The 1,138,343-nt window shown below is 42.8% G+C and overlaps 6 protein-coding genes and 1 non-coding gene across 25 annotated transcripts; 3 read left to right on the top strand and 4 right to left on the bottom strand.

The window, feature by feature from the left end:
• The first annotated feature begins 43,313 nt into the window (after window positions 1-43,313).
• LOC121292470 (ras and Rab interactor 2-like) lies at window positions 43,314-192,957 on the top strand. 9 transcript variants are annotated; one of them, XM_041214458.1, is made up of 14 exons: window positions 43,314-43,445; window positions 49,120-49,242; window positions 120,777-120,832; window positions 138,253-138,337; window positions 145,513-145,628; window positions 149,926-150,121; window positions 161,630-161,741; window positions 166,541-166,613; window positions 168,774-168,865; window positions 169,256-170,377; window positions 177,345-177,650; window positions 182,867-182,998; window positions 187,930-188,096; window positions 188,864-192,957. In XM_041214458.1, exons 4-14 carry the CDS (start codon window positions 138,296-138,298, stop codon window positions 189,197-189,199), a joined length of 2,694 nt encoding a protein of 897 aa, XP_041070392.1. In that variant the 5' UTR covers window positions 43,314-43,445; window positions 49,120-49,242; window positions 120,777-120,832; window positions 138,253-138,295; the 3' UTR covers window positions 189,200-192,957. The 9 variants fall into 9 exon arrangements, with proteins under 9 accessions (XP_041070392.1, XP_041070403.1, XP_041070422.1 ...); XM_041214469.1 differs by lacking the exon at window positions 49,120-49,242 and having other exon boundaries at window positions 43,373-43,445; XM_041214488.1 differs by lacking the exons at window positions 43,314-43,445; window positions 49,120-49,242 and adding an exon at window positions 119,407-119,600 and having other exon boundaries at window positions 149,929-150,121.
• An 84,380-nt stretch (window positions 192,958-277,337) lies between these two features.
• Window positions 277,338-941,447, bottom strand: utrn (utrophin). Of its 8 annotated transcripts, none has more exons than XM_041182782.1 (79): window positions 941,312-941,447; window positions 928,715-928,931; window positions 861,398-861,459; window positions 855,118-855,210; window positions 850,307-850,384; window positions 846,764-846,856; window positions 846,232-846,404; window positions 840,161-840,276; window positions 834,313-834,476; window positions 833,215-833,418; window positions 826,305-826,486; window positions 823,475-823,625; window positions 820,823-820,942; window positions 816,213-816,314; window positions 812,801-812,908; window positions 805,410-805,589; window positions 789,399-789,553; window positions 786,927-787,050; window positions 777,825-777,912; window positions 773,461-773,678; window positions 769,629-769,806; window positions 760,646-760,782; window positions 759,967-760,176; window positions 748,757-748,867; window positions 745,632-745,787; window positions 744,571-744,741; window positions 742,807-742,989; window positions 736,209-736,343; window positions 735,230-735,379; window positions 730,791-730,952; window positions 723,460-723,588; window positions 721,388-721,561; window positions 718,193-718,348; window positions 714,016-714,186; window positions 712,503-712,682; window positions 708,505-708,633; window positions 702,460-702,630; window positions 699,632-699,808; window positions 696,406-696,543; window positions 696,056-696,208; window positions 695,637-695,813; window positions 695,196-695,384; window positions 688,757-688,929; window positions 683,224-683,374; window positions 675,727-675,902; window positions 675,167-675,302; window positions 670,725-670,874; window positions 667,019-667,180; window positions 664,777-664,878; window positions 657,247-657,361; window positions 643,016-643,254; window positions 641,985-642,102; window positions 640,814-641,019; window positions 633,248-633,402; window positions 628,940-629,129; window positions 538,735-538,907; window positions 531,671-531,827; window positions 500,727-500,856; window positions 481,885-482,153; window positions 457,563-457,709; window positions 446,457-446,535; window positions 445,326-445,389; window positions 426,902-426,963; window positions 412,845-412,919; window positions 402,514-402,715; window positions 388,408-388,493; window positions 374,492-374,649; window positions 372,938-373,104; window positions 371,195-371,306; window positions 345,878-346,014; window positions 338,737-338,775; window positions 337,846-337,911; window positions 329,767-329,832; window positions 326,273-326,431; window positions 312,517-312,754; window positions 304,668-304,776; window positions 291,195-291,281; window positions 278,898-278,920; window positions 277,338-278,334 (listed from the first exon to the last, which is right to left on the bottom strand). In XM_041182782.1, the coding sequence occupies exons 2-79, from the start codon at window positions 928,797-928,799 to the stop codon at window positions 278,323-278,325; spliced, it is 10,923 nt and encodes a 3,640-aa protein (XP_041038716.1). In that variant the 5' UTR covers window positions 928,800-928,931; window positions 941,312-941,447; the 3' UTR covers window positions 277,338-278,322. The 8 variants fall into 8 exon arrangements, with proteins under 8 accessions (XP_041038716.1, XP_041038717.1, XP_041038715.1 ...); XM_041182783.1 differs by lacking the exon at window positions 941,312-941,447 and adding an exon at window positions 935,637-935,654; XM_041182781.1 differs by lacking the exon at window positions 941,312-941,447 and adding an exon at window positions 933,626-933,719.
• Window positions 941,448-957,388: 15,941 nt separating this feature from the next.
• On the bottom strand, window positions 957,389-957,471 carry trnal-uaa. The gene has a single exon. It is a non-coding gene; the product is annotated as a tRNA-Leu (tRNA).
• Window positions 957,472-969,370: 11,899 nt separating this feature from the next.
• On the bottom strand, window positions 969,371-987,144 carry stx11a (syntaxin 11a). 2 transcript variants are annotated; one of them, XM_041181715.1, is made up of 2 exons: window positions 986,786-987,144; window positions 969,371-971,324 (listed from the first exon to the last, which is right to left on the bottom strand). In XM_041181715.1, the coding sequence occupies exon 2, from the start codon at window positions 971,317-971,319 to the stop codon at window positions 970,462-970,464; it is 858 nt and encodes a 285-aa protein (XP_041037649.1). In that variant the 5' UTR covers window positions 971,320-971,324; window positions 986,786-987,144; the 3' UTR covers window positions 969,371-970,461. The 2 variants fall into 2 exon arrangements, with proteins under 2 accessions (XP_041037649.1, XP_041037639.1); XM_041181705.1 differs by lacking the exon at window positions 986,786-987,144 and adding an exon at window positions 982,504-982,689.
• Window positions 987,145-1,032,113: 44,969 nt separating this feature from the next.
• LOC121287093 (centriole, cilia and spindle-associated protein-like) lies at window positions 1,032,114-1,041,030 on the top strand. 2 transcript variants are annotated; one of them, XR_005945148.1, is made up of 5 exons: window positions 1,032,114-1,032,600; window positions 1,034,478-1,034,743; window positions 1,037,553-1,037,850; window positions 1,040,676-1,040,836; window positions 1,040,907-1,041,030. XR_005945148.1 is itself a non-coding variant. In XM_041204619.1 (3 exons), the coding sequence occupies exons 1-3, from the start codon at window positions 1,032,315-1,032,317 to the stop codon at window positions 1,037,793-1,037,795; spliced, it is 795 nt and encodes a 264-aa protein (XP_041060553.1). In that variant the 5' UTR covers window positions 1,032,114-1,032,314; the 3' UTR covers window positions 1,037,796-1,038,660. The 2 variants fall into 2 exon arrangements, 1 of the variants encoding a protein (XP_041060553.1); XM_041204619.1 differs by lacking the exons at window positions 1,040,676-1,040,836; window positions 1,040,907-1,041,030 and having other exon boundaries at window positions 1,037,553-1,038,660.
• Window positions 1,040,893-1,054,591, top strand: pdcd2 (programmed cell death 2). Of its 2 annotated transcripts, XR_005945146.1 has the most exons (6): window positions 1,040,893-1,041,587; window positions 1,043,848-1,043,982; window positions 1,045,829-1,045,944; window positions 1,046,463-1,046,576; window positions 1,048,860-1,049,389; window positions 1,054,354-1,054,591. XR_005945146.1 is itself a non-coding variant. In XM_041204602.1 (5 exons), exons 1-5 carry the CDS (start codon window positions 1,041,059-1,041,061, stop codon window positions 1,049,019-1,049,021), a joined length of 1,056 nt encoding a protein of 351 aa, XP_041060536.1. In that variant the 5' UTR covers window positions 1,040,917-1,041,058; the 3' UTR covers window positions 1,049,022-1,051,819. The 2 variants fall into 2 exon arrangements, 1 of the variants encoding a protein (XP_041060536.1); XM_041204602.1 differs by lacking the exon at window positions 1,054,354-1,054,591 and having other exon boundaries at window positions 1,040,917-1,041,587; window positions 1,048,860-1,051,819.
• nup133 (nucleoporin 133) lies at window positions 1,049,607-1,103,682 on the bottom strand. The gene is made up of 26 exons (XM_041204590.1): window positions 1,103,428-1,103,682; window positions 1,099,947-1,100,065; window positions 1,096,626-1,096,726; window positions 1,092,221-1,092,319; window positions 1,083,740-1,083,868; window positions 1,082,960-1,083,130; window positions 1,082,559-1,082,714; window positions 1,081,980-1,082,050; window positions 1,080,040-1,080,187; window positions 1,078,960-1,079,110; window positions 1,077,371-1,077,528; window positions 1,073,024-1,073,109; window positions 1,072,189-1,072,352; window positions 1,071,029-1,071,123; window positions 1,066,817-1,067,041; window positions 1,064,260-1,064,382; window positions 1,061,753-1,061,852; window positions 1,060,506-1,060,757; window positions 1,059,390-1,059,523; window positions 1,055,066-1,055,224; window positions 1,054,335-1,054,470; window positions 1,053,295-1,053,413; window positions 1,051,998-1,052,078; window positions 1,050,876-1,050,952; window positions 1,050,252-1,050,337; window positions 1,049,607-1,049,894 (listed from the first exon to the last, which is right to left on the bottom strand). The coding sequence occupies exons 1-26, from the start codon at window positions 1,103,601-1,103,603 to the stop codon at window positions 1,049,758-1,049,760; spliced, it is 3,453 nt and encodes a 1,150-aa protein (XP_041060524.1). The 5' UTR covers window positions 1,103,604-1,103,682; the 3' UTR covers window positions 1,049,607-1,049,757.
• Window positions 1,103,683-1,138,343: the final 34,661 nt, after the last annotated feature.

The following is a 1,138,343-nucleotide window of genomic DNA, read 5'->3' as shown; positions in this document are numbered from 1 at the left end:
ATAGGAAACACATTTGTTTTCTCTTTATTCCCCACAAGACTTGCTGTAACAGAGGAGGTTGTGTATTGATGTTCAGAGCTGTGCTGTGAAATTTTGCTAATCCCTCCCAACCCACGCAAAAGAGTTGAGCATTCTTGCCCTCAAAGGAACTAGCAGCCTCACAACCAATGACATTTTGTGATCAATTATCAAAACAATATGGAGCAACCCAAGCTGCTGATTCCTACATTGCAGAATGAGCTGCAGTAATATACAATTTACTACATGGTATGAAAACCAAAGTGATTAAGATCAACCTTGACTGCGGCATGGACCAGGTTGGAGATGGCTGCCAAAAAAAGTGCTCCCCAATCATAAATAAAAGCAAAGTACTGCGGATGCTGGAAATCTGAAATAAAAAACAGAAAATGCTGGAAAAACTCAGCAGGTCTGGCAGCATCTGTGGAGAGAAATACAGAGTTACCGGGCAGAATATTACACTCGGTTGGTGGACACGAGCCCCACACACCCGAGGGTAAACTGACGCGCGATGACGTTGAGCGTGCGTCCTGATGTTATTGCGCAGTCTCACGATGTTCTGTTCAGCAGGCGCATGCCAGAGCCAGCTGTGCAACTGTGTATATAAGGTCCATTAAGGCGAATAACAATCTAATTAAATTCAAATTTACGCTGCCCATCCAACCTTAGTTTGGCGGGCAAGAGAAAAGGCACAAGTGGCCTTTACATTTTTAGGAAACCTCATCCACGAGTGAGATGAGGTTTCCTAAAGCAAATTAACATTAAATAAAAACTTTATTTTCGAATTAAAAACATGTGACAGAGTCACATGAGTTGGGGCATGTTTTATTAAATTTTTATTCTCTTCATTTTTTATTACACAGCGCTTCAATCTCCCTGAGGCAGCTCTGTACCTCAGGGAGATTGAAGTGCTCTTTCTCACGCACGTGTGAACTGCACAGCAGGCCAGCTCACCCTCCTCCACCCCCACGGCCTGCAGAGGCAACGCTCATAGCTGCCGCTCGCGATCCACGCAGGGCGAGCCTTAATTGCCCGTTTCAAGTCTGTATGACTCTTCTTTAGAACTTGAAACAGTAACTCTGTTTTTCCCTCTCCACAGATGCTGCCAGACCTGCCGAGCTTTTCCAGCATTTCCTGTTTTCATTTCATGTGCCCCAACATCATCTTTAGCAATACTTTGACGGTAGCAAACCTGGATTATATTGACAGTCATTCTGTTTCTGTGCGTTGTTTCAGGGATTTTGCATTTAACTGCTACTAATTATTTGTATCTATCTGACAGGATATATCAGTTGTGTGACAGTACCCCAAGAAAATGTGTCAGACCCAGCTAATATTTGGACAGTTGAGCCGATTTTTCTGAATGCATGCTCCTATCACAGCATCTTATCAGTTGGGGGCACACATTAGAAAATCGTGGGCATGATCAAAAAGTACGAGGCAGAAAGATTGGAGATTTTCTGACTCCTGGCTCCAAAGCTATTGTGGTGGAGCGCACAACTTTGAAAAATCAGCCTTTTAGGCATAGAGTCATGAATCGTGAACGGTTAAATATTAGGAATATGAGAACAGGAGTTTGCTCCACAATTCAGTGAGATCATGGTTGATCTGTGACCTAATTCCATATATTCACCTTTGCCCCATATTCCTTAATACCTTTAGTTGTGAAAAAATCTTCAAAGTTTAAATTAAAATTAACAATTGGCCTAGCATCAACTGCCATTTTTGAAAGAGGGTTCCAATCTTCTACCACTCTGCATGTTTCCGAACTTCATTCATGAAAGGCCTGGCTCTAATTGATAGGTTATTTCCCCAAGGCTAATTAGATTAATTATAATCAAATCATATCCTTGTTTGGATTAGCATGTCACTCTGAAATGACCATTTAAGTTGTTTAAATGCAATGCAATACTTTTTTCAATCCAATTCTTCCTCTTAAAGGCCCTGACCACTGGTTTGGCCCGACCTTGTTCCCTAATTAAGGCAAAACCAGGCAGCAGCATCCTGATAATCCATAACTAAGTTGCCAAGCATTGTCCTCCCTGCATCAACACATCTGCTTAGTTCACAATAATGTTTATTCATGGCAGTAGAATCATGCTTATGGTCTGTTAGAAGGAGTGCCCCTCAGAGTACATGATATGTTTATGTTCTTATTATAAATGCCACAATATGATTTTTTTTGAGACACATCCCACTTCAGGGACCATCCTGATAAAAAGGATGAATTCTCCTCCTCTGACCTCTTTCCAGGAAAAAAAATGATCCTTTCTGTTTTAACCACTTTTTACTTCCATTGTTGCAGTCAAGCATGATCAAAATGGTTTTTGTGTGGACTTTCATGTAAAAATAATACTTGTTTCTATATTTTTCCACTAAGTTCTCATGCAGTTAAGTACTTCAAAGATGTCATTAGTTTGCCAAGAAATTGTTTGTTTGTGTCAGGATTATGTCTGGATCAGGAATTCTACGAACTAACTTGGGAATTTGAAAATGTCAACATTGCAGCTCGGTTAATCGTCTATTCGTCAATTCAACTTAAAACAAAAGTAAAATACTGGCCAAACGCATCTATTCTAAATTAAAATAATTATGCATCTAGGGTGCACTGCTGTTTCTACTTGATGTTTGGCAAGTGGTTTATCTATTCGTAGTGTGAAGCTTTCTTAAAATTAGAAACATATATTTAAGTGGACTGGGTGGGTGTAATGTTTTGGAATACTTGTCTTTCAACCGGCCCAGATTGGCAGGAGAAGGAGGATCCTAAATAAAATGGGTTTAGGAAAGTCTCAACCAATTTGGGTTTATCTTCACAGAATAAGGTTTTCTTTAAATAGATGATAAGTTAACACTTTTACTGATACAGCGCTTGAGCAGGATTGAAGAAAGATCTAGATACTTCACTCCCCTGCTCTTCCAAGGGTGTGGGAGCAGGAAAGGAGGGGCTGGCGGGGTGAGACATTCTCAAAACACAGCGGAGAAAGCTTTGCTCTGCACCTGACCATAGGGCGCCCGGGCCAGGGAATATTTAATGCTGACGGTCTTGTGTTCTGGTCCCTCGTGTTAACATTCCTCAGCTCGATGCGCGCAAAAGATGCAAGAGAAAAAAAAAGACAACAATGGAACATTTTATGTTCGGTTGAGGAGTTCATACAAAAGGAATGAACAGGGACTGAGTTGGGAGATTGAAATGCCTAAATCAGAACAGAAGGTCAGGTTAGTGTTAAATTGGAGCCAACTGCACAACACTGTTGTACTGTCGCATCATGACATACCCAATCGAAACTGGTTTCAATTTTTGTCAAACAACTACTTTTTCATTTATCAGGCAAATAATTTTTTTAAAAGGGGCCAGTCAAATCTGACGGTTTTATTCATTTCTGTAAATTAAAGGTAATGACAGAAGCTACTTGCAGACTATGAATCAAATAATGAATTGAATTATACCATGTTGGAAACATATGATCCAATGTATCTTCAAGCCTTTTCATCATAACATAGGCAATACTCTTTTTTTTATATGAGACAGTGCTACTTTTATCTTTACAGATCAAAAGGTTTACATGAAAGAAGTGGGCTGCTGCAATATTAAGAAGTCTGAAGTGAAATGTTGCTATATATTTACTATAATAGCTGCTGCATGTAAGTAAATCTCAGGCAGAAATCTAGCAGAGCTGATGACCAGAAACTGCTCAGCCTTTGCTCACATGCTATATGACATTGTCTACCTGCCTTGTGATTCATCTGCAGATATCCATTAGTCTCTTGTACTCTCCGCTGAATGCGGACAGGACGCTCCTGCAAGCTGTCCCAACCTCCCACCATAATATCGCTGAAAGATTGAAGGAAACTCCCAGGGAAACAGCGAGTGAAAGGCCGCTTACGCCCTTTCTCCAGCGTTTCCGCCAAGCACCCACTGAAGTTAAAAGCAAAATGCTGGCTCTGAAGAACAGTCCTACGGACTCCAAACGTTAACTCTGTTTTTCTCCCCACAGATGCTGTTGTGACCTGCTGGGTTTTTCCAGCATTTTCTGTTTTTGACCCACTGAAGAGCGGGTGAGTCTGTCCTTGCCACCATGGAAATTCCAGGCGTTCACACCCGCTTTACCTAGTAAGGCTTTACCACTTTGGGTTATCATGAGGGGGAGAGCGTACATCACCAATTTATAGTCTACATTTGCACTCTGAGGCCACAGTAGATTCAGCAGATGGTTGGAAGCTGTGCTTGTCATATGAACGAGGCTGATCCTGGAGTATTACTTCAGCGGTTTGCTTTGCAGCTGTAACAAGTACAACAGATTCTTCATCATGCCGTTTATGCCACAAATGTGTTTCAACGGGGTTCCTTTTCCCATTCGTATGTCCTTAAGTCAGCTTGAAAGGTTGTAGTATTGGTGTGGAAACAGGAATTGTCCATTCCCACTGAGGTCAGATTCCCAAAAACTCCCACGACGAATTTCTTTATTGAGGTTTCATGTGCGCAATCACATTTGGCCTAAACCAGGGTTTCCAAATCCTGTCTTCCTGGCAATTTCATTACATGACCTTCCGCCATCAACAGCATCACCCAGTCAAATAGCTCTCCCCCCCCCCCCCCCCCCCCCACACACACATCTCCTATATTTTATTACTCATGAACAAAAGAGTTCAAATCAAAATAACGACAGAAAGGGCTGGAAAAAAACTCAGCAGGTCTGGCAGCATCTGTGGAGAGAGTTAACGTTTCGAGTCCAAAATGGCTTCTTCAGTACATTTTTGCTTTTAAAATCAAATTAGCCTTTTTTTACGTCCCTATAATTTTTCTCTCGGGTTATTTACAGGTGTTTCCAGAGGATTAATCCTTAATCCCTAGAGGCTCCGGGACAATCCTGGAGGGTTGGCAACCGTACCCTAGGCACTGAATACACTTGCATGCATACACCAGGGACGTCCTCTTCTGTTGGCCAATTTTTCGGAACTCAGAGCGGTTCTCCACGAGGAGTTTTGCTGTGCCCATAAAAACCTGTAGACTACAAGAGTGAAGTTAGCATTTTCTGTGCAGTTTCCCACGGATACAGGAAAGATAAACAAAGCTTCGAGACGGCATCCATCTGTCATTTTATTTCTCTTAGCTTCTGAGCGATGTTTTAAATATCTTCACAAATGTAATAATTTTAAAAGACAAGGGCGGGTTTATTTTTTTAATGGTTTGTAAGAATTCTTGATGCTTGTGTGCTCTATTATTTTCATATGGTGAATGACAGACTGTACAGCAGGCAGATTGTACCTTCTTGTCGAAGACTTTGTGATGGATCAGATAGCGGCCAAGTTCATAACAATTAAATCAATTTTCTCTGTACAGCCTCAGGAAAAAACAATTTGGATTGGTCTATAATTGTCCGCCCTTTCTGCCAATGGCTTGTCTGAAATTGACAACTTATCTGAAATGAACATTTGAGGAAGAGGCGGGCTAAAGTAAGAAATGTGGATTTAACCTTCGTAATTAACTTGCAGCTCAGGAGAATGAGCATTTGCAAAAGCTGTTGTGATTGACCGTGCTGTGTTCCTCCGCTCCCCAGCCCCAGGGATAATCAATGTGGTGTACAACAGAGAAGGAAATTATCTAGTTTCTATCTCAGTGTGTTTAGAGGAATTGATCTCAATGAATAATGTCAGTGGTTTCCAACTGACGCTGATCTGTATCTGCTTTATTTCTAGACTAGTAATAGACAAAACTGGCAGACCTGGATCCAATACTTTAGTTCAAGTTCCAAAGCTTTTATTGGGGTTTTGATAGCCACCTTCCGCTATTCACAGCTTCCATTTATTTCAGTGTTATTGATGAAAATATTTTTGAGCACTCAGCTGAGGAATTGAATGTTTCTATGATATTGCTATAAAATTGAAACCAGCAACTAAGTGCGAGGTGGGCAAGAGCCTGAGATAGATCTTGATTTTGTGTCATAATGTGCCGATTTTCAACTCATGATTTTTGGAAATAAAAATTGGAAGAGATGTACAAGCTGATGAGTTGCTATCATCTGCTTTACCCTCGCACAGAATCCAGATTTACCCCTCTGCCTTAACGTACGTGCAGCAAAAAAAATTGTCATGAACCCCTTGCTCCAGACGGATGCACTGATCCATTTCCTTTGGTTTGTCTGCAACACCGTTGGATGCATGCTGCTGAATTCTACAATAACATATTGCATGTCTCTCGCTCTCTCTCTCTGCACTACAAGAAAATCTACAATTCAATCAAAATGGATATGTCCTTTTTCCCAACGAGAGGGAGAGACTATTCCTGTTTGCTTTGTAAAATGAAGCACTTAGGGCAAAACATGAATTTGTACAAAATAAAGTATGTTATCCACTGTTATGAAACCAGTGATATTGTGCATTTTGGGTGAACATAGAAAAAAATATAAAGTTTTTAGCGATCATTATTTAGAAACAGAGTTACTTTACAAGTTTGCAAGCACTTTCTCTATTTTGCTCCATACAAACTGCTTGTATAAGGCATCTTGTTCATTCATTAATTTGTATGAATTGTGATCTTTAGCACCTTGTAACAGGCCCAGCTTACCGAGAAAACATTGATTGATTAAACCGCTTCACGCGCTCCAATTTTAAACATTTCTGAAAAAAGACAATTCTTTGAAGGATTTTTATGAGGAATCTTGAAATTTGAAGACAACAATTACTTTTGTCGATATTTAAATCTTATCATTTTTCTTGGTGAACTATCAAAATAAATCAACTGTTGACTTTTCATGCTGTGCAGTTCTTAGTAGTGAATTAGTTATAAGTACCTTACTGTTTAAAACCTCATGAATGGCTGCACTATAAGGCAGCATTATAAAACTTGTTTTATTTTCCTTTAAACTACTTCTCGTCCATCCCTGACTTACTTCCATGACCCACATAGTTTGCACAGTTAACAAAGAAGGTTGCAGATACTTGCTGCCAATACCTGTGCCTATACTGGTCTTTGAGTATGTAGCCGGCAGTGGGTGAAAGTTGACTCCCCATTGTCTCTGCTTTGTTGATATGCTTGACCGTGTTTGGCACTTTCCCATGACAGATTGGCTGGTATTGGAAACAGCATGTGTAGAGCAGCATGGATAAGCCTGTGTCCTACAGCTTTATGCTAAACATTGGACTATTCAGTGCATTGTGCGTCATGGCACCAAATAAATTACGTTTGTTTTTAACCAAATATAAGTAACAATATTTTGCGCATGGTGCAGTTTGTCACTGAAGTCCCCGAAGCTTTTATGAAATGCCTAATGTAATGCTTGTGATTTTTAAGAGGTTTTTCTGAGTATATTTAAAGGAAAAAGGAACAGTTGTTTTACTGCCTAATGCGTCTCTCTTATGAATAAAGTTTTTTAAAAACTCAGTCTAAAACACTATGACTCAAAACCCATTCTGTACAACTGTGTAATTATTAAAGCATTTGGATGGCCTTACAGAAGGAACTTAGCTCCAGGGTCTGCAATAATACAATGTTCCATAGCTGCGTCTCTCATCAAATAAAAGGAACTCTCGCAAAGAGTTAATAGTTTAGAAGGTGTTTAGTTCCTCAACTTCAACAAAAGGTTTGAACGCCACCCCCCACCCACCGCCCCCCCCCCCCCCCCCCCCCCCCCCCCGCCGCCGCTTATTAAGGATTTTTTTCTGCCTGATGTAGTTGTGGTTACTTATGAGTGTCATTGTTGGAATTGAGTTGCCTTTTTCCTCTCTGGGCTCATGTCCAGTTTGGTTTCACTTTCAACACAGTGAGGCAGCAGACACAAATCATACCAGCTGGGTAGAGGGGAAAAGCGGATCTCAGATATGATTGAGAACAAAATAGAAGGTGGGCAAGAGTGACAATGCCCAGAGTCACATGCAAGAAATGAAGGCCAGGAATGGACAGAAAGTGAGAAACATAGAGGAAGTTTATCTATAAGATCGATCCTTATTAATGCTAGGAACATGAGAAATAAGGTGCCAGGCTTTGTTACAGTGTGCTGAGAACAACAGAAACATCATGAAAACAAATTTAATATTCATGGATGCAGTGTGTCCAGGAAAGAGAATGGACAGAAAAGGAAGTGGTGTATACCTGTATGACAAAGACATTTAGAAGGTAAATGATGTTGACCCTGTATGAGTGGGCGAATTACAAGGTGAACTAAACTGGTTAAAAAATCAAACTTACAATGACATCGCTACTTATCTCCAGGAAAACACGAATATGCTCAATCAAGAGGTTAGGAGAGGACATGAAAGTAGGGGTGTTATTCCAATGGGAAACTTCAATCAGCCAAACATAAAATGGTAAAACCCATTTTAGAGTCAGAATTGATCATTCATAATTACGTTGCCACCCAGCGTGTCAAATAAGCCACGAGTCAGATGCACCTCTCAGCCTGACACCCACATACTGTAAAGGAAATGGAGGTTGTAGCACCTCTAGGGAAAAGCAAACAATGAATGGTTGGGTTCAACATGATTTGGAATTCAGGTACACCCAAGGTCTAAAGGATAAATTTCCTTGGGAGGTTTCTGGCTTTCTGCACCATAACTTCAGTGGGATGAAAATAGGAGAGGTTCGACATGAGAAAGTCACTCTGTCTGCCAGGTTATCGCATGTGGTAAAATTGAAATTTGACTTTATTTCAACAATCGTGTTAGTCTAGTACATAACAATTCTTGGACTGTGCAGGTGTTCAATCTCAGTCTGGCTGGGGTATATTCTCTGCATTATATATTTAAGATAGAACAAGGTCTTATCGTGGTTTAGGTTGGAAAAGTCAGTGTTCTTCAATCACAGGGGGAACTGTGTTTTTCTATTTGCCCTCTGACCAGAATGACAAGTTTCGTTGATTTGCTATTTGAGTTTTCACTTGGACACCATTCTGAGAAAGGACGTTACTGCGATATGTCAGCACTCTTCACATTTTCAATGAATTTGTCTTCAGCTTTGCTCAGGAGTACATGATAGTCACTGATTCTCTTTGACTTTAAGAGCAGAATTTAACATACCCCCAGGGGCAATTTGGCAGGTTGGGGGGGGGGGGAGGTGGTTTAAAATTAGGCATCATTTTAGGCCACACCTACCTCCCAATCCCTGACCCCACTGCCATTTTGAGTCTGGGGTGGAGACATTGGGCAGTTCACACGCCCCTGGGCCAATTGAGGTCCTTAGGAAGCCTCCTCCCACCCATGCCGCAATTTTTCCCATGGCGAGCAGGGGAGAGAGCCAGGTTCGAAGCTCACCAGGTCCCACTCCTGGGGCTACTGATGGGAAATGGGGGTACCTCCTTTATGGCCCACTTGGGTGCATCAGAGGGACCCCCCAACTTCCCCTGCCAAGGACTGGCCCCACCTGGGTTTCTCCACACTCACCTGGCCAGTGCACCCTGGCGTCCACTCTCCTCACCAGGCCCTCCTATCCTAGCCCCACCAAAAACCCGCACAACTTACCTCTCTATCCAGCTCCAGTGACGATCTTCACTGGAGATTGGATGCAGCCCCAGCAGTGGCCACTGCTCCCAATGGCGCTGCTGGAGCCAGCGAGCTGCCAGCCATTTGATTGGCCAGCAGCTCTTGGAGGGGGATCTTCCGCTCGCCTGAGTGTTAAATGGCTGCAGGACAGCTTGCCGGAGCAGGGGAAGTTCGCCATCAACTTTTTTAGCTTGGGGGGTGGGGGAGGTGGGAACCCTGGCAATAAGTAAAATTCTGCCCAGTGGAGTAAAAATTAGTTATCACTCATTTGGGGCTCATAACTGATGCAACACTTGGAGTGTGGACCCCAGCTGAGAGTTCCCAGCTCACCAACATTGGGTCATGGTCCTTTCAATATTCCAAAGGCAGCTTATCCATTGCTAGTATCCTAATTGTGGGCCTTCTCATCAGCAGCAACTGTCAGGTAAGTCCTAGCAGGTTTGAGAGGGGAGGACAACAGAAGGGAGACAAATACGGGTCAGATGCGTCAGCCAGGACTGCTGTGGAGCCGAGGAGCACTCATCTTCCTCCGAGATTCACAGGAACACTTTCATTTTTAAAAAATGCATACTAATCGTCGTTTGGTAGTACAGATCTTGACAATTGCTGAAAAAAGAGACATGTCCAAGCTTTTTATCTTGCCCTCATCAGGACACTTGTAAGAACACCAATATAAGGGTTATTCTTGTGAGTATCCTGACGAGTGCAATACTCTTTGGCTGGTGCTGCTTGGGTCACAGTGACCACTGAAGAAGGCCGAGCAGAACAATCTCCACTCGTCACTCACCACTTTGGCGCAGGGGGTCCCAAACCAGGTGTAAGACTGTATAGTTACATATTTGAGGGATCTTATGCTTCTTTCAGAAGGGTGTGGGGACACTTGAGATGGTGCTAATGCCAATATGGCAGCATCTGTACCCTTGGCATGGATCAGGAGTGTGAGGTTGAACCTTTCAAGTTGACCTTTGTTCTGCCATTTTAAGCCCATATAATTGGTTCAATTTCTCCCCACATTCTTCCATCCATGTGGTCTCACTGTCAGAATGTGCTTCAGCAAATGTAACAGAACTCCGTATCATTGATAATCACCACCCTTAATTGGATTTCTGCCTGGCAGGTTGCCATTAAACTCATTAGCCTGCCTCTGGAAAAGGTGTTCGGATGTGGGAAGCAGACTGGACACCCACTTTTCCAAATTTCCTCTCAATCCCACCCTCCAAAACCAGGTCTACAGGCCAGGGAAAACTCAACCCAATGTTGTACCAAAATATGATCCGAGCCATTGGCCCTAAATGTTATCACAAATTTAACTTGGTCATGGACGCCAGAGCTGAAGCCGGAGTGGAATAGTGTTCCTAAATATCAAGGCATCATTTGACCAAATAAAGCACCAAGGAGTATGAGGGTGGTCAATGGCAAATCTCTCCAGTTTATTTTATTCATTCACAGGATGTGGGCATCACTGTCAAGGTCAGAATTTATTGCCCATCATTAATTGGCCTTAGCTGAGTGGCTTACTACATTCCAGAGTCAATTGCTGTGGACAAAAATCAGAAAATGCTGGAAAAACTCATAACGGTACATGTGGAGAGAAAGACGAGTTAAAGTTTCGGGTCCATATGACTCTTCTTCAGAGCTAAAGAGAAGTAAAAATGTGATGAAATTTATACTGTTTGAGGGGGGGTGGAGCAGGATAGAAGACCAGTAATTGGTGGAGGCAAAGGAGAGATTGACAAAGATGTCATGGACAAAAGGACAAAGGGGTATTAATGGTAATGGTACTGGCTAAAGGAGGTGCTGATGGTGGTCAGGCACCTGTGGATCTGGAGTCACAAACAGGCCAGATTGTGTGAGGATAGCAGATTTCCCTAAAGGACATTAGTGAATCGGATGGACTTTTAGAACAGATCAGTAGCTACACTGGTAACCATTGATGATACTAGCTTTTCATTCTATTTATTAACTAAATTTAAAGTCCCCTCACTGCTGTGGTAAGATTTGGACTTGCGTGTCCAAGTCCTTAGCCCAGGATCTAGGGGTGAAAAAAACAATAAAAACTGGGAAATAAGTGTACTGGTCCGAACTGGCATTCCATTTTACATATACAAGAACAGTACACTTATTTCCCAGTGTTTACTGTTTTTCTTCTTTCATCGCTAGTTCAGCAATAACCGCGATGCTATAATTCCAGCAGCTGGAGTCATAACTGCAAATAAAGAAAACAATTGTGGTGTCTGATACCAATCATTAAAACCATAGGAGACCACTTGCCACAGTTCCATAGAGAAGCATCCACCGTCTGCAGCTTCTTCATAAGGTCAGGAATGGAATTGCTCGGTAATAATTTGACAGTTTTCAACTCCAGTAATGAAACAGCCTCGAACAAGACTTGGGTGACATCCAAGCCGAGGCTGCCAAGTGTCAGTTAGCATTTGTGTCATGTAAGTGCAAGGAAAAGATCATCTTAAACAAAGGAAAGCCCGGTCACCTCTTAGCTTCAATGGCAATACAATTGCTAAGCCATAAGCTCCCAGTGCAATTTATGCCCCCCTCACTTATGTTAGAATTTACGGTGCAACTTCAATGGAGATGTAAAACTGCTGAATCCTCTCTCCTACCCAAGTTCTCTCCCCTCTTCCCCACACCTTCGCCCCCTGAATAGAGATCCAGACTATGTTTAAACCCTACTAATCAAACCATAGGAATTTTAGGACTGTGTGTGTTTATTGTGGTTTCCTGTTAGCATTGAAAAAGTAAGGCAAGATTTAAACATGTAATAGACAAGAGGAGGTAAAGCAGTAAATACTGATTAAATGATGCCAAGTTGGAAAGTATGTTGTGAAGAAGACATAAGGGGCAGAATTTTCCGGTCAGCATGTGGGGGCGGGCCTGACATGCTGATGCGCGATGATGTCGGGTGTGCGTCCCGATGTCATCGTGCGCCACTGCTATATTTCATTCAGTGGGTGCGCATCAGAGTTGGCTGTGTGCCATTGAAATGTAAACAGCCTATTAAGGCCATTAAGAAATGAATTGAAGCACTTGCGAATGCTGTCTGTCCAACCCAAGCGGCCTTCATGTTTTTCAGGAAACTTCATCCACAAGCGGATGAGATATCCTGAAGCTTTTATTAAATAAATAAATACATTTTCATAAATATAAAAACATGTCCCAACTCATGTGTCACAGTTTAAATAAATTTTTAAATCATTTATTCAATCCTTTTATTATCCATTCAATCGCCCTGAGGCAGCTCCGTGCCTCAGGGAGATTGCTGCACCCTTTCACATGCATGTGCCCCAACTCTCCCTCCTCCCCCCGCCCTCAGAGGTAGAGCTGAGCATTACCGGTCACGTATTATGTTGAGTGGGCCTTAGTTGGCGCGCCTGCGTAAAATGGTGGCAATTGGCTCTGCGCCCACCTCCATCCATTCCCACCCAGCCCATCCACCATGTGAAAAATCTTGCCCAAGGAGTTTGCAGATGGATATAAATAGGTTGAGTGAGTGGGGAATAATCTGACAGATGGAGTATAATGTGGGAAAATATGAAATTGCTCAATTTGGCAAGAAGGATAAAAAAGCAGAGTATTACTTAAACAGAGAACAGCTGCAGAATTCCAAGGTGCAGAGGGATCTAGGTGTTCTTGTGCATGAGTCACAAAAAGTTAGTATGCAGGTATAGCAAGTAATTAAGAAGGCTAATAGAATGCTATCCTTTGTTATGAGAGGAATTGTACATAAAAGTAAGGATGTTATGCTTCAGTTATACAGGGCATTGGAGACACCACATCTCAAATACTGTGCGCAGTTTTGGTCTCCTTATTTAAAGAAGGATGTAAATGCGTTGGAGGCATTTCAGAAGAGGTTTAATAGATTGATACCTGGAATGAACGGGTTATCTTATGAGGTAAGTTTGGATAGGCTGGATTTGTTTCCACTGGAGTTTAGAAGAGTGAGCGGTGATTTGGTTGAATTATATACAATCCTGAATGGTCTTGATAAGGTGGAAGTGGAAAATATATTTCCTCTTGTGGGTGAGTCCAGACCTAGGGAATGCTGTTTTAGCATTAGGGGTCACCCTTTTAGAAAGAGGTGAGGAGAATTTTTTTTCTCTCAGAGAGTTGTACAACTTTGGAACTCTCTAACTCAGAAGGTGGTGGAAGCGGGGTCACTGAATATTTTTAAGGCAGAGGTAGACAGATTCTTATTAGGTGAGGGAATCAAAGGTCATTGGGAGTAGATGGGAATGTGGAATTCAAAACACAAACAAATCAGCCATAATCTTATTGAATGGCAGAGCAGGTTCGAAGGGCTGAGTGGCCTACTTCTGTTTTGTATGTAAGTATAGAACTTTTAAAGTTCATAGATTAAAGGAGAAAGGTAGGACTGAGGGGAGTTCAACATTCCCACAGTATGAGGGTCTGCAGTAGAAAGAATTAGAATCACATAGCACCTTTAACCTGAATGGAATGGTGGCCAAACAGTCTCAGGCTGGTGGGCGTGTAAAAGAGGAAATCTAAGGCAGAGTCTGTTTACACATGGTTCTAAAACTGGCTGTCCAGCTCACAGATAGAGGAAATAATGCGGGAAAGCCAGATGTCAAGGAGGAAGTTGTGCAATTAAGCAGCCACAGATTTGGTGTTGAACCTGCTGCTTGAATCAGACAAAGGCTCAAAATCAGCTAAACCAGACAAACGCAGAATCCACAAACATGTGCCCCCCACTGTTACTATTTAGCTCTGATCCTGGCCAGAAAGTAAGGATTGAAGGTGTGTCTGCCACAGCTGAGGTGCAATCATGTGACTGATGGCTTTAAATTAGGACTCAAAATATCTCATTGCTCAGCTCCTTTTCCCTCACATGGTCCTGAGGTTAGACCTTTATTTTGCCCAAGGATTTGTGTTTTTCTTTCATGCGGAAACTGGAAATTCAAATCACAAGACCCGATTATGACTTCGTGACTCATCCTCGTTCACTATTCACTGGCATGGAATGCCGCTTTACAAATTAATTTTGCACTTGTCAAAGTGCAAATACGACTGCCAGTAAGTGGAATCTTCTCCCATTTCAGGTACCCAGTATAGTGTGAAGTATTCTGGGGTCAGGAGGAGCTCAAGTGGAGGCAGAGTCGTAAGTGGTTTTAATATTCCGCATTCCATATTCTCCTGACAGAAACACACAGTGGGATATTGCAGGTCGATATTTCATCCAAAATTCAATGACAGAAAATTATAGTGATTGCGATCATGATTTATTGATATACAAACTCAGCAGGCGTGCCAAGAATATGCATAAAATTTAACCACAAAGTGGCTTCCACTCTGCTGCACCAGATTGTAACCTCGGTCTCCCAAAACCTGAAGCCAAACTTGATATCTTTCATTTCTCCTCCTGTGGCCTCACCTAGTGAGATTGGCTTTTTAATGAGTCAATTTTTTTTCACTTCTGATAATTCAGGAGAAAATGCTTTATTATTAAATAAACTAATTAAATAAACTAATACCCAACTGTAACATCAGTGCCACAAGGTGTGGGCTAAATATTCCAATTGAGTTGCAGTTACAGCCAGATATCCTGTGTCCACTCAGCTCTGTAAGCCACAAAATTAATCAAGAATAAAATTTTAAAGAACTCTCTGTCTATCGTTGGATGGATTGGGTTAACACCGTTGTCCCATGTTCCCTCCTATGCCAAGTAATGTACTCTCAACCTCTTGTGATGTCCTGAAACTGGAAGTATGCACTGCAGAATGAAGGCTATCGGCAACATTCTGGGTGTCGGGGCAAGGTAATCTCAGCCATCTATCTGACTGTTCTCAACATTCAGCGCCAATAGATCAATCTGACTAATCACAGGATCCCTCCGTCTGTCTCGAGGGCCATCTCGAGCCTGATTTGAAAGCTCCCCATAATTGAAATCAGCTCTAGCAGGTAGGATACAGGGAGGGGATAGTTCAAATCAGCAATGGGAATTAGGAAAGAGAGGTGCTATTTAAATGTGCAGTAGAGCTCCAAGGGAAAAAGCATGATAGTGCGAAGGGGAAAGAACTGAGAGAAAATGCATCTGCAAAGCAACTGACATATAAGACCATAAGACCATAAGACATAGGAGCAGAAATTAGGCCATCCGGCCCATCGAGTCTGTTCCGCCATAGGTGAGAAATTGGTTTGATTTTTGATAACTTTATCAAGTTGACTTTCATTGGGATTGTAAATCAATTTCTGGGTTTTTGTTGCAATTTTGAGTTTAAGATTATGATCGAAATGTATTAATTCTGTTAACTTTTACATCCAGCTATATGTTTACCTCACAAACAGTACAAAAAAAAGTTTAGCAATGCAATGTTATGATTTAAGAAAACAACATTTTCTCACTCAAGCTGAGCACTAATTAGTTAGTGAGCCATGAATCATAAATCCCACTCATGTACAAGGTGGGACAATATAACTTTCTTCATTAATTCTCGGGATACATGGGCATCACTAACAAGGCCAGCATTTATTGCCCATCCCTGGTTTCCTTAAAGAAGATGGTTGTGGGCCACCTTCTTGAACTGCTGTGGTTCATGTGGTGATGATGCTCCTAGAGTCCTGTTAGAAGAGTTCCAGGATTTTGATCCAGCAATAGTGAGGGAATGACAACACACATCCAACTCAGGATGAGTGACTTGCAGGGGAACCAGGAAGTGCTGGTGTTCTCACACGCCCAGGTGGTTGAGATCACATTAAAGCATTTTGCCTGTCCTGATGCTGTTTTCAACTAAAAACCTCTTATAATCCTCTTTCTGTTTTAATTCAGTTTGCTGTCTTAAGAAAGGAATAATTGGCAATCAAGTTGTGCGAGGCCCCTTGGGGATGAACAACCATAGTATGATAGAATTCTTCATCAAGATGGAAAGTGACGTAGTTGATTCTGAGACTTAGGTCCTGAATCTTAATAAAGGAAACTACAATGGTATGAGGCGTGAGTTGGCTAAGATGGATTGGGAAACGTTACTTAAAGGGGTGACGGTGGATAGGCAATGGCAAACATTCAAAGAGCGCATGGGTGAACTGCAACAGTTGTTTATTCCTGTCTGGCGAAAAGTAAAACAGGAAAAGTGGCCAAACCATGGCTTACAAGGGAAATTAGAGATAGTATTAGAAGCAAGGAAGAGGCATACAAATTGGCTAAAAAAAAACAACAGGCCTGAGGATCGGGAGCGGTTTAGAATTCAGCAAAGGAAGACCAAGGGATTGATTAAGAAGAGGAAAATAGAGTATGAGAGTAAGCTTAAGGGGAACATAAAAACTGACTGTAAAAGTTTCTATAGGTATGTAAAGGGAAAAAGATTTGTGAAGACAAATGTAGGCCCCTTACAGTCAGAAACAGAAGAATTTATAATGGGGAACAAGAAATGGCTGACCAACTAGATACACACTTTGGTTCTGTCTTCACAAAGGAGGACACAAATAACATACCAGAAATGTTGGGGAACACAGGGTTTAGTGAGAGGGCGGAATTGAAAGAAATCAATATTAGTATTGATATATTAAATGGTGTTGGGGGAATTGATGGGATTGAAGACCGATAAATCCCCAGGGCCTGATAATCTATATCCCAGAGTACTTAAGGAAGTGGCCCTAGAAACAGTGGATGCATTGGTGGTCATCTTCCAAGGTTCTATAGACTCTGGAACAGTTCCTACATATTGGAGGGTAGCTAATGTAACCCCACTATTTAAAAATGGAGGTAGAGAGAAAACAGGGAATTATAGACCAGTAAGCCTGACGTCAGTAGTGGGGAAAATTCTAGAGTCCATTATAAAATATTTAATAGCTGAGCACGTGAAAACAGTAGCAGAATCGGACAGAGTCAGCATGGATTTATGAAAGGGAAATCGTGTTTGACAAATCTACTGGAATTTTTTGAGGATGTAACTAGTAGAGATGATGAGGGGGAGCCAGTGGATGTGGTTTATTTGGACTTTCAGAAGGCTTTCGACAAAGTCCCACATAAGAGATTAGCGTGTAAAATTAAAGCACATGGGATTGCAGGTAGCGTACTGAGATGGATAGAAAACTGGTTGGCAGACCGGAAACAAAGAGTAGGAATAAATGGGACTTTTTCCGAATGGTAGGCAGTGACTTGTGGGGTACCGCAGGGATCAGTGCTGGGACTCCACTTATTTACAATATATATTAATGATTTAGATGAGGGAACTAAATGTAATATCTCCAACTTTGCAGATGACACAAAGCTGGGTGGGAGGGTGAGCTGTGAGAAGGATACAGAGATGCTTCAGTGTGATTTGGATAAGCTGAGTGAGTGGGCAAATGCATGGCAGATGCAGTATAATGTGGATAAGTGTGAGGTTATCCACTTTGGTAGCAAAAACAGGAAGGCAGATTATTATCTGAATGGCTATAAATTGAGAGAGAGGAATGTGCACCGAGACCTGGGTGTCCTCGTATACCAGTTGCTGAAGGTAAGCATGCAGGTGCAGCAGGCGATAAAGAAGGCAAATGGTATGTTGGCCTTCATAGCCAGAGGATTCGAGTACAGGAACAGAGATGTCTTGCTGCAATTGTACAGGGCCTTGGTGAGACCACACCTGGAATATTTTGTGTAGTTTTGGTCTCCATATCTGTGGAAGGATGTACTTGCTATGGAGGGAATGCAGCGAAGGATTACCCAACTGATTCCTGGGTTGGTGGGACTGACATATGAGATGAGATTGAGTCAGTTAGGATTATATTCGCTGGAGTTCAGAAGAATAAGGGGGGGTTCTCATAGAAACCTATAAAATTCTAACAGGACTAGACAGGGTAGATGAAGGAAAGATGTTCCTGATGGTGGGGGAGTCCAGAACCAGGGGTCACAGTCTGAGGATATGGGGTGGACCATTTAGGACTGAGATGAGGAGAAATCTCTTTACCCAGAGAGTGGTGAGCCTGTGGAATTCGTTACCACAGAAAGTAGTTGAGGCCAAAATATTGTATGTTTTCAAGAAGGAGTTAGATATAGCTCTTGGGGCAAAAGGGATAAAAGGATAGGGGGAGAAAGCAGGAGCAGGCTATTGAGTCGGATGATCATCCATGATCAAAAATGAATGGCAGAGCAGGCTCAAAGGGCCGAATGGCCTACTCCTGCTCCTTGTTTCTATGTCTTAAGACAGTGATATCCATCATTGTTAAATCACAATGGCACGCTGTGGAATTTGGTGCACTCTTGTCTGTAATGGCTTGGCATGTGAGCTGTTTGTGGGCTTGACTGTTCTTTCACCTGCCTGAAGTCCTACTGTTCCATATATTAAAAAATATCTCAGCGTGGACATGTCTTGTTTGCAATTTGACAACAATTTCAGGTTTTTTTTTAAGCAGTCTCTCTATTGCGAATCAGCTGTTTAGGAAACAGGCCAAAAGCTTGTCTTCCCAATGAAAACAATGAAAGCATAAGGGGTCAATAAACACAGAGCAGTGTTCATGTTCCCATGACTGTCCTCTCTTCACCCTTTGTTTTTAGTGAAAGAATTTCAATTGGTTGTGGTACAAAAAAACATTGGACGGTATGTAATGGAGGTGATGGGGGTCTTGCCAGCCAGCTGCAGGGTTGAGGAGAGCCCTGCTTCACCTCTCTTCGCAAAAGCCCATCAAATTAAGTGCCAATCAGGTACTTACCTGGGCAGCAGTGGGCCTCTCTGGGAGCAAGGAGCCCAGGGGCGGAAGACCCACCTGCTGAGAGCTGCCGGCCAATCAGAGGCCAGCAGCTCTTCATTGATTGGCAGCACCACTGCGGAGGTGGTGTGGTACGGGTTGAGGGGGTGGGGGGGATGAGAAGGGGGGTCAGCAGCAAGGGCAAGGGGGTGGCTCACAGTGCCCACACCTGCCCCCCCCTTCCTGATGCTGGATCCTTCAGTGCCTTTGAACAAGGGACTGCAGCCCCTTCCGAAACCCGCAAGCAAACATGCAAGTGCCATGAAGAGATATTAATGTGTATGAAGTTATTGGAAACTATTTTTAAATTGGACTTGTAGTAGGGTCTGTGTCTATGAGTGTGTCTGTGTGTGTCTTAATTGCATGAAAGCCAGCTTGTCTGGGTGCTTTGATGTATAGTAATTTGAGATGTTAATTAGATAAACATAAGTTAAAAGGTAAAGTCAATTTGCATTTGTTGAATAAACCATTCAAAAGAATGGGTAAAATCTTGCACCTAGTTGGGAGACACCAATAATATGTTTATATTACTAATAAAATTGGTGGAATGAAAGGGGTTTTATTGTTAGAAAAGCTGAAGTTCAAAAGCCCCAGTGATACAGTGGAAAATTTACATTCAAAGGGAAAGCTAGGTATATAAAGAAAAGAGTTTGTGTGTGTAAGGTGGAGGCATTTAAAACCTAACCAGCCTGTATGCCTCCAACCAACTTGCAAAGGAACCTCATTTGGAATTCGTAAGGTCAAATGTGCTTTGCCTGGTGTCTATTTAAAGTCTATGGGTTATTGTTGCCTTACTGAATATTTACTTGGGGGTGATTAATTTGGGGGTTTGTTAAAAAGTTATTATAGTCATACTTTGTAGCCATGGATATGTGTTTCATTTGTTGTTAAATTAATAAATGTTTAATTTAGTTTTATCTAAAAACCACAAGACTCGGTGCTCTTATTCCTACTGAATTCAAAGTCTGCATCTCGAAATTACAAATTTCAAAAATGGGTTATGACAGTTGTTTCAAGCTTTCCTTTGGGATTTGAAAAACTCAGCCTTTACCATCGGCTGTGTCATAATACAAGGATTTACTTCTCAGGCTTCCTGCACGGTGAGTCTCCCACTCACGAACAGCGGAGGGATGAAGCCCGTAAGTGGGCATTAATTGTTCACTTAAGAGCCTCAATTGGCACCGACAAGGTGGGGGAGATGGAGGGGGGAGGGGGAGGGGGGAGAGGGAGGGGTGAGGGGAAGGGATGTGGGAAAGGGGGAGTGCAGGGGGAATGGAAGGGTGGTGGAAGGGGAAGAGAAGTGGAAAGGGGAGGAGGGGCAGGGGGGATGGTGGGGGGATGGGGAAGGAAGGGAGGAGAAGGGGGGGTGGGGGGAGGGAAATGGGGAAAGGGGAAGGGAGAAATGAGGGGAGGGAGGAGGAGGGGAGGAGGGGAGGGGCTGGGAGGAAGGGAGGGGAGGTGGGGGAGAGATGCTGTCCTGCTACAGGTTTAATCAGCTGGAGGTGGGAAGTTAGCAGCCCAAGCCCCTCTACCCACCCCATCGCAGTGCCCCACACCCCCCCCCCCCCTTCCCAATGCTGGGCCACCCTTAACTAGTCTACTTTTTCATGATGCTGAGAGATTTATCTTGGTTTAATTATTTTTCAGAGCCTTTGCAGTCATTTGGCAAGTGCAAGCACACGCATGAAAAACATACACCCCAAATTCCAGAAAGCTTTGCTCATATGGGCCCAGATTTTCACCATGAAGGAGAGCCTCCCTATCATGGCAAAAATGGTGGACACAAGCCCAGAAATCCTAAGTCCCGCCCCCGAACACAGCACTCCCTATTTTTGCGGGGTTGGGACTAAAGTCAGGCCGGGGTTCACACGTGCGCTGTTTACAGAGGCAGCTGGTCACTGAACTCCCCAGCTGCCTCCACTAAAGTGGGATTATGGTTTGCCAGGAGTGTGCAATCTGGAGTGTGCAGATTAGACCAGGTAAGAGGATGTCTGAACTTGGTGGATTCATTTGGATAGCCAGGGCACCCCTTTAGAAAGGTAAGGTACCCCTTTGGATATGGTCCAAGGACACCTTTCGGAGAGATAATGCACCCTTAAAATAGGCGCCTGTTAAAAGTAAATTTGATTGTGCATAATAAGTGCAAAACCTCATTGGAACTGTAAAAGAACTGTCAAGCTGTCGAAGAACTGTCTAAAGAAACTAGGTGAGTTGGCATTGAGGGGGTAAGGGTAAAGGGTGGTCAGTGAGGACATGTATTGGCATGAGTTGGCATTAAGTTGGCATAGGGATTATAAAGAGCCATGGGATGTAAGGGGGCATAGGGGATATGAGAAGCCATGGGGGCTGGTTAGAGGGACATGGGTTGGCATAAGGGAATGTGAGGTGCTATGGGAGGGTGGGTGGGGGGCATGAGATGGCATGGATGGCGCATGGGGAGTGTGTGGGGGATGAGGGCTGGAGGGCTGTTTTGTGTTTCAATCTTTTTTTATTTAATTCAACAAAGTGCCAGAGCACAGAGGCGGACATTTTGCCCAGCCTGCCTCTGCACCTGGCAGCCTCCACACAGGTTCTGGGTGCCTGATTTCCAAAGCAGCCCGCCAGGAACTCTCCCATCTCTATGCACCCGACCTGGGAGCCAAAATCTGGGCTCTGGCCTGGCCTCAGCTAGTTTCAGCACTGGCAGAGCACGGGACTCTGCCTTTTGTCTCCATGCCCCTGGATTCGAGAGGGAAAGTCAGCCAAGATTCCTTCTTTTGATGGGAATTCCATTACTCTTAATGCCTGCCAGGACTATCTGGACTAGGCAATAAACACTGTCTTGCTAGTGTTCCCCTAAATCCCAGGAACAGGTGTGAAAGAAGAAAGTCAGGTGAGGACAGGCCCAGACTCGGATGCGATGCTGCTGCAGTCGAATAGCTTGCTGCCATTCCCTGCCGACGCTCAGCCTTGATTTTCCCAGCAACACCTTGAGGAAGGCAGAGTAGAGGGAATATACTGATGGACAAGAGGGAATTAAAAAAATGCAAGTTTATAGGAAACTCATACTACGAGGTGAAGCCTAGCATTGCTCAAGAGTGGGGGACTCAAACCTGATCCGCAAAGTGAGCACGCACTGATATAACCTCAGGAATGGAGTATGTGGGCTCAATAATAACAGGATGCCTTTCCAGAGAAACTATATTTATTTTAATTCCCTGTCGCACCCCCGCCCCCTATCCACCCTCCCATCAAAATAAAGACATCAAAATAAACAAATGGTTGGGCTATTGTTCATAGTTGCGGGATAGTCTTGATGCAACTGGTTATCCTGGTGCCAGACTGTGCCAGGAAAGTTTGCAGTTATTTGGATGTAATCCATTGCTATTTAAGCAGCAAGATGAATCATTCACTGAAGATGTCTTTGTTCTCTTTTGTTTAAACCACAGCATTCATCAGCAGGTTCTGAGGAACAGTGTAAGCACATTTGTGACCGCGGGATGTTAACAAAGGACTTTTTTTTTGCCTGTGAACTGATAACGAGATCTTCGTATCATGAATCGAGGTTCTCAGCAGAGACTTTGTTTTTAGAGAAGGAAGATTCCTGTCAGCTGTTGCTTTCATTCTACGATCTAAGCGAGTTTGGCGGAATGAATTGACTGTGTGTTAGAAACTGGGAGCGAAGGGTCATTTGTAACAGATATTGAATGAAATGTTCCCAGGGGCTCAGTAGAGTGCAAGCACTACTTTCACCGTCTCAACGCTATGTGCTATTCTGAATTTTGGCACATGTTTCACTTTAAAAATTGAGCTTACATTCATTCATATCTGCAGTTTAGTCCAAGTCAGTGAGTACTTTATTTGAGGGGGTCGGGGTGGTGGTGGGGTGTTGATATTAATAGCAAGGCACAAGTGTTTCAATCATTTTTGCACTAAGCCTGGGCATCAATTAAACCTTACTGCAGCTGGTCTTGATAATGGCCAAATCCATTGAAACGAGCACAACAAACACCAGCATGCAGTCACATCCCGATAATGGAGAGACAAGATGATGCGTGTGCCAGCTGCTGCCATGAAGAGGCGGAGGAGGAGGAAGTGACCATCCTTTGCAGCAGGTTGGTTCGACTCACTGAAGTTCCTTGGCTGCTCCTGAACAGCAAATTTGGATGTCAGTCTAACCTAAACAAGCAAATGATATTTTGTCCCTTGGTAGAGTCGCAGGGGGATTTAAAATTCTGTATTTTTAGCCTTTTCTGTAGCTCAGACTTTGACAACTCTTAGCATCCAAGCACGACTTGCTCTGAAGATCATTCTGATATCCAAAAATCCACAGGGTATAGGTGCATCATTTAAGTTACTAATGCTTTTTGACAAGCAAGCTGGCTGGAGACCCATATATCAATGGAGCAACCTTACTTACTGATAAATTCTAAAACAAAAGCAAAATACTGTGGGGATCTGAAATAACAACAGAAAGCACTGGAAAAACTCAACAGGTCTGGCAGGATCTGTGGGGAGAGAAACAGGATTAACGATTCAAGTCCAACATGTTTCTTCGGTGGAAAATGATCTCCAAACAGACCTGCTGAGTTTTTCCAGCACTTTCTGTTTTCATCGCACAGACCCATGCTGATTTTTCTACAATTTTAATTCAGCTTGGTTGTATGTGTGTGGAATTACTTTTGTCCTTGAAGAACAGAATTGCTTTATGTAAAAACTCAGGTTTGTTTTCATTGAGAAGGCAAGCTTACGTTCTCACCAAGGTGAATAGTATCAGCATTAGGAAAGGGAACACTTTTCCATTTTTGCACCCACTCAGCATTACCCTGCAACTAAGGATTAGGTGGTAGATATGGAATTAGGTGCCCTCGATAACAACAACAACCTGTATTAATAATAATTGGAGCCACATAAGTAGATATTAAGACAGATGACTAAAAACTTGATCAAAGTGTTAGATTTTAAGGCACAACTTAAAAGGAGGAAAGAGTGGAGGTGGAGAGGTTTATTGAGGGAATTCCAGAGTTTAGTGCCTTGGCACTAGATGAAGGCACAGCTGTCAATGATGGGATGCTCAAGAGGCCAGAATTGGAAGAAGGGTTACCTCCAAGGGTTGTGGGATTGGAGGAGATAACAAGGACAGGAAGGGACAAGACCATTGTTTGGAGAAATGCCTTTGTGCACTGCTGCCACTTGTGTACTGTGGCTTGAAATAGTCATGTGATTGCTGAGGTAATCTTGGGGGGAAACAAAGACTTTGGGCAGAAGCCCTTCTATCCACCACATGGAACATGGTGTCAGGAGTGTACAGATGAATTTGAATGGATTTTGATAGCTGTAATAGAGCCAGCTGCTGTTTAAAAAAAAAGCCAGCAGAGAATAAGTAAAACTTCAGTTTGCAACTTTGTAAAGGTCATTGACTGCTGGGTGAGTCAGTATGGCTTTGAATATTCCAGTACAGGCTCCTATGGAGACGAACACAGATTTGAGAATGAATTGGAAATTATTCCAGTCTCAAAGGCAGAACTACAAAATTGCCGCAGAGCTAAACAAGAAACCTGAACAAATAAGAGCAGTAACTCTGTTATTAGTGCTGGGTAAAGAGTGCTACAAGCTGTATTCCACCCTAGACCTCACTGAGGAGCAGAAAAGCCAGTATTGTGAAAACTTGGAGGCCCTGAAGACCCACTTTGAAGCCTCTACTAATATTATTTATCAATGCTATGTGTTCAACACCAGAGCTCAGGAAGTGGGGCAGGGGGTGGGGGGGTGGGGGGGGGGGGGGCGGGGGGAGGGGAGTATTGAACGGTATGTAACAACACAGATGTCTAGCTGAATCTTGTGAGTTTCAGCAACTGAAGGATGATCTGATCAGAGATGGGATTGTCTGACCAGCAAGAGATCCTGCATGAGAGCACATCCGCTAAGCAAAGAGAAACTTACTCTCAAGGAAACTATCGTCATGTGCGGAAGCTCTGCAGTGATTAGTTATCAGCTGAAGAGTATTGATGGCAGGACTGATGAGGCTTTGCACTATGCAGAGAGGCAGTTCAGGCCTTCCAAGCACAAGACAATGGAGAAAAGGAAGAACTATTTACAGAAGGGCCAGCAGGAAGATCAAGGCTGGAGTACTGGATGTAAATATTATGGAGGATGCCACACTAAAGAAAAGGAAACATATCCAGCTTGGAAAAAGCAGGGGTCTAACTGCAAGAAGCTGAAACATTTGCGGTTTCTGCTGGAAAGAAGAAAAGCAAGCCTATAAAGATGGTTGCTGTCGAGATGTTGGACAATGATTCTGATGCATACACCCTAGAACAGGCTGGCACCTTCAAGTCTCAAGGTAAAAAAATGGTTTGTGACTATTAGAATGATGACTGCAGAAGGAAAGCATCAAGTTAATATAAGTGTCAGACACTGGTGCTTTGTGCAATAACATGAGCTTCGCAGGCCTGTGTGAAGTTGCTCAAGATGGTGACCCAAAAATGAAACCGTCAAAGGTAAAGTTGAGGATATATGACGGAACAATGCTCACCCCAAGTAGACAGACTAAACTGAGAGCCCAATGCAATGGGGAGAAAGAAGATCTACAGTTCCAGATAGTAGACTCTAAACAAAATCCCATCATCTCAGCTGAAACAAGTCAAAAGCTTGGACTGGTCACCCTCCATGTACCAGAAGTGATTTCCAATGTTTTGGATGGCACCAAGCCATTGACTGCTGAACAGACCCTGACAAACTAGAAAGATGTTTTCACAGGTCTTGGATGTCTTCCTGGTGAGTATCATCTTGAAGTAGATGAGAGTGTGAGACCAACTCAACATCTTCCGAGGACATCCCTCAAGTTCAGCCTGAAAGAAAAGATAGGAATCACCAAGAAAGTGACAACAACTACAGAGCGGATGAGCAGCATGGAAACTGTAAAAAAGAAACCTGGACAGCTGAGAATGTGCATAGATCCAAAGAGCCTCAATAAAGCTTTGAAGGGATCTCACTAACCCATGCCAACCATTGAAGAAATTTTGCTGCAACTTGCCAAGACAAAGGACTTTCCCATCCTAAATGCAAAGGATGGATACTGGCAAATGAAATTTGATGAAAGCAGCAATTTTCTGACTACGTTCTGGTATTTCTGCTGCTCCGGAAGATTACCAACACCAACAGCATAAGATAGTCACTGATCTTCCAGGAGTGGAAGCGATCATGGATGATCTGCCAGTCAATGGATGTGAAGATATAATGGAAGAAGCCATCACAGACCATGATCAGAATCTACTGGGCCTAGAGGGAGCTCGCCAGATGAACCTGAAGCTGAGCAAGAAAAAGCTGCAACTGAAGATTTTTTAAAAATTCTTTCATGGGATGTGGACGTTGCTGACAAGGCCAACATAATGCTGTCCATCCCTAATTTCCCCTGAACTGAATGGTTTGCTAGGCCTTTCAGAGACATTGCTATGGTTCTGGAATCACATGTAGGCCAGACCAGATAAGGATGGCAGATTTCCACCCCTAGAGGATATCAGTGAACCAGATGGGTTTTTATGATAATCAGCAATGGTTTCATGGTCACCATTACTGAGACTAGCTTCCAATTCCAGATTTATTTTAAATTCCACCAGCTGCCGTGGTGGGATTTGAACCCATGTCCCCAGACCTCTAACTTACTGACATTACCACTATGCCACTGTCATGTACTGACAGTGAAAATGCTTTGCCCTGATCCTGATAAGATACGCGCTATAGAAAAGATGCAGCAACCAACAGATGTGAAGACAGTTCAACGATTTGTAGGATTTGTAAACTACCTAGCAAAGTTCTTGCCCAATTTGTCACCAGAGTGCGAACCTCTACACAAGCTCACTGCAAAGTATGTTCAGTGGTGTTGGGTCACAGAGCTAGAAGCAGCTTTCACTCACATCAAACAACTAGTGATCACAATGCCAGTACTGAGGTACTATGATGTCAACGATGAAGACATCCTGCAGCTTGATGCCAGTGAAACAGCCCTTGAAGCAACCCTTATGCAGCAAGGACAACCAGCTGTGTTTGCACCCAGAGCTTTAATGCAAACTGAACAACACTACACACAGATATACGACAGGGTGCTTGGCTATTGTCTTTGCTTGTGAACATTTTAGTCAGTACTTGTTTGGGAGAGACAAAGTGACAGCAGAGTCTGACTACAAGCCACTTCAAAACATCTTTCTCAAACCACTTCCAAATGCTCCAAAACATCTGCAAAGGATGTTATTTTGTTTGCAGAGATATCATTTGGAAGTGAAGTACAAGCAAGGGAAGAAGATGTACAATGCCAATGTGCTATTGAGAGCCGCACTCCCTTTGAAGGAAATTGATGCTGGTATAGATTGTGAATTCTTCCAGAGTTAACAAGGAGCAGTGGCACGACATGCTCTGGAAAACATCAACCTACCAGAGAGTAGCTTAGTTGTTAGCACACTCGCCTCTGAGCTAGCAGGTTCTGGTTTCAAGTCTCACTACTGGATTTGAGCACGATAATCTAGGCTGCTGCTCCAGTGCAGTACTGAGGGAATGATGCACTGTTGGTGATGCCGTCTTTTGGAAGAGACATTAAACCAAAGTCCCACCTGCCCTCTCAAGCATACATAAAAGAACCTATGCCATTATTATAGGGAGGTGGTGGCATAGTGGTATTATCACTAGACTAGCATTCCAGAGACCCAAGGTAACACTCCAGGGACCTGGCAGATGTTAAATTTGAATCGAAAGAAAATCTGGAATTAAAAGTCTGATAATTGTGATTTACCATCATAAAATCCCATCTGGGGAAGGAAATCTGCTGTCCTCACTTGGTCTGGCCTATGTGTGACTCCAGACCCACAGAATGTGGTTGACACTTAAATGCTCTCTGAACAAGGGCAATTAGGGATGGGCAATAAATGCTGGCCTAGCCAGTGACACCCACATCCCATGAACGAATAAAAAGAGACAATTGGCCAAATCTTCCGTGTTGTGGCAATCATTCTATTTTTCGTTACCCAATGCTAGATCTCTGCATTTCCTGCTCAGTCTTGTGAACTGTGCATCTTCAGAAATGCGGAGTGTACCTGTCCTGGGAGCCTGTCCTCTAAGCGCAAGATTGTCAGGTGAAGCCAAGTCCCCCTTTTACAGCACTAGCTAATACAGTGAAAAGCTTTAGGACATTTGAATAGCTTTTCAGTGTTAGTGAATGTGTGTGAGGTAAAGTAGCAAAGATAGTAGGGTGCCAGCGGGGTGGTATGTGTCAGGGTGGGTAGGGTGGTAGAGTGGGTAGGGTCACAAGGTGGGCAGGTGGCAGGCTGGGTAAGGTGCCAGCTGAGTAAGGTGGCAGGGTGGTATGTGGCAGGGTAGGTAGTATGTCAGCTGGGTATGGTGGTAAGGTGATAAGGTAGTGAAGTCAGGTTGGAGTGTGGAGTGTGGAAGGTGGGGGGAAGTCGGAGGGTTGGGGGGCGGGGAGCTGTTAATTGCATAGTCACCAGGAGTTAGAATGGTTCTTCGCTGTCTAACGTTTTCCGGGTAACTATCCAGGTAAGTTTATCAGAACTCTCCAAAATCTCCGACTCTAACTGAGAGTTGGAGACATTTTCAGAGGGTCCCAGACACAGGGGAATTGCCCATTGGAAATTGAAACTTCCCAGGCAATTCTGTGGAGTCCTTGTGTTAGGGCTTCTGAGGTGTCCCATAGCACATCACCCAGGATACTTCTGGAATTTGACCATCTGCAGACCGAAAGATCTGCGCCAAAGAATCTAACAGATAAGTGTCTTGCTCAGACCAGGCAAACTACGCAATAAGATGCAACTGTTCAAGTGCTACAGAAAGTAGTGATGAAAGGAAGGATTGAAATTATCAAGGTCATACCTGTTGTTATAAGAGAGTATTGGGCATACAGGGATGAAGTGATTGTCCAAAATGACTTCTTGTACAAAGGAAATAGAGGCATCATTCCTAAGGAGATGAAAAAAGAGACGCTGACGCGCACCCATGCAAGCCATCAAGAAATTGAGCCTAGCCTAAGAAAGGCAAGAGAAGTGCTCTACTGGCCAAACATGAGCAATGAGATTAAGGAGCATATCAGGCAGTGCAGTACTTGTAATAAACATCAAGCTAAGCAAGCTGCAAGAGCCACTCATGACTCAAGACATCTCAGATAGACCATGGATGAAGCTTGGAGTAGACCTCCGCACTATCTTTGGAACTGATTAATTCATCATCGTCGACTAATATTCAGACTATTGGGAGTCAGACAAGCAGGCTTCAATGACTACCAGTGAGATCATAGAATGCCTGAAAGCACACTTCAGTCATCATGGCATTCCCAATGTTGTGATGAGTGACAATGACCCTCAGTTCACGAGTGAAGAATTCAGCCACTTCATGAATGATTGGGAAATTCAGCATTACACATCATCTCCACACTATCCCTAATCAAACAGAAACACTGAGGCAGCAGTGATAATTGTCAAAGGGACCATTAAAAAAATCGAGGAGATCCAGCACAAATGTGTACAAGGCGATCCTAGACTGGAGAAACACACCTACTGAAGGCATGGAAAATTGTCCTGCCCAGGGACTAATGGCATGCCACACGCAAGCCACTCTTCCAATAGCTGCTAAACCACTGAAGCCAGAAGTAGTAACAGGAGTGAATAACAAAATCAAAGTGAAACGAAAGAAAGCCAAATTTCATCTTGATGAAACTACAAAATCATTGCCAGAGCTGACAGTTGGAGAGCCGGTCAGAGTGCAAACATTAAATGCATTCAACAGAAGTCAACTCAGTTGGCAATTTGGAACCTGTGTAAGGCAGTTGTCACCTTGATCATACACAGTGAGACCAGAGAAGCTACTCCTTCATAGCAGACAGCCGATGAGGAAGAATTGGTTTTGCTAACTGAACAAGGAATGGAACAACCATCAGTCCCAGGGATCAATTGCTCCTCAGTAAATGCAACGGATCGGCAGCAACATTCACCATGGCAATGATATTCCCCAAAGAGGCAACGTCACCCCAGGAACCAGCAGACACCAGACAAACAACCAACAACAACCCACATATATACCATTAGAAGACCTAAAGGCTTTAAAGATTACGTATGCAATGAATAGGTAGAGACAGACAAAAGTGAGACAGACTAGAATGAATAGTTTTCAGTTCACTGTAATGACTTTCTTTATAACGTAATTATGGGTAACTTGCAACTACAAATGATAGTGCATGCAATGTGTTTTTCTTTTTTATAAAATGGGGGATGTTTGGAGAAATGTCTTTGTGCACTGCTGCCTCTTGTGTGCAGCGGTTCTCCATAGTCATGTGACCACCAAGGTCACCTTGGGTGAAACAAAAGCTTTGTGCAGAAGTCATTTTATCCACCAGATGGAATTGATGTAGAGGGACTTGGAACCACAGGTAAGAATTTTAAAATTGAGGCATTGATGAATCGAAAGCCAATATAGGTCAACAAACACAGAGGTGATGGATGAATGAGATTTAGTGTGAGTTAGGACACAGGCAACAAAGTTTTGAATGAACTCAATTTTATGGGGGGTAAAAGGTGGGAGGCTGGCTAGACAAAGGTTAAAAAAAATGCATGGATGAAGGTTTCAGTAGTAGATAAGCTGAGGCAGGGGCAGATTCAGCAATGTTATGGGATTGCAAATAGGTGGTATTAGTAATGGTGTGAATGGTGTGGTTGGAAACCCATATCAGGGTTAAATGTAACACCAAAATTGTGAGCAGGCTGGTTCAGCCTTCCAGGTTGCAGGTTTTCCAAAAAATATCACTGAATCTCATAGACAGGGTAGTCTGCAAGAATTTGAGAGAGAGAGAGCAACAAGTCTCTATCATTCACCATGCAGGATGTGGGTGGGAGCTCACATTTGGATTGAAGAGACCAAGGTCACAAGGGTTTAAACGAAGCTGAAAGATTTGCCTAACTTTGGCTATAGCTATTCATCCCTCACCTCATTAAATAAAGTAAGTTTGGGGAGTAGAAGTTATCTGGCTAGAAAAGGAAAAAGGAGCTGAGAATAGCTTTGGACTGGTTCTTGGAGAATTCAGTGCCTTCTAATTAAGGGACAGAAGAAAGTATAACCAAAGAGGGAGATTTTCAGTCATTTTAAATGTTAAATGAGGTATCTTTTCTGCAGTTTAGAGTATAAGTTGCCTGCTGAATTAGTCTTTAGTCCGTGTTGCTTTTGGTTTGTTACAATAAAAAGTCTTAAAACTAGAAATCTTGTCATGTGATCCTTTCAGTCAGTCACTAGAAGTTCAAATTTCTTTTGTTAAAGTTATTGGTCTTTGTGGGATCATAATAGTTGTTATTCTTTCATGGGATGTGGACGGTGTTGGCAAGGCCAGCATTGTTGCCCTCACTAATTGTCCTTGAGAAGGCAGTAGTCAGCTGCCTTCTTGAACCGTTGCAGTTCATGTGCTGTATGTACACTCACAGTGCTGTTAGGAATGAAGCATTGTATACAACTGCTTAATTGGAATCCCATGTCGATCAATAAGCACCGGGATGAAGGGTGAATGGGACTTAGTGCGAGTTAGGACAAGGGCAGCAGAGTTTTGGATGTCTTTAAGTTTATGGAGGGTGCAAGATGGGAGACCAGCATTAGAATAAAGTCTTGATGTAACAAAGGCGTGGGTGAGCATTTCAGCAACAGCTGAGCTGAGGCAGAGGTGGAGTCATGTGATGTTATGAAGGTAGAAATGGGTGGCTCAAAGGAGGAGGGAGAGTTAAAGATGTTTGGGGAGGGAATTCCAGAGCTTAGGGTCCTGGCAGCTGAAGGTCCAGTTTCCTGTGGTGAATCAATTAAATTCAGGGATGTGCAAGAGGCCAGAAATTGAGGAGCACAGAGATCTCAGAGTTGCAGGGCTAGAAGAGGTTACTGAGATGGGGAGTGTCAAGCCGCAGAGGGATTTGAAAACAAGGATGAGAATTTTAAAAACAAGACATCACTCGACTGGGAGCCAATGTAATTAGGAAGCTTTAGTTGATGGGTGAACAGGACTTGGTGCAAGGTAGGATAGGGGGCAGCATGGTTTTGGATGAACTCGAGTTTATGAATGGTGGAAGATGGAAGGGTAGCCACGAGTGCCTTAGAGTAGAAAAGTCTTGAGGGAATAAAGGTATGGATGAGGGTTTTAGCAGCAGATGAGTTCGGGGAAGGTATGAAGTTGGACAATTTCTCCCTATCCAGTACTGAACGTTGGGCAAGCAGTATGACAGATCAGAGACAGAGGGGCGGAGAGATGTACTGGTGAGATTGATCATAGGGGAATAAACTTTCACGTTTCCTGTTTCACGATAGAACGACCCCTAACACTACTACAGGTTCAACACCTTCAGAATTACTAATGAAGCGCCGCCTTCATACGAGATTAAGCCTGGTGCTTCCCAATTTGGAGGGGAAGATAGAGAACAGTCAAGGGAATCAAAAAGTGACTCATGATTTGCATAGTTGAGAGTGAGAATTTATGGTCGGTGAAACAGTATTTGTATGAAACTTCGGTGGTGGATCGAGTTGGTTACCTGTGTAATAGTTTCTGTGACCAGACCATTGTCATGCCACGTAGAAGGGGAGGGCCGGATCACCTGAAAATGCGTGGCTTATTTGGGAAGAATGGAGATACCCCCAGCAAACCAATGTTCCTTCTGTAACCATTGTAGAACCTATGGTCCCCGTTGTGATTGGTCAGTCAAGAATAGACATACCAGATGTCTCTGTCGGAGGGGATAACACTGAACTGCCTGGGCCTGAGGAGGTACCTGATGTTGTGGCAGTTCCAGATAATGAAGATTCAGTAAGAGCTTCTAAGGTCGTGGAGCTACGATGTTACACCCGCATCAGGAAACCATCCGAGAGACTGAACATATAATATAATCTGTGTATATATTTGGAATACCATGAATGTAGTTGTTCTTGTGAATACAAATTATTTAAAAAAATTAAACAGGGAAGATTGTAGTAACTGTAGCTTTAAGGAATGTAGTGACTGTAGCTTTAATAATTTTTGTACTGTGTAGTATCACTTGACAGTGTGAACGAATCAGCCTGAAACGCGGGGAACCTTGGGGGAGTTTGTCCAGCTGTGGTTCTTGATGGAAGCATGTAACTGCTGCTGAAGTCCTGTAAATAAAGTTCACTATTTCTTAAGAGAAACCTGTCTGAAAAATCAAGTCTATTACAAATACTCTCCAATTGCCTGGATGAGTGCAGCTCCACTAACACTCAAGAAGCTCAGCACCATCCAGGACAAAGCAGTCTGCTTGATCAGCACCCCATCCACCAACTTAACCATTTGCACCACCACACAGTGGCAGCTGTATGTACCATCTAAAAGACTCCTTGGAAAGCACCTTCCAAATCCATGAACTCTACCACCTTGAAGGACAAGGACAGCAGACACATGGGAACACCACCACCTGCAGTTCTCCTCCAAGGTACACACCATCCTGACCTGGAACTACATTGCTGTTCCTGCATTGGTCACTGGATCAAAATCCTGGAACTCGCTTCCTAACAGTACTATGGGAGTACCACACTGCAGTGGTTTAAGAAGGCAGCTCACCACTAACTATTCAAGGGCAATTAGGGATGGGCAACAAATGCTGGCCTTGCTAGTGACGCCAGTATCCCATGAAAGAAAACAAATTAATGATACAGAGGTCTTGGGTTACCCTCGTGTCATCCAACAAAAATGAACAGAGGTGTCCGCTTTTAAAGGGGCATGTCTGAAAGAAAGCTAAACTGAGAAAGAAACAAGGAAGACACATTAATTAATGAATCTATTATCCGTGTTTATCAAACACTTCAGTCCACCTGATGTCCAACATTCACAAGCTTCCTTCTATTTAGGTACAGACACAGCTGTAGAAGAAAAGCAGATAGCTAAAGTGACTACTTACTATGGGATATGATATGTGGATGATACTGAGTTCAGGTAATTTCTCTAGAATTCAGATTCCCAGCAAAGATAATGTGCCACAGTCAGTAGTCGCTGTGCACCTGGAACCATCCAAATTTTGATTATAAAGTGGTTCCTGTGTATCTCCTGTTCCCTCTATTACTTTTCTGCAGGAAAGGTCACCTCTGTGCCTGCATCAGATTTGTAAGTCACTACTAACTTGGTGCAAGGCACAGGTAAGGAAGTGTAGTTGATGAAATTCAGTTTTGAACTGAATGTGTTTGGGGTGGTAGGAGGATCTCTAACGTAAACTGGGCTTTAGACTGACCACGGTGAAAAATAAATGGTAGTTTGCATGTCAGGATATTGTTGTCCCATAACCAACAGCTGTTCCTACTTAACCATGGACAGCTGATGAGAGAAAAATGCATGGAGCCCACTTCAAAACTTTATAACACAAACACTTCAGTTTTACATTCAGCTGTTAACTTGGCCCAGTGTAAAAATTATTCAGTCCCCCAACACCCACAAAGTGAAAAATCATCCTTATTTAAAACATTTGATATTGCAGAATATGAAAAATAATTCATGTTCAAATAGCTAGAAGCTGTGCCCACACTAAGATTTGGCCTTCATTCAGATATATAGTTATGCCCAGATGAAATTAATTTTGGAAATACACTGACCTCGGCTTTCCAATCATAATGTGGTCTGTAAACTATTCATTTTAACAGACTGCTGTGGTGTTACAATTGGACAACCATAGGCAACTGTACATAGGACTTTTTCCAAATGGATGTTCTTAGTTTGGAAGTCAATGCTGGGGATTGAGCATTTATCCAGTTTTGGTGGGGAGGGATGTGACTTAGTTAAGAGGTTGAAGGGGGAAGTTCCAGAGGGTGGGGCCATAGTCTGCTACAGTGCGAGGAAAGCTGGTGTGGAGGTGGGGACAAATGGAAAGGAGTGGATAGGAGCCAAGAGTTCAAAAACTTTGCAGCACAAGCAGGTACATAGAGATGGAAAAATGCATGACTGTGGTGGTAGTTGGGGAGATGTATTAACAGGTACAAGGATTTTGAATCCATTGCATTGGGAAACAGCCAATGGATGTCAGCAATGATGGGTGAGTAAAGCCTAGTGAGTGACAGGATACAGGCGATGGAGTTTTGGATAAATTAGCATCTGTGTCGGGATGAATTGAAGACCAGTGGGGAGAGTGTTCAAGAGGTCTAACCTTGGGATAATTAAAGCATGGATAGACAAGTTTCAGCGGCAAAGGGGAAAAGATGGGGTAAGGTAAAGCCATGTTGCAGGGTAGAGGTTTGCTGTCTTGGTAAAATGTTGGGACCAGAAAAAGCTTGGAACTATATTGCTTATTTTAACATCATCTTTGAGCCAAAAATAGGAGAGCTAATTAATTGCATAAGAGCTTTGCTTAGCGGTCTCCAACTAACAGCGAAACTGCTGGTTACAAAACAGTTGTGGGGATAGTTCCTCAAAGATTTCTGTGCTCCTCTACTCTGGCCCCTTGAGCATCCCCGATTTTAATCGCCCCACCATTGGTGGATGTTTCTTCTGCTGCTAAGTCCCCTAAACTCTAGAATTCCCTCCCTAAACCTCTCTGCCTCTCCAACTCACTTTCCTACTTTAAGACACTCTTAAAAGTTACTTCTTTGGGTATGCTTTTGGTCATCTGCCCTAACATCTCTTTATGTGACACGCTGTCAAATTTTGATTCCCACATTTCTATGAAACACCTTGAGACATTTTATTACATTAACGGTAAAGAGACTCCCTGAGTTCTTGGAAAAGGTGGTCTGGTGGCACTGACACCACTAGGCCATCTTTATCACAATATTACTTTGTTAAGCACTGTACTAATGTGAGCTTGGCAGAGCTTTATTGAAGTAATCTAGTGTATCAGTGTGATATCAATATGATGCAATAAAGCTTCCCTGTAGCAATAAAAGAGGAGCAGTAGCATGCACAAGAGAGCTCCCAGGTGAGATGAAGCTGTGCCAGATGTAAAGTGAATTTCCCTTAACTTTGCCCTAATTTTGTGCCCTAACCCAAACCTCATAAGAACATTAGTGCAACTCTCACAGACTGACTTGTAGCTGGTTTTATTTTTCTGGAAAGGCACACTGAATACTCACAATGACATTTAACAGCAGACTGCTGGTGAGGAGAGAGTGGAGTCGAGGCACTTTTACACTTGGCCGGTGCGTAGCTCAAATTATGGGTGAGCAATGTGGTTGCATCTGCTCCTTCCTGCATTTACATTGGAAATACTAGGTTCATCTTCCCAGCAGCAGAATCATGATGACTTTACTTTCTCACATTTGGGACCGGAGAAATGCCAAGGGCTGCATTTTCATACTCAAGGTGAGTAGCGGGAAAATTCCCGGCTCGGCTGCCTATCTCAGGAGAGTGCCAGGAAGGATGGGATTTTCATTCCTGGGGGGGGTGGGATGGTGCAGGCTGCTGTTCAGCCAGCCAATCTGGAAAAAAGATCAAGACAGCTGCAGGGGTTGCTGGGTGTAGAGCCTGCCTGTTTTAAAGGCCCATCCGCCTTGGTGCTGTGGGATTTCATCCCAGTTATAATAAAAACAGACTCTCCCAGCAATCACCCCTCTCACCCCCCTCACACCCGCACACACTCCCCTTGCCCCATCCATGCCATCTAATGCCTCCCGCTCACTTTCTATAGTCTGTCATGCCTCCATGCCAATGTATATTCCCAAACCAACCTCTATGGCCCCTCATGCTGCCTATGCCAAGCTATGGCATTTGCATGCCCATTCACCCACTAAACACTGCATAGAACTAATGAACCCTATAGTCATAATAGGATGTTTTTAAAAATCTTTAAAAAGTCATTCATTGATAATTTTCCACTTTTTAAAAAAAAATAAACTTTTCACCATAGCTCAATAAAAGTGTCAATCATCCAGACCTTTTAAAGTATCAGTAGCTGAAACTGCAAGCACTTTAAACCTCTTTATCTTGTGTAAATAAACATTTTGCAATTCTTAGCATAGATCAGAGAGCCAGAGATGTCAACCAAGCACTATTTTTCCTGGGGTTCAGGTGTTTCAGTATTCCAATGCATGTCTAGGCTCGCATCCAAGAATGGATAATGCAGTTTGGCTGAGAGCCAAGAAATCCCCCAACTGCCCCCCAAAAGACCTGACCACACCTTGTTTCCTGGATAACAGTTCTGCTGAGAAAGTCGGAATCTTCCAAAGACTCTGATTTAAATTGGAGTTTCGGATGGTACCAAGTACAGGGTAATTGCCCACCGGAAATTTAAAATTCCTGGGTAATTCCTGTGCGGTCCTTGTGTGGGGACTTCCAGGAGGGGTCCCCCAACACATCATCTGGAGTACCTCTGGAATATGATGCCCCAGGGAACAGAAGATCTGGGCTAATGCAACATGTTGCTATTTTTGTATTTGATTGACTATACTTCTGGAAAAACACTTTTAATGTGGTTGCATTGAACTTAATCTCTCCTTTGTACCATTTCAAAGGAAGGACTTTTAGATACCAATTCAGAGCAAGTGTTGAAGATGATGGACATTTTCGTTGCTTTTAACTGTCCCATTCCGTGGCCAGCAAATAGTGCAGCCGCAGGTGACACCCTATAGAGAGTAGCGTTACAATTATGAGGTTTATAAGATTGTTATGTTTTGAAACTGTGTCTTTAATTTAATGTAAAATGAATGGGTCATATGACCTGTTCTGACAGCAAGCCTGGGTGGTTTGATTGTTAGAGATTGTAGGGAGCCCAGGTTGTTTTCCTGGGAAGAAGGTGCAAGGTGTTCATGCTTGGATACGATTGCAGCAGCCTGTGGATAGTCTACGAGTCTTCAAAGTCCCAGAAAAGTGTTGAGAATGTTAGGTTGTAAAAACTTGTGCTCTCAAACTTTCCATTTAGTTCCAATATGAAAGAGAGTTGGGCTCTCAAGGATAGTTAATCAGCATATGTACCTGGATACAAAGCCCATGTGATTCGCATTGCCATGGTGATGGTCTTTAAAATGGGTAGGGTACAGAAGAAGCCATTGTGACATTGGGTAATTGGCTTTCCTAGAATTTCACTGTATCTCACAGACAGGTTAGTATGCTAGGGTCTGGGAAAGAGAGAGCAGCAAGAGGCCCAAAGTCTATTTGCTTCACCGAGTCAGAATGCGGATAGAAGCTTGCACTTGGATTGGAAAGACCAAATTCATGAGGAGTTAAAATGAGGCTGGAAGATTTGCCTAGCTTTAGCTGGGGGGCGAGTCTCCAGAAAAACTTGCAACGTAAAAGACAGTTCTGGAATTAAAATTTGCAGGGTGGGTAAGGAAAAGATCGGAAGTAAACCCTCAGGAGCTAAGAATCAATTTGGACTGATTCTGGAAGAATTAAATGTTTACTTAAAGAACAGTTCAACATGTAGATTCTGTTCTGTAGTTTAAACTATAAGTTGCCTACAAAAATAGTGTTTAGTTAATAATGCTTTTAGTCTGTTTGTTACAGTGAACATTTTAAACTTTAATCTTGTGTGTCATCCATTCAGCTATTAATATGAAGTTCAAATTTCTTGTTAAAAGTTATCAGTCTCTACAGGGATTGTAACAGTGGCAAGATGCCTGAATAAACCACTCTGCACTGCCACAAGAACATGCCTTCTCCTTAACCTCAGTCAAATATGGTATTTCCATCTCTCAGAATAGCCATTCTGAACTGAAATGTTATGGTCAGTTTTTTGCTATCCATCCATTTCCAAAAATATCTTTAATACTGACAGAAAAGGGAAACTTTAATCACATTAGTCAGGTATGGATTGATTATGGATGGATGTTAAGTGGTTCTTCTTTTCCCAGAGAATAGTTGGCTTGTGGAATGTGCTGCTGGCTCATACAGTACATGCTGAATCACTGTATTTCTTCCTCTGAGAGCTGGCTGGAGACTTCATTTAAGAGGCAGGTATAGTGTAGCACAAGCCTAGGTCAATGTGATCTCCTGGACTAGTTTCAATCACTTAAAGGGGTCAGATGGAAATATTCCATGTTTCCCACCCTCCCCCCCTTTAATTGTCCTGGGTTTTTATATTTCTTTCTCCTCTCCTAAGTGATTACATGGTTCTGAGTAGACAGAGTGTTTGTGTAGTAATGTGTAAGGTATTATGATTGTATGAGGCATGTTAGATGAACCAGTTGGTCTTTTTCTGCTTGACATTTTTACGTGTTCGTATGTAAAACTGATCCTAGAAATGAAAGCATGCTAACTTATTGGAGAAGCTAATGATAAGTGGTTATTTAATTCAATGTTTACTTGCTATCTGCATGGTATGGCAATAATAAAAATGATTTACAGATGTGGGGTTTCATTTGTTATGGCAGGTGGATGGTAAATGCCAAGCTGCCCAAATCCCTGAGAGAAACTTGAAGCAGCTGCCGCAACTATTTGCAATTTGTACTTATTTCAAGATATGGGCTTTGAATTCAGAATAAGACCACCGAATCTTATAGGTTTCTTACAAAGCTAAATTAAACCTTTATTAATAGAAGAAATGATTTTAAGCACATACATAGATGTACAAATTACTGCTATGATAACTTCCAAATCCTCTAATTAATCTAATTCCCAGATACACCTCTGTTAAGGAAACAGTAAAACGCAGAGTTTTAAACAGACCCAGGCAAAGCAACTCCCTGCACAGTCGAATTCAAAGTGAGTTTTCTCAGATTCAGTTCCTTGTAGACAGCAGCTTAAATGCTGGAGGCTTTTCACACTTGTGTTAGATCTTAAAATGCCTTCCCTTGCATACAGCCTTCTCTCCTTTATACATATTTTCCTGCTTGAATACAAATTCCCATTATTTTGTTATGCCTTTGGACTTTACCTCTCTAATAAAAATCTATCATCATACCAATTTTACCAGTAATCTTTGGGAAAAATAAACACACTGTTTCTTAACTTCTCCTGGCTAGGTGAAACATTTCACTCCCGCTTTTGAATTCAAGCTAGTTTTGTTTATCTAAAAATGTAAATGTTCCCTTTACATCTCACATTCTAAAAATTCAACCATGTTTACCTACCTAACATTTCAAACCTGGCTTATCTTCTGTCACATCAAAGCCTTCAGACCAGCTGCCTTTAATTCAATTAAGTCTCACACACACACACACACCCCCCACTATTACTTTACAATAAATTCCAATAACATTATGAAAATTATTATATCTTCCTGACGCATTATCCTTTACTTCCCAAAACATTGACACTCTCTACATTACCTTGCCAATTGTGTTTGGCAAATATAAGTTGGGTGTGGCAAACTTTCAAATCTTCCAAGCCACACTGGTTGAGAGTCTGACATATGTTCTGTCATATGCAGAGAAAGTAAATGACGAATTAATATTTTGTATTGTAGCAATACTATTAATCACCAATTCCAAACCTCCTACAAAGGTACTTACTTGAAACAAAAAAGCTCTATTTTCTGGCAAAGTTTCATTTTAAAATAAATTAATGAAAAAATTATGAACATTACAACTTGAATAAATTATAACTCTAAGGGGAAATGAGGGACTAAAGTTCCATAATTCAGAATTGTGACAAAGATGTTATGATTTCAAGAGATGGCAAGCAAGGTACATTGTACAAGCTTTTTTTTTCATTTAAGTTAGTTCTGTTATTTTCTCCCCTTCCCCATTATTTGTACATATATCACCTACTATCCGGGCAGGGACAAAGGGAGGGCAGACTATCTGTTGCCAGATTGCTGGAAAAATGTTCAAAGTAACCCTGTTTTCAATTTATTTTCCTCCCTCTCATTGGCGCTGTTGCTCTCCCCCTTTACCACCCTATATTGGCAATATTTCAGTATGTTTGATAGCAAAGACACAGTTTGAGCAACCATGGGCATAGACATGTGATCTACCACTCCCTAGCATAATGCTTTCTAACATTGTTCCACCATGGTGCCAACCTCCAAATTAATTATTCTCAATTAAGCAGTTGTCTAATGACTTCTACTGTACACTTACGGACCAAGAACCTTTCTAATTCAGGGACCCATTATTTGCAAACAAGAGAACTATGTTCAAGCCTTGCAGCTTTATTGAATACCCAGGAGCTTGGGGAGCCTTTCGTTCCGTTGTTTTCTCCATGGTAAAGCCTCAGCCAATCAGAGTCGACTTGCCCAACTAATCAGCACCCTCTTCTCCTGTAGTATAAATTACCATGATCATTTGAAATTTGACTTTCTTGTATTTGTTCCTGATGAGTGCAAAGCAAAAAGCTTTGGCAACGTGTCTCTCTTTTCAGCAATATTCAAGTTTCCACTGCTTGTTGGATAAGAGGCGAGGGTCTATTTAACATTAAAGCACAAAGAAAGTTGTGGAAGTGATGATGCTTGCTTGACAATATTGATAGTTCACTCTGTAGTCCTACATTATTCTACATCACGATTAAGCACATTCCGCAAAAGGCTGAAACAGTTTTCCGAAATGAATTTCTGAAAGTGTTGGAGAAACACAAAGGCGTGCAGGTAAACTCCACAATTCGATTGTATGGATTGAGTGAAGCTATTTGCAATGTCTGTGATCTTGTGGCTGCCCAGATGTGGGCATTTCCGAGAAATCATTCAGCACATTACAATAATACCACATGAATCGTCTGAAAGACCAGGAAAAACGTTTGAGATGTACATTGAGTTTTTGGCAATTCTTTTGTCAGTGATTAGTAAACGATAATACAATGATACAAATTACATTGACACTAAATTTTTGGCCTCTAACATATTCTGATTCATATTTATTTAATTAATGATAAAAATTGTGGCTTTTCTTCCCCTCCTGCAATGTTCTTTCGATGCCCCCTTTATTTCTCCTCCTACTGGATACAGTCATTAAAGCTGTGTTATCAACTCTTGAGGCTCTCCGGTAACATGGTCAAAGTAGCCTTTCTTACGCCTGAGCTTGTTTATCATAGTTTATCACAGATATTTACGCCACTTTCTTTGCACTTTAATTGAAGAAATAACATTTGACATGTATGATCGGCATATTAATTAGTGCCCATTTTTTTTTTTGAAAATGTCATATATCAGCATTGGAAACAAACTTCTTATTTTCTCCACATCCCCTGCCCAAAGTGAATTACCACAAGTCACATTTAGCAGGTCTGCGAGAATTAAAATGGAATCAGGCATGCACAGCTCAATTACTGCGCTATGTGATAACATTTATCCACAGGGCACCCCCTCATAACCCTGAGATGTCACCATTACAATCATCCACCCACAAAGAAAGGGTTTATTTCATGAAAACCAGACTCACTTAAAGGTGTCCTAATCTACATGTACACAAATGACATGTCTTTATATGGTGCCTTTAAGATAGAAATATGCTCCAAGGTGGTACTGTATTTCACCTTATGTAATGTCAAATTTGAATTGTGTCATGTACGTTTACAAATTTTATGAAAAATATATTCTGGGAAAAATAGATAATCAAGTCAGCAGATCTCCCTCTCCAAACTGCACCCCAAAGTGTGAACAAGGAAAAACGTCTCTGTCCCTGAAGTACCTTGTCCTCAAGTAAACTCGCGTTATTTTATTGCTTGTAAAAAAAAATCCTCCACTCCCAATGTAAAAGCTGGAGGACACCGCACTTCTGCAAGTTACGAAATGGGTCTTAAAGCGTAACCTTTGATTTCCAGAATGATATTTCCGGAGGGAAACAAATCCCACGGTAAACTATTTGTTTTTCAAACATCCGTTCAAATATCCAAAGAGTGGACTGAGGAAGAAAATATTTTGAAAAATTGTTTGCTTTTAAAGAGTCAATTTTGTTTAAACACTTCCTTCGAGTGGTTCCTGGATTTGCCCTGCACAGACACATTGATGGTTTATTTATGGGGGGGGGGGGGAAGAAACGAAATGTTATTATTAACAAATCTTAGACAAGAAATGTTGCAGAAGTTGATTCTTTTCAGCATGAAAAAATAAACTTTGACATACACAGCTGGGAAAAAACCCAAATGTATAATGTTTGCAAACAGTCGGCATTCAGCAGCACAGCCGGCGGCAGGCTCATCCTCCCCCCACCACCCACTTTTACCAATAACTCACGTGATCTCCCAAAGTTTGAGCAAAGTTTACTTTTGTTTTTGTCTTTAAATTGTGGTCGGTGCAGTGGCGCCTGCGCAGTGCGAATGCCGATCAGTCGTAAGGCTGGACTCTCAGGTCTTTGGATAGATGTCAGTGTGAGGGAGGGAGGAAGGAAGGAGGAAGGGAGAGCGAGAGAGGGGGAGCAGGAGGAAAAGAAGTGAAGCATCTCCTCGAGTACAGGTAAGTTCACTGAACGAGAGGTTGAAGAGAAGTTAAAAGGCGCGCCGGTTGTGTTTGCTGAAGGGAAGAAGAGCCTTTGTTACTTGCAATCGTCTTTTGTTTTGGTGTCCTGACGTGGGGTGAGCAGCTGTTTGACTGAGCTGCGTCTCTCTCTCTCTCTTTCTCAGCTGCATTTTATTCCATAAGCTTGACCATGTGTTTGAAGGTACTATCTGCCTCGACACGTTTCCCTGGAGACCAGCCCGAATAAGTGGATGTTTAGAGTCCTATAGTCTTGTCAGTGAAGAGCATATCTGTAGTGGGGGCGGGGATGGGGAGGGTCGTCCTGTTGGGAAGGCTCACTACTGATTCTGTAATGTTGGGGGTTGCGTGTTTGAGAGAGGTTCTTCTTGCAAATTCCCTTTGCTTTGACATAATGATGGCTTTGACAATGTTGATTTCTGGTGGCATAGATTTGTAACCCGCAGTACAGCTGAATTGAATTCAGTGGGAAGAGTTAACCTGGATTAAACATGTGAGCTTGGAGAATGCTCAGATTTTAATACCCTCCATCAATGGGAGAGATGAGATCTGTATGTTTGTTGACGCTGATTTATTTTCCTCTATCAAACCCCTTCATGTGTGCCGCCACCTACATCAATTTGACCATTGGTTTGTTACTGCTGGGTTGTAGTGGTACGCGACTGCTCTCAATGCCACTGTTCTCTGTAGTGTAATGCCTTTGTTATCTTGTGTTACAGAGGAAGATAAATCTTTAGTTGTGTCTGGGTTTGGTGCTCTGTCCTATTGTCCTCGTCGTCGCTGTTAAAATGATTAAACTTCTCGGGGAGAATTAAAGCTCAGGCTCAGATAAAGAAACAAAGACTTGGATTTAACTGAGAACGCAGACAAAGGCAGAGGAGCATCAGGTCTTTGACAGCAGGGACGAGACATAGCCTAGGATCTATTATGTAAGTTCCTGGAGTTGAGGTTGCTTTATTAGCTCTCAAGCATGCCATTACTGTTGACATATTAAAATGCCTCTTACTCATTATTCAGCAAGAAGAATGTGTAACCGTTAGAGACAATTTCATTAGAAATGGATGAAACTGAATAAGTTAAAATGTAATGGTGATAAGATTCCTTATTGTGTGTACCCAACAGACTTTTCTTTTTGGGTGGCAAAGGATTGAAGTTGTTGTGTAATAGTGCATGCAGATATGTATCACTGTAGTTTTTACATTTTTTTCATAGTCTTAAGTTCTTGGCCTTAGCATACAGTGAGCACTAGGGCAGGAATCTGAGAATTTTCTGCTGATTAACATTACATTCTATTGCCCAACCATGCTGCATAGTGCAGGTAATAACTCCCGGCGAAAAATATTTCTCTTAAATATTCTGGCATTACTTCTGAGCCCTTGTGTTATGGAATATTTTGTGGTTTCATCTTGGAGAGTCTCCCTACTTCTAATTTCTATTGAAAAGTTAAGAGCGCGGAATCTACCTTTTTAACTTTTCATTCCTGTTGATCTGCTGCTGTAGTGCAATTGTGAACATTTTAGGATTTTTTGCTGTTTGCCTCTGTAGCCCTCAACTGCAGCATTTGTCAGGTGCCTAGAGCCCAAATGATTTTCACAAAGTGCGAGATAAGAGCAGGAGTAGACCATACAGCCTGTTGACCCTACTCTGCTATTCAGTACAATAAAATACGTTCCAGTCCCTTGGTATATCACTCCATAAATCCAGCATGCAGATAACTGCTACAAGGTATGTAAGATTGACCCTGGCAAACTCCCCCCACCTTTTGTTATGCCTTTATAAACGCTTCCCCTTTCAGTCACATGAAGGGTCAGGAATGAATTGGGTTTTTTCTTTTGCTGGCTGCCATTGGACTGTTGTCGATATAGCAGTGAAAAAGCATATATATCTCAAACATAAAAGGTCAAAGTTGAGTTATTAAGACATACATTGTTCTAGTTTTGTCCTGATTAGATTGTTTGTAATGCATCCAGGGGAGGGAGGACTATTCGTTAAACTGCATCTTAATCATACCTGTGGACAAAACTCTGCTTCCTGCTGACTTAAACCATTCTTTCAAACTCAGTGAGCTTGAAAGGGTAGTTGGCAACCAGTTAAATGTGTGACTCACCTTCTTAACAGAGATAATATATATATCCTGCTAGCCCTTCTGTACAGGAGAACTCTAGTGACTGCAAGCCGGATATTTTATTAACAACAGGGGTGATTACACTGTGGATCAGTGCAAATGAACGATTTGGAGGAAGCAACATACAAGCCTCATCCAAAACTAAAATACCATAAATACTCTCCATAGTCATGAAGCATTGCTGAAAAGAACACTTATTTATTAAGGCCTTTAGTCTTAAGCTGCTGGTCCTCAGTGCAGCATGTATTTTACAGTGATGTATATCAGAATTGCGGGTAACAGTTGTCCCACACCGATTTGGAGTTTCAAGCCATTTATGTCTGACGTAAGCTGCAAAGGTTGTACATTAAATGAGTTTCTATAATCCAGTGCTTTTGTGGCCTGGACATCTCACTTGCAGTTTGGCTAGTTTCGGAGATGCAAATGTGTCACACTGCTGTCATGAGGGGGAACCTTTATGGAATTGTGACTAAGACAGGCAGAGCATGCGTGAACCTAACTATATTATACCTATCCTGTTTTTATTTCTTCATTTGTGGGGGGTGGGTGTCATTGGCTAGGCCAGCATTTATTGCCCACCCCCAATTGCCCTTAAGGTGGTGGTGAGCTGCCTTCTTGAACCGCTGCAGTCCATGTGCTGTTAGGAAGCTCCAGGATTTTGACCCAGTGACAGTGAAGGAACGGCGATATATTTCCAAGTCAGGATGGTGAGTGACTTGGATGAGAACTTCCAGGTAGCGGTGTTCCCATGCATCTGCTGCCCTTGTCCTTCTAGATGGTAGTGGCCGTGGGTTTGGAAGGTGCTGCCTAAGGAGCCTTGGTGAGTTCCTGCTGTGCATCTTGTAGATGGTACACACTCCTGCCACTGTGTGTCGGTAGTGGAGGGAGTGAATGTTTGTGCATGGGGTACCAGTCAAGCAGGCCACTTTGTCCTAAATGGTGTTGAGCTTCTTGAGTGTTGTGGGAGCTGCACTCATCCAGGCAAGTGGAGAGTATTCCATCACGCTCCTAACTTGTGCCTTGTAGATGGTGGACAGACTTTGGGCTCTTAGGAGGTGAGTTACTCATCGCAGGATTCCTACCCTCTGACCTGCTGTTTTAGCCACAGTATTTATATGGCTAGTCCAGTCCAGTTCCTGGTCAATGGTAACTGCAGGATGTTGACAGTGGGGGTTTCAGCTATGGTAATGCCATTGGGTCAAGGGGTGATGGTTAGACTCTCACTTGTTGGAGATGGTCATTGCGTGGCACTTGTGTGGCGTGAATGTTACTTGTCAACATTAAAGTCACTCCACCTTGATGAGCACAAAATATCGCCAAAAAATGTAATTGTAAAGAAAACGAGGGAGAATTTAATGCAACTAGTGTCATGATAATGAGATCTGATGAAGGTACAGGGTTCCTATGTTAATAGAGGAAGTCGTGTTTCTCCAGCCAGTTACAAATTACTTTGAAATGAAAACAAAAGATGGATGTGCTGCTGTGCCATGGAGTGTGCAAGTACCTTTGAAAGAAAGTTCAACAGTCTGTTGACGTTGGGGCTTTGAGGACCAGGTGACTTTTGTGCAGCATGTAACACCCTATCATGAGTATTAGGTGAGATTTATTTACATCTAGATCAAGCAATTAGGTGCCACATTAGGTTGGTACCTAACGTAGAGCTGGGCAAAACGTGACAGATGATAAGAGAAAGGAAATAATGGTAAGCTAGAACCATGGAAGAACATACAGCGAGAAGGGATGGTTGAGATAGCCATGGAGGGATTGAAGATATTGGACCATTTATCAAGTCAACAGAAGCCAATGGAGCTTGCTGGGGCCAGGAGTGATGGAAATGCAATACTTGCTAGCTAGCAGGTGAAATAGTGCTACTTTGCATGGGCTTGAGGCTCATTGCTCTCAGATGACAAGGACCAATGAGTAAAAAGAGAACCAGAGTTTGAAGGGAAATAACCTAATAACTGTGACCCACTCAAGCTGAAAAGAACATGGTCCCAATGAATAGAATGACTACTAATTTGGATCCCTCAATCCCAGACCTAATGGAGCAAGAATGAATTGTTTCAAATTAGTATCGCTCACAGCAGAAGCACAACTGTGGCAAGAAATCTCAAAATAATTTTGTACTCATCCTATGAATACAATTTAATCATAAGCAGTGCAGAACCTTTCTATTAATAGGGCAAAGTGAACATCTTCTTGCCATTCTGTCCTAAATTTTAAAAAATGCCTTTAGTAGAAACTTGAGAACATAAGAAATAGGAGTAGGCCATTCAGCCCTACGAGCCTGCACCGTCGTTCAATGAAATCATGGCTAATCTGCGACTTCAACATAATTTTCCTGCACTATCCCCATATCCCTTGATGTTTTTAATATGTAGAAATCTATCAATCTCAGTCTTGAGGACTAAGAGACAGAGTACTTTTACCCTCGCTTCATAGCGTGCTGCAATTATGATCCACATATGTTGAACCAATGCAGTGAGAGAGCCTGCTGAAATAGGTCCAACACGGTTGGAAATTGGTGTTTTTTGGCACCGGATTGAGACTGGCAGAGTTATGTTGCCACTTAGTGTTGTTGCAGCATGAAACCACTTTTTATTGATGGAAAAGTAGCAAAGTGACTGTACTCCTGGAGTTTTAAGAGCTTTTTGATTATACAGTCCTACAAGTGCTTTTGCGACACATTTCTGTTTTTACTGGCAGCAGACTTTCATTTCTCTTCATGTCAATCTAATCTTAATCTTATTTTGCTGTAAATATTCTGGCTGTTATTTTCATTTCAACTTTCTGACTTCACTGTTAAAAAGCAATAAAGCCTTGAAGCTTTGAAATCTCTATTACATTCCAATCACAATGCTGTAAATATGTTATTTAATATTGAAGATTGTGTGATTTTAATCAGCTTCTCCCTGGCTTTTAAAGTTTTCACCACCCATGCTCCCACAGGCTTGACATAGTGATGAAATCTGATTCTTGTGGCAGGGAATTAACTCTTCAGGACACACATAATATGACTACAAAAAGATGTTTCCCGTCATCGTTGGAAGTTAACTGGGAATCCGAAAACGGAAATCTTCAAGATCTGTTAAATTTCTAAATGCCTAGTTTTTCATAATTTATGTTCTCATTTGGATTCTTATCTCGACTGGTTTATTATAATTTTCCATGTAGTGTTTTTCTGCTTTTGCCTGTTCTCTTTTCATTTGTTCACTCTATCTCCTTTGTTTCTGATTTAGTCTTTAGTCTTTTAAGTGTGATGTATTGAATATAAGTGTGTATTGATGCATTGTGCTGTATATGCTGCACTTCAATACAGCACATACTGCATACAGATCAATAAAATGATCTGGAACGCACCCAGTTTGTTTCCTGCTGATTTTTCTCCCCGTTTTTACTCACAGTAAAACCTGAAACAGGTAGGTTTTTAAATTGGCAGTAAAGTGGACATTAATAATTATAGTATGTCACTTTGAAGAATTTTAATATTTCATGCAGTAGCACTGATATGTGTGCTTTCTATTGCAGCAAATTGAGCACAAGAACAGACTGATTACTGTCTAACAGCTTACTCAACTTTTCACCGGAGTAAATGATAGACTTCAAAAATACGCATCACTGTTTGACAAAACCACACAGCTGGCGGAACAGGTATTCTCATCTCCCAGGACTCTTAGTTGCCACATTTATTAATCAGTTGACTGATCTGGCCTGCAATTTGCTGTGTTTTAACTTTGCTGTGACCTAATTTGTCAGGTGATTAAGTCTTTCACCAAGTTGTTGACCAATAAAAGCAGTAGCAAAGCCTCTGATAGTTCTTGCATCCTCATTGGCATTTGACAAATTAACTTTTTTGATGTTTGAATTTCACAGGAGTAGATCACAGTTGTAGCAGTAGGTCTGCAAGTCATTTGCCATCTTGGTGTGAAGTGGTGGTGTTAGGTAGTGTTGTTGACCTTAGATATGTATGTACATATGAACATATGAAATAGGAGCAGAAATAGGCCATTCGGCCCCTGGAGCCTGCTCTGCTATTCAATAAGACCATAACTGATCTGTTTGTGTTTCAAATTCCACACTCCCATCTATCATGGTGGAGATGGATGACAAAGGGGCACTCAGGGACAAGATGTACTTGTCAGGGAGGTGTATAATGTCATAATCCCTTTTTGAATATTACTACTGCTTGCCTACACATTGTATTTCATAATGAGTAAAAAATGATACTTACCCATGCTATCATTTTCCTGTAACTCCTGTGGGGACAAAGACTGAATGTAATCACTTGTTTGTCATGACTGATTAAAGAGGAGAATGTGGAATGGATCGCTTAAGGAAGCAACTGCAAAAAAGAACATGACTCTCAAAGTAATACACTGCACAAAATTCCTTTCCAAAATTTTTTGTGACAGAAACTAAGAGAAAACTTTCACACTTTATAGGGACTGTTTTCAAACAAGAGCATTTAAATACTTAAACACATAATTGTTTATACATTCAAAATACTTTGGGCTTCTAAAGCTCCCCATTTCCAGTGTCACACTGTATCTATCTCTCTCCCCTTCTCTAGGCAGGATGGTGTTTCATACACATTATTGCATCTGGCTATCACCCAAACTCCCAGCTTTCTCATCAGTCTTCCACCTAATTTTCCTCAACAATTCAGTTCTTTGCAGCTTCTCCCCTTGATTCATTCATCCTGTCCATAAATCCCACCACATGCAATGTTCGTTCCCTTCCATCCCAGCTCCTGACCACCCAAAACCCCCTCCTCTACGCATATTTGAAATCATTAACCGTTCTTCTGTCCCCATGTCCTTCAAAATTGTTGTTTGTTCTCTTTACGAAACATATCCCAAGCCCCTACATGTACCGCAATTCTCTTTCTTTCTACTGCTTATGCTTCATTAGGATCTTTTGAATCTGTTGCTTGCAACTTCACTTGGAGTTTTCACCATTTTTTAGAGTCTCTCTAATCTGTCTGTTCCTTACACATAGCACCAGCACTCTCAAAATACCACATTCTGTGTGACTGTAACCATGGCTCCTCGTCCTCTTTGACATTTCTCCTATCTTCAATCCCAGTCTCCAACAGTGGCTGTTCTCTGCAGTATACCGGCACTGCATGCTCTTGTCCTGTTCCTGTGTAACTGCCATTATACAGCTGCCAAAGGCTTGTGCAGCACAAGTGTGCACTTTAATGATTCACCCACAACCCCCTCCTCTTCACTCTTATTGATATCCTTAAATGTTATCCAGAAGCACATATATGCTGTTGATATCCATCTAAACTTTTTGCCTTCTCCATTGATTCAAAAGGGTTTTGCCATGCTGTGAGATTGAGATCTTGGTATAAGACAAGCAATGAGGCAGAAGTTCTTCCAGCTGAATATTGGCAGGACCATGCCATTCTGTTTGGCTAGCTTCAGCATTTCGAAACCTCCGGTCTTAGTTCCATCAACTTTCCTGGTTGCCATATCATATAAAACCTTGATTTCCTGCTCCATCCTCAGCTCAATGTCCTAACTTGATAAATACATTTTTTTTTCAATATTCCCAGCTTCCAATCCTTTCCCTCTTCAGTTTGTGCCACCAATTCCCCACCCTAACCTCTCCACTTCTTGCCCCCTTTCCAAAGCTCTTTGTCATAATATTTTTTCCTTATTTTAAAGCGCTCTTGAGATGCCTTCCAGATTTAAGGACTGCTGTATAAATGTTACCTTCCCTGACCAACATTATAGAGCAATTGTTACCTCCAAACCACCAAACTTTTCTCTAACAATCCAAGGTGGGATTGATAAGCCTTGACTCAGTGGGAGCACTCTTGCTCCTGAGTTTTAAGCATATAACCTTGGTTGACTTTCCAATGCAAGCCTGAGGGAATGCTGCATTGTCAGAGATACAGCCCGAGGTTGTAAAAGACAGCATGTAAATGCAAGTTTGTTCATTCTTTCTCTTTTTTACCTCTTTTATTCCTTCCTTCTCTCTCCATTTATCAAACAGTACATCCTACTGCACTCATTTCACTTAATTGGCACTGTTGCCATAAAATGTGATGACACTAGCCAATGTTTACTCCAAACTTTCACCCAGCTCTGTAATCTGAAATGTCCTGTTTCACTGCCACAGTAAGACCATTTATAAATACTGAAGAAATAAAATCTTGCATTTATATAGCATCTTTCATGACCACCAGATGTCTGGAAGTGCTTTACAACCAATTAAGTACTTTGACTGTAGTCACTGCTGCATTGTAGGAAGCATGGCAGCCAATATGTTCACACCAAACACCCACAAACAGCAATGTGATAACGACCAAATATACCTGTTTTTTGTGATGTTGACTGAGGGTAAATGTTGGCCAGGTCACAGAGGACAATTCCCCTGTCCTTCTTAGAAATAGCGCCATGGAATCTTTCATGTCCACCCAAGCAAACAGATGGGGTCTCAGTTTAATGTATCATCTGAAAGATGGCACCTCCGACAGTGCAGCACTCCCTCCGTACTCCACCAGATATTTTACACTATTCGGATTGGGTTAATACATGGTAATTTGAATTCAGTGGTGCCAGTGCTCTCAACTGAGCCACAGCTGACGCACTGAAAGTAGTCAAAGTTCCTGGGCCTCAGGATATTACACTAGTCACATTTGTTCATTTGGAAGTGGGCTTTTAAAACACTTTAATTATCTAATTTGCAACTTCCTCCTCAATCCCAGGAGTTTTTACTTTAACCATGGACGGAATTTTATGGTCCTGTCGCGGCGGGGGTGGGGCTGGAAAATGCAGCGAGCCGTTCAAAAGTCCATTGACTTCGGTAAGACTGTAAAACTCCCCCCCTTTTTGTGAGGGACTGTATCATGTCCTTTATGGAAATAGGAATGTTGAAGAAACCATGTTATCTTCATCCTATCCTGTTACAATCTTTTATAGAAATGATTGATATGCAACTTGGACCCCTGTCCCATTTAAATTCGCAAATTCAATTCACACACCCTGAAAATCTGGGAATAGTTAACTGGAATAGCCCAGTGTTAGAATACCTACAATGTAATTTATGAAATGCTTTCATTAGAGTTTCCCACTGTGCGCCTGTAGCTTAATAAATTCCGTCATTAGCACACTTCAAATTACCGTGTATTAACCCAATCTGAATAGTGTAAAATATCCGGTTGACAGGCTAATTAAAGTGTAACAGTAGTTTAGAAAAAAATTATATCTTTGTGACCAGAAATGTATACTAACATATTATTTTTCTTACAGTACATGTGGAAAGATAAAATTAGAGTTAAAAGTTATGACTATAACTCTCCATTGCCAACAACCACATTTTGCTTGCAAATTCCATAATTTGCAGATTTTGTTTTAAAAGCCGGAATGTCCTCTACCACTCCTACCCCTCACCTTGAGCATAAAGTGTATACATTACTTAGAGCCATAATTTACAGCCTTTTCATTAATTTTATTGCAGGATTGAAATTGATAATTATTATTGTGTCAGAAAAAAGAGAAATGTATGTATAATATTTGTCAAATTCCAACCATTTTGGCACTTCAGTGGCCAAGAATCTGTTTTAAATGGAGGTGCGTAGAATTTACAATGACTCCAGAATCCAAAATAGCCCACTGCATGGCAGCCCATCCATTTTGAGTCCATACCTGTGGTATAAATAGAAATGTCAAGCTTGTGAGAGAGCTGAGTGAGCTCGACTCTGGTTGGTACTGTAGCCTCTGGTGTATCTTTTGTGGGGGTGCTAAATTCTGATGCAGGGCACTAAGATTGGAGCATTCTATTCACTGGCATTCAGATCTTTTGAGGAGCACAGAAATCCATTTTTAAAGAAATATTAAACCGTTTGCTGGAGAAATAAAAATCTATACATCAAAAAGCAATGTCAGGAATAATGTTGTGAATACGATTAACTAAATAAGCATATATGTTTCTTTTTCATCCTTAAACTCTTTACAGTGACATATGCACACAGCAGGAGTGTGTATGATAATCACATACCAGTGAAAACCTTCCTATAATATGTGATTTCCACAAACAGTATTTTACTCTAAAACATGCATCTGACAGAAGTTCATTATGCATTTTAACATAATACACTAATGTAGGTCTCTTTGAAGAATGGTAAATAAAAATAATTTCCTCGCTGTAATATTAACTTCTAATGGAAGCAAATGTTTTTTTCATGTTTTTTTTTACTTCAAATGAACATTTTAGATTGGTCAAAGTCCACTTGTCAAATGACCTCTGAACTTAAATACCTTCCAAAATTTTTTTTTTACTTGTAAAAAGATAGGGCCCAGTGAAAATCAAAGCTCAGTGTATTATCCAGAAAAGCAATGGTTTATAGCATTAGCAAAAGAGCTAAAGGATTCCCCCACACTCTGGGCACAACCTACACACACATCTGGAATGAATCTTATCTAAACCACACCATCACTTGTTAAGATCAGGATGGTACTGTAACCTGTCTGGTTTCTGTTATACATGAAGACAGTTACAGAAAAGAGTGAAGTGTGGCAGACTGTCATGGTCATTGTCCTGACCACAAACAGTTTCACAGATTCCATCGGCTGTTTAATAATATGTGTGCGCCATTTGATCTCTAAAACGAATTGCAATTAGTTACTTTTACAGGTACACTGTTTTATTTCTTCCAACTGCCTGCAAGTGATAAATTAATAAATCAGATTTCTTCGCCAACAATTCCCAAAGTTTTTGTCAGAACTTAAAACTTATACATGTTAAGAGCATAAAAAGAGGCCAGTTGGTCCACTTGAAAATAACTGGCAGAGACATAGAAACAAAACAAGTTTCGCTGCCTTGAGAACTCTTCCCTTTGGCCTGTACTTTCCCCTGCTTGAAATATTTATTCAATTTTCCTGTAAAAGATGCGGTTGTTTCTGCCTTAAGCACTGCTCTTTGACAAAACATTCCAATCACCTAACCTCTCTTTGCACTCTTTGACAATCTCATACCGATGAGCCCTCGTTACTGAGCGCCCAAAGAGCGGGAATAATGGCTGGGATTTTCCGCTCCCATTTGCAGCGGGTGTTGTAGCGGGTGTCGGAGTGGGAAATATTGGGAAGTCACCAAAATCAGTTTCACGTAGCCTTAAAGCCAGTTTGTGATCGTCTGCTCCATGCGTCAATGGCGGGCCGTGCTTCCCGCTGCAGCACATCGGCAAGCTAATTTCAATACTTTAGCACCTCATTATAAGCCCTGCTCGCTGGAATCATCCTCCCATGCTGTATCGTCCGGGCATGCCGTCATGTCACACAACTGTACATAAGCAACATGAACTTGGCAACCTGCACTTCGCTCAAGACTTCAAAGTTGGTTTGCCTACTTTGCTTTGGGCAGCACTCGTTATTATCAGCACCTTTTTGAGTGTTGTGGGAGCTGCACTCATCCAGGCAAGTGGAGTGTATTCCATCACACTCCTGACTTGTGCCTCGTAGATAGTGGACAGGCTTTGGGGAGTCAGGAGATGAGTTACTTGCTGCAGGATTCCTAGCCTCTGACCTGCTCTTGTAGCCACAGTATTTGTGGTTAGTTCAGTTCAGTTTCTGGTCAATGGTAACACCCAGGATGTAGTTAGTGGGGGGATTCAGCAATGACAACGCCATTGAATGCTAAGGGGCGATGGTTAGACTCTCTTGCTGGAGATGGTTATTGCTTTGCACTTGTATGGCGTGAATGTTACATGTCACTTTAGTTCAAGCTTGGATATTGTCCAGGTCTTGCTGCATTTGGACATGGACACATGGACTGCTTCAGTATCTGAGGAGTCACAAATGGAGCTGAGCATTCTGCAATCATCAGCAAACATCCCCACTTCTAACCTTATGATGGAAGGAAGGCCATTGATGAAGCAGCTGAAGATGGTTGGGCCGAGGACACTACCCTGAGGAACTCCTGCAGTGATGCCCTGGGACTGAGATGATTGATCTCCAGCAACCACAACCATTTTCCTATGCTAGATATGACTCCAATGAGTGGAGAGATTTTCCCCCTGATTCCCGCTGACTGCAGTTTTGTTTGGATCCCTTGATGCCACACTTGGTCACATGCTGCCTTGATGTCAAGGGCAGTCACTCTCTCACCTCGCCTCGGGAGTTCAGCTCTTTTGTACATGTTTGAACCAAGGCTGTTATGAGGTCAGGAGCTGAGTGGCCCTGGTGGAACCCAAACTGAGTGTCAGTAAGCAGGTTATTGCTAAGCAAGTGCTGCCTGATAGAACTGTTGATGACCCCTGCCATCATTTTACTGAGTGTGTGAGTTTAAAGTGATGAGTTGGTTGCTTTACCCTGGTGGCATGGGTTAGATAATTCATCCTTTTTCTGCTCTGGATGGCCAACCTCTTCTGTGCAGCATTGGCACTGACCACCACTGCCATCACCTCCCAGGCCAGAGTGGTGAGATTGCTGGACCTCTTGCAGCCAGTGCGGGGGTAAAGGACATCACGGCGGGCCTCCAGAAGGCATTCCATAGATGGGCCACTGAATTCTTCTTGACTTTTGGGGCTATGTCTTCACTGGAGCCGTCCTGGGCTGCAAGCATTGAGAACTGTGTGCGTGGCTACAGTTTAGATATGGCATCTGGAGTGAGGAAATGCTGAGGTAATTACACGGCAGGCAATTCAGAGGCCGCCTGACTGTGAAACGATGTGTTTCCTGTGGCTGAATAATTAATGAGGCAGGAAGTGGACGATACGGCGTAAAAATCCACCCTTGTGGACAGCAGAAGACACATCTTTTTTCATGCCTGCCACCACATGTCATGCAATTCAGGGAAAATTATGCATTGTGCGTCCTTTTTCACTCTGGACCCTTGATAATTTTTAAAGCTTTCTCTTCTCTAGTGGAAATGACCCCAGTATCCCCAGTGTCTCTACATAACTATAATCCCCTACCTAGTGAATGCACACTGTAACTTCACTGACTTTTGGATAATGGTGCTTTCAAATGGTGCACACTACAATAATTATGCACTGTTTCATGTAAATTTGTTGCATCTTTTACACCCATTATGGCTTCATCTATCTGCTTTTGTTTTCAGGGAGCCACTGTATATATTTGACTCCGAGTATGTTTATCCATAACCCTCGGTGTCTTCCCATAGTATATACTCCAATTCCTGGTTCATCCTCCTAAAATGTGTTATCTCATACTTTTCCTTTCAAACTGCATCTCCCACCCATTTGCCTATTCCCCTAGACTGCCTGTCGTCTTGAAGTCTTTTACAATCCTTCCAGCTGTTTGCCAAATTTTCTGTATTTGTAGGCTTAGGGAATATTCACCCTTTGCCTATTCCAAATCTTCTATATGTACCAAGAATAAAAGTGCGCCCAGTATTGATCCCTGGGATATACTTGACTTCAATCCTATTTCCTCCAATGCTTTGTTTCCTCTCCATCCTCCAACTTCCTGTCCATGCCGCAAACTTCCTCTTATATTGGAGGCCTGAACTCTTCTCAAGTCTTTAATGAAGTGCTTTGTATTTAACAGCTTCTGAAAATCCATTACCTACAATATTCCTTTTACACAATCAGTCATCCCTTCAAAAGAAATTCTGTTAAATGTGTCAAACATAACTTGCCTTTAACAAAGCTGTTCTGGCTGTCTTAGGTTAACCTACACATACCTAAATGCTCAGTAATTTTATCTCAAATTGCCCATAACTGACATTTAGTGTATTTATCTCCTCTAGTGTTATTGCCCAATTTGCATTCTAAAGGGGATTGTGAAATTGTTGTCAGGGCTTCTGCTATTTCCTCTCTGGCTTCTTTTAACAGCCTTGGATAGACGACATCAGGCTTTAGTGACTTATTCACATTAAATTTTGTGAACTGTTTTTAGAGGCAGTATCTGTTCTGTGGCTACCATTGACCTGTTCCTTATCCTCCTTGAAGTGCGTCTGCTTTCACAATTACAGCATTGTTTGTAAAAACTGATGCAAAATATTTATTGAATAGCATTGCCATTAATTCAGCCTCCTCAGTTGGATTCCCTCCTTCAACCATGAAATGCAGTTTTACCCTTTCTCTAACTATTCTTCTAGTTTCTAAATATCTATAAAATGTATTACTTCTCAGGCCATGAAGCCTCCTCTCCACCTCCCCACTTCCTCTATCCCTCTTCATTTCTTTAGTATTGCTATATTTACAAATTTTATGTTTCCCTTTTAAGTTTTGGTTTAGTTTCAATCTCTCATTATCCATAAACTTTGTTCTTTGCACACTTTACTTGCAGGATTATATTTATCCTGAATGACAATTATTGAATTTGAAGATGTCCGTCAATCTGTTTGCTAACATTGCCACCCAGCTGGCGTGAGTCAGCTGCTTTCTTATCTTGCTGAACTTTGTCTTTCTCCAGTTGAGCACCCTTATCTTTGTCTGCTCATTACCCTTTTCCTTCTTGCATTGAAGCTAAGCTGTACTCCTTGTTCTCCAGTTGTTCTGCCCTCGCATCAGTATTCCCCACACTTCAATTAGTTAAGTTCAATTCAGTTAAATCAAACAATGCTTCCTTCCTTGTTGGGCTAGAAGCAGTCATGAAGGCAACCTGAAAGTGCTTCCTGCTTTAATCACAAGAGGTAAGATTTACAAATAAGATCCATTTGAAGTTGCTGTGTTGTGTTATCATTGTTTTAGGTCCAGTGCATTCTGTTGCTTAGAATTTCAAACTGAGATTTTTATGGATCAGCGACCTTTCCCAATATAAGTGTTAATCCACAGGGATCTTAGCTGGAATAGCTCAGTTATCAGCAGAGCAGACAGGAGCACTTGACTGCTATTGAATTTTCTTGCCTTCTCGGATATGAAGAGCTGTGTCTCATGTCCGAAGTTTACAATGGAGCCATTCACTGACAGGCTGATATATGATGTAAAATAATAAAAAACAAGAACAGAATTACCTGGAAAAACTCAGCAGGTCTGGCAGCATCGGCGAAGAAGAAAAGAGTTGACGTTTCGAGTCCTCATGACCCTTCAACAGAACTAGGTGAATCCAAGGAAAGGGGTGAAATATAAGCTGGTTTAAGGCGTGTGTGTGTGGGGTGTGGGGGGTGGGGGGGGGGGAAGAGAGAAGTGGAGGGGGGTGGTGTGGTTGTAGGGACAAGCAAGCAGTGATAGAAGCAGATCATCAAAAGATGTCACAGACAAAAGAACAAAAGAACACATAGGTGTTGAAGTTGGTGATATTATCTAAACGAATGTGCTAATTAAGAATGGATGGTAGGGCACTCAAGGTATAGCTCTAGTGGGGGTGGGGGGAGCATAAAAGATTTAAAAATATTTTAAAATAATGGAAATAGGTGGGAAAAGAAAAATCGATATAATTTATTGGAAAAAACAAAAGGAAGGGGGAAGAAACAGAAAGGGGGTGGGGATGGAGGAGGGAGTTCAAGACCTAAAGTTGTTGAATTCAATATTCAGTCCAGAAGGCTGTAAAGTGCCTAGTCGGAAGATGAGGTGCTGTTCCTCCAGATTGCGTTGGGCGTCACTGGAACAATGCAGCAACCAAGGACAGACATGTGGGCAAGAGAGCAGGGTGGAGTGTTAAAATGGCAAGCGACAGGGAGGTTTGGGTCATTCTTGCGGACAGACCGCAGGTGTTCTGCAAAGCGGTCGCCCAGTTTACGTTTGGTCTCTCCAATGTAGAGGAGACCGCATTGGGAGCAATGAGTACTGTAGACTAAGTTGGGGGAAATGCAAGTGAAATGCTGCTTCACTTGAAAGGAGTGTTTGGGCCCTTGGACGGTGAGGAGAGAGGAAGTGAAGGGGCAGGTGTTACATCTTTTGCGTGGGCATGGGGAGGTGCCATAGGTGGGGGTTGAGGAGTAGGGGATGATGGAGGAGTGGACCAGGGTGTCCCAGAGGGAATGATCCCTACGGAATGCCGATCGGGGGGGTGAAGGGAAGATGTGTTTGGTGGTGGCATCATGCTAGAGTTGGCGGAAATGGCGGAGGATGATCCTTTGAATGCGGAGGCTGGTGGGGTGGTAAGTGAAGACAAAGGGGACCCTATCATGTTTCTGGGAGGGAGGCGAAGGCGTGAGGCGGATGCACGGGAGATGGGCCGGACACGGTTGAGGGCCCTGTCAACGACCGTGGGTGGAAAACCTCGGTTAAGGAAGAAGGAGGACATGTCAGAGGAACTGTTTTTGAAGGTAGCATCATCAGAACAGATGATGAGGTGAAGGAACTGAGAGAATGGGATGGAGTCCTTACAGGAAGCGAGGTGTGAGGAGCTGTAGTCGAGGTAGCTGTGGGAGTCGGTAGGCTTGTAATGGATATTGGTGGACAGTCTATCACCAGAGATTGACACAGAGGTCAAGGTAGGGAAGTGTCAGAGATGGACCACGTGAAAATGATGGAGGGGTGGAGATTGGAAGCAAAATTAATAAATTTTTCCAAGTCCCGACGAGAGCATGAAGCAGCACCGAAGTAATCATTGATGTACCGGAGAAAGGGTTGTGGGAGGGGACCGGAGTAGGACTGGAACAAGGAATGTTCCACATACCCCATAAAGAGACAGGCATAGCTGGGGCCCATGCGGGTACCCATATATATGATGTCCCTATCCTTTCCATTGCCACTCCCTCTCTCCCAGAACCTACCTTCGTCTCTCACCCAGCCCTGCCCCACCTAAATAATTAATACCTAGAAAAATCTAACCATATAAAAACACTTACAAGTAAATGGAGGAAGTAATGAAACACTTTGATCAATGGTGCTGGCTAGTTGCCTGCAGAGGAATTCCTATTTGTTTTGTTTTTAACAGCAAGCATTGTTACTGGCCCAAAGGTGCTGTCTTAAATTGGAACTCCAGGGCAGTTTGACCCAGATTATTGCAGTTACTCAACAATCTAACCTATGTCCCAAGGCGCTGACATTTGAATCGGTCTCTGATACATGGGAGACTTCAACCAGCTCTACGGTTATCATTAGAGTGGGTTTGAAATTCTTAGATAATCAAAGCAATTTTGTTACTTTGTAATAGATGTTGAAGCAAGGCAGCCACGTTTAAGTGGTGTGATTTTCTTTTTGAATAGGAAGCATTCTCACTTGCAGTTATTGAGGCTGTTTCACTGACATCGCGAGACTGCCTCAGCTTTTGAGTGTTAAAATTTTGAAGAGGTTTTTTTTTTAAAACTGGGTTTCACTCTTCCAGCTTCTCACTCCCTTAACTGCTTTTTTAAAAAATTCCCTGTGCATTGTCCTCACTTGAGTTTGGAAAGGTTCTTCACTTTTCATTCTGTTTGCCAGCAATAGACAGAAAATGAGGGTGAAGGTTGTCTTCCCCCGAGCAGTGTCTCCCTCACCCTCCACCTAAATTACTAAATTGCAATTAGTCTTCGAATCTGTTTCAAACAAATCTCCCTTTTGGATTTTCCACGAAAGATAAATTAGCCACAGCATGTATGATGTTTGAGCATGACCGTTCCCCTTTTTCTCCTGCACCCCTTCCACCATCCACCCATTCCTTTAGAAATCTGATTTGGGTCTAGAAATTGGATCATACAGCACTTGTTTTTTTTTGGGTGAGAAGCAGGTGTTGGAAGGGTATGTGGCTTGCATCTGCTTAGTCCATGCCAGGCAAAAGCCATTCGCCAGTTGGTGAGAGAACTGCAGAGCTATCCAGAGTACCTGTTTGAAACTAGCTTTGGCCCCATTGCCTGTCCAAATTGGGTCGTGACTGACAGCATTCTATGCCGTACGTAGTCATCGCAGCACAGAAGGAGGCCATTCTACCTATCGGGTCCACACCAGCTCTCTGTAGAGCAATACAGTCAGTGCTACTCCCCTGCTTTATCCCCGTAATCCTACAAGTTTATTTCCTTCAAGTGTCCATCCAATTTCCTTTTGAAGTCATTGTCTCGACTTTCACCACTCTCCTAGGCAGTGTTCCAGGTCAGTACCACATGCTGTGTAAGAGAAGTTCTTCCTCACAGTCTCTGTATCTCTTCCCCAAAACCTTAAATCTATGTCCCCTAGTCCTTGTATACCTCTATCTGACCACCTTTGCTTCAAGGAGAGCAACCCCCAACTACTGCAAACCTAACCTTGAAGCTAAATTCCCTCATTCCCCTGGAGCCATTCTGGTAAATCTCCTCTGCACCCTCTCGAGGACTTCTGTCATCCTTCCTGAAAGTGTAGTGACTAGAACTGGAAACAATACTCTGTGGTCTAACTAGAGCTCTTTAAAGGTTCAACAAAGGTTGACATGTGGCACCTGCAAAGTAATGTACACCTAGTCAGCGGCACCCTGCGCCATGGGGGAAGTCAGCAATCCAAGTGAAGCCGAGAGTTCGCTTCACTTGCCTGTCTCTGGCTAGAGAGAATCAAAAGTAGGCACTCTCTTTAAAGAAAGAGCCTTGGTGACCTTGCTTATGTAACAAAGGACAGCAAACCGTGAGATGTTGCAAATATCTCCAACTCCAGTCTGGACGGAGCCAAATATATAAAGATTCATGGCCACAATCATCTTCATCATCATGGCTATAGGCATTGCATTCTTTGCCCCGTTCTGAGGTTGCTGTTATGGCTGCTGGCAGACTGCAGTGAGGATGTTCTTATTTTCAGACATTGACAGAAACCCTGAAATCAGCAATAGCTCCTTCAGCAGCTGCCACACCACTTCTTGCACTTTTTGCAACTTGAAACAACTCACAAAGCACCAAACACTTGCAGAATCATAGCACCAGCCAGAAAGAAATCAACCAGTGATTAAACTGCAACCATCCAAACCCATGACCACTACCATCCAGAAGAACAAGGGCAGCAGACACATGGGAACACCAGCACTTGGAAGTTCCCCTCCAAGCCATTCACCATCGTCATTTGGAAATATATCGCTGTTCCTTCACTGTCGCTGGGTCAAAATCCTGGAACTCCCTCCCTAACAGCATTGTGGGTATACCTACACCACATGGACTGCTGCGGTTCAAGAAGGCAACTCACCACCACCTTCTCAAGGTCAATTAAGGATGGCAATAAATGCTGGCCTAGCCAGAGACGCTCACATCCCGTAAATGAATTTTAAATATTGATCACGTTAAATAGTTCTGGCTCAGGATCTTTCCTGCTACAGAACACATGTTCACTTGTACAGGTTTGAGAAGGCATTGGCTGGAGTGTTGAACTCTGAAATTGGAAGAAATGCAAAAAGCACTGAGAGAAGCTCACCAGTTCATCTCGACATGTAAACAAGACCAGGTTCTTTGGAAAAGGAAAGGTCTCGATTGTTTGGTTAAGGTTTATGCAGGTTTCTTCCTATCTTTTCCTTTTCTTTATTTTACTCTTGAAACTTCACAAACGAGTGACCCAATACATTTGTACTGGTGTCAACCAGGTACCTCAGTACCTTTGCTCAAGTAGGCTACGTCCTATCTTTGACAAATTCCAACCCTCTGAATACACACACACACACACACACACACACACACACACACACACACACACACAAACATTCTCTTTCCTGCAGAATCTGTTTCCTGCAGTTGACCGTTTTTATATAACACCATTCATAAAACTCAGGATGTCCCAAAGTGCTTCACGACCAATTAATTGTTTTGTAGTCACTGTTCGCTCAAAAATGCTGCCTGCATCAAATGAGCATTCTATCCTGACTGATGTCATGTTCTGGCTGTTCTGCATACTTCCAGCAGACATTTACGGGCTTCACTGATACGGTGTCCAAAGTGATCTTTCCCTCAAATATGTGCATTCACAGTGAATGCACTTAGTGAGTGCTAAGGGCACTCATAAGCCAGGATATGGGTGCTGACAAGCCCCATTTTCTTACCCAATGTCTTGAGCTTTAATCTCATCTAAATTGTGATTTTTTTTTTAAACTAGTTTTTATTGCCTATATTGATCACCCTGTGGAATGAAAAGGGAAACAGTATGATTTTTTGGTGCCATCGAGCTCAAGTACACTAGAAAGCCAACTGTCATTGAAAGAAACCCTGCGGAAGACACAGATGACATCAGACCAATTCTATAACATGTGCTTTAGTACCTGAAAAACAGCATGATGGAGCAATAATGAATACTGTGTACCCCAGCTACTCCCTCATTTTCTGTTGTTTTAACAACAGTCTGAGATTAAACCTCTCTGTTAGCAACCTTGGTGTCGCATTTGATCCCAACATGAGCTTTCGGCCTCATTCATGTCATCAGTAAGAACGCCTATTTCCACCTCCTGTAACTTCACCCCTGTCTCAGCCCATCTGCTGCTGAAACCCTCATTCATGCTTTCATACCTCTAGGCTTGACTATTACAACACACTCCTGGCTCGTACCCCACAATCAATCCTCTGTAAATTTGAGGTAATCAAAAACTCTGCTACCCTTGTCTTCCCCTATCACTCCTTTTACTTGCTGACCTACATTGGCTCCCGGTCAAGCAGGGTCCCGATTTTCTAAACTCTTATCTTTGTTTTCAAACCCCTCCATAGCCTTGCCTAATACTGTAATCTGCTCGAGCCCCACAACACCCAGAGATATCTGCGTTTCTTTAATTCTTGCCTCTTGTTCATCCCCAAATTGAATTGCTTCCACCATTGGTGGCTAGACTTTCAGTTGCCTAGGCCCCAAACTCTGGAATACTGTACCCTCCCTACACCTCTCTGTGTCTCTATCTCGCTTTCCTCTTTTAGGATATTCTTTAAAACCTACCTCTTTTTCAAAGCTTTGGTCATCCGACCTAATATCTCCTTATGTGGCTCGGTGTCATACTATGCTTCATAATAAGGCTCCTGTGGAGCGCTTTGGGTCATTTTATTACCTTTAAAGGTGCTATATAAATTGCTGCTTCTGTTGAATTGTGTTCTGGTATTTTGAGAAAAATGGTCATCAAGAAAGTGTATGTACTATGGAGATTCTTAGAATTATCCAGCAGATAGGGAAGTCTTTTGGCCCATTATGTCTGTGCCAGCTCTTTGGTAGAATTATTCAATTATTCCTACCCTTCCTCCACTCTTTCCCCATAACCTTCTAATTAATTTCCCTTCAATTTATACAATTCTTTTTTGTAAATTCTAGAATCTACTACTTCCACTACCCTTACACTCAAAAATACTGTTTATATACAAATGTCACATTTGAGATAGAAAACTCTTCCAGAGTTGGGATTTAAGGTTAGTACTGGAAACAGCATGGTGTCCAGAACATTTCCTTCATCTTAGCTCACAAAGCTTCAGTTTAATTAATGTATATTGATCAAAGTTTATCATCCATGCAATGTTTTTGTCGTCCTGCTCAACTTGTACCAAAAAATTAAATATGGTCCTGAGGTTTCAAGGTAGCCCAGTTTGTTATAACTAGTGCTAGTAAATTTTCTGACAGGCAAGATACTACCTAAGCACGTTACCACATCAATGCATCTTCATGCACATGCAGTGCATTTTAATTTCTTGTCATATGCACATCATAAACCTCCTCCCTCTCTCTCCTCTCTCTCTCTCACTTTTTTTTCTTTCTTTCTCTCTCCCTCTTTTTCTCCTTTTCTCTCTCTCCTTTTTCCTCTTTCCCCCCACCCCGGTTCTCTTTCTCTCTCTCCCCACCTGCCCCCAGCTCTGAATTCAAGCTGGCTTTCTATAATGTGGGAATGCTTCTTGTAAGGCCCCACCATCACAATGTGGAAAATGGCTCAATTTGACAACCCCCGCCTGCCCCCACTTTCAAAACATGATGGGCAGGTAAAGCCTCCACTAGCCTGCCTGCCCTTAGGTCTATGAATGTCAACTTTAGGACCAAAACCGCCTCCATTTCTTGGCCGTACAAGGCGGCCGAGAGTGGGAAGGTCATTTTTTTTTTTCACCAAAGCTGATGAAAGTGCTTGAAGTAGGAAGAGGGGGTGCATCTTTTGGGGGTGTCCTATGCGCATTGGGGTCATGTCCCCCTTTAAGATCACACCACTCTTGGTGCCTCGCTGCCTGCCCTCCAAAACCTGCACTTCCCCTCCCTAGGGTGCTCAATGCCCCTCTGCCCAAAAAACCTGGGACTTACCTGGGACCGGTGCTCATCGTCGTGAGACAGCATCCACTACTGAGCTCTGATTGGCCGGCTGCTTGCGAGAGTGGGACCCCCTTGTACTGAGGGGTGGATGCCCCTCTCTCTGCTTGTTAAGGCCGCCTGCAGTGTAACATCGCTGTGGGGCAGCCCTTTATAAAGTCGGTCCTACCAACCCACTCCCCGCCCCACCAATTCCCCACATAAAATTCAGCCCAAGACCTCACGTGGAGCTTGATCCAGGAACACACAATTCTAGGTGAGGCAGTACCTCGCCTGTCTCTCCTGGCAAGTCTCCTTTGATTATAAGGATGGCCACAGCTTTATGTTACTTCCTTTTTGGGCAAATGGAGTAAAACCTTTTTTGGCTGTAAAGGTCCTAAATTAATTTTAGGTTTGGACAGTTTGGATTCTGTTCAGTCAAGCACAGCACGTAATGCCCAGTTAACTTTGATTTCTGCTCTTACTTATCCCTGGCACTCATTGTTTTTACTTTGATGTTTTCCATTGAACTGTGAGCTGCTAAAATTTAGAAGTCAGCTTGCTGTTTGATTACCAAGAAGGTTACATAGGGCTTTTCAACATGGAGTTTCAGCTGTGCCTAACAAAGGAGGTTAAACAGGTTGCTGCTAGTGAGCACATAACAGTGATTCATGGTGACTTGTCCCATGATGATCAACGGGTCGAAATGAAGAAGATTGAATCATAAGACTGAGGGAAGAAAAGCTATCCACTTAAAGAGGATAAATTCCCCAGATTAAGAGAAAAGGCTGTGTAGTAATTGCAAAAATATTTTCTGCTTTTTTTTACTTCTGCAGACTTGTCTACAGTCATTCGCTTCCCCACCTCAACCTCTCTTCCTGCCAATCTTTACTCCTGTCCTCTTAAAGCTATAGTCCTATTATTGGGATTGGTGGTTAGCAAATTCTGCTATCTTGGGTTTCCGTGAAAGACAGTCTGTCTCTTGTTGCAGAACTTGATACATACATAGGGAAAGCAGCTACCTCCTTTGGCTGACTCACGAAATGCGTGTGGAATAGCATCAAACTGACCCTTAGGACCAAGCCGATGGTTCATAAGGCCTGTGTTCTCAGCATCTTGCTGTTTGGCTGTGAAATACAGCTATCAAGAAAAGAAGCTCAACGGTTTCCTGAGTATATCCTGGCAGGCCAACACCATGAATGTAGCAGTCATCTCAAAGGCAGAACTCTTGGGTTTGCAGGCATTCGTCAAACAGAGGCGGCTTCATTGGTCCGGGCATGTCTGCGCGATGGAAGACAGTCGCATCCCTGGGGACTTTGTGTATGGCGAGTTGACCAGTAGAATGGCCAAAGCTCTGCTTCAAAGATACTTGCAAACATGACTTGAAGACACTGGACATCGATTATCGCTTCTGGGAGTCACTAGCTGGTGACAGAGGGAAATGGCGACACCTCCTGCAGGCTGGTGTGCACCACCACGATGACCAGTGGCATGGCAACAGACGTCAACGCCGAAAACAACAACCCACCACGACACTTTGGTAGCTTCATGTGTGGCACTTATGGCAGAGCCTGCCTGTCGAGAATTGGCCTTGATTAGCAAATGTGTGCCGTATGAAAACACCCCATGTGGAGTGGGTTTGTTTGCTGTGTGCGCATCATCTTCTGTGGATGAAAGGATGCCAGCTCGGTACTGGGACGTGATTTCGCAGATGCTGATCACTCTCCAGACCCATCATGTGACTCTTCTTCATGGGTGAATACAGACAAGTGTCTCGGGAGGCAATTCAGCATTGCTCAATCCAATTCGCCTGACGTCCATACAATTTTGCTTTGAGCACGGGATGCAGAACCAGGATTGGAAAGAATTGTGATTTAAGTATTCCCTGGTTAAGTCAGGGTTGTAGGCTGGCGGCAGACACCCTCACACACCCTCCCTTCCCCCTTATTGCAATTGCTCTGAAACTGGCCAAATACGCATAGGCAGGCACCCAAACTGAACATTTCTGGAATGTATGGCTTTTAGTAGCCGACATTTGAAACATATTCTTTCTAAAACGCTAAACCTTAAAGCAACAAGCTTCATGCAGAACAAATACTATGTATTTGGCTGTTCTGTTAGCCTTTTTTTAAAAAAATGCCTAATCTGTACATAGATGTCCATTGGGAAATCTGAAAAAGCAAAATGATATGAGTGGAATTATACACAGATTAAGCCAACATGTGGCTGTTTGAACAAGCTAATTACATAATGTATCTCTTGGGTGTCTGAGGATGGTTGAAACAATTGCTCACTAGTCAAGTTACTTTTCTGGTACAGCAGACAGTTTTGATCTATATTAATGCAAGCTGCAGTTGTTTGGGGAATTTTACATTTGCACTTCCAACTAGTGATCCCATAGAGATAATGACTGATGCACTGGCATCAACAACAGGAACTTGTACTTACATAGAGCTTTCAGCGAAATAAAACATCTCAAGACGCTTCACAGGAACATTATAAAACAAAAAATGACTTCGAGCTGCAAAAGCAGATATTTATTTCGATAATGAAAGACTCGATCAAAGAGATATGGAGTGTGTTAAAGAAGGAGAAAGAGCGAGAGAGAGAGAGATGTAAGGGGGAATTCCAGAGCTTGGGCCTGAGGCAAGTGAAGGCGCAGCCACCAATGGTGGTGCGCTTTTAAAATCAGGGATGCTCAAGAGGCCAGAATTAGGTGAGCAGAGATATCTTGGAGGTTTGGGGAGCTGGAGGAGATTATACAGATAGGGAGGGGCGAGGCCATGGAGGGTTTTGAAAGCAAGGATGATAATTTTAAATTCAAGATGTTGTTTGACCTGGGGCCAATGTAAATCAACGCACACATGGATGATTGGTGAGCGGGACTTGGTGCGAGTTAAGTAACAGGTACCAGAGTTTTGGATGACTTCGAGTTTGCGGAGGGTAGAATGTGGGAGACCAGCGAGGCATGTGTTAAAAGTAGTCGATCAAAGTAGATAACCTTTTTAAAAATGGTCAAACGTCTGGCTATGAAAGGGATTGAATTTTTTAGGAATAAGTAGTGGATATGGAAGAATAAATATTCCATGAATATGAGTGATCTTTGACCTCTGCAACCTGTGCAAAGAGACAAGTGGCTATGCTGTTCCATCAAAGATGGTGTCAGGAGCCCCAAATGATTTTTTATTGAGGCCTTGTTTAATCTGCCAAATGGGCATCCTGCAGCTATTTAACAGTCATGGCATGGTGGGAAATTAACTGATTCCCATGCAGCCCGGTAAAAATAAAAGTTCAAAAATGCCTTGGTTGTTTCTTGAGTGGCTGCCAGTGGTCCCTTAAGGCCTATTTTTCAGTTGAGAAATCCACAGCTGTCAGTTGAAAATTGCCCCCAGTGGCTCGAGTCCTGCTGGCATCACAGTGATAATGTTCGTGGAACCTAATGGGTCGAAGAAGAATAATGTTAAGATTGCTTCCCTGGAGTATGTACTCTTTTTCAGGGTTGGGAGAGAATTCAAATTCTAATCTTGGAAATTAAACTTCCTCGAACTCAAGTGATGAAAAGTCCCGGATTGTGCAAGTTGTCTGTGGTCTGCTGGAATGAGCAGACTGATGAGCTTCAAAGAATGGTCAAAGAGTTCTTCTTTATTTCATTACGTTAAAGAATGCAGTTTATTTATTAAACCAGTTGAAAAGATGCAAACAACACAAGCATTTGGACTCAGCGATATTTTGCTTCAATCATTATTTCCACTCATGTTATTTCGAGACTATTGTGTTCATATCCGGTCTTTCTGCGTGAACTTCTTGGCAGTGTCCTATTGTAAATCATTTCAGTTCCACAGCAGTTATCGTGGTTCAAAGGTCCCCATTTTTCATTTTAATTTGGGTCTTGTCTTTTTGTCTGTGATCATGATTCCTACAAATAATCGACAATCGTTCTGTGATAACTGCTGGTCAGAGAAAGAAGCTGGAATGCAAATCTTCTCTGAGCAGATCTTGGCACCGCTAATCACACACCTTCACCTTAAAGTTTTATGAAACGCATTGCCGTTCCAAATGCACTGTAGATGCTGTGTCCGCACAATGTGAATGGAAGGTGCTGGATACTGTGTTATGAATTGCATAGCACTAATCTACGGTAGGAAATCTCAAGATGTCAGAAACCACAAGTGTTTTATGTTAACGTGCTGAACAGATTGGATTACCCTCTTAAATTATGCGGTCCACAGTCATTGGATCTCCCTTGGCATGACTCGCAACAAAGATTGGGACAAACAGCTTTTGTAGCTTGGGACCTTCAAACCCCTCCTACTCCTTTTAGAGTCACAGTTAAGCGAGGTTACTGCTGGTAAGGCGATGGCTCAGCACTGGGAAGAGCGCGCTGGCAGAAATGGCTGGCCTGCCTGTTGGGGATCCAGCATAAGGAAGGGACCGTGCTGCCAGCTCTCTGAGCGAGAGCACAAAAGGCCAATTGCCACTTCAAGGAGTGTTCCTCATTCTTCTTCAGTCGGATCATGAGCACTAAGAAAACTGTTGCTCAAGCTCCGTGCTGTTGGCCATTGTAAGAGACTGGGTTAAGCGCAGTCGGCAAGGGAGTGTGGTGGTAGCTGTACCTTGGGCAAAATTCGTTTTGGTAATTGGTGTTTTCTTGTTTTTTTTTTTGGACAATCTGATTCATTAATTAGAATGAAGAATGACCTACTGTACCTGCATACAAAATGATTCATGATTTAAAAAAAAAAATTGGCTTTTCTCCGCTGTTGTATTTATTTTCCTGTGTAAAGGCATTAGTTGGATTTTCAACTTGTCAGAGCATCAGTTTTGTGAAGTAGGGCATCTGGTATTGTCAGGTTAGTTTTAATACTAAAGATTTCTGTAATTCAGCATTGTATGCACATTTTTTATTTTTATTTTGTAAGGGGTCATGGAATAGGTCGGAATATCTTGTCCTGGAGTGAGGTATGCTGAGTAACCTGTGGGCTTAAGAGCCTGCTTTGCTGAATGTGTATTGAACTCCATTGTCAAAGCATTGTCCATTTTTCCTTTTCAAAGCTAAAACTGCAAATACTGAAAACCTGAAATGAAAACAAAGTGCGTGCAATAAACCTTCTGTTTCGATTTTGGCCGCAATCAGGAAATTACCACCCACAGCACCCTTGAGATTGTGCTGGTTAGGCTACAGTTCAAGTTTCCTCTAATTTGATTTACAGTATCACAAATGTAGAATCGACAATCAACTAGTCTATTTGGGCAGCCTAATAGAAGAAAAAGGAAACAATTATGTTATTTTTCCAGTAAAAAGTATTCCTTGGCATAATTTAGAGTGTTAAATTGCTGCAGTTTTATTAATTCAGCTGAAAATAGGATTATCACCAAAAGTAACCATTTTAAAATAAGTTTCTCTCCACCTGATTTAATATTAAATTGACTTTTAGGATAACAACTATACTGAACCTTTTGATAGGTTTATTAGTGTACACTAGTCAGTTTCTTAAGTTTCCCTTCATATCAAAAAATAATAAAACGTGCCTACTAATGCCTTTGTCCCTAAGAAAATGAGCACATTTAAGAATCTTCCCTATCCGGCTCAAATTTGCACCTTTAACCTAAGAAATTGGTGAAGGAGTAGGCCATTCAGCCCCTTCAGCCTGCTCTGACATTTAATGAGATCATGGCTGATCTGATTGTGGCCTCGACTCCACATTCCTTCCTTCCTTCCTGCCTGCCTCCCACACTCCCTCCTCCCCTCCCCCACCACCCTTTACCCTTGATTCCCCTGTTGATCAAAAATTTGTCTATCTCAGCCTTTAATATATTCAATGTCCCAGTCTCCATTGCTCTGGAGTACAGAGTTCCAAAGGTTAACGACCTTGTATGAAAAGTAATTCCTCCTTATCTCTATCTTAAATGGGAGACCCCTAATTCTGAAATTGTGCCCTCCTAGTTCTAGATTTTGCTCACCTCTCTTGCGACAATGTCCACTTATTATCACTTAATTCTCATACTCCCATAACTTAATGGCCTTGCCTGTACCTGTCACTGTAATCTCACCTAGTCCTATAATGCCCTCGTGAACTCTCCATTCCTCCGACTCTGGCTTCTTGTTACCAGTTGGAACCTTCAGCTGTCTAAGCCCCCACGCTCTGGAGTTCCCTTACAGCCTCATAAGGAATGGGAGCAAGCAGGCCATTCTGCCCTTCGAATCTGCTTTGTCATTCGGTAGGATTATAGCTGATCTGATTGTGGCCTTAACTCCACTTTCCTGCCTGGCCCCATGAGCCTTGATTCCCTTGTCAATCAAAAGTCTGACCAACTCAGCCTTGAATATATTCAATGATCCAGCCTCCCTTGCTCTCTGGGGAAGAGAATTCCAAACACTAACAACCCTCCTGAGAGAAAAATAAATTCCTCCTTGCTCCCATCTTAAATGGGGGAGCCTTACCTTGAAACTCTGCCCTCTAGCTCTAGATTCCCCCACAAGAGAAACCGTCAGTGAGATCATTAATTTTTTTCTTCTCTGCAGATGCTGCCAGACCTGCTGAGTTTTTCCAGGTAATCCTGTTTTTGTTTTGGATTTTCAGCATCTGCAGTTTTTTGTTTTTAGATCATTAATTAATCCTGGCTCATTACCCATTACCAGGTCTAAACCAGCTTGTTACCTGGTTGGTTCAACAATGTATTGTTTGAATAAACTGTTCTGAATATTGTCCATGAACTTGTCCTCAAGGTTTTGTTTGCAATTTTGATTTGACCAATCTATATGAAGCTTAAAATTGCCCACAATTATTGTAAGACCTTTCTTATAAGCCCCCAGTAACTCTTGATTTATACTCTATCTTAAGATGTCGCTACTGTTAGGGGACCTATAAACCAATCCCACTTGTGACCTCTTTCCTAATTCTTATCTCAACACAAACTTATTCCACATCTTTATCTGCTGCATCAAGATTATTTCTCACTGCTATACCATCTCATTCTTCATGAACTGAGCAACTCCACCTTCTTTTCCTTTCTTCCTATCCTTTTTGAAGTGTCAAATACCCTCAAGTATTCAGTTCCCAGCCTGAATTTTGGCCTGGGAGTGTGGCCAGTTTTGTGGGTGAGGCTTGATCTGGGCAAATTGAATCTTGAACCCAAATAAAAAATGACAAAAATCACTGGTGTAAGTGGATTTTTGACACATCTCACGTTTTAAGTTATCTCTTTTTGCGCTCGCTCAGATTGTGCCGATGTTACTTATGTAAATGAGCAGAAGCTCTAACCCCACCCCCCAACCCCACCACCAAGAAGGGAAAGAGAAAATTCAGGAGATAAAGTTTCACATGTGTAGCCTTCAGTAAGCAGTGTAAAATGCTGTGTGTATGTGAGTGTGTTTGACCATGTGTTTGCATAGTGTCCAGATAGCGAGTTTGTTTTTGTTTCCTTCCTCTTGTTCCCTCCTCCACTCCAGTTGAAGCCAAAGAATTTAACACACTGAACTTGGCCAATTCCATTGAAAAGCAACAAGGCAGGATATTACAGAGGTGTGTGTCCAGAAATAGTGAATCGTGGTTCTAGCTATCTTCTTTGTCCAAGCAACAATAAGCACTTTGCTGTTCAAAGACATACTTTATGTTGTAGCAATGCTTGTACTTTGTTTCAAAATAGCCTTTACCGGAGGATTTCGGCTTTGTACCTATAGTAGGTTTTACTGAGGCTACTCTTGGGTCTGTGGCAAGAAGTTTAAAGGGCTGATATACTGGGGCACTAGAAGCAGTGCTCGGGAAAGGAGTTGCTATTTCAGGGATAGGAGGGAATCCTACCTCTGATGCCATTACGTGATAGCTGCTCAAACGCTTCTCTACAGAAATGAGGGGGAAATCGGATAGCTCTGATGTGCTCCTCTAATTTGCCCATCTGTCCTCTCAGCTAGGGATACTCCGCAGTGTTTGGATAACCTGCAGAATAAGGGCAAAATACAAGGAAGTCTCACTCGTAAATTAAACCCTTGTCATTACTTTGGTTTTTGCTTTTGTTTAGTAAGCCTTTTTACAGTGGGCCAGCATTCCTCCTTAAGGTAATTGTTTCATGTCTTGCGGCACTGTTCCTGGTTGGTTATGTTAGTTTTGGATTATGGTTTGTATGGTGTCCAAAATGAAGCTTCCTCAGGCTTTAGAGAACTGTCGTCACACGAGGGAGTTTTTGGCTGGGCTCTGTTCCTGAATCAACTTGCTCTGAAACATCCTCCAAGTTGTGGATCAGTGACAGGTTTGAGTGCAACTAACATTCCGGGCGGTGGAAGCCCTGTCACTGACAAACAAGAGCATGTCATAATGAACGACTTGTTTTATTAAAAAAAAATGAAGTAAAGAAATAAAATATTGCAGATGTTGCAAATCTGAAATTCAGGTAGAAAATGCTGGGAACGCTCAGGCAGCTCTGAAATCGTGGATTTGAAACATACATTATCTGAAAATTGCATTGCATTTCCTGTGTTTTTTTAAGAGGAATGAGCTTAACTTTAATTGCTATGCAATACATATCTTAGCTTTTTTTACATATTGAGACTAAAATTCCAAGAAGTGCTATTTTAAGATCTCAGGTCAGTGGTTGCACATTTTCACCACTGGATCAGAAGGTTGAGTTCAAACCTCCCTCACAGCAGAGATTTGATCATATATAATCTAGGCTGACACTAGAACGGTACTGAGGGAGCACTATATTATTGGAGGCCCCGGTCCGTCGCAGTTGCTTTCACTCTGCCCAAGTGGTGTCCCACTCTTGAAGGTCTTCTGTTAATGTGCTTCACCAGCTTGTCTTTTGCCAGTCCAATCTTCTATTGCTATCTGGTGGTGTCCATCCTACTGCCACTCTGGTGCAGAGTACATTTGGAAGGTGAAATATATGTTTTGCCAGTTACAGTCGTCCCTCCATCATGATGTTCCGCAGGCGCTTCTGACCAGTTCTTCGTTGGTGATGTCTCTCCATGTGATGCTCAGGATCTTTCTTAGGTGAAAGACATCTAACTTAGGTAACATCTTTGCTGTTCTCTTCCATGTCTCACTGGCATAGATTGCAGTTGGTACTTTGGATGTGTAGAGTTGCAGCTTTATGGTATTGGATGCCTGTAGCTATTGGAAGCCCAATGCTGATCTGCTGTCCTTGTGTGGATGTCGATCTTTATATCACCCTCCATGGAGATGTTGCTTCCAAGGTAGGGGAAGTGGTCAATGCCCTCAAGGTTCAGATGCCTGATGGTGATGGGAAGGCCTTGTTGCCATCCAGTTGTCACTGTCTTAGACTTCTCACAGCTGATCTGTAAATCAACTTCAGTGCCACTACTCTCAAGACTGGTGGTCATGTCTTGGAATGCACACAATTCTTTAGCCAGCAAGGTGATATCATCTGTGAAATCCAGGTCAGTCAACTGGTGGCGTTGCCATGGGATGCCAAAGCCTGCATCCACTATTGCCTTCCATATGATGAAATTAATAACCAAGAGAAAAAGGTAAGTGGAGAGTATGCAGCCTTGCCGGACTCCTGTGATGATGTTGAGGGAGTCTGTGGTCTCCATGCTGGTCTTGGCATAGCAGTTGGAGTTGCAATATAAGGCTCAGAAGATGTTATTGTACCGCTTCAGGATGCCATATTGTTTTGTGATGGACCAGAGTGATGTCCGATGGATGTTATCAAAAGCCTTCTTGAGATCAATGAAGTTGATACCCAGTGGCTCCTGATACCCTAGGCTCTGCCCTGATGTTCCTGGGTGTAAATATCTGCTCGCAGCATGACCTGCCACCCCGGAAACTTGCCTGTTCTTCACGAAGGGCACCGTCTATTTCTGCTTTCAATCTGTTGAGGAGCACCATGCTGAAGACCTTGCCAAGTACTGACAGCAGTGTTATGCCTCTCCAGCTGTTGCAGTCACTGAGGTTCCTTTTCTTTGGCTGTCCACTTGGTTGAATGTAAACAATCCTATTCGCAGAAGAACAGAGGAGTTCAGTGTCCTGGCCAATGTTTATCCCTCCAGCAACATCACCAAAATAGATTTTCTGGTCATTATTTTATGTATGCAAATTGGCTGCTGCAATTCCTACATTGACTGATTACACAGTGACTTCACTTGGAAAGTCCTTTATTGGCTCTTAGCTCTGTGGTCATGAAAAGCACTGTATAAATGCAAGTCTGTCTTAAGTAGTACAGTATGTTTGTGTAAAATCCCTGTGTGTTATTTTAAATGGGTTAAAGACTTTCTTTGTATAGAAAAGATACATGTATGTGTAACCAATGTGTATTAACCAGCACATTTAAAAATAGCATTTTGCATAACGTCAGCTGTTTTATTTTCATGGAAAGAATGCTTAAAAAAATTCACACAAACCTATATTTGCATACCAGCTTCAGTCAGTTTATGTTATGTTCATGCAATAATGTTCACAAAATCACAGTATCTTTACAGTGCAGAAGGAGGCCATTTGGCCCATTGAGTCTGCACTGGCTCCCTGAAAGAGTATTCTACCTAGTCCCAATCCCCTAACATATCCCCATAACCTTGCTTGTTCCTTCTTTTCAAGTAGCAATCTAATTCCCTTTTGAATACCACGATTGAACCTGCCTCCACCACCCTCTCAGGAAGTTGGTTCCAGACTCCAGTCATCCTCTGGGTGAAAACATTTTTCCTCACGTTACTTTTACTCCTTTTGCCAATTATTTTGAATCTGTGCCCTCTAGTTTTTGATGTTCCCTTGGGTGGGAACAGTTTCTCACTATTTACCCTGTCCATACCCTTCAGGGTCTTGGATGTCTCTAGCAAGTCTCCCCTCAGCCATCTATTCTCCAAAGAAAACAGTCCCAACTCTCCAGTCTATCCAAATAGCTACAGTTCTTTATCCCTGGAATCATTCTTGTGTATCTCTGTACTCTCTCCAATGCCTTCACATCCTTCCTCAAGTATGGTGCCCAGAACTGGGCGCAGTATTCCAGATGAGGCCTAACTAGTGTTTTATACAAGTTCAACATGACCTCCTTACTCTTGTACTCAATGCCCCTATTAATAAAGCCTAAGATACAATATGCTTTATTAACTGTGCTCTCAACATGCCCTGCCATCTTCAATGACTGATATAGTATACACTGAGATCCCTCTGTTCCTGCATTTCTTCCTTTAGAGTTTCTCCCTTTATTTTATACTCTCACCATATTCTTCCTGCCAAAGTGGATCATTTCACACTTCTCTGCATTGAACTTGATCTGCTACTTCTCTGCCCAATCCACCAACATGTCTAAGTCCTTTTGAAGTTCAAGGCTTTCCTCATCACAGTTGACAACTTTTCCAATCTTCGTATCATCTGCAAATTTTGAAATCATTTCCTGAACACCACAGTCTAGGTCATTTAATATATATCAAGAAGAGCAAGGGTCCCAACACTGACCCCTGGCAACCCCTGGAAAACCTTCCTCCAATCTGAAAAACAACCATTTATCACTACTCTGTTTCCTGTCACTCAGCCAATTTCCTAGTGCCCATTTTCCCTTTTATTCCGAGCTAGAATTTTGCTCACAAGTCTGTTGTGTGGCATTGTATCAAATGCCTTTTGATAATCCATGTACACCACATCAACAGCATTTGCCTTATCAATCTTCTCTGTTACCTCTTCAAAAAACTCCAAATTCTTTTAACATTATTTTCCCTTAATGAATTTGTGCTGGCTTTCCTTAATTATCCTGCATTCATCTAAGCGACTGTTGATTTTGTCCCGAACTATAATTTCCAGAAGTTTCCCTACCACTGAAGTCAGACTGACTGGTTTGTAGTTATCCTTGCACCCTTTTTCAACAGGGGTGTAACATTCACAATTCTCTAGTCCTCTGGCATCACCCCTGTGTCTAAGGAAGACTGGAAGATTCATTAGTACCTCTGTGATTTCCGCTCTCGCTTTCCTCACTACTCTTGGATGCACCTCATCCGGTCTTGGTGCCTTATCAATTTTAAGTAAAGAGCCCATTTCTAACATCACCTTCTCCATTGTAAATTCTTCTAGTGTACCAGTTACCTCCTGTCTCACCTTGGCCTGGGTAGCATCTTCTTCCTCTGTAAAGATGGATGCTAAGTACTTGTTCCATACCGTCGCTATTTCTCCTGTCTTCAAGTGCATGAGCCCTTTTTTTTATCCCTAATTGGCCCAATCTTTCTTTTACCACCCTTTTTATTATGTATATGCTTATAGAAAACCTTGGAATTTGCTTTTATGTTAACTGCCAGACTCTTTCCATGTTTTCTCCTTTTCTTAAGTTTTTTTTCATTTCCCCTCTGGTCCTTCTATATTCATCCTGAGTCTCCATTGTATTTTCTATCTGACGTCTGTCATACATGTACTACTTCTTCTTCATCTTCACCTTTCTCTCTCTCTCATCACCCAGGGTGCTCTGGATTTATTTGTCCTACCTTTCCCCTTCAAGAGAATATACCTTGACATTGGGCCACCTTCATAGAAAAGGTATTGCAGGCATTGTTCAGCCACTGTCTTTTCTGTCAACATTTGATTCCAACTCACACAACTCAGATGCATTTTCATCCCATCGAAGTTGGCTTTCCCCCCACTAATTATCTCTGCTCTGGATTGCTCCTTGTTCTTTTCCTTGGCCAACCTAAACCTTATGATACAACAGTCACTGTCCCCTGAATGCTCTCCCATTGATATTTGATCTACTTGGGCCAACTCATTCCCCAGAACCAGGTCCAACTGTTGGACCGGAAACATGCTGCTGCAGAAAATTATCTTCAATGCTTTCCAGGAATTCTCACCCGTCTTGTCCCTTGCACTATTCCTATTCTAGTCTATATTTGGATAATTGAAGTCCCCCATTATTAATACTCTATAATTCTTGCACTTCTCTGTAATTTCCTTGCACATTTAAGCTTTACTTTCCCTCTTACTCTGACCCCAGCTAATGACTTACTATTGCCTAGTCTAATGCTGTTAAACTCTCCAAATATTCTATTACCTTGAAACGTCTCTTTGATATATCCTTCTTTAAAAGTTGGTACTTCTCTACTTCCCAATGCCAGTTTTTCTTCTCTCCATTTTGAATTTCCCCTTGGGTTCCTATCCCTCTACTAATCTGGTTTAAACCTCCCCAACAGCACTAGCAAACCTCCGGCGAGGACATTAGTCCCAGTCCTGTTAAGATGTAACCCATCCTTCTTTACAGGTCTCACCTGCCCCAGAACCATTCCCAATGCCTCAGAAATATAAAGCGCTCCCTCCTCCTTCATTTCTCCAGTCACATGTTGAACTGCTCAATCTTCCTATTCTTATGCTCACTGGCATGTGAAACTGGGAGTAACCTTGAGATTACTGCTGTTGAGGTGCTGCTTTTTAATTCCCTTCCTCAGTCCCTAAAATCTGTTGTCAGAACCCCATCCCTTTTCCTACCTATGTCATTGGTTCCAGTGTGGACCACGACCTCTGGCTGTTCACCCTCCCACAAAATAATGTTCTGCAGCTGCTCTGTGACATTCTTGACCCTGGCATCATGGAGGCAAAATACCATCCAGGGGTCATGTCTGAGCCACCTGTGGTGACACCAACATGTTGTATTATGATATGTTACAGGCATGAATTGAGTTCTAACACTGTGTGATTGGGTGGTATTGTGTTTAGGTGTGGGTCTGTAGTTCCGCAGGAGAAAGCACTAAAGAGAAAGCACTTTTTATTCTGTCCCAAACTGTTTTAATTGTAAGTAATTTTTTGAGTACTATTTACAAACCCAGCAGCCAGCTTGTGCACACCAGGGTCCCACAGACAGCAACCATGACTGGTCTGAAGGACAAGTATTGGCCAGGTCCTATTTAAAAAAAAAACTCCCATGCTTCATTTCGAATAGTGCCACAGTATCTTTTGATATCTACTTGAGAAAGAAAATGGGGCCTTGCTTTGACATCTCAGCCAAAAGCCGGCACTTCCGACAGTTTGGCACTCCCTCAGCCTGGAAGAAAGCACAAGCCTGGATTATGTGTACAAGGTTTAGGAGAAGGATTTGAACACTGATCTTCTGACTCAGTTCCAAGGCACTGACCAAGGTTGGCCCCTGCCAAAAGTAAGGGATTATTTTTATAAACCTTTTTAAGTTCAGCACAGTAATCTAAATCATCCCTATATAATGACACCACAGTTCCCATCCAGATGATTGGGAATTCCCTTAAAAATCCCACCTGGAGGCTGCACTGCTGTAAATGACTGGGATTGATTTTATGCATGTCATTTATAATGTGTCACTATGCCCCACTCACTGCATTTTGCTGCATAAATCATCCTGCTTCTATCGGGAGAAGTTGCTACAGTTTTGGTAGTGAACCCTGTTTGTTGTATTTGGTAGAAATCAAAGTAAACGTTTTTGCGGAGGAAATGGATTCTGTTTGCTTTCCAGTTTGCTACTTGCTGAGTGCTGTACAATGAAGTGTTTGCCATTAGTCCCGCCCTGGCTGCAACACATTGGCTGGCACAGTGATGTCAGCTGTGTTACATTGTGAAAGTATTGGACAGGTTCAGTGGACCAGTTATTTTTATCTATCCTAGATATTCAGATGTTGCAATAATATATGCAGTTTATCTCTGTCTACCTGAACGCAGCTAACTGCTTTGCCTGTGAAAAAAAAACTTGCATTTATATAGCATTTTTCTTAACCACCAGACATCTCAAAGATTTACAACCAATGAAGTACTTCTGAAGTGGAGTTTCTATTGTAATGTAGACAGCCAATTTGCATGTCGCAAGTTCCTTAAACAGCAATGAGCATAGACGGGGCCTCAGTTTAATGTCTCATCTGAAAGATGGCAACTCCAGCAGTGCAGCACTCCCTCAGTACTGCATTGAAGTGTCAGCCTTGATTTCTGTGCTGAAGTCCTAGAGTGGAACTTGAACCTTGTGATTCAGAGGCAAGAATGTTACCAACTGTAATGAATAAACCAAAGTATAGAAGTCTAAAATACAGCCCGTGTACAGCATAATCTGTGACATTGATGGGTGGCTAAGAGGAACGCACAGACCCCAATGTTACCACGGAGGCAGAGAGGGTGCAGGGGAGAGAGAAAGCAGCTGGGACTATTTCAAAGCTGAGGACAACGAGGTTCTCCAGAATTTAACGGCAGTACCACAGTTATCAATTTTTTTTTCACTCGATACCCACCTGGCAGCCACCCCAATTGGCAGTCTGGCTGAGTGCCAGGTGGAAAAACCAGCAGCACAGTGCTGACGCTGTGAGTCTTGAGGATAATTGTCGGTATTCGGAGCTGGAGGTGTAGGCCCAGGGATCAGGGTCTGGGGCCCAATCATCTTCAGCTGCTTCATCAATGGCCTTCCCTCCATCATTAGGTCAGAAGTAGGGATGCTCGCTGATGATTGCACAGAGTTCAGTTCCACTTGTAACTCCTTGGATATTGAACAAGGCTGTGCCCACATGCAGCAAGACCTGGACTACATTCAGGTTTGGGATGATGTTGGAAGTAACTTTATTGTAGGGCAAGTGCCAGGCAATGAACATTTCCGATAAGAAAGAACCTAATCCCCCTCCCCTTGACATTCAGAGCATTGCCATTGCTGAATCTGTTGCCATTAACCAGGAACTGAACTGGACCAGCCATATAAATACTGTGGCTACAAGGACAATGTAGAAGTTCAAAAAGGCAATGTGCCACAACCTTCTGTAGAGCAACCAGAGATGGTAAATAAATATATCCTGTGAATGAATTTTTTAAAACACCACTGTAAAAATGGTGACAGGTTTACGTACTGCAGATTGGGAATACATTCTCCTATTTTTTCATTTTTAACACCACCAGCTGCCACCCCAACTCTCTCCTGGCCATAGTGTTACGTAGGTGTTAGTGCAAGGCGCTACGCTGGTTATCTCATTTCCTTTATCTCTTTAAGCTGCCTTGGGATTTATACCATTTGCTTTTCTTTTTGTCTGTCACAGCTGTTCAAACACACTCAATAGCTTGGCCCACTCAAATGTGGCTTGTGGGCATGAAATTTGATTCAATTACTTCATATAATCAAAGCAAAGGCGAAACAAGATTAACCATTGCTTTCGGGAAGTGGGAACCTTTGGCCCTCATGAAAAGCATAGAAAACAAAGATGGTATAGTTCCATAAAGACGAATGGAGGAGGGCTAGGGGTTTTCCCAAATTTGTTGCTTTGAAGAGTTTCTAGATTTAGTTTGGCCCTTGGGAATGTTGGTGCACTATATCCTTCCCATGTGCTGTTCCCTCCTGTTTATTTTCAATCCCTTGTGATGCTATTTATATTGACTGAATTGGCTCAATAGGCTTTGATTGCAGATCAAGAGACCCACATTACTGAAGTAAAAACTCCTTCAAATGACCACAACTAGCTTACTGGTTGCATTACTGATAATTCATTTACACTAGTGGTCTTTGAACATCACTGTGTGGGGTCCACTGAAAATATTGGATGAACCACAATGTCTTCCAGTTAAACATTGAGTAAACCAAAACCATTAGCTTCAGCCCTCAACACTAATTACAGCCCCTCCAGACTTCTTCATTCGAATGCTCATCTGGCCAGCTTCCCATCCTCCATAAACATTAGCTTATTCAAAACTCTGTGGCCTGTATCCTTTCGCCTATCTCTCCTATGCTTGTGAAACGTCCACGTATAATTCTCATCTTTTTGTTTCTAATACTTCACCCCCATACCTGTACCTGTCACTGTAATCTCATCTAGCTCTGTAATCAACTCCCCAAACTCTCCATTCTTCTTAGTATGGCTTCTTGTGGAGCCCCATTATGGCAAGTTGGAACCTTCAGATGTCTAAGCCCCACACTCTGGAGTTCCGACATAAGAAATAGAAGCAGGATTTCACCACTTTCCTGTTTGTGCCTCATAACCCTTGACTCCGTTGACAATCAAAAAGCACCTGTCCCTGCCTTGAATCTATTCAATGACCCGGCTTCCACTGTTCACTGGGGAAGAGCATTCCAAAGATTAATGGCCCTCTGAGAAAAGAACTTCTTCCTCTTCTCCATCTTAAATAGGAGACCCTTATTTTTGAACTGTGGCTCCTAGTTCTGAATTCCCCCGCAAGGAGAAATGCATCCTCTTAACATGTACCCTATACAACGACCTCAGAATCTTATGGTTCAGTAAGATCGCCTCTCATTCTTCTAAACTTGAATGAGTATAGGGTCAACTTGTTCCACCTTTCCTCATGAAGACAACCCCTTCATCCCAGGAATTAAACTAGTCCATTTTCTCTAAACTGCTTCCAATGCAAATATATCCTCCCTTAAGTAGGTGGACCAAAATTGTACAGAGTACTCTAGGTGTGGTCTCATCAATGCACTGTGCAGTTCTGTAGTAAGACTTATCTATTTTTATACTCTGCCCCCTTTCAGTAAAGTCCAATATTCCATTTGCCTTCCTAATTACTTGCTGTACCTGTATGCTAACCTTTTGTGCTTCATGTACAAGGACACACAGATCCCTCTGTACCGCCACAACCTCTCATTTTCCCACATTATACTCCATCTGCCAATTTTTTGTAGCTCCTTTTTATCCATCCTGCTTGTTACATTCTCAGAAAACTCTAATAAATTTCCCAAGCATGATTTCCCTTTCAGAAAATCATGTTGATTCTGCCCGATTACCTTAAGATTTTCATTTGGTAGTACAGAACTTGAGTATTATTGAAAAAAGAGACATGCTATCAAAACTTTTGGTCTTGCACTTATCAGGACAGCTCACAAGAAATTACCAACAATAACGGGGAAACAACAGGGGACTTGTCAAACATTAGTCCCATTAATTTTCCTAGTACTTTAGTAAGCTCTAGGGAGCATAATCGTTTTAAGTTCTTCTCCCCCCTCCTAAAATCCTCCACCTCTCCATGTCTTCCTTGAAGACTGACCTTAAAAACCCATTTCTTAAACCAAACTGTTAGTTACCCCTCCTAATATTACCTTTCCTGCCTTAGCAACAAACTTTTCTAAGATTTATGTCTCTGAAATGCCTTGACGCTTTTTTCTGTGCCATGTAAATGTGAGTTATTGTAACCTACTATATCTGCACAGTCTTACCGTATAAACACTTCTCAACTGAATTCTAGCTGCTGGCATCCAGTGCAATGTGAATTGACATGATTGCTATGCCACAGGATGGATAATTTAATTGAGTGGTATAGACCTATGTCACAGTAGTGTCCCAGTCATTTGTTTGCATGTATACCCTTTGTCCCTCATTAGTATCAATAGTAATTAAAATGCACGGCTCTTTTAATCTTTTTGATCTGGTTTTTATGATTGTGTGCTGACCCATTTCATCCAGTTTAATTTGTGTTATGACCATGTAAAGGAATGTTAATGCATCTTATGACAACTATTTAAAACCTTTAATAATCTTTTGCAGCAAATTTACACTGAGTTTAATGTTGATTTATCACTTCACTAACCCAGCAATGTAAATTCAGACTTTACTGTGAAGCAAAGTGGAGTGATGTTCCTTAGAGGAGGCAATCTTTCACTGATTTGGTTTAGCACTGCATGGAGCATAATTACAGTGAGATGTCAAACGTGTTCTGTAAAATGTCTGTCTGGTCTCTTAATTTAAATGCAAGTGAGCGAAGATTCACCTGTCTGTTCTTTAAGCATTTAAATTTATAGCTTTTACCAGTAGTGCTGTGAATCCAACAGCTCTTATGCAGACCATTCCATAATCTAATTGAATTTTTTGAACTAGCATGGTGGATAAGGGTGAGACCTGTGGACTTCTAGTTGAGATTATTAGCAGAAATGATAGCACATGGAATTGGAGGTAACCTTGTAACATGGGTTGTTAATTGCTTGGGGAGTAGGAGAGTTGTGATAAGAGGAAAATAGGAGTAGAAGGAATGAGTGGGATGTGACAAGTTCCATTCCGTACTGATCTGTAACAGCTTTTTACCTTATATATTGATGACCGATGAAGGAAATCATGTTTAGGCTTATGTTTGTGAGGTCTTGAGGAGCAGTGGGTAGCTTTCCTGCCTCTGAGCCAGAAGCTCTGGATTTGAGTCCAACCGTAGGACTTGATGTCCAAGTAAGGTGTGTTCAAAATCTGGCCAAATAGGTTGATTACCAACCTGCAAATCTTGCCAAGATGCCTGTGGCAGGCAGTAAGCTCAGGAGAGTCTCTGGGTCAGCCATGCTTGATGCAGGGTGGCACTCCTGAAGCTATCACATAACTTTGTCATATGAGCAGAGACATAGAGTCATAAAGTTATACAGCACAGAAACAGGCCATTCGGCCCATCTTGTCTGTGCTGGCCATCAAGCACCTATGTATTCTAATCCCGATTTCCAGCACTTGGCCCGTAGTCCTGTATGCTTTGGCGTTTCAAGTGTTCATCTAAATACTTCTTAAATGTTGTGAGGGTTCCTGCCTTTACCACCCCCTCAGGTAATGTTTTCCAGATTCCAAGCACCCTCTGGGTGAAAAAAACCTTTCCTCAAATCCCCTCTAAACCTCCTGCCCCTTCCTTAAATCTATGCCCCCTGGTTATTGACACCTCCGCTAAGAGGAAAAGTTTCTTCCTGTCTACCCTATATATTTCCCCCTTATAATTTTGTATCAGGAACCCCCTCAGCCTTCTGTGTTGTAAGGGAAAACAACCCTAGCCTATCCAGTCTCTCTTTGTAGCTGAATCACTCCAGCTCAAGCAACACCCTGGTGAACCTCTCTGCACCTTCTCCAGTGCAATCACATCCTTCCTATAGCGTGGCGAACAGAACTGCACACAGTACTCCAGTATGTTATGGATGAAATGTTAAAATTTTAATTTCATTTTTAATTGCTGTTGGAAACCTCATCCTGCCCGTGGATGAGGTTTCCTAAAAAATCTGAAGGCTGCTTGGCCTTTTCGCCTGCCTGCCAACTGTAAGGTTGGGTGGGCAGCGAAAAATTTAATTCAATTAGATCTTTAATGGCCTTAATAGGCCTGTTAATTGTCAGCAGGCGTGCTGCCAACTCCCCCATGCGCCCGCCGACTGAAATATCGCACAAGTATGCGATGATGTCGGGATGCTCACCTGACATCATCATGCGTCATTTTACGCTCGTTTGGGTTGGGCATGCGCCCGCCTGACGAGCGCAATATTCTGGCCCTGGAATATGTAATTTGTCCATTCAGTGGCCTCCTACAATACTGAAATGAGGTACTTCCCGCAATGGATCTTAGTGGCCAGATTAAGGTGATGTGTTCCACGGTCTGGGAGGCATGGCCACAATGACACCTTGGGTCATCTCTCCGGTTCCACTTTTGCAGAAGATGTCTATGTCATCTGTGCCCTGGTTGTGTGGATTCCATTGAGCTCTGTCCACTGTGGCAGAGTTTGATGCCAGGGGCCTCTGCTGTTTGGTCAGTGATGAGGTGTTGGTTCCACAATTCCATCCCATTTGGATAGTCAGTTGATACCAGCTGTAGGAACATTAGCTGCTATTTCCCAGAATGGCCAGTACAACTTCAAGTGCTTTTGTGGTGGTTTTTTACAAATCTTGAGAAGGTCAGTTTTGCTCATGAATTTTTTTCCATCTCATGTATCATGAAGGCATTGTGGTAAATGACAGGTCAGGCAATGTGGGGCAATGCTAGGAGCTACTCAGTTGGAGTAGATTAAGTGTCCCTGACACTGTCCTTGCAACTAGGGCTACTGTTGCGGAGCAAGAAGTTTACAAAATTATGAGTGGCATGGACAGAATAGATAGAAGCTTTTTCCCAGGGTGGAAGAGTCAATTACTAGGGGACATAGGTTTAAGGTGAGAGGAGAAAACTTTAGAGGAGATGTGTGGGGCAAGTTTTTTTACACAGAGGGTAGTGAGTGTGTATAATTCGTTACCAGAGGAGGTGGTGGAAGCAGGTATGATAGTGGTGTTTAAGAGGCAGCTTGACAAATACATGAATAGGATGGGAATAGAGGGATATGGACCCCGGATGTGCAAAATGTTTTAGTTTGACAGGCAATATGATCAGCGCAGGCTTGGAGGGCCAAAGGGCCTGTTCCTGTGCTGTGCCTTTCTTTGTTCAAAGTGTTGTGCCTCCCCGTAACGTTGCAGTGAGTTTCTGGACAACTAGGGCCAGGCAATAATTCCTAGCCTTGCCAGAAAAACTTACTACTTGAAAATGAATGAAAGCATTTAGCTCAGCAGAGCTATTTTGATATACTTGATTGTCTTGAAATATCATGTGGATTGTAGGTAGATTACCTGATCCACTATGCAGAAGATCTCCTGATGAAATGTGATTTAAATTATAACTTATGAAGTTTCCATATCTGTACTATGAATGATTAAATGGCATGTTAATGATAAATTTATTTTGTTCTTCCTTGCCTGTCTCCCACCCTCGAATTCTTTCACAAAAGCAAAATCCCACGGTTGCTGGCAATCTGAAATAAAATCAGAAAGCACTGAATGTATTCAACGGGCCAAAACCGTATCCGTGGAGAGAGAAAAGGTGAACCAATCTGATGAGAGGTCATCAACCTGAAAAGTTGGGGTTCAGTAGTACTAATTTTCTTTTGCGGATCCTAGAAGACCCTTTAAGGCCCTTCACATGCACACTTCTGAAGTATGCTGGATGCTATGGAAATTAATGTCAAAGAGTCTACCAGATGCAGAACAGGCAGATCATGACATCAGTCAGCATGTAATGTTGATGCATTGCCAGTTTGTACACCACATTCCCTTACAGGTTGGTTGCTGGATTATTTTCTTTTTCAGTCTGTTGCTGCAATTCTATTCATTTTGGGAGATTTTTCACACTTGTTCAGAGTTAAATCGTCCGCAGACATGACTCATGATTTGCAACTCTCGCCCAGATGTGCAGCTTGCATGCCATGAGAGCCATGCTTTAAGAAATCCGTTAGAGCAAAACACTAGTTTCTTGAAGCAGTGATTCCACTGCCTGGATCGCTCTGGAGGAGCCCTGCAGTATTTCGCTGAAGGACTCTCAAGACTTGTGGTGATTGTACGTACTGCACAACCTTGCCGTTATGTGGGAGTAACTCCTGCCACTGCCAGCAGTGAGGAGTACAAGGAGGAAAAAGAACAGAGAATGTAACCTAGCCAGTCCCTTTCTGCCTAGGCTGTATGTGAAAATCTAATTTGAGAGATAGCAAATACGTCAATGCTAAATTCCCATTTGCCAACAGTCCGACATTCCTTCCCTCCCCTTTGCCATCCTCTTACCCACAAAGCAAAAATAAAAAATATATATAAAATTAACATTCCAATATAAATATATAAGTGAAATCATACAATATTGCACAGAAAAATAAATTGATCACCTTTGTGTATTCCATTAATGCCTGTCTTCCCTGTGCCTTTGCCTATTGTGCTTCTACACAGTGCTACCCCCTGAGGCTGAAGCATGATTGGTGGAAAGCTGCAGACTTGCAGTGGGGTGGGGGTGGGGGCAGGGCAGGGTTGGACTTGGCCTTGGATGATGATGTTGAGCAGTTCTCGGCCTAGAAACCCCAGCTTCAGTCTGCACCATGCCAGCATGGTTAGCAGCAGTTTGGGCTGGTTACCTGATGGGTAACAGCAAAGGCACTGGAGGAGTGCTGGTGGTTTAAGCATGAATGGTGTCACCTGGAGACAGGGCAGCAGGTTCATGAAGCATGAATCTGTTGTCAATCTCCCAGATAGCACCTCAGCAATCCTCATAACCTGGTAGAGAACAAATTGCTGGATTTTTGCAATAGTGCTGGCACTGCCCCTTTGGACACTGGTATCCACAGCTATGATGGCAGCTGCCTGAACTTACATCACAGCACTCAGATCTTGGGTGGCTGCTGCTTGTTCTGAGACATCGGTCATGTCAACTTCATTGGTTCAACAAATGTGTTCATGGAGTCGGCCTTCCAAGATATGGGCAAAGCCATCTGACAGACTTCTGAATACTCCTTGACATTGCATGCTGGCTGTCTGGCAGGATTCCCAATGTGTTTATGGGATGTGGGCATCACTACCAAGGCTAGCATTTATTACCCATCCCTAATTGCCTTTGAGAAGGTGGTAGCGAGTTACCTTCTTAACAACTGAATGGTTTGCCAGGCCATTTCAACTGGTAGCTGAGTGTCAGCCACATTGTTGTAGGTTACACAAAGACCGGACCGGGAAGAATGGCAGATTTTCTTCTCTAAAGGACATTAATGAAACAGATTGCCATTACTGGTAACTAGCGTTCTTTCCCCAGATTTATTGAATTGAATTTAAATTCCCCAGGAATATTAATTACATAAGATAATGACATTTCTTCTGGCACTCATCCAGGCCCCTCGAGCTGCACTCCTGGCAATAACCTCCATGACTATCTGTTCTTACTGTTATCCCATTGTGTGTTTAGTGTGCCCCTTGCCTTCACTACTGTGACAGGATTACTTTTCTTCTTTCCACTTTCTTCCTCCTGTGCAGCATTTGAAAAGATGGTTGGTGGGGGGGGGGGGCATTGTCTCCCTTGGTCAGCCATTCCCATCTCTTTTCCAGCCCAGATTCAATTGTAAAACATTTCCCAGCATCTGCTGTAGCCACGATGCACCTCTCCTCCTGTAAAAGGTACAGGTTAGCTTTTAACAAACATTACCAGCGATAACTGATGTATGCAGCCACTGAACAGCGTGGTCAGCTACACAAAGAAATCATTATAATCAGTAGGCTGTACGGTTAGCATGTTGCCTGCACTCCAGTCGTGCACGTGGATTAATTGTGATGGCAATTCTTACACCTATTTTCAGAGGCTAACCAGTTTATAGCCAAGGCTGAGCAGCACCATGCCATAATCCCCATCATGTATTGAAGATACTGCCTGTTCTCGGGAGGCAATCACCCTTTTTTATTTTCCAATTTTCATTGGCCACTTTACAAGCAAATTTAGTTAAACTCTTTCCAATAATGATGGCCACTGTGTGACCTTCAAGCCACTGGAACCAAGAGGAAACCTTACGTGGTTCACCCCTGCCTCTTACCTGGTGGATACATGAAGGTTATTCATTGGCTCTGGCTCACATTTGTCAGTAGCCTTCATTATATGGTCAGTAGGTATCTGGTGCTCCTCCAAAGGTAGCACAGTAAGCAACACATCTTGTCGTAAAATGTGCATTGTTACTATGCTCCTGATCATGTTCTGGTTGCACACCAAACTGGAATGGAGGATCCCATAACTTGAAGTATGGCACATTAGGAGCAGCCACATCCCTGTCTGCAGGGACTAAGCCCTGGGTGTATATGTGTAAGTCTCTTATTCAGTCTCCGAATAATGTTTTCTAGCAACTGCTGCCCCCAAGTCTGAGTTTCCTCATTCTATGATGGACTTCAGCATGGGAAGATGGTCCTACACATCATCACCAGGTGTTTTGGTCTTCTAGAAGTCCATGACTGGTGCTGTGTATAATTCTTATTTACCATCAACTGTTTAATCCAGGCGCAGATGTGGGGGACATGCAGTGAGGAATGGCATTCTCATGGTCTGATAAGAGTGTTCCACAAGAACTGATCATCAAATGGTTTGACAATTGTAACTGTTGCTTACTTGAGGGTGGATAGTCTTCAAATGTTGGAAATGCCTAAATAATTGACTCTCTCTCCCCGATGCTCTGCCCCTCCCTACTGGCCATCTGGCTGAGATGGGAAGTTAATTATGTGAAAATTGGCATTCAACATATCCAGTCTTTCCATTAGGAATTCAGTGAAGTGTAGTGAGCAAGTGCAGTTTTCACCCTGTGCGCACTCAAAATGTTACAACTAACTACAAGCACAATAAGAATTTCCCTTTCTTAACTTGGGCTGTGGCTGGAGAAAGCATATTGATCTGTGTAACACCTGAGTTAAAGTCGTGGTAGACTTCTGAAATTATTGACTATCCAAACATAGAAATGATGCAAAAATATCTTCTAATTTTTGTCTATTGCTCTTTCAGAGATAATTCTTTGTCTCACACTCTTGTTGACGACTTGCCATTAGTGGAAATAATCTTTCAGTATTTGCGTCAAAATATTTTTCTAACTTTGAAAAGCCTTATTGAATCGCCCCTTTAATCTTTTGTGTTCTAATGGAAAAATACCCGAGTGTTCCAAACCTTTCTGCACAACTGTAATCTCATTCCTTGTATCCTTTGTGCTGTACCCTTTCCATACTGCAACTTGTCTTAATAGTAGCACTCGTGTCTGAGTGTGCAGGTCATGGATTCAAGCACCACTTCAGGTTGTTGAAGGCAGTCTTGGCTGATGCATGAGTGCAGTACTGAGGGAAGGCTACATTATTGGAAATCCCACCCTTTAGATAAAATGGCGGGCCGAGGGCCCATCGTCCTGTTCAGGAGGATTTAAAAAGAAATGACTGAAGAGCCTGTATTCATCTTTTAGTCAATACCACCAAATGGGAAAATCTGCATTCTCTTGCTGTCTGCCCAGTGTCATTCAGAAATATTTAAATTAATATCACATCAGATTTTATTGTAAGGAGTGGAAGTTGTACAATACAAAATCGTGTTACTTTGTGTGTACACTGGATGGCGCTAATATTAGATTACTCTCCTGACCTAGAAATGAGAATCTTAGGGAGCCTACACCTACTTAGCACCAGATTGAACTTGTGCTAATTTTATATTCTTCAGATGGAAGGGGTGGATTTGCTTTCCAATTATGAAAAAGGGACTAGAATGAAGAGTGGTGTTGAGCGAATTGTTGGAAGCAGCCTTTTGCTTGCATCAGTCATACTGTACTAAACTGATGTCACAATGAGCCTAAACCTGTTGAAAGCACTTGCTGTTTGCTGCCATATCTCCATTTTGCTCATCTTTATTTTCAAATAGTAAAATCAGAAGAGATTGTTCAGGTCTTATCCTGCTTTTACCTCCCTTGTAAATGGAGCTTTCTTTCATAAAGCCTTTGTACAATCTATAAAAATCTTTTTATATGTAAATGCATCTAAATAGATTAAATATAAAATGAATCTAACATGCCAAAATAAATCAAACAACTCTTTGGACAATTTAAAAAAAAAAATCTGATTTTTTTTTCAAAGAAAATGCAGCATGCAAATATTGGCGGAACACTGGCGACCACAGTAACTAATCCGGTGCACGCTGTAGTTAAAAGCCTTGCATTGAAATTCTATAGATGAGCATCCCTTTTCATTGTCGATGCTAATTGGGAGGGGTCTTAGCTGGAAAGCTGTCACAAGCTAAGTAGACGGCAGCTATTGTATTTTCTTGCCTTCCAGGGTATGAAGTGGTGCTTGCCCATAATCCCTACAGTTTGCAGTGGAAGAGTTTACTGATGGTGCTACATATTGCTCTCACTCTAACGCACACGCCTCTTTCGCTAAATTGGAGATATTTTTAAGTTTATCTTTCTCTCCACCCTGTAGGTTTTGACTCTTGCTAAGGCATATGTTATGATGCCCTGCTGCGGTTACCATTGGACAAACCTGATCCCAGGGTGTAACCCAGCTTGATAGATCCTAACTTTTAATTGTTTGTTTAGATACATGGAGAGGATTAATGAGCTTTTAACAAAAGCGTAAAACAATTATTAACAAGAAAAGATGAGCTATATTATAATACTCCTTCACCCACAACTATACCTTTTACAGATATATACAGATTCGGAAGGATAACACAAGTTACAAAAGCTATCTTATACTCTAATATTCACAGTAAATACAGTCCATGTAAATCAATTGGCCACCTGTGGTCAGGTACACCACACTCTGAAACCAAGTGTCAGATGCCACTCAATCAGATGCAATGGATCTCTCGTCAACTCCCCCCAGATGCTTGTCACACCATGAACCAACCAGTTTCACTGAACTCTGTCTTTCACACGAGGGTTTCCAACCTCCACTCTCCAAGAAGTCTCCTTGGAATCTTCTCCCAAACTGATGCTTTCTCTCAGACTTTTGTGTTTGCTTGACTTCTCTTCCAGTCATAAACTCTCGTTAGAAATGTAGGCACCTTTTAAAGTGAAACTAAAACTCAACTTGACCTTTTCTTGACACACAGATACAGAAATACAAATCAAACTTATACATTAAAGCTCAAACTCATTCCTAATACCCACAATTACTAATATAGCTTATTTAAACTATCTCTATTCCCTAACAATAGGCATCTCTGTCCAGTAAGTAGCCATTTGTGCCACTCCTGAGCCGGTTATAACAGAATTTGAATTTAAAAAGCCAATTTAATACACATTTAACTGTGTCTAGCCCAGTGCAAGAAATAAGCTGGCCAGGTTCCCTAAGTTAACAAGTAAAGAATTTGTTTTATTGCTAAAATTCACTCAGGTAAAGATGCAGAAATGATGAGGTTTAAAATGTACAAATGTGTCTAACTACCCACCAATGCAAAAACAATACACACAACCCCCAGGCATGCACAAGACAGAAAACTTTGGGGAGTATCAAATCTTTAAAAAAAAAACTGGACAAGCAACAAGTAACATCAGAAAAAAATTATTCACGGATTGCTCAGAGGCTTGTTTACAGCTGAAGGATCGTTTTCCACAGTGGAGCAGTCGGTCTGCAGTCGTGGCTGATTGATTCAAGAATTCTCCTTTTAAGAACGCTCAGTTTGCAGCAATGAGGTCTCCTGAGGGAGGCTTCAGAAGAAATAGAGAGTGCAGTAAGGCTATTGCCCCTGTAGCAGTCTTTCTGACTATTATAAATCCAGTATATATTTTTCACTCCAGGTTGGATCTCGTGACCTCTCAGAGCTCCACTCGCTACCCTGGCAATAGTCACAACTCTTACGTCCTTAGGCACTCCCAGGTGCCATGGATGCTCTGTCCAACAGAGCCATTGGAGGGTTAGCTTCTTGAAGACGAGGGATGCCCACTGAAGAGATGGCTCGTGGCCCCAGTGAGAAATCCATGGGCAGAGGCCGAGATGTGTTACAATGAGAGCCTCAGGTTTACCAGCATTGTTGCTGAGCAGGCCGCTGGTCTGCTCAAAATGAGATTTTGATGCTTGGACCATGCAGGTGGCAGTTTGCAAGTTCTCAGGCTCCTGACTCACTTAACCATTGTGGTCTGCTGCACCATGCACAACCTGGTGCTACAGAGAGCGGAGGCCCTGACACAAATGATCCAATGGACCAAGCCACATCTTCTGGTAACGAGTCTTGGGATGAGTCTGAAGACAAGCAGGAGGTCAATCATCAAGCCATGGGGCCAACTGTGGTCTAAGCCTCACCATTTGGCTTGACAGCTGCAAGAGGTGGTGAGCATTCAAATGCTGGAAATAGCCTTTCAGCCTCTGTGGAGAGACAAACAGAGTTAAAGGGTAGAATATGACTTTTTTCCCCTGAACACTTTGGGAATGGGACAGGTGTGCCCAGATGTTGTTTCCTCGCTGGCAAGGGTCCTGAATGAAACACTGCTGGCTCAATAGTCCACAGAATGGAAAAACAAGCTGTCCACCTGCTGCAGCTCTGCTGCTTCAGTGTCCGCTATGGGTGCTGTCATTTTCAGAGAATGCTGTCACCAAACGTGGATTTCCTGTGAAGCTGCCACCAACCCGATGCCAATGTGCCTTTTTATGGGTGTCCAGGACCTACTTCCAGTTCATGGCCTAACCCCACTCCCGCTGAATGTCCTGCCTGATTGGGTGTGGAGCCCCCTACTCCCCCTTCCCAACGCTAATTGGCCAGCCTTCCCGCTGGGTGGCCATTAACTAGCTGACCAATGCTTGCTTCACCTTTGCTGAAATGGCAGGGGGCATGACCAAGTGGACCACGCACTTTGTGTCCTGTCTTGCTCACCCCATGGAAACCATGAAATCCAACTCACTGTCGCATAAAACAGCGAGATGAAAAATGGTTTGCAGTCGGAAAATACAGACACAGATTTATTTCCTGAGCTTTGTGTGTAAAGAGATTAAAGATGATGTTGTGAACAATGCACAGATAACGCTACATTAAGGATCAGTCTTCTGAATTTTGGGTTTTGGGTCAACTGCAAACAGTTGTGTTCTTTTGGGAACAATAAAACTGAACACATGTCTTTGGAAAACTTTGATTTCAACCTATAAAATATACAAACATCAAGTCAGAATTAAATATTGACAGCTGCTCGGTTAGCAGCTTCTCCTCCCTACTTTTTATAACCATGTGTATGTGGCACAACTTAGCAGTATGTTGTCAATACGGAAACGGGATGACATACTAAACTGGGAAAGCAGTATGTGGATCACAATACGAGAGCAGTACATCGACATAAATGGTTCCAGGTTTTATCAGGCTTAACATTAATACTGGATTAAACCTTGGGCTAATTGTCAGATATAATCATAACAATAAAAGGCTTAATAGCGTTTTTTTTCTTCATTTTAAACTACTTCAAACTTTAACTTCAGTTTGTAATTTTGGAAACTTTGTCATGTAATAAATGATACCTCATGTCCACTGCCCCAGAAAAAGAATTTGATCTAAATATGTTTCAGCCTTGAAATACACAGTCATGACCTTATCCAAAATTAAGATTATGCAATTGGCTGCTGCTGACCCTCTCCATTCCAGCCCCAACAGGGCACTCCCCATTCCATAATCATATCCTCCATGCGACTAGCAACCCAGAGGGTCTAACATGGCAGGTTGGGAAATGAAATTCATATAATCTAATAAATCGTAGCTGGCACTAGAAAACTTAACATTTTGTCATTAGCTGGTTCACCAACGCCCTTCAGGGAGGAACCCGTGAGCCCAACCTGATCTGGTCTACACGTGACTCCAATCCTACATTATATTGTGACTCCACTCCCGTATTAAATGGTCGACTCTAGGGATGGGTATTGGATGCTTACTAATTAGTATTGCATAATACATATTAGCAGGCATTCTCTGCTATTCTGAGGCTGGAAGCCCTGCTCCAGGATTTGGGCACCTAAAATTGCTTTTCAATGGACTGCTGAGGGAATGTTGCATTTTTGGATATGCATCCTTTGGTGAAGATATTATACCAAAGCCTATTTGCCTGTTGTAATGGTTCAGCAGCGTGTTAAATGATTCCATGATGCATGTTGAACAAATCTAAGAAGTTAGCCTTCCTTAACCGAAGTTTTCCACCCACAGTGGTTGACAGGGCCCTCAACCGTGTCCAGCCCATCTCCCGCGCATCCGCCCTCACACCTTCCTCTCCCTCCGAGAAACATGATAGGGTCCCCCTTGTCCTCACTTATCACCCCACCAGTCTCCGCATTCAAAGGATCATTCTCCGCCAACTCCAGCATGATGCCACCACCAAACACATCTTCCCTTCAAACCCCCCTGCCCCCCCCCCCGCCCCCAACCGGCGGCATTCCGCAGGGATTGTTCCCTCCGTGACGCCCTGGTCCACTCTTCCATCACCCCCTACACCTCACCTCTCTCCCACGGCACCTTCCTATGCAACCACAGAAGGTGCAACCCCTGCCCCTTTACTTCCCCTCTCCTCATCGTCCAAGGGCCCAAACACTCTTTTCAAGTGAAGCAGCATTTCACTTGCACTTCCCTCAGTTTAGTCTACTGCATTCATTGCTCCCAAAGTGGTTTCCTCTACATTGGAGAGACCAAATGCAGACTGGGTGACCGCTTTGCGGAATACCTTTGGTCTGTCCGACTAGGCACTTTACAGCCTTCCGGACTGAATATTGAGTTCAACAATTTTAGATCATGAGCTCTCTCCTCCATCCCCACCCCCCTTCCCGATTCCCCCAATTTTTTTCCAATAATTTATATAGATTTTTCTTTTCCAACCTATTTCCATTATTTTTAAATGTATCTCCATCCATTGTTTTATCTCTACCTTTTAGCCCGCTTTGATTCCTTTACCCCATCCCCACTAGGGCTATCTGTACCTTGCTTGTCCTGCTTTCTACCCTTAATTAGCACATTCCTTAGATAATATCACCACCTTCAGGACCTCTTTGTCCTTTTGTCTATGACATCTTTTGGCTATCTCCCCCTATCACTGGCCCTCTATCCAGCTCCACCCCCCCCCCACCTTAAACCAGCTTATATTTGAGCTCTTTTCTATTTTTACTTAGTTCTAATGAAGGGTCATTTCGACTAGAAACGTTAACTGTGTTCCTCTCCGCAGATCCTGCCAGACCTGCTGAGTTTTTCCAGGTAATTCTGTTTTTGTAATGTATTTTAGTGTATGTAAAGTGTTTTAGGATTTTTCCTGTTCCCTGCAATTCCTATACCAAACTCCTCTGCCTTGCTTACCTCGCCGCCTATCTTCAGAAATTATCTCAAAATCTACCTCCTTCCATTTGTCTGCACTGACATGAATCACACTAAAAAAAGGGGTTTACTGAGTGGTATGAGTACAATGCACAGCAGGGTTGTGCTGATTTTCCTTTCTTTTCAAATCCCTCCATAATTTCTCCCTATCTCTGTAACCTCCTGCAGTCCTGCAACTCACTGAGATCCCTGCGCTACTTCAATTCTGACCTCCTGAACATTCCTAATTTTCATTGCTCCTCGATTAGTTGCTGTGCCTTCAGCTTCCTAAGCTTTGAGCTCTAGAACTCTCTCCATAAACCTCTTTGACTCTCTATCTTCTCGTTTAAGGTGCTTCTCAAAACCTACCTTGTTGACCAAACTTTAGTCACCTGTCCTCATACCTTCTTACCTAGTTCAGTGTCAAATTTTTGTTTGATAATGCTCTTGTCAAATGTCTTGGGATGTTTTAATATGGTGTCGGTGCTTATATAAATGCCAGAGAATAATATAGCTAAGTCATTGTTGTCATGCTTTAATTTCATTTAAGGTCTGGATTGCATCATAAAACATGAGAATGATGCTTGAGAAATTTACAGCAAGTTAAGATACTGCCTGTAATTAATTAAACAATTATTGGGAACAGATTTAATGTGTTCCCTAGATTTTTAACAGTTCTTGTCGCCAGTTAACATTGTTTAGCCTCAGGCAGCTTGTGGTTGATGCATAATGGACTCATTGAAAGATTAAAATTGTGACATAACTGCAGTGGGCTTCACAATAATTTAATTGCCAGGAAATAAATTATATAAACATTTTTAGTATTTTAAATCATAGCTGCAAGATGTGGTTTTTCTACGAACTACAGAGGGAAAGTTGAATGTTGAATCTTTACAGTAAAGATAAACTGAACACGGGCATTAATCTAAATTGGATACCAAAGATTATTTGGACACCATTGTTTCTGGGATAAATTGTCAAAATGCATTTGTGTGTGTGTATGTCTGTGTGTGTGTGTGTATGTCTGTGTGTGTGTATGTGTGTGTGCAAACATGACTGAGTATAGAATTTTCAATCAGGATTTACCCTTGTTTTCTCCTTTTCTAATCAACCATTAATAAATTGTTCATATATTCTTTACCATGAGCTCATATTTCTTCACCTTTTTGCTGCATTGTGCAATTATTGGGTTATGTCTTGTCTGCATTAACTTGCCGAAGATCATCAATTGATGATTGAAATCTAGGAATAGCTGAAACTTGGTGATTGATATATATATATATATATTATACACATGCAATTATGAACAATTGAAGTTTTAAAGGAAAAAGCTTTCCTTTTTCTTCATGTTTCACTGGGATTTGCTCCCTATATCTTGTTTGAAATGAGCATCACCAGAGTTTCAAGGGGGCATGGTAAAGTAGAAATTATTTTAGAACAAACTACTTGGGTGGAGGAAAAGTATCAGTGGCCATGGAGGAACTAAACAAGTAATTAAGGACCAAATTTTGCAATAAGAATAATGGTAGTATAATGAGTAGAATAATAAGGAACAACTCCTCCATAGGATGCACTGTTACAGTCCTTGCCAATAGGCTCGGCACTGAAATGACTGAACTTGCTGTACTTGCCCTGTATTTCCACACTAAAGGTGACTGGAAGGGCCAGAACTTCCATGGAGTGGTAAGCACAGTCGGATTGCCGCTCCTTTTTATTTACCTGCATATTTTTTCGCACACGACTTACCGACTCAGGCCTCCTCAGAAAAGTTCAGTGCAGTGCAGCGGGTTCCCAGTGCCTTCAGTCTAAGGCAGCAGTGTCGGAGGTAAGGAAACCTGACACGCTTTTTTAAGGCACTGGCTGCTGTAAAGTCACAGCCACTTTGAAAAGCCAAGGGGGAAGGTAAGTGTGTAAGGTAGGTGGATAGGATTTTGCGGGGGATTGGGGTGGTGGGGAGGGGTGGAGTAGGATGGTCAGTTGAGGATGGGTGTGGTAGGATGGGTCGACAGGGTCAGTTGGTCAGTTGGGGAATTGGATGGGGGTTGTCAGGTGGCTAGTCGGCAGTGGGGTCAAGTAGTCAGTCAAGGTGGCGGTGTTGGGAGGTCAAGAAGGTGGTGGAGGGTATGTTGAATCTGGAAAGAGCTGGGTGCTCAGTTGGGGAGGTGGGGGTTACTTGGGGGTGGTAGGGTAGGTTCGGGTCAGGTGTTTATGGGGGCAGTAGATGGGGGTGTAGTCAGGGAGGTGAAGGGTGGTTGAGTGGATAGTAAGGAGTAGGTGGGGTAGTCGAGGCGGGGGGTTGATGGTCAGGTGTGGGTCAGTACTACAGTTACCCAGGCATCGTTTTCATTTTTCTAATTTTTCATGGGCAACTATTCTGCTAACACAGTCTGAACAATCTGAAACCTTCGATTTAAATCGGAGTATCGGATGGTTCCCAGTGCAGGGTAATCTCTTATTGGAAGTTTCTGGATAATTCCCAGGCAGCCCTTGCATGGAGACTTCCAGGGAGTCCCCCAGCGTGTCTTCTGGGGTGCATTCCCTGGAGATGGTAAGTTCTGGACCGAATGTTAGTGTTAGCGCACTCAGCAGCAGGTGAATTTTTAACAGCATGTTAAGTGACAATGATCGCTGAACAACCTCTCTAACACTGAAAATTTAATCTTACACACAGAGTCTCATTCTTTCAGAAGAAAACTAGCGTTGGAAATGAAAAACAATACATCTATATTTTTACATTTTCTGTCTGCCTCTTTTATTGCTCCCTTCATCCCATCTGTGTTTTTCAATTTTGATTAAATGATGTAAATCTAATTTATATTTCCTGATTTATACTCCCAGGTTTAGACTCTGTATGCCTCAGTGAGGATTCTTCGATCTGATTGGTTGAAGAACCTTGCTGTATTTTACCTTGCTGAAATGTCATATACCCCCTCTAGAGGCCACTGCTTTGGGAAAGACACTTGATTAGAACAAGTCTTGTCTTAAAAGCCCGCAAAAACTCTGTGGGCAGCTGTCAGCAAAGTTAATGCCAAGTGACCGCAAAATTTGGGCCATCATATTTTGGTAATTAACATATATAACATCTTCTGTCATAATGTATTAAATATATATTTGAATTAAATCACGCCAGACTACTTGTGTTTATTTTATGTTTGCTGGATATTGTTGCTTCTTGGGTATTGATGTTGTGATTTGATAAAGAGCTTCCGAGTCCTCATGACCCTTCAACAGAACTGTTAGAGTCTTAACTGGTAAAGTCAATTAGCCATGAATGAGCTATTTTCCATTTTCAACTCCCACCAAACTATTGCCAGATTCCAAGGCCAGAATTTTCAGGTCGGCAAGCGGGGGTGCGCGTCCCGACATCAGCGCAGGTCATTCAGATCTTCAGTTCAGCAGGCACCCACCGGAGTCACCTGCACGCCCGCCGATCTGTCAAAGGGCTATTAAGGCCATTTAAATATGAATTAATGGAGCTGCCTGCCCAACCTTACGGTTGATGGGGGGCAGGCAAAGAGCCCAGGCAGCCTTCGCATTTTTCATGAAACATCCTCCACGGGCGTGGTGAGGTTTCATGAGGGGTTTATAAGTTGAATGAAAGTTTTTATTAAAGTCCGTTGACATGCCCCAGCTCGTGTGACACTGTCACATAAGGGGACATGTCTTAAAAATTATTTTTTCTCTTTTGATTAACATTTAAAAAAAAATCAAACTAATCTCTCCGAGGCAGCTCTGTGCCTCAGGGAGATTTCTGCGCTCTTTTGCGTGTATGCGCTCAGTGCTCCTCGGTGCGCCTCACACTGGGTGGGCCTTAATTAGCCCGCCCACGTAAAATGGCAGCGCCCAGCCAATCACGGGTGGCGCTCGGCTGTGCACCCGCCCAATCCCTCCGACGGGGAGAAAATTCTCCCCCATGGGATTTTATATTTACTAATGTATAATCTGGAGTATTTTCATGAGATAATTATTTCTGCTTTATCTCTTTAATCCATGATAAACACACACTCAATTCACAAAAATGGATGTAACCAGGTGATCAATATCAGTCTGATTTAACTATGCTCTTTCTGTGCAATGTCTCCATTTTGCTTTTTGTTAATGGAGGCTCCTATGGGAACCATGTCTTCAGGCCAGTTTCCCTCGCTTTCCTCACATCTTTCCACATATTCCTTTGTGCTTTCTAGATCTCCCACAACTAATTGTCTTCTCCTGGATGGTGTCTTTCTTTTACCCATGGGCAGATATTTACACCACAGTGCTTTTCTGTTCGTTATGACTTTCTTCCCCTCTGTCTCCGTCCTTCTCTTCATCATTGTCTATAACTGTATGTCGGTTCCACAAGTCCAGACCCACAGAACTTTCCTGTAATAGTTTATTTTGCTACATTTTTGGGCACTTATCCATTTCCTATTTTTTTTATTCATTCATGGGGTGTGGGCTTCACTGGCTGGGCCAAAATTTATTGCCCATCCCTAGTTGCCCTTGAGAAGGTGGTGGTGAGTTGTCTTTTTGAACTGCTGCAGCCCTTGTGGCGTAAGTACACCCACAGTGCTGTTAGGAAGGGAGTTTGAGGATTTTGACCCAGTAACAATGAAGGAACAGCAATATATTTCCAAGTCAGGATGGTAAGTGACTTGGAGGGGAACTTCCAGGTGGTGGTGTTCCCATCTATTGGCTGCCCTTGTCCTTCTAGATGGTAGTGGTTGTGCACTTGGAAGGTGCTGTTGAAGGAGCCTTGGTGAATTCCTGCAGTGCATCTTGTAGATGGTACATAGTGCTGCTACTGCGTCGGTAGTGGAGGGAGTGAATGTTTTTGGAAGTGGTGCCAATCAACTGGGCTACTTTGTCTTGGACGGTGTCAAGCTTCTTGAGTGTTGTGGGAGCTGCACTCATCCAGGCAAGTGGGGAGCATTCCATCACACTCCTGACTTGTGCCTTGTAGATGGTGGACAGGCTTTGGGGAGTCAGGCGATGAGTTACTCAGCGCAGGATTCCTAGCCTCTGACTTAATTTTATAGGCACAGTATTTATATGGCTAGTCCAGTTCAGTTTCTGGTCAATGGCAACCCCCAGGATGTTGATAGTGGGGAATTCAGTGATGGTAATGCCATTGAATGTCAAGGGGCGATGGTTAGATTCTCTCTTGTTGGAGATGGTCATTGCCTGAAACTTGTGTGGTGCGAATGTTACTTGCCACTTGTCAGCCCAAGTCTGGATGTTGTCCAGGTCTTGCTGCATTTGGATATGGACTGTTTCAGTATCTGGGGAGTTGCGAATGGTCCTGAACATTGTGCAATCATCAGCAAACATCCCCACTTCTGACCCTATGATGGAAGGAAGGCCATTGATGAAGCAGCTGAAGATGGTTGGGTCAAGGACACTACCCTCAGGAACTCCTGCAGTCCTGGAGGATGTCCTGGAGCTGAGATGACTGACCCCCAACAACCACAACCATCTTCTTTTGTGCTAAGTATGACTCCAACCAGTGGAGAGTTTTCCCCATGATTCCCATTGACTTCAGTTTTTCTAGGGCTCCTTGATGCCACACTCGATCAAATGTGGCCTTGGCGTCAAGAGCAGTCATTCTCACCTCACCTTGGGAGTTCAGTTCCTTTTTGTCCATATTTGAACCAAGGTCAGGAGCTGATAGGTCCTGGCGGAACCCAAACTGGGCGTCAGTGAGCAGGTTATTGCTAAGCAAGTGCCACTTGAGAGCACTGTTGATGACCCGGCACTCCACTGCTCCAGAAACCATGACTTTGGTTGCATTGTAAAGATCTGCCAGCTTGCTATGAGCCCCATATGCGCTAGTGCAGATGGCCAATTTTGTCCCCCATAGACTTACAGAATTGAAGGTATGTTGTTATTGAGAAAAGGAAAATGGAGTGCGAACACGACTTTTTAACTATCAGTCTCCACTGTGCTATCACACAACTGTTCGATTTTCTCTCCGAAATTTAAGGGAAATTAAAAACAACTTTGCACCTCAAATAACAACCTGATTATCGTGACTGTCCGATCCTACAAGATTTTTTAAATATGTTTTCGCTTGCAGAACAGCAAGGGGGATGGGGGGGCGGGGCAAAAAGTAGAGGCTGTGCCAAAAGTCAGTAATGTAATGCAAATTGTAAGACCCATGTCTGCTCACCCCAATCAAAAGGGTGTAACCACCACGATTATAATATCAACCAGACCTGTCAACAAGCAACACAACAGTCTTTCAAATGTCAGAGATGCCAAAAATAACCTTGAAAAGAGATGAACTCACACCCTGTCTCTATTCATTCAATTACAGAATAGTGGAGCCTTTATCATCCTTGTGGAGGTCCTAGTAAAAGGTTGACACATCTGCTTTACGTAATAGTTACTGTGCCTGTGTTTTGTGTAAAAGATGAGTTTGTCAGTTGAAACACATTGTTAAAGCTCCCTCCTTTGTAGCCAGCTGCTATATTTTTCTTCTTCTAAATGCATTACTATGTTTGAAATGCAGGCAAATTATCTGGAGTATAAATCTTACAGTTGGGTGTCTAATTTTTCCTTTCCAAATGAGTTATGCTCGCTGAGGCCTGTAGACAATGGTTCTGAGCTTCAGGGAAATCTGGTTTCCCATCAGTAGAGCAGTGAAAGTAATTCCTTATAAGGAGTTTTCTGAGTATTTATTGCAATGCACAAAAGTGATCTAAACAATGATCTCTCATTTGTCCCAAAGGCATGAACTAACTCCTGAACTAGCTCAATGAAGAGGCTATGTCCCAAAGAGGATGAATTTCTGCAGGGCTACCACCTTCATGAAAGAGCCACTAAAACCCTTGAAAAATAGTATAACTGGGACAGAAGAAAGTGTAGAAAAGATTCACCAGGATATTGCCAATATAGGAAGGATGCAACTCTTGGCAAAGCTTGAGCAAACTGGGGCTCTTTTCACTTGGAATAAGAAGGGTAAGAGGAGATAAAAGCAAAAAAACTGCGGATGCTGGAAATCCAAAACAAAAACAAAAATACCTGGAAAAACTCAGCAGGTCTGGCAGCATCTGCGGAGAGGAACACAGTTAACGTTTTGAGTCCGAATGACCCTTCAACAGAACTAAGTAAAAATAGAAGAAAGGTGAAATATAAGCTGGTTTGGTTGGGGGGGGGGTGGGGGGGGGGGGCGGGGGGAGGGGGGGAGTAGAGCTGGATAGAGGGCCAATGATAGGTGGAGATAACCAAAAGATGTCACAGACAAAAGGACAAAGAGGAGTTGAAGGTGGTGATATTATCTAAGGAATGTGCTAATTAAGGGTAGAAAGCAGGACAAGCAAAGTACAGATAGCCCAAATGGGGGTGGGGTGGGGGGAAAGGATCGAAATAGGCTAAATGGTAGAGATAAAACAATGGATGGAAATACATTTAAAAATAATGGAAGTAGGTGGGAAAAGAAAAATCTATATAAATTATTGGGAAAAAAGGGGGGGGGAATCGGAAAGTAGGAGGGGATGGAGGAGAGAGTTCATGATCTAAAATTGTTGAACTCAATATTCAGTCCGGAAGGCTGTAAAGTGCCTAGTCGGAAGATGAGGTGCTGTTCCTCCAGTTTGCGATGAGCTTCACTGGAACAATGCAGCAGGCCAAGGACGGACATGTGGGCAAGAGAGCAGGGTGGAGTGTTGAAATGGCAAGCGACAGGGAGGTCTGGGTAATGCTTGCGGACAGAACGAAGGTGTTCTGCAAAGCTGTCACCCAGTCTGCGTTTGGTCTCTCCAATGTCGAGGAAACCGCGTTGGGAGCAGCAAATGCAGTAGACCAAATTGAGGGAAGTGCAAGTGAAATGCTGTTTCACTTGAAAGGAGTGTTTGGGCCCTTGGACGGTGAGGAGAGGGGAAGTAAAGGGGCAGGTGTTGCACCTTCTGTGGTTGCATGAGAAGGTGCCGTGGGAGGGGGTTGAGGTGCAGGGGGGTGATGGACGAGTGGACCAGGTTGTCCTGGAGGGAATGATCCCTGTGGAATGCCGCCGGGGAGGGTGAAGGGAAGATGTGTTTGGTGGTGGCATCATGCTGGAGTTGGCAGAAATGGCGGAGGATGATCCTTTGAATGCGGAGGCTGGTGGGGTGATAAGTGAGGACAAGGGGGACCCTATCATTTTTTCTGGGAGTGAGAAGAAGGTGTGAGGGCAGATGCGCGGGAGATGGGCCAGACACGGTTGAGGGCCCTGTCAACCACCATGGGTGGAAAACCTCGGTTAAGGAAGAAGGAGGACATGTCAGAGGAACTGTTTTTGAAAGTGGCATCATCAGAACAGATGCGACGGAGGCGAAGGAACTGAGAAAATGGGATGGAGTCCTTACAGGAAGTGGGGTGTGAGGAGCTGTAGTCGAGGTAGCTGTGGGAGTCGGTAGGCTTGTAATGGATATTGGTGGACAGTCTATCACCAGAGATTGAGACAGAGGGGTCAAGGAAGGGAAGGGAAGTGTCAGAGATGGACCATGTGAAAATGATGGAGGGGTGGAAATTGGAAGCAAAATTAATAAATTTTTCCAGGTCCAGACGAGAGCATGAAGTAGTAATCATCGATGTACCGGAGAAAGAGTTGTGGGAGGGGGCCGGAGTAGGACTGGAAGAAGGAATATTCCACATACCCCATAAAGAGACAGGCATAGCTGGGGCCCATGCGGGTACCCATAGCCACACCTTTTATTTGGAGGAAGTGAGAGGAGTTTAAGGAGAAATTGTTCAGTGTGAGAACAAGTTCAGCCAGACGGAGGAGAGTAGTGGTGGATGGGGATTGTTTGGGCCTCTGTTCGAGGAAGAAGCGGAGAGCCATCAGAACATCCTGGTGGGGGATAGAGGTGCAAAGGGATTGGACGTCCATGGTGAAGAGGAGATGGTTGGGGCCAGGGAACTGGAAATTGTTGATGTGACGTAAGGTGTCAGAGGAATCACGGATGTAGGTGGGAAGGGACTGGACAAGGAGAGAGAGAATGGAGTCAAGATAGCAAGAAATGAGTTCCATGGGGCAGGAACAGGCTGACATGATCAGTCTGCCGGGACAGTCCTGTTTGTGGATTTTGGGTAGGAGGTAGAAGTGGGCCGTCTGAGGTTGGGAGACTATGAGGTTGGAAGCTGTGGAAGGAAGATCTCCAGAGGAGATGAAGTCAGTAACAGTCCTGGAAACGATGGCTTGATGTTCATAGTGGGCTCCTGGTCCGGGGGAGGTAGGAGGAAGTGTCTGCAGTTGACACTCAGCCTCTGCGAGGTAGAGGTCAGTGCGCCAGACAACAACAGCACCACCCTTGTCAGCAGGTTTGATGACAATGTCAGGGTTGGACCTGAGAGATTAGAGTGCTGCGAGTTCAGAGAGGTGAGGGTAAGAGGACGCCTGATAGAATCACAGAATTGTTGTGGTGCAGAAGGAGACCATTTGGCCCTTCATGTCTGCACTGCCCCTCCGAATGAGCAACTCAACTAGTGCCATTCCCCTGCCTTCTCCCTGTAACCCTGCACATTCTTTCTTTTTAGATGAAATTCTAATTCCCTTTTAAATGCTTCAGTTGAACCTGCCTCCACTGCACTCTCAGGCAGAGCATTCAAAACCCTAACTGCTTACTGCATAAGAAAGTTTCTCCTCATATCACTTTTTTGCTTCTTTTACTAATTACTTTAAATCTGTGCTCTTTCGTTCTTGATCCCTTCATGAGTGGGAACTGCTTCATCTAACCTGTCCAGGCCCTTCATGATTTTGAATAGAGGTGTTTAAAATTATGAATGGATTTGATAGGGCCGATGTTGAAAAACTGTTACAGTTGCAGGTGAATCCAGACCAAGGGGCATAGATATAAGAAAGCCACAAACAGATCAACTGTAGCGTTTAGGAGGAACTTCTTCACACATGCAGTGGTAAGAATGCAAAACTTGTTGAATGCAGGACTTGTTGGCACATGGAGTGGTTGACTAAGCTAGTGTTGACACAAGGAGAGTGGAATAGGGCAATATGGGGAAAGAGATAATTAGAGTGGGAGAAGGCTTGTGTGGAATATAATTTCCAAAACTGGGCTGTTACTGTGCTGTAATTTCTACGTCATTCTATGTAACTTTTCTCAGAATTATCTAAAAGTACGGTGACTGTTGTTATGAGAGCAAACGTACCAGTCATTTTGTGCGCATGAAGTTGTATAGAGGATCCCAAGGTTTTCGATGCAGCAGCCCTCTTTTGCGCCACTTCGTGCAGGGGAAACTGCAGCAGAAAATGCTCAGCACGGGGGTTGGCCAGCCATCAGTTTTCTTCCAAATTGACAGTGAAGCAACCTTTTTAAGTAGCGATAGTGTCGCACTCATTGCTGACAGTACGTTCCCACCAACAAATGCCCTGTGGACTTGAAGCTCACTGGGCATAAGCAATGAGGTCAGCCTTGGGAATCAGTAAGCATTATGTTCATTGGATTCTGGGAAAAATCAGACCTGTGATTAATTGGAAGCTTTGCACTTGCCAACTTTATTTTTCTTTCGAATGTTCTTCTTGTGAGCTGGCAACATCTGTTAGTATGGTGACATGTAGCAGTATGCCTGATGCTGAGTCTTGTGTACAGGTCTGATCACTAAAATTTTCTTTGTTCAACACTTCAGCTCTCTTTTCTGAAGAAAAATTGAACTTGGATTAGCATGGGTTAATGTAGACCGTGCCTCATTCTGGTAGGATCAGAAGACATGAACTGCACTTGAAGGCAGTGAAATTCAAAACATTATTTCACTGAGCAAGTCGTAAATAGGCATTCTAGAGAATAATGATTCTTTCAAAGTTCGATAAGTTTTTCTTCAGAAAGTAATATTTTGTGATAGAGTATCAGATTAATATGAGACAGGACAAGTGTAGGCATGGCATGATTGGGAGGAATAGGTGATTTTGGACTATGGATCTCAAAAATTTCCTCCACTGGGACTTTCCTTCTCTCCTGTCCAGGACTGTAGACTAATTGATTGAGAGTAATTTCCATGATTAGTCAACAACTCAATTATTGATACATCATGCAATTAACAAAGGGCGGTTAAAGAAAAATTAGATGAACCTTGGCTATGACTAAGGATATAGCTGATGTTGATGAACTCAATGTGGGTCAGTATCTTAGGAATAGTGACTGCGGTATGATATGGTTTAACATCCAATCAGAAAGAGAAAAAGTGAGCGTAAAGTTTAGAACAATAGATGGCTCGTGCTTTTTAAAGTAAGTTTTTCAGCAAGATGATGCAAGCTAGCTAAGGCACGCTGGAAATAGCCTTGTGCATCAGTTTCTATGAAGCAACCGCGTTTTTTTTAAAGAAAATAGTTTGCAGAACTATATTCCATTAAAAGTAAAGTAGTCATTTCAGGATGACTTAGTTAAATAGAAGTAAAAATATGTCTGTCAACTAATCATAATTAATGTCTGCAAATTAAAGTTTTTTAACATGTCAGTTTTGAAATTATGGAAATAATAGTGGGTTTCAGGAAAAAGGGAGCTCGGATATGCAATTCCTTCTTTTCAAAAGCCTGTCCTTAACAAGGAAGCACCCCCCAAAAGGAGAGGAATTTTAATTTGTGGGTGACCATTAAAAGCTGGAGGGGATACTTAATAACTACCGTACTTCAGATCAGACATTACCAGAGACAAATCATATCAGAGAAGAGGTGAATCCTAAGTAGTTGAGAAGGAGTGAGAAATATTGGGCTGGATTTTCACGGAGTCAGGGAGACTCCGTGGACCTATAAAAGTGGTGGCCAAGACTTGATTCTGGGATTCCCGACCCCATTCCCAGGGTTTCCAATTTTTTACCAGGGTTTTGTAAGTGGTAGGCTGGTTCAGGTCGCGAACCCGCAGCCTGTACTCTTGACCTGTCCATTGTGGGGATAGACATGCCCTAGTCCTCCACAAATTTCATGGAGTTAGGCCAGCTTTTCAATGTAACGTGGCTTTTGACACTTCCTGAAGGGTCAGTCTGCATGAGGGAACATTTTGAAAGACAAGTTCAAAACATCCCCCCCATGCCAAGGCATGCCAGTGTCAACCATCCAGACCCTTTAAAGTATCAATGACTGAAACTGCAAGCACTTGAAATCTCTTTATCTTGTGTAAATAAATATTATGAAACTGATAGCTTATCTTGGCATGGGGGCACATGAGGGTCCAAGGGGGGGCACATGGAATACCTTGGCATGGGGGGGTTGATGGGTGGCATACCTTGGCACGGGGGACATGAAGGACCATGTAGGGGGTCAATAAGATGGCATGGATGGGGCATGGGGGTAATGTGGGAGGTGAGAACTAGAGGGCCTACTTTTTTCATTATACTTGTGATGAAGTCCAACAGCACCAAGGCGGGCCCTTTAAACACGCCGCCCTGGCTCCCTGCAGCCCCTGTGACTCTCTCCGATCTCTTCCCCAGGTCGTCTGGCCCAACTGCAGCCCGCACCCGCAATGAAAATCCCGTCTTTGTGGTATTTTGCAGTCTTTTTCCCAAGGCAGGTCAAGCCAGGAAATTTCCCAACTCCTACCACCCAACTTAAAGATGAAAGTCCAGGCTGTTATGAGGGGCAAGAGGAAATGTTCAGATAATTTAGTTGATGAGAGGGGAAATTGTGAGGACCTAGAAATTATAGCTCAGGACTCTATTGATTAGTGATAAGTGCCAGAGTGTTGGATAGGGTTCAATATAGTACCCATCTTTTAATTGGATGATAGGGCTAATCTAAATAATTACAAGTTTAATTTCTGTAATGGGGAAACTTTGGAGTCTTTATTCAGGGTGACATCACAGTGCATGTGGATAAAGCAACTATAAGGGAAAAGGAAACAGAGAATTATAAGGGGCCTTTTAGAGTGGTAGGACGTGGTTAGTGGTGTTCCACAGAGTTCATTTCTGAGGCTGCTTCTGTTCAATCTGTAAATACTGATTTGGATGTATGTGTAGAGGGAGCATGTTACCTTTTTTAGATGATGTGTACATGCAGTTATTTCTTTCACAGACCAACAAAGGAAATAGCAAATGGATACCATTTAAGATGAGGGAGGGGTGGACAATTTGACAATGTCAGTAAGTGTGAGATACTGTAATGTGTTCTGGTTTTAAAAAAAGCTAATATCCGTTTTTTACTCTGAAAAGATGTAGGTTTGGTGCTGCAGAAGGGCTGATGGATTCGGGGGTACAGATTTACACAACATAAAGGCAGCACATGAGGTGGATAAGGCCACAAAAAGCCGATTGAATTCAAGGTTTTATAACAAGAATTGCAGAATATAAAAGCCTACGTAAAACTTCTAAGACCTCAGTCAGAGACCACGCATGGTATTAAGTTCCTCACTATAGCCGATTATATTGAGGTTTTATTGGAGCTGCAACACCGATTCTACTGCCTGGTATGAACAAATGCAAGAGAGGCTTGAAAAATGTAACCTTTTATCGTGAGAGCAATGGAGATCATGGACGATAGGGTGGAAGAGTTCAAAATGATGAAAAGATTAGCCACTGTAATAAGTAAATTGTTTACAGAAGTTGAGGGGTCTAGAAGAGGGGGACATAGGTACAAGATTGAACATAAAAGATTTAGAACAGAGAGTAAACAAATTTCTTTAAGCACAGAATTATGAAGATGTGGAATTGCATGGCTAGTAGTTGATCCAGAAACTGCCAATATTTAAGGTTAGACTGGATCGGCAGATGATGGAAACCGGCCTGATGGTAGTTGGGATGAGCATTATTTACTTGTATGGGCAATAACAGCTGACAGGCTAGTTGGGCCAAACTACCTATCTCCCATGTTGTAACAACAACTTATATTTATATAGTGCCTTTAAGGTAACAAAACGTCCCAAGGCGATTCACAGGAACATTATAAGATAAAATATGATGCAGAGAAACATAAGATATCGGGCGGAGCTTTCCATTAATGAGACGAAGTGCGATGGGGGGGGCAGTTTCGGCAGTGCCCACCCCGCTGTCCGGAGTGGCGTGAACTCACGCCCAATTCTGCGCTTGGAGGGCCATTAATTATGCAAAGGCGTGTATCCGTCCGAATCGCCTGGTGAGTTGGGAGCTGATTCACCACCCGCCGTCAGCTGGTGGGTTTGAAGGTCCAGGCACCATATTTAAAGGCCAGCCCAACACCACAATCTCTCTCACTCCAGCCCACTAGAGATGCCTGGCAGCCAGAAGAAGAAGGCCGAGAGCCTGAAGAAGGCAGCACCCAGTTTCATGCACTAGGCCCTCCAGGCCTTGGTCAGAGAGGTGCAGGTGCAAAGGCACGTTCTCTATCCCAGGGATGGCTGCAGGAAGCACAGCAGCCTCACCTCTCCAGTGTGATAAGCTGTCTCGGAGCAGATCAGCTTGGCTGGCAACTGTGCCCGAAACGCCATCCAGCGCAGGAAGAGGATCAATGATCTCATCTGCTCCTCCAGGGTAAGTCATCCTTCAATTCCCTCCAATATTAAACACTCATCGTGGCATCATGCACTCAAATGGCTGCTCTCTTCAGGGATCCCACACAATCATTAGCAGGGGACACATATCAACACTCATTCCCTCACCGAGGCTTTCACATCACCATCGTTTCATTTATTATGTTGCTCACACTCCATCCTCTGGCCCTTCTGGGGAGGGCTCAGGAGACACGCATCTCACTCAATCTCTGCTCCATCCCTTCTCATCACATACCTGGCTTTCTTCTTGATACAGACCAAGCTGACACACAACAGAAGGGAAAGAGCATAGACCAGGGGAGGGGCGGCCGACATCATTGCCCTCAGTGAGTTTGAGGAGGCTGCAGCCAAGCTGGCTGGGGAGGACAGGGATCGCTCCAGTAGGGAAGGGGAGATTGGCCTCTCCCACCAACCTAGTATAGATCACAACTCCATTACTTCATCAAGCCCTGACATTCAGAGTGAGACACATGAAGTCTTATCTAGCTCACTAACTGAAACTCTATTTTCTAGGTGCAAGCTGATCAAGATTCCCAAGCCAGCCCAACAAACATGCGAGGCCACAGACTTCATCTGAAGAGGAAGCTCCAGAATAACCACCACCTCACTCATACACACCCTCCACCAGCGCAGACACACCCATCGATGGGTAGCTGTAGATTAGGCTCAGGGTCACTTTCTAGAGAACACCTCACTGACACGTCCCCACAGCAGCTGGAGGCAGGGACAGCCCAGGTCTCCGGCACTCGGAGGACTGCTGCAGACCAGCCACCCGCTCGGTCCGAATCAGATGATGAGCCTCTGGAAGCAGCAGCCAACTCAATGCTGGAGATGCAACGACAAGCGGCGGAACATCAGGCAGCGATTCGACAGCCACTCAGCAGGTGAGAGCGAACGATGGAGGGGTCCATCTGCATTCTGTCAGATGTCGGGGTCTCCGACATGCGAGCACCTCAAGGTCATCGTGGGAAGGCTGGCGACCACCACGGGGACCTTGGTCCAGAAGGTCTTGCTGGATTTGCACTCAGCCCTGCACTCCATGGCCACACACCCTGTTGGGCACCATCAAGATGTAGGCAACATGAGGACAACACCCAATATATGCACCCCACCCCTTTTCAAACAGATTTGAGGCCCACGTAATTTCCTGCTGGCGTTACAGAGGATTGGAAGGCCTGACCAGATTCCAGTGAGCAGCTGTTTTAATGAGCATTCATCACGTGTTGATAAATGCAAATGGCGTTCACGCCACTCGTCAGCAGGATAACCATCCCGCCATAAACACACAATTTGGGGAACTCCAACCTATTTTTATGATGGCGGATTGCAATTTTTTTTTACTTGCCTCTGGATTCTCTGCCCCCGCCTGGCACAAAACCCGCTGGGGGCATGATGGGAAAATTCCACCCGTTAGGTCAGACGACCAAAAGCTTGATTCACCTTAGTAGGTTTTGAGGAGTGTTTTAAAGTGAGGTAGGGAGGCACAGAGGGGAATTCTAGAGCTTGGGCCTAAGCAACCGAAGCAGCCTCCAATGGTGGAGTGATTGAAATTGAGGATACTCAAGGGGCCAGAATTTGATGAGCACTGATATCTCGTAGTGTTGTGTGACTGGAGAAGATTAGAGATGGGGTGGGGCAAGGCCATCGAGGGATTTGAAAACAAGGATGAAAATTTTAAAGGTAAGATGTTGCTTGACCAGGCGCCAATTTGGGTCAGCAAGCACAGAGGTGATTGGGGGCAACAAGAGTTGGTGCGAGTTAAGAGACTGGCAGCAGTGCTCTGGGTGACCTCAAGTCTATATAGGGTAGAACTTGGGAGACTGGCCAGAGTACGTGGGAAGTCATGTACAAAGGTAACCAAGACATGAATGAGTATTTCAGTAGCAGATAAGCTGGAGACATAGGCAATGTTATGAAGGTGGAAGTCGGCTTCTATGTATTTCTACACGTAGGATTTTCCTCACCCTGAATATAGAAAGGAACATTCAGCACTCAAAAGATTGGTTTGAGAGATTCGCCTTGTACATACATCATCAGGTGTTTAACTCCTAGGTTTAGGATTAGCGTATTGCTGCCTCCCTAACATATCCTGCCTTTACTTTTATTAAATGCAGGACATCATCAAGTTTGAACATTAAGATTTCACCTTTCGCTTTTGTTTCTTAAAAGTAACTTATTTATCATGATCATAATTTGTTACTTTCTGCAAAATTATTATACCATTCACTGTCTTTAAGCTATGTATGTACTGGACATGCATCCTATCCAACCTTAATGAGCATACCAGCAGGTTAAAGCAAAAGGCACCAAGATCTTTAGGTAGTAGCAACGCCTGCTCCTCCTTAGTTATTTTTGTTTTTAGAAAAGAGTATCAAAAGTGTCATTTATTCAACAGAAAGTGACATCTCAAACAAGGAAATGTTGAATTGTTAAGGTTTAATTTAACTTAATGGTTGGGACGCATTTTTGAACCATAAAATTTCTAAAATATTCTTTGGTGACTGGGATTCGCAGGGAAAGCACGAAAGTGTTAAAATTTCCTACTTCAATACGATAATGAAGAGTCACAGTTTGTGTGGTTCTAATCCATACATCCTTTTTGCAGTTCTGTTCATCCTCCACCTGGCAAGCCTACAACGCTTGTGGAATGGAATATTTAAGAGTTCCTGTACAGACATCTGTTATTGTCATTCCCAGCTTTCCCCTCCTCGTTTGAAAGCGCAGTTCTTTTGGTGGGTTATGATTCTGTGAATATTTGGTGCCATCCAGTACCTTAATGGAAATGACCATTCATGTTGACCTGTGACAGTGAGTGCCTGCAGGCTATTTATCTGCGTCGCCGTGTAGTCTCGCCCTGTTTTCACCTGAAACCCAAGCGTGCACAGCCAACACAGATTGCTGGATAGTGCTCAGGAATTGGAACCTCGCCCATTATTTAGCCCCACCCCACCTCTCCACCTTCCCTAATTGCAGTGTCCTGACCACTGTCCAATTAACACAGACCAGAAGTCAAACTTGGGACTCTCCTGGTTTGCATGACTACCTTCTTTCACTTTGACATTATTAAATTAATTAAATTATTACATTAACAAGTGTTAATTTGCACAGTCAATCTAGCTCCATAATTGTACTCACTGAGAAACTTTTTTCCATTTGGTTTCAGTATCACAGTATCCTTACAGTGCAGAAGGAGGCCATTCAGCCCATTGAGTCTGCACTGGCTCTCTGAAAGAGCATTCCACCTAGTCCCACTCCTCTGCCTTATCCCCGTAACCTTGAACCTCCTCTCTTTTCAGGTAGCAATCCAATTCCCTTTTGAATACCTCAATTAAACCTGCCTCCGCCACCCTTTACAGGAAGTTTGTTCCAACTCCAACCACCCTCTGGGTGTAAAAATTTTCCTCACATCACATTTACTCTTTTTGCCCATTATTTTGAACCTGTGCCCTTGAGTTCTTGATATTCGCTTGAGAGGGAACAGTTTCTCACTATTTACCATGCCTGTACTCCTCAGGATCTTGAATATCTCGATCAAGTCTCCTCTCAGCCTTCTTATCTCCAAGGAACAGAGTCCAAACCTCTCCAATCTATCCTCATAGCTACAGTTCTTTATCCCTGGAATCATTCTTGTGAATCTCTTCTGTACTCCAATGCCTTCACATCCTTCTTCAAACATGGCAACCAGAACTGGACACCGTATTCCAGAGGAGGCCTAACTAGTGTCTTATACAAGTTCAACATGACCTCTTTATTCTTGTACTCAATGCCCCCATTAATAAAGTCTAAGAAATTATATGCTTTAATAACTGCTCTCTCAACATGGACTGCCACCTTCAATGACCCATGTGCATATACACCGAGGTCCCTCTGTTCCTGCACCTCCTTTAGAGTCTCTCTATTTATTTTACACTGGCTGTCCATATTTTCCCTGCCAAAATGAATTGCCTCTCACTTCTATGCATTGAACTTCATCTGCCATTTGTCTGCCCAATCCATCAACATGCCCTTTTGAATTTCAAGACTATCCCCGTCACAGTTGACAACATTTCCAATCTTAGTATCATCTGCAAATTTTGAAATTATGCCCTGTACTGCACAGTCTAGGTCATTGATATATATCAGGAAGCGCAAGCGTCCCACCGCTGACCCCTGGAGAACTCCACTACAAACCTTTCTCCAATCTGAAAAATAAGCATTTATCACTACCCTGTTTTCTGTCACTCAGCCAATTTCTATCCAAGTGCCGACTTTCCCTTTTATTCCACGTCCCAGAACTTTGCTTGTGTAGCACTGTATCTAATGCCTTTTGAAAATCCATATACACCACATCAACAGTGTTTCCCTTATCGACCTTCTCTGTTACCTCCTCAAAAAAGTCCAGCAAGTTAGGTAAACATGATTTTCCCTGAATGAATCCGTGCTGCCTTTCCTTAATCATCCTGCACTTGTCTATGTGACTATTGATTTTATCCCATACTATAATTTCCAGAAATTTTCCTGCCACTGAGGTCAAACTGACTGGCCTGTAGTTGCCAGCTTTATCCTTTCACCCCTTTTTGAACAAGTGTATAATATTTGCAATTCTCCAGTCCTCTGGCACCTCCTCTGTGTCTAAGGAAGATTGGAAGATTATCACTAGTGCCCCTGCAATTTCCACTCCCAATTCCCTCCATACCCTTGGATGCATCTCACCCAGCCCTGGTACCTTATCTATTTTAAGTAAAGATAGTTTTTTCCAACACCTCTTTTCGCTTTTCCACTCAGAATGAAAGCTGTCTCTCTCGCATATCTACTTTCATTTCTGTTAAAAATATTTGCATTTATATAGTGCTTTTCACAAACACCTTGTGTGTCAAAGTGCTTTACAGCCAATGAAGTGCTTTTTGAAATGTGACTGTTGTAATGTACGAAACACAGCAGCCGATATGTGCTCAGCAAACTTGGACAAGCCGCAATATGATAATGACCAGACAATCTGTTGTGATGTTGATTGAGGGATAAATATTGGCCAGAACACTGGAGATAATTCCCCTGCACTTCTTTGAACTATTGTCCCTGGGGTCTATTAAATCCACTTGAGTAGGCAGATGAGGCCTCAGTTTAACATTTCATCTGAAAGACGGCATCTCCAACAATGCAGCACTCCCTCAGTATTGCACTGGAGTGTTAACCTTGATATTTGTGCTCAAGTCCTGGAGTGGGTCTTGAAACCAGAGCCTTGTGACTCGGAGGCAAGAAAGATCAAATGGAAAGGGGAAATTTTCTAATCCACTGGCCTACCCAAGACTAAGTGTGACTGGACTGTCCTTTAAGATAGTCAAGGTATTTTATATTTTTGGAATCTGGCTGTTGAATGAACCTGAGATTATATGTATGTATTAGACATGCATCTCACCCAACTTTAATGAATATGTAAGCATATTAAGGCAAAAGACACCAAAATGTCTAGGTAACAGCAATGTCTGCTTCTCCTTAGTTATATTTGCTTTTTTTAGGAAAGAGCATCGAAGGTGTCAATTATCCAACAGTAGGTGATATCATTCCAAAAACACTAAATAATCTAGGGGCAAAAGGGTGGTGGGGGGGAGGGGTGGAAATAAATACAATAAGTATCACTAGAGAAAAAGTACAAGAGAAACTAATGGGGTTAAAGGCTGATAAGTCCCCTGGACCTGATGGGTTGCATCCTAGGATATTAAAGGAAATAGCCACAGAGATGGTGGATGCACTGGTAGTAACCTTCCAAGAAGCTTTAGATTCTGGAAAAGTCCCAGAGGATTGGAAACAACATAACACCCTTATTCAAAAAGGCACAGAGACAACAAATAGGTAACTCCAGGCCAGTTATCTTAACATCTGTCTTTGGGAAAATGTTAGAGTCTATATTATAAAAGTTCTAATAGCAGAGCATTTAGAAATGTCTAACATAATCAAGCAGAGTCAGCATGGCTTCATGAAGGGGAAATCATGCCTGACAATTTATTAGAATTCCTTGAGGAGGTAACAAGCCGGATAGATAAAGGGGAACCAGTAAATGTAATATATTTGGATTTCCAAAAGGCATTCGATAAGGTACTGCACATAAGACTACTTAATAAGATAAGAACCAATGATATTGGTGGTGGTATTTTGGAATGGATATAGAATTAACTAACTAATAAAAGACAGAGAGTTGGAATAAGGGGGGCATTTTGAGGATGGCAACCTGTAACTAGCGGAGTGCCACTGGGATCAGTGCTGGGCAGCAGTCATTTATAATATATATTAATGACTTGGATGAGGGAAGTGAATGTACTATCAGCAAGTTTGTGGGTGACACAAAAATAGGCGGGAAGGCAAGTTGTGAGGATGACACAGAGAGTCTACAGAGAGATGTAGACAGGTTTAGTGAGTGGGCAAAAATGTGGCAGATGGAATATTATGTGGGAAAATGTAAGGTTATGCACTTTGAAAGGAAGAATAGAGGAGCTGAATATTATTTAAATGGAGAAAGACTGCAGAAAGTTGCTCCACAGAGGGATTTGGGGGTCCTCGTGCATGAATCACAAAAAGCTAACATACAAGTTCAGCAGGTAATAGGGAAGGCAAATGGAATGTTGGCCTTTATTTCAAAGGGAATGGAGTATAAAAACAGGGAAGTCTTGCTAAAACTAAACAAGGTACTAGTTAAACCACACCTAGAATACTGTGAAGAGTCTTGGCCCCCTTATGTAAGGAAAGATATACTGGCATTGGAGGCAGTCCAGAGAAGGTTCACTAGGTTGATTCCGGATATGGAAGAATTTTCTTATGAGGAGCGGTTGAGTAGGTTGGGCCCGTATTCATTGGAGTTTAGAAGAATGAGAGGTGACCTTATTGAAACATATAAGATTATTAGGGTGCTTGACATGGTAGCTGAGAGGCTGTTTCCCTTTCTGGGAGGGTCTTGGACCAGAGGGCATAATCCCAGAGTAAGGTGTCACCCATTTAAGACAGAGATGAGGAGGAATTTCTTCTTGGAGGGTAATGGGGAAAAGGTAGGAAAGTGGAGTTGAGGATGATCAGATCAGCCATGATCTCATTGAATGGCGGAGCAGGCTCAATGGGCCAAATGGCCTACTTCTGCTCCTACACCTTATGGTCTTATCTCAATCAAAGAAATGTTAGATTGTTAAGGTTTCATTTAACTTATTGTTGGGGTGCATTGTTGAATCGTTAGATTTCAAAAATATTCTTTGATGGCTCAGATTCTCAGGGAAAGTACAAAGGTGTTAAAATTTCCCACTTCAAAATGATAATATAGTTTGTCAAATCCATGTCCTTTTACTATACTTCAATATATCTGATGTATATCTCATCTTATGTCATGCCCAAAAATAATATCTTATAAGGTCAGTTAATGGTACTTTGTTCCATCGGATTGTTGAACTTCTTCAAGTACATTTAGTTTAAAGGGATAATAACTTGCTTGTGAATGCCATGGACTTTTCTATTGAAGAATATTAATTCTTCTAGATTCTTCCATGGCCGTATGACAGTTTTTAGTCCAGAAGTGTGAATGCCTGGTGCCCAGGATTCTTCCTAAAATCTGCTGGACCAGCCACTTAGAGCCTACCCTGTGGGAATAATTAGGGAAATGTCTTCCTCTGCTTTTTAGGCCTCAGTTTCTACCCTCTACTTCCCCACCGCAATGTAGCTGAAATTGAGAACCCAGCGGGGCAATGGGAGGAAGCCTGGGTCCTATCCTTCTCTTTGTGACTCAATCATCTGCACCTGTATGCCTCTTGTCATGCCCATTGCTTAAAAAAAACTATTGTAAAAGCAAACACAATAAGAACATGACTGGAGCAAGAGCAGGCCAGATGGCTTCTTGAGCCTGCTGAATTGTATCAAGCCTTGCAGAATCTAGAACTCGGTGCAATCTTGACAACTTTGTCATGGGCAAAAATAGGATGGCAAAAGGGGTTAAAAATATATGAATGGGAGGAGCTGGATGAAGTATATTGTGGAACCTATTTCTGTAGTGCTAGAGTTCTCAAGTGAGCCATTACCCAGCCGCCTGGAAATAAATAACATTTGGTTGGATCCCAAACAGAAGTGGGTTGGCAGAGGCAAGTTGTTTGATAGCAGACCCAACTTTCCTTTTTAAATGACCTCATTACAAATGATCTCTGCAGAAGTAATTTTCTTTCTATTGGCTCGCCCAGCAGAGAAGCTTGCTATGAGAACCTGGACTGCAGCCCACAGGAAAAAGGGTGCTACTTTGCTTTGTTTCTGCAAAAGTCTGTGCTTGGTGCAGAATGCTGTTTCTGTTACACTTCTTGTGCCGTGCTTATAAATAATCCAGAACTTCTTTAGGTAAGTACGTTTGGAGAGCTGGCTCTTCATTTAGACTGCTGTTAGTGTTTTGTTTTGTCGCTATTCATAAGGGGCTGACTGAGGTTAGGCAGCCTTTGATGATCATAGTTAAACATTCAAATAAGTATATTACTTGCATATGCAGAGTTTATCTTTTTTGTCTCTAAATTCATTAGAAATTTCATAGTAATTTTGTTTCTTTTCACATTGAGTATTATAGACAGTAATACAATACTTAAAATACATTTGTTGAATTGTTCAAAGTTTGTTTCGAACAAGATGTAGCTTTACAAGGAGAGATAAGTACGCTAAGGCGTATGTTAAACCTCCTGGAACTAACAGCGGTGGTTAAGATAATTAAAAGCATTGTAGCTATTAATTCCTTAAAGTTTTGTAAGGTCCCTTGTGAAGCATGTCAGAGGTGCTATATAAATGCAAGTTGGTGTTCTTATTGTAGGGTTAGTCAGGGTCTGTTGGTAAATAGGCTGGTTATTACCTGTTCTAATTCCTTGGATTGCTGCAAACCTCATAGTTGAAGTTCCAAAATCATTTGGCATGCTGCATATGTTTTTGTAAGTGCCACACTGACGAATGAAGCTTCGTATTAATTTTTTTTCCACAATTACTATTATAGACAGTAATAAAATACTTAAAAATATATTTGTTGAATTTTTTTAATGTTTGTTTTGAGCAAGATGTAGCTTTGTTCACAGGTAGGTAATAGTGTCACTTTGTATTGGATAAGCTGAGGCTGAGAGTCAGTGGGGCATTTATTGAGAGGTGGAGTTAAGGGTTACAGAGTCAATACAACTTGATGCACTTAATAAATTGTATTTAGTATGGAGATATTTTGCAAGCCAGGTGAGGTATTTTTGAGTGTGGTCCAATAGGAAGTATTCATAAGCCCTCTTTTGGAGTACTTTAAATTTTGCCCAACACTTCACTGTCACGTAGGATAGTGTGCAATACCAGAGGTGATATGCCATCTGCATTTTGAACCAGACTGCATCTTTTCATATGGGAAAAATGATTTGCTGTTTAATTTCTTCTTGTTTTACATCTTATGACCAAATGCCAAATTAGATATAATCAATGTTTTGACTGTTGGCTGAAATATTTTGGGATTGTTTTTTCATTTTGTTCTATTCTAACCATCCCTTTTATTTTTAATCCTAGTGACATTCTGACTCCTAATGGTATAGTTATCTCCTGTGGAAGAAAAATCAATACGGGTACGTGCAATGTTCTGTTGGTTTATATCCTATTGAAATCCTGCTTCACTTTTTTGACCCCCTCCACGTAAAAGTAATAAGTTTCTAATTGCTAAGCACGTGAGGGAGAAAGAAATAGAAGGCTCAGTTAACGGGGTGAGATGAATTAAAGTGAGAGGAAGCTCATGTGTAGCATAAACACCAGCAGAGACCTGTTGGGCTAAATGGCCTGTTTCTATGCTGTAAATTCTATGTAAAAAAGAAAGAATGAACTGTTGCACTTAACACTTAACTAGCATAAACATTGGTCAGCATAACCACATAAACCTATGGTGCTCACCTGTACTCGCAAATGAATACAGGCACCTGCCGACAAGTAAACTTTATTGCAGTAGTAACTTGTACCAAAGCAGTATTAGCTTTTTGAAGCAATTTTGCTGCTGTGGCATTTAGTGCTATAAGGATGGACTTGGCAATATTAATGCACAGCCACTTAAAGTAACTGACAAAGCACTGTATTAGGAGCGGGACATTTTTCTAAACAAGTTATTGCCTTCATTAAAATAGTGACCTGAAAAATGTCACATTAACATATTAAACATTCAAATGCTCTTAGTGTACACGATAATTCCTAGACTATAGGCCTTTGGGTGGTGATCCTCGGGGAGACCAGCTGCAACCCTTCATTCCTCGGCAGAGTGAGGGTGGTGTGGAGAACCTGTTGCTATCTGTCACAGGTTAACATGTTGCTTTCCTAAATCATATGTTTAGCATATGTGTTTTTTTTTCCAAAAAAAAGCAACTATGGGTGTAGTTGCAGAGAATAACAATTACCCATTATGTCTGGCTCATCCATCCAGCTGTTTTGACCGTCAGCTGGAAGCATTGCCGCAATTCATCATAAGTGAATTTGGTTGGTTCAAGCATTCCTTATGATACTACTACTGCCTTGTTTTGTGCTCTTCAACTCAAAAGTGCTACAGGCCTTGGCACATGAGTCTGCAAAATCTGTGATGCATTTAAAACATTCCAAGTATTATGGGTGTGCACTTAAATTGAGCTATTGGGTGGGAGTTGCAAATTACATCTTCTCAAGTCTGCCCCTTTTTATTCTCGTGCCCAATTTCTTAGTTATAAACAAATGGCTCAGTTTCTCTACTTTAATACCAGATGAATGCTACGCACTAGGCTTTTACATATTTAAACTACTATCCCAATATTCCTAATATTAGCTTTTCTCAAGTTAAGATACAGAGAGTCAGGTTTCTGAATGTTAGGGTAAATCTTAACGTGGCAGAACTTCTGCATGAAAAGAAATCTCAGTTCTAGAATGGATTGTTCCAAAAGCAAGCCAGTTGATGGAAAGCTGACAAAGGGTGATGGGGAGCATGTTAATGGGTGATGATTGCTGCAAGGCCCGGGGAACGTGGAGGTCCTGCCAATCTTAACAACAGGACCTCATTTGAATAAATGTGGGCAAACTTGCACACGAAAGATTGCCAGATTGCCTGCCTAGCCAATGCATGGGAGCCGTAAACATCGGTAGGATGCTACGCTCAGGGACATGTGGGGATGGTCACTGGCAGTCAGGGAGTGGGGTGGAGTGACTCCTATGCTCTGCTTGGTGGTGGCAAAAATTGAGGCTGCAATCCTGTTTAGCGGGGAAAGGCAGGGACCAATTGAAGGCCCAGCTGAAGGCCAGGGCTTACACTGGCTCTTCCTGGCCCACAAGGAGCACTAAAAGGAGCTGACTTTTGGTAAGTACTTTAGGCAGTTGACACCTCCTGCCTCGGACCTGGTGACTGGCAGCCAGCAGTGTAGTCCTTCCCTTGGATGAAGTTGCGGCACTGATGTAATCGAGCCACGACTTTTGAACTTTAGCTAGGACCCTGCCTGTGGGAGCTTCGTCGATCACCTGGTTTGGTTTTCTCAAGTTTTATACGGGGGGGGGAAATGAAGTCAGGTTGGTGATTCCCACTATTTTAACCCAACCCTCTCCTGCCCGTTGGTGGGGTGTTGTTAAATTTGAGGATCTGTATGTTTACGTAAAAGTAGTACTTAAAACTCCGTGTGAAACGACCCCCTTGGTTTTACACAAGCCAGGAAGTGAAGTGGTTCGAGGGAAGGGTGCATTGGTGCCACACACCATGAACCCAATTTTAACTCACTCAAAACCCATTCCCACTGAGTTAAAATTAATGCCGATACTTCTGATCTTTGGACGTTGTGCTAACAACTGAGAGTTGTGAATACACAGGGCCTGGGAATGCTGATCACCTAATCTGCACACATCTACCACTGGGATCCCCAGGGCTTTTCCTTGGGGGCTGGACTGCACCATACTAATGCAGTGGGAAGGGGCAACCACAAGCTACTGCCGTTATTCACTTTTTCTGGGTGATCAAGCACGGTGGGGGTGCCGAGAAATGGCTGATGCCAAGACCTGTCTCCAACCCCCACTGACAGGACAACAGCATCTGGATTTGCCTCTGTACATAACTTAATTTTATTTGGTGGGTGTAGGGGAGAGGGAGCTGCTTTCCAACAGACAACGGGAGGCGAGAACATTGCCCAGTCCATGTTTTTGCTGCCCTTAACTATCAGTAATAGTGCATCATTAGCAAAAACCAGCACAGGGCCATTTATCCGCCCCTTCAGACTGGGTGCGGCTGTGCTTAGAGTGAGTTGACAGGAAGATGTTGAGCAAAAGTGAGAACATTGATGGCTGTACTGAACTGTTATCTCAGCCATGTGGCATAGTCAAAATCTCGCTAGGAAAGCTTGTTTATAATAAAGATGCACAACAATTACTGCCAATTTTCTCAGGAAATGGTGTACTGTTTAAACATCACAACATGTAAATAGTTTTTTTAAAAATTGCACACAAGAATAACTTTGGTATTCATGATCTTAGTCTTTATCCACAATCATTTTGAACTAATTGCAGCTTACATTCATGCGCATGTTACAACATCAGGTCCAATGCTGAGTGTGACTAGAATTGTAACAATTGAAAGCAACAGTCAAATAAAATGAATGAATACATACTTGAATGTTATTTCTTCCCCGGAGCAACAAGCTGATGAAAATTGCATTGGATAATTAATGAGTAATAATTTTATAATGGTATTTCTTTTTACTATCATAAGGATTAGGAGAAATCAGTCCAAGATAATTTCCTTTATAGTTTTTTTAAAAATGTTAGCTTGGGCTTGAAGGGCAATGCAACATACAGATGTTATACAAAATTGGCCACTGGGAGTACAGTAAGATTTGGAAACATTGTACTGAGGTTCCCATAGTGAGCTTCCATAGATTAATGCATAGCCCAGCAATGTTCATTGAACAAATAGTGGAAAACTCTGCATTTTAACTTCAGCATGCAGGACGCAGTTTCTATATTAGGTTGCATGTAGCGCAAGCGTTCCTGGTTCTTAACATGAGGGCCTTGCACAGCCAACAATGACCTCAGTGTGAATTTGCTGGATTTTTTCTTTGGATTTTGATGGGTCTTTCAGGCAGTTTTGTCTTTGCAAACCCAACAAGCTTACTTTACTTGCCAGTTGCACATCAGGAGCCAGTGTGTTAGTGTGGCACATACCCCAACATGAACAAAGTTTTTGGTGCCAGGTATCTGTGGACCAGAACTAAATGGGAGAACTTTTCTCTTGATATTCTGTGCTTGAGATGTTTAAAATGACTTGAGGGTTGGGTAGGGTAGTAAGAGGGAGACTCTGGTGAGGGAAGCCAAAACAGGGTGGCATAACCTTAACATTCAAGCTAGGCCTTTGAGAGTGAAATCAGGAGGCACTTCTTCACACACAGGGTAGTGGAAATTTGGAATTTTCGCATTCAAAAAGCTGTCAAGGCTGGGGCTGGATTTTCCCAGCCTTGTGGAGACTGGCTGGGAGGCAGAAGGCTGATGAAATGGTGCTGGAGGGAGTCGGGAAGGGAGCTGAACACCTCCCCACTGTATACCACCAGTGTCAGGAACCTCAGCAGCATAGCTGTCCACTGAGAGGCAAGCCGGGGGGGGGGGGGGGGGGGGGGGGTGGTGGTGGTGGTGGTGGTGGTGGTGGTGGTGGTGGTGGTGGGGGGAGATAAATCAACCATGGTTAACCAAGGAAGTTAAGCATAGTATCAAAGTGAAAGAAAAAGCATACAATATGGCAAAGATCAGAGGATATGGTAAGCCAGAGGATTGGGAACGTTTTAAAAACCAACAGAAGATGATCAAAAAAATAGTAGAAGGAGAAAACAAACTTTGAGGGTAAACTAGCAAGTAATATAAAAATGGACAGTAAGAGCTGATTTAAATGTATAAAAAGGATGAGAGAGGCCAAAGTCAGTCTAAGCCCCATAGAGAATGAGGCTGGGGTAATAATAATGGGGAACCAGGAAATGGCAGAGGAGTTGAATAAATACTTTGCATCAGTCTTCACGGTAGAAGACACTAATAGCATACCAAAAATACTAAATAATCATGGGCAAAAGTGGGGGGAGGAGGAAATACATACAATAACTATCACTAGAGAAAAAGTACAAGGGAAATTAATGAGGCTAAAGGCCAATAAGTCACCTGGACCTGATGAGTTGCATCCTAGGATATTAAAGGAAATAGCTGCAGAGATAGTGGATGCAGTGGTAGTAATCTTCCAAGAGTCCTTAGATTCTGGATAAGTCCCAGAAGATTGGAAAACTGCCAATGTCACCCTCTTATTCAAAAAGGGAGGGAGACAAAAAACAGGTAACTATAGACCATTTAGCTTAACATCTGTCATTGGGAAATTGTTGGAGTCTATTATAAAGGATGTAATAGCAGAGCATTTAGAAATGCATAATATAATCAAGCAGAGTCAGCATGAAGGGGAAATCATGCCTGACAAATTTATTAGAATTCTTTGAGGAGATAACAAGCAGGATAGATAAAGGGGAACCAGTAGATGTAATATATTTGGATTTCCAAAAAGCGTTCGATAAGGCTACTTAATAAGATAAGAGCCCATGGTGTTGGGGGTTGTATATTAGCATGGATAGAGGACTGGCTAACTAATAGACGACAGAGAGTTGGGACACGAGGGATATTTTCAGGATGGCAACCTGTAAGTAGTGGAGTGCTACAGGGATCAGTGCTGGACCCTATTATTTACAATCATTATTATTTACTATATATATTAATGACTTGGATGAGGGAAATGAATGTACTATCGCCAAGTTTGTGGATGACACAAAAATAGATGGGAAGGCAAGTGGTGAGGATGACACAAAGAGTCTACAGAGGGATATAGACAGGTTAGGTGAGTGGGCAAAACTGTTGCAGATGAAATATAATGTGGAAACGTGAGAGGTTATGCACTTTGGAAGGAAGAATAGAGGAGCTGAAAATTATTCAAATGGAGAAAGACTGAAGAAAGCTGCAGCACAGAGCGATTTGGGGGTCCTTGTGCATGAATCCCAAAAAGCTAGCATACAAGTTCAGCAGGTAATAGGGAAGGCAAATGGAATGTTGGTCTTTATTTCAAAGAGAACAGGGAAGTTTTGCTAAAACTTTACAAGGCATTAATTAGACCATACCTAGAATACAGTGAAGAGTTTTGGTCCCCTTATCTAAGGAAAGGTATACTGGCATTGGAGGCAGTCCAGAGAAGGTTCACTAGGTTGATCCCAGGGATGGAGAGATTTTCTTTGAAAAGAGGTTGAGTCAGTTGGGCCTGTACTCATTGGAGTTTAGAAGAATGAGAGATGACCTTATTGAAACATATAAGATTCTTAGGGGGCTTGACAGGGTAGATGCTGAGAGGGTGTTACCCCTCGTGGGAGAGTCTAGGACCAGAGGGCATAATCCCAGAGTAAGTGGGGGGGCACCCATTTAAAACACAGATGAGGAGGAATTTCTTCTCCCAGAGGGTAGTGAATCTCTGGAATTCTTTATCGCAGAGGGCTGTAGAGGCTGGGTTGTTAAGTATATTCAAGGCTGAGATGGACAGATTTTTAATCAGTAAGGGAATCAAGGGTTATGGGGAAAAGGCAGGAAAGTGGAGTTGAGGATTATCAGATCAGCCATGATCTCATTGAATGGCATAACAGACTCGAATAGCCTACTTCTCCTATGTCCTATGGTCTTATGATCCATCCCTCTAGAAATAAAACCTAGTGCTTGGTTTGTTTGTTTTTTTATGGCCTAGCTAACCATATTTGTAGTGCTTTGTGTGAACTTGAGTGAGTACATAAAATTTTGTCCAGTGTGATCGTGCAAGTTAATGTAAATTTTAAAAATAATAATTACAAGAAGCTGAAAAGTAGATATAAATCAGCTAGACTATGATAAGGCAAAGCAGGATGCACATCTAGACTGCAGTGTGCGAGAGTTTGTGAACAGTGAAACTGTTCTGAGTGAACAATGTCTGCAACAGATGCCTGTCTCGATTCTCTCCAGCTCGGGGTCATTGTGCTGGAGTGTGAATTGGAGAAACTGACACATACAAGAGCTGGAGGAATATCTGGGTATCTGAGTGGAGTTAGGTCTTGGGTGATCTCACTGAATGGTGGAACTAGCTCAAGGGGCTAAGAGGCCTACTCCTGTTCCTATAAAGATGGCTTGATACGTAGTCTTCCAAGGAAATCACACACACTGTCCGTTAGCTAGCTAGATATGCTCAAGAATCTAGCTCTTCGCTGGATGTCAGGTCCTATCAAAGGCTCTAGTTTGAAGTTTCAAGGGCTACTGCTGTAACTATTTACTGGACGTCAAGGTAATTAAGTAAACTTTCTGCTTTACTGCACCTAGGAAATCTGGCAAAGTGAAGAGGAAAAAGGGATGGAGACTGATCATATCCATATTTTCTGCATTGGATGGGGAATCCCTGGGCTTTCCCAGGTAACATGAGTGAACCTGTGCTGGAGGAGTTACAGGCCCAGCATTCCCATTTAAATTGCACTCTGAAGATGTGTCTGTCTTTCCACCTTCAGTAGAGCATCCAGTTGCATTTGTCAGAGTGCTTTCTGTTTTGGCACCAGCTGTTGCTGAAAGGCACCGAGTGATGTGCTCGCTTGGATTTGGGTTGAGATCTCCAATCTTGTTCCAGCTGGAAGCAAAAGGAGAGTTTCAAACTGGAACAGAAGTGAAAGAAAAGTGTGACCATTAGCTACCCACTCAGTTCCTCAAATCGTATTGCTGGTAATAAGTCAGTTATGCTTTTCCTAATTACACTCATTCTAAAGATGAAACTGGAAAAGTATTACATAAAAACATAAGAAATAGTAGCTGGAATAGACCATATAGCCCCTTAAGCTTGCTCCAGCATTCGATAAAATCATGGTTCATTTTCTGCCTGCATTAACTACTCTTTTCAAACTGCTCCCTGTATCCCTTGATTCCCTGAGAGACCAAAAATCTGTTTCAACAATGGAGCATCTGCAACCTTCTAAAGCAGAGAATTCCAAAGTTCCTTAACCCTTTGAGTGAAGAAGTTTCTCCTAATTTCAATCCTAAATGATTAACCCTCTTATGTTGAGACTGTGCCCCATGTTCTAGATTCTCCAGCCAGAGTGAAGTAACCTCCCAATGTCTATCTTGTCATGCCCCTTCAGAATCATGTATGTCTCAATGAGATCACCTCTCTTTACTTTTCAGCTGAAGGGCCTAGAAGAGAGCTATATAAGACCATTTAAAAATAAGTTTTCAAAATCCTTGAAAGAATTAGTCAAGCCCTATTATACTCAATTTCAGAATGCACTTGGAAGCATCGAGGAGAGTCAACCTTTTAAATAGATTAGAATCGCAACAAAAACGAGCATTGACAACAAGATCTGCCTTAAATAAAGATAATTAAATTTTGGACTGAAGGGAAGTTTGGGATAAATTCCAAATAATGGTCACGTAAAGATTGTCAAACTCTAAATAGATAGAGGCAGTTAGACCCCCTTTCATGGAGTGAAGGACGTTGTAAATACAACTTTTTTAATCGATGCAGAAGCAATTTGAAATTTGTTTATTTCCTTTGATTTGGTAATCATCTTTAAAGCTTTGCTAATCCCATCACCATGAAGGTCTTTGAGTTGAGAATGCATGCAAATTTATTTTTAAGTATCATGTTTAGAAGCTAATAGTTGTAACCTGTTTGCTTAGATTTTGTTTTAATATTAGAATTTGGCATGGTTGTCCACCCTAACAGTCTAGAAGTGCTTTGGGGGGTGACTTAGAATGTTGTCCTGTGACTTTGAGACTACCTCTTTCTGCAACTGATGATATTACTGCTTGCGAAAGAATTGAGCCTGTCCGCAGTACTAACTTCAAACATTTCATTTTGAGATCCCTAATAATATTACACACTGAAATGGAATGATCCTAACCAATGGCTTAACGTGGAAGTGTCCAGGCACATCACGCTACTATAATATATATATATATATATATATATATAGGATAAATGTATTAGAAAATTGCCAAACATTGCTCTCAATCATCTCAATTTTAGGAATGGAGAGCTTTGTTGAATGGAAGTACACCATTTGGAGCTAGACCCAATTGTAGCCAATCAGAGCCCGCTTTATTGTTAGGTGCTGCTGCTATCTGTTGCAGATGGCAGGGCTTCTAAACACATTTCATGAGATGTTTGGAATTTTATATTTTCTAACAGAGAAAGAGTATACTAGCTGACTAAAATATGGAATATAAGATTGAAATAAAATAAAGTTCACAATGAATATAGGGCATGAATGGAAGATAGAATATTAGAAAGAACTAAGCTGCTGGAAATTTTATAAATTAAATCAACATTCCTAACTGTAGACATAAACTATTTTCTAAGTTTGTAATTTTGTTGTCTGAAATTAGAGAGGGTACAGAGGAGATTTAGGAGGATGTTACCAGGATTGAAAAACTGCAGCTATAGGCTGGGGTGAACATTTTCCTTGGAACAGAGGAGGCTGAGGGGGAGCTTTGATTGAGATGTATAAAACTGTGAGGGGCCTGGATAGAGTGGATGGAAAGGCCCGTTTACTTCAGCAGAGAGGTCAGTGACTAGGGGGCATAGATTTAAAGTGATTAGTAGAAAGGTTAGAGGGGAGATGAGGAAAGGTTTTGCACCCAGAGGATTGTAGGAGTCTGGAACTCACTGCCTGAAAGGGTAGTAGTGGCAGAAACCCTCAGCTCATTTAAGAGGTGTCTGGATATCTGCCTCAAGTGGACCAAGTGGGGAAAGTGGGGTTGGGCTGGGTGGCTCGTTTTTCAGCCGGCGCAGACATGATGGGCCAAGTGGCCTCTTTCTGTGCCGTAAAATTTCTATGATTCTGTGAAAGATTCTGTATGTATATACATAAAACAATAGTCAATATGATGTGATCTCTTCCACACCAGTATTGAAACAGTTGTAATTCAAACATTAAAAATTCTTTGTTTTTAATAATTCCCACATAAAACATAGGTTTGTGTAAAGCAGGCAATCTGCTTCAAACTTCCCAACAATAATTGTATCATGAGGAGATAATTGACCTTATTTCCTTTTCTTGTGAGACTCGCTTTAGAACTTTTCTTCGCTAACTCCTCTGCTTCACTGTATTAATTAGCAGATATTGCATTATTGCTATTAACCTTTGAGTAAAAAGAGAGCCCCATGGATTCCCGGAAATGGCTGTGAGCATAATGCCAGCACAAACTCGTGTTGATTTTATAACTTAGCACTCATCCGTGTGAAGTGGCCTCAAGGCATTTGCATGTCGGGAGTAAAGGCAATTGCTGAATTTTGAAATGTTTTCTATGTGGCTTAGGTACTGGATTCTCAGCTCAGACAAGGAGGGGTAAGAACAGTGGTTGAACTTGAAATCACAATTGATCAACCTTTGGAGATGAAGTTGCTACTTTCAATGTAATTATGCTCTCAGTCATGGTAAATAGGAGTGCAGCAGCTACAGATGTTTAGTTCCTTTATTCTCAGAGCATTTGCATTTTTAATAATATTCCATGCTTTATATTATGAATTTTGGATAGGGTTTTTAATATGCTACATTATATAGGTAGATTTTCCTTTTAATTACTGATATCCAATCATTGATATCTCAAAGTTGTTGTCAGCTTACAATGCAGTTGTGGCATGTAAATAACAGGAAAAGAGAATTTAGACTATGCAATCCATTGCACCTACAGGCCCAGGCATCTGCCAATGGCTAAGATATTCTAATGTTATGGTGTAACAGGGAGGCAATTTCATTGTTGCATCATTTGCCTTAAGAAGATCTTCAGGTGCCTTCAAACATAACGAGGGGGCTATCAAGGAGATCATGGCCCCCTAACTATTATGCTCTGGCACCCTCCTAGATAAGAGCAGCATTAGTAAGATTAGTAGTTACAGATATATTGAGGAAGTCACAGATGATTCAGTCACTTTCAGCACTATAAGGCAATAGTTAAAATTGTGGCTTGGGTGTCCGAAATAGAAAGCTTTCATTTACCAGCATATAAAATCTCTTCAGCAAGGAAAAATTAATGTGTCCTTAAATCTGCTGAAGCAAAAAGTCAATTCTGAAGGTGTTTACTTAGAAGTTCTTAATCTCTGGTGAGCCGGATTGTTTGGACACACCTAATTTCTTTATCCTTCCTGGTTCCTGGTTAGATTAGGAGCAATTTATTTGATCTATTATTGTAAACTTTGTCATTGCATCCTCCATAGCGACAGCCGTTTCTACACAGTGATCAAGCCAAAGAAAAATTGTGTTCGTAGGGTGGGGCTGGATCATTTGTGCCTTTCTTGTAAGTGAGTAAAGTACTTAAAACAAAAACAAAAACAGAATTACCTGGAAAAACTCAGCAGGTCTGGCAGCATCGGCGGAGAAGAAAAGAGTTGACGTTTCGAGTCCTCATGATCCTTCGACAGAACTTGAGTTCGAGTCCAAGAAAGAGTTGAAATATAAGCTGGTTTAAGGTGTGTGTGTGGGGGGCGGAGAGAGAGAGAGAGAGAGATAAGTGGAGTGGGGGTGTGATTGTAGGGACAAACAAGCAGTGATAGAAGTAGATCATCAAAAGATGTCAACAACAATAGAACAAAAGAACACATAGGTGTTAAAGTTAAAGTATTTAAGCTTTATAAGAATTGATTAAACTGGTCTGCTGAGGACTGCGACATTTCAGTGTTAATTGAAGCTTTTGATGTGGATCCAAAATTGTTTAGGTTGGAAAGCACAGGGTGCTTCATGTCTTTCTAAAAGTATGGCAGTTTTAGTCCAACCATTCAATAGATATTTATTCTGGGTGTCTTGATGGGCATTAGACCAGCCTTTCCTGGCCAACCCTTTGCTTCCATTTCTCGTTGATGTGCAGTAAAATGCTGAAATTAGGAAAACTGTCACTATCTACATCCTGACGCTCCTGTGGGAAATCACCAGATTCTTTCATGGTTTCTATGAGAAACACTGAGCATAGACTAGGTGAGATTTTATACCAGCTAGTTTTGCAATAGCTTAATCAGAGCACAAGCAAACCAAAATTGGAAACCTGCCCAGCTATGTTTCATTTCCATATCTTTGAATAGTTCAATGGGTAATTCAGAAAGTAATGTACTGTAAATGTTCAAAGTACATTAATTGAACCCCACAATGGCTCTTCTATTTAGTTTCACCTATTCCTGTCTTTCAGGACTTAGTCATTTGGTTATTCAGATATTGAAGCTTGTTTTGTTGCAGTGCACATGTCAGGAATTTGGTGGTGTTGGTTTTTCTGATACATTTAGGTATCTTAAGGCTGTTGCGTAAATAACTCCAACCCTGCTCTCCTGAAGGAGATGGCTCACCCTGGCATCAGATAAATCAACACCACCAAGTTCCTGACATGTGCACTGCAACAAAACAAGTTTCAGTATCTGGCTAACTGACTGACTAAGTTCTGAAAGACGGGACATAGGTGAAACTAAATAGAAGAGTCAATCCCGGTTCCAAAGGGCAGGGACAAGGGAAGACAGTGGATCTGTGCCATGGGTTTCAGAAGGCTTTTCAACCAATGGAAGCATCATAGCTGATTCTGATCTGGTCTGCATGTGACATCCGCACAGTGATGCCCTACCCTGTAGGAGCCGTGTGATAAGTCATCATGACTGGAAAGCCTAGATGAATTCTCTGTAGCTTTGTAGAGGCTAATTGTACACAGAACAATAACAACTTTGGTTCAAGGTTCCAGGATTGCTATTGGTCTGTGTGCAATTAACCTCAATAAAACAAGAGAAAATTCATCTAGCATTTCCAATAAATCAGTTATTTACCAAATTTACCATCATTTCTTGCGTCATTAACAGTATGTAATAGATTAGGATGAAAGGTTACACCATAAAAGTTAATCAGTATAGATTTCAGAGAGTGAGGTGCTTCCCTTAATGTCCCCATTAGCACATCCTTTAGCTAATATCACCACCGTCAACACCCCTTTGTCCTTTTGTCTATGACATCTTTGATAGTCTCTTCTTCACCTCCATCTATCACTGGTCCGCTATTGAGCTCTCCTGTCCCACCCACTTCTACCAGCTTATATTTCATCTCATTTCTATATGTCTTAGCTCTGATGTTTCCAGTCCGTATGACCCTTCATCAACTGTATCCCTCTGCAGATGCTGTCAGACCTGCTGAGTTTTTCCAGGTATTTTTGTTTTTGTTCCAGATTTCCAGCATCCGCAGTATTTTGCTTTTATTGAGGTGCAGTAAAGGTTGGGTAACGTCGACCTGAATTGGTTAACTAGTGATAGAAAAATTCAATATTCCTGATGATGTGGCATGAAAAGGTGTCAATTAACTTCAGGGCCTTGACTAATAAGCATTTGATTATGTAAGGAGAGTTCTTTTTTTTTTCCCTTAAAGCTTTACTTAAACTACATAGAATCTGAGCTGGTGATGTAGCATATTGATGTAACAAAAACATGGAGGCGTAGAAAAGTATATTAAAGACCTTTGCACATGGATCCCTAATCCTGGCCAGTCATTAGAGCGAATGTTACAAGCTTCTTGCCAAATCATGTAGAAAGATCACAGGATGAATCACTTTGTACCTCTGCCACATGCCTCTCAGCAGGTGGGTATAGAGCTCCAAGAGGTGGGGTGGGGTGGGGGAGGGGGAATAAAAAAGTAAAACCCCTTTCCAATCAGAACACATAGGATAACCAAAGTTAACCTGAGTCTGTATTGTTGTTTCAGCCCTTTAGTTGCAGTCTTTGACCTAGAAATTGAATTGCACCTGAATTGAAGTGTGATCCCAGTGTTGGTGTTTAATGGGGTTTGTGACAAGACTATGGCCCATTGGTCTTCATTTGCTTAACACAGGCAAGTTGTAGGTGTCAGTCTCCACTCCTCAAAGGGCAGCATGATTGGTTGGCTGCATGCTAGCCAGAGTGGCAGGGAGAGTCAGGAGTGGGGAGAGGTACCTTGGAAGCAATGGAGCGGTGACTAGTAGCAGAATCTGGATTTAATGTGGCACTGGAAGGAGTAGGAGTGCTTCTCCTGGCTCCAAAGTAAGGTGAGTAAAATATTCAAACTTTCCTTCCCAGTGGCCCCTTTAAGGCCTGTTAAGTTTTGGTTCCAGGAAATTGACTGCTGCACACACACTGCACGCTGCAGTCATGCACAACGAACTTAGAACAAAATAGGTGTAAGACTCCCTATTTGCATATGCATAGAGCCTAAAGCATGTTTCAGGCACTTGCCCTAGAACGCCCTACTATGGTACCTTCACCAACATTGCGGGCAAAATGAGCACACGCTGTCCAACATATTGGACTCTTTGATGCACATTTTATGCCTATAGCACTGGTGCAGCAAGATCCAATTTCTAGGCCTTATTCTCTGTTCTGTTCAGTATATCAGGTTAGCATCACTTCCACTTCCACCTCGTTTAATAAATAAAAATGAGTTGGATAAAGTTCTGTAAAGGCATCCAAGTTTTTGCTCCTGCTGGGATGGCATTTGCAGACTTACATGAAGGAAAATCATTGTTTCAAATGTAAGTGTTACTTTGGGTAGCTGCTGGCACATAGGATAGGATGATAAAGCTGCAGAAGTTATACTGATGGTCGTCCTATAGGATTATTTGCATGTTTGGCCTGTTCAGATTTATTTCCTTGGTCAGATTTTTAGCAAGTACCCCTTTAAATAACTTCATTGGGCAAATTATTCTATTCCAAAACTGCACTTACCTAAAATTAAGTTTAAAGGACAAAAGTCAAACTTATTTTCTAGCACTGACCACTTTTCAAAGTTCTCAGGCGACTTCGTGAATAAAAAAAATAAACAAGGTGTTTCCATCACTGATGGATTTACTAGCAGTGTGAAGAAAATTTCTACTGAGCCACGACAGCTGTGATATATCTGTTTATATATTCCAATGTCAAGACACGGTCATCGTTAGTAATGATCTCCGACCTTAAAAGTTTTGCAAATTAAATGTTTTTTTTCTACCACTTATATGGTGTAAATAAAGGTTGTGCCAGAAAGCTATGGAATAATCAGTAAGTCCCAAGAGACTACATTTTGTTTATCATCTTTGCTTCTTGATTCTGTTTCAGAGCTTTTTAGTCTTGACTTGGAGTAGTGTCGTTATCCAATTAGTACATTATCTTGCAAGATCATCGTTCAGTGTTGTATAGAGGAGATCGCAATGCAAGTATATAATCATACATTTTACAATGGATGAAGAAGGCCATTCATCCCATTTTAATTTACCCTTCAATAAGTTATCCATCTAAAACAACACTCCACTCTTCCCCATAGCTGTAACTAATCCTTTCTGATAAAAGCAAAAAACTATGGTTGCTGGAAATCCAAAACAAAAAAAAAATACCTGGAAAAACTCAGCAGGCTTGGCTGCATCTGCGGAGAGGAACACAGTTAATGTTTCAAGTCCGAATGACTCTTCAACAGAACCTTAACTGTGTTCCTCTCCGCAGATGCTGCCAGACCTGCTGAATTTTTCCAGATATTTTTATTTTTGTTTCTAATCCTTTCTGCCTTGATTACAGGATTTTAGTCTCCGCATGAGTCCATACCACCTGACATCAGACCTGAAATTTCAACCTGCCACCCCCTTATCCTACTCCCACAATTTACTTTGAAGGAGCATGGGAAATGTTCATTTGGAATGCCATATCATACACCTCTCCAAGATCACCACTCGGGCACCACCTTTCCAGCCTGAAAGCTCTCATTTCCCCAATCTTTCGTCATATCCTGACACCGGCAATCAACCGGTTGCATATGCTGCTGGAAGCATCATTAGATTTGTGAAAACCGATTACACCCAAAGTGAAAATAGGAGCAGTTTTCTGCAGTGCAAAGCTTTCTGTGGCGATCAGTATGGCAGCTGTTTCAACTAGGTTCTCGGTACAGGCAGTCCCTGTTTTGACAGCAAATCACTCAGCCCTAGATGTTTCACTGAGCTAATGACACTTGTTCCAGGAGCCACTTGATTATGCATGTCCACAAGCCACATTGAGGCAAAGAGGAGAATTGCTGGGCATTCATCAGCAACGTCAGGAGAGGGGACAGGCAGTGGTTTAAACACTGATATTTGTCAACAAAAATTGTCAGCAAATGCTATCTGTAGACACATATGGTTAAACAACAATGATTTGTAACTGGTGCTTTGCAAAGTTTTATGCATATTTAACTTTTTTTAATCCTGAATGTAGTGATGAGGACTAAAGGAGGTGCTGGTGGTGGAATTAAGGTAATAAAGCAGAATGTGATAATATCAGGACAAGAGTAAGTACTCCGAAAAGAACAACATGAACAGATGACAGGTGGCCATTGTTGGGGGTAGAGTGGGAGGAGGGGACGGTGGTGGGGAAAAAAGATTGAAAATAGGATAAAAGATGGGGATAAAACAATGAATAAATGAATAAAAATGAAAATAAAGTGAAAATAAGTGGTAGCACCAGCACTGATCCGGACAGGGTATTGAGGAATGGAGTTGTAAGTAGTGTCTCAGTTGGGGAGTTATTAAAAAATTTCGCTCCAGCAAGCGCTGATTGCCCCCCTGTCGTTGATGAGCTTCCCTCCCCAGCTCAACTGTCTACTCGGAACTGGGTTGCAGCAGGAGACTCCCAGGTGGACAGCAGAAATGCTTTAGGGATGTCCTTAAAGCATCCCTGAAGAGATGAAACATCCCTGCAGACTCATGGGAGTCACTGGCCTGTGGCCAACCAAAATGGAGTAGGTTTATCCATGAAGACACCAAACGACATCAGGAATATGCAGTGATGAAATCAAGGTGTCAGAGAGAGCACACAAACGTCTAAACATCTCATCTGCCCCACCCTTCAAGCACCACCTACCCCACATGTGACTGAGTTTGCAGATCGTGCATCGGGCTTAGCAGCCATCTCAAATCCCATTGAACCAGAGTGTAAACATGTTCTCCTCGATCCCGAAGGACCGTCTCAGAAAAGAAAACTATTACAGAGGCTGTGCGTGCGTGTGTGTGTGCACCAAGCAATAGCATTTAACTGCTGTTTCAGCAGGAAGCAATGGCGAGATGGGGATGACAAATGCTCTTGGTCAACAGTGTTAGGAACAGCAGAGTCATTTTCAAGCTGTCTCTTTGGAGACTGGTGAATGGAATTCTGTTTGAGGCATGGAGGTACCCTTACTATTTCAAAGCACAGTTGTTTTCTCGCCTCAAAGCAGAATCCGAGTAAGCCCAAAAACATTTAAGGAATCTTGCTGATTTCTGAATCAGTAAAAAGTGTGTGTGTGTATGTATGATGGTAATATGTATGCATTGTAAATTGTGGGAAGTTCAACTCTATCTACTTGGGTCTAGTGAGAATCTAGTTTCTTCAAAATATTACCTTACTGTAACGATATAATTTGTAGATATGACTTCCATTTAAAATTATTTTGCTTAGTTTTCAAAAATGGAATAAAAATGGTTGCAAAGTTCAGGTTGAAAATGGATGCACCCTTTAAGAACAACTAACAGTTTGAAAGCACTTTTTTTTTGCTAAAATTACTTTTGTGTTGGAGTGAAAAAGCAGTGGATTTGCTATTATTTAGGAAAAAAGGGAATTAACAAGCTCATACTCCAAACCAAAAATTAAACACAAGCAGCTGCTTCTGTCTCTTGACCTCAAATTGCCTTCAAGAGCATGTGGAGAACTTCATTTGCAGCACAATTCTCGAGCCTTTGGATTCACTGAGTTTTACACTGCTTTCATCTGTTAAAGGTGAAGATGATACTTGACGGTAAAATATTTTTGAGCTCTGTTGCTGCTGTGTGATCTATTCTATTTTGGGGTCACCTTTTAACATAGAAATGTTAAATCGTGCCCCTCCTTAACTTTGCCAGTATGGATTTAATAAAAAGGTGTTGCTACCATGGATTTTGGCAGAATGCCTGTTGTCACTGGTGGTTTTAAAACGAGCATCAGAATTTCCTTTTGCATGGAATAACCATTAAGTGTCTTTGGTTTCAGGCTGTCTCGTTAACTCTGAAGCCATCCTGGATATCCACTGAGAATGTCAGGTCTGGTTGAGCCACGGAGAGGGAGTTTTTTTAAGGTATTTTAATTTTGTTGGAGTACTTTTGTCATAAGCGATGCTTTTAAACTATATGCTGCTGTTTTTTTTATTTTAGTTTGTTTTCCTACTTTTTTGCCTTGAGCTCTTTCTCCCTCTCCCTCTTCACCCCACCCCTCAGATCCACACTGTACTCTTTTTTTTTGGAAGTGTGAGCTTGAGTACTTCAGTCCAATAGCATTTGTCAGTGCTTTGCCATCAGTGAATATGCCAGGAAACATGCTTGGGAGATGAGGAAATGATCCCGCCCTTGTTGTGTTTCCTTCTTCCTGTGGACAGCTCTGCTGAGACAATCAAAACTTGGACATAACAGTTAGTGGGATAAAACGTAAATCGACACTTAACAAACAGCCTTATACTGGAACTACCTGGATGCCTTGTTTTAACTAATCTGCTATTAGTGACATTGACTCAGTAGACAAATATGAATTGATCAGAGAAGCCAGTGTGGATTTGTCAAAGGTAAGAAATCACATCAGACAAACCTAGTAGAATTTTTTGAAGAGGTAACCAATTTTGTAGATAAGGGAATGAATGCCTGTGGATGTTATTTAATTAAGCTGCCAGAAAATATTTCACAAGGTTCGATAAAAGACTGTTACAAACTTGAGAGTACATAGAATTGGCGTGAGCCTAGTGACAGGGTAGGAAATAGGTTAGGAGGTAGGAGACAGAAAATAGGTACGTACTCAAATTAACAGGATGTGGCTAGCATTGTCCCCTAGGGATCTGTTCTGGCTCCACAACTTTTTGCCATTTTTAATGCATGATTTGAATGTAGGAATAGAGAGCCATATATCTAAGTTTGCTGTTGACGCTAAGTTAGGTGGCACAGTAAGCAGCATGGATGGGAGCAGAAATTTGCAAAGGCACATTGATAGATTAAGTGAGTGGAAAAAAGAACTGTGACAGATGGAGTTCATTGTGGGAAAGTGTGAGGCCACCCACTTTGGGCCTAAGTAAAATAGATTCAATTATTTTCTAACTGGTGGGAAGCTAGGACTATGAATGATCAGCGAGACTAAGGGGCCCAAAAATACCGAAATCGCTAAAGGTAGTGGATAGTTACAGAAATAGCTAAAAAGACGAATGGAACATTGACCCTTAACTCAAGAAGCCTGCAATACAAAGCGGTAGAAGGTACTTTACAGCTGTACAGATCTCTGGGTAAACCCCATCTGGAATACTGCATTTAGCCTGGGGCACTGTGTCACAGGAAGGATACGTTGGCCTTAAGCAGGTTCAGTGTATATTCAGCAAAATGATACAGGGCTGTAAGGGTTAAATTGTGAGGACAGCATGTATAGACGAGGCTTGTATTCTCTTTAATAGAGAAGAGTAAGGGGTGTTTCAGATGGTTAAGGAGTTGATAGAGTAGATGGAGAGAAACTATTTCCTCTGGTGGGTGAGTTCAGAACAAGGGGCATCACATTAATGTCAGAGCTAGGTCATTCAGGAGTGATGTCAGGAAGCACTCCCTTTCACAAAGGGAGTGGAAATCTGGAATTCTCTTCCCTCCCCCAAAAGCTTATTGTGGCTGGGCCAACTGGAAAAGTCAAAACATGAAATTGATAGATTTCTCTTTCTCAAGGGTATTAAGGGTTGTGGAACCACAAGGCCGGTAGATGGAGTTAAGGTCAGCCTTTCCTTGTCAATCTTCATTTTCAACTAAGTGAAAGGGAAACATCTTTAATGTGGGCACCCAAGAAAGACTTTTCCATGCATTTTAAGTGAGTTCACCACCTCCTGATTGATCAGGGACAACTACAACACTTCATTGGCTGTAAAGTGCTGTGAAACACTCTGAGGTCATGAAAGGTGCTACGTAAAGGCAAATACATTCCTTCTTTCATATGTTCTATCTTGTCAGAAGTTGAGAAGTGGGTAAAGAAGCTTGAGATACTGATGTGGGCTGCCACCAGTTAAAGAAAACAGGGCACATGGTGCAAGTTGTAATTGCTAAATCTGTTCTTTTATACAGAGTATAAACAATGACAATGGAGTACTCATGTTGCATAAGAACTTGTTTTCAGGATCTAAATTCTGTGGAATGTCGTTTTGTGGTCTCTGTATTTAGTGTTTTAGGAAATCTGCGGGCAGCCTAGCTGATGCAAGTTGGAACATCTGACTTTATTTTCTTACAGTGGAATTGGCTGCTGTAAAAGCTATCTCTGTGATGATTGTAGGAGTACCACTTGGATAGTTTGTGCAGGGTCACAGAAGTTGGGCCTGCTGAGTATTTCATTTATTCAGAGTGAGATGCTGGGTTTAAAAATAATGACCTGTTTTTGACGCATCTCATTTTTAAAAACAAGTTAGCTCTGTACGTCATTTTCATATGATGAGTGAGTGCTCTATTACACAAAATTTGACAGCATGATAAGAGTCTAGGTGAAGTTTTATTGATGTTGGTTTGGAAAAAAGTGCTGGGGTGATATCTGGATGCTTGCCCTTTTGGTTGCACTTAGTGTTTAAATTTCCTCTGACTCTGATTTCAACAAGGCAGAATAGTGAAGTCTGTTTTTGCTCACCTTTGAGAACCTGAATGGATGGTGCAAAGCTAGTTACTAATGCTGGAGGAAGGTTGGAGAAATCACTGTTGTTAATTAACAGAGAACTGTTTTAACACACTTATACCATGAAATTTATCACCATTTGGGTTCCTGTGACCATTTATTTTTTTTCTGTTTTAAGACCGAGACATGCTGTCTTAAGAGGCAGGGAGGCTAAGGGAGGGAATTCTGGAGCCTCAGTACGTGCTTTGTGGATATGCAGTTCTGATTTGTCCCCAAAAAGCACCATGCTGGCTTGTGCATGCATCGGTGAATGAGGAGTGATTCAAACATGGCCACATGACCCACTGCTCTAACCTGGTGTCTGACCCAGTGTGGCGCCTTCTACAAGGGACCTGTGGCATCTGTGAGCATAATAAGAAATGGCATGGCTCTTCAACCAATCAGATTGAAGAATGCTCAGAGTAATGCAGGTTGTTATTTTGGAGAAACAATGGATAAAGGAGTTAAGTGGTGTTGTGCTAATAAAACATGCCTGTTTTGAACATCTGGTTTTGGCATGCAGCCTTGGATATAACTGATGTTACCGTGATTTTAAACTTGAAGCAGACGCCTGCAGGTTTAGCTCTCGGGTGCTGATTGGAAGCTATTTTCATGGAGCAGTACACACAACCCCACTGAAAGTGTGGAATGAGCTGGCTGACGCACAGCGGCACGTGTGGCTTGGGACCAAAGGAGAGGGCACACAGGTTCTCAGACACAGCTTTGGAGGTCCTGGTGGAGGAGACCCAGAGGAAGAGAGACATCCCATATCCGTAGAGGGTAAAGGAATCCATCTCACCCTCCTGTCCCTCCTTCCTGCAACAGCTGATGCTGCTCTGCCTGGCTCCATGTCCACCTCCCACTCCCCGTGAAGACAATGGTTGTACCCCTAACAAGATACCCATGACCCAAGGACGCCCTTTCTCCTAGTATCCTTCATAATATGTCCAGTAAGGTGAAGTCCTGATTGAATTTTCAGGATGCATGTTGATAGAGTGTTAGCAAAGTCTTGTCAAAGTCGTCCAGAATGTCTTCAATGTTCTCTTCAAACCATCAGCAGCAAATGAACCGAAAGGCTGAACATAGCTTTAAATAGTGCACGCATTCCTCAGTTATGACTTTGTTTACTCCCGTTCAGCTGGTCTTCATTAGGAGAGGTTGTTAATTGAAGCCGCATTCACTAAAGTGTTATGCAGCCTCTTTACTGACCACCAGCAGGCAACTTAATTGTAAATCAGAGCCTTTAAATGATCCTTTGGGCAGCCGCTCCCGTTTTGTTGTGTGGCTGGGGTCTAGTTTAGGGCTTAGGGGATCATGTGCTAAGAATTACACTGACAACCAGTTTAAGATCATCAGTCGGGCTCGCACTATCGCACATTTGCGTGTACTGGAAATTACATCTATTAATGCACCGGGCCCTGTTCTTTGCAGACAGAAAGAACGTGTACACACTTTGCTCTGTTTCAGCTAAGCAGATTAAGTGACAGCCAATCGCTGACTCATTCCTAAGGGCAATGCCTTGAACACTTGGGATCAAGTGCCTGGCTTAAATTTGAAACAATGCTTGGCAGTTAATGGTCTGTCACCATCACTGGTGCGTTCTCCATGGCAACATCTCTACCTATCAGAGTTTACTTGTACTCTCTTCACATACAGTATAAATTGTTGTTTTCCCCTTGTATTGGTATTCTTGCGAAGTGTCCTGATGAGTGCAAGACGAAAAGCTTCGGCACGTCTCTTTTTTTTCAGCAATACTCAGGTTCTGTACTACCAAACGACTATTTTTTATATGGTTGGTGCCATTAACAGTTATAAAAATACAATTTAAAAGATGCAATTATGTGGTACTTTATCAACTGATTGAAATGTTTCAAATGCTGATTTGGTGCTGCACGTTAGTTAGCCAAGTAAATATGGCAATCGTTCTGTGCTAGCAACATCCCGCAAAAGACACTGGGGTCCTATTACAAAATAATTTCCTTGGGCAAATGTAGGCATGATCCCAGTCTTTAGGACGTCACAAAAATACTGTTTTTTGAAAAAAAAAAGCTATGTTTACACATCTATCGCATTTGTGTAAAGCAATTTTGCTTTGCACCAGTGCTAAAGGAGAAGTGTAAACCTGGAGTTCGGAGCATGACCTGGCTCTGCAGGAAGCCGCACTCCACTTAACCCCCAAAAGCACCAATGCTGCTGTCATAGTGTAAATACAGCTTCAATTTATTGCATGTGTGGTGTGTAAACCCTTTGTGAACTGGTGGAAACCGAAATCACTAAACAGAAATGACTGCAGAGCAACAGTCAGCAAAGCAAATAAAAGATGAACTGTGTAGTCAAACTGTAGACACTTGGTCAAAGAAGTTGTGTTAAAACAGTAAGATAAAAGCAAAATACTGCGGATGCTGGAAATCTGAAACAAAAACAAAAATAGCTGGAAAGACTTAGCAGGTCTGACAGCATCTGCGGAGAGGAACACAGTTAACATTTCGAGTCTGTATGACTCTTCAATAGAACTAAAGAAAATAGAAATGAGGTGAAATATAAGCTGGTTCACAGGGGTGGGACAGGTAGAGCTGGCCAGTGATAGGTGGAGGCAAAGGAGAGATTACCAAAGATGTCATAGACAAAAGGACAAAGGGCTGTTGATGGTGGTGATATTAGCTAAAGGGTGTGCTAATGGTGACATTAAGGGTAGAAAGCAGGACGAGCAAGTGACAGATAGCCCTAGTGGGGGTGGGGTAGGGGGAAGGGATCGAAATGGGCTAAAAGGTGGAGATAAAACAGTGGATGGAAAAAAAATTTAAAATAGAAATAGGTAGGAAAAGAAAAATATATTAAAAAATTATTAGAAAATAGGGGGATTGGAAAGGGGGTGGGGATGGAGGAGAGAGTTCATGATCTGAAGTTGTTGAACTCAATGTTAAGTCCAGAAGGCTGTAAAGTGCCTAATTGGAAGATGAGCTGCTGTTCCTCTAGTTTGCGTTGAGCTTCGCTGGAACATTGCAGCAGGCCAAGGACAGACATGTGGGCATGCGAGCAGGATGGTGTGTTGAAATGGCAAGTGACAGGGAGGTCTGGGTCATGCTTGCGGACAGACTGAAGGTGTTCCGCAAAGCGGTCACCCAGTCTGCGTTTGGTCTTTCCAATGTAGAGGAAACCGCATTAGGAGCAGCGAATGCTGTGTTAAAACAGTACCTTGCACTAATTGAGTATGCACCTTGAGTATTGTATCCCATTTTAACCAAGACATGAGGGAATATTCAAGTCTGGTAGACTATGAGACTGTCTTTGTCAAAGTAAGCTTTTAATAAAAGAATGATTTGCATTTATATAGCGCCTTTCATGATCTGAGGCTGTCCCAAAGCTCTTTACAGCTAATGAAGTACCTTTGAAGTGTCAATACTGTTATAATGTAGGAAATGCGGCAGCCAACTTGCCCACAGTAAGCTCCCACAAACAGGAATTGATAATGACCTGGCTAGGATACTTCCCTACTCTTACTGCCCTAACCCCCCACCCCCTACTACTCTTCAAAATAGTGCCATGGAATCGTTACATCCACTTGAGAGGGCAGACAGGGTCCTGATTTAATATCTCATCTGTAAGGTGGCGCCTCAAACAGTTCAGCACTCCCTCACCACACTGGAGGGCCAGCCTAGATTTTGTGCTCAAATCCTGGATTTGGACTTGAAGCCACAAGCTTTTGACTCAGAGTGGAGTGCTGCCAACTGAACCACAGCTTGCACATGTTATGAGAAGAGACTGGAGAAACTTGGGCTGTTCAGCCTTGAGAGGAGGCGACAAGAGGGAAGCTTGCTAAGGTATATTAAAGAGAATAGCATGGAGTAAGATGGATTCATGAAATCCTTCAAGTTAACACACAAGAGGAGGACAAGGGGAAATGGGGCAAATTTAAGACTGCCAGGAGATCCATCTTCACCCAGAGTGATCAATATATAGAATGCACTTCTGGAAAAGTAAATGGGGGCATTAACTGTGATGTAATTCAAGAATTGGTCTGATGCTATGAAGAGAAATGATAGCCACTTTCTCGATGGGTAATCAGGGGTATGCCAATCTTATAATGCTGCCTATTTTGTGGGATAGAGTTGGATTCCCAATCACAGTGCTTTGTTTATTTTTACCAGCTCAAGAAAATTGCACCTGAGGAGTGGAAAGGCTTTGCTGCTGTTTGTACAACTGGTTCTTTTTACCAAAACCTGCAGTAATACTCATGAGATGGATATGTCTTTGAATGAGCTTGCTGAATGTTTTTGTCGGAATGTGAAATTCCAGGAAACCCAGCTTTTAGTGTAGACACAGGTGAGGTTTGCAGGCAAATCCAAAGTAAAGCTATTCATTTTCCATTCAGTCTGATTTTTCCTGGAGCTAAATGTTATTCAGAAGGTTCACGAAATGCGTGTGTCTGTCATTTTCAGTTTGACACACGGACAACGTGCATTCCTTTAGTGGGAGTATTAATGTCCACAGCAGCACAGGGGAAATCCTGTCCTGAATACATTGTGTTCTTAATGATGTCAAGTTTCTGCAGATTGGGGTTAATCTTGCTCTTCGCTCATTTTCTCTGCTGTCTAACAATAGGCTTTTGTCTGCTCATCACAGTTGATTGACACGCTTGCTTTAGAGATTGGAGAGCTGAAGATGGGTCATTCAATCCCTGATGCAGATGAAGATGCTCAATATGCCCAGTGGCTGCAGTAAGTTTTCCAATTTTTTTTTTAGTGGCACATCTTTCCCTGCCATGATTTCCTACCACCAGCCCCCACTTGTTTTCCTTCTGCACCTGTAACGTATCCCAAATTTATCATCGTAAATTTATGTGGAATTGTTGGGCTGCGTAGTCAGAGATTCTTTTAGATGGGCTCCCCTTTTTTAAATTCTTTTCATGGAACGAGGCGTGGCTGACAAGGCCAGCATTTGTTGCCCATCCCTAATTGCCCTTGAACTGAATTGCTAGCCAGGCCATTTCAGAGTCAGCCACATTGTTGTGGGTCTGGAGTCACACGTAGATCAGACCAGGTGAGAATGGCAGATTTCCTTCCCTAAAAGGTATTGGTGAACCAGATAGATTTCTACAACAATCAACGATAGCTTTGTGGTCGCCAGACTGATGCTACGTTTCAATTCCAGGTTTTATTAATTGGATTTAAATTCCACCAACAACCATGGTGGGATTTGAACCCATGTCCCCAGAGCATTAGCCTGGGCCTCTGGATTACTACGCAACACCACCATCTCTCCTTATCCTTTCCATGCTGGCACTCCTTTCAAGGGGTTTCTTACACAGTTAGAATTTTAAGTTTGTTTTTCTTGGGTTGCATTGCTCAAATTAATCAAACCTTATTTGCTTTCTGGAAAAATAAAAACAAGTGGTAATGAATTTCATATAAAATTTTCTTGTACATTTCTGTAACCAACATTGCGTTATCAGTATCTCTGACCAGAATATTTACTTTGGAACCTCCCAAGTAAAAATTTTGGATTGCTTTGCTGTATTGTTTCAATGATCAATTGATGCAGGTGTCTTCATAACAAAAAGTACGTTTCTGTCATGTTGCCTCTTGCTTTTCCTGGTCTCTCAATCCTCATATTCAATTTAAGGCCTGTAAATAGGTCATAGAATCATACAATCATGTATAAGTGCTGCATAGAAGAGGCCATTCGGCCTATTGTGCCTGCGCTGGCTGTTTAAAGGGAGAATTTTCCCGGTTCCGCGCGAGTGGGCTAGAAGACAGAACTGGGAGGAATGTCATAGAAGTTGGCATTGGGCCAGCTGTGCACTCCGACCTCTAGGCAGATCCTCATTGACAGAGGCTACCCATCTGGTAACGGTGGGTAGCCAATCTGGATAATTAACTTAATTGGGGATTCCCTTGGGCCTGCTAGGCCTCCTGCACCGACCCCGCTTACCCGAGCTGCAGCCATCAGTGAGCATAGCTGCTGTCGCCAGCCATCCTGTGAAGGGGCTGCCACCATTTATTTAATTAAATTGTAAACACTTCAGAGGGCGCATCAAGATGGAGGCACCCTCATGTTCCCCCTCCCACAGGGGCAGTGTCTGTTGTTCCAAGGCTCTGATTGGGCCTGCAGCACAGGGACCCAGACCAGCCTCTTAATTGGTCGCCTTTGGGAAGACCTCACAGGCAGGCACCCTGATAGAACAGGGTTGGGAACTGGAAATAGCATAAGGCAGAAAATTCCACCAGGAGAGCTATCCATTAGTCCCACTCCCTGCCTATTGCCCTGCAGTTTTTTTTTCTCCTTCAGGTATTTTATGCAGTTCTTCTTTTTGAAAATTATTATTAAACCTGCATTCAGTTAGAATATTCCAGATCATATCTTGCTACATTTAAAAAAAAAAATCCTCATCTCACTGATGGCAACAATGAAACAATGAAAACGGAAATTGATTTTAAAATGACTAATTAACTAACAACTTGCTGCATTTGAAATTAATCAAACAATCTTAATTTTATTATCACAAAGCAGTAAAGAAATATGGCTTGAATAAAATACTTACAGGGGGATTTGTTCCAATCAAAAAGGAGCTGAAGCAGCAAAATGGAAATCCCTCCATAAAGTCGTTTGATATTCCTGGATTAGGAAGTTATGTATTTAAATCCTGTAACAGTACGAGCACACTGGGCCAGCACTCTGATGCAATACTGAAGGACTACTATGTTGTGGGTGCAGTTCCTTGGATTAGATGTTAAACTGAGATCCTACCTGCCAGTTCTAGAGTTTTGGGTGAACAATAATGATTGTATGGCAAAGTTTCTAAAAGAGAAGATATTGCTCCCTTGGCCTGCTAGCCAGCATTCTTCCTCCTTTCTACAAGCCCCAGACAACCAAGTTAATTACTCATTCATCTCATTGCTGTTTCTGGGGTGTTGCTGCCATAGTATCAGTGTTACATTTACTTACACAAGTCAGTGCACCTCGAAAGTATTTGAATGTGTGAAGCGCTTTTACTAAGTAAAAGCACTGCTACTATATTTAGATGGTTTTTACTTCCGTAAAATTGGAGCCTCTTATTGTTTGTGACATGGGGACAGCTTGCAGAATTGGTGAGACCAATGGAAAGTATTGTAGTGGATCTATTAAGTCAAGGTTTCCCTGATATGCCCAAACAGAAATGCAAACAAAGGAAGAAAATTGTCTCACCATTCGGATGTAAATATTCAGCCAGTAGGGTACACCCAAAATCTCTTTCCTGTCCAAGGGAAATTCCTAGCTGTAATTAATGTTGACAGTTTACCTCCTCTGTAATTGACAGTGTAACTGAGGCAGCCCTGTGGAGCTGCCTCTTGCCTAATTACCTTTACATGCTTCACCGGTTTAACCAGCAGTTCTGGGTTGGACTTTTTACTGTTTAGGCAAAACAGTATGACCAAACTGCCTCGTACATTAGCTGCCAGAATCAATGGTTACAGGAAATGTACCCATTGCCATTTTAACTGAGAAAAGAAAAATCCCACTCGCCAGTGCAAATCAGACTCTAATACTAGCTCGAACTGGGGCACAAGCTCATAAAGCACCTGGTATTTGTTACCACTGTACTGCCACCACTTTATTTAGCATTTATTTTCCTCCCTCAGGTTTTTTCACTGGGGACTCCTGCTTAGGTTCTCGTTCAAAGTTACCAAAAGCCCTCCAGTACTACCCCAAGTGGCTGCTCAGCATGTGTGAGCCCAAAGCATGTGTTAATGGTTACTCGGATGTCAAAGGCATCAGACCCGAGCCTATATATGGTTACAGGCTTCAAATTCCACGTAGATGCACTTTCTGCAAGGAGGAACTGGGCAGCAGTCAAGAGTGTAAATTCTGAGTGTTTTTCCCTCTTTAGTTCAGGGACACCTGAACTCAATTGTAGGCCTCTGGTAGATACCAGCTAATTCATCACAGCCCAGCATTCACAGCAGTGAGATCTTTTGCCTCTGGTTGTATACAGCAGGATATATGCATCATCTTAACTGAGGATGGTTGTCAATTCTCCTGGCCAGCGAGATATTTAGTCTGTTTGTTATATGTCCAGCGCACAGAGTTGTATCAGGACCTGTCCTCTGATAAGTTAGAAAACAAACTAATTAAATTTTTAAAAATAACGTGCAATAAATCATAATTGACAGACTCCCAGTCCCTCACTGACTCCACTTCAGTTCCTCGGCTGCTTGTGAACAGAATATCCACCAGGAGCCTGTTAAATAAAATTGAATATTCAACTTGTTTGTGGCGAATTTCAAAAAGAGGTTAGAGTTCCTTATTCAAACTTTATCCAAACAGGTAATATCCCACAAAGTGACTTGCTCACAAGGATATGTTTTCTAAATTAACGTTTCAAGTCCGTATGGTGACTCTTCAGAGTAGAAGAGTCAAACGGACTCGAAACGTTAACTGTTTCTCCTGTTAGACCTGTTTTTCCAGCATTTTCTGTTTTTGTTTCAGATTTCCAGCATCTGCAGTATTTTGCTTTCATTTTAATGACATGTTTTCAAATACTTGTCTGGAATAACCCGCTACTTCATTCCCACGCAGTCTGAAAATATGCAGAATATTTAACAAATTGTCCCCAAATAGATTATGCACCCTTAACTCCCACCACATCCCAGAGTTCAGACTTGGTTTTATTGGATGCAAAAAATACACTACATGAAATGAATTATAAGTTCCTCTCTGCCAAGTACTGTGTGCATGAGTTATTTTGAATGCATATTCTCATAAAACTCACTGGGGAAATTGGCTTTTATGCTACTTTGTACTGTTCTAGAGAAACACTGCACCCCTGTTCTAGTTTTGTCTCTATCTGTCACCATGTACAAATAGGTTGTGGTTGAGTCTTCTGAAGTTAGTCTGCAGCCTGGTGATGAAAAATATTTATAAAATTATGTTTAAGATGAAATGCTATAATTTGCTTTTTGCATACTTATATAACTGCCTATTTTCAGCATGTAGTTTAGTTGCCTACATATTTCTCATTAGCTGTATCTTATTAAGCAGTGCGCAAGAGGACATGGACTATGACTTTCAGAGAGAAGAAGCTGCTAAGTACTGGATGAGGGATTCTGGCTATGAAAGCTTCTTATGCAACCTCAGTATTTTTGATCGGCTTCTACACACCCATCCAGTCTGGCTGCATCTCACCCTGAGTGATGAGGATGCTCTGCGCATTCTACAACCTGAGGATGCAGGGGTAAGTTATTGACCTGAAACTTTTTAAAAGATAAGTGACATATCTTACAATTGTGGCATGAAAGGTCTTGCGGCTGAATTATCCCACTTTCGTCTGAAAAATATGCCACCAGTACATTTTTTTAAAAAAATTTGAAGAGAAAATGTAAAATTCTCCACAGGCTAGCAGGCCTTCGTGTTTGGATTTAGTTAGTAGCATGTTCTTAAACTGAGGTATTGGAACTTGACTTGTCTGTCTATTCTTCAGCCCGTGTGTACCTTTTAGCAGTGGTGGTGAAGGGGACTTCAGACTAGGCCTAGAAATGTCAGATTCATCTCTTCGGTGAGACCAACCTCTCGTGCCTCAACACAATTCATCGCAATTTAACTACTCTCTTTAGCAGCACAAGGTTGGATTGCCCACAGATACTTTTTTTGTAGGGTTTGTCCATCTGCTGGTCGAAACTCAAAACAGATGGCTATCACCATCTCCTCAAAAAGCCCATAATAACATTGTTGTTCTTTCCAGCAGTGTCTAACCTGTAACCTCCCTTCACTTCAACAATACTCTTAACTATAATCTCCCTTTCCTCTATATGATCCTCCTATACATCATTCCCATACAGCTGTGTGTCTATCTCTCTCATCACTCACTAAACAAATCCCTTTAGTCTGGTTTCTGTCTTGTGCACAGTGCTGAGACAGCCCTAGTCAGAGGTATTCCAGACATCCCTTGTGACCATCATCACAATACACCAACCCTGACAATACTCTATCTTTCTGACTTAACCGACAGTGCATCTGTGTACTATTGCCGCACAAAGTCATCCCACCATCCCCCTGTCCTCGGCAGCCTCCATTGACTCTACCCCTCGGATGATTCAGTTCTAATCCTTGTCCTTGTCTACAAATCCCTTGAATTTAACTGCCTGTTTCTTTAAGCTCCTGCCGCCTTTGCACCTTCTCCTCCATCTGCAGTTTGCAGTCTTCAATTGTCTGGAATGTTCTTCCTGAACCCTTTCGGGTCCGACTTGCTTCCACGCTTTGGCGAAAAGCATTGTGTTTTTCTTAAACTCTGTTAACTTTTTACGTGGAAGTTGTTGCTGGTATTGAGCAGAGATATAACAAGCATGACAGCCCTGATCAGAAGATCAGCCACTTTGCTTCTGAAGATTATTGTTTTCTTAATTGTTGACTCATTTTTCAAATAAATACTAAAGGAGAGTGCTGTTGTATGTCTAGCTTGTAGGAATTGTCGTTGGTAAGTCCTTGGGAAAACTGGCAGTGGAATGTTGAACCTCCCCACCATTCACATGTGTTTTGCAGAAATCTGCCATTGAGTTCTACGGTCAGTCTGAAATTTAGCATCTGAAATTCAAAAATAGGAAGAGCTTGTCATCTTTTCCTTTGTGGTAAACTGGTATTTAACCATGGTGTCAGCAGGATGGCAGGGGAGTAGTCGCTGTTTTGGGATATCTTTTTAAAATTGCTTTTAAAAAATACAATTTTTCTACACTTCCGTGTTAGTTTAAAATATATTCAGTTTCACTAATGTTGAAACTTGGTTTCAGCCAAATAAAGAATATGCAATATTGTAAACATAATGAAGAGAGTCAATAAAACCATAATAGCAAGTAATAAGCATCAGAAAACGGCTCAACGATCAGAGATAGTGAAAGGTGAAAGACGAGTGCAGATACATTGATGATGGCAACCATATGAAGCAATATAGATACAATTTAGATTGAGATTAGAGATAATAATTGTAAAACCCTCCTCTAAAAGGTAGCAAGAAGAGGTCCAATTGGAAGTCATCCAATTTTTTTGCAGAAAAGATGACTGAGGAGAGAGATATATGAATCATATCTACAAAATTGTTTCAAGTATACAGGTCGATTGAACAAGCCATTTAAATTGGTCAGTCAGCATAAGACACAAGAACAAAATTCACAAATGTCAAGCAAGATTAAAAACCCATTTTCTTCCCCACAAAATGGTGGACATGTGGAGCACTCCTGAGAAGACCATTGATTAAGAGTCAGTTGGCAACTCTAAGAGGAGCCTAATTGGCTGCCATTGAGAGGTGGGATTGAAAGTTATAGAGCTATCAATACGTAGTTAAAGAAAAGGACTTGTTGATCCTTTAAGTGAATACTCAGAAAGAATGGGGAGGTATCCATGACAAAATAAAAATTCAGGAAACTCTTAATAGGACCGTGACATAAGAACATAGGAAATAGAAGCAGGAGGAGGCCTGTCAGCCCGTTGAGCCTGCTCTGCCATTTAATAAGATCATGGCTGAGCTGATTAAGCCTTAACTCCACTTTCCTGCCAGCCCCCCAACTCTCATAATCTTTATCTGCATTGTCGATCAAAAACTGTCTAACTCAGCCATGAATATATTCAATGGCCCAGTCCCCACTGGCCTCTGGGATAGAAAATTCTAAAGCTAACAATGCCCTGAAAGTAGAACTTCCTCCTCAACTCCATCTTAAATGGAGACCAGTAATTTTGAAGCTGCATCCCTTAGTTCTACATTCCCCCAGGAGGGCAAACATCCTTTCAGCATCCAGCCTTTCAAGCCCCCTCATGATCTTTATATGTTTCAATAAGATCACCTCTCATTCTTCTAAATTCCAATGAGTATAAGCCCAATCTGCTCAACCCTTCCTCATAAGACGACCCTTCATCCCAGAAATCAACCTAGTGAACCTTCCCTTACGATAGGACGTATGGTCTTTTCTCACTTGTGACTTTGTTGTCAAGAGAATGAAAACCGTTGATAATTCTAAGGCTTTTGAATCAATTGCTCTTACTGATCTCCCCCACATGGTACATGGCAGAATTACAGGTAATAAAAAAGATTTGCCTCAAAATCACGTCAATCGATGTATAATTTAAAAAATATTTGTAATCCTTTGATAAATTATATTTTGCTTCTGTTTTCCTATTTTTGGAGCCTTTGCCAATGTGCTTCGTCCTTGGCTGACAATGGTGACTTGTTCTAAGACCTTTGCCGATTAAACTGTGCACAATTTTGGTCCCCTTACTTGAGGAAGGATGTAGTTGCATTGGAGGCGGTTCAGAGGAGGTTCACTAGATTGATTCCAGAGATGCGGGGCTTGTCTTATGAGGAGAGATTGAGCAGTTTAGGCCTATACTCTCTGGAGTTTAGAAGGATGAGTGGAGATCTAATTGAGGTATATAAGATGCTAAAGGGTATAAACAAAGTAAACATGGAGCAGATGTTTCCCTTGTGGGGCATTCGAGAATGAGAGGCCATAGTTTTAGGCCAAGGGGTGGTAGATTTAAATCAGAGATGAGGAGGAATTACTTTTCTCAAAGGGTCGTGAATCTGTGGAATTCACTACCTCAGAGTGCAGTGGATGCCGGGACGCTGAATAAATTTAAGGAGGAGATAGACAGATTTTTAATTAGTAACGGGTTGAAAGGTTATGGGGAGAGGGCGGGAAATTGGAGTTGAGGCCGAAATGAGATTGCTGAGATTGGCCATGATTGTAATGAATGGTGGGGTAGGCTCGAGGGGCTGAATTGCCTACTCCTGCTCCTAGTTCTTATGCTCTTATATTAAACTCCATAACCAGCCAACGGGAGGTAGAGGTGAAAAACCCGGGATTGGCTAGTTTCTAAGCTCCTCGCACCCCATCCCATCTTACCGTAGTGTGGTGGGTAGGGCAGATAGTGAGTGGAAATGGTGGGCAATTTGCTTCCATTGTTTTATTTCTGCCACTTTCCGCAGGATGCTGAGGCAAGTTGGAATGTGCCCATTACTATTTCTTTTGGACAGCAGCTAATTCCACAAACCTAGATTCTCCCTGTAAAATTAGCTGCCCCATTATGGCTGGAGTTTAGCTCTGCCATCCACCACCCCCCCACCCCCCCACCCCCCACCCACCGAACCCCAGGAAGGTGGGGGTGACAGGATGTTGTAAAATTGGACACCTTGGCAGTGATGCTGTGCCCATGCCTGCTGTGATTTTACCAGCGGCTGGGGAAGCATTGGGTAACCTGTTTGCCCATGGGCCAATTGAAGCCCTTAAGTAGTCAATAAATTGAATTGAGGCCCTTAAGTGGCTACTTAAGAGCCTCTTCCTGCTGCCACTGGGATGTTTCCCGCAGCGGGGGGAGTCAACGCCAAGTGTCCAGTCTGCCAGGTAAAACCTGGTGACTGGGCAACAGGGTTAGAGGGAAGGTGCCTCCATTGGCACTCTATGTCCATTGGAAGCCCCCTATCTTGGGGTTTCGGCTCCCTCCCTAGCCCTGATGATCCCTGACCACCTAACCTCCACCCTCACCTCCCTGGGCCCGGTGAGACCCTGGGGTTACTTTTTAAGTTTGGGCTCCATTGACGACATCTCTTCAGAACTGTCTGCAGTCTTAGCAGTGGCCAACAGCCCTTAATTGGCCAGCAGCTCTGAGGCTGGAAATCCTCTTGGAAGGGGCCAGTAGGCCCGCCTCGAGCCAGTTAAACTCCGATTGCTGTTAAATGGCTACGGGGCAAGCTGGCCAGGTGGAGGCAGGCTCACCATCAATTTTTACCTAAGGGTGGATCCCACCCCCAGCATAAAATTCAGACGTATTGTAATTAACCAAAGAAAACATGGCAGAGGATTTAAGATTATTATTTTTTAATTAAAAATACACTTGCATTTTGTAAAATTATAAAATCAAATTCAAAACTCCTGTCATCAGAAAGTAAACACAAAACGTTCATCCAAAAATAAGCCCAAACACTGTTGCTTAAATTTCGAATGAATGACTGCACTGTATGATTGGGACAGGATGCACATTACAGACTAAAGCAGACTTGGGGTCCTTAGTGACTTTCCAAGATCCACGAAATAATGTGATGGGACTGGTTGCTGTAGGAGCAAGGAATGGACACATACTGTTGGGCATTATTTTGATCGCCTGTGCCTGCTCAACTCTTGACAGCAAAGAGCTCACTTTCCGTGACCTGGTATATTCACACAGTGAGACGTTGGTAAGTGATTGTCATGCAGGCATTGGAGCCAGAGCAGCTTTGGAAATGAGAAGGTAATGGGATTAGTGGACCCTTGGACTGTCTGAGAATCCCAAGAAAGGAGACGAGAGGCCACAGAGAACCAGGAATGGATTCGCAGCCGAGAGGTCACAGAGAACCAGGAATGGATTCGCAGCCGAGAGGTCACAGAGAACCAGGAATGGATTCACAGCCGAGAGGTCACAGAGAACCAGGAATGGATTCGCAGCCGAGAGGTCACAGAGAACCAGGAATGGATTCACAGCCGAGAGGTCACAGAGAACTAGGAATGGATTCGCAGCCGAGAGGTCACAGAGAACCAGGAATGGATTTGCAGCCGAGAGGTCACAGAGAACCTGGAGTGGATTTGCAGCCGAGAGGTCACAGAGAACCAGGAATAGATTCGCAGCCGAGAGGTCGCAGAGAACCAGGAATGGATTCGCAGCCGAGAGGTCACAGAGAACCAGGAATGGATTCGCAGCCGAGAGGTCACAGAGAATTAGGAATGGATTCACAGCCGAGAGGTCACAGAGAACCAGGAATGGATTCCTGGGGCTGGGGCTGGCAGAAGGTAGGAAGGAGCCACCACGTCAGCTTTGTTCAGGGGCCTAGGATGATGATAAAGCTGAACTCTATACACTGAGTTCAGCAGCTGGGCCTGTGACTGGATCCAGACTAAAGCCATAGTCCCAGTTACTGGCAGCGCCTCGATGGCAAAATTGCCACCCACCAGGCGGCCCATCAGTAATATCCTAGTGTAGACAGGTCGGTAAAAGCAGAAGGGGAGGAATTAAACACTGAAATACTCAGCAGCTGTGCAGTGAGTAGGAGGGCGGTGGAGGGTTACCCCTGAAAGTCCGAATAAAGAGCCACCAAGCCAATTCGACTCCAGGAAGAGCAGGGAGGTGTTGTGCGGTGAAGTACTCGACAAGCATGTTGCTGAACCTGTAAGGTTACCCTTTGGCTGAAGGGAAGATAAAAATTTTCACATCGATAATCACATCAATGTTCACTGTATCAGGCAGCCCTGGCAAAATTCCAGGCAAATCTCTTTAACACTTCACATTCAGAAATGAAAATATGCAAGAGGTTTATAGTATTACATTTAGATGGGGGAGTTCCATGACTACTAATCCATTTGAAAAGGGGCCCTTCAACCAAAAAGGTTTGAAAGCCACTGGACCAAAGTATTCAATCATTTCTATTTACTTGCATAATGCTGTATATATTTTGATTGCTAGCTGTAACAGTTAATTGATTCTGTTACTATCCTCATATGCAATTATAGAACAGCAAAATACTACTGACTGATCAAATCTGCTCCTCTTGTAGCCCATGTACTGCCTGCTTTACCTTAATTGGACTACAACAATTGACGTCTTGTGGAATGGTTCCATAGAGTTCTCTCTGCCAGCTTCTCCGCACACACCTCGCTACCCTAGATATATATCAAGTAAATGTCATTCCCCGTTATGCCCTTATATACTAGATCGAAGAAGTTGGCATGAAACAAGTTATTTAAAAATACAAAGCAAGCCATTGTCTGTAAGTCATTATTATAAGTTAAGATACCAGAATGTAAACTGATGTCTAAGTTAAGATCAGCAGTCCTATTAAGGATAAAAGTCATCACTGTGAAATACAATGCAAAAGTGAGTTGCTAATCTTTTTTAAAATGAGCATGTCCAGATGTATGTGCAGATGGTAAATGCTATTTCTAAGCTTCCTACAAGCCCACTATAAGAAGTTAAGCGAGAAAACAATTGCAACTTGCATTTATAAAGCACTTCTGCCACAGAAAAACATTCCAAAGTGCTTCACAGAAGCAGAATCAGGCAAAAATTGATGCTCAGACCATAGAGGAGGTATTAGGGGAAGCAAACAATAGCTTTGTCAAAGAGGGTTAAGGAGGGTCTTAAGTGATGTGGAGGAATTTAAGGAGGGAATTGCAGGCGGTGGGGCCTAGATGACTGAAAAACCAATCGCCAATGGTGCAACAAAAAGAGAGGGAATACACAATAGGTCAGAGTCAGAGGAATGGGGAGTTCAGGAGGATAAATTGCAGGGCTGAAAGAGGTTGCAGAGATAGGGAGGGGCAAACCATGAAGGGATTTAAACAGGAGAATGAAAATTTTAAATTGGAGGAACTAAAAGCCAATGTAGGTTGCCAAGGGCAGGAATGATGGGCAAGAGGAACTTGATTTTGGATAAAGTAAGGGCAGCAAACAAATCTCTTTTTTTTTGTCAGACAAAAATAATTAATTCTAATCATATATCTTGGCATTATCACTTCTCTACTTTATCAATGGTTCCAGTCATGGCACTTGAAATTATTAATAGTTAATCCGGAGCTTTCCACCAAACTAAATATGGACTGTCAGCACTTGATTCTTTCTGTCTCTTTGTCTGTGTTGTGAGTTAACATCAACTGACCTAAATGTCCCATACAATGCCCTGCGGCATCACCTTATCGGTCATTGTAGTTCAGTTCAGTTTGTGACCCCTTGTCATGTGCATGCTATGCTAGGAGTACACCAGAGAAGACACTAAAAAGCAGAATTTGGATGACAACATAAGTATTGCCGCATCTTTTTTAATTTATGGAATTATCTAGCATAAATGGAGCACATTCAGTCCATCAAATTTGCATTTGTGTTCTCAAGTTATCCACTCAGTCCTTTTACCATACATTGCCCCATACCATTGTTAATTTTTCTTTTTCAAACTTCATTTTTAAAAGTGATTAATGTACTTAATAGGATATTCCATGTCCAAACAACGCTCTGCATAAAACTATTTCTCCTAATGTTTCTTTCCTTTGTTCATTTGATGGTGATAAGTTTATGTCTTCCAATTATGAACCCGCCAACCAGTGTAAGTGGTTTTTCACTGTTTATCTTATAAAAGCCACTCATAATTTTAAGCAAACATTCTCTATTGAGAGTCTCAGTTTCTCTAGTCTCTCCTCAAAAGTTAAAGATTGATTCCAGCTTCTTTAGGAATGGAAAGGCTAATAAAATAATGGTTTATGCATCTAAAACCTTAAGCCTCACTGATCTTTTTGAAGCTTTTGCCATTTGGTGTTTATTTCTTTTCCTTATTCATCATGCACTTATCCACACTAAGTTTCATCCAATCGCTATCTGCCCAATCTCCTCTCCTGCTGCTCTGTTTTCTGTCCACGCTTCCACATTCCTGTCAATACTATGCATCTTAATTTTATCACCAAGTGCTCGTGCTTCAACCCGTAAGATGCCTTTTAAACATCCATACACAACCTGCACTGACTCAAAATGTTAACTGTATTCCTCTCCGCCGATGCTGCCAGACCTGCTGAGTTTTTCCAGGTATTTTTGTTTTCGTTTTGGATTTCCAGCATCCGCAGTTTTTTGCTTTTATCTGCACTGAATTCTTTTCATGAAAACAGTTATCACCTCAAAGGACTTACACGTTTGCTAAGGCCTTATTTGCCTTTTTACAAATTCTTGCTGGTAGCCCTTAATTAGTCTTTGTCTTTCTAGGTGATTAAGTTTATCTTGTATTAAGGCCTCTGAAAGCCTAGCTATCATTAATGTTAAGCTGACTGTTCTCAAGTGAGTTGGTTTACTTGTTCTTGAACCAATGGAAATAGTTGTGCCAATCTCTATATACCAGAAACAGAGGATAACCAAGGGGATAATAAGAATGAGGAAATTAAGGTAATATCAGCAGAAAAACTTAAGGGACTAAACTTTGATAAAGTGGACTGAAGCGATTCAAGGAGGCAGCTCATCACTACATCTCAAGGGCAACTAGGGATCTTTTTTTAAAAAAGATTAGCAATTCACTTTTGCATTGTAACTCACAGTGATGACTTTTATCCTTAATAGGACTGCTGATCTTAACTAAGACATCAGTTTACATTCTGGATATCTTAACTTATAATAATGACTTACAGACAATGGCTTGCTTTGTATTTTTAAACAACTTGTTTCAATAAATGCTGGCCCAGCCAACGAAGCCCACATCCCGTGAGTGAATAACAAAAAATCTCCAGGACCTGATGGCCTACATCCTAAACTTCTAAAAGAGATAACTGCAGAGACAGTGGATACGCTGGTTATGATTTTCCAAAATTCCCTGAATTCTAGGATGGCCCCAGCAGATAGGAAGTTAGCAAATGTAACACCACTATCCAAGAAAGGAGAGTGTGAGAAAACCAGGAACTACAGGCCAATTAATCTGACATCAGTTGTCAAGAAAATGCTGGATTCTATTATTAAGGAAGTATAATCAAAGAAAATTATAGTATGATTGAAGATAGCATGGTTTTATGAGAGAGAGATCATTTGCCCTTATGCAAATGTTATTAGAGCTTTTTGAAGATGTAACTAGTACGCTAGATAAAGGGGAACCAGTAGATGTAGTATATGCTTGGAATTTCAAAAGGCTTTCAAAAATGTGCCACACAAAAGATTAATAAGTAAGGTAGGGGTTTACGGTGTTGGGAGTAATATATTAATATGAATAAAGGATTGGTTAATGGACAGGAAGCAGAGTGGGGATAAATGGGGCCTTTTCAAGTTGGCAGATTGTGATTAGTGGAGTGCCACAAGGATCAGTGCCAGGGCCACCACTATTTACAATCTATATTAATAACTTAGACAAAGGGACAGAATAGTTTATCTAAGTTTGCTGATGATAGAAAGCTAGATGGGAATGCAAGCTGTGAGGAGAATACAGAAGTTGCAAAGAGAACATTGACAAGTTAAGTGCATGGGCAGCAAGGTGGTAGGTGGAGTATACTGTAGGGAAGTGTGAGGTTATTTACTTTGGTAGTAAAAATAGAAAAGCGAAATATTTTTAAAAGGAGTGAAATTTGTATATGTTGATGTTCAGAGGGACTTGGTATTTGTTACAAGGAACACAAAGTTAGTGTGCAGGTATGGTAAGCAATTAGGAAGGCAAATGGCATGTTGACTTTTTATTGCATTGGGGTTGGTGAACAAAAATAAGGAAGTATTGCTACAACTGTACATGGTGTTGGTGAGATCACACCTAGAACACTGTACATAGTTTGATCTCCACATTTAAGGAAGGATATACTTGATCTGGAAGCAGTATAGCGCAGATTCACTAGACTGATTCCTGGAATGAGAAGTAGACCTATGATTGTTATGATGTGGCAGATATTTATGCCATACGGACCAAATCCTTAAGGGAAACTTGGCCACGCTATCACAACGGCTTTGCAATTTGTGTTTATTAGGAGAAGATATGTGCACCGAATTCAGAAGTAATGAGCCCATTAAGACCTTTGTAATTTAATTTTAAAATTTCTAATATTTATTAACAAAAGAAAATATTTCAAGCACATACATAAGACTACAATTACTATTATAACAAATCCTAAAATTCCTAATTAACCTGACTCCCAGTTACACACCCCCTTTAAGACAACAGTCCAAAGTAGATTTTAGATTTTTTAAAAAATCCAGCAAGTTAACACAGTACTCACATGACAGTGGAATTCCAAATGGCTTTCTCCAACTTCAGTTACTGGACACAACAGATTTGTACAAATGGCTGGAGACTTTTTCAAGGCTGTTTCACACAATCCTGTTAGATCTTACATGACCCCTATCATAGCCTTTCATCCTCCTTTATACATATGTTTGGAACTGTACCTTTCTCATAATATAAAAACTTTCATGTTGTCAATATTGTCAGTAACCTTTGGGAAAAATAAACACACTCCTTAGCCTTGCTTATCTGGTTAGTTGTAAACAGACTAACATCCCTTTGAAATCCAAACAATCCCTTCACATATCTAAAAATGCAAATTTCCTTCACACCTTACATGCTAAGACAGCATCCATGTTTACTCATTAGCATTTCAAGTTAATTTCTACACCTAGCTTCTTTTGATAATTTCAAGCTTGCAGTCTACCTGACTGCAAAAGTAATTAAATCACACAGACAGACTCATGCACACTTGCACCCATAAACCTACTTGACAATAAACCAGAATAATATTAGAAAAATCATTATACTTTCATAAAAATGATGTGAGACTGAGTAAATTTGGCATAAACTCTTTGAAGTTTATAAGAACGAGATGTGATCTCATTGAAACATACACGATTCTGAAGGGGCTGGACAGGGTAGACACTGAGAGGTTGTTTCCATGGCTTTGGAATCTAGAACATGGTGGCACAGTCTCAGGAAAAGGGATCGGTCATTTAGGACTGATAGTTCTTCACCTAAATGGTTGTGAATTTTTGGGATTCTCTACCCTAGAGGGTTGCAGGTGCTCCATTGTTGAATATGTTTAAGGCTGAGACAGACAGATTTTTGGTGTCTCAGGGAATTGAGGGATATAAAAGGGAGTGGGAAAGTGGAGTTGAGGCTGAAGATCATTTGTGATCATACTGAATAGCAGAATAGGCTTGACAGGCTGGTCTACTTCTGTTTCTATTTCTTATGTTCTATCATGTTTAACACCACAGTATCTATTTATTATAACAGATCTTTCTGGTCCGAAGATCGTGCAGGACGCAGAAGAAAGTCATATCCATGCGTTTACCTGAATCGGGATCTCATTTTGTTCAAGATTTTCCAATAAAAGAAAGCCAATATAGTAAGTACACTCCATCTTATTCTATTATCTTTGAAAAATAGACAAAAGGGAAGATATTGTCACAAAATGAGGCAAATAAAATACCATGAAACTGTCATATTCTGGCTTTTTGAAAATTTAGCAATCTTTTGCAGTTCAAAAGCTTTGACTTTCGACAAAGAATGTACAACTCAGAAACTGCTGCAGTCTAACCAGTTCAAATTGGCTCCACTCGAAGCCTCTTCCCGTCTTTCTTCATCTAACTCTATCGACGTAATGCTCCATTCCCTTCTCCCTCAAATGCTTATCTAGCCTCCCCTTAAATGCATTTATACTGTTTTTCTCAGCCACTCCCTGATGTAGTGAGTTCCACACTCTCACCACACTCTTGGTAAAGATCTTCTGAATTCCTTATTTGATTTCTTGGGTGACTATCTTATTTAGGGCTTTTAGTTTTGCTCTCCCCCACACGTAGAAACAATCTCTCTGTGTCTGTTCTATCAAATCCATTCATAATTTTAAAGACCTCTATTACCTTAGCCCTCCTGTCTGCAAGGGAGAAAAGACCCAGCCTATTCATCCTCTCCTGATGGGTATAACCTTGCAGTTCTGTTATCATCCTCCCTAAATGGAGATTTATCATCTCCCCCATTTATATTTTACTTGAAGTGGTTCCATGTTGCACTTGATAACCCAGTGCTTCAGAATTGATCCTTGTAACATTGCAGTGGAAATTTCAGAGCAACAGCTGGAGCAAGATCAGAATTACTAGAAGGTGGTAATTACTATTTTAATTTCCTGTTCGCAGAATGGGTGATTTGGTGGCTTGTTTGATCTGACTGAGCACTTGCACTGTTCCTAGCCAGAAAGGCATTTGTCCATCCATCAAGGCTTTTTCGACAGTATCTCCCAAACCTTCAAAGTTTGTCATCCAAAAGGACAGGAGCAGCAGGCAAATGGGAAGACCATTACCTGCAAGGAAGGTCCTCCCAAAGTCATACACCTTCCTGACTTCGAAATGTACCACCATTCCTTCATCGTCTCTGAATCAAAATCCTGGAACTTTCTCCCTAACACCATTGTGAGGGCATCTTCATCATGCGGTCGGTCTGTAGTAGTTCAAGAAGAAAGCTCACCACAACCGCTTTCTCAAGGGCAATTAGCAATGGCCAATAAACCCTGCCTTTGATAGTAATGCTCATTTCTGAGAGTGACTTTATTTTCGAGCAATTTGTGTTTACTGACAGCAGCACTGCATCCTGGAGACATAATCACGTGATACTGCTCATAATGCTTGATGATGTGACAATTGATTGCAACTCATATGTCCATTTTTGCAAGTATTATTAAATTTACCTAAGCTGGGTGTTTCCAAATCACCAAGTTCTGAATAAAATATTTGACTGTTTTATAATGTGATGAAAAGAATAATTTATAAATCAAAGAAAGAGCACAAAAGAATTGAAAGTTATAAGAATAAGTAATGTTTCAACTAAAAGTACTTCTGTGGATCCAACAGATTGGAAAGTAGCAAATAAAACCCCGCTTTTCAGGAAAGGAGGGAGGCAGAAAACAGGAAACTATAGGCCAGTTAGCTTGGCATCTGTTGTAGGGAAGGTGTTAGAGTCGATCATTAAAGAGATTATAGCTGGGCACTTGGAAATGCACAAGGTAATCAGGAAGAGCCTGCATGGTTTTGTGAAAGGGAAGTCATAATTAACCAATTTATTAGAGTTCTTTGAAGGAGTAGCATGTGCTGTGTATAAAGAGGAGCCTGTAGACTTGATGTACTTGGATTTCCAGAAGGCATTTGATAAGGTGCCACATCAAAGGTTATTGCGGAAAATAAAAGCTCATGGTGTAGGGGGTAACATATTAGCCTGAATAGAGGATTGGCTGGCTAGCAGAAAACAGAGAATATGCATAAATGGGTCTTTGTCTGATTGGCAGGTTTGACTAGTGGAGTCCTGCAGGGGCCTCAACCTTTTACAATTTACATCATTGATTTAGATGAGGGAGTGAAGGCATGGTAGCTGAATTTGCAGACTACACAAACATAGATAGGAAAGTATGTTATGAAGAAGACATAAGGAATTTGCAGACAGATATACATAAGTTGAGTAAGTGGCAAAAACCTGGCAGATGGAGTATAATGTGGGAGTTGTTCACTTTGGCAGGAAGAATCAAAAAGCAGACAATTACTTGGGGAACAACTCAGGAATTCCAAGGTGCAGAGGGATCTAAGTGTTCTTGTCCATGAGTCACAAAAAGTTAGTATGTAGGTATAGCATGTAATCAAGAAAGCTAATAGAATGCTATCCTTTATTATGAGAGGAATTGAAAATAAAAGAAAGGATGTTATGCTTCAGTTATACAGGGCATTGGTGGGACCACATCTTGAATACAGTGTGCAGTTTTATCTCCTTATTTAAGGAAGGACGTAAATGCATTGGAGGCATTTCAGAGAAGGCTTACTAGACTGATACCCGGAATGAGTGGGTTGTCTTGTGAGGATAGGTTGGACAGGCTGGGCTTGTTTCCACTGGAGTTTAGGAGAGTGAGGGGTGACTTGATTGAAGTATATAAGATGCTGGATGGAATTGACAAGGTGGACATGGAAATGAGGTTTCCTCTTGTGGCTGAGTCCAGAAATAGGGGGTACTGTTTTAAAATTAGGGCTCACCCTTATAGGACAGAGATGAAGAGGATTTTTTTCTGAGGGCTGTGCGACTTTGGAACTTTACCTCAAAAGGCAGTGGAAGCGAGATCATTTAATATTTTTAAGGCAAAGGTTGTTAAGCAAGGGAATCAAAGGTTATTGGGGGTAGTTGGGAATGTAGAACTCAAAGTATAAACACATCAGCCATGATCTTATTGAATGGCAGAGCCAGCTCCAAGGGCCGAATGGCCAACTTCTGCTCCTAGTTCGTATGTTTCTGTACATATCAAATGCAATGAGAAATATCAAATAAGTTCCACTGATTCAACAGAATCACCACCGATATAAATAGCTTACAACTAAAGTTCATGCACAATTTTACGAATTTACAATACACAGTGGGCTATAAACATAAATTAAACCTAACCCAACCTAGTTCAATACACTGATTCCTACACCCCACTGCTGTTGCCCAGCTTCAGAAAGGCGTGGCTCAGTCCTCAGAGAGAAGCACTGAAGCCTAACCCCGGGACCATATTCAACAATGCGCATCATTGGCCAACATGAACTCTCCCTCCCTGCCTGGATGAGTGCAACTTCAACAACACAAAAAACTCAACCACTCACTGAATTGGTAGCCCATCCATCACCTCAAACATTCACTTCCTTCACCACTGGCTTACACTGGCAGCAGTGAGTACTGTATACAAGATGTACTGCAGCAACTCACCAATTCTCCTTTGACAGTATTGTCCAAACCTGTAACGTCCTCCACCTGGAAGGACAAGGGCAACGGACACATAGGAACACCATCGCCTGCAAGTTCCCCTTCAAATCATACACCATCCTGCTTGGAACTTCATCACCATTCCTTTGCTGGCTCAAAATCCTGTAATTTCTTCCCTAACTGCACTGTGGGTATACCTACACCACATGGACTGCAGCAGTTCAAGAAAGTGACAATTAAAAATGAGCAATAAATGCTGGTCTAGCTAGTGATGCCCAGGTCCAATGAAAGAATTTTTAAAAATGTTTACATTTCCCTCCCTCCTTCCTTCTCCTAATTTGCATTTATTTCTGTCTGTCTCTATTTTCTTTCTGTCTGTCCCTATTTTCTCTCTCTATCTCTCTCTCTCTTTCCTCCCCCCACCCCCCACTCTTTCTTCCTTCTGCAGTTTGTGTGTTTCTCTCACTCTCCCCCAACTCCATCAGTGTGAATTGCTTTCTCTCTGTCCATCCCACATCTAGTTTGTGTTGATGTCTCTTCTTCCCCAAGTTGGTCTCTCAGGACCTGGGAGTTTCCAGGCAATTTTCATTGATCCTAATGGTACTGTCCTCACGGGCAGTAATGAAGCAGTGTGTTCCTATAAACAGGTGAACCAACAGGTTGTGGCTGCTAGCCCTGACAACTGAGGCATTGCACATGCAAAAACAGTGCAAACGAGAGCCGTTTCTCCTGAATCACTAGCAGCAGTGCCTGGGAAACCAGTTACTTATTCTGGTCAAAGTGGGATGGATGGAAACTTAAAACTCCATTGCATTTATGGCTGCTCCCATTTTTTTGCTGATGTTGGCATTATGCCTTTGTGGCATGGTCAAATATTGACATTCTCCCCAAAAAAATGTCAATATTGGCAGCATGTGCGTGGTACATTAAACAGCGATTAGCAGACTGGCCTTGTGTTTACCAAGTGAGTGGCCCTACTGCTAATGCAGCAATGGTGACAGGGATGCTGGAAAAAAGAGCTGGATTTTCAAGCTGGCTGCTCAATTAAACCCAAGGACCATATGAAAATTAACTTGTGTTCTTCTAAGGCTGTCTAAATGCTACCTACAAATAACTTAAATAGTCTTTGTTTAGTTCTATTCCGAAAGGTAGACGTTTCCAATAAACCCTTGAGGATGTCACCGCAAGTGTGGAACAAGTTAATTTTGGCATGTGAATGGGCTCAGCACAGCTGTTTCAGCTTAAAGAGAGCAGTCATGTCTGCTGTATCTGTCTCAAAACAGACATATTGCATTTTTTTGTTACTAGTGAAGACTATCATGATACTTTGGTTAATTTACTGCACGGCTTTAACAGAATACCCTGTGCTGTCTAATGGATTTTTCATACGCTCCTTAAGTGCTGCTTGCTAATTTTCTCTTTCTTGCTATATAGCTTTTTCACTGGAAGGATCTTGCCTGAGCTTCGCAGACTTGTTTAGGCTCATCGCTTTCTACTGTATCAGCAGGTAAGAGGAGTGAAAAATGTAAAGATTATTAATCTGTCTGGTGCAAAAACTAATGTTAGAAGTTCAGAAAGGTTTCTTTTGTGTGTCTGCTTCCATCCACTCACCCCCGCCCATGCATCTCTGCTGTTATCCTAGACTACAAAAGTAACCATTTCCTGTTGGGTCAGTACAGGAAATACTTGATTAAATAGTTGAGTGATTCCACATAGCTGCTGGGGAATTTTTTTTTAAAAAGCAAGTTTCCCCAAATTAAACAAAACCATTACGCGTGTTTAAAAAACCATTTGGTATCGGGGGACGGAGGGAGGGTGGTGTTGAGAATGATAATTCTTTAAAAGCACAATGTTTTTCACTGAACACCTGGCGTACAATTAGGTCCTGCAGCAGTGGTAATGATTCTGGTCACGACTCAAGTCAAAACAACCTCTGTCACTGCTTCACAAAAGCAACTTGTGTTGGGCAAGGCTGCTGTTAGTCCAAATTATATATTTTTTTAAATCCTGGAAACACACAGCATGTCTGTCAGCACTGAAAAGTTAGGATAATACTTCAGGTAAGGATATCAATCTGGGTGATGCTCCTTATTAAAGGAGCCATTACTCTAGGGTGAGTGGGTGGGCATACTTTCAATATAACTGCTTTGAGGAATGGGAGATCAGGAGCATAAATAAATATTCATGTGCTTGAGGAGAAATCACAATTTGTTTTCTTGTCCACAGATTATTAGTACTGATCCCTGATATTTAGAGGGAGGTGGCAAAGGGATGCCCAAAACGACCAATTATCCCAACAAGATGTGGAGGTTCTGCCAAATTTAACGGCAGGGTCTCATCGTTTTCTCTTGCGTTTCCCAGCCTGCAGCTGGCCAAATTAACATCCAGGCCGCCTTTGGAAAACCAGAAGCAGGAGGCCACGGCCGGGACGGTCCCCACCAATTGGGGTGAGGGAGGGAGGGTTGCCATTCACGGCTTTGGACAGGGTGGTGGGTCCTGACCCTCGAGGGATGCTATGAAAGATACTTATCTTGAGGAGCCAACAGCTCACACCTCCCTTTCACTGCCAAGTTTCTCAGCCCCTGGGAAACGCAATCAACAATTGTCAAATGTAAATCGGCCTTCCAATTGCAATTGTGAGCCCAACTTAACAATGTTGATGAAGTGACCCTCCTCTTCACAGTGGGACACTCTTGACCCCTGGGGCAGAATTTTCTGCCTGTCAGGTGGGCTGGTCAGGAGCAGGCGTGGGCAGGCATGGAGCCAATTGTCGCCTGCGATCGGCTGTGCGCTGCCATTTTATGTGGGCGGTACAGTTAAGGACCGCCCAGTGTAACACGCACCCGGCAGCGCTACCTGTATGGGCAAGGGGAGGAGGTTGAGTCGGGGCCTGTGTTCTTTCGTGCATGCGTGGTGACTTTACTTAATTCATCCTCACTGCAAGGTACCATTACCTAGGTCTCATACAGTCAGGTGAAGATAATAAAAATGAATTTTGTTAAAATGATGAAAGAGACCAATTTTCTTGAGAGTTAGGTCTACCTGCTACTTGAGCTGTACCAATGGCAGTGTGTTACTCATTCTGTATGGAGGTGACCCTTGTTGACATTATCACAGATATGTCTCACTTCCCTGTGCATTTTGTAATCTGGTCTGGGATGACTAGTTGATGATGATGCAATTGAATGGTATGCTTGCATGCTAGCCAGTTTATTACAGGTACATTCCTCAGTTTACACTCCTCAGCAGCATGATTTTGAGATAAATTTGGGTGGCACCACTGTTGGACTACTCTCTGATGCCTGTCATATAGTGTAAATGGATCCATGGAGCAGGGCAATGTCTAAAAAGTGTCTTCAGCCCCATTCACATACCAATCCAGTGCAAAAAAGCAAATTAATATTTCAAACTTAAAAGATATTAAGGGAAATTTGCAAGCTTTGTTGAGGGGAATACTTGACTGAAAGCCTTGGAGAGATTTACTGGAATGTAAAGGAATGCATATGTATTATTGTGAAAGAATTTCTTTTGTGATTTAATGATCAACAAAACTTCCCTGGGAAGTTCCACATTTTCCCAAAGTATTCCCTACTGCTTGACTGACTTACTCATGCGGATTCAAAATCGCCTTCAGTGACGTTAAATTCTGGCTTTTTGTTTTCAAAAGGGATGTGCTGCCTTTCCCTTTAAAATTGCCTCATGGAATTACAGCTGCCAAGACTGAGACAGAGCTGGAAGCAATTGCATTCTTGGGTCTGGGTGAGTATACTTTAGGTCTACAGATTCTGCTTGAAGTGTGGGATTGAGAGACTGTAGGGTCTTTGATCTGTAGAAAATACTCACTGAAACAGAAGCGGCAAAAACCGTCTTATCTGACGTTATTGGACTTTGCCCCTTTTAAAGCCAGAATCAAATAAACTTTAATTGCATTTGCGAATGGTGCTTCGTATCAGGTAAGGCTTAATAATTTTACAGCTTGTCACTGGAATTGTTTCCACATTCAAGTGATCTTTTGAAGAAGTTGTTGTGAAATCCAGCAATAGTGACATGTCGGTCCCTTACAGGGTTAATTTTTAATCTATAGTGACGTACGCTAGATGGAAACTAAAGCCCATCTGTTCTCAACTTTATGACATTCTTTTGTTTCAGAGTTCTGGAGTTCTCCTGTGTACAAGAGAGTAGCCAAGAATCCTGCACCTCCTACCAGTCCTCTCAACACAGGCTGCCTAAGCACAGAAACGAAGCAGCCCTCTCTCTTAAATGGAGTGCATTCCATACAGACACGGACGCCTTCAGAGCTGGAATGTAGCCAGACCAATGGTGCTTTGTGCTTTATAAATCCCTTGTTTTTAGAAGTGCATAGCAAAGATATTAACGGCAGCCTAAAAAGGCAGTGTGCAAAATCCAGGGAGGCGGGCAGGCCCTATTTCCCCCCACCCCGACCACCGCCCCCTCGGCTGAGCACGAACATGAACCAGACCAACAGCCCAGCGACAAGCAGCAGTCAAGCAGGTGAAGATGCTGGCATGTTCAAACGCCCAGGGACAAAAGCTGTTCCGATCCCACCGCCCCGCAACAAGAAGCAAGCCAATAGTTCGGAAATGGAAAGAAACTCGACACCTATACTGAGAGCTGCACAGAAAATCTTTGATTACACCTCAGAGGAGGCAGTGACTGCTGGAAGCAAGGGTGAGGCTCAGTCATTGCACAACGTGATTTGTAGTGGTGAAGGATCAGCTGGAAATATCAGTACTCAAATCCTGGAAATCAAAGAGAGACAGCGACTTAGCGACATGAGCATGTCGACCACTTCTACGGAATCAGATTCCAGCACTATGGATGTCGAACGCAATTGCCCTTATAACCACGAAGGCGACACAAACAGCAGCTTGGAGGATTCTGACGCTGAGAGTGACCAGGAGGTTGCCCCCCCACCTTGCACCCCCAAAAAGAAAAGACACGGCTCTTTTGTCTTCCCGAAAATTGTAAAGTCGCACATTCAAAAAGTTAGCGGCGTGTTCAGTTCGTTCATGACCCCGGAGAAAAGAATGGTTAAGAAAATTGCAGAAATGTCCCAGGATAAGCGCACATACTTTGGGTGCTTGATCCAGGACTACATCAGCTTTTTCAAGGAAAACAAGGATTGCCACGTCTCCAGTACAGACATGCTACTCACTATTCGCCAGTTCATGACCCAGGTTAAAAGTTACTTGATCCAGAGCTCGGAGTTGGACCCACCAATAGAATCCCTCATCCCTGAAGATGAAATAGGTGAGCAAATTGCTGTTTTTTTAATGTTTGAAAGTAAATTACATTTTCCTGCATGACTTGCTGAGGTGCCCTGCTGTGCCATTATAGAAACAGTTAAGTTCTGGAGGAGGCACTTGAGTTTCTTTTCATGTAATGAGATTTACTGTGTATGTTAGTGAAAGGGGAACGCAGTCATGCAAATATCTCAGAGCCTGCCCTTTAAGGGTAGGGGGCGGGGAGTGTCAGTACTAAGATTGATGTACGAAAAGTTTGATATACTGCAGGTGCCTTTAAAGGGACACTTGATGGAAAAAAAAACCCCGAAATCTAGTCTGTAAAGTGCAGCCTTTGGAAAGCCAGCCTTTTCTGTTCCAAGGGGCTTAATTGGGTAGTGTGATAAATTCATGATCCAGTGGTGTAATTCATGTTGAAATAAATCACCTGTGTGTCACTAAATGTGGCCTAAAGTTTTGCTGGTATTTTCCCTCTTTGTAAACATTTATACTTCAAGGCCGTTCCTATTAGGCAGGCTTAAAGGGCCGAATAGCATATTCTTTATTCCTGCAGCATTTCTTCTGTTCTGTGTTCTTGTGTTCTATTAAAAGACTTACAATGTTGGTTGTGTGTATTGGACTCATTTGGTTCTCACTCAGAAACTGCCTCTAAAAGAGTATTGAAATTATAAAGCAAGTTTAATTATATGTAGCATATCTGATTATGTAAATACACTCGTCACAGAACCATTTTATAAAGGCTCTGAGTGCAATAGAACAGAGCTTGTCATGAGGTTATACTTTAAGTGTGGCATGTGTTCATAGTTTTAGTGCTTAGGGTATAGATGCTTTTGTATTGTTAACTAAGGATTAGTAAATGTTGTAGAAAAATGGTCAACAGCCATAAAATTTATCAGCAGCCAAGGTTAGTTCAAGAGGTTAGTTAGTTAAGTGCCTTTTTATTGGTTTTCAGTTTTGCAAATTATTTGAAAGCTAAAAATCAGCCATGAGTCATAGGTTATTTAATCCTTGCTGGGATAATATTTGTTGCAATGAGCTATTTGAGCAGGAAATTATTCAGTCAGAAGTGTAAGTAATGTCTTGTTTAGGTAATTTGCCAAAACCCAGCCAAGTCCTTCCAGTACAGACACACTGACAATGTTAATGGAGCATGGAGATCGATTGCCAACATAACTCACCTGCAGTTGCAAGTCGCAAATTCAGTGATGAATTGCCATTTCAAAAGTGGTACAGGCAAGTGTCGAAGGGAAACCATGCACCTCCCTATGTAGAGGGAGGGAAGATCCAAAAAAGAACTGTCTGCAGGATGCACAGTGGTACTCACTGTGACCAGTTTATAGCAGCCCTAATGAAAGCTTCTGTCAAGAGCAGAAATTAAAGGTCAAAAGCCTTGGGGTGGAGGAGTGGGTGGGGTGGGGGGGTAAAAAATTGTTCATATCTATGGCTCTTATTATTGATCTAGCAGTAATCTGCTCCTTTTTATATTTAGAAAAAGGCAAATGCTAACTTTAGTTTGTTTTATTGAGTTCTATTTAAATTTCCCATTTTCAGGATTTGCTCTACACACCCACCACTTGGCCCTTGACAGCACTATGTTTAATAACTCAAATACGTCGCAGGAGTTTGGAAGAAATGAAATGGCTGACTAAGCATGCTTGTCATCTGGTGAACAGATTTTAGCTGTCTTTGAAACAGGAAACAAGCAGTCTGAGCAAAACATTAACTTATTTTTCATTTGGTTTTTAAGTTGCAGGATGGTGCCGTTTAAGATGCTGAGGTAACTTTTTTAAAGATCCCAGAATTGGCAAGTGTGGCGAAAAGAATTAGGGATCTGAAATGAAAACAGAAAATGAGCAAACATTTTCTGGTTAACCCATATTTCAAGGAGAAACCCTTCATCAGCAGGCTGAGCTAGTTCTGATGAAAGATCCACACCTAAAACATAAACTTGTTTTGCTCTTCACCTTTTTTAGGTTTTTTTGTATTCTGAATGGCTAATTTAAAATAATGCTGTTGGGACCCACTGTGTGTTTCCAGGATCATCTTTTGTCATTTCAGAATTGGAGGGAATATGGATAACATTGAACAAAAAAAGAGTCAGCAAAAGTGGAAATGAATACTAACCACAGATTTCACTTTCTAAAAATAATCAAGACAATACTATCTTTTGCCAAGTAGTGATGTCATTTGGTTTTGGCTCCTCCGGTGTTTTGCAGAAACTGAAAATCTGAATTACCCAACAACCCTTGAGAACTGCTAGAACTAGCAAGTAAATAAAGCTAGTTAACCTTTAAGCTTCTGCTCCGCTCTCCTTGTCAGCAGTCTACTGAAGATGAGAAAAATGCTATTAAAGCAAAGTTTCACTTGTCCTAGTTATGGCTATGTTGTCCGTTCATGCTACCAAACACGCCTGACACCTGCAGATGCTGAAAATTCCATCCACACACACTCTCCCTCTCTCATCGCATGCCACAAAAGGAAGGAAGGTGAATCTTTGACGTCCTGCTCAGTGCTGGCGTTGGACTCATACAGGTCCCCAGTGGAGATTAAGAAAAGGGCCCCTCCTCTCCGTCCTGCTATCAGCACTTGTAACTTAGCTTTGTGTGCCCCTCATGGCCTGCGACACTGGGCAATTATCCAGGTTGCAAGCCCCTAAAGCAGATCCTGTTGTTACTTCAGTAGATAATTTTAATTTGTCAGATTCAGTCCCTGAAAGGAACAGTCTACTTTAAACATCCATTTGTGAAACCACCATGGTGGCTGATGAATGTTGCTTCTCCAGTGTAGATCCCAACCTGCAACAGGATAGGCTATGAGTGCAGCTCTCGTCCTTCATCCAGTTTTTACTTTTTACCTTGCTGTTGCATGAATAAAAAAATGTGGTGCCAAACTTCACTGGCTTTACTGTACCCACTTTTGTGGCATGCGATGAGAGAGGGAGAGTGTGTGTGGATGGAATTTTCAGCGTCTGCAGGTGTCAGGCGTGTTTGGTAGCATGAACGGACAACATAGCAAGAAGGCCAAAAATCGGTTCTGCAACATCATGAAATCAGTTTGCAATTGTCCGCTCTGCCCGTCAATGGTGGGCCGCATTTCCCGGCGTCGGACATCGGGAAACTGATTGTAATACACCAGCCTACCATTATAAGCCCAGCTCACCAGAATCATCTCCCCATGCTGGAACACCCGGGCACGTCAGCGTGATTACATGCCGATGTGTTTCACAGCTGTACATAAGCGGCATGCACCTGGCAAGCTGCACTTTGCTCGGGACCTGGAGGTTTGTTTGCCTACCTTGCTTCGGGCAGCGCTCGCAGTCATCAGCACCAGGCTTCACAGGCAGCACCACATCACTTTTAGGAGGGCTCACAGGCAGGACTCTATCTGCCAGACCAACCATAAGGCGTGGGTGGCTTTTCAATGGCTGCAGGGCTAGAGTTGTACTAGGGAAAGGGGGTATCCCAGGGTGTGTGTGGGGGCACTTGTTGATCTGTGCAAGTGGCCTCAAGATGGTGAGGACTGGAGAGGCCAGATGGAGATGTGAGGGTGATGTCCCTTGAGCTGGCAGTGAGTGAGATGCCAGTGAATGTGTGATGGGCTTGAGTGTGTGAGTTTAGAGTGCTGAGATGATTGCCATACCCCAACAGCACAAGTGAGATTATTCATCCTCTATCTGCATTGGATGGCCAACCCCTTCTGTGCAACATTGGCACTAATCACCACTGCCATCACCCACCAAGCTGAAGTGGTAATGTTGCTGCCCCTCCTGTGGCCAGTGCTGGGGTAGAGGGCATCACAGCGGGCCTCCACAGCATCCAAGAGGCCCTCGAGAGACACGTCACTAAACCCGGGGCCTGCAGCCTGCTTGCCTTTTGGGGCCACGTCTTCTTTGCAGCTGCCCTGGGCTGGCAGCACTGACAGGTATGCATGCAGCTGCACTTTAAATGTGGTGCCCAGCATGAGGAAGCAGTGAGATGCTGGCATGGCAGGCAAATCGGAGCCCAAACAGCGCATTTTCTGGGAATGCATGATTAATGAGGCGGGATTGGGACGGTACAGCATGAAAAGCCGCCATTGTGGTCGGCGGGTAAATTGTCGTTTTTCCCACCTGCTACTGCACTTAGGGTGGAACCGTCCCAGATTTGCTGTGTGTGTTGTGTGTGTGTGTGCGTGTGCATGCATTACCTTCCCAGTTTTGAACACACCGTAGTGATGAATTGTCTTAGGGGCAGCATCAACATTGAAAAAAAACGCAGATAAACATTTTCTTCCACATTTATGAACACTCAATACAGTGATATAATTTACATTGTAAAAATTACAGCTCATCCAAAACTCTGCTGCCCATATCCTAACTCACACCAAGTTCCATTCTCCCATTACTCACATACTCATAAGCCTACACTGGTTCCCAGTCCCCAAACATTTAAGTTTTAAAATTCTCAATCCCTATCTCTATAACCTCCCCCTGCTTTAAAACTGAGAACTCTTGTATTTCTTCTACTTTGGCCTCTTACCCATCCCCCACATTCTTCGCCGCATCTGTGACTGAGCCTTCTGCTGTCTAGGCCCTAAGTTCTGCAATTCCCTCCTGAACCTCTTCACTTCTCTCTTCTCATTTAAGATGGTCCTTCAAACTCACCTGTCCCATTGTCTCTCTTTTTGGCTCTGTCAATTTTGTCTGTTTGTTCCCTGAAGCGCCTTAGGTTGCTTTATTGAAAGTGCTGTATAAATGAAAGTTGTTACATCTAATGCAGCCATCATCGCGTTGCAAACAGTACTGATTTCTCTTTAAAGTTATTTTTCTTCTAAACAGCACTGATTTCTTTTGAAAGTTATTTGCCACCACACAGCAGGAGAGTCTTGGAGGTCTTTTAGATTCATTTGAACAAATTTGAGTTAAATACTCGTGTCTCTGTGGCGTCAAGAGAATGTAATGCTTTTTCAAGCTGTATATTTTCAGCCTAAACTACATGGTATACTATATAACTTAAGGAGACAGTTACAACCAACTCATTTCAGAAGTTAAACTGGTGGTGTGTATTAATAGTCTATATCCTGATTCAAACCCATAGCAATTCAATAATGTTTCTACAAAATTATTCAAGTGAATCTTGCTGCCATCAATGAGTAGCCATTCATGTCATTGGGTCACATACACTAGAAGAGCTCATCCTTTGTTACTAGTCTTTGCTAAATTAAGCTGATCGGCGAAACACTCGGCAACTATCCCAGTCCTCAGCATGCTGAATGAGGGACGGAATCCTACAATTATCTTAGACCTCTCTGCCTCTATACCTCTCTTTCCTCCTTTAAGGCATTACTTAAAACCACCGTCTTTCCTGTTTCAATTTCTCCTCACATGGCAGCAACCTCCTGCCTTGTAAGATGACGGTTTGCAGCCTGGTGGTCAACTCTGTGTTAAACAGCGCCTGATGTGGCTCAGGAGCCGCATTCTGGTATGTCAGTCTCTGCTGCATTTGCTGCAGAGGAAGACAGTGGGCTGAGGAGGTGCCCGATTCACTGGCCTCTGTTGCCTCTGGGCCCTCTTCTCTGCCAGCTGGGCTTTTTGTTTCTGCTCGCATCTTCCAACACCCTTGCAAACAGTTAGACTCCAGAGGCCGCAACCGTCAGTGGCAGTCTCCCGATTGTCAGTGTCAATGCCCGCCATCTTCGTATCTTGATTGCAGGTAGCCTTGTAGTGGAAGTATGAAGGTCCAGGAGTTCATGGCCCAGCGGTCATTTCATTGTACAGAAGCTCTTTGGCTATACGGCCGCCGTCCGTCTGATGAAGGTGGCCGAGTTGGTGGAGTCGTCGTTGGCTTAGCAATGAGTGTATGCTGATGGATTTGGCATGCTCAAGGACTCGGAGTTGGTGACTTGTCCTGCCAGGTGATGTCAAGAGTACATCTGAGACAGCGAAGGTGGAAAATGATCAGCCTTTTTTCCAGGTCCCATCAATGTAAAGGAATGCACGAAGGACACATTCTTGCTGGGTTTGCAGTTTGCTGTTCACTGTCCAGTTGCTGTTGCTCCACACACACTTATTCAGCTTGGACATAACAGCTGAAGCCCCTGCCATGTATGCGTGTGTGCACAGATGTGTGTTGATTGCAGCACCAAGTGACAGATTCCTGGTGATTGTGGATCCTGGATATGTGAAGCTATCAACAACTTTTAGCTCAGCTAGCTGAGGAGAGGGCTGGGAGCAAACACAGGCCAGCAAATCCTGCACCTTCTTGGCCCATTATCTTCCTCTGCAGCAACTGAAATACTTTTGAACTGTAGTTACTGTTGTAAACGACAGGCAGTTTACACACGGCAAGGTCCCACAAACAACAGTGAAATAAATGACCAGATCATCGATTTTAGATTCTGGTTGGGGGATAACTATTGGTCAGGAAACCAAGACAATTCCCCCACTCTTCCTTGAGTAGGTCCAATAGGATCCTTCATGTGCACCTGAGGGCACAGATGGAGCATCAGTTTATTATCTCAATTCAACGATAGCATCTCTGACCGTTTCAAATCCCCTCGGTACTATACTGAAGTGCCAAAGCCAGGTTTGACACTAATATTGAATTGATGCCACCATGCTGAATTGCTTCATGTTCAAATAGCTGAGTGTTGATAATATTTCTCTGGCACAGTCTTTTGTGTTCCTATTGTAAAACTTCAAAATCTGACAATATTCTGCATGCAGCCTTTCTCGTTTGACATTATGAAAGGGGAATACTGTGTCCTTTCATCACATCATCAAAGAAGGAAAGCTTTCCTGTAATTTTGTGGAGTAGAAAGCTTCACTAAATACCAGTTGACTTTTCTCCTCTTAACATTTTTTAAATAGATGTATGATACACATTAATATGATTCCTTTGCTGTGAAAGGTTTATAATCTATTATTAGACAGTATTATTTCCAGCCCTAAACTTAAACCTGATTTGGATTTTGAACGCTTTGCTTTTTTTTTTCAGGTTTTGTTTTGGAGAAAGCGATGCACAAATGCATTCTGAAGCCGTTGAAATCTTATATTTACGCAACTTTGAAACAATTTCACATCTCTGATGGCTCCTGGAAGCAGTTGAAAGAAAATCTGCTCTCTGTTAAACAGAAAGTGCCTAAGGAGCTGGGAGTAGATGCTGCCGTCCCTGATGCTGTTACCTTGGATAAAATAAAGCATAAGCTTTCGAATATGCAGAAGGCATACTCTCCTGAGAAGAAGGTGTGCCTACTGCTAAGGGTCTGTAAAGTTATCTACACTGTCATGGAGAACAATTCAGGTATGTTGTTATTTTACTACACTGGAACAATAATCAGTTAATGGATGTTTTTAAAGTGCCAGGAGCGGGTTAATTAATTGTAAAAGACAAGTCATGTCTACCCAATTTTATTGAAATAACAGAGCACACAAATAAAGATGATGTTGCGTATTGACTTTCAAATGGTGTTGGTAAGCTGCCACAAGGGAGGTACTAGACTTGGGTATGTGTGCTCAACAGATGACACAAAAATAGAGTGTTCCTTACTACTAAGAGAGCTACAAGCAATTTCAGAAGATTCAGATAGTTATTTGATGCTGAATAAAATTTCATAGGAAGAGCAATGAGGTGATACCTTTTGGAAGGGAGAATATGGAGGGAATATATACATCAAATAGTTGAAAGTTCGAAGTAAATAGAAGAGAAAAGAGACCTGGAGCTTCAGAAGGACACACATTTGAGAGAGGACAATGTGATAAAGGCATTAGGAAAGCATACAGCTTTTATAAGTTTTAGAGTCTGCTTTTAGATATTCTGTGGTGTGCAGCAATACTGGTCACTCTCGTTAGTAGTCTGCACATCTTCTGTTTAGAGGCATGCCCTAATAATTGCCTCTTGCACATGCCCTCACATGCACCACTTCAATCTTTTCTATAGAAAAGTGAGGCCAGATTAATGGCGAGTTGCTAAATTTCCCAATCAACAAGTGAACTAACAGCAATAGCCAAGGCAAAACAAGTACCAATTAGTGCATTTTCACATGCTTCTGGGAAAATTTGAAGGAAAAATAATAAACCATATGCCCTGTTCTTCTCACTGGGGTCATGCTGGCTCATGGACCTGTGATGAGAGTGTTGATCATTATTGTACCAGTAGTCAGACATCAATATTTATTCAACTGCAAAAATACAAAAGCAAAAGACTACGGATGCTGGAAAACCAAAATAAAACACAAAATGCTGGAAATACTGGAAGGTCAGGCAAAATCTGTGTAGAGAAACTGAGTTAACTTCTCAGGTTGAAATATCTTGACCTGAAAGGTTGGGCAGAGTTTTTGGAAGAGGTGGTCTTGTCCATTGGCTGGAGAGCCAGCAGGAGCCTCTGTCGCCACTGCATGGTGCCAGTGCCAGTCATGCATTTAACTGGGCAGCTGCGTACCTTCCCCAGGGTCAAGGACTCTAGGGAAGGTGAGGGGATGAGCTGCCCAGGGTGACCAGGTGTTCCTTATTTTACAGGAACGTCCTGCAATCGAGCTCACTGCCTGGTGTCCCCGGGCTACATGCATCTAAGACTCTGTTTTTCCCCTAATTTGGATCATTAAGTCTCAGATCTGGCACTGCACCCCCCCCCACCCCACCCACCCACTCCACACCCTGCTCCAATGGACCCCCATGCCAGAGTGTTCCTTAATTTTCTCTGCAAGAGTTGGACACCTCGGTCCTGCCGGCCAATCGGAGGCCAATGGCTCTTCGTTGCTCGGCATTGCCACCAGGGCGGCGGTACCTACTGCCAATACAACATGCCCCCAAGGCCTTGGATCACCAAGGGACCCAGGTGAGTGTTGGGGGGAGGCGGAGGGGGTGTCACAGGTGGGAGGGGGTTTGCGGGGCAGCAAGGGCAGGGGGTTGGCTCTCGCCTGGCCCCCTCCTTCCTGATGCCAGGTCCCTCGATCAGACACTGTGCTTTTGAACAAGAGCACCACCCCCCCCCCCCCCCCCCCCCCCCCCCCCCCACCCCCACGAAGCACGGGAGCAATTCTGACAGATTTTGCTTTTCAGGTTCCTCATATGATGAGTGTCCTGCCTACTGCTGGGTGAACACCAGTGGCAGCGGGATGAGGTCCTTGAGTGGGCATTAATTGCTCACCTAAGGGCCTAAATTGGTGGCGGGGCAGGCAGCTGTCCAGGGGCCCTCCTGCCACAGACTTAATTGGGGCAGAGGTGGGAAAGCAGCAGGATCCCCATCCCAACTCTCCCACCTCATTAAATGTCCCCCCACCACGAAACTCATGGGGGAGGACATTAAATTCCATCCATTAATTCAGTTTCTCTTCACAGATGCTGCCTGACCTGCTGAGTATTTCCAGCATGTTTAAAAAAATGTTCTTATTTACATTCAACTGCAGTTTGTGATTTTTCTTTCCAAATCTCTAAAAGAAATATTTTTGCTTAAATGTAGCACAATCCCAAAGTCCATTTTATAAAGTGGGAAAAAAAAATCAAAAAACCCAAAATGAGACATAGGAGAAGAGAGTACAGAGGTAATGTTCAATCTATAAGATTCACTGGGTTAGATCACAGTTAGAATGTTGACATGTTTTGCAATTCCTACTTTAGGACAGATACTCAGGGCATGGAGATGGTCCAGAGGTTGGTAACAGGGGTGGAAGCTATGAAAGGAGGCAAGAGAAAAGGGGACTTTTTGACCCTGCAACAGTGAAAGTTAAGAACTGGCCTGATAGAATTGTCCATAAAAATCCGAATCCAAAGCATGAAAGGAGAAGTTAGGAAAATGCTTATTTTGTATGCAGCAAGTTGTTGAGGCATTTGTTTCCTGCTAGAAACATTGGTGGAGGCAGATTCCATAATAGCTTTTATAAAGCAAGTGGATAAGTACGTGTAACATAGGCTGGGGTTTGGAACCGCTCTTTCAATAAACAACCTCCTCCTATACTGTTACGTTTTTGTTGGTTATACTGTTAAATTATAAGATTTTAGTTATTATAATTGTAAGATTCCAGTAAGTAAATTACATATTTCCATGTGGAATGCAATCTATATTTTTCTTGGGGTGGAGGAGTAGGAGACTTGAGTCAAAGGCTGTCAGCATCACCAAAAATAATGCTTTCTATAAGTAATTTGCCTATGACATGGCTTGGATGCAAACTTTCAGTATCTTCAAAAGAGCGCCCTCTAGTGGAGCGATGTGAATTTCTATTCCCACATCTGGGGCACAATTTTTAGGTCGGTCGGGTGGGCCCACGCCCACCGAGTGTGAAATAGCGCACGGTGACATGGGCCAAGCATGCTGACATCAACGCGTGGTCGCGCGATAGGTCGGCCGGCGGGTGCGCGCTGGAGCCGGCAGCGCGCCTGCCGACAATTAGAAGACCTATTGGGGCCATTAAGTTTATCAGTTGACCTTAATTTTTCACTGCCCATTCGACCTAGCGGTTGTCGGGCAGGCGACAAGGCCGAGCGGCCTTTGCATTTTTTTGGAAACCTCATCCACGGGCAGGACGAGGTTTCCAAAAGCAAATACAAATGAAATAAAAACTTTCAGGGGCCACATGAGGGGACATGTTTTATTCAATTTTTCTGTTGTTTAATCACTTTTTCAATATATTCCTCATCTCCCTGACGCCGTTGCGTGCCTCAGGGAGATTATTCAGTGCTCTTTCGCGCACGTGCATGAAGTTCACGCTAGGCCTGCTCACCCTCCTCCCCCCGCCTGCACAGGCAGCACTCAGCGCTGCTGCTCACGTATCATGCTGGGTGGGCCTTCACTGTCGATCGCGGGCTGTGGTCAGCTTCCCGACTACCCCCGCCAATCCCTCACGCCAAGGGCAAAATTCTGCCCCTGATGTTCTTTTCGGTGACCCAATACAGCGGTACTACATGAATGGTAGCACAGATGAGCTTTGTTATCCTGTGCTTGCTTCACTTGCAAGTCAATTATATTTGCATGCAGCAGTCACATTCTAGTGTCAGCAAACTGACTGTGTGACTGCTTTCAGACAGTGGACATGCATCTGTGCAGTAGGCTTTGAGTTTGGGAGAATGGAAGCACTCCATTCAACTCACCAAGGCTCCTTAGGCAGCACCTTCCAAACCCATGACAGCTACCATCTAGGACAAGGGCAGCAGACACATTGGAACACCACCGCTCCAAGCCACTCACTGCCCTAACTTGGAAATATATTGCCTTTCCTTCACTGTCACTGGGTCAAAATCCTGGAAAACCCTCCCTAACAGCACCATGGGTGTACCTACACATATGTAGAGTACAAGAAGGCAGCTCACCACCTCTTCCTCTAGGGCAATTAGGAATGGGCAATAAATGCTGGCCTAGCCAGCAATGCCCACATCCCATGAGTGAATTTTTTTTTAAAAAAGCTTCCTTCACTCAGCCATACATTATTAAATCTACATCCATCGGGAAATGGGAGTAACACCTGAAAAAAGATGTGTTGGTAAATGCAGCATAACGTAGCCTGGTTTAGAATCTTAATTATTATCATAACTGCGCTGGCAAGGAGGGAGGCCATTCACCCCTTGTTCCTGTGCTGATACTGGCTCCCCCACTGGAGCTATCTGTTCTAATCCTATTTCCTTGCTCTTCCGTGTAATCATAAATACATTTTTAAACACACTGTTTTATCTGAGTCACTACCAGGTATTTAAGGAGGTAAATTCCAAGATTCGACCACCTCATTGTTGTTTCAGTAAAACATTGAGACAGCATATGCCAGCAACCATTAAGATAAAAGAAAAATACTGCGGATGCTGGAAATCTGAAACAAAAACAGAAACGGCTGGAAAAAATACAGAAATGTTAACTCTGTTTTCTTTTCTCTCCCCAGATGCTGTTAGACCTGCTGAGTTTTTCCAGCATTTTCTGTTTTTGTGCCAGAAGCCAGTGTTTTGTCATGCTTTTACTGGGCAATTTCTACAGCAAAAATGCAATTTTAAAAAGATTATCACATAAGAATACACTGTCAGTAACAAAATCATATCTAATTTATGGGTTTTTAAAACATCAGGATTTGAAATACTTCCAGTGAGTTTGAGAGTATAGAGCAGATGCAATGAAAGATGTCCAATCACTTGATCAGCACACATGAGAATGGCCATTTTGCCTATCTCGCTTGATTCATGTAATAGGGCATTACAGGCGTCATTCACCGTTGAATGCTGCACATAAGAAAACAGAATTCATTTTCCGATTATAACCAGGAGTCCCTTATGTGAAGCAGAGTTTCTAGATATCGATCTCAAATTAAGCCTTTCACCGGTTTGAACCAGAGCTCTGGTGTGCCTCTGACACAACATAAGGTAGCCGATGAAATACTTGATTGATAAACCATGAAAATATGATATAATACACTCACATAATGTACAGAAATCGTCTTGCCTATTGGGAATTAATTTCATCCTGTAATGTATGGTGTATGTTTTCACAGGAAACAGACAAAAAAAATGTTTGATTCTGATCAGTCTGTGTAATTGTGCCCACAGGGAGGTTATATGGGGCTGACGACTTCCTGCCAATGCTGACCTACATTGTAGCCCAGTGTGACATGCCAGAGTTGGAGATTGAGATTGAATACATGATGGAGCTGTTGGATCCATCACTGCTGCATGGAGAAGGTACAAAACAGAGTTATTATTCATCATGTTGCAGTGTTTTTAGAACACTGCTAACTGAATGATTCACAACGACTCATTCATTTGATTCTACATCTTTCAATGGAGTGGCAGCAAATCCTATACAAAGGTTTATTTTGATGGTGGCTGGATGAATTATTTCCAGTCTGTGGGTCACACAGTGGTATGGCATAACTGTGCTGTGCCAAGAAGAGAAGGGCACAGTTTGTTTCCACAGTCACCTGAATGACAAGTTCTTGTGCTGTTAGAATGAGCTGTTCAGCTTTCTCAAAGGGGGAAAATGGAAACAGGTCAGCTCTTATGTTTAATTATGTCATTGTTACAGGTTTCCTGCCTGCCTTCGCTTTAAGATTGTGCAGAGCTGGGTGGGGGGGGGTCTTTAGGAAGGGAAAGGGTGGACAAAGGAATTACATTATGAAAGTAGGAAGAAATAATTATTGACACATTTAACTGGGGGAGGCAGAAATGCATGGTCTTGGTTAAACGTGAGTGACATAAGTCAGTTCACTCTGTATTTAACTTGTTCCATTATTGACTTAAAAGCTGACAAGGTCGGTGAGAATAGTTGCACTGCCTGTTGAAATGAATAACTCATTTTCTTTTTCATGTGAACTGAGTAACTTGGTTCACATCGAAATAAATAAATCAATACAGTGAAACTTTTGGAATACATTCCTGGCACTGAACTGGTGTTTTACTGGGAATTATTTTGCTTGGGAACACAGTTTAATGCATCCTATTGTATGAATGGAATTTTTATTGTTTAGGCACAGGGAGTTCTCCTTCCTTTCTGTTTTAGTCTACGTGCCGGTACATTGTCAGTGATGTCGCTCCCCAGATAACCCTACTGAAATGGGAGTTGGTGTCGACCTACAAATAAAATCATTAATTTTAAAACGATTTATTGATAAGTTCATGTAAACGTACTTCACAAATATAAACTCGTGACTACTCCTGACTTACGAAGGAAGACAACTTGAACTCTGATAGCAACATTTACCTGCCTCACTCATTACTTGAGTAGCTTACTGCTGTTCATCAGACTCCAAGCAATAGTCCTAAACATTTTGTTCGGTCAGTAAGTGGATTCCAATTGAAAACCAGATAGATTATTAAAACGTGTTGGGCTGGATGTAGCCCTACCATCATGGCACCTGCTAGCAGGCCCAGAAGTCACCAGGGACCTGGCACGGGCCCATGGTGGTCAGTTGAACCCAATTACGTGGCAAGCTGGTGAATGTGGATGATGCGGGGTTGCCGCTGGACCACTTAGGAGGGGGCAGGGGAGGTGGCTCTGACTTAAGGAAGCCCACACCATCTGATGGCCATGCACGAGCTGCCAGGCACATTTAAAAGGCAGGAGGCCCTGAGCTGGAGTTGGAAATTGCCTTGCAGCTTTTGTAAGAAAGCGCCGCTCCCGCATCTAATTCCTGTCGCTGCAGCTCAAAAATACATTCCACCGTCCAGGGGGACGATTCCTCCACCATCACGCAAGACTATTCAGCGGCATGAATGAACTTGGCTGAGTTCTTGAGATGTCACAGGCCAGCTGGTGAATGCCCTCCGAGTACTTCGAGGTTGAAGAAGGACAAAGTGGGTGATTCCCATGCTGCCGCTACATTTCCCTTTCCTTGCAGGCAGCCTCTGAAGTGCTTCCCCCCCGAGGGACTTAACTGTGAAGCCACTTTAAAGGATGGCCCTGCTGTACCTCAGTTGTCCACAGTCCCTTTAAATTTTGGACCCAGTACTTCTGGGCTCTGATCTACCTGCCTGAGGCTCCGTCCCTCAGTGTCAGCTCAGCAGCTTTTCACACGGAGCAGATGTCTGTAAGGTCAATCCAGTGCCCTGTGACTCAGTCCTCTGAAAGCCAAAACAACTCTGAGTCAAAGAAACCACATATAAATCATCTTCTTTTGTTGGACGGACTGCTGAAAGCATAAGAGACGAGTGTGAGTTGCACTAAATCAGGGAGGCAGGATTAACTTGCGTCTAATTGGATTGAAATTATAAGCAAGTGGACAATTAAGCATATTGATGAATGAGTATTAATGAGTGGGTTTCTGTTTGATTACCTTGCCGCCGCTGCCTTAATCACTTGCGGTTTTCCAGCTGTCGGGAGTCTAACATGCTGCTTCCCAGGCAATTCTGACTTCCCGCTCTTCGTCTTGCCCAATCCAGCAGGCTCCAGTAAACCCGGCCCCTTTCACGCGTTTATCAGACGTAATGCAATGTGCTACCAGAATGTGCTTATTCGAAAAATGTTAAGATTTACATCAAACCTGGAAAATGATATCCAGCATTACCTTTGAGGAATTATTGAGGCTCAACAAGTAATAGGTTAAACTATAGTTAAAACAATGCAATTCAGCTTTTAAAATATTTGATTATTAATTGTAACACTGCTTATATTAATACAAGTCTCATGCAACCAGTCTCAATAATGCCAGATGGATCCCTTGGGACTTTGAGTGAAGCGTATCAGCCTTGAAAAGAGAGAGGGTACAAGTTAACAATTCACATAGAGGTCCTTTTGTTAGAGTTTCCAGTCCTGATGAATGGTGCCTACCCAAAACCACTTGCCTTTTCTCTTTTTGGATGCTGACCAGATGTTGTGTATTTCCAGCATTCTCCGTATTTATTTAATTTATTTTTATCACACCATTCAAGTGGCAAGTAATGACAATCTCCAACATGAGAGAGTCTAACTACCTTCCCTTGACATGCAACAGCATTACCATCACTGAATCCCTCACCATCAACATCCTGGAGGGTTACCATTGAGCAGAAACTTAACTGGACCAGTTATATAAACACTGGCTGCAAGAGCAGGTCAGAGGCTGAGAATTCTGCAGCAGGTAACTCGCCTCCTGACTCCCAAAAGTCTGTCCATTATCTACAAGGCACAAGTCAGGAATGTGATGGAATACTCCCCACTTGCCTGGATGAATGCAGCTCCAACAACACTCAAGAAGCTTGATACCATCCAGGGCATAGCAGCCTGCTTGATTGGCACCCCAGTCATTGCCTTAAACATTTCACTCCCTCCATTGCTGACGCATGGTGAAATACTGTGCCACTGTGAGATACAAGATGCATTGCAGCAAATTGCCAAGGTTCCTCCCAAAGCACCTTCCAGCCCTGTGATCTCCACTGCCTAGAAGAACAGGGTCAGCAGGGACGTAAAAATTCCTCTCCAAGCCACACACCATCCTGATTTGGAACTATATCACCATTCATTCACTGTCACGGGGTCCAAATCTTGGAACTCCCTCCCTAACAGCACAATGGGTGTGCCTACACCACATGGACTGCAGCAGTTCAAGAAGGCAGCTCACCACCACCTTCTCAAGGGCAAGAAATAGTTGCCTTGCCAGTGATGCCCACATCCCATGAACAAATAAATAATTTTTTTTATTCATTTACAGGATGTGAGTGTCGCTGGCTGGGCCAGCATTTATTGCCCATCCCTAATTGCCCCTGAGAAGGTGGTGGTGAGTTGCCTTCTTGAACTACTGCAGTCCATGTGGTGTAGGTACACCCACAGTGCTGTTAAGAAGGGAGTTCCAGGATTTTGACCCAGCAACAGTGAAGGAACGGCAATATAATTCCAAGTCGATATGATGAGTGGCTTGGAGGGAACTACCTGGTGATGGTGTTCCCATATATCTGCTGTCCTTGTCCTTCTAGATGGTAGAGGTCATGGGTTTGGAAGGTGCCATCTAAGGAGCCTTGGTGAGTTTCTGTAGTGCATTTTCAAGATGGTACACACTGTTGCCACTGCGTGTCGGTGATGGAGGGCGTGAATGTTTGTGGATGGGGTGCCAATCAAGCAGTCGGCTTAGTCTTGGATGGTATCAAGCTTCTTGAATGTTGTGGGAGCTGCACTCATCCAGGGAAGTGGGGAGTATTCCATCACACTCCTGACCTGTGCCTTGTAGCTGGTGGACAGGCTTTTGGGAGTCAGGAGGTGAGTTGCAGCACGGTTCCAGCCTCTGACCTGCTCCTGTAGCCACAGTATTTATATGGTTAGTCCAGTTTAGTTTCTGGTCAATGGTAGCCCCCAAGATGTTGATAGTGGGGGATTCAGTGATGGTAATGCCATTGAATGTCATAACAAAACAAATTACTGAAGGAGGAAGTCACTCCCGAACTTCTCCCCCTATACCTGCCACCAACCCTCCCACCAACTCCACACAAGCCTTCAGCGCTGCTAGAAATGTTGACATTCACCACCAGTCCTAAGTTTCTGTTTAAAAATGACCGGATACCATTTTCCAGAGCCTCAGGTCCACCACCTGCATGTTATTTTTCCAAAAGAAATTTAACAAAATATGGCGTTAGGGTGAAAAGGGAAAGGTTTAGGGGGAACATTAGGGGGAACTTCTTCACTCAGAGATTGGTGAGAGTGTGGAGTGAGCTGCCATCTGACGTGGTAAATGCGGGCTCACTCTTAATTTTTAAGAATAAATTGGATAGATACATGGATGGGAGAGGTCTGGAGGGTTATGGACTAGGTGCAGGTCAATGGGACTAGTGGAATAATATTTTGGCACAGACTAGAAGGGCCGAATGGCCTGTTTTCTGCGCTGTAGTGTTCTATGGTTCTATGAAATGTATAAATGTGCTTAAGATTTAAAAGCTTTGTAATGTCAGGCAGTTTTGATTTATGCCTGCAAATTCAGAATTAAAGACCCTCCTTAAAACCTCTTTGAACAAGCTTTTGGTCATCTGTCCTAATATTATCTTCTTTCACTTGGTGATAATTTTGTTTGATAGTGTTCCTGTGAAGTGTATTGGAACATTCCCATACAAATGCAAGTTGTTGTTTGTATATTGTCTAGTCAGCATTACCCAAAACCTGGCTGTAACATGGACCTTATTCATATAACCCCCTGTTGTTTTGTTCTGTATAGGTGGCTATTACCTGACCAGTACATATGGAGCCCTCTCGCTTATAAAAAATTTCCAAGAGGAACAAGCAGCCAGGTTACTGAGCTCACAAACCAGGAATACCCTAAACCAATGGCACAAGAGGAGGACTGCAAACAGCAGGACAGCTCCTTCTGTGGAAGACTTCCAGGTACAGCCCTTGAGGAAAAGTGCACGACAGGTGTTGATGAGTGTATTTTTACAGGTTAAATACATAGCACAAGAGTCCTTTTATTTTTGAAAGCATTCAAGACCAGCCTATCATTTCACTGATGCAGCCACCACTTTTATTTTTCACGTGAGTTTGAGTTTCACAGTTTGTTATTTTACCACACATTGTTGCTGTCAAGTGACTTCCAGCATTCCACATCCAACTCTATCTACCCAAAGTTGGGAATAGCAGCCAGTTGTGTCTTTAACATTGAGTTTGTTCATGTTAAATATAAAGCAACAGGAAAATAAAAGATGGGACATAATATTAGTGCTACTAGCTATGCCATTTAAAGAAGCCAAAAACATACAAATATATTAAATATTTTACTCCAAGAATTGTCATGTAAGGTGTAAGCTCCACACTCTCATGAGAACTTGGTTACGCTCCACCGACCTGTCAACATGCAGTTTATCTGGTACCTCAGTTTTATCTAGGGAAATGGAACCATTCACTATACAGGTGACTGCCAGATATGTCCTCAACAGCAGTCTTTTCATGTTTAAAGCTGATTGTATCCTAGGGACTTGCTACTGTGGTATTTTACCTGTGGAGTTTGTGGCTTCAGTGAAACAATGAAATGAACGATTAGCCATTTATATGCAATTTAATGTCGCCGTGAGTTTTAGAAACGCTGTAGCCTTGTAATTACTAAGTGCCGTGTCATAATGACCCTCTTTCTCTCTCCTTCATCTCAATCTGTGTAGAACTACCTGCGTGTGGCCTTCAACAACACAACAAGTGGTTGTACAGCAAAGACCTTACTGGTAAGACCATTTACAACGACAGAGGAGCTGAGTGACCTTTGCGCTGCCAAGTTCCAAGTTCAGGACACTGAGAACTATAGTCTTTTCCTTCTGATCAATGACACTTGGCAGCAGTTGGCTCCTGATACCTTTCCACAGAAAATCAAAGCAGAGCTGCACAGTCGGCCTCAGTCACAGCTGTTTTATTTTGTCTACAAGCGCCTTCACAGCGACCTTCCCAGCAACTTCATTGAGAACAGCACCGCGCTTCCAGAAGAATGCAACACTACTTCTTAAACAACTAAATTACCTTTTTTCTTTACTGGAAGGGCATCTTCGAGGTTGTTTTCCGTTTTATTTGAATTAATTTTTGTAACATGCCAGGGGTGTGTATTCGTAGAACCCAGTAAACCTTAATAGGTGAACCATTGCTGATGTTCTTGGAGCAATGTGTGTAACGCTTTGCCAGAGACACAGCTGGTTACTGGGTTTCTCCATCTTCTTGCAACAGAAATTCACTCTGTGCGTGGCAAAGACCAGTCAGATGCAATGCATCAGTGAAACTGTCACAGTAGCTGGATGATCTGCATCCTACTCTTAGACTAAAAGTGGGAATAAAATCAGTTTGGGCGCAGGCTGCATAAATGGTTTTATGTTTATAGGAAGACTGTGTTTCTGTGGATCCCAGAGACATTAATTTGGTAGCAGTTGCTGGTTAACTGAAAGTTTTTTTAATATTTTTTTAAGCCAGAAATGATTATTCTTGTAAACATCTGGGCATATAATTGTAACAATTGTTATTTTTTTTTTTAGTTTTTTTTATTATTCACAATATATTGATCAATATTTTTTATCTTGAGCTTAGGGTATTTGCTCGACGGATGAAATTGTTCTTTGAATCATTCACAACACAGCTGTTGTACAATTGTGTAATACTGCTGCAACATTTCCGGCCTTGCGATGCCATCTGGCCTTTTATTCAGCTCCAAATGAGATGCAACACCTCCCTGTAAAATATCCAGTGATGTGGCCTGTGTGAGATTGCTGCTCCAGGCATATTAATCAGCACCCAAATCCACGTAATTTTTTCGGATGCAAATGCTGTGGCCAATTCTGGGCACCACGCATCAGGAAGGATATCAAGGCCTCAAAGAGGGTGCAGAGGAGATTTACTAGAATGGCACCAGGGATGTGGGATTTCCGTTAAGGTGGAGAGGCTGGAGAAGCTCCTTCGAGCAGAGAAAGTTTAAGTTGATGGGGGTGTTCAAGATTATGAAGGGCGGATGAGGAGAAACTGTATCTAGTGGCAGAAGGTTGGTAACCAAAGGTTTAAGGTAACTGGGGGAGAAACAGAGGTGACATGAAGACAAAAGAAATTACATGGTGTGTCGTCCTGATCTGGAATTCACTGTGTGAAAGGATAGTGCAAACAGATTCAGTAGTAACTTTCAAAAGGAATTGGATACATGGTTGAACAGGAAAGATTTACAGGACAATGGCGGGAAAAAGCAGAGCAATGGGACTAATTGGATAGCTCTCTCCAGGAGCCAGTATATGCACCAGGGGCCAAATGGCCTGCTCCTCTGCTGTATTATTCTATGATTTTATGAAACAGTTTGGAGAGAGCACATGGTGTAGGAAATGACAAGAGGCTGAGAGCTGAAGAAACTTGTTGGATCGGAACTGTGCTCTGCATCTAACCTGCATTGTACCTGACTGGGGAGTGCTTGCTCATTGTCACTGGAGGCCCAAAATGGCGAATGTTGCATTTCCTAGCATTATTCATCCCTCATCTTGAGGAGCACAAAACAAATGTCCTTGGACTGGCGCCTCAGCACAGGAAAGAGCTCGAAGAGTGGGCAGTGGAAAGTTGAATGAGAGAGAGAGACAGAGAGAGAGAGAGAGCAGCAGCCTAAAAGGGAAACAAAAGAATGTTAGATTGTAGAAAGGGTCAGGGTAGTGTGGCCCAACAGTATAGAAAGTAAAATAAAAGCAAAACACTGTGGATGCTGGAAATCTGAAACAAAAACAGAAAATGCTGGACAAACTCAGCAGGTCTAATAGCATCTGTGGAGAGAAAAACAGAGTTAATGTTTTGAGTCCGGTTTTTGTTTCAGTATAGAAAATAAACCTGACCACACAATTATAGGTTTATTTTCCAGCTTTACCTACCAATCAAATCCACCTTCTATAATCATTCTCATCTGAGCTGCCAGATGGCAAGCAGGGTAGGAAAGAAATACTGATCTTTACTGCATTTATGTTCAGTTGATATATCATTATGTTTACATTACTGTATCTTCACTGCACTCAACTGCCACTTAAACATTCCATGCTAGCTTTTAACAGTGAGATTATCTTGTGTTTAACCCAGTTGACTACCTGTAGAAGATAGCATTATCATCACTCCTTGCATTATTGTGTCTGTATTTTGAGGGCCCACTTTTATCAGCTGATCTTGTTTTGTAAAATGCTGCGAAATTGCATCAACTTTAAAGTGTTCATTGTTGGAGCTGTGTTTTTTTTTCTCTGACGCTTGTGTTGGAATCCAGCCCAGAACAATGGGATCAGTGGGTCCTCCCTCTCTAAGCCCTGAGGCTCCTATAGTGCAATGATTTTCGGCTGTTTTGAGGCAGTGGCTCTATTGCACGAAACTGCACGCATATTAGCACTAAGTGGACCGCCTGACTTGGAGAGGCATCGAGGGCGGTCAATGGGAAATGGAAACCTTCACATTGATACAACCCATGGCACTGTCCTGTGGCTTGGGTTGGGACATTAAGGACAGTGATGGAGAGGCTTGAAGAAAAGAATCAATGCTGAAAGGCAATGGGGCAAATGAAAGCTGAGAGAAAATTGATTGCTATCAAATAACATAAAGAAAAAAAACCATGGAGCTGCTGAATTATGTCTACATTAAGTGGCCAGACTCCATGTGGTCCAAGGGTAGCATCAGTGCAACCAGGGTTGGATTTTCTTTTGTCTTATTATGATGAAATTTTGTCAAGCGAGCAAAGATATTCCACATGATTCTCTACACACAACATTTAAGCCCAAATTCTAAACACAGGGGAATGTCAAGGGACCTTTGAGACATTTTATAGAGTGTACACATAACAGTGCATATAATCCCACCCTTGGGTTACTTGCCTCTGTTCACTTGCAAACCATTGCATGAGGGTCTTAATCTTACAAACTTAACCTTGCAAATTTTTGAATTTAGCACTCCTAGTTTCTCTTACAAATTCAGAAAAGATATTTTTAAATTACATTTCTGATTTAGCTGACATGGTTGGTGAGCCTCCCCACTAAACATAGCAGCTCCAAGGGCCAGTAAGATATTACATGGTGGAAGCTGTTAAGTGCATAAACCAGTTTGACATTCCCAATAGTTGCAATGCCTATAAAAGGCTAGATCAGGGAACTACATTCCCTGAGAGTCAATGCTGTTCTCCTGTAAGCTGCATTCAGTATCTTTCTGGGTTCTTCTGCAAGCTGATGATCATGAAATGGCAAAATGTCTTTGGCAGAAGCTTATTGGCCAAGTTTTCCATCTATCCCCTTTGAGCTTCACTCTATCATCCTACAATTCCAACCTATAAACCACCTCCTGGTTTCATGCTTTTCTACTTGTTTGATATGTTCCTAGAGAAGTTAGGTATTACATGGAACAATAGCATATTCATGACCACTGGTAAACCAAAACCTCTGTTTCAGTGATGCAGTTGAACCACATTCTGTGGCATTGACTGGTGCAGAGCAAAAATTGCCAATTACCAGCATAAGAACAGGTTATACTACTGTGTACTATGGGAACAAATTGTTAACCTGGAATTTGCTTACATACAATTTATATGTAGGTAGATTGCCTTTTAATGATATGACATTTGTGATTTTTGTATGTAGTTTAGAACAGTATTAAGAATTTGTATACCAGTATGGCAGTAAGATTTTTGGTCATGACTGCAAAACCCCTCTTTACTGTATAAGTGTACTGCCTATACAACTGAAACATTGTATGTTGCACGTAATAAAAGCTGAATGGTTTAGTGAAATACTTGTGAATGTTTCAACTCAAGACACGTCAGAAATTTTATTTGTTACTGTCACTTTAACAGACTGATGTATTGACAAACAAAACTGCTCCATGCAATTCCTAGTTTAGCTGTTTGACAGAAACCGGGACAGGAAGGAAGTGACTGAGGCTCAAAAAAAAAATCACCTTAAACTGAGTTGGCCTTACATGAATCTGTCCATTTGTGACTTGCCAACTGCAAGCTCAATGTGCGATTTAAAGTTTGCTTTCAAAAGGGGGAACAATGGTTTTCATTCTTGTGTTGAAGTAGTTTCCACTTGTATAAGTAAGCTCTTGGGCTTTTTACAGCTTCTACTGATATACATCACGTCTGTGTCAAATCTGAGTTGCAGTGCTTGTAATTAAGAGGCTTATATAATTTAACTTTAACCCTGCTAATGGGCAGTAAACCCATATTGTTTAGCACAGCAAATGTCATGATAATCTCATCTTTAGAAAATTTCAAAAAGAAAATACAATACCTGAAGTGGTTAAACAAAAATGAAACCCCATGGAGGATATGTTTAAAGGAACAGCCAGTACTCACAGGAACTGAATAACGTTGGATGCCCAACCATGAACAACATGATCCTAAAGTTTTGGTCAACAATTCTATGAATGTGGAAATGTGGCTGCAATGATTTCCTGTTTACAAACAGTGCTTGCAAACTGTTGGCTGAGTGAGAACTATTGGCTAGCACTTTGCAGGAGAGGAACTGAATGTATGCGAGTGCTTGCTACAACAGTAGATTCTGACCTATCAATCAGTCAGCTTACTGAAGCCGTGACAGTGCAATGGCACGTTTTATTGAAGGTATAAGTTTATCCTTTGCAAATTTACACAGATGAACAGAGCAACCCTCCCAGGAATTAAAAGCATTTAGTGAGCATATGGTATCTACACTCTCTAAACATTTAAATCAACTGTACATAAGTTCAAAATGTGCTCAGAAGGTCAAAAGGCCTTTTGTAAATGAGGATTGATGCAGGCAGTTATACTTCATATAGGAAAGAACTTGCTATATCATTTTTCACAAACTCATGATATCCCACACACTTTAAGCCAATGAATTATCATGAAATGTAGTTGACCATAGGCAAATACAGGAACCAATTTGTTCACAGCATTGTCCCATAAACAGTAATAAGGTAAATGACCATTTATTCTGTTTTGTTTGTGTTGACTGAGGGATAAATGATGACCAGAGTATCAGGGAAATGTCAAAAATAAAAATGACAGTGTAATTTCTCACCTGTAAATGGCATATCCAGCAATGCACCCCTTGGTACTGCACTGCAGGGTCAGCCTGAATTAGGGGCTGAAATCCCTCCTGTGGGTTTTGAATGCTGACTCCGAGGTGAAAGTACTTTTCAACTGAGGCAGGCTTATACAACAAACTCCAGCACCGAAACAGGTTTGACATCTGAGGTTTTATACCAGGCAGTGATAAATCTGATAACTGTGAAGCTGTGTCCATTAGAGGTTCCACAGTCTTTTTATCCCAGATCAAGTCAGGACCAATGTTGTAGTGACACTAATGTTGCAGTACAGAGACACCCTTAATGCTCAAGTCTTAAGATATTTTGAAACTCATGCAGAGCACAGTCTCTGCACTTTTGTTGCTTCCAGACTCATCCTATTCTTCACAACTGCCTTCCCTAATCTTCCTTAGATCCCATTCCTCACAATATCAATTTTAAAGACTTCATGTCAGCCTTCTGCATCTGACCTGTGACCCTCAGTCTCCCTCTATCCCAGCACTAGTTTAGAGACATCAGTTGTCTTGGCCCCACTCCCTGGAATTCCCTCCTTAAAGTCTTGTCTTCTCCCCCCTCTTTTAAAAGTGCCCTGTAAACCTATATCCTTGACCATGCATTTAGTCATCTCTTCTATTATTTCCCGCTCAGCACATCTCTGAAGTATCTTGGAACTATTACTATGTTAGAAATGCCAAGTAAATGGAAATTATTTTGTACAATTCCAGCCGTAGGATAAATGTCACCTTTTGAACTGTCCTGTTTATTTCTATGTATTGTTTGCTTATCCCTTATGCTGTGAAACCAGCTTCCATGAAACCCATGTTTAATGATAGCTTCCTGTTGAGTTCATAATGAGTAGTTCAAGTGAGTCAATAAGAAATGCCACCCAGATTCATTTACCAGATGTGATTGTGTCAGCTGCCTTGATTATTTTGGTTCCAGTAAGCCTGCTTTAAAAGATCGAGGGCTGTTGTATTACAACATTTCCAGCATGTTGTATTTATTGACAATGTTTCATTAAGCTTGGTGCTATTGCTCTAGCTGCTGTGTGGCCATCTTCCATTCTCCACTCTTTAAACATTAGCTCATCCAAAACAGTGCTGCCTGTAACCTTACTCCACAATCTGCTCTCCGCTATGACTGGTTTGGAGGCAGGGGTACTTTAATTGGACAGGATAGTGCTGGTGGGGACTCCACCACCTTCCAACTCCCACCATGATTAAGACCATAGCAGGAAGGCCCGTGGGTGGCCTTTCTGCCCCGTTGCCAATTGAGGCAATTTAATGGGCTCTTCCTCCCTCTAGCTGGTATTAGCCTAGTGGCAGACGGGCCTATCGCCACTCGGGGAATACAACGCACAAACCTGTGCAGGTTGCTTGTGGTTGCCTGAGAGGAGGTGGGGAGGGTGGAGTGGTGAGGGGTCCCTCTTTCAGGGGCACTCAGTAGCTGAACAAGGGACCCAACACCGGGAAGGCGTGGGGAACCCATTGAGAGCTACCCCCTTGCTTTTGCTGCCGACGCTTCCCTCCCCCAAGACACCCCCACCCTGCAAAACCCCTCCTGCCATAGCTTACCTCTGGCCTGGGTTGCTCCACAATCCTGGACCTCCAGTGGGTGTATTTGCTGCAGCAGCCACTGCCTCCTCTGTGAGGCTGCTGAGCATAACAGCTGCCGGCCAGTGGTTGGACGGCAGCTCTCAGCAGGTGGAACTTCCCGTCAGCTGGGTCTTGATCCTGTGAAGGCCCGCTGGTAACCTCAATTACTTGTTTGGTTCTGTAAGATGGCAGACCTTCCCAGGAGAAGGCAGTGCAGGTTTCTTGTTGGCTGCCCATGGCCACCATAAAATTCTCCCCCAAGTCTCTGATTCATCAAACAGTCTTTATTGAGCCACAAGTTTGAAGTTCTGATCCTCATAATAAATCCCTTCATAACTTACCTCCTACCCATCTCAGAAGCCTCCTCAACCTAAAATCCCCCTCCCAAGCTCTCCCTCTAACTCCAGCCTTTTGTGCATCCCTCACTCAAACATTAATGGTTATTCCATCAGCCATCTAGGCCCCACACTTCTCTAAAGATCTCTTCTGAAACACCTCAATCTCCTCCACATGAGGCCCTTTTTAAAACCGACCTCTTTGACTTGATCCTAAAATCTCTCTCTTTACGTAGAAACAATGTGCATGGTTACAGGGAAAAGGCAGGAGAATGGCACTGGGCAATAATGCTCATTTGGAAAGCAATGCAGATATGAGGGGCCAAATGGCCTCCTACATCGTAACAATTCTGTGGTTCTGTGTCTCAGCATCCATTTTTTGTCTGATTTGTCACACCTCTGACTGGTCATTTTTTTTCTACATTAAAGGTGTTATACAAATGCAAATTGTTGCTGTTATGTAATAAGTAGAAACAATTCCAATGACATAGTAGAGGGAGCCTGTCCATGTGCAAACATTTTAATGAATAGGGAGAACATTAGTCAGTGCTCTTTCAATGGGAAACCGGCGCTCAAATGTTTGATGCTGATTTGCCTAGAACTGTTGGCTCAGATTTTTCTTCAATATACATGGTAATACACAGCTGTAAATATATGAGTAGAAGCAATTTGAAAATATTCCTTCACAGCAGCTGGAACAATAGTACAGGGTTAATAAAACATTTTCAATTGGAATAGTCAAGTCTGCAGGGTGGCGTAGGTGAGGGTTTCAGTGGCAGAAGTGCTGTGACTGGTGGAAATAGGCAGTCTTTGTGATGGGAGTAGTGGATGAGGACAGAAAGGAGGCTGGCAAGATTAGCTACTGGAGGGTGTACTGGGCAGGCAGGTTAGTGAGAGAGGAGGATGCAGCAGATGCAATTGCTGTTGTTAAGCCAATGATGGATGTATTTGGAAGCTGTTTGGAGAATGTCACAAAGCAACAAACTAAACCCAACAGAAATTGTATTTTGATGAGCCTCCCTCTCTGGGTTCTGTGGCTAGGGCATGGTCCCTGGTTTGTACTGATTCTCTAATGGTTTACTGTGTAAGGGCATCATAATGAGTGTTTAGCTCACCCTCCCACAGTCTGTGTCGTTCGTGTCCTTTTGGTGTTGTTAGAACTCAGATAGCCAGGTAGTGAAGGGTAGAATACTGGAGCTAAGCCATTATACACTTACCAGCTTTTACTTACTGAGGTACACATTGCACGTTGTGCATCTCCAACAAACAACCCCTCGTTCTGCCTGCTCCAGTATATACATGTGACTACTGGTGAGTCCCAAGTTAATACCTACCATCTGAATACAATTAGGCACAATTAATATACGATTAACAGATTTCCTTTTCTCTCTAACAAAAAGTTAGACTGCAAGCATATAACAAATTTTTTTAAAATTAAGAAGCTCCAAATTTTGTACAAAGTATTACACTGTGAGATGTCTGTCCTCTAGGACCCCTAACAATTTCTTCATATGTGCATTTGTTTTGGCAATACAACCTGAAAATTGATGGCTTGAATCCACCTATTTAATTTTGGAGATTTCCTTTCTCCAGAATTTATTTCAGCTGGCAAGGTCAGTCTGTAAACTTCTTCCTTTCACACTTTTTGTAACATACATTATCCCCCAATGAGGATTTATCTACATTACACTCAATGAGTCTACCATTGTACAGGCTGTGACTTTTCCAAATAGAATCCCATATCCATTGCATCCATAAGAGCCAGTGTTTCAGTGCTTTTAACAACTTTTTTTTTAGCTTCCCAAGCCAAAGGACAACGTTTCCCATGCTCAAACATAAGAAATATTATGGAACAGCTATAATAGAATACCAAACAGGAAGATTAGCATGTGAAGAGGATTTGAGTACAGGAGTAAATATGTCTTACTACAATTGTACAGAGCCTTGGTGAGAGCACACCTGGAGCATTGTGTATAGTTTTGGTCTCCTTGCTCAAGGAAGGATATAGTTGCCATTGAGGGAGTGCAACGAAGGTTCACCAGACTGATTCCTGGAATGGCAAGATTGTCCTATGAGGAGACTCTGCCTGTACTGTCTAGAGTTAGAAGAATAAGAGGTGATCTCATCCAAACATACAAAGTTCTTATAGGGTTCAACAGGGTAAATTCAAGAAAGATGTTTCCCCTGGCTGGGATGTTTAGAACCAGGGGAAATGGCCTTAGAGTAAGCAGCAGGCCATTTTAGGCCCTATAGAAAACTGTCTTTATGTCTATTGACCAACACTCCCATGAAATGTGGCCAAAAGAGCCAAAAAGATTTTTAAGATTATTTTTCCAACGCTGGGAGAATCCACTCTAACATCTGTATTACCCAGTTTCTCTTCAAAACCTCTAGCTACTAAACTTGCGTTAACCTTATAAATCCCATCTGCAAAGATTGTTTTCAGTACAAATGTACTTTTGTGACACAGCTGGTTGAAACTTACCTCAGAATAAACTCCAAAGACATTCCAACTATCTAACTGCCCTTGTGTTTTGTCTATCTTATTTGTTTATACTTGAGTTTATTGGCAACCACCAAAATTTCATGATCATTAGGATTTTGACTTCTAGCTCTGTTTCAAGCCCGTTCTGTAGCCTTTATTTCATTGTCTAATCTATTAAAGCTCTGGCCTCCAGTTCCACTGTAGAGCCTACAACTGTGAGATCTCCCTCTTGTGCTATCGGAGGTTCTTTCTGTTGTTCATAAATGTTTTCTGATACAGGAGTCATTTCCCGAGTCACCTGTATTGCACTCTCTTCCCTGCCACTATTTCACTCCATTCTGAAAGGAATACAACAGGTTGTCCTGTAGCCATCCAGGAACCCGATGGCCTGATTACAGCAATGGCAGGACAGAAAATTGCACAATGCCCTGCCTGTGGCCACAAGTCAGCTCGATGTTGCTGAAGTGGAATTCCTTTGTACTGGCAAAGATACCAGGCTGGTAATGGGAAGCACTCGAGGCAACGTGGGTGCTGTCTATGACTTTGCACCCCAGGGAGGTGTGCTGTGTGGGAGAAGCCTAATGCTCTCACATCCTGCTACTGTGCAGGCATTCCTGCTGATATAGAGAACCTCAGTGACCTCCCTGATACAATGAGAAATGGCCAACTGGAGGTATAGCCAATGTTACCTGCAGGAGCCTGTGACAGAAATGGTAAGAGCCACAGTGATCTTGGGCCTTGCTGCCCAGGCTCTAATATGAGGTTCAAGGCAGCATGCTTGTCAAAATCAGTCACTGAAATTCAGAGACAGGAAAAAGGAAGGCAAAGCCACATTGGGATTGGCTGGGCTAACTATAAAGTCTCTAATTAAAAAGAAACCCTACACAAGGCTGGAAAAGTTCTTCCTTTTTTTTTGAGGAAATGTAGGGATGTTACTGTTTTCAGGTCAGCTAACAGTGGTTAGTTTGTGGGTTTTTGTTTCATTATATAGTAAAAGTTAGGGGAAGTGCAAGGGGCAAAAAGGACTGGTATTAAGATTGTGATAGGAAACGCTTTTAACTTGGTTGTGTTATTGTGCAGGAATGCAGTGCATCAATACAGAATAACCAGTTTCTGGACCCTGGGAGTTTAATCAACACATCACTAAGACAAATTGCAGCTGTTCTGCTGAATGAGTCACAGATTCAGGCACCATCACTGTACGAACATGTGCATTTACTTATGTACTTAATCATGTTATTTTTCCATATAAATGTATGCAAAAACAACAGAATTCAGCTTCAATTATTTGGAATGACTACTATTTAATTTTTCCCATTCCCAGAAAAATTGTTCCCTGTCACCCCAGGTTAAATGTCTTTGCTTTTAGAGCCGAGATCTCTGCTTGTATTGGAGTTGGCCTAATGTGATGTTTTAGGAGTGGGAAATCTCTTGGAAGCAGAGAAATCAAATGCCGCTTGAGTGGAATTCTTCGTCTGTGTAAACAGGAAGATAATCCTGGCCTAGGCTTGTTTTGTTAGATTTCAGGAGGAAAGGGGTTTGAATCATGATTCACAGGCATGGTGCTGTGTAAACACAATTTTTGTGAAAGTTCCATGCACCACTTCTAAAGAATGAGAACCGTGTAGCAGAAACACACCATTTTCTGTAGCTGCTTCCACAGCTCAAGCCTGAAAATATATTTGGTCTGGCATGATCTGTGACGCTTGTGAGTCAAGAATCTGCGCGAGTTTGTGGGTTACACTGTTGCAAAGCCCTCAAGAATTAAAATTCATGCACAAACAACAAGAATTCAGATTCAATTATTTTAGCTTTTAAGTATATTAGGAGCAATGGGGCAGGAGTGGTGGGGGTGGGTGGGGGTGTAATTTGATCTTCCTGGTGTGGGTTGTATGGGATAAGAATGGATATTAGGCAGCCCGACCCCAACCCGCCCACCCTGCTTTTAATGGAGGCAGATTGAGGTGGGGCAGACAATCAACCCGATCTCAAGAGACGTGCCTCCAATTTAACTTGACTTATACTTTTAACATCTGCAGGCTGGGTTTCCCAGAGCCTCAAGAAACCTGGCAGCTGAAGGGAGACATGAAGGGCCGGATCGATCAGGTAAGTGCCTGTACAGCACTGCTTGAGGGCCAGAAGGAGCATGAGTGTTTTCCCCCAGCACGCCAGCCCACCAAGCTTACCTCCTGTGATCACCCAATGAACCGCCCCTGACAACTGTGATAGGACCCTGGCATTCAACTACAATACCCTCCTCCACACTGCACTCCCCCACCACCAGCCCTGCCAAATACTGACCATGTCACATGTATGCTACCCCATTCCTCTGCTGCCTACCTGCCTGACTACTAGCCAGGCTCGTAACCTGGCTCTGGGATACCTGTATTTCAGGATTTCCCAACTACAAATTCTGTATCTCATCCCCACAACCTCCCCCAACCCCCATGGCCCCAGTTCCCATCCCACTTCATGGAAATAATCAAGGCCAGAATCTCTTAGAAACCATCATATTGAATGATTTATCTTGATTTTTCCATCCAACAAGCCTTCAATTACATAATTAGATATATATTTTAAGGCACCCTCCAAAAAAGAAGGGGATTCAGCTTGGATGTCTCACTGAAAAACAAAGCCATGTTGGGCTGAATGACCTGGTACTGTGTCATCAATACTTTGTAATACTTTAATGATATATTTTATTTGGAGAGGGGAAACAGGATGATTTGTTTGTGTTTAGTAAGGTGTGGGCTAAAGCCTGGAAACGAGCACTGAGTAGTAAATTGTACTCCAACCCGATGTATCCAATATCATTATGGGCAGCTCATTCGAGGCTATTTGGGTGCCCTAAGGAAACCACAGGTTTTGTGGCACAATGGGTAGTGTCCCTACCTTTGGGCCAGAAGCTCTGGGCCCAAGGCCCACTTCAGGACTTGATGGTGTGCTCATAACGTGGGAAGGAAACCAACACGCGCAGCAAGTTTTCATGTTATCTGGTGTTGCCCAAACCTGATGGGAATCACTATGTCACTGGCAGGAGGCTGTCAGCAGGACCTGGTGGACTGGTCCCTGACATTACGCTGAAAGGTCAGGGAATTTTTTTTATTCATCCACGGGATATGGGCTTCGCTGGCTGGGCCAGCATTTATTGCCGATCCCTAGTTGCCCTTGAGAAGGTGGTGGTGAGTTGCCTTCTTGAACTGCTGCAATTCCTGTGGTGTAGGTATACCCACAGTGCTGTTAGGAAGGGAGTTCCAGGATTTTGACCCAGCGACAGTGAAGGAACAGCAATATATTTCCAAGTCAGGATGGTGAGTGACCTGGAGGGGAATTTCCAGCTGGAAGTGTTCGCATTTATCTGCTGCCCTTGTCCTTCTAGATGGTAGTGGTCGTGGGTTTGGACGATGCTGTCAAAGGGTCCTTGGTGAAGTCCTTCAGTGCATCTTGTAGATGGTACACACTTCTGTGACTGTGGAGGGAATGAATATTTTTGTATGTGGTGCCAATCAAGTGGCTGTTTTGTCCTGGATGGTGTTGAACTTCATGAGTGTTGTGGGAGCTGCACTCACCCAGGCAGGTGGGGAATCACACTAGTGACTTTTGCCTTGTAGATGGCGGACAGGCTTTGGGGAGTCAGGAGGTGAGTTACTCGTCGCACAATTCCTAGCCTCTGACCTGCTCTTGTAGCCACAGTATTTATATGGCTAGTTCAGTTTCTGGTCAATTGTAAGCCCCAGAATGTTGATGGTGGGAGATTCAATGACAGTAATGCCATTGAACATCAAAGGGCGATGGTTCGATTCTCTCTTGTTAGAGATGGTCATTGCCTGGCACTTGTGTGGCGCGAATGTTACTTGCCCCTTGTCAGCCCAAGTCTGGATGTTGCCCAGGTCTTACTGTATTTGGACATGAACAGCTTCAGTATTAGGAGGGGTTCACAATCTGGTGAGCATGGTGGCATCCAAGTTTGGCTCATCTAGCCCCGAGCAGTACTCCTGCTTTTCCCGGCTGTGATGAAATAGCAACAGCAATTTTTAAAACAATAACTTTTCTGCGCCTCTTCTGGCCCTGGATCCACCTCCTGACAGTTTTGCCTGGCTGGGACAGCCACAAGGGGTTCTCCCATGCAGGACCAGGGTCGGGATTGCAGTCATCATTGAGACCAGATCTCCATGTTTAAACTAGGATCCCACTAGAGTTGGCTGGGTCAGAGTGTCAGGGTCAGAGTGGGTGAATCTCCTGCTGTCATGCCACCCCTGTGGTAGATGTTTATAGTTGCAGGGGTGACTGTGTGTCACAGAGGTCATAACCAAACAAAGAATACCTGATATGGACAGTGAATAGAATATACAGTAGTCACCTAGAATTTACAGTAAAGAAACAGGCCATTCAACCCAACCAATTCATGCTGAACCTCCTCCCAGCCTTGCTCATCTAACTTTATTTGCATAAACTTCTCTCTCATGTACTTATCTAGCCTCCTCTTAAATGCATCTACACTATTCTCCACAACCAATTGCTGTAGTAGCGAGTTCCATATTCTAACTACTCTCTGAGTACAGGACTTCTTTCTCTGTTCTCTGTTTGATTACTTGATGACTATATTATATTGATTGATATTTATATACGGTAGTTACTAGCACAGATTTGGACAATCTGTTCCTGTTATCAGGAACAAGGAATGTTTGAAAGAGATACTTTAAAAATTATGTTATTTTCACTAAAGATTAAGGGGTTACCTGATTAGGATTAAAATTATGAGCTTTTTAGAAAATTCCTTCATTGGCTGTGTTGCTGGCTAGGCCAGTATTTATTGCCCATCCCCCCAGCCCACCCCCCCAATTGCCCTGGACAAGGCGGTTGAGAGCTGTCTTCCTGAACCACTGCAGTCGGATGGTGTAGGTACACCCACAGTGCTATTAGGAAGGGTGTTCCAGGATTTTGACCAGGCGAAGGAATGGTGATATTGTTCCAAGTCAGGATGGTGTGTGACTTAGAGGGGAACCTGCAGGTGGTGGTGTTCTCATGCATCTGCTGCCCTTGCCCTTCTAGGTGGTGGAAGCCACAGGTTTGGAAGGTGCTGTGGCAGGAGACTTGGTGAGTTGCTGCAGTGCATCTTGTAGATTGTACACACTGCTGCTACTGTGCATCAATGGTGAAGGAAGTGAATGTTTGAGGTGATGGATGGAGTGCCAATTAAGTGGGTGGTTTCATCCTGTTGAGTTTCTTGAGTGTTGCTGGAGCTGCACTCATCCAAGCAAGTGGAGAGTATTTCATCAAACTCCTGACTTATTCCTTGTAGATGGTGGACAGGCTTTGGGGAGACAGGGGGTGAGTTACTCGCCACAGAATTCCCAATCTCTGACCCTCTCTGTAACCAATGTATTTATGTTGCTGGCCCAGTTAAGGTTCTGGTTATTGTTGACTCCCAGATGTTGAAGGTGCTGTGTTTAATGATGGTAACGCTATTGAATGTCAAGGGGAGGTTGTTAGACTCTCTGTTGTTGGAGATGGTCATTGCCTGGTACTTGCCTGATGCAAATATAACTTGCCACTTATCACCCCAAGCACAAATGATATCCAGGTCTTGTTGCAGGTATGACTGCTTCATTAGCTGAGTTTCAAATGGTTTCAGAACACTGTGCAATCATCAACAAGCATACCCACTTCTAACCTTATGATGGAGCAGAGGTCACTGAAGAAGAAGACGTTGAAGATGATTCGACTTAGGACACTAACCTGAGGAACTCCTGCAGTGATGTTCTCAACTGAGATAATTGACTTCAAATATCAACAATCATCTTCCCTTGTGCTGTAGGTGAATCAACCCAATAGTTTTCCTGTTGATTCCTATTGACTCCAGTTTTGCTTCTTGATGCCACACTCAGTCAAATGCTGCCTTGATGTTAAGGGCAGTCACTCTCACCTCATCTCTAGCAAAGTGGCCCTGATGGAACACAAACTGAACATTAGTGAGCAGGTTATTATTAAGTAAGTGCTACTGGATAGCACTGACAACCCCTTCCATCACTTTGATGATGATTGAGAGTAGATTGATGGCGTGGTAATTGTCGGATTGGACCTGCCTTGCCTTCTATGGACAGAACATAACTGGGTAATTTTATGCATTGCGGGCTTGATGCCAGTGTTGTAGATGTACTGGAACGGCTTGTCTAGGGGCACAGCTAATTCTGGAGAACGTCTTCAGTACTAGTACCGGAATGTTATCAGAGCCCATTGCCTTTGCATTATCCAATGCCTTCAGCTGTTTCTTAATATCACATGAGTGAATCTAATTCGCTGAGTATTGGCACTTATGACGGTGGAGACCTGAGAAGGAAGCTGAGATGGTTCATCCACTTGGCACTATTGGCTGAAGATGGTTGCGAATGCTACAGCCTTTTCTTTTGCACTTGTTATGCTGGGATCTGCCATTAGTCTCTCCTCCTATTAGTTGTTTAATTGTCCACCACCATTCACGGCTGATAGTGGCAGGACTACAGAGCTTATATCTGATCCGTTGGATGTGGGATAACTTAGCTCTGCTTACAGCATGCTGTTTCTGCTGTTTAGCATCTCAGTTTCCTGCGTTATAGCTTCACTAGGTTGCCATTTCAACTTTAAGTATGCCTGGTGCTGTTTTTGGCATGTTCCCTACAATGCTCATTAAACCAGCATTGGTCACTTGGCTTGATGATGAAGGTAGAGTGAGGGATATGCTGGGTCACGAGGTTATAGATTGTGGTGAAATACAATTCTGCTGTTGCCAATGCCACAGCTGAATGTGGTTGACTCTTAAATGTCCTTTGAACAAGGGCAATTAGGGATGGGCAATAAATGCTGCCCTAGCCAGCGATGCCCACATCCCATGAATGAAAATAAAACCTCATGGGATGCCCAGTTTTGAGCTGCTCGATCTGTTCTGAATTCACCCCATTTAGCACAGTGGTAGAGTATGCTCAGTGTGAAGATGGGACTTTGTCTTCTCAAGGGCTGTGTGGTGGTCACTCCTACCAACACTGTCTTGGAGAGTGGCATCTGTGACAGGTAGATTGGTGAGGACAAGGCTAAGTAGGTTTTTCCTTCCTGGTTTCCTCACCTCCTGCTGCAAGCTCAATCTGGCAGATATGTGCTTCAGAACTCAGCCAGCTCGGTCAGATCTGAGTCAGTCTTTCTGATGGAGATTGAAATCCTCCACCCAGAATACACTGCCCCCCTCAGTGCTTCAACTGGCATCCAACATAGATCACCTGAGGTGGGTGGGGAACAGTAGGTGGTAGTCAGCAGGAAGTCCCTTACCCATGTTTGACCTGATGCCATATCCTGGGGTCCGGAGTCAAAATTGAGAACTCCCAGGGCCATTCCCCCCAACTGTACACCACCATGCTGCCATGTCTGGTGGGTCTGTCCTGTTAGCAGGATGGACAAATCCAGGGATGTTGATGTAGGAGTCTGGGACATTGAGTGAAAGCTATGGTTCTGAGAGTATGACTATGTCAGGGGTTGCTTGACTAGTCTGTGGGACAGCTTTACAAATTTTGGCACAAATCCCCAGATGTTAGTAAGACTTTGCAAAGCCATTGTCATTTCTGGTGCCTAGGTTGGTGTAGTCAGATCTTATTCTTATTAGCTTGCATTGCAATTTGATACAGTTGAGTGGCTTTCTAGGCCATTTCAGAGGGGGAGTTATGAGTCAACTACATTTCTGTAGGGCTGGAATCACATGTAGGGTAAGGATGGCAGACTTCCTTCCCTAAAGGACATGAGTGAACTAGACGAGTTTTTACAACACTCTAATAGCTTCTTGGTCACCATGCAGTTACTGGCTTTTTATTCCAGATTTATTTAATTAATTGAATTTAAATTCCTCGGCTGCTGCAGTGGGATTTAAACTCATGCCTTCGAATCATAACTCAGGCCTCTGGGATAACCAGTGCAACAGCAGAACAACTATGTTTTGCAGTGTTTGTTATGATAGAATGTTCCCAATTATCAATGAAATAGTAATGAGAAGGCACAAACTTAAGGTGAACACAGAAAGAGAGGACATCTTTACAAAGTGGATGATTACAATGTGGAATTCTATTGCTTATGTATTTTTGAAGCAGTGTTCACAAATATTTAGCTGCTGCATTGGGAGCCTGATTGAGGGATACTGATTCACGTCCTTGGCAACTGGATGGCAGCATGGGAGATATGTAGCTGGGGGAAGGAAGGGGCGTGTCAGTGTCCCGAAGCCTTCCCCATTTGGTTTATATAAACTTTTTTGGACCCTCTTGCTGGTATCGAGTTAGCTGACAGAATTGTCAAATAAAATGACATAACGTATATTAAAAAAAAACCCTTGTCAATTGAAAAGGTTAAAAGAAGCAAATGAGTGAGTGGATACAGCTGTGCAGTGAAAAAATACAGACAGTCCATCTGAGCCAAGTCACTTGTTTCCGTGCTGTGCGTTCTATTCACTGATTGAAAACACCTTCTTTACTGTGACAGCTTTTAAAGCCAAGAATATCTTAATAAGCACCTTATGAAGTGCCATTTCTCTTGTTTTTAAAATATTTGCTTTTGATCTTTGAGACTTTGGAAGTGATCCATTTTGAAACCGGTCCATTATTAGATTTCTTGCTGAGTTTCAAATACACACAGGGAATCACAGGCAGTGTGAGAGGCCCCAATCACAGCACCGCTGGTGTAGTGGTATCATGCAAGATTCCCATTCTTGGGCTTGGCCTAAATAGCCAAGTGGTTATGGTACTGGGTTTGTAACCCCAAGATCAAGAGTTCAAATCTCACAATGACAAACTATGAAACAATGTAACTTCATCTGAATAGGAACAAATGGAAACGTGTTTGTACTCAAAAGAGTTACACACAGGGAGAATGTGGTGTGAGTGTGCAGCACTCTTCACATTAACACACCCAATTTGACTATTTGCTCAGAGTAATGAATGTTGTTCAGAGGCTGTAGATCTGTCCACTCTGCTTCATTGTATCAATCACATGGCTCCCTTGAGTCTTAAAGCTCAAGAGATGTGTGCTCAGATAACCTAGAAGCTTTAAAAGATGAGTTTCTTTGTTTAGGATTGTGAAAATTGTGGTTTATCTGGGTAGAGAGATTAAAATACTGGTTTAGCAACCCAGAGATTGTGAGTTCAAATCCCATTGTGGTAAACTGTGAAACTGAATTCAACAAATCTGGTCATTTGTGCACTGAGTAATGGGCATGCAATTCGATAGGGTTTTATAAAATTCCAACAGCTCCTTTGGGGAAAGGGATCTTACAATGCAATTCTAATCAACATAATGTGGTTGATTCTTAACACCCACAAAGAAGTTCAACAAACCAGTTAGTTGCACAAACAATCATTGTATGTCCAACAAATATGTGGGTCTTGACAGCATGGCCCAAGTTTAAAACATCCGTGATTCCTCTGACACCTTACGTCACATCAACAATTTCCAGTTCCCTGGCCCCAACCGCTTCCTCTTCACCATGGACGTCCAATCCCTCTACACCTCCATTCCCCCACCAGGATGGTCTGAGGGCCCTTAGCTTCTTCCTCGAACAGAGGCCCGAACAATCCCCATCCACCACTACTCTCCTCCATCTGGCTGAACTTGTTCTCACGCTGAACAATTTCTCCTTCAACTCCTCTCACTTCCTCCAAATAAAAGGTGTGGCTATGGGTACCCGCATGGGCCCCAGCTATGCCTGTCTCTTTATGGGGTATGTGGAACATTCCTTGTTGCAGTCCTACTCCGGCCCCCTTCCACAACTCTTTCTCCGGTACATCGATGATTACTTCGGTGCCGCTTCATGCTCTCGTCGGGACTTGGAAAAATTTATTAATTTTGCTTCCAATCTCCACCCCTCCATCATTTTCACGTGGTCCATCTCTGACACTTCCCTTCCCTTCCTTGACCTCTCTGTCTCAATCTCTGGTGATAGACTGTCCACCAATATCCATTACAAACCCACCGACTCCCACAGCTATCTCGACTACAGCTCCTCACACCCCGCTTCCTGTAAGGACTCCATCCCATTCTCTCAGTTCCTTCGCCTCTGTCGCATCTGTTCTGATGATGCTACATTCAAAAACAGTTCCTCTGACATGTCCTCCTTCTTCCTTAACCGAGGTTTTCCACCCACGGTCATTGACAGGGCCCTCAACCGTGTCCGGCCCATCTCCCGCGCATCCGCCCTCACGCCTTCTCCTCCCTCCCAGAAACATGATAGGGTCCCCCTTGTCCTCACTTATCACCCCACCAGCCTCCGCATTCAAAGGATCATCCTCCGCCATTTCCGCCAACTCCAGCATGATGCCACCACCAAACACAACTTCCCTGCACCCCCCTTATCGGCATTCCGTAGGGATCGCTCCCTCCGGGACACCCTGGTCCACTCCTCCATCACCCCCTACTCCTCAACCCCCTCCTATGGCACCACCCCATGCCCACGCAAAAGATGCAACACCTGCCCCTTCACTTCCTCTCTCCTCACCGTCCAAGGACCCAAACACTCCTTTCAAGTGAAGCAGCATTTCACTTGCATTTCCCCCAACTTAGTCTACTGCATTCGTTGCTCCCAATGTGGTCTCCTCTACATTGGAGAGACCAAACGTAAACTGGGCGACCGCTTTGCAGAACACCTGCGGTCTGTCCGCAAGAATGACCCAAACCTCCCTGTCGCTTGCCATTTTAACACTCCACCCTGCTCTCTTGCCCACATGTCTGTCCTTGGCTTGCTGCATTGTTCCAGTGAAGCCCAACGCAAACTGGAGGAACAACACCTCATCTTCCGACTAGGGACTTTACAGCCTTCCGGACTGAATATTGAATTCAACAACTTTAGGTCGTGAGCTCCCTCCCCCATCCCCACCCCCTTTCTGTTTCCCCCCTTCCTTTTTTTTCCAATAAATTATAAAGATTTTCCTTTTCCCACCTATTTCCATTATAAAAAAAAAACCCACTAGAGCTATACCTTGAGTGCCCTACCATCCATTCTTAATTAGCACATTCGTTTAGATAATATCACCAACTTTAACTTTAACACCTATGTGTTCTATTGTACTATTGTCGTTGACATCTTTTGATGATCTGCTTCTATCACTGCTTGTTTGTCCCTATAACCACACCCCCCACCCCTCCACCTCTCTGTCTCTCTATCTCTCCGCCCCCCACACACACACCTTAAACCAGCTTATTTTTCAACTCTTTCTTGGACTCGAACTCAAGTTCTGTCGAAGGATCATGAGGACTCGAAACGTCAACTCTTTTCTTCTCCGCCGATGCTGCCAGACCTGCCGAGTTTTTCCAGGTAATTCTGTTTTTGTTTTGGATTAGTTGTGTTACAATTTAATTACTGGCTGGATATGGTTAACACATTATAACCTCTCCAGTCCAGAATGCTTGGGACCGATTAAGCATTTCTGGATTTCACAATTTTCTGGATTATGGAATGACATCAGAATGCCTGAAATGTGCGAACCAGGAAACACTGTAGATATAAATAATCACCTGAAACGTAAAACCCATGATAAAACATTGTAAAGGAAGAATAAAAATTGCCGTACTTATCCAAATACAACATCTCCCATGTTTTCATGCTGTCTCTTGATGTTGTAAACAGTTGAGATACCCGCACCAAACTCCACACACAGATCTTTCACTCATCCAGTTTCTTTGTGATTTCAACATTTTCTGATATTGTAAGCGTAACATGCTTATGTTTTGTTGTACTTTCCTTAGATGTTATGGGGAGGATTAAAAAAACTATATCCTGGGAATGCTTGGATGGGCTCAAAAGCATTGCTGCAAAAGGAGAGAGGGAGGGAGAGAAAGGCACAGAGAGAAAGAAAGACAAGAGAGAAAGCCAGACAGAGAAATCAAGAGAGACAGAGAGATGGAGAAATTGACGGTTGGAGAGAGAAGGAAAAATAAACTGACAGATAGATTGAGTGAGACTGACAGAGAAAGACAAAGACAATATAGAGAGAGAAATCAAGTGGCTTTGTAACCTCGCACCATCCTAGGCTACCCAATCATTGCATCAGGGTCAAATATTAAAAAACTCAACTCTAGTTTCCTGCAGATTAATGGCTGTGTAAACAGCGATATGGGATGCCACAGGACAGCCAAGGACATGCGTCCTCAAGCCATTGCACTGGTCAAGAGTAAAGAAATGACAAGCTAACATCTTTTAAGAGCCCAGCTGTCAATGAAAGGCAGTATCCAGGATGGGAGTTGACGTCCCATCAAGATCGACTGTGCTGACGTGGCCTTGCTGACGATGACAATATGGACTTGGGTGTAACCGCTGCTTGGTGTGTGGGGACCAGAGAGACTATTCCCCTTACATGTCCAATTTATGCTAATCCCCAATGGGTCGGTAAAGATTTACACTGAGTAAGCTTACATCATTTGTTGGGTATGGTACCATACATTAGCAATGGAGCACAACTGTAAGTTCTTGTTCACACAGCATGATGCCACCACCAAACACATCTTCCCTTCACCGCCCCCCCTCCCCCCCACCCCCGGCAGCTTTCCGTAGGGATCGTTCCCTCCGGGACACCCTGGTCCACTCCACCATCTCCCCCCAACACCTCAACTCCCTTCCACGGCACCTTTCCATGCAATTGCAGAAGGTGCAACACCTGCCCCTTTACTTGCTCCCCTCCTCACCATCCAAGGGCCCAAACACTCCTTTCAAGTGAAGCAGCATTTCACTGGCACTTCCCTCAATTTAGTCTACTGCATTTGCTGCTCCCAATGCAGTTTCCTCTACATTGGAGAGACCAAACACAGACTGGGTGATTGCTTTGCGGAACACCTTCAGTCTGTCCGCAAGCATGACCCTGTTGCTTGCCATTTCAACACACCACCCTGCTCTCATGCCCACATGTCCATCCTTGGCTTGCTGTATTGTTGCAGTGAAGCTCAACGCAAACTGGAGGAACAGCACCATCTTCCGACTAGGCACATTACAGCCTTCCAGACTTAACATTGAGTTGAACAACTTCAGATCGTGAACTCTCTCCTCCATCCCCACCCCCTTTCCGATCCCCTTTTTTCCAATAAGTTATAATTTTTAAAATGTATTTTTCTTTTCCCACCGATTTTTAAATTTATTTCAATCTATTGTTTTATCTCCATCTTTTAGACCATTTCCATTCCTTCCCCCCACCCCCACTTGGGCCATCTGTCACTTGCTCGTCCTGCTTTCTACCCTTAATGTCACCATTAGCACATTCCATAGCTAATATCACCACTGTCAACAGCCCTTTGTCCTTTTGTCTATGACATCTTTGGCAATCTCTTCTTTGCCTCCACCTATCACTGGCCCTCTCTCCAGCACAACCTGTCCCACCCCCGGAAACCAGTTTATATTTCACCTCATTTCTATATTTCTTTAGTTCTAATGAAGAGTCATACGGACTCGAAACGTTAACTGTGCTCCTCTCCGCAGATGCTGTCAGAGATTTTCCAGCTATTTTTGTTTTTGTTTCAGATTTCCAGCATCCACATATTTTGCTTTTATGTTAGTTCTTGTTGTTGTTTCTTATACTGTTGTATGGTTTGCTAATAAACAATGTATCAGATGATGTGTTTATGGGTATGTCTCTGGAAAAAACAATCAACTAATCTGAACTCAGCTGCGACTCTTTGTTGGCGTAGTTTTCCACGCATGATTGACCTCGCAGCACAGTCGTATCAAGATCACCCCTGGACCTCCCCAGACTGAGTTATTGCCCTCGGTTGTGGTTAATCCTGAAGGTAGTTGCAACGTGGACAAGCCAAGTAAAGACTCAGGAGGGTGCCCTTTGTACCATATGCAAGGCAGAGTTGTAAAATGAGCCGATACCGTCTCGATTTCTTGCAGCATGTGAACATTTGAGTGGCGAATCGCAAACTGATGGGTCACTCAAAAAATTTCCAGACAACTGGTGTTTCCAGGTTTGGGATTTCTGGATGGGAGAGGTTGGAGTGTAGTTGAAATTCCACTGAGAGTTATTACGTGCAAATCTTAAAATATGTGAATAATCCTGGTTAAATCCATCACTGATTCGTTTATTTTTATATAATGGGGGGACAGTGGCAGTATTTCTGTTTATTTGGGGATTGGCAGTGAAATGATTACCAGAAGCTAGGTACTTTAACTGTATTGGCTGGGCAATGTTTCATCGCTTGGTTTGCTCCTATCTTTCCCTTTATGGTGGTGATGGTGGAAGGGAGATTGTGGGGGGCACTGTTAATATGAGAGTCAGATTTCAGACTGACCATGGCTCTTCCTTTCACGTTCACTTCAGGACCTGAGAATTTCCCTTCTAAGATTGTTAAGTTAGAATTCGGAATGGAATAGCATTGCCGATGTGTGCTACTCTCTGTCACTGAATTATTCTTTCCACAAGAAGTGCACTTCAGTATTTCATCAGTTATTCCAGTTAGAATGTGACCTTATATATTCTTCTGTTTACAGTGAAACCTCCTTTAAACAATAGGAATTGGAAGCAAGACTCCCCAAAATAAGGAATTAAACATGTGGTATAGAAATATAATCGGCAATTAGAGCAAAGATAATAATAAAACAAGCATTATGTGGTTTTATTAAGAGGAAATGAGATAGAAATAACCAGAGAAACTAAGAATTAAGATATATTATTGCGCTTTATCCACACATGTTGGTCAAATCCAGGAGGCTGAACTGTTGGATCTTGCACCTGTTATATAGAAGCTTGTTCTTGTCACCTAGTGTGCCTTCTAAGGGGGTGGAAGGTGATATGCAGGTTCCTTAGAGATGCTTTCTGAACAGAATGTCTTGGGCTAAGACTGGGACTTGGTGAATTAATCATATCATTGGGGTAGATTAGTATGTCTTGCACTTTCTGTATGGTGACCTTTTGCTTGACATCTGGAAGGACCACACTGGACAGGTGTGGCAGACAGGCCAGGTTGGTTGGTTGGTTGGTTGGGTTGTTTAGTGTCATTATTCCTATTTTTATGCACATTCTTTCATCCTGCGCATGTGGGAAGCACTGACCCATATCATGGAGCAATACACTGCTATATAGTGCAAAGGCAGAGTTTCTTAGCATCTGCACATTGGCTCCAGGGGCCACTGACCAAGTTGATTCTTGTCTTTATTTTCAGCGGGGTCTTTGTAAGATATTCCTTGAAAGTCAAGCTGCATCTCAGTGAAAAACTGAGATACACAGGTCATGGCCCAATCTGAATCTATTTGGGAAGCTGTTGGGCAATTTGTTGGCCTTTGTGTAGCTTAGACAGAAACAGCTGGAAACAACGTTTTGCGACCTTGGCTTACACACTTCCATTTTTTACAACAGCGGGTACCTCTCTCATCAGCATCCAGGACTTCCTCCAGGTGACTGATATCCTGGGCCCCTGCTGTCGGGCTGTCTGTATAAATAAACCACTGGCAATGATATGGGGAAGTTCATTGGTGAAGAGGCTAGAAAGTGTTAGTGTTGATCTGGACACCGAGGTAGACTGTTGTTTTGGGAGATCCTGGAGAGTTTGCTTTGGGAGCTGCAGGTAGCCGGTTAGCAGAAGTTCCACGGCCATGATAAATCAATTGCAGTACAGGACCAATGAAAGTTGGTACAATAGTCCTGTATTCGAAATTGTGCCATGTGCAGCAGTAAGATACAGGAATGCTGCACCTGACTTCTGTCTGGTCTGGAGGCCGTTATCAATGCAGGTGCTGACTCTTGATCACAGTGGCTGCAATTTGGCCTATATGTTTGACTGACATTCTGGACCTCAGCAATGGCAAGGACATTCCATATAAGGATAAGCCTCTTAAGTAATTTGTACACAAAACTTAGCAGAGAGGTGGAACGGTAGGTAATCATCTGCAAGCCAAGAATTTTTCTCATGTTTTGGCAAGACCAATACCTTTGCTGTGCACCAAACTTTATGTATCGCATTCTCCTGGATGAAGGGTGACACCACAAAGAGTTGCTTCTTCAGGAAAGTGCTGAAAGGAAGGTTGTCCCATTATAGGGCACCTTCACCAAAAGGTCACATTGTAGAACGCCTGATATCACACAAGGGACGAATGCAACTTAAAGCAACCAGAGGACTTGGGAGCTGATACAAAATTATGTGCCAAACTGAAACCATTTGCCAAGGTAAGACGACCTACCAACACCTCTTACCAAGTATATGGCATCAAGGCTTATTATCCTACATTATCATAACCTGAAATGGTCTAAAAGTAACCAAATCATATGATTAGTGCCCAAGTCTAGGGATGGACAATAACTGCTGGCCTAGTAAGCGACATCCACATCCTGTGAAAGAATAATCTTTTAAAAATTGCACCAAGGGTAGTTAATGTTTTACTTAAAGAAGCGTATTTATTTCCAGTACCGGATGATACCAGCAGAAGTGGACCGGACCGGCATGAATGTCCTTGCAATGAGATTTGCTCGTGTTGTTGGGGAGTGTTTAGACTGGCAGGGGGACTGGGAACCTGAGGGCAGATTCAGAAAGGACAAATTCAGAGCAGGGAGCAGGGACTAGAAAACTAGGGAGTGACTCTGAAAGACAAGAACAGCACAGGAATTTGGCCATGTTGAAAGGTATTTATTTAAATTCAAGGAGAATAGCAAACAAAGCCAATGAGCTGAGGGCACAGATAGACACATGGCAGCATGATATCATTGCTATAACAGAAACTAGGCTCAAAGAAGGGCAAAAATGGCAGCTCAACATCCCTGGATATCGGGGTTTCAGGCAGGATAGAGAGGGGGCTAAAAAGGTGGGGGTGCAGCATTATTGGTTAAAGAATCAAATACAGCTGTGAGGTGGGATGATATACTAAATGAATCATCAAATGAGGCCATGTGAGTTGAGCTCAGAAATATAAAGGGTGCAGCTACACTACTAGGGGTGTACTACAGACCCCCTAATAGTGAGAGAGAAACAGAAGACCAAATATGTCGGCAAATTTCTGAGTGCAAAAACAATAGGGCAATAATAGTTGGGGACTTCAATTACCCTAATATCAACTGGGATACGAACAGTGTCATAGGCACAGAGAGCACAAAATTCTTGAACTGCAATCAAGAGAACTTTTTTAGCCAGTATGTAACAAACTCAATAAGAGGGAGCACAATTCTAGATTTAGTCTTAGGAAATGAAAGTGGGCAAATGGATGAAGTAGCAGTGGGTGAACATTTTGGAGATGGTGATCATAATAGTTAGATATGGCATAATTATGGAAAAGGATAAAGATAGAACAAGAGTAAAAGTTCTAAATTGTGGAAAGACAAATTTTATGGAGCTGAGAGGTGATCTGGCGAAAGTGGACTGGTTACAGGTATTTGAAGGGAAATCAGTGACAGACCAGTGGGAGGCATTCGAAAGCGAGATTCTATGGGTACAGTGTAGACCTGTCCCCACAAAGAAAAGGGGCAGTACTGCCAAATCTAGAGACCCCGGGTATCTAGAAGCATACAAGGTAAGATAAAGCAGGAGAAGAAAGCTTATGATAGTCTCAAAAAATTTAATACTGTAGAAAGCCTAGAGGGGTATAGAAAGTACAGGGATGAAGTAAAAAAAGGTAATTAAGAAAGCAATGAGAGGATATGAATAGATATTGGCAGGTTAAATCAAAGAGAACTCAAAGATGTTTTACCAGTACATGAAGAGCAAGAGAATAACTGAGGAAAGGATAGGGCCTATCAGAGATGTACATGGTAACTTGTGTGCTGATTATGAAGATGCAGGCAGGGTTCTCAGTGAGCACTTTGTCTCTGTTTTCACTAAGGAGAGGGATGATCCAGACATTCTAGTTAAAGAGGAGGAGTGTGAAATATTAGATACAATAAACATAGTGAGAAAGGAAGGGACTGACATCCTTGAAGGTGGATAAATCACCAGGGCCGGATGGATTGTATCCAAGGCTGTTGAAAAAAGCCAGGGAGGAAATAGTGGACGCTCTGAGGATCATTTTCCAATCCTCATGCGATACAGGTGAGGTACCAGAGGATTGGAGGTCTGCAAACGTTGTACCATTTTTAAAAAAGAATGCGAGGGATAGACTAATTAATTATAGGCTGGTCAGTCTAACTTCAGTGTTGGGCAAATTATTAGAATCAATTCTGGCAGACAGGATATACTGCCACTTAGAAAGGAACAGATTAAACAGGGATGGTCAGCATGATTTTGTTAACGGAAGGTCAAGGAGGATTGATGAGGGTAGTGCAGTGAATGTTGCCTATGGGGACTTTAGTAAGGCAATTGACAAGGTTTCACCAGAAAAGTAAAAGCCCATGGATACAGGGGAATGTGGCAAGTTGGATCTGAAATTGGCTCAGCGACAGGAAACATAAGAACATAAGAACATAACTAGGATCAGGAGTAGGCAATTCAGCCCCTCAAGCCTGCCTCGCCATTCAATGTGATCATGGCTGATGTCATTTCGGCCTCATCTCCAACTTCCCATAACATTTCAACCCGTTACTAATTAAAAATCTGTCTATCTCCTCCTTAAATTTATTCAGTGTCCCGGTATCCACTGCACTCTGAGGTCGTGAATTCCACAGATTCACAACCCTTTGAGAAAAGTAATTCCTCCTCATCTCTGATTTAAATCTAACACCCCTTAGCCTAAAACTATGGCCTTTCATTCTAGAATGCCCCACAAGGGTCCACGTCTACTTTGTCTATCCCCTTTAGCATTTCATTTACCTCAATTAGATCTCCTCTCATCCTTCTAAACTCTAGCAAGTATAGGCCTAAACTGCTCAATCTCTCCTCATAAGACAAGCCCCGCAACTCTGGAATCAATCTAGTGAACCTCCTCTGAACCGCCTCCAATGCAACCACATCCTTCCTCAAGTAAGGGGACCAACTCTGTGCACAGTACTCCAGGTGCAATCTCACCAATGCCTTGTACAGTTGCAACAACACTTTCCTATTTTTATACTCTATTCCTTTAGCAATAAATGCCAAAATTCCATTTGCCTTCCTTATTACCTGCTGTATATTAGCTTTCAGCGATTCATGCACAAGAACACCCAGATCCCTCTGCACTGAAGCATTCTGAAGTTTCTCTCCACTTAAAAAATAAGTTGCCTTTTTATTCTTCCGACCAAAATGGATAACCTCACACTTATCCACATTAAACTCCATCTGCCAAATTTTAGCCCATTCACCTAACCTGTCCATATCCATTTGTAAATTTCTTATTTCTTCATTGCAACTTACTTTCCCACCTATTTTGGTGTTATCTGCAAATTTAGCTATAGTACCTTCTACCCATGAATCCAAGTCATTAATATAGATTGTAAATAGTTGGGGCCCAAACCCTGTGGCAACCCACTAGTTACAGCTTGCCATCCAGAAAAAGACCCATTTATCCCGAATCTCTGCTTTCTGTTGGTTAGCCAATCCTCTAACCAAGCTAATATATTACCCCTAACTCCATGTGATCTTATCTTGTGTATTAATCTTTTGTGCAACACCTTATCAAAGGCCTTCTGGAAGTCCAGATATACTACATCTACAGGATCCCCATTATCCACTTTGCTTGTCACACCTTCAAAGAACTCTAGCAAATTAGTTAAATACGGTTTACTCTTCATAAAACCATGCTGATGGATTGCATTTTGACTTTCCAAATGCCCCATTACTACTTCCTTAATATTGGATTCCAACAATTTCCTAACGACAGACGTTAAACTAACTGGTCTATAGTTTCCTACAGTCTCTCCCTGTTTTTGAATAAGGGTGTTATATTAACAATGTTCCAATCCACTGGAACCTTTCCAGAATCCAGGGAATTTTGGAATGTTATAGCCAATGCATCCACTATCTCTGCTGCCACTTCCTTTAGGACCCTGGGATGTAGGCCACCAGAGCCTGGGGACTTGTCACCTTTTAACCCCAAAAGCTTGCTCAGTACTTCTTCTGTAGTGATGGTGATTGTTCTAAGTTCCTCCTTCTCTATACCCTCTGCACTACCTGTTACTATTGGGCTGGTACTAGTGTCCTCCACCGTGAAAACGGAGGCAAAATATTGATTAAGCGTCTCTGCTATTTCTGTGTTCCCCACTTTAACTCCCCAGTCTCATCCTCCAAGGGACCAACATTCACTTTAGCTACTCTCTTTCCTTTTATATATTTGTAGAAGCTTTTGCTATCAGTTTTTACATTTTGTGCTAGTTTTCTTTTAAATTTACCTTTGTTCTTTTTATTATTTTTTTAATAACCCTTTGTTGACCTTTAAAAGTTTCCCAATCTTCCAGCCTGCCACTGACCTTTGCAATTTGGTATGCCTTAGTTTTTGCCTTTCTGTTATCTTTAACTTCCCTGTTTAGCCATGGAGGCTTTTCCCCCCTCCGACCATCTTTCTTCCTCTTTGGAATATATTTTACTTGGGAGGAATTGAATATCTCCTTAAATATCTGCCACTGTTCATCAACTGTCCTACCTCGTAATCTTCCTGCCCAATCCACTAGGGCCAAATCTGCCCTCATGCCTATGTATCTACCTTTGTTTAACTCCAGAATACTAGTGTGGGATTCAAGTTTCTCGCTCTCAAACTGAACTTGAAATTCTAGCATGCTATGATCATTCTTCCCTAGAGGATCCTTTACTATGAGATCATTAATTAATCCCATCTCATTACACAAAACCAAATCCAGAATAGCCTGCTCCCTGGCTGGTTCCACAACATATTGCTCCAAGAAACAATCTCTAATACACTCTATGAACTCTCCCTCAAGGCTACTCTTGCCAATTTGAGTAGTCCTGTCTATATGCATATTAAAGTCACCCATGATTATTGCTGTGCCTTTCTTACATGCTCCCAGTATTTCCTGGTTTATACTATGCCCTAGTGCTGAACTGATGTTTGGGGACATATAGATTACTCCCACCAGGGACTTCTTTTTCTTGCTATTTCTTATTTCTACCCAGCCTGACTGTATGTCTTGCTCTCCAATGCCTATATCATTCCTCATTATAGCACTGATCTCTTCTGTTACTAACAAAGCTACACCACCTCCTTTCCTTTCAGCCTATCCTTCCAAAGCACTGAGTATTCAACTCCCAAACCTGTTCTCCCTGTAACCAGGTCTCAGTAATGGCCACCAAATCATATTTATTTATCTCTATTTGCTCTGTTAACTCATTAATTTTATTCCGAATGCTACGCACATTCATATACAAAGCCTTTCAGTTTGCCCTATTGTCAATTTTCCCTACTCTTACATGATTCTTTGGTGCAATACAGCGTTCACACACTCGTCCCATCCTTTCACTTTTTGGTAACAATCAGCCTCGTCACTAACCTGCACTCTTACCCTCTCCTTAAACTTTGATTTTTTATATTTCCATGCAACTGAACCCTCCCCCCCACTATTTAGATTAAAGCCCTATCTACAACCCTAGTTATGTGATTCATCAGGACACTGGTCCCAGCATGATTCAAGTGGAGCCCGTCCGAATGGAATAGCTCCCTCTTTCCCCAGTATTGGTGCCAATGTCCCATGAATTCGAACCCATTTCTCCCACATGAATCTTTGAGTTTACCTTTTTAATCTTATTGACCTTGTGCCAATTAGCTCGTGGCTCAGGTAGTAATCCGGAGATTATTACCTTTTTGGGTCTGCTTTTTAATTTAGCCCCGAGCCGCTCGTATTCCCTTAGCAGAACCTCATTCCTTGTTCTACCTATATCATTGGTACCTACGTGGACCACGACAACTGGATCTTCCCCCTCCCACCCTAAGTTCCTCTGCAGCCCAGATGAGATATCCTTAACCTTGGCACCAGGTAGGCAATACAGCCTTCGGGACTCTCGATTCTGGCTACAGAAAACCAAATCTATTCCCCTAACTATATTATCCCCAATTAAAACTACATTTCTCTTTTCTCCCCTCACTTGAATGGCTCCCTGTACCACGGTGCTATGGTCAGTTTGCTCATCCTCCCTATAGTTCCCGCTCTCGTCCACACAGGGGGCAAGAATCTCAAACCTGTTGGATAAGGGCAAGGGCTGAGGATCCTGCAGTGCTACTTCCTGGATCCCTCTACCTGCCTTACTCATAGTCACGCCCTCCTGTCCCTGACCACTGGCCGAATTTAAGGTAGGTTAATCAAAGGGGTGTGACTGCCCCCTGAAACACAGTGTCCAGGTAACTCTCCCCCTCCCTGATGTGCCATAGTGTCTGAAGCTCAGACTCCAGCTCATCAACTCTGAGCTGGAGTTCCTCGAGCAACCAACACTTGCTACAGATGTGGTCACTAGGAACCACAATGGGGTCCACCAGCTCCCACCTCATGCAGCTACAACACATCGCCTGGCCCTGCATCTCTATTTTATTTAATTAGTTTTTCAATTTGTTTTTAAATTTCAACTGGCCTTTAGTTTATCAATCTGTAAAGTATTTCTCCTATTTACCTTTAATCTGAAAGCAAGTTAGAATAAAGATTCAAAATACACTTTTTAAAATCAACTGGAACTTGCTCTCTCTGCTGAGTTGAAGCTGAAGTGTTAGGCCTCCGATCCTGGGCCCCAGTTGTCACCTTTAATCTGAAATCAACTTAGAATATGTAGTTCAAACTAGCAGTCACTTACCAACCAATGAACTTATGGTTTTCCTCGGATGTCGCTCTTTGTTTTTTTTACTCAGCGACGGTGACTGCAGAGGAAACTCTTCCCAGACTGCTTCACGGCGACGGTGACTGCAGAGGAAACTCTTCCCAGACTGCTTCACGGCGATGGTGACTGCCGAGGAAACTCTTCCCAGACTGCTTCACGGCGATGGTGACTGCAGAGGAAACTCTTCCCAGACTGCTTCACGGCGACGGTGACTGCCGAGGAAACTCTTCCCAGACTGCTTCATGGCGATGGTGACTGCAGAGGAAACTCTTCCCAGACTGCTTCACGGCGACGGTGACTGCCGAGGAAACTCTTCCCAGACTGCTTCACGGCGACGGTGACTGCCGAGGAAACTCTTCCCAGACTGCTTCACGGCGACGGTGACTGCAGAGGAAACTCTTCCCAGACTGCTTCACGGCGACGGTGACTGCAGAGGAAACTCTTCCCAGACTGCTTCACGGCGATGGTGACTGCAGAGGAAACTCTTCCCAGCAAAATGTCATGGTTGATAGAAGTTTTTGTGAATGGTTTCCAGTGGCATTCTGCAGGGCTCAGTGTTGGGTCCCTTGCTGTTTGTTGTATATATTAATGATTTGGACTTAAATGTGGGTGACTTGATTGGGAAATTTGCAGATAATACAAAAATTGGTTATGTAGTTGATAGTGAAAAGGAAAGCTGTAATCTCCAAGCTGATTGAATGGTTGAAAAAGTGGCAAGTAGAATTCAATCCAGAGAAGTGTGAGGTAATGCATTCAGGGAGGGCAAACAAAATTAGGGAATACACAATAAGTGGGAGGGTATTGGGAGAGGTAGAGGATGTCAGAGACCCCGGAGTGTATGTCCACAGGTCCCTGAAGGTGGCAGGAGGGGTAGATGAGGTGATAAGTAAAGCATATGGAATGCTTTTCTTTATTGGATGAGGTATAGAATGCAAAAGCAGGGTTGTAATGATGGAACTTTATAAAATGCTGATTAAGCCACAGCTGGAATTTTGTGTACAGTTCTGGTCATCACATTACAGGAAGTACATAATTGCTGTGGAGAGAGTACAGAGGAGATTTACAAGAATGTTGCCAGGGCTTGAAAATTGCAGCTATGTGGAAAGATTGGTTAGGCTGGGGTTGTTTTCCTTGGAACTGAGGAAGCTGATGGATGACATAATTGAGGTGTACAAGATTATGAGGGGCCTAGATAGGGTAGACAGGGATGCCTAGTTTCCCTTAGCAGGGAGGTCAGTTACCGGGGGGCACAGATTTAAGGTGATTGGTAGAAGGATTTGAGGAAACATGAGGAAAAAGTTCAGCACCCAGACAGTGGTGGATGTTTGGAATTCACAGTCTGGCTTTGCGGTGGAAACAGAAACCCTCAACTCATTTAAAAGGTGCCTGGATCTGCACCTAAAGTGCTGTAACCTGCAAGGTGACAGACCAGGTGCTGGAAAGTAGGATTAGAATGGGCTAGTTTTTATTTTTTTATTTTTTTGGCCAGCGCATTCCCGGGATAGGCTGAATGGCCACTTTCTGTGCCGTAACATTTCTATGGTTGGTAAGTGCTTTACTTTGGAGATTTGGAGTAGCTTAAAAAAGTGATTGCTGGGCTTGCAAGAGTGTTTGGAGTGAATTATTTTGCTTTGACAGACCTGACCCAGGTATGGTGAAAGCACAGTAATATTTTCATATGGTGATGAGTCCTGGGTGGAATTTTCCATGCTCACTGTGTTTGGCAGCATGAGCAGACAACATGGCAAGAAGCCCAAAAATCGGCTTCACGACGTTGTGAAACCAGTTTGCAAACGTCCACTCCATCCGTCAATGGCAGGCCGCATTTTCCACTGTCAGACGTCAGGAACTGCATTGTAATACACCAGCATATCGTTATAAGCCCATCCCACTGGAATCATCTCCCCCCACACTGGATCATCTGAGCACATCGGCAGGAAAACACGTCAGTGCAGAACACGTCATGGCAAGTGTGATGTGCAGAAGCTGGGACTTACTGTCAGGGCCTTGCTCACATTGCGGACATCCGAGGAGCAGAAGATGCTGGAGTCCGACGGCAATGGGCCCCTGGAGGAATATCCACCGCATGCTAGGCAGGTCCTCATGGACATGGCTCTGCCGGGAAGCAGCTCATGGAAGGTGGAAAGTCACCGTTGCAGATCTGCTTGGAGTCTTGGCCATTTCTGCAATGGATAATGGTCGAGAGGGTGGAGAGCAAGGTGTAGGTTTGACTGGGGGAGCCAGGTGTACCTGGGAGGGTGGTGGGGTTGTGATGGGGGGGAAGGTCTAAGTTCTGCTGGGAGAGCATGGTGTGTCGGGGCCGGGGTGGTGAGGTTGGGAGGGGGGAATGAAGGTGTCAGTGAGGGGCGAGGTTGGGAGGGATGAACAAATATGTTAGTGAGGGGTGAGGTCTGGAAAGGGGGAACGAAGGTGTCAGGGGGCGTGAAGTTCGGGAGAGGGAACAAAGGTGTCTGTGGGGTGAGGTTGAGAGGGGGGATCAAAGGCGTTCAGGGGGTGAGGTTGGGAGAGGGGAACAAATGTGTCAGAGAATGAGGTTGGGAGGGGGAGGGGGTACGGTGGGGTAGAAGAGATAATGGGGAGAATACGGCAAACAGGGATGTAGGTGTAAGGGGGGAGGAAGATGTATGGGAAGGAGATAAGAGGGGGAAAGGAGTCCAGGGGAAGGAAAGAGTTTTATTTTGTTCATCCACGGGACATGGGCTTCACTGGCTGGGACAGCGTTTATTGCCCATCCCTAGTTGCCCTTGAGAAGGTGGTGCTGAACTGCCTTCTTCAACTGCTGCAGTGCATGTGGTGTAGGTACACACACAGTGCTGTTAGGAAGGGAGTTCCAGGACTTAGACCCAGCGATAGTGAAGGAACGGTGATATAGTTCCAAGTCAGGATGGTGAGTGGCTTGGAGGGGAACTTCCAGGTGGCGGTGTTCCCATGTGTCTGCTGCCCTTGTCCTTCTAGATGGTGGTGGTCATGGGTTTGGAAAGTGCTGTCAAAGGAGCCTTGGTGAGTTTCTGCAGTGTACTTGTAGATGGTACATACTGCTGTTACAGTGCATCAGTGGCGGAGGGAGTGAATGTTTGTGGATGTGGAGCCAATCAAGTGGACTGCCTTGTCCTGGACAGTGTCAAGCTTCTTGGGTATTGTGCGAGCTGCACTCATCCAGGCAAGTGGGGAGTATTCCATCACACTCCTGACTTGTGCCTTGTAGATGGTGGACAGGCTTTGGGGAGTCAGGAGTTGAATTACTCACCACAGGATTCCTAGCCTATGACCTGCTCTAGTAACCATTGTATTTATATGGCTAGTCCAGTTCAGTTTCTCGTCAATGGTAACACCCAGAATGTTGATAGTGGGGGATTCAGTGATGGTAATACCATTGAACGTTAAGGGGATATGGTTAGCTTCTCTCTTGTTGGAGATGGTCATTGCCTAGCACTTGTGTGATGTGAATGTTACTTGCCGTTTGTCAGCCCAAGCCTGGATCTTGTCCAGGTCTTACTGCATTTGGATATGGGCTGCTTCAGTATCTGAGGAATTGCAAATGGTGCTGAACATTGTGCAATCATCAGCGAACATCCCCACTTCTGACCTTATGATGGCGGGAAAGTCATTGATGAAGCAGCCGAAGATGGTTGGACTGAGGGCACTACCCTGAGGAACTCCTGCAGTGATGTCCTGGAGCTGGGATGACTGACCTCCAACAACCACAACCACCTACCTTTGTGCTAGGTATGACTCCAACCAGTGCAGAGTTTTACCCCCGATTCCCATTGAATCCGGTTTTGCTAGGGCTCTTTGATGCCACACTCGGTCAAATGCTGCCTTGATGTCAAGGGCAGTCACTCTCACCTCACCTTGGGAGTTCAGCTCTTCTGTCCATATTTGAACCGAGGCTGTTATGAGGTCAGGAGCTTAGTGGCCCTCTTGCAACCCAAAACTGGGCATCAGTGAGCAGGTTATTGCTAAACAAGCGCCTCTTGATAGCACTGTTGATGACCCTTTCCATTAATTTACTGGTGATCAATAGTAGACTGATGGAGCAGTACTTGACTGGGCTGGATTTATCATGCTCTTTGTGTACAGGACATACCTGAGCAATTTTCCACATAGCCAGTTAGATGCCAGTGTTGTAGCTGTACTGGAACAGCCTGGCTCTGTTCAGGTTCAGTCCTCCAGTCAGAGCCATGACAATCTCTGGAGCACAAGTCTTCAGTACTATTGCTAGAATATTGTCAGGGCACATAGTCTTTGCATTATTTAGTGCCTTTATCCATTTCTTGATATCACGTGGAGTGAATCACATTGGCTGCAGACTGGCAGCTGTGATGCTGGGGACCTCCAGAGGAGGCCAATTTGGATCATCCACTCTGCACTTCTGCCTGAAAATTGTTGCAAATGCTTCAGCCTTATCTTTTGCACTGTTGTGCGGGTCTCCCCCATCATTGAGGATGGGGATGTTTGTGGAGCCTCCTCCTCCAGTGAGTTGATTGATTGTCCAACTCCATTCACAACTGGATGTGGCAGGACTGCAGAGTTTAAACCTGATCCGTTGGTTGTGGGATCACATAGCTCTGACTGTCACTTGCTGCTTCTGCTGGTTGGCACACAAGTGGTCCTATGTTGTAGCTTCACCAGGTTGACACCTCATTTTTAAGCATTCCTGGTGCTGCTCCTGGCATGCCCTCCTGCACTCTTCATTAAACCAGGGTTGATCCCCTAGCTTGATGATAATGGTAGAGTGGGGGATATGCCAGGTCATGAGGTTACAGATTGTGGCTGAGTACAATCCTGCTGTTGCTGATGGCCCACAGCATCTCATGGATGTCCAGTCTTGCATTGCTAGATCTCTTTGAAACCTATCCCATTTAGCATGGTGGTAGCAGCACACAACATGATGGAGGGTATCCTCAATGTGAAGGCAGGACTTCATCTCCACAACAGCTGTGCTGTGGTCACTCCTACTGATACTGTCACAAGCAGGTTGGTGAGGATGTTTTTCCCTTTTGTTGGTTCCCCCACCACTTGCCGCAGGCCCACTCTAGCAGCTATGTCCTTTAGGACTTGGCCAGCTCAGTCAGTAAGGCTGCTACTGAGCCACTCTTGGTGATGGACATTGAATTCCCCCACCAAGAGTACATTCTGCACCCTTGCCATACTCAGCGCTTTCTCCAAGTGGTGTTCAACATGGAAGTGCAGTGATTCACCAGCTGAGGGAGGGCAGTATGTGGTAATGAGCAGGAGGTTTCCTTGCCCATGTCTGACCAGATACCATGACACTTCATGGGGACCAGAGTCAATGTAGAGGACCCCCAGAGCAACTTCGTCCCGACAGTATACCATTGCGCCGCCATCTCTGCTGAGTCTGGCCTGCCAGTGGGAGGACAGGACATAGCCAGGGTTGGTGATGGGTGATGTCTGGGACATTATCTGTAAAATAAGATTCCACGAGGATGAACATGTCAGGCTGTTGCTTGACTTGTCTGTGAGACAGCTCTCCCAATTTTTGCACTAGACCCCAGATGTCAGTAAGGGGCACTTTGCAAGGTTGACAGAGCTGAGTTTGCCATTGTTGTTTCTGGTGCCTAGGTTGATGCCAGGTGGTCCTTTATTGAGGCTTTGTAGTGGTTTGATATAACTGAGTGTCTTGCTAGGCCATTTCAGAGGGCACTAAGAGTCAACCACATTGCTGTGGGTCTGGAGTCACATGTAGGCCAGATCAGGTAAGGACAACAGATTTCCTTCCCTAAAGGACAATAGTGAACAAGATGGTTTGTTTTACAACAATTGACAAAGGTTTCAATGGTCATCATTAGACTTTAATTCCAGATTGTTTAATGAATTCAAATTACACTCTCTGTCTTGGTGGGATTCAACCCCAGGCCGTGGAGCGTTACCCTGGATCTCTGGATTACTACACCATCTGACACTATGCCATCGTGTCTCCATCTGGAGAGGGGGAGGAGTAAGGCTGGAGGAAGAAGTAAGGATGGAGGAAGGAGTCAGGAAGGGGGAAGGACTCAGGGGAGAACAAGTCTGGGGAGGGGGAAGGGTTGCAGGGGGGGAAGGAATCTGGTGGGGGAGGAATTCCAATGGGGAAAGGAGTTCCAAGGGAGGGAAGGAGTCCAGAAGTGGGGAGGTCCAGATGAACGTTCATGGGAGGGGTCTGTGGAGTTGACAACTGCCTCCTGAGGAGCAAACTAAGGGTGGGTGTGGTAGATGGGAATGGTGAGGATGATTGAGGGCAGAGAGAGGCAGTAGGTGGGAAGGTGAGGGTCCGACGGTATCAGTAGAAGGGACAACGAGAGTGGTTGGTGGGAACTGAGAGGCAGACACGGACACTGGGGATGGGAAGGAGAAGGTGGGGGAGGTTAATGTGGATGAGGGTGGGATTTTCGGGACGGCAAGGAAGGTATACGTTTACCTGGACATTCACCTGGGTGGGGGGGGGGGCAGGGGACAGGGAGCTGGATGCAGGGGAATGACTTGCGAAACTTGCAAATGAAGCTGAAAGACACCATTACACATTGTTCAGTGAAAGTGAATATATTTTCAGATTGTAAAGTGACTAAATGTGTTCACAGGATTTCTTAACTTTTCTACACCTTAGACTTCCAAGTGCTGCCCTGACACCCGCAGCAGGGGTGGGGACAGCCTGTGCAATGGTTGGCCCTGTTGCCTCTGATGACTTTGGCGTGGATCCTCTGGAGAGCCGAGGCCTTGAGGGCCCCAGCTTGCTTTGGCTGCCCTCCTGTGGGCCAGCTGCTCCCTCTGCAGTGGGATTTTCGGGAAGGCAGGGAATGTATACATTTACTTGGACATTCACCTGGGTGGGGTGCAGGGAGTGACAGAGGATGAGGTAGAGGGGGTCACAGGCAAAGGAGACTCAGAGGGAGAAGACAGCCTGTGAGATTCCTGAGTGGAGGACTCAGGGGTGTCCAGCTGCTGCTCCTCCTGCCTTCGGGTGTCTGAGGGCCCCAGCCTGACTTCTTGAGGGGAAGGAGCACTTGGGGGGGTTGTTGAGATGGCATCTGCCATCCTCCCCATGGAGACCTCCTTATGCGCAGATGTGGGCACCAATTCATCAGAGAGCAGGTGGACGCTCTCCTCTGACCCGCATAACACTCTGTTGAGGGCTGCCAACAGTTCTGCGTGATGTTCCCCCGCCTTCTGCTGACTCTCCAGGATGAGCTGGAAGGCCAAATCCAGAGGCTCATCACCTGACTCAGACCTTACAGATGCCTCTTCCCCAGCAGTCCTTCGAGTGCCAGGGAGCTCGGCTGAACCTGCCTCCTCCTGCTGCGGACACGTGTTGTGAACCTGAACCTGCTCTAGATCTAGGTCCCGAGGTGTGTGTCTCTGCACTGGTGGAGGGTGTGGGTAAGCGCTGTGACGGGTCTTCCGGGCTGCTTATTTCCAGTTCTTCAATGGAGGAGGAGTCCTCTTGGCTGGAGGTGAGGACCTGGATGGAGGGACTGGCTGGCTGAGGGTGTCGGTCGCTTGGCAGAGCTCCCTGTGAGTTAAAGTAGAGATAATTAGTGCATGGCAACAGAGTCAAAAGCAGGAGAGAGAGCACACACAGTAGCGTTGAGAGAGGGATGATGTGGTGCAAGATCCTCACGCGGGTGTTCACCATCGACCTCGCAATTGCCACAGGCAGGGTCCACATCTTCACCAGTCAGCACCAAAGCTAAGGGCCTAATGTGGCCATTCCACCTTCCTCCCGTGTGGGACCTTTCCCTGCTGCTTTGAGTCAGCTTCTCCTGCATGAAGACAGATGGAGAGAGTGTGAGCAAGATGCATGGCACTGAGTGGAATGTTTGTGTGGTGAGCAGAGCCATGGACAGGATGAAGATGTGACCTCCAGAGGATATGAGCCTGATGGAGATCTGAGGGTGTGTGTGAGAGTTAGTGGTGTTGTTCCTTGAGATGTGAGATCCCTGTGGGTGTGTGATGGGTTTGTGAGTGTGTGAGTTGGGAGTTATGAGAAGAGTGACTTACCCTGGCGGAATGGATGAGACCATTCATCCTCTTGCAGCAGTGGGTGGTTGTCCTCCTTTGCAGGGCATTGGCACTGACCACTGCTGCCATCGCCTGCCATGCTGGATTGAGCATTGCTTGCTGATCTCCGCCCAGAGTGGGAGTAGAGGACATCACAGTGAGCCTCCACACTGCCCAAACGGCGCTCAAGGGACGCGCATTATTGAATTGGGGGTCTGCAGTTTTCTTGCCTCAAGAGGCCATGTCTTCTGTGCAGCAGTCCTGGGCTGGAAGCACTGAGAGGTGTGTGCACGGCTGTAGTTTAAATATAGCGCCCAGCATGAGGAAGCAGTGAGGTGATGGTGTGGCAGGCGAATGTGAGCTCGCCCACCATGGAAACAGTGTGTTTCCCGGGAATGCATAATTAATGAGGCGGGATTGGGATGTTACGGCGTGAAAAGCCGCCATTGTGGCTGGCAGGAAAGACGTTCTTTTTCCCGCCCACTACCGCACTTAGTGCAAACCTGGGATGATTCCACCCCCTGAGCTGTGTTTATGATTCACAATGGACCTGAGCTATTGAAATGGAAAAGAAAGCATTACCAGGTGGAGGAAAGCAGAGTGGTATGGTGGCATTTGAAGAGGTTGTGCCCACAAGGTGTAACCCCTCACAAGAATTTGAAGGCCACGCAGGGAGCACAAGAAGAGGCAATTCAGCCTCTTGATTCTGTCCACTATTCAATTAGGTCATGGCTGATCTGTGCCTCTGCTTCATTTACCTGCCTTTGATTATTACCTCTTGAACTCTGATGAAGAGAATTCCAGATTTCTAATACTGTCTGTGAAAAAGTGCTTCCTGGTTTCACTACCGAATGGGCTGGCTCGAATGTTAAGATTGTGTCTGTTTGTTCTGGATTCCCTCACAAAATTTGCGTAAACCCTGGCAAAAAGCCATAAATGGCCGAACGCACAGTGGCATCAGTGTGTACCATCTACAAGATACACTGCAGCAACTCACCAAGGCTCCTCCGACAGCACCTTCCAAACACACAACAGCTACCATCTAGATGGAGAAGGGCAGCAGACACGTGGGAACACCACCACCTGGAAGTTCTCCCCCAAGCCAGTGACCATCCTGACTTGGAAATATATCACTGTTCCTACACTGTCACTGGTTCAAGACCCTGGAACTCCCTTCCTAACAGCACTGTGGGTGTACCTAGACCACATGGACTGCAGCAGCTCAAGAAGACAGCTCACCACCACCTTCTCAAGGGCAATTTGGGATGGGCAATAAATGCTGGCCTGGCCAGCGACACCCACACCCCATGAATGAATAAAGAGAAGTGTTTTGGCAGGAGGTCATTCAAAATCACTAGTCTGATTAGGTTGAGCTCTACACAGAGTAGCTCGGATAGTGGAACACAGCTCTCCATGTGTAGTAGCTCGACCCCTAGGCTTCTCAACTTATTATATACCACCTGAAACCTAGATCCCTTTCATGATTCAAACTCTTTAGCTTTAAGGGTTGACTCAGCACTCCTGCCTCACTCACCCTGTCTACCCCCAACCCCCACCCCTCATTGGAGAGCAGGGATCACAGGATGAGGGCAACAACACTGTTGTCTTCTCAGCAACCTGCTTACATGGTGATTGCAGAGTCTCCATTGGGATATAACCATGGACCTCTGTCTGATTAGAAGAAATGCTTTCAGTTTCATGCCAGGCATCATTATTCAGCTCACCCTTAGACCAAAACAAATAGAACAGATTTTCCCTAAATAATTTTGTAAAAAAATACTTTCAAGGAAATATTCCTTGCAATAATAGTAGAAAATTTATCTAGAGATGCGGAATAACTGTAACAACATAATGCAAAATAATGTAAAGTTTTAGAAGTTTCTTTCTTTCTCTAAATCCCAGCTAAGATTGGCAGTATGTATAAATGATCTGAAATGCAGATTATTTGGAATTCGTAGCATTTTCCCTCAGCTGTTACGTGACATGGGTACACAAGGCAATTTTGTAAAATGTTCATACTTCTTGATAATGGCGCCCTCTTGTGTCAGTAGCTCTGGTTCCTGCTCGGTGAATGCCTATTTGATAATTCCCACCCAATGACGTGTGAATGCACCATGTGCACGGAACTGAGTCTGTTACATTGTTATGATGTTCTGAGATGAGTTAGGGATTATATTGCCATGGGTAGCTATATCTGGGGTCTTCCTCTCAGACTGTCCGTTGGGATCGAGGTTGACTTGCTTCCACTCTGGTCTGACGTGTTCTGAGATGGCTGAGAAGTCCAATGAGCGATCGGCAGGTGCTGCCACATGGGGGGCAGGTGATGCTTGAAGGGTTGGGCAGATGAGTGTTTGGAGGTTTGTGCACTCTCTCCAACACCTAAACTTCACCTCTGTGTTCTCCGGACAAAGTCTTTCAGTGTGTTCGGCACCTTTCCGAATAAACCTTCTCCATTTTGGTCAGACACAAGCCAGGGACTTCCATGAATCACCAGGGATGTTTGATCTCTTCAAGAATGTTTTGAGGACATCCCTAAAGTGTTTCCATTGCACATCACTCAGTGCTGCCTTGTGCCAAAGCAGCAACATATTGTTTTGCCCCACTTGGTGAGATGTCAGAAATATATTTAAGATCGGCTCCAGTGTCTGTGTGAAATAGCGTGATTATTTAGAACTCCTGGGAACCACATGACATAACATGGTGGCAGCAGGTACTCGTGAGTAAAACCCAAACATTATTAACAAAATAAATGCTGAATTATATTGAGAAAAATCAACCTGAATTCATGCCACATAGAGAAAAAAAATGGGTGAACCACGTGAAAGCAAATTGGCCACAGCCGCAGCAAATGAATGCACAGTTCGAGTCCATAATGAATTTGGAGGCCGATGATGTTGTAGAGACATTTGAGAAGTTTAAACAAAAATGTGGACTGATTTTCAGTAGTTTTCTAAAAGGCACAAGTGAAGTGGAAAGGGGCAGCTTCATCCTTGTGTGTACATGAGAGAAAGGTTTCGATCTTTTCCAATGGCTGATAAATGAGTGAGGACAACAATAAAAGCCCAGCCAAAGTTTTTGAGAAATTTAGCACGTGGCATGGATTTGATGGGCAGAATGGCCTCATTCTATGTCACAAATGATTCTATGACTAAGTGACACGAAGATCAGCCGAATTCAAACCATCAGATTCTGATATGAATTTCAAAGGCTGAGGCAGGAACCAGGTGAGCCTGTTGAAAATTTCTTAACAAGGTTGAGAAATGTAGCCAGCAAATGGTGGGCAATTAAACAACTCACTGCAGCAGGAGGCTCCACAAACATCCCCAACCCAAAGATGGGGGAGCCTAGCACATCAGTGCAAAAGATGAAGCATTTTCAACAATCTTCAGCCAGAAGTGCTGAGTAGATGATCCATCTCAGCCTCCTCTGAAGGCTCCCAGCATCACAGATTCCAGTCTTCGGCCAATTCGATTCATTCCATATGATACCAAGAAATGGCTAAGGGCACTGGATACTGCAAAGACTATGGGCCCTGACAAAATTCTGGCAATAGTGCTAAAGACTTGAATTTGCTCCAGAATTTGCCGTGCCTCTAGCCAAGCTGTTCCAGTACAGCTACAACACTGGCATCTAACCAGCAATATGGAAAATTGCCCAGGTATGTCCAGTACACAAAGAGCAGGACAAATCCAACCCGGCTAATTACCGCCCCATCAGTCTACTCTGGATCATCAATAAAAGTGATGGAAGGGGTCATCAGCAGTGCTATCAAGTGGCATTTGCTTAGCAATAACTGGCTCACTGAAGCTCAGTTTGGGTTCTGCCAGAGCCACTCAGCCCCTGACCTCATTACAGCCTTGGTTCAGACATAGTCAAAACAGCTAAACTCCAGAGGCACCTACATCCCAAGAATGAAATTTTAAAAAGTGTGAATTCAAAGAAATGGATGAAACGCTAGCTCATTTGGGGCTCTGCACACCCTGATGTACAAACACCTCGGATTGGAAAATACAAGCTCACAATGTCACAGGCTCTTGACACTGCCAGAGCACATGAAGCCACACACAGATAGCTGATGACACTGATGACCCAAATAGCTAGTCTTCAGTGAAGTCAAGGAAAAGACAGCAGGGTTGATGCAGCATAACAAAATGGATGACCAAATATATTCACAAACAGAAGGAAATATCCCACATTCGGATCAAACTGCAGAGCTTGTGGAAAGTCTAATCACTAGGAGAAGATGTGCAGAACAAAAATAGAAAATGGTAAAAGAGATACCAGAGGCAGAGCATGTCAAACGAAAAAGAAAATAAATCCAAAATATCTATACCCTGGAAGGTGACATTGAGTTTGAGGACACAATATAGGAACCATATACCTATAAGGCACAACAGATATGATATTCACTGCACAGCAACTGCAAGAGAAATGCAGGGAACTGCACTGACCATTGTTAGTGGCCTTCTTTGACCTCACAAAAGCCTTCATCACTGTCAACTGAGAAGAATTATGGAGCATCCTCCTCTGTTATGTCTGCCCCGAAAAGTTTGTCACCATCCTCTGCCTGCACCATGACATACAAGCCAGGGTCCTGACCAGCAGAACCACACCAGACCCAATCTATATTCAGACCAGGGTCAAACAAGGCTGTGTCATTGCACTGACGCTCTTCTCAATCTTCCATTCCGCAATGCTCCATCTCACCCTCAGCAAGCTCCCCACTGGAGTGGGGCTAAACTACAGAAAAAACAGGAACTTGTTCAACCACCGCCACCTGCAGGCCAGATCCAAAGTCGTCCCATCCACTGTCATTGAACTACAGTATGCAGATCGAAACAGTCAGGCAGAGCCAAACAAAGCCAAACAGAGCCTGGCAGAGCCAAACAGAGCCCGGTGGAGACAAACAATGCCAAACAGAGTCAGGCAGACCCAAATAGAGCTAAACATAGATAAAAAGAGCCTGGTAGAACCAAACAGAATCAAACAGAGTGAAACAGAGACAAACTGAGCACGGCAGAGCCATACAGATCCAAACAGAGCAAAACAGAGCATGGCAGAGCCAGAGTCTGGCAGAGCCAAACAGAGACAAACAGAACCCTGCAGAGTCAAACAGGGCCTGTCAGAACCAAACAGCCAAACATAGCCAAGAAGAGCCAAACAGAGCCAAACAGAGCCTGGCAGAGCCAAACAGAGTGAAGCAGAACCAAAGAAAGACTGGCAGAGCCTAACAGAGCCAAACATAGCCAAACAGAGCCAAACAGAACCTGGCAGAGCCAAACTGAGCCAGAGCCTGGCAGAGCTAAACAGAGCCAAACAGAGCCTGGCAGAGCCAAAACAGAGTCAAGCAGAGCGAAATAGAGCCTCTTAGAGCCAAACATAGCCAAACATAGCCAAACAGAGCCAAACTGAACCTGGCAGAGTCAAACAGAGCCAAACAGAGCCTGGCAGAGCCAAAGAGAGCCGGACAGTTCCAAACAGTGCCAGGCAGAGCAAAATAGTGCCAAACAGAGCCTGGCAGAGCCAAACAGAGCCAAACATAGCCAAACAGAACCTGGCAGAGCCCTACCGAGCCAAACAGAGACTTGCAGAGCCAACAGATCCAACCATAGCCAAACACAGCCAAACAGAGCCTGGCTGAGCCATACAGAGACAAACATAGCCAATCAGTACCAAACAGAGCCAAACAGAGCCAAACAGAGCCTCTCAGAGCCAAATAGAGTCAACCAGAGACAAACAGTGCCTGGCAGAGCCAAACTGAGCCCAACAGGGCCACAAAGAGCCAAAAAGAGCAAAGCAATCCAAACAGAGTTTGGTACAAACCCAGGCAAACATAGATAAGCAGATCCAAACAAAGGCTATCAGTGCCAAACAGAGCAAAACAGATCCAATCAGAGCCTGGCAGGGCCAAATGCAGCCAATCAAAGCCAAACAGATCCAAACAAATGAAGCAGAGCCTAACAGTGCCAAACAGAGCCAAACAGAGCCAAACAGGGCTGGACAGAGCCAAACAGGGACTGGCAGGGCCAAACCGAGCCAATGGGGGCCAAACAGAGCCTGGCAGAGCCAAACAGAGCAAAACAGAGGGAAACAGAGACAAACAGAGCCAAAGAGTGCCTGGCAGAGACAAACAGAACCAAACTGGGCCTGGCGGAGTGAAACAGAGCCTGGCAGACCCTAAGAGAGCCAAACAGACACTTGTAGAGCTAAACAGAGCCAAACAAAGCCGTCAGAGCCTAACAGAGCCAAACAAAGTGAAACATAGCCATTCCGAGCCAAACATAGACAAACAGAGCCTCAAAGAGCCAAAAAGAGCCTGTCAGAGTCAGACAGAGCAAAACAGAGATAAACAGAGCCAAAGAGTGCCTGGCAGAGACAAACAGAGTGAAAGTGAGCTTGGCAGAGTAAAACAGAGCCTGGCAGGGCCTAACAGAGCCAAACAGGGACTGACAGAGCCAAACAGAGCCAAACAAAGCCAGTCAGAGCCTAATAGAGCCAAACAGAGACTGGCAGCCCCAAAGAGAACCAGACAGAGCCAAACAGAGCCAATCAATGCCAAACACAGCAACACAGATATTGGCAGGGACAAACAGAGCCAATAGGGGTGAAACACAGCCAAACAGAGACTGGCAGGGCTGAACAGAGCCAATTGAGGCCAAGCAGAGCCTGGAAGGGCCAAACAGAGCCAACCAGGGCAAAACAAAGCCAGGCAGTGACAAGCAGAGCGAAACAGAGCCAAAAGGAGTCTGGCAGAGCCAAACTGAGCCAAACAGAGCCTCCGAGATCCATACAGAGCCAAACAGTGCCAAAAAGAGCAAAGCAGAGCCAAAGACAGCCAAATATAACCAAATTGAGCCTGGCAGAGCCAAAGAGAGCCAAGCATAGCCAAAATGAGCCTGGCAGAGCCAAACAGTGCATGGCACAGCTAAATTGAGCCAAACAGACCCTGGCCAAGCCAAACAGATCCAAACAGAGCCAAATACAGCCAAAGAGAGCAAAACAGAGCCAAACAGAGCCAAGCAGACCCTGGCAGAGCCAAACGCAGCCAAACACAGCCAAGCAGAACCATACCAAGCCAGACAGAGCTTAACAGTGCCAAGCAGTGCTAAACAGAGACAAATAGAGCCTGGCAGGGCCAAATAGAGCCAATAGGGGTGAACCAGAACCTGGTAGGGCCAAACAGAGCTAAATAATGCCAAAAATAGCCTGGCAGAGCAAAACTGAGCCTTCCACAGCCATGCAGAGCCAAACAGTGCCAAACAGAGTGAACCAGAGCCTGGCAGAGCCAATGAGAGCCAAACAGAGCAAACAGAGCAAACAGAGCCAAGCAGCATCTGGCAGAGCCAAATAGAGCCAAATATAGCCCAGCTGAGCCTGACAGAGCCAAATAGAGTCTGGCAGAGCCAAACAGAGCCTGGCAGTGCCAAACAGAGCCTGACAGAGCCAAATAGAGCGTGGTAGCACCAAACACAGCCAAACATAGACAATCAATGCCATACAGACCCAAGCCGAGCCCAACAGATCCAAATAGAGCCAAAATGAGCAAAACAATCCAAACAGAGTTTGGCAAGGGCAAATGCAGGCAAATATAGACAAACAGAGCCAAACAGAGGCTAACAGTGCCAAGCAGAGCAATACAGATGCAAACAGAGCCTGGCAGGGCCAATTGCAGCCAATCATAGCCAAACAGATCCAAAAAAGCCTATCAGAGCCAAACAGAGCCTCTCAGAGCCAAATAGAGTCAAACAGAAACAAACAGAGCCTGGCAGAGCCAAACCAAGCTCAACAGGGCCACATAGAGCCAAAAAGAGCAAAACAATCCAAACAGAGTTTGGCAAACGTAGATAAGCAGATCCAAACCGAGGCTAACTGTGCCAAACAGAGCAAAACAGATCCAATCAGAGCCTGGCAGGGCCAAATGCAGCCAATCAAAGCCAAACAGACCCAAACAAATGAAACAGCGTCTAACAGTGCCAAACAGTGCCAAACAGAGCCAAAGAGGGCCAAACAGAGTGAACAGAGCTGGACAGAGCCAAACAGGGACTGGCAGGGCCAAACCAAGCCAATGGGGGCCAAACAGAGCCTGGCAGAGCCAAACAGAGCAAAACAGAGAGAGATGAACAGAGCCAAAGAGTGCCTGGCAGAGACAAACAGAGCCAAATGGGGCCTGGCAGAGTGAAACAGAGCCTAGCAGAGCCTAAGAGAACCAAACAGACATTTGTAGAGCCAAACAGAGTGAAACATAGCCATACAGAACCAAACACAGAAAAACAGAGCCTCAAAGAGCCAGAAGAACCTATCAGAGTCAGACAGGGCAAAACAGAGAGAAACAGAGATAAACAGAGCCAAAGAGTGCCTGGCAGAGACAAACAGAGTGAAAGTGGGCTTGGCAGAGCGAATCAGAGCCTGGCAGGGCCAAATGCAGCCAATCAAAGCCAAACAGATCCAAACAAATGAAACAGAGCCTAACAGTGCCAAACAGAGCCAAACAGAGCCTTACAGAGACATGCAGAACCAAACAGTGCCAAACAGAGCAAAGCAGAACCAAACAGAGCCACAGAGATATTGGCAGGGCAAACAGAGCCAATAGGGGTGAAACAGAGCCAAACAGAGCCAGAAAGATCCAAACAAAGACAAACAGTACCAATCATAGGCAAACAGAGCCTGGCAGAAACAAACAGAGCCAAACCGAGTCAAAAGGAGGCTCGCAGAGCCGAACTGAGCCAAACAGAGCCAGACAGATCCGACCAGAGCCAATCAGTGCCAAACACAGCCAAACAGCCAAACAGGGCCACACAGATACTAGCAGGTCCAAACAGAGCCAACTGGGGCTTATCAGATACAAACAGAACTTCTGAGAGACATACAGAGCCAATTTGTGCCAAACAGAGCAAAGCAGAGCCAAACAGAGCCAAAATATAGCCAAACAGCCTGGCAAAACCTAACAGATCCAAACAGAGGCAATCTGAGCCTGGCAGTGCCAAGCAGAGCCAAAGAGAGCAAAACAGGGCCAAACAGGGCCAAACAGAGCCAAAGGTATACAAACAGAGCCAAACGGATCCGGACAGATGCAAACAGAGCCAAACAGAGCCCAGCAAATCCAAACAGAGCCAATGCGAGTGAAATAGAGCCTGTTAGAGCCAAACATAACCTGGCAGAGCCAAACAGAGCCAAAGAGAGCCAGACAGTTCCAAACAGCCCCAGGCAAAGCCAAATAGTGCCAAAAAGAGCCAAATAGAACCAGGCAGAGCCAAACAGAGCTAGACATAACCAAACAGAACCAAACAGAGCCTGGCAGAGCCCAACTGAGTCAAACAGAGACTTGCAGAGCCAACAGAGCCACACAGAGTCAAACATAGTGAAACAGATCCTGGCAGAGCCATACAGAGCTAAACATTGCCAATCAGTGTCACACAAAGCCAAACAGGGCCAAGCAGAGACAAACAGAGCCTCACAGAGCCAAACAGAGCCTGGCAGAGCCAAACTGAGCCCAACAGAGACAAATGGATTGGTTGTGTTTGGCCCTGTTTGGCTCTGGTTCACTCTGTTTGGCACTGCCAGGCTCTGTTAACTCTACCAGGCTCTGTTTGGATCTGTTTGTCTCTGCCAGGCACGGCTTGGCACTGTTTAGCTCTGTTTGGCTCTGCCAAGCTCTGCTTAACTCTGCTCTGGTTGGTTCTGTTTGAGCATGTTTCGCTGTGTTTCGCTCAGCCAAGCGCTGTTTGGCTCTGTTTGGCACTGCCAGGCTCTGTTTCACTCTGTTAACTCTGCCAGGCATTGTTTGGCTCTGCCAGGCTCTATCTGGTTCTAGCAGGCACTGTTTGGCTCTGCCAGACTATGTTTGGCTCTGTTTGGCTCTTCCAAGCTCTGTTTCGCTCTGCCAGGCTCTGTGAGTCTCTGCTTGGCTTCATTTCACTCTGTTTGGCTCTGTTTGTCTCTGCAAGGCTCTATCTGGCCTTAGTGGGCTCTGTTAGGCTCTGCTTGGTTCCATATTGACTTTGTTTCCATTAGGCTGTGCGTCGCTCTGTTTGGCTCTGTTTGGTTTTGTTTGTCTCTGTTTGCCTCGGTTTGGTTGTGTTTGGCTCAGCTTGGCCCTTTTGGATCTGCTTGGCTCTGTTTGCCTCTTATTAGCTATGCTTGGCTCTGCCAAGCTGTGTTTGGCCCTGCCAGACTCTGTTCAGCTCTGTTTAGATTTGCTTCACTCAGCTTGGCTCTGTTTGGCGCTGCCAGGCTCTGTCTGTCCCTTTTTGGCTCTGTTTTGCTCTGTTTAGCTGTGTTTGGCCCTGTTTGGCACTGCCAGACTCTGTTTCGCTCTGTTAACTCTGCCAGGCTCTGTTTGGCCAAGCTTGGCTCTCATTAACTCTGCCAGGCTCTGTTTGGTTCTGTTTGGCTCGGTTTGGTTGTGTTTGGCTCTGTTTGGCTCTGTTTGGCTATGGTTGGCTCTGCCAGGCTCTGTTTGACTATGCCAGGTTCTGTTTTGCTCTGTTTCTCCCTGCTTGGCTCTGCCTGGCTCTGTTTGGATCTGCCTGGCTCGATGTGGGTCTGCCAGGCTCTATTTGGCTCTGTTTGTCTCTGCCAGGCTCTGCTTAGCTCTACCAGGCTCTTTTTGGCTCTGCCATACTCTGTATCGATATGTATGGCTCTTTTGGCTCTGCTTGGCTCTGCATGGCTCCGTTTGGCACTGTTTGGCTGGGTTTGGCTGTTTTTGGCTCTGTTTCACTCTGCCAGGCTCTCTTTTGCTCTCTTTGGCTCTGTTTGCATCTGTTTGGTCCTTTTGTATCTCTTTTTGCTCTCATTGGCTATGCTTGGCTCTGCCATGCTCTGATTGGCTCTGCCAGGCTCTCTTTGGCTCTGACAGGCTCTGCCAGGCTCTGCCAGGCTCTGTGTGGCATTGTTTGGCTCTGCTTGGCTCTGTTTGGCGCTGCCAGGCTCTGTTGGTTTCTCTTTATATCTATTTGGCTGTGTTTTGCCGTGTTTGGCTCTGTTAGGCTCTGGTTCACTCCATTAGGCTGTGTTTGGCTCTGTTAGGCTCTGGTTCACTCTGTTTGGCAGTGCCAGGCTCTGTTTGCATCTGTTTGGCTCTTCCAGTTTCTGGTTGGCTCTGTTAGGCTCTGTTTGGCTTTGCCAGGCTCTGCCAGGCTCTGCCAGGTGCTGTTTGGCTGTTTGGCTCTGACAGATTCTGTTAGGCTCTGCTTGGCTCTGTTTGGCTCTGTTTGGCTGTGTTTGGCTGTGTTTGGCTGTTTTTGTCTCTGCTTGGCTCTACCAGGCTCTCTTGGGCTGGGTTTGGCTCCATTTGCATCTGTTTGGCCCTTTTGAATTTCTTTGGCTCTGTATGCCTCTCATTGGCTATGCTTGGCTCTGTCAAGCTCATTTTGGCTCTACCAGGCTTTTGTTGGCTCTGCCAAGCTCTGTTTGGCTCTGCCAGACTCTCTTTGGCTCTGCCTGGCTCTGTTTGGCTCTGCCAGACTCTGTCTGGCTCTGTTTGGCTTTGTTTCGCTCAGCTTGGCTCTGTTTGGTGTTGCCCGGCTCTGTCTATCTCTCATTGACTCTGTTTTGCTCAGTTTGGCTATGTTTGGCCCTGTTAGGCTCTGCTTCACTCTGTTTGGCACTGCCAGGCTCTGTTTGGCTCTGCCTGGCTCTGTTTGGCACTGCCATGCTCTGTTAACTCTACCAGGCTCTGTTTGGATCTGTTTGTCTCTGCCAGGCGCTGCATGTTTAGCGCTGTTTGGCTCTGGCAGGCTCTATCTGCTCCGGTCGGTTCTGTTTGGCTTTGTTTGGTTCTGTTTCGCTCTGCCAGGCTCTGTTTGGCTTTGTTTGGCTTTCATTAACTCTGCCAGGCACTGTTTGGCTCTGCCAGGCTCTATATGGTTCTGCAAGGCGCTGTTTGGCTCTGCCAGACTATGTTTGGCTCTGTTTGGCTCTTCCGGGCTCTGTTTGGCTCTGCCAGGCTCTGTGAGTCTCTGCTTAGCTTTATTTCACTCTGTTTGGCTTTGTTTGTCTCTGCCAGGCTCTATCTGGCCTTACAGGGCCCTGTTAGGCTCTGCTTGGCTCCGTATTGACTTTCTTTGTCTCTGTCTCTGTTTAGCTCTGTTTGGTTTTGTTTTTCTCTGTCAGGCTCAGTTTGGTTGTGTTTGGCTCTGTTTGGCCCTTTTTGATCTATTTGGCTCTGTTTGCCTCTCATTGGCTATGGTTAGCTCTGCCAGGCTCTCTTTGGCTCTGCCAGACTCTGTTCAGCTCTGTTTGGCTCTGCCAGACTCTGTTCGGCTCTATTTGGCTTTGCTTCGATCAGCTTGGCTCTGTTTGGCGCAGCCAGGCTCTGTCTGTCTCTTTTCGGCTCTGTTTTGCTCTGTTTAGCTGTGTTTGGCCCTGTTAGGATCTGGTTCGCTCTGTTTGGCACTGCCAGGCTCTGTTTGGCTCTGTTAACTCTGCCAGGCTCTGTTTAGCTATGCTTGGTTCTCATTAACTCTGCCAGGCTCTGTTTGGCTCTACCAGCTCCGTGAGTCTCTGCTTGGCTCTGTTTGTCTCTGCCAGGATCTATCTGGCTCTGTTGGGTTCTGTTTCACTCAGTTTGCCTCTCAGTAGCTATGGCTGGCTCTGCCAGGCTCTGTTTGGCTCTGTTTGACTCTGCCAGGCTCTCTTGGGCTCTCTTTCGCTCTCTTTGGCTCTGTTTGCATCTGTTTGGTCCTTTTGGATCTCATTTGCTCTCATTGGCTATGCTTGGATCTGCCAAGCTCTGGTTGGCTCTGCCAGGCTCTGTGTGGCACTGTTTGGCTCTGCTTGGCTCTGATTGGCTCTGCTTGGCTCTGTCGGTTTCTCTTTGTATCTATTTGGCTGTGTTTTGCCACGTTTGGCTCTGTTAGGCTCTAGTTCACTCCATTAGGCTGTGTTTGGCTCTGTTAGGCTCTGGTTCACTCTGTTTGGCAGTGCCAGGCTCTGTTTGCATCTGTTTGGCTCTTCCAGTTTCTGGTTGGTTCTGTTAGGCTCTGTTTGGCTTTGTCAGGCTCTGCCAGGTACTGTTTGGCTGTTTGGCTCTGACAGATTCTGTTAGGCTCTGCTTGGCTCTGTTTGGATGTGTTTGGCTGTGTTTGGCTGTTTTTATCTCTGCTTGGCTCTACCAAGCTCTCTTGGGCTCTGTTTGGCTCCCTTTGGCTCCGTTTGCATCTGTTTGGCACTTTTGAATTTCTTTGGCTCTGTTTGCCTCTCATTGGCTATGCTTGGCTCTGTCAAGCTCATTTTGGCTCTGCCAGGCTCTTGCTGGCTCTGCCAAGCTCTGTTTGGCTCTGCCAGACTCTCTTTGGCTCTGGTTTACTCTATTTGGCACTGCCATGCTCTGTTTGGCTTTATTAACTCTGACAGACTCTTTTTAGCTTTGTTAGGTTCTCTTCCGCTCTTCTCTTTGGCTCTGCCTGGCTCTGTTTGGCTCTGCCAGACTCTGTTCAGCTCTGTTTGGCTTTGCTTCACTCAGCTTGGCTCTGTTTGGCACTGCCCGGCTCTGTCTGTCGCTCTTTGGCTCTGTTTGGCTGTGTTTGGCCCTGTTTGGTTCTGGTTTGCTCTGTTTGGCACTGCCATGCTCTGTTTGGCTCTGTTAACTCTGCCAGTCTCTGTTTGGCTTTTTTTGGTTCTGTTCCGCTCTGCCAGGCTCTCTTTGGCTCTGCCTGGCTCTGTTTGGCTTTGCCATGCTCTGTTTCGATCTGTGTGGCTCTTTTGGCTCTGTTTGGCTCTGCCAGACTCTGCCAGGTACTGTTTGGCTGTTTGACTCTGCCTGCCTTGGCTCTGTTTGGATTTGTTTGGCTCTGTCTGGTTGTGTTTGGCTGTGTTTGGCTCTGCCAGGCTCTCTTGGGCTCTGTATGGATGTGTTTGGCCCAGTTAGGCTCTGGTTCGCTCTGTTTGGCACTGCCAGGCTGTGTTTGGCTCTGTTAACTCTGCCAGGCTCTTTTTAGCTTTGTTAGGTTCTCTTCCGCTCTTCCAGGCTCTCTTTGGCTCTGCCTGACAATGTTTGGCTCTGCCAGACTCTGTTCAGCTCTGTTTGGCTTTGCTTTGCTCGGCTTGGCTCTGTCTGGCACTGCCAGGCTCTGTCTGTCTCTCTTTGGCCCTGTTTCATTCTGATTGGCTGTGTTTGGCCCAGCTAGGCTCTAATTCACTCTGTTTGGCACTGCCAGGCTCTCTTTGGCACTGCCTGGCTCTGTTTGACTCTGCCAGACACTGTTTGGCTCTGTTTGGCTTTGCTCCTCTTAGCATGGCTCTGATTGGCACTGCCAGGCTCTGTCTGTCTCTCTTTAGCTCTGTTTTTTCGGTTTGGCTGTGCTTGGCCCTGTTAGGCTCTGGTTCACTCTGTTTGGCAATGCCAGGTTCTGTTTGGCTCTGTTAACTCTGCCAGGATACTTTTGGATTTGTTTGTCTCTGCCAGGCACTGCTTGGCACTGCTTAGCGCTGTTTGGCTCTACCAGGCTCTGCTTAGCTCTGTCTGCTCTGGTCGGATCTGTTTGACCATGTTTCACTGTGTTTGGCTCAGCCAAGTGCTGTTTGGCTCTGTTTGGCACTGCCAGGCTCTGTTTTGCTCTGTTTGGCTCTCATTAACTCTGCCAGACTATGTTTGGCTCTGACATACTCTGTTTCGATCTGTATGGCTCATTTTGCTCTGCCAGGCTCTGCTTAGCTCTGCCTGCTCTGGTCGGTTCTGTTTGACCATGTTTCGCTGTGTTTGGCTTGGGCAGGCTCTGTTTGGCTTTGTTTAGTTCTGTTTCGCTCTGCCAGGCTCTGTTTGGCTATCATTAACTCTGCCAGGCACTGTTTGGCTCTGCCGGGGTCTACCTGGCTCTGCCAGGTTCTGTTTAGCTCTGTTTGGCTCTCATTAACGCTGCCAGGCTCTGTTTGGCTCTGCCAGGCTCTATCTGATTCTGTTAGGCTCTGTCTCTCTCTCTCTCTTTGGCTCTTTTTTTCTCGGTTTGGTTGTGTTTGGCTCTGTTTGGCACTTTTGGATTTGTTTGGCTCTGTTTGCCACTCATTGGCTATGGTTTGCTCTGCCAGGCTCTGTTTGGCTCCATTTGCCTCTCATTGGCTATGCTTGGCTCTGCCAGGCTCATGTTGGCTCTACCAAGCTCTGTTTGGCTCTGCCAGGCTCTGTTTGGCTCTGCCAGACTCTGTTCAGCTCTGTTTGGCTTTGCTTCTCTCAGCTTGGCTCTGATTGGCACTGCCAGGCTCTGTCTGTCTTGCTTTGGCTCTGTTTTGCTCTGTTTGGCTGTGCTTGGCCCTGTTAGGCACCGTTTTGCTCTGTTTGGCACTGCCAGGCTCTATTTGGCTCTGTTAACTCTGCCAGGATACTTTTGGATCTGTTTGTCTCTGCCAGGCACTGCTTGGCACTGTTTAGCACTGTTTGGCTCTGCCAGGCTCTCCTTAGCTCTGTCTGCTCTGGTCAGTTCTGTTTGACCATGTTTCGTGTGTTTGGCTCAGCCAAGTGCTATTTGGCTCTGTTTGGCTCTCATTAACTCTGCCAGGCACTATTTGGCTCTGCCAGGCTCTATCTGGTTCTGCCAGGCGCTGCTTGGCTCTGCCAGACTATGTTTGGCTCTGTTTGGTTCTGCCATACTCTGTTTCGATCTGTATGGCTCATTTGGCTCTACCAGGCTCTGCTTAGCTCTGCCTGCTCTGGTCAGTTCTAGTTGACCATGTTTCGCTGTGTTTGGCTTGACCAGGTGCTGTTTGGTTCTGTTTTGCTCTGCCAGGCTCTGTTTGGCTCTCATTAACTCTGCCAGGCACTGTTTGGCTCTGTTGGGGTCTATCTGGCTCTGCCAGGTGCTGTTTGGCTCTGCCAGACTATGCTTGGCTCTGTTTGGCTCTGCCAGGCTCCGTGAGTCTCTGCTTGGCTCTGTTTGTCTCTGCCAGGCTCTAAGTGGCCCTAGGGGGTTATGTTAGGCTCTGTTTGTCTCCATATTGACTTTGTTTGTCTCCATTAGGCTGTGCATCACTCTGTTTGGTTTATTTGTCCCTGTTTGGCTCAGATTGGTTGTGTTTGGCTCTGTTTGGCTCTCTTTGGCCCTTTTGGATCTGTTTGGCTCTCTTGGCCTCTCATTAGCTATGGCTGGCCCTGCCAGGCTCTGTTTGGCTCTGTTTGACAATGCCAGGTTCTGTTTAGCTCTGTTTGGCTCTCATTAACTCTGCCAGGCTCTGTTTGGCTCTACCAGACTCTACCTGGTTCTGATAGGCTCTGTCCCTCTCTCTCTTTGGCTCTGTTTGGCTCGGTTTGTTTGTGTTTGGCTCTGTTTGGCTCTTTTGGCCTCTCATTGGCTATGGTTGGCTCTGCCAGGCTCTGTTTGGCTCTGTATGACTTTGCCAGGTTCTATTTTGCTCTGTTTGGGTCTGCCAGGCTCTGTTTGGCTCTGTTTGGCTCTCCCAGGCTCTGCTTAGCTCTGCCAGGCATTGTTTGGCTCTGTATGACTTTGCCAGGTTCTGTTTTGCTCTGTTTGGCTCTGCTTGGCTCTGGCTGGTTCTGTTTTCATCTGACTGGCTCTGTGTGGCTCTGCCAGGCTCTGTTTGGCTCTGTTTGGCTCTCCCAGGCTCTGCTTAGCTCTGCCAGGCTCTGTTTGGCTCTGCTATGCTCTGTTTCGATCTGTATGGCTCTTTTGTCTCTGTTTGGCTCTGCCTGACTCTGCCAGATACTGTTTGGATGTTTGGCTCTGCCAGACTCTCTTAGGCTCTACTTGGCTCCGTTTGGATTTGTTTGGCTCTATTTGGCTGTGTTTGGCTCTGTTTGGCTCTGCCGGGCTCTCTTGGGCTCTGTTTGGCTCTTGTTGGCTGTGTTTGCACCTGTTTGGCCCTTTTGAATCTGTTTGTCTCCATTTGCCTTTCATTGGCTATGCTTGTCTCTGCCAAGCTCGTTTTGGCTCTGCTAGGCTCTTGTTGGCTCTGTCAAGCTATCTTTGGCTCTGCCTGACACTGTTTGGCTCTGCCAGACTCTGTTCAGCTCTGTTTGGCTTTGCTTTGCTTGGCTTAGCTCTGTCTTGCACTGCCAGGCTCTGTTTGTCCCTCTTTGGCTCTGTTTCACTCTGTTTGGCTGTGTTTGGCCCAGTTAGGCTCTGGTTCACTCTGTTTGCCACTGCCAGGCACTGTTTGGCTCTGCCAGGCTCTCTTTGGCACTGCCTGGCTCTGTTTGGCTCTTCCAGGCTCAGTTTGGCTCCGCCAGGCTCTGTGAGTCTCTGCATGGCTCTGTTTGTCTCTGCCAGGCTCTATCTGGCTCTGTTGGGTTCTGTTTCATGCTGTTTGCCTCTCATTAGCTATGGCTGGCTCTGCCAGGCTCTGTTTGGCTCTGTTTGACTATGCCAGGTTCTGTTTAGCTCTATTTGGCTCTCATTAACTCTGCCAGGCTCTGTTTGGCTCTGCCAGGCTCTATCTGATTCTGTTAGGCTCTGTCTGTCTCTCTTTGTCCCTGTTTGGCTCGGTTTGGTTGTGTTTGGCTCTGTTTGGCTCTCTTTGGCCCTTTTGGATCTGTTTAGCTCTGTTTGCCTCTCATTAGCTATGGTTGGCACTGCCAGGCTCTGTTTGGCTCTGTTTGACTTTGCCAGTTTCTGTTTTGCTCTGTTTGGCTCTGCTTGGCTCTGGCTGGCTCTGTTTGAATCTGCCTGACTCTGTGTGGCTCTGCCAGGCTCTGTTTGGCTTTGTTTGGCTCTGCCAGGCTCTGCTTAGCTCTGCCAGGCTCTGTTTGGCTCTGCCATGCTCTATTTCGATCTCTATGGCTCTTTTGGCTCTACTTCCCTCTGCCTGGCACTATTTGTCTCTGTTTGGCTCTCTTTGGCTCCGTTTGCACCTGCTTGGCCCTTTTGAATCTCTTTGGCTTTGTTTGCCTCTCATTGGCTATGCTTGTCTCTGCCAAGCTCGTTTTGGCTCTGCCAGGCTCTTATTGGCTCTGCCAAGCTCTGTTTGGCTCTGCCAGGCTCTCTTTGGCTCTGCCTGGCTCTCTTTGGCTCTGCCTGGCTCTCTTTGGCTCTGCCTGGCTCTCTTTGGCTCTGCCAGACTCTATTCAGCTTTGTCTGGCTTTCTTTGCTTGGCTTGGCTCCGTCTGGCACTGTCAGACTCTGTCTGTCTCTCTTTGGCTCTGTTTCACTCTGTTAAGCTGTGTTTTGCCCAGTTAAGCTCTGGTTCGCTTTGTTTGGCACTTCCAGGCTCTGTTTGGCTCTGTTAACTCTGCCAGGCTCTGTTTGCATCTGTTTGGCTCTTCCAGTTTCTGGTTGGCTCTGCTAGGCTCTGTTTGGCTCTGTTTGGCTCTGTTTGGCTCTGCCAGGTACTGTTTGGCTGTTTGGCTCTGCCAGACTCTGTTAGGCTCTGCTTGGCTCTGTTTGGATTTGTTTGGCTCTGTTTGGCTGTGTTTGACTGTGTTTGGCTCTGCCAGGCTCTCTTGGGCTCTGTTTGGGTCTCTTTGGCTCCATTTGCACCTGTTTGGCCCTTTTGAATCTCTTTGGCTTTGTTTGCCTCTCATTGGCTATGCTTGTCTCTGCCAAGCTCGTTTTGGCTCTGCCAAGCTATGTTTGGCTCTGCCAGGCTCTCTTTGGCTCTGCCTGGCTCACCCAGACTCTGTTCAGCTTTGTTTGGCTTTCTTTGGTTGGCTTGGCTCCGTCTGGCACTGTCAGACTCTGTCTGACTCTCTTTAGCTCTGTTTCACTCTGTTTGGCTGTGTTTTGCCCAGTTAAGCTCTGGTTCGCTTTGTTTGGCACTGCAAGGCTCTGCTTGGCTCTGTTAACTCTGCCAGGCTCTGTTTGCATCTGTTTGGCTCTTCCAGTTTCTGGTTGGCTCTGCTAGAATCTGTTTAGCTCTGTTTGGCTCTGCCAGGCTCTGCCAGGTACTGTTTGGCTGTTTGGCTCTGCCAGACTCTGTTAGGTTCTGCTTGGCTCCGTTTGGATTTGTTTGACTGTGTTTGGCTCTATTTGGCTCTGTTTGGGCTGTATTTGCCTCTACCAGTCTCTGTTTGGCTCTGTTTGGTTCTGCTTCGCTCTGCCAAGCTTTCTTGGGCTCTCTTTCACTCTCTTTGGTTCTGTTTGTATTTGTTTGGCCCTTTTGGATCTCTTTGGCTCTGTTTGCTCTCATTGGCTATGCTTGGCTCTGCCAAGCTCTCTTTGGCTCTGCCAGGCTCTGGTTGGCTCTGCCAGGCTCTGACAGGCTCTGTGCGGCACTGTTTGGCTCTGTGCAGCACTGTTTGGCTCTGCTTGGCTCTGATTGGCTCTGCTTGGCTGTGTTTGGCGCTGCCAGGCTCTATCGTTTTCTCTTTGTATCTGTTTGTCTCTGTTTTGCTGTGTTTGGCTCTGTTAGGCTCTGGTTCACTCTGTTAGGCTGTGTTTGACTCTGTTCGGCTCTGGTTCATTCTGTTTGGCAGTGCCAGGCTCTGTTTGGCTATGTTAACTCTGCCAGACTTTCTTCACATCTGTTTGGCTCTTCCAGTTTCTGGTTGGCTCTGCTAGGATCTGTTTGGCTCTGCCAGGCTCTGCCAGGTACTGTTTGGCTCTGCTAGACTCTGCTTGGCTATGTTTGGATTTGTTTGGCTGTGTTTGGCTCTGCGAGGCTCTCTTGTACTCTGGCTCTGTTTGCCTCTCATTGGCTATGGTTGGCTCTGACAGGCTCTGTTTGGCTCTATTTGGCGCTTTTGGATCTCTTGGCTCTCTTTGCCACTCATTGGCTACGTTTGACTCTGACAGGCTCTGTCTGGCTCTGTTTGGTTCTCTTTGGCTCTGCCAGGCAATGGTCTGCTCAGTTTGACTATGTCAGGCTCTGTTTTGCTCTGTTTGGCTCTGCCAGGCTCTGTTTGGGTCTTCCTAGCTCTCTTTGTCTCTGCCAGGTTCTGTTTGGCTGTGTTTGGCTCTGCCAGGCTTTGTTTGGATCTGTTTGGCTGTGCATGGTTCTGCCAGGCTCTGTTTGGAACTGCCATGCTCTGTTTGCTTGTGTTTGACTCTTTTTGGCTCTGCCAGGAACTGTTTGGCTCTGCTTAATTCTATTTGGCTCTGCCAGGCTTTGTTTGGCTATGCCAGGCTGTGTTTGGCTCTGCCATGCTCTGCCAAGCTCTGTTTGGCTCTGTCAGGCTCTACTTGGCTCTGCTCGGCTCTGCTTGGCCCTCTTTGGCTGGGATTGGCTATTTTAGGCTCTGTTTGGCTCTGCCATGCTCTCTCGGCCTCTCTTTGGATCTTTTAGATCCGTTTGCATCTGTTTGGCCCTTTTGGATCTTTTTGGCTCCGTTTGCTCTCATTGGCTATGCTTAGCTCTGCCAAGCTCTGTTTGGCTCTGCCAGGCTCTTGTTGACTCTGCCAGGCTCTATTTAGCTCTGCTTCCCTCTGGTTGGCTCTGTTTGGTGCTGCCAGGCTCTGTCTGTCTCCCTTTGGCTCTGTTTGGCTCTGGTCCACTCTGTTTGGCAGTTTCAGGCTCTGTTTGGCTCTGTAAACTTTGCCAGGTTGTGTTCACATCTGTTTGGATCGGTATGGCTCTGCTAGGCTCTATTTGGTTCTGATAGGCTCGGTTTGGCTCTTCCAGTCTCTGCCAGGCTCTGTTTGGCTCTGCCATTTACTGTTTGGCTCTATTTGTCTCTGCCAGGCTCTGCTTGGCTCTGCCAGACTCTGTTAGGCTCTGCTTGGTGCTGTTTGGATTTCTTTGGCTCTGTTTGGCTGTGTTTGGCCGTTCTTGGCTCTGTTTGGCTCTCTATGGCTCCATTTGCATTTGTTTGGTCCTTTTGAAATTCTTTGGCTCTGTTTGCCTCTCATTGACTATGCTAGGCTCTGCTAAGTTCTGTTTGGCTCTGCTAGGCTCTGGTTGGCTCTTCCAGGCTCTGTGTGGCTCTGCCACACTCTGTTTGGCTATGCCAGGCTCTGTTTGGCTCTGCTGTGCTCTGCCAGGCTCTATTTGGCTCCGTTTCACTCAACCTGGCTCTCTTTGGCACAGCCAGGCTCTGTCTGTCTCACTTCAGCTCTGCTTTGCTTTGTTTGGCTGTGTTTGGCTCTGGTTCACTCTGTTTGGCACTGCCAGGCTCTGCCAGCCACTGCTTGGCTCTATTTAGCTCTGCTTGGCTCTGCCAGACTCTGCTTAGCTCTGTTAGCTCTGGTTGGCACTGTTTGAATCTGTTTACCTTTGTTTGGCTCTGTTTGGCTCTGCCATGTGCTGTTTGGCTCTGTTTGGCACTGCCAGGCTCTGTTGCACTCTGTTAACTCTGCCAGGCTCTGTTTGGCTTTGTTTGGTTCTGTTTCACTCTGCCAGTTTCTGTTTGGCTCTGCCAGGTTCTGTTTTGCTCTGCCAGGTGCTCTTTGGCTCTGCCAGACTATGTCTGGCTCTAAAACAAAAATAAAAATACCTGGAAAGACTCAGCAGGACTGGCAGCATCTGCGGAGATGAGCACAGTTAATGTTTCGAGTCTGCATGACTCTTCAACAGAACTATTCTATTGAAGAGTCATATGGACTCGAAACATTAACTGTGTGCCTCTCCGCAGATGCTGCCAGAACTACTCAGTTTTTCCAGGTATTTTTATTTTTGTTTTGGATTTCCAGCATCTGCAGTATTTTGCTTTTATCTTATCTTTGGCTTTGTTTGGCTCTTCCAGGCTCTGTTTGGCTCTGCCCTGCTCCGTTTGGCTCTGCTAGGCTTTGTTTAGATCTGTTTGGCTGTGTATGGCTCTGCCAGGGTCTATTTGGCTCTGCCATGCGCTGTTTTGATCTACTTGGCTCTGTTTCGATCTGTTTGTCTCTGATTGGATCCGTTTGGCTCTGTTTGAATCCGTTTGGATCCATTTGAATCAATTGCCTCTGTATGGATCTGTTTGCCTTTGTTTTGATCTGTTTGGCTCTGTATGGCTCTTCCCGGCACTGTTTGCATCTGCAAGGCTCTGTTTGGCTCTGCCAAGAATAGTTTGGCTCTGCCAGGCTCTGTTTGGCCAGGGTCTGTTATGCTCTGCAAGGGTCTGTTATGCTCTGCCAGGCTCTGTTTGGTTCTGTTTTGTTCTGCCATGCTCTGTTTAGCTCTGCCAGGCTCCATTAGGCTCTGCCTGGCTCCGTTTGGCTCTATTTGGTTCTGTTTGGCTGTGCTTGGCTCTGCTAGGCTCTGTATTGTTGTGTTTGGCTCTCTTTGAATCCATTTAGATCCGTTTAGGTCCGTTTGGATCTATTTGGCTCTGATTACCTCTCTGTGGATCTGTTTGCCTTTGTTTTGTCTGTTTGGCTCTGCCAGTTTCTGCTTGGCTCTGCCAGGTTCCGTTTGGCTCTGCTTTGCTCCATTTGGTTCTGTTTGGCTCTGCCAGGCTCTCTTTGGCTCTGTCAGGCCCTGTTAGTCTCTGTGTGGATCCGTTTGTCTTTGCCTGGCTCCCTTATGCTCTGCTTCACTAAATTTGGCTCTGTCTGGCCATATTTGGCTGTGTTTGAATCTGTTTGGCTCTGTTTGGCCCTTTTGGATCTCTTTGGCTCTCTTTGCCACTCATTGGCTATGTTTGGCTCTGACAGGCTCTGCTAGGCTCTGTTTGGCTCTGTTTGGCTCACCTTTGCTCTTGTTGGCTCTGCCAGGCTCTGTCTGACTCTGTTTGGTTCGGTTTGGCTCTGCCAGGCAATGCTCGGCTCAGTTTGACCATGTCAGGCTCATTTTGCTCTGTTTGGCTCTGACAGGCTCTGTTTGGGTCTTCCTAGCTCTCTTTGACTCTGCCACGTTCTGTTGCACTCTGTTAACTCTGCCAGGCTCTGTTTGGCTTTGTTTGGTTCTGTTTCACTCTGCCAGTTTCTGTTTGGCTCTGCCAGGCTCTGTTTTGCTCTGCCAGGTGCTCTTTGGCTCTGCCAGACTATGTCTGGCTCTAAAACAAAAATAAAAATACCTGGAAAAACTCAGCAGGTCTGGCAGCATCTGCGGAGAAGAACACAGTTGACGTTTCGAGTCTGTATGACTCTTCAACAGAACTGTTCTGATGAAGAGTCATGCGGGCTCGAAACGTTAACTGTGTGCCTCTCCGCAGATGCTGCCAGAACTATTCAGTTTTTCCAGGTATTTTTATTTTTGTTTTGGGTTTCCAGCATCCTCAGTATTTTGCTTTTATCTTATCTTTGGCTCTGTTTGGCTCTTCCAGGCTCTGTTTGGCCCTGCCCTGCTCCGTTTGGCTCTGCTAGGCTTTGTTTAGATCTGTTTGGCTGTGTATGGCACTGCCAGGGTCTATTTGGCTCTGCCATGCGCAGTTTTGATCTACTTGGCTCTGTTTCGATCTGTTTGTCTCTGATTGGATCTGTTTGGTTCTGTTTGAATCCGTTTGAATCAATTGCCTCTGTGTGGATCTGTTTGCCTTTGTTTTGATCTGTTTGGCTCTGTATGGCTCTGCCAGGCACTGTTTGCACCTGCAAGGCTCTGTTTGGCTCTGTCAAGAATAGTTTGGCTCTGCCAGGCTCTGTTTGGCTCTGCCAGGCTCTGTTTGGCTCTGCCAGGCTCTGTTTGGCTCTGCCAGGCTCTGTTTGGCTCTGCCAGGCTCTGTTTGGCTCTGCCAGGCTCTGTTTGGCTCTGCCAGGCTCTGTTTGGCTCTGCCAGGCTCTGTTTGGCTCTGCCAGGCTCTGTTTGGTTCTGTTTTGCTCTGCCATTCTCTGTTTAGCTCTGCCAGACACCGTTAGGCTCTGCTTGTCTCCGTTTGGCTCTGTTTGGTTCTGTTTGGCTCTGTTTGGCTCTGCTAGGCTCTGTATTGATCTGTTTAGCTCTCTTTGAATCTGTTTTGATCCGTTTGGATCTATTTGGCTCTGATTGCCTCTGTGTGGATCTGTTTGCCTCTGTTTTGTCTGTTAGGCTCTGCCAGTCTCTGTTTGGCTCTGCCAGGCTCCGTTAGCCTCTGCTTTGCTCCATTTGGCTCTGTTTGGCTCTGCCAGGCTCTCTTTGGCTCTGTCAGGCCCTGTTAGGCTCTGTCAGGCCCTGTTAGGCTCTGTGTGGATCTGTTTGTTTTTCTCTGGCTCCTGTATGCTCTTCTTCGCTCCATTTGGCTGTCTGGCTGTGTTTTGCTCTGTTAGGATCTCTTTGGCTCTGTCTGCCTCTCATTGCCTATGATTGGCTCTGCCAGGCTCTGTTTGGCTCTGTCGGGCTCTGTATGGCTCTGCCAGGCTCTGTTTGGCTCTGCCAGGCTCTGTTTGGTTCTGTTTTGCTCTGCCATTCTCTGTTTAGCTCTGCCAGACACCGTTAGGCTCTGCTTGTCTCCGTTTGGCTCTGTTTGGTTCTGTTTGGCTCTGCTTGGCTCTGCCAGGCTCTGTTTGGTTCTGCCAGGTACTGTTTGACTCTGTTTGGCTCTGCTAGAATCTATTAGGCTCTGCTTGGCTCCGCTTGGATTTGTTTGGCTCTGTTTGGATCTGTTTGGCTGTGTTTGGCTCTGTTGGGCTCTGCGAGGTACTTTTTGGCTCTGCCAGGCTCTACCAGGTTCTGCCCGGATCTATTTAGCTCTGTTTCGCTCTTTTTGGCTCTGCTGTTTCATCCTGCCAGGCTCGATTTGCATCTGTTTGGCTCTGCCAGGCACTGCTTGGCTCTGCAGGCTTGGTATGGCTTTGCCAGACCATGCCAGGCACTTTTTCGCTCGGCCATGGTCTGTTTGGCACTGCCAGGCTTTGTTTGAATCTATTTGGCTGTGTATGGCTCTGCCAGGCTCTGTTTGGATCTGTATGGCTCTTTTTGACTCTGCTTGGCTCTGCCAAGCACTGCTTAGCTCTGCTTGGCTCTTTTTAGCTCTGCCAGGCTCTGTCAGGCTCTGCCATGCTCTGTTTGGTTCTGCCAGGCTCTGCTTGGATCTGTTTGGATATTTCTGGCTCTATGTCTCCGCCTGGCTCTGCCAGGTACTTTTTGGCTCTGCCATGCACTGTTTGGCTGTGTTTGGCTCTGCGAGGATTTGTTTGGCTCTGTTTGTCTCTGCCAGGCTCTTTATGCATCTGTTTGGCTCTGCCAGGCACTGCTTGGCTCTGTTTAGCTCTGTTTAGCTCTGTGTGGCTCTGTGTGGCTCTGTGTGCCTATGACTCACTCTGTTTGACTCCGCCAGGTGCTGTTTGGCTCTGTTTGGCACTACCAGGCTCTGCTTGGCTCTGTGCACCTCTGTTTCACTCTGTTTGGCTCTGCTAGGCACTGTTTGGCTCTATTTGGCTCTGCCAGGCTCCGTTTGGCTTTGTTTGGCTCTGCCATCTCTGTTTTGCTCTGCTTTGCTCTGCCAGGATCTGTTTGGCTCTGCCAGGCACTGTCTGGCTCTGCCAGGCCCTGCTTAACTCTGTTTGGCTCTGCCAGGCTCTTTTTGGTTCTGTTTGGCTCTGCCAGGCACTGTTTTGCTCTGCTTTGCTCTGCCAGGATCTGTCTGGATCTGCTTGGCTCTGTCAGGCACTGTTTGCCTCTGCTTGGCTCTGACTCTGTTTGTCTATGTTTTGCTCTGTTTGACTCTGTTAGCTCTGCCAGTCACTGTTTGGCTCTGTTTCGCTGTTTGGCACTGTCAGGTTCTATTTGGCTCTGCCAGACTCTGTTTGGCTCTGTCTGGCTCTGCTGGGCTCTGTTTGGCTCTGCCTGGCTCTTTTTGCATCTGCCTGGCTGTTTGGCTCTGCCAGGCTTTGTTTGGCTCTGCTTGCCTCTGCCAGTCTCAGTTTAGCTCTACCAGGTTTTATTTGGCTCTGCCAGACTCTGTTTGGCTCTGCCATGCCCTGTTTGGCTCTGCCAGGCTTTGTTTGGCTCTGCCAGGCTTTGTTTGGCTCTGCTTGCCTCTGCCAGTCTCGGTTTAGCTCTACCAGGTTCTATTTGGCTCTGCGAGTCTCTGTTTGACTCTGTTAGATCTGCCAGTCACTGTTTGGCTCTGTTTCACTGTTTGGCACTGCCAGGTTCTATTTGGCTCTGCCAGACTCTGTTTGACTTTGTCTGACTCTGCTGGGCACTGTTTGGCTCTGTTTGACTATGCCAGGCTCTGTTTTGCTCTGTTTGGCTCTGCTTAGCTCTGCCTGGCTCTGCTTGGCTCTGTTTGGATTTGCCTGGCTGTTTGGCGCTGCCAGGCTTTGTTTGGCTCTGCTCGCCTCTGCCAGTCTCAGTTTAGCTCTACCAGGCTCTGTTTGGCTCTGCCATGCCCTGTTTGGCTCTGCCAGGCTTTGTTTAGGTCTATTTGGCTGTGTATGGCTCTGCCAGGCTCTGTTTGGCTCTGCCATACTCTGTTTGGATCTGTATGGCTCTTTTTGACTCTGCCAGGCACTGTTTGGCTCTGCATGGCTCTGTTTGGTTCTGCCTGGCTCTGTTTGGATCTTTTTGGCCCTATTTGGCTGTGTCGTGCTCTGTTTGGCCATGGTTGGCCCTTCCAGGCTCTATTTGTCTCTGCCAGGCTCTGTTGGCTCTATTTGGCACTGCCATGCTCTTTTTGACTCTTTCTGGCTCAGTTTGGCTCTACTATGCTCTATTTGGCACTGCCAGGCTCTGTTTAGCTCTGCCAGGCCCTCTTTAGTTGTGCAAGGCTCTCTTTGGCTCTGCCAAGCTCTCTTGTGCCCTGTTTGGATCTGTTTGGCTCTGTTTCGATCTGTTTGTCTCTACTTGAATCCGTTTAGATCTGTTTGCCTCTGTATGGATCTGTTTGCCTCTGTATGGATCTGTTTGCCTCTGTATGGATCTGTTTGCCTCTGTATGGATCTGTTTGGCTCTGTATGGCTCTGCCAGGCTTTGTTTGGTCCTGCCAGGCTCTGTTTGGCTCTATTTAGAACTTTTTGTCTCTGTATGGCTCTGTTTGGCTGTGCCAGGCTCTGTTTGGCCAAGTTTGACTCTTCCAGGCTGTGTGTGTCTCTGCCAGGCTCTGTTGGCTCTGCAGGCTTGGTATGGCTCTGCCAGACTATGCCAGGCACTTCTTTGCTTGGACATGCTCTGTTTGGCACTGCCAGGCTTTGTTTGGATCTGTTTGGCTGTGTATGGCTCTGCCAGGCTCTGTTTGGATCTGTATGGCTCTTTTGACTCTGTATGGCTCTGTTTGGCTGTGCCAGGCTCTGTTTGGCCAAGTTTGACTCTTCCAGGCTGTGTGTGTCTCTGCCAGGCCCTGTTGGCTCTGCAGGCTTGGTATGGCTCTGCCAGACTATGCCAGGCACTTCTTTGCTTGGACATGCTCTGTTTGGCACTGCCAGGCTTTGTTTGGATCTGTTTGGCTGTGTATGGCTCTGCCAGGCTCTGTTTGGATCTCTATGGCTCTTTTGACTCTGCTTGGCTCTGCCAAGCACTGTTTAGCTCTGCTTGGCTCTATTTGGCTCTGCCATGCTCTGTTTGGTTCGGCTAGGCTCTGCTTGGATCTGTTTGGATATTTCTGGCTCTATGTCTCCATCTGGCTCTGCCAGGTACTTTTTGGCTCTGCCATGTACTGTTCGGCTGTGTTTGGCTCTGTGAGGATGTGTTTGGCTATGTTTGTCTCTGCCAGGCTCTTTTTGCATCTGTTTGGCTCTGCCAGGCACTGCTTGGCTCTGTTTAGCTCTGTTTAGCTCTGTTTGGCTCTGTTTGCTCTGGTTGGCTCTGTTTGCCTATGACTCACTCTGTTTGAAACTGCCAGGTGCTGTTCGGCTCTGTTTGGCACTACCAGGCTCTGCTTGGCTCTTTGTACCTCTGTTTCACTCTGTTTGGCTCTGCTAGACACTGTTTGGCTCTGCCAGGCTCCGTTTGGCTCTGCCAGGCTCCGTTTGGCTTTGTTTGGATCTGTTTGGCTCTGCCATCTCTGTTTTGCTCTGCCAGGATCTGTTTGGCTCTGTGAGGCACTGTTTGGCTCTGCCAGGCCCTGCTTAGATCTGTTTGACTCTGCCAGGCTCTGTTTGGCTCTGCCAGGAAGTGTTTGCCTCTGCTTGGCTCTGACTCTGTTTGTCTATGTTTTGCTCTGTTTGGCTCTGTTTCGCTGTTTGGCACTGCCAGGTTCTATTTGGCTCTGCCAGACTCTGTTTGGCTCTGTCTGGCTCTGCTGGGCACTGTTTGGCTCTGTTTGACTATGCCAGGCTCCGTTTTGCTCTGTTTGGCTCTGCTTGGCTGTGCCTGGCTCTGTTTGGATCTGCCTGGCTGTTTGGCTCTGCCAGGCTTTGTTTGGCTCTGCTTGCCTCTGCCAGTCTTGGTTTAGCTCTACCAGGCTCTGTTTGGCTCTGCCATGCCCTATTTGGCTCTGCCGGGCTTTGTTTGGGTCTGTTTGCCTGTGCATGGCTCTACCAGGCTCTGTTTGGCTCTGCCATACTCTGTTTGGATCTGTATGGCTCTTTTTGACTCTGCCAGGCTCTGTTTGGAACTTTTTGTCTCTGTGTGACTCTGTTTGGCTGTGCCAGGCTCTGTTTGGCCAAGTTTGACTCTTCCAGGCTGTGTGTGTCTCTGCCAGGCTCTGTTGGCTCTGCAGGCTTGGTATGGCTCTGCCAGACTATGCCAGGCACTTTTTGGCTCAGCCATGCTCTGTTTGGCACTGCCAGGCTTTGTTTGGATCTGTTTGGCTGTGTATGGCTCTGCCAGGCTCTGTTTGGATCTGTATTGCTCTTTTTGACTCTGCAAAGCACTTTTTAACTCTGCTTGGCTCTATTTGGCTCTGCCAGGCTCTGTCAGGCTCTGCCATGCTCTGTTTTCTTCTGCCAGGCTCTGCTTGGATCTGTTTGGATATTTCTGGCTCTATGTCTCCGCCTGGCTCTGCCAGGTACTTTTTGGCTCTGCCATGTATTGTTTGGCTGTGTTTGGATCTTTTTGGCCCAGTTTGGCTGTGCCGGGCTCTGTTTGGCCATGGTTGGCCCTTCCAGGCTCTGTGTGTCTCTGCCAGGCTCTGTTGGCTCTATTTGGCACTGCCATGCTCTTTTTGACTCTTTCTGGCTCAGTTTGGCTCTACTATGCTCTATTTGGCACTGCCAGGCTCTGTTCAGTTCTGCCAGGCCCTCTTTAGCTGTGCAAGTCTCTCTTTGGCTCTGCCAAGCTCTCTTGTGCCCTGTTTGGCTCTGTTTCGATCTGTTTGTCTCTATTTGAATCCGTTTAGATCTGTTTGCCTCTGTGTGGATCTGTTTGCCTCTGTGTGGATCTGTTTGCCTCTGTGTGGATCTGTTTGCCTCTGTGTGGATCTGTTTGCCTCTGTATGGCTCTGCCAGGCTTTGTTTGGTTCTGCCAGGCTCTGTTTGGCTCTATTTGGAACTTTTTGTCTCATTATGGCTGTGTGTCTCTCTGCTAGGCTCTGTTAGCTCTGCAGGCTTGGTATGGCGCTGCCAGACTATGCCAGGCACTTTTTGGCTTGGCCATGCTCTGTTTGGCACTGCCAGGCTTTGTCTGGATCTGTTTGGCTGTGTATGGCTCTGCCAGGCTCTGTTTGGATCTGTATGGCTCTTTTTGACTCTGCTTGGCTCTGCCAAGCACTGTTTAGCTCTGCTTGGCTCTATTTGGCTCTGCCAGGCTCTGTCAGGCTCTGCTTGGATCTGTTTCGATATTTCTGGCTCTATATCTGTGCTTGGCTCTGCTAGGTACTTTTTGGCTCTGCCATGTACTATTTGGCTGTGTTTGGCTCTCCGAGGATTTGTTTGGCTCTGTTTATCTCTGCCAGGCTCTTTTTGCATCTGTTTGGCTCTGCCAGGCACTGCTTGGCTCTGTTTAGCTCTGTTTAGCTCTGTCTGGCTCTGTTTGGCTCTGTTTGCCTATGACTCACTCTGTTTGACTCCGCCAGGTGCTGTTTGGCTCTGTTTGGCACTACCAGGCTCTGCTTGGCTCTGTGTACCTCTGTTTCGCTCTGTTTGGCTCTGCTAGGCACTGTTTGGCTCTGTTTTGCTCTGCCAGGATCTGTTTGGCTCTGTGAGGCACTGTTTGGCTCTGTCAGGCCCTGCTTAACTCTGTTTGGCTCTGCCAGGCTCTTTTTGGTTCTGTTTGACTCTGCCAGGCTCTGTTTGGCTCTGTGAGGCAGTGTTTTGCTCTGCTTCGCTCTGCCAGGATCTGTCTGGATCTGTTTGGCTCTGTCAGGCGCTGTTTGCCTCTGCTTGGCTCTGACTCTGTTTGTCTATGTTTTGCTGTGTTTGACTCTGTTAGCTCTGCCAGTCACTGTTTGGCTCTGTTTCGCTGTTTGGCACTGCCAGGTTCTATTTGGCTCTGCCAGACTCTGTTTGGCTCTGTCTGGCTCTGCTGGGCACTGTTTGGCTCTGTTTGACTATGCCAGGCTCTGTTTTGCTCTGCTTGGCTCTGTTTGGATATGCCTTGCTGTTTGGCTCTGCCAGGCTTTGTTTGGCTCTGCTTGCCTCTGCCAGTCTCAGTTTAGCTGTACCAGGCTGTGTTTGGCTCTGCCATGCCCTGTTTGGCTCTGCCAGGCTTTGTTTGGGTCTGTTTGGCTGTATATGGCTCTGCCAGGCTCTGTTTGGCTCTGCCATACTCTGTTTGGCTCTGCCATACTCTGTTTGGATCTGTATGGCTCTTTTTGACTCTGCCAGTCACTGTTTGGCTCTGCGTGGCTCTGTTTGGTTCTGCCTGGCTCTGTTTGGCTCTGTTTGGATATTTTTGGCCCTGTTTGGCTGTGCCAGGCTCTGTTGGTTGGCCCTTCCAGGCTCTGTGTGTCTCTGCCAGGCTCTGTTGGCTCTATTTGGCACTGCCATGCTCTTTCTGACTCTTTCTGGCTCAGTTTGGCTCTACTATGCTCTATTTGGCTCTGCCAGGCTCTGTTCAGCTCTGCCAGGCCCTCTTTGGCTGTGCAAGGCTCTCTTTGGCTCTGCCAAGCTCTCTTGTGCCCTGTTTGGATCTGTTTGGCTCTGTTTTGATCTGTTTGTCTCTATTTGAATCCGTTTAGATCTGTTTGCCTCTGTGTGGATCTGTTTCCCTCTATGTGGATCTGTTTGCCTCTGTTTTGATCTGTTTGGCTCTGTATGGCTCTGCCAAGCTTTGTTTGGTTTTGCCAGGCTCTGTTTGGCTCTGTTTGGAACTTTCCGTCTCTGTATGGCTCTGTTTGGCTGTGTCAGGCTCTGTTTGGCCAAGTTTGACTCTTCCAGGCTGTGTGTGTCTCTGCCAGGCTCTGTTGGCTCTGCAGGCTTGGTATGGCTCTGCCAGACCATGCCAGGCACTTTTTGGCTCAGCCATGCTCTGTTTGGCACTGCCAGGCTTTGTTTGGATCTGTTTGGCTGTGTATGGCTCTGCCAGGCTCTGTTTGGATCTGTATGGCTCTTTTTGACTCTGCATGGTTCTGCCAAGCACTGTTTAGCTCTGCCAGCCTTTGCTTGGATCTGTTTGGATATTTCTGGCTCTATGTCTCCACCTGGTTCTGCCAGGTACTTTTTGGCTGTGTTTGACTCTGCAAGGATGTGTTTGGCTCTGTTTGTCTCTGCCAGGCTCTTTTTGCATCTGTTTGGCTCTGCCAGGCACTGCTTGGCTCTGTTTAGCTCTGTTTGGCTCTGTTTGCCTATGACTCACTCTGTTTGACTCCACCAGGTGCTGTTTGGCTCTGTTTGGCACTACCAGGCTCTGCTTGGCTCTGTGTACCTCTGTTTCACTCTGTTTGGCTCTGCTAGGCACTGTTTGGCTCTACTTGGCTCTGCCAGGCTCCGTTTGGCTTTGTTTGGATCTGTTTGGCTCTGCCATCTCTGTTTTGCTCTGCCAGGATCTGTTTGGCTCTGTGAGGCACTGTTTGGCTCTGCCAGGCCCTGCCTAACTCTCTTGGGCTCTGCCAGGCTCTTTTTGGTTCTGTTTGACTCTGCCAGGCTCTGTTTGGCTCTGTGAAGCACTGTTTTGCTCTGCTTCGCTCTGCCAGGATCTGTCTGGATCTGCTTGGCTCTGTCAGGCACTGTTTGCCTCTGCTTGGCTCTGACTCTGTTTGTCTATGTTTTGCTGTGTTTGACTCTGTTAGCTCTGCCAGTCACTGTTTGGCTCTGTTTCGCTGTTTGGCACTGCCAGGTTCTATTTGGCTCTGCCAGATTCTGTTTGGCTCTGTCTGGCTCTGCTGGGCACTGTTTGGCTCTGTTTGACTATGCCAGGCTCTGTTTTGCTTTGTTTGGCTCTGCTTGGCTGTGCCTGGCTCTGCTTGGATCTGCCTGGCTGTTTGGTTCTGCCAGGCTTTGTTTGGCTCTGCTTGCCTCTGCCAGTCTTGGTTTAGCTCCACCAGGCTCTGTTTGGTTCTGCCATGCCCTGTTTGGCTCTGCCAGGCTTTGTTTAGGTCCGTTTGGCTGTGTATGGCTCTGCCATGCCCTGTTTGGCTCTGCCATGCCCTGTTTGGCTCTGCCAGGCTTTGTTTAGGTCTGTTTGGCTGTGTATGGCTCTGCCAGGCTCTGTTTGGCTCTACCATACTCTGTTTGGATCTGTGGGGCTCTTTCTGACTCTGTCAGGCACTGTTTGGCTCTGCATGGCTCTGTTTGGTTCTGCCTGGCTCTGTTTGGCTCTGTTTGGATCTTTTTGGCCCAGTTTGGCTGTGCCAGGCTCTGTTTGGCCATGGTTGGCCCTTCCAGGCTCTATGTGTCTCTGCCAGGCTCTGTTGGCTCTATTTGGCACTGCCATGCTCTTTTTGATTCTTTCTGTATGGCTCTGTGTGTCTCTGCCAGGCTCTGTTGGCTCTGCAGGCTTGGTATGGCTCTGCCAGACTATGCCAGGCACATTTTGGCTCAGCCATGCTCTGTTTGGCACTGCCAGGCTTTGTTTGGATCTGTTTGGCTGTGTATGGCTCTGCCAGGCTCTGTTTGGATCGTATGGCTCTTTTTGACTCTGCTTGGCTCTGCCAAGCACTGTTTAGCTCTGCTTGGCTCTATTTGGCTCTGCCAGGCTCTGTCAGGCTCTGCTTGGATCTGTTTCGATATTTCTGGCTCTATGTCTCTGCTTGGCTCTGCCAGGTACTTTTTGGCTCTGCCATGTACTGTTTGGCTGTGTTTGGCTCTGCGAGGATGTGTTTGGCTCTGCCAGGCACTGCTTGGCTCTGTTTAGCTCTGTTTAGCTCTGTTTGGCTCTGTTTGGCTCTGTTTGCCTATGACTCACTCTGTTTGACTCCGCCAGGTGCTGTTCGGCTCTGTTTGGCACTACCAGGCTCTGCTTGGCTCTGTGTACCTCTGTTTCACTCTGTTTGGCTCTGCTAGGCACTGTTTGGCTCTATTTGGCTCTGCCAGGCTCCGTTTGGCTTTGTTTGGATCCGTTTGGCTCTGCCATCTCTGTTTTGCTCTGCCAGGATCTGTTTGGCTCTGCCATCTCTGTTTTGCTCTGTTTTGCTCTGCCAGGATCTATCTGGCTCTGTGAGGCACTGTTTGGCTCTGCCAGGCCCTGCTTGGCTCTGTTTAGCTCTGTTTTGCTCTGTTTGGCTCTGTTTGCCTATGACTCACTCTGTTTGACTCCACCAGGTGCTGTTCGGCTCTGTTTGGCACTACCAGGCTCTGCTTGGCTCTGTGTACCTCTGTTTCACTCTGTTTGGCTCTGCTAGGCACTGTTTGGCTCTATTTGGCTCTGCCAGGCTCCGTTTGGCTTTGTTTGGATCCGTTTGGCTCTGCCATCTCTGTTTTGCTCTGCCAGGATCTGTTTGGCTCTGCCATCTCTGTTTTGCTCTGTTTTGCTCTGCCAGGATCTATCTGGCTCTGTGAGGCACTGTTTGGCTCTGCCAGGCCCTGCTTAACTCTGTTTGGCTCTGCCAGGCTCTTTTTGGTTCTGTTTGGCTCTGCCAGGCACTGTTTTGCTCTGCTTTGCTCTGCCAGGATCTGTCTGGATCTGCTTGGCTCTGTCAGGCACTGTTTGCCTCTGCTTGGCTCTGACTCTGTTTGTCTATGTTTTGCTCTGTTTGACTCTGTTAGCTCTGCCAGTCACTGTTTGACTCTGTTTCGCTGTTTGGCACTGCCAGGTTCTATTTGGCTCTGCCAGACTCTGTTTGGCTCTGTCTGGCTCTGCTGGGCACTGTTTGGCTCTGTTTGACTATGCCAGGCTCTGTTTTGCTCTGTTTGGCTCTGCTTGGCTGTGCCTGGCTCTGTTTGGATCTGCCTGGCTGTTTGGCTCTGCCAGGCTTTGTTTTGCTCTGCTCGCCTCTGCCAGTCTCGGTTTAGCTCTACCAGGCTCTGTTTGGCTCTGCCATGCCCTGTTTGGCTCTGCCAGGCTTTGTTTAGTCTGTTTGGCTGTGTATGGCTCTGCCAGGCTCTGTTTGGCTCTGCCATATTCTGTTTGGATCTGTATGGTTCTTTTTGACTCTGCCAGGCACTGTTTGGCTCTGCCTGGCTCTGTTTGGCTCTGTTTGGATCTTTTTGGCCCTGTTTGGCTGTGCCGGGCTCTGTTTGGCCATGGTTGGCCCTTCCAGGCTCTGTGTGTCTCTGCCAAGCTCTGTTGGCTCTATTTGGTACTGCCATGCTCTTTCTGACTCTTTCTGGCTCAGTTTGGCTCTACTATGCTCTATTCGGCTCTACCAGGCTCTGTTCAGCTCTGCCAAGCCCTCTTTAGCTGTGCAAGGCTCTCTTTGGCTCTGCCAAGCTCTCTTGTGCCCTGTTTGGATCTGTTTGGCTCTGTTTCGATCTGTTTGTCTATATTTGAATCCGTTTAGATCTGTTTGCCTCTGTATGGATCTGTTTCCCTCTGTATGGATCTGTTTGCCTCTGTATGGCTCTGCCAGGCTTTGTTTGGTTCTGCCAGGCTCTGTTTGGAACTTTTTGTCGCTGTATGGCTCTGTTTGGCTGTGCCAGGCTCTGTTTGGCCAAGTTTGACTCTTCCAGGCTGTGTGTGTCTCTGCTAGGCTCTGTTGGCTCTGCAAGCTTGGTATGGCTCTGCCAGACTATGCCAGTCACCTTTTGGCTTGGCCATGCTCTGTTTGGCACTGCCAGTTTTGTTTGGATCTGTTTGGCTGTGTATGGCCCTGCCAGGCTCTGTTTGGATCTGTATGGCTCTTTTTGACTCTGCCAAGCACTGTTTAGCTCTGCTTGGCTCTATTTGGCTCTGCCAGGTTCTGTCAGGCTCTGCCATGCTTTGTTCGGTTTTGCCAGGCTCTGCTTGGATCTGTTTGGATATTTCTGGCTCTATGTCTCCGCCTGGCTCTGCCAGGTACTTTTTGGCTCTGCCATGTACTGTTTGGCTGTGTTTGGCTCTGCGAGGATGTGTTTGGCTCCTTCTGGCTCTGTCAGACTCTTTTTGGCTCTGACCAGTGTGCTTGCACATGAGAAGAGGACAGCCCTCATCCTGAGTGAAACATAGCCACACTGAGTGTGGGTGTTGGCAATTCAGTCAACATTGGGAATATGGTGCAGAGGGGAAGAGTTGCTCTCTGCATTTTTTCTTTGCTGTCCAACTTGCTAAATCTTCAGAGCATGGCCTTGCCCTGCTGCAGCAGCAGAGGCTACAAGGGAGAGAAATGACTGGTAAGTAGTGGGTAAGGTCGTATTTACTACTTTTACTGCTTGTAATTTAAGGACTTTTTGTGGTTTTTAGTTTGTATATTCTGTAGTATCCAGAAGGCGGAGGTGTCAGAGGACTGGAGAACAGCTAATGTGATTCCGCTGTTTAAAAAGGGTTGCAGAGATAAGCCAGGGAGCTACAGACCAGTGAGTCTCATGTCAGTGGTAGGGAAACTATTGGAGAAAATTCTGAAGGAGAGAATCTATCTGCACTTGGAGAGGCAAGGTTTGATCAGGGATAGTCAGCATGGCTTTGTCAGAGGGAGGTCATGCCTAACAAATTTGATTGAATTTTTTGAGGAGGTGACCAGGTGTGTAGATGAGGGTAGTGCAGTTGATGTAGTTTATATGGATTTCAGCAAAGCCTTTGACAAGGTCCCACATGGGAGACTTATAAAGGCGGCAAAGGCACATGGGATACAGAGTAATTTGATAAGGTGGATTCAAAATTGGCTTAGTTGTAAGAGATAGAGGGTGATGACAGAAGGCTGCTTTAGTGACTGGAAGCCCGTACCCAGTGCTGTACCACAGGGATCTGTGCTGGGTCCCCCACCTATTATTTGTCATTTATATAAATGACATAGATGACTATGTGGGGGGTAGGATTAGTAAGTTTGCGGATGACACAAAGTTTGGCCGGGTTGTTAGCAGTGAGGTTGTGTGTCTTGGGCTACAGGAAGATATAGATGGGATGATTAAAAGGGCAGATAAGTGGCAGATGGAATTTAACCCTGAAAAGTGTGAGGTGATACACTTTGGAAGGAATAATTTGACAAGGAAGTATTCAATGAACAGCATGGCACTAGGAAGTTCTGAGGAACAAAGGGACCTTGACGTGTGTGTCCAAAGATCTCTGAAGGCAGAGGGGCATGTTCGTGGGGTGGTGAAAAAGGCATTTGGGACATTTGCCTTTACCAATCAAGGCATAGATTACAAAAGTATGAAGGTCATGTTGGAGTTGTATAGAACCTTGGTGAGGCCACAGCTGGAGTACTGTGTGCAGTTCTGGTTGCCACATTATAGGAAGGATGTGATTGCACTGGAGGGGGTGCAGAGGAGATTCACCAGGATGTTGCCTGGGATGAAACATTTTAAGTTATGAAGAGAGGTTGGATAGACTTGGGTTGTTTTCATTGGAGCAGAGAAGACTGAGGGGGGACCTGATCAAGGTGTACAAGGTTATTAAGGGCATGGACAGGGTGGATAGGGAGCAGCTGTTCCCCTTCATTAAAGGGCCAGTCACGAGGGGGCAGAAGTTCAAGTGAGGGGCAGGAGGTTTAGGGGGGATGTGAGGAAAAACTTTTTTACCCAGTGGGTGGTGACGGTCTAGAATGCACTGCATGGGAGTGTGGTGGAGGCGGGTTGCCTCACATCCTTTAAAAAGTACTGGGATGAGCACTTGGCATGTCATAACATTCAAGGCTATGGGCCAAATGCTGGTAAATGGGATTAGGTGAGTAGGTCAGGTGTTTCTCACATATTGGTGCAGACCTGATGGGCCAAAGGGCCTCTTCTGCACTGAGAGATTCTGTGATATCTAGAGAACATTTACTGATCTAATGTCTGATTTGTGGATACAAATCTTATTTGTTTCACTACCTCTGGGATACAGCTCGGCCCCTACCGACCTTAAGCTTCTGGGGGTATTTAGACCGACCCTTGTACTCCATCTCCCAGTGGCAATATCCCACTCCATCCCCTCACTCCCTATGGGATATTTTGTGACCACCAGGACCACCTTTCTCTCTATAGGGATATTTGTAGCCCCGTGTACTATCTCGCCACTGTGTGAGAGCCTCGATGCTACCCCATGCTCTGTCGAGGCACATAGAGACCCTGCACCACGCCTCCCTTTATGGGAATATCTAAAGATCCTCCTGCACTTACCCTCTCATTAGGGGGGTGGTTAGAGTTTCCCCCCCACCCCGTACTATCACACCTACAATGGCAGTGTTTGGCGTGCTCTGTAGAGCCCCTCACTCTACAAGGGTATTAGAGGCTGCCTGTACTGTTACCCTTCCTTTGGGATATTTAGTTTCTTGTACTGACCTGCTTTGTGGGGGAAGATTAAGAACCATATGCATGAAGCAGAAAAAGAGCCTATAACGAAGTCAATGGAAACATTTTGAGAGACTTTAATCTTGATTTAGAGACATGGATGAAATTCAGGTGATAACATTAATAACATCAGCAAGTAAGAAGTGCTAGGCAATGAAAATCTCCAACAAGAAAAAATTTAACTATCTCTCCTTCACATTCAACCTAATGTCTCACCATCAACATTCTGGGGGGCACCATTGATCAGAAATATACCTAGACTAGCCTTATAAATACTCTGGCTACAACAGGTAAGAGACTGGGAATTCTGCAATGGGTAACTCATCTCTTGACACCCCAAAAGCTCCCATCTACAAAGAATAAGTCAGGATTGTGATGGAATACTCTCTATTTGCCTGAATGAGTGCAGCTCCACCAACATCCAAGAAATACAATACCATCTATGGCCAGTGATTGACCCCCTTTTGCTGAGATCGTGCTCTCGTGTTCTAGCTTCACCAGCCAGGGAAACAAAATCCTCAGTGACTATCCTGTCAAGCCCCTCCAGAACCTTGTATGTTTCAATTAGGCCACCTCTCATTCTTCTAAACCTCAGAGGGTATAGGATCAATTTATTCAACTTCTCATCATAAGATGGCCCTCACATTGCAAGAACCAACTGAGTGAACCTTCATTGTACCACCTGCAAGGCAAGCATATCCTTCCTTTGATATGGAGACTGAAAACTGCATGCAATATTCCAGGTGTTGTCTCAACAAAGCCCTATACAATTGAGGTAAGCCTTCCTTCTTGTATTCCAGTCCTATTGCAATAAAGGCCAACATTCAATTTTCATTTCTAATTGTTTGCTTTATCTGAAAGCTAACTTTCCATGTTCCTTGTACAAATATACCCAAGTCTTTCTCAACATCAACATTTAAAAGTGTCATACCTTTCAAAAAATAGTTTTTCAACTCTTACTAATGAAGTGAATATCTTCAGCCTTTCCCATATTATACACATCTGCCACCTTGTCCATTCATTTATCTGTCTCTTTTCACCTACTCTTGTCCTCCTCAGAGCCTGTGTTCCCACCTACTTTGTGTCATCAGCAAATTTAGATACATTGCTCTTTCTCTTTTTGTATAAGTCATCAATATAGATTGTAAATAGCTGAGCCCCAACTACTGATCCTTGAGGTACTTGCCTTGTTTCAGCCTGCCAACTTGAAAATGCCCTGATTAACTCTACTCTCTGCTTCATGTCCATAATCCAATCTTCCATCTATGCTAATGTATAACTCCCAACTCCATTAATCCTAATCTTGCATATTAATCTTGTGTGTGGCATTCATTGGATGGCTTTTGGAAATCCAAGTATACTACAACTACTGGTCCCCCTTTATCTACCCTACTAGTTACATCCCCAAAAACTCTAATAAATTTGTCAAACATGGTTTCCCTTCCATAAATCCATGTTGACTTTGTCTGATCATATTATGATTTTCTAAATACATTGTTAAGACTTCCTTAATGATTCCAGCATTGTCCTGATGGCTGATGTCAAGACAACTGGTCTGCAGTTCCCTGTTTTCTCTCTCGAGTAGTGGTGTTACATTTGCTAATTTCCAATCTGTTTAGAAAATCAAAATCAGTGCATCCACTAACCTTGCAGCTACCACTTTTAGAACTCTAGTATATAGGTAATCAGGTCCTGGAGATTTCTCAGGTTTTAGCCCTTAGGTTTCTTGAGTGTTGCTGAAAAAAGAGACATGTTGAAGCTTTTCATCTTGCACTTATCAGGACACTTTGCAAGAATAACAATCTGAGGGGAAAGCATCAATTTATACTATATGTGAAGAGAGTGCTGATTGGTTGGCAAGTGAACTCTGACTGGTGGAGGCGCTACCATGGAGAATGCACAAGTGATGGCAGCTAATTACCAAGCACTGTTTGAAATTTAAACCAGGCAGCTTGACCCTGATTGGTCAAGGCAGTGCCCTGAGCAATGAGTCAGTGAATGGCAGTCACTTATTTTGTTCAGCTGAAAGAGGCTGGATGTGTGTACATGTTCTTTCGGTCTGCAAGAAACAGGGCACTGTGTATTGAATATATGTAGTTTCCAGTACACACAAATGTGCCACACTGCAAGCTCGGCCGAATCTTAAATTGGCTGTCAGTGCAATTCTTAGCACACTGAGGATTATTTAGCAAATGTTGTCCAATCACGGGACTACATCTCTTGTTGGACACTGAGTTTTGAGTTTTGCAAGCACGGGCTGGTTGGGTACAGTCTGTAATTTGCCCATTGCAAACAGCGACTGGGACTTGCTGGTTGATATGATCTGCCTGGCGAAAGTTAACGGTAGTAGATGAGGCATCAATCAAGTGGGCTGATTTGCCATAGATGGTGTTGAATTCTTGAATGTTTTTGGAACTGCACTCATCTAAGCAAGTAGAGGGTACTCCATCACACCCCTGACTTGTGTTTTGTAGATGGTAGACAGGCTTTGGGGTGTCAAGTGATGAGTAATCCATCGCAGAATTTCCAGCCTCTCACCTGTTGTAGTCACAGTGTTTATAAGGATAGCCTAGTGTGAATAAACTTAGATGATGATTTTTGGTAGAAATCAATCATTCTCAGACTAAACTTACTCAATAAACTAAAAGGGTCAAAGGAAGCCATCTTAGAAGTAACATGTGATTCCTTAACAGAAAACACTTTATGTTTTGTTATACTGACAATGAGTTAGATTAATTTTTGAAGACATTATATGAATCAATAGTTTTAAATGGCTTGACTAGATTAATGCCCTCTGAAAAGAAGTATTTTAACAAAATACATGATACTGCAATTTTGAAAAACTTCTGTTAAGTTCAATATAATTACTGCATGTACCCTACAGTGATGTAATGTATAGCAATCTATTGAAATATGTGCCAGTAATGTCAAATTGTAAACAGTATGTCTTTTAATAACAATCAAAGAATTAACCCTTGATCATTAAGAGAATTGGCATTATTAGTTCACTTTTTGTAGGTTATATAACTTTAGCTGTGTTATGTCACTTTTTTAAGTCTTCACATTTAAATTAAGATCAATTCCCTAGAACCACTTTTGTAGTTTAAAAACAAACAAGACAGATCTGCACTATTAGAATGCACATAACTATGCAAACACCAGATAAGGATAGCTGAGACATTGATCCATCAACTCACAATGAATAGCTGGACCCCAGCCTGGAAACTAAGATTAAACCTCAGCTATAATTAAATAACTATTAAATAATTAGTAGTTTATCACAAAATTGATCTTCAGTCTCACACAGGTTAATTCTAGCTATGTTTCTAAGATATCTTATGTTTGATATTAAGTCTTCTTAAAAATCTTAAGTTAAAATGTAGACCCAAAATGGCTACAAAAGAATGTATTTAAGATTAGAAGAAAGCTTAGAAACCAAAGTTACACAAAACACATTGCATGTCTGAAATAGGATTAAAAGAATATATTGAACAAGTTCATTGTTCTATCATCAAGATTAGTTACACATAAAGGCCAAGACTAATTAAGTTAAATGAAAAAATATGTCAGCCAATCAATGGATGACAAGTTCCCATTAACATGTGGAGAGAGACAGTCTAGACCTTCTCTAAGGGTTAAAATTCCCATCTCCAGAGCCAATGTTGGGTAGCCACATTCTGACTGAAGATAAGAAGATACACATGTTCATGGAATTGATCATCCATCGCAAGTTGTAGAGGTCTTATGGATGAGATAAGTATACTCCATGTTTTGGGTTATGTATTTGAAACTAGTTTGGTGTAGAAAGAAGATAGAGAATGATACCTAGAGGAAGGTTCAATTGTATGGATGTATGATATTTATATATTTTGATTTAATTAATTTCGTATTATAAATACCATTTGTATTTCTCTTTAAGTAAAACTTCTTTGAACCTCACTTTACCTTCTGGATTGAAAGTCTCATTCAAAACCCGAGAGTTAAAATTAATTACCAGTGAATTGGGTTGATTCTAATTTGAATCCATCCAAAAATCCAACAAATTGGTAACCCTGATAGGACAACCTAAAAAGACTTGTTATTCAGATAAATGAATTTTAAAGGTTGTGAAAGAAGGATAGATATTTTATTTTGTTAGAGCAATTGCTTTGTTCTAGTAAGAGAAAGAAAGAGAATAGAATCAGAGATCTGTCCTTGGTGCATCGGTAACTGAATTGAGAAACACAATATTTCAGCAACTATGAGTGTTTCTGTGTTGACAGAAGTGCCAGAGTGGCAGAGAAATCCAATGCAAGCTCTGTTACTTTTGTTGTAACACAAGAATCACCCTTGTTTAGAGTTCTCTCAGTAAAAGTTAACTCTTCACTGTCTGTTGTTATGTTTATTGGGTTTAAATGAAAGAAACAGTTGTTAGAATGAACAGAAAGCACAAGGATGGCTAGATTATGCTTAAAAGAAACTTAAGTAAAGCTACCAAAAAATCCATACAAACAGAACTTGGTTAGAATTAAACCTCTTTCATTTCAGTACAAAGGATCAAATATGTGGTCCTGAATTGGAAACATTCTTATCGAAGTGTCAGACAAATTAATTTCGCTTCACACATATAGTTGCTTCCACAGGTGAAAAGATATACTCAAAGTTTTGGAAAGGCTAGAGACCTCTTGAAATTCAGTGCATTCTTATGTGCTAGGGAAAATGGAAAATCATTCAAGAGTTGAAATTGCAGTTAGAATAGGAAAGGGAGCTTTGAACAAGAGATAAGAGTTAAAGAAACCAAAAGAGCAAGAAATTCATGGTCTGCAATTTCAAGTTCAAGTTAGATGTAGATCGTACAGCTTCCACATTATGTCAGAGTTACATGAGTACTGAGGCACATGAGCTGAGATGAGAACTGGCAGAGTATAAACAAGAGAACAAGGTTCTTAACCAGGAACTAAGGGGCGCATGGGATGCTATCAGAGAATATCTTAATGACAGAAAGCCAGAGGAAGATCATACTGGCTGTCAACTGAAAATATGAGCTAGAAGAGAGGTTAGTAAAACAGTGTGCAGTTATCACTGCCCTTACTAGGGGAAATTCAGCCCCAATCTCAGTGCCAGAATCAGTCCCAAACTTACAGCCAGATCAGATGCATGTGTGTCAGATTGGGAATGTCCAAATTCATCACTGCTTGCTGAAGAAGTTGGAACTTGGGATTCCCCAATTACATTGTTGTGCACTGCTATATCTACCCCTCCACTCATAATCCCTCCCTGCCCCCCAACTCCCATCTGAAAAGAAACCAGCTCCCATTGCAGTAATAACAAGAAGTATCAAAGACCATTGTGGACATGTTGTAAGGGAAGGGGAAAAGTCTCTTGCTTTTTCCCACACAGAGATACAAGCTTGTGTCCATGAACTGGGAATGATTAAGGACGGAGATGACCCCTTAGAAGTGGGCAGGTGATGGGCAAACTTTAGGAGAGGTCACTCGGAAGTAGAAGACAGTGATTTGAAATAAACTATTTTAGCTGCTTGCACGAGGGAACTAAAGGAAAATACAGACCCAGCAATCCTTACTACAGAGACATCTGCAGAAATAATATCCATTTTTTTAAGTGCCCTGGGTACAGCAGCCATAAATATATATGGGAAAATGGATCAGGCTAAACAACCTCCTGACGAATCACCACATGCCTTTGAGAATCGATGAGGTGATTTATATGTATAGATATTACCCAGAGAAGTTGAGGCAGGAAAGAATCAAATTAATTTTAAAAGCACATTTATAAGGAATTTACATCCAAAGGTTAAGCGTGCTTTGGGGGTTTCTGTTAGAGTAGTTGACCATTGGCACCATATTGAGGAAAAAGCTGCAGAAGCATAGGCATCAGTTAGAAATTCAATTAAACAAACACCAAAAGTGGCCCCTCCTGCCAAAAAGAATGTTGCAGCAGCCGAAGGACAAAACCGACAGCCCTTTACAAAAGTAATCTACAAGCCCCAAGAATGTCCAACTATTCCTGTTACAATTGTGGTAAAACAGGTCACTTCACATGGGATTGTAAGGAAAAATCATCCACCTATGGCCCTGCCCAGAAAGGTCAGAAGGGACCTGTTAGGGGGAAATTAAATATAATATACATATTAAAAAAAGGAGAACACAGTAAGAATTTGATGAACATGCTTAAAATCTCCAGGCAGCCATTGATGCTAAGCATATTAACAGTTGAAGATTACCAGATGAACATTGCACAGCCTTGAGTCAGACTAGAAGACACAAGCAGGACATAAATTAGATTAGATGTACTCTCCTCTCACATAGGGAAGGAGCAGATGGTTTTAGCTTAGATTTAGGAAGACACACAATGGACAAAGAGGGGACTTTGATGAAACAGTCTTGAATTGAGAGAACCAAGGTCTTTGCGTACATGTTTTAATTCTGATTGTATAATATAATTATGTATACACCCTTTAGAATAATTGGTTAGCAAAATCACATGTTTGATGTATTCAATAGGATAGAGTTAGCATGGGACTGGTGTGTCAGTTACCGATTGGATGTATTCACATGTATTATGATAAGAAAAAGTACAAAAGTAATGAAATGTAATCAATCTGGGAGCTGGGTCTTCATTCTTAGGAATGATTGTGGGTCCCTTGCATATGCTTGAATAAAACCAGTTAAAGGAAGCCTGAGTTTCTGTGGTGGCTGTGTGGTCGGGGATTGTCTCCTCTTCAACTGGCCTATGTGGTAGTTGCTGGATTGGAGGAGGTGCCTTCATCAGGACCAAACCAAAATCACTCTGATTTGATCTACTCGAAAATGGGGGATGAAATGACACAAGTGAAAAAGGAAATGGAAATGTTTACCTTCATTAAAAATCAGTTTGTTGACTCGAGCGGTGAGTAATACCCAATAATAATACTCACCAATAAACGGATCCCAAAGAAAGCATCTGCACCACTTCGAATGGTGGGTAATGGGTTCCGATGTGATTGTGATTCAAGATCAGTTATTCCTGTTGTTTTTGATGGGGACTGGCAACAGAATATATTAATTGACACAGGTTCTGCAGTCGCAATCATCCACACCTCATATGCTCAATGCGACCACGCAGCAGGCAAGGGGTGTACAGAATTAGGAGGATATGATGGCAGTGAACAATGAGCGTTTATAGGAAAGGCTACTGAACTCCGATTGGGAAGTCTCACTTGTGTAGTTGATGAACCAATGTATACGGATATACCAATAGAAATGGGGATATTGGGAACAGATGTGCTTGATCAGTACGGTGCGATTATTGATTATAATCGTAACTGTATGTGGTTTGGATCAGAAAATGAAAAGACTGGAGTAATCTCAGATGTTCATTTTGCGTTTGCAATTAAAAAGGTTTGTTCGTTTGAAGCCCTAAACATGATAATGACCAAGTGGAACAGTTAATTCAGAAACGCCTTGTCTTTGCTCCAGGCAAACATAATTGTGGGCGAATGAAAGGAGGAGACTATTAACAGAAACACCCATGCCTTTGTTAAACAGTATCCAATTCATAAGGAAATCACTCATATCGGAAACAATTCAGTCCCACATCAAGCAGGGTGTTGTAAGGCAAGGAACATTCGCAACTTACTCACCTATTTGGTCCATTAAAAAAAAACTGATGGTAGTTGGAGGTTAATTATCGATTCTTGTAAACTTAGTTCTGAAACACGAGCCTGTTCTCTTTGCGAGAAGCTTTCATTCTTTTGTCAGAGGTCTCAGTTGGTTCCAAGTGTTTTCTACCCTAGATATCTCTAATGGATTTTGGCGCATTCCGATTTAAAAAGGGACCAGTACAAATTTGCTTTCACATCTGAAGATCAGAGTTACATACGGACTTGATTGCCACAGGGATTCCACAATATACCCCTACAATATTTCACAAACAAATGTCAGTCATTTTGAGAGACTTTTCTAGATCTGCTTGGTGTAATATATCAACGACTTCCTTTCAGCACCTGAAACTGAACATCTTCCGATCCTCGCTCAGGTAGGTTTGAAAGTTAATCCACGAGAAGTTCAATTGTTTAAAGAAGCTAATTGGGAGTTTCATCAAAAAAGAACAAATCCGGAATCCCTCAAAGTAGAAGCCATTCAGACTACCGGCCCCTACATCCAAAACTGTCCTCCGATCATCTTGGGGTCTGTTCAGTTATCAGAGAAACTTTATCCCAAACTTTGCTGAACTGGCAAAGCCGCTGTACGACTTTTAAAAGTTAAAGGTGACAATATTCAGCCAAGCTGGAAGAAATGCCAAACCACAGCTGTAACAAAACTTAAAATGACAAGTTATTCAGGCTACTAGTCTTAGAACACCTGATCCTACTGAACCGTTCCATCTAGAGGTCGTTTCAACAAACAGTTTAACTGCATTTGCCAGAGACATTCTGAAAAGTTGCAATCGATTGCGTTTGCGTCGTGTTCTGGAAGGGGCATAAACTTTGTACTCTGCATGTGAACGTCTTCTACTTAGCTACGTTTTGAGAATGCACCATTTTACATAAAACACAGATTTGCAGCATTGAATTTATTGATGAAACCGGGAAATTCATTAGTCTCATCACAACGATTAAGTGGACACTGGAATTATTGCACACGGACATTGACGAGAGAGATAACTTTACTGCCTCATTTGTTGGGTAATGACGGGGGTTCTCACAAGTGTCCATTTCCTCTAATTGACTTTGAATCACATCCAGTTATGAAGGGACCAAAGATGTTCCAGGTGTGTATTTAGGTGGCTCCTCCTACCACAGTGCAGGATCACCACACACCGGCTATGCTGTAATACTACCAGGAAGAATTATTAAAAGACCATGTACTAACACTTCCCAGTATGCAGAGACACTTGCCCTCTTAACAGCCATCTGAGAAACTTTTAATCAAACATTCAATATTTGGTCCGATACTGCCGTTGCCATCAATGCCATGTTAACTCTCCATCTATGTCACAAAATTCCACACTGTACCACAAGGCAAATCTTTCATTCATGTTTCTTTGTGGGAAAAAGATCTGGACAGCCCTAAAAAATCGTAGGTAAGGTAGCTGCCCATAAACAAGGACAACCCCACGGTGAAGGTAATGCAGAAGCTAACAAAGCAGCTAAAGAAACTAGTGTAAGGTCTTTAACTTTTTCTAAGGTTTAAATCTCCAGAGCCACTGTTAGCGCGCCAGATTCTGACTGAAGATACACGCTTTCATGGAACTGATCATCCCCTGCAAACTGTAGAGGTCTTATGGACAATTATACTCCATGTTTTGGGTTATGTACTTGAAATTATTTTAATGTAGAAAGGAGACAATGCAAGCTATAAGGTTTAATTGTATGGAGGTATGATTAACTAATTTTGTATTATAACTTCATTCTATATTACAATTCCATATGCATTTATATTTTTATTTAAAAAAACTTTTTATTCACTATCTGAAGAGTCTCGCCTTACCTTGTGGGTTTAGAGTCCTGTTCGAAACCCGAGAATTAAAATTAATTACCAGTGAGTTGGGTTGATTCCAACTGGAATCTATCCAAAACTCCTGCACTAGGTAAGATTCAGGTCGATGATCATCCCCAGGATATTGATGGTGGGGTCTTGGCAATGACAATATCATTGAATTTCAAGGGGAGACAGTTAGATTCTCTCTTGTTGGAGTTGATCATTGCCTGGCACATAGGTGGTAAGTAAAGTTCGGCCAAAGTGAATGCTCTCTAGGTCTTGCTGCATATGGGCATGGATTGCTTAGTATCTCAGCAATTGCAATTGGCACTGAACACCGTTAAATCATCAGTGAGCATCTTCACTTCTGACCTTATGATGGAGGGAAGGTCATTGATAGATCATCTTAAGATGGTTGCACCTAGGGAAATATCTTGCACTGAAATGTTTGACCTCCAACAACCATACCCATTTTCTCGAGTATGGCTCCAACCAGTGGAGATCTTCCTCATTATTTCTATTGACTTCAATTTTTCTAGGGCTCCTTGATGCCACACTTGGTCAAATGACACCACAACCTACCTCTGGAATTCGGCTCTCTTGTCCATGTTTGGGCCAAGAGTGTAATGAGGTCAAGAGCCAAGTGTCCCTGATGAAACCCAAACTGAACATCGGTGACCAAGCTATGATGGAGTATGTGTCACTTGATAGTGCTATCAATGACACCTTCCATCACATTGATTGAGAATAGACTGATAGTTTGTACTCCATTCAATCAGTTTTCTGCCGATTGTCTTTACTGTCCTGACATTAATGTTACCATTTCATGCCATTATTAAATTGGGTACGAATCATCAGCTCCGGCAATAATTTCCTGAACAAGTCTTTTGATTCCAATCACAGTTCACAATAAGTCATGGAATGAAATAGTAGCTCCATGCCACTTGATGAAGTATAAGGGCAAATAAAGACCAACAGATTGAGATTCTCTGTTGTTAACAGAATTTAAAGCTTGTTGACAAGAGACAATGGAGAGCTTTCTCAATGTCCAGTCTGGCTATCACAAAGTCTGAGGGCTTCATATTGTTCAGGGCAATACCAGTAACATGGAGTTTAATATTAACAGCAATGCAGATTTTAGTTCATAAACAGCCATAAGACTTGCTTTATCAATGAGGGAACATTGCAAATGTTACAAAAAAACCCATATTAACAGCAGGAGCCACACACAGAAAAATTAGATGATATTTTCTGTTCTTGTGTTATATAAATGAACTTTATTTTGAATGAAATGTGTAGTGATTTCAGGTGTGATAAGGATTTAAGCTAGAAGACAACACTGCCTTTACATGTTAAAATATAACAACTAAGAAGGATCAGAAAGTGTACAGTGTAGTGGTGCAGCCTACTTAATGGCCAGGAATCACATCATTAAGGAGGGGGGAGGGGGTTAACATGTGTATGAAGTTGGGCTGATACTCAAATTTTCACAGGATGCATCAAAAGATAATATTGTAATGCCACCAAGTCACTACTGACCAAATATTTGGATCCTTTATGGCACTTGATTTGATGAAATGAAAGCTTTGTATGCCAGGGAATACATTACGTAAGAACCATTATTGAAGGAAGGAGGGTCTGAGGTAGAAAAGTGGTCATGGCTTTACATTGTTACAATTCATTAAAATAATCACCTATTCATAAAATTTGTTTGGGCACAGAAATTCACACTGTAGAGGAGAAAACGTCCCCTCCCATACTTGCAAGACTTTGGCAGAACTTCAAAATAAACTACGTTCTTAGGCACACAGCCAACATTACGCTGTTTTTCAAGAGGGTGGCGTTAGAGAGAGTAGCATTTTCTTAAAAACATTGTAAAATGTGCATACAGTTTGAGAACGTCCCATCAATATTCTCTAACACCAGTAGTAAAAAGTGATTTTAAAAAGTTCCCCCTCCCCAAATGCTGCATGTTTATACAAATAATGGCACATTTTTCAGAGTCCAACATTTTATACTTCATTATTTTACAATTGCATAGTAAAAGAAGCAAAGAGGAACAGACAATAGTCAAAACTACTAGTTGCTGGCTCTCCAGAGGTAAGCTCCTTCAATGAGACAAATTGGTGGAACTGATAATTCTTTGAAGGTCCCATTCAGTTTCCTTTTTATTCACAACTGCTGCTGGTCATTACAGGAAGTAGTTGTCTCAATGCAAGCATCTGCTGTATGGAATATATTGTTACATCAATACCTGTGAGATGTAGAGGAACACATTTGCAGGTTAGCAATCAATTAAAGTTATGTAGTATAGTGGTCATAATGTTGGAGTTAGCTAGCCAGAAGTCATGGATTCAAATCCCATCAGGGCAAGTCGTGAAAATCTGGCAGTTTGTAAAAACCCAACAGTTCACCAAATTCATGCAATCCAGGTAAGGAAAACCAAACTTCAGAACACGGTTTACAGTTTTTCATATTGAATAATATTTTTGTTTCAGCAATCAGAAGTTGCAAAATGCCACCCAACCCCACAACCTCCAAATAATTGCTCCAATATTATAGCTTGCAGGTCGAGGGAAGTGAGAATGCTCCATTCCTGGCCTGTTATAATGCCATGCAGGGACCAGAGTGGTATGTTTTCAAACGATTTACTTTGAGAGTTGCCCTTCATTTGCTTTTTCCTGCTGCGAGAGAACCTCAACTCAGTGGCCTGGATGAAATTGGACAAATGACAGCATCTTACCAGTCTTCCCCCTCTCTTTCAACCCCACACAAGAAATCTAATTTCTTATATGTAACACATGCAAAAACTCTTACCTGTTGCCTTGTAGTAAAACTTGCTGTGATTATGTGGGAGGAAGGAAAAACCAGGCATTAGTAAAAGTGGTGTAAACTGTAAAGTGAATGAGAGGGTGCATCATCATCAAGGTCTCTTATAAAAACCCAATTTAAAAGAAATGCAATTAATTTAAACATTCTCTTTCTGATTCTAAATCAATGGGGAGCACTGATGGCATCATAACAAAGAGTCATGCTCGATCGGGTTCTATTGTTCACTGCTGGTTTCAAGTTTATATGATGTAGCACAATGCAAGAAGTGAGTTCAGAAGTAATTCCTTTTTGAGTCACAGAATCATTACAGCACACAAAAGGAGGCGATTCAGCCCGAGTCCATGCCAGCTCTCTGTAAAGCTATCCAGTTAGTTCCGTTACCCCATTCTTTCCCCACAGCCTTTCCCTCAAGTGTCCATCCAATTTGGAATCATCAATCATCTCCGCTGCCACCATCCTCATACACAGCAAATTCAGGTCATTACCACTTGCTGCCTAAAAAAGTTTCTGCCTCATATCTGCCCTGCACCTCTTGCCCCAAACCTTAAATCGGTGTCTCCTGTACACTGTACCATCAGCTAATGTCTACTTGATCTACACACATCATAATCTTGTACAGCTCTATAAAATCTCATCTCAATCTTCTTTGCTCTGTGGAGAACAACCTCCTCAGCTTCTCCAAACTAACTTTGTAGCTAAAATCTCTAATTCCCGGAACTATTCTGGTAAATCACTTCTCCACCCACTCAATGGCCCTCACATCCCTCTTAAAGTACGGTGACCAAAACTGGATGTGATTCTCTACTTGTGGCCTAACCAGAGCTTTATAAAGGTTCAACATAACTTTCTTGCTTTTGTACTCAATACCTCCTTATTTCTGAAGCCCAATATACCATACGCTTGTGTTAATTACTCTCTCAATATGTCCTGCCACATTCAAAGTTCTATGAACATGAACCCACAGGTTTATCCCTCTATAGAACTGTGCCATTAAGTCTATATTTCCTCTCCTATAATGTAAATAAGTGTGAAGTTATTCACTTTGGTAGAAAAAATAGAAAGGCAGAATATTTCTTAAATGGAGAGAGGTTGGGAAGTGCTGGGGTCCAAAGGGACCTGGGGTGTCATTGTTCATGAGTCACTAAAAATTAGCATGCAGGTGCAGCAAGCAAGTAAGAAGGCAAATGGTATGTTGGCCTTCGTCACAAGAGGATTTGAGTACAGGAATAAAGATGTCTTGCTGCACTTGTATAGAACCTTGGTGAGACCTCACCTGGAATATTATGTACAGTTTTGGTCTCCTTATCTAAGGAGGGATACACTTGCCATAGACGGAGTGCAATGGAGGGTCCTTCTCCCTTCTGCCAAAATGCAATGCTGCATACTACTCTGAATTAGATTCCATCTGCCACTTGTCTGCCCATTCTGCTGGCATATCCTTGACCTGTTGCAGTCGATTGTTATCATCCTCTCTGTCTGCTACACCTCCAACTTTGGAATCTTCAGCAATTTTTTTGAAGTTTTACTGAGTATTCCAACATCCAAATCATTTATAGGAGAGCTGGTAAGCTCATTTGGCTACACTGGTGGCAAGGGTTCAATCCCCAAAGTGGGGCCTGCCACTTTTCCTTGCCCCCTTGTGATGATATGGTATATGCTAGGATAAGCAACTGTCGGACATGCAGTTACTACGTAAAGAGAGAGTAGTTATTTATATACAGTGAGTCCCTGCTTAATGTCGACTCACTTAACGTCGTATCACTTTAGCATTGTTAATGAAGTAGTGTCAGTATGTCCATTTAATGTTGCCAGTTTCACTTTAACAGGTTTCCTCTTTTGCAGCCTGTCTGTGCATAAAATCTTTCTGGCAGAACTTCCACTCTCGCCCCCAATCTCTCTTCTCCTGCTGCTGTCCTTGTCTCTCAACATTACCCACCTGACCAGGCATTACTCTCCAGCCTCCAATCCCTGGCCTCTACTCCCCCCCCCCCCCCCACCCCCCCACTCCCAATATTGCTTTCTGGCTTGCCTTGCACTCTGGCATTGCTTTGCCGCCTGCCTCCAACCGCTCCCCCCCAAACTTGGCATTGCGCTGCAGCCTGCCCCCCGCCATCTGCCCTCTCCGGGGTCTGTTTTAGCTTTTAAAGAAAATAAAAGTCCTTTGCTAAGCACTGAACGTTCAGCGTCGGAGATGGGAAGGTCAGGAGGTATAGTGAATACACGGCTGGGGCTGGGATTGGAAGATGGGGTGGGGACGGAGGGACAGGCAGGGGTGGAGGGTCCTAGATGGGTGTTGGTATCGATGAGTTGTTGGAGCTTGCGTTCCTTAGCACTTGAGAGAAAGAGAAAAAGTTTCTTGTTGAGGGTTTTGTTGAAGGGTCATGAGGACACGAAACGGCAACTCTTTTCTTCTCCGCCGATGCTGCCAGACCTGCTGAGTTTTTCCAGGTAATTCTGTTATTTGATTTTGTTTTGTTTTGTCTGCTTTAGCTGCTCTGCCCCTGGCTTCACTGCAGGCTCATGTTCTGAAGCTCCTGGGCTCCATCTAGTGGCAATAATTAGTTGGTGCGGGTAGTCCCAGGATTCTAGCAACTTCCTACACTGATCAATTTCTACCACTAGATGGAGTCTGGTCAATCTAAAATTACTACTTTGATGAGTGTAATTTTTAAAAATTACATCATGTATTGAATTTCTTTTATAATTAGTGATTTATTTTATTTTTCAAGTTATTTGAACTGGGAATGTACAGTATTACATATCTTCAGTATAGTATTTCAACTTGTACATTAGTTTTTCTGGGCAAGAAATGTCCAAAGAAGCCTAAATCTGGCTTTAAAATTGATTCCTTTGGGAGCCCATGATTCACAAATTAATTTCACTTAAAGTTGTGATTTTCAGGAACTCAACCACAACCTTAAATTAGGACCCCTTGTTTTTCAAAAGAGAAGTGGTCCCAGTACTGACCCTTAGGAAACACAACTGTCAAGCATCTTACAGTCTGAAAAATGACCATTTACCTGAACTCACTTTTCTGTCCTTAGACCAATTTTTCATCCAAGCTGACACAGACCCTAATACTCCACAAGCTTCAATTTTGTTAATTAGCCTTTTATGTGCTACTTTGTCAAAAGCTTTAAAATTCATTTGGACAACATCTATTGCATTAAACTTCTCTGTTACTTCATCAAGAAATTGCAATTATATTAGTCAAGAATGATCACCCTTGTACAAATCCATGCTGGCTCTCCAGAATTAACTCAAAGCTCTCCAAGTGCCTGTTAGTTTTTTTCCCCCCTGATTATTGTTTCTAAAACCTTACCCATTATTGATGTTAAACTAACTGGCTTGTAATTGGTAGGTGTCTCCTCACATCCTTTCTGAAATAAAGATGTCACATTAGCCACTCACCTCCTCTGACACAACTCAGTTTCTAGTGAAGATTGGAAGATAATGGCAAACATTTCTACTATTCCCACACCCAACAACCTGGGATGCAAGGATCTGCTCTAAGCGTAGCCAGGTTTCCTGATACATGTTGCCTATCAATTTTCATCTTTTTTAATTGCGTCTATTATCCCTGCTGTGACTGGTATTTTGTTAGCATCCATTTCCTCAGTTATAACTGATACAAAGTACTTGTTAAATATTCTAGCTTTGCCTTGCACCTCTAAGCATACATCACCCTCTTGTCCCGAACAGAACCCACCCCATCTCTTACTACCACAGTTTAAAACAGCGAGAGGAGAGCCGGGATTTTTTACAGTTTAAAACAGCAAGAGGAGAGCCGGGAGTTTCATACTTTAAAACAGTGAGAGGAGAGCTGGGAGCACTCGGAGAGCGGATCTGCATGAGAAGGGCAGCGGCGGCAGAGATGCCCCTTCAACCTGCTTCTACCTGTCACAGCTGAAGTGTGACATCAAAGGAAAACAGGTAGGTGATTGGTGGGTATCTCTTCCGAGTCTCTTTTGATTGACCAAGTAGTTTAAATCAGGAGACATTATTACAGCTGAAGAGTACAGTTAAGAAATTCACTTTTAAAATATTTAACACCCAAATTAACCAACTAAATAGAATAGAGATGACTGGGCAGGCGATGTGTTGCAGCTGTAGTATGTGGGTACCTGTCCGATCCATGGTGCTCTAGGAACTACAGCTCAGAGTTGTTGAGCTGGAGTCCAAGCTGCAGACACTGTGACACATCAGAGAGGGGGAGAGTGACCTGGACACTGTTTCAGGAGACAGTCACACCCCTTAGATTAATTACATCAAATCTGGTCCGTGGTCAGGGACAAGAGGGTGTGACTGCGAGAGTGGGGATCCAGAATTTAGCTTTGGAGGAGCTTCAGCCTGTCCCTTGTCCAATAGGTACAAGGTTCTTGTTCCCAGTGTGGATGAGGGCACAGACTGCAGGGAGGATGAGTGAACTGACAACAGCACCGTGGTACAGAGTGCCATTCAAGTGGGGGGAGAAAAGAGAAATGTGGTAGTAATAGGGGATAGCATTGTTAGGGGAATAGACACTGTTCTCTGCAGCAAAGACAGAGTCCCGAAGGCTGTGTTGCCTATCTGGTGCCAAGGTTAGGAAATCTCTTCTGGGCTGGAGAGGAACCTGGAGTGGGAGGGGAAGGATCGAGTTGTCGTGGTCCATGTAGGTACCAACAACATAGGTAGGGCAAGGAAAGAGGTTCTGCTGAGGGATTACGTGCAGCTCAGGGCTAAATTGAAAAAGCAGAACCACAAAGGTAATAATCTCCGGATTACTACCTGAGCCACTTGCAAATTGGTGTATAGAGGTAAATGCATGGCTCAAAGATTGGTGTGGGAGAAATGGGTTCCGATTCATGGGGCACTGGCACCAGTACTGAGGAAGGAGGTTCTGTTGGTATGGGCTTCATTTGAACCATGCTGGGACCAGTGTCCTGGCGAATTGTATAACTAGGGTTGTAGATAGGGCTTTAAACTAATTAGTTGGGGGGTGGGGGGGGAAGAGTTCAATTGAAGGGAAGATTAGAAAATCAAAAATAATCGAGAGAGCAGAGGTACAAGGTAGTAAAGAGGAAAACAATAATCAAAGTGTGACAGGAAGGGGTAGAAAATATAAGCAGAAGAGTGCAGCAGAAATTAGAACCAGAATGAGTAATAATGGTAAAAAGTCAGAGCTTAAGGCTCATTATCTGAATGCACGTAGCATTTGTAACAAGATAGATGAGTTGATGGCTCAAATAGAAATAAATACATATGGCTTGATAGCTGTTACAGAAACGTGGTTGCAGGGTGACCAAGACTGGGAACTCAATATTCAAGGGTATTTGACATTCTGGAAAAATAGGCAAAAAGGAAAAGGAGGTGGGGTAGCTTTGTTAATGGGATGGTGAGTAGTGATATAGGTGAGATAGATCGTGACATGGAATTAGCTTGAACGGAAATAAGGAATAGCAACGGGAAGAAGTCACGGATGGGAGTCGTCTATAGGGCCCCGAAAAGCTGCCTCACCGTAGGACAAAGTATAAATCGAGAAATAATGGAGGCGTGTAAGAAAGGTGCCACAATTGTCATGTGTGATTTTAATCTGCATATGGACAAACCAGATTGGCAGGGGTAACATAGAAGACGAATTTGTAGAGTGCATCAGGGATTGTTACTTAGAGCAATATGTTGCAGAACCTACCATGGAACAGGCTACTTTAGATCTAGTAATGTGTAAGAGGTGGGATTAATAAGAGATCTTGTAGTTAAGGATCCTCTAGGGGCTAGCAATCACAACATGGTAGAATTTCAAATTCGGTTTGAAGGTGAGCAGCTCAGATCTCAAGCCAGTGTCCTCAACTTAAATAAGGGCAATTACAGAGGTATGAAGGAAGAGTTGTCTAAAGTGGGCTGGGAAAATAGACTAAGGGGAAGGTCAGTGGATGAGCAGAGGCAGACATTTAAGCAGATATTTCATAATGCTCAGCAAAAATTTATCCTGGTCAAAAAGAAGCACTCGATGAGAAGGATGACCCACCCATGGTTAATATAGGTGGTCACGGAAGGTATCCAGTCAAAAACTAAGGAAAACAAAGTGGCAAAAACTAATGGTAGGCCAGGGGATTGGGAATTTTTTAGGAACCAGCAGCGGATGACTAAAAAGCTAATAAAGAGGGAGAAAATTGATTATGAAAGTAAATTGGCAAGAAATATAAAAACAAACAGCAAGAGCTTCTACAGGTATATAAAAAGAGAGTGGCTAAAGTGAGTGTGGGGCCCTTGGAGGGTGTGACTGGAGAATTGATAATGGGGAACAGGGAAATGGCAGATAATTTAAATCAATATTTTGCATCGGTTTTCACGGTGGTGGGTACTATAAACATCCCAAAGATATCAGATAAGCAAGGAGCTAACGGAAGGAAAGATCTTGTAACAGTCTCTATCACGAGGGACTAAGTATTTGGCAAACTAATGGGCCTAAAGGCAGACAAGTCGCCAGGACCTGATGGCCTGTATCCAAGGGTTTTAAAGGAAGTGGCTGCAGAGATAGTGGAGGTATTGGTCGAAATATTCCAGAACTCACTAGATTCTGGGAGGGTCCCAGCAGATTGGAGAACCGCTAATGTGATGCTTCTGTTCAAGAAGGGAGGGAGGCAAAAAGCAGGAACCTATAGACCAGTCAGCCTAACATCTGTCGCTGGGAAAATGCCAGAGTCCATTATTATGGAAGAAATAGCAGGACATTTAGAAAAGCTTAATGCAATCAAACAGAGTCAACATGGTTTTGTGAAAGGGCAATCATGTTTGACAAGTTTACTTGAGTTCTTTGAGGGTATAACAAGCAGAATTGATAAAGGGGAACCGGTAGATGTAGTGTATTTGGATTTCCAGAAGGCATTCGAGAAGGTGCCACATAAAAGAAGGTTATTACACAAGATAAGAGCTCACGGTATTGGGGGTAATGTATTAGCATGGGTTGAGGATTGGTTAACACACAAAAGGCAGAGTCGGGATTAATGGGTCTTTTTCAGGTTGGAAAGACGTAACTAGAGCCTCAATTATTTACTATCTATATTAATGACTTGGAAGAGGGGGCAGAGTGTAATGTGTCCAAATTTGCTGACAATACAAAAATAGGTGGGAGGGCATGTTGTGATGAGGACATAAGGAATCTGCAAGGGGAGATATATAGGTTGAGTGAGTGGGCAAAAACTTGGCAGATGGAGTTTAATGCAGGAAAGTGTGAGGTCGTGCACTTTGGTAGGAAGAATCAAAAGGCAGATTATTAGTTAAATGGAGAGAGACTCCAAAAAAGTGCACCACAGAGGGATCGGGATGTTCTTGTGTATGAAACACAAAGGTTAGCATGCAGGTGCAGCAAGTAATTAAGAAGGCAAATGGAATTTTGTCCTGTATTGCTAGGGGGTTGGAGTTTAAAAATAGGGAAGTCTTGTTACAACTGTACAGGGTGTTGGTGAGGCTGCACCTGGAGGACTGTGTACAGTTTTGGTCCTTGTATTTAAGAAAGGATATACTGGCATTGGAGGCAGTTCAAAAGATATTCACTAGGCTGATTTCTGGGATGAAGGGATTGACTTATCAAGACCCTGCCTGGGCTGGAGGGTCTGAGCTATGAGGAAAGATTGGGTAGGCTGGGGTTGTTTTCCTTGGAGCAATGAAAGTTGAAAGGGGACTGATAGAGGTGTATAAGATTATGAGGGGCATAGACAGGGTGGATAGGAAGGCACTTTATCCATTAGTAAAGGAACCAATAACCAGGGGGCATAGATTTAAGGTAAGAGGTAGAAGGCTAAGAGAGGAGTTGAGGAGAAATTCTTTCACCCAAAGGGTGGTGGGAGTCTGGAACTCTGCCTGAAAGGGTGGTTGAGTCAGAAACTCTTGTAACATTTAAGAAGTATTTAGATATTCACTTGTGTTGCCATATCCTCCAGGGCTATGGGCCAAGCATTGGAAAATGGGATTAGTGTAGTCAGATCTTTGTTGACCAGCGTGGACACCATGGGCCGAATGGCCTCCTTTTGTGCTGTAGGCATCTATGAGTCTATAATTTCTTCTCTCAGAGGGTAGTGAATGTCTGAAATTCTCTACCTCAGAGTTGTGGAGGCTAGATCACAAAGTATTTGAAGAGGAGGTAGATAGATTTTTAAAATATCGGGGAGTTGAGGGCTATGAGGAGCTGGCACGAAAGAGGAGTTGAGGCCTGGGGCAGATCAGCCATGATCTAATTGGATGGCGGGGCAGGCTTGAGGGGCCGAATGGCCTACTCCTCTTATTTCTTATGTACCTGCTTAATATTTACATGCTGGTAGAAGATATTTGGCCTCCTTTTTATGTTAACTGCCATTCTGTTCTCATACTCTCTCATTACCAATCTTATTTTCTACTTCATTTCCCCTCTCAACTTATTGAATTGGGCCTGGTTCTCACTCAAAGAATTTGTTTAACATACATTCTACACCCTCTTTTTTGTTTAATCATATTCTCTACCTTCCTTGTCATCCAAGGAGCCCTGGCTTTGATTTCTCTAGCTTTTCAATGTCCAATCTACTAAATCTGTAAAGTCTGGTTCAACTGTGACACTTTGGTTTGTGACATGATGCTAACTTATGAATGATGGATGTACAAAATCAGGCATGATGCTCAGTGGGACCATGTAAAAGGAGGTTTTTAGAGTCATTATGGCATAGGAGGCCATTTGGCCCATCGAGTCCATGCCAGCTATTTTTACTGTAATCTGGTCAGTCCTATTCTCCCTTAGTCCTACAAGTTTACTTCCTTCAAGTTTCCTCCACTTTACTTTTGAAATCATTGATTGTCTCCACTTCCATCACCTTCTTGGGCAGTGAGTTCCAGAGTTAAACCCTGCAACTTTCATTAACCGAACAGCTATTCACGGATGGATACCCTCAACTCCAATGGCATTATCACACTTTGCATAACCTTGATTCTAGTACAAAGTCTTCCAATTCTTTCCTCCCTTCCCAAATCCCAGTTTAACATGACAACACAAAAGCCAAATACTGTAGATGCCGGAAATCTGAAATAAAAACAGAAAATGCTGGAAATACTCAGGTCAGGCAGTGTCTGTGGAGAGAAACAGAGTTAACCCATCGTCAGAACAGTTCTGATGAAGAGTCATCAACCTGAAACGTAAACTCTGTTTCTCAGTATACATAAATGTAATTCAATCCCTGGTTTAAAGTATTTCCCTCTATCACTACAGTATTTTCATTACAAATTCCTACATCCGCATTTGTATGTGGAGTGTTTAGGTAAACATGTCAAGCTGAAATTATATCCTCTTGTCAGTGTAGCAGCCATTCCAGGAAGAATCAAGAGAGACAGGATGATACAGCGTTATTTTGCCAGACCAAGGCTTAAACGGGTACAGTTCCCAGAATGATGCCTCAAGAACTGACTTGTAACATGGGTTGGCAATTGGTTGTGAGGGTAGGAGCCAGACAGTAAAGATAAAGGGAAAGCTCTGTGTGTGGTGGGATGTGACCAATGGTGTTCTGAGGAATCTGTACATGGGCCTCAGTTTTACACCATATAGATCAATGGCTAGAATGGAGGAATAGATGTAGCTGTATATTCACATTTGTAGATCACACAACGTTAGGAAGCACAGTTATGTTGAACCTTTATAAAGTTCTGGTTAGGCCACAACTAGAGTATCACATCCAGTTTTGGTCACCATACTTTAAGAGGGATGTGAGGGCCATTATGAGGGTGGAGAGGTGATTTACCAGAATAATTCCAGGAATTAGAGATTTTAGCTACAAAGTTAGTTTGGAGAAGCTGAGGAGGTTGTTCTTCACAGAGCAAAGAAGATTGAGGTGAGGTTTTATAGAGGTGTACAAGATTATGATGTGTGTAGATCAAGTAGACATTAGCTGATGGTACGATGCACAGGAGAACTGATTTAAGGTTTGGGGCAAAAGGTGCAGGGCAGATATGAGGAAGAAACTTTTTTAGGCAGCAAGTGGTAATGACCTGAATTCACTGTGTATGAGGATGGTGGAAGTGGAGATGATTGATGATTTCAAATTGGATGGACACGAGGGAAATAAGCCTGCAAGGTTATGGGGAAAGAATGGGATAAGAGAACTGACTGGATAGCTTTACAGAGAGCCGGCATGGACTTGACAGTCTGAATGGCCTCATTTTATGCTGTAATGATTCTAAGAGTCTAAAAACAAGTTATAGCGATGCGAGCAGGAAGTTACTAAGGACACAAATGGCCTCTACTCTGTTCCTACTACTAAATCACATCAAGGTGCTTGTTACCTACAGGCTGATTGCAATAAGATCACCAGCACCTTCTTAAGGCCAGTTAGGAATGGGCAATAAATGCTGCATGCACATCTCAAAAAAAAATCAACTGGAAGCAACAGGCAAAATGTGCCACACAATTATGCTAAAGATTATCTGTGTTTACATAAGGCTTCCTTGAAATAATTTCTCTAGTTGAGGTAAAGATTGTTACAAAGATTTCAAATTTTTTGATATTCAGTTTAAAAATAATTTGTGCTAATAACTTATTGCAGGCTACAGAAAAACTCCACTGGAAAGATTGACACAAAAGGTCTTAAAGGCATATAAGGAACAAAACTGCTGTCATCATGGAGATTCGTCTATGTTGGAGGCTGGTAGATTACAAGTGCAAATGCAAAAAAAAACTTGAATTTCTTTAACAAGGAACATTCCAACTGGGAAAGAACCTTTCCTGAATATGAACAGAAGCATCTGCAAGCTTAGTATGAGAGACACATTCTTAGAAGATGGCCAGAGGAGAAGAGATAGAGAGGTTTAGGAGAATAGGATTGAAACTATTGAAGGTCCTGCCACTGGTAGTGGATGGGGGTACTTAGTTTAAAAAATACGTATTTTTGTATACTTTATGAGGACAGTCTACATCTTGCTCATTAAAACCATCAAAATGTTACCATAAATTTTGTTTAAATTTTATGCCAGACAAAAATCACTGATCAACATTGCTGAATAGAAATTCCAAATAACTAGCAGTGACAAACCAGGGCAAGAAAACAAAGACAGATTAAAACTAGAAAAATATACCTTTATTGACTCATCAAATATCTCTGGTTTCTAATGTATTATCTTCAAATAGAATCAGGCACTGAACTCAGATTACTTCAGAATTTCACTTAAAAGCTGCCAAAACAATTGTTAAAACGTCCAAACTGACAATGTAGCAGCTAAGAGAGACGTCACTTTTAGTGGCATCTGTCTACAGACGACAGAGAAAACTAAAGTAAAAATGCAGCTTTTCTTCGTTCATAGGATGTGGCATTGCTCGGTAGACCAGCATTTATTGCCCATCCCCAATTTCCTTTGAGAAGGTGGTAGTGAACCACCTTCTTGAACCACTGCAGTCCATGTGATGTAGGTACACCCACAGTGCTATTAGGGAGGGAGTTCCAGGGATTTGACCCAGCAACAGTGAAGGGAGCTTTTGGGAACAAAACCCGAGTGCAATAGCAAAATAGACAACAATCAAATTAAATTTGAAAGGAAGAAACTAAAAGCAAAACAAACTACAGTGAGGTGGGCGACTATGTCTATGTAACTTCTAAATAGTAGAACATCTGTTTAGATCTGCCAAACATGAGGAATGCTCCTGCTTAATTACATAGCAACACATACCTTCGCCTAACAGCTTCTAACTTACACCTGTGGCAGATCATCAAGGACTGTGCGCTAATTATCTTATATTTGGAATCTGAGTGGCATTTAGACGCCGCTGTTTGGCTCATTAATAAATTCTTCCATGACATATGCAACCTGTGTTCTATGAATTTTCAATTTATATTAACTCAGTTGACCTGACATGATTAATTTGAAGGCCTTGCTAACTAGGATCATATTATTTTAGATGTACAGTAAACAATTCGGCACCAGAGGTGCAATTTTGCAACTTTTTATCGGATACTTTAGCATTCAGACTTCCATCTATGTGATGGAAAGTCAGGTCTCAAATTGTTTTATGTTAGCTATGTTCGGGTATAGTGCACCTGCAAGAAACTACACAGCCAAGAACTTTATTCAAATGTGCTATTGTTTGAAGACTGCATTAAGTCTGGCTTAACTCTCTTCCTTTCCTTCTGAAATAAGTTTCTTCAGCTAGTGAGGGCAGATGTAATCAATTAATTCATACAAAGCATGACATGGTTATGAAGATTTTAGCATTTGAAGTCTAACATGTACAAGAAAAATGGTAGAACTACAAATCAAGCGTAATAAATAGAGCACAATTATCAGAGTACTTACGGCTGCAAACTGGGAAAGAGCTATTGATTTGCTCCATGACATCTGTGAGGTCTGTACTTGTATCCTGGGGTGGAATCAATAAGTCATCTGAAAATAACACAATCAGAAATCAAGAAAATCAGAAAGTCATCATACAAAAGTGATTCTGACTACCTTTAATTTAAAGAGAAAAAAAAATTGCATCTACTATTGTTATGACCCAGCAGTTGGTAAAGCTGAGTTATTTAAAAACTCCAGAGGGAAACTTTAAACAACTGTCATAACCTATATTTTAAGTGGTATGTCTGAGAGGCAGCTCTAAATTCAGGAATCAGACCACCAGTTCTCGAGAGTTTTTTATATCAACTTACATGAGATATTTATTAATTTACACAAGTTTATACACATTTCAAATTACTACTATCATAACTTTTAACAAATTCCCAAACTAATCTCTACTAAGGCAACAGCAAGCCATAGACTTTAAGCATAGAAACATAGAAAACAGGAGCAGGAGTAGGCCATTTGGCCCTTCAAGCCTGCTTCACCATTCATTATGATCATGGCTGATCATCCAACTCAATAGCCTGTTCCCACTTTCTCCCCATATCCTTTGATCCCTTTCGCCCCAAGAGCTATATCTAATTCCTTCTTGAAAACATACAATGTTTTGGCCTCAACTACTTTCTGTGGTAGCAGACACCAGGCAAAGCATTTTCACCTTACAAATTCAAAATAACGTTCCTTTCACTTTGCAGACACAGTGGTAGGCTTACAGACTTTTGTCTAACATTGTCTGCTCTGCACACACAAAACCGCTATCGATTATACTCAACACATCTCATTGAATGTAAATTCTCACTGTATCACCAGCCCTTTTGAACTCCACCTCTTCTAACAATAAAACCCCTTTCATAGTAACAATTTTATTTGTAATATAAACATTGCTTGGTCTCTGCTAGTTAGGTGCCAGATTTCACTCCCCTTCTTTAATGCTCTATTCAATAAAATGCAAATGCACTGTCCCTCTCTCACTTCTCAAAACTAGTACACATCAAAGCACCTAGACTGGCTGGCTTTAATCCAATTAAGACACACCCACAGATTAAGCCTCTATTTTAAAAATAAATTCCAATAACGTTATATACATTAATAGCTTCATGACATTCCCCTCCCTATCGAAAAATGAACCGTCATAATTCTAACAAACGGCTTTGTTTTAATAATTCATTTCACACTATTTCCTATATTTATTACACTATTACATTACCAAATGCATTAACATAACTATATTTACAAGATACACCCTCTGCTTCTTTCTTCTACCTGGAGTATTTATTAAATAATTTACTTCACTCAATTTCTTTTCAATCTTTTAAGGCCCACTAAATCTTGCATTTAATGAATCACCTAGTACTGGTAACAAAGCTAGTACTTTCTCTCCAGAAACAAAACTGAGTTTTAGCTTTCCTATCTGTTTTCACTTTAATCACTTGCTGTGATGTCTTTAAACATTCCCTAGCCAACTCACATGCTCTATTCAATCTTTCCCTGAAATTTGATATGTGAATAGTCTCTGAATTTTGATCCACCAATTTCTCATGAATCAATTTCAGTGGTCCCCTTACCTCATGACCATAAACTAGTTCAAAAGGGCTAAAACCAGTTGATGTATTAAGACCGTCTCTAATAGGAAAAATGGAATTCCTGTATATCAATCCTGTGCACAGTCATGACAGTATGCTCTCATCATACTTTTTAAAGTTTGATGCCATCTTTCCAAAGCTCCTTGTGACTCCGGATGATAAGCTGTTGATTTAAACTGTTTTATCCCCAAACTGTTCATTACTCCCTTAAGCAGCTGCAACATGATATTTGACCCATGATCTGACTGTATGTCTTTAGGTAAACCATATCTTATAAAAAAATTTAATTAACTCCTTCACAATCTTCTTAGTTGTAATATTTCTTAAAGGTATCACTTAAGGAAACCTGGTAGACACATCCATTATTGTCAGTAAATACTGATTTCCACTTTTAGTCTCAGGGAGGGGTCCTACACAATCAATCATGACCCTGGTAAAATGTTCTTCAAATGCTGGTTTTGGGATTAAAGGCACTGGCTTAATCACTGCTTGTGGTTTTCCTGTTATTTGACAAGTATAACAGGTTCTACAGAATTTGACTATATCCCTATGCAATCCTGGCCAAGAAAAACCTCTATCTCTTGCTGTGTTTCCCTGATTTCTAAATGTCCCCCCTTTGGAATTCCATGAGCAATTCTTAGAATCTCATTTCTATACCCTAATGGGATAACAATCTGATGCACCTCCCTCCAGCTTTCATTTGCTGAGATATGATCCAACTGCCACTTTCTCATTAAAATAGCTCCTGGAAGATAACAACATACTGGAATACATTTTGCTTCTGTTTCTGAATAAGCTTTCTGATATAACTGTGTTAATTGCAAATCATTTTTCTGTAACTCCACTAACCTCTTTGAGTTAAATACTTTAGCTGAACTGTCCTGTATTCCTTCCTCCTGAACAATGTTATCAAATACAGTGCCAGCTAATTAGATTTCAACACCTTCTCCTTGCCTTTGAACAGCCTGCTTATCTCGCCCCTACATCCCCCTCTACCTTTCTGTCTCCCTCCCTCTCTCCCTCTCACTCACTCCCTGTTGCTCCGCTTGCACTCTCTCCTTCCCTCTCCTGCCCTTGCACTCTGTCCCTCACCCTACCAACCTTCCCCTCCATCCCGTTCATTCCCCCTCCCTCCCCTTCCTTCCCTCTTACCCCCTCTCCCTCCCTTTGAATACCACGCTCTCCCTCCCTCCCTGCCCCTCCCTCACTCTCCCTGCCTCTCCCCCTCTCTCTCCCTCTCCCTCCCTCTCCCTTTCCCACTCCCTCCTCTCTCCCTTCCTCCCTTAGTCTCTCTCCCACACTCCATTTAAATCCCTCGCTCGCCCTTCCTCCCTCTCCCACACTGTCGCTCCCTTTCCCTCCCTCTTTCTCTCTCCCTCGCCATCCCTAACTCTCCCTCTCTCCCCCTCCTCCTCCCTCCCCTACCTCCCTCTCTCCCTCCCTCTTCTTCCCTCTCCCTACCTCTTCCTCCCTCCCCCCACCATCCCTCTCCCTCCCTCTTCTTCCCTCTCCCTACCTCTTCCTCCCTCCCCCCACCATCCCTCTCCCTCCTTATCTCTCCCTCCCTTTCCCTCTCTCTCCCTCCCGCTCCCACCCTCCCTTCCCACCTTTCCTCTCTCACGGTCTCCCTCTCCCTCCCTCTCGCTCCCTCACCCTCTCTTCCTCATTCTCCCTCTCACCCTCTCGTTCTCCCTCGCCCCCTCCCTCTCTCTCTCTACCACATTTCCTCTCTCTCACTCTACCTCAATCCCTCTCTCCCTTTCCCTCTCCCTCCCAGCCTTACACTCCCCCTCCCTCCACACTACCTCCCCCTACCTCCCCTTCTCCCTTTCTGTCCCTCTCCCTCCCTCTCACTCCGCTCGCACATTCTCCCTCCTTCTCCCGCCCTCACATTCTGTCCCTCACCCTCCCACCATCTCATTCCCTCACCCTCCCTCCCCCTCCCACCCACCGCTCCCTCTCTCTCTCTCCCTCCCTCTCCCTACAACCTCTCCCTCCCTCCCCTCCCTTGCCCTCCCCTTCCTTCCCCATCCCTACCCCTCCCTCCCTCCCCCACTCTCCCCTTCCCTGCCTCTCACTCCCTCTCCCTCCCCATCTCCCTCCCTCCCTCTCCCTTCCTCCCTTTGAATACCTTGCTCTCCCTCCTTCCTTGCCCCTCCCTCTTTGCCCCTCCCTTCCCCTCTCCCTCCCTCCCTCTGTCTCTTGCTTTCACTCACTCCCTCCCTCTCTCTCCCCCTCTTTCCCTCCCCCTCCCTCTCCCCCTCCCTCTCCTACACTTCCTCTCCAACCCTGTCCAACGCTCTCCCCCTCCCTCTCTCCCTCACTCTCTCTCCCACTCTCTCTCCCACTCTCTCTCCCACTCTCTCTCCCACTCTCTCTCCCACCCTCTCTTACACCCTCTCTTACACCCTCTTGTTCTCCCTCGCCCCTCTCCCTCACCCTCTCTACCACAATTCCTCTCTCTGACACTACCTCAACACCTCTCTCCATCTCCCTCCGAGCCTCACACCCCCCTCCCTCCCCCTACCTACCCCTCTCCCATTCTGTCTCCCTCCCTCTTGCTCCTGCATGCTCCATCTCCCTCCCTCTCCCTCCCACCCACTCTGTCCCTCACCCTCCCTCCCCCTCCCACCCACAGCTCCCTCTCTCTCCCTCTCCCTACATCCTCTCCCTCCATCCCCCTCCCTTCCCTCTCTCTCTCCTGCTCCCTCTCCCTCCATCTCCCTCCCTTTCCCTCATCCTCCCACCCTTTTCCTCCCTCACACCCTCCGTCCTTCTCCCTCCATCTCCATCCCTCTCCACCTCCCTCTCCCTGTTTCTTTCAATCCCCCTCTTGCTCCCTTTGGCTCCCTATCTCTCCTGCCCTCTCCCTCCATCTCCCTCCCCCCAACTTCCTAAATCTCCCTCCCTCCCCCTACCCCCTCCCTCTCCCTACTTCTTACTCCCTCCCCCTCTCCTGCCTCTCTCTCCCTCACCCTCCCTCACTCTGCCTCCCTCTCCCTACCCCCCTCTCCCTCCCTCCCTCTAACTCCCGCTACCTCCTTCTCCCTCCCTCTCCATCCCTCCCTCCCTCTGCCTCTCCCTCCCCCTCCCTCCCTCTCCCTTCATTGCACTCCCTCTCCCTTCTTCTCCCTCCCTCCATCCATCCCTCTCCATCTCTCCCTCTTCTTTGCCTCCACCTATCACTGACCCTCTATCCAGCTCTACCTGTCCCACCCCCCTCAACCAGCTTATATTTCATCTCATTTCTATTTTCCCTTGGTTCTGATGAAGAGTCATACAGACTCGAAATGTTAACTGTATTCCTCTCCGCAGATGCTGTCAGACCTGCTCAGTTTTTCCAGCCATTTCTATTTTTCTTTTTGTTTCAGATTTCCAGTATCCACAGTATTTTGCTTTTACCTTAAGTTTGCCCAGGTTGTTTTCTCATATTCCTAAATTTCTGCCTATATTCAGGAACTAACTCAAATGCACTCAAAATAGCCTTTTTTCATCACGTCATAATTCACTGACATTTCTTCTGATAGCAAAGCATATACCTAATGCACCCTACCTAACAACTTAGACTGTAATAATAACTGGACATCCAGTTTTCCTGTAGCCATTTCAACTGTTTAGCCAGCTTCTCAAATGAAATAAAGAATGCTTCAATATCTTTTTTCCTCAAACTTTGGAAGAGCTTGTACAAATTTAAACACATCTCCACTGGGTTCTACTCTGGAGGTGAGTCCTTCCTCAACTATTGGCGTCTCTTTTTTAAAATTCCAACATTTTCAGTTGGAATTCTCTCTTTTTTTTCTCTTTCCTCCTTCACTACCTTCACAATTTCTAATTCCCTTTTAAAACCATTTCTCTGTCCTTTGCTTCTAATTCAAGCTTTTTCAGATCCTTTGCTTGTTCAAATTCAAGCGTCTTCATTTGTAACTGAAGTCTCACTACCTCCAGCTGTGACCCACTAGTCTCAGGTTTCACTTCCAACTGTGGATGCTGTGTCATTATACTCATAATTACATCTGATTTCCTAGCCCTCGTAGGTAACCCCAATTTTAACTTATCTGCCAACTCTGTTAACTTACTTTTGATTATTTTCTCCAACCCAATTAGAGTTATCTCTTCTACTCCCAGACAAGTCCTAGCAATTGCCAAAGCCATCTTGCATTCTCACCACTTCTAAAATACCTCACCAACTCCTGAATTCAAAGTGCCTCTTGTACTCGTAACCTTCAGATTCACCAAATCCAAACCAATCAAGGAATTGGAAATATTTTTATCCCGGACGGGCCCCCAATTGTTATTACCCAGCAGTTGGTAAAGCTGAATTATTTAAAAATCCCAGAGGGAAACTTTAAAGAACTACTGTTTGAGAGGTAGCTCTAAATTCAAGAATCAGACCTCCAATTCTCTAGAGGATTTTATACCAACTTACATGAGACATTTATTAATTTACACAAGTTAAACATACACACAGGGCTACAAATTACTATCATAACTTTTAACAAAAATAAAAAAAATGAATATTGAAAAAAGGGGATAAAAAGGGGTGAGGATGGAGGAGACAATTCATGATCTGAAGCTGTTGAACTCAATGTTAAGTCTGAAAGGCTGTAAAGTGCCTAATCGGAAGATGAGGTGCTGTTCCTCCAGTTTGCGTTGGGCTTCACTGGAAATTTGCAGCAGGCCAAGGATGGACATGTGGGCATGAGAGCCTAGATTGTACTTTGAAAGAGCCAGCACAGACTCAATGGGCTGAATAGCCTCCTTCTCTGCTATACTATATTTTATGATTCTATATGAGCATTCTCAGTAGGTTACATATGTTTTAGATTTCAGCTGATCAAAATAGAGAGGAAGTTGAAAAGTCCAACTAATTATCTTGTGGTTTAAATGTGAATGCAGTGCTGTCATGAAACTAACATTTTTTTCATAATATTTTTCTGTTTTATTGTGAAGTAGGTTTATGGGGGTAGGCATAGTTGGGTGTGTGTGTGATTTAATTACATTTTGTAGTCAAACAGACTGTGAGCTTTAAATCATCAAAAGAAGCTAGGTGCTTGACATGCTAATGAATAAACATGTATGTTGGCTTAGCATGTAAAGTGTGAATGGAATATGCATTTTTAGATAAATGAAGGGATATTTGGGTTTCAAAGGGATCTTGGTCTGTTTACAACTAGCCAGATAAGCAAGGCTAAGGAATGTGTTTATTTTTCCCAAAGGTTACTGACAATATATAGTGGCAACATGAAAGTTTTATATTATGAGGAAGATAGAGTTTCAAAGACATATGGAACAATAGAATTTACATATTAAAAAGAGAGGAAACATATATAAAGGAGAATGAAAGGTTATGTAGGAGAAGGCCATGTGAGATCTAACAGGAGTGTGTGAAATAGCCTTAATGAAGCCTCCAGCATTTGTGCATAAGTCTGCTATCTAACGAAACTGAAGCTGGAGAAAAGCAATTTGGAATTCCACTGTCCAGGGTATTGTGTTAACTTGCAGAGTTTATTTTAAATCTAAAATGGACCATTGTCTTAAAGGGAGTATAACTGGGAGTCAGGTTAATTAGGAATTTTAGGAGTTATTATAGTAGTAATTGTAGTCTTGAGATGCTTGACATCTATTATTTTATTAATACGTTTTTAATTTTAATTTTTAAAACCTCTAAAGTTCTTGCTAGATTTACTACTTCTGAATTCAGTGCATATATCTCATACTAAGTACAAATTGCAAAAGCGTTGTGATAACTCGACCAAGTTCCCCTCATGGATTTGGGCCGCCGGGCACACATCATCTGCTAGGTCATAACAGTTCTCTGTCAGCCTCCAGACTGGAAACTTGGACTTGGTTTTCTATCGGGTCCAAATAAGATTCTTTTTAAAGAGCCTACATTCAGAACCCTGACCAGTAAAGATCTAAGAAAGCAAAGCACCTAAATGCTACACATATGTAAAACTTGCAGATAAAACATTGAAAACATGAAAAATTAATAGTGCTTTAAAGATAATTAAAGCAGCTTTTTGAAGTCATGGAGGCCTGCAGCCAGATATCAGCTAGTCATTAACTAGTTACTAGAAAGTTTTTAAGACCAGTATTAGTCATCTGATCTCCAATTTTCTTCACTGTGGTGCAACTGAGGCTGTTAAGTGCCACTATAAGGAACATTGGATTGAGCCATGTCCAGCATGATGTTTCAGTGCCAGTGAGCTGTAGCATAGCATCATTCAAAAACAGAAAAACCCTTGTGCAAGGAGGAAAAATAGAATATGCTTCTGTTCTGGGATTCAGGCAATTTGTAGCATCATGATTTCCAATTAAAATATGCAGTAAGATGGCTAGGTTCATTCACCTTTATATATGGTTATGAATGGGATAAATAAGGGTTAACAATGTGGGCTTCTAAGCTGAGCTAGCTGACGTGAACTGCGATACTAGGCTAGAGGATAGATCAATAGAGGTACATTGACAGACATTTAAGGGGATATTTCAGAATATTTTGAATAAGTATATTTGAACATACGAAATAGGAGAAGTAGGCCATTCAGTCCCTCAAGCCTGTTCTGCCATTCAATTAGCTCATAGCTGATATGTTTGTGTTTCGAGTTCCATATTCCCAAATACCTCCAAAAACCTTTGATTCCCTCACCTAACAAGAATCTATCTACCTCTACCTTAAAAATATTCAGTGACTCCCATCTCTACCGTCTTCTGAGGCAGAGAGTTCCAAAGTTGCACAACTCTCAGAAAAATTCCGCCTCATCTCTGTCCTATAAGGGCAACCCTAATTTTAAAACAGGTGCTTGCTAGTTCTGGACTTACCCACAAGAGGAGGTATCCTTTCCTCATCCATCTTGTCAAGATCATTCAGGATCTTATACATTTCAATCAAGTCACTCCTCACTCTTCTAAACTCCAGTGGAAAAAAGCCAGCCTGTCCAAACTATTCTCATATGACAATCTGCTCATTCCAGAGATCAATCTAGTAACCTCCTCTGAACCACCTCCAATATATTTACATCCTTCCTTAAATAAGGAGACCAAAACTGCACACAGTATTCCAGAGGCGGTCCACCAATGTCCTGTATAATTGAAGCAAAACATTCATATTTTTATGTTCAATTCCTCTTGTAATAAAGAATAACATTCCGTTAGCATTCTTAATTACTTGCTGTACCTGCATATTAACTTTTTGTGACTCATGCACAGAAACACCTAGATCCCTCTGCACCTCAGAATTCTGCAATTGTTCTCTGTTTAAGTAATACTCTGCTTTTTTATTCTTCTTGCCAAAGTGAACAGCTTCACATTATCCCACATTTTACTCCATTCTGCCAGATTTTTTCCCCACTTACTCAACTTATCCATATCTGTCTTCACAACATACTTTCCTATCTTTATGTTGTTTGCAAATTTAGCCACCATGCCTTTGCTCCCCTCATCTAACTCATTGATGCAAATTAGAAAAAGTTGAGGCCCCAGCACAGACCCCTGCGGGACTCCACTCGTCACATCCTGCCTATCAGACAAAGGCCCATTTATGCATACTTTGTTTTCTGACAACCAGCCAATCTTCTATCCAGGCTAATATGTTACCCCCTACACTATGAGCTTTTATATTCTGCAATAATCTTTAATGTGACACCTTATCAAATGCTTTCTGGAAATCCAAGTACAGTATGTCTACAGGCTCCCCTCTATCCACTGCACATGTTGCTCCTTCAAAGAACTCCAATAAATTGGTTAAACATGATTTCCCTTTCATAAAACCATGCTGACTCTTCCCGATTACCTTGAGTTTTTCTAAGTGCCCAGCTACAACCTCTTTAATGATCGACTCTCATACCTTCCCCTCTACAGATATCAAGATAACTGGCCTATAGTTTCCTGTTTTCTGCCTCTCTTCCTTCTTGAATAGAGGGGTTATATTTGCTACTTTCCAGTCTGATGGAACCTTTCCAGAACCGAGGAAATTTTGGAAAATTAACACCAATACATCAACTACCTCATTAACCACCTCTTTTAAGACCCTAGGATGAAGTCCATCTGGACCTGGAGACTTGTCAGCCCACCGCTCCATCAGTTTGCTTAGTGCTGCTTCCCCAATGATTGTAATTTCACCAAGTTTCTCTTTCCCCTCCACATCCTGATTTACAGCTATGACTGGAATGTTTTTTGTATCCTCTATAATGAAGATAGAAGCAAAATATTTGCTCATTTCATCTGCCATTTCTTTATTATCTACTATTAACTCCTCATTCTCTCTCTCTAGAGATCAACACTCACTTTGCCTACTCTTTTCTTGTTTAAATACCTGTAGAAACTCTTGCTGTTTTTACATTTCTATCTAGCTTCCTCTCATACTCTAATTTCTTTCTCATGATTAACCCTTTAGTCATTCTCTGCCATTCTTTATATTCTGACTGATCATCTAACCTGCCACTCATCTTTGCACAGTTAAATGTTTTTTCTTTAAGTTTGATGCTTTTCCTAATTTCTTTAGTTAACCACGGATGGTGGGTTCTCCCTTCAGAAATTTTCTTTATAGCAGGAGTATACTTATTCTGAGTATTCTGAAACATCCCCTTAAATTTCTGCCACTGTTTCTCTATTGATCTGTCCCCAGCCTAGTATCCCAGGTAACTTCAGCTAGCTCAGCTTTCATGCCCACATAGTTGCCCTTATTTAAGTTTAAAATACTAGTCTTAGACCCAATTCTTTCAAACTGGACATAAAATTCAATCATATTGTGGTCGCTGCTACCTAGGCGTGCCTTTACTCTGAGGTTGTTAATTAATCCTGTCACATTACACAATACCAAGTCTAATAAAACATGCTCTCTGATTGGTTCCAGAACGTGCTACTCCAAGAACTATCTCAAAAGCATTCTATGAACTCCTCATACAGGCTACTACTGCCAATCTGATATATGTAGATTAAAGTCACCCATGCTTATTGCAGTCCCTTTATCACAAGCACCCAATATTTCCTATTCTTCTTGAAAGTCATACACCCCTCAATATTCAGGACTCAATCCTTGTCATCTTGCAGCCAGGTCTCCATAACAGCTATCAGATATTTATTTACAATCAATTCATTTACTTTGTTATGAACGTTCCATGCATTCAGATACAAAGTCTTTAGCTTAGTCTGTTATCCTTGTAACATCTAGTCTTGATTCTTTGGGCATTCTTAGATTTTCTTCTCTCTGTCCTTTCCTGCCATTCCCTGACCCTCATTTCCCATATTAATATTTTTCTCTCTTACCTTGTCTCTATTCTTTGATATACCACATCTTTTCACATTTGTTCCCTTGCCCCCCACTATTTAGTTTAAAACTCTCTCTACTTCCCGAGTCATACGGTTCGCAAGAACACTGATCCCAGACCAGTTCAGGTATAGGTTGTCCCAATGGTACATCCCCCACTTTCCTCATACTGATGCCGCTGCCCCACAAACCAGGACCCACTTCTCCCACATCAGTCTCCCACATATTCATCTCTCTAATTTTATGTATCCTATGCCAATTTGTATGTGGCTCAGGTAATACTCCAGAGATTACAACATTTGAGGTTCTGCTTTTCAATTTTGTGCCTAGTTCCTCAAACTCTCTATGCAGAATGTCTTTCCTAGTTCCACCTATGTCATTAGTGCCTACATGGACCATGATAACTGGATCCTCCACCTCCCACTGCAAGTTCCTCTCCAGCCCTGGGCAGATATCCTGATCCCTGGCACTGAGCAAGCAACACAGCCATCTGGATTCTCGCTCTTTGCTACAGAGAACAGTGCCAATCCCCCTCACTATACTGTCCCATACTACCATTACGTTCCTTTTTGCTCCCTCCACTTGAATGGCTTCCCATACCATGGTGCCATGGTTAGTTTGCATATCCATCCTGCAGCCCGCGCTCTCATCCAAACAAGCTGAGAGAACCTCAAATCTATTGGACAATTGCAGAGGCTCCTGCACTCTTGTCCTCTGGGCCTCACTCAGTCACAACCTTCTGTCCCTGACCATTGACCAAATCAGAAGACCCTATCCTAACTGGTGTGACTGCCTTCTGGTACAAAGCATCCAGGTAACATCCCCCTCCCCGATGTGTCACAGTCTGCAGCTCAGCCTCTAGCTGAGACTCTGGGCTGAGGTTTCTCAAGCCATAAAGCTTACTGCAGATGTGTTTGCCCTGGATCATAATGTTATCCAGGAGCTCCCATATGTTGGAGCCTTGACACATCACCTGTCCTGCCATTCTTAATGTGTTTTAAATAATTACTTAATTATATTAATCACTTATTTATATTGCTCTTTCTGTATTTTATTAACTTTACCATCAATTTGTGTACTATGTTAAACCTTAGGGATAGGATAGAGCTTACCCACTTATCAAATACTCACTTAACAGCTAGTTCCTTTCCCGGTAGTAGAGCAAGAACCAATTCCTACAGGGTGAGAAGGACTGAAAAAGGAAACAAACACCTCCTTCCTCCCTCTTCACTGAACTCCCCCTCTCACCAAACTCCAAGTCTTCACTCAGTTAACTCAGTTGACTCCGTTTTCCTACTGTAAAGAAAAATTCTAAGGGGTGGACCCACCATCTTTGGTTAACTAAAGAAGTTAAGGAAAGCATCAAACGTAATGTAAAAGCATATAACTGCGCAATGATGAGTGACAGAACAGATGATTGGTCAGTATATAAAGAATAGGCAGAGAATAAAAAAGCAGAGCATTACTTAAACGGAGAAAGACTGCAGAATTCCGAAGTGCAGAGAGATTTAGGTGTTCTAGTACGAGTCACAAAAAGTTAGTATGCAGGTATAGCAAGTAATTAGGAAGGCTGATGGAATGCTATACTTTATTACAAGAGGAAATTAACATAAAGGTATGGATGTTACGCTTCAGTTATACAGGGCATTGGTGAGGCCACATCTTGAATACTGTATACAGTTTTGGTCTCCTTACTTAAGGACGGATGTAAATGCATTGGAGGAAGTTCAGAGCAGGTTTACTAGGTTGATACCTAGAATGAGTAGTTTGACTTATGATGAAAGATTGGACAGACTGCAGTTTAGAAGAGTGAGGGGTAACTTGATTGAAGTATATAAGATCCTGAACGGTCTTGACAAAGTGGACATAGAAAGGTGAGTCTTGTGGGTGAGTCCAGAACTAAGGGGCACTGTTTTAAAATTAGGAGTTGCCTTTTTAAGATGAGGAGAAATTTTTTTTCTCTCAGGAGGTTGTGCGACTTTGAAACACTCTTCCTCAGAATGCGGTGGAGGTGGGGGTCATTGAATATTTCTAAGGCAGAGGTAGATAGATTCTTGTTCGGCAAAGGAATAAAAGGTTATTGGGGGTAACTGGGAATGTGGAATTTGAAACACAAGCAGATCAGCCACGATCTTATTGAATGGCAGAGCAGACTTGAGGGGCCAAATGGCCTACTCCTACTCTTATGTTCTAAAAGGTGACAAAAAATAGACTCAGCAGATTGAATACTCTATGGAACACCATTGTTCCAGCATTCCAGGGACAAGAAATGTCATGCTGTATCAAATAACCACCTTTAAGAATGAATAATAAACTTTGGAGCTTCTTTCCATTAACCTTTGGGGAGAAGGAAGAAGCAATACTACCTTTTCTTTGAATGTTTCGAATAGAATTCCTTGATAGAGATGATTGTGCATCATGATGGGGTTAGCTAGATGGACCATTTGGCTTTTTACTGTTCAATACTTTATATTCATGTCAGGTACAATTATGTACCATACTGGTAACAGGTTTTTTAACTTATCTGTGGGTTAAGGGGTACTTGCATTTATTTTCATGTGAATCTTTTCATTCACCACTAACCTGTCTGTGAGCTGAAGTCCTCATTATAGGTTTGACCATTTTCAGCAAGCTGAAAGGATGTAGTTGAAGAAACAGCTGTAACTCCATTCAATTTCGATTCTGTTAACGGCTATAAAGAAATTGCAACAGTAGAAGTCACACAGTAATAATAATAACATACTACTGTTATAAATTTTAACAAGACTCACAGGGATGGAGAATGTACTTGATAAAATAGTTATTAAAGAATATGGGTAGATTATTGGTCTTCATTGGGACAACATTTGTTATAGTCCACACATATTCTTTACTTAGATGAAGGACATGTTATGTAGTTTTCTTCAGCAGTCAGGCTACAGTGGGAATGAAGCCAAATGAGCATTTTGTAATGAATGAGTTAGTGTATTAATGTTGGAAAAAATACTGGTCTCCATATGGAAATAGGGCAGGCACCCTAATATAATGTAAAGTTATTGACTCCTGTCAGTAATTATCGCATGGTTTACATTATAAAATACAGTGATCTATGTGGTCCCAACTCCACACGTTTCACCTGGATTACAATGTGATAGACTGGGAGCAGCATTCCCAATTACTTGCTTGAAGAAAGCTGAACCAAAACACCAGCTAAAACTGAATGTTTATCAGAGAATTTGAAATGTTGTTTTAACTCCATCCCATTGATTGAACGAGAAAAGGGGTAGGAAATGAGATTGCGCTTGCAATCTCTGTCACATAGTATGGGAACAAGCATTTTTTCCTCAGATAAAAGGATTTGAAAATCGCCCACGGTACACTTGCACCTCAACACAGGCAGCTAAGAGGGGCAAATATCTAGAAGATTGTGGTCTATTTACCAATTTGTTGACGGATGATGCAAGTGATGAAGGGACAATGATCATGACCAAAAGAAAGTGTAACCAAACAAAGGTTAAACTAGAAATACTGATTTAATTTTCAAAAGGGCTATAATGTTTGAGAAACATCTTACAAGATACTTGGCAGGATTATAATTGGGGTTGGTACAATGTACTGACTACTGACTCTGAAAGTTATGAACTACATGGCATAAGTTTATGCTATAGCTTAACTGCAAGCCCGGACCAGGAGCTGGGCTAAGACCCTGTGGGAAGGAGAAAGGGAGGGAAGGTAGCTAAAATCTTGGCTGGGTGATGGTTAAAGTCCAAATTTGCCAGCTTGATGTGGCACAACCACAGCAACATCCATCAATGCTACATTGCTGTTTGCATCAGGTTCAAAACTACAACACGATTGTAATTGAGAATATACAAATTAATTGAGCAAGGCATTTGCACATAGTCTGGTGGAGTCCTGACATACACAACTGACCAACTTTAAGTGATTGGGGGCAGTTACAATATCACCCCAGACAGCTTGTTCTGAGTTTTCTAAAATATTAGATGGAAATGCAATGTATCCCTTTAACATAAAACAAAGATGGTAAAACTGATTTATTCTGAGGTTACTTAAGGTTTGACGAGCCAATTTATAATGCCACTTCCAAAAATCAATTTTGCTTCCAGAGTTTAAATTGTTGCGAATACTACTCTTTTGGAGACATGGCACTTGTGATGATATCATGACACTGGTGTCATTTTTCTAGAATATCCCCAGGAGGGATAATCAGTTATTTAAATAGTTTTCCTTAAATTTGCAATTTCACTTGTCTTGCTGGCAACTTCCAACCCTGTACTCATTCTATTCTGCATTCTTGATCACACAAAACTAGGTGGGAATGTAAGTTGTGAGGAGGATGCGATGAGGCTTCAAGGCGACTTGGACAGGCTATTTGAATGGGCAAGAACACGGCAGAATGGAATATAATGTGAATAAGTGTGAACGTATCCACTTTGGTAGAAAAAGCAGAAAGGCAGAGTATTTCTTAAATGGTGAGAGATTGGCAAATGTTGATGTCCAGAGGGACCTGGGTATCCTTATTCATGAGTCACTAAGCATGCAGGTGTAGCAATTAGGAAGGCAAATGGTAAGTTGGCCTTCATCACATGGGGGTCTGAGTATAGGAGTAAAGACGTTTTGCTGCAATTTTATAAAGCCTTGGTGAAACTGCACCTAGAGTATTGTGTACAGTTTTGGTCTTCTTATCGAACGAAGAATACACTTGTCATTGAGGGAGTGCAACAGAGGTTCACCAGGCTAACCCTGGGATGGCGGGATTGTCTTATGATGAGAGATTGAGGAGACTGGGCTTGCATTCTCTATAGTTTCAAAGAATGAGACATGATCTCACTGAAACTTACAAAATTCTTAGCGGGCAGGTGTATATAGGATGTTTTTTTTTTGGCTGGGGGTGATTCTAGAACCAGGGAACAAAGTCTCAGAATGAGGGATAGGCCGTTTAAGACTGAGATGAGGATCAATTTCTTCACTCAGATGGTGGTGAATCTTTGGAATCCTCTACCCAAGAACACTGCAGAAGCTCAATCATTGAGAATGTTCAAAACATAAATCGATAGATTTCTGGATACTAATGACATCAAGGGATATGGGGATAGCGTGGGAAAGAGGCATTGAGGTAGATGATCAGCCATAATTTCACTGAATGGCAGAGCAGGCTCGCTAGGCCAAATTGATAACTCCTGCCCCTATGGTCCTATAAGAATTTTGAGCAACTTTGTCTTGGACCTCAGGCAAGGCTGATCAGCTTTCCGTCAGTTCCGGTATGTAAATACACACACTCTGTGGATGGCAGGAAGATACGTACAAACATATGAATTCGAAACAGGAGTAGGCCATTCAGCCCCTTGAGCCTGCTGTGCCATTCAATAAGATCATGTCTGAACTAATTGTGGCCTCAACACCACTTTCTTGCCCATCCCCAGCATTCCCTTGTTAGTCAAGAGTCTATCTATTTCTGCCTTAAAAATATTCAATAACCCTGCATCCCTTCGCCCTCTTGGAAAGAGAGTTCCACAGACTCATAATCTTCTGAGAAAAAAAAACTTCTCATCTGTCTTAAATGGAAGATACCTTATTTTTAAACTGTGTCCCCCTTGTTCAGGTCTCTCCCACAAGGGGTAACATCCTCTCAGCATCCACCCTGTCAAGTCCCCTCAAGATCTTACATGTTTCAATAAGATCACCTCTCGTTCTTCTAAACTCCAATGGATACAGGCCCGACCTGCCCTCAAAAGATAACCCCCCCATGCCAGGAATCAGTCAAGTGAACCTTCACTGAACTGCTTCTACTGCAATTATGCCCTTTCTTAAATTGGGAGACTAAAATTGTACAAAGTACTCTATATGTGGTCTCACCAATGCCCAGCAAAACTATAACAAAAGATCCCTACTTTTATATTCCATTCCCCTTGCAATAAACAACAACATTTGCCTTCCTAATCATTTGCTGTACCTGTTTACTAACTTCTAGTGATTCATGTCCCAGGACATCCAGATCCCTCTGTACCTCAGAATTCTGAAATCTCCCTCCATTTAGAAAACATACTGCTTTTCTATTCTCCCTACCAAGGCAGACAAACTCTCATTTTCCCACATTATACTCCCATTTGCCAAATATTTGTCCACTCACTTTCTATGTCCCTTTGCAGACTCCTTATGTGATCTCCACAAATTACCTTCCTACCTATCTTTGCATCATCAGCAAATTTAGCAACTATACATTTTGTCCTTTCATCCAAATCATTGATATGAATAGTAAATAGCTGAGGATCCCTGTGACACTCCACTCTTTATATCTTGCCAACTCTAAAATGACCCATTTATCTCCACTCTCTGTTTCCTGTGAGCTAACCAATCTTCTATCCATGCTAATATGTTATCCCTACATCATGAGCTCTTATTTTATGTAGTAATCTTTGATATGGCACCTTGTCAAATGCCTTCTAGAAATCTAAGTACACCATATCCACAGGTTGCTCTTTATCCACATTGCTTGTTACTTCTTCAAATAACTCAAATAAATTAGTCAAACACGATTTCCCTTCTTATAAAACCATGTTGACTCTGCCTGATTGCATTGAGATTTTCTAAGTGCCCCACTATAACTTCCTTTGCAACAGATTCCAGCATTTTCCCTATGACAGATGTTAAGCTAACTTGTCTGTAGTTTCCTGATTTCTGTCAGATATATAACAGCAGCATAGAGAAGAATATGCCAAAGAGTGCCAGTGCTAGAACAAAGCACTGTTTGACCCCACGGCAGATCTCAAAGAGTTCTGATATTGCCCCGACACAGTTGACCTACCCATCACATTGGCATGGAAAGAGGAGATTACCTTGAGCAGCTTTGGCGGGCAGCCAATTTTCTCCAGTATGGCACTCAGAATGGTATTGTGGTTAACATGCTGCTAACTTGGTTCTTTATATTTCCTCTGTCCCCATAGTCTCCCTGGCCTTGTTCTTGCATTTGCATTCATAGCCTGCTTAGTTATGCACAGGAATGCCAAAAAGCACTTTCTGTTGATGCACAGATACTGCCACAGTCTTCAAAGGGAGATAAAATCTCAAAGTCTCATTAAAAATAAGATTTGAGACATTAATGACCAGTTATCTCAGCTCACAGGAGTTCTGCTTCTGGTAATGAAACATTTATCTTAACCAATTTAAACTGGGGCAAGTCACCTTTTTCAAATCATTCATTCACAGCACTTTCCCTTACACTGACAGCATGATAGATCTGCACGGTATAATGTCACATTTCTCTCAATGCGAGAGCAAAGCATAGTCCCTCTGAATGTTGAGCACTCACTGCAATACAGGTGCACAGTCTGTTAAGCAGCTGCTAAAAATGACTGATTACTTATTAGTGCATAGAATGTGTCCTAGTTTACACCAATCTTAAAATCCAAAGTCTTAAAATGTTCTGTCAGCACCTGAAAATTAAAGAAATAATACAAATCTGTTTAAACCTTCATTTTAACAAATGAAACAAAATCTGATGAGTGCTGAATAGTCCCCGGTACTAACGTACAGGGTGCTGCCTATTTGTTGAATGCTTAGTCTATTCCGTAAGTAAATCACAGGAAGTTATCATTGCACACAAGTTTGTACAGATAGCCTCCATCAGTCAATTATGCAGCATCACAAAGGGGAAGCATCATTTTTGTGCGATACAGTTTAAAAATAAATTTTAAATAAAATGGCTGGAGTTCTGACACTAGCATAGCTATTTGCTATACCATATAATGTAGCTGTGTTCAACAGCTTTCTCTTTAACTTGATAAAATGTCCCGGTGCTTCACAGAGGTAAAACCAGATACTGTACAGAGAGGAAAGAGGAATTAAAGGATGGGGCTGAAAGCATGGTCAAAGAGAGGAATTTTGGAGAGAGGGTTAGGAAGATTGGGGGGTTTATTGTGACAGGTGAAGACGACTGAAGGCAGTACAGCCCAGGGCGGATGGGTGGAGATGCAAAGCAGGTCAGAACTGGAAGAATGAGGGACTAGTACAGAGGTCCAAGGAAAGGTGCAGGTCTGCAAGTGTAAGGTTGTACAGGGTCTTGCAACTGGAGACAAGGGGCTAGATTTTTGCTACTGAGGAAGGTATGTCGAGTCAGGAAATTTCCCAACTGGCCTGACCTGCCTTGGTTAAAAAGTGCCTCGGATTGTAACATTTTCACTCCAGAGGGGTGGATGCATGATGAAGGCAGGCCCGCCAACCCTGGAAATAGATGCTAGGAGGGCATGGGAGTGGACAAGGTTGAGGCCGGCTGGTTAGAAGGCCTGATCAGTTCTCTAGGATGCGGTCCCAATGTTTTAAAAGATTTTAGGCCCTCTGTCCTTCACCTCTCACCCAGCCCCCATGCTCATTCATACCATCCATGCCAACTCACCCAGCATCAACTATGGTCAGACCTGAGGAGCCATGTGGAGATCAAAATAAATACATTTTTAAAAAGCTAATACAGCTCTGACTACACAGACTTGGTTGTGAAAAAGCTGCCATTCATAGAAACATCAAATCTTTTAAATCTCAAATGGTTAATCTCTTATAAAAAACAAAGAAACATTTGTTCATAACCCTAATTCCTAAATAGCCTCTTTAATTTGTCAGACTGTGAACTCAGAACCACCTGCTGAGATAATTGTAGCTTTTGAAAGTCAACCAGATATTCATCATGAATGACTCTTAGGGAAATGTCAACAAATAACACTGTTGAAACTGCTTGAACAGATATCATAACCAGCTGGTCTGTCAATCAAAACAGTTCAGCAGAGTTTTTTTTAAACAATCATTTACAGCTGCAGCCAGGTTTTTTTTTCCAGAGCGGGGAATTTAAAAAAAATTAAGATCATGACCGTTAAACAGACCTTATTTACCCTTCAACAATGTTTATTCATGACTCCCACAGTATGGGTGTGCAGCAGCTATGCAACAGCCAAAATGAGATCTGTTTCAACTCAGCACAGCTGAGTTCGGGTTTCCCTCCTGTGTGATTCATGCCCCATCCCCTTTCCCTTACCAGCAAAAATGGGATCTGTTGGAAATGGGAGTGGAACTTCCAGATCCAGGTCCCACCTGCCAATTTTAAAGTTCTGCGGAGTCTGGGAGACTGTGAGAAAATCCGGGCCAAGGGTTTTGAATTTAACTCAAATGCTTTGGCCTGTTGTTACAGTGCAGGTAAAACATTGCCTTGTGGTTTATTAGTGGAGTCAGTGATGTCTGCCTGTTGGCTGTTGTGATGTATGAGATGCTTTGGTCCAATTTATTTATGTACCATTTGTTTAGATTGTTGCAGTTTTAAGCAAGTGACTGCAATGTTTTATCTGCACTGCTAGCACTTTGGGATGCTCAAAACTATAGTAAAAGAGGTCGTTGTAGCTGGTCTCTCGTCTGAGCTCGAACTAGACAACAGTTGATTTATTTCTCTTCCACACCACCAGTGAAGCAGAGAAATGTAGTTCTTCTCAAGATGTAGCTATATTCACATAGAAAAATACCATGTATCAATCATAAAGAAAAGCAGCATGCATCACCTGAACCTAAACAAATAACTCTTGAATAACATTGACCAAGGCTACATCACAACGGCCGGATTGTATGGCCCCGCCGCAGCGTATCTCCCCCACCGTGGATGCGGCGACCCATTTAAATCTCCAATCAGTTCAGCAGGACCGTAATATCCTGCTGGGCGGGAGAGGCCATAAAATCCTGGCCAATGAAAGCTTACTGTGTCACAGATGATATAGAAAAATATTTTATATCAGCAACCGTTTAAAAATTAAATTTGAATTATATTGCACAGGAGACAATTTTTGTTTTGAAAGTTAACTCCTAAAATTAAACAGCCTCAACTCCTGTGGCTGGTGGTAAATGTCAGAATTGGATCAGTACCACCCCACCACCGCACCCCACCATTCTGGCAAAAAAAGTCAGGTGACATTCACTGCACGCATAAAGGAATGGCCAAATCAGTGGATAAAGGAAGGCAAACAACACCTGCACATTGGTACCTGAGCATGGACCAACTTCCTTTAGCAGAGGGGAGAAAACCAGGGAAAATATCCTCCATTATTTCAGCTTATGCAACATGAGAAGATAATCAAATTCTCAGTTTCAATTGGTTTTGGGTAATGGCTTCAGGATTTCTGCAAAGAATATTAAATTTTACTGTGGTATCTCAAATGGTACAGGCAATGACTTTGAATTTAAATCTACTTTGCCACCAGGCTGCAGGTTCCTGCTGTAGATGTTCTCATTATTTATTTCAGCTCAATTTCAAACATTCCAACTCAATCTAGTTATGCCTGAAGACAGTTTGGAAGACAGACCAGAACCTCAATTAATGAAACACACTTTAAAACTGGGAAATTGTAATGTTTAACTTCATCCATTAGTTCCCATTAGACCTGACTGCCTGATTAAGCTGTACCTCTTCCAGGAGTTTTCGCAGTCGGCACAGCTGTGACTCCAGTTGTTTGTTGTGGTCCTCCAAAATCTGCATTCTGGCCTCAAGTCGCCCCTTGTGTTGTCGTAGGAGCTTAGCCTCAGCCAGGAGCTCAGCATCTTGATAATTCTGCTGGGTTGTTGAGAAGGTAGGCGATGGTAGGGGTTTTATATCTCTCAGGATCTGCTGCTGCTTTAACCGTTCATACTCAGCCTGTAGATTTCTGTGATAACAGAAGCAATTATAATTTCAGTTCACTTTTTGATGCCTCTTTCATCGTCCAGTATCTAGAATTCCAATTATAGTGCTACACAGGCAAACATTGAATGATGCATCATAAACTGTCTACACAGCATCTTCTCACACCAAGTATTGACCTTGTGCTTGATCACGTTTTCATGAGTGCCGGTGGCTCTCCAGTACCTCGCTCAAGTGACCATTGTTCACAAATGAGCCTTGACATGGAGCATCAACAGATCATTGGACATGTGGGGGTAGAGGGGATTTGGGCAGGTAAACTCAATCCAATCCTCAATTGCTGTCCACATGTGTCCATTGTGATGACTAAATAGTGATCACTGGGCACAAAATTAAAGGCGGAACACTTACACTACAAGTTTCACCTGAGGTTTCATCAGGGAACTAAAGTGACAGCTTATTTTTGCCACAGTATAGTGACAGCAGGATGACTGGACTTACCCACTTCATTACTGCTTGCATCTGTAAGAAAATACTCCTGTGACTGCGCCAATTAATCTCATTATAGATTAGCATCTGATCTAGTATATTGTAAAAGGCAGCATCATATGATACACTTACATCACTTGAATTAAATCTGAAACTATAGGGAGCTGGCAAGTGTAGAAAACTTGATGCTGACCTTTGCTTTGAGTTCAATTCCAACCCTAATTGATCGAATGAGAAGTTCTATTGTCTGTAAGGGTTCTCAGTCAAAAACAACATATATCTACACCAAGTGACAACGTCAGAGAAGTGCAGTGGTGGATAGCGTTGGGGAAAAAATGCACTAGTGCAGTATTGGATTCTTTTCCAAGGTTGGGACTGAAGCATTCAATCAGGGCAGTGTCCAGGGACCTGGAGTAGCAGAATAGATAAGGGAGAACCAGTGGATGTGGTGTACTTGGATTTTCAGAAAGTTTTTGATAAAGTCCAACATAAGAGGTTCCTGTGTAAAAGTAAAGTACATGGGATTGGGGCTAATTCATTGGCATAGATTGACAGTTGGTTAGCAGACAGGAAACAGAGAGTAGGAATAAACAGGTCTTTTTCGGAGTGGTAGGGGGTGACTAGTGGGATACCACAGGGATCAGTGCTTGGGCTCCAGCTATTCACAATAGATATTAATGATTTGGATGAGGAAACCAAATGTAATATTTCCAACGGCAGTTCTGTTGAAGGGTCATAAGGACTCGAAACGTTGACTCTTCTTCTCCGCCAATGCTGCCAGACCTGCTGAGTTTTTCCAGGTAATTCTGTTTTTGTTTTGGATTTCCAGCATCCGCAGTTTTTTGTTTTTATCCCTGTAATATTTCCAAGTTTGCTGACGACATGAAACTTGGTGGGAATGAGAGAGCTGAGGAGGATGTTAAGAGACTTCAAGGCAGGGTTAGTGAGTGGGCAACTACATGGCAGATGCAGTATAATGTGGTTAAGTGTGAGGTTATCCACTTTGGTAGGAAAAGCAGAATGGCAGATTATTTTTAAATAGTTATAGAATGGGAAATGTTGATGGACAAAGGGACCAGGGTGTCCTTGTACACCAATCACCGAAAGCAAACATGCAGGTGCAGCAGTTAAGAAGGCAAATACTAAGTTGGCCTTCATTGAGAGGGGATTTGAGTACAGGAGCAAGGATGTCTTATTGCAGCCGTACAGAGGGAGTATTTCAGGAACAGATGATAATAAGTGGGGTTCATGGAGGTGCTAAACCTATTCCATTGTGGAAGGTAAATTTAAAGGGTATGTGGAAAACAGGTGAGGTGATTGTTGGAATAGTGGAAAAATTGCCCATTGCAGGGGTTCACTATTACATTACCAGATGCATGCATTAACATTCTGCTTTACAACTAGCCAGATAAGCAAGGCTAAGGAATGTGTTTATTTTTTCCCAAGGGTTATTGACAATAAATAGTAGCAACATGGAAGTTTTTATATTGTGAGGAAGATACAGTTTCACAGACATATGAAACAATAGAATTTACATATTAAAAAAGAGAAACATATATAAAGGGGAATGAGGCTGTGTGTCAGGAGAAGGCATTGTGAGATCTAACAGAAGTGTGTGAAATAGCCTTAATGAAACTGAAACTGGAGAAAGCCATTTGGAATTCCACTGTCCAGGGTATTGCTGGATCTGTTTAAAATCTAAAATCCATTTTTGGACCATTGCCTTAAAGGTGGTGTAACTGGGAGTCAGGTTAATTAGAATTTTAGGAGTTATTATAGTAGTAATTTGTAGACTTATGTATGTGCTTGAATTTTTTTCTTTTGTTAATAAATATTTTGATTTAGTTTTTTTAAAAAGTCTAAAAGTCTTAGTAGACTTATTACTTCTGAACTGAGTGCATCTTGAAATAAATACAAATTGCAAAATTGTTGTGATAGCGCGATCAAGTTTCTCTCGTGGATTTGGTCTGCCTGGCATACATCATCTGATGCATCATAACACAGGACCGCAATATTAGGAAAGATTGGGCTGAGTGGACCTGTATTCACTAGAGTTTAGAAGAATGAGAGGGGATCTCATTGAAACATATAAAATTCTGACAGGAGTGGACAGGCTGGATACAGGAATGATGGTTCCTCTGGCTAGGGGGTCTAGAACAAGGGGTCACAGTCTCAAGATATGAGGTAGGCCATTTAGGACTGAGATGAGGAGAACCTTCTTCACTCAGAAAGTGGTGAACCTGTGGAATTCCCTACCCCAGAGGTCTGTGGAGACCAAGTCACTGAATATATTTAAAAAGGAATTAGATAGATTTCTGGACCCTAAAGGCATCAAGGGGTAAGGGGAGAGAGCAGGAGCATGGTGTCAAGATCGACGTTCAGCCATGATCATACTGAGTGGTGGAGCAGGCTCGAAGGGCTGAATGACCCACTCCTGCTCTTATTTTCTATGTTTCTATGTAAAAGGAGCTTCACTCTGCATTGACTATGTGCCTGACATAAATTAACTTTTATTCTCATTAAGGTGAAGGATGGGTTTGAGCACTGAGTGCCTGAGATCATCTCTCTCACTGAAATGAATCATATCTGAAACTGTTCAGTTGAGATCACCTGACTCAAACCTGCCTCATCTACTCACTGGGTAAATTCACATGTGCAGATTCTTTTGCAAGTTTGACAATCATTCTAATGAAATATTTCAACAGGACAATAGGTTCTTAATGAGAATTAGCTATAATGAATTTTTATCACTTCTGCAAGCTGGAGGGAGATCATCTCTAATTAAAATTATAATTTTTTAAACAAATTTTTGGTTATAGATGGATAGGGTGTCTGTTTCCACTTACAAATCTGTCAATGTAATTCTTCTTGGTTGGTTTGAAGAAACATATCAGTCTAATTGCAAAAACAGAATTACCTGGAAAAACTCAGCAGGTCTGGCAGCATCGGCGGAGAAGAAAAGAGTTGACGTTTCGAGTCCTCATGACCCTTCGACAGAACTTGAGTTTGAGTCCAAGAAAGAGTTGAAATATAAGCTGGTTTAAGGTGTTTTGGGGGGGGGGGGAAGAGAGAGAGAGAGAGAGAGAAGTGAAGGGGGGTGGTGTGGTTATAGTCAAAAGCAGTGATAGAAGCAGATCATCAAAAGATGTCATAAACAACAGGACAAAAGAACACATAGGTGTTAAAGTTGGTGATATTATCTAAACGAATGTGCTAATTAAGAATGGATGGTAGGGCACTCAAGGTATAGCTCTAGTGGGGGGGGGAGCATAAAAGATTTAAAATATTTAAAAATAATGGAAATAGGTGGGAAAAGAAAAATCTATATAATTTATTGGAAAAAAACAAAAGGAAGGGGGAAACAGAAAGGGGGTGGGGATGGAGGGGGGAGCTCAAGACCTAAAGTTGTCGAATTCAATATTCAGTCCGGAAGGCTGTAAACTGCCTAGTTGGAAGATGAGGTGTTGTTCCTCCAGTTTGCGTTGGGCTTCACTTTGCTTTTGGATTTCCAGCATCCGCAGTTTTTTTGTTTTTATCACTCTAATTGCCTGTTCAAACATCTAGGACGGTCACTCGCTGAGATTCGAATGACCACACCTTCTTGGGCCCAAGGATGACAAATAACCTCTACAATCTAGTCTAGATGCAGTGGCTATTAAAACCACTTGGCTTTAAAATCTATTGCTTGGGCAAGCCTTCATTAAAGCAAACACACACTGAAATGTGTGCGTTATGCTAATGAAAGGATGATCATATTTATTTTGTCAAAGGCACTTAAAACATATTTAGTGTTCTGAAGAAGCATTGAAGAAAAGCTTTGAACAACTCATATGGACTCGGAACATTAACTCTGTTTCTCTCTCCACAGATGCTGCCAGACTTGCTGAGTTTTTCCAGAATTTTTTCTTTTTATTTCAGATTTCTAGCATCCACAGTATTTTGCTTTTATTAAATCTATTTAGTCATTTGTTAACTTCTCCTATCTTGGGTCATATTTTCCCCATGTCATTTTGCTGATCTGTTGAAGGGCGTATCAATCATCACATCTATTTTCATCCCTCTAAGGTCACCAGGGCAAAAATGTATTTTTAACAGGATGATAGAGACCAAAAGTGCTGCAGACAGAAAACTAGAATCCTAAGAGTGACATGGTAATAACAGTAATCATTAGCAAGCACCAAGTGTTTTACAAAAACCAATTATCCACTTTGGTAGGAGGAATAGAAAGACAAAATATTATTTAAATGGAGAGACACTTGTTTTAAATTCATTCATGGGATGTGGGCATCGCTGGCTAGGCCAGCATTTATTGCTCATCCATAATTGCCCTTGAGAAGGTGATGGATGAGCTGCCTTCTTGAACCACTGCAGTCCATGTGATGTAGGTACACCTACAGTGCTGTTAGGGAGGAAGTTCCAGGGATTTGACACAGCGACAGCGAAGGAACAGTGATATATTTCCAAGTTAGGATGGTGAGTGACTTGGAGGGGAACTTCTAGATGGTGGTGTTCCCATGTGTCTGCTGTCCTTGTCCTTCTAGATGGTGGTGCTCGTGGGTTTGGAAGGTGCTGTCTAAGCCTTAGTGAGTTCCTGCAGTGCATCTTGTAGATGGTACACACTGCTTCCACTGTGAGCCAGTGGTGGTGGAAAGACTGAATGTTTGTGGATGGGGTGCCAATCAAGTGGGCTCCTTTGTCCTGGATGGTGTTGAGCTTCTTGAGTGTTGTTGGAGCTGCACTCATCCAAGCAAGTGGAGAGTATTCCATCACACTCCTGGCTTGTGTCTTGTAGATGGTGGACAGGCTTTGGGAAGTCAGAAGGTGAGTTATTCGCCGCAGGATTCCTAGCCTTTGACCTGCTCTTATAGCCACACTATTGATATGGCTAGTCCAGTCACATTCTGGTCAATGGTAACCCCTAGAATGTTGATATTGGGGGATTCGGTGATGGTGATGCCATTGAATGTCAAGGGGTGATGGTTAGATTCCCTCTTGTTGGAGTTGGTCATTACCTGGCACTTACGTTGTGCGAACATTTCTTGCCACTTGTCAGCCCAAGCCTGGATATTGTCCAGGTTTGCTGAATTTGGACATGGACTGCTTCAGTCCCTGAGGAGTCACAAATGCTGATAAACACTGAGCAACACTTCTAACCTTATGATGGAAGGAAGGTTATTGATGAAGCAGCTGAAGATGGTTGAGCCTAGGACACTACCTTGAGGAACTCCTGCAGTGATGTCCTGGAACTGAGATGATTGACCTTCAACAACCATAACCATCTTCCTTTGTGCTAATTATAACATTACAGAATGCTGTGGTACTGGGGGATTTGGATGTCTTCGAACACAAATCACAAAATGTTAGCATGCAGGAACAAATAATTAGGAAAGCAAATGGAATGTTGGCTTTTATTGCAAGGGGGCTCGAGTTTAAAAGTAGGGCAGTTCAAAAGTGGAGTTGAGGCACGATCAGATCAGCCATGTTCTTAGAATGGTGGAGCAGGCTTGTTGGGGCAAATGACTTCTGCTCCTTGTTCTTACGTTCTTCCATAACATCTTTCATCTGTGTAAAGAAACTGATGTGTAGTCTGCCAAACTAAACATAAGTTGAGGCTTGTGATGCAGTCACATTCGTTAAGTTTTGTAACCATGCACCGCCAAAGCTTCTTGCACAAATGCTGAAGTTGAAATATGAATCAGATGTGTAGGGCCAATATGATCCTGAAGTGAAAGGGAAGGTGATGGTGTAGTGGTGTTATCACTGGACTAGTAATCCAGAGACAAACAAAAATAGCTGGAAAAACAGAGCAGGTCTGACAGCATCTGCGAGGGGCAGATGCTGTCAGACCTGCTGAGGTTTTTCCAGCTATTTTTGTTTTTGTTTCAGATTTCCAGCATCCACAGTATCTTGCTTTTATCTTAGTAATCCAGAGACCCAGGGTAATGCTTTTGGGTACCTGGGTTCGAATCCCACCACGGCAGGTGGTGGAATCTGAATTCAATAAAAAAAAAATCTGGAATTAAAAGTCTATTGATGACCATTAAACCATTGTCGATTGGTTCACGAATGACATGTGACTCCAAACCCACAGCCATGTAGTAGACTCTTAAATACCGTCTGAACAAGGGCAATTAGGGATCCCATAAGTGAATTTTTAAAAACTGCTTACTCCAGTGATTGCTTTGGTATCAGGCCAACCCCAACATTGGACTCAAGCTGCAATTACAGTATAATTGTAGCCACTGTATAAAAAAAAAACTGATTCAGACCCGACACAGAACGATAGTTCCCCAGTGGGGAACCTTTTAAAAAAATAAGTACATTGGCATGCACCATCTCCCCTGGATTTTCAAGGGGAGGCAGTGGCATGCTAGTATTGTCACTGGACTAGTAATCCAGAGACCCAGGGTAATGCTCTGGGGACTCGAGTTCCAATCCCACCATGGCATTTGAATTCAATAAATATCTGGAATTATATGTCTAATGATGACCATGAAGCCATTGTTGATTGTTGTTAAAAACCCACTAATCCTCACCTGGTCTGATCTACATGTGACCCCAGACCCACTTAAAAAAAAATGCCCTCTGAACAAGGGCAATTAGGGATGGGCAATAAATGCTGGCCTAGCCAGCGACGCTCACATCCCCATGAACGAATTAAAAAAAAATACACTTATGAGTAAATCAGGGTTCCAGTGTACCTGTGGCAAAATAGCATCCAATGTAAGAAAGGAGTACCTTCTGGTTGTGATGGTTTTACTTGGCAATACTTGACTTCCTACTGAAATGCTGCACTTTTTTCCTCAGTTTTTGCAGCATAACTTCATAGCACATTTTCTCCATCTCTATTCGCGGTATGACAAGCACAGTGATTAGTGATTAAAAACAAAAAAACTGCGGATGCTGGAAATCCAAAACAAAAACAGAATTACCTGGAAAAACTCAGCAGGTCTGGCAGCATCGGCGGAGAAGAAAAGAGTTGACGTTTCAAGTCCTCATGACCCTTCGACAGAACTGATTAGTTCAGTAGTTAAGCATGGGCGGAATCATCCCAGATTTGCACTAAGTGCAGGTTTTCACGCCATATCATCCCAAAACCCCCACATTATTTATGCACTCCCAGGAAACATGCTGTTTCCATGGTGGGCGGGGGCTCTCCTTCACCTGTCCACCATCACCCTGCCGCTGCATCATGCCAGGCGACATATTTAAAGTCCAGCCACAAGCACACATCAGTGCTTCCAGATCACCACTGCTGCATGAAAGTCATGGCTCTGAAACTGAAGAAGACTGCAGCCCCCAGGTTCAGCGACACATCCCTCAAGTGTCTTTTGGATGCCATAGAGGCCCACCGGGGTGTTCTCTACCCCCGAACTGACAGCAGGGTGGGCAGCAACAGCACTAACCTGGCTTGGGAGGCAGTGGTGGTCAGCACCAACACCTCTCAAAACAGGACAGCTACCCAGTGCCGCAAGAGGATGAATGATGATTTCTGTTCCGCCAACTCGCATACTCACAAACCCATCACCCATTCACAGGGTCCTCACTCACTTGTCAGTTCAAAGAACATTCACTTTCTCACACATCGTCATTGTCCTCATCCCATCCATGGAACCACTCACCACCCATACAGGTCAGGCATACTTATCATCTGGCCTGGCAAGCGTCCTGCTTACACTCTCTCCATCTCTATTCATGTAGGACAAGCTGGCACACAAGAGAGAGAGGTCGCAGACTGGAGTGGTGAAATGCCTGAAATCAAGGTCCTCACGGACTTTGAAATCAGAGCCCTCCAGCTGGCCAGTGAGGATCTGGGCCGGCCCTGCTCTACCAAGTGAGGGTCCAGCAGGATAACCATGCTGTGAGTGATGTGTCGTGTTTCATAGGCCACTGCCATGCACTTATTATTTCTCCTTGCTTTCACAGGCACATCTGTCAAACAGCCAACGGCCTCCAATCAAGCCCCGAAGAAGCCACTGTAGAGGAATCTGGAGGCACTCTTCTTGAAGTCCTGTCACAGCGCTGACCCACACCCTCCTCTAGCACAGAGACACACACCTAGGTGGGGCCTAGCTTTAGAGCAGCCCGGGATCACAATCTGGTGAGCACATTGCACCATCCGATCCACAGCAGTGGAAGCAGGGAATTCCCAGGTTTCCGGCACTCAGAGTACTGCTGGAGACCAGAAATCTCCTCAGTCCGAGTCAGATGAAAAGCCTCTGGATTCGATCACGTCACAGTTGCTGGAACTGTAAAGGAAAGCTCAGGAACATTAGGAAAGGATGTCCGCTGCACTCCTCAGGTTGCAAGGCACAATGAAAGAGTACGTCCACCTTCACTCCGAAGTGATAGCACCGGCATGCCAACGCATCAAGGTCAACACTAGTAGGATGGCAGTCGCCATGGAGGCCTTAGTCCAGGACTTTGCTGTGCTCTTGAAGGGCTCAGGTGCTGAAGGCTGAAAAAGGGTCAGATACTTCTAAAGTTTCATGGCTGCGTCTCTATGAAATGACCCTGATCACAGAGCACAAGCGGTCTGCCCTCAGCCAGACAGGAGTCAGGCATTCTCAGAGGCTATGTGAAGATTTATGGAGTGTCCTCACTGCATGTCGTCATCATCCTCCTGTGATTGAGTGACTATTAGGGCCTCCAATGCGTCTCCATGACAGGAGCCGGTATTCCCATAGCCGGTATTCGTGCTGTCATAAGCCAGACTGGAGTCAAACGTTCATAGATGCAATGTGAGGATCTACTGAGTCACCTCACTGCATGTCGTCATTATCCTCCATAAATCTGGCAGATATGACGGCCTCCTGAGCATGCCTGCCTCGCCTAGCCAGTGTGAGGGCCTCCTCCCCATCATCATCACCTCCAAGGACCTCCTCACCCTCATCAGAGGAGACATCCAGCTCCTCCATCTCCTCCACAGCCAGCTCATCTCCCTATTGGAGTGCCACGTTGTAAAGGGTGCAGCAGATGACGACGATGCGTGACACCCTCTGCGGACTGTACTGCAGGGCTCCACCAGACCGGTCCAGGCACTGGAGCCTCATCTTCAGCATCCCAATGGTCTGCTCCACCAAATAGCAAGCTACAGCATGAGTCTCATTATATCGTTGTTCTGCTGCAGTCTAAGGCCGCCACAAGAGTGTCATCAGTCATGGTCCCTATGGGTAGCCCTTGTCCCCGAGGAGCCATCCCTGCAGCTTCTGTGGATCCTGGAAGATTCCAGGGATCTCTGACTGATTGAGGATGTAGGCATCATGCACAGTCCCTGGAAACCATCTGCATACCTGCGGGATGCGTTTCTGGTGGTCACACACTAGCTGCACATTCAGCGAATGGAAGCCCTTGCAGTTGATGTAGTCCACCTTATGTTGTGACTGAGATCTGAGCACCCTGCACTTCTGGGAAACCCAAGATCTGGGCCAACTAATTGCTCTTACATCCTGGTTGTCCTGGTACTGGGCGAAATGCAAAAAGTTGTGTGCCCTCGCAAAGATAGCACCTGTGACCTCATGGATGCATTTGTGAGTAGAGGCTTATGAGATCCCACAGAGATCACCTGTGGAGACCTGAAAAGAGCCACTGGTTTAGAAATTGCGCACCATAGTCAATTTAGTGGCCACTGGCAGTGGATGCCCTCCATGTCCTTGTGGTGCCAAATCCTGCAATAACTGGCAGATGTTACCAACTAGTTCCCTAGACATGCGCAGTCTTCGGCGACCCTGGTTCTCGGTCATCTATAATTCCTATAGGCAGCATCCATAGACCCTGGGTGTCACTCAGCGCTGCCTGTGACGGCTCGCTGTGGCTCTTGACCTCAGCCGCCCCTTCTTCCTGAGGTTGCTGCTCCTGCCTCTGCACAACCAGGGGCCTCAGTCGCTCTCTCCTCAGTCGTCTTTGCACTCTGTAGGCCATCAGGCATACAGCTGGTTCACCAGGCTCCATGATCCTGATGTACTCCTCCTGCTGGATTAAAGAGAGAGATGCATGGATAGCATGAGTGCACTAAGAACCTGTCCTGGTTAACTGTGAAGGCCCCTTAATGCTTCCTGGAGAGTGCTGGCCACCACTTGGATGGCCAGAGATTAGTGCACTACCCTGTTAGCTTGAACCATAGGGGAGACCGGTCCAAACCGGGATGCTGACATTGCAAGGGGCTGTGAGTGGCTCCAACAGTGATTGCTCCATGGCCAGCTTTAGCGAGGAGACTGTACAATTGTGTAGTTGTATAACTGTTAGTCCACTAAAACGCTCATGAATTTGTAGTCTGTGCCAGTGGTGGGAGGGTGGGGAGAAGTTCTGGAGCACTTTGTGGCACTCTGATGCCTCCGGCTTGCTTGAGTGGGCAGCTAAGCTAGGAGCCTGACCCCAATCATTTCAACGTAGCTGTGTCTGAACTGTCTCAGTTGCAGAGGAACGTTATACAGGTTTCCCTAATGCATGGCCACTTCCCTTGCCCACCCTGACGCCCACCCAGAATGCTTGAGCACTATATTCAATGGCAGGGCTGCCCTTGCCCTTCCCGCCACCAGTTGCATCAACAACAGGGCTGCCCCTAACCCCGATCCCCCCGGAAGCTTGAAGTCCAACAGGAGACCCTGGCGAGCGCTGCACAACGTTACTACGTACTCATAGAGTCATAGACATCTACAGCACAGAAAACGGCCCTTTGGCCCATCCAGTCTGCACCAGTCAAACAAGTACCTAACTATTCTAATCCCATTTTCCAGCACCAGGCCCATAGCCTTGTATGCCATGGCATCGCAAGTGCACATCCTACTATTTCTTAAATGTTATAAGGGTTTCTGCCTCTACCACCCTTTCAGGCAGTGAGTTCCAGATTCCCACCACCCTCTGGGTGAAGAAATTCTTCCTCACATCCTCTCTAAACCTTCTGCCCTTTACCTTAAATCTATGCCCCCCTGGTTATTGATCCCTCCACCAAGGGGAAAAGTTCCTTTCTGTCTACCCTATCTATGTCCCTCATGATTATATACACCTCAATCATGTCTCCCCTCAGCCCCTGCTCCAGGGAAAATAACCCCAATCTATCCAATTTCTCCTCATAACCAAAGCTCTCCAGCCCAGGTAACATCCTGGTAAACCTCCTCTGCAATCTCTCTAGTGCAATCACATCCTTCCTATAATGTGGATTCCAGAACTGCATGCAATACTCTAGCTGTGGCCTAACCAGTGTTTTATACAGTTTTATACTCACCTCCGAGTTCCCCTCAAAGTGCAGACTGCCAAGTGCATGCCTTTTATGTGCTGTTGTGAAACACGTCGGTGTGCTTTCCTGCTGATGTGGGCGGACGATCCGGCGAGGGGGACAATTCTGGCTGGCTGGCCTCATAATGATATGCTGATGTATTATAATGAGGTTCCAAATGTCTGATGGGGGGAAATGCAGCCCACTATTGGCAGGCTGAGCGAACGGTCACGAACTGATTTCCCGCAGTCCTAAAACCGATCGCACCACCTTGTCTGCTCACGCCCAATGCCAGCGGGTACAGAAAATTCCGCCGCATGTATCTAGGGTGAAACTGTGCCACATCTAAGAGACCATTCTAGGATCAACCTCCAATTTATTTTGTGATCATTGGTCCTACCCTAGGAAATAAACCTAAATTTCTTTGCATGATTGCTATCTTGTTAGAGATGGAGAAGGTAATGTCAGGCTCAGACTCTTGATGTTTCCAGACTAAAAGTCCTGCAAACACTCAGTCTAGGCCAGGTGTGTTCAAGACTTTTGTCTTCAATGGGTTGCAATATTGTGTGCCATGGTGTTTCAGGATCCGCAGATAAAGTTTAAACCCATGTTCCCGTTAATTTATATCTCAAATTGCTGATTCTAACAGGTCTTGGTAGTCCAACTGAGGATTGATCCAGTGAGATAGCTGTGCTAAAATTAGCCTTTCCAAATCATCAGAGCCACAAAGTTCAAACAAGATAAAACAACAAATATGGAATATAACATTAACCTACAGATCTTTAGCACAGAAAAAAATCCCAAGACACTTTGTAGAGACACAAGGAAAAATTAATGCTGAATTAAAAAGGAGATATTAAGAGGGATGACTAATAGTTTGGTTGACAAGTATTTGTTGCCCATCCCTAATTACCCTCGAACTGATTTTAGCACAGCTATCTCATTGGATCAATCCTCAGTTAGACTATCAAGACCTGTTAGAATCAGCAATTTGAGATATAAATTAACGGGAACATGGGTTTAAACTTTATTTGCGGATCCTGAAACTCCACGGCACACAATATTGCAACCCATGAAGACAAAAGTCTTGAACACACCTGGCCTAGACTGTGAGTGGCTTACTTAGCCGTTTCAGATAGCAGTTAAAAGTCAAACACATTGCTGTGGGTCTAGGGTCAGGTAAGGAATGCAGATTTCCTTCCCTAAAGGACATTAGTGAAGCAGATGAGTTTTTATGAAAACTGATGATAGTTTCATGATCACCATTACAGAGACTAGTTTTCAATTCCATATTTTATTAATTGAATTTAAATTCTACTAGCTGATGTGGTGGGATTTGAACCCACCTCAGAACTTTAGAGCGAACCTCTGGATTACTAGTCCAGTGACATTACCACTATGCCACTGTTCCCCCTTAAAGGAGGAAAGGGCTGATGGGGGGAGGGGTTGTTAGATAGTGTAGTGGGAGGGTAGGAAATTTTAGAGGGGGGCGGGTTAGGCCATGACCACCAATATTGTGGCAAAGGGAGGGAAGATACACAAGAAGCCAAAATCTAAAAGTTGGAGAGTTCAATGAGAAGCTATAGAGCTGGAACAGTTGCAGAGATAGGTAGAATCGGGTGCAAATAACTGCAAAAAGGGCTCAGATTTTTTGGGAAGAATGATAAGGCTTGTAACGGGAGCATTTTGGATATCACTGATTCAGGATTATGTGTGAATGTTAGTCACTCGGAGGAATATGAGAACTATCCCACAGAATGAATGAGAACCTTTAGTGAATGGAAGAAAAATCAATATAATTAAAAAACACTGCAAGAGTAAACAATAAAATGTGTCCACCTTTGCTCCTCTTCAAGATTGGCAATGACGAATTCTAATTCACCCCGTTCCTCTTTCTCCACTGACTTGAGGATCTGCACAGGACTCTGGGGCTGACTTATGGGTGACTCTCTCCCCAGTGTCTGACAGTACTGTTGGATCAGTATGTGCTCATCATCACTGCATCAGGAAAAAAATATGCAATCTCATTTTACAGCTCTTCTGTCATATGTAAATAATTTACTTTATACCTATATAAAAGTTAATAGATGTTCTCAGTCCTTGTCCTACCTGCCAGAATAAACTATGAATAAATTCAGCTATTGATCTGGTTACAACTTAAAAGTGTAAACTTAATTCAATAAGTTACTGTTGTCTTCCTATCTATTACCTGAAATTCAATTATTTGAAGGCAGAGCATTTTAAGTGGTAATCAATAAAAATCATATTTTACAAAAAACATATCCCCACTCATGTGACACAGTCACATGAAGTGGCATGTTTAAATAATTTTTTTAATCATTTCTTTCATTATTTTAATATACATTCAATCTGCCTGAGGCAGCTCTGCGCATGTGCGAAAGAGTGCTGGCCCCGACTTTCTCTCCTCCTCCCCGCCCACAAGGGTAGCACGCTACCGGTCACGTATTATGCTGGGTGGGCCTGAATTGGCCTGCCCACGTAAAATGGCAGCGCGAAGCCAATCGCAAGCGACAATCGGCTCTGCGTCCGCCCCACCTGCTCCCGCCCAGTCCACCCGCCATAGGAAAAATCCTGCCCAAGGTATTCAAGAAAGATAGAGAAGGAAAGGAGGAGGGTTGGCAGTATTAAGGAGAATATTACAGTGCCGGAGAGAGAGAGAGGATGTCCTAAAGGGGTCAAGAACAGAATCTATTTGGTTAGAATCAAAAAGCAATAGATGGACCATTACCCTACTGGGTGCATTCAGTAGGCATAAACTAGCGGGAAAGAGGGAGAGGTGCAAATCTGTACAAAAATTAGAGAGGCGCAAGAGCTGTAGAATAGTGCTAATGTGCTAGACTTTAACTAACCTAAAATGAACTGGGATGGTAATAAAGGGCAGAAGGAAGAGTTTTTGAAATGTGTACTGGAGGTTTTTCTTGGTATGTATATTTCTGGCCCAATGAGGAAGGAGGCATTGCTAGATCTGGTTCTGGGGAATGAGGTGGATCAAGTGTCAGTGGGGAAACAGTTATGGAAAACTGATCACTGTATCATAAGGTATAGGATAATAGAAAGGACAAGGATCAATCCAGAGCAAAATAAATTAATTGAGGTTGGGCTAATTTCAGTGAGGTGAGAACAGTTCTGGTCCAGGAAAACTGAAATCAAAGATTGGCAGGCAAAACTGTAAAGGAACAATGGGCTGCCTTTAAAGAGGGGGTGGTTCAGGTACAGTGAGGTATATTTCCATAAGGGAGAAAGGTCAGGCCCCCTGGATGATAAGAGATGGAGAGAAAGATGAAGCATAAAAAGGGTGCACATAAGAGATATCAGGTTGATAATACAAATAAGAACCAGTCTGAATATAGAAAGTTCAGAGGGAATGTGAAAATGGAAATAAGAGAGCAGAGTGTGAGCATGAAAAGAGACCAGCAGCTGACATAAAATGGAATCCAAAAGTTATCTACAGGCATATAATTAGTAAAAGGGTAGTATAAGAAGCTGATTAGGATTTATACATGGAGGCAGTGGGCATGGCTGAGATACTAAATGAGTACTTTGCATCTGTCTTTACCAAGAAAGAAGATGCTGCGAAAAGAGGAGGTAGTTGGGACACTTTATGGGTTAAAAATTGTTTTTAAAAAAAGTTATTAGTTAGGTTGGCTGTACTTAAAATGTGTAAGTCACCAGGACATGATGGGTTGTATTCAAGGATACTGAAGGAAATATGGGTGAAAACTGCAGAGGTACTACCTATAATCTTCCAATTTTCCTTAGATTCAGGGGTGGTGTCAGAGGACTGGAGAATTGCAAATTACATAACAGGCCAGTCAGCAAAGTTAAAGCCTATGGACTAAAAAGGATAGGGGCAGCATGAATACGAAGTTGGTTGGGTGACAGAGCACAGAGCACTGGTAAAAGCAAAATACTGCGGATGCTGGAAATCTGAGTACTGGTGAATGGTTGTTTTTTTGGGCTGCAAGAAGGTATACATTGGTGTTTTTTTTATACATTCATGGGAATGCTAGGCCAGCATTTATTGCCCATCCTTAATCGCCCTTGAGAAGGTAGTGGTGAGCTGCCTTCTTGAATTGCTGCTGTCCATGCGGTGTAGGTACACCCACAGTGCTGTCAGGGAGGGAGTTCCAGGATTTCAACCCAGCAACAGTGAAGGAATGGCAATATATTTCCAAGTCAGGGTGGTGAGTGGCTTGGAGAGGAACATCCAGGTGGTGGTGTTCCCATGAGTCTGCTGCCCTTGTCCTTCTAAATGGTAGTAGTCATGAGTTTGGAAGGTGCTGTCTAAGGAGACTAAGGTTCTCCAGGGATTGGTACTAGAATCACTGCTTTTCTCAATAGATATTAATGACTTAGACTGACTGCACAAAGAACAATTTCAAAATCTGCAGATGACACAAATCTTGAAAGTACTGTGAACTATGAGGAGAATAGCTTGACTCCAAGATGACTGAATGGGCTGACATTTGGCAGATGCAGAAAAGTGTGAAGTGGTAAATTTTGGTAGGAAGAGTGAGGAAAGGAAATGTAAAGGGTTAGGGTTAAGGTTAGATCCAACTCTAAGCATAATTCTAAAGGGAATACAGGAGCAGAGAAACGTGGGGTTATAGGTGCACAAATCTTTAAAAGTGGCAGGGCACGTTGAGAAAGTAGTTAAAAAGGCACATGGGATCCTCAGTTTTATAAATAGAGATATTGAGTACAAAAGTTATGATTAACCTTGATAAAACACTATTTAGAAAACACAATGTTCTATGTACTATGTTCAACATTGGGCACCACACTTTAGGAAGGACATAAAGACATGAGAGAAGATGCAGAAAATATTTACGAGAACGGTCCCAGGAAAAAGAGACTTCAGTTAGATTGGAGAAGCCATGGCTGCTTTCCTTAAAGAAGGGAAAGTAAAGTTTTGAGGCGATTTCATAGAGTTGTTCAAAATCTTAACAAGTCTGCACAGCTTAGATAAAAAACTGTTCCCATTGGTGGAAAAACCAAGAACTAGGGAACAAGGATATAAGGTGATGAGCAGAAGAAGCAACAGTGACATGAGGATAATTTTTTGATGCAGTGAATGGTTAGGATCTGGAATGTACTGCCTGAGATTGTGGTGGAGGGCAGGTTCAATAATGGCCTTCAAAAGGGAATTGGAGAATCGCCTCAAGAGAAAAAGTTTGCAGGACTATGACGAAAAGATTGGGGAGGGGACTAGCTAATATGCTCTTGCAAGGAGCCTTCACAGACATGATGGGCTGAATGCCCTCCTTCTCTGCTGTAAGAATTCTATGATTCTAATTCTTCAAATTACTTACACACTTCCTGTGGTTGAGCTACTATCTGTGAGCAGAGAGCCATTCGTTCTCTCCATCTGTGCCAATCTGAGTAAAAGAGATCACATTATGTTGTTAGATTCTGGTAAACAATCAAAATTAACCCAATTATAATTAAAAAAAAACATAGCTTTTATTATTATTCAAGTTTTGGACAGTAGCTCCATCTGAAGTCATATAACACCTGATCAGTTTTCAGGTTTGACAAACTACCCCACCCTCACCCAGGAGAAGAGATGCAATGCTTTAGGTCACAGTGGTACAAAGAACGTTTGCCAAACAACTTTTCATGAGAAAGTCTTCCCTTTAATACTGAGCTGAAATATTTTGGTACTTGTGCACAAACTTTATATTCATTAAAGGTGAAGTGAGTATTGGGAAATTAAAACCTTCTATTTTGGGAACCTAATGTCAGTATCCAGCTCTGAAGAAGTCATACGGACTGGAAACATTAACTCTATTTCCCCCTCCACAGATGTTGTCAGACCTGGTGAGGTTTTCCAGCATTTTCTATTAGTATTTTGTTTTGATATCAGTGTATCAAGGATCAGGTACAACAAGTTCAATAAAAATTTAAGCTTCCTCACTTTGTCCCTACTTCAGAAGAACACTTTCTCCCTTCTCTCCACTCCTCCCCTGCCACTGTACCATCATGAGATTGCACCTTGAACAAAACTGCAGACTGGAGGCAGAGGGACAGTCAGTTTGATGCTGTAGCCTCTTGATTTCTATGAACTGGATTCTGACAGCTCAATCCCATTTCAAGCTGCACCTGTAAAATCTACGGTCTGACTTTAACCCAGGGCCAGGCGTCTAACCCAGGGAGGGCCCTTGTGAAATTTTCCAATTGAGCTTTTTCACCTTTTTCCATTGAGTTCAAACTTTTATTTTGCTTTGGCTTTGGAGTTCTAGAATGAAAAATTCCCAAAAATATTACACACACTATGGGCCAGATTTTACATGCCCCCGCTGAGTGTGTTTTTGGCAGGGGGAACACATAAAATAGGGTGGGTGCCCACTCCACCACCTTCCCATCCACCCCGAGGTCATCCAATAACTTAGTAGGTGGACGGGTGCCGAAATCAGCAGCCTGCCCGCCATATTTAAATTAATAATTGAAGGTCAATTAAGCTTGTTAGGAAGCCTATTAACCAGAATAATACTGTCCATGCCATAATATGGTTGGCGTGGACAGTCAGGCGGGAGTGGGCAGGCTTTCTTTTTATTTTAAAAAGGGTGGGAAGGAAGGGGGATTGTGCCCTTTGTACATTAGGGGGCAGCCTCCTCTAAGATGGTACACGGAAATTCTTCCCACCCACCTGCTCGCCAAAACCCACCTAACTATCTTGATGCTTTGTACCAGGAGGCAGTCACAACATTTAGGCTAGGGTCTTCTGATTTAGTGAGTGCTCAAAGACAGGGAGAGTGTGACTTCAAATGTGGCAGGAAAGCAGACCGAGAGGGCAGGAGTGCAGGAGACTCAGCCTTTGCAATTGTCCAAGATACACTGCAGGAATTCACCAAGGCTCCTTCGACAGCACCTTCCAAACCCATGACCACTACTATCCAGAAGGATAAGGGCAGCACATGGATGGGAACACCACCACTTGGAAGTTCCTCTCCAAGTCACTCACCATCCTGACTTGGAAATATATCGCTGTTCCTTCACTCTTGCTGGGTCAAAATCCTGGAACTCCCTCCCTGACAGCACTGTGGGTGTACCTACACCACAGGGACTGCAGAGGTTCAAGAAGGAAACTCACCACCACCTTCTCAAGGGCAACTAGGGATGGGCAATAAACGCTGGCTCAGCCAGCGAAGCCCACATCCCGTGAATGAATAAAAAAAGTCTGAGGTTCTCTCAACTTGTTTAGATGAGAGTGGGGACTGCAGGTTGGATAAGTAAACTAATCATGGCACCTTGGTATAGGAAGCCATTCAAGCGGGGGGAGCAAAAAGAAATGTAGTGGCAGTATGGAACAGTATAGTGAGGGGGATTGACACTGTACTCTGCAGGAAAGGGTAGGAGTCCAGATGGCTGTGTTGCCCGTCCATTGGCAGAGTTCGGGACACATGCTCAGGGTTGGAGAGGAACTTGCAGTGGGAGTTGGAGGATCCAGTTGTCGTGGTCCATGTAGGTACCAATGACATAGGTAGAACTAGGCAAGAGGTTCTGCATAGATAGTATGAGGAGTTAGGCACTAAATTCAATAGCAGAATTCAAAAATAATAAAAGGACAAAACTAAAGGCTCTGCATCTGAATGCACAAAGCATTCAAAACACAATGGAGAAACTGATAGGGTAAACAGAAATAAATAAGTATGATCTGACAGCTATTACAGAGCCATGGTTGCAGGATGACCTAGATCAGAACCTGAATATTGAAGGGTGTTAGGCTTTTAGGAAGCTAGGAAAAAGTGGAGGGGTGTCTCTGTTAATTAGGATGGTATTAAGACATTAGAGAGGGATGACCTGAGTTCAGGAAACCATGATGTAGGAAAGGTGTGGGTTGAGATGAGAAACAATAAAGGCAAGTGGGAGTGGTGTACAGGTTCCCTAACAGTACCTCAATGGTAGGACAGAGTATTATGGAAGCAACAATGGGAGCTTGTCAAAGGTACAAAATCATGTGGGATTTTAATCTACACATAGCCTAGAAAAATCAGATGGGCAAAGGTAGCCTAGATAAGGAGTTTATAGAATATTTTCAGCATAGTTTCTTAGAACAACACATTCTGGAGCTAACCGAGAGCAGGCTATACTAGACCTGGTTTTGTGCAACGAGATAGGATTAATTGACAACCTCACAGTGAAGGCACCCCTGGGTAGCAGTAATCATGATATGATTGAATTTTACATTCAGTTTGAAGCGGAGAAGTGTGGGTCCAAGATTAGTAGTTTAAACTTAAATAAGGGCAATTATGTAGGAATGAAAACAGAGTGGCTAAAGTGAACTGGCAAATGAGGTTAAGGGATAGGTCGATAGAGATGCAGTGGCAGACATTTAAAGGGCTATTTCGGAATACACAGAGTAGATACATTCCAACAAGAAAGAAAAAATCCAAGGGGAGGACCCACCATTAGATGGGTGGCAGGTCAGAAGATTGGACAGAATATAAAGAACAGCAAAGAATGACAATAAGATTACTAATAAGGAAAAATTAGAGTACAAGAGAAAGCAATCTAGAAATATAAAGACGGATAGTAAGAGTTTATATAGATACTTAGTTAACAAAATGAGCATTGGTCCTGTAGAAACTGAGTCTGGGGGATTAATAATGGAAAATAAAGAGATGCTAGATGAATTGAGTAGATATTTTGCATCGGTCTTCACTATAGAGGATAGAAGTAACATCCCAGCAATGACTATAAATCAGGAATTGGAAGGGAGGGAGAAACTCAGAAAAATTACCATCACCAGGGAAGAGGTGAACAAATTGTTGCAGCTGCAGGCTAAAATATTTCCAGGCCCTGATGGACTTCATCCAAGGGTCTTAAAAGAAGTAGCTAGTGAGATAGTTGATGCGTGGTTTTCATTTTGCAAAATTCCCTGGATTCAGGGAAGGCTCCATTAGATTGGAAAATAGCAAATGTAACTCCTTTATTCAAAAAGGGAGGGAGACAGAAAGCAGAAAACAACAGCCCAGTTAGCTTATCATCTGTTATAGAGAAACGATTGGAAGCTATTATTAAGGATGTTATATCATGGTACTTAGATAAATTCAAGGCGAGAATTGTCAACATGGTTTTCTGAAAGGGAAATCATGTTTAACAAATTTATTGAAGTTCTTTGCAGGAGTCACATGTGCTGTGGATAAAGGGGAACCAATGGACGTACTGTACTTAGATCTACAGAAGGCATTTGATAAGGTGCTACATCAAAGGTTATTGTGAAAAATAAAACCTCATGGTGTATGAGGTAACACACTGGCATGGAGAGGTGATTGACTAGCTAACAGGAAACAGACGGTAGTCATAAATGCATTTTTTTCTGGGTGGTGGGATGTAACCAGTGGCGTGCCACAGGGACCAGTGCTGGGGCCTTAACTTTTTGCAAATTATATAAATGGCTTGGATGAAGGGACAGAAGGTATGGTTGCTAAATTTGCTGATGATACAAAGATAGATAGGAAATTAAGTTGTGAAGAGGACATAAGGAGGCTACAAAGGGACTTGGATAGGGTGAGTGAGTGGGCAAAGATCTAGCAACTCAAAACTGGCATCCATGAGGTGCTGTGAGCAATCAGCAGCAGCAGAATTTTTTGCAACCACAATCTGTAATTTCATGGCCCGGCATATCTCCCACTCTACAATTACCATCAAACTGGGGCATCAACCCTGGTTTAATGAAGATTGCCAGAAGCAGCAACAGGCATACCTAAAAATGAGGTATCAACCTGTTGAAGCTACAACACAAGACTACTTGAATGCCAAACAGCGAAAGCAGCATCGCATGCGATAGACAGAGCTAAGAGACCCCACAACCAACAGATCATATCTAAGCTCTGCAGTCCTGCCACATCCAGTCTTGAATGTTGGTGGACAATTAAACAACTCACTGGAGGAAGAAGCTCCACAAATATCCCCATCCTCAATAATGGAGGAGCCCGGCAATCAGCGTAAAAGATAAAGCTGAAGCATTTGCAACAATCTTCAACCAGAAGTGCCAAGTGGTTGGTCCATCTTGGCTTCCTCCTACCGTCCCCAGCATCACAGATGCCAATCTCAGCCAATTTGATTCACTCCACATGATATCAAGAAACAGCTGGAGGCATTGGAACTGCAAATCGTTACAACCACAGCCAATGTTATTCACTAAGCAAGCCAAATCCCAGAGGGAACTAGTTTCACTGATCATAGCTTTTTTTTGTATTTTGAAAATGAAGGGAAGACTACTAATCCCAGAAGCATAGAGCAGAATATTACGCTCGGCATGTGAGCCTGAGTGTAAAATGATGCGCAATGACGTGGGGCACGTGTCGCGATATTTCGTTCAGCGGGTGCACGCCAGAGTCGGCTGCACACCTGCCAATAACTAAAAGGCCTATTAAGGCCATTAACAATCAAATTAAATTCAAATTTACGCTGCCCATCTAACCTAATGGTTGGCGGGCAGACGAAAAGGCCAAGCAGCCTTTACATTTTTTAGGAAACCTCATCCACGAGCGGGATGAGGTTTCCTAAAGCAAATAAACATTAAATAAAAAACTTTATTTTTGGATTAAAAACATGCCCCAGCTCATGTGAGAGTCACATGAAGGGACATGTTTTATTAAATATTTACTCTCTTCATTTTTTTTAAAAAACGGCTGTTCAATTTCCTTGAGGCAGCTCCCAAAAAACCTACTTGGTCAGGGCACATAAGTAAACTACTTGGCAACAGCTCCGTTATAGATTTTAGCCATAAAAATCCAGTGATATTACCCAAGGCAAAATTGCTGTCACTTTAGTAAAGGTAGACCATGACTTCTCACTCTCTTCTACTCTGCTGTGTAAATCCCAGAAAGAAAGATTCAGAAACAGACTATTTTCTTAAAAAAAAGACCTCTGGCTTGAAACTGGATGGCTGCTTCAAAGTCACAACTTCTCTCAGCACAGAGCTGGTCTCAGGACATCTCCCACACAGCGCCAACCCAGCTCAGCCAAGCATCTTTTCGTAAATATCTTTATACCAATTTATTTTAGATTCTATTTTCCTAAGCTCCTCTATGAGCTCAATCTTTCCAAAATGTAAAAATTTTCATGTATTCCTATTGCCTCCATTTTCAAGGTAAATAAAATTTCATAACCTTCTCTTGTTTACCTGTGAAACCTTTGTAAGTTAGTGAAGTCCCTTGTCACTTCTAAACTCCCATTGAAATTTAACAGCTGAAGTCAAGTTCCTACTTACCTTATAATGCAAATTTCAAAACCAACTATTTACTCCTCCATTCAACTTCACCACAGCCTCTCATGACAAATGCATTCATTTACCACTTTTACCTTTCATCTCTCTGCTCCCACAGACAAGCTGTCTTTATTAACCTTCCGTCAGTTTAATTACACACACACACAAACATTCACTCAGACTCTTTATACAATACCAACATATTCCCAAAAATATTTTAAAAAATAATATCCATCTTCACAAAAGGCTATAGGCCCTGACAACATTCCAGCAATAGTACTGAAGACTTGTGCTCGAGAACTAGCTGAGTCCTTAGCTAAGCTGTTCCAGTACAGCTAAAACACTGGCATCTGCCCGACAATGCAGAAAATTGTCCAGATATGTCCTGTCCACAAAAACTAGATCAAATCCAACCCAGCCAATTACTGCTCCATCAGCTTATTCTCAATCATCAGCAAAATGATGGAAGGGGTGTTGACAGTGCTATCAAGCTGCACTTACTCAGAAACAACCTGCTCACTGGCACTCTGGGTTCCACCAGGGCCACTCAGCTCCTGACCTCATTAGAGCCTTAATTCAAACATGGATAAAAGAAGTGAACTCAAGGAGTGAGCTGAGAATCACTGCCCTTGATATCAAGGCCGCATTTGACCGAATGTGGCATCAAGGAGCCCTAGCAAAACTGGAGTCAATGGGAATCAGGGGAACCTCTCTGATGGTTGGAGTCATACCTAACAAAGGAAAATGGTTGTGGTTGTTGGAGGTCAGACATCTCAGTCCCAGGACATCACTGCAGGAGTTCCTTAGGGTAGTATCCTGGGTTCAGCCATCTTCAGCTGCTTCCCTCCATCATAAAGTCAGAAGTGGGGATGTTCACTGATGATTGCACAATGTTCAGCACCATTTGCGACTCCTCAGATACTGAAGCAGTCTGTGCCCACAAGCAGCAAGACTTGGGCAACATTCAGGCTTGGCTTGATAAGTGGCAAGTAACCTTCACGCCACAGAAGTGCTAGGCAATCTCCAACAAAAGCGAATTCAACCATTTCCCCTTGACATTCAATGAGATTACCAACACTGATCCCCAACTATCAGCATCCTGGGAGTTACCATTGACCAGAAACTGAACTGGCCAGCCATGTAAATACCGTGACTACAAGAGCAGGTCAGAGGCTGGGAATTCTGCAGAGAGTAACTCACCTTCTGACTCCCCAAAGCTTGTCCACCATCTGCAAGACACAAGTCAGGAGTGTGATGGAATACTCTCCATTTGCCTGAATAAGTGCAGCTCCGTCTAGGACAAAACAGCCCGCTTGATTGGCACCCCATCCACCACCTCCAAACATCGACTCCCTCCACCACCAATGTACAGTGGCAGCAGTGTGGACCATCTACACCATGTACTGCAGGAACTCACAAACGCTGCTTCAACAGCACCTTCCAAACCCACAACCACTACCATCTAGAAGGACAAGGGCAGCAGACACATGGGAACACCACCACCTGCAAGTTTCTCTCCAAGCCACACATCATCCTGACTTGGGACTATATCACCATTCCTTCACTGTCACTGAGACAAAATCCTGTTCCTCCCTCCCAAATAACACTATGGGTGTACCTATGCCATATGGACAGCAGCAGTTCAAGATGGTGGCTCAAGGGGAATTAGGATGGGCAATAAAAAAGCTGGCCTAGCCAGCGACACTCACGTCTCATGAAAGAATTTTTTAAAAAGCAGGAGATATGCCTACTTCTGTATCCACCGTTGGCACCCACTCACTGGATGTAAAATCATGTTCCACGATTCTATAATACATATTCTGTTCTGGTGGATGAACAATTCAGGGAAAGCCCTTCAGATATCATTATTCTGAAAGTCTTGTCAAAAAGCTGGAGGCAATGGAATACTCCATTTCAAAAATCATTATATGCAGTATTTGATCAAATTTCAGGCTATATTAAAACAGAAAAATGAAAACAAAAAGAGGATGATAGCTCAATAATGGTAGCTTGTTTTTGACTGCAAACGTGCAACACTTAATTTGAGACCAACACTAGGATGTATTAAAACTTAAGTGATTTTGCATTTGGTCACAACAGAAATCAGTTTCATCATTTCACATCCAAGTGGAACATGTTAGAATTTCAACGAAGCAATTGCTATTTTTATTACCTGTTGGCATAATGTTCTATCCTAGAATGTGTGTCATCTTGGGATAGTTGTGGAGACTGCGTAGGGCTGTAAATAAATAGTAAAATATATGATGGCCAATATTTGTCAAAAATGATCAAAATAGCAGTGATGCATCATGATGTAAGTGGGCTTGAAATAAATTAGAGAAGAAATGAAGTCATCATAAGCTACTGCAATAGGAGTATCATAATTTGAGGTAGGAATTTGGCTGGAACTAGCTCTCCACCTCATTTTCAAAGTAAATCACCTTTAATGAAGTGTTAAGCAGCAGTGTCGCACTTTCATGGCTCAAATTACAGGGCTGAAGTGGAAAGGTTTGGGATTTTCTTTCTGTCCACTGGTTTATGGCAAATCTTTGGGGCATATTCAGGAGTTACAATGTTGCTCACACCAGCGCCACATCTTGCTTCTGAAGGATGCAACACTGGGGGCCGTTTTTTGTTATAAACATTTATGAAAGCAATAATTCTTTCTAAAAGGATGTGCAATTTTGTTTTTGGAGAATTGGGTTTTGAGAAAGGAGATAGGCAGTTCACATAACATAAATGGAATATTAAAACACCATCTGTGCTTTATTGTATTTTTTCATGAAATTAATGTGAGATAATTCCCAAAATATTATGTCAGTTATATAAATAGAAAACACAACAGGGAAATGATAAAATTCTCCTGTTTTGCTCTATCCATTAGTTAGGAGGTCTGTCTGTCTCAGTAAACAAAGTTTTCTATTTGCTACTGTGGACAATCAAACAACCTGATTATGCTCCAAACTGCCAACTAGATGCAGTAAGCGCAGTGAATACAGTAATAAGTTATGGGTGGGGTGAAATCACCCATTTGGCATGCAGGATGGAAGATGAGCATACTCACTCATACTGTTCAGGCCACATACTGATAAGCGTGACAGGACTGCAAGAAAAAAGAGGAAACAGCAGAACGTAGTTAATGCAACTCAAAATATTATGTAACACTTAATATTAATAAAGTAGAACCATGTCCTCAACCCACATGCTGTTCATCAGTTCAGAACCAAATTAAGAAAACAGCTGCAAAACAAATAACTGCCAAAGACGACACAGCACCTTTTGTCACTAAGCCTGGTTAGACAACTTTTATTTTGTGCCTTTGGTAAAACTAATAATCTTAATTTCTTCATACACTTTTGAAAATATTCATATTCCTGTTCTCTCTCTTCCTCCCACTCTACCCAAATGTGTTTTCCTACTTTATGTTCTACTATTGTTCCATTTGTTTCCACAACACTAACCATCCTTTCAACAATCTTTCTTCCTCAACTCTGGATTTCTGAGTTTATGCTTCTTCCTTTCATTTTCTCCTCCCCAGCACGGCATTGAGCTTCAGGTCTTCCTAGACTGTCCAGTCCAGTACCGAACCAATCTCAACATGCCTTCCTCTTCTCAACTGCTAGTAACCAAATTAAATACTCATATTTCCATTTGAGCCCATCAACACACTTGTTCTTTTGATCAGCAGGACAGGAGTAACTGTGCCAAGAGCTGCTTTTGTGATCAGCTTTGATGTGAGTCGTTTGCCAGAGGCATGGAAGTTTTATTCCTGTGATGAAACATGTGGCTGTGAGCAGGCACTCCAAGCAGATGGTGCAGGACATAGACACTTGTCCTTCCTTCATTGTTCCATAAACCAACCTGAATTTCTCTACATAGGAGAGACCAAATGCAGACTGGGTGACTGCTTTGCGGAACACCTTCAGTCTGTCCACAAGCGTGACCCAGGCCTTCCGATCGCTTGTCATTTCAACACACCATCATCAAAGGGCTTAGGTATAAAAGCAGGCATTTTGAAGTGGAGATGAACAAGCTAAGGTGGGATACACGTAAATCCAACATGAATCGGAATTTGCATTAGGAGATAAATGAGGAGTTGGATTTTTAGCTGTTGAAGTTTTAGCTGTTGAATTTCAAAGAGAAAAAAGTTTTACAACTGGCAAAGGTTGTGAATGAAAAGGGCAAGGTTATTAAGTTTGATTTTCCCGAAATTGGTGGCCATAAAGACAACATGAAAGATTTTTTTATTCTGGGAAAGGTAACTTCCAAAGAAAGTTAAGAAAAATAGGTTGAAAGATGAAAGTGAAAAAACATATTTAAGGAAAGGTTGAAAGCTGTATAAGAGGTGTGGCAATGGAATATCTTGAAGAGTGTACTGTACGAGGACAGACCTGTGAAGTAAGCAGCCTCTAGCCACCACAGAAAAGTGCATTTTTGTTCCAGAAGGCAAGATTTGTTATAAGCCTTGGATTTCCATTGTTGAGTGAGAGAGAGAGAGAGAAGCCCTGTGACATACTTCCCCTATAGCAATAGAGGGTGCCTTGCAGTAATACTACTGGATGTTTTATATATTACGAATCTTTAGGGACTGTTGCCTGGGAAAGGGTGTTTATTTGAGAGTCCAGCTAAGTAGAAATCTTTTGGGAAATGTTGTAAGACTAAATTTAACTGAATAACTGTAATCTTGTGTGCTTAAGTTTTCTTTTCTTTATAAATGTTTTAATTTAATATTTAAAATCTCCAAAAGTGGTGACTTCTGACTTCAGTACACATACCTTCTTGTAACGAAAATACAAATTGCAATTTGTTGTGATTGCTTGACCAAGTTTCCCTTTGGGATTTGGTCAGCCTGCCATATCATAACACTGTTGAATATTAAAGGAGTCTCAAAGATTTAAAAGAGCATTTACATTTTACAGGAAATCTGTGAGTAAATAGGGACAGGCATTATAAACTTTACTGACCCAAAATAGAAGTAATATAAGAACATTAAAGGTTTTGATATTTGGGAACTGGAGTTTTCAAATGGATATTTAAAAACAATGGAGAACTAAGATGAAAGAGGTGAAAAGGTATTTATGAAAACGGGGTTTCAGCTGTGGTAGTTGCTGTGGGGGCAGTCCCACTGAAACCAACTCCTGTAAGTTCAGCAGGTAATGGGGAAGGCAAATGGAATGTTGGCCTTTATTTCAAAGGAAATGGAGTATAGAAATAGGGAAGTCTTACTAAAACTATACAAGACACTAGTTAGATCACACCTAGAATATTGTGAACAATTTTGATCCCCTTATCTAAGGAAAGAAAAGCTGACATTGGAAGCAGTCCAAAAAAGGTTCACTAGGGTGATCCCAGGGATGGAGGGATTTTCTTATGAGGAGAGGTTGAGTCTGTACTCATTGAAGTTTAGAAGAATGAGAGGCGGCCTTATTGAAACATATAAGATTTTTAGAGGGCTTGACAGGGTAGATGCTGAGAAGGTCCCTCCACTTGTGGGAGAGTCTAGGACCAGAGGGCATAATTTCAGAGTAAGGAGGTGCCCAGTTAAGACAGAGATGAGGAGGAATTTCTTCTGAGGGTAGTGAATCTGTGGAATTCTTTACCGCAGAGGGCTGTAGAGGCTGGGTCGTTAAGTATATTCAAGGCAGAAGTAGACAGATTTTTAATCAGTAGGGGAATCAAGGATTATGGAGAAAAGACAGGAAAGTGGAGTTGAGGGTTATCAGATCAGCCATGATCTCATTGAATGGCGGAGCAGACTCGATGGGCCGAATGGCCTACTTCTGCTCCTACATCTTGTAGTCTTATGGAGTGTGCTGAAAAGCTGTGAAACTAAGTTTTGAGTCAGGAGAATATTTGTCCTGAGAAACAGTTTGTTTTAAATCTCCCTTTGGAAAAACCACATCAGTATGGAGCTGTTCTGAGAAGTCATGGATCGTTCTTCTGCTTAAAGTGAAAGCAATTTCTCAGCTTGGGTAACTTTCCTGGATTTTATGGTTAAGAATCAATAAGGGCTGTTGCCCAAAGCATGGTTTTATTGTGTACCTTTGATAAAGCATTTTGGGGTTATTTTATAAAGTTTTTTCTAACTGTATTTTTTATCTTATGCGTTTAAGTTTTATCTTTTCTTTCTATAAACAATTTAATTCTTCAAATTTGAACAGTTATCACTAGAGTCCGGTGCTTTTGTGTTCAGTAGCTTTCCCTCCTCGTTTCTTCAATGCACAAAAAAAAATACATCAGCAATAACAGATTTCAATCGGAAATCTGGCTTGCTCAGCACTAATATCAGCTGTGGTCCTGATAGCTCTACCCTTTTCTTAGTTATTCTCTTGCTTTTAACGTACTCGTAAAAAATCTTTTCTTTGATTTTACCTGCCAATATATTTTCATATCCTCTCTTAGCTTTTTTAATTTCCTTTCTTTCTTCACCCCTGTGCTTTCTATACTCCTCTCGCCTTTCTACGGTATAAGCTTTTTGTGACTGTCAAAAGCTTTCCTTTTCTGCTTTATCTTACCCTGTATGCTTCTGGATAACCAGGATACTCTAGATTTGGCAGTACCACTATTTTTCTTTGTGGGGACTACACTGTGTCTGTAGAATCTTGCTTTTGAATGCCTCCCACTGATTTGATACTGTTTTCCCTTCTAGTAGCTGTATCCAGTCCACTTTCACCAGTTCACTTCGTAAAATTTGTCTTCTCCCAATTTAGAAATTTTACTCCTGTTCTATCTTTGTCCTTTTCCAAAATGATGCTAAATATAACTGTATTATGATCACTATCTCAAAATGGTCCCCCACTGCTACTTCGTCTACTTGTCCAGCTTTATTTCCTAAGACTAAATCTAGAAATGTGACCCCCTCTTGTTGAGCTTGTTATGTGCTGGCTGAAAAAGTTCTCTTGAATGCAATTTTGTGCGCTCTGTACTCTTCACACTGTTTGTATCCCAATTAATATTAGGGTAGTTGAAGTCCCCAACCATTACTGCCCTATTGGTTTTGCACTCAGAAATTTGTCTCCACATTTGATCTTCTAATTCCCTTCCACTATTTGAAGTACACTCCTAGCAGTGTGGCTGCCCCTTTTTTATTTCTGAGATCAATCCATATGGCCTTATTTGATGCTTCATTTAATATATCATCCCTCCTCATGGATGTAATTGATTCTTTAACCAATCATGCCACCATTTTTATCCCCCTCTCTATCCTGGGATTCTGAACTGCCATTTAAGCCAAGTTTCCATTATAGCGATGACATCATGCTGGCATGCACCTATTTGTGCCCTCAGCTCATTGGCTTTATTTGCTATACTCCTTGCATTTATATATATATATATACCTTTTAACACCACCAAATTCCTGTGCTCTATGCTTTTTAACCTGTGTTTCTTCTGTCTTTCAGAGTCACTCACTAATTCTCCATCTCGTGTTCTCTGCTCTGAATTTGCCCTCATGTTCCCATCCCCCTGTCAATCTAGTTTAAATCCACCCCCAACAGTACTAGCAAATCTCCCTGTGAGGATATTCATGCCAGTCCTGTTCCCACGACATCACTAAACAATTTTCCTGGTTTCCTCTGTACAGCCGGGGCACCTGACAACAGGCAGAGGCTGGAAATCAAATCAATGAAATCAAAGTGTAAGGCTCAGCTACACTCTTCAACTCAGCCATCAGTGAAACCATCCCATTATTAAATTAAACATTTAAAATTTTGAAGTTTTAAAAACATATGCTGGTAATTTTGAATTTGTTACTAGGGCTGCATTTGGTATCGGAGAGTGCTCTGGCTGCACTGGTACCACTTGTTGTTGTAGAGGTGGAAGTGGTCAGATAAGAAGCATCAGCAAGTGAGCCCAATGGTTCACTGGGGTCATCAGCACATATATTATATATACATATATATATAATGTATTATATATATATATATATATATATATATATACGCTTTAAAGTAATAGAACATCCCAAGGTGCTTCAGAGATATTATAAAACAAAATTTAACACAAGCCACATAATGAGCAGACACTAGGGCAGATGACCAAAAGCTTGGGCAAAGAGCTAGTTTTTAAGAAGCATCTTATAGGAGGAAAGCAAGGCAGAGAGGTGGAGAGGTTAAGGGAGGAAATTCCAGTGGTTAGGTCCTAGGCAGCCAACAGCATGGCCTCCAATGGTGGAATGATTAAAATTGGAGATGCGCAAGAGGCTTAAAGTGAAGGAGTGCAATATCTGAGGGTTGTGGGGCTGGAGGAGATAGATAGGAGCCAGACCATGGAGGGATTTAAAAACAAGGATGAGAATTTTAAAATCAAGGCATTGTTTAACTGTGAACCAGCATAAGTCAGCGAGCACAGAGGTGATGGGTGAACGGCATCAGAGCAGCAGAGTTTTTAATGTGCTCAAGGTTATGGAGGGTAAAATGTGGGAAGCCAACCAGGAATGTGTTAAAATAATCAAGACTGGAGTAAAAAAGGCATGGTGAGGGTTTTAGTAGCATAAGAGGTAAGGTTGGAGAGAGGCCACGTTATGGAGATGGAAAAAGGCAGTTTTAATGTTGCTGCTGATGTGTGGTTGAAGGCTCATCTTACCCTGAGGTTGCCAACAGTTTGATTCAGCCTCAGACAGTTGCCAGGAAAAGGGAAGGAGTTGGTTGCGGGGGTTTGTGGCAGGGGCCGAAGGCAACAGATGGTATTTAAAGTAGGCGACTGGGGCCATCTTTTTGGAAGACCTATCACATTAAGTGCCAATCAGGCAATTAACCAATCGGAGGCCAGCAGATGTGCATTGCTTGGCAGCACCATGAGGGAGGCGGTGGCATCTGCCAGTACTGCACCCACCCGAAGTGCAGGATTGCCCAGGGACCCAGGCCACAGGTGCTTGATGGTGGGAGGGGGATCACATGGAGGGAGGGAGAGGTGTCAACAGCAAGGGTGAGAGTGGTTCTCAGCAGGATCCCTTCCTGGTGCCAGGTGCCTTGATCAGGCACTGAATGCCTTTGAACGAGGGACATCCCCCAGAAGCCCATAATCAACCTGACAGGATTTGATTTTTGAGCTTTCCGCATGGCAGGATACCAGCAGTGGCAGGATTAGGCCTTTAAGTGGGCATTAATTGCCCACCTAAGGGCCTCAACTGGCAACAAGGCTGGGAAGCCATCCACAAACAATCCCACCACCAGATTAATTAGGGCAGAGGCAGGTTGGCAGCAGAGTCCCCACCCGCCTGATTAAATGTGCCCCACACCATCTACACACCATAGGGAAAGCACTAAATTCCACGCAATGGTTTCAGTCTTCCCAATATTTAATGGGAAGAAATTTCTGTTCATCCAGTACTGGACGTCAGATAACCAGTGTGACAGCAGAGGGGTTGGTGAAGAGAGATGGCAGTGAGGTAGACCTAGTTGTCTTGGTCACACATGTTGAAACAGACCTGTTTATGGATGATGTCACCAAAGGGAACCAGGTAGATGAGAAAAAGGGGGTTCCAAGGGAGGTAATGTGCAGGAATGGGAAGAGAAGCCACTGATGGCAATTCCCTGGCTACAATTAGATAAGAATGGAACCAGGCTAATGCAGTTCCACACAACTGGATGACAGTGAAGAGGAGGATGATGTGAAAAACCATGTCAAAAGCACAGACAGGTCGAAAAGGATGAGGAGGGATAACTTGCATTTGTCACAGTCACATAGAATGTCATTTATGACTTTAATAAGAGCCATTACAGTACTGTGGCAGGGGCGTAAACCTGATCAGAGGAATTCAAACATGAAGTTCTGAGAAAGACAGGCACAAATTTAGGAGGCAAGGTCTTGAGAGGAAAGGGAAGTTGGAGCTGGGGTGGCAGTTTGCAGGGATGGGGGATTCAAAGGTTGCGTTTTTGAGGAGTGGAACGATGATGGCAGATTTGAAGGAGAGAGGGACAAAACTATTGGAGAGAGTAAAATAACTAAGAAGGCTACATGTTCCTTTCAACGACAGTATTAACCAGCTCTCTGGGTGAGTAACTGTGATTTTCTGGAGGTGAGTTCAAAGTGCACCAGTGCTTCCATCTAATGCTGTGTTACCTGCTGTATTGTGTAACTTGTAGTACGCACACAGATTAAAAACCTCCTTCTCTCTCTAAACTGCAGGGTGAAGTGTGCTGCAATACTTGTCATTCCACAAACAGGAATTTATATATTTGCAAATCTTACATCATCAAACTTACATCTCAAGATTCTCGCCTTCTAGGACTGTTTGCACTGGCAAATAACCCAAGCGGGGATGTTTGGCAAAGTACTTCTTTGATCTGAACTTATTTTTCAGCACCTTGGTGAAATCACGTACATCTTCACCTGAAGTTGTCTAAAAGAATAAAAAAATTTAAATTTATTTAAGGATTGACATAAACCAACCCATTCAACTCACTCCATCACACGCAATCTATAAAGTTGTATTTCCTGGACTAAATGTCTTTAAGGGTGGAAAATAATAGAGTGGGAACCTTTGAGGATCAAGCTGAACTTGTCTTTACAAAACCTGTAAGATTATGACAAAGGATTAGATATGCCTGAATGATCAGTTATGGACAATTAAGCCGGCATTGCCCTCGAGTTTCAACTCAGTTTTAATAAACTCAATTTTAATTGTCAGGTTTTGCATCATCTGGGTAAAACACAGCATCTTGAAGGTGTAAACATCTGGTTCTTTGCTCCCCTTGAGACACAAGGCCTTGCCTTCATAGAATCCTCAATCTTGTGGCTAAGCATTGAAACAAGCCACTTAAATAATATCAAATATCAAGCAGTTGCAGGATTCAAATCAGTGATCTTTCTGGTTGAAGGGCTAATTATTTTAACCATAATGCACTTATGTCCAATCAAACCAGATATAATTACCCATCCGACACACTGGGTTGAATGGCCTTCTGCAGCATTCTTTGACTATAACATTTCAGAAAGACAGGAAGAAAGGAAAAGGAGGCAGGGTAGCTCAGTTAATCAAGGAAGAGATCAGTACAGTAGTGAGAAATTATCTTGGGTTGGAGGATCAAAATATAGAATCAGTTTGGGTGGGGATAAGAAATAGCAGAGGAATAAAGTCAAAGGTGGGGGTGCTTTATAGGCCCCCTTACAGTAGCTATACGGTAGGGCAGAGTATAAATCAAAAAATAATGGGGGCTTGTACGAAATGTACTGCAATAATCGTGGGAGATTTTAATCTACACATATATTGGACAAATCAAATTGGTAAAGGTAACATGGAGGATGAATTCATAAGAGTGTATTTGGGACAGTTTCTTAGAACAATACATTTTAGAACCAATCATGGAACAGGCAGGTTTAAACCTGGTAATGTGTAGCGAGGCAGAATTAATAAATAACCTCATGGTAAAAGATCTTCTGGGTAAGAGTTATCATAACATGTTAGAATTTCACATTCAGCTTGAGGGTGACCAATTTGGGTGTGAAAGCAGTGTCTTAAACTTAAATAAAGGCAATTACAAGGGTATGAAGACAGAGTTGGCTAAAGTGAACTGGGAAAATAAATTAAAAGGTAAGACTGCAGAGAAGCAGTGCCAGTCATTTACGGAGATATTTCATAACAATCAAAAAAATATATTCCATTGAGAAAGAAAAGCTCTATGAGAAAGATGCGCCATCAGTGGCTGACTAAGGAAGTTAAGGTTGATATCAAATTGAAAAAAAAATGTACAATTCTGCATAGATGAATGGTAGGCCAAAAGATTTGGAAAATTTTAGAAACCAGCAAAGGCTGACTAAAAAAGTAATAAAGAGGGAGAAATTGTAGTATGAGAGAAAACTAGGAAGAAATATAAAAACAGACAGAATCACAGAATTGTTACAGTGTAGGAGGCCTTCACATCCTTCCTAAAGTGCAGCGCCCAGAACTGTACACAATACGTCAACTGAAGTCTAACAAGTTCAACATAGCCTCCTTTTCTTGTACTCTATAGCCTATTGATAAAGCCTGAGATACTGTATGCTTTATTAACTGCTCTCTCCACCTGTTCTGCTACCTTTAATAACTTATGCACATATACACCCAAGTTCCATTGCTCCTGCACTCCCTTTAGAGTAGTATATTTTATTTTATACTGTCTCTCCATGTTCTTCCCACCAAAATGTATCACCTCACATTGCTCCGCACTGAATTCATCTCCCGCCTATCCACCCATTCTACCAAATTGTCTATGCCCTTTTGAAGTTCTACTCTGCCCTCCTCGCAGTTCACAATGCTTCCAAGTTTTGCATCATCCACAACTTTTGAAATTGTTCCCTGTACGCCAAAGTTTAGATCATTAATATATATAAGGAAAATCAAAGGTCCCAGTACTGACCCCTGGGAAACTTCACTACAAACCTTCCTCTAGCCTGAAAAACGTCCATTAACCATTACTCTGTTTCTTGTCACTCAGCCAATTTTGTATCCATATTGCAACTTTCTATTCCTTTATCTGTTTAAATTATTAGCTAATTGATTAATTATATAAGGTTGGACAGAAATGGCAGGGTTGGTAGTGTGCAGTGACCACAGCATATGGGAATCTGTGGAGTGCACTGCTATCCCAGGCAATCATATGTGCAGAAGGTGTCTGTAGCTTAGGTAACTTTGGCTCTGAGTTGCTGAGCTACAGTCTGAGTTGCTGACATTGTGGGACAGAGTTACCTGGAGGCAGTCACTCCCCTTAGGTTGGACAGAACCTTAGAGTTTGTCAGTGTCAAGGACAGAAGGATGTAACTGCGAGTCAGGCAAGTAAGGGGAGCCAGCATGTCGTGATAGAGGAGCCTCAGCCCCTAACTTTGTCCAACAGGTATGAGGTGCTTGCTACCTGTGTGGATGAGGAGGAGGGCTGCAAGGTGGCTGAGCAGACTGACCATGGCACCATGGTGAAAGATGCCATTCAAGTGGGGGGAGCGAAGAGGAATGTGGTAGTGATAGGAGACAGTATAGTCAGGGGGTAGATACTGTTCTCTACAGTAGAGAGTGTGAATCCAGGCAGCTGTGTTGCCTGTCAGTGCCAGGGTTTGGGATATCTGCTCAGGGCTAGAGGAAGACTTGCAATGGGAGGGGGAGAATCCAGTTGTCATGGTCCATATAGGTACCAGCGACGTGGGTGAGACTAGGAAAGAGGATCTACATAGAGAATATGAGGAGCTAGGCAGTAAATTAAAAAGCAGAACCTCAGGAGGCAATAGTCTCTGTATTATTACCTGAGTCATGTGCAAATTGGTGTAGGTTAAATAAGATTAGAGAGATGAATGCAAGGCTCAAAGATTGGTGTAGGAGAAATGGGTTTCGAATCATGGGGCACTATTGCGGAAAGTAGGAGCGGTACCATTGGAATGGTCTACACTTGAACTGTGCTGAGGCTAGTGTTCTAGTGAGTCATATAATTAGGGAAGTAGAGAAGGCTTTAAACTAACTAGAGAGGGGAAGGGATCAGGGAGGGGAAGATTGAGTAAATTAAAGGAAAATGACAAAGCAATAGATTAAGGTCACAATAAAGGAAATGGTAATCAGAGTATTGTAGGAACGGACAGTAATTGCAAACTTAAGGGCAAAATTTTTAGCTCGGCGGGCGGCACCCGACCCGCTCTAGCATGAAATGATGCGTGTTGATGTCGGGCAAGTGTCTCAACATCAACGCACCGTTGCGCGATAGTTCAGTCGGCAGGCGCACGTCTGAGTCGGCAGCACACCCGTCGACAATTAAAAGGCCAGTTAAGGCCATTAAAGAATCAATTAAGTTAATTTTTTTGCTTCCCATCCAACATTACGGTTGGCAGGCAGGTGAAAAGGCCAAGCAGCCTTTGCATTTTTTTGGAAACATCATCCATGGGTGGGATGAGGTTTCTAAAAATAAATCAAAAAAAAAGTTTTAAAACTTAAGTAATAACATGTCTCTGCTCAGACAGAGTCACATGAGCGGAACATGTTTTATTAAATTTTTCAACTTTTTAAAAAAAAAACTCATCTCCCTGAGGCAGCTCTGTGCCTCAGGGAGATTGAAAGTGCACTCGCCCCTGGCTCCGCCCGCTTGTGTTTCACACTGGGTGGGCCTTAATTGGCCCACCAGCATGAAATTGCCTTCAGGCCTTGATCGCGGGCAGAAGTCAGCTTCTAGACTGCCCCTGCCGAGCCCTGGGCTAAATTCTGCCTCAAGAGTGTGTCAACAGATAGGGCCAGAGTTTACAAAAACGGTTAAAAAAAACTGAATTAAGGGCTTTGTATCTAAATGCCTGCAGCATTCGCAATAAAATAGGTGAATTGTCAGCTCACATAGAAATTCAAATGTATGACCTGATAGCCATTACAGAGAGCTGGCTGTAAGAAAACCAAAGCTGGGACCCGAATATTCAAGAGTATGTAACATTCAGAAAGGATAGGAAGCTGGGAAAAGGTGGTGGGGTAGCTCTATTAATTAAAGATGACAAAAGTACATTAGTGAGAGATGACTTCAGTTCTGAAGATCAAAACGTAGAATTTGTTTGGGTGCAACTAAGAAACAACAAGGGGCAGAAAACATTGGTGGGTGTTGTTTATAGGCTACCAAACAGCGGTGGTAATGTAAATCACAGCATAAATCAGGAAATTTGAGGTGCTTGTAACAAGGGTAATACAGTAATCATGGGGGATTTCAATTTACGTATCGACTGGGCAAACCTAATTAATTATAATGTTGTGGAGGACAAATTCTTGGAGTGTATGCAAGATGGTTTTCTCGAGCAGTACACTGAGGAATCAACTAGGAAAAGGGCTATTTTAGATCTAGTACAATGGAAAAGGACTAATTAATAATCTTGTTATAAAGGAGCCTTTAGGAAAGAGTGACTATAATGGCATAGAATTTTACATTAAGTTTGAAAGTGATGTAGTTAAATCAGAGACTAGGGTCTTAAGATTAAACAAAGGAAACAATGAAGCTATGAATGGCAAATTGGCTATGGTAGATTGGGAAGCTATGTCGAAAGCTATGATGGTAGGCAAATGTAACCCACTATTTAAGGAAGGAGGGAGAGAGAAAACAGGGAACTACATACTCGTTAACCTGACATCAGTACGAGGGAAAATGCTAGAATCTATAATAAAAGATGTAATAATAGGACACTTAGAAATTAATGTCAGGATTGGGCAGAGTCGACATGATTTGAAGTTTAACAAGCCTGTTGAAGTTTAACAAGCCCGTTGGAAGTTTTTTGAGGATGTAACTAGCAGAGTAGATAAGGGGAACTGGTGGATGTGGTATATTTAGATTTTCAGAAAACTTTTGATAGAGTCCGACACAAGAGGTTAGTAAACAAAATTAGGGCACATGGGATTGAGGGTAATATACTGGCATAGATTGAGAACTGGTTAAGAGCAGAAAACAGAGTAGGAATAAATGGGTCATTTTCAGGTCGGCAGACTGTGACTAGTGGGGTACCATAAGGATCAATGCTTGGGCCCACAATCTATAATCAATGATTTGGATGTGGGGATTAAATGTAATATTTCCAAGTTTGCGGATGACACAAAACTGAGCGGAAGTGTGAGTTGTGAGGAGGATGCAAAGATGCTTCAAGGGGATTTGGAGAAGATAAGCGATTGGTCAAAAATTGGCAGATGGAATAAAATAAGGAGAAATGTAAGGTTATCTGCTTTAGTAGGAAAAACAGTAAGAGAAAGTGTTTCTTAAATGGTGAGAGACTGGGATGTGTTGGACTTCAAAGGGACTTGGGTGTCCTTGTTCATGAGTCACTGAAAGTTAACATGTAGGTACAACAAGCAATTAAGGCAAATTGTGTTGGCCTCTATTACAAGGGGATTGAGTATAGGAGTAAAGATGTCTTACTGCAATTATTACTGCTTTGATGAGACCACAGCTGAAGTACTGTGTGCAGTTTTGGTCTCCTTGCTTTAGGAAAGATATACTTGCCATAGAGGGAGTGCAACGGAGGTTTACCAAATTAATTCCTGGGGTGGAAGGATTGTCCTCTGAGGAAAGATTAAATCGACTGAGCCTTTATTCTCTGGAGTTCAGAAGAATGAGAGGTGATCTCATTCAAACATACCAATTCTTAGGGCTCGACAGGATATATGCAGGGAGGATGTTTCCCTTTGCTGAGGGGTTTAGACTAGGGGACACAGTCTCAGAATAAGGGACAGGCCATTTAGGACTGAGATGAGGAGGAATTTCTTCAGGGGGTGGTGAATCTTTTGAATTCTCTTCCCGCAGAGGGTTGGCGAGGCTAAGTCATGGAGTATGTTCAAGACTGAGATCGATAGATTTCTACTTATTCAAAACATCCAGGGATATGGGGATAGTGCAGGAAATGATGTTGAAGTAAACATCAAGCCATGATCTCACCGAATGGCAGAGTGGGCTCGAAGAGCTGAATGACCTACTTGTGCTCCGATTTCTTATGATGCGAAGTATTCATTTAATACCTCAGCCATGTCACCCACCTCCATGCATAAATCCCCTTTTTGGTCCCCAATCGACCTGACTTCTTCTTTTACTACCCTTTCACTATTTATACGCCTAGAAAAGACTTTGGGATTCCGTTTTATGTTAGCTGCCAGTCTCTTTTCTTTGTTTCTCTGAAATGCTTTCTCACCCTCTGAATCTTCTGTATTCAGCCTGCTTTTCAATTGTTTTTTCTACCTGGCATCTGTTATAAGCACCCTTTTTCTTTTTTATCTTAATTTCTACCTCCTTTTCCATCCAGGAAGCTCTGGTTTGTTTGCCCTACCTTTCCCTTTTTAAGGAATATACCTTGACTGTGCCCAAACCATCTCTTCTTCGAAGGTAGCCTGTCATTCAGCTACCATTTCTCCTGCCAATTTAGCCCAGATACGTTCTTACCCCATTGAAGTTGACTTTCCCCCAGTTAATTATTCGTATTCTGGATTGCTCATTGCCCCTTCCCATAATCATCCTAAACCTTTTGATACAATAATCACTGTCCCCTGGATGTTCTCCCACTGACACTTGGGGGAGAATTTACTCCCCGTCGGACAGGCCGATCGCCACCTGCGATCAGCTGTGTGCTGCCATTTTACGTGGGCGGGCCAATTAAGGCCCGCCCAGCGTGACGTACGCCCAGCAGCGCTCAGTGTTACCTGTGCAGGCAGGGGGAGGAGGGAGAGTCGGGGGCTGCCTCAGGGAGATTAATTTCAAAATGAGAATTTTAAATAAATAAGGTAAAAGATCACTTACACATGTCCCCTCATATGAGAGCGTCACATGAACTGGGACATTTTTTTGAAATGTTCAAAGAATATTTATTAATGTAATAAACCCTTCATGAAACCTCATCCCGCCCGCACATCCTTAATTGGTTTATTAATGGCCTTACAGGACTTTGACCAGTTTGGTGGGCGCACAGCTGAATCTGGTGCCGACTTCACCTGGAGTACTGTGTACAGTTTTGGCCTCCATGTGAAGATGGATGTTATTATTTTAATATTTTTGGGGATATGGTGGTATTCTGTAAAGGAGTCTGTGTCTGTGTGTGTCCATGATTAATTAAACTGGGGGGAAGGTTAGTAAAGACAGCTTGTCTGTGGGAACTGAGAGATGAAAGGTAAAGGCACTAGATGCATGCATTTGTAATGAGAGGCTTTGGTGAAGTTGAAATTACAAGTAATTAAGTTGGGTTTTAAAATTTGCATTCGGTGATAGGTAAGGACTTGACTTTTCAGCTGCTAAATTTCAAAGGTGTTTAAGGGACCTCTACAGCTTACAAATATTTCATAAGTAAACAAGGGAAAGTTATTTGACCTGAAAGTGGAGACAATAGGAAGACATGAAAGATTTTTATATTTTGGAAAAGTTGACTTCAGAGAGGTGCTTAAGACAATGGAGCCTAGGATGAAAAGAAAAAAAAAATATTTAAGGAGAGAGAATTAGTTGAGTTGAGGTGGCTGTGCGGCGGAGATGTCCTGATACCTGTTCTGTGCTGAGAAAAGTTGCATATTTGAAGTAGCCATTCAATTTCAAGCCAGAAAAGTCTTTGGTTTCAGAAAGCAGTCTGTTTCTGAACTTTCTTCAGATTTCCACAGCGGAGTGGAAGAAAGTAAGAAGTCATGTAATATACTTTATTAACATAGCAGCAGTTTTTGCCTTGGGTAATATTACTGGATTTTTAATGGTTAAAAATCTATAAGGGAGCTGTTGCCAAGTAGTTTACTTGTGTGTTCTAACCAAGTGGGGGGAATGTTTTGTAAGACTGTTTCAACTGTATAATTTTAATCCTGTGTGTTTAAGTTCTTTTTTCTTCCAGTTAATAAATCTTTTAGTTTTAAAATCCTAAAAACATTACTAGGGTTCTATGCTTCTGGGATCAGTAATCTTACCCTCGTTTTTAATATACAAAACAAAAAAAGTTATGATCAGTAAAACAAGTTTCTCTCTGCGATTTGGCTTGCTCAGCGAACAACATCGGCTGCAGTAATAACGTTACTTAAGCAAGGATACATTTGCATTGGATGCAGATCAGGGAAGGTTCACTAGGCTGACTCCTGGGGTGAAAAGGTTGTCTTACGAGGAAAAGTTGAGCAGGTTGGGCCTGCTCATTGGAGTTTAGAAGAATGAGAGGTGATCGCATTGAGATATTAGATTCAGAGGGAACTTGACAGGGTAGAAAAACAGTTAACCTTTCCAGTTCGTATGGCTATTCTTCAGACGGACTCGAAACGTTAACTCTGTTTCTCTCTTCGCAGGTGCTGCCAGACCTACTGAGTTTTTCCAGAATTTTCTATTTTTATTTCAGATTTCCAGCATCCGCATTATTTTACTAATATTTCAGGAAAGACTGGATGCAGGGACGATGTTTCCCCTGGCTGGGGTGGGGGGGGCGGGTGGGGGGGGGGGGCATCTTTAACAAGGGATCCGAGTCTTAGGATATGGGGTAGGCCATTTACGACTGAGTTGAGGAGAAAGTTCTTCACTCAGAGGGTGGTAAAACTGTAGAATTCTATACCACAGAAGGCTGTAGGGGCCAAGTAATAGAATATACTTAAGAAGGATATAGATAGATAGGGGTATGGGGAGAGTGTGGGAGTATGGCATTGAGATAGAGGATCAGCCATGATCTTATTGAATGGCGGGGCAGGCTCACAGGGCCGAATGGCCTGCTCCTACTCTTTTTTCTACGTCTCTATGAGAGTCGCGGATTTAAAAAATAACAACTGCAAAGATAGAGCGAGAGTTCCAGGGAGAATTGGAGCTTTGAAAGAAACCAGCACGAGGACAGAGCGAAAGTTAACATTTTATTGTGTTTATTTAAATTCCGATTTCAGTGTAGTAAATAAATAATGAAAGGCATGTCAGGGCTGCTCATACCCATCAAGTGCACATCCTGTACCATGTGAAGACTCCAGGATGCAACCCTTGTCCCGGACAACTTCATGTGCAAAAAGTGCCACCAAATGCAAAATCTCAAGTGTCGTATCTTGGAACTTGAAGAGCAGCTGGTGTCATTGAGGAGCATTCGTGAGGATGAGAGCATTCGCGAAGATGAGAGCTACGTGAATAGCACGCTTCAGGATGTAGTCATTCTGCAGTTTAAGAAAGAGCAGGCAGAGAGGGACTGGGTGGCCATCAGGCAGACAGTGCAGCAGACCCCCCGAGGACATCCCACTTTCTAACAGGTATTCAGTTCTGAGTACCAATGGGGGAGAGTGTTCCTCTGGAGAGAGCAGCGAGAATCATGACCAGAGCACCATGGGTGGCTCAGCTATGCAGGGAGGTAGGAGAAAAGGCAGGAGAGTAATAGTGGTAGGGGATTCTATAGTTAAGGAAACAGACAGATGTTTCTGTGGTCTCAGACGTCATTCCAGGATGGTATGTTGCCTCCCTGGTGCAAGGGTCATTGGTATCACTGAGTGGTTTCAGAGCATTCTGGAGGGTGAGGGTGCACAGCCAGAGGTCGTGGTTCACGTTGGTACCAGCAATATAGATGGAAAAAGAGGATGAGGTCTTGCAGGCTGAGTTCAGGGAGTTAGGAAAGACATTAGCAAACAGGACCTCAAAGGTAATCTCCGGATTACTTCCAGAGCCACGTGCTAGTGAGTATGGAAATAGAAGAATGCACCAGATGAAAGTGTGGTTGGAGAGATGATGCAAGAGGGAGGGCTTCAGATTTCTGGGGCATTGGGACCGATTCTGGGAAAGGTGGGATCTGTACAAGCAGACGGTCTACACCTGAATAGGACCAGGATGAATGTCCTCGCACAGAGATTAGCTAGTGATAATATTTCTGCAATAGTACTGAAGACTTGAGCTCCAGAGCTTGCCGCGCCCCTAGCTAAGCTGTTCCAGTGCAGCTACAACACTGATATCTACCCAGCTATGTGGAAAATTGCCGAGGTATGTCCTGTACACAAAAAACATGGACAAATCCAACCCGGCCAATTATCATCCAATCAGTCTACTCTCGATCATCAGTAAAGTATTGGAAGGGGTCATCAACAGTGCTATCAAGCTGCACTTGCTTAGCAATAACCTGCTCACTGATGCCCAGTTTGAGTTCCGCCAGGGCCACTCAGCTCCTGACCTCGTTACAGCCTTGGTTCAAACATGGACAAAAGAGCTGAACTCCAGAGGTGAGGTGAGAGTGACTGCCCTTGACATCAAGGCAGCATTTGACAGAGTGTGGCATCAAGGAGCCTTAGCAAAACTGGAATCGATGAGAATCAGGGGGAAAACTCTCCAGTGGTTGGAGTCATATCTAGCACAAAGGAAGATGGCTGTGGTTGTTGGAGGTCAGTCATCTCAGCTCCAGGACATCACTGCAGGAGTTCCTCAGGGTAGTGACCTTCCTTCCATCATAAGGTCAGAAGTAGGGATGTTCGCTGTCGATGCACAAAGTTCATCACCATTCACGACTCCTCAAATACTGAAGCAGTCCATGCCCAAATGCAGCAAGACCTGGACAATACGCAGGCTTGTGCTACAAGTGGCAAGAAACATTCACGCCACACAAGTGTCAGGCAATCTCCAATAAGAGAGAATCCAACCATCATCCCTTGGTGTTCAATGGCATTACCATCACTGAAACCCCACTATCCACAACCGGGGGTTACCATTGACCAGAAACTGAACTGGACTAGCCATATAAATACTATTGCTACAAGAGCAGATCAGAGGCCAGGAACCATGCGACAAGTAACTCACCTCCTGACTCCCCAAAGTCTGTCCAGCATCTACAATGCACAAGTCAGGAGTGTGATGGAATACTCCCTGCTTGCCTGGAAGAGTGCAGCACCCATAACACTCAAGAAACCTGACACTGTCAAGGACAAAGTAGCCTGCTTGACTGGCACCACATCCACATTCACTCCCTCCACCACTGACACACAGTAGCAGCAGTGTGTACCATCTAAAAAATGCAATGCAGGAATTCGCCAAGGCTCCTTAGACAGCACCTTCCATACCCACGACCACTACCACCTAGAAGGACAAGGGCAGCAGACACATGGGAACACCATCACCTAGAAGTTCCCTTCCAAGTCACTCACCATCCTGACTTGGAAATATATCGCTGTTCCTTCACCATTGCTGGGTCAAAATTCTGGAACTCCCTTCCTAACAGCACTGTAGGTGTACCTACACCACATGGACTGCAGCGGTACAAGGTGGCAGGTCACCACTATCTTCTGAAGAGCAATTAGGGATGGGCAATAAATGCTAGCCCAACCAGCGAAGCCCACATCCCATGAATGATTAAAAAAAACTCAAGAGAGCTTTTTTAGCCAGCACGGAACAAGCCCAACAAGAGGGAGTGCAATTCTAGATTTAGTCTTAGGAAATGAAGCTGGGCAAGTGGATGAAGGTAACAATGGGTAACCATTTTGGAGATAGATTGGGGAAAGACAAATTTTAAGAAGCTGAGGGGTGATCTAGCAAATGTGAACTGGTTCCGCTTCTTGGAGGGAAATCAGGGACATACCAGTGGGAGGCATTCAAAGGCGAGATTCTACGGGCATAGTATAGACACATCCGCACAAAACAAAAGGGCGGTACTGCTAAATCTAGAGCCCACTGGTTAACTAGAAGTATACAAGGTAAGATAAACCAAAAAAAGGCAAACTTATGACAGTCACAAAAAAAACTTAATCCTGTAGAAAGCCTAGAGGACTATAGAAAGCACAGGGGTGAAGTAAAACAGGTAATTGGAAAAGCAAAGAAAGGATATGAAAAAATATTTGCAGGTAAAATCAAAGAAAACCCAAAGATGTTTCACCAGTACATTGAGAACAACAGAATAACTAAGGAAAGGGTAGAGCCTATCAGAGGTGTATATGGTAACTTGTGCGCTGATGAAGATGATGTGGGCAGGGTTCTCAATGAGTACTTTGTCTCTGGCGTCACTAAGAAGAGGGATGATGCAGATATTCTAATTAAAGAGGAGTATGAAATGTTAAATACAATAAGCATAGTGAGAGAGGATGTACTAGACATCCTTGAACGTGAATAAGTCACCAGGACCAGATGGATTGTATCCCAGGTTGTTAAAGGAAGCCTTAAAGGAAGCTCTGAGGGTCATTTTCCAATCCTCACTCGATACAGGTGAGGTACCAGAGGATTGGAGATCTGCGAACATTGTGTCTTTATTTAAAAAGGGTGCGAGGGATAGACCAAATAATTATAGGCCGGTCAGTCTGACTTCTGTGGTGGGCAAATTATTAGAATCAAATCTGAGACAGGATAAACTGTCATTTAGAAAAGGAACAGGTTAATTAGGGATAGTCAGTATTGTTTTGTTAGGAGAAGGTCATGTCTTACTAATTTAATTGAATTTTTTGAGGAAGTAACAAGGAGGATTGATGACGGTAGTGCAGTGGATGTTGTCTACATGGATCTTAGTAAGGCATTTGACAAGGTCCCACATGACAGACTGGTCAGAAAAATAAAAGCCCGTTGGTTACAGGGTAATGTGATGAGTTGGATTCAAAATTGGCTCAGCGATAGGAACAAAGGGTAATGGTTGATAGATGTTTTTACAAATGGAAAATGGTTTCCAGTGGCAATTCCAATGGGCTGTTTTGGATTCCTGGCTATTCGCTGAATTCTTTTTTAATTCATTTACAGGATGTGGGTGTCACTGGCTAAGCAGGCATTTATTGCCCATCCCTAGTTGCCCTTGGGAAGGTGGTGGTGAGCTGCCGCCTTGAACCACTGCCATCCATGTGGTGTAGGTACACCCATTACGCTGTTAGGAAGAAAGTTCCAGTATTTTGACCCAGTGAGTGAAGGAACGGCAGTATATTTCCAAGTCAGGATGGTAAGTGGCTTGGAGGGGAACTTCCAGGTGGTGGTGTTCCCATCTATCTGCTACCCTTGTCTTTCTAGGTGGTAGTGGTCATGGGTTTGGAAGGTGCTGCCTAAGGAGCCTTGGTGAATTTCTGCAGTGCATCTTGTAGATGGTGCACACTGCTGCTACTGTGCATCGGTGGTGGAGGGGGTGAATGTTTGTGGAAGGGGTGACATGATTGGGAAATTTGCAGATGACACAAAAATTGGTCATGTAGTTGATAGTGAAGAGGGTAGCTGTTGTCTCCAGAATAATATCAGTGGCTTGGGTGAGTGAGAGGAAAAGTGGCAAATGGAATTCAATCTGGAAAAGTGAGAGGTAATGCATTTGGGGAGGGCAAACATAGCTAGGGAATACACAATAAATGGGAGGATATTGGGAGGGGTAGGGGAAGTATGAGACCTTGGTGTGCATGGCCACAGGTCCCTAAAGGTGGCAGGACTGGTGGATAAGGTGGCAAAGAAAGCATATGGAATGCTTTCCTTTATTGGACAAGGTATAGAATACAAAAGCAGGGATGTAATGATGGAACTGTATAAAATGTTGGTTCGGCTGCAGTTGGAATCTTGTGTACTGTTTCTGGTCATCACATTTACAGGAAGGACATAATTGCTGTGGCGAGAGTGCAGAGGATATTTACAAGAATGTTGCCAGGGCTTGAAAATTGCAGCTCTGAGGAAAGATTGGATAGGCTGGGGTTGTTCTCCTTGGAACTCAGGAGGCTGACGGGTGTATAAGATTATGAGGGGCCTATATAGACTAGACAGGAAGTCTAGTCTGTTTCCCTTAGCAGAGAGATCAATTATCAGGCAGCACAGGTTTAGGGTGATTGGTGTAAGGATTACAGGGGACATGAGGAAAAACCTCTTCACCCAGAGGGTGGTGGGTGTTTGGAATTCACCGCCTAGTTTGATGGTGGAGACAGAAACCCTCAATTTATTTAAAAGGCACCTGGATCTGCACCTAAAGCGCTGTGTTCTACAGGGTTACAGACCAGGTGCTGGAAGGTGGAGTTAAAATGGGCTGCTAGTTTTTTAAAATTTTTTCTTTTTTTGCCTGGCACACGTGAGGGGCTGAATAGCCTCTTTCTGTGGGTAACTTTTCTACGGTTCTAATACTCTCCACTTGCCTGGATGAGTGCAGCTCCAACATCACTCAAGAAGCTTGATACCATCCAGGACAAAGCAGCCCATTTGATTGGCACCCCATCCACCACCTTAAACATTCACTCCCTCCATCACAGATGCACAATGACAGCAGTGTGTTACATACACAAGATGTGGCTGTAGCAAGACATCAAGCCTCCTTCAACAGTAGCTTCGAAACCACGGTCTCTACCACCTAGAAAGTCAAGGGCAGCAGATGCATGGGAATACCATTACCTGCAAGTTGCTTTCCAAGCAACACATTATCCTGATTTGGAACTATATCACTGGGTCAAAATCCTGGAACTCCTTTCCAACAGCACTGTGGGTGTATTTACACCACATGGATTGCAGCGGTTCAAGAAGGTGGCTCACCACTACCTTCTCAAGGGCAATTAAGGATGAGCAACAAATGCTGGCCCAGCTAGTATTGCTCATATCCCATGAAAAATTTAAAAAGCATCAGCATTTCCCCATCTTTTGTCAAAACAGACATAGTATTCATTAAGAACCATGTCTAAAGCTTCCGCCTCCATATACAGGTTAACATTTTGGTCTCTTAAACAGCCCTTCTCTTTCCTTAGTTATCCTCTTACTCTTTATTTATAAAACATCTTTGAGATTACCTTGATTTTACTTGTCAATACTTTTTCAAACCCTCTCTTTGTTTTCCTAATTTTCTTTTTAATTTCACCCCTGTACATTCTATGCTCCCCTAGGCGGTGGCTAGAGTTTGTAGTGTGAACTGAAGGCAATGGCTTATGTCTTCCCAATATTTAACTGAAGGAAATTTCTGCATTATCTTTTTGAAAACCTCTATTAAATCTCCTCTTAAGCTTCTCTGCTACAGTGAAAATAGCCCCAGCAACACGTATCTCCTCTTAACTCTGGTTTCTCTTGCCAGCACCATTCTGATGAATCTACTGCCTGGTTTTAATGCCCTTTCTACAAAGAGATGGTCAAAACTGCACACAGTACTCATTTACGATCGAACAATATTTTGTAGAAATGTAGTACTAGTTGTATTGATGTCCTATTTATAAAATCCAAAAGGATGTCACAAACTCTGAATTAGGAGAAGGGGTAGGCCACTCAGCCCTTCAAACCCGCTCTGCCATTCAATAAGATCATGGCTGATTTGATTGTAACCTCAACTTCACATTCCTGCCTACCCCTGACAACCTTTCAACCCTTTGTTTATAAAGAATCTATCTACCTCTGCCTTAAAGATATTCAAGGATCCTCAACCACTTTTCGAGGAAGAGAATTCCAAAGTCTCACAACCCTCTGAGAGGAAAGGTTTTTCCTTATCTCTGTCCTAAAAGGGCAATCACTCATTTTGAAACAGTGACCCCAAGTTCTAGATTCTCCCAGAAGAGGAATCATCCTTTCCACATCCACCCAGTCAAATACCCTCAGGATGTTATGGGTCATAACTTCCAACAAGTGTGGAAAAGAAATGGCCCTCAGGAAATATAAGAAATAAATACACACTTAACTGCCCTTGAAAATTACGCTGACACTTCCAACCACAGGAGCTGCTCAGGGCCAGTATCAAAAGACTCCTTGCAGGCCCCAGCAAAATGCAGTTCCAGCGGATTCAAGGAGGCCATGCCCCCTTTTTTACAACTCTTGCTGCCATAAAGCAGGTAAGTTTAAAGGGCCCAGTGAAAGTGACCGGGCAGGGAGAAGGTAAGTGTCTAAGGTAAATGGATGGGATTTGGGGGGTGGGGTGGATCAGAGGGTGGGAGAGTCTGAGGTTGGGGGGGGTTGGAGGTTGGGGGGAGTCCCATGGGGGTTGGTCTTTGTGCTTACAATAGTTACCCAGAAATTAAAAGCAGTTTTCATTCTTTAAACTTTTTCCAGGTAACGATTGGTGTAACCCCGACAGAACCATCCGACGTTTACAATTTAAATCACATTTTCGGATGATTCCCAGAGAAGGGCAATTGTTCAGAGTAAGTTAGCGCTTCTGGGCGATTGCCATGCAAACCCTTACCTGGGAATCCCAAACAGGGATTCTTTACGCGTCTTTACGGTACCTCCCAAATCCAATGCCAGGGAGCTCAGAAGTTATAGCCTTATATGTTTCAATCAAGTCACCTCTTACTCTTCTAAGCTCCAGCGGATACAAGCCTAGCCTGTCCAGCCTTTCCTCATTAGGCAATCCGTTCATTCCAGATGTTAATCTAGTAAACCTTCTCTGACTGCTTCTAATGCATTTACATCTTTCTTTTAATAGGGTGACCAATACTGTACATAGTACTCCAGGTGTGGTCGCACCAATGCCCTGTATAACTGAGGCATAACCTCCATAACTTTCGTAATCAATTCCCCTTGCAATAAATGATAACATTCTAATAGCATTGCTAATTACTTGCTGCAACTGCATACTAACCTTTTGTGGTTCATGCACTAGGACACCCAGATCCCTCTGCATCTTAAGAGCTCTGCAATCTCTCACCGTTTAGATAACATGCCTCTTTTTTACTCATTCTGCCAAAATGGACATCCTCACAATTTCCCACATTATACTCCATTTGCCAGAACTGTGCCCACTCACCTAACTTATCTATATCCTTTTGTAGCCTCCTTATGTCCTCTTCACAACTTACTTTCCTACCTATCTTTGCATCATCAGCAAATTTAGCAACCATACCATCGGTCCATTCATTAAAACCATTTATATGAGGTTCCAGCACTGATCCCTATAGCACACCACTCATCACATCCTGCCAACCAGAAAATGAGCCATTTATGCCTACTCTGTTTCCTGATAGCTAGCTAATCTTCTATCCATGCCAATATATTATCCCCAACACCAAGAGCTTCTATTTTCTGCAATAACCTTTAATAAGGCACCGTAACAAATACTTCTGACAATCTAAGTACAGTTCATCCACCGGTTCCCCTTTATCCACAGCACATGTTACTTCTTCAAAGAACTTCAATAAATTGGTTAAACATGATTTCCCTTGCACAAAACAATGCTGACTCTGTCTGATTACTTTGAATTTATCTAAGTGCCATGTTATAATGTCTTTAATAATAGCTTCTAATATTTTCCTTACAGTAGATGTTAAGCTAACTGGCCTACAGTTTCCTGCTTTCTGTCTCTTTCCCTTTTTGAATACAGGAGTTACATTAGCTTTTTTTTAATCGAATGGAACCTTCCTCGAATCTAGTGAATTTTGGAAAATTAAAACCAATGCTTCAACTATCTCACTAGTTACTTTTAAGGTCTAGGATAAAATCAATCAGGACCCTGGGTCTTGTCAATGCTCAGTTCCAACAATTTCCTAAATACCACTTCCCTGGTGATTGTAATTTTTTTTTGAGTTCCTCCCTCCCTTACAATTCCTGTTTTACAGCTATTACTGCGATGTTACTTGTATCCTCTATAGTGAAAACCGACGCAAAAGACCTACTCAATTCATCTGCCTTCTCCTTATTTGCCGTTAGTAACTCCCCAAACTCAGTTTCTATAGGATCAATGCTCAATTTGTTAATTCTTTTTTTAAAATATATATTGAAACACTTACCATTTACCTTTACATTTCTAGCTAGCTTTCTCTCATACGCTAATTTTTTCCCTCCTTATTAATCTTTTGGTCATTCTTTGCTGTCCTTTATATTCTGTCCAATCTTCTGACCTGCCTCCCATCTTTGCACAATTATATGTTTTTTCTTTAAGTTTGATACTATCTTTAACTTTTTTAGTTAAGCATGGATGGTTGATACTCCCCTTGGAAATTTTCTTTTTCGTTGGAATGTATCTATTCTGAAATATCCCCTTAAATGTCTGCCACTGCATCTGTATTGACTGATCCCTTAACCTAAATTGTCAGTTCACTTTTACTAAATCTGCTTTCATGCCCTTGTAACTGTCCTAATTTAAGCTTAAAATACTAGCCTTAGACTCACTCTTCTCTTCCTCAAACTGAATGTAAAATTGAATCAAATTTCTTAAGTCATCCCTCTCTATTGTGCTAATGTCATTTTTAATTAAAAGAGTCACCCTTCCAGCTTATCCAAATTTCCTGCCCTTCCTAAAAGTCACATACCTTCAATACTCAGGTCTCAATCTATGCCATCCTGCAGTGATGGGTGGAATTTTCTGTGCCCATAGGTGTCAGGCGTCATGGTGGGCATGAGTGGACAATATGGCGGGAAGCCAAAGAATTGGTTTCATGACGTCGTGAAACCAGTTTGCAATTGTCGGCTCTGCCCATCAATGGTAGGCCACCTTTTCTGCCGCTGGACGTCGGGAACTACATTTTAATACATCTGCATATCATTACCAGCACGTCAAATTTACTGCCCACATCGGTGGGAAAACACACTGGTGCAGAACACATCTTGATGAGTGTGACGTGCATAAATCAGGACTTTCAGTAAGAGCCTTGCTCACATCACGGACATCCGAGGAACAGAAGTTGCTGGAGCCTTACAGGGTGGGGGAGGGGGCTGGTGTTGGAAAATGAGGTTTAACTGGGAGAGGAAGGTATACTGGGGGTGGGGAGTTGGGGGGTGGGGCTGAAGGTGGGAGAGGGGAAACAAAGGTGTCGGAAGTGGTGAGGTCGGGGGATGGGGGTATGGGGGAGGAGCATGTAACGGGGGATATAGGTTTAAGCGGGGAGGAAGGCATGAGAGGAGGATTTCAAAGGTGGGAAGGAGTCTGGGGGGAGGCAGGAATTCACAGGAGGAAGGAGTCCAGGAGAAGAAGGAATAAGGGTGGCGGAGAATGTCCCGGTGAACGTGCAAGGGAGGGGTCTGTGGAGTCGATGACTGCCTCCTGGGGAGTGAAATGAGGGTGGGTATGGTAGGAGGGAATGGTGAGAATGAGAGGGGGCAGAATGAGCCGGTAGGGTGAGGGTGCGACAGTAGCTGTAGATGAGTGGTTGGTGAACACTCATAGATAGACATGGACCCTGGTGGTGGGAAGGAGGAGGCCGGGGAGGTCATTGGGGATGGGGGTGGGATTCACGGGAAGGCACATGCACCTGGACATCCCAGAAATTAAAGGGTTCTGACTGCTAGATGATGGTGGGGAGGTGGAAGGTGATGCCAGGAGTGTAAACAGTGATGGGGGGGTAAGGACGTGGGTGGCTGGGGGAGGGGAAAGTACAAGGGTGCTAAAGACATACTTTACCACTGTTATTTTGCAAAATCAAAAATCAAAGGAGTCTCATGCTGAGTGGGAACAAGTGCTGCTTGGGAGTGTGATCAGTGGGTGGGTGGAGATGCCGCTCAGCTCAGATGGACAACTGAAAGAGAACCCCAGCAGGCAGCATTGAAAATGTTCAGGACAATGAGATGAGTGTGATGGGGGCAAGGATCCACATGCATGGGAAAGGGCTTGCATGAGGCTCCAGAAGGACCTGCCACACATACATTCTCCCTCCAGAATCACTGGTAGGCCAGCTGTGTGCAGCTGAACTGCTGGTGGAGTGGAGGTGAGGGGGTGCAGGGGGAGGACTCGCAATGCCTGTAAATGAAGCTGAAAGAAACCATTACACATAATTCAGTAGAAGTGAATATGTTTTCAGATTATAAAGTGACAAAATGTGTTCACCCATGCAACCACCTGTGATCAGAATGTCTTAACTTTTCAAGGCCTACCACTTATAAATGCTGCCCTGATATCTGCAGCAGGGGTGGGGACAGCCTGTGCAATGGTTGGCCCTGTTGCCTCTGATGACTTCATCATGGGTTCTCTGGAGAGCCGAGGCCTTGAGGGCCCCAGCTTGCTTTGGCTGTCCTCCTATGGGCCAGTTGCTTCCTCCGCGATAACAGAGGATGAGGTTGAGGGGCCACAAGCAAGGGAGACTCGGGGGGAGAGGACAACCTCAGATTCCTCAGTGGATGATCCAGGGGTGTCCAGCTGTCGCTCCTCCTCCATTTGGGTGCCTGAGGGTTCCGGCCAGACCCCTTGAGGGGAGGGAGGCGGTGGCGTAGTGGTATTGTCACTGGATTGGTAATCCAGAGACCCAGGGTAATGTTCATAATTCAGTGGAAGTGAATATGTCCTGGGTTAGAATCCTACCACAGCAGATGGTGGAATTTGAATTCAATAAATATCTGGAATTAAAAGTCTAACGATGACCATGAACCATTGTTGATTGTCATAAAAAACGCATCTGGTTCACTAATGTCCTTTAGGGAAGGGAATCTGCTGTCCTCACCTGGTCTGCATGTGACTCCAGACCCACAGAAATGCCTCTGAACAAGGGCAATTAGGGATGGGCAATAAATACTGGCCTAGCCAACGACGCTCACATCACATGAATGAATTAAAAGGAGCACCTGGAGGGATGTCAAGGTGCCCACTTTCCTCTCACGTAACCACTGTAGGAACTCAGCACAGCTAGACACCAGAGGGTCTCCATGGCATCCTCCATCCTTCCCATGGAGACCTCCTTTCACACAGATGTGGGCACCACTTCAGTAGAGAGCAGGCGGATGCACGCCTCCCACTCGTGTGCCACTGTTGAGGGTTTCCAACAGCTCTGCGTGATGTTCCCCCGCCTTCTGCTGACTCTCCATGAGGAGTTGGAAAGCCAAATCCAGAGGCTCGGCATCTGACTCGAATCTCACAGATGCCTGTTCCCAGCAGTTCTCTGAGTGCCGGAGAGCTCGGCTGAACCTGCCTTCTCCTGCTGCAGACATGTGTCCATGCAGTGACCATCAGATTGTGAACCCGAACCTGCTCTAGGTTCGAGATCCAAGTCCCACCGAGGTGTGTGTCCCTGTGCTGGTGCAGGGTGGGGGTAAGCGTGATGACGGGTCTTCCAGGCTGCTTATTTCCAGCTTTTCCATGAAGGAGGTGTCCCCTTGGCTGGAGCTGAGGACCTAGATGGAGCTGAGGGACTGGCAGGCTAAGAGTATTGGTCGCTAGGCAGAGCTCCCAGTGAAGCAAAGTAGAGATGATTAGTACATGGCAGCACAGTTAAAAGGAGAGTGAGCACTCACAGTTGCATTGGGAGAGTGATAAAGTGGTGCAGGATCCTCATGTGGGTGTTTGCCGCTGACCCCATCATCGCCACAGGCATGGTAAACAGTCAGCATGATGGCATGCTCCTCAAAGTGAGTGAGGGGCCTAACGTCCCCCTCTGCTCCCCGGTCTGGGACCTCTCCCTGCTGATGTAAGCCAGCTTCTCCTACTTGAAAACAGATGGAGAGAGTGTGAGCAGGGCACATGACACTGTGTAGAATGTTTGTGTGGTGAGCAGAGCCATGAACGGGATGAGGATTGAACTCCAGAGGATATGAGCCGGATGGAGATATGAGAGAGAGTTGGGAGTTGTGAGAAGAATTAATTACCCTGGCAGAACAGAGGAGATCATTCATCCGTTTTCTGCACTGGGTGGCTGCTCTTTTTTGCAGGACATTGACACAGACCACTGCTGCCACCGCCTCCTATGCATGACTGGTGACCTTGTTTGCTGGCCTTCACCCAGAGCGGGGGTAGAGGACATCACGGCAGGCCTCCACAGTATCCAAAAGGCATTCCAGGGATGTGTCACTGAATCAGGGGGCTGCAGTCATCCTGCCTTTCAGGGCCATGTCTTCTGTGCAGCAGTCCTGAGCTGGAAGCACCGTGAGATGTGTGTACAGCTACACTTTAAATATGGCACCCAGCTTGAGGAGGTGGTGAGGTGAATGGTGACGGGCAAATCGGAGGCCGCCCATTAGTGAAACAGCAAGTTTCCCAGGAATGCGTGATTAATGAGGCGGGATTGGGGTGATATTGCATGAAAAGCTGCCATTGCGGCAAGCAGGTAAAATGTCCTTTTTTCCACCCGCTACTGAACTTAGTGCAAATCTGAGACGATTTCACCCCATGTCTCTGCAATGGCTATTAGATCCTACTTACTTATCTCTATTGGCACTATCAGTTCATCTGTTGTTTTTCAGAATACTACGTGCATTCAGATACAGAGCCTTAAGTTTTGTCCTTTCATTATTTTTGTAACCTCTAGCCTTATCTGTTGGTTTGCTCTTAGACATGTATTCTCTCTCCCTTTCTGTCATGGTCTGTTTATCATTTCCCACATTAATACCTTCCTTTCTTACCTTGTCTCTACTCGATGATATACCATACCTACTCACATTTGATCCCTAGCCCCCATTATTTTGTTTAAAACCCTTTCTACTTCCCCAGTTCTGCGATTTGCAAGAACACTCGTCCTAGCATGGTTCAGGTGTAGACTATCCCAACAGTACAGCCCCCACTTTTCCCAGTACTGGTACCAGTGCCCCACGAACGGGAACCCACTTCTCCCATGCCGGATTTTGAACCACGCATTAATCTCTCTAATTTTATTTGCCCTATGCCAATTTGTACATGTCTCAGATAATAATCTAGAGATTATTACCTTTGAGGTTCTGCTTCTTAATTTGGTACCTAGCTCCTCATACTGACTATGCAGAACATCCTTCCTTGTTCTACCTATGTCGTTGATACCTACATAGACCATGACAACGGGATAACCCCCCCTCCAAGTTCCTCTCCAGCGCTGAGCAGATGTCCTGAACCCTGGCACTGGGCAGGCAACACAGCCCTTTGGGCTCTCGCTGTTTGCTACAGAAAACAGTGTCAATATTCCTCACTATACTGCCCCTTACTACCACTACATTCCTGTTTGCTCCTCCCTCTTGAACACCTTCCTGTACCATGGTGCCATGGCCAGCCTGCTCATCCAGCTTGCAGATCTCGCTTTCGTCCAAGCAGCTTGTAAGCACCTCAATTGCAATTGCAAAGTCTGGGGCTCCTCCATTACTGTCTGTGCAGTCTCTTTACCTGCCCTCAATCATGGTCACATCCCCTGTCCCTCACCACTGACCAAAACAGGTGACCCTAGTCTAAGAGGTGTCTCCAGACACCTTGTCCAAAGGTCTTTTAGAACAAAGTGTTCAGGTCATAGTCATAGATTCATAGAGGTTTACAGCACAGAAAAAGGCCCTTCAGCCCATAGAGTCTGCGCCAGTCAAACAAGTACCTAACTATTCTTATCCCATTTTCCAGCACTAGGCCCAAAGCCTTGTATGCCATGGCATCGCAAGTGCACATCCAAATACTTCTTAAATGTTATGAGGGTTTTTGCCTCTACCACCCTTTCAGGCAGTGAGTTTCAGATTCCAACACCCTATAGGTGAAAAGCTTCTTCTTCACATCCCCTCTAAATCTCCTGCCCCTTACCTTAATTCTATGTCCCCTGGTTATCGATCCCTCCAAAAAGGGGAAAAGTTCCTTCCTGTCTACCCTATCTATGCCCCTCATAATTTTATACACCTCAATCATGTCTTCCCTCAATCTCCTCTGCTCCAGGGAAAATAACTCCAGTCTATCCAATCTCTCCTCATAACTAAAACTTTCCAGCCCAGGCAACATCCTAGTAAATCTCCTCTGCACTCTCTCTAGTGCAATCACATCCTTCCTATAACGTGGATTCCAGAACTACACACAATACTCTAGCTGTAGCCTAACCAGCATTTTATACAGTTTCAGCATAACCTCCCCACTCTTATATTCAATGCCTCGGCTAATAAAGGCAAGTATCCCATATGCCTTCTTAACCACCTGTCCCGCTACCTTAAGGGATCAGTGGGCATGCACGCCAAGGTCCCTCTGATCCTCGGTACTTCCCAGGGTCCCACCATTCATCGCGTATTCCCGTGCCTTATTTGTCCTGCCCAAGTGCATTACCTCACACTTATCCGAATTAAATTCCATTTGCCACTGATCAGCCCATCTGACCAGCCCATCTATATCCTCCTGTAATCCAAGGCTATCCTCCTCATTATTTACCACCCCACCAATTTTCGTGTCATCCGCGAACTGACTGATCAACCCTCCTACATTCAAGTCTAAATCGTTTATATATACCGCAAACAGCAAGGGACCCAACACTGATCCCTGTGGAACCCCACTGGACACAGGCATTCAGTCCCAAAAACAACCCTCAACCATCACACTCTGCTTCCTGCCACTTAGCCAATTCTGGATCCAATTTGCCAAATTGCCTTGGATCCCATTGGCTCTTACCTTCGTTATCAGTCTCCCATGCGGGGCCTTATCAAAAGCCTTGCTAAAGTCCAGGTAGACCATGGTATTTCTCCCTCTCTTTTATGTAGTGCAGTGTATTAAGTTCGGCTTCCAGATCAATAATCCTAATCCAGAATTCCTCTAGCTGCTTACCCTTTCTGCAGACGTGTTTGTCATGGATCGCCTTGTCAACCAAACGCCCCCACGTTCCACAGCTGCAACATAACACCTGTCCTGCCATTGTTACTTATGTTATTTAGTTAACTTAATTTAATTACTTTCTTAATTAACTTAGCATAATTCCTATGTATACCACATCTCTTTCCCCCATGCACCAAATTCTCATGTGAACTTAATTCGCTACTCATTCGGTCGCCGTCTCACTTCAGCGTAATCTCCTGTCTCCTCGCATGCCCCTTACTAATCAAACTGTTTCAAATTTCAGGGAATTATGTATTTAAATCTCCTAGATCTCTCTGTTGAGCCACACCATTTAGTTGCTTTCCAGAGGTAGTTAACTACACACTTAGACAAATTAAGTTGCATCTGCCATCTGTCTGCCCATTCCACTCATTTATTTATGGCTTGCTTAAGTGAATTATTGTGTTGCCCCTCATTCTCATAATTGAATAGCCAACTGAAATCTACTGTGCAGGTCACACTTGAGGAATAGGCACTTGGGTGAAATATTAGAAGTTAGCTTGCGTTTCTGGCAATTCCCAGCATGAGTCAGAAAACTGAAGGACTTAAGAAAAGCTGTTGCTCCTGAATCTTGTGCTGTAAATTTAGGGGCACAAAAGACTGCATTGGGAATGACACCAAGTTCATCCACCTCTGGCACTCAATAAGCACCGCCAGATGCCTTTATTATACTTAAGTGTTGGTAATTTCATAGGGGTACTACGGTATAGAAACATTTTATCCATGCATTTTACTTTTAAAGGTTACTGTATCTGAATCCCCAAGTCTCTCACAGTGATTTATCCACACAGATTAGAACAATTATATAAGGAATATATATTACTCACCGGAGTGCAATACTCCACCATTGGGTAATGCAACTTGTGTCCCTTTGCTGTGCGCCCTGAAAAGAAACAGCTTTGGCAGATGTCATAGTTGAAGTGTTTGAGGCTGCGGTACCTGGGGAGGAAGAGCAGGGCGAAAAAGAAATGTCAAGCAAGTTTTGTATGAAATTCAATTCTTCTCCACAATTAGGTGATTAAAGGGTTTTTGACTTTATTTTCTCTTCCATCTTCTATTTTAGTTTAGATCTTCCTATCTATTGAAGGGGGAAAAAGTTAAATGGTTAAATTACACAAGTTTGTATTTCAAAAAAACTGAAAATTGTAGGGAGGACAAACAGATGCAAAGAGGTCCACAATTTTGATGTCCTTGTAAAGGTGAATTTGAATAGTGGACTGCAGTGGTTGTAACGTGTGAGATTGTAAAGAAGGTAACAAATGAGCAGGATGTTACATTTTGGGCTCAGGAAGAAGGGAAGTTCTACAGGTAGAGAAGAAAAGAGTGCAATCAAATAAAATGTAATGATGTAGCCACTGCACAAAGGATGGAGGTTATGTTCACCAAGGGTGCACAAATTAAAGAAACTTGATCAATGCAGAGTGGAATTATCAACATATGAGTGCCTAGAATTGGATATAGAATGGAGGTCATTAATATGATGAAACGGAGCAGCAGAGAGAACAGAAACTTGGAAATTCCTGACTTTATGGCAAACTCCAAGAATGAGCTGTTAGTTAAAGCACAAATAGATATATGAAGGGAAAATAGTCATGAATAGGGTTTTGTTGGAAGCCCACATCAAAAAGAACAGAGTCTGTTCAAATCTTTGGAGATGTCCAAGGCAATGTCAAACAATGCACCAAACCGTTTAAGAGGAGAAATCTGCATGTAAACAGCATGGGCAACAAGATCACAGGAACTTCACTGTCAATTACAGGCCAGGCCACAATTTTCAAGGCAGTAGATAAACTGAGATAGAACTGCAGCTTTCTTAATCCAATACAAATATAATTTGTACAAATGTAATTTGGCAGTTAAAGGGATGAGAGGAATCACTTTTCTGAGCCACACATTGAACATGCACAGACAGATGGTGCATTGGGAATAAGAAAGATTGAAGAGATGGTAGAACAAAGAGATATATTTGGAGGCACAGATCTTGAATAGATGGGAATCCAGCAGTACCAGACTGGCCTCAAGAGACTGCAGGAGCCAACATACTTGACAATGATAAAACTGATGTCAGTCATAATGAAACAACAGAGGGAGGCTTTTTTCCAAGACCATCAAGCTTCGAATTATAGGAGAAAAGTTAATCAAAAAGGTGCAAATTCCCTTAAGGAAATCCTCTCCAAAATCTGGAATTTAGTTGGGTGAGAATAATGGACAAGAAGCCTTGTCGATCATCTTGCAACACCATGTGGAACCACTTTCATAGAATGTGTACCTTCTGATTGAAGGACTGATAAAAGCCCTTTTGTACATTTTCAATAATTACAAACTAGAGAGGCAGACAGAAGCCCAGTCACAACTTGGTTTTAATCCAGAGCGGCTGTGCTCGATGGGTCTGGGAACAAAATGTCAAACCTGCAGTACTTACCTCTCCCAAAAATTAAGATGCAGATTACTTCTATGACCCATGAATTTCTTGGGACTTTTAATTACTTCTGTTGCATTATTTGCTGAATTTAGAAGTTTCTAAATTCTCTCCCAATATCACTTAATTCCTGCTAGGTTGCATGTCTTACCTGAAGCCTACGATCGGACACTCTTTGCAGATGTTACACTTTGCCTGATGTTTTGCAGTTTCAGCAGCTGCCACACGGTGCAGAACAGGCAGCCAGACCATGGACTGAGGCTCCAGTCTCATCCACTCTACAAACCGTTTAGCATCAATCTCTGGTCTGTTCTGGCCCTGGGGAAAAATGAAAGACCAGTTGCATCAACATTTAGGCAAAGTTTATTGTCTGCTATCCTCAATGATTTACTATCTAATACATTCATATTGGGCTTTCAAACATTGTTTTTACTGGATTGGTATAATTAAAATGTTTAAGTATTAACTATTTTATACAGATGTTAGCCTTGGATTAGTGGTGGCACACTTGGCCTCTGGAACTGAAGGTTGCAGGTTCAATCCAAAACATGAGCAGAGAATCTAGAGTACCACACTACCAGAGGAACAGTCATGAGGGAGTGCTACACTTTGGAAAGGTAGTCCTGAGGGAATGCTGCACTGTTGGAGGGGCAATACTGAAGGAGTGCTGCATTGTTGCAGGTGTCCTCTCAGATATTAAACCAAGAATAGATCCCCTTTTCAGATGAGACATTAAGGATCCTACTGTTCCTGAAAAATAGCAAGCAGTGTCCTCTGAGTGTTCATGCCAACATTTTGCCCTCAACCAACAACATTCAGGGAAAAAAAACAGATTTACCAGTCAATTATTTAGTTGTTAGCTATGGGATGATGATGCACACATATTGGCTACTGCATTTGCTGAGTTAGATCAATGTATTTCAAAAAGTAATTTTATGTGAAGGGGAAGATGTTTCTCAGAGAAGCTCTTACGTAAATATGTTTAAGCCATAACCCACTTTTCCAATGATGTAGAGCTGAATAAATCTGTTAATGTATAAACGTAGAGATAGACTGCACTTAAATAATTGACACAAAGACACGAAGGCAGCCGACTGGAGGTGCAGTAAAAGGAGGGGTCGACTGACAATGTGATTCAGGTAACAGATCAATTTGAAATCTTACAGAAACATTTGTTGTTGAAAACTGCAGTATGAGTAAGTTCCATTCAATAAATGCTCCCATTTAAGTGAAACAACAATGTTTGAACAGAGTTGTGGATTGACTGAATGTGAAAAAATAAGAAAATAAGATGAATGTGGAATGGTTATACAAAAAGTAATGTGGCTTCAGTTGTTAAAAAAGGTTCTTTAAAGAATTCTAATCCCTTTTTACAAATAGGATATGTCTGTAGCTTACTTGCAGTCTTTGTTAGATCTTGTGAAGCATTCTTAACACTCGTCAAACTGAGAGATGTCAATAGTGAGGAATGAGTCACCACCTATTTAAGGTTACCAATGTCAGCATCATACATTCCCAGGTCAGGTATGACAGACAGATGCATACTCTGCTTCATTAATGTGCTTTGTTCTCAACATTGCAAAGTGGCATTACCCTATGAACTATCCTTAGGTCAGTCTGATTGATGTTATCAATTAGTGTTGGATTGAAGACAACCTTTTGTTGTGCGCCCTTGTCTTTAGGAACAGGAGTAGAGCACACTTACATGTTGGAAGCAACTGCGGACACTTGGTTCAATGTTGCTGCCTCCAAATGAAGCCACTTCCCCTAGCTGCCGAGGGATCTGGACTGCATCATGAAGCAAAAGGCTCAGGCTTCGTTGGTCACACAGATCAATGGGTTCAGCTACTTGTTTGAAAAGATCTGCAAAAGTTATCAATAAGGAAAACACTGATATTATTAATCTTAAGAGAGGCAGTTGAGAACTCAATACATCCAATGTATTTATCCCGATTACCTTGCTTTGTAGATGGTGTTAAACATTTCTTTCTCAGTAAAGAAACTTACACGGATACCTGGTATAAATTCATTATTTTTTGATCTCCGATTCTGCACTTGTGATCTACTTTGAAAAAAAAACGTGTTTCTTCAGATAAAATTTAGTATGTATATTGTATGCTTCTCTGAGGAAATCCTTTCAACAATTTCTTTCTTGATTGTAAAGCTTAAACTGCTCTAATCTTTCTTTGTCCTCTTCGCCATTATACTTTTTGCTTATATGTGCATCTTCTTAAATGCAAGGGATCTTTCTCATGGTGTTGCCAAACGTGTGAAATGCTGTTGTGACGAGGAGCTTGCTACCTAAATCGAATCTTAAATCATGAATTCAGCTTGTAATTATAAAACAATTGTTTTCAATCCACCTTCATAATCTGTCTATGCCCATGAGGGAGCTTATAACAAAAATAGTGAGCAGCTTACTATTGTGCTCTGAAGTTGCATGGTGACTGGTTCCCACTGATCCCCTACATGGTTAACTCCAGAATTCAGGCCATCACAAGTAGAATAACAAAAAAAAACAATTTCACAAATTGTGCCAACAGGACCAAATTAATAAACATTGATCAGATTATGAAATACATTTATAACAAACACCACAGAAACGTTACAGAAGCAAATATAGAACTCCCAACTGGTGTTCGGTTAGTTAATATAAACAGTAAATAGATATAAAACATTTCAGAAGTAACTTAAGAAGCACATCTTTAACTATATTTTTAAAACCCATAAGTACTGTCCTAAGGTTAGACAAGGACAGACAGCATGCTCTGCGTTATAATGTAACACACTTTGTCCTTAAATTAAAACCGAAGGTGAGTTTAACTTTTAAAAGGCCATACAATGGTCATACATAATAGTACAAAAGGCAATCATCTTTTAAAATCAAGTTTCTTATCTCTTCTATAAGAATTACTCACACCAAATAAGGAAGTTATTTTTCCTCACTTGATGCATAAATTGACACTTTATTTACATCAATGTACAGAGTCTACCATCATCATACAGAATTTCTTGACAGCCAGATGTATTAATTTGCTTGTGGATGGCCTTCCCATCCCAAAACCAAGTGAGGCCCTTAAGCGTGCAATAATGCTAACTTAAGGCCTCAGCCAGCAGCCACTGGTTGAATACCAGCAGCGGGTGGGGCAGGCGCCTTGTGGGGTGCCCGAAAAGCAGACCCTGGCGAGTTTGCTTGTGGCCTCCAAGGGATGGACCCTTGTTATCATGCACTCAGTGCCTGACCAAGGGACCCAGCATTAGGAAAGGTGGGGACCCACTGACAGCCACGCCCCTGTTCTTGTCTCCGACCCCCCTCGCCCACCAACTCCATCCCACCCTCACTCACCTGTGGCCTGGGACCCTAACTGATGCTGAGCTTCTGATGGATGCATTGCTGGCATCTACCACCACTCCACCAGCGGTACTGCCTGCAAACAAGAGATGCCAGAATGGCCGGCAGCTCTCAGCATGGCAGGATTCCTACCTCTGGGGTCCATTATCCTGGGGAAGGCCCACCACTGGCCAGTTAAGTGCCTGATTGGCACTTAATACAGCAGCCTTCCCTAAAGAAGGTGAGAATGGCTCTCGCCAGCTCTGCAGCCAGCGGGAAAGACCCCCCATTGCTTGGGTTACATTCTGCCCCTTGGGTATACACATTCATCATTGAACTTTGCTTTAATTTGTAAAAAAAACTTTGTTACAATGCACAGAATTACTGGAATTTTAGGGTGCCATTTTCCATTCTTTAAATCCTCTGTTTTGTCAGCAATTATTTTGTTGAGCACTTTGACATAATAACTGGTGAAGAGGGCACAGCTAAAGGAAACAGGAAATTAGATCCTAATCTCCTTATGATCCTAATAGTCACTGAGAGCACGTGTTCATCTTCACTTCTCCATATAAGGAGCAGGTTCAAGCAATGACTCTGTCCGAATATGTTTCAAGAGATGCTTCAGTACCGGTGAAACCTCGGAACAGAAACCTTATCACAATGTCAATTTCATTCAGCTGGGAAACAAGATTGGTGCACATTGGAAGTGGCGATGCCAGCCTGGTGAAATAGTAGCTGGCCTTGAATTTCAAAAGGCTTGCCCTGTTTTCACCCTGTCCACAAGCACGCTTCCATGCCCTTAACCACCACCCCCCCGCTACCCATGTCCCACCCCCATCACCTCCCGCCTGTTCCTCCCACTCTTTACTTATAATGTTTCTTCTCTGCACTGTAGCATACTCTGAAATGTCTTTTCAAAAGGAGAACAACTTACAGTTATATAGCTCCTAAAGCATAGTAAACTATCCCATGGAATTTTACGAGCGTTTAATTGACACCAAGACAAAGAAGGGGATATTAATTGGGTGACTAATAGCTTGGTCAAAGAGATAGATCTTAAGCAGGGTTAGAAAGCAGGAGAAAGGACTTTTTATTCATTTACAGGATATGGGTGTCACTGGCTAGGCCAGTATTTATTGCCCATCTCAACTGCCCTTGAGAAGGTGGTGGTGAGCTACCTTCTTGAACCGCTGCAGTCCATGTGGTGTAGGTACACCCACAGTGCTGTCAGTGTTCCAGGTTTTTGGCCCAGCGACAGTGAAGGAACGGCGATATATTTCCAAGTCAGAATGGTGATATACACTGTTGCTACTGTGCATCGGTTGTATAGGGATTGAATGCTTGAGGATGGGGTGCCAATCAAATGGCTGCTTTGCCCTGGATGGTGTCAAGCTTCTGGAGTGCTGTTGGAACTGCACTTATCTAAGCAAACGAAGAGTATTCCATCACGCTCCTGACTTCAGCCTTGTAGATGGTGGACAGGTTTTGGGGAGTCAGGTGAGTTACTCGCCGAAGGAATCCTAGCCTCTGGCCTGCTCTTGTATCCACACTATTTATATGGCTAGTCCAGTTCACATCCGTATCAATGGTAACCCCAGGATATTTTTAGTGGGGGATTCAGTGATGGTAACACCACTGAATGTCAAGGGGCAATGGTTAGATTCTCTCTTGTTGGAGACGGTCATTGCCTGGCACCTGTGTGGCACAAACGTCACTTGCCACGTGTCAAACCTGAATACTGTCCAGGTCTTGGACATGAGCTGCTTGTGTCTGAGGAGTCACGAATGGTGCTGAATATTGTGCAATCATCAGCGACCATCACCACTTCTGACCTTATGATGGAAGGAGGTCACAGATGAAACAGCTAAGATGGTTGGGTCAAGGACACTACCCTGAGGAATTCCTGAAATGTCCTAGAACTGAGATGATTGACCTACAACAACCACAACCATCTTTCTTTGTGCTACGTGTGGCTCCAACCAGCAGAGAGTTTTCCCCCTGATCCCCATCGACTCCAGTTTTTCTAGGTCTCCTTGATGCCACACTCGGTCAAATGGTGCCTTAGTGTCAAGGGCAGTCATTCTCACCTCACCTCAGGAGTTCAGCTCTTTTGGCCATGTTTGAACCAAGGCTGTAATGAGGTCAGAAGCTGAGTGACCCTGGTGGAATACAAACTGAGCATCAGTAAGCAATTTATTGCAAAGTAAGTGCCACTTGATAGCACTGTTAATGACCCCTTCCATCACTTTACTGATGATGATGAGGAGACTGATGGGGTGGTAATTGGCCGGGTTGGATTTTATGTACAGGACATACCTGGGTAATTTTCCACATAGCCAGGTCGATGCAATATTGTAGGTGTACTGGAACAGCTGGGCTAGGGGCGCGGCAAATTCTGGAGCACATGTCTTCAGTACTATTGCAGGAATATTGTCAGAGCCCATAGCCTTTGCAGTATCCAATGCCTTCAGCCATTTCTTGATATCACGTGGAATGAATCGAATTAGCTGAAGACTGGCATCTGTGATGCTGGGGAACTCTGGAGGAGGCTGAGATGGATCATCCACTTGGCACTTCTGGCTGAAGACTGTTGCAAATGCATCAGCCTTATCTTTTGCACTGCTGTGCTGAGCTCCTCCAACATTGAGAATGGGGATGTTTGTGGAGCCTCCTTCTCGTGAGTTGTTTAATTATCCACCAGCATTCACGACTGGATGTGCCAGGACTGCAGAGCTTAGATCTGAGCCGTTGATTCTGGAATCACAGTTCTGACTATCACTTGCTGCTTATGCTGTTTGGTATGCAAGTAATCCTATCCTGTAGCTTCACCAGGTTGACAGCTCATTTTTAGGTATGCCTGGTGCTGCTCCTGGCATGCCCTCTTGCACTCTTTATTGAACCAGGGTTGAACCCCTGGCTTGATGGTAATGGTGGACTGGGGGATATGCCGGGCCATGAGGTTACAGATTGTGGTTAAGTACAAATTTGCTGCTGCTGACGGCCCAAAGCACTTCATGGAAGCCCAGTCTTGAGTTGCTAGATTGGTTCGAAATCTACCCCATTTAAGGGAGGCGGTGGCGTAGTGGTATTGTCACTGGACTAGTGTTCCAGAGACCCAGAGTAGACGGCAGATGGTGGAATTTGAATTCAGTAAATATCTGGAATTAAAAGTCTCATGATGACCGTGAAATTGTCAATTCTAGTAAAAACCCATCTGGTTTACTAATGTCCTTTAGGGAAGGAAATCTGCCATCCGTAGCTGGTCTGGCCTACATGAGACTCCAGACCCACAGCAATGATTGATTCATTAAAAAAAAAATGCCCTCTGAGCAAGGCAGTTAGGGATGGGCAATAAATGCTGGCCTAGCCAGCGACGCCCACATCCCATGAATTAATTTTTAAAAAGCACAGTGGTACACAAGACTATGGAGGGTATCCTCAATGTGAAGACAGGGCTTCGTCTCCACAAGGACTGTGCGGTAGTCCAATGCTGCAGCAGGCAGGTTGGTGAGGATCAGGTCAAGTATGTTTTTCTCTCTTGTTGGTTCCCTCACCATCTGCCGCTGACCCAGTCTAGCAATGTCTTTAAGACTCGACAAGCTTGGTCTGTGATGGTGCTAACAAGCCACTCTTGGTGATGGACATTGAAGTTCCCTACCTAGAGTACATTCTGTGCCCTTGCCAACATCAGTACTTCCTCCAAGTGGTGTTCAACATGGAGGAGCACTGATTCATCAGCTGAGGGAGGGCAGTACGTGGTAATCAGCAGGATGCTTTCTTGCCCATGTTTGGCCTGATGTCATGAGACCATGAGTCAATATAGAAGACTCCCGGGGCAACTCCTTCTCAAATGTATACCACTGTGCTGCCACCTCTGCTGGGTCTGTCCTGCCAGTGGGACAGCACATACCCAGGGATGGTGATGGTGATGTCTGGGACATGATCTGGGATGGTGATGTTGGGAATGGCATTAAACAGGAAATTAGAGAAGCATGTAATAAAGGAACATCTGTAATTATGGGTGACTTTAATATGCATATAGATCGGGCAAATCAAATTAGTAACAATACTGTAGAGGAGGAATTCCTGGAGTGTATACTGGATGCTTTTCTGGACCAATACATTGAGGAACCAATGAGAGAACAGGCCATTCTCCACTGGGTATTGTGTAATAAGAAAGGAATAATTGACAATCTAGTTGGGGATGAGCAACCATAATATGATAGAATTCTTCATCAAGATGGAGAATGACGTAGTTCATTCTGAGACTTGGGTCCTGAATTTTAATAAAGGAAACTACGATGGTATGAGGGGCGTCTTGGCTATGATGGATTGGGAAACGTTACTTAAAGGGATGACGGTGGATAGGCAATGGAAAAGATTCAAAGAGCGCATGGGTGAACTGCAACAATTGTTTACTCCTGTCTGGCGCAAAAGTTAAACAGGAAAGGTGGCCAAACCATGGCTTACAAGGGAAATAGTATTAGATAGTATTAGATGCAAGGAAGAGGCATGCAAATTGGCCAGAAAAAACAATAGTGTTGAGGATTGAGAGCAATTTAGAATTCAGCAAAAGAGGACCAAGGGATTGATTAAGAAGGGGAAAATAGAGTATGAGAGTAAGCTTGCAGGGAACATAAAAACTGACTGTAAAAGTTTCTATAGGTATGTGAATAGAAAAAGATTGAAGACAAATATAGGTCCCTTACAGTCAGAAACAGGAATTTATAATGGGGAACAAAGAAATGGCTGACTAAGTAAATACATACTTTGGTTCTGTCTTCACAAAGGAAGACATAAATAACATACCAGAAATTTTGGGGAACACAGGGTTTAGTGAGAGGGGGGAACTGAAAGAAATCAGTATTAGTAGGGAAATGGTGTTGGGAAGATTGATTGGATTGAAGGCCGATAAATCCCCGGGGCTTGATAATCTACATCCCAGAGTACTTAAGGAAGTGGCCCTAGGAACAGTGGATGCATTGGTGGTCATCTTCCGAGATTCTATTGACTCTGGAACAGTTCCTACAGATTGGAAGGTAGCTAATGTAACCCCACTATTTAAAAAGGGAGGCAGAGAGAAAACAGGGAATTATATACCCAGCCTGACGTCGGTAGTGGGGAAAATTCTAGAGTCCATTATAAAAGATTTAATTCCTGAGCACATGGAAAACAGTGGCAGAATCAGACAGAGTTAGCATGGATTTATGAAAGGGAAATCATGCTTGACAAATCTACTGGAATTTTGAGAGGATGTAACTAGTAGACTTGCAGAAGGCTTTCGACAAAGTCCCACATAAGAGATTGGCGTGTAAAATTAAAGCGTATGGGATTGGGGGTAGTGCATTGAGATGGATAGGAAACTGGTTGGCAGACTGGAAATAAGGAGTAGGAATAACTGGGTCTTTTTCCGAATGGCAGGCAGTAACTAGTGGAGTACCGCAGGGATCGGTGCTAGGACCCCAGTTATTCACAATATATATTAATGATTTAGATGAGGGAATTAAATGTAATATCTCCAAATTTGCAGATGACACAAAGCTGGGTGGGAGGGTGAGCTGTGTGGAGGATGCAGATGCTTCAGTGTGATTTGGACAAGCTGAGTGAGTGGGCAAATGCATGGCAGATGCAGTATAATGTGGATAAATGTGAGGTTATCCATTTTGGTAGCAAAAACAGGAAGGCAGATTATTATCTGAATGGCTATAAATTGAGAGAAGGGAACGTGCAACGAGACCTGGGTGTCCTCGTACACCAGTCGCTGAAGGTAAGCATGCAGGTGCAGCAGGCGGTAAAGAAGGCAAATGGTATGTTGGCCTTCATAACCAGAGGAGTCGAGTACAGGAACAGGGATGTCTTGCTGCAATTGTACAGGGCCTTGGTGAGACGGCACCTGGAATATTGTGTGCAGTTTTGGTCTCCTTATCTGAGGAAGGGTGTACTTGCTTTAGAGGAAGTGCAGTGAAGGTTTACCCGACTGATTCCTGGGATGGCAGTACTGACATATGAGGAGAGATTGAGTTGGCTAGGATTATATTTGCCGGAGTTCAGAAGAATGAGGGTGGATCTCATAGGAACCTATAAAATTCAAACAGGGCTAGACAGGATAGATGCAGGAAGGATGTTCCTGATGGCGGGGGAGTCCAGAACCAGGGGTCACAGTCTGAGGATATGGGGTAGACCATTTAGGACTGAGATGAGGAGAAATTTCTTCACCCAGAGAGTGATGAGCCTGTGGAATTCGTTACCACAGAAAGTAGTTGAGACCAAAACATTGTACGTTTTCAAGAAGGAGATAGATATAGCTCTTGGGGCAAAAGGGATCAAAGGGTATGGGGAGAAAGAGGGAGCAGGCTATGAGTTGGATGATCAGCCATGATCATAATGAATGGCGCAGCAGGCTCGAAGGGCCGAATGGCCTACTCCTGTTCCTAGTTTCTATGTTTCTATCTCTAAGGTATGATTCCGAGAGTATGACTATGTCAGGTTGTTGCTTGACTAGTCTTGTGAGACAGCTCCCTCAATTTTTGCACAAGTCCCCAGATGTTAGTAAGGACGACTTTGCAAGGTCCACAGGGCTGGGTTTGTCATTGTAATTTCTGCTGCCTAGGTCGATGCCGGTTGATGTAACAAGGCAAAAGGGTTAATGGAAGGAATTCCATAGCTTTGGGCCTAGTGAGCTGAAAGCATGGCCAACAAGGGTAGGGTGAAGAGAGTGAGGGATGCACTAGAGGCCAGTGTTTCAGGAACAATGAGATCTGAAGGTGTAGGGTTGGAGGAAATTACAGGGGTAAAGAGGGGGTAAGGCCATGGGAGTATTTAAACATGTAGATGCGGAATTTTTAAAGCAAAGTGCTGGTTGGGAGCCAAAGTGAGTAAGCAAAGCAACAGGTTAATGGAACTTGGCAGTGGTTAGAATATGGGCAGCAGAAGCCCTCACCTGTAGGGAGGGTGGAAGGTAGGAAGCTGGCCAGGAGAACATTGGAATAGTTGAGTTGCATAAACAGAAGCATCGATGAAGGCAGCAGCAGGTGATTTGAAGCAGGGATTGAGATAGGTGATGTTCCAGAGGTGGAAATAAGAGGTTTTGGTAATGCAGAAGAAACGGGGTCAAAATCTCAACTCAAAAAATAGGGCACCAAAGTTGCGAACAATCTGGTTCAGTCTCAAAGTGGCAGGGAAGGGGGGTGCAGTCAGCTGTTAGCATACAAAATTTGTGGCAGGTGATAATGACAATGGTTTCAGTCTTCCCAATGTTCAATCAGGGAAATTTGAGCTTATCTTGGACTGGATGTTGGAAAATCAGTTTGACAATATAGAGCCCATGCAAGATCAATAGGCGCACAGTGAGGGGAGACTTCAGCCTGAGTGAGACAGAGACCGAGTGAGTACATTTGGGAATGTGGTTCAAAGTGGGAATTCAGTGGATAGGAGAAAAGAGGTGCTTTCGGTAAGGTTTACGGAAGAAGTGCAACTTAGAATAGAGTGCTGGGAACCGGGTAATTAAGGGAGTTAGGGAAGGAAGGGAAAGAGGTGTTCATTTGCTTTCTAACTTTCTTAGCCTTCAGGAAGTGTTGTACTCTGCTACAGGAGCAGAAGCTAGTTATTTGTTGAACATCTGGTAAGTGACTACGGTTTATTCTATTCCTAAAATTCAAAATACTCTAGCAGCTGGCAATATGGTTAACAAAATTTATAAAAACAAAAGTAAAATATATAATTGAATAAAATTATTAAATCATCCCGCCCTTGGATGAGGCTTCCTTAAAAATCCGAAGGCCACCTGCCCGATTCGCCTGCCGGCCAACTGTAATGTTGCACGGGCAGCAAAAAATCACCACTAATTGAAACTCTAACGGCCTTAATAGGCCTCTTAATTGTTGGCAGGCACACTGCCGACTCTCGTGCGCACGTGGCGACTGAAATATTGCGCGATCACATGCTATTTTACGCCCGATTGCCGATTGGATCAGGCCCACACCTGATCGCGGAACGTAAAATTCTGCCTATAGACTGGAAAAGTCAGATCGGCAAAGATAACCGAGATGAGGAGTACATTGAATGTTTTTGGAATAGTTTCTTTGAACAGCATATTCTGGAGCCAACCAGAGAGCAGGCTATACTATACCTGGCAGTGTGCAATGAGATGGGAGTAATCAACGATCTCATAGTGAACGTGCCCCTAGGTAGCAGCAACCATAATATGATTGAATTTTACATTCAGTTTAAGGGAGAGAGGAGTGGGTCTGAGACTAAGTTGTTAAATAAGGGCAATATGAGCACATGAGAGCTGAGCTGGCTAAAGTGAATTGGAAAATTAGGTTAAGGGATAGGCCAATAGAGATGCAGTGGCTAATATTTAAGGGAATATTTCAGAATGCACAGAATAGATACATTCCAACGAGTAAGAAGAAGTCCAAGGGATGGACATGCCATCCATGGTTTACTAGAAAGGTTAAAGTTAGTATGAAATTAAAGAAAAAGCATGTAATTCTGCAAAGACAGGTGGAAGGTCAATAGAAGGAACGGCAAAGAATGACTAAAAGATTAATAAGGAGGGAAAAATTAGAGTATGAAAGGAAGCTAGCCAGAAATATAAAAACAGATAGTAAGAGTTTTTATAAATATTTTAAAAAGAGTTAATAAAGTGAGCATTGGTCCTATAGAGAGTGAGTCTGGAGAATTGATAATGGAAAACAAGGAGACGGCAGATGAATTGAACAGGTATTTCGCATCAGTTTTCACTATAGAGGATATACGTAACATACCAAAAGCAGCTATAAATCAGGACAAGGAAGTGGGGAAGGAAGTCAGGAAAATTAGTCACCATAGAAGTGGTACTGAGTAAATTGTTGGAGCTGCGGGCTGATAAGAGTTCGGGTCCTGATGGACTTCATCCTAGGGTCTTAAAAGAAGTATCCAGCGAGATAGTTGATGCGTTGGTTTCAATTTTCCAAAACTCCCTAGATTCAGGGGAGGTCCCATTAGATTGGAAGATAGCAAATATAACTCCATTATTCAAAAAGGGAGGGAGCAGAAAGCCGGAAACTACATGCCAATTAGCTTAACATCTGTCATAGGGATAATGTTAGAAGCTATTATTAAAGAAGTTATAGCAGGGCACTTGGATGAGCTTAAAGTCATCAGGCAGAGTCAACATGGTTTTTGAAAGGGAAATCGTGTTTAAACAACTTGTTGGATTTCTTTAAGGAAGTAACATGTGCTGTGGATAAAGGGGAGCCGGTATTTAGATTTCCAGAAGGTATTTGATGAAGTGCCACATCAAAGGTTATTGCAGGAAATAAAAGTCAATGGTGTAAGGGGTAACATATTGGCATGGATAGACAATTGGTTGGCTAACAGGGAACAGAGAGTAGGCACAAATGGGTCTTTTTCAGGTTGACAAGATATAACGAGTGGTGTGCCACAAGGATCAATGCTGGGACCTAAGCTGTTTACAATTTATATAAATGACTTGAATGAAGGGATTGAAGGGATGGTTGCCAAGTTTGCTGATGACACAAAGATACGTAGGAAAGTAAGTTATGAAGAGGGTATAAGGAGGCTATAAAATGATATAGATAGGTTAAGTGAATGGGCAAAGATCTGGTAAATGGAATACAATGTGGGAAAATGTGAAATTGTCCATTTTGGCAGGAAGAATAAAAAAGAAGCATATTATCTAAATGGTGAGAGATTGCAGAGCTCTGAGGTGCAGAGGGATCTGGGTGTCCTAGCGCATGAATCACAAAAGGCTAGATGCAAGTATAGCAAGTAATTAGGAAAGCTAATAGAATGTTATCATTTATTGTGGGGAATTGAATACAAAAGTAGGGAGGTTATGCTTCAGTTGTACAGGGCCACATCTGGAGCACTGTATACAGTATTGGTCATCTTATTAAGGAAGGATGTAAATGCGTTGGAAGCAGTTCAGAGGTTTACCAGACTGATGCCTGCAATGGGTGGGTCAGACTAGAATTGTATCCGCTGGAGTTTAAAAGAGTAAGAGGTGACTTGATTGAAACATGCAAGATACTGAGAGGTCTTGACAGGGTGGATGTGGAGAGGATGTTTCCTCTTGTGGAAGAATCTAGAACTAGAGGTCACGGTTTAAAAATAAGGGGTCGTCCATTTAAAATGGAGATGAAGTGAAATTTTTTTCACTCAGAGGGTCATGAGTCTTTGCAACTCTCTTCCTGAGGTGGTAGTGGAAGCAGAGTCTTTGAATATTTTTAAGGCAGGGCTGGATACAATTTGAGTAAGGAAGGGGGGGGTGATAGATTATCGTGGGTAGTTGGGATGCAGATTTGAGGTTACTATCAGATCAGCCATGATCTTATTAAATGGCAGAGCAGGCTTGTGGGGCTGAATGGCCTACATCTGCTCTTTGTTCATATAGGTGGATAGTGAGGTACTGCTGGGTGTTGTCAGTGCACTTGTGAAATCTTATGTTGCGCCTTCAGATGGTGTTTCTGGGAGTCATTGGTGGTCTCCAGAGATAATTGTGCTGGGGTGGGAAGAAATGTCTTGGCACATACACAATGGGCTGAATGGCCTCCTTCTGGACTGTAAATCTTTTGACGTAAAAGCCATTACTGGAGACTCTCTGATGTGAACCAGTTAAGGGAAAGCAGTAGGACAGGAGAAGAGAGGTAGCTGAAGAGGACACTTTGGTCAACCAAGTCATATTAACCATGTTACAACTAAGCATAAATGCAAGTTGTTGCTCTTCTTTGACTGGGGCAGAGATTTATTACTGGAGATGTGTACATCTGTCCATTCTGTTGCTGACCTGCGGATGATCATTGCTGATTATATCTGAAAGGCCAGGGATGGAAGAACTTAATGATACCCAGCTTGATAAACCTCACAAAAATTAAGGTAAAGTACACATCTATTTCTTAATTTTAATAAGTTGTGTTGAGCTCAACCTTTGGCATCAGCCTTGTGTTTTAAGAATCAAGTATAGGAACAGTATTATTATTTCCTGAGATGCTCTTGGTAACATCAGCAACAGTTTTGATGATTCTCTTTGCATTGCAAGATCAACAGTACGTTTAACAACTCAAATGGCACTTTGCAAGTAGTGAGGACAAGGTTTCTTGTAATGCTACTGCATATTAAGCTAGACACCAAGACTAAGCTGCCTGCTTGATTGGCACCTGAATCACTAGCTAATGCATTCTTAAACATTCACCCACTCCACCACCGTGGCTGCACCAACAAAATACACCACAGCAACTCTCAAAGGCTCCTTTGACAGGACCATGACAAACTCGTGACCTTATCATCAAAGAGAATAACAACAGCAGGTGCATGGGAACACCACCAACTGCAAATGTCCCCAAGTGACACAATAGCCCCTTTGGCACTGGGTCAAAATCCTGGAATTCCATTCCAAACAACACTATGGGCGTAACTACACTACATGGACTCCAGCAATTCAAGAAAGTAGCTCACCACCACCTTCCAGGGCAATTACTAATGGGCAATAAATGCTAACCTTGCTAGCAACACTCACATCCCATGAATGAATAAAAAAAGGAATGAAGAGGGGGCTCAGTAGAGTGCATACCTCCAACCACGCTGTGTTAACTCAACATTATTACAATTATGCAGCCTTTCCTTGAGGATTTTCCCTGCCTAGTTGATGATCTGTAAATACAAAGCTGAAAAAGGAAATCTTGTTACTCAGAGCTTCCAACTCATTGAGAAAGCGTCACATCCAACAACCTGCTCTGAAAACTCTGCTCCCATGTGACAAATTCCACCACAGTGACAGAGACAATCCTCAAAATTCTAAAACAATCAACAACTTCCAAAAAAAAAGTCAAATTTCCCTATCTCCCGATGTGCATGGATCTTTAAAAAAAAAAACAGGATCTGGGTTTGTATCTTTGCCAAAAACTACAAAGTTCTTCCTTGGGCCATACCCCTTCTACCAAGTTTAACTTAATTCCATCCAATAGCTTTTGAGGTATATTGTTTACAGAGTACAGACTAACAAACAGGGGTGAAAACATTACCTTCACTTACCTGCTGTTGCAAAGGTAAAGAGTTTTAATATTTTTCCTAACATTCCAGTGATAAAAAAGTTATTGCTAACAACAGCAGTTATTCAGGTGACTGGTGATGTTCAGTTTTTAGGAAGCAGCAACACCATCCATGTTCAAAATACCAGGAATGTACTCTGAAGGATTTGCAGAGACCAAGTTGCTACTTGCAATTGTATCAGCAGTGACTGGGTCAGTATATATACTCCTATCTGCAGTGACCAAGTCGTTACTTACACTTGTATTTTTCTTCTAGGTGACCCTTGGATAGGCACATCAAGCCAATTTTCAAAGACAGCACTCTGATTCTTCCACTCCTACCCCTGGAAAAGAAATTTGCATAAGGTCACAGATTGGCTTTACTTATTTGAATACCGTACAGGACCACTTTGATTTATTTATTTTTTTATTCATTCACAGGATGTGGGCTTTGCTGGCTGGGCCAGCATTTATTTCCCATCCCTAGTTGACCTTGAGAAGGTGATGGTCAGCTGACTTCTTGAACCGCTGCAGGCATGTGTTGTAGGTACACCCACAGTGCTGTTAGGAAGGGAGTTCTAGGATTTTGACCCAGTGACAGTGAAGGAATGGTAATATATTTCCAAGTCAGGATGGTGAGTGACTTGAAAGGGAGCTTCCAGCTGGTATTGTTCCCACCTATCTGCTGCCCTTGTCCTTCTAGACGGTAGTGATTGTGGGTTTGGAAGGTGCTGTCGAAGGAGCCTTGGTGAATTGCTGCAGTGCATCTTGTAGATGGTACACACTGCTATTGTGCGTCTGTGGTGGAGGGAGTGAATGATTGTGGATGGGGTGCTAATCAAGCGGACTGCTTTGTCCTGGACGGTGTCAAGCTTCCTGAGTGTTGTGGGAATTACACTTATCCAGGCAAGTCACATTCCTGACTTGTGCCTTGGAGATAGTGGACAGGCTTTGAGGAGTCAGGAGATGAGTTATTTTTCGCATGATTCCGAGCCTCTGACCTGCTCTTGTAGCCACAGTATTTATATGGCTAGTCCAGTTCAGTTTCTGGTCAATGGTAACCCCCAGGATGTTGATAGTGGGGAATTCAATGATAGTAATGCCATTGAGCGTCAAGGGGCAGTGGTTAGATTCCCTCTTGTTGGAGATGGTCATTGCCTGGCACTTGTGTGGCACGAATGTTATTTGCCACTTGTCATCCCAAGCCTGGATATTACCCAGGTCTGGTTGCATTTGAACATGGACTACTTCAGTATCTGAGGAGTCGCGAATGGTGCTGAACATTGTGCAATCATCAGCGAACATCCCCACTTCTGACCTTATGATGGAAGGTCGTAGATGAAGCAGCTGAAGATGGTTGAGCTGAGGACACTACTCTGAGGAACTCCTGCAGTGGAGCTGAGATGACTGGCCTCCAACAACCACAACCATCTTCCTTTGTGCTAGGTATGACTCTAAGCGGTGAAGTTTTCGCCCCAATTCCCACTGACTCCAGTTTTGCTAGGGCACCTTGATACCACACTTGGTCAAATATGACCTCGATGTCAAACGCAGTCACTCTCACCTCACCTCGGGAGTCAGCTCTTTTGACCATGCTTCAATCAAGACTGTAATAAGGTCAGGAGCTGAGTGGCCCTGATGGAAACCAAACTGGGTGTCAGTGAACAGGTTATTCCTAAAATTGCCCTGTGTTAGAACTGCACTGCAATAAAAGACAAGTATGTTTTCACTTGCGTAGATCAATTAGAAGTGTATATTTGGCCTCAGGTTTCTACAGTATCTTAATCAGGTTTGTAAAGATTGTACTTCATCCCCTTCATTTCACAAATCTAGCTTTGAACAAATGCCTCAGATTACATGTCCGCATTTGTACTTACACCACTTCAGTTTGTGTGAAATAATTTGTGTTACAATCTGAGTGCTAAATATTTTGATCAGTTTAGAGCAGTTGGACGAGGCATTTAATATATTTGCTTTCCTGGCAGGTAGTCCAAGTTATTTTTGAGACTCAACCATTATCCAACCAGTACAGCAGTACAAAGCCACACATCAGGCCTTAGAGCCTCAGAGAGGCTTATGTTACCTGCCATCACTGGGTGACATTAAAGAGGGAATGGTACAGTTTGCTGATTACTGACTGGTCACTGGGTAAGAAACAGTGGGAAACACTGCTCATTTCCCTTTCTAGCACAAGGCCAGGGTGATCAGTTAGGAGGGAGGCAAGGGAGGAGATCGCAGGGGCTCTGACCCAAATTTTTAATTCCTCTCTGGTCACAGGGGAGGTGCCAGAGGACTGGAGAACAGCTAATGTGGTTCTGCTGTTTAAGAAGGGTTGTAGAGATAAGTCAGGGAAGTACAAGCCAGTGAATCTCATGTCAGTGGTAGGGGAGCTATTAGAGAAAGTTCTGAAGGAGAGTATCTATCTCCACTTGGAGAGGCAAGGTTTGATCAGGGATAGTCAGCATGGCTTTGTCAGAGGGAGGTCATGCCTAACAAATTTGATTGAATTTTTTGAGGCGGTGACCAGGTGTGTAGATGAAGATAGTGCAGTTGATGTAGCTTATATGGATTTCAACAAAGCCTTTGACAAGGTCCCACATCAGAGACTTATAAAGAAGGCAATTGCATATGGGATACTGAGTAATTTGATAAGGTGGATTCAAAATTGGCTTGGTTGTAGGAGACAGAGGGTGATGACAGAAGGATGCTTTAGTGACTGGAAGCCAGTGTCCAGTGGAGTACCACAGGGATCTGTGCTGGGTCCCCTATTTGTCATTTATATTAATGACGTAGATGACTATGTGGGTGGCAGGATTAGTAAGTTTGCGGATGACACAAAGATTGGCTGGGTGGTTAACAGTGAGGTCGAGTGTCTTGGGCTACAGGAAGATATAGATGGGATGATCAAATGGGCAGATAAGTGGCAGATGGAATTTAACCCTGAAAAGTGTGAGGTGATACACTTTGGAAGGAATAATTTGACAAGGAAGTATTCAATGAACAGCATGGCACTAGGAAATTCTGAGGAACAAAGGGACCTTGGCGTGTGTGACCATAGATCTCTGAAGGCGGAGGGGCATGTTTGTGGGGTGGTGAAAAAGGCACTTACCTTTATCAATCGAGGCATAGATTACAAAAGTAGGGAGGTCGTGTTGGAGTTGTATAGAACCTTGGTGAGGCCACAGATGGAGTACTGTGTGCAGTTCTAGTCGCCACGTTATAGGAAGGATGTGATTGCACTGGAGGGGGTGCAGAGGAGATTCACCAGTATGTTGCCTGGGATGAAACATTTAAGTTATGAAGAGAGGTTGGATAAACTTGGGTTGTTTTCGTTGGAGCAGAGAAGACTGAGGGGGGACCTGATCGAGGTGTACAAGATTTTGAGGGGCATGGACAGGGTGGATAGGGAGCAGCTGTTCCCACTAGTTGAAGGGCCAGTCACGAGGGGGCATAAGTTCAAGGTGAGGGGCAGGAGGTTTAGGGGGGATGTGAAGAAAATCTCTTTTACCCAGAGGGTGGTGACAGTCTGGAATGCATTGACTGGGAGGGTGGTGGAGGCGGGTTGCCTCACATTCTTTAGAAAGTACCTGGATGAGCACTTGTTATGTTATAGTCATAACATTCAAGGCTATGGGCCAAGTGCTGGTAAATGGGATTAGATAGGTAGGTCAGGTTTTTCTCACATGTCGGTGTAGACTCGATGGGCCGAAGGGCCTCTTCTGCACTGTGATTCTGTGATTTCAATATCCCATTACCACCCAGCAATCATTACTAGAAAAGAGCTTTCTACGTAGCGATTGAAAGTAAAATCAAGATCAGCCGAGATATTTTCCCTATTTAAACAGGCTGCTAACACCTGTACATGGATGCTGTGCTCCAAATTACTACACAACTATTTTTAAAATATTTCTTTATTTCTAATTCACTTAAACATACCATATTTTCCTACAACAGTGATTATGTTGCAAAGGTACTTCATTGACTCTCAAGTCCTTTTGGGTGCCCTGAAGTCGTGAAAGGCACTTTAACAATGCAAGTCTTTCTTTTATGAACTTCTGTGGTTGTGTGTTGCTTTGTCAATGAAAGATTGGCTGCAATTACGCAGAGTAATCTGAACAAAATGCCTTGGCTACACAACAGTCCTGTGACATATATTTCCCCCAACAAAATTCCTAGCCAAAGTTATTGAATTAGAAGAAATTTGCAACTGGTGTGCTTAATTGGTAAAGCACCAGCATTTGTATCTCCAATTATAAATGCTCCAGGCACTGAGAATACAGATGAAAACCATGTCCTACCTCTAGCAATGCTCACAGGAAGTTGGACAATGCTCTGTTTTATAACTATAGGAATAATATATAATACAATACACATTTTAATATACTATATTCTGTGTCTCTCTAGAATATTTTTTCATTTGTTTTACATTCCCTATTTTTTTATCTCAACATAATTCCCATCCCTCTTTAGGTTATCCCTATATATATTTTAAATCTGGGCAGGATTTACATGGCTAAGAATAGTGTGACCATTCTGAACAACTAAGGAGCACAAGCAATGCAAATGGATCAGTAAATGGGGTGAGTAAAAAGCAACATTAAATACCAGTAAACAGGCCACACATTTATTTTCAAAGGAAACAATGAAGAAATTGCTGCCCTAGCCAATTAAACTATACGAAACAATAATGAATTTAGCAATAACAGCAGAACCATCCTAAGTCTAGCAAATAAAGCAGATGAGCTCAGGGCACAGATAGAACCGTGGCAGTTTGATATCATAACTACTACAGAAACAGGGCTTAAAGAGGGACAGGAAAGACAACTCAACATTCCTGGTTACAGAATGTTCAGACGAGATAGGAAGGAGATAAAAAGGGAGAGGGGTGGCAAATTTGGTTCGAAAAGCAATTACAGCTGAGAGGAGGGATGATATGTTAGAAGGCTCATCAACTGAGACCATACGGATTGAGTTTAGGAACAAAGAAAGGCCACTCACACAACTGGGAGTGTATTGTAGACCCCTGAACATCCAGAGGGAGATAGAAGGCAAATTTTGCTTCCAACTTCCACCCTTCCATCATTTTCACATGGTCCATCTCTGACATTTCCCTTCCCTTACTTGACTCCTCTGTCTCAATTTCTGGTGATAGACTGTCCACCAATATCCATTACAAGCCTACCGACTCCCACAGCTACCTCGACTACAGCTCCTCACACCCCACTTCCTGTAAGGACTCCATCCCATTCCCTCAGTTCCTTCGCCTCTGTCGCATCTGTTCTGATGATGCCACTTTCAAAAACAGTTCCTCTGACGTGTCCTCTTTCTTCCTTAACCGAGGTTTTCCACCCACGGTGGTTGACAGGGCCCTCAACCGTGTCCAGCCCATCTCCTGCGCATCTGCCCTCACACCTCCTTCTCCCTCCCAGAAACATGATAGGGTCCCCCTTGTCCTCACTTATCACCCCACCAGCCTCCGCATTCAAAGGATCATCCTCCACCATTTCCGCCAACTCCAGCATGATGCCACCACCAAACACATCTTCCCTTCACCCCCCCCCGGCGGCAATCCGTAGGGATCATTCTCTCCGGGACACCCTGGTCCACTCCTCTATCACCCCCTACACCTCAACCCCCTCCCACGGCACCTTCCCACGCAACCGGAGAAAATGCAACACCTGCCCCTTTACTTCCCCTCTCCTCACCACCCAAACACTCATTTCAAGTGAAGCAGCACTTCACTTGCACTTCCCTCAACCTAGTCTACGGCATTCGTTGCTCCCAATGCAGTTTCCTCTACATTGGAGAGACCAAACGCAGACTGGGTGACGGCTTTGCAGAACACCTTCGGTCTGTCCGCAAGCATTACCCGGACCTCCCTGTCGCTTGCTATTTCAACACTCCACCCTGCTCTCATGCCCACATGTCCATCCTTGGCTTGCTGCATTGCTCCAGTGAAGCTCAACGCAAACTGGAGGAACAGCATCTCATCTTCCGACTAGGCACTTTACAGCCTTCCGGACTGAATATTGAGTTCAACAATTTTAGATCATGAACTCTCTCCTCCATCCCCACCCCCTTTCCGATTTTCCCCCTCCTTTTTGTTTTTTCCAATAATTTATATACATTTTTCTTTTCCCACCTATTTCCATTATTTTTAAATGTATTTCCATCCATTGTTTTATCTCTACCTTTTAGCCTTTTTCGATTCCTTAACCGACCCCACCCCCACCAGGGCTATCTGTACCTTGCTCGTCCTGCTTTCTACCCTTAATTAGCACATTCCTTTAGATAATATCACCACCTTCAACACCTCTTTGTCCTTTTGTCTGTGACATCTTTTGGTTATCTCCACCTATCACTGGCCCTCTATCCAGCTCTTCTTGTCCCACCCACCCCTTAAACCAGCTTATATTTCACCCCTTTTCTATTTTTCCTTCGTTTTGTTGAAGAGTCACGCGGACTCGAAACGTTAACTGTGTTCCTCTCCACAGATGCTGCCAGACCTGCTGAGCTTTTCCAGGTATTTTTGTTTTTGTGAAAGAAATTTTATGTCTGACACCGAGAACTCAATGTTACAAAAAGCTAAGAGTATAGAAAGTGCTGGGGTGAAATCAAAAAGGAAATTAGGAAAGTAAAGAGAGGGCATGAAAGAATATTGGCAAGTAAAATCAAGGTGAACCCAAAGATGTTTTATCAGTACATTAAGATTAAGATGATAACTAAGGAAAGAGTAAGGCTTACAAAATACCAAAAAGGTAACCTATGTGTGGAGGCGGGGGCTATGGGTATGGTTTTTAATTAATGCTTTGCGTCTCTTTTCACAAAAGGGGGGCAATGCAGACATTGTAGTTAAGGAGGAGGAGCGTGATGCATTGAATGTGATAAACATAGGGAGAGAGGAAGTATTAAGGGGATTAGCATCCTTGAGATTGGATAAATCACCAAGGCCTGATGAAATGTACCCCAGGCTGTTAAAAGAAGCCAGGGAGGAAATTGGAGAGGGTTTGAACATCATTTTCCAATCTTCACTGAATACAGGTTGGGTGCCACAGGATTGGAGGCCTGCTAACATTGTACCTTTGTTTAAAAAGGGAGCAAGGGATAGACCGAATAATAATAGGCTAGTCTGTCTGACCATGGTATGGGCAAATTATTGGAATCAATTCTGAAAAACAGGATAAACTGCTCCTTAGAAATACATTGACCAATCAAGGACAGTCAGCATGGATTTGTTAAGGGAAGTTCATGTCTGACTAATTTGATTGAATTTTTGGAGGAAGTAATAAGGATGATTGATAAGGGTCGTGCAATTGAAATGGTCTACATGGAATTTATCAAGGCTTTAGCAAGGTTCCAATTGGCAGACTGGTTAAAAAAATAAAAGCTCATGGAATCTAGGGTAATATAGCAAGCTGGATACAAAATTGGCTGAGTGACAGGAAAGAATGGGTAATGGTTGATGGATATTTTTGCGACTGGAAGGCTGTTTCCAGCAGGGTTCTGCAGGGCTCAGTACTAAGTCCCCTGTTTTTTGTGCTAGATATTAATGACTTGTATGTAAATGTAAGGGGAATGATCAAAATGTTTCCAGACAACACAAAAATTGGCCATGTGGTTGATAGCGAAGAGGATTGCTGAAGACTGCAGGAAGATATCAATGGATTGGTTGGGTGGACAGAAAAGTGTCAAACGGAATTCACCCCAGAGAAGTCTGAGTATTTGGGGAGGTCAGACAAGGAAAAGGACTACCATAAATGGAAGGATACTGAGAAGTGTATAGTAAGCGAGGGACCTTGGAGTGAATGTCCACAGATCACTGAAGGTAGCAGGACAGGGTGATAAGGTGGTAAGGAAGGCATATGGAATCTTTTCATTTATTAGCCGAGGCATAGAATATAAACCTCTCAGCTCCGGTACATCACTGCAGGAGTCCCTCGGAGTAGTGTCCAAGGCCCAACCATCTTCAGCTGCTTCATCAATGACTTTCCGTCCATCATAAGGTCAGAAGTGGGGATGTTCGCTGATGATTGCACAACATTCAGCACCATTCGCGACTCCTCAGATACTGAGCAGTCCATGTCCAAATGCAGCAAAACCTGGAAACATCCAGGCTTGGGCTGACAAGTGGCAAGTAACGTTCACACCACACAAGTGCCAGGCAATGACCTTCTCCAACAAGGGAGAATCTAACCATACCCCCTTGACATTCAACAGTATTACTGCATTGGAAGCAGTTCAGAGAAGGTTTATCAGACTGATGCCTGGAATGGGTGGGTATGAGGAAAGGTTGGACAGACAAGGCTTGTATCCGCTGGTATTTAGAAGGGTAAGAGGTGACGTGTTTAAAACATATAAGATCCTAAGTGTCTTAACAGGGTAGATGTGGAGAGGATGTTTCCTCTTGTAGACGAATCTAGAACTAGGGATTACTGTTTATAAATAAGGGGTTGCCTGAAAAAACAGAGATGAGGTGAAATTCTTTCACTCAGAGGGTCATGAGTCTTTGGAATTCTCTTCCTGAAAAGGTGGCAGGAGCAGAGTCTTTGAATATTTTTTAAGGCAGAGGTGGATAAATTCTTGGTAAGCAAGGGGGCAATATGTTATCAGCGGTAGGTAGGGTGCAGATTTGAGGTTACAATCAGATCAGCTATGACCTTATTAAATGGTGGAGCAGGCTCGAGGGGCTGAATGATCTATTCCTGCTCCTTGTTCATATGTTAGTATGTTCATGTGTACTATCGCTGAATCTCTCACTATCAACATCCTAGTGATTACCGTTGACCAGAAACTGAACTGGACTAGCCATATAAATACTGTGGCTATAAGAGCAGATCAGAGGCTGGGAATTATGCAACGAGTAACTCACCTCCTGATTCCCCAAAGCCTGTCCACCAACTACAATGCACAAATCAGGAGTGTGAAGGAATACTCTCTCCTTGCCTGGATGAGTGCAGCTCCAACACTCAAGAAGCCTGACACCATCTAGGACAAAGCAGCCCACTTGATTGGCACCCCTTCCACAATCATTCACTCCCTCCACCACCGACACACAGTGGCAGCAGTGTGTACCATCTACAAGATGCACTGCAGGAACTCACCAAGGCTCCTTCGACAGCACCTTCCAAACCCACGACCACTAGCATCTAGAAGGACAAAGGCAGCAGCTACATGGGAACACCATCACCTGGAAGTTCTCCTCCAAGTCACTCACCATCCTTGGAAATATATCACCATTCCTTCACTGTTGTTGGGTCAAAGTCCTGGAACTCCCTCCCACCCTAACAGCACTGTGGGTGTACACCACATGGACTGCAGCAGTTCAAGAAGGCAGCTCACCACCACCACCTTCTCAAGGGCAATTAGGGATGAGCAATAAGTGCTGGCCTAGTCAGTGAGATCCACATCCAGTAAATGAATGAAAAAAAAAATAAGGGTAGGGAAGTTATGTTGGAACTACAGTAAAGTCCTGCCGTTCATGGGAGTTATTTTCCCACGATATCTCGCAAATGGCAAAATCGTGAAGGGGGAACATGTTTTTGAGTGGGATTCAATTAGATCTGTTCCAGCTATGCAAGGGCAGCGCGGGACACTCTAGCAAAAATGTGGTGCTGTATCTGTATAGGACAGACAGGGGAGCCTCTGAACAATACATCAGTGAAGATTTAAAATTGAATAGAGCCGTTATTATAGCTGTGGACGCTCCATTGTGGCTGCCGTCTCCCCGGGAATACAAGGGGCAGGGAGAAGAAACCACAGATAAGCGAGCATTGCTCACGTAATGGGCGATGCTGTCTACAAAGTAAAAAGTGCGGATATGTGAATTCGCGAACAAGGAAGTCACAAATGTTCGGACTTTACTGTATATAAAACATTAGTCAGGCCACAACTTGGGCAAATTGGGAGTTCTGGTCACCTCATTACAGAAAAGACATGACTGCATTAGAGAAGGTACTGAGGGGATTTACAAGGATATTGTCAGAACTGGAAAATTGCAGCAATGAGAAAAGATTGGATTGACTAGGGTTGTTCTCCTTGGAACAGAGAAGGCTGAGGGGAGATTTAATTGAGATGTACAAACTTGGATGGGGAGAGCCTATTTACTTTAGCAGAGAGGTTAGTGACTTGGGGGCATAGATTTAAAGTAGAAAGATTAGAGAGAAGATGAGGACATTTTTTTTTCACCAAGAGAGCTATGGGGTTCTGGAACTGCTTAAAAGGTTAGTAAAGGCAGAAATCCTCAACTCATTTAAAAGGTGTCTGGACATACACCTGCAGGGCTACAGACTAAATGCTGGAAAGTGGGATTCAGATGGGTGGTTTGTTTTTCAGCTGGCATGGACATGACAGGCCAAGTGGCCTAATTCTGTGCCGTAAACTTTCTATGATCCTAAGTCACTTGAAGATTCAAGTTTGTGGTAAATATATTCCCACAATTTATATTCAAACTAACTTAAAGTTAAAAAAAAACAAACTCATTTACAAACTAATATAATTTACTTCAGTGTGATAGTTTGTTAAAAAAAAATCAATGACATGAATAACACAACAAGGATATCACAAGCCTATAGAAAAAGAATTGTGCTTGCCTCAGATAGTTACATTGATCATGCTGATCGGCTAATGGGAAATTTGATCCAAATGTGCTGATTTATACACTAGGGAGTTAGGAAAACCTACTAATACCAGTAATCGCCACAAAGTCAACAGATTTGCTCACTTTCTTCCACAAAATTTCCATTTACAAACTATTATGTACTTTAATCAACCAGTGTTGAGAGTGGCGAATACCACGAACAGGGTGTTGCCGTCAAGCCAAAAGGACGTTCTGCTTATCACACGAATGAGTAATGTGGTATATGAATTTTAGTGCCAGTGTGATGCTGGGTATATAGGATCATATCAAACAGCCGCTGTTTGCAACGGGCTGGGTACAGACCTTATCCAACCAGCCGTGCTTGCAAAACTCAAAACAGTGTCCACCATTAGATGTGATTTCACAATTGGACAATATTTGCTAAGTAACCCTCAATGTGCTAAGAACTACGCTGACAACCAATTTAAGATTGTTAGTCCGGCTTGTAATGTGGTGTATTTATGTGTACTGGAGGCTACATATATTAATACACAGGGCCCTGCTCTTTGCAGACAGAAAGAACATGTGCATACATTGCCCCTGTTTCAGCTAAACAAAATAAGTGACAACCATTCGCTGAATCATCCACTCAGGGCAATGCCTTGACCAATCAGGGTCAGGCTGCCTGGTTTAAATTCCAAACAATGCTTGACAGTTAACTGTCAGTCACCATCAGTGGTGCATTCTGCATGGCTACACCACTTGCCAACAATCAGCACTTTTTTCACATACAGTATAAATTGTTGTTTTCACCCTTATATTGGTATTCTTGCGAATATCTTGATGAGTGCAAGACAAAAACCTTAGACATGTCCCTTTTTCCAGCAATACTCAAAATCTCTCTCTTTGACCAAGCTTTTGGTCATCTGTCCTAATATTTCCTCCCTTAACTTGGTGATAAATTCATCCTATTGGCCTTAAGTGAAGTGGATTTAGACATTTGCCCAAAGACTAGAAAGTTGTTAAATGTGGTTCTGGAGAAGGATGGAGTGGGACAGTAAGAGAGAACAGTAACAGTTCTCAGGATGGTGGAGGTGGAAAGATTGTCAGTGAATATCATGTAGACCAAGCAGCAGAAAGGGAATGATGATGTTAGACACCTTGAAATTGAAAATGAGGGGCTTCTCTGAGCATCTGAAGAGGAAAATGCAAGACCATGATGCATGGATAAATGATCAGATGACTTGTCCTCAGGCAAATCACTACTACCTACCTACATTAAAGCTGCTACATAAATGTAAGTTATGTTGTAAATAACTGAAAAAATGTTCTGGAATAGAAGAACAAAGCAATTTTAAGGTTCCTAACGGAATAGGTAAGTACTACAGATATTATGTCTGCAAGGCTTGTAAGTTTCAGTTATGGAATGTGTGTTTATACCTCATCAGTCGGATAAAACCGACAGTGGTGGATAAACTACCGTCATGTTTACATTGCTGCAGGGACTCAATAAATATCACAATGCTCGCTCTAGATCCTTCATTCCCATTGAAAAGTACCAGGAGAGATCCATTATTTCTTCAATCCTTTTTCAGTGTATCTTCACACACTTTTATCCCTTTGGGGAACACTGGGGAGGTGATGAAAAGATTCCGGGCTGGTTACCAGCCTGTTGATCCATGTCATAAGCACTCCTTCCATGGCCAACAAGTCCTGGAGTGGGACTCTAACTTGTAGCTTCTGGCCCAGAAATAGGGACACTACCACTGTGCCACAAGATTCCATTTCTTCAATAAGTACAACAAAGGTTAATTAAACTTTTTTATATAATGAGTGAAAATTGAGTAGGAAGTTAATCATGTGAAAACTTCTAAAGTATCATCCAACCATCAAAATTATTCAACTCATATTTTAAATATACTAATACATCACCAAATGAAATCAACGTTCCAAAAATAATTGTAGAAGAACTTAGCAAAAAATTAACTGCTGGAAATTAAAACAAAGATTGTTCACATTTGCATATGAATTACTCTATTTTACAAAGTGAAAGAAATGCTGTTTTTGGTTAATTGCAATAAAAAGTGTTAATATGAATGAAATTTTTTCATTGGTAATGATCAGAATGCAAGAACAGTTTATAGAGCACTTCATCATAAGTAAAAACAGGGCACTTCAAATGGATTACTGAATCAGGCAAGCTTTATTTTATCACCTATTCAAATAGCTGAAAATAACTGATCTCCCCAAAAAACAATCAAGAATAGAAAACCCTGCTCAGAGAAAAAGCAAGTTTCCTGATCAGATTTCTGGCCCTGCTCAAGAAAGCCTGACTCACTAAAATCAAACAATCCTTCAAAGGCTGGAACTGAACGATAGATATCCTGGTAAAATGCCTTTCAGAATATCAGTCAGAGATAGCCACACCCAGTAATGCTGCCACATGTCTCACGACAGAAAGCCAGGCAATTTCACCCTTTCCATGCCCATGTGGATGACTTGAAATGTTGACTGTTTTCCTCGCTGCAGATGCTGCCAGGCCTGCTGAATATTTCCAGCATGCAAACCTATCTTCGAGATTATGCTAATCTCACACTGCATGATGGACTGAATCTCACACTGCATAACCCACTGTCCTGAACCCTCCATGTGTGCACAGGAATCCAATGGCCTGAACACATCACTTGAGTGAACATGAATTTGCAAAAACAGGATTAATAATTAAAGTAGAAGATAACCAAAATAAAGAAAAGAATCAGAGACTCATAATCAATAAAAAGTCACTAAACTAATGAAGAAGAAAATTGACAGTCACAGTACAGATTTAATATTGAAGCATTAAAAAGCTTAATTATATGTCTGGGAAACTGAGGGGGGTGGGGTGGGGTGGGGCGGGATAGTGGACATCCAGAGGGACATGGCCAGTTTGACACTAGATTTCTATCTCCAAGGCAGAGAATCATAGCCAGTCTAGACTGATGAGATAAAAGTTCTCTCTGTAAGCAAACATTGCCCATTGTGTGTAAACAGCCTTAATACAGTTCCAATAGGGGCCATAAAACTGCACCTAAATGGGCTTTAATTGATATTCTGACTGAGACAAGCCTAAGGATGATTGGTCTGGAAAATGCCATAGTGGCACAGTTAGTACTTTTCTGAGATTGGGGCTGAGGCCAGACCACAGGAAACTTTAACCTATATCTGGTTGTACATTCAAAAACAAAAATACCTGGAAAAACTCAGCAGGTCTGGCAGCATCTGTGGAGAGGAGCACAGTTAACGTTTCGAGTCTGCACGACTCTTCAACAGAGCTAAGTAAAAATAGAAAAGGGGTGAAACATAAGCTGGTTGGGAGGGGGGAGAGAGAGACAAGAAGAGCTGGATAGAGGGCCCTGACATGGACTAGGTGATGTTCACACTGGGTGTTTGAAACGTGTTATTCTCCAGCATTAACATTTGTCACCATGAGTACTGAAGGTTGTCAATATGTCTAAGAAATCCTGCACAGATCTGACCACATGGAAACAAAAGCGTAACATCAGAGCTTTAATTTTCTGATTTAAAACAAATCACACAAAACCTTTCAACTATTTTATCTGTTTAACTCAAATGAAAACTAGAATATAGTGAAACTTATGTCAATATATTAGCATTAATTTCAGTCAATTGACAGGTCCCACATTTGCTTAGCTGACTAAGCATATATCAAAATACAATATATAGTAGCCAGATTAGTGAACTTAAAGTCAAACTAAGGCACAAATACCACAGGTGAAAACAGTACGTACGTATCAAAGACATTCAGCAGCCAGTTCAAACACATGTCGACACAGAGAGGCACATTGACCAAGTCCTTGTGGTTTTGTTCCAAGCCATCATAAATGGTTGTTAAACAGTTGATTACTTCAGTCACATTTAGAAGTTGCTCGTTTTGTGTCAATTTGTGCTGTTCGAAGATGCGTTGTGCTGTGTGCAGCTCCAACAGATCCACTACAAAGGATGAAGAAAACTGACTTCAATAGAGGCTTTAACTTACTAGAGCTATCCAAACAAAATTTACATTCATTCATTTCTGTCCTGGAAATAAAAGCAATGATTCAGAAAAGTATTTGGGGAAGTCAGAAACAGGCCACTTCATTCTAAAGTGCACCAAGTCAAATCTAACTCGGGAGCTGTCAGCAATGTTGGTCATGTTTTGTAGTTCTATTTAGTCACTTCTGTAGAATGATGGTGGGGGAGTGGTAGCACTGTAAATTACGGAGCCCTCCTTAACATTTGTGGTGCAGAATTCAGAACAATTTAAAATGTCTATGCTTTTCAACCTCCATCCATCCTCACCACGCTCAAATCCAACACCTTGAATTTCGCCTCGAATTCTAATTAGTTCTTTCCCAGGGACTCAAACTGTGGTTTTCTTCGTCTTTCCCACCCCACCTCCCCACCCCACCATCTTCCCGCCTGGCAATATACATTCATTTAAACCATACTTTATGTCACAACTATTAATTCTTGATTTACACGTTCTTGTTCAACTTACACGCCTCAAAACATTTAAGAAGTATTTAGATGAGCACTTGAAATGCCAAAGCTTATAGGGCTATGGGCCAAATGCTGGAAAATGGGATTAGAATAGATTGGTGTTTGATGGTTGGCATGGACACGATGGGCTGAAGGGCCTGTTTCAGTGCTGTATAATTCTATGGCTCTTAAAAATCTTCTGTGCTTTGGGTTTTGACCTGGATTTCTCCTTTATTTTGAGTTGCTGTTTTGTCATATTTATGGGCCATTCTAAGTGCCTACCATACAAGATCAGCAGTTAAGCAATCCTTGCTTCAATGTTAGTTCAGCATGCAGCCAAAATAGCCCAGTAAAACTCAGTCAAAACATGGAATGCCAGTTGAATCATCCTAATGTAACAGAACCACCATAAACAAAATACAAGGGTGATATAGAGATGAAGCCCTCAGAGGTGTCTATCAATATGAATGACCAAGATGGACTTCTATAAGCATCAGTCATAGAAACATTTATGGCATACCTGACTTCATCCTCACCAACCTGCCTGCTGCAGATGCATCTGTCCATGACAGTGTCAGTAGGAGAAACCAACGCACAGTCCTTGTGGAGATGAAGTCTCATCTTCACACTGAGAATACCCTCCATCGTGTTGTGTGGCACGATCACCATGCTAAATGGGATAGATTTACAACAGATCTAGCAACTCAAGACTGGGCATCCATGAAGCACTGTGGACCATCAACAGCAGCAGAATTGTACTCAATCACAAACTGTAATCTCATGGGCCAGCATATCCCCCACTCTACCATTACCATCAAGCCAGGGGATCAACCCTGGTTCAATGAAGAGTCCAACAGGCATGCCAGGAGCAGCACCAGGCATTACTAAAAATGAGGTGTCAACCTGGTGAAATTACAAGATACGACTACTTATATGCCAAACAGTATAAGCAGCAAGTGAGAGTCAGAACTAAGCAATTCCACAACCAACGGATCAGATCTAAGCTCTGCAGTCCTGCCATGTCCTGCTGTGCGTGGTGGTGGACAATTAAACAACTCACTGGAGGAGGAGGCTGCACAAATATCGTCATCCTCAATGGTGAAGGAGCCCAGAACATCAACGCAAAAGATAAAGCTGAAGCATTCGCTACAATCCTCTGCCAGAAATGCCAGTGGATGATCCATCTCCGCCTCCTTCAAAGGTCTCCAGCATCACAGATGCCAGTCTTCAGCCAATTCAATTCATTCCAATGTGATATCAAGAAATGGCTGAGGGCACTGGATACTGCAAAGACTATGAGCCCTGACAATAATCCAGCAATAGTACAGAGGACTTGGGCTCCAGAACTTGCCGCACCCCGAGCCAAGCTGTTCCAGTACAGCTACAACACTGGCAACCACCCAGCAATGTAGAAAACTGCCCAGGTATGTCCTGTACACAAAAATCAGGACAAATCCAACCCAGTCTACTCTCGATCATCAGTAAAGTGATGGAAGGGGTAATCAATGGTCCTATCAAGTGGTACTTGCTTAGCAGTAACCTGCTCACTGATGCTCAGTTTGGGTTCCACCAGGGCCACTCAGCTCCTGACCTCTATACAGCCTTGATTCAAACATGGACAAAAGAGCAGAACTTCAGAGGTGAGGTGAGAGTGACTGTCCTTGACATCAAGGCCGCATTTGACTGAGTGTGGCATCAAGGAACCTGAGCAAAACTGGAGTCAATGGGAATCAGAGGGAAAACTCTCCACTGGTCGGAGTCATACCTAGCAAAAAGAAGATGACTGTGGTTGTTGGAGGTCAGTCATCTCAGCTCCAGGATATCACTGCAGGAGTTCCTCAGGGTAGTGTCGTAGGCCCAACCATCTTTAACTGCTTCATCAATGACCTTCCATCATAAGGTCAGAAGTGGAGATGTTTGCTGATGATTGCACAATGTTCAGCACCATTCACAACTCCTCAGATACTGAGCAGTCCATGTCCAAATGCAGCAAGACCAGGACAATATCCAGGCTTGGGCTGACAAGTGGCAAGTAACATTCACGGAACACAAGTGCCGGCAATGGACGTGTGCAGCTCCAACAATACTCAAGAAAGCTGACACCATCCAGGCAAAGCATCCTGCTTGACTGGCACCTTACCCACAAACATTCACTCTCTGTTCCACTGGGAAGCCATCGACATATTGGGCAGGCTCCCCCTCAACCTTCTCGTCAAGGTGGGGGAGTCGGGCGATGCGGGGGGGGGGGGGGGGGGGGGGCTGTGGGCAGGAACTCTGGTGCCCTGTTAAATCCAGCCCAATACCTTTATTTTATCAAGCCATAAATTGAATATGTTTTTCTAATCACTCTCTCAATATGTCCTTCCACCTTCACAGCACAACGCCCATGCACCCCAAGGTGTCTCTGTTCCTGCGTACTCTTTGGAACTGTGCCACTGAGTCATGTTGTTTCTCTCTATCCCTTCTGCCAAAACACATCACCTCACACATCCTTCCTTCCTTCCTCTTTCAGCTTTTCCCATGTTATATGGGGTCACCACATTGCTGATTGATCACCCTCACAACAATCAGTATTTTTGGATTTGGCGGGTGGTTTTACAGCAGGATGCCTTTCCTGCCACTAACCCCTCCCATTTATCCAGGCTGGGAACTGTCTACGATATGCGCTGGCTTGCCTGCTGGGTTCTTTTGTGGCCAACAAGTCTGGGAGTTAGACTCAAACCCAAAGCTTCTGGCTCAGAAGCAGGGTACAACTGACTAAGCCACAAGGCGTCCTGCATCACCTCACACTTCTCCGTATTAAATTCCATCTGCCACTTCTCTGCCCATTCTGTTAGCTAATTTATATCCTGTTGCAGTCAATTAGTATCATCGTCACTGTTTGCCATTCCTGCAAGTTTGGTATCATCAGCAAATTTTAAAAGTTTACTTTGTATTCCAATATCCAAGTCATTTACCAAAAAAAAGTAGTGGCCCTACACTTGAACCAGGGAACACCGCCTTCGACCATCCTCCAGTCTGAAAAGAACCATTTACCACAACTCGCTGTTTTTTGTCCTTAAATCAATTTTTTTTAAACCAAATTTGACACTCGTCCTCCTATTTCACGAGTCTCAATTTCATTAGCAAGGCTTTGCTGTCCTACTTTGTCAAATGCTTTCTTAAAGTCCACATAGACAACATCCACTGCATTCCATTCATTGACCTTTTTTGTTACTTCATTAAAAAATTCAATAAATTTAGTCAAGCATGGTCTGCCTTTCACAAAGCCATGCTAGTTCTCATTATTAACTCAATGCTTTCTCTGATTATTGTTTCTAAAACCTTATCCACCACTGATCTTAAATTAATTGATCTGTAGTTGCTAGGACTATCCTACACTCCTCCTTGAATAAGCGCATCACATCCGCACTCTCCAATCCTCTGGCAACATCCCCCCCCCCACCCCCCCCCACCACCCCCACCCCACCACTCCCCCAACTGTATCTAGCGAAGATTGTATTGCATGGGAAAGGAGGAGGAAAGTTATTCAAGATTATAGCTACATCATAGTGGTATAATGGATAACAGCACCAAAGAAGTGAATGCCGCACAAGAACTGTCTTATCTCAGGGGTTCTGAAACTGGGTCCATGGTAGAGACTTTCTAGGGGTGTCTTGAAGCTATTATGTATATAATATTATTGGAAAATATTTTAATTTTAAAATAGAGGTTTAGTCTGCGGGTGTGTCTTAATTGGATTAAAACCAGCTAGTCTGGGTGCTTTGATGTGTACTAGCTTTGAGATGTAAACAGAGAAGTAGAGGTACATTTGCATTTTGTTGATTAGAGCATTCAAGAAGTGGGGTGAAATCTGGCACCTAGCTAGCAGAGACCAAGCAATGTTTATATTACTAATAAAATTGGTACTATGAAAGGGGTTTCATCGTTTGAATTTACATTCAATGAAATATGCTGCATATAACCGATAGCAGTTTAGGTGTGTGCAGGGCAGAGGCAACGTAAGATCAAAGCAGCTGTAAGCCTCCAACTGTCTCCACAGGAATCAAGTGAAAAGAACCTAATTTTGAATTTGTAAGGTGAAAATGCTTTGCCTGATGTCCAGTTAAGTCTGTGAGTGCTGTTTCCTTAGTGGAGATTAGTTTGGGAATTTGTTAAAAGTTATGATAGTAATAATTTGTAGCCATGTGTATATATTTAACATGTGTACAATAATAAATGTCTCGTGTATTTTGATATAAAACCTCTCGAGAACTGGTGGTCTGATTCCTAAATTTAGAGTTGCCTCTCAAACATACCACTTAAAAATATATGACAGTTTTTAAAGTTTCCCTCTGGGATTTATAAATAAGTCCGTTTTACCAACTGCTGGGTCATAACAGGGGTCCACAAACTAAATCATCTCTCTCATAATTTTACATGATGCATATTGAACTTCAAGATTTTGCTAAAATTTGCTTCAATTATAAATTAAGTGTTATGAACACTAATAACATTCTCATCTCAACCAATTCCGATAAGCACCGCTTCTCTGGGTGCTGATTGGTTGGAAAGCTGTGGCCAAGAACAGAGCTTCACTGTTTACCACTAATGGAAACAACTCTGGGGTGCTTCTATCTATAGTTTTTAATTACTGTAATATAGAGATCCACAACTATTTATAAATCATGAATATATGATTTTTAAAAACTACATAAACCAATCCCACCCTTTCTCTAATTGATGAGACCAATTGTTGGATAGCATACACTGGATAAATTAGCAGTCAATCATTTATGAGCATCCCAGTCAAACATCACACCAAGGACAGACAGATTTGGCAGTGAGAAGCAGGCATATCCATCTCCCTGATATGTGTAAGTAAAAAGCTGTTTTCTTAATAGCATTATTAAAACACTCCTTACATGTAGCACTTTCATATTTTGAGTATTATATAGCAATTAAGATGGGGAAGTCAGTGTTTACTAATTCATTTGAAAATATCCAACCAAAAAAGTTTGAGAACCATTGTCTTACTTAAAAGGTTAAACACTAGAGGGAGCCCACAGTTAGAAGGAACTATGCAAAATCCAAAAGACTCCTGAAGAATCATCAACAATAACCCAAAATATACACTGCTACTCTAATACATCTCAAAGAGGACATGGGTGAACGTGCTAGAACAGATGCCTGACCTCTAGAGTCAAATTACAATATAGTGACTTGGCAAATCCCTGCTGCCAACACTTCTACCATGGTAAGAAATAGAATATTAATGGCTTATAACACAACAGTAGAGAAATTATATGTTGATTATTTCTTACTGAAGTGCAGCAACCGTTATTGTACGCACACACAAATGCACGTTCACTGAGAAATAAATTTAATGGTCAAAATGGCATTTTCATTCTTCCCCCTCACATACAAGGGATAATTCTCCAAGGTTCTGGTCTCTTTCAGAAGTGCATCCTCTCCAAATTGCCCCCAAGATCTAATCTTAAGAATGGGGCTATCCTTCAACAGCCTCCAACAAAATATCCTCATTGTGTAACTTTGTGATAAATGCTTTAAACACACAATATAGGATCCATGTCAAGCTTAGTGTTTTTTTCACTGTTTGTTTAACTTCCTGGCCTGTCCCCCATGATTTCTGAGGAAGCTATTAGTCTATCTTTGTATCAGAACATTCTTCAAAAAGTTAATTCCTCAGCCAGATCTTGATATAGAAACTGGACAGTTTCGGTTCAAGGTCTGAATACCACAGCACAAAATCATACTTCAACTTTTCAGTCATTTAAATCGTATAACAAGTGGTTTCATGTAGGACCACCTATGAAATGAAGCGACGTCTAAAATACTACACATTTGCTGGAAACAGCCAAGCTCAGTTTTACTAGTTTGCACAAACCTGACACAATATGACAGCTGTGGGTACAAATCAGCTAGGACTATTCAAATCAGCAAAATTCAGTAAAATGCAATTGACTCGAGTTCATAGAAGACAAAGTTGTGCAAGTCTTTAGATATAAATGCACAATGACCTCTGCCACAAAAATCATGATGATGCAGAGAGTAATTGAGCTCTTGAGAAACTGCCCAGGTAAATTAATGTCAATCACAAATAACAAGATGCATTCCTATGGAAAATAAAGATCCACCTAATCTAATGGATTTTCTTTCAAATATTTTAACATGACCCCTTGGATCCCAAACTAGGCCAACAGGATTGTGGGCAATATATCCACAGGCCTTAAATACTGTTCTGAAATCAACAACATTTCATTGGGTAATAGACATGGTGTGATTTCCCCAGGCAGTATGACTGAGTCTAAGCAATCACTGACTAAGGGACTCATGGATGCCAACATACACCTCACACTGCTTTCTACAACGTCCCAATGTCCTGCCCCCCAAAACAGTGCAATATCAGCTCCATCTTGTATCTGTGTGTCTTATTTAAGTTACTACTCTCAAATAGGCAGATGTTGGGCCACTTAATTTATAAATCAACTTCAATCTCTAAAATCATTATGGTGAATTAAAATGGACTGATCTGGATTAATGAAAACATCTTGAGGTAGGCGCTATAAAAGAGCTAAACACAGACTCTTTCAGAGTCTAAAATAATCAATATCTGCATATTCTCTACAGCAGTATTCATATCATTGTCTTGAAGAGTTATTGTGCAAGAAATATCGTGCAAGAAATAAATCCCTCCAACCAAGTGCTTGCTCCAGTACCAAAACCACTCTGATCAAAGCCACAATGAATCTATGTGACTGTGACAAAGGTAAACATTCCTTCCTTGTCCTTCTTGATCTGTCTGCAGCCTTTGACACAATTGGCCACACCACCGTAATTCAGCCGGGTGTGACTGCACTCACCTAGTTCCATTCTTACCTATCTAATCATAGCCAGAAAATCACTTACAATAGCTTCTCTCCTCGCTCCAGCATCGTTACCTCTGGTGTCCCCCAAAGGATCATCCTTGGCACCCTCCTGTTTCTCATCTACATGCTGCCCCTCAGTGACATCATCCAAAAACACATCAATTTCCACATATACGCTATTGATACTCAGCTCTACCACAGCATCACCTCTCTTGATTCTTCCACTGTCTATAAATTATCAGGTTATGTCCTCAGCCCAATCATCTTCAGCTGCTTCATCAATGACCTTCCTTCCATCATGAGGTCAGGAGTGGGGATGTTCAATGATGATTGCACAATGTTCAGCACCATTCGCGACTCCTCAGATACTGAAGCAGTCCATGCCCAAATGCAGCAAGAACTGGACAATATCCAGGCTTGGGTTGACAAATGGCAAGTAACATTCGTGACACACAAGTGCCAGGCAATGACCATCTCCAACAAGAGAGGATCCAACCATCATCCCTTGATGTTCAATGGCATTATCATCACTGAATCCCCCAGTATCAACATCCTGGGGATTACCATTGACTGGAAACTGAACTGGGCTAGCCACATAAATACTGTGGCTACAAGACCAGGTCAGAGACTAGGAATTGTGCAACAAGTAACTCACCTCCTGATTCCCCAAAGCCTGTCCACCATCAAAAGGCACAAGTCAGAAGTGTGATGGAATACTCCCCACTTACCTGGATGAGTGCAGCTCCCACAACACTTAAGAAGCTTGACACCATCCAAGACAAAGCAGCCCACTTGATTGGCACCACATCCACAAATATTCACTCCCTCCACCACCGTAGCAACAGTGTGTACCGTCTACAAGATGCACTGCAGAAATTCTGCAGGCTCCCTCAACAGCACCATTCGAATCCACAACCACTACAATCTAGAAGGACAAGGGCAGCAGATAGATGGGAACACCACCAACTGGAAGTCCCTCTCTAAGTCACTTGCCATCCTGACTTGGAAATGTATCACTGTTCCTTCACTGTCGCCAGGTCAAAATCCTGGAACTCCCTCATAACAGCTACTGTGGGTGGTACACCACATTGACTGCAATGGTTCAAGAAGGCAGCTCACTATTGCCTTCTCAAGGGCAACTAGGGATGGGCAAAAATACTGGCCCAGCCAGCGAAGCACACAACCTGTGAATGAATTTTAAAGACAGCTTCCCCCAATTAACTATTGGGTAGAGCAAAACTATTGTGTTTGGTCCTTGCAAGGAAGTCTGCTCCAGCTACCAATTTCACCTCTATCCCTGGCAGCTGTCTGAGACTAACTGTTTGCAGTCTTTGGGCCATATTTGGCCTCGAGGTGAATATCCGAGCATATAAGCCTGCTATGAAAAAGGCTGCTTATTGCCACATCTGTGACATTGCTCGGCTGCCTCTATATAGGTTCATCAGATGCTAGAACCCTCACCCATGACTTTATCATCTCTAGATTTGACTATTCAAATACATGCCAAGTCAGACTCCAAGTTTTATTCTTTTTAAATGCCAGGTCATCCAAAAAACTCTGTTGACTGTGTCCTAATATGCATCATGTCCCATTCACACATCATCCCTAAACACACTGACCTACATTGGCTCCCAGTTAAACAATGCCTCAATTTCAAAATTCTCATGCTCATCTCCAAATCTTCCATGGCCTTGCTCATCCCTATCTCTAATCTCCTCCAGCCTCACAACCCTCTTAGATATCTCCACTCCTCTAAATGTGACTGCTGAAGCGTCCTAATTTGAATTGCTCCACCACAAGTGGCCATGCCTTCAACTCCCTAGGCCGCAGGCTTTGGAATTCCCTCAATGAACCCCTCCACCACTCTTTCCTCCTTTAAGACACTCCTTAAGACCAACATTTTAAGCATCTGCCTTAACATCTCCTTATGTGATTCGGTGTCAAATTTTATTCTACAATGTTCCTACGAAGTGCCTTTGGATATTTTATTGTGTTAAAGGTATAATATAAATACAAGTTGGTGCTGTTATTATGAACTGGTTTTTTATTGCTTCAGAATTTTCTGTCAAAGTAATGACTAGGTTAATGGCACTTTGTTATAAATGTATAAATGGTGCAGTAATTAAAGGTAAGGGGCAGATATGTGGTTAAATGCCAAAGTTGTGTGCTCTGCTGTTAGCTTCATGAAAATGGCATCCCACTTTAGCCTCCCTTTTTTTGGGAACTTGCTGTATTATTTGCCCATTAAATTCACCACAGAAAGTTAAGTCTTATCATTACACATTGCAAGTACTCTTTTAGTGACATGATAAATGTTAATGACTGCCAATCAACCTCAATTCTTACTTTTCCTTTCCCCCTTAACCCAATCTTTATCTCCCTCTCTTTATTTGTCTTTTCGTACCTGATTTGACATCAAATTATTGCTCCTTTAATTCAGCCTGATTCTCAGTCCTTCATATGGTTATATCCTGATCTTTAAGGAGATATCCAGTTGGTTCCCCTGTTCACTCAAGCAGCTTTGGCTGTTCCATTATCAGCTTGCACTTCCAGCAACTTTGTAGGTAAAAATCTTTTGAGCTGAAGGGTGCAGGGGCAAGTCTAACTAGTGGCTCTGCTACTGCAAAATCTGACCCATTGTAAGCAATTGCACCTGACAGCAGACGTGAAAGGAATTCCACAATAAAATAAAGCATCAGATTACAGATGACCGAATATGTGGAGCCACTCACAACAGAGAGCTTTCTGTAGTCGGCGGATCTTCATGGCTGTCCGGTAGGCAGAAAAACGCACATTGTTTAAATCACCTGTATTAAAAAAAAAGGAAAATGTTTGAAGATAAGTACAACTATTTCAACCAAAACACATTCTCAACTACCTCAACCAATTAATAGAAGTATGAATCATAGAATGGTTACAGCACAGTCAGAGGCCATTCAGCCCATTGAGTCCATACTAGCTGTTGCAAGAGTACTGTGGCTAGTTGTATTCCCCTTCCTTTCTCCATGGTATTGCAAATTTATTCCCTTCAGGTGCTTATCCAGTTTCTTTTTGAAAGCGGTGATTGATTCTGCCTCCACCAAACTCTCAGGCATTCCAGATCCAAACCACTCGCTGCTTTCATTCTTTTGCCAGTGACCTTAAATCTGTGCCTTCTGGTTCTGAAAATGAAAATTAACTAGTTCAATTCTTATCTTTTTTCTATATTATTTCATGGTATGTCAGTGTCACTGGCAAGGCCAGCATTTGTTGCTCATCCCTAACTCCCCTAAGGGGGTAGCGAGCCATGCAACATTCATCTTGCTGCTTAAATTCACATTTAAAAGTTCTTAGTTCTGAAATGAATCTTCTTTTGTAAAGATGTAAGATATAGTAGTAAATGTCATTATTTGCAAAGGTCTGTGGGTGAATGAAAGATAAGGGATAGAGAGAGTGACTCAGTAATCTCATTGTGGGATTTGAAGGAGGGGAAAAAGAAACAGGCACATGCCCTGGAGTAAAACTTTGATGCTTACTGCCCTATTTTTGGGTACTATGAATGGCCTTATAGATCCAAAATGGTATCTGTGACTCTTGTGCACAATTCTGGTGCAAGTCACAAAGGATGCCATTATGGAATTAGCCTGCGTCCAATGAACATCTGATGGAAGGATGCAGAGTAGGCATGAAATCACCAGCACTGTAATTTTGCAGCTCAGCACTCAAGTCTCTTAATGACACATGGCTGAACATATGTTCAGCAGCAGAATTAATGGCCCCTCTGCCAGTGTAATTTAAAGGAATTATCAACTACTTTCAGATTAGCTCCTGATGGGTTTATATTAGTTGTCGCTACGATATACAGGTGTTTGGTGCTTTCTAGAATCCTCTGAAGTTGCTAAATTTTATAGGGAGTGGTGTGGCTGGTACTGAAGGACTTCGTCCAGACTTCAAGGCTGCTGCAGAAACCAGTTATTCACAGACATTGGTGCAAGACTAGGCATTTGCAGAGAACCATGCAGGCCAATGCCCAGTGTCCTGGTAGCTGTCATGATACCGTCAGTCTGCAACTTTTTTGCTGTGTGAGCTGCATGTGAGCCATCACAACAAACCAAAGGGTAGCTACTGAAATAGAAGGGCTACCCTCTGATTACATGGCTCATGACTCTGGTATGCAACCCATGCACTTGTGAGCAGCATGCACATAGTAAAAGCCATGCTACCACATGAATTGTGATAGAGGAGGCCACTGCCCTGCAGTAACAACTTTTGCCTGGTCCACTCTGCGGAGCCCTTCAGTACTTGGCAGAGCAGATATCAAGACTCATGGTGATCTGCTGAATGCTGCACAACCTCACCGTAAGAGCACCAACTTTATGGTGTGCTTCTGAGGAGCAGAAGGACAAGAACAGGAGGGGAGGAAGCAACCTGGGCAGCCACTTTCTGATTGAACTGTCTGTAAACAACTCATCCAACTGCGATAGTGAATGCAACCTGTATTCTCCAAACACCAACTGTCCCACACTTCACCTTCCCTATATTAGTTGTGATCACAGCATTGGCTGGCCACAATGCAAAATATAAGAGCCAGCACAAAACAAACATTCCACATCAAATTTACAAATCAAAGCATGTCAGACTGCCAATCATCAACTAATCACCCTTGTACACTCCCTCATTCTTCTGTGTACCTTTGTCTATGTTAGTGCTCTGATGCAGTGCTACCCCAGTGGCTGCAGCATTGCTGGTGGAAGGCTGCTGTCTTTCAGGGAAGGAGACAGATGGGCTTGGAGGTCAGCCATGAGCGGCCCTAAGCCTAGAAGGCCTAGCTTCAGATTGCACCATCTTGGTAGCAGCTTGCTGGGTGATGGACAACAGCAAGGGCACTGGCGGATTAGCAGTGGTTGAAGGATGAAGGTTGGCATCCTGATAGGACAGTAGATCTGTGTTCCATGGAGCCCCCGTCACTCCTTTCGGGCAGCAACTCAACAATCCTAACATTCTAGCGTAGATTGCTGAACTGCTGTGACACTCTGCAAGCCCTTTCAAACACTAATATTCAGAGCCATAATGACAGTAGTCTGAACTTGGATAGCAGCAAGCTGAGCTTCCTCTGCAGCACTCAGACATTGGATGGCTTCTGCTTACACTGCAATGAAAGCCAAGACATTGGCCATCAGATGCCATGCAAGGTTGGGTCCACAAGTGCGCTAATGGGGATCCAAGCTCTGTGCAAAATTGTCACTGGACTCCTCAGTATTCTTTAAAATTGCGCACAGGTTTTCTGACAGATCTCGCAATGCAGCAAGCATTTCATTGTATACACCCAACAGCTTTCTTCTGCAGCTTGCACTCTTGAGTTTTCTGCAGCAGTACTCATGTGTGACCTCAGCCTCCAGGGAGCTGATGCCTGTGATACCATTTCTCCCTGCCCTGATTGTAGGCTATTTATGTCTGGTATCTCACCACATGAAAATCCTGCCACTAGGTTCACAGAATCTTTACAGTGCAGGACGTGGCCATTTGGCCCATTGAGTCTTCACTACCTCTTAAAGAGCATTTCACCTAGTCCCACTACCCTGCCTTATCCATGTAACCTTGCACATTCTCTCTTTTCAGATAGCAATCCAATTCGCTTTGAATGCCTCAATCAAACCTACCTCCACCACCCTCTCGGGAAGGTCGTTCCAGACTCCAACTACCCTCTTGGTAAAAAAAAATTTTCCTCACATCATTTTAATCCTTTAGCGAATTATTTTGAATCCGTGCTCTCTACTTCTTGATGGTCACTTGAGTGGGAACAGTTTCTCACTATTTACCCTGCCCATACCCATCAGGAACTTGAATACCTCTAGCAAGTCTCCTCTCAACCTTCTTTTTTCCAAGGAAAACAGTCCCAACCTCTCCGATCCATCCTCATTGCTACAGTTCATTTTCCCTGGAATCATTCTTCTGAATCTCCTCTGTACTCTCTCCAATGCCTTGTCGTGGAGGTATAATAATTTTCGTAATATTTTTCTGGCTTATTGTGAAGTAGGTTTATGGGTGTAAATATAGTTAGGTCTGTGGGTGTGCGATTTAATTACATTTGGAGTCAAGTAGACTGCAAGTTCAAATCATCAAAAGAAGCTAGGTGCTTGACATGCTGAGTAAACATGGATGCTGGCTTAGCATGTAAGGTGTGAAGGGAATCTGCATTTTTAAATAAGTGAAGGGATTTTAGTCTGTTTACAATTAGCCTGATAAGCAAGACTTATGCATTTTTTTTTCTGTATTTATGTATTTATTTTTCCAAAGGTTACTGACAACATGTAGTGTCAACATTAAAGTTTTTATATTATGAGGGAGGTACAGTTTTAAAGACGTATAAACAATAACACTTACATTTTAAAAAGAGAGAAATATATATAAAGGAGAATAAAAGGCTGTGTGTCAGGAGAGGACCATGTAAGATCTAATAGGAGTGTGAGAAAAACCTTAATGAAGCCTACAGCATTTGTGCATAAGTCTGCCATCTTACTAAACTGAAGCTGGAGAAAAGCCATTTGGAATTCCACTGTCCAGGTTATTGAGTTGACTTGCTGAGTGTGTTTTAACTCTAAAATCTATTGTGCACAGTTGCCTTAAAGGGAGTGTAACTGGGAGTCAGGTTAATTAGGAATTTTAGGAGTTATTAGAGTTATTAGAGAGGTAGTCTTATGTAAGTGCTTGAAATCTTTAATTTTGTTGATGAATAATTGAATTTAATTTTTAAAAATCTCTAAAGGTCTTGGTGGACTTATTCATCTGAATTCAGTACACACATCTTGTAATAAATACAAATTGTAAAACAATTTTGATAGCGTGATCAAGTTTCCCTCATGGATTTGATCCACCTGGCACACATCACCTGCCATGTCATAACAGCCTTCACATCCTTCCTCAAGTATGGCACCCAGAACTGGAAGGAGTACTCCAGATGCGGCCTAACGAACATCTTATACAAGTTCAACATGAATTCTTTATTCTTATACTCAATGCCCCATTTAATAAAGCCTAAGATACTATCTGCTTTATTAACTGCTCTCTCAACATACCCTGCCATCTTCAATTACTTTTGTACATATGCACCTAGGACCCTCTGTTCCTAGACTCCTTTAGAGTTTCTCTCTTTAGTTTATACTGTCCATATTCCTCCTGCCAAATGAATCACCTCACACTTCTTTGCATTGAAGTTCATCTGCCACTTTTCTGCCCGATCCACAACATGTCAATGTCCTTTTGAAGTTCAAGAATATCTCATCACAGTTGACAACATTTCTAATTTTCATGTCATCTACAAATTTTGAGTTTGTGCCCTGAACACGACAGTGTAAGTCATTACTATATATCAGGAAGAGCAAGGGTCCCAACACTGACCCCCTGGGGAACTCCACTACAAACTTTCCTCTAATCTGAAATACAACATTTATCACTACTCTCTCTTTCCTGTCACTCAGCCAATTTCTTATCCAAGTGCCTACTCTCCCCTTTATTCCATGAGCTAGAATTTTGCTCAAGTCTGTTGTGTGGCACTGTATTAAATGCCTTTTGAAAATCCATAAAAACCACATCAATAGTGTTTCCCTTATCAACCTTTTCTGTTACTTCCTCAAAAAACTCCAGCAAGTTAGTTAAATATGATTTTCCCTTAATGAATCCATGCTGGCTTTCCTTAATTATCCTGCACTTGTCTAAGTGACTATTGATTTTGTCCTGAACTATAGTTTCCAGAACCTTCCCTACCACTGAAGTCAGACTGGCTGGTTTGTAGTTGCCAGCTTTATCCTTGCACACCTTTTTGAACAAGGGTGTAAAATTCTCAAGTCCTCTGGCACAACCCGTGATTAAGGAAGACTAGAAGATTATCACTAGTGCCTCTGCAATTTCAATTCTCACTTCCCACAGTACCATTGAATTCATCTCATCCGGTCCTGGTACTGTTATGATCCCAGCTCATGTTAATACTGGACAAGTCAAAACCCCAGGGTGGAATCTGGCTTGATAGATCCTAACTTTCATTTGTTGTATAGATACATGGAGAGGGACTACTGAACAGAGTCACAGGAGTCAGCTGATGAACTTTTAATGAAATAATAAAGCACTTATTAAACAAGAAAAGATGAACTATATTACAATACTCCTTCACCCACAACTACACTCTTACAGATATATACAGATTCGTAAAGATATCAAAAGCTTTAAAAGCTATCTTATACTCGCATGTTTCCAGTAAGTACACAGTACTTGTAAACCAATAGGTGACCTGTAGTCAGACACACCATGCTCTGAAAGCAAGTGAGAGATGCCACACCGAACATATGCTATTGATCTCTCTTCAACTCCCCCCTGAGGCTTGTCACACCATGAGCCAACCAGTCTCACTGAACTCCATCTTTCACACGAGGGTTTCCAATCTCCACTCTCAAAGTACCTGCTTTGGAATCTTCTCCCAAACGACCCTTCCTCTTGGACGCCTTCCACAAGAGTCCAATTCCAGGGTTTCTAACTCTCCTTCCATTGTTCCTCTCCCCTGAATCACCACGTGCATTCAAACTTTCTTCCACACACCCTCTCTCAGACACTCAACCGTGCCAACAGAATACCACTTGCCAATAACCTTTGGCTGTCTCCTTGAATCTTCTGGCTTCTTGCAAGCCTATTTTGCTTTAAGTCCACATCTTGCAACTTCCTCTCCCTGAACTTTAAGCTTGGCACCTTCCTCTCTGCTCCTTTTGCTTCCACTGATCAGGTTCCTGTTCAGATTCCTGTTCTACTCCCTTGAATTCACAGTCTTCCTGGGACCTTTCTTCTGTTCCTTTACCTGGTTTTGGGAACATTTCTTTTCATTCTTTGGAACCTGCTTCCTGCAGTGCCCTCTCCTGTGTCCAGCTTCTTCTGACACCTGCTTCCAACTGAACAAACAAAACTGCTGCTGTTTCTTTCTGTAGGTCTCATGTTGCTAGACAACAGCACAGTCTTTTGGACTTTGTTTTAACTTGCCTAAACCACTACCCCCACCTTGATAACACAGCTCTCCACTTCAAGGGTCATAAAACTTATTAGAAATGCAGGTATACAAACAGAGCTTAGTTTTGCTGTCTCCACTCTAAAATGAAACAAAATTCAAGATCCCCCCCTTTTCTTAACACACAAATACAGAAACACAAATTAAACTTAAAGGTAAAACTTATCCCTATCGCCTACAAATACAAATGTAACTTACTTAAACTATCTCTTGTTCCTAACAGTATCTTATCTATTTCAAGTAAAGGCAGCCTTTCTAACACCTCCTTCTTCTCAACTGTAAATTCTTCTAGTGTACCAGTTACCACCTTGGCCTGGGTAGCATCTTCTTCCTTTTAAAGACAGAAGCAAAGTACTCATTTAATACCTCTGCTACTTCTCCTGCCTCCATGTGCAAGTCCCTTTTTTATCCCTAATTGGCCCTACTCTTTTTCTTACCACCCTTTTCTTATTTTTATGCTCATAGGAGACCTTGGGATTCCCTTTTATGTTCACTGCCAGTCTCTTTTCATGCTCTCTGTTTATCTTATTAGTTTTATTCACTTCCCCTCTGGTCCTTCTATATTCAGCCTGATTCTCCACTGTATTCTCTACCTGATATCTGTCGTATGAACCTTCTTCCTTTTCATCCTCGCCTCTATCTGTCTCGTCCTCTGGGCACTCTGGATTTATTTATCCTACCTTTCCTCTTCAAGGAAAAATACCTTGACATTGCCTGCACTACGTTTGTTTTTAAGTTTTTTTTAAAATTCATTCATGGGATGTGGGCTTCGCTGGCATTTATTGCCCATCCCTAGTTGCCCTTGAGAAGGTGGTGGTGAGCTGACTTTTTGAACCACTGCCATCCATGTAATAGAGGTACACCCACAGTGCTTTTAGGAAGGTAGTTTCAGGATTTTGACCCTGCGCCAGTGAAGGAACAGCGATATATTTCCAAGTCAGGTTGGTGAGTAACTTGCAGGGAAACTTCCAGGTGGTGGTGTTCCCATCTATCTGGTGCCATCGTCCTTCTAGATGGTGATGGTTGTGGGTTGGGAGGTGCTGTCTAAGGAGCCTTGATGAATTCCAGCAGTGCATCTTGTAGATGGTACATACCACTACTACTGTGCATTGGTGATGGAGGGAGTTAATGTTTGTAGATGTGGTGCCAATCAAGCAAGTTGCTTTGTCCTGGATGGAGTCAAGTTTCTCGAGTGTTGTGGGAGCTGCACTCATCCAGTCAAGTGGGGAGTATTCCATCACACTCCTGACTTGTGCCTTGTAGATACTGGACAGGCTTTGGGGAGTCAGGAGATGGCCTATTGTTCAGCCACCGTCTTTTCTGCCAACATTTAATTCCAACTCACTTGATACAAATGCATTTTCATCCCAATGAAGTTGGCTTTCCACCAATTAATTATCCTTGCTCAGGACTGTTCCTTGTCCTTTGCCATAGCCAACCTTAACCTTATAATACAATGGTCACTGTCATCTAAATGCTCTGCCATTGATATTTGATCCGCTTCGACCAACTCATTCCCAGAACCAGGTCCAGCAGTGCCTGACCTCTCATTGGACCAGAAACATACTGCTGTGAAAATGATCTTGAACACATTCCAAGAACTCTCACCCCTCTTGTCCCTTTGCACTATTCCTATCCCAGTCTGTATTTGGATATTTGAAGTCCCCCCGTTATAATTCAGCACCTAACCTCATTACAACCTTGGTTCAAACACGGACAAAAGAACTGAACTCCAGAGGTGAGGTGAGAGTAACAGTCCTTGACATCAAGGCAACATTGGATTCAGGGGAGGTGCCAGAGAACTGGAGAATTGCAAACATTACGCCCTTGTTCAAAAAAAGGTTGTAAAGATCTGCCCTGCAATTACCAAGCAGTCAGTTTAACTTTGGTGGTGGGGAAACTTCTAGAAACAATTATTCAGGATAGAATTAATAGTCACGTGGAAAAATGTGGATTGATTTGGAAGAGTCAGCATGGATTTGTTAAAGGAAAGTCATGTCTCACTAACTTGGAGTTTTTTTTGAAGAGATTGATGAGGGCAAGGCCGTTGATGTGGTGTATATGGACTTCCAAGTGGCATTTGATACAATGCCACACAACAAGCTTGTGAGTAAAGTTATAGGTCATGGAATAAAAGAGACAGTGGCAACTTGGATACAAAATTGGCTGAGGGATAGGAAACAGAGTAATGGTTAATGGATATTTTTCAGGCTGGAAGAAGGTTTGTAGTGGAGATCCTCAGGGGTAGGTATTGGGACCCTTGCTTTTCCTGATATATATAAATGATCTAGATCTTGGTGTGCAGGAGACAATTTCAAAGTTTGCGGGCGACACAAAACTTGGGAGAATTGTAAACTGTGAGGACGACAGTGTAGAACTTCAAAAGGACATTGACACATTGGTGGAGTGGACAGATAGGTGGCAGATGAAGTTCAATGCAGAGAAGTGTGAGGTGATACACTTTGGTACAAAGAACATGGAGAGACAGTAGAAAATGAAGGATACTGTTCTAAAGGGTGTGCAGGAGCAGAGAGACCTGGGTGTATATGTACATGTCGTTAAAGGTGGCAGGACAAGTAGAGAGAGCTGTTTTTAAAGCATACACTATTCTAGGCTTCATTTATAAGGGCTTAGAGTACAAGAGCAGGGAAGTTATGATGAACTTATATACGACACTGGTTAGACCTCAGCTGGAGTAATGTGTTCTGGGCATCACTCTATAGGAAGGGTGTGAATGCATTGGAGAGGGTGTAGAAGAGGTTTACGAGAATGGTTCCAGGGATGAGACATTTCAGTTATAAGGAAAGTCTGGAGGAGTTGGGACTGTTTTCCTTGGAGAGGAGAAGGCTAAGAGGAGACTTCATAGAAGCTTCCAAAATCATGAGGGGTATGGACAGAGTAGATAGTGAGAAACTGTTCCCGCTCGTAAATGGATTGAGAACCAGAGGGCACAGTTTTGAAATGTTTTGCAAAGAAGCAAATGCGAGGTGAGAAAAAAACTTTTTCACAGAGTGAGTAATTAGGGTTTGGAATGCACTGCCTAGAAGTGTGGTGGAGGCAGGTTCAATTGCAGCATTCAATGATTATTAAAATAAAAAAACAACATGCAGGTTACAGGGAAAAGGCAGGAGATTAGCACTTAGTTGAAATGCTCAGAGAACCGGTCTAGACACAATGGCCTGAATGGCCTCCTTCTACTCCGCAACAATTCTGTGATTTGACCGAGAGCGACATCAAGGAGCCCTAGTAAAATTGGAGGCAATGGGAACCAGGGGGGATACCATCCACTGGTTGGAATTATACCTAACACAAAGGAAGATGGTTGTGATTGTTGGAGGGCAATCATATCAGTTCCAGGATATCATTGCAGAAGTTCCTCAGGGTAGTGTCCTTGGCCCAACCATCTTTGACTGCTTCATCAGTAACCTCCCTTCCATCATAAGATCAGAAGTGGGGATGTTCACTGATGAGTGCACAATGTTCAGCACCATTCACGACTCCTCAGATACGGAAGCAATCAGCAAGCCATTGTTTCCAGGACTCTCACTGACCTCATCTCCTCTGGAGATCTTCCTCCCACAGCTTCCAACCTGATACTCGCCCAACCTCGGATGGCCCGCTTCTACCTCCTACCCAAAATCCACAAACAGAACTGTCCCGGTAGACCGATCGTTCAGCCTGCTCCTGCATTTCTCGTTATCTCATTTCTCGTTATCTTGACTCCCTTCTCTCCCCCCCTTGTCCAGTCCCTTCCCACCTACATCCGTGATTCCTCTGACATCTTACATCACATCAACAATTTCCAGTTCCCTGGCCCCAATCGCTTCCTCTTCATCATGGACGTCCAATCCCTCTACACCACCATCCCCCACCAGGATGGTCTGAGGGCCCTTAGCTTCTTCCTCGAACAGAGGCCCGAACAATCCCCATCCGCCACTACTCTCCTCCGTCTGGCTGAACTTGTTCTCACACTGAACAATTTCTCCTTCAACTCCTCTCACTTCCTCCAAATAAAAGGTGTGGCTATGGGTACCCGCATGGGCCCCAGCTATGCCTGTCTCTTTATGGGGTATGTGGAACATTCCTTGTTCCAGTCCTACTCCGGCCTCCTTCCACAACTCTTTCTCCGGTACATCGATGATTACTTCGGTGCCGCTTCATGCTCTCGTCGGGACTTGGAAAAATTTATTAATTTTGCTTCCAATCTCCACCCCTCCATCATTTTCACATGGTCCATCTCTGACACTTCCCTTCCCTTCCTTAACCTCTCTATCTCAATCGCTGGTGATAGACTGTCCACCAATATCCATTACAAGCCTACCGACTCCCACAGCTACCTCGACTACAGCTCCTCACACCTCGCTTCCTGTAAGGACTCCATTCCATTCTCTTAGTTCCTTCGCCTCCGTCGCATCTGTTCTGATGATGCTACCTTCAAAAACAGTTCCTCTGACATGTCCTCCTTCTTCCTTAACTGAGGTTTTCCACCTACTGTCGTTGACAGGGCCCTCAACCGTGTCCGGCCCATCTCCCGCGCATCCGCCCTCACACCTTCTGTTCCCTCCCAGAAACATGATAGGGTCCCCCTTGTCCTCACTTATCACCCCACCAGCCTCCGCATTCAAAGGATCATCCTCCGCCATTTCCGCCAACTCCAGCATGATGCCACCACCAAACACATCTTCCCTTCACCCCCCCCCGGCGGCATTCGGTAGGGATCGTTCCCTCTGGGACACCCTGGTCCACTCCTCCATCACCCCCTACTCCTCAACCCCCACCTATGGCACCTCCCCATGCCCACGCAAAAGATGTAACATCTGCCCCCTCACTTCCTCTCTCCTCACCGTCCAAGGGCCCAAACACTCCTTTCAAGTGAAGCAACATTTCACTTGCATTTCCCCCAACTTAGTCTACTGCATTCGTTGCTCCCAATGCGGTCTCCTCTACATTGGAAAGACCAAACATAAACTGGGCGATCGCTTTGCAGAACACCTGCAGTCTGTCCGCAAGAATGACCCAAACCTCCCTGTCGCTTGCCATTTTAACACTCCACCCTGCTCTCTTGCCCACATGTCTGTCCTTGGCTTGCTGCATTGTTCCAGTGAAGCCCAACGCAAACTGGAGGAACAGCACCTCATCTTCCGACTAGGCACTTTACAGCCTTCCGGACTGAATATTGAATTCAACAACTTTAGATCTTGAACTCCCTCCTCCATTCCCACCCTCTTTCTGTTTCTTCCCCCTTCCTTTTGTTTTTTCCAATAATTTATATAGATTTTTCTTTTCCCATCTATTTCCATTATTTTTAAATCTTTTATGCCCTGCTAGCCTTTCCACCCCACCCCCACTAGAGCTATACCTTGAGTGCCCTACCATCCATTCTTAATTAGCACATTCGTTTAGATAATATCACCAGCTTCAATGCCTCTGTGTTCTTTTGTCTGTGACATCTTTTGATTATCTGCTCCTATCACTGCTTGCTTGTTCCTACAACCACCAACCCCCCCCCCCACCCACCCCCGCCCCGCCACCTTAAACCAGCTTATATTTCACCCCTTTCCTAAGATTCACTCAGTTCTGTTGAAGGGTAATGAGGACTTCAAACGTCAACTCTTTTCTTTTCCGCCGATGCTGCCAGACCTGCTGAGTTTTTCCAGGTAATTCTGTTTTTGAGCAGGAGGTTTCCTTGCCCATGTATGACTTGAGAGACTTCACCGGGTCCGGAGTCGATGTTGAGAACTCCCAGGGCAAATCCCTCCCGATTGTATACCATTGTGCCGCCACCTCTGTTGTCTCGGTTGGACAGGACATACCCAGAGATGGTGAGGGTGGTGTCTGGGACATTCTCTGTAAGGTATGATTCTGAGAGTATGCTTAGGTCAGACTGTTTTTTGACTAGGCTCTGGGACAGCTCTCCCAATTTTGCCACAAGCCCCCAGACATTAGTAAGGAGGAACTTGCAGGGTCAATAGGACTGGGTTTGCTGTTGTTCTTTCGGTTGCCTAGGTCAAAGCCAGGTGATCCCTCCAGTTTCATCTCTTTTTGTAGACTTCATAATGGTTTTATACAACTGAGTGGCTTGCTAGGCCATTTCAGAGGGCACTTCAGAATCAACTACATTGCTGTTGGTCTGGAATCATATGTATGCCAGACCAGGTAAGGATGGCAGATTTCCTTCCCTAAAGGGCATTAGTGAACCAGATGGATTTTTACAACAATCAACAATAATTTCATGGTCACTATTTCCAAAGTCAGCTTTTTATTTCCAGATTTATTAACTGAATTTAAATTCCACCAGCTGCCCTGGTGGGATTTGAACCCATGTCCCCAGAGCATTAGCCTGGGCCTCTGGATTACGAGTCCAGTGACATTATCTTTATGCCTGTGCCTTCTCCAATGATGACCTGAAACACACTGTTCATGAGGGTGGTGGAAGCAGAGATGATCAATGATTTGAAAGGGGAAATTGGATGGGCACATGAAGGATATAAAAATACGGAGTTATGGGATAGAGTGGTGGAATGCAACTGACTGCATTGCTCCAGTGTGCTGGCATATACACAATGGCCTGAATGGCTGTAAATTATGGCTCTATAAAAAGGGACTGTTTCAAAGTGATGTCAATTGTGTCCTTTCTGATGCAGTATGCGTTATTTTTTGACTAACTTACAATTTTTAAATGCCTTGTACTTGAGTATTGACATTTTTGCCATGCATTGAAGTGACTGTCAGCACTCACTTGACAGACTTAGGTTATTGAAGAGACAAACTGCCTCTTATATATGTGCAAAGGGAGACATCTATTCTAAGTATACTTATTCCTGAATGGAGCTCAGGTTGTAAATACTGTCAACTGAGGTAAATTTATCTATGCTGCACTCAAAGGGAGGCAAGGTCAGAGCATGCAATACAACAACACAGCCCTGATTCTCCCATCCATACTCAGTGTAAGCAAGGAAACTTACCTACAGAATCTGAAATGTAGCAAAACATTTTCAAGTTACTGAGACGAAAAGTTAAATTGCACGGAGTCAGTGTTGCCACCACCACATTTGACAAAGTAGGGGATTAAAGGTACATCACTCATTATGAACCTGCATTTTAGAAGTTCAGCAGCATTGATTTTTGGTGCTATTTATAGCCAGAATTCGTTGCCAATCATTTTGAGTCACAAGGTTTCAGATTCAAGTCCCAATCCAAGGCTTCAGCACAAAAATCCAACTCAACACTCTAGTGCAGTACTGAGAAAATACTGTACTGTCAGAGGTGTGCTCTTTCCGATGAGACACTAAACTGATGGACCAACTGTCTGCTTGGGTGGATGTAATAAAAAGATCCCACGGCACTGTTTCGAAGAGCAAGGGAGTTATCCCCAGTGTCCTGGCCAATATTTAACCCTCAATCAAAATAACAAGAGCAAATTATCTGGTCATTATCACATTGCTGCTTGTGGGAGCTTGCTGTGCACATTTTGGTTGCTTCATTTCCTACATTACAACAGTGACTACACTTCAAAAATTGCTTCATTGGCTGTAAGGTGCTTTGAGATATTCAGTGGACACGAAAAGTGCTTTTACGTCACCATAGCCCATAATTCCTGTTCATACCTTACTTCAAATATTGCTTTTTTGCCTACATGCATGCATCTAAATAGATTTATAGACATATTTGCAGACAAACCAGAATTTAATTTTGTTACTCTTTGTGTTACAATAGTCTAATAAAGATACAGAAGCCTTAATGTCCTGAAGCCAGTCCACTTACCCAATGAGTGAAAAAGCTCCGTCATTTTCGGATGGTCCCAACAGGTACTCTGAGTCTGGTGGCTGGATAGAGAATGCACAGAAATCAACATTAAATCCATAAGTTTACGCTGGAAAATTTTATAAATTTTTCTTCCAAATATGTATCTATCAATATAATGGAGTTGAAGCCAACCCATTCAGGAATGGAATCAAGAAGCACTTTTTCCACACAAGAGATAGTAGAAATCTGGAATTCTCTACCCTAAAAGGATATGGATGCTGGAATGTGTAAAACTGAGGTTGATAGGTTTTTGTTAGGTAAGGGTATCAAGGGATACAGAACAAAGGTGGGTAAACAGAATTGAGGTACAGAGCAGCCATGATTTAACTGAAAGCTCTACTGCTGTTCCTAGAGAGAGTTCCTGTAAATATTCGCATGAAAAATTCAAAGCCATCATAGAATCATAGCATGGTAATGGTACAGGTTAACTGCATGCCTAACCTTTGCAAGAGCAACTCAGATAATCCCACTCCCCTGCCTTCTCCCCATAGCCTGGAAACTTTTTTCTCTATATGTGCTTATCTAATTTCCTTCCACAAGTCTCAATTCAATCTGCCTCCACTGCACTTTCAAGCAGTGCATTCCAGATTCTAACCATTCACAGCATAATTTTTTTTCTTACATTATCATTGGTTCTTTTCAATGTCCTCTGGTTCTTGACCTTCTGCCAATGGGAACAGTTTCTCTCTCTATCTACGATCTCTAGACTCCTCATAATTTGAACACTTCTATCAAATCTCCTCTCAACCTTCTTTTCTGTAACAAAAACAACCCTAGAACAACGCTAGCTTCTCCAATCTATCCATGTGAAATCCCTCATCACTGGGAGCATTCCTGTATCCTCTCTAAAGCTTTCACATCGTTCCTAAATTGGGGAAATGGACACAATACACCAGTAGGTCAAGCTAGAATTTTTATAAAGGTTCCTCATTGTTATAATTCAGGAAGCCAGTTAGTGAAGTATGGTACTGGACTCAATCTTTATTCAGCTTTACATTTGTTTACAGAGTGAAACATTACAAGCTTACACTTTGTTACTAATGAGACACTTTATAAGGTGGTTATGTTTTAACAGTCTCTTTTAATTTAAATTAGACAGAATGTCTTGGAATAAGAGATGTGTAATTTAAACTCTGACCAGAGAAAGGCCCATGTGATCTGGTTGCTATGGAGATAGAAACTCATACCAAAACCTACTGAAAATCAATGCCAGTTTTTACACCTTGACACAATAACCCACAGTAAAGGAACAGCTGCCTTTTGAAACATAGGCAGATAGAGAGAGGGAGATGCTGCTGGGTCAAGAAGCAGAAGCTACTGCTGAGAGAGAAGGAGAGCAGGATACTTGTAAGAACTAATTTTCTGGTCAAAGAGACAGGACATGTGGAGATTTAAGGGCCAAGGAGTCGTCGGAGTGGGCCTTACTGCAAGTCAATTTGGGGGTATTCAGATGACTGAGGGAACTGCCTTTCAAAGGACATTGGAAGACTTATCCTGGTGTGGCAGGGAGAAAGGAGCCTGCTGAAAAGCCAGGAAGAGTATGGGATTTAATCGACAAGGCTACACATCTGCTGAGAGCATGGCATAATATACAAACGGATCATAAAGTAGTTTTGGTCGAGTTAATTAGTTAATGGGGAAGTATCTTTTCTGCAGTTTGGTATATTATTTGCCTATTGAGTGATGTTTAGTGCCTGTTGATTTCAGTTTTTTTACAGCGACCGACAGAATCGCACAACACAACTTCACGTATTAAGAATTTTAACTTTATGACCCATTTGTACGTTATGCCATGCTCTCAGCAGATGTGTAGCCTTTTAGTCCTTCTCCTGAGTTAAAACAAACAAGATTTCACATTTACTTTTGCTGTATTCAGTGAGAAGTCAACATTGCTATGTTCAATGCTCAGGCATTTCTGGAAAGAGAAGACCTGTCTGCCTAAATTCAGTGCCATTTGAGAAAACTGCTACAAAACTGCAATGGCAAAAGTAAAGCTGGAATGCTTTATTGCAGAATGTGTTCATGGGGAGGGCTTTGGAAGTGTACTCATCTCTGTCAGGCAGATCACAGAATCATAGAACTGTTATGGTGTAGGAGGAGGCCATTCGGCCCACCGTGTCTGAGCATTTTAAATTAGTGCCAATCTCCTGTCTTTTCCCTGCAACTCTGCACATTGTTTCCACTTTAAATAATCATCCAATGGCCTCTTCAATGCTTCAATTGAACTTGACCCCACCACACTTTCAGGCAGCGCATTCCAAACACTAACTACACGCTGTGTGAAAAAGTTTCTCTCATCTCACATTTGCTTCTTTTGCAAAACACTTTAAAACTGTGCGCTCTGGTTCTCGATCTGTTTAAGAGCAGGAACAGTTTCTCACTATCTACTCTGTCCAGGCCCCTCATGATTTTGAAAGCTTCTATCAAGTCTCCGCTTAGCCTTCTCCTCTCTCAGGAAAACAGTCCCAACTTCTTCAATCTTTCCTCATAACTGAAGTATCTCATCCTTGAACCATTCTTGTAAACCTCTCCCGCATTCTCTCTGGAGTTACAGTCTGGTGACTACGATACAGTGAATACTGCTGTTCTTAATGCCTACAAGTTAATACTGCAGGCTTAATGACAGAAATTTAGAAATTTAAGGAAGAAACAAAGTCTAACTTTTGTAGAATTTGCTAGAGAAAAGGAAATGATATTTGCTGATGGCCCACAGTGCCTCATGGATGCCCACTTTGAGTTGCTATAGCTGTTTGAAATCCATCCCATTTAGCAAGGTGGTAGTGCCATACAACATGATGGAGGGTATCCTCAATGTGAAGGCGGGACTTTGTCTCCACAAGGACTGTGCGGTGGTCACTCCTACTGATACTGTCATTGATGGATGCATCTGCGACAGGTAGATTGGTGAGGACAAGGTCAAATAGTTTTTCCCTCTTGTTAATTTGCCCACCACCAGCTGCAGACTCAATCTAGCAACTATGTCCTTTAGGACTTGATCAGTAGTGGTGTTACCAAGCCATTCTTGGTGATGGTAATTGAAGGCCCCACCCAGAGAACATTCTGTGCCCTTTCCACTTTCAGTGCTTCTTCCAATTGATGTTCAACACGGAGAAGTACTGATTCATTAGCTGAGGCGGTGGTGGGGGTGTGCAGGCAGTAGGTGGCAATCAGCAGGTGGTTTCCTTGCTCATGTTTGACCTGTTGCCATGAGACATCATGGCATCCAGAGTCAATATTGAAGATTCCCAGGGCAACTCCCTACCAATGTATATCACTGTACTGGCACCTCTAGTGTTGTTGAAACAGGACATAACCAGGGATGGTAATGGTAGTTTCTGGGATATGGTCTATAAGGTATGATTCCGTAAGGATGACCATGTCAGGCTGTTGCTTGACTAGTCTGTGAGACAGCTCTCCCAGTTTGAGCACAAGCCCCCAGATGTTAGTAAGGAGGACTTTGCAGGGTCAATAGGGTTGGGTTTACCATTATTGTTTTCGTCGTCTAGTTCGATGCTAGTTGGTCATCCTGTTTCATTTTTTTAAGACTTTGTAGCAGATTGATACAACTGAGTGGCTTGCTAGGTAATTTCAGAGGGCATTTAAGAGTCAACCACATTGCTGTGGGTCTGGAGTCACACGTCAGCCAGACCAAATAAAGAGGACAGATTTCCTTCCCTAAAGGACATTAGTGAACCAGGTGGGTTTTTATGACAATCATCAAAGATTTCATGGTCACAATTACTGAGTATAGCTTTTTTTAAAATTCCAGATATATTAATTGAATTTTAATTCCACCAGCTGCCATGGCGGGATTTCAACCCATGTCCCCACAGAATCAGCCTGGGCCTCTAGAATACTGGTCCAGGGGCATTACTACTTACACCCCATCTCGCCCTGATTTTATTCCCCTATATTCTTAGAGATACAGGATCAGCCTGTCACTGACGTTGGCAGGTGGCGGGACTTCCCTCCAGAAAAGTCACTAAATAAAAATGTATTGATACGGGGTATTGATGTGAGTCGTTTACCTGTTCCCATGTATCGAGTTAATTTAAAATGTGGTTTAATTAACAACCCTGCAATTGTGGGGGTTGTTGCTAATTTGCCCACTGATGACATAGAATTTTTATTAGGCAATGACTTGGTTGAGGTTAAAATATTGCTGTTGCCAATGGTTCCGAGCAACCCACTGAAACTGTGGAAACTGAAGTTGTGCAGGGAAATTTAAGTTATTTAAAAAATTCATGTCTTGCTGTAACCCTGCTGTGAGAATTACTGTTTTAACTAAAGGTGTGTCCAAAGAGTCAGAAACTCAAATTGCTAATGTTAAAATGACATTGAAGCACCAGACTGGAAGTATCCTTTCAAATGGGGCACTTAATCGGTGATAGGTGCACAAAAGACATACAGCCAGTGGGTTCTCTGTTCTTGCATTCTCTTCAGAATTGTCCGCCCATTCCTGTCTATCCTCCGAAAGTCTATCACTAGCCTCCTCACAGTTCACAATTCGATGCAGCTCTCTGAGAAGTAATCTAGTCAGTCCCATTCCCTTGCTCTAGCCCCATAGCAAGTTAATTTCCCTAAAGTGCCCGTACAATTTCCCTGTGAAACCATTAATGGACTCTGCCTCCACCACCCTTGTACACAGCAAGTTCAAGGCCATTACCACCTGTTACATAAACAGGTGCTTCCTCACATTCCCCTGCATCTCTTGCCCAAGGCCTTAAATTTGTGTTCACTGGTCCTTGTACATAAACGAATGTGGACAGCTTTTCTTAGTCCACCTTATCTAAATCTTGTATACCTCTGGCAGTGTTAGCATGTCAGTTGGAATACAGTTGTATGGACTGGCATCCTCTCGTAAAGAAGTTTTGATTGATTGAATTATGCCATTCTATGCTCATGTTCGCTCTTTGCCAGCCTTATTTTCCTCTTCACTTCCCCTCTCAAATTTATTGGCCCAGTTTTTGAAGAATTCACCTGAAATGAGTCATGTACCAACTTTTTTCCTGTTTTGTTATATTCTCTATCTCCCTCGTCATCCAAGGAGCCTGGCTTTGCTTCCCCTAGCATTCCCTGTTGGAATGTACCTACTCTGTACTTGAAACATGTTGTCCTTAAAGATCACCCATTGTTCTGTTACAGGTTTTCCTAACAGTCTTTGGTTCCATTTTACCCTGGCTAGATCCCTCTCATCCCATTGAAGTTTGCCCTTTTTCAATTTAGAAGTTCTACTTTAGTTCTTTGTTCTTCTTCATTACTAATTTAAACCTTATGGTGTGATAATCATTCTTGCCCAAGCGCTCCGCCATAATTAGTCCACTTGATCAATCTCATTCCTCTGCACGAGATCCTACAATGCCTCCTTCCTAGTTGGATCGAGAACATACATAAGAAATAGGAGGAGTAGGCCATTCGGCTCCTCAAGCCAGCCCTGCCATTCAATTAGATCATGGATGATCTGCCCCTGGCTTCAACTCCTCATTCATGCCAGCTCCTCATAGCCTTCAACTCCCCAATATTTCAAAAATCTATCTACCTCCTCTTTAAATACTTTCAGTGATTTAGCCTCCGCAACTCTCTGGGGTAGAGAATTCCAGACATTCACTACCCTCTGAGAGAAGAAATTCCTTCGCATCTCAGTTTTAAATGAGCTTTCCCTTATTCTGTAACTATGTCCCCTAGTTCAAGATTCCTTTACTAGTGGAAACACTTTCTCAACATCTACCCTGTCAAGCCCCCTCAGAATTTTGTACATTTCAATAAAACCAACCCTCATTCTTCTAAACTCTAATGAATAAAGGCCTAACTTGTTCAGCTGTTCTTGATAAGTCAACCCCTTCATTTCAGGAATCAGCCTAGTGAATCTCCTGAACTGCCTCTAATGCCAGTATATCCTTTCTTAAACAAAAACAGAATTACCTGGAAAAACTCAGCAGGTCTGGCAGCATCGGCAGAGAAGAAAAGAGTTGACGTTTCGAGTCCTCATGACCCTTCGACAGAACTTTCTTAAATATGGGGATCAAAACTGTACACAATATTCCAGGTGCGGCCTCACCAGCATGTACAATTGTAACAAGACTTTCCTATTTTTAAACTCCAACCCCCCTAGCAATAAAGGTCAAAATTCCATTTGCCTTCTTAATTACTTGCTGCTCCTGCATGCTAACCTTTGTGTTTCATACACAAGAACACCCAGGTGCTGCACTTTTTTGGAGTCTCTCACCATTTTAATAATAGTCTGTCTTTTGATTCTTCCTGCTAAAGTGTATGACCTCACACTTTCCTACATTAAACTCCATATGCCAAGTTTTTGCCCACTTACTCAACCTATCTATATCTCCTTGCAGATTCCTTATGTCCTCAGCACAACATACCCTCCCACCAATTTTTGAATTGTCAGCAAATTTGGATACATTACACTCTGCCTCCTCCTGCAAGTCATTAGTATAGATAGTAATTAATTGAGGCCCTAGGACTGATCCTTGTGGTACTCCACTAGTTACGTCTTTCCAACCTGAAAAAGACCCATTAATCCCAAGTCTGTCTTCTGTGTGTTAACCAATCCTCAATCCATGCTAATACATAACCCTCAATACCTTCAGCTCCTATCTTGTGCAATAACCTTTGAAAGGAAGTTCTCCTGAACATGTTTCCAAAATTTGCCCCCCCCCTCCTTTCCCCTTTGGCTAACATAATTCATATTGATATTTGAGTAATTCAAGTCCCCACTATCATCACTCCATAGTTTTTGCACCTCTCAGTGATTTCAGTTTCAGAAACAGCGAGAATGTGTGTGGGGACAGCAGCTTCTGGAAGAGTGCTAGGGAAAAGGGGTAGCAGCTTTAGAGACAGTGAGAGAGCAGGTAATGTACAAGCTGGATGATTTGTACCTCAACAGGGCCGGGACAAATATCCTTGCAGGGAGGCTTGCTGTTGGGCAGGAGAGTGGGAACCTGAGGTTGAATTCACATGGAACAAAATTAGAAATGGAAACAGAAGGCAGAAAATCAGTGAATGAGTCTGAAAGGCAGAGGAAACAAAGGTTAGAAAATAAGAGTTTGACAGTGCTCAAGAGTGTATACTTCAATGCAAGGAGAGTCTAGCAAATAAAGCAGACGAGCTGAGGGCACAGAAACGCAGCAGTATAATATCACAGCTATTACAGAAACATTGGCTTAAAGGGGGACACGAAAGACAGCTCAATGTTCCTGGTTACAGGGTTTTCAGATAAGATAGAGAAGCTGATAGGTTATTGGGGGTAGGTGGGATGCAGATTTGAGGTTACTATCAGATCAGCCATGATCTTGTTAAATGGCGGAGCAGGCTTGAGGGGCCTGCTCCTTGTTCATATGTTCGTACTTATTGTTCTACTTAAACCAATTGAATATTTTTGATTTCCCAGCTCCTAGTTTAAAATGAATGCCCTAGTAGGTGTGAATTTATCAAGTTCTAAAGTTATATTCATTGAATACTGAGATCGAACAATACACACCTACTTGTGTCATATTTTGCCAGTCAATTTAACCTTGGTGGTGGGAAGCTTCTCAATGATAATTTGGGACAAAATTAAAAGTTACTTAGGCAAATGTGGATTAATTAAGTAAAGACAGCATGGGTTTGTTAAGGGAAAATCATGTTTAACTAACTTGCTGGAGATTTTTGAGGTAAGAGAAGGCTGATGAGGGTAATGCTATTGATGTGGACTTCCAAAAGGCATTTGATGCAGTGCCACACAACAGAATTACGAGCAAAGTTAGAGCTCATGGAATAAAAGGAACAGCAACAACATGGATACAAAATTGACTGAGTGATAGGAAGCAGATAGTAGTGGTTAATGGATGTTTTTCAGATTAGAGGAAGGATTATAGTGGCATTCCCCAGGGTCATTATTAGGATCTCTGCTCTTCCTGATATATGTATTCATGACCTAGACCTTGGTGTACAGGGAACAATTTCAAAATTTGGGGACGATACAAAACTTAGAAGTATGGTGAACTGTGAGGAGGACAGTGTAGAACTTTGAAAGGACATGGGCAGGTTGGTGGAATGGGTAAACAGTTGGCAGATGAAATTTAATGCAAAAAAACATGAAATGATTCATTTTGGCTGGAAGAACACAGAGAGACAATATAAAATAAAGGGTTCTATTCTAAACGGATTGCAGGAGCAGAGGGACCTGGTGTATGTGTGCATAATCGTTGAAGGTAGCAGGATAGATTGAGAGAGCAATTAATGAAGCATACAGCATCCTAGGCTTTATTATTAGGGGCACAGGGTACAAAAGCAAGGAAGTTATACTAAACTTGTACAGAACACTAGGCCTCAACTGGAGCATTGCATCCAGTTCTGGATGCCACACTTTAGGAAGGTTGTGAAGGCATTAGAGAGAGTGCAGAAAATATTCCCGAGAACGGCTCCAGGAATGAGGAACTTGTTATGTAGAATGGAGAAGTTGGGACTATTTTCCTCCAAGAAGGGTGAGAGGAGCTTTGATAGAGGTTTTCAAAATCATAAGGGGTCTGGACAGAGTAGATAGGGAATAACTGTTCCAACTGATGGAGGGATCAAGAACAAGAGGGCATAGATTTAAGATAATTGGCAAAAGAAGCAATGGTGACATCAGGAAAAACCTTGTCTCACAGCAATTGGTTAGGATCTGGGATGCACTGCCTGAGTGTGGTTGAGGCAGGATCAATCTAGGCTTTCAAGAGGGAATTGGATTATCTGAAAAGTAAGAATGTGCAGGGCTACTGGGAGACAGTGGAGGAGTGGCACTAGGTGAATTGTTCCAATGGAGAGCCAGTCAATGGGACAAATGGCCTCCTTCTGTGCTGTAACCATTCTGTGATTTAAGGCCTCATCTCTATTATTTAAACTTCACCTTTCTGAGAGCAGCTAATGTATTTCTGTCACAAACTAGTAGCACGCTTGCCTCTGAATCAGAGGTCTGTGTGCTCAAGCCCTAGAATGAAGCATCTTATCTAGGCTAACATTTCAATGCAGTACTGAGAATGTTGGATTGTGGAAGGTGCCATCTTTCAGAGAGGAAATTAAACTGAGGCCCCTCTATTAATAAGAGTTCAGATCAACTTAAATGTTGGCACGTGTCGATTAGAAAGAAATACTAGTGACAAACTAGTCTACTTTAAATTTTGCATTTGGATGTGCTCTGTATTGAATCTTACGATTAACCTCTTCACCCGAACTAAATAATTAATAAAGTTACCTTAGACTTGGTGGGTCTAGACTCTGCTCAAAAGCATCATGTAAACCAGGCTGCAGGCACAATGCAATATCAAATATCCTATAAATCAAAGTACTTTTTAAATGTTGGAATATGTAAGCCTTTCTAAAAATATCATAGTTCCATTTATTTATTATCTAAATTGTATTTATTGTATGCAGAGGAACAATTTGTGTTGTAAAGAGAACCCCATTTGCAAAGAAACACTTTAATAGAATGAATAGAGTTTAATTTTCAGCTGGCTGCAGGGGCCCTTCCCCCAGTTCACAATCACAAAGTCCAGGTGACAGCAGCAATGAAAACACTTTAAGTGATGGACTGGTGAGATTACAAACCCTAGAGACTGTGCTGCAGTTAAAATCTCTCTCTCCCTCTTCTAATTAAAAAACTACTGTGGAAACAGCATTATTTATTCTACATTTGTAAAACATTGAGATCTCAGATGCTCGCGGACGATAGCAGTAGAAATGATGTTTTGAGTTCAGTCACTGAACAAGGGTCATCATCAACTTTGATGTAAATAAGTAATGCAGAATTGAAGCTTTTCAACCTTGTGAATAAAAAGCATCTGACCTTTTATAGCAACTTTCCATGATAAACATTTCTACTTGAGGTTGATTAATTATGTTGACAATCACTGAGAATCATCGACTGGTTTGAGCTCACTTCCAATACATGCTTAGCTCTATTAGCATTAGTAGTGATAAAATTAAACTATCCCTGAGCTTCTAACCACTGAAGCTGGATCACTCAGCTTCCCTTCCGGGCTCCCATGTTAAATGGCATTGTTAACGGTTCCTACCTTTCAGGTACAGTCCCTCTCTGCTCTGTGGTATGTCTAGGGCCTCGGGAGCCACTAACTCATGCTCCTGTAAATTCTCATAATCTCACATTGTTGATACTAACATGTTTTTGCCTTCTGATTTAGAATTTATCCAATAACAGAGTAACAGTCCGTTCCAAATCTCTAGGCTCAAGACAAACTAGTAAACAACAAACACAAACAGAACTGTGATTCCCATGCTTCAAGGGTCAGAAAGCCAGGGCTGCCTGTGGATCAAGAGCTCTGTTTGGACACATCTGATGCAACAGACTATGGAAGCAGAACAAAATATTTGGCATAGAAAAATGCCATCAAAGCCCATGGCTATTTGGGAAACTACAGAAAACGCATCTACGAAAAGATCAAAACACATGGTGCTAACAATGCACAGTAAGGACAGAACTAAGCAGAAAACTGCAATCTGCCAGGGAGGGTGCAATTACAAGTCTGCTTTAAAATCATCAAAATTGACAAAGTATCAGAGTAGTACCTACAACAACATCTCTTCAAGCCACTCATACAGGGGATAATACAATTCCACGTCATGACCTCCTTAAGCAGTAGCTTTCTATTCTTTTATTCCTTTACTCTGAATGATGGTGGCTCCACACAAGGTCTTCTTAATCATTTCTTGCTTATTTTATGGCACAGTCCAACAAAAAGAAAATCCTTCAGGATACTTTCATTAACTCAAAAGCTGTCATTAAAAAAAGGCGGGCTGGCACTATGAGGCAAATCAGAAGCTACATACTTCAAGGGAAGATACTTCCTCTAATCACAGCCTCGTGTTTGTGGCATGCTTGAGTCTGCATGTTAACTTGCATTGCTGTTGTGGTGTAGAATAGACAACCAGTTTTTTTAAATGATGATTTTAATCATCATGACAGCTTTCTAATTTACTGTTGAACACTGGAGATAAACAAAAGTATTGGCTGAACAAGCAGTCCTATTCTTATTTCATAGATACATCTTTCTTCAGGGGAAAGCAACATTTTGGTACATTTGCAATTTGGGAGATTATCACCTTTCTTTAATGTATGCCTTTCACGCTTTTGTAGCTTCTAAATACTCTGATCCACAGTTCACTAATCTATTAAAATTTCTTTTTCAGTTATTATACATGCTAGATTGCTGTGCAAAAAGACATTTACACCTATGATCTTTAAGTTCCATAATATACCTGTAAAATATGAGAATGATTAAGAAATCTTTCCATAAAAATTGTAATGATAGATAATATTTGTATTTTGACTTTCAGTTGCTGTTAAATACCAAGATATTGCTACACTGGGGAAAGCCAGAGCAGAAGCAAGAGGTTAGCTTAACAACTGAGACATTCAACAGCAAACTTAACTCATCGTATCAGTTACATACATTCAGTTCTTCCTGGAATTTTAAACTTTAGAGTTACTGTTCTTCCATTTGAAATTTTGTAGCCTTATTATTTTTGCATCCATAAGTACATTAATAGTTTAAAATTTAGAAAAGTAACCACTTTCAAAATGATGAAAGGAGCTGAGAGCTTTTTTTTTAATTCATTCATGGGATGTGTGCTTCGCTGGCTGGGCCAGCATTTATTGCCCATCCCTAGCTGCCCTTGAGAGGTGGTGAGCTGCCTTCTTGAACTGCTGCAGTCCATGTTAAAACAGAAAGATTATTCCAATTGATTGGTGACTCAGTACAAAGGGGACATAGACTAAGGATTATTAATTCAAGAACAAAGGAGGAGGTTAAGAAGATATTTTTTCCTTAGAGGGGTGCTAGTAAAGGAATCGTTTTACTATACATGGCTATTGATGCAAAGGTTATAAAATTAGAGAATGGGATAAAAGTAGATAGTAACAGGCAATGAGCCAGATCCAGAAAAGGGTATGATGGGCTGAATGGTCTCCTTACATTGCAATATCTAGGATTTGATAAATTAATTCAAAGCAAATAATAAGATTGATTACTTGACCCACCATGTTATTTATATACAGCACAATCCTACATCATATTTTACATTCAGTTTTATTAGGAATACAGTCACAATACAAGTACAGAGTGGGGGCTTTAAAATACTTGGATTGAACAACCTGATCTCATTCTGGCAGCGCAATGATTATGATGCTGATTCAGGACAATGATGATAGTTCTACTAGAAGGCAGATGGGGCCTAATTAACATGAAAAATAATATGTCACAGCCTGATATTTCAAAATCTCACCTAGGCTGTTTGTGTGCCACCTTTACCCCCATGTCCCATGACGTTCAGCTGTCAACCACCTGGCCTCCTCCCCCAAAGAACCAGCTATGTCTGCTCTCCCTCCAAACTATCCATCTGCCTGCCCATCCCACACTGTCTGTCCCCTCCATCAAGCTGTCCATCACCCCACCCATATAGTCTGCCCACATGCCCAACAGTTTATCCATCTGTCTCGCCATCCTCCATGCTGACTGCCTGTTGCCAACACCCAGTCTGCCCATCTGTTTCCTCTCTCCACACGCTGTTTCTGTCTGCCTCCTTCCCCTCGCACTATCAGACTAGCTTTCCCCCTCCCTTACATTTTTTAGTCTCCCCTTTGCTTGAGCTGTCTGTCAACCACCTCCCTAAACTATCTGGCAATCCTTAACCCCACAGTCTGTCCACCTGTTTCTCAGATGTTGAGTCAGTACCTCTCCGCTACTCTACCTCTTCTCCTACCCGTTCCATGTGCCTGTCTACCCCTCTGCTGCACACACCACCCACCAAAGCTATCTGGTTTGTCCCAACCTCTGCCCTGTAGCTCCTTTCCACTGGCTAGGTAGTCAATATGGTCAGTTGTTGGGCAGAGGTTTGTAGTGGCTTTGCTTGGTTCTTCACCAATTATCAGGTTTCCCGCACTCTGCTATTATCAAGGCCCAGGTATAATGCAGCCTTTGACACAAGTTTCTCTATTTCCGGGAAAGGGTTATGCAACATATGAACATACGAAATAGAAGCAGAAGTAGGCTGCACCCTCAAGCCTGCACCGCCATTCAATAAGATCACGGCTGATCTGCCTGTGTTTGAGTCCTACATTCCCATCTACCCCCGATAACCTTCGACTCCCTCACCTAACATGAATCTATCTACCTCTGCCTTAAAAATATTCAGTGACCCCATGTCCATCGCATTCTGAGGCAGTGTTCCAAAGTTGCAGGGCCCCCAGAGAAAAATATTCAGTGACCCCATGTCCATCGCATTCTGAGGCAGTGTTCCAAAGTTGCAGAGCCCTCAGAGAGAAAAATTCTCATCTCTGTCTTAGAAGAGCGACCCCTAATTTTAAAACCTAATTTTGGACTAACCTATCAGAGGAAACATACTTTCCAAATCCACCTTGTCAAGGCCGTTCAGGATCGTATAAATTTCAATCAAATCACCCCAAATTCTTCTAAACTCCAGTAGAAACAAGCCCAGTCTGTCCAACTTACCCTCATAAGACAACCCACTCATTCTAGTTATCAATCTAGTAATCTCCTTTGAACCACCTCCAACACATTTACATCCTTCCCTAAGTAAGGAGACCAAAACAGCACACAGATTTCGAGATGCGGTCTCACCAATGCCCAGGATAACTGAAGCATAACATTCTTATTTTTATGTTCAATTCCTATTGTAATAAAGGATAGCATTCCATTAGCCTTCTTGATTACGTGCTGTACTTGCATACTAACTTTGTGTGACTCATGCATGAGAACACCTAGGTCCCTCTGCATCTTGAAATTCTGAAGTCGCCCTCCGGTTAATTCTCTTTTTTTTCTTCTTGCTAAAGTGAACAACTTCCCACATCACACTCCATCTGCCAGATTTTTGCCCAGTCACTCATCTTATCTATATCAATCTGCAAACTCCTTACATCTTCTTCACATAATACTTTCCTAGTTATCTTTGTGTCATCTGCAAATTTAGCTACCATGTCTTTGCTCCCCTCAGTGCAGGAACTCACCAAGGTTCCTTCAACAGCCCCTTCCAAACCCATGATCACTACCATCTAGAAGAACAAGAGCATCAGATAGATGGGAACACCACCACCTGGAAGCTCCCCTCCAAGTCACTCCCCATCCTAACTTGGAAATATATCACCATTCCTTCACTGACTCTGGGTCACAATCCTGGAACTCCCTCCCTAACAGCACTGTGGATGTACCTACACCACATGGACTGCAGCGGTCCAAGAAGGCAGCTCACCACCACCTTCTCAAGGGCAACTAGAATGGGCAATAAATGCTGGCCCAGCCAGTGAAGCCCACATCCCGTAAATGAATTAAAAAAAATCTAAGTTATTGAAGTAAATTGTAAAAAGTTGAGGCCCCAGCACAGAGCTTTGTGGGACTCGAATCGTCACATCCTGCCTATCAGACAAAGCCCCATTTATGCATACTTTGTTTTCTGCCAGCCAGCCAATCTTTTATCCAGGCGAATATGTTACCACTCTTACACTATGAGCTTTTATTTTCTGCAGTAACACCTTATCACGATTGTGGAAATCCAAGTATAATTCGTCCACAGGCTCCCCTCTATCCACCACACATTTAACCCCTTCTAAGAACTCTATTAAATTGGTTAAACATGATTTCCCTTTCATAAAACCATGCTGACTCTTCCCGATTATCTTGCGCTTTTCTAAATGCTCAGCTACAACCTCTTTAATGATCGACTCCAATACCTTCCCCACTACAGATGTCAAGATAACTGGCCTATAGTTTCCTGTTTTCTGCCTCCCTCCCTTCTTAAATAGAGGGGTTATATTTGCTACTTTCCGGTCTGATGGAACCTTTCCAGAAACTAGGGAATTTTGAAAAATTAACACCAACACATCAACTACCTCATTAACCACCTACCTCATTAACCACCTTTTTAAAGACCCTAAGCTGATGTCCATCTGGACCCGGAGACCTGTCAGCCGACAGCTCCATCAGTTTGCTCAGTACTGCTTTCCTAGTGATTGTAATTTCACCAAATTCCTCTCTCCCCTCCACATCCCATTTACAGCTATGACTGGAATATTTTTTGTATCCTCAATAGTGAAGGCAAAAGCAAAATATTTGTTCATTTCATCTGCCATTTCTTTACTATCTACTATTAATTCCCCATTCTCTCTCTCTCTCTTGAGGGCCAACACTCGCTTTACCTTCTCTTTTCCCATTTAAATACCAGCAGAAACTCTTGCTATCCACTTTTACATTTCTAGCTAGTTTCCTCTCATACTCTACTTTCTCCTGATTAACCTTTTAGTCATTCTCTGCCATTCTTTATGTTCTGACCAATCATCTGACCTGCCACTCATCTTTGCACAGTTATATGCTTTTTCTTTAAGTGTGATGCTTTCCCTAATTTCTTTAGTTAACCACGGATGGTGGGTCCTCCCTTTAGAATTTTTCTTTATAGTAGGAATATACTTATTTTGATTATTCTGAAACATCCCCTTAAATTTCTGCCACTGCTTCTCTATTGATCTATCCCCTAGCCTAGTATCCCAGGTAACTTCAGCTAGCTCAGCTTTCCTGCCCACATAATTACCCTTATTTAAGTTTAAAATACTAGCCTTAGACCCACTCTACTCCCTTTCAAACTGGACGTAAATTTCAATTATATTGTGGTTGTTGCTACCTAGAGGTGCCTTTACTCTGAGGTCATTAATTAATCCAAACATTACACAGTACCAAACCTAAGATAACCTGCTCTCTGATTTGTTCCAGAATGTGCTGCCCTAAGAAATTATCTCAAAAGCATTCTATGAACTTCTCATCCAGGCTACGACTGCCAATCTGATTTTTCCAGTTTATATGTAGCTTAAAGTCACCCATGATTATTGCAGTCCCTTTATCACAAGCACCCAATATTTCTTCTTGTATACTTTGTCCTACTTTGCGGTTACTATTAGGGGGCTTGTAGACCACTCCCACTGGTGACCTCCTCTTTCCCCTACTATTCCTCATCTACACCCAAACCCAATTCTACATCCTAATCTCCTGAACCAAAGTCATCTCTAACTATTGCACAAATGACATCGTAGATTAACAGTGCTACCCCTCCACCTTTACCTAGCTTCTATTCTTCTTGAAGGTCATATACCCCTCAATATTCAGGACCCAATCATTGTCATCTTGCAACCAGGTCTCTGTAATGGCTATCAGATCATACTTATTTACTTCAATGTGTGCTATCAATTTGTTTACTTTGTTATGAATGCTACATGCATCCAGATACAGAGCCTTCAATTTAGTCTTTTTGTTATCTTTATGACATCTAGTCTGATTCTTTGTGCATTCTTAGGTATCTTCTCTCTGTCCTTTCCTGCCATTCTCCGACCCTCATTTCCTCTCTTACCTTGTTTCTACTCTTTGATATACCACATCTTTCCAAATTTGATCCCTTGCCCCCACTATTTAGTTTAAAATCCTCTCTTACTTTCCTAATTATGCGGTTTACAAGAACACCGGCCCCAGCCCGGTTCAGGTATAGACTGTCCCACCAGTACAGCCCCAACTTTCCTCAGTACCAGTACCAGTGCCCCACAAACCGGAATGCACTTCTCCCACACCAGTCTTTGAGCCACATATTCATCTCTCGCATTTTATGTACCCTATGCCAATTTGCATGCGGCTCTGGTAATAATCCAGAGATTATAACCTTTGAGATTCTGCTTTTCAATTTAGTGCCAAGCTCCTCATACTCTCTATGCAGAACCTCTTTCCTAGTTCTACCTATGCCATTGGTACCTACATGGACCATGACAAATGGACCCCCCCCCACTGCAAGTTCCTTTCCAGATATCCTGAACCCTGGCACCAGACAGGCAACACAGCTGTCTGGACTCTCGCTCTTTGCTACTGAGAACAGTGCCAATCCCTGTCACTATACTGTCCCATACTACCACTCTGTTCCTATTTGCTGCCCGCACTTGGATGGCTTCCTGTACCACGGTGCCTTGGTCAGTTTGTTCATTCACCCTGCAACCCGCGCTCTCATCCAAACAACCTCAAAACCTATTGGACAATTACAGAGGCTCGCACTCCTGCCCTCTGAGTTCCCCTGCCTGCCTCAGTTGCAGTTACACCCTCCTGTCCCTAACCACTGACCAAATCAGAACACCCTATCCTAAGTAGTGTGACTGCCTCCTGGTACAAAGCATCCAGGTAACTTCCCCCTCCTTGATGTGTCACAGAGTCTGCAGCTCAGCATCTAGCTCATTGATTCTATGCCAAAGTTACTCAAGCCGCAAACACTTACTGCAGATGTGTTTGACCTGGATCACAATGTTATCCGGGAGCTCCCACATGTTGCAGCCTTGACACATCAGTTGTCCTGCCATCCTTAATGCGTTTTAAATAATTGCTTAAATATATTGATCATTTATTTGTGTTGCTTTTTTTTATATTTTATCAACTTTACCACCAATTTGTGTACTATTTTAAACATTAGGGATAGAATAGAGCTTACCCACTTACCAGATACTCACCAAACAGCTAGTAGAACAAAAACCAATTCCTACAGGGTGAGAAGGTTAGAAAAAGGAAACAAACACCTCCTTCTCCCCCTTCACTGAACTCCCCCTCTCACCAAACCCCAAGTCTTCACTCAGTTACTTCAGCTGCACGCCATTTGCCAAGGCTGCACTAAAGAGCCCTGAATTTATAGTAAACTGAACTGGGGTGCAGTAATCAGATTCAACCGATTAGCTAATTAACTACACAGCTCCTACAGCTGAGAGTGAATTTACCCTGTCTAAACTGCAAGAAAGAGCTTAGCCTGTTTACACAGTACTTTCCAGTTACAACTCATTACAGACTACATTAGATTTCAAGAGCAAAATTTAAGAACAAAATTAACACTTAAAACTCCCCCCTCACCAAACTCCAAGTCTTTACTCAGTTACACTCCATTCGCCATGCAGTATATTGAAGGCTATTCTATTACACAAAACAACAGTTTTCAAAAACCTATGATGATGTTAGAACCACAAGTCAGAACATAAGCAAGCAGTTCATCTCCAAACAGAAGAAAACACAAGTTGCATTTATAATTTTGAAAAGTGTACTTTTTGTCTGTGGTTTCTCCTCCAACTCCCATTCTCCCAGATCACCACAGATTTTTGGCACCTCCTCATCCAAAAGCAGGTCTGTCAAGCTCAGGCACCCAATAAATGCCCCTTCATGGTTGTGCCACAAGTCAATACTTTAGAAGGCTCCCACTCTTCAATGAGTTAATTATCTTGGATCCCTTACTTTTCTCATGTTTTACAACTTAATTACAGGAGGAAGTAAAAGTATAGCGATTGCACAGTATGAACGAAAGTAAGAAAACTTACTTGATGTAATACGGCACTCGATTGTTGTGGGATACAGCTCGCTGCCAAGGCAACTGAACGGAGGCTACAGAAATGAAAATACAGGATTAGAACTAAAGTATGCCAAACAGATGTATAGGCCACAATTAACACCTCAAGTGCACAACATTGTTTTTTAAAAAAAATTTTTATTCATTCATGGGGTGTGGGCTTTGCTGGCTGGGCTAGCATTTATTGCCCGTCCGTAGTTGCTCTTGAGAAGGTGGTGGTGAGCTGCCTTCTTGAACCGCTGCAGTCCATGTTATGTAGGTACACCCACAGTGCTGTTAGGAAGGGAGTTCCAGAATTTTCATCCAGCAACTGTGAAGGAGCGGCGATATATTTCCAAGTCAGGATGGTGAGTGGTTTTCCCATCTATCTGCTGTCCTTGTCCTTCTAGATGGTAGTGGTCATGAGTTTGGAAGTTGCTGTCAAAGGAGTGACTAATTTTGGCACTAGCCCCCACTTGTTAGTAAGGAGGACTTTGCAGGGTCAACAGGGCTGAGTTTGCCATTGTCGTTTCCAGTGCCTAGTTCGATGCCTGGCGGTCTGTCAGGTTTCGTTTTTTTTGTGATTTTGTAGCGGTTTGTTACAACTCAGTGGCTTGCTAGGCTATTTCAGAGGGCATTTAAGAGTCAACCACATTGCTGGTGCAGGCCAGACCAGGTAAGGGTGACAGATTTCCTTCCCTAAAGGACATTAGTGAACCAGATGGGTTTTTATAACAATCGACAAAGATTTCATGGTCATTATTAGACTTTTAATTTTAGATTTTTATTAAATTCAAATTCCACCATCTGCCCTCGCAGGATTCAAACCTGGGTCCCCAGTGCATTACCCTGGGTCTCTGGATCACTAGTCCAATGACAATACCACTACGCCATTGCCTGCCCCCACTGAATTAAAAAAAAAAGTGTTTTGCTGAGATCACAGAATCATAGATTTATTGATAGGCCGGTAACACATATAACAATGCTTCACTTGAACAATAAATCACGTGCCTTTTAGCCTTACACTTACACATGTGCACATATAAAATCAAATACTCTGCAACATTAATATATTTAAAATGCAACAAAATGAAGGTGCTAGGTTTCTCTAAATCCGACTTACTGGAGAGAAAATGTTGTGATGAAGGACCAAAATCCCGGTATGCTTCTTGTAACTGCTTGATCCGATCCTCAACAGCAACCTACAATGATAACAGAATTGTTACAGTGTAGAAGGAGACTATTCAGCCCATCATATCTGCACCAGCTCACTGAGCATTTTAAATTAGTGCCAATCTCCTACCTTTTCCCCATAACCCTGCACGTTGTTTCTATTTAAATAATCATCCAATCCTCAATGCCTCAGTTGAACCTGCCTCCACCACACTTCTAGGCAATGCATTCTAAACCCTAATTACTCGCTGTGTGAAAAAGTTTTCTCTCACCTCGCATTTGTTTCTTTTCCAAAACACTTTAAAACTGTGCCCTCTGGTTCTCAATCTGTTTACGAGCAGGAACAGTTTCTCACTATCTACTCTGTCCAGACCCTTCATGATTTTGAAAACATCTATCAAGTCTCCTCTAGCCTTCGCTCTCAGGAAAACAGTCCCAACTTCTCCGATCTTGCCTTATAAGTGAAGTGTCTCATCCCTGGAACCATTCTCGTAAACCTCTTCTGCACTTTCTCCAATGTGTTCACATTCCTCCTACAGTGTGGCACCCTGAACTGTACACGTTACTCCAACTGAGTCTAACCAGTGTCGTATATAAGTTCATCATAACTTCCCTGCTCTTGTACTGTATGCCCTGAAATGAAGCCTAGAATACTGTATGCTTTAGGAACAGCTCTCTCTACCTGACCTGCCACCTTTAATGACTTATGTACATATATACCCAGGTCTTTCTGCTCCTGCACACCCTTTAAAATAATATCCTTTATTTTATGCTGTCTCTCCATGTTCTTTGTACCAAAGTGTATCACCTCACACTTCTCTGCATTGAACATTATCTCCCACCTATCTGCCCACTCCACCAATATGTCAAGGTCCTTTTGAAGTTCTACACTGTCCTCCATGCAGTTCACAACACTCCCAAGTTTTGATTCGTCCGCAAACTTTTAAATGATCTCCTGCACACCAAGATCCAGATCATTTATATATATCAGGAAAAGCAAGGGTCCCAATATCTACCCCTGGGGAACTCCACTACAAACATTCTTCCATCCCAAAAAATGCGCATTAACCATTACTCTCTGTTTCCTATCCCTCAGCCAATTTTGTATCCACGTTGCTATGTCCCTTTTATTCCATGACCTATAACTTTCCTCAAGTCTGTTGTGTGGCACTGCTCCTTTTGGAAATACATATGCACCACATCAATGGCCTTGCCTTCATCAACCACCTCTTACCTCTTCAAAAGCCTCCAGCAAGTTAGTTAGACACAATTTTCCTTCAACAAATCCATGCTGACTCTTCCAAATCAATCCACATTTTTCCATGTGACAATTAATTCTATCCCGAACAATTGTTTCTAGAAGTTTCCCCACCACCAAAGTTAAACTGGCTGGTCTGTAATTGCAGGGCAGATCTTTACAATCTTTTTTGAACAAGGGCGTAATGTTTGCAATTCTCCAGTTCTCTGGCAGCTCCCCTAAATCCAGGGAACATTGAAATATTATTGCCAGTGCCTCTGCAATTACCACTCTCATTTGCTTGAATATTCTTGGATGCATCTCATCAGGTCCCAGGGCCTTATCAAGATTAAGTACTGACAGCTTACCCAATACCTCCTCCTTATTAATTTTAAACCCTTCTGGTGACTGAGTTTCCTCCTCTGTCATCATGACCTGGGCAGCATCTACCTACTAGGTAAAGACAGATGCAAACTATTCATTTAACACCTCAGCCATACCTCTTGCCTCTATGTGTAAATCCCCTTTTTGGTCCCTAATTGGCTCTACTCCCCCTTTTACCACCCTTTTACTATTAATCTGCTTATAGAATACTTTGGGATATCCTTTTATGTTAACCGACAGTCTTTTCTCATAATCCCTCTTTTGCTTCTCGTATTTGCTTTTTCACATCGCTTCTGAGCCTTCTGCATTCAGCTTGATTCTCAATTGTATTTGTTACCTGACACCTGTCATAAGTACACTTTTTCTTCTTTAATTTCTATCTCCTTTGTCATCCAGGGAGCTCTGGATTTGTTTGTCCCACCCTTCCCTTTTAAGGGAACGTACCTTGACTGTGCCCAAACCATGTCCTCTTTGAAGGTAGCCTATTGTTCAGCTACTGTTTTTCCCGCCAACCTTTGGTTCCAGTATATCCGGCCCAGCTCTGTTCTTGCCCCATTGAAGTCCACTCTTTGCCAGTTGATTATTCTTACTCCGGATTGACTAATGTCATTTTCCACCGTCATCCTAAATCTTGAAACAGTGATCACTGTCCCCTAAATGTTCCCCCATTGTCACTTGGCCCACATCATTCCTAAGAACCAGGTCTAGCAGTGCCTCCTTTCTTGTTTGACTGGACACATGCTGCTTTGGAAATTCTCCTGAACACAATCTAGGAAAGCTTGTCCCTCACTGCCCCTTACTCTACAACTATGCCAGTCTATAAACAGGTAATTAAAGTCCCCCATTATAACTACTCTATGATGTTTATGCCTCTGTAATTTCCTTGCAGATTTGTTCCTCAATGTCCTTCCCTAGCTGGTGGACTATATATTACACCAAGCAATATAATTGCACCCTTCTGATTTCTTAGCTCTAGCCAAATCAATTCTGTCCTTGAAGCCTCTGACACATCCTCTTTCTCCAGTTCTGCAATACTCTCCTTAGCCAAAAATGCCACCTCTCCTCATTTTTGCCCTTTCCTATCTTTTCTGAACACCTTGTAACCAGGAATATTTAACACCCAGAACTGCCCTTCCTTAAGCCAAGTCTCCGTTGTCACCATAACATCATAATCCCACAAGGCAGTCTGTGCTTGTGACTCCCCCCATGTATTAATTATACTCTGTGCATTCACATACATGCAGTGTAGCCCTGATTTAGACTTTATTACTTTCTCCCTTACCCTGACTTTACCTACTAACTTATTATTCTCTATTTTAGTGCTATCTGCCTCTCCCAGCATTCAGTGCATCCTGGTATTACTTTCTAATATGCTCTCATGGTTCTCACACCCCTGCTGAGTTAGTTTAAACCCTCCCCCAACTAGCAAGGAACTCAGTCCCAGCTCTGTTCAGGTGCAACCCGTCCAGCTTGTACAGGTGCCATCTCCCCCAGAGCCAGTCCCAGGTGTCCCAGGAATCTAAAGCCCTTCCTCCTGCATCATATTTGCAGCCACCCATTTATCTGTCTTATCCTCCTATTTCTGTACTCACTTGATTGCACGTGGTACTGAGAGTAATCCGGAGATTACTACTTTTGATAAAAGGAGCCAAAATTGACGCTTTCCCTCTAAAACTACAGTGACAAAGGAAAAAATCTCACTTTGATCTCAGTAAATAAGGTGCTGTTAATGTAGATACGAATCATAAAATGGTTGCAGCACAGGGGTGATATTGGCTGATTTGAAGGAGAGGGAGACTGTACCTTATGTGTACGGAGTTCAGTTTGGATTTTGGCTGCTAGCAGGCATCTTACCCACCTGTATGGAACACCTTCATCAGTATCATAACAAGGAAGGGGAAAAAGCACCTTTTTTTTTAGAAGAACCCTGCACAGCAAGATGCATGAATTAGCAGTTTGGATGCCATTTGCTTTGCATGATCCTGTGCACTGGGAACCTAATATGTTTCCTGTTTGGTAGGCTTCTAAAGAATACAGAGACATTCATCCATAGTGTCTCTCATCTTTGTGATCACATTTAGCACTGGATGATGTGAACAACAAAGTTAAGATTAATTAGCTGTCATCTAATGAAGTCACAGAATCACAGAATTGTTAAGGCACAGAAGGAGGCCATTCGGTCCATCATGTCTGCACCAGCTCTCCAAATAAGCCATCATGACTTAGTGCCATTCTCCTGCTTTTTCCGGTAACCTTGCACATTGTTTCTATTCAAATAATTAGCCAATGCCCTCTTCAATGCCTCGATTGAACCTGCCTCCACCACACTCCCAAGCAGCGCATTCCAGACCTGAACCACTCGCTGTGTGAAAGTTTTTTCTCACATCACATTTACTTCTTTTGCAAATCGCTTTAAATCTGTGCCCTCTTGTTTTTGATCCCTTGATGAGCAGAAACAGTTTCTCCCTATCTATTCAATCCAGCCCCCTCATGATCTCTTCTTAGCCTTCTCCACTCCAAGGAGAACAACCCCAACCTCTCCAATCTATCTTCATAACTCAAGTTTCTCATCCCTGGAACTATTCTTGTAAACCTCTGCTGCACTCTCTCCAGTGAGGTCACATCCTTCCTATAGTGTGATACCTAGGACTGCACAGAATACTCCAGCTGAGGTCTAACTTGTGTCTTATATAAGTCCAGCATAACCTCCCTGCTCTTATACTCTATGCCCCTATTAATAAAGCCCAGAATTATTAACTGCTTTATTAACTGCTCTCTCTACCTGTCCTGCCACTTTCAATGATCTATGCACATATACACCCAGGTGTCTCTGCTTCTGCACACCCTTAAGTGTACCCATTATTTTATATTGTCTCTCCATGTTCTTCCTGCCGAAATGAACCTCACACTTCTCCGCATTGAACATCATCTGTCACCTATCTGCCCACTCCACCAACTTGTCTCTGTCCTTTTGAAGTTCTACACTGTCCTCCTGTTTACAATGCTTCCAAATGTTATATTATCCACAAATTTAGAAATTGCCCCTACACACCAAGATCTAGATCATTAATATATATCAGGAAAAGCATTGGTCCCAATATCGACCTCTGGGGAGCTCCACTACAAACCTTCCTCTAGCCCGAAAAATATCCATTGACCATTACCTTCCATTTCCTATTACTCAGCTAATTTTGTATCCATGTTGCTACTGTCCCCTTTATTCCATGAGCTATAACTTTTCTCACAAGTCCTTTGTGTGGCACTGTATCGAATGCCTTTTAAATGTCCATGTACACCACATCAACATACTTGTGTAAAACAACTTCAAGTGTTGGTATAATCTCTTGCAATTACCTTGCGATCCACACAGGAATTCATGCCCCATTCTCTGTTGTACTTTATTGGGCTGCTGTTCTGTGCAATCTTTGCGCAACATGAGTAATACTAAAGAATCCATCGCAACAAGTTTGCCTGAGAGTCTAAACTCTGCCAGAGATCCATGTCTGTTTTTTTCATGGCCTCAATCTGGAGAGCATTAATGAATAAATGCAACTCAGAATTCACAGAATCACAAAATTGTTAGCGCGTAGAAGGAAGCCATTCGGCCCATTGTGTCTGCACCGGCTCTCTGAGCATTTTAATTTAGTGCCAACCTCCTGCCTTTCCCCCATAATCCTGCACATTGTTTCTATTCCAACTTTGCACCACACAATCCAAACTTATATTGAGATACATTAAAGTATGTTTATAAAATGTGGAAAGCCTTGATTCCAGTCAGAGTCCAGTTTTGAATTGAGTACTCAACATCTGCCTTCTCAGGGCCAGTGAGTCAAACTTGTCAAAGTGCCAACAAATCACCAGTTTAACCTGCACCATATGTATTTTCCACACCAATTATGTAGAAAACAATGAAGTACATTACAAAGTTTTCACTAAGATAACAAAGAGATGATGAGAGAAACAGAAATTAATAGATATGGCATGGAGTGCGGGATAAAAAGTAGTAAAATTTCATGAAAAGATATTGGAAGAATAGCCTGCTGTATGTTGATGTGAATTCTTAAGGAGGCAATAACAGGGCTGGGCACACTCCAATAGTGTAAAATGTGACAGGATGTGGGTTCATGCCTCAAATCCCCACAAAACAAGTCTGAACCCTCAGATGAATGCACGTGAAAGCTGATAACTATAATATATCATTAGCTAAATTCAGGCCTTTCTTGAAGCACTACGATAAGCAGCATTCAATAAGAACTACCCTTAGTATAATAATGGTGAATATCACGCAATCTGATTTAAATGTTTCACAAACAATTGAAATGCAGTTGTATTTTTTTAGCATTTTTCATTTTAATGGTTCCATTAATTATTTTCTAACCATATTCTTACCTATGTACTGCGAAACTGATTAAACATGTGGTGTAATTGCTCTGATCTTATTTTTCAGTGATAACATACAAGCAAATGCAGGCTTAAATCCCGGTACTATTTTGTCTCAATTTTATTAAAATCACATCAAAGTGCTTGGCTTCTTAAAACAAAAATTCTTCTCAGTATGTGGGTGATACCATCAAGGCTGTAGTTATTTCCAATTCCTACTTGCCTTCTCCTTGATCTGCACAATGGTGTTAGATAGGGATTTCCAGGATATCAACCCAAATATCTTTAGCACCTGAATACTAATTCAGAAATAAGATTTCCACACAGAAGAACAAGGATACAGAAGGGCCGTATTTTTATTTGAACTGTCTGACTGGTTCATGTAAATGCTAGTTAAGTAGCATTCACCTTCACTGCTGTAACAGGCTATGGAGCCAACATGAGGTAATTTAAGTGTCACAAAGCTATTAATATATTTAATATTTTGGAAAATATTTTTCTTTTAAAATAGAGATTTAATCTGCGGGTATGTCTTTATTGGATTAAAGCCAGCTAGTCTGGGTGCTTTGATATGTGCTCGTTTGAGATGTAAACAGAGAGGTAGAATGTATATGCATTTTTTGAATAGAGCATTCAAGAAGTGGGATGAAAACTTGACGCCTTTCGAGCAGCTACCAAGCAATATGTTTATATTGCTAATAAAGTTGGTACAATGAATGGGGTTTCATTGTTAAAAGGTGAAGTTCAAAGAGGTTGTTGATACAATGAGAATTTTAATTCAATCAGTGGTGATAGGCACAATTTCAGCAGTTTTCGGGTGTGCAGGCAGAGGCAATGTAAGATCAAAAGGCAGCTGCAAGCCTCCAACTGGCTCCACAGTGGAAAGAGCCTCACTTTGAATTCGTAAGGTGAAAATGCTTTGCCTGGTGTTTGGTTAAGTCTATGGGCTGTTGTTGCCTTAATGGAGATTAGTTTGGGAACTTGTTATAAATTATGATAGTAATAATTTGTAGCCATGTGTGTATACTTTAACCTGTGTAATTAATAAAATGTTTCATTTAGTTTAATGTAAAACCTCAAGAACTAGTTGTCTGATTCCTGAGTTTAGAGTCGCATCTCAAACATAACAATTAAAATTATAGGTTATGACAGTTTTTTAAAGTTTCCCTCTGGGATTTTTAAATAACTCAGCTTCACCGACTGCATTGGTCATAACTGTAAGGAAGTAATACTTTTGAGAGCAGTAGAGGGTTTTATACTAAATGTTCAGAGTGAGGGATCAAATGGGGAAAGATGTGGTAAATTAAAAAAGGCAAGAGAACAAGGTAGCAATATTGGAATTGATAGTCTGAGTGTAACAGGAAGAGGAAGAGCATACAAAAATAATAAGATGACAGAATTAAAGGCATGATATCTGAATGCACAAAGCACCTCCAACAAGGTAGATGACTTGACAGCACAAATGAAAGAAAACAGTTATTTTGAAGATGTGGCTATAGGGCAACTAAGGCTGGGAACTGAATGTTCAAGGGTATTCGACATTTAGGAAGCATAGACACAAAGGAAAAGGAGGTGGGGTAATGCTGTTAATAAAGGATGAGGTCAGTACATTAGTGAATGAGGATCTTAATTCAAGATGTAGAATCAGTTTGGGTGGAGCTAAGAAACAGCAAGGGGCAGCAAACATTGGTGGGAGTTGTTTATAGGCCCCAAACTGCAGTGATAATCTAGGGCACAGTATAAATCATGAAATTAGAGGTGCAGTAATAAGGGTTATACAGTATCATGTGGGACTTCAATCTACATATAGACTGGGTAAATGTAATTAGCACTAATGTTGTGGAGGATGAATTTCTGGAATGTACACAAGGTTTTCTAGAACAGTATAGTGAGGAACCAACCAGAGAATGGGCTATTTAAGATCTAGTATTGCGCAATGAGAAAGAGATCATTAATAATCTTGTTGTAAATGATGCTCTAGGGATGAGTGACCATAACAAGAAGGAGTTTTATATTAAGATGGAAAATGATTTCGTTCAATCCAAAACTGGGGTCTTAAAATCTAAACAAAGGAAACCATGAAGGTATGGGGGAAAAATTGGCTGTGGTAGAATGGGAAACTATATTAAAAGGTATGACAGTGGACAGGCAATAGCGGGCATTTAAATAATTAGTACACGGTTTACAACAAATTTACATTCCTTTCAGGAACAAAAAACAAGCAGGAAAGGTGATGCAACCAGAGCTAACAAAAGAAGATAAAGATTGTATTAGATCAGAGGAAGAGGCTTATAAACTTGCCAAAAAAAAAGGTAAGCCTGAGGATAGGGAGCATTTTGGAATTCAGCAAAGGAGGGCCAAGAAACTGATAAAAAGAAAATAGAATATAAAAGTAGACTAGTGAGAAACATAAAAACAGACTGGAAGAACCTTCTATAGGTATGTAAAAAGGAAAAGATTAGCAAAAACAAATGTGAGCCCATTGCAGGAAGAGAGGGGAGAATTTATAATGCGGAATAAGGAAATAACAGAGAAATCTTCATGGAGGAAAATACAAAAAACGTCCCAGGAATATCACAGAACAATGGGCTAGCGAGAATGAGGAACTTAAAGAAATTAGTATTAGTAAATAAATTAGTATTAGTAAAAACAAGTGACTGTGGTGTATTCAGAAGGCTTTCAATAAGGTTAAGATTAGAGCACATGCAATTTGGGATAATATACTGGCATGGATTGAGGATTGGTTAACGGACAGAAAACAGAGTAGGAATAAACAGGTCATTCTCAGGTTGGCAGGCTGCAACTAATTGGGTGCCACAAGGCTTGAGTCTCAGCTATTCACAATCATGTCCTCAGAGAGCATAGCTGAGGTAGTAAATGAATGCTTTGAATCCATCTTTACCAAAGAAGATGCTACCCAGACCATGGTGAAACAGGAGGTAATTCAGACACTAGAATGGTTTAAAATTGATAAGGAAGAAGTATTAGCTAGGCAGTCTGGACTTAAAGTTGATAAGGCACCAGGACCAGATGAGATGCATCCAAGGATGGAAGGAAGAAAAACTGGAAATTGTAGAGGCACTGGCCATATTTTTTCAGTCTTCCTTCAACTCAGGGGTGGTGTCAGAGGGCTGGGGAATTGAAAGCATTACACCCTTATTCAAAAAGGAGTATAAAGATGAGCTCAACAACTACAGGCCTGTCAGTTTAATTTTGCTAGTGGGGAAACTTCTAGAAACAATAATTCGGCACAAAATTAATAGTCACACTGACAAATTCTGGTTAATTAAAGAAAGCCAGCATGGATTTCTTAAAGGAAAATCGCATTTAACTAAGTTGCCAGAGTTTTTTAAAGAGGTAACAAAGAGGGTTGATGAGGACAATGCTGTTGATGTGGGGTACATGAACTTCCAAAAGGCATTAGATGAAGTGCCACACAACAGACTTGTGAGAAAAGTTATTGTTCATGGAATAAAAGGGATGGTGGCAACATGGACATAAAACTGGCTGAGTGACATGAAACAGAGTAGTGGTTAATGGACATTTTTCAGGCTGGAGGAAGATTTGCAGTGGAGCTCCCCAAGGTACAGTGTTTGGACCCTTGCTTTACCTGATAAATATTAATGACCTAGAACTTTGTATATAGGACACAATTTCAAAATTTGCAGATGATACGGAACTTGGAAGCATTGTGAACTGGAAGGAGACTGGTGTGTAACTTCAAAAGGACATAAACAAGTTAGTGGAATGGGCAGACAGATGGCAAATGAAGTTCAATGCAGAGAAATATGAAATTATTTATTTTTGTAGGAAGAACATCAAGAGACAATATAAAATAAGGGTGCAACTCTAAAGTGGGTGCAGGAGCAAAGTGACCTGGCTTTTTTGTGTGTCAGTCATTGAAGGTGGCAGGACAGGTTGAGTGAGCAGTTAATAAAGCATACAGTATCCTAGGCTTTATTAATAAGGGCAGAGGGTACAAGAGCAAGGAGATAATGTTGAACTTGTGCAAGACATTAGTTAGACCTCAGCTGGAGTATTGAGTCCAGTTCTGGGCACAGCACTTTTGGAAGGATATGAAGGCATTAGAGAGAATCCAGAAGAGGTTCATGAGAATGATTCCACGGATGAGAACCTTTAGTTAACAAGATAGATTGGAGAAGTTATGACTGTTTTCCTGGGAGAAAAGAAGGCTGAGAGGAAATATGATAGAGGTAATCAAAGTCATGAGAAGTCTGGACAGGATAGGTAGGGAGTAACTGTTCCCACTCTTGAAAGCATCTAGAATGAGTGGGCACAGATTTAAAATAATTGGCAAAAGCAGCAAAAGTGATATGAGAAAAACTTTTTCAGACAATGACTGGTTAAGATCTCGAATGCACTGCCTGAGTGTGCGGTGGAGGGAGGTTGGATTGAAGCATTCAAAAGGGAACCACACTGCTTTCCAAAAAGCAAGAATGTGCAGGGTTATGGAGAGAAGGCGGAAGAATAGCTCATTTGGAGAGCCAGTGCAAACACGATGGGCTGAACGGCCTCCTTCTGTACAAGAACAGTTCTGCCATGTCTTTTCAAGGATTAAGATGGATGAGACACTACTTTAACACTGATGTGCCCAAAAATTATCACAATGGTTCAGCTCCAAATCCTTATAGATGGGTGCTAAAAAGAAGTCTGCCCATTAGAATTCCTGCTACTTGCAGCTTCATCCTGAAGGTATTCATATTGTTCCAGTCCACATGCACTTCAGCAGCATGACTTGGGTGCTCACTTTCATCACCATCTATCTAGCTCTGGCTCTGTGATTGGATTAAACTCTGAGGTGAAGACTACAAGCCAGCAGAGTAAAGCATGCTGTATTTTTGAAAAAGGACTATTACAAAGATTGAATACTTTCATAACGCATGATAAAATATAAATTACTTGTTTAAAAAATGTACGTTTCCTTAACCTAGGTTTGCACCTAGGTTTGGAAATAAATTATTTCCTGATAATCATGGGGCAGTAGGTGCTTTCAGGAGCAAGTTGATTAGCTCAGGAAATGTTTTCCACTCTTACCTGTATAAGCTTCCATCGCATATTTAGGTCGTCAAGCTGGTGAGAAGTCTTTGGAGATAAAGAGACATCAAGTGGAGATAATTGGCTAGCCAGGTCATTTACTATTTTGACTTCTTGCTTCACTGGGGCAATTTCTTCTTTAAAAACCTAACAAAGAGCGTGGAAAAATAATGAGAAATATCTCAAAATTAGTTTAGTTATTAAAGGTTTGAAAAATTCAGCTAAAACTATCATTGGAGTATGAAATCCAGAAGTCTAGTGAGTGTGTAGAGTAATTTGGAGCTTTATAAAACTGATGTCTTATTGAGCAAGTGCCAACCCCAAGTCATTTTCAATTTATTTCATCGCACTAACTCATTACAATTACAGTCAGTGTAGATCAGTGAACTAAATAAATATAGGAATTAGGAAACAATATAGAACAAATAGTCTCAACAGGGCTTTGGGCTGTGTGATTTGGCTTATTCCAGCTCCTATTTCTTATGTTCCTATGTTATGTTTTCTCAATTCTGCATTTGTCATACAAACAAACAACGAGCAGGAAAAGGCCATTCAGACCCTCGAGTCTGCTCCACCATTTAATAAGATCATGGTTTGTCTGATACTGAACTGAAATCTGCAACCCACCTATCCTCGAAAACCTTTCACCCCTTTGTTTACCAAGAATCTATCTAGCTCTGTCTTAAAAATATTCAAAGGCTCTGCTTCCACCACCTTCTCAGGAAGAGAGTCCCAAAGACTCATGACCACGAGTGAAAAAATGTCACCTTCCTCTGTTTGAAATGGGCGACCCTTTATTTTCAACAGTGACCTCTGATTCTAGATTCGTCCACAAGGGGAAACATCCTCTCCACATCCAACCTGTCAAGACCCCTCAAGGTCTTGTATGTTTCAAGTCATCTCTTTCTCTTCTATCCAGCAGAAACAAATCTTTCCTCATAAGGAAACCCACCCATTCCAGAACAAAAACAGAATTACCTGGAAAAACTCAGCAGGTCTGGCAGCATCGGCGGAGAAGAAAAGAGATGACGTTTCGAGTCCTCATGACCCTTCGACAGAACTAGGTGAATCCACGGAAGGGGTGAAATATAAGCTGGTTTAAGGTGTGGGTCAGTGGCGGGGGTGGGGGGGGGGGAGGGGGAGAGAAGTGGAGGGGTGTGGTGTGGTTGTAAGGACAAGCAAGCAGTTGTAGAAGCAGATCATCAAAAGGTGTCACAGACAACAGAACAAAAGAACACATAGGTGTTGAAGTTGGTGATATTATCTAAACGAATGTGCTAATTAAGAATGGATAGTAGAGCACTCAGGGTATAGCTCTAGTGGGGGTGGGGGGAGCATAAAAGATTTAAAAATATTTTAAAATAATGGAAATAGGTGGGAAAAGAAAAATCAATATAATTTATTGAAAAAAACAAAAGGAAGGGGGAAGAAACAGAAAGAGGGTGGGGTTGGAGGAGGGAGCTCAAGACCTAAAGTTGTTGAATTCAATATTCAGTCCAGAAGGCTGTAAAGTGCCTAGTCGGAAGATGAGGTGTTGTTCCTCTAGTTTGCACTGGGCTTCACTGGAACAATGCAGCAAGCCAAGGACAGACATGTGGGCAAGAGAGCAGGGTGGAGTGTTAAAATGGCAAGCGACAGGGAGGTTTGGGTCATTCTTGCGGACAGACCGCAGGTGTTCTGCAAAATGGTCGCCCAGTTTACATTTGGTCTCTCCAATGTAGAGGGGACCACATTGGGAGCAACGAATACAGTAGACTAAGTTGAGGGAAATGCAAGTGAAATGCTGCTTCACTTGAAAGGAGTGTTTGGGCCCTTGGACGGTGAGGAGAGAGGAAGTGAAGGGGCAGGTGTTACATCTTTTGCGTGGGCATGGGGTGGTGCCATAGGTGGGGGTTGAGGAGTAGGGGGTGATGGAGGAGTGGACCAGGGTGTCCCAGAGGGAACGATCCCTACCGAATGCCAACAGGGGGGGTGAAGGGAAGATGTGTTTGGTGGTGGCATCATGCTGGAGTTGGCGGAAATGGCGGAGGATGATCCTTTGAATGTGGAGGCTGGTGGGGTGATAAGTGAGGACAAGGGAGACCCTATCATGTTTCTGGGAGGGAGCAGAAGGCGTGAGGGCGGATGCGCGGGAGATGGGCCGGACACGGTTGAGGGCCCTATCAACGACCGTGGGTGGAAAACCTCAGTTAAGGAAAAAGGAGGACATGTCAGAGGAACTGTTTTTGAAGTTAGCATCATCAGAACAGATGTGACAGAAGCGAAGGAACTGAGAGAATGGGATGGAGTCCTTACAGGAAGCGGGGTGTGAGGAGCTGTAGTCCAGGTAGCTGTGGGAGTTGGTAGGCTTGTAATGGATATTGGTGGACAGTCTATCACCAGAGATTGAGACAGAGAGGTCAAGAAAGGGAAGGGAAGTGTCAGAGATGGACCACGTGAAAATGATGGAGGGGTGGAGATTGGAAGCAAAATTAATAAATTTTTCCAAGTCCCGACGAGAGCATGAAGCAGCACCGAAGTAATCATCGATGTACCGGATAAAGAGTTGTGGAAGGAGGCCGGAGTAGGACTGGAACAAGGAATGTTCCACATACCCCATAAAGAGACAGGCATAGCTGGGGTCCATGCGGGTACCCATAGCCACACCTTTTATTTGGAGGAAATGAGAGGAGTTGAAGGAGAAATTGTTCAGTGTGAGAACAAGTTCAGCCAGACGGAGGAGAGTAGTGGTGGATGGGGATTGTTCGGGCCTCTGTTCGAGGAAGAAGCTAAGGGCCCTCAGACCATCCTGGTGGGGAATGGAGGTGTAGAGGGATTAGACGTCCATGGTGAAGAGAAAGCGGTTGGGGCCAGGGAACTGGAAATTGTTGATGTAAGGTGTCAGAGGAATCACGGATGTAGGTGGGAAGGGACTGGACAAGGGGAGAGAGAAGGGAGTCAAGATAACGAGAAATGAGTTCTGTGGGGCAGGAGCAGGCTGACACCATCGGTCTACCAGGACAGTTCTGTTTGTGGATTTTGGGTAGGAGGTAGAAGCGGGCAGTCCGAAGTTGGGCGACTATCAGGTTGGAAGCTATGGGAGGAAGATCCCCAGAAGAGATGAGGTCAGTGACAGTCCTGGAAACAATGGCTTGATGTTCAGTGGTGGGTTCATGGTCCAGGGAGAGGTAGGATGAAGTGTCTGCGAGTTGACGCTCAGCCTCCGCGAGGTAGAGGTCAGTGCGCCAGACAACAACAGCACCACCCTTGTCAGTAGGTTTGATGACAATGTCAGGGTTGGACCTGAGAGAATGGAGTGCAGTAAGTTCGGAGAGAGAGAGATTAGAATGGGTGAGAGGAGCAGAGAAATTGAGACGACTAATGTTGCGCTGACAGTTCTCAATGAAAAGATCAAGATAAGGTAAGAATCCAGAGGGAGGGGTCCAGGTGGAGGGAGAATATTGGAGGTAGGTGAAAGGATCCGTTGAACGGGGAGAGGACTCCTGCCCAAAGAAGTGAGCCTGGAGATGAAGACGGCGGAAGAAAAGTTCAGCATCGTGCCGAGCTCGAAATTCATTGAGGTGAGGGCGTAAGGGTATGAAACTAAGTCCTTTGCTGAGCACTGAACGTTCAGCATCGGAGAGGGGAAGGTCAGGAGGTATAGTGAATACACGGCTGGGGCTGGGATTGGAAGATGGGGTGGGGACGGAGGGACAGGCAGGGGTGGAGGGTCCTAGATGTGTGTTGGTATCGATGAGTTGTTGGAGCTTGCGTTCCTTAGCACTTGAGAGAAAGAGAAAAAGTTTCTTGTTGAGGCATCAGATGAGATGAAGAATAAAATGAAACTGGGGGCACGCGCAGCTTTGAAAAAGGGTACAGCGGTGCTGCTGGAGGGAGAGGTCGAGTGTGTTCATATGGCGGCGCATGGCACTGAGTGTGGATCTCAGAATGAGAATTGTTTTTACCACCCATTCCAGGTATCAGTCTGGTAAACCTTCTCTGAGCTGCTTCCAATGCATTTACATCCTTCTTTAAATAAGGTGACCAATACTGTCCACAGTACTCCAAATGTGGTCTCACTCATACCCTATACAACTGAAGCATAACCTCACTACTTTTGTATTCAATTCCCCTCACAATAAATAATAAAATTCTATTAGCTTTCCCAATTACTTGCTGAACTTGCATATTAGCCTTTTGTGATTCATGCACGAGGACAGCCAAGTCCCTCTGCACCTCAGCGCTCTGTATCAGATTTGTTTAAGAAAATGTGGGTAGCCCTGCCTAATAACCATCACTCCCCAACATAATCTTCTCATGTAATAAAAGCAAAATACTGCGAATGCTGGAAATCTGAAACAAAAACAAAAATAGCTGGAAAAACTCAGCAGGTCTGACAGCATCTGTGGAGAGGAATACAGTTAACATTTCGAGTCTGAATGACACTTCATCTGAACTAAGGGAAAATAGAAATGAGATGAAATATAAGCTGGTTGAGTGGAGTGGAACAGGTAGAGCTGGATAGAGGGCCAGTGATAGGTGGAGGCAAAGAAGAGATTGCCAAAGATGTCAGACAAAAGAACAAAGGGGTGTTGACGATGGTGATATTAGCTGTGGAATGTGCTAATGGTAACATTAAGGATAGAAAGCAGGATGAGCAAGTGACAGATAGCCCTAGTGGGGGTAGGGTAGGGGGAAGGGATTGAAATGGGCTAAAAGGTGGAGGTAAAACAATGAATGGAAATACATTTAAAAAATAATAGAAATAGATGGGAAAAGAAAAATATATTAAAAAATATATATATATATGTATTAAAAAACACAAACTATTGGAAAAGGGGGGATCGGAAAGGGGGTGGGGATAGAGGAGAGAGTTCATGATCTGAAGTTGTTGAACTCAATGTTAAGTCCAGAAGGCTATAAAGTGCCTAATCGGAAGATGAGATGCTGTTCCTCCAATTTGCGATGAGCTTCAATGGCACATTGCAGCAGGCCAAGGACAGATATGTGAGCATGAGAGCAGGGTGTTGTGTTGAAATGACAAGCGACAGGGAGGTCCGGGTCATGCTTGCAGACAGACCGGAAGTGTTCTGCAAAGCAGTCACCCAGTCTGCGTTTGGTCTCTCCAATGTAGAGGAGACCACATTGGGAGCAGCGAATGCAGTAGACTAAATTGAGGAAAGTGCAAATGAAGTGCTGCTTCACTTGAAAGGAGTGTTTGGCCCTTGGACAGTGAGGAGGGGGGAAGTAAAGGGGCAGGTGTTACACCTTCTGCGGTTGCATGGGAAGGTGCCGTGGGAGAGGGGTTGATGTGATGGAGGAGTGGACCAGGATATCCCGGAGGGAACGATCCCTATGGAATGCCAAAGGGGGGTGAAGGCAAGATGTGTTTGGTGGTGGCATTGTGCTGGAGTTGGCGGAAATGGTGGAGGATGATCCTTTGAATGCGTAGGCTGGTGGGGTGATAAGCGAGGATAAGGGGGACCCTATCATAGTTCTGGGAGGGAGAGGAAGGTGTGAGGGCAGATGAGCAGGAGATGGGCTGAACACGGTTGAGGGCTCTGTCAACCACCGTGGCTGGAAAACCTCGGTTAAGGAAGAAGGAAGACATGTCAGAGGAACTGTTTTGGAAATTGGCATCATCGGAACAGATTCGACGGAGGCAAAGGAACTGAGAGAATGGGATGGAGTCCTTCCAGGAAGCAGGGTGTGAGGAGCTGTAGTCCAGGTAGCTGTGGGAGTCAGTAAGCTTGTAATGAATATTGGTGGACAGTCTATCACCAGAAATTGATACAGAGAGGTCAAGGAAGGGAAGGGAAGTGTCAGTGATGGACTATGTGAAAATGATGGAGGAGTGGAAATTGGAGGCAAAATTAATACATTTTTCCAGGTCCAAACAAGAGCATGAAGCGGCACCAAAGCAGTCATCGATGTACTGGAGAAAGAGTCGTGGGAGGGGGACTGAGTAGGACTGGAACAAGGAATGTTCCACATACCCCATAAAGAGACAGGCATAGCTGGGGCCCATGCAGGTACCCATAGCCATGCCTTTTATTTAGAGGAAATGAGACGAGCTTAAGGAGAAATTGTTCAGTGAGAGAACAAGTTCAGCCAGATGGAGGAGAGCGGTGGTGGATGGGGATTGTTCGGACCTCTGTTCGAAGAAAAAGCGGACAGCTCTCAGACCATCCCGGTGGGGGATGGAGGTGTAGAGGGATTGGACGTCCAGGGTGAAGAGGAGGCGGTTGGGCCCAGAGAACTGGAATTTCTTGATGCGATGTAGGGCGTCAGAGGAATCGCGTATGTTGGTGGGAAGAGACTGGACAAGGGGAAGAGAATGGAGTCAAGATAGCAAGAAATGAGTTCCGTAGGGCAGGAACAGGCTGACACGATCGGTCTGCCGGGGCAGTCCTGTTTGTGGATTTTGGGTAGGTGGTAGAAGCATGCCATCCAAGGTTGGGAGACATGAGGTTGGAAGCTGTGGAGGGAAGATCTCCAGAGGAGATAAGGTCAGTGACAGTCTTGGAAACAATGGCTTGATGGCAATGGCAATCTTCTCATACAATGGTAGCCTGAGGCATATACTGAAACCCATCACCATTAACTGTTTCCAATTCAAGCCACTGGCAAACAAATTTCCAACTGTAGCATTCTATTTGCCTGACAGAGCCCACACTCTTCCCTAGGTATACATTCCACTAAGCTCAGAGCAAACATTTAGGTTCAGGACTCCTAAGAGTGTGCAGATATAATGCTGCTGTTTAACCAGTTAAATCCCATTGCTGCTCAGAGCAGAGGATTAGTAAGCTTCCTGAGGTTTGTCCATCCAAGACCACATTGCTTGATACAGCATTGGTTTGCACAGTTAACTAGAGATCATAGGGAAGAATTCCATCCCTCATCAGTGACAGCTTTGTCCATTCAGGTTGCATCAGAGCACCAAGTTTGGTGGTCAATTGTCAATAATGCTTTGGCATGCTTTGAATTAGTTAGTCCAGGCATTGAGAGTCTACTGCAGTGGGTTAACTTGGTTCTTTAACGAGCTGGTGTATCATTGTGGAGAAACTTCAATGAAGCTTATTCTACCACCAAATGGAGGACTAACAGTTGGTTGTCAAACATCTAACAAGTGTGGGTTTTAGCCCTCAATAGCTGGACACAATGTACCAGAAACCAAAAGGAGCAGGTTGGCGTGCAGCATAACTCACCACATAACTTTAAAAGTATTTCCACCATATTCTGAGCCAAAACCTTGACAAATATTAATCTCCAATGAACAGCGGGCCAAAGATTCAGCAGTGGCTACTTGTCTAACCACAGTCCAACCAGGATAGGCATGAGACTCTGAATAGGACACTATTTTCCTATTTGGTCTCCAAGTAAGAGCTTCCATCAGCTGTTGTTCTGTGTTTCAGATCTTCCTCATCAGCTCAACAACAGACATCTGTTTCCAGCAAAGTGGAATTATCGACACAGATCAGCTGTGCTGTAAAAGTATAAAACATGCTGCTAAATCCATTTTAAACTGCTACATCCGGGGTTTTTTTTGTTCGTTCATGGGATGTGGGAGTCCAGGATGTTCCAGGGTTTTGACCCAGCGACGGAGATAGAATAGCAATATAGTTCCAAGTCAGGATGGTGAGTGGCTTGGAGGGGAACTTCCAGGTGGCGGTGTTCCCATCCTTGTCCTTCTAGATGGTAGTGGTCATGAGTTTGGAAGGTGCTGTCTAAGGAGCCTTGATGAATTCCTGAAGTGCATCTTGTAGATGGTACACACTGCTACTGTGCGTTGGTGGTGGAGGGAGTGAATGATTATGGATGAGGTGCCAATTAAGCGGGGCTGCTTTGTCCTGGATGCTGTCAAGCCTCGAGTGTTGTTGGAGCTGCACTCATCCCGGCACGCGGGGAGCATTCCATCACACTCCTGACTTGTGCGTTATAGATGGTGGACAGGCTCTGGGGAGTCAGGGGTGAGTTACTCATTGCAGGATTCGTAGCCTCTGACTTGCTCTTGTAGTCAGAGTATTTATATAGTTGGTCCAGTTCAGCTTCTGGTCAATGATAACCCTCAGGATGTTGATAATGGGGGATTCAGCAATGATAATGCCATTGAACATCAAGAGGCTCTGGTTAGATTCTTTCTTGTTGGAGATTGTCTGACACTTGTGTGGCAGGAATGTTACTTGCCATTTGTCAGCCCAAGCCTGGATATTGTCCAGTTCTTGCTGCACTTGGACATGGGACTGCTTCAGTATCAGTTGAGTTACGAATGGTGCTGGGCATTGTGCAATCATCAGCAAATATCCCAACTTCCATTACGATGGAAGGAAGGTCATTGATGAAGCAGCTGAAGATGGTAGGGCCTGGAATGCTACCCTGGGGAGTTCCTGCAGTGATGCCCTGGAACTGAGGTGACTGACCTCCAACCATCTTCCTTTGTGCGAGATATGACTCCAACCAGTGGAGATTTTTCCCCTGATTCCCACTGACTTCAGTTTTGTTAGGGCTCCTTGATGCCACACTCGATCAAATGCTGCCTTGGTGTCAAGGGCAGTCACTCTCACCTCATCTCTGGAGTGAAGCTCTTTTGCCCATGTTTGAACCAAGACTGTAATGAGGTCAGAAGCTGAGCGGCCCTGACGGAATCCAAACTGGGCATCAGTGAGCAGGTTATTGCTAAACAAGTGCTGCTTCATAGCACTGTTGATGACCCCTTCCAACAGTTTACTGATGATCAAGAGTAGACTGATGGGGCGGTAACCAGTCAGGTTAGATTTGTCCTGCTTTTTGTGTACAGGACATACCTGGGCAACTTTCCATATTGACAGGTAGATGGCAGTGTTGTAGCTGTACTGGAACAGCTTGGCTAGGGGTGCGGCAAGTTCTGGGGCACAAGTCTTCAGTACTATTGCCTGAATATTGTCAAGGCCCAAAGCTTTTGCTGTATCCAGTGCCTTCAACCGTTTTTTGATATCATGTGGAGTGAATTGAATTGGCTGAAGACTGGCATCGGTGATGTTGGGAACCTCTGGAGGCCACAGCAATGAATCATCCACTCAGCAGTTTTGACTGAAGATTGTTGCAAATGCTTCAGCCTTATCTTTTTGCAAAGTTTTGCTGAAGAAGTCACTGCCCCTCCAAGATACTCACCAATAGGTTTGTGTAAGCCAGAGCTTTCAAAATACAGAGTGCATGACAGCACTTTTACAATATACACATGGTATTGCGTGCATGTGACTATTTACACAGGGCTCGAGCCTCTGTCATGCCACTTTCCAATAGTCTGTTCACTTCAGTTGACATTTTAAAAAGCTCAAGCTATTCCTCTTGTTCACTAGGTGCTAATGAGCAGCAAGCAATCCTTAAGCTCCTTAAGCAGCATAATGAAATTCATTGCATCATACGTGGTCAGGTAAAGTGCACGAACATGGCTTTCATCAACTTTCATAAGGTTATTGACCAGATGCCACACGCTGTCCTCATTTAGCAATATATGGGGTACACAGCTGTTCCAAAGATTTTACGTGGGATATAAGCACTACAGAGTCTACTTCTCTCAAAAGGTGAATGGATCAAGGTTGTCCACATTCACTCATCCTATTCAATGTCTTCATTAACCTCGTGTTAGATAGCACCATAAGGGATTGTCCCCGTACATTCAATCTAGGTGTTTGAGAGAACTTGAGAGATCATTTTCTGTTATTGGTGAGGATCTAGCAAGCTTCCCATTAACCATTTAGAACAAAGAGCTAAGCAATGGAATTTGATGGTGGATGCATCCCAAATATAGCATACCGTTTCTCTTCTGTGACAGCCGAGTCCTTATGTATGTTATACTTGCGGCATATAAGAGCTATCCAGCCAATTCTACATGGTTCAGAGTTCCTAGCAATGTAATACAAGAGCTTCCTTCAGGTCCAGTTGCATGTGGCACAGATATCACAACATAAGCTGTGGTATCACAAGCTGCTTACAGTGTTAACTGTTCAACCTGTCCTATTGTCCAGAACACTAAGGACACATTTCTATACCTTATCTGATATTTTAGTATTTTAGTATTTTATTATAGAGCTAGTGTTGTATTTCTTTAAAGACCTATGTTATGTTATTTGGCAGCCAGAAGAAATTGTCAAAAGCACAGAGGGTCTCAAAATTGATTGCTGTAATTACCAACAGTTAGAACAACTCATAAGAATCTGTGCCGGGTCACAGCAAATTATCCCACATCTCCTACAACTCTACTTCAGCAAGATAAAGGAGGTAAACGCTATGCCTCCCAGCAGCACCCTAGCTCTGAGCCACAGAGGCTGGTGAGTGGAATTCACTACAACAGGAGTGACTGAGGATAAACTTAAGGGAAGCTAGATAAGCACATGAAAGAAAGAGGGATAGAAGGTTCCACTGATGGGGTTACATGAAGGAAGGTGGGAGGGAACTCAATGCAGCATAAATGCGAGCAAAAAGAGAATTTGTTTTTAGTCATTCATGGGATGTGGGCATCGCTGGCTAGGCCAGCATTTATTGCCCATCCCTCATTGACAAGGTGGTGCTGAGCTGCCTTCTTTAACCGCTGCAGTCCCTGTGGTGTAGATACATCCACTGTGCTGTTAGGGAGGGAGTTCCAGGATTTTAACTGAGCAATGGTGAAGGAAAGGCGATACATTTCCAAGTCAGGTTAGTGAGTGGCTTTGAGGGGAACTTCCAGGTGGTGGTGTTCCCATCTGTCTGCTGCCCTTGCCCTAGATGGTAGTATTTGTGGCTCTGGAAGGTGCTGTCTAAGGAGCCTTGGTGAGTTGCTGCAGTGCATCTTGTAGATGGTACACACTGTTGACACTGTGTGTCAGCGGTGGAGGGAGTGAATGTTTGTGAAAGGGATGCCAATCCAGTGGACTGCTATGTCCTGGATGGTGTCAAGCTAGTCCAGTTCAGTTCCTGGTCAACGGTAACCCCCAGGATGATAGAATTATCTGTTTCTGTGCTGTTAACTCCATGTAATTGAATGCAAGTGATGCTTAACTCTACATTTGAACTTCATAAAAGATCAGTTTTGGGTAATGATACAGCCCACAGAGAATGCAATTGTGAAAACCTTCACTACATATTTGATGTACCATGCAGATATTTTGGGTTTATACAAAATATTGAAGCTGCTTTTACTATTCTCCTGCTCCTGGCATAAATAATGATCTGTTTTGACATTGCTGTCAATTGGGAAAAGAAAAGACACCATAGGCTATCAATATTTTAAATGACACTTAAGTATTCTGTTCTTTAAAATCATTTCTTTTAACTGTGTCAACTTAGTCTATCATATAAGCACTGTGTGAACATGGTGTAGATGTATAACGTAGCAGGTATGGGTGGAGATGGTGTTGTAGTAGTAATGTCACTAGACTGGTAATCCAGAGGCCCAGGCTAATGCTCTGGGGATATGGATTCCAATCCCACCATGGCAGTTGGTGGGATTTAATTTCAATTAATAAAATCTGGAAAATAAAGCTAGTAACGATGACCATGAAACCGTTATCAATGGTCATAAAAACCTATCGGGAGGGAAGGAAATCTGCCCTCCTTATCTGGTCTGGCCTACATGTGACTCCAGATCCACAGCAATGTGGTTGACTCCTAGCTGCTCTCTGAAATGGCCTAGTAAGCCTCTCAGTTAAAGGGCAATTAGGCATGGGCAACAAATGCCGGCCTAGCCAGCAATGCCTACAACCCATGAAAGCATAAGAAGTTATTGAGAAAGCCTAGAATGAACAATACATCGTATGACAAACCTAACACCAATGCATTTTCCAACACACTAATTTTCTAATTATATTTGCATCAGTAAAGAAAAATCCTCTTCATCTTGCACCAATTAAATTTCATAATAAAGAGAGTACATCTGTAAACAGTCTTTCCATGTAAAACAGACTTGCTCCAGGAAAACAACCCCAACACATCAAATAAAAATACATGTGGAATGTTCCAGAAATTTTCTGCACCTTTACATCATACTTTGTAGCAGAAAAAACCAGTAACACCAATTTTCTTTTTTAAAAAGGTTGTGGAAATTGTTCAAAATGCAGCCCCACAGTGATTTTTTGAAAAGTGTAGAATTTGAATTCAATCTAATCACAAATTATTCTTGTCATTTAAAAATAAGAAAGAAAACTTAAAAAATAATTCATCATATCTGCCCTCAAAATGTCCAACGTTAGATAATGGAGTTGAACAGCTGCAGAATTGATATTCCCGGAAAGAACCAAGAAACATGCCTTTGCCATACAGTATTACTATCAGGCATCTGTCAATTGCTTCAGCAAATCTCAATCAACATTTAACTAAAATCACAGTTTAGAAAATATTCAACAGCTAATGTCATATTATGCAGATGAGACCTTGCCCCATGAAAATCACAGAATCACAGTGCAGAAGAGGCCCTTCGGCCCATCGAGTCTGCACCGACACGTGAGAAACACCTGACCTACCTACCTAATCCCATTTACCAGCACTTGGCCCATAGCCTTGAATGTTATGACATGCCAAGTGATCATCCAGGTACTTTTTAAAGGATTTGAGGCAATCCGCCTCCACCACCCTCCCAGGCAATGCATTCCAGACCGTCACCACCCTCTGCGTAAAAAAGTTTTTCCTCACATCCCCCCTAAACCTCCTGCCCCTCAACTTGAACTTATGCCCCCTTGTGACTGATCCTTCAACTAAGGGGAATGGCTGCTCCCTATCTACCCTGTCAATGCCCCTCATAATCTTGTACACCTCGATCAGGTCGCCCCCTCAGTCTTCTCTGCTCCAACAAAAACAACCCAAGTCGATCCAACCTCTCTTCATAACTTAAACGTTTCATCTCAGGCAACATCCTGGTGAATGTCCTCTGCACCCCCTCCAATGCAATCGCATCCTTCCTATAATGTGGCAACCAGAACTGCACACAGTGCTCCAGCTGTGGCCTCACCAAGGTTCTATACAACTCCAACATAACCTCCCTACTTTTGTAATCTATGCCTCGATTGATAAAGGCAAGTGTCCCATATGCCTTTTTCACCACCCCACTAACATACCCCTCTGCCTTCAGAGATCTATGGACACACATGCCAAGGTCCCTTTGTTCCTCAGAACTTCCTAGTGCCATGCTGTTCATTGAATACTTCCTTGTCAAATTACTCCTTCCAAAGTGTATCACCTCACACTTTTCAGGGTTAAATTCCATCTGCCACTTATCTGCCCATTTGACCATCCCATTTATATCTTCCTGTAGCCCAAGACACTCAACCTCACTGTTAACCACCCGGCCAATCTTTATGTCATCCGCAAAATTACTAATCCTACTCCCCACATAGTCATCTACGTCGTTAATATAAATGACAAATAATAGGGGGCCCAGCACAGATCCCTGTGGTACTCCACTGGACACTGGCTTCCAGTCACTAAAGCAGCCTTCTGTCATCACCCTCTGTCTCCTACAACTAAGCCAATTTTGAATCCACCTTATCAAATTACCCTGTATCCCATGTGCATGTGCCTTCTTATAAGTCTTCCATGTGGGACCTTGACAAAGGCTTTGTTGAAATCCATATAAACTACATCAACTGCACTACCCTCATCTACACCACTGGTCACCTCCTCAAAAAATTCAATCAAATTTGTTAGGCATGACCTCCCTCTGACAAAGCCATGCTGACTATCCCTGATCAAACCTTGCCTCTCCAAGTGGAGATAGATACTCTCCTTCAGAAATTACTCCAAGAGTTTCCCTACCACTGACGTGAGACTCACTGGCCTGTACTTCCCTGGCTTATCTCTACAACCCTTCTTAAATCTGGACCTGGAGATTTGTCCACTTTTAAGTCTGCCAACACCTTCCAATACCTTGTCACTCCCTATATCAATTTGCCTAAGAACCTCGCAGTCTCTCTCCCCAAGTTCAATACCTTCATCCTCATTCTCTTGGGTGAAGACGGATGTGAAGTATTCATTCAACACTCTAGCGATGCCCTCTGGCTCCACCCATAGATTTCCCCCTTGGTCCCTTATGGGCCCTACTCTTTCCCTGGTTAGAGGATAACCATTGATATACTTATAGAAAGCTTGGGATTTTCCCTACTTTTACCAGCCAGAGCTTTCTCATATCCCCTCTTTACTCTCCTAATTGCTTTCTGCACTCTCTGTACTCCACTAATGCCTCTGCTGATTTGCTTCCCTTGTACCTGCAATATACCAAACATATGAAGAACTAACCAGTCACAAATTTTTCATTGGCACAAAGAATGTTCTAAGTGGAAAAGCAGATTATGTTGCTTCTGGGTGCAAGCTGTGCTCAAACTCCACAGAGAGACCTGCAGACAACAAACATCTAAGGCTGATACCCATTTTTGGGAGTTGGACAGAATTTTACAACAGCAGGACTTTATGTCCCCGCTGAAGTCAATGGGGTTTATAATGGCTCGCCGCATTTTACGGCCTTGTCCCCGCCGAAACGGGCTGTAAAATTCTGCCCAGTGAGTGGGCAAGAACATGACAGACGGAAGATAATGTGCAAAAATGTAAGGTTTTCTGATTTGCTAGGAGGAACAGTCTGTTCAGCTTTAGTACAATGCCATAAAAATATATCCTGAATTTGCAATAGAAAGGGCACAGAGAAGAGCAACAAGGCTGAACTAAAAGAAATGAGCTGCAAGGAAAGAGTTTCGGAGCTGAGGATAAATAGTCTAAAGAGTTGGCCGTTTGAAACGGGTGCAGAGAGCAGCAGGGACTTCCGTTTGAAACGGGTGCAGAGAGCAGCAGGGACTTCCGTTTGAAACGGGTGCAGAGAGCAGCAGGGACTTCCGTTTGAAACGGGTGCAGAGAGCAGCAGGGACTTCCGTTTGAAACGGGTGCAGAGAGCAGCAGGGACTTCAGTTTGAAACGGGTGCAGAGAGCAGCAGGGACTTCCGTTTGAAACGGGTGCAGAGAGCAGCAGGGACTTCCGTTTGAAACGGGTGCAGAGAGCAGCAGGGACTTCAGTTTGAAACGGGTGCAGAGAGCAGCAGGGACTTCCGTTTGAAACGGGTGCAGAGAGCAGCAGGGACTTCCGTTTGAAACGGGTGCAGAGAGCAGCAGGGACTTCAGTTTGAAACGGGTGCAGAGAGCAGCAGGGACTTCAGTTTGAAACGGGTGCAGAGAGCAGCAGGGACTTCCGTTTGAAACGGGTGCAGAGAGCAGCAGGGACTTCAGTTTGAAACGGGTGCAGAGAGCAGCAGGGACTTCCGTTTGAAACGGGTGCAGAGAGCAGCAGGGACTTCCGTTTGAAACGGGTGCAGAGAGCAGCAGGGACTTCAGTTTGAAACGGGTGCAGAGAGCAGCAGGGACTTCCGTTTGAAACGGGTGCAGAGAGCAGCAGGGACTTCCGTTTGAAACGGGTGCAGAGAGCAGCAGGGACTTCCGTTTGAAACGGGTGCAGAGAGCAGCAGGGACTTCCGTTTGAAACGGGTGCAGAGAGCAGCAGGGACTTCCGTTTGAAACGGGTGCAGAGAGCAGCAGGGACTTCCGTTTGAAACGGGTGCAGAGAGCAGCAGGGACTTCCGTTTGAAACGGGTGCAGAGAGCAGCAGGGACTTCCGTTTGAAACGGGTGCAGAGAGCAGCAGGGACTTCAGTTTGAAACGGGTGCAGAGAGCAGCAGGGACTTCAGTTTGAAACGGGTGCAGAGAGCAGCAGGGACTTCCGTTTGAAACGGGTGCAGAGAGCAGCAGGGACTTCAGTTTGAAACGGGTGCAGAGAGCAGCAGGGACTTCCGTTTGAAACGGGTGCAGAGAGCAGCAGGGACTTCAGTTTGAAACGGGTGCAGAGAGCAGCAGGGACTTCAGTTTGAAACGGGTGCAGAGAGCAGCAGGGACTTCAGTTTGAAAAGGACGCAGGGAGTGGTGGGGACTTCAGTTTGGGTACCTTGGTACCCTGCTGGGAGTCAGAAAAGAGCAGACCTGCGGGAGACAATCGGGAGCTGAGCAGCACACCGTATCAACTGTATCACTGTTTCAGCTGCTGTGAGGCTGCAGTCCGGGAAAAAGAAAAGAAGCAACTGTAACGACTCAGGAAGCCAGTAAGTCAATTGGCCAGTATGTGGTTAGTCTAAGGGACTGTGAGAGAAACCAGCCTAGGCAGGCAAGTTAAGATAGATCTATAAATAAAAATAACTGAAATTTAAAATAATAAACCAACATTTGAAAACTTTAAAATTAAAATCAAACAATAAAGATAAAAAGAGCAATAAAATAAAGTAATTTAAACAAACATCTCAAACACATACCTTGTAGTTAAGAAGCATATAACCCTTAGTTGTCAGTGGTACTAGCATTTAATAAACACAGTAAATTGTAGCATACATAGGAAGAAAGTAATTAAAGTAAATTAACTGAATAACATAAGTTAGAATGGCGGGACAGGTGTTAAGTTGCAGCTGTGAGCTGTGGGAGCTTTTCGACACCAAGGCAATCCATGACAAACACATCTGCAGGAAGTGTAAGCAGCTAGAGGGATTCCGGATCAGGATTATTGATCTGGAAGCCGAAATGCAGACACTGTACAACATAAGGGAGGGGGAGAAATACCTGGATACTTTATTGCAGAAGACAGTCACACCTCAGAAGAGGGTCATCTGTTTTGGTCAGCAGTGAGGGACAGGAGGATGTGACTGTCAGTGAGTCAGGTAATGGGACCAAGCAGACAGTAGGGGAGGAGCCTCAGGCTTTGCAATTGTCAAATAGGTTTGAGGTACTCACAACCTGTGTGAATGAAAGCGAAGTCTGTAAGGTGGGTGAGCTGGCTGGCTATGGCACTGTGGTACAGGAAGCCGTTCAAGTTGGGGAGCATAAAGGAATGTAATGGTAGTAGGGGATAGTGTGTTTAGGGGGATTGACACTGTTTACTGCAGCAAGTCTTGACTGTTGATATCCAGGTGGCTAATTTTTTTTTGGAAAAATATACTTTATTCATAAAATATCTGGAAGAAAATACCAAACCATTTCAAAATCACCATGACAAAGGTACGATCAGGTTCAACTTTTACAACATGTATCACGAGGTGCATCAATACAATAAATGAATATTACAATCATTTGCAGACATTCATTTTGAGCTATACAGCCCAAGGGGCTCTAAACAGTTCCCAGGCCCTCGGTGCACTGTGGCAGAGAGGTCTTAGACAGCGACCCTTCCCCATTGTGCCTTTGCGGCGGCTGCCCCAAGCTTTAGTGCGTCCCTCAGCACGTAGTCCTGGACCTTGGAATGTGCCAGTCTGCAACACTCGGTCGGGGACAACTCTTTGCACTGGAAGACCAACAAGTTTCGGGCAGACCAAAGAGCGTTTTTCATCAAGTTGATGATCCTCCAGCTGCAGTTGATGTTTGCCTCGGTGTGTGTCCCTGGGAACAGCCCGTAGAGCACAGAGTCCTGTGTCACAGAACTGCTTGGGATGAACCTTGACAGAAACCACTGCATCTCTCTCCAGACTTTCTTTGCAAAGGCACGATCTACAAGGAAGTGAACAACGTTCTCGTCCCCACCACAGCCACCTCGAGGGCAACGTGCCGAGGGGGTGAGACTCCTGGCATGTAGGAAGGATCTGATGGGGAGGGCCTTTCTCACCACCAGCCAAGCTACGTCTTGGTGCTCGTTGGAAAATTCTGGTGATGAAGCATTCTGCCAAATGACTTTGACAGTCTGCTCAGGGAACCATCCCACAGGATCCACCCTCTCCTTTTCCCTCAGGGCCTTTAAGACATTACATACCGACCACTGCCTGATGGACTTGTGGTCAAAGCTGTTTCTCTGCATAAATTTTTCCACGAGGGACAGGTGGTATGGCACGGTCCAACTACTTGGAGCGTTCTGCGGCAGTGTGGCCAGACCCATCCTTCGCAACACTGGGGACAGGTAGAACCTCAGCAGGTAGTGACACTTGGTGTTTGAGTACTGAGGGTCTATGCATTGCTTGATGCAGCCACACACAAAGGTGGCCATCAGTATGAGGGCGATGTTGGGCACATTTTTTCCCCCTTTATCTAGAGGCTTGTACATCGCGTCCCTGCGGACATGATCCATTTTCGACCTCCAGATAAAGCAGAAGATGGCTCGGGTGATCGCCACCACGCAGGAGTGTGGAATGGGCCAGACCTGCGCCACATACAGTAACAGCGAGAGTGCCTCACACCTGATGACCAGGTTCTTATGAGCAATGGAGAGTAAGCGCTGCTCCCACATGCCCAGTTTCCTTTTCACCTTAGACACTCGCTCCTTCCAGTTTCTAACGCATGCCCCAGTCCCTCCGAACCATATCCCCAGCACCTTCAGGCCGTCAGCCCTGACAGTGAAGGGGACAAAGGATCGGTCAGCCCAGTTCCCGAAGAACATAGCCTCGCTCTTCCCACGATTTACCTTGGCTCTCGAGGCCAGTTTGAACTGGTCGCAGATGTGGATCAGTCTGCGTACCGACAGCGGATCTGAGCAGAAGATGGCAACATGGTCCATGTACAGGGAGGCTTTGATCTGAGTGCCTCCACTGCCTGGGATCGTCACTCCTCTTATGCCCGGATCCTTCCTGATGGACTCAGCAAAGGGCTCTATGCAACACACGAAAAGAACAGGCGAGAGAGGGCAGCCCTGCCTGACTCCAGATTTAATAGGAAAGCTATCTGATTCCCACCAATTGATTGAGACTGCACTACTGCTGTTAGTGTAGAGCAGATGGATCCTATTGCGAATTCCCTCCCCAAACCCCATTTTTGGAGAGCACATCCACCATGTAGGTGTGTGATATTCTGTCAAAGGCCTTCTCCTGCTCCAGGTTGATGAGGCAGGTGTCCACCCCCCTGTCCTGCACATAGGCAATCGTATCCCTGAGCAATGCTAGGCTGTCAGAGATCTTCCTGGCTGGCACAGTGCAGGTCTGGTCGGGGTGGATCACCAATTCCAGAGCGGATTTGACCCGATTGGCGATGACCTTGGACAGAATCTTATGGTCCACATTCAACAGTGAAATGGGTCGCCAATTTATAATTTCCTCCCTTTCCCCCTTGTGCTTGTAGATGAGGGTGATGATGCCTTTCCTCATGGAATCTGACATACTGCCGGCCAGGAGCATACTCTCGTACACTTCTAGCAGGTCTGGGCTGATCTAGTCCCACAGAGCTGAATCTACCAGCAAGCTGTCGCTTCCAGGAGTTTTATTCTTCTCGAAGGACTCAAGGGCCTTAGTCAGTTCGTCAGGAGTTAGCGGTTTGTCCAGGGTCTCCTGAGTACTGTCGTCTAAGACCTCCATGATAGAGGACAGGATGTCCAGGTAGCTATGTTGGCTGCCCAGTGCCAGAGTTTGGGACATCTGCTCAGGGCTGGAGAGGAACTTGCAGTGAGAGGGGGAGGATCCAGTCGCCATGGTCCATCTAGGTACCAATGACATAGGTAGAACTAGGAAAGAGGTTCTGCAAAGTCAGTATAAGGAACTAGGTACCAAATTAAGAAGCAGAACCTCAAAGGTAATAATCTCTGGAACATTAACAAAGCAACATGCAAATTCGCATAGGACAAATAAGATTAGAGAGACAAATGCGTGGCTCAAAGATGGTGTGGGAGAAGTGGGTTCCAGTTTGTGCGGCACTGGCATCAGTACTGGGGAAAGTGGCGGCTGTACCGTTGGGATGGTTTACACGTGAAATGTCCTTGCAAATCGCATAACTAGGGAAGTAGAGAGGGGTTTAAACTAAACAAGAGGGATGAGGAATCAAGCTTGGGTGGAAGTAACAATTCAAGGTGTAGAGTCAAGACAGGAGAGCAAAATAGTAATATGAGAAATGAGGGACAGAGAGAAAAAGCCTAAGAATACATCAACAGTCAAGACTACATATTGCAAAGGTGATAAAAAGACAAGACTGAAGGCTCTCTATCTGAATGCATGTACATTCATAACAAAGCAAATGAATCGATGGCCCACATTGAAGTAAATAAATATGATCTGATAGCAATTATGGAGATAGAGCTGCAGGATGAAAAAGTTTGGGTCCTTAATATTGAAGGGTACATGACATTCAAGAAGAATAGGAAGCTAGGTAAAGGTGGAGGGGTAGCATTGTTAATCATAGAGGATATTGGTGCAATAGTTAGAAATGACCTTGGCTCAGGAGATCAGGATGTAGTATCGGTTTGGGTAGAGGTGAGGAATAGTAGGGGAAAGCAATCATTAATGGGAGGGGTCGACAGGCCCCCTTAACAATAGCCACAGTGTAGGACAAAGTATTCAAGGGAAAATATTGTGTGCTTGTGATAAAGGGATGGCAATAATCATGGGTGATTTTAATCTACACATAAACCGGAAAAATCAGATTGGCATTAGTAGCCTGGATGAGGAGATCTTAGAATGCTTTCGAGATAGTTTCTTAGAGCAGCATGTTCTGGAACCAGCCAGAGATCAGGGTATGTTAGATTTGGTATTGTGTAACGTGACAGGATTAATGAATGACCTCAGAGTAAAGGCACTGCTAGGTAGCAGCGACCACAATATGATTGAATTTTACGTGCAGTTTGAAAGGGAAAAGAGTGGGCCTAAGACTAGTATATTAAACTTAAATAAGGGCAACTATGTGGAGATGAAAGCTGAGCTAGCTGAAATGAACTGGGAAACTAGGCTAGAGGATAGATCAATAGAGAAGCAATGGCAGACATTTAAGGGGATATTCCAGATTATTCAGAATAAGTACATTCCTACTTACAAGGGGAGGGCCAACCATCACTTAACTAGAGATGTTAAGGACAGCATCAAACTTAAGGAAAAAGCATACAACTCCGCAAAGATGAGTGGCAGGGCAGATGATTGGACAGAATATAAAGAATAGCAGAGAATGATTAAAAGGTTAATCAAAAGAAAGAAATTAGAGTATTTATGGACGAAATAGAGGTGCCTAAAATGACTTAATAATAGGCCAAATGTGGTCTTTGTCTAAAATTTACAATATCAGAATATCAATTTTTTTTTCATTCAGGGGATGTGGGCTTTGCTGGCTGAGCCAGCATTCATTGCCCATCCCTATTTGCCCTTGAGAAGGTGGTGGTGAGCTGCCTTCTTGAACCGCTGCAATCCATGTGGTGTAGGTACACCCACAGTGCAGGTAGGAAGGGAGTTCCAGGATTATGACCCAGTGACAATGAAGGAATGGCAATATATTTCCAAGTCAGGATGGTGTATGGCTTGGAGGGGAACTTCCAAGTGGTGGTATTCCCATCTATCTGCTGTCCTTGTCCTTCTAGCTAGTAGTGGTCATGGGTTTAGAAGGTGCTGTCTAAGGAGCCTTCGTGTGTTTCTACAGTGCATCTTGTAGATGGTGAACAATGCTGCTACTGTGTGTCAGTGGTGGAAGGAGAGAATGATTATGGATGTGGTGCCAATCAAGCAGGCTGCTTTGACCTGGATGGTGTCAAGCACCTTGAGTGCTGTTGGAGCTGCACTCATCCAGGGAAGTGAAGAGTATTCCATCACACTCCTAACCTGTGCCTTGTAGACTGTGCACAGGCTTTGGGGAGTCAGGAGGCGAGTTACTCGCCACAGGATTCCTAGCTACTGACCTGCTCTTGTAGCCACAGTATTTATATGGCTAGTCCAGTTCACTGTCCAGTCAGTGGTAACACCCAGGATGTTGATAGTGGGGGATTCAGTGATAGTAGTGCCTTTGAATGTCAAGGGGCGATGGTTAGATTCTCTCTTGTTGGAGATAGTCATTGCCTGGCACTTGTATGGTGCGAATGTTACTTGCCACTTGTCAGCCCAAGCCTGGATATTGTCCAAGTCTTGCTGCATTTGGACATGGGTTGCTTCAGTCTCTGAGGAGTCGCAAATGGTGCTGAACATTGTGCAATCATCAGCGAACATCCCCACTTCAGGCCTTATGATGGAAGGAAGATCATTGATGAAGCAGCTGAAGATGGTTGGGCCAAGGACTCTACCCTGAGGAACCTCTGCAGTGATGTCATAGTGCTGAGATGACTGCCCTCCAACAACCACAACCATCTTTCCTTGTGCTAGGTATGACTCCAACCAGCAGAAAGTTTTCTCCCTGATTCCCGTTACTCCAGTTTTACTAGGGCTCCTTGATACTACACTCGGTCAAATGCTGCCTTGAAGACAAGAGCAGTCACTCTCACCTCACCTTTGGAGTTCAGCTCTTTTGTCCATGTTTGAACCAAGGCTGTAATGAGGTCAAATGTAGCATTTCTAATCCTAACCATTCAAAACAGAACAAGTTAAAACTATAGTCATGGTAGAAAGCAAAGACTGAGGCAATGTTTTCGTTAGACTGTGTAAATCTATTTCATTGTAGATTCTTAACCCACCCAACTAATCCTCCCCACTAATGGAGGGGAGGTTGACCTTTGTTCTCCACCCTCAAGAACATAGAGTTAATATCACCTAATCATTACTATTTTTATTTACTTGGTGGTGGTTGCATCTAATTCCTTTCACTCTTGGTATCACTATTCATTTGGGTTTAGTCCTTCACTTAGATTTTCAATAAAAGAAATTTAACCTTATATTCTACATTCTTAACACCTCAATTGAAAGGTTCAATGATTCAACTAGTATACTGTACATGTTTTAATAGCACTTGGAGAATATAGTGGAAAACAGATCAAGAAATATTGACAAGAAAAGGCAAGAAATTACTTATGTTTCTGTTTTTTTGTCAATAATACCCTTTAAACAGGGCAGAAAATTGCAGGACTAGGAAGAAATGCCCATTAAATATTGGAAAGACTGAAGCCATTGTTTTCATTCCCCCTCCAATCTCCATTCCCAAACGACTGACTCCATTGCTCTCCCTAACAACAGTCTGAGATTAAGCCAGACTGTCTGGAACCTTGATGTCGTATTTGATCGCACAGTGAGCTTCCGACCACATATTCATGTCATCACTAAGATGGCCTATTTCCACTTCTGTAACATTGCCCAGCTTCACTCCCGTCTCAGCTCAATGGCTGCTGAAACTCTCATTCGTGTCTTTGTTACTTTAGACTTGACTATTACAACATATTCCTTTCAGATACTGTATCTGCACTTCTTTAATTCTTTCATGTTGCCCATGCCTGATTATAACTGCTCCACCATTGGTGGCTGCATTCAATCGCTTCGGCCACAAGCTCTGGAATTGCCTTCCTACACGCTCCGCCTTGCTAACTCACTTTCCTCCTTTATGACACTTCCTAAAGCCTCCTCCCTTGACCAAGCTTTTGGTCATCTGACCAAATATCTCCTTATGTGACCCAATGTCTGACTTTTATTCCATAATGCTCCCCTGATGCATTTTCAGATGTTTTATTATATTTATATAGTGCCTTTAATGTAAGTTGTTGGAGTTATTGCTGTAGCGGATTAACGTAACAAGACTAATTGGGCAGCTCTTTCAAAGACCTGTAATAGGCTGAATGCTGACCTTCTGAGCTGTATAATTCTATGTTTCAATGAAAATGACAATGATTTTAAGACCAAGGACGGCTAGCTTTCATGGGTTTGAAGATCCTTCAAGAAAGTCACAAAACAGGTCCCCTAATGGTCAGATTAGAACTGCTAAGATGGTAGATCAGGATTGATAGTTACCATTATTAATATGCTGAACAAGATTTGTTTGGATTGTACAAGGTTGTTGAATGATGTATGTTTGGACTTTAGTAGTTTTTATTAATTTTCCCTCCTTTCCAAAAGAAAAGAAATAGGGGTACAAGGCTCAAGCCTGCTCTGCCATTCAATATAATCATAGCTGAACTTCTACCTCAATTCAACTTTCCCACCCTATCTTCATGTCCCTTGATTCCCCTAGCCTCTTTTGAAGATATTGGCATGTTCAGGTCTAGTCTCCCCATCAATAACTTAGTGAGGATTGAGACCAATTATTGGACTCATGATGTTGTCCCAACCGAGATCAACTAATTCAGCAAAGAGCAGGGATTGATTTGGTTGAGCTGGTTAATGCTTTAACAAGTTAGCCACTGAGGGAATCCCAATGAGAAACATTCATTAAAAAAATCAATACAATTGTGCAGGTTTCAACTCTAAACTCTATTCAAATGGTATTAACCCTGATAACAATACATTCAGCAGATAAATCATCTAATTCCACTGAGTAGTGGAATCCTCTATAACACTAAATAATATTATTATAGTGTTATCATTAGACACAGTGCTCAATTCAGTAGTTTTAATTTATAAAATGTCAACGACCATACAATTGATATCTGTATTTCAGTGTTCATATCGTTTCTTGTTTAGAGATAGAATTCTGTTGAGTTCTGTTCATAAATGAAAAGTAAAGTGATTGCACTTACTGTGGTTTTGTCAATATGATCTTGCAAGGAGTCAATAAGCAGGTCACCAACAGGTTGCCAATCAGTGCGGACACTTTCAGCTGCTATCACATGAGCCTCGAGGTCATCCATTGCTTTTTGTAGTTCCTGAAGTTTCTCCAAGGCCTTTTCCACCTGCTCCTGCCAGTTGCTTGCGCGGGTGTTCAGCTGCTCCCAATTTTCCTTCACTTCTGTTGACTGTTTGCGCACAGCTTTGGCAATTTTCTGGGCTCTTTCTTCTGGGGTAGGGTCTAGAATTGCACAAACGCAATTACTGATCAACCATTCATGGTACAAAATCTTTAAAACTTCCATTTTCTTTCTAAACCTCTTTCCTGCAAAGGTCTTGTGGCACCTTCTCTTGGAATGAGGGTAAGGTAGTGTAACTCTTTCGAGTACAAACACATTTCCATCCGTTCTTATTCAGATGAAGTTACATTGTTTCATAGTTTGCCATTGTGAGATTTGAACTCTTGATCTTGGGGTTACAAACCCAGTACCATAACCACTTGGCTATTTAGGCCAAGCCGGTAAGGTAGTGTAGGACTGAAAGTTTTGACACAGTCACAACAATGATAAACCCTGTGAGTAATGAGCAGGTGGTATGACCAGGAGTGTCAGTTTTTCCTGCATTTTGCAAGGCAGAGAGGATCGATTGGGATAACAAGCTTCAATTTGTGACAATGAAAGGAATTTTGAAAAAGGGAAAAGATTTAGAGCGAATAAAGAAGTAAAACACTCAAGATAAATATTTGAGAAATCCTTTCAGAACTTATTTCAGTGTTTATAGACCAAATATGCAGCACACACAACTCTTATCTTTCAGGAGCTGCAAGTGAAATCATTAAATGAGGATATTAAACCCTCTTAATTTTTCCCTGCAAAGATTTCCCTAGGCCACTCACTCAATTAGGCCGAAGGGACAGACAGTTCCAGACAACTTATGAAATCTCTGTTTCAAATCTATTCATTTAAAGCACGTACATAATCCTTCATTGCCAATTAATCTTGCAATGTTGTTTGCATAGAGATAGTGTTCCAGGAGACTGATTGGCCTCATATTGTTTATCCAATTATATTCGGCATGTCCGTGCTCAATGCTTCAGTAATGATTCAAATACCAGTAAAGGGAGCAAGTGGCATCATCAACATTTCAAAACAACTTATATATGTGGGAATAGTGAAACGTATTAAATTCAAACCACTGCTGCTTCTAAACCCTAAAAAGGTCACAAACAGCAAGGAATTTCAAATATTATATAAAAAATCAACATAACTTGCTTAAGGCAAAAACCAAATACTGCAGATGCTGGAAATCTGAAATAAAAACAAAAAGTGCTGGAAATGCAGGTCAGGCAGCATCTGTGGAGAGAAACAAGGTTAACATTTCAGGTCAATGATCTTTCAACAGGATTGGAAAAAAGTTAGAAATGTAATAGGTTTAAGCAAGTGAAGGGGCAGAGGAGGGTGGAAAAGGAACAAAAGAAAATGTCACTTCATGTACTGCGCTGCTAAATAAGAAAAGTGAAAGAGAAAACTACAAGAGAGAAAAACCAGCATGAAAAATCAGACCCGAGTGTTTTGCCTGATTGCAGCTAAGGCATGAATACATTCCAGAGCAGTTTGGGTTAATTTGTCTCTGATCCCACCAGGAGTTGCATTCTTTGAATTGGTTGTTATGTTGAGATGTCTGACAAGTTCAGGGCCCAAGGAACTGGTTGAGAACTGTATGCAGAAACATATCAAAATACCCAACTATGGCATGGCAAGAATGGCATTATAAGGATACTTGAACAAGCTGCAGTTAAAATTCACAAGATTTGAACTGGCACCAATGCAACACTGTGTGACGTGGCAAGTGTTCAGACAGAGGAAAACATTAATCTTACTGGCTTGTTAATCTAATAAAATGGAGCAGTTTTATCTTCATCTCACCTAAACAATGCTGGTTTGCAAAAAGGGAAAATCTGTACTGTTTGACTTAAATAAAGCAAAATGAAAGTTATTTATGCCATACTTTGATTGTGATACAGAATTGAATACAATAGATGAAACTACAAAATTGGGCTCAAGATGTGAAAGTTGCCACTGGGGATTAAGCAACTGAAAGCAACAATCCATTCAGTAATGCCAAAAAATGTAATGCCTAGCACAATAGGCACCATAATGAAGGACCAGGTCAATGCCAGCTATATAAAATTAATAAAAAGAAACAGAAGACAGCTAAATACTAAAATGGTAACATTCAATTAAAATTCCAAAATACTTCAAGCGGTGGTTTTCTTTTCAAGCATTTACATTAAATTGAAAACATTGGAGATAATAACATTTATTCCAAAATATTGCAGTATTTCAATATTTAATAATATTTTATCAAAAAACTACTTGCAATGATAATCCCATCACAAGTTCTGAAGTCTTTGAAACTAAAAGCATCTTAACCCTTTGGGTGCTCTTGCATTAACCTTCAGTTCCCCACTCCATGTACTCCGTCGGCTCTGTCGGTGCTGTAAACTTTTATGGTTCAATTTGGGATCACGGGGCAGAGGTTTGAATTGTTACAGCAGCGACAGTACTGACAGGTTAGAAGGAAGGTTCCTTAAACTTTTGTGGCCCCTGTATCCGAGATTTTTCTCTGCCCCATTCTGTTCTTTCACAATTTCATTCAAATATTTGTTCATTCTCTTATTTTCCAATATAAGACGATAAGACCATTAAGACATTGGAGCAGAAGTAGGCCATTCAGCCCATCAAGTGTTCTCCACTATTCAATGAGATCTTGGCTCACCTGATAATCCTCAACTCCACCTTCCTGCCTTTTCCCCATAACCCTTGATTCCCTTACTAATTAAAAATCTGTCTATCTCAGCCTTGGTTATACTTAACGACCCAGCCTCTACAGCCCTCTGTGGTAAAGAATTCCACAGATTCACTACCTTCTGAGAGAAGAAATTCCTCCTCATCTCTGTCTTAAATGTGCACCCTCTTACTCTGAGATTATGCCCTCCGGTCCTAGACTCTCCCATAAGGGAAAACAACCTTTCAGCATCCAACCTTGGACAGCCCGCTTCTACCTCCTACCCAAAATCCACAAACAGAACTGTCCCGGTAGATCGATCGTGTCAGCTTGCTCCTGCCCCACGGAACTCATTTCTCGTTATCTTGACTCCCTTCTCTCTCCCCTTGTCCAGTCCCTTCCCACCTACATCCATGATTCCTCTGACACCTTACGTCACATCAACAATTTCCAGTTCCCTGGCCCCAACTGCTTCCTCTTCACCATGGACGTCCAATCCCTCTACACCTCCATCCCCCACCAGGATGGTGTGAGGGCTCTCCGCTTCTTCCTCGAACAGAGGCCCGAACAATCCCCATCCACCACTACTCTCCTCCGTCTGGCTGAACTTGTTCTCACGCTGAACAATTTCTCCTTCAACTCCTCTCACTTCCTCCAAATAAAAGGTGTGGCTATGGGTACCCGCATGGGCCCCAGCTATGCCTGTCTCTTTATGGGGTATGTGGAACATTCCTTGTTCCAGTCCTACTCCGACCCTCTTCCACAACTCTTTCTCTGGTACATCGATGATTACTTCAGTGCTGCTTCATGCTCTCGTCGGGACTTGGAAAAGTTTATTAATTTTGCTTCCAATCTCCACCCCTCCATCATTTTCACATGTTCCATCTCTGACACTTCCCTTCCCTTCCTTGACCTCTCTGTCTCAATCTCTGGTGATAGACTGTCCACCAATATCCATTACAAGCCTACCGACTCCCACAGCTACCTGGACTACAGCTCCTCACACCCCGCTTCCTGTAAGGACTCCATTCCATTCTCTCAGTTCCTTCGCTTCCTTCGCATCTGTTCTGATGATGCTAACTTCAAAAACAGTTCCTCTGACATGTCCTCCTTCTTTCTTAACCGAGGTTTTCCACCCATGGTCGTTGACAGCGCCATCAACCGTGTCCGGCCCATCTCCCGTGCATCCACCCTCATGCCTTCTCCTCCCTCCCAGAAACATGATAGGGTCCCCCTTGTCCTCACTTATCATCCCACCAGCCTCCGCATTCAAAGGATCATCCTCCGCCATTTCCGCCTACTCCAGCATGATGCCACCACCAAACACATCTTCCCTTCACCCCCACAGGCGGCATTCCGTAGGGATTGTTCCTTCCGGGACACCCTGGTCCACTCCTCCATCACCCCCACTCCTCAACCCCCACCTATGGCACCTCCCCATGCCCACGTAAAAGATGTAACACCTGCCCCTTCACTTCCTCTCTCCTCACTGTCCAAGGGCCCAAACACTCCTTTCAAGTGAAGCAACATTTCACTTGCATTTCCCCCAACTTAGTCTACTGCATTCGTTGCTCCCAATGCGGTCTCCTCTACATTGGAGAGACCAAACGTAAACTGGGCGACCGCTTTGCAGAACACTTGCGGTCTGTCCGCATGAATGACCCAAACCTCCCTGTCGCTTGCCATTTTAACACTCCACTCTGCTCCCTTGCCCACATGTCTGTCCTTGGCTTGCTGCATTGTTCCAGTGAAGCCCAACGCAAACTGGAGGAACAGCACCTCATCTTCCGACTAGGCACTTTACAGCCTTCCGGACTGAATATTGAATTCAACAACTTTAGGTCTTGAACTCCCTCCTCCGTCCCCACCCTCTTTCTGTTTCTTCCCCCTTCCTTTTGTTTTTTCCAATAATTTATATAGATTTTTCTTTTCCTACCTATTTCCATTATTTTTAAATCTTTTATGTCCCCCACCCCCACTAGAGCTATACCTTGAGTACCCTACCATCCATTCTTAATTAGCACATTCGTTTAGATAATATCACCAACTTCAACACCTCTGTGTTCTTTTGTTTGTGACATCTTTTGATTATCTGCTCCTATCACTGCTTGCTTGTCCCTACAACCACACACCCCCCTCCACTTCAGGCCCAACCAACTCAACCTCTCCTCATAAGAAAATCCCTCCAAACCCAGGATCAACCAAGTGAACCTTCTCTGGCACAAACAGAAACAGAAATACCTGGAAAAACTCAGCAGCTCTGGCAGCATTGGTGGAGAAGAGCACAGTTGACGTTTCGAGTCCTCGTGACCCTTCAACAGAACTAAGTAAAAGTAGGAAAGGGGTGAAATATAAGCTGATTTGGGCGGGGGGGGGAGAAAAGGGGGTGTTGTTGGGACAAGCAGCCAGTCATAGGAGGAGATAACCAAAAGATGTCACAGACAAAAGAACAAAGAAGTGTTGAAGGTGGTGATATTATCTAATGGAATGTACTAATTAATAGTGGAGAGCAGGACAAGCAAGGTACAGATAGCTCTAGTGAGGGTGGGGTGAAATAAGACTAAACGGACATAAAAGGTATAGATAAACGATGGGTGGAAATACATTTAAAAATAATGGAGATAGCTGGGAAAAGAAAAATCTATATAAATTATTGGAAACAACAAAAAGGATGGGGAAGAAACAGAAAGGGGGTGGGGATGGAGGAGAGAGTTCATGATCTAAAATTGTTGAACTTTATATTCAGTCTGGAAGGCTGTAAAGTGCCTAGTCGGAAGATGAGGTGCTGTTCTTCCAGTTTGCTCATGAGCTTCACTGGAACAATGCAGCAAGCCAAGGACAGACATGTGGGCAAGAGAGCAGGGTGGAGTGTTAAACTGGCAAGCGACAGGGAGGTCTGGGTAATGCTTGCGGACAGACAGAAGGTGTTCTGCAAAGCGGTCGCCCAGTCTGCGTTTGGTCTCTCCAATATAGAGGAAACCGCATTGGGAGCGACGACTGCAGTAGACTAAGTTGAGGGAAGCGCAAGTGAAATGCTGCTTCACTTGAAAGGAGTGTTTGGGCCCTTGGATGGTGAGGAGAGAGGAAGTGAAGGGGCAGGTGTTGCATATTCTGCGTTTGCATGGGGAGATGCCGTGGGAGGGGGTTGAGGAGTAGGGGGTGATGGAGGAGTGGACCAGGGTGTCACGGAGGGAACGATCTCCACGGAATGCCGCCAGGAGGGGTGAAGGGAAGATATGTTTGGTGGTGGCATCATGCTGGAGTTGGCGGAACCTTCTCTGGACTGCCTCCAATACCAGTATATCCTTCCTTAGTAAAGGGGGCTAAAATTGTTCACAGTATTCCAGGTGTGGTCCAACTAGTGCCTTGTATGGTTTTATCAAGGCTTCCCTACTTTAATACTCCATTCCCTTTGAAATAAAGGCCAGCATTCCATTTGCCTTCCCCATTATCTGTTGAACTTGTATGTTAGCTTTTTGGGATTCATGCACAAGGACTCCCAAATTCCTCAGTGCTGCAGCCATCTTCAGTCGTTCTCCATTTAAATAATATTCAACTCCTCTATTCTTCCTGCCAAATTGCACAACCTCATATTTTCCCACATTATATTCCATCTGCCAAGTTTTTGCCTGCTCATTTAATCTGTTTATATCCCTCTGTCAACTCTGTGTCACCCTCACCACTTGCCTTCCCACCTATTTTTGTGTCATCCCCAAACTTGGCTATAGTACATTCACTTTCCTCATCTAAGTCATTAATATATATTGTAATTAATTGAGGCCCCAGCACTGATCCCTGTGGCACTCCACTAGTTACAGGTTGCCATCCTGAAAATGCCCCTCATATCCCAACTTTCCGTCTTTCTGTTAGTTAGCCAATCTTTTATCCGTGCTAATATATTACCCCCAACACCACGGGCTCTTACCTTATTAAGTCGCCCTGTGTGTGGTACCTTATCAAATGCCTTTTGGAAATCCAAATATATTACATCTATTGGTTCCCCTTTATCTATCCTGCTTGTTACCTACTCAAAGAATTCTAATAAATTTGATAGGCATGATTTCCCCTTCATGAAGCCAAGCTGATTCTGCTTAATTAGATTATGTATTTCTTAATGCTCTGCTTTTACATCCATTATAATAGACTCCAACATTTTCCCAATGACAGACGTCAAGCTAACTGGCCTGTAGTTACCCGTTTTTTTATCCCCCTCCCTTTCTGGATAAGGGTATTACATTGGCCGTTTTGCAGTCCTCCGGGACTTTTCCAGAATCTAAGGATTCTTGGAAGATTAATACCAGTGCATCCACTATCTCTGCAGCTACTTCCTTTAATATCCTAGGATGCAACGCATCAGGTCCAGGGGACTTATCGGCCTTTAGCCCTATTAGTTTCCATAGTACTTTGTCTCTAGTGGTAGTTATCATATTTATTTCCTCCCCCACTTTTGCCCCTTGATTATTTAATATTTTTGGAATGCTATTAGTATCTTCTACCATGGAAACTGAAGCAAAGTATTTAATCAACTCCTCTGCCATTTCCTGGTTCCCCATTATTATTTCCCCAGCCTCATTGTCTAAGAGGCTTATGTTCACTTTGGCCTCTTTTTTCCTTTTTATATATTTAAAGAAGCTCTCACTGTCCGTTTTTATTTTGCTTGCTAGTTTACCCTCAAAGTTCGTTATTTTCTTAAACGTCTGCCACTGTTCATCAACTGTCTTTTCTGCTAAACTGCTTTCTCAGTCCACTCCAGCCAACTCTGCCCTCATTCCATTGTAATTACCCTTATTTAAGTTTAGCATTGTTATTTCCGACCCACAATTCTCACACTCATTACACAGTACCAGATCCAAAATAGCCTGATCCCTGGTTGGATCCACAACATATTGTTCTACGAAACTGTCCCAAATACATTCTTGCTCTTGTCTACCTCTGCGAATTTGACTTTCCCAATCTACATGAAGATTAAAGTCGCCCATGATTAACGTACTGCCTTTTTTACATCCCCTCATTATCTCCTGATTTATTCGCTGTTCTACAGTATAACTACTGCCAGGGGGCCTATAGACAACTCCCATCAGTGTCTTCTTCCCCTTGTTATTTCTTACCTCCACCCATATCAATTCTACATCTTCCGATCCAAGATCCTTTCTTGCTATCGTACTTATTCCATCTCGTATTAACAAAGCTACCCCACCACCCTTTCCTTCCCACATATCCTTTCATAAAGTCACATACCCCAGGATATTTAGTTCCCCGCTTGACTGCCTTATAACCAAGTTTCCATAATGGCTATAAGGTCAGACCCATTAACCGCTATTTGTGCTGTTAATTCATTTATTTTGTTCCGAATACTACATGCATTTAAGTAAAGGGCCATTAAATTTTCCTTTTTACCATTTTTCCCCCCTTTGACTGTATTTGCTTCTGTTTTTTATATTTGTCTGCTCTGTCCCTTCCTGTCACACTTTGGGTACCAACACCTAAATAGCTGCCCAGCAAGGCTGCCATATCATTTTGCTTTGCAAGCCTACTTATACCCTTTCCAGAACACTCCCCCCCACTCTATTTAGTTTAAAGCCCTCTCTACGGCCTGAGTTATTCAGTTCGCCAGGATACTGGTCCCAGCAAGGTTCAAATGAAGCCCGTCCCACTGGAACAGCTCCAGTCTACCCCAGTACAGCTGCCAGTGCTCCATGAACTGAAACCCATTCCTCCCACACCAATCTTTGAGCCATGCATTTAATTCCTTGACTTTATTTACACTATGCCAGATTTCCCATGGCTTAAGTAGCAATCCCAAGATTATAACATTGGAAGTCCTGCTTTTTAATTTAGCTCCTAACTGTTCAAATTCTTTCATCAGAACCTCCTTTCTAGTCCTATCAATGTCGTTGGTACCAACATGGATGATGACAACTGAATGCCTCCCCTCCCACTCCAAGTTTAACATTAGCCCTGAGGAGATGTCCTTAACCTTGCAGGCAACTCAGCCTTTGGGACTCACGCTCATTGCTGCAGAGAACAGTATTCATCCCCCTCATTATACTGTCCCCTACCACTGCTACACTCCCATTTCCATCCTCCACTTGAATTGCTCTTTGTACCATGGTGCTGTGGTCAGTTCGCTCATCCTTGCACAGCTTGCAAGAACCTTGTAACCGTTGGACAGTTGCAGGGTCTGAACTCCTAGAACATTTCCCCCTGGGTCCCTACACCTGCTTCACCTGCAGTCACACCCTCCTGACCCTGATCATGGACCAGATTTGAATTACCTAATCTGAGGGATGTGACCATGTATCCAAGTAGCATTCCCCTCCATGAAAAGGCACAATGTCCAGCTCCACAATCATTCACTCCCTCCACCACTGACACACTGTAGCAGCAGCGTGTACCATCTACAAAATGCACTACAGGGATTTACCAAGGCTCCTTAGACAGCACCTTGCAAACCCATGACCACCACCACCTAGAAGGACAGGGGCAGCAGATAAATGGAAACACCACCACCTGGAAGTCCCCCTCCAAGTCACTCACCATCCTGACTTGGAAATATATCACCGTTCCTTCACTGTCGCTGGGTCACAATCCCAGAATCCCCTTCCTAACAGCACTGTGGGTGAACTTACACGACATGGCCTGCAGTGGGGAAGAAAGTAGCTCACCACCACCATCTCAAGGGCAACTAGGGAAGGATAATAAATGCTGGCTCAGCCAGCAAAGCCCACATCTCATGAATGCATTAAAAAAACTTCAGTGCATACATCTTCTCGTAATAAATACAAATTGCAAAACCGTTGCGATAGCGGGACCATGTTTCCCTTGTGGATTTGGTCCGCCTGGCACACTTCACCTGCCACATCATAACAACAGGCAAACTGTGGTTGAACACACCACACTATAAATGGTAGATGCAACCAATGCAGATTCCACGGATTTCTCAACAACCCACCCAGACACCAGTAATGCTGTGAGTCAACTAATCTCGTTGAAATTCTGTCTCTAACACAAGGTATTCCAGTTTTCACCTTCAAATATCTCGCCCTGAATTCTCTCCAAAAGTCCCTCCAACTTGGATGGCATCAATGACAGCTCACCTCGCAGGTTTTCAATCTGGTCTCCCAAGAATCTGTTTCCTTGGATTCCCAAGTATACACCCAAGCACCAACTCACAAGCACAACATCAGCTCTTCGGCCATGCCGAGCTGAATACTCCTGTCCCAAAAGGTAACATTTTCCCCAGGGGCCCTTAGCACGGAGTCACCAATCTTCTGGTGCCTCATTCAATTGCCATGGCTTCTCCTGAGCCCTCACCATTTAAAGCCTGCAACTGCAGACCTTTTTCTGCTTGGAGCTTCTTTCTCTGCTCCTCTTTCTTCATAACTGGGACCCCTCCCTGTCCCCTAACTGGGATTCTTCCCAATATGGTGCCCCACTTCTGGGTCACATGACCCACTTTTCCCCCACTATTTTCTTATTGTACAGACATGCTGAGCCCTTCCTTGACCTGAACAACTTAAAATGCTGAACTGTGCATGCACAGCCCGCTCCTGGTACACTCCTAAGGACTGTCGGGACTTGGAGTTTCCAGCACCCCTGCTCTCTGATGAGATAAGTTTAGCTTTCGTAACAAAGCTGGTAAAGTATTCTCTATTGTAAAAGCGGCCTATTAGGTAAATCTAGACAACAATTACAAGCTTCATAATTTTAAAGTAATTTATTCTGGTTAACCATAGATCCACGTAAACTTCTGGCTCAAGATCAGAAGGACCTTGAAGTAAATGACTGACTATTATTTTGCATTTGTTCAACAATTGAATATAATAGACTTGCATTTGAATAAAATGGTGAATTAAGAATGCATTGTTTTATGTAACTTTTTAAACTTACAATAGAGTATCAAGGTCACTGCTGCATGGCAATTGAATGAGTAAAAGTATACTTTATTTTAGGAGTTTAGTGATATTATCAGGCTAGACCTTTGTTTCTACACAAATACTCAATGCATCAGTATCCTTGGTTTCCAACAGAAATTAGTCAACATAGGTGGTTAATTTTATCATCCTTTTTAAAAAGTCAAGGACACAGAGCAAGGTGAAAGAGCAACGGTAGAAGTGCTACCTTGTGAATGAAATGCTAAACAGGCCCTTTGTGCCTGCTTAGGTAGACAGAGAAGATCCCATTGCACTGAATGAAGAACACAAGGAAATCCTCACATTGTCTAAGTAACATTTACCCCTCAACTGGGGAGTCTAGAACCAGGGAAAACAGTCTCAGAACAAGGGATAGGCCCTTTAGGATTGAGATGAGGAGAAATTTCTTCACTCAGAGGGTGGTGAATCTTTGGAATTCTCTGCCTCAGAGGGCTGTGGTGACTCAATCGTCGAGTGTGTTAAAAACTGAGATCAATGGATTTCTACATATTAAAAACAGCAAGGGATATGAGGATTGTGCAAAAAAATGGTATTAAAGTAAAAGGTTAGCCATGATCTCATTGAATGGCAGAATAGGCCATTCTGCGGCCGGAGACGTGACTCCAAGATGGTATGTTGCCTCCCTGGTGCCAGGGTCAAGGATGTCACTGAACAGCTGCAGGGCATTCTAAAGGGGGAGGGCAAACAGAGAGAGATTGTGGTCCATATTGGTACCAATGACATAGGTAGAAAGAGGGATGAGGTCCTGCAGGCAGAATTTAGGGAGCTAGGAGGCAGATTAAAAAACAGGACCTCACAGGTAGTAATCTTTGAATTCCGGTGCCACGTACGAGTATAGAAATAGGAGGTTAGTCCAGGTGAATGCGTGGCTGGAGAGATGGTGCAGGAGGGAGGGATTTAGATTTCTGGGACATTGGGACCGTTTCTGGGGGCGGTGGAACCTGTACAAGGCGGACGGGCTGTACCTGAACCGGAATGGGATCAACATCCTTATAGGGAGGATTGCTAGTACTGTTGGGGAGGGTTTAAACTAACTCGGCAGGGGGATGGATCCTGAGGGGAGGTTCAGCAGGGGGGAGATGCACAGCCAAAATCAGAAGAGGGAGCAAGTGAATCTGGAAGGCATAGAAATTATAGGCCAGTTAAGGCATAAGGGAGTTTGGCAACGTTGGATGGTATTTATTTTAATGCAAGGAGTCTGACAAATAAGGCAGATGAGTTGAAGGCACAAATTAACATTTGGAAGTATGATGTCATTGCTGTCACAGAGACATGGTTGAGAGGGGGACAGGATTGGCAGCTCAATATTCCAGGATATAGGGTCTTCAGGCGAGACAGGGGAGGTGGTAAAAGATGAGGGGGTATCGCAACATTGATCAAGGAATCAATTACAGCAGTAAGGAGGGATGACCATCTTAGAAGGCTCTTCAAATGGAGCCATATGGGTAGAACTGAAAAACAAAAAATGAGCAATCACATTGCTGGTAGTATACTATAGGCCCCCAAACTGTCAGAGAGAAATAGAAGAGCAGATTTGGAGGCAAATTTCAAAGAAGTGTAAAAATAATAGGGTAGTAATAGTGGGGGATTTCAACTTCCTCAACATTAACTGGGTTAGTCATAATGTGATAGGTTTAGAGGGAGCGGAATTCTTAAAATGCATCCAGGAGAGCTTTTTAAGCCAGTATGTAGAAGGTCCTACAAGACAGGGGGCTGTCCTGGACTTAATTTTAGGGAATGAAGCCGGGAAAGTGAGAGAGGTATCAGTGGGGCACCATTTTGCAGATAGTGATCATAACTCCGTTAGATTCAAGGGTGTTATGGAAAAGGACAAGGATGGGCCAGAAATCAGAGTTCTAAATTGGGGGAAGGCCAATTTTAATAAGATCAGATATGATTTGAACAGAGTGGACTGGGAGCAGCTACTTTTAGGTAAATTTGGGTCAGAGCAGTGGGACTCATTTAAGAAGGAAATAGGGAGAGTACAGGGCCAACGTATTCCAGTAAAGACAAAGGGTGGGACCAACAAATCAGGGAACCCTGAGTGTCGAGGGATATAAAGGATTGTATAAAGAGAAAAAGGGAGGCTTATGGCTGATACCGAGGGCTCAAAACAGTGGAAGCCTTAGAGGAATATAGAATGTGTCGGGGGGAATTTAAAAAGGAAATTAGGAGAGCAAAAAAGTGGGCATGAAAAAACATTGGCAGGTAAAATAAAGGAAAATACAAAGTTATTTTACAAGTACATTCAGAATAAGTGGATAACTAGGGAAAGAGTAGGGCCCATTAAGGACCATAGCAGTAATTTGTGTGTGGAGCCAGAAGATGTAGGTAGGGATCTAAATGAATACTTTGTGTCAGTGTTCACAAGTGAGAGTGATGACATGGGTATGGAAATCAGGCAGAAGGACTGTGATATAATTAAAGAAATTAGCATAGAAAGGGAGGAGGTTCTAAGTGTCTGGCTGGCTTAAAAGTAGATATACGAGAATACACGATGAACGGTAGGACCCTGGGAAGTACCAAGAATCAGAGGGACCTTGATGTGCATGCCACAGGTCCCTTAAGGTAGCAGAACAGGTAGATAAGGCGGTTAAGATGACATATGGGATACTTGCCTTTATTAGCCGAGACATAGAATATAAGACCAGGGACGTTATGCTGGAACTGTATAAAACGCTGGTTAGGTAGCTAGAGTATTGCATGCAGTTCTGGAAACCACATTATAGGAAGGATGTGATCACACTAGGGAGAGTGCAGAGGAGATTTACCAGGATGTTGTCTGGGCTGGAGAGTTTTAGTTATGTGGAGAGATTGGATAGACTGGAGTTATTTTTCCTGGAGCAGAGGAGATTGAGGAGGGACATGATTGAGGTGCATAAAATTATGAGGGGCATGGATAGGATAGACAGGGAGGAACTTTCCCCCTTGGTGGAAGGATCAATAACAAGGGGGCATAGATTTAAGGTAAGGGGCAGGAGGTTTAGAGGGGATGTGAGGAAGAATTTTTTCACCCAGAGGGGGGTGGGAATCTGGAACTCACTACCTGAAAGGGTGGAAAAGGCAGAAACCCTCATAGCATTTAAGTAGTAATTGGATGTGCACTTGTGACGCCATGGCATACAAGGTTATGGGCCTAGTGCTGGAAAATGGGGTTAGAATAGTTAGGTACTTGTTTGACTGGCGCAGACTCGATGGACCGAAGGGCCTTTTTCTGTGCTGTAGACGTCTACGACTATGTTGAATGGGCTATTCCTGTTCCTATTTAATTATGTTCTTAAGTTCAACTAACATTACCAAACAGATTACCTGAACGTTATTTCATGGCTGTACACAAATTTGTTGCTGTGTTTGCCAATTTATAACAATAACTACACTTCACAAGCAAATAACTGGCTGCCAAGCACTTTGGGATGACCTAAGGATGTGCCTTCATGCCAGATCAAACAGGAAGAGGTAACTGATTAGTTCAAACTCCTCTACTCCCAACTATCCTGCCACAAACCAGCATCCACTGAAGACGCTGAATCCTTGAAAGCGTGCCTAGCTGATCTAGCACACGCATATTGCAGGATTCCAAACGATGTGTCTGACTTCTACATACAACGCAAATGTCTTACAGCATTGCAAGACCTTAAGACCAACCTGGACATACACAACAGTAGAACAGTTCTGTTGAAGGGTCATGAGGACTCGAAATGTCAACTGTACTCTTCTCTGCCGATGCTGCCAGACCTGCTGAGTTTTTCCAGGTTTTTTTTATTTTTTGTACAGGCTCAACATGTTCCCTCTAGGGTGATAGGAAGGAGTAACAAGCCCAGAGAACCATGGATGACCAGAGATATTCAGGATACCATGAGATGGAAAAGAGAGGCTTTTAGCAGGTACAAGGGGGGCAAATCAGCAGAGGCATTAGTGGAGTACAGAAAGTGCAAGGTGGAGCTTCAGAAAGCAATTCGGAGAGCAAAGAGGGGATATGAGAAAGCTCTGGCTGGTAAAAGTAGGGAAAATCCCAAGATATTCAATAAGTATATCAATGGGAAGAGGATAACCAGGGAAAGATTAGAGCCCGTTAGGGAGCAAAAGGGCAATCTATGGGTGGAGCCAAAGAACATCGGTAGAGTATTGAACGAATATTTCACATCCGTCTTCACCCAAAAGAATGAGGATGAAGGTATGGAACTCGGGGAGAGAGACTGCAAGGTTCTTGAGCAAATTGACATAGGGAGGACAAGGTATTGGAGGTGTTGGCAGGCTTAAAAGTGGACAAATCTCCAGATCCAGATCATTTGTGTCCTAGGCTGCTGAGAGAGACAAGGGAGGAGATCGCAGGGGCTCTGACCCAAATTTTTAATTCCTCTCTGGCCACGGGGGAGGTGCCAGAGGACTGGAGAACAGCTAATGTGGTTCCGCTATTTAAGAAGGGTTGTAGAGATAAGTCAGGGAAGTACAGGCCAATAAGTCTCACGTCAATGGTAGGGAAACTATTGGAGAAAATTCTGAAGGAGAGAATCTATCTCCACTTGGAGAAGCAAGGTTTGATCAGGGATAGTCAGCATGGCTTTGTCAGAGGAACGTCATGCCTAAAAAATTTGATTGAATTTTTTGACGTGGTGACCAGGTGTGTAGATGAGGGTAGTGCAGTTGATGTAGTTTATATGGACTTCAGCAAAGCCTTTGACAAGGTCCCACATGGGAGACTTATAAAGAAGGCAAATGCACATGGGACACAGGGTAATTTGATAAGGTGGATTCAAAATTGGCTTAGTTGTAGGAGACAGAGGGTGATGACAGAAGGATGCTTTAGTGATTGGAAGCCAGTGTCCAGTGGCGTACCACAGGGATCTGTGCTGGGTCCCCTATTATTTATCATTTATATAAACAACATAGATGACTCTGTGGGGGGTAGGATTAGTAAGTTTGCAGATGACACAAAGATTGGCTGGGTGGCTAACAGTGAGATTGAGTGTCTTGGGCTACAGTAAGATATAGATGGGCAGATAAGTGGCAGATGCAATTTAAACCTGAAAAGTGTGAGGTGATACACTTTGGAAGGGGTAATTTGACAAGGAAGTATTCAATGAACGGCATGACACTAGGAAGTTCTGAGGAACAAAGGGACCTTGGCGTGTGTGTCCATAGATCTCTGAAGGCAGAGGGGCATGTTAGTGGGGTGGTGAAAAAGGCATATGGGACACTTGACTTTATCAATTGAGGCATAGATTACAAAAATAGGGAGGTCATGTTGGAGTTGTATAGAACCTTGGTGAGGCCACAGTTGGAGCACTGTGTGCAGTTCTGGTCGCCGCATTATAGGAAGGATATGATTGCATTGGAGGGGGTGCAGAGGAAATTCACCAGGATGTTGACTGGGATGAAACGCTTAAGTTATGAAGACAGATTGGATAGACTTGGGTTGTTTTCGTTGGAGCAGAGAAGACTGAGGGGCGACCTGATCGAGGTGTACAAGATTATGAGGGGCATGGTCAGGGTGGATAGGGAGCAACTGTTCCCTCTAGTTGAAGGGTCAGTCACGGGGTGACATAAGTTCAAGATGAGGGGCAGGAGGTTTAGGGGGGATGTGAGGAAAAACGTTTTTACCCAGAGGGTGGTGACGGTCTGGAATGCGCTGCCTGGGAGGGTGGTGGAGGCGGGTTGCTTCACATCCTTTAAAAAGTACCTATGATGTGCCAAGTGCTCATCCAGTGTTCAAGGCTATGGGCTAAGTGCTGGTATATGGGGTTCGGTAGGTAGGTCAAAAATTTGAGCAACAGGTGAAGCTAGCCATTTCACCCTGCTATTATACAGTAGCAACATGAGTGGTATTCACCACTAACAGGATGCTGCCACTAAGCCAAAAATATGTTCTGCCTATCACACAAATGAGAAATGTGGTATATGAATTTCAGTGCCAGTGTGATGGTAAGTAAGTATGTAGACCATACGTCCCAAAGACCGGTGGATCGTATCAAACAGCATTTCCCAGCCGCTGTTCGTAACAGGCAGAGTACAAACCGTACCCAACTGGCCCGTGCTTTCAAAGCTCAAAACACTGTCCAACATTAGATGTGATTCTGCAATTGGACAACATTTGCTCAGCAATCCTCAATATGTTAAGAATTAAGCTGACAACCAATTTAAGGTCATCAGTTGGGCTCGCAGTGTGGCACATTTGCGTGTACTGGAAGCTACGTATATTAATACACAGGGCCCTGTACTTTGCAGACAGAAAGAACATGTACGCCCATTATGCCTGTTTCAGCTAAACAAAATAATGCCTTGACCAATCAGGGTCAAGATGCCTAGTTTAAATTTCAAATGATGCTTGGCAGTTAACTGTCAGTCACCATCACTGCTGCATTCTCTTAGCAACACCTCTACCAGAGTCCACTTGCCAGTCAATCAGCAATCTCTTCTCATACAGTATAAATTGTTGTTTTCCCCTTGTAATGGTATTCTTGCGAGTGTCCTAATAAGTGTAAGTCGAAAAACTTTGACAAATCTCTTTTCTCAGCAATACTCAAGTTCTGTTCTAACAATTAACTACTGAATAGACTGTACACATTTTGTCTCTCTTTCCCTCATGCAATATTTTCCATTCCCTTTGTCTCATTTCCCCTTTGACTTTGTTCAAACTGCTTTTTTTACCTTCAATTTTTTCTTAACTTTAAACTCTTAATTGATCTTGCTTCTTTTCCACTGTCCACTTTGAATGAGGAAACAACTTCCCAAAACAAGTCTTTTATATGGCTGACAAGCAACTCAAAGGACTTTTTTGCCCAGGAAAATTAATGGCCTAAGCACCAATAGTTGAAATGGTCACTTAATTGGCATGACCACATGAATCACTGATATGTAAAAGCTCAGCAAAACAAAGAGACATACAGCATTCAAGTAAACACTTCAGGAACAAACTACAGATAACACTTGCATTGGTAAACACATCCACCAACAAGTATAGGTAAGAGAACATATTTAAACGACAAAGGTCTTTACAGCGCAGAGCTCAAGCTGGTGTTCGAACTAGATCCTGAATCAGGCATTAGCTACTGACATTAAGACTCATTAATGTGAAAATGCAGTTATTAATTAATCTCCTTAAGAAATATGAGTGCACACTTGCTGCACAGCTTGTAATAAATGTACCATGCACTGTTTCTTATGGAACAGTTCCACTTGAGAAACATCAGGCTGCTGGAGATAATAGTGAAACTGCACTCATAAAGCACCTTATGTCCTCAAGATTTTTCAAAGCTCCTTCCATTTATTTAATTATATTTTGGAAGTGTAGCCACTGTTATGAATACAAATAACGCAGGCAATTTGCACGCAAGGTTTCATAAACAACAACAAGGTGAATGGCCAATTAATCTGTTTATCGTGGCAATGGTTGAGGAGTAATTTTGGAAGAAGGCCTCGGCATGAGATCTTCAATGTCTACCTGAACCCACAGGGCCTCGAGTTAATGCTTCACCTGAAAGACAGCACTTCCAATAATCTAGCATTTCCTCAGCACTGGAGTATCAACCTAGATCGTGTATTCAAATGAGGGTTAAACCCACGACCTTCCGACGCAATGGGAGAGTACTACCAACTGAGCAAAGCTGACATGCAATTTAGAAGTAAAGGATGATCACAAAAATATACATATTCATATAAATTTTAAATGGTAAACAGAACAGCCCAAAGATCAGAAAAAATGTCCAGTGGAAGGAATTTGTTTAGGAATGGTTCATTTCATGCTACGTACCCAATTAACAGATTTCACCCAGAGCAGTGATCCCTTTAAATGGATTTTCCAGAAAATTAAAAATTACTAGGATCATTATGTAAGTGGAAACAATTTTAATTGCACCCATAACAGTATATGTGACAATTCTAAATTATTAATGTAACAGAATCTTTCATCCAGCAGTTGTACCACCCACTGCAACAAGAGTTTTAATATCAATGCAAAATGGATCTGAACCCCTGCATTACTTCTCACTCTATAGCCTAGCATTCCTTTATATTGAGTAAAAATAAACTAATAAAAAGGCAAGTGCTTTTCAGCAAAGTGTTTCATTCTGCTACAGAAGAATTAATTCACTGACCTGTTTTAATATGAAGATGGCGCCGAGGCTCCTCAGGCCCTTCTATGGGCTGATCTGCAAGGAATAATCGAGCAGAATCCAGTGCAGTTATGATTGTCTGCTCCTTATCCATTAGGTCATGTCTGAGTGCCTGGACATGAGAGTTTCATTAAGAAATTATTACATTTTAAAAGAAACATACATTTCATTTTGTAAACCATTGCCAAATCACCATTGCCAAAAAGAATGAACATTGATAATTGTTATTAAGTCACAATGAAGTAAAGTCAATCGATGGAGAATCTAAAGATGAAAGTGCCTTTAATACAGAAAGAGTCCAATAATTACAGCAACATTGAACATCACTAAATATAAACAATGCTGACACAATGTGTTTGAGCACATTTTAAGGTCCACGGCTACCTGTAGGGATGTTCTCAAAATCAGTTGTGCCAATTTGAGTGGAGACAGAGGAGGGAGGAAGATATATTGATGGAAAATCACCCTGAATTAATTCATTTTCAACAAGTAGAGGCCTGGAATCAAGTTACTTTCCTGTCCATAGCAACAAATCACAGGATTTTGGATTGAAGGTGATTCTATTCTGCCATCTTTGACTCAAACAATGAAGGCTGATATTGGCCACCTCCAAAACTAAATCATCAACTACTTGGATGGGGTCGGGGTCGGTGCAATAATTGCACCCAAGTAATCTTACAAAAGGGATCATAGTTGGCTATTAAAGGCTACAATTGGCCTTTATTATCCATGCATGACAGCCCACCCTTCTTCTTTACCGCACCTATGAAGTGTCAACCATTAGTGCTCAAGGTGCAAGAATCAAATTGAACAGTATGATCTTAATTTCAAGGCTGCACCTTCACAGCATTGTAACACACCCACTTCACCTGTGTGTGGTGCTTGCTGCATTATTTTTGCTGCACCTAATTTACAACTTGAGTGAAATGCATTAAATACACCGCTCACTGCCACTAGCCAAATTATACTCTACATGAAATCACCACAGTATTATCCTAGTTTTGATGGAAGCTGAAGTAGTGTGCACATTTGAGACAGACCTGGTTACATACATGCACATACAACCAACTTAGTCAGATTCTGGCTGTATATGTCAGCTTCGATGTATTTTAGATGCTCATTGTAATCTGAGCGTTACTTTAAGCCCAAAGTACAATTCCATTTACAACCTACATTCGACCTGGGATATCAGCCATGGCTCAGTGGTTGCACTCTCACCCCTGAGGTGTGGCTTCAAGTCCCATTCCAGAGATTTAAGCTCATAACCCAGGCCAATACCTCACTGCAGTACTGAGGGAGTGCTCCACTGTCAGAAGTGCCGCTTTTCAGATGAAACATTTAAACCAAGGTGCTGTCTGGTCTCTCAAATGGATGTGAAATATCCCATGGTAGTATCTGAAGCAGGGTAGTTGCTCTGGTGTCTTGGTCACTATTCATCTCTCAGCCAATATCACAATTTAGTTGGTTAATTAACTAATTACTGTGCTTGATGTGGCTGCCACTTTCAATATATGATAAAACTGACTGTTATGACACAGCCAATGGTAAATGCTGAGTTGTTCAAATCCCAGAAGGAAACTTGAGACAACTGCCACAACTATTTTTGCAATTTGTACGTTTCGAGATGCAGGCTTTGAATTCAGTAGTAATAACACCGAGTTTTATAGCTTTTTACAAAACTAGATTAAACATTTATTAATAAGAGAAATGGTTTTAAACACATACATCTATAAATTACTAATATAACTTCTAAATCTAATGAATTTGACTCCCAGTTACACATCCGTTAAAGCAACAGTAAAACACATATATTTTAAAGGACCCAGGCAAAGAAATACGATACCGTGAACAATCCAATTCAAAGTGCATTTCCTTAACTTCAGTTCTTTGTAGACTGCAGCTTGAAGTTTAGATGAAGGCATTTCACAATTGTCAGATCTTAAAATGCCTACTCTTACACACAGCCTTCCTTCTTTTCTACATATTTTCCCCTTTGAATGCAAATTCCCATTGTTTCACTATGTCTTTGGACTCATAAAATCTTATCATAGTACCAATTTTACCAGTAATCTTTGGGAAAAATAAACACATTGGCCAGAATTTTTCCGTCAGTGAGTTGGGAGTGGGGCCCGCTCGTCGACATGAAAATGGTGCGGGATGACATCGGGCAAAACCCCCGACATCATCCCGCGCCATTTAAATATTCAGGAAGGTGGGTGGACAGCCAAATCAGCTGTCCACCCGCCGAACTGTCAATGGTCAACTGAAAACTTGAAAACTCCTTTGAAAACAATCTATTCTGGTTTATTTAAAAATGCAAATGTCCTTTTACACCTTACATTCTAAACTTTCCCCATGTTTACCTACCTAACATTTCAAACCCAGCTCATTTTCTAATACATCAAAGCCTCTAGACCAGCTGCCTTTAATCCAATGAAGTCTCTCTCTCACACACACACCATTATTTTCCAATAAGTTCCAATAACATTATTATATCTTCCTGACATCCCCCTCCTTATTGAAAAATGCACCATCATAGTTTAAAAAGACAGCTTCATTTTTATTAACTCATCTTATACTATCTCCTATACTTATCTATATAATTACACTATTACATTACCAGATGCATGCATTAACATAATAACACAAATCGTTCATATCAACAGAAATCATTTCAGTTCAATGTCAAGGCTTTTAAATATCCAATTTTCCCTTTAAGCTTCAAACTCTTGATAATGCATCTGCAATTGCCTCACTCCATGTGTAATCTGTAGATTAAATGGTTGTGGTCATAAACTCCATCTGAATAGCCTTGCACTTCTGTCCTGAAATTTGTCCAGAAACTTTAAAGGTATAAACAATTGTGTCCGACGAATTGTGCGCAACATAAATCTCAAAACACTGTAATGCTAACAACAAACACAAAGTCTCCTTTTCGATCGTTGAATCTCTTCTCTGTTGTACATCCAGCTTCCATGAAAAATACCCTATTGGTTTCTCAATTTGATTTTCATCTTGTAACAGTACGGCCCCAATGCCTATACCATTTGCGTCAACAGCCAAATTAAATTGCCTGGTGTAATTGGGCACTGCCAAAACTGGTGTCACAGTTAATATGGTTTTCAAACTGTCAAATGCCTGCTGATACTCCTGTTCTTTTTTAATAGTTCAGTCAGTAGAGCAACCGCACTGCTAAAATTTGGTACAAATTTCCGATAAAACCCACTCATGCCCAGAAATCTCAAAACTTCTTGTTTTGTTGTAGACACGGGGAAATACCCGAAAGCCTTGACTTTCACATCTCTCTGAGCCATCTTACCATGTCCAATGGCATGGCTTAGATATGTAACTTGTGCTTTTGCAAATTCACTTTTAGCCAAGTTCACCTCCAAATTAGCTTCTTGTAATCGAGTAAGTCATTATTCCAGATGTTGTAAATGTTCTTCCCACGTCTGACTGAAAACTATCAAGTCGTCAATATAAACCGCACAATTGCTCAGTCCCTGCAATTGTTTTGTTTGTCAGTCTTTGAAATATTGGAGGTGCATTTTTCATATCAAATGGCTTGACTTTAAACTGATATAGTCCACCTGCCGTCACTAGTTCAAAAGGACTGAAACCAGTCGATGCATTAGGATAGTCCCTAGTAGCAAATAACAAAAATGGAATTCCCCCAAACCAATCCTGGGGGTAAACCTGACTATACGCCTTCATCATAGTTTTTATAGTTTGATGCCATCTTTCCAAAGCCCCTTGTGACTCAGGGCGGTAAGCTGTTGACTTCAACTGCTTTATTCTCAAACTGTTCATTACTTACTTAAACAGCTGTAACATGAAATTTGAACCCTGATCTGAATGTATTTCTTTAGGTAAACTATATCTTGTCACAGAGAAAGTAGTTGGGTTTACATTATGAGAGACCAGAATTAATTATGCCATTTGCTGACAAAAGCGTTTTGTGTGACAGGCCGCAGGCAGATCTGCTGGAACTCGCTAAAAGCAATAATTGGGGAAACCCACTTCTAGCAACTGCACCAATGATAACTCCTCAAAAATGGTGCAACATAGGGCACCACATCAGACGCCTTGCCAGCCTGCTATAGTTACCCATTTATGAATTTCATAGGATAAATATTGAGGGAACAAAGAACACTGTGGGCTTGAAAAATATGTTTGGCTGGAAGGTTAGACAGTCCTGTAACTATTACCCTCCTTAAAATAACACATGCAAAATACAAGTTGAACAATCTCTGCTGGTTTGATTTTGTGCCTTGTGCCAGTGTGAACAGTGTTATTACTCAAGACAAATAATTCTAATGATGCAGCATCCAATTCTACCCACATTGATCTTTCACAGTACAGAGCATGAAATGACTAGTGACTGAAATAAGACATCTACAGAGATGGGGAGAATCTTTTCTCTCAAAGGGTTGTTAGTTTGCGGAATTCTCTTCCGCAGAAAGCAGGCTTGGTCATTGAATTTATTCAAGGCAGAGTCAGAGAGATTTTTGTGGTGTTGCAGGCAACTCTTTTTTTGGCCCAATAATCTGCCTTTTAAACGTTTACCCCATTTGTTAGCTTTCCACACACAAAAATGCTGAGCATTGTTACACCACTGTTTCCAATAAACTTAATGAAGTCAGAGAGCACAGGGTAGCACTTTAATTCAAACTGCTTTTATGCTGGAATAAAAATAAAGTGCTGGAAATACTCAGCAGGTCTGGCAGCATCTGTAGAGAGAGACATAGAGTTAATGTTTCAAGTCAAATATTACTGTTCAGACTTTTTAAAAATATCTTTTCATAGGATGTGGGCCTTGCTCGCAAGGCCAGCATTTGTTGCCCATCCCAAATTGCCCTTGAATGGAGTGGCTTGCTAGACAATTTCATTGAGTAATTAAGAGTCACATCAGAACCATTTTACTGTGGATCTGGAGTCACATGTAGCTAGACTAGGTAAGAGCAGTGGATTTCCTTCCCTAAATGGATGTTAGTGAACCAGATGGGTTTTTACAACAATCATTGTTCAATTTCTGCGACTAACTTTATATTCCAGGCTTTTATTAATTGATTTTAAATTCTACCATGGTGGGATCTGAACCCTATGTCCTCTGGGCTTCTGGTCTAGTGACATTACCACAACACCACCTCCTCCCTCTTGAAAAGCTAACTTTGTTTCTCTTTCCACAGGTGCTGCCAGACCTGCTGAGTATTTCTGGCACTTTGTAGATGCTGGAAATCTAAAATAGAAATAGTGTTTTGCTTTTATTTTACTAATTTATATTGGTGTTGGTGGGCATTTGTTCCTGAAGCCAGTGTCACAGACAGGGGAGAGAGACAGACTGAACCCCCTAATTCTTCTAACCTTTTCAGTTGAATAATCAGAGTGGTTTAATTTCAGTAAGGCTGAGATGCATTTCCTAAACACCGTTTAATCAGTTTTTACAAAGTGACCAAGGCTTTCTTGGATTTTTAAACCAGGAGCATTATTTCTACACACACACAGACACAATCTTCCTTGTGTGTATGGTGTGTAAGAAAAAGGAGTTCCACTTTTACGAATATTGAAACCAAGCAGGATAGTTAATAATTCATGTGAATATCAGAGTCCAGTGAGAAGGGTCCTTTCACTCAGCAGTTGAAATCTAGGTCAGTCCAGGTAGCTGAAGACAGAATTTGGTAAAGTTTTTCAAGAGATGTGCAGCAAGTTGAGAAAGACAGCCTTAATAATACTTGTAGCCAGAGCACAAGTTTGCTTTTCCAGGCAGATTTAGGATCTTTTGGAAACAGGTTTCGAGGAGGCTTTAAACTAAACCTGAAACAAAAATAAAAGTAGCTGGAAAAACTCAGCATCTGACACAGCATCTGCTGAGAGGAATACAGTTAACATTTCGTGTCCGTATGACTCTTCATCAGAACTGAGGAAATCTAGAAACGAGGTGAAATATAAGCTGGTTGAGGGGAGTGGGACAGGTAGAGCTGGATAGAGATCAGTGATAGGTGGAGGCAAAGAATAGATTGCCAAAGATGTCATAGACAAAAGAACAAAGGGCTGTTGATGGTGATGATATTAACCAAGGAATGTGCTAATAGTGACATTAAAGTTAGAATGCAGGACGAGCAAGGGACAGATAGCCATAGTGGGGGTGGGGTAGGGGGAAGGGATCAAAATAGGCTGAAAGGTAGAGATGAAACAATGGATGGAAATACATTTTTAAAAAATGGAAATAGGTGGGAAAGGAATAATATATTTTTTTTAAATTATAAATTATTGGAAAAAGGGGGATCGGAAAGGGGGTGAGGATGGAGGAGAGAGTTCATGATCTGAAGTTGTTGAACTCAATGTTAAGTCTAGAAGGCTGTAAAGTATCTAGTCGGAAGATGAGGTGCTGTTCCTTCAGTTTGCGCTGAGCTTCACTGGAACATTGCAGCAGGCCAATGATGGACATGTGGGCATGACAGCAGGATGGTGTGTTGAAATGGCAAGCGACAGGGAGCCTGCAGACAGACCGAAGGTGTTCCGCAAAACGGTCACCCCGTCTGCTTTTGTCTCTCCAATGTAGAGGAGACCGCATTGGGAGCAGCGAATGCAGGAGACTAAATTGAGGGAAGTGCAAGTGAAATGCTGCTTCACTTGAAAGGAGTGTTTGGGCCTTTGGACAGTGAGGAGGGGGGAAGTAAAAGGGCAGATGTTGTACCTTCTGCGGTTGCATGGGAAGGTGCTGTGGGAGAGGGTTGAGATGTAGGGGCTGATGGAGGAGTGAACCAGAGGGAACAATTCCTGCAGAATGCCGCCAGGAGGGTGAAGGGAAGATGTGTTTGGTGATGGCATCATGCTGGAGTTGGCGGAAATGGCGGAGGATGATCCTTTGAATGCGGAGGCTGGTGGGGTGATAAATGAGGATAAGGGAGACCCTATCATGGTTCTGGGAGGGAGAGGAAGGTGTGAGGGCAGATGCGCAGGAGATGGGCCGGACACGGTTGAGGGCCCTGTCAACCACCATGGGTGGAAAGCCTCGGTTAAGGAAGAAGGAAGACATGTCAGAGGAACTGTTTTGGAAAGTGGCATCATCGGACCAGATGCGATGGAGGAAAGGAACTGAGAGAATGGGATGGAATCTTTACAGGAAGTGGGGTGTGAGGAGCTGTAGTCGAGGTAGCTGTGGGAGTCGGTAGGCTTGTAATGAATATTGGTGGACTGTCTATCACCAGAAATTGAGACAGAGAGGTCAAGGCAGGGAAGGGAAGTGTTCGTGATGGACCATGTGAAAATGATGGAGGAGTGGAAATTGGACGCAAAATTAATACATTTTTCCAGGTCCAGATGAGAGCATGAAGCGGCACCGAAGCAGTCATTGATGTAACGGAGAAAAGAGTTGTGGGAGGGGGCCTGAGTAGGACCGGAACAAGGAATGTTCCACATACCCCATAAAGAGACAGGCATAACTGGAGCCCATGCGGGTACCCATAGCCACACCTTTTATTTGGAGGAAGTGAGACGAGTTTAAGGAGAAATTGTTCAGTGAGAGAACAAGTTCAGCCAGATGGAGGAGAGTAGTGGTGGTGGGGATCGTTCGGGCCTCTGTTTGAGGAAGAAGCGGAGAGCCCTCACACCATCCTGGTGGGGGATGGAGGTGTAGAGGGATTGGTCGTCCATGGTGAAGAGGCAGCAGTTGGGGCCAGGGAACTGGAAATTGTTGATATGATGTAGGGCGTCAGAGGAATCGCGGATGTAGGTGGGAAGAGACTGGACAAGGGGAGAGAGAATGGAGTCAAGATAGCAAGAAATGAGTTCTGTGGGGCAGGAACAAAAAGATTAGATGTTATAGCCAGGTTTCTGCAGTGGTGCTACTTCTTCATTCTGCAATGCTGTGTTTTTCTGTTAGCAAGCAGGACTTCAATAAAAAGGCTTTCAAAAATGAAAGTATTTCAATGACGAGACAACTGGCCTCTGATACATGATGGAAAGTAATCAATAGACTGTTCATATTAACGAAGTAGCTTCCACCTCCCTTGGTCAAAACCATTCACATACAATGGAAGCAGATAGAAGTCCTTAGCACTTCCTTGTGCATATTCAGTTTCAGTAGCTCCCCTTTTCAGCAATTCTGGAGACGGGATGTCAGATGCTTACGAATCCGTATGACCCATCATCAGAACTCTTCTGATGAAGAGTCATACAGACTTGAAACGTTAACTGTGTTCCTCTCCGCAGATGCTGTCAGACCTGCTGAGTTTTTCCAACTATTTTTGTTTCAGATTTCCAGCATCCGCAGTATTTTGCTTTTATGCTTTATTGTCCTTGTTCTTTGGGGTGAGTCTTGACAATGACAGGTGCGACATTCCACAAGGCTGTGGTCATGATAACCCATTTTTAGAAGCTTCCAGAAGCTTGGCCAATTTGTAGTTTCAAAAGACAGGTGATTTGTGGCAGTCATTTTAAAGGTCCAGCAATGTCAATTTTTAAAAGAAAGCATAGTTTTTAAACAATTTGTAATATTCTCACGGCATGACACCAGGTTTGCCAAACTGATGCCCAAGGACCCAGTATAAATAAAGTGGGCACCGAAGTTGGGATCTGCCAACAGTAAACTGGGATTGTTTTAGGCTGTAACAGGCAAATGTTTCAGGAACCAACAGCACTAACATTCCACTGACACCACTATAAAAGCAACTTAAACTTGATTTGTTGATAGCCACCAGTGAGTGATCAGTCCCATGGACATAAATCAAATTTATTTGATAACAACCTGCATTTATAAAGCATACTTAATGTAGAAAAAATCTCAAGGTGCTTCAGAGATGCAACAAGCCAAAAATTAATGCCATGCCATAAGAAGAGATATTAGGATAGTTAGTTAGAGGCAGCAGAGGGGGAGGTCAGTGCCATGTGGCAGTGCCAGAGAGGAATGTCAATGCTGCAAGGAAATGCTTAACAGGCAGGCTACGAGTTCAGAGTATTGCTTGTTATATGGAAACCGCATGGGTACGATACTTGTTAATTACATCGATACTTGTTAATTACAGTGATACTGCTGAATTGAATAGAACGATTTGAATTGAAATAGAATAGTTAATAGCAGCAAACTGATCAAAGCTAGACAGGTAATCACAGCAGGACAGGAAGAAATCCTCATATGGCTAAGCCAAGGGAAGACAGCTTGGGAATATGCTAACCAACCAACAGCCAACTAACCATTCTGTATCCAGAAGAGATTTTTGCTTCAGCTCTTTCAAGAAACTGGATTCTGTTTGTAAACCACTGATGTCCCAAGCAGGAATGTTAAAGCAAGAATTCAAAAGATACGTATTGACGGGAGGCATCCCGCTGAACCAACAGAAAAATCTTGGTCAAAGATCACTCCTAAGTGACCTATAGTCATCTCAGACTGACCACCTGAGGGTTAACTGTATGATTTAATTGAAACAGTTTTGTTTAAAATTCTCAATAAATTTGTTAGATTTAGGCTGAGAACGTGTCAATCATAATTCTCAGCCTCCTAATTTAAGGGGCAAAATCACTTTCAGTGCCATGTAGCAGCGCTGGAGGGAGAAGTCAGTGCCGTGTGACAATCAATATTGTACAGGAAAGGTCACCAATCCAAAACATTAACTCTGTTCTCTCTCCACAGATATTACCTGATTTGCTGAGTATTGGTAGTATTTTCCCTTTTTATTGTAGGCTAGGTTGCTGCAGAGCAAAGAAGGTTGTGTGCTAAATCCGGACAGTTAGCATCAGCGAGAAGAATTGACAATTAATATATGATTTGGCTGAAATGTTCTGGAAAAAATGAATGGCTACAAGCAAGCAAGTAGACTTGAAAAAATATCAAAACATCAGTAAAAATAATGCAATAAATGCGTTTATTGGGAATGGCAGGAATGTGGAGTTGAGGTTGAAATCAGGTAGGCCATGATCTAATTGAATGGCAGAGCAGGCTCGAAGGGTTGAGTGGCCTGCTCCTGCTCCTAATTCGAATGTTTGTATGATCATGATATATGGGTAGCAATGGGATTATCCCATAGGCTGAATTTTGGATAGAAGGATAATGAGTTAATATGGTAAAACATCACTATCAGCCTGAAAGGACCACAGCAACGGACAAGAACTTTTCAATACTTTATAAAACTGCTCCAGCAGTACTCCTCTTGTTCAGATGAGCAAAACAATAATTATCATTGAATTACTGGGTAACAGCATCTTAGAGTAATTCCTTCACCACTGGCTTGTTGTGGGCTTGCATCAAGCCCGAAAAGAGGAAAGTGTTTCTTTAGATTAACCTTCAGCCTCCTGAAAATACATTTGGAAACACAATAGAAGGCAACCAATTAAAAGTTACACATAAATTAGATGGTTCCTGACCATGAGTCAGAAAGAAAGGCATCATGAGCCCATAGCTGAAAAATACCTGCCTTAAGTTTTTAGTCAATATTCTCTAATCGTACTTTTAGAGCACCAATGGAAAATTATCATGTCTAAAAATAAATACATTTCTGATTTTTTTTTTTACAATGCTGTGATAATGAAAAACTAGCTGCTTTTGCACACTTCTTGAGGTTCAAAATTAGAGTTTTTTTTCAGGGGTATACCCATCTGGGAAAGTGGTTACCTGGAAAGTAGTTACAATTTGAATGCAACCAACTCTGTCCTGGTGATTATTAAAGCATCAAGAACACTGCGCATTGGAAGAGAGTTAAGAATACTGGAAATATGACAGAATGCCCACTCAGGATAGAAAAGATAAACAAACAGTAGAAAGAGATGTCAAATGTGAAGGATAGGATAACAATAACATTGATACTATGGCCAAGAAAGTTGATCCCTTAATATACCATGTCCAATGCATCCTTTGGAACTCTACTCAGCCCAGAAATGGTAGAACAAAGGAAAGAAATGACTTAGCCATACAACCTATATTACATATCTTAGCTCTTTTAGTCTTCTCTTCTAGCCTAAGCACTTGCAGGACCCAGCTTAGTGTCCCCTAAACCAATCCTCAATTTACTGCCTCTTTTTGTCAACTTTTTCCACCTTCATGGTGTCCTGACAATGGAGCTTTGTCCATCATCTAGGTTTGCTAATATGGATAAGAGTTGATAAGTTTAGCCATCTTGCAACCAGGTTTTCAAATCTTCTCAGTTTCAGGCATCTCTTCCACGCCTTAACCAAAACTTAGTAGGTAACTGCAGTTCTATGAATCTCTTTCTAATTTGAGGCCATAATACTCAGAATCAACCTTCTTGAATTTGATCAACAATATTTTAATACAATTATCTACGTGATACCAAAAACTATACTTCAAAAGTAATTCACTTCTTGTGAAACTCGTTGCTACATTCTGAGGATGCTAGGGTGTTATATTCCATTAAACTCCAAGTTATCTTAAATAGATGACAATAATAGCAATTTGAAAATTCAGGCCAGATTGTCAAAATCATCACTCATTTTGTACATCCACTTCATTGTTCAAGTTCCTTTGAATTACAGCAAATACTCTTTGATTAATCAAATGGTCATGCATCTTAATCGGCCTCTCCCAGCATGAAGACTTGCTAAATAGGAGCACAGAGAGGAAATAAGGCTGCAACGCTTCAACAGGACAGATACTGTGCTCCTGCCTAGCAAGTCTCATGTTGGGAGCCTCACCTCACAAAAGTCACCATACAGAAAGGATCTTGAAAGGGGAGATCTACTACAAGTGCTTTGGCTTCTTTCCATTTGAATCCAGATAACCCTGCGCACCAAAGCTGAGCTGGTTGGGCGGACATGTACTGAGAAGTTTCAAAACACTATGAAGGTGAGCTGAGCAGTTTAGCTATATATCTGTACAGGGTCAACTGCAGCATGCATTTAGATAGCGCTCTTTAACGTAGGAAATTGTCCCACAGCACTTTACAAAACTTTGTCAAAAATTAATGAAGCCAAAAAAGATATTAGGATGAATCATAAAAGTTGGTCAAAGAGATAATGGTAGTTTTAAAGGAGGGTCTCACAGGAAACAGGGAAGTGGAAAGTTTGAAAGAGAAAATTCCAGATTCTAAAGCCCAAATTCCAATGGTCGGGCACAGGGAGCGGAGAGTGAGGAATGGGCAAGAGGCCAGAGGTGGAGATTTCTCTTAGGGTTATAAACATTAAAAAGGTTATTGGGTTCTACAACTTGGTTCTTGCCAAGCTGCCTCTCTCGATTTGGGTAAGTGGTTACGTCCCAAGGAGGTGTGTGTGTGCCATCAATATAAGGAAAACAAAAGCTCTGGATGGATTTTCAATAGCTCAATTTGGAGGCTTAAACATGATAGAGAGTTTCTGTCAATTACCTGCCTGGCTCAACAAAAGAAAATGACCTACACCTTGCTGTGGGCTTGAGTTCAGACTTATTTTGTGCTAAGCATTGCCTCAAGCAAGTCACTACTGAGGATTCAAATCTTTGACAGAAAGCACCAATACACAGAGTTCTTAGCAGTTACACGGTATAGAGTAAGGTAATTCTTCAATCAGTCACCGACAGTTGGAAGGGTTGACACACTAGCAGATATGGCCTCTCTCTAGAAAACACTATCAGCTGACAGATTCCCTCCACTAAGATAAAAGCAAAATACTGCAGGATGCTGGAAATCTGAAACAAAAACAAAAATTGTTGGAAAAACTCAGCAGGTCTGACAGCATCTGCAAAGAGGAAGACAGAGTTAACACTTCAAGTCCATATGACTCTTCATCAGAACTAAGGAGAAATAAAAATGTGGTGAAATATAAGCTGATTAAGGGGGGTTGGACAGGTGGAGCTGGATAGAGGGCCTGTGATAGGTGGAGGCAAAGGAGAGATAGCCAACAATGTAATAAACAAAAGGCCAAAGGTGTGTTTGGGCTCCAAGGGCCCAAACACTCCTTTCAAGTTGCACTTGCCTCAATTTGGTCTACTGCATTCACTGCTCCCAATGCGGTCTCCTCTACATTGGAGAGGAGAAACGCAGACTGGGTGACCACTTTGTAGAACACCTTCGGTCTGTCCGCAAGCATGACCCAGATCTTCCTGTCGTTTGCAATTTTAACACACCACCCTGCTCTCATGCCCACATGTCCGTCCTCAGTCTGCTGCAACGTTTCAGTGAAGCTCAACGCAAACAGGAGGAACAGCACCTCATCTTCCGATTAGGCAATTTACAGCCTTCCGAACTTAACACTGAATTCAACAACTTCAGATCATGAGTTCTCTCGTCCATCCTCACTCCCCTTTTTGATCCCCTTTTTTCTAATTATTATTATATATTTTTTATGTATTTTTTTTCTTTTCCCACCTATTTCTATTATTTTTAAATTTATTTCCATCCATTGTTTAATCTCCACCTTTTAATCTATTTCGATCCCTTCCCCCCACCCTGCCCGCACTAGGGACATCTGCCACTTGCTTATCCTGCTTTCTACCCTTAATGTCACCATTAGCATATCCTTTGGCTAATATCACCACCATCAACACCCCTTTGACCTTTTGTTTATGACATCTTTGGCTATCTCTCCTTTGCCTCCACCTATCACTGGCCCTCTATCCAGCTCCACCTGTCCAACCCCCCTTAATCAGCTTATATTTCACATATCTGTTTCTCTTTAGTTCTGATGAAGAGTCATACGGACTCGAAACGTTAACTCTGTCTTCCTCTCCACAGATGCTGTCAGACTTGCTGAGTTTTTCCAGCTATTTTCGTTTTCGTTTCAGGTTCCCTCCACTGCTTATCTGAGCCAAGAGAAAAGCTAGTCACCACACAGCAGGTTTAACTACCTTCCTTGTAGCATGGGGCTGCAATTAGAAGTCCCATATTTGTGAAATTTGTGTATATATTCATCATGCTAAAATGGGTAACAAATCAGCGTGATTAGATACGATTGCATGTGCAAATTAGGTCAGCTAGAAAAAAAGTGCAAATTGGTGGAGAAAAGTGTTCTTACATTACAGTAACATACTTTGCAAAGAAATTAGATCAGGGTGACCATAGAAAAGTTATGGTGCAAAAAGAGACCATTCAGCTTACCATGTCTGCATCAGCCAAAAAGAGATTTTTTAATATCCACTTATGGTGTGTAGGCCAGTATTTATTGCCCATCTCTAATCATCCTTGAGAAGATGGTGAGCTACCTTCTTGAACTGCTGCAGTCCATGTGGCATTGGGACACCCACAATGCTGTTAGGAAGGGAGCTCCAGGATTTTGACCCATCGACAGTGAAGGAATGGCGATATATTTCCAAGTCAGGATGGTGTGTGGCTTGGAGAGGAACTTGCAGGCGGTGGTGTTCCCATGCATCTTCTGCCCTTGACCTTCTAAATAGTAGATGTTGAAGGCTTGGAAGGACTTAGGAGCAGGAATAGGCCATTTGGCCCTTCAAGCCTATTCCACTATTCAATATGATAATGGCTGATCTAGCTGCAGTCTCAACTCCACTTTCCTGTCTGCCCCCATAACTGTCGACTCCCTTGCCTATTAAAAATCTAACTCAGACATGAATAAATTCAATGACCCAGTTTCCACTGCTTTCTAGGAAAAAAGAATTCTACACCAATGATCCTCAGAGAAAAAAATTCTCCTCATATGAGTCTTAAAAGGGAGACATCTTTATGTGCCCGAGTTCAAGGCTCCCCGACAAGTGGAAACATCCTCCCAGTATCTACCCTATCAAATCCCCTCAGGATCTTATGTTTCAATGGGGATGGTGGTGGCATAGTGGCATTGTCACTGGACTAGAGAGAGACCCAGGGTAATCCTCTGGGAACCCAGGTTCAAATCTCACTAATTTGAATTCAATTAAAATTAGTCTGATGTCGACCATGAAACCATTGATCGTCGTAAAAACCCATCTGGTTCACGGGGAGGAAATCTTCCATCCTTACCTGGTCTTGCCTACATGTGACCCCAGACCCACAGGTGCCCTCTGAACAACGGCAATTAGGGATGGGCAATAAATGCTGTCCTGGCTAGCAATGTCCACAACCCATGAACACATTAAAAAATCATCTCTCATCCTTCTAAACTCCCAATGGGTATAGGCCCAACCAGTTCAACCTCCATTCATAGGATAAGCCCTTCATCCCAATGAGTTGAGTGAACCTTCTAATGCAATTTTATCTTTCCTCAAATAAGGAGACCAAAACTGTATGCAGTATACGAGATGGGATCTCACCAAGGCCCTGTACAGCTGCAGTAAAACTTCCCTACCTTTATATTCCACTCCCCTTGCAATAAACGGCAATATTCCATTTACCTTCCTAATCACTTGCTGTACCTGCATTTTTACCCATTCACTTAATCTATCAACGTCTTTTTGTAATTTAATGCACCTGTCCATGCTACCTATGTTACCTATCTTTTCATCAGCAAACTTAGATATTTGGCTACAGATTTGAAGCAATTGGTGCAAGGATTAGAAGGTAGTTGAAGGGGAAATTTTTAAACAGGAGTGGTGGGGCCTGGAAGTCACTGCTGAAAGGATATTGAGGCAGAAACCTTAATCACATTTAAAAAAAACTCTTGGATATGCACTTGAGGTGTCATAACCCAAGGGCTACAGACCTACAACTGGAAGGTAGATACCTCTTTTTTGGCCAGCCTGGACATAATGGGTTGAAGGGCCTCTTCTGTGCCATGAATCTTTTTATAATTCAGGGAATCTCTTAATGAATCAAGAATAGGAATTAACTAAAGTTAAAGTAAGCAAAAAAAAATTTAGAAAAAAAATAATAGCTCTAAAGATTGACCTGGGTTAGGAGATTGGTGAGGTAGTGGAACACAGAGTAGGATAATGCATATGTACTCAAATTGGAAGAAAGGGACAAATGTTGTCCCACAAGGCCCTGCGCTGGTGCCTTAACTATTCATTGTATTTATTAATGACTTATATGGCATAACAAAAAAGCCAAATATCTAAGTTTGCTGATGACAAGATAGGTAACATAGGTAGCATGGACAGGTGCATTAAATTACAAAAAGACGTTGATAGATTAAGTGAATGGGTAAAAGTTGTTCTCTCAGCTAACAGAAATAGGTCCTTCCTAACTACTCTATCTAAGTCCCTCATAATTTTGTACACTTTGAATTAAACCTCAGCCTACTCCTGTTCCAAAGAAAACAAACCTAACCTATCCAATCTTTCCTCATAGTTTTCCATTCCTGGCAATATCCTCGCAAATGTCTTCTGTACCCTCTCCTAGTGTAATCACATCCTTCTTGTAATGCTGTGACCAAAACTGTACGCAGTATCTTAGCTGCAATCTAACTAGCATTTTATACAGTCCTAGGGCTACCTCCCCGCTCCTATATTCTAGGCCTCATCTAATAAAGGAAAAGTATCCCATATGTCTTTTTGACCACATTATTTACTTCTCCTGCTACCTTCAGGGCTCTATAGTGATTCATTCCAAGGTGCCTCTGTACCTTAATACTTCTCAGAAACCTACTATTTACTGTATATTCCCTTTCCTTATTTGTCCTCCCCAAATGCGTTACCTCACACTTCTCTGCATTGAATTCTATTTGCTGCTTTTCTGCCCACCCGACCAGTCCATTAATACCTTCCTGCAGTCTACAGCGTTCTTCTCCTCAATCAACCATGTGGCTAACTTTCATATCATTTGCAAACATCTTAATCACATGGCCTAACATTTAAGTCGAAAAGTATTAAGTGTAATGTATTCAAGAGCCCACAACCTTCTATCCACAGGCAAGTGAGCCAGGCTGATGGGAGGAGGTTCCTTATTCCCTGATTCCATACTGAGTATATACATTATTTGTGACTAGCAAATGTCCAATGAGTAGTTTGCCAACCTTTATTGTGGGGCATTGGGACATGCCACAAAAGGGAAATATACTTTTTTGATGAGTGAGATTTGCATCTGGGCAAAATGTCAAATATGCATGAGATTAGCTCCAAAAGGATGGTACATCAGTTAATTGTACAACAGCCCCAGAGCCAGAGAGCTGCAGGCTGCGGCATAATCATGTCTTTGTGACTGCAGCTCTGCCAGGACTCAGCCGTCAGGGTCAGCTATAAGTCATGAAGTATGTAAGGTCATTCCTGAACATATTCTCTCCCTTGCTGATTTCAGTCTCTGAAAGGAATCAATTATCTGTAAAGGAAAATTCAATCTGGTGTTCACAGAAGAACAAGATTAGTAGAATAGTGTGCAAATACAAATGTAAGAGCACGTGAGTATAACTGAAAAAGTGCACAAAAACATGGCTTGCACCGACATCATATTAAAAATGTTAGAGGGGGTCTGACAGCTGAAGGCGTAAAGTTGTTTTCTGGGGCACAATCCACCTTCCCCTTCCACCACCTCCCCACCTTTGCTAAAGCAATTGTCTCAGTTACAGTGAATGCTGCATATACAATTAATACATTTAAATCAAAACATGCACTTTACATGGGATTCTTTGTTTGAGGCTAATAACTGTAGTAACTAGTGTATCTCAAACCACTATGATGGATTTTGTTAATCGATTAATGTTCATAATCCTTGGATCTATTGAATTTTAGCATTCAATTAAATTACATACATTTATGAATTGCTAAAAACATTTTAGATACATTAATTTAGTTTTAAGACTAATAAAATGTTCTCTGATGACAGATACTTAACAATTTGAATAAAAAAGAATTTACTTTGCAAAGCAAATGAAATGTTAGATGCATAAATTTTAATAAGCTGTCTAATTCTAATGTACTTCTATATAGATTTTTCTCCTCAAAGCTTTATTCACTCAGTTTTCTCTCTCCCCACATCCATTCCTGAGCTGATTACTTTTCATGCTTTTCATCCTCCCACTGAGATTCTTTGAAAAAGTATAACTGATAAATGAAATTATGTCCTGTTCAAGTTTCAAACCCAGAACTTCTAAAATATACAGATTCACTCACTTTCTGCCTCGATGAGCTGAGACAGACACCGTATCAGCAGACACTTCAATCTGCTCCTTGCAACCATGCAGCCTGTGTGGGGTGGCTGATGGGTGATCTCTCACAGTGTTATGTGCAAGTGTTTCAATCAGTTGATTTTGATCAGTAACAAAGCAAGCACACACAGGCACAAAGAGGTCTGCTATGTGAGATATAATGTGTATTGAGGGAGGCAGGAAAGGAAAACATCTTATTGTATTATGATAAAACGAACCATGATGCCTACGGTGTGACAGCTGTTAGGAAATAGAGGTAGTTTAAGTTCATTATATTTGTATTTGTGGGTGTTCCAAATAAAAATATACCTTAAGTTTTAGCTTTTAGTTTAATGATATTTTTCTATAAGTGAGTTAAAAAAGTGAAACCTGGAATCTAGTTTCATTTTAGAGTGGAGGTCTAAAGCATCGCTTGTGTGCCTGCATTCTAATGAGTTTATGACCCTTGAAGTGGGGAGTTTGTTACCAAGGGGGGTTAGTGGTTTAGGAAAGTTAAAACAAAATAGTAAAAACTGTGCTGTTGCATAGCAACAGGGGTCCAGAGAGGAAAGCTCCCCACCTCCCCCCCACCCACACACACACACACACACACACACACACACACACACACACACACAGAGACAGAGAAAAAAACTAGAAAAGTAGTTTTAGTTCAGTTGAAGCCAGGATTCAAGAGAGGCTGGACAGCAGAGGGACAGATAGCAAGTCCCAAACAAAAGTTGAAGACGGCTACTAGGAGAAGCAGGCCAGAAGAGGAAACTGCAGAAGCGGGTTCCAGAAACTAAAGAAGAAAGTACCCAAATCCAGAGGAGTGGAACAGGAAAGGTCCCAAGAGGGCAGTCTAGTCAAAGGACAAGGACAGGAATCTGGAAAAGGTTCTGTTCTACAGAATTTAAAGTAAGAAGCAGAGAATGAGGGCTCCAAACTTCAAGCTTAAAGAGAGGAAAGCTGCAGGACACAGACTTAAAGCGATACAGGTGTACGAGAAGATCCAAGGGGACAGCTGAAAGTCTATAACTCTTTACTATGGGTATGTGAAGCAGTGGTGTTCTGTTGGCGTGGCTGAGTCAGTAAGAGAGAGTGCATGGAAGAAAGCTTGAATGCATATGGTGATCCAGGGGAGAGGAACACTGGGAGGGGAGTTTGAAACCCTTGAGGTGGACCCTTGTGGAAGCCGTCTGAAAGAAAGTGTCATTTGGGAGAAGATTCCACAGCGAGTTCTTCAAGAGTGGAGGTTGGAAACTCTCGTGTGAAAGACGGAGTTCAGTGAGACCAGTTGGCTCATAGTGTAACAAGCTTCTGCGGGGAGATGATGAGAGATCCACAGCATCTGTTTGGGGCGGCATCTGTCACTTGGTTTCAGTGTACTGTGCCTGATCACAGGTCGCCTATTGGTATACATGGCCTGTGTACTTACTGTGAACATTATAGTATAAAGATAGCTTTTGTAACTTTTGTTATCCTTACAAATCTGCATATATCTATAAAGGTATAGTTATGGGCAAAGGAGTATTATAATATACTTCATCCTTTCTTGTATAGTAAAGGTTTTATTCTTTTGTTTAAAGTTCATCAGCTGACTCTGGTAACTCTGTTCAGTAACCACTCTCCATGTATCTAAGCAAAAATTAAAAGTTAGGATCTATCAAGCCAGGCTCCACCCACGATTCATGGGGATACTGCGCTGTAATATCAAGCCTCACTGTTTTTCGAACCGCAACAAATGTGAAAGTTTGACTAAACCACCAGATTGCCCCAATTCTACCTAACTGTTTAATTTAGATTAACAGAATACGAGCACCAGGTTTGTAAACTTAATAAGTAAATAATTGTTGATTGAACAAACTGTTGTTAACCAGTGGCAAAAAAACACGAACTGCTACTTTCTAACACTATAACTTAAACTCTCCCCCTTCTTAAATCCCTATACACACACATACAAGACACAAAAAACACACAAAAACATGGACTTTAAAGGTGGGATAAAACAGTTCACCAATTCCGGAGTACAGGGTTTGATAGGTTGATTTTGATCAATGCCTTCCAAATTCCTTTCTGTTCTTATTGATGACATGAGGTGATCTTCCAGTACTTTCAGTATTTAGTTCATTGGTTGAGCACCTGCCTTTCAATGTCTCTAACAGTGATTTTCCCCTTTGCCTCTTGACAGGGGTTTTCAGAGAAAGCAGGTTATAGAGATGTGAGGGATAGCCAGCTAGCTATTATGACAGAATTGCTGGAATCTTACAAACACAGGCGACAGAGGTTTCAGGTCTTCCCTTTTTGCAGGCTAGGAGCTGTTCTGCCTGCACTGTTACCACACAAAGCCCTGACCACCTGGTCAAGAGCCAATTAAAATGCTGTCGTTAGGCAGTTCTCCCAGCCCAGAACTCCTTTCCGGCACCATCCTATTCTCTTATGGTGCCCTATGTTCCAGGATAGCAACACTGTAGATATTCCTCATCCTGTTCCAGCCAACATGTCTTTCAACTGTAGCCACAGTAGTTTTTTAAAGCCACAGTCCAAGAAAAATAAAAAATAGCTTCTTTACACCTGGGATTTGGCTTATCCAATAGTAACATCAGCTAGGATCATAACACAGCATACACTACAGAAAACTGAAATTCTAATCTAATCGCAATATGGGAAGCCAGCACCAGGGCCTTGTGGAATACTGCTTAACCTAAATTCAAAGCACAAGAGTCATCCAAATAACACACCCTTTGATATCCCATTAGTTCCAGATTGGAAAGTTGCATCTAAGAACTCACCAAAGAAGAATTAAAAGTGCAAATATTCACCTGGCTACTTTCATGACATGGTATATCAATGTGCTCCGTCACCACGCCAGTGGCAAAATGAGCATACTGTAGTAACAAGATGAATACAGGGAATAAAGATCAATATTATGGATCAGTTTAGGAGATGTTAGAGACAGAGGGGGAATTACGGAGGAGATAGAAGGGTATAATTAGTAAAATCTAGGATTATGGCTACCCACCAGTACTAATTACAAAAGATATATTGAGGAGTAAAAGGTGAAAAATAATGGTGTACAATAAGTAATTCAGGGATGAAAGCCTGAACACAAATTAGAGACAGTCCAAATTTTGTGGCTGGACACAAATTTCATAATTTATTTTTAACATATGGAAATCAGAGTATCTTTCATCATTGTTGTGCTTATGGCTATATAATTTACTCTCAAACAATGTTCTATCAGTGTTGTATACAAAGTACAGAGGACAGCATCTTTAGTCAGAGGGGAATGGATACTCAACAAAGGATGCACAAGTCCACAGAGCTAATTCAGATGTAACAGTTAAAAGACAATGACTGGGAGCTGCTGGAGGTCTCTGAACCAAACTAATAAAATCAGTATGGAATCATATGAGCAAATTAAGCAGGAATCAAGGAACATGGGTAACTATAATTACCCCAAATTAAAGCACATAGAAAGGAATCACTTTAAAAAGGAAGGTCTAACTAAAAGGTGTTGCTTGGGTGCCTGCATGGGTCCTAGCTATGCCTGCTTTTTTGTGGGAAATGTGAAACATTAATTATTCCAGTCTTATTTGGGCCACCTCTCTCATTACTTTTTCCAGTACACTGATGACACCGCCTGCTCTCGCCATGAACTGAAAATTTCATTCTTTGTTTCCAATTTCCACCCTTCTCTCAACTTCACCTGGTCCATCTCTGATTCTTCCCTTCCCTTCCTCAAATTCTCCATCTCTATTTCTGGAGTTGGGATATTAACTAATATTCACTACAAACCCACAGACTCCCTCAGCTACCTTGACTACACTTCCTCACACCCTGCTTCTTGTAAGGATTCCTCACACCCTGCTTCTTGTAAGGATTCTATTTCACTCTCCCAGTTTCTATGTCTCCATCACATCTGTTCTAATAATATAACCTTCCACACCAGCGCTTCCAATAGCTCTTCCTTTTCCCTCAGCCAAGAGTTCCAACTCAGCGTACTTAACAGGGCTCTCCACCATGTCTGACACATTTCACGCAGTTCTGCTCTCACCCTTTCCTCACTCTCCCAGAACCATTTTAGGGTTCCCCTTGTCCTCATCTTCCACCCCACCAACCTCTGTATTTAAAGGATCATCCCCCACCATTTTTGCCAGCTCTAATGTAATGGCACTACCAAACACATCTTCCCTTGCCATCCCCTTTCAGCCTTCCAAAAGGACCTTTGCCTCCATGACACTCTGGGGTCCACTCCTCAGTCACTCCTAACTGCCCCTCCGTTTCTTACGGCAACTTTCTGTGCAAGCACAAAAGATGCAAAACCTGTCCTTTCACCTCCCCTCTCACCAACCAAGACCCTAAACACTCCTTCCAAGTGAAGCAGTGATATTGTACTTCTTTCTATTTAGTATACTGTATTCACTGTACATGATGTGGTCTCCTCTAGATTGGGGAGACCAAAAGTATGCCACTTTGTGGAACACCTCCGTTCGGTCCGCAAGCATGACCCCGAGCTTCATGTCGCTTGTCATTTTAATTCTCCACACTGCTCCTGGTCTGAGCTCTTTGCCCTTGGCCTGCTACAGTGTTCCAATAAAACTCAGCACAAGCTTGAAGAACAGCACCTCATCTCTCATCTCAGCAATCTCTAGCCTTCTGGACTCAAAGTTGAGTTCAACAACTTTAGATCATAACCGCTGCCTCTTGTCCTGTATGTTTTTTTGACGGCTTCTTTAACCCTTCATGTTGCATTCAAATGGCTGCTATATAGCCATTCATGCCTCATCTGGACATAATCTTTATTACCACTCGCTTTGGCATTTGCATCATGAGGCCTTTTGTTTGTTAATCTCTCCTGCCGGCCACCCTATCACAGGCCCTCCCTTTTGTTTTTCCTGCCCCTCCTCTTTCTACTGGCTTAAAATCTCTTACATTTCCACCTTTAATATTGCTGAAAAGAGAGACATATTGACGAGGCTTTTCATTTTGCACTCACCAGGACAAATGCAAGAATGTCAAATTTCAACCAATCACAACAATATATTCCAGAGGAGAAAAGGCTGATTGGCCAACACATTGCCATGGAGAAAGCAAAAGGGAACTATAGGCTCCGCAAGCTCCCAGGTAATTCCACAAAAGTGCAAGGCTTGAACATATTCCTTTTGTTTGCAGACTCCTGCATAAGAATTTATGTTGCTTCTGGCAAGCGTAAATTAGCCAAATTACAAGTTCAACTGGTTATCTTTAAATCAACTGTTGTAGTAGTTATTAGCACACTCAGTTCAGCAAGTCCTGCCCAATCGCAGAATCACATTTAATAGTGGACATTTTGTTTTGGGTTTTTCAAGTGTGGACTGGCTGAGTATAACCTGTACTCTGATTATTACAAACAGTATGTTCCTTCAGTTGTTTCATTCGGCCAGCCAATCGTCGGGATGTACGGCCTATGTACCTGGCATCATACAAGCACTGAAATTCATACATGACATTGCTCAATTGTGTGATGGCCAGAACATCTTTTTGGACTGGCAGCAGCAGCATCCTGTTAGTGGTAAATGCCACTCGCATAGCCACTGCATAATAGCAGCATGAAACAGCTTGCTTAGCTTGCTTTCAAAGTTTTGAGATACTTTGTCTTCCCAGAGTAATTTGGGGTAGACCAGGCACTTCTCAGGCCTGAAAGTGGTGGTCTTCAACCCATTTGCAAGTTTGCATGATAGACAGACAGCAATGACCTGATTGTGATGGCCACGGTCCCACAGGATAGCTTTGATGAGCTCTATTCCTGCATCAAACTTGCAAAGTGAGAAAACACCTCGACCAGAGTTCACTTGCAGGGCATAGTTCACTTGCCAAACATTCAGCAGTAATAATCTCTAGATTACTTCTGGTGCCACGCACTATTGAGTATAGAAATAGAAGGTTAGTTCAGGTGAATGCGTGGTTGGAGAGATGGTGCAGGAGGGAGGGATTTAGATTTCTGGGACATTGGGACCGTTTCTGGGGGCGGTGGGACCTGCACAATGCAAACAGGTTGCACCTGAACCAAAATGGGATCAACACCCTTGTGGGGAGGGTTTGCTAGTGCTGTTGGGGAAGGTTTAAGCTAACTCAGCAGGGGGATGGGATGCTGAGAGGAGATTCAGCAGGGGGAGATGCACAGCCAAAATTAAGAGAGAGAGCAATTGAGTCTGGAAGGCATAGAAATTGGAGGCCAGTTAAGGCATAAGGGAGTTTGGCAAATTTGGATGGTATTTATTTTAATGCAAGGATCTGACGAATAAAGCAGATGAGTTGAGGGCACAAATTAACACATGGAAGTATGATGTCATTGCTGTCACAGAGACATGGTTGAGAGAGGGGTAGGATTGGCAGCTCAATATTCCAGGACATAGGATCTTCAGGTGAGACAGGGGAGATGGTAAAAGATGAGGGGGTATCGCAATATTGATCAAAGAATTAATTACAGCAGTAAGGAGGGATGACATCTTAGAAGGCTCCTCAAATGAAGCCAAATGGGTAGAACTGAAAAACAAAAAAGGAGCAATCACATTGCTGGAAGTGTACTATAAACCCAGACAAACAGGGAGGAGAGCAGATTTGTAGGCAAATTTCAGAGAAGTGTAAAAATAATAAGGTAGTAATAGTGGAGGATTTCAACTTCCTCAACATTAACTGGGTTAGTCATAGTGTGATAGGTTTAGAGGGAGTGGAATTCTTAAAATGCATCCAGGAGAGCTTTTTAAGCCAGTACATAGAAGGTCCTACAAGAATTGGGGCGGTCCTGGACTCAATTTTAGGGAGTGAAGCCGGGAAAGTGGTACAGGTATCAGTGGGGCAGCATTTTGCAGCTAGTGATCATAACTCCATTAGATTCAAGGTTGTTATGGAAAAGGACAAGGATGGGCCAGAAATCAGAGTTCTAAACTGGGGAAAGGCCAATTTTAATAAGATCAGATATGATTTGGCCACAGTGGACTGGGAGCAGCTACTTTTGAGTATATCTGCGTCAGAGCAGTGGGACTCATTCAAGAAGGAAATAGGGAGAGTACAGGATATTCCAGTAAAGACAAAGGGTGGGACTAACAAATCCAGGGAACCCTGGATGTCGAGGGATATACAGGATTGGATATAGAGAAAAAGGGAGGCTTATGGCAGATACCGGGGGCTCGAACGGAAACAACGGAAGCCCGAATGTGTAGGGGGGGAAACTTAAAAAGGAAATTAGGAGAGCAAAAAGGGGGCACGAGAAAACATTGGCAGGTAAAATAAAGGAAAATCCAAAGTTATTTTACAAGTACATTAAGAGTAAGAGGATAACTAGGGGAATAGTAGGCCCATTAAGGACCATAGTGGTAATGTGTTTGTGGAACCAGAAGACGTAGGTAGGAGTTCTATATGAATACTTTGTGTCATTGTTCACAAGTGAGAAGGACGATGTGGGTATAGAAATCAGGCAGAAGGACTGTGATATAATTAAAGAAATTAGCATAGAAAGGGAGGAGGTCCTAAGTGGTCTGGCAGGCTTAAAAGTAGATAAATCTCCAGGCCCGGATGAAATGTATACCAGGCTGTTGAGTGAGGCAAGGGAGGAGATAGCAGGGGTGCTGGCAATAATTTTCAATACCTCTCTGGCCAAAGGAGAAGTGCCAGAGGACTGGAGGACAGCCAATATGGTACCGTTATTCAAGAAGGGAGGAGGGGATAAACCAGGGAACTACAGGCCAGTCAGTCTAACCACAGTGGTGGGGAAACTACTGGAAATAATTCTGAGGGACAGAACTAATCTACACTTGGAGAGGCAGGGATTAATCAAGGACAGTCAGCATGGTTTTGTTAAGGGGAAGTCATGTCTGACCAATTTGATTGAATTTTTCGAAGAGGTGACCAAGTGTGTAGATGAGGGCAATGCATTTGACATAGTCTACTTGGACTTCAGCAAGGCTTTTGATAAGGTCCCGCATGGGACACTGATAACGAAGGTAAGAGCCCATGGGATCCAAGGCAATTTGGCAAATTGGATCCAGAATTGGCTGAGTGGCAGGAAGCAGAGGATGATGGTCGAGGGGTGATTTTGTGACTGGATGCCTGTGTCCAGTAGGATTCCACAGGGATCGGTGTTGGGTCCTTTGCTGTTTGCGGTATATATAAACGATTTAGACATGAATGTAGGAGGGTTGATCAGTAAGTTCGCAGATGACACGAAAATTGGTGGGGTGGTAAATAGTAAGGAGGATAGTCTTAGATTACAGGAGGATATAGACGGGTTGGTCAGATGGGCTGATCAATGGCAAATGGAATTTAATTCGGATAAGTGTGAGATGATGCACTTGGGCAGGGCAAACAAGGCACGGGAATACACGATGAACGGCAGGACCCTGGGAAGTACCAAGGATCAGGGGGACCTTGGTGTGCATGTCCACCGATCCCTTAATTCATATGACTCTTCTTCACAGCCTATCTAGTAAAAGCCTTCTTAAGGCCTTTTCATTCTGTGTATGATTTTGCCTCTTTCTGATTGGCATAGATTTTTTAACTGCATTAAATCCTTAACAGAACTGTATCGCCATTCCTTCACTGTTGCTGGATCATAATCCTGGAACTGCCTCTCTATCAGCACAGTGGGTATACCTAGGCCACATGGAGTGCAGCGGTTCAAGAAGGTGACTCACCAGCACCTTGAGAGAAATTAGAGATGTGCGATAAATGCTACTTTGCCAGCACCACTCACATCCCATGGACAAATTTTAAAAATACATAACATAGATTAAAATAGGGCATTTGAAAATTGTTTATGGCCTTGATAAGGAGCAGTTTCATATTAGTGGAGTAGGCTATTTGGGAAAAGGTTTCAAGATCAAAGTCAGGACTTAGAGCACTGACTCATGATGAGTGATAATGTACCCAAGGCTTTTCTCTAAAGAATGGATAAATAAAGGTAGACCTGGTAGAATGTTTCAACTTTATATCATTGTTCCATCAACAGGAAACATGCACATTTTTTGCCATAAAGGGAATTCTTCTATGCAATTCTTCAGCAAAATGGTGATTGACAGATGGGTTAAATTTTAAGTAGATTTGGTGAAACAGGAAACTTTTAAAGAATTTCTAAGCAAAACAGACAAGTTCCTGCAGTTGCAAGGATTTATTATATTTTATAAATTATGATACATAGATACCTTGCAGAAAGTAAAGATAATTGAATGGAGAGATTAGATGGAGCGTGGATTGTTCATTCCTGTCAAAAAGCACATTGCTGCTTTCTGGTTTATTAATCCTATAACTATCATTCTCCACGTTGCCTATTTTAGTCCTGTTGGCTTACAAAGAAATTTGATCTAAACCTTTATCTGTTGCTTCATAACTATAAATCTTTGATCCTGTCTCCATTCAAGCTATTCTACGAAGAAAACACTGATCTCTGACCCTCTCCTCATAGCTGGAAAATTAAAGCTTGCACTCCATTTCCCTGGTACTGAATTCCATTACTGTTTGTTCCTATTTAGTTCTTAAAATTATTTTGATAGCTGCTGAACTCCGTAAAACATGCTGCCACCTTTTGTAACCGTTGGAGGCTCTGTTTATATTTTCCTCGTGCACTACCTCTGAGTAATTGTGCTGTGTGAGATTACATTCATCTCTGCTCTACCAACTTGAGCAACTCGTATTGATAGCTGCTTTTATTTGTAATTTTTGTCAACCTTTCTGTCTGACTTCTGCCTAGAAGTCTTTGATAAGAGTCTGATCAGATTCTTTGTCCAGGACAAAACATTTCTCTTTTGAATTTGCTTGCTCCTTACTTGATGATGTCCTCAGAATTTCAATTGAGGAGAAGCAATGAGATCACCTGCCACTTTTGTGACACACACCAGCACCCCTCCTCCCACACTTAAACATACACACTCCCTCACACAAACATACACCCACCGACTGCATGCTCATACACATAAACATACACACAGAACAGCAGCAGTTTAGTGACCTGCCTTTCCCTCACTTCCTTCGAAGAGACTTAGCTTCTGTTATAAAGTGATGCATGAAAGACATGCATCCTTAACATAAATACTCAGCAGATCTGGCAGCATCTGTGCAGAGAAACAGAGTTAATGTTTCAAGTCGATGATTTTTTGTCAGAACTGAAGAAAGATAGAAATTGAATATTGCTGAAAAGGGAGGTGTTGCAGAAGCTTTTCTTCTTGCACTCATCAGGACAAATACAAGAATGCCAAATTTCAAACAATGACAGCAATTTATACTGCGGGAGAAAAGGGTCATAGTGTCATAGAGGTCTACAGCACAGAAAAAGGCCCAAGGGCCCATCGAGTCTGCACCAGTCAAACAAGTACCTAACTATTCTAATCCCATTTTCCAGCACTAGGTCCATAGCCTTGTATGCCATGGCATTACAAGTGCACATCCTAATACTTCTTCAATGTCATGAGGGTTTCTGCCTCTACCGCCCTTTCAGGCAGTGAGTTCCAGACTCCCACCACCCTCTGGGTGAAAAAATTCTTCCTCACATCCCCTCCAAACCTCCTGCCCCCTATCTTAAATCTATGCCCCATGGTTATTGATCCCTCCACCATGAGAGAGAGGGAGAGAGATTGTGATCAATCCCCACCATCCTCCCCCAACACACACACACCCCCACCCACACACACACACACCCACACCCACACACACACACACACACACCCCACCCGGGTTTGAATGTGAAATAAACTAACCTTCTGAGTTAATCATTAAAGAGTTTGCTGCATGTTACCAATTTTGGGGAAACATGACACAGCCCACTTTAAAAATATTTCAAAAACACCTCTGCTTATGGTCAGACAGTAAGGGGATAAAATTGTTTAGTTTGCCACTCTCCTGTCCATAACAACAGCTTAGCAATAGGGACTGAGTATCTCTTCTCACTCCATTCCCTTCATACATTTCTACATGTTCCTCTTACCCTTGCCAAATCACATCACTGTGCATTTACCTGCTATAAACTACAGCCTGTCACTTTTCTGCTCATAAACACGGTAATGCTAAATCTTTTTGAATTGTGGCCATGAGTTGTCATTTCCCACTGCTCCCATTTGTCGTAAGCTCTGAGCCCAATTTGAATTGTTTAAAAAAATGAGACAGCAGTGAACCAAGGTAAAACACCATTATAAAATAAAAATGAGCAGATTGAAATTACTTTGGACTTAAAGATGTGACTTAGAGAATAACCTAGTTAAATTCACAACAAATGGAGATGCTGCTGAATAATTCACAAGAAATCTTGTTTCTGGCCACAGGCAGATATATAGACATTTGGATCAAAGTCAGAGGGTGACAGAAAAATGTACGAAAATTAGAGGTTTACAACCAATTTGGTCACAGTGGGAAAGGAAGAAATACTTACATTCATGTAGCTTTTTTCATGACCTCAGGTCATTCCAAGGCACTATACAACCAATGAAGTTTGAAGTGTAGTCAGTGTTGTAATTCATGAAATGTGGCAGCTAATTTCCACACAGCAAGTTCCCTTGTTTGACTCTTCATACGGACTCGAAACATTAATTGTGTTCCTCTCCGCAGATTCTGTCAGACCTGCTGAATTTTTCCAGGTATTTTTGTCTTTGTTTTGGATTTCCAGCATCCGCAGTTTTTTGCTTTTATCCTCGAACAGCAATGTGATAATCACCAAGTCACCAGACCGGTTTCACGTGTTAGTTAAGGGATTAAAACTCAGTTCTGAAGAAGTCATATGGACTCGAAACATTAATTCTGTTTCTCTCTCCTCGGGTGCTAATAGACCTGCTGAGTTTTTCCCAGTATTTTTTGTTTTTGTTTCAGATTTCCAGCTTCTGCAATATTTTGCTTTTATGATTGGATTAAAACTCAGCTGGGACACCTGGGAGAGCTCCCTGTTCTTTGAAATTCACGCATGGGATCTTTTACATCCTTTTACAGGCAAAAATGTTTCCTCTAGGATGTGTGGTGGTGCAGCAGCCTGGAAGTTATTGTACAGACCATGCAGCCGTGCAAAAAAATTCAAAAGGCACAACCAAAAAAGAAAATGAGAGGGTACATTTATCACCAAGGTCTTGGTTTTGATGTCTCATTCAAAACTACTCCACTGCAGTGTCAACTATTCTATTTTGTACTGAAGTTACTGGAATAGGACTTGAACCCACAACCTTCTGAATACAAGAATGGAACCAGCTGAGCCATAGGTAACAATACAGCATGAGTTGAGAGTTGCTTCTAACCCCTTTTTATGGTGCAGAATAAGATTGTACAGATTGCTTTGAGATAATATTTTCTAGGCACCTAATAAATTCTGGCTGTGTAACTCTTTAAAACCTGATTGGTCCTGTTAAAAATTTCAGGTGTTTTCTTGGGATCAGTGTCATCAGCTACCACAAGCATAGTGTGCATTCCCAGTGAGATAGGTTTTAGGTTTTTGTCCAATATCTAGTCACACCATAGTCCAAGGGCTGCAATAAGACCCCTTATTATGTGTATTAGGTGAATGCGGGAATTTTTTTCCTTAACATTAGGACTTGCTAATTAAGATAGTGATATATAGTGAATCATAGGACAGTTATTTGCATGCCATAATCACAGCCACTTATAAGTGATATAAGTGAGCTGCCTTCTTCAATCATATGCGTACAATCAATTTCAGTCACTTTCAGTGGTACAGTGTCTCCAGGTGTCATTGACAAGGCAGCTACTGAATCATCTCCCTTCTGGGCAGGAACAGTGGTATCACTATATGCAGTCATTATTAAGAGCTAAATATTCCAGGCCAAAAGAACTTCAGCAAGGACAGGGAAGGTTAGAAAGGAGAGGTATATGGATACACACAACCGCAGCAATTGAAAGGGATTTCAGTCAGAGTGACAGGCAGTAGAAATAGAACCTTATGCCTGAATTGTAATCAGTATCTTCAAGATACAGATGGCTAAAGGAGAACAGGATTGCAGGGAGAGACAGGAGAAGAAATCTTGTCAGCCAACTTGCATACTTACCCGACAGTGGTCGTGTTGCTGTTGTAGAGTCTGAACATCACCTCCAATAGGCATCTGTTTTGTCAGTGCCTCGTCTTTGAGATTTAACCACTTGCTTAGTTCTTCTAATGATGCCAGCAACCTGTTCCATCGTTCTGCATTGGCCTCCAAATGAGCTCTGCAACAACCAGGAAAAGATGTTGCCAACAGTGCTCAACTTTATCTAGGTAAAGTTCTTTCTCAATTCAGCCATTCAAGTAAAAACCATTTTAAAAAATCCAATCTTTATTTTTCACAAATGAAATGGAGACCATTCCCTAGCTCTTTGTCCACATATTATGAACACTTGTCAAAACAAACTGTGATGCATTTCTAAAGCTTTAAAAATAAGTGGCTGCATCAAACCCCATACCTATTGGGATATAGGCTTTAATGTACCCTGTATAAGATGGATTCTAACATTTAGCTTTATCTCATTTAAAAACTTCTCACATTGTTAATGAATTTTGCTTCTTAAAAACTATTTTTACATACAAGCCAATTTTTACATTTTGCACTTAAGCAGTTTCACACAAATGCAGATAAACTTAGGATATGCAAATTGCTATTTAATTTGATTTCATTAAATCATAAATTTACTGTACTTAAAGCTTTGTGTTAGTATTAAATCAAATACCTTGGATCAAGATTTTATTAGAATAAACAGGTGCTTGTGCACCACAGATGCAAATTAAGAATATCAATGATTTTGGGCACAGAATTTTTTTTATTCATTTACAGGCTATGGGCATCACTGGCTAGGCCAGCATTTATTGCCCTTGAGAAGGTGATGGTGTATATAAACATGCTTTATATACAAACCCAGAATTATTTTTGGGGTAAGGGGGTAAACAGGAAGGATAATGTTTTGGTCTTGTTTTCGTTAGAATACAGGCCCCACAGTTTGTTATGAGCATCCACAGAGCCTGTGGGAATTTACCCCACTTGTTCAGCAAGAAATTTTATAAAAATCTTACACTTCCACCAGCTGTATGGCTTATTCTTATTCCCATATTGGAGCAACACTCTCGCTCTTGGACAAATAGAAAACAACTCATCATCTGACTTGTAATCTTTCTCAGCCATAAGCCTTCATCCTTGTCAAATCAGGGGAAATATTCTCTAATCTTTTGTCTGCATTGGAGTGCTGTGTTTACCTGCTGTAGAGAGCTTCAGTTGGAGTTTGGTGATTGAGGGAGTTTAAGGCTTAAATTCTATCTAAAGTCTAGTCTTTCTTTAATCTAGCAATTAACTAAAAGTTGCTATTAGGGTTGGAAGATGGTGAGTTTTAGTTCAGCCTTAAAACAGGGATCATACAGGCACTGCTTGCAGCTGAAACTAGTTAATTAGATAACTGGCTTAATCAGGTTTTCGGAGGCTAGGTTCAGAGAGTATAAAAGTAGGCTATCTTATAGTGCTGACTATCTGCACTGGAGTGCTGTGTTTGGCTGCAGTAGAGAGCTTCAACTGGAGTTTGGTGAGAAGGGAGTGAGTGCTGCTTTCCTTTTCTACCTTTGCTCAAAGAAGAGTGGTGGCCTTGGTATGTAGGAACTGGTAAGTAAATTAGACAAGTGTATAATTTTTAATGTTCCCATACTTGGATTTAACAGCAAAATGCCAGGAATAAGGGAAATTTAGGGCCAATGTAACAAAGTAATATAGATAATCCAAAGTAGAATAAAATTAATGTAAGGGAAGCAGAGTTAAGACATGGCAGAGCAGCTCAGTCAAATGGAATCTGTGTCCTGTAATATGTGCAAAATCATGGATGCTACTGGTGTCCTAGCTGACTATGTGCAAGAAGTGCTGCCAGCTGCAGAAACTTGAGCTGTGGGTTCCAGAGCTCAAGCGGTGTCTGGAGTCACTGTGGTGCATCAGTGAGGCTGAGAGCTATGTGGGTAGCACATTCACAGAGAGGTGGTCTCACCACAGCTTAAGGGCCTGGTGATAGTGAATAGGTGACCACCAGGCAGCCCAACAGAAGTAAGCAGGTAGTGCAGGAGTCCCCTGGGGTCCCACTCACAAATTGGTTTTCTGTTTTGGAAGCTGGTGAGGGTGCTGGTTCCTCAGAGGAGTGCAGTCAGAGCCAAGTTTGTGGCACCATGAGTGGCTTGGCTGTACAGGAGGGGAGGAAGAAGAAAGAAAGAACTATAGTGATAGGGGATTCATTAGTTAGGGAAACAGACAGACATTTCTGTGGCTGTAGAAGTGACTCCAGGATGATATGTTGCCTCCCTGGTGCTAGGGACAAGAATGTCACAGCGGCTGCAGGACATTCTCCTGGGGGAGGGTGGTCAGCCAGAGGTCATGGTCCACATTGGTACCAATGACTTAGGTAGGAAGGGGGCTGTGGTCCTGCAATCAGAATTTAGGGAACTAGGTATAAAATTAGCAAGCAGGACCTCAAAGGTAGTAATCTCTGGATTACTCCCAGTGCCATGTGCCTGTGAATACAGAAATAAGAGGATAAGGCAGATGAATGCATGGCTGAAAAGATGGTACAGGAGGGACATCTTAATATTCCTGAGACTGGCTCTGGGGAAAATAGACTTGCACAAGCTGGATGGGTTGCACCTGAACAGAGCTGAGACTGAGTTCTTTGTGTTTTGCTAGCGCTGTTGGGAGGGCTTTAAACTAACCCAGCTTCGGTTAGGAACCAAGAAAAAAAATATTAGAGGAATACCAGGGTGCATGAAATACTGGGAGGGACAGATAGCTCTAGTATAGAGAATAGTAAGTTAATAGGTAAAGTCAGGGTAAGGGAGAAAGTAAGAGTTACAGTGCATGTATTTGAATGCACGGAGTATAGTAAATATGATTGAGGAGTTACAGGTGGAGATTGCCATGCAGAAATATGATGTGGTGACAACAGATCTGGCTCAAGGAAGGGCAGAACTGAGAGTTAAATATTCATGGGTACAAGGGGTTCAGAAAAGATAGGAAAGGAGGGGTGGCAGTGTTGATTAAGGAGAACATTGCAGAGCTGGAGAAAGAGGAATTCCTAAAGGGTTCAAGAACAGAACCAGTTTGGCTAGATCTAAGGGACAAAAAGGGTACTATTACATTGCTCAGTGTAGACTGCCAACTTGTGAGAAGGACGTAGCAGAACAAATCTGAAGGGTAATTACAGAGAGATGCAGGCATTATAGAGTAGTAATAATGGGGTACTTTAATTACCTGAACGTTGACTGGAACAGTAGAAGTGTAAAGGGCGGAGAGGGGCAGAAGTTCCTAGATTGTGTTCTGGAGAACTTTCTACCACAGTATGTGTCCAATCCAACAAGAAAAGACACTGTTGGACCTGGTTCTCGGAAATGAAGCGGGCCAAGTAGATCAAGTGTCAGTGGGGGAACATTTAGGATCATTGTATTATACATTTTAGGGTGATGATAGAAAAGGAAGATAGGCAATCCAGAGTAAAAATAATTAACTGGACAAGAGCAAACTTCAATGGGGCAAGAACGGAGCTAGGCCAGATAGACTGGAACCGAAAGATTAGCAGGAAAAACTGTAGCTACCTTCAAAAAAGAATTGGTTCAGGCATAGTCTAGGTATATTCAATCGAAAGGGAAAGGTAGGACATACCAATCCAGAGTTCTCTGGATGAAAAAGGAGATTGAAATTAAGATAAAGAAGGAAAAAAGTGTGCTTATGACAGATGTCAGGTAGAAAGTACAATTGAGAACCAAGAGGAATACAGAAGGTTCAGAGGGGAGGTGAAAAAGGGAGGAGAGAAGCGAAGAGGGATTATGAGAAAAGACTGGCAGCCAACATAAAGGGGAATCACAAAGTCTACTATAGGCATATAAATAGTAAAAGTGTGGTACAAGGAGGAGCAGGGCTGATTTGGGACTTAAAAGTGAATTTACACATGGACGAAGGGGCCATGGCTGAGGTATTAAATGAATACTTTGTACTTTTACCAAGGAGATAGATGCTACCCAGGCCATGGTGACAGACTAGGAAACTCTGTCACTAGAAGTGTTCAAAATTGATGAAGAGGAAGTGTTGAATAGACTGTCAATACTTAAAGTTGACAAGGCACCGGGACATGATGAGATGCATCCAAGAATATTGAAAGAAGTGATTAGAAATTGCAGGGGCACTGGCTATATTCTTTCAGTCTTCCCTAGGCTTAGGGGTGGTGCCAGAGGACTAGAGAATTGCAAACATTACGTCCTTGTTCAAAAAAGGTCATAAGGATAAGCCCAGCAATTACAGGCTAGTCAGTTTAACTTCAGTGGTGGGCAAGATTTAGAAACCAATATTCACTAGAATTAGAAGTCATGTGGAAAAACATGGGTTGATAAGGAAGAGCCAGCATGGATTTCTAAAGGGGCAATCGTGTTTAACTAACCTGAAGATTTTTGAAGAGGTAACAGAAAAGGTCGATGAGGGTAATGCTGTTGACGTGGTGCACATGGATTTTGAAAAAGCTTTTGACATAATGCCATAGTACAGACTTGTGAGAAGTTATTGCTCATGGAATAAAAGGGACAGTAGCAATGTGGATACAAAATTGGCTGAAAAATAGGAAGCAGAGAGTAATGGTCAATGGATATTTGTCAAGCTGGAGGAAAGTTTGTAGTGGTGTTCCCCAGGTGTTGGTATTGGGACCTTTGCTCTCCCTGATGTATATTAACAATCTAGATCTTGGTGTGCATGGGACAATTTCAAAGTATACAGGTGATATGAAGCTTGGGAGTGTTGTGAACTGAGGGGACGACGGTGTGGAACTTCAAGAGGTCATAGACAAGTTGGAGTGGGCAGATGGGTGGCAGATGATGTTCAATGTGGAAAAGTGTGAAATGATGCATTTTGATAGGAAGAACATGGACAGACAATATAAAATAAGGGGTGAAATTTTGAAGGTGGTGCAAGAGCAGAAAGACTTGGTGTACATGTGCACAGATCATTGAAGGTGGCAGGACAGGTGGAGAGAGCAGGTAATAAAGCATATAGTATCCTGGGCTTTATCAATAGGGGCATAGAGTACAAGAGCAGGAAGGTTATCCTGTATTTATATAAGACACTTGTTCGACCTCAACTGGAATATTGTGTACAGTTCTGGGCACCATATTATAGGATGGATGTAAATGCATTGGAGAGAGTGCAGAAGAGGTTTACAAGAATGGTTCAAGGAGTGAGAAACTTCAGCTATGAAGATAGATGGGAGAGGTTGGGACTGTTCTCCTTGGACAGAAAGCAGCAGAGGAGAGATTTGACAGATGCTCAAATCATGAAGGGGCTGGACAGAGTAGATAGGGAGAAGGCTGTTCCCACTCTTAAGAGAATCAAGAATGAGAGGGTACAGATTTAAAGTGACTTGCAAAACAAGTAAGTGTAACGTGAGAACTTTTTCTCACGTCGTGTTGTTTGGGTCTAGAATGCACTGTCTGGAAATGTGGTGGAGGCAGGTTCAATCAAGAGGACATTAGATGATTATCAAATATTGTGCAGGGATATGGGGAAAAGGCAGGGCAACGACACTATGTCATAATGCTCATTTGGAGAGCCGGTGCAGACATGATGGGCCGAATGGCCTCCTTCTATGCTGTTAAAATTCTATGCTGCACTCATACCTAGCACAGTGGAAGATAGTTATGGCTGATGGAGGCCAATCAACTCAGCTCCAGGATATCACTGCAGGAGTTCCTCAAGGCCTCGGTCCAAGGTGCATCCACCTTCAGCTGTTTCATCAATGACCTTTCCTCCATCATGAGGTCAGGAGTGGGATGTTCGCATAACCTCAAGATACTGAAGCAGTCCATGCCCACATGCAGCAAGACCTGGACAACATTTAGGCTTGAGCTGATAAGAGGCAAGTGACATACATGCCACAAAAGTACCAGGCAGTGACCATCTCCGACAAGAGAGATTTTAACCATCTCCCTTGACATTCAACAGCATTACAATTGCTGAATTCCCCACCATCATCATCTTTGGAGTATTTATTGACCAGAAATTTAAATGGATCAGCCATTTAAATACTGGTTACAAGGGCTGGAAATTTTGTGACAAGTAACCTGCCTCCTGATTTCCCAAAGCCTGTCCACCATTTACAAGGCACAAGTCATGAGTGTGATGGAATATTCTGCAGTTACCTGGACGAGTGCAGCTCCAACAACACTTGGGAAGCTTGACACTATTCAGGACAAAGCTATCCATTTTACTGGCATCCCATCCACCACTTTAAACTTTACTCCCTCCACCACCAGCATACTGTGGCTGAGTGTCTACCATCTACAAGATGGACTGAAGCAACACCAGGGCTCCTTTGACAGCACCTTTTAAACCCATGACCTCTACCACCGAGAAGAACAAGGGCAGCAGCTCATTGGAACATCACCAGTTGCAAGTTCCCCTCCATGTCACTCACCATCAAGACTTGGAACCACAATGCCATTTCTTCACTGTTGCTGGCTCAAGATTCTGGAACTCCCTCCAAAACAGCACTGTGGGTATATTTACTCAAATGAACTGCAGTGGGTTCAAGGAGATGACTCACCACCATCTCAGGGGCAATTAGGCTATAAATGCTGATGCCCACATCACATGAACAAACACAAATGACCCTCTCTGCACCAAGTCAACTTTTTTCTTCTGTATTTATCAATCAAATATCCTTACAGTCAAATATTCTTTCTCATTGCTTTCAAGCTTTAAGTATGATGCTTTACATGTTTTTCCTCCTCCTGATTTCCCCATTGTTTTGGGATCAAGACTCATTGCACATACCAATTTGCCAGTGAAGTGTTTGTAAAAGTTATGTATAGTTATCTACAACTTATTCTACTCTAAGTCATTCCTCATTACGACTTCAAAATTCAAATTCCTTAACTTCCATCCATCCCTGCATATTAGCTTACTCCTAAAATCTTCAGACTTTTAAAGTTAACATTGCCCTTACCTAATCATTACTCCCTGTTTTATCTTACCTTGGTTATTAGTTTTTGACACTGGTATTCTGCACTGTGGTCCTAGGCCCTTGCCTAGGCTTCTCAATGAAAAGCAATCATTAAAACACCTTGCCATGGTCTACTGACCTGATATTGACAGATTTTGTCTTCAGGTCACTCCATCGTTGGTTCATATCATCAAGTCGATGCTGGAGCAAGGCAGCCTCCTCTGAATTTCCCAAAACCTTCACCATCTTGTGTCTGTTGCCATCAATACTCTTAAAGATGTCATTGTGAGCATCAATCTCAGCCTGGATATCCTGAGGAAAGCAAAGGCAATATAGTTAGGATCCAGATTCGCCAGGGATATCTCTTCTAGACCTGTAGCTGCATATTTTTATTACCTGAACAATCTGTTTGAGAGCTATGTTTGTGGTTGAACATACAACAGAAGCCTTACAGAAAATCTTGGGCCCTATTTCAAATGTTACAAAAGATATATTTTTGCCACCACTGATGTTTACTTTATACTTTTGACAAGACACCTGGTGTCTTGTGCTGCAATGCCAAATGAAGCAGTGTTTTGGGATTATCACTCCCAAAACATGCCAGCATAACCAGATGCAGAGTTAAGTTCTCTACCCTTCCCCACTGCAATGAAATTCCCTTGCTGACTTAGTGGCTTATCAAAAATTGGCAAAACAGAGCCAATTTAGGGGCAGTTTTGTTAACAGCACATGTCCAATTAAAACTGCAGTGCACATGACAAACTCATTTCGCACAAGACCAACTATCATAACAGACAAGAGACTTCCATCACATCACACTGGGCTGGACTTCAACCCAAGTCCAAAATGGAAGGACAGGTATCACATGTACCTGAAAGAGATGTTTGTTTCTGAACTAGATTAAGGAAGTAATCAACATCACGTCTTGTCATATTACGATATATGAAGGACAGGAGATCAACTGTGCTGGGACATTGAGATACTAAAAGAAGCAAGTGGGTTTTTGCAAAATTAATTGACTGAGAACAGAGCAATCTGCAAAAGTGACTTAGTTAAAACATTGTGCATGCTTTTGGCCAAAATATTCAAAGCTTACAAATTTTATCGAGTAGCTATGGACCTTCTGAGCTCTGACTTATCCCTGCATTTCTGAATCATCTATCAGCTCAGTGTGCAGACAAATTAATTCCATCTCATTTTGAACTATGGATCATGTATATGTATACCTCCCAAGGATTTGCCAATATTTTCAAGGAGTAAGGCGGGATTACAAATTGTACCCAGATTTAGGAACATTAGACCCTCAAGTTTGAGCTGTCCAGAAACTCAATGTGGTTACTGGAAATTTTGATTCACTGCCTTGGAAAGATCTTTGAAGTACATTTACACAGCAGAAGACCAGACAACATACACTTTCATATATCTTAAGGAAGAATATAGCATCTCATACAGCAACCTCTGGATATTGACATTTAACTGCGCATCTGCACTTGCCTGTACTCGCTACCCTATTAGTACATAAAACAGTGCTAGCTTCCCTGTTATTATTGCTGGCCGTATGATGAATACCATTACACACGATCAAAAAATCCCAGCAAAGCCTCTGTAATAAAGAAGCCACAGCGGTGATGTTTATTAAGGGCTTTTTTTGATTCATTCACGGGATGTGAGCATTGCTGGCTGTCAGCATTTATTTCCCATTCTTAATTGTGCTTGAGAAGGTGGTGGTGAGCTGCCTTCTTGAACTGCTGCAGTCCATGTGATGTAGGTACACCCACAATGCTGTTAGGGAGAGAGTTCCAGGATTTTGAGCTAGCAACAGTGAAGGAACAGCGATACTTTTCCAAGTCAGGATGATGAGTGACTTGGAGGGGAACTTGCAGGTGGTGGTGTTCCCATCTATCTGTTGTCCTTGTCCTTCTAGATGGTAGTGGTCGTGGGTTTGGAAGGGAGGCTTGGTGAGTTCCTGCAGTGCATTTTGTAGATGGTACACACTGCTGCTACTGTGCGTCAGTGGTGGAGGGAGTGAATGTTTGTGGGTGCCAATCAAGCGGGTTGCTTTGTCCTGGATGTCATCAAGTTTCTTGAATGTTGTGGGAGCTACACTCGTCCAGGCAAGTGGAGAGTATCCCATCACACTCCTGACTTAGGCCTTGTAGATGGTGGACAGACCTTGAGTCAGGAGGTGAGTTACTCACTGCAGGATTCCTAGCCTCTGACCTGCTCTTGTAGCCACAGTATTTAAATGGCTGGTCTAGTTCAGATTTTGGTCAATGGTAAGCTCCACAATGTTGTTAGTGGGGTTTGTGATGATAATGCCATTGAATATCAAGGGCAATAGTTAGATTCTCTCTTGTTGGAGATGGTCATTACCTGACGTCTGACACTTGCGTGGCATGAATGTTACTTGTCAGCCCAAGCCTGGATATTGTCCAGGTCTTGCTGCAATTGGACATGGACTTATTCAGTACCTGAGGAACTGTGAATGATGCTGAACATTGTGCAATCATCAGCAAACATCCCCACTTCTGATCTTATGATTGAAGGAAGGTCATTGATGAAACAGCTGGAGATAGTTGGGCCTTGGACACTACCCAGAGGATGTCCTGGAACTGAGATGATTGACTTGTAATAACCACACACATCTTCCTTTTGTGCTAGGTATGAGTCCAACCAGTGGAGAGTTTTTTTTCCCCGATTCCCATTGACTCCAGTTTTGCTAGGGCTCCTTGATGCTACACTCCTTGATACCACAAATGTTGCCTTGATGTCAAGGCAGTCACTCTCTCATCTCTCGAGTTCAGCTCTTTTGTCCATGTTTGAATCAAGGCTGTAGTGAGGTCAGGAATTGAATGGCCCCAGCAGAACCCAAACTGAGCATCAGTGAGCAGGTGATTGCTAAGCAATTGCCACTTGATAGTACTGTTGATGACCCCTTCCATTACTTTACTGATGATGGAGAATAGACTGATGGGGCAGTAATTAGTTGGGTTGGATTTGTCCTACTTCGTGTACAGGACATACCTGGGCAATTTTCCACATTGCTGGGTAGAAGCCAGTGTTGTAGCTGTACGTCAACAGCTTGGCTAGGGGCACGGCAAGTTCTGGGGCACAATCTTCAGTACTATTGCCAGAATATTGTCAGGGCCCATAGCCTTTGCAGTATCCAGTGCCTTCAAACATTTCTTTATATCATGTGAATCAAATTTGCTGAAGACTGGCAACTGTGATGCTGGGGACCTCCAGAGGAGACCGAATGGTATGTGGAGGTAAGGCCACAATCAGATCTGCCATGGCAGCATTGGCGGAGAAGAAAAGAGTTGACGTTTCGAGTCCTCATGACCCTTCAGCAGAACTGGTTGCAGTTTAAAACATCAACTCTTTTCTTCTCAGCCGATGCTGCCAGACCTGAGTTTTTCCAGGTAATTCTGTTTTTGTTTTGGATTTCCAGCATCTGCAGTTTTTTGTTTTTATCAGATCTGCCATGATATTGAATGGCACAGCAGGCTCAAGGGGCTAAAATGGCCTACTCCTAATCCTATTTTTTAATGTTATGCTCTTATTTAGTTTCAGGCAACAGACCAGAAGATAGATATGGAGTTTTGATTGATATATCATTAAAAACCACTGGTTCAATATTTGAAAGTGGTGTAGAAAACAAAATGCTCAAGTGTATAAATAAGAGATCTTATATTTACATCTAAGAAAGCAATGTTAAAGTTGTATCTGGGTTTGTGAAGCTGTATCCTAGATCCTTAAAGCATAGGACACCACTCATCCCACCTTGCCTGTGTTGGCTCTTTGCAAAAGTCATCCAATTTGTCCCACTCTACTGCCCTTTCCTCATAGCGCTGCATGTTTCTCACTTTTATGAAAAACAAATTCCTTTGTGGAAGTCACTATTGGTTCTGCTTCCACTACATCTTCAGGTGCTGCATTGTAGATCTTAATCCGTTGAGTATAAAACAAAAGTCTCCTCTGCACCCACTCCAACACCTTGATGTCCCCTCCAGCTGAGGTCTAACCAGTAATTTATAATAAAATTTGGCGTGATGCCTTTACTTTGTACTCCATGCATCTATTTATAAAGCCAAAGATCCTGTACGTATTTAACAGCTTTATCAACTTGTCTTGCCACCTGCAAAGATTTGTTTATGTGAATCCCCAAGATTCACTGTTCTTGCACACCCACTTAAATTGTTACATTTAGTCGATATTGCTTCTCATCAATTTTACTTCCAAAGGCATCACTTCACACTTGTGTTAAATTTCATCAGCCACTTCCCAGCCCATTTCACTAGTCTATGGCCTTCTGAAATCTATTATTCACCTCCATGTCTACTACATTTGAGTTTCATGTCAGCTGCAAATTTCTAATTTGAAATTATACCCTATATCCCAAGTCCAGGCCATTAATATTTATTATTTATATACTATGGAGAATGTATAGATATTTAAAAGAACAGTGGTGCTAACACCAACCCTTGGGGAACACCGCTGTATCTACATATCTGGATTAATGCAATTCAGCTTCTGTCCCTGTTTTACATGAAAGATGTAGAATTAATGAAGGGAGCCCAAAGGAGGAAATCAAGGTTGATTCTTGCAATTACAGGGTTGATTAGTTGGAGTGATTTTCTATTGTGGGACTCCACCTCTTGTTAAAAGGAAGAATGAGGTGCCCTGATGGAGGTATTCAACATTATCACAAATATAAAAGATTTGGAATTAGAAAACATATTTTAAGAAACTTAAACATATTAATACAGTTTTAGCCAGTGAGAATATTGGTATGGGAAATCATGGCAGGAACTAAAATTAGTCTGGACAAATTCCCAACAGCGCAGGTTCGATTCCCATTCCGGCTGAGTTAAACTTGGGACCTGTCTCCCCATGCTGCCCCTGAAAGTGGATGGCAATGGCAAATCACCACTGAAAATAAACTGCCAAGGAAACGATTCAGGATCGAGCATCAGCAGGTGATGAACAAAGACCTGCCTACAGGAAGCATACGTACAAAAGTGGGTGCACGGGGCTATTAGTTCCAGAATCAAAAAAGGAAGCCAATGGGGGAATTGGAAGGGAAGGATAACTCTAGCTAAAGCAATGGTCTGCTCCTATCAAAAAACATTGCTGTGTTAAGAAGCTGCTGTGTCAGTTTGAGTTATCAATCTTTATACAACTAGCTCTCAGCCTGTTTGCTATTATGTAGCATGGACTGGACTCTGCCTGGATATTCAGAGATGCATGTAATCTACTGCTTTGCTCTGCACCATGTTTAGCATGATTAGGACACACTGTGATCACTGTATGAAATTTAATGTAACCAGTTGCTTTATACAATTGTTGAACTCTGCCTCAAGCAATCAAAACCTTTCTCCAGCTCAGCCTGCACCTTGTACTTTAAGGAAACAAGCCGTGCACAAGAGCTCTCTGGCTTTATCAGCTGATATTCATGATGTGTAACGGCTTACTGCTGTCCCATGTTCATGCATCCATTTATTAACCATGTATAAAAGCAACATAATTACTTCTTGTATCCTAATACAATCCCACTTCAACACAATATGAAATTCACTATCAATCTACTTTAGGATACTGATTCTACTAGAAGCTCAATTCAGCACCCATCTCTCTTACCCTGAAACCACTGTAAAAGCCATTAAATAAATCCTCTTTAACAAAATCCCCTTTTTAAAAAGATAAGACTTTATTCTGGTATTTCCTTAATTGCTGCTGTGGAGATGACCAAGTTCAGGAAATGAAAAGTCAGTTCAATCGCTCCAGGTACCTGACAGGAAACGGATGCTCACGTTGGCAACACCCACTCTCCAGTCCAATTGCATTACACTGAGGAACTCTTGTCAACCTATACTCTCTGGATTTCTTTTAGCAAACTGACAGTGGCAGGTCAGTAAAAGTAATTACAAGCTCCCAGGGGTAAAATCCAAACACTAAATAATTTATTAGCATTTTGCCATTCACTGCTTAAGTCCCAGAATATTGACAAAACTCCTATAAAGTGTGGCCCCTGCTGTTAGCAGCTGGCAATTATAACCAGAACAGGTTTCCTCTGTGCTACTCTTGCAGTGCTCCACCATCTCAGTGGCAAATCCTACTGTTTTTTTTTTAAAAACACAATGACAAATGCAGTGCAATATTAAATTCCACACAAGTATTCAATCAATGCGTCTATGGTTAGTGAATAACTCCCCTCCTCTGCCTTTCCCCTTGATTAGAAGTTGTCGAAGTTTGTGGGGTTTATTGCACATAGCCTATTTAAACCACTTAAATTCATTTTTGTGTATTCACTGCAGAACCATTAAAAGCTAAGAGCTTCCTAACGTAAGTAAAGAATGAAGCTTCGAGCACTCCATTTCAGGGGTGTGCTTTCTCTAATTTTTGCAGACATCCCTGGTAATGAATTAAAACATAAATAAACCAGTCCCACAATCTCTTCCCTAAATACATTCTTAAGTTTTTCAACATTAGAACGCACATTGTAGTTGTCACTAAACTTAACATAAATATACTTTGATTTTTATCCCCTGTGATAAAGTTCATAAAGTTCGATTGTGTGTGACGTTAACACAGTTGCTAACCCATTTGAAAATAAAGTGATCAACAATGAATTAAAATAGTCCACAAAGGGAACTCGTGTGGTGGAATTACTAATAGTGGTGCACTAACAGAAATTAAACCTGGTAAATGATTTAAAAATTAACTAAATGTCAGGCCATAAGATAAAATCATTTTTTCTTACTATACCTGTTCAATTTTTCTTAGCAACTCCTGCAAGCTGAAGTTCAGGCCAATCATCGTTATGTCTCACCTTGACACATCCTACATCTTTCTGAAAAAGGTTGTCTCATTACTGCTGTTTGTGCTGCAGTTCTACATCTGCAAGCAGAAGGTTCACCTCCTGCTTTAGCCTGTCCTAAATTTTCTCATACACACTAAATCCATCTGATTGTGGTTTACATTTTAGCAGCTTCACACATCCATCAATTCAAAAGAACTCGCCCAAAGATACCTAGATCCAGGATGGTGAGTAATCTTCTGCAGTTTTTAGCCAACTTCCATAGTGCTTTCATCCTCTCAGGCAGTTTTCACTCTAAAGTTTATTCTAAGGCTTCACTGGTTCCCGTTTCTTACGATGGTCCAGATGTTGTTCCTTTAAAACATTTGCTCATGGGTCCCGTCTCAATCAAACAGTTGGCTGCAACTGTTGACAGCTTGAGAGTCAAAGATAATTGACCAATGGTCACATGGGAAATTCTGTAAAGGACTTTCTGTGCAAAGGTAACAAAGGCAATCCTCAAACGGAGTCTATTGTAAACATATATCCAAGCGATTACATTGAATGGGACTTCAGTCCACAGGGTTAAGAGGACAATAACAAGATACTGGACCAGAGCCACTAATCCACAAATAGACACGTGTTGATATATCAACAGTTTGATTTTTCCCAAGGCCCTCGGATTTTTTTCGCTAGCAAAGGGGAAGCTGTGGGTTCAGAGAACTGTGCCCATTAGTCCCGCTGTGCTTGCCCTCTCTCAATACAGATTATTACGCTGTCTACTCTAGCACAGGACCTTCAGCTTTTGTTTAACGCTGCTCCAATAGTCTGTGGTAATCTTCTATTTCCAGATGATGTTTATTATTTTAATCAGCATCCTGCAGCCTCCCTGCTCTCTGGAACCAGATACACTCCCACTTCCTGAGGCCTCATTTTTGGCAGGACTTCAGTCCTGGAGAAAAGAGCAAAGAGCCAGACTCTGATTTAGTAATGAGAAAACACACACAAAAAGCACATTGCAAAATATCCTTGCTGTTGATTTTTATTCTCAAACCCTTTCTGTTGGAAAGCAGAGATGAATTTTCAGGTAATCAAAGATCTTGTTTACTTAAGCAATGATATTCTTCAGCAGGACACAGTTGAAAAGATATTCTTGTTATTTATGATTAGCTAACTCTGCTAGCTTTTTATTCAGTTTTTCTTATAGATACATTCATCTATATTCATGCATTTACTGGCACACAGGGTTCATAACGACATTTAGCTGCAGATTGCAGCTAAGGATATATTTCAAGCTATGGAATTAAGATGCAGACAAAAATTAGAGAATTCAGTGTCATGCAAAGCAGCTCTGGCACCTAATTGAAGTGATTGAACTTTAACCCCTAGAAAAATAAAGGTTCAGGCCAGTCTAAAGGCAAATGATTTTAAGGAGGCTCTAAATTTACTGAAATTGTCATCGCCAAGTAGCTCACATTATGAATTAAGATTACTGGTAGATATAAATTTATATACAGCAAGGAATAATAGCAAATACGGAGGCGATAGCATAGTGTTGTCGTTGCTGGACTGCGAATCCAGAGAATTACCCTAGGGTAATGCTCTGGGGACCGGGGTTCGAATCCCACCATGGCAGATGGTGGAATTTGAATTCAATAAAAATCTGGAATTAAAAGTCTGATGATGACCATGAAACCATTGTCAATTGTTGTAAAAACCCATCTGGTTCACTAATGTCCCTTTAGGGAAGGGAATCTGCTATCCTGGTCTGGCCTACATGTGACTCCAGATCCACAGCAATGTGGTTGACTCAAATACCCTATGAAATGGTCTAGCAAGACACTCAGCTGTATCAAACGGCTACAAAGTCTCAAAAAGGAATGAAACCAGACGGACCACCCAGCATCGAACCTAGGCACCGGAACTGACGAAGGCAAACTCAGCCCTGTCGACCCCAACCAATTACTGCCCCATCAGTCTATTCTCCATCATCAGTAAAGTAATGGAAGGGGTCATCAACAGTGCCATCAAGCAGCACTTGTTTAACAATAACTTGCTCACTGATGCCCAGTTTGGGTTCTGCCAGGGCCACATAGCTCCTGACCTCATTACAGCCTTGGTTCAAACATGGACAAAAGAGCTGAACTCCCAAGGTGAGGTGAGAGTGGCTGCCCTTGACAACAAGGCTGCATTTGACCAAGTGTGGCATCAAGGAGCCTTAGCCAAACTGGAGTCAATGGGAATCAGGGGGCAAACTCTCCACTGGTTGGTGTCATACCTAGCACAAAGGAAGATGGTTGTGGTGGTTGGAGGTCAGTCATCTGAGTTCCAGGACATCACTGCAGGAGTTCCTCAGGGTAGTGTCCTAGGCCCAACCATCTTCAGCTGCTTCATCAATGATCTTCCTTCCATCATAAGGTCAGAAGTGGAGGTGTTCACTGATGATTGCACAATGTTCAGCCCCATTCGCAAATCCTCAGATACTGGAGCAGTTCATGTCTAAATGCAGCAAGATCTGGACAATATCCAGGCTTGGGCTGACAAGTGGCAAGTAACATGTGCACCACACAAGTGTCAGACAATGATCATCTCCAACAAAAGAGAAGCTAACCATCATCCCATGAAGTTCAATGGCATTACCATCACTGAATCCCCCACTATCAACATCCTGGGGGTTATCACTGACCAGAAAGTGAACTGGACTAGCCATATAAATACTGTGGCTACAGGGGAGGTACCAGAGGACTGGAGAGATGCAAACATAGTTCCATTGTTTAAAAAGGATCAAAGGAAATGCCAAACAACTATAGGCCAGTTAGTCTTACATCAGTGGTGCGCAAATTAGTAGAATCAATCCTGAGAAATAGGATTAACTGTCATGTGGGAAGGCATAGTCTAGTCAGGGATGGTCAGCATGGATTTGTTAAAGGAAGGTCTTGCCTCACAAATTTGATTGATTTCTTTGAGGAAGTGACAAGAAGGGTTGATGAAGGTAGTGTAGTGGATGTTGTGTACATGGATTTTAGCAAGGCATTTGACAAGGTCCCACATGGCAAATTGGTCAGGAAAGTAAAAGCCCATGGGATTCAGGGTAATGTGGCAAACTGGATAAAAGGTTGGCTTTGTAACAGGAAACAAAGGGTAATGGTCAATGGATGCCCTTGCAAAAGGAAAGTTGTCTCAAGTGGTGTTCCACAGGGCTCAGTGTTGGGACCCTTGTTGTTTGTGTTATATATCAACAATTTGGACATGAACATGGGCATGAATGGGAAATTTGCAGATGACACAAAGATTGGCCGGGTGGTGGATAGTGTAGAGGATAGCCATAATCTCTAAAACAATATGGGTCGGTGGAGTGGGCAGTAAAGTGGCAGATGGATTTTAACACAGAGAAGTGTGAAGTCATACATTTAGGGGGCTCAAATAGTTACAGGGATTACAAAATAAATGGGAATATACTAAGAGGGGTAGATGAAGTGAGAGATCTTGGCGTACAAGTAAACAGGTCCCTGAAGGCAGCAGTTCAAGTAGACAAGGTTGTAAAGAAGGCATATGGAATGCTGTCCTTCATTGGCAGAGGTATAGAATATAAAAGTAAGGATATAATGTTGGAATTGTATAAAACACTGGTGAGGGCACAACTGGAGTATTGTGTGCAGTTCTAGTCACCACATTACAGGAAGGATGTAATAGCTCTGGAGAGAGTGCAGAGGAGGTTTACAAGAATGTTGCCAGGGTTAGAAAAGATTAGCTACAAAGAGAGATTGGATAGGTTGGGGTTATTTACCTTAGAACAAAGAAGGCTGAGAGATGACTTGATTGAGGTGTCCAAAATTATGAGGGGAATACATAGAGTGGACAGGATAAAATTGTTTCCCTTGATGGAGAATTCTAGAACCAGGGGAAATAGATTCAAGATTAAGTGGCAGAAGGTGTAGGGGAGACATGAGGAAGAACTTTTCTACACAGAGGGTAGTGGGTGTCTGGAATTCGCTGCCCAAGTTGGTGGTAGAGGCAGAAACTTTAAACTCTTTTAAAAAGTACCTGGATCTGCACCTTAAGTGCTGTAAGCTGCAGGGCTATGGGCCGGGTGCAGGAAGGTGGGATTAGAAAGGGCACCTGGGTGTCCTCGGGCTGGCATGGACAAGATGGGCCAAATGGCCTCCTTCTGTGCTGTAACTCTTCTATGGTTCTAAGAGCAGGTCAGAGGCTAGGAATCCTGCAACGAGTAACTCACCTCCTGACTCCCCAAAGCCTGTCCACCGTCTACAATGCACAAGTCAGACGTTTGATGGAATACTCCCCACTTGCCTGGATGAGTGCAGCTCCCACAACACTCAAGAAGCTTGACATCATCTAGGACAAAGCAGCCCGCTTGATAGGCATCACATCCAAAAACATTCACTCCCTCCACCACTGACGCACAGTAGCAACAATGTGTACCATCTACAGGAATTCACCAAGGCTCCTTAAGCAGCACCTTCCAAACCCACTACCGTCTAGAAGGACAAGGGCAGCAGATAGATGGGAATACCACCACCTGGAAGCTCTCCTTCAAGTCGCTCACCATCCTGACTTGAAAATATTCTGTCGTTCCTTCACTGTCACTGGGTCAAAATCCTGGAACTCCCCTTCTAACAGCACTGTGGGTGTACCTGCACCGCATGACCTGCAGCAGTTCAAGGCGGCAGCTCGCCAACACCTTCTCAAGGGCAACGAGGGATGAGCAATAAATGCTGGCCCAGCCGGAAAAGCCCACATCCCATGAATTAATTTTAAAAAATGTTTAAGCACCCTCTAACTGTATCTTAAACATGTCACAACGCACTGAGAAACAATTCATACCCATGCCATTTAATTGTTTTTACTAATACTGAATCTGGGCTCTGCTATTGTTAAATCCCCTGTTTCTATGAAAATATTCGTACAAAACGCTTTTCTTTGAATTGCTATACGAGCTCAGGGCTGGAGAGGAGTTTGCAGTTGGACGGGGAGGATCCAGTTGTCGTGGTCCGTGTAGGTACCAATGACATAAGCAGGACAACGAAACAGGTTCTGCATAATCAGTATGAAGAGCTAGGCACCAAATTAAGCAGAACCTCAAAAGTGATAATATCTGGATTACCACCTGAGCGGCAAATTGGCATAGGGCAAATAGGATTGGGAAATTAATGTGTGGCTCAAAGACTGGTGTGGGAGAAGTGGCTTCTGCACTGGCATCAGTACTGGAGAACGTGGGGGCTGTAACATTGGGATGGTATACAAATGAACCATGCAGTGTTCTAGTGAGCCGCATAACTAGGGAAGTAGAGAGGTTTTTAAACTAAACAAGGAGGGGTGAGGGATCAAGCTTAGGTAGATATAAAAAACAAGCTAGCAATACCTGTAAATCAGGAGATGGAAGGGAGAGAGGAACCTAGTGAAATTACAATCACTAGGGAAGCGGTACTGAGCAAATTGATGGAGCTGCAGGCTGACAAATCTTCGTGTCCTGATGGATTTCATCCTAGGGTCTTAAGTGGTGGCTAATGAGGTAGTAGAGATAAGTTGATATTAACTTTCCAAAATTCCCTAGATTCTGGAAAGGTTCCATCAGACTGAAAAGTAGCAAATATAAGCCCTCTATTCAAGAAGGGAGGGCAGCTGAAAACAGGGCAATATAGGCCAGTTAGCTTGAAGTCTGTCATGGGGAAGGTGTTAGAATCAACCATTAAGGGGGTTATGGCTGGGTACTTTGAAAAGCTCAAGGTAATCAGGAAAAGTCAGTATGGTTTCATGAAAGGGGAATCAGGTTTAACCGATTTATTGCAGCTCTTTGAAGGGGAAACATGTGCTGTGGATAAAGGGGAGCCTGTAGATATCCTGTACTTGGATTTCCAGAAGTCATTTGATAAGGTGCCACATCAAAGGTTATTGTGGAAAATAAAAGCTCATTCTCTGTAGAGCTTTTCCTGGATTTCAAGATGGCATCGCTAGGTCATGCGGTGCAGGTACACCCACAGTGCTGTTAAAAGGGGAGTTCCAGGATTTTGACCCAGTGACAGTGAAGGAACGACAAAATATTTTCAAGTCAGGATAGTGAGCGACTTGAAGGGGAGCTTCCAGGTGGTGGTGTTCCCATCTACCTGCTGCCCTTGTCCTTCTAGACGGTAGCGGGTTTGGAAGGTGCTGCTGATTTATCGCACTTGCCAGTTTTGGCAGGCTCTGCAAAATAGCGACGGTGTGCCTCGAGGATTTTATTTTAAAAAAACAATGCCTGCATGGATCGGCTGCCTGACTTCTTTCGTTCAGTGGTTTACTTTACCTGGCAATGAAGCAGTCGAATTCTAGCTTTTGCGTGTTCTTTTTTCTGAGCTGGACAGCTCCTGAGATGTTTAATTAATTTCTCTCTCTTTTTTTCCTGTTGATGAGCTCAGAGGCCACGTGCTGAAGTTCTGACTCAGAGATTGGGTTTTCAGCAACGGGTTTCTTTCAAACAGCACATTTGACACTCAGTTAGTTGAAATACTTACTGCAGCCTGGAATTTTAAAACCTTTAGTTCACCCTTGCAGGTTCTGTTGACTCTGCACTCTGAATCTGGACTTCCAAATGACATTCAATGGAACCTTTTGCTGTAGTAAGGAATTTTAAATCACTGCCTTCAGCTTTCACGCCTTTTCTCTGTGGTGTGGTGATTTTTTCCTCTGCATCCTCTACTTCTTTTGGGAGCTTCTTTCAAGTCTCAAAGCTTTGTTGAAGTTTTTCTTAGTCTTTCAGCATTTTGCTTTATTTCAGCATTTCAACGAAGTTGTGGGTTTTGATCCCTTTCTGCCACCATGTTGGGAGGGTGTTGGTTACAGAACAGTGTCTCTTAAAGACTAGTATTCATAGTCTTCCGTAGGTTAACTGTAGGTCTTTATTAACAAGTAGAACTATCTATACGTATATAGTAAAGGGTACAGGCTTGGAAGTATCTCCATGCCTAGGTCTTAACCAGTCTCTGCTCAACACTACAAACTCCGGGGTCTGTGTCTGGGTCATATGTGGGTACTGTATTCAGTCTCCATTAACCCTTTGTGTCAGACCCTTATACTACGGGGGCCTGTGCCAAAATTTGGAGAGCTGACTCACAGACTGGTCGAGCAATAGCCTGACACAGGCATGATTCTGTGAGTATGACTTTCCGACAATGTTCCAGACACCACCATCACCATTCCTGCGTACATCCTGTACTATCGACAAGACAGCCCAACCAGAGGTGGCAACACAGTGGTATACAGTCAGAGGGAGTTGCCCTGGAAATACTCAACATTGACTTCAGACGTAATGAAATCTCATGACATCAGGTAAAACATCACAAGGAAATATCCAACTGATTACCACCTAACATCCCCCTATCCCACAACCACCATCTGCAATCTTATGGCCTGCCATACACCCGACTCTACCATTACCATCAAGCCAGGGAATCAACCCTGGTTCAATGAGGAGTGCAGGAGGGCATGCCAGGAGCAGCACCAGGCATACCTAAAAATGAGTTGTTAACCTGGTGAAGCTGCAACACAGGACTACTTGAAAGCCAAAGCAGAAGCAGCATACGACAGACAGGGCTAAGCAATCCCACAACCAACAGTTCACATCTAAGCTCTGCAGTCTTGCCACATCAAGTGGAGAATGATAGTGGACAATTAAAAAACTAACTGGAGAAGGAGGTTCCACAAATATCCCCATCCTCAATGATGGAGGAGCCCAGCACATCAGTGCAAAAGACAATGCTGAAGCATTTGCAACTATCTCCAGCCATAAGTGCCAAATCAATGATCCATCTCAGCCTCCTCCTCAGGTCCCCCAGCATCACAGATGCCAGTCTTCAGCCAATTTGATTCACTCCATTTGATATCAAGGAACAGCTGAAGGTGCTGGATACTTAAGGGGAGGCGGTGGCATAATGGTATTGTCACTGACTAGTATTCCACAGACCCAGCGTAATGCTCTGGGGACCTGGGTTCAAATCCCAACATGGCAGGTGGTGAAATTTGAATTCAATAAAAATCTGGAATTAAAAGTCTGATGATGACCATGAAACCGTTGCACAACCACTGCTGATTAGAGAAGGAAGTGCTCCAGAACTTGCCACACCCCTAGCCAAGCTGTTCCAGTACAGCTACAACACTGACATCTAACTAGCAATGTGGAAAATTGCCCAGGTATGTCCTATACACAAAAAGCAGGACAAGTCCAACCTGGACAATTACCACCACATCGGTCTACTCCCGATCATCAATAAAGTGATAGAAGGGGTCATCAACAATGCCATCAAGCGGCACTTGCCTAACAATAACCTGCTCACTGATGCTCAGTTTGGGTTCTGCCAGGGCCAGGGAGATCTTGACCTCATTAAAGCCTTGGTTCAAACATGGCCAAGAGAGCTGAACTCCTGAGGTGGGGTGAGAGTGACTGCCCTTGACATCAAGGCCGCATTTGACCTAGTGCGGTGTCAAGGAGACCTAGCAAAATTGGAATCGGGGGGGGAAGCTCTCCACTAGTTGAAGTCATATCTAGCACAAAGGAAGATGGTTGAAGTTGCTGGAGGTCAGTCACCTCAGTTCCAGGACATCACTGCAGGAGTTCAAGGTGTAGTCCTAGGCCCAACCATCTTCAGTTGCTTCATTAATAACCTCCCTTTCATCATAAAGTCAGAAGTGGAGATGTTCGCTGATGATTGCACAATGTTCAGCATCATTCGCGACTCCTCAGATATTGAAGCAATCTATGTCCAAATGCAGCAAAACCTGAACAATATCCAGGCTTGGGGTGACAAGTAACGTTCAAGCCATATAAATGCCAGGCTATGACCATCTCCAACAAGAGAGAATCTAACCATCTCACCTTACCATCCAATAATATTATCATTGCTGAATCCCCACTATCAACATTCTGGGGGTTACCGTTGACCAGAAACTGAACTGGGCTAGCCATATAAATACTGTGGCTACAAGAGCAGATCAGAGGCTAGGAATCCTGTGGCAAGTATCTCACCCCCTGACTCCCAAAGCCTGTCCACCATCTACAAGGCACAAGTCAGAAGTGTGATGGCATACTCTCCACTTGCCTGGATGAGTGCAGCTCCAACACTCAAGAAGCTTGACACCATCCATGAAAAAGCAGCCCACTTGATTGGCACCCCATCCACCAACATTCATTCCCTCCACGACTGACCCATAGTGGCATCTACAAGATGTCCTGCAGGAACTCACCAAATCTCCTTAGACAGCACCTTCAAAACACATGACTGCTACCAACTAGAAGGACAAGGGCAGCAGACACGTGGGAACACCACCACCTGGAAGTTCTCCTCCAAGTCACTCACCATCCTGACTTGGAAATATATCAGCTGTTCTTTCACTGTCACTGGGTCAAAATCCTGGAACTCCTCCCTAACAGCACTTTTGGGTGTTCCTACACCACATGGACTGCAGCAGTTCAAGAAGGTAGCTCACCACCACCTTCTCAAGCGCAATTAGGGATGGGCAATAAATGCTGGCCTAGCCAGCGACACCCACATCCCATGAACGAATAAAAAACCAAAAACATAAATGTGATCTGACAGTGTTGGTGTAGGTGGAACTGTATTGCAATGTGAAAAGAAACAACCGGTAATTGAAATTAAATCAACACTTCGCATTTTATTTAACAAAATAATTCTGCATGAATAGTTTGAACCACAATTGTAACATTTCAAAAACCATAAAATTACTTGTCTTCAGCATCTGACGCAAATCCGATTCAATGAATTTATTGTGAGTCACTCTGGCTAAGACATCATCGTAAGAATCCACTCTGGATCAGATGCGGTGTTTTTGATTTCATAATCATCCCTCCACATCAAATCATCTTCCCCTCCATCCATTGAATTGGATCATTCAATTTTTGAATGATCTGATGACAGTGTTTTAACAACATCTCATGATTTGATGACAAAACCACAAAACATCAACCATGACAGCACGCATATTTCCACTTTTTTCTCCATCAATCACACGTCTACTCCATTTAGTAGGAACACAATCCTTGAAAGGCCTGTTGGGGCACACATCCAAAGGTTGAACTATGGATGTTAGAATCCCCTGATATATCTGCAATGTGGGTGTTAGTTCTTCGCATCTGTCTCCTGATCTCATCGGTTATGAGTTCTGAACACGTCCTACACTAATAAACTGCGTACTTTGCATAAGCCATCAGGACTCCTATTCCACACATTATCGACAACTTCACTCCATCCTCATTCACCCAACTATCGTCATAGACATGCACAAAATCACCTGCAGGGAACTTGATTTTCAGCATGGTTTTACATTTGAAAATTACCATAATTTTGTTCCATCGGCCATGCACATTAATACCATTGTGAATCATGACTTCTCACGTGCTGTGGTTTTCACTAGAATGGTTTTCAAATCTTTGCAATCTACAATTCGATTGCTTATTTGACAAGTTAGCAAACGTGACAACTTATAGCTTGCAACCATCTTTGTATTCTTTTCACATTTCTGTTCATCAGTCGCCGTGCACGGTCTCTGCTCTATGTAGTCATGCCTTCAACTCCCACATATCATCTTGACAACATAGCCTGCCTCACCTGCTTGATCCCTGTGCTGACTTATTAGGCGAATACCCTAAAAATGTATTTCTGAGCTGAGAAAATGAGGCTGACTCCTAGTGCAAAGGTTGCCCGAAACATGCCTTTATTCATTCAAATAATGCGGGAGGAGGGGGGGCGGGTTGTTGACTTATACACCGAGTATAAGCCTAAACATGCATTTTAGCACCATAGAAGGGGTTATTTTAAAAGCCAGGTTGGTTTATACGCTGCAATCTACGTACTCAGAAGGGAGTTCAAGGCTGCAGCGAGGTCTCTGTATTCGCACTAAATTAAAAACTTGCTAGGTTTCAATTCTCTTTCATTATGTATGAAAAGTTGCTTATCTTTTCGCTCCCGTCTCCTTTCCACCTCTAGAGTCCCAGATCAGTTACAATAGGAACAGAGGACTTAGGAGCAAGCAATTCGGCCCTTCGAGCCTGCTCCACTGTTAAATAAGATCGTAGATGATCTGGTTGTAGTCTCAATTCCACTTTGTCTGACCCTGGACTCCCATGACCATCAAAAAATCTAACTTTGCCTTGAATAAATTAAATGACCCAACCTCCACTGCTCTCTGGGGAAAAAAATTCCACATACTAATGACCCACAGAGAAAAAAAAATCTCATTTCAATCATAAAATTATTCTTAAATTGTGTCCCCTAGTTCTAGCCTCTCCCACAAGTGGAAACATCCTCCTGGTTTCTACTCTATCAAGTCATCTCGGGATCTTATATATTTCAAGATCAGCTCTCATTTTTCTAAATTCCAATGGGTATAGGCCCAACTTGTTCAATCTTCCTTCCTAAAATAAGCCTTCATCCCAGGAACAAGTCGAGTGAACCTTCTCTGAACTGCTTCTAACACAACTATATCTTTTGTAATATAAAGGAACAAAAACTGTACACAGTTTTCCAGATGTGGTCTCACTAATGCCCTGTACAGCTGCAGTAAAACTCCCCTACTTTTATATTCCATTGTCCTTACAATAAACACCAACATTCCATTTGCCTTCCTAATCACCTGCTGTACCTGCATACTAACTTTTTGGGATTCATGTACCAGGGCACCCAGATCTTTCTGTACCTCAGAGTTCTACAATCTCTCTCCATTTAAATAGTGTACTGCTTTTCTATTCTTCCTGCGAAAGTGGACAAGTTCACATTTTCCCACATTATGCTCCATCTGTCAAATTTTTGCCCACTCATTTAACCTGTCCACATCCCTTCGCAGACTCGCTATATCCTCGACAACTTACTTTCCCACGTATCTTTGTGTCATTGGAAAATTTAGCTTTCAACAAATCTGCCATACATTTGGTCCCTTCATCCAAGTCATTGATGTAGAATGTAAATAGTTGAGACCCCAGCACTGATCCCAACGGCACTCCATTGGTTACAGCTGCCAACCCAAAAAAGACCCATTTATCGTTACTCTCTGCTTGTTAGCTAACCAATCCTTTATCCATGTTAATATGTTATCCCTTACACCATGGTCCCTTATCGTGTAGTAACGTTTGATGTGGCACCTTATCAAATGCCACAGGTTAACCACGATCTCACTGAATTGCCGAACAGCCTCTAAGGACTAAATGGCCTACTCACATTCCTATGGTGTGGGGATCAAAGTAAACTATGAATGAATGGACTCCAGGCCATTAATGGTCGTCATTTTTAATCTGGCAGTATGATTTCTAACCAAAACAAAAACAGAAACAGAAATACCTGGAAAAACTCAGCAGGTCTGGCAGCATCGGTAGAGAAGAGCACTGTTGACGTTTCAAGTCCTCATGACCCTTCAATCTCCGCCGATGCTGCCAGACCTGCTGAGTTTTTTCAGGTATTTCTGTTTCTGTTTTTGTTTTGGATTTCCAGCATCTGCAGTTTTTTGCTTTGATTTCTAACCACTTGTGTTAGTTCTTGGCTGAGTCACTGAAATGCAAAGGGAAGTTACAGAATGTATGCAGATGGCTTAAGAGCATGATGAGTGTTTATGAAAGTAAAAACATCTCATAGTTGTGTCCTCTACATTTGTCAGTTCTAAAAAACACATTCGAGTCCAATCCCCAAGATGAATTGTGTTTACTTAAACGGGCTTTGGTGAGAATCGTTAACACAGGAACTCCAGTACCCAGCCGCAGACAACGAAACCGGTCTGTACCATGCAGTCAATTCCAGGCAAGAATCAATTTCGAAAGTACAGCCATGCAAGACAAAACAGTCTTTTGCTTTTCCTCTAGTGCCAAGGAATGTTCCTGTTAAAATTTTATCATTGTGCATAGCCAATATTTTCAATGTGGGCTACATTTAAACTTTTATGCATAGCCACAGGCAGTGTTTAATAGGGAACAAGGCCTGCACAGTACATTCCAAGCTGCTGCATGACTAAGCATGTGCACAGTTTAATGGGATCGTTGATGCCAAGATTAGCACCTATAAAAAGGCCCCTTAATACAAAAGACATTCTCAAATGCAGTTGATAAAACAGCAGTGATGTACATTCCACATTGATGAGAAGAAATCTTCCATGGTCCAAGGAAAGGGAGGAAACAGAAAGAGACTTGCATTTATACAGTATATTACTGGCTTGACTTGTCAAAGACATTTCATAACTAATAAATGACTTCTGATGTAGTCACTATTACTTAGGCTAACTTGGTCAGCAAGGTCCCACAACACTGAATTAAATGACAGACTAGTTTAAGCTGTTTTTGTAATGTTGGTTGAGGGAACACTGTCGGCCAGGCCATGGCAAGAATTCAGTACTCTTGAAATAGTGCTTCAGGGTCTTTCATAGTCATACATTATTGGTTTAACATCTCATCCAAAGATGGCACCCCCAGCAATGCAGCGTTCCCTCAATACTGCACTGGAGTATCATTAAGCATATGGACTCAAATTCTAGAGCGTGCTTAAAACATAGGGCACAGCATTGATATGTTATTTTGTTTCTGTTTATCTGACATGCTGAAGAGCAGTGTTTATGAACATTTAAGCAGCTATATTCCAAAATTAAAATCACAAATACAACTAATTAAATGTTCAACTAATATTTGTCATTCATATAAAAATGTAAAAAATTTTACAAAATAATTATTTTTGTGAATCAAATCTCTTCCTAACACTTCCCAGAATACAATTTGAAATGGAGAATACGAACAACTTCAATATCCTAGCATGTAAATGATATGTTTGTTTTGAAGGTCTCTTGTTCAGAGACATGTAAACATGTAGAGATTTACAACTCTGTAGACATCACTGCACCACCATTCCGGCAATCTCCAAGAACCTTGAAAAGCCCGATTTCACAAATGAAGGTTTCAATCCTGACCCTGACTCCTTTGGTTCAATATACACAAATGTCACTAGAGACTCCTGCTTTTTAAGAATTCTGAACACTCAATCCACTGGTTAGACCAGAGCATACATCTGAAACAAACACTGCGCAGATAGGATAACAGTGACAGTAAGTGACTCCTCCTGCACAAAAGCTGCTTTTGCATTGTGCAAAACTTGTACTTGGACTCACATAGCTGCTGGAGATGATGTTTAACACATCTCCCTGACAGCCAGTCTTAGTGCAGTGCGAGCACTTTTACATTTGGCTTGCAGCCAGCTGCATGATGCCTGTCCTTCAAGAACCAGCTCATTAGCTTAATTCTGTAATTGCAGAAAACTTGAGAAATGTAGTCGCAGGGAATTGGTTCATGAACTCTGGTCTCACATAATTTGAACATAACAGCCACGAGTGTAAATGCTTCTACAGTGTGCTCTTTAAACCCTTCCCTGGCAGCTAAAACAAAGAGCTTTTTAAAAAAGTAATAAGGAAAACAATTTAGATGAATAGCGTATAGGTTACATATACTTTTAAAACTTAACCCCTGTTCTAAAGAAAAGCAAATTTTACATAAATCACACAGTATGACCACTACAATAAATTGACACCACTTCTTCCTGCTGATTACTTAGGCATGAATATATGACAAGGTAATTCAATATCCAGTGTCGTGCATGGGTAACTGTGATATTACAGATTTTATAAAAAAGCTAATCTTGCTTTTAAAATGGACACAAGAAGCCTTAAAGATGGCTGCCAAAAATCACCTGGCCTTTTCCACTGTAATGTGGTCAAGCTTCCAGTAAACTCCAAATGGATTGCAGGTAAACATATCCAGACATGTGAAGACATTTGAAATTAAACAGAAACTCATCATGATTTCCCGAAAGGTGCGAATAGCTCCTTCCTATCTAAATCTGGGAGAATGGGAACCATTGAAGTTGATGACTGAGACCTTTAAAAGGTTAATTATTTCAGCTAAAAAGACAAGAGACTATGCCCTCCAGACTAACTCAATACCTAATATGGAAGGTAAAAGCAAAAACTGCGGATGCTGGAAATCCAAAACAAAAATAAAAATACCTGGAAAAAGTCAGCAGGTCTGGCAGCATCTGCAGAGAGGAACACAGTTAACGTTCGAGTCCAATATGGAAGCATGATTGGACAGTTTAGGATAGCAGCCATTTTAACTTTTGGAAGTATATAAAGTCTGGCTGTGAACAGCCATTTTGTGTGCAGAACCCATCTTGAACATCATGAAAGATACCTTGAAACAGGAACTGCTTCTCAACAGGGAGACACCAAGGAAAGTTACTAGAAACTGCTGTCGGACTGCTTTATAAATCAGGCTACCCAGAGCCACCGCCTGCAGTACCATAAAAGTGAAAGCAGGAGCCTTCACTCACTCCCAGGACCTGTTCTGCGCAAGTCCACTTGCAAAGGCAAACGTCAACTCTTCAACTGTAGCAGCCATCGCAGCTGCTAAACTGAACTCCAAGTTTCAACCCCTTCACTTCAGAAAGAAGGAATTCAAGCAACAGGCCCACAACAATATTGCAGAGAGTGATCTGAAATCTCATCTTTAAGTATCTCTTTATCTGCATTTTAATCTTTGTATTTGTATTTTAGTTCATAACTATCATATTTTTCTTAAGTGACCTCCAGCAATAGTTTTATAATAAACTAAGCTTTATCTTGTTTTAGACCAAAGCTTGCCTGATGGGTTATTTTTTTAAATTGAACCACTCACTACCTTGTGTTTTTCCCCAGAATTACTGAACGTTAAACCCCTTAGAACCCATCTCTTTATATATATATTACACTTATGTAAATTCAACTTTAAATTATACATTGTCATAACAAACTCTTAGCTTTCAGGCCATTTTAAGGGAACACCTTTTACGTGGTTATGACATTTGGTCGCTAGGCAACGTCTGGACCTTTTTTTTACTCTTTCACAGGATATAGGATAGCCAGTTAGGCGATCATTTATTGCCCAACCTTAATTGCCCTTGAGAAGGTGGTGGTGAGCTGCCTTCTTGAACCTCTGCAGTCCATGTGGTGCAGGTACATCCAAAGTGGTGTTCGGGAGGGAGTTCCAGGATGCTGACCCAGCGACAGTGAAGGAACAGAAAAAAATTTCCAAGTCCAGAGAGCCTAGGAGTACCAGGCAGGTAGTGCAGGGGTCCCCTGAGTCTGAGTCTATCTTTTCTACTTCCCATTATTAGGACACAGCCGATGGTAAAGGCTGAGTTGTTCAAATCCCAGAGGAAAGCTTGAAACAACTGTCATAACCCATTTTTGAAATTTGTAATTTCAAGATGCAGGCTTTGAATTCAGTAGGAATAAGACCACCAAGTCTTGTGGTTTTTATATAAAACTAAATTAAACATTTGTTAATTTAACAACAAATTAAACACATACACATGGCTACAAATTATTATAATAACTTTTTAACAAATCCCCAAATTCATCACCCCCAGGTATATTTCCTCTAAGGCAACAATAACCCATAGACTTTAAATAGACACCAGGCAAAGCACATTTGACCTTATGAATTCAAAATGAGGTTCCTTTGCAAGTTGGTTGGAGGCGTACAGGCTGGTTAGGTCTTAAAAGCCGCTACCTTACACACACAAACTCTTTTCTTTATATACCTGGCCTTCCCTTTGAATGTAAATTTTCCACTGCATCACTAGGGCTTTTGAATTTCAGCTTTTCTAACAATAAAACCCCTTACATAGCACCAATTTTATTAGTAAGCTGAAAAAATAAACAAGCACTTTGTTTGCTTCTCCTAGCTAGGTGCAAGATTTTACCCACAGTCTTGAATGGTTTATTCAACAAATGCAAATGAACATTTTATCTTACTGTTCACCCATTTAACATTTCAAAACTACTATACATCAAAGCATGCAGAGTAACTGGTTTTAATCCAATTAAGACACATACAGAGACACACTCCCACTAGAATTCTATTTTAAAAAATAATTTCCAATAACATTATACACATTAATATCCCTTCATGACACCATTATCAGATTTGGTTTCTCCTATCAGAATTCCTTCTCAGGTTCCCATCCCCGTGACGAAACCTCCCCATCAGCACTAATAAATCTCTACACAGGGATATTAGCCCTGGTCCAGCTGAGGAGTAGTCCATCCTCCTTGTACGCGTCCCATCTGCTCCAGAACTGGTCCCAATGCCCCAGAAATCTAAAGTCCTCCCTCCTACACCATTTCTCCAGCCACGTGTTCATCTGTTCAATCCTCTTATTTCTATACACACCAACACATGGCACTGGGAGTGATCCTGAGATTGCTGCCTTAGAGATCCTGCTTTTCAACCTCCCTCCTCACTCCCTAAAAATCTGCTTTCAGGACCAGCTTTCCATTTTGGATACTGTTGAGGGCGATGCTTCCTCAGAGAAGTGTAGCAAGAGTCAAGTTTGTGGTACCACGGATGGCTTAGCTGCAGAGGTGAAGAGGAAGGGGAGTGGAAGAGCAATAGTGACAGGAGATTCAATAGTTAAGGAAACAAACAGGCATTTCTGCAGCTGTAGACGTGACTCCAGGATGGTATGTCGCCTCCCTGTGTCAGGGTTAAGGATGTCACAGACTTTACAGGACATTCTTTTGGGGGAGGGTGAAGAGCCAGAGGTAGTGGTCCACATTGGTACCAATGACAGAGGGTAGAAAGAAGGATGATTCATAAACACTAGTTATTCGTAACTTTATTAGGTCAGGCACAACTGAGGCCCGTGTTAGAAATGAAAAATACAGAACTTAGAGATTTTAATTAAAAGGGTTTTATACCTCAAAACCTCAAATTACAAACAGGCCCAGCTGCAACTAAATCACTTTGGTGGTTACAGAAGAAATGTCATGAACAATGCAGACCATGCGACATTGCCTTGATAGGCCTCATCAAGACCTTTGACCTCGTCAGTAGAGACAGACACTCTAATCTACTGTGGAAAATAGGCTACCTGCCTGGACTCCTGGACAATTTCTTCTTTCCATGAGAACATGCATTTCATCAGTTACAATTGAGCATCATCGGAGGCTTTCAAGATAAAGCAGCATTCCTTCATAAAGCAGCATCCTGGCACCAACTCTCTTTGGCATATTTTTCCCCATGCTGCTGTTGTATGCTTTTGGTGACTCAAATGAGGATGTCTACCTGTATGCCAGAGCTGACAGCAAGCTGTTCGACTTGGAAAGATTGCATGCCAAGTCCAAAGGGTGCAATGTTCTGGTTCGTGAGTTATTATTTGCTGATGATCCCGTGCTGGAATCCCATACTAAAGTTCACTTACAACAGCTTATAGATCAGTTCTCCCATGTCTGCAAGGAGCATGGACTGATAATCAGCAGCAGGAAGACCAAAGTTATGGGCCAAGATATAGAGACTAATTTCCATCAATACTGAAAACCTCATTCTGGAGGTCGTCACCAGTATGCAGGGGTCCCCAGCATGTTTGCTCTTGAGTCAGCAGCGATACTGTTGGCTGGGTCATGTGAACCGAATAGATGACAGCCACATCCCCATAGGCATGCTGTATGGCGAGTTTGCTATTTGACCAAGACCAATAGGTCATCCACATCTGCAATACAAAGGCGCCTGCAAGTAAAACTTCAAGTTGACCGGGATCAGAGTCGATGCATGGGAAGTCCTCAATGCAGCGGGGTGGTGTCAGGTCTGGGGGAGCAGGGGTGGTGGTGGCAGGGGGAGTTGTGTTGGGGAGTGGGGGTGGAGAAGAGAGCCCTGGGGGGGGGGGGTCAGGAAGGTGGGGAGTCCCATGACAGGGGAGTAGTCAGGGGTGTGAGGGGGTCCCCTGGGCCTGTACAATAGTTACGCAGAAGTTAAAAGTGGCTTTAATCCTGGGTAACTATTGATGTAACCCAGTCAGAACCATCCAAAGTTTGTGATTTAAATCACATTTGCAGATGGTTCCCAGTGCAGGGCAATTGCCCAGGGGATGTTTGCACTCTGGGCAATTGCCATGCAAATCTTAACTGGGAAATTTCCAAGGGGATTCCCAAGGGTATCTTTAGGGTACACCCAAGTATGATATCCTGGAGCTCAGAAGTTACAGCCCAATTAATTATTTTAATTTTCTTTGCTGACTTTAAATTGAATTTTGTTCTTCCTTTACTGTACATCATTTTTTTACTGGAGCAGCAGCCCGGTAACCGGTGGTGGCGTAGTGGTATTGTCACTGACTAGTATTCCAGAAACCCAGGGTAATGCTCTGGGAACCCGGATTTAAATCCCACCACGGCAGATGGTGAAATTCAAATTAAGGGTCTGATGCTGACCATGAAACCATTGCCAATTGTCATAAAAACACATCTGGTTCACTAATGTGCTTTATGGAAGGAAATCTGCTCTACTTACCTGGTCTGGCCTACATGTGACTCCAGACCCACAGCAATGTGGTTGACACTCAAATGCCTTCTGAACAAGGACAATTAGAGATGTGCAATTAATGCTGGCCTAGCCAGTGACGGCCACATCCCATGAACGAATAAAAAAAAAACAGTCCAGGATAAACGTTTCATTGATTTTTTCTCTCCCTTTACCGTCAGGAGTCCCAGTGTTTCTCCACCTCCTATCTAACCTATCACTCTTTAAGGATAGTCTCTTAAATAAAGCAAAAAACTTAAAGCAAAAGATGAACTTAGCAATGTGACAAATCATGCTGACGCGAAGCAGAAGCCATATCAAACAAAATATTCAATCAACTTACACCTCCTGGGATTTCTACATCAGTAAGTCTTGTTACAATTGCTGGCAGATTGTTTACCTTCTCTTGGTGCTAATTAGCCACCCCTTCCCTCATGTACTGCGTTAACAAGCGAGATCAGAAAGTGAAATTATATTCTATTTGAGAGACATATTTCTGAAATACAGTAGATTCAATTGTAAAGAGAAAGATAAATCAGATAAAATAGCTATAGATAATGAGGCATGCATACAAGAGATCTGTATGGACAGCTGCCACCAACATGAATGGTAGATAGATTGTATTACAACTCAATTTAAACTAGCTCCTCCACATTGTACCTTTGGTGGCAGGAAGATAAGAGCAAAACTATACAGGTCAACAAGGTCACAGTACTAGAATTGATATATTTCTTTTTTTTTTATACAGCATTTACTAAATTCTCATCCAGTATATGAATCTCTGAAAAGAAAGGCCAGTAAAGACCACCAGCCCAACTGCGCTTGTCAATCTAATGTGCAGCATAGCCTCACAGGCATCGACTCCCTGGTAATGCCACCTCCTGAGAGTAGCAAATGAAACCTGAAGCCAAGTTAGGAAAATTTCCAAGAAAGTCCTCTCTGACTTGTTATAGCAAATCAAATAATCTCCAGAAGGTTGAATTGGCACATCACCTCCTAAATTAAACAAACTGCTTTCCCTCTATAAATGGACATACATTTATCTCCAAAAAACTTGTCAACTTCCCATTTTAAAGAATTGCGGTGGTTCCATAATCACAAACACCACTTGGGTTTGTTCTGAACTTTGAAAACAAATACTTGCTGGTAAAAGATGGGAGGGTTTGGGTGAAGGGAGACTTTGAAATCAAAAGAAAAAGGTGGAGATATCGGAATAGTATAGTGATGTGGGTAAAGGCAAGCAGAATGGGACAGGAAGGGAGGGCTTTACAAAAATTGTACATCAGTGAATAAGGTCATTGCAGGGGATAGAAGTAAAAAAAATAAGACCAGGAGGTTATTTAGCTGAATGCACAAAAACAGCTGCAATAAGATAGATGAACTAGTGGCACAAATAGAGGTAAATGATTTAGATCTAATCACCATTGCAGAAACAAGGTGATTAAGGTTGGGAAATAAATATTCCAGGCTCACAATTTTTCAGAAAGAGAAAAAATGGCAAAGGAGGAGGGGTAGCCCTGATAGTAAAGGATGACATAAGGACATTAGTGAGAAAGGATCTGGCCTCAGAAGAACATGAAGTAGAATCAGTATGGGTACAAATTAGGAATAGCTAGAGTCAGAAAACACTGCAGAGAGTAGTTTATAGGCCTCCTAATAGTAGTTATACTGTTGGATAGAGCATTAAACAAGAAATTATTGGAGAAGAAAAGAGTTGACGTTTCGAGTCCTCATGACCCTTCGACAGAACTAGGTGAATCCCAGGAAGCTTCCTGGGATTCACCTAGTTCTGTCGAAGGGTCATGAGGACTCGAAACGTCAACTCTTTTCTTCTCCGCTGATGCTGCCAGACCTGCTGAGTTTTTCCAGGTAATTCTGTTTTTGTTTTGGATTTCCAGCATCCGCAGTTTTTTGTTTTTAAGAAATTATTGGAGCTTGTAACAAAAGCAACGTAATAATTGTGGGGGATTATAATCTTCATGTAGACTGGGAAAATCAAATTGGCAAGAGAGTGATCTAGAAGATTAGTTTGTAGAATGTTTTTGTGACAGTTTCTTGGAGCAATACATTGTAGAAACGTCTAGGGATAAAGCTATATTAGATCTAGCATTGTGTAATGAAGCAGTGTTAATTAGTAATATCATAGTAAAACTGAACTAGCCATATAGTTACTGTGGCTACAAGAGGTCAGAAGGTAGGAATCATGCAACGAGTAACTCACCTCCTGATTCCCCAAAGCCTGTCCACCATCCACAAGGCACAAGTCAGAAGTGTGACAGAATACTCCCCACTTCCCAGGATGTGTGCAGCTCCCACAACACTCAAGAAGCTTGAAACCATCCAGGACAAAGCAGTCCACTTGATTGCACCACATCCACAAACATTCACTCCCTTCACCACCGATGCACAGTAGCAGCAGTGTGCATCATCTACAAGATGCACTGCAGGAATTCACCAAGGCTCCTTCGACAGCACCTTCCAAACCCACGACCACTACAATCTAGAAGGACAAGGGCAGCAAACACATGGGAATACCACACTTTGAAGTTCCCCTCCAAGTCACTCACCATCCTGATTTGGAAATATATCACTGATCCTTCACTGTCACTGGGTCAAAATCCTGGAACTCCCTTCCTAACAGCACTATGGGTGTACCTACACCACATCGGCTACCGCGGTTCAAGAAGGCAGCTCACCACCATCTTCTCAAGGGCAATTAGGGATGGGCAATAAATGCTGTTCTAGCCAGAGAGGCCTGTACCCATGAACAAATTTTAAAAAGTTGATGCAAAGGGAAAAAGTTGATAAAAAAGAAAAGAAAATAGGATATGACAGTAAACTAGACAGGAGTATAAAAAAATTCATTGTTGAACCAGATGGTCTTTTCCTGCTCAATGTCGTACGTTTTCATAAGTTACCTTACATGCCTTGTTAAAAATTCACAATCAACCACCATCTTAAAGTCTCTTTCCTGATCAATTTCTTTTAATGGAACCCATCTAGTAGACATTTGTCTGGATTTTTCTACGTACGTGACGCTACACTTGTCCGAATGAAATACTATGCAAAAGTGCATTTCCCAACTGGTTTAAGAATAGTGCATCATGTAAGTAATTCATTAGAAAATTCTAGATATCTGAATGGAAAACACTACTCCAACAAACTGAATTATTTCAGACATGGAATCAAATTAAATTCACTTTCCAACTGGTGTTTTACTTGACTTAACGTGACCAAAGCAGAGCAACAATCAATAAAGACAACAGACTGTTGAACTACATAACCAAAACAGCAGAAAACAAGTCAAAGAAAGCCATGATCAAACTGCACTGGTGATAATGCACCTTGAATACCATGTCCGGTTCTGGTCACTGAGATACAGGGAAAATTCCAAGTCTAGAAGGCAGAGCAGAGCACACCCAAAAGACTAATTCCCAGTGTCAAAGGCCTGCCGTTGGAGAAAAGATTGGTTAAATTTTGGCTTTTCTGCCCGGGAAGGTGGTGACTGGGAGATGAATATAAATCAGACACGTTACTAGGGAAGGCACATCTTCAATGACAAATGCTTCAAAGTATTAACAGTACAAAAAATAATAAATCAGATGAATGTTTTTCGCTGTGCTCTTTAATTTGTTGTGTTTTGTAGTTTGTCTGTTTCTCTATGCAGGATTTAAAGCTGCTGTTTCATTTCAAAAATTGTCACCGTGTTTTAGTATTTCAGCAAGAATATAATATTGATTAGATGATTAAATTAGTCTTTCACAACAAGCCTGCTCATAAAACTCTGCCTAAACAGTAACAAGTTGGCACTTTCATGATGCTGCATCTGCAGCAGTGCAAATTTTGTGACATTACTCACATAATCACTGTCTGTGTCCGTTTACAAACTAAACATTTTACAAGGTATTCTAGTCAATGAAGTAGACTCTGTTAAACAGCTGCATGTTTAAAATAGTTTGTTTTTATTTCTGATAGCTTTCAAATCAAACCTACAGCAATGGGAAGCCTACAAATATTTCCAAACAACACAAATACAGATTTGATTGTTTTTGGTGGCACTGAAGCAGAACAATTGCTGACAGAAATAATGTCTCCAAAAGTCTATTGCTTTAGCATGTCAGAGGCTCTGAGATAATCTGACAGCATACTTACTACAGGATGACTCAAAACTACAAGCAAATGTCAAATCTGATTGCAGACTGATTCTTCCCATTATTTCTAATTATTTTTATGCAAACATTTGTACATCCAAAGAATTCTGCAATCAGACTGGCTGAATAAAGTACTTTCAAGAAAGGCGGATGGAGAGCGCACAGGCCTGAACAAATTACTTAGGTTTCTGTCTACAAGTTCCAGCTATTTCCTCGTGAGAACAATAAATCTTTATGGATCATTACATTTCCTAGTCTACCTTGCCAGCATTTCATTAGAAAGCATGTCGGTTCTGTGCATGTAAGTATATTGAAATTGACAGACACCAACTCAAGGTCGTTCAAAATATAAATAATTTTGGTCTAGAGCTATCCTTCTATTGCTGCAAAATTCAAATTACGTAAACTAAAAAGACCCTTTCCAGAAAATAGCTCAGAAAGATTCCCCAGATGAGCAGTGAATGGAGAAAAGGATTTAATTTAATTGCCATTAGAGACTGCTCAAGCAACTCTCCTGTGCCATGTTGAAGTATTAATCGAATTGTGCACGTAATAGATTATACAGCAATTTGGATGAAAACACAAGGCAGGAATATGGGTATAAATTAAGTAAGTGGCTTAGTTGGAGATGCTGAGATTTACCAAGCTTTCAATGGATGCAGAATTCACTAAACATGACAGTCACAACTCTGTAAATATCATTCCTTTTGAGCCACTCAGCACAGAATCACACCGTGTGCTAAACTAGTTAACCTTTTATCATTCTTGACACATGCATGTGAATACAGCTCATCTAAGCTATTACTGTCTCCAGACGGACAGGGATATGGCTGTAATAACAGTATAGCTCTGAATAAAAATAAATCAACTCACACTTTGTCCAACAAACATCAATTATATCCTGTCCCCTTGGACAATGAAAACTTGATTGAAGCTATCTGCATTGCACAAAAGCTAGTTGCAAGGCAAACGGTGGCATCTGCCATCCATATGATACCACCATGCAATTGAAAATTAACTACATAAACAGAAGCGTTCATAAAGCACAAGACCTAATCTAGTGTTGAGTGGCCCAGGTACCTGGAGGTTGCATGTAGAATTTCAATAGATCCTTACACACTGCTGTAGCACCATTAATACTTTGTTACGCAAGGGTGTGCTTGATTATCTAAATTAATTTTATGATAATCGTAAAGATTCCATTCACTGCATTTGATATGAAATAATGTTTCATTTTTTAAACACAAAAGCTATGTCAGATCCAGTGGTGTAGATACTTGCGCAAGCACTTGTGTTAGATAGATACACTTATGATCACAATCCCCAACTTCATAGACTGGCTATCGAAACAATGAGGATTCAGCAGATGGCAGAAATCAAGAGTTTTGTAAATATTTAACCTTGCACTCAGCCAAGCTGGTTGGTTTCACTGTATCAATGTGACAGTTTATGTAAAATATTTCAGTAGATAGATCCCAAACTGAACATTGAATTGAAGTAAAAACAAAAAAACTGCGGATGCTGAAATCCAAAACAAAAACAGAATTACCTGGAAAAACTCAGCAGGTCTGGCAGCATCGGCGGAGAAGAAAAGAGTTGACGTTTCGAGTCCTCATGACCCTTCGACAGAACTTGAGTTCGAGTCCAAGAAAGAGTTGAAATATAAGCTGGTTTAAGGTGTGTGTGTGGGGGGCGGAGAGATAGAGAGACAAAGAGGTGGGGGGGGGGGTGTGGTTGTAGGGACAAACAAGCAGTGATAGAAGCAGATCATCAAAAGATGTCAACGACAATAGTACAATAGAACACATAGGTGTTAAAATTAAAGTTGGTGATATTATCTAAATGAATGTGCTAATTAGGAATGGATGGTAGGGCACTCAAGGTATAGCTCTAGTGGGTTTTTTTTAATATATAATGGAAATAGGTGGGAAAAGGAAAATCTTTATAATTTATTGGAAAAAAAAGGGAAGGGGGAAACAGAAAGGGGGTGGGGATGGGGGAGGGAGCTTACGACCTAAAGTTGTTGAATTCAATACTGAATATTGAATTCAACAACTTTAGGTCGTAAGCTCCCTCCCCCATCCCCACCCCCTTTCTGTTTCCCCCTTCCCTTTTTTTCCAATAAATTATAAAGATTTTCCTTTTCCCACCTATTTCCATTATATATTAAAAAAAACCCACTAGAGCTATACCTTGAGTGCCCTACCATCCATTCCTAATTAGCACATTCATTTAGATAATATCACCAACTTTAATTTTAACACCTATGTGTTCTATTGTACTATTGTCGTTGACATCTTTTGATGATCTGCTTCTATCACTGCTTGTTTGTCCCTACAACCACACCCCCCCCCCCACCTCTTTGTCTCTCTATCTCTCCGCCCCCCCACACACACACCTTAAACCAGCTTATATTTCAACTCTTTCTTGGACTCGAACACAAGTTCTGTCGAAGCGTCATGAGGACTCAAAACGTCAACTCTTTTCTTCTCCGCCGATGCTGCCAGACCTGCTGAGTTTTTCCAGGTAATTCTGTTTTTGTATTGAATTGAAGTAGTTGTCGCCCAACCTATGTGTTGACAAATCATTACTGTCAGTCAGATCAATGCTTCAATTTACAGCTCAGATTGCCTTGCACAAGTGGCCCTTTGTCCAATCAGATTGATCTTTGAACTTGCCCTACATGTAATCTTAAACCTTTAATGCTTATGAGATTTTACTGACAACACTCAGTTTTTAATAGTGCCACAAATCTGGCAGGAAACACACATTCAAAGCGTTAAAATGCCAAACTGGACGCTTGTAAAACCCAAGCATTGGATTGGGCATTAAAAGTTATTAACTAAAAAGATTAATACAGCAGGAGCATCTACCAATAGGTAATTAATCTACTGAGGCACCACAGTCAGACCATGTGCCATCAAGCAGGTTTACATCAGGCATGTCCATACACAGGCCTCACTCAAGCCCCATTCATCAATTCTTTTGAACAAAAGCGATAATAGCAACAGCTGATATAACAAGAATATCAGTCGGACAGAGAATGAGCACAAATTACACTTTGTACGTGGAGGTAAAACTGCATTCTGATGAGTGAGAACCACCATACCAATGACAGGTTAGGGTAAATTAACAACCTCAGGAGACCTTCATCTTCATCTTCAAACACACACAGTTATTATAGTATATCTTGGTAGGTCCTGGGAAATCACAAACTGAGTATACACATGAAAATCTGACAAGACACTGTAGATAGGCAGTGCCACATGATCTACACCTATGTCACAGAGAGGCCAGGACCTGCAACTGTGCATTCAGACTTAGAGAAAAACTGAAAACAAACTATTTAAGATAAATCCGCCAAAATTATACCCCATCAGGGTGTCAGATGGGTCAGATTATTGTTTATGGAGGGTGCACTTCAACTGACAAATGAAGGTAATTCCTGTATCTTTCTATTTCAGACTGCACCCGCCACACAATTCAGAAATGTATCAAAGCTGTACAGATTTAGAAGAGCCAAGGTCCCTTTGTTAGAATCAATTAGCTTAAGGGCCAATCTGCCAAAGTCATTGAGTGCTGCAGTTAAAACTAACCAGTAATGCTTAGCAAAGTACTGAACTTGTTACGAGTTGGAATCTGCTTGACAAATCATAGAATTATCGAAGGTTTACAGCACACTCTGCCAGTCGTGTCTGCCCCAGCCAACACAATCCCACTTTCCAGCATTTGGTCTGTGGCCCTGCAGGTTCTGGCACTTGAGGTGCATATCTAGACGCCTTTTAAATGATTCGAGGGTTTCTGCCTCTACTACCCTTTCAGGCAGTGAGTTCCAGAGTCCTACCACCCTCTGGGTGAAAAAAACCTTTCCCTCATCTCGCTTCTAATCTTCCTATCAATCACTTTAAATCTATGTCCCCTCTGCTAAGGTAAATAGGCCTTTTCCATCCACTCTATCCAGGCCCCTCACAATTTTGTACATCTCAATCAAATCTCCCCTTGGCTTCCTCTGTTCCAAGGAGAACAGCCCCAGCCTATCCAAAATTTCCTCATAGCTGCAGTTTTCCAGTCCTGGCAACATTCTCATAAATCTCTTCTGTATCCTCTCTAGTGCAATCACATCCTTTCTGCAATGAGGTGACCAGAACTGAAAACAATGTTCAAGTTTTGGCTTAATTAATGGTTTATACAGTTCCAGCATAATCTCCTTGCTCTTATTTCTATACGTCGACTAATAAAGGAATGGATTCCATGTGTCTTCTTAACCACCTTATCAACCTGTCCTACTACCTTCAGGGATCTATGGACATTCACTCCAAGGTCCCTCACTTCCTTTGCACCTCTCAGTATTCTCCCATTAATTGTGTATTCTTCACCTTGTTTGACCTCCTCAAATGCATTACCTCTCACTTTTCAGGGTTGAATTCCACTTGCCACTTGTCTGCCCACCTGACCAGTCCATTGATATCTTCTTGCAGTCTACAGCTATCCTCCTTACTATCAACCACGCCACCAATTTTTGTGTCGTCTGCAAACCTCTTAAACATGCCCCCTACATTTATGTCTAAATCATTAATATATACCATAAAAAGCAGGGGAACCTAGTACTGAGTCCTGTGGAGCCCCACTGGAAACAGCCTCCCAGTTGCAAAAACATTCGTCAACAATCACCCCTTGTTCCCAGCTACTGGGCCAATTTGTATCCAGCAAGCTACATTCCCCTGGATCCCATGGGCTTTTATTCTTTTTATCAGTCTGCCATACAAAGGACATTGTCAAAAGCCTTGATAAAATCCATATGGACCACATCAACTACACTACCCTCATCAATCTTCCTTGTTACTTCCTCAAAAAATTCAATCAAATGAATCAGACACAATCTTCCCTTAACAAATCCATGCTACCTATCCTTGTTTAATCCTTGTCTTTTTAAGTGACAGTTTATCCTGTCTTTCAGAATTGATTCCAATAATTTGCTCATTACTGATGTTAAACTAACTGGCCTGTAATTATTCGGTTTATCCCTCGCACCTATTTTAAATAAAGGTGCCACTTCAGCAGCCCTCCTATCCTCAAGCACCACACCTGTATCCAGTGAGGACTGGATTAATGCTTCTTTGTAGTTTTTCAGTTTTCCTCAATAACTAGACCAGCTCCCAGCACCCCCAAATTTAGCGCTATCTGCAAATTTTAATAAAGTACTTCTGATTCCCAAGACCAAACCATTTATACAAAGGGTGAACAAAAGTGGTCCCAGCAGCTTTTACCAGTTTTAGCACCAATCCTTAAACCCTATTCTGTTTTCCGTTTTGTAGTCAGCTTGCTTACTATTCTGCTACTAGCCCGCACGTGCTCTAACCTTAGCCTCAAGTCTCCTAAGCAGAAACTTTTCAAAGGCCTTTTCAAAAGCCCAATATCTATTTTATTACCTGCATCTTCTTTTTCTGTTCTTATTCAAATAATTCAGGTTGGTGCAAAATCATGGCTTTTTGAAATCTATGCTATAATATTCTCAGCAGCTGTGTAAATAGGTGAAATAGCCCTCAATCTGCTCCTGGTTTTCTTACCTGCAAGATGGCAGCAGTCTGGAATGCGATGCACTCAATCATCCATTTGGCTATTAGCAACATAAATAACTATTGAAACTTCTTAAACTGTCCTGTGTAACTGAGGGATTTGTGAGCATTTACACTGCAGAAATGATGTTCTAGTTCTCACTTTTCCTGCAGTAGGCAAGCAACGCAACAAAATGTCTAGGTCCAAATAAAAAAATGGCAAAAAGAGTAAATGTGATGTGAGGAATGACTTTTTCACCCAGAGAGTGGTTGGAGAAAAAATAAACAAACTCTGAAAAGGTGGTGGAGGCAGATTTGATTGAGGTATTCAAAAGGGAATTGAATTGCTACCTGAAGAGAGAGAATGTGCAAGGTTACAGAGATATGGCAAGGGAGTGGGACTAGGTGGAATGTTCTTTCAGAGAGCCAGTGCAGACTCGATGGGCCGAATGATGTGCTTCTGCACGGAAAAGATACTGTGTAAACTGGGAAACAAGTTTAGCTTCGAATTCTATAAATCATGCACACAATGTCAACCCTGACTCAGGTGAGAATGGGTTTTTAAAAAATGTTTTTGGGAATATTGTGTTCTTGTGTGTAGTGTGTGAGAGCGAAGCGTGCGCGTGAGTGAAGCATGAGAGAAGCGCGTGAGTGAAGCGTGTGTCATGCGTGAAGTGTGCATGAAGCGTGCGTGAGAGTGAAGTTGTGTCATGTGTGTACTGAGAGTGAAGTGTGCGTGCGTGTGTGTATATAAAGTGTGTGTGTGTGTATAAAGTGTGTGTGTGTGTGTATATATATATATATATGTGTGCGTGTGTGTATAAAGTGTGCGTGCGTGTGTGTATATATATATATATATATATAAAGTGTGCGTGTGTGTGTATATATATAAAGTGTGCGTGTGTGTGTATAAAGTGTGTGTATATAAAGTGTGCGTGCGTGTGTAAAGTGTGCGTACGTGTGTAAAGTGTGCGTGCGTGTGTAAAGTGCGCGTGCGTGTGTAAAGTGTGCATGCATGTGTGTATATATATATATATATACACACACACGCGCACGCACTTTGCACACGCACGCACACTTTATACGCGCACGCACGCACACTTTATACGCACACGCACGCGCTTTATACACGCACACGCTTTATACACACACACACACGCACGCGCTTTATACACACACACACGCACGTGTGCGTGTATATATAAAGTGTACGTGCGTGTATATATAAAGTGTGCGTGCGTACGTGTATATATAAAGTGTGCGTGCGTGTATATATAAAGTGTGCGTGCGTGTGTATATAAAGTGTGCGTGCGTGTGTATATAAAGTGTGCGTGTGTGTATAAATTGTGCGTGTGTGTATAAAGTGTGCGTGTGTGTGTATAAAGTGTGCATGTGTGTGTATATAAAGTGTGCGTGTGTGTGTATATAAAGTGTGCGTGCGTATATAAAGTGTGCGTGTGTGTGTATAAAGTGTGCGTGCGTAAAGTGTGCGTGCATAAAGTGTGCGTGCGTAAAGCGTGCGTGCGTAAAGCGTGCGTGCGTAAAGCGTGCGTGCGTAAAGCGTGCGTGCGTAAAGCGTGCGTGCGTGTGTGTATATATATATATATACACACACACACACGCACACTTTATATATACACACACGCACGCACACTTTATATATACACACACGCACACTTTGCACATGCACGCACTTTATACGCACACGCACGCACACTTTATACGCACGCACACTTTATACGCACGCACGCTTTATACACACACACGCACGCGCTTTATACACACACACGCACCCGCTTTATACACACACACGCACCCGCTTTATACACACACACGCACCCGCTTTATACACACACACGCACCCGCTTTATACACACACACGCACGCGCTTTATACACACACATGCACGCGCTTTATACACACACACACGCCCTCGCTTTATACACACACACGCCCTCGCTTTATACACACACACGCGCCCTCTTTATACACACACACGCACGCGCTTTATACACACACACGCACGCATGTGTATATATAAAGTGTGCGTGCGTGTGTGTATATATAAAGTGTGCGTGCGTGTGTGTATATATAAAGTGTGCGTGTGTGTGTATATAAAGTGTGCGTGTGTGTGTATATAAAGTGTGCGTGCGTGTGTGTGTATATAAAGTGTGCGTGCGTGTGTATAAAGTGTGCGTGTGTGTATATATAAAGTGTGCGTGTGTGTGTATATAAAGTGTGCGTGTGTGTATATAAAGTGTGCGTGTGTGTGTGTGTATATATAAAGTGTGCGTGTGTGTATATAAAGTGTGTGTATAAAGTGTGCGTGTGTGTATGTATGTTATGTGTGAAGTGTGCATGTGTGTGTGTGTATAAAGCGCGGGCGTGTGTGTATAAAGCGCGGGCGTGTGTGTATAAAGCGCGGGCGTGTGTGTATAAAGCGCGGGCATGTGTATAAAGCGCGGGCGTGTGTATAAAGCGCGTGCGTGTGTATAAAGCGTGTGCGTGTATAAAGCGCGTGCGTGTGCGTAAAGTGTGCGTGCGTGTGCGCGTATAAAGTGTGCGTGCGTGTGCGTATAAAGTGTGCGTGCGTGTGCGTATAAAGTGTGCGTGCGTGTGCATATAAAGTGTGCGTGCGTGTGAGAGAGAATTGTTTAATTAAGCTGGGGAAAGGTTACTAGAAAACAGAATGTCTGGGGGGGGATTAAAACATGAAAGCATAGAGGCATTAGGTTTGAGGTACAAGGGAATACATTGGATCTAACATTTGCATTTTTAGATAAACAGAGTTTGTTTGAATATCAAATAAATCAGAGGTGGAAAGGAACATGCTTGCATCTTGCAGGAGTTCCATAGTAAACAGGAGAGGATATTTAACTGAAAAATTTTATGTTTGAAAAGATTTGAGTTTCAAAGAGTGCAAGAACAATGGAACCTGAGATGAAAAAGGTATTTTAGAATTACTGTGGAAAGCTTAAGTGAGCTGTTAGCTGTAGCTGTGAGCTATTGGCTGTGTGAGGAAAATCTCCTGGGAATAGCACTAGGCTGGGAGAAGATGCAGTTTGAATCAGCCATCCAATCAAGCCACAAAATTCTTTGGGCTGCAAAAAAAGTGTTCTGAAGTTTGGGATTTTCACAGCAGAGTGGGAGAGAGTTTAAAAGGTCATGTGTTATATCTTTATTAAAGTACAGCTGTTTGCCTTGGGTAATATTACTGGATTTTTATAGTTAAACATCAAGAAGGGAGTGTTACAAGGAAGGTGTTTACTTGTGGGTCTGACCAAACAGAGAGTCCTTTGGGGGAATATATTGTAAGACTAATTTTAACTGCAACAGTAATCTTGTGTGCTTAAGTTCTCCTTTATTCTCATTAATGAAACTTTTACTTTTAATGTTTAAAATCACAAGAGTGTTGCTGGGCTTCTTGCTGCTGAGATCAGTATGTTTTCTTTTCATTTTCAGAATACAAAAAAAGGGTATGGCCCGTAAGCCAAGTTTCCCTCTGGGATTTGGTTTGTGCAGCAATTAACATCTGCTATGGTCATAACAAATTTGGGGGTTCTTTGCGGGATTATTAAAATTCCTTGACTGGGGTTGGAGCTTGGGAATCCAAGGGATACGAGTACAAGAAAAACACTGAACTCATGGGTTTTGTATTGAGGGATTTTAAAGTGGTTGGACTGAAAAATAGCTTTGGCAATTGCCAAGACTTTCCTGGGAGTAGAAAATGTAACTGTGGAGTATTTGACTGAACTGGCAAACTTAGTTGAGAGAGTTAGCAGGTGAAGTGCAGGTAGAGATAAAAGCAAAATTTCGTCAGGTTGATATTGTTAAAGTACTCACCCAGCATTCAGAGTTAGAGGAAGGGACACCTGGAACTAGTGTGTCACACCTGGAGGTAGTAAGATCTGCCCTCATGCCTTCTCCTCCCTCCCAGAAACATGATAGGGTCCCCCTTGTCCTTACTTATCACTCCATCAGCCTCCGCATTCAAAGGATCTTCCCCACCATTTCTGCCAACTCCAGCATGATGCCACCACCAAACACATCTTCCCTTCACCCCCCCCGGTGGCATTCTGTAGGGATTGTTCCCTCCATGACACCCTGGTCCACTCCTCCATCACCCCCTACTCCTCAACCCCCTCCCACGGCACCTCCCCATGCAAATGCAGAAGATGCAACACCTGCCCCTTCGCTTCCTCTCTCCTCACCGTCCAAGGGCCTAAACACTCCTTTCAAGTGAAGCAGCATTTCACTTGCACTTCCCTCAACTTAGTCTACTGCATTTGTTGCTCCCAATGCGGTTTCCTCTAGAGACACCAAATGCAGACTGGGTGACCGCTTTGCAGAACACCTTTGGTCTGTCCGCAACATTACCCAGACCTCCCTGTCGCTTGCCATTTCAACACTCCACCCCGCCCACATGCCCACATCTGCCCTTGGCTTGCTGCATCGTTCCAGTGAAGCTCAACGCAAACTGGAGGAACAGCACCTCATCTTCCGACTAGGCACTTTATAGCCTTGCGGACTGAATATTGAGTTCAACAATTTTAGATCATGAACTCTCTCCTCCATCCCCACCCCCTTTCCGTTTCTTCCCCCTCCTTTTTGTTTTTTCCAATAATTTATCTGGATTTTTCTTTTCCCACCTATTTCCATTATTTTTAAATGTATTTCCACCCATTGCCTTATCTCTATCTTTTAGCCTTTTTAGTATTCCTTCACCCCACCCCAACTAGAGCTATCTGTACCTTGTTTATCCTGCTTTCTACCCTTAATTAGCACATTCCTTTAGATAATATCACTACCTTCAACATCTCTTTGTCCTTTTGTCTGTGACATCTTTTGGTTATCTCCACCTATTACTGGCTTCTTGTCCCAACAACCCCGCTCCCTTAAACCAGTTTATATTTCACCTCTTTCCTACTTTTACTTAGTTCTGTTGAAGGGTCATGAGGACTCGAAACATCAACTGTGCTCTTCTCTGCCGATGCTGCCAGACCTACTGAGTTTTTCCACGTATTTCTGTTTCTGTTTTTGTAGTAAGATCTCAGTTGCAAATGAAGCAGCTTGATATAGAAAGATATAGAGAAAGGCAAAAGCTTGAATTGTAAGAAAAAGAAAAAGAAAGGGAAATGAAAAAAACTTGAAAAAGAAAAGGTCAGACTAAAAGAAATAGAAATAAAAAAGCTTCAATGGGAAAAAGAGGAACAGGAAAAGAAAAGGTTACAATTTGAAAGAGAGAAGTTAACAATTAAGGAAAGAGACAGGGAGCTTCAGGGAGAGAAAGAGGCCAGATAGTATGAATTGTCCAAAATGAAACTTAGAATGAAGGAAGAAAGTTAAGATGATGATTCAGATAGTGACTTTGATTCCTTTGTGAAATTTGGTTTAACTAAAAATCTTTGGTTAGTGCTTAACTTTACAGAGGATGGAGTTGAAAGGTATTTCACCTCATTTGAAAAGATAGCTATGAAATTGAATTGGCTAAGAGATGCTTGGACTATAATGTTACAGAGTGTTTTGACAGGTAGAGCAATGAATGTATATGCTAGCTTATCAGAGAAACAGTCTGCAGATTACGAGATAGTAAAGAAGGCGATATTAAGTGCTTATGAACTTGTCCCTGAAGCTTATCAGTTGAAGTTTAGGTCTGTAAGGACAAGACCTCATCAAACTTTTGTAGCTTTCAAGTGAAAAAGAAATAATCTATGATCAATGGCTCAGGGCATTAAAATTAGACACGTCTTTTGAATTTGGAAGAATTTAGAAATTGCATTCCAGTAAACATCAAGACATATTTAGATGAAAGATAAAGCAAAAAGATCAGGGAAGCTGCTGTTTTAGCCGATACATATGATATTTCACATAAACAGTTGAGTTAGGAAAAGGGTCACATGGATATCAGCATAGAAAACCCAGTGATGGTACAAAGTATTAGTAATAAGGATCAAGCTGAAGGACGCCAGTCTATTAAAGATGAAAAGGTGGAAAGTAGAGTTGAAGGAAGGAAACTGATATGTTATCATTGTGATAAGGTTGGACACACAAGATCAAACTGTTGGCGGTTAATTGGGAGACCAATTGCAGTGATAGGAACATGGAAGAGTTCTGTAACAGTACTGTGGACTCTGAGATCCAGGGACAAGGCAAACCAGTGGTTTTTGGATAGATGGAGCAGAAAGAATCAGTTGGAGCTGGAGAAGTGGGAATGTGTTCACAACCTGTCCAAGGGAGTTCTGAAGGGCAGGTTATAGAGATGTTTAAAGATTTTATATGCAAAGGGAAAATATATCCATGTTCACAGGGAAGAGAGGAAAGGATGTCAAAATTGTAAGGGACACAGGTGCTCCCCAGTCCTTAATGTTATGGATTAGTGCCATCTGTTTTACAGAATGGTTATTGCAGGATAGAGCTTTGATCAGGGGAATTCATGGAGGAGTCAAATCTATTTCATTATGTAAAGTAAATTTTTAAAAAGTGATTTGAAAACAGGAGATGATTGTTGGGGTAGTAGAGAAATTACCCATTGCAGAGGTTTAGTTTATTCTAAGCAATGATATAGCTGGATCACAGATATTGACTATGCCTACTGTAGTAGAGTAGCCTGTTGAGACACAATCAAAAGGTTTTACAGAAAGAGCGTCCTGGATTGTTTCCAGATTGTGCGGTGAAGAGATCACAAGTTTAAGCAGGAAGAGGAAGAATCTAAAAGAAAGGGGGGAGGATGCTGAAATTCAGTTGGCTGGATCAATCTTTGAAAAGATTACTCAGGAGGAGAAGGTTAGAGAGGAGAGGCATTTAGTTCATTGAAATTAGTGGAATTACAGCAGCAGGATCCAGACTTGAAGCAATTATACCAGGGGGAGAATTTTCTCCCCGTCAGGAGTGGGGTTGGGCAGGAGCGGGTGTGGGCAGGTGCGCAGCCAATCACCACCCACGATCGGTTGCACGTCGCCATTTTACATGGGCGGGCCAATTAAGGCCCACCCAGCATGATGCACACCCGGAAACAATGTGCGCTCCCTGTGCGGGCAAGGGGAGAAGGCTGAGTTGGGGCCTGCGCTCTTTTGCACATATGCGTGAAAGAGCACAGAAATCATGGAGGCACAGAGCTGCCTCAGGGAGATTATTTAAAATTTTCAAATTCAAACTGAAGAAAATAAAACATTTTCAGACATGACCCCTCATGTGACAGTGTCACATGAGCTGGGACATGTCTATGACTTTTATTAAAATTTTTATTAAACTTTAAAAACCTTAATGAAAGCTCATCCCGCCCATGGATGAGGTTTCATGATAAATGCGAAGGCCGCCTGGACGCTTCGCCTGCCCGCCAATCTTAATGTTGGACGGACAGCTCCGTTAATCAGTCTAATTGATATTTAAACGGACTTAATAGGCATTTGACAGTTCGGCAGGTGCGCAGCCGACACCAGTGCTCACCCGCTGAGCTGGTAGTTGTGAGTAAGGAAATGGAGGTAGAAATTAAGGATTCTGAAATTGCCTTTCCTCTGATTAAACTGGACAGTGAGGAAGTACTCAAGAATCTAAATGGGCTGTTATGTTACCTTGCAGAAAAGTGTATGATTGATTTTAAATCTATTGCAGTCACACAATGCAATGTGTGGAAATTAACTGGGGAAAACAGATTTAGTTGTACATGATGATGTGGGAAATTCAGATTCAATAAAGGCAACACCCACATGGGCTAATTTAGTGGATTACAGAAAGAAATTTAATTTATGCTTCAAGGTTACATCATAGAGCCCAGTCACTAGATGTCTGAAATTGGAAAGTCTTCCTTAGCAGAACTTCTCAAACCTCTGAAAGATTTGTATATCCTGATGCATTTTACCATTTTGATTGTGTTACATGTTTGAAAGTTTGCAAGTTCACGATGTATTGCACTGCAGTACCCGAGAATCAGTCCACATATAATATGTAAAGCTTAATGTTGAGTTTGCTGCAATCTATTGACTTTGCAATTTTTATTTATACAAGATTTTTATTCTAAATACTCCGGTTTCTGCATTGTTGCGTGGTTATCAGCTACTTCGTCTTTCTAGGAATTTCAGATCCATGTCCAATTAAACACAAAAGGCGACATTTCCAAAATGATTCAATTCAAATAAAACTCAACAAGGCTGAATCGTACAAAGTCCAAAAATGCAACAACTCTTCGGGTCAGAAGTATCAGGAATCAGGATGCAGAACATTTGAACTGATGAAAGTCAAAGTTGATTGTTGTAAAATTAGGTCATAGTGTCAATTTATTTTGTAGTTTCTAAAAGGGAAATACTTGCAATTGCAAGGTATAAACTACAGGAAGCTCTAACACTACTACTACTAGTTATGTCAGTGTGACAACTGGTAGCTGTAACAGGACAACAACCCGCACCTTTAATGCCTGTAAAATAATTTTTTTCATGATCTCAGTAACAGTCATTATTGTTTCTGAGCACTAAACTTGCTGAAAGACTCCACTAAATCATGTGTTTCAGTCTCAATTTTAAAAGTCGAGAGCAAAAAAAGCACACACCAATGGTTGCCAGCTGTCCAGAAATAATATTGTCATGCGCTGTCAGTATCTGCATCCAGTTAAGAGGTCAGGCCGTTAGCTTATTTCTTTATCATATAAGCTTGCTACATACATAACACTCAATCTCTTCAACACAGCCAGACTGAATGTGGCATTATTAACAATGCTACTAATCTTATGCCTGTTCCCTCGATCTGAAGTCAACTGGAGAGGTGAAATGGATCAGAATAATTCCTACTCAGGGTTATCTTTCCCAAGCATTTGTCAAAATTCTCCATTTCATGGGCACTAAAAACCATCTTGGCAACAGACAGAAAAACGTTCCCTGTCTCAGCTCAAGAAGAAAAAACGCAATACCATCAATTTATGTGCCGCTCCATTGACGATATAGACAAAGGTTTTAAAAGGAGCTACAGAAGATGATGGATGATATGCATCCTGTCTATACCACTAAAACGCTACTTGAGCAATCCACTTAATGGAACAGCATGAATCCTAGAAAAGAATTAAAGCCTACTTTAAGGAAAAATTGATTGAAGTACAAGTCTTCCCTGAAACTGGAGTCCAAGCAATCGTGCCTTGCAGGATACCATATATTTTGCAACACCAACATTTATTGCATATGGAATAACCCTGATTATCACAATAGCTAGTTTTTCACACCCCCACCACCTTCCACAGTGAAACAATAGTAAAGTGTGGATACAGTCTGCAGGCGAGGAGTTCTACAGCCAAAACATTATAGCATCATCTACGTTGTAGGTTAACAGCCTGTTGACCATTGTGACAGTTGGTGAAACTGCTCACAATGCTGTTCATGCCACACAGACAGAATATCTAATCACAGTAGTCCCAAGAATTTTCAGGCATTTCCAAGGGAAAAAGTAAGCCTTGCTGCATTTATCATGCTGGACTTCATGTGTCTTTCAGGCCACTGACCAAGGTTCAGCCAGACTGTTCGTAACCTTGGTTGTTTATTTTACCCTGAGCTGAGTTACAAACTACATCTCTTCCTGCACCAAGACCACCTTAACATTGCCCTCAGCTATTCTGTCCGGCAGCATCTCAATTTTAAAGTTCTGTTCTGCATTTATAAGTTTTTTCATGGGTTTGTACCTCCACTGTATCTCTTGCCAACACAAAAAGGCCACCAATACCTGTCTGCCCATGCACACTTGTCAGTGCATGCACAGAATCCAATGATGCATTTGCAGGACACACAAATCCACCCTCAAATGGTAACAGCTTCTTTCCAGCAGTCTTCAAACTTATAATAATGAACCTCATTTCACTGTCCACGGATCCCCAAAGTGATTAATACCACACAAAAAAAAATACAACCAGATGGACCATCCCACTGAACTAACTAAATGGATGGTCTGAAATTTCAAGCAATTCCATGCTTCCTGAGCCCTGTTGCGGGCGGGCACTCGGAGTGCGGCCATTTCTGTCTCAGTCTCTTCTGCTTTCTCTCTCTCCTCAGCCATTTCTTTGACATTTCATCTTCTAATAAATTTCTAAAAAGACACCAACGTGATGTTTTAATTGGGGGTTAGGATGAGGATGGGCGAATGGAGTGGTCCCATTTGCCGCCTTCTCTTTCCAGCCCTGTCTGACAAATCCTGCTGCACATTGCCCCCTATAAAGATGGTGGCAGCCTATATAATTGCGCATGCGCAGCACTGACAGCAAACGCAGCCTTGTACCTATCTCTGTAACCTCTTCCAGCCCTAGACCCTCCAAGGCCTCAGTGCTCTTCCAACTCTAGTGTTTTGCACATTGCCGATTTCCATCGCTGCACCTTTGGCAGCTGTGACTTCAGTTACGTAAGCCCGAAGGTCTGGGATAGCCTCCTTAAATCTCTCTCCTCCTTTAAGGCATTCCTTAAAATCTCTCTCTTTGACCAAGCTTCTTGTCCAAATACCTCTTGTGGCAGTGTGTCAAAGCTATTTTCATAATACTCCTTTGAGTGGCCTATTTTACTACATTACAGGCGCTATAAAAATGCAAATTGTTGTTGCTGACATTGGAGTGTTGTATTGGGATTGGTTCAGGATCCCAACATCAAGTGGTGCCAAAGGCCAGTAATCAATACAAAGATACACTGTATTGTTAAATTTGCAGCACTGTTGACATTGAGATTTTAATTTAAGAGGGCACTTTGATGCCACCATAAAATGTGTGCACACAGTCTTTATTTAGGTCTGTCTTTTTGAAATGGACAAATGATTTATACCTGAAGCCATTTTCCAAAGTTTTCACCTTATGCCCACATGACCGAGTTGGCATGAGTCCGAGAACCAATGGTCCATTTCAATTTGGGAAGATCTATCTTGTCCCATAGAGCATTTTGTCAATTGAGCTTGGTGGACAAGGACCACCATCTAACTTCAACAATGCAAAAAACTATCCTGAATGAACAATGTCATCTATTAGGATGCCTTCTCAATGAGCAACTTGTGAAGTGAGAGCCAATTGGGTAGGGAAAAGGAATATTTCCACCAGGGGAGACTGTGGCAAAAGGTATTCTCATTGTACTAGTATTCCAGAGACCCAGGGTAATGATCTGGGGACCTGGATTCGAATTCCACCACAGCAGATGGTGAAATTTGAATTCAATTAAAATCTGGAATTAAAAATCTGATGACAATCACGAAACCATGGCCGATTGTTATAAAAAATCCATCTTTAGGGAAGGGAATCTGCCATCCTTACCTGGTCTGGCCAACGTGCAATTCCAGAACCAGAGCAATGTGGTTGACTCTTAAATGTCCTCTGAACAAGGGCAATTAAGGATAGGCAAAAAGTGCAGGCCTACCCACACCTCATGAACGAATAGAAAATAAATTTGGCACTGAAGACTATCACAAGACCAAATCTCCTACTAATAGATGTAAATATCTTCATGTAGTCAGAGTCATAGTGACGCTAAGGTATACAAGGAGGCTATTTGCACCATCAAATCCATGCAGGCTCCCTGTAGAGCAATCTAATCAATCTCATTTCCCTGCTCTATCTCCACAGTCCTGCAAGTTTAATTCCACCAAAAGTTCATCTAATTTCCTTTGAAAAAAAAAACACTGATCACCTCCAACATCATAGGCAGCGAGTTGCAGGTCATTGTCACGCGCTGCGTAAAACAGTTCTTCCTCACATCCCGCTGCGTGTCCTGCCCAATCCTTAAATCTTTTTTTTAATTAATTCATGGGATGTGGACTTCACTGGCTGCGCCAGCATTTATTGCCCATTCCTAATTACCCTTGAGAAGGTGGTGGTGAGCTGCCTTCTTGAACCGTTGCAGTCCATGTGGTGTAGGTACACCCACCCACACTGCTGTTAGGAAGGGAGTTCCAGGATTTTGACCCAGCGACAGTGAAGGAACAGCGATATATTTCCATGTCAGGATGGTGAGTGACTTGGAGGGGAACTTGCAGGTGGTGATGTTCCCATCTATCTACTGCCCTCGTCCTTCTAGGTGGTAGTGGTCGTGGGTTTGGAAGGTGCTGTCTAAAAAGCCTTAGTGAATTCCTGCAGTACATCTTGTAGATGGTACACACTGCTGCTACTGTGCATCGGTGGTGGAGGGAGTGAATGTTTGTGGATGTGGTGCCAATCAAGCGGGCTGCTTTGTCCTGGACGGTGTCAAGTTTTTTCAGTGTTGTTGGAGCTGCACGCATCCAAGCAAGTGGGAAGTATTCCATCACACTAACTCTCTGTGCCTAGTCCTCATACAATCAGCTAATGGGAAGTTTTTTTCATCTACCTTATCAAAATCTCTCTTAATCCTGTATACCTCTATCAAATCTCCCCTCAATCTCCTTTGCTGCAAGGAGAGATCCTCAGTCACTCAGTTCTGTTTTTGTTGGCAGGTAGGATTTGACTCTGGGTTGTGTGGTGAATACCATTTTTATTAAATGTAAATTGAAGTCTTAAACTCGTTCTTTGTACACTAGGAGCCAGCACTGCATCTAACAATGTTTTCCAATTATTCCTGATTCCAAGTGACTGCTAGGTTTCCCACTTCAGGATCAATAAGCATGTCATCAATCTCAAGGGACTGGCAATGTGACATTCCTGAGCAACCAAAGCATTTGAGCAGCGCATGCACAAAGACAACAGAGACAGAAAAAAATAATCATAGGAAAAATATGCAGTTCTAGTTAGCTAATAAGAAGTTCTAACACCTTGGTATAGAGGGTACAAACAGTGGATAGGCTCAGGCTCTTATCTGATTTGACATGTACAGTCCTATAAAGACTTGATTAAATATTTTCAAGACAATTATCTCTAGGGTTTTTAATAAAAAGATGTATGAGATTCAATGCTGATAATGAAGACTCTGCAGACAACATGTGGGTTTTCTATTTGACAGAATACATTCCTTTAATGGATTTGTCTAGTCAGTTATTATAGGCTAACACAGCATCATGTATCAAATATACATTTGTGTGAATGTTTAGTAGCGACGATGGAGCACCTGGTGAGAAAAACATAACTGTTGAGCTAAGGCCAGCTGCCAAAATGGTTTGCCTCAGACTAATAGCATCACCCAAATTTAGTTTCCTATTTCACAGGCCTAACTGAAATTTTCCATCTGTACGTGACACCAGTAAGCATGGGCATTACATGGAGGATGTTAAATGAAAAATCAGCAAGTGCCTTTGATATACTGGGGGATTAGTATGGAGTAATCATATGGAGTGACAATATGAAAAATCTCAAACCAGAGAGGTTAAATGCCAAGATAATTGAAACACCTTAAGGTCATAGCTGCATGTTAATCTTCCAATCAGCATCAGAACCACTGCGTCTGCGCTGATCAGGCAGAGAACTGCACACTTACCTAGTTACATCTAAAAAGGGCAAATTTCCGAAGCAGCATCCAGAAGAACTGCCTCAGCGCAGGAATCTATGCAGAGACCAGCAAAGAGGATCAGCACAGAAGGCACACCCCCTTTTTACAGCACTAGCTGCTGTATTCTGGCAAGTATGTAAACGTCAACTCTTTTAATTAATGAGTGTGGGTTAGTGAATGGATGAGTGGATAGATGGGATGTGGTGAGATGGTTTAGTGGGTGGGAAATTGAAGAGACAGGTCAGATGGGTAGTCATGTGGTCAGGAGGTAATTGGGGCTGGTCGGGTCGGGTGGATTAGTCAGGTGTGGTCAGTGGTGGGGTAGTCGGGTCGGGGGCAGTCAGTGGGTCGGGGGTAGTTAGGTCAGTTTGGAGCTAGTCAAGGGGTCAGGAGTAGTTAGGTCAGGTCAGGGGGCTAGTCAGGTCTGGTCGGAGGCCAGTCAGGCAGTTGGAGGTAGTTAGATCAGGGCTGGGTCTGGTTGCGGGGCATGGGGTTAATCGGGTGGTAGTAAGGTTGGGTCAACGGTGTAGTCAGATGGTCAGGGGGTAGGTGGAGCTACCCATGTGTTAAACCAGGTTTTATCTGTAACATTTCCAGTTAAGTACTGCGGAACTATCCAAAGTCTATGGTTCGGTCTCAGGCTCTGAACGATTTGCGCAAGGTCCTGGGAAGCAGAGGAATTGTCCATCGAAAATGTAAACTTATCCAGGCAATTCTCACATAGTTCCGCGTATCAGGACTTCTGCAGAGTCCTGGCGCACATCTTTGGTCATATATTGAGTCTCCAACAGTCCAGAACCCAGATATTTGGCCATTAATTCAGCTCATTCAAGACTTGATTCAGTAATTCTTCCCAGTCAGTTTCCCTTGATCTCACTATGCAAACTTCAAACACTTTAAAAGAGACAATAGTAAACAATAATAGTCAGAATCTTTTCTCACCCAATTGATTTGCACTGTCATTCAACTCCCAGAACTCCTCTACATTTTATGAGTGAATGAGTGAGTGAGTGAGTGAGTGAGTGAGTGAGAGAGAGAGAAGAAAATGAGCGTAGTTGGGGTGAGTCTGTCATAATGATTTTCAACTGGTCAAAAACTGAGATGGTCAAAACAGTAAAACAGAAAAGCTTTTATTCCAGTTATTGTGCTGATGCTCTTCATTTATGTTATTTCTTCCAAATTTGATTTGGAATGGATTGTAGGGATGAAATTCTAGGCTGGGATGCAGATGAATGCATTTGGTGGTTGCCTTATTCTTGTCACTATTATAACTATCAGAATAGAAGCAGCCTCCAGTGTCACAACATCTTCATAAAAAATGTTAAAGTTTCCATCTGATTCGTAACTGTAGAGGTGAGAAAATACATGCTTCAATGTCAAACTATTTACTGACTGGAGTTTGAGAAATAAAGAAAGCAAGGGAAAGTTTTGGATGACCATACAATTACAGTACAGTTAATGCTGTTTTTGTTGGATTTCCAGCATTTGTTGTTCCTTTTCACTTTAGTTCCTTCTCAGCTCACTTTATTTGCATGCATTTCAGTTAAGGAATGCACTAGTTGCAAAAATGCAAGTTAAAGCAAAAGTTAAAGACATAAGTCACAGCTGAGGCTCGAATGAGCGCATTTAAGACTGACTTGTGCTAGTGAAAGAGTTAATAGTTTAAGAACATCAAAACCAATCTCTCAGGCTTCACTTCTTTAGTAAGAGATGACTTCATGCTTGACATACATTTTGCCACCTGTAGGATCATTTACAAAGGGTCACAGTTCCAATCATTGAAAAGTATTCTTGTAAACGCTTGACTCTTTAATTGTCATCAAAGGGAAGGCAAGGAGGATAAAATACACCCCAAAACACACAACAAAACATGACAAAGCAAAACATTCACAATAAACCTTACCAGCCCATCACAAATTCAATCTTTTAATTTTTATTAAAAAATCCTCCCCATAAATTTTAATAATTACTTACCCATAGAGGTGAGGTGAGAGTGACTGCCCTTGAAATCAATGCAGCATTTGACAGAGTATGGCATCAATGAGCTCTAGCAAAACTGGAGTCAATGGAAATCAGGGGAAAACTCTCTGCTATTGGGAGTCATACCTAGCACAAGAAAAGATAGTTGTGGTCGTAGGAGGTCAATCATCTCAGTTCCAGGGCATCACTGCAGGAGTTTCTCAGGGTAGTGTCCTAGGCCCAACCATCTTCAGCTGCTTCATCAATGACCTTCCTTCCATCAAGGGGGTCAGAAGTGGGGATGTTCACTGATGATTGCACAATGTTCAGTACCATTCATGGCTCCGGATACTGAAGGAGTCCATGTCCAAAAGCAACAATATCCAAGCTTGGGCAGGCAAGTGGTAAGTAATATCCATGCCACATAAGTGTCAGATATCTCCAACAAGAGAGAATCTAACAAGCGCCCCATGACATTCAATGGCATTAACATCACTGAATTGCCCACTATCAACATCCTGATGGTTACCATTGACCAGAAACTGAACTGGCCTAGCCATATAAATTAGGGAGGCGGTGGCATAGTGATACTGTCACTGGGCGAGTACTCCAGATACCCAGGGTTATGCTCTGGGGACCTGGGTTTGAACCCTGCCACAGCAGATGGTGGAATTTGAATGCAATAAAAAATCTGGAATTAAAAATTCTAATATGACCATGAAACCATTATCAATTGTTGTAAAAACCCAGCTGGTTCACCAACGCCCTTTAGGGAAGGAAATCTGCCGTCTTTGCCTGGTCTGGTCTACATGTGATTCCAGACCCACAGCAATGTGGTTGCCTCTTAAATGCTCTCTGAAATGGCTGAGCAAGCCACTCACTTCTCAAGGACAATTGAGGATGGGCAATAAATGTTGGCCTAGCCAGCAACGCCCACATCCCATGAAGGAACAATAAAATATATAAATACTGCAGCTACACGAACAGGTCAGAGCACCATTAATTGGTGCATTCTCCATGGCAACGTCTCTACCAATCAGACCCCACCTGCCAGCCTTCAACACTCTCTTCTCATACAGTATAAAATTGTTGCTTCCCCTGACATGGGTATTCTTGCGATTGTCCTGATGAGTACAAGACAAAAAGCTTAGACAAAACGTCTTTTTTCAGCAATATTCAAGTTCTACCAAAATCCTGTTTATTTTGAAATTTTGTCCCCTGGTTCTAAATTCCCAACCAGAGGAAACATCTAACCTGCATCTACCCTGTCTATCCCTTGAAGTATTTTGTAGGTTTCAATGAGATCACCTCTCATTCTTCAAAAATCTAGAGAACATAGGCCACATTTCCCAAATCTCTCTTCACTAGACAGTCCTATTATCCCAGGAACAAGTCTGGTGAACCTTCATTGCATATTGGCAGTAATATCCTTCCTAAGGTAAGGGAACCAAAACTGCATACAGTACTCCAGGTGCGGTCTAACTGATAAATAATTTTCTAATGGTTATGTTTGCAACAAATTTCAAATTGAAGTGAGTAATCTAAAACTGAGGAGTCAGTACTGAGTGCTAAGACAATTCAGAACTTAGGTCTAATAAATAAACCACTGCCCAGGACCCCAATAACCAGGCAGGACCCCGCCCACTGGTCCAGATCTCCACCGACATGATTTCTCTCAGAGCAGCTGGAAAGCTTAGCAGCATAATTTAGAACACCAACAGCATTCCTCTAGTCAGCAAGCATTAAATCCAGCAGCTGAACATACAGCAAGCACCAATTAATATACCGCTGCATACCGACATCTCATTCCTTTTGCATCACATTCTATTTATCAGTGCCAATAGCTCACCTTGTTAAAATTACTTTCTTTCAATTTCACAGTTTCAGATAGCTTGCGCCGCAATTGAAATCTGATAAAGTTTAACCTGAATTAATGAATTTGTAGCAAATAAAAACAGATATTGTCCAAGTTGTCCATAGAGAAGTTTATCACCATGCCTCCCTAAACCTCTGCCCGTCAACTCAGGTAGATAAAATCTCGTTAGCAACTCCAAATGCTTGGGTGATTTTATAAAAATTAATTTGAGGTAGCTATGAATTTTTTTAAAAATTGTTCAAAAAGGTCTTTGTGGATTTATAGTAAAATAAGATAGGATATAAATAAATTTGTGCAGGAACACAATAGAACTTTCATTCGTAAATTACTTCTGAAGCAGTTGTTACAGAAACCATTAAGACCAGACATTAATTAAAATGGTAACTATGCCATTCTTTTTCAAAATCATAATTTCAATGGGTTTCTAATCTCATTTTCCTTCCCAGATGGCTGTTCACCTCCACAAAGCTTTGTTCCCACTCTTCTCCATCTAGTCTGTTTGGTTGACAGATGCGCTTGCAGCAGCAGAAGAGCTGCCAGCAACAGCTTTAGTCATATTGTCCTCCCAACTAGTTAACAGCTAATATAGCTCATCACATTCAGATGGTGCAGGAAACCGGATGGGCAGATTTTAGTGTCTCAGTCATGGGACTCAACCATGTGATCTAAAGGAGGGTGAGCAAACATTTCAACCTAAGAGCCACATCTGGGTTTCGAAATTGTATGGTGGGCCATAAATAATCAAGAAACAAACAATTCATGTTCACAATTTTGTTGTAAAATCAACAGTGTTGAACAAGAACAAAAACAGAATTACCTGGAAAAACTCAGCAGGTCTGGCAGCATCGGTGGAGAAGAAAAGAGTTGACGTTTCGAGTCCTCATGACCCTTCGACAGAACTTGAGTTCGAGTCCAAAAAAGAGTTGAAATATAAGCTGGTTTAAGGTGTGTGGGGGGGCGGAGAGAGAGAGAGAGAGAGAAGTGGAGGGGGGGTGTGGTTGTGGGACAAACAAGCAGTGATAGAAGCAGATCATCAAAAGATGTCAACAACAATAGAACAAAAGAAAAGTTGGTGATATTATCTAAACGAATGTGCTAATTAAGAATGGATGGTAGGGCACTCAAGGTATAGCTCTAGTGGAGGTGGGGAGAGCGTAAAAGATTTTAAGATATTTAAAAATAATGGAAATAGGTGGGAGAAGAAAAATCTATATAATTTATTGGGAAAAAAAAGGAAGGAACGGGGAAACAGAAAGGGGGTGGGGATGGGGGAGGGAGCTCACGACCTAAAGTTGTTGAATTCAATATTCAGTCCGGAAGGCTGTAAAGTGCCTAGTCGGAAGATGAGGTGTTGTTCCTCCAGTTTGCGTTGGGCTTCACTGGAACAATGCAGCAAGCCAAGGACAGACATGTGGGCAAGAGAGCTGGGTGGAGTGTTAAAATGGCAAGCGACAGGGAGGTTTGGGTCATTCTTGCGGACAGACCGCAGGTGTTCTGCAAAGCGGTCGCCCAGTTTACGTTTGGTCTCTCCAATGTAGAGGAGACCACATTGGGAGCAACGAATGCAGTAGACTAAGTTGGGGGAAATGCAAGTGAAATGCTGCTTCACTTGAAAGGAGTGTTTGGGCTCTTGGACGGCGAGGAGAGAGGAAGTAAAGGGGCAGGTGTTGCATCTTTTGCGTGGGCATGGGGTGGTGCCATAGGAGGGGGTTGAGGAGTAGGGGGTGATGGAGGAGTGGACCAGGGTGTCCCGGAGGGAGCGATCCCTACGGAATGTCGATAGGGGGAGTGAAGGGAAGATGTGTTTGATGGTGGCATCATGCTGGAGTTGGCGGAAATAGCGGAGGATGATCCTTTGAATGCGGAGGCTGGTGGGGTGATGAGTGAGGACAAGGGGGACCCTATCATGTTTCTGGGAGGGAGGAGAAGGCGTGAGGGCGGATGCGCGGGAGATGGGCCGGACACGGTTGAGGGCCCTGTCAACGGCCGTGGGTGGAAAACCTCGGTTAAGGAAGAAGGAGGACATGTCAGAGGAACTGTTTTTGAAGGTGGCATCATCGGAACAGATGCGACGGAGGCGAAGGAACTGAGAGAATGGTTTGGAGTCCTTACAGGAAGCGGGGTGTGAGGAGCTGTAGTCCAGGTAGCTGTGGGAGTCGGTAGGCTTGTAATGGATATTGGTGGACAGTCTATCACCAGAGATTGAGACAGAGAGGTTAAGGAAGGGAAGGGAAGTGTCAGAGATGGACCACGTGAAAATGATGGAGGGGTGGAGATTGGAAGCAAAATTAATAAATTTTTCCAAGTCCCGACGAGAGCATGAAGCAGCACCGAAGTAATCATCGATGTACCGGAGAAAGGGTTGTGGAAGGGGGCCGGAGTAGGACTGGAACAAGGAATGTTCCACATACCCCATAAAGAGACAGGCATAGCTGGGGCCCATGCGGGTACCCATAGCCACATCTTTTATTTGGAGGAAGTGAGAGGAGTTGAAGGAGAAATTGTTCAGCGTGAGAACAAGTTCAGCCAGACGGAGGAGAGTAGTGGTGGATGGGGATTGTTCGGGCCTCTGTTCGAGGAAGAAGCTAAAGGCCCTCAGACCATCCTGGTGGGGGATGGAGGTGTAGAGGGATTGGACGTCCATGGTGAAGAGGAAGAGGTTGGGGCCAGGGAATTGGAAATTGTTGATGTGACGTAAGGTGTCAGAGGAATCATGGATGTACGTGGGAAGGGACTGGACAAGGGGAGAGAGAAGGGAGTCAAGATAACGAGAAATGAAAACAAAAAAACTGCGGATGCTGGAAATCCAAAACAAAAACAGAATTACCTGGAAAAACTCAGCAGGTCTGGCAGCATCGGTGGAGAAGAAAAGAGTTGACGTTTCGAGTCCTCATGACCCTTCGACAGAACTTGAGTTCGAGTCCAAGAAAGAGTTGAAATATAAGCTGGTTTAAGGTGTGTGTGTGGGGGGCGGAGAGATAGAGAGAGAGAGAGAGAGAGAGGTGGGGGGGGGTGTGGTTGTAGGGACAAACAAGCAGTGATAGAAGCAGATCATCAAAAGATGTCAATGACAATAGTACAATAGAACACATAGGTGTTAAAGTTAAAGTTGGTGATATTATCTAAACGAATGTGCTAATTAAGAATGGATGATAGGGCACTCAAGGTATAGCTCTAGTGGGGTTTTTTTTTTATAAATAATGGAAATAGGTGGGAAAAGGAAAATCTTTATAATTTATTGGAAAAAAAAAGGGGGAAACAGAAAGGGGGTGGGGATGGGGGAGGGAGCTCACGACCTAAAGTTGTTGAATTCAATATTCAGTCCAGAAGGCTGTAAAGTCCCTAGTTGGAAGATGAGGTGTTGTTCCTCCAGTTTGCGTTGGGCTTCACTGGAACAATGCAGCAAGCCAAGGACAGACATGTGGGCAAGAGAGCAGGGTGGAGTGTTAAAATGGCAAGCGACAGGGAGGTTTGGGTCATTCTTGCGGACAGACCGCAGGTGTTCTGCAAAGCAGTCGCCCAGTTTACGTTTGGTCTCTCCAATGTAGAGGAGACCACATTGGGAGCAACGAATGCAGTAGACTAAGTTGGGGGAAATGCAAGTGAAATGCTGCTTCACTTGAAAGGAGTGTTTGGGTCCTTGGACGGTGAGGAGAGAGGAAGTGAAGGGGCAGGTGTTGCATCTTTTGCGTGGGCATGGGGTGGTGCCATAGGAGGGGGTTGAGGAGTAGGGGGTGATGGAGGAGTGGACCAGGGTGTCCCGGAGGGAGCGATCCCTACGGAATGCCGATAAGGGGGGTGAAAGGAAGACGTGTTTGGTGGTGGCATCATGCTGGAGTTGGCGGAAATGGCGGAGGATGATCCTTTGAATGCGGAGGCTGGTGGGGTGATAAGTGAGGACAAGGGGGACCCTATCATGTTTCTGGGAGGGAGGAGAAGGCGTGAGGGCGGATGCGCGGGGGATGGGCCGGACACGGTTGAGGGCCCTGTCAATGACCGTGGGTGGAAAACCTCGGTTAAGGAAGAAGGAGGACATGTCAGAGGAACTGTTTTTGAATGTAGCATCATCGGAACAGATGCGACGGAGGCGAAGGAATTGAGAGAATGGGATGGAGTCCTTATAGGAAGCAGGGTGTGAGGAGCTGTCGTCGAGATAGCTGTGGGAGTCGGTGGGTTTGTAATGGATATTGGTGGACAGTCTATCACCAGAGATTGAGACAGAGAGGTCAAGGAAGGGAAGGGAAGTGTCAGAGATGGACCACGTGAAAATGATGGAGGGGTTTTCACGTGGTCATTTTCACGTGGTCCATCTCTGACACTTCCCTTCCCTTCCTTGACCTCTCTGTCTCAATCTCTGGTGATAGACTGTCCACCAACATCCATTACAAACCCACCGACTCCCACAGCTATCTCGACTACAGCTCCTCACACCCCGCTTCCTGTAAGGACTCCATCCCATTCTCTCAGTTCCTTCGCCTCCGTCGCATCTGTTCCGATGATGCTACATTCAAAAACAGTTCCTCTGACATGTCCTCCTTCTTCCTTAACCGAGGTTTTCCACCCACGGTCGTTGACAGGGCCCTCAATCGTGTCTGGCCCATCTCCCGCGCATCCGCCCTCACGCCTTCTCCTCCCTCCCAGAAACATGATAGGGTCCCCCTTGTCCTCACTTATCACCCCACCAGCCTCCGCATTCAAAGGATCAACCTCCGCTATTTCCGCCAACTCCAGCATGATGCCACCACCAAACACATCTTCCCTTCACCCCCCTTATCGGCATTCCGTAGGGATCGCTCCCTCCGGGACACCCTGGTCCACTCCTCCATCACCCCCTACTCCTCAACCCCCTCCTATGGCACCACCCCATGCCCACGCAAAAGATGCAACACCTGCCCCTTCACTTCCTCTCTCCTCACCGTCCAAGGACCCAAACACTCCTTTCAAGTGAAGCAGCATTTCACTTGCATTTCCCCGAACTTAGTCTACTGCATTCATTGCTCCCAATGTGGTCTCCTCTACATTGGAGAGACCAAACGTAAACTGGGTGACCGCTTTGCAGAACACCTGCGGTCTGTCCGCAAGAATGACCCAAACCTCCCTGTCGCTTGCCATTTTAACACTCCACCCTGCTCTCTTGCCCACATGTCTGTCCTTGGCTTGCTGCATTGTTCCAGTGAAGCTGAACCCAAACTGGAGGAACAACACCTCATCTTCCAACTAGGGACTTTACAGCCTTCCGGACTGAATATTGAATTCAATAACTTTAGGTTGTGAGCTCCCTCCCCCATCCCCACCCCCTTTCTGTTTCCCCCTTCTTTTTTTTTCCAATAAATTATAAAGATTTTCCTTTTCCCACCTATTTCCATTATTTAAAAAAATATATAAAAAAAAACCCCACTAGAGCTATACCTTGAGTGCCCTACCATCCATTCTTAATTAGCACATTCGTTTAGATAATATCACCAACTTTAACTTTAACACCTATGTGTTCTATTGTACTATTGTCATTGACATCTTTTGATGATCTGCTTCTATCACTGCTTGTTTGTCCCTACAACCACACACCCCCCACCTCTCTCTCTCTCTCTCTCTCTATCTCTCCGCCCCCCACACACACACCTTAAACCAGCTTATATTTCAACTCTTTCTTGGACTCGAACTCAAGTTCTGTCGAAGGGTCATGAGGACTCGAAACGTCAACTCTTTTCTTCTCCGCCGATGCTGCCAGACCTGCTGAGTTTTTCCAGGTAATTCTGTTTTTGTTTTAACGAGAAATGAGTTCTGTGGGGCAGGTGCAAGCTGAGACGATTGGTCTACCGGGGCAGTTCTGTTTGTGGATTTTGGGTAGGAGATAGAAGCGAGCTGTCCAAGGTTGGGCAACTATCAGGTTGGAAGCTGTGGGAGGAAGATCCCCAGAGTGTTGAACAAGTACCATTAGAAAATTGCATAATTATGTCGTTTTTTCATTTTATCGTACAGCTGTGTTGCTCCTGTCAGAACACAAATGTTACTATACTTAAAACCTTTCAGTGTGCTGCACAACTTAAAAGTTTGGTAGTTTTCCCATTTACTGATGACTTCTTTACATGTGAATCTGTAATTAGCTTTGTTGAATCATCAGTAATTCTCCATTCCAGGAGTTATCATCATAAAATAGTTTCTAAGCTCCAACAGACCTGCTCCACATCACAAATATTGTTAACATTTATAAACAGAAGTGTTCAATGAAAACAAAAAATTCTAGTATTTAAATGCTCAAAATGATCTAAGATTTTTATCTTGCTGGCATTAGTGCTTGGGAGACTGCCCATGCAATCCAGAGGGTTGGCAACTCCATTCCAATAGTTAGTAGCAGTTTCCTACAAACGAAAAGGGCCATGGACAGCAGGTGCTGCTGAAAATAAACTAAACCACATTCAATTATAATTATTTGTAGTGGAAAGAAATGAAAATGAAGGAAATCTCCAACAGACTTTTTGTTTAACAGTGGCACTCAGATCTTTCTACACAAATTCACACAGGTGTTTCACACCCAAATGCATTTCACTCTCCATCCATCTCTTCAGAAACTTATTCAGTTATGAATTTTGAGATAAAATAAATGTTCTATTTGGGGAGCATTCGAACTGTTGTCCCAAAAATCCTGCCAAAAATCCCATCAGCCATTCATAGCACTATTGGATGAAGTCCAGTAGGGCAGGGCCCACCGAGAGTTATAGTTTGCAATGTCCGGCTCCCCAGTGGGAGAGGCAAACTTGACAAACTACATCTCCTGAGGTGCAACTCAAATCAGCCCGCAAGCTGGGTGAAAAGCTCCCGCATGCCGGATGTGGCTTGCGGGCCATAGTTTGTCCACCCCTGATCTTCAGGCTGTAGAGAAAGTAGCTGCACTACCACACCTGCAGGACAGCATATAGAAGAGTCTCATCAGAAAGATCACTGCTTCCTATCACTTAGCTACCAGGATACAATTGACTGGACAAGATGCTGTGTCAGAAAAACGAGTAAATAGGAAATAGGCCACAAAATGAAAGAGAAATGCAAACTTTCAAAGGAAAAGTAACCTCCCAAATGTTTGCCATGTTGTGGGAGGAGTTTACTCAAGCAGAAAGGTCTGTTGTCATGTGACACAGACCATCTGCCAGTTCTGGAGAGCACTAAACTTTCAAACCTGGTTTGTGGATGATGAAATATTTTCCCCAACATTTCTGGTAAGTTTGTCATTTTTAGTTTGCAGAAACGTACACCAACACTCCACACATTTCCTTTATGCAGTTATTCATGTCAACACTGACGAGACTCAGGTCAATGAAGTGACGGATCCCATAGACGAGTGCAAATGTCCAATCAACTATTAACAACTATGAAAAGCCCAGATCTAAGTGCTGAATGAAACATAAACTGTATTTAACTCATTTTGACTCCATCTAGACAAAACTGCCATCTTTAGTTTCTGTTAAGTACTTGGAATGGTACAGGTAAAGTACCTCAAATCCAGCTACCTGAAAACCATGGTGCCTGAAAGCTCACGCTCAAGAGTGGCTTAAAGAACCTTGACCCCACCTGACCCAGAGATCATATTGTGACCCCTATTCACTGAATTAAGAGGTTCCAATTTTTGTTCCCCAAAATCCTCCAAGTTCTGAAATCCAGCACAACTCGGTCCTGAGGTTGCCAGTATTGAGGTACTCTAACTGTAGTGGCTAAATCCCTGCCTCAGCAGCAACTGAATATTGTTTAGACATTAGCAAGGGGGTTAATGGCAATGACCTTTCAAATGGGAACTGCAGCACTGGTGGTGCAAATCAGAGTGTACAAAATTTTCAGAAGGTAAATATTAGCTTGCAGAACAGAAAAGTTAAATTATTTCTGCGTCACTTGATGGTTGTCTACATTTCAATTATTAATTTTTGTGTCACAATCACAGAACTGTTACAGCAGAGGAGGTGGCCATTCGGCCCATCGTGTCTGCACCAGCTCTCTGAATGAGCATTTCACCTAGTGCTATTCTCCTACCTTCTCCCCGTAATCCTGCATATTGTTTCTCTTCAAAGAATCATCTAATTCCCTCTTGAATGCCTTGATTGAACCTGCTTCTATCACACTCTCAGGCAGTGACTTCCAGGCCCTAGCCACTCGCTGTGTGAACAAGCTTTCTCTCATACAGCTTTTGCTTCTTTTGCCAACTACTTTCATCTGTGCCCTCTCACTCTTGACCCTTTCACGAATGGGAACAGTTTCTCCCTGTCTAGAGCACCATGTTTTGGGAAACGCATATGGGGCACTTTCTATTTGAAAAAAAAAATCTGATTACATCAAACAGTTTACCTAAATGTTTTGTCACTTAAAACTAAAGCCTAATGCATGTGCCTTGTGCTGGGTGAATCTCACCCAATGAGCAAATTATATGGCAGTTACAACTCAACTGAGGTTATATGTTATCCGTATTCATCCTTCTGCTCGTTCACCTAATGCTGATATGACAGTGGGGTGAATGAACAGAAGAAGTCAAGATAGAAAACGTATCTTTTTAGATATAAATGGAATCAATCATTTTAATTCTAGCACATAGAGCGCTATGATTGTCATGGTCAGTTGGTAACACCTCTTTTATTATAAAAACGTATATTCCAATTCACCATGAGCAATATCACATGAGATCTGCTAGTTACATTATATAACGGATAAACTACATGCATTTCGGATTCCTAATTGACTTGGGTTTTATGCCAACAGCCATGTCCATATCTATTCTGCATACTGCATTATAATATAGAAACAAGCACACAGCTGATTTTCTCTTTGAAATGTTTCTGTGCTGTTCAGTAGTCACTGAGATGTAAATAAATGTTAGATACCCTGCAGCTGAAGAGTTCTTCCCAGAGTCGCAATGCGGATTCTGCTCACTATGGGGCACAACAGACATGATCTTCACTGTGCGGCAACTGCAAGAGAAATGCAGGGAACAGCACCAGCCCTTGTACATGGGCCTTTTTTGACTCACAAAAGCCTTCAACACTATCAACTGCAAAGGATTACGGAGCATCCTCCTCCGTTTTGGCTGCCACAAAAGTGTGTCACCAGCCTCCACAATGACATGGATTCTGACCAACGGATCCACCACAGACCCAATCCACATTCGGACCGGGGTCAAGCAAAGCTGTGTGTCATTGCACCGATGCTCTTCTCAATCTTCCTTGCTGCAATGCTCCATCTCACCCTCAGCAAGCTCCCTGCTGGAGTGGAGCTAAGCTGCAGAATAAATGGGAATATGTTCAATCTTCACCGCCTGCAGGCCAGATCCAAGATCGTCCCGTCCTCTGTCATTGAACACCAGTATGCAGGTGATGCTTGCGTTTGTGCACCCTCAGAGACCGACCTCCAAGCCATCGTCAAAACCTTCACCGAGGTGTATGAGAGCATGGGCCTTACACAAAACATCCGTCAGACAAAGGTCTTCTACCAACCTGTCCACCCCCAGGACCTCAAACCCGGCACCAAGCTCATGGTCTACAGAAAAGTAGTGATACCCACCTGCCTATATGGCTTAGAGATGTGGACTATGCACAGCAGGCACCTCAAAACTCTGGAGAAGTACCACCAGTGCTGCCTACACAAGATCCTGCAAATCCATCAGCAGGATAGGCGCACCAACGTCAGTGTTCTCACTCAGGCCAACATCTCTAGCATCGAAGCATTGACCACGCTTGATCAGCGCTGTTGGCATGCCACAACATTCGCAATCCTGACACAAGGCTCCCGAAACAATAACTTCGGCACGGCAAGTGAGCCCCAGGAGGGCAGAAGGAATGCTTCAAGGACACTCTCAAAGCCTCCTTGAAAAAGTGCAACATCCCGACCTACATCTGGGAATCCCTGGCCTAAGACCGCCCAAAGCGGAGGGAGATTATCCAGGGAGTAGCTGAACGTCTCAGGTCTCATCGCCAAGGGCTAGCTGAAGCCAAGTGTCAATAACAAAAGGAACGCGTGGCAACCCGGGCACTCCACCCACCCTTTCCCCCTACCGCCGTATGCCCCACCTGTGATAGAGGTGGACTCTTCAGTTAGCTGAGAACTCATTTTTAGTGTGGAAGCAAGTCATCCTCAACCCCAAGGGGCTGCCTAAAACACATATCTTGATGAAAGGAATTCAGATGTCAGTTTTACAATGGTAGAGAATTACTACAAACTTATTTTTCGGATAGGACAAATATCCAGCAATTAATTTCATAATTCAAGATAATTCCATGCTAGTTTTACAACCTGTTAATCATGGACAAGAGATGAGCACAAAATCGTATTATGATTTGAAAACCGTTCTCTAACCACGTACTTCATCCTACAGAACAGCCAGATTTTTAAATATCTCTATGATATCAGTACAATCAAAACCTTTTATGTCCTAATGTCATGCTTTTCAGTATACAGGCCATATTGATTTAATTAGTTATAGACCAGTTATTTTCAATTTTAGTTCGGTACCATACAAGGCCATGTTCTTTGCTATTTCTTGTTACACTCTGGCTAACAATGGTCAACAGCTTTAAAAGATCACGTAACAAGTATAAACATGAAGAACACTAATTAGCAACACAATCTTAGACTTATTATATTTACCCTTGATAACAATATTTAAAATTAATGTGCGGCCAGTTGCTATCAGCAACAAGAGCAGTGCAGTGGATGTTGTTGACATGGATTTCAGTAAGGCATTTGACAAGGTCCCACATGGCAGACTAGTCAGGAAAGTGAGATCTCATGGGTTACCCGGGAAGGTGGCAGGTTGTATCCAAAACTGGATCAGTGACAGGAAACAAAGGGTAATGGTCGATGGATGTTTTTGCGAATGTAAAACAGTTTCCAGTGGTGTTCCACAGGGCTCAGTGTTGGGGCCTTTGCTGTTTGTTGTATATATTAATGATTTAGACTTAAATGTGGGAGGCATGATTGGGAAATTTGCAGATGACACAAAAATTGTCTGTGTAGTTGAAAGTGAAGGGGATAGCCGTCGTCTCCAGAATGATATTAATGGTTTGGTTGAATGGACGGAGAAGTGGCAAATGGAATTCAATCCAGAAGAGTGAGGGGTATTGCATTTGGAGAGGGCAAACAAAGCAAGGAAATTGAGAGGGGTTGAGGGAGTGAGACATCTTGGAGTGCACATCCACAGGTCCTTGAAGGTGGCAGGACAGGTGGACAAGGTGGTCAAGAAAGCAAATGGAATGCTAAGGAGGCTAAGAGGTGACCTAATTGAGGTGTGCAAAATTTTGAGGGGCCTAGAAAGGATAGATGGGAAAGATTTGTTTCCCCCAGCTGAGGGGTAAATTACCAGGGGGCATAGATTTAAGGTGATTGGTAGAAGGATTAAAGGGGACATTAGAAAATATTTTTTCACTCATATGGTGGTGAGCATCTGGAATTCACTGCTTAAGTTGGTGGTTGAGGCTAAAACGCTCAACTCATTTAAAAAGGTACCTGGATCTGCATCTGAAGTGCTGTAACCTGCAAGGCTATGCACCAGGTGCTGGAAAGTGGATTAAAATGAGCGGCTAGTTTCTTTTTGGCTGGTGCAGACATGATGGGCTGAATGGCCTCTTTCTGCACCATAACTTTTCTATGGTTCTATGGAGTAAGGTCACACCACCATTAAGTGGCAGCAGGGAAGGGTGATTTCTCAATTCATCTATAAAATACAAATTGTTCTAGGTCTAATCTTTAGTGAACAAGGCAACTATTCTCAAGCTGATCAACTGAAGGACAATACCCATGGACATAGTTGAACACTAAAGTTGATACTCCAACAAGCAGATCTCTAAGGAAAGCACTTAATTTACCACTGCAGCTAAATATTCTGAAAATCCACAGATATCACAGTCAATTCTGGCTATTATCAATAGGGGCAGTGCTGGAGTTCCTTCTGGGGAAAGTCAGCTTTGAAGAATATTTTCAGCAAAGAGAGATTTTGGAAAATTTGCTCTTCATTGCCATAAACAGATGAACACAACAGACCAGCAGCACAATGCATTAGTGCACTGCCCCCTTCAGTGGAAGGCCCAATTTGAATCATAGCGTTAGTTTGCAAATATACTCAGGCTTCCCTTCGGTAGCAAGTTGCTGATCTGAAGTGATTAGGTGTAATGCTAACTAGAGGCAAATTGCCAAGCCAACAAGAGCGATCAATGCATGCCATCCCAGCGTCCCTGGCCACAAACAGGAATCAGCACTGGAGATACCTGCAATAAAGTATCTGTTCTACCAGAGTCCCAGGATTCATGGCTGTGATTTCACCAACCAAGTGCTATCATCCTCAATCTTTAAATGATGTGCTCTTACCACACACCATAGGAGTACGGACTAACTTACAGAGGAGGATAATTACAAAGGATATACACAGATGCCATTTTGGCCCAACTAGTCCATGCTGGTGCTTATACTCCACTCAAGTTTCCTCCCATCTTTCCTCACCTGAATCTATGATCTTGACATTCTACTTTCTTGGGTTGCAGAGAAAACAGAAACTGTACCACAAACAGAAATATTATCACAAATATGCAGAAAGGCAGACCTGCAAATCTTCAACATGTTATAAAGTCTCAGGTCCTATGCCAGGTCAAGAAACACAAAGTTAGCATGTAGGTATAGCAAGCGATTAGGAAGGCAAACGGCATATTGGCCTTTATTGCAAGGGAATTGGAGTACAAGAATGAGGAAGTCTTGCTACAATTATACAGAGCTTTGGTGCAACCATACCTGGAGCAGTGTGTCCAGTCTGGTCTCCAAATTTAAAGGAGGATATACTTGCATTGGAGGCATTACAGTGAAGGTTCACTAGATTGGTCCCTGGGATGAGGGGACTGTCCTATGATGAGAGAAGGAGTATTTTCTCTGGAGTCTGGAAGAATGAGAGATGATCACATTGAAACATACAAGATTCTGAAGCAGCTTGATAGGGTTGACACTCAGAGGTTGCCTCCCCTGGCCGGGGAATCTAGAACACAGCCTCGGGTTAAGGGGCCAATCATTTAGAATTGGGATAAGGAGAAGTTACTTCACTCGAGGGTTGTGAATCTTTGCAATTCCCTACCCCAGAGGGCTGTGGATGCTCCATCGCTGAATATATTTATAGCCGAGCCAGACAGATTTTTGATTGTTCAGGGAATCAAGGGATAACGAGAGCTGGCAGGAATATGGAGTTAAGTCCAAAATCAGCCATGATCATACTGAATGGTGGAACAGGCTCGATGGGGCACATGGTCCACTCTTGCTTCTATTTCTTATATTCTTACGCAACAGTTTGTTTGGAACTGAAGGAAAATTGAAGCTACTTAACCACATCCCCTATCCCAGCTGAGCCTGTAGACATGAATAGAAGGGATTATACTGTGCAGACTATAAGTCATTTAAAGACTTTCTTCTTCATTCTCCATAGAAGCATGTCAAAATATTCTTGACAACTTTTAGTGAAAGAACTTTAAGTAGCTTCAATTTTCCTTCAGATCCAAATAATAATATAAGAAATAGAAGCAAGAGTGGACCATGTGGCCCATTGAACCTGTTCCATCATTCAGTATGATCATGGCTGATCTTGGACTTAACTCCATATTTCTGCCAGCTCTCCATACCAAATAGGCAATCGGTATCACACGCTAACAGTCAAGGGTGGGAATAGAGAAAGGCAAAAGCAGGAGGTAAATCTTTAGCCAAGTTTTGCTTGTGTACCCCATAAAATAGGCTGCTACGTCCAATGTGGCGTGACACAAAACTCCAGCTCCCTTGTCAGGCTTTGTACGGCTCCAATTACTGTTCAGGTTTCATACAGATTCCCTTGAAATCCTTTCACCATGTATATTTCAAAATTAAACATTGCCAAAGAAATCTGAGAATAAATCACAGCGTGTTATAGATGCAAATGGGCAAAATTCTCATTCTTCATTGTGCACGAATCGTTCACAATTTGGCAATCTCTGAGAAATCAAGCAGAGTTGAGTGAATTATTGATGGGAAGGAGGAATGATTAGAAAAGCTAAAAGAAAATGCAAAGGAAAATTTATATTGTTGGGGGAACTCCAAATGAAAAGGTTAACAGGTCCCAACTGCATGCATCCTAGAACATACGAATGCATTAGGAGCAGGAGAAGGCCCACTCAGCCCCTCAAGGCTGCTCCGCCATTCAATAAAATCATGGCTGATCTGAATGTAACCTCAACCCCACATTCCTGGCTATCCTGATAACCTTTCACCTCTTGTTAATCAAGAATCTAGCTAGCTCTGCCTTAAAAATATTCAAAGACTTCCTCAACTTTGAGGAAGAGCTCCGAAGACTCACAACCATCAGAAAAAAATTTCTCCTCAGCTTTGACTTAAATGGGCAACCCCTTATTTTTAAACAGTGACCCCCTAGTTCTAAATTCTCCCACAAGAAGAAACATCCTCTCCACATCCACCCTGTCAAGACCCCTCAGGATCTTATAGGTTTCAATTAAGTCACCTCTTACTCTTCTAAATTCCAGTGGATACAAACCTAACCTGTCCAGACTTTCCTCATAAGACAACCTGCCCATTACTGGTACTACCCCCTACACCATGAGTTTTTATTTTCTGCAATAACTTTTGATATGGCACTTTACCAAATGCCTTCTAGAATACAGAGGGAAGTCGATAAATAAGAGTTTCTGACCACAATGTTAGAAATAGTATCAGATGACTGGACAATAGGCAACACCTTGTTCAAGGAAGGGAGATAGGAATAAATCAACTATTACCAGTAGGCTTAATATAAGTAATTAGCTTTATGGAATGAAATTAACGCTCACCAATAAAGGATTGATTGAGAGAGACCACCATAATACGCAAAATGCACAGTGCCTGATAAATTTTAATGGAGATCTTTGAGGAGATTATAGTATAAAGGAAATGCAGTGGATGTTGGATATATGGATTTTCAAAAGGCATCTGATAAGATGCCATATAGGAGGCTTGTTAATAAAATTTAGGAACACAATATTGGAAGAAATGCACAGCAGAAACTTGCTGAACCTGCTTTGACAGCACCTCCCAAAACCACGATCTCTACCATGGAGAAGGACAAGAGCAGCGGATGCATAGGAACACCACCTGCAAGGTCCTTTCCAAATGACAAATAATCCAGACTTGGAAACATATCTCATTCTTTTACTGCCACTAGATCAAAAACCTGGAACTCCCTTCCTAACAGCACTGTAGGTGCACCTACAACACATGGACTGTAGCGGTTCAAGGTGGTTCACCATCAATGAGAGCTAATTCTGAGAGATGTTCAGTCGCGGTAAAACTGGAGGCAAAGGGCGCGCCAAGGCCAAGACTCGCTCCTCCAGAGCCGGGCTCTGGTTCCCCGTCAGCCGCATCCACTGGCTGCTGCGCAAGGGTCACTATGCCGAGCGGGTCAGGGCCGGAGCCCCTGTCTACCTAGCTGCCGTCCTCGAGTACCTGATGGCCAAGATCCTCGAGCTGGCCGGCAACACGGCCCAGGACAACAAGATGACCCGCATCATCCCCCGCCACCTGCAGCTCGCCATCCGCAACGACGAGGAGCTCAACAAGCTGCTGAGAGGGGTCACCACAGGCCAGGTTAGGGTCCTGCTCAACATCCAGGCTGTGCTGCTGCCCAAGAAAACCGGACACCCCAGCAAGGTTTTCGCCTGAAGGGGTGACACCGGAAAAAACATCACCTTTGCAAGGGCAATTTGGGATGGGCAACAACTGTTGGCCTTGTCTAAGATGCTCTTGTCCCAATAAAGAATTAAAAAAAAGTGCCATTATGGATAGGGAGTTGACAAATGAGCAGAAAGCAGACAATTATGGTTAAAGAATATTTTTCTGACTGAATGGACATAAAAAACAGTCAGTATTATGACCATTTTCCTCTCTCGTTTAGTAATCTGGACTCGGATATAAGGGGCAACAATATCAACAGTTGCAGATGACAAAAGTGAACAGCATAATTAACTGTGAAGATGATTGCCAGCAGCTTTGAGAGGACAACCAGGTTAGTGGATTGGACAGACAGATGTGTTAAATAACATTTAATGCTGAGAAATGAGAGGACATGGACAGAAAATATATATAACAGATGGTCAAACTTTAAATAAGTAGAAAAGCATACAAACTTATAGAGTCTCGGTTGCATAAATCTTTAAAAGTAGGATGGGAAATTGATAATGCTGTCAAAATATACACCAGACATATACTGGTCCCTAGGATTTATAAGTAGGGATAGAGTGCAAAAGTTAATCCTACATAAGACATTGGTTAGGTCAAGGTTGAAATATTGCATCCAATTTTGGGTGCCCTACTTTGGGAAGGGTGTAAAGGCAACAGAGAAGATAAATATGATAGTAGGGATCAGAGGCTTTATATATGCGAAAGTGGTACCTTTTCATTTGGCTAAGAGATCAACCCTCAGAGATAATAAAAATTCTGAGGGGTTTCAATAAGCTAAATAAGAAAAACCCTTCCGATTGGGCGGTGAGCCTCTTGAGGCCATACCTTTAACATCAACAACAAAAGAACAAAGGGAGAAGATAGAATGAATTATTTTTTGTTTGGAAAATGGAATACTATTGCAGTAGTAGAAACAGAACCCATTACCGCTTTAAAAAAAGAGATTAGGAAGAGAAAAGCGTTGAAGGGAAAGGCTGGAGAATGAAATTATGTTGCTTGCACTTTCTGAAGACATTGGGCTTATTGTATAATTTACTGCAATCAAAGGACATGCAAGGACAAGAGTAAAAGGAGCATTACTTTATATCTGTTGGTGCTGCTCTGTCCCATGTGAAAAACAGCACTAATTGGAAAACATGGGAACTGTTTCATTACTCGTCACCAATTTCCCTCATCCTAGTCGGCACAAATAATCCTGACGCTAAAAAACATTAAAAAACCAATAAATATACTTTGTTTCTCACCATCATCTGGATATTAAGTACATTCCACAGTATATGGAAATGTTCACGCTACGATTATAGCTTGAAGTTATTTGGCAAAAGAATAAATAACTGCAAACATCTGCCTCCAGAAAAACATACATACATTCTGTCTGCAAATTTTTAGAGAGGAAGAAAAACAAAAGAGGAAGTAAAATTACTGTAGAATTTAAAGTTAATATCACTGTTAATTTTCATATATTTCTATAAATATATAATCAGTATGTAATGATTAACTTCACATTTCCATGTTGCAGAAAATACATTTTTATCCCAGATTTATACCTATACTTTTTTGTTCTATTGGGAGAATTTCTGGTTTGCTTCCATCACAAATGTGTACTCTTGTGTTTAGATGTCAGCCTGTGCTGCTGAGAAATGCAAACTCTGTTGATATAATGCTAGACTAAACCAAGGAAGACTCACATCTCAAATAATACTTGTATTTAAATTGTGATTTACCTCACTGAAAGAGCTCAAAATGCTTCACATAATTCTCTCTTGGAGTGTGGTTATTATTTTCTAGGCTGAAGCTTCAGTGCGGTATTCAAGGGGTAAGGGACTGACGCAATCTCTTTCAGATGACATGTTAAATCAAGACAATGTAACCGAGATGACACTTGGCATTTTCGTATCACTGCTTTTACCACACTGCTACAGTTGTCCACCAGTCATCCTTAACAAATCAATGATCAGACTTGACAACTTGAAGAGAAAATGATCTTTGTAGTATGTTCTTCTCAGCTGAGTCCTTTGAAAGATTCTTTCTGATGAGGTTTGACAGCTATTCTGATAGCAAGTAATATCCCGGTTAATAAAACTGCCAAGGAATGAATGAGGCTTTATGTAATATTTATGGTCTAGCAGTCAAGCCACTATCAACATGTGTGAATTACAATCTGACAACCCAGGGGAGCTCCTCAGCTTTGATGAAAATTACATGCACAACTCCTGCAGAACTTAAGTAAAACAAATACAAAGCCTAAAGTCAGCCTGTATAATGTATCCTTCCAGAGCTCCTCAAACTATCTTGTAATTTTATTTAGGAAAGCTACTGCTTTTTCATAATTTGTTTTAATGTAAATCATACTGCATCCTAGAACATACTGAACTCAGGCTCATGACATTCAATCAACCAAATTAAAGAGGGTTTTTAGCATCACCATGGCCTGTGAACTTTATCAATGACAAGGAATTATGATCAACTGCATACATTTTTGCTTTGTTCACTTACTTTGCCTCGATTACCAATGACATTGGGGTTACCAGCTTGGAGATTTGGAGTCTGATAATCATGGAGGAGCTAAATTAACATGCGCACTTGCTGACTGAGGCTCATTGGGTTCATTCTTGCATCTCAACTCATGTTAATTCAGCTTCTTGGTGGTCTCAGCTTCAGTAACTCTTAAAAACCAATACCATCACGACTTTTTTTAAAATGCATCTTGAAGCTTCACTTGAAGTCTCCCTAAACCCATCAATTTGATTATTTTCTCTTCCCTGGAAGCACACTTCATTCTAGTCAGATGTTGGGCAGTGCACAAAGCTGGTGCAATTCCCCCCCAGTTTTTGTGCACCAAGAAAAGTATCTTCTATTCAGCATATCCTCACAACGGTGCCAAAGAGACCAATCAGCACCATATTGTGGTGAGCACAATCCCAACTTCTACCACTCAGGTGTCCAGAGTCTATCTCTTTACATACACTTCAAAATAAAACTCAGATTCATCTGCTCATACATGCAGGCAGCACATCTCTCAACAATTACAAGGTCATGCTACTATCTACAAAGAAGCAGCTCTACACAGAATATTCTACTTCTCGTACTGTCTCTGTACCCGCAATGGCCAAGCTTCTAATCACTACGGTCACAACCAAGATCTGACTTGAGCTGAATAAACGCTTGATCAATGTTGGAAACAAAACCAGCCACTTTCAAAGAGACTCATTCTGCAATCATAATGAGAATTCCATGTAGGCAACAAAGTGAATCTTTGAAACAGCAATTCCTGTGAAAAGAATTCCAACATCCAGAAATCCTCTGAACATCAAAGCGTATATTAGGGAAAGATTTGTGTAACAAAATAATAAACTTGCTATTATAGAAAATCTTCCTCACTGCAATAATTAGCAAAAAAAACCTTTCCCCGATGTATGCTTTTTCTTAAATAAAGCTTAGCAACTTTTATTTTGTACAAAATTTAACAGGTTCTGATCTTTCTAGAGTAAACAGTCACTGAAGTAGAAATGCTTGAAACTGAACCAAGTCATAAGTAATGCCTTTGGATTATATACCATTCTTTTAGATCGGATCTACATGCTCCAGATTTCTTAACTCTCCTATTCTTTCCTTATTTAATGCAATCCAGGTGACCTGTTTATTTCTGTTGTGGCTTCTTCATGCTCTAGATTTGTCCCAGCCTCTTTAGTGGAACTACTGAAGCATTCTCCACTGTGAACTGGGCTCAGCCTACAAGTCTCATTCTGCACAAATGAACAGCACCATCAGAAACCTCTCATTAACAAAGTACTCTGCTTGAAGAAATATTGTTGGCGAGCTGTCAGGCTCTTTACTTACTGTCAAAGCTGACAGTGGATATAAATAGTTCACTACAAGTTTTGTTAAAAAAAAAGCAATATGATACATACTACAAAATTTTAATTGTCAGAAGAAACAATTTCCAAAGCGCTGCTTTAGTGGAAAAAGGCTGAAGCCCAGTGACGACCAGATGCATTCTTACCCAATGCACCTCTTAACTACCTTCATAATGCCACCTTTTAATCTGTACCAATACCAAATGTTCAACTAAAGACCAACTAAAAACTTTTGTCACTTCTGTCAGTATCAATTTACATTCAATTGAACCAGCTAATCCCAAATTAAGCTTCACCCTTACTATTTAGCTTCATGTACATCGAGACACATACTTATGCTTTTGCTAGCTCATAAATATCTTGAGTTTAGCTGCTAATCCTATTCATCTCCATTTTTGGAAAAAAGTGAACACTACTACATGATAATCTACTATTTATTACCAAATGTAGGTGCATTTTCAATTTGTTTTAATTTTGTGTTCAAACCACACTCGCGTATAGGTTAAAACGATATAATTTTGCTACAAAGACGACGTAATTGTTGGACAATAATAATTTACTACCAACATAATCTACTTGCTGATTTTAATATTTAACAATTGTTTTGCAGGACATAGAACTGCTAGGCATTCTCCTTTATTCTGCTACACACTCCTCTCCCAAAACACGCACAGATTAATCATGAAACTGTAGCCACCAGTCAGCTGGTTGCCTTGCTCTTAAGTGCATCACTTCAAAAGTCCTTTTAGATATCTGTTTAACATGCACAATGGAACTGTTACTTTCAGTAAAGCTTTTTCAATATTTTGCTTAATAAAAACAGCAAAACTGAATGATACAGACAGCTGATAGCTTTGATTGAAAGCTAAGCAGAAGTGAGAACATTCTCTGAACTTAATGAGCCATTTATTTAGTGAGAATATCAATCTATTCAAAAAACACAATTTAGCAGTTGAAATTAATCTAGTTATAAAATATGATAATGCAGAATTCAATTTAGAAAAAATACAGTACAAATCTATCCAGCCTAGTATTACACAATCTCACATCAGTTTATAGACCTTCTACTTTCAAATGTGATAAAGCTATCTGGAAAAGAGTACCTGTCTTAGTCAGCATTGGTCTATTATCAGTTTAACAGTAAGCAAGCCCCAACAGCACAAACTGCATTAAAAAAGCCACTTACTAAGTGTACTAAGCATGTACACTCCAATTACCTGCGTGGGTACTGTAGAGTAGAGGAAGCATGTCTTAATTCAGTACAAGTGCACTATAGAATTAGGTGCACAAAGATCTCAGTGACAGACCACACAGACATTTATCAATGATTATATCCAATTATCAAATGTCATTGCCATACAAAATCTCGAAACAGCTCTCTCAGCACCAGCTGTGAACAAATTATACAAAGATGCGACAGATTCTGTCAATCATACTCACCTTACGTAGTTTCTGATAGCGTGGAGAGGAAATTGCCATCCTTTGCAAACGCTGCAAAAACACTACAACTTTCTGCAGAGATGTTCTCACTACAGCCATCATTGTAAGTTTGCCTGTCAAGTGAAGGCCCTTTAGAATTTACATAATAAATGAAGTGCAAAAATCATTTTCTTATTTTCAATGGACTTGATTTGCCAGCTTTGAGCATGCTCACTCTGCATCTTCCAGAGAAGCTTCAAGGAGCTGCAAGCTTAATATACTCAGGGTAAGGTGAAAGGTTGTTTTCGAATGGAATTAGCCAGTCATGTCCAGCACATCCACCATATGCCACTGAGAAATAAAGAATGATGTTCAGTTATGCTTGCTGCAGCACAACCCTGTGAAACAGAGGAGGTTTCTTAACAGAGCAAGTGAGAGAGAAAGAAAGACACATATATACAAACACTTACAAATAAAACTTCATCCTTTGGGAAAACCTCCAATAATAACCCAGCCTCACAGCTAATATTTCCTGGGACAGAGGCAGGCAGAGGAGGGGAATGAGAGAGAAAATGAGCAGAAATGTTTGGCTTATCAAATAAAAATCCAAAATCTAGGTTCAGCATTGTGCAAAGCAGTATAATAAATTTCAGGAAGAATATCTGTTCTAACTGTGCCTGTTTTACAAAGCAAGGCAATACATCACAAGCAGACAGGTCTTAAAGCAAGTATGCACATTTTCTTCAACAGAAAAATAGCACTGCAGATCTCTCAACATTTTTAATAACTTCATTTTGTAGTCAAACCAAGTTTAGATCCCTTAAGATATCACAGCTCCCTATCACAAGAGTGGACTGCTTATACTTTTATTTTAAATGTATTACTTTAAAATGATACAAATTAAATTGGCTTCAAATGGTCAGCCTAACTGGTTTTTCAGTACCTGAGTCTCTTTAGTTTCAGAGATATAAATACAGGCCACTCAGTGAGTGCAACTTTGAATATGAGCGTGTTGTTGAGTTGGGTCAGTGAGGGAGTGAGGGGAAGTAGGTGCTCCTTTGCTTTTTCAACCTGTCAGGATTGGTTCTTACTCTACTAGAGAGGAAGAAGCCTGCTGTTTGGTGAGTATCAGGTAAGTGGTTAAGGCTTATTTTATTCCTAAGATTTAAAATAGTATACAAACTGGTGGTAAGGTTAATAAAATATATAAAAAAGGAAACTAATTGAATAAAATAATTAAGCAGTTGAGATGGCAGGATAGGTGATGTGTCACGGTTGCAGCATGTGGGAGCTCCTAGATGCCACTGTGATCCAGGGCAAACATTTCTACAGTAAGGGAAAGGAGGTGGTTTGGTGTTGTTAGTTAAGGATGAAATCAGTGCAATAGTGAGAAAAGATATTGGCTCAGAAAATCTAGATGTAGAATCAGTCTGGGTGGAGCTAAGAAGCAACAAGGGGTGGAACATGTTAGAGGGAGTTTTCTATAGGCCTCCAACCAGTAGTGGTAAGGTGGGGGGCAGAATTAAAGAGGAAATTAGAGATGCATGCAACAAGGGTGCTCCGGTAATCATGGGTGACTTAAATCTACATCTAGATTGGGCAAACCAAATTAGCAATAATACCTTGGTGGATGAATTCCTGGAGTGCGTACAAGATGATTTTTTTAAACCAGAAGGGGTTAATTAATAATCTTGTTGTATGGGAACAGTGGCCATAGCATGATAGAATTCTTCATTAGGATGGAAAGTGAAGTATTCCAATCCGAAACAAGGGTTCTACATCCAAACAAAGGAAACTATGAAGGTATGAGGGGTGAGTTGGCTAGGATGAATTGGGGAACTTCATTCAGAGGCATGACAGTGCGTATGCAATGGCTAATATTTAAGGAGTGAATGCATGCATTTCAACAGTTATATATTCCTTTCTGATCCAAAAACACAACAGGAAATGTGGCTCAACCATGGCTAACAAAAGAAATTAAAGATAATATTAAATCCAAAGAGGACTCATATGAAGTTGCTAGAAAAAGTAGCAAACCTGAGGATTAGGAACAATTTAGAATTCAGCAAAGGAGGATCAAGAGATTGATTAAGAGGGCAAAAATAGAGTATGAAAGTAAACTTGCAAGGAACATAAATGCAGACTATAAATGTTTCTATAAATATGTAAAAAGAAAAAGATTAGTGAAGACAAATGTAAGTCCCTTACAGTCTGAAACGGGAGAATTTGTAATAGAAAACAAAGAAATAGCAAAGCAACTACTAAACTAAACAACTACTTCGGTTCTGTCTTCACAAATAACTTCCCAGAAATGCTATGGAACCAAGGGCCCAATGAGCAGGGAGGAAGGAAATTACTATTAGTAAAAAAAAATTGGAGGAGTTAATGGGACTGAAAGCCAATAAATTCCCAGAGCCTGATTATCGAAATCCTAGGGTACTAAAGGAAGTGGCCATGGAAATAGTGAATGTGTTGGTTGTCAACTTCCAAAATTCTGTTGATTCTGGAATAGTCCAGCAGATTGGGGACTGACAAATGTAACCCCACTATTTAAAAAGGAAGGGAAGGAGAAAACAGGGGATTACAGACCGGTTAGCCTAACATCAGTAGCAGAGAAAATGCTAGAGTCTATTATAAAGAATTTGATAACAGGTCACTTAGGAAATATCAATGGGATTAGACAAAGTCAACATGAATTTATGAAAGGGAAATCATGTTTGACAAACCTACTGGAGTTTTTTTTTTGAGGACATAACTAGCAGAATAGATAAGGAAGAGCCAGTGGATGTGGTGCATTTGGATTTTCAGAAAGCTTTTGATAAAGTTCCACATAAGAGATGAGTATGCAAAATTAAAGCACATGGGATTACGAATAATAGGTTGCCATGGATTGAGACTTGGTTAACAGACAGGAAACAGAAAGTAGAAATAAATGGGTCTTTTTTGGAGTGGCAGGCAGTGACTAGTGGGGTACAGCAGGGATCAGTGCTTGGGCTCCAGCTATTCACAATATATATCAATGATTTGGATGAGGGAACCAAATGTAGTATTTCCAAGTTTGCTGATGACACAAAACTAGGCGGAAGTGTGAGCGGTGAGGAGGATGTTAAGAGGTGATTTAGACAGGTTGAGTGAGTGGGCAAATACATAGCAGATGCAGTATAATGTGGAAAATTGTGAAGTTATCCACGTCAGTTGGAAAAACAGAATGGCCTGTATTCACTTAAGAATGAGAGGGGATCTCACTGAAACGTATAAAATTCTGACAGGGCTGGACAGACTGGATGCAGGGATGGTATTTCCTATGGCTTGGTGGGGGGGGGGAAGAGAGAGAGAGAGAGAGAGAGAGAGAGAGAGATAGGTCTAGAACAAGGGTTCACAGTCTCAGGATAAGGGGTAGGCCATTTAGGAACGAGAGGAGGAGAAACGTCTTCACTCACAGGGTGGTGAACTTGTGGAATCCTCAACCACAGAAGGTTGTGGAGGCCAAGTCACTGAATACATTTAAGAAGGAAATAAATAGATTTCTAGACTCTAAAGGCACCAAGAGATATGGGGAGAGAGCAGAAGTATGGCGCTGTGACAGAGGATCAGCCATGACCATACTGAATGGCAGAGCAGGCACAAAGGGCTGCTATTTTCTATCTTTCTACGTTTATATGTTTTTATAGGTATTTTTAAAAGGAATGAGTTAACAAAGTGAGCATTAGTCCTATAAAAAGTGAATCTGCAGAGTTAATAATGGAAAATAGGGAGATAGCAGATAATTTAAACAGGTATTTTGCATTGCTCTTCACTACAGAGGATAAAAGTAACATCCCAGAAATAACTGTGAATCAGGAAATGGAAAGGACAGAGGAATTTTTTTTAAAATTACAATCACCAGAGAAGTGGTACTGAGCAAATTGTTGGAGCTGACAAGTTCCTAGGTCCTGATGGACTTCATCCTAATGTGCTAGGTGAGATAGTTGATGCATTGGCTTTAATTTTCCAAAATTTCCTAGATTCAGCGAAGGTTCCATTAGGTTGGAAAATAGCGAATGTAATTCATTTATTCAAAAAGGGGGAGAAAAAAAAGCAGGAAACTACAGGCCAGTTAGCTTAACATATATCTCATAGGGAAAATATTAGAAGCTATTAAGGATGTGATAGAAGGGCACTCAGATAATTTTAAGGTAATCAGGCAGAGTCAACATGGATTTGTGAAAGGGAAATCATGTTTATCCAATTTACTGGAGTTCTTTGAAGTAACATGTGCTGTGGATAAAAGGGGAACTGGTGGATGTACTATACTTAGATTTCCAGAAGGCATTTGATAAGGTGCTACATCAAAGGTTATTGCAGAAAATAAAAGCTCATGGTGTAGGGGGTAATATCTTGGCATGGATAGGAGATTGGCTAGCTAACAGGAATGGATAATTTTCTGGTTGGCAAGATCTACCGAATGGTGTGCTATAGGGATCTGTGCTGGGGCCTCAAACTTTTTACAATTTATATAAATGACTTGGATGAAGGGACCAAAGGTATGGTGGCTAAATCTGCTGATGATTCAAAGGTAGGTAGGAAAGTAAGTTTTGAATAGGATATAAGGAGGCTACAAGGGGATTTGGATGGGTTAAGTGAGTGGGCAAAGATCTGGCAAATGAAATATAATGTGGGAAAATGTGAAATTGTCTATTTTGCCTGAAGAATAAAAAAGTATATTATCTAAATGGTGAGAGATTGCAGAGCTCTGAGATGCAGAGGGATCTGGGTATCCTAGTGCATGAATCATAAAAGGCTCGTATGCAGGCACAGCAAGTAATTAGGAAAGCTAATAGAATGTTATTGTTTATTGCAAGGGGAATTGAATGCAAAAGTAGAGAGGTTAAGCTTCAGCTATACAGGGCATTGGTGAGACCACATTGGAAGTACTGTGTACAGTGTTGGTCTCTTTATTTAGAGGAAAGGCGTAAATGCATTGGAAGCAGTTCAGAGAAGGTTTACGAGACTAATACCTGGAATGGGAGGGTTGTCTTATATGGAATGGTTGGACAGGCTGGGCTTGTATCTGCTGGAGTTTGGAAGAGTAAGAGGCAACTTGACTGAAACATAAGATCCTGACAAGTCTCAACAGGGTGGATAGGGAAAGGATGTTTCCTCTTTTGGAGAACCTAGAACTAGGGAGTTACAATGTTAAAGTAAGGGGTCACCCATTTATGACAGATGAGGAATTTTTTTTCGCTCAGAGGGTAGAAAGTCTTTGGAACTCTCCTCCTCAAAAGGCAGAGGAAGCACAGTCTAAATATTTTTAAGGCAGAGCTAGACAGATTCTTGATAAGGAAGGGGGCGAAAGGTTATCAGGGGTAGGTGGAAACGTGGAGTTGAGGTTACAATCAGATCAGCCATGATCTCATTGAATGGCTGAGCACGCTCGAGTGGCCTACTCCTGCTCCTAGCTCGTATGTTAGTTTGTAATTAAAGAAAATTACTCTTCATTTTGTTTATCATTGGGTCAGGTTTCCATGGCTCGATTTATGAATAACAGATGGGATGAGACTATTCTGAACAATTTTGTTATTTTCTCTCTGTTCTTCTCATTTCCCTCTCTTCTAGGTTCATTGAATCTGACACAAAGAGGTCTGTTTGTTCCTATGCTGGCTCTTTGAAAGAGTTACATAATCAATACCTCTCCCCTGCTCTTTCACCTTGGCCCTCCAAAAATTTTTTTTTTCAAGTGTATATCCAGTTTTCTTTGCAAGTTACTATTGAATCTCATTCCACTACTCTTTCAGCCAGTGCATTCCAGATCATAACTCGCAGTGTAAAAAAATCTTTTTATTTGTCAATTATCTCAAACTTGTGCCCTGTGGACTGTTTAACCAATGGAAGCAGTTTCTCCTTGTTTAGTCTATCAAACATCCTGGTGGTTACGGCTGCCCAGAAACTTAACTGGACCAGCCATATAAATACTGTGGCTACAAGACTAAGTCAGTAGCTGGGAATTCTGCAGCAAGTAGCTCATCGCCCCACTTTGCAAAGCCTATCACCTACAAGGCACAAGTCAGAGGTGTGATGGAATAGTCCCCACTTGTCAGGATGAGTACGGCTCCAACACTCAAGAAACTCAACACCATCTAAGGAAAAGCTACCCACTTCATCTGCATCCCAACCACCACTGGCACACAGGGGCAGCAGTGTGTACCATATACAAGATGCACTGCCGAAACTTGCCAAGGCTCCTTCGACAGCACCTTCCAAGCCTCTACTACCGAGAAGAAAAAGGGCAACAGACACAACAGAACACTACTCCCTGCCAGCTCTCTGCAAGACACACACCATCGTGACATGGAACCATATTGCTGTAGCTTCACTGTTGCCAAGTCACAAACTTGGAACTCCTTAAACCACATGGACTGCAGTGGTTCAATAAGGTGGTTCACCGCCACCTTCTCAAGGGCAATTAAGTATGGGCAATAAATGTTGGCCTTGCCAGCGATGCTGACATCCCAAGAATTAATTTTAAAAACCATTAATAATTTTGAGCAGCTCCATTAAATGCCCCTCAACTTTTTCAGCTTTAAGGAGAACAAGAACAGTTTCTCTGATCTCTCCATGTAATTCAAGTCTCTCATCTCAAACTGAAAACAAGCTCTGAAAACCATCTGGTTCTCTGTGACCTGGTGGCTGCTATTTTTTAGGAATCTGCCTGTTTAAAGTTACATGACCTGAGGATTAACAATGACATTTGCATTCAAGCAAATCTGTACACTCATTACATAAAGCTGGAGTAGGTGATCAGGAGATACAATTTCTTTTGGAATATATTCAAAGAAACAAGTTTAATCTTTCCCTTAGTAATCAAGCCAGACTAGACCAAGTCCAACTGAAAAATGAGAATATCTGAATTTGGGATTGGTGCATGTTTCGCTGTATCTTCTCCCAAAATCTACAACATAAAAAATGTTTAAACAGACAATAGATTATACAGAGCTGAACAAAATAGATTTATTTTCAAGATTTAGCCTACACTGAAGTCATTTTTTTTTAAATCCCATTGTATACTATTTATTCCCACAATCAGTGATAAACACTCCCAACTGTGGCACTGCATCATATACTACCTGCAAGAATCTCAGTTTTAAAAGGAAAGCCCACAAATGCACTTTCAACATCAATACTATCATTTTTTTTAAACATTCCATGCATTTTAAGGGAATCATTTTACATTTGTCTAAACTGAGGGGAATACATATAATAAAAATAAAACCAGTTCTTAATGCCTACAAATTTGCTTCCCCTGGACAGCAACATATCATTAAGCAAGCACTGAAAGAGAGTATCGCAAAAGTTCAGCTAGTTAGCTAGCATTTCTTAAACAGAAAAGTTTAATCCATTTCACAAACGAGCACCCCAAATATTAAGTGTGCATCGGGACTAACATCACAGGGGCCAGATATGCTGGACACGGAAATGAAAGCTTGGAATCTCAGCACCAAGGATTGGCCACAAATAATTATGTCTGTACAACACAACCTGTATTTATATAATGCCTTTAATGTGGTAAAATGTCCCAAGGCAAAGTACAGCGCATTACTTGGCAGTAAACATTCTACTTCATAAGAATGGATATTTGTTGTGATGTGAGTTAATAAATTTTATTTGTAGGCAAACCTGGATTTAAGTACCATAATAGAGTAACAAAGAATGCAGGAAATAATGTAGCCACTATTATCTCAATAAGCAGGGCAGCTATCTGTGCAGATTTTAAAATTTAAACTTGACTATTCCTTCAGAAATAAAGAGTAACTTCATTTATAAGCATCTTATCATGGCATCCAGAATTCCTGACAAAAAAGAGATCCCTTTCACATATGCCCAAGGAGCATTTTTAAGTGATACTATTGGAAAATTTTGTTACATGAAATTTACTAATATAAGTCATAGATGCTTTTATTCATTTAGGTTCTAGGTTTGAACAATTTTTGTGGTATTAAAGTTTCATCAAAACAAACTGCCACTGCAAGGGGCCATACATACAAGGCAGTATTTCAACCCTTCATTTCCCCATCCCCCTCCCCCCAACCTGCTCCTTCTGAAAGCTTTGAAAACTCACTAGTGTAGACCCAACATCTCAGGTTGGGTGAGAAAGCTGGTAGGTTGATACTCTGACTCCGTGGCTGAATGTTCCATTCAATTAACAGTGATAAACTCCTTTTTGTGCCAGGATGTCAATCCAAAGCTACCAATCATAATATAATTCAATGCTAGCAGACTGTGGAGCTACTTAATGACTGACTGTATCAGCCTCCCGACAGCCAAGAATAAAAAGGACGCTGATCTCTGTGGATTCAACAGAAATACTGATTGGGCCTATGGCCAGGGTCAGATGACCATGCCTCTGATTATGTTATATGAAACATTATGTTTCATTCAATACAAGGTTCCCTCCAAACTTTACAGGGAATGAGTTGATGGCACAGGATGTGACAGCAAGTTACTCTGCATGTACTTACAATGCCCTCTCATTAAACAATTATATACAAAGCAGTTCTGATGAAAGGTCAAAACAAAAACAGAATTACCTGGAAAAACTCAGCAGGTCTGGCAGCATCGGCGGAGAAGAAAAGAGTTGACGTTTCGAGTCCTCATGACCCTTCGACAGAACTTGAGTTCGAGTCTAAGAAAGAGCTGAAATATAAGCTGGAAAAACTCAGCAGGTCTGGCAGCATCGGCGGAGAAGAAAAGAGTCGACGCTTCGAGTCCCCATGACCCTTCGACAGAACTTGAGTTCGAGTCCAGGAAAGAGCTGAAATATAAGCTGGTTTAAGGTGTGTGTGTGGGGGGCGGAGAGATAGAGAGACAGAGAGGTGGAGGGGGTTGGTGTTGGTGTTTAGATAATATCACCAACTTTAACTTTAACACCTATGTGTTCTATTGTACTATTGTCGTTGACATCTTTTGATGATCTGCTTCTATCACTGCTTGTTTGTCCCTACAACCACACCAACCCCCTCCACCTCTCTGTCTCTCTATCTCTCCGCCCCCCACACACACACCTTAAACCAGCTTATATTTCAGCTCTTTCCTGGACTCGAACTCAAGTTCTGTCGAAGGGTCATGGGGACTCGAAGCGTCGACTCTTTTCTTCTCCGCCGATGCTGCCAGACCTGCTGAGTTTTTCCAGCTTATATTTCAGCTCTTTCTTAGACTCGAACTCAAGTTCTGTCGAAGGGTCATGAGGACTCGAAACGTCAACTCTTTTCTTCTCCGCCGATGCTGCCAGACCTGCTGAGTTTTTCCAGGTAATTCTGTTTTTGTTTTGGATTTCCAGCATCCGCAGTTTTTTTGTTTTTATCTCTGATGAAAGGTCATCCTGACCTGAAATGTCAACCCTGTTTCTCTTTCCACAGATGCTGTGTGACCTGCTGAGCATTTCTAGCATTTTCTGTTTTTATTTGAGATTTCCAGCAACTGCAGTATTTTGCTTTTGTATATAAAGCGGGTTGTCTACAGTACTACTTTGCCATTCATAGATAAGTGGATGAGAGCATTGCAGATTAACAGTTAAAACAGATAAAGGTCAAAAAACAATAAACAAAATAAGCATTAACTGCTTCAATGCATGCTGACTATACTGTGCATATCAGGAGCCATCATCAGGTGAAATAATAAATAACATTTGCAGAATGCTGAAACGCCCACCAATATGCAGTAGTCAATTCCATACCTGCATAACAGAGTCTGGCTTTAACATGCAGAAGACCACCTTTGTATAACGACTGCCTGATATCAATCCCAAAGCTGGCAATTGCCAATAAATTTCACTATAGCTAACCATTATTCCTGATAAGTCATGTGAAATGAAAGGTCAGCTCTACCCATGGATCGTTCACTGTGCATTAATTACTTCCTAAATTAGTATGCCTGTGCAGTACAACCTCACCATCTAAAAAGGTCGATAGTGTACTTATCTTGATATGAATCACACAAGCATGTTATAGAAGGGTATCCTCCTGTCTTCCATTGAAAGTGAAACAAATTAACCTTACATTACAGGTGTTTGGACCAAATGCATTTGCAAATTCACATTCAGGATAAATAGGCAAATGTGAAAAAAAATTACAGCTTATGAGTTTATTATTTCTGCTTTGAATGCTGCAGTTCTGAGCATCTGTGCAGCCAGTCAAGTGTTTCCCCATTATCTGGTTATAGTACTTGCACAACACAATTAGCTTTGGCATGAAATATAACCAAGTGTCAAACAGCACCCAGAATTATTTTGAACCCTCCCCACTTAACTGCTGAAATACAATCTGTTCTTACACAAAAGCAACACTAGGCTTTATAGTTCTCATTTGAGATTCATTATCAGGAGTGCCAGTGATGACAGGTGCACTACCATGCTGTCTCCAGCGTCTGGTGGTCTTTGAATAAACCTCAAGTTTTAAATGCTATCCCATTCAGACAGGACAGGGTGCACTTCAGAGTTATGATGGGGAGGATGCCCATGTAGAGTTGGGATTAGTTGCAGGCATATCAACTAGCTGCCGGCAGTGAACTGAACATACAGACCACACATGAAAGATCTTACTCTTATGCAGCTTGCAGCAGCATGGGATTAACTTCCGTAGTTTTTGAATCCACATCAGCCCACATGGCATGTACTAATGGATTGCTATCAGGAGGAAACCCAAAGGCACTGGGTCAGGAGTGTGTCAGAAACATTACAGTAGCATCCAGGAGACTGTGAGCCAGATCTGATTCAGCAAGGTGCTTGACGCTTTTCGGAATATTCTGAGTCAACTTTTGTCAGCAGGATTGCATCTTTGAACATGATAAAAACTCTGATGGATGGTTTCCTTCCACCACAGGCTCTGCACACCCTTTGCAGACATTAGGCGTGTAGTATGGCCAAATTAAATTAAAATAAAGTCCATATGCTGTTTCACAAATAGAATTTTACTGCTGTCACATGTGGCTTGCTCCAAGCCCTTCACAAGCTATTTTGCTGTATTTACTGAGCAAGGGAAAAGGAAGACCATCACAGTATTGATATTGCTACATCTTTTCTGGTTAGGTAGGGAGTTTCTAGGGTTGCTAATGGCTGTGTAATTCTAGTACAGGTTAATCAGTAAGCATTTAATTAAAAAGATGTCATTCTGATAAAAATGACATTCAGTTTCAGTAGCACAGATTGAATTGTGGCTCTATTACCAATGAACTGAAAGAACCTTCAATATCTATACATGCCAACACTTGAAACTCCCTCCTGGAGTGCAAGCTAGGCTGTTAGGGTTACACCACCAGGGTGATTCCACAAATAAAGGAAAGTGGAAGAGGTTGCTGACATCATCCATATGCAAAAGGTCACCCAGATCATGAGATTAGAATGGACTGGACAGTGAACGCAAAGACACTCTACAGCGAAATATTTGTTTCCATGACCACCCAAGCAGGTGCCTGAACCTGTGCTGCTCAGTAAGACTTGTGGTAGTTGGCTAGTTGAAGTTTCTTTTTATAACCAATGCTGACTTTTTTGCCTTTCCAGATAAATATTTCTGCTCTGTTTATCTAATTCATTCAGGCTAACACAGGTACAGCTACAGTTTGGCAACATTATCTCCATCCAGGAGATTTGGACAGTTTTCCCCAACAGCCTTGAATATTCCTAGAAAGTTGCCCTGGTGGCATTTTTGTTGCTTAGTCTAATATTAACCCCAATGTGCATGATACTGTACTGGTACCATTTGAAATGCACTTATAATAGTCAGGATGCTTACTGACATGGCTCCAGTTTTCATGTAGTTCACTGCATATTTCCAAAAGCTATAAACCTTTGTGGTGTTTTGGGAATTTGAGACAAAATGTTATGAGATATTGAAGAGTATAAACTTTGTTCATGGCCGTTTAAACATTTAGTGCAGTGCCAATTTGTCAGCTGCTTTATTACCAACATGAAACGAGGGGAACAGTGAAAACCCTGCCATGAATCGTTAATATCACTCATACGCTGTAGTCTACACAATTCATTACTGAACAGTACTTATGCTCTGCATACAATCTTTTGGGAGGATGACATTGTATACCTGTACATTAAAAGTCACACTAAGATTACTATGGATAAAGAGCAATGGAGTTATTGTAATTTTTTTTACATAAAAATGAAATGCTATCTAGAGCAGATACCTCTGAGACTGTAGCATGAAATTTAATAAAATGAAGGTGACTAGGAGAGGGGGGATTAATTTTGCAAAGAACTGTAAAAGAGTAACTTTAACACTGGTAAATTTCCGAAGGACTTTCAACCGAAGGCAGGCTAATCACAGCACCATCATTTTTAAATGGTTATTCTTAACCTATGACTCTTTAATTTGATTTTCAATCAAAAATACTTCCATTTCACTAACGCTAAAACAAAGTACTAAGAATGTTGAAAATCTGAAATAAAAACAGTGTTCCCCTGATCTCACTTTCCACCCGCCAGCCTCTACATGCAACTGATCATCTTCTGCCATTTCCACCACTTCCTGTGTAATGCCGCCACCAAACACATCGTCCCCAACTCTCCTCTTTCAGAATTTCCATTCCCTCCATGATACCCTGGTCTGCTCCTCAATCATCCCCATCATTCACTCCCTTCCCTCCCATCTCCTCCCTCTGTTCAGGGCCTCAAACACTCCTTCTGGCAGGAACAGTGATTTTTTCATTTTAGCACACACAATGGGGTCTTCTGCATAGTGGGGAGACAAATGCAGATTGGGTGATCACTTTGTACATCATCTAAATTCAGTCTGCAACATGACCCCAAGCTCCCTTACTTGTCATCTTAATTCTATGCCCTACTCCCACTCTAACCCCTGTCCTTGGTCTCTTACTGTTCCAATGAAGCTCAACATGAGCTTGAGAAACAATGTCTCAACTTTCAATAAGGCACTTTATAGATTTCTGGACTCAACATTGCATTTAACAATTTCAGATCATAACTACTGCTTCCATTTTTTTCTGACAGGTGATGCTGATAATGATTCTGCTGTTAGAATATAGGTCTTCGGAGCAGGAGTAGGCTATTTGGCCCTTTGAGCTTGCTCTGCCATTCGATAAGTTCATGGCTAATCTGATTGTGGTCTCAACTCCACTTTTCTTCTGCCCCCATAACCCTTGACTCCCGTCTCTATCAAAGATCTAACCCTTGACTCCATTGTCTATCAAAGATCTATCTAACTCAGCTTTGAATGAATTCAATGACCCAGCCCCACTGCTTTCAGGAGAAGAGAATTCCACAGACTGATGATCCTCAGAGGAAAAAATTTCTCATTTCCGTCTTAAGAGAGACACCTCTTATTCTTAAACTGTGTCCCCTAGTTCTGGTCTCCCCAACGAGCAGAAACATTTTGCTGGTATCTATCCTATAAAGTACCCTCACAATCTTATATACTTCAATAAGATCACCTCTCATTCTTCTAAATTCCAATGGGCATAGGCCCAACCTGTTCACCTTTCTTTATAAGATGAGCCTTTTATCCCAGGAATGAGTCGCGTGAACCGTCTCTAAATGCTTTGAAGGCAATGATATCTATTTTCAAATAATGAGACTAAAACTGTATACAGTATTCCATATCTGGTCTCACCATGGCCCTGTACAGTTGTAATAAAACATCCCTATTTTTATATTCCATTCTCCTTGCAATAAACACCAACATTCATTTACAGCTCCGGTAGATCCATATTTTGTTTCTTTACTTGTCCCATTATCACACCACCTTGTCTTTCAGCCTATCACCTTTTTGTAATTTAATCACTTCTGCCTTCCACTCAAATTACACATCTTCCCTTTGCTCTTTCCTCTCCCTTGTCACCCTTTCCCTGCCTCAGATTACTTAAAACCTGTTACATCTCTATTTTTTTCTAGTTTTGATGAAAGGTCATCAACCTGAAATGTTAACTCAGTTTCTCTCTCCAAAGTTACTGACTGACCTGAGTATTTCCAACATTTGATGCTTTTATTCTTCCATGTTACTTCCAAGTTCCTAATAAATTCTCAACTAAAAAATAGAAATATCTACAGGTTCGGACTCCAAGAAATTGGCAAAATGAAGATTATGATTTGGGGTGAAGGAAGGTGAACCACTGATATTCCAACATTGAGGTAGCACCTTCCATGACAATCACACCTATAATTAAAAGGCTGACCCTTGTTTCAGAAAAGTAGGTAATTAATATTAACATCCTGTAACTAATGCAAAAAAGTTTAAAAAATTACTGTGAATGCTGAAAACCTAAAATAAAAACCAAAAATACTCAGCTGGTCAGGCAGTATCTGTGAAACAGAAAGAAACGTAGTTAGGGTTTCATGGTGACAATTCATCAGAACTTGTATCTTGACCAAGATGTGAATATGGTAAAAAATGACATTTTTTACAGCACAGCCCAAATCACATATGCCAGCTACCAAAAAAAAAAGGAATATCCCAAGTTCCATCCCTTTAAACATTTTCTTGTTCAAATATTTACCCACTACTCTTTTGAAAGCTATTTTGGATTCATTTCCACCATTGTTTCTTATAGGACATTTTCTTTCTTTCCAATCTTCTGCACAACATTTTTAGACTCTCCCTTCATTCTGTTAAATATATGTCCTTAAGTTACTGACACACTGCCCAGTGGAAATAGTTTTTCCCAATTTAGTTTATCAAAATCCCTAAATTTCAATCCCATTAATTAGATCTCGTCTTGGCTTTTTCTGTTCAAATGAAAAAAGCCTCAATTTCTCTAGATAACTGAACAAGGAGGTAACAATCCACAGTAGCTACTCACATCTTAATATATCAAATTGCTAGAATAGCAGAGAGCTAGGTCAGCATCTAGGAAAACAGCTTAATGTTTCAGCAGGACCCTATCTGCATTTTTCAGAGGCCAACTTAATTGCTGGGAATCTTTTGTTTTCAGTTCGCATTTCCAGTAATCCTATTTCTTCCAGCAATTTATCAGTTTATTAGCATCTTTAATTAGCCTTTTAATTTCCTTTTAAGAAAGGCTACTTCTTTTACACGCGTAAATACTTAGTATTGCGAGTACAAGCGCAGGATTTATCACACAATCACTGGTTTTGGTGTTGTCTGAATATATTGTGGATTTCTTTTAAACTGATTGACCGATGAGTATTGGAACTGCTGAGCTATTTTACAATTACTGTGTAAAAATCTCATCACAGGGAAGAAATAATTTATAAATGTCTAATCTATCCACCTGTACAGTATTTCTATAAAATACATGAAAACCTGTCCATTTACATTTTTCCCTATTGAAATATTAAGTTTGCAATAAAATATGTAAACGCTTTTCAAAGCGTAGATCAGGCAATTTTACAGTTGAAAAGTTACAGTCTTTAAAATGAAAATTGGAATGAGTTTAGGCTGTTTTATAGATGAAATACTAGTGTGCTAGTCAAGTTCACTGACTCAGATAGACAATAACCTATGTGGCTCCTCCAGCTGATGAACACAGGTATTGTATAGCAAAATCATCAAAACCTGCTCGTGTGTTACAAAGGAAGGAAAGTTTTATTATTGCTAGGCATGTCCATTTAGTGGATATTTGTTAGTACAGAAATTCCATCTGTTGAAAGCTGCTCTGCTTGTCTGTACAGAGCTTACACTATTTACAAATACCCTATACCATCAATTCCCTGATGCATCACTCACTGCAGCAAGGCTTTTATATGGCCTGAAGCGTAGTGCCATAAAAAGTTTAATGTATGTACGCTTGTTGCACTGTCACTTCAATTTCTACAAATTTCCTGCAGAATTGTGATGTGTTACAATCACTGACAAACATTCTCATGCAGATTTTCCTTTATAAAACAGTACATACCTGCACTGAGTAATAACTCAGTCCCCATCCTTAAATACCAAAAGTTTTAATTTCCTCAAATATGCATACCTTCCACAGATGTAGCTCCCTGCTGTTTAAGTGATATTTGAATTAAAGTAGCAGACCGATCACAAAACTGACTTGCAGGAATCAGCTCTCAAAGATTGTGTGTTATATCTTAGAAGAGAAGCTGAAGGTTCTTGTTTGGTGTAAAGAACATACACCCATCACATGTATCTTTCTAATATTTAGAGTAGACACCTGACACCCTTTTCAAAAGAGGTTAATATCTACAAAACTAGCCAGCAGATGATCAAAATCAGAATCAAAAATATGTTCATATTGGTTTCACTGAAAAGATCAACACTCCACAGATAATCAAATAATCCACCCCTCAACTCAAACTATACTTACATGCAATTGGTGTTTGAGTTCCTTGACCGCAGCACTATCCTGCGAAGTGTCTTCTTTCTCAGCTGCATTGGCCAAGACATCAACTGCACCCTCAGTTTCCTGCAACCACCTGAGACATCCCTCCAATTCCTGCAGCAAGCTCTGCAGCTGCTTTAGTTCACTCTCCAGGTATCCAACTCTCTCGCTGGCTCTGACAGAAGCAATAAAAATAGCGGTTTGAGGCCAGGCAACCACCACATAGAGATTCATAACAAATGGTGACAGATTAAAGAACGTGGGTTATAAGGACAGGAGAGCATAAAAATATTAAAATTCTGAGGAATTTGCATGTTTAATTAATTATTCACATTCAAACAGTACCTTTGATTTATAGAATCAAAGAATCATCACATTAAGCCCATTTTCCATATTAATCAGAATTAAATACTAGTTTGGACGTAGGGTTAACCTGTCCTGTTAAATCACATCTCACCTGACCTTGCCAACATTCCCTTTTCTGCCAGCTCACATTCAAGCTTGTCTACTGTCATTCTACCATTCTTGCCATATACAGTTCCATCTCTATTCCAGCTTTTCACAAAGATTTTATCAACTGGAATCTATCCCATTGCACTCCCAGGCCGTACAGCAAGTAACATTCATGTCACACAAGTGCCAAGCAATGACCATTTCCATCAATCTAACCATCTCCCCATGACATTCAACAGCATTACCATCACAGAAACCCCATCATCAACATCTTGGGGGGGTTACCATTAATCAGAAACTTAACTGGCCCAGCAATATAAATACTGAGGCCACAAGAACAGGTCAGTGATTGGGAACTCCGTGACAAGTAATTCACCTCCTGACTCCCCAAATTGTGTTCACAATCTACAGGACCGCAAATCAGGAGTTTGATGGAATAATCTTCACTTGCCTGGAGGAGTGCGGCTCCAACACAAGAAGCTCTACACCATCCAGAACAAAGAAGTCTGCTTGATTGGCAACCCATCCACCACCTTAAACATTTACTCCCTCCACCATTGGCACTAATGTGTACCATCTACAAGATGCACTGCAACAAATAACCAAAGCTCCTTCAACAGCACATTTCAAACCCACAACTTCTGCCACCTAGAACAATAAGAGCAGCAGGCGCATGGGAACACCACCACATGCAATTTCCCCTGCAAACCATCCTGACATGGAACTATATCACCTTGTCTTCACTGTCGCTGGGCCAAAATCCTGGAACTCCCTCCCTAATAGCACTGTGGGTGTAACTGCACCACATGGGCTACAGCAGCGCAAGGCGGTGGCTCATCACCACGTTCTGAAGGGCTATTAGGGTCAGGCAATAAATGCTGGCCTAGCCAGCAATACCCACATCATGCGTACGAGTAAAAAAAGTATTCCATCTAGCACAATTTTCGCCTAACATGGTACCACAGGCAGGTCACATTTTCTTATTACTTCAGTTCGGGTTCTGCTAAAAGAAGCACTAAGTCATCCTTACTTACCACACCTTTCCATAGAGACTTTTCCTCCCTTTTTGAGCATTTTCACAAATCTTAAGAACTGTCTAACTGTGAGGAATTAGGATGTAAAGATTTGAAAGAACTTCATGCATTGAGGTTTTTAAAAGATAAGAATTAGTTGCAACTCAGAATAGTTAATAAAGTAACTGGTAGCTTATTTACATAAGGCTGGATAGGTAACTGTTACAACATAGATTAGTGGATTACTCGGGTCAAGATGAATGCAAGCAGAATGTGCACAGAACAAATGGAGATGGAAACAGAGGATGCAGCAGAAGGAGCAACCACAAAGCAACTAGTCCATTCCTTCAACGTATTGTGTCACCTTATCATTCTTTCATTTCTTCACATAAAACATAGTAGTGACTGGTCTAAACATGCTGCCACTTTGATTCAAGCAGACTATAATTAACTTCGGAAAAAACACAAAGTCGAAAAGCGAAAGAAGGAAGCGCCCAAACCTTCAATCTGTTTATTTGGATGATTACTGCTGCTATTTTACAGGTCAGAAAGGCTCACTGAAGCATCTGATGGGTAAGCAAACCCCATGCAAAATTTTCTCGTGTTCCAATAACAGTAGTGAATATTGTACTTACTGAGGTACAGTCCCATCTCTCTCCAGTAGCTCCTTATGCCTAAGAGTTGACATGATTCCAATTCTGAGGCACATCCCAGCCAAGTCCAATTCTGACCTTGCCTCACATCACATGAACAATTTCCAGCAGGGAGCAGTACATTTAGATGTGGGAATTCTGTCTGATTTTTACCCAAACTCCCTACCTCAGATAACTTCTTCATTTGAGCAAAAGCTCAAGTAAATCAGAGGGATCTATTGCAGCTTTAAATACAGGAGGTTAAATATACTGACCTCAAAAGGATCACAAATCAGAAAATTGGAATGACAATGTTACCATCACATCTTTGTCCAACCCTGCATTTGAATTCAGTGCTTCTGTATGAGTGGTTGACAGCATTAATCCTGGAGATGAATGGTCTGCTGTCCAGCACTCCCTACATCAACCACCAGTACAGACCTCCAGCACCGTGTACCAGATCTAACATTTAGCTCTCGATCACAGAATTCTCTACGTGGAAATGTGTTACATGTTCCTTTTAAACAGGGTTTTTTTATTATTATTAATTCTTGGAATGCCAGTGCTGCTGTCAAAGACAGTGTTTATTGCCCATCTCCCGTTGCCCTAGTAGGTTGTTAGGCTGCTTCGGAGGGAGGAGTGCATGCAACTGGCATCCTCTATGTAAGCCAGAATGGGTAAGGGCAAGAGATCCCTATGTTATGATCCTAAAAGAAAAAGGAATTCTTGCATTTTACAGCGCCTTTCATGATTTCAGCACATCCAAAAGCACCTGACAGAAATATGAACATGCAAAATAGAAGTAGGCCATTCAGCCCCTCGAGCCTGCTCTGCCAATCAATAAGATCCTGGCTGATCTGTTTCTGTTTCGAATTCCACATTCCCATCAGTCCCCGACAACATTTGATTCTCTTGCCTAACAAGAATCTACCTCTGACTTAAAAATATTCCATGCCTTGAGGCAGAGAGTTCCAAAGTCTCGCAACCCTCAAAAAAATTTCTCATCTCTGTCCTGTATGGGTGACCCCTAGTTTTAAAACAGTGCCACCTAGTTCTGGACTCACCTACAAGTGGAAACATCCTTTCCATGTCGATCCTGTCAAGACCAATCAGGCTCTTTTATACTTCAATGAAGTCACCACTCACTCTTCTAAACTCCAGTGAAAACAAGCCCAGTCTGTCCAACCTTTCCTCATAAGACTACCCATTCATTCCAGTTATCAATCTAGTAAACCTCCTCTGAACTGCCTCCAATGCATTTACATCCTTTCTTAAATAAGGAGACCGAAACTACACACAGTATTCAAGATGTGGTTTCACCAATGCCCTGGATAACTGAAGCATAACATCCTTATTTTTATGTTCAATTCCTCTTGTAATAAAGGATAGCATTCCATTAATCTTCTTGATTACTTGCTGTACCTGCATACTAACCTGTGACTCATGCACGAGAACACTAAGTTCTTTATTGAAGTGTGGCCACTATTGTGATCTAAGGAACATAGCAGCTCCCAAACACAGCAATGTGATAATGACCAGATCATCTGGTTCAGTGGTGTTGGTTGAGGGTTAAATACTGACCATGTTACTGGGGAGAACACCCCTGCTTTTCTTCAGAATAGTCTCATTTATTAGAAATAAAAAGACATTAGTGAACCAGTTGAGTTTTATAACAATCTGACAGCTACATGGTCACTTTTACTGGTGCATCTTTTTTAGCTCCAGATTTATTTTTAACTCAAGTCAAATTCTCCAAGTGCCTGAATAGGAACTGAATTACCCATGCCAGTAACATGACTACTGCAGCACATCCTTCTCGAATACAGCACCCCATGGAGTGATAAGAGGTGGGTTAATTCCCAGTTTCACTTACAGTAATTCCTCAGTTTTAGCTGCATGACAGAGCAACTGAAAGAAGAACAGCAGGACAAAAGGGAAAACAGGTGCCATTCTGATCAGCCAGTCAGCAATTAGCAACACAGTCAGTCAGTAATACAGCTGCATGAGCAAGGACCGGAAGCAGGCTGCCAGTGTACTCTCTCAGCCAAACAATGGAGAACACAAAACCACCAGATGGAGGTAGGGAAAATGAACAGGTATAGGTGGAACATCTGAATCACATAGACACTAAACAATATATCCTTCATCCTAAAATTTTTAGTCTGATTCCAGTCTGTGGAATAATTTCATCTCACCTTTGATTAATATTATTCCAGGATGTATTGATGCCATCAGTAACCTCTTTCACCTTCCTAGTATCATCTGCTGCATAATCACGGAGTAGTTTACTGGACAGGTCATTAAATGCAGCCACTGTAAAATGCCCTTTGTGCAATTCTTGTAGGAAGTGCTGAAAAACAGATAGTTATAAACACAGATACAGGTTGTATCCAAAGCATAAACATGCTTAGAATTATGCCAAGATTATCCTCCCTGCACCACTTTTTCTCTTTCAGATGTATGCCGTATTTTCAATTACAATTCCCAACTATTTCTGCTTACTTTGAAAGGGAAATGCAATTCAAAAAGAGCAACAGGTCACTCTTCTACCTTCTACATTTCTCCCAAGGAAGTTGCATGCAAGAACATGGTTCCCTGGTCACTGGTCCCACCAGTATCTCACCCAATCTTCACTCTACATTGGCCTAGACAGATACCATTTCTGGGGGTTCTGGGGAGGGGAAGATTTCCTCTGTGAAAGGAGTGTAATAAAATTGTTAACCATGTTATATAGAAGCATGTTTGCAATTTCATCATGCAGGGTTAAAGCAGGAAACAAACTACAATCAGCTTTTGGGCCATATTCAACTCTTAATTTACGCCAACAGAGTCGCTATTCAACTCGATCCCAAAGGATGGCCTGCCTTCCACTACTGAGCTTGCAGTTCAAAGTACCATAAACACACAAGATCACTAATTAAACTGTTAAGTGATGACAAGAATGTAATAATTGTGTAAGGGTGGTTAGTGCACAGTCTTGTAGGGAGCCCGCAGAATAGCCCTGGAGACAGCTATCCGGTGCTTTTCATAACTGAAAAGCAGACAGCAAAAACAGTTTTCAGTTGTCGAGTTCAGTAATCTGCTAAACACCTTCACATGCCGAATCAGAAGCACACGTGACCAAAATTATTGAAATTCCATCAGTTTGTGGTTCAGCATCATTGTTGCTCTGAAAGGTGAACTCAGCCTGCAGTTTGTGTGGGAGTTAATAGGTGGTGATCTTAACTGTGATCCACTCCCACTGTTGGGACATTTATAAATCACTGCTCAAGAGACTACTTTCCTCAGGTAGCACAGTACTTATCCATTCACCGCAGATGAATTAAAACGGCAATGTGAATGGGTGGAGTGCCACCTTTTCTCTTCTATAATCGTTGTCATTTATCAGTGTTTGAACTGGTTCAAAATCAGGTTTCTGTTGAGTTCAATTTGACACTTTATTAGGCAAAATCCTTGAGAAGTTACACTCATTAAATCATACTCCAAAAAATATTTGGGTCTTGAGAATAAATTTTGAGCATCTAATACTTCAAAAATAAATAAATAGATAGATATCAAGCTCAAATCAAGACCGACAGTTGTTACAAACATGAGGTTTATAAGATAGCTATGTTTTGGGACTGTGTCTTTAATTTAAGGTAAAATGAAGGGGGCCATGTAACCTGTTATGAAGTTTGCCTCACAGCAGGCCTGGGTGGTTGCTTGTTAGAGATTAATGGGGACAAAGATTGTTTTACTGCAAAGAAGGTGCAAGGTGTTTACACACATAGACAATGGCAGCAAATAGACTGGGAGTCTCCAAAGTCCCAGTTTAGCTAATCAACATTTCTACCTGGATATAAGGCCCATGTGATTCACATTGCCATGGAAATTGGCTTTGAGCAGGGAAAAGTTTTTAATTTACCCCTGAAGACACTCAAACCAGTTAGTCTGCCAGGGTCCGATAGAGAGCAGCTACAGGCTGAAATTTTCTGGTTCACTGTGCCAGAATACCAGTGGAAGCTTTTCCTCAGATTGGAAAGGCCAAGGGCTGCACTTATCAGGGGAAATTTGGAGAGCAGCCGACACTTGACACACCACAAAGAAGCCCACTCCGCTGCCATTATACGCAAGGAGCCGGCTAACAGAGGAGCGAGCCGGCAGAGGGAGTTCTTTCCCTCAGCGCAAGGAAATCCCACCCTCGAGAGCTGCCCAAACTGCAGGAAGGAATACGAAGAAGAGCGATGGCTGCCGCAGAAAGGCAAGTTGCAAGCTTTTAGGGCGGGAGGGATGGAAGAACCCAGGGAGAGGAGAGAAAGGGATGGCGAGGGGGATGACGATCTTGGAGGATAGGTGACAAGGAATTTTAGGGGAGACATCTTGTGGAGGGTTGCCCCAATGCACACAGGACATCCCCAAATGAGGTGCCCGCCCTTCCCGTTGTTTTACAACTAGGCCACAATAAAAAAACAGACTGCCCACTCCTGCCTGCTTGCCCATGCCAACCATATTATGACGTGGGCAGTGTATTATCCTGGTCAGTAGGCTTGCCAATAAGCCTAATTGATCTTTAAATATTCATTTAAATATGGCTGGCAAGCAGCCGATTTTCACACCCGACCACCTAGCATTTTATGGGGGTCCACTCGGGTGGGTGGGAAGGTGGAGGTTTAGCCACCCAACATTATTTGACATGCCCCCCCGTATGACTTCTTCAGATATGCATTACACTGTCCTTTAAGTAAACATTCAATTCTCTAGAATCTGGCCAAAGGGAAAATGCTAGAGTCTATTATAAAAGACGCAGTAATAGAACACTTGGAAAGCATTAACAGGATTAGATAAAGTCAGCACGGGTTTATAGAAAGGAAATCATGCTTAACTAATCGGCTGGAGTTTTTTGAGGATGTAACCACAGGAATAAATAAGGGAGAATCGGTGGATGTGGTATATTTGGATTTCAAAAAGGCTTTTGATAAGATCCCACATAAGAGGCAAGTGGGCAAAATTAAAGCATATGGGATTGTGGGTAACATACTAGCGTGCATTGAGAATTGGTTGACAGCCCGGAAACAGAGTGAGAATAAATGGGTATTTTTCCGGGTGGCAGGCTTTCCAAGTGTTCTGTTACCACGTCTTTTATAATAGGCTCTAGCATTTTCACACTGGCCAGATTCTAGAGAATTGAATGTTTACTTAAAAGGACAGTGTAATGTATGTCTGAAGGAGTCATACAGACTCAAAACTGTAACTCTGTTACTCTCTCCACAGGTGCTGCCAGACCTGCTGAGCTGTTCCAACATTTTCTGTTTTATTTCAGATTTGCAGCATCTGCAGTATTTCGCTTTGAGATAGTTGAGGTATTGGTTCAACATTTGAACCTTGAGGAAGAAAAATTGAATCCAGATGAAACACAGATCGAGTTGACTAGGATTCAGTTACAAATGATGTAACTTGCACTTGAAAGGGAGGGGAAAGAAATAGAAAGAGAAATTTTAAAAAACTGAACTCGAAAGAGAGGAAGGCAAAACTTGAACTGAAAGGAAAAGATAAAGAAAGGGAAATGCGAAAACTTAAAGTAGAATTCCAAAGGGATGAAAGAGAAGATATACAGTTTCAGACAGTAAAGGAAAGCCTTGAATTGCAAAGAGGAAAAAAGGAAGCCTAGAAATTTGAACTGGACAAAGGCTTTCATTATGCGAACAGGAGGGAGCATGCAGATTTGACGATAGCTAGATTTAACGCCTGGCTTTGATTTGGCAAGGAATATTTACATACGAACTTGGAGCAGGAGTGGGCCATTCGGCCTCTCGAGCCTGTTCTGCCATAAGATCAGGGTTAATTGGATTGTAAGTTCCCACCTACCCCCGATAACCTTTTACCTGTTAATCAAGAATCCATCTAGTTCTGCCTTAAAAATATTCAAAGACCCTGCTTTCACTGCCTTTTGGAGGAAGAGAGTTCCAAAGCCTCACCACCCTCGGAAATAATTTCTCCTCACCTGTGTCTGAAATGAGTGACCCCTTATTTTAAACCGTGACCCCTAGTTCTAGATTCTCTCACAAGAGGAAGCATCCCCTCCACATCCACTCTGTCAAGACCCCTCAGGATCTTAAAGGTATCAATCAAGTTGTCTCTTACTCTAAACCCCAGTGGATGCAAACCTAACCTGTCCAACCTTTCCTCATTAGACAACCTGCCCATTTCAAATACTGGTGCAATAAAGCTTCTCTGAACTGCTAAAACATTTACACTTTTCTTTAAATAAGGAGACCAATACTGTAGGCAATACTCCAGATGTGGTCTCACTAGTGCCCTGTACAACTAAAGCATAACCTCCCTACTTTTGTACTCAATTCCCCTCACAATAAACGATAATATTCTATTAGCTTTACTAATTACTTGCTATACCTGCATACTAACTTTTTGCGATTCATGCACGAGAACACACAAATCCCTTTGAATCTCAGAGCTCTGCATTCTCTCACCATTTGGTTAATATGCTTCTTTTTTATTCTTTCTGCCAAAATGAACAATTTCACATTTTTCCCACATTATACTCCATTTGACAGATCTTTGCCCACTCACTTAAGCTATATGTCACTTCGTAGCCTCATGTCCTCCTCAGATCTTACTTTCCTACCTATCCTTGTGTTGTCAGCAAACTTAACAACAATACCATCTGTCCCTTCATCCAAGTTATTTATATAAATTTGCTTAGTGCCTAAATTTAGTGAGGAAGGAGTTGAAATATATTTGTCTCATTTGAGAAAATTGCTATGCAATTAAGGTGGCCACGAAAAATTTGGACAATTCTATTATAAAAAGTGTTTTGGTAGGAAAAGCATTGTAGGTTTATTCGACTCTTTCAGGTGAACAATCCGTAGACTATGATACCGTTAAGACTGCTGTGCTAAATGTATCTGAGTTAATCCCAGAAATTTACAGGTAAATGTTTAGAAATCTGAGGAAGAGACAGAATCAGATTTTTGTGGAATTTGCTAGAGGAAAAGAAATGGTGTTTGATAAAAGATACAGGGTAATGAAGCTTGATCAAGGTTTTGAAAGCCTTAGAGAGGTGTTGTTGACTGAGACATTTGAAAACAGCATTCCTTTAGGAATCAAGTCCCACCTAGAAAGAGCATAACATTTCTAAAATAAGGGAAGCAGCAGTTCTAGATAATGGTTAAGAATTGTCCCACAAACACATAGGTGGCAGCAAATCTTACTTTGCAAACGCATACAGAAACTGGAGAGATAAACAAGTTGAAGACGAACAGAACACTAATTATGTAAGGGGGGTGCATTGCAATGAAAAGAGAAATGCTTTTCAGAGTAGTGGAAAAGAGTGTGGGAGATAAATATAATTCATGCAGACCAACATGTTGCCTTGACCAAAAAGGGCGCATGTAAAGGCTGACTTCTGGGAGTTAAAAGCTAAGACAGTAGCTTTTGTAGGCAAGCCTAATCTTACTCTAGAAAATGTGGTGCCAGTGAGTGAAGCCTGTGACAAACCAATACCATCTAATGTATTTACAGTGGGTGTAAATCAGAATATGAAAGGTTATAGGAGTTTTATATTTGAAGGTGAAGTAACTACATTTTTGCCTGATAAAAAGGAGTCAAAAGATTGTTATCCTTTGAGTTACAGGGTGAACTCAAAGCTTGACATTAGCAGAAGACATGACCTCGTCACCGGAGAGTTCACTAAGTAAAACTGTGTTGATACAGGATATTGATGGAAATTATTTACCCGTAGAGTGAATTTGAACTATACTTTAGCCAATGGATGTGTTATTGTTGGAATGTTGTCAAAATTGCCTATTAGTGTTAATTTTATACTAGGAAATGACCCTCTGGGAATAAAGTGATGCCATCTCCAGAGATAGTAGGCAAGTCCATTGAAACTGACAATATGCAAAAAAAATCAGGGATTGTTTGTAATCCTACTGTAGAAAGTACTGTTTCAACTAAAGATATGTTCAAAGAATTAGAAGATCAGTCGGTGAGTAATAAGCCTTGAGACCTCAGACTGACAACAAAGAGTTAACAACAACTGGAAATGAATAGGATGTATCTCAATTAAAACTGCCTGTGGGCTCAAAGCCTTAGGTGTCAAAACAAAATACAGCTGCAGAATTCCAGGCTAATGGGAACAGTGCTTTAAACCAAAATGACTTGGCTCTAACTGATGTCATTACTGTGGAACTACTAGGACAGATTAGAATCCTAGGATGGAAAATAAAACATCAAAATGAAGCAGCAGTCGTTCTTATTTGGAAGGAATTGGCAAAGCTTGTTTCGAGTGGGGAGGCAATAAAGGAATGTAAAAGAATGCAAGAACTGATTAAAATTGAATATAAGGAACTTCTATCAGAACTTCAATGTAACCTCAAATAAATTTTTAAAACAGTGGGGGAGAACCGTAATCCTGCATTTAAACAGGCGAAAGGCAACTTGGATAGTGGACTTGCTGAGACCTTTTTTAAAAACGTGGACATTAAAGAACCTATTGCTCTAAAACAGAATGGAAATCAGAAGGCAAAATCTGAACAGAGCAATCCAAAGACTGAGTTAAAAAGTCAACACCCTGATGACCATGTAAAACACATTACAACAGGTAATTTCTTTTGGTTCTACAATTTACACCTGTTAATATTCAAAAGCCAGAGGGACTATGAGCAATGTTGTTCTTGACAAGATTAACCAAACCAACAATACAATTGTCTAACCAAGGACATGGAAACATTGTGAACTTTAATCCTCCTGAAAAAAGGAGATTTGCTACAGAGCATCTCAGAAGTTGAAGATACCAGCAACGAAACTAATTCTCAGTCATATGAGAGAAAGAATTTTAAGAATCGCCAAAAAGCAGACTTTAAATCCTAACTGCTACATGTATTTGGGTTAATGCAGGTTAAACATTGTGATGTTGCCGTGATGGACTGTTTAATGGAAGTTCTGGCAGCATGGGGTAGGGGAGCAAGAATATTACTTGTACTGTGTGTACTAAGTTATTTGTTAAAATGTATAGAATGTTGTAAGCTGTTAGATTTTGGATAACATTTATGAAAACTCATTACTATGGTAATGACTTTTCATTCTTTGGGGGGAGGAGTTATAATTATGAAGGTCATAAGATTATGATGTTTTGGGACTGTCTCTTTCATTTTAGGTAAAATTAAGGGGGATCATGTGACCTCTTTTGAATTTTCCTCACAGCAGGCCAGGGTAGTTTGATTGTCAGAGATTAAAGGGGGACTAAGATTGTTTTATTGGGATGAAGGTGCAAGGTGTTTAACACAATGGGAGCAACCAAAGTGCTAACAGTGGATAGACTGGGAGTCTCTGAAGTTCCAGAAAGTGTTGAAATTGTTGAATTGTAAACAGTTGTGCTTTAAACTGTCCATTTAGTTCCAAAATATGTTGAGCTCTCAGGAAAAGCTAATTAGCAATTCTACCTGGATACAAAGCCCATGTGAATCATGTTGTCATGGAAATGAGCTTTGCGATAGGAAAGGTTTTAAGATATCTCTGAAAACTCACAGACCAGTTAGTCTTCCAGCGTCCAGAAGAGAGAGAGCAGCTAGAGGCCAAAAGCCTCTTTGGTTCACCACGTTAGAATGCATGGGGAAGCTCATGCATGGATTGAAAAGACCAAATTTGCCAGTTATCAGTGTCTACGATGAGTGGAACACAATCTACAGTGGTCAAGATATTCCCTCTAACAGACTTTGTGGCTCACTCAGTAAGCTACTTAGAAATGAAGGCCAACAAGTTACCTTGCTTTCTGCTAGCTGTGGGGCAAGTGGATCTGAAGTAACCTGGAGCATGGATTGCAGGCGGATCTCACTCTGACCAACCAGCCGCTCAGTTGCCTGCAACTCCTCCTCCCACTGAATGCTGTCACTGAGCAGCTCTTCCAGCTGCTGTTGCCGTGCCTCCAGTCTGTGCTGCGTGTTGTCCCATTGGTTCTGGACCCTCACCACTGCACAGAAACATCAAAAGGAGGTAAAGCACACGCAGAAATTTCTTTGCGTATTCTACTTAAAAACACAGTAGAAAGGCTGTAGCATTCCGTGATAAGTGTGTCTGCAAATCCAACAATGTATGTGCAGAATAAACTACATTTAATCTTGATTTTTTGAAACATCTTTCTGAAAACTCAGGAAAATCTGTATACCTGATTAAAATTTGATATTTGCAACTATACACCACATGGCTTTAAAACACATGGGAACAACATCACCTGCAAGTTCCCCTCCAAGGCACACACCATCCTGACTTGGAACTATAGCATTGTTCCTTCACTGTTGCTGGATCAAAATCCTGGACCTTGCTTCCTAACAGCACTGTGGGTGTACCTACACCACATTGATTGCAGCAGTTCAAGAAGGTGGCTCACCTTGTCAAAGGCAATTAGAGATGGGTAACAAATGCTGACCTTGCCAGCGATGCCCACATCCCATGAAAGGGTAAAAAAACTATATTGCTTACGATTCTTGTGCACAATTGTGTTTAATAAGAAAAAACAAATTATGTACTTCTGACAGCATTATGCGACAAGTCAGTTTTAAAAAAGTCTTCTGTAAACAACTGAGAGAAGCAAATTAAAAAGTTTGAGATCACGATAGTAATCTGCTCCACATTCATTCTCTGCTTTGTTGTTTCTTTTAATTCAACCTTGTACCAGGGTCACCCAGCTCCTCGCGCCAGTGTCAAGCAGTACTTCACTACAGGAAGCTGCAATAGCTGGATCTCTGCACCTTTTCTAAAGGAACCACATGGAAAATTGAACTGCTGAAGCACTGTCATAAATATATCATCCAACGATCGGGAAAAAGCATTGCAACCATTTCACACACAATTTCAAGTCTCTGATTATATTTGCAGAAATAAAAAGTGATCACAGACATCACCAGGTTTACAGGCGTTTGGAGGAACCTCACTTACATCGCTCAGTAACTGCAGCTCGCTCCTCCAGATCAGCTGTTTTATTCTTCAGATTCTGAGCAAGGGTGAAAATAGCATCAAGCTGAGGTCGTCGCTGTTCCAAGTCATTCTTTGTAGTCTGTTCTCAAAGAAATCAATGTGTGAGCACAACAAAACAAAACCGTACTATTATAATCTCAATCAAATCAATTCCAACCATCCTTTAACGTTGCTGAATATGTAACTATTAGTTGATGTGTTGTACGTGTGTAACTAGAGCAAGATTAGTATTTGAAGGTTAAAACTGAGGAAAGACAAGAATTAGAAGTTAGGAGTGAATGAATGGAACCAGCCAGAAAGGCAGCAAAAAATGGCAACTTGCCATCAATGCTGAATCTCAAACTACCTTAGTTACAGAGTGCAGGGGCTGCAGTTCGCCCTGTGATTCCCAAAAAAGGATCTTCCCGATCGCAGCTGTGCCATTTAGGATAAAGGTAGAAAAGCTGCCAAGGTCCCATGACTGGGGGGGAGATATGTGTGTGTGTGTGTGTGTGTGTGTGTGTGTGTGTCTGTGTGTGTGTGTGTGTCTGTGTGTGTGTGTGTGTGTGGGGGTTGGGGGGGGGGGGGGGGGCATGGAGAGTGAGTGGTGGGACAGGGTCACCTCGGAGTTTAACCAATTTAATCCCTCCACCGCCCCTTCTCACTATTAATCTCTCCACTGCTCTGGCCATCTCTGCCAAACCTTCTCCATTCAGTCCACCTCCCTCCTAAAACCTCTACGACACAAGTCTTTCCATCTCCCAGATCCAAGGAGGACAGTGGCAGGCATTGATGTTGAACCGTTACAACCATACACCTCCTAACTCAGTCATACCATAGGTTCAATAGTGTCTCTGTACATGTGCTCAAGTGAAACCCCAGATAAAGCCCACAGCCTGTTTACGATTAAACACCATTAATTTACAAGTAGCACATGGGACACTTCATTATGTTAAAGGCACAATAAACAACTGCAAGTTATTAGGTTATTGTTGCAAATGTTTTTTTCGTACCTTCAGACGTACAATGGTTTTATTAATCTCCTCCAGATCTCCAACAGTAATGATGTTTGATTTGATCATCTGATCAATGAGTGTCAGCCAGTCAATGAGCTCCATTGCAGACTTGTCCAGATCCGCTGGCATCAATGATTCAGAAACTGGGGGGAAGGCATCCCGCAGAACCAGGTGAGTAGCTCCAGGAGAGGGAGGCATTGCTGACACTAGGGTCACTGTTTGAACAGTGGAGTGAACTACAAAAATATACAAAGAGAAAGATGGAAAAAGACCATCGGACTCAATCACATTCACCCGAACCATTAGACAGTGAAACCTTGAGCGCCACCTTCCAACCACTCCTCTCCCTAAATCTCTCCACCGCTATATCTCTCTCTGCTCATTTTAAACGATCCTCTCTGTCCTCATTTTAAACGATCCTTAAAACCTAGCCCTTGGACATAGCTTTTGGTCATCTATCCTAATACCTCCTTATGTGGTTCTGTGTCCAATTTTGTTTGATAACACTCCTGTTGGGATGTTTTGCAATGTTAAATGAGCTATATAAATGTAAATTGCTGTTGTGGGGAAGCTAATTTTTGGGAGTTACAAAAAGTAATTAAGTTGATGAGTTTGGATCAATTTCTGGAAAACCCTTGTGAAATTCCCCTAAACTCCTTAAGGCAACCTAGCGCACTCTAAGGTACCCTGGATACACATGACATGATGTAGTCATATTTTAAATAACTCCTTGCCTCCATACGTCCCAATTTACTCAGGAACCCTAGGATAGTACAGAATCAGAAATTATGATCACCACCCTAAAGTCAACAAACTTCTTACTTCACTTTGCCTCTGATAACCTGTGGAAAAAAAATCCATCACACACTTAAAATTTCAGTCCACCTCTGCTTCCAGAGCCTCCCTGGATAAGGCTATTCCACAAGTTTATCATCCTCCATTAGAATGAGGTTTCCTTTTCGTTGTATTCCGCTTTTCTCATTCAAATTTGAACCCAGGTGTCCTTGCCCTAAAGCTAGTATTAATATTGACGTTATGTAATCCAGTATCTCTCTTCTCTTGAAGAGCTTAATTACCTCGATAAGCTTCCTCGTAAGCTGCCTTTTTTCCAGTATAAATATCCTTTGAATCTTCAGTGATCAAGTTGTACAATCTGATCAACTTAATTGCCCTTGAATTCTCCCAAGGCCAGAACACCCTGACTGTACATGATTCTCAAGATCTTTGAAAGAGCCAGCACAAATTTGATTGGCTGAAAGGCCTCCTCCTGCGCTGTATTATTGTATGATTCCATGAGACAGAACTTGTGCTTCATACAAACTAATCCTCACTTCCTAGAGCTACAAACCCAAAAATTTCATTGGACTTGTACAGTATTCCACATTGTAAGGACAATTTCAGGACATTTTTTATTAATACTTCCATTTCCCTATTCTGTATTGCTTTCCATTGGCAATTTCCATTTATTTAATACTCCCATTGTTTGCCTCCCTTCAGCAGCTGCATGGCTTTGCATTACCTTGCATTAAACCATCAGCTGCAGGGAAGAGATGATTACTCTAAGGAAAGGATCAAACTTATTTGAACATTATCAGTGTTCAATAGGATCTTATTTCTGTAAACTAATTTTCAATTTTGTCATTCATTAGAGTGAAACAATGCTGAGTGTCTCCCCTCTCAAACCCTCTGCCCATTCTCCCAATGCAAAAATGCACTAAAAAGAGATCACGCTTCTTCTGGTAAATACGTGCTCAACTCAGCAAAGACAATATTGATTGTCCACACCACAGTGAAAGCTAATTACCTCCACAACTGAAAGATGCCAGAGGTAATATTTTTACCCCTGTTTATTAACAATATTACTCAAAAACTAATCGACGGATCTCAACGAAACTTGGTACACACAGGGTATGGCCCAAGGAAGAACTTTGGATTAATTTTGGATGAAGATGTGGAACCTGGAATTTCTTTTAAAGGATCCATTAACATTAGGAAATAGGGCAAATTGACTGGTTTTTTTTTAAAAAAGAATGCTATGGGTTGTTTGATTTAGAGCATTGAAGATTGTTTTAGAATTTTGGAGAGTTGCTGTGGTGGAATTTTCACAGCTGTCAAAATGTAAGCAGAGTTTTCGGAGCAGGTTGTTGGATGTGAATTGGCCTGTAACCTCCTCAGTGATATGGAAACTCTTATCCTTTTAGGGATTGCTAACATTTGAAGAAGAAATCCAAACACCCAGTAATTAACTGACCGAGCTATACCACAAGGTTTCATATTTTTAAACAAAAATAAACTTTACTGTATACATAAAGAGGAAATAAACAAAGCAAGCACCACAAATTCACACTATAGCATAAAGACTTATGCTAAAAACTCAGTCCTACTTTTTACTCCCCCCCCCACCCCTGCACCCCCCAAAAGAGTTCCCTTATCTTATGAAATCTAAGATTCATTCACTTTTCCTGGCACCAACTACCAAAGGCAGATCAAAGCTCTCTGTAATTCAAAATGTGTTCCAACTATTTGCCAAGGTACGAAGTTTCATGGGGGTCCTTCCATTAGCTGTTGCCTAAGCGATCCTTTAATATCTTTCCTTCTTTGGATACTATAGTTCAAACACAGGCCTCCTGCGACTCCTAAACATCAGAAAACACCTTTAGCTTCCAATAATCCATTGTTATGGTTTCAAACTGCAAACCTAGCTGATTACTTCCAGAAATCCAACTGAAACATGGTTAATTGCCTTTTATTGAGAAGATTACTGTAAATTCCTTCCTTTAGCTTCCAACCAAACAAATCTTCCAGTTATTTTTCCCTTTACCAGCTTTGTGTTATTCTGAATACCATCTCCCAAACACAGGCTGCGTCATGGACAACAGATCTAGGATTTACTCTACATCAGGTGTAGGTCTGGCTTTATCTCTTGGCTTCCCAGGAGCTACAAGCTACATAAAACCCAAAGCGGAAACAAAAGCAGAAAATGCTGGAAAAACTCAGGTCTGACAGCATCTGTGGTGAGAAAAACAGAGTTAATGTTTCGAGTCCGTATGACTCTTCTTTAGAGCGTTAACTCTGTTTTTCTCTCCATAGATGCTGTTAGACCTGCTGAGCTTTTCCAGCGTTTTCTGTTCTTGTTTCAGATTTCCAGCATCTGCAGTATTTTGCTTTTAAGAACCTAAGCTGACAGTCTCTTGGCTGCTTTTCTAAACATTAACCAAAACACTCACTAAGCTCCACACATTTCCAAGGCAACGTGACACATACAGCCATGTAGAAAAACAAATTAACTGCCATTTAATTCTAAAGCTTTCCTTAATTCTGGAAAACCACATGAATAACATATCCTTTACTAGAATACCTGAAAATGTCATATCGCCAGTTCTTTAGCTAAAGTTCACCTGCTGTTTAATGATCTTACCTCTCTCTCTGTTAACCTCTTAGGTCAATATGGCCCCAACCTTTTAAGTGCAAGATTATGAGGGGCATGGACAGGGTGGATAGGGAGCAGCTATTCCCCTTAGTTGAAGGGTCAGTCACAAGGGGATATAAGTTCAAGGTGAGGGGCAGGTTTAGGGGGGGATGTGAGGAAAAATTTTTTTACCCAGAGGGTGGTGACAGTCTGGAATGCACTGCCTGGGAGGGTGGTGGAGACGGGTTGCCTCACATCCTTTAAAAGGTACCTGGATGAGCACTTGGCACGTCATAACATTCAAGGCTATGGGCCAAGTGCTGGTAAATGGGATTAGGTAGGTAGGTCAGGTGTTTCTCACGTGTCGGTGCAGACTCGATGGGCCGAAGGGCCTCTTCTGCACTGTGATTCTGTAATAAGCTCCAAGCTTGTTTGAATTGTATTTACTTCAGGGTTGCTTATCAGTTGCTTAACCAGATGCTCCCTTTTTCTACAGTTAAAATTTTAATTCCTAAAAGCTATGTTCTAAAACATTTGAATTATGAACATAATACTCGCAACAACTCTTAATAAACATTTCTTTATTCAGCTTTGTAGTTACAAAGTATCAACCAGGCATGCAAAATACTTGAGGAGGAGCTGCATAATTGTAAGAATATTGAGTTAACAGAGCAGGGCAGAAGGAGGTGCTTGACTGAGTACACTCTTCACCTGTTAGGACTTGTAACCCTGAATACTTCCGTTCCTTTTCATATAGCTAGAGATTTAGAATCAAATTTAACACATACATTAAGAGACCATCCATTTCCAATTAGTCCGTGGACCAAGTCTCTAAAAAAAATGCATCTCTGTAGTCCCCTCCTTGGAATATAAGAATTCGGAGGATTAGGCTACTCAGCCCCTGGAGCCTGCTCCACCATTTAATAAGATCATGGCTGATCTGAATGTAACCTCAACCCCACATTCCTGCCTAACCCCAGTAGCCTTTCACTCCCTTGTTAATCAAGAATCTATCTAGCTCTGCCTTAAAAACATTCAAAGATTTTGCTTCCACCGCCTTTGAGGATGAGAGTTCCAAAGACTCTCAACTCAAGAAAAATGTCACTTCATCTCTGTCTTAAATAAGCAACCCCTTATTTTTAAACAATGACCCTAGTTTTAGATTCTCCCACAAGAGGAAAGATCCTCTCCACATCCACCCTGTCAAGACCCCTCAGGATGTTAAAGGTTTCAATTAAGTTGCCTTAAATTCCATGGATACAAGCCTAACCTGTCCTTATAGCCTTTCCTCATAAACCAACCCACCCATTCCTGGTATTAATCTAGTAAACTTTCTCTAAACTGCTTCTAACGCATTTACATCTTTAATTAAGGAAACCAATACAGTACACAATACTCCGGTTGTGGTCTCACGAATGCCCTGTACAACTGAAGCATAATCTCCCTACTTTTGTAATCAATTCCCTTCACAATAAACTATAATATTCTATTAGCTTTGCTAATTACCTGCTGTACCTGCATACTAATCTGATTCATGCACTAGGACACCCAGATCCCTCTGAATCTGAGCTCCTCAATCTCTTGCCATTTAGATAATAAGCTTCCTTTTTATCCTTCCTGCCAAAATGAACAATTTCACATTCACACACATTATTCTCCATTTGCCAGATCTTTACCCATTCGCTTAACCTATGTATGTCACTTTGTAGCCTCCTTACATCCTCTTCACAATTTATTTTCGTATCTTTGTGTCAGCAGCAAAGTTAGCAACCATTCTTTCAATCCCTTCATCTAAGTCATTTATATAAATTGTAAACTGATCCCTGTGGCACACCATTTGTTACATCCTGCCAACCAGAAAAAGAGCCATTTACCTGCTTCCTATTAGCTAACCAATTTTCAATCCATGCCAATTGGTTACCCCTACACCAATAACCTTTGATGTGGCACTTTATCAAGTGCCTTCTGGAAAGTACAGTACATCCACCGGTATCCCTTTATCCACAGCACGTGGCTCCTTCATAAAACTCCAATAAATTAGTTAAACAAAGTAGCCTGCTTGATTGGCACCACATCCACAAACATTTACTTTCTCCACCACCGACGCACAGTAGCAGCAGTGTGTCCCATCTACAAAATGCACTGCAGGAATTCACCAAGGCTCCTTAGACAGCACCTTCCAAACCCACGACCACTACCACCTAGAAGAACAAGGGCAGCAGATGCATGGGAACACCACCACCTGGAAGTTCCCCTCCACATCACCCACCATCCTGACTTGGAAGTATATCGCTGTTCCTTCACTGTTGCTAGGTCAAAATCCTGGAACTCCCTTCCTAACAGCACTGTGGGTTTACCTACACAACATGGACTGCAGCGGTTCATGAAGGCACCACCACCTTCAAGGCCAACTAGGGATGGGCAATAAATGCTGGCTGCCAACATCCCATGAATGAATGAAAAAAAAACATGATTTCCCTTTTACAAAGCCATGCTGAATCTGCCTATTTCCCTTGAGCTTTCTCTAAATGCCCTGCTATAACATCTTTAATAATAGCTTCTAACATTTTCCCTATGACAGATATTAGGCTAACTGGCCTATAGTTTCATGCTTTCTCTCTCCCTCCTTTTTCGAATAAAGGAGTTATATTTATTATTTTCCAATCTAAATGGTACCTTCCCTGAATATAAGGAATTTTGGAAAATTTTCACCATGTTAGTTTAGAGACCACTTATCACAGAGATCGAAAAGGAGAGGAAGCACCCTCCTCAAGGGCCCCCTTTCCACATCAGTGCCCTCCACCCCTGCCCACCCCACCCCATCCCACCCCCCTCCTCACAAAAGGTCACAACCCCTCCCACAATGCACCCTTTCCCCGGCCTCTCCATCAAGACTCCCTCCCTTAACATCGCCTCCCCTCCCCGAGATCCCCCACTTACCTGGTCCTGGACTCTGGGACTTTGAATCTGGGGACTGCTTGTAGTCCCATTCCTAGCCACTTCTTTTTTAAAATTCATGGCACGTGTGCATCATTGGCTTGGCCAACATTCATAGCTCATCCCCAATTTCCCTGGAGGTGGTGGTGGTGAGTTACCTTCTGGAACCGCTGCGATCCTCGACACTTAATGGCATTATCATCACTGAACCCCCCACTAACATCATTCTGGGCCATTGGCCAGAAACTGAACTGGGCCAGCCAAGGTTTGGAAGGTGCTGTACAAGGAGCCTTGGTGAATTCCTGCAGTGCATCTTGTAGATGGTACACACTGCTGCTACTGTACGTCAGTGGTGGAGGGAATGAATATTTGTGGGTGCGGTGCCAATCACCGAGTCAAGCTTCTCGAGCGTTGTTGGAGCTGCAGTCATCCAGACAAGTGGAGCGTATTCCATCACACTCCTGACCTGTGTCTTGTAGATAGTGGACAGGCTCTGGGGAGTCAGGAAGTGTGTTACTTTCTGCAGAATTCCCAGCGTTTGACCTGCTCTTGTAGCCAACGTAGTTATGTGGCTTGTCCAGTTCAGCTTCTAGTCAATGGCAACCCCCAGGATGCTAATAGTGGGGATTCAGCAATGGTAACGCCATTGAATGTCATGGGGCAATGGTTAGATTCTCTCTTGTTGGAGATAGTCATTGCTTAGCACTTGTGTGACACAAATATTATTTGTCAGCCCAATCCTGGATAATGTCCAGGTCTTACTGCACTTGGACATGGACTGCTTCAGTGTCCGAGTTGTCGCAAATGGTGCTGAACATTGGACAATCATCAGTGAACATCCCCACTTCGGACCTTATGGAAGAAAGGTAACTGATGAAGCAGCTGAAGATGGCTGAGCTGAGGACACTAAGGAGCTCCTGCAGTGATGTCCTGGAACTGAGATGATTGACTTTCAACAATCACAACCATCTTCCTTTGTGCCAGGTATGACTCCAACCAGCAGAGAGTTTTTTCATTGACTCCAGTTTTGCTAGGGATTCTTGATGCCACACTCCGTCAAACGCTGTCTTGATGTCAAAAGCAGTCACTCTCACCTCACCTCAAGTTCAGCTCTTTAGTCCATGAACCCAAGGCTGCAATGAGGTCAGGGGCTGAGTGACCTTGGCGGAGCCCAAACTGAGCATCAGTGAGTAGGAATAAATGGTTGCTGTGGTAGATTTCTTCCTTAGTGAAAAATAACTTAGATTTATGAGCTGTTGCAAAAATCTGGTTCATAATTCATATATTTTGGAATTTAACTTCTAGTTTTAGAAATGTAACTTTTAGGTTGGAGATTAAAGTGTTCAATGTAAGATAAATGGAAAAGCCTGGTTAAGAAACTGATAAATGACCCTAATGTAAAGGCCATTCAAACAAGCGTAGGTTTAATGAATTGTGTTTATTTTACAAGGGCAGAGTTGATAGTGGAGAAAAAACTTAAACAACGGGTGACCCATTTTGGGGCTATTGTTATCACCATAAAAGAAGCTAAAAGCTAGCGATTCTGGGAAAGACTCCATTAGCAGTGTAAATTATTCATATGTGTTACAGAACCAAATAATGGCATTGAAGGTAAAATAAATTGTATAAATTTCTGTTTGAAACACCCAAAAGCATGCCACTTTTCCACATAGTTGGTGATATAGGGTGGCGTCTTGGTTAGAAGGCTCTTTTGCTTAATTTATCTGCATGTGCTTGCTGACAGTTGTTGTTGTTTGGGAACATACAGATGCAATTGCAGATTTGGTCTTGTGTAGAGTGCAACTCACCAAGCCAGAAGAGCCAAAAGGGAATAAACTTAGTCAGGACTGCATTTAAGCAGAGAAAATAAAAACTTGACCATTCACCACGCAAATGCGGGTGGGGGCTTCAGTTCAGTTTGGAATTCATAAGGAAAAGACAGTTGGAAGATCTGCTCTAGGCTGCAGCTAGTGAAGAAATCTACAGTGGTCCTCACAGAGCCTTGGGCAGAAAGCAGTCAGCAGAGTTAGCTTGGAAGTTGTGAGGAGGCAGTTCGGTATCTGCCGGCAACCTGAACAATGAGCTGAAGCATCCACACAGTCTGGAAAGAAAAGATGGAGTGTTGCAGAGCCAAAAGCACTAATGGAAGAACCCCCATAGAATCTTACCTTGGAGAGTAGCTAGAACACTGAGGAGCATTAAAATGAGTTCTGGAAGGTTGTTACATATCTTTTAGGTTGATCCCTAAAGAAGTTAATGAACTTTCAAGATTGTTGTAACATATAAGGGAATTCTTGGAGCGAAGTAAGAAGTAGAACTAAGTTCACATCATAAGTAATTATAAACTACAATGTTCAGTCAATGGTGCTTGTTTTGTTTAATTCTTATATACAGTAAAGTTTGCTTTTCTTTAAAAACATGAAATCTTGCAGTGCACTTCTGTTGGTTGATTGCTGGGTGTTCAGATTTCTCTTCAAATGTCAAAAGCCCCTAATAGGATCATAACATGGGGAGATGGTGGCATAGTAGGAATGTCACTGGACTAGTAATGCAAAGGCCTAGGCTAATGCTCTGGGGACATGGGTTGAAATCTCACTATGGCAGCTGGTGGAACCATCGAACCAGAGAAAACTTACAGCACAGAAGGAGGACATTAAGTACACTGCGTCTGCACTGGCCAAAAATGCAAAGAAGAAACACTAGCTGCCCATTCTAATTCCACTTTCCAGCACAGAGTCCGTAGCCTTGCAGGTTACAGCACTCAAGATGCAGATTCAGGTACCCTGTAAATGAGTTGAGGATTTCTGCCTCCACCACCAAACCATCCATTGAATTCCAAACACCCACCACCCTCTGGGTGAAGTTTTTCCTCATGTCCCCTTTAATCCTTTTACCTTCAATCTGTACCCCTGGTAATTGACCTCTCTGCTAGCGGAAACTGGGCATCCCTGTCTACCCAATCTAGGCCCTTCATAATCTTGTACACCTCAATCACATCACCCCTCAGTTCCCAGGAAAACGACCACAGCCTATCCAATCTTTCCTCATAGTTGCAATTTTCAAGCTCTGGCAACATTCTTGTAAATCTCCTCTGTACTCTCTCCAGAGCAACTATGTCCTTCCTGTAATATGGTGACCAGAACTGTACACAAAATTCCAGATGTGGCCTAATCACCGTTTTATACAGTTCCATCATTACATCCCTGCTTTTGTATTCTATACCTCGTCCAATAAAAAAGCATTCCATATCCTTTCTTTACCATCTTATCCACCTGTCCTGCCACCCTCAGGGACCTGTGGACATACACTCCAAGGTCTCTCACTTCCTCTACCCTTCCCAATATCCTCCCATGTATTGAGTATTCCTTAGCTATGTTTGCCCTCCCCAAATGCATTACCTCACACTTCTCTGGGTTAAATTCTATCAGTCACTTTTCCGCCCACTCAGCCAAACCATTGATATCATTCTGGAAACAGTTATCCTTTTCAATATCAACTACACGACCATTTTTTGTGCCATCAGCAAATTTCCCAATCATGCTTCCCACATTTAAGTCATCAATATATGTGACAAACAGTAAGGACCCAAAACTAAGCCCTGTGAAACATCACTGGAAATTGTTTTCCATTCGCAAAAATATCTGTCAACTATTATTCCCTATTGCTTAGCAAATTTTGGATCCAACTTGCCACATTCCCCTGCATCCCATGGGCTTTTGTTCTTCTAGCCAGTCTGCCATATGGGATCTTGTCAAATGCCTTACTAAAATCCATATAGGCAACATTCACTGCACTAGCTTAATCAATCCTCCTCGTTACTTCCTCAAAAAATTCAATTACATTAGTAAGACATGACCTTCTCCTAACAAAACCACACTGACTATCCCTGACTAATCCATTGCTTTCGAAGTGACAGTTTATCCCGTCTCTTCTAATTGATTTGAATAATTTGACCACCACTGAAGTCAGACTGACCAGCCTATTATTATTTGGCCTATCTCTTGCACCCTTTTCAAATAATGGTAGAACCTTCACAGATCTCCAATCCTCTGGTACCTCACCTGTATCTAGTGAGGTTTGGAAAATGATCCATAGAGCATCCACTATTTCCTCCCTGGCTTCCTTTAGCAACCTGAGATACAATCTATCCGGCTCTGGTGATTTATCCACCTTCAGGGGTGTCATTCTCTCCAGTACATCCTCTTTCACTATGCTTACTGTATCTAATATTTCATACTCCTCCTCTTTAATTAGAATATCTGCATCATCCCTCTCCTTAGTGAAGACAGAGACAAAGTATTCTTTGAGAACCCTGCCCACATCTTCAGCATCAGCGCACAAGTTACCATGTACACCTCTGATAGGCCCTATCTTTTCCTTAGTTATTCTCTTGCTCTTAATGTACTGGTAAAACATCTTTGGGTTTTCTTTTACTTTATCTGCCAGTATTTTTTCATATCCTCTCTTTGCTTTCCTAATTATTTAACCCCTGTACTTTCTATATTCCTCTGGGCTTTCTACAGGATTAAGCTTTTTGTGACCGTCATAAACTCTCTTATTCTGCTTTATCTTACCTTTCATACTTCTAGATAACCAGTGGGCTCTAAATTTGACAGTACCGCCCTTTTCCTTTGTGCTGACATGTCTACACTGTGCCCGTAGAATCTCGCTTTTGAATGCCTCCCACTGGTCTGTCACTGATTTACCCCTTCAAGAAGCTGTAACCAGTCCACTTTCACCAGATCATCTCTCAGCTTCGTAAAATTTGTCTTTCCACAATTTAGAACTTCTGCTCCTGTTCTATCATTATCCTTTTCCATAATTGTATTAAATCTAACTATTATGATTACCATCTCCAAAATGGTTTCCCACTGCTACTTCATCCACTTGCCCAGCTTCATTTCCTAAGACTAAATCTAGAATTGCACTCCCTCTAGTTGGGCTTGTTACATGTTGGCTAAAAAAAGTTCTATTGACTGCAGTTCAAGAATTTTGTGCCATCTGTGCCTATTGCACTGTTCGTATCCCAGTTGATATTAGGGTAGTTGAAGACAAAACGTTATTGCCCTATTATTTTTGCACTCAGAAATTTGCCTACATATTTGCTCTTCTTTCTCCATCTCATTATTTGGGGGTCTACTGTACACTCCAGTAGTGTGACTGCCCCCTTTTTATTTCTGAGCTCAACCCTTATAGCCTCATTTGATGACTCATTTAACATATCATCCCTCCTCACAGCTGTATTTGATTCTTTAACCAATAATGCTACACCCCCACCCCTCTCTGTCCTGCTTGAAAACCCTATATCCAGGGATGTTGAGCTGCCATTTTTGCCCCTCTTTAAGCCAAGTTTCCATTATAACAATGATATCATGCTGCCATGTGTCTACTGGTGCCCTCAGCTCATCGGCTTTATTTGCTATACTCCTTGCCTTTAAATAAATAGCTTTAAAATTGCCAAATTCCTGTGCTGAAAACATTTTAACCTTTGCTTCTTCTGTTTTTCACAGTCATCCATTAATTTCCTGTCTTCCACTCCCTGCTCTGAATTTGTCCTATCTGAATCTGCCCTCAAGTTCCCATGCCCCTGTCAATCTAGTTTAAACCCTCCCCAAGCACCACTAGCAAATCTCCATGCAAGGACATTCCTCCCGGTCCTATTCAGGTATAGACCGTCTGGCTTGTACAGATCCCACCTTCCCCAGAACCAGCCCCAATGCTCCAGAAATCTGAAGCCCTCCCTCTTGCACCATCTCTCCAACCATACATTCATCTGGTGCATTCTCCTATTTCCATACTCACTAGTACATGGCTTTGGAAGTAATCCAGAGATTACTACCTTTGAGGTCCTGCTTGCTAATGTCTTTACTAACTCCCTGAACTCAGCCTGCAAGACCTCATCCTTTTTTTCTACCTATATTGTTGGTACCAATGTGAACCACAACCTTTGGCTGTGCACCTTCACCCTCCAGAATGCTCTGGTATCACTGAGTGGCTTCAATGACCCTTATACCAGGGAGGCAACAAATCATCCTGGAATGACGTCTGCGACCACAGAAGCGTCTGTCTGTTCTCCTAATTGTAGAATCCCCTATCACTATTGCTCTCCTGTCTTTTGTCCTCCCTCCCTGCACAACTGAGCCACCCATGGTGCTCTGGTCATGACTCTTGCTTCTCTCTCCAGAGGAACCCTCTCCCCAATTGGTACTCAGTTCTGAGTACCTGTTATAAAGTGGGATATCCTCAGGGGTCTGCTGCCTTGTCTTTCTTGTCTGCCTGACCACCACCCAGTCCCCTTCTACCTGCTCTTTCTTAAGCTATGGGATGACCCTCTTCTGAAATGTGCTATCCACATAGCCCTCATCCTCGCAAATGCTCCTCAGTGACATCAACTGCTCCTTGAGTTCTAAGATACGGCACTTGAGTTTTTCTATTTGGTGGCACTTTCTGCACATGAAGTTGTCCAGGACATGGGTAGCATCCTGGAGTCACCACATGATACAGGATGTGCACTTGATGGGTATGGGCAGCCCTGCCATGCGTCAAGTTATTTATTTACTGCACCGAAATTAGAATTTAAGTAAACACAGTAAAATGTTAATTAACTCTTGCTCTGTCTTTGCATCAGGGTTATTTTTTAAATCCCTGATTCACACTATTGCTCTGACCTGTACCGTTTTTTTAAAACTCAATTTAAACTCAATTAATAAATCTGGAAGAGAAAGCTAGTCTCAGTAATGGTAACCATGAAACTATCGATTGTCATTAAAAACCATTTGGTTCACTAATGCCCCACTAATGCCCTATAGGGCAGGAAATCTGCTGTCCTTACCCAGTCTGACCTACATGCGACTCCAGACACACAATTTGGTTGACTCTTAACTGCCCCTCTGAAGTGGTAAATTAGGGATGAGCAACAAATGCTGGCCTTGCCAGCGACACCCATATCCCATGAAAGAATTTTTAAAATGTATTAGTGCACCATAAAATAAGTCCACATCTCAGCTGTCCTTAGTAATACTTCTTTTGACCATTTCTTACACTGCACACATTTAAAATTTTGCCGTAGTGGTTATATGTCACCATTGCTAGCAAAATCAAAATATAATTTATGTTTTTTACTGTTTTTGGCAATATCTCAGTAACACTCAATTTTCATACTTGGAAAGTTGCAGTTTTTGCTTCAGATAGATATCTTAAGCATACTTACACTGGTTCTGGGTACTTCCTAGATGGGGACAACGCAACTCAAAATCTAGACAAGAAAACAGGCCTAGGCCCATGAGCTAAATTGGACAACTATTTCTATCCTCTCAGAGTACCAAAGTCCATAAATTGTTTCTCATTTTGTAACATCAGGTCCAACATACTTGGGTGCAAATGTATTGGAAAGATAATGTCACTGACTATTCAGCACAATTGACAAAAGCACTGTTAAATTTCAGATCCTACTCAAGCGCTTGCATTATAAAAACAAGAAATTCAAGTTTTAAACATCCAGCACAGCCATTTAATATTGTAATTCAAATCTTCTGATCAGGTTCCTATTTTTTGCTTTGCTTTTTAGATAAGGACAAAAGAATAAATTCAAATCAGCATCACAAGAGAACAAATCACAGGATCATGGGGAGAGAAACAGAAAAACATTATTTATTCTCCATGTGCACTGTAAACATTTTAGCAACATACTGCTTTAAAATAATGAATGGGACTGGCAAAATTATAGAACTGTTCTGAATTATATAAAAATTATAGAAAAGTTCTGAAGTTCTGTCATTGACCTGAAATGTTAACTCTGTTTCTCTCTCCACAGATACTGCCGAGTATTTCCATCATCCACAATATTTTGCTTTTGCATTATGATTTTAAGAACAGCTCTCACCTTTAACTTTTGGTTGTGACATATGCTGACTCCTTCCCATGACGGTCTGCTGACTAAGATCTTTCAAAGCAGTGTTAAGAGTTTTCCAGTCGACAGATAGCTGAGCCACCTTACTCTGCACAAAGATTAGACAGGACATTTTCATAACACAGAAGCAATCTTTATCCAGTTCTCATTTTCACTACCATAACCTTTCAATTCCTCAGAATTCTGCCAAATTTCTTGGTATTTAAGCTTTTTGTTTTATGAGGCATGCTGTTTTGTACCATGAGCCTCAGAACCAAATATAAAGTTTAATGCCTTTCCCACATTTTCCAAATTTCAATACTAATAGATTCTGGTGTTCTGATTTTGAATTTATCTACCAAAGCGCTGAGAACAGCCATTTCTGAACCTCTAGGTTCATAAAATTCAAATAGACCAAATCAGCAACTAAGAAACAGAAGTAAAATAGGGTCGAGCTACCTGAGCTTTGAGGGTTGGATTGTCAGAGTTCAGAGCTGCATGTGGTCCATGGATTGCAACTCATAGTTAAATAGCATTATGCCCTTGCAATATAGAAATTTTAGCATGCAAGTACAGCAAGCAAATAGGAAGGCCAGTGGCATATTGGCCTTTATTGCAAGGAGATTGAGTACAGAAATAAAAAATTGCCACTATTGTCCAGAGCTTTGGTAAGATCACACCTGGAATACAATGTTAGACACTGGCAACTAACCTAAAAGGGAATCCAAAGTCTCCTATAGGCATAGAAATAGTAAAAAGGGGATAAAGGAGCAGGGGGGGGGCGCAATTAAGGACCAAAAAAGGGATTTACACATGGAGGCAGGGCAAAGCTGAGGTATTAAATGAATACTGTCTTTATCAAGGAAAAGGATGCTGCACAGGTTATAGTCAAAAAGGAGGTAATTCAAGCACAAAGGGTTTAAAATTGGTTAGGTGGTGGTTTTGTATAGGCGATGGGGCACCAGGACTGGATGAAAAAAAATGCATCCAAGGATGATAAGGAAAGTGAAAATGGAAATTGCGGCGGTACTGGCCATAATTTTCCAGTCTTTCTTAGGCTCAGCAGTTGTGCCAACGAGCTGGAGAATAACAAATGTTACACCCTTGCTCAAAAGGGGTGTAAAGATAAGCCCAGCAACTACAGGCCAGTCAATTTAACCTTGGTGGTGGTGAAGCTTCTAGAAATGAGACTTCGGGACAAAATTAATGGTCATTTGGCCAAATGCAGGTTATTAGGGAAGACCAGCATGAATTTGTTCAGGACAAATCATGTTAACTAACTTGCAGGAGTTTTTTTGATGAGGTAACAGAGAGGGTTGATGAGGGTAATGCTGTTGATACTATGTACATGGACTTCCAAAAGCATTTAAAGTGCCGCACAACAGACTCGGCAGCAAAGTTAGAGCTCATGGGATAAAAGGGACAGCAGCAATATGGATATGAAATTGGCTGAGTGACAGGAGACAGAGAGTAGTGGTTAATGGATGCTTTTCAGATGGAGAAAGGTTTATAGTGGAGTTCGGTGTTGGGACCTAGGCATTTCAAAATTTGCAGACAATACAAAATTTCTAAGTTGCGAACTGTGAGGAGGATAGCGTAGAATTCAAAAGGACATAGGTTGGTGGAATGATAGACAAGTGGCAGATGAAACTTAATGCAGAGAAATATGAAGTGATTCATTCTGGTAGGAAGAATGCAGAGGGATCATACAAAATGGAGTACATTTCTAATGGGGGTGAGGAGCAGAGAGATCTGGGTGTACACGTGCATAAATCATTGAAATTGGCAGGACAGGTTGAGAGGGCGGTTAATAAAACAAACAGCATCCCAGAGTATAAAAGCAAGGAGGTGATGTTAAACTTGTAAATTGTTCTGGTCTCAACTGGAATACTGCATCCAGTTCTGGGTGCCACACTTTGAGAAGGGTGTAAAGTCATTACAGTGACGGTAGAGAAGGTTCACAAAGATGGTTCCAGGGTTAACAAACTTTGTAGATAGGTTGGGGAAGTTGAAGCTGTTTTCCTTGGAGGAGAGAGGTTGAGAGGGGCATTCAATATCATGAGTGGTCTGGAGAGAGTAGATATGGAAAAACTGTTGCCATTGGTGGAAAGGTTGAGAACAATGCGGCAAAAATTTAAGGTAATTGGCAAAAGAAGCAATGGCAACACGAGGAAAAACTTCTTCATGCAACAAATGGTTAGGATCTGGAATGCACTACCTGAGAGTTTGATGGAGGCAGATTCAATCAAGACATTCAAGAGGGAATTTAATTATTATCTGAAAAGAATGAATGTGCAGGGCTCCTGGAGAAGGCGGGTGAGTGGCATTAGGTAAATTGCCCCTTCGGAGAGCCAGCACAAACACAGTGAGCCGATTGGCCTTCTTCCATGCCGTAATCATTCTGTGATTCTACTTGCATTGGAGGCTTTACAACGAAGGCTCACTAGATGGGTCCTTGGGATGAGAGGCTGAGTGTATTCTCTGGAGTTTATAGGAATGAGAGGTGATCTCATTGAAACATAGAAGATTCTGAAGGGGCTTGACAGGGTAGACACTCAGAAGTTGCTTCCACTGGCTGGGGAATCTAAAACACTGGGGCACAGCCTCAGGATAAAGGGGTCAAACATTTAAGACAGAGATGAGGAAAATTTCTTCACTCAAAGGGTTAGGAATCTTTGGAATTCTCTACCCCAGAGAGCTGTGGATTCTCCATCATTGAATATATTTAAGGCTGAGACAGACAGATTTTTGGTCTCTGACGGAATCAAGGAATATGGGAAGCAGATGGGAAAGTGGAGGATCGGCGGGCCATACGGTCTACTCCTGCTCCAATTTACATTCTTATGGCATTGGCTGTTGTTTGCTTAAGCTGAAGTTAGGCTAACTGGCCTGTGGTTCACTGTTCTCCCTCTCCCTCCTTTCTTGAAAAGCGGTCTAACATTTGCCAACTTCCAATCTGATGGGACCATTCGCAAATCTAAGAAATTTCGGAAAATCAAGCTAGAGCATCCGCCCTCTCTGCAGCAATCTCTTTTTGAACCCTAGGGTGTAAGCCATACTTTTTCTCTGCTGATATTAATTTCCTCACTCTTTTTAGCCCCTCGGTTACTATCTATTTCTGGTATGACTGTGAAGACAGACACAAAATGTTTGTCCAATGCCTCTGTTATTTCCTCTTCCTCCATGATAATTTCTTCTGTCTCTGCTTCTAAGAGGCCAACATTTACTTTAAATACTGCCTGAGGGGGTGGTACAGGCAGGAACCCTCACAACATCTAAGTATTATTTAGATGAGCACTTGAAATGCCATAGCATACAGGGCTACGAGCCAAGTGCTGGAAAATGCGATTAGAATAGATAGGTGCTTGGTGGCCAGCATGACCACGATGGGCCGAAGGGCCTGTTTTTGTGCTGTGCAACTCTGTGACTCTATTTTCGTCCTCTTTATGTGGACTGCAGCGATTCAAGAAGGCAGCTCAGCACCACCTTCTCAAGGGCAATTCCCTAATGGGCAATAAATGCTGGCCTAGCCAGTGAGGCCCACATCCCATGAATGAATAAAAAATATACTTATAAAAGCTCTCAATCTTTTTTTAAAATATATTCTTGGCTAGTTTCCTCTCATTCTATTTTTTCCCTTTTTATCAATTTTTTGCTGGCCCTCTGCTTGTTCCTAAAACACTCCAAATCCTCAAAGCTGTTACTGTTTTGTTCACAACATTGTAAACAACTTTTAAACTAATAACATCCTGAACTTCTTGAGTCAGCCACGGATGGGTCTTTCTCGCTGAGTTTTTGTTTTACAATGAAATCCATTTTTGTTGAAGATTTAGAATTGTTTCTTTAACTATTTTTCACTGTTCATTTGCTGCCATACCTATTAGTCTATTTGCCCAATTAACCTTAGCCAGTTCTTTCCTCATACCTATGTAATTGGCTTTGTTTAAATTTAAGATTCTTGTTTGTGGTTGTAACTAGTCAGGGATATTTGTACACTAACAGCCCTTCCACACAGAGATTCCTGCATCCTGCACCTTCCATCTTCTCCATCCTTTCCCTTTACTCTCCATTCCCAATACTTTTCCCCACCTCACTCTCCCTCTCTGTCTGCTTGCCCCACCTTCTAGAACAGATAATTGGGTCCATGGAAATGAAGACTGGCAACCACTCTTCCCCCTTTAGCCATAGGTTGGAGGGAAACTACTTCCCCACACAGGGGATATGATCAGACTCTGGAAGGAACTTACACTGCAACACCACCACCCTTGCCCACATTACAGAGTGTTTACCATGTCTTGCCTCCCAATCCACAACCCCCTCCCCTTTACCTATGCTACTGCCCATTGCACTCTTGCTCTCCCCCTCCCTGGATCTAATTACTCACTTACTCTACTGCCTGACTTGAACTGAATACTGCCTGAGACACCCCATGCACGATTTCACAGGAAGTCAGCTAGCGAATAATGACTAAAGAAAATTTAACAGACCGACAGTCATTAGATGCATTTGTGTTCAGAAGAATATAACACTGCAGGGATATATTAATCACTGTGGAATCCCTTCTAGAAATCTAATGCTTTCAACCTGATCAACTATGGAAAAAACCAAACTATTGATTACAAATCTGTTAAATAAGCTAGAACGTTGCATGAATTGCTCAATACTTATTTAGATACCAAGACAGCATGCTTCACTTGATGGCAGAGTGGGCTGGCGCTCATGGAGTGTGGGATATGAATTTGCACCTGAAACTTGCTGCCATGAACATCACATATGGTACCCTAAGAAAAGCATCAGAAAGAGCATAATCCCAATTAGTAGTCACATGCTTTATTGTGATCAATGTAGGGCAATATTAATGGAGACTTTAGAATAATCAACCTCCTCCCATGAGATTGGTGACAGTTTTTCTGTCCCCCAAGGAGAAAATCATTTGGGAGGATTTATTTTATACTTTCATGAAGACACCTACCTGCTCTCAAAGGAAGTCCTGCTCTAAGCTTTACGGATCCTTAGTTAAACATGTGTGTTCAACAGCAGCACATTTTAACCAGACTGGAGGTGGAATTTCAAAGCATACTTTGTGCTTACAGAACACATATTATTTGAAACTTCCAGTACATTCAGATTCACAGGACTCGATACCTGTTACTACAGCACATCAAATAATGGACTAAAACTAAGGAGTACCACCGACAATACCTAATCTAGCTAATATCTGGTCTAGCCAGCTGCACTTAAGGTCTTGTGAACAGCTCTTGTACAAATTTAGCCTTTGTATAAGCATTCAAGGTTTAGGATGTCAGTGTTGGGGTGCAGAAGGTCTGCTTTTGGATGATGTGTCAGGGCAAAAAATCAAATGCAGAATAAAATTTCTGCTACTTTGCCCCTCAATGTGTCTTCGCCCACTAATTGCATTACCAACAATTTTCAGTTATCCACACTCCCAAGGCCAAATGAAATTTACAATTTAATGAACACATTAGGAGCATCCTCTTCTTTCACTACTCTAAAATATTTAATTTTCTAAAATGCAGCATCAAATGTTGCTGTCTTAATATTTCTCAAGTTTCAACAGAAGTAACATCAAACTATGATGGGGCAATTATTTTGTTAATAGTGATCTGCTTGAATTTAATATCTATAAGAGAATACTGTTAATAGTTAGTGGATGGGAAAATATCTTCCCAGCCTGCAGCTTCTTCTATAAAAATAAACATTGAGGAACATTTGAATTTACATTGCTGGATGTCAAGCAAGAGAGAGTGTTGCTTGTGTTGCAAGTGAGAGATCAGCTTTGACTGAGCTGTTTCATTCAATCCATAACCTTATATCAGACTAATAGCATTGAAACCATAATTCAGACATGAGCTGCGCTTTTAAGTAAACTCATTAGTTAATTGCAATTATGTGGTTGCACTGTTTAAAATATTTCCTATAAGGTGGATGGAAATTTGAAGGAAATAAACTTGCAGGGCCATGGGGGTCAAGCAGCGGAGTGGACTGAATGAATCACTCTGCGGGGACCTGGCATGGACACTATGGGCCGAATGGCCTCCTTCTGTGCCATGAATGACTTTACAACTCTATTCCCCGACATAAGAACAGAAGTAGGACATTCAGACCATTGAGCCTGCTCCACCATTCAATTAGATCATGGCTGATCATCTATTGCAATGCCACTTTCCCACACTATCTCCAAATCCCTTGATGTTATTAGTCTCCAGAAATGTATTGATTTCTGGCTTGATCATGCTCCATGATTGAGCTTCCAAAGCTCTCTGGGGTAGAGAATTCCAAAGATTCAAAACCCTCTGAGTGAAGAAATTCCTCCTCATCTCAGTCTTAAATGGCCTACACCCTTATCTTGCGATTATATCCCCTGATTTTAGATTCACCAGCCAAGCTTATCTACATCAACCCTGTCACGCCCTGTAAGAATTTGGTAAGTTTCAATGAGGTCACCCTCATCCTTTGAAACTCTAGAAAATACAGGCCCAGTTTCCCCAATCTCTCCTCTTAAGACAATCCTGCCACCCCAGGGATTAATCTAGTGAACCTCCATTGCACTCCGTGGCAAGTATATCCTTCCTTAGATAAGGAGACCAAAACTGTGCACAATACTCTGGGTGCAGTCTCACCAAGGCTCTATATAGCAAGACAGCTTTACTTCTGTACTCAAATGCCCTTGTGATGAAAGCCAACATGCCATTTGCCTTCCCAATTGATTGTTGCACCTGCACACTAGCTTTTAATGACTCCTGAACATGGACACCCAAGTACCTTTGGCCACCAACACTTCCCAACCGCTCAGCATTCAAGATACCACACAGATCATTCCACGAGGCAGCTCTAAACAACAAAGAGAATCTCTCACCTCATGGGTTCAAAAAAAAGGCTTGCATTTATATAGCGCCTTTCACAATCACCAGACGTCATTGGCTATAAAGCACTTTTAGAAGTATTTTTGAAGCTTGGCCACTGTTGTGGTGTAGAAAATATGACAGCCAATTTGCGTACAGTGAGCTCTCAAAAACAGCAATGTCATAATGACCAGTTAATCTGGTTTTGTGATCTTAATTCAGTGATAAATATTGACAGGACACTGGGGATAACTCTCCTGCCCTTCTTCAAAATAGTGTCATGTCCACCTGAGGGGAAAGGCAGGGCCATGGTTTAACAGCTCATTCAAAAGATGGCATCTCCAACAGTGCAGCACTTCCTCACTACTGCACTGGAATGTCAGCCTAGATTTTTGAGTGCCCTGAAGAAGCACTTGAACCCACAATCTTCTGATTCAAAGGCGAGTGGGTTACCAATTGAGCCATAGTTGACACAAATTCAAGCCAGGGTCCGAGCGTGCACTTTTAAGGGGCGCTGGTTTGAATCCATCTTTTATTGGGTCATCTGATTTACAGCTCCCTCCCACCTCAAAATGTTTTGAATAACTATAAGCTCTACAAAAATACGGAGAAAAAAAGTGTCTTGCATGGATCCATGACAGTTAGAAATCCCATTAGTTACCTTTTCTTCAGGGAGCAAATGGCTTTTCCTGTCTAACTCCACAGCTTTCGCAAGAAGTGTCTCAATGCCAGTTTGGTGGTCCACCACAGCAGCTTCTAATAACTGACAGAAATAGTAACTTTAAATCACTGACCGCAATACTGACAAAACAAAACTTTTCCACAATAATCACCATTTTTAAAAAGTTATTCTTCAGTTGAAACAAATTAGGTTTTTGGTTTGGTTATTATATCCTCTGGCAGATGCAAGGGAACACCACCACCTGCAAATTCCCTTCCATGTTACAAATCATCTTGACTTGGAACTATATCACCGTTCCTTCACTGTCGCTGAGACAAAATCCTGGATCCCCCACCCCCCTAACAGAATTGCGGGTGTACCTACACCACATGACATGCAGCAGTTCAAGAAGGGAACTGACCGCCACCTTCGAGGATAATTGAGGACGGGCAATAAATACTGACTTTGCCAGTGATGCCCAAATCCCATGAATGAGTGTTAAAAGCGACTTGCATTTTTCAATCATGGAATTTTGAGAGAGTATTTCAGGTGGAATTTGCATTCTACCTTCTTCTCTTCTGAAGCTGTTGCCAGAATAGAATTTAACAGGAGTGGCTTTCTGCTAATTCATCAAACAATGCAGTCACGGCATTCAGTCGATGCCAGCATCACAGCAGGGCTTACCTTTGCCTTCAGCCCACATCTACATTCACACTTGCAGCAGAAATGCAACTGCTTTTTAACCTCCTTCCCAGCCAAGATTTTGGATCTCACTCAAAGCACCTCCAGCCCATAGCGCTCTCTTACTAATTCTGCGGCAGCAGTAGATCCGCATCCCAGCTTCGCGGCAACAGTCCTGCACCCCAGGTCCATAGCAGCAGTCCTGCAACCCAGCAGCAGAACCGCACTCCGGGTCATGGCAGCAGCAGACTTACACCCCAGCAGCATCAGCAGACCCATTTCCAACCAACCAGACAAACTAAGAGCAGAAAGCCAAAGTGCAGATGTAGTCTGTACAGCTCTTTATTATGGCAAACTGCACCTTTCAGATAAAGTATGCTTATCCAAAAATCAAAGTCTCTATCAAGTGTGTGTTTTTGCTAGACTTTAATACTTTATAAATTACGCTTAGGGATCAGAGCATCAATTATCAACAGCTTCCTGAGTTTAAGCTCTCAGCAGATTTCCTTCATGCTAATACCTTTGATAGCAGCATCACGCATAGATCTGTGTCAAAATGGCAGAAGTACTTGGCATTCGAGAATTAATCATCTGAGGCTTTTTGATGATGAAATATACCTGAACTACATTGCAGGGCATACAAATTATCTGACACATCCAATTTCTATTCCTAAAAAGAGAACTGGCTGGTACGTGTAAATAGTGCAGTACAAGTCTATCGTAAGGTGGATGCAAGTTTGGAGACAGGGGGCGTTTTAATCAGATGGGAGAGTGTTGGGTGGGGACTCTGCCCCAATTATCTACAGGGTGAGAAGGCTCATAAGGTGGCCTTCCTGCCCTGACACCAATTCAGGCCCATGAATAGGCAATTAATGCCCACTTGCAGACCTCATCCCACTGCTAGTGGTATTGACCAGCGATGGGTGGGGCAATAGCCAACAGGAAGCCTGAAAGACAAAACCCTGTCGCGTTTGATTGCGGGCTCCTTGGATGGAATATGGGGGTGGAGTGTCCCGCATTTGTCAGTCAGTGCCTGACCAAGGAACCCCGACCGCGCGGGGTGGGGGGTGGGGGGGGTGGGGGGGGGGGGGGGGTGTGTGGAAGAGGAGAGAAGAAGAGACACTACTTCCCACAGCACACCCCGCCCTTTCTTCTGATTTCCATCCTGCCCTCATTCACCTGTGTCATGGGTCCCTCGTTGATCTTGGGCTTCTGATGGGTGCATTGCTGACAGCTCGCATCACTCCCCCAGCCTCCAACTGGCTGGCAGCTCTTAGGGGCAAAAATCAGTCCTTGATTCTGGGTAAGGCTTACTGCTGGCCACCACGTTCTCAAGGACAACTAGGGATGGGCAATGAGCACTGGCCCAGCCGGCAAAGCCCACATCCCATGAATGAATAAAAAACTTAAATACCTAACTGGCACTTAATACGGTGGGCCTCCCCTAAAGGAGGCAATGTGCGGCTCTTGCTAGCTCTCCGGGCAGCTGTCAAGAATCCCATCACCTGGATTAAATTCTGCCTGCACTTTCTGTCCCTATCTGCTCCTAAGCAGAACTTACCTGAAGTTGTGTTGTTCCAGGTAGAGACGATCCTCTGGGATGTAAATTCTGCCTGGCAATTACTGCCCAGTTGGACAGCTTCTCCAGGCTTTCTTTGAACTGAGCATAATCCTGAAGCTGAATCTCAATTTCTTTCACTTTAACAGGCAGCTCTTTGCACACCTAAAGAGAATGACAAGACATTGCATCAAAAATAAAATTTGTCTGAGTCTGTAATCATCAGGCAGAACATGAGCTACGTAAATTATACAGATGTAGTTTCTTTTGCTGATCCTTTGAAATCTAAATGCAATCTTGCTGTGATCATGCAGCCAGCCATAGCTGAATTAATTAATTCTTGTGGCATCGCTGGATGGCTCAAAGTTGTCTGAATCACCTAGCCAAGTTTTTTTTTTAAAACTTATGGCATTTACTCAGTAGTATTTTCAGGCAATGTAGGTTCCACACCCAAAAATGACAGAAGGATCCAGCAACACTGAAATAAGGCAAGCAATCTGTCATCATTATTCACATCTAAGCTCCCTGCCTCTGGAAAAATATAGGTACTTAATCTTAATTTATTTAAAAAACACAATATGGGGTATAATACAAATCTGCTCAATATATATTTCCAATATATTTTTAAATCGGAAAGATTAAGAGGTTAATTATTTCCATAAGTGATGACTGAAACAATTGAACTTCCCCTAATGTCTGTGCTGCCCTTTTACTTGCTCATGGTATAAGGTACATATGGAATGAGCTGGATCCAAACGATGGTGGAAACTGGAGCGCCAGTCTAAGCAACAATGAAATCAGAGATTTAAAGTAACAAACTTGCTGTGCCTTTTAGCTGAAAGCCTTCCCTTTCCAGCAGTCCAAAATGATGGCCAATCCCCTTGAAGCTGTTACAAAAGTTTAATGATTTTCATAATATTTTTCTGGCTTTTTTGTAAAGTAGGTTTATGGGTGTGAGCATAGATGGTTTTGTGTGATTTAATTACATTTGGAGTCATCATGTAGACTGTAAGCTTGAAATCAAAAGAAGCTAGGTGTAGAAATGGACTTGAAATACAAAACATGGATGCTGTCTTAGCATGTAAGGTGTGAAGGGGATTTGCATTTTTAGATAAGTGAAGGGATTGTTTGGATTTCAAATGCATATTAGTCTGTTTACAACTTGCCAGATACACAAGACTAAGGAGTGTGTTTACTTTTCCCAAAGGTTACTGACAAAGTTTGGAAGTTTTCATATTATGAGAAAAGGTACAGTTCCAAAGACATATGGAACAATGGAATTTACATACTAAAGAAAGAGAAACATATATAAAGGAGAATGAAAGGCTATGTTGGAAGGTCATGTAAGATCTAACAGGAGTATGTAAAAGTGAGATAAAAGTAAAAATAGTGCAGATGCTAGAAAGCTGAAACAAAAACAAAAATTGCTAGAAAAACTCTCCACTTCTTCCTTGAAGAGGCCTGAACAATCCCCATCCACCACCAATTTCCTCCATCTGCTGGACTTGTTCTCTCACTGAACAATTTCTCCTTAAACTTGTCTCACTTCCTCCAAATAAAAGGTGTGGCTATGGAAACCCGCATGGGCCCCATTTATGCCTTTCTCTTTATGGGGTATGTGGAACATTCCTTCTTCCAGTCCTACTCAGGCCCCCGCCCCACAACTCTTTCTTCGGTACTTTGATGACTGTTTCGGTGCCGCTTCATGCTCTTGTCTGGACCTGGAAAAATTTATTAATTTTGCTTCCAATTTCCACCCCTCCATCACTTTCACAAAGTCCACCACTGACACTTCCCTTCCCTTCCTGGACCTCTGTCTCCATTTCTGGTGATAGATTGTCCACCAATATTAATTACAAGCCCACCAATTCCCACAGCTACCTCAACTAAAACTCCTCACACCCTGCTTCCTGTAAGGACCCCGTCCCATTCTCTCAGTTCCTTTGCCTCCGTGGCATCTGTTCCGATGATGTCACTTTCCAAAACAGTGCTTCTGACATGTCTTCCTTCTTCCTTAACCAAGGTTTCCCACCCACGGTGGTTGACTGGGCCCTCAACTGTGTCCAGACCATCTCCCGCACCTCTGCCCGCACCTCACATCTTCCTCTCCCTCCCAGAACCCCTTGTCCACACTTTTCACCCGACCAGCCTCTGCATTCAAAGGATCATCCTCCACCATTTCCGCCAAATCCAGCACGACGCCACCACCAAACACATCTTCTCTTCACCCACCCACCCCGTCAGCATTCCGTAGGGACCGTTCCCTCTGGGACACCCTGGTCCACTCCTCCATCACCCCCAATACCTCATCCCCTTTCCACGGCACTTTTCCAATCACAGAAGGTGCAACACCTGCACCATTACTTCCCCCCTCCTCACCGTCCAAGGGCCCAAACACTCCTTTCAAGTTACACTTCCCTCAGTTTGGTCTACTGCATTCGCTGCTCCCAATGCGGTCTCCTCTAAATTGGAGAGGAGAAACGCAGACTGGGTTACTGCTTTGCGTAAAACCTTTGGTCTGTTCACAAGCATGGTCCAGGCCTTCCTGTCGCTTGCCATTTCAACACACATTCATGCCCACATGTCCATCCTTGGCCTGTTGCAATGTTCTAGTGAAGCTCAATGTAAACTGGAGGAACAGCACCTCATCTTCCAATTAGGCACTTTACAACCTTCTGGCCTTAACATTGAGTTCAACAACTTCAGATCATGGACTCCTCCATCCTCATCCCTTGTTTCCAAATATTTATTTTTTAATTTTTATATATATATTTTTCCCACCTATTTCTATTATTATTTTTAAAATTTATTTCCATTTTTATTCATTGTTTTATCCCCACCTTTCAGCCTATTTCAATCTTTCTCCCACACCATCCTCTCCCTCCATCTCAAACCCATGAGGGCCATCTGTCACTTGCTCATCCTGCTTTCTAGTCTTAATGTCACCATTAGCACCTCTTTTAGCCAGTTTCACCACGAACACCCTTTCAACCTTTTGTTTATGACATCTTTTGCAAGCTCTCCTTTGCTTCCACCTACCGCTGGCCTTTTATCCAGCTTCACCTGTCCCAACCCCCTTAAAACAATATATATTTCACCACATTTCTACTTCTCTTTAGTTCTGAAAAGTCATACAAACTTGAAAAGTTAACTTTGTCTTTCTCACCACAGATGCTGTCAGACCTGCTGGGTTTTTCCAGCAATTTCTGTTTTTGTCTGTGTGAAACAGCCCAAAAGAAGCCTCCAGCCATTTGTGCACCAGTCTGTTGTGTCCAGGAACTGATGTTGGAGAAAACTATTTGGAATTCCACTGTTAAGTGGGTACTGTGTTACCTTGCTTTTTTTAAAATCTAAAATCTATTTTGGATTGTCTTAAAAGGGGGCGTATAACTGGGAGTCAGGTTAATTAGGAATTTTAGGATTGTTATAATATTAAGTAATTATAGTTTTATGTATGTGCTTGAATTTTTATTTTGTTAATAAATATTTTAATTTAAATCTCAAGATCTTAATGGAGTCATTACTTCTGAACTCAGGGCACACATTGTCTCGTAATAAATACAAATTGCAAAACCATTGCAATGACGTGACCAAGTTTCCTTTGTGGATTTGGTCTGCCTGGCATACATGATCTGCCACGTCCTAAGGCAACTTATCATGAATTAACATATCAATTATGAGCTGTAATTTTGCTAAAAGAAACACTTACCTTACTCCAGTTTGAATTAATATTTCTAAGTTTTGCAGAAAGCTTGTCTCTCTCTTGCAGACTGAGGTTTTTATCTGAAAGCACATCCTGTGCAATACTGTTCATCATGGTTAGATTATCACTGCGCAATTCCAGGTCTGTTGCTGGAACCTGCGAGCAATAGAGAGTTGTATTATTTAACTGATGCAACACTCCACAAATACACCCTAGCCAACAATTGCACCTGCCTCATCATCGCTACGCCAACACTCTTGGTCGACGGCATCTATGAAAATCATGGGTTTTAATTAGTAATGGAGAAGAGCAAAGAACGATCTAAATTGGAACAGTGCTAAATTGAATGGGACAAGAGGGGATTTAGCCAGGGTAAAATGGACCAAAGGCTGACAGTAATATCATTACCGGAACAATGGGTGATCTTAAGGAGATTGTTCAGGTACATTCCAATAAGAACAAAAAAGGTAGGGGAATTATAAAGCCAAGGCTCCTAATGATGAGGGAGACAGAGAATATCATGAAACGACAAAAAAAAAGGAGGATATATGATACATGCCAAGTAAATTCTTCAAATGAAACCAAATTTAATATTTGAGAGGGGAAGTGAGGAGGAAAATAAATGGGAGAGAGAGAGAATGAGAATAAAATGGCAGTTAACATAAAGGGGAGCCCAAAAATATTCTACTAGAATATGAATAGCAAGCAGGTGGTATGGTGGGGGGGGTTGAAGAAGAGGCCTTTCAGTGGCAAAGAAAGCAATATATGCTTAGAGGCACAGGGCAAGGCTAGAATACTTAATCTGTACTTTGTATTGGTGTTTAACAAGGAAGAGGATGTGGATATCTGCAAAAAGAAAGATGGTAGAGGTAATGGATGGGGTGGAACATTGATAGTTAGTTTTTACAGTGCATCCTGCCTATGTTTAGCGTGGAAGGTCACCTTGCCTGGATGGCTTGCATCTTAAGTTGCTAAGAGAAGTTGGAGTGGAGATAATGGAGGGCTTGCCACAATCTTCAAATCTTACCTAGATATGGGGAAATGCCAGAAGATTAGAGTGGCAGATGTGACACCCTTATTCAAGAAAAAGTGGTAGACAATGTACTCCCCAAAGTTCAGTGCTGGGACCACATGGCATTGGAATAGAGTAAAATTTAAAAATTTGCCCATGATACCAAGCTTGGAGGAGTGGCAAACAATGAGGATGGTACAAATCAAATGGAAAAGGACATGGATGTGTTAGTAAAATGGGAAAACAAGTGGTAGATGGAATTTAATACAAGGAAGTGTGAGGTGAAGCAACTACTCAGTGACACAGATATAAAGAGTCTGCATGGACGGGTGGTGGTGGGGGGTGCCTGTAGGTGCATGTGCATAGATCTTTGAAAACAGCAGGACTTTGTGGCAGCCTTCTATCTCATAAGACGATGATTTGCGCCATGGTAGTCAACTCTGTATTAAGCATTGACTGATGTGGTTCAGGAACACCACTCTGGCATAGCAGTCTCTGCCGCATTTGCTACAGATTAGGACAGTGGGCTGAGAACGTGCACAATTCGCTGGCCTCTATTTTCTCCAGGCCCTCTTCTTAGCCAGCTGAGTATTTCATTTTGGCTCCCTGCTTCCCATGCCCTTCCAAACAGTCAGCTTTCAGAGGTCACAGCTGTGAGCGACTGTCTCCCTGTTGGCAGTATCAATATCCGCCATCTTCATATTTCGCCTGCAGGTGTCCTTGTTGCAGCGAAATGGGCACCCAGGAGGTCATGACTCAGTGGTAGCTCACCGCACAGAAGGTGTGTGGATACAGCCATCATCCATCTGATGAATGTGGCCGAGCCAAAGCTGACGTCGTTGGCTTAGCAATGAGTGTATGCTGATGGAATCAGGAGACTCCAGGGCCTCTGAGTTAATGACCTTGCCCTGTCAAGAGAGGCTGATGATATGTTTAAGACAGAAAAGGTAGAAACTGTTCAGCCTTTTCTCCTGCCTAGTATATGTTATCCAGGTCTCACCAGTGTAAAGGAATGCAGTGAAGATGCAGGCTTGGCGGACTCAGGGTTTGCTGTTCTCGGTCAGATTGCTGTTGTTCCACACTCTCTTACTCAGCTTAGAAATAACAGCTGCAGCTTTTACAATTCATGTGTTGATTTCAGCATCAAATGACAGAAACCGCTGCTTGTGGAGCTTGGATATGTGAAACTAACAACCTCCAGCATCACACTGTCAATGCTGATAGATAGGGGGGACAACATCCTGGACCATGACATTTGTCTTCCTGATGCTGATGATGAAACTAAATTCTACAGGCACGTCCATTTGCCGCTGAAGGTGTTACTCAGTATGGAATGTCATAACATCAGTGCAGAGTAACAGCAGACTTGGTGCACCTTTGTCTTGGATTTCAGGCAAGAAAGGCTGAACAGTTCTGTCAGTTCTGGTTTGTAAGTAGGCACCATCTGTCAACGGCCTGAAGGTACATGACAGCAGCAAAGAAAAAGAATGTGCCAAACAGCACTGGCACCAGAACACAATCCTGTTTGAAATAGAAAGAGAAAATGCTGGAAAATCTCAGCAGGTCTGACAGCATCTGTGGAGAGAGAGAAAAAGAGAGTTAACATTTCGAATCTGTATGACTCTTCAATGCTGGAAAGGACTCTGCATTCATAAGGACTCAAAATGTTAACGGTTTCTCTCTCCACAGATGCTATCAGACCTGCTGAGTTTTTCCAGCATTTTCTATTTTTATTTCAGATTTCCAGCGTCTGCAGTATTGTGCTTTTACAACCCTGTTTGAACCCACTGAGGATCTTGGAATTCTGACGTTGTCCTGTCAAATCTGACCTCACCCATCATGCTGTCATGGAAGGAGGAGATCACATAATTCAGATTCAGTGGGCAGCCAATTTTCTCCAGCAGCTTAAATAGACCGCCTCAGTTCACATGGTCAAACGCCTTGGTGCGATCGATGAAGGTAATATATAGTGGTCTCCTTTGCTCACAGCATTTCTCTTGAAGCTGCCAAACCGAGGAGGACATGTCAATCGTAGATCTTCCAGTTCTGAAACCACACGGATTCAGGGTAGATGCAGTTCAGCCAGGATCTGCAGTCTGAGAAGGGCAACATGAGCAAATACTTCTCCCATGATTCTCAACAGTTGTTGCAGTCGCTCCAGTCACCCTTGTTCTTATACAGGTTCACAATATTTGCATCCTGGGACACTGCATCCTTCCTCAAACAGAGACAGAGAAGCTCATTCAGACAATTACAGAAGTGCCAGTTTCCTGTGCTTGATGAGTTCAGTGGGCATAGCATCAATACTGAGGCTTTGCCCATGACAAGCAAGTCAATAGCTTTATTGAGAAAGTGGCTTGCAAAGCAATTGGGACCTTGGTTTCATAAATAGAGATATTGATTACAAAAGCTGGGAAACTATGCTGAACCTTTATAAAGGTCCAGTTATGGCCACAACTAGAGCATTGCATACAGTTCTGGTCACAACACTTTAGGACAGATGTAAGGGTCCATGAGGGGGTGGGGCAGATTTACTACAACAGTTTCAGTAACAAGCAATTTTAGCTACATGATTAGGTTGAAGAAGTTGGGGTTGTTTTGCTAGGGGCAAGGGAGATTGAGGGGAGATTTGAAGGAGGAGTACTAGATTGCGACAGATTTAGATCAAGTTGACGAAGAAAAGCTGTTTCCAATAGCTGATGGTGAAAGGGAAAAAAAAAGATACAGATTTATGGCCTGGGGCAACAGATAGACAAGGGGGAGATGTGAGGAAGAACTTTTTGTTTTACACAAAAGAGGCAATGACTGGACCCTGTTGCCTGCAAAGGTGGTGGAAAGGAAATGGGATGGGTACTTGAGGATGAGGGGGATAGAGCAGGTTAATGTCAATGAATGCATTGGTCTTGAGAGTAAGCATGCACTCAAAAGGGATGAATGGCCTTTTTCTGTGCCATAATAACTCTGTCTATGCTTGAGTACAAAGCCTTGGACTGTATTCAGTCACAGATGAGTGAGAAATTAAAAGTTAAATTGCTGGTTGATATTTGCATTTACAAGAAGGGCACAGTCAATTCGGACTAAGGGTACACTGAGGATGTCAGATTGCCGTGTAACATACTGGATAAGATACGGGGGACAGAGGGGCATTGGATGAGAAACTAATACATTAAACTTCTAAAGTTACATGTAGATTGAACAGCCCTAGCAGATGAGTGTGTATGTCAGGCCAACTGCAGAACAAAAGGATAAATCAAAACAAGTTGCTATTGCACACTCACCAACTCTGCTTAAAGGGGCAATAACAGGAAGTAACATGTCATTCTCAGCTAGACAATCTCAAAGACAAAGTCTCTTTTTAAAAGAGGAAATATTAAAATATAAATGCTTTAGAAGTATATCAACATAGACTGAAACACACAAGCTGCATTACGCTTGCCTTTAGCTCCTTCAGAACATGTTCCCTGGGTGGCAAATGCACAGCCCTTAAAGAGTTCAACACCTTATCTAACCACAGACCAAATTCATCCAGCTGATTCCTTAAATCAGAGTATCGCTGGCCATCTCCTTCCAACCTAAGAAAGAGAAAATAACAGAATTGTTAGCAACTGCAGAATCAAGGAGCTGGGCACAATTTGTTCTGCTGACATCTACATACAGCTTAGAAACAAAAGAATGTTAATTCTGGGAACTCATGGCAGCGTTGAAACTCAGATTTAAGACATTTCCAGTCGACTGCCTTCTCTTTCCAAGTCACTGGTGCTGGTTGATTGTTATTTCAACATAATAAATTAGATCTTTTGTATCAAAGTGAAAATTGAGTTTTATCCCGGCAGCTGTAGAGATGATTGAATAGAAAGGTTTCCAGCAAAATTTCACACTGACCAATGGTCATACTGTGAAGCAAAGTTTCCACCACAATTTCTCTCAGGGTGCACTGCAATAATCACTCATTATCCACCCTTCAAACATTTGCCATACTAAAGGATGCTCATTTACCTTTGGTGCCGATCTTTGACTTCTGCAGAAATTGCTCTCCAGCGTTTATTCAATCCACTGAGCTTCTCCTGCAGGAGACATCCATCTGCTGTTGAAAGTTCGCGTATTATGTCTGTGCCAGAGGCATTTAATGTTATATACACTGGCTGGTGGCTGCTGAGACCTTCTTCCAGTTCCTATCAGGGAAACAACAGCATTGTTGCAGAAATGATACAGGTCATGGACCACCTCCCACTTTATCCAACAGAGTTGATCACTAATTCACCAACAATACAATTTTACCCAAAACAAAATGAGGTGCCAACCTAGTGAAGCTACAACACAGGATTACATGCACGCTAAAAAGAAAAGGAAGCATGTTACAGACAGAGCTAAGTGATTCTGCAACATCAGATCAGATCAAATGTGCATTCTTGGCACATCCAATCATGAGTGGTAGTGGGCAATTGAACAACTAATGGGAAGAGGAGGTTCCACAAACATCCCCATCTTATATTAAAGGAGGAGCCCAGCACATCAATCCAAAAGACAAGGCTGAAGCATTCGCAACCATCTAAGCAGATGATCCATTTTCCCGAGCTTCCCAGAACAGCAGATGTCAATCTTCAACCAATTCAATTCATTCCACGCGACACCAAGAAATGGCTGAAGGCACTGGATACAGCAAAGGCTACAGGCCCCAACAACATCCTGGCAACACTGCTGAAGATCTGTGTTCCAGAACTAGCTACGTCCCAAGGCAAGATATTCCAGTACAGCTACAACACTGGCACCTAACCAACAACATGGAAGATTGCCCAGGTATATCTTGTCCACAAAAAAGGAGGACAAATCTAATCTGGTCAATAACCGCCCCATCAGTTATTCTTAATTATCAGCAAAATGATGGAAGATGCCATCAACAGTGCTATGAAGCGATAATTACTCAGCAACAATTTGCTCACCAGTACTCAGTTGGAGTCCTGTCAGGGCCAGTCAGTTGCTGACTTTACTATAGCTTTGGTCCAAGCATAGAAAAAAAGGAAGTAGGTCATTCAGCCCTTCAAGCCTGTTCCGCCATTCAATATGATCATGGTTGATCCTCCATCTCAATGCCATTCTCTCACACTCTTGCCATACTCCTTGATGCCTTGAATCTAGAAAGCTATTTCCTTCGTAAATATATTCAGTGACTTGGCCTCCACAGCCCTTTGTGGTAGAGAATTCCACAGGTTCACCACTCTCAGTGAAGAAGTTTTTCCTCATCTCAATCCTAAATGGCCTACCCTGCATCCTGAGACTGTGACCCCTTGTTCTAGAACCCCCCCAGCCAGAGGAAACATTATCCCTGCATCCTGTCTGTCTAGCCCTGTCAGAATTTTATACATTTCAATGAGATCCCCTTTCATTCTTCTAAACTCCAGTGAATACAGATCTAGTCAGCCCAATCTCTCCTCATACGACAATCCTGCCATCCCAGGAATCAGTCTGGTGATTCTTCGCTGTATTCCCTCTATGGCAAGTATATCCTTTCTTAGGTAAGGAGACCAAAACTGCACAAAATGTTCCAGGTGTGGTCTCTCCAAGGCCCCAGATAGCTGCAATAAGACATCTTTGCTCCTGTGCTCAAGTCCTCTCACAATGAAGGCCAACATACCATTTGCCTTCTTAAGTGCTTGCTGCAGCTGCATGTTTGCTTTCAGTGATTGGTGTACAAGGACACCCAGGTCCCTTGGTACATTAACATTTCCCAATCTATCTCCAATTAAATAATACTGCCATTGTTTTCCTCCCAAAAAAAGTGGATAACTTCACACTTATCCTCATTATACCGCATCTGCCATGTGTTTACCCACTCACTCAACTTGTCTGGATCGCCTTGAAGCCTCTTAACATCCTCCTCACCGCTCACATTTCCACCTAGTTTCATGTCATCAGCAAACTTGGAAATATTATATTTAGTTTCCTCACCCAAATCATTGGTATATATTGCGAATAACTGGGATCCAAGCACTAATCCCTGCTGTACCCCAGTAGTCACCACCTGCCATTCTGAAAAATACCCATTTATTCCTACTGTTTCCTGTCTAACTAATTCTCAATCCATGCCAATATATTACCCCCAATCCCATGTGCTTTAATGTTGCACACTAAACTCTTATGTGGGACTTTATCAAAAGCTTTCTGAAAATCCAAATGTACCACATCCATTGGTTCTCCCTTATCTATTCTGCTATTTGCATCCTCAAAAAACTCTAGAAGTTTGTCAAACACGGTTTCCCTTTCATAAATCCATGTTGACTTTGTTTAATCCCATTGATTCTTTCTAAGCGTCCTGTTATCACATCCTTTATAATAGCATTTTCCCTACCACAGATGTTATTGCTGTGGATCTGGAGTAACGTGTAGGCTTGACCAGGTAAAGACAGCAGATTTCCTTCCCTAAAGGACACTAGTGAACCAGATAGGTTTTTACAACAATGGATGAGAGTTGTCAAGGTAACCATTACTGAAACTATCTTTCAAATCCAGATTTTATTAATAGAATGTAAATTCTACCAGCTACTATGGTGAGATTTGAACCCATGCTCCCAGGGCATCAGCCCAAGCCTCAGCATTACTGGTCCAATGAGAGTGCCACTACACCATCTCCCCTTACATGGTAATAGAACTGAATTCCAGAGATGAGGTGAGCGACTGACCTTGACATCAAGGAAGCATTTGACCAAGTATGACATCAGCAAGATTGAAATCAATAGGAATCAAGGGAAAATTCTTCACTGGTTGGAATCATACACAGCACAAAGGAAGATAGTTGTGGTTGTTGGAGGCTAATCACCTCAGCCCCAGGATATCACTGCAGGAGTTCCTCAGGGTAGCATCCTAGGTCCAAACATCTTACACATGAATTAGGAGGAGTAGGCCACTTGGACCTTAAAGCCTGCTCCACCATTCAATAAGATCATGGCTGATCTGATTGTAACCTCCAGTCTGAACCCCCGCCGACCCCCGATAACCTTTCACCTCCTTGCTAATCAAGAATCTATCTTGCTCTGTCTTAAAAATATTCCAAGACTCTGCTTCCACTGCCTTTTGAGGCAGTGCCAGACTCACGATCCTCAGAGAAAAAAAATTCTCCTTATCTCACTGAGATCCTGAAAGCAGATTTCAGGGAGTTAAGAAGCAGGACCTCAAGAGCAATAATCTCAGGGTTACTCCCAGTGTCATGTGCTAGTGAACATAAGAATAGGAAGATTGAGCAGTTCAACATGTGACTGGAGAAATAGAGTAGGAAGGAGGGCTTTAGATTTCTGAGGCATTGGGGCCGGTTCTGGGGCAGGTGGGACCTGTACAAGGCAGACGGGTTAGACCTTAACAGGGCTGGGACTAGTGCCCTCATGTGGCGGTTTACTGGTGCTGTTGGGGAGGGTTTAAACTAGATTGGCAGGGGATGGGAACCTGGTGGTGGGGTGGGGGTGGGGGTTGTGGATTCAGAGTGTAGAGGAGAAAATCTGGCAATGGGAAGTAGTGAAGTATCAAGCGATAATGAGGATATTTCAGAGAGTTGCATCAAGATAGATAAAATACTTGGAGAGTTTGATAGAATTAGAGTAGGCAACAGTAAGTCGTTAGATGGGGTCAGAATAAGCAGGAAAGTAAAAAAGCCTGAATCAGGGTTAATGTGCATGTATGTGAATGCACGGAGTGTGATTAATGAGATTGGTGAACTGCAGGCACAGGTTGACAAATGGAATTATGATATTATTGCTATAACAGAGACCTGGTTCACAGAAGGGCAGGCGTTAAATATTCCTGGGTACAAGGTGTTTAGGAGAAACAGGAAAAGGAGAAAAGTGGTTGTGGGGGGGCAGGGTGGGTGTGAGTGACAATATTGGTTAAAGATAGCATTAGAGAACTGGAGAGAGAGAATGTTCCAGAGGGGTCAAGGACAGAATCTCTCTGGCTAGAGGTAAGGAATAGGAAAGGTGCAAAACATTGATTGGTGTATTATATAGACCACGAACTAGCGGAAGGGATGTGGAGAATCAAATTTGCAAAGAAATTACAGAGAGGTGCAAGAGTCATAAAGTAATCATAATATGGGGGACTTCAATTATCCAAATATAGACTGGAATAGGAATAGTGCAAAAGGGCAAGAAGGGTGAGAGTTCTTGGAATGTGTTCATGATAATTTTCTGCAGCAGTATGTTTCTAGTTCAATGAGAGGACATGCACTTTTGGACCTGGTTCTGGGGCATAAGTTGGTCCAAGTGGATTAAATATCAGTGGGCGAGCCTCTAGGGGACAGTGGCCATTGTATCATAAGGTTTAGGTTAATCATGGAAAAAGACGGAGAACAATCCAGAGCAGGGATAATTAATGGGGGGAAGCCAACTTCGATGGGATGAGAATGCGTCTGAGTCGAGTGAGTTGGAATCAAATTTTGGCAGAAAAAACAGTGGCTGAACAATGGGCCGTGTTCAAAGAAAATGTATTGCAGGCAATGTCAAGGTATACTTCCTTGAAGGGGAAAGATAGGGCAGATAAATCCAGAGCACCCTGGATGACAAGAGAGATAGAGGTGAAGATGAAAGGAAGAAGTGCACATAAGACAGATGTCAGGCAGAGAATACAATGGAGAATCAGGCTGAATATAGAAGGACTAGAGGGGAAGTGTAAAATACCAATAAGGAAAAAAAGAAGACAGGATGAAAAGAGGCTACCAGCAAACATAAAAGGGAATCCCAAGGTCTTCTATAAGCATGTAGATAATAAAAGGCTGGTAAAAGAAAGAGTAGGGCTGAGAGAGGAGGTAACTGGTACACTAGAAGAATTTACAATTAAGGAGGTGGTGTTAGAAAGGTTACCTTTACTTAAAATAGATAAGGTACCAGAACTGGATGAGATGCATCCAAGGGTACTGAGGGAAGAGAGTGTGGAAATTCCAGAGGCACTGGTGATAATCTATCAGTCTTCCTAAGACACAGGGGAGGTGTCAGAGGACTGGAGAACTATGAATGTTACACCCTTGTTCAAAAAGGGGTGCAATGATAAAGCTGGCAACTACAGGCCAGTCAGGTTGACCTCAATGGTAGGGAAATTTCTGGAAATTATAGTACGGGATAAAATCAATGATCGCTATGAGAAGTGCAGGATAATTGAGGAAAGCCAGCATGGGTTCATCAAGGGAAAATCGTGTTTAACTAACTTGCAGGAGTTTTTTGAGGAGGTAACAGAGAAGGTTGGCAAAGGAAGTGTTGTTGATGTGGTGTCGATGAATTTTCAAAAGGAATTTAATACAGTGCCACACAACAGACTTGCGAGCAAAATTCTAGCTCATGGAATAAAAGGGAAAGCAGGCACTTGGATAAGCAATTGGCTGAACGACAGGAAAGAGAGAGTAATGATAAATGGTGGTTTTTCAGATTGGAGGAAGGTTTGTAGTAGAGTTCCTCAGGGATCAGTGTTGGGACCCTAGCTCTTCCTGGTACATATAAATGAGCTAGGCTATGGTGTTCAGGGCATGATTTCAAAATTTGCAGGTGATACAAAGATTGGAAATATTGTCAACTGTGATGGAGATAGCCTTGAACTTCAAAAGGACATAGACATGTTGATAGATTGAGCAGACAAGTGGCAGATGAAGTTCAATGCAGAGAAGTGTGAGGTTGTTTGTTTTGGCAGGAAAGATATGGTGAGACAGTATAAAATAAAGAGCGAGCCTCTAAAGGAGGTACAGAAACACAGGGGCCGCGATGTATATGTTCATAGGTCATTGAAGATGGCAGGGCTTGTTGAGAGAGCAGTTAATAAAGCATAATGTCTTAGGTTTTATTAATTGGGGCATTGAGTACAAGAGTAAGGAGTCATGTTGAACTTGTATAAGACACTTGTTAGGCCTCATCTGGAATACAGCGTCCAGTTCTGGGTGCCATACTTTAAGAAAGATGTGAGGGCATTGGAGAGAGTACAGAGGAGATTCACAAGAATAATTCCCAGGATGAAGAACTGTAGCTATGAGAATGGATTGGAAAGGTTGGGACTGTTTTCCTTGGAGAAAAGAAGGTTGAGGGGAGAAATGATATAGGTATTCAAGATCCGGAGGGATATCGACAGGGCAAATAGTGAGAAAATGTTCCCACTCAAGAGAGCATCAAGAACTAGAGGGCGCAGATTCAAAATAATTGGCAAAAGGCGTAAAAGTGGGGTGAGGAAAATTTTTTTCAGCAGAGTGTGGTTGGAGTCTAGAACAAACTTCCTGAAAGGGTGGTGGAGGCAGGTTCGATCGAGGTGTTCGAAAGGAAATTGGATTGCTACCTGAAAAGAGAGAATGTGCAAGGTTATGGACCAAGGCAGGGGATTGGGACTAGGTGGAATGCTCTTTCAGAGAGCCAGTGCAGACTCGATGGGCCGAATAGCCTCCTTCTGCACTGTAAAGATACTATGAAATAAACAACCCCTTATTTTTAAATAACAGCCCCTAGTTCTAGATTCTCCCACAAGAGGAAACATTTTTTCCACATCCACCCTGTCAAGGCCCCTCAGGATCTTAAAGGTTTCAATCAAGTTGCCTCTTACTCTTCTAAAGTCCAGCATGAGGCCGGGGCGGTGGGGCATGAGAGATTAATGTGCACTCCTTCATCCGCAGACAAAAGCACCAAAGGAACATGATATCCACAGCTTAAGTATCTGCCCCTAACCAACTGAGCGAATACCCTCACTCACACCAACAGAAATTTTCACTGTCTCCCCCACACCAACAGACACCATCACCTAAGTGAGACATATGCCATTCCCTTCAGTGGCACATTCCCCCCAGCTCACAGCCCAAGACAACCTTTCCCCTTAGCGGAGGTGTCAGCAACCAGGGAGCATAGATTTAAGGTAAGGGGCAGGAGGATTAGAGGGGATTTGAGGAAAAGTGCTCATCTAAATGTTTCTTAAATGTTGAGGATTCCTGCCTCTACCACCCCCTCAGGCAGGAACCCTCAACATTTAAGAAGCATTTAGATGAGCACTTGAAACGTCATAGCATACAGGGCTATGGGCCAAGTGCTGGAAAATGGGGTTAGAATAGATAGGTGCTTGATGGTTGGCACATACATAATGGGCTGAAGGGCCCGTTTCTGTGCTGTATAACTCTATGACTCTAAGGAGGAAAGTCTTTAAAAAAGAGGGAATATAAAAGGATTTGGCTGATCAGACTTTCTGTTGATCAAAAAGCAAAATAAAGTGGATACTGAAAATCCTCAGAAGATCTGGCAGCATCTGTGGAGAAAAACTTATCAGGTCATGACCTTTCATCAGAACTGGGAAATGTTAGAGATGTAATAAGTTTTAAGGAGGTGAAATGGTTGGGGGTGGGGGGGGGGGGGTGGAAAAGAGTGGTCACTTGGTTTTGCTGCACCATTCAATAACAAGCCAGCAAAGAACAACCTCTGTTTCCACACAAACCCTAGGTAACGGCAGGTATATTCGTTCTTTTAGACACGTGAATAGAATGAATGACAAACTCACCTGTTGGTGAATTCTCGCTTTCTCCAAATCCAGACTACCATTTTGACCTCGGGCACCAGGCAGTAACTGTTCAGCTTCCATCACCCATTGATTCAGGTCATTCAAATCACAGTGAAAGCGTCTCCATTCCTCCACAGCCTTATCAAAACAGCTGCCGAAAAGACAGAAAATCCACATTTGAGTGCTATATTCATTGCCACTTTACTCACTATCCAAGTAGCCACCACCTGATGCATGCAACAGGATTTCCTCAGACAGTATCTATATTGCTGCATTAGGAAATGGAGAATACGGCATTGACTCACAGGGACAAAAGGCCTCCTTTTGTGGCATAAATGATTCTAATATGTGCCTTATTTACCTGTAGAAACCTGTTTTACCTGTAAAAATCCTCACATTCAGCCAGCACTCAAGAGCCAATGTCAGTAACTTGTATTTATTTAGAGCCTTTATTGTAAGAAAATGTCCCAAGGCGCTTGACAGGAGCATTATAAAGCAAAATTTGACACCGAGCCACATGACATAAGAGGCAGGTGACCAAAAGCTTGGTCACAGAGGTAGGTTTAAAAAGTATTTTAAAGGAGGAGAGGGTAAAGAGGCAAGGAGATTTATAGAAGGTATTCCAGAGCTTGGGGCCTGGGCAGCTGAAGGCTCAGCTACCAATGGTGGAGAGCTCAAAAGCAGGGATGCCCAACAGGCCAGAATTAGAGGAGTGCAGATCTTTGCAGGCTTGTAGGGCTTCAGGAGATTAGAGATAGGGAGGGGCGAGGCCAATGGAGTGATTTGAAAACAAGGATGATAATTTTAACATAAAAGCATTGCTTCACTAGGAGCCAATATAAATCAGCAAGCACAAGGTTGATGGGTGAATGGGACTTCAAGTTTGTTAGTAGTACATGGGCCACAAACCTGGAGTGCTTTGGATAGTAAAGCCTAGAGATAACAAAGGCATGGATGAGGGTTTCAGCAGAAGAGAAGCTGGGGCAGGGGCAGTGTTGTCTGATGTTACAAAGGGGGAAATATGCAGTCTTAGTGATGGATTTGGGATTGGAAGCTTATCTCGCTGTCAAACATGACACCAAAGTTGCAAATGGTCTGATTCAGTCTCTGTTAGTTGCCAGGGAACTGAGTTATTGCAGGGGCTGAGGACGTTGGCATCAGTCTTTCCAATATTTAGTTTAAGGAAATTTCTGTACTGGATGCCCAACAAGCAGTCTGATTATTTAAAGACAATGGAGGGGTCAAGGGAAGTGATGGTGGTCCGGAAGAGCAAGGAGCAATAGTTTACCTTTGTTACAGTTACATAGGATAACAAATACATTTCATCCAAATCTAAGATGTGCATCCCAGTTTAGGCCAGAGTTGGATTCTGTGCATAGAGTTTAGGAAATTATTGGATAGGTATAAAAAATAATTCGAAAGTATTATGATCTCAGCTAAGGTTACCCCTGGACATGCCTGATCCCAGATGGAACCCAGCTTGATAGATCCTAACAGTATAAATTTCATCACATTTCTACTTCTCTTTAGCTCTGAAGAAGGGACATACAGACTGGAAACATTAACTCTTTTTCTCACAGATGCCGTTAGACCTGAGTTTTGAGCATTTTCTGTTTATGTTTGATTTCTAGCATCTGCAGTATTTTGCTTTTATCCTAACTTATTTGTTTGTTTAGATACGTGGAGAGTAGCTACTGCTGAACAGAGTCACGAGTCAGCTGATGATCTTAACAAAAGAATAAAACATTTATTGAAGGAAAGATTAGCTATATTACAATATTCTTTCCTCACACATACCTTTGTAGATATGTACAGATTTGTAAGGATGACACAAGTTACAATAGATATTATACTTTAATGTCCACAGTAACTATACAGTCCATGTAAATCAATAGGCAACCTGTGGTCAGACACACCATACTCTGAAACCAAGTGACAGATGCCATGGATCTCTCCTCAACTGCCACCAGATGCTTGTCACATTATGAGACAACCAGTCTCACTGAGCTTCATCTCTTACACAAGGGTTTCCAATCTCCACTCTCCAAGAATTTGGCTTGGAATCTTCTCCCAAGCCAAAGCTTTCCCACAGACACCTTCCGCAAGGGTTCACCTCCAGGGTTTCGAACTCATCTTCCGACATTCCTCTTCTCTGGGTCACCACACGCATTCAAGCCATCTTCCAAACACTCTGGCTCAGCCGTAAACAGTACACCACTACTTCACATGCCCAAAGCAAAGAGTTACAGGCTTTCAGCTGACTCTTTGGGCTTTCTTGCCTCTTGTAAGTTATTCTCGCTTTAAATCTGCTTTCTGCAGCTTTTGTCTCTTTAAATCTGAAGCTTGGAGCCTTCCTCTATTCCTTACTCAGCTTCACTTAACAGGGCCTTTTTTAAGTTCCTTCCTTCCTTTGGCTAGCAGGTCTTCTTGGGGCTTCTCCCGTTCCACTCCTCTGGATTTTTGGTGGTCTTCTTTAGCTTGGGGAGGCTGTCCCCCTTTGCTCCAGTCTTTCCTGGCAGCTAATTTCAACCAAGTTTAGCTTGGGACTGGCAATCTGCTCCTTCCAGGTTCTTCCTGGCAGCTATCTTCAAAACCTGAACTCCAACAGTTTCCAAAACCAAACTGCTGTTTCTCTTCTTGTGTCTGTGTCTATGGGAGAGACCTACATCGCTAGAACCATGTTGCTAGGCAACAGCCCAATTCTTCTACTCGTTTGTTTACTTCAGCTGCAACAGTGGTTAAAAGCCTCATTAGAAATGCAGGTACTTTATTAAAGTGAAACTAAAACTCAATTTGACCTTTCTTAACACAGATACAGAAATACAAATCAAACTTAAACTCATTCCTAACACCTACAAATACCAACATCATTTACTTAAACCATCTCTATTTCCTAACAAAGGGTGCAGTGTAAATTCACTGGGATGCTACCATGAGATAGGAAGTCACAGTTCAGCAGGGGAGCTCGAAAACATTGGGCTTTTCTCCAACTCTTTAGTCCTAATATTTAATTTGTGCCCCTGACATTTGACACTGTGAAGAGTGAATTAGTTTAGAATGATATTTGCCAATTACCTTCAGAGTTTCAATTACGTCTCAAAGTTTCCGCTTCTTCAAAGGAAACAAATCAAACTTTTTCAACATGTCCTCAGTTTAAGCTCTCAACTTTTGGTATCATCTTCGTTACCAGTCAGTACCAACATAAACTAAATATTCTAACAGGTGGAGCCCTTTTCCCTCCTTTTTCAAAGCACAAAATCCATCTCTGCCTCTCTTCAGTTCCGAAGAAGCGTCATATTGAACTCAAAACATTAACTTCACAGATGGTGCCAGACCCGCTGAGTTTTCCCAGTTTTTTTTTTATTATTTTAGATCTCCAGCAGCTGCAGTATTTTGCTTTTATTCCAATTTTATTTTGGACATTTTCTTTCCATGTCAACTGACCCACCACAGATCTCTCTCCTGATCAGTACTGTCTTATTTAACACACACTAAAACCTCTAGATCTCTCTCTCCTGATCAGTGGACAGTACAATAGTTTTATTTTAACACTCACTGCCTGTTTTGTTTCCTTGTTCCCATGCTAAATTTTTCCAGAGTATCCATATCCCATAAGATTTCAAACTTATTGGCCCTGTTACCCTCAAAATACAATTGCACTATTCCTGCCTTTTTTTTATTTGTTCACGGGATGTGGGCAGCACTAGCTAGGCCATCATTTATTGCACATTTCTAAATGCTCTCCAGAAGATGATGGTGAGCCACCTTCCTGAACCACTGCAGTCCATGTGGTGTAGGTACACTTACAGTGCTGTTAGGGAGGGAGTTCCAGGATTCTGCGACAGTGAAGCAACAGCAATATAGTTCCAAGTAAGGATGGTACATGCTTGAAGGGGAACTTCCAGGTGTTGGTGTTCCCATGCATCTGATGCCCTTGTCCTTCTAGATGGTAGAGGTCACAGGTTTGGAAGATGCTGTCATAGCAGCCTTGGTAAGTTGCTGAAGCGTATCTTGTAAACGGTACACACTGCTGGCATTGTGCCAATGGTGGAGAGAATGAATAGTTAAGGTGGTGGATGGGGTGCCAATTAAGCAGGCTGCTTTGTCCTGCAGGGTGTTGAGCTTCGAGTGTTCTTGGAGCTATACCCATCCAGACAAATAGAGAGTATTCCATCACGCTCCTGACCTGTGTTTTGTAGATAATGGACAGACTATGGGGAGCCAGATGAGTTAATCGCAGCAGGGTTCCCAGCCTCTGGCCTGCTCTTGCAGCCATAATATTTATATGGCTGGTCGAGTTCAGCTTCTGGAGAATGGGAACCCCCAGGATGTTGATAGTGGGGGATTCAGCAATGGTAATGGTATTGAATGTCAAGGGGGGCATGGATGGATTCTCTCTTGCTGGAGATGATCATTGCTTGGCACTTGTGTGGCATGTATGTTACTTGCCACTTATCAGCCCAAGCCTGGATATTGTCCCGGTCTTGCTGCATATGAACACAGACTGCTTCAGTATCTGAGGAGTTAGGAGCTGTGAATGATGCTGAATATTGTGCAATCATCAGCGAATATCCCCATGAACCTTATAAATGGAGTGAAAGTCATTGATAACCATCTTCAGCTGCTTCAGGTCTAGGACACTACCCTGAAGATCTCCTGCAGTGATGTCCTGGGATTGAGATGATTGACCTCCATCAACCACAACTATCTTCCTTTGTGCTAGGTATGACTCCGACCAGTGGAGTGTGTTCCCCGATTCCCAATGGCTCCAGTTTTCCTCAGACTGCTTGATGCCACACGATCAAATGCTGCATTGATGTCAAGGGTGGTAACTCACTTCACCCCTTGAGCTCAGCTCTTTTATCCACGTTTGGACCAAGGCTGTGGCTGAGGTCACAAGCTGAGTGGCCCTGGCCGAACACAAACTGCATCCAATCCACTCAGCCTATTTTGGCATTAACCCCTCCAAATTGCTGTTCAGTTTATTACAAATGGAGCCCATGTTATGTCAACAAGGAGCCTACATGCTCTGTGCTTTGAATTGATTTTCTTAATAGGTTAAATGTTATGGCTGATAATTGAAAATATAAATTGCTATTGCAGTTTTCTGCTAGCAATGTCAATCAGAATAAAACTAAGATTGATTAGGAGCCAGCAAGTGAATTCTAAAAGTGTAAATTTTCTCCAGCAGGTAAGCCACAAAACACTTGAAAAGTTCACCAACAGTTTGCTGCTTGACAGTAATAAATTCAAGCTCACTTTTAGAAGCTGATATTTTTCCCTTCTCCAGACCAAGGGCATTGACACCAACACCTTTTCAAATGGCACCAACTGGTGTAGTCTGCATTTGGACCACCTTCTCTCCATATGTCTCAGTAGCAAAAAACAATTGAACCATTAATCAAGTTTTCGTTTCTTTTACCAAAGATTCTGTTGTAATTTTTTATTACAGTATCCATGCAGCACCCAGACATTAGGGCAATATAAAAGTAAATCTGCTGACCCCCTGCCAACAATGATATTAGTTCCATACCTTTTGCGATCATTGTACATCCTGTTCACTCGATCCCATTCTGCATGGAGCTGTGTCAGTGTGTCTCCTATTTGGACAGCCTCAGCTGCAGAAGCTTCGAGGAGGGCGTCAGGCTGATTCTCGTGAATGTCCTCAATTTGCTCTCCAAGTTTCTCCAGCATATCCTTTATATTCTGCAAGAGATGCAAGTGTTCAGTTAACTTGGACACCACTGGATGGCTGGCTGTCACTGAAGGGGTGACATTTAGAAAACCAAAATGCACTGGGCAATCCAAACATTGCAACCTTATCTATCAATGGCTGAAATAAAAGCTAGATTACCTCTCGCAAATCACAATCTGTCCAAAATATACTCTTCGATAACAGGCCTAGACAACCATCTACAGCTAAGCAATGTGCAATTTCCCAAGCTCATTCTTCTGATCATTCACCTATGCTTTAGCGATTTACCTGATAGCAAACAAACCTACAACCTCTGAATTCAATCACTATACTAAATGAACTAGCAAGGCCCAATAACCTGGAGTACAACTGAAACTTCTCAGGACAACAGGAATCTGATCATGCACCAAAAATACAACATCAATGCTGTGCTGAGATTTTTAAATTTTTATTTATGTTTTTCACAGAATGTGGGCATTGCTGGCGAGCCAGCATTTATTGCCCATTCCTAATTGCTGCCTTCTTGAACCGCTGCAGTTCATGTGGTGTAGGTACACACACATTTCTGTTAGGAAGGAGTTCCAGGGTTTTAACCCACCGACAGCGAAGAAACAGTAACACACACATACTTTTGAACAAAAAGGTTGACACACAAAATCCTCAGGAATGACAGTTAGCCACTCACTCCCAAGGCTTGAATGGGGTATTAAAAAGTAGACATCAGCAGCTCAAGTAAATTCAACCTCACACCATCCTTGTGACCATTCCCACCCCAACACATCCCCAATTTCTTGCTCACTTCCACTGTTTTACCACTGGGTCTGTGTATTGGGAGTTAGCAACAGCTCCAGTCAACCCAATCTCACCCATCCTCATGGCCAATCTCTCCTCTCCTTGTGAAGAAGTGTCTGGCCAACAAGATCAAATGGCGACAGTTAAAGCAAGTTACAACTAATAAGCCCACATCCTACCATAGTACAATGTCACACCAATCCAATAAACTACCAGTTGTCTTAAATATCTTAAAGATTGGTAGTTTCGTTAAAGACACTGACAATTCCAATAGTTTTTATAAAAGCAATCTGAAAGCCATTAGGCGGCATATATATCACAGTTACACTGCACACTTGGCCCTAGTACAGCATGATATTTGGTGTCATTAGTAAGACCACCAAGAGGTGACTTTGAGCTGGAAGTATTACTTACCAGCTGTAGCATTAAGTACAGATTCTGCAATGTCTATTTTATACATTAGTAAAACAAAGTTTAAAAACTAAATCTGCTTTAATTTCTAATGTTGATGATCCTATCCAGTCAATTCTTTTGCTATACATTAAAATTGGCAGTGAGCAGACTTCCATGGATATATTTTAAACACACACAAGTTGAGCTCTGCCTTCATTGGAGTCATTTGAACAGACAATACAATCAAGCTGTCCAATCACATTGCCTTCAAGGGTTTTTTTAAATATATGTCTCCTGTCAATTTCAATTCTGGAATTTCTGTTATCAGTGATTCCTCTCCCGGTGTTAAGTTAGTTTTGCACAGACCGGCAGCAGACTTGCTCACCCGGGGAAAACTCTGCAGCTGATCCACATAACTGAGAATTCACTGTGAAGAAACACCATCTACTGGCTTCCATCCTACCAGAACCTGAATTAAAGACAGACAAATATATAAACACTTTCAAAAATGCTCCTTATATGCCTGCTGCACTATAACCAAGGTTTCTAGAAACTGACAGGTCAATGCCAAATTCTGCAGCAGCTTAAGCCGTAGCAAATTCTGTAGCAGCAGAACACACCTCTGTGGCACTTACATGCGAATTAGAAACAGGAGAAAGCCATTCGGCCCCTTGAGCCTGCTCAGCCATTCAATAGGATCATGGCTGATCTGACTGTAACCTCCACTCCACATTCCTGACTACCCCGATAACCTGTCACCCTCTTGTTTATCAAGAATCTAACTCTGACTTTAAAATATTCAAAGACTCTGCTTCCACTGCCTTTTGAGAGAGTTCTAAAGACTCTCTCCTGTCAGAAAAAATTTTTCTTCATCTCTGTCTTAAATAAGCGCCCCCTTATTTTTAAACAGTGACCCCTACTTCTAGGTTTCTCCCACAAGAAGAAACATCCTCTCTATATCCACTCTGTTAAGATCCCTCAGAATCTTAAAGGTTTCAATCAAGTCGCCTCTTACTCTTCTAAGTGCCAGTGGATACAAGACTAACCTATCCAACCTTTCCTCATAAGACAACCCACACATTCCTGGTATTAGTCTAGTAAACCTTCTCTGAACTGCTTCTAACGCATTTACATCCTTCCTTAAATAAGGAGACCAAGTATCGATAGCCAAAGTGCAACTACAGTAACTTATCAATCTTAAAAAAACACTATATAAAGAGACACACAAGGCTTCAGTATTAACTAAATTTACTCTAAAAATTGACCATCATTTACATCTCTCCCACCCACAACTTCCACAGCTTGGAACAAATTCCGAGGAAATATCTACTGAGGGAATTTCTGGCTCAGAGTACAAAAACTCCAATAGGATATTAGGGTGTACTTCAGGGAAATTTAGACATCACATTGCAAAATTCTTGAAAGCAACTTCAAACTGTAGCACTAAAACCCATGAACAGCTCATTCTATGGACTTCTGGTAAAGGTACCACTCAATGAAGTATCAAGCTATACAGGCTCATCGTGTCCAGCACATTCCTCCACTCTTGTTCCTGCAGTCCTGTAAAATTTTCCCCCTCAAGTATCTATCCAATTCTCTTTTGAAAGTTACTACTGTTCTGTTCCCATCGCCCTTTCAGGAAGTGTACCTCACAACTTCTACCACCATTTTACCTACAATTTATAAAAAACAACACAGGCCAGAAATCCCAGTTTCAGTCCCTGATCTGTCCTGAATTAGTTGATCTCAAATCGGACAGCTTTTATGATACAATTAGATTAGAAAGGAAGGAAAAAAATCAAGCATCTGCATGCATGTTAGGGGAAAAATATATTAAAAACTTACTTGAACTCAAACTGCCTGCAATTTTTATTATACCTGCCTCACTCAGATCAAGTTACCAATTACAAATCATTGTGGGCCAATTTTCCGCAGATTTCTATTTAAATGTTATGCTTCAGCCACATTCCAACAAAGTAACACCAGAATGTCCGCATTTTGGATCATTTTAGAGCAACATTTTTGAACTGAACAAAACAGGTGAGACCTGAATAACCATTCCAAGAGATCTGGACTTGTAGTTCCAGAGTGAGGTTAAATTTGCTGGTTATTGCTCGGGAAAGTACCAATATACTTTCTTTAAAAGGTGGAGCTGTGAATTCGAACTTGAAAACGGTAGACCTCATTTATATTCAAATGTGAAACCAGAAATGAGTTATAACCAAAGTCCTCACGCCATACTGGCGAAAAAAAGTTTAATATCGCATAATGGTTTCAACAAAAGCCATTAATCCACGACTACCTGACCCTCCCTCTCAGCCAGAGTACCTTGCTTTTAATAGACTAGTTAGTGAATACAATGGCACCTAGGGGCCCCATGTAATGTTAAATCTATATTCCCATTAGCTTTTTATATTTCAAGTTGCCAACAGACCTTGACATTCTGATTTAGCCATGAATGAGTCACCAGCACGAAGAGCAACCCCTTCCAAACCTCCAGGTTTAAAATCAGAAAAGCCAAGAACAAACAAAGCTCAAGTGGATTGTGCTACCTGGATTTGGAAGCCACGTTTGAGACACTGAAACCCATAGGCACTTTCTGACCATATTTAACTTCAAATCAGCCTCCTCTTCTGTCAGTTATGAAATGTAGCTGAATTTTCCATGTGACCTATGCCCTCACATGCAGATTTTTCAAAGGTGCACTTTACTATGAGAACAGACCAAAAAGCATAACGTATGGTTAGGATTAAACCACTTACAAAGAGGAGCGAATATGTTTTCCTGACCAAGGCAATTCTGTTATTCATAATAAGAGGTTATGGTGGGAGAATTAATCCAGGCTGATCATTTGGTTCAAGCTGGTATATTTTCAAGACAACTCCTCAGTGCTACTGACTTCCAAGTAGCTTCCACACAGTGTTCCAGCTGTATCTTTTTATTCTATTTAGATGGGATAATCAATGCCCATCACCTACTTACCCAGCAATTGTCTTTAACAAAGTGATTGCCATATTGACAAATTCAACTATGGAGCACTTCAATACTCACAGTAGCAGCCCTTTCCCTTCAGAGCATCCAGAATAAATGGTAACACATTGTTTAACCCAATAGGCTAAAGTTGTAACATTTAAGGTTGGACTAGGCAACAAAACCCGACAGACTAAAGTTGTAACATTTACAGTTGGACATGGCAACAAAACAGAACAGTTTTTCCACTAACATGGCTCCTATTTGTGACTAGGAACCTATGGAACTTCTATCCTCTATTCTATCCGTTTTGCAGAAAATAAATGAAAAGAAAGATGCTCAGCACAAAAACGTCTTTCAGCTTTCACTGCATTAGGATTGCGACATAAGAAATGTACTGATTTTTCTGTCCATTTTCCGCATCAAGTTCCATTTTCAGTTTGCATTGTCCTGAAGGTACAACTAACCAAAAAGTGTTACCACAGGGATCAAGGCTTTCTATCAAGGTCACTTAACTTTGACACCAGTCAACAACCAATATCCTACCCCATGTGGAATCCTATCAATTGAGCTAAAATTACACAATGAAAAGTGTCATTAAAGCACACAAGCTATTGCCACACGACAATTACCGACATCCAAACTATGTCTTCACAGCTGAGAGTGCAATTAATGCCTCACAGTACTGACATTGCAGATTTCAAACAATCCCCCAACGCAGAAAGAAGAGGTAAAAAAACCACTTTCATGCCTTTGATAAAGAGCTTCAAGTACAGATTGCTTTTCTTGGCTGCTTTCAACAGGACTGGAATTGACAATAAATCACAGATTAAAAGCTACCTCATTGAAAATGTAGTTGTTATCAATTAGAAATAAACCAGTCATTATAAAATTGAGATTGACTAGCACCAATACACATCAAGGTTTTTCTCAGCATGTCCCAAATTCCTGCTTTTTCCATCTGGGGCAATTAAAAGCCCTCTTTTTGCATTCAGCTCAGTCCTTCAACTTTCACCAACTCAATTTATCATTTCCTTTGTCTGTGTGCAGGTATTATTTTCTCTCTTCTCCAGTTTGTTTCTTCAAATATATTCTCTGAATCTGTTTTTTTAATCTCCTCTGATAACCAAATCATCCCGCCCTCAATCAGGAGCCTGATTCCTTGCACATCATCAAATATTTCAGCTTTGAGTTACCAAATCCAATCCAAGTACCTCACAACTTTTGCTACCACCATTTCACCTACAATTTATAAAAAACACACTAACTTGAATAAAAGTTTCCTTATTTTTCACAATACCTATCCTCAATCATGAAACTATAATTAAAATATTTGATATAATTTTGATTTGGGTTCCATGCCACGGCTGTATACTTTAAAACTGAGAGAAAAGACAGCAAACCAGCAAAATTAAAACTATATTGATTTATTTTCATGCACAAGGTCCTACAATCAGTAAATGAGAGCATAAAATCATAGAATGATACTGCACAAAAGGAGTCAATTTGGCTCATCGTGTCTAGCACATTCCTCCACTCTTGTTCCTGCAGTCCTGTAAAATTTTCCCCCTCAAGTATCTATCCAATTCTCTTTTGAAAGTTCTGTTCTCTTTTGAAAGTCAGGAAGTGGATTCCAGATTGCAACTTAAGAAAAATGTTTTCCTCATCTCCCCTCTGGTTCTTTTGTCAACTAACTTAAATTTGCATCCTCTGGTTAACAACCCTTCTGCCATTAGAAGCAGTTTCTCATTGTTTACTCTGTCAAAACTCAAGATTTTGAACATTTCCATCAAATCTCCTCTGCTCCAAGAACAATCCTACCTTCTCCTATGATAAATAACTAGCTAATCTATTAAAAAGTGTTTATAAAATGAATTACCACAACCTAGCAAATTTCCTGCAGCATTGCTCAGCTAGTTAGTTTTATACCACAGCTGTCACAGTATGTGGCACACAACATATTGCGTATTTCAGGGCAGTTCTGCCCTGTCCACAGTGTTATATCATCTAATACAGGTCTGTGTTACTACATTAATTCAATGTTTGGTGATTAAATTTCATCATATGGCTCATTCATAAACATAAGCATCAACAAACCACTTTTCCAGTACATCCAACACACCTTTAGGGAATCTTCCTGACTTGAGAAGTCCTCATATTTCCCATTGTTCAATTCTGGTGCATTCAGTACTAGCTCAACATCAGCCAAAGCAAGCAATGCCTTGTTAATGTCCAAAAGATAATCTGATGGGAAATACTGCGATGCCATCCCTGTACTGGTGGCGTAATGCCCAGCAATAACTCGGGCTTCCTGAGGAGAGAGAGACAGCAGAATCAAGTTGACTTCTAAGTAGTAACCAGCAATGGCCAAATTCTGGATTCCTCAGTCAGTAGTGCTGCCTGCTTTGCAAACTCACATTTGCATTACATTTTCAGAAAAGCAGTGAAATACCACCAACAATCCCAATTCAAATGTTAGTAGGATGCTAGTTCTGCATTTTAAAATAAATTAATCTTTGCTTTAACAGTTTGAAGTTTATAAAATTTATAGAAACAAACTTACTGGATTCTTCAAATGCAGTGGTTGATAAGTGGAAAACTGGGTCTCTATTTGACACCAACGTTTTTCCACATTGATGCTGTCCTTTCCTGGAGAGGCACTATAATGTCCCAGAACTTGGCCCTTCTTTGTTAAGATATTGAAGTCCTCCCTCCGCTGTTCAAATTCTAGGGTCAGTTCCTGGAAAGAAAAAGCACATTTTGAGACATCTCTGGATTATCTTGTACTATTTTCACACAACAATGTTACTTAGTGAATAAACTAAGATCAACAATAATCAGCAGCTCCATGCTTTTAGTCCTAATTAATATCTATTGAAAATCTTAACATTTTTTTGGGGAGGAAGTATCCTGTATTACTTCAAAAGAAACCACAAGGAACAAACCAAAAGACAGAAATTAAAAGCAGCTTGATTTTATTACCTGTAATCTCTTCTCGTCTTTTGAGCTACAAGAGTCCAACAGTTGTCGCTCAATGTCATCCAGCCACTTCTGAAACTGGCTTTCCTCTCTCTTGTACTGGTACCACCCAGGTGACAGCTCTCCTACTTGCTCCTTCTGTGTTAACTTTGCTTCCTAAATGCCAGAGCAAAAAATATGTCTTCAACCCTAAATGAGTTCCTCCCACAGTAGCTAAAGATAAATTTATTTGGGCAGCCAGATTACATGGCAGCAACTTGGGAACTGCTTACAAAGATTGATCTCTGCCCACAGATAATGATGTGGTTAATACCAGGGCTACAAACTGCTCTAAACACTCCAGCCACTCATACCTTAACAAAGGCATGCTTTGTCTGTAGAAGGATCAGTTTTTTGTGGATTTGCTTCCGTCTTCCATCATCATCGGTCAGCTGCAGCAGCCGCTCTCCTTTCTGTAACATCTCCTCCACATCCGCTTCCTCTTCATCCACCTAGAAAAGTAAATTCTTAAGTAGAAAGCAGACAAGACAGACCATGCAACCACATACATATCCCAATGCTCACAAACATGCCCACTTACACCCACACGCAAACATACACACGTCTACCCAAGTGCATTCACATGTGCCCCCATAAATACAGATACATGAACAAACCCACATGCACATATACAACCTGGAATCGGAAAACACTTCTGTGTTTAGATCCTAATATAAATAGCGCAAGGACCTAATACATACAACTTATATTTTTACTATGTCTTTAAAGCAGAATAAGTTCTGAGGAACTTTGCACAGGAAGAAAGAAGAAGCTAAGTCTTTGCAGGACACTAGGGAAAGGTAAACAAAGGCTAGTTTGAAGGTCCTGTGTAAAGCGCCTCGGATTTTTTTTTAGAAACATAGGCCAGAACTTTATATACAGCATGCAGGGGCAGGCCCGACACACTGGAGCCTAAAACGATGCACGATGACGTCGGGCATGCATTCCAACGTCACCGTGCACCATCGCAATATTTCGGAAGGCAGGAACGCTATGAGGACGGAGGCGCATCCGCCATTAATTAACAGGCCAGTTAAAGCCCTTGAAGCACCAATTGAAATCGATTTTGCACAGCCCTTGCGATTTTCAGGGCGTCACACGGGCACAATGGGCAGGCCACCTTTTCAAAAGCCTCATCCACGGGCGGGATAAGAGGGGTGAGTGGGCTCGCTAATGCGAGTTGTTAGTACTTTAGATTATAACTTACTGCTACTTGCTTGTGCGAGTAAGACAACTTCATTTCGCTTCAGAGCTGCTATTACAGAAATAACAGGCTTCAATTCAGGACTCCAGTCATAACACTTGAGGCCTTCCAGGTATCGGACAGCCTTCCCTTATCCTGGGAATGGGAATTGTGCTCTCTGCTGGAGGCACCTTCTCTGAAGAGGAAGGGAGGGCCAGAAGGAGGAGGAGGAGGCCAGGTGTCCAAGTGCAGCCTCCAGGGGAGGGACCTGTGGGAGGGGAGGCGCAGGCACAAGGGGCGCAGGGCCAGCAGGAAGTCAAAGGCAGAAGGGGCTGCAGAAGATGCCACTATCCTGCTGCCAGGGTTTACAGATAGCGATGCAGTACCTCAATATGTCCTGGATTCAATGCCAAAGGAGGCTCCGCCTCTCAAGGGAGACCGTGACCTCCATCTGTTAGATGATTGGCCGGCCCTGAGATCAGCTCCAACTGTGTGGGTGGACCCCCCACGCCAGTGGTGCTGAAGGTCATGGTAGCCCTCAACTTCTATGCCTCCGGCTCTTTCCAGGGGTCAGTGGGTGATCCTTGTGGAGTCTCCCAATCAGCTGTCCACAGTTGTGTCAAGCTGGTGACAGACACTCTATTCAGGCATGCACTGACTTTCATCACTACCGTACGGACGAGGCCAGCCAAGCAGAGCGAGCCAGAGGCTTCACGTCGATTGCTGGCTTCCCCCATGTCCGGGGTGCAATAGACTGCACACGTGTGGCCATCAAGTCGCCAGCAGGTGAGCCCGGTGCCTTCGCCAACAGGAAGGGCTTCCACTCCATGAACGTGCAGATAGTGTGTGATCACAGGATGCTGATTCTACAAGTCTGTGCAAGGTACCCTGGCAGCTCCCATGAAACTTACATCCTGGAATGCTACCATGTGCCGAGGCTCTTCAGTGCTCCAGCCCAACTGGATGGATGGCCACTGGGAGACAAGGGCTATCCCCTCAAAAGGTGGCTCCTGACGCCTCGCCACCATCCAAGAACAGAGGCCGAGCAACAGTACAATAGGATCCATGCCTCCATAAGGGCTGAGGTAGAGAGAACTATTGGTCTTCTCAAGATGTGCTTCCGATGCCTGGACCATTCAGGGGGCGCACTGCAATACCCCCCCCAGATCGTGTATCACTGATAGTGGTTACGTGCTGCACTCTCCACAATCTGGCACTGGAGAGGGGGGACGCAGTGGAGGAAGAAAATGTTGATGTAGCTGCTCTGGCAGCAGACAATGAGTCCAGCAGTGAGTCCAAGGACGAGCACACTTAGGAGAACACTGAGGGGATAGACGCAGACCTGGGCAACCTCCAGAGAGGCAGGGACATCCAGGAGGCTTAGATTCACTTGTCCAGATGCTGCCTCTTTGACATTTGCCACTCACACTCTAAGAGCTCAGAGGTCCGGGGCGGGGGGGGCATTCCTAACTGCTGTGCTAAGTGACACAATCCAACACATTACTCACCCTTCCTGATCGCAGGAGGTCATTAAAGCGCTTGCGGCATTGAACCCATGTGCGCCTCACCACATCATGGGAGCTGACCATCGATGCCACCTCCTCCCAGGCATTTTTGCTGAGGTGGGGGGGGTGGGGCCCTCCTCCCATCCCTTGGGACAAGGGTATCCCGGCGTGCTGCCACCTCCTCCAGGAGAACAGCGAGACACTTGTCAGAAAACCTCAAGGCCGACTGCCCTGCTGACCTGCACTCCCGCCTGCCCTGTTCTGCAGCGATGTTCTGCAGCGATGGTACTGCAAAGTCAATGGCAGCCTTTGCATGGCTGCCTGCACCGTTTTTGAATAGGCTGCCAGGTTGCCATTGGACCCAGCGGACACTGAGCTCCCACCCCCACCCACCCCTTCATGCTGATGCCAGAGATGCGCATTACACTGGGCGGGCCTTAATTGGCATTGCGCACCCGACCACTCCTGCCGAGCTCGCCCAATGCAGGGAAAATTCAGGCCATTGAAAATTTATAGCACAGGTGGTGGTCATTTGGCTTAGTTGGTGAATTAGTTGATGTTTCCCCTCTCTCAATTCATTTGGAGCACTCTGGCTGATGCCCATTAATTCAGCAACAAGCAGGAATTGTGCCAGGGGCAGCCTGATGTTAACGGCTTACAGCAAGCAGTGTGTTTTTCCAATGGACCACAGAACTACTACACAGCAGCTGTAAACGCACCATGACAGTATTTTCATATATTTATGCAATAAGTATATTATCGTATCAAGATATTTTGAATAAGATCAGATATTTAGCACACTCTCCGATGAAGCTACAATGAGTAAAAGTTTAGTAATTTTCTATACTTTACCTTTTCATCATCATCAGGGATCTCCTCACTACACTGCAGCTTTCTCTCCAAGTCATCTATCTTGATTTGCAGCTCAGCTTCAAAGCGATCTAGATCAATGGGTGAAACCTGGTCGGTCTTCGGACCTGGTCTCAACCTATTGTCACGTTTTGCAGGTTCTTTAATTGCTGCCTCCATCTACAGTCACATGTAATAAAGTAGTTATCCATATTCGTTTCAATTTAAAATTCTTCTTAATTATAGCCACTGTTAGTTGTGTTCAGAAGTATGTGGAGACAAATTTAGTCGTTGCTAAAATGAAGAATTATTACCATCATTGCTCTTTAACATTTATCTGGAAGCCATGATTAAATAAGTATTAGATGAAGTACAGAAAGGTGTCAAAGTAGGAGATCAACAGGTCAATATTTGCAGGTAACTAGGCCCTGATGGCTAGCACAGCAGAAGATCTACAGATACTAATGGATCGAATGAATAAAGCACTAAATGTTTATGGAATTCAAATTAATGTAAAAATATGAAAGTTATGAAGATAAAATAGAAAAAATAGTGGGAAAGCAGAGGTCAAGATAAATGGTCAAGATCTGGAAAAAATAACACAACTTAAGTGCCTAGAAAGCATCTTGTCAGAAGGTGGTACTGCCATCAAGAAATCAGAGCTAGAATAGCAATGGCAAGGAATGCATTCTCCAAACATAAAGAATTGCACAGCATGGGAATGATGATAAATCTAAGAAAAGCATTATCAAGACAATGATTTTGAGTGCCTTGTTGTATGGGGCTGAAACATGGACCTTGAGAACAGCAGGCATCCAAAGACTAAATAGTTGTGAAACGTGGTCCTGGAGAAAGATGGCGCCTGTCAGTTGGAGAGAACACAAGAGCAAAGAAGTAGTTCTCAGGATGGTGGAGGAGAAAAGATTGTTAGTGACTACCAGCAAGAAAAGGCAAAAAGATTCAACACACAAGAACGCAATGATATAGGAGCAAGAGTAAACCATACGGCCAGTCATGCCTGCTCCACCATTCAATATGATCATGGCTGACCTTGGGCTTCAACGCTACTTTCTCATTCTCTCCCCGTACCCCTTGATTCCCTGAGACCAAAAATCTGTCTATCCCAACCTTAAATATATTGAATGATAGAGCATCAAATACCCTCTGGGGTAGAGAATTAAAAAATTTCACTTTGAGTAAAGAAATTTCTCCTCCTCTACATCCTAAATGATCACCCTTTATCTGTGAGACTTGCCTGTGTTTTAGATTCCCCAGCCAGTGGAAACAACCTCTGAGTGTCGACCCTTTCAAGCCCCTTCAGGATCTTGTATGTTTCAATTAGATCATCCCTCATTCTTCTAATCTTCAGAGAAAATAGATCCAATTTACTCAGCCTCTCATCATAGGGCAGCCCTCTCATCCCAGGGCCTAATTTAATGAACCTTCACTGTACTGCCTCCAATTATTATTGGAAACTGAGATGTTTCTAATTTTCTGTCTTAAGTCACTGTGCAGGAATTATGAGTGAAGCTCATGCTCGAGCTGAAAAGTCCCAGAACTTACATGGTAGTTGTGGAAAAGTTTGGAGTTGGTCCTAAGAAAGTGGACAACACTCAAGAACCTGATAAGTAGCCAAAGACCTTTTGGGGAAAGTAATAGTGGAAAAGGAAGGTTCAGTTGAGAATTTTAATCTAAAATATATGTGACTGTGTCTGTTGTGCTTTTTGATATAAAGAATAAGTAATTACCTAAGATAGTATATATTTAGTCACGTTTGTTTTACTTGATTCGCAAACAGTAAAATTAATTTCCTTTTTAAACTGTGGAATCTTGTGGCTTCATTCTTTCAGTAAATCACTGGGGTGTTTGAATTTCTCTTTCAACATTAACAGTCTCTATCGGAGACCATAACTGCTTAATTGGCTGGTAAACACTTTGGGATGTCTGGTGATTGCACAAAGCCCTCTAAAAATGCAGGCCTTTCTTTTAATGCAAACAAAAAAAGCTTCATCTCCTCACAACTGACATTTCCCATGTTTCTTCTGAACATAGACAATGACGGGAAGTCTGTAAGAGGTTGTGTAACAAGAGGAACCTCCAAATTCAGTAGGATCCCAGTCTGTCGGTCTTGATGGGGCTCAAAGTAGTCTACATTTTCTCAATTCCTGTCCAGGTATACAACATTGGGAGAGTACAAGCCCAGGAATAACAGTCCATTAAATCCAGAACAGAGTCTTAACAATTTTCTGAGACATGGAGCCACAGCTGGTAAATAGAACTGGAATAATTATTGCGAAATGAAATTTGATTAGGCTACGATACATTTGAGGGTCAAGGGTCATCCTGGCCCCACAGATCCGTGAAGTTACACACATTCAAAAACTAATATTACAGTCTTGGGATAGAACCCACTTGCCAGAAGCAGATATTTCAGTAGCCTTAAACAGGCACGTTTTCCAAAGTCACGGCTTTTGTTAAACCAGTCTAGAACGCTCACTGGGGCAGTCTATTACTGAGTGGATTCAACCTTGCAGCTTCTGATCAAGTCAAAAAATTGGTGCGTTGAAAAAAATTGCCATGAAAAATAATTTTTGACATAAGTGCCCTCTTCAACAATAATATCAAGTCGGGAAATACTTCAAATAAGTAGTACTCAATCTAGACTTTTCTTCCCTTTTAATGAGTGAAAGTTGGGCATACGCTGAACAGTCTATTGTACTTGATATGAAAGTACAATTCCTTCCAAAGTATCCACAAAACTAAATTTGTCCTAAATGCTGTAATCATTGAGACTGTTCTCAACCAAAAATTGTGCTTTTACACCCACTCACTTTTGCTAATTTGATGTGCTGAGAAACTCTCTCAACATTGCGATTCAGTTCAATGAGCTTTGGTTCCACCACTTCACGGCACATGGCACCATTATTGTTCATGAGGGAAATGGCTTGGTCACGTACATCATCAACTTGCAAACTGATTCCGTCCAGTTCAGATTGAAAACGCTGCAAAACAGTTTCAACAGTTACACTGCTCTAACTTTTGGAGAGTGCTTATGCAGATCTATAGAACCCAGGCAGCAGTCAGTGTTTGCTCACATTGCCGTAATCTTGAAAACAGTTACCAAGTTATATTAAATAGCATGTGTTGCACTGCATTGGTTACATTACTAACTTCTTCCTGAAAGGCGTGTAAACATGTGGTACAGACTACCCAAGGAGACAGTAGAACATAATGCATTTTAAGGTGATAAATGGTTATCAAAGGTTTATCAGTGCAGGAGGAATTCTATGACCTTTACAACTGGGTGAATGTATGGGAGCTGGGCATTTCTGGTCCAGTGTAGCTCTCTATTCCTAACAATACAATAAAGTCCCGCCTTTCGCGACTTCCTTGTTGGCGTTTTCACTTATCCCACTTTGTACTTTGTACAGCGTATCGCCCATCACATGAGCAATGTTTGCTTATCCATTTTTTCTTCTCCCTCTCTCCTGTTTTCCCAGGAAAAAGGCAGCCATGACACACCAGAGGCTAAGATTAACCCGGAAATGTCCAAAGCACTCGGACCAGAGCTGCAATAATGGCTCTGTTTAATATTGAAATGTTCACTGATGTATTGCTTAGAGGCTCCCCCATCTGTCATATATAGGTACTGCAGCACAATTTGTTGCAGAGTAACTGCCCAAACCAATGCTGCCCTCGTATGGCTGGAATCTATCTAATTGAGTCCCACTGAAAAGCACGTTCATCCTTCGCAATTTTGCCATTTGCAAGGTTTTTCAGAAACGTAACCTCCTCAAAAGGCTGCACTTTACTGTATTGGGACTTGTAAAAGGATGTGGAAGGCTTGCTTAAATATGTCTCATGCTCATTGATGCTTTGGTTCAGCTCTATCAGGGCCATTCGGCTTCATATCTCATAACAGCTATGGTCCAGATATGAACAGAAGAGCTAAATTACACAGGTGAGGTTAGAGAGACTGCTTCTGACATTAAGGCAACATTTGGTCATGTGGCATCAAGGAGCCCTAGCAAAATTGAACTCACTGGAAATTAGGGGAAACATTCTCCACTGGTTGGAGTCATAGTTAGCAGAAAGGAAGATGGTTGTGGTTGTTGGAGATCGATCATCTAAGCCCCATGGCGTTGCTGCAGGAGTACTTCAGGGTTGTGTCCTAGGCCCAACCATCTTCAGCTGCTTCATCAATGACTTTCCCACCAATAATGAGGGCAGAAATGGGGATGTTCCCGGACGTTTGCACAGCATTTAATACCATTTTCAACTCCTCAGATACTGAAGCAGTCCATGCCCACACGCAGCATGACCTGACAATATTCAAACTTGGGTCGATAAGTAGCAAGCAAGAAAGGGGTAGACACAGTAATTATAAGACAGTCAGCCTAATCTCGCTAGTGGAAAATTGGAAAAAAATTATGAGGGATAACATAAATGTTCATTTTGAACAGAGATTTATTATGGAAAGGTCGTACCTGGCTAACATGATTAAATTTTTTGAAGAGGTAGCAAGGAAGGTTGATGAGGTTCTTATAGCCTATATGGAAGTTAGCAAGGCTTTTGATAAGGTCCTTCATAGCAGACTGATCACAAAAAGAAAAAGCCCATGGGATCCAAGGTAAAGTGATTAGCTGGATCAAAGATTGGTTGAAGAGGCAAGAAGCAAAGGGTAATTAATGGTTGATGAGTGCTTTTGTGACTGGATTGCTGTTTCCAGTGGGGTTCCGCAGGACTCAGTATAAGGTCCCTTAATTTTTGTGGTATATAGCAATGATTTGGACTTGGAGTCCAAGACCTGTAGTTCCCTGGTTTATCTCTACAGCCCTTCTTAAATAGCGGAACCACATTAGCTGTTCTCCAGTCCTCTGGCACCTCCCCCGTGGCCAGAGAGGAATTAAAAATTTGGGTCAGAGCCCCTGAGATCTCCTCCTTGCCTCCCTCAGCAGTCTGGGACACAAATCATCTGGACCTGGAGATTTATCCATTTTTAAGCATAACAAACCTCCAATAGCTTGTCACTCCCTATATCAATTTGCTTAAGAACCTCACTGTCTCTCTCTCCCCGAGTTCGATACCTTCATCCTCATTCTCTTGGGTGAAGACGGATGTGAAGAATTCATTCAACACTCTAGTAATGTCCTCTGGCTCCACGCGTAGATTGCCCCCTTGGTCCCTTATGGGCCCTACTCTTTCCCTGGTTATCCTCTTCCCATTGATATACTTATAGATTTTCTTGGGATTTTCCCTACTTTTACCAGCCAGAGCTTTCTCATATCCCCTCTTTGCTCTCCTAATTGCTTTCTTAAGCTCCACCCTGCACTTTCTGTACTCCACTGATGCCTCCGCTGATTTGCTTCCCTTGTACCTGCTAAAAGCTTCTCTTTTCCTTCTCATCTGCGAGGCTCTCAGCCTCGCAGATGCACCACAGTGACTCCAGCCATCGCTGAAGCTCTGAAATCTGGAGCTCAAGTTTCTGCAGATGGTGACACTTCCTGTATATGTGGTCCTCCAGGCCACGGGTAACGTTCAAGACTTCCCACACACTACAGGACATGCAACTAAGCTGCCCTGCCATGCCTTAACTTTTCTTAATTTAACTTTATTTCACTTTGCTTGTGTTTAAGTTGCTACTTTTTAAAAATACATTTTTCTAATTATCAGCTATGTACAGATAGATACTCCTCAACAGCAGTTTCTCATCAACCAATGAACTTACAGTTTTCCTGTGATATCACTGCTTGAGTTATTTTTCAAACTCAGCCAGCTGGCGTGCAGAGGTGTTCTCATAGGTGTCTTGTATCTCCCAACTCCCTGAAGGAAATGAAGGCCCTGAACCTCACCCTCTATTTATCCGCTGTTGAGTAGAAGTGTTCTCACACAGGTCCAGCTTCTCCCAGCTTCCTGAAGGCAGTTAAGACCCCAAGCCTCACTCTATTTATCCACTGCCAAGTAGAGGTGTTCTTGCCCAGGTCCAGCTTCTCCCAGCTCCCTGAAGGCAGATTACTCTTCACTGAACCAAGGTTGATTCCCCCAGCTGCTAAACTTGTTCAAAATCTACCCCATTTAGCATAGTGGTAGTGCCAGACCACATGATGGAAGGTATCCTCAATGTGAAGATGGAACTTCACCTCCACAAGGCCTGTATGATAGTCACTCCTACCAATACTGTCATGGGCAGATGCATCAGCGACAGGCAGATTGTAAGGATGAGATCCAGTAGGTTTTTCCCTCTTGTTGGTTCCCTCATTACCTGCTGCAGACCCAAATATAGCAGCTATGTCCTTTAGATCTCAGCTAGCTCAGGCAGTAATGGTGCTACTGGGCCACTCTTGGTGATGGACATTGAAGTCCCCTGCCCAGAATACATTCTGTGCCCTTGCAACCCTCAATGCTTCCTCCAAGTGGTGTTCAGCCTGGAGGAGTGCCGATTCAGCTGACAGTAGCTGGTAACCAGCAGGCGGTTTCCTTGCCCATATTTGACCTGATGCCAAGAGACTTCATGGGATCCAAAGTCGATGCTGAGGACTCCCAGGGCAATTCCCTCCTAACTGTATATCACTATGCCACTGCTGCCTCCTCTACTGGATCAACCCTGATGGGACAATACATACCCAGGGCTGGTGGTGGTGGTGTCTGGGACATTACCTGTAAGGTAGGCTTCCCGTGAGTATGACCTTCAGGCTGTTGCTGGACAGCTCTCCCAATTTTGGCACAAGCCCCCAGATGTTAGTAAGGAGGACTTTGCAGGGTCGTCAGAGCTGGGTTTCTGGTTTCTAGGTCGATGCCAGATGGTCTGTCCGGTTTCATTATTCTTTTTAAAATTTGTAGCGGTTTTATACAACTAAGTGACTTGCCATGCCATTTCAGTGGGCAGTTAAGAATCAACCATATTGCTGTGGGTCTGGAGTCACATATAGGCCAGACAGGGTAAGGACATTAGTGAATCAGATGGGTTTTTACAACTTTCGACAATGGTTTTGCAGTTATCATTAATTCCAAATTTATTAACTGAATTTAAATTATACCAGCTTCTGTGGTGGAATTTGAACTTGGGTGCCAAATCCCACCACGGCAGGCTGGTGGAATTTGAATTCAATCATTAAAATCTGGAACATAAAGCTAGTCTCAATAATGGTGACCATGAAACTACCAACAATTGTCACAAAATCCCATCTGGTTCATCTATGTCCTTTAGGGAAGGAAATCTGTCTTACTTGGTCTGTCCTACATGTGATTCCAGACCCACAATATACAGGTGACTCTAAACTGCCCTCTGAAATGGTCAAGCAAGCCACTCAGTTCAAAGGCAATTAGCGATGGGCAACAAATGCTGGCCTTTCCAATGATGCCCACATCCTATGAAAGAATAAAGAAAAAATAACCCTCATAACATTTAAAAAGTACTTGGACACACAGTTGAAGGTGCCAAGCCAACCAGGCTACAGATTATGAGCTGAAAAGTGGGATTAGGTTGCATGGTCCTTGTCCCTGCCAGCTGACATTATGGAACTGCTGGATCTTCTCACATCTATTCAACTGGCTCCTGGCAGAAAAAAACTTTTCTTTACATGAAACCATAAAGTTGAACTTTACTCAACTGTGTTAAAAAGGAAGAAAGAAAACTTTTTCTAGTGAGGGCCAATACATAAACAGGACTAAGAGAAAGGCAGAAAAGTCAGCACTGTTCAGGTATAGCATGAACTCAAAGGAACAGTATCTCAATGGCCTTACTTATTGACCGGCCACTTATTCACTTGTATGCAAGGGCTGAACATAAAAGGAAAACTGTTACAAATATTTGTTATAGTTTGGGCCTTTCTCAGTCTTTTTACCAAAATATGGCCATTACCTGTCACCAATTTCTCTGACCAGGAAAAATATACACTTGTGTGTTCTTGTCTCATTGAGGATTCTTTCCAATGCCATGGCCTTAAAAAAGAAAGTGTGATGGAATCCATGATTTCAAAGCTGTATTTTTTTTTAAGGCAGACCCAAACCAAGAAGGGAAACAGACCCTCCCAGTTTCTAAGGAAACCAAAACTCCTGGGCAGACTGAAACTCGTTGAGGTTATATAAATGAACACAGAGCCATACAAGCTCAGAAGTAGCAGCTGATGAGTCAAATGGTGCAGAACAGGCAAGCTGACGATGAGAGAGGCCAGATCCAGAAGCTGAGAATAAGTTGCTGTAGCTTAGTTAAAGATAACATTTAAGTGTTAATTAAAGATGATATTGGTGGATCTACACAATCTAGGCTGAGTTATGGGGGTTCCAGCGTGTGCTATTTTTGGTGAAGACCATGCCCATGGAACTTGGGTTGGTTGTGCACTGCTCTTGTCTCGGATCAGATTAGCTCCTAGGAGAGGAGCTGAAATTCTTTGTTTTGAAGGACTTTGTGACTGAGGGTGATGACTTGTATATCGTGTGGACTGCTGAGCCAATTTCTAAGATTTGTCTTAGATTTTTTCTAGTTTATAATTGACCTCAATTTGCCTGTTAATTTATGTTTAACTTATGACTCTAGGTTGTAGAGTATTGGTGATTAGTTGAGATAGTATTTACTGTTTGCTTTGTTTGACTCTTGTATAATAAAAAGTCTGTTTTTTAAACCGTGGAAACGTGTGGCTGCATTCTTTTAATAAATAACTGGGGTTTCAAGTTTCTTTTCTTTTTTAAAAAACAAATTACTGGTCTCTACCAAGATTGCAACAGCAGCAACAAAAAAAGGACTTACACTAAGATTGGGGGGAGGGGAGGAAATAAGACTTTGAATAACATTTGCCTGTGAGAATATATCTTGGAGAAATCCTTTAAGGCGCAAATTGTCCCCCACTGAAAAATCTCCCACATTCGTAATTTTTTACCTTAAGTATTTCTTCTCTTTCACCGTCTGACTTCTTATCAATCTCATCCAGCAGAATTTCAGTCTGATACAGCCAGGTGCTTATGTGTGCAACATTTTGATCAAAGCCTTCCATCTGGTTCTGATAATCCTATAAAGAAAGAAAGAAAATATTTCCAAGTCAGAATGGTGAGTGACTTGGAGGGGAACTTATAGGTGATGGTGTTCCCATCTATCTGCTGCCCCTGTCCTTCTAGGTAGCAGTGGGTGTGGGTTTGGAAGGTGCTGTCTAAGGAGCCTTGGTGAATTCCTGCAGTGCATCTTGTAGATGGTACACACTGCTGTTACTGCTCGTCGGTAGTGGAAGAAGTGAATATTTGTGGATGTGGTGCCAATCAAGCAGACTGCTTTGTCCTGGACAAATCCACCTTCTTCAATGTTGTAGGAGCTGCACTCATCCAGGCAAGTGGGGAGTATTCTATCACATTCCTGACTTGTGCCTTGTCGGTGGTGGACAGGCTTTGGGGAGTCAGCAGGTGCGTTACTCGTTGCACGATTCCTAGCCTCTGACCTGTTCTTGTAGCCACAGTATTTATATGGCTAGCCCAGTTCAGTTTCTGGTCAATGGTAACTGCCCAGGATTTTGGTAGTGGGGGATTCAATGATGGTAATGCCATTGAACATCAAGTGGCAATGGTTGGATTCTCTCTGGCTGGAGATGGTCATTGCCTGACACTTGTGTGGTGTGAATGTTACTTGCCACTAGTCAGCCCAAGCCTGGATATTGTCCAAATCTTGCTGCATTTGGACATGGACTGCTTCAGTATCTGAGGAGTCACAAATAGTGCTGAATATTGTGCAATCATCAGCGAACATCCCCACTTCTGACCTTATGATGGAAGGTCATTGGTGAAGCAGTTAAAGATGGTTGGGCCAAGGACATTACTCTGACGAACTCCTGCAGTGATGTCCTGGAGCTGAGACGACTGACAACCACAACCATCTTCCTTTGTGCTAGGTATGACTCCAACCAACGGAGAGTTTTCCCCTGATTCCCATTGACTCCAGTTTTATTAGGGCTCCTTGATACTACACTCAGTAAAACACTGCCTTGAAGGGTAGTCACTCTCACCTCACCTCGGAAGTTCAGCTCTTTTATCCATGTTTGAACCTAAACTGTAACGAGGCCAGGAGCTGAGTAGCCCTGGCAGAGTCCAAACTGGGCGACAGTGAGCAAGTTATTGCTAAGCAAGTGCCACTTGATCGTGCTGTTGATGACCCCTTCCATTACTTTACTGATGATGGAGAGTAGACTGATGGGGTGGTAATTGGCCAGGTTGGATTTGTCCTGCTTTTTGTTTACAGGACATACCTGGGCAATTTTCCACATAGCCGGGTAGATGCCAGTGTCGTAGCTGTACTGGAACAGATTGGCCAAGGGCGCAGCAAGTTCTGGAGCACAAGTCTTCAGTACTATTGCCGAAATGTTGTCAGGGCCTATAGCCTTTGTCGTATCCAGTGCCTTCAGCCGTTTCTTGATATCACATGGAGTGAATCAAATTGGCTGAAGACTGGCATCTGTGATGCTGGGGACCTCCAGAGGAGGCCAAGATGGGTCATTCACTTGGCACTTCTGGCTGAAGATTGTTGCAAATGCTTCAGCCTTATCTTTTGCATTGCTGTGCCGGGCTCCTTCATCATTGAGGATGGAGATATTTGTGGAGCCATCTCCTCCAGTGAGTTTTTTAATTGTTCACCACCATTCACGACTGGATGTGGCAGGACTACCAAGCTTAGATCTGATCTGTTGGTTGTGGGATTGCTTAGCTCTGTCTATCACTTGCTGCTTATGCTGTTCGGCATGCAAGTAGCCCTGTTTTATAGCTTCACCACATTGACACCTCATTTTTAGATATGCCTGGTGCTGCTCCTGGCATGCCCTCCTGAACTCTTCATTGAACCAGGGTTGATTCCCTGGTAATGGTAATGATAGAATGGGGGATATGCCAGGCCATGAGATTACAGATTGTGTTTGAGTCCAATTCTGCTGCTGCTGATGGCCCACAGCATCTCATGATGCCCAATCTTCAGTTGCCAGATTGTTCAAAATCTATCCCAATTAGCACAGCGGTACTGCCACACAACATGATGGAGGGTATCCGCAATGTGAAGGCGGGACTTTGTCTCCACAATGACTGTGCGGTGGTCACTCCCACCGACACGGTCATGGACAGATGCATCTGCGGCAGGCAGGTTGGTGAGGATGAGGTCAAGTATGTTTTTCTCTCTTGTTGGTTCCCTCACCACCTGCCTCAGACCCGGTCTAGCAGCTATGTCATTTAGGACTCAGCCAGCTTGGTCAGTAGCGGTGCTTTCCTCACAGCTGGTTGTTGATAGTTCAGTTCTCTTAGGCTTCAGAAGTTCCAAAATCATTGATGATAACTTTATGTGACGACCTCAGGGGAGACCATTAACTTTTCAAAAGAAGTTCTAAACCTCGTTGTTACCTGAAAGAACTACACTACGTACTACACCAAAATTTCACATTTTAAACAAAAACTTTTACTTTGCAAGAATTAAACAAAGCTATTCCTACTAACTTAACACTATATTTTGTTAACCCTTATTACTTAAACCCGAAAATTTAAACAGCCCACTCCTTGTTCTACTGTTATTTCCACCCAAGTTCCCCTATACTTTCCAGCCTCTTGAGGGTTCCTGCACTTCTCCTGAGACTAAAACAAGGTTTCCATAGCTCTTTGGAATTCACTTTGATTCTCCTCAGTGTCTCTGCTATTCTCATGGGTATGGAGATTTCTTGGGGTCCTTCTACTAGCATTCAGCCAGGAGGCCCCCAATTTTCTTTAAGCACCTCACAACTGTGGACACCTCAGCTCAAGAATTAGCTTCACTGCCTTCTTGCTTAGTAACGCCAAAATCAGAAAACATCCTTGTTTCTAACAACCTTTTCCTACTGGTCTTAGTTGCTTCCAAGCACCCACTGCTAGCAGCTTTCTATGTCTCTGTCTGTATCTGTAAAGAAAACAGGTAAACCCAACACAAAAGGTACCTCCTCAGCAACCTATCCCCATGGCAACGTGGCATCCCTAGGACATCCCAGATAGGAATCCAAACAAATTAACTTTACCTTCCCAAACTTGTCCTTTGAAAAGTAAGTGGATGCTTTAAGACTTTCCCTGGTTTACCAGTTGCTATTCAACCTTTCTTTGATCTGGGGAATTACATGAATGACGCACATCTCTAATAAAGACAGGGCAATTCTCCTCAGACTTACTGACTTCCGGTCCTCAGCCAAACAGGCCCATCTGCTGGTTTACGGCTCCCACCCTTCTAACTCTGACCTTGTGGGTACACATGGAAATACCTTTGATGTTGGTGATCTGACAATTTTTGAATTCGAATTTCAATTACCTTGCATTTAAAAATTTAATTCCCAAAACACATGCATCATGAAATTAAACATTTTGAACTGACACATGCTTGGGTTTGCCACTTTGAGGTACTGATATTAAAGCAGTTCACATGAACAGTCAACAGATCAACAGCTCCACTTTGTGTGGGTACTACACTGTTGCAGGAATTGCATTCCATTTTCATTTTCAAAATGCCCAGGCATAGACAAGCAATTATGAAGTAATATGTTTGCAATAGTAATAGGCATTAGTCAACTTGAATCACCCACTTATCTGATTGACAATCTTAATGGAGACCCTACAAGTTGTATTCCTACAACTGGACCTAAAGTCTCCAGTAATCATACCTACCTTACTGCAAATTACTGTCCAAACATTCCAGTATTACTGCAATGCACAATGCGGACAATCAATCAAACATGAGCTCTTTGCTGCTTTCCAATAAGATTGAACTGATGCGAGCAATTTTGTCAAACTTCATTGATGTATGCTGTCGACCACTTGCTATGACATTATTTATCAGCAGTCTTCCAAACCATCACTGTGGCAAAGTTACCTGTTTACCACTTGCTGTGACATTACTTACCAACAGTCTGTCACACCACCCCTGTGACAGAGTGCAGACCCTGTTCCAAACGGTGTTCAGCGTGCACAGGTTATCCTCCAAAACACGTTCGCTGCCTTCTATCAGACCCTGCAGTGCAGCACTACTCTCAGTGATACTACCCAGTTCAGCTTTTCTCACCTCCAATTGTTTCAGAATTAGCTATAAAAAAGAATATTTATTTTAATAAAATCATAATGATTGCATAAAAAACTAAGCTTCCCCCTTTAAAGGGGAAGGCTAGGATTGGAATAAGGCAAATAACCCATCAAAATCTGACATACGACCTTCCAAACCGTGACCTCCACCACCTCGAAGGACAAAGGCAGCAGAGGCTTCGGCAGACCAAGTTCCCCTTCAAGTCACACACCATCCTGATTCAGACTATATTGCATTGTCGTCGGGTCAAAAACTGGAACTCCCCAACAGCACTGTGGGCAGCCAGGTTCAAAGCAACAACTCATCACCACCTTCTCAAGCCCAATTTTGGATGAGCAACATATGCTGGCCTTGCTAGGGACACTGGCATCTCAGGAACAAATAAAATAGGTACTTCTGGTATAATCCTGTGATAAAGATTTAAATTGAACATAACAAGGCACCATCTGATAACCAAGGTCATGCCTATGTAGCTATTTGTTTAGCCACACCACCTACATTATTTTATATTTAATTTACAATCTTCACTAAGCTTCTTACCGATGTGCACTGATGCCCTGCTTTCATAGACCATCTGCTACCTTGTAAACTGGTCTCAAGGAAACATGCCAAGTGAGAACATTGCAGGCGGGAAGAGAAATGGCGCTATGCGCCTTCAAACAAGGATAAATATCTTCAAGAAAAGCTTTAAGGTGGCTATTATTGAAGATTATGGGAGGAAACAAACCTTGATGATTGTTTACTTCGCCTTTTTGATACCAACCACTTCAAACCATCTTCACCAATGACTCAAAGGGCTAAATGGCCTAGTCCTATTCCTGTGTGCAACCTTCATGGGCAAAGTGCTCAATAAAGAACTCCCTGCAATGAAACATTCGGCGCTATGGAATGGGAGGAGGCTTGAGTGCTGCATTAAAACCAGCAATGACATGCGGGTCGAATGGCCTATTTCTGTGATGCGCTTTGTAACACCACTCAAAGCTGCCCATTCTCTCTCTGTTCCCAACAACTGGGTTCATAATGCCATAGGGTTGATTAGCTACCCTTTGCCCAAGAACAGCACATGCCAAGAGAAGAAGGAGCATGAGAAATAGGAGGGGGACATTCAGCCCTTAATTGTTTAGGCATTCAGTTCGCTCATGGCTGATTTATATTTTAACTCCAAAGAAAAAAAGTGCTTCTGAATTTGCTCCTGTAAATCAACTAAGAAACCTTCAAAATATAATTTACGTCGCCTGAAACTCCACGTCATGATGTCCAGCTGCCAACAAGCGAGTATGAGAAAAGTGCAAAAGGATTCTCGCCTTTAATTGAGAGAAGGAACAAAAATACTCACTCTAGACCGTTTGATTTCTGAATCTAGGTTAACAGGTATTCCTCTTGCAGATGATCTTTTGATCACTTCATCTTCTGTAGCTGCCAACCACTCTGAAAGTGACTTGGTCTCATTCTTCCACTTGCAAGATAGTTGCAAGGCTTTTTCTAAGTCTTGTTTACCTTCAGTGACCTGGGAGGCAAGAAAAAGCATGTGAAAGGCTGGACCACTATCAGGTTACAGAATAAAACTGCCTTTGTAAAGCTGAAACAAAAACACAAAACGTTGGAAAAACTCTGTAGGTCTAGCAGCATCTGTGGAGAGAGAGAAGCAGAATTAATCTTTTGAGTCCGTATGACCCTTCTTTGGAGCAGAAGCTCTAGTAAAGCTGAGTTGGGTTTGTCATTCTTGTGAGGCTCCAAAATCTTATTCAGGAAGCTTCACATCAGAACTGGGAGATAGCCAAGCACTCTGTGTTTTCAGCACATTTTATAACAAAATTGTATTCAGTGTAGATAAAAGCATAAAATGACAATGAGATATTGATCAATTAAGTGAATAGGCAAAACAGTGGCAAATAGATTTCAACGTAGGCAAATCTGAGGTCATGCACCTTGGACCTAAAAAGGATAGAACAGAGTACTTTCTAAATGGTAAAAAGCAGAATTGTGGAGGTCCAAAGAGACTGAGGGTCCAGGTACATAGATCATTAAAAAGTCATGATCAGGAGCAGAAAATAATCAGAAAGGCTAATGGAATGCTGGCTTTTATATCAAGAGGAACGTAATACAAAAGGGTAGATGTTATGCTGTAGCTATCCAAAGTCATGGTTAGACCACACCTGGAGTACTGAGGGCAGTTCTGGGCACCATGCCTTGAAAATAATATATTGACCTTGGAGGGTGTGCAGTGTGGATTAACTAGAATGATACCCGGATTCCAAGAGTTAAATTACCGGGCGTGTTCACACAATCTAGGGTTTTGTTCCCTGGCATTTAGAAGGTTCGGAGTGATTTAATTGAAGTTTTCAAGATATTACGGGGAACAGCTAGGGCAAGTAGAGAGAAACTATTTCTGCTGGGACTTGGAAGTATATAGCCTAAAAATAAGAGCCAGACCTTCTAGGAGTGAATTAAGGAGTAATTCTGCACACAAAGGATGATAGTAGCTTGGAATGCTCTTCTGAAAATAGCAATTGATGCTTGATCAAATTAAATTTTAAAGCAAAGATTGACAGATTTTTGCTAACCAAAGATATCAAGAGATATAGGGCAAGGTGGATATATAGAGTTAGGTCACAGATCAGCCATGATCTCATTAAATAGCGGAACAGGCCCAAGGGGCTAAATGGCCTCCTCCTGTTTCTATATTCCTACTTTCCTATGACATCTCCTCTTCCCTACTCTCTCCCTGGTCTCAGTCTCTCACTCTATCAACACACTGGAAGCACTACAGCACGCCAGCATCATGGTTTCACCAATCCGGTCTTATCACCCAAGGACCTTTCTTTTACTCAGCAGGTCTACAATTACCATCAACTCCAATTTGGGCACTCTTATAAAATTGGCAACTCATGCTACGGGACAATTCTGCATGCTGCCCACTGCCACCTCGTCCAATTGGCCAATCCACACATTCAAGGTTATGCAGTATCAACTGGCCATCCAGTGATGAGTCTGATCCAGCTCTTACATGTGTTCACACAACTCAAGAGATTAGAAGCAAGGACCTCAGCTAAAGTTCCCCTTTTCTAATTGAAATATTGACACAACTATAACCAACCCCCATAACTCCTTAGCCCCACCCTACCTCAAACTGCTGTTCTAGGTCAGAAACCACTTAACATTGAGCAGCCATCAAACCTGACAGCTTCCTGGGATTTAATAAAAGAATGAATATGCAGAATGAGACGTGCAGCCAAAAATATTTTGGAGCTTTCAGCCTTTGTTCAGTGTACACAAAACCACCCCAAGGGAGAAGTAGATCTGAACACACAAAATAATTATGCAGCAATGCAGCTTTAAATAATTTTAATTCAACTAGAATTTATTTCCCGAAACAACTTTTCACTCCACAAGCCACAAGTCAAATGTACACATATTTTCTTTCCTGTCGCTTTTTTCCCATCGCATCCAAAGCAAAGGCTTCTGGCAGTATGAAATAAAATCCATTTATTTGAAGTCCAAATGGCCCAGGCAGCTTTATTAAAATGTGTATGTGCTAAAGACTGTTATGGCCAGACCCCAAGTTGTTGGTGAGATCCGTTTAGGGGCCAATAGCATTTTTTTTAAAGTAGACAAAGCTTGAGATCCAAGACACTTAAGAAGTGAAGAAAGCCATTGGATTCCACAGGTTTTGAACGAACAAAAATAAACTTTACAAGGTTAAAAAGATAAAACAATTTACAATATCTATCCTATACTCTAACATTCAAGATATTTATGAGGTACTTGGTACAAGCCAATTGTTGAACACACTACACTGCACAATAAATGACAGATGCGACCAAAATGGATTCCATGGATTTCTCAACAACCCACCGAGACATTTGTCACACTGTGAGTCAACCAATCTCATCGAAACTTTGTCTCTTTCACAAGGGTTTCCAATCTTCACCATCGAAGATTACACATTGGAATTTTCTCCAAAAGTCACTCCAACTCAGACGACTTCAACGACAACCCACCTTGCAGGATTCCAATCTCACCTTCTGAGATCCCATTGTCCTGCATTCCCAAGTACATTCAAACATCAACTTACAAGCGCAATTTCACCTCTTCAATCATGCCAAGCAGAACACTACTGCTCCAAAGGGGTGCCTTTGCCCCAGTTGCCGACAGCATGGAGTCACCAACCTTCAGCTGCCTTCCCAGAACTATAGGGTCTCTCTTACGCCTCTTCAATTACCAGGCCAAGATGATATCAACAACCACCCACCTCGCAGGGTTTCAATCTTGCCTTCCAAGATTCCATTCCCCTGGATTCCCCAGTATAAACCCAAGCACCAAATTTAAGGTACATCATCACATCTTTGGCCCCAAAGGAGTACATTTGCCATCGCACCCTTCTTTAATTACCAGGGCTTCTCCTGAGCCCTTTTTATTTAAAGTCTGCTCCCCATAACCCTTTCTCTAACTAGGAGCCTGTTTCTCTGCTCCTTGACCTAACTGGAACCTGTTTGTGTGCCCTGTCGTTGTCCTTTACCTGGGACTTCCTTTTGGGACCTCTCCCTCTCCAGGACACCTCTTGGGACCTCTGCCTGTCCCCCTCCTTGTCCCCTACCTGGGACACGCTCTTTGGATTAAAACTGACTGACTGACTCAAACTGACTACCTCAGAACTGCTGTTCACTGACTCAAACTGATTTGGTGACCTATCAAAACACTCCAAGAGGGTCTTGCCTTTGTCACTAGGCAGGAACAAATATGACAAGCATTGAAACATCTTGTGCTTTAAATGTTACAAGCTCCACAGACTGCAAGCTTACATTGTGCACAGCGACACAGAAAGAATGGATTTCATAACAAAACTCTGATTAACTCAGTCTTCATAAGGGGAAACAGGTTCTATTCTCTTACTGTTTCCTCCCTCCCTGCCTGAATGGTACTATTCAGTTAAATGACTAGCAGGCATCAAACTTCCCCAGGACCTTCCACACGTGTCTGTTCTTCATTTGTCAGTAAGACAGTTAATGCAGACAGACTATTCATCATCACAGCGTACTAACATCCAGCCTTCAGCCAAGGTTCACTCTCAGAGCTTTCTACTATGAAAAAATCACAGACAATATACAAAGTAAAGATTTTAGTTAATGCACAAAAGATAAAAGTTTATTACTGCAAACTCATGTTCACTGTGGGAATGAGATGTTATTTTTAAGAATCCCAGAGCACTTGCCAAAGGCAACTAAGCTAGCAAGTCAAAATAAGATCTCATTTAATGCCATCAAGTTCTACACTTGTATGTGCATGAACTAAAATCTTTATTTGTATGTTGACATCCAACATCCCCTCCTATTCCGATGACTGAAAAATGTAAATTTGAATTACTTAAACGTCTTGACTGTACTCAAGTAAAGGTTTTAATACTGTCAAATTAAATATTTCCACTTTTAAATTAGGGAGCACTTTCTTAAATCATTTTAACTAGTCATTACTAAATCACCCCAAAATCTGCTTGCACCTTTTGCTCTGCTTACCTGAGCACCCATATCATTGTATAGGAGTTTCAGGGCTGTCAATTGCTCATCCATCAATTTGGGGTGGTCTGTCTGCTGTTTTTGGACAATTTGTCGCCCAGTCTTTATTACTGTCTCCACCTCAAGCTTCACCTCACTCAGAGTTTTATATAGTTTCTAAATAAAAGAAAAATCTTTGGTTAGCCAACATGGCAACACAACTTACCACCAACATAACTGTGAATTATACATGGAATGTGCACTTTTATCTGTGCTCATAATACAGCCTTTTTGTTGATCATACGTTTGAGCGAGGAAGAGGGGAGGTGGAAGAAAAGTTCCAATTAAAACTTAGTATAAGAAGGTTAATCCTTAATTTTGTGGTTGCGAAATACCATTTATATAGAAAAATGAAATTCCCATACTTTAACAATTGCTTATGTAAATCAAGCAGTCTTTTACTACATTTTAATAAAATTACATATTTTACAAAACATATCCAAGATGATTATGAACAGTGGGACAAATTGCAATTAAAATGTTCAGAAAAGAGTAGTCAATAGCATAGTCATCCACATTCTACATGCATGTCAGACCTGACAACTACATGAATATTTGATAGGAGTATGCATGTCCAATACAACATATGAACATTTGATATTACATACAATGCATATGCAATGATGCATGCATGTCCAATGTGACATGTAAAAGAGCAGCCCACATGACACGTGAATGTGAAAATGATACATGCCCAATATGACATATACATGTCTATCATGACACACTTATGCATGATTGATAGGTTAGGTATACATGCATGTCCAACACAAATATTCAATATAATGTACATTCACGTCTGATATGACAAGCATGTCCAATATGACATATGAACATCCAATGGCATACCTGCATGTATGTTATAATACATATATGAACTCTTGATGATGTATATATGCATGTCCAATATGACACATATACAATCACATCTGGTGGAAAATAAAACTCAGAATTGTATCCCAAGTGTCAAATCCAGGGGCCACTCCCTCATTTCTAAAAATCATAGAAACATAGAAAATAGGAGGAGTGGGTCATTCGGCTTTTCAAGCCTGTTCCGCCATTCAGTATGATCACGGCTAATCCTGGTAAAGAAGGCCATTATTATTTGTTGATTTGGTTCAGGAAATATAATTTGACCCTGGATATGTTTGCAATGTGCAGAATTTAATGTAAGTCAATGTAGTGAAAAGGGATATAAAACACGAACAATGCCAAGGAAATGAGGAAAGAGCTCCAAAGGTAGATTGTGGCTTATTACTTGCTCCTTTTATCCATTTGAGAAATAGATACCCAATGACGCATTTGGTAATTTAACACAATACTCAATCAGCATCCAAAGGCATGAAGCATACAGAAGCATATGGTTAGTGGCAATAAGTGCTCAAATTTACATTTACACTGTAAATCCAGATATACTGAGTTACTTTTTTTATCTCTCATCATTTAGAACACCTGCAGACAAAATTGACTTAACTGTATAAAGTTACAAAATGAACAGCTAAGCAAATTAACAAGAGACAACATAAGAGGTGTGCAAGTTATGAGATTAACCCTATCATTTGCTGTGAAGATAGTTTTAAGAATACTGCCAGTTTGGCTAAATTGGCAGCACTTCAATCGCCAAGCCAGAAGTTGTGGATTTAAGCCCCAACCCAGGACTTCAGCATTTAATCCAGGTTGCTGCTGTAGTCAAATAAAGGGAGTACTGCAAAAAACAAAGGTGTCACCTTAGGAATGAAATGTTGCACCAAAGGTCCCAATTATCTATTCAGGTGGACGTAAAAGATCCCTTAGCACTTATCTAAGAGGAGCAGGGAGCTCTCCTGGTGTCTTGGTCTCTAATCTCAATCAAAGTCAACAAAAACAGAATAACTGGGCATTTGGAACTTGCTGGATCTTGCCATGTGCCACTGAGCTGTGCATTTTGTCTACAACTCCTTTATTAGTCAAGGTATTGAGTATAAGAGCAGGGGAGTTACGCTGAAACTGTATAAAATGCTAATTAGGCTGCAGCTAGAGTCAACCATACAGTTCTGGTCTTCACACAGAAAGGATGTGATCGCACAAGAGAGGGTACAAAGGTGATTTATGAAGGTGTTGCCAGGAAAGGAAAACTTTAGCTATAAGACTGGATAGCCTGGGGTTGTTTTCTTTGGAACAGAGGAGTCTAACAGGAGTTTTAATTGTTGTCTATAAAATTGAAAGGCCTAGATAAAGCGGATAAGAAGGGCCTGGTTCCAGTAGCAGAGAGGTAAATAATCAGTAACTGGTATAAGACTTAGAGGTGAATTGAAGGGAACATTTTGCACGTTTGGGGCGGTGAGGGTCCGGAACTACTGCCTGAAAAGGTGGTACAGACAGAAACCTTGAAATCATTTTTTTTAAAATGCTTCAATATGCACTTGAAATGTTCTAACCTACGGGGCTATAGGCCAGGAGCTGAAAAGTGACTTTATGTTGGATAGCTCTTCCTCAGCCAGCATTAACAGGGTGGACCAAATGGTCTCCTTCAGTGCCCTAAATTTTCTGCTCCTGTTTCTACAAAGCAAGTGTAATTCAAAAGTTCATTTTTGGATGGAGAGCATGAAGTAGTCATGAAAGACTCAGTTTGTGTAGAACAGCTGACTCTCAAGAGTGGATTGAAACAATTACATCAAAGTTTCAGTTGTTCTCCTCTCCAAACCTTTCCACTTCTCTTTAGGATACTCCTTAAAACTTAACTATTTAATGAAGTTCTTTGTCAGCAATCATGTTCTGTTGATGGGTCATAAGGACTCGAAACGTCAACTGTGCTCTTCTCCGCCGATGCTGCCAGACCTGCTGAGTTTTTCCAGGTATTTCTGTTTCTGTTTATGATGTCCTCTTCATTTGTTTGTCTCATTGTGCTCCCAAGAAATACCTTGGGACATTTTACTAAGATGAAAGCTATATAAATGCAAATTTTTGTTGCCCCTCAACCATCTCCCACCATTTGAAGCCTCTCACCTATTATTGTGCCTTTTTTCTAGCCAGATCCCATGGTTAAGGGGTGGATAAGCGGTATACATAGTTGCACTGTACCTCAACAGGCCTGATGATATTTTCCCATTTTGTACAGTAACAGACTTGATGGGCTAAATGGCCTATTTCTGCTCCATAATATTTCCTGACCCTTACCATACAATTATCCAGTTGGGGCTGTATTTCTTCAGGCTCTACACTCCTCATGTCCAACACGTACAGTTCTGCTTTGACACTATCCAACACACGTTTACAGTCTAGCATACGCTGCTCAAAGTTTGCTGGTTTCTGGAAAAGCTGGAACTTTGTTGACACTTCTCGAAGTTTCCTCTGTCAATGATACAAAATGTCAAAATAGTAAAGGCTCATGTGCTGAATAATATCTTACACTTTGCTAGTTTACATGAAAGTATATACAGCAATCTAAAAAAAGCACAGAGAAGAAATCAGCAAATTGAGGTGTATGCAAATTAACAGGGTGGTGGATTTAAACTATATATGAAGCTTTATGGCACATACTTATGCAGCCCATAACAACCAAAAGCTTTATAAACCCAGATTTAGAAGATAATTATAATATTGAGAATGTGCAATGTACACAAAAGCACACACACATATAAAGGCAAAGACAAACAAGAATAAAATGAAAACCCAAACTACCAGTTAGAGTCCTCAGTGCAGCAAAGCCCTATAGAAAAAGATATAGGGAGACAGAAATGCACACAAGTAAGAAACAGATTATAGAAATATTAGTAGCTGAAAATGTCAACATCTATACAAACCAGCACCATAAAACATAGATACTTATTTCAACTTAGAGCCAAACCACAAATGTTTCACAATTAGAATCCTGATCTTCAATTTGAATCAATTGAAATTCTAGGATAGAGACAGCATTGCCCTGGTGACTCAATATGTAGAAGATTGATAAAATTGAGCAAGGCCGAAGGGAGACAAAATTAAGAATTAAATTAAATAGTTGCTTAGTAGTACAGATCTTAAGTATTGTTAAACAAAAGAGACATGCTGTCAAGGTTTTTTGTCTTGCACTCATCAGGATAGAATCGCAATACCAGATCTCAAAGGGAACAACAACTCATACTGCATGGAAAGAGGGTGCTGATTGGTGGGCAAGTGGACTCTGATTGGTAGAGGTGTTACCACAGAGATTGCACCAGGAAAGTAAACTGCCACAGTTTAAGCAAGCTCCAACTGATTTTCTCTACTGTTAGGATATGTGAGAAAATGAGCAATGGTCGTCACACTGGCCCAAATTAATCCAAAACAGCAGAGTCCTTATATAACAAACTTATATATACAAGCAGTAATCTACAAAACATTTGCAGTCAAATTAGCATACTTACCAATTTCATCACCCATCCGTTCCTCCTATGCCATTCGCTCCTCCCATGCCAACCCCATCCCAAGCCATTCCATACTTCCCATAGCACTCTGTTGATGCCATTCCCCTCCCTCCCACTCATCCCATGCTACTCCATCCTTTCCATGCCAGCCCCTGCCATACACTTCTCACGTCATCCCATCCTTCCTATCCCCTCCGTCCCATGCTATTCCATTCTTCCCATGCCATCCCCTCGACCATTCCATCCCACCTCCATCGGCCTATGCATTATCCCCAGCTCCCATGCCGTACCCCCTTCCTTGCCCCTCAACTCCCACAGCATGCTGCCTCTCCCCAACCCCCAATGTGCCTCGCACCTCTCTCCCTCCTATGCCTTGTGCGCACCTCCTCCATCCCATGCTATTTCCTCTGCCCCACCCACCGACGCCATTCCCCAAACCCCAGTCTGTCTGGGCAGGGCAACCTTGTTGTTGGGCTACCCTTACCTTCTGTATTTCTTTTTCTTCACCAATGCCACCCCCCTCCACCCCCCGACAACTCACTCTGCCACCACCACCATCACCAACCGTTGGCAGCCACACGTGTGTCACATACTTCAATTCTTCGCACGCCACATATTTCATGTGCCAGGTTCCACCCGCCAAAATAACCCTCCGGTCAATCAACAGACAAAACTGTTTTATTGTGAATTACATGAACCTTGGAATTCCTAGAACAGCTTCTGAACTGCAAATTTGATTCAATCTACATTTGAGAATTTTAAATGTAAAATGTTGCTCAAGGGCTGCACAAATGCAAAATTTTTTCAAACATTCCAAAACACAGCATTCAATGTCACTCAATCTTCAGTCAAATCCACTCATACCTGAAGCAAATCCAATTGAGTGCCACCGCGAGAATAGGGCTTGTTATCTAATAAAGGTAGGGCCCCCACATTTTTCATCTTCATCTCCTCCAAGCTGGTTTCATGGGCTGCAATATCTGTTTTAATTTTCTATTAATAATATACAAAGGAAGTCACATTGTGAGCCACCTTACAGAAAGCCATCAGAGCAATATTTCACTCTTTAAATCACAAGCATCAATAGCATACTTTCAAGTTATGACACAAGCTTACTGCCAGGGTTAGAGCTGGCAACCATATGCTTTCTTGTCAATTTTAGGTTTGCATTCAAATTGAGATCCAGGATGCAGATTTAACAATAAAGCACAATGATTAAAATTGTTTTAGATTGTTCTGTATTGTCATTTACAATAAAAACATTTGTCATCGATTTGATGTTTTTTTTTCTGGAACCTAGCAAAGAATGGTAACATGGGTGTAACATGGGAGTGGCAGTATTGATTAAAGATGGCATTACAGTACTGGAGAGAGAGGATGTTCCAGAGGGGCCAAAGACAGAATCGCTCTGGCTAGAGGTAAGGAATGAAAAAGATGCAATGACATGTAGTATATAGACTACAAACTAATGGAAGGGATGTAAAGAAACAAATTTGCAAAGAAATTACAGAGAGGTGCAAGGATAATACAGTAATTATAATGGGGGACTTCAATTATCCAAATATAGAATAGGATAGGAATAGTGCAAAGGGGCAAGAGGGGAAAGAGTTCCTGGAATGTGTTCAAGATAATTTTCTGCAGAAGTACATTTCTGGTCTGACAAGAGGTCAGGCACTGTTAGGCCTGGTTCTGGGGAATGAGTTGGCCCAAATGAATCAAATATCAGTGGGAGAGCATTTAGGGGACAGTGGCCATTGCATCATAAGGCTTAGATTGGATGTGGAAAAGGGCAAGGCACAATCCAGAGCAGGGAGAATTAATTGGGGGAAAGCCAACTTGGATGGGATGAGAATGCATCTGAGTCGAGTGAATTGGGATCAAATGTTGGCTCAAACGATGGTGGTTGAGCAACGGGCCACCTTCAAAGAAAAATTATTGCAGACAATGTTAAGGTATATTTCCTTGAAGGGAAAAGTTGGACAAATAAATCCAGAGTGCCCTGGATGACCAGAGAGGTAGAAGCGAAGGTGAAAAGGAAGAAGTGCGCATACGACAGATGTCAGGTAGAAAATACAATGGAGAGTCAGGCCGAATATAGAAGGGCCAGCGGGCAAGTGAAAAAACTAATAAGAAAAGCAAGGAGAGAGCATGAAAAGAGGCTGGCAGCTAACATTAAAGGGAATCCCAGGGTCTTGTGTAAGCATATAAATAACCAAAGGGTGCTAAATGAAACAGTAGGGCTGATTAGGGATAAAAAAGGGTGCTTGCACATGGAGGCAGGAGAAATTGCAGGGATAATAAACAAGTACTTTACATTTTTCTTTACAAAGGAAGATGATGCTACCCAGGCCGAGGTGAGAGAGGAGGTAACTGGTACACTAGAAGAATTTACAATTGAGAGGAGATATTAGAAAGGCTATCTTTACTTAAAATTGATAAGGTACCAGGACCGGATGAGATGCATCCAAGGATACTGAGGGAAGAGAGAATGGAAATTGCAGATGCATTAGTGATAATCTTCCAGTCTTCCTTAGAAACAGGGGAGGTGCCAGAGGACAAGAGAATTATGAATGTTGCACCCTTGTTCAAAAAGGTGTGCAAGGATAAAGCTGGCAACTACAGGCCAGTCAGTTTGACTACAGTGGCAGGGAAACTTCTGCAAACTATTGTTTGGGATAAAATCAATAATCACTTAGACAAGTGCAGGATAATTAAGGAAAGCCAGCATGGATTCACTAAAGGAAAATCACATTTAACTAACTTGGAGTTTTTTGAGGCGGTAACAGAGAAGGTTGATAAGGGAACACTGTTGATGAGGTGTATATGGATTTTGAAAAGGCATTTGATACAGTGCCACACAACAAACTTGTGAGCAAAATTCTAGGTCATGGAATAAAAGGGAAATTAAGCACTTAGATAAGAAATTGGCTGAGTGACAGAAAACAGAGAGTAGTGATAAATGGTTACTTTTCAGATTGGAGGGAGGTTTATCATGGGGTGCCCCAGGGTCAATGTTGGGACCCTTGCTCTTCCTGATATACAGTAATGACCTAGACTGTTGTGTGCAGGGCATGATTTCAAAATTTGCAGATGGTACGAAGATTGGAAACATTGTCAACTGTGATGAGGATAGTCTTGAACTTCAAAAGGACAGAGACATGTTGGTGGATTGGGTAGAGAAGTGGTAGATGAAGTTCAATGTAGAGAAAGGTGAGGTGATTCATTTTGGCAGGAAGAATATGGGCAGTATAAAATAAAGGGAGAGGCTTTAAAGGAGGTGCAAGAACAGACGGACCTCAGTGTATACGTATATAAGTCATTGAAGATGGCAGGGCATGTTGAGAGAACAGTTAATAAAGCATAGAGTATCTTAGGCTTTATTAATAGGGGCATTGAGTACAAGAGGGTCATGTAGAACTTGCATGAGGCACAAGTTACGCCTCAGCTGCGTCCAGTTCTGGGCGCCACACTTGAGGAAGGATGTGAAGGCATTGGAGAGAGTACAGAGGAGATTCACACAGATTATTCCAGGGATAAAGAACTGTAACTATGAGGATGGACTGGAGAGGTTGGGACTGTTTTCCTTCGAGAAAAGAAGGCTGAGAGGAGACTTGTTAGAGATATTCAAGATCCTGGGGAGTATGGGCAAGGTAAATAATGAGAAACTGTTCCCACTCAAGAGAGCATCAAAGACTAGAGGGCACAGATTCAAAATAATTGGCAAAAGGAGTAAAAGTGAGATGAGCATTTTTTTTTTCACCCAGAGGGCAGTTAGAGTCTGGAATGAACTCCCTGACAGGGTGGTGGAAGCAGGTTCAATTGAGGTATTCAAAGGGAATTGGATTGCTACCTGAAAAGAGAGAACGTGTGAGGTTACAGGATAAGGCAGGGGAGTGGGACGAGGTAGAATGCTCTTTTAGAGAGCCAGTGCAAACTCAATGGACTTAATGGCCTCCTTCTGCACTGTAGAGTTTCTGTAATTTCTATAACTGGATCAAAGCTGAGGAACCTGATGGTGGGTGTTCCAGTCACCCTGTTGAATTCCCTTGTTCAATATTGGTGGCTAGAACCACAACTTGAGATCTGGAATATTGCAGTTAAAATCACAAATCATAAGCTTGGGTGGTACAAACGTTCACCTGGACACTAAGATGGTCAATAACCTGAACTTCCTTCAGACAAACAGAAGAATTCTTCTATAAGTGCTGATCACTTTTTTGTGACCAATTGAGTTTCTGATCAAGGATGTTGATAGTGAGAAGTTGGACAATGGTAACACTACTGAATATTATGGGGAGGTGTTAGGCACACTTGTTCGAGATGATTATTTCCTGGCATTTTTTGGCACAAACGTTACTTGCTACTCACCAGCAAAAGCTGATTATTGTCCAAGCCTTATTGCACGTGAGCATGGAACGCTTCATTATTCGAGGAATTGTTCATGGAGCTGAACACTATAATATCAGGAAACAATATTTCTTCTGACTTTAAGGTGGGGGGGTGGGGAGAAAGCCATTGACAAAACAGCTGAAGATGCTGTTGTAAAATAAATATACAATAGAGGAGGTGTTGTAGCAAAAGGATGAAACTGTCTTCAGAAGGCTGGGTCAAAAGAACTATTAATTCACACTTCATGGCTGAAGCAAAAGGAAGACTAATTGCTGTGGACCTGCATTACTGAGCCTCATCAAAGACAATATGAACATAAATTAGGAGCAGGAGTGGGCCATTAGGCTCCTAGAGCCTGTGCCACCATTCAATAAGGTCATGGCTGATTTGATTATGGCCTCAACTCCACAGTCCGCCCACCCCCCAATAACCTTTGACTCCCTTGTCCATCAAGAATCTACCTAGCTCTGCCTTAAAAATATACAATGAGCCTGCCTCCATCGCTCTCTGGGGAAGAGAGTTCCAAAGGTTCATGTCCCTCAAAAAAAACGTTTCTTCTCATCTCTACCTTAAATGAGAGACCCCCTATTTTTAAACCATGTCCCCTAGTTCTAGTCTCTCCCAAAAGGGGGAACATCCTTTCGGCATCCACCCTGTCAAATCCCCTCAGGATCTTCTATGCTTCGGTAAGATCACCTCTCAATTTTCCAATCTCCAAAAGATACCGGCCCAGCCTGTCCAACCTTTTCTCATAAATTTGAACTCCCCTTCCCAGGTATCAGTCAAGTGAATCCTCTCTAAACTGTTTCTAATGCATTTATATACTTTCCCAATAGATGGAGAGTGCTAATCTATTCCTCAGCTGTATTTGAAGAATGCTACAGTTGACAAGCAACCATTCCAAATGTGACAAACGTGGTGATGAGTTTCTACTTGCGCCAGATAGGCAGCTTGCTAAGAAAATTTTTACCCTGCAAAAACTGAGCAAGGAAAAGTCCCATCCCAAGTACAGATGTCCTTTTTTTTTGATGAACAAAAAATAATTGAAGCACAGCATAACCAGCCAAGATGAAGTGAACAAGGATCTATCCGTAGCCCAATCCTATGAACCAACTACATGTTGTTGCTTGGCGACATCATCCAAAACACATGCTCAGACAACATCCAACGTTATTTCACTACCCCACTCAACCATCTTTGGTTTGTCATGATGCTTGTCTAACAGTCAACAACAACTTATATTTATATAGCACTTTTAACATAATGAAACATCCAAGGTGCTTCACAGGAGCATTATAAAACAAGACATGGCACCAAGCCACATGATGAGATATTAGGTCAGATGACCAAAGCTTAGTCAAAGAGTTATGGTATATGGAGAAGGATCTGAAGAAGAGTCATACAGAGTCAAAACATCAACTCTGTTTCTCTCTCCACAGATGCTGTCAGATCTGCTGAGTTTTTCCAGCATTTCCTGTTTTTGTTTCAGATTTCCAGCATCCACAGTATTTGGCTTTTATCTTATGTTGTAATGGGTGTCTAAAAGGAGGAAAGTATGGTAGAGAGGCAGGGAGATTTAGAGATGGGTCTCCAGAGTTTGCGGCCTAGGCAACTGTAGGCAGAGCCACCAATTATAATTGGGAATGCCCAAGAGGCCAGAATTGGGGGAGCATAGATATCTCAAAGGGTTGTGGGGTTGGAGGAGATTACAGAAATAGGAAGGGGCAAGACCATGGAACGATTTGAAAGGGTGAAGTTTAAAATCAAGATAAGGCTTGACTGAAAATCAATTAGATCAGTGAGCATGCGGGTGATAGGGGAATGGAACATTGTGCAAGTTAAGACACAGGCAGCACAATTTTGGAAGTATCCTCATTAAACAACATTTGCTTGCATTTATAAAGCATCATTAATGTGAAAACTAAGATGCTTCGCAGAGGCATGATTAGAAATAACATACACAGGAAGTCAAAGACAATATTAAAACAAGTGGTAAAAAGCTTGGTCAGGGAGACTGAGAGCTTTGTGGAAAGCAGGTTTCTGGAAGTGGTCTCCCCGCCGCCTAAAAATGTGCAGGTAGAGAGGAAACAGGTGACTATCAGAAGGACAAGGAGGATCAGGCATGCAGGGCAGGGTTCCTTTCGGTGTATCTCACGCAGAACCACAATTCCATTCTGAATACTGGTGACAGTAATGATCACACAAGGGAGTGCAAGCAGGGCCAAGTTCACGACACCGGGGTAGCTCAGTTGCATAGGGGAGTGGAGAAGAGGAGAAAATAAATATTAATGGGGATTTGATGATGAAGGGAACAGACAGGCAGTTCTACAACCGCATACATGACTCCAAGGTGGTAGAGTCAAGGGTGCCACTGAAGAGCTACATGACATTCTGAAGGGGAGAAGGTGAACAGCCAGAGGTCAAGGTCCATATCAACACCAATGATATCGGCAGAAAAAGGGATGAGGTCCTGCGGACAAAGTTTATGGAGCTAGGAGATTGAAAAGCAAAACCTCCAAGGTAGTAATGTCCATATTACACCCAATGTCACATGCGAGTGAGTGCTGAAATAGGAAGATAGACTTGATGAATACATAGCTACTGGAGGGCGTGCTTTGGAATCCTTAGACGTTGAGAGTGCTTCTGGGGAAGGTGGGCCCTGTACAAGCCGGACAGGTTACACTTCAACAGAGTTGGGTCAATATCCTCACAGGCGGTTTGGCTAGTGCTGTTGGAAGGGTTTAAACTGGCTTGGCAAAGGAACCTGAGAATAGTGAGAGAAGAAAAGTTGGAAATGGAAGGCAGAAAATTAATATGTATGTTTGGAAGGCAGAGAAAAAAGGCCAGAAAATAGACAAGGAAGCTTGGCAGTGCTAAATAATTATAAACTTCACTACAAGATGTCTAGGGAATAAGGCAGATGAGCTGAGAACAAAGGAGTCTGATATGATAGCTACTACTAAGACATGGCTGGAAGAAATAGTAGTTCAACATTTCTGGTTACAGGGCTTTCAGATGAGAAAGTGAGACCATGAAAAATAATTGGAAAATAAAATGAAAGAAATACGTAAAGGAAATACACAAATACATAAAGAGCAAGTGGATAACTGAAGAAAAACATAGATAATCAAAGACAGTCATCATGGATTTGTTAAGGGAAGGTCATGTCTGGCTGACATGATTACACTTTTTGAGGAGATAACAAGGAGGGTCGATGCGGGTAGTGCATTTACTGATGTCTATATAGGATTTAGCAAGTCTTTTGATAATGTTCCACATAGCAGGCTGGTCATAAAAGTAAAAGCCCATGGGATCCAAGGGTAAGTGACAAGTTAGCTCCAAAACTGGCTTAGAGGCAGGGAGCAAAGGGTTGATGGGTGTTTATGAGACTGGAAGGTTATTTCCATTGGGGTTCCTCTAAGTTCCGTGCCGGCTCCCTTGCTTTTTGAGAGGTAAGTGGCTTCAAGGAGAAATTTTTTTCATCCAGAGATATGGATCTGGAACTCTCTGCCTGAAAAGGTGATAGGGGCAGAACCGCTCATAACATTTAAAAAGTCCTTGGATATGCATTTTAAGGTGCCATCACCTACAAGGCTACTGAACAAAATCTGGAATGTGGGATTAGACAGTGCGGCTTTATTGGCTGGATAATGCTCCTTAACAGCCTTGGGATATTCTACTATATTTATATAGTGACTTTAATGTAAATTGTTGTTGTTGGGTCATCCAGAAAATGCCATGGGGTGGGTGGAGTGGTGGCAAATTATTTCATTAATTATGCACATTAAAAGTTGCATTTCTGTAACCTGAGCTTCCTGCGGCATCTGCAAGGCATCTATGCGGTCTGTTAGATACAAGGTTAACTGTTTATCTAGTAGTCCAAGTGACTCCTGGAGATCATGCATTCGCTGTTCATTTTCTTGAGACATTTGTATATGTTGCTCCAGTGAGATCTGCTTGCTCACAGCCTATAAAAACAAACAAAAGAGGTCTAGTGACAATCTATTACAAGGAAGCCACATTCAATGCACAAATTGGAAAATCTCCCAGGATATTGCTTACAATCCCAGCACAAAGGACTGAGATACAGAGTGCGAGGTTTTCAATCTGAAGCCCGTCTACCTGATGAGTGATGGCTACTACATCACATGAAACTGACTTAAATCAGGATTAGGAATCATAGGGCAGAAGTGTTGCGCTAGAAAGAGGGTGAACAGGCCAGGTTCTGACTTCATAGGATTAAAAATATCTTCTTAAAAACACCCAAAATAATTTTAAAAATACAAACAAAGAGATAAAATGTAACATGTTTCGAAAAGATTGTGGGGATGAGATGTGTTTGTAGAGTAGTATGGTTAGCATAGGCTAAAATTGTGATCGGCTGGTCTATGGTGTTTTTTTATTCTTTCATGGATAGCTGGACCAGCATTTTTTGCCCATCCCTGATTGCCTTTGAGAAGGTGGTGGTGAGCTTGTAACAGCAGGATAGATAAAGGGGAACCAGTAGATGTAATATATTTGGATTTCCATAAGGCATTTGATAAGGTACCGCACGTAAGGTGACTTAATAAGATAAGAGCCCATGGTGTTGGGGGTCTTATATTAGCATGGATAGAGGATTGGCTAAGTAATAGATGACAGAGAGTTGGGATAAGGGGGGCATTTTCAGGATGGCAATCTGTAACTAGTGGAGTGCCACAAGGATCAGTGCTGGGGCCTCAATTATTCACAATATTTATTAATGACTTAGATGAGGGAAGTGAATGTGCTATTGCCAAAATTGCAGATGACACAAAAATAGATGGGAAGGCAAACGGTGAGGATGACATAAGGAGTCTACAGAGGGATAAAGACAGGTTCAGTGAGTGGGCAAAAACTTAGCAGGTGAAATATAATGTGGGAAAGTGTGAGGTAATGCACTTTGGCAGGAAGAATAGAGGAGCTGAATATTATTTAAATGGAGAAAGACTGCAGAAGGCTGCTGCACAGAGGGATTTTGGAGTCCTTGTGCATGAATCGCAAATAGCTAACAAGTTCAACAGATGATAGGGAAGGCCAATGGAATGTTGGCCTTTATTTCAAAGAAAATGGAGTATAATAATAGGGAAGCCTTGCTAAAACTATACAAGGCACTAGTTAGACCATACCTAGAATACTGTGAACAATTTTGGTCCCCTTATCTAAGGAAAGATATACTGGCATTGGGTGTAGTCCATAGAAGGTTCAGTAGGTTGATCCCGGCTATGGAGGGGTTTTCTTATGAGGAGAGGTTGAGTAGGTTGGGCCTGTACTCATTGGAGTTTAGAAGAATGAGGGACAACCTTATTTTTTTTTAAATTCATTCACTGGATGTGGGCTTCACTGGCTGGGCCAGCATTTATTGCCCATCCCTAGTTGCCTCTTAGAAGGTGGTGGTGAGCTGTGTTCTTGAACTGCTGCAGTCCATGTGGTGCAGGTATACCCATAGTGCTGTTAGGAAGGGAGTTCCAGGATTTTGACCCAGTGAGAATGAAAGAATGGCGATATATTTCTAAGTCCGGCTGGTGAGTAACTTGGAGGGGAACTTCTAGGTAGTGGTTTTCCCATCTATCTGCTGCCCTTGTCCTTCTAGATGGTAGCGGTCGTGGGTTTGGAAGTTGCTGTCGAAGGAGCCTTGGTGAATTCCTGCAGTGCATCATGTAGATGGTACACACTGCTACTGTGTGTCAGTGGTAGAGATGTGAATATTTGTGGATGTGGTGCCAATCAAGCAGGCTACTTTGTCCTGGATAATGTCAAGATTCTTGAGTGTTGTAGGAGATGCACTCATCCAGGCAAGTGGGGAGTATTCCATCACACTCCTGACTTGTGCCTTTTGATGGTGGACAGGCTTTGAGGAGTCAGGAGGTGGGTTACTTGTCGCACGATTCCTAGCCTCTGACCTGTTCTTGTAGCCACAGTATTTATATGGCTAGTCCAGTTCAGTTTCTGGGCAATGGTCACCCCCAGGATATTGACAGTGGAGGATTCAGTGATGGTAATGCCATTGAACGTCAAGGAGCGTTGGTTGGATTCTCTCTTGCTGGAGGTGGTTATTGCCTGACCCTTGTGTGGCATGAATGTTACTTGCCACTTGTCAGCCCAAGCCTGGGTATTGTCCAGGTCTTGCTGCATTTGGACATGGACATGCTCCAGTATCTGAGGAGTCACGAATGGTGCTGAACATTGTGCAATCATCAGCGAACATCCCCACTTCTGATCTTATGATGGAAGGTCATTGATGAAGCAGCTGAAGGCTGTTGGGCCAAGAACAGTAACCTGAGGAACTCCTGCAATGATGTTCTGGAGCTGAGATGACTGACCCCAACCACAGCCATCTTCCTTTGTGCTAGGTATGACTCCAACCAGCGGAGAGGTTTCCCCTTGATTCCCATTGACTCCAGTTTTGCTAGGGCTCCTAGATGCCACACTCTGTCAAATGCTGTCTTGACATCAAGGGCAGTAACTCTCACCTCACCTTGGGAGGTCAGCTCTTTTGTCCATGTTTGAAACAAGGCGATAGTGAGGTCAGGAGCCATGTGGCCCTGGCAGAGCCCAAACTGGGCGTCAGTGAACAAGTTATTGCTAAGCAAGTTCCGCTTGATAGCACTGTTGATAACCCCTTCCATTACTTTATTGATGATGGAGAGTTGACTGATGGGCGTTAATTGGCCTCGTTGGATTTATCCTGCTTTTTGTGCACAGGACATACCTGGGCAATTTCCCACATAGCCAGGTAGATGCCAATGTTGGTAGCTGTTCTGAAACAGCTTGGCTAAGGGCGCGGCAAGCTCTGGAGCACAAGTCTTCAGCGCTATTGCTGGAAAATTGTCAGGGCCTATAGCCTTTGTAGTATCCAGTGCCAGTACATTGAAACATAAGATTCTTAGAGGACTTGACAGGGTAGATGCTGAGAGATTGTTTCCCCCTGTGGGAGAGTCTAGGACCAAAGGGCATAATCTCACGGTAAGGGGGCACCCATTTAAACCAGAGGTGAGGAGGAATTTCTTCTCTCAGAGTGTAGTCAATCTGTAGGATTCTGTACCACAAAGGGCTGTAAAGGGTGAGTTGATAAGTTTTTTCAAGGCTGAGATGGACAGATTTTTAATCAGTAAGGGAATCAAGAGTTATGGGGACAATGCAGAAAAGTGGAGTTGAGCATTATCAGATCAGCCATGATCTCATTGAATGGCAGAGCAGACTCGATGGGCCGAATGGCCTACTTCTGCTCCTGTCTTTTATGGTCTTCCTTCTTGAAATGCTACAGTGCAGTGAGCATAGACCAATGTCAGAATCTGACTGGCTCATGATTAAGAGATGACTAACTACAGTCGTGATTATAGTAATATCTCACAAAAAATATTTCTAGAAACTTATCTCCAAGGAGATATGTTTACAGTAAATCATTTTACCCACAGACAATAATTTCCATAAACAAATTCAGAAATACTGATTTCTTTGAATTCATTATAATCATAAGGAGGCAGTGGCATGATGGTATTGTCGCTACACTAATATTCCAGAGACCCAGGGCAATGCTCTGGGGACCTAGGGTTGAATCCCACCACACCAGATAGTGAAATTTGAATTCAATAAAAATCTGGAATTAAAAGTCTGATGATGACGATGAAACTATTGCCGATTGTTGTAAAAACCCATCTGGTCCTTTAGGGAAGGAAATCTGCTGTCCTTACCTGGCCTGGACTCCAGACCCACAGGAACGTGGTTTACTCTTAAATGCCCCCTGGACAAAGGCAATAAGGGATGGGCAATAATACAGCAATGCCCACATCCCATGAACGAATAAAAAAAACATTAAAATGCTTCAATTTGATCGAAGTATAAAATTTAAAGTGTATTTATAAGGTTAGCACTATGTTCAAACATATTATCTGAAAGAGACTTGAAATTTCAGGGAATTTGTGAGAACACAATTTGAGTACAGATTTGGTCTCCACTTGAATGCTGATTTGATGCTTAACTTGTTACTCATTTTCAGCAGCCTCACAACCTAGCAGTTAAATCTCATATGTTTCCTTAGGTACCCAATAGACTTGGAATTCTATTCATTTGTCCAGTTACAAAAGAAAAAGTAGTCAGGCAATTAATCCAGAATAAAATACTTCCTCCATTAATGGCTTTCAAATTTCATGGACACACAAGCAACAGTATTAAAGCATTTTAAGATAAGCAGCGCAGGACAACTGTGCTGCCAAGGGCCTCTTACCTGGTGACTGAGCTCTTCATATCGAGCGTTGAATACTTCCAGCTTTTCACTTATAAGTTCATCCAAAATTCCACCATCAATCAATGTTTGGCCCAGTTCACGGATCTGCGTTCGATTATCTGCTGGATGGCGTAGCACAGACTCAAGGGACTGAAGGATGGAAAATAAAGTACAGAGCGAAGTAACTGAAATGATTCTCCCAGCCAAGTCGTGTCAGAGGTCAATGAAATAAGAGTAGTGAATAGCTACAGTCATGGGAACCTTACTAGCTAGAGACAATTTAGCAAACACTTCCAAAAATACTGAACAGAACTTGAACTTTGTGTATTAAAATGTCAGTACATCTAACATGAATGTGGCATTTTTAACCATATCACCACCAGCCAAATTAAAGTCACTGCAAAATCTCTGTGCATTACTTGGGTGGATTCACGGAAGAACATGCTACTATCTAAGGAGGGAATTTCATCAGGTACAACATCTCCAAGTGCAGAACACTATGTTATTTCAAGAACATGAGTCATAACAGGATAATGTTCCTGAGTTGGAATGTTATTAGAGTATAATCACTGCCAATGGTAGTCGAAAAGGAAAACGTCCCTATTACAATGTTTTCAATTGGAGATTTAAAACGCTATCCTATTTAACGCAATAACCTATTTAAATATCATATATTACGTGCATGTTGGCTAGCAAGAGGTCACGGTGCTTCATTTACAAATCCCGAGATAATGAAGTAGTTAGCCTTCTGCCGGACCTGATTGGCTCCTAAATCTAGGTTCAGGAGATATTTACGTATAACTGCAGAATTGCTATGAAGCAAAAGTGGAGCACATTAGTGCCACAGCTGTCATGTAAATACATCCTAAATGAGTTATCCTACTGAGTTGTCCTATTTGCCTGGATAGAAAATATTTGTATACAATTTAAGGCAACTAGATTTCAAGCTGCATCTTTGAATTTTCAATAAAATTGTTACCTCAAGGGCCACACTGACAGCTTCAATGCTGTCTGGTACATGTTCTGTGGTATACAACATCTGCTCCAGATTCTTTAACCAGTTGTTTTCTATATCTAAGTAATGGAGCAACTCACACCAGCAAGACCATACTTCCTGTGGCAGAGGGGAGAAAACAGAAAGTTTTAGTTAGTTTTAGATTTTAAAAAATCTTCTCAGAAGGCCAGTCAGTACAGCAGATATTTTGTCAATGAGGGTGCAATTAGGGGACTATGCTGGAGGAGAGGGGAGTGAAGGTCAATTGGGATAGGGAGTGGCAGCAATGGGGGCGAAGGTACTGAGCCTGGAGAGAAGTACAAACAGATGCCTAATTGGCAGGTCTGTCAATCCATTTTTGGCCAAGGACGTTGGCAGTCCCCACCAGTGTGCAACAGGGTAAACAGGCACTAAATGGAACATAAGAAGTAGGAACAGTAGACCATTCAGCCCCTCAAGCCTGCTCTGCCATTCAATAGGATCATGGCTGATCTTCCTGGTTTCAATTTCCACATTCCCATTTCCCTCGATAACCTTTGGTTCCCTCACCTAACAAGAATCTATCTACCTCTGCCTTAAAAATGATCCCAATGATCCCTCCTCCACCGCCTTCTAGGGCAGAGAATTCCAAAGTCGCACAACTCTCTAAGAAATAAATTCTCATCTCTGTCCTAAAAGGCATCCCCTAATTTTAAATCAGTGGCCCTTTCATCTGGACTCACCCACAAGAGGAAACATCCTTTCGACGACCACGTTGTCAAGGCCTTTCAGGATCTTATATACTTCAATCAAATCACCTCTCACACTTCTAAACTCCAGTACAAACAAGCCCAGTCTGTCCCACCTTTCCTCATAAGACAACCCACTCATTCTAGGTATCAAGCTAGTAAACCTCCTTTGAACCATCTCCAATGCATTTACATCCTTCCTTAAATACAGAGACCAAAACTGCACACAACACAGTATTCGAGGTACAGTCTCACCAATGCCCTGTATAACTGAAGCATAACATCCTTACTTTTATGTTCAATTCCTCTCGTAATAAAGGATAGCATTCCATTAGCCTTCTTAATTACTTGTTGTACCTACATACTAACTTTTTGTGACTCATGTACTAGAACACCTAGATCCCTCTGCACCTCAGAATTATGTGGCCATTCTCCATTTTAGTAATACTCGTTTTTTTTGTCCTTCCTGCCAAAGTGAACAATTTCACATTTTTCCACATTAAACTCCATTTGTCAGATCTTTGCCTGCTCACTCAACCTATATCCATCTGCAACCTCCTCACGTCCTCTTCACAACATACTTTCCTACCTATCTTTGTGTCAAGTACAAATTTAACTACCATGTCTTCACTCCCCTCATCTAAGTCATTGAAGTAAATCATAAAAAGTTGAAGCCCCCACACAGACCCCTGTGGCACTCAACTAGTCACATCCTGCCAATCAGAAAAAGACCCCTTTATGCATACTCGCTGCTTTCTGCCAGCCAGCCAATCTTCTTTCTATGCTAATATGTTACCTCCTACACTATGTGCTTTTATTTTCCGTAATAATCTTTAATGTGGCACTTTATCAAATGCCTTCTGGAAATCCAAATACAGTACAACTACAGGTGCTCCTTTATCCACTGCGCATGTTGCTCCTTCAAAAAAACTCCAATAAATTGGTTAAACATGATTTTCCTTTCACAAAACCATGTTGACTCTTCCTTATTGCCTTGAACTCTTCTAATTGCCCAGCTATAACCTCCTTAATGATCAATTCTAATGACTTCCTCATGACAGAGGTCAAACTAACTGGCCTAGAGTTTCCTGTTTTCTGCCTCCCTCCCTTCTTGAATAAAGGGGTTATATTTGTGTCAACAATAATACCACCATCCATCAATAATGAATTATCATAAAACCACTGCTAACAGACATGTCAGGACAGGTACAGAGGACAGGGAAGGACACAGCACGACTGGGACTGGGAGTGGGACAGAGGACAGAGCGTAGTGGAAGGGAATGGGGGAGGGGCAGAGAGTGAGATGGCGGGACAGGGAGAGGGACGCAAGAGAGTGGAGGGAGGTAGGGTGGGGAAGCAGGGTGGTTGGAAGGCTGTGAGGTGGTAGGTGGTGGTTGGGAGAGTGGAGCAGGTGGGCGGTAAGGGCAGCGGCAGTGGACGGGTTGGGATAGCAGGAGGGAGTGTCAGGAATGCGGGGATGTCAAGAGAGCGGTGGTGGTAGGGTCAGGTGGGCGAGAGGCGCAGTGAGAAAAAGTGGCTATAAGAGAAGGTTGCACTATCCATGGCTAACTAAGGAAGTTAAAGGTAGTATCGATCACAGATGAATCACAGAGTCACAGTGCAGAAGAGGCCCTTCGGCCCATCGAGTCTGCACCGACACATGAGAAACACCTGACCTACCTACCTACCTAATCCCATTTACCAGCACTTGGCCCATAGCCTTGAATGTTATGACGTGCCAAGTGCTCATCCAGGTACTTTTTAAAGGATGTGAGGCAACCCGCCTCCACCACCCTCCCATGCAGCGCATTCCAGACCGTCACCACCCTCTGGGTAAAAAAGTTTTTCTTCACATCCCCCCTAAACCTCCTGCCCCTCACCTTGAACTTATATCCCCTTGTGACTGACACTTCAACTAAGGGAAACAGCTGCTCCCTATCCACCCTGTCCATGCCCCTCAAAATCTTGTACACCTCGATCAGGTCACCCCTCAGTTTTCTCTGCTCCAATGAAAACAACCCAAGTCTATCCAACCTCTCTTCATAACTTATAATGTTTCATCCCAGGCATCAAACCAAAAGAAAAAGCATATAATTGGCAATAATGAGTGACGGGTAAGGAGACTGGACAGAACATAAAGAACAGCAAAGAATGACTAAAAGAAAAATGAGGGAGAAATTAGAGTGCAAGAGAAAGCTGGCAAGGAATACAGAAACACATAGTAAAAGTTTCTACAATTATTTCTACAAGCATGCGGGTGCCGCAAGCAGTTAAGGCAGCAAATGGTATGTTGGCCTTTATTGCGAGAGGACTTGAGCACAGAAGCAAGGATGTTTTACTGCAGCTATACAGGGCCTTAGTGAGACCACACCTGGAGCATTTTGTGCAGTTTTGGTCTCCTTACCCAAGAAAGGACCTACTTGCCATAGAGGGAGTGCAGTGAAGTTTACCAGACTGATTCCTGGGATGGCAGGATTGTCATATGAGGACAGATTGGGCCAACTGGGCCTCTATTCACTGGAGTTTAGAAGAATGAGAGGAGATCTCATTGAAATGTATAAAATTCTGACAGAGCTGGGCAGACTGGATGCAGGGATAATGTTTCCTCTGACTGGGGGTCTAAACAAGGGGTCACAGTCTCAGGATTTGGGGTAGGCCATTTAGGACTGAGATGAGGAGAAACTTCTTTGCTCAGAGGGTGGTCACCCTGTGGAATTCTCTACCACAGAAGGCTGTGAGGCCAAGTCACTGAATATATTTACGAAGGAAATAGATAGATTTCTGGACTCTAAAAGCGTCAAGGGGTATGGAGAGAGCACGGGGTTGAGATAGAGGATCAGCAATGATCATATTGAATGGCAGGGTGGGCTTGAGGGGCTGAGTGGTCTACTGCTGCTCCTATTTTCCATGTTTCTAAATAACAAGGAAAAAAGTATAGTGAGCGTTCGTCCCCTAGAGAGTGAGAATGAGGAATTAATAATGGAAAATAAGGAAATGGCAGATGGATTGAACAGATATTTTTTTTATCTGTCTTCACTGTAGAGGATACAAATTAAATCTCAGAAATAATTGTGAATCAGGAGCTGAAAGGAAGGGAGGAACTTCAAACAATTACAATCACCATGGAAACCATACTAAGAAAATTATTAGAAATAAAAACTGACAAGTCCCCAGATCCTGATGGGCTTCATCCCAAAGTCTTAAAAGTGCCTGCTCAGATAGCTGATGCATTGGTTTTAATTTTCCAAATTCCCTAGATTCTGAAAAGGTCCCATCAGATTGGAAAATAGCGAACATGGCCCTTCTATTCAAGAAAGGAGGGAGATGGAAAGCAAGAAACTACATGCCAGTTAGCTTAACAACTGTTGTAGGGAAATTGCTGGAATCTATTATTAAGGAGATTATGGCAAAGCACATGGAAAATCTCAATGCAATCAGGCAGAGTCAACAGCTTTTTGTGAAAGGGAGATCATATTTGACTAATTTTTAAAAAATTTCTTCTTTCATGTGGATGTCGCTGTCAAGGCCAGCATTTGTTGCCCATCCCTAATTGTCCTTGAACTGAGTGGCTTGCTGGGCCATTTCAGAGGGTAGTTAAGAGACAACAACATCAGTGTGGATCTGGAGTCATATGTAGGCCAGACCAGGAACGGATGGCAGATTTGCTTCCCTAAAGGACATTAGTGAACCAGTTGGGTTTGTACAACAATCAATGATAGTTTCAACAAGTGATTAAGAAGGCAAATGTAATAGACTCATAGAAGTTTACAGGACAGAAGGAGGCAATTCAGCCCGTTGTGTCCATGCTGGTCAACAAAGATCTGACTACACTAATCCATTTTCCAGCGCTTGACCCATAGCCCTGGAGGCTATGGCAACACAAGTGAATATCTAAAAACTTCTTAAATGTTACAAGAGTTTCTGACTCAACCACCCTTTCAGGCAGTGAATTCCAGACTCCCACCACCCTCTAGGTGAAAAAAATTTCTCTTCAACTCCCCTCTTAGCCTTCTACTTCCTACTTTAAATCTATGCCCCTGGTTATTGACCCCTCTACTAATGGATAAAGTGCCTTCCTATCCACCCTATCTATGCCTCTCATAATCTTATATGCCTCTATCAGATCCCCCCTCAACCTTCACTGCTCCAAGGAAAACAACCCCAGCCTATCCAATCTTTCCTCATAGCTCATACCCTCCAGCCCAGGCAACATCCTGGTAAATCTCCTCTGTACCCTCTCCAGTGCAATCACATCCTTCCTATAATGTGGTGACTAGACCTGCACATAATACTCCAGTTGTGGCCTAACCAGTGTTTTATACAGTTCCAGCATAACCTCCCTGCTCTTGTATTCTATGCCTCGGCTAATTAAGGCAAGTATCCCACATGCTTCCTTAACCACCTTATTTACCTGCCCTGCTACCCTCAGGGATCTGTGGATATACATTCAGTATTTTCCAGGGCCCTACTCTTCATAGTGTAATCCCTTCCATGTTAGCCCTGTTGTCATTTATTGCAAGGGAAATGGAATATCAAAGTAGGGACATTTCGCTGCAGTTTTACAGGGTATTGGTGAGACATCATCTGGAATACTGTGTACGGTTTCAGTCTCCTTATTTAAGAAAGGATATAAATGCGTTAGAAGCAGTTCAGAGAAGGTTCGCTCGACTGATACCTGGGATGAGGGGGATTATTTTATGAGGAATGGTTAGACAGGCTGGACATGTCCACTGGAGTTTAGATGAATGAGAAGCAATCTTTAGGAACATATAAAATCCTGAGGAGACTTCAGCCAGAGTACATGCTAAAAGGATTGTGGGAGAGACTAGAACTAGGGTACACAGTGTAAAAATAAAGGGGTCTCCCATTTAAGAGAGAGATGATAAGAATTTTCTCTCAGAGGGACATGAGTCTCTGGAACTCTCTTCCACAGACAGCGGTGGAAGGTGGGTCATTAAATATTTTTAAGGCACAGGTAGATATATTCTTGACTAACAAGGGAGTCAAGATTATCAGGGGTAGGAGGAATGTGGAGTTGAGGCCACAATCAGATCAGCCATAATCTTAGTGAATGACAAGAAGGTTCAAGGGTTGAATGGCCTACTCCTAATTCATAAGTTTGTATGAGAGAGCGAGCAAGAGAAATCTATGCCTCATACTCAATCTTTTCCCATACCCAAACCCACTGATGCATCCTTATTACATGAACAGAGCGAAGACAGTTTGCACTTCATTTATCTGTGCAGAAAAGCAAAAATCTAAACAAATAGAATATCAGATATATAAATAGAAAGAAAGGAGTGACTTCAGTTGTAAAATTTGCTGCTCGTTTGAAGCTTTTTCTTCTGCTGGTACCAGTGTCACCTTACTTAGGAATGGAGCTCTTACGCTGCATGGGCAATCCCAAAGTCAGTGCTGCCTGCACTAATCCAATGAGGGAGTCAGGTGTGACATATTTTTCATTTAGATCTTTCTGGACACCAGACTTAGTGAGCAAGTTTACATTTGTAACCACCAGCTGTGCAAGCTGAGCTTTGGAATCAGCTTTAAAACATTTCATGAGCACACACTGCTCATTCTTCTGATTTTGAAAGGTATGTTTTGTGTTCTCCCCTCTTCAGAATATTTGCTCATTAATGCCACTCAACAGGAGATAACCTGCTCCAGCCCCTCACTATTGCCACTGGATTTACAAGTGCAGGTCAAGAGAGCTGTCTCTCCAGTTTTCTCTAGCTGCCTTCCCTGGGTACCTCACCTCCCATCAAGAATAGAAAATTATTTGCATTTTATCAAACTGCACTAAAACATGGCATCCTCTTCTTTTGATTAATTGAAGTGTAATTACAACTCCTCACCTTTAAGGTCAGGTACTTTCGTTCAACCCGATCACAAAGTCTCTTGTAATTCTCCAACACAGCATGAAGATCCCTGGATATCAGTTCCTGATCACTGGATGGCACTTTCTTAAGAACTGTATTGATATTATCTTTCAGAATCTTCACTCTAACTTCTTTTTGCAGTACCTCCTCTTTTGCCCGCTGCGGGGAAAAAAAAGAATCTTGTCATTCTTCAAATAAGCCTCAAAAAAAAGTAACCTATTTAACCATGGAGCAAAATCTTCTCTTTGCCCAATATCCACACATCCACACTTTTCAGTCATATTCTGGTTTAATGTAGGGACAATTGACCAGCATTTGCATTGTAGCCCTGCCCAACATTTGCTAACAGTACAGGCCTGACCCTGTGACCTTGCTGCCCTGTAATGCCCTGGACTTTACCTAAAGTAAACTTTATCTTAAACAATTACCATGTAGAAATTTCTAACATGAATTCTTTTGCTCATGCTACAATCCCAGCCATGTTAATTCTGGACAAGTCTGATCCCAGAGCGAAACCTGGCTTGATAGATCCTAACTTTTATTTTTTCTGAAACAATAGAGGAAAGTTACTGAACAGATTTACAGGAGTCTAACACAAAGAATAAAGCATTTATTAAACAAGAAAAATTAGCTATATTACGACAGACAAAAAGGTTCGAAAGATCTCAATACAAACAAGAAAATAATTCAAATAATCACTATTCCTTCACTCCAGCTATATCTTCACAGAAATTCAGATAACACAATTTACAATATCCATCTTATACTCTACTATTCAAGATAAGTATGCGGTACAAGTGAATTAGCAGGCGAACTGTGGACATACCACACTCCAAAGTAAACGACAGATGCGAGCAAAGCAGATTCTATAGATTTCTTAACAACCCACCCAGACGCTTGTTACACTGTGAGCCAACCAGCCTCACTCGAAGTTCTGTCTTTCTCATGAGGGTTTCCAATCTCCACATTTGAAATTTGCCTCCCATATGTCGCTCTCACTTATACAGCTTCAACCAGGATTCACCTCTAGATTTCAATCGCGCCTTCTGAGATGCTTTTCTCCTGGATCTCCGCGTATGCTCAAGCTTCACCTTCCAAGCACACTTTAAGATCCTCGGTCATGCCAAGCAGAACACCATTGCTCCAAAAGGGGACTGCTGCCCTTATGGCCCACAGCATGCAATCATCAACCTTTGGCTGCCCTCTCAGATCTTCAGGCTTCTCTCAAGCCCATTTTGCATCAAGTCTGCACCCCGCAGCTCTCTCTCTCTGATTCAGAGCCTATTGCTCACTCATTTTCCTCAACTTTACTTAACAGGATCCGTTTCTGATCTCAGTCTTTGTCCCCTACCTGGGACCTGTTTCTGCTCCACTCCCCTGTTTGGGATCTTCTCCCTATCCCCTTCCCCATGTCCTGTCCTCAGCACACCTTCTCTGCAATGGTACTCTTCAGGTCACCTGACATGCAGTTTCGCACTGTTTCACGTTTTTTTCTCTTCTGCGCAGGTGCACAGGGCCAGTTCCCGGTCTAAAGACATAAAAGAAATGAACTATGCACGTGCAAGAGGCACGAAAATGGAAAAACACTCAAACTGTGCATATACAGCCAATTCCCAGCCACACATGCATAGAAGTCCTGAAGCTCGCTGAGAACTGTAGTTCCTGAACTCCCGAGGTAAATAGACAAGTTTCGCAACAGTCACACCTCATCATTTTTAGAGACAGCGCATTACATTTTACCTTCATCTCCTCTAATGAAGTTTCTAATTCCTCGGGTGACTTATATTCAAAGTCTTTCTCTAAATATTCCTCTTCAGCCTGCATGGTCCACTCACGCATCTCCACAAGATCTTTCCTCAAGTTCAATGTCTTCTCCTGCCCTTCGCACAATTTAGCCTGCTGAGACATAATCTGCAAAAATTGAAATATGAATAGACTTTGGCTTTCCTGTGATTACACACAGCAGCTTGTGGTGCTAAGGAACCCGCAGAAAGTGTACTCCAACTCTGCAGCAACAAAGTCATAATAAGCAAGAAAAAGGAGGCAACTTTTAAATTACTGTACAAGAGGTTCATTAAGTAAGGGCTCAGGAAAAATTTTGAAATCTGGCACTTAACCCAGAAAGGCCTCCTGTAAATATAAATTAATAGATTATGCGCTTTATTCAGGGAAGGTTTTGAGATCCATATCCAACAGTAAAAGGTCAGGAAAGTTCAAAATCATAAACTGAAATATAATTCATAATACAAAAATAGAAAATATAATAGAAAAATGTAGGACAAGTTACCAAAGGACACCTGCACTCTACACAACATCAAGACCTTCATGCCAAGCGTATTATTCCTTACGGTGGACAATTCCAAGTGGCATAATGGGTGAGACACTATTCTGTGCTCAGGTCTCTAGATCTCTGGCTTGAAACCACAATCATCAGCACTGGAGGTGAGATTGCTACCCACTGAGTCATGGCCCATGGATTTTGGCCAAGGTATTGTTGGTGACTGAATAAGCCATGTCATAGCAGGAGTCAGCACAGGAGACAATTGGAGAAATGTTGAAGAGGAAGAATCATAAGTCTGGACTATAGAAAATACATTTAAAGGAATGGCTTAATCTCATGGTTTAGCATGGGTAAGCATTCTACATTTCGACTAAGAACATTCTCACAAATTCAAGGCCCAAACAGATCTCCACCACTTTCACTGTTCCTTGTTCTGGCCCAAAGTTTCTATAATTATACACACCTTCTGACACACTGGAGAACCGTGAATTAACAAACCATGGAACACATTTCTCCATACCTGGTTGCTCACAATTTCCCATCGCTTGCGGCAGTCAACCATACGAGATGTCACATATTTGGAGATAGCTGGCACTGGCTGCTTTTTCAATGACTCCTGAATCTCATTCATTGATGTCAAATTTGACTGGATATTCTGAATTTCATTCTTAAATGTCTGCATGTTATGAGGAAACAGAGAGAGTTTAAATAAGTTATTTTGGTATTTGTAGGTGGTAGGAATGAGTTTTAACTTTTAAGTTTGATTTATATTTCTGTATTTGTGTTAAGAAGAGGTCAAGTTGAGTTTTAGTTTCACTTGAAAAGGTGCCTGTATTTCTATTGAGAGTCTTACAGTTGTAAACAAAGCAAACAAGAGTAGAAGAACAGGACTATTGCCTAGCAAGAGCGGTCCTGAGAGGCAGGCCCTGCCCACAGACACACACAGAAAACTAGAAACAGCAGTTTGATTTGGAAGTTGTTGAGTTCAGTTGTTTTGAAGATAGCTGCCAGGCAGGAGCAGCCTAGAAGGGGCAGATAGTCAGCTCCAAGCTAAAACTGGTTTTGAAAGTAGGTGCCAGGAGAGACCAGAGGAAAGGGGACAGATAGCCAGTCCCAAGTTAAAGAAAAGACCCCAAAATCCACAGGAGTGTTACAGGAGAAAGTCCCAAGCAGAACTTCTAGTCAAAGGAAGGACAGGAACCTGGAAAAGGTATTGTTAAGTGAAGTTAAGAGTGAGGAGCAGAGAAAGGCTCCAAACTTCAAGGTTAAAGCTTCAAGCTTAAAGAGATAGAGGCTTGAGAAGAGACAACTGAGGGTCTGTAACTCTTTTCCATGGGCATCTGAAGCAGTGGTGTACTGTTGACAGCTGAGTCAGTGTGAGAGAGTGTGTGGAAGACAGGTTGAATGCATGTGGTGACCCAGGGAAGAGGAACATCATAAGGAGAGTTCGAAAACCTGGAGGTGAACCCTTGTGGAAAGCTCCTGACAGAAAGCATTGGTTTGGGAGAACATTCCAAGGCGAGGTCTTGGAGAGTGGAATTTGGAAACCCTCATATGAAAGACAGTGTGCAGTGAGACTGGTTGGCTCAGAGTGTGACAAGCATCTGGGGGAAGTTGAGGAGAGATCCATAGCATCTGGTTGAGGTGGCATCTGTCACTTGGTTTCAGATAGTGTATCTGACCACAGAATGCCATAGGTTTACATGGATTGTGTACCTACTGTGAACATTGAAGTATAAGACAGCTTTTGTAACTTGGGTTATCCTTACAAATCTGTATATAGCTATAAAGGTATAGCTGTGGGTAAAGGAGTATTGTAATATAGTTCATCTTTTCTTGTTTAATAAATGCTTTATTCTTTTGGGTAAATGGAGAAACGGGAAAGCAATTCCTAAACTGCGTAGTGGACTCCTTCCTCGAGCTGTCCATTACTTGATCTACAATGGTGGTAGTGTTGCTGGATCTGGTTATGAATAATAAAAATGTTCAAGTCGATGTGCTAAATATGAGGAGTGAGCAGCTTGGGACCAGTGACCACAACATAAGCTTTGAGATTCAATTTGAAAAAAGGAGTACAAAAACTAGAACACTAGATTGGATTACAGGATATTCCAGAAAGGTGGTTGTGCAAACAAGCTGAGCTGGAGTGCTTTTATTCCTAAAAAATGAAGGGAGCTTTCAATGTTACATTAAAATTAGAAACTACCAGCAATCTCAAGGTGCCCTAGGTTAACAAGGTTAGAAATTAATTAAAATTAAATAAGGTCTATGAAGGGCAAGTGTATCAGTAAAAAGATAATGATCACCAGTAATGAAAGTCCTGTGAGAGCAGATCCAACATCAATTTGTCAAAGATGAATTAATATGTGCTTTACATTGGTCTTTACTAAAGAACTAGGTATTGGAGAGGAGGTAAAATTGAATGGAGATGAGGAATATTATGATGGATAAAAGGAACATTTTAGATAATAGTTAAGCTAAGGGAAGACAGTGTCTCTGGCCTGATGGGAGACATCCTCCGATCCTGAAGAAGTTATCAGTAGACGCAGAGGGAACATGCCAGCAGACTGGAGAGGATCTGTGGCGTCCCATTTTTAAGAAAAGGAGATGGAGCTAATCCAAGTAACTATACACCAGTTAGATTAACATTTATGGGTACAACTTTTTTTTTGAAGTACTTTTAATTAAGAATGAAACTACTACATATCTAAATAAAGGGACAATTGAAGCAAGCAGCAGGCATTTCAAAAGAAACAATCATGCTTGACAAAACTCAAAATTTTTTGAGATGGTAACTGATGCAGTAGATGGAGAAAATGCAGTGAATCCAATGTATGAACTTCAGGAAAGCCTTTGACAAAGTAGCAGATAGAAGGTTAAGAAAGAAGATTATGATACATTTTTGTAACAAAAATAAGAGCAGAAATGGAAGTAGAATCTGCTTGAGACAGCAGTGGGATTTGAAGGGAAGGTTCACAGGACCTCAGGCTGTAAAAACAAGCTGATAATTTCTAAGCTTCATTACAAGATGTATGAAGTTTAAAAGCCAAGAGGTGATAAGCCTTCATAAGGCCTTAATTTAAGCTCAGAGCACTGCAAACACTACTGATCTCCAGACTATAGAAAGGTTCTTGTGGTATTAGAAAGTGCTGAGTTCACTGGGATCCTGCTTGGCATCAGGAAATACAAATACAAAGAAAAAGATTTCAAAATTTTTCATTCGAACATATGACTATAGAGCAATATGACATAAATGTTAAAATTATCAGACAGGATAGTTGGAGCAGATTATTTCCAGTAATTTTGGGGTTAAGTGCAAGGGGTTATAGGTGCAAGTTTAATTGCAAGACATTTAGAACAGAGGGTTGCCGAAACCTCTTCACACACAGTGGTGCAGCTGTGAAATTCACTCCTAGGACTAACTGTTGAGGAAAAAACTGTGTCAATATTTAAGATTAGATTGGGCATAAGGACAAAGGAAAAGGCTTTGAAGGGATCTGGGAACAGGGTGGGTACATGTGACTGAGATTATCATCATGTGGAGGGTAAACAACAACATGGCTTGGGCCAAATGGCTTATTTCCACATTCTAACATTTATGCATTATTCTAACAAAGCTCATTTCACTGGCAGATCTGTTCTCACCGTGCACTGTTCCACCTGCCGCTGGAACCCCTCTTGATTGCCTGTGACAGTATTCTTGGACAAGAAGATCTCTGCACGATCCATCCATTTCTCCAAGGCATTGGCATCTTTCTGCATTGAAGAGAATGAGAAAGCAATGTATTAATAATCATCAAAAATAAGTGCACACTTCAGTAACAACAAATCAAGCATTCACTGGCTTGCAGAACAGGGTTTCCAGCATCATTTCACTCAATATGGTGGATGGGAAGTTCAGTCAGGGTCAGAGGAAACAGGTTTTTTTTTCTTTGCTCATGGAATGTGGGTGTCGTTGGCTGGGTCAGCATTTATTGCCCATCCCTAAGTGCCCTTGAGAAGGTGGTGTTGAGCTGCTTTCTTGAACCACTGCAGTCCATGTGATGTACATACACCCACAGGGCAGTTAGGGAGTTCCAGGATTTTGACCAGAGACAGTGAAGGAACGGTGATATATTTCCAAGTCAGGATGGTGAGTGGTTTGGAGGGCAACTTGCAGGTGGTGGTGTGCTCATGTATCTGCTCCCTTGTCCTTCTTGATGGTAGTGGTCATGGGTTTGGAAGGTGCTGTATAAGGAGTCTTGGTGAGTTTCTGCAGTGCATCTTGTGGATGGTACTGTCATGAAGCTATTAATGTATATAAAATTATTGGTAAATATTTTTCTTTTAAAATAGAGGTTTGGTCTGTGGGTGTGTCTTAATTGGATTAAAGCCAGCTAGTCTGGATGCTTTGATGTGTACTAGTTTTGAGATGTAAGAGAGGTAGAGTGTATTTGCATTTTTTTTGAATACAGCATTCAATAAGTGGGGTGAAATCTGGCAGCTAGCTAGCAGAGACCAAGCAATGTTTACATTACTAATAAAATTGGTACTATGAAAGGGGTTTTATTGTTAGAAGAGGTGGAGTTCAAAAAGGGTTGGTGATACAGTGAGAATTTACATTCAATGAGCTGTGTTGGGTATAACAGACAGCAGTTTTGTGTGTGCAGGGCAGAGGCAATGTAAGATCAAAGCCGTTATAAGCCGACAACTGTTTCCACAGGAACCAAATTAAGAGGAACCTCATTTTGAATTCGTAAGGTGAAAATGTTTTGCCTAGTGTCTGTTGAAAGTCTATGGGTTGCTGTTGCCTTAATGGAGATTAGTTTGGTAATTTAAAAGTTATGACAGCAGTAATTTGTAGCCATGTGTATGTGCTTAATGTGTTGTATCTTAATAAAATGTTTCATTTAGTTTAATATAAAAACCTCGCGAGAACTGGTGGTCTGATTCCTGAATTTAGAGCTACATCTCAAACACAACACTTAAAATATAGATTATGACAGTTGTTTAAAGTTTCCCTCTGGGATTTTTAAATAACTCAGCTTTACCAATTGTTGGTTATAAAAGATATACACTGCTGCTACTGTGTGTCAATGGTGGAGGGAGTGAATGTTTGTGGATGTGGTGCCAAATCAAGCAGGCTGTGTTGTCCCAAATGGTGTCGAGTTTCTTGAGTGTTGCTGGAGCTGCACTCATCCAGGCAAGCGGAGAGTATTCCATCACACTCCTGACTTCTGCCTTGTAGACAGGCCTTGGGGAGTCAGGTGGTGAGTTACTTGCCGCAGGATTCCTAGCCTCTGACCTGCTTTTGCAGCCACAATATTTATATGGCTAGTCCAGTTCAGCTTCTGGTCAATGGTAACCCCCAGGATAGATAGGGGAGATTCAGCATGGTAATGCCATTGAACATCAAGGGGCGATGGTCACATTCCCTCTTGTGGAGATGGTCATTGCCTGACGCGAATGGTACTTGCCACTTGTCAGCCCAAGTCTGGAACTTGTCCAGGTCTTGCTGCATTTGGACATGGACTGCTTCAGTATGAGGAGTCGCGAGTGGTGCTGAACATTGTGCAATCAAGAGCAAACATCCCCACTTCTGACCTTATGATGGACGGAAGGTCATTGATGAAGCAGCTGAAGATAATTGGGCTTAGGACACTACTTTGAGGAACTTCTGCAGTGATGTCCTGCAGCTGAGATGACTGACCTCCAACAACCATAACCATCTTGCTTTGTGCTAGGTATGACTCCAACCAGTGGAGAGTTTTCCGATTCCCATTGGCTCCAGTTTTGCTTGGGCTCCTTGATGCTACACTCGGTCAAATGGAGCCTTGATGTAAAGGGCAGTCACTCTCTCCTCACCTCTGGAGCTCAGCTCTTTTGTCCATATTTGAACCGAGGCACACGGAGAGCGGACCTGTGTGAGAAGGGCAGCGGCGGCGAGATAAAAACAGGCAGCAGAGAGTGAAGCCCAGCACACGGACGGCAGACCTGTGTGAGAAGGGCAATGGCGACAGGAAATTAAAAACCAGAGAGCCCCTTCAACCTGTTTCTACCTGTCAGAGCCAAAGTGTGACATCAAAGGAAAACAGGTAGGTGACAGGTGTGTAAGAAGGGTGCTACAATTGTTGAGGGTGATTTTAATCTGCATATTGACTGGGCAAATCAGATTGGCAGGGATAACATGGAAGACAAATTTGTAGAGTGCATCAGGGATTGTTTCTTAGAGCAATACATTGCAGAACCTACCCGGGAACAGGTTATTTTAGATCTAGTAATGTGTAATGAGGTGGGATTAATAAGAGATACTGTAGTTAAGGACCCTCTTGGGGGTAGCGATAACATGGTAGAATTTCAAATTAATTTTGAGGGTGAGCAGCTCAAGTCTCAAACCAATGTCCTCAACTTAAATAAGAGCAACTACAGAGGTACAAAGAAAGAGTTGTCCAAAGCAGCCTGGGAAAATAAACTAAGGGGAAGGTCAGTGGATGAGCAGTGGCAGGCATTTAAGCAGCTATTTCATAACACTCAGCAAAAATTTATCCTGGTCAAAAAGAAGCACTCGATGAGAAGGATGACCCACCCTTGGTTAATATAGGTGGTCAAGGAGAGTATCAAATCAAAAATTAAGGCATAAAAGGTGGCAAAAACTAATGTAGGTCAGAGGATTGGGAATTTTTTAGGAACCAGCAGTGGATGACTAAAAAGCTAATAAAGAGGGAGAAAATTGATTATGAAAGCAAATTGGCAAGAAATATAAAAGCAAACAGCAAGAGTTCTATGGTTATATAAAAAGAGAGTGCCTAAAGTGAGCGTGGGACCCTCGGAGGATGCAACTGGAGAATTGATAATGGGGAACAAGGAAATGGCGAATAATTTAATTCAATATTTTGCATCATTCTTCACGGTGGAGGACACTATAAACATCCCAAAGACATCAGATAAGCAAGGAGCTAATGGGAGGAAAGATTTTGTAACAGTCTCTGTCACCAAAGACATAGTATTTGGCAAACTAAAAGAAGACAAGCCGCCAGGATCTGATGGCCAGCATCCAAGGGTTTTAAAGGAAGTGGCTGCAGATAGTGGAGGCATTGGTTGAAATATTCCAGAACTCACTGGATTCCAGGAGGATCCCAGTGGATTGGAAAACCGCTAATGTGATGCCCCTGTCCAAAAAGGGAGGGAGACAAAAAGCAGGAAACTATAGGCTAGTCGGCCTAACATCTGTCGTTGGGAAAATGCTAGAGTCCATTATTAAGGAAGAAATAGCAGGCCATTCAGAGTCAACATGGTTTTGTGAAAGGGAAATCATGTTTGGCAAATTTGCCAGAGTTCTTTGAGGATATAACAAGCAGAACTGACACAGGGGAACCGGTAGATGTAGTGTATTTGGATTTCCAGAAGGCATTCGATAAGGTGCTACATAAAAGGTTATTGCACGGTATTGGGGGTAATGTATTAGCATGGGTTGAGGATTGGTTAACACACAGAAGACAGAGAGTCAGGATTAATGGGTCTTTTTTAGTTTATAAAGACATAACTAGTGGAGTGCCACAAGGATCAGTCCTAGGGCCTCAATTATTTACTATGTGTATCAATGACTTGGAGGATAGGGCAGAATGTAATGTATCCAAATTTGCTGACGATACAAAAATAGGTGGGAAGGCATGTTGTGATAAGGACAAAAGGAATCTGCAAGGGGATATAGTTGAGTGACTGGGCAAAAACTTGGCAGGTGGAGTTTAATGTAGGAATTGTGAGGTCGTGCACTTTGGTATGAAGAATCAAAAGGCAGACTATTATTTAAATGGAGAGAGACTCCAAATAAAGTGCAGCACAGAGGGATCAGGGTGTTCTTGTGCATGAAACACAAAAAGTTAGCATACAGGTGCAGCAAGTAATTAAGAATACAAATGGAATTTTGTCCTGTATTGCTAGGAGGTTGGAGTTTAAAAATAGGGAAGTCTTGTTACAACTGTACAGGGTGTTGGTGAGGTTGCACCTGGAGTACTGTGTACAGTTTTTGTCCCTGTATTTGAGAAAGGAAATACTGGCATTGGAGGCAGTTCAAAAGAGATTCACTAGGCTGATTCCTGGGTTGAAGGGGTCGACTTATCAAGAACAGCTAAACAAGTTAGGCCTTCATTCATTAAAATTTAGAAGAATGAGGATTGATTTTATTGAAATTTACAAGATTCTGAGGGGGCTTGACAGAGTAAATGTTGAGAAGATGTTTCTACCAGTGGGGAAATCTCATACTGGGGGACATTGTTACAGAATAAAGGGGCACTCATTTAAGACTGAGATACGAAGGAATTTCTTCTTTCAGAGGGTAGTGAATGTCTGGCATTCCCTACCCCAGAGAGCTGCAGAGGCTAGATCTGTGAAAGTATTTAAAGAGGTAGAGAGATTTTTGAAATACTGTGGAGTTAAGGGCTATGAGGAGCTGACACAAAAGAGGAGTTGAGGCCTGGGGCAGATCAGAAATGATCTTACTAAATGGAGGGGCAGGCTTGAGGGGCCAAATAGTCTACTCCTGCTCCAATTTCTTATGTTCTTATGTAATGAGGTCAGAAGCTGAGTGGCCCTGGCGGAACCCAAACTGAGCATCAGTGAGCAGGTTATTGCTAAGCAAATGCTGCTTGATAGCACTGTTGATGACCCTTTCCATCACTTTACTGATGATGGAGAATAGACTGATTGGGTGGTAATTGGCGGGGTTGGATTTGTCTTGCTTTTTGTCTACAGGACATACCTTGGCAATTTTCCACATTGCTGGATAGATGCCAGTCTTGTAGCTGTACTGGAACAGCTTGGCTAGGGGCGCGGCTAGTTCAGAAGCACAAGTCTTCAGTACTATTGCCAGAATGTTGTCAGGGCCCAAAGCACCTGCAGTATCAAGTGCCTTCTGCCGTTTCTTGATATCACGTGGAGTGAATCGAATTGGCTCAAGAATGCCGTCTGTGATGCTGGGGACCTCTGCAGGAGGCTGAGATGAATCATCCATTCAGCATTTCTGGCTGAAGATTGCAGCAGGTGCTTCAGCCTTATCTTTTGCACTAATGTGCTGGGCTCCCCCATCATTGAGGATGGAGATATTTGTGCAGCCTCCTCCTCTAGTGAATTTTCTAATTGCTCACCACCATTCAGAATTGGATGTGGGAGGACTGCAGAGCTTAGACCTGATCCACTTGTTGTGGAATTGCTTAGCTCTGTCTATTGCTTTCTGCTTTTGCTGTTTAGCACGCAAGTAGTCCTGTGTTCTAGCTTCACCAAGTTGACACCTCATTGTTAGGTATGAGACAGGACTTTTTCTCCACAAGGACTGTGCAGTGGTCACTCCTACCAATACTGTCAAAGACAGGTGCATCTGCAGCAGGCAGGTTGGTGAGGATGAGGTCAAGTATGCTCTTCCCTCTTGTTGGTTCCCTCACCACCTGCCGCAGACCATGTCTAGCAGTTATGTCCTTTAGGGCTTGGCAAGCTTGGTCTGTGGTGGTGCTACCGAGCCACCCTTGGTGATAGAGATTGAAGTCCCCAACCCAGAGCATGTTCTGCATCCTTGCCACCCTCAGTGCTTCCTCCAAGTGGTGTTCAACATGGAGGAGCACTGATTCGTCAGCTGAGGGGGAGGGGTGGTACATAGTAATCAGCAGGAAGTTTCCTGATGCATGAGATTTCATGAGGTCTGGAGTCAATGTTGAGGACTCCCAGGGAAACTCCCTCTTGAATGTATACTACTGTGCCGTCACCTCTGCTGGGTCTGCCCTATTGATGGGACAGGACATACCCAGGGGTGGCGATGGTGGTGTCAGGGACATTGTGTGTAAGGTAGGATTCCATTAGTATGACTATGTCAGACTGTTGCTTGACTAGTCTGTGAGACAGCTCTTCCAATTTTGGCCCAAGCCCCCAGATGTTACTAAGGAGGATTGTGCAGGGTCAACTGGGCTGAGTTTGCTGTAGTCATTTCTGATGCCACGGTTGATGCCGGGTGGTCCGTCCGGTTTCATTCCTTTGTGACTTTTAGTGGCTTTGAGTAGTTTGCTAGGCCATTTCAGACGATGTTTAAGAGGCAGCCACATTGCTGTGTGTCTGGAGTCACATAGGCCAGACCAGGTAAGGACGGCAGATGTCCTTCCCTAAAGGACTTTAGTGAACCAGATGGGTTTTCACGACAATCGACAATGGTTTCATGGTCATCATTAGATTATTAATTCCTGATTTTAACTGAATTCAGATTTTACCATCATTCAAACATGGGTCCCCAGAGCATTACCCTGGGTTTCTGGATTATCAGTCCAGCGACAATACCATTGCGCCACTGCCTCCCCTTGTGTGACTTTTGAACTTTACGAACCAAAATGATATTTTCTCCATTGATTATTTCTCTAATTTCTTCCTCTCCTGAAGGTTGCCATGGAGACAGTTCAATGCCCCTCCAGTACCATGTTGAAGCAACCATTATTCACGTGATTCTTGACATGAGTTTTGGAAAGTTTTTCTTAATCAAATGCAGCCTAACAGTTGAGTCTTCTCAAAAGCCACCTACTCAATCTTGCCTTTGGTTATCTCCCTCAACTGCACTGCTTTTTAAAAAATATATTAATGACTTACGGCTTGGGTGTACAAGGCATATTTTCAACATTTGTAGGTGGCACAAAACTTATCAACTTTGAGTTTGTTTAGTTTATTCAATCCATCCCATTTTTATTTTAAATGCACTTAACCTTTTTGCTCATCTCATCTTTCAATGTCATGTCTACCTGTTCCATCTCCCTGGTAAATACTTAAGCAAAATAATTATTTAATATTTCTGCCATCTCTCTACTGTTACCTGTAGTACTACCCTGTTTGTCTCTTAATGGCCCAATTCTCATCACAGACTTCCTTTTTATTAGTACCTGTGAAATACTTTACCGTTTTGTTTTATGATCCTTGATAATTCAACTCCATGGTTCTTTGCTTTCCTAACTTCTTAAAAAAAAAATTTCTCCTAACCTCTTTCCATTCTCTCCGAGCATGCACTGCTCCACTGTCTATGTACTTAATGTATGCCTCTTTCCTAACCTTCAATTGTTCCTTATGTCTTTATTCATCCATGGAGTCTCACTAGTGTTTGGTTTGTTCTTTTCTTTGAGCAGAATATATTTTCCCTGCACTGTGTTGAACACTGTTTTAAACATTTCTCACTGTTGATCTACATCACTGTTTGCCAATATTGTTCTCCATTTTATTTTCCCAAGTTCTGTTCTCAGCTCCTTAAAATCAGCTTTTTTCCAATCTGTTGACCTGGTTTTCGTCATACTTATGTCCTTTTCTATCATCATCTTAAGGCATTTTATCTTATTGCCACTATTGCCTAAATGTTGCCCTACTTCTCTTATCTGCTCCAGTTTATTTCCCATTACAAGATACAACAGCAAATCTTCGCTTATTTGGCTTTTCACATACTGGGTTGGAAAGGAGTTCTCTACATATTGTAGGAACTTCACTCCCTTATCCTTTTATCTATCTCTTCTGTCCAATTAATTTCAATGAATCGCCTATGATGTTTACTCAATTCCCTAATTTGCCTGTATACTTCTTTCATCTTTCCCTTCAACTACTGGGTGACCTGGAGACTGCGCCTATTAGTGTGACCGATCCATTATTAACTTCTATCTCTATCCACATGAATGTTACTTTTGTCGTGCTGATAGTGCTGTGACCACTCTATGATTCTATTCTGTAATGAGACATTGGAGCAAATGACCAAATGCTTGGTCAAAGAGACAGATTTTAAGGGGCGAATTAATGGAGGAAGTATGGGTCGAGTCAGAGAGCTTTCCAGTGGGAATTCCAGAGCTTACGCCTTGGCAGGCCCAATGTTGGAGCAATTAAAATCAAGTATGCTCCAGAGATCAAAATTACAGGAGCACAGATACCACGGAGGGTTGTGAAGCCAGAGGAGATTACAGAGATAGGGAGGTGCAGGGCCATCGAAAGATTTGAAAACACGATGAAAATTTTTAAATTGAGGCATTGTTTAATGAAAAGCCAATGTACATCAGAGAGCACAGGGCAAATGGAATTTAGTGCGATTAAGGGCACAGCACCACAGTTTTGGATGACCTCAAGCTTACAGAGGGTAGAATGTGGGAGGCCCACCAGTAGTGTGTTGGAATAGTCAAGCTTAGAGGTAATAAAGGCATGGCTGAGGGTTTCAGTGGTTGAGTCAGGTGATGTTATGGAGGTAGAAACAGGTGGTCTTAACGATGATGTTGTTGGAAGCTAATCTTGAGGTCAAACACTGTGGGTGTTCCTACATCACAGGAACTGCAGCAGTTCAAGAAGGCAGCACACCATCACCTTCTCAAGGGCAATTAGAGATAGACAATAAATTCTGGCCTAGCCAGGGACACGCACATCCCATGAATGAATAATTTTTTTTAAAAATTAAGGTTGAAAACAGTCTAGGTCGGCCTCAGACACTTACCAAGGAGAATGATGGAATCAGTGGCTGGAACTGAAGAAATGGTTTCAGTCTTCCCATTACTTACTTGGAAAAAATTCTATTCACGCACTGCAGGATAACAGTCTGATAATTTAGAGATGGTGGAGTGGTCAAGAGAAGTGTGGTGAAGTAGAGCTGGATATCATTCACATATGTGGGGAAGCCGACATTGCATTTTCAGATGGTGTCGCCGGGGGCAGCATGTAGAATGTGGGAGGGTTGGTGGCAGCATAGGAGGAACCCAAGGATAGGGGACATCAAAGGTAACCATGCGGGAATGGGAAAATAAACCATTGCAAGCAATTCTCTGGATAGAATTAGCTTAATAAGAATTGAATCAGGCAGTGCAGTCCCACCCAGCTGGATGACAGTAAAGAGGCAATGGAGGAGGATCGTGCAGTCAACCATGTGAAAGGCTGTAGGCAGGTTGAGAAGGATGAGGAACATCATTTATGTTTGTCACAATCACATAGGATCCTTTTTATGACTTTGAAATGAGCCATTTCAGTACTGTGGCAGAGTCAGAAACCGGATGGCAGGGATTCAAACATGGAGTTCTACGAAAGGTGGGTGTGGATTTAGGAGATAACAACAGAGGTTAAAGATTGGGTGGTAGTTTGCAAGGCCTGTGAGATCAAGGAGGTTTATTTGAGAGGGGTGATGATGGCAGATTTGAAGGAAAGGAGGACAGTACCTGAAGAGAAAGAACCAGTAGAAATATCAGCTAACATGTCTAGCAGGAGGGAAAGTTAGGTAGTCACTAGTTTAGTGCGAATAGGGACAAGGGAGCAGAAGGTGAGTGGCATGGACAAGATCATAGCGGACAGCCTCTCTGTCGTGGTCTTCTGACTTCACTGGGCTTCTCCTCACCTCTGCAGCCTTCCAATTCATCATCAGCAGTCACTTATTCAACCACCATGCTCCTTGACCTCTGCAAATGTTGACACAGTTCCCTCCACCTTGTCCTCTCCTCCTCAGCTGTCACAAACCTACCCTGCAACCATTTCTTCAGTTCCCCACAGCCATCTTTTCATTTCCTTACCCTTTTCCATGCTTAATATCCACCTTATCCGCGTTCTCCTTATTGTAAACCAGTTGGAGAAGATGCCATATGGGAAAAACCTGCTTTTGTTGCTAAGAAGGAGAGAGCTTGCATTTATATAGTACCTCATTACGCTTTTAAGATATCTCAAAACACTTCACATTCTGTAATGTAAGAGTCTCAGAGGCATTTGCAGCACAGGAGGCAGCCATTCAGCCCATACTGGGTCTCTGTAGAGCAAACTAATCTGTCCCACTCTCCTACTCTATCCTCAAAAACCCTGCATGCTTATTTCCCTCAATTGACCATCCAATTTCCTTTTGAAATTATTAATTGGTTCTACTTCCATTACCCTCGTAGGGAGTGAATTCCAGGTCATTACTACCCCCGCATAAAAAAAAATCTTCCACACATACCATTGCATCTCTTACCCAAAACCTTAAATCTGCCTCCCTGGATCCTTGTACTATTAGCTTCTCCTTGTTTATCTTATCCAAACCTATCATAATCTTGTACCCCTCAATCTATTCTGTCTTCAATCTCCTTTGCTCCAAGGAGAACAACCCCAGCTTCTCCAACCTAGCTTTGTAGATAAAATTCCTCATTTTAGCTGGAACCATTCTAGTAAATCTCCTCTGGACTCTCTCAAGGACCCTCACACATTTCCTAAAGTGCGGTAACCAGAATTGGATGCAATACTCAAGTTGTAGCCTAACCAGAGCTTTATAAAGATTCAACATAACTTCCCTGCTTTTGTACTCAATACAGGTACATTTATTTAAGAAGTCCAAGATCCCATATGCTTTGCTAACCACTCTCCCAATATGTCCAGCCACCTTCAAAGATCTATGCAACTATGCTGTTGTTACATAAGCAAACACAGCAGCCAAAATACATACAGCAAGTTGAGTTTAATAATTAACCTATTTTCCGCAAAGTTGACTGAGGGAGGAGTGTTGGCCAGGAGGACATACAATTTTACTCCATCAGAAAAGGCAGGGCCTCAGTTTGTCTAAAAGAGGTCACTTCCAATAATGTAGCATTCCTTCAGTATTGCACTGAAGTGACAGTGTAGATTGTATGTGCTGGAGATTGACCTACAATCTTCTGAGGGAAGTGTGTTGCCACCAGAGGCAAGCCAACTTTTCAGAAATGAGAATATGGAAAATAAGTATTGGCTCAGTACTTCAGTGGATACTGAAGCATTCCCCCAGTCCTGCAAAGTTATGTCCTTGCACATTCCCATTCCTGACGCCTGTTCCTTCTCCTACCTGGTAGATTGAGGCCTCTACCGTTCAATGCTGTGTAACATTCATTTTGCACAGTCTCACTCACCTGAAATTGCTGCAGTTTCGATATTGTATCTTCCAGCATCTGGCTGTCTTCACAAAGTTTTGCCATCAGCTTTCTCCACCGTGCCTGAATTGCCTCCAATTCCAGGCTACAGGCGGTCTTACCAGAAGTTAGTTTTTCCGCCATCCTTTGTGGCTCTACAGCCAGTCTGTCTATTTCTGGTTGATGGTTTGTCAATTCATCTCGTAAAGTCTAGGATAAACAAGAGAGAAAGATGGGGTGGGGGGAGAGAGATAGAGAGGGAGGAGGGGTGGGGAGGGGGGTGGGTGTGGAGATAGAGGGCAGGGAGGAAGGGAGAGAGGCAGAGAGAGATTGTTACTGAGTGACCATTTCCAGTCAGGGTTAGGGCTGTGATGTTCTGTTTGTGGTCCTAGTGCTATTGAATATCCCAAACTAATAGCCAGAGCAGACATTATGAAACACACCGTTTAGTATTGTTAAGGAATTTTGAAGCATTCGAGAATTTTGATCACCTTATTGCATCTCTATTAACATGTTTATCGAAGAGCTATTACTCACTCCCTATTCTCCCAAGAAAAATAGTGTCAAGAATTTGATAAATTGGCACAAACTGTAACATTTTTTACTTAACAATTTCCTTTATTAAGGAAAGTAGCCACAGTGCATTATAAACTTCTGTTCATAACTAGCTTTTCCTTACCACTATGTGTTTTAACACATTCTGAGCAGTCTCCAGATTAGTAACTGCACTCCAGTTTGATGTAACCTGGGCTTCAGACCGATCCAGCAACACTTTCAGGGACCTTACAGCATCAAGTTTCTGAGGACCTTCCAAACCTTTTAATGAGAGATTACAATAAGCCCAGTGAAGTACAAGACTGCAGCAACAGTACCTCAGCATTATTAAAGCAGCGTAACCACAACCAAAATTACTGGGATTTGTGCCATTGCAGTGAATGCACTCATGCTTAGAGGAAAATAGCAGTAATTATTATGCGCTGCACCATAAATCAACTACACATTGATTACAGTGCACTCATCTGAAGCACCCACCAGCTACATCATGCAAGGCGTCCGAAATCTTAATATTGTCACTTTGTTTAGTCTTGAGAAACAATGTCAAGTAGAAATCAAAGAATTTGCAGTGCCCAAAATAGCCTGTGCAACCTAACCCAGTGCAGCCTCGCCCTTGCCCCAACCAAGGCAGCCCTTCCTAATTTATGCTATCACCAGAGTACATTGCTATTTGTTGACTTGCAAAATACTGCATTATGCAATGTCTGTACAAGACGTGAAGATCATAAGATCATAGATCATAAGAAATAGGAGAAGTAGGCCATTCGGCCCAATGAGCATGCTCTGCCATTCAATAAGATTGTGGCTGATGGGACTGTGACCTCCATAACCCTGGACTCCCTTGTCGATCAAAAATTTGTCTAACCCAGCCTTGAATATATGACCCAGTCTTCAGTGATCTCTGTGGAAGAGAATTCCAAAGACTAACGACCCTCTGAGAGAAGATATTCCTCCTCATCTGTCTTAAATGGGAGACCCCTTGATTTTAAACTGTGTTCCTTGGTTCTAGATTCACCCTTAAGAGGTAACAGCCTCTCAGTAGCTACCCTGTCAAGCCCCCTCAGAATTTTATATGTTTCTAAACTCTTCTAAACTCCAATAGGCTCACCCTGCTCAACTTCATCCCATGCCATTAGCCTAGTGAACCTTCCCTGAACTGATTCCAATGCAAGCAAATCGCTCAAGTAAAGAGTCCAATCATTCTGCAGTCTCTCTCTCCATTTAAGTAATATTCTGCTTTTTTATTTTTCCTGCCAAAGTGGACAACCCCACATTTTCCCATGTTATGCGAGATACTGCACAGACAAAAATCAAGAAATAATAAAGGTAGCATTGCGCTCATAGATTTGTGAAGAGCAGCACATATTGAACTAATGTAGTTGAAGCGTCACTAACATGGTGGACAGGGGAATGTCTACAAATATTTTCTATAAGGACCTCCAGAAGGCACTTGATAGATTCTGCATTAGTGTGTTCTGGAAACCAAATCAAAGTATTTATGTAGCTCCTTGAATGTAGTAAATCATCTCTAGGTACTTCAAAGGAGCATTTTCAAACAAAACGTGACATCAAGTCACATTAGGAGACAATAGGACAGGTGACCAAAAGCTTGGTCAAAGGCATAGGTTATAATGACTGTTTTATATTAGTGGAGCAATGCATAAAGGTGAGGTGGAGGCAAGTTAGAGCTCCCTAAGAGCTTAGGGCCTAAACAGCTATGTTAGATACACAATAATTTGGATGACGGGAGAGGTGTAAAGTCCTTGAGGGAAGGAAATCTGCCATCCATACCTGGTCTGGCCCACATGTGGTTGACCCTTAACTGCCCTCTGAAATGACCTAGCAAGGTCAATTCAAGGGCAATTAGGGATGGGCAACAAATGCTGGCCTTGCCAGTGACACCTACATACCACGAAAGAATTTTTTAAAAACCCAATTTTGGAGATGATACTAAATTAGAAAACATGGTAAGTTGGACAGATGGGAGCAAAAAAAAAAACAGACATGTGGCAAAATTCTGATTGATGGTGTTGAATGAGAGGATGTGAAAGGTCATCCACTTTGGATCTGAGAAAGACAAATTCAGAATACTTCATTGTTAGAAACTAGGAGACATGTAGGAGCAGCAAAATTGGGGAATCCATGCAGACAGATCACTAAAAGCTGGCACTCAGATATAAGTAATCAAGAAAGCTAATGGAATACTGGGCGTCATCCCAAGGGTTTTGCAATACAAGAACAAGGTAATGATGCCTCGATTGTACAGAACCTCGGTCAGACTCTGCCTGGAGTGCTACGTTCAGTTTTGGGCACCCAACTTACACTTATAGAGCATCTTTACTGTAATACGACATCCAAAGACGCTTTACAGGAGCATTATGGAACAAAATTGGACAGCGAGCCATATAGGGAGATATCAGGTCAGATGACCAAAAGCTAGGTTGAAGAGGTGGGTTTTAAAGGGGGAAAGGGAGGGAATTCCAGAGATTGGGGACTGGGAAACTGAAGGCAAGGCCACCAGTTATGGAGCAACTAAAATCGGAGTTGCTAAAGAGGCCAGAATTAGATGAATGCATATATCTTGGAGAAATGTGGAACTGGAGGAGATTACAGAGAAAGGGAGGGACAAGGCCATGAAGTGATTTGAAAACAATCATGTAAATTTTAAAATCAAGACGTTGCTTGGTCAGGAGCCAATGTAACTCAGTGAACACAGTGGTGATGGATGAATCGGACTTGCTGCAATTAAGTCATGGACACAGAGTTTTAGGATGACCTTAAGTTTACGGAGGGTAAAATGTGAGACACCAGCCAGGAGTGCGTTAGGATAGTCAAGACTAGAGATAACAAATAAACGCATGTGTATTTCAGCAGCAGGTGATGTTACAGAGGTAGAAGTAGCTGGTCTTAGTGCTCATCTTGTAATCAAATGTGACACAAGGTTGTGAACAGACTGGTTTAGTCTCAGATTGTTGCCAGGAAAAGGGATAGAGTAGCTAGGGAATGGAATTTGGAGCAGGGATTGAAAATAATGGCTTCAGGTTCCCCAATATTTAATTGGAGAAAATTCTGTTCATCCAGTATATCCAACAGGCAGTCTCATAACTCAGCAACTGTTGTGAGAGGTGGTGGTCAAGTACAGCTTGGTGTCTTCAGTATTCATGTAAACTAAAGAGGTGCTTTTGAATAGTGTTACCGAGGGGCAAATGTAGGTAAGAAATTGGTGGGGGCCAAGGATAGATACTTGGGGCATAACAAAGGTAACAGTGCAGGAGTGGGAAGAGAAACCATTTCAAGTGATTTTTTGGCTACAATTCGATAGATAAGAATGGAACCAGGTGAGAGCAGATCTACCCAACCGAACCCAAGGTAGGATATGGAGAGAGTGCAGCACAGGTTCACTAACAAAAACAGAATTACCTGGAAAAACTCAGCAGGTCTGGCAGCATCGGCGGAGAAGAAAAGAGTTGACGTTTCGAGTCCTCATGACCCTTCGACAGAACTTGCGTTCGAGTCCAAGAAAGAGTTGAAATATAAGCTGGTTTAAGGTGTGTGTGTGGGGGGGCGGAGAGATAGAGAGACAAAGAGGTGGAGGGGGCGGGGGTGGGGGTGTGTGGTTGTAGGGACAAACAAGCAGTGATAGAAGCAGATCATCAAAAGATGTCAACGACAATAGTACAATAGAACACATAGGTGTTAAAATTAAAGTTGGTGATATTATCTAAACGAACGTGCTAATTAAGAATGGATGGTAGGGCACTCAAGGTATAGCTCTAGTGGTTTTTTTTTTTAATTTTAATATATAATGGGAATAGGTGGGAAAAGGAAAATCTTTATAATTTATTGGAAAAAAAAGGGAAGGGGGAAACAGAAAGGGAGTGGGGATGGGGGAGGGAGCTTACGACCTAAAGTTGTTGAATTCAATATTCAGTCCAGAAGGCTGTAAAGTCCCTAGTTGGAAGATGAGGTGTTGTTCCTCCAGTTTGCATTGGGCTTCACTGGAACAATGCAGCAAGCCAAGGACAGACATGTGGGCAAGAGAGCAGGGTGGAGTGTTGAAATGGCAAGCAACAGGGAGGTTTGGGTCATTCTTGCGGACAGACCGCAGGTGTTCTGCAAAGCGGTCGCCCAGTTTACGTTTGGTCTCTCCAATGTAGAGGAGACCACATTGGGAGCAACGGATGCAGTAGACTAAGTTGGGGGAAATGCAAGTGAAATGCTGCTTCACTTGAAAGGAGTGTTTGGGTCCTTGGACGGTGAGGAGAGACTAGGGACTTTACAGCCTTCTGGACTGAATATTGAATTCAACAACTTTAGGTCGTAAGCTCCCTCCCCCATCCCCACTCCCTTTCTGTTTCCCCCTTCCCTTTTTTTTCCAATAAATTATAAAGATTTTCCTTTTCCCACCTATTCCCACTATATATTAAAATTAAAAAAAAAACCCACTAGAGCTATACCTTGAGTGCCCTACCATCCATTCTTAATTAGCACATTCGTTTAGATAATATCACCAACTTTAATTTTAACACCTATGTGTTCTATTGTACTACTGTCGTTGACATCTTTTGATGATCTGCTTCTATCACTGCTTGTTTGTCCCTACAACCACACACCCCCACCCCCCCCTCCACCTCTTTGTCTCTCTATCTCTCCGCCCCCCCACACACACACCTTAAACCAGCTTATATTTCAACTCTTTCTTGGACTCGAACGCAAGTTCTGTCGAAGGGTCATGACAACTCGAAACGTCAACTCTTTTCTTCTCCGCCGATGCTGCCAGACCTGCTGAGTTTTTCCAGGTAATTCTGTTTTTGATTTGGATTTCCAGCATCCGCAGTTTTTTTGTTCTTATCTCTGTGTTTAATTGACTGCCACTGCTCTTCAAGAAATGCCTACCTCCTTGAAGAAGTTCTGTTCCACTCTGCGACAAGATTTCCGTATCTCTCTGTTGTCTTGCTCACCTTCTTTGCTTTCCATTTCCCTCCTAGTGTTTGACAAGGTGTTTACTAAAACCCGCTTTCACAGCCATATCTCCTTTCTCAGTGACTGTCTCCGTCTCCGACTTACCCCACGTGGATTTCAACTGAAATTCCACCCCTCATGTTTCGAACCCACCCAGGATTACAGGTATCTCCGGGACATAAAACGTTTCTCGGACTGCTGTTCCCGTCACATTCTGAAATCCACACTCAGTGCCATGCGCCGCCATATGAACACATCCGACCTCTCCCTCCAGCAGCACCGCCGTACCCTTTTTCAAAGCTGCGCGTGCCCCCAGTTTCATTTTATCCTTCGGCTCATCCGACGCCTCAACAAGAAACTTTTTCTCTTTCTCTCAAGTGCTAAGGAACGCAAGCTACAACAACTCATCGACACCAACACCCATCTAGGACCCCCCACCCCTGCCTGTTCCTCCGTCCCCACCCTTTCTTCCAATCCCAACCCCAGCCGTGTATTCACTATACCCCCTGACCTTCCCCTCTCCGATGCTGAACGTTCAGTGCTCAGCAAAGGACTTAGTTTCATACCCTTACGCCCTCACCTCAATGAATTTCGGGCTCGGCATGATACTGAACTCTTCTTCCGCCGTCTTCGTCTCCGGGCTCACTTCTTTGGGCAGGAGTCCTCTCCCAGTTCAACAGATCCTTTTACCCATCTCCAATATTCTCCCTCCACCTGGACCCCTCCCTCTGGATTCTTACCTTCTCTCGATCTTTTCATTGAGAACTGTCGGCGCGACATTAGTCGTCTCAATTTCTCTGCTCCTCTCACCCATTCTAACCTGTCTCTCTCTGAACTTACTGCACTCCATTCTCTCAGGTCCAACCCTGACATTGTCATCAAACCCGCTGACAAGGGTGGTGCTGTTGTTGTCTGGCGCACTGACCTCTACCTCGCGGAGGCTGAGCGTCAACTCACAGACACTTCCTCCTACCTCTCCCTGGACCATGACCCCACCACTGAACATCAAGCCATTGTTTCCAGGACTGTCACTGACCTCATCTTCTCTGGGGATCTTCCTCCCACAGCTTCCAACCTGACAGTCGCCCAACCTCGGACGGCCCGCTTCTATCTCCTACCCAAAATCCACAAACAGAACTGCCCCGGTAGACCGATCGTCTCAGCTTGCTCCTGCCCCACAGAACTCATTTCTCGTTATCTTGACTCCCTTCTCTCTCCCCTTGTCCAGTCCCTTCCCACCTACATCCGTGATTCCTCTGACACCTTACGTCACATCAACAATTTCCAGTTCCCTGGCCCCAACCGCTTACTCTTCACCATGGACATCCAATCCATCTACACCTCCATCCCCCACCAGGATGGTCTGAGGGCCCTTAGCTTCTTCCTCGAACAGAGGCCCAAACAATCCCCATCCACCACTACTCTCCTCCGTCTGGCTGAACTTGTTCTCACACTGAATAATTTCTCCTTCAACTCCTCTCACTTCCTCCAAATAAAAGGTGTGGCTATGGGTACCCGCATCTGCCCCAGCTATGCCTGTCTCTTTATGGGGTATGTGGAACATTCCTTGTTGCAGTCCTACTCCGGCCCCCTTCCACAACTCTTTCTCCGGTACATCGATGATTACTTCGGTGCCACTTCATGCTCTCGTCAGGACTTGGAAAAATTTATTAATTTTGCTTCCAATCTCCACCCCTCCATCATTTTCACGTGGTCCATCTCTGACACTTCCCTTCCCTTCCTTGACCTCTCTGTCTCAATCTCTGGTGATAGACTGTCCACCAATATCCATTACAAACCCACCGACTCCCACAGCTATCTCGACGACAGCTCCTCACACCCTGCTTCCTGTAAGGACTCCATCCCATTCTCTCAATTCCTTCGCCTCCGTCGCATCTGTTCCGATGATGCTACATTCAAAAACAGTTCCTCTGACATGTCCTCCTTCTTCCTTAACCGAGGTTTTCCACCCACAGTCGTTGACAGGGCCCTCAACCGTGTCCGGCCCATCCCCCGCGCATCCGCCCTCACGCCTTCTCCTCCCTCCCAGAAACATGATAGGGTCCCCCTTGTCCTCACTTATCACCCCACCAGCCTCCGCATTCAAAGGATCATCCTCCACCATTTCCGCCAACTCCAGCATGATGCCACCACCAAACACATCTTCCCTTCACCCCCCTTATCGGCATTCCGTAGGGATCGCTCCCTCCGGGACACCCTGGTCCACTCCTCCATCACCCCCTACTCCTCAACCCCCTCCTATGGCACCACCCCATGCCCACGCAAAAGATGCAACACCTGCCCCTTCACTTCCTCTCTCCTCACCGTCCAAGGACCCAAACACTCCTTTCAAGTGAAGCAGCATTTCACTTGCATTTCCCCCAACTTAGTCTACTGCATCCGTTGCTCCCAATGTGGTCTCCTCTACATTGGAGAGACCAAACGTAAACTGGGCGACCGCTTTACAGAACACCTGCGGTCTGTCCGCAAGAATGACCCAAACCTCCCTGTCGCTTGCCATTTCAACACTCCATCCTGCTCTCTTGCCCACATGTCTGTCCTTGGCTTGCTGCATTGTTCCAGTGAAGCCCAACGCAAACTGGAGGAACAACACCTCATCTTCCAACTAGGGACTTTACAGCCTTCTGGATGAATATTGAATTCAACAACTTTAGGTCGTAAGCTCCCTCCCCCATCCCCACTCCCTTTCTGTTTCCCCCTTCCCTTTTTTTTCCAATAAATTATAAAGATTTTCCTTTTCCCACCTATTCCCATTATATATTAAAATTAAAAAAAAAAACCACTAGAGCTATACCTTGAGTGCCCTACCATCCATTCTTAATTAGCACATTCGTTTAGATAATATCACCAACTTTAATTTTAACACCTATGTGTTCTATTGTACTACTGTCGTTGACATCTTTTGATGATCTGCTTCTATCACTGCTTGTTTGTCCCTACAACCACACACCCCCACCCCCGCGCCCCCCCCACCTCTTTGTCTCTCTATCTCTCCGCCCCCCACACACACACCTTAAACCAGCTTATATTTCAACTCTTTCTTGGACTCGAACGCAACTTCTGTCGAAGGGTCATGAGGACTCGAAACGTCAACTCTTTTCTTCTCCGCCGATGCTGCCAGACCTGCTGAGTTTTTCCAGGTAATTCTGTTTTTGTTACAGGTTCACTAAAATCATTATATCATGAGAACAGGTTGCAGAAACTTGGTTTGTAATCTCTTGAGTTTAGAAATCTGATCCAACTGAGGTCTTGTAAATGATTAAAAAAAGAGAAATTATCTTCTCTGGTGAGAAGCTATTTCCAGAATAAGGGGGCATAATCCTAAAATTCGTGTTAGGCTAGCAAGTACACAAGAAATTGGAGCAGGAGTAGACCATACAGCCCACTGAGCCAGCTCTGCCATTCAACATGACCATGGCTGATCTTGGGCTTTAATTCCACTTTCCCACCCACTCCCCATGTCCCTCAGTTCCCCAGGACCCCAAATGTCTGTCTATCCCAGCCTTAAATACATTCACTGATGGAGCATCCGCAACCCTCTGGGGTAGAGAATTCCAAAGATTCATATCCTTTGAGTGAAAAAATTTATCCTTATTTCAGTACTAAATGATCAGCCCTTTATCCTGAAATTGTGCCTGTGTTTTAGACTCCCCAACCAATAGAAACAATCTCTCAGTACTTGCTCTATCAAGCCACCTCAGAATTTTGCATATTTCAATGAGATGACCTCTCATTCTTCTAAACTCAGAGAATGCAGGCTCAATTTACACAGCCTTTCATCATAGGACAGTCCCTTTTCCACACAAATTCTGCAGTGGAAATATGGAATTTTCCTCCAAAAGGCTGTGGGTGCTGGGGATCAAGTGAAGTTCAAAACTGAGAACAATAGGATTTTGTTAGGTATAGATATCAAGGAATATGGATCAAAGGAAGATGAATAGAGTTGAGGTACAGACCAGCCACGGTCTAATGACGGAAGTGGCCCAAAGAGCTGATTAGCCCACTCCTGTTCCTATGTTCCATGCAGCGACACAGAAAACTGAAGTACAACAAAATGCATCAGAAAGTAAGAAGCATGCCAGTGACTTCACAGTTTGCTTCAAGATAATCATAGGCCCGCTCACCTGCTTGTGCCTGCTGTTTCTTCTGTAGTTTCTGCAGAAGTGACTTGAACTGGTTGTTAAAATTACTAAGGTCCTCCTGGAGGAAGCTTGGAGCTCCAGGCTTATTGTGAAGCACTTCCCCACGAGCCATTAGATTCTCTACACATGGAGTTATCTCACTCAGTTTGTTGATTTCATACTGCAGGAAATAAAAATAAGCACATTATGCAAAACTACCACACATTCTTCTGGGGTTACTTCTCTCTGACCTGTAAACAATGAGCCAAATTGTGCAGTTCCTCCCAACATGAGTAATTTTATTGCAAATCGGCTATAATAATAGAAATAGAATAACTGGTAAGGCTAAGACATAAGACCATAAGGCATTGGAGCAGAAGTAGTCCATTTGGCCCATCAAGTCTGCTTCACCATCCAATGAGATCATGGCTGATCTGATAATGCTCAACTACATTTTCCTGCATTGTCCCCATTACCCTTAATTCCCTTACTGATTAAAAATGTCTGTCTATCTCAGCCTTGAATATACTCAATGATCCAACCTCTACAGCCCTCTGTGGTAAAGCATTCCACAGATCACTATCCTCAGAAGAAATTCCTCTCATCTCTGTCTTAAATGGGCGACCCCTTACTCTGAGATTATGCCCTCTGGTCCTGGACTCTCCCACAAGGGGCAACAACCTCTCAGCTACCCTGTCAAGCTGCCTAAGAATCTTATATGTTTCAATAAGGTCACCTCTCATTCTTCTAAACTCCAAAGAGTACAGGTCCAACCTACTCAACCTCTCCTCATAAGAAAATCCCTCCATACCCGGGATCAACCTAGTGAACCTTCTCTGGACTGCCTCCAATGTCAATATATCTTTCCTTAGATAAGGAGACCAAAACTGTTCATAGTATTCTAGGTGCGGTCTAACTAGTGCCTTGTATAATTTTAGCAAGACTTCACTATTTTTATACTCCATTCCCTTTGAAATAAATGCCAACATTCCATTTGCCTTCCCTATTATCTGTTGAACTTGTATGTTAGCTTTTTGGGATTCATGCACGAGGACTTCCAAATCCCTCTATGCTGTAGCTTTCTACAGTCTTTCTCCATTTAAACAATATTCAGCTCCTCTATTCTTCCTGCCAAAATACATAACCTCACATTTACCCACATTATATTCCATCTGCCAAGTTTTTGCCCACTCACTAAATCTGTCTATATCCCTCTGTAGACTCTATGCCATCCTCACCACTCGCCTTCCCACCTATTTTTGTGTCATCCGCAAACTTGGCGATAGTACATTCACTTCCTTCATCTAAACTAATGTAAATAATTGTGGCCCAGCACTGATCCCTGTGATACTCCACAAGTTACAGGTTGCCATCCTGAAAATGCCTCCCTTATCCCAACTCTCTGTCATCCGTTAGTTAGCCAATCCTCTACCATGCTAATATACTACCCTCAACGTCATGAGTTCTTATCTTATTAAGTAGCCTTTTGTGCGATACCTTATTGAACGCCTTTTGTAAACCTAAATATATTACATCTACTGATTCCCCTTTATAAATCCTGCTTGTTACCTCCTCAAAGAATTTGAATAAATTTGTCAGGCATGACTTCCTCTTCATGAAACCATGCTGACTCTGCTGGATTATATTATGCATTTCTAAATGCTCTGCCATTACATCCTTTATAATAGACTTTAACATTTTCCCAGTGATGGATGTTAAGCTAACTGGCCTATAGTTATCTGTTTTTTTGTCTCTGTCCCTTTTTGTATAAAGGTATAAAGAGTAAGGGGTTGCCCATTTAAGACAGAGATGAGGAGGAATTTCTTCTGAGGATAGTGATCTGTGGAATGCTTTACCACAGAGGGCTGTAGAGGTTGGATCGTTAAGTATATTCTGAGATAAACAGACATTTTATACCATTGGCAGTTTTCCAATCTTTTGGGACTTTTCCAGAATCTAAGAGTTCTTGGAAGGTTAGTACCAGTGCATCCACTATTTGTGTAGATACTTGCTTTAATATCCTAGGATGCAACCCATCAGGTTCAAGGGACTTATCAGCCTTTAGGCCCACTAGTTTCCCTAGTACTTTTTCTGTAGTGATAGTTGTTGTATTTATTTCCTCCACCCATTTTGCCCCTTGATTATTTTGTATTTTGGAATGCTATTATGTCTTCTACTGTGAAGACTGATGGAAAGTAATTATTCAATTCTCTGCCAATTCCTGGTTCCCCATTATTATTTCCCCAGCCTCATTGTCTAAGGGGCTTATGTTCACTTTGGCCTCTATCTTCCTTTTTATATATTTAAAGAAGTTCTTACTGTCCATATTTACATTACTTGCTAGTTTACCCTCAAAAGTTTATTTTCTCCCTTTTTTTTTGGTTGTAGTAATGCAAGTTAAGTTATAACATGAAATTGCATTCAACTCTCCACAAGCTGCAAATCAGAGTACAGTATTTCTCATCTTTGGTTCAGTTGTGATCCAGGTTTTGTCAGGAATCAATGGTGTGCACTCTATCCTTGGTGCACAAGTTTGCTCATCAAATTACATCAAAGCTTTCAAGAATCGGTTTTATAAAACCCTAATTCTACCCAGAGTTAACACACTAAGTAAAAATTCAACTCTACAACATAACTGTTTAAGGAGAACAGATTGGAGAGAAATTGAACCTTAGGAGCTGAGCACACCTACTGCTAATTCACAGTGACTTTTAATATGTTCCTGAGTAAAATCACAAAATGAGGACAGGTAGGAAGCCAAATAACTATCAAGAAATACAGATCTGTGCTGATTTAATGCAAAGCATTAGTGGGAGTCAGCCAGGGCAGAAAAGGAAGATGAAAAGGGAACATAAATTAAGAGAAGCTAGACTGAGAAAACCAACAGTTGGCTAACTACAACTATCAGAATACTTCCTAAACATCCCCCAATCTTTTTCTATTTTTTCCTCCATTCCCCTGAATGTTGGAATGCAGCTCACTGAATGTTAATAGCCTTTCAATATCCTAACCAAGTGCCTGCTTATCATGTATGAGCTCAGTGGATGCCAATAGATCATTCAACTGTGGAACACATAACAAGGAATTTCAATCCGCAGATATCCACACATTCAATCGCTGAGGCCTGGACAGAGCATTATACAGCTTTAGCAGGGCAGCCTCTGCACATATACACATAGCTTAGCACTTCCTCTGTTTTGTTAATGGCCAGAAATGATAAACATTGAACCTACTCTAACACCAGATTACTTTCAGCCTTTCCTCCAACTTATTTAACACCATCCATTCACGTATCCCCAATTGTTCTTCCAATGTGTAACACTTTCCAATTATACTTGCATTGAATTTCGTCTTCCATAGTTCTGCCTTTTTGCAAACTTTCCCTACAGCTTGCCTATTTCCACATCATCAGACTCAAAAGCTCTCTTAAGTTAGTCTCATTTGTTAACATAAGTAACTTAGATTTGAATCTAAGTTTATATGTTTATATAGATTAGAAACAGTACTCGCTACATTCACCATCTCACCTCCCTGACTCATATCTGAAGCTTCCTCACCATCAGCAAACTCCTTAATCAGCTCCCTGTGTTCTTACATCCATAACATTAGAAATTACCTTGTTAGTCCATTTAGGGTCGCATTTATTAAATCTGCACTTATTTGTGCTTTGTATGTATTTATCTTGGATCCTCAGTTATAGTTCCCAGAAGTTTATTTCTTTTTCCTCAACCATTGCTTTCTGGGGTACTAACCTACAGTTGAATTTTTAATGCTCTTGTTCACTTCCTTCAATTAAGCTATGTGACAATATCCTACAGTATAGAAAGTCACGAACCTGACAGGATTCTTTCAGTGAAGCATTGGTTGCGCACTTCAGCCAGTCTTCTTTAGATTTCACAATCTTTTCAAGCTCTTGTAGATCTGAATAAATACAGTTAATATCCTCTTGAAACTGCATCTTACATTTCAGCTTGTCCATTTGCTGGTTGTTATCTTTCCATTCCACTGACACTCTCTCCAGTGAGTGCTTTACTTCCTCTACTGGCAGTCCTTCTGCAAAAAGTTTACATTGCACAAATATTATGGCGGGCAGAATGACTAAATGCATAACTAGATCTGCTTTCCATTTTCTGGGTGAGTAAACCCAAAGTGAAGGCTAGGAAGATAGACTATCTCATTATTATTTGTACATGTGAGTATAAAGTGCACTTTCCAATTTAATTGCAAAATAGGAAATTAGAATCTCAGCTCTTTTCCTCCCCATCTCTGAATTCACATCATCACCGACAGGCCAATCAAAGCTCCCTCCTCATTATTTGTTTAGGTTTGACCCAAAGCTTGAATTACGATTGCACACACAAATTCCAAACACACAAGAGTCAAAATATTAAACTTACATTGACGCTTACCATACATTTGCTTTCCTGCCGAATGCTCCACCTTCAGCAGCAAAACTGACAGTGCAAACAAGGTGGTACTCTTGCTGGCACTGCAGGCTAGTCCTCATGCCAAAAGTGATTACTTCCACAGCAGGCAATAATACAATCCTTGATGGCAGATCAAACCATTACGGTTGCCAGGAGAATAGAGTCGGGTGTAGAAGCAGAGGGGGAAAGTCGACTCAGCAAGGCCGATCACAACAGATGTGCATATGAAATAGCTTGCTGTCCCAAAAAGACAATTCCAACTACAAGGGTATCCAACATCACAGCTTTAAAATATGTAAAGTTGCTTTAGAACAAAAACAAGCAGACTAGCAACAATTAATCTTCAGTCCACTTAGGGATCGATAATTGTATTACCAACTTCGATTTGTATAGTATTCCTCTAGTCAGAAAGGTGGCTCAGAGCTCCAAGTAGTGTACTGCAGGGAAACATCTTGAACTAGAAGCAGGTTATAATCATTCTTAGAATAGCTTCCAAGAAGAAACAAGAACTAGGCACTCCGAAAGGAAGCCACCGAATCTTTTAGGAAGTGGTAGGGAGAGAAATCAAACCATACTAATTAGGGTATTCACTTCAATCGTCAGTGAATTACACTACAATTACCAGCAGGCCTGTTGCAATAGTAAGATAATTGTGCAGACTAAAATTCACATGCCTGATGATTGGAAGAACATCTTAAATTCACTAAATTTAAAAAATAATTTACTTTTTTTATTTGAAGCCTAGAGTATTTCTACAGTGAGGATTTTTTTATAGTTAATTGCTATGGTTTTTATAAATAAAGGGAGCTTCAGAGTTAAGTCACCTAAAAGTTAAACCATTTAATCCTTCCTCTGATTTTATGTTTGGGTTATACAATATTACACAGTGCGCTACTCAAAATGTTCCAAAATCAACAATGCTTCATGCATTGCAAGGCTTCATAGCTCTGATCATAGAGCTTTGATTGAAACTTTATGTAGGATCCCAATGTTTCATTTTATATCTGAAGTTGCTAGCGCAAATTTAGGATTTATCCATTAATAAGGCTAAAAGCAGCCCTCTCCAAACGTGCAGGCCAACAAAATTCAAACAGGTCAGGCCAGTGAATAGAAAGAAATACACACTCAAGACTAAGTTGCTAAACATTAAGGTTAAACCGTAGGTCAAGAACCATATGGTCCAGAGGCTAAGGTTTGGGCGCTCCTATGGTGCAGTGTGTTGCTGTAAAAGGTAGCTTTAGATATAACTCTATAAGCCCAACTTTAAGATCAACAACAGCAGGTTCCATTAAAATTTGGTAGGATATTAAATCTATAGATAATTGATCATAATATCTTGGGCAGTGATCCATTCTTTTCCAGTTATGAATTTGATTTCTTTTGCCTAGTTTATCTTTCATTTCGTTTCTTAGATTTTAATTGAATTAATTTTGACCTAATGGTGTGAAGGCACACAAAAACATACACAACACTATCTAAAAATGAACCTGGAAAGACTTCAGCAAATTCTTCTAAAGACATATAAAAGGATAACTTCTACTATTTACCAAAATCAGTTGTTTTTAATGCTGTTCTTTTCATGCATATTTCAGGAGGCTAATGTATATGACCAAGCTCCTGGAGTGTCCACTGTTAAATTAGTTTCCTGTATTCCTGCAGCAGCCTTGGAAGACCCATTCTGAGCTATGAAAATTGCACTGAACAGCATAAACGCCAGAAGCCAGGGTTCAATCAAAAGCACTGCATAAACGCAACAACTTACATTTAGTACAAGGAGCAGGAGTAGGCTATTCAGCCTCTCAAACCTGCTCCGCCATTTAATAAGATCATGGCTGATCTGTTAGTAACCTCAAATCTGCATCCCACCCACCACCGATAACATATCACCCTCTTGCCTACCAAGAATCAATCCATCTCTGCCTTAAAAATTTATGGTCACTGGATCAGTATTCCAGAGACCCAGGGTAATGCTCTGGGGAACTGAGTTCGAATCCCATCATGGCAGATGGTAGAATTTGAATTCAATAAAAATCTGGAATTAAAAGTTTGATGATGACCATGAAACCACTGCCAATTGTTGTAAAAACCCATCTGGTTCATAAATGTTCATTAGGTAATGAAATCTGCCATCCTTACCTGGTCTGGCTTACATGTGACTCCAGACCCACTACATTGGGGTTGATTCTTAAAAAATTGCTCTCTGAACAAGGAGAATTAGGGAAGGGCAATAAATGCTGGCCTAACCTATGAACAAATTTTTTTTTTTAAATCAAATACTCTGCTTCCACCACCTTTTCAGGAAGAGAGTTTCAAAGACTCACAACCCTCTGAGTGAAAAAATTTCACCTCACCTCTGTTTTAAATGGGCAACCCTTTATTTTTAAACAGTGACTCCTAGTTCTAGATTCTCCCACAAGATGAAACATCCTCTCCACATCCACCCTATCAAGACCCCTCAGGATCTTACAGGTTTCAATCAAGTTGCCTCTTACTCTTCTAAACTCCAGCGGATACAAGCCTAGTCTGTCCAACCTTTCCGCAAAGACAGCCCACCCATTCCAGGTATCAGTCTGGTAAACCTTCTCTGAACTGCTTCCAACGCATTTACATCCTTCCTTAAATAAGATGACCAATACTGTACATACTACTCCAAATGCAGTCTCACTAGTACCCTGTACAACTGAAGCATAACCTCTCTACTTCTGTATTCAATTTCCCTTGCAATAAATGATAACATTCTATTAGCTTTCCCAATTACTTGCCGTGCTTGCATACTAGCCTTTTGTGATTCATGCACTAGGACTCCCAGATCCCACTGCGCCTCAGAGCTCTGCAATCTCTCACCATTATAACATGCTTCTCTTTCATTCTTCCTGCCAAAATGAACAATTTCACAATTTCCCACATTATACTCCAACTGCCAGATCTTTGCCAACTCACTTAACCTATCTCTATCTGTTTGCAGCCTCCTTATGTCCTCTTCAAAACTTATTTTCCTACCTATCTTTGTGTCATCAGCAAATTTGGCAACTATCCCTTCATCCAAGTCACTTATATTTGTTACTACAGAACTTGATTATTGATCAAAAAGGACAAGTTTTGTTTAAATTCAAACCAGGCAGGTTGACTCTGATTGGTCAAGGCATTGCCCTGGAGAACAAACCAGAGAGTGGCTGTCACCTATTTTGTTTCGATGCAATGTGTGTACATGTTCTTTCTGTCTACAAAAGACAGGGCCCTGCAAATTAATATATGTATCTTCTGGCACATCTGGCATTGTTGTTCCCTTTACATTTGGTATTCTTGCGAATTGGCCTGATGAGTGCAAGATGGAAAGCTTCGAAAACATGTCTTTTTTCAGCAATATTCAACTTACATTTACATAATGCTTTTAACATACACGTCAGAATTTCTCAAATCACACCATGAGAAAGCTTTGCAGCCTGAATACCCAGGCCATTTTTTAAACACAGGACAGCCTCCTCACAGGTGTTTCCATTTGAAAGAGATTCTGACAAAAAGGCTATACCCAAAACTTCAACCTACTGTTTCTGTCTGAAGATGCTGACTGGCCTGATGTGTATTCCTAGCATTTACTGCTTTTAAAATTCAGATTATCAGGTTATTAAAGATTATCTTTTTAATTTTGTACTCAATATTCAACATTAAGTCAGCAAGCTTCAAATATCTGACAGAACAGGATAAATCAATGCATGATCATTTACCACAATTTTACCAAGCTCATGACATTTAGACTTGATGTGGTTTTTACCTTTCTCCATTGACTCAAGCAGGGCCTGTCCCACCTGCTTTACTTCCTTCGACTGTCTCTCTTTTTCAGCCTTTTCTTTTTCCAAGACCTAGAGTCATCAAATTATTTCAACAAATTTAAAGTCACTGTTTAGACATCACTAATTTATCGATACTTACATATGCATAATATTCAAATCATTTTATTCTTTAATTGTTACACTTTTATAATGGACTATTAATACATTTTACAATGGTCCAGAGCATCCAGTCAGCAGCAGTACACACAGCTATAAAATGCTCACTTACCATTTGACGCTGGAGCCTTCAGACCTTCTAGTCCTGGCTCCCGACTGAATCCAGTGACAAAAATAGTGGAGAGGCCTCATGGTGAAGCAGCTCAAATGAACTGTAGACATGCCCCTTAAGGTCTGGCTTCACTCCGTTCATTGGCTTGCAGAGCTTTTAAATGGGCCCATCACCCCCGACACTGGACAGCCTGCCCCCATCCCCCCCCCCTCACCGACATTGTACAGCCTGCCCCCATCCCCCCTTCACCGACACTGCACAGCCTGCCCCCATCCCCCCCTCACCGACACTGCACAGCCTGCCCCCATCCCCCCCTCACCGACACTGCACAGCCTGCCCCCATCCCCCCCTCACCGACACTGCACAGCCTGCCCCCATCCCCCCCTCACCGACACTGCACAGCCTGCCCCCATCCCCCCTTCACTGACACTGCACAGCCTGCCCCCATTCCCCAACAATGCTCACCTCCTCCCTCACCCTAACACTCAACAGTACTCCCTGCTTCACTGTTCCCTGATAATTTTCAACACCACCTCACCACTCCCCTTTACCCCCTGACAATACTCGGCACCACCCCACACCCCCAACAATGCTAATTCCACCTCCCCTGAAAATCTTGACTCTTCCAACATTGACAAGAGCCAGGGATTCCAGAGAAGGGGTGTGGGATGGTGGAGTGAAGATTGTTGGGGGATGGGGGATGGTGGGTAGGGGTAGTGGTGAGCATTGCTGGGGGTGAGGAGTAAACATTGTCAGAGGGGTTTGAACACTGTGGGGGTGGTGAACATCATTAGGGGGTGGTGGTGAGCATTGTCGGGAAGGGGATGGGGAAGGGGGTGGTGAGCACAGTCGGGAAGGGGAAGGGGATGGGGAGGGGGTGGTGAGCATAGTCAGGATGGGGGTGGTGAGCATCGTTGGGAAGGGGGTGGTGAGCAGAGTCGGGAGGGGCGATGCTGAGCTGTATTGTGGTTGCCGTGGTGCTGGATTGCTTTGACACTCCAGCTGATTTACTTAGAGCTACGTGCCTGAAGCAGATTTACTCCTACTGGGAAAAGAGCTAAGTAAATCCGTGTAAAAACAGCTAAGCATAGGCCAACAGCTGGTGTCTGTGTGGTTCTGCCTGTCTCATCCCACTGTTGTAGAGAATCACAGAGCACTCTGGGCAGGGTAAAAACAGTAATCAGAAGTTTAAACCTCCCACATAACTTGTGCATGCATTTGAACTTCATGGTCCCCAGGCAAATCAGCAGTTTACACGGAGTCATTTGCTGCTCTGCAGGCCATCATCTTTATTCTTTAGATATTGACAGTAACCATAAAGCAGAACATTTCAAATTTTAAAACAAGACAATGTTTCATTCATAGTTTTTCACTTCAACTATGCCACTGCTGGTTTCTGAAGATCATCCACCATTGTAGTTGGCCAGACTTCTGGAAAGCTGCAAATGGGCCTCATTGTCAGTCATGAGGGTAACTCAGAAATAGGGACCACTGGAGAAATTACTTATATGATTAGGGATATGAGGGGAGGGTGGGAAAGTGGAGTGAGCCATGGACCTTAAAATGTGGAGCAGGCTTGAGGGGCTGAATGGTCTACTCCTGATCCTATTTTTTATCCTCTTGTACAGTTTCCAGAGAGGGCCTTAGTTTCACAAACATTTTTATGCCATCAAATGCATCAGATTTCCTTGAGCTATTTATGGCAGAACCTTTCATAATTTAAGCAGGAGCCCAGGGATGGTACAGAACTCTAGGACAACAAATCCCTTTACCAAATTCCTCCAATGTGCCAATTTTATAAATTCCGTCAGATACATTGCACGAGTAACTGACCTGCATGTCATAAAATGATCAGAACATTAGAAATAGGATTTCGGGTAGGCCATTTGGCCCTTAGAGCTTACCCCTCCATTCAACATGGCTCAGCCCCTTAAGCCTGCTCCGCCATTCAATAAGATCATGGCTGATCTGGTTGTAACCTCAGCTCCACATTTCCACCTACCCCTGATAACATTTCACCCGTGCTTATCAAGAATCTATCTACCTCTGCCTTAAAAATATCCAAAGACTGCTTCCACTGGCTTTTGAGGAAGAGAGTTCCAAAGTCTCTCTACCCTCAGAAAAAAATTTTCTCCTGGTCTTAAATGAGCGATTCCTTATTTTTAAACAGTGATTCTTAGTTCTAGATTCTCCCACAAGAGGAAACATCCTTTCCATGTCCACCCTGTCAAGACCCCTCTGGATATTAAAGGTTTCAATCAAGTCACCTCTTACTCTTCTAAACTCCAGCAGATACAAACCTAGCCTGTCCAACCTTTCCTCACCCATTCCAGATATTAGCCTAGTAAATCGTCTCTGATCTGCTTCTAACGCATTTACGTCCTTACTTAAATCAAGACCAATACTGCACACAATATTCCAGATCTGGTATCACCAATGCTCTGAACAACTGAAGCATAACCTATATAATTGTATTCAATTCCCCTCGCAATAAATGATAACATTCTTTTGGCTTTTCTAATTAATTGCTGTACCTGCATGATAACCTTTTGTGATTCATGCACTAAGACACCCAGATCCCTTTGAATCTCAGAGCTCTGCAATATTTCACCATTTAGATAATATGCTTCCTTTAGTCTTCCTGGCAAAATGGACAATTTCAAATTTGCCCACATTCTACTCCATTTGCCAGGTCTTTACCCACTCACTTAACCTATGTCCATTTGTAGCCTCCTTACATCCTCTTCCAAAATTACTTTCCTACCTAATTTTGTATTATCTGCAAATTAAGTAACCATACATTCTGTCCCTTCATCCAAGTCATTTATATAAATTATAAAAAGTCAAGGCCCCAGCACCGATCCCAGTGGTACACTGGTCATTACATCCTGCCAACCAGAAAAGAGCTATTTATACCAACTCTTTTTCCTGTTAGCTAGCCAATCTTCTATCCATGCCAATACTATACCATGAGCTTTTATTTTCCGCAATAACCTTTGATTTTTTTAAAATTTATTCATGGGTTGTGGGCTTTGCTGGCTGGGACAGCATTTATTGCCCATCCCTAGTTGCCCTTGAGAAGGTGGTGGTGAGCTGCCTTCTTGAACCGCTGCAGTCCATGTGGTGTAGGTACACCCACAGTGCAATAGGAAGGGAGTTCCAGGATTTTGACCCAGCGACAGTGAAGGGACAGTGATGTATTTCCAAGTCAGAATGGTGAAGGACTTGGAAGGGAACTTCCACGTGGTCGTGTTCTCACCTATCTGTTGCCCTTCTCCATACAGGTTTGGAAGGTGCTGTATAAGGAGCCTTGGTGAGTTCCTACATTGCATCTTATAGATGGTACACATTGCTGCCGCTGTCAGTGGCGGAGGGAGTGAATGTTTGTTGATGTGGTGCCAATCAAGCTTTGTCCCAAATGGTGCCAAGCTTCTTGAGTGTTGTGGGAGCTGAACTCATCCAGGCAAGTGGGGACTATTCCATCACATTCCTGATTTGTGTCTTGTAGATGATGGACAGGCTTTGGGGAGTCAGGAGGTGAGTTACTCATTGCAGGATTCCTAGCCTCTGGCCTGCTCTTGTAGCCACAGTATTTATACAGCTATTCCAGTTCAGTTTCTGGTTAATGGTAAGCCTCAAGATGTTGATAGTGGGAGATTCAGTGATGGTAATGCTGGGTGGATTCTCTCTTGTTGGAGATGGTCATTGCCTGACACTTGTGTGGTGCAAATGTTACTTGCCACTAGTCAGCCCAAGCCTGGATATTGTCCAAATCTTGCTGCATTTGGACATGGACTGCTCCAGTATCTGAGGAGTCACAACTTATGCTGAACATTGTGCAATCATCAGCGAACATCCTCACTTCTGATCTCATGACCGAAGGAAGGTCATTGATGAAGCAGCTGAAGATGGTTGGGCCGAGGACACTACCCTGTGGAACTCCTGCAGTGATGTCCTAGAGCTGAAATAATCGACCTCCAACAACCACAACCATCTTCCTTTGTGCTGGGTATGACTCCAACGAGTGGACAGATTTCCCCCTGATTCCCATTGACTCCAGTTTTGCTTGGTCTCCTTGATGCCACACTCTGTCAAATGCTGCCTTGATGTCAAGGGCAGTCACTCTCGCCTCACCTGTGGAATTCAACTCTTTTGTCCATGTTTGAACCAAGGCTGTAATGCAGTCAGGAGCTGAGTGGCCCTGACGGAACCCAAACTGGGCATCAGTGAGCAGGTTATTGCTAAGAAAGTGCCACTTGATAGCACTGTTGATAACCCCTTCCGTTTCTTTTCTGATGATCACGAGTAGGCTGATGGGACGGTAATTGGCAGGGTTGGATTTGTCCTGTTTTTTGTGTACAGGACATAACTGGGCAATTTTCCAAATAACTGGGTAGGTGCCAGTGTTGTAACTGTACTAGAACAGCTTGGTTAAGGGCGCAGCAATTTCTGGAGCACATGTCTTCAGTACTGTGGCTGGAATATTGTCGGGGCCCATAGCCTTTGCAGTATCCAGTGCCTTCAGCCGTTTCTTGATATCACATGAAGTGAATTGAATTGGCTGAAGACTGGCATCTGTGATGCTGGGGATCTCTGAAGAAGGCAGAGATGGATCATCCACTCGGCACTTCTGGCTTAAGACTGTTGCAGATGCTTCAACTTTATATTTTGCACTGATGTGCTGGGCTCCTCCGTCCTTGAGGATGCAGATATTTGAGGAGCCTCCTCCTCCAGTGAGTTTTTTAATTGTCCACCACCATTCACGACTGGATGTGGCAGGACTGCAGAACTTAGATCTGATCCGTTGGTTGTGGGATCGCATAGCTCTGTCTCACCCATTCTAATCTCTCTCTCTCTCTGAACTTACTGCACTCCGTTCACTCAGGTCCAACCCTGACATTGTCATCAAACCCGCTGACAAGGGTGGTGCTGTTGTTGTCTGGCGCACTGACCTCTACCTCGCGGAGGCTGAGCGTCAACTCACAGACACTTCCTCCTACCTCTCCCTGGACCATGACCCCACCACTGAACATCAAGCCATTGTTTCCAGGACTGTCACTGACCTCATCTCCTCTGGAGATCTTCCTCCCACAGCTTCCAACCCCCAACCTCGGACGGCCCACTTCTACCTCCTACCCAAAATCCACAAACAGAACTGCCCCGGTAGACCGATCGTCTCAGCTTGCTCCTGCCCCACAGAACTCATTTCTCGTTATCTTGACTCCCTTCTCTCTCCCCTTGTCCAGTCCCTTCCCACCTACATCCGTGATTCCTCTGAAACCTTACGTCACATCAACAATTTCCAGTTCCCTGGCCCCAACCGCTTCCTCTTCACCATGGACGTCCAATCCCTCTACACCTCCATCCCCCACCAGGATGGTCTGAGGGCCCTTAGCTTCTTCCTCGAACAGAGGCCCGAACAATCCCCATCCACCACTACTCTCCTCTGTCTGGCTGAACTTGTTCTCACACTGAACAACTCCTCTCATTTCCTCCAAATAAAAGGTGTGGCTATGGGTACCCGCATGGGCCCCAGCTATGCCTGTCTCTTTATGGGGTATGTGGAACATTCCTTGTTCCAGTCCTACTCTGGCCGCCTTCCACAACTCTTTCTCCGGTACATCGATGATTACTTCGATGCCGCTTCATGCTCTCATCGGGACTTGAAAAAATTTATTAATTTTGTTTCCAATCTCCACCCCTCCATCATTTTCACGTGGTCCATCTCTGACACTTCCCTTCCCTTCCTTAACCTCTCTGTCTCAATCTCTGGTGATAGACTGTCCACCAATATCCATTACAAGCCTACCGACTCCCACAGCTACCTTGACTACAGCTCCTCACACCCCGCTTCCTGTAAGGACTCCATTCCATTCTCTCAGTTCCTTCGCCTCCGTCACATCTGTTCCAATGATGCTACCTTCAAAAACAGTTCCTCTGACATGTCCTCCTTCTTCCTTAACCGAGGTTTTCCACTCACGGTCGTTGACAGGGCCCTCAACCGTGTCCGGCCCATCTCTCGCGCATCCGCCCTCACGCCTTCTCCTCCCTCCCAGAAACATGATAGGGTCCCCCTTGTCCTCACTTATCACCCCACCAGCCTCCGCATTCAAAGGATTATCCTCCGCCATTTCCACCAACTCCAGCATGATGCTACCACCAAACACATCTTCCCTTCACCCCCCCCCCGCCGGCGGCATTCCGTAGGGATCATTCCTTCCGGATCACCCTGGTCCACTCCTCCATCACCCCCTACTCCTCAACCCCCACCTATGGCACCTCCCCATGCCCAAGCAAAAGATGTAACACCTGCCCCTTCACTTCCTCTCCTCACCGTCCAAGGGCCCAAACACTCCTTTCAAGTGAAGCAGCATTTCACTTGCATTTCCCCCAACTTAGTCTACTGCATTCGCTGCTCCTAATGTGGTCTCCTCTAAATTGGAGAGACCAAACGTAAACTGGGCGACTGCTTTGCAGAACACCTGCAGTCTGTCCGCAAGAATGATCCAAACTCCCTGTCGCTTGCCATTTTAACACTCCACCCTGCTCTCTTGCCCACATGTCTGTCCTCGGCTTGCTGCATTGTTCCAGTGAAGCTCAACGCAAACTGGAGGAACAGCACCTCATTTTCTGACCAGGCACTTTACAGCCTTCCGGACTGAATAATGAATTCAACAACTTTAGGTCTTGAGCTCCCTCTTCCATCCCCACCCCCTTTCTGTTTCTTCCCCCTTCCTTTTGTTTTTTTCCAATAATTTATATAGATTTTTCTTTTCCCACCTATTTCCATTATTTTTAAATCTTTTATGCCCCCTCACCCCCACTAGAGCTATACCTTGAGTGCCCTACCATCCATTCTTAATTAGCACATTCGTTTGGATAATCTCACCAACTTCAACACCTCTATGTTCTTTTGTCTGTGACATCTTTTGATGATCTGCTCCTATCACTGCTTGCTTGTCCCTACAACAACACCCCCCCTCCACTACCCCCCCATCGCCCCCTACCCCCACCCCACCACCTTAAACCAGCTTATATTTTACCCCTCTCCTTGTAAAGAAAAATCAGTTCTGTTGAAGGGTCATGAGGACTCGAAACATCAACTCTTTTCTTCTCCGCCGATGCTGCCAGACCTGCTGAGTTTTTCCAGGTAATTCTGTTTTTGTTTTAGCTCTGTCTATCACTTGCTGCTTATGCTGTTTGGCATGTCGTAGTCCTGTGTTGTTGCTTCACCAGGTTGACACCTTTTTAGGGATGTCTGGTGATGCTCCTGGCATACCCTCCTGCAGTCTTCATTAAACCAGGGTTGATCCCCTGGCTTATGGTAATGGCAGAGTGGGGGATACGCCGGGCCATGAGGTTACAGATTATGTTCCAAGTACAATTGTGCTGCTGCTGCTGATGGTCCACTGCACCTCCCAGAAGCCCAGTTTTGAGTTGCTAGATCTGTTCTAAATCCATCCCATTTAGCACAGTGGTAGTGCCACACAACACGATGGAGGGTATCCTTAATGCGAAGGCTGGGCTTCGTCTCCACAAGGACTGTGTGGTAGTTACTCCTACCGATACTGTGATGGACAGATGCATCTGCGGCAGACAGGTTGGTGAGGATGAAGTCAAGTGTGTTTTAACTCATTGGTCCCCTTACCACCTGCCCGCAGACCCAGTCTAGCAGCTACGTCATTTAGGACACAGTAGGCTTGGTCAGCAGTGGTGCTACCAAGCCACTTCCGGTGATGTACATTGAAATCCCCCATCCAGAGTACATTCCGCGTCCTTGCCACCCTCAGTGCTTCCTCCAAGTGCTGTTCAACATGGAGAAGCATTGATTTATCAGCTGAGGGAGGGCGGTACGTAGTAATCAGCAGGAGGCTTCCTTGCCCTTGTTTGACCTGAGATTTCATGGAGTCGCTGTTGAGGGCTCCCAGGGCAACTCCCTCCTGACTGTATAGCACTGTACTGCCACCCCTGCTGGGTATCTCCTGCTGGTGGGACAGGGCATACCCAGGGATGGTGATGTCTGGGACATTAATTATAAGATATGAATCCATGAGGATGACTATGTCAAGCTGACTCTCTGTGAGACAACTCTGCCAAATATGGCACTAGCCCCCAGATGTTAGTAAGGAAGACTTTGCAGGGTCGACAGGACTGAGTTCACCGTTGTTGTTTCTGGTGCCTAGGTCGATGTTGGGTAGTCCATCTGGGTTAGTTCCCTTTTTGAGACTTTGTAGCGGTTTTATACAATTGACTGGCTTGCTAGGCCATTTCAAAGGGTATTTGAGTCAACCATCTACCATGGCGGAATTCAAACCTGGATCCCCAGAGCATTACCCTGGGGCCTCTAGATTATTAGTAAAGCAACAATTCCACTACGCCATCGCCTGTCAAAATTTAGTTTCAGTGTCAATGATAATCCTTTAGCTGCTGGCTGCTTTCACACCCACCTGAAAATTTTGTAAAATACAGTGCATTGGAGATTATGTCAAGGCACACTGAGTGAATCTTGATGTTTCCAATTTGCTACAAAAGAGTTTAACCAAAAATGAAGCCACTGTTTGCTTCCCCATCTTGCAGTGGAAGCTGGAGTTGTTTCTGGATTTCTCCAGCAGCAGCAGTGGCCGCTTCAGGAGATACTGCCAAGGTAAACCACTATTGCTTCACTCACTCAGCCGGCATTCTGGGTGAGGCAGGGAGGCTACTTGATCTGTAGTATTAATTGTCTCGCTTGATATTATCCTTAAAAACCAAATGATCAATTAACAGACTAAATAGATTTCATTTAATATTTTCTTCCAAAAACTTGTAACCTTACCTTCATCTTTTCCTTCATGCCAGAAATATCTTTCTGCCTCTTGAAGTCATTGAGCATCATGGCTTGAATCTCACATTTTGATTTACTAATCCAGTTCAGGAGCTCACTAGCGTCCGCATTGAATCTAGCAATAGGGTAATGTGCATTGGTACAACCATTACAAGACATCAGACAAAATTTACAATCATGTTTAGAAAATCATGATTTCATTATCAGAGGTCTGACACCCATAATACTCCTGGTACATTCTTCATATGTTAGGAAAAGGTATACCATTAGAGTGAAATGGATGCATTTTCAAATTCCTGCGTTGGTAGCAAAGGGGTAGGGGAAACAGGGTAATAAGTCAGCCAGAACTCCATTCTGAAACATATGCATCAATGTTGGGTCATCACAGGATTGGGTTTGGTTTTGATGATAATTGATTAGAGACAGTTTAAGTAAGTTATATTGGTATTTGTGGGTGTTAGGAATGAGTTTTAGCTTTAAAGTTTACGTTTGATGTGTATTTCTGTATCTATGTGTTAAGAAAAGGTCAAATGGAGTTTCAGTTTCACTTTAAAAAGGTGCTTGCATTTCTAATAAGCGTTTACGACTTAAGAAGTTAAGCAAGCTCAAGAATAGAAGAACACTGCTGTTGCCTAGCAACAGGGGTCAGAGAAGCAGGTCCCTTCCACAGACACACACAGAAAATCCAGAAACAGCAGTTTGATTTGGAAGCTGTTGGAGTTCAGCAGGTTTTGAAGCTAGCTGCCAGGCCGGAGCAGCCTAGAAGGGGCAGATGGTCAGCTCCAAGCTAAAATTGGTTGAAAATAGCTGACAGAGAGAGACTGGAGCAAAAGGGACACATAGCCAGTCCCAACCTAAGGAAAAGACCCAAAATCCAAGGGAGTGGAACAGGAAGAAGTCCCTTCCAGTCAAAGGAAGGATAGGAACTTGGAAAAGGTCCTGTTGGGTGAAGTTAAGAGTGAGGAGCAGAGAAAGGCTCCAAGCTTTAAGTTTAAAGTTTCAAGCTTAAAGAGATAAAGGTTTGAGAAGAGGTAAGAAGGTCCCCAGGGACAAGTGAAGGTCTGTAACTCTTTTCTATGGGCATGTGAAGCAGCGGTGTACTGTTGATGGCTGAGTCAGTGGGAGAGAGCATGTGGAAGACATCTTGAATACATGTGGTGACCCAGGGAAGAGGAACATCAGAAGGAGAATTCGAAACCTTGGAGGTGAACCCTTGCAGAAGGTGTCTGAGAGGGAGCATTGGTTTGGGAGAAGATTCCAAGATAAGATCTTGGAGTGGAGATTGGAAACCCTCGTGTGAAAGATGGAGTTGAGTGAGGCAGGCTAGCTCATGGTGTGACAAGCGTCTGAGGTGAGATCCTTAGCATCTGGTTGAGGTGGCATCTGTCACTTAGTTTCAGAGTGTGGTGTGTCTGACCACAGGTTGCCTATTGGTACATGGGCTGTGTACTTACTGTGGACATTAGAGTATAAGATAGCTTTTGTAACTTGTGTTATCCTTATAAATCTGTATATATTTGTAAAGGTGTAGCTGTGGGTGAAGGAGTATTGTAATATCTTTTCTTGTTCAATAAATGTGTTACGTTTTGTTAGAAGTTCATCAGCTGACTCCTAACTCTGTTCAGGAGCTACTCTCCACATATCTAAACAAACAAATTAAAAGTTAGGATCTATCAAGCTGGGTTGCACGCTGGGATTAGGCTTGTCCAGAGGTAACCTCAGCTAGGGATCATGACAATTATCCTGATGCTCAAGTTTAGATTACAAATAAAGAATGGCACTGAAGTGAGCAACAGGTGGCTGGGAGTTCTTGTGGGACTGTACCTCAGCTTGACTTGCTAGTTTGATGGGAGTGGGGGTAGGGGGAGTTTGCACACATGGTTGCGCTCAAAGGGAAAGGTTATTTAGTAGTCTTGATTTAGATGTAGATGGCATGTCAGCCTTTATCTTCTCCTGGCATCTTTATGTGGGTTTTTTTCTTAATGCAGCTGCTGTTCTTAACGCAGTTAAAATTTTAGTAAGATTTTACCTTCTTTTACCAAAAATGCAGCACTGATTTCAACATTTTACGAACTTTTAATAGCTTGAGGTTACACCTGTGGACAATCTCTAACAAACTGACAGCTCAAAAACAAAAAATGCTGGAAATGAAAAAATCAGTCAGCCTCTGTAAAGAAAGCAGGTTAACCCTTCATTAGCACTTGGGTTCTGATGAATGGCTAAGTCTGAAATCATTGCTGGTATTTTCTATTTTCAGGTGATGATTTCCAGCGTTGTTTGATTTTGTTTAGATTTTCTTGGTCCTTTTAGAAACTTTTGATTTATTGGAAATGTATTCCCACCAGTTTTTAACTGCTTTTCCTTAAAATTTAATTTTCCTGGATATCAATGCCCACTTCTTGCCAATGTTTGTTGCACATGGAAAAGATAGTGAAAAACATGAAGTTAAAAAGCATCTCATACTTCTTCTTGGATTCCACATCCACACGGAGTTGTCTTTTCTTGGGTGGTGGGGGAGGAACCAATTCCTGCTTCTGAACTGAATGCTCTGTGGTCATTTTCACGACTTCCATGGGACCAACATGAGCTATTTCCAGATCAGACACTGCCCGAGACACCTGTTGGGGGGTGGGAGTGGTGGTAGGAAGATGACAGAAAACAAAGAAAGAAATGCATATTTAAAGTGAATATTTTCTATGGCACCCTTTCCCTCTCTATTTTTACTCCAAATACATGCCAGACATTAAGAATTCACTGGTAAAAATCACTGGTATTGCCCACATGACGAAGTTCACTGACACATTATGCTAACAGACCCCCTGAAATACCAGCTCCTAAACTTCTATTCCTCTTATACAGCAATATCCAGACAGTATCATTTTTGCATGTTTCTCATCCCAGATCCTTGCTTACACTACTCAAATTGCAAATTCCTACATACCTTGTAAATAACATCTATGATTACCTTTTTAAACAGTTAGAAGTAAAAACAATTGATATTTCAACACTTTAAACACAAACTGCTCTATATGATACAAACAGTGATACTTCAGCCCAATTGTGTTATGCACTGTTATACTGCACACCACACATTTACTCCTGCCCAACTCCCTAATCAGACCTGAAGATGTCTGGGTGAAATGTAAAGGGAGTCAATCTAAGGCCAATTCAAGACTAGAATCGACAGGGAGCTGGTCTCAAGAATTGGCAGAGATCTGGGAACTGATCAACTACCAATCATCACCTACTTGAAAAGGGAGAGAAAAATAATTGCCAAAAACATTGAGAGCAAAAATATACCAACTGTGCCTTGCAATGTGGGCTAAATCTTAAAAAAAGATTCTTGGAAACAAGCTAACTAATGAAGGAGGTTATGCCTTGTAAATTAACAACCCTCTAAGGCCCAGAAAGCTAGGGTTATTCAGTTTATCAGCTGCCTGTCTTCCACTGCACCACACAAAATTGGTCATGCAGACACATTTCAGGAAGATAGGACTTAGGAGCAGAAATAGGCCATTTTGTCCTTCAAGCCTGCCCTGCTATTCAATAAGATCATGGCTGATCGGTTTGTGGTCTCAACTCCACTTTCCTGTGTGTCCCTTGGACTCCCTTGCTTATCAAAAATCTGTCTAACTCTACCTCGGTTAAATTCAATCACCCAGCCTCCACTGCTTTCTAGGGAAGAAAATTCCACATACAAACAACTCTGAGAAAAAAATATTATCTTCATCTCCGTCTTAAATGATAGATCTCTTATTCTTAAAAACCGTGTCCCCTAGTTATAGTCTTTCCCACCCTCTCCTTCCGGTATCTACCCTGTCAAGTCCCCTCAGGATCTCATATGTTTCAATAAGATCACCTCTCATTCTGCTAAACTCCAATCGATACAGGCCCAACCTGTTCAACATTTCTTCATAAGATAATCCCCTCAACCCAGGAATGGGACGAGTGAACATTCTCTGAATTGCCTCTAATGCAATTGTATCTTTTTTTTCCAAATACAGAGACCAAAATTGTGCAGAGTATTCCAGACTTGGTCTCACCAAGGTCCTGTACAGATGCAGTAAATCTTCCCTACTTTGATATTCCATTCCCCCCCACCCCTTGCAATAAATGACAACATTCCATTAGCCTTCCTAATCACTTGCTGTACCTGCATATTAACTTTCTGTGATTCATGTACCAGAACATCCAGATCCCTCTGTATGACCAACTTCTGCAGTCTCTCTCCATTTAAATAGTATACTGCTTTTCTATTCTTCCTGCCAAAGTGGACAAGTTCACTTTTTCCCACATTATACTTCATGCGCCAAATTTTTGCCCGCTCAGTTAACCTACCTTTTCTTTTATTCTTTCATGGGATCTGGGTGTCACTGGTTAGGCCAGCATTTATTGCCCATCCCTAATTGCCCTTGAGAAGGTGGTGGTGAACTAACTTCTTGAACCACTGTACTCCACATAGTGCAGGTCTATATCCCTTTGCAGACCTCCTCTTGACAGCTTGCTCTCCTCCCTGTCTTGGTGCCATCAACAAATTTAGCTACCATCCATTTGATCCCTCCATCCAAATCAATGGCATAGATTTCAAATAGTTGAGGCTCCAGCACTGATCCCTGTGACACGCTACCTGTTATAGCTTGCCAACCCAAAAAAGATCCATTTATCCCTACTCCCTGCTTCCTGTTAGCTAACCAATCCTTTATCCATACTAATATGTTATCCCCTACACCATGTAACCTTACCTCGTGTAGTAATCTTTGATGTGGCACCTTATCAAATGCCTTCTGGAAATCCAAATACACCACATCTACAGTTCCCCTTTAACCACCTTGTTTGTTACTTCCTCAAAAACCACTAATAAATTCATTAAGCATGATTTCCCTTTCATATACGCATGTTGACTCTGATTTGACATTATGATTTTCTAAGTAACCTACTATAACCTCCTTAATAATGAATAAAGGCAATTTCCCTATGACAGATGGTAGGCTAACTGATCTGTTATTTCCTGTTTTCTATCTCCCTCCTTTCTTGAATAAAGATGGTATGTCAGCTATTTTCCAATACACCGGAATCCAAAGAATTTTGGAAGCTTACAACCAATGCAACGGCTATCTCTGCAGTCACGTCTTTTGCGGCTTTAGGTGCAGGCTATCTGGGCCTGGGGACTTGTTAGCCTTTAGGTCGACAGGCCGAGTATCCTTTATCCAAAATCCCCAGGTCCAACTGCGTTTCGGATTTCAGAACATTTTGTTTTTCAGATACTGCATATAAGCTTAGGCCTATTTACATTACAATGGCCTAAGCGTAGGCTAGCTATAGTCTAAAATATATAGAATGGCTAGAAAAGTAAGATGTACCACTGAATAATAAAGGTCGGGTGCAGTCAGCAAGGTTGATCAGCTCGGTCATGTCAGCTTGGATCACAGGCTTCCTGCATTAAAGGTTGATGAGGTTCAAAAAACAGTACTGTTTTTGAACGTGTTCAGTTTTTGGATTTAACTGTTTTCCCAGCATCTTTTCCCGAGTGATGGTGATTGTTTTTAGTCGCCCCTCCCTTTCAACCCTTGATTTTTGAGTATCTTTGGGAAATTTTCTAAGTCTTCAACAGTGAAGACAGACACAAAATTCCTGTTCCCAATGCTTCTGCCATTTCTTTGTTTTCCACTCTCAATTGCCCAGACTCATTCTCTAGAAGACCAACACTAGCTTTAGTTACTCTTTTCCTATTTAAATACTTGTAGAAAGTCTTACTATCTGTTTTTATATTACTAGCTAGCTTTCTCTCACACTCTTCTTTCTCCATCTTTATTAATTTTTAGTCATTCTTAAAAACGTGATCAATCTTCCAACCCACCACTAATTTTTGCAGATTTGTACAGTGTTTCTTTCAACTTGATACTATCCATAACTTCCTTATTCAGCCATGGATGACGCGTTCTTCTCAAAGAGTCTTTCTTTCTCACTGGAATAAATCTTTGCAGAGAGTTATTAAATATCTCCTTAAAAGTCTACCACTGCATCTCTACTGTACTACCTTTTAACCTAGTTTCCCCAATTCACTTTAGCTAGATCTGCTTTCATACCCTTATAATTACCTTTATTCAGCTTTAAAACACTAGTCTTAGACACACACTTCTCCCCTTCAAACCAAACATGAAATTCTATCATGTCAACAGTGCAGTTGCTTAGAGGCTCCCTTTACTATGAGGTTATTGATTAAACCTGTCTCATTGCTCATTACCAGGTCCAGAATAGCTTAGTGCCTGGTTGGCTGTAGGACATACTGCTCTAAGAAATTGTCACAGATACACTCTATTAACTCATTCTCCAGGCCACCTTTGCCAATCTGATTTTCCCAATCTACATGTAGACTAAAGTCACCCATGATTATGGTGGTGTCCTTCTTACACACCCTATTTCTTTCTCCCTGAATACTCCCATGTAACTACTGTTAGGGGGCCGGTAAACTATTCCCACAAGTGGCCTCTGACCTTACTATTTCTTATCTCTACCCAAACTGATTCTACAACATGCTCTTTCGAGCCAAGGTTGAAATTACTATTAACTGGAAAGAAAATAATGAAACTGAAAACAAAAGAAAGGTTCAGTTCAAAGGCACTACAAATCTGTAACACAACCATGGAACTCAAATGTCAGGCAAGCACGAAAGCCTGATCCATTAATTCACAATCATCTGAATCCAAAGACTGCATGCGTTTCCCAACACAAATATTTACTAAAACTAATGGTCAGGTGCTTTTTGCCCACAGATCTTCAGAAATTGCAGACCCCAAAACCACAAATGGCAAGACCATTGCTAGACCTGTAAGATTATCATCACATACCAAAACAGAAATAATTCTAAGCCAAAAAGAATGTAAAGGAAATGCTCGCCCAAGCTAAGAAACAACTTGATTATAAGGAGATTAACCAGACAGAAGGTAAACTGAAGAAGCAAACAATTTTAAGGAATTAGACACTGCTCGGAAAAGACAACCATGAAATCATGAATAGAACATACCAAATACCTTACGGGCCAAAGACTGCTTAAAGCATCTGCTGAGAAGTTAACATATGGCAATGCCACATCAAGTTGAACATGATTTTTGAATGCATAAATACAGAGAGTTGCTCAAAAGCATATCGTGTCTTGGGTGAAAGATCATACTTCAAGGAGACACACAAAGAATCAGAAAGTTGCAATGTGGCAGATGGGTTGGACATTTTCAATCCAAGGCCACAATTCTTCATCTGAATTACAGCAGAAAACTCAATCAGCAGTGCTGCTCAATAGCACATCGCAAAGCTGATCTCTGCAAGACTGATGTTTTACTTCAAGAAAAACAAGTTTGAAACCCTTTCAGTATCCTATCCCAGACCATAAAATCTTAGAGCAGAGGAAGGAGTCCATTCAGCCCATCCTGCCTGTGCCAGTACTTTGATGGAGTTATCCAATTAATTCCAGTCTTCAACTCTTACCCCATAGCCCAATAAATATTTCCCTTCAACTACTGTATTTACCGAATTCTCTTTTGCATGTTATCATTAAATATGCTTCCACAGCCCTTCCAGGCAGTGCATTCCAGATCTTGCTACATAACAATAAATTACTAGTACTCTGGAAAACTTGTTCTCATCTTGGAGTTTGAAAAATATTGCTTCAAAATTATCTTTCTGAAAAATGATCTAAAAGAAGTTTGTGTTCTTCAATACTAATCTTCTCATTAAATTAATTATTCTAAATTTCTGAATTAACAGCGAAAATAGATGTAAACGTGTACAACCTGATTGTGATTACGGAGACATGGCTACAGGGTGACCAAGGTTGGGAACTGAATATCCAAGGGTACGCGATATTTAGGATGGACAAGCAAAAGGGAAAAGGAGGTGGGGTGGTATTGTTAGTTAAGAGTGAAATCAGTGCAATAGTGAGAGAGGATATTGGCTCAGGAAATCTAGGGCCAGGATTTTCCATTTGGTGGTGGTGGTGGGAGCGGGTGGGTGCGCACCCGATTGGCACGCATGCCCGCCCAGTGTATTTCACAACTCCCACGGATAGCGGGAGTTTGCGGGCAGCGGCGGGCATGCGTGCCATAAGCCTCACTTAACCTGTCTATATCCCTCTGTGGATTCTGTCATCCTCACCACTTGCCTTTCCACCTATTTTTGTGTCATCTGCAAACTTGGCTAAAGTACATTCACTTCCCTCATCTAAGTTATTAATATATATTGTAAATAATTGTGGCCCCACACTGATCCCTGTAGCACTCCACTAGTTACAGGTTGCCACCATGAAAATGGACCCCATATCCCAACTCTATCTTCTATTAGTTAGCCAACCCACTATCCATGCTAATATACTAACCCCAGCATCATGGGCTCTTAACTTATTAAATAGCCTTTTGGAAATCCAAATATATTACATCTACTGGCTCCCCTTTATCTATCCTGCTTGTTACCTCCTCAAACAATTCTAACAAATTTGTCAGGCATGATTTCCCCATCATGAAGCCATGCTGACTCTGCATCATTATATTATGCATTTCTAAATGCTCTGCTATTACACCCTTTATAATAGACTCTAACATTTTCTCAATGACAGATGTTAAGCTAACTGGGCTATAGTTATCTATTTTTTGTCTCCCTCCCTTTTTGAATAAAAACCCATCTGGTTCACTAATGTCCTTTAGGGAAGGAAATCTGCCATCCTTAAGTGACTCCAGACCCACAGCAATGTGGTTGACTCAAATGCCTAGCAAGCCACTCAGTTGTATCAAACTGCTAAAAAGTCTCAAAGGAATGAAACTGGATGGGTGACCCAGCATCGACCTTGGCACCGGAAACGACATTGGCAAAATCAGTCCTGTCGACCCTGCAAAATCCACCTTATGAACATCTGGGGGCTTGTGCCAAAATTGGGAGAGCTGTCACACAGACTAGTCAAGCATAGTCATACTAACTGAATCCTACATTACAGGCAATGTCCCAGGCACCACCATAACATTCCCTGGGTATGTCCTGTCCCATCAGCAGGACAGACCCAGCAGAGGTGGCAGCACAGTGGTATACAGTTGGGAGGGAGTTGCCCTAGTTGTTCAACATCGACTCCAGACCCCGTGAAGTCTCATGGCATCAGGTCAAACACGGGCAAGAAAACTTTCTGATTACCATGTACTGTGCCCCCCACCTCCTCCTCCAGCTGATGAATCAGTATTCTTCCATGTTGAACACCACTTGGAGAAAGCACTGAGAGTGGCAAGAGTGGAGAATGTTCTCTGGGTGGGGGACTTCAATGTCCATCACCAAGAGTGGCTTGGTCACATCACTCCTGATGGCACTTCCACCATGCTATACGGGATAGCTTTCAAACAGATCTAGCAACTCAAGACTGGGCAACCATGAGGCGCTGTGGGCCATCAGCAGCAGCAGAAATGTATTCAATCACAATCTGTAACCACATGGCCTGGCATATCCTCCACTCTGCCATTACCACCAAGACAGGGAATCAACCCTGGTTCAATGAAGAGCGCAGGAGGGCATGCCAGGAGCAGCACCAGGCATACCTAAAAATGAGTTGTCAACCTGGTGAAGATACAACACAGGACTACTTGTGTGCCAAACAGCATAACATCAAGTGATAGACAGAGCTAAGCAATTCCACAACCAACAAATTAGGTCTAAGCTCTGCAGTCCTGCCACATCCAGTTGTGAATGGTGGTGGACAATTAAACAACTCACTGAAGGAGGAGGCTCCACAAGTATCCCCATCCTCAATGATGGGGGAGCCCAGGACATCAGTGCAATAGAGAAGGCTGAAGCACTTGCCACAATCTTTAGAGAGAAATGCTGAGTGGATGATTCATCCTGGCCTCCTCCGGAGGTTCCTTGCATCACAGATGTCAGTCTTCAGCCAATTCGATTCACTCCATGTGATATCAAGAAATGGCTGAAGGCACTCGATACTGCAAAAGCTATGGGCCTCAACAATATTCCAGCAATAGTACTGAAGACTTCTGCTCCAGAACTTGCCGTGCCCCTAGCCAAGCTGTCCCAGTACAGCTATAACACTAGCATCTACCCTGCAATGTGAAAAATTGCCAAGGTATGTCCTGCAAACAAAAAGCAGGACAAATCCGACGCAGCCAATACTGCCCCATCAATCTGTTCTTGATCAACAGCAAGGTGATGGAATGTGTCATTAACAGTGATCAAGTGGCACTTGCTTAGCAATAACCTGCTCACTGATACCCAGTTAGGGTTCCACCAGGGCCACTCAGCTGACCTCGCTACAGCTTTGGTTCAAACTTGGACAAAAGAGCTAAACTCCACAGGTGAGGTGAGAGAGACTACCCTTGACATTAAGGCAACATTTGACTGAGTGTGGCATCAAGGAGCCCTAGCAAAACTGGAGTCAATGGGAATCAGGGGGAAAACTCTCCACTGGTTGGAGTCATACCTAGCACAAAGGAAAATGGTTGTGGCTGTTGGACATCAGTCAACTCAGCTCCAGGACGTCACTGCAGGAGTTCCTCAGGGTAGTGTCCTAGGCCCAACCATCTTCAACTGCTCATCAATGACTTTCCTTCCATCATAAGGTCAAAAGTGGGGATGTTCACTGATGATTGCACAATGTTCAGCACCATTCATGACTCCTCAGATACTGAAGCAGTCCAGATGCAGCAAGATCTGGACAATATCCAGGCTTGGGCTGACATGAGGCAAGTAACATTCACGCCACACAAGTGTCAGGCAATGGCCAATCTCCAACAAGAGAGAATCTGACCATCAACCCTTGACATTCAATGGCACGACCTTTGCTGAATCCCCCACTATCAACATCCTGGGGGTTACCATCGACCCGAAACTGAACTGGACTAGCCATATGAATATTGTGGCTACAAGAGCAGATCAGATGCTAGGAATCCTGCAGTGAATAACTCACCTCCTGACTCCCCAAAGTCCATCCACAATCTACAAGACACAGGTTGGGTTTGCGATGGAATACTCTCCACTTGCTTGGATGAGTGCAGCTCCAACAACACTCCAGAAGTTTGACACCATCCAGGACAAAGCAGCCCACTTAATTGGCACCCCATCCACAAACATTCACTCCCTCCACCATCGACGCAAAGTGGCAGCATTGTGTACCATCTACAAGATGTACTACAGGAATTCACCAAGGGACCTTAGACAGCAACTTCCAAACCCATAACTGCTACCATCTGGAAGGACAAGGGTAGCGTATACATGGGAACACCACCACTTGGAAGTTCCCCTCCAAGCCACTCACCATCCTGACTTGGAATCATATCACCGTTCCTTCACTGTTGCTGGGTCAATATCCTGGAACTCCCTCCCTAACAGCATTGTGGGTGTACCTACACCACATAGGCTGCAGCTCACCACCACCTTCTCAAGGGCAATTAGGAATGGGCAATAAATGCTGGCCCAGCCAGCGACACCCACATCCCTGAATGAATAAAAAAAACTGGCAGGCTCCAAGGGCCGAATGACCGACTCTTGCTCCTATTTTCTATGTTTCTATTTAACACAATCTTTGATATTAACTCATATGTTGAGCAATAGGACAAATAATCTTATTACAACCTCAAAAACATAGCACTGGTTTAGTGGCCTTATGGACAAACAACTGTAGGTGCATCAGATTTACTTTTACACAATACTGTTTTGTTCCTTAGGCGTTTTGTCAGCTTTCCACCAATAATATTTGGGTAGGCTCAGAGGGCAATTGTTGGTACTAAATGTTCTGTAAGGCAGCTGCACTGTCACACAACAGCTGCCCTGCTTTTTCCACACTAGTAAATAAAGCTTAGATTTAGCCCCAAATTGCTAAATTACCTCAGCAATTAGAAAGATCCTAGTGATCTGGAGCTCTAAGTGCAACCTTGTGACCTGATTTTGAAAACAAGCTTGAATCCATCACCACCGACCATGCGCTGATTCATACGTTCCTATAAGATTTGTTAAACACAAATTGGGTCCAACTAATTTGATTGAATTCCTTGAAGTGGCTGCAGAGAAGATTGACTAAGATATTGCTGTAGACGTTGTATATACGGACTTTCAGATAGCGTTCGACAAAGTGGCATGCAGGAGGCTTATTAAGAAGATGGAAGCCCACAGAATTAAGGGGAAAGTGGTGGTATGAATATGAAATAGGCTCAGTGTCAAGAAGCAAAGAATGGTGATAGAAAGCTGCTTTCAGACTGGGAAGTGATCACAGTGGTGTTTCCTCAAGGGTCAGTTTTGGATGCATTAATGTTTCAAAATTTGCTAGATTCTGGAGAGGTTTCATCACACTGGAAAGTGGCAAATATAAAACCTCTATTCAAGAAGGAAGGGAGGCAGAAAACATGAAACTCTAGTTAGATTGACTTCTATCATGGAGAAGTTGTTAGAATCGATCATTAAGGAGGTCATAGCTGGACACTTAGAAGAGCTCAAGGCAATAAGGAAGAGTCAACATGGTTTTGTGAAAGGAAAATCATGTTTAACCAATTTATTAGAGTTTTTTGAAGGAGTAACATGCACGGTGGATAAAGACATACTGTACTTGGATTTCCAGAAGGCATTTGATAAGGTGCTACATCAAAGGTTATTACGGAAAATAAAAGCGCATGGAGGTAACATATTAGTATGGATGCAAGATTGGCTGGCTGACAGAAAGCGGAGAGTATGCATAAATTGGTCTTTTTCGGATTGGCAAGATGTGACAAGTGGAGTCCCACAGGGGTCTGTGCTGGGGCCTCAACTTCTTACGATTTACATCAATGACTTAGATGAGGGGAGTGAAGACGTGGTAGCTAAATTTGTAGATGACACAAAGATAAGTAGGAAAGTAAGTTGTGAAGAGGACATGAGGTTATAGATGTAGATAGCCTGAGTAAGTGGGCAAAGATTGGCAAATGGAGTTTCATGTGGGAAAATGTGAAGTTGTTCACTTTGGCCAGAAGAACAAAAAAGCAGGGTATGACTTAAATGGAGAACAGCTGCGTAATTCTGAGGTGCAGAGGGATCTAGGTGTTCTAGTACATGAGTCACAAAAAGTTAGTATGCAGGTCCAGCAAGTAATTAAGAAGGCTAATGGAATACTATCCTTTATTACGAGAGGGATTAAACATAAAAGTAAGGATGTTATGCTTCAGTTATACAGGGCATTGGTGAGACCACACCTCGAATACTGTGTGCAGTTTTGGTCTCCTTATTTAAGGAAGGATGTAAATGCATTGGAGGCGGTTCAGAGAAGGTTCACTAGATTGATATCTGGAATGAGTGGGTTGTCTTATGAGAAAAGGTTGGACAGACTGGGCTTGTTTCCACTGGAGTTTAGAAGAGTGAAGTATACAAAATCCTGAATGGCCTTGACAAGGTGGACGTCGAGAGGACATTTCCTCTTGTGGGTGAGTCCAGAGCTAGGGGGCCCTGTTTTAAAGTTAGGATAGAAATGAGGAGAAATTTTTCCTCTCAGAGGGTTGTCAGACTTTGAAATTCTCTGCCTCAGAAGGTGTTGGAGGCAGGGTCATTTAAATATTTTGAATATTTTTAAGGCAGAGGTAGATAGATTCTTGTGAGGCCACAGAATCAAAGGTTTTCAGGGTTAGAAGGGTATGTGGAAATCGAAACACAAGAAGAATAACCATAATCCTATTGAATGGTGCAGCAATTCGAGGGGCGAATGATCTACTCCTGTTCCTATTTCTTATGTTTTATACTTTTCAATCTTTCTAAACAGCCCAGCATCATGTGTGGGGAGCAGGAAACTTTATCACTTATTAAGTTTGTAAGTGATATAAAAGTTGCCAAAAGAGAGATAGAGATGAGGATAGTTATAAGCTCCAGGATGACATAGTCAGTACAACGAAATGGACAGACGTATGCAAATTGTATTCAATGCAAAGAAGCATGAAGTGATGCACTTTGTGAGGTCAAATATGCAAACACAGTGTAAATGGTGGCTGTGTTTGCTGCCAACACCATGCATGTGCATGAATGCGTAGCCACCATCTTTATAGGGGGCAATGTGCAGCAGGACACATGGGCAGTGATCACTGGCCCTGGAATTGCAAATATTACAGAGCTGGCACCAGAATCTCCCAGGCGTCCCGCAGTTTGCTTTATCCCATTTGATTTCCTTTAACATTTTTCTTGCCTTTTTTCCCCCCATTCTTTTGGGAAGGCATCTTTCTTCCAATAAACCATCTTGTCATAGCAACATATCTCAGTAGTGTGGAGCCTGCATTCCATCCTCTGTCTGCCCTGTTGGTGTTTAAATGTGCTGTGCTGGGAGAAACAATTACGAGCATCACCAGGTGAATCAGGAGCCTTCCCCCCTCCCCATTCTGATGCCCAGAAACTGCAGGAAGGTCACCTGCCCGCCTGCTGCAGGGCTCAGAAACTGGGTGAATGGCTCCCAATCGGCACTGTCTCTCCTGCAAATGATGGCATAGGATTCTGTGCATGCGCTGCCAAGTGTGCATGTGCAGATAGGTATCGGTGGCCATCTTGCATTGGCAGGAGACACTCCCACAAATGGCACAATTTTGAAAGTGTTACTGAGCTGAGTGACGTTGATGTCCATATACACAACTTTTTAAAGGTGGATGGCATGTTAACAAAGTGGTTGCAAAAACGTGTGTTACTTGAGTTTAAAAATAGAGAAAGAGAATATGAAAGCGAGAGGGTTCATGCTAGAAATTTGTTCATTGCTGATTAGGCCTCAACTGGTGTATTTGGAACAATGCTGGGTTCCACACTTCAGGAACGATGTAAAGCCCTTAGAATGGGTACAGAACAGGTTTACCAGGATGTGACAAGGGATGAGGGACTTCAGTTATGACTGTTTTCATTGGAACATAGAAGTTTAAGAGGTGGCCTACTAAGAGGTTTTCAAGATGAAAAGTTTTGATACAGTTGATAGAGAAAAACTGCTCCCCCAATCCTAACCCATGAGTGAGTCAATAACCAGAGATCATAGATTCAAAATTATTGACAAAAGATGTACAAGGGAGATGGGGAGCTTCTTTTTCACTCAGAGTTGTCAGGGTCTGGAACGCTGTTAACAGAAAACATGGTGGAAACTGATTTCATAAATAATTTTAACCATGAGCTGGACAGGTTCTTGAGGATAAGGAACTTACAGGGTCACGAACCAAAAACAGGAGTGTGGGGTTAAGCACGGCTTCTCTTCCCAAGAACCAATCAAGAGATGAAGGGCTGAATGGTGTCCTTCTGTGCTGTAAATTTCTATGATTCAAAGATAAAACTTGAAAAATTCTGAATAGCCTGTTTAGGGAATGCTGCTTTAGGAAAATATCAAATTTGGAATCAGGGTCATGATGATCTTTGGCAACTGGAGGCTCCAACAGAACTTAAGATGAGAGCTGCTACACCCTGCCTGAGCTTCAGGTCTCTTAAACTGAAGTTTTTTTTTATTCATTCACAGGATGTGGGCTTCACTGATTGGGCCAGCATTCACTGCCCATCCCCAACTGCCCTTGAGAAGGTGGTGGTGAGCTGCCCTCTTGAACTGCTGCAATCCATGTGGTGTAGGTACACCCACAGTGCTGTTGGGAAGGGAGTTCCAGGATTTTGATCTAACCAGTTACCAGGTAAAAAAAATGGCTTTATACTAATACGATAGCGTGCTGGGGCATTTTACTGATGGCATATCAATCCATGGAGCATAGAAACATTAAATTAGATTTAAAATCTTTAAAGTTCTTGGCAACCAGCTAAATGATGTTGAGATCCACAACCTCATGCGCATAAATCAGGCATGTAAGGCCATAAAATTATAGAAACATCTCTCTGATGATAGAAATTTTGTCTGTTATTGTTTGCCTCATGTAACTGAAAGCACTAAGAGCATGTAATAAAAACAAAACATTGGAAATGCTCAGTATGTCAAGCGGCACCTGTGGAGACAGGGAAAATTAATGCTTCAAGTTGATGATTTTTCTATGCAAACACATATGAAGAACGTATTGCTATTTTAAGTTCAGTATGACTATTTTAAAAAGAACAAAATCTTAAACCTAACAGACAGACATTACTTTTACTAAACAAAATTAGCTAGTTCAACAACCCCAAATTAAAACTCACAAACCAAAGTTTATATTTAGCAATGTAGCCAGGAAGACCAGGATGGGGAAGTGGATTGTGGATTACCAATCCAAGATTTCAACATAATTTGTAAATTGACACTCAGAGCTTTCAGTGATAGCTCATTTGGGAGACTGGCTACCTAGTGTGGAACCGAATACTGGGTGTGAGTTCCCAGCCTGTGCTGTGGTAACTGTTCTCAGCCAAGGCAGCAGCTTAGAGGTCAATAAAAATGTTGGAAATACTCAACAGGTCAGGCAGCAACTGTGGAAAGAAACAGCGTTAACATTTTAGGCCGGGACTCTTCAGTAGAATCCCAAGCTCATCAACCTGAAAAGTTGCTGCCTGGCCTGCTGGGTATTTCCAGTCTTTTCTGTTTTTATTTCAGATTTCCAGCATATCCAGTATTTTCTTTTTGTATTAGAGCTTACAGGCTTTTGCTTTAGTCCTAAGCAACCTTGGGCTAACAGGGAGGGAATTCAGCCGGGATTCCTATAACTACAGCACTCATTCGTGTGGACCATTGGCAGGTATCCGTGTGAACATCAGAGAAAGAACACAGTGAGTTTAGCTCTGATCTCACCAGTACTCATTATATAGACCAAAATGTAAAGCAATGTGGAGACAGTGGCATAATGGTATTGTCACTGAACTAGCATTCCAGAGAACAAGGGTAATGTTCTGTGGACCTGGGTTCAAATCCCACCATGGTAGATAGTGAAAATTGAATTCAATAAAAAAATCTGGAATTAAAAGTCTGATGATGTCCACAAAACCACTACCCATTGTTGTAAAAACCCATCTGGTTCACCAGTTCCCTTTAGGGAAGGAAATCTGCTAGTCTGGCCTACATGTGACCCCAGACCCACAGCAATGTGGTTGAGTTTTCAAGAGCAGTTAGGGATGGGAAATAAATGCTGGCCTAGCCAGCAGCGCTCACACCTCAATTTTTTAAAAATCACTTGGAGAATAGTCTCTTTTTTTAATTTGTTCATGGGATGTGGGCATCACTGGCTAGGCCAGCATTTATTGCCCATCCCCTAATTGCCCATGAAAAGGTGGCGCAGTAGTCCATGTGGTGTAATTATACCCAAAGTGCTGTTACGAATGGAATTCCAGGATTTTGACCCAGCAACGGTGAAGGAACGGCAATTTATTTCCAAATCAGGATGGTGAGTGGCTTGGAATACATTATTAGTGTTACCCAAGCCTAGCAACAATGAGAGAGAGAGAGAGTCAAAGGGAGATAGAGATTTACCTAGCAACCATCAGTTTGTTCCAGTCTTGGAGACAAGACTTGGGAGTTTTGCCAATGAACTAGTCAAAACAAAAATAAAATAAGGACACTTGGACTTACATGCTCTGCTGACAATGTTCAAAAGCCATTCCATACTTAGACTGCAAAAATAATTGATGCGTGCATGAGGATAATCATGTACTGAAGTTCACTCGGAATTAACCAAGAGATTACCACATAAAGGCAAAGCCAGTTCTAGTTTGAAAAGGATAGTGTTTACAATAGCCATTTTTCCTTTGTCTGAGAAACACAAGGAGGAATGCATGCCTATATTCAAGGACGTTTTGTTAATAATACTCTACTTGGAAAGTGCTTTCTTTGCTGAAGGAAGAAATAAGGATTTGGAACCTCTCAACATTGACTATTTTCACTCCTACTCATGTGAACGACAAGAAAGTTCTTTATAACAACAGCGCTACTTTTGGAGTGTGAAGTCACCCAATTCAGGGAAGAGGGCAGGGTACAAAGAAAGGAAGGTAAAACTGGAAAGACATCCCCAGAATATTCCGGAAAACTGTCCAGCCATAACTCAAAGCAACAAAAGCCCCAAAAATGAAACTGAAAACCACAAGTATGAAGCCATTTGACTATTCTAAGGTCAGGACTATAAAAAGTGCTTGAGAGTTTAAATTAGCTGTCAAATGTTCCTGCAAATATGTGTAGAGAGGGATTTGAGCAGTTAAAAAAATGAACCTTAGTTAATTAAGCAATAGGTCATTCACCACACAGCAAACATCTAGTTTGCAAATATCCCACAACAGCTGACCATTGGAAAGAATCCAGTTTGTCTTATGTACATAAGTAGTTTTCATTTTTATCAGAACCTACAGCCCTAAACCATCACATTTACTAATCCTCAAATACTAACCAATTTTCATTTCAGATTCAGTTGCATGCAAACTATCTCCTTCCAAGAGAAGTCTCAGAATGTGCTGGAAATGTCACAACATACACCGTGTGGGTTTGGTGTCCACAGCACCCACTACACTGCTTGGATTTTCTGTTTTTGGTACGTGGTACAATTAAACAATTCAGTTTGATGCAGTTCATACCCGTTTGGAGTAATCTTCCAGCTGTTGCACTAAATTGTCCCATTTTTGCGATAGCTGTTCCATATTGCTCTCAATTTTCTTTGATGAATTACTGTTGTTCAGCAGTTCCATTAAGTCTCGACCAAGTTCACCCAGATGGTCCAATGCTGGACGCTTCATTCCCAGGTCTTCCTTCAAAATCTAATAGAATGTACATGGCAATAATCAATGCCTCATTGTAGAATAAGGTGTTGTATTTGCCAATTTGTTGTATATTTTACATGTCTTGACTTACCTCAGAATAATATAGAGATGAGACTGGTTCCAAGTCTACAACAGGCTCATTTACAGTGCTTTAAATTATATCAGTAATCACAGAATTTCTACACACTTGTTCACAACTCTGGCTTCTCAGGTCTTTCTAGAAGTTTCTGTTCACTCCGAGACTATACCCAGGCTTAATCAATCAAGCAAAATTAATATAGACCAGTCAACAGACTAACACAATCAAACACAGGTCAATTAAACCATTGAACACCACATAAGGTTTAGCAGTTGTGCTTCCAGGTCATAAGATAACAGAAGTAATTCATTATGGAAGCACAAAATTCAAAATTATTAGTCACTTACTAACAAAATTAAACAGCAGACAGTGGCACTGTCCGACTTATGCAGCTTTTCTCATCAAAGATCAACATTAGTTAGGTTGTTGCTCATTATTTTGAAGTTTTATTCTTTTAAAATATAAGTTCATATCCTGTTTCTCTCTTTTCTGACTCCAAATGGGTAATTCTAATGAAGCCTTTATACCCAACAGGTCAACAGGAAAGCAGACAACATATAGTAGGGCTTGTCTGTGCTTCTTTACCAGAGCAATTCATACAAGCCTTGAGCACAAAAAACACTGTGATGCACTACATTATGCCACCGAAAAACAAACATGCATTTGCACTTAGAATAATTACAGAACAGAAGGTGGCTATTCAGTCCATTGTGTGTGTGCCAGCTCCCGGCAAGGGCATGTCAGCCAGTCCCATCAGGTCCGCCTTTTCCCTGCAGCCCAGAAAATTGTTCCTCCAGATAATTATCCAAATCCCTTTTTGAAAGCCAGGATTGGCTTTGCCTTTACCACAATCTCAGGCAGTGCATTCCAGATCCTACCTACACGTTGCATGAAAGCATTTTACCTCATGTCGCCTTTGGTTCTTCTGCCATTCACCTTAAATAAGTGCCCTCAGGCTCTCAACCCTGCATCACTGGGAACGTATGAACATAAAAACAAGGAGCAGTAGGACATTTGGCCCCTTGAACCTGCTCTACAATTTCATAAGATCATGGTTGATCTAATAGTACCCTCAAATCTGTATCCCACCTACCACCGATAACCTATCACCCCCTTGCTTACCAACAATCTATCCACTTCTGCCTTAAAAATATTCAAAGCCTCTGCTTCCACCACCTTTACAGGAAGAGAGTTCCAAACATTCACGACTCTCAGAGAAAAAATTTCACCTCATCTCCGTTTTCAATGGGCGACCCCTTATTTTTCAACAGTGAGCCCTAGTTCCATATTCTCCCACAAGAGGTAACATCCGCTCCACATCCACCCTGTCAAGACCCCAGAGAATCTTAAAGGTTTCAATCAAGTTGCCTCTTACTCTTCTAAACTCCATTGGATACAAGCCTAGCCTCAGCAACCTTTCCTCATAAGACAACCCGCCCATTTCAGTAATTAGTCTGGTAAACCTTTTCTGAACTGCTTCCAATGCATTTACATCCTTCCTTAAATAAGGTGACTAATACTGCATACAGTACTCCAGATGTGGTTCCACTAATGCTCTGTGTAACTGAAGCAGTACCTCCGCACTTCTGTATTCAATTCCCCTCCCAATCAGTGATAACATTCTATTAGCTTTTCTAATTACTTGCTGTGCCTGCATACTAGCCTTTTGTGATTAATGCACTAAGACATCCAGATTCCTCTGCATCCTCTCACCATTTATATAATATGCCTCTCTTTTATTCTTCGTGCCAAAATGGACAATTTCACATTTTCCCACAGTATACTCCATTTGCCAGATCTTTGTCCACTCATTAACCTACCTATATCCTTTTTATAGCCTCCTTATGTCCTCTTCACAACTTACTTTCCTACCTATGTTTACGTCATCAGCAAATTTGGAAACCATCCCATCCATCCATTCAGCCATCACTTATATAAATTGTAAACAGTTGAGGTCCCAGCACTGATCTCACGGCACACCACTCCTTACATCTTACCAACCTGAAAAGGACCCATTTATGCTTACTCCCTGCTTCTTGTTTGCCAGCCAATCTTCTATCTATGTCACCCCCTATGCCATGAGCTTTTATTTTGCACAATAACCTTTTATGTGGCACTTTATCAAATGCCTTCTAGAAATCTAAGTACAGTACATCCACTGGTTCCCCTTTATTCACAACACGTCACTTCCTCAAAGAGCTCCAATTGGTTAAATATGATTTCCCTTTAACAAAACCATGTTGACTCTGCCTGATTACCTTGAACTTATCCAAGTGCCCTGCTATAGTTTCTTTAATAATAGCTTCTAACATTTTCCCTATGACAGATGTTAAGCTAACTGGCCTGTAGTTCCCCGCTTTCTGTCTCCTTCCCTTTTTGAATAATCCTGTTACATTTGCTATCTCCCAACCTAAGGGAACCTCCCCCAAATCTAGGGAGTTTTGGAAAATTAAAACCAATCCATCAACTATCTCACCAGCCACTTTTTTAAATCCTAGGATAAAGTCCAACAGGATCCAGGCAATTTGCAACTCCAACAATTTACTCAGTGCTTCTCTGGAGACTGTAATTTTCCTGAGCTCCTCCCTACCTTCCATTTCCTGATTTCTAGCTGCTTCTGTGATGTTATTTGTATTGTCTTTCGTGAAGATTGATGCAAAAACCTGTTCAATTCATCTGCCATTTTCTTGTTTTCCATCATCAATTCTCCAAACTCACATCAATAGGACCAATATTCATTTTGTTAACTCGTTTTTTTAAAAATATTTAAAAGCTCTTACTATCTGTTTTTATATTTTTGGCTAACTTTCTCTCTGATCTTTCCCGCCTTATTAATCTTTTAGTCATCCTTTGCTGTTCCTTATATTCTGTCCAATCTTCTGGCCTTCCACCTATCTTTGCACAATTTTACACTTTTTCTTTACGTTTGATTCTATCTTTAAACTTTCTAGTTAACCATGGATGATATGTCCATCCCTTGGACTTTTTCTTACTCGTTGGAATGTTTCTACTCTGTGTATACCGAAATATCCCCTTAAACGTTTGCCATTGCAACTCTATTGACCTATCCCTTAACCTCATTTGCCAATTCACTTTAGCCAGCTCTGCTTTCAAGCCCTCATGATTGCCTTTATTTAAGTTTAAAAATATAGTCTCGGACCCACTCTCTCCCTCAAACTGAATGTAAAGTTCAATCATATTATGGTTGCTGCTACCTGGGGGCACCTTCACTATGAGATCATTAATTAATCCCATCTCGTCGCACAATACCAGGTTTAGTAGCCTGCTCTCTGGTTGGCTCCAGAATATGCTATTCTAAGAAACTATCCTGGACTCATCTAGGCTACCTTTGCCACTTTTCCAGTCAACATGTAGATTAAAATTTCCCATAATTATCACCATGCCTTTCTGACAAGCTCCCGTTATTTCTTCCTTTATGCTCCATCCTACCATGTGGTTACTATTAGGGGAGCCTGTACACAACTCCCACAACTGACTTCTTGCTTTTACCATTTCTCATCTTCATCCAAACCATTTCCATATCCTGGTTTCCTGAACTTAGGTAATTCCTCTCTGTTGTGCTAGTACCATCATTAACTAACAGAGCCACCCCTCCATCTTTTGCTTGCTCGCTGTCCTTCCTAAATGTCCTATGCCCTTTAATATTCAGGACCAATCCATGTCCTCCTGCAGCTGTGTCTCTGTAACAGTTTCTGCCGATCTACTCTTGTCAAGATTCCTCATGATTTTGGATGCCTCTTACCAAATCTCCTCTCATTAGACCAGCCCACCTTCCCCAATCTATCCAAGCAACTTAAGTACCTCATGCCTGGAACCATTCTTTTTAATCATTTCTGTACCCTTTCTAATGCCTTCATACTCTTCCTAAAGTGTGGTGCCCAGAATTGAACACAGCACTCCAACTGAGGCTGAACCAGTGTATTATGAAGGTTCACTATAACTGCCTTGCTTTTGCACTCTATGTCTATCTTTATTAAAACCTCCAGAATTTGGAGAGAGGTGGTGGCCTAGTGGTATTGTCACTGGACTAGTATTTCAAAGACCCAGGGTAATGCTCTGAGGACCTGGGTTCAAATCCCACCATGGGAGATGGTGAAATTTGAATTCAACAAAAATCTGGAATTAAAAGTCTGATGATGACCATGAAACCATCGTAAAAACCAATCTGGTTCACAAATGTCCTTTAGGGAAGGGAATCTGCCATCCTTACCTGGTCTGGCCTACATGTGACTCCAGGCGCTCTGAACAAGGGCAATAAATGCTGACGCCCACATACCATTTTGTCAACCTGCTCTGCCACCTTCAACAATGTATTATTTCTTTTATATTTATATTTCCTACCAAAATATATTACTTCACACTTCTTTGCATCAATTTCAACTGCCACATTTCCACCCATTCCACCAGTCTATTTATGTCCTCTGGAAGTCCTCCTCACAGTTCACTATACATCCAAGTTTTGTGTCATGTACAAATTTTGAAATGGTGCCCTGGTGTCTAGGTCATTAACATCAATCAAGAAAAATAGTGGGCCTGGGGAACTATAAAATACCTTCCTCCAGTCTGAAAAACCACCTTTGTTTCTTGTCACTCTGTCAATTTCATATCCATGCAGCCACTGCCCCTTTTATTTCATAGGCTTGTCAGCAAAGTTAAAGCCCATGTGGCACTTTATCAAATGCCTTTGGAAATTGTTGTGTACCACATAATCTGCATTACCCTCATCAATTCTTGTTACCTCATCAAAAAACTCAAATCTTGTTAATTAAACATGATTTGACTTTAACAAATCAGTGCTGACTTTCCTTAATTAATGAGAAATGACAAAGGCAAGAAGTCACTTAATTAATCCACATTTGTCCAAGCAACTGTTAATTTTGTCCACAATCATCGTTTCTAAAAGCTTTCCCATCATTGCGGTTAAACTGACTGGCATGTAGTTGCTGGGTTTACCTTACCCCTTTTTTTGAACAAGAGTGTAACATTTTCAATTCTCCAGTCCTCTGACACCAGCCTGTATCTCAAGGAAGACGGGAATATTATGGCCAGTTCCTCTGCAATTCCCCCCTTACTTCCTTCAGTATGCTCGGATACATCTCATCCAGTCCTGGGGACTTAACTTTAAATTCAGCCAGCCTTTCTAAAACCACATCTGTCATTTTTCACACATCCAGTGTCTTCAATATCTCTTCTTTCACTATGACTTTGACAGCAGATTTTTTTTCTGAAGTTATTCTTTCACAGGATGTGGGCATCATTGGTTAGGCCAGCATTTATTGTCCATACCTAATTGCCTTTGAAAAAGTGGCGGTGAGCTGCCTTCTTGAACCGCTGCAGTCCATGTGGTGCAGGTACACCCACAGTGCTGTTAGGAAGGGAGTTCCTGGATTTTGACCCGACGACAGTCAGGATGTTGTGAGGCTTGGAGGAGTGCTTGCAGGTGGTAGTGCTTCCATGTATCTGCTGCCCTTAACCTTCTAGGTAGTAGAGGTCGCAGGTTTGGAGGGTGCTGTTGAAAAAAGCCTTGGACAGTCGCTGCAGCGCATCTTGAAGATGGTGCACATTGCTGCCACTGTGTGCCCATCGTGGAAAGAGTGACTGTTTAAGATGGTGGATGGGAAGCCAATCAAGCAGGCTGCTTTGTCCTGGATGATGTTGAGCTTCTGGAGTATTGTTGGATCTGCATTCCATCACTGTATTCCATCACACTCCTGACTTGTACCTTGTAGATGGTGGATAGGCTTTGGGGAGTCAGGAGGTGTGTTACTCGCAGCAGAATTCCCAGCCTTTGACCTGGTCTTGTAGTCCCAATACTCATATGGCTAGTCCAGTTCAGTTTCTGTCAATGGTAACCCCAAGATGTTGATAATGGGGAATTCAGCAACGGTAATGCCATTGAATGTTAAGAGGAAATGGTTGGATTCTCTCTTGTTGGAGATGATCATTGCCTGGCATTGGTGTGACACGGATGTTAGTTGCCACTTATCAGCCCGAGCCTAAATGTTTTCCAAGTCTTGCTGCATTTGAACATGAACTGCTTCAGTGCCTGAGGAGCTGTTAATGATGTACAATGTTGTGCAATCATCAGTGAACACTGCCACTTCTGACTTTATGCCATTGATAAAGCAGCTGCAGGTGATTGGGCCTAAGACAGCACTCAGAAGAACGCCTGCAGAAATGTGCTAGGATTGAGATGATCAACTTCCAACAACCACAACTATCTTGTGCTAGGTATGACTGCAACCAGTAGAGGGTTTTCCCGCCCGATTCCCATTGACTTCAGTTTTGCTGAGACTTTTGATGCCACACTCTTAATGTCAAGGGCAGTCACTCTCATCTCACCTTGACATAGACAGATTCAGCCATGTCCTCTGCCTTCATGTGTAGATCCCCCTTCTGGCCCCTAATTGGTCTCACCTCTCCTTTTCCTAACCTTGAACCTTTGGATCACTTATTCAGCACTGCTTCTCAGTACCCCAGGCTGCTCTCATTACTGATACAAATGTTCTTTTATTACTGGTTCTGTAAATATAACCATACATTCACTGGAATGCACTGTGTCTGTATAATTTTGCAGTCACTTATACAGTTCTACCAGGCATTTGTAAAGTCCATGCACTAGATGCAAAAATCAAATCCAGACTTGCAAGGGGCTGAAGATAAATAAAACTATAAGTAATTTTGCATCAAAAATGACCTTTTCCTCCTTTTAAAGTCCAGGACCTACCCAGGATTATTTTCTCAAATCTACCCCAGAAGACAGTTCCATAGACCCTGACCCTGCTCCCCCCACCCCCGCCAATTATTTCCATCGCCAGCAGCTTGCCAAGTGGCCATTTTTCATACCAGTTTCAGGAAAGTGATTCTCTGCATGCAGGGTAGGAGCAGTGTCAGGCATTGAGTCTGATTCGGTCTTCACCCAGTGTCCACACGTGTTGAGTTCCCAGAAGACCTCAAATGGACAGCAACCAGGAACTGATTATTGTACCCCATCACTAGTTCAAACCCACAAAGGCAACCTTAGCAATACTTCCATCACCCTAACCAAATGGGAGAACTGAAACCAGTTGCTCCCCTGAAAACTGTTGCTCATTAAATGCACACTTACTGCCAGTCTGCAGATATTCACTCCAACCTCACTCTGATCCTTGAAGCTGCTGGTTTGCACCTCAGTGAGAGCTTCTTCCTTCTCAGTTAACCAAGCTTCAAGCATCAGCTGCAAAAGGAAGCAAGACAAAGTTCTTTTTAAATTGATTTTCCCCATCACCCCTCCTAAATGCCACAGAAGCTATCACAAACTCAAGTCAATGTATTACTGAATATGCAGGTGAGTGAAGGGAAGGGTAAAACTCCAAGAAGTATGACTAATGGGAAACAAAGCAGCAGGTTTGTGTGTGTGTGTGTGTGTGTGGGGTTGGGGGGGGGGGGGGCGGGGGGGATTCAACTTCATGGAAAATTATGAAAAAACTGAAAAGAAAGGAGAGCCCAGGAGAGGCTATTAAAGTCTCCAGAACACAAAATAGGACAGAGTGTTTGGAAAGGGCTAAGAATCTAACTTCAAGCAGATCAGATAAAGGGACAACAATGAGAAAGGGGACGGGAAATACAGGACTGAAAGTGTTGTATCTGAATACACGCAGTATACAAAATAAGGTAAATGAGCTTGTGGCGCAGATTGAAATTGGCAGGTATGATGTGGTGGGCATCACAGAGACATGGCTACAAGGGGATCAGGACTGGGAGCTAAATATCCAAGGATATACATCCTATCGAAAAGATAGGCAGGTTGGCAGAGGGGGTGGGGTTGCTTTGTTAGTAAGAAATGAAATTTACTCGATAGCAAGAAATGACGTAGGGTCAGATGATGCAGAAGCTGTGTGGGTAGAGTTGAGGAATCGCAAAGGTAAAAAAAAACCATGATGGGAGTTATGTACAGGCCTCCAAACAGTAGTCAGGATGTGGGGCACAAGATACACCAGGAGATAGAAAAAGCGTGTAAGAAAGGCAAGGTTACAGTGATCATGGGGGATTTCAATATGCAGGTAGACTGAGAAAATCGGGTTGGTAGTGGATCCCAAGAAAAGGAATTTGTAGAATGTCCACGAGATGGCTTTTTGGAGCAACTTGTGGTGGAGCCCATTAGGGAACAGGCAATTCTACATTTAGTGATGTGTAATGAGGCAGATTTGATAAGGGAGCTTAAGGTGAAGGAACCCTTAGGAGGAATTGACCATAATATGATAGATTTACCCTGCAATTTGAGAAGAAAAAGCTGGAATCAGATCTAACAGTATTACAGTTGAATAAAGGCAACTACAGAGGTATGAGGGAGGAGCTGGTTAGAATTGACTGGGATATGAGCCTAGCAGGAAAGACAGTGAAACAGAAATGGCAGGAGTTTCTGGGAGTAATTTGAGACTCACAGCAAAAATTCATCCTTAGGAAGAAGAAGCATACTAAAGGGAGGACGAGGCAACCATGGCTGACAAGGGAAGTCTGGGACAGCATAAAAGCCAAAGAGAAAGCATACAATGCGGCGAAGAGCAGTGGGAAGCCAAGGGATTGGGAAGCCTACAAAGACCAACAGACAACTAAAAAAATGAGAGAGAAGATTAAATATGAGGGTAAATTAGCCAGTAATATAAAAGGAGATTGCAAGGAAGTTTTTTTAGATATATAAAGTGTAAGAGAGAGGCAAAAGTGGACATTGAGCTGCTGGAAAATGACGCTGGAGAAGTATTAGTGGGGAACAAAGAAATGGCGGAGGATATGAATAGGTACTTTGCATCAGTCTTCACGGTGGAAGACACGAGTGACATCCCCAAAGTTCAAGAGAGTCGGGGGGCAGAGGTGAGTATGGTGGCCATTACCAAGGAAAAGGTGCTAGGAAAACTGAAAGGTCTGAAGGTGGATAAATCACCTGGACCAGATGGATTACACCCCAGATTTCTGAAGGAGATAGCTGAAAAGATAGTGCAGGCGTTAGTGGTGATCTTTCAGGAATCACTGGAGTCAGGGAGGGTCCCAAAGGACAGGAAAATCGCTAACGTAACCCCGTGTTTAAGAAGGGAGTGAGGCAAAAGACGGGAAATTATAGGCCGATTAGCCTGACCTCAGTCATTGGTAAGATTTTAGAGTCCATTATTAAGGATGAGATTTCAGGATACTTGGAAGTGCATGGTAAAATAGGGCAAAGTCAGCATGGTTTCATCAAGGGGAGGTCATGCCTGACAAATCTGTTAGAATTCTTTGAGGAGGTATCGAGTAGGTTAGACGAAGGAGAGCCAATGGATGTTATCTAATTGGACTTTCAGAAGGCCTTTGACAAGGTGCCGCACAGGGGGCTGCTCAGTAAGATAAGAGCCCATGGTGTTAAAGACAAGGTACAAGAATGGATAGAAGATTGGCTGTCTGGCAGGAGGCAGAGAGTGGGTGTAAGGGGGTCCTTCTCAGGATGGCGGCCAGTGACTAGTGGAGTTCTGCAGGGGTCAGTGTTGGGACCACAACTTTTCACTTTATACATTAATGATCTTGATGAAGGAACTGAGGGCATTCTGGCTAAGTTTGCAGATGATACAAAGATAGGTGGAGGGACAGGTAGTATTGAGGAGGCGGGAGGCTGCAGAAGGATTTGGACAGGTTAGGAGAATGGGCAAAGAAGTGGCAGATGGAATACAACGTGGGGATGTGTGAAGTCATGCACTTTGGTAGGAAGAATAGAGGCATAGACCATTTTCTAAATGGGGAGAGAATTCAGAAATCTGGACTGCAAAGGGACTTGGGAGTCCTAGTCCAGGATTCTCTTAAGGTTAACTTGCAGGTTGAGCTGGTAGTTAGGAAGGCAAATGCAATGTTGGCATTTATTTTGAGAGGACTAGAATATAAAAGCAGGGATGTGCAGCTGAGACTTTATAAGGCTCTGGTCAGACCACATTTAGAATATTGTGAGCAATTTTGGGCCCCGTATCTTAGGAAAGATGTTCTGGCCCTGGAGAGGGTCCAGAGCAGGTTCACGAGAATGATCCCAGGAATGAAAGGCTTAACATATGAGGAACATTTGAGGACTATGGGTCTATACTCAATGGAGTTTAGAAGGATGAGGGGGGATCTGATCGAAACTTACAGAATACTGAAAGGACTGGATAGAGTGGACGTGGGGAAGATATTTCCATTAGTAGGAGAGACTAGAACCCAAGGGCACAGCCTCAGAGTAAAGGGAAGACCTTTTAGAACAGAGAAGAGGAGAAACTTCTTTAGCCAGAGAGTGGTGAATCTGTGGAATTCATTGCCACAGAAGGCTCTGGAGGCCAGGTCATTGAGTGTATTTAAGACCGAGATAGATAGGTTCTTGATTGGTATGGGGATCAAAGGTTACGGGGAGAGAATGGGGTTGAGAAACTTATCAGCCATGATTGAATGGCAGAGCAAACTCAATGGGCCGAATGGCCTAATTTCTGCTCCTATGTCTTATGGTCTTATGAGTTTTTGTTTGTAATGCAATTATCCATATTTTCACTCACCTGATCTTCCAATAGCTGCTGCCACTTGACAAAAACATCTTGGAGCAGATGCCATCGCTCTTCAGTCCAACGACAAACAGCTGCCCAGCGCTCACCCAGTGACTGCAACAATTAAAACCAAAAATTAACAAATTCTCATTGGACAAGTTCTGCACATGTTCAGCAAATTTAGCATTGAATAGCTGAGCAACACAGAATAGGCACACAGCTCACTTCCAGCAACTGAACTGACAAGTATGCTGAAGCAAGTGACAGGTTTATGATATGGGCAGGTTGCATCTCAACAGTTTGGGAGTTTTGTAATTAGTCTCTGTATCGAACTGTACTGTTCTCCATATGATGCCATGTGTTTAAAAAATTGCAAATAAAACCTAGCTGCTCAACTTGGAGCCTCTCATACACTGATATTTTCTGTTATTTTCTATTTTCTGAAACAAGGGGTGAGGCTCACTGATCACCCAATGCCTGTATGAGTGCTCAGGGTTTGAGATCTGGATCATAAAGAATCCAAGTTCACTTGCAGCAACATGAGACTACTGAAAGAGAACAGATCTATGGTAGCTTGGTGGGATAATATCTCACATCAAACTCAATCAGGTTCTTTAAAACTTGAAACCAAGAACTCCATGACAACAAAGAAGTGATAAAAGCAAATCAATGGAATGAATGGGACGACAGCATAAAATCAGTCAGAGAAAAAATTACAGAGAACCGTAATCCAGCAGGAATTATAAAGGGGAAAAAATAACGGTGTGAACTACATAAATTAGATTCAGTAGTGGATCTGTGAAGACACAAAGTCAATAAAAACATGTGCAGCAAAATGGTGCTTTTGGAAAGAAGCAGCAATTTTTTGAGGCGGCTGAAAAGGGGGAAAAGACAGAGACCCACACACACAAAATAGCAAGGTAAGAGAAACAGGGAGACACAAAAAGGGGAAGGGAGAAAGAAAAAGACACACATACGCAGAGTGAAGGGAGGAGGAGGAGAAAAAACAGAAACATACGCAGAGGGAGATGCGTACATATGACCATATGGCTGCACCTTCCTACAGCCCCAGTCTAATTGTTAGCTTGGTACTTTAATTGATTTACTAAGAATATACAATTAACCTCAATTAACCTGAGATTTAGGGGGAGGGGGGATTAGAAAAGGGGAAGAGAGGAAAAACAAAGATAATACATTGATTAGGGTTTTTTCTTAGCAGTGTATATGTGTATGTCAGGTGAGGATTGGGTCTGCCATAATGCAACCAAAAACAATGATCAGATAGGATTGGTATTTGTGACGGAGATTGTGCTGGATGCAAAATGATGAAAACTGCAGGTTTCTTTGCTTGTATTTTATGAATATCACAGAATCGTTATGGTGTAGAAGGAGGTCATTCGGCTCATTGTGTCTGCACCGGCTCTCTGAGCATTTTAACTTAGTGCCAATCTCCTGCCTTTTCCCTGTAACCCTGCACATTGTTTCTATTTAAATAATCATTCAATGCCCTCTTAAATGCGTCAATTGAACCAGCTTCCACCACACTTCCAGGCACTGCATTCCAAAGCCTAATTACTCACTGTATGAAAACGTTTTTTTATCACCTCACATTTGCTTCTTTTGCACGAAACACTTTAAAACTGTGCCCTCTGGTTCTCAATCCGTTTACAAGCGGGAACAGTTTCTCACTATCTACTCTGTCCAGACCCCTCGTGATATTGAAAACTTCAATCAAGTTTCCTCTTAGCCTTCTCCTCTCCAAGGCAAAGAGTCTCAAATTCTCCAATCTTTCCTCATAACTGAAGTGTCTCATCCCTGGAACCATTCTCATAAACCTCTTCTGCACTTTCTCCAATGTGTTCACATCCCTCCCACAGCGTGGCGCCCAGAACTGTACACATTATCCCAGCTGAGGTCTAACCAGTGTCTTATATAAGTTCATCATAACTTCCTTGCTCTTGTACTGTCTGCCCCGATTAATGAAGCCTAGAATACTGTATGCTTTAGATACAGCTCTCTCTACCTGTCCTGCCTTCTTTAATGACTTATGTACATATACACCCAGGTCTCTCCACTCCTGCACGCCCTTTAGAATAGTATCCTTTATTTTATACGGTCTATGTTCTTTGTAACCAAAGTGTATCATCTCACACTTCTCTGCATTGAACTTCATCTGCCACCTATCTGCCCACTCCACCAAATGTGTCAATGTTCTTTTGAAGTTCTACACTGTCCTTCTCAGAGTTTACAATTCTCCCAAGTTTTATGTTGTCTGCAAACTTTGAAATTGTCCCCTGCACATCAAGATCTAGATTGTTTATATATATCAGGAAAAACAAGGGTCCCAATACCTGGAGAACTCCATTACAAACCTTCTTCCAGCCCGAAAAATACCCATTAACTATTACTCTGTTTCCTATCCCTCAGCCAATTTTGTATCCACGTTGCTACTGTACCTTTTATTCCAGGACCTATAACGTTCCTCACAAGTCTGTTGTGTGGCACTGTTTCAAACACCTTTTGGAAGTCCATATGCACCACATCAACCATCTCTGTTACCTCTTCAAAAAACTCCAGCAAGTTAGGGAGACACAATTTTCCTTTAACAAATCCATGCTGACTCTTCCAAATCAATCCACATTTTTCAATGTGACTATTAATTCTATCCCAAATAATTGTTTCTAAAAGTTTCCCCACCACCGCAGTTAAACCGACTGGTCTGTAATTGCCGGTCAGATCTTTGCAAACTTTTTTGAACAAGGGTGTAACGTTTGCAATTCTCCAGTCCTCCAGCACCTCCCCGAATCCAGGGAACATTGAAAGATTTTTGCCAGTGCCTCTGCAATTTCCACTCTCACTTCCTTCAATATTCTTCTTTGCATCTCATCAGGTCCCAGTGCCTTATCAACTTTAAGCACCAACAGCTTATCCAATACCTCCTCCTTATCTATTTTAAGCCCTTCTAGTTACTGAGTTTCCTTGTCTGTCACCATGGCCTGGCATATACCTCATGGTTAAAGACAGATGAAAAGTATTCATTTAACAACTCAGCCATGCTTCTTGCCTCTTGTGTAAATCCCCTTTTTGGTCCCTAATTGGCTCTACCCCTCCTTTTACCACCCTTTTACTATTAATGTGCTTATAGGATACTTTGGGATTTCCTTTTAAGTTAGCTGCCAGTTTTTCTTCATAATCCCTTTTTGCTTCTCCTGCTTGCTTTTTCACATCCCTTCTGTACATTCTGTATTCAGCTTGGTTCTCAATTTTATTTGCTACCTGACACCTGTCATAAGCACACTTTTTCTTCTTTAATTCAATTTCTATCTCCTTTGTCATCCATGGAGCTCTGGATTTGTTTGTCCTACCCTTCCCTTTTGAGGGAACGTACCTTGTCTGTGCCCAAACCATCTCCTCTTTGAAGGTAGTCCATTGTTCAGCTACTGTTTTTCCTGCCAACCTTTGGTTCCAGTCTATCCAGCCAAGCTCCATTCTTGCCCCATTGAAGTCTGCTCTCTGTCAGTTGATTATTCTTAATCCGGATTGACTAATGTCATTTTCCACTGTCAGCTTGAATCTTATGATACAATGATCACTGTCCCCTAAATGCTCCCCCGCTGTCACTTGATCTACTTGGCCCATCTCATTCCCAAGAACCAGGTCTAGCAGTGCCTCCTTTCTTGTCGGACTGGACACATACTGCTGTAGGAAATTCTCCTGAACACAATCTAGGAACGCTTGTCCCTCACTGTCCCTTACACTGCCACTATCCCAATCTACATATGGGAAACTGAAGTCCCCCATTATAACTACTCTGGAAAGCATACTTCCTTTCTCAAAAATAACCCCTATACTCAGAGATTGTATTTTCTGCAATTGAATGTATAATGGGTAAGTGACTGCACTGCTGTAACATTCAAAATTTCTTCAGTCAAATAAATATATAAACCCGAAGCAGAAGGCTTGGAGTTTCAGTTCTCTCCTCCTCTGTAGGTACGGTTGATATTACACTTAGTCAGCCTCTGCTCAGTGGTAGCACTTTCACCTGGGTCTGAAGATTATGGGTTCAAGTCCCACTCTGGAATTTTATCATATAATCCAGACTGACCATTTAATGCAGTGCTGAGGGAGTGGTGCATGGCAGTGGTGCCTCTTTTCGATGAGGGAGCTGAGGAATCATCTGTCTGTTCAGGTGGATGTAAAAGAGACCATGGTATTTTTGGAAAAGGAACAAGGGAATTCTCTTGGTGACCTGGTCAATATTTATCCCTTTATCGACAAAAATAGATTATACTGGTTGTTCATTTCATTTCTGTTTTGTGTGACTTGCTGTATGCTGATTAGCTGCCACATATTCCTACATAACAGTGACAGCAATTCAAGCGGAATTTATTGACTATTAAGCTCTTAGGATCATCATATGGGGCATGGATTGGAAGCAACATTTCCCAGGTGTTAAAAAAATGTCCAAAAAATGGACCACATTTTGATCCATACTTTCTCATATTGAATTATGTAAAATATATTTACAATCTGTTCTTGAATATCGTGCAACAAATTCCTTCAGCTTCAAGGTTCTTGCATTGCTGGGCTAGTGAAGTCAGTAGCTAGAAGAAGTCAGTTACCTGCAACTGGTCCTCCAGTGCAGCTGTAGCACTCTCGCCACTGTTCTCATCCACTACCACTACCATGTGGGTCAGAGAGTTCACCTTCACCTGCTCTTTCTCCAAGTCACTTTGCAATAGCTGAGAAAGAATGCAACACATCAGCAGATCATATTTGTTATTAATATAGAAGTGCTTTAGGACTACAAGAAGAAATCATCATAAAATTCAAATCTCAGATAGGTATTAACTACAAAACATAAGCTTCAATTCTCAATCCCAGGATACCAAGCGGAGGTCCTTAAACTCTGGCTAGCCAATTCAAAGAGAACATCACCACCCAAGCAAAACCTGTGATTCTTGTGGCCCCAAAGGATAAGATCATTTTTGGCCCAAGTGGCAATTTTGCATTTTGTGAGATCTTTTTCTTTAAAAATCTAACAAATTTAGTTAAATTGCACCCTGCAAGATAATAGAAACTTACAACTGGTGTGCAGAATCAACAGGTGTACAGTCGTGTAGCAAGTGCAATGAGAGGCACAACCAAGCTGTGTCTCCAGCTGATCTGGTACAGCACAGCCAGTATAAGGCATCAATCTTGGTGCTTTACTTTCAGTTTCTACTATTTTAACAGTGCACTTGTCAACATTTGAAAATCTCATAACTTTGATTGAGACCACAAAGAGAAACTGAAGCAACTGTAACTAATCATGAAGTCCCAGGGCTTCAAGTCATATTTCAAGTCTCTGCTCCACATTAATGACATCCTCCATCATGTAGTGTTACACTAACACTATGCTAAGTGTGAAAGGCTAATATCTAGCAGTCCAAAACTGGCATGCAAGAGACACTGTGGTCTATGAACAGCAACAGAATTGTACATCACCACAAGCTCTGTGGCCTTGTCAGAGTCACCGACATCCCAAGATCAAATTAAAGGAAGCAAAGTTTTGGCCCAATGAGGAAGGAGGCATTGTTGGACTGGTTCTAGGGAATGAGGTGGATCAGGTGTCTATAGAACAGGTGTCTATTTAGGGAACAATGATAATTGCATAATAAGGTTTTGATTCGCTATGGAAAAGCACAAGGGAAATCTAGCATAAAACACTGGAGGACTAATTTCAGTGGGTTAAGAATGAATCTGTCCCAAGTAAACTGAAATCAATGATTGGCTGGCAAAACTGTAATTGAAAAATGGGCTGCCTTTGAAGAGATGGTGATTCGGGTACAGTCGAGGTACATTCCCAAAAAGCGAAAGAACGAGGAAAGACAATATAAACTAAAGGGTACAATTTCAAAGGGGTGCAGGAACAGAAAAATCACTGAAATCACTGAAGGAGGCAGGGTAGGTTGAGAAAATGGTTAAAAAGCCACATGGGTCCTCGGTTTGATAAATAGAGGCAGAGAGTACAAAAGCAGAGAAGTTATGCTGAACATTTATAAAACACTAGTTCAACCTCAGCTGGAATATTGTGTTCAATTCCAGACACTGCACTTTGGAAGGATTTGAGAAGGCGTGGAAAAGTTTCATGAGAATGGTTCCAGGAATGAGACACTTCAGTTACATGATAGATTGGAGAAGCTGCATTGTTCTCCTTAGAGAAGAAATGGTTGAGAGGGGATTTGATAGAGGTGTCCAAAATCATGAGGGGTCTGGACAGAATAGACAGAGAGAAAATGTTCTCATCTGTGGAAGAGTCAAGAACTAGAAGGCATATTTAAGGTGACCAGCAAAAGAACCAAAGACAGGAGGAAAATATTTTTATGCAATGAGCGGTTATGATCTGCAATGCACTAACTGAAAGTGTAGTGGAGGCAGCTTCAGTCACAGTTTCTAAAAGGGAACTGGATAGGTACCTGAAGGAAAAATTTGCAGGGCTATGGGAAAAGACAAGAGTGGGGCTTGCTGTGAAGCTCTTGCAGAGAACTGGCATGGATGCGATGGGCCAAATGGCCTCCTACTGTGCTGCAACCATTCTATGATTCTATGAAAACAAGGACTATCTTTTCAGATCTTAAAGCTCCTAACTGGTAGATCAAAAATAAATTGACTGAATATCCAACAGAAGAAGCTAAAACCAAGAGCACTGTAGCCCAACTAGACTTGAGATGCTAATGTCCTCAAAGTGAAGTTTAGTTGGAAAGCTGATGAACCGCTATAAGTCCTGTGCAAAAGAATGACTAGAAAAACACCACTGAAGTTGAAACTCATTAATCCTAAATCATTTGTTCCTGTACACACAGAACCATAAGGACTGCAGCTAACTGGTAAAAGGATGCAGTGCAAGACAAAGCTTGAATAGACAAAGGTGCAGATAAGAGCTGTGAATGGTCCAGCTAACAGAATTACAAATCCCAGCTAATTTCCCCTAACTGGGTGGCTGAGTCTTAATATGCATATGGAGGCTGAGAGGCCAAAAAGAATGACAATTCTTAATGTAAAGGTATTCACAAATCAGTAACCTAATTCCCTAATTTAAAATACAAACATAAAATGCTTTTCCAGCATTTTCTGTTTTTATTTCAGATTTGCAGCATCCGCAGTAATTTGCTTTTAAGATAAGCCCCTGGTCTGCTGAGTTTCAGCACTCGATACTATTGTCAAACAGCACTGCTCAATCATCACACCAACTCTTAGCGGTGGCTGGTGATTCTCATGCCAAATGCACTTACTTTGTGTTCATCAATCTGCTGTTTGAAGGACTCCAACTCATCTCCTGTAGGCTGTGTTGCCAGCTTTTGAATACGTTCCTCTGTCTGAGTCAGCCAATCTGATAGCTGCTGCAACTGCTGCTGCTGCAGTTCCATTAGCACCTCGTGAAGCCTGAAAAATTTTGGAATTTGGAATTTAATCATGAAACATACAATTCTGAATGAGACTAGGCACAGGTTGGGGGGGTGGGGGGAGGGGGTGTGGTGGTAGTTGGTGGTGGTAAGGGGTCTCTCAGGGAATTAAGGGATATCGGAATTTGGTGGAAAAACTGAACTGTGGCCCAAGGTCAGCCATGATCACACTGAATGGCACAGCAGTCTCGACGGGCCATATGGTCTACTCCTGCTCCTATTTCTGGTGTTTTTGAGTCACCATTATTTTTCAAATAAAAAAAAATTTCACCAAGACCTTGTTGGCAATGCAGGAGTTGAACCTAAGTTACATGCAGTTATGTGGGGAGACTATTAAAATGGGGTATTCTTCTTAGAGCAAAGATGATTAGGGGGGCATTCAACATAGGTGTTCAAAATCATGAGGCATTTTGATAGAATAAACAAAAAAATAGTATTGCTAATGGCGTGAGAATCAGTAACTAGAGGACACAGACTTAGGTTAATTGGCAAAAGAACCAGAGATGCAATGAAGAGATTTCCTTTTTAATCAGTGAGTAACAATAATCTGGAATACAGATGCTGCCAGACCTACTGAATTTTTCCAGATATTTTTGTTTTTGTTTTTGATCTGGAATACATTGCCTGAAATGTGGTGGAAGCAGGGTCAATGACAGTGACTACAGTTCAAAAATACTTCATTGACTATAATGCACTTTGAGATGTCCGATGGTTTGAAAGGCACGATATAAATTCATGTATTTTTCGATAAGTACCTCAAGGGAAGAAATTTGAAGGACAGTGGGAAAGAGCAGGGATTCTAATTGGACAGCTCTTTTAAAGAGCCTACACGGGCATGATGGTCTGAATTGCCTTCTTCTATGCCATGTCATTCTATGAAGAAGATCAAACACTGCAGCTGAACATTGGAATATATTCACAATAGAGGGTCCTGGTTTCCCTTTCCTAACCATGCACATATATAATGTGCTTTAAGCATGCCGAGTTGCAGCAGTCTGCACTGATCACCAACATCATCAAGTGCTTGGATCAGTAAACAAATAACTTCCAAAAGGCAATGACTTTCCACCAGTACAATAGCAGCTGATTTTATGAATATTTTTCATGAAAAATTCACACCTACTAGGAATGGATATCTCCCCATGTGTACAGGTTAGAAGAGAATGGAGAGAGGAGAGGATGAAAGTGAGACAAAACATGAAAGTGGCTACACTACGTAACAGCAAGAATTCTGCAGCCATAACTCAGAAGAATTAGCCTGACATTTTCACTATAAATGTACCTAGAATTTGTGCATAAAGACTTAAAATAGGACCTAGAAGTAATATTGAAATTGATGAGGCTAATCTCAAGACAATATACTGAATCAATAAAATAAATACATTGTTGAAATACACTGTAAAAAGCCCAGTTATGCTAAGTTTCCATAATTCACCATCTTCAAATTTTGCCATGTTCCATGGGAGGGCAAGACTGTGACAGAGATCAATGCAAGATCATCCACTTTGAATTGGACAAATTGGAATAGTTTTCTAAATACATTGGCCTGGATTTTGTGAAGAAAGGCTGCTTGCCACTGACCGTGAGAACATAGCAATCTCTTCGGCAGGGATTTTCCCTCTCCTGACGGCAGTTTAAATCTAGTGCCAAATTAAGAGGATGTCTTGGCATGTAGCAGCAGCAATGTCAGTAAGCAGGTAGGCAACCAATTGAACTGAATTATTCACCAACAGAAAACCATGAAGTTAAAAGCACTTAAACTCTTTCAATCTTAATTTTAATTTTCAGATGACAAAATAAATATATGACTATTAAGACAGAAACTAAAATAAAGATAAAACATTTTAAAAAGAGAAAACTAGTTTAAGAATATGCAGACTTTTTGATCATTGTGGAGAAATTTGACATTCCACAAACATAAAATTAGCCTTTCTGAGTCAGTTAAGGTGTTCAGCAGCAATTATTAAGTTAGCACGCCATTAAAAACCCATTTATACTTCATTCAACAAGATGTGACTTTTTCCAGGGACTTTACGGTGAAACTAACAGAGTTAGATTGAAAGCTCTTGATTCCAGAGGAGATTGCAGTCTGTGGGAACTCTACAGTGCACATATGGAGGGATGCAGGCCTACTGATAACTTCTGGACTTCACGTTATTCTGCACATGTCCGAATTCCAAAGTTGTAGTCAGTTTAAGTTGAGTAGTGACAGCAAATGTTGACAGTTTCAACATCATTACCATAGTAAAATGCTGGCCAATAACAGAAGTTGCGGAGAAGCAGATAGATTTGGGTGTCCAAGTATACAAGTCACTAAAAACTAGGTCACAGATACAAAAGATAATCAAAAAGGCTTATGGAATATTTGTTTTTATCTCAAGAAGCCTGGAATACAACAGGGAGGAAGCAATGCTTAAGCTGCAGAGAAACTTGGTCAGACACATTCGGGATGATGGTGGATCTCAGTGTCCTAGGCATGGTGATGGGCTTTCACTCAAGTCAGAGGTCCAGAGTTAAGCAATATTTTTAAAAATTAACGTTCAAAGCCTTTCTCCAGCCCAGCCATCACAAGCGTTAATTCAACAGCTGTAACAGATAAAAATGGTCTTAAACTACAATGTTAAAGATATTTAGGCTGAACAGTCAGTTTACAACTCACTTGGCTTGTCTGTCCATGCTGGCAACTCTCAGGTTTTCCCATCTAGAATTAAGCAAAGACATCTGCTCTCTGATCTCATTCTCTTCCTCTTCTGTCAGATTGCCCTGTGCAATGAGCTGGTTTCCAGCCTGAAGTACATTACCCACATTACTCTGATGAGCAGTCAGTTCCATCATAAATCCCTAGGTCAGGAAAGATGAAAATTACAGTTAAATTGGGGGGCTACATGCTTAACAAAATCCATCATTGACTAAAAAATGTAATCATACCCACCAATCATCCTAAACCCATTAACAAAAGTCACTCTGGTGCACAAGGGCAACGTCAATAAATATTTTAGTTTACAAGTTTTGTGCCTTGGCTAATTCTGACTTTTAAAAAAAAAATCAGTTTTTCAGCCTAAATCGCAAATGTTATGGAATAAACGATTGCTTTAAAACCCCAAAAATGTATTGTAATTTTTAAAAATCAAATCGTACCATCTTTTCAATCCATGATTAGGACAGCATCCCAGGACGTTATAAAGGTATTAGGTTATTGATATAAATATCCTACAGTCTTCCTCAATGGGGTAAATCAAATTGATTTTCCAGAAAGTCATTCTACTGCATAACTAATTTATCGAACACTATCCTGCAGACTTCATAGCCATTTTCATTTTTCAAAATAAAGAAATATTTAATTACTGACTGCTAGGCATTTTCTCTGCTAATAGCAATGTTTAACATGTTTATGAAAAATTCCTTTACATGCTATTTTGACACAGGTACTAACACATGTATTGTTAAACCCCATGAGTTAAAACTACTTGGAAGGGGAGAATTGGGGGGGCCAGGAGAATAGGGGGATGGGGGGAGGATATAGCCAGTTAGAGCCTTGTGTCTATGTCACCATATTAAGTGTCATGAGTGGCAATTCTACTCCAACAATTGAAACTCCAATGTCTTAATTCGGCCACCAATGCAGCCATATGCACAAGTAAACCACAATATATTGGAGATGTTACATGTTTCTTCATCTACCACTTTGGCAACAGCAACAAATTTCAAAGCATTTCGATCTTTCCCTTTTGTAAAGAAAGAACCTGCATTTTTATAGCACCATCCATATATTCAGGTTGTATAAGAACATGTAAGTGCCACTAAAGTACTTTTTCTAATAGGTGATCCCTGTTGTGATTAATGCAACACTGCAGCCAATTTGCACAGAGTAGGAGTCTACAAATAACAATAAATGATCAGATAAGAACATAAGAATGTCAGAAAAAGGAGGAGGAATAGACCATACTGGCCCTCATGACTGATCTTCTACTTCAATCCCGTTTGCCCACCCACCCATCTTGATTCTCTGAGAGAACAAAAATCTGTCTGTCTATCACCCAGCTTCAAATACATTCAACGATGAAGCAGCACATCCCTCTTATTCATTCATGGGATGTGGGCTTCACTGGCTAGGCTAGCATTTATTGCCCATCCCTAGTTGCCCTTGAGGTGGTGGTGCCTTCTTGAACTGCTGCAGTCCCTGTGGTGTAGGTACACCCACAGTGCTGTTAGGAAGGGAGTTCCAGGATTTTGACCCAGCAACAGTGAAGGAACAGCGATATATTTCCAAGTCAGGATGACGACTGACTTGGAGGAGAACTTCCAGGTGGTGGTGTTCCCATCTATCTGCTGCCCTTGTCCTTCTAGGTGCTAGTGGTCATGGGTTTGGAAGGTGCTGTATAAAGAGCCTTGGTGAATTCCTGCAGTGCATCATGTAGATGGTAAACATTGCTCTGCCGTCCGTCAATAGTGAGGGAGTGAATGTTTGTGGATGTGGTGCCAATCAAGCAGGCTGCTTTGTCTTGGATGGTGTCTAGCTTCTTGAGTGTTATGGGAGCTGAACTCATCCAGGCAAGTGGGGACTATTCCATCACATTCCTGATTTGTGTCTTGTAGATGATGGACAGGCTTTGGGGAGTCAGGAGGTGAGTTACTCATTGCAGGATTCCTAGCATCTGGCCTGCTCTTGTAGCCACAGTATTTATACAGCTAGTCCAGTTCAGTTTCTGGTTAATGGTAAGCCTCAAGATGTTGATAGTGGGAGATTCAGTGATGGTAATGCCATTGAACATCAAGGGGCGCTGGGTGGATTCTCTCTTGTTGGAGATGGTCATTGCCTGACACTTGTGTGGTGCGAATGTTACTTGCCACTAGTCAGCCCAAGCCTGGATATTGTCCAAATCTTGCTGCATTTGGACATGGACTTCTTCAGTATCTGAGGCGTCGCAAATGGTGCTGAACATTGTGCAATCATCAGCGAGCATACCCACTTCTGACCTTATGGCGGAAGGAAGGTAATTGATGAAGCAGCTGAAGATGGTTGGGCCGAGGACACTACCCTGAGGAATTCCTGCGGTGATGTCCTGGAGCAGAGATGATTGACCTCCAACAACTACAACCATCTTCCTTTGTGCTAGGCATGTCTCCAACCAGTGGAGAGTTTTCCCTCTGATTCCCATTGACTCTAGTTTTGCTGGGGCTCAGTCAAATGCAGCTTTGATGTCAAGGGCGGTCACTCCTCACCTCACCTCAGGAGTTCAGCTCTTTTGTCCATGTTTGAACCAAGGCTGTAATGAGGTCAGGAGATGAGTGGCCCTAGAGGAACCCAAACTGTGCATCAGGGAACAGGTCATTGCTAAGCAAGTGCTGCTTGATAGCACTGTTGATGACCCCTTCCATTACTTTACTGATGATCGAGAGTGGACTAATGGGACGGTAATTAGCCGGGTTGGATTTGTCCTGCTTTTTGTGTAAGGACAAACCTGGGCAATTTTCCACATAGCCGGGTAGTTGCAATGCTGTAGCTGTACTGGAACAGCTTGGCTAAGGGCGCGGCAAGTTCTGGAGCACAAGTCTTCAGTGCTATTGCTGGAATATTGTGAGGGCCCATAGCCTTTGCCGTATCCAGTGCCTTCAGCCATTTCTTGATGTCACATGGAGTGAATCGAATTGGCTGAAGAATTGACTGTGATGCTGGGGGCTCCAGAGGAGGCCGAGAAGGATCATCTACTCGGCACTTCCGGCTGAAGGTTGTAGTGATTGCTTCAACCACATCTTTTGCTCTGATGTGCTGGGCTCCTCATCATTGAGAATGGGGATATTTGTGGAGCCTCCTCCTCCAGTGAATTGTTTAATTGTCCACCATTCACGATTGGATATGGTAGGACTGTAGAACTTAGATCTGATCCATTGGTTATATGATCACTTAGCTCTGTCTATCATTTGCTGCTTATGCTGTTTGGCAAGCAAGTACTTCTGTTTTATAGCTTCACCAGGTTCACACCTCATTTTTAGGTATGCCTGGTGCTGCCCCTTGCATGGTCTCCTGCACTCTTCATTGAACCAGGGTTAATCCCCTGGCTTGAAGGTCATGGTAGAGTGGAGGATATGCCGGACCATGAGGTTACAGATTGTGTTCAAGTACAATTCTGCTGCTGTTGATGGCCCACAGCGCCTCATTCCTAGCTTTGAGATGTTAGATTTGTTCGAAATCTATCCCATTTAGCACGCTGGTAGTGCCACACAACACAATGGAAGGTATCCTTAACGTGAGGGCGGGACTTCATCTCCACAATGACTGTGCAGTGGTCATGGACAGATACATCTGCGGCAGGCAGGTTGGTGAGGATGAAGTCAAGTATTTTTCCCTTCTTGTTGGTTCCCTCACCACCTGCTGCAGACCCAATGTAGCAGCTTTTAGGACTCAGCCAACTCAGTTAGTAGTGGTGTTACTGAGCCACTCTTGGTGATGGACATTGAAGGCCCCTTGCCAGCCTCAGGTCTTCCTCCAAGTGGTGTTCAACATAAAGAAACACTGATTCAACAGCTGAAGGAGGGCGGAACTTTCCTTGCCCCTGTTTGACCTGATGCCATGAGACTTCATGGGGTCCAGAGTCGATGTTGAGGACTCCCAGGGCAACTCCCTCCCCCACTGTATACCACTGTGCCGCCACCTTTGCTGGGTCTGTCCTGCTGGTGAGACATAACAGGGATGTTGATGATGGTGGACATTCTGATTCCATGAGGATGACTACATGAGGATGACAGCTCTCCCAATTTGTAGGCCAGGCCAGGTAAGGAGGACAGATTTCCTTCCCACCAGCTGGGTTTTACAACAATGTCATCAAACTTTTAGTTCCAGGATTTTATCTGCCGTGGCGGGATTTGAATCTGGGTCCCCAGAGCATTAGCCTGGGTCTCTGGGTTACTGGTCCAGCGACAATCGCCACCCCTAAAGGGTAGAGAATTCAAAAGGTTCACAACCCTCTGAGTGACGAAATTTTTCATCATCCTAAACGATTGATCCCTTATCCTGAGACTGTGCCCCTGTGTTCTAGATTCCCCAGCCAGGGGAAACAATTCCTCAATGTCTTCCCTGTCAAGCCCCTTCAGAATCTTGCATGTTTCGATCATCTCTCATTTTTCTGAGCTCCAGGGGGTATAAAGCCAATTTAGAATCAATCATAGAATGATAGAATAGTTATAGCACAGAAGGGTGTCATTCGGCCCAATGTGTCTGTGCTGGCTCTTTGCAAGAGCAATTTACTTGGTGCCACTCCCCCATCTTTTTCATGTTGCCCTGCAAATTTCTCCTTTTCAGATAATGCTCCAATTCCCTTCTGAATACCTTCATCTCACCCTCAGGCAATGCATTCCAGATCCCAACTCCTCGCTGTACGAAAATGTTTTCCTCATGTCGCCATTGCTTCTTTTGCCAATTACTCTAAATCTGTGCCCTCTGGTTTGTCAATCCTCCCACCAATGGTAACAGTTTCTCTCAATGTACTCTGTCCAGTCTCCTTATGATTTTGAATACCTCTATGAAACCTCCTCTCAACCTTCTCTTCTCCAAGGAGGACAGTCCCAACTTCTCCAATCGGTCTATGTAACTGAAGATTCGCATACCTGGAACCGTTCTTATAAATCATTTCCGCTCTCTTATCCTTCCTAAAGAGTTGTGGTCGGGACTGGATACAATACTCCAGTTGACGCTGAACAAATGTTTTACTCAGCCTCTCATCAAAAGACGACACTCACATCCCAGGAACAGATCTACTGAAACTTCAGCTGTACCAACTCAAATGCAAGTAATCCTTCCTAAATATGGAGACCAAAACTGTGCACAGTACTCCAGGTGTGGTCTCACCAAAGTCCTATACAATTGTGGCAAGACTTCCTTATTCTCGTACTCCAATCCTCTTCTAATGAAGGTCAACGTGTTGTTTGTTTTTCCAATTGCTTGCTGTACCTGTATGCTAACTTTCTATGTTCCTTGTACAAATATACCCAAGTCTCTCTCAACATCAACATTTAGAAGTCAGACTTGAAAAAAATTCTGCTTTACTATTCTTACAACCAAAGTGAATAACCTCACAATACGCTTCATCTGCCACCTTGTTACCCACTCACTTCACCTGTATCTTTTTGTAGCCTCCTCACAGTTTACATTCCCATCCAAGTTTGAATCGTCAGCAAACTTGGTTACTTTACTCTTGGTCTCTTCATTTAGATTATAAATAGATGAGGCCCCACACCTTTTTTCAGCAGTCCACTGATTACAGAATTGAAAACGCCCCATTTATCCTTACTCTCTGCCTCCTGTCCATTAACCAATCCTCTATCCATGTTAATATATTATCCCCAACTCCAAGAGCCCTGTCTCGTGTATTAACCTTTTGTGTGGCATCTTATCAAACACCTTTTGAAAACCCAAGCATGTGACATCTACTGGCTCCCCTTTACCTACCCTGTCAGTTAGATCCTTAAAAAACTCTAATAAATTCTTCAAACATGATTTCCCTTTTGCAAAACCATGTTGACCCTGTCTGATCATAACATGATTTTCTAAGTGCATTATTAAGATTTCCATAATATATTCCAGCAGTTTCCAGACTATTAATGTCAGGCTAACTGGCCTGTCATTCCCTGTTTTCTGTCTCCCTCCTTTCCTCCTTGAATAGCAGTGTTATATTTGCTAAATTCCAATCCAGAATCTAGGGATTTTTGGAAAATCAAGACCAGTGCAGCCATTATCTCTGCAGCTACCACTTTTAGAACCTTAGGATATAGGCCATTAGATCCTGGGGATTTGTTGACTTCTAGTCCTTTCAGTTTCTTCAACATTTTTTCTCTGCTGACATTAATTACTTTCCTCACTTCTAATATCCCCTTGGTTACCCTCTATTTCTGGCAAGCAATTTGTGTCTTCTATTCTGAAAATAGACATAAAATAATTGTTCAATGTCTATGCCATCTTATAATTCTCCATGGTAATTTCTCCTGTCTCTCTCGAAGTTAATATGGAATTCAATTGTATTATATCTTTTCCCCCTAGCAGATCTTTTACTAAAAGATTACTAATCAATCCTGCCTCATTACACCTAATTGCCTCCACAACATATTTTTCCAGTAAACTGATGCAAAAGTTCTACATACTCATCTTCCAGACCTCCTATACCAATTTGACTTGTCCAGTCTAATGTTAAAGTCCGCCACAATTATTACATTATCTTTGTTACAAGTTGCAATTCTTTCTTGCTTAATGGTCTATGAAATATTTAATTTTATTATTTTACCACTATTCTTTGCATGTACTTTATTAGCTAATGCACTGTAACCATTAAACTCTCTGTCCCTCCTGTCCCACTCTGCTTGCCTTTATCCAAATGACTACACTGCTCTATTGCCTCAACTTTGCACTTTAGATTTCTAAACTTCCCTTCCCCTAACCCCACTCCCCTCATTTAATTTAAAGCCCTGTACACAATCCTAGTTACAATAAATCTTAACTGTATTTTATTTTACTTCTAACAAAGATTTAGAGTACAAGACCAAGCCTGACAGTTCCTAATACAGTTAGCTGTGCATACCTCATGGATGTGAAACTGCTCCTTCACCTCCTCAACATCAGAGGAGATGTCATCTTGCATGTGAAGAGTGTCCTCAGCAGACAATAACCATGTTAGAACTTCCTCCAAAACTGCCTGGTAACTGTCCAAATCCACGTCTGTCTCAGGCACAGTGCTGGAAGTTTCAGCCCGAGAGCTCGGTGACTCCTTCTCGGAGGTCACATTCTAATCAAAGAATAGAAGAAGAATCATCCTTTTAACACTAGTGGTTATTCAATTTGTAAGTTAAGAACTTTAGAACATCTAACTTATCAACTAGTCCAGGGATTGATCCAAACTGGGGTCTCCAAGCCCTTTGTTTTTGTGAACTATACAGGTATGTACCTTGATGTTTCAAGGCCCACAAATAATCTACAGACATTTCAAGTCACAGACACAAGCAGATTATGATGCTCTGATTTAGAATTTATACAAAACAGTCAGTACAGCCCTTTCCAAACCTCCAGTCTCTCGAAACTCAAACAAGGCAACAGAGAAAGAATCAACAGCAGGACTGATTTGTCTGGGCTTCAAGGGCAAGGCAGCTAAAGCTCAGGGGCCACATAAAACCCAAAGGTTGTCATTTGGACACCTCCTTTAATGTTTTCTGCTTATTAAATGCTTACTAACTCCCACCATTTTTTGTTAAAGTTGAAGTGTTATAACCAATTGCAATCAGTAATCTATTTAATACAGTATCCATTAGGGTCAACATTTATAATGTATTTAAAATTAATAATACAGCATTTTAATGCAAAAACATCAGCATCACAATGACCACCATTGTCTGATATTGTTTAGGAATGCCTCTTAGTCACTTTGTATCTTTTCAATGATGCTTAGATAAGGGGCAAGAAAGCCACAACAAACAAAAAGGATTCCCTAGTGTATAATCACAAGGTATATGGGCTTGTGTTCAGCAATATTGTGCATCTGCCTCAGAGCCAATAACAAAATAAGCCCAATAATGTTGAGGGACCATATGGAACCAGTGCTCTAGTTGAATAATTCACTAATGTCACCCCAGAACTCTCGCCATTGTGTACTTCACTAGCTACATGATACCAGGCAGTTCCATACCTGCTGACGAGATAAAGGACCCTCTGCATTTTCAACTTTGTACTGCCTTGGTAGAGTCTCCACTTCAAGGATGTCCTCCATCGTGACTTGTTGAGGAAGCACCTCAAATAAAGAGGTTACGTACATGATGATGGATTTCTTGTCAGGTAGGGAAACGGCAATATCTGGATGAAAAGTAGCATAAATCAGAAATGGAGACCTAGACAAATACCACAGGGGTATAAAATTAAAACCTAAAATTTGTTCAAGCCTACACATGATAACCATAGGGACCAGACCTACTTCAAAAATTCAGCATTCTGCACCTGTCCACTAATGTTTTCACCACTCTCTCTCTAAAAGGCCACCTTTGAAGTGTTGCAGTAAGTGCACTCAACTGAGGGAGAGGGGGTAGTGAAGTGATTTCAAATTCACAAAGGAGTTATATTAGTTCCGCTATAAGAGCGAGAAATATGCAGCAATATCACAGGTTTCAAAACCCAAATATGCAACAGTAAGAGGATGCTTCATAAGCCAATGCTAAGTCAATTCACCTGGACAATACAATTTTGCAAATCCAATTTTGAACCAGATTGAGCCAATGTATCCTGCATTCAAATCATCACATAGCTGTGATATGCAATTTCTGAAGACACTTTTACTGTTAGAATTGATTCTTTTCTCCAACATTCAGTGAAGTTTATCAAAATACAAAGTTTAACAAAAGGACAGCAGTTGGAATACCAGCCAACATAGATTAAAATTACTAGTTTAAAAATGCCGATTTTCAATAGCAAAAAAAAGCCATATATATATAGCTATTTCGTCAAGTGACAATATGGTTCAATCAAATAGCCCTTTGAATGAGAAGATACGATTTCAGTCAAATGTAAGACCAGGTCAATACATAATGCAGTTTGCATCACACTTTATCTCAATCTCTAACATAGCACAATGAAGCAGTTGTGCCCACATGCAGAAAGACCTGCACGACGTTCAGGCTTGGGCTGGTAAGTTACAAGTAACATGCAGACCATACAAGTGACAGGTAATGATCATCTCCAACAAAAGTGTATCTAGCTACCCCTCTTTGATAATCAATGGCATTACTGTCACCAAATCCTCCACCTACAACAGCCTGGGGTCATCATTGACCGGAAACTTAACTGGATCAGCCACATAAGAACTCTGGTTACAAAAGCAGGTCAGAGGCTGGGTATCAGCAGTGAATGACTCCCCAAAGCCTTTCCATTACCTACAAGGCACAAGTCAAGGCTGTGATGGAATACTCAGCACCATTCAAGAAAAATGTCCCAACTTGATCGGCACTCCAATCACAACCTAAAATATTCATTTCCTCTACTACTGTTACACCATGGTTCCAGTGTGTACCATCCACAAGATGCACGCACTGCAGCAACTCACCAAAGCATCTTCACTAGCACCTCCCAAACCTGCAACATCTACCACCTAGAAGGACAAGGGTAACAGGTGCATGAGAACATTAGTATCCACAAGTCCCTGTCCAAGCCACACACCATCCTGAGTTGGAAATAGATCATTGTCACCCAACAGTTCTGTGGGAGTACCTTCACCACTCCTGCAGCATTTCAAGAAGGCGGTTCACCACCACCACCTTCTCAAGGATAATTATAGATGGACAATAAATGCTGGCCTTGCTGGCGATGCCACATCCCAGGAATAGATTAAAAAAAGGGATGGTCACCTCAGTTTTTCATTGCCAAAAAACAATGTAAATTAAATTGCTCAAGACTGAAAAATTAGTCAAACATTTGGAATAACAAATTTAAGGAATAACTGAGAATGACTAAACTCACCATGGATGAACTTAATCATCATGACTGTGACAGTTTGTGCCCCAACTGTCTGACCTTACAATGCAATTGAGCAGCCCATTTCAGAATTGAGGGAAGTCATGAAATTGAAGGCATTCAATACAAACAATTTTAGGCTTCACAGAAGAATCACTTTGCTTTGTGCAGCCTTTTCAAAAATCCCAGGAGCATAGCATTAAAACAAGTCTGGGTTTTTAGTAACAAAGTTTCAAATTTAGGAGGTGACAATTTAAAAAAGGTTGCCATACAGTAAAAAGATGACTTCTCCTTTTTCAACAGAAATTGAAATAGGGAAGAATGCAAATACTGCCAAGCAGAAGCTTTTCCACAGAAATAACTAAGCTAAGTTCCACTGACAAAGTGCATTCTTCTCAAACACAATCTCATGTACAAATTTTACAGCTTTCAAAGAACAAAATAGGGTTGCTTAAGCAATAACATATGGCCAATGAGGGATATTCCAGGAGCAGTTTTATGAGCCAGCACTATAAATGTGTGGGAAATTAAGCACATTCAAGGGCTCACTGTAACCAAGCTAGGTCACTTAAACTGCTCAAAATAACTCCTGCTGATCATTACAAAGTTCTTTTACCAAGTCAAATACTAGTTTGAAAATGCTAAACAAAAAGATGCAAAATTAGAGACAGTAATTCATGGGTAGACTTCAACCTAGTACACTGCACTTACTGCTCCAGCCACCATCTCACTGCACTGAGGAAACCAAAGGTGACTGCTTTAATCGAGCATCTCCCAAAGTGGCCCTGAACTCCCTATGACTCATTATTTTAAGTCTTCTTGTGATTCGTACAACTAATGGATCACACACCATCATGTTTTATGTCAGTTTTTCCAATCTTACTAAAACATCTTGTTTATTTTATCATAGTTCTGGTGAGGGATATACAAGAAAATGTAACCATCCTTTCTATTTACAGATACTGGCCTGCTATGTATTTCCAGCATTATCTGTTTTTATTCCTACAGCAATGGGTGCACCAACACCAAATGGATGGCAGTGGTTCAAGAAGGCTGTTTTTTTTTTCATTAATTCATGGGCTGTGGGCATCACTGGCAAGGCCAGCATTTATTGCCCATTCCTAATTATCCTTGAGAAAGTGGTGGTGAGTTGCCTTCTTAAACCGCTGCAGTGCATCCGGTGTAGGGACATCTACAGTGCTGTTAGGGAGGGAGTTCCAGTTTTACACCCAGTGACAGTAAAAGAGCAGTGATATAGATCCAATAAGGATGTTGTGGCTTGGAGGGGAACTTGGAGGTTGTGGACTTCCCATTCATGCACTGTCCTAATCTTCGAGGGAGTAGAGGTCATGGGTTTGGAAGGTGCTGCCAAAGGAATTTTGGCGAGTTGCTGCAATGCAACTTGTAGATGATACTATGCGTCCATGGTGGAGGGAATGAATGTTTAAGGTGGTGGATGGGGTGCCGATCAAGCGGTTAGCTTTGTCCTTTATGATGTCGATCTACTTGAGTGTTGTTAGAGCTGCAGTCACCCAGGTAAGTAGTGAGCATTCCATCACACTCCTGACTTGTGCCTTGTAGATGTGGCCAGGCTTTGGGGAGTCAGGAGGTGAGGTACTCATTGCGGAATTCCCAGGCTCTGACCAGATCTTGCAGCCACACTATTTATATGGCTAGTCCAGTTCAGTTTCTGGCCAATGGTAACCCCCCAGGATGTTGATAGTAAGGGATTCAGTGATGGGGGTCACCATTGACCAGAAACTGAACTGGACCAGCCACATAAATACTGTAGCTACAAGAGCAGGTCAGAGGATAGGAATCCTGCAACATGTAACTCACCTCCTGACTCCCCAAAGACCATCTACAAGGCACAAGCCAGGAATGTGATGGAATACTCCCTACTTGCCTGGATGACTGTAGCTCCCACAACACTCAAGAAGCTTGACACATCCAGGACAAAGCGGTCCTCTGGATTGGCACCACATCCACAAACGTTCACACCCTCCACCACCAACGCATAGTAGCAGCGGTATGTACCATCTCCAAGATGCATTGCAAGAATTCAACAAGGCTCCTTCGACAGTGCCTTCCAAACCCATGACAACTACCACCTAGAAGGACAAGGGCAGCAGATAGATGGGAATACCAGCTGAAAGTTCCCCTCCAAGTCACTCACCATCCTGACTTGGAAATATATCATCGTTCCTTCACTGTCGTTGCGTCAAAATCCTGGAAATCCCTTCCTAACAGCACTATGGGTGTACCTACACTACATAGACCGCAGCGGTTCAAGAAGGCAACTCACCACCTCCTTCTCAAGAGCAACTAGGGGTGGGCAATTAACGCTGGCCCAGCCAGCGAAGCCTACATCCAGTGGATGAATAATAAAAAAAAAATTGAATGTCAAGGGGGGATAGTTATTTCTCTCTTTTTGGAGATGGTCATTGATGAAGCAGCTGAAGATGGTTAAGCCTAAGATGCTGTCTTGAGGAACACTTGCAGTGATATCCTGGGGCTGAGTTGATTGGCCTCCGATAACCACCACCATAGTCGTTTGGTAGTACAGAACTTGAGTATTGCTGAAAAAAGAGACATGTCAAAGCTTTTTAACTTGCACTCATCAGTACACTTCGCAAGAATATCAGTATAAGGGGAAAACAACAAATTGTACCTCAGATTACTCTGGAAGCGCAAGATATCTCAAAAATTTGAGCAACAGCTGAAGTTACCTGTTTCACACTGCTGCTATGCAGGAGCATCACATGTGGTATTCGCCACTAACAGGATGCTGCTGTCAAGCCAAAAAGACATTCTGCCTTTAACACAAATGAATAACGTGGTATGTGAATTTCAGTGCCACTGTGATGCTAGGTATGTAGGCCGTATATCCTAGAGGCTGACAGATCATATCAAACAAGAGTGCCCCAGCCGCTGTTCACAACAGACAAGGTACAGACCATACCAAACCAGCCCATACTTGCAAAAGTCAACACAGTGTCCAACATTAGATGTGATTCCGCAATTGGATAACATTTGCTCAGTAATCCTCAGTAATGCTAAGATTTAAGCTGACAACCAATTTAAGATTGTCAGTTGGGCTCGCAATGTGGTCATCCATTTAAAACAGAGCTGAGGTGAAATTTTTTCACTCAGAAGGTCATGAGTCTTTGGAATTTCTTCCTGAAAAGGCAGTGGAAGCAGAGTCTTTGAATATTTTTAAGGCAGAGGTGGATAGATTCTTGATAAGCAAGGGGGCGACAGGTGGTCGGCAGGATGCAGATTTGAGATTACAATCAGAGTAGGCTCGAGGGACTGAATGGTCCACTCCTGCTCTTTGTTTATATGTGATTCCCATCTAGCTTTGTAAAATCAGCTAACTTAGATACATCATTTTCTGTCTCTTTGTCCAAGTCTTTATTATGGATTGTAAATAGCTGAGGCCCCAGCACTGAACATTGTGGCACTTCACTAGTCACAGCCTACAAATTTGAAAATGCCCTGTTTATCCCTATTCTCCATTTCCTGTCAAATAACCAATCCTATATCCATGCTAATATATTGCCCCTAATTCTATGAGCCCTTATCTTGCATACTAATCTTTTGTGTGACACCTTATCACATGCCTTTTGGCAATCTAAGCACACCACACCTACTGGTTCCCCTTTATCTACCCTTCTGGTTATGTCCTCAAAAAAACTCATAATAAATTTCCTTTTGTAAAATCACATTGACTTTGTTTGATCATAGTATGATTTTCTAGGTCACTGTCTGGATTTCCTTAGTAATAGATTCCAGCATTTTCCCATCATGTACTGACTGTGGCAAATCTATTCTAAGGTCTCTGTTAATGGTCCAAATCTCCCTCCCTTGCCCCACCAACCTCTTCAGCAGCACAGTCAAGATCAGAAATACAGCAGAGCAGATGACAAATACTTCATGGCGCTGCTTAGTCTCACCCATTTATACTATTCAGAATGAATTCACTGCACTGTGTCATATAGATGAACCAGATGCACTAATACCAAACTACAGCTAACCTTCAGGGTCCAGCAGCTTCTCTATCCCCAGATGCTTTTTAGCCATGTTAAAAGCATGTTCCAGGCGTCCCATTGCAGACATCTTCATAACTTTATCCCAGCTGATCAAACCTGGTCTGGAAGAGACATGGTTTTAAAACAATGTTCAATTAGAAAACAATATGTTGTAGAGGAATAGTTTTAAGTTATAATCAAAGTATGATGGCCAGTGCCTAGGTCTCAGTGGTCACTGAGCAACACAATACCAGCAAGGTTCCAGGCTCAGCTCCTGATCTGTATTCAATTTTGGCTACTGCTTTGAAGGAGTTACCACAATTCAGAAAAAGCACCAATCCAATCTCTCACCCCAACACAATGGCATGTGTGTGGACAGCAGGAATAACAGGAATGTGCTCAGCTGTGAAGACCCTGGTCAAATGAACTACAGGAACTAGTTGATGAGATAAACAGAAGAAGAACAAACATTCCCAATAATGAATGCATCCTCCTACCCTACAGTACATATATGACATGGAAACTTAGAACCGTTCAGTTGTGTGGTTATTTCAGTGATTTGTATAATTGGTTAATTGCAAGGTAGAGGAAAAAATGAGGAAAGCAGGAAGCTGATTTCCATATTTGAGATTTAATTTGTTATTATGGTCAAGATTAGATTCTTATGACTACTAAGTGCAACATAATGTTCACAAAGTGGGCAAGAACCATTCCATGTTAAGATCCTAAAAAAATGTTTCAAAAACAAAATATGTTAATTTACTGCAAATGCAGTAAGATCAGGACCATTCTCCAACCCCTCCCCACTTTCTTACAGTTGGGGTCAATCTTGAGTGCAGGTGGACTTACCTTATCCATTGTTTAAATTCATACAAACAAAAACATAATTTCTTACAATCCCACACAACAACATCAATGTCATGTTACTAACCAGAGGACACAGTGGAGGGGATCTTTATCCGAAACAGTTATCAAACGTAATGAAAATATCATATATGAAAGCAAAATACAGCGGATGCTGGAAAAAAAATTTTTTAATTCATTCACGGGATGTGGGCTTCGCTGGCTGGGCCAGCACGTATTGCCCTTGAGAAGGCGGTGGTGAGCTGCCTTCTTAAACTGCTGCAGTCCATGTGGTGTAAGTACACCAACAGTGCTGTTAGGAAGGGAGTTCCACAATTTTGACACAGTGACAGTGAAGGAATGGTGATATTTTTCCAAATCAGGATGGTGAGTGACTTGGAGGGGAACTTCCAGGTCTGTGGTGTTCCCATCTATCTGCTGCCCTTGTCCTTCTAGGTGGTAGCGGTCAAGGGTTTGGAAGGTGCTGCATAAGGAGCCTTGATGAATTCCTGCAGTGCATCTTGTAGATGGTACACACTGCTACTACTGTGCGTCGGTGGTGGAGGGAGTGAATGTTTGTGGATGTGGTGCCAATTAAGCAGACTGTTTTGTCCTGGATGGTGTCCCACTTCTTCAGTTTTGTAGGAGCTGCACTCATCCAGGCAAGTGGGGAGGATTCCATCACATTCCTGACTTGTGCCTTGTGGATGGTGGACAGGCTTTGGGGAGTCAGGAGGTGAGTTACTCGTTGCATGATTCCTAGCCTCTAATCTGCTCTTGTAGCCACAGTATTTATATAGCTAGTCCAGTTCAGTTTCTGGTCAATGGTAACCCCCAGGATGTTGAAAGTGGGGGATTCAGTGATGGTAATGCCATCAAGGGGTGATTCTCTCTTGTTGGAGATGGTCATTGCCTGACACTTGTGTGACGTGAATGTTACTTGCCACTTGTCAGCCCAAACCTGTATATTGTCCAGGTCTTGCTGCATTTGGACATGGACTGCTTAAGAATCTGAGGAGTCACAAATGGTGCTGAACATTGTGCAATCATCAGCGAACATTCCCACTTCTGACCTTATGATGGAAGGAAGGTCATTGATGAAGCAGCTGAAGATGGTTGGGCCAAGGACACTACCCTGAGGAACTCCTGCGGTTATGTCCTGGAGTCGAGATGATTGACCTCCAACAACTACAACCATCTTCCTTTGTGCTTGGTATGACTCCAACCTGTGGAGAGAGTTTTCCCTCTGATTCCCATTGACCCCAGTTTTGCTAGGGCTCCTTGATGCCACACACAGTCAAATACGGCTTTGATGTCAAGGGCAGTCACTCTCACCTCACCTCAGGAGTTCAGCTCGTTTGTCCATATTTGAACCAAGGCTGTAATGAAGTCAGGAGCTGAGTGGCCCTAGCAGAACCCAAACTGGGCATCAGTGAGCAGGTTATTGCTAAGCAAGTGCTGCTTGATAACACTGTTGGTCACCCCTTCCATTACTTTACTGATGATTGAGAGTAGACTGATGGGGCGGTAATTAGCCGGGTTGGATTTGTCCAGCTGTTTGTGTACAGGACATAGCTGGGCAATTTTCCACGTGGCCTGGTAGATGCCAGTGTTGCAGCTATACTGAAACAGCTTGGCTAGGGGCATGGCAAGTTCTGGAGCACAAGTCTTCAGTACTATTGCCAGAATATTATCAGGGACCCTAGCCTTTGCAGTATCCAGTGCCTTCAGCCTTTTCTTGATATCACATGCAGTGAATCGAATTGGCTGAAGAATGGCATCTGTGATGCTAGGGACCTCTGGAGGAGGCCAAGATGGATCATCCACTCAGCACTTCTGGCTAAAGATTGTTGTGAATGCTTCAGCCTCATCTTTTGCACTGCTATGCTGGGCTCCTCCATCACTGAGAATGAGGATATTTGTGGTGTCTCCTCCTCCAGTGAATTGTTTAATTGTCCACCTCCATTCACGACTGGGTATGCCAAGACTGCAGACCTTAGATCTGATCCGTTGCTTGTGGGATCGCTTAACTCTGTCTATCACTTGCTGCTTATGCGGTTTGGCATGCAAGTAGTCCTGTGTTATAGCTTCACCAGGTTGACACCTCATTTTTAGGTATGTCTGGTGCTGCCCTCCTGCACTCTTCATTGGACCAGGGTTGATCCCCTGGCTTTTCGGTAATGGTAGAGTGGGGGATATGCCAGGCCATGAGGTTACGGACTGTGTTTGAGTACAATTCTGCTGTTGATGACCCACAATGCCTGGATGCCCAGTCTTGAGTTGCTAGATCTATTCAAAATCTATCCCATTTAGCACAGTGGTAGTGCCACACAACACGATGGAGGGTATCCTCAATGTGAAGATGGGACTTCGTCTCCACAATGACTGTGCAGTGATCCCTCCTACCGAGTACGAAATAAAAACATAAAATGCTGGAAAAACCCATCAGGCCTAGTAGCATTAAGATAAAAGCAAAATACTGCGGATGCTGGAAATCTGAAACAAAAACAAAAATAGCTGGAAAAACTCAGCAGGTCTGACAGCATCTGCAAAGATGAACACAGTTGACATTTCGAGTCCATATGACTCTTCATCAGAACAGATATACAGACTCGAAACGTCAACTGTGTTCCTCTCTGCAGATGCTGTCAGACCTGCTGAGTTTTTCTAGCTATTTTTATTTTTGTTTTTGTTGGCCTTGTGGCATATTTGAAGAGAGAAACAGAGTTAACATTTTGAGTCCATATGACTCTTCTTCAGAGCTAGAATGAAAATATCAGGTGTTTGGGCTCCATGCAACTGCCAACAGTAGCAAGTAGTCAAGTTCTACAGCCCAATAAGGTCCAGGTTCACTTTTTGGTCTTTCTTAAATTGGATAAAATCAGCCGGCTAACCTTTCAGGTATTACAACCAAAGGAGGATTTGAGAGAGAAAAAACTGGCAAGGGCCCACTCCTATCCAGTGACCACTGGTAGAAATGAATAGGGATGAATGCTGGGTGGAGAGAGAATTAGGCTTGGTTAAGATGCCCTGCAGTTGAATAAGCTGTCAAGATTCACCATCAAGACCTGCTCATCAATAATGGACAAGGTACCCGTGCACCTGCCACCTGTGCAGAAGGAAAAAAAAAGGCAATTCTAAGAATTTGAACAAGTCAAATAAACATTATGCTTTTGGACTTCCTTGCATTGAATCCTCAAAGGCCACTCCACAAAGTGAACCTTCACATTCTGCAAAACAGGTGCCCAATAATTAGGTAACTATATACAGCCCAGGGATTGAACAGAAAGCCTAGATACTGCATTTGGCTACCAGATATATCACATGGCTTCACATGATTTCCATGACTAAGGAAAGCAGAGGGACTGTGATGTAATTTATAAGCTATCAAACAGGTTTAGAAACAGTAAATAAATAAGCAGGCATTAGCAAAACAAACAGATTCCCAATAATCTACAAAATTAATTATTTTCCTTGAATATAAAGGCAGTGTCTCCTATACTAAGGATAAGGTCAAACCTCATCTGAACCAAGGACTCTTGACCACAACCTCCCAAGGGCACTAGCTAATTTTCCATGGAACCCATTTGTCCTCTATCTACCTACAGTGGCTACAGAAGGACCAAAGAACTGATCCAGACTAATTTCTCAGATTTAATTTTGCAAACCTCCATAATTTGACTGGAAGAAGGAAAATGAATACTGAATCTCTCAGACTCCAGTAAAGCTGTCAAACATATATTTTAAAATGGCACATTTTAGTTGAATATCTTGGGGTGTCTGCCTAAGAACAAATTAATTTAAAAAAAACAGAGGATAAACTGTGAGATGTTCTTTCATCTAAGAACAACGCTAACAATAAACATTTGGATATCCAGGCCTTCCTGAATTATACTAGCTGATCTGCATCAGCCAGACTGGGTCATTTTTCAACTCAACCTGGTTTTAACCCTTTATGAACCACACTGAAAAAATAATGACAGCCCAGCCACAAAAATTTACAATTCTGTCACGAGAAAAACATAATGCATTAGAATTCTGAAATACTGTAATTGCAGACCAAATTGAATTTTAGTTTAAATCACATTTGCATAAATTCCATATTTTTCATGCCTTGTATTTTTTAAACCAAATCTTCAGCATACCAATGATTCTCTAAGCTTAAAACAACAACTTACATTGACATAGCACCTTTAACATAAACATTCCAAGGAGCTTCACAGCAGCAATATAAAACAAAGTATGGCACTGAGCCACATAAGGGGATATATCTTGATTAAAGAGGTAAATATTAAGAAGTGCCTTAAAGGGGAAAGGGGAGGCAGGGAGGAGTAGGGAGGGAATTCTAGAGCTTGGGGCCTAGGCAACTGAAGGCACAGCCACCAATCGTGGAGCAATTATATTTCAGAATGCCCAAGAGGCCAGAATTAGAGAAGCTCTGAAATCTCAAAGGGCTATGGAGTTGGAGGAGATCAGAGATAAAAAGGGGCAAAGCCATGGAGGGAATAGAAAACATGGGAGAATTTTGAAATACTTGACCACAAACCAATGTAGGTCAGCAAGCACAGAGATGATGGAGGAATGGTAATTGCTGACAGTGAAGACATGAGCAGCAGAGTTTTGGATGGCCCCAAGGTTCTGGAGGATAGAATGTGGGAGACCTGCCAGGAGTGCATTAGAATAGTCGAGTCCAGAGATAATGAAGGCATGGATGAGGCTTTCAGCAGCAGATGAGCTGAGACAAGGGTAAAGTTGGGCAATATTACGGAGGTGGAAAGAGGCGGTCTTAAAGATGATGCAAATGAGGTTAGAAGCTCATCTCGGGATCAACTGGGACACCAAGGTTGTGAACAGACTGACTTAATCTCAGACTATTGTCGGAAGTGGGATGAAGTTGGTAGTTAGGAAACAGAGTTTGGAATGGGGATCAAAAACAGTCTTCCCAATATTTAACTTGAGGAAATTTCTGCTCATCCACTGCTGGATGTCAGATAACAGTCTATAATTTAGCAACAGAGGAGAAGTCACAAGACATGGTGGTGAGGTAGAGATGTGTGTTGCCAGAGTACATGCAAAAACTAATACTGTGTCTTCAGTTGATGACTCCACGCAGCAATGGATTGGAAGGTTATAATTTCAACCAATTATCATTTGGTGTCACAGATATCTAAAATTTTCTAATACACGATGTATGCTAAAACAAATCTACTTGCCTAATTATGCCTGATACCTACTTGTGCCTATGAAGAATGGCATTTAAAGCAAGTCCATCAGCCCAGCTGGTTGTAAAATTCAAAACATTAACTTGTTTGTAAGGTCGGGTTGACTGACGGACCCAGCTCAGCAGAATCTTCTCACTGTTGGTCTGTTGCAAATCTGACATTATAGCTTTCATTATATCCTTAACCTGTATCAAAGTATAATATAATTAGTCAGATTAAAATAATTTACAATAAGAATTAAAGTTAAACCACAATCTCTGGCAGAAGCTAGGGAAAAAAGAAAAATGTTTGCACAAATGGCTCAGCCATTAGGTACACTTTTCCCTTAGGAACCATCTTACCTACCCTAACTGCTGCCTGTTAATTAAGGATGCTTCAGTCACTATTACCTTCACTGCATTAGATAGTGATCATGTCAAATGTGTGAAGGAGTTGCTTGTTAAAATGTATTTGGTAACTTCCTTACTTTCAGTTGTAAAAGGTGCATCAGAACCCTTCAGTAGATGAACAAGCAAATGGGCTGAGCTGGTAAATGTTTACTCACCTGCCAATGTAGAATAATACTCCAAATAAGCCCAAGTGTCAGTTTATGGTTTCCATCCACAATATCAGTTCCACCGATATTTACCAGTTCCACCTGGAGAAGGAAAGAAACAGGAATAACTTTTACATCACAACAGAAACTAAAATCATTTAAGATTCACCAAGTTCTACATCTATCCCAAAAGTTAATCTCAAAAGGGAAAAGCACTGTATCCATTATAAGTTCATCTCAAAGGAGAGGTACCATATTATAATGTATATCTTAACTTTCAGAGAAAATAGTGTCACCTTATGATATAAAATGAACCAACAGAACACATTCAATTTCTTCCACACCCTTCTCAACATGAAGTTTTTAAATATTGAATTAAGATGTTGAGAAGCAAAGCAGATCAAGGGTCTGCAGTGAGGAGTCATACATAATGCAAAGAATACCATTGTGGTGTGGGAGATGGGACATCACTGCAGGAGTTCCTTCAGGTGCCATGCTTAGCTCAGCCACCTTTCGCTGTTTCATTAAGAATTTCCCTAGTTCATTAAGTCAGGAGTAGAGCTGTTCAATGACAATTCTACAGTGTTCAATCCCATTCACAACTCCGTTATGATGTGGCAGATGATGTGTGTCAGGCGGATCGAATCCACGAGGGAAACTTGATCACGCAGTCATAGCTGTTTTGCAATTTGTATTTTATTTTGAGATGCATGTCTTGAATTGAGAAGTAATGAGACTACTGACGTTTCAGAGGTTTTTAGAAAACGGACTTAAACATTTATTAAAAAAAGATTTCAAGCACATACATAAGTCTACAAATTACTATAATAATAACTCCTAAAACCCCTAATTAATCTTGCTCCCAGTTACCCCTCCATTAAGGCAACAGTAAAAACAAAATAAACAGACTCAGTCAAAGCAACACAATATCCTGGACAGTCGCATTCAAAATGAGTATTCTCAGCTTCGGCTCCTATAGACAGCAACTTGCTGCACAGAGGCTTTTCACACTTGTGTTAGATCTTAGAACGCCTTCTCCTCTTACACAGCCTCATCTCCTTTATACATATTTCTCCCATTTCAATGCAAATTCCATTGTTCTACTATGTCTTTGCAACTCTACTTTTCTCATAATATAAATCTTTCATAATACTAATTTTATCAGTAACCTTTGGGAAAAATAAACACACTATTTGGCTTAGCTTCTTCTGGCTAGGTGTAACATCTTACCATCTCTTTGAAATTCAAATTAATCTAATTTATCTAAAGATGCAAATTTTCCTTACATTCACATTCTAAAACTTCAGCCATGTTCACATATTTAGCATTTCAAAACTAGCTTCTTTTTGATGACTCAAAAGCCTCCAGACTAGCTGTCTCCAATTCAATTAAGTCTCCCTCACACACACACACACAGACAGAAAAACCAATCCAAACCCCACTATTAGCCTACTTATACAATAAATCAGAATATTATGAATATTATTATATTTTCATGACAACTCCCCCAATAATGAAGTAGCCAATGCCATCCAACAGCAAGACCAGGATAACATCCCAGCATGAGTTTAGAGTCATGTCACATTGGTGTCTGGTATTGACCACCTTGAATAATGGAATAATGTTGTTTATTAATTCGTGACCTTCAGTGTAACCACTATCACCAAGTTTCTGCATAATAACTAGAATGAGCATAATATATTTGAAATCTTCACAAAGTTCATTTTCCTTCTAAAATACTGTCATTATCATCCATTTCTGATTTTCTTCTCAACAGGTAATTTGAAACGTTTCTTAGTGTCTAATTCTGTTGCTACCTCTGACTTATGCTATATTTTCTCTTTATTCAGGAAAAAAATACATGCACCTGGTAAAATCACTGTACAGCTTGACGGTAATTAAGAATTTGGTTTGGTCAATAAACATGCTCAGATACAGGGGAAAATAATCGCGCAACAAATTGTGCAATTTGATATTAAATACAAAAAATAATCATCTACATTTTCACTCAAAGTATTTAAAGCGGACAGGATTTTTAAAAATTCCTTAAAACACTCCCCAAACCTGTGCTAAATCAACAATTATAATTTATGAAGCAGAAGGGATTAAGAGTTTGATGAAAAAATCACTGATGGGTAATCCTTTAGCTGTAACATTAAGTCACTAAACTCTCAGAAGCTCACACTAAGAGTTACTTGCTGGAATTGGTCTTTCCCAGAATTTTTTCTTTTAGGGGATGAGAGCTGCAGGAGACGGAAGAGGAAGGTAGATCCCTGCAACAAACAATCACACTTCCTGATGAACCATGTGACAATATGACAATACCCCTTCCTCATTCAAAACAGAACAAAGGGGAAGAGGAAAGGGGCAAAATTTAGGAGCTGTGGTATTGCAAAATTGTATAGTGTTCTTGTATAAAAATTCACAATAACACGAGAAACAGAAGCAGGAGTAGACCACATGGCCCATCGAGCCTGCTCCACCATTCAATGCAATCATGGCTGATCTTGGGCTACAACTCCATTTTCCTGCCCACTCCCCTTATCCTTCAATTCCCTGAGAGCCCAAAAATCTGACATTTGAATTTGAATGCTGTTCAGACAATATAAAATGTCTATAAAAACATCTGGCTGGCTTGTGTAAATTTTCAGCATATATGTTCCCAAACATAAGGCTAAAGGTATATTTGTGGACACAAATAAAAACAGCAAATGCTGAAAAAAATCAGATCTGACAGCATCTGAGAAGAGAGAAACAGAGTTAACATTTCGAGTCCATATGATTCTTCTTCGGAGTCATGGACACACACTTCAGATTTGTGAACATACATTTGTTACTTTTCGTTCATGACCATAGATGCAATGCAACGCTTGCAACCATAACGCAACATCAAGCTTCAAGTTGCACATGATAATTTTCTATTGCAATTATCATTTTACACACAATCACGTTTTAAATGAAGCAGATTATTCATTGAAAAATTTTAAAAAATTACAGCTTTTGCCAGAGTAAAACCTTAGTAATCTTGTTTAAACGTGACAGTACATTGCAAAAAGCTGACTGCTTTCATGTCAAAATTTACCTTGCACTTAGTGCGCCCTGAACCCTGTAACCTAAATGGACTAAAGACATCCAAACTTCTGTGTTCATGGGCTACATGTGCATCATGGAGCATTGGGAGACCCATTAAAATTTAAATCCATCTTCCTAGCGATTTACATATATTTCAAGTTGCTGACACGAATAAATCTTGACGTTCTGGTTTACAATTTATCTACCAATTTAGCCACAATGCTAAGAACTATCCTTTTCAAATTTCCTGAGACAACAGTGGTCAAATAACATAAGAAATAAATAGAAATTGAACTCAGTTGCTTGGACTCTGAGTTGAGAGACCACAAATTGGACACCCCTGCATTAGACCATGTGAAAAGGCAAATCTCAAAATTACCTTGTCCTGAAAAAAGTGCATCATACGAAATGAATCCAAAATTTGAAAGATTAATAAGGATGCATCATGAAGGCAAAGATGAGATATTTAAACCAACTCACATTATTCTGCTGTAGCACATGCAATGCTCGGGTGACATTGTTGAGAGCATGTACTCTACTGGTGCCACGTTCTTTGGTCTGTTGGAGGAAAAAAGAACATCTTAAAAAGGAAACATAAATTATAGTGGAAGCAATGAAAGGAATTAGCTAAATTGCAAATTAAAGTCACTCAGTAAGCTGTGAATCCAAACTTGTTTCTGTAGTTATAACGCAGAAAGGGGCACGTGGACACCAGACTATGACTTAGTGAGGCGTAGATTGAGTGAAGAGCTGGGAACTTGGTTCATGTGGGAATTTCTGATAAGCTTTTCTTAACTTTAAATTTAGATTAATAGTTAGGTTCTTACTTTCAAACATTGTTAGTTGATTAGCCAAGTTAAACAGGGAGCTGCCTGAAATGGCAATCATCTGTCAATCAGCTGAAAGTAGTTTCCCTTAATAGGTGTTAATTACTGTAGCAGAAACTGAGCTGGCCAGTGAGGCATCTGAAGCTCCATATAAGCAGAGCGGTTTGAGAACCACATGCAGAAAGGGAACACCAGATTATGCTTGAGTGAAGAGTTGGGAATTTAGTGCACAGGAGGAAAGAGGTACTACTTTTTTTACAACCTTCAGTGGATGGTGAATTTCTTTCCTTGTCTCTAAGCTTGGTGAGTGCAATGTTTGATTACTTTATGTAAATTACTAATTCTGTCGAAGGGTCATAAGGACTTGAAACGTCAACTCTTCTTCTCCGCCGATGCTGCCAGACCTGCTGAGTTTTTCCAGGTAATTCTGTTTTTGTTTTGGATTTCCAGCATCCGCAGTTTTTTTTTGACTAAATAAAGTTGGATAAAAATGGCAGGGTTGGTTGTGTGCTGTGACTGCAGCATGTGGGAATCTGTGGAATGCACTGCAATCCTGGACAACCATTTTTGCAGAAAGTGTTTGCAGCCTAGACATCTTTGGCTCTGAATTGTGGATGTTGAGGGGCAACAGGGAGGGGGAGAGTTACCTGGACACTTTGTTTCAGGAGGCAGTCACTCCCCTTAGGTTAGACAGAACCTTAGAGTTGGTCAGGGACAGGAGCATATGACTGTGAGTAAGTACATAAGAGGAACCAGCATGTAGTGATGGAGCAGCCTCAGCCCCTGACTTTGTCCAACAGGTCTGAGGTGTTTGCTATCTATGTGGCTGAAGAGAAGGACTACAACATGGCTGAGCAGATTGACCATGGTACTGTGGTGAAGGATACCGTTCACGTGGGGGGAGTGAAGAGGAATGTGGTAGTGATAGGAGACAGTATAGTCAGGGGATAGATAGTATTCTCTACAGTTGGGAGTAAGAGTCCAGATGGCTGTGTTGCCTGCCTGGTGCCAGGGTTCATAATATCTGCTCAAAGCTGGAGAAGAGCTTGCATGTGGGAGGGGGAGGACCCAGTGGTGATGTTCATGTGGGTACCAATGACATAGGTAAGATTAGAAAAGTGGTTCTGCATAGAAAATGAGGTAGGCACTAAATTAAAAAGCAGAACTGCAAAGGTGGTAATATCTGGACTACTACCTGAGCCACATGCAAATTAGTGTGGGGTAAATAACATTAGAGAGCTGAATATGTGGTTCAAAGATTGGTGTGGGACTAATTAGTTTCAACTGGCATCAGTACTTGGGGAAAATGGGAGCTATACTGTTGGGAGGGTCTACACTTCAACCATGCTGGAGCCAATATTCCAGTGAGCTGTATTTTTTTATTATTTGTTCATGGGATGTGGGCATTGCTAGCTAAGCCAGCATTTATTGTCCATCCCTAATTACCCTTCAGAAGGTGGTGGTGAGCTGCCTTCTTAAACAGCGACAGTCCACAGTGCTGTTAGGGAGGGAGCTCCAGGATTTTCACCCAGCGACAGTGAAAGAACAGCAATATTCCCAAATCAGGATGGTGAGTGACTTGGAGGGGAACTTCCACATGGTGGTGTTCCCATCTGTCTGCTAACCTTCTCCGATCTAGAGAGAAGTGGTCGTGGGTTGGAAGGTTTTGGTGAGCTCTTGCAGTGTCTCTTGTAGGTGGTACACGCTGCTGCTACTATGCATTGTGATGGAGGAAGTGAATGTTTGTGGGTGTGGTGCCAAGCAGGCTGCTTTGTCCTGGGTGGTGTCAAGCTTCTTGAGTGTTGTGGGAGCTGCACTCATCCAGGCAAGTGGGGAGTATCCATCACACTCCTGACTTCTGCCTTCTGCCTTGTAGATGGTGGACAGGCTTTGGGAAGTCAGGAGGTGAGTTACTCATTGCAGGATTCCTAGCCTCTGACCTGCTCTTGTTGCCACCATATTTATATGGCCAGTCCAGTTCAGTTTATGGTCAATGGTAACCCCCAGGATGTTGATAGTGGGGGATTCAGCAATGGTAATGCCTTTGGATGTCAAGGGATGATGGTTAGATTCTCTTATTGGAGATGGTCATTGCCTGACACTTGTTTGTCATGAATGTTACTTGCCACTTGTCAGCCTAAGCCTGGATATTGTCCAGGTTTTGCTGCATTTGGACATGGACTGCTTCAGTATCTGAGGAGTCATGAATGGTGTTGAACATTGTGCAATCAACAGCGAACATCCCCACTTCTGACCTTATGATGGAAGGAAAGTCATTGATCAAACAGCTGAAGATGGTTAGTTCTAGGACACTACCCTGAGGAACTCCTGCAGTAATGTCCTGGAACTCTGATGATTGACCTCCAACAACCACAACCATCTTCCTTTGTGCTAGGTATGACGCCAATCAGAGGAGCATTTTCCCCTGATTCCCATTGACTCCAGTTTTGCTAGGGCTTCTTGATGCCACACTTGTTCAAATGCTGCCTTGATGTCAAGCGTCAAAGCACATGCATGGATCAGAGAACTTTTCTCTGCTTTAGCCATGCAACTGTTTCCATGGTTTTGCTTTAAATTCACTCTACCAATCTGGAACAAGTACTGAATCTCAGGTGATGAAATGGTAATCTCACACCACTTGGTTTGGAAAACTGTTTATTCCTTTCATGCCAATAAAAACAAGGGTCAAGGCACTCAATGTTTATCATACAGATACATTATGGAGGGAGGTGGGGGGAGAGAAACAAGCAACCTTAATAGAAAATATACAGGTACAATAAGCATAAACATACGAGTGAAGCTGTAGGGAGAAAAAAGTCCAACAGCCAAAACTGTGGCAAAGGAAAGCAGACACCTAGATAATTCAAACGAGCACAATGAATATAGAGATGAACCATCTTCAAACGGAATTTCCAAACTGATTTTAAAAAAAAACTCAAATCCAATGTCAACTGCAGAACCTCCTCTGGAAAGCCAACAGTTGGAAGAAAATGAACGCTAACCTCCTAAACTTGCTCAGAGGGAAATAAAATGCATGTGCACTGATAGAGGACATAAGACAGACGGCTGCTACAATCTACTCTTCTAAGGCCAATTTGACTGATCCCTTTTAAGTCTGCATAAACCTTGAAGTTGATGCATTTTGAGGTCCTATCCAGTGTTTCTATCTACAGTAGCTTTTAGGTAACACCACTGCAGCAAAACCAAGCAAAGCTGCAATGACACAGGGGTGATCCAACAGACTTAATGGTGGATGAAGCACTAAATTCCTATTCTTCTTCTCCAGACATTCGTGGGAATGCTCCTCTGGTGCCTCAGAGGCAAGAATAGACCAACAGCACTCACTTGTGTAAACCTGAACATGAAGAATGCTGCCTGAGACAGAGGGCTAACAACCCTGACAGAACTGAATCCCAGCAAGAGACAGCACTTTCAGCACTGGAGACAAGGAAAATAACTGAATGGACAAAAAAAAATTAAGAGTGGAAAAGTGAATAAACATTGAACCTGTCACAATTCACAGCACTATCAGCATCACATAGAAAAAGTAGTTCCTGGGCTGATTCTGTCTAACAGGGAGCCTGTCAAAAATCATTCCATAATGAACTTTCTTGAGGGTTTATCGGCCACAAGGGTAAAAAAAAACAAATCTCAATGTAACTGGTGATTACTTTACTTTAAACAGTAAGATAAAAGCAAAAAACTGCAGGTACTGGAAATCCAAAACAAAAATAGCTGGAAAAACTCAGGTCTGACAGCATCTGCGGAGAGGAACACAGTTAATGTTTCGAGTCCGTATGACTCTGCAACAGAACTAAGGAAAAATAGAAGAGGTGAAACATAAGCTGGTTTAAAGGGGGGTGGGACAGGTAGAGCTGGATAAAGGGCCAGTGATAGGAGGAGATAATCAAAAGATGTCAGACAAAAGGACAAAGAGGTGTTGAAGGTGGTGATATTATCTAAGGAATGACGTTGTGTGTGATTTCTATTTAGAACTGCAGGAGGAGTAGTAGTGCAACTTTCATGGACTGAGAACCCAGGAGCAAAGTTATTACTGCTGGTGCAAAATGCCTTTGATGTAAACACACATTTTAAAATCCTCTGTACAAATGTAATAATTAACTTTAAAAATCCTCTTGAGCAGTCTAAAGGCATCCCATACCTTTCAACTTTAATATAACCAGGCAATGATTATTGGTACTTAGTCACAGCTGTCAAGGAACTTTTTGCATTCTCTATATAGCCCTCATACATATTAATCTACAGAATGAAAGTGCCTCCATCTAAAATTCTGTACCGTAAGATGTTGGAGCTTGAAGCACTGCAGCATGATCTAACTTTAAGGTAGAGAGGAGAAACTTAGTGCCTGCAACTGACAAATACTTAAATAAAGATTTCACAGTAGCAAGTGTTCTATTCTGCATCCCATATACAGCATATGCAGAGTTATTAAAATAAACTCACCAACACACATCCCGTAAGTCCTTCCAGAAGATCTAAGAGTTTTCGCCCATCTCGGAGGTCAGCAAACAGATCCTTGATTTGTGGCTTTCCGCCCTGCAGCAGAAACAGTTCAGAAAATTCTCATTTTTAATAAATGTGCTACAGAATTGCTCTTTGAAATATTCTTAACTTGCATTCATCAGCGTCCAGGTCCCAGCTGCATCTCAAGAAATATGCAAGTTTGCTTACACAATTTCCATTGATGAAACTAGATTTTTAAACAACTGTGAAAACCTTTTCTTAATGCTTAATAAGTAACGTTCTTAATAAAATTGAACAAAGAACTTGTCTCACCCCCCCCCCCCCCATTATCTAGACATTATATTCCCAGTATGCTGCAAAATATTATTATGGAAACAGACTTACAAGTGCAGCAGCCACAAGGAGCCATGATAACTGAGCAAGGCCCCTTTAACACTGTTGACCTTAGTCATTTCTAGGGTGAAAACTCACTTTTCAGTGCAGGTCTTTGAGTCGGCAAATTCTTGTTAGCATATAGTTAATGATTTGCACTAAGACATTAAAAATTAATCCTAGTTTATATCAACTCAGCCACCTAACTGACAGAAAAAAAAAGAGCTAGGTTTAGCAATCATTCTAGAATCTTATGGCATTTCCCCAACAGCTCAAGAAATTTAAAAACAAAAAATGCTGGAAAAACTCAGCAGGTCTGACAGCATTTGTGGAGAGAAAGACAGTTAATGTCTTTCTCTCCACAAATGCTGTCAGACCTGCTGAGTTTTTCCAGCATTTTTTGTTTTTGCTTCAGCTTTCTAACAGCCGCAGTATTTTGCTTTTTAGCTCAAATTCTCTAGTTTAGCATCCAATTTGTAGTGTTAGGCTTGATCCGCTAGCTCATTGTGATCAACTAACTTCATCGACCGAGTTTGTGGTACCTGCCCTAATTTTCCCCCACTCCCTGGTAGCCAATTTCACTTTGAAGATATACATAAATGCAACTGATTGCCCTCATCAAATAAAACAAGGGCATTGGATACTACATTAAATACATTGTATTCACATCTTCCAAGTTTTCACTGACCATATCCAACAGAGATTTGAAATTAAGCACATGGGCTACTGAGTTTGGGACAAAGCCAAAACAGACCTATATGGTGCAAAGTTTAGTTCCTGCATGTTGCCAAGTTAGCGAAGCTTACATGCAGCAACAGTCCAATACCAAAAGTATCCTCATGGGAAGTGGGCGGTGGGTGCAGGAAAAAGAGGGCAAAATCCAGGTTGCTAATTTTTGGGGTGAAACTCAGATGACAACAGCATTGAGGTTAGCTGTACCACCCCACGACTGAACAGTAATCCAGACTGACAAACTAGAGGCACACAGAGAATGGCCACTTGGGCAAGAGGACAGCTGACCTCTGTGGGACCACACCCCACTCTTCTAGGAACAAAGGATATAAAAAAGAAATGCGCCAATCAGTAAGCAAATAATTCCAGTAAATAAAGATCACTAAAAGCTGTTTTTAAAAAAAAATCCATGGGAAAAGTTTATCTGCATTGCACTCTCCTTTAGTGCTCTCCAAATTTGTTTTTTTGAAACATTTTGTGCCTAATACTTTATAGTGAACAGCTTGCATGTTTGCACAAAGAAAATAATTATTTTTAAAAAAGAGAATTGCACACAAATGTTAGCAAACACTGAACTATGTTAGGGCAGATGGCTTACCTTCAGTGTTCATGCTTCAAGCAGTCTGAAAATGTGGCTGCCTCCTGAACACACTGTGCTACCTCTAGTTCTGTCCAAGTTTCTGAACCTCGTGTGTGTATATATAGAACATTACATGTGCTAAGTGCACTACTGCACTGCCCTACATGATTGTGTTGCTCACAATCAAATTGGCTGCACTTTTAAACTGTTTGTGATTAAACTACTGCTCAAGACTGTAGACTCATTAAATTGAGCTCTCTTCAGAGAACACAATTAAATTTAAGCAGCCACTGATACAATTCAGAAAAGTCCACAAAATATCAATTTCTCCATTTTTGGAAAGGACCTGCATGCAGCACCAGCCTGTGGAAGGTAACAAGGAGAATGCCTACAACCCTTGACAGAAATTCCAAAATCTGCATGTACAATCTGCCATGCCATATTGCAGCACTTGGATTATGTTGTGGGATTGTTTTGCCCAAGTACTAATTACTTACTGATATCATACTTTTAAAATGTGTTTTCATGTATGAAATTGATTACCAGCATCGCTCTCCATCATTCTGTGGATCATCCAGTCAAGCAAAATGGAGTGTGGGGGACATTAGTAAAACCTTCCACAACTATTCTTTCCAAGGTCTGAGCCTGTCAATCTTCTTATTTAGAGTAACAGTACCAAAGGCCGCCATGTTCACCCGGGATACCACCAACTTCAGGATTGAAATCCTGCTATGATCGTCTCTTTCCAAAGTACAGATTATATGTGGCCCCTTCCATCTGTCATTTTGTGCTGATATTCCTTAGACTCTTGTTTTTTCCTGTTTGAATTTCATGGGCCTGGAGGTTTAGGAAGTGCTTTACTTTTTAATATCATTGCCACATTAGTGGACAACACTAAATCTTAAAGGAAAATAAGTTATTGCATTTCTATAGCATCTTTCACATCCTCAGGGCATTTCCAAGTGCTTCACGGCCAGAGTTATTTCCAAAGTGCAGTCACGGTTCCAATGTAGGAAGGTGCCACAATCAATTTGCACAGAACACCCAGTTTTGGCTGAGGAGGAATGACCGACAGACAATGGAGAACTCCCAGCTTTGCTTTGTCACAGGATCTTTTACATCGCAATCAGGCAGATGGGGCCTCAGATTAGCATCCCAATTGAAAGATCACAACATGGACAATGCAGCAGTCATACGGACTCGAAACGTTAACTGTGTTCCTCTCAGCAGATGCTGCCAGACCTGCTGAGTTTTTCCAGGTATTTTTGTTACGGACAATGCAGTACTCCCTTCAGTACTGCAATGAAGCATCAAGGTAGATCACGTGCTTAACTCCTGGCAGGGGACTTAGACCCACAACCTTCCAACTCCAAACAATTAATGTCTCCAACCTGAGATGTGTAAATTGACTTGAGCATTATATAGGAGCCAATTGAGTCCATACTGCACATCTACACAGTAACAGTAAATAACTTGTAAACAAGTCAGTTACTTGCTAAATGTCTCAATCAATGTAATATGTAGGTTCTGATGTACACTAATGTCCTTTTGGGAAGGAAACCTGCTGTCCTTTCCCGGTCTGGCCTACATGTGGCTCCAGACCCACAGCAATGTGGTTGACTCTTAAATGCCCTCTGAACAAGGATAATTAGGGATGGGCAATAAATGCTGGCCTGGCCAGTGACACTCACATCCCATTAACAAATAAAAAAAGTGATGTGCTGGAGATTTAGTTACAAAGATGATATAAGACCATAAGATGTAGGAGCAGAAGTAGGCCATTCGGCCCATCAAGTCTGCTCCGCCATGCAATGATATTATGGCTGATCTTTTAAATGGGCCCCCTTACTCTGAATTATGGCCTCTGGTCCTAGACTCTCCCACAAGGGGAAACAACCTCTCAGCATCTACCCTGTCAAGCCCCCTAAGAACCTTTATATGTTTCAATAAGATTGCCTCTCATTCTTCTAAACTCCAATGAGAACAGGTCCAAGCCACTCAACCTCTCCTCATAAGAAAATCCCTCCATACCCGGGATCAACCTAGTGAACCTTCTCTGGACTGCCTCCAATGCCAGTATATCTTTCCTTAGATAAGGGGACCAAAACTGTTCACAGTATTCTAGGTGTGATCTAACTCGTGCCTCGTATAGTTTTAGCAAAACTTCCCTATTTTTATACTCCATTCCCTTTTGAAATAAAGGCCAACATTCCCTTTTCCTTCCCTATTACCTGTTGAACTTGTATGTTAGCTTTTCGGGATTCATGCACAAGGATGCCCAAATCCCTCTGTGCTGCAGCTTTCTGCAATCTTTTTCCATTTAAATCATATTTCACTACTCCTTTTCTTCCTGCCAAAGTGCATAACCTCACACGTTCCCACATTATATTCCATCTGCCACATTTTTGCCCACTCACTTAACCTGTCTACATCCCTCTGTAGACTGTGTCATCCTCACCACTTGCCTTCCCACCTATTTTTGTGTCATCTGCAAACTTGGCGATAGTACATTATTTTCCCTCATCCAAGTCATTGATATATATTGTAAATAATTGTGGCCCCAGCCCTGATTCATGTGGCACTCCACTAGTTACAGGTTGCCATCCTGAAAATGTCCCCGTTTCCCAACGCTTTGTCTTCTATTAGTTAGTCAATCCTCTATTCATGCTAATATACCACCCCCAACACCATGGGCTCTTATCTTATTAAGTAGCCTTGTGTGTGGTACTTTATCGAATGCCTTTTGGAAATCCAAATATATTACATCTATTGGTTCCCCTTTATCTATCCTTGTTAACTCCTCAAAGAATTCTAATAATTTTGTCAGGTATGATTTCCTCTTCATGAAGCCATGCTGACTCTGCTTGATTAGATTATGTATTTCTAAATGCTCTGCTATTACATCCTTTATAATAGACTCCAACAATTTCCCAACGACAGATGTTAAACTAACTGGCCTATTTAATAGTTTTTGTCTCCCTCCTTTTTTGATTAAGGATGTTACATTGGCTGTTTTCCAATCCTCTGGGACTTTTCCAGAATCTAAGGATTCTTGAAAGGTTACTACAGTACATCAACCATCTCTGCAGTTATTTCCTTTAATATTCTAGGATGCAACCCATTAGGTCTAGGGGGCTTATTGGCCTTTAGCCCCATTAGTTTTCCTAGTACTTTTTCTCTAGTGATAGTTACTGTATTTATTTCCTCCCCCGCCCCACTTTTGCCTCATGATTATTTAGTATTTTTGCTATGCTATTAGTGTCTTCTACTGAGGCAAAGTATTTATTCAACTCCTCTGCCATTTCCTGGTTCCCCATTATTATTTCCCCAGCCTCATTCTCTAAGGCGCCTATGTTCACTTTGGCTTCTCTCTTCCTTTTAATATATCTAAATAAGTTTTCACTGTCTGTTTTTATACTACTTGCTAGTTTACCCTCAATGTTATTTCGAAAAAAAACTCAACACCTCAAAAGCAAAAGAAAAAGAGAAACAGAGTACTTTCACATGGGAATAGATGAGAAATATTTTTGGGAGATGTGCTCCACAATGAACTATATCCAGTTCTATTCTTGGAAAACTTAGTTTTTCTCAAGAAAAAAAACCTCTAATTCCCTAAAATTTGTTTCCTCCCAGCCCCAGCCCCCTCAGCCCACCCAGACTTTTGGCCTGTTAAATGGTTTTCACATGCATGCCCTGTTTTATTAACTATCCTAGTCCCTTCCCCGACCGGAGTTAATTTTTTTGAGTCTCTGGCACACCTTAGCCTTCCAATACCTATTCCCCATCTAATATACAACTTGCTCAACTGAAGTGCAAAAGTCACAAAATAGCAAACTTGTGCAAATCAGGTTGTATTTCCCTCTCCTCTTTCCCCCTCACCATGCATCGGTACAACAATCTTTACTGAAGGTATCAAGAGTCAATCTTATCTGAATGAAGCAGCACCAGCACAAGTTGCGCAGAATCACTATCACAGTAGAGACACAATTCTGAAGCTTTACTTTAAATTTCACAAGTTTCCAAAATTTCAGATATCTAAAAGTTACCAAAGGGGGAGAGATTAGGTCTATTTCAGCCTCACTGAGCCACACTGTACCTAAAGAACAGAACACATCAATTTGCAGCTTGCCAGATCTTTTACTAAGAATGCACAGGAAGTCAGTACATCATGGAAAAATTTATTTGAGGGGAAAGAAAAAGTGCCAATTCCCAGCACATGATGACTCTCTTGGAGACAACTGTACTGAAAGATGGAACTATGCAAACAAATATGGGATTCTACTTCCAAAAACAACAGACAGTAGGTCATATTGTGCATTTCCAACTTCAGTATGAGACCAATCTAAAGAGTACTGTTCCAGTAACATCATCAGAATTCAAACACTGTAAAGTATATCAACCCCACACAGTAAACCAAGCCACTTATGAAATAAGCATCAACATTTCTATCCAGTTCATTCATGCAGTTTTGCAGACTACACAAAAATCCTGCATATTCTCGTGTTGCCTCAACACCAGGAAGTAGAGGTGCTCCCAACAACAATGTTCCAGTTTCACACTGCATCTCAATATTACCTTTGCAAAGCGTGCATTGATCCATTTTGTGAAGGTTTTCTTTTGCACACCATCATGTTCATCTGAAAGGAAAACAGAATGCAATAAGTTTGCAGTCATGGAAACTAGATCACAAAGTCATGGGAACTAGCACTTACAGTCAGCAGATAATTCACTGCTACAATGCTGGGTTTCACACTTTCAGAAGCAATCCATCATTTGTTTTTCTTTCCCAGTTTCATCGCCTTCTTCTCTTCACATACTCCACATCCCATGAGTAAATTAAAACACACCACTGATTTTGCAGGATGTAGGTATCACTGGTGAGACCAGCAGTTTTATTGCGCATCCTTAATTGCCCTTGAAAAGGTGGTGGTAAGTTCATTCTTGAACCACTGCAGTCCATGTGGTGGACTGTCCACCACAACAGTCCACCGACAGTGCTGTTTGAGGGGGAGTTCCCGGATCTTGACCCAATGACAGTGAAGGAACGGCGATATAGTTCCAAGTCAAAGGTATGTGGGTTGGAGGGGAACTTGCAGGTGGTAGTGTTCCCATGTATCTGCTGGACGGTGTCAAGCTTCTTGAGGGTCATTGGAACTGCACCCAACCAGGCAAGTGGGGTGTATTCCATCACACTCCTGCCTTATACCTTGCAGATGATGGACAGACTTGGAAGGGTCAAGGGGTAAGTTACTCACTACAGAATTCCCAGCTTCTGACCTGCTCTTAAAACCACAGTTTTTAGATGGTACAGTTCAGTTTCTGGTCAATGGAATGATGGTAGTGGGGAATTCAGCTACGGTAATGCTATTGAATGTCAAGGGAAGATGGTTAGATTCTCTCTTTTTGGAGACGGTCATTGCCTGGCACTTATGTGGCGCGAATGTTGCTCGTCACTTATCAGCCCAGCCTGAATGCTGTTCAAGTCTTGCTGTATTTGGGCACTGGCTGCTTCGGTATCTGAGTCGTCACGAATGGTGTTGAATTCTGCAATCGTCAGCAAACATTCCCTTTTCTGACCTTATGATGGAAGGAAAGTCATTGATCAAGAGCTTAAGATGGTTAGGTCTAGGATACTACCCTGAGGAACTCCTGCAGTGATGTCCTGGGATTGAAATGATTGATCTCCAACAACCACAACCATCTTCCTTTGTGCTAGGTATGACTCCAATCAGTGGAGAGATTTCCCTCTGATTCCAGTTTTGCTTGGGCTCCCTGGCGGAACCCAAACTAATTGTCAATAAGCAGGTTGTTTCTGAGTAAGTGCCACTTGATAACACTGTCAATGACCCCTTCTATCACTTTGCTGATGATAGAGTGTACACTGATGGGGTGGTAATTGCCCGGGTTGGATTTGTCCTGCTTTTTTTGGACTGGACATATCTGAGCAGTTTTCTTCATTGTCAAGTAGGTGCCAGTGTTCTAGCTGTATTGGAACAGCTTGGCTAGGGGAGCACAAGTCTTCAGAACTATTGCCAGAATACTGTCAGGGCCCGTAGCCTTTGCAGTATCCAGTGCCTTCAGCCATTTCTTGACATCACGTGGAGCGAATCAAATTGGCTGAAGACTGGCATCTGTGATGCTGGGGACCTTGGGAGGATTCTGAGATGGATCATTTACTCAGAACTTCTGCTGAAGACTTTTGCAAGTGCTTCAGCCTTATCTTTTGCACCAATGTGCTGGGCTTCCCCGTCATTGAGGATGTGGTTATCTGTGGAGCCTCCTCCTCCAGTGAGTTGTTTAATTGTCCACCACCATTCAAGACTTGATGTGGCCAGTCTGCAGAGCTTGGATCTGATTTGTTGGTTGTGGGGTCACTTAGCTCTGTCTATCGCATGCTGCTTTCGCTGTTTGGCATGCAGTAGTCCTATGTTGTAGCTTCACCAGGCTGATGCCTCATTTTCAGGTATGCTTGGTGCTGCTCCTGGCATGCCTTCCTGCACTCTTCATTGAACCTAGGTTGATTCCAGCAGCTTGAAGCCAATGAAGTCCCCCCACCAAGGTACATTCAGTACCCTAAACACTGTTTCCTCCAAGTGGTGCTGAACATGGAGTGCTGATCCATCAGCTGAGGGGGGACAGTGCGTGGTAATCAGCAGGAGGTTTCCTTGCCCAAGTCCAACCTGATGCCATGAGACTTCATGGGGTCCAGAGTCAATGTTGAGAATTGCCAGGGCAACTCCCTCCTAACTGTATATCACTGTGCTGCCATGTCTGGCGATGGTCGTGTCTGGTACATTGTAAGGTGTGATTCTGTGAATATGACTATGTCAGCCTATTGCTTGACTAATCTGTGGGACAGCTCTCCCAATTTTAGCATGGCTAGTAAGGATGAATTTGCAGGGTCAACAGGGCTGGGTTTGCTGCTATCATTTCCGGTGCCTAGGTCAATATTGCTTGTCCATCTTGTTTCAATCCTTTTTTGAGACTTTGCAGAGGTTTGATATAACTAAGAGGCTTGCTAGGCCACTTCAGAGGGCATTTAAGAGTCAACCACATTGGTGTGGGTCTGGAGTCACAGGTCAGCCAGACCAGGTAAAGATAGCATTTCCTTCCCAAAGGACATTAGTGAACCAGATGGGTTTTTACGACAATTGACAATGGTTTCACCGGCACTACTACTGTGACTAGCTTATTAATTCCAGAATTATTAACTGAATTTAAATTCAAACCATGTTCTCAGAGCATTAGCCTGGGCCTCTGGATTATTAGTCCGGTGACATTATCACTATGCCACCACCTCCTCATTTAGGGTACTAACGTACTATTCATGGGGCTAACTCTACTTTACTATCTCTGAAAAATGTTATTGCTGCTGTGCAATGATCAGCAGGAGTCTATTAGTATCATGGTCACTATCAAAACTGTGATGGCAATGTCCGTAAGCAAATTTCCCAATGAGATTGGGTAACAATGAACTCAAGCTGCTGACAATATGAGAATAAGAACATAAGAAAAAGGTGCAAGAGTAGGCCATATGGCCGATCGAGCCTCCTCCAGCATTCAATAAGATCATGGCTGAACCACATCTGCCTGGGTGATAAACTCTCTGCAGGGCTAACTGTGTTGATCCTTAAAAAGCAGTAAAGCCTAGTGGCACAAGTAAATCTTCTAGGGAACCCTACGTGCACAAGAGTGGAATTGTATAAAAGTTAAATATTTTGCACATATTGGACAGTCTGGAAGTCAAATCCCACATCACCAAGTTAAGGACTCCAGCATTGCACCCCTTATTCCTCATCCCCGTCCCCTGGCACCTTCCCATGCAATCGCAGAATGTGCAACACCTGCCCCTTTAACTCCTCCCTCCCAACTATCCAAAGCCCCAAACACTCCATTCAGGTGAAGCAGCGCTACACTTGCACCTCCTTCAATTTGGTCTATTGTATTCACTGCTCCCAATGCAATCTCCTCTACATTGGGGAGGCTAATCACAGACTGGTGACCGCTTTGCGGAACACCATCGCTAAGTCTGCAAACATGACTCAGACCATCTTGCTGTTTTGCCATTTCAATTCACCATCGTTCTCTCATGCCCACATATTTGTCTTTGTCCTGTTGCAATGTTCCAGCAAAGCCCAACACAAACTGGAGGAATAGCACCTCATCTTCCAATTATACACTTTGTAGCCTTCCGGACTTAACATTGAGTTCAACAACTTCAGACCATGAACTCTCTCCTCCATCTTGACCCCTTCTTTAAGCCAATTATTTTTTTTTTCATCCTTTGCCCCCAACACCACCGCCCCATTTGTCACTTGTTTTTATGTTTTTCTTTCACAGAGCACTGCCCCTTGTTCAGCTATTAACACATTCTGCTACAATACCTTTATGCCACTATCAGCACCTACCTTAGTCTTTAACATTACCAATATTACTTCCTTTATCCTGTGTCTATGCCACCTTCATCAAATTTCTCCTCAGCTCCTACCTATCCCTGACTTTCTGTTTTGCTCCACCATCACTGCTAAACAGTATAAAATCCATCACATTTCTACTTGTCTAACTCTGGAGAAGAGTCATATGGACTCAAAACGTTAACTCTGTTTCTCTCTCCACAGATGTGGCCAAACCTGCTGAGTTTTTCCAGCATTTTCTGTTTTTACTGCACATTACATAGCTGCCTGTAAGTATTCAGAAACCATCAACAACAACACATATTAACATAATACCTTTAATGCAGTAAAATATCCCAAGGCATTGCACAGAAGTATAACCAAATAAAATCCACCATTAAGAGGAGCTGTTACTTCATATGCCATTGGCTACAGATGTGTGGATTTTATGCCAGTGGCACTTCAGACTTGGTTTAAGTCTCACAACTTGCTCTTGGAAAAATCAACATTCATCCAAACATCATCAATGACCTTCCTTCCATCATAAGGTGGAAATGGGGGACGTTCGCTGATGATTACACAATGTTCGTCATTTGCGGCTCCTTAGATACTGAAGCAGACATGTCCATGCAGCAAGACCTGGACAACTGGAGTCAATGGGAATCAGTGGGAAAACTCTCCACTGTTTGGAGTCATACCTAGCACAAAGGATGACGATTGTGGTTGTTGGAGGTCAGTCATCTCCGTCCCATGACATCACTACAGGAATTCCTCAGGGTAGTGTCCTAGGCTGAGCCACCTTCAGTTCCTTCATCAATGACCCTTCCAACATCATAAGGCCAGCAGTGGGGGTGTTCACTAATGACTGTGCAATGATCAGCCCCATTTGCAATTCCTCAGATACTGAAGCAGTCAGTGCCCATATGCAGCAAGATCTGGACAACATTCAGGTTTGAGCTAATAAGTGGTAAGTAACATTCACGCCACACAAGTGTCAGACAATGACCATCAACAAGAGAGAATCCAACCATCACCCCTTAATTTTCAATGGCATTAGCATCACTGAATCCCCCACTATCAACATCCTGGGGGTTACCATTGGCCAGAAACTGAACTAGACTAGCCATATAAATACAGTGGCTACAAGAGCAGATCAGAGGCTGGGAATTCTGTGGCGAGTAACTCACCTCCTGACTCCCCAAAGTCTATCCACCATCTACCAAGCACAAGTCAAGGGTGTGATGGAATACTCCCCACTTGCCTGGATGAATGCAGCTCCTACAACAACTGAAGAAGCTGGGCACTGACCAGGACAAAGCAGTCCACTTGATTGACACCACATTCATTCCCTCCACCACCGAAGCACAGTGGCAGTGGTGTGTACCATCGACAAGATGCACTACAGGAATTCACCAAGGCTCCTTAGACAGCACCTTCCAAACCCATGACCACTACCATCTAGAAGGACAAGGGCAGCAGATAGATGGGAACACCACCACGTGGAAATTCTCCTCCAAGTCACTCAACATCCTGACTTGGAAATATATCGCCATTCCTTCACTGTCACTGGGTCAAAATCCTGGAACTCCCTTCCTAACAGCACTGTGGGTGCACCAAGGCAGCTCACTACCACCTTCTCAAGGGCAACTAGGAATGGGCAATAAACGCTGGCCCAGCCAGCAAAGCCCACATCCTGTGAATTAATTTTTTTTAAAAATCACATCCTACACACTAAAGTAGCTGCCACATTGCTCCAAACTAATCAGCAGCAGATACATACAAAAACAGGACAGCTCTCTTTCTCCAATGACCTGATACACTTCTAGCTGTCAGCTTCTAATTTGCCATAGAACAGATCCCAGAGCAGGATGATCCATTAATAATGAAAGGTTAATTTTAAAAGCAATTTTAGAACTTTCTACCACTGGTTCAACGTGTAAATTATTTGCTAATATGTAATTTCCTAGTGGCAGTTAATGGGCGCAAAAAAACTCATTAACTCACATGTGTGACCAGAATCCTCCATCCAAACATCAGCAAAAAAACTGGCAACATAACTTTGTCAGTTACTATTCATAGGTCAGATGGCAAACTCCACTGTAATAATGAAAACCGATTTCAAGGATTCTTGCAGAGAGTACACCAATAAGGGGTTGGGAATTTGATTTTCAATCACTTAGGACTGAAATGATGGTCCGAAAGTTTGGAAATTCAGTGGCACATCTTCTAGAAGATAGAAAGGTAATTTGCTGTTGCAAAAAAAGTTGTGATGTGGATCTGGGAAATATCAGTATCCGAAGGCTCAGCTCATCACTCAGACTGGCTGCACTGACACATTCTAGAAGTGTGATTTTTCACAAGTTAAAAGTGCAAAGAATGAATGAAAGAGAGACTTGCATTTATCAGCATCCTTCATGAACTCAGGTCTTCCCAATGTGCTCTCCAAATAAAAACTTTGAAAAGTGTAGCTATTATTTAAATAGTGAGAGACATAGCGACAATAAAAAAGATTGAAGGAATAAAAGTAGAAACTATGACAATAAGCAGCGCTTAGAAAATTAAGCACAAGAGATTGTTACAGCCAGAGAGAAATTGTCACAGGGATTCAGCTGGTCAACCTAGCATTTCTAGTCATTAGGTGAAGTCAGCTTTCAACACAACGAAGTAGAGCTCCAAAGTAAATTACAATGGCTACAAGCAGTCTAATATGCAGGACAGCCACTAGAGTTAAGACACAAGTATTAAACACTGGGAAATAAAATTCTGGTGGAAGTTTATCCCTGCATTACGAAGGGAGGCTAGTTTTAAATTTATGAATGTATTGTGATATTTAATAATAAACAATGGGTTTCAGTGAAAGGGGACACATTTACATTTTAACTCAAAAACAAAAATACCTGGAAAAACTCAGCAGGTCTGGCAGCATCGGTGGAGAAGAGTACAGTTGATGTTTCGAGTCATGAGGACTCGGAACGTCAACTGTGCTCTTCCCCACCGATGCTGCCAGACCTGCTGAGTTTTTCCAGGTATTTCTGGTTTTGTTTTTGTTTTGGATTTTCAGCATCCGCAGTTCTTTGCTTTTACATTTTAATTATTAGATATCACTACCATCACATAGAGTGGAGGTTACAATCAAGTCAGCCATGATTTTACTGAATTGCGGAGCAGGGTCAGGGGCCGAGTGGCCTTCTCCTGCTCCTAATTCGTACGTTATCACCTAGTATTTGCTCTGAATTTTGACATTTCAACAGCTTTAGCAGAAGTTAAACCTTGCTAGCATGACCAAGTGCTCTGCTTAATTAGAACTGTCAAAAGGGTGAACTGTTGTAGCCTACGGTTTTCTACCCTGTCACCTGCTGTGCAGGAATTTGGGAACAAAGGGAAGAATTAGCTGGAGGCTTTTCAGGGAAAGGAGCAGAGGTATAAAGGATGAGAATTTAATAAATTCAAGAATGTCCACAGCATGTTTCAAAGCTCCAGACCGTTCTCTAGCATAAATATGCCTCATACCAGCAAGATACTAATACACCATGTCAAGCTCAACAGTTCCAAATGATATATGTAATAAAATGCCAGCCTGTGGAAGAACAGCACTGTTCCACGTCTGACCACCCAGCACCGGCCCTATCTCAGTTCACCCACTGCTGAAGCCTTCATCATTTTCTTTGTTCACTCTAGACTTGACTATTCCAATGCATTCTTGGCCAGACTGCCAGTTCTACCCTCCGAAGATCTTAGGTCATTCAAAATTCAGTAGCCCATGTCCTAACTCGCACTAAATCCAGTTCACTTGGCATCCCTGTGCTCACTGACCTACAATGGCTCCTGGTTAAGCAATGTCTCAATTTTAAAATTCTCATTCTTGTTTTCAAATCCTTCCATGGTCTCATCCTTCCCCGTCTCTGCTATCTCCTCTCGCCCTACATTCCTCTGAAGTATCTGCGCTCCTGTAATTCTTACCTCCTGAGCATCCCCAATTTTAATTGATCCAACATCTGTGATCATGCCTTCAGCAGTCAAGGTCCCCCTCTAAACCTCTTCACCTCATTTTCCTCCTTTGAGACACTCCTTAAAACACGCCTCTTTGACCAAGCTTTTGGTCACCTCTAGATATATATAAACATATTAGCGTGGCTTGAAGGTCGGCTAGCTAACAGGAAACAGAGGGTAGCCATAAAGGGGCCCTCTTCTAGTTGGCAGGATGTAACAAGTGGTGTACTACAGGTATCAGTGTTGGGACCTCAAATGTTTATAATTTATATAAATGACTTGGACGAACGCACCAAAGATATGGTTGCTAAATTTGCTGACAACAAAATAGGTATGGACGTAAGTTGTGAAGAGGGCATAATGAGGCTACAAAGGGACATGGATAGGTTAAGTGGAAGGCAATGGAAGCAGAGTCTTTGAATACTTTTAAAGCACAGCTAGATAGATTCCTGATAAACAAGGGAGTGAATGGTTATTGGGGATGGCAGGAATGTGGAGCAGAGCTTACACTCAGGTCATAATGTTATTGAATGGCGCAACAGGCTCGAGGGGAAAATCAAGTTTAAAAATAAGGGGTCTCCTATTTAAGATGCAAATTAGGAGGAATTTCTTCTGAATGTTAGACTTTGGAAATTTCTTCCACAGAGATCAGTGGAGACTGGGTCAGTGAATAACTTGAGGCTCAGTTAGAGAGATTCCTGATCGACAAGGAAGTCAAGGGTTTTTGCGGGGGCGGTGCGGGGGGGTGGGGGGGGGGGGGGGGGGCGGAGTTGGTGGTTGTGCAGGCAGGAAAGTGGAGTTAAGGCCACAATTAGATCAGCTATGATCTTATTGAATGGCAGAGTAGGCTCGATGGGCTAAATGGCCCACTTCTCCTATTTCTTATGATCTTAACTTAGTTTACTGAACCAAGAATTTCTTAGTGGAGGTGTAATTAATTAAAACAAAAAGATTGATCTGGCCATTCCATATTACTGCTGATCCTCACAATCTAAATTTTTCATTGGCTGCAAAATCAGCCTTTATATTAATTCAGATTTGTCTATTAGCTACACAATGTTCTGTGTTAAAGTTAAAAGTACATCATACAATTTGCACAGTCTAGACACTGTGGTCTATACACTGTGTAAATTAACTCGACATTTCTATATCATATATAGGATGTCATATCAACCACCCTAAGAAATCTTAAACCATTGTAGAAATTTGCAGTTGATGAAACACTTATTAAGAATTGCAGCATTGACAGTATTCTTTTGTGCATTGGGTAGATGCAGGGATTCCATGTACCTTGGTACAGTTCCTGCACATGGTGAGACTATTCTTTCTCACAACACAATTTGCTAATCACGGAAACAGCTGGTGAATAGGGCTAATTTTCCTTCCTGTACAGTGAAGTTGCTGTTGGGTGGTTACTCAGATTTTAAATTCTATGCAGTGTAGGATTGAGATTTCTGTAGTTGAGCGTCAAATTAATATTTTGCAAACTGGTTTATTTTCTTGAATGAAGGCATTTGAATTTCCTAGGCTTGTTGCAAACTCATGACAGCAAACCCAGCAACAAAGCCACCATCGTCCCACCTTGAACATGATAAAACCACCTAAGGCCATGCATACATACATACATATGAATTAAGAGGAGTATGCTACTCGGCCCCGCTCTGCCATTCAATAGGATCATGGCTGATCCGATCGTAACCTCCACTCCACATTCCTGCCTACCCCCAATAGCCTTTCACCCCCTTGTTAATCAAGAATCTAACTCTACCTTAAAAATATTCAAAGACTCTGCTTCCACTGCCATTTGAGGAAGAGAGTTCCAAAGACTCACCACCCTCAGAGAAAAAAATCCTCCTCATCTCTGTTTTAAATAAGTGACTCCTTATTTTTAAGCTGTGACCCCTAGTTCCAAATTCTTCCACAAGAGTGTAGCTACTGTCAGGGGCCCTATAAACCATTCACACCAGTGATCTCTTTCCTTTGCTATTTTTTTTTTACCTCCACCCAAACTGATTCTGATCCTCCAAACCAAGATCATTTCTCACTGCTGATCTCATCCTTTATAAACAGAGCCATCCCACTTCCTTTTCCTTTCTTTTGTCCTTCCAAAATGTCAAATACCCTTGAATATTCAGCTCCCAACCCTGGTCACTTTGCAAATGTGTCCTTGTAATGACTATCAATACATACACATTTATTTCTGTTTGCACAGTCTATCGTGTCACAAATGTGGAGTGCTTACAGATAAAGATCCTTTAATGCTGTCTTTTCACCATTGTTCCCTAATCTGACTTTATTTGCTGGTGCACTCTTATGATTATATGGTTTGTTTCTTCCTGTCACACACTGTTTATCATTACCTGCATCACTACCCTGAACTATTGCCTTACCCTTTCTCTTTCACATTCCAGGTTTCCCCTCATGTGAATCCTCCCTCCCATTATTTAGTTACATATGAACAAGGAACAGGAATAGGCCATTCAGCAGCTCGAGCCTGCTCCGCCATTTAATAAGATCATGGTTGATCTGATAGTAACCTGAAATCTGCATCCCACCTACCCCCAATAAGCTATCACCGCCACCCCCACCCACCACACCCCCCTTACTTACCAAGAATCTATCCACCTCTGCCTTAAAAATATTCAAAGACTCTGCTTACATCACCTTTTCAGGAAGAGAGTCTCAAAGACTCATGACCCTCAGAGAAAAACATTCTCCTCATCTCTGTTTTAAATGGGCGACTCCTTATTTTTCAAGTGACCCCTAGTTCTAGATTCTTCCACAAGAGGAAACATCCTCTCTACATCCACCCCTCAGGATCTTATATGTTTCAATCAACATACTCATCTAAACTCCAGCGGATACAAACCTAGTCTGTCCAACCTTTCCTCATAAGACAACCCCCCCTTTCCAGATATCGGTCTGGTAAACCTTCTCTGAACTGCTTCCAACAAATTTACATCCTGCTTTAAATAAGGTGACCAATACTGTGCACAGTACTCCAAATATGGTCTCACTAGTGCCCTGTACAACTGAAGCATAACATCCCTACTTTTGTATTCAATTCCCCTCGCAATAAGCGATAACATTCTATTAATCTTCCTAATTACTTACTGTTTAAAACCCTCTCTACAGCCCTAGCTATAGAATTCGCCAGTACACTTATCCCAGCCTGGTTCAGGTGAAGACTGTCCCAACAGTACAGCTCCCTCTTGCTCCAATGCTGGTACCAGTACCCCATGGATCAAAACCCACATCTCCCATTTTGGACCTGTCTCATTAACTACATTGTGTTACATCTTTAAATGTAAGTAAACATTTGTATGGTTAACAAAACTATGGTTGCCCTTGTAGTTAAAAATAAATTGCAGAAACATAGAAAATAGGAGGAATAGGTTATTCGGTCCTTTGAGCCTGCTCCGCCTTCAATATTATCATGGTTGATCCTCTATCTCAATGTCATACTCCCACTCTCTTCCCATACCCCTTGGCACCTTTAGAGTCTAGAAATCTATTTCCTTCTTAAATATATTCAGCAACTTGGCCTCCAGAGCCTTCTGTGGTAGAGAATTCCACAGGTTCACCACATTGAGTGAAGGGGTTTCTCCTCATCTCAGTCCTAAATGACCTGCTCTGTATCCGAACACTGTGACCCCTTATTCTAGACCCCCAGCCAGAGGAAACATCATCCCTGCATCCAATCTGTCCAGCCCTGTCAGAATTTTTTATGTTTTAATGAGATCCACTCTCATTCTTCTAAACTCCAGTGAATACAGGCCTTGTCAAACCAATCTCGCATCATACAACAAACAATAGGTAGGAAGCATTAGGTATGGCAGATAAAGTACTATTTCAACATACTTCTCTGGAGATGTTTTTGCCAAAGCTACTACAGAGCAGAATAGATGTATCTGGAGCTGAGTGGTAGCCTTCAGTCAAGCGTACCTCAAGAGCAACCAAAGGAAGGTGATACAGTTAATGCTGTCAGCAAGTGGTAGCGAACTGGAACTCACTGTCTACGAGGGTGGCAGAAGCAGAGACAATCAATGATTTCAAAAGGAAATTGGAATTGAGGGAAATAAACTTGCAAGGCTATGGGGATAGATTGGGGCAATGGGACTGACTGGATTACTCTGCAGTCTCAGCATGGACTCAAGCATGGACTCAATGGTTCAAATAGTCTCCTTCTGTGCTGTTATGACTCTGTTCAGTTAATAGGATATATAATATTTAGAACTTCACAGAGAGGTCTTATGATGTATTTGGCTACTGATCTAATGTGCTTTCTAATTTCCGCAATTAGTCCCAGACAAGAATAGATGGCGAGAGAAACTCAGAGGGTGTTTCACTGTTTATTGAGATGGTGTCATTGAGGTAAGCAGCAGGCTAATCTACATAAGATGTCCTCAATAAATACTAGGTATTACTGCTGCTACTAGAATGCAACTGTTGAAATCATTAATAAAAGTCTCAGAATGCTGCCCCTAGTTAGGTCTCATCACCATTGCTTAGCCTATAGCTTCTGTTGCTGCAGCCTAGAGTTAATATTTTAAAACTACTAGGAGAAAATCTTTAGCCAGAGCTTTTTTTTAAATAAGCAAAGAAACACCCAAGGATGGGGATGCAAACAGCAAGTTTTAAAGCAAAAGGAGACTCTTCGTGACAAGGAAAACTTCTCATTGTGAAGTAAAAATATGTCACTTTATTACACCCTTGAACATGCCCATCTGAACAATCCCTTTGAGAAAATAACATTATTATAGCAAACATACTGAACCCGCTAGCAACATTCTGTAGTAGTCTAAGCAGCAGCAACAGTCACAGCATTAATCCAGCAAATTTGTGACTGTCACTGGTTTTAATGGTGGCAGAATTACAATAATTAACTGGTCAAATGTTTTAGTAAGGGAACTGGCAGAGCAACACAGATCGCAGAAAAGATATCAAAATTTCAAATTAATGAAAGAAAAAGAAAGGGAAAAGGAAAGAGAGATAGAAGGATGAAGACACAAAGATCATGTTCATTTTAGGTAAAATTGTGTTTTAGATGTTTGGTCCTTTATGGTATTGAAAGTGATGAATCACTTCCTCATGTTTCTTTAACTTTTTGCACCAATGTTCAAGTTAGCAACACAGAGCACGAGCTGAAAAACAAAATCGATCAGTCTAGTGACTGAGGAGTTTGTCTGAACTGCCAAAAGCCTAAGGGTTAAATCTAAGGAAAATAATTTACTGGTGTGTTTCTGTTTAGGAGAGCGGCCATAACTCATAACCTGTAGGTCAGTAGGAAAGGTGCTGTACAAACAAACCTTTCTCCACTTTCACAGACAAGCCTCTCCTCCCACAATATTCATACAGCCACAGGGACTGAAAGCAAATTTTGAGCCCATCTGATAAGGAAGGCTGCATAAGGAAGGCACCAGTACTCAGCACACTGCACAACAAATGTGCAATGCCTCCCATGAGCACTTTTCCATTCTTCAAAGTGCAAGATGTGCCTGCATTCATCAAACCAGCAGGAAACTAGCTGTGGCCAAGAGAAATATAGATCCCAGAAGACTCGTCATACAATTCACAACAAATTCCTTGGCATGCATCTGCAGCTGCCAAATAAATGTATACTGTATCAAAAACATGTTACTGAAACTGGGCCAATTACCCTTGAACACATTTTTTCCCTGGATTTTCATACTGTAGGTGAGTCAGTTGTTATTTGGCTTTGGTGTTGGAGGAATAACAAAATATTGAAACAATAAGAACTGCATAGTTCGCCAATTTCACATAGCCTCACTAATTAACACAGAGGACACACATTCAGCCCATTGAGCCTGGTTCCTAATGTTTCCTTCACCGGAGCTGTTTGAAACACATTTCCCTGTATCCTTTCTTATTTGTTCTTTGCAAAACCCTATCCAGTAACCTTTTAAATATTATACTCTCTGTCTCAATAGCCATCTGTAGTAAATTATTTAATGTTCCAACAACTCTCTGTGGAAACAATTTTTCTGCATACTTAAAAAAAATACCTGGTCTCCTTAATTTATTCTGTTTCAAAGGTGATGCAAACATGAGCTACAGCACATCTGAGCCTGAACCCATCACCACCCAGGGTCGACATGCCCCGTTCTGGCTGGGACTACTGGTTATTCATAGAAACATAGAAACTAGGAGCAGAAGTAGGCCATTTGGCCCTTCAAGCCTGCTTCACCATTCAATATGATCACGGCTGATCCTCAATCTCAACGCCATATTCCCACCTTCTCTCCATACCCCTTGATGCTCCAAAAAATTATAAATTTCTTTCTTGAATATACTCAGTGACCCGCCCTCCACAGCTTTCTGTGATAGAGAGTTCCACAGGTTGACCATCCTCTGAGTGAAGAAATTTTTCCTCATCTTAGCCCTAAATAGCCCTTCCCTTATCCTGAGACTGTGGCCTCTGGTTCTAGACTCTCCAACCAGGGAAACATCCTCCCTGCATCCAGTCTGTCTAGCCCTGTTAGAATTTTATATGTTTCAATCAGATCCCTTCTCATTCTTCTAAACTCTAATGAATACAGGTCCAGTCGAACCAACCCCTCCTCATACGACAGTTCTGCCATCCCCGGTATCAGCCTAGTGAGCCTTCTCTGCACTCCCTCTATGGCAAGTATATCCTTTCTTAGGTAGGGAGACCAAATCTGCACACGACACTCCAGGTGTGGTCTCACCAAAGCCTTACATAACTGCAGTAAGACATCCCCATTTCTGAACTCAAATCTCTTGCAATGAAGGCCAACATACCATTTGCCTTCCTAATTGCTTGCTGTACCTGCCTGTTTACATTCATTGGCTGGGGTACAAAGACACCTAGATCCCTTCATACATCCACATTTCCTAACATATCACCGTTTAAATAATACTCTGCTTTTCCGTTTTTCACACCGAAGTGTACAACTTCACATTTATCCACGTTATACTGCATCTGCCATGTGTTTGCCCACACACACAATTTGTCTAAATTGCCCTGAATTACATCCTCCTCACAACCCCACCCAGTTTTGTGTCATCAGTAAATTTAGAAATATTGCATTTAAGAGGTGTTAGATCCCTAGCCACTTTTCTACTGCTGAACTCGGGGCAAGTTATATTTTAAATCAGATATTAAATGGCTTCTATGCAAGCAAGCATCAACCAGTGATAAACCAACAATTCTGTGACATTGCTGCAGTATGAAATATGCTTAGTAGCAATAAATGCTGCCAACAGAGCAATATATTTGTGAACCTAATCTTCAGGTCAGAAGATTTAACTTTCATATCAGTACCTCTTTGGTGTAAGAATAGTCAGCTTGACACCACTAATGCTATCCCACCAGCCTCTGCAGTTTCCCCGGCAACCATAAATGCCAATTTCTATTTTAACATACACAAATACCCAATAATATTGCAGTACAGATTCAGTATTGTGCACTTATAATGCAGCTATATTCCGCAGCATTTGGCAGTAACACAAACAGCAAAGCACTCCTTGGAAGGTTTGCCGCAAGTAGCTAACCCAAAGAACATGAAAGAGCCTAGCTCTGTGTCGACTGAACTGGTATCAGCTGGTGCGGCAACTGGGCACTACAATTAGTCTCAGCGGATCCCAGTTAGACAGAGGAAAGAGCCAGTGTTCCAAGGCTGGGCTGACAAGTGGTAAGTAATATTTGTGCCACACAGGTGGCAGGCAATGACCATCTCCAACAAGAGAGAATCCAACCATCGCCCCTTGATGTTCAATGGATTACCATCACTGAATCCCCACTATCAACATCCTGGGGGTTACCATTGACCAGAAACTGAACTGGACTAGCCATATAAATACAGTGGCTACAAGAGCAGGTCAGAGGCTAGGAATCGTGTGAAGAGTAACTCACCTCCTGATTCCCCAAAGCCTGTCCACCATCTACAAGGCACAAGTCAGGAATGTAATGGAATACTCCCCACTTGCCTGGATGAATGCAGCTCTCACAACACTCAAGGAGCTCGACACCATCCAGGACAAAGCAGCCCACATGATTGGCACCACATCCACTAACATTCACTTCCTCTACCATTGCCGCACAGTAGCAGCAGCATCATCTACAAGATGCACTGCAGGAATTGACCAAGGCTCCTTCAGCAGCACCTTCCAAACCCACAGCCACCACCACCTAGAAGGACAAGGGCAGCAGATAGATGGGAGCACCGCCACCTCGAAGTTCCCCTCCAAGTCGCTCACCATCCTGACTTGGAAATATATCGCCGTTCATTCACTGTTGCTGGGTCAAAATCCTGGAACTCACTCCCTAACAGCACTGTGGGTGTATCTACACCACATGGACTGCAGCAGTTCAAGAAGGCAGCTCACCACTGTCTTCTCAAGGCAGCTAGGGATGGGCAATAAATGTTGGCTGGAGCCCACATCCCATGAATAAATAAAAAAACAGGACCCCTGTACAAATTGCACTTGTGAATACTACAACAAGATTGGATCAGGATCAGCTGTGATGCTGCACCAACTTGATCAAATTGTACACAAATGTCATCACAGGTCACAGCTGAATAAATGTCATTTGGGAAACTGGACTGCGTCAAATCATGCCTGTACAAACATGCTCCAGAGAGTTAATGGCTTTTTGGGAGTGGTAAGGAAAAAAATTGATAGCCGCTAATAACTAATAAAAATCAATGATTAGAACCATCAACATCACTATTGGGTCCATTAGCCTGAGAAAAAATCTCTTCTAAATGTGATTCTGCATTCCTTATACCAAACCTTTCCTGGAAGCACAGCTGGACTACCTACTAAAAAGAGTGTAAACTGATAACTTCAGACTATCCTGCCTATCAAAGAAATTTATGCTGTCTTCTCTAGATCAACAGAGCTTTCAGTGGAGCTGGCATCCAACAAAGCTGTCTTTCACTTCAGGGATCCTTCCAGCAAAGGTAACAGCATCAAGGCAAGTCCACCCAAAAAGACACACTAAGATTGATGTATTTATTGTATATGGAAGGTGCCTAGTCATTTCCCTACATTATAACATATATGCATTATTGGCGAAAAGAGTGTGTACCAAGATCAAAGTGCGTAATGTCCTGTCAGTGAGTTGCTGGTTTGCTGCTGATGCTGCGCTGATATCCCACACTGAAGTTCATTTGAAACAGCTTGTAGATCAGTTCTCCTGGGTCTGCAAGGAGATTAAACTGAATCAGCACCAGGAAGCCCAAAGTTACAGGCCAGGACGTAGAGACTCCACCTTCCATCAACTTTGACAACCTCTCTCTGGAGGTTGTCGATAGCTTCACATACCTTAGATCAACAATTACCAGCAACCTGAACCTTGATGTTGAAATCAGCACCAGGATTGCCCAGGCCATGCTGTCAAAGTTGAAAAGTCGAGTATGGACCAACAGCAAATTAACCCAAAAAATAAAGCTCCATGTGTACCAGGATTAGGTTCTCAGCACCCTCCTTTTCAGCAGTGAGCATGGACAACTCATGCAAGCCAAGGAAACTGGCTGAACAGCTTCCACCTCTGCTGCCTCAAGTGAATATTTGACATCCCCTGGCAGAACAGAGTGCCAAATATGGAAGTACACCAACGTGCAGAGATCCCCAGCAGGTTTGTTCTCTCAAGTCAGCGGCGACTCCTTTAGGTCAGGTGAGATGGATGATGGCCGCATCCCCAAAGGAGTGCTCTACAGTTGCGATCAGCACGGGACCAACAGATCGCCCTTGTCTGCAATACTTTATTTTGTACTATTACACAAAGACAGGTTGTATTGATTTAAAGAAGGGAATCCTAACCTCGCTGTTTCTCTGTATGGGTTGCACATATTAGCTATTAGGCAGTAGGGGCACACCCAAAAATTAAGATGCTCAGACCACTTATGAGATGTACTTGCTGTACCTGAAATGGTGTAGAAGGTAAAACTCTGAACTTGTAACAGTGCCTTCCACTTCAGTAATTCTTACTTTGATTATCAACATCAGCTCATTTCCAGATTTAGTAAATGTGACCTTAATAGCCCTCTTATCAGCTACAGTTACCACTGGCTCTCCTTAGTATTGTTCTCCAGCACTTGCTGCCTTACCTTGGAACATAATGGTCTCCCTACTGGCGGTGTTATTTAGTGCCTTGGAAGCATGTATGCTGGTGACTCCTGTGGAGTCACCACATTCTTACTGGTAATGGCATTTCAGCTTTCTCTTCTACCTCAAGATCTAAAAAGGCCTGAATGCTGGTACTTATTCAGCACCTCTGCCAGCTGCTGTTCTTGGATTTTTGACTCTTTACCTTGCTTAGGGAATTATCCAACCACACTACACACCATGCTTCTTTAACTGATGTCTGTCACTAATCCAGAGAATATCGTCAGTAAATTGAGTAGGAAAATACTGCACTGCAATGTCAAGCTAAATTATATGTTCAAGTTTTTGGAGTGGGGCTTGAACTCATGATCTTCTGATATAGGGCTATTTGTATTTTTAAGCATATGGTAGGGATCTAAGAGGAGAAACACTTTCCATATGTTCTGATATCAATTTAGGTACACGCTTCCCAGCCATTTCTAGCAAACCCCCCCCCCCCACCCCCCACAAACCATTGGCTAGAGCCTGCAATTACATTGTGACAGGCAACTGTTGACAAGAGTATTCTAAATGTTTACATTGGGCAGCTTCAATGCAAAATTTTGGCGTAAAAGCATGACCAAAAAGTCGGGACAAGAAGTGCACACAAACAACAATTTCAATATATAAATGTAGCCTTTGCTGTCCACTGTTTTTCTATTAACATAGATAAGGTCATGCTCTGACCATAAAACCATATTTGTATTTTCAGACATATTTATAAATATATTGACAACTTTTGAATAGTTCAGTCATTAAACTTAATATATGTTGATGTAAAACTAAATTGGTAGCTAGTTATGCCATATGAACAGCCACGGCATTCCTGCAACCTCCTCCAATTCTTAATTGTCTTGTAGCAACACCCAACTCTCTGCCAAGACACAAGCAATAGCCCTGGAATGCATCCAGCCTCCAACCCTGCATCACTCCTTTTCATGTCTCCTTCATCCCCAGCCCTAGCACTGGGAGTATCAGCAGGTTCTTCAACCTTGGGGATATCAAGATCAAGTTCTGGAATCCATCAGAGATTTATATATTGGCTAACCTACCAACATATCCTTTTTGTTACTGTGGTTAACTAAAAAAAATTGTGCAATGTAACCATGTTTTGCTTTGGGTCAATGACGACCTTTTGGAAATTAGGTCAGGCAATGTCCAGGAGAGACTTGACATTTCCAGTGAGTTTTCAGCACAGAAAAATTTGAAGCCAAACTTGTGTGAAATCACTCCATAAAACAAACCCAGGGGCACGAAGGTGGCTCTCTGAAATAAAGGTCCGCACTGTTGAGTTAAAACAAACTTTTTCTGATCATTGTTCTAGAAAAACAAAGCAGAAATGCACAGAATATTCCTGGAATTACTGACTTCAATTCATTTTTTCTATGTGTGTGGAATATATACTACCTGTACTTGCACAAACTTGCAAACAGATACTACCTTTCTACTTATCAATTGTGGAACAACCAGATTTAAAATGTAAAGAATTTGAATCCCTGGTTTTCTCACTTTAGAAAGACTCCCGTTCTTTGATGGTTTTGAACAGTTTCAAAATACTTCTCACCCCCATTACCAGCAGTCAATAAGCATTTCTGATCTAATCATCAAGAATGTACCAATGCCAAGGAAATGGCCAGTTATAGTTTTAAAAAATACCACTGCATACTGCTCAACATATCTACAAATGTGTAAATAAATTCTTGCGCAATCATGCCACACTTCATTTGACACCAGGGCACCTGTTAACAGTAGGTTTCCAAAATGCCAATAATACGTTCAGTACATGTGAAATTAATTCAATTATGCTGCAACGTAGTGTGATCCCATCAATGAACACTTGATACCTTTTACTACAGCAAAGGCAAAATGTGAAACATCCGCCTTCTATACCCTCACCAATCTCTTCACAAAGGCTCTAAATGCACATAAGCAAGTGACTATTTAACCAAGAGCCAATTTCCACCTACATTTAAAACAAGCACAATTATGACCAGTGTGTTGGAACATGATAGCAAAGAAAAAAGTGCCAACAATTAACTTTTAAAGTTGCACAATGAGCATAATTGTGCTTTTTAATTTAACTAGCTGATAGAGTAGGCCAGAAGAATTTTTTTCCCTGGTTGAACAGTTTTCATAAATATATCAAACATTCCTTCCAAAATCTAAATTATAAACATCTTGGCCTGCAGGCCTGCATAACAAAGCAGGTCACCACCTCCCTCCCCCTCCCCCTGTACAAAGCAGAACCCTCCAGTATAAAGCAGAATTCGCATTTTTCAAGTGTCCTAACTCAAAAACATCAAATCTGCAAAGAAGCGATTCAAAGATATTCGAAATGTGTTAATTTTCAGAAGTCTAGAGGATATGAAAGGTGCTATTTCGATGTAAGCTTTTTCTTCTTACATTTTGTTTTCATTGACACACAAGCAGTAAGCGTATATCACTTACGCATTCCAAACAATTTGAAACTCCTGAATTTCCATGGCTCCTATCCAACACTGGAAGATATGCAAGTCCTGAGGTGCTGCAACTAAACCAGCCTGCCAGCTCCAAGATTATAAATCAACTCAAAGCCACTAGCTTTGTTGAGAATCATTGTGGGTTGCTTTTCAGCAACATTAAAAATCTCCTTGCACAGCAATCACTGCACACTGCTACAGAAAGCTGGGGAATTTGTATATATTCACTAATGTGGCCACAACCACAGGCAAAAAAGAAACACACTAAATGATCACAGCTCATCGCCAAAATTTTTTTGAAAAATAGGGGGTTGTGGCAGGAGAAGGCTGCAGCCATGAAACTCAGCATTTTGATGTTTTTCAGGAAAAAGCAATGAAGAAAATTCTTTCTAATCCCCAATTATTCATTAGCTAACAGGGTGAGCACAAGTGTTAATTTGAAGGACATCATTTTCACTGAACACAGAACAGATACATGATATATGTAACATAGAAAGAGAGTGCAAGAAAACCCACACAGTAATACCTGTATCAAAATACATACCATACAGGAGCCCTGATAATGAAAACATCAAACCTATTTCTGTAGCTGACTGGCCAAAGACCTTGCAGTCCACTCAAAGAAAGCGATCACATTTATTCAGAGATTTATGTACCCACACTCCCACATTACTTACTGAAAGCAACAATGTGCTAGAGAAATTTTTAACATTTCGTGCTGCCATGTTTCAGATACACACACAAATTTCAATTGGATTCAAATATCCTGTCTTTATCTGAAATGGGAGGCTCAGCTGAACCACTGAGCTATTTTCACAATTGCTCCCTATTGGCCACCCTTGCCCTCGCTAGGTACAGTGTTGGATGTTGAGAAGAGACAGGAGCAGAGTGTCGCAATACCAGCCACCACTCCAGTAACCCTCTTACCGTGGAGAGAAAAAAAAAGTTAACGTTTCGAGTCTGTATGACTCTTCTTCAGAGCCAGAGTCATACAGACTCGAAACGTTAACTGTTTTTTTTACTCTCTCCAGACGCTGTTAGACCTCCTGGGTTTTTCCAGCATTTTCTATTTTTGTTTCAGATTTTAACCCTATAACTGTATCAGATGTTGAGAGGGAAGAAGAGAGAATTGCTGCAATAACACAAACCACTCCAGAATCCCTATAACTAACTTTCATTCATACAGCACCTTTAACGAGGTAAAGTGCCCTAAGGTTCATCACAGGAGCATTATCAAAGAAAATCTAACACTAAATCACATTAGGAGATATTACGGCAGATGAAAGAGTTAATTTTATGGTGCATCTTAAAAGGAGGAAAGAGAGGTAGAATGGCAAAAGGGTTTAGGGAGGAAGTTCCAGAGTTTAGGTCCTCAGTAGTTGAGGTCAGAATTGGTGCACTGTAGATATTGCAGACAGTTGTAGGGCTGGAAAAGATTGGAGAGATAAGGAGGGGCAAGACACAGTGGGATTTGAAGACAAGGATGAGAATTTTTTAAAAAGCAAGGCACTGGCCAGGAGTCAAAACAGGTTAATCAGCAGAGAGGTGATCATAGGACAGAACTAGATGCAAATTTTCAGATGGACTAAAGTTGATGGAGGGTCAAAGATGGGCGGCCAGCAAGGAATATTCAAGTCTAGACAGAACAAGGGCATAGATGAGGGTTTCAGGAGCAGATGAACTGAGGCAAGGGCTGAGTCAAGTGATGTTACGGAGGTGCAAGTATGCACTCTTAGTGATGGTGGAAGTTTATGGTGTTAGGAAATAGAGATAGTTTAAGTTATATTTGTATTTTTGAGTGTTAGGAATGAGTTTTAGCTTTAAAGTTTAAGTTTGATTTCTAGTTTTGTAACTATGGGTGAGGAAAAGGTCAAACTGAGTTTTAGTTTCTCCTTAAAAGGTGCCTGCACTTCTAATGAGAGTTTAATGACTGTTGCAGCTAAGTTAAACAAGTAAGGGTAAAAAAAAATTGAGCTGTTGCCTAGCAACAGGGGTCCAGAGAGGCAGGTCCCTCCCACAGACATACACAGAAGAAACTAGAAACAGCAATTTTGATTTGGAAGCTGTTTGAGTTCAGCTGGCTTTGAAGGCAGCTGCCAGGGAGAGACTGGAGCAAAGGGGACAGATAGCCAGTCCCAAGCTAAAGAAAAGCCCCCAAAATTCGGGGAGTGGAATAGGAGAAAGTCCCAAGCAGACCTTCTAGTCAAAGGAACGACAGGAACCTGTAAAAAGTCCTGTTAAGTGGAGAGGAACATCAGAAGGAGAGTTCGACCATCAAGCACCTATCTATTCTAATCCCATTTTCCAGCACTTGGCCCGTAGCCCTGTATGCTATGGTGTTTCAAATGCTCATCTAAATACTTGATAAATGTTGTGAGGGTTCCTGCCTCTACCGCCCCCTCATGCAGTGTGTTCCAGATTCCAGTCACCCTCTTGGGTGAAAAAACATTTCCTCAAATCCTCTAATCCTCCTGCCCCTTACCTTAAATCTATGCCCCCTGGTTATTGACACCTCCGCTAAGGGGAAAAGTTTCTTCCTATCTATGACCTTCATAATTTTGTATACCTTTATCAGGTTCCCTACCCCCCCCCCCCCCCCCCCCCCCCCCCCCCCCCCCCCACCCACCCACTGCTCTTAAGGAAAACAACCCTAGACTATCCAATCTCTCTTCATAGCTGAAATGCACCAGCCCTGGCAACATCCTGGTGAATCTCCTCTACACCCTCTCCAGTGCAATCACATCCTTCCTATAGTGTGGTGACCAGAACTGCACACAGTACTCCAGCTGTGGCCTAGCTAGCATTTTATACAGCTCCAACATAACCACCCTGCTCTTAAATTCTATGCCTTGGCTAATAAAGGCAAGTATCCCATATACCTTCTTAGCCACCTTATCTAACTGTGCTGCTGCCTTTAGGGATCTATGGACAGGTCCTTCTGATCATCTGTATTTTCTAGGGTCCTGCCATTCATTGTGTATTCCCTTGCCGTGTTAGTCCTCCCAAAATGCATCACCTCACACTTCTCAGTATTAAATTCCATTTGCCACTGCTCTGCTCATCTATATCGTCCTGTAATCTAAGGCTTTCCTCCTCACTATTTATGACACCACCAATTTCCGTTTCATCTGCGAACTTATTCGCCTTTATTCACGTCTAAATCATTAATGTACACCACAAGCAGCAAGAGTCCCAGCACCGATCCCTGCAGTACACCACTTGTCACAGGCTTCCAATCGCAAAAACAACCTTTGACCATCACCCTCTGTTGTGTGTGAAGGAGTATTGTAATTTTTTTTAATTCATTAACGGGATGTGGGGTTTGCTGGCTGGGCCAGCATTTATTGCCCATCCCTGGTTGCCCTTGAGAAGGTGATGGTGAGCTGCCTTCTTGATCTGCTGCAGTCCATGTGGTGTAGATACACCCACAGTGCTGTTCGGAAAGGGGTTCCAGGATTTTGACCCAGCGGCAATGAAGGAATAGCGATATGTTTCCAAGTCAGGATGGTGAGTGACTTGGAAGGAAACTTCCAGGTGGTGGTGTTCCCATCTATCTTCTGCCCTTGTCCTTCTAGATTGTAGTGGTTGTGGGTTTGGAAGGTGCTGTCAAAGGAGCCTTGATGAATTCCTGCAGTGTATCTTGTATATGGTACACACTGCTACCGCTGTGCGTCAGTGGTAGAAGAAGTGAATGTTTGTGGATGTGGTGCCAATCAAGCGGGCTGCTTTGTACTGGACAGTGTCAAGCTTCTTGAGTGTTGTGGGAGCTGCACTCATCCAAGCAAGTAGGGAGTATTCCATCACACTCCTGACTTGTGCCTTGTAGATGGCAGACTGGATATGAGAGTTAGTCATTGCACAATTCCTAGCCTCTGAACTGCTCTTGTAGCCACAGTATTTATATGGCTAATCCGGTTCAGTTTCTGGTCAATGGTAGCCCCCAAGGTGTTGGTAGTGGGGGAATTCAGTGATGGTAATGCCATTGAACATCATGGGGTAATGGTTAGATTTTCTCTTGTTGGAGATGGTCATTGCCTGACACTTGTGTGGCATAAATGTTACTTGTCACTTGTCAGCCCAAGCCTGGATATTTTCCAGGTCTTGCTGCATTTGGACATGGACTGCTTCAGTATCTGAGGAGTCGCGAATGGTGCTGAACATTGTGCAATCATCAGTGAACATCCCCATTTCTGACCTTATGATGGAAGGAAGGTCATTGATGAAGCAGCTGAAGATGGTTAGGCCCAGGACACTACCCTGAGGAATGTACTTCATCTTTTCTTATTTAATAAATATTTTGTGCTTTTGTTAAAAGTTCATTAGCTGACTCCGGTGACTCTGTTCAGTAGCCCCTCTCCACATATATAAACAAACAAAAATTTACAGTTAGGATCTATAAAGCTAGGTTCCACCCTGGGATTAGACTTGTCCAGTGGTAACCTCAGCTGGGAATCATAACAATGGTCAGAAACTCATCAAGTTCATGCACAACACCAAGTTTCAGCCACAGACAATTGCTAGGGAGAGGGACAGAACTGGTAGCAAGGGAATGATGTTTGTGGTGGGGAACAGAGGTAATGGCTTCTGTCTTCCCAATATTTAATTGCAGGAAATTTCTGCTCATCCAGTACTTGATAGCAGACAACTGGTCGGACAACTGAGACACAGTGGAGGAGCTGAGAGAGGTGAGGGTGAGGTAAAGCTGGTTTCATCAGTGTACATGTGAAACCCGACGTTATGTTTTCAGATTATGTCACCAAAGCGCAGCATGCAGATAAGAAACAGGAGGGGGGGCGGTCAAGGATAGATCCTTGGGGGACTCCAGAGGTAACGGTGTGAGAGCAGGAAGAGAAGTCATTGAAGATGATTCTCAAGTCAAGGCAAGACAAATAAGAATGGAACCAGGCATTTGCAGTACCACCCAGACAGACAATGGAGAAGGTGGGCTGAAAGGGAATGGTGCAGTGTCAAAGACTGCAGGTCAACAAGGCCAAGGAGGTTTATCACTGCCACATAAGATGTCACCCATGACTTTGATAACAGCCATTTCGGTACTGCAGCAGGGATGGAAAGCTGATTGGAGGGATTCAAGCATTATGTTCTGGGGGAATAAAAAGCATGGATTTGAGAGGCAATAGCAAATTGAAGGACTGCGCAGAGGAGGAGGAGGATAGAGTTGGGGGTGGTATTCCACAACAGATGCTGAGAGAATATTCCCCACATGTGGGAGAATCTAGAACTGGGGGAAAATTTTAAAAATAAGGGATCTGCCATTAAAGATGGAGATGAGGAAGAACTTCTCTTGGAGGGTCATTTGTCTTTGGAATTCTCTTCCCCAGAGAGCAGTGGAGGCTGGGTCAGTGAATATATTCAAGTCTAAATTAATTAGATTTTTAATCAACGCGGGTAAAGGGTTATAGAGGGCAGGCAGAAAAGTGGAGTTAAGGCTACAATCAGATCAGCTATGATCTTAATGAATGGCGGAGCAGGTTCAAGGAGCTGAGTGGTCTACTCCTGCTCCTATTTCTTATGATCTTATTAAATTCCATCTGTCACTTTTCTGCCCATTTTGCTAACTTATGTTCTGTTGCAGTCGATTTGTATCCTCTCACTGTTTGGTATCAGCAAATTTTGAAATATTAATCTGTATTCCAATATCTAAGTCATTTATGTATGCCTACCATCCTCCAGTCTGGAAAAAAAACCTGTTATCATGACTCGCTGGTTTCTGTCCTTGCGGCCAATTTTTATCTGAGCTATCCTATTCCATGAATCTCAATTTTATTAACTAGCCTTTTATGTGATGCTTTGCCAAAATGTGGTACTTTCTTCAAATCCATCTAGACAACATCCACCACATTTCCTTCATCAACCTTCTCTGCTACTTCATCAAAAAATTCAACTAGGTTAGTCAAGCACAAGTTGCTTTTCACAAATCTGTGCTGGCTCTCCTTAACTAACTCAAACCTGATTATTGTTTCTATTGTTTCTTCACTCAGAGGGTGATGAATCTTTGGAACTGTCTACTCTAAAGGGCTGCGGAGGCTCAGTTATTGAGTGCATTCAAGATAGAGATCAATAGGTTTCCAGATATTAAAAACATCAAGGGATATGGGGATGGTGCAGGAAAATGGTGCTGAGGTAGAAGATCAGCTGTGATCCAGTTGAATAGTGGAGCAGGCTCAAGGGGTTGAATGGCCCATTCCTGTTCCTTTTTCCTATGTTCTTAAAACCTGACCCACCACTGATGTTAAACTGACTGGCCCATAGTTACTAGGAATGTCCTTACACCCTTTCTTGAATAGGGGTGTCAAATTTGCCACTCTCCAACCCTCTGGCACCCTCTTTGTATCTAGGGAAGATTGGAATATTATGGAAAGCCCTTCCACTATCTCCACACTCACTTCCTTTCGCAACCTAGAATGCAAGACATCCAAGCCAGGTGACTTATCCACTCTAAGCATAGTCAGCTTTTCCAGTTCACCCTGCCTATAATTTTTCACCCCATTTATTTTTACCTGTACCACCTCTGCTTTTGGATTAGATTTATTTCAAAAGCTCAGGCTTTGAATGTGGTCCCCAAAGAATTGCACTCTTATTGCGCCTTTCGTGATCTTAAGTTACCCAATTAAGTACTTTTTGATTTGCATCATTGTTGTAATGTAGGAACTAGGCCTTCATAGGGTCCTTTATGTAAACTGTTCATTTTACACCTCCTCATTCAAATAAACATCCATTAAAACTTGCATACTTACCACCTAATCCATTTGGTACATTTATATATTTGCTGCAAGTATGAAAAATAGGATAGGTTTTCCACGTGAATGGTTTCACCCTCCGGACATTCATCTCTTAAGCTCAGTTCACAGGAAAACATGCAGAGGAAACGGATATTTAACATCACTCAATGCAAGCTGGGAGGTACAGGATAAACACACAAGCTAAAATACGCACAGTCAAAAACAGATAACCACAAACCCCAACCACAATCAGCAATTCGCTCTCTCCATAGCACTTGCTCAGAGTGAATCTGAGATGCTGCTATGAGCTGGGCTGATGGCACACACTATAGACTTGCTGTTTAATCATTCTGCTAAGCCTAGTCACAGGTTTCCCAGTGGTCGCAACTCCATTTAAGTCATTAAATGTTGAATTTTGTCTGGCTCAAAATGATGGGTGTGTGGAACAGTTTACACAAGAGCACGTTTCACAGCAACCGTAAAGGGTCAACATCACAAGCGGCCGATGTTGATACAACTATGATATGATGACGCGTGACTAGGGAACAGAGATCTGGAGGGAGGAGACGTCCAACCTCGTGCAGAGTTCCTAAGATGTACATAGAGGTGTAAATAAATAATAACGGTTTCAACAAACTACAGTCTTGAGCAGCTTACCTAGGGGAAATAGGCAAATCCCAAAGAACCCCAGCTAGACCCCGAATAAACAATGAAACATGGTAGCAGCGGACAACAAGTAAAAGACCCAGAAAACGTCATGAAAAGACTTCAGACCTGATAAGCCTACAGATCCTTGGAAAAAGGATGAAAGGGGCCGACTGAGGGCTCACCGAAAAGGTCGGAGCGTCGTGGGTGCAGCTTCTGCAAGCTGAGACCAGGAGTATGGACAGCAGTGAGCACAGACCAGAATCAACAAGCAACAAGTCCAGAACTTGGTACAAGCATAGAATCTAAACTGCCACTTCCAGAACTTTTACAAAGCACAGAAAGTTCGCAACAAGCTCAGCACTGGGACAAATGGAGAGAGACATTTTCCAAGTATAAAACCATTTCTAGCTTGCACAAAAAGGAACAAATGGATCTGGTCAGTACTCTATGCAATTGGAGCTGTTGTCAACAATGTACTAGGGAGACAGAGAGTCAATAATTCTTCAAGCCCTTACAAGGAGATCTTGCAGGCATTTCACAGAATCGTTACAGTGTACAAGGAGGCCATTCAGCCCATGGTGTCTGCACCAGCACCGATTTGATTCATATTTCAGTCTTCACAAAAATTTAATTATAGAATGGATAAAATTTAACAAGTGAAAACAAAGACCAGGTGAAAGCATGAATTCGTTCACCAACAATCTATTCAGGCTGGTAGAAAATTGTGACTAGAGAATACCGAGGGATGAATTAATTCATGATCATATAGTAGCCAGGGTCCTAGATGAAGCTCCATCAGATCTCTTACAAACAAGAGATCTAACTTTAATTAAGGCAGTACAATTCACGAGGCAAACTGAGCTCAGAAAGCCAAATAGAGTGTATGCTTGCAGGGAGAGTGAGGTCCCTTGGAATCGAATGAGTGAGGCCATTCAAAATGTAGGGCAGGAGATGAAATTGCACCAAAACAAAAAGCCTGTGAAAACAGCAAAAACCGCACCAACCGCCATCTTGAAATGGTCTCGGTGTGGTGGGAAAAACCTGCACAAGCAGGAAGAATGCCCAGCAGGGTGAGTAGAGTGCCACAACTGTGGAAAGTTAAGTCATTTTAAAATTGTCTGCCGATCCTACAAACAGAGAGCCTGCAAAAAAGAAATAAAAACTATTAAAGCCAAACCAAGCACAAGTAGTACAACCACAGAAAAAGGAAATAACTTTCCTTGGAGAAGTGAATGAAACAGAAAATAAATACTGCAGCATTAAACCTGAAGTGACTGGACAAGCCACAGAGTTTAAAAATTAGACACAGGGGCAGGTGTTTCAGTCTTATCTGACAAAGTAGTGGTTTAAGCACATTACACTACAGCCATCATCCATCCAGTTACAAGGTCCAGGTGGGACCACACTAACAGTCATAGGACAACACCTGGCCAAAATTAAATACAAGGATAGAATAATCATTGAATCTCTGTATGTCATACAGAACCAAGAATCATTGTTATTAAGCAGGAAGGCATGCTTAGAATTGAAGCTAATCCATAATGTTAATGAACTTGCTGATGAGCAATACAGTAACGAATGAATTTCCAAGATTGGCTTGGGAAAACTGAAGACTGAGTACCATGTTACCCAAAGAGCTGATGCAAAACCAATTTGCCTCTTCACACCCTCACCCACTCTTGGACAAAATCAAGGGTGAAAATGAGCACATGCGACAGTAGTTTGGGGGGGGTGGGGGGGGTTTATGTCTGCAGTAACCATACTGACAAAGTATTGTTCTGGAATGGTTTTGGTCCCAAAGCCAAATGGCTCAATTAGAATCTGCATGGACGCAACTCAACTAAACCAACCAGTGGAATGCGAGATCCACTCAATGGCATCAGTGGATGAAAGTCTTGTAAAACTAGCCAAAGGTAAAAACTAAAACTTGTAAAACTAACCAAATTAGATGCAAACAGCAGATTTTGGCACCATCACTGGACAAAGAATCCAGACTGCTGACTACTTTTATAATGCCATTTGGTTGTTATTGCATCTGCTCCAGAAATATTCCAGAGAGCGTCTCAGGCCATTAAGGGCATGGAAGGAGTAATATGCCACATGGACAACATACTCATACACGGCTCCACAAAGGAACAGCATCACTGTAGAGTGAAAGCAGTCCTGAAAGTTCTACAGGAAGCAGGTTTGACATTGAACATGAAATGTGACTTTGCAAAACCGATAATTAAAGTTTGAGGGCACATCGTGCAAGCCTCAGGAAGAACAGCCAAGCCACAGACAGCAAAGGTGATTAGAGAGTTTCCACAACACAGGAACATTACAGAGCTACAGAGATTCCTAGGAATGGTCAACCAAGTAGGCAAGTTCTCACCAAATTTGGCAGAAACCAATGAGCCGTTCAGACAGCTGTTGAGACAAGGACAACAGTGGTGCTGGAATGTGGTCCAGCAAAATGCTTTTGAGATGATCAAAAATCTTCTCATTTCTCCTGAAATGTTAGCACACCACGATCCAGAACTACCGACATAGTAGCAGCAGATGCATCGCCTACAGGTCTGGGTGCAGTTTCATTCAAAGCGTAAAGAGACAGTAAACATAGACCCATTCATTATGCCTCATGATCACTTACAGACACAAAAAAATGATATACTCCAGTTGAGAAGGAAGGACTGGCAGCAACATGGGCATGTGAGAAGTTCTCAGACAATGTGATGGGGGTTTAAAATTGAAACCGACCATAAGCCATTAGTCACTCTTCTGAACATGAAGGAGATTGCAAAGGCGCTACCAAGAATTCAAGGCTTCAGACTGCGGCTAATGAGGTATGATTCAGTAACTGGGTACACTCAAAGGAAGTACCAGATGACAGCAGATGCACTATCAAGAATACAAGTTGAAGGAACCAAAATAGAGGACTTAAATTTCATCCAGGAGGTCATAGAGTTTTACAGCATGGTAAAAGACCTTTTGGCCCATCTTGTACACGCCAGTCATCAAGCCCCTATCTACTCTGATCCCATTTTACAGCACTTGGCCTGTAGCCTTGTATGCTTTGCAGTTTCAAGTGTTCATCTAAATACTTAAATGTTGTGAGGGCTCCCACCTCTACCACCCTTTCAGGTAGTGAGTTCCAGATGCCCCCCACCCTCAGGGTGAAAGACCTTTTCCTCAAATCTCCTCGAAAACTCCTGCCCCTTACCTTAAATCTATGCCCCCTGGTTATCAACCCATCCATTCAGGGGAAAGGTTTCTTCCCAACTACCCTACCTATGCCCGTCATAATTTTGTATACTTCTATCAAGTCCCCACACAGCCTTCTCTGCCCAAAAGAAAACAACCCCAGCCTTTCTAGTCTCTCTTCATAGCGGAAACGCTCCAGCCCAGGCAACATCCTGGAAAATCTCCTCTGCACCCTCTCCAGTGCAATCACATCCTTCCTATAATGTGGCGACCAGGACTGCACACAGTACTCCAGATGCGACCTAACTTACGCTTTATACAGTCCCAACCTCCCTGCTCTTGTATTCGATGCCTCGACTAATAAAGGCAAGTATCCCATATGCCTTTTTAACCACCTTATCTATCTGTCCTGCTGCCTTCAAGGATCTACGGGCATGCACGCCAAGGTCCCTCTGACATGCTGTACTTCGTAGGGTCTTACCATTCATCATGTACTCCCTTGCCTTGTTAGTCCTCCCAAAATGCATCACCTCACACATCTCAGGATTAAATTCCATTTGCCACAGTTCTGCCCATCTAGCCAGCCAGTCTATATATCCTGTAGTATAAGGCTTTCCTTTTCACTATTTACTACGCCACCAATTTTTTTGTCATCTGCGAACTTACTGATCATACCTCCTACATTCATGTACACTGCAAACAGCAAAGGACCCAGCACCGAACCCTGCTGTACGCCACTGGGCACAGGCTTCCAGTCACAAAAACAACCTTTGACCATCACCCTCTACCTCCTGCCACTAAGCTAATTTTGGATCCAATTTGCCAAATTGCCCTGGATCTCATGGGCTCTTACCTTAATGACCAGTCTCCCATGAGAACCTTGTCAAAAGCCTTGCCTCTCCAAGTGCAGGTTAATTCTGTCCCTCAGAATTTTTTCCAGAAGTTTCCCTACCACTGATGTTAGACTCACCAACCTTTAGTTCCCTGGTTTATCCCTAACACCCTTCCTGAATAATGGCACACATTAGCTGTCCTCCAATCCTCTTGACACCACTCCTGTGGCTAGAGAGGATTTGAAAATTAATGTCAGGGCTCCTGCAATATCCTCACTTGCTTCCACAGCAGCCTGGGTTATATCTCATCTGGGCCTGGGGATTTATCCACTTTTAAGCCCGCTAAAACCTCCTCCCTCTCAGTGCTAATTTGTTCAAGTAAATCACAGTCCTCCTCCCCAATTTGTATACCTACATCATCCTTCTCTAGTGAATACAGATGCAAAGTACTCATTTAAAACCTCACCTACATCTTCCAGCTCCTCACACAGATTGCCACTTTGGTCCCTAATGGGCCCTACTCTTTCCCTGGTTATCCTCTTGCCCCTAGTATACTTATAAAGCGCCTTTATTTTACCCACCAGTGTTTTTTCATGCCCCCTCTTCATTCTCCTAATTTCTTTAAGTAACCCCCTGCACTTTCTATACTCTTCTAGGGCTTCCGCTGTTTTGAGCCCTCAGTATATAGTATAAGCTTCCCTTTGTTTCCTTATCCAATCCTGTACATTCCTCAACATCCAGGGTTCTCCAGACTTGTTGGTCCACCTTTCACCTTTACAGGAACGTGTAGGCCCTGCACTCTCACTATTTCCTTTTTGAATGACTCCCACTGGTCTGATGTAGATTTTCCTACAAGTAGCTGCTCCCAGTCCACTTTGGCCAGATCATTTATCATATTAAAATTGGCCTTCCCCGAGTTCAGAAACTTTATTTCAGGTCCATCTTTGTTTTTTTCCCATAACTACCTTAATTCTTATTGAGTTATAGTCACTATCACTGAAATGCTCCCCCACTGACACTATAACCACTTGTTTGGCTTTGCTCCCTAAAACTAGGTCCAGCACTACCCCCTTTCTCATAGGACTTTCTACACTAACTTAAAAAGCTCTCCTGGATACATTTTAAGAATTCTGTCCCCCTAAGCTTTTCACACTTTGTCTATCCCAGTTAATATTGGAGAAGTTGAAATCCCCTACTATTATTACCATTTTTACACTTCTCTGATATTTGCCTACATGTCTGGCCTTCTATCTCTCCCTGCTTGGTTTGGTGGTCTATAGTACACTCCCAGCAATGTAATTGCCCGCTTTTTGTTTTTAAATTCCACCCATTGGCCTCATTTGAGGAACCTTCTAAGATAGCATCCCTCCTTATTGCAGTAATTGACTGATGTAAGGGTGGCTGAGTTCCTACTATTGATGATAGAGTTGATCTGCAGACACTTCTTGGATGCAAATATTAAGTTTATTTACAATATATTCAGCAGCAACTACACTTGTGCTTTCAACTCTAACTCTATCTCTACACTACTAGAAGTAGCCCATGTTACTCTCCTATCAGTTACTACAGGTCATGTGATTTTCCCTAACAAGTATTATTCTTAAGGTACATTACACACTAAATAAAACCATAATTACTACATCCCTCCCCCTTTAACTCAGCTACACATATATTTATAAGTGCATATTTTTGAAGACAACATAATATTTACACTGGGTAAGGAATTTACAAGTTCAGTCCTACAGGTGTTTTCCTAGTATGTGTGGAATATCACAGCTCCACAAACTCAGATTCTTTGTCAGGAATCTCCTTTTGCAGAGTTGCCTGAACATCAGATGCTTCGGTGGGCACTTGCAGTTCTGTATCTTCAACTTTTACAGGAACATCAGACATGTTTGTCCTGGGTTGAGACCTCAACAGGAAATGCAAACCTGGTCATGGTCACTAGTGGAACCATATCTTGCTGATTTGTCTCTCTCTTCCTTAAATGGTCCAACTGTTTATGGATGATCCAGCCTTCCACCTTCACGTGGTAAGATAGAGGCCCAGTCACAACTTATTTCACTCGGTAACCACTTTGGTCCTTCCCCGAAGTTTTTCACGTATACCAGCTTCCCACGGTGAATTTCCTCTCGCAACTATGCCAGTTGTGTCTAGTTTTCTGGCTTCCCAGACTCCTTTCCACCTTCCCCTCTAAATTCGGCATTATTAAGCTCAATCTTGTCCTGAGACAGCATTTCAACAATAACTCCGCAGGTGTGACACCTGTTGTTGTGTGAGGGGTAGTCATGTAATAAAGAAGAAAGCGTGCTAGTTTGGTTGCCAAGGAATCATCAGTTAGCTTTTTCACGCCTGCCTTGAAATTGAACCGCACTTTCGACCAGTCTGTTTGAGGAAGGATGGTATGCTGCAGTTTTTACATGAGTGGTACTGTTGAAACTCAGCACTCATAAAGGCCCTGCTGTTATTGGAAATGACTACTTCTGGTAGTCTGTGAATGGCAAAACTCTGACGTAGTTTCTCAATTGTAGCGGCTGACATTGGTGACTTCACCTCATATACGTCCAACCATTTTGAATTGGCATCAACAATGAGCAGAAACATTGTTCCCAGGAAAGATCCAAAGTAGTTGATGTGTAACCGCACCCAGGCTACTCCCATGGGTGTAATGGAACTATCTCTGGCAACTTTTGCAGTTGCTGACATTGCATACAGTGCTTTACTAAACACTATTTTGCCATCTATCCCAGGCCACCATAGATAGTTGCGTGTTATGGTCTTCATTTGAGAAATTCCTCGATGTGCGCTGTGTAGTTCAATTAAAAGTGCTCCCTACCCTTTGGAGGAACTATCACTCATGCTCCCCACAATAAGATGCCATCCTGGCTGGTTATTTCATGTCTTCTGTTGAAGTACAATTTTATTTCATCAGATATGGGCTCCTGTGACCAACCCTGTAGTACTTGTTCTCGTACTTGAGATAGGACTGGGTCCAACCTGTCCAGTCTCTGATCTGTCAGGCACATACCAGCAAGGAATCTAAGAAACTTAACAGTAGAACAAGTTCCTGTGGAATCAGGATGTGCTCGTCAATTTCTTGTAAAGGCAAACGACTAAGGGCATTGGCATTTGCGATTTGATTGCCAGGCCTATGTACGAAAGTGTATTCTGCCAGAATGAAGGCCCTATTAGTATTTCTGTATTTTCTTTCTACGAGCCTTCTTTCTAGCACAGAATTTAATCTTGGCCTTCTTTTTGACTTCACCATTAGCCAGACTTCTCTCAGGTGCAAGCTCAACTTGTCTGAGCTCAGTGGCTGAGTCTCCCAAAATTTCATTATCTGCCTACTTGGAAAATTCTGCAACTTTTGCTTCCAAAGCCTTTTTGGCTTCATTTAGCAGATTCTTCAGCTCTTCCATCTCTTTTTAGTAGTTGTTTGCTGCCTCCTAGAAAATTGAACATTGTTGTGTCTTCTCTGACAACTGATTCTTCAGTTTGTTCGGAGAGGTGCCGAATTCTGTTTCTCTTCATACTAATCCAAAGATACAAACTTAGACCTGAGGGAACCTTGTAGTGTGTGAAGATCTTTCAACAGGCTTTCTTTTTCCCTTCGAAGTTTGCTCACCTCATCTCAAACTCTGTCATCAAGCAGGGTCTCTTCGAGTTTCTTCTGCTGTTTTACCAGGTTTTGACTTAAGACAACCTGCCTTTCTTCAGGTTGTTGAGTCCTTACACATTCCTGTTTCAGAACAGGAACACTTCCAGCTTCCTTTTGAAATCCCAGTGGCCAATCAAGGTTGATTTCCCTTAGCTAATTTCACCCTAGAAGGCTTGGTCCTCTGCCTCTCAACAGCAACACTGGTAGCTTTGTCGATTGGTTTCCATAATGGACAGTTAATCTGCTTTAAGCCTTTTACTTGAATGTCTTCACCTGTACATGTTTTTAACTTGGCGGCTGCTTATTCTAAACTTAATTGATATTCACCATTATTCAGATATCTGAAAGTGATTCCCAATTACTGTAGTGGAAGTTCCCGTGCCCACTTCCATTGCAACCAGTTTGCCATTTACTTTCGCTGTGACAAATATTGGTTCTGTCTTTCCAACTTTCAGATTAAGCAATGAGTTAATGTATGCTTCAGGCTCTTCTTCATTGTAGGTTTCACTGGGCTGCTTCTTTTGCTTACAAGCCTGCTTGAATCTTTCCTTGCATTGCTTCTTCGTACATCCATTTCTGTGACAATAGTATCATTCCATTTTTTTGAACTGCCAATCGCTAAAATGCTGCTTGTTTCCACCCCTATTAAAATTATTCTTCGATTTTGCTGCTAAGTTATTTGTCTTTATTCTTCGGCTTCTGGGGGCTGTTTCCCGCTTCTCGGCAGAGCCTTGTATTTTCGCGCTCTTTTCAGCTGGGGCTTCCTGCCTGATGTAGAGGATGTATTGCTTTGAATCTCTTACTGCACTTTCCATGGCCAGTGCTATCTCTAGTGCCTCCTTGAAATCAAAATTCACTTCGGACAATAATCTTTTCTGAATAGTCACACTTCATTCACACCACACACTAAACAATTTTGAAGCATGTCATTTAGAGTCATACCGAATTCTCAATGTTCCGTGAGCTGCTTCAAATTTGGCAAGTAGCATGCAATTGTCTCACCTCATGCTCTATTTCGCGAATTAAACCTAAACCTCTGCATCGTGACCGAGGGCTTTGGTGGGTAGAAACATTAAGTCTATTTACAATATACTCAGCAGCAACTACACGTGTGCTTTCAATTCCAACTCTATCTCCACGCTGACGGCTAGAGGTAGCCCACACTACTCTCCTATTGATTACTACAAATCATGTGATCTTCCATAACAAGTATTATTCTTAAAGATGCGTTACACACTAAATAAAACTATAATTTTGTGACACCACCTCCTCTTTTACATGCCCCCTTACTCCCGTCTCGCCTGAAGATTCTATACCCTAGAGTATATGGATATGAATACCAGTTAGCCTAACATAAATAGTGGGGAAAATGCTATTAAATTCTATTATAAAGGACATGGTAACAGAACACTTGGAGAGTATTAACAGGGTTAGACAAGGTCAGCACGGGTTTATGAAAGTGAAATCATACTTAACTAATCTACTGGAGCTTTTTGAGGGTGTAACTAGTAGAATAGATAAGGGAGAACCAGTGCATGTGCTGTATTTGGATTTCAGAAAGGCTTTTAATAAGAGGTTAGTGGGCAAAATTAAAGCACATGAGATTAGGAGTAATTTACTGACATGGATCGAGAATTAGTTGACAGACCGGAAACAGAGAGTGGGAATAAATGGATCTTTTTCCGGGTGGCAGGCGGTGACTAGTGGTGTACTGTAGAGATCAGTGCTTGGGTCCCAGCTATTCACGATACATATAAATGATTTAGACGAGGGAATCAAATGCAATATTTCCAAGTTTGCTGATGACACAAAACTGGATGGGGTTGTGAAGAGGATGCAGGGTGGCTTCAGGGCCATTTAGAGAAGTTGTGTGTGTGGGCAAACACATGGCAGATGCAGTATAACGTGGATAAATGTGAAGTTATACACTTCAGTGTGAAAAACAGAAAGGCAGAGTATTATTTAAATGGTGATATATTGGGAAATGTGGATGTACAAAGGGATCTGGGTGTCCTTATACACCAGTCAATGAAAGTAAACAGGCAGATGCAGCAAGCAATTAGGAAGGCAAATTGAATGTTGGCCTTCACTGCAAGAGGATTTGAGTTCAGAAGTAAAGATGTCCTACTGCAGTTATACAGGGTCTTTTGTGAGACCACACCTGGAGTATTGCATGCAGTTTTGGTCTCCCTACCAAAGAAAGAATATACTTGCCATAGAGGGAGTGCAGCGAAGGCTCACTAGGTTGATACCAGGGGTGGCAGGAATGTCATATGAGGAGAGACTGGTTCGACTGGGCCTGTATTCACTAGAGTTTAGAAGAATGAAAGGGGATCTGACTGAAACGTATAAAATTCTAACAGGGCTAATCAGACTGGATGCAGGGAGGATGTTTCCTCTGGTTGAGGAGTCTAGAACCAGGGGCCACAGTCTCAGGACATGGGGAAGGCCATTTAGGACTGAGATGAGGAAAAATTTCTTCACTCAGAGTGTGGTCAACCTGTGGAATTCTCTACCACAGAAGGCTGTGGAAGCCAGGTCACTAAGTATATTCAAGAAAGAAATTGATATTTTTTTGGATATTAGGGGCATCAAGGGGTATGAAGAAAAAGCGGGAATATGGTGTTGAGATAGAGGATCAGCCATGATCATATTGAATGGCGGGGCAGACTTGAAGGGCCGAATGGCCTACTTCTGCTCCAAGTTTCTATGTTTCTAATATTGAGTTACCAGTCCTGCCCCTCCCTCAACCATGTCTCCGTGATAGCAATATCATATCCCCATGTGTTAATCAACGTCATCAACTCAACTGCCTTACTTGCAAGACTCCTTGTATTAGAATAAATGCCATCCAGCTTTGCCATGCTCCCTTTTACTTTAATTTGACAATATATGCTCTGCCTTCCAGACTGACTTGGTTTTTCTTCTATACTTCCCTGTACATCACCCACGACTATACCTCCACTCCATCTCCCATCCCCCTGCCGAATTAGTTTAAACCTCCACCAACAGCACTAGCAAACACCCCCACAAGGATAAAAGCAAAATACTGCGGATGCTGGAAATCTGAAACAAAACAGAAAATGCTGGAAAAACTCAGCAAGTCTGACAGCATCTGAGGAGAGAGAACAGAGTTAATGTTTCGAGTCCATATGACTCTTCTTCATCAGTGCTGCAGCCTGGGGAGAGTATGGATACAAGACTGACAGGAAGAAGGCATAATAATAAAGAGCTCCACCATCGAGATCTTACAAGATTGAGATAGACCAGGGAAATATAAGAAGAAACGCAGTGCCTTAATATCTTTGGAAAGAAGGCCAATAGAAATTTGAGTTTACTATTGAGATCCTGATGGAGATAAAGAAGAAATAAGGCTAAGTTCTACAGCCACCCACGGGAAGGTCACGTATATCGAACAAAGAGAGAGCATAGAATGTCCTCGACCTAAGGAGATCAGAACAAGATCAAGGAGATTGGTCAAGTCATCTCAAGGACTAGCCCTGTAAAGTCAGCGACCTCTGGGGGAGATGTAGGAGGATGTATATAGTTGGGATAAAGAATTGGTGGAAGATGTAGAGTAAAGGGTTAACATCAAAAGCACTTGATGCTGCTGTAACTATGGTGTGGTGACACATAACTAAGTGACAGAGATCTGGAGGAAGGAGAAGTCCAACCTCATGCAGTGTTTCCAAGATGTACATAGAGCTGTAAATAACTAATAATGGTTTTAACAAACTACAGTCTCAAGTAGCTACTTAGGGAAAATGGACAAACCCCAAACAGGCCCATCTGATTCAGGAACACATGATAAAACAGCAATTAGCTATTCTGTGCTGGTGATTCGTTTCCAACTGTAGCAACTGCCAATTGTCATTGTGATTGTTCCCAAAATATTAAACTCAAATTTTTATTCATAACTTTCAAGGACCACATATTACACTAAGTAAATAGAAGGGACAGCACAGCAACTAGTCTAAATTTCAGCATTCTACTGTAGCATAGAGGTTCAAGAACGATTTTCTCCAACAATCAGCTTTGCATTAAACAGTGTGAAGTACATTCATCTTTTAACCCAATTTTCTTTGCTTTTCTTTTCCATGATAAGCCACTAACAAAACATCACCATCCCATCTCTACAGGTCTAAACTCACACTGGCTCATTAGGGACAATCCAAACAGGAAGTAGTATCGAATTGCATTTTTTGAATGCATTTACCAGGCTTGTGAACAAGAATAATAGAATTGTACAGCAGAAGAGGCCATTCAGTCCTTCGGATCGGTGTTGGCTCACCAAAAGTTATCCAATTAGCCCTATTCCCCTGCTCTTTCCCCACAGCCCAGCATTTTTTCTTTTTTAGCATTATCTCCAATTTCCTTACAAAAGTTACTATTGAATCAGCTTCCACCACCCTTTCAGGCAATGTACTGAAGATCTTAAGAACTCTGAGTAAAAATATTTCTCATGTCCCCTGGGCTTGTTTTACCAATTACCTTACATCTGCATCCTCTGGTTACCAACCCTCCTGGCAACAAAACTAGTTTCTCTACATCTATTCAAATAAACGTTTCATAATTTTAAACATCTCTCTTAAACCTCCCCTTAACCTTCCCCGCTCTAAGGAGAACAATCTCAGCTTCTATAGTCTTTAAACATAACCAAGTCCCTCATACCTTGTACCATTCAAGTAGAAATCCTCTGCATCCTCTCTAAGGCCTCAACATCCTTTCTAAAATGTGGTGCCCAGACTAGACACAATACTCCCGCTGAGGCCTAACCAGGAAGAGAATCTTCTGTCGTCCCCCATGGAAAGCTTGACGGTAGGGGGGCCTTTAAGCAGATGGGAGAGCAGCAATTGGGGGCACCATTACCTTCTCACCTACACCCCAATTAAGTCTGTGGTGGGAAGGCCCGTGGATAGCCCATCTACACCACTGTCAACTGAGATCCTTAAGTGGCCAAATAATGCCCACTTAAGGGCCTCATCCCACTGCAGGGTGGGAGCTCACTATGCAGAAAGCAGGATGTGGTGATTGTTGCTTTAAGGCCAGCCTTACTGAGTAAGGGTCATGTGGTCAGAACAGCCAATCAGCACCAAGCACAGGGAAGCTTATAAGGGGCAAAGTTTTCCTAGTCTAGAGTGTGTACTGTAGCCTTGCTAGAGGCCTGCAGCTCGGTAAATAAAGTTTGTTGTTCAGCTAAAGAAGCCTCTTGGTGATATCTGGCGATGAGAGTAAATGATCCTTGTGCTGCTTCTCGCCCTACAACTGAGAGTATCTCATTTTAAAGGAGGAAAAATATATATACTCACCTGGGTGCCTCTCTTTGAGAGGATTGGCCTATTTCGCTCCTCCACAGAGGTCTGGACTTTACATCAAGCGCCTCGGGTTTCATTTCCAGGCCAACAAAATAGAGGAGTCAAAGTGCAAAGCATTTCTCTTGAGCGTCTGTGGGAGGCAAACCCACAACCTTACTCGTAGTATCAAAGCCCCAAGTGCGCCCAACTCCAAATCATTCAGTGAGCTCGTGGATTTAGCGAAGGGCCAATTTCAGCCCAAATCAGTCATTACGGAAAGATTCAAATTTAATACGAGGTTGAGGGCCCCGGGTGAATCGATCGCGACTTATATTGCTAAGTTGAAGCAATTGTCAAAGCATTGTGATTTCAGAGCAACCTTGAATGACACGCTACGGGATCGGTTAGATTGTGGCATGCGCAACGACGTCATTCATCACTAATTGCTGACAGAAGTCGAAATAAATTTTAAATGAGCAATGGAAATAGCGCTGACCAGGGAAAGTGCTGAAATAGGTTCTCAGAAGCCACAGAGCTTGCAAAATGGCACCATTTACCAGTTAGGGCAGGAACCTGCAGCCAAATGTGGAGCCAAAACCGCAGAAGCAGCTGCGAAGTAGAAATTGTACCCAATCACCCAGAAATCAAAAAAAAATACCGGAGGCAATCAGCAATCCTAGAGTTGAAATGTTACCGATTTGGAGGTGACCACACTCCTGAAATATGTAGGCTTAAGAAGGCAAGATGCTATTACTGTCGCAAACGAGATTATTTGATACAGCAGTACAGAACTAAGTCCAGATTGCCAAGTAACCAGCCATCAAAGATGTTAGAAATAAATAATATGAAAGAGCCTTAAATAACAGATTCAGACATTCACTCTTTTTTTAATCATAAAGTAGTCAAGGCAAACTCTTACTGTCACACTCCACGCAAAGAGGAAGCTTCTATTTACTGAGGCGGATACAGGGACATCAGCCACAGTGATAGGTGAGGGCACATTTCAGCACCTGAGAGAAGGTACCCAACCCTTAAGTGAAGAGAGAACTTCTACCCAGTTGAAGACTTACACGAGAGAAGCCAAAGTGAAAGGCACTGCTATGGTGCCTGTGAGCTATGGGCAGCAGTCAGCACAGCTCCCAGTAATAATAGTGGGCCATGGTAGGAGTGAGGAGGGATGATATCTTGGAAGGATCATCAAATGAGGCCATATGGGTAGAAGTAAAAAGCATAAAAGAGGCAAACACACTGTTGGGTGTGTACTATAGGCCCCCAAACAGTCAGGGAGACACAGAGGATCAAATATGTAATCAAATTTCAGAGAAGTGTAAGAATAACAGAGCAGTAATACCCAAATATTAACTGGGATAGCTTTAGTGTGCAAGGTAGGAAGGGAGCAAAATTCTTAAGTTGTATCCAGGAGAACCTTTTTAGCCAGTACGTAGAAAGCCCAACAAGATAGAGGGCAATTCTGGGCCTAATATTTGGAAATGAGCCTGGGGAGGTTGAAGGCATATCAGTAAGGGAGCATTTTGCAGACAGTAACCATAACTCAGTTAGATTTAGGGTAGTTATGGAAAAGGATAAGGTTGGGCCAGGAATAAAAGTTCTAAAGGCTAGTCTTACTAAGATGAGAAAGGATTTGTTCCAAGTGGACTGGGAGTAGCTACTTGCAGATAAAACTGTATCAAAGCAGTGGGAGGCATTCGAGGAGGAAATAGCGAGAGTACAGGGCAAATATGTTCCTGTAAAGACAAGGGGGAGGACCAAGTCTGGAGAATCCTGGATGTAAAGGGACAGAAGAGGTTAGGATTCACAAAAAATGAGAAGCTTATGGCAAATACCAAGGGCTCAATATGACAGAGTCCTCAGGAGTATTAAAAAGTGCAGAGGGGAACTTAAAAAGGAAATTAGGAAAGCTAAGAGAATGCACGAGAAATAAAGGGTAGAAAATAAAGGAAAACTCAAAGGGTTTTTAAAAAATATAAAAAGTAAGAGAATAACTAAGAAAAGAGTAGGGCCAATTAAAGACCATAGAGGTAATCTATGCGTGGGCCCGGAAAACGTGGGTGCAGTCCTCAAGTCGGTCTTCACAATGGAAAAGGACAACACAGGTATAGACATCAAGGAGGAGGACTGTGAAATATTAGAGGAAATTAACATGGAGCAAGAGCAGGTACTAGTGGGTTTAGCAGCCTTAAAAGTGGATAAATCTGCAGGCCCAGATGAGATGCATCCCAGGCTGTTGAGGGAGGCAAGGGCAGAGATATCAGGGGCCTTGGAGGTAATTTTCAAATCCTCTCTGGCCACAGGTGAGGTGCCAGAGGACTAGAGGACTTCAAACGTTGTCCCATTATTAAAAAAGGGAGGGAGAGATAGACCAGGAAATTACAGGCCAGTCAGTCTAACCTCATTGATGGGGAAGTTACTAGAAAGAATTGAGGGACAGAATATACCTGTACTTGGAGAGACACAGATTAATCAGGGATAGTCAGCATGAATTTAAGGGAAGGTCATGTTTGACAAATTTTATCAAATTTTTTGAGGAGGTAACCAGGAGTATTGATGAGAGTAATGCATTTGATGTGATCTACGTGGACTTTAGGAAAACTTTTGGTAAGGTCCCTTATGGCAGGCTGGTCAAGAAAGTAAGAGCCCATGGGATCCAAGGTAAAGTGGCACACTGAATCCAAAACTGGCAGAGAGGCAGGAAGCAGCGGGTGATGGTGGAGCGATGTTTCTGTGACTGGAAGTCTGTTTCCAGTGGGGTTCCACAGGGCTCAATGCTGGGGTCCTTGTTGTTTGTGGTGAACATAAATGATTTGGCCTTAAATGTTGGGGGTATGATCAAGAAGTTCGCAGATGAGAGAAATTGGTAGGGTGATAAATAGTGAGGAGGATAGCTGTAAACTGCAGGAGGATATCAATGGATTGGTCAGATGGACAGAGCAGTGGCAAATGGAATTCAGCCCAGAAAAGTGTGAGATAATGCACTTGGGGAGGGCTAACAAGGCAAGGGATCACACTATGAATGGTAGGACCCTGGAAAGTACTGACGATCAGAGGGACATGGTGTGCATATCCAAAGATCCATGAAGGTAGCAGGGCAGGTAGATAAGATGATTAAGAAGGCATATGGGACACTTGCTGTTATTAGCCAAGACGTAGAATACAAGAACAGGGAGGTTATGCTGGAACAGTACAAATCGCAGGTTAGGCCATAATTGGAGTACTGCGTGCAGTTCTGGTCACCACATTATAAGAAGGAAGTGATTGCACTGGAGGGTGTGCAGAGGAGATTTACCAGGATGCTGCCTGGGCTGGAGGGTCTGAGCTATAAGGAAAGATAGGATAGGCTGGGGTTGTTTTCCTTGGTGCAATGAGGGTTGAGAGGGCACCTGATAGACGTGTATAAGATTATGAGGGGCATGGATAGGATAAATAGGAAGGCACTTTTTCCATTAGTAGAGGGGTCAATAGCCAGGGGGCATAGGTTTGAGGTAAGAGATAAAAGACTAAGAGGGGAATTGAGGAGAAATTTTTCATCCAGAGGGTGGTGGGAGTCTGGAACTCATTGCCTGAAAGGGTGGTTGAGACAGAAACTCTAGTAACATTTAAGAAGTATTTAGATAATCATTTGTGTTGCCACAGCCTCCAGAGCTATGGACCAAGCGCTGAAAAATGAGATTAGTGCAGTCAGATCTTTAACTGGCGCGGGCACGATGGGCTGAATGACCTCCTTCTGTGCTGTTGACGCCTGAGTCTGAGTGATTAGCTACAAGAAATCAAATTAAATTGATCCAAGATTTTTCAATTGGGGGCAGGAGGACTGCTAGAATTGTTAAAAAAAACAGCATCCTTCGCATCGAGTTAGGAAAAATCAAAGGTTTGCAAGCCAAGATTTATGTTGATCCAGAGACAACTCCCCAATTTTTTTTTAAGGCAAGACCTGTACTATGTGCCTTAAGAGAAAAAGTGGATGCTGAGTTAAACAAGTTGGAAAAGCTAGGCATCATACAGCCGATTCAATTTTCGGAATGGGTAGCATCTATCGTCCGTACTGAAACCAGATAAGACTATCTGCATTTGTGATGATTATAAGCTAACAGTTAATCAGGCCACCAAGTTGGATAAATATCCAATTCCAAGAATTGAAGACTTGTACACAAAGTTGGCAGGAGGTCAATCCTACACTAAGTTAGATATGAGCCATGTGTACCAGCAACTCAAGTTAGATAACACATCCCAGGGGTATGTTACAACAAACACACACAAGGGCCTATTCCAGTATAGGTGCCTACCTTTTGACGTGTCCTTGGCATGTGCAATGTTTCAAAGGACGATGGAGAGTTTGCTACAGGGATTACCACACGTTCTCGTATACCTTGACGATGTCCTCGTAACTGGATCGACAGAGGCCGAGCATTTAGCAAATTTAGAGGAGGCATTAAAAAGAATTCTGGAAGCTGGAGTCCGCCTAAAAACGGAGAATGCACTTTCCAAGCCATCGAGGCTACCTATCTGGGACACCATATGGATGCACAAGGATTACACCCCATGGAAGAAAAGGTTAAGGCAATAAAGGAGGCACATTCCCCCACAAATATCACCGAGCTCAAATCATTTTTAGGGATGTTAAAACTACTACAGGTCTATTTTTTTTACCCAACTTATCGATTGTACTGACCCCCTTGAACATACCGCTGAAGGGACACCATCATTGGTCCAGGAAGGCTCCACAGGAGGCAGCCTTCAACAGTAGAACTTCAGAGTAAAGCAACTGCTGCACTCCTCAACCTTGTTAGTGCACTTCGAACTATCTAAAGAATTGATATTGATCTGCAACGCCTCTCCACATGGCATTGGTGCAGGAGTCCCATGAAATTGACGACAGCTCTGAGAGGCCAATAGGTTACATATCAAGAACCTCTCAGTGGCTGAAAAAGGTTATTCGCAGATTGCAAAGGAAGGACTGTCAATAGTACTCAAGAGTTTTAAAAATTCCACCAGTACTTACATGGCATGCAATTTACTATCGTCTCCAATCATAAACCGCTTTTGGGCCTTTTTTAACCAAGTCCAGGTTATCCCGCCAACAGCCTCAGCAAGAATTCAGCAATGGGCGTTAATTCTGTCCACCTATGAATACACAATCAAGCACCAACCTGGGATACACATAGCAAATGTGGGCACCCTTAGCTGCCTACCCTTGCAAAAAAGCATCTTATGTACTCCTGTACCCCAAGAAATCGTCCTTGTATTGCATTTTCTAGACACACCGCCTATCTGCGCAAAGCAGATCAGGAACTGGACCAATCAGTATCCACTTCTGTCCAAAGTTAGACTTATAGATGGATAAATGAGCCGGTCTCCGAGGAAATGAAACCATTTTTTTCCCGCAATTACAAATTGAGTTGTCAGGATAGAATCATTCACTGGGGTGCAAGAGTAGGCATTCCTGAATCAAGCAGGGAACTGCTCCTAACCGAATTACACAGCACTCATCCTGGCATTTCTAAATTGAAAATGCTCGAAAGGAGTTACATGTGGTGGCGTGGTATAGATGTAAATATCAAAGGTAGTCAAGCACTGTCAACAGTTCCAACTGCAGCAAAAGTTGCCAGCCACAGCCCCACTACACTACAGTTACTTGGACAGAATTGAGCAACGGGGCTGTTATCCTAAGAACATACACTGTGAGGAGATTAATAGAGGTTCTTTAAAATCATTAGTTCGGACAGAGGAAATAAAAATAAATTATTTCCATCGGCTGATGGATCAATAACCAGAAGGCACAGGTTTAAGGTGATTGGCAAAAGAGCCACAGAATTTCCAGCTTCTAACCTGCTCTTGTAGTCACAGTATTCAGATGGCTGGACTAGTTAAGCTTCAGATCAATGGTAACCCCAGGATGTTGTTGGTAGGGGTTCAGTGATGGTACTGCCATTGAATGTGAAGGAGAGATGATTAGACTGACTCTTGTTGAAGATGGTTACTGCCTAGCACTTGTGTGGTATGAATGTTACTTGCCATTTATCAGCCCAGGTCTTGCTGCACACAGGCACAGACTGCTTCAGTATCTGAGGAGTTGCGAAGGGTGAACATTGCACAATCATCAGCGAACGTCCCCACTTCTGACTTTATGATGGGGGGAAGGTTGATGAAGCAGCAAAAGATGGATGGACCTTGGGCACTACCCTGAGGAGCTTCTGCAGCAATGTACTTGGTCTGACCACCCCCGAACAAACACAACCATCTTCCTTGGTGTTAGGTATGACTTTGCCACTGACTTGAATTTTACTAGGGCTCTTTGATGGCAGACTTGGTCAAATACTATCTTGATGTCAAAGGCAATCACTCTATCCTCACCTCTTAAATTCAGTTCTTTTGTCCATGTTTGGACCAAGGCTGTAATAAGGTCAAGAGTTGAGTAGCCCTGGCAGAATCCAAATTGAGCAATTTTCTATTTACCACAAGTCCCCTTGGCTAGTGTAACCTCATTAACTTTATATTATCAATATCATCACTCTTCTACTCCTCATCACTCTTTAGGGAAGGAAATCTACCATCCTTACCCTGTTTGGTCTATATATATATATGTGTGACTCCAGACCCACAGCAACGTGGTTGACTCTTAACTTCAATGGCCTTACAAGCCGACTCAGTTGTATTCAAGAAGATGGCTGACAATCACATGCTTTAGGGCAATTAGAAATAGGAACACAGGAAATAAGAGCAGGAATAGGCCCCTGGAGCCTGCTCTGTCATTCAACTAGATCATCCTTCCTGCATCTACCCTGTTGAGCCCTGTAAGAATTTTATACGCTTCCATGAGATGACCTCTCATTCTTCTAAACTCAAGAGAATATAGGTCCATTATCCTCAATCTCTCCACATAGGACAATCCAGCCATCCCAGGAATTGGTCTGGTGAACCTTTGTTGCACTCCCTCTATGGTAAGTACATCCTTCCATAGGTAAGGAGAACATAACTGTATACAATACTCCAGGTGCAGTCTCACCAAGGCCCTAAACAATTGCAGCAAGACATCTTTACTTCTGCACTCAAATCCTCTTGCAATAAAGGCCAACATACTATTTGCCTTCCTAATTGCTTGCTGCACCTGCATGTTAGCTTTCAGTGACACATGAACAAGGACCCAGGCTTCTTTGAACATCAACACTTCCCAATCTCTCACCATTTAAGAAATACTCTGCATTTCTGTTTTTCCAACCAAAGTGGATAACTTCACCTTTGTCCACAATATATTTAATCTGCCATGTTCTTACCCACTTACTTAGTTTGTCTAAATCCCCAGGAAGCATCTTTGCTTCCTTCTCATAACTCAAATTCCCACGTAGTTTTGTGTCATCGGCAAACTTGGAAGTATCACATTTAGTCCCCACATCCAAATCAATAAACAATGGGCAATAAATGCTGGCCTTCCCAGGGATGCCCACATCCCATGAATGAATGAATTTTTTAAAAATGTAAGAAAGTCCCAAGGTATAATTCGAAAAAGAGCAGGGGGTTCTCCCTACATCCTGACCAACATTTATCCCTCGACAATCACAACCAAAAATAGAATAACAGGTCATTATTTTCCATTTTGGAAATTTAAATTGGTTTCTATGTTTATCTACATAACATTTCAAGAGTAATTCACACATTTACAGATAAGAAACTTGCATCATATAATCTGTTAAGAGTAATAGGATTTTTAAGTATCTGTACCCATGGCCGAACTCGTACAATCACTCACTGACCAACATTGGCTCTCAGTTAAGCAGCTCCTTGATTTTAAAATTCTCATACTACTTTTCAAATCCTGCAATGGCCTCGTCCTTCCCTATTTCTGTAATCTCCTCCAGTCCTACAACTCTAAGTTATCTGCGCTCCTCCAATTCAGGCATCTTGAGTATCCCTGATTTAAATCACTCCACCATTGGTGATGTTCCTTCAGCTAACAAACATTAAGGTCTTGAAATCCCTTCCCAAACCTCCATGCCTCACTACCTTTCTTTTCTCCTATAAGCTCCTTAAAACCTTACTCTTTGATCAAGCATTTGGTCACCTGCCCTAATGGTTCCTTGTGAGGCGCATTGTCATATTTTGTTTGATACTGAACCTCTGAAGATGTTTCATTATGTTAAAAGGTGCTAGATAAATACAAATTGTTGTTATTCATGGACTAAATGTCTTTGACTGCTATGGTTTGTGAAACCCTGAATTCAAGGGAAAGTGTCAAAGCATAAACAATATGTCCGAGATAACAAAGAATTTTAATTGGAAAACTGAAGCTGATGGTGTAGTCTGACAGATGAGATTTGTGGCAGGACAAATTCTTGACATATGCCACTCAATTCAGTGAAGATAACTTTACAAACTTGTATCAAGATATACAGGTGCTAAAAGTTATATTAATTTACAATGACATTTTCATAACTGGAAAGGTTTTCTGTCTAGCGGTAAAAAAATAAATAACTTGCACAGGGGGGAAGGGATCGAAATAGGCTAGATCTGAATTAAAACACTCCTATTCTTAGAGCAAGAGGAGGATACAAAACAGTATCTGCTCTGTAATTAGGACACATATGTATATACACTATCCACTCTTTAATGGAAGAGGCTAGGTAATTAACTCAGCACAGGCTCCCTAGTCTGATTTAGCGTAGGAAATAGGGGGAGTAAGCCATTTCGCCCCTCAAGACTGCTTAATTACAGGTTAAAAAGTTCTTCTGCAACAGTCTTGTTTTCCAGAATTTACAGAACTCACAGGACAGATGCCAGCATACTAGCTGCAAGCTACTGTGGAGCCATTTTAGTATCCCTAACCCAACAAACCCAATCCTCTCTTCGCCAAAATATGCAATGGGACCATATTTTAGTAGAAGTTGACAACCATTAAGAGCATGAATCCAGTACCTTTTTCACCCCCACAGCACATTTTCTTTAAGGGAGTGTTAGCATAGCTACCTCTACTCTGGCAGAAATCAGCATGAGAAGAGGAGCCTTGTCAATCTGAAAGCTCAATTCCTTACCAGGCAGGGCTTTTAGATATTGTTGGCAGAAGTCTGGGAGTGGCAACTAACCTACCATTCTTTCAGGGATGAAACGAAGCAACAAAGGTGTTTTAATTTAGCAAATTGTGGGATAATGCAACTTCTAACTCCATTCAAAAATATAGTATGGTTTTGTGTCCTCCTCCTGCTCTCAGAATAGGAGTGTTTCAATTCAGATCTAGCCTATTTCGATCCCTTCCCTCCACCCTACCCCCACTAGGGCTATCCGTACCTTGCTTGTCCGGCTTTCTACCCTTAATTAGCACATTCCTTAGATAATATCACCACCTTCAACACCTCTTTGTCCTTTTGTCTATGACATCTTTTGGCTATCTCCACCTATCACTGACCCTCTATCCAGCTCTATCTGTCCCACCACATCCCCCACCCCCACCCCTAAACCAGCTTATATTTCACCTCTTTTCTATTTTTCCTTAGTTCTGTTGAAGAGTCATACAGACTCGAAACGTTAACTGTGTTCCTCTCCGCAGATGCTGTCAGACCTGCTGAGTTTTTCCAGGTATTTTTATTTTTGTCAAAGTGGGATATATCAACCAGTGAGTTCTGAAGATTCACAAGTCACAGTCTATCAATTAACTGACTATGCAAATGGACCAGCAAATTCATTGTTATTACACATTATTTTTACAGCAAGGTCCAGCCAAATAAAACCAAAAGCAATAGCAGAAATACCTTGAAAAGGAGGCCAAAAAAGATGAAATTCCGGACAAAAATCATTGTAACCCTAATTAGACCTTTCACTTATATTGTCCTGTGAGAAAAAGCTAGAATTTATTATTTGTCAAATAAAAGTCACAGAGATGGTAAGGCTTTCTATGTACAAACTTACCATTGGGGAGTGCACATACACACAAGGTTTTGATATCATGGTTACTGCAATCAATAGCCTTTGAGATCATGCACAAAGTGTTTGCCTTCGATTTATCCATGCAACCAAACATTTTTATCAGTTTTACAAATCTCAGACAAGAGTGTGAAGAGACATCACCCTCATGAAAGCACTTGGTGTGTTTTTTTCATATAAACAGTGACAGAAGTTGCGCTGAAAAGCATCATAATGACACAAATGCAAAAGTAACAAACATGGCTGTTCTTTACTGCTCAAATGACTTAGTGAGCATCGCCTCCCCCCTTCAAAAGCTTAAGCAACTAGATGTCTGAGTTCTTAATTATAACACTTAAATGCAATATTACCCTTTAATAATTAGTCCCAAGAGCAAAAGAAAAGACAAAGCAGCTGTGGAAATTACTCAGAACGGTCAAAACATGTCATCAGAGCACCAACATGCACGAAATTGGACAAAACATGGGTGCAACCATTTATTTGACAACATGGCACAGGAATTCAGAGTACCAGTTCTGTATGTCATAATAATGCTGGGATTCAGGTTAAAGCACCCAGTTTCTCGGATTGAACTATCACAGCTGTGAAGAGGGGAGAAGAGGTGTGCAGTGCATCAAATGTACAGTCCTCATTGAATCATTAAAAAATGGTTGCTATTTTCACAATTATAACGTGCATCACCATAAAACTGTCCGATATACAGAAAAGCACCAATGGTGCAAAATGTGTTCCCCCCATGCCCCATTTTGTGCACCTTATTTAGCATTCATCTTACATGCACATATTTTCTGCAGTATTTAAAGAGCAAATTTCCTTCATTATTTTTGGCAATTGACAGTTTTAGAAATAATTTATCCAAAATCTGACACATTAAAGTTCACATTGGTTCATATGGCAAATGAAGTTCAACACACAAATGTGAGGGGGTACATTTTGGTAGAAGGAATAGGTCGTCACTTATTATTTGGAAGTTTCGATTCTAGGTGGGGTAGAGAAACAAAGGGATCTTGGAGTACAAGTACACCAATCACTTGGCACTATGTGAATTGTTATTGCAGACATCTGGCACAGATGTGATGGGTCAAATTGTCCTCCTTCTGTGCTATATTCATTCTATGAATCTATGATACTATAAGCACCAGACATTTTTTCTAGCAGCATTGAACCGAAAAGTAGGGAAGTTATGCTAAAATTGTATCAAACCTTGGTTAGATCATGCTTAGAGTACTGTGTGCAGTTCTGGTTGCCATATTAAAAGGATAGAGGCACTGGAGAGGTTGCAGAGAAGATTTGCAAGGATGATACCAGAAATGTGTGGGTATTGTTACAAAGATGTCCTTTACAGAATATTAATACGCAATGTCATCTGTTGGATATAAAAAAAATTAAACCTTATTGAAAAGAATATTGTGTGTCAAACAAAGGATACTGGGCCTTCAGCAGCTACTAGATTGCATTTGTGAAGGTCATAAGCCACTTTATGGAGACACCGAGTCTACTGAGCTCCTAGAGACAATGGCTAAGATAAGCCTCAGATTGAAATCAGAGAGAGGTCACGTGACTAGCTCTTGGGTGTAAAATATACTGGATTTGAACTAACAGATAGAGATTGCCACAGGGACAGAAGTGCCCACAACCCACCTCTCTTTCTCTCTCAACAAAACAGTCCTATCTGTGATTTGAAAATCCACCAAAAGATCTCATTGCTGCAAACCAAAAGCTCCTAAAGGAGGATTCCAACTCAACACCACTGTCTTCAAAGGAAAAGAGAATCAACCAGCCACAATTGCAAGTGACTGCTTCAGTGACAAACCAAAGTACCAGCAGCTACCCTAGAAAGTGACTTTAGCTGTGAACACGCATTCGGACCATCGGTGAATAATTTTTCTGACTTCACCGTTTTTTTTTACTTGGGCAAGTTTTAACATCTGATACTCTGTAAAGTTTTATTTCTATTGTACATGCCTGGGGAAGTTGTATGTGTGTTTTTTTTGTATTACTGGCAAGTTGGACATATTTGTACATTTTAAACCTGTTAATCATGTCTGTATCTTTACCTGAATGAGTTTTAGTAATAAAACTAACTCCTTACTTGTTAACTCAAGCAATCTTACACCGAACTATACACAGTTCAGTACGTATTGAATTAGTAATATTGCATTTTTTAAAAATTCAAACTCTGTTATAACCAACCCAGGGGTTGGGGTGGGGCAAAGAGACGACTCAGCTCACCCTTCTCAACATGGTCATAACAGCATACATATCAGGAAAGGAGGAACAGGGATAACTAACGGCAAAGTATAGTGAGGCACCTGATGTAGTGTACTAAGAGTACCTGATCTGTATTGAACTTCATGTAACATCAAATTTGAACTGTTGTGTAATGTAGTTTTACAAATTTTATGAACAGAGTATACTTTCTGGGGGAAAAGGTTAACAGGCTTGGTATCTTTTTTCCTGAAAAATCATTGAGGGGTGATCCAACAGATATATTTGAAATTATGAAAAGGTTTTTAATAGAGTGGATTCAGAGACTGTTTCCACCTGTGGAGAAGAGGATTACTAGAGGCCAGCAATGTAAGAAATCAAATAGGGAATTCAGAAGAAGTTCATTTGCTCATAGCGTGGTGAAAATGTGGAACTCGCTACCACATGGAGTGGTTGAAGCAAATATAGTAGTATAGATGCACCCTTTTCTCTTTGAGGGGCAACAAAGGACTTCTCAAGGGCAATTAGGGATGGGCAATAAATGTTGGCCTAGCCAGCGATGCCTACATCCCATGGATGAATTACAAAACAGAAAATATATGCTGCATTTGCTTAGATAACAGTGACTGCATTTCAAAATAACTCATTATATAGGATGCATTTTGGAAGATCATGAGAAATGTGAGGAGGTGATAAATAAATACTAGACAAGGAAGGGCCAAAATTACAAAATATCAACAGATGCCAAGCCTGCTGAGTGTTTCTAGCTTTTCCTGTTTTTATTTTATGTAAAAATACAAATTCTTTTAATATTTTGAACACTGTTAAATTTTATGTACTTTTACATTTTTAAGTTGCATTTCATCACTGTAATCATTACATAAAATTCTGAACAATGCATACAACATAAAAAATGGGGTGCAAGAATATATTTAATTAACAACCTTTTCCTCCCCCGCACGACGAGAATTCCACCAAGATGCCTAAAGAGATTAAAATGGCTTCATGTGCAAGATCTTCAAATTCCACAAGGAAGAAAAAAATACCAAACATAAGAAGTGTTGTTTTATTATCACTGTCAGAAGTTCACAGACCAATATGTAGTGGACCTGCCCGCACACGATACACACCACTGACAGCTCACTCAAATTCCTTCAATGTTAGATCTTAAAACATACACAATCTAGTTTGTTTTGCTGCTGAAGCCAATGTTCACCTGTCAGCAGCAAACAGACAAACAGCATGGAATTTTAAGAATTTCTTTGCTTTTGTTGAAACAGAAGAATGACATTAGGCATTTGAAATTTCCATTAACCTTGTACAATTTAACCTATTATAAACTGTTCCTCAGAAAGCTGAAAAGGTGGGGTAATGCTCTGCATAAATACTTCCCAATCTCCTGGAGCAGAAGCCCAGATTTCAACATTCCCTAGTCGCTTTCCACAATGGCATTTCCCAGATCCCTATGTTATGACCAAGGGCATCATTTAACCAACAGCACCAAAAACAAACCAAATCAATGGTCACTTTTCTTTTTGTTCTCTCAGAGACCTTGATGTGCCATTCTAGCATACATAACAAGTGATTGAATTTCAGAAGAAATTAACTGGATGTAAAGGCAGATTACCACAACTTGAGGGATAAGACATAATACAAACTTATATAACCAAATAATTGAGTAACTTAAGTACAGCAGATATAATGAATCACAATGAACCAGAACCCTGCCCACACCAATCTATATAAATCATATAGAAAAAAACAAAAAAACTGCGGATGCTGGAAATCCAAAACAAAAACAGAATTACCTGTCAACTCTTTTCTTCTCCGCCGATGCTGCCAGACCTGCTGAGTTTTTCCAGGTAATTCTGTTTTTGTTTTATATAAATCATATATCAGTTCTGAATATTCAGGAGAGTGATGGTTCATCTGAGGAGTGCAGCCAGAGTGAAGTTCATGGCAACATTACTGGCTCAGTTGTACAGGGAGGTACGAAGAAGACTGGAGGCGCAATGGTGATAGAAGATACGATTGTCAGGGGAACAGACAGGCATTTGTGTGGCCACAGACATGAACCCAAGATAGTATGTTTCCTCCCTGGTTTCAGGGTCAAGAATGTCACTGAATGGCTGCAGAGCACCCTGTGGGGGAAGGGTAATCAGCAAATAGTCATGGTCCACATTGGTACAAACAACATAAGCAGAAACAGGGGCGTGGTCCTGCAGTCAGAATTTAGGGAGCTAGGTAGGAAATTAACAAGCAGGACTTCAAAAGTAGTAATCTCTGGTTTCATCCCAGTACCATGCACAAGTGTAGAAATAGGAGGATAAAGCTGATGAATATGTGACTGGAAAAATGGTGCAGGAGGGAGGGCTTTAGATTCCCAGGACACTGAGACCAACACTGGGGGAGATCAGGCCGGACAAGGTGTAACTAAGCAGAGCCAGGTCCAATTTCCTTGTGGGGCAATTTGCTAGTGCTTATAGGGGAGGATTTAAACTAGCCTGGCAGAGGTGTAGGAACCAGATAGAGGAATTCCAAGGTGCACAGAATACTGGGAGACAAAGCACCAGAATAGGATATAGTAAAGTAGTAGGTGGCTTTTGTGTAAGTTTGGGGGGCATAATAAATTCTCAATTAGGGTTACAGTGCATGTTTCTGAACAGGAGGGTGATAAAAAAGGTTGGTGCAGGTAGCCATGTGGAAATACAATGTGGTGATAATGGAGACCTGGCTCATAGGAAAGCAGCATTGGGCATTATTCTTGGATACAAGATGTTTGGGAAAGATAGGAAAGGACGGTGAAGCGGCAGTTTTGATTAAGAAGAGCATTGCAGTGTTGGAGAAAGAGGACGACCAGAGGGGTCAAGGGCATAATCTATTTGGCTAAAACTAAGGAACAAAAGAGATCACGTGGCTCAGTGTAGTCTATAGGCCACCAACTAGTGGAAAAGGTGTAGAAGAACAAATTTGTAAGGAAATTACAGGGAGGTGCAAACATTATAGAATAGCTTAATGGTTATAACCACTTATAGAGTATTTTAATTATCTAATTATAGACTGCACTGGTATCAGTGTAAAGGGCAGAGAGGGGCAAGAGTTCCTAGAGTGTGCTCAGGAGAATTTTCTACAGTGGTATGTTTCCAGTCCAATGAGAAAGGAGGCATTCCTAGACCTGGTTCCTGGGATCATTGTATCATAAGGTTTAGGCTGGCTATGGAAAAGGAACAATCCAGAGTATGAATCAGTAACTGGGAGGAAGCCAATTTCAATGGGTTAAGAATGGATCTGACCCAAAAAATGGGAGTTATACACGGGTGCAGGGGGCATAACTGAGGTATTGAATACTTCACATTTATCTTTACCAAGGAAGAAGATACTTCGCAGGTAACATTAGCGCCACATAAATGCTAGGTAATGACCATCTCCAACAACAGAGAATCTAACCATCGCCCCCTTGACATTCAATGGCATTATCATTGCTGAATCTCCCGCTTTCAACATCCTGGGGGGACACCACTGGCCAGAAACTGAACTGGACTAGCCAAATAAATACTATGGCTACAGGAGCTGGTCAAAGACTAGGAATCATGCTGGCACAAGTCAGGAATGTGATGGAATACTCTCCACTTGTCTGGATGAGTGCAGCTCCAACAACACTTAAGCTTGACACCAACCAGGACAAATCAGCCCATCCACAAATGTTCACTCCCTCCACCACTTATGCACAGTGACAGCTGTGTGTACCATCCACAAGATTAACTGCAGCAACTCACCAAGGCACCTTAGACAGCACTTTTCAAACTGCTATGATTCCCAGCTGAGGACGAGCCTGATCACAGGGTAGAACCTAGCTTGATAGATCCTAACTTTTATTTGTTTAAGGATACATGGAGAGGGGCTACTGAACAGAGACACCAGAGTCAGCTAATTAACTTTTAACAAAAGCATAAAACATTTATCAAGCAAGAAAAGATGAACTATATTACAATACTCCTTTACCCACAACTATACCTTTACAGATATATAGATTTGTAAGGGTAACACAAGTTACAAAAGCTATCTTATACTCTAATGTTCACAATAAGTACACAGTCCATGTAAACCAATTGGTGACCTGTGGTCAGACACACCACCCACTGAAACCCAGTGACAGAGGCCACCCTAGACAGATGCTATGGGTCTCTCAACTCCCCCCAGACGCTTGTTACACCATGAGCCAACCAGTCTCACTGAACTCCATCTATCACAGGAGGGTTTACAATCTCCACCTTCCAAGAACTCACTTTGGAATCTTACCCCAAACCGATGCTTTCTCTCAGACGTCTTTCGCAAGGGTTCGCCTCAAGGGTTTCAAACTCTCCTTCTGATGTTCCTCTCCCCTGGGTCACCACATGCATTCAAGCTTTCTTCCACACACATTCTCTCTCACTGACTCAGCTATCAACAGTACACCACTGCTTCACATGCCCATAGCAAAAATTATAGATCTTCAATTGTCTCTTTCGACCTTCTGGTTTCTCACAAGCCTTTATATCGCTTTGACTCTGCTTCCTGCAGCTTGAAGCTTTAAACTTGAGGCTAGGAGCCTCCCTCTGCCCCTCACACTTAATTTTACTTAATAGCACCTTTTCCAGGTTCCTGTCCTTCCTTGGACTAGAAGGTCTGCTTGGGACTTTCTCCTGTACCATTCCCCTGGATTCTTGGGGACTTTCTTCTTTAGCTCGGGGCTAGCTATCTGTCCTCTTTGCTCCAGTCTCTCCCTGGCAGCTACTTTCAACCAACTTTAGCTTGGAGCTGGCTATCTGCCCCTTCTATGTTGCTTCTGCTTGGCAGTTGTCTTCAAAACCAACTGAACTCAAACAGCTTCCAAATCAAACTGCTGTTTCTAGTTTCTTGTGTGTGTGTCTGTAGGAGGGACCTGCCTCTATGGGCCCTTGTTGCTAGGCAACGCCCAGTTTTTCTACTCATGTTTGCTTAATTTCTCTTACAGTCAAACTCTCATTAGAAATACAGGCACCTTTAAAAGTGAAACTAAAACTCAACTTGACCTTTTCTTAACACAGTTGCAGAAATACAAATCAAACTTAAACATTAAAGCTAAAACTCATTCCTAACACCTACAAATACCAACATAACTTATTTAAACTATCTCTATTTCCTAACACAAACCCACAATCGCGACCATCTAGAAGAACAAGAGCAGCAGGCACATGGGAACACCACCACCTGCAAGTTTCCCTCCAAGCCACTCACCATCCTGACTTGGAAATATATCATCATTCCTTCACTGTCACTGGGTCAAAATCCTGGAACTCCATCCCTAACAGTACTGTGGGTGTATCTACACCACATGGACTGCAGCAGTTCAAGAGAGCAGCTCACCACCACCTTTTCAAGGGCAATCAGGGATGGGCAATAAATGCTGGCCTAACCAGCGACACCCTCATCCCATGAACAAATATAAAAATGGTCATGATGAAAGAGGAGGTTGTTCAGACAAACCCAGGAATGGTGGTGGTGCTTCCTGGGACATTGAATGAGAATGAGATGTCAGGCTATTGCTTGAATAGTCTATGAGACAGCTCTCCCAGTTTGGTATTATCCCACAGATGTCAGTGAGGATGACTTTGCAGGGTCATTTCCAGTGTCTAGATCGATGCCAGGTGATCCATCCGGTTGCATTCCTTATTGACTTTCTAGCAGCTTACTAGGCCATTTAAGTGGGCTTTTAAGAGTCAACCACATTGCTGCGGATCTGGAGTAGACCAGAACTTCCCTTAAAGACATTAGTGAACCAGATGGTTTTTTAATGACAATTTACAGTGGTTTTTTATTGATTGAACTCAAATTCCTCCATTTGCCATGGTAGGATTTGAACCCAGGTCTTTGGAGCTTTACCCTGAGTGTCTGGATTACTAGCCCAGTAACAATACCACTACGGCACCGCCTTTAATAGTCACTAGGTGATCTCAAGGCTAGGCTTTGTAGTAATTTGCAGTTCAATCATTTGTTACTGATTCACAGGAGTCACTGGTTTAGGAGAGTGGGATTTCTGCTTCACTTCCAAACCAGATTATTAGAAATTCCCCTTGTTTACAGAGAAGCATACCTTGGCAACCAACTGGGTGCTGTAATAGACAGCTTTAAAAATAAATGGAAAGTTGTGAAAAGGACAAAGAGAGATGAACAGTGATGTGCTGTTATAGCTGCTGATTTGTATCATTATTACTGGTTATTACTAAATACACTGTTCCACATACAAGTGTTGGGAGATTTATCTGGTACAAATTGTAGTCCTTATTAATCTGTTATTGATGTGGGTCTTTTTTCATCACAGAGATTCAATTAATTGGTACTAATTGTGCTCCAAGCAAAATTGTATCTTTCAAATGGGAAATAATGGTGAACAGTTGAAGCTTGCCATGCAGGAAGACACTGTAGATTAAGGAGTATTAATCTCTTTGAGACGAAGTTCAAGTTTTTAAAATCTTGCGGATTATCAAAAGAAGGAAAGATTGAGGAAGATGCTGAGTTCCATTGTTTTGAGCTCTTTGTCAGCACAAGGAGGAAGAAGGGCACGTGGGATGGTACATTGGAAATTTGGAAGGAAGAGGAGTACAGAAGGTAAAGAAGGTTGGCACAGCGGCAGATATGGGACTGGAGGCGAGAAAGAAATTGCTCATCAGATAATCTTTTTCTTGCACCCTCTCAGTGAGTGTATGAAGTGTTCAAAGACCCTCTCCAAAATTGAAGTAGGATCCATTTTTGGGATGGCCTTGAGGTTTATAAAGGGCTGAGTATTGAATTGCATTATATATGTTACATTACGAGAGTTGTTGGTGAGAAAGGAAATTTTGGTACAAAGTGGGTTTAGCAATGGAGTACAAAAACCAAAAATAGCTGGAAAAATTCGGCAGGTCTGACAGCATCTGTGGAGAGGAAGGCAGAGCTAACGTTTCAAGTCCGTATGACTCTTCATCAGAACTCTTCTGATGAAGAGTCATACAGACTCGAAACGTTAACTCTGTCTTCCTCTCCACAGATGCTGTCAGACCTGCCAAGTTTTTCCAGCTACTCTTGTTTTTGTTTCAGATTTCCAGCATCTGCAGTATTTTGCTTTTATCTTAGCAATGGAGTAGATGTCAGAGAGTCAGTGAGGCCAAGAATGCTGATATGTGTAGGATTTCTGGAATCCTTAAAGTTAGTACCTGTTTGTTAGATTTGAGACAGCTGAACCCCAGAGGTGATTTGAGAGTGACTGCTCTTGACATCAAGGCAGCATTTGTGTGTGGCATCAAGGAGCCCTAACAAAACTGGAGTCAGGGGGTATCAGGGGGAAAATTCTCTACTGGTTGGAATCATAGCTAGCACAAAGGAAGATGGTTGTGGTTTCTGGAGGTCAGTCATCTCAGTTCCAGGAGAACACTGCAGGAGCTCCTCAGGTTAGTGTCCTGGGTCCAACCTTCTTCAGCAGCTTCATCAATGACCTTCCTTCCATCATAAGATCAGAAGTGGGGGTGTTCGCTGATGATTGCACTACGTTCAGCACCATTCGCTACTCCTCAGATACTGAAGCAGTCCATGTCTAAATGCAGCAAGACCTGAACAATATCCAGGCTTAGGCTTACATGTGGCAAGTAACATTCACGTCACACAAGTGCCAGGAAATGACCATCTCCAGCAAGAGAGAATTAACCATCAATCCTTGGCATTCAATGGCATTACCATTGCTGAAACTCCCACCATCAACATCCTGGGGGTTACCATTGACCAGAAACTGAACTGGACTAGCCATATAAATACTGTGGCTACAAGAGTAGGTCAGAGGCTAGGAATCCTGCTGTGAGTAACTCACCTCCTGACTCCCCAAAGCCTGTCCATCATCTAGTCTGAATGAATTGCAAATCAGGGTGCAAATAAGCTGGACAATTATTAAACTGCAACAGAAATCTTAGCTTTGAAGTGAACTAAAGTTTTAGGGAGAAAGGAAGTTAGAAAAGTTCATGCTTGCCACAAATCTCTGGCAAACAATCTGGGTATTTGGTCATCAAAAGAAAGCTAACCTAGGTTCATACAAAGGAAATGAGAGAGACGTTTCATTTGCTTTTTATTTTAAGGATTTTCCTTCTTTGACTTCCAGACACTGTCTTCAACAGATTAGCAAATAATCAACAGTCCAAGCCATAAAAGCAAAATATTACAGATGCTGGAGATCTGAAATAAAAACAAACTGCTGGGAAAAACTCAGCAGGTCTTTAGCATCCATGGAGGGAAAAACAGATTTAACATTTTGAGTTCAATATGACTCCCACTCACTCCCAGTCTCAGGATTCTTATTCACCCTCACCCACCAACACACACACACACATACACCCACACATACTGGGTGAGGGTGAGTGGGTGAGCACCTTGAGACTGAGACTAAGTGTGAGCTGGACACACACACACAAACCTTCTTTATTTATTATCATTATTTTAAATAAACAATTTATTGCTTTGGCTTTTTATTTTGCTCAGCAGGTTGCTTCTTTTCATACCGCTGCTTTTTAAAAAAATTATATTTAATGTTGTGCCAAACCTTATCTTGCCAATATTTGCTCATTGGCCCTTGAGTGAGAAAAAATTTGAAATTTGGTCCCCCATGCTGAAAAGTTGGACAAGCCTGGTCCTGGCAATGTTTGGTCCCTGGATACAAAAATCAGATGCAAACTGGTTCAGATGCCAGAGCAGTGTTGCCGACTTGTGCTTTTTCTGCTACATGCAAAACCATGTATGGCTAAGAACACTAAACTGAAGCTCTCTTTCAGAAAGGTAGAACCATCTGATTTGCCTCACTCCTCTGCTTATTCCCCATAGCCCTGTAAACTTTTCCTTTTCTAATATATATCCAATTTCCTTTTGAAAATTACCGCTGGATCTTCTACCAACAACTTTCAGTGTTAGCATATGCACTTGAGAAAATAATTTGAAAATTATATCAAACGGGAATCGTAATGTATTTTCTTCAGTTTAAAGAGGACAATATACTGAATCATCCCCTTACTTCCCATACCTATAGTATTTCAGTACTTCAAGACACCTAATCCTGTGTGACACTCCAACTCAATATCACTTATGACAGATGTTTGAAAATAAAATCTTTATTTCAATTGTGAAAGCTTAATTGGCCATGGCACCAAAAATCCATTGGTGCATAATAAAAAAACCTTGGGGCAAGTTATTAGCCAGTGCTCAAAATGACAAGTGATGTAGTGTAAGAGAATAGTTGCTTAAAAAACAAAATAACTAATTCTAAAGTACGAGAAGTTTCCAATCTTTAACCCTTGTGGTTCCGTTCTATGAACAGCACAGATTCTTGGCAGAAATTTAACTCCCATACATCTCAAACTACTATTAGCAGTTCCTGATGACAGTTAGGATTCATCCAACAACGAGCAAATAGCATTAAAAAAAAGTCCTAAAACTACAGACCCACAAAAATCGAACAGGACAAATCAGTGGATTGAAAATAGTAGTGCACGACACTGCTACTTGGGCTTTTAGGCTCAATAGTTAGGGCATGGAGCCACATATGATTTGCAAACTAGAGTTTGATCACCAATGATATAAATCATCAAGTCTACCTGTCCTACTTGCATCAAATTTGGGTAATTGCTATCAGTTGGATACAATTATATGGGGCCAATATCGATAGGTATACTTTATTTAATACATTATTTCAATTCCAAACTCTGTATTTACTTGCCAGAATTTCCAGAAGTTCCTCTCCTTTATTGCATCTTGTTCAGATTATTGATGAAAAGCATGCGCCTTCATTTTCACTGTCCATGATTACATCACGTAAAATTAAGATTGAACGTCTTGTTTTAAGTGCCTCACCCTCATGCCAAAAGAACAATACACGAACAACATAATTCATAATTCCAGATAAGACCATGGCAGGCATCACTCGTGCTCCTACTGAACAAAGCTTCAAAACAGTAAACCAACCAAATTGATTTCTCACAAGCATTCCCAAAGCAGTCAAGTAGCAAGGAAAACAGGAGCTGCAAATGATATATGTGTCCCACACAGATGTATCTATTAAGAAGCAAGCAAGTATTTTGATTTTGGACTGGAAACCAAAGAATGAGTTCTCTTAAACACATTTTCATCTTTAGCATATAAAGAAAGAACTTGCATTTATAATGTGCTTTTCACAACCACAGGATGTCCCAACATATTTCACAGCCAACTAAGCAACTTTTGAAGTGAAGTCAATGTCGTAATATAGGGAAACATGGCCGCTAATTTGTGCACAACAAGATACCACAAAAAGCAATGGGATATCAACTAGCTAATCTGTTTAAATGATCTTACAGTCATGACCTGTCAAGGTATATATAAAATAAGTCTGTATTATAATTAATCAATAATGAAAGTATAATTACAACAAGCTGCCCTCTCCATCTATGCAAAGAACAGCTCCTTCCAACCAGTTTTGAATATAAGCGAAGATGTATAACCACTCTAAAGACCCTGGAAAAAAATGCAAACATAAGATATAGTAAAGTTTACAGGGGTTACATTCCTGTGAAACCTTTCGAACAGCGAAATTGTGAACAGCTATCATACTTTACAATGGGAGTCAATTAGATAGGTTCCAGCCATTCTAAAACTAGACCCGTATAAAGGTTCAAAGGCAATAAAAACTGGTTTTTAATAAATTTGAGAAATTTACTGGAGAAATGGCTTAACAATCTATCAATTTGGATTCCACCCTGGGATCAGGCATGTCAATAGTAACCTCAGCCGGGGATCGTAACAATAGTAGAAGTGTTAGCCTGTCCTTTGCAGTCCTTTTTTCTTTGAGTATGCAAGTCCTATTTAGCACTTTCTTCCAGAAGAGGCCAGTCCACCCCCCCTCACCACCACCACCCCCCCCAAACCCCTCCCCAACCCCCACCAACTTCACATTACGTAGACCAAAATGCTTTTTAAAGCGATCAAACCATCCTGTATAGGCTGAAAATCCTCTGGAAAGCAAAGAAGAGGCACCTTCTGCGCCCCCTTCATTATCACTATTATCACCAATAGCATCAGCACTATCCTCTTTACTATTTTCTATGTGCTGGTACGATTCAAGTGCTTTATTTCTAATGATTTGGCTATTAACTGGGGTCCTCCTTTGTTTCTGCTGCTCCACACGTTTAGTAACTTCTCCGTCTCCTCCAAGTGTGAATCTCTCCTACTTAACAAAAGTTAACCTGGCAGTACAACTCCAGAAACACTAACATTGGCCCTTATTTTATCTTCAGACTGCCTAATGTACCTGATTATAAATTCACTGACATTGTGTACGCTGGCCAGCATGGTAGCACTCGCCCAAAAAGTGACAATATTAGATAGACTGAAAAATGGTGCAAGCGTCGTCACTTTTTTTAGGGCATTTACTACTAGGCTCTGAGTCAATCACAGAATCGTTATGGCACAGGAGGCCAGTGGACCCACTGTGTTTGCACCAACTCCCAAAATAAGCATTATTACTTAGTGCCATTCTCATGCCTTTTCCCCATACTCTTGCATATTGTTTCTATTCAAATGATCATCTAATGCCCTCTTGAATGACTCAGTTGAACCTGCCCCCACGACACTTCCAGGCAGTGCGTTCTAGACTCGGACCACTCGCTGTGAGAAAAAGATTTTTCTCTCATTTTTTAATATGGTACTGTACTGTACAGGCTTAAAGATTTCCCAGATTCTGCACTGTGATCAGGAATTAAATCATAGCAACAAAGAACACCCATGTGCAAACAGTGACAGATGACACACGTGTAGTGCACCTTGCTTTCTTTTAATCTTCATTTAGGCAGTTTTTTTTTGGGTCCTGTATTTTTCAAAGTTGGCTCTTACAGTATTTTTTAGATTTAAAACCACGGATTAGTGAACAGTTGGAACTGCAATTAGGAATCCAGTACAAAGACTTTTGCACAGGTAAATGAATTTGTGAAACAGGAAGTCACAAATGGCAGGACTTTACTGTATTCAGCCACAATAACTGCGAAGCTCCTTCACCTTAACAAATACCCATTAACACTCAAACGTTTAGACTGGATACTTGGCCAAAATACTGGAAAGCCTCTGCTATCCACAGATAAGTACATGAAGAGGGTAGACGAGGAGGAGGAGAAGGAAAAAGTCAAAGTAGAAATTAATATAGCTACACTGACTAAATCAGCAATTGATACGCACTGAGCTAAGAAATGTCCATAGAAGATACTGCTTTGATTATATTTGAATTTTGCTCAATATTAAAATATTGAATTAAAATATTGAATTATTGAAATATTAAAAACATGCTTCAACACAGTCACTGAATATCACCATACATGGCATGTTTAAATATTAAAAATAAATCTGTATTTCCCCCAGTTGTGGTAAATATCATAAACCACATACGCTGGGAAAAGTATGGTAATTAGCCATAACCCATTAAGGACCAGAGGCATCTCTCTCCATTAGAGAGAGACAATTGGTTATACATGAGTTGCAGGATACCACTTCCAAATGTAGGGTAAGGCAAGGAGGCAAATCTCCATGAACTACCACAACTGCTCCAGGGGTTGAACCCGAGCAGTTAGCATTATTCTGCATCACACTCTAGCCATCTAGCCAAGTGAGCTAACCAACTGCACACTGGGGAAAGTGCCATGCTCAGGTCCTGATCTGGGATGAGTCATTTGATCCCAGCTGGGACAGATGCTGGCACACTACATTTGACCACCTGGAGTAGGAAAAAGATCAGCCAGGATTCCAACTCTTAGTTATATATTGAATCCTGCCGGAAAGATGCCCCCAAATACCAGATGAGATTGGGATCAGGAGACCATGATGCCACCTGACACCTCCCTCCACCCTAATGAATATCCTGATGTAGGTATCAGAGGGCAACCAACTACCATGCTGCAGTATAAATTTCTGTCACCATGACAGGAAGAAAACATTGGGTAAAAATAATAATTGTTGCTGAATTCTAGCTTTATTATTAAGTTTAAATTTCGATACAGGTGGGACTGCTTAATTTCCAAAAACCGTGGCTCAAGGAACTATGTTTGATGGTGACTATCAATACCGACAACGATAGAGTCATTTTTCTGAGTGTCAAAATATGAATAAATGAAGGAAAAGGGGCACTTATTTCTGCCCAGAGCTAGAAATTAACAAGCCATTTGGAAACTTACCATACCAACAGTATTTATGTTCTAACAAACCTCAGGTCATCAAAAACTCATCAGCCTGAAACGTTAACGCTGTTTCTCTCTCCACAGCTTCTGCCTGACCCGAATATTATCCAGCATTTTCTGGTTTTATTATCAATGCCACAGGTGTTACAATTCCTGTAGAGACCGATAACTTAAAAAAATTAATTTCTCAACAACCAAAAGACAGGATTTCACATTTTAAGACTGTTAATGTAACAAAAATTAAAATCAACATAAATCAAACACTGCTTAACAGGAAACCAATACATCAAGCTAAAGAAAAGGTACTTTCACATTAACTAACTAACACAATCGAGACATGTCTTACAGCCCCTTTCACTGTGCATCGCACTTCTGGCAGACATTTAACATTACAAGATCCAGTCCCAAGATGCTCTCAATTTTCCAGCAGGCTCAGTTCTCCCTGCCACAACTGGTTGAATCCTCCCGTATCCTTCGAAAATCATCCCACTCCAAATAAACCGACTCGCACCAGCAAGGTTCACCTCAGCAACTCCTTGTTCCTTAAACCTCCAAAGGTTCTGCCTTCTCCATCTTTTCAGACAGAGAACCAGCTCTCACCAGCATTCTGCTTGACTGCTAACACAAATACATTCTCCTACTGCTCTTCACAGCAACTGAATTATCTTTCTCTCCTGGTCTGTGTCTCTGCATCCAAAAAGCAGCTGTCCCTTTTCCCGGTAAAGGTGTGAAAACTGTTACTTCATTTTCAATAAGTTTCAGTTTGAGTTTCTTCTTCATGACAAACAAATCTATGGCCTGTCTCGGCAAAGGTTTAATATGACCACCATCATCCCCTATCCAGAACATTCTGTTTCACCTTAAGTTAAAGATGGCTTTTTAAAACATAACTGTCTTGTAAAGTTCCACATTCACAACACAGGTGATACACTAGTTATAAAAATGTTGAGATCAAGACAGAACACAATCACACCTTGGGTCTCCAAATGAATGAAAACACCTAGCACAAAACCAGAGCGTAGTTAATAATAGTTAGGGGCTAGGAAAGCTTCCCTGTAAATATAGCCAGATAGAAAACCTAAGATAACTAGTTATTCTCAACAGAGACAGATATATTGCAACTGTTATGAACATCCAGGTTAAGGAGAAGAAAAAAACTAAGTCAAGGTTCTAATACGATAAAACTTCTTATGACATACCTGATCTCCATCTGATGATGTCACCAAACTCATTTGCTGGGCTGCCACAGTCAGCATTTCTTCCCCCACTTGCAACCTTGGCCATAGTTAATGGTAATACGACCTGTTGCAGCCTATATCCACTGTTGAGTCAAAAAAGAAAAATCGGGGAAGCTTCAGAGGTCCTTTAACTCCAGCGTTCCCTCATGTACTTTGCCTCTACTTGGACCCACAACACCTAAATGATTCAGAGGGGAAATAATAAATGATACCATAAAACAAAATATTTTGGAAACATATATATTTAAGAGAATTGAAGGAAAATTTTACATTGCAGATTTTATACATTTGAAATTTTAAGCACGCAAATATACTGACAAGTCAACAGCACACCCTCCATACAATTTAAACAAAGAACTTGCATTTGGAAAATTTCTTCCACATCTTCAATATGTCAACAGGCATAAGATTTTTTTTTTAATTGATTTCACTATTATCTAGGCACAGGCTGTACCCAATTTATGCAGGGCAGGACCCCACAAACAGTAAATGAAATAAATGTTCACAATCAGCTTTGGTGGTGCTGGTTAAAGGATGAAAGTTGGTCAGCACAAAGAACTCCACTTCTTTGAAAAGGTGCCACGGGTTTTTTTTTACATTCATCAGAACATGAAACCTCAGGGAATCAAGGTATATGGGGAGCAGGTGGGAAAGTGGAGCTGAAGCCGAAGATCAAGCTGATCTTACTGAATGGCAGAGCAGGTTCAATGGGCCGTAAGGTCTTCTCCTGCTCCTACTTCTTATGCTCCCAATGCATAATATAAGCTGCCACTAGTTCATGAATGCTGTGCAAATTCAAGGAGAGGGCAACAATCACAAGATCAACCTTAGAGGTGATAGAAATCTCTTATCATAGCAACTCTACTTCTCTCAATGTAATTAAGTTATAGAATTAAAACAATCTCTTTCAAAAGAATGGCTTCAAAGTCAACCTTTATCATTTTAATTGAAACCATACCTACAAACATCCATTATTTTCGTTATACTAAACATGTTGTTTGTCTGTACAACAGCAAATTACATGAAATCTACAACACAGAAACATGTAATTCAGCCCATCTAATCTATGCTAGTAATTATGATTCACACAAGCCTCCTCCATAGTAAATACCTGTGCCCACCCTGCCCCCATAACCATTTATCCCCCTCTCCCTCATGTCTGCATTAAGTCTCCCTTAAATGCATTTGCATTACTGAGTAAAGAAATTGCTCCATTTTTTAATTTGATATGTTAATGGTTACCTCTTGTTCCAGACTAACCCCCAAGTGGAAACAGTTTTTCTACAGTCATCCTATCACTCCAGAATTTTAAAGAACTCTATTGGGTCTTCTCTTAGCCTACTAGCTGCAGCCTACTCAATGTGTCAGCCATGGATTAGCTGGTTACACTCTCGCCTCTGAATTAGAAGGTTGTAGGTTCAATTGGCACTCCAGGAATTGAGCCCGAAAGTTTAGGCTGAAACGCCAAAGCAGTACTAAGGGAGATATCTGCATTCCCAAATCTCTATTCCTCTGCCCCATTTAGTTTCTCACTTCACAAAGAGTAAGTCACCCCTTTATCCTTCCTAACAAATCCAACCACCTCATACTTTGCAATATTGAATTCTACTTGCCATTTATGCGCCCATTCTGCAAGTCTGTATGTTCTCCTGTATTTTGGCACAGTCCTCCATGTTATTAACTACATCCCATAAATTGGTATGAACAACAGTGATCCCAGTATGGACCCCAAAAGGTCAACACTTCCCACTAGTTCAAGAAACCTCCCTAAACACATATTAGCTGTTTTCTGTTTTAATCCAATCTATCTGGCCCCAACTCCAGTTACTGCACTTAACAGTACTGAACTGATCTCTACTGCAGCAGTATTAGCATGCTACAATTGATCTCAGCTTCTCCAGGCTGGGGAGGTTGCCAAAGATGAGCCAATCTTCCTGTTTCATACTGCCAATGAACACTGTGTGGAAATCTGGTGAATCACAAATGCTCCAGCACAAAAACAGGTCATTCTGCCCATCAAATCTGAACCGATATTGTTTTCCATGTTTCATCTTTGCTAATTCCACTCTTGTGTTCACTCCACTTTAACAATCCTCTTTTTAAAGAAACAATCAAAATCTCTTTGGGACCAGAATTAATCTTGGTTCTGTAGCCCCCAACATCTGAATGGCCTTCTGAAACCCAATGTGTAGGTTTACATTTGAAAAATGGCTACTCAGTCAAGGTAGTGACTTGGCTGCAGTATGATACCCAACTAAGAGTTTTGACTTACAGAAAGGAGAAACTAAAGCAGAAAATGAATACTTTGTTTCAGGAACTTATTTTAAGGTTAATACAAGAGTTTAGGGCCAGGCGGGTGTTGATCCAGGATGAACTTTAGTTATGTCAAATCCTGGTAATTTTACAAATTCAAGCATATTCTAATTGAACAAATTGAACAGCCATTTTTTATCACTCAGACACAATATAAGCTTTGGAATAATCAAGATCGTCAAAATAGATTATCTCTCATTTATTTCACTGCTGCTTGTGGGATATTATGATGCACATTTTGGCTGCCACATTTCCTACAACACTAACTACATCTTTAGCTGTAAAGCATTTTGGGACATTCTAAGGTCATGAAAGGTGGTAAGTAAATGTAAGTTCTCTCTCTTCTTTTCCTTTTAGGTAAAGGCAGACTTGTTGCAGAATCACAAAATAAAAACAAAATACTGCAAATGCTAAAAATCTGGAAATACTCAGCCGGTCTGGCAGGATCTGTGGAAGGAGAAACAGAATTAACGCTTCAAGTCAAATGTGACTCTTCGGAGTCTTTTGGGTCATTTTCAACTTAAAACATTAACTCTGTTTCTTTCTCCACAGATGCTGCCAGACCTGCTGAGTTTTTCCAACACTTTTTGTTTCTATTTGTTGCAGAATCATCCCAACTACCCCGAGTGCCACCTTCAAATACTCAACAGGTTATTATTTCTCTCTACAATGTTGTCCTAACGATTTTGTATAATGCAGTAAATCCCACAGCAAATTATACACAAAGTGGGAAGCATCTTTTGACCTATAAACACTAGGATGAAATATTGATGATTGTATATCTGATACAAGTGCTTACATGAGTAGGAACAACTAGAACTAATTAATTTAAGATAGCCCCAAAAGAAGCTCACTGGCATTAAAGCATATTAACCTGTGGATTTGTTTCCCTAAAAACACCTAGTGACATCACTGTACTAGTATGGGGAGTGCCTTCACACTAGGCCCACAGTCCTCCAGAAATCCCTCAGCCCAGACTATCCAGTCCTTTAAACTCAGCTGGCTCAGCCCCGTTCATACTTGTACTTCCTATTCACTGTTTTTTCCAGTTTGAAGATTGTAGGGCTGAAGGTTTGGAAACGTGAATTTGGGGGATCAATCCCAAACCAGAACACCAAGATCTGTTAGGGTCAGCAATTTGAGATAAATGAAATTATAGTTAATTATATTATAATTAAAATTGTATATAAAAAATTAACCATAGTTAAAAACCCTTTCCGAAATCTGAGGCCACACCATGCAGCCCACAAAGGCTGAGACTCTCACGGTCTGCTTGAAAACTGGAGCTGAAGAGGCTGCAACACCACGCCCTGAAATGCATCCTAATGTGTAAACACTGGCGATCTCTGGCCCACAGGGAACCAAAACATACACTGTGTAGAAGTACCATGTCGAAGGAGAAGTTACTTCCTTGGTACTGGCAGTAGTCCAGAAAACTGTGGGACACAGCCTAATGGCCCTTTAACAAGTCACACAATCACTACCAAAATAGCAATAGTTAGAACTCCAAGGTCACAGATCCCTGCCCATTGTGTGCATTAATAGAAAAAAATGGATATCAAAGCAAGACAGTTACAACTCATCATAAACTATGTCCTGGGAACATCAAAGACACAAACATAACATTAAAACCGAGCAGTATTTGTAATTTAAGAGTTTGATCTTCAATTAGGAGATTAAAATAAGTTAGGAAAAAAGGAAAAATAAAGAATGTGACCACTACAGTGAGGCCTTATTAAAGGGGACAAACTTGGTTACCAGCTAATGAATGTGCAGCTTCCCACGAGTGTTCTAATTTCACTATATGACTGAATCACTGAGGCAGTCAGGTGATATGATTTTTTTTAAACCAACTGTCACAGATTTCAGCAAAGACTAAAACGAGGAAAATGTACACACTAGATCATTCATTATACTGGCATTCATGTCTTACTTTCCCTTGCATACTTTATTTTGCCATGTTGCCTATTTGTTTCATTGTAGTCATATTAATAAAAAAGATGTTGAGACTCAGTGTGTCAGTGTTCTGCAATACAGCCAGCCCGTGACTGATGCCTGCTTTTATTTTAAAAATATTTTCCAACTTAAACTTTAACTTAAACCAAGCTTTCTGGCTAGGGAAGCAAAAACAAATTCTAAGCCAGAGCTCCCACTACTCATCACTATTCAAAAACCCCTACTGAAGGTCAGTATGTGGACTCTGGGTAAAGACAGAAACAGACACATTGCAATGTCCCTCTTCAAATAGCTTTGAAGTGTTCATTTTAATCCTTCAGATCCAACTGCCACAAGCAGCAAGCAATTCTCATCAACTCTCACTCATAACAAATGCAGAATCCCTCCCGATCAACAAAAGAAAAATACAACTTACCCAACAAAGAACTCCAAGCTCCTTCAAAAACACAAAATCCATAGCAAATATTTCTCAGGCACCTACACTTCACTTACCTTTCTGATGTTCACTTATCAGGCTAGTCTATTCCCCCCCCCCTCCTACACACCACTTTCTTCCATGCCAGCGATACCCCTCTGACACCCACTTCCCTCCACCATACTCACTTCCTATTGTCAACACTATCATAGCGCTTAACTTTTCTTCCTCCACGTCCACCATTTATGCTCAAAGTTTAAACGCAGAAGCTCCAATTTCAGCTCCTTGGACTTTCCAGGCCTGCAGAGAACTGCTAACGGCTATTTCCCTAACTAGTGAAAAGACGTGATTGAAGGAGTACCAATCAGGGAGCAGCCTTCATCAGCCCATCCCAAGCCTAAGAAGTTTAAAGAGCTGGGATTAGACCAAAAGTAGAAGTCAGCACTGAAAACGGAGACCAGATTCAATCTGTAGGACATCAACAGTAAGACCATTTTATTGCCCAATACAAGCAACCTCAGCCAGAAACAAAAAAGGTGACAACAACTAGATCCATCATCCAGCACTGCAGTCAAAGTTAGGGCCATCAGGATAGTGCATCAGATAGAAAAATAGGAGTGTCTGAGAATTTTGACTGTTCTGCAAATGTTAATCCAAGCTGGGACACATTTCCATGATAGTCCTTCAGAATTTCACCCAAGTTACCTGCATGGGCTTAGACAATGAAATACTGACATGCTACTTGACCACGAAGGACATCATAGCCAATCCCAACTTTACCCAAGAAGTGCACAAACACACACTTACAGTAAAGGTGGAAAGAAGGTCAGGGAGCAGCTGTCAGGAGCAGGAATTGTGACTACTTTTTCCTCCCTGTCTCACCCTGGTGCCATAACCAGCTAACTCAGTTTAGTTCAGAGAACGAACATGGAGCCTTTCTCATCTGTGCGCCTCACTGGGTAAACTGAGCAGAGACAGCCAAAAACCACATGGTCCTAAGCAATAGCTTCCATCTAATTCCATGCATTATTCCACAACCACATAATAACGGATTTTTTCTTTAAAACTCACAGGCCAAGAGCAGAATACATAAAGCAATAGTTGAAGCATTTATCAATTTTTTTTTTTAAAAATCACCAATTAAAATTACCCTTTAACAAAAACATCCCTTTATTGTTCAAAATATGGACATGGTCAAAATCCTTTGCAATACATCATTACAAATCAGGAAATAATCCCTGTCCATGCACATTCTCACCAACAGATTATGTTTCTATAGATAGCATTAACTGGGCTCATATTTTTGTTGGGGGAATGTACTCCCTGCAGCAAGCACGACTTGAGATTAATGACCAACTTAATTGTGCTCTCACACAGAACTTCTTATAAATGCTGCCTGCTGTGTTCTGCAGTGACCAAACCTTTATTCTGCTGAATAAAGTGGAATTTCATAATTAGCAGTCAAAATGCTGTGACCAGCAAGTTCAAGCTGAACTGTGCACCCAGAAGGAGACTTCAAAGCAGCAGCGCTTATTCAGGGGGTGGACTGCACAAGACATTAAAATTCGGTAGTCTGAAGGATTCAGAAGTGATTGGGTTAACAAGACAGAGGAAAGAGCAATAACCAGTTCAGCATGCTTCCATCTATTCCTCAGTTTCAAAATACAGACACTGCACTGCATTTTTACAACTTGTCAGACATAAAAAAAAAATCAAAAAAACACAACACCAGGAAAAAATATAGTCCTGTGACATTTCACTTTCCAAGCAGTGTGCTTTTCCAAATGTCCACATTTACATAATTCAACCAAAACTAAATATCAGAAATGAATATGAAAAACACTCATGTCGGTGCTGGGGTATCTAATACTCCCAGTACCCCACGCAAACATGTTTCATACAGTGAGCACAGGAAAGTATTATAAAAGCGGACAAGGAGGTGGGGAGAGTGGGGGGCATCACTCACAGACCAAATCCTATCCCCATCCAACACCCCTAAAAGCAATTTCCAGCAGAAGTCATTGAACAGTAATCAGAAACCCAGTCTATTCTTTCCCCTCCCTAGCCCAGGGACACCAGAGGCCCAAAGGAGCAATGCAGCTGCCAACCTAACTAAGATCTGCTAAGCTAATGCAGTTCATATTTTAGATCAAACCAGCAACTTTTCTGGTTTAAAGTTCAGTTCCATAGTTTACTTACTGACATCCAGACAGTCTGCACATCAAGCAACCTTCAGTCTAGCACAAGCAGAAGTTAAGATCTGCCACTAATCTTTTATACAGCACGCAGCGTTTGATAAATTCCACACGCAAGGTCGCTACCCAGAATGAATTTGATCTGTAGTGCTTAATTTCTGCCACTAGGGAGCACAATGCGAGAAGTTGAGCACGAAAAGAACACTAAAGTGATTCATTTGGATCAGCCAACACCCACTCCAGGAAAAATAAGATTCACTGAAAGCTTGAGTGTAACATAGGAAAGGTTTCCTCATACTGAGAGCTGTTTAACTTCCCCAGCTTGGTGCTGAGGGAACTTCTCCCAAATTGCTGTTGCCCCAGTAACTAGCTGCTGGGAGATGGCAATGATACCTAGACACAATTTTTCCCTCTGATTTTCTTCAATCTTCTCTTCCCCCAACCATTAGAACAGAGCAATATTGCAATTTTTCAACTCAACTGCACACCAGGAGCCAAGCCTATGAACCTCTATGCTCTGCTGTATTGTGTATTACTGAATGGATGTTCGGGGCACACAATTCCTAAACTGCTAGTTCCACTTACATACAAACATATGAATTAGGAACAGGCCACTCAGCCTCTGAGTCTGCTCCACCATTCAGTAAGATCATGGCTGACCTGATTGTAACCTCCACTCCAGACTCCTGCCTATCCCCAATAACCTTTCACCCCCTAGTTAATCAAGAATCTATCTAGCTCTGCCTTCAAAATATCCAAAGATCCTGCTTCCACTGCCTTTTGAGGAAGAGAGTTCCAAAGACTCACAACCTTCAGAGAAAAAAATTCTCATCTGTCTTAAATGAGCAACCCCTTATTTTTAAACCTCTAGTTCTAGATTCTCCCACCAGAGGAAACACGCTGCTTAGACTCATCAGGATCTTAAGATTTCAATCAAGCCGCCTCTTACTCTTCTAAACTCCAGTGGATACAAGCCTAGCCTGTCCAATCTTTCCTCATAAGACAATTGGCCCATTCCTGGTATGCCTAGTAAACCTTCTCTGAACTACTTATATCTAATGATTTACATCCTTCCTTAGATAAGGAGACCACTACTGTACACATACTCCAGATGTGGTCTCACTAGTGCCCTGTATAATTAAAGCATAACGTCCCTACTTTTGTAATCAATTCCCCTCACAATAAACTGTACCATTCTTTTAGCTTTCCTAATTACTAACTGTACTTCTTAGTACCTTTGCTCCTTTGTGATCCTTTGGATTTGTTTAACAAGACTATCTTCTGAGTTTACAAAATAAGTTAAACTGAGCTGCACCTGACTTTGTGTAAAAGAGAAAAAAAAAATGTTCTGGAAAAGGCTAAAGCATATAAATGAAAAACAGAGGAATAAACAAGTAAAAGAAAAATACAAATTAGTAAGAGAAAATAGAGACAAATGTGAGAGTCAGATAAAAGAGAGAGAAGAATCAATTTTTAGTATGCTGGAGCTATTTATCGAAATCTCATGTCCAAAGGGGTTCTAAATTTTCAGCCTCACTTCTAAAGATGTTTTTCACATATAAGATTACCTGTCTGGATGTTAAACAAATTACAAAGGAAATTCAAAACAATCACCTGCAAATGTTACTTTGATAAAATGAGTGTAGTCCACTCCAATATAAAATAAGAGAAAGAACATGCAGGGTTATGGGGATAAGGCAGGGGAGTGGGACTAGATAAAATACTCTTTCAGAGAGCCAGTGCAGACTTGATGGGCCAAATGGCCTCCTTCTGCAGAAGATTCTATAATTTAAAACTGCGCTTCATAACCAGTGAATTTCACCTACACTATGTACAGATTGTCAAACATGAGATGGCAGACAAATAATCCAAATTCACATTTTTTTAGCAATTTGGTGTTATTTATTTCAGCCAATTAAAATTATTAGAAAATTTTATAGTCATAAGAAACAATTTTGATTAATCAGGAGTAGCTATAGTGCTATTAACATGATAAAATATTACAAAACACTTCATAGAGGCAAAAATAACTAAAGAATGATGAAATGTTTCATGCTACAATCAACAAAGCATAGTTTCTGATGTCATTAAGCTAGAAATATTTATTATACTGTTAGTATAAATTTTGCATGATTTTTTTTACTAATATGGCTTTATTTTGCTAAAAAAAAATTATTGTTAAAAACTAGAAAAGTATATAACTGTACAAACCAATAAAAAGCCAATCCAGACTACCAACTCTAATTCATAAAACTGATAGCAAATTAAGGACTCTAAAACTACAGGTGTATCTGTATGACTTAATGCATTGAGCGGTAGACACAGTGTCATTGAATATTGTTAAGGCAGAGGTAGATAGATTTTTGACTAACAATGGAATCAAAGGATATTAGGGGTAGGGGGGATAGTGGTGTTGAGGCCACAATCAAATCAGCCATGATTTTATTAAATGGGGGAGCGTTCCTACTCCTAAATGGTATGTTCATATATCTTTGAGCACCAAATGTCTCAAGATAAAATCCCAGCTCCACAAGCAACAAAAAAGTTATGTCGAAAGTGCAATATGATTTCGTTCTAAATGAGGCTAGAAATATTAATTCTTGAATAACACACTTTGGCAGTGAAAGATAGCAATCTAAGGAATAAAACAAGTGATAAAAGCAAAAAACTGCGGATGCTGGAAATCCAAAACAAAAATAAAAATACCTGGAAAAACTCAGCAGGTCTGACAGCATCTTCAGAGAGGAACACAGTTAACGTTTTGAGTCCGTATGACTCTTCAACAGAACGTTCTGTTGAAGAGTCATACGGACTCAAAACGTTAACTGTGTTCCTCTCCGCAGATGCAATAAAACAAGTGACATGTTTTCAATATGACTTCCAGGAAAACCACAATTGCTCACTGTTGTTAGAAACTGAAAGCAAATTACTTTGTATTTCTAACACAAAATGTTTTATGGTCTTGGCAAAAATTGTCATTGCTCTAGCTCCAGAAACGAAGTCACAAAGGACACCAGTAGTCTCTTGAATGCACTTGTATTTATATAACACTTATAAAAATGAAAAACATCCCAAACACTTCACAGAACAACAAAATAGAAACATAGAAAATTGGAGAAGGAGTAGGTCATTCGGCCCTTCGAGCCTGCGCCGCCATTCAATATGATCATGGCTAATCCTCTATCTCAACGGTATACTCCTGCTCTCTCCCCACACCTCTTGGTGCCTTCAGAGTCTAGAAGTCTATCTATTTTCTTCTTCCAAGTATATTCAGTGAGTTGGCCTCCGCGGCCTTCTGTGGCAGAGAATTCCATAGGTTCACTACACTCTGAGTGAAGAGGCTTCTCCTCATCTCAATCCTAAATGGCCTTCCCCGTATCCTGAGATTGTGACCCCTTGTTCTGACACCCTCCAGCCAGAGGAACCATCATCCCTGCATCCAGCCTGTCCATCCCTATCAGAATTTTATATGTTTCAATGAGATCTCCTCTCATTCTTCTAAACTCCAGTGAATACAGGCCTAGTCGACCCAATCTCTCCTGAACATTAGAGCAATTTAGGGATCTGGGACCAAAGGTATAGTCAAGTGGTAGGTTTTATGAAGACAGTCAAAATGGAGACAGGACCCTGAAACAGAGGAGAAGGGCATGGGGTGGAGGGAAGGGGGAAAACAGAGGAAGAGAATTTCAGTAAGTCGGAGCCAGGCAGCTGTAAGTTCTGCTACTGACGGAGCAAGAGAGACATCACACAGACCAGTGTAAAAGGTGAAAATCACTCACTGCCATTAAATCAATACAACTGCTCAGAAAACTGGAACTCCAGGTTTGGCAACATTGTCACTTTTGGTTTGACCCCTTGTCAACATCTTAATTTTACCCTCATCCCAGGTCTTTCTTGACATTCTGATCAGATTGCAGATCATTGTGACACAGTGGAATAACTTTGAACTACACATGAGGGAAATCCAGGTTCCACACAATGTCTGTGCCGATCTCAGTCTACATGTCACAGTATTTGCATGGGATGGCATGGGGTGAGATGGAATAGAAAACAATCATCTCCTGCTCATTGCACAGTAATCCCAGCTAGAGGTGGACAGGTTAGGGAGGATATGAAGACATTAAAGAGGGTTCAGAAATGATTCACAAGAATGGTTCCAGGGATAAAGACCATTCGTTATGTGGGTAAATTGGAGAAGCTGGGACTGCCTTCCTTGAAAATGAGAAAGTTGGGAGGAGATTTGATAGAGGTATTCAAAATCATGAGGGGGTCTGGACAGAGTAGATAGAGAGAAACTGTTCCCATTGCTGAAGGATCAAGAACCAGAGAGCACAGATTTAAGGTAATTGGCAAGAAACACCTGCAACATGAAGAAAAACTTCACGCAGCGAACGGTTGGGGATCTGGAAATACACTGCCTGACAGCGTGGTGGAGGCAGGTTCAATCGAGGCTTTCAAAGGGAAATGGGTAATTATCTGAAGAGGAAAAACGTACAGGGCTACAGAGAGAAGGCAGAGGAGTGGCACTTAGTGAACTGCTCCTGCAGAGAGCCAGTACGGACACAAGCTGTATGGGCTCCTTCTGTGCTGCAACTGTTCTATGATTCTTGGAGGTGAGCACAAGGCTGACCTCAGCTGTGACATCACTAGGGTTAATCATCCTGCTCACAAGAACTACTATACAGCTGAGAAATACAAATGAAAACAGCACACAGGAAACAATCTGCTGAGGTTATTAGTCAAGCCTTGATGATTGTTTTACAACTCCAAGAGCAGTAATCTCACAACTCAGCTGTAATGTTACATCACAAGATCACCCTGTCACTTTTTTGAAAGTGTTATCTCTATCCAGTCCCAGTTCATATGCACTGAGACGCTGAGACTGATGACTAGTTCCCCCAAGTCCACGACTCCCTCCCATCCATGCTGCATTCACCAACAAATTAAAGGCAGAAAATGCTGAAGAAACAACAATCCGTCAACAGAGGACAAAGCAAATGTCCAGCTTTCTGTTCTTGACAAGAAATTTACATTTGAAATATCAAATTGCCTTTTCTCTTTTCTAACATAAATCTGCCAATTATTTCCTGATTTTATTCTAGGTTCCCAGCACGACTTAATTCTTTTCATTTCCCCAACTCAAAAGAAAGCTTACTATTAATGCCCTCCCGACCTTCTTAACCCACCCACCTGCCTCACATGGAATAACATGCAGAGGGCAAAACTCACTTATCAAAGTAAACTAAGCACCACTTGGTGGGTAGCCCAGGCACCCATCCACCGCAACCCGGGCACCCGCTCGCTGACCCAGCGCAACCCGGGCACCCACCCGCTGACCCACCAAAACTTGGGCACCCACCCGCTGATCCACCACAACTTGGGCACCCACCCGCTGATCCACCACAACTTGGGCACCCACCCGCTGATCCACCACAACTTGGGCACCCACCCGCTGACCCACCACAACTTGGGCACCCACCCGCTGACCCAGCGCAACCCGGGCACCCTCCCGCTGACCCAGTGCGACCCGGATACCCAGTGAACCGGCCTCTGCCCCTCAGGCCCCCGCTCGGCCTTTGCTTTTTTCCTCTCGCTTCTCGCTCACTGACGGATCCCGGATTTTCTCTGAAGCAGACACGATCCTGGAATTTCGGGGCCGTTAGGAACCGCCTGACTTACCCCGTGGCTGCGCTTCAGTCTCCCCTCAGTCTGGGCCGGGCTGCGCTGCGGTTCCCGCCCTCGGGCTGCGGGCTCCGTTTTGCGGTTTCCGCTCCGCAAAACTCCGCGGCTTCCAGCGGCCGCGACTCCAACATGGCGCCCGGGTCACATGACAGCGCCTGTCAATCAAAGTGGCAGCGACTCGCGCACACTGGGGTCAACCCAGGGTCAATCAGCAACCCGGGGTCAACCTAAGGTCAACTCTGGGTCAATCAGCAACCTAAATGTCAACCTAGGGGTCAACTTAGGGCCAATCAGCAATTCAGGGGTCAACTTAGGGGTCAACCTCGAGTCAATCAGCAACTCAGGGGTCAACCTAGGATTCAGCCCAAGGTCTATCTGCAACCTAGGAATCAACCTGGGGGCCAATCCACAGGCTAGGGGTCAACCCAGGAGTCAATCCGCAAACCTGGGGACCACAGCCCAGAGATCAACTACAACCCATGAGTGGTCCTGCATTCCAGGACTTGGACAGGAACCCTGGGGCCACTCCTCAGCCTCCCCTCCAAATATTTGGCAACCCTACTGATTTGCAGCTTTCACCCTGAGCCATTTCAACCTCCAGATACCAAGACATATCAACTCCCACTCAATGTGATGTTGAAATACAAAGCAGCTTGCAGTTATAGAGATGAAGAAAATCATCACATTTGCTGAAAATCTGAAACAAACTCCAAAAATGCAGGAAATGCATAGCAAACCAAGTCCAAGTCTGTAAAAACAAAAGGTTGACAGTTTAAGTGTGATTGAGATAACTAATTCACTAATCTGAACCTGTCTCCTGTCTGTGCAGATTCTGACTGACCTACAGGTTGTAATCTTGCCTTTGGTCTTTATAGTTGCTGCTCTGGCATGTACATTTCCAACTTTTGCTTTTTGTTTCACTTCCACTTACAACGAACAGCACTTGCATTTATATATAGCACCTACACTATGGCAGTCTAAGTCACTCCAGGACTGATGTATCTAGGCTGATACTCCAGTGCAGTACTGAAGGAGTGAAATGCTGTCTTTTGGATGAGACATTAAACCAAGAACCCATAAAAGATCCCATGGCACTACTGATATTGTGATCTTAGTGCACCAAACTCAGATGCTCCTGGCAACAAACAGTTGTGCAGTTCCCCTGGTGAATCAGTTGGTAAGTGTGCAATACGATATCTAGCTTCAAATCAGAAAGGTCACATGTTTGATCCTTCGTCTATTTTTCCAAATTTCCTTCCATGCCCCTGGGCTAGGGAAGTTCAAATACCATGGAAAATCCTGCTGGTAATCATTATCCAAAAACTCTGTCCATAAAATCTGGAAGTGTCACATAACTCAAGACAATGCACACACTGGGGGGAATCTTTTTCACACAAAGGGTTGTGAGAACATGGAATACACTGTCTCAGAGGACATATCTGAAAAGTTTAAAAGAGGGACGAATGCTTACTTGGGAAGTAAGGGTATTAAAAGATATGTGGAAAGTGAGGGGAAGCGGGATTTTAAAAAGAGCTGGCATAGTTAACAAAAAAGGAATAGAAGGCTCAATGAAGGTTCCTGTTTGTGTTTGAGGTCAAAAAAACATATCAATCTCAGTTGTGAATCTCCATTCTCCAATCCCACTATCACCATCATTATCAAGCCACATAAAAATCCTGACTATTGATGTTCATATACAATGCAAGAGATTATACTGTGCAAAACAGCAGAGCTCTTAAACTCCCTATTGACATCATTCTCAATTTGAGATGGTCATCAACCAGAATCCCAAATTTTCCAATTTGCAAATGAGCCTCAAAGAGAGAATGTCTTCAGAGTTTCGGGGCTTGATAGGGTGGGTATCAAGAGGATGTTTCCACTTATGGGGAAGACTAGAACTAGGCGACTGTCAGGAAGATATAATAATTTTCATAATGTTATTGGAATTCATTGTAGAGTAATAGTGAGGTCTGTGTCTATGGGTGTGTGTGTGGCGTGGAGAGGGGACTTAATTGAATTAAAGGCAGCTATCCTGAAGGCATTGATGTATCAGAAGATAAGCTAGATTTGAAATGTTAAGTAGGTAAACATGGGTGGAGTTTTAGAATGTGAGGCGTAAAGGGAACATTTGCATTTTTAAATAAACCAGTCCAGCTTGAATTCAAAAGAGGGGGTGAAATATTATACCTACCCAGGAGAAGTTAAGAAACAATGTGTTTATTTTTCCCAAAGATTGCTGGTAAAATTGGCACTATGATTTTTTTTATTGTTAGAGAGGTAAAGTCCAAAGGCATAGTGAAACAATGGGAATTTGCATTCAAAGGGGAAAATATGTAGAAAGGAGAGAAGTCTGTGTGTAAGGGAAGGTATTCTAAGAGCTAACAAGTGTGAAAAGCCTCTAGCCTCTAAGCCTCAAACTGCTGTCTGCAAGAACTGAAGTTAAGAAAACTTGAATTTGACTGTTCAGTGTATCGTGTTACTTTGCCTGGGTCTTTTAAAATCCATGTGCTTTTACTGTTGCCTTAATGGAGGTGTAATTGGGAGATAGATTAATCAGGGAAGCTAGAAGTTATTATAATAGTAATTTGTAAACCTATATATGTGCTTAAAATATTTTTTTTACTTCATAAAGGTTTCATTTAATTTTTTAAGAAACCTATAAAACTTGGTGGCCTTGACTGTCAAAGCCCACATCTCAAAATGAGCACAAATTGCAAATAGTTGTGGCGGTTGCTTCAAGTTTCCCTCTGGGATTTGGGTAGCTTGGCATTTACCATCCAACTGCCATAACAGGGGCACAGTTTAAGAATAAGAGGTCTCCCTTTTAAGACTGAGATGAGAATAATTTTTTTCTCTCAGTGGAATTCTCTTCCCCAAAGAGAACTGGAGGCTGGGTGATTGAATTCATTCAAGGAAGAGTTAGATTTTTGATAGACAAGAGAGTCAAGGGTTACCGGGGGGACAGACAGGAAAGGGGAATTGAGACCACAACCAGATCAGTCATGATCTCATTGAATGGCGGAGCAAGCTCAAAGGGCCAAATGGCCTCCTCCTGCTATGAAGTCCTATGTTCCTAACACCTGCTTTCACTTCTCTGCAAACATATATAATGATGTAAACACTTACGGCATTACCATGAACATTGTGCGGCACTCCTATAAGCTTTTGGCTATCTTCCCTTGCTAAACAATAAGAAAACTTTGCCAAGCACTTTTTTCATGAAAATGATGACCCTTTAATTTTATAGCATTTAAGTGGTCAGGGAAATCCATAAATATGTTTTATTTTCACACATGGTTGTTTCAGCTCTCAAGACTGGAACTATTTTTTTTGCCACCAATCCTATTGTTCTTCACAACAGAAAATCAACATTTCCTCCCTCTGCTTTCCTGTAGCTGTAGATAAGGATCAATGTAGCAGATTTAGTGCTGAGTCACATTGAAGTTTTTGATTCATTTTAAGTACATTAATTTGTAAAATTTTCCACAGAGGTTATGTGAATATAAAAGCTTTGCCACAACAGATAATAATGGCAACATGGCCAAGTAAAACAATTAATGGAGACAACATATATAATAATGGTGCACAAATCCTAGTGTAAGTGAGAAAGAGAAAATTCACAGTATCATAGAATAATACAGCACAGCCAATTAGCGCACAGCAAGATCCCATACCAACCGTGATAACACAAATAATAAGTTAATTTGAATTTCATGCTATTACTTGAGGGAAGAATGTTGGTCTTGTTCTTTGAACATTGCCACGAAAAAATTTTACATTGACTTAAGCCAACAGAACTGGTTCAGGTTAACATGTCAAACAGGGATCAGTCACATGACATGATAAATGTCTCCATAAGTCAGGCTGACCGCATAACTCAGACTGGATCATAGTCACATGACACGTGGAATTATATATTCTATTTATAGTGCCTGAGGTAAACTGTCAACAGAATAGCAAATTAATTTCAGGTACATGTTTGTAACTTAAATCAATCAATTGAAATTTGTTTAACCGCATTGTCATTGTGACATTACAACCATGAAAATTACTTTCCTTTGTATAGTTATTTTTCAACACAAGTATAATAAGGTTTATCTGAGTTTACAGATCAACGTCTTTTTATCACAAGAATTATCAACTGATAAGCAGAACATTGACAACATGTACCAGGGAAATAAAAGCAGAAAATGCTGGAAATACACAGCAGTAGTCAGCATCTAACATTAGAAAGGTAGGGGTGATGATGGCTCTGAGGATGAAGCATTACCAATGTTTTTGCCTTTCACAATACTGGCTATTTCCAGAATTTTCTGTTTTTACTTCAGGGACAGAATTTTACATCCCGCAAATGGGCACGAGCCCGATCCAATCGGGTGTAAAATTGTGCAAGAAGACATCGGGCGAGCATCCTGATGTCATTGCACACTCGTGCAATATTTTGCTTGGCAGGTGCATGCAAAAGTCGGAAGCGCATCCACTGACAATTAAGAGGGCAATTAAGCCAATTAACGGTGCAACTGACTCCAATTTTTCGTTGCCCATCCAACCCTACAGTTGGTGGACAGGTGAATTGGCCAGGCAGCCTTTGCATTTTTCATCCAACTTCATCCAAGGGCAGGGTGAAATTTCCACGATCAAATAAAATTAAAAAAAAAACCTGTGGCCAGCATTTTTATCAGCTATGTTTTCAGGTGATTGATTATGATACATGGACACTTTTTTCAGTTTTTAAAACCTTTATTTCTGCTTTTTCAGGTCCCCAGGTCCCTGAGCCAGCTGTCTGCCACCAGGGAGCTTTCTCTCAGTGCTCACCTGCGCCCGTAGAAATGTCATTGCCCACCCTCTTCCCACCCCCACCCGGCAGCGCTGAGCTTTTCAGTGTGCGTTTCATGCTGGCTGGCCGTTAATTGACCAACCAGCGTGAAATCGCGGTCAGGGGCCCGTTTCCCAACCACTCCTGGGCCCGCCGATCGGGCTCGCCTGCCAAAGGTAAAATTCAGGCCCAGATTCCTGCAGTTCACCTTTTCTCCTTTAAACTGATCACAGGCTCCTGTAAAAAGACTGGAGCAGATTTTAAGCAGTGATATTCATGGAGCAAACCCCTGCAGAAAATCACAGTTCATGCTTCAATGTATTCAGCTTCCAATCATACATCAAGCATGTGATTTTATTTTAAGCACAAATATTACTTCAACTTATAAGGGCCGACCGTGGTTCCTCAATGACTCAGGCAGTTCGTTGAGCGAGTAGCTGAAGTCTACGGGTCAAGTGTTGAGTTTGTTGTCACTAGTCTATATGCTCCTGCCCATGTGTGGGTGACAGGAAAGCCCTCGCGATGAGACACTTGATCAAATAGCCTGTTAACACTCACTGTTAACCCACACATGCAAGTATTGGGCACTTGCGTGAGATACTAAAGGATGCCCAGGACCAGTGGGACAATTTTTTATACTGATGGGGTGACACCTCCTCCCACCTAAGTTTGATTGACTCTTTCCTAAGATCCTGTATCCCACAGGTAGAAATAAACTACTGGTGCCTTTCTTAAGAGACCACAATTCAGGTTTGAGCCTTTACTAAGTCTGGTCCACCAGGGGGACCACCACATACACTTCCCCATCTAAAATCAATGAACTCCTCACAAATAGGGGTAGAAAACATTTCCAGACTTTGTGGCTTACCGACTAAGCATCAAGACTGTGTGGCAGTGTGGGTTTAACATAGCACTGTATGTATATACCCAACATACAGGCTGAATAAATGGAAAAAGTAGATTTATAAAGCCCCTTTCACAAGCTCAGGATGTCCCAAAGCATTTCACAGCCAATGAAGCACTTTAAAAATGTAGTATTGCTCTAATGTGGTGTTGGTTTCTGGAAAACTGTTGTCCATGTGACAGTTGCACCTCTCACTGCATTAATCCCTTGTAAATCTCAGCGGCGGCAGTCCCTTCGAATCAAGAAAGACGTCCATCAGGTTGGTGAGACTTCAGACGACGGAGGAGCCCAATTCTGGATCCATATGTTCTTGCGCAGTGGGGTTGCATTGTTGCGCAGGGGAGTAAAAACCGCAGCCCCGGGTTGGCTTCCTCCTCCTTCCTCTGGCGCTGCCGCTCCGCCTCGCTGTCGAGTTGCTGAGCCTTGAAGTAGCTTGCACCTTGATGGACCAGATGGTGCCATGCCGAGTGATTGGCAGCATTCTCCTCCCAGTCAGTGGGGTTAATGCCTCCGTGCTTTAGGGCGACCTTGAGCATATCCTTACACCTTTTCCTTTGGCCGCCCTTTGAGCGTATAAACCTACCCACCTACTCTCCATCACACCCCATCCACCCACCTACCATCCATAACCCATCTACCCACTCATCTACCCTCCATAAGACCTACATCTACCCACCTGCCCTCCACTTGTGAAAGGATCAAGAACAAGAGGGCACAGATCAAAAGCAATTGGCAAAAGAAACAAAAGCGATGAGAAAAGAAAATCACACAATGAGTGGTTATGATCAGGAATGTACTGCCTGAGAGTGTGATGGAGGCAGGTTCAACCGAGGCACTCAAAAGAGAATTGAACTGTTATCTGGAAAGGAAGAATGTGCAGGCACTAAGTGTATTGCTTATTCAGAGAGCCAGTGCAGACATGATGGGCTGAATAGCCTCCTCTACACTGTAACAATTCTGTGACAGCACCCCCATCCACCCACCTATCCTCATAAATCCCCCTTGGCTCATCTACCCTCCATAACCCCCCATTGACTCACCTACTCTCCATACCCACTCATAGAAGTTCGTCCAGCTCCATTTCAAACACTCAGGTTGGCTCCAGGGTTGCCACTGTCAGTGAAAATGAGACTTTCCTTTAGTTTAATCAAATGTTCATCTTTGGTAGCAGATGCTAATGGAAGGGAAACCCCAGAATAGTTAACACCTCACTCCCTCCAGGAGGTGGGGAGAGAGTGAGTGAAGATAAATGCAGAGTTGTAATGAAAAATTGTGTTTATTTATAGAGACAAAAAATAAAACATGTTGGATGTTTGAGGCTGTAATTTGATCAGGATCTATCAGTACATTCCCAGTTTATAACATCTGAACTTTTTGATTAAATTACAAATTGTTACCCATTCTCAAAGATCCACTGTTTTAGATGTAATAATTGCTGCTCTCTGGAAGCTTGAAAATATATCAACAGCCCCAGGATATGACACAATGCCAGCCTCATTGTCAGAGACATGTCAACATGTCCCAGCCAGCAGCCATTCCCAGCTGAGCATCCCAAGCCCATCCACAATAACACAGTTCATCTGAAGTGATCCCACTGACTTTAGCCTGTCTCTGATCCCAGGGATCTGAGGTAGTACCTCTCTTCACAGCTCACTGTTCCAGAGTGAAACTGCTCCAATATGGCGAGTTCTTGCCCCATTTCGTTGCACACAATATCTTTCTTTAGCATTTACAAACAATGAGATAAAGAAAAGTACAATTCACATTACAACTACCGGTTACCTTACATTAATCCCAAACTAATCCCACTGCCCCACTCTCCCCATAGCCCTGTATCAATCCCAAACTAATCCCACTGCCCCACTCTCCCCATAGCCCTGAATCAATCCCAAACTAAAGCCACTGCCCTGCTCTCTCCCCATAGGCCTGTATCAATCCCAAACTAATCCCACTGCCCCAAACTCTACCCATGGCCCTGTATTATTCCCAAACTAATTCAATTGTTCTCCTCACCCTCTTATTGGTTGGCAGCTCTCAGGAGCCAGGATTTCCAACCCCAGGGTCCTTAATCCTAGCTAGGGAGGGCCCAATGACCTGATTAGCAGGCCCTCCCCAAAGGCAATGCACAGGGATCACATCAGCTCTCCAGCTGGCCTGGCAAGACTTCCATCACCTGGATTAAATTCTGCCCATGGTGTGACCTAAACGTAACACATGAATCATCTTTAACCCCTCGGTGCTATTTCCTGACATTATCCTGTCATTTAATTTTCGATAAGTCACTGTCCGATCTGTTTTTTGGTATTAAAGCAAGGATAGATCACAACCTCTTCACCTAGAATTAGTCTCTACTTCATTTGATACAGTGGGAATTTAGAATTCTGAATGATTCAACAGCTAGGAGCACAATGAGCTGCAGTTATCTCCCAGAATGTTTTAAGGAACTGAAGTCATTTCCTAAAAGGGTGTAAATCAGAAAAGTGTAGATGTGCTGGCGGAACTAGAACTGTTGACCACAGATCATTAGGTAATCTATTAGATTCAATCTCCCTGATGCCTTTCATCAGGTTATTGTAACACCATTAAAAGCCTGTGGTTTGACAAGCAAGAGTGTTACAGATTTGCTGGGGAGTTGTGAAGGTGACATTTAGGGTTGCTTCAGTTGAGTTTTTTTTCCCAATACCATTGCTTGAACTTTAAACATTGGCTCCCTTTAGGTTGGATGTGTTCTTCTGAAAGATTGGCTATAATGGAGAGAGACTATTCATCCTGGGTGATTTCAATTCACACGTTGGGGCAGACAGTGATTCATAGCCAACGTGCCTTGGTTGTCATGGGGTGGGCAAAATGAACAAGAACGAACGTCTTATTGAGCTTTGTGCCCTGAATGAACTCTGCATCGCCCCACTCTCTTTCAGGGCAGGCATCGCCATGAGGTATCATGGCAACACCCTAGGTCTGGACATTGGCACTACCCAGGCCTGGACATCACGAGAAGGCATGATCTGCCCAATGTCCTCCACACCCACACCTACCACAGTGCAGATTGTGGCACTGAATACTCTCTTGTCAGCAGCAAAGTGAAGGTGCACTCCCAAAAGTTTCACAGTTCTAAACACAATGGACCACCAAGCATCAACATCCCTTGCACAAGTAATGATACCAAATACCAGCACTTCACACTGTCACTAGGATGACTGTTACCCACCAAAGGTTTAGCAGGGAGCACTGATGCTGGTATCAGTGAAGCTTAGGAACACAGGGCTTAGGAGCAGGAGTAGGCTATTCAGCCCTTCGATCCTGTTCCGCCATTCCGTATGATCATGGCTGATCTGATTGCGGTCTCAACTCCACTGTCCCGTCTGCTCCTCATAACCCTTGACTCCCTTGTGTTTCAAAAATTTATCTAACTCAGCCTTGAATAAATTCAATAACCCAGCTTCCACTGCTTGGCAGTCGCTGAGCTCAATCATCTGTGAAGTTTCAGAAGCATCATTTGGGAAAAGCGGAACCCGTAAAAGAAAACCTTAAAAAAACCCTTAAAACCCTTAAAGGTTAGAATCAGATTAGCCATGATCTTACTGAGTGACGGAGTAGGCTAGAGGGGCCGAGTGGCCTATTCCTGCTCCTAATTTGCATGTTTTAATGTTCAAATAACCCGCAACAGGACTGGTTTGAGACCTACTCAGCTGAGATGGTATCTGTCATTGATGCAAAAATGAAGACTACATGATGCACAACATAAACCCAACAGTTAAAATACTGCACGACCTGAAAGTAGCTGAGACAGCTGTGTAAAAGACAGGGAGATATGGCATAAACAAACACTGGATCAACATATGTCAAGAAATCCAGACTGCCTGTGGCAATGGAAATCTACGAGCTACGTATGAAGAGGTCAAGAGGTTGTTTGATCTTACCATCACCAAAGTTGCCCCACTGAAGTCGGAGATGGTAAAATACTCACCAGCATAAGTAAACACGTGGCCCAATGGGCTGAACACCACTGTGAACTGTGAGATGGATATCTCCCAGTCAGCATTTGATTTTCTCCCACTGCTTCCTGTTATGGTTGAATTGGACAAGAAACCCTCATCACTTGAGCTCAAGAAAGCCATAGACTGGCTTAGCAAATAAAAAGATACTCAGCAAGGATGGAATCTCAGCAAAACTGCTGGAGCATGGAAAGTCCCATCTATTGCCACAGCTTCATGATGTTCTCCTTCTCTGCTGGAATGTAGGCTCTGTTCCACAGGGGATGTGTGACGCAAAAATTATCTCACTCAACAAAAACTAAGGTGACAGATCGGATTACAACAAGGGGGACATCTCATTCCTTAGCATCACTGGAAGGCCATTGCCAGGGTGATACTTAAAAGACTCCATCTACTTGCAGACTGAGTGTACTCCAAAGCAAACCACCTTGGCCAACTCACGAAAGGTGTGTGGAATAACATCAAGCTGATCCTTAGGACCAAGCTGATGGTTTATAAGGCCTATGTTCCCAGCACCTTGCTGTGTGGCTGTGAAACACAGACTACTTACAGCTAACAAGAAAAGCAGTTAAACAATTTCAAGCTTCGCTGTCTGCAATGCATTATGGGTATATCATAGCAAGACAAAATCACAAATGCAGAATTTCACTCAAAAGCAAATTTCCCAAACATGTTGGCACTTATCAAACAAAGGCAGCTTCTTGGCTCAGGCACAACCGCAGCTTGTAAGACAGTCACATACACACAAGGACTTTCTGGATAGTGAGGTAGCCAGAACCAGACAACTAGTAAGATGCCCAAAGCTCCATTTCAAAGATGTTTCCAAGTTTGAAATGAAGGCCATAGACATTGATTGTCACACCTGTCAGTAACTAACTGACAACAGAGGGAAATGGCAACACCTCCCGTGGGCTGGTGTACACCACCACAATGACCAGCGGCTACAGCAACTTGGCAACAGATGCCAACACCAAAAACAACAGCCCAAAATGCCACCTGGTAGCTTCATGTGTGGTACCTGTCTCTCAGGGATCGGCCTTTTCAGCCACAGCAGAGGTGCGCCATATGAAGACACCCCAATGAAACGGATTGTTTGTTGCACATCCACTATCTTCTGTAGATGGTAGGATGTTGGACAATGACTGAAATGTGGCCCTGCTGAAGAGAAGATAAACTCACCCATGTTGCTTGTTACTAAAAGTCACATACAGTAATGTGACAATTGCTGTAGACAAAGGTGAGGATTAATGGCACCTCTTGTGTTTATAGATGTCAAGACTGATCCAAATCCTCAAAGTATCACTGAAATCAACCTCCAGAAAAAATCTAACCTTTCAGAAACACAATTTGTAGATGACAATCTAGTAACACTTAAAAAGTATTACTCTGTGTAACACAGTGTGAGATGGGATCCAATAAGACTCATCTTTAGGTACATCAAATAGATTCTCTTTCGCCATTTCATCATCCATGAGCTGGCCATGAATGCCAATTTTCAATAGGAGAGAATCTAACCACTTGACATTCAACAGCATTACAAACATCGAATCCCTCACCATCAACATCCTGGGGTCACCATTGACCAGAAACTGAACTGGACCAGCCATATAAATACTTTGGCTACAAGAGCAGGTCAGAGGCTTGGAATCCTGCGATGAGTAACTCAGCTCCTGACTCCCCAAAGCTTGTCCAACATCTACAAGACACAAATCAGGAGTGTGATGCAATACTCCCCACTTGCCTGGATGGCTGCAGCTCCAACAACACTCAAGAAGCTTGACACCATCCAGGACAAAGCAGTCCACTTGATTGGCACCCCTTCCACACACATTAACTCCCTCCACCACCAACGCACAGTAGCAGCAGTGGGTATCATCTACAAATATACTGCAAGAATTCACCAAGGCTCTTAGATAGCACCTTCCAAACCTGCAACCGCTACCACCTAGAAGGACAAGGGGGGGCAGCAGACACATGGGAACACCACCACCTACAAGTTCCCCTCCAAGTCACTCACCATCCTGACTTGGAAATATATCGCTGCTCCTTCACTGTCGCTGGGTCAAAATCCTGGAACTCCCTTCCTAACAGCACTATGGGTGTACCTACACCATATGGACTGCAGCGGTTCAAGAAGGCAGTTCACCATCAACTTCACAATTAGGGATGAGCAATAAATGCTGGATTTGTCAGCAATGCTCACACCCTGACAACAAACGTGAAAAGCTTTAATTAATTAACTTTGAATTCAAGGAGTAGACATTACTTTTATGGCTACGATCAACTGCCTTTGCATAGTTAATGCTATGTTAAGTGTTACAACAACTTGCATTTATATAGCACCTTTAATATAGTAAAACATCTCAATCCAATTCACAAGAGTGTTATCAAACAATATTTGATATTGATACACATGAAGATATATTAGGTCGTGACCAAAAGCTTGGTCAGAGGTAGGGTTTAAGAAATGCCTTGAAGGGGAAAATAGAAGTCAAGGGTTAGAGACTTAGGCAGGAATACCAGAGCTTAGGACCCCAGCACCTGAAGGCATGGCCACCAATGGTGAAATGCTTGAAATTGGGGTTGTGAATTCATGGCAAGTGGGTGTTGCTGGCCAGGCCAGCATTTATTGCCCATCCCTAACTGCCCTTGAGATGTTGCTTTCCTTTAAGCAGCAGTCTATGAAATGAAAGTGCACAGACTGTGCTGTTAGCTAGCGAGTTCCAGGGTTTTGACCCAGTGACAATAAAGGAATAGTGATATATTTCCGACTCCGGGTGGTGTGTGGCTTTGGAGGGGAACTTGCAGGTGGTGGTGTTCCACAACATTGCTGCCCTTGTTTTCTCAGCTGTAAGTGGTTTCGGGAGAGTGAGGTGCTGGTGAAGTAACTGTGGTGACTTGCTGTAGTACATACCCAAGAGAATCTGTTCACAGAGGAAAATGTCTTTGAGGGACATGCTAAGGAACAAAACCATAGGTCAAAAGCAAAATACAATAAATCCTCACCATAAGTGATGGTTGCATTCCTGAAAATCGCCACTTTAAGTGAATTAACCTGATGTGAATCATGGTTTCCCATAGGAATCAATGTTAAAGTTGGAGTAAGGTTCCATCAGACCTCTCTCGCCCAGAAAATAACAATGTACAAGTTGAAATACTGTACCATACGTGTGCAACACTGTGCATGCCTAACTGAAATAACTTGCAAAACAAAATAAACCATTAAATATAAAATAAATCCTGTAAAAATTCAAATTAGATAATACGCGCCAATCTCTTCTTAGACAGTCCCTCAGGTTCAGGGATGACTTGCTTCCACTCTGGCTTGAGGGGTTGAGGAGATGTTTTGGATGCTTTCAGCAATGCGCTGAGGACATCCCTGAAGTGTAGGGGCTTTGAATGATTTAGAGCTTCAATGTTGGGCATGTTGGCTTGGGGGAAGACCTGGCTGTTGCTCCACCTTTCTTACCACTGGATTTGGAGGATCCCTGGAAGACATTACTTGAGCTGTCTGCATGATGCCTTGACCTTAGGCTTTGAGATCCTGGTCCTCTTCTTCTGTAAGCTTAATGACTGAAGTTGGAGTGATTTGGTTTCGAAGTGAAGGTGGTGTGCAGCAACCAGGTCCTGGTGGAGTTAATGGGATGAAGGGCCAGGATCGTCAACAAACTTGAAAAATTTATGCAAGGACTGTTGAATGGTTTTCTTTTGCTTCTCCTGGTAGGTCTCTCTGTAGCAGTTAATTAAATCATGATTCCCCTGTTCACTTTGGCACTGTGCTCTCTGGGTCATCCTCTGTGATGATTTCCATTGCCTCTTCTATGAGCTGGAAAGCTCGTGATAATTGTTTTGTTGACTGGAGGGGGTGGTGTTTTAGCACAGTCTTCTTCTTCAGCTCGTTGATTCTCTAGCTGCATTAAATCTTCATTGGACAATTCCTCTCCATGAGATTCAAGCAATTCCACCACATCAACCTCATCCACTTCATCAAAGCCAGCCTTCAACGCCAAGGTGATGATTTGATGTTGAACCTTAGGGACAGCATTGTGAGATTCTCCATGGTCACTGATTTTGTCAGTGTTACTGTGGCTTGATCCCACTGATGTAGGGGGTAGCCTAAAAACTCCAGCAACATCCACTACTTGTTCTCCAGCCTCAAGGCATTTTAAAACATCCAATTTCACTGCTAGGCTGATGGCTTTCCTTGCTTTCTCTGCAGCAGCAGGTACACTGCCACAACTTACCGGGTGTTTCCCGCTCATGTTTACAAGTCATTTATAAGTCTCGCCCATAGCAAAATTCTAAAATTTAATAAACTCTGGCTTTGGATGCCTCTGTTTTTTCAAATAAAAAATCAATGTTGCCTTGAATACAGTATCACACAGCAGTACCCAATGGCACTGACCCAACAGGATGTGAAAAGTGACAGCGTATATGCAGAAAGTGATGGCACACACCTGAAACATGATGGTGCATGACAAAACACGATAACATGCAAAACAGGAGAAAACACAATAGCAGAGGTCATCACTTATAACAAGGAAACAGGACCTAAAACAAACACCACTTTTTAGTGAATCCACTTAAATCGATTAAAATGAGGACTTACTGTACTGCAGATGCTGAAAATCTGAAATAAAAACAGAAAATGCTGGAAATACTCAGCAGGTTAGGCAGTAACTGTGGAGCGAGAAATGGAGTTAATGTTTCAGGTCAATGCTAACCCTTCCACTACTGGTCAAGTCCTCTTTCAGTGATATAAGTACTTGCTGCCATAGGCAGTATGATGTTTCTGTCATCATGAGTTCACTGTCTACTCCCCCAGCAGTTCCAGTGAGTTTCTCCAGTGAGTAGCTCAGCCATGCAGACCAGGTTTAATCACTGATTTGTGTTTGAGGAGCTGATCTCAGTCAGGGGATGTACTAAGAGTAGTCAGAGATATAGTGAGTCAAAATCTGCCATGGTTTGGGCTGCTGGTCACTGAGCGGCAAAGATCTCAGGTGGTGCTAATTTTCACCTGCCTCTAACACACCTCCTCTAGCTGAACAGCCTCAAGGCCTGAGCTGTGGATAGTGGAAAAATACCACAAGATGATTAACACCAACCTATTAACGGTCATCCAACATGCAGCAAAGTAATGGCGAAAACTGTCAAGGATAAAAAAAATTCAATGTTTTAAAGTTATGAAACAATTTGCATTAATTTGTTACTTCTGGCTGTGTTTATCTCTAAATAGGAAGATATTTATAGAATGAAACCTGGTACTTACGCAGGAGTAAAAAGCAACATCAACTTGCTGCCCTCTGCTGCCATTGAGCGACAAGTGAGAGGAGGATTGTGCTGTAATGTGAGACAGTGAGCACTGGGAGTCAATGTTCTGTAAAGCAGAGAATCATTTGGAGATCATTCAGCCCACATTGCCTCCTCCTGAGCCCTAATTTTTTCTGTATTTCTAACTTCATCTATCCAGATACTATAACAGGACGACTTCCTCACAGACTTTAACATTAAGATGGTCATTAACTCACCTCATATAATTATTTTAAATACTTTTTTCATATGTTGTAGTTCTGGACAAGTAAGCAGCGTGCATTTTAAAGTATATTTTAACATTAAATACTTCTATGTAACTTCTTTTACATAATATGGAAATAGACACTATATTAAAGTTAAGTTTTATATAACCAGTGCTATAAATGAAAGGACAGGGAAATGCTTTAGGGAGCCCTCAGAGCATCCATGAAGAGGTCGGACATACCCGCCAACCCAGGGGGGAACCTGCCTTGTGACTAACCAAAACGAAGACACATCGGAATGCACCAAACACATTTACAGACTTCGTCAGGAACATCCAGAGGCAATGATGAGGCATTGGAGAGAGTACACAAACTTTCAAACAGCTCAGCAACCTGACTCTTCAAGTACCACCTGTGGCTGAGTTGACAGATCACAAATTAACACAGGACGTTAACATTGTTTTTCAGAAATAATTTTATAAAATTCTTTCTCAGCATGAAGCACAATTTGGAGTTGCATACACGTTTTACATATTAAATACAAATATGAATGTTGCAATTTTATTTTAAAAATTGATCAATATTCATTTACTGGTGTTTTGATATATTTTAAATAAGTTTAGTTAATATATGAACATACAGGAACACGAACATACAGGAATATGAATATAAAAGTTCTATTTTATATAATTTCAATATATGCACAAATTATAAAGATCCTAAATATGTAACGACTGAATATATTTTTACAACGCAACATTTTGTTTATAATTCCATGACAAAGGGAGGAGAGAAATTAAAAGTGTCGAGTGCCTTCAGCTGAATTTGGTACAAAAATCCATCTACCAGGAGTGGGGTTCGAACCCACGCGGACATATGTCCATTGGATCTTAAGTCCAACGCCTTAACCACTCGGCCATCCTGGTAGGAGATAGAAAAGCTACGGGAACATGGCCCCATGATGTTGTAGCATACGAACTAGGTTTCTGGTTTCATTCTGTGTATTCAGCCGGGGGCGGGAACCGAATCTGCTCGTCCCTCGCCGATCCCGCCCGCGACCCCCGGGGCGACGGGACACCGAGAGCGGCGCCTGACGTCATTCCACTCGAGCCCGCGGAGCAACAAGACGGGCCCCGCCCCCTGCATTAGACCCCGCCTCTTTTCATTGCCCCGCCCCTTCTGAGATTCCCATCCCCGGCTGCAGGCCCCGCCCACTGTGACCGTCACCGCCCCCCGAACCCCGCTATTGACCCGCCCCCTGGCCCAGGCCACCGGCCTGGGCCTCATTTCCCAGCTCCTCACCACCGAGGGGCCTGGGAATAGTTCAGTGAAACTTCTCAGTACTTACAATTAATGTTACTGATTAATTAGTTCATAAGTGACCGATAACAAATAAAAAACTGGACAAACCGAAAATACTCAGGTCAGGCAGTAGTTTTCAAATATTGTTGAAACCAGGCTGAATACCGAGAGGGGGTAAACAAGCTAATAAGAGAAGCAAAGCGAGAGTATGAAAAGAGACTGGCAGCTAACATTAAGAGGGAGTCCCAAAGTCTTCTCGGACCATATAAACAGTAAAAAAGCAGTAATAGGACCAATTAGGGACTGAAAAATGGTGATTTACTCATGGAGGCGGAAGGCATAGCTGTGATATTAAATATTAAACTTTGCATCTGTCATTACCAAGGAAGAAGATGCTGCTGCCCCAGGCCATGGTAAAAGAGGAGATAATTCAGACACTAGAGAGCTTTAAAACTGAAAAGGAAGAGGTGTTGGATAGGCTACCTGTAAAGTGGATAAGGCACCAAGATTGGATGAGATGCAAGAGAAGTGAGAGTAGAAATTGTGGAGGCACTGGCCATAATTTTTCAGTCTTCCTTGGACTCAGGGATGGTCCCAGAGGACTGGAGAGTTGCAAACATTACACCCTTGTACAAGGATAAGTCCAGCAACTACAGACCAGTCAGTTTAACTTTGGTAGTGGGGAGACTTCAGGAAGCAGTAATTCAGGACAAAATTAATAGTCACATAGACAAATGTGGGTTAATTAAAGGAAAGCCAGCATGGATTTCTTAAGGGAGAACCATGTTTGACTAACTTTCTGGAGTTTTTTGAGAAGGTTGATGAGTGCGATGCTGTTGATGTGGTGTACGTGGACTTCCAAAAGGTGTTTGATACAGCACTACAGAACAGACTTGTGAACAAAGCTATAGCTCATGGAATGAAAGGAACAGTAGCAACATGGATACAGAATTGGCAGGAAACAGAGAGCATTGGTTAATGGATGTTTTTCAGGCTGGAGGAAGGCTTGAAGTGCAGTTCCTCAGGGATTGGTATTGGGACCCTTGCTTTTCCTTATTTATAGTAATGATCTAGACCTTGGTGTACAGGGCACAATTTCAAAGTTTGTAGGTGATACAGAACTTGGAGACATTGTGAACTGTGAGGAGGATAGTGTAGAACTTCAAAGGGACATATACAAGTTGGTGGCTTGGGTAGACAGGTGGCCGATGAAGTGCAATGCAGGGAAGTGTGAGATGACACATTTTGGTAGGGACAAAATGGAAAGACAATATAGAATAAAGGCCACAATACTAAAGGGGATGGAGGAGCAGAGGGACCTGGGTGTATATATGCATAAATCATTGAAGATGGCAGGGCAGGTTGAGAGATCAGTTAATAAAGCATGCAGTATCCTAGGCTTTATTAGTAGGGGCAAAGAGTACAAGAGCAGGGAAGTTACGTTGAATTTGTATAAGTCACTAGTTTTGCCTCAGCTGGAGTGTTGCGTCCAGTTCTGGGTGCTGCACTTGTGGAAACTTCTGAAGGCATTAGAGAGAGTACAGGAGAAGTTCACGAGAATGATTCCAGGGATGAGGAACTTCAGTTGTTAAGATAAGTTGGAGAGATTGAGACTGTTTTCCTTGCAGAAAAGAAGGTTGTGAGGAGATTTGATTGAAGTATTCAAAATCATGAGGTGTCTGGACAAGAGAGAATCCAACCACTGCCCCATGTTGTTCAATGGCATTACCATCACTGAATCCCCCACTATCAACATCCTGGGGATTACCATTGACCAGATACTGAACTGGACTAGCCATATAAATACTGTGTCTACAAGAGCAGGTCAGAGGCTGGGAATCATTGGATGAGTAACTCACCTCTTGACTCCCCAAAGCCTGTCCACCATCTACAAGGCACAAGTCAGTAGTGTGATGGAATGCTCTCCACTTGTCAGGATGAGTGCAGCTCTCACAACACTCAAGAAGCTTGACACCACCCAGGACAAAGTAACTGTTTGATTGGCACCACATCCACAAAAGTTCAATCCCTCCACCACCAACACACAGTAGCAGCAGTGTGTACCATCTACATGATGTACTGCAGGAATTGACCAAAGCTCCTTCGAAAGCACCTTCCAAACCCACAACCACTACCATCCACAAGGACAAGGGCAGCAGATAGATGGGAACACCACCATCTGGAAGTTCCCCTCCAAGTCATTCACCATCCTGACTTGGAATTATATCACTGTTCCTTCACTGTCGCTGGGTCAAAATCCTAGAACTCCCTTCCTAACAGCACTGTGGGTGTACCTACACCACATGGACTGCAGCGGTTCAAGAAGGCAGCTCACCACCACCTTCTCAAGGGTAACTAGGGATGGGCAATAAATGCTGGCCACATCCCGTGAATGAATAAAAAAAGAAGATAGGGAGAAACTGTTTCCACTCGTGAAAGGATTAAGAATGAGTTGAGAGTGCACAGATTTAAAGTAATTGGTAAAAGAAGCAAATGTGATATGAGGAGAAACTATTTTTATGCAATGAATAGTTAGGGTCTGAAATGCTCTGCCTGAGAATGTGATGGAGGCAGGTTCAATTGATGTATTCAAAAAGAGAATCAGACTGTTATCTGAAAAAGAAGAATGTGTAGGGTTAGGGGGAGAAGGTGGGGCATTGGTACTACTTGCTCATTATTAGAGCCAGTGCAGACACAATGGGCCTCTTTCTGCACCGACCAAATTCTGTGATTCTGCATAACTAGTAACTAACTTAGTTGCTTCTTCTCTCCCTGATGTAACTAATTAAATCTCACAATGATTCCACCTGGATGTTTATTTGTATAAATGGTAGCTGCAGTTGGGCAATTGAAAATGTTAAAGAGCTTGAAGATTACTTGAAGAGGACTGAGTAGTCAGTAGAATTTGTTTCTTCCTGTGATGTAGATTAAAATAAAATATTTTTATTCATTCTTGGGCTATGATCATCACTAGATAGACCTGCATCTATTGCCCATCCCTAGTTGCCCTTGAGAAGGTGGTGGTGAGCTGCCTTCTTGAACCACCACAGTCCATGTGGTGTAGGTACCCTCTCAGTGCTGTTAGGGAGGGAGTTCCAGGATTTTGACCCAGTGACAGTGAAGGAATGGCAATATATTTCCAAGTCAAGATGGTGAGTGGCTTTTAAGGGGAACCTGCAGTGGTGGTGTTCCCATGTATCTGCTGCCCTTGTCCTTCTAGATGGTAGAGGGTCAGGAAGGTGCTATTGACAGAATCTTGGTGAGTTCCTGCAGTGCATCTTATATGGAACTCACCTGCTACTATACACCCATGGTGGAAGGAGTAGGTACCATTAGAATCACAGTCAGCTTCTACAGATACTAACAATTTACAGAAAATGATTGAAATCAAAATCTGTAGACAAATTTTAGAAATCTACTCTGGATCTGTAAATTGAGAAATTGTGCATATGTGTATGTGGTGCTTACGGATAGATTTGGTACATTGACGTAGTTGTTACATTTGGCACATATTAAGAACAGCCTTTGGCTTGAGGTCAGAATTACTTAATGACTTTGGACATTTATCACCTTTCATAACATCTGTGCATTTTCATTTCCAGAACATTCCATTTCCTCAAAGTCATTTGCAGCAAATAAATTCAAAGTGCTAAGGAAAATTTTATTTCTTTATAATCTAGACTTGCACACAAGAATACCCGGGGGATAAGGTACCAGAGGGATGTAGCCTGGAGAACTTTACACCAGCAAGAGTCAGCACCTTCAGGGCTGGAGGATAGAATACGGGAAACATAATTCTTTTCTCTAGAAAAGAGAAAACTGAGTGGTGACCTGATTGAGGTCCGCAGGAGTATGAAAGGTTTTGATAGGGGACATATAGAGATAGTGTTTACAATTGAACTAGGGGCCACAAATATAATATAGTCACTAATAAATCCAAGAGGGAAGTCAGGGAAACTTCTTTCTCCAGATACTGATGAGAATGTGGAACTACCTCAGGGATTAGTTGAGCTGAATTGTATAGATGTGTTCAAAAGGAAACTAGATAAACACATGATGGAGAAAGGAATAAACGAATATGCTGATAATGTTAGATGAAGAAGGGTGAGAGGAGACTCGTGGAGCATAAACACCAGTATGGACCTGTTGGGCCAAATTGCCTGTTTTTGTGATGTAAATACTTTATAATAACATGCCTTTCATCTGAACAAAATCTATTGCAAACTTTGACTTTTAGTTGAAAAGTATCTTGCACAGTAATCACCAAAAGTATTTGTATGCCTGCAAAATAAAACAAGCTTGCACAAAGTCACATCACCACCCACAGCTCTGACAGAAACTATACCAGCTGCATGGATGAGTGAAAACCAACACACTTCCTGCTCCTTTTTCACAGTTTGCTTCTCACTGATATCGAATGCACAGATCTGACACATGAAGTCGATAAAATGCCAGCACAATTTTGCAGAGCTGCTTTCATAGCTTGAGGACAAGAACGCTGGCTGCCTGTCAGCTGATTAGTTATAACCCCTGGCCTCCCCACACTGGATAATGTTTCCCCAGGTGTATTTCAAAACTCCATTCGTGATATGTGAGCAGTTTTATGGTTCCCTCTTGATTGTGCGCAGTATGGGAGACACATTCACACCAGTGAAACTTTGACATGGAGTGGGATGTGCAGTTTCCTTTCACCTTGTTACTTCAGTGGAGCAGTTACTGACTTACCTTACACTAGTCAAGGCGAGAGGAGGTGCCTTACAATTAACCTTAGCATCACTGGGTAACGGGGAAAATCAATCAAGAGCTCCTGTTCTCTGACACTATCCATGAGTTATGCTAGGGAACGAAGCTGGCCTGGAATGTCCAACATGGTAGAACAGTTTGACACCACTCATCATCTGGTTTCGCATGTGAAGAAAATTTTTTTCAAAGACAAAAATGGATGCCAAGTCAAAGGTGGAAATATTAGGAAGAGTAACAAAGAGCTTGGTGAATGTTTAAAGCGGCTTAAACAATGAGGGGCAGAGAGGCGGGGACAAGGGATCTAAGTGACTGAAGGAACATCATCAATCTGCTGTGTTGGATTGCTTGACTCTATAGCAGTGAACAGTAGGATGTGATAAGGATAGCAGAATCCTGAGTTAACCAGGTCAAAAATGATCTTGATGAATATCAAAGACTAATGTGGTGACAGAGGATAAGATCTCAATTCATGTGTTAGTATGAGGAAGGCTTTACCCAATGTCAATTATTTCCTTTCTCCTTTATTTAATTATTTTGATATGAAGGACAAACAAGTATGATGATTATAACTCAAGGTGTACTGAATTCTTCATGCTGTCTTCTCCATTGCATTTTGACCCTTCAGTGAAACTCTGCAGACAGTAAAAAACACTTGAATTGTTGGGTTAAGGGACAAATTATTGGCATGTATTTTGGTACGATTGATATTATTGTAAAACTGGGAGAGGTTTGAGTTGGGTGTACTGATCTCCACACTTAAACCAAGTGAGGCTCCACTACACGGATCTCACTGCAGCACTCAGTGTTTACCCCAGTGTTTTCTTGGAGTCGAAATAGAATGAATACTTTTATATCTCGCTGAAAAGATAAGTTCAAATAATACAGTCTGGAATGAAGGCTGCTAAGATTGGACCTCAGCAAATTATGTAAAATATTTAATGATTAGACATAAGGTAAATCCACAGGAATTACATCATAACTGGATCTGAGGGCATAAACTGAATTAACTTAAAAACTGGAATCAGGGAAAATTTAGTGAAAAGGATTAATGGCAGAGAAAATGGAAAGACTTACATTTATAAAGCACCTCATCATGCCTCACAAGCCCCAAATCCAGACTGACAGTACTAAAGGAGCGCTGCACTGTCAGAAGGAGCTTTTTTAAATGAGTTGTTAATCCAAAACCCCACCTACCCTCTTGGGTGGACATAAAAGATCCAATGACGCTATTTCGAAGAAATCATAGAACAGAAAATTTATAACACAAAAGGAGTCTGTGCCGGTTGACAAAGAGCTATCTCCAAATACTTTTTAAACCTTTTAAACATCCTTTCACAGTGAGCTCTAGGTTTCTGCCCCTACCACCCTCTGTATAAAAAAAATTCCTCAACTCCCCTCTGATCTTTCTTTAATTCTGCTAAAATAGGTCATCCTTTTTTTTCCTATTCATTCATGAGATGTGGGCATCATTGGTAGGGCCAGCATTTATTGCCCACCCTCAGAGGGCATTTGAGAGTCAACTACATTGCTGTGGGTCAGGAGTCACATATAGGCCAGACCAGGTAAGGGAAGCAGATTTCCTTCCCTAGAGAACATTAGTTTTTATGACAGTCAGCAATGGTTTCATGGTCATCATCTGACTTTTCATTCAAGGTTTTTAATTCCAAATTCCACCATCTGCCATGGTGGGATTTGAACCCAGGTCCCCTGGTTGCTAGATTACCAGTCCAGTCACTATGCCCATCTCAGCTCCTCATAATTTTATACACTGCAATTAAGTCAGCCCTCAGCCTCCTCTGTCCCAAGGAAAACAACCCCAGTCTATTCAATCTTTCCTAATGACATTTCCAGTCCTGGCAACATCCTCATAAATTTCCTCTGCATCCTCTCCAGTGCACTCATATCTTTCCTGTAATACAGTGACCAAAACTGTATGCAATACTCAAGCTGGTGGCATAACTAGTGTTGCAAATGTTCTAGCATGACCTCCTGGCTCTTGTATTCTATCCCTGGGCTAATAAAGGAAAGCATGTCATAGATTTTCTGAAATACATTATTGACCTGCAACCCTGAAGGACCTGTGGATGTACACTCCAAGGTCGCTTTGTTCCTCCACATTGCCCAGTATCCTCTGTTTATCGTGCATTCCCTTGCCTTATTGCACCTTCCAAAATACATTAGCTCACATTTCTCCAGATTGAATTCCATTTTCCACTTTACTGTCCAATTGACTAGAGCATCTCCATCTTCCTACCACCCAAAAGGTCAGGAGAGTTATCCCTAATATCCTAGCCAATAATTATCCCAACAGCATCGCTGAAACAAATGATCTAAATTGTTAATCTCATTGTTGTTTGTGGGAGCTTGCTGTGAACACATTGGCTGCTGTGCTTACTACATTATAATAGTGATTTTTTTATCCATTCATAGGATATGGGCTTCCCTGGCTAGGCCAGCATTTATTGCCCATCCCTAATTGCCCTTGAGAAGGTGGTGGTGAACTGCCATCTTGAACCGCTGCAGTCCATGTGGAAAGTATTTCATTGGATATAAAGTGCTTTGGGATGCTTGAAGTCACAAAATGTCCTAAATAAATGCAGTTCTTTCCTTTTCATAATCATCTCAACATGCTTCATATTCATTACCTTTTGAAATGCAGTCACTGTTATTATGAAGGAAACGTGGCAGCCAAATTCTACGCAACAAGATCCATAAACAGCCAATGAGATGAATAGATGTGCTTTCAGGTACTAGTGGGGAAGCATTTTGGAGAAGAATATTGGGTAAGACACCGGAAAAGCTTTCCTGCTGTTCTTTGAAAAGTGTCCTGGGATCTTGACGGATCTTACAGTGAGCTTTGAGTCAAAAAGGCACCAAAAGTAATTTAATGTAAAACAAAGCCTGATTGAGAAATGAAAAATAACAGACAAAGATGCAATGGTCAAAATGTGTAAAGTTTGTGTGCTAAGAAACGACGGTGTAATGAAGTTAACTAAGAGAGGAAAGGAAAAAGGTGATGTGGAGCGGGATAGACCTGTCACCTATCTCTGGCTTAGAGGAAAGAGAGAAACACACTTTGAAATTGTCTTCACTTTGAATACAAGTATTTTGTTAATAAATGTAGCCCACTTAAACAATAAAATTATCCTGATAAGGATGAATGACCATACTGTTAAGTATCAGAAGTGTTTCCTGAACTATCCCTCTGGGAGTGGAATAATTCACCTCTTTCTCATTGGGAGAGGCTCTGCTTCGGGAACACAGATTTGTAAAATCGATTCCAGTACTTAAGGTATTCAGTGTTAGGTTTAAAGCTCATTAATTAACACCCACTGAGCTCCCACCTGCAAATCCCAAATGATACTGAAAAGGGAAATCAAATAAAAATTCTGTTTCAAATTTGGCTGAAGCCCCTACATCTTCATCTCAACTTTTTTAAGCAATCATTTATCTAAAACGGCAATGTTGACGGAGAATTTCCTCAAGTCTCCCACCCAGTCATTTTAATGTTGGTAGCATCCCATTCCACCCAAACTCCGCCATAGTTAATCCTATGGATCAGGCAACCCGAGGAAACTCTCGGTGACTATTGTACCCGGCGGTGACTGAGAACACAGGTTTAAATTTCCCTTTCAGTTGCAATCAGAAAATATGCTCATCACCAGTCATCATCCTCCCACTGCAACATGAATGTATAGTGATACAGATATCCTTTAAAAGGTGTCTTTTACCTTTTAAACAATTTGGTGGGTTTTATTTTAGGTAAAAAAGATAACATAGAGTGGAATTAAAACATCAAATATCAGTCTTGTATACAAAGTTTTACAAATAAACACACAGTACAAAATCTTTAATTATTTACCAAACAGTGAGAAAGACAAATTCAGTTCTCCTGATCAGGAGACTGGTGTTAATCAACTTGATTTCCTGCTGCTTTGAAGCCTTTTTCAGGAACTCAAGGTTTTGTTGCATGTGGTGAAATGTGTTTGTCAGGTAGTAAAGATGTGAAATAATTCTTCAAATAATTAAAGTTTCTGCTTTCAGATCTTGTTTCTACTCTTCCCACATCATGGTAAACAATTTCAAACACACTTTATCAATTACAGTTTATTTTATTTTATAAAACTGCTTTTGACTGGTGATCAACTGAACATCTAATTTTTCTTTTGGTCCTGGATTGGAATAGTTTTAAATATCAAATTAGGATTTGAAACAAGAATTCTGTTGGCAATGAATGTTTCAAAGAAGACTAGGGTTATACAGCTGTCCAGTAAGTTGTGACACAGTTGGAGCAAGATTCTGACTGGAGGCAGAAGCACATCCCTTCCTACACCTGATTTGTTTTAAAATGCATCCTGCATGAATCTAATAAAATACTGGAACACACAGGAACACAGAAATAGGAGGAGGCCATTTGGGCCCTCAACCTTGTTCTACCATTCAATGAGGTCATGGCTGACTGCTATAGGTTGTCAGAGACTTGGACAACCTACAGCAGGCACTTCAAAGCACTGGAAAAGTACCACCAATGGTGCCTTCGCAAGACAGCCCAAATCCAGTGGCAAGAAAAGCAGTCCAACAGCAGTTTTCTCTCCCAAGCCAACATGCCCCCAGCATCGAGGTGCTAATCACTCAAAACCAGCTCTGCTGGGTAGGACATGTTGTTTGAATGCTTGACACAGATCCCCCACAGCAGGAGACTCCCAGAAGAACCATGGAAACATTTTAGGGTCCTCAAAGCATTCCTGAAGAGTTCAAACATCCCCACTGACTCGTGGGAGTCGCTGACCTGAGACCGACCAAAATGGAGAAGGTTCATTTGAGAAGAAACCAGACACATTGACTTTGTTGGAATATGCAGTGGCAAAGTCGAGACCTCGGAGGGAGTGAACAAACCTCTAAACAGCCAATCTACCCAACCCTGCAAGCACTGTCTTACCCACACATGGCAGAGTCTGTAGATCATGCATTGGTCCTGTAGGCCTTTTCAGAACCCATTGAACCAGAGTGGAAGCAAGTCATCCTTAATCCCAAGAGACTGCCAAAGAAGCAAAAGGAGGAGGACTCATTCACCAAAGCCCAGCCGTCCTCCCATCACCAGCTGGGCTGAATCTCTCAGTAATCTCAAACAGAGCTCTTCTGCAAATTAACCAATACCCCCCCATTGACCAGAGAGTTTTCAGATACATTGTCAATCCAGCTGTCATTGCACCTGATCCGTGTCCCACTCACCTTGGCCGATGGCTCCAATTTAGTCCTTTAACAGCTTGATTCTTTTGTCATCATCACCCTATAAAACAAATTCCAAGTTCCTTCCAATTGCAATCAAGCTGAAGAGACATAAACTCAAGTGAATTTGGAAGATACAGGATATCTTTGGAGTGCACCTTTAAAAGCTTTATCTTTTCTTTAATAATATTTTAATTTTGTTCAGCATCTTAGCTGTAGAGGGTCAACAGGCTTGAAACACAGTGACTTAAATCATCTAATCAATTTGTATACTGACAATTGGAACTTTTTCAGATCATAGTACAGTTCAGCAACACCCACACCCCTCACAGATCCTCCTACATGTGCGCACAGAGAGTTTGGCAGGTACATGTCATGAATCTCGCAGTGAGAGGCAGACACCCAGAGAGAGAATGAGCCTGGACATTACGGTCCTCCCTCTCTTTGACCTATACTGAATGAGCCCAAGGAAGTGTGACTGTCTAAATTCACAACTTCTACCCACAGGATTACACTCCAACAAGAATCACAGTTGGGAGCAGGGTCCCTGACTAATGTTCTACCTTCCTAGCCCAGTAACATTTTCAGGGTAAAGTTTTGCTTTTTCATAGTGTGTTCACCTGCAACTAACAACACTCAGCGAGTGTACCCTGCAGCCCCTGACCTCTCAAAGCAACATCTCCTCATTCTTTAGATCTAAATGAGTCACTTCAGCCTCTCGCATTTAGCAGCTCCTAAGCTTATAGCAGCTTATTTACTGTTACACACAATGCTTCATAGTGTGAGTTCTAGGTGACAGTGGGTGGGTAGAGGGGTAGAGTAGGGTGAGGGGGAGCAAGGAGGAGGCAGGGAAAGGGGTGGAGGAAAGTGAGAAAGGGGAGGGAGGGGAAGGCTGAGAGGAGGAGGAAGGGGAGTGATGGAAGAGGGAGATGGGGACTGGAGGGTAAGAACAGACTGAATTGATGCAACTGTCCAACACCAGTTACATTGAACACTTTCTAGAGCCCCTGCCTTGTTAATCAGAAAGAGTAACCAAGTAGGCTAGAAATCTGAAGCAAAACAGCAAAAGGTGAAAGACTCAGAATGTGTGGAAGGGATATAGAATTTAAGATTGTTGGTGTGGAAGATTCTTTAAAACTAGCTGAGGAGAGCGTTAATACCCATAATTCTAATCTCCTCGGCATGATCTTTCTGCGTGGAATGTGAAAAACACTGGTGAAGCCACATTTATTGGCAATCATTGACTATGCCATGGACATTAAGAATCAAACACAGTGTGGGACTGGAGTCCTGTGTAGGTAAGGCTGGGTAAGGATGCAACTTCCCCTCACTGAAGAACATTAATGAACAAGTTGAGTTTTGACAACAATCAGACAGTTTCATTGTCACTTGTGGTTCACAAATCAGCAGATTTATCAAATTAAATTTTATAATTTGGCATGATGGAATTTGAATTTATGACCTCTGGGTTGATCATCTGGGGCCAGAATTGTTTCATGGACATGCTAGGTTATGTATCTTACATAGAAGGACTGTAACCTGACTTAGGCAATTACTGCAAACAGCTTTATTTACACTATGTACAATATATACAAGGTGGGTTACTGAGTGGACAGATCTGCCCTGTGTGCTGCCTGATAGTTCTGCTGTACAGAGTCTCTAGCACATGACTGCTGATGTCACAGATATGTCATAGCTTACATCAGTTAATCGATTAACCCATTACACTACAAGAATCACTGGACACCTGTATTCTTATTGGCTGCGAGAACCAGCATTTTTAGTTTACTTTCTGCCTTGTATTCTGCAGCTTTGGAGATGAAAAATACGGAGAGAGGGTGAACAGCACAAATGCCACATCATACAGTCGTTTGTTCACTCTCCTCCCCTTCTTCAATCTCCCGCACTCCCTCATCCCCCTTCCAACCAAAACTGGGAAACAAAGCAGGAAAGGTTCAGCAGGAAGATTAAAAACTATGAGACATTTGGAGCCACAACCTGAAGCAATTTGAAGCATGAGAAACTCTTGGTATAAACAACACAAACCCCGATTCCTAATTGTGATGAGAAAGTCCAGTTTTATGGAGCTCAAAGCATTGGTGATAAAAATCAGGAGTTCAGCAGTTCATGGAAAAGCCTTAGCACTAGCTTCTTGGATCAACCGGGGACAGGCAATAAGTGCCAACCTTGTCATCAGCCAGACATCCTGAGAACAGAAGAAATGTTGTCACGTCAACCCATGGAAGATTCTCTATCTGATGCGTTCCTGAACTTCAGTCCAGAAGGGCAATAAATAAATCCACGTCTGTAATCCAAGCTTGGCTTTTGGAATCTATCAGATGATGAGCCACAACTTTTGGAGATGTGGAAAAAGAAAGTGGGCATGTTCAGTATGGGAGTGTGGGTGTCCTGAGCTGTAGCTGTAGGAGGACAAAGGCAAATTTTGCAATCTTAGTCCCTCCTTATAATTGGAGAGGTCGCTGGAACACAAAAAAACTACAAAGGGACACAATCATGGCTACAATCAGGATGTTTTCTGCAACAGCTAATGTCAAAACATTTCTTTCAAGAAGAGAGTATTTAACTGTGGTTTGACCCAGTGAAAGAATGGCCAGGTATACTTGGGAGCGAGAATTGTTGCATCAGGAGCAGCAACAGTAACAGCAGAATATTTGTCGACAAATGTTGTTCCTCTTATGTTCCACTGCCTTCTGCAGCTGAACTTTTGCCTCACCCACATAGTCTTGAATTCTCTGCACATTTACCTCGATGTTGTTGAGTGTTTCTGACTGTTCCTCCACCAACACTGCCATCTGCAGGAACAAGTCATGAATCTCGCGGACTCTGCACTCCAGCTTCAGGAGCTCCCGGTGCCGCTGCTCAATTTCTGAGAGTGCAGTCCGTGCCCCACGTACCTCACTCAGCAGATTCCCAGAGAACACATCCCACTTACCCTGCTCTATCATATCCTCCATCTCGTTGCCGGAAATGTCCTTCCCCATGATCTCAAGTTGCCGCTGGATTCGGGTCTTGCAGTTTTCCCGCTGCTTCATCTCCTCTGTGTTGTACTCCAACATAGCATCGTGGAAATGATTCAAGAGGGCAAAGTGCTGAGCCTGGGCGATACGAATGATGGCAGCATTGGGCCCATGAGTATTCGTTATTTCTTCTATGTAACTTTTCAGGTCCTGCAGCCTCTGGTGGATCTTCTCACCCCGGCTTTTTATGTCTTTGGCAATAGAATTTGAATCCCGCTTGATGCTGCTGAGACGTCGCATTGAGGTGAGAAAGCGGGTGTTCTGCTTCCCTAAACGTTTGATGTCCATTTTCAGGTGCCCAATTTCCTCTCGGAGCTGCTGCACTTCCTTGTATAGCATCTGCAAAATGAAGTCGCATTCAAACACCAAGCTTTCCTGAGGGTAATCCACCTCATCAGGGGCCTCTGTTTGCTGTTGATATGATTTCGAACACTCTATCAATTCTTCAAGCCTGTCCTTCATTGTTTCTGAAAGAACACACAGAAAATCAAGATCAGTAAAACAAAATGACAGCAGCAGAAATAAACTAGAAACTTCAGTGTACCTTAAGAAGTGAACTTACAAAATTCAGTCAAAACAAAAAGAAAAACGAGCATTTACATAGCATCTTTCACAACCTGAGGATGATCCCATTGCATTTTACAAAAAATAAAGCTCTCTTGAAGTCCAGTCACTGTTCTATATAGGAAATATGACAGCCAATTTCAGTTCAGCAAGATCCCAGAAGCAACATTGAGATAAAGATCAATTTTGTTTTAGTGATGTTGGTTAGTGGATAAATATTGACTGGGACAACATGGAGAACTCTCTTGCTGCTCTTTGAATATCCCCATGGGAACTTTAAAATCCGCCCAAGAGAGATAATGGGACTTTGGTTTAAGGTCTCATCAGGAAGACAACACCTCCAACAGTGCAGAGCTCCCTCAGTACTGACCCTCCGACTGTGTAGCACTCCCTCAATAATGTCCCTTACATTGTGTGGACTTCCCTTAGTACTGACCCTCTGACTGTGCAGTGCTCCCTCAGTACATAAAATGCAATCCATGTTACTAAACTCTAGCAATGCTGTACAGGGGTTTCATTTCACATTGATACAGTAGTTGTAAACAGTCTGAATCCATGCTTAAAGTGACACAGAGCAAATGCGTGACAGTCCCAAGAGGACAGTCTTCCACTGGGCTCTCGTGTGGAGATAGCTTCTGGACTTAATAATTGATTCAAGTGTTAAACTAGGTAATCAGATGAGGGATCAAGGAATGGAAGGCTTTGCTGATTGGGTTGTGTGAAGTATGGTGGGAGAAAGCTAATGTAGAGCATAAACATCAGCATGGGTCAGCTGAGCCAAATGCTGTACCTTTTACACTCCAAGACCTGGAATTTCTGGAAGGATTCACCTGCGCACTCTCCTCCCCTAATCTACAAACATAACTTTGGCAGAAATCATGGAGAAACCATGTAAATAACCTCACCCGAATATCACAACCTTGAACTTGTATTGTGGCCTGGAATTTCCTGCATTTTTTAGCTCTGAGACATGCGTAATCTATGTGCAAATCAAGTATGTGACCTAAAAGATTGCAAGTAGGTAACGTAAGTAGAATAATAACAAGCCTATATAGCGCTTTTAACACTGAAAACTGCCCAAATCTCCTTGACCTTTTGTGATTGTCTGTCAATCCATCTTCTAATGAAACTGGTTTCACCCCAAGTTACAAATCTTTAGATTTGAGTTTCCTGCAATTGTTCAGAGGCTCCCCTGAATTTACCACCAGATTTTCAGGTGCAGGAAACAACATAATTTTTCTGGTGTTTTATTGTAATTTTTTTGAGTCCTCTGTAGATTCCGTTTCTTTTGATTTTTACGGCACAAGGCTAAATCACACTATGCAAGAAAATAAAAACAGAAAATGGTGGAAATAGCAGGGCAGGCAACATCCATGGAGAGAGAAACAGAGTTGACATTTCAGGTCAATGACCTTGCATCAGAATAGAAAAGTTACCCCAACTGTAGATTCTTGAACACATTGCACTTGATGGGCATGAATGATGCCGAAAGTGATTTGAAACTGTCCTTAGAGAAATAGTTTAGCAATTACTGCTAGTTTTATGTTCCTGCTATTCTAATTAAATTCACAGGAAATTTGAATGTACCTTGAGCGACGCATTGGGCTGAATTTTGTTGGCATTGGAGAAGTCCCATTACTGCAACTGAAAACAATGGGCAGCAAGACCCTGGGTAGCATTTTACTGACGGAGGCCAATTAACAGTCCACTGTCCAATTGAGGCCACCAGCCCAACTCCCAAGAGCATCTAGCCCACTGACCATAAGACATAGGAGCAGAAGTAGGCCATTTGGCCCATCGAGTCTGCTCCACCATTCAGTGAGATCATGGCTGATCTGATAATCCTCAAGTCCGCTTTCCTGCTTTTTCCATAACCTTTGATTCCCTTACTGATTAAAAATCTGCCTTTCTCAACCTTGAATATACTTAATGACCCAGCCTCTACAGCCCTCTGCGGTAATGACTTCCACAGATTCACCACCCTCTGAGAGAAGAAATTCCTCCTCATCTCTGTCTTGAATGGGTGACCCCTTACTCTGAGATTATGCCCTCTGATCCTAGACTCTCCCACAAGGGAAAATAACCTCTCAGCATCTACCCTATCAAGTCCCCTAAGAATCTTATATGTTTCAATAAGGTCGCCTCTTACTCTTCTAAACTCCAATGAATACAGGCCCAACCTACTCACCCTCTCCTCATAAGAAAATCCCTCCGTATGCGGGATCAACTTAGTGAACATTCTCTGGACTACCTCCAATGCCAGTATATCTTTCCTTAGATAAGGGGACCAAAACTGTTCACAGTATTCTAGGTGTGGTCTCACTTGTGCCTTGTATAGTTTTAGCAAGACTTCCCTATTTTAATACTCCATTCCCTTTGAAATAAAAGCCAACATTCCATTTGCCTTCCCTATTACCTGCTGAACTTGTATGTTAGCTTTTTGGGATTCATGCATGAGGACCCCTAAATCCCTTTGTGCTGCAGCTTTCTGCAGTCTTTATTTAAATGATATTCAGCTCCTCTATTCCTGCCAAAGTGCATAACCTCACATTTTCCTACATTATATTCCATCTGCCAAGTTTTTGCCCAATCACTTAATCTGTCTATATCCCTCGGTAGACTTTTTCTGTCACCCTCACCACTTGTCTTCCCACCTATTTTTGTGTCATCTGCAAACTTGGCGATAGTACATTCATTTCCCTCATCCAAGTCATTAATATATATTGTAAATGATTGTGGCCCCAGCACTGATCTCTGTGGCAGCACTTTGCCTCAGGGAGATCCATGTGCTCTTTCATGTGCATGCACTAGTTACAGGTTGCCATCCTGAAAATGCCCCCCTTATCCCAACTCCCTGTCTTCTATTAGTTAGCCAATCCTCTATCCATGCTAATATACTACCCCAAACACCATGGGCTCTTATCTTATTAAGTAGCCTTATGTATGGTACTTTATCAAACGCCTTTTGAAAATCCAAGAATATTATATATCCTGATTCCCCTTTATCTATCTTGCTTGTTACCTCCTCAAAGAATTCTAATAAATTTGTCAGTCATGATTTTCCCTTCATGAAGCCATGCTGACTCTGCTTGATTAGATTATGCATTTCTAATGCAAAGTGCTGCCTCAGGGAGATTGGCTCTGATTCAAAAGCTGACATAAAGGTAATAAAAAACTTTGCCTGCCATCTCCCCTCATGTGACACCGTCACATGATTTGGGACATGTCCATAACTTTTATTTAAACATTTGATAAAAATGTAAAAATCCTCATGCTCTGCTATTACATCCTTTATAATTGACTCCAAGGGCAGGTTTTTCTGGCTGGTGACTGGGGGTGGGGCCTGCTCGCCGATGCATAAAATGATATGGGGATACGTCAGGTGTGCATCCCAATGTCACCCTGTGTCATTTAGATTTTCAGTTCGGTGAGCGCTCAGCCAAATTGGCTGCACGCCTGCCGAACTGTCAGGGCCTATTAAGGCCAATAAAAAACTAATTAACCTGATTGATAGACCTGCCCGTCCAACCTTAAGGTTGGGATGAGGTTACATGAGGATTTTTACATTTTTATCAAATGCTTAAATAAAAGTTATGGACATGTCCCAACTCATGTGACGGTGTCACAAGAGGGGACATGGCAGGGAAATTTTTTTATTACCTTTATGTCAGCTTTTAAATCAGAGCCAATCTCCCTGAGGCAGCACTTTGCCTCAGGGAGATCCATGTGCTCTTTCATGCGCATGCACAAAAGAGCACACTCCCGGCTGAGGGAATCCCACCCCGTCAGCACAGGGAGCACATAGCGCTTCCTGGTGGACATCATGCTGGGCAGGCCTTAATTGGCCCGCCCACGTAAAATGGCGACACACCACCGACTGGGGGCGCCAATCGGAGGCCCACCTGCCCGTGCCCGCTCCTCCGCCTCGACAGGGGGAAGTGTTGCCCCAACATTTTCCCAATGACAGATGTTTAACTAATTGGCCTATAGTTACCTGTCTTTTGTCTCCCTCCCTTTTTGAATAAGAGTGTTACATTGGCAGTTTTCCAATCCTCTGGGACTTTTCCAAAATCTAAGGATTTTTGGAAGATTACTACCAATGCATCCACTATCTCTGCAGCTACTTCCTTTAATATCCTAGGATGCAACCCATCAGGACCAGGGGGCTAATCGGCCTTCAGCCCCATTAGTTTCCCTGGTACTTTTTCTCTAGTGATAGTTATTGTATTTATTTCCTCGACCCCTTTTGCCCCTTGATTATGTAGTATTTTTGGAATGCTATTAGTGTCTCCAATCGTGAAGGCCGAAGCAAAGTATTTATTCAACTCCTCTGCCATTTCCTGGTTCCTCATTATTATTTCCCCAGCCTCATTCTCTAAGGGGTCTATGTTCTCTTTGGCCTTTCTCTTCCTTTTTATATATTTAGAGAAGTTCTTACTGTCCGTTTTTATATTACTTGCTAGTTTACCCTCAAAGTTTGTTTTCTCCCTCTTTATTATTTTTGGTCATCTTTTGTTGGTTTTTAAAACTTTCCCAATCCTCTGGCTTACCACTAATCTTTGCCACATTGTATGTGTTTTCTTTCAATTTGATACAGTCCTTAACTTCCTTAGCTAACCATGGTTGGTTCATCCCCTTCCTACAATCCTTCTTCCCCACTGGAATATATCTTTGTTGAGAGTCATGAACTATTTTCTTAAACATCTGCTTCATCAACTGTCTTTTCTGCTAAATTCCTTTCTCAGTCCGCTCCAGCCAACTCTGCCCTCATTCCTTTGTAATTAACCTTAATTAAGTTTAGCACATTTAAGTTAAGTTCCGAGCCATGTTTCTCACTCTCAAACTGAATGTTAAATTCTACCATGTTATGGTGGCTGTTTTCTATGAGATCTTTTACTCTGAGCTCATTTACTAAACCTGCCCTCATTACACATTACCAGATCCAAAATAGCCTGATCCCTGGCTGGATCCACAATATATCGTTCCAGGAAACTGTCCCGAATACACTCAATGGGCAGAATTTAGCCCTCGATAGGTGGGCGGGCCTCACCGTCTAGGTGGCGGGCGGGCAGTTGAACTCTGCCGCCGAAACGGGCCCTGTCGCCATTTTGAGTGGGCGGGCCAATTAAGGCCCACCCAGCAGGCCACCCCTCAGAAAGCGCTATGTACTTCCTGAGCGGGGGGGAGAAGGATTCCCCAACTGTCAAAGTGCACTCTTTCAAGCATGCGGGCAAAAGTGCGCTGCTCCCTGAGACTAAGTGCTGTCTCAGGGAGATTGGTGAAAGTTTAAAAGACAACAAAAATAGCAAAATAAAAAAATTATTAACATGTCCCCCTCATGAGATGGGACATGTTAATAAAAAGGATATAAATTTTATTAAAGATTTTTTAAATAGACATGAAACCTCATCCCGCCAGTGGATGAGGTTTCATGTTTTTTCAGAAGCCCACTGGGGCTCCTGGCCTGCTCACCAGCCTTAAGGTTGGAAGGGCAGGGCCTTTAATTAGCTTAATTATCCTGTCAATGGCCTCAATTGGCCATTGACAGGTCGGCGGGCGAACTGCTGATTTCGCTGTCCGCCTGCCTTCCTGAATATTTAAATGGGGCGGGATGACGTCGGGGGTTCCTCCTGACATCATCCCGTGTCAATTTCACGTCAGTGAGCTGGCCTCGCCCCCAAATCACTGGCAGGAAAATTCTGGCCAATGAATTCTTGCTCATGGCTACCTCTGCAAATTTGATTTTCCCAATCTACATGAAGATTAAAGTCACCCATGATTAATGTAATGCCTTTTTTACATATCCTCATTATCTCTTGATTTATTCTCTGCCCTACAGTAAAGCTACTATTAGGGGGCCTATCGACTACTCCCACCAGTGTCTTCTTCCCATTGTTATTTCTTATCTCCACCCATATGGATTCTACATTTTCTGATCCAAGATCATTTCTTGCCAACGTACTTATTCCATCTTGTGGTAACAAGGCTACCCCATCGCCCTTTCTTTCCTGCCGGCCCTTCAAAAAGTCACATACCCTTGAATATTTAGTTCCCAGCTTTGATCTCCTTGTAACCATGTCTCCATAATGGCTATAAGAACATTCCCATTTACCTCCATTTGTGCCATTAATTCATTTATTTTGTTCCGAATAGTACACGCGTTTAAGTAAAGAGCCATTAATTTTGTCTTTTTATCATTTTTTCCCCCTTTGACCCTATTTGTTGCTATTTTATATATTTATACACTCTGTCCCTTCCTGTCACACTCTGGGTATCATTACCTAAATAGCTGGCCTGCAATGCTGCCATATCCTTTTGCTCTGTAAGCCTACATATAGGGGGAGGGGGTCATATTACAGCAACTGGGCTGTTTCCACAGGGGCAGCCATTGCAAGATATGATTTGTAAGGTACTATTCCATGAGGATGACTCTGTCAGGCTGTTGCTTGACTAGTCTGTGAGACAGTTGTCCCAATTTTGGCACTAGTCCCAGATGTTGGTAAGGAGGACTTTGCAGGGTCAACAGGGCTGAGTTTGCCATTGTCTTTGCTGGTGCCGAGGTCAATGCTGGGTGGTCCATCCAGTTTCATTCTTCTTAGGATTTTTAGCGGTTTGATACAACTGAGTGGTAGTCAAACCATTTCAGAGGGCATTTAAGAGTCAACCACATTGGCGTGTGTCTGGAGTCACTGGGGAGGATGGCAAATTTCCTTCCTTTCACATTTGTGAACCAGATGGGTTTTTATGATAATGGTTTCATGGTCATCATTAGACTTTTAATTTCACCATCTACCGTGGGTCCTCTGGATTATTGGTCCGATGAAAATACCACTATGCCACTGCCTCCCCTTGTGCCATGGATTCACATAAATGAGGGTCCCTCTTCCAGGAAACCTGCAAGGATTTGCATGGAGGTCTCCCCAGTTGGTGGTGTGCCCTCCCGGAGTGGGCAAAATGCCGGTGAGGCAGGAAGTGACTCTTCAGTGGCTCAACTGGCTGCCCATTTGTATCCATGATGCAGATTAGCATTGCTTCTGATATGCCATGGCAATGGGAAGACATTGAGCTCCCTCTCTGGCACCTTCCCCGACCATATTACCAGCTCATCCACCTTATAGCCAGGAAAATTCACCGAATGGGTGCATTTTCAGATATAGTTTACTGGTTGTCCCCACAAAGGAAATTCCAGGGTATGCTGAAACTCACCTGATCTTTCTGCTCTACACTGAGTGTAGGAATGACAATTGTCCCATACTCTCTGCTTAATATGTCTACTAGCACTAATACATAGCACCTTTCACCTTGTCAGATATGAAACTCTCCCTGGGAGGATGACATCTTCTATGATGCAGGTTTAGAATCCTTCCTTGTTATTTTCTATGTGCAATTCCAGATGGGCTTCAGAGCCATGAAGCTGTCACATTATATTCACAGCAACCTGTTCGAGGTGAGTTTACCTGAAAACTTAGGGAAGGCGATGGCATAGTGGTATTGTTGCTGGACTAGTAATCTAGAGACTCAGGGTAATTCTCTGGGGGCCAGGGCTCTGGAATCCCACCATGGCAGATGGTGGAATTTGAATTCAATAAAAATCTGGAATTAAAAGTCTGATGATGACCATGAAACCATTGTTAATTGTTGTAAAAATCCATCTGGTTCACCTTTAGGGAAGGAAATCTGTCATCCAGACCCACAGCTATGTGATTGACTCTTAAATGCCCTCTAAAAAATGGCCTGGCAAGCCACTTAGCTGTAACAAACCACAAAAAAGGAATGAAACCAAATGGACCACCTGGCATCGACCTGGGTGCTGGAAACGACAACGGCAATCGCAGCTCTGTCAACCCTGCAAAGCCCTCCTTACTAACATCTGGTGCCAAAACTGGGAGAGCTGTCTCGCAGACAAGTCAAGCAACTGCCTGACATAGTCATCCTCACGGAATCATACCTTACAGATAATGTCCCAGACACCAACATCACCATCCTTGGGTATATCCTGTCCCACCGACAGGACAGAACCAGCAGAGGTGGCGGCACAGTGGTATATAGTCGGGAGGGAGTTGCCCTGGGAGTCCTCAACATCGACTCCGGACCCCATGAAGTCTCATGGCATCAGATCAGACATGGGCAAGGAAACCTCCTGCTGATTACCAAGTACCGCTCTCCCTCAGCTGATGAATCAGTGCTGATGTTGAACACCACTTGGAGGAAGCACTGAGGGTAGCAAGGACACGGAATGTACTCTGAGGGGGGGGACTTCAATGTCCATCACCAAGAGGGGCTCAGGAGCACCACTTCTGACAGAGCTGGCCAAGTCCTAGATGACATAGCTGCTGTACTGGGTCTGCAGCAGGTGGTGAGGGAATCAACAAGAGGGAAAAACACACTTGACCTCATCCTCACCAACCTGCCTGCCGCAGATGCATCTATCCATGACAGTATCGGTAGGAACGACCAATGCACAGTCATTGTGGAGACGAAGTCCCGCCTTCACATTGAGGATACCCTCCATCATGTTGTGTGGCACTACCACCTTGCTAAATGGGTTAGATTTAAAAAGGATCTAGCATCTCGAAACTGGGCATCCATGAGGCGCTGTGGGCCATCAGCAGCAGCAGAATTGTATTCTAACACGATCTGTAACCTCATGGCCTGGCATATCCCCCACTCTACCATTACCATCAAACCAGGGGATCAACCCTGGTTCAATGAAAGGTATAGGAGGGCATGCCAGGAGCAGCACCAGGAATATCTAAAAATGAGTTGTCAACCTGGTGGAGCTATAATGCAGGACTACTTGCATGCCAAGTAGTAAAGCAGCAAGTGATAGACAGACCTAAGCGATCCCACAACCAACTGATCAGATCTGAGCACTGCAGTCCTGCCACTTCTAGTTGTGAATGATGATGGACAATTAAACAACTCACTGGAGGAGCCTCCACAAATATCCCCATTCTCAATGATGGAGGAGCCCAGCACATCAGTGCAAAAGATAAGGCATTTGTTACAATCTTCAGCAAGAAGTGCTGAGTGGATGATCCAACTTGGCCTCCTCTGGAGGTCCTCAGCATCACAGATGCCAGTCTTCAGCCAATTTGATTTACTCCACATGATATCAAGATACAGCAATAGTACTGAAGACTTATGCTCCAGAACTTGCCACGCCCCTAGCCAAGCTGTTCCGGTACACCTACAACACTGGCATCTACCCAGCTATGTGAAAAATTGCCCAGGTATGTCCTGTACACAAAAAGCAGGATAAATCCAACCTGGCCAATTACTGCCCCATCAGCCTACTCTCCATCATCTGTAAAGTAATGGAAGGGGTCATCAACAATGTTATCAAGTGGCACTTGCTTAGCAATAACCTGCTCACTGATGCCCAGTTTGGGTTTCACCAGGGCCACTCAGCTCCTGACTGCATTACAACCTTGGTTCAAACATGGACAAAAGAGCTGAACTCCTGAGTTGAGGTAAACATGACTGCCCTTGTCATCAAGGCAGCATTTGACAGGGTGTGGCATCAAGGAGCCCTTGAAAAATTGGAATCAATGGGAATCGGGGGAAAACTCTCCGCTGATTGGAGTCATACCTAACACAAAGAAAAATCATTGTGGTTGTTGGAGGTCATTCTGAGATGACTGACCTCCAACAACCAGGACATCACTGCAGGAGTTCCTCAACCCGACTATCTTCAGCTGCTTCATCAGTGACCTTCCTTCCATCATAAGATCAGAAGTGGGGATGTTCGCTGATGATTGCACAATATTCAGTACCATTCGCGACTCTTCAGATACTGAAACAGTCCATGTCCAAATGCAGCAAGACCTGGACTATATCCAGGCTTGGGCTGACAAGTAGCAAGTAACATTCATGCCACACAAGTGTCAGGCAATGACCATCTCCAACACCAGAGAATCCAACCATCGCCCCTTGATGTTTAATGGCAATCACTGAATCCCCCACTATCAACGTCCTGGGGGTTACCATTGACCAGAAGCTGTACTGGACTATCCATATAAATACTGTGGCTACAACAGCAGGTCAGAGGCTATGAATCCTGCGATGAGTAACTCACCTCCTGACTCCCAAAGCCTGTTCACCACTTACAAGGCACAAGTCAGGAGTGTGATGAAATACTCCCCACTTTCCTGGATGAGTGCAGCTCCCACAACACTCAAGAAACTTGATACTGTCCAGGACAAAGCAGCCCGTTAGACTGGCACCACATCCACAAACATTTACTCCCTCCACTACTGAAGAACAATAGCAGCAGTGTGTACCATCTACAAGATGCACTACAAGAGACTCACCAAGCCTCCTTAGACAGCACCTTCCAAACCCGCAACGTCTACCATCCAGAAGGACAAGGGCAGCAGATACATGGGAACACCACCGCTTGCAAGTTCCCCTCCAAGTCACTCACCATCCTGACTTGGAAATATATCGCCGTTCCTTCACTGTCGCTGGGTCAAAATCCTGGATCTCCCTTCCTAACAGAACTGTGGGGGTACCTACACCACAGGGATTGCACAGGTTCAAGAAGGTGGCTCACCACCACCTTCTCAAGGGAAATTAGGGATGGGCAATAAATGCTGGCCCAGCCAGCGAAGCCCACATTGCATGAATGAATAATAAAAAAATGGTCTCACTCCCACTGCCTCCGCATTTGGAAATACAGTACACAATCTGACACAGAAATGTAAAAACATGCCTTCCAAAGTGAGGTTATTGCAAACCATGATTAATCAAACAAGCTTGTTGCTATTTGTCGCACAGCAATCAGGTTCAAACATGCAGCAGGTAGCTCAGATCAGGGCTGTGGCAGGAGGGAGTGGAGAAAGAGAGGGAGGGAGAGAGGAGAGGGAAGGAGGGAGAGAGGGGAGAGATGGGGAGAGGTAGGGGGAGAAAGAAGGAGAGAGAGGGGGAGGGAAAGAGAGGGATAAAGGGAGGGAGAGAGACAGGGGAGAGAGAGGGGGAGAGAGAGAGAATGGCTAATGTTTCTCCCTCTCTCTAGGTTCTCAGAATACTGGCTTCACTGAACCCTCCCAGCAATGTTCAGCTCCCCGAATGATCACTTACATACTGTTAGGAGGACTTCGCTGAAAGATGGTCTAGCGAACTTTGAAGTAACTCTGAACATGAGAGTTAAACTGCATTTCAACCGCGTAAATGGATTAAAATCAGAATATGTCAGGAACATCACTCATCAGTACTGAACAAGAATGGCACTCCTTCCAGCTCCTCTGCTGATCTCTCTGCAGAGACTCCACAATAAAGCCTCTGAAATGTGGAATTAACCAGTGTCCCCGCCCTGCCTACTTCTGTCGCCACAAATTCAACCCAGCGCAAATACACTGAAACCCCTGGGGCTTCTCAAACTATTTATAAACACGAGCAGTTTATGGAAAGTGTATGTCATTTGGGGAAAATCCTTGTACATTCTGAAGTTCCTGCTTGTTATTTGAAATTTTATCCGACGCCACCAATATCTTAAACAACATTTTAGCGACTGTGGTAACTTGATTTTTATCAAATCTGCTCCAGAAAGTTTCAAACGCGATAGGTTGTCCACAATCACTAAATTCATCTCACTGCGTTTATTGCCTGTATTGATCCTGGAAAAACTGGGTGACTGCTCCAAAGAACAGCTGTCCAGCTGGGGCGCAAACTTCCCCAACCTGTTGTTACATATCACTTGCATCGTTCACTGTCTTTAACCAGCTTCTCATCCAGTTCCCTGGCTGGGAACTGCTAATATATGAAGATACAGGAGAGGTACTGGTGCCTCTGTATCACTGCAATCAGCAAGTTCAGGAGGCGATTAAGAGAAGCTGAATATTGAATTCAGAATGTATAAGGAGGAAGGGGAGAAAGAGATGGAGGGAAGGAGAGAGAGAAGAGAGGGATTTCTCTGTAGAGAGATCAGCAGAGGAGCTGGAAGTAGTGCCATTCTTGTTCAGTACTGATGAGTGTTGTTCCTGACCTATCCTGATTTTAATCCATTTACTCAGCTGAAATGTAGTTGAACTCTCATGTTCAAAAATATGTCAAATTTTTAAATTGTTACTTCAATGTGTGTAAACATGAATTTCAGAATGACTCACTGATCCGCTTTTCTCTCTAGGTCTGATCTACCATCTGCTTTAGCCCCACTCCCACACACAGCTAAATCCAAAACTAGCTGCCTCGGAAAAAAATCTTCATCTAAAGCAGCAGATGTACACGGTCCTAGTGTGGGAACAGTGCAGCAATGGAAAGATGAACCGTTTATAACTTTCACTTAAGAAGAGGAACAACTTCAGAGAGATATCTTCCCTGTTTGCACATAATTGTTTCCCCTTGTTCATTATTTCTAGGGGCCTTTTATGTTGTGCACTTTCACTAAACTCAGACATGATACCATTTCCCTGCAGTTGCTAATCTAGGGTCAGTTTGGTGTAATTTGGTAATGTTTGAGCCAGAGTCACATTCCAAGGACCTGAGCCCATAATCTAGAATGACACTTTGGTGCAGTACTAAGGGAGTGCTGCACTGTCAGATGGTCAGTACTGAGGGAGCACTGCACTGTCGGTGGGTCAGTACTGAGGGAGTGCTTCACGGTCGGAGGGTCAGAACTGAGGGAGTGCTACACTGGCAAAGGGTCAGTACTGAGGGGGTGCTGCCCTGTCAGAAGGTCAGCACTGAGGGATTGCTGCACTGTCGGAGGGTCAATACTGAGGGAGTGCTGCACTGTCTGAGTGTCAGTACTGAGGGAGTGCTGCACTGTTTGAATGTCAGTACTGAGGGAGTGCTGCACTGTTGGAGAGTCAGTACTGAGGGAGTGCTGCACTGTCAGATGGTCAGTACTGAGGGAGCACTGCACTGTCTGGTTTCAATGCTGAGGGAGTGCTGCACTGTCGGAGGGTAAATACTGAGGGAGTGCTGCACTGTCTGAGTGTCAGTACTGAGGGAGTGCTGCACTGTCGGAGGGTCAGTACTGAGGGAGTGCTGCACTGTTGGAAGCACATCATTCAGATGAGATATTAAACCAAGCCTGTTTGTTCAGGTGTATGCAGAAGATTCCAGAATATATCCCCCCCCCCACCTCAACCAATATCAAAAACAGATGACCTGGTCATTATCTCATTTGATGTTTCTGGGAGTTTGCTGTGTGCAGATTGGCTGCCACATTTCTTACAGCAGTGACTACCCTTCACCAGGACTTTGCTAGCTCTGAGACCTGCAGATGTTGTGTTATAACAGCAAACTTGTCTTTTCCATTATCCCGCTTCCAGCAAGTCAAGAAGAGGTATCTGTGTGACTGACCACCATCCTCACTTGTAGGATATGTGCAGCTTTTGCAGAATGACTTCCTACCCTGGGAAAGTCCACATCAGGAGTATTGGCTAAATCTCCCTCTCCCTATCACCCATTAATACAGCACATTCAGCCTGGACACCCTACAGCTTTACAAAGAAGAGCTTGGAAACTAACAAGAAATAATTATCCATACACTTTTCCTAAAAGACAAAGTCTCTGTAAATTACTAAAACAGAAAATGCTGGAAAAGTTCAGCAGGTCTAACAGCATCTGTGGAGAGAAAGACAGTTAACATTTTGAGTGCGTATGACTCTTCTTCAGAGCTAAAGGGAAGTAAAAATGTGATGAAATTTATACTGTTTAAGGAGGTGGAGCAGTGAAGCTGGAAAGAAGGCCAGAGATAGGTGGGGGCAAAGGAGAGATTGACAAAGATATCATGGATGAAAGGACAAAGGGGTGTTAATGATAGTGGTAAGGACTAAAGGAGGTGCTGATGGTGGCATTAAGGTCAGAACAGAATGTGATAAGCACTCTGGAAAGAACAACATGAACATGTGACCGATGGCCCTTGTGGGGGTGGGGTGGAGGGAGGGGACAGTGGTGGGGAAAAAAGATCGAAAATAGGATAAAAGGTGGGGGTAAAACAATGAATGAAAATGAAAGTAAATAAAAGTTAAAATAAATTAATAGAAAATAAAAATTAAAAATTAAAAATTAAAATGAATATTGAAAAGGGGGGATAAAAAAGGGGTGAGGAGGGAGGAGAGAGTTCATGGTCTGAATTTGTTGAACTCAATGTTAAGTCCCGAAGGCTGTAAAGTGCCTAATCGGAAGATGAGGTGCTGTTCCTCCAGTTTGCGTTGAGCTTCACTGGAACATTGCAGCAGGCCAAGGATGGACATGTGGAAATGAGAGCAGGGTGGAGTGTTGAAATGGCAAGCGACAGGGAGGCCTGGGTCATGCTTGCAGACAGACCGAAGGTGTTCCACAAAGCGGTCACCCAGTCTGCTTTTGATCTCTCCAATGTAGAGGAGACGGCATTGGGAGCAACGAATGCAGTAGACTAAATTGAAGGAGGTGCAAGTGAAGCGCTGCTTCACCTGAAAGGAATGTTTGGGCCCTTGGACAGTGAGCAGGGAGAAGGTAAAGGGGCAGGTGTTGCACCTTCTGCGATTGCATGGGGAGGTGCCTTGCGTAGGGGATGAGATGTTGGGGTGATGGAGTAGTGGACCAGGGGGTCATGGTGGGAATGGCTCTCACGGAATGTCGACGATAGGGGTGGTGAAGGGAAGATGTATTTGGTGGTGGCATCACGCTGGAGTTGGCGGACATGGTGGAGGATAGTCTCTGTAAGTGTTCATCTAGAGGTGGGGCATTAAAGAGTGACTATAAAAACATCAACTGGTTCTAGGAGACAATTATCAATCAAACTACTGGATCTTTGATTAATGGAAACACCATCACCTCCAAGTCACACACCATCCTGACATATTTTACCAGCGCTCTATTCTCAACACTGTATAAATCTTTTGAAACTCCCTATCCAACACTATTCTGGGAGCACCATCACCACACAGATAGCAGCAGTTCAAAAAATGGCTCATCATCAACTTCTCAGGGCAACTAGGGTTGAACAATAAATGCTATTTCTTATCCCATGGAAAAAATGAACAGTTTAACAGTCAACAAACTAGAGATTGTGAAAGGTGTCAGTGTTTTCTAGCACATTTCAATGTCTGTGCACCTTCGACCTATTTAGTTGGGCGAGTAAGGTTATGCTTAGGAAAGCTGATTCTCCAGATGAGATGCACTTAATGTCGATTATTACTTCTATAAGCTTATTAGGCTGGTCCATTGCATAATATTTCACGCTTCAACTTTTTCAGTAAAGCTAACCAAATTTTGTTTTATTTTGTTTTATTTAAAAGCCTTTTCATCATACCAACAACCAGCCAGCAGCTCAAATTAGAATCTATTTTTAAAGCGAAACAGCATATTAACTTATCTATTTTCTCAATGTGAGCTATGGCTGTTTTGAGAACAGGAAACGTTGGTCACTCACCAAGATAACCCTCAGAAATAGTCCTGCTCGTGGAATGAGAAAGCAAGCAGAGTTCTCGGAACAGACCGAGTTGTGTTGTGCAGACTGGGCTACAAGCCCCTCACGCCGGCTTCCTTCTTACAATTGTTAAAAGCAGGGTTCTGTTTGCAGTTCAAAGCCTTCCAGGCACTTTTCACTCAGCTGCTGTGTCAGAATCTGGTACCACTGCTCAATGTGTCCCTTCTTGTTTGGAGTGTTTCGTTGAGGCTGAGAATAGGGCAGGCAGTGGCTTCCCACTCCTCTTTGAACTAATGCAGGCGAGAAATCAGCACCCAGTCACAGTGTAGCCTAGAGTCAGACTGCTGAGCCCAGTACAGGAGGCACTATCATTGTACCATGTGACTATAACATCATTCTGGGAAGTGACAGTGAGATAAAGAAATAGTTTCCTTTCCTGTGGGTGAGTTACGGTTGATAACTGAGCATGTAAAGTCAGATGGCAGTGGGGAGAGAGGTGGCATGCAGTTCCTAGTACAACGAACTCCTAGCCACAGACAAACCCAATTCAGTCAGAATTTCCCCTCGACAGTACATCAAATATAAATGCAGACTCATTGTTGACTTAATTGCTCTGTAAGTGTGTTTCACTTTGTATCCTTTGTATAACGAATTCACAACAGAGTGTCATGGGTAGTTTGTGAGTTGGGGACTCCTAGTCCCTGTTGCCAATTAATCTGTAAACTACAGTGGTACTGAAATCTCCAGTGATGGAACCTGCCGACACTCCCTATCTCTGTAATTTAATTCTTCTAGAACCTTCGGAGATAGCTACATTCCTCTAATTCTGCCTTCTTGATCATCCCCATTTTTAATTACTCCACCATTGGCAGCCGTGCATGATGTCAAGGCCCTAAGCTCTGGAATTTCTTCCCTAAAGCTCTCCACTTCTCCTTCCGCCTGTAAGACTCCCCTTAAAATCTATCCCTTTGACCAAGTTTTTGGTCACAGGTCCTAATATCTCCTTATATTTTTTCTTATTCGTTCATGGGATGTGGGTGTTGCTCTCTGGGCCAGCATTTATTGCCCATCCCTAAGAGCCCTTGAGAAGTTGGTGGTGAGTTGTCTTCTTGAACTGCTGCAGTCCATGTGGTGTAGGTACACCCACAGTACTGTTAGGGAGGCAGTTCCAGGATTTTGACCCAGTGGCAACAAAGAAACAGTGATATAGTTCCAATTTAGGATGGTGAGTGGCTTGGAGGGGAACTTCCAAGTGGTGGTGTTCCCATGTGTCTGCTGCCCTTATCCTTCTAGATAGTAGTGGTTGTGCGTTTGGAAGGTGCTGTCTAAGGATGCTTGGTGAGTCTTTTGCAGTGCATCTTGTAGATGGTATACAATGCTGCCACTGTGCATTGGTGGTGGAGAGAGTGAATGTTTGTGGATGGGATGCCAATCATGTGGGCTGCTTTGTCCTGGAAGGGTCTTGAGTGTTGTTGGAGCTATACTCATTCAGGCAAGCAGGGAGTATCCCATCACACTACTGACTTGGGCCTTGTAGATGGTGGACAGGCACTGGGGAGTCAGGCGGTGAGTTATTTGCCACAGGATTCATTGCCTCTGACCTGCTCTTGTAGCCACAGTATTTATATGGCTAGTCCAGTTCAGTTTCTGGTCAGTGGTAACCCCCAGGGTGTTGATAGTGGGGGAATTCAGTGATGGTAATGCCATTGAATGTCAAGGGACAATGGTTAGATTCTCTCTTGTTGGAGATGGTCATTCCTGGGCACTTGTGTGGCATGAATGTTACTTGCCACTTGTCAGCCCAAGCCTGGATATTGTCCAGGTCTTGTTGCATTTGGACATGGACTGCTTCAGTCTCTGAGGAGTCGTGAATAGTGCTGAAAATTGTGTAATCATCAACGAACATCTCCACTTCTGACCTTATGATGGAAAGAAGGTCATTGATGAAGCAGCTGAAGATGGTTGGGCTGAGGATGCTACCCTAGGAACTCATGCAGTGATGTTCTGGAGTTGCGATGACTGATCTCCAGCAATCATAATCATCTACGTTTGTGCTAGGTATGACTCCAACCAGTGGAGAGTTTTCCCCCTGATTCCCATTAACTCCAGTTTTGCTAGGGCTCCTTGATGCCACACTCTGTCAAATTCTGCCTTGATGTCAAGGGCAGTCACTCCCACCTCACATCGGGAGTTCAGCTCTTTTGTCCATGTTTAAACCAAGGCTATAATGAAGTCAGGAGCTTAGTGACCCTGACAGAACCCAAACTGAGTGTCAGTGAGCAGGTTATTGCTAAACAAGTGCCGCTTGATAGCACTGTTAATTACCTCTTCCATCACCTCATTGATGATGAAAAGTGGACTGATGGGGCAGTAATTGGATGGGTTGGATTTGTCCTGCTTTTTGTGTACAGGACATACCTGGGCAATTTTCCACATAGCTGGGTAGATGCCAGTGTTATTGCTGAACTGGAACAGCTTGGATAGGGATGTAGCAAGTTCTGGAGCACAAGTCTTCAGTACAGGAAGGCAGATTATTATCTGAATGGCTATAAATTGAGAAAGGGGAATGAGCAACGTGACCTGCGTGTCCTTGTACACCAGTCACTGAAGGTAAGCATGCAGGTGCAGCAGACGGTAAAGAAGGCAAATGGTATGTTGGTCTTCATAGCCAGAGGATTCGAGTACAGGAACAGGGATGCCTTGCTGCAATTGTAGAGGGCCTTGGTGAGACCACACCTGGAATATTGTGTGTAGTTTTGGTCTCCTTATCTGAGGGAGGATGTACTTGCTATGGAGGGAGTGCAGCAAAGGTTTACCCGACTGATTCCTGGAATGGCGGGACTGACACATGAGGAGAGATTGAGTCGATTAGGATTATATTCGCTGGAGTTCAGGAGAATGAGGGGGGATCTCATAGAAACATATAAAATTCTAACAGGACTAGACAGGGTAGATGCAGGAAGGATGTTCCTGATGGTGTGGGAGTCCAAAACCAGGGGTCACAGTCTGAGGATATGGGGTAGGCCATTTAGGACTGAGATGAAGAGAAATTTCTTCACCCAGAGAGCGGTGAGCCTGTGGAATTTGTTACCACAGAAAGTAGTTGAGACCAAAACATTGTATGTTTTCAAGAAGGACTTAGATATAGCTCTTGGGGTGAAAGGGATCAAAGGGTATGTGGAGAAAGTGGGAGCAGGCTATTGCGTTGGATGATCAGCCATGATCATAATGAATGGCGGAGCAGGCTCAAAGGGCCAAATGGCCTACTCCTGTTTCTAGTTTCTATCTGCTGAATTTTCCCGTCGGCGATTTGGGGGCGGGGCCCCCTCGCCGACGGGAAAATGATATGGAATGATGTCGGGAGGAAATTCTGCCCTGTTTCTATGTAAGTAGCAGTGAAAGGAATACAGAAAAAGAATAACTGGAGAGAGAGTAACAGACAGATACCATCGTCTAATCCTGTGGCAGCCAGGATTGAGGTCATGTTCCATGCAGACACTGGAGTGTAACCCTGAAATAATGGAGGTCAGTGACCTTGTATCAGAAGCCCTGAAACATTGCACATTTCTGAATTTCTGGAGGGAGGGGGCAGGCGGGTACTGCCACACACTAGGCTTCCCCTAAGAATAATAGATCAGTCCTTAAAGTTTTGGGGGAGGGCGAGAGCTGAAGATTGCGGACTAACACTTTGAGAGGCACAAGTTCTCTTTAGCCAACATCCTAGCCTGTGAAATGTCAATGCAGAGTGTTGGCCACTAAGCTTTGGTTGGTTTTGACAAAAAATTCAATTATAACCAATATAATTTAATAGAATATCCATATTCTCCAAATGTGGCTTCCATTAACTAGTTACAAATCAGATGCAGAATCCAGGCCACCCCAAGGTAATAAATAGCAGTGGATTTCAGGTGGAGGTATTAAAGGGGATTAAATAATATTTATGGGTGAAGATGTTTTACACACTGAAGCAGTACTTAGCAAAAGTCCAATTCTTGTTAGATCATGCATGCTGATAGTAAGGTTGATACAAAGGGCTCTTGATAAATGTCATACATGCTGTAAATCAGAGTGCTGTCTCTCCAATCCATGTTGAGTTGAGAATGATGATAGTGGGGGCTGTAGAATTAGTTACATTATCTCATGGGAGTTGAAAAGGGAAGTTTTGCACAACTGCAAGAGAGCAAGGGCATAAAGCTTTGAAGAAAAAGTGACGGCTATTACAGTCAAAGCAATGTGCTCCTGACCACTGTGTAATCAGTCCACATCAGATAGTGTGTGTGTGAGGGCCTCGGGTAGAACTGGCTGTTGAATTTAAGTCACAAGCAACTGGAGGAGCTGTATCCTCAGGCTGAAGGGCTTATCTTATGAGGAAAGATTGAACAGGCTGGGCCTATACCCATTGGAGTTTAGAAGAATGAGAGATGATCTTATAAGATTCTGAGAGGATTTGATAGGGTGGATGCTAAGGATGTTTCCCCTTATGTGGGAAATTAGAACTAGGGGACACAGTTTAAGAATAAGAAGTCTCCCTAGTAAGACAGAGATGAGGAGAATTTCTTTCTCTCAGATGCTTGCTAGTCTGTGGAATTCTCTTCCCCAGAAAGCAGTGGAGTCTGGGTCATTCAAGGCTGAGTTTGACAGATTTTTGATTGACAAGAGAGTCAAGGGTTATGGGTGGACGGTGGGGGGGGGGGGGGGGGGGGGGGGGGGTGGGGGGGGGGGGTGCGGGATGTGGGGGTGGGCACAGTGGGCAGAAGGAAGGTGGAGTTGAGACCACAACCAGATCAGCCATGTTCTTATTGAATGGTGGAGCAGGCTCGAAGGCCCAAATGGTCTCTTCCTATTCTTAAGTCACAGGAACATAGGTTCCTAAGTCCTAAGCAGCTGAAGAGCCTGCCACTATTCCTTATCCATGGCCAGTTTTGTGAGGTACAGGAGTGTAGCTGAACCATTCTTTGGGGAGTCTTGTTGGTGCTGGACCTAGGGCAGGAGAATCCCTGTGGAATTTCAGGTCTAGATAGTTCACTGACTGAGGTTGGCCTCTGTAACATTTCACTGCTATACAATGTGAATTTCCTATTTCTGTGGAAGTAGCTAAGCTATGTTCCACTCATGCCTCTGTTTTCCTGCACCCACACACGCATTGCCAGTAAACAAGTGACCTCCACTCAGGGCTGACAACATTGGGGGCGTGAGGAAAGAAGAATAAAAAAATACCACATCACTTCCAATCAATTCTGATCAGGTGTTTGAGTTCTCGAGCTATGGAACCAACCCGCACATTTTCTATGGAAAATATCACACAAAATATTGTCGCAACAGGAAGGATATAATGATACAGTTGTTCCAAAATGCAGTCCAACAGCCTGATCAGACAGAATGCACGCTGGATGGTGCTCAGTCACACGTTAAATACCTTGGCTACTGAAGCAAACAAGCAGAGGCCAGACTCAGGGGGTGAGTTTCAGTCACAACAACAGTCTCCATTACAGGCAATCTCTACAGACAGGTGTTTTCATGGGAAACCTGGTGGGAGCAGTGTGGGGAGATCGCCTTGTGAAAATGAAAAGACTCTGGAGGAAATAAAACAAGTGCAAAGGGAATCAACTGCTGTGATCTAATTTAATATAAGTTAGTTCAGGCTGATCTAAAGCAGAAAAACTAACCTTTTGGAGCAGGTGGGTTGGTCACCTGTAGCAGATGAAGATCAATGTCGGGGAATGTGAAGTCAACCACTTTGGACTGCGAAAGATCAATCGGATTATCTTAATAGTGAGAGATTCGGACCTGTGGAGCAGCAGAGGTTTGAGTGTCCAACTACGTAAATCACTTACAGCTAGTCGACTGGTATAAAAAGTAATTTTAAAAAAGGCCAGTGGTATATTTATTTTTATCTCAAAGGTTGGACACAAAGTGCCAGAAGTGATGAAGAGCGCCTTGGTCAAACCTTATCTGGATAACTGGGTTCAGCTCCTGATACTGTATCTCAGGAAGGAAATGTTCAAAACTGAGATCGATAGATTTTTGTTTGGTTAGGACCTCAAAGACAATGAACAAAGGCGGGTAAATAGAAAAACAGAGATCAGGATCTAAGAACAGAGGAAGACCATTCAGCTCCTTGAGTCTACTCTGCCATCCAAGCAGATCATAGAGAAATCCAGCTCCAATTTGGTGCAGGGTTTTGTGCATATTTTGGAGCCCATCCTTTCCAATATTGAAAGGGTGGTCACCTCACCTGTGTGCCCTGTGATGGGCAGGATGCCACAGGGCACACACTCACGAACAGGGGGACAATTTAGCATAGCCAATCTGCCTAAACAGCACATCTTTACACAGTGGAAGAATCCAGAGCACCCGGCAGGAACCACACAGACACAGGGAGAGCAAACTCCACACAGTCAGACCCTAAGGTCAGGGTTGAACCCAGGTACCTTGAGCTGTGAGACAGCAATGCTAACCACTGCACCGCCCATACTTCCAGATCCTGACAAACTGAAATGAAAAAGGACAAAGTTTGTTGTGGTGAGCGAGGACGATAGAGGAGGAATTGTTACCACCACCACCTGCATGTTCTCATGCAAAGTATGTGGGATGAGGGATAAAAATTAGGAATGCAGAAACTCTGGCCATGAATCTTCCGGTGCCATCCCTTTCCATAGTGTCCAGGACTGTCTCCTCCAAAGGGGTCAGTAACCCGCCATGAACGAATTGGTACCTGATGACTGAGGTCATGTGGTTAAGGAGCCTCTGAGATGAACTATGAACAATTGCTCCGCATCAGCCACTTTGCGGGGTTCTGGGCTGGACAATAAATATCGGCTTCACTACCGCACCCACATCTCGAGAATTATTATTTTATAAAGTGCAGAAACAAAAGCTGATGTTTGAAAAAATGAGAAGTGAAACTGCTAGATAATTTGGTTAATAAATCCGTGCAACAACACTCACAGATTCTAGTGCCTTGAGGAGTGTAGGATCCTGTTAACAGAGCAGAGAGAAATATTTTAAGTAACATCATTCACTGAAATACAATTTCTCCATCTACAGTATTAGTTCCAATGCTGTGAGCACACATCCCACCCCAGTCATAACCTTTACTCAATCCCCTCACACGGGGCTCCAGGATGAGCAAGGGAAATAATTCTCCTGGAGCAGAGAACGATTCACCTGCTGCCTTAGTTCATTCTGTCTGAATTGTGAGAGGCGGCGGGTTCGAGCATGTTGGGAACGCTCTCGACACAAACAAACTACTCAGACAATGGAGATACTTTTAAAATGTATTTTAGTTCAAGGTGTGTACAGCCGCAGCTATTGCGCATTCCTGTATCCTGACAGCTGGGGAGCCTGTTAGATCACTTCAGAGCAGAATGAAATACAGAGTGAGGGACTGGAGTCACCTGTAGGCAAGACTGGGTAAGGATGGCAGCTTTCCTTCCCTCAAGGTCATTTCTGAAGCAGTTGAGTTTTTACACCAGTATGGCAGCTCTCAAAGTTATTTTTTTCTGTTGCCAATCCACAAATCGCCAGATTGATTGTGCAACTTGAGAAATTAAATTCAATGAGGCAAGTTCTAAATTGTTAATCCAGGGTTCAATGTCTCTAGACTATTGCACCCTCCCATTTAGAAGGTAGGCATTACCAAGGGCCCAGATGATACTCCTTGAAGGCTCCTGCATGTGATAAGGAAAGAAATCAGTTTTAGCATCAATGCTTAATGAGAATTAGTGAGGGATGGTGCTGGCTCTGTAACTCATAAAGTTATTGCACAACTGATTGACTTACTGATAGATGTCAGCCTTGGCTTACTTGGTGGCACTATTACTTCTGGGTCAAAGGGTTGTGGGTTCAAATCCCCCTTCAGGGACCCAGGCACAAAAATATAGGATGATGCTCCAGTGCAGTAGGGAGGCTGATACTGTCAGAAGTGCTGTCTTTCAGTTGAGACCTTCAAAAACAATGTCCCAGCTGCTTGCTTAAGTTGACATAAATGATCCCATGACACTATTTCAAAGAACAGGGGGGTTATCCCTTATATTCTGACCAATATTTACCCCTCCAATTGTTAAGAAATAGAAATAGTTTAACTAACTTATATTTGTATTTTGTGGGTGTTAGGAATGAGTTTTAGCTTTAATGTTTAAGTTTGATTTTTATTTCTGTATCTGTGTGTTAAGAAAAAGTCAAATTGAGTTTTAGTTTCATGTTAAAGGTTGTCTGCATTTCTAATGAAAATTTTATAACTGTGGCAGCTAATTAAACAAATGAGTAGAGGAACTGGGCTGTTGCCTAGCAACAGGAGTCCATAGAGGCAGCTCCCTCCCACAGACACACAGAAAAACTAAAGAAACAGCAATTTTTGAGTTCAGAGTTTGAAGACAACTGCCAAACAGAAGCCCCATCCAGGAGGGACAGATAGCCAGCCTCAAGCTAAAATTAGTTGAAAGTATCTGCCAGAGAGAGACTGGAGCAAAAAAGACAGATAGCAAGCCCCAAAAGACACCAAGATCCATGGGAGTTGAACAGGAGAAAGTCCCAAGCAGACCTTCTAGGCAAAGGGGGGACAGGGACTGTTAATGAAGTCATGAATGAGGGGCAGAAAGGCTCCAAGCATCAGATTTAAAGAGACAAAAGCTGCAGAGAGCACATTTAAAGCGAGAACAGCTTGCAAGAGGCCAAAAGGTCCAAAGACACAACTGAAGGCCTGTAACTCCTTGCTATGGGCCTGTGAAGCAGTACTATTGATGGCTGAGTCAGTGAGAGAGATTGTGTGGAAGACAGCTTAAAGGCATGTAGTGACCCAGGTGAGAGGAACATTGGAAAGAGAGTTCAAAACTCTGGAGGTGATCCTTGCAGAAGGCATCTGAGAGAAAGTGTTGGTTTGGGAGAAGATTCCAAAGCAAGTTCTTAGACAGTGGAGATTTAAAACACTCATGTGAAAGATGGAATGCAGTGAGACAGATTGACTCACGGTGTGACAAGCATCTGGGGGGAGTTGAGGAGAGATCCATAGCATCTGGTTGAAGTGGCTTCTGTCATTTGGTTTCAGAGTGTGGTGTGTCTGACCACGAGTTGACTATTGGTTGACATGAACTGTGTACCTACTGTGAACATTAGAGTATAATGTTTGTAACTTGTGTTATCCTTACAAATCTGTATATATCTGTAAAGGTATACTTGTGGGGAAGGGGCATTGTAATATAGTTTATCTTCTTGTTAAATAAATGTTTTATTCTTCTGCTAAAAGTTCATCAGCTGGTTCATCTCATGAGACTCTGTTCAGTAGCTACTCTCCACATACCTAAACAAACAAATTAAAAATTAGGATCTATCAAGCTCGGTTCCACTCTGAGATCAGGCTCGTCCAGGGGTAACATCAGCTGGGGTTCATAACACAATCAACATAATTAAAAGATTATCTAGTCATTGTCACATTACTGTTGTGGGATCTTACTCTGCCCAAATTGGCTGCTGCATTCTTTACTTTATAACAGCAACTACATTTCAAAAGTACTTCATTCAGCTGTAAAGCATGTAAGTATGTTATGAAAGTTCCTATATAAATGCATTTTTTGTTTGTGTGTTGGAGCCTCAATTGACCACGTATAAACAACCACAACATGAGAGTTCCAAAACCAAGCAGCACTATGGTAAATATAAGAAGAGGCAGGTGTCTTGGTCAATGAGTGTCCATTGTTATGATTGGGATGGGAAGACTGTGTAGTTTCTCTAGCCCTACTACCCCACAGGTCACACCATTAGTATAAATGTTTAATGTACTCACCCAAAATGCCCAGTTGTTTACCTTCACTACTGCTAGACCCAGAATAAAAGAGACTTTTACCAGGCTTCTTTCAATAAACTCAGAATAATTGATTTATTGTGAAACAAAACTCCCTTTTTAAACAAGTTGCAAAGCTGGTTAACATACAATTTATAATCCAGAAGTGTAATAATTGACCCCTTTTAAAATTCCAACACACAGACACACACAAAACAAAGGACAAGGCAAGTAAGGTCCTGTGGAGCTTGGCAAAAGGGAACACTTTATGAAAAATGAAAAAGTTCAAAAAGGTCTTGACACTGTCAATTTGGTGTTCCCGTGTGCAAAGACGTAGCGCTGGTCACAGTAGTTGTCTGGAAGTCCTTTGCAAAGGATCTTCAGTGAAATAGTCGTTGTTAACCCTCACTTGTTGCAGGCTTTCAAATACAGAGGAGTTATACTGAGATGAGGATTTTCTGGTTGAAGGTAAACACCCTGAGCTGCAGGCAATACAGGAAGAGATGGAGGGAGACAGAGTGAGGAGCAAGTTTCCTTCACAGTTTGTTCCCAAAACACACACTGAGTTCAAAAAACATGTTCAGACAGAACTTCTCCCAAGCCAAGTGTTTTTCAGCCAATCAGTAGGAGCCCAAAGCCTGGCAACAGAAGTGTTCTTATATTTTAACTGTTATCTCCTCAAGTAACTTGCTGGTCACTTAGCTGAAATCATGTGATTTCTTGTAAAAAGTAGTTTGCTCACCAACTACAGTGAACTTGTAACCTTTTAGAAAAAAACTCAGGGGCAGTGTCCAAATAATTCAATGTCCTTCCAATTTTTGTGAAGAAGCATTTGGTTCTTGAAGATATAGATTCCTAACACCATATCACAGTGGGGTGTAGGGGGAGTGTATTAGGGAGAGTGGAGTTCTTGGGAATCATAGGGAATGTAGGGTGCAGGAGAGTCACAGGGAGAGTGGGGTGACCTCCATGTTGATTATCCAACTCATGGTCCCCATTGAAAAGGGTATGGAATCTCCTAAAACCTTGTTACTTGCTGAACTTTACCCCTGAATTTCAATGGAAATATTTCTTGATCTCCTGCTGCAATGAGTGGCAATACTGCAGGAATGAGCTTTGGATATTTTTTGTCCCTCAAAGATAAAGGCTATTTTTAAAATATTAAAAAATCAATTCCCCCTTGCAGGAACATGCATTGTGAAACTGTGGGCTCACAGCCTGTGATTTCCACTAGAGTGCTGCTGTCGGAGATTAATCACACCGAGGCATCATTTTGTACATAGAAACCCCATTTATTACTTGTGCACAAGAGAGAACAATACAGTGAGATTTATTGTACCATCTCAAAGCAGAATACACAAAGACTTACTTAAAAGCATTTTACAACCAATCAGTAAATTTTGTACATCTCAATCCACTTATTTGCATAAGTTTACTGCCCAATCCATGTTCCAGTAAATTTCCATTCCTACACCACAAGTGCAGTTGTTTATAATTTGACTATCGCAACTTTGATTACATTCGGCCCAAGAGAGAGACACATGGAATTTCTCAAGGCCCATCCTGCTATAGTGGTCAGACAAGATGCTATTGTTCTTCAAGGTTGCAGTACTTTTCTCTTAGGCCTAAGCATTTAATTCAATTTCTCCATTAACCCTTTCAATACTGAGTGGGTTCCCTATAGTTGTCTTGGCCACCACACTGCTTTGGGCTGCATTAGAGTGCTTCAGTTGGAGTTTGGTGAGAGAGGGAGTTTTAAGGGTTAATTTCTTTCTGAAGTCTATTCTTCCCTTAATTTAGCAAATAACTGAAAGTTGTTCTTTGGGTTGGGAGAACTGAGTTTTAGTCCAGCTTTAAAACAGGGGTTATACAGGCTCTGCCTGCAGCTGCAGCTAGTAAATTAGTTAATTGGCTTGAATAGGTTTTCAGAAGCTAGATTCAGATAGCATAAAAACAAGCCAAATACAATGCTGCTTTTGTCTGCACTAGAGTGCTGCTCTGGGCTGTATTAGAGTGCTTCAGTTGGAGTTTGATGAGAGAGGGAGTTTGGTGAAGAGCGAAGGAAGTAATCCTTTCATTTACTACCTTTCCTCTGTAAGAAGAGCCATGACCTTGGTAAGTAGGACCTGGTGAGTATTTCTTCTGTTCTTAATATTTTCTAAACTAGATGAAGTAAAAGTAAAGGGAATAATTTAAGGGTATGTCATGGCAAGGCAGCTTGGCCAAGTGGAATGCTCCTCCTGTGCAATGTGGGAAGTCAGGGACACTTCCAGTGTCCAGGGCGACCATGTGTGCAGGAGGTATCTCCAGCAGCAGCTACTCAAAATCCATGTTTCAGAGCTAGAACTGCGCTTGGAGTCACTGTGGAGCATCTGCAAGGATGAGATCTTCGTGGATAGCACGTAGAATGAACTGGTCACACTGCAGATAAAGAGTGCACATACAGAAAGGGAATGGATAGCCACCAGACAGAGTAAAAGTGCTAGGCAGGTAATGTAGGAATTCCCAGGTTCATCTCCCTCTCCAACAGATTTTCCATTTTTCACTGGCCTTCTATCCAGCTTCACCTATCCCACCTCCCTTAAACAGTATATATATCACCATATTTTTACTTCTCTTTAGTTCTGAAGAAGTCATACAGACTCAAAACGTTAACTCTGTCCTTCTCTCCACAGATGATGTCAGACCTGTTGAGTCTTTCCAGCATTTTTTTGTTTTTGTTTCAGATTTCCAGCATCCACAGTATTTTGCCTTTTTTCATTTTGGATACTGCTGGGGTAGATGGTTTCTCAGGGGAATGCAGCAAGAGCCAAGTCTGTGGCACCACGAGTGACTCAGCTGCACAAAGCAGGGGAGAAAAGATTGGGAGAGCAATAGTGATAGGAAATTCTATCGTAAGGGGAACAGATAAACATTTCTGCGGCCGTTGATGTGACACCAGGATGGTATGTTGTCTCCCTGGTGCCATGGTCAAGGATGTCATTGAGCAGCTGCAGGACATTCTGAAGGGGGAGGGTAAACAGCCAGAAGTTGTGGTCCATATCAATACCAAGGACATAGGTAAAAATAGGGATGAGATCCTGCAAGCAGAACATAGGGAGTTTGGAAATAAATTAAAAAGCAGGACCTCAAAGGTAGTAATCTCAGGATTACTCCCAGTGCCAGGTGCTAGCAAGATCAGGAATAGGAGAATAGACCAGATGAATGCATGACTGGAGAGATGGTAAAGCAGGGAGGGATTTAGATTCCTGAGGCATTGGGACCAATTCTGGGGCAGATGGAACCTGTATAAGCTGGACAGGTTGCACCCCAACAGGACCAGGACCAATATCCTATCAGGGGTATTCACTAGTATTGTGGGGGAGGATAAAAGCTAGATTGACAGAGGGATGGGAACCTGAGCAGGGAGATACAAGAGAAGGAAACAAAGATAGGAATTAAAGACAGAAAAGTAGAATGCAAAAGTGGAAGGCAGAGGAAACAAGGGCCAGCAGCAAATAGGGCTACAGTACAAAAAACGATGTGTAAAAATGTTAAAAAGACAAGTCTAAAGGCACTGTACCTGAATTCACGGAGCACTTGCAATAAGGTAGATATGACTGTGATTACAGAAGCATGGCTGCAGGGTGACCAAGGCTAGGAACTGAATATCCAAGGATACTCAGTATTTAGGACAGACAGGCTGAAAGGTAAAGGAGGTGGCATGGCATTGTTAGTTAAGGATGAAACCAGTGTGCTAGTGAGAGAGGATATTGGCTCAGAAAATCTAGATATAGAGTGGGTCGAGTTAAGAAGCAACAAGGAGCGGAAAACATTAGTGGGAGTTGTACATAGGCCTCCAAACAGTAATCGTAAGATAGGGGACAGTATTAAACAGGAAATTAGAGATGTATGTAACAAGGGTGCTACAGTGATCATGGGTGACTTTAATTTACATGTAGACTGGGTAAACCAAATTAGCAATAATACGAAGTCCTGGAGTGTGTACAAGCTGGTTTTTTAGACTATTGCGTCAATGAACCAACTAGGGAACAGGTGATCCTAGATTTGGTTTTGTGCAATGAGAAGAGGTCCTTTAGGGAACAGTGACCATAACATGCTAGAATTCTTCATTAGGATGGAAAGTGAAGTAGTCCAATCTGAAACTAAAGTCCTAAATCTTAACAGAGGAAACTACAAAGGTATGAGGCATAAGTTGGCTAAGATAGATTGGGTAACTTAATTAAAAGACATGATGGTGGATAGACAATGGCTAATATTTAAGGAATGAATGTATGCATTACAAGAGTTATGTGTTCCTTTCTGGCGCAAAAACACAACAGGAGAAGTGGCCCAACCATAGGTAATAAAAGAAATTAAAAATAGTATTAGATCCAAAGAGGAGTCATATAAAGTTGCTAGAAAAAGCAGCAAGTATGAGGATTGGGAGCAGTTTAGAATTCAGCAAAGGAAGACCAAGAGATCGATTAAGACGGGAAAAATAGAGCATGAGAGTAAACTTTCATGGGACATAAAAGCAGACTGTAAAAGCTTCTATAAGCATGTAACAAGAAAAACATTAGTGAAGACAAATATAGGTCCCTTACTGTCAGAAACAGGGGAATTTATAATAGAAAACAAGGATATGGCAGAGCAACTAAACAACTACTTTCATTCTGTCTTCAATGAGGAAAACGCAGATAACTTCCCAGAAATACTAGGGAACAAAGGGTCTAGTGAGGAGGAGGAATTGAAGGAAATTAGTATTACTAAAACAGTAGTTCTGGAGAAATTAATGTGACTAAAAACCAATAAATTCCCAGGGCCTGATAATCTACATTCCAGGGTACTAAAGGAGGGAGCCATGGAAATAATGGACACATTGGTTGTCATCTTCCAAAATTCTATAGATTCTGGAACAGTCCCCACAGACTGGAGGGTGGCAAATGTAGTCACACTATTTCAAAAAGGAGGGAGGGAGAAAACACTGAATTACGGACTGCTTAGCCTAACATCAGTAGAAGGGAAAATGCTAGAATCTATTATAAAGGATGTGATAACAGGACACAGAAAATATCAATGGGGTTAGACAAAGTCAACATGGATTTATGAAAGGGAAATTATGTTTGACAAACCTACTGGAGTTTTTTGAGGGCATAACTAACAGCATAGATGAGGGAGAACCTGTGGATGTGGTGTATTTGGATTTTCAGAAAGTTTTTGATAAAGTCCCACATAAAAGGTTAATGTATAAAATTAAAGAATGTGGGTCAGAATTTTACAGTTGGCGTGCAAGGGTGGGCCCAACATGCCAGCATGTAAAATATTGCGTGATGACATCGGGCGTGCATCCCCATGTCACCATGTTGTCTCACGATGTTTCACGATGAGTCGGCTATGTCCCCACCGATAATTGATAGGCCTATTAAGGCCATTAAACAGGTAATTAACATGAATTTTACGCTCTCCGTCCAACCTAACATTTGGCAGGCAGGTGAAAAGGCCAAGTGGCCTTTACATTTTTTAGGAAACCTCATCCACGAGTGGGATGAGTTTTCCTAAAGCTTTTACGAATTAAATAAAAACCTTTTCTGAAAAATAAAAACATGTCCCATCTCGTGTGACACATGTGCATGCATGAAAGAGCGCTGGACTTTACTCTCCCTCCTACTCGCGTATTATCCTGGGTGGGCCTCAGTTGACCCACCCACATGAAATGGCAGTGTGGAGCCAATCGCGGGTGGCGGTTAGCCTCACGGCCACCCCCACTGCGCCCGCCAAGCCCACCCGACGTGGGAAAAATTCAGGCCATGGGATTGGGGTAATATATTCCATTGATTGAGAATTGGTTAGCAGACAGGAAACGGAGAGTAGGAATAAATGGGTCTTTTTCAGAGTGGCAGGCGGTGACTAGTGGGGTAGCAACAGGGATCAGTGCTTGGACCCCAGCTATTCACAATATAGATCAATGATTTGGAAGAGGGAACCAAATGTAATATTTCCAAGTTTGCTGATGACATGAAACTTGGTGGGAATGTGAGCAATGAAGAGGGTGTTAGCAGGCTTCAAGGCAATTTGGACAGGCTGAGTTAGTGGCCAAATGAATGGCAGATGCAATATAACGTGGATAGGTGTAAAGTTATCCACCCTTGGTAGGAAAAACAGAATGGCAGAGTATTATTTAAATGGTGATAGATTGGGAAATGTTGATGTACAAAGGGACCTGGGTGTCGTTGTACACCAATCACTGAAAGCAAGCATGCAGGTGCAGCAAGCAGTTAAGAAGACTTTCATTGTGAGAGGACTTGAGTACAGGAGCAAGGATATCTTACTGCAGCTATACAAGGTGTGAGACCACACCTGGAGTATTGAATGCAGTTTTGGTCTCCTTACCTAAGAAAGGATATACTTGCCATAGAGGGAATGCAGTGAAGAGTAACCAGACTGATTCCTGGGAGGCAGGATTGTCGTATGAGGAGAGATTGGGCCAACTAGACCTGTATTCACTGGAGTTTAGAAGAATGAGAGCAGATCTCATTGAAACATATAAAATACTGGCAGGGGTGGACAGACTGGATGCAGGGATGATATTTCCTCTGGCTTGGGGTGTAGAACAAGGGGTCACAGTCTCAGGATATGCGGTAGATCACTTGGGACTGAGGTAAGGAGAAACTTTTTCAACCAGACGGTGGTGAGCCTTGGAATTCTCTACCACGAAAGCTGTGGAGGCCAAGTCACTGAATATATTTAAGAAGAAAATAGGTAGCTTTCTGGACACTAAAGGCCAAGGGGTATGGGGAGAGTGTAGGAGTACAGTGTTGAGATAGATGATCAACCGTGATCATTTTGAATGCAGAGCAGGCTTGAAGGGCCGAACAACCTACTCCTGCTCCTATTTTTCTATGTTTTCTTTCTATAAACTTCAGTCATTACAGCCATAAAGCTTGCTGGTGAAGGATGGAATTAGAGCCAATCTTAACACACTTTTATATTTATTTACAGTGTTACACATTACAAGTATACACCTCCTAACACAACAATTACCATTTTAGTCTGTGTCTATTTATTGAGCTCAAGTGAATGCTCGGTTCTTTGTTATTTATTTATTCATGGGATGTGGGCATTATCATCCCTAATTGCCCTTGAGAAGGTGGTGGTGAGCCGCCTTCTTGGACCACTGCAGTCCACATGGTGTAGGTACACCCACAGTGCTGTTAGGAAGTTAATGTTCCCCACCTGCAGGTGTTCCCCACATGCATAAAATTAATATACAATTAACAACGTGTGCACCCACGTGAGGGAGGCTTTCTTCACAGGAGTCCCAATTTGAAATATTTATCCCTTCCCCCGTTTGTTGGCACATGAGATGAGGAAATAAACACAAAACAGGCAGATCGTTAGTGTCTATCGGGACTTTCATGCTCTTGGTTCCTCTTTGGATGCGAAGATTGTATAAACAGTGCAGAGCCATTCAGTTTGGCCATCTGATTATCAAATCTATCACATGGTTTCTCTTGGTTCCAAATTACAACTCCAGGCAGAGCACCTTGACCAGAGAAAGGGAGACCGAGTTTATGCCCTCCACCCCTGAATCACAATCATCGTCAGCTCATTCCATCTCAAGAGTTGCGTACTAACACAGCCCTTCCCTTAACACACTCGCAATAACATACTGAATGTATCATATGTTTCCTGATAAAGGAATTGGAAATAGTCACGGAAGTTTTGCTCAATATCATTTTTACAGTTTCCTGGGTTCTCACATTTAAAACAGGAACTTACTGGAAGCAAAGATTCTCATCTTGATTGAGATGCCATTATAACTTCTCAGTCATTAGAATACAAAATGACTGTCTGATCAAGGATGGACTGTTCTGGAACTTTCTCTATGCTACGAAATAGCTGCGGTAACTTTGTTTTACCGTTTGGTGAATGCAGACATTCAGACTTGCCTTTATTGAATACCTTTCACAATCTCTGGATGTCCCAAAGCACTTTACAACCAATTTTTTTAAGTGTTGTCACTGTTGCAATGTAGAAAACAGAACTGACAATTTGCAAATAGACTCTTCAGAGCAGGATTTTCCCTTTAAGTCCCAGGACCCTGCTGTTGGGCTCAAATGGGTCAGAAACTTCCGCAGTCTGGGGAACAGTCACTCACCTCTGATTTTCCAGGAAATGGCAAATTAATGGTCAAATGGTGGGCTTGCAATCTAAGTAAGGACAGGGGGTGGGCTCTCAAAGTCAGAGGGCCAAAAGGAAGGTCTCCAATAAAAAGAGAAATGCTGGAAATACTCAGCAGGTCGGGCAGCATCTGTGGAAAGAGAAACAGAGTTAATGTTTCATGTCATACCTTTCATTAGAACTGGCTCCTCCAGCTTGAAAGCAGTAGCACCATGTCATCCCAGGTGTATGGGAGGATGCTACAGGCTGAAGGTTCACTTTCTCCAACTTATTTAAATTGAAAATTTTAAAAATGGCTCAAGCAGCAGGGCCACCACTTTGGACGGGTGGGGGCTTGGGGAGCAGGGAGCAGAACTCCTCCACAGGGTGGCCTGCACTTGGTCATTGGGAGGCCACCTCCAAACAGCTGCCCTGTTCCCTAACATCTCTGGGGACCTGGAGGATGACTGGAAAATCCCAGTCAGCCTCTGACATTAATCCTTAATAAGCCTTCAATTGGCTGAGTCAGCAACCCACCGCTTGTGGGCGGGTAGCCACCCCTCCTGCCTCACCCCACCCTCCACCATGCCTCTGGGAAAATGACCTGTGGCAGTGGGATGGAGCCAGGGAGCCAGTATGCCAGCTAGTGGCATAAAATTTTGTACCAACTCAACTCCATGCCCAACCCCACAGAGGCCTACAAATTCAGCCTTTAACATACAAACAAACAAACTAGGGGCAGGAGTTATAGAGTCATAGAGTTATACAGCATAGAGTTATACAGCCTTTGGCCAATCATATCTGTGCTTACCATCAAGCACCTATTTATTCTAATCCTATTTTCTAGCACTTGGTCCATAACTCTGTATGATTTGGTGCTTCAAGTGCTCATCTAAATACTTCTTAAATGTTGTGAGGGTTCCTGCCTCTACCACCCCCTCAGGCAGTGTGTTCCAGATTCTAACCACCCTCTGGGTAAAAATGTTTTTCCTCAAATCCACTCTAAACTTCCTCCCCCTTACCTTAAATCTATGCCCCCCAGATATAGACACCTCCGCTAAGGGAAAAAGTTTCTTCCTATCTATGCCCCTCATAATTTTGTATACCTCTATCAGGTCCCCCCTCAGCCTTCTCCGCTCTAAGGAAAACAATCCTAGCCTATCCAGTTTCTCTTCATAGCTGAAACAGCTCCAGCCCAGGCATCATGCTGGTCAATCTCCTCTGCACCCTCTCCAGTGCAATCACATCCTTCCTATAGTGTAGCAACCAGGACTGCACACAGCACTCCAGCTGTGGCCTAACTAGTATTTTATACAGCTCCAACATAACCTCCCTGCTCTTATATTCTATGCCTTGGCTAATAATTGCAAGTATCCCATATGCCTTCTTAATGAACTTATCTACCTGTGCTGCTGCCTTCAGGGATCTATGGACATGTACACCAAGGTCCCTCTGATCCTCTGTACTTCCCAGGTTCCTACCATTTCATTGTGTATTCCCTTGCCGTATTAGTCCTTCCAAAATGCATTACCTCACACTTCTCAGGATTAAATTCCATTTGCCACTCCTCTTCCCATCTTACCAGCCCATCTATATCATCCTGTAATCTAAACTTTCCTCCTGACTATTTACAACACCACCAATGTTTGTGTCATCTGCGAACTTAGTGATCATACCTCCTACATTCACATCTAAATCATTAATGTATACTACAAATAGCAAGGGCTCCAGCACTGAACCCTGCAGTACACAGCTCATCACAGGCTTCCAATCGCAAAATCAACCTTTGACCATCACCCTCTGCCTACTGCTACTAAACCAATTTTGGATCCAATTTGCAAAATTGGCCTTGATCCCATGGGCTCTTACCTTCTTGACCAGTCTCCCATGAGGGACCTTGTTAAAAGCCTTACCGAAGCCCAGATAGACTACATCAACTACACTACCCTCATCTACACAACTAGTCACCTCCTCGAAAAAGTCAATCAAATTTGTTAGACTTGATCTCCCCCGAGATGCTGACAATCCCTGATTAATCCCTGCCTCTCCAAATGGAGATTAATCCTGTCCCTCAGAATTTTTTCCAATAGTTTCCCTACCACTGATATTAGACTCACTGGTCTGTAATTACATGGTTTATCCCTATTACCCTTTGAATAATGGTACCACATTCACTGTCCTCCAGTTCCTCTGGAGGAGTAGGCCACTTGGCCCCTTGAGCCTACTCCGCCATTCAATAAAATTCAAATCATGGCTGACCTGATTCTAACCTCCACTCCACATTCCAGCCTCCTCCAATAACCTTTGACTCCCTTGTTAGTCAAGAATCTATCTACCTCTGCCTTAAAATTATTCATTGACCCGCCCCCCACTGCTCTCTAGGGAAGAGAGTTCCAAAGATTCATGACTCTCTGAGAGAAAAAAGATCTCATTTCTGTCTTAAAAGGGAGACCCCTTATTTTTAAACAGTGTCCCCTAGTTTCTGTCTCTCCCACAAGGGGAAACGTACTATCAGCATCCACCCTGCCAAGTCCCCTCAAGATCTTATATGTTTCAATAAGATCACCTTTCATTCTCCTAAACTCCAATGGATACAGGCCCAGCCTGTCCAACCTTTCCTCATAAGATAATCCCCCTCATCTCAGGAATCAGTCGAGTGAACCTTCTCTGAACTGTTTTGAACTTCCTTAAATAAGGAGAGCAAAACTGTACACCATACTCTAGATGTGGTCTCAGCAATACAGCTATAGCAAAATATCCTTGCTTTTATATTCCATTCCCCTTGCAATTAACCACAACATTCCATTGGCCTTCCAAATCACTTGCTGTACCTGTATACTAACTTTTTGTGATTCATGTACCAGGACACCCAGATCCCTCTATACTTCAGAGTTCTGCAATCTCTCTCCATTTAAATTATATGCTTCTTTCCTGTTCTTCCTGCTAAGTGGACAGATTCATATTTTCCCACATTATACTGCATCTATCAAATTTTTGCCCACTCACTTAATTTACCTATGTACCTTTGCAGACCCCTTATGTCCTCGTCACAACTTACTTTCTTATCTATCTTTCTGTCATAAGCAAACTTAGCAGCCATACATTCAGTCCCTTCACTCATGTCATTGATATAGACTGTAAAAAGTTAAGGCCCTAGCACTGATCCCTCTGGCATTCTACTCATTATATCTAGCCAACCTGAAAATTACCTATTTATGCCTACTCTCTGTTTCCTGTTAGCTAACCGATCATCTATCCATGCTAATATGTTACCCGCCCTACCCCACCCCCCATACAATGAGCTCTTATTTTGTGTAGTAACCTTTGGTGTGGCAACTTGTCAAATGCCTTCTGGAAATCTAAGTTCACCACATCCACAGGTTCCCCTTTAACCATGTTGCTTGTTACCTTCTCAAAGAACTCCAATAAATGAGTCAACTATGATTTCCCTTTCATGAAACCATGTTGACTCTGCCTGATTGCATTCAGGTTTTCTAAGTGCCCCGCTATAACTTCCTTAACAATAGATTCCAGCATTTTCCCTACGGCAGATGCTAAGCAAACTGGCCATAATTTTCTGCTTTCTGTCTCCCTCTTTTCTTGAATAGAGGAGTCAAATTCGCTATTTCCAATCCTATAGAACTTTTCCAGAATCATGGGAATTTTGGAAAATTAAGACCAATGCATCTACTACCTCAGCAGCCACTTCTTTTAAGACTCTAGAATGAAGTCCATCAGGACCTGGGGACCTGTCTACTTTTAGTTCTAATAATTTTCTTGTACCCTTTCCCTGGTCATTGTTATTGTTTTCTTTCTCCCTCCCTTTCACCTCTTGATTGATAATTATTTATGGGATGTTATTTGTATCCTCTACAGTGAAGACAGATGCAAAATACCTGTTCAATTCATCCACCATTTCCTTATTTTCCATTAATTCCCAATTCTCATTCTCTAGAGGACCAATGCTCACGTTACTTATTTTTTTCTTATTTAAATGCTTTTAGAAACTTTATTATCTGTTTTTATATTTTTAGCTAGCTTTCTCACGTATTCTAATTTTTCCCTCCTTATTAACTTTTAGTCATTATTTGCCATTCTTTATTTTCTGATCAATCTTCTGACCTGTCACTCAAACTTGCCAAATTATATGCTTTTTCTTTCAATTTGATACTACGTTTAACTTCTTTAGTTAACAACTGATGGTGCATCCTTCCCTTCCAGGCTTTTCCAACCAGCATGCCATGGGCTGCATTGTGGCCTGTGAAGCCCCTAGAGCCAGTGGTCAAAATGCTGGTAAGACACGTTTGTGAAATTGAAGATTTCAGCAAAGGACTGCCTAGTGGGCCTATCAGCAGCCAACATGGGAGAGGAACAGGCTGTGATTGGAAGACCAGTGAATGCTGGCAGTTGCGAATATGTGGAGATAGAGACATTAACTGTGGGGCGCACTGTACCATGCTTTAGCCGCCCCACCCCTCTGTTCTCTCCCCACTTCCCGGGCTCTCATCAATTTCCCCTGGCTACCTCCATTCTCTCCCTGCTTTCCCCGGGCTCTTGCCACATCCACCACCCCGCCCCCCCAACCCCCAAATCCCCAGCAGCTCCCTCCGCATTCCCCCTACTTCCTCCCCACTCGCCCAGCTCTCTCCACTTTCCCCCAGGCTCTCACCACTTCCCACAGACTGTCACCACTTTCCTCCAGCTCTTCCCCCGCATTCCCCAGTCTCTCCCTGCATTTCCCCAGCTCCCACTGCTTTCCCACAGCCCTCAGAGTGCACCCGCGTCTGTGCGCCACTAGGCCTCAGGCCTCTAGGTCTCTCTTCCCCTCTCATTGCACCCCCTCCCCTGCCAATTTAGTGAGTGAGGGTAGGTGAGTGAATGAGGGTGTGTGGCTGAGCGGGGATGATCGAGAGTGAGTGAGGGTGTGGTGTGGGTGGGAGGGTGATTTACACACAGACAGTGTCCCTGAACCATACAACAGGTGGATTTTCAAACAAGATTCTGTTACAGCATGGTGCAATTTGTCTTAGCAAAACTGGAGCATTTAACATCCAACCATATGGATTACTGATATCACTTTCACTGTAAACATCCAATCCAGATACCTGACTGGCCTAATGTTTACTGTTATTACCCATCCAAATACAGGACTGACCATTCTTATAATGTTAGTGATAGGTGTGTGATAGAGGGGTGAGTGTGCATGTGTGAGAGAGGGGTGAGTGTGAGTGTGTGAGAGAGAGGTGAGGGGGTGAGTGTGCATGTGTGAGAGAGGGGTGAGTGTGAGTGTGTGAGAGAGAGGTGAAAGGGGTGAGTGTGCATGTGTGAGAGAGGGGTGAGTGTGAGTGTGTGAGAGAGAGGTGAAAGGGGTGAGTGTGTGTGTGTATGAGAGAGGGGTGTGTGTGTGTGAATGGAATAAGTCTGTGAGAGGGAGGGTTTCGTTTGAGGGTTGAGTGTGATGGGTGTGTATGTGTGTGTATGTGTGTATGTGGAGGGGAGAGTGTGTGTCTGGCTCACTCCCAGTCTCAGGGTTCTCATCCACCCTCATCCCACAGACCGACAGGCACTCTCACAGGGGGTGAGGATGAGTGAGTGAGAACCTGAGACTGGGAGTGAGCTGGACACACACACTTTCACACTCTAATGGGCATCTTTATTTATTACTCTTTTCAAAAAAATTATCAATTTGTTTTGACATTTTTGTTCAGCAAGTTGTTTCTGTTCATTGGTCAGCTTTTCTTTGAAATTCATGTTTAATGTTGTGCCAAAACATATCTTCCGAAATTTGCTCATTAGACTCTTGCGTGAGTAAAAAATTGAAATGAGGCCCCTCCACGTGAAAAGGTTGAACAAGCCTGCCTCAGAGTCTCTCTTTCTCATTGGAATGTATCTTTTCTGAGTTTTCTGAAATATCTCCTAAAATGTTTGCTCAGGCATCTCTACTGATCTACCCTGAACCTAATTTCCCAGTTCACTTTAATCAGCTCAATCTTCATGCCCCCATAATTGGCCTTTAAAGTTTATTGTTTGTCTCCACCTTGTGGGAATGGTGTAAACTACCGAGCCAGGGGCACAGGCTGGGTGAGTGTGCTCTACGTGCCTGCTATCAGGCACAGGAGGGCCACCTTTCCTCAAAGACACCAGAACTAAGGCCTGACTCAGTTTCCACTGCTGCCTGGATCCTGGCTACAGGAGAACCAGGGAAATTCCGGAAAAGTCGCTGGCATGAGGACTGGAGAAGCACCTGGAGATTAGAAACAGAGTAATGCAATGCCAAGCACCTAGAGATTAGAAACAGAGTAATGCAATGCCCATGTTCACATTCAATATCCTTCAGAGTGAGGTTTGAACCCACAAATTGCTGGCTCAGCAGCGACAGTGCTACCCACCGAGCCACGGCTGACACCAGGCAGGAGTGAATTCTTGTTTTATCGATTGTGTTGATAAGCTGTGTACGTATTGTGTCACATGATGATTCATTAACAAGAAACCCAATAATGGGATTATAAAATGATTCATTTGTGCTCATGAATTGGCCCAGGAGAGACAAAAGACCACAGACTGTCAGGCTTTGTTGAAATCCTTTCATGGCCCTTGTACAAGGACAGAAGATGGGCTAAATGTCACACTCTGAATTGACTGGTTGGATAGCAGGATTTGTTGCTGGCCTCACTCCTTCACCCCAGTAACCTCCAGCTCTAAAGCCTCCCAGATGATTCCATTCCTCCAACTCTGACTTTTCGTGTATACCCCTGTCCTTCACTCCGCTGTTGACAGCTGTGTCTTTAGCTGCCTAGAACCTAATTCCGGCCTGCTTCATTTATCCCTCTCCTCCTTTAAGATCTTCCATTAACCCATCTCTTTGGTAAAGATTTTGGTTGCCCCTCCTAATGGCTCCTTCACTTGCTTGGGGTAAAATTTTCTCTGATTAAACGCCTGCAACGTGCTCTAGGATATGTTTCCTATATTAAAAACACAATATAAATCTAATGTAGGCTGTTCACAGTTTGATTTTGCCAATTCAGCCCAACCCATGAAACCAGGCTGCAGGTGGCAAGAAGTTGAAAGGTATTGACAAAGCCAGCAGAAGCAGCTCTGGAGTTCTAGGCATACAGAGCTCTGAGCAGCAGTCTTTAGCAGAGGTGTGACTGTCACTCTGTGTGGTTTCTGAGTGCTGGTTCAAGTTACGTATCGGATAACTCATTAACCTTACAGTCCAATGTACATATTCATTTCAATGTCATAGTCTCAACCACAGTCAGGGAGCTTTAATTTGAAAAGCAAATTCAATGTTATTAACCTTCAGCAAGGATGTTCCCACTTTCTCTCCCCCCTCCTTTCCTCTTCCCTTAGCTGGTCCCTTCTCTCCCCTCCCCCAGCCCTCTCCCCATCTGCTCCCACTCTCCCCGTCCCTCTCCTCTCCCCCTCCCCCATTCTCTCTCCACATTCTCTCTTCTTTCTCTAGAAACTGGAACCCATCCAGCTGGTTCCTTGCAACACCTTTCTTTAGCAAACATTCTTTGTTTCAAGGGGTTGGAAATGCTATTGTTTGCTGCATGCATGGACCAATGACAATGCAGAGCCACAAAGAAGTTTCCAGGCCAGTGACTGGGAGACACAGTAGGTGACGGTTAATGTTCTAATCACCTGTGCAGTCAGGACAGGTACACAGGACAAGAGGTGAGTGCAACATAAAACGTGGAGCAATTGCTAGGTTTACTGGTGCAAGTATAACGCACAAACACTGGGACTCAGTGTAATCAGATGTAGGAACTTCTCAGCAAAAGTTGAGGCTGGCTGAGTGAGTAAAGTAGGAGAATGTGGCAAAGAGAGGAAATCATCCCAAGTCAAATTTAAATAGGCTTCAGGTTTCTTGCCGGATCTTCCTGGCAATTGGATTTAGCCAATTTGGCAAGTTCACTTTGGGGTGATAAACTAACTCGTATAAATCCAGCTTCCCCTGCCCCCCCTTCCCCCCCTACCCAGGCCTGCACCCATTTGTCCAAAGAATGCAATAAATTAAACATAAAGAGCATTGGTCACAGATTGTAAAAGGCCAAAGTTTAGGGATTTCAGAGAGTGGAAGAGAGACGGGTGGCATTAACATGCTAAAACCATGCAGCTTATCAGCACAGGGTTCTGGCAAACCACCATTTGTCCCGTGAGGAGAAGCCTCCACCTTGGGATACTGGCTTTAGGGATTGGAGCTGAGCCAGAAAACTCAAGCCCCCCTGTAGTCCATCTATCCTACCAACTCACAATAGTTCACCAGCCTGGCTGGTTGATATTCAGCCCTGCCCATTTCATCAATTACCAACACTGCCCATGTGGTCAATGACCAATACTGCCTGAGAGTAGGCTGGTCCAGCCTGACTCAGATAACAAGTTACACATTCAGCTACAGAAAATTGACTTGCTTTAAATCTCCTGTTACCAAGTATTTCACCATGAAGCCAATATGACCCTAAAGAAACACCTTGCTACTCGAAAACAGCTTATATTTATGCAGCATCTTGAATATAATGAAACACCCCAGGACACTCCTGGTACATCAAATTGTAGCACTGGAAGATTTATGTACAAGATTAATTTCATTAGATAAATACAAGGAACAATGTTTTAACTACAGAAATTTGTGAATGCCTGATTTGAATCACATCTATTTAATTCAGTCATAGTCTGCTTCCGTTCAATGTAAAGGAGCTAAAATTACAGGTGCCAAGTTGTTCCTATGACACTGCCCTTTCACATCAACTAAATAAATATTGCACTGAGACACGAACAAGTGGAAATAGGAGTTTCCAGATGAGACTGACAGAGGAGAGAAGGTTTAAGAGAGAGATTGACAGAGGGTTTCGGAGAGAGACTGAGTGAAAGAGGGTATTTCGAAGAATTGGTTTGAACAACAGTGAATTTAGGAGACAGAGAAATGGATGGAACTTTAAGTGAATTTAGAAAAACGATGGAGTGAGCATCAGAATATTTAGAAGAGCAATGGACAAAGTGTTAGAGAATGTAAGAGAGAGTTGCATTGGTCAGTGGAAGTTTGAGGAGAGAGGCAGGAGGAGCAGCAGAGATTGTACAATAGAGAGACCCTGAGATGTAAAGGCTGAACAGCAAAAAATTTATTAGTGACACAGTGGCAGAGGATTTAAGAGAGGTGACTGAAGGCAGTTGCTGCTATGTTGGCAGACATGACACCCAATGAATGCACAAAAAAAATTAAATAATGTCTGTACTCCTGAGGCATCAATGTAGTCAGGATGCTGGGGAATTCCATACTCTCTGTAGTGTTGTGAAATCTTTTACATCACCTGATCAGGCAGACAGAGGTCTGATTTAATACCACGTTTGAAAGATGGCACCTCCAACATTGCAGCTCTCCCTCAGTCTTGCCCTGTAGTGTTAGCCTACATGTTCTCAAAATCTGAAAAAGAGCTTGAACTCCTGACCTTCTGTTTTTACCAGATCTTTCCAACTGCTGTTGAATCCAGTGCTCCGGGATAGTTTGTGTTCTCATTGTGGAATCATGCTTTTTTGCACTCGGCTGTGAAACCAAATTAATTTAATCACTGGTCAAAGGAGCACCTTCTCTGTTCAAGTGACAAACACGATGGAGCAAACGATTGACCAAGAGACAAGGCTCAGTGTGGGGTACGTGTGGTGATGAGAATCAGAAAAAGTTAAACCACTCACTAGCAGGTTTGAGTAAGAAGTTGTATGATAGTCCTAGTTATGTCTTTGGTCATTGAGGTTACCTGAAATTATACAGTCCAGATAAATTTCAGGTAGCAGCAAAAATGCCTGAAGGCAAGCAAACAGCACTTTTTTTTAATTGCAGTGATTAATGTGATTGGGAATCAGCTGCAGAAAGAGCAATAGAAGCAGATTCAAAATCATTTTCAAACAGGAACTGGATAAGTACTTGAAAGGGAAAAATTTGCAGGGCTTTGAGGAAAGAGCAGGGAAATGGAACCAATAAGATAGCTCTTTTAAAGAGCCAGCACAGGAATGATGGGTGAGTGGCCTCCTGCCTGTTGTATGGTTCTATGATTCCATATACACCATTGTATGGACTTTGCAAGACTGTGCTTGTCTGGCAGAAACTGGCTGGATGAGATTATGGATAGGAGAAAAAGACAGAGATAAATGAGCCCAATCCTGACTTTCCACACTGTCACTTTCATTTTATTGAATGGGAATCTTACCAACTGAGACTCCTGCTGGGAGCTAGGTTTCACTAAATTTACCTTCATTTTCCAGCAGCCTATCCAGAGCAGTTTCTAGAACTCTTGAGTATGGATCCTCTCTGAATGTGGAGTTCATGTTTGGGGCAAGGGAATGTTGTAATCCAAACGCAGCTTCCCTAGCGAACCCCAAAGGAATATCCAGATGGCAGCTCATTTTCAGACACTTTTGCTATTCTCTGTTGATATTTTAGTGGAAATCCTGTGCTGTTTCGGGCAGAGTCTGGTGTGAACAGATTTCCAAACAGCTCAGCTCCTTCAAGGTTCTTGATTTCTGCAATATCCCACTAACAGGAGAATATTTTCCCTTGCTCTTGTTGATTTATCCTCGGTTTGTTTGGAGATCGAGCACAAACAGTGGCTGAGTTATTCACCAACCCACCTGTCTTAACCAACCCTCTCCTACCTTATTTTATCTTATCTTGTCTCCTAATTCTGTCCCCCTCACCCCTACCCCCACCCCTTGCCCATTTCTGTCTCCTCTGACTCCATTCCTCTTCCCCATACCAACTAACACAACAACAGTTGGAGCTAGAAAGTGAGATTATAAGGAAGTAGGTTGTACTTCTGTTCACCCCCAATAGGAATAAACAGTTCGGATCAGTACTCTTACTTCCATGTTTTACTGGTCTTCCATTTTAAGGTGTACAAGACCAGTTAGGACCAGTATCCTTATTTCCCAGTTTTTACTGTTTTTTCATTCTGTTGTTCCTTCCCACTCCCCCACTCCTCCTTACACCACCACCCCCTCACCTCTCTCTTCCTATCATGTGTAAATAAGGAATTCTGTAAACTGGTTATGAGAGGGAGATTTCACAAAACCTTGTTGCACACCCCATGCAGTGAATAATTCAAACCAGCAAGAGTTTTATCTATTCTTCAAGATGAGTGTAATGTGCTGTTCTTTCCAGTGAGATTTGATGAAGTAGAAAATATTTAGTCAAGTGGATAGCAGGAAGCAGATTAACTGGGTCGTTACGTTTGCATCAACATTACATATTGATCACAAACTAAATATTTGTGATGTGCTTATTCAAAAGGAAGCAGAGAAAATGGGAATCTCAAGTGGAGGATGAGCTAATTAATGACCCATTCCAGCCTGTTTACAGTGAGACTCTTGCACTAACTCAGGTGATTATTACTGCTTCTCTTTTATAAAAAAAAACCTGCTGAATCTCCTCAAACTGCTGTAAACAACTAGGCAGCTGTTACTATATACATGGGGCAGCATTTTGGGTTTTGGTTAGGGACCCAAACATTAGGATCAAATGGAAGTCACAGCATTGCACTGTATGAGAAACAGTCACCCAGCAGTGATTTTCCCTGAATTTGCCGGTTCGTGTCCACAGGGTGCTTGCAAGTAAGGACGGCTGCGGCCTTCGAAGCTGGAGGGCCAATAGGAAACCCTCTAATTTGGCAGGAGCTGCAGCTCGCCGTTGTTCCAGTAAGAGAGAGAGATGCCTTCTCTGCAACTTTGAAAAGTTCTAAATTTAAAAATGGTCTCAGCAGCCAGATTCCCATAGTGGATGGAACCTCTCCATCGGGTGGCCTGTGGTTGCAGCTGAGACTAAGTGGGTGAGGAGGGCCTCAGGGTCTGCCTGAAGTGCTGGCCTCCCAGGTCAGCCACTGGGAGGCTGCTGCAGGCCACTGATCTAATCCCCAGTGCCTGGGGGCCTGGAGACTGACAGGAAATTTCCATTTGGCCTCTAACAATAGGCTTTTAACAGCTGCCCCCTGCTTGAGGGAGGGTCCTGCTGCTGATCTTGCCTCACCTCAGTCCTAAATGATCGGGCCTTTACCTGAGACTGTGCCCCCGTGTTCTAGATTCCCCAGCTGGGGGAAACAACATCATGTCTACAGTGTCAAGCCCTTCAGAATGCTCTTTGCTTCAATTAGATCAACTTTCATTCTTCTAAACTCCAGAGAATATAGACTCCAATTTACTCAGCCTCTCAGTATAGGGCAACGCTCTCCAGGAACCAATCTAGTGAACCTTTGCTGTAGCATCTCCAAGGCGAGTACATCCTATGAGTACATCATAGCCACAGACACCAAAACTGCACGCAGTATTCCAGTAGGTGTGATCTCAGCAAAGCTTCTGGAAGCCTACTTCAGAAAATGGAGGCTTTGATCAAATGCTGCCAAGACTTTTATCAGCTTCTGCCTAAATAGCTCGAAGGCCAGGGAAGAACTTCATATTCAGTTCTGTGGCTGACCACTCACCCACGATCTGGCGACAAAATACCTTGGCATCACGCTTCACCATACATTGACAGAATACCTCCAGAATACCGGAGCCAAGGTCAAGATGAGAGGGAATCTCAATTGGAATCTGGTGGGTACCACCTGGGGCAGCAGAGCCAACACACTGTACACTGCTTTACTTGCCCTGGTCTAGCCAACAGGATAATACTTCTGCTGAACCTGGCTCAGGAGCCCAACACACAAACATGGTAGATATCCAGCTCTGGGAACTCATGAAGATTATTTCCAGGATGTGGATCTGATTGAAACTTATAAAATACTGAGAGGCCTGGATAGAGTGGACGTGGGGAAGATGTTTCCATTAGTAGGAGAGACTAGGACCTGAGGGCACAGCCTCAGAGTAAAGGGAAGACCTTTTAGAACAGAGATGAGGAGAAACTTCTTTAGCCAGAGAGTGGTGAATCTATGGAATTCATTGCCACAGAAGACTATGGAGGCCAGGTCATTGAGTGTATTTAAGACCGAGATAGATAGGTTCTTGATTGGTAAGGGAATCAAAGGTCACGGGGAGAAGGCAGGAGAATGGGGTTGAGAAACTTATCAGCCATGATTGAATGGTGGAGCAGACTCGATGGGCCGAATGGCCTAATTTCTGCTCCTATATCTTATGGTCTCATGGTTAACTAAAAAAGTTAAAGATAGTATTAAACTTAAAGAAAAAACATATCATTGCCCAAAGTTAAGTGGCGGTCAGAAGATCGGACAGAATATAAAAACAGCAAAGAATGACAAAAAGATTAATAAGGAGGGAAAAATTAGAGTATGAGAGAAAGCTAGCTAGAAATGTAAAAACAGATAGTCAGAGTTTCTATAGATATCTAAAAAAGAATTTAAAAAGTGAGCATTGGTCCGATAGGAAGTGACTCTGGGGAATTAATAATAGAAAATAAGGAGATGGCAGATGAATTAAACAGGTATTTTGCATCAGTCTTCACTATAGAGGATACAAGTAACAGCCCAGAAATAGCTATAAATCAGGAAATGTAAAGGAGGGAGGAAATCAAGAAAATTACAATCACCAAGGAAATGGTACTGAGAAAATTGTTCGAGCTGTGGGCTAACAAGTCCCCGGTCCTGACGGACTTCATCCTAGGGTCTTAATAGAAGTGGCTCATGCGATAGTTGAGGTGTTGTTTTAATTTTCCCAAATTCCCTTGATTCAGGGAAGGTCCCGTTAGATTGGAAAATAGCGAATGTGACTCCTTTATTCACAAAGGGATGGAGAGAGAAAGCAGGAAATACAGGCCACTTAGCCTAACATCTGTCATAGGGAAAATGTTAGAAGCTATTATTAAAGACGTTATAGCAGGGCACTTAGAAAAATTCAAGGCAACCAGACAAAGTCAACATGGTTTTGTGAAAGGGAAATCATGTTTAATCCATTTATTGGAGTTCTTTGAAGGAGTCACATGTGCTATGGATAAAGGGGAACCAGTGGGTGTACTGTTCTTAGATTTCCAAAAGGCATTTTATAAAGTGCCACATCAAAGGTTATTGCAGGAAAAAATTCATGGTGGAGGGGGTAACATTTTTTAAAAATTTTTATTTATTCATGGGATGTGGGCGTGGCTGGCTGGGCCAGCATTTATTGCCCATCCCTAGTTGCCCTTGAGAAGGTGAGAAGCCTTCTTGAACTGCTGCAGTTCATGTGGTGTAGGTACACCCATAATGCTGTTAGGGAGGGAGTTCCAGGATTTTGACACAGCAATGGTGAAGGAACGGCGATATATTTCCAAGTCAGGATGGTGAGTGACTTGGAGGGGAACTCCTTGTCCTTCTAGATGATAGTGGGTTTGGAAGGTGCTGCTGAAGGAGCCTTGGTGAATTCCTGTAGATGGTACACATTGCTGCTACTGTGCATCGGTGGTGGAGGGAGTGAATATTTGTCTGTGGATGTGGTGCCAATCAAACAGGCTGCTTTGTCCTGGATAGTGTCAAGCTTCTTGAGTGTTGTTGGAGTTGCATTCATCCAAGCAAATGGGGCGTATTCCATCACACTCCTGACTTGTGCCTTGTAGATGGTGGGCAGGCTTTGGGGAGTGAGGAGGTGAGTTACTCATCACACTATTCCTAGCCTCTGACTTGCTCTTGTAGTCACAGTATTTATATAGCTAGTCCAGTTCAGTTTCTGGTCAATGGTAACCCTCAGGATGTTGATACTGGGGGATTCAGTGATGGTAATGCTATTGAATATTAAGGGACAGTGGTTGGATTCTCCCTTGTTGGAGATGGTCATTGCCTGACACTCGTGTGGCGCAAATGTTACTTGCCACTTGTCAGCCCAAGCCTGGATATTGTCCAGGTCTTACTGAATTTGGACATGGATTGCTCCAGTATCTGAGGAGTCACAAATTAGTGTGGAAAGATGATTGGCTAACTAACAGGAAGCAGAAGGTAGGCATAAATGGGTCATTTTCTGGTTGGCAAGATGTAATGAGTGGTATGCCACAGGGATCGGTGCTGGGGTCTCAACTTTTTACAATTAATATAAATGTCTAGGATGAAGGGACCAAAGGTATGGTTGCTAAATTTGCTGATGATACAAAGATAGGTAGGAAAGTAAATTGTGAAGAGGATATATAGAGGCTACAAAGGGGTTTAGTCAGGTTAAGTGAGTGGATAAAGGTCTGGCAAATGGAATATAATGTGGAAAAATGTGAAATTGTCCATTTTGGCTAGAAGAATAAAAAAGAAGCACATTATCTAAATGGTGAGAGCTGTGAGATGGAAGGGGATCTCTGTGTCCTACTGCATGATTCACAAAAGGTCAGCATACAGGTACAACAAGTAATCAGAAAACCTAATAGAATGTTATTGTTTATTGTGAGGGGAGTTGAATACAAAAGTAGGGAGGTTATGCTTCAGTTATACAGGGCACTGGTGAGACTACATCTGGAGTACTGTGTACAGTTTTGGCCTCCTTACTTCAGGAAGGATGTAAATGCATTGGGAGCAGTTCAGAGAAGATTTACTAGACTGATACCTGGAATGGGCAGGTTGTCTTATGAGGAAAGGTTGGACAGGCTAGGCTTGTATCCACTGGAGTTTAGAAGAGTAAGAGGCGACTTGGTTGAAACATACAGGGGAGAATTTTCTCCCCATTGGGGGGGCTGGGCGGGAGTGGGCATGCAGCCGATCACCGCCCACAATCGGCTGCATGCCGCCATTTTACATGGGCGGGCCAATTAAGGCCTGCCCAGCGTGATGCACGCCCGGATGCGCTGTGTGCTCCTTGTGTGGACGGGGGTGAGGTGGGAGAATCGGGGCCTGCGCTCTTTCACGCATGCACACGAAAGAGCGCAGAAATCTCTCTGAGGCACAGAGCTGCCTCAGGGAGATTAGTTTGATTTTTTTAAAATTTAAATAAAGAAAAAAAATTTTAAGACATGTCCCCTCATATGACAGTGTCACGAGCTGGGATATGTCTATGAATTTTATTAAAATTTTTTATTTAAAATTTAAAAACCTTCATGAAACCTCATCCCGCCCGTGAATGATGTTTCATGATAAATGCAAAGGCCACCTGGATGCTTTGCCTGCCCGCCAACCTTAGGATTAGATGGGCAGCTATGTTAATTATTTAAATTGCTACTTAAATGGCCGTAATAGGCCTTTGACAGTTCAGCAGGTGTGCCGCCGACTCCGGTGTGTGCCCGCCGAACTGAAGAACTGAAGATGTGTGGTGACGTTAGGATGCACACCTGACATCACCGCGCATTATTTTACCCATCGGCGATTGGGGCCCACCCCTGCACCCCGAGCAGAAGATTCTGGCCATAAGATCCTGAGGGGTCTTGACAAGGTGGATGTGGAGAATCTGGAACTAGGGGTCACGGTTTCAAAATAAGACATCGCCCATTTAAGACAGATGAGGAGAAATGTTTTCTCTCAGAGGATAGTGAGTCTTTGGAGCTCTCTTCCTCAAAAAGTGGTGGAAGCAGAGTCTTTGGATATTTTTAAGGCAGAGCTAGATAGATTCTTGATAAGGTTGAAAGGTTATCAGGGTTAGGTGGGAATGTGGAGTTGATATTAGGAAGGTGGAGTTGAGGTTACAATCAGATCAGCCATAATCTTACTGAATGGTGGAGCAGGCTCCTGATTGGTATGTTCGTATGATGTTGAGACCAACACAGCTTGAGTTGCTTCCTAGTACATATTGAACCTTCTGATGTCCACCGTGTAAACATCCTCCTCAAAGAACCCCACCGGCTGAGCTAGCTAAGCACTCCCACTGAGACAGGACCTCAAATAAAAAGACGCAGGCTCATCTGAAATCCCTTGGTCCCTATTGGACCACACTCCACAAACTGACGACAGCCCCATCTCTCGAAGGCACACCTCCTGACTGACTGGCAAACATCACCAACAGAAACCTGGTAACTGACCCACGTGAAGCCCCAGGTTTCAACTTTCCAAATCTGGACAACCATCGACTGCATGAGGACGGGCCGGGAAAGATGTGGCAACTTGCTCCACAAGTGGAACATGAGGAACAGCTCATTTTGTGTCTGTGGCCATCCAAGTCAGACCATTTTTAAAATTTATTTATTCACAGGATGTGGGCTTCGCTGGCTGGGCCGGCATTTATTGCCCATCCCTAGTTGCCCTTGAGGAGGTGGTGGTGAGCTGCCTTCTTGAACCACTGCAATTCATGTGGTGTAGGTACACCCACAGTGCTGTTAGGGAGGGAGTTCCACGATTTTGACCCAGCAATAGTGAAGGAACGGTGATACATTTCCAGGTCAGGATGGTGAGTGACTTGGAGGGGAACTTACAGGTGGTGGTGTTCCCATGTGTCAGCTGCCCTTGTCCTTCAAGGTGGTAGAGGTCACGGGTTTGGAAGGTGCTGTTGAAGGAGCCTTGATCAGTTGCTGCAGTACATCTTATAGATGGTACACACTGCTCATCTGCTGAACTTCTGTCCTGAGAGATCCATTTCTGGTGGCAACACAACCACTCACAATGTGTCAGCTGAAGCCATTGAATGGATTGTTAACCTCGATATCAAACTGGAATTGCTTCCCTAGCCATACGAATAAAAAAAAGCAAAACCCCATATAATTGTGCAAGAAATATGGACCCACTGCTCCTGTCAATAGCACATTTAGTTCACCCCAGCCCAACTTAAAGAAATGACAGGAAATGTCAGGCCTTTGTTTTTGTTGGATGATAAACACTTTTACAATAAAAAAACTTTCCAGTGTGAGATAATATCGCATATCTCGTCTCAAACGTTATCAGAGTGTTCCAGAGGCCAAGGGTCTGATGATTGAAGAAGAAACCAGCAGTGTCTTCATACCAGGCCTGGCTACAAAAAGGAAGCATACAAAGAAAAATAAAATTGCAGTGAGCCCAACTGAGAGTCCACAGAAAGAATTGTTTGAAAGAGTGCAAAGCCGCAGCATCCCTGATGTCACATCGGATACGGGTAAGTGTAATCAAAGCAGAGCTTCACAGGGTGAATAGGGAAAATGTTTGTATTATCATAAAATGGTTACAGCAAAGAGGCCATTTGGCTCATCATGTCCATGCTGGCCCTCTGTAGGGGCACTTCACCTAGTGCCACTTTCCTGTCTATTCCCCCGGTCCTGCAAATTTTTCCTCTTGAGATAATGATCCAATTTCCTTTTGAAAGCCTCGATTGAACTTGCCTCCGCCGCACTCAGGCAGCGCATTCCAGATCCTAACCACTCGCTGCGTGGAAAGGTTTTCCCTCATGCCATCATTTCTTCATTTGCCAATTACCTTAAATCTGTGCCCTCTGGTTCTCGATCCTTCTACCAATGGGAACAGCTTCTCCCTATCTACTCTGTCCATAGCCCTCAATATTTTGAATATCTTTATCAAATCTCCTCTCAGCCTTCTCTTCTGCGAGCAGAACAGTCCCATTTCTCCAGTCTTTCTATGTAACTGAAGTTCCTCATCCCTTGAACCATTCTCATGAATCTTTTCTGCAACCTCTCTAAAGCCTTCACATCCTTCCTAAAGTGTGGTGTTCAGAATTGGACACAATACTCCAGTTGAAGCTGAACCAGTGCTTTATACATTTTTAACATAGCTTCCTTGCTTTAGTACTCTCTGTCCCTATTGATAAAGGCCAGGATGCCATATACTTTATTAACAGCTATCTCAACCAGTCCTGTCACCTTCAAATGATTTATGCTTTTTTAAACCTAGGTCCCTCTGCTCCTGAACCCCATTTAGAATTGTATCTTTTAGTTTCTATTGTATCTCCATGCTCTTTCTACCAAAATACATCATTTCACACTTCTCTGCATTAAATTTAATCTGCCATTTGTCTGTCCATTCTACCAACTTTCTATGTCCTTTTGAAGTTCTACATTATCCTCCTCACAGTTCACAATGTTTTCAAATTTCGTATCATCTGCAAATTTTGAAATTGTGCCCTGTATACCAAGATCTAGGTCATTAATATATATCAGGAAGAGCAGGGGTCCCAACACTGACCCCTGGGGAACTTCACTACAAACCTTCCTCCAGTCCAAGAAACAACCGTTCACCACTACCTTTTGTCTCCTGTTACTCAGCTAATTTCGGACCCATGTTTCTACTGTCCCTTTTATTCCAGGAGCTCTAACTTTTCTCACAAGTCTGTTGTGAGGCACTGTATCAAGTACCTTTTGGAAGTGCATGTACACCACACCAACAGCATTGCCCTCATCAACACTCTCTGTTACCTCTTCAAAAAACTCCAGCAAGTTACTTAAATGCAATTTGTCCTTAATCCATGCTGACTTTCCATAATTAACTCACAGTATCATTACTGTGCAGAAGGAGGTCATTCAGCCCATTGAGTCTGCACTGGCTCTCTAAAAGAGAATTCCGTCTAGTCCCACTCCCCTGCCTTATCTCTGTAACCTTGCACACTCTCTCTTTTCAGGTATCAATCCAATTCCCTTTTGAATACCTCGATCGAACCTGCTTCCACCACCCTTTTAGGAAGTTTGTTCCAGAGTCCAACCACCCTTTGGGTGAAAAATTTTTTTTCACATCACATTTACTCTGACTATGAATTTTGCCCCAAATTATCGTTTCTAGAAGTTTCCCCAACACCAAGGTTAAACTGACTGGTTTGTAGTTGCTGGGCTTATCTTTTCACACTTTTAAACAAGGGTGTAACACTTGTAATTCTCCAGTCCTCTGGCACCACCCCTGAATCTAGGGAGGTCTGAACAATTATGGCCAGTGCCTCTACAATTTCTACTCTTACTTCCCTCAGTTTAATTGGATGCATCTCATCCTGTACTGGTGCCTTATTTTTTTTATTCGTTCATGGGATGTGGGCCTCGCTGGCTAGGACAGCACTTATTGCCCATCCCTAATTGCCCTTTGAGAAGGTGGTGGTGAGCTGCCTACTTGATCCGCTGCAGTCCATGCGGTATAGGTACACCCACAGTGTGTTAGGAAGGGAGTTCCAGGATTTTTACCCAGTGACAGTGAAGGAGCGGGCGATATATTTCCAAGTCAGGATGGTGAGCGGCTTGGAGGGGAACTTCCAGCTAGTGGTGTTCCCATGTGTCTGCTCACCTTGTCCTTCTAGATGGTAGCGCTAGTGGTTTTGGAAAGTGCTGTTGAAGGAGCCTTGGTGAGTTGTTGCGCTGCATCTGGTAGTTTGTACATACTGCTGCCACAGTGCATCGGTGATGGAGGGAGTGAATGTTGAAGATGGTGAATGGGGTGCCAATCAAGCAGGGCTGCTTTATCCTGGATGGTGTTGAGCTTCTTGAGTGTTGCTGGAGGTGCACTCATCCAGGTAAGTGAAGAGTGTTCCATTACACTCCTGACCTGTGTCTTGTAGATGGTGGACAGGCTCTGGGGAGTCAGGAAGTGAGTTACTTTCTGCAGAATTCCCAGCCTTTGACCTGCTCTTGCAACCATAGCAGTTATATGGCTGGTCCAGTTTAGTTTCTGGCCAATATTGTCTCCCAAGATGTTGATGGCGGGGTTTTGATGATTGTAATGCTGTTGAATGTCAAGGGAAGGTGATTAGAATTCTCTCCTACTGAAGATGGTCACTCATGGTCAATTCATAGATGATGAAACAGTGAAAGAGCATCTATTTGCTATACCAAAACTAATAATGCAGAGCTCCTGTGGTTGAGGAAAAGTGGGTTCTTATTCCTGTGTCCTGTTATGTTCTTTAGGATGAGTCTGGTATGATCCTGTCCCTGATATTTTCTAAGTATTACTCGACTCATTTACAAATTGTATTTTTGAACTCATGCACTATCCCATTGTCAGCTGGAAGTCCTGTCGAATAGGAGCCCAAAAGGTAGCACTTACTTATTTTAGAGGGCCATGAAGAGTAGGTGTCCATGAAAACATATTTAGCACAGCCTGGTCTGAGCCTGGCTCCCTGTTCTGAGTAAGGGCTCTTTCCCCCACCATTTCCAGCAAAAATGGAGCAGCTTCTCAAAAACCACAAGAAGGCAAAATTGTATAATTGGAGTTTTGTTTTTGCCAATTTCTTGCTGTGATTTTCTGCTTCAGTTATAATTATCATAAACATGATTGTTAAATTTTAGCCTGAATTCAATGATCTGACAGTTTAATGTTTACCTTTTGGAGTGGGTAAGTGTGGTGGGGGTCCCATGTGGTCTTTGGTGCTGAGGAACACTTTTCCAGTGTAATTCCTGTGGCAATGCTATCCATTCATTGCGAAAAAAAAGGTGCTTCAAAGTAGAATCAGCTTCTGTGCTCTGAACACAAATTCAGAAATTTGCATGAATGCCAATTTCTAAGAGTAATAAAATATTTTCGATTCTGGTGAAAATGTTCCTAACACAATCAGGAAATATACATTTTATTTTAGTTTTTACACCTTTTTCTTGCTTCACAAAGTTAGTCTCAACATCTAATTCATTTCCACACGACCTTTTTGCCAGTTCCCAGGAAAGTTGAAGGATGGATCTTGGCCAACACTGTTGAGTCAGACCTGAAGTTGAGGATACCCAGGATTACATAGAACATACAGCACAGAAACAGGCCATTCAGCCCAGCCAATCTACAATCCTTGACCTGGCTTTGAACCAACACAGACTGCTTTCTTCCAGTCTGCTCCCATAGTTGATTTACAGCTCCATTTACTCTGCTTGCTACAAGCTGAACTGCTTGTTTTCAGTGAGCAAAAACACACAGATAAAGCCCACACAAAAGGGCAGTTTCCTGCAACTGGTCTCCATGGTAATGTAACATACCTGGGATGGTTCCAAACAGAAAATTACATTAATTAAGGTTTAGCTTCAAAACCAAACATTTTGTCCCTGAGATTTGCATGACTAATTTATATCTCCAATTGAGTTAACAGCCCCTTTTCAGACAAGAAACCCCCTTGTTTACAAAAGTGCTTTTAACTTCTTTGACCTGGGAATATGTGAGTAATTTCATTCTCTTATTGAAATAATTGTAGACCTGCTGTCCCTACCAAAAACCTCAAAGATGGCACATCCATTGTTTAAGTTTTCTCAATCCTAACACTGACCTCATGAAAGAAACATAGGTTACCATTTAAACTGTAATTACCACAGATCTGTTTGAATTGCAATTACTTCAGGGTTGTTTATCAGATTCTCAATCAGATGTTTCCCATTTATTTTACATTTATACTTTAATTCATAAAACTAAAAGTTATACGTCTAAAACACGTGAATTATGGAATTAGATATTTGCAACATTTCCCACAAGAAGAAACATTCTCTCTGTATCCACACTATCAAAACGTTTCATAAGTTTAAAGGCCACTCCTTTTTTCAAGAGAAAAGAGACCCAGCTGTCACTCCTTTCCTGAGATGTGTACTCACCCATTTCTGGTATCTTGTAAATCTTCCCTGCATTGGATGGGTTTGATTTTAATTACGACGTGGCGAACTATATTGAACACTCAGGATGGAATTTTCCATGCCTGTTGGCATTGAGCGTCATGGCGGGTGTGAGCGGGCAATATGGCAGGAAAGCCAAAAATCAATTTCACGCTGTCATGAAACCAGTTTGCAATCATTTGCACTATCAATGGCAGGCCGCTGCGTTTCCCGCCGCTGCATATTGGAACTTCATTTTAATACATCTGCATATCATTGTAAGTCCGGCTCACCGGAATAGCCACGTCGGTGGGAAAACACGCCGATGCAGAACGTGCCAAGTGTGACGTGCAGAAGTCGGGACTTACCACTGCTCAAATCATGGACATCCGAGGAGCAGAAGATGCTGGAGCCCGACAGCAACCAGACCCTGGAGGAACACCTGCATCACAAGCTGGGTGGATTCTCATGAACGTGGCTCTGTCGCAAAGCAGCTCATGGAAGCTGGAAGGTCACCATTCAGGGTCTACTTCGTGACACCAGTATCTTGGCCGTGGTCTGCTACAGATGATCGTCGAGGGGGTGAAGAGGAAGGTATAGGTTTGACTGGGAAAGGAAGGTGTACCAGGAGGGCAAGGGTAGGATGGGGGAATGATGCTGTCGGCAGGGGAGATTTAAGTTGGAGGGTGGAACGACGATGTGAGAGGGGGGGTTGAGGTTGGGAGGGAGTATGGATGGAACAGGGTGTAACGGGGTAGAATACGGCAACTAGTGAGGTAGGTGTAAGGGGGGAGGAAGGTGTAAGGGAAGGACTTTGATGGGGGGAAGAGTTCAGGTGGAGGAAAGAGTTTGCAGGGGGGATGGAGTCCAGAGGGAGGAAGGAATCCAGGTGGAGGAAGGAGTAAGAGGGGGATGGCAAGGGAGGGATCTGTGGAGTCAACGACTGCCTCCTGGGGAGTGAAGTGATGGTGGACGTAGTAGGTGGGAATGGTGAGAATGAGTGAGGCCGTGCGGTGGGAGGGTGAGACAGTAGCGATGGAAGGGACGGTGAGGGACTCAGAGGCAGACACAGACCCTGGGGGTGGGAAGGAGGAGGTCGAGGAGATCAACGTGGATGGGGGTGGGATCCTCAGGAAGGTAGGGAATGTACACCTGTACATTCTGAAAAGAAAAGGGCACTGGCTTGTTGTTGAAGGTGGGGAGCTGGCAAGTGCCCATCCCTAATTGCCCTTGTTCAGAGAGTATTTAAGAGTCAACCACATTGCTGCAGGTCTGGAGTCATATGTAGGCCAGACCAGTGAAGGATGGCAGATTTCCTTCCCTAAAGGGCATTAGTGAACTAGATGGGTTTTTACAACAATCAACAATGGTTTCATGGTTATCATCAGACTTTTAATTCCAGATTTTTAAAATCAAACTCAAATTCCACCATCTGCCGTGGTAGGATTTGAATCCGGGTCCTCCGAGCATTACGCTGGGTCTCTGGATTACTCGTTCAACAACAATACCACTACACCATTGCCTCCAGTTCAGCTGCATACAACCGGCCTACAAGTGATTCTAGAGGGAGAAGTGTGTGTGTGGCAGGGCCTTTTGGAGCCTCGTGCAAGCACTCTCCATGCACGTGGATCCTTGCCCCCATCGCACTCATCTCAATGTCCCGAACATTTTCAATGCTGCCTGCTGGGGTTCTCTTTCAGTTGTCCATCTGAGCTGCGCTGCATCTCCACCCACCCACTGATCACACTCCCATGCAGCACCTGTTCCCATTCAACACGAGGCTCCACTCACTTTCAATTTTAGAAGCATGGTACTGGTAAAGTTTGTCTTCAGCTCCCCCATCCTTTCCCCTGCCCGAGTTCACCCATGTCCTTTCCCCCATCACTGGATGAGCAAAAAATACTGGCCTAGCCAGCGATGCCCACATCCTACGAATGAATAAAAGAACTGCTAGTGGGGTGGGGGTGGGGAGGCGGTTGGCATGGGTGAAGGGGGAGGACTTGCGAAGCCTGTAAATGAAGCTGAAAGACACCATTACACATTATTCGGTGAAAGTGAATATATTCTCAAATTATTAAGTGACAAAATGTGTCCATGCGTGCAATCACTCGTGATCAGAAATTCTTAACTTTTCTAGGCCTAACACTTCTAGGTGCTGCCTGACATCTGCAGCAGGGATGGAGATGGTCTGTGCAATAGTTGGCCCAGTTGGCTCTGATGACTTTGGCTTGGGTCCTCTGGAAAGCCCAGGCTTTGAGGGTCCCGGCTTGCTTTGGCTGTCCTCCAGTGGGTCAGCTGCTCCCTCTGCGGCAGCAGAGGATGAGGTTGACGGTGTCACAGGCAAAGGGGACTCGGAGGGAGAGGACAGCCTCTGAGATTCCTGAGTTGCTGACCCAAGGGTGTCCAGCTGTTGCTCCTCCTCCTTTCAGGTGCCCGAGGGCCCTGGCCTGCTGGCCAATCTGATTGGCTGCAGCTATCTAAAATGGGACTTCCTTCTGAGTAAGGTGTGGTAGCCTTCTCTCCAGCCTGTGGTTGTATAGCCGCTCTGATCGCTGGGAATGTATTGCTGGCCAACATCTCTGGTATCAGGGTGGCAAACTTCACCATCGGAAAAATTCTGCCCTATGTGATTTCGGATCTATATCAACAGTGTTCACTTTTAACTGCCCATAGCAGCCTGGTGAGTCAATCAAATCACTAGACAGGGCAACTGTAAGTGTCAGCCTTGCCAGTGACCCTGAGAATGAATAAACAATAGCAATGAATGAGTTACTGTTGCTTAGATATTGCTCCCCTGGGATCAGTATCAGTGGGCAACTAGAACCCAGGTCTCTGTGTTACTTGGGAAGGAATGACAGTGATGATTTCTCCCTTGTTCCTCGCTCTTCAGCATGATTAGAAGCTCAGTGAAGGAGGAATTGCAAAACTCTCTGACACGCCGAACTCACAAAGTGATTAAACAATCTTTTACTTTTTCCTTTTGCAGGTTGCAAAAAGAAGAAAAATAAAAAAATCTTCAGGTAAATGTTGACAATTTTGTCTGATTTGTCTGAGAAACCTTGGGACACTTTCCTATGTTAAAGGCTTTATATAAATGCAAGTTGTTGCTGTCTTGTTTGTTGTTCCTACAGTTAATTGCAGCTAGAGTTTATTTCAATTGTCTTTGAGCTGATATGCAGCCCAGTTCCACTCCAACCTTCACCTTCTCTGAATCTCATCCAACAGGTTCTAACTGGCCTGAGTCGGTGCAGCTTCATCAAGTCATTGGAAAAAATATACACAACTAAAATAATATACACCACTCTATTGAACTCATGGGCAGCTCTGCATCCATCAAGTATACACGAACGTACTATTCCACTGGGTCACCTTGTGAAGCTGCTGTCTGAAAAATCTGTGCTTATTTAAGACAATGTTTGTTCTCCTCAGGGGAAGTAGCAATAGCAACGCTTTGTCTGAATGGATTATCAGCTCATTAAGGTTCATACTCTTCACTCACACTGCTCAGATCAGCTACAGAAATGTTTATAATAAAGCAGCATTGTCATAAATTATTGTTTTAAGAAGCTGACCAATTGTAAAAACCTTCATCGAAATTTCCCCGTGTTTAGCAGGAAAACAAAAGTCCCAATTTTGTGATTTGAAGGAGCTGTATCAGACTAGTGGTTGAGGATCAACGATTACTCTTACTGGTCAATAAAAGTTTGTCATTAAGCTTTCCAAATTAACTACACTTAAATCAGGTCAGCTTTCAGAAGTTTGACTGTTCGTGATTTGTTCTTGTGTCACCAAAAGAATTAATCTATATAATTAAAATTCTTAACTCCAGATCGTGATTGTTGCATCAAACCTCACTAAAGATGTCACAGCTGAAAGTATGTCCTTGAAACTGAGAACTATCACATTTCACAATATCATCTCTCAGGGTCTCACAGCTCAGGGAGTCACCGCTCGGGGTCTCACATATCAGGGGTTTCACAGCTCAAGGGAGCCTCACACCTTGGGGCATCACATATTCATTTGGCAAAAACAAGCTAAAATAAACACTTACCTATGCTTATATATTTGACTAATTTGATGACTACCATAGGAAGGAAACATCCAGCAGTAAGAGTGATCAAATAGGGATTTTTTAAAGTACCAGACCTTAACTGTGAAGCAGCATATAACAACCAATCAAATCACTCAAAACAATTGTAAACTTGCACTGATCACCATCTTTATTTTTCAGTTACCTGGAAATTTACCGCAATGATATTTATAGCATAAAGGAACTCCAAAATAAAATGTTTACTTTTATTCAGAGTTGAGACAGGGAAACGAACCCATTGGCAAATGTTCCAAATGAGGCTCAACTCTTGCATCAAGAACCTGGATCTCATCTTCAAGTTTTTATTCATTCATGGGATGTGGTGTCATTGGCCAGGCCAGCATTTATTTCCCATCCCTAATTGTCCTTATTCAGAGGACATTTAAGAGTCAGCCACATTGCTGTGGGTCTGGAGTCACATGTAGGCCAGACCAGGTAAGGATGGCAGATTTCCTTCCCTAAAGGACATTAGATGGGGAAACCAGATGGGTTTTTACAACAATCAGCAATGGCTTCATGGTCATCATCAGACTTTTAATTCCACATTTTTATTGCATTCAAATTTCACCATCTGGTGTGGTGGGATTCAGACCCTGGACCCCAGAGCATTACCCTGGGTCTCTGCAATACCAGTCCAGTGACAATACCACCTCCCCAGGAGCGGCCACCTGAGAAGGACCAGCAGTTGTTGAGAAGAGAATTGTTTCGTGTCCTGAAGACATTAGAAGTGCTGTATAAATGCACATCTTTCATTTCTTGCTTTTCGAATCAAATACCAGATGTCAACTAGGTTCGGAAAGACTGGGTTCAAGCCCCATCCCAGTCGTGAAATAGAGCGGGAAATTCAAACCAATCAGCGAGGAAAGGGGCGTGGTTAGAGACTAAGGTAATACGGTTCATTGACTGGAGGGGGCGTGGTAAGGACGTACACAGGACGGGTGTGAAAGAGGTCAGGGAAGAATCAGTGACGTTCGCAGTGGGTGGGGAGTCAGTGACGTTCGCAGGAGGCGGGGTTGGTGTTAATGGCGGCCCTGTCTCAGGCTCGGAGGGGAATTTGAGCCGCGGGCTTGATTTGTGGATCCTGTCCGTCGAGAGTCTCATCTCTCCCCGTTTCCTCACCAGTCTCCAAGGCGGAAGCAGTGGTGAAGTCGGGAGCTGCCGGTGGCAGGATAGCCGTGTCCTGAGGAAGCTGATGGCGAAGCGGATGAAGAGCGAATATATGAAGCAGTTTAAGGGGCCGCAGTGGGAGATTCACAGCAGCTGCTACTCGGACCGGCTTCAATACCGCAACATGAGGCGGCTGCTCGAACAGGCCCACATCCCCTGGATCTGGAGCGGCTGGGACTCGGACTCCAGCTCTGGCTCCTCCACCCCCAGGGACCGGGCAGAACCGATTTCCCCGGAGCCCGAGGATTCGCCCCGGCCTCAGAACCAAACTGCGGCCGCCGAGCCGTCCGAGCCCGAGCCCCAACCCCCAGGTAAACGACCGGGGTCCTGACCCCCAGGCCTGATAATCTACATCCCAGAGTACTTAAGGAAGCGGCCCTAGAAATAATGGATGCATTAGTGGTCATCTTCCAAGATTCTATAGACTCTGGAACAATTCTTACAGATTAAAGGGTAGCTAATGTAACCCCACTATTTAACAAGGGAGATAGAGAGAAAACAGGGAATTATAGACCAGTCAGACTGACGTCGGTAGTGGGGAAAATTCTAGAGTTATAAATCTTATAAAAGATTTAATAGCTGAGCACTTGGAAGACAGTGGCAGAATCGGACAGAGTCAGCATGGATTTACGAAATCTACTGGAATTTTTTGAGGATGTAACTAGTAGAGTTGATGAGGATGTGGTTTATTTGGACTTTCGACGAAGTCCCACATGGGAGATTGGCATGTAGAATTAAAGCGCATGGGATTGGGGGTAGTGTATTGAGGTGGAGTATTGACTGGTTGGCAGGCTGGAAAAAAGAGGAATAAACTGATTTTTTACTGAATGGCAGGCAGTGACTAGTGGGGTACCGCAGGGATCGGTGCTGGGACCCCAGCTGTTCACAATATATATTAATGATTTAGATGAGGGAATTAAATGTAATATCTCCAAATTTGCAAATGACACAAAGCTGGGTGGGAGGGTGGGTGAGCTGTGAGGAGGATGCAGAGATGCTTCAGTGTGATTTGGACAAGCTGAGTGAATGGGCAAATGCATGGCAGATGCAGTATAAATGTGAGGTTATCCACTTTGGTAGCAAAAACAGGAAGGTAGATTATTATCTGTGGCTATAAATTGAGAGAGGGGAATGTGCACCAAGACCTGGGTGTCCTTGTACACCAGTCCCTGAAGGTAAGCATGCACATGCAGCAGGTGGTAAAGAAGGCAAATGGTATGTTGACCTTCATAGCGAGAGGATTCGAGTACAGGAGCAGAGATGTCTTGCTGCAATTGTAAAGGGCCTTTGTGAGACCACACTTGGAATATTGTTTGCAGTTTTGGTCTCCTTATCTGAGGAAGGATGTTCTTGCTATAGAGAGAGTGCAGCGAAGGTTTACCGGTCTGATTCCTGGAATGGTGGGACTAACATATGAGGAGAGATCGAGTCAGTTAGGATTATATTTGCTGGAGTTCAGAAGAATGAGGGGGGATCTCATAGAAATCTATAAAATTCTTGCAGGACGAGACAGGGTAGATGCAGGAAGGATGTTCCTGATGGTGGGAGAGTCCAGAACTGGGGAGTCACAGTCTGAGTATAGGGTTTGGCCATTTTGGACTGAGATGAGGAGAAATTTCTTCACTCGGAGAGTGGTGAGCCTGTGGAATTCGTTACCACAGAAAGTAGTTGAGGCCAAAACATTGTATGTTTTCAAAGAGTTAGATATAGCACTTGGGGTGAAAGGGATCAAAGGATATGGGGAGAAAGCGGGAGCAGGCTATTGAGTTGGATGATCAGCCATGATCATAATGAATGGCGAAGCAGGCTCAAAGGGCTGAATGGCCTACTCCTGGTCCCAGTTTCTATGACCCCCCCCGCCTCCCAATGACCCCTGGGTAAAGGATTGCGCGCCCCCCACCCCCGGCACAGGAACAGGCTCTCGTGTCCACCATGTCCGCACCAGCCATCAAGCACCTATCTATTCTAATCCCATTTTCCAGCACTTGGCCCGTAATCCTGTATGCTATGGCGTTTCAAGTGCTCAGCTAAATACTTCTTAAATGTCTGAAATGTTGCTGTATGCTCGCAAAAGCTGGTCTCACATTGTTGCCCCGCACTGTGCCATTTTCATTATGTGATTGTTATGTATGGTGGTTTGTGAAATGATCATTTACAGGGATTTACCATTTGTTTTCTCTTTAAACAGTGAATGAAACAGTTCTTCAGCTGAATCAGAAAGATAAAGATGAGGGACAGACAAAGAGTGAATTGTGTGTCCAACCAGCTCTTGATTATCATCGTGTAAGGAATGCAAATTTGGGAAAATCACGAAAAGCACCCAAATTGACAACACCACCTGCTGCCTTGAAAGAAAGCAAACCTCCGTTTGCAATGTTTGGCTGGGCGGAGAGGGAGGCTGAGGTGGGCTGTAAAAAGACATACAATGTCAGTGCTTCTGCTTTGAGAGGACAGGTAAAAAAAAAACTGGAAAAATAATAGAAGCTTTTTTAAAATTTATTCATGGGATGTGGGATTTGCTGGCTTTGCCAGTGCTTATTGCCCATCTGTAATTGCCCTTGAGAAGGTGGTGATGAGTTGCCTTCTTGAAGCGCTGCAGAGGCAGTTTGATACAACTGAGTGGCTTGCTAGGCCATTTTGGAGGTAATTTAAGAGTTAACCACATTGCTGTGGGTCTGGAGTCACATGTAGACCAGACCAGGTAAGGGTGGCAGATTTCCTTCCCTAAAGGATATTAATGAACCAGATGCGTTTTTACGACAATCGACAATGGTCATAATTAGACTTTTGATTCCAGATTTTTAGTTAATTCATATTCCACTATCTGCCTTGGTGGGACTCAAACCCGGGTCCCCAGATCATTATGAACAGAGTAGGCCATTCGGCCCCTTGAACCTGCTCCGCCATTTAATAAGATCATGGTTGATCTGATAGTAGCCTCAAATCTGCATCCTGCCAACTCCCGATAACTTTTCACCCCCTTGCTTATCAAGAATCTATCCACCTCTGCCTTAAAAATATTCAAAGACTCTGCTTCCACCACCTTTTCAGGATGAGAGCTCCAAAAACTCAAGACCCTCAGCGAAAAAATTTCACCTCATCTCCGTTTTAGATGGGTGACCCCATATTTTTAAACAGTGACCCCTAGTTCTAGATTCACCTACAAGAGGAAACATCCTCTCCACATCCATCCTGTCAAGACTCCTCAGGATCTTATGTTTCAATCAAATCGCCTCTTACTCTTCTAAACTCCAGTGGATACAGCCTTGCCTGTCCAACCTTTCCTCATAAGACAACCCATCCATTCCAGGTATTCGTCTGGTAAACCTTCTCTGAACTGCTTCCAATACATTTACATCCTTCCTTAAATAAGGAGATCAATACTATACACAGTACTCCAGATGTGGTCTCACTAGTGCTCTACATTACTGAAGCATAACCTCTCTACTTTGTATTCAATTCCCCTTGCAAAAAAAAAATATATTTCCTAATTACTTGCTGTTCTTGCATACTAGCCTTTTGTGATTCATGCACTAGGACAGCTAGATCCCTCTGCATCTCAGAGCTCTGCAATCTCCCTCCGTTTAAATAATATGCTTCTCTTTTATTCTTCCTGCCAAAATGGACAATTTCACATTTTCCCACATTATACTCCATTTGTCAGATCTTTGCCCATTCACTTAACCTATCTGTATCTTTTTGTAGACTCCGAATGTCCTCTTCACAACTTACTTTCCTACCTATCTTTGTGTCATCAGCAAAATTGGCAACCATCCTTTCCATCACTTCATCCAAGTCATTTATATAAATTGTAAACAGTTGAGGTCCCAGCACTGATCCCTGTGGCACACCACTCATTATATCTTGCCAACTTGAAAAAGACCCATTTATGCCTTATCTCTACTTTCTGCTAGCCAGCCAATCTTCTGTCCATGCCAATATGTTACCTCCTATACCACAAACTTTTATTTTGTGCAATAACCTTTGAGGTGGCACTTTATCAAATGCTTTCTGGAAATCCAAGTACAGTACATCCACCAGTGTCCCCTTTATCCACAGCACATGTGACTCCTTCAAAGAACTCCAATAAATGGATTAAACATGATTCCCCTTTCACAAAACCATATTGACTTTGCTTGATTACCTTGAACTTATCCAAGTGCCCTGCTATAGTTTCTTTAATAATAGCTTCTAATGTTTTCCCTAATACAGATATTAAGCTAACTGACCTGTAGTTTCCCGCTTTGTCTCCTTCCCTTTTTGAACAATGGAGTTACATTTGCTATTTTCTAATCTAATAGGGCCTTCCCCGAATTTAGGAAGTTTCAGAAAATTAAAACCAATGCATCAACTATCTCACTAACTACTTATAAGACCCTAAGATAAAGTCCATCAGGACCTGGCACTTGTTAGCTTGCAGCTCCAACAATTTACTCAGTACCACTTCTCTAGTGATTCTAATTTTCCTGAGTTCCTCCCTACCTTCCGTTTCCTGATTTATAGCTGCCTCTGGATGTTACTTGTATTCTCTATAGTAAAGACTGATGCAAAATGCCTGTTCAATTCATCTGCCATTTCCTTGTTTTCCATTATCAATTCTCCAGATTCACTTTCAATGGGACCATCACCCTCTTTGTTAACTAGTTTCTTTTTAAAATATTTATAAGAGCTCTTACTATCTGTTTTTATATTTCTGGCTAGCTTTCTCTTGAACTTTAATTTTTCTCTCCTTATTAATCTTTTAGTCATCCTTTGCTGTTTCTTAAATTCTGTCCAATGTTCTAACCTCCCACCTATCTTTGCACAATTGTATACTTGTTCTTTAAGTTTGATAAGGCGTCAAGGTGTATGGGGAGCGGGAGTATGGCGTTGAGATAGAGGATCAGCCATGATCATATAGAATGGCGGAAGAGGCTTGAAGGCCAAAAGACCTACTCCTGCTCCTATTTTTCTATGTTTATGTTTCCAACACAGACCCCTGGGGAACTCCACGACAAACCTTCCTCCAGCCTGGAAAACATCCATTAACCACTAAGGATGGGTATAGAGGAGGTGTAGATGGGAATAACAATTATTAGCAATTGTTACTGTCTGAAAAAATTGGGCAAAGATTATGATCTGAAAGATGTTGAACCCAGGTGTGCCTTTATTGATAATTGCACCCAGAGTGGAAACTCTTGGCTGGTGCTTGTCCTTGCTAATCTTGTTTCAAATGTAGACTGCACACTTTTTCCACAGAGTGAACTTTCTTTCTGTTTGACAGATTTATGAATCTGCAGTACGTGCCCAAAACAGACGTCAGGTGCAGAGAGCGATGCGCATGCCTCAGAGACGACCCCGGGGCAAAGTGCCACTGACCACCCACTCATCTGACCGGCAGTATAAATTTTCCCCAGGACACAAATCACTTTCTGAGCACTTGCAAGTTCGCGTGTTGAAGCCTGTTAAGGAAGAAGATCCCTGGCTGTCTGAATACATGCGATGTTACTCAACACGGTCCCTCTGAGTTCCAGCAGCTTCCTGTTGGAGAGAGCTTGGGCTGGTTTTGCTTATTTATTCAGGTGTGTATATAGAGCTCAGTTAACGGACCTGACTTGAATCTTTATTACAAGAGTTAATTCATATGTAAAATTCATAATTAGCAAACATAGAAGAATTGTTTTGCTGACTTATAGAATTGACCTAATGGTGACGTTGGTTTTCTCTCTTCAAACTGTGACATTGACAATGAGACTAAAGGGATCCATTTCGGAAATGGGAATTGTTCCCTGTGTTGCTTAAACAGAAACCTCTCTCGCAGTTATTTTCCAGACTGAGTGTGGTTGACTCTTCGAATTACTCTGTGAGCTGCATGGGTCCAATGGTTAGGGTTTCATTAGTGTGTATACAGCGAGTCCTGTTAGTAAAGATTGATTGCACTTGAATTTCTGTAAACTCAGTATTACTTTGCACAAATGGCACAATTTGTATTGGTACAATTTGTATTGGTAATTTTTATTATCTGTGGTTTTGTCAGTGATCTTTACACAATGATACTCATTACATAATGAGAATGCACTTTCAGGGAAAGTATAAGCGGACTGTTTTCTATAGGGGTTTACTTTTATAATCTTTGTACATCTGGGATTTTGTCTTTTGTAATTTATGTAAATTACCTGGTCATTATTACATTGCTGTTTAGTACATTACAAATCAATGAAATACACTTGAAGAGTAGTAACTGTTGTAAAGTACTTTGAGACAGCCTGAGGTTGTGAAACTTGCTGTAAAAATTATATTTAATAAGGACTCACTTTATGGTGTGTATCTGTAAATGTTTCTTCTGTGTAAAGTGCAATAGGCTAAAATGCTCAATAAATGTATTTATTGGTGATTGTGTGTCCCTCTTTAGCAAAAGTAATTGCATTCTTGGTGGGATATGTTTTTTCTTCCTTTACACAAAATAATCAGTTCTCATTTGTCTATTAGCCCTAAGAGGTGGTGATCATGTGCTTGAAAATGTCCAAACAGAATTTCTCTTTAGCTCTCCCTCTCCCAACCCATGTGCTCTGACTACTCTCCCAGCAAGGGTCAGCTAGACTAGCAACAGCAAGATTGAAACAGCGAAGGGTGAAGCTGAAAGAGATCCAAGAGTGTCAGTAGAATTAATCGACAAAGCCAATAGAATGCTGAACTACAATTGTCAAACAGCAGGAGATAAGTCAGGAACTTCTGATGGAACTGTATGGCTAGATTTTTTTAAATTTTCGGCTGGTGCAGACATGATGGGCTGAGTGGCCACTTTCTGTGCTGTAACTTTTCTATGGTTCTAAATTGGCTTTAGGCTCTTGAGTCTGTGCCCAGCTCTGGTCACTGAAGGCTGATTTGAGTCTTCCAGCCAGAGTTCTGGAGAAACAATTGAAGGTGAGGCATCTGGAAGGTGATCTTATAAGACTATTGAGGGTACAAGTAAAGTTAACACATGAATTAGGAGCAGGAGTAGGCCACTTGGCCCCTTGAGCCTGCTCCACCATTCAAAAAGATCATGGCTGACCTGATTGTAACATCAACGCCACATTCTTGCCTACCCCTGATAACCTGTCACCCCCTTGTTAATCAAGAATCTATCTAGCTCAGTCTTAAAAATATTCAAAGACTACTTCCATCGCCTTTTGTGGAAGAGAGTTCCAAAGACACTCAACCCTCAAGAGAAAAAAATTCTCTTCATCTGTCTTAAATGAGTGACCCTTATTTTTAAACAGTGACTCCTAGTTCTAGGTTCTCTCACAAGAGGAAACATCATATCCACATCCACCCTGTCAAGACCCCTCAGGATCTTAAAGGTTTCAATTAAGTCATCTCTTACTCTTCTAAATTCCAAAGGATACAAGCCTAACCTGTCCAATTTTAACTCATGACAACCTGCCCATTCCTGGTATTAGTCCAGTAAACCTCCTGAGCTATTAACATATTTACGTATTTCTTTAAATAAGGAGACCAGTACTGCATGCAATGTTCCAGATGTGGTCTCACCAGTGCCCTGTCCGACTGAAGCATAACCTCCCTAGTTCTGTAATTAATTCCCCTCAGAATAAATGATAACATTCTATTAGCTTTCCTAATTACCTGCATACTTATCTTTTGTGATTCATGTACCAAGACACTCAGTTCCATCTGAATCTGAGTTCTGCAATCTCTTGCCATTAAGTTAAAAAGCTGCTTTTTTATTCTTCTTGCCAAAATAAACAATTTCACGTTTGCCCACATTATACCATTTGCCAGATCTTTTTTCCACTTACTTAACCTGTCTTTGCAGCCTCCTTCTGTCCTCTTCACAATTTACTTTCCTACCTATCTTTGTGTCACTTGCAATTTTAGCAACTATACCTTCAGTCCCTTCATCCAAACCATTTATATAAATTGTAAAAAACTGAGGCCCCAGCACTGATCCCTATGGCACACCACACGTCACATTCCGCCAACCAGAAAAAGACCCGTTTGTGCCTATTCTCTGCTTCCTGTTTGCTAGCCAATCTACTATCCATGCCAATATGTTACCCCCCTACACCATGAGCTTTTATTTTCTGTAATGGCTCTTTGTAAAATGCCTTCTGGAAATCCAAGTACAGTACATCCACCAGTTCTCCTTTATCCACAGCACGTGACTCCTTCAAAGAACTCCAATAAATTGATTAAATATGATTTCCCTTTTACAAAACCATGCTGACCCTGCCTGATTGCCTTGATTTTTTCTAAGTGCCTTGCCATAACGTTTTTAATAATAGCTTCAAACATTTTCCCTATGACAAATGTGAAGCTAACTGGCCTGTAGTTTCCTGCTTCTATGGGAGTGAATGCCCACAGGTGGTTCAAATGAGTGAAATGTGATTTTAATTGAAACTTGCAGATAGGAGCGGAGACATTAACACTGGAATGATCTCAGGAACAACTGGAGGGAAGGATGAATGAGGATCTGTGGGTGGTTGATCTAATTGGCCTTGTTTTGGATTTCCAGCATCCGCAGTTTTTCGTTTTTATCGAGTGGCCTTCCTGATTCACCATGATCAGGTAGTGTTTAACTTTCTAGTATTTAGTGTAAATTGTCAAAATTACTGACAGGATTTTGATTTCTCTCCAGGAGCCAACCTGCTCGGATTTACTAACACGCACAGTAAAATCTCCATGAGTCGAATCCCAGGGGCCTCCACTGACCTGGGGAGGATTAAATTCCCTGACTCTCGATGCCTGGGGAAGGTTTAGGCTGACGGACACTATCGGAAGTGACGCAGAATGGCGGCGCCAAAAAAGGCAATGGTGCCGAATGGCGAGGCCCCGGACCCGGCCGAGGTCGAGTTGGGTTTCGTGGAGCCAGCGGCCCCGGCGCGGCTGCTGAGCTCGCAGTTCCCCAGTAAGGTGGGTGGGCGGCCGGCCTGGCTGAGTCTCCAGCTCCCGGACCCCGAGCGGCTGCTGTGCGCCGGCTGCGCGCGGCCGATGGTTTTCCTGTTGCAAGTGTACGCGCCTCGGGGCCCCGCATTCCACCGCACGCTCCTCGTCTTCTGCTGCGCGGCCCCGGCCTGTCCCCGCCGCCGATTCGCCGCTTTCCGGAGCCAACTTGGGCGGATCAACGACTTCTACCCAGCCGAGCCCGAACCCGAGTCCGAGGCTGTCCCGGGGCCTAGGCCCGGCCTCCGGCTTTGCCGCGTGTGCGGGGCCTCGGGGCCCAAGAGCTGCTCCCGCTGCCGCTGGGCCCATTACTGCGGGAAGGAGCATCAGAGCCTGGACTGGAGAGCGGGGCATCGAGAGGCCTGTGGGCAGCTGGGTGAGTGATGACAGCAAAATGCTGGAAAAACTCAGCAGGTCTGACAGCATCTGTGGAGAGAAAGACAGAGTTAATGTTTCGAGTCTGTATGACTTCTTCAGAACTGAAGAGAAGTAGAAATGCGGATGTTATAGTGTTTAAGAGGGGGTGCAGCAAAATAGGTCAGGGATAGGTTACAGCTAAGGAGTGATTGATAGAGGCGTCACAGACACAAGACAAAGGGAGTGTTAATGATAGTGGTAAAGAGTAAAGAAGGTGCTGATAGTGGCATAAAGGTAAGATAGCAGAATGTGTTAATAACAGAACAAGGGTCAGCGCTCTGTGAAAGCACAACACATAGAGACAAGTGACAAATGGCCCTTTGGGGAGAGGGGGTGCATGTTTGGGTTGGGGGGGAGGGATAAAATCAATTGTAAAAATGAATAAATAAAAATAAGTAAATAAAATTAAAACAAGTAAAAATGAAAAACAGGGGTCAAGATAGAGGAGGGAGTTCATGGTCTGAAGTTGTTGAATTCAATATTCAGTCCGGAAGGCTGTAAAGTGCCTAGTTGGAAAATGAGGTGCTGATCCTCCAGTTTGCGTTGAGCTTCACTGGAACATTGCAGCAGGCCAAGGACGGACACGTGGGCATGAGAGCAGGATGGTGTGTTGAAATGGCAAGCGACAGGAAGGCTCTGAAGAAAGGTCATCCGGACTTGAAACATCAATTCTGTTTCTCTCTCCACAGATGCTGTCAGACGTGCTGAATTTTTTCCAGCGTTTTCAGTTTTTCCTTCTGTCAGGAAGGACTGGGTTATGTTTGTGGATTGAGCGAAAGTATTCCCAAAGCAGTCACCCAGTCTGCGTTTAGTCTCCCCAGTGCAGAGGAGACCATGTTGGAAACAGTTGGTACAATAGACCAAATTGAAAGAGGTGTAAGTGAAGTGGTGAGGTAAAGGAGCAAGTGTTGCATCTTCTGCGATTGCATGAGAAGGTGCTGTGGGAAGGGGATGAGTAGTCGGAGGTGATGGCAGAGTGCCAGGGTGTCACAGAGAGAATGGTCCCTATGGAATGTTGACGGAGGGGTGGTGAGGGGATGATGTGTTTGATGGTGGCATCATGCTGGAAATGGTGGGGGATAGTGTAATATCCATTACATTTCCACTTCTCTGGCTCTGAAGAAATCATACCGACTCAAAATGTTAACTGTTTCTCTCTCCGCAGATGTTGCCAGAACTGCTGAGTTTTTCCAGCATTTTCAGTTTTTATATGGGTGAGTGATGAAGCCCAGGAACAGCCAAAAATACAATAACCCACTGATACGTTTAACAGTAATTATTGGTAAACCAGTATTCCAGAGGTTGGGCAGTTAGAGACAGAGTCGGTTTGTGTCATAGTGAAAGAGGAGGGAGTTGAGCTACTGGATGGGATAGAGAGGAAATATTAGAAAGGCTGGCTGTATTCAAATTTGATAAGTCAGCAGGGCCAGGTGGATGGATCCGAGGGAAGTGAGAGTGGAAATTGCAGAGGGACTGGCCATGATTTTCCAATACATGTTTGATACAGGGGATGTCAGAAGGTATGGAGAATAGAAAATGTTGCTCCTATGTTCAAAAATAGAATAGAAGTACAGGCCAGCCAGTTTAACTTCAGTGATGGGGAAGCTCAATAGAAATTATAATCCAGAGTTAAATTAATTCATATTTGTCCAAGTGACTGTGGATAGCCAGCATGGATTTGTTAAAGGAAAATCTTGTTTGACTAACTTTAGTTTTTCATGAGGGCTGAGGGGAAGATGTTTTTGGTGGTGCCATCATGCTGGAGTTGGCAGAATTGGCAGAGGATAGTGTAATATCCATCACATGGTGTACAAGGACTTCCAAATTTTTGCCCAACTTTGTGTTGTTCTCTCTTCCTTTAACCTCAGTAGTGCTCTAAGACTCAGAGCTTCCAGGCCATTTCCATTGGTTGATGCCATTATGTTCACAGCCAGTAATGAAGCAGCAGTATTTCCAAATAATGGTGAGGCACTAGCAGGGCTGGGACAATGTGGTTTCGTGGGAGGCCCCAGCGGGTACTATACATGCACGAACACATCAAGTAGAGCTTTAATTCTGAGTTACCCAGGTGATCAATCCCCTATTCTGGTAGATTCCTGCCCAAAGCAGGAGGATTAAGAACCTTAGGCTCTTCCCCCTGGGGGCAACATTTCCCACCAAAGGCTGTGGCCAGTTCCCTTGGGCAGCAGTACTGAGTTACATACCCAGTATTTTTGTAGGTGAAGCAGCTGGCAGTTTGTCGTCTCCCAACATCCTTTTCCCAGAGTTTGAATTGGTGATGGAACTTGAGAACTCGGAGGACCAGAAGCCAGAAAATCTTGCGCGTGTGGAATCCTTGTCGGCAGCAGAAAGTGGTAAGTAAAGACTAGGATTAACAGTTTATTTGTATTGTCAGAATCCATTATTAAGGAGGTTATAGCAGGACATTTGAAAATCATAATGGAATCAGGCAGAGTCAACATGGGGTTGTGAAAGGGAAATCATGTTTGACTAATTTATTAGAGTTCTTTATGGAAATAACAATCAAGATGGATAAAGGGGAATCTGTTGTATTTGGATTTCCAAAATGCATTTGATAAGGTGCCATATCAAAGGTTACGATGAAAAATAAGAGTACATGGTGTAGGGGGTAACACATTAGCATGGATAAAGGATTGGTTACCTAATAAGAAGCAGAGAATAAGGATAAATTGGTCTTTTTCAGGTTGGCAAGCAGTAACTGGTGGAGTGCCACAGGGATTAGTGCTGGGGTCTCAACCATTTATTATTATATAATTGACTTGGACAAATGTATGGTAGCTAACTTTGACAATGATACCAAGATAGATGGAGAAGTAAGTTGTCAAGAGGAGGTAAAGAGTCTACAAACGGATATAGACAGGTTAAGTGAGTGGGCAAAAATTTGGCAGATGGAGTATAATGTGGGAAAATGTGAACTTGTCCACTTTGGCAGGAAGAATAAAAAAGTATACTATTTAAATGAAGAGCAATTGCAAAACTCAGTGGTACAGAGGGATCTGGGTGTCCTGGTACATGAATCACAAAATGTTAGGATGCAAGTACAGCAAATGATTAGGACGGCAAATTGAATTTTGGTGTTAATTGCAAAGGGAATGAAATATAAAAGTAGGGAAGCTTTACTGCAGCTGTACAGGGCATTGGTGAGATCAGACCTAAAGGACTATGTACAGTTTTGGTCTCCTTATTTGAAAAAAAGATGTTTGCGTTGGAAGCAATTCAGAGAAGAGTCACTCCACTCATTGTTGGGATGAAGGGCTTATCTTGTGAAGAAGGGTTGAACAGGCAGAAAAATGAGAGGTGATCTTATTGGAATATGAGATCTGCAGGACTTGATAGGGTGGATACTGGGAGGAGGTTTCCTCTCGTGGAGGGGACTAGAACTAGGGGACATAGTTTAAGAAGTGAGTTTTCCCTTTTAAGATGGAAATGAGAGTTTTTTTTTCTGAGGGTTGTTAGTCTCTTCCCTGGTGGGGGCTGGGTTATTGAACTTATTCAAGGCTGAGTTAGACAGATTTTTGATAGACAAGGGAGTTAAGGGCTTGTGGGGGGCAGACAGGAAGATGGAGTTGAGATAGCAATCAAATCAGCCATGATCTTATCGAATGAAGGAGCAGGTTCAAAGAACAGAATAGCCTGCTCCTGTAAAAAAGGGTCTGGCACATATAGGGTTAACTGGGACGGAGTACTGTACCACCCGTACAGTGATGTAAGAGAACAGATGACCTGCAACTAAGGGTCAGTCTAATGTTGGACAGAGCAGTGTGCACAAGCAAGCATGGAGACAGCTCCTAAGTTGAACCCTTTACTGTATATGTGTGCATAGTTTTTGTAGTTAATAAAGATACATTTAGCCTACTTAAGACTACGAGGACTTCATGTTGCTGAAAAAGGAAATGCCAAAGATTTTTGTCTTGTACTCATCAGGACAGTTGCAAGAATACCAATACAAGGAGAAAACAACAATTTATACTGCATGAGAAGAGAGTGCTGATTGGTTGGCAAGTGGACTCTGATTGGTAGATGTCATTGCCATGGCAAATGCACCAATTAATGGTAACTGACAGATAACTGCCAAATGTTGTTTGAAATTTAAGCAGGCAGCTTGACCCTGATAGGGACATTAGAGAAGTGTGATGGAGGGTTGATGAGTTCTAGTCTCACCTAGGTGTTTGTTTTCAGATTGTGTGACTGAAGACATAGACGAGCAGGAGCTGGAGGCCATGGCAAGACATGAGTTGAGGGAAGACCGCATCTTTGCTAAGTTTAAGAGGAGGATAGCACTGGCACCTGATCAGGTACGCATGTCCTATACTGTCTTTTTCTTCACTCCTAATTTAAGCTGGTTTTATTGAGTTTTGCAATGTCACAGTGCAGAGCAGTAATCGGTTACACTGACTCGTAGCCTGACAACCTCATTATATACAAACTGTACACCAAGAATTCCTGGTACAGGTGGGAGATTTAAAGTGGAAGAGGGGTCCATTTTATAGGCAAAGATATAAGTGGGAGACCAGTCCCATCACAGCTACAGTTCTCACCTTCCATTTGCTAGTTTTTAGGGCTTATAATAGTCATCATTTACCACCGGTTCAATAGATAGAATACAGATGTCATGGTCCTTGAGCAAAATCTAAATATTTTCCTTCATAATCTTACCGCAGAATTAATGTTTAGAAATGGCCAAAGCAAAATGACTTCTGTTCCAACACTCAAGTAGCTTTTCAGTAAATGCTAGGTTTGACTTAACCTGAAAATAAGATGAAGCTTTAGAGGGGGTGTATTCATTCCACGCTGTTAATGTTCCTTATTCTAGGTGCTGCGTTATTGCAGAGGAGGAAGTCCATTGTGGGTGTCTGGGGAGAACATACCCTCTGAAACAGATATCCCCAACTGTTCATGTGGAGCCAAGCGTGAATTTGAATTTCAGGTTTGAATTATTTTGTTGAGGCTGGGGAAATAATAATGGGGAACCAGGAAATGGCAGAGGAGTTGAGTAAATACTTTGCATCAGTCTTCACGGTAGAGTACACTAATAGCATTCCAAAAATGCTAAATAATCACGGGGCAAAACAGGGGTCGGGGGGGGAGGAAATAAATACAATAACAATCACTAGAGGAAAAGTACTAGGGAAACTAATGGGGCTAGAGGCTGATATGTCACCTGGACCTGATGGGTTGCATCCTAGGATTTTAAAGGAAAAAGCTACACAGTGAGTGAATGCAGTGGTAGTAATCTTCCAAGAGTCCTTAGATTCTGGTAAAGTCCCAGAGGATTGGAAAACTGCCACTGTAACCCTCTTATTCAAAAAGGGAGACAAAACACAGGTAACTATAGGCCAATTAGCTAAACATCTGTCATTGGGGCAACATTTCTTCCTGTTGGGGTGGAAGTGCGGGAGCGGGCAGGTGGGCTTCCGATTGGCGCCCCCAGTCGGGGGTGTGCCGCCATTTTACGTGGGCGGGCCAAGTAGATGTAATATATTTGGATTTCCAAAAGGTACTTAAGAGCCCATGGTGTTGGGGGTAGTATATTAGCATGGATTGAGGACTGGCTAACTAATAGAATACAGAGTTGAGGCATTTTCAGGATGGCAACCTGTAACTAGTGGAGTGCCACAGGGATCAGTGCTGGGGCCATAATTATTTACAATATATATTAATGACTTGGATGAGGGAAATGAATGTACTATTGCCAAGTTTGCGGATGACACAAATAGGTGGGAAGGCAAGTGGTGAGGATGACACACAATCTACAGAGGGATATAGACAGGTTAAGCGAATGAGCCAAATTTGGAGTTTAACGTGGATGAGAGGTTATCCATTTTGGTTGGAAGAATAAATATATTACTTAAATGGAGAGAAACTTCTGAGTGCTTCAGTGCAGAGGTATCTGGGTGTCCTTGTGCATGAATCATAAAGCTAGTATGCAGGTAATAAGGAAGGCAAATTGAGTTTTGGCATTTATTGCTAAAGGAATAGAGTATAAAAATAAGGAAGTGTTGCACTGGAGGCGGTTCAGAGGATGTTCACTAGACTGATTCCAGAGATGCGGGGCTTGTCTTATGAGGAGATATTGAGCAGTTTAAGCCTATACTCGCTAGAGTTTAGAAGGATGAGAGGAGATCTAATTGACGTATATAAGATGCTAAAGGGGATAGACAAAGTAGACGTGGAGCGGATGTTTCCCCTTGTGGGGCATTCTAGAACGAGAGGCCATAGTTTTAGGCTAAGGGGTGGTAAATTTAAGTCAGAGATGAGGAGGAATTACTTTTCTCAAAGGGTCATGAATCTGTGCAATTCACTACCCGAGTGCAATGGATGCTGAATAAATGAGGATATACAGATTTTTAATTAGTAACGGGTTGAAAGGTTATGAGGATAGGTTAGGAAATTGGAGTTGAGGCCGAGATGAGATCAGCCATGATCGTAATGAATGGCGGGGCAGGCTCGAGGGGCTGAATTGCCTAATCCTGCTCCGAGTTCTAATGTTACTTAATGCACTCTCCAGCTTTCTCAATGACTGAACATCCACAGCCCTCTGCTTGGAGAATTCCAAAGGTTCACAACTTCAAAGAAATTTCTCATTTCAGTCTTAAATGGCCAACTCCTTATCTTGAGAGTATGACTGTCAGTATCTGCTGCCAGGGGAAAACAACCTTCCAGCGTCTACCCTGGAGTTTTATATATTTCAATTAGATCACGTCTCATTCCTCTAAACTACAGAGTATGAGCCCATTTTATTGAAACCTCACCACAGGCATCAAGCTAGTGAATTGTTAGACTCCCTCTAAGGCACGTATATCCAGCTTTGGAATACTGCACACAGTTTTAGTCTCCTTACCCAAGTGTAATTGCAGCTAGAACCATAGAAAAAAAGTTATAGCAAACAAGGCTATTTAGCCCATTGTGTCTGTACTGACTGAAAAAAACTAGCCACCCCCATTAACCTTGCAGGTTACAGCACTTCAGGTGCAGATCCGGACTTCTTTACTCCAATCCACTTGCAATAAAGGCTAACGTAGCATTTGACTTAATTGCTTGCTGTACCCTTGGTTATGCTGCTCAGGGATTTGTACGCTGCGATGGGGGTAATTTAAGTTTATAGCATTTGCATAGCTGAATTCTGCTTGTGGGAGAACTAGAAAAGTGTGTTTGGAGGAGGGGGGGGGGATGAATTTCAGCCACTAATTTTCACTGACCTTTATTTCAGGTGATGCCACAGTTGCTAAACCACTTGAAAGTGGATTGCCTCGATGAGAGTTTGGATTGGGGAACACTCAGTGTTTACACTTGTGAGCAAAGCTGTGATCACAGCAATCTGTATAGTGCAGAATTTCTCTGGAAACAGGACTTCTCTCCAGATCAGCTGTAATTATTCATTGCACAGGAACATGGCTACCCATTGTTTCAAGCAATCGTTTCCTCTGCAACACCGTAGCTTCTCAGACTGAAAACTTACCGATTTGGGAGAGATCTCGATTGTGGAAGGTTTCAATCTCATCACACACTGATTTTATACTACAGTTTTTAAGTAATTCCTGCTGATTGAATTTCAACTATTTGATCCAAGGGGAACATCACAGTCTGAGATCAATGGAGCTGATGTTTCCAGGCATCTTTACTATCTGCAAGTTTAAGTTACGTGCTGAAAAATTGTAAGATACTGTACAGACAAAAATGAGTAACTACCTGGAGTCTTAAGGAGAGGGGAGCACAAGGAACAATCCTATGGCATGGCAGGTCAGGTTGGCATCATGTTCATTGGCTTTCCCCCCACCCCTAATGTCAACTGTCATTGGAGTGCAGGAGGGTGAGGGAAAGCTGGCACTTGTGTTCAGCAAAGATTGCAGTGACCGTTGTTGGGAAATAGAAATACTTTGCTCCTGTCAGACCAAAATGCCCACATTCAGTTGCATGTCATATAGCCTATTTTGTAAGCATCAACAGTTCACTTGCCTTTTATAAAATTAAATGACTTTTATTAGAAATGCAAATTAATTCATTTTTAAACAAAAGTTTAAACATTGCAGGTTGTTTATTTTCAGTACGTGATCTGCTGAGTGAAGGATCTTAAAGGCAGCAGAATGTGGAGATAAACTTGAGAGGAATCAGGATTGTGCTTTTAAATAATGTTCGTAGTTTGCTTGTAAGAGGAATTCAAAGTAGGAACTGGATCTCAGGGTTACCAGATAATCAGACTGTAGCAAGTCCTTTACTTCAGGCAGATAATATTTCAGTTGAACTCCTAAAATGAAAGACATTTGAAAAGAGTCAGAGCCACTACACACCCGTCTACCAAGATCAACAAATATAGCAGGTGGATGAGGAACACTAGCTACTGCAGCTCCTCCACTCTGGAACCTGTTGAAGGTTCAGTTTAAGCACCACCCCAGGGACTCAAGCACATAATCCAGCACATACCCACATGAACTGATTACATTTCATATACAGAGATTGATAAGCAATTGCGCAGGATCCCCAATAAAGCAATTTGTTGCTATAAGGAACACTGACAAAAAACAGTGAGCTTAAGGTCAGTGCGTGATTACTGATCCAACATTTAGTATCAAGCTGCTAGGAGCCCGTTTAACCTAACACTCACCTTCATCCATGAGCTTTTCTATGACCTTTATCAGTACAGTCGCCTTTGCAGCTTCAATTGGATCAGCCTTTACATCAAAAGACCAACTGAACAAAAACAAACAGAACATTGTCTAGTGAGTCTGTGTTAATTGAGAGTTCAACAACCCATTGGGGATGGCATTTTCTGGCAAAGGGAATAACTAATCTGAAACAGCCAGCACAGGAGTAACTGACTTTATACATGGGGGAAAGGCTCCCACCAGAAGGTTGGTTTGTTCAAACATTTAATATATTAATTCGCTAAAATAATTACACCTGCACAATCCCAACTCTCCCCACAACACATCACTTGGGGCAAGAAAGTCAGGTGCTGCAATTTGGAATAGTGTCATTAGAGGATTGACCGAGTCAAACCAACAGCTGGAAAATGGATTTGGTGGGAGGGAAGAGTGAGGTCATTGTCAAAAATTAAAAGGCTAATAATAGCTGCTTAAATTAAAAAGCTTTCATTATAAATGATCTAACAATGTAAGCAGGGCTTTACAAAGCAATGCAGGCAATAGTTTTATATTTGTGACTAGACAGCCTCATTTTAATACATATGTTGAGATAAGGGAAGATAGAGAATCGATAATGCACATACTCATCTCTCTGAATAGCTCGACAGAAGATTTCCAGTTTCAATGAATCAATGTTGACATCAGCATCAAGACCTTCCTCCTTTAGAGAATAGACAGAAAACACAATCAGCCTCCAAAAATAATTTAACAAGGGCCTGCTGCTGTGCTCCTCCACATGCGCTTTTTCCCCTTTAGTTTCTGCCTCAGTTGCCAAAGCAATTACTGCATTTCACAGCTGCACAACTCATGCAAATAAAATTCTCCTGCTCTCCATCTCAAGTCTCTTACATATGTCCCCCATTTGCTGGAAATCAGTGTTGTTTCTCTACTCCGTCACATAAGTAATACATTCAAAAAAATCCCCTCATTTTTCCTCCTATACAAATGCAGTGCTGTATTTCCCTGGGTACCTCAAGAGAGGGAATCTTCACAAAAGTCTACATAGTGGGCACCTGCAAAAGTCCTGCCTCTGCCCTAAAAACTGAAATTGCCAACAGAAAAGAAAAGCTAACTTGAACAGAAGAATGTTTGTTTCATTGCAATGCAACTTTTATTTTGAGTGTTTCTATGAACTAAAATGAATTCTTGGAACACCACAAGATCATGGCAAAAGCCACACTGGTGATACCTGGGGTTGTGGTGTTTGGAGCTCATCAAATCACATTCAAGGAGAATTATAGGCAGAGGTTTCCTCAATTGGCTGCAACATTTCCTGTTGTCTCTCCTGCAGGTGGTTTGGGGTTGGTGGGGGCAGAGTAAGGGGCTGTCCAAGTGAAGGAGTGGGGCAAAACATCTATGGGCCTGATGCCTTTCCTTTTCCTAAGTAACTAAATATTTTGAGGCATTAGTACAAAAATGGTGAACCCAGATTCAAGGAAATAAAGAATCTTTGTAACTAGAATACTTAAGGTTGAAAATTGGCTGAAATTTTTGGAAGGAACAAAACAGAATAAATGCTTACAACTAACATTTCAGAATGAATAATCATTTGGGGATGTGTAATTATTAGATCTAATCATTTAATATAGAGCAAATATCACAAAAATCAACATTCATTATTGCTTCTACTCAAACTGCAATATGTGCTTTCCTGTTACCGTTTAAGGAAGCTTCCTTCAGCTCCAAGATTCACCCCCCCACTATACCTTTTCAACAAACTCCAGGAGATCAAGGGCCTTCTTGAAATCGTATTCATTTGCTCTCGTGTTGTCATCACTGATGTAAAGCTGCAGAAATTGGATATTAAATCCGAATAATTATCAAACATAACTTTTAAAATATCTTTCATGGGTTGTAGGCGTCACTGGCTAGGCCAACATTCATTGTCCATCGCTAATTGCTCTCGAGAAGGTGGTGTGAACCACCCTGAACTGCTGCAGTCCATGTGGTGCAGATACACCCCCCTACAGTGCTGCTACGAAAGGAGTTCCAGGATTTAAATTCAATGATCCGTGAAGGAATAGTTCCAAGTCAGGATGGTGAACATTGTGCAGTCGTCAGCAAGTGTCCCCACTTCTAACCTTATGATGGAAGGAAGCTCATTGATGAAGCAGCTGAAGATGATTGGGCCTTGGACACTATCCTGAGGAACTCCTGGTGGCGCCTTGGTGCAGTGTTGATCAGTCGCTAACAACCACAATCATCTTCCTTTGTGTTAGGTATGACCAGTGGTATGTTTTTTCCCCCCTGATTCCAATTGACTTGAATTTTGAGAGAGTTCCTTGATGCCACACATGGTAAAGAGCGTTCATTCTCACCTCACCTGTGATCATAATTGCAACAATTCCGCTTGGAAAACTAAGCAGATGGCTTGGAGGAGTATTGACTGTAACAGTAACTCTGCTCAGGCGGATACAAAAAAATCCCATAGCAGGAAATGTTGGTGCCTTGGCCAACTTTGCCCACAACCAACATGAAAAACGGATGATTCTGGTCGTTTAGCTCATTTACTCATCATGGGTTCTTGCTGTGCATACATTTACCCACGAAATAGAGACTGCTTCAAAGAAATTTAATTGGTTGTGAGGAGCTTCAGGACATTGAAGACATGGATAATTTTACAATTTTGCTGGATGAATAGCAACACCTTGCTTTACCCAAATTTAATTAACAGTGTATTCCATGTGCTTATTTTTCCAGTGTGAAGCACTCCAAACAACTTTTGTCTATAATAACCAATGACTCCTGGTCACTGACTAACTAGAAGTGATCTTTGTTTTCCTTAATGGTTCAAAAACCTCTTAAATCTCCTCTTGCCTTTCCAGTGGGAACCTTCCCATCAATCATGTCACTCCCCATAACTAGTTTCCTATCCTAGTTGAACTAGACTGCAGACTTTCCATGGTTTCAGCATCTTGCTGCAATTCCTCATGACACGTTCTATATCGTGATTTTGGACATTTGGATCAGTCATGGAGAGCCTCACACTTAAGGTGTACTTACATAGATCAGTTGTGAAGCAGTTAACACAGGCATGGTGTCTATGTTGAGTTGTTTCTTATTTAGCAGCTCCATTGGCAAGGTCTCCTGGTGAAGCAGATACCGCTCCTGCACGGTCAAGTCTATGACAAAATAAGCACAATGAAGTTACTGCTTTAGATAGGAGGAAGATCAAGGCATCAGGAACATGAGAAACATTATTAGTCAAACATTAATAGTAGGTTTTACTGCTGTGACCAGACTGACATATGCTTTCTGCAGCTTTGAGATAAATGCTTGGGCAATGAAGCATTTCCTACTCTTAGTGTCAAACATTCCCAGGTCAGGTGCATCACAGTTAACATTTACATTGCTACTTCTAACTTGGAATTCAGTACGGTTTTATTCATTGACACTTGTGCACCTCCAGGAAGAATCAGGTTCAAGTAACTGGAATTGTAGCAAAGCCCATCATACCTACACCAGCTTTCTGAAAGAGGTGTCCACTCCCCGGCCTTTTCCTCAGAACCCTGCAAATTAGCTCTCCTTCATGTCCAACTGCCCATCAGAAGTTCCTATGGAATTGTTTCCACCACCCTTTCAGGTAATGCATTCTAGATTTTAACAACCTTCAAGAGGAACAGGAGAGGAGAGCTACCTTAATGACAGTGATTAATGGCAGCAACTTAGAAGGTACAAAGTCAAGAACCAGAGAAGCACAGATTTGACTCCATTTAAATTGTACCTCAAGAAGAGGGTGGAAAACAAATCAGCACTGCATTGAGGTCTGTACCCTCAGGGGAGCATCCTACACCCTATGTGAGGGAGGATGGGGTCAGTCTCAGCAATGGATTCTGCTTCAGATTCTTATCCGGTGTGAACATCAGGTGTGGAAGCTCTGCATTGGAGAACTCACCCGAGATCTGAAGCTGCATCGAGAAGCCAAAATGCAGCAAAGAGTTTTATGTTTTGTTATGATGAATTCTGACATCTGTGAGCAATTATCAAAAATTAAGAGAAAAGAAAAGCAAGACAGAAACTTTAAAGGGACTGCTTGACTTTACCCTCTATCTTCTCTTGCAGAATGTCATCAGGGAGATCAGAAGCAAATGCAGACAGTTTACTGAGGCTCAGGAGAGTTTTCTTCTTTGCAAAGTACCGTGTCTCCATGTTGGCGAGATTGAGCAATGTCCTGTGTGCCTGCAACAAGTGAAAATTAACCAGACTCTTATACATGAAAAAGTGTGTCCTATCACAGACTTGAATACAGGTCAAAAGCAACTCCAGGTCAAAAGCAAAATAAAAATAGTTTTCTTTTAAATAATCTTGTCTCATTTCCTTCCCAATTTCCCTTGGTTTCTGTAAAATCATGCCACAGGTTCAGATAAGCGCACAAACAAATCCAGGGCTGCTACTCAGCAACTTGGAGACAACACACTGGAAACACTGCCTTTAGGCAGTAAAACATCACCACAGTTGCATCTGCAGCAGCTCCTGAACTGCAGCCTATACCAGGGAGAAGGTTACTGCTTGAAACATCAGGGGAACAGATACACCTCCATCCAGCAGCACTGGCTCAAGACAATTATGGATGGCCAATAATTACTGACCAACTACATTCACACCCTCAGGGAAAACAACCAGTGGGGGGAAGGGATTCTTAATGTAGGGTTTCCTCCCTAAACATTAACTTTCCTCTGTGCAGACCCAATTCCCAACCTTTGCAGACTTTTCTCTTTCTCTTCCCAAAATTTCACATGTAAACAGCACAAGTTTCAGAGGCATAATCCAATACCTTTTCAAAGTTCTGGACATTGATCTCATGAAGCCAGCTGAGGTGCTCATGGGACTGCAGGAAGCTGGCCAGCTGTGCATGCTGTGACACTGGCGGTGAAAGAAGCTTCCCCCTTTTCCCCTTTTCCATGTACCAACGAAACAGGAAGTCGGAAAAGTTCTGTTAAATGAAACAAGGATTTGCATCAACCTTTCCTCTTTGAGTAACCAGTCACTCTCTCACAGCAAATACAAGCCTGAAACTGGCTCATGCTGAATACAAGTTTCACTTTTAAAGAAAATCTGTGCACTGAGAACTGGTGAGTGATGGAGATTTAAGGGTTAATTTCCATCTAAAATCCAGTTTTTTCTTTTTTCTCTTTTTATTTACAATTAGCTAAAAATTACTCCTTAAATTGAGAAGTTTTATTCCAGCCTTAAAACAGGATATACAAGCTCAGAGCAGCTGCAGCTAGTTAATTAGGTAGCGAGCTCAAACAACTGATTCAAGCTTCTGAAAACCAGGTTTGTCAGAAAGTATAACAGGCTTTCTTCGGTACTGCTTCATCTGCCTGAGTGCTGCTTTGAGCCATAGAGTTTAATTGGGAGTTTGGTGACTGAGAGAGCTCAGTGAGGGAGGTGCTCCTTTCTTTAGCCTCCAGTAGCTGGCTCACTGTTACAGGGGAAGAAGCTGATTTGTGAGTAACTGGTTAAGTTATTCTACTTATTCTATTTGTAATAAATAGTTTTTAAAGTTACAGTATGACAGGTCAGCTCAACAGTGCGATGTACATTCTGCATATGTGGGAAGTAATGGATGCACCATATGTCCAAGATGGACACATCTACAGGAAGTGTCAATGGCTGCAGAAGCTTGAGCTCTGGGTTTTGGAACTCGAGCGGCAGCTGAAGTCACTGTTGGGCATCTGAGAGACGGAGGATTACGTGGATAGCACTTTTAGAGAGGTGGTCACACTGCAGGTTAGGAGCATGCAAGCAGAGAGGGCATGGGTGACCACCTGGCAGTCTAAGAACCAGGCAGACAGTGCAGGAATCCCCTGAGTCTATCTTACTGGCTTATCAGTTTTCCATTTTGGATACGGGGGTGGGGGGGGGTGAGGAGATGGTTCCTCAGGGGAGTGCAGCCAGAGCAAAGTCTGTGGCACCATGGGTGGCTCAGCTGCACAGGAGGGGAGGAAGAAGAGTGGAAGAGTAATAGGGGATTCAAAAGTCAGGGGATCAGACAGGCGTTTATGTGGCCATAGACATGACTCCAGGATGGTGTGTCGCCTCCCTGGTACCAGGATCAAGGATGTCAGAGCTGCTGCAGGACATCCTTCTGGGGAAGGGTAAACAGCCAGAGGTCACTATCCACACTGGTACCAATGACATAGTTAAGAAGAGGGATGAGGCACTGAAAGCAGATTTAAGGGTGTTAGGAAGGAAATTAAAAAGCAGGACTTCAAGAGCAGTAATCTCAGGATTACTCGCAGTGCCACATGCGTTTTTTTATTCATTGATGGGATGTGGGCAACACTGGCTGGGCCAACATTTACTGCCCATCCATAACTGCTCTTGAGAAAGTGGTGGTGAGCTGTCTTCTTGAACTGCTGCAGTCCATGTGGTGTAGGTACACCCACAGTGGCTGTTAGGGAGGGAGTTCCAGGATTTTGACCCAGCGACAGTGAAGGAACGGTGATATATTTCCAAGTCAGGATGGTGAGTGGCTTGGAGGGGAACTTCCGAGGTGGTGGTGTTCCCATCTATCTGCTGCCCGTGTCCTTCTAGATGGTAGCGGTCGTGGGTTTGGAAGGTGCTGTCTAAGGAGCCTTGGTGAGTTCCTGCAGTGCATCCTGTAGAAGGAACACACTCCTGTTACTGTGGAGGGAGTGAATGTGGATGTGGTGCCAATCAAGCAGGCTGCTTTGTCCTGGATATTCCTCGTCGATGGTGGACAGGCTCTGGGGAGTCAGGTGAGTTACTCATCACATGATTCCTAGCCTTTGACCTGCTCTTATAGCCACAGTATTTATATCGCTAGTCCAGTTCAGTTTCTGGTCAATGGTAACCCCCCAAGATGTTGATAGTGGGGGATTCAGTGATAGTAATGCTATTGAACGTCTGGGGGGCGATGGTTACATTCTCTCTTGTTGGAGGTGGTTATTGCCTGGCACTTACGTTACTTGCTACTTGTCAGCCCAAGCCTGGATATTGTCCAGGTCTTGGCTGCATTTAGACATGGACTGCTTCAGTATCTGAGTCACTGCGAATGGTGAACACTGTGCAATCATCAGTGAACATCCCCACTTCTGACCATATGATGGAAGGAAGGTCATTGATTGTGTTCAAGTACAATCCTGCTGCTGCTGATGGCCCACAGCGCCTCATGGATGCCCAGTCTTGAGTTGCTAGATCTGTTTGAAATCTATCCCATTTAGCATGGTGGTAGCACTACACAACACAGTGGAGGGTATGGTATCCTCATTGTGGAGACCAAGTCCCGCCTTCACAATGACTGTGCGGTGGTCACTCTTACTGACACTGTCATGGAAGATGCATCTGCGGCAGGCAGGTTGGTGAAGATGAGGTCAACTACGCTTTTCCCTCTTGTTGGTTCCCTCACCACCTGCTGCAGACCCAGTCTAGCAGCTACGTCTTTTAGGACTCAGCCAGCTCAGTCAGTCATGGTGCTACCAAGCCACTCTTGGTGATGGAACGAGGGGTGTGCCACAGGGATCAGTGCTGGGCCCTCAACTTTTTACAATTTATATAAATGACTTGGATGAAGGGAACCAAAGGAATTGTTGCCAAATTTGCTGATGACACAAAGAAAGGTTATGTCCTCTTCACAATTTGCTTTCCTACCTATGTCACTTTGTAGTCTCCTTAAGTGAGTGGGCAAAGATCTGGCAAATGGAGTATAATCTGACAAATGGAGTATAATGTGGGCAAATCTGAAATTGTTCATTTTGACAGGAAGAATAAAAAAAGCATTTATCTAAATGGTGAGAGATTGTAGAGTTCTGAGATTCAGAGGGATCTGGGTGTCCTAGTGCATGAATCACAAAAGGCTGGTGTGCAGGTACAACAAGTAAGGTACTGGTGAGACCACATCTGGAGTAGTGTACAGTACTGGTCTCCTTATTTAAGGAAATATGTAAATGCATTAGAAGTTCAGAGAAGGTTTACTAAACTAATACCAGGAGTGGGTAGGTTGTCTTATGTGCAGATTAGGCTTGGATCCACTGGAGTTTAGAAGAATAAGAGGCAACTTGATTGAAACCTTTAAAGATCCTGAGGGGTCTTGACAGGGTGGATGTGGAAAGGATGTTTCGTCTTGTGGAATAATCTAGAGCTAGGGGTCACCGTTTAAAAATAAGGGGTTGTTCACTTAAGACAGAGCTGAGGAGAAATTTTCTCTGAGGGTATAGTGAGTCTTTGGAACTTGCTTCCACCGCCTTTTGAGGAAGAGGGGTCTTTGAATATTTTTAAGGCAGAGCTAAATAGATTCTTGATTAACAAGGGGGTGAAAAGTTAATCGGGAGTAGGCAAGAACGTGGGGTTGAGGTTACAATCAGATCAGCCATGATCCTATTGAATGGTAGAGGAGACTTGAGGGGCCAAGTGGTCTACTTCTCCTAATTTGTATGTTCATACATATGTATGTTCGTAAATGCCGATGACATAGGGATGAGGGTAGTGTGGGAAAATGGCATTGACGTGGATGCTCAGCCACGATCATATTGAATGGCAGAACAGGCTCAATGGGCTGAATGGCCGATTCATGCTCCTAATTGTGGTTCAGTGGATAGCACTCATCTGAAGCAGATGGTTGTGGATTCAATTCACATGTAATCTAGTCCAACACTGAGGAAGTGTCACAATATTGGAGGTGTTGTGTTTCAGGTGAGCTGCTTAATTAAGGCCGTATCTGCCCTTTCAGATGGAGTTAAAGATCTCAGGGCTAACCTTTATCCTTCAACTGACGTCACTAAAACAGATTACCTGGTCAAGTGTTTCACAGCTGTCTGTGGGTGCTTGAAGTATGTAATTTGATTGCTGCTTTTCCTAAATTACAACAGTGACTGTACATCATTTTATTGGCAGTAAAGCACAATTTGATGTCCTGAGGTCATGAAAGGCAGGAAATAAATGCAAGTTCTGAAGAAGAGTCATGCTGGACTCGAAACGTGAACTCTTTCTCTCCACAGATGCCAAACTTGCTGAGTTTCCCCAGCATTTAAGTTTATTATAAATGTAAGTTATTTATTGTAAACAAAATGACTAGTTATCTTTTAAAATCTACAACTTAAAAAAAAATAGGAAGACAGGTAGAAAGGCCGCACCTGATCTGCAAACTGGTTCAAGTAACGCTGTAGTCTGGTCTGATTGTCAGTCTGTTCACACAGTTGTATTAGGATGTCGAAGTCACAGTATTTCTCTGCCAGTGAAGCAGTCAGCTGGTACTGCCCAAGAGAAACTGAAAGAATAAAAATATTAAAGTCACATATTTCTCAAACACCACCATCCCAGGCCCACACGTCACATTACTTCAAAATCTACTGAGCAAATCACACATTCCTACAGGTTATCACCTATGGTATCTGGCAATGTGAATTGAGGAGAACAATGATCTTCCAAGTGTAGTATGTTCAGTCTCCAGTTATCTTGGCTTTTCTGATATTTTGGGGCGCAATGAGCAGAAGGAGCTGGAAGAGTAAAATTAGCAGCCAATAGAAGACAAAGGCAGTACTGGCCTTTGGAACATAGGCAGTGAAGTCTCACTGATATTTAACAGAAACCATCGCTGTAACTGAAAGTGAGCAACTAAACTACTGACCTTTATAAGGAATTAATTTACATGTAGCTTTTAGCCAACCAGGTCAGAGAAAGAAAACGTACTGATGAAAGAAATATGATATTTAATAGTAGCTGCTGAAATCATCAGTTTTCCATTGAAGATGCAGAAAGAAGTGACATTTGAGGAGTGCAGGCTGCTACTCTGTAAACTTGGTATCATAGAATGGCTATAGCATAGAAGGGGGACCATTTGGTCCATCTTGTCCATTCCGGCTCTCTGCAAGAGCAACTTGGCTGGTCGCACTTCCCTGCCTCCCTACAATTATTTTCTCCTCAGATAATTCTCCAATTCTCTTTTGAAAACCATGATTGAATCTGCCTCCACCACACTCAGTGCATCCAAATCCTAAATACTTGCTGCGTAATAAAGCTTTTCTTCACGTCACCTTTGCTTCTTTTGCAATTCACCTGAAATTGGTGTCCGATGGTTCTCGACCCTTCCACCATTAGGACCAGTTTCTCTCTACTGGCGTTGCCCAATCCCCTCAAGATTTTGAGCACCTCTATCAAATCACCTCTCAACCTTCTCTTCTCTAAGGAGAACAGCCCAACCTTCTTCAAGCTTAGACAAAAATGTTGGAAAAGTGGATTGTTGTACATACGTAATTGTGACAGCAAACGTGAGCGTTTCTGAGTGTACTCCAAGTCTAATTTATTGTATCTTTCCTGCTGAGTGGGTCTGTCCACTGACTTGAGTTGACATACGTAGCCATCCAAATAGAAATCAATTAGGGCCACCAGTTGTTCAAGAAGGGTGTTACGTGAAGCAGTGTCGACTTGTGGGTACACCTTGTTTAGAACAGCATCAGTCTGCCGAAGGATCACAGACCTCACGCCCGTTGGACCACTGGATGCTTTAAAGAGGAAATAATAAATAAAATGCTGAGAAGTTGAAAGCTTGAAATGTAAATTGCATTGTCATTTGTAAGCTGGGTCATAAGCAATAGCTGAATTTTTAACAATGATTAATTCTCTGCATGGGGCAGGTAAAGTTCATAGAATCACAGAATGATTCTGCCATTCTGCCCATCATGCTGGTGCTGGCTCTTTGAAAGAGATATCCAAAAAGTCCCACACTCCTGATCTTTCTCCACAGGCCTCCAATTTTTTCTTTTTCAAGTATCTATACAAATCCTTTTTGAAACTTACTTTTGAGATTGCTTACACTGCTCTTTCAGGCAGAGTATTCCAGATCATTACTCAACGATTTTAAAAAAAATTTCATCTCTTAACGCAGAAATTTTTAAAATTTGTATCCACAGGTTACCGGCCATCCTCCCCTACCTGATGTCCTACCTCGCTGATGCACCATAGAATGGCACATCACCTTGTTCCAGCAACTGCCCTGAAGTCATTTGTGACAGGAAACAAGTGGAGTTCGATCGTTACTTATATACAAATAGCAGGGGGAGGACAAAATTATAGCTCAAGGCAGCCAATAACGGATTCAAAAACTACACAGAGGCAGGGAACAGCTTGACTTCCTTCTCAAATCCTCCCAAAATAATACTGCATGGGGATGAGGGAAGGAGAGGTGAAGTTGGAATGTACTAAATGAGCCAATATCTTGAACGAGTACCTCAAGGAAATGTGCAGAACTCTCACTCTCCACCTCTCATGTGAATGATGTATACTTGCTGGTGTCACAACACTACTTGGTAAACATGGAAAGTTCTCAACTGCCACAGCAAACTTGAACACAGTTCTAGATTAGAATCCAGATAAGCCATTCTAAACTAAGAAACACAAATCTTCACTACAGACTACACCAGAGCTTTCCCACACCAGCTATATTCTAAACCACTGAATTCCATTGCATTTCCAATTAAATCCACAGAAACCATCTCACCTGTCCAGGGAACATACTCGGGTTCTTGTTCAGCCTCTTCTGGTGACTTATAAAATGAGCTTTTATTGTGTCGGTAATGGACAGCTGCATGCAGCATATCCTGCACATCAATTAGAGAGAGACAATTAATAAGCAAATGGAATCTTGGGCTTTATATTAAAAAAAGTACAAAAGCAAGGAAGTAATTGTAAACCTACGTAAAATAGTTAGGTCTCAACTGGAGAAGTGTCCAATTGTGGGCAACACACTTTAGGAAGGATGTAAAAGTGTTAGAGGGGGTTGCAGAGAAGATTTGAAAGGGAATGGGGGACTCAATTATGTGAATAGACTGGAGAAGCTGGGGATTTTCTACTTTGGGGAGAGGTGGTTAAGGGGCCATTTGATGGAGGTGTTCAAAATCATGAGGGGTCAGGACAGAGCAGAGAGAGAAACTGTTCCCACTCGTGAAAGGATCGAGAACCAGAGGACACAGATTTACGGTGAACGTCGCAAGAACTAGAGGCAAAATGAGGAAGAACCTTTCTTACTCACAGTGGTTCGGATCTGGGAATTGGACAACTGGAAAAAATTTGCAGGGCTACAGGGAAAATGCAGGGGAGTGGGACTGACCAAGTTGTTCTTGCAGAGAGTTAGCACAGACATTTAGACTAAATGGCTATATTCTGTGCTCTAAACATCCAAAGATTCTATTTTACCCTTGTGTCATCAAGCCAGATACCTCCTACAGACAAGAAACAAACAGTCACACCAGTGCTAAACAGGTCTAGCATCCCTGTACACTCCACTGTTCCAAATATTTTATTAGCCTACCTAATTGCTTCACCATAATTCTCCCAATATTGGAAGTGATGAGTTTACTTTCACTCAGATACTTGTGTTTTCAGCAGTAAGAGGCAGATTAGATTGCTAGTGAAGATTTTTTTTTTTTATTCACGTGATGTGGGCTTCACTGGCTGGGTCAGCAATTATTACCAATCCCTAGTTGCCCTTAAAAGGTGGTGATGAGTTGCCTTCTTGAACCGCTGCAGTCCATGTGGTGTAGGCCCTTGTCCTTCTAGATGGTAGTGGTCGTGGGTTTGAAAGGTGCTGTCTAAGGAGCCTTGATGAATTTGTCCCCTCTCCTTATGTGCAGGCTATTACTTATTGATTAATGCCTCCATGTATGAGTGTGTAGGGCACTGAACCCATTAGTATTTCAATTAACTTGTGACCACTGTATACTTGTAGCCCACTGAAACAGCAGAGCTAAGTCTTACACACAGTTCACAAATTGAATAGCTTTGACGGGATCAATTGTCTTTTCTCAATCTGTTTATTTAGTTTATTAGTTTTTCCATCCATGCTGACTACGGACAACAGGCAAGCAGAAACCACTTTCTCAATCAAACAGTTAGTTCTGTGAAGGCTTCTGGGTCACACTGTGAACAAAGAGCATTGCTCAACAGGCCGACAAAACAGTACTTAGGATGCCAACTGGATTTAGATCGATGCAAGTGAGAATATTTTGAATGGAATGCAGTTGTAAGAGAATTCAAACTGAAACAGGTAAAAACTCTCTTCCCAATGTTGCCTCTATGAAGGTGTGCTGGGTCATGGTTCCAAGAACACTAACTGATCTTCAATGCCTCACCTAAAGAGCAGGCTCTTCAGCTGATCCCTCCCCCACACTACCTGTAATGTCCCAACAAGCGTCAGCAACAACAGCAACAGTGCAGGGAGAGTAAGCTGTAGGAGCAGGGGTCCTGATCACCACCAATGTACAAGGAGGAGGTGCACTCGCACTTACTAGGCTCGAGATGCACATCACAGATTAAATGCAAGATATTCTGTTCAGGAGCAGGTAGGAACAACAAGAACATCTAAAACAAGATTTAAGTTGGTGGTCTTCCTCCTCCTGGTCCGCTCACAGCCTGTGCTACACAGGTCAAAAGCTAACTTGCCTTAGATTTCCAGGAGGACTGCACTGGAACAAAATACTAACCGCCAAGAAACAGCTAACTATATTAGGGTAGGTGGAAACAGAAATAGTACATTTCCATCAGATGACGCATTAGTGACTCAATGTTGATGTGATTTCCAGTACTGCCTCATAAGTTCAGCTCAACTCTTATATGAAGCTAGTGTCCCTTTAAATCCAACTGAACCACCCCCCCCCACCCTTGTTTCCATACAAATAAGAAAACAGAATACTTTCCAAAGGTGAAGTGAATGCTCAGTAATAAAAACAGAAAATGCTGGAAAAACTCAGCAGGTCTGACAGCATCTGTGGAGAGAGAAACAGAGGTAACGTTGAGTCCGTATGCCACTTCTTCAGAGCTCAAAAATTAGTTTAACAGAGTTAATTCTGTTTCTCTCTCCACAGATGCTGTCAGACCTGCTGAGTTTTTCCAGCATTTCCTGTTTTTATTTCAGATTTCCAGCATCCGCAGTATTTTGCTTTTTCTGTAGGCTCAGTAAACTGGTTGTGTCAACTTTAAATTAAAATATGAAAACTCTCAATGCTTTACCTTCAAGATGTTGTTAACATTTATTACCATCTGTGCCCATTCCAGAGATAGTGGGTGGTTCTCCTCCAAAAAACATTCTTCTTCCTCCAACAAACAATCGAATGCAGTATCAATCTGGGAGACCTGTCAAGAGAAGGTATGTAAATTTGATGCCACAATGTATAACTGCAAAAAAAAAAAGCCTCTTTCTGGTAAACTGCAACCCAATTGAGTTGAAAAGCCTGTTTCTATAATTTCTCTGCAATTCAAGAGAGCTTGATGCTTGTCCTCTCCCTTTTACACCAAGATGACTGGTTGATGAGCTGCTCCTGCAATACAAGCTTTTGGTGGCCACCAGGTACCTCAGATCTCCCTCAGTGTGCAGAAGCACCTTCCCAACAGTATATTGCTGCTACAATACCCACTCTTGATTGAAGTGGCAAAGTGAATGGAACCTGTACTCGTTGGTCTCTTGCAGCCTCAGCACGTTTTGTGGACTGACTGTTAAGAAGTTAAAGCACAGATTTCCAACAGACTGTCCAGGAGAAAATGCAACAGAAATGAGGATATTTGACCAACAATAAAATCAAAAGACAAGTGCAGGGCTGCACACAACTAATAATACACTTGGGACATCTAAACGACAGCCTGTGAGGCTGGGTGCTGGTGCAGCCCTGCCCTTCTGTATTTCTGCAGATTTAAAATAAATACCAACTGAACAAAAAGTATAAATTTTAAAAGGAAAACAGGAATTGCGAAAAGTCACTATATCGTTGGGTAGAAAAGGACTGCAGCATGATTGGTAATTTAGGATTTAAATCCACCAGTGAGATTTCCATCAAATGAGGCAGTGACTTTCTCCCCACACTGACAAACCAAGCTGAACAAAAAGGAAATAAACATTCAAACTTTAAGATTAGGAAAAAATATCCAAAGGCAACAGGGCAGCAAGAACCACCTGCAGCAGAAAGTGAAGTGCAGAGGTTGGCTGGGAGTTTGGGGTGGGGGGGAGGAAACAGCAAAGCTGAGGGCTGGCAGAGTCCCAGCAAGTACAAAGTCATTGGATTTACGGATTACTATCAGGAATTTCAATTTTACCCCAGTAAGGTGTGGATCCTCATTGTGCGTATCCAAGACAGAGACTGATAAATTTTTAGATGCTAAAAAGGAATAAAGACAGGTAGCTGGTTAGCCCAGTTGGCGAGGCAGCTGGTGTGTGGATCAGATTAATGTCAACAGCACAGGGTTCAATCCCCAATCAGTAGCCTCAGGGCATGTCTCCTCGCTCTTCCCTTAAAATCATGGGACTTTGCCATGGTTAGGCAAATAATCACCGAAGAACCTGCCTTCAGGCAGAGATTTCAAGGAGGGGGGAATTAAGGGACATGGAGGGAGTGTTGGAAGGTGGAGTTAAGGTGGGAGGGCAACCCTAAATGGGTTGAATAGCAGAGCAGGCTTGTAGGGCTGAATGGCCTACACTTGCTCATATTGAGTTTGCATAAATATCTGATATATCTAGAAAAACAGGCTGCTTTATTTTAACTTGAGCACCTTTGAGTGACAAAAACTGTACTTTCCTAGGAAGCCCTGCTGCAATTCAGCATTCCGAAATGGTTTGCAATGACCAACTTAGCTCCATTTCTAATGGAATAGCCTTGCTCAGAAAACAGAAGGCTAATGCAGCCTAAAAATAGATACATACACTGGCTACAGGGGGTCTAGGACCAGGGGGCACAGTCTCAGAATAAGGGGTAGGCCATTTGGGACTGAGATGAATAGGAATTTCTTCCCTCAGAGGGTGGTAAATCTTTGGAATTCTCTACCCCAGAGGGCTGTTGAGGCTCAGTCGCCAAATATGTTTGAGACAGAGAGATAGACAGATTTCTAGTTAGTAAAGACCAAGGGATATGGGAATAGTGTGGGAAAATGGTGCTGAGGTAGAAGATCAGCCAAGATCTAACTGAATGACAGAACTGGCTCAAGGGGCTGAATGACCTACTCCTGCTCCGATTTCCAATGTTCCAATGTGCATAAGAGCAGGGAGTTAACCCATGCTCTGGCCAATTACTTATTCATTCAACATCACAAAAAAAAAATCTGATCAATTTCCTTACTGTTGTTTGTGGGAGTTTGCTGCGTACAAACTGGCTGCTGCAGTTCCTACATTACAACAGCGATTGCACTTTATAACAGCACTGCATTGGCTGCAAGACTCCAAAACTCTTCGGACGTTGAGAACACAATAGGCACTATAGAAGGGCAAGCTCGCTCTTCCTTCCTATCCAATTAAGCTTTGAGTCCAGCTTAAATGGTATTTGTAAACACTTACCAATGGTCATTAATTAACACATCACCTGAAATCTCAGGCAACTGGGCAATGCAAGTTACATTCAAATTACTGTGCATAATATAAAACAGCTTCAGCCTCTCTAACTTTCCAATTCATGTTTAAAAGAAAAGACAAATTTCATCTTAAAAAGTTAATTTAGTGCTTTTCTCACAGGTATTAGTAATCATCCCAGCAAAACAGTTCATGTCCTCTAACCAGTGTAATCTAAACAGAATATGAAACGCATACCTCCCGGAAGAAAATATCAGCTGGGGTCAGGTTCTGAGGAATGCCTTCATTCTGTTTACTCAGAGCAGAGTTAATTGCAGCATTTACAACTTCAGGAAGCTTGGTGTGGTGGTTTTTTAGAACAATAGCAGCGGAAAGTTTCTCTGCATGTTCACAGAGCAAGAGGCGCGTAGCCATTGGGATTCCACGCACCGTAACAGTCTGGAGGCGATTTAGTAATTCCACCTAGATTTTTTTAAAAAAAGGCAAGAATCCATAGGTATTAACAAATTTGATGCTAAACAACATTAAATGTTTCTCTAGTCATTCTTTAATATAAATTACATCAAAAGGAAATGACCATTCAGCCCACTGTGTTGGTGCTGATGCTAGCTTTTCAACTGGTGCTATTTTACTCTAATCTCATACCCTGTATCATTTTTTATGCTTTGTCTTCAATTACCAATTCCTGTTTAAATGATGTTCCCATATCTATCACAATAACCCCTTGCGGCAAATCATTCCCTGTTTAATAACCCTGTGTGAAAACATTTTTCCTCACTTTCGCTGCAGGGGGTGGTGGACATCATTGAGGGAGACATGGTGGGTGGGGTTTGGGGATGCCCAGTGGAGGAAGTTTGCCTTCTTTTTAAACTTCAAATTTCTGCAAAGTATGGCCAAGTCCTGAGGGGAATCTGTCCCTGACGTTTTACACGTTTCAAAGCTGGAAGATAAATTCAGGTGGATTTGCTACGGAAACTCAACGTTGCCATGGCCCAATGATGACACTGTCACCTAAGTAAGCAGCTCATGTGTTCCAGTCCCACGTAAAGACAAGAGCAGTACTGAATCCTGCATGGTTTGAAATGTTGTCTTTTGGATGAGGTTTTGTCAAGATCGCATCCACTGTTCACATGATGCAAGTGAGGCCATAACGCTATGCGGGGTGAGAGTGACTGCCCTTGACATCAAGGCCACATTTGACCGAGTGCAGCATCAAGGAGCCCTAGCAAAACTGAAGTCAATGGGAATCAGGGGGAAAACTCTCCACTAGTTGGAGTCATACCTAGCACAAAGGGAGATGATTGTGGTTGTTGGAAGTCAGTCATCTCAGCTCCTGGACATCACTGCAGGAGATCCTCAGGGTAGTGTCCTAGGACCAACCATCTTCAGTTGCTTCATCAATGACCTTCCTTCCATCATATGGTCAGAAATGGAGACGTTCATTGACGATTGCACAATGCTTAGCACCATTCGCGGCTCCTCAAGATACTGAAACAGTCCATATCCAAATGCAGCAAGACCTGGGCAATATCCATGCTTGGGCTGACAGGTAGCAAGTAACATCCATGCCACAAAAGTGCTGGGCAATGACCATCTAAAACAAGAGAGAATCCAACCATCGCTCCCAGATGTTCAATGGCATAACCATCACTGAATCTCCCAATATCAAAATCCTGGAGGTTAGCATTGACCAAGAACTGAACTGGACTAGCCATATAAATACTGTGGCTACGTGAGCAGGTCAGAGACTAGGAATCCTGCAATGAGTAACTCACTTCCTGACTCTCCACTTGCCTGGATGAGTGCAGTTCTAACACAAGAAGCCTAACACTGTCCAGGACAAAGCAGCCTGCTTGATTGACACCACATCCACAAACGTTCACTCCCTCCACCATAGACTCACAATGCCAGCAATGTGTACCATCTACAAGGTGCACTGCAGGAACTCACCAAAGCTTCCTAGACAGCACCTTCCAAACCCGTGACCACTACCATCTAGAAGGACAAGGGCAGCAAATACATGGGAAGCCCATCACCTGGAAGTCCCCCTCCAAGCCACTCACCATCATTACTTGGAAATATATCGCCATTCCTTCATTGTCGCTGGGTCAAAATCCTGGAACACCCCCCGAAACAACACCGTGGGTGTACCCACATCACATGGGCTGCAGCGGTTCAAGAAGGCAGCACAGCACCACCTTCTCAAGGGCAATTAAGGATGGACAAATGCTGGACCAGCCAATGAAGCCCACATCCCATGAATGAATAGGAAAAAGATATTTAAAAGAGGAGAGATGCAAAACTCCTGGCCTGCATTCCTCTCATAACCAATATCAGGATGCCTGGTCACTTATCTCAATTTGTGTTTGTGGGATTCTCCTGTGTGTAAATCAGCTTCGCACTTGCTTGCATATCAATGGCTACAATTGTCATGGGTGATTTTAATCTGCATGTTGACTGGTCAAATCAGATTGGCAGGGGTAACATAGAAGACAAATTTATAGAGTGCATCAGGGATTGTTTCTTAGAGCAATACATTGCAGAACCTACCCAAAACAAACAGCAAGAGCTTTTACAGGTATATAAAAAGAAAGAGTAGTTAAAGCGAGCGTGGGACCCTTGGGAGGATACGACTGGAGAATTGATAACAGGGAACAAGGAAATGACAGATAATTTAAACCAATATTTTGCATCGGTCTTCATGGTGGAGGACACTATAAACATCCCAAAGATATCAGATAAGCAAGGAGCTAATGGGAAGAAAAGGTTGTGTAACAGTCTCTATCATGAAGGACAAATTATTTGAGAAACTAATGGGACTAAAGGCAGACAAGTCGCCAGGACCTGATGGTCTGCATCCAAGGGTTTTTAAAGGAAGTGGCTGCAGATATAGTGGAGGCATTGGTCAAAATATTCCAGAACTCACTGGATTCCAGGAGGATTCACAGTGGATTGGAAAACCACTAATGTGACACCCCTATTCAAGAAAAGAGGGAGGAAAAAAAGCAGGAATCTATAGGCCAGTTAGCTTAACATCTGTTGCTGGGAAAATGCTAGAGTCCATTATTAAGGAAGAAATAGGACATTTAGAAAAGCTTAACGCAATCAAACAGAGTCAACATGGTTTTGTGAAAGGGAAATCATGTTTGACAAATTTACTTGAGTTCTTTGAGGATATAACCAGCTGAGTTAATAAAGGGGAACCAGTAGATGTAGTGTATTTAGATTTCCAAGGGATAAAGTGCCACATAAAAGGTTATTGCATAAGGTAAGAGCTCACGGTATTCGGGGTAATGTATTAGCATGGATTGAGGATTGGTTAACACACAAGACAGAAAGCCAGGATTAATGGGTCTTTTTCAGGTTGGAAAGACGTAATTAGTGGAGTGCCACAAGAATCAGTCCTAGGGCCTCAACTATTTGCTATTTATATTAATGACTTGGAGGAGTGGGCAGAGTTAAATCTATCCAAATTTGCTGATGAAACAAAAATAGGTGGGAGGGCATACTATGATGAGGACATAAGGAATCTGAAAGGGGATATAGACAAGTTGAGTGAGTGGGCAAAAGTTTGGCAGATGGAGTTTAATGTAAGGAAGAGTGAGGGCATGCACTTTGGTTGGAAAAATCAAAAGGCAGACTATTATTTAAATGGAATGAGACTCCAAAAAAATGCAGCAGGGGGCGATCTGGGTGTTCTTGTGCATGAAACACAAAATTTGCATGCAGGTGCAACAAGTAATTATGATGGCAAATGGAATTTTGGCCTGTATTGCTAGGGAGTTGGAGTTTAAAAATAGGGAAGTCTTGTTAGAGCTATACAGGGTGTTGTTGAGGCTGCACCTGGAGTACTGTGTACAGTTTTGGTCCCTGTATTTAAGAAAGGATATACTGGCATTGGAGGCAGTTCAAAAGAGATTCACAAGGCTGATTCCTGGGATGAAGGGGTTGACTTATCAAGAATGGCTAAGCTTTATTCATTAGAGTTCAGAAGAATGAGGGGTGATCTTATTGAAATGTACAAGATTCTGAGGGGCTTTACAGGGTAGATGTTGAGAAAGTGTTTCCACTAGTCCGGGGTGGGGGGGCGGGGGAGATCCGAACTAGGGAACACTCATTTAAAACTGAAATGGAAGGAATTTCTTCTCTCAGAGGGTAGTGAATATCTGGAAATCTCTACCCCAGACAGTTGTGGGGGCTAGATCACTGAAAGTATTTAAAGAGGAGGGAGATAGATTTTTAAAGTAAAATATCGAGGAGCTGGCACGAAATAGGGGCAGATTAGCCTGATCTTATTGAATGGCAGGGCAGGCTTGAGAGGCTGAATAGACTACTCCTGCTCCTATTTCTTATGCTCTTATGTTCTTAGACTTCAAAATAGTTCAATAGCTTTGGCACATCCAGACACTATACAAGAGCGAGTTCTTTATTCTTTGAATTAAAACTTACATCCTGAAGAAATTCCATCAAACAGTAGTGGGCTTTCATCTTATCTTCCAGCTGATGAAGCAGCAGCAGGGAGGTGTTGCTAAACCTACTTACATCTGTGAAGAAGACACAATGTTCATACAGCTCAACCTTACATCGCTCGAAAAAACTGTAATATTCACCTCAAAATTAAGCATTATTCACAACCTTCATATATAGTTATGTTATAATTATGGTTGCAAAAGATCCCTTCCACATTAACAACCCAATGCCAGCCCAAAATTCAGGATAAAAGTATGCCAAGGAAGCTGCACAACTGGAATCCTTCAGCTTTGCTTCCATCAGCAGATACCCAATAATTCCTCACATCAGACATGAAGCATATATTGCTTACATAGAATCTCCCACATCAAGACTCAGGAACAAGAGGGAAGGAAATGCTACCTTATTAATGCACAAAGCTTTTAATTTGCAAGGGTAGTTACAGCGAGAAAGTTTGCTTTTGTCCTTTACACCAGGCATTCTTTCCTGTGGGCACAGGAACAGGAAATATACTGGCTGCAAATTCTGTTGCCGAATCAGGAAGATATTTGAACCATTCCAAATTTACACAGACATCTATCCAAACCCCATAATCACAACAAAATGTTTCACAAAGGAACTGTAATCTCCAGCAGCAAACATAGAAACACTAGGTTGCTCACAGACTGGTGTTTTCACTTGGGCTGTGGGGGGAAAAATGAAGATGATATTCACATTGTTAAAAAGTTTATCCAAGATCCCAGGACTATGCCAAAGCTACAATGCTGTTATTTCCCCTCCTAACTTCAGAGTCGAGTAAAGGTCCTATACCACTGGAGATCTGAAATATTGAAGGAGGTCTCAGCAACCTACCTAAAAGGAGCATAATTCAGATCATACTGACAATATTCTCATCAGATGTTCGTCGTGAGCAGTAACCAAACATCCTGTTGTTGCAGCAGCAAATGGACAGTTACCAAGTGTGATCAAACAGCAGCACAAGAGGGCAATGCAGCATCAGGGAAACAGTGGACAGGCTGGAGAATGTTGATGGACTTTAATCCACTTTCCACTAACTATGATAATTTCTACTTATCTAATAAACAGTGTATTCCAACAAATCCAACAAAGTGGTGCAGCTTTCCAATACAGAATCTTACCATTGGGTACAGATTCAGCCCAGCGTGGGTCACAAGCAGGATAGTCATTGATCAGATCAAGACTAATCTGTGCCACAGCCATGTCCAGATCAGCGTCTGGTCCCATATCAGCATCGTCCGGGAAGATTTCATCCAACATGTTCTGGGCACCAATAACGTCCTTTCTGCAAGTTAAAATGATTAAAGTAACTCCAATTCCAACAGCAGAATGAACAAGTGATTTCAGAGGTTTGAGTTTCTTTTTTTAAGTTTACAAACAAAACCGCTGAAAGTGAATGGAAGATCTGTTTCAGTACGAAACCAACAACCTGAATAACATTTACATCTTTCATTTCAGAAATACATAAGAACTGGAGGCCATTCAGCCCACAGAGTCTGTTCCAGCATGCCGTTAGATCATAGCTCACCTGTACCTCAACACCATACTCCATGGGGTTCCCTTAAAGATCTACTGATCTGAGTTTTGATGAACTCCAATTAATCCCCAGTGTCCACAGCCCTTCTGGGGACAGTTCCTCATTTCCCCAACCCTTTTGTGTTGAGTGCTTCCTCCTTTCACTCCTAAATGCCCTAACTGTAATTTATACCTCCTTGATCCAGATTCCTTCACCCAAGTTAAGTTACTCTGAATCTACGTTAAGTCCCTTAACATTTTAAGCACTTGGATTAGATCACACCTCAACCTTCTGAACTTACAGGAAAACAGACCAATGTAACCCATGCATATAATTTAACCCTCTTAAACCCGAGTGTCTTTTTGACAAATCTGCACTTTGCATTCTACAATCTCAAAGCACCTACACTTAGGACAAAGATTCACACCACCTGCTCATACCTGCAATACATCACAAAGGCAGTCTTCAACATCTTCGTTTTATCCTCCTGTGCCTCTGACCTTTCAAATGGTTGACTGGCATCAGCCTGCGAGAAAAAAAAATGGATTTTAATCTAACTAAACATTGAATCTCAGAAATTAACTGCACCAAACAAACAAACAAACAGTGCAGCACCAGCTTGCAGACCAGTGTCTGTAATGCTTCCTGCCCACCCCAGGGAAGATAGGGTTGCAACCAAAGTGGAATCAGAAAAAAGTCATCCCAGAATTTTTATGTTGTGCATTTTTATCTTAGTTATCTACAATTTCATATATTTTCAAAGTTTCTACCTTCATATCAAATTAACTCCACTTCAGATTTCCATAAAGCCAGAACTGTTCTTGTAAAAGAAAATTAAAGACACTGACACCATTCATTTCCACACATCACACTCCTTGCTGGTCACATTGCACATGGCAGCAGTGCAGTGATCAGGTTCCATTACACAACACAATAGGTTGAACCTAGTCCAGAAACAGTCAGGAAGATCATGAGAACGACAACCAGGATACCTTGCACCACGATTGGAGTCCGAGTCTACTCTGCTCGTGGTCCTGCAGCTGCCACACGAAGATCGTGGACCTGCAGCTAAACAGCACTTTGAAGACAGTGTCAGAAAAGTTCAGGCCCATTCTAATAGTGGCTCTTGGTGCTATCCCACATTGTCTATTTGCTGTTCATTGCAACACCATAATGCTCAGTGAGATGGAAAAAATCATGAGCAACTTAAACCTTCCTGTTCAAAGACTTGAAAACCTAATAAGAAAGTGTTCAAAATCACACTGGCCACTTTGGGAAACAGCAGTTAATATTCAGGCAGTTGGTATCAATCCACTATCCTTATGAATGGAATCATGGAACATTTTATTCATTTACAGGACGTAGGCATTGCTGGTTAGGCCAGAATTTATTGCCAATCCCTAATTGCCCTTGAGAAGGTGGTGGTGAGCTGCCTTCTCGAACTGTTGCAGCCCATGTGGTGTAGGTACAACCACAGTGCTGTTGGGGAAGGAGTTCCAAGATTTTGACCCATCGTTAATGAAGGAATGGCAATATATTTCCAAATCAGGACAGTGAGTGGTTTGGAGGGGAACTTGCAGGTTGTGGTGTTCCCATCTATCTGCTGCCCTTGTCCTTTTAGATGGTAGTGGTCGTGGGTTTGGAAGGTGCTGTCTGAGGAGCCTTGGCAAGTTTCTTCAGTGCATCTTGTAGATGGTACACACTGCTGGCACTGTTCATCAGTGGCGGTGGGAGTGAATGTTTGTGGAAGGGGTGCCAATCAAGTGGGCTGCTTTGTCCTGGATGGTGTCAAGTGTTGTTGGAGCTGCACTCATCCAGGCAAGTGGAGGCTATTCCATCACACTTCTGACTTGTGCCTCGTTGATGGTGGATAGGCTTTGGGGAGTGAGAGGTGAGTTATTTGTCGCAGGATTCCTAGCCTCTGTCCTGTTCTTGCAGACATAGTATTTATATGGCTAATCCAGTACATTTTCTGGTCAATGGTAAGCCCCAGGATTTTGATAGTGGGGGATTCTACAATGCTAATGCCATTGAATGTCAAGGGGCGCTGGTTAGATTCTCTCTTGTTGGAGATGGTAATTGCCTGGCATTTGTGTGGCATGAATATTACTTGCCACTTGTCAGCCCAAGCCTGGATATTGTCTAGGTCTTGCTGCATTTGGACATGGACTGCTTCAGTATCTGAGGAGTCATGAATGGTGCTGAATATTGTGCAATCAGCAGTGAACATCCTCACTTCTGACCTTATGATGGAAAGAAGGTCATTGATGAAGCAGCTGAAGATAGTAGGGCCAAGGACGCTACCCTGAGGAACTCCTGCGGTGATGTCCTGGAGCTGAAATGACTGACCAACAACCAGAACCACCTTCCTTTGTGCTAGGTATGGCTCCAACCAGCAGAGAGCTTTCTCTATGATTCCCATTGACTCCAGTTTTGCTAGGGCTCCTTGATGCCACACTTGGTCAAATGCTGCCTTGATGTCAACGGCAGTCACTCTCACCTCACAAGTTCAACCCTTTTGTCCATGTCTAAACCAAGGCTGTAATGAGGTCAAGAGCTGAGCGACCCTGGCGGAACCCAAACTGAGAGTCAGCGATCAGGTTATTAATAAGCAGGTGCCGCTTGACAGCGCTGTTGATAACCCCTTCCATCACTTTATTGATGATCGAGAGTAGACGAATGGGGTGGTAATTGGCCGGGTTTGACTTGTGTACACAGGACATACCTGGGCGATTTTCCACACTGCCGGGTAGATGTCAGTGATGCAGCTGTACTGGAACAGCTTGGCTAGAGGCGCGGCAAGTTCTGGAGCACAAGCCTTCAGTACTATTGCCGGAATATTGTCAGGGCCCATTGCCTTTGCAGTATCCAGTGCCTTCAGCCGTTTCTTGATATTGGGGGAGTGAATCGAATTGGCTGAAGACTGGCATCTGTGATGCTGGGGACCTCTGGAAGAGGCCGAGATGGATCATCCACTCGGCACACATGGCTGAAGATTGTTGCAAACGTTTGTTTTGCACCGATATGCTGGACTCCTCCATCACTGAGGATGGGGATATTTGTGGAGCCTCCTCCTCCAGTGAGCTACTTAATTGTCCACCACCATTCACGACTGGATGTGGCAGAACTGCAGAGCTTAGATCTGATCCATTGGTTGAGGGATCACTTAGCTTTGTCTATCACTTGTTGCTTATGCTGCTTGGCATGCAAGCAGTCCTGTATTGCGGCTTCACCAAGCTAACACCTCATTTTTAGGTATACCTGGTACAGCTCCTGCCATGCCCTCTTGCACTCTTCTTTGAGCCAGGGTTGATCCCCTTGCTCGGTGGTAATGGGGGGCATATGCCAGGACAGAAGGTTACAGATTGTGGTTGAGTACAATTCTGCTGCTGATGGCTCACAGAGCCTCATGGATGCCCAGTCTTGAGTTGATTGATCTGTTTGAAATCTATCCCATTTAGCACGGTGGTAGTTCCATACAACATTCCTCAATGTGAAGACATTTCCATAAGGACTGTGCGGTGGTCACTCCTAACCATACTGTCATGGACACGTGCATGTGCGGCAGGAAGGCTGCTGAGGATTAGGTCATTTGTGTTTACCCAGTTGGTCAGTTTGGTCTGCGGTGGTCCTACCAAGCCACTCTTGGTAGTGGACATTGAAGTCCCCCACCCAGAGTACATTCTGCACCCTCAGTGCTTCCTCCAAGTGGTGTTCAACATGAACAGCTGAGGGAGGGTGGAAAGTGGTAATCATCTGATTATGCCCATGTTTGACCTGATGTCATGAGGCTTCATGGGGGCTGGAGTCAATGTTGAGGACTCCCAGGGCAATTCCCTCCCAACTCTATACCACTGTGCCTCCACCTCTGCTGGGTCTGTCCTGATGGGACCGGACAAACCCAGGGATGATGTTGTCTGGGACATTATCTGTAACTGGCTGTTGCTTGAGTAGTTTGAGAGACAGCTCTCCCAATTTGGCACAAGATGACAGGGTCGACAGGGCTGGGTTTGCTGTTGTCGTTTCTGGTGCCTAGGTCGATGCTGGGTGGTCCTTCCGGTTTCATTCCTTTTCATTGGCTTTTCAGCAGCTTTAGTGGCTTGCTAGGCCATTTCAGAGGGCATTTAAGAATCAACCACATTACTATAGATCTAGAGTCACATGTTAGAGAACCAGATAGGTCTTAACAATTAGACTTTTAATTCCAGATTTTTATCGAATTCAAATTCCACCATCTGCCATGGCGGGATCTGAACCCTGGACCACAGAGCATTACCTGAGTCTCTGGATCACCAGTCCAGTGACAATGCCACTAAGCCACCGCCTCCCCTTATACAGCATAAAGTACCAACATCTCATCACTGACCCAATAGCAGAGGTGCCTGGCTTGAACCTTCTCTAAAGACAGTGGGCAGTGCCTACAAAAATCCAAATAGAGCATGGACAATGCAGCTATCTGCCTCATAAGAGCAGATTAAGGGACAGCCTGAACTGTGGCCACAAGTCCCAGACCATGAAATACATCAAATCATCCTGCCCAATATCTTCTGGTGCTGGAGGCACCTCATTTCCTCATTCAGCCTCTGAGGCAGCAATCAAATGGATAGCTAAACTCGACATTCCATTTGAGTCCAGTCAGTTCTGGTGAAAAGGTCAGTGATCTGAAATGTTAACTCTTTTTCTCCCCACAGAGGATGCCTGACCTGCTGAGTATTTCCAGCATTTTCTGTTTTTATTCTAGACATCACAGTATATTCTAAATAGTATACAATAGAACTGAACCTTACCTGCTCCGCTGTCTCAGATGCTGCCAAGGCCAGAGAATCTTCAATATTTTCAGGCAACATTGACGCACTTTCCTTCGGACGAGCAGCAACCAAACCGCTGTTCCTGCAGAAGAGCACAGGCAATCCAGCAAAACTTCCAGCTCCCAGGATACCATCAGCTGCAATATCAATGACAGCCTTGAACAATTAACACTCAAACTGATACATTAACAACTTGCATTTATTTGGTGCCTTTAATATAATAAAACATCCTGAGGTGCTTTACTAGAGTGTAATGGCACAAGATTTGACATTCAGCCTCCTAAGGCAACACGAGGACAAGGGGACCAAAGAGATAGGTCTTAAGGAGTATCTTAAAAGGAGGAACAGAAGCAAAGAGATTAAGGGAGGGAATGCCAGAGTTTTAGGCCCTGGCAGCTGAAAGCAATGCCAGCTGTCCTGCCATTAAAATTGGGAATGTCCAAGCATGAATTAGCAGGGTGCAGAGATGTCTGAATGTTGTAGAGCTAGAGGAGGTTATAGGGATAGGGAGAGGAGAGATCATGGAGGGATTTGAAATCAAGAGCTTTAAAAAGCGAGACATCACTTAACCAGGAGCCAACATAAGGCAGTGAACACAGGGATGATGGGTGAGGGGGAAACAGTGCGAGTTAGGGCACTGGTAGCAGACTTCGAGTTTCCCAAAGGTAGAATGTGGGAGAATGTCCAGGAATGAATCGGAGAAATCAAGTCTATTAGGGTTTCAGCAACAGATGAGGCAAGGGCAAAGTTAGGCAATATCACGGAGGTGGAGAGAGGCGATGTTAGCGATGGTGTTGATATGTAGTTAGAATCTTATCTAGGGGTCAAATATGAGACCCCAAGGTTACAGTCTGGTTCAGCCTCAAAGTTGAGGGGGAGATGAATGCAGTCAGTGTTGAGGAGTAAAGCCAAATAGCTGCTGTCTTCCTAAGATACAACTGGAGGAAATTTCTGATAATTTAGTGCAATACTGGACATTAAACAATCAATCAGTCGAACAATTTTGAGACAAGAGGAGGGGTTGACAGAGGCAGTGGAGAGGTATAGTTGGGTAATATCAACATACAGATGGAAGCTGATGCCATGATTATGCATAGTGTCATCAAGGAACAGCAAGTAGATGAGAATTAAAAGGTGGCTAAATGATCCTTGGGGAACACCAAAGGTAATGGTGTGGGAGTAAGAGAAGCCATTGCAGGTGATTCTGTAGATATAACAGATACCAATTAACAGAAAAATAAATGCAAATTAAACTTCAAATTTATAGCTCCACACACAAACCATTACATTAGCTTTCATATTTACAACTTTCTGCTCTTTACTGTAGAAAACGTGGTGAATTAATGATACTTTAAGACAATGCACATCCTGGGTAGTAGAGGGCAGGGAGAACTGCTCTGTGAACGCTTCAATAATACCATTTTTAATGCTTCAAGGGGAAACTATGTTCAGCAATTTCAAATAAAGAAACCATTTATTATAGGATTCTAATTAATGCAGAAAGTTACTACCACTATGCCAAAACATATTTATCAACAGGCCAATGATTAACACTTGTGAAGTTATACCTGGCATATTCAGGATCAGTTTCTCCTGGGGCAGACTGGCTCGTCCTGTCCCCGTGCAGCAGGCAAACACCATATCGTATGTGTAGAGGTATGCAGATGGGCTTGAGTAATCTGGAATCAAAAATCGCTGGCACGGCAGCTCCTCACCTGGCTGAAATGTAGTTGTTTAAATGTGATCAGTGTTCTCAGTTGGCAGAGACAGTGCAACAAAAAGACAGGAATGGAACAGTAGGTGAGTATTGAAATACAACTTTTAAAACCATCTTGTTGCTATAATCATTACTGCCCATTTTGAAACTCCAATGTTAAATTAAGTGGGGAAAGATATTTTTGCGTAAAATTTATATTGCTGTATTCTGACAAATGCATACGCTGCCACTCAGTCTCACCACATTGCAGCCCCTGGGCTGGCAGCGTGTTCAGTCGGGGTACTTCTCCCCCAACGTCCAGACCACCTATCCCAATACTCTTGCACCTAGACCACCTTTCCTCTCCTATCCCCATCAAGTCCCACCACTCTCAGATATCCACAAGTAGCCCCACAAGTGCTCCCAGCTCATCAATGCTCCCCACTGCAGCACTATTTGGAAATCCATGTTAGGGATGCTACAGATTGTCGAACAAGTGAAAAGTTCTACTTTATTAGGTTTTAGATAAACAGAATAGTAAGCTTTAATTAGTTACATGCCATAAAACTAAACTGCAAGGATACATAGCCAAACTAAAAACTTCCATTGGCTAAACATCTTCTTAAGTTTCTAAAAATGCACCCAGTCTAAACCAATGACTTGCTTTTATAACACCTTTAACGGGGAAATTCTAACTCCAAAACCAATACACAGAATTACACGGGATGCACAGCACAGGATCAAACCATACGTTCCACTGGTCCATTCAAGCATTTGTCCTCCACATGAGCCTCCTCTCATTGTACTTAATCCAACCGTACCTTTGATTCCTTTCCCCCTCATGTACTTAGCTGGTTTCTCCTTAAAATGCATTTATGCAAATCTCAATTACTTCCCGTGGTATAAGTTCCACAATAAACCTGTGAAAACAAACACAGTATCGAAGTATTACCTGATACACTGGACAATATTCAGTAACCTCCACTCTAATTTCATCAGATATGTGATAGCCATTATCCTGCAGAGTGGTTAAAACGTAGTAGATTAAGCATGGAGCATCTCCATGGTTCCAGGCTGCTGTCAAAATCACCAGACCCTCCCTGGAAAACAAGGATTCAACAATTTGAAGGATAAACATCACTGTTCATTTTAAAACAGTACTCCCTTGAAACATGGAGAACAATAGCATCAAACTGCAGCCCTCAACATATAAAAGTATCCCCAACTGAAGTCAAAACTCTGGCTGTAGAATATCTCCCCCACCCCTTGCAGTACAAGGGAGAACAACCCATGGGCATAAATACATGTAAGTTCCCCACCTGCACAGCAGAAAGAGAAAGCATGAGTGGGGGAAAAGTCCACACTGCACACAGAAAGAGAACATCACGTGGTGCTGAGCTCAGAACTCTTGTGGCAGGAGACTTCCAGGAAGACAGTGGAAACACTTTAGGGATACTTTTGAAGACATCCCTGAAGAGACTAAACATATCCACAGACTCATGGGAGCCCATGGCTTATAACCAACCAAAATGGGGAACATTTATTTGGGATGGCACCGGACATCCGGAGACACATCCTTGGGAGCATGCAGAGGTGAAATTGATACATCAGAGTCACAAACCACCAAACAACTCAGCTCAACACTTCAAGCACCACCATCCTACATGTAGCAGCCTGCAGATCGCACATTGGACTTAGCAGCCAACAAACTGAAGTGGAAGCAAGTCATCCTCAATCCCACAGGACCACCCGAGGTACTGAGCTGAATCATACCATCAATAAAGGAGTTCCAATAGGACACAAAGGTGTGAGCTCAATCATAAGCTTCAAGGACCTGCTGAACTGAATTGGCAGCATTTTCACCATGTGGATCATTTGGCATTCCTCCTTCATTACTTCTGTGTATTTAGCATTTACCATCATCCCCCCCACCACACCAGGTTGTCTAATCCATCATCCAGATCAACAGGAACAACTCCCAGCTCTTTATAGTCTTCCCCAACCACCTTGCAGTGCTCCACACAACAAATAAACAGAAATGGTGGGCTTTCAGGTCCAAGATCGAGGGAATTTGCTCTCATGTTTCTAGCTTTGCTGAACCATTCCAGCATATCCTCCTCCATCGTTCCCTCAATGAGTAATGGGCGAGAGAGCGCGACTCTGCTGCCTTCCATTCCACCCTTGAAGCTTTCCTCTTTGTTTCACTGCCATCCATCACACTGTAACTCTACACTGCACTGCCTCCAATTTTGCCTCCCATGCTCACATACTCATCTTTGATGTACACAACAGTTCCATTCTTCATTCTCTCCCTCACACATTACCCATTGGCCATCTTATCTGGCATCAGTCCACAGCTTTTACAAGCATCCTTTGGGCTCCATAATAAGCAACTGAGGCTCACAGAAAAACATATGATCAGTGTCCCCTTCCAATGCAGACAACTCAGCAGAGTTGGACTACTGTAGAAAGAACATAAGTCATATGGACTTGAAACGTTAACCCTGTCTTCCTCTCCACAGATGCTGTCAGGCCTGCTGAGTTTTTTCAGCAATTTTTGTTTTTGTTACAGTATAAACTGTAATGCTCATAGAACTGAATTTTCAGCTTAATCTCCACAGCTACTCAGGATAAATTCCATTCTTCTTGGAGATTGAAGGTTTGGGTCTTTGCCTTTCATAGGAGGCAAAACTAATCAAGTGGACAATTAGACTATACCAGGTCGGTACAGGGAAGGGCTTGTTGGATTGAATTTTCTCATTCCAAGCTTTAAGAACAACCTCACTGCCACTTCTTTTACACTTTGAGGGGCTAGACAAGGAAAGGATTTAAGTCAATCTCACCAGAAACACTCCAAGTAAATGCAGTAATGAGAAAAGGAATTCCACTTACTTGCTCAGCTGAAAATCCAGATACTGCATATTGATTCCAGATTTAGCGACTTCATAATTTTCATCATCTCCCTAGGTTTAGTGGAAGGCCAAAGCACAAAGTTAACACCTCAATTCTTTGGGGGCTGGGGTGGGTGGATGGGGAGCAGTGAGCTGAAATTCAACTTTCAGTTATATTTCCTTTACCTGGTCTGCTGTCACTACCTGCGGCTGGTGAGTCAGCAGTCAACAGCCCAAAAGACTAATTCCCCTCCTCCCAAATCAGATCTGATGGACAAATCCCACCGACACCCCCCCCCACCCCACCCCACTTCACAGCACTGTGAAGTTGCATTCAGTTTCACTGCTCCCAGAGCTTTGAACTTGGATTAAATTTCCTACAAATAGGAAATAAGACAATAAAGGGACCCCACAATAAAACTTCGAAAAGACTGATAACACAAAATTTATATCCACTCAGTTAAAAGAAATTTAACAGAGATATCTCATCAGGGCACATCCCTCTATACAGGCGTACCACTTAAACTCCACACAATCTGCATGCAAAAGAGTCTCGATAAATCAGATTAAGACATCTTACCCAGATTGAATCCCCCAGATCATCTTTCATGGATCTGTTCAAGTCCCAGCTGAATATATGACGCTCAGATGTCTCATCCACTTCCCATTTATTCAGACTGGAATTAGTCAGGGTATAGAAACACTCATTTTCCTCATCCCACAATACAGAACTCAGCTGTCACATAAATGAAAAGATTATCACAGCTGAGAAAATCCAACAATATACTTTAGTCCGCAGCTCTTATCAAAGCAAACAGTGACAATTTATGAGTTACACCTTAATTTGTAATGACAAAAGAGTAGGTTTCCTTCTAGGTATTAACGATCCTAGTTAACAACTTAAATAATCACATATTCAACATGAGAAGAATGAACCCATCAGTCAGCTGTACATAGACCCAAACAGTTGTAAAGTCTTACCACAACATCAGCAACTGGTGTCAAAATGCCAAAGAGTGATGAGACTCTGCGCCCCAGCCCTGATAGCATTCCCTGCCCCTGTTGTACGGGGCGAAAAGTCACTTTGCCTGAACCATCTGGTGTTAATCGTAGCAATTGGTTCTTCTGGGAAGCAAGAATAAATCCACTTCCCTAAAACAAAGAAAAACACAATGGTTGACTGAAACCCATTTAACAGATTTAGTGCAACACCAAATAAGATTCAAGGGCCACATGTACTGAAACCTGAAAAACAGCTTCAGTTAGTTCATGACAGCACTTCACAAAGTGAAATAACTCCATCAAAATAACCAAAGGCCAGACGCCAATCCCAAAGTTCCCTTGTTTAATTTTGAGTTACAGATGGTATTTATTTCAGATCTTAATGCATCCTCAGTATTCAGTATGCTTTTCTGACCACAGCCAAAATAGTTTTCTCTACATTAACAGCTCATCTACATTCTGCAGTCAGTCTCTGCCCTCAAATCCATCCCCACCAAATATAATTTGTAGATAGGGAGGAAAATAGGAGCCCTCTGTATTCCAGGCAGCCACAGTTGGCACATCTCATCATGGTACTGGAGCAATGTTGTGTTACAGCTTTGACTAATCAGGAATACAGAAGACCAAATGCCAATTGCTTGATCAGTCAAATTTAGAATGTATGTTGCAACTAATGCAAGACTGGAATTGCATGGCAATAGGTCACAAGCCAACACACTTCACCCCCTTGCTCAATGGGCTGCCAGTAATGGGACTCACCAATACAGCAGTCAGACACTTCCAGTCATTGCCAAAATCCAGAGTGATTTCTGTGTAGGATTCCTCATGGGCCAGACTGGGCCAGTAACATATCACTCCCTGTCTGGAAGCTGCCATTACTGATACAGACTAGAAAAAAAAAATGACAACATTTTCAGTGATTAACAGCTAAATGCTTTTGTCTTTATTCTTGATGCATACAAAAAGGAGAGAAACAAAAAGAAACTATATTCTCATGTATTTGAGTTTGTGATTGATTAATTTTATATACTTCACTGCCAAGAATGATTTCATAACTCAAAGAACAAATGAAAAGCTACGCTGGTCACCATGAACAAAACCAAGTTATGAGCTATTTATAGCAACGGTTTTAGAAAGTCTAAACACAAGCTACAAAATTTCATGTGCCCACTATTAAAGTAGCTGTAGAGAACAACTCTAAAGTAAAATTGCTTTGTCCCTAGTTTTAGACTCCTCAGTCTGCTTCAATCCACTCTCTCATACTTTCAAATTTTCTTTTGCAATGTTTTTTGAAAACAAACAAAACTCAAGATTAAGACGACACAGCTGGTCAGGAATCTATCCTCAAAGAGTGAACACTAACTTCCAAATCAACTGCGCTTTTTTTTTTTAAACCTACTCAAATATCAACCCCCACCCCCCAAACCAACATCAGCACCTGCTTCCTTATCTACTCAGAGGGCATTGAGAGCATGGGAGCTACAATCACAAGGACTGTTTAAGGCAAGGTGTATGGATGTCTTTAAGAAGAAACTAGTGAGAAAGGAATAGAAGACTTTGTTGATTGGGTTAGAAGAATCTGGGTGAGAAGAGGCTCATATGGAGCATAAACACCTGCATAGATCAGTAGGGCTGAATCGTCTTTCTGTCCTGGAGACTTGATGTAATTCTATACAATTTCCCTCCTCACCTTATGTACAAAGCATCAGTGCAGGGGCTGATCCATGGATAATAATTTACAGAAAGGTGTTTTATCTAATAAGATTACCACAGAAATTGAGTTGGTCAATCAGCAGCTTTGAGTTTCTGACATATAGAAAACACAACTGAAATCAAAAGCATTACCATCAGGAGTCTGAACACCATTTTATATCCGATTGTCTGATAACGTGGGGAAAATCAAAATTTGGGCATGGCAATATCATAAATGACTGAATCCTCAAAAGACAGATAAAATGTGCTCAGTTAAACTAAAGAAAACTTGTACTTCATTTATTTGTCACATCCTACAGCCTCATATCAATTTAATTAGTAGTAGTCATTTGCTCAAAGAGAACATGAGTATTGCTGAAAAAGAGAGATATGCTGTCAAAGGTTTTTGTCTTGCCACGACAGATTTGCAAAAATACCAATAGTAAAGACAACAATTTATGCTACATGAAAACAAAGTGCTGACTGGTTGGCAAGTAGATTCCGATTAGTAGGGATTTTTTTTTTAAAGAAATTCATCAAAGGGATGTGCGTTTCACTGGCTGGGCCAGTATTTATTACCCATCCCTAGCTGCCCTTGGGAAGGTGGTGGTGAGCTGCCTTCTTCAACCGCTGCAGTCCATGTGGTGTAGGTACACCCACAATGCTATTAGGGAGGGAGTTCCTCGATTCTGACCCAGTGACAGTGAAGGAATGGCGATATATTTCCAAGTCAGGATGGTGAGTGACTTGAAGGGGAACTTCCAGGTGGTGGTGTTCCCATCTATCTGCTGCCCTTGTCCTTCTAGATAGTAGTGGTCATGAGTTTGGAAGGTGCTGTCTAAGCAGCCTTGGTGAATTCCTGCAGTGCATCTTGTAGATGGTACACACTGCTGCCACTGTGCATTAGTGGTGGAGGGAGTGAATGTTTGTGGATGTGGTGCCAATCAAGTGGGCTGCTTTGTCCTGGATAGTGTCAAGCTTGAGTGTTGTGGGAGCTGCACTCATGCAGGCAAGTGGGGATTATTCCATCACACTCTTGACTTGTGCCTTGTAGATGGTAGATAGGCTTTGGGGAGTCAGGAGGTGAGTTACTCATTGCAGAATTCTTAGCCTCTGACCTGCTTTTATAGCCACAGTATTTATATGGCTAGTCCAGTTCAGTTTCTGGTCAATGGTAACCCCAAGGCTGTTGATAGTGGGGGATTCAGTGATAGTAGTGCCACTGAACGTCTGGGGGCAATGGTTAGATTCTCTCTTGTTGGAGATGGTATTTGCCTGGCATTTGTATGATGCAAATATTAATTGTCACTTATTGGCCCAAGCCTGGATATTGTCCAGGTCTTACTACAATCGGACATACCGATGTAGTCCATCGGAGGAGTCACGAATGGTGCAATCATCAGCGAACATCCCCAATTCTGACCATATGATGGAAGGAAGGTAATTGATGAAGCAGCTAAAGATGATTGGACCCAGGACACCACCTTGAGGAACTCCTGCAGCGATGTCCTGGAGCTGAGGTTACTGACCTCCAACAACCACAACGATCTTCCTTTGTGCTCAGTATGATTCCAACCAGTGGAGAGTTTTCCCCCTGATTCCCAATGACTCCGGTTATGCTAGGGCTCCTTGATGCCACACTCAGTCAAATGTGACTTTGATGTCAAAGGGCAGTCATTCTCACCTCAACTCGGGAGTTCAGTTCTTTTGTCCATGTTTGAACCAAAGCTGAAATGAGGTCATGAGCTGAGTGGCCCTGGCAGATCCCAAACTGAGCATCAGTGAGAAAGTTATTAATGACTAAGTGCCACCTGATAGCACTGTTAATGACCCCTTCCATTCCTTTATTGATGATGGAGAGTAGGCTGACGGGGCAGTAATTGGCCAGGTTGGATTTATCCTGCTTTTTGTGTGCAGGACATACTTGGGCAATTTCCCACATAGACGGGTAGATGTCAGTGTTGTAGCTGTACTGGAACAGCTTGGCTAGGGGCGCAAAAAGTTCTGGAGCACAAGTCTTCAGTACTATTGCCAGAATATTGTCAAGGCCCATAGCCTTTGCAGTATTCAGTGCCTTCAGCTGTTTCTTGATACCACATGGAGTGAATTGAGTTGGCTGAAGACTGGCATCTGTGATGCTGGGGACCTCCGGAAGAGACCAGGATGGATCATCCGCTCAGCACTACTGGCTGAACATTGCAAAACATAAGGCTGAAGCATTTGCTACGCTGATGTGCTGGGCTCCTCCATTGAGGATGGGAATATTTGTGGAGCTTCCTCCTCCTCCAGCAAGTGATTTAACTGTCCATCATCTTTCACAACTGGATGTGGCAGGACTGCAGAGCTTAGATCTGATCTGTTGGTTGTGGGATTGCTTAGCTCGGTCTATCACTTGCTGTTTATGCTGTTTGGCATGCAAGTAGTCCTGTTTTTTTGCTTCACCAGGTTGACACCTCATTTTTAGGTATGTCTGATGCTGCTCCTGGTATGCCCTCCTGCACTCTTCATTGAAGCAGGGTTGATCCCCTAGCTTGATGGTAACGGTAGAGTGGGGGATATGCCAGACCATGAGATTGTGATGAGATTACAGATTGTGTTCGAGTACAATTCTGCTGCTGATGGCCCACAGTGCCTCATGGATACCCAATCTTGAGTTGCTAGATCTATTCTAAATCTATCCCATTTAGCACAGCGCCACTCAACACGATGGAGGGTATGCTCAGTGTGAAGTCGGATCTTCTTCTCCACAACGACTGTGCAGTGGTCACTCCTACTGATACTGTCATGGACAGATGCACCTGTGGCAGGCAGGTTGGTGAGGATGATTTTCCCCCTTGTTGGTTCCCTCACCACCTGCCACAGACCCAGTCTAACAGCTACGTCCTTTAGGACTCAACTAGCTCGGTTAGGAGTAGTGCGACCGAGCCACTCTTGACTATGGACATTGAAGTCCTCAGTGGTGTTCAATATGGAGGAGCACTGATTCACCAGCTGTGGGAAGGCAGTACTTGGTAATTCCCATGTTTGATCTGATACCACGAGACTTCATGGGGTCCAGAGTTGATCCCAGGGCAACTCCCTCCCAACTGCCACCTCTGCGGGGTCTGTCCTGCCAGTGGTGTGTGGGACATTATCAGGACGACTAGGAGGATAACTATGTCAGGTTGTTGCTCGACTAGTCTGTGAGACAGCTCTCCCAATTTTGGCACTAGCCCCAGATGTTAGTCAGGAGGACTTTCCAGGATCCGATACCTAGGTTGAAGCCAGGTGGTCTGTCTAGTAGCGGTTTTATACAGTATGAAGTTGGGTCTTGCCAGGCCATTTAAGAGTCAACCATATTGCTGTGGGTCTGGTCACATGTAGCCCAGACCAGGCAAGGACAGCAGATTTCCTTCGTGAACCAGGTGGGTTTTTACGACAACTGACATTTAATTCCAGATGTTTACTGAATTCAAATTCCACCATCTGCCGTGGTGGGATTCAAATCCAGAGAATTACCCTGGGTCTCTGAATTAATAGCCCAGTGACAATACCACTACGCTATCACCTCCCCAAGGAGAATGCAGCAGGGGAATGTTAACTGCCAAGCTATTGTTTAAATTCAAACCAAGCAGGTCAACTCTGATTTGTCATGGGAAAGTGAACAAAGGAATGGCTGTCCCCCAAGCTTAGATTAGTTGAAAAAGATGTAATATGTGGACTGGCTCTGTGTGCAAAGGACAGACCCTATGTGTGAATATATGTGGCTTCTAGCATGCATATGTGAGCTATACTGCGAGTCCAACTGATAATCTTAAATTGGTTGTCAGTGTAATTCTTAGCACAATTGGGATCGTTTAGTGGGAATATGGCGTTGAGATGGAGGATCAGCCATGATCTTATTGAATGACAGAGCAGGCTCGAAGGGCTGAATGGCCCACTCCTGCTCCTAGTTTCTATGTCTACTACTATAAACCTACCTTAACTGGTCATTACACACATTGGGGTTCCTACAGTTCCTGATCAGCAACTTCGTAAACAGACCTGAGCCATTTGTTCACCGTGCAAGCTTTATGCTAAAATAGCATGTCCAATTGTGGAATCACATCTAATGTTGAACACTATGTTTTGAGTTTTGCAAGCACGGGCTGGTTGGACACAGTCAGTACTTTGCCTGTTGTGAGCAGCTGAAGGGACATGCTGTTTGATACGATCCACCAGTTGTTGGGACAAAAGGCCGATGTACCTGGCAACACACTGGCCCCGAAATTCATCTACCACATTACTCACGTGTGCTATAGGCAGACCATCTTTTTAGCTTGACGGCAGCATCATGTTAGTAGAGAAGATCACTTGAGTTGCTACTGCATAGTAGCAGCATGAAACAGCAAGCAAGACCTGTTGCTCAAATGTTTGAGATACCTTACCCTTCCAGGGTAATCGAAGGTAGACTGGGCACTTCTCAGAATCAAACATGACAGCCTTAGACCCATTAAGAAGTTTGTGTGATATATAGTGAGTAATGATTCAATCAAGGTAGCCATTATCCCGCCATATTGCTTTGCAGAGGAGGTTTACTAGATTGATAGCAAAATACTGCGGATGCTGGAAATCTGAAACAAAAACAAAAAATGCTGGAAAAAACTCAGCAGGTCTGACAGCATCGGTGGAGAGAAAGACAGTTAACGTTTCGAGTCCATATGACTCTTCTTCAGAACTAAAAAGTCATACGGACTCGAAACATTAACTCTGTCTTTATTTCCACAGATGCTGTCAGACCTGCTGGGTTTTTCCAGCATTTTTGTTTTTGTTTACTAGACTGATACCTGGAATGAATGGGTTGTCTTATGAGGAAAGGTTGGACAGATTAGGCTTGTTTCCATCGGAGTTTAGAAGAGTGAGGAGTGACTAGATTGACTATATAAGATTCTGAACGGTCCTGACAAGGTGTACATGGAAAGGATGTTTCCTCTTGTGGGTGACTCCAGGGCTAGGGGGCACTGTTTTAAAATTAGGGGTTGCCCTTTAGGACAGAGAGATGACATTTTTTCTGAGGGTTGTGCAACTTTGGAACACTGCGCCTCAGGAAGCAATGGAGGCGGGGTGATTGAATATTTTTAAAGGTGGAGGTAGGTAGATTGTTAGGCAAGGAAGTCAAAGGTTACCAAGGGTAGATAGGAATGTGGAATTCAAAACACAAATAGATCAGCCATGATCTTAATCAATGGCGAAGCAGGCTTGGGGGTTTGGTGGGGGGGGCAATGGCCAACTTCTGCTCCTATTTCGCATGTTCGTATGTATGTTCATATGATGTATCCGATTTTAGCATCAAGCTTGCACGGCGAACAAATGGCTCAGGCCTGTTTACAAGTTTGCTGATCAGGAACTGTAGGAACCCCAACGTGTATAATGACCAATGAAGGTAGGCTTACAGTAGTAGACATAGAAACTAGGAGCAGTAGGCTATTCTGCCCTTTGAGCCTGCTCCAACATTCAATATGATCATGGCTGATCCTCTATCTCAACACCAAATTCCCATTTTCTCTCCATACCCCTTGATGCCCCTAATATCCAAAAATTTAACAATTTCTTTCTTGAATATACTCAGTGACCCGGCCTCCACAGCCTTCTGTGGTAGAGAATTCCACAGGTTGACCACCTTGAATGAAGAAATCTTTCCTCAGCAGTCCTAAATGGCCTGCCCCGTATCCTGAGACCCCTGGTTCTAAACTCCCCAACCAAGGAAAACATCCTCCCTGCATCCAGCTCCCTGCATCTACCTCACTAGTAGAGAACCCATTGGCAGATTTCTCAATTAGCACGCTGAAGAAAGGGAGCTCATTTCACTGCTCCATGTCAAAAGGTAAATTGGAGCACAGGATGGAGCCCCTTAAGGTGCATAAAGAAATTCTTATATGCAGCTACAGATTTAATTATAGCAAATGTATCATCTACATAACAGAAATATACAAGGGGTAGGAGGTTAGGTGTTATTCCAAAGACGTATTTCTCGTAGAAACCAACAAAGATGTTTGTGAGAACATGTTTGTGGGATCCCATGACAACACCATCTAACTGGGCATAGGTGTGTTTTTAAACTGAACTCAACTGCAAGAGTTGCTGAGTTCATAAGTTCAATGAATATAGATTCAGACATTGGCAGTGCATCTAGATCTTCATGATATAGTGAAGCTGTGCAAACGTCAATGGCTTCCTTGAGTGGTACACTGGTGAAAACGTTAGTAATGTCAAATGAACACATGGACACAGCATTGCTATCGATACACAAAGCCTGTATGGTCTTCGCAGAAGTGAAGGAATCCTTCATTGTGCATGTGGAAAAGTTATTCAGGCAATTTGCCCAACCATTTGGCCAATTCATGATGTGCAGAACCAGTCAGTTATAGAGGAGGAAGGGCGTACAGCGGCATCACTTGCGTGCGCCTTGGGCAGCACATACATACGCGGGCGCAGTAAGCTATGAGGATGAATCCTATCATATATACCACCCAGCACCTTGTCACTCTTACACAAATCCAACAAGCACTTTTGTAACTGGCTTTTGAGCCAGGCTGTCCGGTCATACTTAGCCAATGGATACGAATCTGGACCCATTACCATTAATGACGTTTTGAGCTCTTTGGGCACACAGTGTGGCTCACTTATGCATGCTAGAAGCTACATATGTTCACACACAGGGCCCTGTCCTTTGCAGACAGAAGGAGCATGTGCATGCATTGTGCCTTTTTCAGCTAAACAAAAGCTTGGGGACAGCCATTCTGTGGTTCAATCCCCATCGCAATGCCTTGACCAGTGTCAACCTGCCTAAATTTAAATAGCTTGGCAGTTAACTGTTCCCTAGTGCATTCTCCATGGCAACGTCTCTACCAGAGTCCACCTGCCAATCAATCAGCAATCTCGTCATGCAGCATAAATTGTTGCTCTTGCGAATCTATCCTGATGAACACAAGACGAAAAGCTTCGCCAGCATGTCTCTTTTTTCAGAAGTACTCAATTGATTATTGTTAAAGCATACAGCTATATAGGTAAATGGAGCAGCTTTTTTATCCAAAGTGAACAAATGAAGTCTCACAAACAGGTGTGGTCGGACCGCCAATTAGCCTATTTCTTGATAATGATCAGGACACAAAGTAAATGCTTTGAATCAATTACATTCATCCAAACATGCAGACCAGCCCTCAGTCTGAATGCATTAACCAAAAGAAAGCATCTCTGACAACACACGAATCTCTCTACACAGGTGAGAGCACTGTCACATGAAGTGTTCAAAGCAGAAAGCATTGACGCTTGTAAGAGGCCTGAAGCATACATAACGGGGAACAGACGCAGGGGGCAGTGATATTACAGTGGGAGGAGGTCTGAGTTAATCATTAACTCCAGTGTAGACCAGCTGGACAGAATGACTAGTTTGCACATTGTAGATTCTGTGAGGACTCTCTCGGGATTACACTGCAAGTAGCAACATTATTCTGGGACTCGTGCACATAATCAATGTCACTAAATCCACAGGTGGCTATACAGCTGCTGTCAACACACACAAGTGCTCACCTGTAAGGAACTGTGTTCATTTGGATGAGATAAAGCGATCAGGTCTGCAACATATGGGAGATCACAAGGTGGCAACTGCAACTCTTTACACACAGAAAGCTGTGGAGGAAAATAAAAAAACTTTAGCTAGACTTCCAGAAATGTGCTGAGTGAAATCTGTTGTGGGCACCAACTTTTTTCTTGGTATTAAATGTCAAGCTACAAATGTGGAGATTTTTCTGATTCGATCTTAAAATCATAACTATTTGTTTAGCACAACATATCCAACTTGGACCAACATTTGTTTCCTTCTGTTTTCCACACCTTTGTTAAAGCTCCTTAACCCACAATACCCACACTTTAGACAGCCTCATGGTGGTTTAAGGATGTCACAGCAGTTATAGAAACATAGAAAATAAGAGTAGGTCATTTGTCCCTTCAAGCCTGCTCTGCCAATCAATAAAATCAGGGCTGATCCTCTCCTCAAGGCCATACTCCCACTCTCCCCCCCATAACCCCTGACGCCTTTAGAGTCCAGAAATCTGTTTTCTTCTTAAATACATTCCATGACTTGGCTTCCACAGCCTTCTGCTGTAGAGAATTCCACAGGTTCACCACCTTCTGAGTGAAGACATTTCTGCTCATCTGAGTCTTAAATGGCTTATCCCATATCTTGAGACTATGACCCCTTGTTCTAGACACCCCCAGCTAGAGGAAACATCATCCTTGCATCCAGTTTGTCCAACCCTATCAGAATTTATGTTTCAATGTGATCCCCTCCAATTCTTCTAAACGCCAGTGAAAAGAGGCTCAGTTGACCCAATCTCTCCCCATATGACAATCCTGCCATCCCAGGAATCAGTCTGGTAAACGTTCGCTGCATTCCCTCTATGGCAAGTACATCCTTTCTTAGGCAAGGACCCTTGATGCTCACACCATCACTGAATCCCCCACTATCAACTTCCTGGGGGTCACCATTGACCAGAAACTGAACTGGACTAGCCATATAAATACTGTGGCTACAAGAGCAGGTCAGAGGTAAGAAATCCTGCGACGAGTAACTCACCTCCTGACTCCCCAAAGCCTGCCTACCGTCCACAAGGCACAAGTCAGGAATGTGATGGAATACTCCCCACTTGCCTGGATTAGTGCAGCTCCTACAACATTGAAAAAACTTGACACTGTCCAAGACAAAGCAGTCTGCTTGATTGGTACACCCACAAACATTCACTCTCTCCACCACCAGTGCACAGTAGCAGCAGTGTGTACCATCAACAAGATGCACTGCAGGAATTCACCAAGGCTCCTTAGACAGCACCTTCCAAACCCATGACCATCCAGAAGGGGAAGGGCAGCAGACAGATGGGAACACCACCACCTGGAAGTTCCCCTCCAAGGCACTCACCATCCTGACTTGGAAATAGATCACCGTTCCTTCACTGTCACTGGGTCAAAATCCTGGAACTCCCTTCCTAACAGCACTGTGGGTGTACCTATATCACATGGACTGCAGTTGTTCAAGAAGGCAGCTCACCACCACCTTCTCAAGGGCAACTAGGGATGGGCAATAAATGCTGGCCTGGCCAGCAAAGCCCACATCCCATGAATGAGTAAAACATTTAAAAAAGAGACCAAAACTGCACACAATACTCCATGTGTGGTCTCACCAAGCTATGTATGGCTGCCGCAAGACATCCTTTCTCCTGTAATCAAGTCCTCTTGCAATGAAGGCCAACAAACCATTTGCATTCTTAACTGCTTGCTGCACCTGCATGCTTGTTTTCAGCGACTGGTGTGCCAGGATACTCAGGTCCCTTTGTACATCAACATTTCCCAATCTAATGCTCTGCCATTGTTTTTCCTACCGAATTGGCTAACTTCATATTTACACATTTTATACTGCATCTGCCATGTATTTGTCCAGTCATTCAGCCTGTCTAAATCATTTTAACACTGTCCTCACCACTCACACTCCCACCAAGTTTTGAGTCATCAGCAAACTTGGAAATATTACATTTGTTCCCTCATCCAAATCATTGATATATATTGTGAATAGTTGGGGCCCAAACACTGATCTCTGCGGTACCCCACTAATCACCATCTGCCACTCTGAAAAAGACCCATTTATTGCTACTGTTTCCTGTCTGCTAACTAATTCTCAATCCATGCCAATATATTATCCCCAATCTCATGTGCTTTGATTTTACACACTCTCTTATATGGGACTTTATCAAAAGCTTTCTGAAAATCCAAATACACCACATCCACCGATTCTCCCTTATCTATTCTGCTTGTTATGTCCTCAAAAAAACTCCAGTAGGTTTGTCAAACATGAGTTACCTTTCGTAAATCCACGTTGACTACATCTAACTCCATGGATCTTTTCTAAGTATCCTGTTGTCACACCCTTTATAACAGACTTGAGCATTTTCCCTACTACTGATGTTAGGCTAACTGGTTTGCAATTCACTGTTTTCTCCCTCCCCACTTTTTTAAAAAAAAGTGGGGTTACATTTGCCACCCTCCAATCTGCAGGGACTGTTCCAGAATCTACAGAATTTTGGAAGATGACAACCAATTCATCCACTATTTCCATGGCCATCTCCTTAAGTACCCTGGGATGTAGACTATCAAGCTGTAAGGGTTTATTGGGTTTCAATCCCATTAATTTCTAAGCACTTTTTTTCAGTAATACTAATTTCCTTCAATTCTTCCTTCTCACTAGACCCTTGGTTCCCTAGCATTTCTGGGAAATCATTTCGGTCTTCCTCCGTGAAGACAGAACTAAAGTAGTTGTTTAATTGCTCTGCCATTTCCTTGTTCTCCGTTATAAATTCTCCTGTTTTAGACTGCAAGGGACCCACATTTGCCTTCATTAATCTTTTTCTTATTATGAACTTATTGAAGTTTTTACAGTCCGCTTTTATGTTTCTTGCTACTCACTACTTTTCCTCTCCTAATCAATCTCTTGGTCCACCTTTGCTCAATTCTAAACTGCTCCCAATCCTCAGGCTTGCTACTTTTTCCAGCAACTTTATATGACCCCTCTTTGGATCGAATTATAACTCTAATTTCTTTTGTTAGCCATGGTTGGGCTGCTTTTCCTGTTGCGTTTTTGCACAAGAAATGAATTCAATGCATACATTCGTTCCTTAAATATTATCCATTGCCTACCCACCTTTTAATGAAGTTCCCTAATTTATCTGAGCCAACTCACAGCTTCGTACTTTCCTTTGTTTAGATTTAGAGTTCTGAGATTGCAGGGAAGCACTCCTTCAGTCAAGAATTTTGCCCTCGAGAAGATACTTGACTCATTTCTTTGTCTCGCCCTATCTGTTCTCATGATGCAGTACTCAAATAGAAATTTTCGCCTGAATTTACCCAGTTACTGTACAGGACGGTGTTTACTGCGCATTAACATTTTTTTATCAATTGTTTTAAGGTGAGGTAGCAGTCTGGGTCAGCAGACAGCCCTCCCAATTTGGGAATCGCAATTTGAATCTAACACACACTGATCAAATTCCTGTCACTACTCTGCTCACCAATGTGAATGTTATCAGCGCAGACTAAAATCCTTTGCCCCGGCCCAAATCACACATAATTCAGCAGCAGGCACCAGATTGGCAATCTCCTTCCAAACAGATAATAGCACCCAGAGTGAGAGATGGCAACATTCATACCAACATGTTAGGTGTTTGTGCCTTAGCCCAGGGGAAGTGTTCTTTCCGCTTCTGGCTAATCCACACTTAGCATGGGGTGCTGGATACTGAGAGCTCAAGATGGGGAATGCACTCATGGGGATTCATGGCTGCAAACCAAATAGCTACAGTATGACAGTTGAGGACATAGCTCTCTGACATACTAAAAACAATTGGCTTCACATACACCTCTGAGTCACAATAACCGCATTTCTAAAGATGCAAAATAAAACTTTAAACCAATTACAAAACAGACTTGCATTTATATAGCACCTTTCATAATTTCAGGACCTTCTAAAGCATTTTACAACCAATAAGCTGCTTCTGAAGTGTAGTCACTGCAGTAAAGAAATAATGCAGCAGCCAATTTGTGCACAGCAAGATCCCACAAACAGGATAATGACCAGATGATCGGCTCGTGATGTTGACTGAGGGATAAACACTAGCCAGTACACTGGGGATAACTCCTGTTTTTCTTCGCGATAGTGCCATGGGATCTTTACATCCACCCGTGGGAGCAGATGGGGCCTCGTTTTAACGTCTCATCTGAAAGATGGCACCTCTGACTATACAGCACTGTAGTGTCAAATTGATTTCTGCGCTCAAGTCCTGGAGAGATACTTGAACCCACAACCTTCTAACTCAAAGGAAAGGTACCCAATGAAACTTAACTGTCACGCAGCAGCAATCAGCAACGTATTGAAACATGAAGTGTGAATGCTTGTTACCTTAGCAATGGGCATCTGGCCAATCTTCCAAACAATCAGTTTTTCACCACAAACTAACCACGCCCAACCATTTTCACTTATTTTAACACTCAATGGCTCATCTGTGAAAATAAAAAGGATCAATAAAGAACAGAATTTTAACTTCATTTCAGATAGTCACGCAAATACATCCATTGCAATAATCAGAGTAGTACCTCTCTTCCCAAGAACCTCCTGAAAATCCAACTTTTTGACCAAACTTTTGGTCATCCTCCTAAACTCTTTGCCCCATACTCAGCACTGGAGTTCCTTCGACCTATCTTTGGAATGATTTGGGGCATTTTTAAAAGAAACATGTCATAAACACAGCATTGCCTTTTCATCACAATAAGCTCTTTACTTGCACTCAAGGATCAAGGCCACTCAGAACCAAGTGATGCAGGGTCTACAGGACAGAGAATAACGAACGGGTCCAAGGCACACGTATAATTCACTCTTCATGTTAAAGTTATGCATTCTGTCATTATGTTTATAATGTCCCATGTCCAAGTTGTAATGAAAACTGCCTAATTAAAAGTTGAGACATTAATTACACCCTCTGACTAACATTAGCACCAGAAGCAGGATTGTGGAAGTACAGTGCAATATGGAGTTACCATGATATAGAATGAGACAGAGTACAAAATCCTAGGGTCATCTGTCACTTGTTTCTATGTTGTGCTTTCAGAGCACTGACCCTTGTTCTGTTATTACCAGCTTCTGCTATCTTACCTTTATGCCACTATCAGTACCGTTTTTAGTCTTTAACACTAGCATTAACACTCCCTTTGTCTTGTGTCCATGACATCTTTGTCAATCTCTCCTGAGCTCCCACCTATCCTTGACCTTCTATTTTGTTCCACCTTCTCCATCCCATTAAACTGTATAAAATCCATCACGTTTCTACTTCTCTTCAGCTCTGAAGAGTCATACACTGGTTTCTCTCGCCACAGATGCTGCTGAATCTGCTGAGCTTTTCCAGCATTTTGTTTTTATTATGCACAAAATCATAAGATGTTTTCAAGATACTTTCAATAAATCAGTGAGTCCTCACCGTACACGCTGCAAAATTTGGCGATAATGCTATTCAGTGGATTAGAAAATAGATATCACCCTCACCTAATTGCAGTTTATCCTAAAAAGGATTTGCTCAAGATATCCAATTGGAACAGGGAATTCAAAGATCTCTTCCGTCCTTAAAACCTTTTTGACCACCTTAATTGGGCACCCATTCCAATATCTCATGTGGCCCAGTATCAAATTTTGTTTGATAATGTTCATAAATTGTTTTGCAATGTTTTACATTAAAGGCACTATATAAATGCATGTTCTTGTTAAGACTTTTAATCAGTAGCCACATGCAACACTAGTGTCGTTCAACCTTGGTTACTAGCCACATGTGCTTAAATCGGGAATCCAGATGTGGCTAATAAGACAAAAGCAAACTACTGCAGATTCTGGAAACGCAAAATAAAAACTGAAAGTGTTGGAAATACTCAGGAGATCAGGCAGCATCTGTGGACAAATAAACATAATTAACGTTTCAGGTCTGTGATCTTTCATCAGAACTGGGAAAAGTTAAAAATGTAATAAGTTATGAAAAGTAAAGGGTGGGAATAACAACAAAAGGGAGATAGGATGGACGGCAGGAGAGGTAACCTTGCCAAATGAAGTGGTAATGGAACAAAGAACAAAAAAAAGTGTCGTCTAGAGAAGGTGGGAATGGCAGGATCTTGAATAGTTGCCATTTGGAAACAGAGTACAAGGAAACGAGAGGAAACAAAAACATTAGGTACAGAGGTCTTGATCTGAAATTGCTGAACTCAATGTTGAGTCTAAAAGGCTGTAAACAGCCAAGTTGAACGATGAATTGGTGTTCCACGAGCTTTCACTGAGGTTCATTAGAACACTAGCAGGCCAATGACAGCAAAGTCAGGGTAGGAGTGAGGTGGAGAATTGCAATGGGAGATGACAGGAAGCTTGGGGCCATGCTTATAGATTGAGCGGAGGTGTTCAGCAAAGCACGCCCAGTTGGTGTTTTATCTCACCAGTGCAGGCAGTATTGAGTGTAGTGAATAAGGTATGCTAAATTGAAAGGAGTACACATGAAACGCGTAGTTGGGGCCTTTGAGTGAGATGGGAAGTGATAAAAGGGCAGGTGTTGTATCTCCTGTGCTTCTACAGGGTGACTGAGGATTGGAACAGGATATTGCAGGGGAAGGTCCATTTGGAATGCTTAAAAGGGGAGGGGAAGATATATTTGGCGATGCCATCACATTGCAAGTGATGGAAACGAGAGAGGATAATTCATTGAATACAGAGGCTGGTGGGGAGGAAGATGGCAAAGGGAACCCTATTGTGGCTCTGTGAGGGGAGGGAAGGGGTGACAGCAGCTGTGGGAAATGGTCCTGTCAACCATGGTAGCACCAAGGGCAGTAAATATTTTAGTAAAGAGAAATTGACTAAAAGACACCACAAGATCACAATATTCATTCACATGATATATGCATGAGAACTTGAACCTCCATGCATTGGTTGATAAAATGAAAAGCAGATTACGCCAGTGTTTTTAGAATGTTGCGGCTCCTTCACTTCCTTAGTCACTGAATGGTAGATGTGTTTGTTAAGTAAATATCCACTTGTGCAGCACATTTACCAGTATCGTATGTAACCCATTTTCTACTAAATTAATGCATGTGCGTAAACCAGTATCACTGTAGGCATGTCAGTGGTTTCCATTGGACAAACACTGTACTGACCATTTCCATGACATTGAAGCATCCCTAAGAGGCTCCATTATTCCTGTGGTACCTGCACTGATCTGTGCTACTCGATTACCCATTGATTCTGGTTGTACTAAAAGCTGACAATGTAGAATGTGCAGTATAGAGTCAGACTTGTGATACTACTTTAGTATCAGGGATGAAGATTGATAACTGCATGTCATTTAAAGGATCCTGTAATGAATTGTGTCTGTGCCTCGACTGCCTTTGCCGAGCAATTCTAAAGTGTGAAACACTAAAGTGATAAAGACATAGCAACAATGCAGGTGCAATTACCTATAGAATAGTGCAGTAATGCAATATAAAGTACTCTGTCCCTTAAAAGTTTGAAAGGCAACAAACAAAGCCAAGTTGAACTTCTTTTACTTTAAAGGTTGGAGCAGAGATGGAGTTTACTGCCTCAATGAGCAGACACATTGGAAATAATGCACTTAATGCAAAAGTTCTGAACTGCCCTAACACGTGGCAACAAGTCAATGATTTATACACCATTTAGTTGTTTAGTAAAACAGAAAGTTACCTTCAGCTAGGGTTATAGCCTCCATAACCTTAACAGGAAGAGAAGATCCAAAATTCCTGATTTCATAGTTGAGGGTCTCACCAACTGTTTGATACTGTGCTCCTCTGGTTGGGGTTGGACTTGAGAAGAAAATAATTCCAGTCAAAGCTCACAACAATGAATATATTTAAAAATCACAAAACTAATCACTGTACTCGGTCAAAAATATGTTGACTGTTCCGGTTTAACAAATCTGCCAGACACAATATACACCAGACTGGAGAACCTTTTCTAAACTGAATATTTCCTTTCCAAATTCATTGAGTCCAAGAAATTTGTAACCCCAGAAAGTCTAGTTTCTTTATGGTAAACTTCAGATGATTCCAATAATGAACAGCATCTGTGTATTTCTCACTGCAATATAAAAAGAGCTGAGGCAACATCAGAGTTGCAGAAGGGTGAGAGAGATCATGCACTACGGAGTGAGGAAGAAAGCTAAATCTCATTTATAGGACCAGCTAAGAGAAGATTATTCAAATTCTAAAAATAATTTGCAATGTTGGCAGAGGGATTATAGGAAATTTACCATTAATTATGAACAGCCAATATATCTAAACTGGAACTAGAGAACACGATTGAGAAACTCCCTCCATGAATCTTGGCATGGTGGGGTGGTTTGTGTCATTCAATGATCAATCCTTTGAGCGAAGCCTGGTAGGGTCACCCATGGTGGCAAAGATGCCAGGGTTGGGGGTGAGGACAGACAAAGTATGATTCAAAAAAAATCCTCAACTGCAGAACTGAAGAAAGGCTGTGTCTCGCCATCTGTGAAGGCGAGGAAAGCTGCAGCAGCAAGATACTCCCAGTTATGGTGACTCAAAATGTCACAACACTGACCACCAACCTGTCAAGTTTGGGGTACTGTCCACACAATGTCTCCATGTTAAACAAATTGAAGCTCCTACCAGGGTCTGTGTACCAAGGTCTGGGGTGATTGAGAACTGGCAACGAGGACAGGGCTGTGAACCTAAAGGTTGGACCGGTTAGGCTTGTATCCACTGGAATTTAGAAGAGTAAGAAACGACTTGATTGAAACCTTTTAAGATCCTGAGGGTCTTGACAGGGTGGAATTGGCAAAGATGTTTCCTTTTGTGGGAGAATCTAGAAGTAGAGGTCACTGTTTAAGGGGTCAGCCATTTAAAACAGATGAGGAGAAATTTTGAGGGTGGCGCATCTTTGGAACTCTTCCTCAAAAGGATGTCGAAGGAGACACTTTGAATATTTTTAAGTCATAGCTAGGTAGATTCTTGATTAACAAGGGGGTGAAAGGTTATTGGGGGTAGGCAGGAAGTTACAGTCAGATCTGCCATGATCTTATTGAATGGTGCAGCAGGTTAGAGGGGCAGAGTGGCCTACTTCTGTACCTAATTTATTTTTGCAACCTTGAAGCCCACAGTCAAGAATCTGCAGGCAACAAGTGCGTGGAGATTGTCAGACACCTGTGTTGGGACAGAGACATCGTTGGACAGTAGCACCTGTGAATAAGCTGGCCTCCTCAGGGTATCATCCGCTCACCTCAAATGAAGAGGGGGCTAGAAAAGGTGTCCTAAAAATAAGCTGTTTCACTTTCTCCTGGCCAGGGAACCACACCCTGTAGCATCACCATTTCATGAAAAGAATAATAAAATTTTACAATGTTATAACATTTATGGATAATCGAGCATGACTGTCCAGAAAGAACTGCAACTGTATCATGTGAACTACCAAAACTCTAAATTGACACAAACGACCTCAGTGAGATACCCCCTTGCTTGGGAGGGGCAGCTGAAGGGCCAAGTATGGGGGATCTCTCTTCTAATGGAAAGGAAAGGCTGACAAAGACCCTCACGTCCATGGAGCTGGTGTTGCCATCTGGAATAGGATCTTGGATACAATGCCAGAATTCTTCAACTGTATAAATGAAAGGCTCATGATGCTTCACCTACATTTCAACCATAACCAATATGCCACCATTATCAGTGCTCGTACCCTGACCCTCAACTCTGATGTGAAGGAAAAGTTCTATTCTGACCTTGAAGGCCTCACTGTCATCCCAAAAGAAAATTATCCTTCTGGTGGACTTGAATGCCAGGGTTGGCAGTGACTCCGACGCCTGGAGAGGAATGAATGGGAAAAAACAGGGTGGGAAAAGCCAATGCAAATAATGTTTGTTGACAACACCTGCTGACAAAGTGTGCTCAGCATAGCCTCAGTATAACACCCTCTTCCAACTAAGGAGGACAAATACAGAGCCACACAGAGGCATCCAAGATCAAAGCATTGGCATCTCCTGGATTATGTCATTATTCGAGTCAAAGATCCAAGTAATATCTGTATCACTCATTCTATGCAGGGGACTGATGCCTGCTGGACAGTTCGTCGTTTTGCTCAATTGGTGATGAACATCCACTTAGCACCAAGACATCGCAGGATGCAAAAGCCCAACAAGATGATGATCAATGATTCAGCCCTAAAGCAACCTGACTGAAGAAAGGAATTCCAAGTGCATCTCCAAAGCAATCTGGAAAATCTTCAAACATCCAACTCATTTCCAGAACATTGGGATCAAATAAAATCAGCTGAACTATTATCCTGTGTCCAGACCATTGAGTTCAAGCATCATCTTCACCAGGATTGATTCAACGAAAATTATGCTTAAATATGTCACCACCTGGGACATAAATGAGCAGTCTTCATTGCATGGTAGAACAACCCAAGGTCAAAAGTCAAGGCAGCATTCCAACAGCTTAAGGCTGATACCCAAAGAGAAATCCAGAAAAGGACATGCAGTAGGAAGAGATCCAACAGCATACTAACTGTTATGACATGCAAAGCTTTTATTGAAGCCATCAGGGCCATCTACAGGCCAAGGTCAAATGGACAAAACCCCCATCATTCACAGGAATGTGGTTCTCTTCTTGAGGATGACAATGCCTCTTCCCTCTCTTCAACAGCCTAAAACCCACGACATTTCTACCTCTCTTCAGCTCTGAAGGAGAGTCACATGGGCTGTTTCCGCTCTCTCCACAGATGCTGCCAGACCTGCTGAGATTTTCCAGCATATCCAGTTTTCCTTTCAGATTTCCAGCATCTGTAGTATTTTGATTTTACTTTAATGGATTACCTCACTATCTGGGCTCAATAGCCTCTTACATCGAATTCGATCTGCCACCTGTTTGCAAAAATCTCTGCAAATGTAACCTGCACCACACCAGAGGCTGGAGACCAAGCAATGTTGGGGGGGGGGGTGGGGGGGGTGTCAGTGCCACCCCTGCACCTAAATCAATAAAACAGATGATCAGACTCTCTCACTGCCGCTTGTGGGATCTTCCTGTGCTCCAGTTTAACCATCACCACCACTTCCTAAATAATTTCACCGGCTGGGGATTTGACAAGCGCTGATCCAAAGCAACTTTCCCCCCCCCCTCCCTCCCCTATTTCCAGCTGCAGCAACAACACTTACCGGCTGCAGAAGCTAGACCGCCAGGCCGGGGACAAAACGCCCGTCCCGCCGGCCGACACACTGCGCCGCCCCTGCATCGTGAAGGCGCCGCCGCCGCCGCCGCTCCGGCTCAGCGGCGACCCAAGGCAGCCCGTCAGGGGCCGCTTGGCCCCGGCAGGAGTCCGCGGCGAGAACATGGCGAAAGCAGCACGAGCACGGCCCCAGTCTCGGTCTCAGGCCGCGGCCTTTCAAACTCGCGCACACACCACAATGTCTGCGTGACCTGCCTGCCCTCGCACCACCTGATTGGTCACGTTTAAGGTGCGCATGGGGTAAACGCAATCCTAATTGGTTTGAATTGAACGGTTGGATGTAACGGCGCTCCTGATTGGTTAATATTGTAAACACCCTTGCCCCACGACGGAACTGTCCTGGACGGTACGTGCCGCCCTCCAGCGGCAACATTCAACATTCCCAGCACGCGGACAGGAAGCCACGCCCCCTCAGGCCGGCCCTGCCCCGGAGACAAAAACACAAACAGAAATACCTGGAAAAACTCAGCAGGTCTGGCAGCATCAGCGGGGGAGAGCACAGTTAACGTTTTGAGTCCTCATGACCCTTCAACAGAACTAAGGAAAAATAGGAAAGGGGTGAAATATAAGCTGGTTTAAGGGGTGGGTGGGACAAGTAGAGCTGGATAGAGGGCCAGTGATAGGTGGAGATAACCAAAAGATGTCACAGACAAAAGGACAAAGAGGTGTTGAAGGTGGTGATATTATCTAAAGGAATGTGATAATAAAGGGTAGAAAGCAGGACAAGCAAGGCACAGATAGCCCTAGTGGGGTTGGGGGAATACTAAAAGCTAGAGATAAACAACGGGTGGAAATACATTTAAAAATAATGGAAATAGGTGGGAAAAGAAAAATCTATATAAATTATGGGAAAAAACAAAAAGGAGAGGGAAAAAACAGAAGGGAGGTGGGGATGGAGGAGAGGGGTTCAAAATCTAAAATTGTTGAACTCAATATTCAGTCCGGAAGGCTGTAAAGTGCCTAGTTGGAAGATGAGGTGCTGTTCTTCCAGTTAGTTAAATTCACCAGGCACAACAGCAAGCCAAGGAAATACACTGGCACAAGAGCAGGGTCCAGTTGAAATACACCGAGCAAACAGCAGGGTCCAGTGAAAGACCAGGTGCACAAGGTCAGGGTCTGCAGTAAATAGACCGAACACAAGGTCACCGTCTGCAGTAATAACCGAAGTGCAAATCAGCTGTTCAGTAAAAGAAGGGCCCATGGACAGTCTCAGAAAAAAGTGAACACAACATCACCGTCGCAGGAAAACAGGGAGAAACATAGTCTCAGTAATACAGGAACACCATGGGACCGTCTGAGTAAAACACGAGGACCATCAAGGTCTCAGGGAAATACATGGAACACCATCAAGGTCTGAGTAAATGGCCGAGCACCCATCACCGTCTGGGAAATAAACCGAGCACAAGATGGTGGTTCAGTGAATACAAAGAAAACATCATGTCTCGGTAAATACAAGGAGCACACATCATGTCTCTGTAAATACAGGAACACAACATCAGGTCTCAGTAAATACACCGAGCACAAATACGGTTAGTAAATACAGGAGCACAACATCACCCATTAAATACACCGAACACAACATCACCCTTCAGAAAGACATGGAACAGAACATCACCGTCTGAGTAAATAACCGAGACAAACAGTCTCAGTAAATAACCGACACAACATTACCATCTCAGTAAATAGACCGAACACAACAGTACCGTCTCAGTAAATGCACCGAGCACAACATCACCATTCAGTGGAGACACGAAGCAAAACACCCGTCTCAGCATCACCAAACACAACATCACCGTCTCAGTAAATACATCGAACACAACATCAAATTCTCAGTAAATTCACCGAATACAACATCACCGTCTCAGTAAATACACCGAACTCAACATCACCGTCTTAGAAATACACCGAACACCACAACACCGTCTCAGTAAAAACAACGAACACAACATCACCGTCTCAGTAAATGCACCAAGCACAACATCACCGTCTCAGTAAATACACCAGCACTCATCACCGTCTCAGTAAATACACCAGCACAACATTTCAGTCTCAGTAAATACACCGAACATATCATAACCGTCTCAGTAAATACACCGACACTAATCACCTCTCAGTAAATACACCTTCACAACATCACCGTTTCAGTAAATACACCGAACACAACATCACCGTCTCAGTAAATACACCGAGCAGAACATCACCATCTCAATAAATATACACAGCACAACATCACCGTCTCAGTAAATACACCGAACAACATCACATCAGTAAATACACCGAGTCACAACAGCACCGTCTTCAGTAAATACACGAGCACAACATCACCTCTCAGTAAATACACTGAGCACAACATCACCTCTCAGTAAATACACCGAACACAACATCACCGTCTCAGTAAATACACCGAGCACAACATCACCGTCTCAGTAAATACACCGAGCACAACATCACCGTCTCAGTAAATACACCGAGCACAACATCACCGTCTCAGTAAATACACCGAGCACAACATCACTGTCTCAGTAAATACACCGAGCACAACATCCCGTCTCTGCAAATAAAGCGAACACAACATCACCGTCTCAGTAAATACACCGAACACAACATCACCGTCTCAGTAAATACACCGAGCACAACATCACCGTCTCAGTAAATACACCGAACACAACATCACCGTCTCAGTAAATACACCGAACACAACATCACCGTCTCAGTAAATACACCGAGCACAACATCACCGTCTCAGTAAAAATACACCGAACACAAAATCACCGTCTCAGTAAATACACCGAACACAACATCACCGTCTCAGTAAATACACCGAGCACAACATCACCGTCTCAGTAAATACACCGAACACAACATCACCGTCTCAGTAAATATCATGAGCACAACATCACCGTCTCAGTAAATACACCGAGCACAACATCACCGTCTCTGCAAATACACCGAGCACAACATCACCGTCTCAGTAAATACACCGAGCACAACATCACCGTCTCAGTAAATACACCGAGCACAACATCACCGTCTCAGTAAATACACCGAGCACAACATCACCGTCTCAGTAAATACATCGAGCACAACATCACCGTCTCAGTAAATACACCGAGCACAACATCACCGTCTCAGTAAATACACCGAGCACAACATCACCGTCTCAGTAAATACACCGAACACAACATCACCGTCTCAGTAAATACACCGAGCACAACATCACCGTCTCAGTAAATACACCGAGCACAACATCACCGTCTCAGTAAATACACCGAGCACATCACCGTCTCAGTAAATACACCGAGCACAACATCACCGTCTCAGTAAATACACCGAGCACAACATCACCGTCTCAGTAAATACACCGAACACAACATCACCGTCTCAGTAAATACAACGGAAACAACATCACCGTCTCAGTAAATACACCGAACACAACATCACCGTCTCAGTAAATACACTGAACACAACATCACCGTCTCAGTAAATACACCGAACACAACATCACCGTCTCAGTAAATACACCGAGCACAACATCACCGTCTCAGTAAATACACCGAGCACAACATCACCGTCTCAGTAAATACACAGCCGCACACATCACCGTCTCAGTAAATACACCGAACACAACATCACCGTCTCAGTAAATACACCGAACACAACATCACCGTCTCAGTAAATACACCGAACACAACATCACCGTCTCAGTAAATACACACAGCACAACATCACCGTCTCAGTAAATACACCGAACACAACATCACCGTCTCAGTAAATACACCGAGCACAACATCACCGTCTCAGTAAATACACCGAGCACAACATCACCGTCTCAGTAAATACACCGAACACAACATCACCGTCTCAGTAAATACACCAAGCACAACATCACCGTCTCAGTAAATACACCGAGCACAACATCACCGTCTCAGTAAATACACCGAACACAACATCACCGTCTCAGTAAATACACCGAGCACAACATCACCGTCTCAGTAAATACACCGAGCACAACATCACCGTCTCAGTAAATACACCGAGCACAACATCACCGTCTCAGTAAATACACCGAACACAACATCACCGTCTCAGTAAATACACCGAACACAACATCACCGTCTCAGTAAATACACCGAGCACAACATCACCGTCTCAGTAAATACACCGAGCACAACATCACCGTCTCAGTAAATACACCGAACACAACATCACCGTCTCAGTAAATACACCGAACACAACATCACCGTCTCAGTAAATACACCGAGCACAACATCACCGTCTCAGTAAATACACCGAACACAACATCACCGTCTCAGTAAATACACCGAACACAACTTCACCATCCCAGTAAATTCACCAAGCAGAACATCACCGTCTCAATAAATACAGCGGACGCAAGATCACCCTCTCAGTAAATACACTGAGCACAACATCATCGTCTCAGTAAATACACCGAGCACAACATCACCGTCTCAGTAAATACACCGAGCACAACATCACCGTCTCAGTAAATACACCGAGCACAACATCGCCGTCTCAGTAAATACACCGAACACAACATCACCGTCTCAGTAAATACACCGAATACAACATCACCGTCTCAGTAAATACACCGAACACAACATCACCGTCTCAGTAAATACACCGAACACAACATCACCGTCTCAGTAAATACACCGAACACAACATCACCGTCTCAGTAAATACACCGAACACAACATCACCGTCTCAGTAAATACACCGAACACAACATCACCGTCTCAGTAAATACACCGAGCACAACATCACCGTCTCAGTAAATACACCGAGCACAACATCACCGTCTCAGTAAATACACCGAACACAACATCACCGTCTCAGTAAATACACCGAGCACAACATCACCGTCTCAGTAAATACACCGAGCACAACATCACCGTCTCAGTAAATACACCGAACACAACATCACCGTCTCAGTAAATACACCGAGCACAACATCACCGTCTCAGTAAATACACCGAGCACAACATCACCGTCTCAGTAAATACACTGAACACAACTTCACCGTCCCAGTAAATACACCGAGCAGAACATCACCGTCTCAATAAATACACTGAGCACAACATGACCGTTTCAGTAAATACACCGAGCAGGACATCACCGTCTCAGTAAATACACCGAACACAACATCACCGTCTCAGTAAATACACCGAGCACAACATCACTGTCTCAGTAAATACACCGAGCACAACATCACCGTCTCAGTAAATACACCGAACACAACATCACCGTCCCAGTAAATACACCGAGCAGAACATTACCATCTCAATAAATACACCGAACACAACATTACCCTCTCAGTAAATACACCGAACACAACATCACCGTCTCAGTAAATACACTGAACACAACATCACCGTCTCAGTAAATACACCGAGCAGAACATCACCGTCTCAGTAAATACACCGAACACAACATCACCGTCTCAGTAAATACAACAAAAACAACATCACCGTCTCAGTAAATACACCGAGCACAACATCACCGTCTCAGTAAATCTACCCAGCCCAAAATCACCGTCTCAGTAAATACACCGAGCACAACATCACCGTCTCAGTAAATACACCGAACACAACATCACCGTCTCAGTAAATACACCGAACACAACATCACCGTCTCAGTAAATACACCGAACACAACATCACCGTCTCAGTAAATACACCGAACACAACATCACCGTCTCAGTAAATACACCGAGCACAACATCACCGTCTCAGTAAATACACCGAGCACAACATCACCGTCTCAGTAAATACACCGAGCACAACATCACCGTCTCAGTAAATACACCGAGCACAACATCACCGTCTCAGTAAATACACCGACCACATCACCGTCTCAGTAAATACACCGAGCACAACATCACCGTCTCAGTAAATACACCGAGCACAACATCACCGTCTCAGTAAATACACCGAACACAACATCACCGTCTCAGTAAATACACCGAACACAACATCACCGTCTCAGTAAATACACTGAGCACAACATCACCGTCTCAGTAAATACACCGAACACAACATCACCGTCTCAGTAAATACACCGAGCACAACATCACCGTCTCAGTAAATACACCGAGCACAACATCACCGTCTCAGTAAATACACCGAACACAACATCACCGTCTCAGTAAATACACCGAACACAACATCACCGTCTCAGTAAATACACCGAACACAACATCACCGTCTCAGTAAATACACCGAGCACAACATCACCGTCTCAGTAAATACACCGAGCACAACATCACCGTCTCAGTAAATACACCGAGCACAACATCACCGTCTCAGTAAATACACCGAGCACAACATCACCGTCTCAGTAAATACACCGACACAACATCACCGTCTCAGTAAATACACCGAACACAACATCACCGTCTCAGTAAATACACCGAACACAACATCACCGTCTCAGTAAATACACCGAACACAACATCACCGTCTCAGTAAATACACCGAGCACAACATCACCGTCTCAGTAAATACACCGAGCACAACATCACCGTCTCAGTAAATACACCGAACACAACATCACCGTCTCAGTAAATACACCGAGCACAACATCACCGTCTCAGTAAATACACCGAGCACAACATCACCGTCTCAGTAAATACACCGAGCACAACATCACCGTCTCAGTAAATACACCGAGCACAACATCACCGTCTCAGTAAATACACCGAGCACAACATCACCGTCTCAGTAAATACACCGAGCACAACATCACCGTCTCAGTAAATACACCGAGCACAACATCACCGTCTCAGTAAATACACCGAGCACAACATCACCGTCTCAGTAAATACACCGAACACAACATCACCGTCTCAGTAAATACACCGAGCACAACATCACCGTCTCAGTAAATACACCGAGCACAACATCACCGTCTCAGTAAATACACCGAACACAACATCACCGTCTCAGTAAATACACCGAGCACAACATCACCGTCTCAGTAAATACACCGAGCACAACATCACCGTCTCAGTAAATACACCGAGCACAACATCACCGTCTCAGTAAATACACCAAGCAAAACATCACCGTCTCAGTAAATACACCGAACACAACATCAACGTCTCAGTAAATACACCGAGCACAACATCACCGTCTCAGTAAATACACCGAGCACAACATCACCGTCTCAGTAAATACACCGAGCACAACATCACCGTCTCAGTAAATACACCGAACACAACATCACCGTCTCAGTAAATACACCGAACACAACATCACCGTCTCAGTAAATACACCGAGCACAACATCACCGTCTCAGTAAATACACCGAGCACAACATCACCGTCTCAGTAAATACACCGAACACAACATCACCGTCTCAGTAAATACACCGAGCACAACATCACCGTCTCAGTAAATACACCGAACACAACATCACCGTCTCAGTAAATACACCGAGCACAACATCACCGTCTCAGTAAATACACCGAACACAACATCACCGTCTCAGTAAATACACCGAGCACAACATCACCGTCTCAGTAAATACACCGAGCACAACATCACCGTCTCAGTAAATACACCAAACACAACATGACCGTCTCAGTAAATACACCGAACACATCAAATTCTCAGTCAATACACCGAACACAACATCACCGTCTCAGTAAATACACCGAACACAACATCACCGTCTCAGTAAATACACCGAGCACAACATCACCGTCTCAGTAAATACACCGAACACAACATCACCGTCTCAGTAAATACACCGAGCACAACATCACCGTCTCAGTAAATACACCGAGCACAACATCACCGTCTCAGTAAATACACCGAGCACAACATCACCGTCTCAGTAAATACGCCGAACACAACATCACCGTCTCAGTAAATACACCGAACACAACATCACTGTCTCAGTAAATACACCGAACACAACATCACCGTCTCAGAAAATACACCGAGCACAAAAGCACCGTCTCAGTAAATACACCGAGCACAACATCACCGTCTCTGTAAATACACCGAACACAACATCACCGTCTCAGTAAATACAGTGAGCACAACATCACCGTCTCAGTAAATACACCGAGCACAACATCACCGTCTCATTAAATACACCGAGCACAACATCACCGTCTCAGTAAATACACCGAGCACAACATCACCGTCTCAGTAAATACACCGAGCACAACATCACCGTCTCAGTAAATACACTGACACAACATCTCCATCTCAGTAAATACACCGAGCACAACATCACCGTCTCAGTAAATACTCCGACCACAACATCATCGTCTCATTAAATACACTGAGCACAACATCACCGTCTCAGTACATACACCGAGCACAACATCACCGTCTCAGTAAATACACCGAGCACAACATCACCGTCTCAGTAAATACACCGAGCACAACATCACCGTCTCAGTAAATACACCGAGCACAACATCACCGTCTCAGTAAATACACCGAACACAACATCACCGTCTCAGTAAATACACCGAACACAACATCACCGTCTCAGTAAATACACCGAACACAACATCACCGTCTCAGTAAATACACCGAGCACAACATCACCGTCTCAGTAAATACACCGAGCACAACATCACCGTCTCAGTAAATACACCGAGCACAACATCACCGTCTCAGTAAATACACCGAGCACAACATCACCGTCTCAGTAAATACACCGAACACAACATCACCGTCACAGTAAATACACCGAACACAACATCACCGTCTCAGTAAATACACCGAACACAACATCACCGTCTCAGTAAATACACCGAGCAAAACATCACAGTCTCAGTAAATAATGCGAACACAACATCACCGTCTCAGTAAATACACCGACACAACATCACCGTCTCAGTAAATACACCGAGCACAACATCACCGTCTCAGTAAATACACCGAGCACAACATCACCGTCTCAGTAAATACAACGAGCACAACATTACCGTCTCAGTAAATGCACCGAGCACATCACCGTCTCAGTAAATACACCGAACACAACTTCACCGTCTCAGTAAATACACCGAACACAAAAACACCGTCTCAGTAAATACAGCGAGCACAAAATCACCGTCTCAGTAAATACACCGACACAACATCACCGTCTCAGTAAATACACCGAGCACAACATCACCGTCTCAGTAAATACACCGAGCACAACATCACCGTCTCAGTAAATACACCGAACACAACATCACCGTCTCAGTAAATACACCGAACACAACATCACCGTCTCAGTAAATACACCGAACACAACATCACCGTCTCAGTAAATACACCGAACACAACATCACCGTCTCAGTAAATACACCGAACACAACATCACCGTCTCAGTAAATACACCGAGCACAACATCACCGTCTCAGTAAATACACCGAACACAACATCACCGTCTCAGTAAATACACCGAGCACAACATCACCGTCTCAGTAAATACACCGAACACAACATCACCGTCTCAGTAAATACACCGAGCAAAACATCACCGTCTTAGTAAATACACCGAACACCACAACACCGTCGCAGAAAATACAAAGAAAACAACATCACCGTCTCAGTAAAGAAAGCGAACACAACATCACCGTCTCAGTAAATACACCGAACACAACATCACCGTCTCAGTAAATACACCGAGCACAACATCACCGTCTCAGTAAATACACCGAGCACAACATCACCGTCTCAGTAAATACACCGAACACAACATCACCGTCTCAGTAAATACACCGAGCACAACATCACCGTCTCAGTAAATACACCGAACACAACATCACCGTCTCAGTAAATACACCGAGCACAACATCACCGTCTCAGTAAATACACCGAGCACAACATCACCGTCTCAGTAAATACACCGAGCACAACATCACCGTCTCAGTAAATACACCGAAAACAACATCACCGTCTCAGTAAATACACCGAACACAACATCACCGTCTCAGTAAATCAACGGAGCACAACATCACCGTCTCAGTAAATACAACGTGCACAACATCACCGTCTCAGTAAATACAACGAGCACAACATCACCGTCTCAGTAAATACACCGAGCACAACATCACCGTCTCAGTAAATACACCGAGCACAACATCACCGTCTCAGTAAATACACCGAGCACAACATCACCGTCTCAGTAAATACACCGAACACAACATCACCGTCTCAGTAAATACACCGAACACAACATCACCGTCTCAGTAAATACACCGAGCACAACATCACCGTCTCAGTAAATACACCGAAGCACAACATCACCGTCTCAGTAAATACACCGAGCACAACATCACCGTCTCAGTAAATACACCGAACACAACATCACCGTCTCAGTAAATACACCGAGCACAACATCACCGTCTCAGTAAATACACCGAGCACAACATCACCGTCTCAGTAAATACACCGAGCACAACATCACCGTCTCAGTAAATACACCGAGCACAACATCACCGTCTCAGTAAATACACCGAGCACAACATCACCGTCTCAGTAAATACACCGAACACAACATCACCGTCTCAGTAAATACACCGAGCACAACATCACCGTCTCAGTAAATACACCGAGCACAACATCACCGTCTCAGTAAATACACCGAGCACAACATCACCGTCTCAGTAAATACACCGAACACAACATGAACGTCTCAGTAAATACACCGAACACAACATCACCGTCTCAGTAAATACACCGAACACAACATCACCGTCTCAGTAAATACACCGAGCACAACATCACCGTCTCTGCAAATACACCGACCACAACATCACCGTCTCATTAAATACAACGAGCACAACATCACCGTCTCAGTAAATACACCGAGCACAACATCACCGTCTCAGTAAATACACCGCCCACAACATCACCGTCTCAGTAAATACACAGAGCACAACATCATCGTCTGAGTAAATACACCGAGCACAACATCACCGTCTCAGTAAATACACCGAACACAACATCACCGTCTCAGTAAATACACCGAACACAACATCACCGTCTCAGTAAATACACCGAACACAACATCACCGTCTCAGTAAATACACCGAACACAACATCACCGTCTCAGTAAATACACCGAGCACAACATCACCGTCTCAGTAAATACACCGAACACAACATCACCATCTCAGTAAATACACCGAGCACAACATCACCGTCTCAGTAAATACACCAAAAACAACATCACCGTCTCAGTAAATACACCGAACACAACATCACCGTCTCAGTAAATACACCGAGCACAACATCACCGTCTCAGTAAATACACCGAGCACAACATCACCGTCTCAGTAAATACACCGAACACAACATCACCGTCTCAGTAAATACACCGAGAACACAACATCACCGTCTCAGTAAATACACCGAGCACAACATCACCGTCTCAGTAAATACACCGAGCACAACATCACCGTCTCAGTAAATACACCGAGCACAACATCACCGTCTCAGTAAATACACCGAACACAACATCACCGTCTCAGTAAATACACCGAACACAACATCACCGTCTCAGTAAATACACCGAGCACAACATCACCGTCTCAGTAAATACACCGAACACAACATCACCGTCTCAGTAAATACACCGAGCACAACATCACCGTCTCAGTAAATACACCGAGCACAACATCACCGTCTCAGTAAATACACCGAGCACAACATCACCATCTCAGTAAATACACCGAACACAACATCACCGTCTCAGTAAATACACCGAACACAACATCACCGTCTCAGTAAATACACCGAACACAAAATCACCGTCTCAGTAAATACACCGACACAACATCACCGTCTCAGTAAATACACCGAACACAACATCACCGTCTCAGTAAATACACCGAACACAACATCACCGTCTCAGTAAATACACCGAACACAACATCACCGTCTCAGTAAATACACCGAACACAACATCACCGTCTCAGTAAATACACCGAGCACAACATCACCGTCTCAGTAAATACACCGAGCACAACATCACCGTCTCAGTAAATACACCAAGCTCAACATCACCGTCTCAGTAAATACACCGATCACAACATCACCGTCTCAGTAAATACACCGAACACAACATCACCGTCTCAGTAAATACACCGAGCACAACATCACCGTCTCAGTAAATACACCGAGCACAACATCACCGTCTCAGTAAATACACCGAGCACAACATCACCGTCTCAGTAAATACACCGAGCACAACATCACCGTCTCAGTAAATACACCGAGCACAACATCACCGTCTCAGTAAATACACCGAGCACAACATCACCGTCTCAGTAAATACACCGAACACAACATCACCGTCTCAGTAAATACACCGAGCACAACATCACCGTCTCAGTAAATACACCGAGCACAACATCACCGTCTCAGTAAATACACCAAGCACAACATCACCGTCTCAGTAAATACACCGAGCACAACATCACCGTCTCAGTAAATACACCGAACACAACATCACCGTCTCAGTAAATACACCGAACACAACATCACCGTCTCAGTAAATACTCCAGCCCCACATCAAAATCTCAGTAAACACACCGAACACAACATCACCGTCTCAGTAAATACACCGAACACAACATCACCGTCTCAGTAAATACACCGAGCACAACATCACCGTCTCAGTAAATACACCGAGCACAACATCACCGTCTCAGTAAATACACCGAACACAACATCACCTTCTCAGTAAATACACCGAACACCACAACACTGTCTCAGTAAATACACCGAGCACAACATCACCGTCTCAGTAAATACACCGACCACAACATCACCGTCTCAGTAAATACACCAAACACAACATCACCGTCTCAGTAAATACACCGAGCAAACATCACCGTCTCAGTAAATACACCGAAAACAACATCACCGTCTCACTGAATACACCGAACACAACATCACCGTCTCAGTAAATACACCGAACACAGCATCACCGTCTCAGTAAATACACCGAGCATAACGTCACTGTATCAGTAAATACACCGAGCACAACATCACCCTCTCAGTAAATATACCGAACACAACATAACCGTCTCAGTAAATACACCGAGCACAACATCACCGTCTCAGTAAATACACCGAGCACAACATCACCGTCTCAGTAAATACACCGAGCACAACATCACCGTCTCAGTAAATACACCGAGCACAACATCACCGTCTCAGTAAATACACCGAGCACAACATCACCGTCTCAGTAAATACACCGAACACAACATCACCGTCTCAGTAAATACACCGAACACAACATCACCGTCTCAGTAAATACACCGAACATAACATCACCGTCTCAGTAAATACACCGAACACAACATCACCGTCTCAGTAAATACACCGAACGCAACATCACCGTCTCAGTAAATACACCGAACACAACATCACCGTCTCAGTAAATACACCGAGCACAACATCACCGTCTCAGTAAATACACCGAGCACAACATCACCGTCTCAGTAAATACACCGACACAACATCACCGTCTCAGTAAATACACCGAACACAACATCACCGTCTCAGTAAATACACCGAGCACAACATCACCGTCTCAGTAAATACACCGAACACAACATCACCGTCTCAGTAAATACACCGAGCACAACATCACCGTCTCAGTAAATACACCGAGCACAACATCACCGTCTCAGTAAATACACCGAGCACAACATCACCGTCTCAGTAAATACACCGAACACAACATCACCGTCTCAGTAAATACACCGAGCACAACATCACCGTCTCAGTAAATACACCGACCACAACATCACCGTCTCATTAAATACACCGAGCACAACATCACCGTCTCAGTAAATACACTGAGCACAACATCACCGTCTCAGTAAATACACCGAGCGCAACATCACCGTCTCTATAAATACACCGAGCACAACATCACCGTCTCAGTAAATACACCGAGCACAACATCACCGTCTCAGTAAATACACCGAACACAACATCACCGTCTCAGTAAATAAACGGAGCACAACATCACCGTCTCAGTAAATACACCGAACACAACATCACCGTCTCAGTAAATACACCGAGCACAACATCACCGTCTCAGTAAATACACCGAACACAACATCACCGTCTCAGTAAATACACCGAACACAACATCACCGTCTCAGTAAATACACCGAGCACAACATCACCGTCTCAGTAAATACACCGAACACAACATCACCGTCTCAGTAAATACAGCGAACACCACAACACCCTCTCAGTAAATAGAACCAAAACAAGATCACCGTCTCAGTAAATACCCCAAACACAACATCACCGTCTCAGTAAATACACCGAGCACAACATCACCGTCTCAGTAAATACACCGAACACAACATCACCGTCTCAGTAAATACACCGAACACAACATCACCGTCTCAGTAAATACACCGAACACAACATCACCATCTCAGTAAATACACCGAACACAAAATCACCGTCTTAGTAAATACACCGAACACCACCACACCGTCTCAGTAAATACGACGAAAACAACATTACCGTCTCAGTAAATACATCAAGCACAACATCACCGTAATAGTAAATACACCGAGCACAACATCATCTTCTCAGAAAATACACCGAGCACAACATCACCCTCTCAGTAAATACACCGAACACAACATCACCGTCTCAGTAAATAAAGCGAACACAACATCACCGTCTCAGTAAATACACCGAACACAACATCACCGTCTCAGTAAATACACCGAACACAACATCACCGTCTCAGTAAATACACCGAGCACAACATCACCGTCTCAGTAAATACACCGAGCACAACATCACCGTCTCAGTAAATACACCGAGCACAACATCACCGTCTCAGTAAATACACCGAGCACAACATCACCGTCTCAGTAAATACACCGACACAACATCACCGTCTCAGTAAATACACCGAGCACAACATCACCGTCTCAGTAAATACACCGAGCACAACATCACCGTCTCAGTAAATACACCGAGCACAACATCACCGTCTCAGTAAATACACCGAGCACAACATCACCGTCTCAGTAAATACACCGAACACAACATCACCGTCTCAGTAAATACACCGAGCACAACATCACCGTCTCAGTAAATACACCGAGCACAACATCACCGTCTCAGTAAATACACCGAACACAACATCACCGTCTCAGTAAATACACCGAGCACAACATCACCGTCTCAGTAAATACACCGAACACCACAACACCGTCTCAGAAAATACACCGAGCACAACATCACCGTCTCAGTAAATACACCGAGCACAACATCACCGTCTCAGTAAATACACCGAACACAACATCACCGTCTCAGTAAATACACCGAACACAACATCAAATTCTCAGTAAATACACCGAACACAACATCACCGTCTCAGTAAATACACCGAACACAACATCACCGTCTCAGTAAATACACCGAGCACAACATCACCGTCTCAGTAAATACACCGAACACAACATCACCGTCTCAGTAAATACACCGAACACAACATCACCGTCTCAGTAAATACACCGACAACAACATCACCGTCTCAGTAAATACACCGAGCACAACATCACCGTCTCAGTAAATACACCGAACACAACATCACCGTCTCAGTAAATACACCGAACACAACATCACCGTCTCAGTAAATACACCGGACACAACATCACCGTCTCAGTAAATACACCGAGCACAACATCACCGTCTCAGTAAATACACCGAACACAACATCACCGTCTCAGTAAATACACCGAGCACAACATCACCATCTCAGTAAATACACCGAACACAACATCACCGTCTCAGTAAATACACCGAACACAACATCACCGTCTCAGTAATTACAACGAGCACAACATCACCGTCTCAGTAAATACACCGAGCACAACATCACCGTCTCAGTAAATACACCGAACACAACATCACCGTCTCAGTAACAACACCGAACACCACATCACCATCTCAGTAAATACACCGAACACAACATCAGCGTCTCAGTAAATACACCGAGCACAACATCACCGTCTCAGTAAATACACCGAGCACAACATCACCGTCTCAGTAAATACACCGAGCACAACATCACCGTCTCAGTAAATACACCGAGCACAACATCACCGTCTCAGTAAATACACCGAGCACAACATCACCGTCTCAGTAAATACACCGAGCACAACATCACCGTCTCAGTAAATACACCGAACACAACATCACCGTCTCAGTAAATACACCGAACACAACATCACCGTCTCAGTAAATACACCGAACACAACATCACCGTCTCAGTAAATACACCGAGCACAACATCACCGTCTCAGTAAATACACCGAACACAACATCACCGTCTCAGTAAATACACCGAGCACAACATCACCGTCTCAGTAAATACACCGAGCACAACATCACCGTCTCAGTAAATACACCGAGCACAACATCACCGTCTCAGTAAATACACCGAGCACAACATCACCGTCTCAGTAAATACACCGAGCACAACATCACCGTCTCAGTAAATACACCGACACAACATCACCGTCTCAGTAAATACACCGAACACAACATCACCGTCTCAGTAAATACACCGAGCACAACATCACCGTCTCAGTAAATACACCGATTGGAACATCACCGTCTCAGTAAATACAACGAAAACAACATCACCGTCTCAGTAAATACACCGAGCACAACATCACCGTCTCAGTAAATACACCGAACACAACATCACCGTCTCAGTAAATACACCGAGCACAACATCACCGTCTCAGTAAATACACCGAACACAACATCACCGTCTCAGTAAATACACCGAGCACAACATCACCGTCTTAGAAAATACATCGAGCAAAACATCACCATCTCAGTAAATACACCGACACAACATCACCGTCTCAGTAAATACACCGACACAACATCACCGTCTCAGTAAATACACCGAACACAACATCACCGTCTCAGTAAATACACCGAACACAACATCACCGTCTCAGTAAATACACCGAACACAACATCACCGTCTCAGTAAATACACCGAGCACAACATCACCGTAATAGTAAATACACCGAGCACAACATCACCGTCTCAGTAAATACACCGAGCACAACATCACCGTCTCAGTAAATACACCGAGCACAACATCACCGTCTCAGTAAATACACCGAGCACAACATCACCGTCTCAGTAAATACACCGAACACAACATCACCGTCTCAGTAAATACACCGAGCACAACATCACCGTCTCAGTAAATACACCGAACACAACATCACCGTCTCAGTAAATACACCGAGCACAACATCACCGTCTCAGTAAATGCACCGAACACAACATCACCGTCTCAGTAAATACACCGAGCACAACATCACCGTCTCAGTAAATACACCGAGCACAACATTAAAATCTCAGTAAATACACCGAACACAAAATTACCATCTCAGTAAATACACCGAACGCAACATCACGGTCTCAGTAAAGGCTCCGAGCACAACATCACCATCTCAGTAAATGCACCGAGCACAACATCACCGTCTCAGTAAATACACCAAGCAAAATATCACCGTCTCAGTAAATACACCGAGCACAACATCACCGTCTCAGTAAATACACCGAACACAACATCACCGTCTCAGTAAATACACCGAGCACAACATCACCGTCTCAGTAAATATAACCGAGCACAAAATCACCGTGTCAGTAAATACACCGAACACAACATCACCGTCTCAGTAAATATACCGAACAAAAGATCACGTCTCAGTAAATACACCGAGCACAACATCACCGTCTCAGTAAATACACCGAAGCACAACATCACCGTCTCAGTAAATACACCGAGCACAACATCACCGTCTCAGTAAATACACCGAACACAACATCACCGTCTCAGTAAATACACCGAACACAACATCACCGTCTCAGTAAATACACCGAACACAACATCACCGTCTCAGTAAATACACCAAGCACAACATCACCGTCTCAGTAAATACACCGAGCACAACATCACCGTCTCAGTAAATACACCGAGCACAACATCACCGTCTCAGTAAATACACCGAACACAACATCACCGTCTCAGTAAATACACCGAGCACAACATCACCGTCTCAGTAAATACACCGAACACAACATCACCGTCTCAGTAAATACACCGAGCACAACATCACCGTCTCAGTAAATACACCGAACACAACATCACCGTCTCAGTAAATACACCGAGCACAACATCACCGTCTCAGTAAATACACCGAGCACAACATCACCGTCTCAGTAAATACACCGAACACAACATCACCGTCTCAGTAAATACACCGAACACAACATCACCGTCTCAGTAAATACACCGAGCACAACATCACCGTCTCAGTAAATACACCGAGCACAACATCACCGTCTCAGTAAATACACCGAGCACAACATCACCGTCTCAGTAAATACACCGAACACAACATCACCGTCTCAGTAAATACACCGAACACAACATCACCGTCTCAGTAAATACACCGAACACAACATCACCGTCTCAGTAAATACACCGAACACAACATCACCGTCTCAGTAAATACACCGAACACAACATCACCGTCTCAGTAAATACACCGAACACAACATCACCGTCTCAGTAAATACACCGAGCACAACATCACCGTCTCAGTAAATACACCGAGCACAACATCACCGTCTCAGTAAATACACCGAACAAAACATCACCGTCTCAGTAAATACACCGAACACCACAACGCCCTCTCAGTAAATACACCGAACACAACATCACCGTCTCAGTAAATACACCGAACACAACATCACCGTCTCAGTAAATACACCGAGCACAACATCACCGTCTCAGTAAATACACCGAGCACAACATCACCGACTCTGTAAATACACCGAGCACAACATCACCGTCGCAGTAAATACACCGAGCACAACATCACCGTCTCAGTAAATACACCGAGCACAACATCACCGTCTCAGTAAATACACCGAGCACAACATCACCGTCTCAGTAAATACACCGAGCACAACATCACCGTCTCAGTAAATACACCGAGCACAACATCACCGTCTCAGTAAATACACCGAGCACAACATCACCGTCTCAGTAAATACACCGAGCAAAACATCACCGTCTCAGTAAATACACCGAACACAACAAAACCGTCTCAGAAAATACATCGAGCACTACATCACCGTCTCAGTAAATACACCGAGCACAACATCACCGTCTCAGTAAATACACCGAGCACAACATAACCGTCTCAGTAAATACACCGAGCACAACATTACCGTCTCAGTAAATACACCGAACACAACATCACCGTCTCAGTAAATACACCGAACACAACATCACCGTCTCAGTAAATACACCGAGCACAACATCACCGTCTCAGTAAATACACCGAGCACAACATCACCGTCTCAGTAAATACACCGAGCACAACATCACCGTCTCAGTAAATCCACCGAAAACAACATCACCTCTCAGAAAATACACCGAGCTTAACATCACTGTCTCAGTAAATACACCGAGCACAACGTCACCGTCTCTGTAAATACACCGAACACAACAGCATCGTCTCAGTAAATACACCGAGCACAACATCACCGTCTCAGTAAATACATCGAACACAACAGCAACGTCTCAGTAAATACACCGAGCACAACATTAAAATCTCAGTAAATACACCGAACACAACATCACCGTCTCAGTAAATACACCGAACACAACATCACCGTCTCAGTAAATACACCGAGCACAACATCATCGCCTCAGTAAATACACCGAACACATCATAACCGTCTCAGTAAATACACCGAGCACAACATCACCGTCTCAGTAAATACACCGAACACAACATCACCGTCTCAGTAAATACACCGAACACAACATCACCGTCTCAGTAAATACACCGAACACAACATCACCGTCTCAGTAAATACACCGAACACAACATCACCGTCTCAGTAAATACACCGAGCACAACATCACCGTCTCAGTAAATACACCGAGCACAACATCACCGTCTCAGTAAATACACCGAGCACAACATCACCGTCTCAGTAAATACACCGAACACAACATCACCGTCTCAGTAAATACACCGAACACAACATCACCGTCTCAGTAAATACAACGAACACAACATCACCGTCTCAGTAAATACACCGAACACAACATCACCGTCTCAGTAAATACACCGAACACAACATCACCGTCTCAGTAAATACACCGAGCACAACATCACCGTCTCAGTAAATACACCGAGCACAACATCACCGTCTCAGTAAATACACCGAGCACAACATCACCGTCTCAGTAAATACACCGAGCACAACATCACCGTCTCAGTAAATACACCGAGCACAACATCACCGTCTCAGTAAATACACTGAGCAAAACATCACCGTCTCAGTAAATACACCGAACACAACATCAAATTCTCAGTAAATACACCGAATACAACATCACCGTCTCAGTAAATACACAGAACACAAAATCACCGTCTCAGTAAATACACCGAGCAGAACATCACCGTCTCAGTAAATACACCAAGCTCAACATCACCGTCTCAGTAAATACACCGAGCACAACATCACCGTCTCAGTAAATACACCGAGCACAACATCACCGTCTCAGTAAATACACCGAACACAACATCACCGTCTCAGTAAATACACCGAGCACAACATCACCGTCTCAGTAAATACACCGAGCACAACATCACCGTCTCAGTAAATACACCGAGCACAACATCACCGTCTCAGTAAATACACCGACACAACATCACCGTCTCAGTAAATACACCGAACACAACATCACCGTCTCAGTAAATACACCGAGCACAACATCACCTGTTCAGTAAATACACCGAGCACAACATCACCGTCTCAGTAAATACACCGAGCAAATTATCACCGTCTCAGTAAATACACCGAGCACAACATCACCGTCTCAGTAAATACACCGAGCACAACATCACCGTCTCAGTAAATACACCGAGCACAACATCACCGTGTCTGTCAATACACCGAAAACAACCTCACCGACTCAGTAAATACACCGAACACAACATCACCGTCTCAGTAAATACACCGAGCACAACATCACCGTCTTAGAAAATACATCGAGCAAAACATCACCATCTCAGGAAATACACCGAACACCAGATCACCGTCTCAGGAAATACACCGAACACCAGATCACCGTCTCAGTAAATACACCGAGCACAACATCACCGTCTCCGTAAATACACCGAGCACAACATCACCGTCTCAGTAAATACACCGAACACAACATCACCGTCTCAGTAAATACACCGAGCACAACATCACCGTCTCAGTAAATACACCGAGCACAACATCACCGTCTCAGTAAATACACCGAGCACAACATCACCGTCTCAGTAAATACACCGAGCACAACATCACCGTCTCAGTAAATACACCGAACACAACATCACCGTCTCAGTAAATACACCGAACACAACATCACCGTCTCAGTAAATACACCGAACACAACATCACCGTCTCAGTAAATACACCGAGCACAACATCACCGTCTCAGTAAATACACCGAGCACCACATCACCGTCTCAGTAAATACACCGAGCACAACATCACCGTCTCAGTAAATACACCGAGCACAACATCACCGTCTCAGTAAATACACCGAACACAACATCACCGTCTCAGTAAATACACCGAACACAACATCACCGTCTCAGTAAATACACCGAACACAACATCACCGTCTCAGTAAATACACCGAACACAACATCACCGTCTCAGTAAATACACCGAGCACAACATCACCGTCTCAGTAAATACACCGAGCACAACATCACCGTCTCAGTAAATACACCGAGCACAACATCACCGTCTCAGTAAATACACCGAACACAACATCACCGTCTCAGTAAATACACCGAACACAACATCACCGTCTCAGTAAATACACCGAACACAACATCACCGTCTCAGTAAATACACGAAGCAAAACATCACCGTCTCAGTAAATACACCAAAGACAACATCACCGTCTCAGTAAATACGACGAACACAACATCACCGTCTCAGTAAATACACCGAATACAACATCACCGTCTCAGTAAATACAATGAAAACAACATCACCGTCTCAGTAAATACACCGAGCACAACATCACCGTTTTAGTAAATACACCGAGCACAACATCACCGTCTCTGTAAATACACCGAGCACAACATCACCGTCTCAGTAAATACACCGAGCACAACATCACCGTCTCAGTAAATACACCGAGCACAACATCACCGTCTCAGTAAATACACCGAGCACAACATCACCGTCTCAGTAAATACACCGAACACAACATCACCGTCTCAGTAAATACACCGAGCACAACATCACCGTCTCAGTAAATACACCGAGCACAACATCACCGTCTCAGTAAATACACCCAAGCACAACATCACCGTCTCAGTAAATACACCGAACACAACATCACCGTCTCAGTAAATACACCGAACACAACATCACCGTCTCAGTAAATACACCGAGCACAACATCACCGTCTCAGTAAATACACCGAGCACAACATCACCGTCTCAGTAAATACACCGAACACAACATCACCGTCTCAGTAAATACACCGAACACAACATCACCGTCTCAGTAAATACACCGAGCACAACATCACCGTCTCAGTAAATACACCGAGCACAACATCACCGTCTCAGTAAATACACCGAGCACAACATCACCGTCTCAGTAAATACACCGAACACAACATCACCGTCTCAGTAAATACACCGAGCACAACATCACCGTCTCAGTAAATACACCGAGCAGAACATCACCGTCTCAGTAAATAAAGCGAACACAACATCACCGTCTCAGTCAATACACCGAGAACAATATCACCGTCTCAGTAAATACACCGAATGCAACATCACCGTCTCAGTAAATACATCGAACACAACATCACCGTCTCAGTAAATACACCGAACACCACAACACCGTCTCAGTAAATACAACGAAAACAACATCACCGTCTCAGTAAATACACCGAACACAACATCACCGTCTCAGTAAATACACCGAACACCACAACACCTTTTCAGAAACTACATCGAGCACTACATCACCTTCTCTGTAATTACACCGAGCACAACATCACCGTCTCAGTAAATACACCGAAGGCAAGATCATGTCTCAGTAAATACACCGAGCACAACATGACCGTCTCAGTAAATACACCGAGCACAACATCACCGTCTCAGTAAATACACCGAGCACAACATCACCGTCTCAGTAAATACACCGAGCACAACATCACCGTCTCAGTAAATACACCGAGCACAACATCACCGTCTCAGTAAATACACCGAACAAAACTTCAAATTCTCAGTAAATACACCGAATACAACATCACCGTCTCAGTAAATACACCGAACACAACATCACCGTCTCAGTAAATACACCGAGCACAACATCACCGTCTCAGTAAATACACCGAACACAACATCACCGTCTCAGTAAATACACCGAACACAACATCACCGTCTCAGTAAATACACCGAGCACAACATCACCGTCTCAGTAAATACACCGAGCACAACATCACCGTCTCAGTAAATACACCGAACACAACATCACCGTCTCAGTAAATACACCGAACACAACATCACCGTCTCAGTAAATACACCGAACACAACATCACCGTCTCAGTAAATACACCGAGCACAACATCACCGTCTCAGTAAATACACCGAGCACAACATCACCGTCTCAGTAAATACACCGAGCACAACATCACCGTCTCAGTAAATACACCGAGCACAACATCACCGTCTCAGTAAATACACCGAACACAACATCACCGTCTCAGTAAATACACCGAGCACAACATCACCGTCTCAGTAAATACACCGAGCACAACATCACCGTCTCAGTAAATACACCGAGCACAAAATTACCGTCTCAGTAAATGCACCGAGAACAACATCACCGTCTCAGTAAATACACCGAACACAACTTCACCGTCCCAGTAAATACACCGAGCACAACATCACCGTCTCAGTAAATACACCGAACACAACATCACCGTGCCAGTAAATACACCAAGCAGAACATCACCGTCTCAGTAAATACACCGAACACAACAGCATCTTCTCAGTAAATACACCGAGCACAACATCAAAATCTCAGTAAATACACCGAGCACAACATCACCGTCTCAGTAAATACACCGAACACAACATCACCGTCTCAGTAAATACACCGAGCACAATATCACCGTCTCAGTAAATACGCCGAACACAGCATCACTGTCTCAGTAAATATACCGAACACAACATCACAGTCGCAGTAAATTAACGGAGCACAACATCACCGTCTCAGTAAATACACCGAACACAACATCACCGTCTCAGTAAATACACCGAGCACAACATCACCGTCTCAGTAAATACACCGAACACAACATCACCGTCTCAGTAAATACACCGAACACAACATCACCGTCTCAGTAAATACACCGAACACAACATCACCGTCTCAGTAAATACACCGAACACAACATCACCGTCTCAGTAAATACACCGAGCACAACATCACCGTCTCAGTAAATACACCGAACACAACATCACCGTCTCAGTAAATACACCGAGCACAACATCACCGTCTCAGTAAATACACCGAGCACAACATCACCGTCTCAGTAAATACACCGAGCACAACATCACCGTCTCAGTAAATACACCGAACACAACATCACCGTCTCAGTAAATACACCGAACACAACATCACCGTCTCAGTAAATACACCGAACACAACATCACCGTCTCAGTAAATACACCGAGCACAACATCACCGTCTCAGTAAATACACCGAGCACAACATCACCGTCTCAGTAAATACACCGAGCACAACATCACCGTCTCAGTAAATACACCGAGCACAACATCACCGTCTGAGTAAATACACCGAGCACAACATCACAGTCGCAGTAAATAAACGGTGCACAACATCACCGTCTCTGTAAATACGCCGAACACAACATCACCGTCTCAGTAAATACACCGAACACAACATCACCGTCTCAGTAAATGCACCGAGCACAACATCACCGTCTCAGTAAATACACCGAACACAACATCACCGTCTCAGTAAATACACCGAGCACAACATCACCGTCTCAGTAAATACACCGAGCACAACATCACCGTCTCAGTAAATACACCGAGCACAACATCACCGTCTCAGTAAATACACCGAGCACAACATCACCGTCTCAGTAAATACACCGAACACAACATCACCGTCTCAGTAAATACCCCGAGCACATAATCACCGCCTCAGTAAATACACCGAGCTCAACAGCAACGTCAATGAAAATACACCGAACACAACATCACCGTCTCAGTAAATACACCGACCACAACATCACCGTCTCAGTAAATACAGCGAACACAAAATCACCGTCTCAGTAAATACACCGACACAACATCACCATCTCAGTAAATACACCGAGCACAACATCACCGTCTCAGTAAATACACCGAGCACAACATCACCGTCTCAGTAAATAAACCGAGCACAACATCACCGTCTCAGTAAATACACCGAGCACAACATCACCGTCTCAGTAAATACACCAAGCACAACATCACCGTCTCAGTAAATACACCGAACACAACATCAATATCTCAGTAAATAAACAGAGCACAACATCACCGTCTCAGTAAATACACCGAACACAGCATCACCGTCTCAGTAAATACACCGAACACAACATCACCGTCTCAGTAAATTAACCGAGCACAACATCACCGTCTCAGTAAATACACCGAGCACAACATCACCGTCTCAGTAAATACACCGAACACAACATCACCGTCTCAGTAAATGCACCAAGCACAACATCACCGTCTCAGTAAATTCGCCGAAGACAACATCACCGTCTCAGTAAATACACCGAGCAAACATCACCGTCTCAGTAAATACACCGAACACAACATCACCGTCTCAGTAAATACACCGAACACAACATCACCGTCTCAGTAAATACACCGAAAACAACATCACCGTCTCAGTAAATACACCGAACACAACATCACCGTCTCAGTAAATACTGCAGCCCCACATCAAAATCTCAGTAAATACACCGAACACAACATCACCGTCTCAGTAAATAAAGTGCACACAACATCACCGTCTCAGTAAATACACCGAGCACAACATCACCGTCTCAGTAAATACACCGAAGACAACAGCACCGTCTCAGTAAATACACCGAGCACAACATCACCGTCTCAGTAAATACACCGAACACAACATCACCGTCTCAGTAAATACACCGAACACAACATCACCGTCTCAGTAAATACACCGAACACAACATCACCGTCTCAGTAAATACACCGAGCACAACATCACCGTCTCAGTAAATGCACCGAGCACAACATCACCGTCTCAGTAAATACACCGAGCACAACATCACCGTCTCAGTAAATACACCGAACACAACATCACCGTCTCAGTAAATACACCGAGCACAACATCACCGTCTCAGTAAATACAACGAGCACAACATCACCGTCTCAGTAAATACACCGAGCACAACATCACCGTCTCAGTAAATACACCGAGCAAAACATCACCGTCTCAGTAAATACACCGAACACAACATCACCATCTCAGTAAATACACCGAACACAGCATCACCGTCTCAGTAAATACACCGAGCACAACATCACCGTCTCAGTAAATACACCGAGCACAACATCACCGTCTCAGTAAATACACCGAACACAACATCACCGTCTCAGTAAATACACCGAGCACAACATCACCGTCTCAGTAAATACACCGAGCACAACATCACCGTCTCAGTAAATACACCGAGCACAACATCACCGTCTCAGTAAATACACCGAACACAACATCACCGTCTCAGTAAATACACCGAGCACAACATCACCGTCTCAGTAAATACACCGAACACAACATCACCGTCTCAGTAAATACACCGAGCACAACATCACCGTCTCAATAAATACACCGAACACAACATCACCGTCTCAGTAAATACACCGAACACAACATCACCGTCTCAGTAAATACACCGAGCACAACATCACCGTCTCAGTAAATACACCGAGCACAACATCACCGTCTCAGTAAATACACCGAGCACAACATCACCGTCTCAGTAAATACACCGAACACAACATCACCGTCTCAGTAAATACACCGAACACAACATCACCGTCTCAGTAAATACACCGAACACAACATCACCGTCTCAGTAAATACACCGAACACAACATCACCGTCTCAGTAAATACACCGAGCACAACATCACCGTCTCAGTAAATACACCGAGCACAACATCACCGTCTCAGTAAATACACCGAGCACAACATCACCGTCTCAGTAAATACACCGACACAACATCACCGTCTCAGTAAATACACCGAACACAACATCACCGTCTCAGTAAATACACCGAACACAACATCACCGTCTCAGTAAATACACCGAACACAACATCACCGTCTCAGTAAATACACCGAACACAACATCACCGTCTCAGTAAATACACCGAGCACAACATCACCGTCTCAGTAAATACACCGAGCACAACATCACCGTCTCAGTAAATACACCGAGCACAACATCACCGTCTCAGTAAATACACCGAGCACAACATCACCGTCTCAGTAAATACACCGAGCACAACATCACCGTCTCAGTAAATACACCGAGCACAACATCACCGTCTCAGTAAATACACCGAACACAACATCACCGTCTCAGTAAATACACCGAACACAACATCACCGTCTCAGTAAATACACCGAACACAACATCACCGTCTCAGTAAATACACCGAGCACAACATCACCGTCTCAGTAAATACACCGAGCACAACATCACCGTCTCAGTAAATACACCGAGCACAACATCACCGTCTCAGTAAATACACCGAGCACAACATCACCGTCTCAGTAAATACATCGAACACAACAACACCGTCTCAGTAAATACACCGAGCACAACATCACCGTCTTAGTAAATACACAAAACACAACATCACCGTCTCAGTAAATACAGCGAGCACAAAATTACCGTATCAGTAAATACACCGACACAACATCACCGTCTCAGTAAATACACCGAACACAACATCACCGTCTCAGTAAATACACCGAGCACAACATCACCGTCTCAGTAAATACACCGAGCACAACATCACCGTCTCAGTAAATACACCGAGCACAACATCACCGTCTCAGTAAATACACCGAGCACAACATCACCGTCTCAGTAAATACAGCAAGCACAACATCACCGTCTCAGTAAATACACCGAGCTCAACATCACCGTCTCAGTAAATACACCGAACACAACATCACCGTCACAGTAAATACACCGAACACAACATCACCATCTCAGTAAATACACCGAGCACAACATCACCGTCTCAGTAAATACACCAAGCAAAACATCACCGTCTCAGTAAATACACCGAGCACAACATCACCGTCTCAGTAAATACACCGAACACAACATCACCGTCTCAGTAAATACACCGAGCACAACATCACCGTCTCAGTAAATACACCGAAAACAACATCACCGTCTCAGTAAATACACCGAACACAACAGCATCGTCTCAGTAAATACACCGAGCAGAACATCACCGTCTCAGTAAATACACCGAGCACAACATCACCGTCTCAGTAAATACACCGAGCACAACATCACCATCTCAGTAAATACACCGAACACAACATCACCGTCTCAGTAAATACACCGAGCACAACATCACCGTCTCAGTAAATACACCGAACACATTACCGTCTCAGTAAATACACCGAACACAACATCACCGTCTCAGTAAATACACCGAACACAACATCACCGTCTCAGTAAATACACCGAGCACAACATCACCGTCTCAGTAAATACACCGAGCACAACATCACCGTCTCAGTAAATACACCGAGCACAACATCACCGTCTCAGTAAATACAACGAGCACAACATCACCGTCTCAGTAAATATGCCGAACACAACATCACCGTCTCAGTAAATACACCGAACTAGGCATCACCGTCTCAGTAAATACACCGAACACCACATCACTGTCTCAGTAAATACACCGAACACAACATCACCGTCTCAGCACCCACATCAGCGTCTCAGTCAATTCACCGAATACAACATCACCGTCTCATTAAATACACTCTGCAGAACATCATTGTCTACGTAAATTCACCGAACACAACAACATCGTCTCAGTAAATACACACAGCACAACATCACCGTCTCAGTAAATACACCGAGCACAACATCACCGTGTCAGTAAATACACCGAACACAACTTCACCGTCCCAGTAAATACACCGAGCTGAACATCACCGTCTCAATAAATACACCGAACGCAAGATCACCGTCTCAGTAAATACACTGAGCACAACATCACCGTCTCAGTAAATACACCGAGCACAACATCACCGTCTCAGTAAATACACCGAGCACAACATCGCCATCTCAGTAAATACACCGAGCACAACATCACCGTCTCAGTAAATACACCGAACACAACATCACCGTCTCAGTAAATACACCGAACACAACATCACCGTCTCAGTAAATACACCGAGCACAACATCACCGTCTCAGTAAATACACCGAGCGCAACATTACCGTCTCAGTAAATGCACCGAGCACATCACCGTCTCAGTAAATACACCGAGCACAACATCACCGTCTCAGTAAATACACCGAACACAACATCACCGTCTCAGTAAATACACACAACATCACCGTCTCAGTAAATACACCGAGCAATACATCACCGTCTCAGTAAATACACCGAGCACAACATCACCGTCTCAGTAAATACACCGAGCACAACATCACCGTCTTTGTAAATACACCGAGCACAACATCACCGTCTCAGTAAATACACCGAGCACAACATCACCGTCTCAGTAAATACACCGAGCACAACATCACCGTCTCAGTAAATACACCGAACACAAGATCACGTCTCAGTAAATACACCGAGCACAACATCACCGTCTCAGTAAATACACCGAGCACAACATCACCGTCTCAGTAAATACACCGAACACAACATCACCGTCTCAGTAAATACACCGAACACAACATCACCGTCTCAGTAAATACACCGAACACAACATCACCGTCTCAGTAAATACACCGAGCACAACATCACCGTCTCAGTAAATACACCGAGCACAACATCACCGTCTCAGTAAATACACCGAACACAACATCACCGTCTCAGTAAATACACCGAACACAACATCACCGTCTCAGTAAATACACCAATCACAACATCACCGTCTCAGTAAATACACCGAGCACAACATCACCGTCTCAGTAAATACACCGAACACAACATCACCGTCTCAGTAAAACAACGGAGCACAACATCACCGTCTCAGTAAATACAACGAGCACAACATCACCGTCTCAGTAAATACACCGAGCACAACATCACCGTCTCAGTAAATACACCGAACACAACATCACCGTCTCAGTAAATACACCGAGCACAACATCACCGTCTCAGTAAATACACCGAACACAACATCACCGTCTCAGTAAATACACCGAGCACAACATCACCGTCTCAGTAAATACACCGAACACAACATCACCGTCTCAGTAAATACACCGAACACAACATCACCGTCTCAGTAAATACACCGAGCACAACATCACCGTCTCAGTAAATACGCCGAACACTAGATCACCGTCTCAGTAAAAACAACGAGCACAACATCACCGTCTCAGTAAATACACCGAGCACAACATCACCGTCTCAGTAAATACACCGAGCACAACATCACCGTCTCAGTAAATACACCGAACACAACATCACCGTCTCAGTAAATACACCGAACACAACATCACCGTCTCAGTAAATACACCGAACACAACATCACCGTCTCAGTAAATACACCGAACACAACATCACCGTCTCAGTAAATACACCGAACACAACATCACCGTCTCAGTAAATACACCGAACACAACATCACCGTCTCAGTAAATACACCGAGCACAACATCACCGTCTCAGTAAATACACCGAACACAACATCACCGTCTCAGTATAAAAATGGAGCACAACATCACCGTCGCTGTAAATACACCGAGCACAACATCACCGTCTCTGTAAATACACCGAAAACAACATCACCGTCTCAGTAAATACACCGAACACAACATCACCGTCTCAGTAAATACACCGAACACAACATCACCGTCTCAGTAAATACACCGAACACAACATCACCGTCTCAGTAAATACACCGAGCACAACATCACCGTCTCAGTAAATACACCGAGCACAACATCACCGTCTCAGTAAATACACCGAGCACAACATCACCGTCTCAGTAAATACACCGAGCACAACATCACCGTCTCAGTAAATACACCGAACACAACATCACCGTCTCAGTAAATACACCGAGCACAACATCACCGTCTCAGTAAATACACCGAACACAACATCACCGTCTCAGTAAATACACCGAGCACAACATCACCGTCTCAGTAAATACACCGAGCACAACATCACCGTCTCAGTAAATACACCGAGCACAACATCACCGTCTCAGTAAATACACCGAGCACAACATCACCGTCTCAGTAAATACACCGAGCACAACATCACCGTCTCAGTAAATACACCGAGCACAACATCACCGTCTCAGTAAATACACCGAACACAACATCACCGTCTCAGTAAATACACCGAGCACAACATCACCGTCTCAGTAAATACACCGAAAACAATATCACGGTCTCAGTAAATACACCGAACATATCATAACCGTCTCAGTAAATACACCGAGCACAACATCACCGTCTCGGTAAATACACCGAACACAACATCAACGTCTCAGTAAATACACTGAACACAACATCACCGTCTCAGTAAATACACCGAGCACAACATCACCGTCTCAGTAAATACACCGAGCACAACATCACCGTCTCAGTAAATACACCGAGCACAACATCACCGTCTCAGTAAATACACCGAACACAACATCACCGTCTCAGTAAAGACAACGAAAAAACATCACCGTCTCAGTAAATACACCGAACACAACAACACCGTCTCAGTAAATACAACGAACAAAACATCACCGTCTCAGTAAATACACCGAGCACAACATCACCGTCTCAGTAAATACACCGAACACAACATCACCGTCTCAGTAAATACACCGAGCACAACATCACCGTCTCAGTAAATACACCGAGCACAACATCACCGTCTCAGTAAATACAACGAAAACAACATCACCGTCTCAGTAAATACACCGAACACAACATCACCGTCTCAGTAAATACACCGAACACAACATCACCGTCTCAGTAAATACACCGAACACAACATCACCGTCTCAGTAAATACACCGAGCACAACATCACCGTCTCAGTAAATACACCGAGCACAACATCACCGTCTCAGTAAATACACCGAGCACAACATCACCGTCTCAGTAAATACACCGAGCACAACATCACCGTCTCAGTAAATACACCGAGCACAACATCACCGTCTCAGTAAATACACCGAGCACAACATCACCGTCTCAGTAAATACACCGAGCACAACATCACCGTCTCAGTAAATACACCGAAAATAACATCACCGTCTCAGTAAATACACCGAGCCCAACATTAAAATCTCAGTAAATACACCGAACGCAACATTACCATCTCAGTAAATACACCGAACACAACATCACCGTCTCAGTAAATACACCGAGCACAACATTACCGTCTCAGTAAATACACCGAGCACAACATCACCGTCTCAGTAAATACACCGAGCACAACATCACCGTCTCAGTAAATACACCGAACACAACATCACCGTCTCAGTAAATACACCGAGCACAACATCACCGTCTCAGTAAATACACCGAGCACAACATCACCGTCTCAGTAAATACACCGAACACAACATCACCGTCTCAGTAAATACACCGAGCACAACATCACCGTCTCAGTAAATACACCGAACACAACATCACCGTCTCAGTAAATACACCGAGCACAACATCACCGTCTCAGTAAATACACCGAGCACAACATCACCGTCTCAGTAAATACACCGAGCACAACATCACCGTCTCAGTAAATACACCGAGCAAAACATCACCGTCTCAGTAAATACACCGAACACAACATCACCGTCTCAGTAAATACACCGAACACAACATCACCGTCTCAGTAAATACACCGAAAACAACATCACCGTCTCAGTAAATACACCGAACACAACATCACCGTCTCAGTAAATACACCGAACACAACATCACCGTCTCAGTAAATACACCGAGCACAACATCACCGTCTCAGTAAATACACCAAGCACAACATCACCGTCTCAGTAAATACACCGAACACAACATCACCGTCTCAGTAAATACACCGAACACAACATCACCGTCTCAGTAAATACACCGAACACAACATCACCGTCTCAGTAAATTTACCGAGCACAACATCACCGTCTCAGTAAATACACCGAGCACAACATCACCGTCTCAGTAAATACAACGAAAACAACATCACCGTCTCAGTAAATACACCGAACACAACATCACCGTCTCAGTAAATACACCGAACACAACATCACCGTCTCAGTAAATACACCGAACACAACATCACCGTCTCAGTAAATACACCGAGCACAACATCACCGTCTCAGTAAATACACCGAGCACAACATCACCGTCTCAGTAAATACACCGAGCACAACATCACCGTCTCAGTAAATACACCGAGCACAACATCACCGTCTCAGTAAATACACCGAGCACAACATCACCGTCTCAGTAAATACACCGAACACAACATCACCGTCTCAGTAAATACACCGAGCACAACATCACCGTCTCAGTAAATACACCGAACACAACATCACCGTCTCAGTAAATACACCGAGCACAACATCACCGTCTCAGTAAATACACCGAACACAACATCACCGTCTCAGTAAATACACCGAGCACAACATCACCGTCTCAGTAAATACACCGAACACAACATCACCGTCTCAGTAAATACACCGAGCACAACATCACCGTCTCAGTAAATACACCGAGCACAACATCACCGTCTCAGTAAATACACCGAGCACAACATCACCGTCTCAGTAAATACACCGAACACAACATCACCGTCTCAGTAAATACACCGAACACAACAGCAACGTCTCAGTAAATACACCGAGCACAACATCACCGTCTCAGTAAATACACCGAACACAACATCACCGTCTCAGTAAATACACCGAACACAACATCACCGTCTCAGTAAATACACCGAACACCACAACACCGTCTCAGTAAATACACCGAACACAACATCACCGTCTCAGTAAATACACCGAGCACAACATCACCGTCTCAGTAAATACACCGAACACAACATCACCGTCTCAGTAAATACACCGAACACAACATCACCGTCTCAGTAAATACAGCGAGCACAACATCACCGTCTCAGTAAATACACCGACACAACATCACCGTCTCAGTAAATACACCGAACACAACATCACCGTCTCAGTAAATACACCGAACACAACATCACCGTCTCAGTAAATACACCGAACACAACATCACCGTCTCAGTAAATACACCGAGCACAACATCACCGTCTCAGTAAATACACCGAGCACAACATCACCGTCTCAGTAAATACACCGAGCACAACATCACCGTCTCAGTAAATACACCGAGCACAACATCACCGTCTCAGTAAATACACCGAGCACAACATC

The sequence above is a fragment of the Carcharodon carcharias genome, chromosome 2 (assembly GCF_017639515.1).
Source record: "Carcharodon carcharias isolate sCarCar2 chromosome 2, sCarCar2.pri, whole genome shotgun sequence".
In the NCBI taxonomy this organism is placed as follows: Eukaryota; Metazoa; Chordata; class Chondrichthyes; order Lamniformes; family Lamnidae; genus Carcharodon; species Carcharodon carcharias.
This window is presented reverse-complemented; position numbering and strand designations above follow the sequence as displayed.

What these genes read in the sequence shown, in the direction of transcription:
- LOC121292470 (XM_041214458.1), top strand. Translation starts at nt 138,296, where the DNA reads ATGTCAGGTCTGGTTGAGCCACGGAGAGGGAGTTTTTTTAAG. An exon ending in GGAGAGGGAGTTTTTTTAAG is followed by an intron (nt 138,338 to 145,512) that starts GTATTTTAATTT and finishes GTCTAACAATAG; the next exon opens with GCTTTTGTCTGCTCATCACA. An exon ending in AATTGCATTCTTGGGTCTGG is followed by an intron (nt 168,866 to 169,255) that starts GTGAGTATACTT and finishes CTTTTGTTTCAG; the next exon opens with AGTTCTGGAGTTCTCCTGTG.
- utrn (XM_041182782.1), bottom strand. Translation starts at nt 928,799, where the DNA reads ATGGCCAAGGTTGCAAGTGGGGGAAGAAATGCTGACTGTGGCAGCCCA. An exon ending in CACTGAAAGAATCCTGTCAG is followed by an intron (nt 769,807 to 773,460) that starts GTTCGTGACTTT and finishes TATTTCCTGCAG; the next exon opens with TATGAAATCAACAAACTGAG. An exon ending in ATCACAACATTTTCTCTCCA is followed by an intron (nt 445,390 to 446,456) that starts GTAAGTCGGATT and finishes TCATTTCTGTAG; the next exon opens with CCTCCGTTCAGTTGCCTTGG.
- stx11a (XM_041181715.1), bottom strand. Translation starts at nt 971,319, where the DNA reads ATGAAGGACAGGCTTGAAGAATTGATAGAGTGTTCGAAATCATATCAA.
- LOC121287093 (XM_041204619.1), top strand. Translation starts at nt 1,032,315, where the DNA reads ATGGCGAAGCGGATGAAGAGCGAATATATGAAGCAGTTTAAGGGGCCG. An exon ending in GCCCGAGCCCCAACCCCCAG is followed by an intron (nt 1,032,601 to 1,034,477) that starts GTAAACGACCGG and finishes CTCTTTAAACAG; the next exon opens with TGAATGAAACAGTTCTTCAG. An exon ending in CTTCTGCTTTGAGAGGACAG is followed by an intron (nt 1,034,744 to 1,037,552) that starts GTAAAAAAAAAA and finishes TCTGTTTGACAG; the next exon opens with ATTTATGAATCTGCAGTACG.
- pdcd2 (XM_041204602.1), top strand. Translation starts at nt 1,041,059, where the DNA reads ATGGCGGCGCCAAAAAAGGCAATGGTGCCGAATGGCGAGGCCCCGGAC. An exon ending in CTTGTCGGCAGCAGAAAGTG is followed by an intron (nt 1,043,983 to 1,045,828) that starts GTAAGTAAAGAC and finishes GTTTGTTTTCAG; the next exon opens with ATTGTGTGACTGAAGACATA. An exon ending in TAGCACTGGCACCTGATCAG is followed by an intron (nt 1,045,945 to 1,046,462) that starts GTACGCATGTCC and finishes TCCTTATTCTAG; the next exon opens with GTGCTGCGTTATTGCAGAGG.
- nup133 (XM_041204590.1), bottom strand. Translation starts at nt 1,103,603, where the DNA reads ATGTTCTCGCCGCGGACTCCTGCCGGGGCCAAGCGGCCCCTGACGGGC. An exon ending in CATCTGAGACAGCGGAGCAG is followed by an intron (nt 1,073,110 to 1,077,370) that starts GTAAGGTTCAGT and finishes TTTTTCTCGCAG; the next exon opens with GCTGATGCCAGTCAACCATT. An exon ending in ATGTCCAGAACTTTGAAAAG is followed by an intron (nt 1,054,471 to 1,055,065) that starts GTATTGGATTAT and finishes CACTTGTTGCAG; the next exon opens with GCACACAGGACATTGCTCAA.